Source organism: Lissotriton vulgaris, chromosome 10, assembly GCF_964263255.1.
Source record: "Lissotriton vulgaris chromosome 10, aLisVul1.2, whole genome shotgun sequence".
Lineage (NCBI taxonomy): Eukaryota > Metazoa > Chordata > Amphibia > Caudata > Salamandridae > Lissotriton > Lissotriton vulgaris.
This window is the reverse complement of record NC_141698.1, coordinates 64,350,305-65,461,787: the sequence shown is the minus strand read 5'-3', so window position 1 is coordinate 65,461,787 and position 1,111,483 is coordinate 64,350,305. Positions and strand designations below refer to the sequence as shown.

Genomic DNA, 1,111,483 nt, shown 5'->3' with positions numbered 1-1,111,483 from the left:
TACAGCACGAGGAGGAGCTGAGAGCATTCGTGTACGCGTCTCCCCGTACCAGACCAGGCCTTTCCCGGTGAACCGCCCTGGGGGCAGTGCTCACTCCTTTAAAACATCACCGGGTAAACATGAACCGTATACACGAAGACCGTACTTGCCCAAAACACGACAGATCAGGGAGCTCCGGCAAGACCTTAGTGCTCCAGAAATGCACCGAGAGTATGATGTACAGGGGGCCTCGAATACAGAGACCACCAGGCCTCCAGTGGGAAACCAGAAATGTCCTAGCACACAAGAATTTAATGGAGGACCAATAGACCATGAACAGTATCCTGTGATACAAGTACCCTTAGCCTATGTACAGAATCCATTGGCACAGGTCATACCAAACACAGTTCCGATCAGACCTCTTATGGAGCTCCTGCCAGACCGCAGTGCTCCAGAAATGCACCCAGTGTTGGGACATCATGCACCGCACCAGTGGACACCTGGGTCCTTGAATACGGCAACCGTCAGGCCTATGATGGAAAACAATCAAAGTGCACAGGAAGTAGGAGGTAAAGCACGGTTCTCATTCACACCAGCCTCCTTGAGTTCAGGGATGGTCAGGGTTCTCCTAGCAAGCCAGCAGGATCTTGGTGCACAAGGACTGAATTCAACGGAGGGATGTGACGAGGATTACATATGGGCACGTGTGTCCAAGATTACAGGAATGGCAGCGCTTTTCCTGGAGCTAAAGGAAGACCTCAAGTCTGAAAAAATGAACACCGGTCCAGAAAGAAACGAAGGGTTGAAGGGTTCGTTTGTCACCTTAAAACCTGCTGGGACGCTTGAGCTCCCCCTGGAGGAACTGGAATGCCCTAGTTCTCCTGAACTGAACTCTGCACCAGGAACCAATGCAAGTTGTACATTATCGTCCCCAAATCTCATTCCGGCCGGACCTCACCTGGACGATCGTCAAAACATTCCATATAAGGGATTCACCATACCACAGGGAATCAATGCAGAGTATCCATTGACATTTGGTAAAAACGCAGGTGCCACCTGGGCACAGACTTCCCTGAGTCACCCAGGCATGTTTCAAACTACTTTGACGAACAGACGAGATCCAAATGTTCAAGAATTGAATAGTGCACCAGGACAACATGTTGGGCACGGAGTGAGGTGGCCGTTCTCGTTTTCAGGCATGCCAGGACACTTCTAAACTCATCTCACAGTTTTCACTTGTAATTTGTCTGCTACTGACAGTTATTTTTAGAGCTGGAATTTGGATTCTCAGTTGTGCTGCATAAAGAGTCTACCATATCTTTGTTTCCTATACATGGGCTACCAATGCATTGGGTACTTCAACATTTGTCAAAGAATAGTCTTATGTGATCAGGAAATGCGTGATTTTCACTTGGAGAAGTGGGTTTTGCAAAGTTTTTGCACATTTTATTTCAGCAACTCATCTCTTAGGAACACATAGACAACCATCACAAATATGTAGCAAAATAATTACACATCTTCCCTATTTCCGAAAACAAAATACGCTATATAAAACGTAATAAAATCCATCAATTATTACACTCTAATATAAGGATTAAAAAAACCTACCTAACAGACAATAAACCCAATAGTGACCAATAATTAGCCATACGGTCTATGTCATAATCTCTAGCTACAGTATGGTGTTTTGCCGTCATACCGTAGTAGACCCTTCTTGTTAACAAGAGTTGACAAAGGAAATTTTTTTTACGGTTTGCAGTCTATTAGTAATTTCTTCTTCATCCTAAAAATTGTATAATGAGCCCATCTAGAACAATTCCAAACTATTGCGTTCCACATAATTATAATGCAGTCTCTATACAGAGTGCAACTATTTTGCCGCTGCAAGCTGCTGTACCTCCAGATCCTTTATGCTTCACCATATTGACAGCGCCTACTTTCCGACAGATAAGTATCAGCAGTGCTTTAAGTGGAAAATTAAAAGTGCCGGTACTCACTAATTTAGAGTGACCGAACGTCCCGGATTTGCCAGGACAGTCCCGATTTTTCGGGAAATGTCCCGGTGTCCGACACTGATTGCAAAAATGATCAAATGTTCCGGTTTTGAGAGGGGGTCGGGTGAGCACGAACATTTACACTTTGCTGTGAATGCTCACCTTCACACCGGCCCTCTCAAGATACCAGGGACAGAGAACAGTTTGAAAGATTCTCTTACTGTGCTGCCTGACTTAAGTCAGGCAACACAGCGGGGTTTAATGAAGGGTGAATCAACCCCCTGCAAAGCACATTACCGGAGGCCAGAATCGCAACGCTTCCCTTGCAACACACCCCAGTTTGGCACTCTCATCGCTGCACAACATAATGACAGAGCAGGGTCTGTCTAGAGACCCTGCCCTGTTAATCACTGTGTGACAAGCGCCCACTCAAACCCCTGCAGTTTGGTAACAATTAAATGGGCGCTTCTAATCTTCAGCAGCAACTCTGCGAATGGGCGGCTACTTCACAGCTCATTTACTTGCAAGCTGCTCGGAAGCCCTGCCCTGGAGGAGATGCCTAGCCTGAGCAGTGCTTAATTTGTAAAATTTGAAGTGCAGGTGCTCAAATCTTTGTTGGAGGCCACACCTACTTTTCTCTGGCTCCACCCACTTCCTCCATTAGTTCCTCCCACTTCATCTATTAGCCCTACCCACATCGTCAACTGGCACTGCGAAAAAAACGATGTTTTTCAGCAAGGGAGGAGCCTTCCTCATAGTAAGGTTTTGATAGGAGGTTCCCCTGCCCTGTGACAATTTTGAAAAAGATTCAATCAAAAGTGCATTTAAAGCACAAGTTTGGAATAAATTAGCTGAGATCACGAATGCATTGAAAAGGGACAATCACAGTGCTCTATGTGCTGATTTGAGCTAAAGGACAATACTGGGATAGGCGGGTATGCCCTTTTTCATAGAGAGTCTATGCATTGACTAAGTCTATGAGTTCAAAAAGATACAACTTTTACATAGCTTATGTGACAAAATAAACCAAAATGTTATGAAAACACTAGTTTAAACAGATGAGCTGAATATAATCATGAAATGCTCTTGAATGAGTCACTTTGTCACTTTTCAGTGGCCGAAGAGGTTGCTGCACCCCTCCGAGGCTCCTTTGCTTGCTCGGTCAAATGATAAATATATTAAAATAGTCCATTTATTTGGTAACCCGACCCTCATGTAGTCTCTGCTGAGGCTGTGTCTTCACTTACACACTGTAAGTCTTTACACCATGGGGCAGTGGTGCACGCACAGACATATGCCCATATGTTCCTTTTAGCGCTGGGTGGTCACGGGCAGGAGGCAGCTGTCCTGCCTGCCTTTCAGTGCACTGAAGAGGGCTGCCTGCAGGCCTCCAGGCGCTGATGCATTCGACTGCTTGGGTACCAGAGCCACTACCACTGACACAGAGTCACCCTTAGTCTGCACCTGCGCCCCCTCTATGAGGCTGCGAGGCACCAGTTGTTCATACAAGGATTAAGGTTTCAGTCAGCCTTGCCAGCATTCAGGTGGAGCCAGCAGGTCACACACAGTTCTCAGCAGCAAGTGTCACGTCACTGGACCAGAATTCTGCTGCCTTTATTGCTATATAGAGTGTCCAACATTCCCGATCTCTGTGCTTCGCAGCTGCAATTGAGGTATCTGTGACGGTCCCATACTTAGCTGGTGCAGAATACCAAATGACCTGCTTTATTTGTTTTTCTCGGGATGGTGCAGGATGACTGTCTCGCGGCGAACTCTGAGAAAACAATTTAAGGGGGACTAGCAGAGGCTGGTGGTCTGTGCCCTGCTCGGCATCAGGGAAAACACTTGGCAACAGATGTCTCTTGAGAAGACCAGTATAATTTGTAGCTTATTCCACCTTTGTGACCCAGCCTGCTCTCCCTGCACAATTCTGAAGGTTTTTCAGTGAGTTTGATTTTCAATTGCAGGCTGCAGCATTATTTGCATCGGATTCGGCGGGAGCGGGAAATCCTACTGACCTATTCTAATCAGTATAGATGGAGTGGAGCTGCTGCCTCTACCCCGCCCCCTCCCACGCCTGTGATCTTACAACCAGACCCGGCCTCGGCCTCACTCAAGTCACATCACATCAGTGCTGCAGGTCATGCGGGAGCATGTTATTGATAACTTTTATACCCATTGCCCAGGGCTTTAAGTGGGATGGGTCCACTTCCACTCCACTCCACGCCCAGCACCGGCAGTTCTAAAAGCAGGTGGTGCTGAGAGTGCGTGCATGCATTGCACAAGAACAATGAGCTCAGCCTTTCCCCCCCCCCCCCGCTGAACCTCATCCCGCGGGAATCTATATAAAGTGATACATGATGATTACATGATTTTGCATGATTCATTCATTTCACACACACTGTTTGTTGCGAGCGACAACGCCGCACCAGAGAGAAAAAAAGTGAAACCAGCATTACCATGCTGGGGATCGAAGGGCTACGAGCACCAGGGCACCACCAGCCCTCCAGCCACCTTGTTTCGATAAGTACATGCTAGGGCAGCAGCAGGGTCTAAAACGTTTACTAGTCTTAAATTAACCCGCACTCAGCAGCGCAGCCAGACCACCAGACAGTGAATCTGAATTCCGACAACATGTGCATCAGATTCGACATCAATCTAATAATCCTATTCTTCAGTACTATCTATGGATTGAGCTGCCTCTCCCCCGCCGGTGATCTTGATCTTACAACAACCGGACCGGCCAAGTGAGTCACATCCATGACACTAGCAGTACAGTAAAATACAGCGTTTTTTTCTTGTTGCACGATTCAGTAGTACTGCCTAGTGTTCGAATGGCAAGTTGAAATAGTTAGTAGTACGTACGTACGAAGTGCAGTTGGCTTAGCCTAGGTCACCTCACTCTCACTCAGTAGTAGTTTTCTTCACTGTTTACTGCAATACTGCTCTTACCTATTTACTCGTGGTGGGCGGGGGCGCTCCGAATATTTTAGATCAGGCCGGCCTGGTGCGCTGCTACTGTGTGCTGTTTGTTTGCTTTTCTGCCAACAAACTGTTACCCTCCTGGTTAGCTGGCTGCGGTCACGGTGGGTTATGCTGGGGCATGGCGGCGGTTGTGCGCGTGGTCATGTGATGCCAACAAATCTGAGCGCGCTGCTCGTACAGCAGCCCCTTCCCCCTATCAGAACACTCTCAGAACCTGGCCTGGCGCCCCAATAAATCAGTGTGTGTGCCTACCAGCTTCAAGAAATGCGGCGCGAGGCGCACGCACGCACTCACTTACTTACTTTTGTGCTGTCACTGTGTGCACAGTCACTGCAGTGTAAATTAAGAACTTCACTTAAATGCGTAACTGGACAGTGCCACTCTGTGAATTAACAGACTTATCCAGTGTGATCCCAACCAACCAAATAGAAGGGCGGGCTGTGGCCCGGCCGCGATGACGATCACAAGCGTGCGCGCGTCACCTAATGTATTTGTATTCTGAATCTTCTCTCTTGGTTGCGCGGCAGCCTGCAGGCAGCTAATTAAGAACAGTTGTCATTAAAGTCAAGAAGTGTTTGTGTTTTTTAGTCATGACTCATGATTTCACACGCAGCAACGCTGAGACTGGCTGAGTGTCAGCGCTAAATAAAATAAGAAACATCAATGACTACTGGAGGCAGGGCCACACTGGCGAGATGCGTAGACCCGGCCCTGTTAATTAAGTGCCGGTGCTAAGCACTGGATAGCACCGGCACAAATTAAGCACTGAGCCTGAGCCTGCCGTCGATGAGGGTACCGGTACTCTCCCTGTGCTACAGAGAAGTGCCGGTACTGAGGACCCAAAATTTCGGAAGTGCTGGTACTCAGTACCGGTGAGTACCGGCCAATTTAAAAGCACTGAATATCAGCCAGAGTCATCTTTTGTTAGCCTATGCAGGACAGAAGAACATCCCGTCTTGTACACCATCCTGCACGCTACACCAGGGTGTTTTTTTTGGGTGGGGGGGGGGGCTTTCCGCACACCACTTACTCCAAAAGTAATTGACAGTCAAATTCCATACCTGAATTTCAAAATTGGTGATCTCGATTCAGGTGGCTTGATATTATCAAGGAACTGCTCAAATTCGAAGAACATTTGGCATCTAAGAACTTTGTTGTTACATTTTCTGCCCCAACCTCCCTGAGCCATTTCTTATAGGGATGTTGCCAAACGGTTTATTTCAGGTGTTCCAGCATTCCCATTTCAGTTGATTTTATCTTGCTCAAGCCTTTGCCATGCCTAATTTATAAACCCATGACTTGACCTAGGAACACCAACCTTTTTATACTGATTTAATTTCTTATTAGATCAAAGTTTCGTAAAGAATGTACCACACTTGGTTGAAGATAGGTTCCTTTATTCAGCCCCAGCAATTACACAGCAGTGATGGACATAGGCTCTGTAACTGTTTGTGCCACAAATTTCACCTTGAAGCTTGAGAAAAGTACTCAACAATGCCAATATCCTCTTGTTAGACGTATGCCAAAATAAAATCTTTGACAGTGCCAAGAGTTGCCCGCGGAACTGATTCTCAATGCTTTGCTCCAACATTTTTAGCATGCTGTGCAAGATTGCCTGCGGGTGTATTGTTAAAAACGGGCATACGTCTTAATTTCATGATGTCGCATATAAATACCTTATGAATAGTACTGCTGCCACTTCCGGTACAGAAATGATGGAACTGGTATAACTGCACCACTCGCTTGAAGAGCTGTTCAGTTGAAGCGTTAAACTCCATTAATCATGAAATGCCCGATGCGCTTCTCACCTGAGGTGAAGCTGATGTGCAAGCTTCATATATCCATTAAATTCTTGCATTACTGCAAACACAATACATATATTTTAAGTGTTTACATACTCCCAAGATGGAGGCACGTTTTGTATGTTGCTTGACCAGGTGACGTGTACAGTGCGCTATCCGGTGTCACTGACACGCACTGTAAACTACTGCAATGTCTTTCTTTAGAATGGTAATGCAGTTTGGAAGTACGATTGCTGCATGCTTCTATTGAAGGTGAAAATCGTGCTTAGTCACAATCCCTTATTTTTCCTTGTAGGGGTACCAGGCAAAATTTCTCGTTCCCAGGTAACGCTATTGGACAGTTTAATGTGTTTGTGCGTATCGTCATTGATTAACACTGGGGCTGATCATCTGTACTTTTGAGAATTTCCATCAGTTTTTATTCTGTAAAGAATGTACCACACTTAGTTGAAGGTAGGTTCCTTTATTCAGCCCCAGCAATAACACAGCAGCTGTGGACACATGCACCTTCAACTAGCTGTGGAGAAGTGTGGCTCAGGGGTTAGAGGCGGCAGACCCGGAAGCTGAGATCGGTCCTGGACCAGGGTTCAATTCCCAGCCTCGGCGGGTCTTGGGCTAAAAATTCCATGGACTCGATAATTCTCGCCCCGGTGCCTTCTCGACTCACGGGTTCACACTCTGCGACTCTGGGCAATAGCTTGCTTAATCTCCACAACGGCCCCTCGCGGCGGGATGCCTGACTTTCACCTTGTGGATACCCTGCTATCTCACAGGGGAATACCAGGACGGGTTCCCTAAGCAAGCGCCGGGAAACCCACTGCGGGTAGCTGTGCGCTATATAAGCTCAACTACATTTACATTTACATTAGCTGTGCAGTCCCTTCAAACTCCTGCTCCCCTTACATTCTGTCTACATTTCATTATTCTGCTACTGCGTTTCCTTATTCTAATTTTGTGCTTCTCCATTCTGATTCCATTGCCTACCTCACCACATAAAGCTTATCCAATATAAAAGAGGTTTAAGGTTTGCTACACAAACTACTACTATTTAAAGCCAAATTCATGTGTAATGGTGTCAACGGGGAACTCTGTGGTAGACTAATGTGAGCATCTCTTGAATCTGTTTTTCGCCCAAGACCGCTTCACTGAATTACAGGTTCCTCACATCTTGGAGCCATATAATGCAGCCCCAATGGCTTTGGCATGGTAAATCTCTAAAGCGGATGAGAGGGCAAAAAGTGAGGTTTTATTGGCCCTTATTGTAGCAGAAGCATCATGCTGTAGAAGTGATTAATTTATATGTGCAGTCTAACACATTGAATTACCCAGCCGTACTCCCAGATAGTCAAACTCATTCACTCCCTTCAGGGAAGTTCCACCTTGTCTGCAAGTAGGAGAGCAGGGTTTTTCTGTCCACCCAATTTAGGGCAATCGTTATTACAGCTATCCAAATAATTAATAACCCTGTTCATGTATAGACTGAACAGTGCAGGACTCGGAGAAGTTCTTTATGCTTGGTACCTGGTGAATTTTGATAGTTTTTTTCGGTGAAAATGTCTTTGATCCTTTCTTTTCATAGTAAAAATGTGCTGTTAAAACAATAAACAGGTATTTATTCTGTTGAGGTGCTCAGCCGTGTTCTAATGAAATCAATATTGATTCTCAAGTGGGCTATTAGCTGGTCTCTTGGTAGCTCCCTACACCTTTTGAGGCGGGAGCCTGGAATATCATGTTTTGCATATGTCAATCAAGCCATTTGTAATCCGTTAGGGTCTCAAGGTGCAGGGGGGGGCTGCTACTGCTCGAACGGCCAGGTCTTGAGACTTCTCCTGAAGGTCAGCAGGTCCTGGGTCTGTAGCATCTTCGTCATAGAAACTTAGCTTCTCATTGACTAAAACATTAGGATCCTTGGTTAAACCACTCGCATCTAATCCACTATGCTAGAGTGTTGGTATCAATAGTGCTTATCAAAACAACAAGTGGTCCTGAGCATACAGGAATACGGGAAAACAAAGATATTATATATAGACCACAATGGGCTTCTATATAGTTCAAAATTCCTTGTCCAGCCGGGCAAGGAATATTTATTGGTTTCATAGATTGTTTGATCTAAAAATACAACACATAACCCGAAGCAGTGGGGTTATAGTAGGGCACAATCCTGTGCCGTACGTAGGGAAGAAGTGAAAGTAAGTGAAAGAAAATATCAGGCAAACAGAGTGAGCTTGCAGGTCACTGATATGGATTTACATTGACAGTGTATCCTGGAGTTACTCATACAAACAGTAATGCAGTAGAGTCACATGTATGAATTACTCTGAAGGGAGTCGACGTTTCGACCCCAAGCTCGGTTATAAAGGGATCATCTTCAGGACATGAGAATAATTTTGCCTGAATAAATCTTTTTTAAAAACACCAAGTTGGTGTCATGGGGTAGGGATTTCTTCAGGTGGAGTGGCCAGATTAATAGGACCACCACGCATTGCCCATCTCTGAGGTTTCCTTCTTCTTTGGGGCAAAGATGCTTGTGAGTTCTGTGCAGGTGCCGGGGTTTGTTATTCAGTCACGGCGCCACATATGAATTGCTTTAGAATTGGTGTCTGGTACACCGGAGTCGTAGCTTTACGTGCACTAAGCCGAGGACATGGTTTGCTGCACGCGTTAGTTGCGTTGCATGCCAATGTGTGGTAGGTTTGCGTCCTCAAAAGAAAAGCAACAGTTGGAAGGGATGGCTGGTATTTTACGGTTATGGGCTCCTAGGTTCCAGGATGCTTGCTGGGGCCGCGTGAGGTTATGGTTTCCGTTTGCAGCCGTGGTAGACGCGCCGCATAAATAGCGAGCCCGAAATGCATTGGGGATCATGTTCATTGAGTTGTACCCTTGGATTTACGCTGTTTGATGATATGCTTTGAATATCACAAATGAACTAAATTGAAATACTTTAAACCCAACGTGGATTAAAAATATCCAATTTTGATACATGTGTTGAATCATATTCATTGATCACCAACGGAGTGCCTACACAGGGGATGTATCCGCAGTTCGTTGCATACACTACTTATTCCACATTAAAATGAAGCACTGCCATACCAAAAATAGATGTTTTGTTTCTATAGTGTGGAGGTTACTGCGCTGCAACAAACATTGCTTGGTAGGTCGATCAAACATGCGCTTGTATTTTTAGATGCACAGATTAAAAGGTGAGTTTTTCACATGCCCTTGACAGGCCTTTAATCGAAGCTTAAAACGTGAAACAGTGTTTATAGACAATGCAGCATTAGTACGTTGTTTTGATAAACGTCCAAGAAACCGGTTCTGTGCTTTGCTTTGTTCACGCCGTGAGGGCTAAACCGAGCCTTCCTGATTCGAGGTAAGCTGCTCTTGTTTAACGGCAATTGCATTTTGAAACTTCGGAGGTGTTTGTGTAACTTTTTTTTAAAGTGTTATAGGCTATTTTGTCTTTTGGTTAATATCAAGTCATTGGTAACTATATTAACACACAGGAGCTAATCCGTTCTATCATCTTCAAAAGGACATTGAGGCTTCCTGTGTCTTCCAGTCTCACCTCTCACTCTCTGCACCCTTCCACCCAGCACGCCCAGTTTTAATCTTAGAAAACTCCCTCTGCTTTTCACAGCTCACTGCGGTCTGCTGTCTTCGTTTCTGTTCATCATAACCTTCTTTCCTGTGTTCTAAGCATCGTCCCTTTAAAATGTGTTTGTTTACCTCCTAAATCTCCCCGTAAATTAGAAGTCCAGCTTTTCCCTTGTTTTCAATAATCGTCTGTTTCCTTGTACCATAATGTGTCACTACACTATGTTCTCTGCACCAGAAAGCTAGTTCTTCCCCAGCTCTCTTTGTTGGTGCACCTCTGTTCTGTGGTCTTATGCTGCCCCTTCATCTGTAGCATAGTGCATCCTGGCGGTGGCCTGAAGTCCACAGGTGTGATCTGCCCCCCTCCTTACATTCACCACTTGTGTCTCTCTCCGTTCCACTCAATCGATCGCCCTTACTCTATCTATCTATCTATCTATCTATCTATCTATCTATCTATCTATCTATCTATCTATCTATCTATCTATCTATCGTCCTCACTATATCTATCGTCCTCACTCTATCTATCGTCCTCACACTATCTATCCCCCTCACTCTATCGCCCTCACTCTATCACCCTCACTCTATCTATCGTCCTCACTCTATCTATCGTCCTCACTCTATCTATCGTCCTCACTCTATCTATCTATCTGTCGCCCTCACTCTAGCTGCCTATCTATAATTGCCCTTACGCTATCTATCTATCTATCGCCCTCACGCTATCTATCTATCTATCCATCCTCCTCACTCTATCTATCGTCCTCACTCTATCCTCCTCACTCTATCTATCGTCCTCACTCTTATCTATCTATCGTCCTCACTCTATCTATCGTCCTCTATCCTCCTCACTCTATCTATCGTCCTATGTATCTATTGTCCTCACTCTATCGTCACTCTATCCATCTATCTGTCGCCCTCACTCTATCTGTCTATCTATAATTGACCTTACTCTATCTATCTATCGCCCTCACGCTATCTATCTATCCTCCTCACTCTATCTATCGTCCTCTATCTATCTATCGTCCTCACTCTATCTATCTATCGTCCTCACTCTATCTATCGTCCTCACTCTTATCTATCTATCGTCCTCACTCTATCGTCCTCACTCTATCTATCTATCTATCGTCCTCTATCTATCTATCTTTCGTCCTCACTATCTATCGTCCTCACTCTTACCTATCTATCTATCTATCGTCCTCACTATCTCTCTATCGTCCTCACTTATCTATCTATCTATCGTCCTCACTCTATCTATCTATCGTCCTCACTATCTCTCTATCGCCCTCACTTATCTATCTATCGTCCTTACTCTATCTGTTTATCGTCCTCTCTATCTATCTCTTGTCCTCACTCTATCTATCTATCGTCCTCACTCTATCTATTGTCCTCGCTCTATCTATCTATCGTCCTCACTCTATCTATTGTCCTCGCTCTATCTATCTATCGTCTTCGCTCTATCTATCGTCCTCACTCTATCTATCTATCGTCCTCACTCTATCTATCGTCCTCACTCTATCGATCGTCCTCACTCTATCTATCTATCGTCCTCGCTCTATCTATCGTCCTAACTCTATCTATCTATCGTCCTCACTCTATCGTCCTCACTCTATCTATCTATCGTCCTCACTCTATCTTTCGCACTCACTCTATCTATCTATCGCATCACCACAGCATCACTCAGCACCACCACAGAATCAATCAGGGGCACCACAACATCACTCAGGGGGACCATAACATCACTATGCTCTACCACAGCATCACTGAATACCAAAGCATCACTCGTCGCCACCACAACATCACTCAGCGCCACAACAGCATCAATCTGTGCAACCATTCAACAACAAATGGTTCAAATATGTTCTCTCAATGTTTCAAGCTTTGCTACAAATGTCACAAAAAGATTTTCGTCACAATAAAATACACCAAACAAAATTTCCACAAAAGTTATTTACAAAAGTTAAAGCTATTGCCATTATAAATTACAATAACTTTTATTTAAGTATTATTTATTAAAAAAAATTAAAAGCCATTATTATTTGTAATATCAATACATCTAAGTATAGTAAATTCAACACATATGGCATTACAAATGCTATAGGGGTCACATTTGCGAAAGTTAAAACTATTGGCATTGTAAATGACAAACGGCCAGATTCATCAAGCCGAAAACGGCTCGCAAAGGGCCAGATTCTGAGAATCTGGCCCTTTGCGAGCGCTATTTTTGCATTTGGGATTCATCATCCCTAATGCAAAAATCGCATTTTTAGAAATCGCATATTTGCAAATAATTGCATTTAAGGAATCTCAATTAGAGATTCCTTAAATGCAATTCAATAAGCATTTAAAAATTGCGAAATCGCTATTTTGGGCCGCTATTTACCGCGGGGTCAAACCTCGTGGTAAATAGCGAAAACATAGAAAAATGCATTTAAATGCATTTTTCTAAGTTGCATGTTACACACACACATGTCCTTTGGACATGTGTGTGCTCAACACCAATGTAGATTACATTTCAAGGGTGCTACAGGGTGTCCTTTGGACACCCCTGGCACCCTTGAAATCGCATCCTTATTTGCGATTAGCAATTTGCTAATCACAAATAAGGAATGTGTAGGAATCGCAATTTATTTAGCGAGTCCTACATGAATCCCGTTTTGCAAGTCCTTAATAGCGATTCCTTAATAATCGCTATTGAGGACTCGCAAAACGGCACTATGATGAATCTAGCTGAAAGCCATTAATTTCGCTATTTTCAAAACCAATACATAAATAAAAAATTTGTCATTTACAATGCCAATAGCTCAAACTTTCCTAATGCGAGACCTATTGCATTGCAAATGCTTTTTGTAAGGAGAGATTGGAGGAAGGGAAACCTTTGTCCCCAAGTCCACGCTAAACTAATCCAAACCCAGTGGGAGGGAAGCTATCCTGCAGAATATTGGAGTGAATACAAGGTAGGGGACGGTTTATTTCCATATCCACACATCTGCAGGGACCCAGAAGTTCTACACAAAGGTTCTCCTATTTTGGAATTTAGGAGTGAGGTGCACCGGGGAATGGTTTGCAGTAAGGAATACAAAATGTGCTACAAAAATGGGGAGGATTGCCCCATAGAACTTTTACCCCATTGGATAGACAGTATCCAGGAGTCACCTCCCTCCTTTTGCCAACCATAAATTGGGCACCCTAAGTAACCCTCCTCAGAAGATTTTCTGGACTTGTTGATGATCAGAAGAGTACTGGGCCTGTTTGACATGAGAGGAGCCCTGAAGGATTATACCAGCTTCCTCTTATACACAGGAGAAAGAGGTAGACTCCGGGGTTCATCTACCTGATCTGTGTGTGAATAGGACACTACAAGCCTTTTTAGGTCTCGCGACCTATCGATGTGCGCAAGCGCATCGAGCGGAGCGAGAATTCATGTGGCGAAAACAGCTTCAAACCAAAGGGCTTTCAGCCCCGCGGTTTTCATGCTGTTCACGTGAACCACGTGATAACATGCACGCGCATTCAGGGCCAGCCAGCCCAGCACATCAAAGGGCTTCTCCTCCCCTAAATATTCAGGCCGGCCGCAGGCCGGCCGTACTTTCAGTTTCCCGGAACGGCTAATTAGGGGAGGAGAAGCCCTTTGATGTGCTTCACACCAATGCGCCTCAGTCATTCCTCTTCTTTGTATTTGCTTCCAGACTCCGATCTGCTCATGTGCACAAGAAGCTTTACACATTACACTCATCTGCCTGAAGTGTGAGTTTTAAACAAGCAAAGCTGGTCCTTCTGTACTTGCAGTTTCACTTCTAATGTGTGTTGTTATTTATCATGATTTTTAGCTGAGGTGTATCAGGCTCGTTCATGAGTTTGATCTCTTCATACTGTGAAATGTTTTCTAAGTTGTTTTTGATTGTCTTACCGCTGGAGGTCTCCCTGTGCTACATTTAGCCTCTGACACATGCAACGCCACGCAACCACGCAACGCCACTCAACCACGCAACGCCACTCACACATGCAACGCCATGCAACTACGCAACGCCACTCATCTACGCAACGCCATGCAACTACACGCAACTACGCAACGCCACGCTACTACGCAACGCCACGCAACTACGCAACGCCACGCAACTACGCCACGCCACTCAACTACGCCACGCCACTCAACTACGCCACGCCACTCAACTACGCCACGCCACTCAACTACGCAACGCCACTCAACTACGCAACGCCACTCAACTACGCAACGCCACGCAACTACGCAACGCCACGCAACTACGCAACGCCATGCAACTACGCAACGCCACTCGTCTACGCAACGCCATGCAACTACACGCAACTACGCAACGCCACGCAACTACGCAACGCCACTCAACTACGCAACGCCACTCAACTACGCAACGCCACTCAACTACGCAACACCACTCAACTACGCAACGCCACTCAACTACGCAACGCCACTCAACTACGCAACGCCACTCAACTACGCAACGCCACGCAACTACGCAACGCCACTCAACTACGCAACGCCACTCAACTACGCAACGCCACGCAACTACGCCACGCCACTCAACTACGCAACGCCACTCAACTACGCAACGCCACTCAACTACGCGTAGTTGAAATGTTTTCTAAGTTGTTTTTGATTGTCTTACCACTGGAGGTCTCCCTGTGCTACATTTAGCCTCTGACACATGCAACGCCACTCAACCACGCAACGCCACTCAACCACGCAACGCCACTCACACATGCAACGCCACTCACACATGCAACGCCATGCAACTACGCAACGCCACTCATCTACGCAACGCCATGCAACTACACGCAACTACGCAACGCCACGCAACTACGCCACGCCACTCAACTACGCCACGCCACTCAACTACACCATGCCACTCAACTACGCCACGCCACTCAACTACGCCACACCACTCAACTACGCCACGCCACTCAACTACGCCACGCCACTCAACTACGCAACGCCACTCAACTACGCAACGCCACTCAACTACGCAACGCCACTCAACTACGCAACGCCACGCAACTACGCAACGCCACGCAACTACGCAACGCCACGCAACTACGCAACGCCACGCAACTACGCAACGCCACGCAACTACGCAACGCCATGCAACTACGCAACGCCATGCAACTACACGCAACTACGCAACGCCACGCAACTACGCAACGCCACTTAACTACGCAACGCCACGCAACTAGGCAACGCCACGCAACTACGCAACGCCACTCAACTACGCAACGCCACTCACCTACGCAACGCCACTCACCTACGCAACGCCACTCACCTACGCAACGCCACTCAACTACGCAACGCCACTCAACTACGCAACGCCACGCAACTACGCAACGCCACGCAACTACGCAACTACGCAACGCCACGCAACTACGCAACGCCACGCAACTACGCAACGCCACGCAACTACGCAACGCCATGCAACTATGCAACGCCATGCAACTACGCAACGCCACTCATCTACGCAACGCCATGCAACTACGCAACGCCACGCAACTACGCAACGCCACGCCACTACGCAACGCCACGCCACTACGCAACGCCACTCAACTACGCAACGCCACTCAAATAGGCATAGCCACTCAACTACGCAACGCCACTCAACTACGCAACGCCGCTCATACATGCAACGCCGCTCACACATGCAACGCCGCTCACACATGCAACGCCACTCACACATGCAACGCCACTCACACATGCAACGCCACGCAACGCCACTCAACTACGCAACGCCACTCAACTACGCAACGCCACTCAAGTACGCAACGCCACTCAAGTACGCAACGCCACTCAAGTACGCAACGCCACTCACACATGCAACGCCACTCACACATGCAACGCCACTCACACATGCAACGCCACTCACACATGCAACGCCACTCACACATGCAACGCCACTCACACATGCAACGCCACTCACCCACGCAACGCCACTCACACATGCAACGCCACTCACACATGCAACGCCACTCACACATGCAACGCCACTCACACATGCAACGCCACTCAACCACGCAACGCCACTCATCTACGCAACGCCACTCACACATGCAACGCCACTCACACATGCAACACCACTCACACATGCAACGCCACTCATCTACGCAACGCCACTCATCTACGCAACGCCACTCACACATGCAACGCCACTCACACATGCAACGCCACTCACACATGCAATGCCACTCACACATGCAATGCCACTCACACATGCAACGCCACTCACACATGCAACGCCACTGAACTACGCAACGCCACTCATCTACGCAACGCCACTCATCTACGCAACGCCACTCATCTACGCAACGCCACTCATCTACGCAACGCCACTCATCTACGCAACGCCACTCACACATGCAACGACACTCACACATGCAACGCCACTCACACATGCAACGCCACTCACACATGCAACGCCACTCACACATGCAACGCCACTCACACATGCAACGCCACTCACACATGCAACGCCACTCACACATGCAACGCCACTCAAGTACGCAACGCCACTCAAGTACGCAACGCCACTCAAGTACGCAACGCCACTCAAGTACGCAACGCCACTCAAGTACGCAACGCCACTCAGCCACGCAACGCTACTCAGCCACGCAGTGCCACTTTCACACACACTGTGCAGTGCACAATAGGTCTCGCAGTAGGAAAGTTGGAGATATTGGTTTTTTAAATGACAAAGCCCTTTATGTTTTTAACATGCAAAATAAAAGGCATTGTTATTTGCAATTGGAATAGCTCCAACTTTCCTACTGCGAGACCTATTGGCAACGCCAGTGCTTGTTCCTTGAGTCACCAATTGATCAGTACCAAGTGGACCTAACATGGGCCTTGTAGGTAGCCTCTGCTGGAGGGCTGTCCCTTATGTCCTGGGAACTTTAGATGGGACCTCAAGGAACTGCTCCAAAACCCTGAAAAGTTGGGAATAAAAATTCCCTAGACCTCTGGAGCCGTGAGGGAAACCTCATGGCAAAGGAGTCTGAATTCAATACCCCTTCCTTGGATACCGCTTTTGGCTTGCACCAATGGAGTATTTATAGCTCTATAAAAAAAACTACGTTGGATGGTTAAATCTTTGCTTGAGACAAATTTGTTTGGCGTATCTGACCTGTGTTTCATCATGCATATGTCCTAAGCTACTGCTGAAACCGGGCCGAACCACCACTCATTTCCCATTATTGGTGTTTTCACCCCACGGGGCTTCTCAATCATTCGATGCAACAGTAAGGATCGTATAGGTGGAGGATTAGCTATTGTACACAATGATGATCTGTACCTAAAACCGTTCCACCCAACTGAAAACACAACCTTTGAATATCTTTGTATCTAGCCATCCTCCGAAGACTCTAACCCTATCAAATTCTACGGCATTTATCACCCACTAGGTGAATAACTACAATTCTTCAAAGAGTTTACAGACTTAATGATGGTAAACTCCCTAAAGGACTCCACAGACATACTTGGAGACCTAAACCTGCACTTGAACGATGCTGATGACACCACAGTACAAGCTTTATCCATCTTACTGGAAACAAAAGGTCTCGCACAACACTGCACAAAGCAAACTCATAATAAAGGTTTTAACCTTGATGTAAACATTACCAGCCATAATACCATATCCCTCTATCGACTGTGCAGATCATCACCTTATTCTATTAGAGCTCAATGCCAACCTAAGCTCCTCACCCAATTGCATTGTCCTAACCACTGGACGAGGAACATACACCAAATCCCCCGATTTGAGCTGGGATCCCTAATTCACTCCCAAAATCTCCAGTCACCAGACCATACTATAGCATATTCTCACCTCCTGCTTCTCCCCTCCAGATCCTTGTTCAATAAAGACCATGGTAAAGAGAGACATCAACTAAGGCTGGCTGAACAAACCTGGAGAAATCAACCCTCACTGATCCATCTCTTCCTCCGAGTGGAACACCTAAATTACTAGAAACATCTCTGCAGAGAAACGTCTTTCTTCCGAGCCCAACTTGACCACTTAAAGAACTGACCTAAAGAGTTTGCCAAATTCTTCTCTGAAAAAAATAACCATTGTAGTTCTCTGCACCCCATCACCTCATCTTCCCCCTACCAAAGATGGCCCCCTTACCAAAGACAGCCCCCTTGCTACATCTTCAACCTGTGGTAGACCTTCCCCCGCCCACTCCCTCAACTAACCAGAACTCCACCTATAATCTTTACAACTGAAATGCAATGCAACCTGGACTAATTTTGAAAAACTCTGAAAGAAATCATTGAAATGCTTTCATGCACGAAGCCGCAATACCACTTCTCTGACCCACTTCCTTATATTCTTGTTAAAAATCTCAGACACATCATCTACCCAATATGGACAAAAACCATTAACTGCTCACTATCCAACTAATCCACACCGGTCTCCCTTAAACTCTGTCATGACATCCCTCTCATTCAAAAGCCAGATGCCAACGGAATGACCGGAACAGGGGCATACTCATTACTACCCCCCCCCCCTCCTTGTCAAAACGATAGAAAAATTTGTGCTCTCACAACTTAACCACATTGAAAAAATGGCCTACATGACACGTTCGAATCTGGGTTCAGGAAAGGCTGCAGTATGGAGACTGAATCTTGAACGTCACTGATGGCCTACACAGATCTCTCAACAATTGTTAGGGTTGCCTCTTAATCTTCTTGGACCTCTCAGCAGCCTTAATACTGGTAACCACGACATTCTCCTAAACACCCTCACAGCATGCTGGCATTAATGATACTGTCCTCCAAAGGTTTGCCTCCTACTTGAACCAACTTTTCCACCTAATAAATTTAAACAACTCCACCTCAGCAGCAGTATTAGTCCTACAGTAAGTTCCCTATGGATCTGTCTTTTCCCCTGCCTTGTTTAACCTCTATATGGAACCCTTTGTGGTGATCTTTTAGCAGTCCAAAATTATCTACCATCTCTATGCAGATGATACCTAACTACAGCAAAGTATTGCCATCTTAAGACATCGGCACCTAAACAACATTCTCTCCATGGTACAGTTGTGGCTGCCCAACAACCACTTAAAGCTTAACCCCAACAAAACTGAACTCTTCCTCATCCATCCAAAAGGAAAGTCTTATCCCATAACTGGCTAAACAACCTAACTTCAAGTCACTTGGGATTTCTCTTGACAAAAACATGAACATGAAAGACCATATCAACTCCTCGGCAAAAAGTGTTTTCTACATACAAACACCCCCCCAAAAAAACTACAAAACCTTCATACCCCTGGGTGAGCTAAAGGCCGTAGTCTAATCGCTAGCCCTCTCTACGCTGGACTACGTTAACGCAACAATCACCAGTACTCCAAAAAGCACTTGTACCTATGAAATCCACACTCAACCCAGTGGCTAGACGTCTCACTGGGGCGAGGCGATAACGATCACATCACTCCTACACTTAAGAAACTCAACTTGCTACCAATTGAAGCGAGAAGCATATTCAAAACAGCGTGCATAAACCACAGGAACTTAAATGCAAGCCAAACTACCTTGAAAACACATTTTCTAAAGCTGGCAACAGAGGCCTCCGCGAAGCTCTAACACCCTATTCCTGAGTCCGCTCAAATTCAAGACAAAAAAAATCACTCACCCTTTCCTTCTCTGGAAATGCGCCTAAAATTTAGAACACTCTATCACAGGAACTACGTCACAATCATTTGTATACTTCAGAAAAAACTCAAACTATTTCTGAACGAATACCTGAACCCATCCTCCTAAAAGAATTGTCTGGTTCAGATTCCCCCTCTATCGAGGAGCCCGTACATCTCTACCTCTGAAACACCTACTCAAGTATTCCGCCATCCCCTGTTACAAGCTATCATCAATACCCCAGAACTTTACCAATCTCCTATTCCACCCCTTATTGTATACTATCTCCTGTATGTTTTTTTTTTATTGTATATTCCTTGTAAATGTAATCTATGCAAACTTTGTAAAGTGCTTGTTGCCCTTGAGCATAGTTTGCGCTATATAAAACTCGATACAGGCTTTTTGGCGCTATTTTTATTTAAAACTTTAAAAATTCATATCTTCGGTTTCCCTTATTGCATTGTTGTGCTTTTGGTGTCATTTTGTTCATTAAAATGTATTTTATTTTTATAATTCAGTTTAGGATTTGTACTTTTTGGTGTTTTGACTTCATTACTGTTTTGGTATTGTATAAATACTTTATAGCTTGACCTAAGCTACGCCTGTGCTCTGTGCTATAGCTTTCAGGTGGATGAAGTCAGGTACATTTATTGACTTTAAGGTTCATCTGACAAGTTAGTGTTATTATTCTCACTGGTGGGCAGTTGCCCACCATAAAACCTAATCTACTTTCTTATTTGGTGTTCAGTGGTGGGATCCAGGACTTGTGATTTGCGGTACCACACCATGATTTACTTTGGAATTAAAAAACCCTTTCTAAATTGACAACAAAAATGTACTTTTTGGGGATTTTTAATTGGCTTTTGGTTGATTGGGTCAAATTCAATTTTGCATTAAAATTTTGCATCCTATAACTTTGCAGGTGGTGGATCTGGCTAACATGGGGAGACTTAGCATGGCAAAGCTGATAAGCATGTGAAAACGGAGAGGGCTGTAGATGAGCAATGAATCTAAGAAGGAGGATTTCCGGATTGCCCTGAGAGCCGGGAAAGAGTTTATCCTCAGTCCACCTCTGAGGATAATGGGGATGAAGTTGAGGAGGCCCCAGTGCCAGCAGAAAGAGCAGCCTCGATTGTGTTGTCCAGGGCAGGGAGCTGTTTGGCTGTGTCGGAGCTAGAAGGTAGGCAGGCTTAGAAGTCCTAAAAATTGAAGCTGGCTACCCTTGATCTTGAGTTGAAAAAAAAGTAGACCTTGGCTGCTGAAGGGAAGGCAGCTGGAGCCCTGACTGCTTAGGTGAAGAAGGAAGCTGCAACCCTTTCACTGGAGAAAAAATGTTGATCTTAGAAGACTGGATGACTCTCGAAAGGAGCCAGCATGAAATGGACTTGAGGTCCTGAAGAGCATTCAAGTCCAGTGATTCAGAAGTGTCTAGGTGAGGTAAACACGGAGTCCACATCCCAAAAGACCTGGTGCCTAGTTATGTGTTGGAAGTGACATTGATAAATGGTTTGCAGATTATGAAGTGGTCTTGCATATGCATAGAGTCCTTGAGGAGAACTGGATGGTTAGCATGTGGAAGCACATGCCTATTGTTGGGAGGGATACACTAGTGGCTCTAGATGCAGCTGATGAGGTTAGGTATGTACCCATGAAAGAGGCCCTCTTATGCATATTTGGTTTGACACCCCAAAAATATCACTTACGTTTCAGGGATGACCTAAAATGGTAGCTTGGTGCAGAGTAGGCAGGCAGGCAGATCATCAGAAGCAATATGTAAAGAGTTTGTGCAACAACACATTCATACAGCAACACAAGTAATACACCAAAAAATATACTTCACACAGGATTATATAAAAATGTATTTTTATATTATATATCCATCAAAAATAAAACGTCAAATACATTATATGGTATTCAAAACATGCCTCTTTTCAGGTAGTACTCGTTATTCTGCTCAAACCCAGACAAAACAACAAAGAAGATCAAATCAGTACTGTTTCAGCATGCCAGTTCAAAGTATCACACCAATTGCATAAAAGTAAACATAAGTAAACCGATAACAATTGATTAAGTACTTTAAAAGACATGCAGTTGTGAAGCTTTAGACTAAAAATACCCTACTTATCCAGCTGTTGCCGGCCAAAAATACCTGGAGGACTACTTGGGGCTTTACGGTAACGTTGTGAGCTCATCAACCGTGTGCCACAGGAGCACCTGCATGTCTATTAGATGTTGTACAGTACCCCTGAAGTCAAGTCCACCAAAGAACTCTCTTTGGGAAACCAGGATGGTATTCACGTTCCCTTTGGGGCTCTTGTGGAGGCTCCTACTCAAGCCACCGGACCAGAGATGGTCTAAACACGCTGCTCCCCTTACGGTGAGTTTAAGATGCCTGTGAAGGATCGCGGGACAGCTTTGAAATTTCTGAAAGCGCTTACTCCCCTCCTAGTACCTTGACGTGGTGGAGACCTCTCAGGGAGTCCACTATCCCCAGCAGGGCCTCAGGTTGCACTAGAATGTCGGTGGGCCTACCTTGCAACACATGAGCAGAGGTCTGCGCTGTGAGAGTGGGGCAAAAGCTGGTTTGCACAGGGGTGTCTATCTGAGGCCACACAGCTCTTCAGCAGCAGCCTACAGTACACAGAGAACCCGGGCATACAGGCGGTGAACCCACGATTTGAAATGCATGTCCCGCGGTGCAGGCTGGGAGGGCCACGCCGATTCCTAGGGAAATGCTGGAGATTTTTCCCACATTGCCTGTGTGACTCGAGCAGGGGCAAACCAATCCCTTGGGAAGTATGAAGCGCTCACCACGCACTGGGTTTACAGCAAGGAGCAGTCAATCACGGCTCCTCAATGAGTGCACTGCTGCTGGACTCAGAAGAGACAGCCTCATACCAGAGGTGCTTACATGCAGTCTTATGGCCCTGAGATTGCAGGAACAGGGAAAACCAACAAACCCTTGGAGAACACTTGGGGCACAAAGGAAGTAGCAGGCAGCAGGCTAGCACATTTAGTTCAGTTTGTAAAGTTGCAGTCCTTCCAGCAGGCCAGCAAAGCAGATTGTGCAAATGGCGGTTTCTCCTGGTAGCACAGCTGTCCTCAGGCATTGTGCAGATTGTAGAGCCAGCAGCGTCTGGTTACAAGTGCAGCGCAGTGTTTAAAAACGTGGAGTCAGGGCCCCTGTACTTATACTCAAAAATGTCTTTGATGAAGGGGTGTCTTCAAAGGAACTCTCAGACGTGTGCAACAATCCTTTTCAAAGCAAACCCTGGCGCCAGATGATCAGCTGGGGGTAAATCAGCCCTTTGTCTGAGGGCAGGACGCAACCTGTTCAGATGTAAGTGTGAACCACCTCTCTCAGCCCAGGTACATTATCAGTATGCACATGAATGCAGATCTATTCCCTGTCACACCAAGCCCTGCCTTTGTTGTATCTGTCTAGAAGTGTAGCTGTCACCCAGCCCAGACGCGTATTGAAGGCTGGCTGCAAAACACAAGGAGTCATAAGCACAGAGAAAGGCCCACTTCCGAAAAGAGGCATTTCTAAAATAGTAATGTAAAGTCCAACTACACCAATAAGTACGATTTATCACCACTATTCTAAACATACCAAACATGCCAACGCCATAACTTTCTGATCAGGAATGACCCCTTTAGAGTAAATAAGGGAATTCATAATGCCAGCCTATGAGAGGAGTAGGCCTCACAGCAGTGATTAATGACATTTTATCACTACCAGGACATGCCACACATAAAGGTACATGCCCTACCTTTTACTTATACTGCACTCTGCCCATAGGACTACCTAGGGCCTACCTTAGGGGTAGATTATGTGTAATAAAAGGGGAGTTTAAGTCTTGGCAAGTAGTTTTGAATGCCAAGTCAAAGGGGCAGTAAACTGCACACACAGGCCCTGGGGTTGGAGCCCTGAGATAACATAACACAACATGTATTTGTAAAGTGCACGTTCACCCAAGAGTAATTTGCCGCTGAATAACAGCAGTTTTTTGCTATCCAACTCAATGGAACTCAGTTTTACCAACCTCGGAAGGATTAAAGGCTGAGTGGACTCGCTGCGATTTGAACCTATGACCATGAGGACGAACACATGCCCTTACAGTGGATGCATTAGTCCACTAAGCAACCAGAACCGGCTTGCCCACTAGTAGCATTTAATTTGCAGGCCCTGGGTATATGGGATACCACTTTACAAGGGACTTAGAAATAAATCAAATATGCCAAACCGATGTAAACCAATCATACCTTGTTTAGAGGAGAGAGCACCTGCACTTTAGCACTGATTAGCAGTAGTAAAGTGCCCAGAGTCCTAAAGCCCAAAACAAAGCTCAGAAAAAAAGGGCAGAGGAAGGCAAAAAGTTTGGGGATATCAACTCTTTCAGCACTTAAAAAACATTGGTTAATACATTAAACAATCAAAGTTTATAGTAGGTGGCTGTTGGGGTTGGAAACTCTGATACATCATTGCATAGTTAATATTAGGCAATACACTGTATAAACATGGAGCTGTTGCCTATTTCCCACAAAGGCCAAAAGGTACTTGATCAAAGCAGGCATGGCAACCTAAAATTGCCTTGAAGTATATATTTCAAGGCATGCGTCTTACTATTGGCCTGTCTCATTCAAGATTTTTGGCTTCAAGGAGTGATGCACCCACCAAGCCAGAGGCTGGCTAGTTCCAACTCAAATTTAAGGTGTGTGACCAGACATGATAAGAAATGTGTATTTCCTCAACTGACAGATTTATTGATGTGATTGAATGGGTTCTGGAACAACAGCTAATGTCCGCAAAGAATGGGAAACTATCTCAAGCCCCTGTGAAGACAAAACCCTTGTTCTTTTGAGGTTGAATCAGAATCGATAATGAATCCTATAGGAATACCGGGTAAGCTGGATATTTAGCACTGTCTTAACAAATGCATCAGCATTTCTTTCCTTGGCATGAAGGCAGACGTTTCTTGATGATTGTACCTAGCTAGTTTGTAAGGTTTTTATGTGTGAAAGACCACTAACCCTTATGTCCTCCATGAAGAGCTTCAGGCATCTCTGTTTTGCAGTGCTCAGACTTTCGATGAGCTGTGCTGCTCCTCTCCTACACTACATTCCTGGGTAGTTTCCAGTGGCAAGGTGGCTGTAGGATCCTGGGCTTGTTCCCAAGAGAAAGTCACTGCAAGATTGTGTTAATGGGAAATCTCTCTGTACTGACCCACTCTCTTTTGTCGAAGTGCAATTCCTGCGGGTCAATATTATTCAGTATAAAATGTATAAAAAGTGAAATAAATCAGACCTGCAGTTCTTGTTAACGCCACCAAAAGGTTAACTTCTTTCATATCTTTGTTTCCCCTTTAAATAATTCAGCTCAACCTGAGTGCATGGTTCACCTGATTGGTGAGCATTTTTTTATATTTAATTCTATATATTGCTCTAGTCCCACACAGACTCTCCAGCCACCCTTCCTTATCTTCTTTCAGAGACGTCTGTGAGGAGCTGCTCCACCTGAAGGAAGGTTGCTCATGGCTGCGTTGGCATTTGGTGGTTTGAGGGCAGGGGTGTTTACACATTGCTTCCTTGCAGCCCTGTTCTTCCACCCGCTCTCTATGCGCTGCTCAGCCGCCGCTCCTCCCACCTGGAAGTCAATTCTTACCTTTGTGGTAAACCTCTGAGGAGGAGCAGGATCCGCACAGGAAGGTAAAGTGAATGATTTGGCATGGGAGCCGTACCACGGATCCTCGTGAGCCTAGAGGAATGACAACCCTGCTTACCTTACTGAGCACACCATTGTTCAGGGTTGGGGGCAAGGATCCCAGCTCCTGATCACTGATGACTGGGCCAAGTGACTTTGGAGATTGTAGAGTTTGTGACAACCTAAAAAGTAAGGAAGTTGCTTTAGTGATAATGAGGAGCGTAGATAACACAGTCGACTAGCACTAATCAATTATATGAAATCCCTTAAGGTGCGCCAGTTTGTGGTCAAGCCCTTTCGCATGCCCATGGTATTATGGAATGAGTGTTGGCTTGTCTATTTCATTGGAGGATATTTTTATGATCATGTTTTTGTTTTCTTTGAAACAGGAGTGGCTCATTTCTCCACACATAAATAATTTCAAAAGCAGCCAGGAATGCTCATGCTCTCAGACCCTTCTTTAGCATCGTATCTTCCAATGAGCTCTCGACCTGGGTTTCCGCCACTTCATGTGCTTTGGGAGCTACCTGAAATCAAGGCATTGGATGTGCTTCGCACATTGAGGAGTGAGGAGTCAGCGGGTCTTGGGTGATTGGGCAGATTGTTTTGCTGATAAGTAGGTTGTGCGAAGGCGACTTCAGGTGCTGCTTCTGTGTAGAACTACTCTGCAAACACATTTTTTGCCTTTATGTACTGAAGGTAACTGTAGAAGTATTATCCTTTTTGATTTACAAGACAGGGTCATTACTTTGAATAATGACAGCAAGAAATGTACGACAAGGAAGGCGAATTTCTATAAGATCGTATCAGAAGACAAAATCTAGTCCTCTGTGCAATAAAGCTCATCACCTCAGTGCTTGAAAGGCCTAGCTGCGATTTCAGCTTATTTTCTCAAATCTGATGCTGTTGCATGTCCATCTTGCAGCCCCTAGCACCATGAGGAAATACAGGTTTGCGTTTGCAAGGAATCTAGCAAGAGAATAGTTCATCAAGAGAACTTGGAAGGAGACAATACTCAGATTCCATTTGAGACAATTAAATTATCACTTGCAGACTTCACCCTTCCTAATTTACATATTGCCATGGAACATTACATAATACAGTGCTGGATGAGTTAAAAACAGCTCAGTGTACCTCCCCCAGAAATCTCAGAAAACATCAATGAAACCTTTCAGAAGGACCTCTAGTATAAAATCAGTCATACATTCAGAGCCATCAGTTGGCCCCAGAAATTGACCTTTAGGCATCTTGTAATCGTCCTGGGAACTATGTCCAATATTCAGAATGGCTTTTCTGCATGGAATGTATTGATCTCCTACCCTTGCTTTATTGGAAACAACTCTACCAATAATTTTCAACATATTTTGGAGACATACTCTGTGCCTTCAAGGTGGCCTCTTAAAGGTAGTTGACGTTTTAGATAGTGGCTTTATTAAAAGTCAAGCAAAATCCAGTTAATCTCCAGGTAGTGACGTTTCTGTTGCCCAACAAAGATCAACCTTGCAACACCCTACTCTGTACCTGGTGATATTGGTGCTCAAGTAGGTCGACAAAGAATTTGTAGAACAAAAAATGGACAAAGAAAATTTGCTTCACCCTTATTGTGGAAAATGTTGTGATCTCTCCAGACATAGGAAGAAAATGGACTCTAATATGACATCTTTTCCCTCTGACACTCAAAGTTTGCACAACACTCAACTGGCAGCTCTGGACTTCCGGAACTCGATTGTGTAGCTCTTTAATTCTAATTCGAAAACAGATGCCAGTAGAGTGTATTCGATAAACTCTAAAAGTTCTCTTAAGCTTAATGCCCAGGTGGATTCTCAAATATCCTCTTAGAACTCTGATAATAATCCAAAAACTTAGTTTATATCAAATGTGGGTACTAGCACTAACACACCTTTTGTCTTGTACTTTATTGAACCGTTTTTGATCAATTGATGTATCTGAATCAATCATTTATTCTGAACTGCTTAACTGAAATTGACATGCTGGAAATGGTAAGTAGTATTGATATACATACGGTTATAATCCAGTATTCGCCTTATGGTAGGATATTTAGAGTGGCTTCTAATTCTAAAGTATCAGAAAATTAGATTTTTTGCTAAATGTTGATTATTTGTAGAGGCATCAACCTCATTCGTTCTCTAGAAAATAGAGTCACATCCTAGGCCTTCGATTAGCAAGGGGAATAATACTCTGTGATGGATCAGAAGCTTCATGATATTGGCCGAGCTGACTTCCATAAAGATGAAAAAAATATGTTGGTTTCTTTTGGGGAAGATAGACTCTGTAAAAGAGCATGGTATTTTAACCAGGGCCTTCATTAAGGCTAATGAAATAACTATGTGAACATGATTGGCTGGTACACTTAATCAAAAACGCCTTCCAGTATATGGCAAACAAACAAATTTAACAGCGGGCTAAGAGTTCTCTCCTGGAAAATGTCAGGCTTTGCTGCCAAACTCTTTAAAAAGTAAGATTATTTAAACACTTTTAAAGCAGATACTGTTTGTATCCAGGAAATCTTACTAACTATAGATCGTAAAAATTACACAATTCAATATCTTACCAAAGCTTCCAGTGGGGGGTAATGCAAGTGGGAGGATTGCAGTTTTACTGAGTACTAATCATACATTGTCATACAAGTGTTTTATTCTTCCCTCAAACATGGTAGATTGTCTAAAAGCCTTTTAAGAGCATTGACTCTAAGTTGGAAGGGGAACAATCGATCCTAGTAAATATGAACGCCCCTTGTTTTAGGAATATTCACTTGACTTAAACATTGTGCACATTTCTCACACAAATTATTGCACCGCAAAGATGTCAATATAGTTATAGTTGGTGACCTCAATCAAATGTGTCCAATCATGCAATTCATGTTTAGTCTGACATAGAAAGAGAGGAGGTTTTAAAAATCCCCTCTGTGATATTGCCCCCAAAAATAAACTTGATACACAGGAATCCCTACTCTTGAAATTTTTTCGGGGAAAATGAATGCTTGATTGTAAACAGGAGACTCGAAAATGATATCCCCGCTGATTTCACCCATAGCTCCATTAAAGGTCTTTCATTCATAGAAATTTTAAAAGAAGGATTACAAATAGCTATCGTAGATATGCAGGTACCTAAACAATATGTAATCACAAGCATCAACTCACAAATTAATTCCTTCGTCGGAAAGATACATTTTCCTCAAAAGAATAGCATTAAGGCTTCAGCCACAGAATGTATCCAGAGTAGGGAAATCAATAGATTATTCAGAAGACAATCTTTATTTTATTCCCTGTGAGAGGAAAATAATTAACCTTCTAAAAAGGAAGATAAATGGTCACAGACTTTCACTTTAAAAAACTATGGTCTGACTGTAGGCAGATATTGCTTAAGGAGGCTGCCACCCAAAAAGATACTAGAAAATATTGGAATGTCATTGCAGACTACTGCAGCAACAGGAACAAACCAATGACAAATACAATCAGTGATGGAAACTGGACTAAATACCTATCTGAGCTATATGCTTCTAATCCTGCATACCTGGTGTGCCTTGGATGTCCAGAATATAAACTCTTTGGTATAGACAGTGACTATGACCCCCCCTACAATAAACAGATTAGGGCCTCTATATATATATGGGGCCCGATCGTCTGAAGTAATGGGTCCTGATAACACTCCTATCTCTGTAATAAAAAGAAAAGTGTTGCTTTGGTCCATTTTTTTGATTTCCTCTGCCACTTAAGTGGAGTAATTCCAAAATCTTGGACCAAGAACATTATTGTTCCAATACATTAAAAAAAGGGATCTCGGAATCACCCTAACAACTATAGACAGATAGCCTTATTGGACGTGTTTGGGAAGGTGTTCGCCAATAGTCTCTTGGTTCAAGATTAGATGGTTGAGAATAAGATAATTCCCATTGAGCCAGCGGGCTTCAAGAAACACTGCTCCACTTTAAATAACCTCACAATGCTCCAGCTGATTCTAGAGAAATATGTTGCACTGCGCAGTCCACTTGTTTATGTGACCTTTATATACTTTTCTACTGTGTTAGACTGTATTGACAAACCTATGCTTTGGAGAAAACAATACAGTTAATGTACTCCTCACACACTACTCCTATTAATCATCGCGCTCCATATGTGAACTTGCTCTCACTTTTTTATTTGGGGGACCCAAGGCCTATCGTCTTAAGATTCCCATAAAATTTGTCTAAAGCAGAGCTGTTTGCTTGCCCTTGTATTATTTTTATTGTATCTTTATGAGCTGCCCATTTTTATCTAGCCAAGAAGGAGATGCGAAAATAGGGAATCAAAATGTACTTTGTATGTAGACGATGCTTTAATTCTAGATTTAACGCCAAATGGGCTGCAAAAACGTAGGATATTCTTCAAGAAAATTCAGAAGGCCCTTATTTGAAGATTGATAAGACAAAAGGCAAAATATTGACCATTGAGGGCGAAATGTTTTCTAAGGGATTAAAGTTCTAATGGTGTCCGGGTAATGAAAAGCTGGATGTTGTAAAAACATACTCTTATTTGGGAAACATCTTCTACATTCTGAACGAGAAAGAACATATTCAGCATGTACCTAGTAAAGCAATGTCCTGCGCTCACTGGCTGAGAAAGTTTTATAAGACTCTTTGTCAAAAGACATTTTGCTCATCTACTGTTATTCTATCAATTGAAATTACCTTCAAGACCTGTGTATGCTACTGAGACCATTGATAAGCTGAACATTTTTGAGGGGCGAATATTATGTAAATTGTATAATTTGAATTCTCTTGTTGCTAACCAGGCTATAACACTTGAGGATGGGTTGAATAGCACCTTAATGCTCTGCTAAGCAGCAGTTTCTCATTGGCTTTATCAGCTATTTCCCAGCAAGTAGTATTCCCTATGGAAGCTACTGTTAACAAAGATATCTGAACAAAAGAGTTGATTTACTTATGCCCTGAATTTAGTTAAGATCAATCAAAATTACTTTGATTCTATGTCAATGTCACAATTGAAATGTCTGTTTAAGCATATGGTCCGGGATGCCCGCCACCCCTTCCACCACCAACCCAATGGTAGGAGACAGACACAGTTTGAACTTTTGGAAGGCAGGGGGGCCTCAAGACCCCCCCGGCCGTATTTATTAAAATATGAAACAAAATTTTAAACTTTAAATTAAAAACGTTTCATGAACATGTACAAAATTCAACTTTCATTACACTTGATGAAGACAGGTATCCAGGCTAACCTTAACAAATTTCTAATACAAAGATTTTCCTAACCGAGTCTAACATCATGACATAATGCATTGCATACGAATTTTGTACATCCTATCGTTAGGGGCCAACGGCAAGGTCTTAACCGGTGTCAGATCCCTATCACCAAATTTCCGCCCTCACATGTGAGTGGCGCATGCGCCTAGGGCTTTACCCTCGTAGCCAACTGTAACTTCCCTTGTCATGGGGGCCCCCTTTCACTCGGCGCCATCTTAAGGTCGTCCGAGTTCCCGTGCGGGGTATCCGTAAGAAGGACAGCGTGGACTCCCCCCCGCCCCCTTTCCCCGCACTCTCTTCCGCCGGAGCGGATATCCGGCCCCCGGGAAATTCGTGGGAGGGGCATATAGCCGTCTCCCCCTGGGAGGGGCATATGGCCGTCTCCCCCTGGCTGCTCCCATCCGTAATGGGTGCCGCCCCCCGTGCGAGGGGCCAATGGCCGCCTCCCCCGGGCGCTCCCATCCATAATGGGTGGCGCCCCCACTAGGGACCTTGAAATCACTGCTCACCGATCATGACCTTACCGCCCGACCGAAGACTAAATAATTAGACAGTTAGTTACCTACTAGGGGGAAAAAAATCTATGCTTAATCTTAAATTACAGCTAGGTATATCCAATGAACTATAAACATTGCTACAAAAGGAGAAAAGGGTCCTATACCAGAGAACGTTTTTTATTACATACAATTCATTACATTTCTACAAAGGAAAAAAGACCTATAGGCAAGTATTCAGTTGCATGCACATTCTTGGCATCAATCTAAGATGAGAGCAACGGTTCCAACACGACGTTTATCCATTACAATCAAATTGCGAATTAGAACTTTGTTTACTCCCAAACTTCTGCAACAGGGGCTGGTGGGTGGGTCAAAAACTGCAGCTTGTTCCCTTGAGGGCTCATGAGCGACGAGTGGTGCAGCCTTCAGAGCGCAGGAACAAGAGGACGCTTGCCTGGATTCCCGCGCCTTTTATCTTGCAGCGGGAAGGCGGGGCAGCATCCCCATCCCGCCCAGAGGTGCACGGACTTCCGGGCGGGTGTTAGGACAACCCTTTTAGGCGGCGGGGGCGTGCTCCAACCACGCCACTATGGGCATACCGGCCGGGACACGCCCCCCGCCCGCAAAGCTTTCCCGGGGGATCGGGGCACCCAGCTATACATTCGGGGTGACCGAGAGGTCTCCCCTTTCCATTTGGTCCGGGATGCCCGCCACCCCTTTCACCACCAACCCAATGGTAGGAGACAGACACAGTTTGAACTTTTGGAAGGCAGGGGGGCCTCACGACCCCCCCGGCCGTATTTATTAAAATATGAAACAAAATTTAAAACTTTAAATTAAAAACGTTTCATGTATCATGTACAAAATTCTACTTTCATTACACTTGATGCAGACAGGTATCCAGGCTAACCTTAACAAATCTCTAATACAAAGATTTTCCTAACCGAGTCTAACATCATGACATAATGCATTGCATACGAATTTTGTACATCCTATCGTTAGGGGCCAACGGCAAGGTCTTAACCGGTGTCAGATCCCTATCACCAAATTTCCGCCCTCACATGTGAGTGGCGCATGCGCAGAGGGCTTTACCCTCGTAGCCAACTGTAACTTCCCTTGTCATGGGGGCCCCCTTTCACTCGGCGCCATCTTAAGGTCGTCCGAGTTCCCGTGCGGGGTATCCGTAAGAAGGACAGCATGGACTCCCCCCCCTTTCCCCGCACTCTCTTCCGCCGGAGCGGATATCCGGCCCCCGGGAAATTCGTGGGAGGGGCATATAGCCGTCTCCCCCTGGGAGGGGCCTATGGCCGTCTCCCCCTGGGCGCTCCCATCCGTAATGGGTGCCGCCCCCGTGGGAGGGGCCAATGGACGCCTCCCCCTGGGCGCTCCCATCCATAATGGGTGGCGCCCCCACTAGGGACCTTGAAATCACTGCTCACCGATCATGACCTTACCGCCACAGGCCAGATAGTTGACCGATCTGGCCCCCCCACACCTCCTATAGGTCATGTATCCTCAATCCCACTAGCCAAGCTATCATGTCTCCTATCAATAAGTCATAACCCGCCCTGGACAGATGTACCCCATCATCTGAATATCAGTGTTCCCCCCAGATGCACCCATGAGGTATGCTTTGAAGATGAGCAGAGCGAAACAATTTCTCCATTTTATTGTTGACCCTCTTTACCGAATGGTTCAACGCTGTCGTGGACAATCCACCCCTCCATACCCTCCTCGGAATCATGTGTGACCAAGCTATTGTGCACCCCGGGAGCGTCTTTGCTAACCAACTAACTGCTGAAAGTATGTGCTCGATTAAAGCTCGTCTGCCCAACCTTACCAAGTCATTGCCCCCAATGTGCACTATGACTACTGATGGCGGTGACCTGTGCCGCCCTAACAATTCTTCCACAAAACTTTGCAGTCGGTCAATACATAGGCCGCCCTTCCCATGGCAGGACACCCTGAAACCATATTCCTCAGATGTGTGGATCGCATCACCTGCCTTGAATATGTCCGCGGCAGGCCTCACGTATGAGTGGCCCACGACCCAGACCACCCGTCTTCCATTCCTTGTTCCTGAAATGGTGGTTAGCTGATACTGGGCCGGTCCCAATTTCCGCCCTGCGTCACAGGCTCGTGAAACTGTAATCCAAACAAAAGACAACAAGCGTGAGTGCACTTCTTCAATAACTTACAACATGTGCAGCCGCACGTACCGTTTGAAACAATTCGAAGACCAGCGGCCTAATTGTTTAACATGGTCTGCCCGCAGACCCCCAGCCGTTGCTTCTGTAGCGGCCCCTATCCTGAATGAATGAGTCCCAAAATCACTCGGGTTCAAGCCCGCAGCTGCAATCGTCATTGCCAGCACCCTCTGGAACTGAAACTTTGTTAACGGGGTGCCGTCAGCATGTCGCAGCAAGGCCCCCCCCCCCACGTCGTCAACCTTTGTTTTAGGTAGGCCTCAACATGCCTCACTGGACAACAGGGACTACCCGGAGCGCGTTGCAACACAATGCTATTCCTCTGGGCCTCCTGGTCAGTCTTTGACCTGGCTATGGTGATCAGCAGGGAATCCCCCCTCACTTGCGTGTGGTCCCTGCGCAGACCCCCCTCGGTATCCCTTTTGTTGGCAATCAATCAATCAATCATAACACTTGTATAGCACGCTACTCACCCAGAAGGGTCTCAAGGCGCTTGGGGGAAAGGTGCCGCTACTGCTCGAACAGCCAGGTCTTGAGTTGTCTCCTGAAGGCGAGGTGGTTCTGGGTCAGCCGAAGGTGGATGGGGAGGGAGTTCCATGTCTTGGCCGCCAGGTAGGAGAAGGATCTGCCTCCGGCGGTGGCTCTTCGGATGCGTGGTACGGCGGCGAGGGCTAGGCTGGCGGACCGTAGCTGGCGGGTGGGCGTGTGGAAGGTCAGGCGGTCGTTGAGGTACTTGGGGCCCAGGTTGTGGAGAGACTTGTGTGCGTGGGTGAGGAGCCTGAACGTGATCCTCTTGTTGACGGGGAGCCAGTGCAGGTTCCTCAGGTGGCCGGAGATGTGGCTGCGTCGAGGGATGTCCAGGATGAGTCGGGCGGAGGAGTTCTGGATTCGTTGTAGTCTTTTCTGTAGCTTGGCTGTGGTTCCGGCGTAGAGGGTGTTGCCGTAGTCCAGTCGGCTGGTGACGAGGGCCTGGTTGACCGTCTTCCTGGTTTCGATCGGGATCCATCGGAAGATCTTGCGGAGCATGCGGAGGGTGTGAAAGCATGAAGAGGAGACGGCGTTGACTTGTCTGGTCATCGAGAGGGACGAGTCCAGGATGAAGCCCAGGTTGCGTGCGTGGTCTGTCGGCTTGGGGGCGGTGCCCAGGGCTGGGGGCGGGTGATGGTCCAAGGATGAGGACTTCCGTCTTGTCTGAGTTCAGTTTCAAGCGGCTGTTCTTCATCCACTCGGCGACGTCTTTCATCCCTTCGTGGAGGCTGGTTCTGGCGTTGTCGGGCTCTGGTGAGGGAGAGGATCAGCTGGGTGTCGTCGGCGTAGGAGATGATGTTGAGGTTGTGTTGGCGTGTGATGGCTGCGAGAGGTCTCATGTAGACGTTGAAGAGGGTGGGGCTGAGTGATGATCCTTGCGGGACGCCGCAGGTGACTTCGGTGGCCTCGGAGCGAAACGGGGGGAGGCGGACTCTCTGTGTTCTTCCAGCGAGGAACGAGATGATCCACTTCAGTGCCTTCTCTTGGATGCCGGTGTTGCTGAGGCATTGGACTAGGGTGCGGTGGCAGACAGTGTCGAACGCGGCGGAGAGGTCCAGGAGGATGAGTGCCGCTGTTTCCCCGTTGTCGAGAAGGGCTTGGATGTCGTCGGTGGCAGCCACTAGTTCGCTTACCCGCAGGGCCCATAGAACGCCAACGCAAATGCTGCCCGGAATAGGACGACCTCACTAGGTGAGGAGAATGTCTCCTCTAGTTTAGCCAACAAGGAGGTCAATCTGTCAAAACCTATCGGGTGCCTGGTATCCTTTTTGCGACCCTCTAGGCGCCGCCAGCCGCGCAGCGCCTTTCTGACTACAAAGGAGTCCGTCGGGTCCCTGATTCCTTGGAGCTGAGCCATAAACGATATGGCGGCCTTATACCGACTGGTGGTTGCCACCGACCGGCGGCCCTCCTCATGAAGTGCCACCAAAAATTGGGTAAAGGACCCCTCCTGACCCCATCTATGCTCCCATGTAGGGCCCAAAAAGGCGCAGTACGAGCGGAACGCCCCTTCATAAGCTTTTCTTGTCCTAGGCACTAAACTGGCTGCCACGAGGTTTTGTAGTCCGGGGCGCCGATTTGCCATAGTGCTTCGGGAAATGGCGCTGCCACTAGCTCCGCTGAGGGTAAACAATCCCTGAAAGCCTGCATTTTGAAACGAGAGAGCGCATCAGCTGCATTATTCAGTACTCCCGGCACATGTTTTGAACTGAATTGTACATTTAGTCTCAAGCATTTCAACACAATGTCTTTCAACAATCCCAATATCCACTTGCAGCGTGCTGCCTGCTGGCTAATGCACTCGACTACGGTCATGTTATCAGACCAAAATATCACCGAGCGGTTTCGGAACTCTTCTGGTCAGGCCGACAACGCTACCCAGATGGGGAATAGCTCTGGAAAACCAATGTTGCTTGTCGAACCACTTGTTTCCCACCATGCTGGCCATTTCTGGGCCGACCATCGGTTACCAAGGATCGCGCCAAACCCCACACTGCCCGCAGAGTCGGTCCATAAACCTAATTCTGCTGACGAGGCCGGGGCTTTGCTCCAGACTACTCGGCTGTTGAAATCCGCCAAGGATGCCAGCCATATGAGCATGTCCTGGCGAACCTCTGCCGACAGCCTCGTACGATGGTGCCCTTCCTTTAGGCAAACCAAGGCCTGGGCAATGGATCGGGAGAAAGGGCGAGCCATCGGTATAACTCTCAGTGCAAAATTCAGCTGTCTTACCATTTGCTGTAGTTGGTGCAGTGTCACCTTGTCGTTCCGAAGGCATTGCAACAAGGAAGCCCTGAATTTGGCGATCATCTCCGCCGGCAGACGGAAGCAACCCTCCACGGAGTCTAGTTCAATACCCAGGAACTCCAGGGAGGTAGTTGGACCCACTGTCTTACCTGGCGCCAACGGGACCCCGAAACCCCGCATGAGCACGCAGAAATCCTGCAATGCCCGTGCACAGTCCAGAGAACCCGCTGGGCCGAGAAACAAGAAATCATCGAGATAATGCATCACATGTCGGTGCCCTGAGGCCTTCGAGAATACCCACTCCAGAAATGAGCTAAACATTTCAAAATAGGCACACAAAATTGAACAACCCATCGGCATGCACATATCCATGTAGTACTTCCCCTGAAATGCAAAACCCAACAAGTGCTGATCGTGGGGATGTACCGGAAGCAACCTAAACGCGGAATCAATATCCGATTTCGCTAACAATGCACCGGGGCCTAGGCGATTCAACATTACCACTGCGTCATCGAATGATGCATACCTCACACTGCAAATGTCTGCATCTATCGCCTCATTAACGGAAGCCCCCCTTGGTGCTGATAAATTATGAATGAGCCTGAATTCTCCCGGCTCCTTCTTGGGAACTACCCCTAATGGGAAACACACAAAATTGGCCGTTGGTGGGTCACCGAACAGTCCTGCAATCCGCCCCAAGCGAACCTCTTTTGCGATTTTTGTGGCGGCCACCGCCGGGTTGTGCTTAACGGACAGTTGGTTTTTGCATGAGGGGGCCCCCCGAAAATCACCCGCCGGGATCCTGAAGCCATACGAGAAGCCATCTCGCAGGATCCCAGCGGACACATGATCAGGGTATTTGTTCAGCCAGGGAGTCAAAGCCAGAACTTCCACGGGCGATTGTTTGGACCTACGAGGCACCGTGTCAATCCTGCTTGGTACCCCCTTTCCCTCCAGCACTATTGCCTCTGGATCGGCAGCTAGTTTCAGGGTGGGAGGTGTTACCACAATCTGTGCAGGCATGCCTGAACCTGCATGTTCCCTGCAGCCTGCTACACGTTCCCTTGTTGAAACCCCAACATACTCCTTGCTTATTCCCATTCCCGCCCGATCTAGACTGAGTATCCCCCCCGTAGGTTGGTCGAAAGGGCTGTGGATGTTTCTGCTGAAAGGCCCTGGAGCCGTTTGCACTCGACCCCGATCCACCCGCCGAGCCCGGCAAGAACTGCGCATGCCAAGATATAGTATCCAAACAATCCCAAGTCAGTGTTTCATTAAACTCTTTCGCTTTTCTAAATGCCACGTCATACCCTTTCCATTCTTCTCCTCCATACTTCTCATGGAAGCCCGTGATCCTGCTCTGGTAGCAAACAAGGTCTCCCAACAGTTCTGGTGTTCGCTCAGCCATAATTTCTACAAAAACAGAAAAAGCCCTGAGCCAGTTCATCATAGACTCTTCCACCCTAAACTCTGCCATTTTTGCCCTCCATACACTGGGGTGCCATAAATCCTTCTGAGTCTTGGCATATTCTAACTCACGATTGTCTGTCAACAATGAAAACATATTGATATACTTATTCGCCCACACCATTTCTTTTGTTGCCATAGGAACATGTTGCTCCAAGCATTCCCGCCTTGAGGGTACAGCGCCCTCCCCCATTATTGGGAGCGATCTCTTACCGGCTTCTGTTGTACCTCCGGTCGTGTCCGTCGACGTATTCCGATTTTCGACCGCGCCCAGGTTCGCCACCTGCAGAGAAATAGAAGGCACATCGCTGCCCCAGCGCCCCTTGTCTGCCTGAGCTGCTCGATAATCTGCCTAGCTTCTTCGGCTGGGCCTTCCACAGCCGCAGATCCCCCCGCTCCCTTCTTCAACCTGGGCAATACAGCCGCCAACGGAATCGCTAATTCGGGAGGCATTTGGTCGTTATCCAGCGGTGTGATAACCACAGGGATTGGCAATCCCCCATCCGGTGTGGGTACCGGGCTGGACGCTGGTGCTACAGGGACCAGCGGGACCTCCATCGGGACTGGGGCCTCGCTAGGACCCACTTTCCCCTTCTTCCTTTTCCCCTTATCCCCCCTTGGGGTAATGTTTGGCAAAGCAGGCCCCACGATCCTCTTAGGCCGCCCTGACGGCCCCGCTTGGGCCTCCACTTGTTTCCGGAGGGCCGCTAAGCCGCGACCCAGCTGGTCTACTTTACCGAATTTCCTGTCCATCGCCGACACTTGGTTCACCAGTGTGCACAGCATTCGTTCCATCTCGAAGCTGTTTCCACTCTTCTTACCAGGCCTATCTGCGTTCTGTTTTGTCTCTGCCTGCTTTCCAGTAGCGACTCGGACTCCAGCTGCGCCTTGACGACTGAAACAGAAAAAACAACGATTACACGTTCAAAAACTGCAGCTTGTTCCCTTGAGGGCTCACGAGCGACGAGTGGTGCAGCTTTCAGAGCGCAGCAACAAGAGGACGCTTGCCTGCATTCCCGCGCCTTTTATCTTGCAGCGGGAAGGCGGGGCAGCATCCCCATCCCGCCCAGAGGTGCACGGACTTCTGGGCGGGTGTTAGGACAACCCTTTTAGGCGGCGGGGGCGTGCTCCAACCACGCCACTATGGGCATACCGGCCGGGACACGCCCCACGCCCGCAAAGGTTTCCCGGGGGATCGGGGCACCCAGCCATACGTTCGGGGTGACCGAGAGGTCTCCCCTTTCCAGTCCATTTGTAACATGAGTGTTTCGTTTTTGTTTTTTAAAAAGGAAGACATGAATGAATTATATCTTCCTGCAAACGTGGAATTTGTTTATTCTTTTTTATTAAGAATTAGTATTTTACCGTTGAAGAATGCAACAGGAGTTTGGCAAATGAAGCCTCCTAAGGATAGGATATGCAGATTATGTGATAATGGAGTACAAGACCTAGACCATGTAATTTCCGTATGTCCCTCACTGCTAGTTATGAGTGGCTTATACCTCAAGCCTCTTTTTATAATATTTTATGTATGTTCCTTCAAAAAAGTTTGTCATCTTCTACTATTTCCAGAAAATGAAATGACATGTTTTTTAAGAAGTAACGTTTTTTATGTCTGGTATTAACATGTTATCACTTGTTTGTATATGTTTGTGGACCTCTCTGGAGATCCACATTTTTATAATAAACATTGAAACACTATTGACAGACTCCTACCCAAGCATACTCCATCCACAAGATGTGCAAGGGCAAGGAAAGCTTGCACTGCTGGTCTCTGTGTTGCAGCTATTATTTGAGAAAGAAGCTTGTATGGCTTTGGTTTGTTCAATTACAGTTAGTATACATGAAGGAAACTTGCAAAAGCTTTACAACTCCTGTGTGTTTGAGGCATTGTGCAAAATGACCACTTTGTGTTATGAAAGATTTGCTAATACAACTGCTTTAGTCTTTGCCAGACGTATGCATGTATGTGTTCAGTTGAAATCTCCCTTTAAATGCACCAACATTTTAGCATGTACTGCTGTCAGGATGAAAGTACTCTACCCACTACATATGTGCAGGCTTTCCTATTGTGTTTTTATAGTTTTTCCGATAGTTTTCATCAAATGAACCCAACACTGCATATAAATGCAATAGGTGCTCTAATTTTTCTGATGGACAGTTCTAACCGCAGATTCCTCCCCTTGTAAATAATCCCAGGTGCCAGACTCGATCTGGAGATTATTTTCAAGCAGTTACCTCTTGTGCTGGTAGGTGGCCTCATGTGGCTCAGTGTCAACTCTGTCCCACCACAGTAAGGACGCCGGAACCACATTTAAATGCCACCTTAAGCGCTAACATCTCTTACCTTTTGTACGTGCCCTCGGATGCAAATTCAGATCTAGCTCCCTTGATTTTCTGTCATTTGACAGGAGTATTTTTCCCAATGTGCAAAATATGATATCCCCTCCAAACACTAAAGGATATAAACCTTGCAGGGACAAACTAATGTCCATGACAGAGCCCCATCAGGTATGTTTCTGGTGTTTGTGGTCCGGCGCACAACTTCAGGTCATGCAGGGTCTGTGCCAGGCTGAACCCGGAGGCTACTCAGGACTGCAAGGCCAAGGTTCACACTGACGAACACCATCAGAAGACATGTAAGGGCGGGTTGTGCTTGAAATCGAGAATGCAGATGCATTCTCACTCGCGGGGCTATTCTTGAGAGCGGCCCCCTTCAAATACCTCAGAAAACTCCAAATCTAGAACAAAACATAAGAAGTCAAAATGTGACTCTCCTTCATCCTGCCACTCTCATGGAAGTCATGTGAACATCAGGATGCCTCTCGATCCCAGTCTCCCACCGTGGAGCTGATACCTTACCTCATCCTGATCCAGCTTGATTACCCTCGCGGGTGAGTAATGTGCTTCACAAATCCCTGATTGATTGATTGAATTCCTGGGCCCATCGGAAACATTACAACAGATTGAAGCCTTTAAAGAGGTCATGTTATGCATCTTTGGCACCCTTCTGGCACTCTTGCAGGCCCCAAGGACCTGAGAAGGCCTTCAGTCGGATTACAGCCAGTGGATCAATACCCAACACCCTCTTGACCCCTTAGCGGGGTCCCCTAAGACTCTGGGGCAGACTCCCAACCCGACTTCAAACCAAGTTGTGAGATCCTTATCAGATCCCTGTGTTTTGATGATGATGCCACTAATGTCAAAGGAAAAAATTGTCATTTCAGACTTTGAAGCCCATCAACCACAACCATGACTGAAGCTGTGCCCGCCTCGGCCTCGGGTGCAACCAATTTACCCTTATTCTGACTCAGATGGGGCACTACCTTTGCTCAGTCAAGTTCACTTTATTTATTAATTTATTTATTTTGTCCTCATACGCCATTAGATCTTTCCAATACCATACTGATTTCCTCTGCTGTCCCCATTCGTGTTGGCACCAGCAAGAGACATTTGATCTTAATGGTTTGCTCTTTACATAGAACCTCTCGAAATGGTCTGTTCCGCTCTTCTATCTGTGTGACCCTGGAGCTGACCCGAGTGGTGAAGTAACTCTATGTAGAGGCATAATCATTGGACTAGCATACCCCCAGTTTAATCTAGAGACTGTCTAACCAGCCTATACATGGTTCCCAGAAGGCAACCTTCTTACTGTTCTCTTTTCTTGTACCTATATCCAATTTCATGACATATTTAATAGCATTTACCCAATCTAAAAAAAAGTCGGGGGTACTTTTAATCCAACATTTACAGATTTCTCTCTGGGCCTGTAAAATGAGATAAAAACACAACTTGTTAGAATTCAAAGGTAACAATTTATACCTGGGGAAGAGACCAAAGAAGAGTAGAGAGCTCACCTGTATATCAAACCCACATTTTCCTTCCATACTTTTTAGCACGAGATCCCAAAACTTCTGTATTATAGGGCAACTTACAAACATATGTTCATCATTAGCTTTCTCCTTCCGGCACTTTGGACAGCATGGAATAATACCCTTTGCAAATTTAGATAGTTTTAGAGGCGACCAATAGACTCTGTGAAGAGAGAAGAGATGATTTCTCCTTAAATTGGCAGCTTGAACTGTGACATATAGTAAGTCAAAAGATACTTGCCATAGTTTTTCCGTATCGACGGTCGGCAAATACTCTCCCCACAACCGTACTGGAAGTGTAAAGTCCTTGTCTGCCAAATCATTCAGGAGCCAATAAAGATTTGTCACGTCTTTTTTGTTTTGTTGTCTGTTTCTCAATGCTGACTCTAAATCATTTGTATAGCCAATCGGTATTCCAATCCTTTGGGACCAGCTTTTTATTTGTAGATACTTAAATTTGGATATCTGATTGTCTGTCATCAACTTTAGGTCTTCCCAAGATATCAAACATCCCTCTGGAATAAGTTGGGCCCAACAATTCACCCCCACGGATTTTAAAGGTATTACTTATGAGTCTTTAGTCCACTCAAGTGAACCAGGTGTGTCCCATATAGGCGCCTTAGCACTATAATAGCTGATTTTTGACAGTTTTCTGATGTTTCTCCAGTGCCTACTGAATCTTTTAAAACTTTCTTGAAGAAGCGTGGATCCCCAAATTTATACAAATATGCATATTCGGCTTCCTGTGGGTCCTGCAGCATGTCCCTAAACATTTTCCCTATATCTGATTGGTCTGGTTCATTCATGAGCATTTTCCCTGCCTTCATTAAGAAAATGAATGCATAAATAGATAGATCAGGCACACATAGGCCTCCCTTGTTCTTTCTTCTTCGAAGTTTCTTCCAAGAAATTCTAGTGCCCTTGGACGCCCATATAAATTAATTCATTTTTGACTGGATTTTCCTCAAACTTTCCTCCTTAAAGGCTAAGGGTATGTTTTGGAATAAGAAGATCAATTTTGGTAATAACATAATTTTTACCAAATTAACCCTTCCTATTAATGTTGAGAGTAGATCAGCCCAGCTTTTCAGGGAATCAGAAATTTCCTTACGATTTTACGCAAATTTATGTTGGGTATGTCATTGATATCCTGAGTGATTTTTATTCCCAAATATCTCATTTCTCTTTTTAGTTGAGGGGAGCAAATGGTGGTGTTCCAAGCCATGCACTCAATTTTTGACTGATTGATCTCATATCCTGAGATATTATCAAATTGTTGAGCTAAACTATATACAATTGGGATAGTTTTTTCAAGATCTGACGTATATACCATGATGTCATCAGCATACAGAGAATTTTTTAGGTCTCGGCCTATTTCCATTCCGCAGGAATGGAATAGGACGAGTCTATAGCAGTGAAACCAAGAGTTTCACCATGAGCCCAAAAAAGAGGTTTTTCACGAGTGCATGTGCTCTCGTGCACGAGCTTGCCCGAGCCTTCTGCCTGCCTCCTGCCTTGAAGGCAATCTGCTTCTCCGCCCCCTGCTGTTCCCTCCCACTCGCTCGCACATCAAAGGCTGCTCACTCAAACACCATATGCCTGCTCCCCACCCCCGCCCCCCACCAGACTTCATTGGAATGTGCTAAGTGCATTCTCCCCTCCCTTTCAGCCCTTTTAGCCTCTTTCCCAGCTCCCAGCCGGACCCTCCTTTCGTCTATCTCGTTATCTTCTCCACTCTCGCCTCATTTTTTTTCTTTATTTTCTCTCCCAGCCTTGTTCAAATATGTCTGCTGACGGAACAAAATACATTTTCATTATTAACAATACAGAACCTTAATTATCAATATAATTTCCACAGGAGTGTAGATGTTCAATTTTGCTACTGTAATACACAGAATAATCTGTCTCTAGAGATATCTCTAAATTGGGAGTGCAACCGCAGCAGCCTTTTCTCTCTCTTACACCATCTGGCAGGACATCTAGAGGCGGACAACAGTACTGCACTCTTCAAACAGGATTCATTGTGTATGGCCATATGTGCTGCTCAGAAGTATTAGATATTGAAGTCTTTCGTGCAGATTCATGTAGTATGATGCTGGCAATGTTACGTCAGTCGTACAACTGTTGAAGACACTGATTAATTCCCATTACAACTGTGGCAGCCTTTCCCCTCTATGCATTTTGATGTCATCTATAAGAGCATACAGTGAAGGGAATCATAACTGGACAGCTATTCATAATTAGAACATTTCCATCAGTGCATTGCAGCTTTTTAAAAACAAAATGTTTAAATTAAGCGTTGGTTAGTTACTCATCAAAGGAAACAACTACACCCTGTGAACAAAAAGGTTTTTTTCAGTGAATAGATACAGACACACACATATATATATATATTTCTTTTTCATATGGGCTTACATACGTTGCACTATAAGTAACTGAAATAGGGTCTTAAAATTCAGTCAAAGGACCTTAGTGACATCCTGATAATACACTGCATGGCCAAACATTATTGTCATTCCGTAAAGAGCTCCGTTTCCAAGCCTGTAGTTCACAGGAACGATATTACATGTAAGAATTGCAGGCAACAGCCTTTATTGACATTTATAACCTCCTATCCACAGAGCTCCGTTTCCAAGCCTGTAGTTCACAGGAACGATATTACATGTAAGAATTGCAGGCAACAGCCTTTATTCGCATTTATAACCTCCTTTCCACGAGTTATGCGTGTAAATTTAACAACTTAAAATGTGGATAATATGTTATGGGTCAATAATGCAATCGTGGCGTTCTGGGGACGTTTTAGAGAACATTTCACCTTATCAAATAGACATTGACTGTCAATTACAATGTCAGCAGTTTGTACCAAGTGCTGAACCTCATGGTCACCTGTTCTGCTCTCCCTACCTGGTGAACCCTGTGTGCTGACAGTGTCGCGACAGTCACACGTGAGGTCACCTCCACTGGAACAAGGCTTTTCTGGCTCACCGGAAGCAGCCATATTTGCTCCCAGTGCTGGGCATCTTGTAAAATAAGATTATTGTTTACGAAGGCACGAGTGGGTCTGCAGACAGTGCTGCAGTCTTAATTGATGTGATTAAGTGCAAATTCGGAGCACCCTCCTTCCATGATGGGGTGATTAACATTCCAGAGGGATGTCAGTTAAGTGTGCGTGTGGAGGCTGAGGGGCTGATAACACTTGTTTATTCAGCCCAGGCAAAGTTAGCTTGTGGCAGGCCTGCAGAGCCTCAAAGACCCTAGTAAGCAAGACTGGATCTTGGCTCCAGCAGCAGCCAGCGTTTAGTGTTCAGGACAAATGCTTATAGTCGGAGACGAGGCCAAAACCAATGCATTAAACTGCTGTGAAAAGTCTGATCTGGCTCTTCCGGGAGCCAGGCAGGGATGATTCATGGAACTTTGGTGAACACAAGCCCTCAACTTGTCCGTGTGAGAGCTGAGCCTTTCTTCATCCGACATGAAGAACATGGGACCCAATTCTTCTCCAGCCCCAGTGCCATCATGATGATGTTAGGTACACAAGAAGAGCTTCTGCCCATCAGTCCTCTATACCACTCACTACATATATCAATGCCGCTGCTGAACACACCAGCACTGCCAAAGAGAAGTCAGATAGGATGGAGGACCATACTTTACAGGCAGAACTCACGCCTTAACTTCGACTTACTCAGGGTGGGTTATGGGGTCATGAGATCTGCTCCTCATGCAAAAGAATATTGAGGGAAAACCCTCACCTTCCAAATACACTTACTTAAGTCAAGAATGCAACCATGGACACACTCCATCAGGTAGACCCACAACTGCAGACATTGGTCTGTCGACTGTTATATAAAGCTAGAAGAGGCAGAGTAACCGATGCTCGATCACTATATGAAAACACCACAACAAAACTTAAATTCTATTATTATTTTGACACGCCACTTTCAGACAAAAACTCCCTTTGGCAGAAGATAAAGGGCCCGATGTACGAACATTCCATTTTGCTTGTCGCACATTGTGACGTTTTGCGAATCACAAAATGGAATGTACAACAGTGTCTAAGACACTGTAATTCTCAAATGGGTCGCAAGGGCCTCACCTGACTCATTAATATTCATGAGGCAGCTCACAATTTGCGACCCATTAGAAATGGCCAGCACTCACAGGGATGTGGCCTGCTGGGGTCACCAGACCCCCATGCCTGTGGCTGCTTTTTAGGTCTCGCGACCTATCAATGCGCGCAAGCGCATTGAGCGGAACGAGAATTCAAGTCCTCAAAATCCTCATCAAACCAAGGGCTTTTTGCTGCGGTTTTCTTTAAGTTCACGTGAATCACGTGACCAAATAAGCACGCGCATCAGCCTCCCTCCCTCCCTCCTACTCGTACTTTCAGTTTCTCCCGCCCCCATCCGGCCTCTCTCCAAGCGCATCGCGCTTTCGCACACAGGCATTCCGCCTGCCACACTTCTCCTCCCTCGCATTCCCGCCCCCCCACCAGGCTCTCCCGCCCCCATACGGCTTCCCTCCGGCCTCTCTCCAGATAACTCAGCCTCCAAAACGTACAAATCTTTGAGCCAGTCTGTTCCTTACATTTGCTTTGCTTTCTTGTCAGTCTCATGTGTATGCTTCTTATCCAATGGCTTTCCTTCTTTTTGCATGTGACCCTTCAAAGAAGCATTGGCTCTTTACTAGACTTTTGATTGGATGACATGAATTGTTTCCTTCCACTGCTTACTTTCTGGAATCGATTTTTTTTTGTTTTCATTTCAGCACTCCATCAGAGCGCATGTTTTATCTCTCTTGCCAGCATATGCTCCATTTCTTCCCTGCTCCGCCTCTTACCCTGTGACGTGGACCCAGTGCTCACTCCCTGAAGACTCAAGGTGCACATCGGCAACACGAAAAGCAGCCAAGTACTCCAGAAACATGCGCGACTCGCTGCTCAGAGTCTTGTGGTTTCTTTGCATTCCGGTACTTGTGGTCCTAACTTTATAATGTGATAAACAAGACTGCACGTCCCAGAATGCAAAGAAAAGGCCTAGACTCCACGAGGTACTTACTTAGAAATGGATGCACGCATGGCGTGGGAAACTTGGAAGTTCTGGGATCAGCTGCGTGTGGCTAAACACCACAGGCAGGACTGGCTCTCAGTTGTTGTAATGTCCTCCTCAGTGGCACTCGAGGTTTGATCGTTCTTAGAAGGATGAAAGCCCAAGATGACTCTGCATGAATGCATGTCTCTGTTACAGGGTGCAGATCTTTATCGCGCTTTCGCACACAGGCATTCCACCTGCCACACTTCTCCTCCCTCGCATTCCCGCCCCCCCACCAGGCTCTCCCGCCCCCATCCGGCTTCCCTCCGGCCTCTCTCCAGATAACTCAGCCTCCAAAACGTACAAATCTTTGAGCCAGTCTGTTCCTTACATTTGCTTTGCTTTCTTGTCAGTCTCATGTGTATGCTTCTTATCCAATGGCTTTCCTTCTTTTTGCATGTGACCCTTCAAAGAAGCATTGGCTCTTTACTAGACTTTTGATTGGATGACATGAATTGTTTCCTTCCACTGCTTACTTTCTGGAAACAATTTTTTTTCTTTTTATTTCAGCACTCCATCAGAGCGCATGTTTTATCTCTCTTGCCAGCATATGCTCCATTTCTTCCCTGCTCCGCCTCTTACCCTGTGACGTGGACCCAGTGCTCACTCCCTGAATACTCAAGGTGCACATCGGCAACACGAAAAGCAGCCAAGTACTCCAGAAACATGCGTGACTCGCTGCTCAGAGTCTTGTGGTTTCTTTGCATTCCGGTACTTGTGGTCCTAACTTTATAATGTGATAAACAAGACTGCACGTCCCAGAATGCAAAGAAAAGGCCTAGACTCCACGAGGTACTTACTTAGAAATGGATGCACGCATGGCGTGGGAAACTTCGAAGTTCTGGGATCAGCTGCGTGTGGCTAAACACCACAGGCAGGACTGGCTCTCAGTTGTTGTAATGTCCTCCTCAGTGGCACTCGAGGTTTGATCGTTCTTAGAAGGATGAAAGCCCAAGATGACTCTGCATGGATGCATGCCTCTGTTACAGGGTGCAGATCTTTATCGCGTTTTCGCACACAGGCATTCCGCCTACCACACTTCTCCTCCCTCGCATTCCCGCCCCCCCACCAGGCTCTCCCGCCCCCATCCGGCTTCCCTCCAGCCTCTCTCCCCGTGAGCTCCTCGCTCACATTCCCGCCCCCCCACCAGGGTCTCCCGCCCCCATCCGGCTTCCCTCTGGCCATTTGCCACACTCCTTGCCTCTGCCGCAAAGGACTCCTCCCCCCGTCACTCTCCAAAACAGCTTTGTGCGACGTCTGTATCCATTACTGGGATATGTTGGTGCTCGTAATTGCTTATTGGCCTTTACTAGGACAGTGAATATTTGTATTATATGGGGGGTCTTTTGCTGTCTGCCAGAGAGTCACTACACTCACTGCACCCTACCTCACTCACGGATCGGTCTTCACTCACCAAAAATGCCATGCAGAAGTACAGTGTTACATGGATATGTTGCCTGGGCACATTCTATTCTGTGCAGTGATACATTGCAATAAGAGGACACAGATGTACGGAAACATACGTGATTGCTCGGCTTGTTCAGTTTGTCGGGCGCTATTCTGTTGCCTGGGGGAGACGGGACCAGATCCCGGTCATCTGGTGTGTGATAGCGGCCGATATAGCGCTTGGCGCCTGACGGTGACATAGCACTACTGACAGCTATCAGCATAGGTTCCCTCCCACCCCCAGCCAGTCCAAAGATGATTTTAATTATCTATGATGCAGTAGGACGACCATCGCTCTAAGCCCCAGAAACCTATTATTGGACTTAATCAACCTCGGAGTAGCAAGGCGGGCAATCTGCTGATGGGCCTGTGGTGTGTAGGCCCTTCGATGGTCCGCTTTTGTGCCCGTCTCAGTCTCCACTGCAAATGACACATCATCAAGGCTGTTAAAGCCTCTACATGCATCTAAGCACCTTGACGGCCATGCTAGTTACTGATACTTAAATAAGTATATCGGGTTATATATTTTTTGTGATTACTGTGTAATTTGAGGTCTCACGCCTTCATCCTCACAACACCACACACCATCGGAATACACACACCCTCCCCCTCACACCACCTCACACACACTCACCCTCACACACAATTACACTCAAAGACCCTTACACACCCTCAATAACATTCTCAAAAATCACACACACTAACACACTCACACACCCTATCAGCATCACACATCATATCACAATCAATCACCCTTTTCAAACACACTCACACTCTCTCACATTACACAAATGTCACAAAAAGACGTTAATATTTCACTTCTGTTCTTTTATTTTCCTCACAATAAAATACACTGAACATAATCTTCACAAAAGGTATTTACAACAGTTTAAGCTATTGCCATTATAAATTACAATAACTTTTATTTAAGTGTTAATTATTTAAAAAATTGCATAACCATTGTTATTTGTAATATCAATACATGTAAGTCACGTAAATACAAAACATTTGCATTACAAATACTATGAGTGTCACATTTGCAAAAGTTAAAAGTATTGGCATTGTAAATGGCAAAACTATTATTTTCGCAATTTTCAAAACCAACACATAAATATAAAATGTGTCATTTACAAAACCAATAGCTCCAACTTTCCTACTGCAAGACCTATTGGCATCGCCAGTGCTTGTTTTCTCCAAGCTGCCAAATCTGAAAGGAAGTGTGCCGTCATGTGCCCTAATGCTCTCTGCAAAAGATTCTATGTATACATTAAAAAGCATTGGCAACAGGGGACATCCCTGCTTTGTGCCCCTTTGCACTTGTATAGGAGAAGAGAGGTTACCATTTATTAATATTCTGACTGTTGGTGCTTTATAAATTGGTGAGATAACTCTAGAAAAGTTTTCCCCCAAGTTACATTTTTTCTAATACTTTATTTAAGAAAGTCCAGTTTACACGATCAAACGCTTTTGTTGCGTCCAGCATGATAATAGCTAAAGGTAATTTATACAGAGTTGCAAGATCAACAGCGCCAACCAGATTGTAAATTAAATCTTGCATCCCTCTCCCTCTCACGAAACCCTTTTGGTCCTGATGTAACAGACCACTCATAATACCACTCTGCCAAGACCTTGACAAAGATTTTATAATCAAGGGTAAGCAGAGAGATCGGTCTGTACGAATCACACTGGTTTGCAGGCTTGAATGGTTTTAATATCAAGGCCACCGTTGCCTCACCCCAAGAGGGAGGCATAGACCCGCAGCCAAATCCATTTTAAGAGATAATAACCTTTCAGTAATATTTTCTTCTGTATCATCGTCTTGTGCGATGTAATGTTGTGCTAACTCTTGAATTCTATCCTCTATATCCTTTATCTCTTTTTTATAATTATTTTGTCTTGCAATTTGAATAGAAGTTATACATCCCCTTAGGAAGGCTTTATAAGAATCCCACACTATTTCTATGGTGGTACTATCTAAATTAGTTAAAAAATAGGCCTCAGTTTTTGCAACTAATCTTTCTATAATATCTTCCTCTGTCAAGATGGCACGATCTAATATCCATCTTATATTATTTGGAGTATTAGGAAGCTTCAACGTTAGCGTTACAGCTGCATGGTCCGGTAAATGTCCACCTAGATGTTTCGTTTCTGTTACCCTTGACCTCAACGTCACACTGATTAGAAAAAAGTCTAACCTAGACTTGTGGGCGTGTTTATTGTTGTGAAACGTATAGCTTCTTCTTCCTCCCTCTCTTTCTCTCCACATATCCGCCCACCCCAGTTGCTTCATTGTATTTTTCCATACAGATCTCATTTAACAATTCTATGGAGTTTTACTTTTTAGAGACCTGTCCAACACAGGATCCAAAACTAGATTAAAGTCACCTGTCAGTATTAAGGGGTCACGAAATAGCAATAACTCAACACATAGATTTTTTAATGGAGGCGGATCATCTAAATTGGGACCATAATAGCCTGCGATCGTAAATTTGTGTGAGAAAAACTTCATGTTTGCTATGGCCCATCTGCCCATCTTATCCACTTTAGCCCCCTCTAGTAATATAGCAGGATGTTTCTTTATAATTATTGCTACACCCTTCGTTGCTGTTTGCTGTGTGGTGCAAATAACCTCCTTAATCCATCTTTTACTGTTACATAAACTCCTCATCTCAGTCTCTGCTAGATGCGTTTCTTGAAATATCCTTTCCATCCTCGTTTTACCCTCAACCCATTTAGGTTCCATGTCAACACTTTCAAGAATTTCGCAAAATTAACACCTTAGCTGCGTGTAAACATTTCTCCCCAGTGCTGCGCTGTCCATTAGAACTAGTGCTGAATGGACGTTCAATGGTCGTGCGCAGCACTGGGGAGGTAGCGCTGCTGACGACCATTGGCCGTCAGCAGCACTTAAGGGGTTAACTGAAGTCTGTGCCATATCTCATAAAAATTGAAATGGAAACTTTTTGTAATTTTATATGGCGATTAGACTCTTTTTTAAATCTTTTTTCCCTATGCTCCCCACCCAGTGACCCCCCCGTGTTCCACCCACCTCCCACCTTTGTGCCCCCCGGGAGAACCCCCACTGTTTCTCTCATGGCACTACCCTGGCCTTTGAGGTTTCCCTCTCTTTGGTCGGGCGGTTATTCCTTTATTATTGCTCCAAAAGAAACTGCTGCTAGCTTAAATTTATACCAAAAAAAACAACAAACGAAAACATTACTTAGTTCATTTATTGTTCGTTGTTCTCCCTGAATTTGATACAAAAGAGCTTCAGCCTCCTCTACCCGTATGAATGTGTGCATTGTTTTTTTGAACATTACTTTAAGTGTGGCTGGGAATTTGAGTTGTGCCGTAGCACCCAACTATCTGAATGGATCTAATCATTTTCCCAGCGCCCACTGCTTAGACGCAGTAATAGAGGAGACATCAGACCTGATTTGAAAAGTGAACCCTTCTGCAATTAATGTATTCACTTTTAAGGCTTTATTTAATATCTCATTCTTTAAACTGTACGTTAGGAAGTGGATCAGAATTTTCCTGGGTCTGCTTTTATTTGGGCTCAATCTGAAAGGATCTCTATGCACTCTTTGAATGTCGGCAGCGAGGGCTTGTTCAGAACATTCAATATTAGTTGTTTGCTTAATTAGTCTCACAATAAATTGTTTTATGTTATCCCCCTCAACTCCCTCAGGAACTTTGTGCAATCAAAGATAGTTCCTTCGCTGAGCATTTTCAATAGACTCCATCTTGTCCTGAAGACTAGCTTTTTGAGCTTTTATTTTAATTAAATCCTTTACATTTTTATCAACTTTTGTTGTTAACTCGACCACCGAGGTCTCTAATGCTGTGGCCCTAGTTGCTAATGAGTCCAACTTATCTTCCATTTTTCCACAGAATATCTTAATTTCTGCTTGATTTTTTTCGGAAACCTGGAATCAATTTCTCATCTCTTCAGTAAGAGCCTGTAAGAGTTCTGTAGTCGAGCTCTGAACATTTAAATCAGTTTCATCATCTCTTAATGATTCATTTGGTTATTTTCCTTTCCCAATTCTTGATAATTACTCGAAGCGGGCCCATCTTTTCTGTATTTAACATATCATTAATTTCAACTTGCACCTGGGGCCTCTCTGGGCTCTCTGTCTGGGCTCGCTGTCAGCTAATAATTGGTACTTATTAGGGGTTAATACAGCATCGGGGAATTGAAGTGATTCAGTCCTATCGTCCAAGTTGCTATCAGTGCTTCCTTCAAGCATACTCTCTCCTGGTTTAAGAATCAGAGTGCTAGGGACTATCTGAAAATAGTCTTTTAACGAAGGTGTCAGACTCTTTACTTTATTTTTCTGATCTTGTTTTAATGTCTTGGCCTTTTTTGTAGACTTAGGTTTAGATTTTGATTTTGCCAAGGCTATCTGATCCTGAATCTTACCATTAGGGGGAGAACCAGTCAGGAGCACTTTACAGACTGTTGCGCCGTGATCACCTGGGTCTAACCCCTTTGTTAGCCCAGAAAGTGAATCTCGTCCTGTGCTCCCTAAAGTATATTGTGACAGTAATTTAGTAATTATTCCCTTCTTTTTCTGTGCTGTGCCCCTTTTAGCGTCAGCAAGGCTCCTTATACACGGTGGTAGGGTGAGGGGTGGTGCGTCTGGGAAGCCTGAACATCGAAGCTGTCACACTAGAAGAAGGAGGGGGCACACAAGTCTCCTGGGGAGAACTCAGACACAGATACTGAAAATAATATACAAGTATGTGCCATATCTGTGGAACAGAGAGGAGGAGTTCGGGCTAAAAGGGCACAACCGAGAAAAAGAAGGGAACAATTACTAAATACCATCAAGTTCACTTTATGTCAGATTCTGAATCATGACAAAGAAGATCAAGGGGATGAATCCTCCCAGTATTATGAGGAGAAAAATCTAATTTTAGACCTTCAGGATGCCATTGAGTTGGACATCTCCCTGGGAACTGGAATGAACTCCCCCCAGGCCCTCCACAGAGAAACTAGCTTCATTTGCTGTAGTGATAATGAGGGCTGAGGACGTTTTGGACTTCCAGCTTCCATCTGTTGAAGTAAATGTAAATGTACAGGAAGTTATATAGCGCAAATCCCTGAGCGGTTTCTAAGCACTTGCTTAGGGAACCCGTCCTGGTATTCTCCTGTGAGATAACCCCGGCAGGGTATCCGCAAGGTGAAAGCCAGGCATCCCGCCGCGAGGGGCCGTTGTGGAGATTAAGCAAGCTATTGCCCAGAGTGTGAACCTGTGAATCGAGTAGGCACCGGAGCGAGAATTGTCGAGTCCATGGACATTTTTGGACTCAAGACCCGCCGAGCCGGGAATTGAACCCTGGTGCCGGGTTGACCTCTGCTTCCAGGTCTGCCTCCTCTAACCAGTGAGCCACACTTCTCCAAAGATCAATATTCTGACTGAGGTCCTGCGACCTCAAGAGGCTTCCACTGAACCTCTTCTCCCGTTTAACTAACCCTTTATGGACATTCTAATGAGTACTTGGGCCAAGCCTGGCTCTTTTCCACCCATTAAAATACAAGCGGCTACATGACACAGAGCTGTTCCTCAAAGCCCGTCCATTATCCTCCAACATTCTATGCCTGAAAGCCTAGTTTTCCAGGCATTCACGATCAGACTCAACTCAAACTCATTCCCTGCTTCACCCCTGACAGGGAATCCAAACGTATGGAGGAATCTGGGAAGTGAATGTTCTTGTTAGCCAGCCTGGCCCTCTGTTCAGTCCATGCTAGTTGTTTCTTGAGACTTTTTTCGCACATGTTATGAGATATGGTAGGTGAGAACTTACCCACAGTCATTCAGGAATTCTGTGTAAATATTGCGCAAATCATACAGGATAGACACGATGCCCCAAAACATGTTCTCCAATCTGGGATAGACACTGCTGACTGGGCAGAACAATCAGTACCAGGGTGGTGCTCTGTCGTTATGCGTGGATGGGATCCACAGACTTTGCAAGTGATGTTCACACATGACTGATAAACATGATACTTTAAGGAAACTCATCTGTTCAGAAACAAAGTATACTCAGCCATGGAGCAGTGCAAAGGGAGCAGAGGCACAGCTCGCTCCCTTGGACTTTCCAAATCTATGTGTCAGTATCCCAAACAGTTTTGCTTCTTTCAAGGCTTTGAAAGAGGCTTGTAAAAGAGACAGTGCCAAGGGCTACCTCTGCAACACACCCCTCAGTCTAGGTGCTAGCTGACAACGTCCAGGACCCTCAGTGACGACTTGCTACTCAGTCCCTTGCCCCTCCAGCCAATGCTTCCAAGCCACTTTAGCCTGTCCTTGGTCGCACATGACCATCCTGTTGGAGGCAGGATAAGGTATTACCTACACGGGTGGCACTAGACTGTCATCCAATAGATGGGTGCTCCAAATTGTTGAGCAAGGATTAGCTCTGCCAGTCCGTTATACTCCGTCACACATACTGCCTGCATGGATGTATTACATTACAACGCATGCCTTTACCACACATATACCTTTACTATGCATGCATTTACAACACAGAGTAAGTATCTGTAAGGTAAGCGAAACCTCTACTTTTAAAATATATATATATTTTAATACAAGAATACGCTGCACTCTATATTTCCGATTCTATTATAGTTTTATTCACTGAGTCGATTCACACCAACACGTTTCAGCCCTCCTAGGCTTTAATCACGGTGAGTCTTTCTTCTCCCACAATTTATACATGCCACATTAGCCTCCAATGCGGCATTGTGGGTGATGGAGTGCTTGTTGTCACAATACATTTTATAATCCTTGTATTTATTTACAATATTTACAAATGTTGTAGGTGCATTACTTGAACCAAGAAACAATTTGGGACAGATCAGAGCCAAGAATCAACAATCAGAAAATTAGTGGACACTAAAGAAATACTATATTTGAAAGACAAACTCACCTTGAGCTAGAAACATTTGATTAAAAATATGTTAAAATGTGTAAACATAATCACCAAAACACTGAGTAATGCACCTACAACATTTGTAAATATTGTAAATAAATACAATGAGATTGCGTTGGTGTGAATCGACTCAGTGAAGAAAACTTGAGAAGAATCTGAAACATCGAGTGCAGCATATTCTTGTATTAAATTAACTTTCAGGGCTCGATTCCAGCCCATCACGCTAGCACCCTTTGTTGAGCGCGCCACATGGAAGGATTCTATTGTGTAAATTCTTATTATACACAGAGCAACATAATAGTTTATTATATCAAACAGAATTTTTTTGTGAACAGCGCATATCCTGAACTCAGGTATTTGAAGGTTCTCTGATAAGTGATAAACAAATAGGAGGCATGATGACAAAGTATTTGCCTAGAAGCACACAATTTGGTCAAACAGGGAAGCCGGGATTGATAACACATTTTAAGGTCTCATTATGTGCAATTCAACCACTAGATGGGTGTCTCTTACATCAACGTTTAATGCTTTGTCCGTAATTCTTGTAGGAGATATTATGTGGGTGAGAGGTAGAATCCACATTTTATTTTTGTCATTTTCACATGAATCTTATGGACATACGAGTGCAATAGACAAAAATACCTTACATGTTTTCTTTTTTTTTATAATTGAGGCAGATTTGCAGGATTTACAGGATGCAGAACTGAGGACAGGATTCAGCCTGGTTACCCATTGGTCACGGTCAGCACCTGGAGCCACTAAGCCACATGGCCTCTGCCTAAAAAAGACAGAGGCCTTGGTACTAATTTTGACCTTCTCCTGTGCACTGTTTTAGTTCTTTCTCACAAAGGCACATTAAAAATGCTTACCCAGGCCCAGGTCCTATCAGTCCTGGATCCAGGCTAGTGAATTGTGGTGTTGGATTTGCAGGACACCTATTTTAACAACCCTTTCCTGCAGTCACACAGAAAACTGAAAATGCTTGTGGTGCAACTTGAACAGCAGGTAACATCTGTTTCCTTTTGGCCTCACCAGCCTCGCTCGGGTGTTCAAAAAAGAGATGGCTGTGGTTGCTGTACATCTTTGGAAGTTTAGAATACCGGTCTTCCCATAGCTCAACGACTGGCCGATGAAGGTGGGCTTACAACATTTGGTCATAGATCACCTCCAGACTACATCTTTGGGGTTCTTGATAAATGTGCCGAGGCCACACCTGGCTCCTGTCTGCAGGCTCTTATTAATCTGAGCTGTTCTGGATACAGTACTTTTTAAAGCCTTTCCACTGGTTTAAAAGGTTCTGGACATGCTGACTATGATCCAAATGTTTCAGCCTCTGGCCAGGGACGCTATGAGAGGTTTCTTGGCCTTCTTGCCTCCTGCATCCTGCTGGTGGAACACGACAGGTGGCACATGCAGGCTCTGCAGTGGGATTTCAAGCCTCGCTCAGTTCAGTACCAAGAAATCTGTCTGGTTCCATTCAGGTTGCAAAGGAGACTGCGGAGGACATTCAGTAGTGTCTACTTATCTGCAATTGCACCAGTGGCAGACCTCTCTCCTGTCCCAACCCAGAGTTTATGGTTGTGATGGATGCATTATTGCTAGGTGGTGCCATCTGGGAGAGAATGAGATCAAAGTACTCTGGTCTCTTGCGGGGACCAGCCTCCTCATCAGTTTGGTGAGGTTACGGGTGATATCTTTTGGCACTAAAGGCCTTCGCCCATCCCTCAAGAGGAAGCTCGTTCAGGTCCTCATTGACAACAACACTGCCATGTTGTACTGCAGCAAACAGGACCTAATGGGGTCGGTACCAAAAGACTCTGCGCCTCTGGAACAGGCTGAGCTGCCAGGGCATCCACTTAGTTGCCAACCACCTGTCAGAATCTTTGAACACGACAGCAGATGAACTCAGCCAGCGTTGCTTAGTAGATCAAAAATGGCAATTACACTCCGAAGTGGCACAGGAGACCATCCGGCAATGGAGACAACCCTGGCTTGATCTTTTTGCCACCGCTGAGAATGCTCAGTGTCCAAACATTTGCAACTTGGGGTTCCCAAGGCGACTATCTCTAGGAGATGCTTTTCAAGTACAGTGAGGCTTGTGACTTCTTTATAACTTCCTGCCTCTACCTCTCCTGCCAAGAGTTCTGAAAAAGACGAGGAATGACCAGGCCCAAGTTATCCTAGTGGCCCTGAACTAGGTCAGGAGAGTGTGATACCCAGAACTTGTGGGATGAGCATATGTTCTCTGTTTAGGCAGCTGCTTCAGTAGGATCTTCTGTTGCAAGGGCAGATCTGGGCCTACACAACCTGCATCTTCATGCTTGGAAATTCAGCTGCAACAGTTGAGTGCTTCTGACCTCCCACCCAAGAGAGTGGGTGCGATCTTGGCAGCCATCAACAATATCTTTCCATGCTGGATGTTGGGAAAAGTTTGTGTCCTGGTTTATGGCTACACAAATACAACCCCTGCAAGCTACGTTGTCAGATGTACTGCTTTGGTGCTATTTCTAACCCAGCAAAGACTGGCTGTAGCTTCTGTTAACGGTTATTTGCAGGCCCAGTCTGCAATTCTGCAGTTACCAGATCAACTCTTGTTGTCCAAATAACCTATTGTGGTGTGTTCTTTGAAAGGATTAACCCAAATGTTCCCACCTAAACCATTTGTGATGCCGCAAGGGGACCTTAACTTGGTTCTTACATATGTATTGTGACCCCATTTGAACCAATACACAGCTGTCCTCTGTTTCTTGTCTTAAAAGCCTTCCTCATAGTGATAACATCAGCTCATCATGTAAGGGAATTGCTGGCGCTGTCTGTCCACCAACCCAGAACCCCCTTTTTTCCAGACAAACTGGTGCTTAGAACTGGGGTGCCATTTCTGCCCAAAGATGTGACACCTTTTGACATCGGACAGTCCATCGCCCTTTCGAGGTTCTTTGCTCCACCTCATCCCTCGAAAGAGATGACATTGTTTGAAACCTGAGAGAACTTTGAATTTTTATATCAATCGCACCAACGACCATTGTGTGGAAAAGCAGTGCTTTGTGGGGTTCAAAGAAGCAAAAAAGGGTAGGGTAGGGCAGTGCAGATAAGAACCATTTCAGTGAGGATAGTTTGCTACATTAAAATATGCTACACATGGGCTAAGAACAAAATCCATACAGCTGAATCAGTCAAAACAGATATTTGATTTCTATCAAGGTACAAGAAGGGCAATATAATACGTGCTTCACAAAACAGCGTAGTGAAAACTGCGCTAGTGTTGCTCTAAGAAGAACAATATTCCAAAAGCATTGTTAAAAATGTGGTGTAATTATTTAACCCATAAGACACCCGATTTAAGTACAATGCTTTGAAACCACAAGTAATTATTAGCTAACAGGCTCAATTGTTGACATTTTGACCTATCCAACAATTTATACACAGGTCTTCATCAGCACAAAAGAGGAGGACCTGTGTATAAATATTAATGCCTGCTAGTATGGATGGTACAAAAGGGGGTGGTGATGGACGGAGCATCTGAATCAATCAAACACTCACACCCAGTCAAAAGATCTGGGTATAATCCATCACCGTTCTTTAGCGCACTCTGCCACCCCAGTTCAGACATGGCTATATGCAAATCAGTCTGACCCAGTGCCTCATGGGAATAGTCCATCCCGAACTGTCAAGCCATGTCTTCCCTGGACCGGAAACAAGCTTCCAAGGACCGGTTTCTGGCATTCCAGCGGACTTCAGCCCGGCTTGCTTGAATCCAGTGGCAAAGTGAGCAAGGGACTCACGTCTGAGCATACCCTGCCACACTTATGGTGGCCAAAAGCGGTACAAAAGGGGGTGGTGATGGACAGGGTCAGACTGATTTGCATATAGCCATGTCTGAACTGGGTGGCAGAGTGGGCTAAAGAACGGTGATGGATTAAACCCAGATCTTTTGACTGGGTGTGAGTGTTTGATTGGTTCAGATGCTCCGTCCATTACCACCCCCTTTTGTACTGCTAGTATGGATGACATGACTCCTACACCTAGGAGTCAACATTGTCTTGTGTAACATTTCCAATACCTTGACTTACACACTTATGAGTCATTAGCTTTGTATAATATGTCCAATGTAAAGCGCTTGATACCCTACAATGGGATGAGTAGCACTATAAAATAAATTAAATACATGTGAGAAAGGGTCTGTAGAGAGATGATCGGCACGGGTGGTAGCAAGAGAATCCTTGGAGAAAGAGGACTTTGGGGGTGTGAAATCTACAGCCTGCAAATACTGTTGCAATAAAGCAGGTCCTGTTCCTACTTCTGTGTCAGTGGTAAGTCCTGTTTTCTATGTTTCAAAATCTGGTCATCCTACCAGCAATGATGCTGATATGAGAGGATCTGGCCCAACGACCAGAGCTGCCGACTTAGGAGCTGGAAAACCAGGTTCGATTCTCAGCATCTGCTCAACATCATGTGATTCTGGGCAAATCACTTAAACTCCTTGTGCCTCCCAAAAATTAACGCGTCCTTGTGTAATGTAACTGGTACTCATGTAACACTTTCGGGTCAAGTTTACACTATATAAAACTGCAAAAAATAAAAAGGCGTATGTCCCTTTAATCTGGAAATTAAATCTTCATTACATTATGACCTAGTCAAAGTTCTAAGAATGCTTGTGTGCAAATCCAGAGTTAGAGACAGAAACCATTACATCCTAGCAGTCACAGGCAGTGAAGGCCCAGAGACCCAGCAACGGCTAGATCCTGGATCTGGAAACCAAGGATTGCACCAAATGAACCGTTATTCCATCTTCGGTGTACGTTTATTCACTACAGTACTATTATGAAGCACTATTCTTTGGTACAATTAGCAGTAATTGAAGGAACTGTGTCATCCTTTCTCACCGCTCACCGCCAGCTTCAAGAAAGGATGTGGCTTAACAACCAGAGCTGCCTACTTGGAACTGGAGAACCAGGTTCGAGTCTGGGCATCAGCTCGACATCCTATGACTCTGGGCAAATCCCTTAATCTCCCGGTGCATACAAAAAATAAAAGCGTCCTTGTGTAATGTAACTGATGCTCATGTAAAGCGCTTCGGCTCGAGTCGAGTTCACGCTATATATAACTGCAAAAAGAGTAAAAGACCCTGTCCTATCAAGACTTAAACTACAGCTACACTCGATCACAATGAGAAGACCGGGTAGATCCAACGCGCCTTCAGATTTGAATAGATTCCGTCTAGCTCTGTGATTGGTGACGTTACGTGGCTCTGCCAATTAAACTCTTCAAGAGGAATAGACTGATTCAGCATCCACCAATGAGCCGCAGTCGTGGGCAGTTTTGGGATTTGTAGTCAAAAAGTGTCCCAGACGCCATGATGTTCATCGCTGTTGGCAGAAACAAGAACTACACATCCCAATAGCCTGTTGTGATGGAGTGCTGGCCTGGCGTTTCCGGGAAATTCCTTCCGTGCTGGGGAGAAACTGGGGACATGTCACACTGGTGAGTGCCCTGGGGTGAGGAGATTATTATGTTTGACTGTTCAGAGACTGCTGGAAGTTGGCAGGGTGACATGCTTATTATGCGGCGTGTGTTGGACGATTACGAGGGCATGCATGATGATCGCTTTGGGTAGCTGAGAGGCATGTCTAATAAAAAGGAGCATCTCTGTTGAATTTTAGGCCTGGCAACGGGCTAATTGTTTTTTGAGTGTTAGGAGAACGTGAAGGGGTGATTATGTCAGCGTCCTTACCACATAACGTTGATGATCTCTCGTGGGGGCTGGTTTTGGGTAAGAGAATCATGGGTGCTTAGGCCGGAGAGGAAGAGAAACCCTGTGTTGTGGCCAGGCTTGGGCGAGTGTGTGTCTGTGTAGGAGAATGGCAGCTTTTCTGGTGAATAATGAAATCAATAGCAGGAATTCTATGTAGCATACACTGGGTTACAGAAGAGTTTAGGGACATTGTAATGACCGATTATTCGATCACATTCCGTGACCCATGAAGTGTGACATTAGCTCTGAAGTTAGTAGATTGATTTTGCAGGGCTTAATTTGTAAAAATATGAGTGGCAGGACCCAAGGTAATCCTTTGCATCCGCACCAGCCACAGATGACGAGTGGCAGTTCCAGCATTACCTACTAAACATAACCGTTAAAAAAACAAAGAACAAAAAAGCATTACATTCTTAGCTACTGCAGGGCATCCCAACAATAGGAATGGCATTGAAATTAATGTTTAAAAAAAAAAATATATGGAATTGATAACCTACATTCCAACATTTGAGAAGAGGAAAGTTGAAGATTTAGAAACAATATTCAGGAGAATGTATTTCCCCTACTGACTTCAATTGAATCAGAGGTAATTTTATGCGGGAATCTGAAAATGTGGCAATTTTTGACTTACAAAATCTTTAGTCTTTAACCCGAATCGGATCTATTGGTATCTACAAGAAAAAAACGTGTGCTGATTTCAAAACCTATGCCGAGAGTGCCTCCTTCTGGTGTACTCTCATAAACATGTGGCCGTGTCCAAAAATAAGTGCTGGTACAGAGTCCCTGTGCAAATTAAGCACTGATGAGGCAAGTGTGTGGATGACAGCTGAAGAGAGGATGTAGCTGTGGAGGTTGTACTGCAAGCTTTTGTTCGGTACCTGGAAGATACATTTAATGTAATTATTTTGTACTTGCCTATCAGAGGTATTTTCACAGTTTGCTAATGATCTATGGGCCCATCTTTTCAAGAAACACACGGAATCAACTGCATAGTTGCTGAGGTTGTTTCATGGTATATGAAACGGTGCAGTCGTTGCAAGCTCCAGTGAGAACTGTTTGCTTAAGGATCTTTGGTCCCCAATTGCTTGCACATGTCTGGAAATGGAATTTATTCTTTTGCAACACTCATTTCAAGGAAGGACGCATGTGCGAGGCCACTGTCGGGCATAGTCAGGTGAGGCCTTTGTTTTCAACGCACAGACTCTGTGTCTGCGCTCCGCATCACGTTTCATATTGATGTAAAGTCAGGTGCGGTCTATCCATTAAGCGCGCACTTGTGGCAGAGATAATTCACCATCCTGAGTAGGGGAGTGTAGTCCTACAATTATTGCATTGGTTACTAATTATTTTTATTAACCCATCCTTATCTACAAGGAAGCAGGTCATTTTTCATTACAACAGTTGGGCATGCCTCATTTCATGTGCTATATATTGCTATTCCAGAGATTTGGGATAGTCATGTGGAAGCTTTTGGAAATGAGTTTGAATGCTTGAATGGGATTGGTGCACAAAACTAGAGTTAAAGACTCTGCACCGCCTATATGCCACAAGGTGAGAAGTATACCTCTTTTTGTAGGTTTCACAATTCCAAGAACACTTATGTCGTCAATTAGAGAAGGATGGTGTGTTAGAGAAGGTTGATTTCTCTGAGCTGGTTTTGCCTATAGTTGTGGCCAAGAAAAAAACCCAGGTGAAATCCGTTTGTAAGCTAATGTCTGCTCAATAAATATATTAACTGAGTGTCCCGACTGTCAAACATTGTGAATATCTTTTCCCTATTTGACAGTACACATCACTTTTCAAAATGAAATTCGTGTAGAAGGTAATCTTATCCTTAGAAGTCATAATGTAGTACCACAGGTGGTGTTAAGGAAAAGATTGATCGGGTTAACTCATGAAGGTCATTTGAGTATTACAGCAACTAAAACAAGCATTTGCAAATCAATAGGTCTCACATTCACGCAAGTTTGAGCTATTGGCATTGTAAATGACAACGCCTTTTATGTTTTGGGTTTTACAACATAAATAAAAGGCATTGTCATTTACCATACTTATAGCTTAAACTCTCTCAAATGTGAGACCTATTGCATTGCAATAAAGTCCCTTCTTGACCGCTTGGTGGTGTTGGTATTGGTGGTGGTGATGGTATTGGTGGTGGTTGTGGTGTTAATAAAACAGGCTTTTGAAAAAACCTGTCAGGTGGCTTTAGTACTGATGACCTGTAACACAGATGTGCTGTTGTCAGCTTTGACGCATTAGCACACGATTATGTGCTACCTGGAATTCACATGACTTAATATGCGAATTATTTCTAAATCCATTTTACTTGGGGGGGGGGGGGGGGGTTGAGACACACACAAGATACATTTAAAGTGATTGAAAACAGGCATTTTTACGAATAAGCTCAGTTCCCAAATTATTTCAAGCTTTTCACAGACACAGGTCTATAATAGGTTCCAATAAATCAAGCACATTTAAAATTATACAAAAGCGGGACCATGCAAAACATTGTCCCTGCCTTAGGAAATAAGTGTCTAAAGTCTGTTATTGTCCAGCTGTGTTTGAATGATACATTTAAAGAAAAGACCGTCCAGGAGGTTCTGCAATGCAACACAACCTCCAGCTATGTATAGCTCCCTCTTACCCACAATAAGTGGGATCCTCGAAGGTCCAAAGAATATTCTCAAAATACAACATAGCGGGTCACGCTTCTACACCAAATTGCTATTGTGGTTGTACTTCTGTTCTCAAGGTGAGGCTCTCTCTGTGTGTAAGTTGCCTTCTTTTCGTGATGGGGAGAAACCTGCCTCCAGCTTGAGAAAAGTACCCCGCTGAAGGTGGCAAAAAGGGCAGGTGTTGTACCTGTCACGGTGTTCGAGTTGCCCCTTAATGTCATTCTAAATGCTTCGGTGCAATAGTGATTTACCAACAGAAATGAGACTGCCCAGCTTGGTGCTATTAACCCTTTGCCACCATCGGCAAGATAAACGTCCTCGCCTGCCCCGCCGGGAATCCACTTTCAGAGGACTGCTGCAGGCAGAGGAACAACTAGAACCAAATTTTGGGGTGGGGGAGGGCTACTAAAAATGTGGCATGGGGCTATTTTTCTTTCCAGCAATAGGTAGAGTGGAGATGCAGGGGCTCTATGAATGGATAAAAAAAACAGTAGAGCCTCGTTAACAAGTAAATGGTCATTTTAAAGACCTGTGGATTAATCGGGTGTGGCTGCGATAAGATGGAGGCCAGACCAGCCAGCCCGGGAAGCTGTCTCAGCCCGGGATGACACTGTGGGTGGGCGGGCGGGATTTGGGGACTGAAGACCTATGGGCGTTGCGCTCCTAGCTGCAAGCACGTCATCCCAACAGTGTGGCTGGGAAAGCCTATGGCTACACAAAGTCGAGAAAAACCCCCAGGTGAAATCCGTTTGTGAGCTAATGTCTGCTCAATAAATATATTAGCTGAGTGTCCCGACTGTCAAACATTGGGCAAAACCTCTTTTTTTACCCTAATAAGGATCAACTGTAATAATCATCGCTGAGGGAGATGTAGGGATATCACTGAACGACCGGGATGTGAGGAACCGGCCCGAGTGAGTACTTGCATCCACACCAGGAAAGCCCTCCCATAAAACAATACACATCCAAATAAATAAATAAAAATAAACATCCAAAATTGTTGGTCTCAAAGGCTTGGGAAGGGGAACCCACGCTGCCACTACCCGGCCCTCAAGCCAATTGACCTCTTGGACCAAACAAAATAAGGCAGACACAAAAGAACAAATCGGAAATCACTCTTGACGTTCGACCCTGCATTAATTGAAACAACCAGCTTTGAGTGAACGCCACCTCCGAAGCCTCCTCCAGGCACTCAAACAAGACAGGCCCAGGGCTCACAGGATGTTAAGCGGTCGTCGGACTCGAACCCGGTTCCTTATCTAAGTTGGCAACTCTGGCCCTGGCCGTAATACCAAATTATCTCTCCACAGCTACGTCTTGTCTTCGTTTCTAATTGCATCAAACATGCAAGCTTCCGTATAAAAGGCAGTGGAAATTAAAAGAAGGCCATTTCTTGGTACCAGTGGTTACTTACATATACACTCCATGCACATCGCTCAATCAGTATTGCTATATTTTTCATGGTTGCGCTGTAAAAAATTGGTTTGTAGTGCCGAGCCAGCAGATAATAGCCCACTGTGTAACGCTGTGCCGGCTTCCTTGTTAACAGAGAGCACACTGTGTGCTCGCCTGCAATGGATTAATTACAAGTGGGAGAGGAGGGGAAGTGCTGGGAACAGGCGCACTCAAATGCCTGTGTGCAGCGGCTCCTCTGCTTCACAGCCGTCGTGAAGACTTTTCTTATTCTTTTATTTTTTAAATAAACAAGCAGAAAAGAAGTCTTCACAACAGCTGTAAAGCAGGCGATCCAGTCCAGGTGGGCCGGCCCAAAAAAGCGAAAAGGAGGCACCCTGGAAACCTTATGTCTAATGGCAGCACACCGTTTAACATAAATGCTGATGCTAGTCAATGTGAATAAGGGGCAGGACTTCAAGCCCTTTCCTGAAAGTCCTCATCTGCAATAAATCTCGCTGAGCGTGCTCCGCATGTGCGCAGCCACGCCAGGTGAGACCTAAAAAGTATTGGTACAGCCAATAGGTCTCGCCTTTGAGTCCTTATAATAGTTTAGCTATGCAGTACATTACCTATTACATTATCTATCAAAGTTTGTGGTAAATCAATGGCAGAAGGTATAATATGCAGTTGAAAAAACCCATCAAATAAATAGATATGCAAGCACATCGACCTAAAAAGGGCTTTAATTAAATGAGATTGCGACACAGAGAATGTAAAAATTGCGAGGGATAGCTCTGCTGTCTGAGCCTGTGCAGTCCATGTATACTATGTAATGCGATGGATAGCTCTGCTGCCTGAGCAATCTGTGTAATGCGAGGGATAGTTCTGCTGCCTAAGCCTGTGCAATCCATGTCATTCGAGGGATAGCTCACCTGCCTAAACCTGTGCAATCCATCTAACTCAGGGGGTGGAATATAGCTCTGCTGCCTGAGTTTATACAATCCCTAGAATCGAGCAGATAGGTCTGTTGCCTTAGCCTTTGCAAACCATGTAATGCGAGGGATAGCTCTGCAGTCCTGTTATGTGCAATCCATGTAATGCGAGGGATATATCTGCTGCAGGAGCCTGTGCAATCTGTGTAATGCAAGGGATAGCTCTGCTGCCTGAGCCTGTAAAACACCTCTGCGCGCTCTCCTGTTAGGGGCTATAAACTCTGTTCCGATGGGAAACGGCTCTCCTGCTGCAGCCTGTAACTTCTGCGCTTTCCCCATATCTCTGCAACTTCCAGATCCAAGCCGCTTCTCTCCACGGACCCGGGTTGCCCTAACTTGATGTGCACTAAACTAATCAACTGCACCATGAAAACAAAGCCCCCATAGACGTGCTCACTAAGGCACACACCCCTTCCTAGCGTGGAGGAATCTAAACCCTGTCACTGTTGCTATTTCCATTTTGCAACTGCCTCCCCTGTTTTAAAACAATAGACAGTCATGTTATGTGTCAGGGTGTACATCCTCATTCCGATGTCACAGACAGAAGTTAACCCCCAGACCGGACTGAAGACGACGCTCCGTCACTGGAGCCACGCCCCCACCACCGACGGGCGCCCTTCCGCCATATTGCTGTATCCCCCAAATCCCACCCGCTTCTTGCCACAGACCCGGCTGCCGTAACTTGATGTGCGCTAAAAGAAAGAACTGCATCATAAAAACGAAGCCCCCATGGACGTGCACACCGAGGCACGCACACCTTCATTGCGTGGAGGAATCGAACCCGAATGACCGCTGTTAGACCTGGCACCTTGGCGTGAGTCTCCCTTCCACTTTTTGCTGATGTGCCTCAGATGTTTTTCTGGTGTTAGCTGCTCAGGGCACTGTGCCACTGCCAATCAGTGTCACAGTGCAAGTGCTCCCTATGAAAAGTGTACATGTAATTGACTTCCATGATTGGCTTATTTGGTTTACTGTCAGACCCCAGTAAAGTGCACCAGTAGTGCTAGGGCTTGTAAATACAAATGCTGCTAGTGGGCCTGCAGCACTGGTTGTGCCACCCACAGAAGCAGCCTTTTAAAATGTGTCTAAGGTCTGCCATTGCAGAACCTGCGTGTTGTCTGGTACTGTCATGCTGGCTTGGCAGTGCACACACTTGCCAGCCTCTAAACCTTCCCTTTACTTCATGTGAGTCACCCCTATGGTAGGCCCACGGGCAGGGTGCATTGTAAGCATAAGGTAGGACAAGCCCTGATGTTTGTCCTAATAGTGAATTACAGCCATTTTCGTTTTTCACTATTGCAAGGCTACCTGTTCTCATAGGCCAGAATGGGCTGCTGGAATTATTACACTTTATAAACCCAGCAGGCTTGGGGAACATGGTAGAAAGTCACGTTTAGCATGCCTGAACTCAGAATAATAAAATACTACTTTTAGTAAAGTTTATTTTAATATCCTGTGTTTGCAAATGCTACTTTTAGAAAGATAGCATTCGCTTGCCTGACCATTTCAGCCCGCCTCTGCTAGGATGTGTATCTGCTGTCTGGTTTCTGTGAGTGACAGGGCTGGGGGATTCCAGGGGACAGTCTGGGCTGCCATGTGGTGAATAGAGGAATTACCCCCAGGATAGGTAGGAGGAGTGCCCCATGACTCTGAATAGGGCTGTGCTCTACCACCACAATGCTGGCTCCACCTCCTGCGGAGCGTCTGATGTCCCTGCCCTGCAACCTGAAAGCAACAGCACGAGTCTCAACAACAAAGTGCTCCAAAACTGGGTTGAGCCAGGCCCAGGCCCCCTGGCCTGCAAAGACAAAAGAAACTGTGTATAAAAGTAGGAGCCCTGCTCCTAAACATTAGATCCTGTTTTGACCACAACAAACCTCTCGTCAGAAGCTGCCTTGCTGAGGAAAAGGAGAGGTAAAGACCAGGAGGGACTTTGTAAAACTTGTGCCTAAAACGATCTCCAAGGGCTTGAGAGCGAGCTTGCCCCCTGACCTGAGCCCCAGGACCATTGGGCTCATCCTGCCTTTGCCCGTCTGCTGCTGGACTGCTGTGTCCTTCCCCCGCTGGAGCCGTGACTTTCTGTGCCCCTCGACCCCTCCGTGGGCCGTGATACCTGTGCCTGGCCTTCCTTGCTTTGAGAGAGCCCTGCTCGTGAACGAGCCGCTCTTCCTATGCCTCGCAGTGTCGCCCACACCCCGTTCACCTCGCCGACTCGGAGCGCACTGTGCACACCTCACCCCTCCCACCGGAATCAGCTCAAAGTGTGATCAAAGGCCCGTACGCTTGAGACGTACCCGGCCGCCCCGCTCTGCACTTCTGCACCTGAAGGGCCGCGCCGCACCTCAGAGAGCCTCTGGTACGGACAGTACAGAGAGGCTCGTACCGCACCTGCCCGCATCTCCATACAGCCCCCCAGCAGATCCAAAGGAACGCCGCAAACCTCCAAGCGTACGGATGAAGTACGCTGCGCACACCGGCACTGAAGGTACGCTGCGAACCCCTAAGCGTACGGAAGCCGTACGCCTCGCAAGCCCGAAAGACGCCTCGCCCTGTGAGACGCATCCAGTCCCGGACCGCCCGCACCTCTCCCCACGAGTCCCGCTCTTCCGCCCGCACCTCAAAGCTGACCACGAGCCGGACCAATACGTGGAGAGCCGCCTGTCCCGTCCTGGGCCTTTCCGCATCAGTGGCTGCATCTTAACGCTGCGAACCTCCCAAACAAAAGGTACTGTACCATTCGAACTCGAGCAGGAGTTCGCATCGGACTCTGGGTCCGCAACGTTTGTTTTCCCCGCATTTTTAAAGACACGAACGGGTTGCACTGCAACGTTGCGACTCGTATCCCTGGGTAAAACCGGCCGCGTCGTACGCCCCGTGCCGCGAGGTGCGTGAGCATCGGGAGGGTCTTTCCTTTTTCAACCGCACAAGCGCACAACAGTGAAAAGCATTGCCAAGCAGTACTGTGCCTTGCCTTAAAGAGTGTAGAACTGTTTTAAAAGCGAATTGAACTTGCAAATGAAGCTTTTCTAAAGAACTTTAAAGAAACCTTTTGATACCAAAGTACTGTGGCCCCATTTAACGTTATATTGGTCTTGTTTTAAGCCTGCAATATCTACTGCCATATTTTTTATAAAAAAGACGTATTTTTAAATAACTACGTCTGGTGTCCATTTGTGGTGGGTCTGTATATTGTTGTATGTGGTCATAAATGCTTAACTAACTGACGCCCTGGAATTAGCCTTGTCTGCTTGCGCCACACTACCTGGAGGGTGAGCAGGGGTTATTCTGAAGGGTGATCCCCTTATCCTGACTAGAGGAGAGGGTCCCTGCTTGTCACAAGTTCTTACCTGTGCCAACCAGAGACCCCCAAATCTAACATTGGTGGCAGCGAAAAGGATTACGAATTTGCATTGATGATACATATACAATAATTATTGATCACCACATAGTGAGTGCAGACCGGTAACGCAGGCACAGACTCATTGATTTTTTATTTTTTATTTTTATTTTTTCCCTGTGAAAGCTCCACTTTATTTTTTAAGAAATTATGCCTGGGTCACTCCCTGCGGGTAGGGCAGCCTCTATATTTTCTGGAATTGATGACATAGATTGGGAAGGACGGACTGAATGGCTACACAGCAGATCAGTTGAGAGGCTTCTGCATTAAGTTCAGAGTTTCCCAATCTGGATGTAAAAGGAAGACCCAGCTCATAAAGGCGCTGAGGGCCTGGAAGGAATCAAGGGCACCAGAGAATGTGGTGGAAGTCGAACCACCAGAAGGTCTTGTTGATTTTAGCAGAGTCCTGTCGCCAGAGGAGTTGGCAGACCGGGCAGCAACCAGGGCACATGAAGTGGAGATGGCAAAACTCAATGGACAGATGGAAATGGAAAAATAACGAAAAGCAGTTGAAAGCCAAAGGATGGCCATGGAAGAGTAAAAGATCCAATTGGACCATGAAATTAAGTTGAGGGAGCTGGAACTGAAAGCGAAAAGTTTGGAAACTACTCCCTCTGCTGGCAGCGCATCGCCAGTGCAGGTGTAGTCAAGGGTGTACATGCCAAAGGATGTGGTGAGAGAATATGTTAAAAATGATGACATAGGGCAGTGGTTCAGAGCCTATGACGTAGCCATGTCTTCCCACCGGGTCCCTGAGAGAGATTGGGGAGTGGGCAATGTTAGACGGACCGGGAGGGTCGGCCGAGATTACGGGGAGAGGTCTCCAGGGAGAGCCGTCTCCAACGACTGTACAGATAAGTAACTTCCCCCCCCACAGACGGACACCACACAAGATTGAAGGTTAACGAGTCTTTATAGGCAATTCTTAGGTTACGTTGATATGATACAAGGAGGTCTGGACTCAGGGGTCCCCTCGGTTCTGATCTCTGGTTGAGGAAAAAGGGGTAGCGGGACAGTCTTAGTTGCCAATGAGTTAAATAGCTCTCAATCCTCGAGCTCGGTGTGTTTGCTGATCGGGCCGTGGAGGAGCCAAGCCGGTCCCGAGATGGACGAAGGATGATCGACGGGCCGTGGAGAAGCCAAGCAGGTCCCGGGATGGATGACGGATGGTCGACGGGCCGTGGAGAAGCCAAGCAGGTCCCGATGCAGATGACGGTTACAACGGTCCGCGGCCTCGCCAGCAGATCCGGACGACGATGAAGGATGAAGGTTACGACGGCTGTGGCAGCGCCAACAGGCAGGACGATGGTGCACAGGACAGAGCTACGGCAGCGCCAGTAGTCCGTCCAGGGTGAGTTCCTCTTTACGTCTCTCGACTCCAAGATACAACTGCCTCCCTGCTCTGGAGCTGCCCCAGTTATAGGGCTGGCGGGCTTTGATGTCCGGACCCTCGCACTTGGAGGTCGGGAGGTCCGGGATGAGGGAGTCCAGACACCCAGCGGGGGGGTGGAGCCAGCGCCCGGGGAGGCGATGGGCGAGCGGCACTGGCCGGGGGAGAGCCATCGACACCTCTTTCTCCCATTGACCTGCCAAGTAGCTCGCTCACCTCCTGGGTGGAGGGTGGTGCCGGAATGTCTGAGGCCGGGCTAGGCCCAGGGTTGAGGTCGATCGGGGGCCAGGCGGCCTCGTGATGAAGTGTCCAAGATGGCGGCCCAGGCTGAGCGCATGGGTCGGCAGTGGATCGGGCCCATGAGGTGATCATGTTCGAGGGCAGGTGTCCCTGAGGGGACGTAGGCCGTACAATGGTGGTGTGTGGTGCTTGTATGACTGGGCTCGGGCCTGGTCGAGCCGGGGGAGAGCGGCCCGTCATGTGGGCCGCTCTCCCCCGGCTCGACCAGGCCCGAGCCCAGTCATACAAGCACCACACACCACCATTGTACGGCCTACGTCCCCTCAGGGACACCTGCCCTCGAACATGATCACCTCATGGGCCCGATCCACTGCCGACCCATGCGCTCAGCCTGGGCCGCCATCTTGGACACTTCATCACGAGGCCGCCTGGCCCCCGATCGACCTCAACCCTGGGCCTAGCCCGGCCTCAGACATTCCGGCACCACCCTCCACCCAGGAGGTGAGCGAGCTACTTGGCAGGTCAATGGGAGAAAGAGGTGTCGATGGCTCTCCCCCGGCCAGTGCCGCTCGCCCATCGCCTCCCCGGGCGCTGGCTCCACCCCCCCGCTGGGTGTCTGGACTCCCTCATCCCGGACCTCCCGACCTCCAAGTGCGAGGGTCCGGACATCAAAGCCCGCCAGCCCTATAACTGGGGCAGCTCCAGAGCAGGAAGGCAGTTGTATCTTGGAGTCGAGAGACGTAAAGAGGAACTCACCCTGGACGGACTACTGGCGCTGCCGTAGCTCTGTCCTGTGCACCATCGTCCTGCCTGTTGGCGCTGCCACAGCCGTCGTAACCTTCATCCTTCATCGTCGTCCGGATCTGCTGGCGAGGCCGCGGACCGTTGTAACCGTCATCTGCATCGGGACCTGCTTGGCTTCTCCACGGCCCGTCGACCATCCGTCATCCATCCCGGGACCTGCTTGGCTTCTCCACGGCCCGTCGATCATCCTTCGTCCATCTCGGGACCGGCTTGGCTCCTCCACGGCCCGATCAGCAAACACACCGAGCTCGAGGATTGAGAGCTATTTAACTCATTGGCAACTAAGACTGTCCCGCTACCCCTTTTTCCTCAACCAGAGATCAGAACCGAGGGGACCCCTGAGTCCAGACCTCCTTGTATCATATCAACGTAACCTAAGAATTGCCTATAAAGACTCGTTAACCTTCAATCTTGTGTGGTGTCCGTCTGTGGGGGGGGAAGTTACTTATCTGTACAGTCGTTGGAGACGGCTCTCCCTGGAGACCTCTCCCCGTAATCTCGGCCGACCCTCCCGGTCCGTCTAACATTGGTGGCCAGCGGCGCGATCCGAATCACCGCATAACGTACAGAGAGTAGCTCACCCCACAACGAACAACAATGTCAACTAAAGAGAGCGGATCAACTGAGAAGTTCCAAATGGAAAAACTCGAGGAATACAGCCATCGTGAACTAAAGCAGTTCTGCATCGAACTAGGTATCGCTACCACCGGACTAAGTACCAAGGACGATTTCAAGCATGCCCTAGAATCTTGGGCAGAGACCGGGGATGTCGAAGCCCCTGAGCAAAGCACCGCGAAAAATACCAGCACGGGCCCTGAGGGGCAAAGAACCAGTCTCTCGCAAGACGAGATCCAAGAAAGAGAAAAAGCCCGACTACACGAACTCGAAATGGCCCGACTCAAGATGGACATAGAACTCAAATTGGCCGAGCAAAAAATAAACTTAGAGCACCTTCGCCTCCGAGAAGAAAGAGAGGAGAAACAGAGGCAAAGGGAGCTCGAGGAAAAAAGACTAACGTACGAGCACGAGCGGAACCTAGCCGAGATCAACCTGCGCAAACAGAATAAAGAGTTAGGGGTGCCTGACCGACCGTCCACCCCAGGGACCACGGAGAAAAAAGTGCACATCCCCAAGGATGTGGTCCGAGAATATTTTCGAGAAGACGACATCCAGCAATGGTTTAAGGCCTATGAAATCGCGATGACTGCGCACCGGATCGATAGAGCCGACTGGGGAGCCGGCCTATGGGGCAAATTCCTTAATGAGGGCCGCGATACTCTGTTACAGCTCCCAGACCACCAGATGACCTCCTACGACCATATGAAAGCGGCCCTCCTCACCCGCTATGGCCTCACGCCCGAGATGTACCGTCAGCGGTTCCGAGACTGCACACGCATTCCAGGTACAACTTGGGTGGACTATGTAACGTACTTTAGCAGAGCCTTCGAAGGCTGGATCAGAGGGAACAACGTCACGACCTACGAGCAGCTGTTCAATCTGATGGTATGGGAGCATCTGTCCAACAATTGCTTCATTGAACTACGCCAACACCTCCTCGACAGCAAGTTAACCGATCCCCGGCAGCTCGCAGCCGAAGCTGACCGGTGGGAGATCACCAGAGTGGGCCGGAATGGGTCCTACGAGCAGAACAGGAACAACAATGGTCACCCCCGACCCAGAGGAGGAGGAGGGGGCCAAGGACGAGGAAGAGACAACACTCCGGCCGCCCCCACTACCAGCACCACCCCCCCGGCCAACCGGGGCAGCACCCCGGCGCGACCGGGATACAGAGCCAATGTTACATGTCACCGATGCCAACGAGTCGGCCACTATGCAAACGACCCAAGCTGCCCGCAGTATCAGAGTCCAAGACCCCGCCAGGTGGCCGCCGCGGCACTAGGGGAAGAACAGATCTCCGAGGAACAAGAAACAGACGAGCAAGAGTATCAAGAGTGGGAGCCAGCAGCCATGACTCTCGCGTGCTTAGGGGGAAGAGACATGGTCCCGCGGGTCCCCCTACCCGCTAACACCCAGAAGTACAGCCAATGGGTGAGCATCAATGGACAACGGGCCGAAGCCCTTCGAGACACCGGGGCCAGTGTGACAGCCGTCCGCTGTCATCTGGTGACCCCAGAACAATATCTACCGAACATTCTCTGCCCTGTACGATCCGCCGACAACTCAGAGAGTCTGTGTCGGATGGCCTGCGTCCCCTTTGAGTGGGGAGGGGTCTCCGGCATGCTGAAGGTAACGGTCCGAGACGACGCCCCCGTGGACTGCCTCCTCGGAAATGACCTGGAAAGCTCCCCGTGGGCAGCCGTGGAGCGAAAAGAACACTTGGGGATGTTGGGCGTCCCAGACTGGGCGTGCGTCACCACCCGGTCCATGGCCGCCCGTGCCAACCCTCACCCCGAAGAACCAGAATGGCCGGCGCCACCGCCCCCGGTCGCCCCCGCCGAGACCCCCGACCATGGTATCCCCCTCGAACTTGCCCAACCTTCCGACCTTGCTAATCTTGACCAGTGGGCTCAAGAAGGGGGACCCACACAAGAACAATTTCGTCAGGAGCAGAAGACTTGTCCCTCCCTTGAGGGACTCCGACAACAAGCGCTCGCCCAAAGCGCAGGGGATACCTCCGGAACTCATTGGGTCTACTGGGACAATGACCTATTGTACAGCGAGCAACGAATCGCCGAGCTAGGGGCCAACCGAGTACTAGTGGTGCCCCTCCGCTTTAGAGACTTCCTGCTAAATCTGGCCCACGATGTCCCCCTGGCAGGGCACCTGGGACAAGATAAAACCTACAGCCGCCTAGTGACCCACTTCTTCTGGCCAAAAATGAGAAACGATGTGCACCAGCATTGCCGATCTTGCCCCACGTGCCAAGCCAGTGGGAAGAGCGGCCGCAAATTAAAGGCCCCCCTGCAACCCTTTCCAGTAGTCACGACCCCATTTGAGAGGGTCGGAATAGACATTGTGGGACCCCTAGACCCGCGTACAAGACAAGGCCATCGCTTCATCCTGGTACTAGTGGACCACGCCACCCGCTACCCTGAGGCTATTCCTCTCCGGACCGTGACAGCCCCAGTGGTCGGCCGGGCCCTGATGGGGATCTTCTCCCGTGTGGGGTTCCCCCGAGAAGTCGTCAGTGACAGAGGCACAAACTTTATTTCCAAATATATGAAGTCCCTCTGGCAACAGTGTGGGGTCACCTACCGCTTCACGACCCCCTATCACCCCCAAGGAAACGGACTTGTTGAGCGGTTCAATCGCACGCTAAAAGGGATGATCGGGGGATTGGAAGAGCCCCTCCGTCGCCAGTGGGATGTGCTGCTGCCGTGCCTCCTCTTCGCCTACCGGGAGGTCCCACAGAAGTCCCTAGGCTTCAGCCCATTCGAGCTGCTCTATGGGCACCCAGTACGGGGGCCACTCAGCCTGATCAAAGAAGGCTGGGAGATGCCTCCGGCCAAGAGTCCGCCCGATGTCTTCCGGTACCTCCTCACCCTCCGCAACCAGTCCCGGAGGTTCAGAGACCTAGCAAAAGCCAACCTAGAGACAAGTCAAGAGGACATGAAGAAATGGTATGACCAGAACGCCTCATCTATTGAATTCGAGCCGGGGCAACAGGTCTGGGTAATGTCCCCCACAGAACCGTGCGCTCTCCAAGACAAATGGATGGGACCCTTCAAGGTAATCGAGCGCAAGGGTCCTGCCACCTATCTGATCGATATGGAGTCCGCCCGGAATCCGCTCCGAGTCCTCCACACCAACAGACTGAAACCCCACTTTGCGCGAACAGAACTCAGTCTCTTGATGGCCACAGACAATGGGGTTGAAGACGACTCCGAACCTCTCCCTGACCTCTTGCGGACCCAGGAGCAAGACGGCTCCGTGGATGGGGTCCGACTCTCGGAGTCCCTCACCAGAGAACAACGCCACGAGTGCCAAGCCCTCCTATCACGATTTGCCAGTCTGTTCTCCCTCACCCCAGGTGTCACTTCCTGGTGTGTGCACGATGTGGACACCGGAGACAACCCTCCTATCCGCCACCGGGCCTACCGCGTACCTGATCGGGTACGGGCCTGCATCCAGGCGGAAGTAGCTAAGATGCTCACGCTCGGGGTCATCGAGCCCTCAGACAGTCCATGGGCCAGCCCGGTCGTACTGGTCCCCAAAGCGGCCGCCCCCGGAACCACACCAGAACTCCGGTTCTGTGTCGACTACCGGGGCCTGAATGACGTCACCAGAACGGACGCACACCCCATCCCCCGGGCAGATGAACTGGTCGACCGAATGGGCGCTGCCCGCTACCTCAGCATCTTCGACCTGACGGCAGGTTATTGGCAGATCGGCCTCACATCCCGAGCACAAGAACGTTCTGCCTTCTCCACCCCCGATGGCCACTATCATTTTAAGGTCATGCCCTTCGGCATGAAAAATGCCCCAGCGACTTTCCAACGGCTCGTCAACCAGGTCCTGGCGGGGCTCGAAGAGTTCAGCGCCGCCTACCTGGACGACATCGCTGTGTACAGCCACCATTGGACCGAGCACCTCCACCACCTCCAAGCAGTACTACAAGCCCTTCAGCGAGCTGGCCTCACGATCAAGGCCAGCAAATGTCAAATTGGACAAGGGTCGGTGACCTACCTCGGACACCAGGTGGGAAGCGGCCTAGTGGCCCCTCTACAGCTGAAGATTGCCGCCATCCAGAACTGGCAACCCCCTATCACTCAAACTGAGGTGCGAGCCTTCCTGGGCCTCACGGGCTACTACCGAAGGTTCGTGAAAGACTATGGTACCATCGTGGGGCCTCTCACCGAACTCACATCAAAAAATCAGCCCAAGAAAGTGAATTGGACCCCAGAGTGTCAAGCGGCATTCGAACAGTTAAAGGCCGCCATGTGTTCCGCTCCTGTGCTCCAGGCCCCAGACTACAGCCGGGAGTTCATCGTCCAGACGGACGCCTCCGACCAGGGCATTGGGGCAGTCCTGTCCCAAGTGAACACCGAAGGCCTTGATCAACCGGTGGCCTTCATCAGCCGGAGACTCCTACCCCGGGAACAACGCTGGAGCACCATAGAAAGGGAAGCCTTCGCTGTGGTATGGGCCCTCAAGAAGCTTTTTGGCACCCACTTTCGGGTACAGACTGACCACCGACCCCTGCAGTGGTTGATGCATATGCGGGGGGAAAACCCAAAACTGCTACGCTGGTCCATCTCCTTGCAAGGTATGGACTTCACGGTTGAACACCGGCCTGGGTCCGACCACGCCAACGCGGATGGCCTGTCCCGGTTTTTCCGCCTCGACGAAGAGAGTCCCCAAGAGGATGGGTAACTCTCCCCGCCTTCAGCTGGGGGGGACGCATGTTGGACAGGCCACATGACGGGCCGCTCTCCCCCGGCTCGACCAGGCCCGAGCCCAGTCATACAAGCACCACACACCACCATTGTACGGCCTACGTCCCCTCAGGGACACCTGCCCTCGAACATGATCACCTCATGGGCCCGATCCACTGCCGACCCATGCGCTCAGCCTGGGCCGCCATCTTGGACACTTCATCACGAGGCCGCCTGGCCCCCGATCGACCTCAACCCTGGGCCTAGCCCGGCCTCAGACATTCCGGCACCACCCTCCACCCAGGAGGTGAGCGAGCTACTTGGCAGGTCAATGGGAGAAAGAGGTGTCGATGGCTCTCCCCCGGCCAGTGCCGCTCGCCCATCGCCTCCCCGGGCGCTGGCTCCACCCCCCCGCTGGGTGTCTGGACTCCCTCATCCCGGACCTCCCGACCTCCAAGTGCGAGGGTCCGGACATCAAAGCCCGCCAGCCCTATAACTGGGGCAGCTCCAGAGCAGGAAGGCAGTTGTATCTTGGAGTCGAGAGACGTAAAGAGGAACTCACCCTGGACGGACTACTGGCGCTGCCGTAGCTCTGTCCTGTGCACCATCGTCCTGCCTGTTGGCGCTGCCACAGCCGTCGTAACCTTCATCCTTCATCGTCGTCCGGATCTGCTGGCGAGGCCGCGGACCGTTGTAACCGTCATCTGCATCGGGACCTGCTTGGCTTCTCCACGGCCCGTCGACCATCCGTCATCCATCCCGGGACCTGCTTGGCTTCTCCACGGCCCGTCGATCATCCTTCGTCCATCTCGGGACCGGCTTGGCTCCTCCACGGCCCGATCAGCAAACACACCGAGCTCGAGGATTGAGAGCTATTTAACTCATTGGCAACTAAGACTGTCCCGCTACCCCTTTTTCCTCAACCAGAGATCAGAACCGAGGGGACCCCTGAGTCCAGACCTCCTTGTATCATATCAACGTAACCTAAGAATTGCCTATAAAGACTCGTTAACCTTCAATCTTGTGTGGTGTCCGTCTGTGGGGGGGGAAGTTACTTATCTGTACAGTCGTTGGAGACGGCTCTCCCTGGAGACCTCTCCCCGTAATCTCGGCCGACCCTCCCGGTCCGTCTAACATGGGGCGGTTCCTTAGTGAGGGGCGGGACACACTCCTAGATTTGCCTTCTGAAGTTTATAATTCTGATCCCCACATGAAAGATGCTTAGATGACCGGGTACAGGTTGACCCCTGAATTATATAGGCAGAGGTTCAGGGCGTGCACAAAGATTCCTGGAAGTACCTATGTCCAATATGTAACCTTTTTCTGCAGAGCACTGGATGGTTGAGTGAAGGGTAGCAAAGTTGATGATTATCAAGGTCTCTTGGATTTAATTGCATGGGAGCACTTGTCTAGTAATTGTTTTCCTGAGCTACGCCAGCACCTGATTGATAGCAAGCTGACTAACCCTAGGAAGCTTGCTGAGAAGGCGGACCACTGGGTCAGCACCAGGGTCCACAAGGGTCAAGTAGGAGACTCTGCCAGGGGTGGGCAGGGTCCCCAGCAGAAGAGTGGGGGGGACAGGGGAAAACGGAGGGAGTTCCAAAGAGGGCCCCAAAGTAATACCCAAGGGAACCAAGGGAAAGGTTCTCAGCCTCCCCCCACCCCAGAAGCAGACCGGGGCCCGACAGGTAATCCTGTTCAAAGAGGGCCCCTAAATTGTTATAAGTGCGGCGAACTGGGTCGTGTTGCCAGTGATCCCAGGTGTCGCCTTTTTGTTAAACCAGCACCCACTGGTGCTATACCCCGGCAGATGGCTAGTGTAACCTTGGGGGAGGAGGAAGAAGTCCAAGGTGTGTGGAACCCCGTTCAGATGACCCTAGTCTCTGTAGGAGACAGTGAAATGGTCCCTGAGAACTACCTGCCCTCTAACACTTAGAAATATGGGCAAGTAGTGACCGTTAATGGGAAGAAGGTGGAGGCTCTTAGAGATACAGGAGCCAGTGTGACTGCAGTCCGGCAGCACCTGGTGACTCAAGAGCAGGTTGTACCCCATGCCTACTGCCGTGTTGTCAATGCTGACAACACAGAGTCGTTGTCCAATGGCTCAGGTTCCCTTTGAGTGGGGGGGTGTCTCTGGTACTCTGCAGGTTGCTGTGAGAACTGCCATGCCTGTAGACTGTTTGCTAGGGAATGATTTGGAGAGCTCCCCTTGGGAAAAGGTGGAGAAGACAACTCACCTGAGGATGGTGGGTTTACCAGACTGGGCATGCGTGACCACCCGGTCAATGGCAGCCACTAGGGGTGTTCAAGAGGTCCTGGACCCTGAGGGAGAGGCCCAGAAACCGGCCTTAGAGGGAGGGCACAGGAGGCGTGGGAAACCGGCCCCTGAAGTTCCCACGGCCCAGGAGGAAGCAGACCTTGAGGGGCATGCCCTGGAGCCTACCGGGGAACAGATAGCCGAACTGGGGGACCTGCCTGAGCTGACCCATTGGCAGCAGGAGGGAGGCCCCTCCAGGGAGGAATTCTGCAGGGAGCAGAAAGAATGCCCTTCTCTCGTGGGTGTGCGGAAGCAGGCTGCAGACCAGGCCAATGGTGATCAGTCCGGTACACATTTCATTTACTGGGAGAACAACCTCCTGTATTCAGAGCCTATGGTTGCTGAACCTGGGTCAGCCCGTGCGCTGGTGGTACCCCAGAAGTTCAGAGCCTTCCTACTGGGGCTGGCTCACGATGTACCCGTAACAGGATATTTGGGGCAGGACAAGATCTATGACAGGCTTGTCACCCACTTTTATTGGCCCCAAATGCACAGGAGCTCAGATGCTCACTGTAGGTCATGCTAAACTTGCCAGGCAAGTATGAAGAGTGGGAGGAAGCAGAAGGCTCCTCTCCAGCCCTTCCCTGTGGTCAGTACACCATTCCAGCGAGTGGGGATTGATATTATGGGGCCTCTGGACCCCAGGACAGCCATGGGCAACAGGTTCATCCTGGTCCTGGTGGACCATGCCACCCGGTACCCTGAAGCCATCCCTCTGAGGACAGTGACGGCCCCTGTGGTGGGACGAGCACTGATGGGAATTTTCTCCAGAGTGGGATTCCCTCTAGAGGTGGCGTCTGACAGGGGCAGAAATTTCATATCCAAGTATATGAAATCCCTGTGGCAAGAGTGTGGGGTAACCTACAAGTTCACCACACCTTACCACCCCCAGGGAAATGGGTTGGTTGAGAGATTCAACCGAACTCTGAAGGGCATGATTATGGGTCTGGAAGAACCCATGAGGCGTAAGTGGGACGTCCTCTTGCCATGTCTTCTCTTTGCATACCGTGAGGTTCCACAGAAGTCTCTAGGGTTCAGCCCCTTTGAGCTTCTGTATGGCCACCCAGTGAGAGGACCTCTGAGTCTGGTTAAGGAAGGCTGGGAGCAATCTCCCAGGAAACCTCCCCAGAATGTTACAGTTACATGCTGGCCTTCAGAAACCAGACTAGGCGATTCAGGCAACTTGCTGAGGCAAATCTGGAAGCCAGCCAGGAAGAGATGAAGCGGTGGTACGACCAGAATGCCACTCTGGTAGAGCTTCAACCTGGACAAAAGGTGTGAGTCTTGGCCCCAGTGGAGCCATGTGCACTTCAGGATAAGTGGACAGGTCCATTTGAGGTTGTGGTGTGCAAGAGTCCTGTCACCTACTTGGTGGACATGCAGTCTCCCAGGAACCCCTTGAGGGTCCTACATGTTAACCGCCTTAAGCCCCACTTGGAGAGGTCCGAAGTGGGCCTGCTCTTGGCCACAGATGATGGGATGGAGGAGGAGACCGAGCCTCTTCCTGACTTCCTGGTAGCCTCAGAGCGAGATGGGTCAGTGGATGGAGTTAACCTCTCACCCACCCTGACTCCTGAACAACAGAAGGACTGCCGCCAAGAGCTGGGGCAGTTTCCTGATCTGTTCTCCCTGGTTCCTGGTGTCACAGATTGGTGGGTCCATGATGTGGACACGGGAGACAGCTTGCCTGTAAAGTACAAGGCTTACAGAGTGACTGACAGTGTCAGAGACTGCATCAAAGAGGAGGCGTCAAAGATGCTTGCTCTTGGGGTGGTTTAGTCCTCCAGCAGTCCTTGGGCTAGCCCAGTGGTCTTGGTTCCAAAGGCTTCAGCGCCGGGAGCCACACCTGAACTCTGGTTCTGTGTGGACTACAGAGGACTCAATTCAGTCACCAAGACTGACGTGCACCCCATCCCCAGAGCTGATGAGCTCATCGATCGGTTAGGGCAGTGGTTCCCAAACTTTTTTGACCTGTGGCTTCCTTGACCTAATCGGCAGTTGGCCGTGGCTCCCCACTTTTTTTTTTACCAGTGGGCGGGATGTAAGCCCGACCTCTGGAGTACTATCTGTTGTCTTCCTTAAAGTAATTGGGACGCAATGAAGGTATTATAATCATATTTGTAACAAAATAAGAAGATAACAGTTGTTTAATAAAAACTTGTTAAGTGAGAAACAATACAAGACTTTTTTGGACCACACAACAATAGTTTAAAAACTTCTGTATAATAAAATATCTTTGTCATTGAACAGGAAAAACAACGGAGTCCGAATTTACCTTACAAATCCTAGTGAGATGGATGTGCTTGTTTTTCCTTACATAGCTCCTGAAATCTTGGAGTTATTTTTGAGATCGCAACACGCATTTGCTTTTCAATGTTAATTTTTGCCCTATATTTGGACTTTATTACTGCAACTGCTGAGAAACCAGCTTCACAAAGGTATGAAGTAGCAAACGGGATCAAAACATGCAGGGCTCTCTTGCTTATTATTGGGTATTCATCCCCAGCTTGGCACCAGAACTCAAACAGTGACTGAGACTGGAACCTTACTTTCAGTGCTAAGTCACTTGCAACATCAATAATCTGTTCTGCTGCCTCATTGTTGAAATGCTGAGGTTTCTCAGCATGGAAAGGGTCGCTCACCCATTTTATTGGCTCCACCTCATCCTCTGGAAAATATTTGTCAAGGTAAAAACGCAGTTGAGACAAATACAGAACAAAAACTGTCTGCAGTTCCTCCTTTAACACCATTCCATTCTCCTGCAGAAACTGGTCCAATGAAAGAAAACAAGTATAGTCACCCTTGTTTACACTTCTTTTCCAAAGGATCACTTTGTTCTTAAAGCCTGAAACTTTGGCTGACAGTTGCAAGATGTCAGTGTTATTGCCTTGCAAGGACTTGTTCAGTACATTCAGTTTTTCAAATAGATCAGAAAGAAAACCCATTTGTTTTTGGAAAGTTTGCATCAATAAATTTGTCAGCAAAACAATGTTCATCATCATGTAAATATGAGTATATTTCATTCCTTAGCTCATGCACTCTAAGCCGGGAATTACCAAGAGACAGCCACAAGAGCTGCTGTAGAACAAGAGGCATTAGTGGTCGGCACCCATGTCCTCACACAGTTTAGCAAAAAATCGTGCTTTCATTGGTCTTGTTTTAATATGATTTACCACTTTGATTACTATTTTCAAAATACCATGCAGTTCTTCACTGAGGTTTCCTGCTGCCAGTGCTTCTCAGTGTATTATACAGTGTGTCCAAACAGCATTGGGCGCTTTAGATCGTATGCGAGCTTGAAGTCCTTGGTAGCATCCTGCCATTGAACGACCCCCATCTGTACAAACTCCAACACATCTCTCCCAGTCAATTTGATTCTGTTGCATAAAATCATCCACAACTACATACAAGTCTTGACCTGTAGTTCCACCTTTAATTTCTTTACAGAACAACAAATCCTCAACAATTTGTTTTTCGTGTAGAAACCAGACATAGCAAATAAGATGGGTGTCTTTGTGGTTGTCTGTTGCCTCATCCAACTGGAGTGCAAAGTTTTTTCCTCTTGGATTAAAGATGAGCTGATCATTAATATCTTCAGCCATATAATATATCCTCCGGCTGACAGTATTATTAGAAAGAGGCACTTTCAGCAGCTGTTTACCCGCATCTTCGCCAACCATGTTTGTTACCATTTTAACAGCAGCAGGCAAAATCAGCTCGTCGCAAATGTGTGTTTTTAGGTCTCGTAGCGATACAGCGCGTCAGCGCTGTACTCGCCGAGATCTTTTGTCACGGACTCTGCTTCCCAGGAGACAGGCTCGGCCACGCGCATTGCCTCTTCAAGGAGGCGATTTCCGCTGGCCACGCGCTCGCGAACGCGCTCAGCTGCTGTCTCCTGGGAAGCAGCAACACCACACTCGCATTCGCGGAAACAGCGACAGACACACACACGAGCGCTCATGCACGCACGCACCCACACATACAGAGAACCCACCCCCGCCGTCGCATACACACACACACATGCACCGAGCATCCCTCCCCCACCCCTCCGCCGTCGCACACACAGACACACACACACGCACACATACAGGCATCCCCCCCCTTCCCCGCTCACCGGTCAACGGCCCTCCGGACTTGTGCAGCCTCCGACCGCGGGGCTCTCCCTTGGTGCTCCTCCAGGCACTCAGTGGGCGCGGGCTTCACAAAACAGAAGTCCCGCCCTACGATAGGTTTCGTTTTGTCAGTCCCGCCCCACGATAGGTTTCGTTTTGTCCTTTTGTTTGTATTGGTGTCCTCGCAAGATTACTTTTGGGTGATTCTTAACCGGGTGAGAATTTTCTTTCCTACAGAACACAAAGGTGCTATTTGGCAATGCCTTTTTAGAATACATTAATTGGCAATGTTGTTATAGCTGCCATTGATTGGCACTTAAACATCTGCTGGCAAGTGAATGGGTGAGGCCCGCTACCTTTTTAAGACATTGAACACGCAGAGCTGATACATTTTCTCTTAAAGAGCTCTGCCCCATGATAAACGGCGCCCAATACCTCCACTCTTTGATGATGTAATTTTCTGCCACAACAAATGGCACACAAGCCCTTCTACTCTTTGATGTCACTATCAAACAATCCCCTAGAAGTTCGGGAGTTTGAAACAAACTACTGTATTCCATCACACCCCGATCAAAGGTGGGCGAGAACCTCCTAATCAGTGGTAGTTAAGAGTGCCAGAGTATATGAGTAGCCCATTCCAAAGGGATATGGTTCGCAGCTGGGTACGGAAGACATTTGATTCCCTTGGTTTTTTGTCTGCTCAGTGCTGGCAAGTGCACCCTGTATTCCGTGCTCCCTGTTTCTAAGATAGCTTACCTCTACATGGGCGAGAGATGACCCCGAGGCCTAAAGGAAGAGCTCAACAGCCAACGTGTGAACCAACAGGAAGAGCAGTCAGAAGACACGCTTCTCTTGCTTTTTTTTGTTATTGTGCACATTACAAACAGTTACGAACTAGATTTATATACCAATTGCAAATAAAAAAAAAAAATGTAAAGCATTGTCATTTACAATGCCAATAACTCAAACTTGAATGCTGCAAGACCTATTGCATTGCAAATGCTTGTTTTTTACTCTGTGCAACTAGATAGGCCACTTGATTTGAGGAAAGGATGGCATTACTATTAATTTGGTTTGTTTAGAGAAAGTGGACTTTTGTACTTTGGCTTCTGCAACTTTTCTTACAAAATATTCCCTGGGCTTTCCGACCACATTTGGGTGAAGACTTTCAAGATGCCGCTTAAGTTTACTTGGAAGCATGGATTCCAGAGCCAAAACTTTTAAACAGATTGCACATTGAGGACGGTCCTCATTATTAACCTGAACACAAGTGAAACCATAATCCAGATACCTGTCATCGTACTTTCTGTACTTGGCCTTTCGTTTCCCGTCCTCTATGTCAGAAGAACCTGCAACTTCACTTTGTGCAGATGAACTTGAACTTGGCATTAGAAATCTCTTCATTGTCAATCAGAAAGATGGAAATCAGTTCTACGCGTCTGAATTATTCGGATGGAGGAGTCTTTCTATCTGTAAAGTTCCTGGTCTTCTTTTCTTTTCCTTTGCTCAAGTCTTTCCAGGTTTCTTCCGGGTCTAATCCAGTCTCCACGGTATAATAAGTCTGAAGTACAAAACATCCAGGTAAGACAAGTATAAGAAGAACAAAAGTTATCCTCTTTCTAATGATGGATCTATTATTGATGTTAATTTCCAATAGCAGCCCGTGATGATGGTGACCATTTGGATTAATTATTCTTATTGGTACCCCACAGAGATAGAAAGCGCATTCAGTTTTGTAATAAAATCTAAGATGGCACATTTTTGCAAACAATGAAGAAAGCCAAATTGCAGCTAATGTGTACGTCAGACTGATTTGTAACACCAAATACCACACTTCAACAATTCCTGGGCCCAGCCAAGGACATATCACAGTAGTACAGAGTACGCTACAGAACGGACATATAGTTTTTAATCCAAATCATGGCAGTAGTTTGACTGACATTACAGCAACCCCTACTGACTTTTTTTCTGCTCCTTAATACTTTTTGCTCTCTAATGAGGACGGGCTGAACTGAGAAACACGTGTCTAGAGATAACAGCACTACCTGCATCAACTTTGATGAAAGACTACAGCAACTTTGAAAGTAAGCATACTGCATTTACCAGGATGCAATGGGATGAACTCTGCTGGGATGAGAGGCAAATGCTGCAAAGCACGAATAATTTCTGCAAAAGCTAAACAGGCATCCAAGTAGCTTAGTAGCTAATGCAACAGAGCACATTCAAGTCATTGAAGCAAACACAAGACAGCACACACAGATACACAACTTTCACACACAAATGCATGAAAAATGCTAACAACACAGCGCTGCACACACACACTATCACAGAAAATGTAACTACAACACCCACACCAATTCAGCAAAGGCTGTGGAGCACACACACACCACTGCAAAAGTGCAGTAGAGCACATGTAAGTCACGCATCTAGGTGCAGGACTATGCGTCTCAGTACCTGCTCAAAGGCTTGACGCTGCGCCGCGCAGGCCTATGTGGAGAAAGCTATGTGCCTGACTTCATAACTCATTCACCACTAGCAAGAGAGGAGCTGGAGTGAACCAGGGCAGGCAGCTACATGGAAGTGCAAAAATCTGTGAAACGTGTGCATGCAGACGCCTGTGTGCCTGTGGAGAGGTACTGTGACCTGTGAAGACTTGGGCACAATTTCAGCAACCCCTGATGACTTTTTTGCCCCTTATTACTTTTTGCTCTCTACTGATGACTTGCTAAACCCCCCTCCCTCTCACTCCTGGAGGGGGCTTGAGCCATCTGCAACATCCTGGTGGGCCTTACTACTGGTCGAGAGGGCCCATGCCTCCCCCACTGAAATTGAGTGATGAGATGTGTGGGATAGATAGACTGCAATGGAACGGCATTTGGTAAAACCATGTGCTTACCACACAGCAGTCAGCACCAAAACAGGGCATCAAGGACCAAGTACAGGACGCTTGCATTAGTGCAAAAACTAAATACCATCCTTAATAAAGAGTCTTCAGGCACTGTGTGTGGCACCTGCCATAAAGCAACAATGGGAGCGCAGCAGAACAGCATTGAGCTGCAGATAGACTGGAGTCATGAACAGAGAGCATGTTCATCAAAGTATTGCTGCACGGAGGCGCCCCGGGACATGGTGGCCCCTGGCTCAGCTACACCATTTACCAGTCACTAGTTTCACCAGGGAGTGACAAACTCGCCCTGCTTGGGGCCTTTTTCTCAGAGAAAACCCATTTTGTCTGCATGTGTTCGGGAGCCACCACCTCCTCCCAGGCCTTCAAAACTGACCTCAAAGTTCTCCTCCTTCAAAGACACTTCCAAATTTAACTCGCGTCCTCTCTATTTATCCGAAGGAAGACCTTCTAGTACAGAAAATTCTATTCTCCATGACTATAGAAGTGCCTTCCAGTGTGTTCTTGTGGTTTGAGTGTCTGCCATTTATTGCAGTATTATCCTTCTTCCTGTGTGTGGTACTCGTTTGTAACATGCACACGTCACTTTTCTCTTGCAACACTGTTTGCTACCTCTTACATTTTGTTTGCTTTAGATACTTGCACAAGTGCCACCATTGCCTACATAACGTTTGTTCTTGTGCTTGAGTGTCTGCCATTTATTGCAGTATTATACCTCTACTTGTAGTTTCTACGTTTTTGTAACTTGCACACGTCACTTTTTCCCCCTGTAATGTACCTTTTGCTACTTCTTGTATTTTGTTTGCTCACGTCACTGCCTCATGTAACTTAACGTTTGCTTTTGTAATTTGGTCACTTGTAATTTTCTCCTCATGTATCATTACTGTTCCTCTTGTGAAGCGCTCTGACACCTTCGGGTAAAGTCTGCACTATATAAAAACGCATAAAATCAATCCATCAATAAATAAATATGCTGCAGAAGTGGAGACCCATTCATTGGAGCCTGCAGGACTATTTCTACCAGGTGAGTCCCACCCACCTCTCTCTGTGCCATTCCAGAGAGTTCCACTGCCAATAACCTATTCTTATTCAGAAAGTGTTCCCACAGAGTTTTCCATTTCTGATGCCACAGCTGTGACCCCCATATTATGATTTGGTCCTCTGCTCCTTACTGTAGCATCCAGAGTCATGCATACAATTATGCAGAATAAGCATATAGTTCTGCAAAAAAACTGTCTTGCTCTATTGGACTCCGTTTGTAATTCTGGCTCCTGCACTTCAGCAAATCATTAAATAACGTTTAATTTTAGGCAAATAAAAGTATTTCACAAGGCCTTAAATTGCAAACATTTGCAACATAATCTATGTACTGTGTAATGTTAACCTACTTTCGATTGTCATCCCATCCTGGTGTCCTTAATGCAGTCTCAGCTCCACCGTGCACACGGTACTGATCCAGGTAAAACTCGTGCCCGAAACAAAGCACTAAACGAAATGTCTCCAATAAGAATAAAATGAATCCATATTTCCACACACTGTCCTGCGAGGGCCTTTCATGTGGAGCCCAGTGAAATTGAACATTGGAGGCGCGCCACTACACTTGCTACCATTTCGAATACTTGCAGAAGTGTACATACCTTCCGGACTGATCGTTACTGACGTCCCGCGATCGTGACAAATAACTGTGAACACTTGGCAATTACCGCGATTTGAACAAACCACCAGAATCGGTCTTTCGCAACACTGCTGTATACACAAGTGCGTGATACTCAAAACTGAGTCTGCACATTGCCTGCTTTTTAAAGAAATTAGCCGAGGCCGTCACTTAAGCCTATAAGTGTCGTGATTTGGAACTAAAAAAGGGTCAACCTTGTATATATCAATATTCCGTCCTGATGATGGTCTTGTAAATGATCAAGATAAGACCGAAACGTCGACCTACTTAGTCCAATTCTGCACTGTATGATTTACACCGACTATTGATTTTCTCCTGATTGATAGTAGAAATCAAGTTGTTACCTTTTTAGCAGTCTGGACAGTTTTTCTTGGATATACTATAGGAAAAGTAACCAATACCTTAAATATCCATTATATATCTTTGTATGTACCCTGATTTATGTTACTGTTGATTTTGTGTACAGAACTATTCTTTGTCTTGAATTCAAAAATAATAACTCCTCAGACAAAAAAACTATCCTGGTTTCATGTTTTATTATTCATTAACTCTAGTTATGATGTTAGTGTGGTAACATCCTGTGTTTTCTCATTGTTAGAAACTTTTAAATGTTTTCGAACAGCCGCTGATTGAACTCAATTTTAGGTACTTTGTTTGCTTTTCAACAAGTCCTGAACTAGTGCTGAAAACTCATATGAATGAAATCCCTTGCTGGCCAATTCATATTTTACTGAAGTGTACATACAGCATTAGTCATTCCTGCATTAGTTTACAACTAAGCTTACTTACTGATTTTTGTTCCACAGGGTCCCACGAGACGAGGCAAGGCGAGGCACGGCAGGGCAGGGCAGGGCATGGCACAACACGGGGGTCAACAGCAGCGTTCCTCCTACGTTACACAGGGTCCCACGAGACGAGGCGAAGCGGGGCCTGGCAGGGCACAACATGGGGGTCAACAGCAACGTTCCTCCTACGCTCCAAGCTTGCTAAGGCAGTAATGGTGAGCCTACGCAGCTTAAGTAGGACCCGTGCGTGCGTATGGTACGCACGGATGCGTATGCTGGGCAAAACCATTCCGAGGGTGGCGTTTTAAACCACCACCCCCTCCCCCCCCGCATGTTGGGCGGCAATGTATATCGCCCACATCCTGCCTGGCGCGCTGCGGCGCCCCTGGCTGCTCATCACGGCGCTCCGGGGTGCCGCGGGTACTCTTTGGGAACCGCATGGTTAGGGGCTGCCCAGTTCCTCAGCGTTGATTTGACGTCTGGGTACTGGCAGATCGCCTTGACTGATTGGGCTAAAGAGAGGTCAGCATTTTCCAGCCCAGATGGGCATTTCCTGTTCCGGGTTATGCCCTTTGGGATGAAGAATGCCACTGCCACCTTCTAGAGGTTGGTCAACCAGGTGTTGGCTGGGCTGGCTGAGTTCAGCGCCGCCTACCTGGATGACATTGCAGTGTGTTCAGTGGCACATGGGAAGAACACCTGCGCCACCTCTGGGAAGTGTTGATGGCACGGCGCAAGGCATGCATCGCGATCAAGGCAAGCAAGTGTCAGATCGGGCAGGGTTCATTGTTGTACTTGGGACGACAAGTTGGGAGCGGCAAGGTGGCGTCCCTGCAACCCAAGATTGAAACCATCCTGGCTTGGGAACCCAACACAAAACCCAAATTGCAGTGAGAGCCTTCTTAGGACTCACAGGGTACTACAGGAGGGCTGTCAAGGGGTATGGCAGAATTGTTGCACCCTTGACAGAGCTGACTTCTAAGAAGCAGCCCAGGAATGTGATCTGGACTGACACCTGTCAGAAGGCTATTGACACCCTGAAGACTGCCATGTCCTCGGCGCCCGTGCTCCTGGCCCCTAATTTCTCCAAGGAATTTCTAGTGCAAACAAATGCTTCAGAGCATGGTGTAGGGGCTGTTCTCTCACAGATGACTGAGGAGGGCTGGGACCAACCTGTAGCCTTCATCAGTAGGAGGTTACTTCCACGGGAACAGAGGTGGAGTGCAATTGAGCGAGAAGCTTTTGCTGTGGTCTGGGCACTGAAGAAGCTAAGACCCTACTTGTTTGGGTCTCACTTCCGGGTTCAGACAGACCACAGGCCCCTCAGATGGTTGATGCAGATGAGGGGTGAGAACCCAAAGCTGTTGAGGTGGTCCATTTCCCAACAGGGTATGGACTTCACGGTGGAACATCACCCTGGCACAGATCACGCCAATGCTGACGGTCTGTCCAGATTTTTCCGCCTTAGTAATGAAGAACTCCCTGGGGTAGGGTAGTTCTCCCCACATTTCAGCTGGAGGGGACACGTGTTACACCTGGCACCTTGGCGTGAGTCTCCCTTCCACATTTTGCTGATGTGCCTCGGATGTTTTACTGGTGTTAGCTGCTCAGGGCAATGTGCCACTGCCACAGAAGCAGCCTTTTTAAAATGTGTCTAAGGTCTGCCATTGCAGAACCTGCGTGCAGTCTGGCACTGTCATGCTGGCTGGGCAAGTGCACACACTTGCCAGCCTCTAAACTTTCCCTTTACTTCATGCGAGTCACCCCTATGGTAGGCCCAAGGGCAGGGTGCATTGTAAGCATAAGGTAGGACACGCCCTGATGTGTGTGGCATGTCCTAATAGTGAATTAAAGCCATTTTCTTTTTTCACTATTGTAAGGCTACCTGTTCTCATAGGCCAGAATGGGCTGCTGGAATTATTACACTCTATAATCCCAGCAGGCTCAGTGAACATGGTAGGAAGTCAAGTTTAGTATGCCTGAACTCAGAATAATAAAATACTTCTTTTAGTAGAGTTTATTTTAATATCCTGTGTTTGCAAATGCTACTTTTAGAAAGATGATTCAGAAAAGGGGGTGGTGATGAACAGAGTGTCTGAATTAAGCAGACCACTCTTACCCAGTCCAAAGATCAGGGCTTGATCCATCACCGTTATTTAGCTCACTGCACCATCCCAGCTCAGAACCTGGCTGTATGCAAATCAGTCTGTCCCTGGCCCACTGCATCATGGAAACAGGGCAGACTAAACTACCAAGCCAATTCTTCACCAGAAAGGAGACAAGCTTCCGGGGACCGGTTTCTGGCATTTCAGCCGTCGTCGGCCCGGCTTGCTTGAATCCTGATGGTGCAGTGAGCAAGGGACTCATGTCTGAGTATACCCTGCCACACCTATAGTGGCCAAAAACGATTCAGAAAAGGGGGTGGTGATGAACAGAGTGTCTGAATTAAGCAGACCACTCTTACCCAGTCCAAAGATCAGGGCTTGATCCATCACCGTTATTTAGCTCACTGCACCATCCCAGCTCAGAACCTGGCTGTATGCAAATCAGTCTGTCCCTGGCCCACTGCATCATGGAAACAGGGCAGACTAAACTACCAAGCCAATTCTTCACCAGAAAGGAGACAAGCTTCCGGGGACCGGTTTCTGGCATTCCAGCCGTCGTCGGCCCGGCTTGCTTGAATCCTGATGGTGCAGTGAGCAAGGGACTCATGTCTGAGTATACCCTGCCACACCTATAGTGGCCAAAAACGATTCAGAAAAGGGGGTGGTGATGAACAGAGTGTCTGAATTAAGCAGACCACTCTTACCCAGTCCAAAGATCAGGGCTTGATCCATCACCGTTATTTAGCTCACTGCACCATCCCAGCTCAGAACCTGGCTATATGCAAATCAGTCTGTCCCTGGCCCAGTGCATCATGGGAACAGGGCAGACCAAAAACTTTGGTCTTTCCTTTTTTAACTGCACTAAGCACACAAAAGTGAAAAGCATTGCCAAGCAGAACTGCGCCTTGCCTTAAAGAGTGTAGAACTGTTTTAAAAGCTAATTGAACTTGCAAATGAAGCCTTTCTAAAGAACTTTAAAGAAACCTTTTGATACTTAAAACCCACCTGTTTAGCAGGTAGCTTTCTGTGGGAGGGGGGGGGGGGCAGCCACTTCACTTATCATAGCGCGGGGACACGCCAGTGGCGTAACAAAGGCGCTCTACAAATGCCCAATAATAATAATAATACCAAAGTACTGTGGCCCCATTTAACGTTATATTGGTCTTGTATTAAGCTGCAATTATCTACTCCCATATTTTTATAAAGAAGACGTATTTTTAAATAACTACGCCTGGTGTCCATTTGTGGTGGGTCTGTATATTGTATGTGGTCATAAATGCTTAACTAACTGACGCCCTGGAATTAGCCTTGTCTGCTTGCGCCACACTACCTAGAGGGTGAGCAGGGGTTATTCTGAAGGGTGATCCCCTTATCCTGACTAGAGGAGAGGGTTCCTGCTTGTCACAAGTTCTTACCTGTGCCAACCAGAGACCTCCAAATCTAACAACCGCAGACTCCAAAGCCGGTAGTCTTAACCCTTGTGCTATTGCGCAACTGCCTCGCCTGTCTTAAAACAAGAGACAGTGACTTGTGGCAACATTTGTGCACCTTCAGTTAATATTGCATTCACAATTGCTGAAAAAGAGGATGATGGTGTACACACAAAACATACATTTGTTGGTCACGAAGTTGACATTTACACTTATTTCACTTAAAGAAGAACTATTTTTATCCTGAAGTAGGGGAGGCAGACTCTCTGCGTTCTGCCGGTGAGGAGGGAGGTGATCCAGTCCAGTGCCTTGTCAGTTCAGTTCAATAAACTTTATTCGGTTAAAAGCAAATAACCATAAAAGTAACAGACATAAAACAAAATACAATGATTACAATAATTACAATAATTACATCTCCTGATTATTAGTACAGTGAGGTAGATCGGTAGGAAGTCTAAGCTATTTCAATTTGTATTTGTTTCCTAAATTTAAAAACACTTTTTAAATAATTTAAAATCACAGTAACAGTTAAAATCGTGTCCATTTTCTGTACTTCTAAAAAAGCTGGGCGACATCTGGTTAAATTCATGTTTTTTTAAAAAGGGACTATGATTTTCCTACGTATGGCAGTATAAAATTTGCAGAAGAAAAGGATATGAATATCAGATTGTTGTGACGTACCATCACACAAACAGGTGCCTTGTCTCGGATCCCTGTGTCATGGAGGCGTTTGCACGGGGTGTGGTGGCAGATGGTGCCGAAGGCGGCCGAGCGGTCCAGGAGGATGAGGGCCACAGTTTTGCCGTTTTGCAGTGAAGAGGGCGGTTTCGGTGCTGTGATTGCTGTGGAAGCTGGATTTGGGGGAGTCCAGGACTTTGTTCTCCTCCTGGAAGTGGGTCAGTTGTCAGAGTAAGAAGAGAATGCACAAATTGAAAATTGCTCATTTACAAAACGCCTCACTATGAACTTGATGCGCACAAAAAAAGAGCTAAATTCTCTACTTAAAGGAGGAGTAGCAAGCAGGAGTAAGTATTGCCAATGTTTTGGTATAACCTGCACCCCAAAGCAGGGTTGGCAATCTATGTGGAATGGTTGGCATGGCTGGTTAGTTTAGTGCTTTGCAACATAGCTGTCTTATAAATAACAGTGGGGGTTACTATCCCACTCTCTCTTGCTATTTTATAATTCTGAACAGGAAGTGCTCTCCACCACTCCTATGTGACTCTTAGAGTATATCCAGTCATATCCCTTCCCTATGTATATAGAGATAACTCTAGCGACTAGTCTCCCATGTGATTGTTAGAGTATATCCAGGTGTACCCCCTCCCTATGTTGATAGAGATATTACTAGTATAGGCCTAGAGTATATCCATTTGTATTCCTTTTTGTTACACTTGTAATCCCTGGTCCGTATGCTTTTAACTGGTTCTTTTGTAATGCAAAAATTTGCAATCATTTTACGCATGTAACCGTCAGTCCTTATGTTTTCCACTGGATCCTGTGTGGGGCGCTCTGACACCTTCGGGTAAAGTTCGTTATCTCACGCGCCTGCCCTCTTTGTGACTCTTAGAGTATGTATCATATGCCAACTGCCTGAGATCTACAATGAGCAAATCCCTACTAGCTTTACTCTGAACATTCGTAATAAACAGGGGCAGCTGAAATTCCAGGAGCCTAGTCCCGACAGCTCGACGACTTCGGAGGGCTGGAAGAGGTCCCCCGCTACACGGCGGAGGAGGGCACTGGACATCGAATGCTGTCTCATACTTTGCGACCTATTGTTCCACTACACCTCCCCGCCCGAACTCTCTCACTCAACCTTTCAGTACTGTTATTAATTGCACATCACAGGGACAGCTGAAATTCCAGGAGCCTAGTCCCGACAGCTCGACGACTTCGGAGGGCTGGAAGAGGTCCCCCGCTACACGGCGGAGGAGGGCACTGGACATCGAATGCTGTCTCATACTATGTGACCTATTGTTCCACCTGTCTGTCTATGCTCCCCCAGGTACTTCTCTTGTAAAGCGCTCTGATATCCGCAAGGCTCTTGTCCGCGCTATATAAAACTTTCTAAATAAATAAAATAAATTCTGCTTGGCTCTCGTACTTCATAATAAGTTATGATTTCTCAGCAGATATAAAATGTACTTCAATGCCACGATCAGCCCTCAGAAAGTCACACCTAAAAAATTATTGGAACGTCCTCCCTCCGGATCGCAGACTTGAAGACAAATTTTTGAGCTTTCCAGGAACGCTGTGATATACTTGTTGACATTAGCCTTTTACCCTGCTGGCACCTAGAGTCACGAGGACATTTTTCGAACCGAGGGTACAGCAAACATTTCGGCTTCACTGCACGACGTTTACTATCCTTTCCTTACTGTTTATAAGTAGCTGCAATGCAGTGTGAAAGTACTGTAAACCCGCTAAAATAAATATTACTGTACTCCGAGGCGCGCCCGCTTCATAGCTTGGCAGCCAGCCAATCCGCTCTGCTTCCCGACGCTGCCCCGGTCAAGAAAGCGGCCTCCGGCCTCGCTACCTCCTTGATCAACATTAAAAAGTATGTAATTACATAAAGGCAGATGCGTGCCTTAAAACCAAAGAACCGACAATAGAACAATGCAAATTCCCATAAGGGGAAACAAACCCAAGTAAAAATGTTTTGCAGACTGATGAGAGGGAAAGCAGTGCACATGATAAAGAATGGTTTTAAAAACCAAATAGTGATAGGCAATGTACTGCTGCTATCTAATGGTAAGGAGAAAGTCTGCGGACTGCTTAATATCCGCACAGCGCCAAATCTAGCCTCTGTAATCCCAAGAGACCCTCTCCTGTACAGAAAACAGTGTCTCGACGCGCGACCACAACTTGAACACAAAGCCTTTAAAATAGGAAACCAAACAGATGGCGCCGCTGCTCGCTCCCTCAAGGTAAACGCCGCACATGCACGAGTGGTCATTGGAAAAAGTGCAGTACATGGATGAGTTTCCTAAAAAGTCCTGAGTGATTCCAAGAGATCACTCCATGCAGCGCTTGCGCACTGCGTAGGCGAGACTTAAAAAGCTTACTGGAATATTACTGGTGGCCAGGAATGGTTTCTGCTGGGGAGTTGTTTAATGGTTGTTACAATGTTTGTCAAGGTGCTGATAAAGTTCTTGCCACATGCACTTCAGAACTAGTACCTGTGAAATGTTCTCAGTGTGCATGGGAAAATTGGCAGTTGACTTTGTCGCAATACATGGCTTACCGAAAGAGACCTGTTGTGTTTGCATATTCCGCCCTAAGTGCGCTGGGGATGCCCAGACGTGGGTCCCAGGCACTCCACACCACTGGAGTCAAGCTAGCCGGGCTGATGAGAGGTGTTACCTCGAAACCGGTCCGGTCCTTGGATGCTTGATTCCGTTCTGGGAAGGACATGGCTTTTGTAGTTCGGACTGGACTGTTCCCATGGGGCACAGGGTCAGAGCTGATTTGCATATCGCCATTGTCTAACCCAGGGTGGTGTGGAGTGCAAAAAAACGATGGATTTGGGCCCAGATCTTTGGACTGGGGTGAGTGTGTGACATTGATCCACATTCGGTCCATCACCTGTTGTGTTTGCAAATTCCGCCCTAAGTGCGCTGGGGATGCCCAGACGTGGGTCCAAGGCACTCCACAACACGGGAGTCAAGCTAGCCGGGCTGATGAGAGGTGTTACCTCGAAACCGGTCCGGTCCTTGGATGCTTTATTCCGTTCTGGGAAGGAATTGGCTTTTGTAGTTCGGACTGGACTGTTCCCATGGGGCACAGGGTCAGAGCTGATTTGCATATCGCCATTGTCTAACCCAGGGTGGTGTGGAGTGCAAAAAAACGATGGATTTGGGCCCAGATCTTTGGACTGGGGTGAGTGTGTGACATTGATCCACATTCGGTCCATCACCTGTTGTGTTTACATTACCGAAAGAGACAGCATCGTTTGGGTACATTTTGATCTCCAAAAGGGTATACCAGGCTCTTATTTTGAAAAACCACTGCAACTATGGTTATCAGTTGTTTTAGAAAACATGTTTGCTGTTGATGGGTACTCCTAGTGTGTAGTACTTGACAATGGGATGCAATTTGTTTCAGATCAATTGATGGAATATTTAACTAGATCTATAATCAAACAGTTGACCGTTGCATTGTACAGTCCACAAAGTAATGGATTAGTAGAATCAGTGAATAGAAGATTAGAGGTAATCTACAAATAGTTAGTTGTGTTGGACAGAATATTGAAAAGTCATTAAAAGACACGTTTTGTAATTATTCCATAACACCATATTCAACCACAGGGGTTAGTTAAACCGTAAGTTTATAACAAAATATATTCATGAAGGCTGTGGTAAAGAATGTATTATTGATATGCAAACTGTTACAAACAAAGTATAGGAAGTGCATAGAAAAAGTGTTGAAGCATGTAATATGATGCACCATGTAAATGTTCATGGTTTTATGGTTGGTGATGTGATCAAGATTCGTAAACACTTTGCTGTAAGAAAAACTGTTTGCCAGGTTTTTGGGAAAAAACATAGTTACATTAGTGAGCAAAAGAGAGGTACAGAATGGTATGTGGTGGAACAAGAGGTGTGTTAAGGTTGGTTGCAGTGGGTGTAAGTCTGAAAGTAATATGATTTTGAGTTTTCATTGTAGAAATACTAATATTAACAGTAGTGATAGAAGAGGATGTTGTAATTCTATACAAAAGCAAAGTTCTCAAGTCAGTTTAGATGATATTGCAAATGAAGTAAACAGCTTGACAGATATGGATAATGGAACTACTAACTGTTATAATGTGAGACAAGTTCACAAATTGTAAAGGAACCAAGTGCTCCAAATGCAGACCACATGTATCAGAATCTTTATTCTGATAATACTAACTGTGAAACTAATCCACAGGTGAATTCTATTATGAATAAAGATGTCATCAGAGATGACTGGAACAATGAAGACAGAAATGATCACCTTTTTGCACCTAGTGCTAATCTTCAAGGTCCTTTTACGAGGAGGCGTTACCGTGTGGTGAGAGGACCAAGTATTTAAAGGACTTACTGTTCTTGAAATATGTCTACAGTCAAGGTAAATTGTGAATTTTAACTCTTGTTACATGTTATTGCTGATTTGTAATGGTTTTAAGACGTGTTATTGTTAAGTGAACAGTTGGAACATTATACTACATTCAGCTGTGGACGTTTTACTGTTAGCTGTCATTTCGTACCTGCAAGATAAATTAAACTTCATTTTTTTAACTTTCCTGTCCGAGTATTCTTCAAAAGCATAGTTGCAGGAGAGAGGGGCCATGTCAAGTAAGTTGTAAGTGCAGGAGAGATGTATCATGTTTAGTAGATTCTAATGATACGAAAGGGGACCTATTAAAAAAAATGCTGTAATGCTTGTATTGGCATACCTAAACACACACTTGTTCTTTAATAGTATTTGGTGTGTATACTTGAGACAGCAGTTGTACATTAGGCACTCACAAAAGAAGGGTGTTTTTTTTATCCTGTAGAGCCTATAATAGGGGTGTATAACATATTTCCAGGATGGCCGATCAATGTCAGATGTTCAGGGTTACCACTGACTATGTATAATAATAATAATAATTGCATTTGTAGAGCGCCTGGTTACACTTGGACAGTGTGTCCCCGCGTTAATGTACCAGCTAATTACAACAACAACAAGGGGCCTACAACTAAGACCTATAGTTATACCGCAGGAAACAAATGGGTCTTCAAACCTTTCCGAAAAATAGACTCCGAGCACTCCAGCCGGAGACTCTGAGGAAGTGTGTTCCACAACTAAGCAGCCAGATAGCGATAAGAACGACCACCCATCCTGGCTCTCTTGATGTTGGGAACGCACACCTTTCCTTTCCCACTAGATCTTAGATGTCTAGTCGGTACATAGGGAATAAAAAAGTCATGCAATTACGAGGGCCCTTTCCTTTGTATAATCCGGTGACTAACACACAGGGCCTTAAACTATACTCTCTCCCTAATAGGAAGCCAATGTAGGGGGCCAAAGCCCTTGTTTTTGAGGCTCTCTTAGTAAGCATAAGAACCAATCTTGCTGCTGCATTCTGGATGCACTGCAATCTCTGCATGCATTTGGCAGTAGCACCCAGATACAGGAGGTTGCCATTATCCAGGCAAGAAGTCACCAAAGCGTGCACCATTGTCTTCCTTGATGCAGTGGGAAGAGCATCTAGAGTTTTCCATAAACCCCGTAAGATACCAAAACAGGCGCTTGCCACCCGCCTGGTATGTTAATCAAAAGACAACTTGTTGTCCACCCATACCCCAAGGTTCCTGGCTTGTTCACAAGGTGTAGGAGTGGGACCCAGAGTCTGGGGCCACCATGCCGATGACCAAACGGATGGAGCCTTCCCTATCACCGGCACCTCGTTCTTGCTGCCATTCAATTTCAGGCAGTAATTTACCATCCACATAGCCAGTTCTTGAATGCAGGACACAAAATTGGAGGCAGCACCAGCCCGAGCTTTGGTGAGGGAGACCACCAGCTTGGTGTCATCAGCGTAGGACAGGCCATTGATCCCAAATTTATCTGCGATTTGAGCCAGGGGGGCAACATAAAGATTAAACAATGTCGGGCTCAGGGTAGAGCCCTGAGACACCCCCTGTGTCGGCTTGATGTTCCTGGAGTAGTAAGTACCCTGCATGACTTGAAAGCTGAGCTCAGATAGAAAGTATGCATGCACCATTTAGATATGTTCACTGTAGATAAATTTACTTCATGTGAAAGTCCCAAAACAATCTTGCTTGAATTACAGTGATCCTGAACCTACTTTAGACATCCCAGATCTATTAAATGTGAAAAGGGTTGTTTGGTATGGATACTGCTATGGTTTCTGGTACGTCTGCTGATTTGTGTCATACGTTTCCAGGCATTCAGCAGCTATTTTACATTTGTTAGTTTTTACCTAGTAGTATTTGGAAATCCGTTTTTAAAAAACTTTTATTGATGCAGTTTCTCCAAGCACTCCTCTTTGCTTTAAGTTTCTTAATTTGTATGAAAAGTGAGTTCTCCTACGAGATTACAGTGGCATTGCTTAGTTCCTTTATTCCTCTGATTTCCAGACTTGCCCGTCTACATTGCCATGGTCGCATAATCTGTACCTGGTGATTTTCTCTGTTTTATTTATTTCATTTTCAGTAGGTATTTTGCAAAGTTGTAGCCCTCATTTAGTGATCTACAACAATTTATATTGTGTTGTCATTATTTGAGTTTCCCACTGTGTTTAATATAGTTATTCATCCTCTTCTTTACTCCAGTGTTTTTTTTCTTGATGTTTACTGTTCGAACTTGTATTCATGCTTCATTAATACAAACCCTTTATTATTAGGCTGAGCGCTCTAAGGAAATGTAAGTTCAGACCGCACTACTGACAGCGGTTCCAGTATACAAATGTGTACACACATTTGCAAGGTTGAACAATATGAAGCGACGAAAATAATGCTTCCAGGATGCTCTCTGAGTCGATGCTAATATATGCAAAAGCTTGAAAGCAAGTTGAGGATTCTTTGCTGTAAAAATAAAATGTTCATTAACCCCTTGCGTGCTGATGACAGAACGGTTCAGTCATCAGCATCGGTTGAGCTGTGCTGATGACGGAACCGTTCCATCATGACTCCGCCCGCGCAAGGCGGAGTCAGCACAGGCGGAAAATACGCCCCGCACGCAAGGGGTTAAAAAATGCAACTTTGCTAAACTACTTTGCAATGTTGGCCACCTTTTTTTGAAGCATTATTTAGTAAAATGTGTTGCTAGTATTTTCTGAAAAATACTTCTAATGGATAATCAGTGTTACTAGTTTCAACAGAATTATAGGAAACATGAAAATAAACAAGCATTTGCAAATCCAATAGATATGACATTGGTGGTTAGCCTTTTGGTTTTGTCAATGCTTGTCTTGTTTTGACATGGTTTTTGTACAACTTTATTGTTGTGGGAGCTGCTGGGCCCTTATCAATATAGTAAAAATTGGGAAAAGCAAAAATATTTTTGGTCTTAAAAAAACACACGTTGCCACCGTAGTTCGGGGCACTGAACAAAACTACTTTTGCGTGCCGAAATACTCCTTGTGGAAGAGCAGAATGCCGTCACTTACAATGAAGCCAGCCAGTAGATAGAGAGGGATAGAATTTTAAAATAAAAGGTCTTGGTTAACGCCACACCTGAATAGGGGCCCCGTTCTTAAAGAAAGTCATAAAAGTGAATCCATAGTATATGTCCTTGCAATAGTGCAGATTTACACCTCTCATGAAGTCACGAGAATTTACAGGAGTAGGTCAGGAAATCGTACTCCCAGAAATTATTTTTTAACTGCATTTTAGCATGAGAAAATATGCATGTGTAGATTTGTTAATGCGAAAATCTGTTGAGCCATAACAAGTCCACTTTCTCAAAAACTAATTTTTCCCCCAACCCTGGAAGAAATTTTACTTCTGCCCTTGTCAGGGGTAAATATCCAGCCATTTTCTGTATTGAAAAAGATTTTAGACGAGCTGATAAACCCATAAAAAATACAAATTAGTAGGTTTGCACATACTCAAAGGGCTTTCTTGCCATGGGCAACTATTGCTTATTGCTACCTCCATCCAGAATGTAGCTCTGCAGAAAGGTTGCAAAATAAGGGAATTGCTAGTATTCAAACCTTACTATGGTATGAGTTCTTGCATAATCAAATATTCTATTTTCAGGGCTCTTATATAATGAGATTAATGCCATAAGCTGTTGCAGCACTACATAGAATCAAAAGGACTAGTGGATTTTGTTACAGGACAAGTAGATTAATTGAGCAGACGGTCTGATGGACAAGTAGATATTTTAATAAATTCCACACCCCTAGGTTAGGGTGCAGCCAGATAGTGTTTACTGACTCCTTTTACATAACATGTATTGTATTGGGTGAAATCCCTGCACTTCTTGATCATGAAAGGCTATTATAGCCTGTTTTGTTTTTGCTAAGGCTTTCAAAATTATGCTAACGTAGGTTTAGTTTATCATGTACCCAAGGGGGCTTCTTAATAGAGTACGATTGTTATGCTTGCTGTTGGTTATTGCATTCCCCCTCCCTGCAAAACCGTTATTTTTAGATTGCTTATTGTTAGGTTATTTTTGAAGCTGTCCAGGCTTTGTTGTAAGAGTTCTTTGTAGGGAATCGAAGTACTCCCCATTCGGAAGACCATTTAACAGTTTTACCCCCTAAAATTATTTCTGGTGCTGATGACTTCTTTAAGATAAAAGGTTGGGCACTCGTATGAGTCTGTCTTTATTATAGAGTAGGCCTCAGAAGGGACCCCGACTCATGCCGTTCCATTCTCAGTAAGTTAGGTTTTTGGGCAATGGTATACAATCCGTGCAACACATAGTCTCAGTTGAACACATAGGTGCTTATTATGATGTTGGACGGACTCCTCTCCGCTCGACACCATTGCTGATTGGGAACCACCTGACCTTATGTCGGCGGTTCTGACCGCAGTATTTTGATGCGACCGCTCTTGGGGCGATCGAAAACTTACATTTTTCAATGGAAGCTTGTGCGTCGGGCAGAAAAGGCCACAGCACAAGCTTCCATTAAAAATGAATGTTTCCAAACATCCCTGCACCGTGTGGCAGGCACCTTACGGTGCTAGCCACACAGTGCAGGGATGTTTAGGGGGGCATCACCAGGCATCAGAGCGGAGGGTCGGGAGGGAAGGGGGGTCCTTCCCGAAGCCCCTCGATCACCCAGCCCATATTTAGAACTAGATAAGTTGGGGCTGTGTGTATTATTTGAACTCCCAAATTTTGAACTGCAACCGTTGGTACACAGACAAAATATCGAGTTTTAAATATCGATATACTAAAATATCGAAGTTTAAATATCGATATACAAAAATATCGAAGGTAAGTAATATCGACAGTCTAAATATCGATATTGGTATGTTATCAGTAATATCGAAGTTGTAAATATCGATGTTAACAATATCGAAATTAATAACTTTGATGTTACTAATATCAATGTTTAAATAAATTTAGTGTATATTATATTGTATTTATTATGTTTTATTATTTATTTTTAATGTAATTTAATTAAATATTGTCTTTTACTACTGTAGCGGGTTGTGGGTTTATAGGGGAATAGGGTGGGAAGTAATTTAATTATGTTAAATTAATTATTAATTAGTAGGAATTATTAATTAATTACTTGAGAATTAATTTTTAATTATTTTTAATTAATTGATTAATTGATAAATATGTTCTGTAGCGGGTTATGGGTTTATAGGGGAATAGGGTGGGAAGTAATTTAATAATAATTAATTAATTAATATATGTTTGTCCATATTTTAATTAATTGGTAATTAATTTCTATTAATTAGTTAATTAATTATAATTTTTTACATATTTTTAATTATTAATTAGTTGGTAATTAATTATTATTAATTACGTTATTACATTAATTATAGTAATTTTTTTATATATAATTTATTGTTATTCTTAATTAATTAATTGGGCAAAATAATATTAATTATTAAATTAAATTAATTACAGCAAATGTGCTAATATATTTACTTTATTGTTATTGTTAATTAATAATTAATTGGTAATTTTATAATATTAATTAATTTTGGGTACAGGGGTATTTTTAGTGTTCAGGGTCAGTTTTCAGTTCATGGGTACAGGGGTATTTTTAGGGTTCAGGGTCAGTTTTCAGTTCATGGGTAAAGGGGTATTTTTAGGGTTCAGGGTCAGTTTTCAGTTTTTGGGTAAAGGGGTATTTTTAGGGTTCTGGGTCAGTTTTCAGTTCATGGGTAAAGGGGTATTTTTAGGGTTCAGGGTCAGTTTTCAGTTTTTGGGTAAAGGGGTATTTTTAGGGTTTAGGGTCAGTTTTGGGTTTTTGGGGTACAGGGATATTTTTAGGGTTCAGGGTCAGTTTTGGGTTTTTGGGGTACAGGCGTACAGGGTAAAAACAAAAAAATATTACATTACATCAAATAAATTAGATGAAAAAAAATAAAATTACTTTACATTTTTAAGTGCTTTATTTATTTTAAATGTATATGTATTAGTTTTAATTTTGTTTTAATATTTTTATTTAATACTTGTAAAATTATATGTATTTAAATATTATTTTTACATTATTATTAATACATTTTAAAAAACGATATTTTTGATTCCGATATTTTTGTACTTCGATATTATTTTTTCGATATTTTTGTACTTACCTTAATGAAGATAGGATTCCGATATTTTTGCTGTCGATATTTTTGCTCCGATATTTTTTGTCAGACATTCCAACCGTTATCCAAGGAACCCCCCCCCCCCCCCTCTGTTGCTCCTCTAGCAGGACTCGGATTAACTTCCCTGATGGAAAGTGTAGAATTTCTCTGAATTGATGCGGAGTCCAGATACTTACCAAAATTCATGCATCGCTTGGAGTAGTACATGCACCGAGTCCACCGGATGTCCTGGGTACACCAGGGCGATGTCAAAATAAAGGGAGACAACCTGATTGGTTGCCCCCAGTGTAATCCCCCACGGACTCAAAGTGTGTCCAAGGGCCTCCACCACGGGCTCCATGGCACGGGCAAACAACATGGGGGAGTGGGCACCCTTGCCTAATGCCCCTTCTCATCCAGAAGGACTCTTGACATCACACCCACCAAGCGTATACGGGCACAGGGATCTGAGTAAAGAAGACAGACCCATTAAATACATTTAGGGCTGGAGCCCTTTTTATTCAGTACATGCCAAAGGTAAATCCAATTGAGGTAATCCAATGCCTGCTCTGTGTCTTACATATCTAGGACGTAGGTGTCATCCAGGAGCTGTGGATCGTGATAAACTTGAGCTAGGCGTTGGAGATTATAGAGAGTACCTTGCTTTGGGATGAAACAGGATTGGTCAGTATGGACCAAACCATGCAGCAACGGAAGTAGGCGAGCCGCCAGCACACTACTAAGTAGTTTTACATCGATGTTTAGGAAAGATATTGGCCAGTATGCGGATGCTTTCATGGAATTTTTACTAGGTTTCGGCACCATCACGATTAATGCCTCATGCATAGTGGAAGGTAGGCCACCGATGCGCAATGCTTCTTCATACACCTCCAAGAGCTTGTCAGCCATCATCTCTGCATATTTGTGATAAAATTCTGACCGCTACCCAGAGTTTTCGTGGTCTTAAGGCATCAGATTGCAGCACGTACCTCATCTTTGGAGAGTGAACTATCCAGGGATTCTCTATCCTCCAGGAGGAAACGCGGCAGGGGATTATCTTGGAATTGCTGCAAAGTTATTGTGGAGGGGTTCAGCTGTTCAATATCTGTATTATAGAGATGGGCATTAAAAAATCATTATTAGCCCTTCATGTACAGACCAGAGTCCCTACATTATAGCGAGTTAGGATAGAGGACTGGGGAGCGAAGTTAGTTTTAGGTGTATTGCAATCTGTACAAACCAAGATGTGTTAAAAAGAATATAAATGTGACCAAATGAAGGATAATAGCGGGTCAAAAATGCAGGCTCTGAGAAGTTAGTCGCCGCTGATGTGCAAAACTAACTTATATCAAAATCTTTAAGCGCCTGTAAAATCACTTCTTCTTTATGCTAAAAATGTGCACTAATGTGCAGAATCATTTACATAATCTGCAAAGAAAATGTGCATCCTCCTGCTGCCACATCGCATTCAGTATCTTTATGCCCCACATGAATTTATGCCTAACTCATAGCTGTAGACGATCCCTGAGGTAACCTTGTGGCAGTATGCTGATATAGCGAGAAAGCATATATGGATTTTATGGTCTTCATATCACTTACTTTATGACGTATTCCAAATTAATTCTGCTATAATTCTTATTTTGAATACATAACGTGAGATTTAAGTATTAAAATGCAATTATGATGTGACTGTTAAACCTCAATTCTTTCTAGTGGGTAAATGTGGAATTTACCCAGTATAGCATGTACACAAATTGCAGTTTGAGATTAAAATATACTTTCTAGTATCTTAAATAGATTACTCAATACATTAATTTCAATCATGCTTTTTTTTAACTGCACCTGCTGTAGCTTATTGTACAAATTACATTTTATTTGAGAAGACCCACTTGATTTGAAATAAATGATACCCCAAGCACTCGTTAAGGTTAACTTTATCCGTCAACAGAACAATTTAGGATTAAACATCGCACCTAAATCGTTGTAATGTTTGACATTTTCAAATTTGTGAACATTAACAAACTATGATTTTTGTTGAATACACCTCGTCCAAAGACTACAACGTTAGTCTGTGTGAGCTTTATCTTTCTAAGATTATCTGCATTAAAGCTAGTTAAGGCTTTAAAAGTTGGTGATGAGCAATAACTGTCTAATTAGTTGAGTCAAACTTCCCTACGTACGCCAAAATTGATGATCTTTTCCATGTCTAAACATGCTGGGAATAGTCCATGTGCCTAAGAGTTTGAAACAAATCTGAGACATGCGTGTTAAACAAGGGGAACTCAAACATCAAACATATACCTTTACTTTAGACAGTTGACACTTTTAGTTTTCACAGAAAGCACCTCTTTTCCTTTAACTGTAGAAACACCCGAGTATCACTGTGCATGCTTGTGGAGTAGACCGTCAGTATCTTTCACTGACATTTCGTCGCCCGCTGCAGTTAACTTTTCCTTCGCCCTGCTAGCTAGCATGCATCATGCCTTCTCCTTATGAGATGTTCCAAAACGGAATCTGCACCCACTGGAATATGTGATCAGCTTTGATTCACTTTTACAAATTGGATGAAGGCCTTTTCTTAAATAAATAAGGACCAGAGTACTTCCACTAGTACTCCGACTGCACTCCTCTGGATTTCTTAATTAAACATAAGTAACAAAGCATGCCACCAGAAGAATGGCTTTATCTTTCAATATTACACTTTAAAAATCTTTGGGCCAAAGAGACTTACTTGGATGCCAGGCATCAAAGCTGTATCTTGTTTAGCATCATTTGTATCAACGCTGGGTATCTATTCACTGTCAATGTTTAGAGGTTAGAATGGCCAGGATCCTGTTGATCTTCAGCACACATTTTCCAAACAAATTACATAATGGCGGGATCCGGCCTACCTTGTCATCACTTGCAGCATTTGCCACCAAGCACCAACATTATCTATACTTCCTACATTTTAAGTATGTCATGCAATTAGAAAACACCTTCTCCCAATATTATTTTTTAAATATAACATATACTATAAATCTTAACCTATGTATTGTGCTGCTTACGCGGGTCTAGTTTATTAGGCTTTGAACCAGTATCATTGTTGTTATATGCTCTGATTCTTGTTGCAAGTTACCGCTTTTGCAATCTGCCTTCTTAATGAATAGGGGTTGATTAAAAAAAAAAAGTTATTATTTTTTGTCTTCTTTTAATTTCTTTATCCTCGCCGCGGAGTGAAGCTGCTCCTGCACTCTTGGCAAGCCAGTTATCTTTGCACAAGATTCTAAGGTAGCTTCTTGAGCGTTTGTTCCCAGATCATCCCAAGAACAGAAAGTATCAAATTCAATACCATCACTTACCGTGCATGATTCCACTTTCCACAAAACTCTTGAAAGTAATTGACTTGCACCATTGAAGCAAGTTAATTAAACTTTCTTGGTTCCACCTAACTTTTTTTTTTACCTTCCCTTCAATGTCCTGGAGGTTCCTATCGTGATCTCGAGGGTTGGTTTTGTTATTTTTCACACTGACTGCATTTGGCCTGAGTACATATCATGGATTAGATCATATATTTTCCCTCACCACACATACTTGCCTTAAAGGTGTATAATAATAGCCCTCCATGACTTGTACATTACATTTTTTTTTTAAAGTTCATAAAGTAGATCATTTGCTTATTGTAGTTTATGTTGAGTATTAAGGTTTAGTGTAAAGACGGTGCTAAATGTGATGTGGTGTTCTGTGTTTTGGGGGGAAAGCAGTTTAACCGATAACACTCTTCCAAACATGCAAACACAAAACAGAAGGTTATCTGTACTGGTAGCTTGTGCATGCCACCTAGGTTGGTGGGTGAGTGTTTGTCATAATTTTTAAAAGAGTCCTGACACACCTGCAAACAAATATTTGATTTTACGAATTAGGGAAATCTCCTTAGTGAAACCTACCGGACCATTATCCTTGCATTTTGTGCAACCTTATGAATGGCCAGACTAGCAATTCTAACATAGAGTGATTACATTTTATATTTTGGGTGTTGGAGAGACTGAGGCTTGTTTCTGTAGCTGCCTGTTTCAGAATGCCCGTTTTTCTGATGGCAGGATAGAGAAAGGAAGAGTCATTCTTTTCACCTTCTCTTAACCTCATTCGTGCTCATGACGAGCTCAGCTCGTCATGAGGCACGGTTGCGCTGTACTCATGACGAGCTGAGCTCGTCATGACCCGCGCGGCGCTCCCATGCGAGTATAATTCTCCCGCTGTGCTGAGCGTTCCATTAAAACGGGCGTGGTGGTGACGAGCTCAGCTCAGCGGGGGAATTAGCCCCGCAGGGAAGGGGTTAATGCTTTTGTCAGAACCAGGTTCTAAGAGGGCCTCGGGGCAAGCAGCGGTTAGTGGGCCCAACCGGGGAAGAAGAGGGGGCGCAGGGTGTTGAGGACTTTTACTCCTGATGTCTTGGGCCCAAACTACTATGGATCCTGAGCAACAGGGCGAAGTACCTCTTCATTACTAGGCTCTCAGGAATAGCATGGTCTGAGCAGTGAAGGCCATTGGCGAAATGCAAAGTGATGGGGCCCCTCTGGAGAGCATGAAGAGGGGCCCCCAGAGTCCACCATATCTCACGGATTTTCACTGGACTTGGGCTGAATGAGGAGCCCCTGACCAGTTGGGCCTTTCCTTCTCCGCGGGGACTGGTGTTACCCCCATGGTGAAGGCACCACAGAAACTGTTCTCAGCCAGGGCCTCCTCCGGCGCCCATGGTTGAGTTTGCTTGCAGCGGGTTGTAGGTTGAATGCTGCCTTCTTTACCTGCTGATTATTTCTGGTAATCCGGTGCTGCCCCAGACTAACATTTAGGACAGAAAGGCGAGGGAAGCCTCACTGTATGCCCAACTGCTAGCTTGTTAGCTACTTGTCTACCCTGGAAGCACAGTGCTAGACTGCTGCGCCTTGGGCTGTTTCGGGGACTTTTCGGAGGCTTTTAGAAAGTATAGGAATACATGTCACATGTAATTAAGTAATAAGAGCTCACCCGCAAAGATTGGTCTGAAATGTAACTATTGTGGCTAGAGATCGGGCATCTGGTGGAGCGGGTGGAATCGCTTGTGCTTTTTATGTATTTATTTTGTTGGTAGTATGTGGTACTTTAATATCCCATTTCTGCAAAGGCTGCGCCCCAGCGCCCACTCTTTTCGGGCGGGAGTCTGAGGTGACGCCCGATGGTGCTGGGCACACTGCTGCTGTCTGGGCGCCCTGACCCTGCGACCTCCTTCAAAGGGTGGTGGGGTGCGGTCGGGGGAGTGGAGGACAGACGGCCGAGGGCCCGGAGCGGGGATTCCCCGGCCGGCCGTGTTTACATTTCCCCCGCCGCTCTGCGTGCCTTTCTGTGTGCATCAGTCTCGGAGGGGAGGCGCCCGGGGGAGCAGAGGCCGAGAGAGCGCTTCCCAGCAGAGGCACAGGGAGGGGAGGGTGACTGAGGGGCAGGAAGGGATCGAGGGCAAGAGATACTGACACGGAGGGAGATGAGGCTGTGAAGGGGGACATCGGTACCGGGAGAAGAGAAAAGTACGAGGAGGAGAGGGGCCCAGCCGGCGAGAGAGGCGGGCACCCTGGCTAGCACGAGGGCACCCTGGCTAGCACGAGGGCACCCTGGCTGGCACAAGGACACCCTGGCTAGCACGAGGACACCCTGGCTAGCACGAGAGCACCCTGGCTAGCTCGAGGGCACCCTGGCTAGCACGAGGGCACCCTGGCTAGCACGAGAGCACCCTGGCTAGCTCGAGGGCACCCTGGCTAGCACGCGTCTGAATATGAGAGGAAAGAGGCACTTTACCCTCCAGCAGGTGAGGCACTTAGACAGGGAGGAGTGAGGTGCCCGGCGGAGGCTGTGACACAAGCGGCGGAGGCTGTCGGAGAATGCGGAGTATTGACCGCACGAGGACATGTGGGCGACAGGGTGGACTCGGCAGGTGAGACAGGCTGGGATTGGTGGGGACGAGACAGCCGTGCTGAAGAGAGTGCATCCAGGGAGAGGCGGCTGCCTACCTTAAGAGGTGGGGAAAAGAATAGAATGTGTGTATTTCTCTTTGCAGTTTATTGGTGCAGTTTTACATAAAGCATAGGAGCGTTAGAGCTCTTTACATAAGTAGTGAAACTAGGTAACGAACATACCAACAACAAACATTGGCAAAGCCAAAAGACCCCTGCTTTAAGAGATCTATTTGCTTTGCTACTGGTTTTTAGTGATTCTGTGCTCCATTTTGCCAGGGGTCAAAAAGTATGATCTGAGGTGCGGTCAAGGGCTGAATTGATGCCAGAATGGTGGGGGCCAGGGGAGTAGGTCGATGTAAGGTGGTTGTAAGTGCAGTAAAGGTTATACATGGTGTGGACTGTGGGTCATACAGATATTTTGCAGATTTCATTCCATACTGTCCTATGAATTACATCCCGTGTCTCTATAAGAGATACTTATTTGAAAGTACTGTCCTCTGCCGTTCCTCTTCCACACCCTGGGGTAAGCCCTCTGCTTGCTGTTGCTCCCTTTAGCGAGTCAAGTGTGCAAAGGGAGCAGCTTTGTTATTACATTTGAATCAGATAGAATCTTAGGCCTCCTTACTCATTTGGCCTCTTACCTGTCAATATTAGGAAACTCGAAATGCTTAGAAACAGGCTCTGGTAGGGTAGCAAGTGCTAGAAAACCTTTTTTGACAACCCCTGCATTGTCAAAACGTGCACTATGATTGTTGCTGGTGACCGGAGCATATTTTGTGGTTCTTCCAATAGTCATTTGTCATGAATGTCCTTGTGCATACTATACTGCCTTTATTGCTCTTGATTATATATCGTGCTGTAGTTTTAGATCCTTGTGAAAAGGCCTCTGAATGTGTTCTTGCACTGTTTTTATCTGATCCCATTAAAATCTGCTGCAACTTTTTGCTGAGATGTGAATTATAAATAACACATTAATATGCTTAATTGATGAAGACTAGTCTTGTTTCAGCATTCAGTACCGAAGTAAAAGCCGAGAAGTGCCTGCCAGATATTTGAGCAAATGCTATGTCAATTACAGTGTGCTGCTTCCTTCCAGACCTGCATAGAAATGGGCTCCTGCATGAATTGACAATTCACAGTTGACCTGTTCTATTGGTGCTAGAATCTTTTTCATAATGGGGTGCTGCCATAAATGTTACATTTCCAAAGTCATGGGGATAATAAAAAACACGTGCCACAAAAAAAACAAAAACAGGGTAGCCAGTAGAGTGGCAAGGATGTAGTGGGGGGTGCATTTTGGAGAAGTGGAGAAGTGTGGCTCAATGATTAGAGCGGCAGACCCTGATGCAGAGGTCTAGCCCGGGACCAGGGTTCAATTCCCCGCCTCGGCGGGTCTTGGGCTAAAAAATTCCACGGACCTGATAATTCTCGCGTCGGTGCCTATTCCCATCATGGAGTCCCACTCTGCAACTCTGGGCAATAGCTTGCTTAATCTCCGCAACGGCCCCCACAACGCTAAGGATGCCTGGCCTCATCCGTGGGGGTGCCCAGGAAAGCCAGGATGGGTTCCACAGCGGTATTCGTACAAGCGCCTTGAGACCCTTGCAGGTGAGTAGTGCGCTATACAAGTATCAATTTACAATTTACATTTTGAAGCACACTTCCACAAATATATTACTAAAATATGGTGTGGTAGGGCACTGCCATTTACAGAAAACGCATTTTCCAATGAAATGACCATTACATTTTCACAACATTGCAGTTTAACTGATAAAACTCTGCAGCGCACAAAAGTTAATGTGTGGAAATCGGCATCACCTAATGTACTGATTTGTTTTGATCATATTATAATCTTTCTTTCCACCACACTTCCGAATTACAAAAAATGTGCTTCATTTCTGTTCTTATTTTTGAAATATTTGTACAGTTCTTTTCAATTTTGTTGTGTGCTAGAAAAAAAGAAAATCCTACATCCTTTTCACACTACTGGTACCCAGTAAGATTGTCACGTAAATCCTTTCACTTTGCAGTCGGAGAAAGAAAAATAAACACCAAGCTCCCTTTAAATAGAATAAACAGCAGTTTGTTGGAAGACAGAGCCTGACATTTGACCTCTGTCTTTGAATTCACGGCAAACATGACAAGATGAAAAGTACATTTAAAGGCCTCTTTATTGCCCATTCGGCTGCTGAACTCGGCATGTTTATTTTGGGGGTGCTTCAGCACCCCCCTACTTCCAGCGCCTATGGCATGGGTATGAAAATTAGTATGAGGATGTTTTAAATTATGCTGTTGGTTAAGAGCTCGGACCAAAACAAACAAGCTCATAGACAGAACAATGTTCCTCACAGGCATGCAAGATTAATGAACTGGTACTGGAAGAGATAAGTAGAATCTGTCAAGCAGAAAGATATGAGGCAGGTTTGGCTTAATTCTGAAAGATGAATTGCTACCAATTTATAGAGCATTTCGGAAGTATTGGGTTGTATGTGTTAGCTGCTGGAGCTCCTAAAGACTTGGCCCTACTCTCGCACAGATGGATCATCAGCCAATCAATATGCTTTCGGCAGTAACCTCCACTAATAGCAGAAGAGACTTTTTGATGAAGGCCAGTCTATCGCCGCTATTTTGTGATACATCCCCTCCAGCTCAAATTAAATCAATACACTAAATATTAGGTAGAGCTCCTTTACCAACTAGCTCTGCCTTAGTGTCTAATGTGAACCCCTTGGGTGAGGTGAGATCTCAGAGTGTGGCGCCTTTACCGCAGTGCCGAGTCCTGTCCTGCTAAATCTCCCAGCTTCCCTCATCTATTAATTGTGATGCTTGTACCTCTCCTCAAACATACCCGAGAAGAAACAGAGCAACAATTACCCAACAAAACTATTCATTGGCTTTACACTAAGCAAGGATGTAATACAGGGAACAGTAACCAAATCCTCATGACGAGGAGGGTGGGCTGGGTTGGAGTGTCCACTAAAGATTTTACCAGGAGATTGTGCTGTAATTATGGTTTCCAAATCCCATTTATGTGAGAAATATGTGAGTGCCTGCTCTCTGTGCGAATAATAACCCCGGGGATATCATTACTCTCCCTTTGGGTCATTTCTATAAACACCCCTCTCACAAGCACCCAGTAGCAGAATTTTGTTGTGCACTACTCGTTCAGTCAGATCCAATAGGAGTTCATCATTACCAAGTTATTGAGCTGGCCTTCAGCAATAGGTATGAAGCACTTAGCACTAATGACTGACTTGATATATCCCCCACAGGCAGATTGTCATTAGCGGGAAGAACAAACTTAGTCACGTTGTAAAGTACGCTGGGACGAACGCTTGCAGATTGAATAGCCAGCCATTCATTGGCCTGTTGAGCTGGACTATCATAGAGATTAAAGCTAAACTTAATTCACCTGATTGGCTAACATTGATTGATATGTACAGTATGGATATGTTTAAAAAAACCTGATCTTTCTCCATTATCATGTATGGGTTACATGTTATTGTAATCCTGCTACCGCTTCACGTGCTGGGTGGGCCAGTGGTGTATTGTCAATGTAGATATGCTGAGGATGCTGCTGCTATAGAGGGTGACAATGTGGCTCAGACAATGAACAGACCACTTGCTCGCATGATTGTACCCTGAGGGAAGCCTATGTTTAGGCAAAACGCGTTGGCTGGGCTTATTGAGAAAAGAAGTATTAAAGAAAGAGAAAACTACAAACAGTGGCAGACTCGTCTTGTTTGCATTAGTCCAAATTGTTGTCTACTACATTTTGGTTTCTGTTGCCTCTCAATTTGTTTTAAAGTTTCTAATGTATTGCCAATGTGTGGGCGATTGGTATCTTGTCTTTTTCGGATGGGCAACATGGCTTAATAATGGGTGTTTACTTTGGTGCGGCTACAGGCCCCCTTGTTGCCAATCATGGGTGTAGTCATTTTTGGGGTTTAGAACTTGCAATTTATATGGCTCCTCATGATTTAACGGATATGCTCAAAGTTGCACAGGGTGGGCCAGGAAAGATTATGAATATTATGGGAGGGGCTGCTCCTCATTGATTGACAATGTTTTCTTGTCACATGGTTTATTGCATAACCTTCTGTCAGGCAAATTCTGGATGTTCTCTTTGAGGATCATAATCCCTAGCTACCCAATTTTCTTTCCCTGTGTCCACATACGAATGCCTATCAAATTGATCACATACCCGAACCTCAGCATAATGGACTGAGACTTCATTGCCATCTTTCAAATTCTGAAGAATTACTTGATAATATAGGCAAAACATAATTTTAAACTGTTTTTCTCTGGTCTATCTGAAGTTGGGACTTTGTGGTTTAATCGCTTTTGAGGTTATATGTCCTAACATACATCTAGCCCCTTTGAAACTAATGCATAAAATTAAAGCTGGCCCAAGATTGTTCCACCACGCATGTTTTGGTGCTAATAGACATTGGCCTCACGCTCTGTCAACTACACCTAAGAATACAGAGGTTAGAGTCTCCTGCTTTCTATATAAGCAGATATTGAAAAGAAGGAAAGCCGAGAGGACCAGTGTTAATTGGGATCCTTTGGCTCTTGCCAAGAACACAAGAAGCCTTCGGTCTTTTTGGTCCACAGTTAATCCTAATAAAACGTTTTTCAGCCGGAAATTACGCTGAACAGGGATATTAGAGTCGCTCAATGACTTGCTCATATTAAAGTAATCTACAGCCCACCCTCTCACAAAGACTTACTGGTCCTCTTCATAAAAAAACTGGATTTGAGAGGGAAACCTATTTTTAAACTTGACGAAGTGGCTGATCCTATATCCCATAGTCCCGCAGGGAAAGATCCAGGTCCTTCCTGGATGCCCTTTGATTTAGTGAAATGCAATATAGATTTATGGACTGTGCTATGTTGCAGAATATTGTTTTTAATACTTATGTAAAATTTCAACCACTGAGCTCATGTGCCACTTATGTTAGCAGCTAGGCAAAAAAACCATCCACCGCACATCCCGATCTGTCCCCAATTCAGTGTAGGTGCTACAGCAAATGGTACCAGCCACTCGCGATACCATAGGGCAGGCAGAAAAACATGTAACAAAATCTGTGCCTCCCCACCCTCCCTGTCCACAGGTTCCTCTTGGATCAATTTACAGTCTAAAACCTGTCGACTCCTTTGGCTCTGTATAGTTTTAAATCACAAATAAATAAAGAAGATTGTTGCACTACATCCAAACTGTTTTTAATACATAAGATCGAATGGTGCCAGTAGGTTTTGGACTGTAAAGTGTGTGCTCCCTGATTGTTGTTTTTTTTCTCTTCGGCTGACCTTTTTGGGTTTGGGCTTAGAAGTATCCTTGATTCCTTTTCTGCATGTACTACTTGAGAAGCTTACAGCCAGTCTTGGATTTGACACTAGTGAGATGGTTTTAGACCCTTTTCCTATATTGCGGTGGGTACACCAGGGCTGCATTCCTTTGTTTATTTTATGCGTTGATAATTTTAATTCTTCTCTAAAAAAGGTCTGGGTTGCTGTTCTTATGATAAATAATGTTCCAACCTCCGCATTATTATATGCCGCCAAGGCTGCACTGATTGCCCATACTCCTTAGGTCTTGGTATTGCCTTACAAACCACATTATACAGTTTATGGTGGATTAAGATCTCAACACAACCTTTACTAAATCCCATATAATGGACTACTAAAGTGTTGGCCATCGACTTTTACATCCTGAAGTCCTGTGTTTCGAGATCTTTCTGTGATAATGAAGAAAAAAAAACATTGAAATAAAACAATTGCTTAGGATCACACAATTTGCTAAAGTGAGGAAGCCGGGATTAATCCTATGTTTTCTGGTTTCACATTGGTCAGTTCAGCCTCTATATGTATATGATTTGCGTACCCTACACCCATCATACCGCCAAACCCCCTCGAACCCCAATCACTTGACCGCCACCCCACTGGCATCAATGCGGCCCTCGGTCACATCACAGATCAAACTTTTTGGCCCCAGGGAAATGTTTGCGAGCACCCATGTTCTACAACCTAGACTCAGCACAACAAGCTATCACCAATCCTCATCCTCTTTGATCTTTCACTGCTTTTGAAAGTGTTTATCGCTTGATTTTGCTCTCTTTTCTCTCTTCACTGGGTATACTGCAGTGGTTGTCTTTGTCTCTCACTGATGTCTCCTGGGCTGTATTCTGGGCAGGAGAGAAGTGCATCTTATTTCCAATGTGACCGCCACTTTCCAGATCATCAGACACGGTTTCTAGTCCTCCACGTTCGTGTGATAACCCAGTACATCATGGGGGTTGTAGTCTTACTTTGCCTCCATTGAACTAATTAGACCGACAATGATTTGTAGGTGAAAATTTAAAGACTGCTGGTGATAATTTCTGTAAGGATTAGGAGTGAGGCGGTCTTCCTACGTCTTCCTGTTCGGCTCTGCGGTAATCATTCGCTCAACCTTACGCCCCTTCTATCTACTCCACCCCTCGGCTTCTTGAATCTCTGGACCCTCTTGCCTCTTCAATACCAATGGTTCCCAGAGATTTTGTTCCTTTATTTGTTTATTCTGTTAGTTTAACATTTTATGTGGTGTTCTTGGACCACAAGGAATTATGATGCTTTTACATTGCAACAGCTCTTTATATTCCCTGAAAACCATAGTGAAAAAATACATAGAACCACACTGTAATAGTTAGAGAATTGCAAGGCAAATATAAATAGTAGGAATGTTTAGATGTGCACACTTGTTAAAGAAAGGGGACCACATTCGAGTAGGAACTGTCCGAAGAGACGGGTTTTTGATTATTTTTTAGGTAAATTAAGGGCAGGGGAGAGCTTCTTCATGATGTTCAGCAGTAGGGCCCTCTTGGTAGTAGAATTACCTGTTAATGATTGTTTTTTTCATTCTCCTAATTTTGAGTCCTCTCCTGGTAACATCATATCAAGGTCTTTATCCTCTGTCCAATCCTGGCTGTCGTCTCATGTACGCCACCATAACCGATACAAATCGGAGACCCTCTCTCCTGCACCCTGTCATTTGGCCTGCTCTCCTCCACCATCTACAGTATTCTCCCCCAATTCTCTGCCTTGGGTCGTTTTATTTTTGATTCCTCTTTCCATAAACATGCCTATGTTTTTTTACCAGCCAAAAAGTCTGTGGCAAATACAACCCTTTCTTACTTTATAAGCGACTAGGAGCTGCATTACATCCTCAGTTTTCTGTTTTTGCTCTCCGTTCAGGTTATCAGTCGGACTCATCTCCCATCTTTCTCCTTCCACCGTTTTGTCAACTCCTGTTGTCTCTTAGTCCATCTCCTCTTCTGTTCGTTTTTTGTGTATTAACTGTATTCGTGGGCCTGCTCTGGCAGATCTTTCTTCTACCCTTCCACTCTTTCTTACCTCTTATTCTCTTCCTTCTTTATCTCTATTCCTTGGCATGCCTCCCCACCCTCCCCGTCCACAGGTTCCTCTTGGATCATTGTCAATACACATAGTTAAATATGGGAACCTCCTCTCCACCTGCCAAACAGGATCATAATGGAAACAAAAAATGGCCCTGGCAACATTGTTTAAACCTGCCCATACAGCAAATGGGTGTGAATATATTAGGTCATGGTTAGGTCTGGCAGCCATCCGATAACAGCACCTAACCTGCAGCCCACCTTATAAATACCAGAGTGTCAGAATGACCATCCAAGACCACCCGCCCCACCCCCTACTCCCCCCACCAGTCCCGCTGGTGTTCTGCACCTACTCTACCCTCTTTTTGATCCATACTAAAGGAGCATCTCCTCTGATCTGTTTCGGTCTGACAGTTATGTTATGGCACTTGCATGCAGTTCACTTTGAATCTAATTTATGTATATACCAACGCGGTGACAAAGCATTATATAACTTAAATACCATTAATTACTTGCATAAATAGTCCCTGTGTTTTCTCCAAAAACAGATCTGACAGTGCACTAGGGGACACAAGCTGTTACCAAAAGAGCACCTCAGGGAAATACTCAAAATGCATCTGTTAGTTTAAGTAAATTGGGCTATGGCTGTTCAATGCCAAACGGGCTATGATAGTTCATTGCCAAACATGCCTTAATAGTAACTAGACACTCTATAAAATATTTAACGTAACCTAAAACTTCAGATTACAGATAAGTACAAGGGAAGAAATGACCCCTGAAGAGCAAGTCTATGCATGTAGAAATTCAGAAAACTAGTGCGATGGCAAAGATGGACACAATGAGAAGGGCGCGAGGGATACAAAGCAGGTGTCCGAGAGTAGAACCAATAGGAAGAGTAGTATAGACTATATAAGAACCTAGACCACATGCAGGGGCTAGCCAAGTCCACACAGCACTAACTGGAAGGCCACAGAACCCAAGAGGCATTGTAGGAGAGTAGGGTCTGCTATCCTATGGTCACCCCAATTTTTGCTTTTTGCTTCACTGGTGTTCGACTTACTGAGGCTGTGGGCCTGCTAATCAGACCCCCAGCCTGCTGTTCTCTCTCTCTAAATTCATAATACATGTGCTATAGGTACATACCACAATTGGAAATGGACTCCTTGTCAGCCCCTGTACCATGCACTATAGGTGCTCAGGGCATAGGTGCCACCAAGGCCTACCAGGGGCTGAAGCATAGCTTTTGCCACCCCTGGCTAGTTTTTTAAATTGACACAACTGGCTGATCCCTCAGCTGGGGCAAGTGGGTGTAATCACTCCTTGCTTAGATATAGTATACCTATATCTAAACCTATATCTGGACACATATATAGCCTATAAGCCACTCCTATGGAAGGCCTCATCAATCCTGTAGGCAGAGTGCGTGGTTTTATGTGAGATGGAGCTCTGGCATGAGCTGAGCCTGTCTGCAGCTGTCGGGAACAACTCCCTAAGCTGATCCGGGATAATGCCATACCATATACTCTTAAGCGCCTTATAACCCTTGCGGTTATATAGCAACTTTGGTTTGGCTTTATCAAAACATGTCGTGTAAGGTGTCATACGAATTGGAATACTACCCCCTCACCAGTTCTGGCGACGGGGGTAGCATTCCACCCTTCTAGAGGGATAAGATATGTTACTTTACTGAAACGCGGTTGATTTAAAATGAGCCTCAGATCCACAAAATGGATGCCTCTGCCACAGACACGGGTCTGGCCTCCTGCTGCTGACCGAAACTCAGCATATGGTGGCCTGGACAAAGAGTTTCCTGTCGCAGGGCGGTGTCAAACCACCCCAGACAGGAGATAGTGGATTGTAGTAGGGAGGTTTCAAAGAAACCAGACACTGCCTGGGGAGCACAAGGCTGCCCCTTGCATAATCCGGCCAAACCGGTTCTGGGGCCTCCCAGCCCCAGTCCCAGCGCGGCCTGGATCAAAGGAAAGGGGTGTAACCACCCCCTTCCTGGGTCCCACCCATAGGAGGGGACCTAGCAGGATGTCCAGCCCACCAGATTCGAATAAGAGTGGGAGCAGTGCCAATGCAACTCAGATCATCCTGAAGAAACATAAGAAACGAATTCTGGACCCTTCGACATTCTATTCAACATAGAAGCCTGAAGAATCTCCCTTGTGGTCAAGGAGTGACCACCCTGTGCAAACAGGCACCATCCAGCCCTCGACCCTTGCTTTGTTGCAGTTCCCGCCGGAACTCGAGCGACAGAGATCGACGAGATCAAGCTTGCCTGCCTTCTCCCAGCCCGATCCACAGTCCCTGCAGAGCTGAGACCAGTGGAGGCGACCGGAAGCGTGGGGCACGCCATCTTGAAAAGGCCACGAGACGCTGACCGTGCAGCCCACGAGTGACCCTCGAAGCTGTACACCGGGGTTTGAGAAGCCCCCACCCCGAGCTACACTTGCACCCAAGCTCACCCCTCCACACTCGACGAGTGCTGCGTGGGGCCCTTCTGCTTGTGTTGGCTCGACGCGTTGGCCCGGTCACTTGCCAGCTGGCTTGTGGCCCCTGTGCCGACGAAACCTTAAATACGACTTGCTTTTCTGGTTGCTCCAGATCTGCATCAGCTCCTGTGAAAAGGAGCCCCCACTCTGACCCTCCTGGTTCGAGTGATAAGCAATCTCCCGATTCCGCGTGGATTGCTTTTGCCAAGTGCTGTTTGCTGCAATCTTGAAGCCGACGGTGCTGACGGCGAGAGCCCACGTGGGACAGATCGTGACCTGCTCCTGGACGTCGCAGATGCCCCAGAGCCCACGTGACAGCGGAGAGAAGCCTATCGACAACCACCTGATTGCGCCCGACATTGCCTGGTTCCGTCCTGGTTCCACCCTGGTCACTGCTGAGTGACCCAGACTCTGTCCCCTCTGCTTTCAGGTACTTTTCTACTTCGATCCACCCTTGGATCGCACCGGACACTTCTGCTTCACATCGCCTGCAGCTGCAACAGCTTCAAGCACCAAGAGCCTGCGTGTCAAAACCCGACGCCACTTCGACCCTGTGCACCCACGGCCTGTGGGTGAGGTAACATTGCAACGCCGGTGTTCCCACACTGGTACACACCTCTAGGGTCTGTGTCTAAAGTTTTGTTCCTCTAGGTTCAGCGGAAGTATCTTTTAACTCACTTTGTGTAACTTTTACGCACCATTGACATTGCATTGGTGCAAGCCGCACTTTCCGTGCTGCACCCGAGTCCCGTGGGCTACTCCCGACTTCAGCATTGCTAGTCCTGACTGCTCCCAGCGATTCACTAGGCCCTAGGCCTAACCACTGTTCGATTGGTATCTCTTATACCACTTTTTTAGTATATGGTTTAAGTGGCCACCGGCCCTCATCCAAAATTGTGCAACTTTGTATGTTATACTGTGCTTTTGATTTAACGCTTGTGCCCCTTTCCTCATAAAGAGTACTGGGGAGTAATTTAGAAATAAATACATATATTTTTATAATATATACTTGTGTGGTGTCCTTTCATTTGATTACAGGATTGTATGTGGTAAAACAGCTCGCTTAACACGACCTCTTAAGTTAAGCCTTTAAGGCTGCTTAGTCCATGCTACCACTAGGATAGCTTGTCTAACAAGGTTGACTTACAACCAGACATCTTTGGGGTTTGTTTGGACTGATACCAAGTGGTTCCAGAATTGGAAACATTACATATCAGGCCAACTTCTCACATTGGTGTGCAGCGGTGCGGATTTGAGTTTGCTGTTTGTTTTGCCATTGCAATCTTTACATCAAATTGAAAGATCACATCAAGTACCTTAGGTACATATAAATCAAAAGCTTAGCATATTAAGTTCTACTGAGCTTAGTAGATTTAGATTAAAGGGATTAGCACACCCTGACTACAACTCACTAGCAAGGGACAGTAGGAAAACACTCAGTGTAGGTAAGTGCATCACTTACACCACACTAGCAGTCATGTCTGATACAGGTGGAGCCTCAGGCTCTGCTCCTGTAACAGTTGACCCTACCAGGGCAACTTCCAGATATGACAACCTTAGCCACAAAGACCTGAGTGCCTTGTGCACAGCCAGGGGGCTAAAAAAGGGCAGAGGCTCTACCATCCCTTCCCTAATAGCTATCCTGGAAAAGGATGACTTAGATAAGGTAAGTCAGGCTCCCTTAGGTTCAGGTGAAGGGGTACACTCCCCTGAGAATGAGGATCTTCCAGAAGAAGAAGAAGAGGAGGAGGAAGAGGAATAGGAGGGCTCAGATGTAGATGAGCCTGAAGATCAGGATCAGAGGGGGACCCAGGTACAGGTTGCCAGGCTTAACCAGGCCAACCTAGACCTACATGGGAATGGAGAGGGCCAGCACCACTCCAGATCTCATAACCAAATTCTCCCAGGTAACAGGAGGGTGAGATCTCAATCAGGGGACTCTCATCTTTCTAGTGCCTCAAGAGAATCTCAAAGAGGGATGACTCCCTCCCAGAGGAAAGAGCATAGGGCCAGAATGAGGGCTGTCCAACTCCAAATAGAAAGGGAAGAGGTAGCCTTGGCTCAAGCTAAACTTGCTTTAGCAAGAGAAAGAAAATTGTGTGGCTTAGATGCCACTGGTGGCAGCATAGTTCCTAAAGACAGGGCCTATGACAATAGAAACCTGACAAAAATTGTGCCCCCCTACAAGGAAGGGGATGACATCCACAAATGGATAACTGCTCTTGAGAGGGCCTGCATGGTACAGCAGGTCCCTGAGGATCAGTGGGCAGCAATTTTATGGTACTCCTTTTCTGAGAAAGGGAGGGATAGGCTCCTCACTGTTAGACCTGAGGATGCCAAAAACTACTCTGTCCTGAAAAGTGATCTTATTGAAGGGTTTGGTCTAACCACTGAGCAATACAGGTTGTTGTTCAGAGACACCCAAAAAGCACAGACTCAGGACTGGACTGATTTTGTTGATTGTGCCACTAAGGCTCTGGAGGGTTGGCTGCAGGGAAGTAAAGTTTCAGACTATACAGGATTGTACAATCTTATCATGAGAGAGCAGATCCTTAATAACTGTCAGAACCAGCTGTTGCATCAATACCTTGTTGACTCTGATTTGACCTCTCCCCAAGAATTGGGAAAGAAGGCAGACAAATGGGTCAGAACACGGATTAAGCAGAAAAACCAGAACCAAGGTGACCAGAAGAAAACAGACCAGAAGGGTGGGAATCAGAAAGATAAAGAAAAGGACCAGAAGTCTTCAGGCCCCCAAACTAGTAATAAGGAGGGGGGTTCCCAAAATGGAAACAAGAAAAAGAAGAATGATGGCCCAAAGAAACCTTGGTGTAATACCTGCAAATCAGTTTCACACTGGGGCAGTGAATGTACTAAGAAAAATCCAGTTCCTACCACTGCAGCTCCTAAAGCAACTGCACCCCCTAGTACAGTCAGCAGTGGTAGTGCACAACCTAAGGGGTTAGTAGGGTTAACCTTGGGTACTGAGGTGGAATCTGGCCTAGTCAGAATCCCCACACAGGCAGTTCTCCTATATGATGTGGACTTATCTTTGACCACTGCAGTAAGCCCCAGTAACCTGGGCAAATATAGGCAGACTCCCTTAATCAATGAGAAACTGGCTCAGGCCTACAGGGACACTTTTGCCAGTGTCACTATGGTGACACCTGACTTTGTGGACCCTGGTCAGATTGTACTAGGTGAAAGTTACCTAGTGACCAATGCAAGCAACTCCACTACTTCACATAGTGTGGCTGTTGTGAACTTCTCCTGGGGAGGGGTAGATGGCCTAAAGAAAGTTGTTGTGAGTGCAGACCTCCCAGTAGACTGTCTGTTAGGCAATGATCTTGAAAGCTCAGTTTGGTCAGAAGTGGAGTACAGGACTCATGCAGAAATGCTAGGGATTTCAGCTCATGTCCTTGCAGTGACAAGGTCTCAGGCTAAGACGTGCCTTCCTGAACCAGTGGTGGATCTTGAAACAATAGACCAACCACAACCCAAGAGAAGGAACAAGAGGGTTAAGGCTGTGCCTTCCCACTTGCCCCAGGTTGAGGGTCAAGTTTCACAGGAAACTGATTCTGCATTTCAAGAGGAGACTGTCTCAGAGGAGCTTGAACCTGACCAGGTTGAGTTTCTGGGGACAGGGGGACCCTCAAGGGCAGACCTGGGGCAGGCCCAATTAGATTGCCCTTCACTTGAACCCCTCAGACAGCAAGCTGCTGCTGAGGCTGCAGGGAATGCTCAAGGTACCCATAGAGTGTATTGGAATGAAGGACTCCTTTATTCAGAGGCTAGAGACCCCAAGCCTGGCACAACCAGGAGGTTGGTCATACCTTTGAAGTTTAGGGGTTTCCTTCTTACCTTGGCCCATGATATTCCCCTTGCAGGACACTTAGGCCAGAATAAGACTTGGGACAGGCTTGTTCCACACTTTCACTGGCCTCACATGTCAGAAAATGTCAAGGAGTTTTGTCGCTCCTGTGTCACTTGCCAAGCCAGTGGTAAGTCAGGTGGCACAACAAAGGCCCCCCTGATACCACTACCTGTGGTGGGGGTACCCTTTGAAAGAGTTGGAATAGACATTGTGGGTCCCATGGATCCTCAAACAGCATCTGGGCACAGATTTATACTGGTGGTAGTGGATCATGCCACCAGGTACCCAGAGGCAATTCCCCTGAGGACCACCACAGCACCTGTGGTGGCAAAAGCCCTCATTGCAGTTTTCTCAAGAGTGGGCTTTCCAAAGGAGGTTCTTTCAGACAGAGGTACAAACTTTATGTCTGGATACTTAAAAGCAATGTGGAAAGAGTGTGGAGTAAACTATAAGTTTACCACACCCTACCATCCACAGTGCAATGGGCTTGTTGAAAGTTTCAACAAGACCCTAAAGGGAATGATAAAAGGTTTACCAGAGAAGCTTAGGCGGAAATGGGACATCCTTTTACCCTGCTTGCTCTTTGCTTACAGAGAGGTCCCACAGAAGGGGGTTGGCTACAGCCCTTTTGAACTTTTGTTTGGCCACCCTGTGAGGGGTCCATTGAGTTTGGTGAAGGAAGGATGGGAGTTACCTCTCAAAAAGCCTAAACTAGACATTGTGGACTATGTACTTGGTCTCCGCTCCAGGATGGCTGAATACATGGAGAGAGCATCCAAAAACTTTGAGGCCAGTCAAGAATTACAGAAAGCTTGGCATGACCAAAAGGCTGTTCTGGTTGAGTTCCAGCCAGGGCAGAAGGTGTGGGTGTTGGACCCAGTGGGGCCAGCAGCTCTCCAGGACAAATGGACTGGACCCTACCCTATCATTGAGAAAAAGGGAGAAGTCACCTATGTGGTTGACTTTGGCACCCCTAGGAGCCCCCACAGGGTGCTCCATGTAAACCGTTTGAAAGCATTTGTTGACAGGGAGGACATGAGTCTCCTCATGGCCACAGATGGGGATCAGGAGGAAGAGAGTGACCCTCTCCCAGACCTGCTTTCCCAGAACCCTGATGATGGTTCAGTTGATGGAGTAGCCTTGGCAGGCAGCCTCACTGAGCAGCAACAGGTGGACTGCAGACAGGTGTTGCAGGCCCACAGACATATGTTTTCACTCACACCCAGCCAGACTAATTGGTGCACCCATGAGGTGGACACTGGTGACAGTCTGCCTGTGAAGAATAAGATCTACAGGCAACCTGACCATGTCAGGGATTGTATAAAGGCTGAGGTGCAAAAGATGTTGGAGCTTGGAGTGATTGAGCCATCAGAGAGCCCATGGGCTAGCCCAGTGGTCCTTGTGCCAAAACCTCATACCAAAGATGGGAAGAGAGAAATGAGGTTTTGTGTGGACTACAGAGGTCTCAATGCTGTCACTAGGACAGATGCCCATCCCATTCCAAGAGCAGATGAGCTCATTGATAAATTGGCTTCTGCCAAGTTTCTGAGCACATTTGATTTGACAGCTGGCTACTGGCAAATCAGACTAGCTGAAGAGTCAAAAGCCAAAACAGCATTCTCCACCCCTAGTGGACATTATCAATTTGTGGTAATGCCCTTTGGTTTGAAGAATGCACCTGCCACCTTCCAAAGGTTGGTGAATCAAGTCCTTGCTGGGTTGGATGACTTTTGTGCAGCATATCTAGATGATATTGCTGTCTTTAGCTCCACCCGGGAGGATCACCTGATCCACCTGAAGAAGGTTCTGGAGGCCCTGCAAAAGGCAGGCCTGACTATCAAGGCTACTAAGTGCCAGATAGGGCAGAGCAAGGTTGTGTACTTGGGCCACCTAGTAGGTGGGGGTCAAGTTCAACCACTGGAGAGCAAGATCCAGACCATACAGGACTGGGCTCCTCCAACTACCCAGACACAAGTCAGAGCCTTCTTGGGCCTGACTGGGTATTACAGAAAATTTGTAAAGAACTATGGGTCCATTGTGACACCATTGAATGACTTGACATCCAAGAAGATGCCCAAAAAGGTTCAGTGGACAGTTAGCTGTCAAAAGGCATTTGATGACATGAAGAAGGCCATGTGCTCTGCACCTATCCTGAAGAGTCCTGACTACTCCAAACAGTTCATTGTACAGACAGATGCTTCTGAGTTGGGGGTGGGAGCTGTGCTTTCACAACTTAATCAAGATGGTCAAGACCAGCCCATTGCTTTTATTATCAGAAGGCTGACCCCCAGGGAGAAACGTTGGTCAGCTATTGAGAGGGAGGCCTTTGCTGTGGTTTGGGCCCTGAAGAAGTTGAGGCCATACTTGTTTGGTACTCACTTCCTAATTCAGACAGACCATAAGCCCCTCTTGTGGCTAAATCAGATGAAGGGTGAAAATCCCAAACTGCTCAGGTGGTCCATTTCCCTACAGGGGATGGACTTTACAGTGGAGCACCGCCCAGGGACTGACCATGGTAATGCAGATGGTCTCTCCAGGTACTTCCACTTAGAACATGAAGACTTATCTGGTCAAGGTTAAGTTTAATGTCCCTGTGTTTGGGGGGGGGGGTTGTGTAGGAGAGTAGGGTCTGCTATCCTATGGTCACCCCAATTTTTGCTTTTTGCTTCACTGGTTTTCGACTTACTGAGGCTGTGGGCCTGCTAATCAGACCCCCAGCCTGCTGTTCTCTCTCTAAATTCATAATAAATGTGCTATAGGTACATACCACAATTGGAAATGGACTCCTTGTCAGCCCCTGTACCATGCACTATAGGTGCTCAGGGCATAGGTGCCACCAAGGCCTACCAGGGGCTGAAGCATAGCTTTTGCCACCCCTGGCTGGTTCTTAAATTGACACAACTGGCTGATCCCTCAGCTGGGGCAAGTGGGTGTAATCACCCCTTGCTTAGATATAGTATACCTATATCTAAACCTATATCTGGACACATATATAGCCTATAAGCCACTCCTATGGAAGGCCTCCTCAATCCTGTAGGCAGAGTGCGTGGTTTTATGTGAGATGGAGCTCTGGCATGAGCTGAGCCTGTCTGCAGCTGTCGGGAACAACTCCCTAAGCTGATCCGGGATAATGCCATACCATATACTCTTAAGCGCCTTATAACCCTCGCGGTTATATAGCAACTTTGGTTTGGCTTTATCAAAACATGTCGTGTAAGGTGTCATACGAATTGGAATACTACCCCCTCGCCAGTTCTGGCGACGGGGGTAGCATTCCACCCTTCTAGAGGGATAAGACATGTTACTTTACTGAAACGCGGTTGATTTAAAATGAGCCTCAGATCCACAAAATGGATGCCTCTGCCACAGACACGGGTCTGGCCTCCTGTTGCTGACCGAAACTCAGCATATGGTGGCCTGGACAAAGAGTTTCCTGTCGCAGGGCGGTGTCAAACCACCCCAGACAGGAGATAGTGGATTGTAGGAGGGAGGTTTCAAAGAAACCAGACACTGCCTGGGAAGCACAAGGCTGCCCCTTACATAATCCGGCCAAACCGGTTCTGGGGCCTCCCAGCCCCAGTCCCAGCGCGGCCTGGATCAAAGGAAAGGGGTGTAACCACCCCCCTCCTGGGTCCCACCCATAGGAGGGGACCTAGCAGGATGTCCAGCCCACAAGATTCGAATAAGAGTGGGAGCAGTGCCAATGCAACTCAGATCATCCTGAAGAAACATAAGAAACGAATTCTGGACCCTTCGACATTCTATTCAACATAGAAGCCTGAAGAATCTCCCTTGTGGTCAAGGAGTGACCACCCTGTGCAAACAGGCACCATCCAGCCCTCGACCCTTGCTTTGTTGCAGTTCCCGCCGGAACTCGAGCGACAGAGATCGACGAGATCAAGCTTGCCTGCCTTCTCCCAGCCCGATCCACAGTCCCTGCAGAGCTGAGACCAGTGTAGGCGACCGGAAGCGTGGGGCACGCCATCTTGAAAAGGCCACGAGACGCTGACCGTGCAGCCCACGAGTGACCCTCGAAGCTGTACACCGGGGTTTGAGAAGCCCCCACCCCGAGCTACACTTGCACCCAAGCTCACCCCTCCACACTCGACGAGTGCTGCGTGGGGCCCTTCTGCTTGTGTTGGCTCGACGCGTTGGCCCGGTCACTTGCCAGCTGGCTTGTGGCCCCTGTGCCGACGAAACCTTAAATACGACTTGCTTTTCTGGATTCTCCAGATCTGCACCAGCTCCTGTGAAAAGGAGCCCCCACTCTGACCCTCCTGGTTCGAGTGATAAGCAATCTCCCGATTCCGCGTGGATTGCTTTTGCCAAGTGCTGTTTGCTGCAATCTTGAAGCCGACGGTGCTGACGGCGAGAGCCCACGTGGGACAGATCGTGACCTGCTCCTGGACGTCGCATATACCCCCGCGCCCACGTGACAGTGGAGAGAAGCCTATCGACAACCACCTGATTGCGCCCGACATTGCCTGGTTCCGTCCTGGTTCCACCCTGGTCACTGCTGAGTGACCCAGACTCTGTCCCCTCTGCTTTCAGGTACTTTTCTACTTCGATCCACCCTTGGATCGCACCGGACACTTCTGCTTCACATCGCCTGCAGCTGCAACAGCTTCAAGCACCAAGAGCCTGCGTGTCAAAACCCGACGCCACTTCGACCCTGTGCACCCACGGCCTGTGGGTGAGGTAACATTGCAACGTTGGTGTTCCCACACTGGTACATACCTCTAGGGTCTGTGTCTAAAGTTTTGTTCCTCTAGGTTCAGCTGAAGTATCTTTTAACTCACTTTGTGTAACTTTTACGCACCATTGACATTGCATTGGTGCAAGCCGCACTTTCCGTGCTGCACCCGAGTCCCGTGGGCTACTCCCGACTTCAGCATTGCTAGTCCTGACTGCTCCCAGCGATTCACTAGGCCCTAGGCCTAACCACTGTTCGATTGGTACCTCTTATACCACTTTTTTAGTATATGGTTTAAGTGGCCACCGGCCCTCATCCAAAATTGTGCAACTTTGTATGTTATACTGTGCTTTTGATTTAACGCTTGTGCCCCTTTCCTTATAAAGAGTACTGGGGAGTAATTTAGAAATAAATACATATATTTTTATAATATATACTTGTGTGGTGTCCTTTCATTTGATTACAGGATTGTATGTGGTAAAACAGCTCGCTTAACACGACCTCTTAAGTTAAGCATTTAAGGCTGCTTAGTCCATGCTACCACTAGTATAGCTTGTCTAACAAGGTTGACTTACAACCAGACATCTTTGGGGTTTGTTTGGACTGATACCAAGTGGTTCCAGAATTGGAAACATTACATATCAGGCCAACTTCTCACAGGCATGGAATGGAAGGCAAAGCTAGAGACCTGCACGGGGCAGAAAATGAGCAAGCAGCAGGCCAACACCAACATGCAAGAAACTTTGTAGTTTGCCCTATAATACTGGAGAGTGCAATGAGCAGAAGTCCAGCAAGAAATAGAGCCTTGGTCTAATGGGTGGCCCGCAGGGAGCAGAAGAAGGCGTTAAGAATGGAAGTACAGTGAACCAATGCAGGGCAGCAAAGTGAATCCAAAGCACAGCAAAGGCAAAAGAGATGGAAGCACAGGGTAGGAGTTGGAGGGGGCACCGCAGGAAAAGAGGGCGCAGACATAGCATTCAAACAGAAAGAAGGAAGATAAAAAGCTGTAAGGGTATGTAAGGCAGCGGCCTTTGGTCTCTTAAGTGGCAGAAAATAATAAGAAAAGTCCGAATAATTGCTTTTTAGTGAATAGGTTGCACCCCAGAGGCAAAATGCTATTTTTTTTGTGGTGTGTCAAACACCCTTGCACCGTTCCTGAGTGGGACGGAGAGAAATTTGATGCAAGCTTGTTCAGGAGCATGACGGATTCTAGTAAAGCTGAGGACAATGGGGCTCATAGGAGAGTCAAGCTCAAGGCAAGCTAGTTCATTAAGAGGCAAAAAGGAACCTAACGAGGTCCAGTAGCAAGACTTACTACAGTACTGCATGAGCCAGGAGCTCCAAATGCTGGCAGTACATACTCCTTCCAGGGAGCTTCATGCATTTGATGAGTTTGTATGGGCTGTGAAAGACAGTCCAAGGTTCTCGCAACCACTTATCTCCCCGGTTCTTGGAGGGAGACATGAACCAATCCTCAAGAATTCAAACGGTTGCAGTAGTAAAGTCCTGAATTGTAGGTACTGGCCTACAATTTGTGTGATACCCCGCTGGAGGCAGGTTCACTAAATTGCATTGATAGGTCTACCACTACTGTCGAAGACTTTAGAGTAGGCAGAAGACTTGTGAGGCAGCCGCCACCATCAGAAAAAAGATTGTTTGCTACTAAAAAGTGAACTTTGCTGCAGTCAAACCTTTTATCTGCATTCTGCTAGTAATGAGAAAAACTGCATTTGTCAGTGCTTGTTTTAGTGAATAAAAAAGCAATGAGGCAGCGGAGTTCCATTCCTTAAAGCACATTTTTTTGACCTATGGGAAATCTGTTCTAGCTTAATTCATTAAAGTGTAATTACGATAAAATAAATCTCCCTCACTTAGGCCCTCCTTTTCGCTGCCGGGTGCGATAGCTCCTCTACAGATATGGCAGAATTCTCATTTGCAGAAGGTAATTCTTGTTTCCGCAGAAGCTTTCATTTGATTCATCTGCAGCATTTCTGACTGACTTGGTTAATATACATCTCGATTGTGATGGCCCATCATATTTGGGCCTAGTTTGTTGTCAAACGAGGGAGGAGGTAGTTGGAGCCCAGTGAGTATAAAGAAGCTAGTCCGATACTCTTCAACCCCAACTCCTGTACGGATGAAGATCAGAAGCAAGCCAGAAGAGTTTAATCTTCAGACTTTGCCTGAACAGCCTGTGTTTGGGTTGCTCCCTCCAATTTGGATTCAGTGCATCTCCCAAACCTCTGCCGTCAAGTTCTGTCCGTTTGAATAGTCTTGGGGTTATTAACTGGGCAGTCAGTGACTATGTTTGGCTTGCGGTGAAGTGGTCATTTTTGAAGATATCCCGATCCTTTGCTCCAGTCGACAATGGCTGGGGTATTGCACTTTGAATATGGCCCATTTATCTAGAGCAGGGGTCTCCAAACCGGTCCTGGAGGGCCGGATCCATGCCAGATTTTTTGGATATCCCCATTGAGATACATGTAGTAATTTTAAAAATCTGGCATGGATCAGGCCCTCCAGGACCGGTTTGGAGACCCCTGATCTAGAGGGCAATGGCGAGCTTCCAGAGCTGGTTTTAAGTGGTTTCTCCTTGGCAGGTTTAGGCATGTGCTGCAGTCAATCATTCCACTGCTTCTGGCGACAACAAGCAATACTCAGTTACCCCACCGAGGACACAGTTTTCTGGCCTCTTTCATCCCACTTCTACTGCAAAGTCAGAGAACATCTGCAGAAAGGATGGATGTGATGGCTCCTCTCAAATTTTTTAGTGTGAATGAACCGTGTTTGAAAATAGATGTGTGCGGGTTTGTCCAAGTAGGTGTATGTGATGCAGGCATTTTTATAGGGTTTGATTTGGCATTCAGCTTAAGAGTTGTGTCACCAGAAAGTTAAGGAACTGAGTGAAAGGCTGAAAGACCCTCATGATCATGTTTAGCTTTAAATTCTTCCATTGATTCTTAGCTAGAGAGGAGATGTATGGTACATGTTGGTGATTAAGAACAGTGCTTCATTCGCCTTGCTCATGTCCACATCAAGACTGAAAAAGACCTGTAGCACGATTGTGTATGATTTTATATTGATAGTTAAAAAAATTGAGAACATTATGGATACTACCAAAACTTTCATTCTATCCCAAATAGATTTTGTTATTTCAAGTTAGTTTCTTCTGCATCCTTGAGAAAGAGAAGTCATTTCAGCCCTTAGAGCGCCACATGTTCTGATTCACTGTGTGATAACGGGGAGTACTGTAACTGCGACTCTGTGTTTTTGGTCACCTTACCCCCTTCCTGAGATTTGAAATTTCCATCATCTATATATTTGGTGCTGTACTTTATCGTTTGTCAAATTAAATATCACAAAATGAGTTATGATCTTGGATGTTGAGACTTGGAAGACACTGCATTGAATTCCCCCTTTCTTCACTAGAATCAGAACTGTACGCCAATGCTGACCTAGGATTATGAGCTCGAGCAAGACTACACGCTACAACTGTTTCTCTGGTGGAGCAGCAAGTATCACCCCTGCGGAAACACCCCCTGTGGTAAGATTGCATGGGGTGATTACCTTCTCATCTGAGGGTAGATTTAATAAGTGGTGTGCGTCTGTACATGAATGCGTAGGAGCTAGGTTCCCCTTATTATTGGTGGGGCCCATAACTGGTTATATCAGGAACATTGAGCCAAGAAATCCTGCTCTGTCTGTGGGATGCCCAAACCCATTCGGATGATTTCCAATTGAAACCACTAATTTAATATTTTTGGATAGCACCAACCAACTAATCAGCTTAAGGCACGCACGATTCCCGACTTTTAGCCCTTATTGTTGGGAAGATCCCCTAAAATAGGTGAGGCTAATTATCCTAGGCAGTGTACAGTGACATCTGTTTGTCACGGGATGAGATGTCATACCACTGTCTACCATGTACTTGAATGGGTATAGAGCTATGTTCCAGCAAAAGCAGAGGTACAGACCTGGCTAGATGAATAATGTATCTGTATATGAATGCATGTGTTGTGTACAACATACATGTTTAAATATAAGCTGCATATTGATGTCTATATTTTGTTTTGCACTGCTAAGCATTGGTGGATGTCCAAGGCCGTGTCAGCCTACATTGAGAAAAAAAAAGATGTATGCATTCATAAACATTCAGTCATACATGCCATGCAATAAAACGGAGTTTGAGGAATTCAGAGATTGTTTAACCCTAGCTGACAAACTATCCCTTGCCCTCATCTTAGTTTAAGGACTTACCGTTACCTTATCTTAATCTCTGTACCCAATTCTATCCCTAATTCGTACCCATCCTTTGACTCCATACCTATGCTTAGTCACTATCCTAACCCTTGGTCTGGCCTGCTATTGATCCCCAACCCTAGCCTACAAACGGTCCATTAGCCTAGTACAAGCGTAAAGAGTTTTATCCTAACTCTGCCTCTACCTCATCCTTTCTGTTACCGTAATCCTATGTTAGTTCTTCAAAGCCGTTTTCCAGCTATTTTTACTGACCTTTTCTTCTAACTCACTTCTCTCTTTCTTTCGTTTTCTTTTTTCTTTTGTTTTGCTTTCTTTCATTTACTTTATTTCTTTTTCGTTTGCTGTCTTTCTTTCTATGTTTTATTTTATTGCATGTTTGTTCTCACTTTTGACCAAGAAGGACGGCACAAATACCACTTTAAACTGAGCGGATGAGCAGAGGTAGCCATCAGAATAATGTGGAAGGCTGTAGGTTTTTTCATTAATTTTGGGCTACACACACCCTCACTTACAAAGAGCGGAAGATCCAGATGAATCACTGCCCTTTAACTCGTAGGCCACTCTCTCATGTGTTTAAACGTGGTGTTGTACCTATGGGATGCCCTAACGCCAAAGAGATGAAACCCAGAAGATAAATGTGTAAGCAGAAGTCGCGGTTTCCTTCCTCCTTATCCAAGCTCCTGTTAAAAGAAAAGTATTTTTTCTTCAGATGTATTAATTTATTCAGTTTAGTGCTGCACATTTTTCTGTTAATCTTAAATTCCAAATTTCTGTATTTTGTCACCCCTAAAATAGTTACTTTTTTTATTTTTTAAAACCTTTATTGATAAACATGGAAATACAATAGCAGTCATATAGCCACCTCGGGTCGGCCGGCAACAGTTCCAATATCGTATCAGGATGAAAGAATACACAGCCCTTCAGCCGACAACCGTAGGGCCCGGCGGCAATTAAACAATCATGTTATGTCATACATTACTGTACAGGAGGAATAAGGTTTTTATTTTGTATTTTTTGAAAAAACCACCAACCAAAAAATATAAAGAAAATAACTGCAGAGGCTAAACGAAAGGCAGATACATAAGTAATCCTTCTGGGGAGGGTGTACCACATCCATAACTGTACATAGTCAACAGGAAGAGCAGCCGGGAGGGGGCAAATGGGGAACAAGAGGTAGCCAGCAACACATAGACAAAATCCAAACTAGAAGGAACATCATGCTAAGGGGACTGTAGCGCCTCCGGTGGAGGCTCAAATGGAGGGGTACAAATTTCACCACGATATTGGTTCCACTGATTCCATACCCTCCCCCATTTCTTGGGCCTGCCCCGAGCAATGTAGACAGTTTTTTCACGAAACATGCACCAGTCCATGTTTCTAGACCAGGCCGACAGACTCGGTGCCCTAGACGACCCCCACAATTGCGCAATGTCACGCTTGGCGATCATGTTACCCAAGGTGGCCCACTGCATCTGGGCCACATTATAATCATTGGGCTCCCACACATTTAAGAGACACCTTCGGGCCTCCGGCAAAAGCGAAACACCCGTCACCTCAGAAATAACACCATGCACACGATTCCAAAAGGACGCTACCGCCGGACATTCCCACAAAATATGAAGGAACGTACCCACCATGCCACACCCACGTTTACACAAATCATCTGAGACATACCCCATACGCAACAAGCGAGGACCCGTCATGTACACTCGGTGTAGGATTTTTAACTGCACCAATCTCAGACGGGCCGAGATTGCTACCTCCTTCGGGGAGGATATTGCCGCCTGCCAGTCCTCATCATCAAGTTCCAGTCCATTGCCGATCCAGGCCATGCGGAGCTGTAGAAGAAGGTCTGCTCGGTCGTTTATCAACTTTTTATATATAAGAGAGATCGTACTGTCCGGGACGTGCCCATCGAGTACTCTGTCCTCCAGAGGTGAGGATTCTGGAACGAGCGTGCCAGCCGGAAAAACAGAGGAAAGGGCGTGTCGGACTTGTAGGTACCGAAAGTATTCTCGAGGACCGAGTTTAAATTCTAGTTGCAACTCTTCAAAGGATTTTATCTTGTCCTTCCGCCAACGGTCTCCCACCTTACTAATCCCAATAAGGTCCCACTTATCAAACCCCTTAGTCGTCCACAAATTGCCCAACCTCTCAGCAGCGTAAAGTGGAGTCGCTCGAGTGAGAGTATCCGACCAGCCCATAGCAGCGTTAGCGTTGTACCAGACCCGCACCGCAACTCTGGTAGGCCCAGTCACTGCCATATCTGACCGTTTTGAATAGAGCGCCCTGTTATAGTCTCCGCCCGGCAGCAGCCATTTATCCATAGCAAAAGCCGGGTTAGAAGCCGGACCATACATCGCATGATTAACCGAGCTCAGTTGAGAGGCCCAGTAATATCGTCGTATATCCGGCAACGCAATACCGCCATCATACCAAGGCAGCGTAAGCTTGGCCAAGGCAATCCGGGGACGTCCGGCCCACAACAGTTTCCTTTGTAGGCACTCGATCTCGTGGAAGTAGCTGGAAGGCACTAGATCCAAAGTATTCTGAAGGGCATACAAAAATCTGGGAAGGGACATCATTTTGAATAAGGCTGCCCTACCCACCAGGGATAGAGGCAGTCTGCTCCAGGCCTTCACATCTACTTTTAAGCGAGTAAGCGGGGGGAGTAAGTTGAGCCGATACCTGACAGCCGAATCACTCAAAATATGGATTCCTACATATTTAAATCCTGTGGATGATATTTGTATAGGACAGTTGCGCAGTACGAGTGGTGTATCGTCTGTGAGCGAATACACACAAGACTTGCCCCAATTGATGACCAGTCCTGAGTTCCTTCCAAAGGAATTAAGGACGTCAAACAGTACCCCCAAAGATTTCCGAGGGGAGGTGAGGTAAAGGAGAATATCGTCTGCATAAAGTGAAATGCGGTCTTCAAAACCAGGGGCCCACCTGATACCCTTGAGGGATGGCTCCCATCGCAACCAAGCGGCCAAGGGCTCGAGGGCCAAGGCAAAAAGCAGCGGAAAAAGAGGGCATCCTTGCCGCGTACCCCTTCCCAGAACAAAGGGAGCCGACACTCGACCGTTGACGACCACCTGGGCAAGGGGCTCCTCATATAGTAATTGGACCCAGCCGATGAACACAGGTCCGAAGCCAAACTTCGCCAGAGCCGCCCATAGATATGGCCATTCCACTGTATCAAATGCAATGGTGGCATCTAAAAAAACCAAAATGGCTGGCTGACGTAGCGTCTCGGCCCTTGCCAGCACGCCATGAAGACGGCGTAAATTCAGTGCGGTATTACGGATGGAATAAAGCCAGATTGGTCCGGGTGTACCAAATCTCCGATCACTTTAATCAGACGGTTAGCTAATATTTTCGCCAAGTCTTTAGGTTCCACATTCAGAAGTGAAATAGGTCTATAGGAGGTACAGAATTCTCAGGGTTTACCCTCTTTAGGGATCACCACGATAGACGCTAAGTGCTGATCATGGGGAAGCGAACCCCTCTCCCTAGACTCCAAGAACATCGTGCGAAGATACAACGCCATTTTGTTTGGACACAACTTGTACAGCTCGATGGGTATACCATTTGGGCCCGTAGCTTTTCCAGAGCGGATGGAGCGAATAGCGAGTGCTACTTCATCAGTGGAGAAATCCGCCTCCATTGGCTCTCTATCTGAGTCGGACAGGCAAGGCAAAGCAATATCCCTAAGCAAAAGATGGGAGTCTTCCTCCGGCCGGTCCGAGACCGGTGCATACACCGTTCGAAAGCGACAAGCAAACTCCTCCACAATCTCCAACGGATCCGTCACACGTACACCATCCACTCGTTTAATCACAGGCACCACACGATTCAATCTCTCCCTTTTGTCCAACCAAGCTATCAACTTCCCCGCCTTGTCGCCCACATCATACAAACGGCCCTGTTGTTCTCGACTCATAGCTTTCGCGCCATTCGTAACCAAGGCTTTATAATCAGACTGCTTCAGTTGCAAAACATGCACTTTTTCACGCTGACCCCACTCTCAAGATCCCTCTCCAAAGCCACTATATCAGACTCCAACTGTTCAACCTCCCCATTGTGGCGCTTCTTGGAGCTGGCGACCAGCGACAGTGTCTGGCCCCGTATCACCGTTTGAAAAAAGCTTCCCATAGGGACACAGATGATGACACGGATTCCACATTGTCAGCGAAGTAGTGATCTATAGCTTTAATCACCCCCGCCCTAGTCTCTGGAACATGGAGATGCCAGGGATTAATTGGGGCGACCCGGCCCCCTGCTTCTAAATGGAGATCTATATGGGTCCATAGCGGGGAGTGATCCGAAATGCCTCTAGGCAAATGTCGGGTCTCTCGCACCGTCGTGGCCTGGGCTGCGGGCACAAGGAAATAATCAAGTCTGGCTAAGCTCCCATGGGCCCCGGAGTGGAAAGTATATTGGGCCTGCCCTGGGTGAAGCATCCGCCAACAATCCACCATACCAAACGTTTCCAAGAAACCACTAAGGCAGGACTGCGATGGCGTAAGAGCCCTGGGAGGATGTCGATCTTCCAGGCCATCAACCACCGAGTTGAAGTCCCCTCCAACCACCAGAAGCCCCTCAGGAAGCCTCCATACCAATTTCCCCAGGTCGACAAATGTGGTGGCCTGTAAACCCGGGGGGACATATACCGAGAGGATGGCAACCGTTCTCCCCTCCCACCTACCAACAATAGCTGCATATCTACCCCTGTCATCCAATATCGCTTCATCAATCTCCAAGGGAAGGGAACTACGGATCATAACACCAGCCCCTCTAGAGCCCGAAGTGAATCCCGAGTGTGCCACCAACCGGTAGCCCCTCCGGTTCATTGCATGGAACGTGTTCCCCACCAGATGCGTTTCTTGCAGTAGTACAATTTTGGGGGAATGGCGCTTCACATATTGGAGTACAATTCCCCGTTTTATTTTGTCCCCCAAGCCGTTGACGTTCCAACTCAAGATTCTCAACCCCCTACCCCTCATCCCGAAAGGGAGTAGTCGGTCCCCCAAACCCCACGAAGGAGACACAGAATAAGCAACAATACGTAGCCTCAAGAACAATGCAAACAAGAAAAAGAAAACCCATCCCCCCTCCCCCTGAATACCAAAACAACAACCCCCCACCCTGCACCCCTGCAATAAATCAGAAAACCACCCCATTCAGCAGTGTGCCTGTCGCCCTACCCCAGAAAACTAAACTACAAGTAGAAAAGGAAAAAACCCCCGGAGGAGGAAAAGTCCCCGAACTCCCCGCCGCCCCAGGGCTTGTCTTGAAAAAAAGTCATTGACCCAAAAAAGGGATAACAATCCACCGTAACACAATACAATGGTAGCACACACCGGTGCCCCTACTCCTCCTGGTCCCGTTGGCTGCCTTCAGCGCCTCTGGATTGTTCTGCACTGTCCCGTGGCATAGATAATGTGTCCAACCAGTCACTGACCACCTCTGGCATGTCAAAGAAGAGCACCCGCTCATTATGTTCGATGCGCAATCGGGCGGGGAAAAGCATAGCATACGTCATGCCCAGATCTCTTAGTCTCCACTTCACCCCAGTAAATCCCAGTCTCTGCTTCTGCACCGAAGGGGTAAAATCAGGGTAAAAGTTGATGGATGCATTCTCGAACTTAGTGGGGCCTCTAGTCCTCGAAGCTTGCAAAATGGTACCCTGTCTCTGAAATTAAAGATCCGCGCAATGATAGGTCGCGGGGCCGTCCCCTGCTTGCGTCTGCCGCCCGGAATTCTGTGGGCGCGCTCCACCGCAAAAAGGTTACTCAGGCCCTTAGGGGCGAGGTGGTTGACGATCAGATCTTCAACGAGCAAGTCTGTCGATTGATCGGCTGAGGACTCCGGAACTCCGACTATGCGAACATTATTGCGCCTAGCACGACTTTCGAAATCCTCAAGCCGGCGGGCAAACTGGTCACTCGAGGTCCGAAGAGTTCGGATCTCAGTCTGCAGTTCGGAGACATCCGTGGTAAGACTGGCTGTCTTGACATCCAACGACTTGACTCTCTCGTTGGTTTTAGCCAAGTCCGCCCTGATCAGGCCCACATCCACTGCCACCATGTCGATCTTGGCTGCCAAGGTCTCGTATTGTTGGCCCATCGACGATTGTATGCTGGCGATGGCGCCCATCACATCTCGAAGTGTTGGCTCCTCCGACTCCGGGGGGCAACCACCAAGGTCCTCCGGGGTTTTTCCAGTCCCGCTGGGCGAGCCCTTATTGCGCGCAAATCTGTCCATAATGGTGGTCTGAGTCACGCCACCACGAGTCGCATTCTTGAGGGACCGCTTGTCACTCTCAGACTTGGCCGCCATGGTGGGTTGCGCGCCCCTCAGGGGCTTTTGGGACCTAGTGTAAATGGCTCCCCCCAAGGAAAACCACGAGAGGTTGAAATGCGGGGCGTCGGTGAAGATCAATCAAGTGACTGCGTTCACAGGCCAGCTCGAGCACTAGGCAGCCACCTCCGATCTTCGTAGCCAGAGAAAACGAAAACGAAAGTAGACCCCAGGTAGCCGTCCCCTACCACAGGCCGTTGTTGTTCAACTACTTTCGGGGTGCCCCAGATGCCCAAGTCCCGGGATGAGCCACGGTGTAGGCCTCCAGGCTTCAGGAAGGAGTAAGTTGGGCGCCCGGCATCCGATTCAAAATCTGAAAAAGGCCTTTCAGATCAGGAGAGTCGTGGCTAGTAGAACCCGTCGTCAGAAACAGGATTTGCGCCAGGATAGACGGTGGAGGCGGCGAGGGTTTCGGGAGCTCACAGCTCACGCGACCATCTTGGATGCGCGCTAAGCTCCTCCTCTAAAATAGTTACTTTTGTGATTAAAAGACATGGCTCCCTGAACTTATTCTCGCTGGTGGCATGCTCGTGAGGGCTTTAGGCAGCTTTCTCTCTAACATTTAAATTGCTGAAAGCATGGTGAAATGGGGATCCTATTAGTGAGTGTGGTTTCTCCCTCTGTCCTGGCACGCGCACTGTACACTTTTCATGCACTCCTTGTAGTATCTAAAGAAGCTTGTTTACTTGTAAAGTCTTCTCTGTGAAGGGAGTCTCCCTTCGATGCTTGTAAGCTGTTCACACCATTGAGAGGTACCGGATTGTGGATAAAGACACAGATAAACAAATGCATAGGCCTACCCACAGGATCCTTGGCTGTAAATTGCCACTTAATTGTAGGCAAACCATATATACTCTCAACGCACATTTACTATCCCTTTATCATCCCAATCCAGAAGATGACAGATCATGTGTGAAGGGAGAATGAGGCAGACTCAAGGTTCGCCCTTCTGCAATGCTGACCATTGCCAGAGTAATAATTGGTAAGAAAAAATCAGAATATCATTAACCCATACACAATTGGACTAAAGGCAGAAGACTCGAACTCATCAGATACTAGATTGGGAAGATGTCATTCATTGTAGGAAGTGGACATTTAAAACCTCTCTAGAGCCCCCTTAAACATGGCAGCGTACTGTTGAAGATGAGCGTCTCATTCACTGTCTCAAAACTACGAATACACCCCAAAAATTGAAGCATGAATTTGTACAGCCAGGCGAATTCTAAACAAAGTAAAGAGACTCCTGATCCAGTTTAGTTTCAGAGTATTTTACAACCTCTATCCGAGGTGACTGACATCAGAACATTTCCCTGATGCACCCAGAGGGTGTGTGGCAAAGAATTGCATCACACGTCCAGAGAGCTGAGTTCACGAGCACATCCTGTGCCCCAGCTACTTCGGATTTTATAGGTTTGTTGGTTAGTGCAGGCAGAGAGTTTCGCAACTCCAAAATTCTCAGTATGTCGAAACCTGTTTCTCAGCACAGCCCAGAATTAGCTGTAGGAAGACCAGCACGCGTGAAGAGAGAGATGGAGGTGTAACGTCACAAGCAAAATCTTCTTTCACTCTTATTTCCTTCCCTCTTTTTATTGCAGACAAGAATGGAAACCACGTTTGGACCTGCGTTTTCTGCGGTGACCACTATCACAAAAGGTATGTTCTGCTTGGGGGCTGTGCATGCTTTTTCAGCCTTTGTAGTGGAGGGCAAGATCAGTAGATACTTTTCTGTATAATCATTTCTGAGAGACATACATTCAAAGATATGTTATTGTGTAATCCTTTCTAGTAGACATACATTCTCATTTAAACTTATGGAAGTGCAAATTTGTGAATTAATGACTTTGGGCCAGATGTACGACGCTCAAAATTGCGCCTCGCAAATTGCAAGTCTTGCGACTTCCAATTTGCGAGGCTCAATATGCCATCTATAACAGTGTGGAACACACTGTTTGTGGGTCCCAATGAGGTCGCAAATTACGAGGCTCATTAATATTAAAGAGCCTCACGCAATTTGCGAGCCCCTTGGGAATGACAGGCCCTCCCAGGTATGGTGACCACCATGTCTGGGACTGCTTTCAAATAAAGCAGTTTTTTAATGCAGCCCGTTTTCCTTAAAGGAAAACGGGATGCATTAAAAGAAAAAGAAAAAGTTTTTGTTTCATTTTTTAAGGGCAGGTATTGGTCCATGGGACCACTGCCTGCCCTAAAAAATATTTTCAGAGACAGTCACTAAGTGGAAGGGTCCCCTTCCAAATTGCGACTGCATTACCACCCTCTTGAAGAGGGTGTTAATTTGCGAGTGTTTTGCAACCGCAATTGCGTTCACAAAATATTCATACATTGGATTGCGTTGGCTATTAGAAAGGGAATGCCTCTTCCAAATAGCGAATCGCAATTCCTAAATAGCGAGTCGCAAATAAATTGTGACTCGCTATTTAGGAATTGTACATGGCACAGGGCCATTTTGCATGCGCAAACGGGTCTCAAACCTGTTTGCGCATGCAATTTAGGGTTGTACATTGTCCCCTTAATTCTCAGTAATCCTTTTCCTTCAGATTTAGAGAAAAATTACCAGTTTAAAGCACTTGTAATGGTTTACAAGCAAGTGCAGGAAATCATGGTAATGGTATATAACCCTTTGTTAGACCTCATTTGTTTGTGCACAACATTTAATCTGAAGGATATACAGAGCAGTAATGTAGAGGGACGAGTGAGCCGGCTTTGTCATGGCCCAAACAAGGGGTGGTGAAGCACCGATTCTATGTTGTGGCACTGTTATAAGGCAGAATATAGTGGCCCAGGAGAACCTTTAAGTGGGGGCAAGAAGAGCTTTTTTGAGTGCCATATTGAAGTTATTGTTGAACTGCCAACAAGGGAAGTGTTCCACCCACCACAAAAGTACTCTCCCTCCAGGGATGAGACCACCTGCAGTAGGAGCACTTTATTCCAGCTTAGAGTGTAACATTTCATCAGACTAACTTTTAAAGGGAGGTTGACGAGTGGACTTCTGAAGATGGGTTCAGCATCAATAGAGTTCAGCCATGGAAGTGGACCAGGCTGTCAAACTGAGAGGATGCAGCATTGCTGCTCTTCATCTTTAACGCGGCCATTTTTACTTTCAGTTCTTGTCTCACATTGCTATCCTTGCTTTATTTTATTTATTTTCTGTAGTCCAGCAGCATGTAACATGCTCTCAAGCTGCCTCGTGTTGAAGCACACTTTCCTCTATGTAGCATCTTGTTGGCATAACGAACGGAGTACAGGACTCCGACTGAAGGCTCATCCCCCATCTTTGTGCGTCCATTTGACATCAGAGCTGAGCTCTGGTGTTGGTCAGAACTGTAAAAGAAGAGGAGCAAGTCGAGAGGCAGTGCGCAATTATTGAGTCGAATGAAGTAATATCACAGAGCCGGCTGCCCGAAAATGTGCAAGCGCAGGATCGCACAGCTTTATAAAGTCATGCAGAGGACTTCTATTCCAACAATTCATGATATCTTTCTTTAGATTCCGTTCCCAAGGCTTGGAGGAGCTTCATTGGCCCCTGTTAAAGAAGAGAGTAGCATTTAAAGTGCTGTGTATTGCGCATAGCGCGCTCCATGGTTTTGGACCGGAGTACTTTAAGAAAACATTTTCATGGTATATCCCTAGAAGATGCTTACGCTCTGCTACCTCCAGAAGAATCAGGGTTCAGAGAATCCACACTGCTTCATGGGGTGGTAGAAGCTTTGTACACGTAACATACATTTTGGAACATGCTCCCTTAGTATTTGAGAAATCAGAGGAATCTGTTGATTTTTCGTAAACAAATTAAAACATGGCTTTTCCATTTTTCGATATAGGGTATGCGGGCTTAGCTATGGTTCCTCTCCTTTCTACAGATGATAGTGCTTAGATGCCTTCGGGCTTTTGCTGCGCTCTGTAAAACAAAAAAATAATAGTATCATACAGCCATGAGGCGGGCGTTCCTTATCAACCTGGGAATTTACTAATTTTTTGGTTTTCCTAATCTGCTGCATCAACTCACTGCCCAATGAGTCTTACTTGTATATTTTGAAGCTCTATGAAGTGAAGCCTGACCCTACATCCAAGACTGGTGTGTGAAAAGAGAGCTTCTTAAAGACTTTCCTTCTTCATAGGCATACCCTACAATGATGTCTTGAGACCGTGCATTTGGATTTATTGCAGAAGTCTGTTCAACTGCTGTGTAATGTGCTGACCAGCACTGAGCAGAAGGGAAAACTGGCTTTATGATTCATTCACCTCCTTGTCTTATCTAACTTTTACTCACCTCTCCGTTGATCCATGAATCTGCGTCCTCTCCCCTTAGAGTGTAAAGTCTGTGGGTCTTTGTGCAAGCACAGGTAAGATTCCTGGTGTCTGGAAGTAGTCTGGTGCCCTCTGTATTGAGATGGAGGCTTTACCCCATTAATTGTTGAAGTCTCTGAATCCCAGCCTCATCCTCCGTACAGAGGAGTCCATGAGCTATTACACTGTCGTGTCCCTGGGTTTCAGTCACCCTTTCTTTGTTCCTGTGCTCTACACCCTCTGATCTCAATGCCAATGGAGACTAGGAGCTCTCTCTCTGGCACTAGACTGGGTGCCTCCTGGAAATATGTACCCATGTTGGTGACCTGCTCTCTCCGCTGTCTCTAGAGTCTAGCTCTTACAAGCCCACACTGAGGAAACCCATGCTAGCTAGCTGTGGTGTTGTGGTTTGACTGACAAACATCAATATGTAATCAGAGTTTTGATCGGGGATAATTTTTTAGATGCAATGATGCAGAATTTGTAATGTTTACCTCAACATTGGTATCAACCTTGACCTCAGTGACCAGCACATTCCTTTGTTACAGAATCGAGTGTTATCTTATTAGGATAAAACAGATCAACCAAGACGAGCATCCAGTGTGCGTTAACCTAGAGTGGCAATGTATGGAGGGCAGAGGAATATCAAGGGGACCAGAAATCTGGTTCTTTTACAGCTATATTTTGTTTTCAGTGTTTGACATGATAACTAAATAAACCACTCTACCGTTTTCTTCTGTCTCTCAGCAGCCGATGGGACCAACACCTTCAAACAGCACCGCAGGACTCCTTCCTCTTCCAGCACACTGACCTTCTCCCCCAGAGATGAGGACGATGTCATGGTAGGTATTGGACATCAGGTGGATGTCTCAGTGAGCTGATATTGCGTCTGTATGGGAGCCTAGCTTGGGGGACTTGGAGCCTGGTATTATTGGGCAGGATTCTGTTAAGGACTGAGATGTTAACAGGGCTGTTATGTATGACTTGTAGTCCAAAGCAAACACAAGGAGATGATGGACGGAGTGCTGAAACTTTTCAAACACTCACCAATCTGGATTCAAGCTAGCCTGGCTGATGAGGGCTGTTGGCCCGAAACCGATCCCAGGATGCTTGTTTCCGGTTCGGGGAAGACATGGTTTTTCAGTTCTGGCTGGACTGTTCCCATGAGGCACAGGGTCAAGACTGATTTGCATATAGCTGTGTCTGAACTGGGGTGGCAAAGTGAGCTAAAGAATGATGATGGGCGGCAGGTAATAGTCATTTGTAAAGTAAATAGAGCGCACCACCTTGTGGGCAGACTCTTACAAGCTCCGGTGTTGACATTTAAGTGCAGGTGCCGAGCCACTGAAACCCCCAGCTCAAATGAAGCACTGCTGTGGTGGGCGAAAAAGGCATGGGGTGGAATCAAGACTAGAAAGTGCTGATGGCAAGCTCCTATGGCAACACGTGGGCAACAGCCAAGTACTATTTGCAGACAACCAACCTTATTATATGACCGGAACTATGGCTTCTGAGATGGAGGACTCTGAGTTCTAACCCTTCGCTGAGGTACCAACTGTTAAGATTTTCTACTGCACATCTTTAGGATAACAGGAACTCCTCTGATCGCTGCTCTTGTCTTTACAAGCGGATTCTTTTTTAGATCTTTTACCGCTGCTTCACTGCCAAAGGCAATTGTCCCGATTGCCTGGCGGAGGGTGCAGGGCGCCTAAAATGGTGGCGGTGCCTAGCAGGCACTGTCCACCAAATTAGGATGTGGATAAACAAAGGCCTTTCCATGGCGGCGATGCCGCCATGGAAAGGCTGGCAGGGGTTTGGGTTTAGGGGCCCGTTGCCGGTCCCCCTTGGGTGGGGGTGTGTTGCTGCACTGGGGGGGCACCCATGGTACCCCCTGCATTTCCCTGCACTGCGTGTCAGGCACCGCTTGGGGCCTGCCACGCAGTGCATGCCGTTTTCACATTGCGAACGGTTTTGCAGCATGCAGCGCTGTCCGCAATGTTGAAGGCCCTGGATGAGCCCGCCAGTATGGCGGACACATCCTAATATGTGTGGTGGGACTGATGCACGTCTGGCGGGCGGTCCCACCACCGCAACAATGGCGGGCTGACTGATGTCCGCTCGCTATCATAATGAGCCCCTAAGTGCCTGAGAGAGGGAGCTGCAGTTGTTCAGCTTCTTAAAGAATAGATTTAGGCCAGGTATAGACTTCTGAAAGTTAGTGCACACAAGGGTCTGTAAGTTGCTTATCGAAGGGAGCGTCTGAATGTATTAATTACAGATTATACAGTAAAACGATAAAACATTTGTGTGTACTACAAAGAGCAATTAACCCTGGCGTCTTCTTGGCACTGCATTTCACTGAGGACCAGAATGTTTACACCTTGTCTTCGTTCGCAAGGAGGTGTCCTAGTAATCAGTTCATCAGTCTTGTAGCAGCATTGTAAAGTTGTTGCAGTTGATGAAGGAAAGGTGGCTACTAGAGACAGAGTCCATTTGTGTATTTAGCATGAGAATGTCATGTCTCTGAGATGGACGTAGAGTCTTCTTAAACTTCCTCACAATAGAGTAACCTGTGCTAGTGATAAATTAATTGAAGTCTAAAGATAGAATTTTGTATTGGTAGAGAATGCCGTAACCATCCTCAACCCAGTTTCATCTCCTCTTATACACTGACTTTATGCTTAGTTTTGACCATGTACAGTGCTTCACTACATTTTTGGCTGGATTCTTGCTATAAAAATACTATATACAGACATACATAGGGAAGCTGTGTTTCTTAATCACGGTTTCTTAACTCGGGCACTGTTCCAGTTCCACATGCTAGTGCCTCATAAAACGACTAGCCATCAGGGTGGTAGGGTAGGGTAGGGTAGGGTGGACACAAAAAATAATAATAAAAATAGACTTACCTTTTATCTTGCAGCACAACGTCCTCCTCTCTCGGAAGCTTCCAATGCAGGAGACAGTACTATCCAATCCTGGCTCTGCTCTCACAGCGTGAAAGCAGCACCGGGATTGGATAGAGCAGCCTCTCTCAGCGCTCCTAAGAGCAATGGAGGCCTTCTGTTTATGTAACCCAGATTTCTAAGACACCTAGGTTAGAGAACTTTAAAATGTGCATGTCTGGCTGGTCTCCCCAAGATGGCCGGCCAAATAGACATGCAGATTTTAAAGCGCCCAGCTCTCTGCTGCTGCCACTCAGCAGCGCCGCCCCCACCCCGTCCTGACACTTAGTTCAGGGTGGGTTGCTGAAAAATAAAACTGTATTAAATCAACTTTATTACCTTTTTATTTTTCAGCTCTGGGGCTTGTGGGGCGACGCTCCTCTGCTCAAAAGGAGGAGCTGTCCTTGTAGCCATTTGGGCACTGAAACCCAGTGTGATGTACTTCTTCATACACCATTAACTTAAACTCTCTCCCAACCCGACATAATGACCCACACCAAATTGGCACTGTTGTTGTTGGTGTATTTAATTGTGCATACTGACTGGCCAGGTCAGATATCCTCCCTTAACTGCAGCAACATCAAGTGAAAATTATTGGATACGTTGATTTATTGAAGGATCTTTTTGTGTCCTTTAAATACTCGTCTCAGCCTCTCATTCAGTTATGGCAAATCCTCATCTCAGCATAAATATTTTAAATACAATAAAAGCTGTTCTCCTTTTATTCTGCATGCTTTTCGTTGGAAGGCTCGATAAATTCAGCACTCGCTGCTGGCATCTGAATGTCGTCCCTCATTCCTTCAACTTTCAAGGTCAGTAAACGGAGTATGATAAACTTGAGTAATGGTATCAGCTGTGATTTGCAGCATTTCTAAACGTCAAAACTACGATCGGCAGTGCTGTATTAAAAAAAAGTTTGCTTGTTCTCTATAACCAATCCGCTTTGTACTTTTTGAAGGAATTTTGATGCTCAAAAACAAATAATCTGTGCTCTTTGTTTACATCTGCACTATGTTCTTTAATTGAATCTGTAAAAGCTTGCATTGGCTGGCACATTCTGCACAACGTAATTAGATTTTCAGGGTACCAATTAGGTCTTTTTAAAGTTTTGTGGAATCTTTATATAGAGAAAATACATGAATTCAGTTTTTTCTTTTTAGGTCTCGCCTAGACAGCGTTTCAGAGCATGCGCTGTATCTTTAAGACCTTTTATTTTCTAACGTGGGCTGAGGCCGCCTATTTCTTACCGTTGGTTTGCTTCATTGTCGCTCTCATTTGCTTGCTTCTTACTGGTCAGCTATCATTGGCTTACTTCCTCTGTGTGTGTGCCCCTCCCCCGGAGAATAGATGCATTACTTGTGTTCTTCCACTGCATTTTTTTAAGCACTACTGTTTTCTTTGTGTTTAAGCACTATACTAGAGTGCGCCTTTTCTAGCCAGCTCCCTTGTGTACTTCTTCCACCCCTTCTTCCTCCCTCTTGTCCATGTTACTTGCCGCTACCTACCCACCTCCCTCCATTGTCTGTGTTGCTGTGTGGCCCCAACTGCCATCCTTTCCTTGCTGTTGACTGTGTTGTTGCTTGCTCCATCTGCCATCCCTTCTTCCGTTTTGTTGCTTGCCCCCCCCCTCCTGCCCTGCCTCCTTCTGTTGTATGAATTGTCGTTTGACCTCAGCCCCATCCTCGGACTGTTAGCGTGCCCATGATCCTTCACTGTCCATGTTCTTGTTCCCAGCTCCTCCCTACTGTCCCCCGTTTACCTTGTTCACCATGACTCACCCTCCCACTGTTTTGCCTTTTGCAACTCCCTTGTGTTGCCGGCGCTCCTGCCCCCCACGGCAATGGCGGTGATGGATGGATGGCGGAGGAGCAGAGGAACGGAGGAACGGAGGAGCGGAGGAACAGAGGAGCAGCCTTTCTCGCTTTCCCACTCCGCTTAACTCCGCTCGACTCCACGCTCAACTCTGCTGCAGACTGCAAACCGCAGGGCAGGGGAACGAGCCGCTGACCGAAAACGGAGGAACAGAGGAGCAGAGGAGCTGCTGCTTTCTCGCTCAGCACGACACTGCTGCTGACCGCCGGCTAACTGCAAACCCTGGACTGGATCCCTTTTCGTTATACCTTGTGTTGCCTTTTGCCCCTCCCCTGTGTTGCCTTCCACTTTAGCTCCCTCCACCTCCCAACCACCAATAAGCAGAAAAAAACCTCTGACTCAGCTATTGATGGCTTTGTCATAGCACTTTTTACACACACATTCCGTTGTCCAGGTTATTCCCCCCCCATGTCACCTCCCTACGTGTTTTCTCCCGTCCCAGCCAACAATTAAAACAAAAAATCGCTATGACATGGCTGCCTCATATTGTTTTTTTGTTTTTTTTTTCACTTTCAGCTGCGCTCCTGTACAACAGGACTAAAACACATACAGAGTTCAAAAAGCCAATAACTCTCTTGTAGGTGAGACCTATTGGTTTTGCCAATGCTTATTTGCAAACTAGCTATTCTCTGCAGCAGCTACAATTTCTATGCAACAGTCGGCACACTAAATATTTCTGAGTGTGCTGGGGCTGTAAGCTCTATCAGAGGGTTTTACCTGTATGGGATGGTGCAGCATTTGGGATTGGGGCCGGGATCTAACCCGATACAGCTCAAAGAACTGTGTGTCAGAGACTCGTTTCTTGCACTGTTTCTAGAGCAGCTTTGCAAAGAGTCCTAAATCTGGCTTGGGATCAGGTTCTAACCTGAAACAGCTAAAATAATTGTGTTTCAGAGATGTGTTTCTTGCACTGTTTCTAGAGCAGCCTTGCAAAGACTCCCACATCTGTTTAGGGATCAGGTTCTAACCTGAAACAGCTAAAATAATTGTGTTTCAGAGATGTGTTTCTTGCACTGTTTCTAGAGCAGCCTTGCAAAGACTCCCACATCTGTTTAGGGATCAGGTTCTAACCTGAAACAGCTAAAATAATTGTGTTTCAGAGATGTGTTTCTTGCACTGTTTCTAGAGCAGCCTTGCAAAGACTCCCACATCTGGTTAGGGGTCAGGTTCTAACCTGAAACAGCTAAAAGAATTGTGTGTCAGAGACGTGTTTCTTGCCACTGTTTCTAGAGAAGCCTTGCAAAGACTCCCTCATCTGGTTAGGGATCATGTTCTGACCTGAACTGTGTTTCAGAAACGTGTTTCTTGCACAATTTCTAGAGAACCCTGGCATAGGGTCTCACATCTGGCTATGGATCAGGTTCTAACCTGAAACAGCTAAAAGAATTGTGTGTCAGAGACGTGTTTCTTGCCACTGTTTCTAGAGAAGCCTTGCAAAGACTCCCTCATCTGGTTAGGGATCATGTTCTGACCTGAACTGTGTTTCAGAAACGTGTTTCTTGCACAATTTCTAGAGAACCCTGGCATAGGGTCTCACATCTGGCTATGGATCAGGTTCTAACCTGAAACAGCTAAAAGAATTGTGTGTCAGAGACGTGTTTCTTGCCACTGTTTCTAGAGAAGCCTTGCAAAGACTCCCTCATCTGGTTAGGGATCATGTTCTGACCTGAACTGTGTTTCAGAAACGTGTTTCTTGCACAGTTTCTAGAGAACCCTGGCATAGGGTCTCACATCTGGCTATGGATCAGGTTCTAACCTGAAACAGCTAAAAGAATTGTGTGTCAGAGACATGTTTCTTGCACTGTTTTCAGAGCAGCCTTGCCAAGAGTCCCACATCTGTCTAGGGATCTATTCTAACCTGAAACAGCTAAAAGAATTGTGTGTCAGAGACATGTTTCTTGCACTGTTTTCAGAGCAGCCTTGCCAAGAGTCCCACATCTGTCTAGGGATCTATTCTAACCTGAAACAGCTAAAAGAATTGTGTGTCAGAGACATGTTTCTTGCACTGTTTTCAGAGCAGCCTTGCCAAGAGTCCCACATCTGTCTAGGGATCTATTCTAACCTGAAACAGCTAAAAGAATTGTGTGTCAGAGACATGTTTCTTGCACTGTTTCCAGAGCAGCCTTGCCAAGAGTCCCACATCTGGTTAGAAGAATTGTGTGTCAGAGACATGTTTCTTGCACTGTTTTCAGAGCAGCCTTGCCAAGAGTCCCACATCTGTCTAGGGATCTATTCTAACCTGAAACAGCTAAAAGAATTGTGTGTCAGAGACATGTTTCTTGCACTGTTTCCAGAGCAGCCTTGCCAAGAGTCCCACATCTGGTTAGAAGAATTGTGTGCCAGAGTCGCGTTTCTTGCACTGTTTCAAGAGCAGCCTTGCAAAGATTCCCACATCTGGTTAGAAGAATTGCGTGTCGGAGACGTGTTTCTTGCCACTGTTTCTAGAGCAGCCTTGCCAAGAGTCCCACATCTGTCTAGGGATCAGGTTATTTCTAACCTAAAACAGCTAAAAGAAGTGTGTGTCAGAGACTCGTTTCTTGCTCTGTTTCTAGAGCAGCCTTGCATTGAGTCCCACATCTGTCTAGGGATCAGGTTCTGACCTGAACTGTGTTTCAGAAACTCGTTTCTTGCACTGTTTCTAGAGCAGCTTTGCAGACTCAGTCCTACATCTGGTTGGGTGATCAGAAGATTGGATGTGGAACCAGGGGACCTCTGCTAAAGTTCTCCCGTTACCAATTTAAATAATTCCGAGGAACATCTCCTGATATTTAGGGTCACTTAGAAGACAGTATTGGGATCGCATTATGTTGAAACATCAGAAGCACTCGTCTGAAACCGTATAAAAAATAATTGAACATGTCAACTTTGTTTTTAATTGCTACTCTGGCGCATTGAAAGTTAGTCGCCAGTGAGCAGAACGGCCATCACGGCTTGGAGCACTGAATTCCCCTTTTGCTCTCATATTTTCCCAGGGCACGTCTGTGTCCTATTTCACGCCTTCAGCCTTCTTTCCTTCTCCCCCACCCCCGGTTCCTCTTTGCCCCCCTCCCGCCCCCCACAAAAAGTGAAACAGGACAGGAAGCGGCGCCGCGGAGCTCTCGTGGAATTGAATGGGAGGAAGTGAGCGCGTTTCGGCAGAGAGGAATCTGGCAGAAGTCAGCTGGAGAGGGGACAGGCCGGAGCCCTCAGCCGAGGCTGCGAGGGGCGGCCCGGCCGTGCGTGGGGGCTGGGGTCCGTTCATGGACTGCGCGCCCAGATGCCCCGCGCGCCATGGAGGCGCTTTACCTGGGCACAGCGCGGCGGTGGTGCGCCTGCGGGGGCTCACCCAGTGATGCTTTGAGGTGCCGGTGATGTCCCTGGAGGAGATCTGAGGTTTGGAAACACAGTATTTATTTCCGGCTTTGGCTGGTCTGATGCCTTCTGGTGAGACGGGGATCCTACGCCCAGCTTTGTGGGGACACAACTGAGTGGAAATAGAGGGTGTGTTTCTGTGGACTGCACAGGATGGGGGAGAACGATGCTTGGAGCTGGCAGTGCTTGGTGCCAGTTACCCTGCCTGTGCTCGCGGACTCTTCTTGGGCTCCATAGAGCGGGTTCAAGAAAAACCGATCCGCGGCTTTGCCCCACGGTAATATCGCGTCAGTTCTCTTTAAGCGGTGACACTTCGAGGCGCTGCATCTTTGCGCCTCTAGGCCCTCTGCTGCTGGGAGGCCAGGCGCCAGCTATCGATCCTTTCACACGCAGGCTCCGCTTCAGATCCTGGATCCGCGTGCATTCCGTCCAGTGCTTTCCACGTGCTTCGAGGCGCTGCGTCTACCTGCGAGCTGTAGCATCCGACTGGTCGCCGGTGTCTGGTTTGTTTCCAGGTACACAGTGGGGGGCTGGGGTTCGGATTCCTGTCTCCGGGACAGGCTATGACGCGGTAATAGGCAGGCGGGAGTCTTACGTCCATGCTGCCCTGCAGACCCAGGGCCCTTCTCTGCACATAGAGCCGCGGGTGGCACCGAGGCAGACATTCCAGAGCCCTTGCCAGGGTGGGGGGCTTATAGTACCGCAAGACCAGTGGGGTTTGGCCACGCCTATACCGTCAGACTTTTCCCCTTTTACACATTTAAGGAATAGTTAAGCGTATAGCAGGGGCGGCTGGTGACATTTGAAAGAGGTGGGGCGTAAACTAATTTGCATATTGCACCGCAGCGATCGAGCGCAGCGAGCGAGCCCGAACCACCTTGCATCCATCCATACATCATTCATGCATCCACCCATCCATCCATCCACCCTGCATACATCATTATGCATCCACCCATCCATCCATCATGCATCCGCCCATCATGCATCCATACATCATTCATGCATCCACCCATCCATCCACCCAACCATCCTGCATCCATACATCATTCATGCACCCACCCACCCATCCATCCATCATGCATTAATCCAGCATGCATGCATCCAGACATCATTCATGCATCCACCCATCCATCCACCCACCCATCCTGCATCCATACATCATTCATGCACCCATCCATCCATCATGCATCCACCCATCATGCAAGCATCCATCGATACATCATTCATGCATCCATCCATCATTCATGCATCCATCCATTCACCCACCCATCCATCCATCCATCATTCATGCACCCACCCACCCATCCACCCATCCATCCATCATGCATCCACCCATCATGCATGCATCCATGCATCCATCCATACATCATTCATGCATCCACCCATCTATCCACCCACCCTGCATCCATACATCATTCATTCATGCATCCACCCATCCATCCATCATTCATCCACCCGTCATGCATGCATCCATCCATACATCATTCATGCATCCACCCAACCATCCTGCATCCATACATCATTCATTCATGCACCCATCCATCCACCCATCCATCCATCATGCATCCACCCATCATGCATGCATGCATCCATCCATCCATACATTCATTCATGCACCCATCCATCCATCCACCCATCCATCATGCATCCACCCATCATGCATGCATGCATCCATCCATACATCATTCATGCATCCACCCATCCATCCACCCACCCATCCTGCATCCATCCATCCATCATGCATCCACCCATCCATCCATCATGCATCCACCCATCATGCATGCATCCATCCATCCATACATCATTCATTCATGCACCCATCCATCCACCCATCCATCCATCCATCATGCATCCACCCATCATGCATCCATCCATCCATACATCATTCATGCATCCACCCATCCATCCACCCACCCATCCTGCATCCATACATCATTCATTCATGCATCCACCCATCCATCCACCCATCCATCCATCATCATGCATCCACCCATCATGCATGCATGCATCCATGCATACATCATTCATGCATCCATCCACCCATCCATCATGCATCCACCCATCATGCATGCATCCATCTATACATCATTCGTGCATCCACCCATCATGCATGCATCCATCCATACATCATTCATGCATCCACCCATCCATCCACCCAACCATCCTGCATCCATACATCATTCATTCATGCACCCATCCATCCATCCATCCACCCACCCATCCATCCACCCATCCATCATGCATCCACCCATATATCATTCATGCATCCACCCATCCACCCACCCATCCTGCATCCATACATCATTCATTCATGCACCCACCCATCCATCCACCCACCCATCCATCCATCCACCCACCCATCCACCCACCCATCCATCCACCCATCCATCCACCCATCCATCCATCCATCATGCATCCACCCATCATGCATGCATCCACCCATCATGCATGCATCCACCTATCCATCCACCCATCCTGCATCCATACATCATTCATTCATGCATCCACCCATCCACCCACCCATCCATCCTGCATCCATCATTCATGCATCCATCCACCCATCATGCATGCATCCATCCATGCACCCATCCACCCACCCATCCGCCGAACAATCATTAATGCACCCACCCTGCATCCATCCATCATTCATGTATTTACACATTTCTGCAGCAGATGCTTTAACACACTGAACTATCGCAAGTCATTTGTGCAAGCTAGTTTACTGGAACACCGAAAAACACACTCTTACCTTGCTGCCGGTCCCGCACACATCACAGGCTCACAGCGCCCCTGGCCAATCCTGGCGCCAGGGGCACAGGTACCCTCTCGCCCACAGCACGCCCATTAGGGCTCCTGATGGGCATGCGCAACGCCGCCAAAACACAAGTGCGCATGCGTGGGCACGGGTAAAAATTCACCCTCCGTCCCCACGCATGCGTACTTGTGTTGCCGTCTGTACAATCATGTCAATGAATCAACATGACGCCCGCCCGGCGGTCTAACGTCATGTTGATTCATTGACATGATTGTCATGAGGGAGCTGCGGGCGGCGTTGGGCAGGGGGGGCTACGCCCCCACGCCCCAATGGACGAACCGCGCCTGGCGTATAGCATTAAACGCCTTTATGGTGATTTAATTAAACAAATGCCAAATCTTTTTCGGTTATGATAGACGGGGGTTGTTTCTAGCACTCCGAATGAAATTTGACTCGTTGCACCTGTGCCTTCTTCCTGTAAAGTGCAATTTAATATATTTCAATAATTACTTTAATTGAAAAGTCGTATACCCAAGTTTTACCAATTACAAGTGGGTGAATTGATTTGGGATGATCCTCTTTGTAAGGTTTCATCCTCCCCATAGCTCAAATGAGTATTTATGTAGTGCCATGATTGAAATTGAGCTGAAGGATTATTGTGAAATGTTTAGACCTCACAATCATGCGGTGAGCTATGTCGTTTACAGGCTTCGTAATCATTGCAAACCTCGTTATTGTTGATTTAACCATATCGTTTATTTCACAGTAATTAATTAAGATGCATTGTTTTAAGATCTACATTTTATGTAACCACCCCCGTTCTTTGCGAATTGCGCAGGTGTTTCCAGATCTCGGATTATTCATCAGTCCCATTGTTTGCTAATTTCACCCGTTTTTAGAGGTCTCTGATTATTCATCAGTCCCATTGTTTGCTAATTTCACCGGTGTTTATCGCGCTTTGATTATTAATCAGTCCCACCCATTGTTTGCTAATTTCACCGGTGTTTATCGTCTCTGATTATTCATCAGTCCTATTGTTTGCTAATTTCACCGGTGTTTATCGCGCTTTGATTATTCATCAGTCCCACCCATTGTTTGCTAATTTCACCGGTGTTTATCGTCTCTGATTATTCATTAGTCCCATTGTTTGCTAATTTCACTGGTGTTTATCGTCTCTGATTATTCATTAGTCCCATTGTTTGCTAATTTCACCGATGTTTATCGCGCTTTGATTATTCATCAGTCCCATTGTTTGCTAATTTCACCGGTGTTTATCGGTCTCTGATTATTCATCAATCCCATTGTTTGCTAATTTGACCGGTGTTTATCGCTCTTTCATTATTCATCAGTCCCATTGTTTGCTAATTTCACTGGTGTTTATCGGTCTCTGATTATTCATCAGTCCCATTATTTGCTAATTTCACCGGTGTTTATCGGTCTCTGATTATTCATCAGTCCCATTGTTTTCTAATTTTACTGGTGTTTAGGGAGCTCAGATTATTCATTAGTCCCACCCATTGTTTGCTAATTTCACCGGTGTTTATCGTCTCAGATTATTCATCAGTCCCATTGTTTGCTAATTTCACTGGTGTTTATTGGGCTCTGATTATTCATCAGTCCCATTATTTGCTAATTTCACCAGTGTGACCACTGCGCCTCTCACGAGGCCGGGTCACCCCCTTGCTCCTGCTGCCTCCTGCTCCTGCCTAAGCCAGTGCCTGCCTGCCCAGCTCCTTGCCACCGCCGCCCCCCCTGCCACCCGAGCGGCCCAGCCACAGCTGGGCCGCCCGCCCGCCAGTTTTCCCGCCGCTGCCCCCCTGTGGCCCTGCCCACCTCCGGCCCATTGGCCGCCCAGCTGACCCGCTCTCCCGTCCTCCTTCTTAAGGGGACAGCCAGGTTTGCCCGGGAGTGACCACTGCGCCTCTCACCAGGCTGGGTCACCCCCTTGCTCCTGCTGCCTCCTGCTCCTGCCTACGCCAGTGCCTGCCTGCCCAGCTCCTTGCCACCGCCGCCGACCCCCCCCCCCCCCTGCCACCCGAGCGGCCCAGCCACAGCTGAGCCGCCCGCCCGCCAGTTTTCCTGCCGCTGCCCCCCTGCGGCCCCGCCCACCACTGGCCCATTAGCCGCCCAGCTGACCCGCCCTCCCGTCCCCCTTCTTATGACGCCCCCGACCCCCGCAGACCCCAGCCCACCCGCTGGACGTACGATGCCGCCACCCTCAACGCACTCAACACAGGCCGAATCCCGGGATGCTACTGAGCCACCTCGAGACGCACCCACGGACCCTTCAGCTGTCACTCCTGCAACTTCACCTGCATCCGGACCTGCACTACACCAGCACCCACCAAACCGAACACCAACAGCAACCACCTGAAGTGCATCCTGCTCAACACCCGCTCCGTCCACAGACACGCCATCGAACTCTGGAACCTCCTCGACACCACATCGCCAGACGTTGCCTTCCTCACGGAAACCTGGATGAACGCCTCCTCAGCGCCCGACATCGCCATCCCGGAGGGCTACAAGATCACCCGGAGAGACCGCGCCAACCAGACGGGAGGAGGCATCACCATCATCCACAGGAACTCCATCCGCATCACGACCAACAACGACGACACCCTGACAACCGCCGAACACCTGCACTTCCAGATCCACACCGACCCCAAGACCACCCTCAGAGGCACCCTCATCTACAGACCCCCGGGACCATGCACACAATTCAGTGAAGACATTGCCGACTTCATCAGCCCGCACGCCCTCCCCTCCGCTGAATACATCCTCCTCAGGGACTTCAACTTCCACCTGGAGAATAACCACGACCGCAACACCACCACCCTGCTCGACAACCTCGACAACCTCGGACTCAAGCAGATGGTGACCACCCCCACTCACTACGCCGGACACACACTCTTCTCATCCAGCAAGGACATCGCCTTCAGCCATGCCACCGGACTCCACTGGACGGACCACAGCTGCGTCCACTTCAGCTTCAGAAGGATCACGATCCACCACCACCAGCAACAGGTTGCACGAAGAAGCTGGAACAAGATCACGGCCGACCAGCTCGCCGCATCCCTGAGCCAGCACCCTCCCGCCAGCTCAGCGAACCCCAGCCAGGCCGCCGACAACCTCACAAAGTGGATCAGCATCTGCGCAGACGAACTCGCCCCACTGAGGACTCCGCCCAGCAGACCCGGCAGCAAGAAGGCCCCATGGTTCACCGACGAACTCAAGAGCTCCAAGAAGAACTGCAGAGCCCTCAAGAGAGCCTGGAGAAGAGACCCAACACCGGACAACATGACCACCCTCAAGCTCGCCACCCGAAAGCACCATCAACTGATCCATGCCACCAAGAGAACAGCATTCAAGGAGCGGCTGGACAACAACGCACACAACAGCAAGGAACTCTTCAACATCGTGAAAGAGCTCTCCAACCCCAATGCTGGAAACAACGAAATCACACCATCGAAAGACCTCTGCAACTCCCTCGCCTCCTACTTCCACAACAAGATCGCTGACATACACAACAGCTTCAGCACACAAGCAACGCTCCCCACGACAGCACCAACGCCCCCCACCACTACCCTCAGCGCCTTGACCCCGATCAGCACCGAAGACACCATCCGCACGATGAACTCCATCCACTCCGGATCCCCTACCGACCCCTGCCCTCACCACGTCTTCAACAAGGCCGACGCTGTCATCGCACCCCAACTGCGGGACATCATCAACACATCCTTCGACACCGCCACCTTCCCTGAGAGCTGGAAGCACGCCGAACTCAGCGCTCTACTAAAGAAACCAACAGCGGACCCCACCGAACTCAAAAACTATCGCCCAACTCGCTTCTCCCGTTTCCAGCCAAAGTCATCGAGAAGACCGTCAACAAGCAACTGGCCGCCTTCCTCGAGACGAATGGATCCCTCGACCCCTCACAGTCGGGCTTCAGGGCCAACCACAGCACCGAGACCGCCCTCATCGCTGCCACTGATGACATCCGAGCCCTGCTCGACAACGGAGAAACAGCGGCCCTCATCCTCCTAGACTTCTCCGCAGCATTCAACACTGTCTGCCACCGCACCCTAGTGCAGCGCCTCAGCAACGTCGGAATCCAGGAGAAGGCACTAGAATGGATCATCTCCTTCCTCGCTGGAAGGACACAGAGAGTCCGCCTACCCCCGTTCAGGTCAGAGGCCACCGAAGTCATCTGCGGCGTTCCTCGAGGCTCCTCGCTCAGCCCCACCCTCTTCAATGTTTACATGAGCCCCCTTGCGGCCATCGCACGCCAACACAACCTCAACATCATCTCCTACGCCGACGACACACAGCTGATCCTCTCCCTCACCAACGACCCCACCACTACCAGAACCAACCTTCACGAAGGGATGCAAGACGTAGCCGAGTGGATGATGACCAGCCGCCTGAAACTGAACTCAGACAAGACGGAAGTTCTCATCCTGGGCTCCTCGCCCTCCGCCTGGGATGACTCCTGGTGGCCCCCCGCCCTGGGCACCGCACCCAAACTGACAGACCACGCACGCAACCTGGGCTTCATCCTGGACTCCTCCCTCTCCATGACCAGACAAGTCAACGCCGTCTCCTCGTCCTGCTTCAATATCCTGCGCATGCTACGCAAGATCTTCCGGTGGATCCCCACCGAGACCAGGAAAACGGTCACCCAGGCCCTCGTCACCAGCCGACTGGACTACAGCAACGCCCTCTACGCCGGAACCACCGCCAAGCTCCAGAAGAGACTCCAACTAATCCAGAACGCCTCAGCCAGACTCATCCTCAACATCCCCCGACACAGCCACATCTCCGGACATCTGAGAGATCTGCACTGGCTCCCGGTCAACAAGAGAATCACCTTCCGTCTCCTCACCCACGCACACAAAGCCCTACACAACCAAGGCCCGAGATACCTCAACAACCGCATCAACTTCTACACTCCCACACGCCAGCTCCGATCGACCAGCCACGCCCTCGCCGCCGTCCCCCGCATCCGAAGAGCTACAACAGGAGGAAGGTCCTTCTCCTACCTGGTCGCCAAGACCTGGAACTCCCTCCCGAACCCCTCCGCCTGACCCAAGACCACCTCGCCTTCAGGAAGCTGCTCAAGACCTGGCTGTTCGAGCAGTAGCGGACCCCCCTCCCCAAGCGCCTTGAGACCCTCCGGGTGAATAGTGCGCGATATAAATGTCTTTGATTGATTGAGTGATTGTTGATCGGTCTCTGATTATTCATCAGTCCCATTGTTTGTTAATTATATCGGTGTTACCCAGTCTCGGTTTATTCATCAGTCCCATTGTTTGCTAATTTCACTGGTGTTTATCGGTCTCTGATTATTCATCAGTCCCATTGTTTTCTAATTTTCCTGGTGTTTAGGGAGCTCAGATTATTCATCAGTCCCACCCATTGTTTGCTAATTTCACTGGTGTTTACCGTCTCTGATTATTCAGCAGTCTAATTGTTTGCTAATTTCACTACTGTTTATCGATCTCTGATTATTCAGCAGTCTAATTGTTAGCTAATTTCACTGGGTTTTATCGGTCTCTGATTATTCAGCAGTCTAATTGTTTGCTAATTTCACTGGTGTTTAGTGATCTCAGATTATTCATCAGTCCCATTGTTTGTTAATTATGTCGGTGTTTCCCAGTCTCTGATTATTCATCAGTCCCATTGGTTGCTAATTTCACTAGTCTTTATATGTCTCTGATTATTCAGCAGTCTACTTGTTTGCTAATTTCACTGGTGTTTACTGATCTCTGATTATTCATCAGTTCCATTGTTTGCTAATTTCACTGTTTCTTGCCGATTTCGGATTAGTTATTAGTCCCATTGTTTTCTAATTTCACAGTTGTTTAGTGAGCTCAGATTATTCATCAGTCCCATTGTTTGCTAATTTCACTGGTGTTCTCGTTCTCGGATTATTCATCAATCCCTTTGCTTGCTAATTTCAGAGTGGTTTATAGATCTCAGATTATTCATTAGCCCCATTGTTTGCTAATTTCACAGGTGTTTAGCGAGCTCGGATTATTTATCAGTCCCATTGTTGGCTAATTTCAAGCTTGGATTATTCATCAATCCCAGTGTTTAATTATATCTGTGTTTACTGATCTCAGATTATTTATCAGTCCTATTGCTTGCTAATCTCATAGTGGTTTATAGATCTCAGATTATTCATCAATCCCTTTGTTTGCTAATTTCACAGGTGTTGATCGATCTCAGATTATTCATCAGTCCCATTGCCTGCTAATTTCAGAGTGGTTTATAGGTATCAGATTATTAATCAATCCCTTTGTTTGCTAATTTCACTGGTGTTTAGCGATCTTGGATTATTTATCAGTCCTATTGCTTGCTAATCTCATAGTGGTTTATAGATCTCGAATTATTCATCAATCCCTTTGTTTGCTAATTTCACAGATGCTGATCGATCTCAGATTATTCATCAGTCCCATTGCTTGCTAATTTCACAGTGGTTTATAGGTCTCGGATTATTCATCAATCCCTTTGTTTGCTAATTTCACAGGTATTTATTGATCTCGGATTATTCATCAGGCCCATTGTTGGCTAATTTCACCGGTGTTTATTGAGCTCGGATTATTCATCAGGCCCATTGTTGGCTAATTTCACCGGTGTTTATTGAGCTCGGATTATTCATCAAGCCCATTGTTGGCTAATTTCACCGGTGTTTATTGAGCTCGGATTATTCATCAGGCCCATTGTTGGCTAATTTCACCAGTGTTTATCAATCTCAGTTTATTCATCAGTCCCATTGCTTGCTAATTTCACAGGTATTTATTGATCTCGGATTATTCATCGGGCCCATTGTTGGCTAATTTCACCGGTGTTTATTGAGCTCGGATTATTCATCAGTCCCACCCATTGTTTGCTAATTTCACCGGTGTTTATTGAGCTCGGATTATTCATCAGGCCCATTGTTGGCTAATTTCACCGGTGTTTATTGAGCTCGGATTATTCATCAGGCCCATTGTTGGCTAATTTCACCGGTGTTTATTGAGCTCGGATTATTCATCAGGCCCATTGTTGGCTAATTTCACCAGTGTTTATCAAGCTCAGTTTATTCATCAGTCCCATTGCTTGCTAATTTCACAGGTATTTATTGATCTCGGATTATTCATCGGGCCCATTGTTGGCTAATTTCACCGGTGTTTATTGAGCTCGGATTATTCATCAGTCCCACCCATTGTTTGCTAATTTCACCGGTGTTTATTGAGCTCGGATTATTCATCAGGCCCATTGTTGGCTAATTTCACCAGTGTTTATCAATCTCAGTTTATTCATCAGTCCCATTGCTTGCTAATTTCACAGGTATTTATCGATCTCGGATTATTCATCAGGGCCATTGTTGGCTAATTTCACTGGTGTTTATTGAGCTCGGATTATTCATCAGCCCCATCGTTTGCTAATTTTACCTGTGTTTATGCATTATTTGCTAATGTCACCAGTGTTTGCAGGCTTTATTATTATTCATTCTGCTCTATTGCTTTCAGATTAAATCATCATTCCTTCGTGCCCATTTCTTTGCTGATCAGCTACATGGTATTAGCCACCGACTCTCGTTTTTTCAGATCTCGTTATTAGCCATTCAGCCTCGTCAATCACATCTCTTTCCTTAAACCCCGTTGTTGGGAGATCAGATCTGCACCAGTGTTTGCTACCCTCTTAGTAATTCATCTGCCGCATTGTGTAGAAGTCTTCGTTGAAACCCTTGTTTGCGGATCTCATTAATCACCCAGCTCCTTTGTTTGCCTAACTCATTATTATACATTTGGCCCCATTACTTTCAGATCTCATTATTTTTCACTGCTTCCCATTTCTTGTTCGTATCATCATTATTCTTCTTGAAATGCAGTTGTTAACGTATTTCACGATCATTCATTCTGGTCCACCGTTTTGTCATCTCAGGCTGTAAGCGCATGCACTGAATGACAAACTCCTTTTCTATTCAGCCCTATCTTTTGTGGATTTCCAAATCATTACTTTATCATGTATAGTTTGTCTTCATATTTCATCCTTATCTGTTGAATCTGGTCCTTTGCAATGGCATTATGCGTTCAGCCTGCTTGCTTGTGTATTTTGGCACCTTTTATATGAGCCCCACCACCTGCTGAGTTCAGTAGAATTCATTCAGGCCCGTTGTTTGCAGGCTCATAGTTACAATTTTGGCTGTATTGTTTGCATCTCGCAGTCTTTCATGGAGCCGCATGGTTGTAGATCTCAGGATCACCTTTGAGGTCTGTTGTTTGCTAACCTCACATTGTTTGCACATCTCATGATTATTCATCCCACCTATTGTTTGCTCCTATCGTTATTAGTTAGGCAGCTTTTGTTATATGCAGCTATACGTATCTGTATAAATATTGGTATTTATGTGGTGCAGATTTAGCAGGGGAAGCAATGGGCCTCTGAGCACAGAACTTAAGAGGTCCGCAGATCTCTTCATTAAGACTGATTTTTGTAGATTTCATTATCATATATTGAACCCCATTGTTTGCAAGCTACCCTGTCATTAACCAAGCCCTGTCGGTTTCCAAGCGGATTATTTAGGCTCCCTGATTGTAGCGCTCATTCGTTTTTTTTCAATCCTCTTGTTTTTGGGTCAGGCTTATTATTCATTTCGGAAGCTGCAGAAACAGTGACTGTTTGTTGCGCTCTCACCCTGTCTGTTACATGAGCAATTAGTTCATCCCCTTGTAAATGGAGCAGATGACAAATGAATCGATAAGTGATTTTGCTATCGGCTCTGGGTTATGGATGTTGTTATAGAGGCGGCTTCTTTGGAAGGCGGTAACCAATGACATATGCTGCCAAATTCGAAATGGCCGCCCAACCTTTTCCCTCCGTACAAAGTAAATTTGAGAAGCAACTGCTATTCTATTTTTGTTTGTGGTTATGTTTTTGAAATGTAGTAGAGTCCTCTTTGTGCTTGGAGACTTTGAAAATAGTTTTCATCTGTTGACGTTATCACATGGGTACTTTTTTTCTAGAAGTAACATAGTTTCAGGCACTGTTTCAACCCTGAGCACTCTACTTCCCAGCATCCATCCTCTCCCAAATCCTGTGCTTGTTTTAACTGGAGTTGTGTCTAAAGCGTAAGCAAGAGAGTAACCAAGCAATTGGGTGTATGTGTAAGTAAATGGTATTTGTATAGCATGAACCCTAGTCAAAAGGCAACAGAGCTATGTACATAGTAAAAGACAAACCTAGAGTCAACGAGTGATCAGAGAGGTAGCTGGACTGTGGATGGTTAAAGCTTTGTGGTGTAGTGTTCTATAAAGAGGCGCATCTTCACCTCTTTCCTAAATCGGAGAAGCTTTGGGACGCTGTTCCTGGTGGATACAGGGATGTTGTTCTTTAGAGATTTTATTTAGTTTAGCGCACATACCACCATGCTGATGTTCACTGGAAAATCAAGACTCAAGAAGACAGTCGAACACTTCTCACAAATGTTAATTATTAATTATAACTTAAAAAAATATTTGTATGAGGGAGAGGTGTGGGACATTTTCTTTGAAGTGCCCTTCTCTAACTTTAGTATGCAGGACTTTGACTCTACCTGGCGCTGCTATGCCAATAACCGCCTGAGGTCATTGTGTCTTCTTCTGCCTGGCTTGGACTCCATCATTTGTTTATTCTACCGACCTCTTTGTTTCTCTCCCTGCATACGTCCAGATGTGTTGGTAACTCTGCACCAAGCTTTGGCTCGTGACTAGGTAGCTCTGTGCTAGACCTATGTTTTGATAACTGTGCCTGAGACACTTGTGTAGGTGCCTTGCTACTAAGGTTTTTGTGTCAGCAGCTCCGCTTGGTATCACTGTGTTGACAGCTCTTATGTATTTGTAACTGCAAAAGATCATTTTGTCAGAAGCTCTACCTGAGCTTCTCCGTTTTAGATCCTTTTGTTGGTGGCTATGCATCTGTTGGAATATTTTCATGAGGCACTTTTGTTGGTAACTCTGCTTTTATCCATTGCTTTTATAACTGTATCTGGATCTTGTTTTGATGACTGTACCTATGATACTTTTTGGGTAAATTAATGTTGGTAACTACCAACAGTTCATCTGTTAGTAGTTCCACCTGGATTTCTTGCTTTCATTCCTTACTCTATGACTCATGCATTGGTAACTCTTTCTGCAGTTTTTATTTTAGTAGCTCTAAAGGGTGTTGGTTGTTCAGCCTGACACATTTGTTTTAGTAACTGTGATAGACATCTATTCTTCTAAGTGACTATTCTTCCCTCTTCTTTGTAGCCTCCAATCAGCACTCCCCGGCGGTCAGACTCTGCCATCTCAGTTCGCTCTTTGCACTCGGAGTCTAACATGTCTTTGCGCTCCACATTCTCTCTGCACGAGGAAGAGGAGGAGCTGGTAAGTGTCTAAGTGCTCTATGTTTGATACCTTTGAAGACATTGAGCTATTCAGGTGCTGTCCTCCCTATGCAGTCTCCTTGTTTCTTTTCCAGGAGCCCTTGGTGTTTTCTGAACAGCCATCAGTAAAGCTCTGCTGCCAGCTATGCTGTAATGTCTTCAAGGACCCAGTCATCACCACATGTGGAGTAAGGATCTTTTTTTATATTTGTCTTGGATGTATGTTGTAATGTGACTGATTCCCAATCACGTAAGTATTGTCATCTCACTACTAACGAATATAGCATGGAGGATTTTGAGTTTTATTTATTGTGTTGTGATGTATTAGAGTCTACTAACCTCTAGCACTGATAGAGTAATCCTGCTTGGCTTCCTAATTCCAGAAGCAAATCTGCCTTTTTTGTAGGGTAGCTCCAGATTTGTTGCCTTTTTCTGGACTCTAATTTTGTAGTTTAAAAAAAACTTTGTGCCCTTTAGCCTTGCTTAACAGGAATAACATGCCTGTGCTCCCCATTTAAATGTGGTTACATTTAATTACCCCTAATTGACATATTTACTGTGCCTATAATTCCCTAGCATATGGTATAGGTAATGCACCTGGGGTTTGGAAGTTAAATGCCACCTGTGGAATGCAGTACCTAGGGTTATATCCACAGGGTTAGCCTTAAAACATGGCTTTACGCTTGCCACAAATAGCCTGACCGTGGCAGCCTAAAAACCTGATATCAGATTTGCCTAAATAATTCTTTTTGGCAGGTGGGAACCCCTGCATTTAAATATTAGTGCATCCCTCAGTACACCTTGTTGCCTATAACGTAGTGTTGTCGGATATTGAAAGTGGAACATGTGTTGAATTAAAGTGGGCATGGTGCTCTAGTGATGAGCTATTTTGACTGGCTGGGCAGTAGCCGGGTCATAGAAAATGTCAAATTATTAAATTGTAAACCTGTAACTTTTGACAGAAACTGCTAAAATAGTTATTCAGAGGTTATTTTTCAAATCTATTACAAGTTTTCATGTTAGAATAGATTTTTAATAGCTAATAGGAAAAGTAATTTTTACAAAATTACTTTTTCACTGCCTGAAGCTCCTGAAGGCTTATTTGCATTGGCCTGCCAGCAGCTTCCCAGCAAGCGCTTGACCTTAATGAGGTGTGAAAACTGTTCTCACAGCAGAACAGTAGCTGAGGCTTGGTGACAGGAAAGACTGGATCTGTGGCATTTGAGCCCTCTCAGCCCAGGAAGGGCAGTTTGGGTGGACGCAGGAACTTCATTATGTTGAAAAAGACAGAGGTGAGGCCTTCCCATTCATATTTTAGTGCAAGGAGGTACAGGAAGATGGGAAAGGCTTTGTCCCCAAGGCCAACACAAGCCAGGCTAGCTCTCAACCCAGTGGCAGAGAAGCTACCCCCAGAACTGGTTTGGAGTGGACACATGGAGGGGACTTTTCATTTCCCAGGCGTAACTTCTGAGTGGGCATGTGAAATTTGCAGACGGTAGAAAGGTTTTGGTCATCTTGGATTTTAGGAGTTAGAATCCCTGTGGAATTATGCAGAACATTTAGGCAGGGTTGCATCTTGGGAATTTTTACCCCATTGGTTAGGAAGGAGCCATGAGTTTCCCCCCCACCCTCTAGGTAATGCCAATCATAAACCTGGCATACCAAGGCACCCTCCTCGGAACACTGTCTGTACCTTCGGAAGATCAGAAGAGGTTTGGACCTTCTATCTGACCTGAGAGGAGCCTTGAAAGACAGGACCTACTCCTTGTACCCAAGGCTAATAAATGTCAAGGAACAGTTGGTTGACCTGTGTGGATTGGGGGACACAATAAGGTGCAAGAAGCCCTATCCTGAAGTGAGCAGTTGCTCAGTACCAACTGCACCTGGACTGGACATTGTAGATGGCCTCCGCTGGAGTAAATCCTAGCCCCTAATTGCTGTCCCTGAGTTCCTGTGAGCAAATGACCCAGTGGAGCTGCTCCAAATTTTTCAAGGTGTCTGGAACATTTGTAGACTTCCCAAGATTATTTTTATTTATTTTTGAAGTTTTGTATAGCGCTAGCTGGACCTGAGGGTATCAGATCGCTTCACAGCAAATACAAATAAGCATCAAAAAGACAGTGTGGAAGGTAAATAAGGGCAGGGAGCATAGGCGGGGAAGTACAAGTCTGCACAGTAATAACATGAGCGCAATTTAGTAAGAGTCTGCATAGTGACCACATGCGCCCAACTACAGGGCGGAGATCGAGAGCGAGTCATCCGGGTCTGGGATCGTAGAAATAATGGTCTTTCAAAGTCAAACGAGGGGTTCTCGTTACGATCCAGAGCGCTCCAGCAAGAGGGCTTTGAGTAGAATTTAGAATTTCGGGAAGGAGGCGATCATTCTGATATGGGGGGGGATGGAGTTCCATATCTTGGGAGCATTACCCGCAAAGGACTTACTAGATGTTTTGTGTTTCTGTGATTTCAGAGGAATGAGTAGGAGCATGTTGGAGCTTCTAAGGTTCCTAGACTGACCGTCCCTTTTGAGTTTGGTGTTCAGATATTCTGGTTTGCCTGTATGCAGGGCTTTGTGTGTGAGGCAAGCTGTACGGAAGCTGGCTCGTTGGTCAATAGGGAGCCACTTCAGATCCTTGAGAGCCGAGGCGATGTGCTCGTATTTCTTTGTTACCGTGACCATTCTTGCTGCGGCGTTGAGGGTAGTGGTCAGAGGTTCCAGTCAGAGTTGCAATGCCGTAGTCAATTCTGGAGAGCACCAGTGCCTGAGTGGCCTGTTTCAGGTCTTTCGTGGGGAGGAAGGGTTTCAATTTATAGAGAAGTTTCAGGTTAAGGAAAGCACTTTTGGCTGTTTTTGAGATGTGTTCTTTCATGTCCAGTTTGGGGTCAAGAGTGATCCCTATGGATTTTATGGAGTTTGTAGGTACGAGAGGAACATTAAGGGCGTTTAAGGCTTTGAGCCATTCTACTATTTGGGGGTTTTCATCTTTATTCGAGATGAGGAGCACTTCTGTTTAATCTTCATTGAGTTTGAGGTGGTTGGATAAGAGCCAATGTTGAACCTCTGTGAGTGTGCCGTTCAGTTTGTGGATGTCTGCGATCGAAGTGGTTTCCAGATAGAGTTGTGTGTCGTCCATGTAGAGGTGGAAGGGGATGTTGAGTTCCTTAGAATTGATGTGAGGGGCTCCATGTAGATGTTGAAAAGTTGTGGTGAGAGTACTGACCCCTGTGGGACTCCTCTACTAATGGGGAGGGGCTCAGATTCCAAGCTTTAAATTTTTATTCTTTGTGGTTGTTGAGAAAGGAGGAGAACCATTTTAGAGCCGTCTTTTCCAAACCTGCTCTTTCCTGGAGGACATTGAGTAACAGGGTATGATCAACTGTGTCAAACGCAGGCGAGAGGTCTAAGAGGATGAGAAGGCTACATTGGTTGGAGTCGAGCGACATGTGTAGATCATCCAGGATATTTAGGATTGCGGTTTCAGTGCTGCAGCCCTTTCTGAACCCTGATTGGTGTGGGTCGAGTAGATTCGTGTTCTCTAGGTGTTGGGTTAGCTGTGACAGCACACATCTTTCCAGAATTTTCGATAAGAGTGGAAGGTTCGAGACTGGTCTGAAGTTGTTCATGTCCTTGGGGTCAAGGCCGGGTTTTTTTTAGGAGTGGTGTGACTTGACCTAGTTTAAGGCAGTCTGGAATGGTGCCCTCGCTCAAAGAGCTGTTGATGATCTTGGCCCAAATTGGGGCTAGAGTGAGCTTCAGGTCTTTGGTCCGTCTCGGGGGTAGCTGATCAAAGGAGTGTGACGAGGGTTTAGCAGTGGCTATAAGATTGCTTATCGCTTCCACCTGGATAGGCCGGAAGGACGACCATCGAATAGCTGCGATTGCTGGCCTGATGTGGATAGTTGTAGGGGGGTGGGACTCTGTGTGGGAGGAGGGCATAGCGCTGAATGATCGATCAATGTTGGCGTTTTTTTCGGTGAAAAAGCTAGCAAAGTTGTCACAGTGGGATTTGGACACCGCCATGCTGGTTATCACTGGAATGGAGGTTTGGTTCCTGATGATCTTGAAGAGTTCTTTGGGGCGGTTTTTAGCATTGTCTAGAGCAGAACAGAAGAAGGATGACTTTTTGCTCTTGATATAATTATAGTAGATGTTGCGTGCTGCCTTGAGTTGGTCCCGGTTGAGGGAGGTGGGGTTGTTCCTCCTGGTTCTTTCCATGGATCTTAGGTGTCTTCTTTCTTTGTTAATGTCCGTAGAGAACTAAGATCTGGAGGGACGCTTCTGGTTTTTTTTAGTTTCAGAGGTGCCAGCTGATCCAGGACAAGCTCCAGGTTGGAATGGTAAAGCGAGGTGAGTTCCGAGGTTGAAAGGAGCTCCGTCGAGTTCGGGAGGAGTGAGCTAAGTCCATCTTCTAGCTTGTCAGGGGGGACTCTAGATATGTTTCTGACCCACTTGGGGGAGGTTTGAGTAGGTAAGAGGGATAGAGCCGAATGGTTGATATGAAAGACGATGGCGTGATGGTCTGACCAGTCCACCGGGATGATGTGATCAATCGAAATTGCCTTTTTGTCCGCAATGATTGCATCCAGGATCGCTCCTCTATGGTGAGTTTCCTCTGAACAGTGCTGGATCATATTGTAGTCTTGCAGAAAGGTGGTGAGAGATTGGATGAGCGGGATTTTGGTTTCATTCCATCTTAGGTTGAGGTCGCCCAGAATTATTCTGAAGTCGCTATTGAGAGCGGCTTGAGTGATCAGATCCGTCAGCTGAGCGCCAAATTCGGTAGAGTTTCCTGGAGGATGGTAAAGGAGAAGGCATTGAAGTGGGCTGTGGTAGGGCGAGTTGAGGTTGACTGATTGAGAGGTCGCTTTTGTGGATGATTCCTATTCCGCCACCTTTGTGAACAGGTCTGTCTTTGTGGATAATTGAGAAACCAGGCGGCACCAGCGTGTCCATGATGGGGAGGGATAGAGTGTTTAGCCACGTTTCAGTAATGAAGGCTACATCTAGGTCATGGGAAAGGATGGTTTCGGCTATTTCCGTAGCATGTTTGACGGCGGATCGGCTATTGATAAGCATACAGTTAATGGGAGGGTCTTCATTCGGGTTCGGGTTGTCAGGATTAGCTCTGGGTAAGGAGGAGAGATAGGCTGGGGGTCTAGCGACTTTTTGGTGGGGTGGGCCCCTCCCCACTCCAGTGATGACTTGAATTGAGGAGAAGGGAGAAGGGTATAGGGGTTGTGCCTGGGCTGGCTGGTTAGGAGGGGGTTCGTAAGATGAGACGAGGGTGCTCACTTCCTGGGGGCAAAGGTAGGGAAAAGTTCTTCTAGGACTGTCAACTCGTGACCCAGTCCGGTGTTTAGTGAGTGGAGGCCGGGAACCTGGGGGGGGGGCAGGGACCCGATAGGGGGCAGAGAGTCATTCCTAATGGGAGGCGGATGGAGGTGGGGTGGTGCGACGTGAGGGGAGGGCAGCTGGAGTTTCTCTAGGGAGGATAAGGTTTCCTTCAGGCCATAAATCAGGGTAGTGATTTGCGCTTTAAGACGGCCAAGGCGTTGCGTCAGCTTGAGTGCTGTGGAGAGGGGGGAGGGAGGGAGGGTGTAACTGAACCTTGAGTGAGAGGGGCATTGGGGCAAGTCGCTATTGGGGGGGAGAGAAGGAGGATCAGGCTCCGGTTTAGAGTTAGATTGTGAGAGGACTAGAGAGGGAGCGTGGCTTTGGGGCGAGTTACTGTTAGGGGGATAACAGGAGTGGGAGGATCTGATTTGGGTTTCGAGTTCGGATGTGCGAGGGCTAGAGAGGGAAGAGGGTTTCGGTCCCTTTGGAGGTGATAGTTATCTTCACTAAGGGGGACGGTGTGAGCTAGTGAAGTGGGGGTTGGCGCAGGGGGCTGTGACTCTGAGTTGCTAGGTGGTCTGGGATCTCTACGGGCGGGAGACTGAGAACTGGGAGTGCATTGGAAGACGTGGGGTGGAGGGTTGGTAGTCGGATGGGAAGGAGGGGGGGGCAGAGTTCTGGAAGGTTGGGTGAAAAGGGAAGGAGCTGGGGGTTGGAAGGGAGTGGGGGGCTGGGGCTGGGGGAGACGTATGACTGGTGTGGTGACTAAGCACGGGGATGGGTACGTTGAGGTGATGGAAGCATGCTCCATGGATTTGGAGTTTGTAAGGAGCCACTGGGGGGGAGGTGACTGGCTGGTGAGGGTAGTGAGCAGTCCCCGTCTTTAGATTGGGCAAGAGGGAGTCGAAGAACTCTAGGTTCTCGTCTTTCGCCTGAATTAGAATGGTGCCATTCGCGAAAATGGTGATGGAGATGTCTCCGGACAGGTACTGTTGGTTCAGGGGGAGATAGTTAGTTTCCGGTTGTGTTCAGTGAAGGTGGTTTTGGAGACAGGGAGGAGTGAGTTAAAGATGGTGACCCATAAGTCAGGCCTGATGGTATGGAAAATGAAGTCAATTTTTCTCTGCCCTCTAGATGAGCAGTGGTAGGTGTCCACAATTAGTGTTTCGGGGTGTTGCCTAATTAAATTCTGTTGAAAACGTTTTTTTGCTTTGAAGGAGAGATTGTGTGGGAATGTTATAGCGTAGGTGTTCTCTCCAAGTGGGGACAAGTGGTTGAGTGACGGGCAGGGAAGCGTGTCCAATTGCACGGCCGGAAGCATCCTAGTAAAACTAGGGGGGACGTGGGACCTCAGGTGGGGAGGTCTGTAGGTGGGAGTCTAGGAAGGCAGCCGAATGTCTAGGCGGAGGAGGGGGGAATAGGAGGATCGGTCAGGGGGCCTCTCTGCGGGCGAGCCCGGAGCTCCAGCAGGAAGAAGCCCTCGGCTTAAATGGGAAGCTTAAATGGTCAGCACAGAGATCAGGAAGCCCCTTTGAGAGGGTAGGAGCTACGGCTGAGTGACCTGCTCTTGATCTCCCTGGTCGCGCGGGGTGGGGTCGAGTTGAAGGAGCGGGGGCTGTCGCTCAAGTGGTCGAGGGGGAACGCGACGGGCTTCTAGCTCCTTGGACGGACACTTGGAGTCTAAACAGGTCGACTCTAGCAGTCGGGCGACCCACCTGTCTAGCTAGCTTAAGGACGGCGGGCGTGGCGGAGCGTTCGTTGTAGGGACAGGTGACACCTGGGGAGTGAGGCCGCTAGGTAGCTGGAGTGTCCGGCGTTGTCAGTAGAGGGTGGACTTTGCTACAGAATCAAAATAGAGGAGCTACGCCTGAGGCCACCAATGCACCTTCATTGGGAGAGGAAATTCCGCCTCTGAGATAAAGCTCCTTGATCTGAGGAATCGGGCAGAACCTGTCTGTTTTGGCGGCCACCTCCTTAGCTGTGAGGGGCACCTCGTGGCACAGGTGACGGATTTTGAGGCAACTTCAATTGGATACAGCTTCAGGTTTGCCCCGCTGGAGGACTTTGAGCTCCATACAAAAAACTAAGTCAGAAGGTAAAACCTCTGACTGGGACGAACTCGCTTGGGATACTCAGCCAGCACCCCAATGTGCTGGCCTGGAAATTGCGGCTAGGCCACAGTCTACTACTTTATAGGTTATCATTGATGCTTAGTGCTTTGACATTATTTTCCTAAAACTTTAAAAATTCATATCTCTGGTTTCCCTAATTGTATTTTATTGTTTTGGTGTCATTTTGTTTATTAAAATGTACTTTAATTTGCTAACATACTTTGGGATTTTTATTGTTTTATGTTATGCCTTTATCCCTGTTTTGGTATTTTATAAATTCTTTATACATTGCCCTAAGTAAAGCCAGTCTGTTCCGTGTGCACAGCTTCCAGGGGTTTCAGCTCAGGTTAGTTTGATAGAGCGCGCAGTTCACCCGGGTCACCTTTTTCCCAATTTCCACGCACTGGGCCCTGGCGTGCATACAAATGACAGTGTTTTGCGTGAACCGGGTGATTTTCCACACGCTACTATGAGTAATTCGGGGGGTGACTCTCACACCACTTACTATTCATGTACCTGACTTACCACAGGCACATTACTCCTGATGGATCAGGAGCTAGCAGTGGACAGGCAACAAGATTCCTAACCAGGAGTAGAATTTTTATACACTTGGTACATTTATCCACACTTTATAATGTATAATGACCACAGACACCTGATGGGTTTTCAAAGTTTATATAAAGAATTTTTAGAATGAATATGCCAAGATAATGAGGCAGATACAAATCAGTACATCAATAATCCGAATTAAAGCCACAATGTAACTATGGATTAGGGCAAGTACCATTAGAGTATTTAGGGAACACTACAGGGTAGGAGCATTAAGGAACATGTTATTCAGCACAGGCTTAAACTAAGGTAAGGGACGTGAGAAGGGCCTAACATGTGCACTAATATTCTTATTCTAAACTTTATGCTATTCTTACTAAGTTCACGGCAACCATGCTAAAGGGAAGGGAAAATGGAACACACTAACATAATATGACAATTTTAATAATATCCTACAGGTAGGGAGAGAAGTGGAACATCACTAATAAACAATTGCATATAAATCACTTTAAAGGTGATAGGGCAATATCACAGGCAAGAGTGCTTTATTAAGAAGAGGAAAGGTGAGAGTATAGTCAGACGGACACCCACATAAAATATTTACCTAGGACTGGAATGAAGACTAACCCTGGCCACGGGTCAGTTGGGACAGGCTCGGGGACAAGGACCCTCAAGGATTCAGGAATACCAAAAGGTGAGCAGGTACAGCTCACGGACAGTCAGGACAGGATACCCCTCAGGATTTGGGTCAGGACTGGGCTCACCATAGGGCACGACCAACACCTGCAGCCTCGGATGCAACGCCTGCGTTACCCCCTCTCTGCACGGAATCCGCCAATAACCCCGATTGGGTTTTCGAATCTCCCAGCAAAGTGCTTCGCCAGCACTTAGGACTATTTCCACCCCTTAGAGTTTTGTGGAAAGTGTGGACAGAGTGCTCCGCAGCGCTCTGTATCAATCACCTATAGAGTTCGTAGGGTCAGTGACAGGTCTGCTACTCGGACAAGTCGGACAATTTCTCTAAGCTAAACTAGACTAGTTATACTCTTTTGGGACCCCTAGACCACCCACAAATGTTGCAAGTGACAAGTTCCCAACTTATGATTGGTCAGGAGAGGTGGTTATGTCATGGTTACCACCTATAATTCTGTGTTCCCACAATGAATATTTAATTTTTCATACCCGCCCCTTGCGTTCACGTTCCCAGGCATAGGAATATGGAAAACAATGAGAGTGTACAGCATATAGAAACATTGTATCACAAGTTAGGTAGATATCAGCATCTTCTCCCATGACCTAGGTAGGTTCCCAGGCGCATCTTGCTTCAGGAGCCAGCTGGCTGAGTTTTGCTTCTGCGCAGTTGGGTTTTTCCCTCATCACGTGTGCGGGGAGTTTACAGGCTTCAAAATGGATTCCATCTCCCGACCCCAGCCCATGGATGCGTAATACATGAAAAGTAAGCGAAAACAAATTAGAAACACAGACAAAATGAATACACTGTATACCAGGTAATGCTTCACTGCACCCCTTACTTTATAATATCTATAGCATTAAGGTTAATGCGAAAAAGACAGATATGCAAAAAGCAGCAGGAGTGGGCAGAGAGCATGGTTAAATACAAGCGGCCATTTTCAGTAACAATGCGCATGAGCAACAAAATCCCTCCAAAATGCGAGTGCGTCACATCACGTGGGTATGACCGACGCATGCGCAGACTGGATTTTCTGCGAAGCGGCCATTCAGTAGTGCAAGCTTTGTTATTACGGAAAAACACATAGGCAAGCCTCCTAGGGACACCCGCGTGTTGGGGAAAAAGGCGAAATAAATGACGGACAGGTTGAATTAATATTATTACAAGTTAGGCGAGGTTCTTGAGTAAGAGCAAGTCGCTTTACGTGCGAATCCTTGCTCCATCAAGTTTAGTGACTTAGGGTTTCATCCTGACAAGTTCGTGTCAATATTCCTTGATGTGGGAGATCACACATCTAAAATAATAATCCACTATCTTGTACAGATAATTCAGTAGTCTTGTGACAGTAATGTTGTTTACTACTTGGTGTGCAATGTATTAGTTCTGCTGTGAAAGGACTCACAGAGGCAAATCAATCTTCACTGAAAACAGCCTGGAATTGCTTGTAATCTCAATTAGGGAGTACCTGGTATAACAATTCTGGGTGGATTGCCTCTTGATGCATAGTTAATCCTAATTTGTATAGGGTTGATCTGATAATGGCATAGAGAATTGAAAAAATAATGGACTGGACCCTGACCCAATTGATTACCCATCACAAAAATTATTTTCAGAATCCCATTTGTCACTTTTTGTGCTAAGTGAGTGTCTTAGAAGAAGGGTTGTACCCATACTTTGGTCCTGACATTGTCTTGCCATGGGATTCAAGGTTCACCTCTACGTATTCAAAAACCATTGCGGGGTTGCATGTGTTCCTGTTCTGAGTGGACCTGGCCTAGCACCTAAGCCTGATTTGCATATGTTTATCCCTGTATGTAATGACACAGAACAAATTACAGGAATGCAACCAGAGTGATACCCTGTGACTAATTACAATTTTCTATCTAACCTTGCACATACTGGAAACATCTAATTTGCAATAAATTACAAGGGCCACAACAAAATCAAATTTTGATCTAGAGCAAAAGAAAAAAACTGGAAGCAGCAAAGGACAACAAGAAATTGAACACATCCCTTCTGGGAGTTTGGGTATATATAACATGGCACCATTCTGTAGGCATACTTGAGGACTGTGAGGAACATCCTGGAATACTGGGTGTGAGACGTAGAGTCACCACGAGCAAATATCATGGCATAATGAAAATGGATCCTCAGTGAGCCATGTGACTGGCGATGCAAGTCAAGTGAAACCAATATGGATAATAATCCGAACTCCATTACTTGCGACCTAGAAGTATCCACTGTTGACCCATCAGCTTCTGAGTGAAGGTCACCACAAGTTTCTGGTGCTTTAGTTCAACTCTGTTATTTAACAGCTATTTAATAGTTTACATTCACTAAAGCAAATGCATATGTGGACAAGGAAGTAAGCTACCCCTCACGTCCTTGTTGAATATGTCCATCTGACCACTTCACAGGTTTGACGTCACAAACGCATGGTGCTTGAATAGAGACCATGATCAACCACACTTAATTCACAGAGGATACCAGCATTGTATTCAATTTAACTATTGGAGCATTGTTCATCATTGTGCTGCTTTCAGGTTCTTTGGAGTAGTTTCTTTAATTTTATAGAAGGCTAAGTCACCAGAATTTTCAGAAGTGAATGGCAACTTGATTCCTCCTGTACATTAAGCAGCTTACCTGTTTTTTCCTTGTTTTTATTGTTTACTTTAAATTCAGACAAAGCTGTTGGAGTCCACTGTGAGGTCAGACTACCTTTTTTTTGGTGAAAAATCTTTTTTTGTAAAAACTTGGCTCCATAACAGTGCACATCAGTCAGCATCGGAGGTACATTGGCAGATACAGGTAGATTCAATCAAGAAAAATACCCCCCCCCCCCATCGCCACCCAAAGCAGCCTACCCAGAACAATCACTCCCTCGTGAACACCCCAAATGCAAAAAAACACCTTTATCACCTCAAACTAATCCTCCCCCACGTAGTCAACCACCCCAACCCGCATCTTCTCCAACCCACCCATGTCGTAATACGTCCAGCTTTCTCCAAGGTAGCGGTCCACAGAGCCCCATGGGAACCCACAATTCCAGTATACACATTTCACACAGGAGGCATATTAACATTGGCATGTACCCTATTAATCCATTGTAGGTCCAGTCTGGGTGCCCAACCACTCCCCCCTGTAGCGCATCCACGCCGCCCATATTCTCTCCCATTTCTTGGGGCAACCTCCGCTTTTATAGATGACCTTCTTCGCCCTCTGGCACCAGTCCAGGTCCTGCTCAGACTGCCTTTTTAATCTAATGTTGCAACAACAATATTAGTATTAATAAGCCAGAAAATCGATATAGACTGATTTGGTTGCAGGCACTGGTTGGGCCACTATGAAGATCATATTGTGCTCTAACATTGTCAAATTAATGTGTCTAACATTTGTTTTTCCACTTCTCCACAGCACACGTTTTGCCGGCGATGTGCATTAACCTCTGGTAGGTACCATCTTTGGAACTGACCTCCATGAACTAGAATAGCAGAATGTGCTGAAGGATAGATTCCTATTCAGTGTTTGTGTATGGCGGTGGGGTGGGGTGTGGTGTGGTGTGAGGAGGGAGCGGGGTGTTGTAGGTCTATACAAAGGTTCCTTTGCAGAGTAGGGTAGGTTAAACCAACAGAAGGCGATGGGTCGAATGCCTTCTGTTACAGCAGTGCAATCATCATGAAGTGTGGGATTGGCAGTGATTTTAGTGAGCAGGATGTGGTTCTGTAACTAGAAAAACAAATTGTTTCATATTCATAGTTCTGGAAGACCAAAGGGTTATGCTGACATAGCTTGAGCTCCTTTAGTGGTCCTACTACTGTAATAGTAACAATATCTGTTTGTCTGGATTGTGGTACCTTGGCAGCACAGTACATTTTCTCAGCAGTGAAATGGTAAAGGGTTTCTGCTGGTGACTATTGACGTGTACTAAAATTAGTGCGTGGTCTTGGTGCTAGAATGGTAAAATGTTCTGTTATTCAGGATTGCAGGGCATTGCTGAAGCACTGTGTGTTTACGGTATCAGAATAATTAAGGGTTCTGCAGGTCGCTCTAAAATGTTTTGGCAGAGTAGTACTTTATTCCGGCCCTAGAATACTGAAGGTTTATGAAGAACAGGATTGTGGTGAATTCACAGACCTTTCAGAACTATTGAGTTCTCACGCTTCACTTTTGAGTGCTTTATGAAGTCCTGTTTATTCTTAGCTATCTGGTACTTGCAGCTTTGCTAATATAATGTAGAATCAAAACTGCTTGCACCAAAATAAGAACAGCAACCTAGGACTAGATGAGCATCCTGACCTGTGTCAACTTTTAATAATTCTAAAAAGCAATGCAAGGTGTATTACTTGAATGTCACGCCTATAAGCCTCCTTCGTAAAGACCCTCTCTATGGAGCAGATTGGGGACTCTTACTCTTTGGGGCACACCCTTGACTTGCCGTCCCCCTTATTTTCTGGCATCCACCTATGGTTTTTTCAACTTCCTCCCTGGCAGCACAGCAGACATATACCTCAACTTTTTTTTTCTTCTTGCTAGACAAGTGCCCGGTGGACAATGCCAAGCTGACAGTGGTGGTCAATAACATTGCTGTAGCGGAACAGATAGGGGAGCTTTTTATCCACTGTAAATATGGCTGCCAGCCTGCAGCAAACGAGAAGCCATCAGCGTTTGAAGTCGACCCCAGAGGGTGTCCTTTCACCATCAAGCTAACCGTGCGCAAGTAAGTGGCTTTTGATTCCATTCCATTGTTTTTCACTTTTTGTTAAGCATTACATGCCTTTGATAATCTGCTGTTAATAATTGAATAACCACAAAAAGATACAGCATCTGCATGTAACCTGAAAAGAGAGGAAGCTATGAATAGGAAAGAATTGTGGATGCTATGAGGGTTGGCATTGAGAGTGGAGAGCAAGGTTAAGATGACGCAGAGTAGTCTGTGAGAAGCCAGAAATTGGGAACTACTTGTGCTAAAGTATTAGTAAGACAAGATTAAAGTCTTAAGTGGCTACTGGAACTGTTTGAGGTCTCTTATTATTTTAATGTCCAATGGATCTCAACGTTCTTTTCACTGCTTCTAAGGGTTCTGCCTTCAAATTTGTTTCTAGTGAACTTGGGCATGGACATCAGTGATCTGCTTTCTAGCCTTCATTTTCCTTTTTCGTTGTTGATAGTTTGACCATGATTGATTAAATCCCATTTACTGGTATGCTTTATGGCAGACGTAGAGAGCTGTGAATGTGTTGATCTCTTCAGGAAGGAGACCGCGTAGTCCTTTCTGATCCATACAGCTTCTTTCATATTCCTCTCCTTATGAATTATCCTTCTGGGATTCAGACTGTTCCGGAAAGCTTTTTTCCAGCAATATCACTCCAGCCCTGCCAGATGGCACACTAGGGCATCAGCAGCACTTCTAGGCAAGACCACACTAGCGTATATTAGGTACTAACCGACAGGCAGACGTCGGTTGCTGTTTTCCTGCACCTCAGCCCTTCAGTGGCTACTAGGTCATAAGTCTCGTCAGATAGGTTCAGGGTATAAACCATGTTGGGGATGCTGCAAGCAGGTGTCCTTGTTGGACCAACTAACACCTGCCATTCACACATTCAGTGAAAAGAGTTATAAAAATGAATATAGAATACCATTTTTTTTAAATCATTGGAAAATAAACCCTTTGTTAAGGTAGAGTTATAGCTGTGGTGGAAGCAATCTGCATCAATTGGAGCAACTTAGAGGTTAAGGTGTGAAATTTGTTTTAAACCACTCATTCGCCATCTACTCAACATTTACTGCCCTAGCATCCCACTACTCCTAATCACACATTTCAAATATCTTCCCATGGCCCTTTGTAACCTTCAGCACCTGCTACCCAATAGTGGCCTCCTTTAAACTTTCCATAGAAGATCAATATCTTTTAAGATTGTAGTAAGAGGGAAAATGGCATGAGTAAGTGTGAATGTGTTTAACGGAGTAAAAGATTAACAATATGATGATGCGAGGAATGCCATCAAATAGATAAAGAACGCCATAATGTCTCTTAAAAGGTGTATCTTATGAATGCACAGATATGTTTGAATAGTGTCATGTGTAAAAAGTATCAACATTTGACAAAAAATACATCCTATGCCTAAGAAGTAGCATCATATTTTCGAGAAGTGCTATTATACGGCTCTGTAGTAGCATGAAATACTCAGAGTGGAAGTGTACAGCCTGAAATTGACATCGTTCCCCTCTGTGGTACAATAACCTAAAAATTCCATCTTTTGCTATACTTCTATGTCCTATCCTCAAAGGCGTCGTCCTATCACTGAAGTGTGCCTTCTTATGGTCCATAATGTTTCTGCACAATATTGGGACCTAGAATTGTGTGTGAAAAATCTCCATCTTATACTACGTGAGGGATGTCTTTCCTGATGATGTCCTGTATGATGCAGCCAGCGTGGGCATTGATTGTGATATTAAGTGAGGGTAGAGGAGAGCATGGTGGGGAAGTTCAAATCACATATCTTCTTAACTTCAGAATTTCAAATGAATTTGCCTGTTTTGGGATATAATCTAACCATCACTCCATCTGAAGTTATTAAATTGAACTGCCAAGATTTGACATGTTACTACTATTGTTCGCAGCTTAATATTAACTCTACCATATCGTGGGTTTGTCAGTGATTTTCATATATTTTTTAATGAAATACTAAGTGCTATCCATAGCCCTGCATGAACAGTGCACAAGCCACGAGTATTGGTCATGCCCTGTGTGCAGTGGTCATGCCCATTACAGACTGCCCCCTGGTGAGATTTAGTGGCTGAGCCCAGCGTCTACGTCACATAGAGCATATTGCTTGTGCTCCGTACTGGCCCTAGTCCCTCTCTATACGGGTTATGTCCATCACAGACTTGCAGCTACAGATATAGCCTCATATTTGGAGATATACCTTTGTGTACCAAGTGTTGTTACATTAGCATATCTGTAGGCTCAAACTCTTATGCTTAGTCTCTTGTCAAGTTTAGTCTCGTAATGCGGACGTATATACGTTCCATACACTTGCTAAATGGTCAGGCGTTACCTCACATAGTCATATGTAGCATCATATGAACAGGCATAGCTACTTCGGCACAGATATTGCCCAATCTGCTTTAGAGTGCCCTATATATTAATGTATAGCATCTGTATTTCCACAATGCCCAGGTTTAGCACCATGTGTTCCATGCCTCAACATATGCTCAGTACAGACTGGTAACTCTGAAGGCTGGAGTGTAGCACACCATGTGTGTGCTTTACCTTTGTTTACTGAACCCTGATATAACGCTCCTGTTTTGCTAAATCCTAATGCATTATATTGCCCTGAGCTCTGATATTTCTCTCTTTGTTTTGGCATTGCCCATGTGCACTATTAGTTCCCATACGCCATACTATTGCTCCTTATGATCAGGATTCATCCCAGTATGAACAGATTCAGTACTCCTTTCCAAGTTCTGCCTCATATGCCCAGATTTAGATCCATATTTTTTTTATGAATACAAAAAAGCTCAATAAACATAGAAGCAGCTCCAGATACCTTTCAACCACTTATACATTTCTTGCAATTAAAGAAGACAAAAAGACATTTAGGGTAGGATTGGCATTTCGCGGTCACGTTTAATTTGTGGTTTCACTTTTGGTCAAGAAGATCCTTGGTTTTCTTTAAATAAAAATATGGCTGCCCTTTAGAACTTGGCTACTAATGTTGCCAGGCTGCCTGTTGGACAGATATATTTTTGAACATTTCTTAGAAATCAATTGAGTATAATTCACGAACCGAAAAATGCATTACATCCGGAAAAACTAGCCATATGGGGTTCTGAATAGTTTTTTGGGACCCATCGGCCAACACTGGAAACTAGACATGGTTAGGCCAATACTTTCATTTTTGGACTACCCATGAACAAAGATTTGGTGAAAGTGCGTTATCCCTAATAGAGGCTTTTAAATAGGAGCAATGTCTCAAAGTCATCAACGTAGGCGTAAATGCCAGATTTTCATTTCTCATGATATTAATAACACACTGCAATCTTAAAGTTGTATTAAAAAACCTCAAAAATGTAGATGCTAGGCACAGACACATTATCTTTTTTTGTGTTTATGCTGATAACCTTCATTTCACTTCAAATATGGATTTTTCAATAATTTTCATGGTTTATATTTTATGTATTCTTCATTAAGAATTATTTGTTTTTTTTAAATGAGTACCAAACTCCTTAACTGAGAAACCCATATGAAGCGGCATCACTTAATTAAACCATGTAACATTTTATTAAATACTTTTGACCATCCTCACTTATTCATGAAAGTGCTAATTGTCCACCTCCCCATGGTCCTCCCTCTTAAGACCCTCCTCCGTTTTCTCTGCGCCAGCCAAATGCAGATATTTTCTCTTTATTTATTTTATAAATTACCAGAAGCCTGCGCTCTGCTCAAAAATCCCTACTGGAGGTGTCTCGCTTTAAAAGGAAGCGACAGGGAGGCTGCTGCTTTCGCCATCTAGCAGCCTCACTTTGGAACTCCATCCCCTTACCGATTAGGCAGAGTAAGGATTTACTCACCTTTCGTAAGGGACTAAAAACCTTACTGTTCTCTCAAGCCTACCATTAGCCATTGTTAGCTCACTGTTGTGTTGGACGGATTCTTCACTTTCCCTATAGCGCCATGAAGCCCACGGGCGTACGAGCGCTATCCAAATTGATTTTAACATAACATAACATTTACACTGCAGTTTTTCCAGTCTTCGTGAAGTGTCTTAAGGAACTCATGCTGTTAGCTGTAGGAATTTCTGGTGCCATTCTAACTAGCAGTATTACACACCTTGCAACCATGAATGCTTACACCTTCAACTGTATGGAACTGACATGAGAACCCCCTCTGTTATCTCTGTATTCCTTACATCTTAACATGTGCATCGTCATTCCATATTCATTTTGCTTTTTTATCCGGGCTGTGGTGGACCCTGAATCCAAGAACAGACAGTGGTTGTCTTAAAACATTCTTCTCAGATTTTCAAGTGCCATATATTCCTGAATAATGGAATTTAGATGGATTTTAATGGTCTTCTACTCTTCTTTATGGATTAACGTGGGTAACCTTGGTGACTGGATGGTTTTGGTCGCTTTCCTTTTTTCTTGGCACTGTCCTCAGTGGATAGGCCCATTTAGCTTTCATTGCCCTCTTTTAGCATGTAGGCGGTAGTTTTTCACTTACCTCATCAAGTGGAGGAATGTGGGATACCTTCTTCACCTCTCTCCTGGGATAATACAAATGTACCTCAAATGTGACAATAGAATTTTCCCCTGCATAGGCAAATATCTGGTCCATCTGTGCTATTGGGGGGAGTGCATTAACCCTAATGTTCATTCCCCTAGATTGAAGCTTACTAAAAAAAAGTGACCTCATTCCTCATTACTGAACAAGTGTCACAGGTCTCTCTTTAAAACATGAAGGAGAGCAAATGTGGTGTAATCCATGTGTTAACATATTTCAAGCCGAGATTATCTGGTAATTACATCTAATTTTAAAGCAAAGCATGGCAAAATAGACTATTTTATATAGCATGGAACAATCTCCGCCTACTGGGGACATTTTCTCTTTTGGAGCCCTTCTGACAGTGTCAGAAGATGGAAAATCAGGACTATTATCCATAAAGTGGCATAAAAAACAGACCCACAATCTTGGATGCCCAATAAACCGCCCAGGGATATACCATTATTGTTCAGTTGCCATATTGTTCTTGGCAGCTTTAACCATGATTACAATTGTCAGATCCCAGAACTTGTACATGATGGATTCTACGAAACTGACATGTTCGAGGCATGTGGGCTGCTAAATTCATATCTGTGCATAGATCGCCGCCTAGTGTTGGGTCCGGATGATTGCACATTGTTGTCCTGGAAGAGTCTTCGAAGTATCACGAGATAGGTGGCTCCTCCCCTGCACTACAGTGCGCATGGGCATCGACTCCATCCCCAGATTGTTTTTTTCCGCCATTGGGTTCGGATGTGATTTCGACGTCTCCTGTTCGGAATCGATAAAACAACTTCTTAAAGGCCAAAAGGCTTTCCTTACTTCGTCGGTATTGTTCGCGTTCGGTCTCGTGTATACTCCGGCTCGTCGAGTCGGATATCGGAGGAGTCGGGTGACTCTTCGGTCATCGAGGCCCTGTCGACGCAGCAAGACCCTGACGATTCTACAATAGAACGGAGTCCGTTCAAGTACTGCCCCGTGTGTGGTTCGAAATACCCACACATCGACGTGCACCCTGTGTGCAACAAGTGCTTATCGCCGGACCACGACGAGGCCAGCTGTATGGCCTGTTCCAGGTTTCGATCGAAGAAGACGATCAAGCTTCGGCGCGTGGCGCGCCTCCAGGCCCAGCGATCAGCACCGGTGGACATCTTCGACAGCCCCGACGCAGGCGAACAAGAACTTCACCTGCAGATTTCACCTCCATCGGCGGACGTCGAGGCCGACTACGAAGGAGACCAAGACCTCGAGGAAGACGTCGAGGAGGTAGGGGACGACGAAGAACCTTTTGGGGCCGTGGAAGATAGCTCCTCGGATGAGCTATGCCCCGAACATACAAAGGCTCAGGTCACGGGATCGCCACAAAGCCTTACCCACGACCCTACACCTCGCTCCTCGGCCCCGCCTTCTGGCCCGGCTACGGACGCCTCTACGGAGCCGCCATTGCCTAAATCGAAACCGAAAGTGAAACCATCGGGATCGACCAAATCTAAGATGGCCGACGCAGCACCGAAACCGAAGACGCCATTGGCGGCGGCGTCGTCAGAGGCCTCGAAGCCGAAGAAGGCTGTCGAACAGGCTAAAGCGCCTAAAGTGGTCAAGGAGCTAAGCTCGAAGGCAGTCGCCCAGCACTCCACTAAGGTGGTCGAGTCCAAGTCAAAGTCCACTGTCGAGCCGTCAGCGGTCAAGCCTACCGCGTCTGCAGGCAAACCAGCCGTTGAGGCCAAATCGGCAAAGGGCACCGAGCCGAAGTCTGGAGCCACTACGCCGAAGGGAAAGTCCGCCGATCCGAAGCCATCGTCGTCGACGCATGGAGCCGTGGATGGTGGCGGACGCGCAGTTGTCGAGACTACGTCTGCGCCTCCAGCTAAGAACAAGGATTCATCAACGCTCCAGTCTTCCCCTGGGGGTGGATCGAGGTCCTCAGTCGGGTCGACGAGACCGTCCGCTTCTTTTACGAAGCAAGTGGCAGACTCCCTCAAACGTATTCGGGAGAAAGAACTGACGTCGGCGCCGAAGACGCCCTCGGTACCTACTCCAGTATCGGAACCGAAAAAGAGCTCCAAGCCGCTCCTCTTTACTCTACCACCCAAAGTGGTGCCGAAAGCCTTTGCACCACGGTCGGTGCCTAAGGACTCAGAAGGGGTAGGGCATACTCAGCTGAGTGGCAGTTTGAGTCGACAACCCTTATTGGACGAGCAGTCGGAACAGTATATCGACGCCGACACGGGAAAATTAACGCTCTATAAGAGGAAGATTACTTCACAGCCTTTGGAGTCGTTTGTAATCCCTCTGAAAAAGAAGAGGCCAGCGCCAGAAACGCTGGAACTTGTTGAGCGCATTCCTCTGCATCCTGCAAGGAGCCCATCGCCTTCACCCACTTGCTCAGATGGAGAACTAGGTGATCAGGACGAGGAGTATACTTTTCCAGAAAACACAGACCCTGATGAGCAACAGGACTACTGGTTAGCCTCAGGTGATCAAGGGGACCAACACGCTGTCCATGACCCACAAGCTTTTGGAGCAAAGCCTTCTCCTACAGAAGATTCTGCGGCGTTCAATGACTTAATTGAGAGGGCAGCTGCAAACCATAAGGTGGAAATGCATGCTGACCCTGTGGACGTTGACTTTCTATTTGACACTTTCTCTGCTGCTGAGAAAACCGTAAAAACACTTCCAATGCTTAAGGGTGTTCTTAAGCATGCCACAGACCTTTTCAAGGAAACAACAAGAGCTCGGGTTGTCAACCCTAGAATAGAGAAAAAATACAGACCGGCACCTGGGGACCCAACTTACATACGGGGCCAGTTGCCTCTGGACTCTTTGGTGGTCTCTAATGCTCGCAAAAGGGCGAACTCACAAACAACAGGTGAAGCTCCTCCCCCAGACAAAGAGTCAAAAGTGCTGGAGGCATCGGGTAAAAGGGTGGCAGCGCAGGCAGCAAACATCTGGCGCATATCCAACACACAAGCTCTGCTAGCCAGATACGACAGAGCACACTATGACACCTTGGAGCAGCTTTTACAACACCTTCCAGACGAGTTTAAAGAAGGAGCTGAGATGCTTATCCAAGAAGGCAAGCTCATCTCCAACGCTGCAATTAGATGTGCGCTCGACGTTGCGGATACAGCAGCCAGAGCGGTAAATACTAGTGTGATGTTACGGCGTCAAGCATGGCTGCGCATCTCGGGGTTCAAGCCAGAGATACAGACTGTTATCCTCAACCAGCCCGTTAATCCAGACAGACTGTTTGGCCCTCAGGTGGACTCCACCCTCGAGAAAATTAAAAAAGATACTGAGACGGCGAAATCCATGGGTGCACTTCAGTCTCAGCAATACAGAGGGAGCACTTTTCGTCGCTCAGGCACTCGGGGTGTTACCAGAGGACACTTGGCACAACAGGCGCAATTCAGTAAAAGTGGAGCACAGTCCTCATACACCAAACAGGGTAGAGGAGGTTACAGAGGAAACAACGCCAAGGGCAGGGGCAGAGGCAACAACAGTTCCCGTTCCTCTGCCGCCAACAAACAGTGACTTCCTGTCACTGCCCCCCGACCATCCAGCACCTGTCGGGGGGAGACTCCAGCAGTTCCTGCCAGTCTGGAAGTCCATCACCACAGACAGGTGGGTAAGGAAACTTATCCAGTTCGGCTATTGTTTGGAGTTAACGTCCACTCCACCCAACATACCCCCAAGACAACGTCCTATGTCGGCAGAGCACTTGCACTTATTGCAGCAAGAGGTTCTTGTGATGCTGCAAAAAGGCGCAATAGAGCTCGTGCCACTGGAGGAACAAGGCACAGGGGTTTATTCCCTGTACTTCTTAATCCCAAAAAAGGACGGCTCACTCAGACCCATTCTGGACCTACGCCCCCTCAACATGTATATTCTTTCAGAACACTTCCACATGTTAACTCTGCAGCAAATTCTTCCACTGTTAAACCAGGGAGACTTTCTCGCAACCTTGGACCTCAAGGATGCTTACTTTCATGTACCACTCCATCCATCCCACAAAAAATACCTCCGGTTCACCATTCTAAACCGGCATTACCAGTTCAGGGTCCTACCCTTCTGGGTGACCACTGCTCCCAGAGTGTTCACAAAGTGTCTGGCAACGGAGGCGGCACACCTCAGGAGACAGAACATACATGTCTACCCTTACCTGGACGACTGGCTCGTTCAAGCCAAGTCGGCACAGCAGTGCGCCGCAGACATGTCCCGCACTATTCACCTTCTTCACAGTCTGGGGTTTTCGCTCAACTATCCAAAGCCGCACCTTCAGCCAGCACATGTGCGGCAGTATTTGGGCGCGACTATAAATACTCTGACTGCTACAGCTCAGCCGAACACAGCGAGGATCAACAGCATCCAGTCGCTGATTCAGAGATTCAGACCGCAGCACTCACTCCCTGCGAGAGTGTTTATGCAGTTGATAGGCATGCTGGCCTCCTGCATCTTCATAGTCCCGCACGCGAGGTTGCATATGCGTCCGCTTCAGGAATGCTTGGCACGCCAGTGGACTCAGGCTCAAGGACAGTTGAAAGACCTAGTGTTGGTAACTGGTCGGGCATACAACTCTCTGCATTGGTGGACTCCACACAACCTTTGCAAGGGCCGACCGTTCCAGGAGCCTGTGCCACAAATAATCCTGACAACGGACGCATCCCTCCAGGGTTGGGGAGCGCATGTACTCCACTACACAGTGCAGGGGCTATGGTCGGCACAGCAGAAGAAGATGCACATCAACTACTTAAAACTGATGGCAATCTTCATGGCACTGAAGTCCTTCAAAGTACATCTGTGCAACAAGGTCGTGTTGATCCGGACGGACAACATGACGGCAATGTACTATATCCAAAAGCAGGGAGGCACACACTCTCCACAGTTGTCTCATCTGGCTCAGAGCATGTGGAAGTGGGCCATTCAGAGGAACATCTTCCTCATGGCGGAACACCTCCCGGGCGTGGACAATCAGATGGCGGATCTGCTCAGCAGGTACAACCACCAAATGCACGAGTGGGAGATACATCCATCAGTACTCCACCCGTACTTCCAGCAGTGGGGTCATCCAGAGATAGACCTGTTTGCCACAAGGGAGAACGCAAAATGCCCAAGCTTCGCCGCCAGGTTCCCACACCCACAGTCGCAGGGCAATGCGATATGGATGAACTGGTCAGGCAAATTTGCGTACGCTTTTCCCCCAGCACCTCTCATACCACTGGTGGCACGGAAGCTGCTGCAACACTCGATGACACTCATCCTGGTTGCTCCAACGTGGGCACGCCAGCCTTGGTACGCCACGTTTCTGGAACTCTCCGTGGTACCGCATCAAAGGCTGCGCCTCACTCCCAAGCTCTTGACGCAGAACCATGGCAACATTCGGCACCCAGATCCGCAACAGCTGAACCTAGCGATCTGGCTCCTGAGGTCTTAGAGTTTGGCTACCTTAATTTGCCCCCGGAATGCATGGACATCATCCGGGAGGCAAGAAGGCCAACAACCAGAGCTTGCTATGCGGCAAAATGGAAGCGGTTTGTCATTTACTGTACAAAACATCATATCAACCCGCTAGATGCATCCATTCCTAATATCATCTGCTATTTGTTACATCTTTACAAATGTAATCTGGCGTATGCTTCCATTCGGATACACTTATCCGCCATAGCAGCTTATCTCCAAAACAGGCAGCACCTCTCAGTTTTCAGGGTGCCTGCCATCAAAGCATTCCTGGAAGGGCTGAAACGAGCCATCCCCCCCAGGTCCCCACCAGCTCCTGTGTGGAACCTCAATGTGGTCCTCACCAGGTTGATGGGACCACCCTTTGAGCCTCTACATTCCTGTGAGATTCAGTTCTTGACATGGAAAGTGGCCTTTCTCATTGCCATCACGTCGCTACGGCGTGTTAGTGAGCTACAAGCGCTCACAATACAAGAGCCATTTATTCAAATTCATCCTAACAGGGTAGTGCTGCGCACTAACCCTAGGTTTCTCCCTAAGGTGGTGTCGCAGTTTTATGTCAATCAAACCATTGAACTACCCACATTCTTTCAAAACCCTGAAACAGTAGCAGAAAGAATGCTCCACACGCTTGATGTCAAACGAGCATTACTGTACTACATTGACAGGACCAAAAGCTTTAGAAAGACACAACAGCTATTTGTTGCCTTCTCAGCCCAGCACAAAGGCAACCCCATTTCCAAGGCAGGAATAGCCAGGTGGATCGTTAAGTGTATTCAAATTTGCTACCACAAGGCTAAGCGCACTTTAACGGTCCCCCCCCAGGGCCCACTCCACACGCAAGTTAGGGGCCTCCATGGCTTTCCTAGGTAATATTCCTTTGGAAGATATTTGTAGAGCAGCCACGTGGATTACTCCACACACCTTTTACTAAACACTATTGTGTAGATGTGCATTCCAAACAGCAGGCAGCTGTAGGGCAGGCTGTTCTTAAAACTCTTTTTCAAACTTCTGCAGCCGGCACGGGCGGCCGCCGTTAATGGAGGGACTGCTATGTATTCTATGCACAGATATGAATTTAGCAGCCCACATGCCTCGAACAGAATATGCTACTTACCAGTATGCATCTGTTCTTGGCATGTAGGGCTGCTAACATTCATATCGCCCGCCCTCCTCCCCGGCACCCGTAGCAGCTGCAGGTAATTTCTTGCATTCAAACATTAGCATGGACATCATTTACACTATTTCACTCCATCTCTACACAATGGCTAAAAACAATCTGGGGATGGAGTCGATGCCCATGCGCACTGTAGTCCAAGGGAGGAGCCACCTATCTCGTGATACTTCGAAGACTCTTCCAGGACAACAATGTGCAATCATCCGGACCCAACACTAGGCGGCGATCTATGCACAGATATGAATGTTAGCAGCCCTACATGCCAAGAACAGATGCATACTGGTAAGTAGCATATTCATTTTTCTATCTTTCTTACTTGTTTCTCCCCCACAACACAAATCCTTGATGGTTATAGCTGTAAAGGGTTGTGGGCTGCAGTACCCTGGGTAAGCTCATAGTTGGTGGGACGGGTCAGATTGGGTGTAAGCAACATTTTCACATTAAACCCTTATTTGTGGATTCTTAGTCTAATGTTAAAAGTGGACATATGTGGTTTTATTGGTGCTCCTCACTACAGACGTCTTGTTGGTTTTGCCTGTGCTAATCTATCCTTGTCCGTGCCATGCACTCTGATCACCCAACTGCAAAGCTTTTGCTTGTCGCCAGTGCTGAGCTCAGTACTCGGGTGGTGATGTTGCCCTTGCACCTGGTGCCCCTGATTGGAGGCTGCACCACCTCCCAGAGCCTGCTGCCCAGTCACTCTTGTGTCATTTCCTCATTATTATCTTTCTCTTTTTGGTGCCAGGGATCATGAAAGCAGCTGTGATTACCGACCGGTGAGGTGTCCCAACAACCCCAACTGCCCTCCGCTGCTGAAGATGAACCTTGAACCTCACCTCAAGGAGTGCGAACATATAAAGTGCCCGCACTCCAAATATGGGTAAGGACTAGGAATGTTTGGGGTCTTGGGACAGTTCCTCTTGGCCCTTCTGAGGATAGATGCTACCCTCTGCAGTTTACAGACCTGCAACAAATATATGTATTGAATACAGACTACACACCACAAAGTAAGGAGTCTTGTGGTGCGTAAATCTGTATTATTTTCAACTTCAGTTGCACTGATTTTATCACTTTTTTAAGGCGCAGGATTTGGACTGGTTACTAGTGTGTTTTCCATAGATTTCTGCCACAGGCACTAGGCCTAGTTTTATAGACCAATAAACCAGAAATCCTGCTCGCTGAAGTGGTTGGTGTCTCTCTAGAGAAGCTTAATGATTACGTAGAGGGCAAGAAGTTAGTTAGTCGATGTATATTGCTCTGAGTACGTCCAGTGAGGAAACTTCAGGAAAAAAGGCAAAAATGCCAAGTTAATGTAGACTGAACTTATGCCATGCCTGTCACGGATGCCAGGAGAAAGAGCTCATGAATTTAAAAGCCATGGGGCCTGAGGTTGCTCTCAATCTTCTCCACCAAAACCACATTTGAGAGCCATGCCTTCAATGGGTGCAGAGCCTGAACCCACGATCATCTGTTTAGTTGATTCCTGCAGAGGAATCCTATATGTGTGTGGAGGTTGAGCTCTCTTCATCTAGTAAATGTGGTGCCGGTATACAGAGTCAGTGTATTAAACTAAACTAGCTTTACAGCGGAGGTGCACAGAGGAAGAGGGGATAGGGATGGCAAACTCTCAATTTACCCCTAGAGGTGATCCCCGCAAGGGCCATGTGTTAAAATTCCTTGCACGTGTTGAAGGTGGTCCCTGCAGAGACGTTGTGTATTGAACAGATTTAACTGAGGCTTCTTGGTCAAGTTGGCTACAGTGTTACTATTTGTATGTAACCCAACCTCGTTCCTGCCAGTTGCACCTTCATAGGTAACCAGGACACCTACGAGACGCACCTGGAAATGTGCAAGTTTGAAGGGTTGAAAGAGTTCCTGCAGCAGACAGACGATCGTTTCCATGAGATGCAGGTGGCCCTGGCGCAAAAGGATCAGGAGATCGCATTCCTCCGATCAATGTTGGGCAAGCTCTCCGAGAAGATTGACCAGCTTGAGAAGAACCTAGAACTCAAGTTTGGTGAGTCACAAGCTCTCTCTGCAACTATCAGAAAGTGTGTTAAGCTCTCCCCAGCTCACTACATAGTCTGAAACCCATCAGCACCTTTAACTTCGTATCATAGCCCTTCCTGAGAACCATCAGCATCATGAACCTCATAAGACCGTCTCTCCTTAAATATGTAACGCATGCTGGTGTCCCCAGCTCACGGAGTCTCTGGTATATACCCCAGAGTATAGCGGAGCTCTTCCTGCCCTGTAGGCACTCCCTTTAATTACTTCCAAGCATCACACTGTCATCTCACTCACTTTGTTCACACAGTTACCAATGTCTCAGCATTTTAAAGATTCCAATATTACTGGTGAATGTTCTTGTTATATAAATGTGCAGGGTTGCCATTTCATGTCTGGCATAGTCAGCTCATCGGGATATGAATAACGGCATTGTGAGACTTGAAAGCCCATTGGTATGCCTAAAAATCCAGAACGATTAGTCCCGGAATGCAAATTGATGTTGAATAGAAGCCAGACTGTACAAATCACTGTTGAGGCCTCATGATGTTACTTTGTCCAGCCCAGAGTCCACATCTCCAGCAAGCTAAGCAGACCTTAAAACGCCCCATGCGCCTACAAATCCTTTCTGCAGGGTTGTGGTTATGAAAAGTTGTGGCATGAGGCAGGTTTTTGGTGAAATCTTGGAAGACTCATTAAGATGTTCTTCCTAAAAGGCGGTGTTAATTACATAGATGAACATTCTTTCAAGTGCAGAGTGTGTAAAAATAATAACCCAGTTGAAACACATAAGAGGCAGGAACTGGGAAGTGCGTGTAGATGGATAGCAGAGACAAAGCTGTAGACTAAAGACACCTTATTGTGTTAGAACAGTACATAGTCTGGTGGGTAGCTGTCAGTGATGCTTATGGCTCTCTTTACGTCTAGTAGTTAAAATATGGTCTTGTGCGAGTTCTCAAGGGTTGAAACATTAACACCTAGTAGTAAGTCAGATGGTGGCATGTGCCAAGGGTATAGCGGGACAATTATAGACCATCTCAAGGTGACATTTATAGACCATCTCAAGGTGGCAGTGGTTTGATGCCCTCACTGGACACATGCGACCCTTGTAAAGCAGTGAACGTTGTATGAGGTCTCGGAGATAGCCCCCTGTCGGCCTCCCATTCATCATGGGTGCCCAGGCCTATGTTTCAGCTAGGAGAGAGACACAGGGACAGATCACTGGTTGAGACAGAAATGAAAGGCTTATTAAATGGGTTACTCGTGCAAGAGACTTCAGACTATCTGACCTGAAAGCCTTAGAACCTTGGAGAGATGAAAGGAAGGAAACTCACTTGTGGTTTTACCATCTATGGGCTTAAGGCTAATGCTGGCTTAGACCATCATGTGGTCTGACAGTAGCGGCAGTCGCAACAAGAACAGATAATTGACGGAATGCTGAACAAATCAAACATTCACCCCCAGACACAAATCTGAGTTGAATCCATTGTTTTTTTTTGCATGCTACACCATTCCAGTTTAGACCCAGCCATATTGAAATCAGTCTTGACCCTGCTCTCCATGGGAACAGTCCAGCCTAAACTGCCAAGCCAGGTCCTCCTTGGACCAGAAACAAGCATCCTGGGACCAGTTTCAGGGTATCGCCTTTTATCAGCCAGGTTAGCCTGAATCTGGTGATGTAGCAAGCATGGGACCCACATCTGGGCATACCCTCCCCACTTAGGGCGACACATGCAAAAAGAACAGATAATGGATAGAATGCTGAACAAATCAAACATTCATCCCAAATCACAAATCCGGGTTAAATCCATTGCTTTGTTTACATGCCATGCCATTCCAGTTTAGACCCAGCCATATGCAAATCAGTCTTAACCCTGCTCCCCATGGGAATAGTCCAGCCCGAACTGTCTGGCCAGTTCCTCCCTGGATCAGAAACAAGCATCCGAGGACCTGTTTCGGTGCAAAAAGAACAGATTCTATCTGTCATTTGTTGCCGCAGTGGTTTTCCCCACTAAGTGGGATTGGTATACCCAGACGTGGGTCCCTTGCTTGCTGTGCCACTGGATTTAGGCTAGCCTGGCTGATTAGAGATGATACCCCGAAACCGGTCCCAGGATGCTTGGTTCCGGTCCAGGGATAACCCCGGATGGCAGTTCGGTCTGGACTGGTCCAATGAGGAGCAAGGTCAATACTGATTTGCGTATGGCTGGGTCCAAACTGGGGTGGCGTAGTGAGCAAAAGAACAATGGATTTAACCCAGATCTCTTGACTGAGGCTGAATGCTTGATTTATTCAGCATTCTGTCCATCATTTGTTGCTGTGGCAGTCTGTTACGTGTCAAATGCCAGTGTCACTTGCAGAGAGAAGTTTTGCTTTGTCCTGATTGCTTCCTTCTGATTTTTCCTTTTGATAATAGATGTTTTGGACGAGAACCAGAGCAAACTGAGCGAGGACATGATGGAGTTCCGCAGGGACGCTTCCATGTTAAATGTGAGTATGCTGCTTGCACAGTATCAAAGGGAATACCACCACTCTGAGGCACAAGCAGGCCTCTGGTGTCTGCATAGGCCACCCTGTCATCTGTCTCTGGGTGCACCTCTCCAGAAGGGTGAACAGACATATAGCATCTTTTGCCTAATGTTAGCTAGTCTTTAGGCACTGGGCCAGACAAGTCCAACATACATCTAGGAAAGCCATATCCAAGCCAGATTTTCAGAATCATCAAAGTAATTTTAAGTACGGAAAGAATCATTGCTGATGTGCTGAATATCTGGTATGGGTCTGGCTGTGATGGATCTACATTGAACTCTCTTGCACAAGATTTTAAGCAGCAGTAAAACATATGTTTGGTGTAATTCTTTTAAATCCTAACAGTATTCCTGTAAATGTAGGTAAAACCACTTCGAGTATGTAGGTGTCAGCTGTATCGCACTAAATAACTTGGAAGAAGCACAGGACAGCTGGTTAGGTAATGCAATTGTGTATCACTAATCAAGGGTTCACTGTCTTTGTCATCTGTAAAGTATCACAGACTTTCGCATGTGATGTTAGTCGCCATAACTTAATATACATTAAAGGTTGACCGTGTTTGTTGAAGAGGAAAGTTTGATATTAGATTTTACATTAACTGTAATCCTAAATTGGTACAGAAAGATGCTTGTATAGTTAGAACTTCTGTCATTGAAAGTACCATAAGTCTGAGGGCTGTAAGGCATGAGGACTGTCTACCAACAGCTGTGAAAGTGAGTGCACACTCGCAATTACTTTTTGTATTGTACTGTTCTGTTGTTGTACTGTGTCCAAATGGAGAAAATTGGACTAATTGAATATACATGTTTTTATACAAGAGAATGGCAATTAAAGCAGTAAACTGAAAGGTTGGCTGAACAGAAAAATAATTCTTAATGGTACCCATGTACTGTGGCAATGTGGTTTTACTTTAGAAGTCATGGGGGTTGGTATGACTCATCCTCTTAAAAGAAGAAAAACAACAAATGGAATATTTCTGGACCCAACCACTAAATGGCGGCATAACACACAGCAGGTTAATCTAGATAGAGGCTGAAGCTCAATAACTATTGTTACAGATTAGTACAATGTTTCTTACTTTCTGCTCCCCTTCGGAGTCCTGATCTTAACACTGAAATTCCAGCTCACCCACTGTCTGGTTGTTTAACTAGCAACTTTTGATAATCATCTGAGCCCTGGACCAAGTCCTGCAGCCATGCTCGCAGATATGAGTGCTGCTCCATCAGCCCTTGTAGATCTGTATAGCTGTTTCCGTCAGTCTAAAACCACTCCTAAAGCCATTGTTTTTTGCTCTAGAGCTCCTGTTTTCCCTTAGATTCATGGGCTTTACCCAACAGCACCTGCTTAGTCGTGAGCCTGAACCTAATCCTCCTGTCCTTTCAAATATTCTTGTACTACTTTTCAAACCCACATTACGCTTAAAGCTAATGCTCCCTGTCCATCTTTTAGCTACCTATATGTGCTGCGAACTAGTCACCTGTTAGGGAGTTCAGTTCTGAAAGCCTGCTCTCTCTCTTGCACCAGTTGAGCCCTCGAGTTTGCTTGTAATCTGTAAGTTGTGACCCAACTCTTGGTTGAATCCAGTTGCTGAAAGATGCCGCTCTGATTGTTCATGCGTACTTCAGTGTTGCAGTCTTTGGTTTAGAAGACATGGGTTCACATTAAGATTTAGGTTCATACCTATTCATATCTATGCTTTCAATTAATTTGTGGCGTCCTCCGAATAGTCACAGTTTTCTTCATTTGCAGGATGAACTTTCCCACATCAACGCAAGGCTGAACATGGGGATCCTGGGATGTGAGTATGCTTGTTGCGTTTCCCATCGTTTCTTGCTGGATCCTAATTTCCATTGTGAACTTGAGATGGTGGTGGATGTGGCTTTCTTATACAAGCACCCTTTACTGTCTCTTCTAGACATGTTGGCTTTGAAAATAGATTTATTTTCGAGGGTTTCAAAATAAAGGGCTTCCCCAGGATAGAAGGCAGTCTCCCACTAAACTGGGGTACTTCCACCTCCCCATCCTTCAGAAGTGCTGGTAGTTGTATTTGAGCTTGTTGGGGGCAAACCTTTTCACTGATATTTGAATTGATTCAGATGTGATAGTAAGACTTGGTTGGGTTGGCCTATTGTGCAATAAGGCTGTACCGGAAAGGCTGGTTTGACTGGTCAGTTTGTGGGGCAGATTTTTGGCTGTTTGAGTCTGCTTTATGGTCTCCTGGGCTGGTTTTTACTGTTTATTTCCTGGATGTTAAATCAAACATTGCCTGTAACAAGCTCAAATCCATACCTGGTAAAACATATATACAGCTTGTCTTTAAAAGTTAAAAAATACCCAAGGCTGTGAATATGAACCACTTTTTTAGATTTGTAATCCACTAATAGAGGCCACTTTTATTTTGGTCTCTGGGCCTATTTTTGTCCAGTCTGAAACCGTTGTAAGGTCATTTCATTCTCCCTCCCATTACAAGCAGCCAAGCAATTGGTTTTGCTGGATGTGTTATGTCCCTCCACAAAGCCAAATGTTTGCTTTTTGGTAGCCATGTTGGGAATCGGTCATAATCTCTTTCTCAATACCTTGGTCTTACAAAACCGAGGACCTTGCAACTCGGTGTGTGTAGGAACTGCAGCGCTCAAGTGGGAGATCTGCTCCTTGAAGGTGGTGACAAGTTGGCACTAATCACATTTGCTGAGGGTCTGAAGACAGTGGCGTGTGTGTTTCTAAAGTAGGAGTGGCCTACTGGGCCTTTTCCTGATTCTCTGTATGTATTTTTTGTCTTGCAGCTTATGATCCTCAACAGATATTCAAGTGTAAGGGCACATTTGTAGGACATCAGGGTCCTGTGTGGTGCTTATGCGTGTACTCAATTGGTGATTTGCTCTTCAGCGGCTCTTCGGATAAAACAATAAAGGTAAGAGCATCTTCCCTTTCAATGTGTGATGTAGCCATACTCCGAGTGTAGAACCGCAGAAATTTTACACGCCCATCTAGCTGTTACAGCTCTATGGCCATGCTAGACTATGTTTGCCCCATGGATGATGTTTATTCATCGTCAATCCCTTTTAAGTATAGTTGCCTTCACGGGAAACACTGCATGTGAATTATGGCTCTCCCGTTCGCCGTTCTTGTCACTCTCCATACTCCGAGTGGTGTCCAAGCGTAGCTGTGTCCATGAAAAGCAATAGTTTCCACTATGAAAGGGTTCTACATAGAATGTGTTGTCAGGGCATTGCTTTTTTCTTGGCCGCAACCAATCATGGCACTTCCCCAGCACTTGTTCTTGTATTTCATACGTGACTTTCTCTTTACAGGGAACTTTTCCCACAACGTGCTTCTCATGGAAAAATTTAAAAGGAATCCAGGATTCATTTAGTCAATTCCCGTCCAACCATGTTTGATTAGTTTAGTTATGCAAACCCATAAACCAGTCCAACTTAACTCCCCTATGTATTGGTGGTCCCTGGTGTGATCAATCACATGACACTTTAACAGTAGTTTACATCGTGTTTCCCATCCAAATTTGTTGACACTGGTTTACATTGCTTGACCCAAGTAAGACAGATAGAAATAAATGGAGAAAGCACACGTTCATTATAGGATGGGATGGTCAATAGTCAGACAACCTAATTATCAATTGTATTGTGCATCACCTTCTCTTCTTCCACCTTTCTAAGTAGACTGAAATGCTCTTTTCAATGAATAATTCTGTTGCATGCTTCCATGTTCTCCGATCAGCCTTTGTGTCGCAGCTTGTGCTTCAGTAGCCTGGAATTATTCTGCCTGTGCTTGGAGGTTTCAGAAGCCCAGTTCTGCTTTTACTCATGGTGGTAGAGATTAACGGCAGCTGTCAATGCTTGTACCGACTGTGTCCTGGAATATCGTTCGGCTGTCATTGTTTGTGGTGTGTCCTGGAAACAAGCCCACTACTCACTGCCGGGCCCACAGTCTGGTTTTATTTTGTCCCTGTGTTCATGTCGCCCTACAACCAGGTCTGGCTGCCATTGCTTGTGCTTACGGTGTCCTGACATAAGGTCCTCTGTGTTGATTCTTCTCGTGGTGTTCAGGACACCAGCTCCAGCAGTCCGTGCTTGCTTCTGGTGTCCTTTATTCATGTGTTGCTGTCAAGTCTTACTGTTATGATGCCGAGGTCTAGATCCTGAGTTCTATGCTTGTGTGAATGATCTACAGTCTTGAATTCAGGTCCTCTTATTTTAGCTTGCTGCAGTATTCGAGTGCCTTGGAATTATTCCCTGGGTCACTGCTTGCACTCTTGTTCCGGTGTGCTGGAATATAACCTTGATGTTGATTTTACTGTTGAGCTCATTGCTATGCTCTGGTACTTGAATTAGGATCTGCAGTAACTTTTGTAATACATTGGTACCTTTAATCAGGTTTCACTGTCTCTTAGTGTACTCCTGAAATCTGCTTCTACTGTCATTGTGTGTACTTATTGCCTGATCTAAAATGCGGCCCTGTTGTCACTTTCTGTGCTCATGGTCTGGTCTTAGGGAATGGACCCTACTTGTTTATTTTTAACGTCTTGTACACATGTTCTTGGTTCTAAGTTCAGTTGCAGTCAATGCTTTTTGTGACTCACTGGTATCTTGACATCAGCTTTTCCTGGGTGTGGTCTACGTTGGATCCCTGAAATCAGACTTTGTTTTAATTGCTTGAGCTCTGTTTTTGTGCCATGAGGTCATGTAGTTGTTTGGTGTCGTGCAGTTGGGCACAGTGGTCACTGCTTATTATCGTACCCTGGTCTTTTGGAATTAACCCATCCAGTTGCTTCATTGACTCATCATCTAATCCACTGGAATCGTAACCTCATGTTGCTGCTTATGCTAACGCTTTCGTGTACTGGAATCAGGCCTGCGGTCGCTGCTGTTGTCCTGCTCTAGCATCCTCCTACTGTTACTTTGATGGTGTGATTGTTCCACTGACTCTCCTCCCCTGCTAGGTCTGGGACACCTGCACCACTTACAAGTGCCAGAAGACCTTGGAGGGACATGATGGGATTGTGCTTGCTCTTTGCATACAAGGGTGAGTTGACTAGGACCTCGATTCCCCACATGTGTGTTTGTGAACACAGATGAGATTAAGATACATTACCACATTGAGAGTTGTGCATATACAGGCATACAGTTTTGCTGGGGAGCGAAGAATCTCTCACACACTCTCTCTCTCTCTTGCTCTCTCTCTCTCTCTCTTTTTTCTAGTGCATACCATAATCTCCTCTGTCCTAGGATCTCTTTCTCCTAGGTACTGGAAATATTTTGACAGAAAGCAGTTTTTGTAAAAGTGCCCTTATGCAGAACAGCGGCATCTTTTGCCCTCTATCAGAACCTAGACACCACAGGGCACAGAGGCTGCTATGTTTTTAGAACAAGTTTTATTCAGTTTTTTATTGGTGCAAAAGCAGCCCAGAGGCCTACACATCAATAAAAGTCAATATGAATGCCGCCATGTACCGGTGAGAATAATACAGGAAATGATGAAAAAGAATCGGAAAATAAACAGTTAACCTTTACTAAACTGGGCACAGATTCGGCTCCCCCCTTCTCCCCACACATCCAATCATTGACTCGTCATGTCTATCTGGATAATCATGTCCAATTTTAGGATACCACACAATTGAATTGCTTTCCAGCTGTATGAGGCATTCCGGGGACTCTACTTCAGGTAAGTCAATATCTCCTATAATCTGCCCATCGTTGCCATGTCTTTCGGTGTTTCTGTGGGCAACTCTGTGCCTAGAACACCGCTAATTCCATTCCCATTCACCCGTCTAAGGCTTTTTTCCACTTCCCTAAGGGTGGCGAAGTGTTATTCTTCCAATGTTGACCAATATCCCGTTTGTCAAGTGTGAGCCCTAAGAATAATAAATGTTGTTTATACCCGTTGCCACCTTTTCAGTCGATGCTATGGAGTAAAACGAATTTGGGATTGGGCGGGATATCCCATGATAATAGTTTGCAAGGCAGGTCAGCATCTTATACCAGAAGAGTTGGAGAGCGCTGTAACTTCACACCGTGTGAAGGAAAGGAGGCCGATACTTTGCTTCTCCTCACAACACTTGATGGAGGCATGTATGCAGCAGGCTAGTCCACTCAATACTTCTGAGACAGAGTTGGGCTTCCCATTAAGGCTCTCAATCAGAGGAGAGTGCTTCTGTTAGTGGTACATTGCAGATCAGCACAATTGTTGGACCTTTTGTTTACCATGGTAGAAATCCGACAAATCTGGCTTCTGAACTCATGCAGCATGACCTTGCAACTTCAGAGCCTTGCAGCTATTTAATCAAGCTCTAACAGAGGCATCTCAACACTGGCCCAACAACCTGTCACTTATCTGTGTACACTCTCACACTCATTCACTTACCCACTCACCACCCATGTCCCTTCTCCAACCTGATAGTATGTGTCTCAAACAGACTTAGATACTGCCTAATGAAAGTGAGTGGTCTACGAAGCTGCATCATCTTAAAGCTGACAAAGGTAAAATGTCAAGCAAAAGCCATGTCAGTTGTTAACGTGAGAAACCCAAAATCTTGATGAATTTGTTATCTGCTGAGTCTTCACAGTTTGAATTACTCCAAGAGCCAGACTGACTGGATCTGGAACTTTTTTTGCAATTGCTTCTGAGTGGTTGTAGGTGGCGCCACTGGGCTTCCCTGCAGCTTCACAGCAACTGAGCAAGGTCCAAGCATAACTCGAAGCCCTGCAATAAATGCTCCCTTTTGCACCCCATGACCATCAGGGAACCAGAACTTGTATTCCAAACACCACTCTCTCCTTACATACATACACTTGTCACATTCATACTAATCCCAACCACTTATTGCAATCACTATCCATGGGCAATGGGAAACAGACTTGTTTTTCAGCCATTGTTGTGTTGAGGGTTGGTGTCCTGTTCTCTCCAGTGGACATGTGTATGGATGTAAAGAGAGAGTGGCGTTTGGAATACAAAGGGGTATGTTTTTTGACTGTGAGGCTGGTAAGAGTTATTAACTTTTGATTAGACAATTTGCTTGTTTATAGAGAAATGTTTGTCTAATTTTGCATGTTTTTTGTCACAAAGTTTCCTGAAACTATTGTTTAATGTTAAATGAAAAGAAATAATCAAAGAATTATTTGTTTGTCCTGATGACATTGTTGTATGTCCTATAGATTGTATGCATGTATATTATGTTTTATGTATCATTTATTTGAGATTTGCAATATGTATAAAGAAACAAAACAAACTGAGAAAGAAAAAAGTTTTATGAATATCAAAAAGACTATATGTATTATCTTATTGGGTAATTCACATAGGGACAGCCACAGTTTGTAGCCCCATATGAAGCAATTCGGGTCGAGTGGGACGGTGCAGAGCCACATTTTGTTTTCTTGTCAAAGTCATGATTCTTTGCTTTAATCTAAGTTACCAAATTGTCATCCCTGAGCACCAGTGGACTGAGATACCATATACCGGTGTTATACTTTTCTCATGTACTAGCTAGTGTTTCCCTAATCTTGGCACTGTGGATGAGTTCACAACCAACCATTGATTCTTGAACCACTAGGAGGCACTAGGAGTAATATATCCTTGAAATGTATCTATGCTGGTGTAATCTTTCAGATGGATGCATCAGTTTTCAAATGCTAATAAGAGGTGATTAATAGATAAATCACCATTGCTTTCTTCAACTCCTACCCGTTACTTGGTGATGAAAGCATAAATCACGTCATCAGAATATTTGAACATTTTTCCATTACTCATAATTTCTGAGTAATTGTCTTTGTTGTTTTTGCAGAGTTTAACTTTTGGCGATAAACATTGTCTGGTGCTACTTTCAATTTATCCAGCTTGATCTTCATGAATAATTCTCTGCCTTCTTTGAAGGCCCATTTCTCTCTTGCATACGCTCTAATGGATGTGTGACGTTGGATGCTCACACCTCTTAATTTGAGTGTATAGTATGACCAGTCCGCTTCAAGTCTTCCTAGCCTTCAACTTGTTTCTTTTCCTTTTAAATTGAACTGTTGAGTTCATTACAGTTCCATGGAGTGCATCTGTCACAATTTATATTTGATATCGAAGTAATATACCCTTCCCTTTATGGCGTCACATTGATGTGACACTTTCTATATTGAACTTTAATACCACAAATAAAGGGAATATAACCGGTCTCTGTTTATACATCATGTGTAAAAATATGACCAAAGGATAGTGCTCCAAAATGTGAAATATGTGAATGATGAGCACAATCCAAGTTATGATTATTGTACCTTTTCTGTTTTTTATTTCACGGGAGATAGAGTATGAAGCTGGCCTAAGGAGTTTTGGAATTCAATTCTGGTATGTCAGTTCGAGGTTATTTACAAAGTTTACAGGAGTTCATGTTTACGAAGGTCTTGAGGGTTCGGTGGGATATTGAGGGGTGTACCTCAATGGAGGATGCGGCCAGTAGGAGTCAGCATATAAGTGCAAGGAGTAAGAGGAAGAAGGGAGTTTTTAGTTTAATCATCTCATTGAGGAAATATTTGAGGCTGGTTCAGCTCATTCTAGGGCCATGTGCCATATTCAGAGAGGAGTTGTTTCTTGGTCTGTGCCTATGTGGACATGAGAGAGAGCCAGGCAGTCAAGTCCCAGTTTTGTTTGGCAGCAAGAAGGCTTGTACTTCATTAGAATCAGTTTGGGATCTTTTTCTTCACTTTAAGATCGGATTAGAGTCTGTGATTTCACTCGGATTTCTGTGTGATTTCACTCTGAGTGTGGTGCAGAGAAAATCCTTAAATATTTGTGTCTGACAAACTGGCTTCGACCCAAGCTTGGCAGGAAAAGGTGATGTATATGAGTTTGCAGTAAGGTTTAGTCTGATTTAGTTTAAAAATAAAATAAAAAGTAGACATACGTTTGGATTTTTTCAATACATATATTCTCTTGTGACTGCTGTCCTTTGTTGACCACACCAAAGTGTGACATCGGGGGACATCAGCATATTGATACATAGTTATATTTGTTTTTTGTGCCAGTAGGGCACTCTTTGTAGGAGTTAAACACATGGAACATGTATGGAATCTTAGGTAGGCCTCCTGTGACGGAGGGGTTCTAGATGGGTCTATTTGGAAACACTGTTTTCTGTTTGAAAGAATAGAGGTAACCCGGCGAGGAAAGTGTCATGGAAGTTCTAATTGGCAGAGAGAGGGGCCAATACACCTGATGTCCAAACCTGTCAACTGTCTGAGTGTGTCTGACAACTACCTAGGAGACCGGGATCTCTGAGTGTTTTCTAGAGCATCATTAACTTCACGTATGATTTCAGTCCCCATATTGCAGTGGGAACGAAACCTGAATTAGTAGTCGTCCTTTGATCCTGGAGCTGAATTGAGACTCCGCTAGGACATTTCTTGCGCAGCCAAGATTGCTAATTGCAGATCTTGTTTGGTAGTGGAGTGGAGGTTGTCTGTGTTCTTCTTTTTTTCTTCTTCTGAAAAGTCAGGAGCTGTTTAGTCCTGAGGTAGACCAAGACAACTGCCATCAAGAGAGATGAATTTACAATGCAAAAGAAGTCATAGTTGTTATATTGCTTTAAATATAGTGAAAAGAATGATGCAGCACTACATGCAACAACTTGTGAGGTGGTGGTGATGTGGCGAAGCCTGCGTGGTATTTTGGCATTTAGTATGATTGAATGCATGACTTGACTTTATTTGTTTTTGCACTGACCATGTATGTCTGGGGTTACTTTTCTCCACAAATATTGGTTAATGCTAGTGGAATTCTGTACTGTGGGATACGAGAGAAGGACCATAAGGGGGTTTGCTTGAGAGTAATGAAGAGCAATTTTCCTTTATTGCTGGTTTCGACAATAGTTTGCAGGTGATATTCACACTTGTGTACTGATGGCGTGTTTGCAAGCTCTCTTGGGGACTTAGGGAGGTGAGCTTTGGGGATTTGTTTTAGTTAGCCCTGAATTTGTGTCATGGCTCCTGGGGAAATGCAGTTATTGGGTGAATGTCAAGGGTAGACTGTCTGGTAAGGCGTAGTGCTCCACGAAAAGATGTCTGAAACCTTTCTTGTGAATTGTATGAGATTTGGTGCTGTTTTGATGTCGATATGGATTCTGTTTTAGATTTTGCTAGTGGGAACACAGATCCCTTGCCGTCCTGTTTTTTCGTTTTTGAATCTAGGCTGGTGATATCCAGGGTCCTAGTCTGGTGTTGTCCCTGAGGTGGATACTTTATTTGCCAGGTAAACTGGGTTCTTGTTGAAGACATTCTCATCTTGAAAATTATCCGGGCTGGAAACTCTTACTGTGGGGTGGTGTGGTCCCTTATCTTCCAGTACTTCATTAGGCAGGTCACTGCGTGTAGGATACCTTTTAAGGAGTGGGGCGACCACTGGGCAGGGCATTGCCTCATTCCAGATGTGTAAAGACTAAGGCTGAAGCAGTCTTGCAGAAGAAATCTTCTAGAAGTAATTTTCCAGAAGATGCAGTTTCACTTTTTTCAGGAAGGAGAGTTGGAATCAAACTCGCTTGGTCTTCCTTGCCGTGTGTTGCTTGAAAGCGAAGTCTTTGTCAAGGGTGAATCCCAGAGAGTTTGCATGGTCTCGCAGTAGGGAAGTGAAGCCTGTTAAATTTAGGGAGAGCTATGCTTGGATCTGGAGTTGTTACGTCGCAAGCAGGAAGAATTCAGTCTTTGTGGGATTTAGTTTGAGGAAGGATTTGAGTTGTCTCTGTATGTCTTTAAGTGAATATATATTTAGTAGAGTTGGGAATCATCTGCATATTGGTAGATCCGGAGAGTGCTCGATGCAAGAATGGATCTGCAAAGATCGGTGCTGCGATTAATGAGGATGGGGGAAACAGTGGAGCCCTGGGGATTTCACAGTATTTGGTAGCTTCCTGTGTGGAACTGAATTTTCAGCATGGAGAGATGTATACCTCAGCTCTGAGTCTTTCTGTGGTAGTAAGTGATAGTACCCACTATAGACCCATCCCAGTAACCACCAATTGTACAAATACCCAAGGAAATGGCCTCTCTGTGTAGGTGCAGGGTAGTGGAAGACGTTTGCTGCACAGGATTAGGGCCATAAGGACACTTGGAAAACTAACTGGGGATTTGGTTCTGCGGAGATCAGAGAAGCTGACAGCTAGGATTATGTGCTGGATGGCATCAAAAAAAGCACCTGGATGCCTGCTGTGCAGCTGTGCCAGTTTGGCACAGTGGCCTATAGGAGAAGTAAAGGTATGTGTACAAAAGTAAGACCACATATTTAGCCCACTCATCATATTAACTTCTTAGCTTACCTCATTGGATCCCCTCAATTCATGGTGACCCTCGGTGCCCTGCATCCAACACATTAAAAATGATGTACTGATTATCAGCTACTACAAAATTGGTGGGTGGTACATTCAGCAAATGGCTGTAAGGTGTAACATGGGAGTATTGTTTATTGGACTTTAAACCAGTACCACTAACAAGGTGGCGCTCTTCTGAATACAATGTGACTGTCAGGGGCTTGAAATAAAGTTAACGTAGTCCATGCACCAGCACTGCTAGTAACGTTTCCTACGTACACTTGATCAGCTGAGATAGAGCATGTGCTTCGAGGGGTCTCATGGAGAATGATGGTCGCAAAGTAAGATTGCTACATGACTGGCACTGAGCTTTTCCTACTTTCACTCTTCTAGGAACAAGTTGTACAGCGGCTCTGCAGACTGCACCATTATTGTGAGTATGACTGTCCCTGTCAGGAAAAGTATTTGAAGTATTTAAAAGTGTTTCAAGCTAAGCGGTCTAGCTGTTACAGTGCTGGCTTTCACGTAAAATGACTGAACTCTCTAAATTATGCACATATTCCTACCACTAGAGGAAGTTTGAGGTCACTGGCCTTCTCAAAGTTTACCAGAGTATCCTGTAGTGTCAGTCTCCAAGTATTTATTTTGTTACCAATTATATGATATTCCAACTTTTATACAGTATCACTTTTCTCAGGCTGTTGGGGAATCTAAAACCTCAATATTAAAGCATGTTGATGGTTAGAGCATCTTTGCCATATTTGTCTATCATGTTCTTTTTTGCAGGTTTGGGACATCCCGTCCCTTCTCAAGGTGAACACTATACGAGCCCACGACAACCCTGTCTGCACGCTGGTGTCTTCCCACAACATGCTCTTCAGCGGCTCACTCAAAGCAATCAAGGTGGGCAAATGTGGTGTGAATCTCTGTGTCGCATACTCTGTCTGTGGTTAAGTGCTTGTCGTGCAGTATCGGAAATGCATCAGCAGGACATATTAGGCCTCAAAGATACTCTCCTAATGTAACGTCCTTGCTTATTGAAACATTTATCGGAAGCAGAAATACAACAACTGAGGTTCTAAGTAGGCCATTAATTTATTTATTTAGGCGGTTAATAGAATGCTAGCACATAGTCTCATGACTACTAATTTAGACTTATTTAACAGACTTCCCGCTCACCCCTCTGACAGGCAGGCCCAGGATTTATGTCACCAGTGTTTATCGAATGTTGTGCCTCTTCAGAGCTGGTGATTGACATTGCTGTGTCTTTGATTGTATGTTTTACCTTCTGAACGGAGAGGCGCACATGTTTGAAGTGACCAGTGTCTATGCTGAAGTAGAACATTGTCCCAGAACCATGAGTGTTCAAGGCAGGCCTTTTTGAGAAGGTCTTCTTGAGTGTTTTTTTTAATGAGCAAGGAATAGACAGAGCTTTTACACCTTGCATTCAGTGTGCACCTGGTTACTTGATAGTTATTTTTATTCTGCGTTCTTTTAAATCCACAATGGGGAACTTTATCTATCTGGAGCGACCTGGTGCTGCTTGATTTCAAGTTGCAACTAGGAAAGCTTTGGAGGGTCAATTGCCGCTAAGGTATTGCAGGCCTTGTCAGTTGTGCATTTTTCTTTTACTTCATTCCTGATTTCAAACCGTACTCAATGTAGTTCTTTCAAAGTGGAGTGATGATGATGATGATGATGATGTGTTTGTCCTCAAATACGAATATAGCCTTGCAGCCCAATTCCTGATCCTCTGTAATTTAAGGCCTCTTGTTTTGGTGTAGTACCTCACTTAAAACTAAGGAAGTGGCCATTTTTAGCTTCTTGAGCGAGACAATGGTATACACAGGACTACTGTGAACTGTTAGCAGAAGAACAGATCACTGTGAAATACTGCATGTGACCAGTTGTGACAAGAAGGAGGAATTTAGATTCTACCCTGTTGGACTTGTTCATGAGAAATGACTGAATTCATTGGTGTTCTGAACCTTTTATCCCTTCCAACTTCGAAGATGTAATCCACTGGAAGATACCGCTGACAGGTTATGCAGAATATGATATATAACATAATGGATGTCAATGAATTAATGTAGCTGTCCTCTGTTCTGGCCAGGGAAGCCTCAGTTCTTCTGCTTGTCACTGGGGCATCTTGGGTTTCCACAAAAGTCCGAACTCGATGTATGACCACTTTTTTGCTGAATTTGCTAATGAGAAGGAGGGAGACAATGGGGAGGCAAGAAGGTGCTCAGCCCATCCAAAATGTCCAGCGCAAGACTGGCAACATGGTTCTCAAGTAATGGTGAGAGGCATGACTAGACTCACAAGTTAGATGCCTGGGGTTTTCCACTGGTGTCTTGAAACCCCATGTATGCCAATGGACGTCTGGACCTTGACTGGTATAATAGTCTAGAAGTAATGTTTCTTCTGCAGGTGAGGCAGGCAGACAGCATAAAGGTGAATCTGGGGCATATGGGAAGGTTAAGATTGCAGGTTGCTGATACAGTGAAACTGTTTATTTCTTGTCCTGGCTGCAGAGTTATACTTTTCCCTTGTCGACAAAATTGATTTGAAAATAGCAGCAGTGTATTTTGCAGCAGGTGTGCTATTTTACTCCCCCTTATAGTCTCTGATATTGTTATATATTTCTCTGTTCAGTTTCCACTGGTACAACCACCATTTCCATAACTTACAAACTAAGGGTGTTGAAAATCAACAAATGTACCAATATTGAAAATCTGCCTGGAAATTGGTTGATGTTTGCACCAAATTTCATTTTAGAAAAAGTAGACAAAATGTAGCAGAAGTGGCAAAAAGCATTGAAAATATCACTACCTGCTAAATATATAATGAAGCACAAAACGAATACATTGGAGAATGAAGTGGGCTTGACATACATTGGGATTATCAATAATTGTTTCATCATCAATGCACTGCATTTCAGTACTCCTCACTTTCCAGTGGGATGCTGGTGCTGTTTTTTTTTATTTATTTATTTATTTATTTAACGATTTGTAGAGCGCCTGGTGACCCGGAGGCATCCCCGCGCTATAAGGACTTGTGGTGACCAAGGGAGGAAGAGGAACTATTTAGGGAAAAGGAGAGTTTTCAGTTTTTTGCGGAAGCGAAGGTGGCAGGGTTCCAGCCGCAGGCAGCGGGGGAGCGAGTTCCATCCTGAGGACGCTTTTACTGCGAAGCGTCGACCGCCAGTGCGCACCTTCCTGAATCTAGGGACAATGGCCAAACGCTCATTATCCGAGCGCAAGAGTCTGGGAGCCTTGTATGGGGTGACCATGTCTCTCAAGATAGAAGGGCCTAGACCGTTGAGAAGTTTGTGGGCGGTACACAAAGCCTTAAATTCTATCCTCTGTCGCACTGGAAACCAGTGTAGGGCCTTGAGCGCTGGTCTTGCAGAGGCTCTGGAGGGGAGACTCATAAGGAGCCGGGCAGCCGCATTTTGGGTGCGCTGAAGTTTTGCCAGGGTCGATTTGGGGGCTCCTAGATAGACAGCGTTGCTATAGTCTAGACGAGCAAGGATCAGACCTTGAACCAAGAGTTTCCTTGATAGGGGAGGGAGTAGCGGAAGGATCTTACGGATGGAACGCATGAGTCCGGAGCAGGTTCCTGCTGTTTTGGCTGCCTGGGTCTTCATGGACAGATCAGGTTCAAGCCAGACTCTCAAAGTCTTGATTTCCTTCTTCGGGGTGGGCACCTCGCCGAAAACATCGGGCCAGACCGATGCAGGGATGGTAGTCCATTTCTTGCCCATGAGCATGACTTCGGTTTTAGATCCGTTGAGCTTAAGTGATGACTCGCACATCCAGTGGTGGATTTCCTGGAGGCAGTTCAACAGATTGTCTGGGTGGTTGTCAAGATGTGAGAGTGAGACGACCAATTGCGTGTCGTCCGCGTAGCTTACTATCTTGATTCCGAATGGGGCAACTACATCCTCCAGAGGGGCCATGTACGCGTTAAACAAAGTAGGACTTAGCGAAGACCCTTGGGGGACTCCGCTAGAGAGATGGAGTGGGGCTGAGCGGGAGTTGCCGTCCCATACCTGGAACGAGCGGTTTGATAGAAAAGATTCTATCCAGGCGAGCGCGGTGCCCCCGAGTCCTGCCCCGGCCAGCCGGTGGAGTAAGACACGGTGGTTCACCGTGTCAAAGGCTGCACTAAGGTCCAGGAGGATCACTGCCACTGACCCTCCTGAATCCAAAATGCACCTTGCCTCCTCGATGACAGCGAGGAGGGCGGTGTCCATGCCGTGGCCGGGTTAAGTGTTATGAATTTGACTATGCACAGAACAGTAGCAGTCATTTCGGGCGGCATATGTGTGCATTGCAGAAATGCCCTTAATTTGCTGAGCTAGTTTTTAGTTGTAATCACATTCATTTATCTGTTTATGTACATAGTGTACAGTTGAACTCACTCTAAGAAGCAGCAGAGCACTGTTTGAAGTCTCGTTTTACCGTAGCAGCAACATGAAATGGAAAGCGACAGTTAATAATCTTTAAAACATGCTCCCTTGGAGACCTTTAAACATACCTTCATGGGTTGGGGAATGTGAATGGAGACTAAGTACTTCATATATTTGTGCTGTTTTCACCAATGTGGGACATTCTGCTAGTGGAATTTGCACATTTGGCCGACATTATCCTCCAGGAATCACAACCATTACAACTCAGTGGTGTAATCTCTAGGTTTGGGTGATTTTGCACTGCCAAGCTGGCGACCATACTCTAAATCAGTTGGTACGAGTACTGAAGTTACTACTGCAGCTCCCATATTCAACCCATTCCTGCGGGAATAGACAAAATAATATAACTTCTAAACCTTGTAAAAGTAAAGCCTTTTTAGGTTTCGCCTGGCGTTCACTGCGCAGCAGTGTCGCGCAGGCGAACTTTTTTGATCTCCAGTACTGGGGCTTTAACCCGCCTCTCTCTTCCATTGGCTAGCTCCATAAATGGAGGCTAGCCATTGGAAGAGAGATGTGTCAATCATTGTGGGAGCAGATTCGTGGGCGTTTCTGTGTTTTTTAAGCTCCGCCCCTTTTCTCCGTCATGCAGCGGTGGGCGTTTTTTTTTTCTTCTTTTTTTTCAAAGGTTTGTTTTTGTCATTCCTCCGAAGATGGCGCCCGGGCAGTAGCTTACTTGCGAAGCTCCGCAGTGCCGTCTTGAACCAGCGGACGTGGCCGCTCCGGGATGCCGGTTTGAAACTTTCGAGTTCGTATATTCCTCCTATAATGTACCTTTTGCTACCTCGTGTATGCCTTTGTTCCTCTGTGTCTGGGCGTGGGTTTGAGGACCGGAGCATGTCTACTACTTCAGATGGTTTTAATATTCAGGGCAGGTTCGTCTGCCGCACTCACTGCCTCCGAGCCATCGGCCTCATAAATCAGGCCCTCTCTGTCTCCAGCACTCCGTTTGCACGTCCCCCGGGCACCCGGAGTGGACGTGCCCTGAAAGAGAAGGCTGGGGCATTGGGGCACAAAGCATGAGCTGCATGGACACTAGGGCCTGATAGTGCACCATGACAGGGCTGTGTAGGGGGCACTACCAGAACAGCATGGTTGCAGCAGACCGTGATTTGGTAATTGAACGACTGAAAGCGCTGTTGTCAGGACAGATGAGCTCTTTGAGTGTTTTTTTATGGCCGCAGTGCTAATGCCGTGGCATGAGGTGAGGTAGGGTGCCCTGGCAGAGCTGTGTATTGGTGCAGATCTACAATAACTGGATGGCGAGGGTCCTTGCAGGTCATCGTGGTGTGCATTGACCACAGTTGTACGTCAGGCCCAGTCCTGGGATAGAGATGGAAGATATATGTGTTGGTGTCAGAAGTTGATGGCAGGGAGTGTTAGAGGTCAGGAGTGAGGTGCGCTCATAGATGTGTGTGTGTGTCCCCCAATAACCGGAGGACAGCGTCGGATTGGTAACGCGGGCATTCGGGCAATTCCCGAGAGGCCGGTGTCCGAGTGCTGCTGTGGGCCTCTTTTTTTAGCAGTCTCGGGTGGCCATTTGGGCGCAGTCTCCATTGTTCGAATATAGCCAGCGGCCCAGTAGGTGTCTGAGTGGCCTTTCTAGAGGCAGATGGGCGTTCATTACCTCCGTTTAGCAACAGTCAAGAGGTGTCACTCCCTTTGTCTCGCTGGCCACCCCATTAACCCCTTCCATGCGGCCGCGATTCTGCGCGTGTGCGGCAGAATCGCGAGTGGGCGGGTTTATGACTGCCTCCAGCCTTCATCAGCACATGAGCACCGTAGTGCATGACGGCTGGGGCCGTCATCAGCATGGAAGGGGTTAATGTGTGCACATACTGAGTGGGGGCAGGGGGCCTGAGTAGAAGTGGCCTAACTTGTTTCACCACTGTAAACTAACGCGTGCATTTTTTTTTACCCCCCCTCCTGAAGTTTTTTTGATATGATTACGCCATAGCAGTGATTTGTGTGTGTGTGTGGGGCTCTGTATGTGTGTGTGTGGGGGGGCTGTGTGTGTGTGTGGGGCTCTGTGTGTGTGGGGCTCTGTGTGTGTGGGGGGGGCTCTTTGTGTGTGTGGGGGGGCTCTGTGTGTGTGGGGGGCTCTGTGTGTGTGTTGGGGGGCTATGTGTATGTGTGGGGCTCTGTGTGTGTGTGTGTGGTGGGCTCTGTGTGTGGGGGGGGCTCTATGTGTGTGTGGGGTGTGTGTGTGTGTGTGTGTGTGTGTGTGTGGGGGGGGTTCTGTGTGTGGGGGGGCTCTGTGTGTGGGGGGCGCTGTGTGTGTGGGGGGGCTCTGTGTGTGTCGAGGGGCTGTGTGTGTGTGTGGGGCTGTGTGTGGGGGGGCTCTGTGTGTGGCTCTGTGTGTGTGTGGCTCTGTGTGTGTGGCTCTGTGTGTGTGTGGCTCTGTGTGTGTGGCTGTGTGTGTGTGTGCAAATGCAATAGTACTCACATTTGCGAGAGATTACGCTATTGGCAATGTAAATGACAATGCCATTTATTTATCTGTTTTCAAAACCAACACATAAATAAAAATGTTGGCATTTACAATGCCAATAGCTCTAACTTTTGCAAAGGCGAGATCGTTGCATTGTAAATGCTTGCTTTGATACAGCTAACCTCTTGATGATCACCTCAGATGTTGCAAGCAAGCAGTAACTGGCCTGTCCAATGTAACTACATGCTTTAGTGGATACCTTTTAGCCCAAAGTATTACTAGAGTGGTGGAAACACAGCAACATTACAAAAATAAGTAATAAGATCAATGAGGATGTTTTTAGGTCTCGCCTTTTCCATTCTGAAGGAATGGAAAATGGAGAGAATTCAAGTGCTCAAAATACTAGTCAAACCAAGGGTTTTTTGGTGCGGTTTTCTTCGAGTTCACGTGGCCACAGGCACGAGCTTTTGGGCCATAAACTTTCACGGCCATCTGTTCCCCAGCTCCAGCACCTCCCCTCTCTCTCCCCGTCCCCAACCAGCTTCCCCCAGGCCGTGTTCCCTCCCACCTTTCCTCCTCTCTGTCCCTTCTTTCATTTTTCTGCTTTAAACCATTATGAAAACATCCCCAGAAGATCTAGGAAATGCAGCGGTACAGTACTATTACCTACCATCCCGGGCATTCCACACATATTCCTGTAATGTTGTGAAATATCTACCGCAGCTTTTTGCTGCTGAAGAAACCTGGCCCTTTTACCAGCAGAAACGCTCACTTTTAGACATGTTTACATGCCCAGTGCATAACCGGGCCTTTTTCTCCTTCAAAGTTACTTTTGTGATTCTTACTAAGTTGTTGTGACATCTTTCTTCAGACACAGGCTCATTGGCTATCCTTCCGCTTAAATAATGTTTGTTTCTTCATTGAATGTATCATCTTATCAAGTGGCGTCTTACTTTTTCCGTCCCCCCTCCATACTCAACCCTCTTCCTTTCTTGTACTTTATTTTCTTTTTAATGTGACCTAATTAACGTTCCCTCTTGTATTCACGTGACGCCAACGAGATTAGAACATATTGTGAAAAGCGCAACCTGTTTGCGCGGCAGGGTTATGCTAACAAGATCACCTGTTAACAAGGTCACCCTCGAGTTTCGATAGGCGATCTGAGCGCTGAGAAGGCTGGCTCCTCGCGCTTAGACGACCATTGTCCACAACAGCGGGGGCCCCTGGCAGCTCTCGGTCGGGCTGCGCATGCGCAAGGTCACCAAAGCAGTTCTGTCCGTGCCGCTCAAAGCGTGGCAGTCTGGACGTGTCTCTCTGAGTACATTCATACTTAGTCCAGTCTTTAAGCCCCTGAATCAAGGGTCTTTTCATTAAACTTACCAATCAAGGACTCTGCCTCAGCGAAAGAGCGCATGCGCAGATTTGTGACGCAGCATCACAACCATAAACCTGTTTGGCCTCGAAATAAAGGCAATTACTTATGCTGGAGCCTTTTTAGGTCGAGTAATTTATTACTCGAAACTATTGTGTTGAAACCAACTCTTAAAACCAATGGCTTTGTGAGTGGTTGTATGTGTGAGTGGTTGTATGTGTGAGTGGTTGTATGCGTGTATGGTGGTGGGGTTGTGTGTGGGGTTGTGTGTGTGTGGTTGTGTGTGTGTGGGTGTTTGGGGTTGTGTGTGGGTGTGTGGGGTTGCGTGTGTGGGGTTGCGTTTGTGTAGTTGTGTGTGTTGGGTGTGTGGTTGGGTGTGTGGTTGTGTGTGTGGTTGGGTGTGTGGTTGTGTGGAGGCTAGCCAAAATGACTGAGTGAAAGTTTTAGTGATGGAAAAACGACTTTAATAAATGGCCCAAAAATAAGCTATACAAATGACATAATTAGTTGGCCACAAACCAGCAAACCTTCTGAAGTGAGAAACATCTAAAAAACTGCAAATTGTGTTCTGACTTAGTTCAACTGCTGATTACGGTGTGGGTCGTTTGGCGCTGGACTGACTGCATGTAGTGAACAACGATACATTTATATTGATCAAGTAAAACCAATACGAAATAAATCATTACAGTTAAGCGGCTCAAAGATGCAACATGAAAGCAAGACTACAAATCATAGTATCCAAAATACTATTGGGTAAAATGATCATAACCCTGGTTGAATGTAACATTATGTTTTGGGGCTCGAGCCATGTTGTAATCATTGATGGTCATTAAAAGCTTTAAGTGGAATTACGAAAGAAAAATGCCCCAAAAACAAGTGTATCTTGCAAGAATCTCGATATACAACTGAGCCCAAGGCACTTCAGCCAGGAAAGCAGCACGCTGGACAGGGACGATATAACAAAAGCATGCCAGTTGATAAGAGCTCTATTTACATTCTCCTGGTGTCGAGTGACATTTACATAGAGGTTGCAGAAATCACGGGTGTGGTGCAAAGGTCAGTCCTACTACGAAGGAAAGAGTTGGGGGCATGCTCAGTCAGGATCGTTGACTTAAAACACAGCTGAACGACAAGAATATTAAAGGACGCAGGTGGTGTCACTTCCTCCAGAGGACAAATGGATAGTTATTAGAATCAAATAGTTAATAATAAAAAATACGAAATGACATGTCATGTTTCGTTTGTGACAGACGATAGTTTGGTTGCTTTGCGACTGCAAAAATAAAAACATCCAGAATATGTCTGAAAGTATGCACTCTCCATGAACCCTCCCCTTTCAACTGCATAACGGTATCCAGAAAACAAACAGAACCATGCGGCTGACCCACACATACAACCACTCACACATACAACCACTCACACATACAACCACCAACACAAACAACCACTCACACATACAACCACTCAAACAACTACACACACAACCACACACAACCGCACACACACACACAACCACACACACACACACACACACACACCTGTCGCCCTCACTCTATCTATTCCCCTCACTCTATCTATCGCCCTCACTATCTCTCTATCGCCCTCACTCTCTATCAATCTATCTATCTATCGCCCTCACTCTATCTATCGCCCTCACTGTCTATCTATCTGTCGCCCTCTCTGTCTATCTATCTATCGCCGTCACTCTGTCTATCTATCGCCCTCTATCTATCGCTCCACCACACCATCACTCAGCACCACAACAGCATCACTCAGCACTACCACAGCATCACTGGTTCAAATATGTTCTCTCAATGTTTGAAGCTTTATTGCAAATGTCACAAAAAAATGTTAATATTTCACTTCTGTTCTTGGATTTTAGTCACTGAACATAATCTTCACAACAGTTATTTACAAAAGTTTAAGCTATTGCCATTAAAAATTACAATCACTTTTATTTAAGTATTAATTATTTAAAAAAATTAAAAGCCAATGTTAATTGTAATATCAATACATCTAAGTAAAGGCAATACAAAACATGTGACATTACAAATACTAAAAGTGTCACATATGCTAAAGTTAAAAGTATTGGCATTGTAAATCACAAAACATAAATATAAAATGTCATTTACAAAACCAATAGCGCCAACTTTCCCACTGCGAGACCTATTGGCAACGCCAGTGCTTGTTCTAGTACAAACTGTTGTAGATTTTCACACTGTGCATATTCAGACCATGTAAGTGTTGGGTTTAGAATATGATATGATCTACTGTAATCTCTAAAATCTCGTCTAAAATGATCTCTGCCTGCTAACTAGTAGAAAGACAGACATTCTGGGGAAGTAGGTGGGCCAACTATTGCAGGGCGCATGCAAATTAGTGTTTGTAAGCTATTGAGAACATTTTATAATGCTTGCCTGAAGAGGACACGAAGAAGACTTCCAGCATTTTGCTGAGGGGCACGATAAGTGGCGATAATGTGTGCCAGACCATCTCTCTGTGGGTGATCTGCAAGGTAACAGTTGACCACAAGCTGAGTATTATGACAGCATGCTTAACCCTGATTAGCTGGGTTTACAACTGAGGTTCAAACAGAGGTCTTTATTATGCCATTTTATAGCAGTTTATTTATTCAGTTAAGGGTCAGTGATCCTCTTTAGCAAATCAAGACACAGGCAATCCATTGAAGGGCTACAACAAGGAGCATAATTGCATAGGGGTACAGCACCATTCTGGTCAGTAAAGTTACTGTTAAAACTCAAAAGCTGTCCTTTGAAAGAACTTGAAGAGGTCAAGACATGGTCAATAGGGGTTGAGGTGTTTCTTAAGTGACCAGTTATGTACACTGTAGGGTAATATGAGTTCACTACATCAGGTCATGAAGGTTATAGCCACAGAGAAGTGGGTGCTGCTGACCATTTGTCTTGGACATAGACTTTCTGCATGAGGGTGCAGTAGAAGGGCTTCTAACAGAGATGGCACAAGGATGTAATCCGTATACTTCCTCATAACCAAGAAAGATGGGTGAACTTTAATATCAATAGACAACCTAATTTGCTAAAACGATTTGTACACACATTCACATTTAAGATGACCACATTGCAAGTTGTCTTTTTGCTGCTTTAAGAGAAAGATTTCCTTGCTACCATAGAATTTTCCACCTTCCTGCATAAAGTCAGCAACCAGAGTTTTTAATAAAGGTTTCCTCCTAGCCAAGGAAGGTTCTTTTTAGCAGTGTTAAAGGTGCTTGTAGCAAAAAGCATTACACAAGTAACCAACACAACATAGCATGTATGTGGTCTTCATTCTTGAGTGACTGCATGTCAGGTGGTGTCTGGATAGGGCCCTTATGATGGATAATTCTCCCTGCAATTTTCTCACGTAATGAATATCCTCCTGATGCCATGCTGGAGCCAGAAAACCTTTCCTACAGCAATAGCTCTCTTAAACTGCTGCATGACACCATTTGGGGAGGATGTGAATGATACCTGAAGATTGTTTAAGTAAACTTGTTATACAGATGACTCAATTTAACTTCAGTCCATTGTTCACTTTTTCCTACTTTCTTGTATGTTCCCTGCAGGTTTGGGATATTGTGGGCACAGAGCTGAAACTGAAGAAAGAATTGACTGGGTTAAATCATTGGGTGCGCGCACTTATTGCCTCCCAGAATTACCTGTACAGTGGTTCCTACCAGACAATAAAGGTATGTGCAAAAGCCAAGCTTTAGTAGTCTCAGTGTGAGGTGTCTCATGGGTAGGTCCTTGTTTTCTCTACCGTCCTATCTTTACTGTGTGTGAAATGTCTAAGATTACTCTCATCGCTGTGATCAGATTTGTGAGTCTCTGGAGAATGTTTTTGTCTTTTTATTTTCCGTATTTGTCCGTCTCTTGAGGTTGATTTCCGCTCTCCGTCCATGTCTGTGTCTCTCTGCAGGAGGCCGCTTGTGAAGTCTTGTTGGTCTTATGTGGATTCTCTCACCGTTCTGCCATGGCTGCCTCAGCGTTGGTCCTCATCAGTCTAATAAGGCCTGAAGGCCACAAGATGAGCCCTACTCTTTCCGCCCTGGTTTAAAAATCTATGGTGTTGAGCTCATGGAATAAAATACTTAATCTCTTTTCTTAGACATAGAAGTCTCAGCAAGGGGACCGCCTTATGCTCTGCTTGATTCCTAGTAAACTCATCTGCATTAAAAAATGTAGGTTGTGGGGTAGATGCCTCAGTCTACGTCCAGGCATGAAGCGCTCAGGAAGAGGTACAGGGTTGTCCTTTCTCTTCTCTGGTATGGAAATCTGAAGGAAAGGAAGTTTCTCTCTGCCAGGGGTAAGAGAGTGCTGTGGTTGGCAGGACTTCCCTGGTAATAGATTTGTGTTATTTTCAAACCCTACCTGATTAACACGAATGCACTAGTTTCTTAGAACCTCTGATAAGCATGGGGCATAGAAAGCTAACTAATAGTAATGATAAGAAAGTTTCTGCTCGATCACTATTTTTTATCTGGAACTGCATAAATAAAACAAAGAGAACTGCAACTTTCTGCTAGCTGACGGCTGCAGAGACCCCTTTTAATGATTACAGTCCTGAGGCTATCCTGCTTTTTACGAATATGAAGTAGAAAGAAGCATGAAAGGTTACATTTGCTTACCTTCCGTGCACATCTGCGAAGCATAGTGTCATTGTTCCACAGCAGCAACCAAAGTACTGTGCAGAAGTGGCCTCTACATAGGGAATCATTGGAGACAAAGGTATAGAAGAATGCTATCATTAGGTAGTAGCAGCATTCACTGACATATTACTGAGGAGATATTGTTGAGAGGTCGCTTTCCGACTGGAAACCCCGCAACAGCATATAATCTGTAGAATGTTTATGCAAATGAAGTAGTTTTTAGACTAATAGAGTAGGGATCTGTGGTGAAATGTATTTGGGGAATATTTAAGGTTTACCATGCTCTAATTAGGACTGCTGAGATTTTTATAAATATTATCATTATTCTTATACATGATTATGAGAATACATAAGATTTGTACAAACTGCGTAGAAAAGAACTAATTATTGGAAAAAATTAAGTATTGTATGTTATCACGTTCTGGGGACTAAGTTGAGGATTCTACAATACCCGATGCAAATACGAGATAATTTGTTTGTCTTACTCCTAACACCCCCTATCTAACTTGAGCATAACTCATTAAAGAGAGGTGTGAGGGATACCTGCCTGTTCTCCTTTTCTCTGAAAACGGTATGACAAATATTATTTACTTTTGAGGATAAGAAGCTCTACGAACTGTGCCCCCTTAAACAGTAGGGAACATGATAGAAGTGTACCCTTTCTGCCACATTTTGCATGTGTCAGCGGGAAGGCTGTCACACATTTTGTCTCATACAAGGATGCTGTCCGCTGTTGCCATGTCTGACATCTCATCGGAGGAATTCATTCATCTCTGCTCATGTCTGGGGTCATAGGGTGAACTTGAACCTGAGAGGTGTCTTGGGGGCTCAGATGGCTCTGGAGAGTGACCTGCCAGCCGTAACGCGGCTTGAGGCCCTGCATATCCTTGTTGCTAGAGGGAACTTAATGAGTGCCCTATATGTGGCACATAGCCTTCTCAAAGGTCTTGACATGCAACCATATTGTTAATGGTCTGGGGAACTGTGGGCGCAATGGGACCAATGCAGAATCGGTTCCTCAGTCGGGAATTGAGTGGCACCTTGGCACCCTCCCAACTTCTTTTCAGGAAGGGAGTGGCGTAATGGGGCATAGTTCTGCTTTGCTTTCATATGTTTTCTATTGGGCTTTGAATTTCCAGACGACTTTGACAGCAACAAGGACTGTTTGGTATAGCGGCCTTGGGAGCAGAGGGTGTGTCATCGCCCTCGATTTGGGACTTACATGAGGTCTGTGACTCTTCCTGTGTTTAGGCCGGGTGGAAAGATCTCCGGGAGGAGGCTGCAATATCTGTATCATGAAGAAAGAAGATCCTCATAACAGAGCTCTCGCTGAGAAGGCTCCTATCCCAGGGCAGGAGGTTTCAGAGATTGAAAAACTCTCATCTGCATTAACACTTTGAGAACCTCACTTCCTTGAGCAAAGATGCCTGCAACTATGTGTATGCTGAGAAATAAATGTTGAACAGTATTGTGGAACTTGATTCCCAGCTATTTAGAGAATCCACATATAGCTGAATGCCTGAGAGGTTTCACGTTCAGTAGATTTGCCGGGATGATTTGTGATACCTGTAATAATAGGGGAGTTCCAGATGAGCAATTCTGTCAGTGGAAGGCCTGGTTAGCAAAGTTGTTAGTGGAAGTTGTTCCAAGCAAAATTGTTGATGAGGTTGATTAAAAGCAAAATTATGGTGGAAACAAAAAATCAAAAACCCTTTTTATGGAGCATTAAACAATGTTGCTTAGTTTGATCTGCAGTCATCATGTGGGATAACTCTGTAAAGATGTACTTAAATCCTTTCCTTCCGTGACACAGCAAACCTGTGATCACACCTGAAAATTGTAAAGGGTATTATGATAGAGGTGTCCAAGTGTGTAAAATACAGGTAAAGTTAGGAGAGAAAAAAATTTGAAGATGGATTAGTAAATCAGAGGAAATGTTTCTATTATAGAAAAAAGAGAGGGTGGTGGTTTCCCTCTTGTGTAGATATGTGGACAGGGTTGTTTCAGGTCTGTCCTCGTGGGAGAAATTAGTCTGGGATATCACAAACGCAAATCTCTATAGTTAAAGTAAAAGTAAGAAGGCAGTTTTACCAAATCAGTAGTGATGTGACCACCACCCTTTTTTCCCATAGCGTATGCAAACTCTCATCCCTCTTGTCACAAGGCCTCCTTTTGGTTAAAACTCTTACTGTTCGTTTGCATTCAACATAAATAAACCAGATGAACAAGTACTTTCAATAAAACTTTGCAAATAAATAAACACCAGAGGGGCACTGGTGAGGACGAAAAGGAACAGGACAAACTGAAAGTCCTCTTGGCCAACCTTGAACCGCAGGTACCGTCTGTGGGACTGCAGGATGGTTACATGAAAATATGCATTCTTCTGGTCCAAGGTCTCCATCTGATCATCTGGGTCCCCAGGGAACATAGAACCTTGGTCAGAGTAAGCATTTTGATTTTGCACTGCCACAGGTAACATCTAAGATGGACTGATGCCCTTTATCATTCTTTGGCACGAGGAAATACAAAGAGTAACAACCTATCCCTAATTTTCAGTCCGGACCACTCTGTGACTCCTTTGGAGAGTGAAGCTCGCACCTCTTGCATGAGAAAGATCAGTTGCTCTGATGTGGACAGCGGGTACGGCAGGGCCGAAAGAAATGGAATGGCATAGCCATACTGAACGGTTCAGAGTACCAACCGGTCAGATGTGATAGATCTCCATCCTGGGAGTAAGTACTGGATCTTGCCTCCCATAGGGGTTTATCTGCTACTAAAGGCAGAATGGAAACTTTTGCCCCAAGGAAGGGGGCTAGGAAGACCTGCCAGAACCACTTCCCTGGCCCCAAAAAGAGTATGGTGACTGCTGTGCGGAGCTGGGGAGACTAACAGTGCCTGTATACCAACCCCTTGGAGAAGCCTTGAAGCCCCTAAACTGGCGAGGGAACGGTCTTCAAGAGGTCATAAGGCCCAGGGATCATTCCGTGTCCTTATAACGTTCTAAAGCGGGACCGGCTTTATCGCTGAATAGGTGTGAGCCCTCAAAAGGCATATCCATAAGGGATGCCTGTATGTCACCCGATAAACCTGTGGATCGTATCCACGCATGGCAATGGATCACCAGACTAGTGCTGATTGCTCATGTCTGAAAATCTGAAGTATCTAGGAAAGCACAAAACACGTATTTAGCTGCATCTTGGGCATCATAAAAGGTTTGAGCCAAGGAGACCCTAAATTCCTCCGGGATAACCGGCAAGATCTTGCTGGCCATGGCCCAGAAGATGTGCCTGTAGCAGCCCAGTAGTTAAGCCATATTTACCGACTTCAAGGCGAGGCTAGAGCAAGAAAACCTTACATTTTCAAGCGCCTGAGTTTTCTTTGACTCCCTGTCCGAGGGTGGTTGTAGGGAATAAATTGTGATTCATCCCCATCCACACCGTTATCTATGAGTGGGGGAAAGCTCTGGTCCGAATTGGAACAAACTACACGATGGAGCCTTAGTATGCCTCTGTGATAAAGGAGGCAGGGGATCAGCTGCAGGCGGTAAGATGACTGGGTTCATTATTGCGGATTCAGAGCGTGACCTTGGTCACGGTCAAGACAAAGCCAGCTCCGGGTCAGACATCGGAGTTGGTGACGGATCGTCCTCTGGCATGGCTGAGATCTGTACCGGCTTTGATGGGAAAGGGACTAGCGCAGGTCTTGGATTTAAAGTGAGAAGTCTTTATTGTAGTCAGCACTGAACCTGAGAGGTGTCTTGGGGGCTCAGATGGCTCTGGAGACTGACCTGCCAGCCGTAACGCGGCTTGAGGCCCTGCATATCCTTGTTGCTAGAGAGAACTTAATGAGTGCCCTATATGTGGCACATAGCCTCCTCAAAGGTCTTGACATGCGACCATATTGTTAATGGTCTGGGGAACTGTGGGCGCAATGGGACCAATGCAGAATCGGTTCCTCAGTCGGGAATTGAGTGGCACCTTGGCACCCTCCCAACTTCTTTTCAGGAAGGGAGTGGCGTAATGGGGCATAGTTCTGCTTTGCTTTCATATGTTTTCTATTGGGCTTTGAATTTCCAGACGACTTTGACAGCAACAAGGACTGTTTGGTATAGCGGCCTTGGGAGCAGAGGGTGTGTCATCGCCCTCGATTTGGGACTTACATGAGGTCTGTGACTTCTTCCTGTGTTTAGGTGACATTCAGCTTTGCTTCGTGGTCCAGGATCGCCTTCAGGTACATGAGGGTGCACTTATTGCATGACGTAGAGTTGTACCATGAGCCCAAACACCAAAAGCACACCTAGAGTGGGTCCTTGACCAAAATCTGTTTTCTGTAGTTGAAACATGGTTTGAAGCCAGTACTTTTTTGGCGGGGACATTATTACTTTGCACACTGGATTCATTATTTGGATACTGTCGAAAGACCCCACGAAAGGGGGTACAAAGTTCCAGATCTGCATTTGAAGGTTCGAAAAGAAAGGAACTCACACCAGCGTCAAGGGGTGGCACTTATATGTGGCTCTACTTTATCATATCCAGGGTGGAACAAAGCCAACTTAGTGCCGCACAGCACCACTGAGTGCCACACTGGAGCACTATTATGAAAAGTTTCCAGATCCAGTCTGGCACCTCGGGAATATTCTAAAGGTGAGGAATCTGGGGTTAGAAGTATCCATCAGAAAAGTAATCATAATTTACTATGTGGAGGATCACATGCACCACAGTGACATGCATAATATTCTGCCGCAAACCTTTAACTTAGCCTCTTCTTCCTTCCCATTTTCAGATTTGGGACATCCGCACCCTAGATTGCATCCACGTACTGCAGACATCTGGAGGGAGCGTCTATTCCATCGCTGTGACAAACCACCACATTGTGTGCGGAACATATGAGAACCTCATTCACGTAAGAGCCTCACAAATTCTTGACTTGCTGTAGTGGACAGTGTTTGGCTGCTCATTTTTATTTGGCACTTGGAAGAGAAGAGCAGGACATTGTGTACAGTGTGGGTTATTAAAGTGACTTCTGATTGTTCAAAAAGTATAGGTTTATTAGTGCTTTTAGCTCTGGGCCCGACTAGAAAACCTCAGCTCATAGATTTAGGTAAGTTTATGGTACAGCCCAGGGAGACGTAGATAGATATTCCTTAACCAGTGGTATGTTGAAGCATTTCCACCATTCCCAAAATTGTCAACGGTTTCAAGCTCAGGTGGTATAGAATCACATGCTCTTTAAGCAGTTTCTGTTCTAAATTATGACACAGTACATACGCTATAAATCATTCCTTGACAAAGAAAATAGGACTGGTTTTAATGTGCCACCATGCAGCGTAAGCACTTTAAAGCCAGCATAAGATCCCTTGACTTTCAGTACAGTTCTGTTTTTGTTTCTATGCCAAATACAATTTTGATGTCAGGGCAACCTATATTATATTCCCCCTTTACACTGATTGCAAGAAAAGAAGGGCTAAAATTAAGACTCCCTTGCCACCCGACTTTCATTTGATACAGAAAAAAAGAGGAATGTATTAAAGGCTATGAAGCTTTCTTTATAGACTGCCTTTTGCTTCTAGGAACCAAGGAGAAAAAAAAACTCTATCCCAGCAGCACTAATGAGGAGGGGACAGGAGGATGGGTTATTGAGAGGAGTTGGCAGGCCGATGGAACCCAGGAGGAAGGAATGAAAAATGATGGTGGGAACAAGAAGCACACAAAGGGATACCAGAAGGGAGGAATGAAAGATGTTGGCCTGCAGAGACACAAAGAGCACAGAGGGTAAAAAGTGAGGTGTACGAGGCAGGAAGAAGAGGGACCAAGAAACAAAGAGTAAGACACAGGGGAAGCCAGCAGGAGCCATCAGAGACTCCTATAGTTGTAAAGTAGTCTGTTATGCATGTCCATGCAAGCCCTGAGTTGAAGGCAAAAAGTTGCATCCTCACAGCCAATATCCTTAAGTGAGAGACAAGTACTCCTATTGACTAAGCCAAGATGTTAGACTTTATGTTGACTTTGGCTGTCAAGACAATATTAGAGAAGAAATCAACATCCTAGGTCCCCTTTAATTAATGGTGGAACACTAGAAGTGCACACAATGCATCCAGTGCACGACGGCTGTGGGTTTCTTTTGATTGTTACTTACAAAAGTCCAAACCACCATGAAAAGCGTGCAACCACACAAACTGTGTAGGTAGTTTGGGAATCCTCTCTTGGATTGTGACTCTTCCAGTCCTGCCCAGCTATCGGTCTTGTCTGACTTGCCAACATTACCAGATTGTCTCAAGGAATTGAGTGGTCTTGAAGTGGACCTATTTAGCGACAAGGAATAGATGTAGTGTCTGTCCCTGCTGTGATAGAGTTGAGATAGAAAGGAAAAAGCAAAGGCTTTCAGAAAAATTACCATTGTCAGACCGCAAGCAAGGGAAAGTGGCCTCACAATGCCAAGATTGTGAAGAGCGTGAAAAATGAAGGCACCCTTTCGGAGGAGAAACACGTTTTCAGTGGAGGGAGACCGGAGAGGTATCATAGAGCAGATTAAGATCATGATGGAGTATTGAGGAAGGAGAGCACCCTTATCTGAGACATTGAGCATTGCATAGAATGGGAGAGGCTGCGAGAGACGGTCATCCTAATGGAGTCCCGAGTGGTCTCATTGAGAGGCTGCGGGCAACAACGGGAAGAGAAGCTTTTAATAGATGTCGATTTGCCTCTACATATACAGATGGGGCAAAGGCCTCAGTAGAAACATAGTGAAAACCTTAAAGTGTATGTTCCTCAGTGATAACAAACTACAGAGGACTGTGGGTGCTCCAGCGAAAGGAGGTATTCATCACAGGGGAGTGTACAAGATTGAGTAACTACAGCACCTCGCAGGGGAGTACGTGTATGAAAGAGGAGAGATGGCTGTCTAGAGAAAGGCAGAGTTGATGCTGCAGAAGAAAGTAGAGAAGCCTCACAGTCTTACTTTGAGAACACCTTCAAAAGTACTCCTCATCATGAGATGGAGTGCTCCAGCTGTGAACTTTAAGAATTCTTTAGATTTTATGTTTTTTCTCTGTTAGCATTTTAAAAAATAATTGCATTTTAAATAGGGTCAGAAATAAGGCTGACTTTCCTGGGCCTTTAGGATTGATATACTGGACCTGCAAGCTTTTACATACACCCTCTCAGAATATGATATGGGCATGCATTGTGGCATAAGATAAAAGGGTTTATTGGTGAACGTGTTTCTATGTGATGCGATTGTACCTGATGTGATGACTCTCTCTTTGTTTCCTAGGTGTGGGACATTGAGACAAAGGAGCAGGTGCGCACTTTGACAGGCCATGTGGGCACCGTCTATGCCTTGGCAGTCATTTCCACCCCAGACCAAACCAAAGTTTTCAGCGCCTCATATGACCGGTCACTAAGGGTAAGAGTACTAATTCTTAATATGGTTTGTAGCCTCTGGTTCTGTGTTGCCCCAAACAGTTGTCCATTCCTGGGACGGCATCAGAAAGGATAGCACACTGGGAGAGGAGGGAAGGTTCCTTGTGTATCCCGCCTCATCCAAGGCGATGTCTGAAGCTTGAGCCTGGGGCTGCCGAAGGATTATGCTTGTGTAATGTGAATGAAGGTCTTGATCATCGGAGATCTGTCATCCTCAGCTCCTTGAACCAGAAGAGGGGGTGTGCAACACCTTCACAACTAGACCCAAGCATCCATGTGCATGGATGGAAAACTGCCAAATGGAGCATAAAAAGGATTCCATTCGGTGACGAACATTCTGCTCCACCCCCGCGACCCGCCCCCGGGGTCGAGAACAGGCACGGCGCAAAAAGAGGGTGAAAAGTGAAAAATGTTAATAGAGTAAAAAGTGAAAAGATTGAGCAAACAAGGGGAAAAAGAGATGAGACGCAGGGGGTAGCCTGCGGGGGGAGGAGGGCCTCGAATACCAACTGGCAAGTGTCAGTGCGCAGCTACCAGGCGGAGCTATGCAGGGAGGGAAGCAGTTCACCGAGAAGGTCAATGAATTAGCTCCTTTTCTGGTACAGCAGCCGCCATTTAGTGTGAGGGGGAGGGCTAGACAGCTGGGAGGCGGGAAGGGGGAAACGCTGTGCTGAAAGCGGCCCGCCCCCTTCCAGGGCTGCACTTCCAGCCTTTTAGCTGTCCAGCCCCCTCTCACACTACTTAATGGCGGCCACGCTGTGGGCGCACCAAAGACAGGCCCGTCAGCGCCCGGACCCTCCACTAGTACTACGCCAGCACCCTCCTCGCCCACGACACCGGACACTATGCCGCCTGCCAACTCACATTGCTGAAAGACACCCAAGGACCTTTCTCCTGCCGAAACCGAAGCTGCACCTTCACTCACCTCCGCACTCCAGCTCCTCTTCCTACAGCCCGGCAGATCCACAGCTCAACCGACCTGCTCAGCTGCATCCTTCTCAACACGTTCGCCCTCCACAAACCCGCCACGGAAATCTGGGACCTCCTCGACTCCATCTCCCCTGACATCCCCTGGACAAACCCCAGTACGGGCACAGACATCGCCACCGCCATGCCAGACGGCTAAAAGATCACCTGCAGGGACTTGACTGACCAGGAGGAGGCATCGCTATCGTCCACAAGAACTCCCTCCGCCTGACCACCCACTCGGACAACCCATCAACAACCATGGGACATCTCCACTTCCAGGTCCAGACTAACCCTACCCTCACCGGCACCCTCGTCTACAGATCTCTCGGCTGCCACCCGACCTTCACTGACACCATCATCAACTTCATCGCACCCCAGGCTTTCACATCTACAGACTACATCCTACTCAGCGACCTCAACTTCCACCTGGGTAACTCCAATGGCCAGAACACTGCATCCCTTCTGGAGAACCTCATCAACATTGGAATCAAGCAGCTAGTCACCTCTCCGACCTACGCCGTGGGACATTGCTCGACCCAGTCTTCTCAACCAGTGAAAACATCTCCTGCAGCCACACCTCTGAACTCCTCTGGACCGACCACCACTGCATTCATTTTGGCTTCACAAAACCCACCGTACACCACTACACCCTAGCTGTAACTGGAACAAGGTCACCAAAGAACACCTCAGCCGCCACCCTCCGCACAACCACACTGCCGACATCCAAGCACCCAGCAAGCAACACTCCAAGAAAGCCAGTTGGTTCACTGCCGCCCTCCACGAGTCTAGACATACCTGTAGAAGGCTCAATAAGAGATGGAGGAACAACAAAAGCCCGAAAGCCCATGCAGACTTCAAAGCCGTGGTCCCCACACACCACCTCCTCCTGAAAACTACAAAGAAAACAGCCCTCCAGGACAGAATCAACGCTAACGTACACAAAGGCAAAGAACTCTTCGCCATCGTCAAGGAGTTTGCCAAACCCAACAGCGAGACCACAGAATTCTCACCTTCCCACGACCTTTGCAAATAATTCGGAACCGACTTCCACCACAAGATAAAGCAGATCTACAACTGCTTCAACACGCAAGACCCTCCCATCACCACACGTGACGACGACGACCCGCCAACAGATCCTGCTCAACAGATCCTGTGAACGGGAACCCCTCTCGCTGCGGACGACACTCTAAAGACTATGATGAGTATTCACTCTGGAGCACCCTCGGACCCCTGCCCACACCACATCTTCCACAGAGCCGCCGCCTCACTCGCCCCTGAATTACGCCGTACCATCAACTGCTCCATCCAGACTGCCATCTTCCCCGCCGACCAGAAACACGCAGAGATAAACCCCCCTGCTGAAGAAACCGTCTGCCCACCGAACAGACCTCAAGAACTTCAGACCCATCTCCCTGCTTCCCTTCCCAGCCAAGGTCATTGAGAAGGCCAACAATGCCCAACTCTTAGAGTTCATTGAAGCCAACCATGTCCTGGACTAGTCTCAAACCGTCAGGCACCACAGACTCAACATACTCTCCTACGCTGACGACATCCAGCTGATCCTCTCCCTCACCAACGAGCCCACAATTGCCAGAAACCACTTCCACGAAGGGATGAAGGCTATCGCTACCTGGATGAGAGACCACTGCCTCAAGCACAACTCTGATAAGATCTAAGTCCTCATCCTGGCACCCAACATCTCTGCTTGGAAGACTCCTGGTGGCCCGCCACGTTAGTAAACCACCCACTCCCATTCACGTACTATGTACAGGAAACCTCTACATCAGACTGAACTGCTCACTCACAATGAATCGCCAGATCAACGGCATCTTCCCCTCATGCTTCCACACTCTTTGCCAGCTTTGAAAGACCCTCAGATGGATCCCCTTAGAGGTCAGAAAGACGGTCACCCACGCACTCATCAGCAGCAGACTCTACTACAGTAACGCACTCTATGAAGGCATCATCCAGAAACTCCTCAAGAATCTCTAGAAAGTTCAGAACGCCGCAGCCAGACTGGTCCTCAAGGCTATACTTGTTTGTTTCCTCGTAACAATATACCATTCAGAACAGTTATATTTACTGTCCCCAGCAGGGGAGTTTAAGTTCACCGGTTTATTTAACTATGCACAAGTTTAGGCGTAAATTACATTTAAACAGAAAAACATTTCGGGAGCAAGATGTTAATGCATCTCAGCCCTTCTCTTGGTGAGGTCCCTAACTGACTCCTGGTGGACTACTTCAACACTGAGAATACTCAGCAGCACAATACTTTGCAGCACACTTGTGCATGACTTCACACCACAAGAACTCACCCTTTATTTCTTCTGAATTCCACTTTTTCTCAAATCCAGAGTCCCAAGCAGAGCGCACACGTGCATTACGATATTTCGAGAATATCAAAGGGTTTTTGTAAGGTCAATCTATTTTTTGCCAATTATGGTACCATCTGGACTGGTCTAGTCTTCTCCAAACAGACCCTAGGTAGGTGGATAGTGTCTTGCATTGTTACCTTATATGACCAAACTATTAGAACCCTACCTGGTAAACCTTGTACCCATTCCACAAGGTGAAAAGCCACTAATATGACTCTAATGAGGAATGTTCCCATTCCTGACATCTGTGATGGGGCCACTTGGAGATCAGTCCATACCTTTACTGATCAGTATTGTCTGGACTGTCTCCAGGATAGATACTGTGGCTTGTCAGGCTTTTATTCATAACTTATTTGACAAAAGGTTCTGTTCTGTGGCTCTGATCGCGCTTTCAATATTGGGTTATCTTGATATTCCCCTTCTACCTTTCATAAATGTCAGAGGGAATCTCATGGTGAATAAGGAAATGGTACTTAATTGTAATCCTAGTTTTTTCCTCATGGGTATGCCCTCTGAAAAAAGCTCTTCCTACCTCTATGCATTTCAGGTTGACCGGATTCAAATGGCTTACTTTAGATTCATATCTTCGCAATGCTCTAAAGATGAGCTTCCTAACCTACAGCCTTCTGGGCCTGATACGCCAATGCAGTCATCCAAGGTTCTTAAAGCAGGGTTGAATGTGCATTGTTTTACCTTGGGTCACTATTTCCTGTTTATGGTGTGTAGTTTATTTTATTTTAAGTGGTATTTCTTAGCCATATGTATGGCTGGTTTTTCATTTTGGCGAATAGAACAAAAAGCTGTAGATTTTTCCTTTTTCAGCATGTTTCCTTCTATTTGATTGGCTTGGGAAACATGAAAGTGTCTTAATTTGTGTTCTGGGGTCTCGCACATATGCATAGGTGTTCTGCCTTTTATGAATTCAGATGGACTACCCATGGGGGAGAACAATGCATTATCTGACCAATCAAGGGGCAAAATGATCCAAGCTCCTATATTTTGAAGCACAGGCAGTTTAAAAATTATTTGTTGCGACAGACTTGTAAATTGCAAATGTTCACCTTCCCGGTGTTCAAATTGCAAGAACAGATGCACTCAGCATTATTTGCCGGAGAATTTCAAGTCTGCAATTAACGACCATGTACAGGATCATATCCTCGACACATGGGTGTATCCACAGTTGCAGAAAACAAGAAATTTTTAGGTTTCGCCTCCATGTACTACTCACCAGGACAAAATGGAATACCTTTTCATCGACTGGACAGGGAAGGTTTTGCAAGCATTTCTTCTGATACCCCTGATTACGTCCGTCATCACCATGCTGGCAGACTCCTGAGTAAAGATTATTCTCTTAGTGTTAAAATGGTCACACTAGTGGTGGTTCACTGATCTTCTTCACCTACCAGTGTGACTGCATGTGAGACTTCCATGCAGCTTGGAACACCTCCAAAAGTTTGTCCAGATCCTGCACCCCCAACTTACCATCCTTGAATTTGTTACCTTGTCTTCTGAGCTCATACAAGATGGTTATTTGAAAACTCCACAGGGCTGTATGGGCATCCTGAAGGAAGTCCAGGGCCCATATGCTAAACTTTTGTTGGGATGAAATGCTATTCTATTTGAATACTTTTGACGGTCAATGAAGATCCCCAGTAGGTGAAGCAACTTAGGATCGCAGTTAAGTAACTTTGCTTCTCACAACTTGAACATTACCTTATGGCCTCCTCCACCCACCATTCAATATTGGTGTTCTCTCTCCTCAATAAAGAGGGAATGTTCTTGAAAAAATGTCTTTGATGGGATATTCGGCTCTGGCTTGGATTAGCAGTGCCCCTTTGCAGCAGGCAAATGGATGCACAGTTACTTTCTACAGCCACAAGCTTGCACTTAGCAAAACATTTAAATACACTTTACAAAAAACACTTTGTGCTATTTGTCTAGTAGGCATATAGTAGGTGGTTGGTTTATGAATATACATTTTAAAATAAAAAATTACGTTTTTTGTCTTTTGTCCTTTTATCTCTGTAATCTAAAAGAAAACGTTTTGCAGGGTATAGCCAATTACTTGCTTTGCTGATGTGGTGGGGCCTATGATGGATCTGTGATTGGCCTGTAAGAAAGTTTGGTGTTGGGTCATGGATGATCTAAACAGGCCTCAGGACTGGCTTGATCCTGGCTGGCAAGTCACAATCCTGTTTTCTATCCCTTTAACTAACTTTCTATCCTAATCTCATAGGTTTGGAGCATGGACAACATGATCTGCACCCAGACTCTGCTCCGTCACCAGGGCAGTGTCACTGCCCTTGCTGTCTCCCGGGGGCGTCTATTCTCTGGGGCTGTGGACAGCACTGTCAAGGTAAGGGGATAGGTTATACTGTTTGGATGAGGTCACTGCATAATAGTTGCAATGTAGTTCTGGGAACCTGGAGATGCCAAGAGCTGCTTCAGTTTCCATTGTGTAACATACAAACTAATAACTTGGACAAAATGACCACCTCACAAGTGCCATAGCTTGTTTTTGCTAGTATGTCAGTATTTCGGTAAACGAGATAAACACTGAAATTGTATTGATCTTAATTGCACTTGGGAACTATACTAGCAGCAGTTTGAGTCATTTTCCAACCAAATCGACATAAGGCGTTGTATATAGTGAGACAGCAGCTGAGAGGGTGAAGCTGTGGGGCATCTGTTGCAGTTCGGGACTGCTTACGGTTAAAGGTGTGAAGCTTCTTTTGTTGTTCAGACAACTGGAGAGTAAAGTGGAGGCATCTGTTGTAGTTGAAGCATATCAATGGAAGTGATGGTACAAGCTGTCTGTTGTAGCTGGGATAGCTGAGAGATGCTGTAGTTTGTGATAGCTGAGAATTGATGACGTGTTGTATTTGGAAATGGCTGAGAGGTTAAGGTATGTGTTGTTGATGGGGATAGCTGAGAGGTTAAGGTATGTGTTGATGGGAATAGCTGAGAGGTTAAGGTACATGTTGTTGGGGATAGCTGAGAGGTTAAGGTATGTGTTAATGGAAATAGCTGAGAGGTTAAGGTACGTGTTGTTGATGGGGATAGCTGAGGGGTTAAGGTGTTTGTTGATGGGGATAGCTGAGAGGTTAAGGTTTCTGTTGATGGGGACAGCAGAGAGGTTAAGGTGTGTGTTGGGAACGGCTGAGAGGTTAAGATGTGTGTTGATGGGGACGGCTGAGAGGTTAGGGCGTGTGTTTTTCATGGGGACGGCTGAGAGGTTAAAGTGTGTGTTTTTGATGGGGACAGCTGACAGGTTAAGGTGTGTGTTGGGAACAGCTGAGAGGTTAAGGTGTGTGTTGGGAACAGCTGAGAGGTTAAGGTGTGTGTTGGGAACAGCTGAGAGGTTAAGGTGTGTGTTGGGAACAGCTGAGAGGTTAAGGTGTGTGTTGTTGATGGGGACAGCTGAGAGGTTAAGGTGTGTGGTATTGATGGGGACAGCTGAGAGGTTAAGGTGTGTGTTGTTGATGGGGACAGCTGAGAGGTTAAGGTCTGTGTGTTGATGGGGACAGCTGATAGGTTAAGGTATGTGTGTTGATGGGGGCAGCTGACAGGTTAAGGTGTGTGTTGGGAACAGCTGAGAGGTTAAGGTGTGTGTTGGGAACAGCTGAGAGGTTAAGGTGTGTGTTGGGAACAGCTGAGAGGTTAAGGTGTGTTGTTGATGGGGACAGCTGAGAGGTTAAGGTGTGTGTTGTTGATGGGGACAGCTGAGAGGTTAAGGTGTGTGGTATTGATGGGGACAGCTGAGAGGTTAAGGTGTGTGTTGTTGATGGGGACAGCTGAGAGGTTAAGGTCTGTGTGTTGATGGGGACAGCTGAGAGGTTAGGGTGTGTGTTGTTGATGGGGACAGCAGAGAGGTTAGGGTGTTTGTTGTTGGGGACCACAGAGAAGTTAGGGTGTGTTTTGTTGATGGGGACAGCAGAGAGGTTAGGGTGTGTGTGTTGTTGATGGGGCAGCTGAGAGGTTAAGGTGTTGGGCACCTGTTATAGTTGTGGACATAGATTGGAGTGCTAGTATGAGGTATCTTTTGTAGTTGGGGACAGCTGTGTAGTGAAGGTATAAGTCATTTTTGACTGGGTTCTACAGAGGGAGGTGAAGTTGAGACATCTGCCATTGGGTTATTCGAGAGGTGAAGATATAAGACATCCAGTGTAGTGAGGAAACTGCGATGTGAAAGTGTATGGCATCTGTGGTTGCTAGGGACAGCTGACAGAGGTGACACTATGAGACATTTCTTGTAGTTGGTGATAGTGAGAAGTAAAGATTTAAAACATCTGGTGTAGTTAGGGTAGCTGTAATGTGATGGCATGTGGCATCTGTGGTTGTTGGGGACAGCTGAGAGGTGATGTTAGGAGATGTGTATTTTAGTTGGGGATAGTGAAAGGTGAAGGTATGAAGAATCTGCGGTAGGCCGGGACAGCTAGGAGGTGAAGGTATAAGGAATATGTTGCTGGGGCCGGCTGAGGTAGATGAAGTTACAATATGTTCGAGGCATGTGGGCTGCTGAATTCATATCTGTGCATAGATCGCCACCTAGTGTTGGGTCCGGATGATTGCACATTGTTGTCCTGGAAGAGTCTTCGAAGTATCACGAGATAGGTGGCTCCTCCCCTGGACTACAGTGCGCATGGGCATCGCCTCCATCCCCAGATTGTTTTTTTCCGCCATTGGGTTCGGATGTGTTTCGGTTCCCTCTGTCGGAACCGATAGTTGTTCAACTTCTACTCGAGACCAAAAGGTCTTTAGGCTGGGCGTCGGTATAGTTGCGTGCGGGTTTCTTTCTGACTCTCAGCTCCGATCTCTTGCTGCCCTTCCACGTGCCTTCGGCGCGGACGGGCCTACACTACACTCTTGCTATGGAGCGAACTCCGTTTAAGAAGTGTCCGGTGTGTAACTCTAAATATTCACACCTTGACGTGCACCCTGTGTGCAATACCTGCTTGTCGCCGGATCACCGCGAAGACACCTGTATGGCGTGTTCGAAGTTCCGGAGCAAGAAGACTTTAAAGATTCGCCGGGCTAATAGGCTCCAGGCTCAGTTATCGGCTACGGCGCCCCCACCAGACGACATTTTCCAGGAATCTGTCGAGGGAGAAGACGACGTGCAAGGTTCGGACTCTAATCCCGCATCCGAAGGTGACACCTATGACGAAGGTGCAGAGAACTTTGACGAAGTCGCCGACGAGGTAGGGGACGACGAACAGGCTTTTGCCACTATGGGTGATAGCTCAGAGGAGGAGCATCCCCAACGAGACTCTGGGGTTATTACCCCTCCTACGGCCCAGGTCGAGGGATCGCCTTCGGGCCTTACCCAAGATCTAACTATGAGTCCTACGTCCCCGCCTCCGGGCCCGGTCACGGACACTTATGAACCATCACTTACGTCGAAGAAAACGAAAGTGAAGCCAACTGGTCACGCACCCTCGGATGCGAAACCGAAAGTGAAAGTGGCGCTGGTGAAGAAGGTTCTGGAGGCGTCAACTTCCAAGGAAACCAAAATGGCCGACTCAAAGAGCCACGCCAAGATGGCCGACCCGAAGTCCTCGGGATCGGTACCGAAGGCGAAATCGTCCGACGCGGCTGCGTCGGCTCCGAAAGGGGTCGTGAACCCGAAGTCGGCTCCGAAAGGGGTCGTGGACCCGAAGTCGGCTCCGAAGAAGCGCCTGGGTGACGACGAGCGTGGCCAGGGGGCCTCGGCCCCGAAGAAGGCGCATGTCGAGCCGGTCAAGCCCTCTCCGGCCTTGACGAAGAAGGTGGAGGAATCCTTGCAGCGGATTCGAAAGGACACTGTGGCGCCGAACCTCGCGCCTAAGCCTGCGAAGGAGCAAACGCCTATCCGTTTCACCTTTCCTCCCAAGTCGGCGCCAAAGGCCTTCGCGCCGAAACAGAGTGGACCCTCGAAGGAGGTATTGGCACCGAAAGCGGCCTTGGTGGTGTCAAAGCTTCGACTCCAACCCCTTGCCGAAGAGGAACGTCGTGAGGTAATCATCGACGCCAACACCGGAAAACTGTCGCTCCTCAAAAGGAAGATCACGACGGAGCCGGCGTTAGAACATTTTAAGATCCCTCTCAAGAACAAACGGGACTCCGAGGGCTCTTCGGCTTTGGTGGAACCTGTGTCCCCACAAACACTGGGGTACTCGCCGACGCATTCCGTCGCGGCCGGGGCGGACGAGGAGGATGCCGAGTACGACTATCCGGCGTACTCGGATCCGGAGGAGGAGCACGTTCCGTGGTCCGCCGGAGGCGACCCGGAGGACCCGCAGGGGGGTCCGGACGCTCAACTTTTCGCGGCCAAGACGTCCCCGACCGAGGATTCGGCGGCCTTTAATGCCCTGATAGAGAGAGCTGCTGCTAACCACGACGTCGAGCTGCACTCGGACCCCGTGGATGTGGACTTCTTGTTCGACACCTTCTCGGTAGCCGAAAAGTCAGTCAAAACGCTACCGATGCTGAAGGGGGTGCTTAAACATGCAACAGAGGTTTTCAAGGAGCCCACCCGAGCCCGTGTGGTCAACCCTCGCATTGACAGGAAATATAAAGCAGCGCCCACGGATCCGACATATATCAAGGGACACTTGCCATTGGACTCCCTGGTCGTTTCCAATGCTCGGAAGAGGGCAAACTCTCAAACTACTGGTGACGCTCCTCCCCCAGACAAAGAGTCCAAGATCTTCGAGGCCTCAGGCAAACGGATTGCTGCACAGGCAGCTAATATTTGGAGAATATCTAACACCCAAGCCTTGCTTGCACGTTATGATAGGGCCCATTATGACACATTAGAGGCCATACTGCAACACTTGCCTGACCAATACAAGGAGGCGGGGGAGATGCTGATTCAGGAGGGCAAACTCATTACAAATGCATCCATTAAATGTGCGTTGGATGTGGCAGACACAGCCTCCAGGGCTATCAATACTAGTGTGCTGCTTAGACGCCATGCCTGGCTTAGAATTTCGGGGTTCAAACCCAACATCCAAACCACTATACTGAATCAGACAGTGAATCCTGACCATCTGTTTGGCCCAGAGGTGGATGCCACACTGGAAAAGATGAAAAAAGATACGGAAACTGCAAAGTCCATGGGGGCTTTACAAAGTCAGCAGTTTCGGAGTGGTTCCTTTCGCCGCTCAAACTCCAGAGGCACCTCAAGGGGACAAGCAGCCCAGTCCACACAATATTTCAAGACTAACACCCAAGCCTCGTATAACAACAAAAATAGAGGTGGTTACAGAGGCAATAATGTCAAGGGCAGGGGACGTGGAAACAATAGCTCCAGGTCCACCGCCAACAACAAACAGTGACGTCTTGTCACTGCCCCCCGGCCACGCAACACCGGTCGGGGGGAGGCTCCAGCAGTTCCTGCCGGCGTGGAAGTCCATCACCACGGACAGGTGGGTGAGGTCTATTATCCAGTACGGGTACTGTCTAGAGCTTACGTCCATTCCACCGGACATACCCCCAAGGAGCCGTCCTATGTCAGGCGAGCACTTGACCTTGTTGCAGCAAGAAGTTCTAGTCATGCTGCAAAAAGGGGCGATAGAGCTCGTTCCATTGCAAGAGCGGGGAACAGGGGTTTACTCCCTGTATTTTTTGATTCCCAAGAAGGACGGATCCCTCAGGCCGATCCTGGACCTCAGGCCCTTGAACTGGTACATCCTCTCGGAGCACTTCCATATGCTCACGTTGCAGCAGGTGCTTCCCCTGCTTCAACAGGGGGACTTCCTGGCTACGCTGGATCTGAAAGATGCCTATTTTCATATTCCCCTGCATCCTTCCCACAGGAAGTACCTCAGATTCACGATCTTAGACCAGCATTACCAGTTCAAGGTTCTGCCGTTCGGAGTCACCACGGCACCAAGAGTGTTTACCAAGTGCCTAGCGACTGTGGCGGCGCATCTCCGTCGCCAGCACGTCCACGTCTTTCCCTACCTGGACGACTGGCTCATTCAGGCAAGGACAGAACAGCAGTGCGTCGACCACGTGTCACGCACCATTCATCTCCTGCACGATCTGGGATTCTCTCTGAACTACCCAAAGTCCCATCTCCAGCCCGCCCACGTGCGACAGTACCTGGGTGCGACAATCGACACTCTGGCAGCCACCGCGCAGCCGAATTCAGTGAGAATCGCCAGTATCCAGGCGCTGATCCAACGATTCAGACCCCAGCACTCGCTTCCAGCGAGGGTGTTCATGCAGTTGATAGGCATGATGGCCTCCTGCATCTCCATTGTCCCGCACGCGAGACTACATATGCGTCCGCTTCAGGAGTGCCTTGCACGTCAGTGGACTCAGGCTCATGGGCAACTGACAGACCTAGTGTTGGTGAGCGGTCGGGCATACAACTCTCTGCATTGGTGGAATCCACACAACCTTTGCAAGGGCCGACCATTCCAGGAGCCTGTCCCACATATTATCCTGACGACGGACGCCTCTCTCCAGGGATGGGGAGCGCATGTACTCCATTACACTGTGCAGGGACTATGGACACTACAGCAAAGGAAGATGCACATCAATGTGTTGGAACTGATGGCAATCTTCATGGCCTTGAAGGCGTTCAAAGTACATCTGTGCAACAAAGTCGTGTTGATCCGGACGGACAACATGACGGCCATGTACTACATCCAGAAGCAGGGAGGCACGCACTCTCCACAGCTGTCTCATCTGGCTCAGAGCATGTGGAAGTGGGCCATTCAGAGGAACATCTTCCTCATGGCAGAGCATCTCCCGGGCAAAGACAATCAAATGGCGGATCTGCTCAGCAGGCACAGCCATCAGATGCACGAGTGGGAGATACATCCATCAGTACTCCAACCGTACTTCCAAAGGTGGGGTCATCCAGAGATAGACCTGTTCGCCACAAAGGAGAACGCAAAATGCCAAAGCTTCGCCGCCAGATTCCCACACCCCCAATCACAGGGCAATGCGATGTGGATGAACTGGTCAGGCAGATTTGCGTACGCTTTTCCCCCAGCACCTCTGATACCGCTGGTGGCACGCAAGCTCAGGCAGCACTCGATGACTCTCATCCTGGTTGCTCCAACGTGGGCTCGCCAACCATGGTACACCACGTTTCTCGAACTGTCCGTGGTACCGCATCAAAGGCTTCATCTCACTCCCAGCCTTCTGACGCAGAGCCATGGCGACATTCAGCACCCAGATCCGCAACAGCTCAACCTGGCGATCTGGCTCCTGAAGTCCTAGAGTTTGGCTACCTCAATCTTCCTCCCGATTGCATGAACATCATTCGGGAGGCAAGGAAGCCCGCTACCAGAGCTTGTTATGCGGCTAAATGGAAGAGGTTTGTCATCTACTGTGCTAACCACAATATTGACCCGCTAGATGCTTCCATTCAAAACATCATTTGTTATCTTTTTCACCTGTATCAATGCAATCTGGCATACTCTTCCATCCGCATTCACCTGTCTGCTATGGCAGCTTACCTCCAGAATAGACAACACCTGTCACTCTTCAGGGTCCCTGCTATCAAGGCCTTTCTGGAAGGACTCAAAAGGGTCATTCCACCTAGGACCCCACCAGCTCCAGAATGGAACCTCAATGTGGTTCTTACGAGGCTGATGGGTCCTCCCTTTGAGCCACTGCACTCTTGTGAGCTTCAGTTTCTGACTTGGAAGGTTGCGTTCTTAGTAGCGATTACTTCGCTACGGAGGGTTAGCGAGCTGCAGGCGCTCACCATCCAAGAACCCTTTTTCCAGGTGCATGCTAACAGGGTGGTGCTCCGCACTAACCCTAAATTCTTACCCAAAGTGGTGTCCCAATTCCACTTAAACCAGACAATTGAATTGCCGGTGTTTTTCCAAAACCCAGAAACGCTGGCGGAGCGCATGCTCCACACCCTTGATGTTAAGAGGGCCTTGATGTATTATGTAGACAGGACAAAAGATTTTCGCAAAACCAAGCAGCTTTTTGTTGCTTTTGCCACTCACCACAAGGGAAACGCTATCTCTAAAGCAGGGATTGCTAGGTGGATAGTGAAGTGCATTCAGATCTGTTACGCTAAAGCTAAGCGCACTCTCACTATCCCACCGAGGGCCCACTCCACCAGGAAGTTGGGGGCCTCTATGGCTTTCCTAGGTAACATTCCCTTAGAGGATATCTGTAGAGCAGCCACATGGTCTACCACACATACTTTCACTAAACACTACTGTGTAGACGTACATTCCAAACAACAGGCAGCTGTTGGTCAGGCTGTTCTAAAAACGCTTTTTCAGACTGCTGCAGCTGGCACGGGCGGCCGCCGTTAATGGAGGGACTGCTATGTATTCTATGCACAGATATGAATTCAGCAGCCCACATGCCTCGAACTGCAAATGCTACTTACCAGTATGCATCTGTTCTTGGCATGTAGGGCTGCTGACATTCATATCGCCCACCCTCCTCCCCGGCGCCTGTAGCAGCTGCAGAATTCATTCATTTACATACATATGCTCATAGCATGGTCATCACTCACATTCTTCACTCCATCTCTGCCAATGGCTAAAAACAATCTGGGGATGGAGGCGATGCCCATGCGCACTGTAGTCCAGGGGAGGAGCCACCTATCTCGTGATACTTCGAAGACTCTTCCAGGACAACAATGTGCAATCATCCGGACCCAACACTAGGTGGCGATCTATGCACAGATATGAATGTCAGCAGCCCTACATGCCAAGAACAGATGCATACTGGTAAGTAGCATTTGCAATCTGTTGTAACAGGAGGTTGCTGGGATGTGAAAGCTGAGAGGGATCTGTTGTGAATGGAGACAGCTGAGACGTGATGGTGTCACAGTACTTTTGTTGACATCAGTATAGAGTGACTGAAGTCATGAGACATCTGCTGCAGTTGGGGGACAGCTAATGGGTGATATTGCAAGTGGAGACAGTGAAGAGTTGACAGTATAAGGCATATGTTGCTGTGGCCAACAGACAGGTGAACCTATGAAATTTCTCTTATAGTTGGGGGCTATCTGAGAGAAGGTGAACTGTGCCTTTTGTACATGGGGGCAACTAAAAGGTGAAGGCATAAGGCATCTGCTGTTGCCAGCAGCAGCTAGGGGATTTACATTTATGAAACCTCTCTTGTATGGGGGGGCCAGCTGAGAAGTGAAGGTTTTGGACACCTGTGTACAAGGCATCTGTTTGTGGTGTCAACTGAGGTGAAGTTTGAGACATCTGCTTAGGTAGAGGACTTCTGATAGATGGAAAGATATGAAGCATATTTTCCTGGGAAGGAGCTGAGAGATTAAACATGTTTGTAGTGGAGAGCAGATAGGAGAGGTTAAGTTATGAGCCATCGGTGTACAAAGGTTTTTTTATTGTGTGTGGAGCTTTTTTTCCCTGTGTTGTTGTGATGTGCTGTTTCTCTCAGACGTATTCTCCACTAATGCCCTTTCTTTCACTGTCCCTTTCTTCAGGTTTGGACCTGCTAATAGACATTGACATACCATTCCTCAGACTCCGTTACCAAATAATTTCCTCTGCCTTCATTGGGTGGGCCTGGTTATGATACAGACAGCGGAATTCTACGTATTTGCACACGTCGCGGTCATCTCGAAGGCGTTCCTTTGTAGAGGATCTCTGCTAGGTGCCATAATTTGCCAGTTTGACAATGCCACCCACTTCTGCAAGAGACTGTGGAGCAGGCCAAAGACAGATGCCTCAGAGCACCAAAACTATTTTAATCAAATGAAGAGGAATGTTCTGTTTGACTGTAATTGCTAGAATGAACATGGCATTGTTTTGAAGCCAGCGGCTAGACTTGTGCAATAGGACAGTCGGACATCGATTGTGCACACACTCCAACCTTGGATGGCCATGTCTTGTTGGCCAAAACTACCTTGCTGCTAATAAGTGCCAGCTTGAGGTGCTGCTTTTTACCCAGCTGCAGCCTTCCACGGATTCAGATTGAAATGGTGTCAGATAAACGCCAAAACGAGACCAGAGGAAATCAAGCAATGCAAACAACGCCTTATCACCTCTTTGGAACAGACCCATCCGACTGGACTGTGCTGCTTTGCGCATACACTGCAACCGCATCACGCTTGCGCAAACCTGCTTACAGGGCTCCAGACGTGCAATCGTGGAGACCAGCAATCATATTTTTACACCCTGAGCAAAAACACCATTGCTAAAAGTAATTTGAAAGTATATCTAGTGCAAGCACGCCCTGCTGGTGACACTTTAGTTATTACACGCAACCCTCATCATTATGCTCATTATTGCCAATCCGCATTTTCATGTGCTAAAACTCAAAATTGCAGTCATGTGTTTTCACACTCTTTCTTCAAGCTCACTGGTAATGTGTGTTAAAGCACGCTTACAATTGTCTGCTCAAACTCAAATATTTACACAGTTACGTAGGTATCTGCCATTTATATTCATAAATAATAGTTTTGTTAGGCTACAATCACATGTTTCTACCGACTGAGATAAAATGGGGTGTGTTGACACTGCTCCAAAGGCCTACCACAGCCTCCATTGGTCTGACTGTAACCACAAAACAAAATTGGGATTGAATTATGATTTTTGCCACTCACGGTCTCCTTAGAAAGATACAACTTTGGAAGCAGCTAGTAAGGAATTGTCAGCAGATGAAGTACAATTGGTGAAAAACAAGTTATGAAGCCCCCTGTTTAGATAGGCCCGAGCATGCGCACCAACATAAGTGCCATCTGCCAAATGTTAGCTTACTGAAGCAGGCTCCACACCCTTAGAGAGCATCTGATATGTGTTTGTACACATTAATAGCATATAAGTCTGGCTGACTTAACAGGGCTCCCCAATACAGCATGTGATATATATATGTAGAGACCCCAGCTTTCCATATGAGTGAGGTTCCAAGTCAGTAGTGCTATATCATGGAAGAGACCACTCTCTGTTACTGTCTCAATAGGTCTAGTGATGTCTCTTGAAAATGTCCACTCTAGTGCCATGATGCTCAGATAATGCAACCCTGTGGGATGATGTTCACTAAAATAGTTAAAGTACCTTAGGCCTCTGTGGATAATGGATCAGTTTGCATGCTTCTGCTTCAGCACTCCTTCCCCCTATGGCTGACAAAGAGCTACTTCTTGATTAAAAACTGATGGCATTCTCAGCCACTCTTGCCTGTTTCCATTTTATGGGTCTTTCTTGCACTCTTTTAATTAATTTGATAGCCCGTTAAATACGGGTTGATCAGTGCCATCCCGATACTTAGATGCAAATTCTGTGGTAGGACATAAAACACTTGACTTAGTGAGCCAAGCATGTGAGGTAAACAACTCCAGGATAAGGCAGAACACCATAGAATGGCCAGTGCAGCTGAAGCCGCAGAACAGTTTTAAAGACTTTGTACACATATTAATAAAGTTTATTTGTACCTAGATAAGACATCGCATTGAAAACGTGTGAATGTATAGCATCCTTAGTGATTTGTTAGTCACTGAAAAGATAACAAATATATCTTATTTAGGTTATATTTGGTTGCCATATCTATTGTCCTATACATGCATCGGTCTCTGAAACACCACTTTAGTGAAAAATATGTGTTGTTCAACAGGACACTAGGTTCAGCCTTATGCAAATACCCAACTAATGCAGTTCCTTTACAAAACCTGCACCAACATATTCATGTATTTGCAATCACAAGGTAGGTTTAGGAAGCAAACTTTGACACAAATAAACTTCCAACATATACATGCTTCTATTTGCAGCTGGTGTTTGCAACACATATTGTGCATTACTTTCAGCATCTAGGGGTTGGGGTTCAGAATTACTATGTGGACTTGGAAAGTTCTGAGTGCAGAACCCTCATGATGCTAGACACCAGAGGCCCTTTAGCAGGTTAGATTATGTTTTATCTGCTAATTGTACCCCAACTACTAGAAGCTGGAAGAAATGCACTGCTTGTGAATCTACACCACTAAAAGCTTCAAACTAAGTGTTAAAGGTTAATAACATTGTCCTTCTCTACCATGGGGTGCTTCTTAGATTGTAAACTTCTTTCTCAGTGAATGAGTGAATTTCAGACAAGTTTTTATAGTCCGTTTTAAACATTTTATATTATTTCAATGCAGTTTTATGCGCTCCGCTTTTATATGTGCTGTACACACTGATGGGTGCCCAATGGGCACTGTCCTTTGCAGCAGCAGTCACATTATTCAGTGCACTAAATTATTGGTAACATGTATACATTGGAACAGTTTGTTTTTGGGACTGTGTTATGTACTATTGTGAACAATCTGACATTTGTAACAAGAACATGTAATTAGTTATGGGAGTGGATATGGCTTGCATGCCTTGGCATTAGTGAGCCATCAAGCATTGCTAAGCTCTGCTCAGTACCCCCTTCAGAGCTGGATTTTTTGGTAATTTTCTTATACTTGGTTTGGCAAAAATGTGTAAAGTGACTGAGTGATTACTCAAATAAGTGATTCTTTGGGATCCTGTTTACACTGCAAAACCTTTAACAGGGATCATGGGTCCCTGATTCATGCTCAGGTGGTTCATAGTAGAGGAATTCTGGGATGTGATCAGCCGTTTGGACATCCGACCTTACAGACATTTTCCTTCATGTTTGGTACAAGGTTAATAAATGGTCCAGACCAGTTTTTCTTTCCATTCTCCGACCGCCCAATTCCGACCACTCAATGTAAATCAGACTCAAATTTATCCTGATCAGAGTTTATTACTGTTACCAGTTTTCCTTTCCATTTTCCGACCACCCATTATAAATCCGACTCAAATTTAGCCTGATCAGAGTTCATTACAGTTGTGCAGCTTGCTCAATGATGTTATAGAAACGAGGGATAGGTCTCTATTTCCCAGTGGGCAGGTGTCAAATTCACTAAAACCACCATATTCGCTCTCCGCTCTCTTTTGGCTGAATGGTCCAGAAATGAGTACAGTTATACACACATGAGGGTTCTGGTCATGCCTATCCGTTGGGTGTACAGGGGAAGCCTTCGCTGCTAATAATGGACTTCCGTCTGCAGTGCAATGAAGGCCAGCACCATCAGTGAGCACTCCGAGGATTTTTCGCTCTGTGGTAATAAACAAATATATGTTTAATGTAGCCACATACGTAAACTCACATACCAGTACCATGATAGTTCCATACACACATGGTTGTATACATTCAACCTGCTTATAGCTAAAGTAAACAATTATTAGGTCTCTGATTTAATCTTACATAAATAAATGCATTTATAAATTTATATACATGCACTCCTTAGTTCATACACGTGTACCAAATTGTAGCCTTTGGTCGACTGGTTATATATATTTAATTTTGAGGATTTTCATGAAATGTGTTGACAGGTACGATTTTTAATGCCGCAATTTATCTTGTAAATCAAGTTATTAAGAAAAAAGCCCTCTTTCCACTGTCATGATCTCTGGATTAAAGCGGAAAAATCGTGGTTGTATTTTTACCCAACTTTTTGTACTGTTTTTAAGTGTAATAAAGTTTTAACTATTTCTTCCTTGTTGGTTGAGCCTGAAAAGAGATGTGTGATGCTTATGCAAATTGAGTGTGTTGACAGCATTGGTTGGAGCTGAAATTCTTTAATTTCCATCTGAGACAGTGCCCTCTGTTATGCGGTATGTGTTTATTGCTAATAATCGAATTTCCTGGAATTTAGGACGACCTTGTGCGTTTTGTTTATCAGCATTGCTTTGATCATCTGAACACCCCACCTACTTCCATTGTGTGGTCTTCCCATTGATTTTTTTTTTAATACAAAAAATATATTTGTGATGTACAAAAGTGTAGAGGACGGAGGTTCCATCCTGGACCACGATCTGGTCAATTTTGGCTTTACTTTCGGCCCCCAGCGAGTAACACTGGGTATTTACATTTCCATCAGATATTAAGCGAAGTAACAATATACCTTTCACATGGCAGTCTACAAAAAAAAAAATATTTAAATGCTTTAGAAACAATTGTACAGTGGTATTGTGCAGCACAGGATCATTACCCTGATCTATCATAGTAAAAAACAACACATTTACTCATCGGAAAACTTGTATGTTCTCTAACTTCCACATGAGGATAAAATCAAGGGGGGCAATGTAACAACATAATTGTAATATTCACATTCTCACAACCACTGCCAACCTTCTTTTATCAATCCTAGGAGTCATATTTCATAATCTTGGCGCTGTTGCAAATTTCAGATTAAATCCATTCTGTGGGTTGGGCAATGAGCACTGGAGACTGATAACATAGTTTTTGTATTCAGACAAAACTTTAAAAAATAAAATGATTATTGTAATAAAGTTTGTAACAAAAAAGACATGGTGCATAAATAACTCTAGAACAAAAGGTGTTTCGGCTGCTTGTGTAATAAGAAAAAGAACAAACTGGTTTTGTACCAAATCGTATCCCTCTTCCCACATTCAGAAAGCTGAGAAGTTCCTAGCGTGTGTTTCTGTAGATGCATATGCTCTGCATACTCCTGTCATCTAATGCTAGGCTCGGACATTTGGAAGTTGTTTTTCCCCCGGAGAAAGTCTTTTGAGTCATGGGATGCATTTTGACTCCTCCCTAGTTGGCTATGCACAGGGTTACCCCTCGTCTACTATTACGCACACAATGAAACTGATGCCTTTTCATAATTGTCATGAGTACCACGCAAAGCACCTGAGACCCAATTGGCATGAGTATGTAATCTCTTCCCGACCACGACAATACCTCATGTGATGCCTACCTCACATTTTTTTATATATATATATATATATATATAACCTTTCAATACAACTGAGGGGCGTTGGGAACATCAAAAGATGCAGCGGCAGCCTTTGGAGATAGTATTTAGTATTTGTCCTTGGCATTTGGTGCCACTACTGCAGCAGCACTCTTTACCCGCCTTGTTGTGAATGCTAGTTACTGTCACAATGATAATGTCTGCACAAGAGACATTAAAGCGCATAGCTTTAAGTATGGGCTTGCAATGAGCCATGTTAAATGAAAACATAACCCTAACCAAAATAAAATAGAATGGTTCACTAACCAGCATTTTTAGCAGAAGGATGTGGGGAAATTTGAGGGTTTGAGATCTACAGAGATAGAAGAGGCTAGTGTGTGTTTGCTGTGAGTGTTCTAAAACGGATAACTAATACTGGAACAGCACTCAAGCAGAGAATTAGTAGCTCTGATCGGAAGGCTCTACTGAAAGTGAACACCAGTAGAACAGAGATTTGACACTGACCAGGCTTAGAAGTCTCCCTAATCTCAAGTTACATTCACAAGTCAGAAAGTGTGGCTTTATGAATATAGAGAAGAGGACTTTAAGTGAAGGTTGTGAGAGAATAACCTTAGTCTGTTGGGATTTGTGGGAGTGGTTGGTGGAAGAGAGACCAATATATTCGTTAATAAATGTCAGTGGACTGTGGTGCTTAAAGACATATTATAAGCCTCTTTTTATAAAGTTTCTTTCTGATAGAGACTTCTTACTGCAGATTCTCCACCTTAGAATATTTTCCGGGCATCAGACAGAATGCCGAACGTTGTGAGCAGGAACTCTATGTATGCACCGGTAGGTGGCATCGATCGGCCGTGTCCGAGTCATCCTGTCGGAAGTGACATTGCTGTGACCATATAAGCACCATACCTGCATGCTGGCATCCGTTTTTCTCTTTCTGCAACAACTGCTCGTATCCAGAGACCTTCCTCTGTCTTTTTTTGCCTCTTTTTTTCCAAACATTTTCTCGTCTTTTTTCCAAAAAGTTTTTTAAGCTTTGGTCCCTGTGTGCTAGGGACATGTCTCCCAACAAACTGTGTGAAGAATGTCACCGACAGATGTCTATCTCTGACTCACATTTGGTTTGCCTGTGGCCGAGCCATGACCCCAAGGCTTGCTTCAACTACAAGCCCATGAAGCCGAAAGCGATTCAGGAGCGAGCATTGAAGCACTTGGCGGCGTGGTAGAAGAAGGCTCCTCGCTGCTCCCGTGGGAGATTTGGAGGCCGTTCCTGTAGCAGTTCCTTCAGACGATCATCTTCATGATCCAAGACCTCTTCCTCCAAGTCGGGTAAGTCCAAGAAGTAAAAAAAGAAGTTGAAACATTCTTAGACTTCCCTGTCCAAACGCTGTGCTTCTAGACCACACTCCCGCAAACCACCTGCTGAGCCAGTGTCTGGGCCCCCTTGCCCTACCCCGAGTTCCCTGGAGCCAGTGCAACACCAGCCCTATGTAAGAATTTCACAACAACATGCATGCCACTTTTGGCCTGCTGACTCCTACTGGTGTACCTATAGGCCCCATAGTCCCATGTGATGCCACTACTCCATTACCACCAGCGGATTCACCCCAACTCCAGCCAGGCCCTCTGGATCGACACCCGATCTGGACTGTTTCCATCACTGGTGCCTTCTTCCATCCCTGCTCCTTCCATTCCAGCAATGTCACAGATGCCACAGGCCCCATTCAATTACGAGTCTGTCCTTCATGAATCCAAGCAGGTGCCCCATCATCTTCAGATGATGCTGAAAGCATCTATTCACTCATACGTGTAGCCAGAACATTTAGCACCTCTCTGGTTACATGCCACAACCCTGATAGAGTATCACAAGGTCAAAAGTATACCTAGGGGACTCCGGATTGCCCTAAAAACCCATGCTATTTAAATTCAATAAATCATTCATGGCACACTGGTATGCCATTCTGAATAAATGTTCATCGGACTTGATTTTATTGATAAAAGAAGAATTATCCAGGATTTTGGGGGAACTAACCACGGAAATCCAGAACTTGCAAGAGGAAATCACGAAACAAGTGAACCCGGAAGATTGGTCCAAAACCCTTAATGATATTAACACCAGACTAGACCAACATGCAAAGGAAGTGCACGATCGGAAATTACGTAAATTTAAGCGTGATACTATCGATTATAAACTCGACGAAGTGTACACATGGGCAGAGGCATACGCCCAGAAGAAAGAAATTTTTCAGAAAACCAGGGATAAACTCCTCAGATGAAAGCATAGCAAACAACCAGGATTTATCTATGCAGAGACCTCCAGCACCAGTCTTCCAGACAACCTCTTCAGGAGCTCAGAGTGTGGAGGGACCGTCAGGCAGCGCTAAGCAGTCTTTTTTGGAACAGGGTCGTGTCACGAATCACCCGCCGGACAAAGAGGATCTTTCATGGGTCAACGAACAAGTAGGGGAAAAGGCAAAAAAAAACACAAACATCCAGGCCACAATGCAATCTGAAGAAGACAGTAACCTAGTGATGAACATATTGCATAGTGTTTTAAAGCAAGAAGAAATAGTGGTACTTAACAAAGGCATGTCCTTCATTCCAACATATACCTCTAATGCTCTGGAAACCGAGATAGCGTTGTTCAAATTCTTACCGAAGTTACGTTTAAGGTGGTTTTTTCACACTTGTCCCACAACATCAACATCTATTGAAACTCAAGACATTCCGACCCAAAAGTTATTTATGGCACCAATATCACATAAAAGTCTGGATACTTTTGAACTTCTTGTTAAAGATTTGCAGCACATCAGATATCGACAATCCACACATTGCAATTTGAACTCACACGAACAAAATTTTCTAAGGTCACTAAGCACAGACAACAGCTTGATATTTCAACCAGTGGACAAGGGTGGAGACATAGTCTTAATGGACAAGGCATTCTATGATCGCAAGGTGGAGGAGCATGTACAAGACAATGATACATACATTTTACTTACAGCTGATCCTACCAAGGAAATTTAGAAGATTTTGGAACTAATTCTATACCATGCAGTAGACATTGGGGTGATCATGGACAACATCAAACGATATTTAACATCTTCCAATCCTCAAGTGCCTCATCTATACATGCTACCTAAGATGCACAAAGACACGGCTAATCCCCCATTCCGCCCCATCGTCGCGGGGTGTGGTTCTATCCATGAACACATTTGTCGTTTCATTGATTTTCATTTACCACCCTTGGTTCAAGCATGGAGTATGTACGTAAAGGACACCACAGATTGCTTAATCAAATGACAAAGCATTCAAAAACTATTCAATAAATACGTCCTATTATGTACCTTTGACGTGGTATCATTATACGCTTCAATCCCACATGGAGAAGGGTTAGAAGCAGTGGAGTGGAGAATTCTCAACAGCCATCTTGAACAGGACCATGGTGTCTTCTTGTTGGAACCACTGGCATTCAGTTTATACCACAACTACTTCTCCTGGGAAGGGAAATTTTATCTACAGCGCACTGGAACCTCAATGGGCTTTCCCGGGGCCCCGTCATACGCAAATACTTACATGGCAGCATTTGAGGACAAACAAATCCTACACAATGAACATGGGAAACATCATCTCATCATGTATATGAGATATATTGATGACATTCTGATCTAACACTATTGGAAGACAATATCGCTAAACTCAAATCAATGCAACCCACAAATACAATTCACCTTTAACATCAATGCACATAAATTCAATTATTGGATTTAGAGATCAGGAACACGGGCAAAGGATTGGAAACTTCAGTATACTGCAAACCGACGAATAAGAATAATGCTTTTACATTTTTCTAGTTTCCATCCGTTTTCTTTTAAAAAACACCTTCCGGTTTCTCAATTCACTAGGATTAAAAGAATTGCCTCAAATCCAGAAGAATCCGAGATATTGATTTCAAAATCAAATGGAAAGGTATCAACAACGTGGATACCCGTCTGATATTCTGGATGACGCTAAAACGTTAATACACACCAGGAATAAGGAAGACCTGTTGAACAGGCAACCAAGGATGAAAAACAAACGTGAAGTTTTTGTTCTAAAACATTCAGTGGAAGCAGCAAAAATCAAGAATATTGTAAGGAAAAGGTGGGAAATAGTTGAACAGGAACCTGACTTTGAGAACATATTCATGGGGAAAACACTTTTTGCACATACTCAATCAAATAATTTAAGAGAACTTTTCAAACCCAGAGGAACACAAACACTTCAATCATTCAAAGGCATGAAAAAATGCTTCAACTGCGGCCAAAGCGGTAATGTCATAGTGGGGAATATCTTTCATCATCCACATACAGGCAAGCCTGTAAAACTGAAATACAATGGAGATTGCAACACAGAGAGTGTGATATATGCGATACTTTGTCCATGTGGACTGGTTTATGTAGGGAGAACAGCAAGAAAATAAAAAATGTGCATTATTGAACATAAAAGTCGGATACGTAATCACAACCAGCACTCTTGTCTAGCTACACATTGGGCAGAAGCCAAACGGCATACTCCAACTGAGATTTACAATTATGGAACACATCACACAGCACAGACGGGGATTGTAGGCAACACTACAAAATTGGCCCAAAGGGATACATTTTGGATTAAACATCTCAATACTATTATTCCGAAAGGGCTGAATGATCATTATGAAATGCTTTATTTTCTATAAATCAGAAATGTTTACATATACAATTGTGATACTTCATCTTGTTGTGAGATATTTCATAATTCATGTGCACTGTAACATTATGGACTGATGTAAATTTGTACTTGTGCCCACTTTCGCATGTTTCTCTTGCTTTAATTCCTTGATTGATTTTCACATCCTCCCTTAATTTGATGTTTTTCATGCAGAGTCATAGATCGGATGTTCTTTTTGTCCTCTATGCTTTAGGGAGTGTTCGACACATTAGGATGCTGTGGTTATCTTTGGTTTATTCCTCTGGTAATTTCACTCCGCACGTTACAATCGATATATTTGTTTAGGAATTGGCAGCAGCCGATTACGATTGGTATATTGCTATTTCACGGTCTTTAAGATTGACTCTTAGAAGTTAGAGTACAACATGTGTCAGTAAAGCTTTAACAAATTGTATCACTTTTCCACATCTGCTACGTGATTAAACCGTCATCTTAAAGTGACAGAGAGGTTAGTTTACACGCAAGCAGGTCGGCGGCATTTATCTCCTAATGAGTAAACGCCCGGTGACGGTCGCTGAGGCTTTGTTGAATCGTTGAACTTCTCGTGTATCGTTGAACTTCTTATCTTTGGGTAAATGCGATTCTGATTAGTTAATACTTAGTATCTAGGAAGCTCATTGGCACTTTGATTGCCTCCTCATGAAACATTTAACTTGTATTTACAGAGCACTCTGTTCGAAGATAACACGACAACACTAAGGAAACAAACACTCTCGCGTTTTTAGGTCTCGCCTGTCGATGCGCATGCGCATCGAGCAAGGCGAGAGTATTGGCACTTATCCGCTCTTTATCCACACTGCAAGGAATCGTGGCGATTCCTTGCAGTGCACGATAAATTTAAGCTCAATGCGCATGCGCATTGAGCTTAAATGCGCGTGCACATGCCCCCAGCCGCCTACTCTCTCTCTCAGCCTTCCCACAACTCCGCCCCCTCACTACTTGATTGCACGGCCGCTAGGCCGTGCCTCCCCTACTCTCCTCCCCCCTCCTCCTCTCCTCCCATGCCTGCCTGCCTGCCTCAACTCTCCGCCTCCCGATCTTTTCCTAGCTCCTGATCTTCTCCTGCCGGGGTTCCGATTTCCCTTGCACCCCCGATCGTCCCCTGATTTCCTCTTGTTTTAGAAAGTCACTCTACTCTTTCTGTCCCCTTAATATCCATTTCCTGCCTCTGACCACCCTACCCTTTGATGTCTAAGACCCTGTGACTCGCAGCGAGTGTGGATTTACAGCTCAGCCCCTCCCCCCTCCTCCTCTCCTCCCATGCCTGCCTGCCTGCCTCAACTCTCCGCCTCCCGATCTTTTCCTAGCTCTGTTGAGGTAGGCACAATTAGGCCGTTATTAAAAGCATAACTAAAAGGATCCCAATCACGTCAATTGTTTTTTATCAAGAAAACAACCTAGATACTTCAAATGTCATTCGCCACAAATACAAGAAGCTTTCCATTAAACACCTGCAATCATCCTTTCACAGGGGTTAGTTATAGGGATAAACCGTTCGTTCTAAAAAAACGCACAATTCCTGCCCATCTTCGCTCTCTTTGGCGGGTACAGCAACGCAACATCACACAAGGTGCTACAAGAAGGCAGCGCATAGGAAACCAAATCAACAGTGAGCAAGAAAAATACAAATACACACGAGTAGAGATAGTCATCCACGCTAAAAAGGGGAGGAGGTCTCATTTTTATGTTCATACACCAGCAGGGGGTGGTAGGATGCAAATCATGCACACTGCACGCACAATCCAATGTTTCACCCGTGGCGAATGAAATATGTTTTAAGAGAGTCGACAGCGTAAAGACATAGCAGTTTCAGATAAACACAGACACAGTACTGAACGAGGCGCCGAGGGCACATGAGCGCCTGCAAGGCATTGGTAAATACAATGCTTCTGGATGCTGCCAACATCTCCCCAGGGAATCCCCGATTCTGTTAGGACTAGCAGTGCACATATAGCGCTTTACCGAGACCCCAGTGTTAAGTGTGAGTGCAAAAACTCCCTGGCACAAATCACACTTTACAGCAGGTACCAGGTGGTCAGCGATTTGCTACCTATTAGGTGTCAAGGCTAATAATGGGGAATATGCCCATTAGTGGTACCGGCACTGTTTTAATTTACTTTTTTCTAAAGTTTTACTCTCACTGTTTGATCACCTGATCAAAGTTGGTGGGAGCAGAGCACCGGAAACACGAGCGAGCAACATTTCAGCTTGGTTTCTAGTCAGGAGTAGTGCAAAAAAAACCGGGAACTACTAACTAGCATAACCCGTAGAGTCTAAATGACCGCTGTGAACTCTCTCCCTTGTGGAAATAGCTTGCTGCTGCTAAATGTCTCTGTAGGAAGTTATTTTGATTTCTTGCATCAAATGGTGCCAGTACAGATGCCAGTCTCATGTCTGTCCGTTCCATGGTTTGCCATGCACCACCAGGCTAGAGAGCCCATCCCACACCGTTTTGCACTTTTATTGAAATGTGGCACCACTTAATGGTGCGCAGTAATGATGCTGCCTTAGCCTCACTTTAGTCTATATGTATGCACTGGCCCTCAGCAGTGAACAGAATATTCGTCGGGTGGTAAGAGGGAAAGAAGGCCTCTCTCTCCAAGTTGACCTGAACCTTCACAGTCACAGACGCCTCCTCAGAGGCGGAACTTCTGTGTAGTGGCACTAGAAGAAGTGCTTATTTTTCTCTGTGAAATTAATGGCATGGTAAGTGTGTGAGCACTTTTGAGAAATTGCATTTTACAACTGAGTTTTAAAATGACGTTCGGAAGCCCCCCCACCTTTCACTTCTGAAAGATATTGAGTCATTTGACACACAAAAATACTGACTGGAGCACAGAAGTGTGTTTTCACAACAAAGAACAGACGTTAATTGTTACAGCACTGTAGTTTTGCAGCAAAATTGAGTTTGCGATGCACTCGCTATTTTGGAGAGTTGCACTACAAAAGCAGAAAAGCTATGTTAGTGCAGAAACTGTAGCTGTAAAATTAGCGTGTTGTTCACCCCACTCACCCACACTGTACTAGAAACAATTCCTCATTAAAACATGAACTCCAACAAGCAATGTGGCGGCAGAAGGCAAGGCAAGGTGTGGACTACAAGATTACTGGCATGGCAGGCACAAATGATGCGTAAGTCTTTGCACATACATACCTAGAAGATCACCTCACACTCACTCACCCTCACCCTCTCTCACCCTCTACCCTCACTCACCCTCAATACCTCACCCTCACTCACCCTCCCTCACTCACCCTCACTCACCCTCACTCACCCTCACTCACCCTCACCCTCACCCTCACTCACCCTCACTCACCCTCACTCACCCTCACCCTCACTCTCACCCTCACTCGCCCTCACTCTCACTCACCCTCAACCCCTCACCCTCACTCACCCTCAACCCCTCACTCACCCTCACTCACCCTCACCCACCCTCACCCTCACTCACCCTCACTCACCCTCAACCCCTCACCCTCACACAGTGCAATAGGTCTCGGAGCATTTGAGTTAGAGCTTTTAGAAATGTTTATGGCTTTTTTTTTTAATTCTTTAGCATTGGCTACAGGAAACAAAAATGCTAAAGATTTACAAAAAAACCCATAAACAATTCTAAAAGCACTAACTCTAATGCTGCGAGACCTATTGCATTTCCAATGCTTGTTTTTCTGGTAAGCTGGTTGAACACAGGGGTTAGACAGAGTACTGTTCCCATTGCTTCATCACATTACTGATACATTGTGTTCACTTCAAAGACTTCGTTTTTAACATATGTGAGCCGATACTGAAAGTTAAAAATAAACTTTCATTCAGCAGGTATTTTAACATTTTTTCTAGTTGGCATGTTGGTTCGTACTCACATTGGAGGATGTAGTTAGTAATCAGTATCATTATTTACAGATTGTTTCTGTCCACATTAAGATTCCCTCGGCGACATTTGTTTCCGCGTTCACACCATCTCGAGGTATGCGTTCAATTTCACACGCATTAAAGCACCACATAGTTTTAACATCAAGCACTTTTTGGAACAATGTATAAGTATGATAGCATGTCATGTTATCTTTTTTTAGTTATTTTTTTTGCGTTTTTTCACTTGGTCACGTTTCTTTTAAAACTTGCATTCAAGTCTATTTAATGTGTCATATCTCATTCGAATTTACTCTGTATCTTGAATTTTCACATGTGGTGGTCGGCGACTTTCCTATTCTTTATTTCTTATATCACCCAAACCACATTTTTTTATTTCTCAACTCCGCTATTTTCAAACCACAGAAAGTGGCAGCAAGCACAAATGCTATATTACTTAAAAAAATGTTGTACATAGTAACATGTTATCCCTGTACAGACTTTTCATTCATTGTTAATTTTGCTGTTCCAGCAGAATGGTTGCGAAGAATGTTTGAGTAACAGAACATACTGAACAGACAAACCATAAGCCCCTGAATAAGGGATTCTTCCCGAAATGCATTGGGCGATTTCTGTTATTCGTTTGTAGCTTGATGAAGAAATCATATTGATGAAGCTTATACTGCATATGATGTAATATGCTTTGTTTGCAATGCAATTTGAATTGGTTTATGCAAATGATCACTTCTGAAATTCTAATTTGAAAAGATCATGGAATACATTGTCTGGCAATGACATAAAAAATAGAGAATTATGGTTTACATGGTTATTCTGATTTACAAAAGATTGAAACCGTAGGGACTATTGAACATTACGTTGAGTGAGCGGGTGGATTTCTTCCACACCTATCTTTAACCACCAGACCCCACCTACCTGTAGACTTAATGCCCATAGATCACCCCTTTCTTCCTGAAGGGGTAGATGAGGAGGAATGATTCGGACTCAGATATACAAAGCATTTTTCTGTAGAATTGCGCTTTTTGCGACCAGAGAAATTACTTTTCAAATATACAAAGTGCGATTCTGTTAATTGTTACCATATCACATTTTGCATTTGTGGTTCGGTATTTGGAAGGTGCCATGTTTAGGACATCCTGCCCAAATACTGAATCGGTATGGTATGTATTACTGTTTTGCGATTGCATTCCGAACGCAAAACCAATATTTTACCACCAGTTTTAAACTTGTGGTTACCCATTTGCAAAGGGGAAGGGGTCCACAAGGGACCACTTTCCCTTTGAAAATGTAAAAAAAGTTTTTTAAGAGCAATACTCTTGAAAAAAAAATTTACTTCAAGATTTAAATTGTTTCTTTTTAAACGCATCCTGTTTTCCTTTAAGGAAAACTGGCTGCAATAAAAAAAAAATGCTTTATTAAAAAGCAATCACAGATCTGGGGGCCTACTGACCTTAGCAGTCCACCATCCCTGTGATGGCTGTGATTCCTAATGGGTAGCAAATTTCACCCTACCTCATTAATATTGATGGGGTAGGTCGATTTGCGATCCAAAAGTAATCCCTAAATGAAATGCAATGTTTTATACATTAGGATAAACGATTTCCTAATAGCAATACAGAGAGAATCGCAATTAGAAAATCGGTATTCTTGATGTTTGCACATCTGGCCCTTTGTCCCCTAGAGGAGGACCGTGCAGAAAACGGGAATAAGGAGCTCAGTGATGCCCGTGGCCTGGACACCTCACTGTACTCTGGCATGGTTTTCCCTCCATGCCTTGTTTCTGAGGAAGGCGCATCCTTCGCCACTGTGATGTGCAATACGGCAGAGGTCCTTGTGCTGCCGGCTGTTGTCAAGACTGTCTTGACAGAGGTGCTTTATCCAGGAGCCAGTTTAGCTGTACTGCTGCTTCCCTTTAAAAAAGCCATCACTGACATACTCCTGGGGACCTAAGCCAAACTTTGCACAGGGGCTCCTGTGCATCGCCTGATTGATTTGCCCTAAGAGGCCCAGCTTTTCTCTCCCAGCACCCCTCACTGGACAGTAAATCTAAAAGGCAGGACACCTTTGGGCAGCGTATTTTCTCTTTCACCAGCCTAGCCTTATGGTTGCTGAATATCCCTCGCCTCTTGGGCCGATATTGGCATGTGTTTTGGGATTCGGTTGCATCGCTGCTTCCCATGCTTCAAGAGGAGGACTGAGGCATCCTCAACCAAGCCCTGGTGAATGGCTGAGATGCAGCTAAATTTACCAGTTCAGAAAAGGGGGTGGTGATGGACAGAGTATCTGAATTAAACAGAACACTCATACACAGTCAACAGATCAGGGCTTGATCCATCACCTTTTTTTTAGCTCACTGCACCATCCCAGCTCAGAATCTGGCTACATGCAAATTAGTCTGTCCCTGGCCCAGTGCATCATGGGAACAGTGCAGACCAAACTACCAAGCCAATTCTTATACTGGGAAGGAAACAATCTTCCGGGGACCGGTTTCTGGCATTACAGCCGTCTTCGGCCCGGCTTGCTGGAATCCTGATGGTGCAATGAGCAAGGGACTCACATCTGAGTATACCCTTCCACGCTTATGGTGGACAAAACAATTCAGAAAAGGGGGTGGTGATGGACAGAGTATCTGAATTAAACAGAACACTCATACCCAGTCAACAGATCAGGGCTTGATCCATCACCGTTTTTTAGCTCACTGCACCATCCCAGCTCAGAACCTGGCTACATGCAAATTAGTCTGTCCCTGGCCCAGTGCATCATGGGAACAGGGCAGACAAAACTACCAAGCCAATTCTTATACTGGGAAGGAAATAAGCTTCCGGGGACCGGTTTCTTGCATTACAGCCGTCTTCGGCCCGGCTTGCTTGAATCCTGATTGTGCAATGAGCAAGGGACTCACATCTGAGTATACCCTTCCACGCTTATGGTGGACAAAACGATTCAGAAAAGGGGGTGGTGATGGACAGAGTATCTGAATTAAACAGAACACTCATACCCAGTCAACAGATCAGGGCTTGATCCATCACCGTTTTTTAGCTCACTGCACCATCCCAGCTCAGAACCTGGCTACATGCAAATTAGTCTGTTCCTGGCCCAGTGCATCATGGGAACAGGGCAGACCAAACTACCAAGCCAATTCTTATACTGGGAAGGAAACAAGCTTCCGGGGACCGTTTTCTGGCATTACAGCCGTCTTCGGCCCAGGGGGGGGGGGGGGGGGGGGGGAGGAGGGGTAGTCCAATCATCTGAACTAAAATGTAATAGGTCACGGTATGGGAGGGTGTAAAGAGAACTGTGGGGATGAAAATCGAATGTCTAGCTGGGTCAAGATGTGCCACTAGGTCTTTGTACTTTTCTGGATAGCCCTAGCATGCTCTATTTCCTCCATGAGTGTTATAATCACACAAACCCGTTGTGGATATCCCTAACTAGCTTGAAACCGATATAATCGCGATGTCAGGGGGCACCCAAAGTGTACCCTCTTTTTTTTTTTTCTTTAGGTTACTGCTTCATCCACAAAGACTGCACCAGGCTGGTGGTGGTGGCAGAGTATTTTGAAGTCAGGAGCCTGTACCTTTTTATCTGTACCTCAGTGTGGGACTGCCTACCAGATCCCACCTGTCATGCTTTGTCAGGTGCTTCATCCTTTCCCTCCTGTATCCCTCCTAGACTACTCCTATACTTAATTTTTCTCCCTAATCCACTTTTAGAGACTCTCCTCATCTCCATCTCTCTATTCTCATCCCAAACCTCCTCCTGCTGCTATGATCCCCAGATAAATACTTTGGAGACCCTTCCCTCTTCTATCTTTCTGACATCCTTTTCAATCCAACTAACAGACTGGCATGTCCACCTCTCAAATTAATTCATTTTTCCCTGTACTAATCCCCCACTAATCCTTTTGGGGTTCGGGAGTAGTGCGCTACTCACCCAAAAAAGTGCTTTGCTGCCTTGTCAGGAGTATTAAGTGCTATATAAATGCAATTACAATGAATAAGGAATGTCTGAGTGTGCACGGTACGGATGATGTCCTTTTGGACATACTATCCTGCATGCACTTCTCTAGTCCCTTACCAGAACCCTGTGGGCCTGTGGGATGGAAGAGACAGCTCATTCATATTTAAATTGTCTGGGTTTTTCCCTGTGATGGTGAAACCCACCCCTCCCCCTGTCCTGCCTCTAACATCCCCTCTACAGTTGAGTCAATGACACGTCTACCAGAGCTAACCTAAACCAATTTCAGGAGGGCCAGCAGAACAATAATCCCCTGAATGTTGTCTTGGAGGGCAGGAGGAATGCTCCTCCAGGATTGTAGTAAACCTTTGAACATTCAAAAGGGGCACCATCCAGGCCTATTGTCCATAGGAGTGTAAGTACTGGCCTCCTCGGCTAGTACTTCGGTTGTAGGTCACTATGTCAGTTATTACAACGCATCCTTTACAAAAGGAGTCACTACTCCTGGTGGACTGACATAATGCAAGTATTGGGGTACGTTTGTAATTATGTGCAAATTCCAAAACAAAACCTCTGCTAAAAATAACACACACACACACACACACACACACACACACCCTTCCACTATGGGGAAAGAGTGTGTACGGGCTCAAGAATCCAAACATTGAGCCAGCTCAGGGGACAAAAGGAACCACACCCTATCCGAGCATATATGGCAACTTTAGTTGCTGCGCTTCTTTGTGTCACTTTGTAATTTTGTCCCCAAGAATTTATGGCCATTAAGTGACTGACTAGGGGCACCAAGAAAATGCCTCAAAAAGGCAAAGGTTCTAATTTAAGGATATTTATGACAACGTGTGTCTTTCCAATTCAACTGCAGCAGAAGAAAATTGGGAGAGAGAACCAGTGTGCCAGGGAACAGCACATGCAAAAGGCATTTGTTTAGAATATTGTATAAAAGAAACCATTCTAGGCACTATGAGAGTCATTTGTGAGTGGACGAGTGCGCTTAAACTAAGAAGAAGTGGGGCGGCCGTAACAGATGTACCGCAGCACAGACATGGCTCTGATAGGCCCTTACAGGGATTACTTCACGATTGGGCTGCAAACCTAGCTATGGATTCAGAGTACTGAGTGTGAAGTATAGCTCATTATTTACTGTTTATACTTGTGATACTCCTGAGATCACATACTCCTACAAGGTCCCTGTTTGAAGGTTAATGTGCCAATGTTTGGGGTTTTAGCATCTGGGCTGCTTACAAGACTTATGGAAAGAATTATTTGAAGATAATCATGTAGAAAGTATCCAATGCAAAGATCTTAAAGTACATTTGAGGGGGAGTAAATGCAATGCCCTTGGGAGTCAAGGAAATGATATTATGATGACCAGAAAGATAGGCCAGGGAGTTTTTCATCATTAGCATTACTGCATCCAGGAGAGAAAGAGAAAAGTGATATCCTCTTTTGATTGAGAGGCACAATGAAGCAGTGAGACCTCAATTACAGTGCTCATTTTGTTAAACCTGGAGTCAGTAGAGCATAGGACGGCCTCTTGTGGTCGCTGTACATTTATGTGAAAATATTTTTTTTAAACAAAAAAGTGTATTGTTTCATTTTCTTTTATGGGACATACTTGCCTTTTGCAGAGGAGTATATTATAGGAGTGGTAAGAATGTATTGGTGGAGGAGTTTGAGCCTGTTGGACGAGACACAGGGTAATCGGGGGCTACTGAGCCTCTGCCGTTGAGTCTGTGGTGATTTGCCTCTGATGTTCAGGGGTCCAGACAACTTTGGCTTCACACAAATGGACTAAGTACAAACGCTTGACTCTTTTCAGTAGCAATAGCAAGCAATCACTAGCTTCTCAGCGAGGTAGTATGCTGCTCAAGATTTGCAATCCACAACCACACAGTAGCGTAATAAGTGATGAGAAAATGGGAATAAATATTTCAAAATAGTTGGGGTTTAGGGAAGGACAGGCCACTACAAACACCCACCCACAAAAGAGTAAGCCCATTGCTATTTACAAACTACACTTCTAAAGCTACTAATGCCCTAAAGGAGGCAGTTGTAAATTCATTCCAGCCCAGCCTTGGAGCATTACTTTAAAATGTAATAATATATTTCTTTAAAATTACAATTTAATGACACTTTTGCTTGAAAAATTGAAAATTATTTATAACTTTTAATAAAACAAAAGATATATTAAAAAATAAGGATGCTATGAGAAGAAATCTTTTTAATTATTCTTTAAGCAACATTATGTATAAATGAAATATATTTAAATTATTTCATCATGTAATACAACTTTATTTTAATGAGTTAATGTGCTCTAACATTACATGACATTAGTTCAATATTAATAGCAAATATAATTAAAGTATTCTGCATTTATATTTTATAACATTATTATTGTCTTAAGAATATTAAATGAAAATGTTTTCCCTATACTTTTCCATGCTTGTCCATTCAAATTCATTACTTTTGAGAAGAAAAGTACTATAATTCACATCAGGTGGCCTATTCATAGACTGCACTTTGTAGTACATTTAGTTATCCACAGTGGTATCCAATGTACTACACAATGCTATCCAAAAACCTATGTGTGGAGGTCTTCACTCTTGTCATCCTATCTTTTATGTGCAGATTCCCGCTCTGACTCTGGAGATCTCCACACAAGTGAGTATATTTATTAGTAGTAAATGTGGATGGGACAGAGGTGCATGGCTGGAAAATGTGCAATATTTACGACTAATAGAGATGGGTTTGGAAGGTATAAGGAGGGGTAGGAAGCTGTTTAGGGAAGGACGCGTACCCACACAATTGAGTAAGCCATTTCCTATTCACAAATTGCACTTTTAAAGTTGCTACAACCAAAAGAGACCTGAAACGGATACAAATGTACTCCAGCTCAGAGCGGGATTAAGTCTAGCACCACCCATGGCCACGCGCAGGTAAAGCAAAACCCTCCTGTTGAAAATATTGGCGGTCGGGAAATAATTCCTTATGGAAAATAATGTTAATAAAGTAATTAATTTATCCAATGTACTACACAATGCTATCCAAAAACCTATGTGTGGAGGTCTTCACTCTTGTCATCCTATCTTTTATGTGCAAAGATTCCCGCTCTGACTCTGGAGCTCTCCACATAAGTGAGTATATACTAATGTGTTTTGCATTTTAGATAAACAAACCCCTGAGGAAGGGCCGGACAGAAGGCCTGAAATGCATTGGGTAAACAAGATTTATGTTTGTGGATAAAATTTACGTACACCTTCGGGGTGCAGGATAAGGCTTGGATGAGCATTTCTGCATCTTTTACAATTCGGTGAAGACGTAAGCACCTCTCTTGTGATTTGCGCAAAAAGCATGAAGAAATGATTAACTTTTGATTACAATGATAAAATAAAAGAACTTGGAGAAAAAAAGACGTGTTTATTGGCATTTGTGGAATGCAAAGGAAATTAAAGCTGTGCATCCGGAACGGGGTGGAATGCCGCTCCAATACAGTGTCTTCTAAGTCCTCACATTTTAATTAAGCACTTGTAAATGGTGAATATACAAAAGTGGTAAAGTTACTCAGTGTAAGAGTAACTTTTACACATGTATATTTACTCATGGGTAAAGGCAACCTTGTAAATAGCCCCCAATAGATAAGACACAAATGGGTCTGCTTTACAAACTGTCTTTTGTAGTGTGTAAAGTAATACTGAAGTAGTGTAACTACAAAATGCAATTCACAAACCTGAGTGAAAATCTCCAACTCCCCTATATTTTGTTCATGTAAATCTACTACTTACTATTATAATGAATCGCTTTTAATATAAGCCATAACAATTACATTTATAAAACAGTTAAAGCCTTCAAGAGAAGGTTAACACACAGTATAAAAAGTGTCAATTAAAAGCCATACATATGTGTGGCTTTTTGCGCCGATGAGATGGTTGCAGGTTCTTGAGCTCCACTGCTGAGCCGTTCTTTTATTTATAGCTGCTCAGAGAGACTTTTGGGGCCCTATCCACCTCCTGTTTGATGCTTTGATGATCAAGTTTTTTCTTATCCTTGGTTCTCTCCTCTTTTGCTTTAATTCCTGTTGCTTTGGTGCATGTGGCTGCCATTTTGTATGGCGTGCTTGTTCTGTTTTTTCCTCAGAGGTCATCTGAGGCCTTACTCTGCTTGATCACTTGGGACCTTACTTCTGGGACTGACCTACATTTTTCCACAGGATAAAGGTACTTTTCCTGTTTGCTCTTGTCATGCTACGTTATTAGCACTGCCTCCTGCATCATCACTTAACTTACTTGCCTTTGCAACATTTTATTTTTACTTTCTACAGTTTCACGGTTGTGTCCTATTTTGATGTGTTAAGGCTACTAGGTCTCTCATTTTGCTTCCTCCTTTCCTATCTCAGGATCTACTCATCTACATTTGTTTTTCTGGTTTAGTGGCAGAACAAAATCATTGACACAGCTATCTCAAAGCTAAAATGGCTACTGACACACTCATTGGGATTAAAGCATCCTCTTCTAATGTTAAATCTAAGACTGCCAACAATTACCCTAGATCACCTATTGCTTCATCCAGCAACCCGACTCTGGTCACCATATTAGGCAAACTGATGGCTCTCCAACCCTTCTTAAACTTAAACCAAGGAGAAACTTTAGCAGATAGAAGACTGGTGAATTGCTATGGAAGGCAGGATGATTGAAATGGAGTAATTTATTAGTTCTGGACAGGATGTGGCTATGCAGATCACACATCAGATGTGGAAAATTGAATTTGTTGTAACAATCTACGCTTATATAGTTTACCAGAGAATGTTGAAGGTCCTAATCTTTTTGACTTCCTAAAATATTTCTTCCGGAGCTACTAAATCTTCCTAGTTTTCAACCTCTAAACATTTTACGTGCTCCTAGATTAGGATGGCTAAACCCTCATTCAACAAAGCATCTAGGAAACATTATGCGTTTTCTGGCATTTATAGACCTTCTTCGTTTTCTGAAAGTGGTTAAAGACAAAAAAAGTCTTCTTTGGTCAGGCCTGTTCATTTCTCAAAATGTTTCGAATGCAGCTAATTCCAGACACAAAGAATATTTGGCTTTGAGACCACAGATGAATTCTGCATCCATGCCTCTGCAAAATAACTCATGATGGCATTACTAAGTCTTTTGATAATCCCATTAAATTAAGTTTTACATTTTCTTGTTATACCTTATTGATGACTGGATTTTTTTGTATGATCTGTTCATTATTCCTTTTGCTCTGCTGTCTTTTTTGTCATGTTGTTCACACGTTTCACTCATTTTTGTATTGCTTGTTCTTTCAGATCTAGATTATTTTCCTTGATCTGCCTTTTCTTCCTCTCATCCTACGTCTTTTAGCCTTTTTCTTGAATCTTCTTTCCCCTTTCCCTCAAGTGCTTTGTTTTTCTGTGATTTGTAATGTTTTCCTACAGTTTTTACTTTACATGACATATCGTGTCATTATGTATTTTTATCATTTTTTGCAGATTGACACCCATTTTCCTGAATCCATTCCCTCGTGTGTCCTTTATGTTCAATTTTATCTTGTAGAATGTTGGTGGTCTTGGAAATCTGGTGAAACAACAGAAGGTACTTTTTCATTTATCTAAGCTTAACTCAAAAATTGCACTTTTACAAGAGACACATTATAATGCCTCTGAATCTATTACGTTGAAGAGACAATGGGTGGGTCAAGTTTTTTTTCTCTAGCTCAAGAACGTAAAGGCAGGGTCACAATTCTTTGTTACAAATCTTTAAATCTCCATTTTGTTTCTACAGAATGTGATGACTTCGAAAGATGGGTATTGGTCAAATTCCATCTTAGTTTGTTTAATGTCTTTGGGCCTGTTAAGTTTGATCCTATGTTTTGGAATTGGATTAAAATCAGACTTGTGAGAATCGCCAATTCCAGTTTATTTCCGGTAGGTGAATATAATCAGTTGTTAGACCCCTTTATAGATCGAGAATCAAAATTAAATATTTAATCTGATAAATCCTACAAAGCCTTTATTTATTTTATTTTATTTAGAAAGTTTTATATAGCGCGGACAAGATCCTTGCGGATATCAGAGCGCTTTACAAGAGAAGTACCTGGGGAAGCATAGACAGACAGGTGGAACAATAGGTCACATAGTATGAGACAGCATTCGATGTCCAGTGCCCTCCTCCGCCGTGTAGCGGGGGACCTCTTCCAGCCCTCCGAAATCGTCGAGCTGTCGGGACTAGGCTCCTGGAATTTCAGCTGCCCCTGTGATGTGCAATTAATAACAGTACTGAAAGGTTGAGTGAGAGAGTTTTCTGGTGGCGGCGTTGTGGGGAAGGGGGATTATACCTGTTCATTACGAATGTTCAGAGTAAAGCTAGTAGGGAGACATTGTTTCATATATGAGGTAGTATTCTGTGCATCACACATGTTCAGAATATAGTTAAAAGTAGAATGATACAAAAATAGGCAGGCATTCTATCACAATAAGGTGTAGATACTTAACTGAGCCAAGTGCTCAGCAGTTATGATTATTCTAGAATGTAAAATTCTTAGCGAGTGTTCAGGTAAGGCAGAGAGTGACTAATCCAGGAAGTCCGCCCCTGAGAGAGACTAGTCAAACATGTCCGCCAAGTAGGTAGGATAGAGACATCAGTCCTTTGTTTGTTGCAGTTTCCCTTTTCCTTCATGCCTGTAGGGGAGGTGGAAATATTAGTCCTCTGTCTGTTGTTATTGCTTTCAGCAAATCTCATATTTCTTCTGTGCCACTATTTGATGTATGGAGAACTTGCAATCCTGATAAATTGGAATTTTCCTTCATTTCGAATGTTCATAGTACATGGTCTAGGATAGATTATATTGTTGTTACTAAGTCACTACAACCATGTTAATAATCGGCTCAGGTTAACTCCATTATCATACCTGACCACACCCAGATACTGACTCCCTTAGACATTTCACCATAGATGGTTTAAAAACTATCTGATTTTGGTTACTAATTTTTTTTCTGAACTTCAGGTTTTTTAATGATTTTTTTCAATTTTGTACTCTCTCCGATACTTCTGTGACTAATAATTGGGATACTCTCAATGCCTCTTTTTTCAAGCATTCACAAATAGCTTTTTCAGCTAATAAAACAGCTGTCTACAACCAATATGTCCCTTTTCACTACATGATATTAAAGCATTTGAACATAGCTACTTCACTTCCAAATCCACCCCTATGTTATATAATTTATTTAAAGCTAAATCTGAATTTTAAAAAAACTTGACACTATGGATTCATGTAATGGCTTGCTCAAAATTAAATCCAAATGTAATTGTGGTAAAAATAAAGCAGAAAAGATGCTTGACCATTATTTAAAGATTAAAACTGAATGAACAGCAATTGGTTCTATTCTGAATGAATCAATATTACTGTGTCAGTCTCCAGCACTGCTATTTCTAATTCTTTTCAATCATTCTACAAAGCTGAATATACTGAAGATACTTGTCCCTGTGACCTTAACATTCAAATTTTTTTGGTGGCATTCCTACACTGCCCTCTCAGCCCATAAATGTGTTCACTTGGAGTCTGACATTAATATTCAGGAAATATTGCCATTAGCTCATTGAAGAAAGTAGAGACCCCTGGTTCAGAAGGCTTTTCATTCAGCTTATTTTTAGGGGTGGGCGGAGCTCATGGAGTTTTACTCCGCGGAGTTCCGTGAGCGGCGATATTCCGGTCGGCTGAACATAACCTTATCTGTAATTGTGGTCCTCAAATCACACAGCAGTGCATATTTATTAGCAGAGGCATTAGTACATATATGTGCAGGGACAACACACAGGAATTAAACTTGGGCATCAGACTCCAGCAGTAAACAAGCAGCAACAATTGCATATTACAGACTGTCCAGAGCAGGGGAATCAGCAAGAATTCCCCACTGCAGTGTGTGTGCCCAGGCATCCAAGCTGTGGAAGGAAAAGCAAATTAGTGTTATTTATTTATATAGGTTTTATATAGCGTTAGCTAGACCCATAGGTATCAGAGTGCTTTACATAATAGTGAACAAGACCATAATCAAGCCGCTGAGCATATGATGCGAGACATATTAAATTCAAATCCACACAAATTATATACAGGGAAAAAAAGGCAGTGAGGGTGGTTACCATATGTGGTCAATTAGCACATCATGAGTTAAGGGAGAGAAAGACATGATAGTCAGCAGAGAAAAACACAACAAAATAACTAAAGGTCACAGAATGTTTCTAGTCTTTAGAAAGAGAGAATATTTAAACAAACATAGTTCAGTTTGCTCCTGTGTTAAAATATTTCTGGAGGAGATAGAGTTTCAGGTCTCTTTTGAAGCAGGAAAAGGAGGGATTGCATCGAAGATCTCCGGGAAAGAGTTCCATATGCTTGGTGCTTTTCCAGAAAAAGAGCGAGTCTGGGTTGATTTCCTTTTTAGCTTGGGAGGAACGAGAAGTGTGTTGGAACTTCTCAGAGTTCTGGTTCTTCCTGCTTTTGTGAGTTTTTTGTCTAAATAGTTGGGGGTATGAGAATGAAGGGCTTTGTGGGTGATACATGCAGTCTTGTTAGTACATCTTACTTCAATGGAAGCCAGTTGAGGATCTTGAGGGCAGGTGTGATGTGTTTAAACCATTTAATACCAGTTATGAACTGAGCAGCCATGTTTAGAACTGATCTAAGGGGGGCAATGGGAGTTTTCGGGGTCCCTTTGAGAATGGCATCCCCATAGTCCAGTTTGGAGAGGACCAAAGATTGTACTGCCATCTTGAAATCCTCAGAGGGAATGAAAGGTTGAATTGTTTTGAGGTGTTTCTAGTGTGTAAAGCGCACCTTTGGCAGAGTTTTGGATGTAATCCTTCATTGACATGTTTTTGTCCAGGGTGAAGCCTAAGGATTTTGCTGAGTTGCAAAGACCGAGAGAACAATTTAGTGCATCCAGGTTGTTGAGTCAGTCTTGGATTGGTAGGTGGCAAACTGCACACGGGAGCATTTCGAAAGCAGGGAAAGCTCCAAGGCAGCAGAGACACGAACAGCGTCATAGTGGAGCAGCCTGCCCTAGACTCTATCTACTTAGACACATAACGGGCAACACAAAACTGTGCACCCTGAAAGCACACAAGAGGAGACCTTTTAAGCTTTTGACCAGGTCAGCTCTGTGCATTTCACATTTCAGCGTGGGGGAGGGTAAGCTCAGCCACCTGCAAATGGACGAGGGTCTCTTTTCTGAATACCTCTGCACTTTCCCTTCCCGCACTGCTCTTCCTCTGTGCAGCGGCCAGGTCAGCACTCACCATGCTTGTTCAGGCCTCTTACCTGCCATCCATGCCACTACTGCTGTAACAGGAGGGTGTAACTTCTCTAATTTAATTAGCTTAGGTACTTAAAGAGTCATTACATGGTAATTTACACAGGAGAGAAATAAATACTCCTAAGTACGCACCATAGGAAAAGAAGAACCAACCACTGTATTCTTAGGAGAAAACTTTGTTTCATATGGTCTCTTATTATGAAGGTGGCAAAGACATTTACCATATTACAGTATATTAAAAAAAAGGGCGGTTGTTCTAGGGAAAAGAGTGCAAAGGAAAAGTGCTCATGTGTGGAGTGAATAAGACAGAATTTTTAAAATAAAAAATACAATTTTGGAAAAAGTTTCACAATTTACAATGCACACTGGCCTTAAAGATGTTAGGAAAAATCCACCAGTGCCGGTGGGAGTGTGACATCCTTCAAATTGTAGACAGGCCCACCCGCACTGCTGTATTTTTCCTAACATCAAGCCGTTGGGACCATTTGTTATTCTTATTATACTATACCCGGGCCCATTGGCGTTTATTGGGTTACCCCATTAGTTTGTAATGGGTAACAGGAGGGGTTACTGGGTCCCTGTACAGCTCTCCATATTGGCTGGCTTTCCCAACTCTGAGCCCCCAAGTCTGTTATCTTTATGCACTGTATAATGACATTAAGTAATGGCACTGGTGACGCCGCTCCGTCGCCCCATGACCTCACGCAGAACCTGCACCTCAATGTTGTTGGGGGGGGGGGCATATTAGTAGGAGCCCCGAACTCCGACGGGGCAAGCGGAATTCTAGGGACTCATCATGCATGGGAATCAATTCAAATTGGAGCTCTTCAATATGAAACTCCGGCACCTCCGCATTGGTCGGTTGCAATGTGTTTCATGCCTCACTCGCATGAGTTAGAGCATGCGTTGCAAAAGGAGGCTGGAAAAGCAAGATAGGTGACGCTACGGAAGCCATAGAATTCCACATTTTGTGTTATTGGATCAAGGAGTAGACGGTAAACAGCGCTATGCAGCGAAGTTAACTTTTTTGCTGAAATCCACGCTCCCAGCAGAGCGCAGAGTGGGCAAAACTCCATAAACTCTGCTCACCACCCACCCCTACTTATTTCTTCCTTCTTCTTGGTTTTTTGCACCCAAATTATTAGAAATTTTCCATTACTTTATTTCGAATTACAAAACTAGCAGCCCCTGTTTAGATGCACTACTAATTCTCATATGTAAACAAGATAAAGATCCAACATTTTGTAAAAATTATAGACCTACTTCCCTTATTAATTATGACTGTAAGATTTTTGGCAAAATATTAACTTCTTATTTAGATTCTGTTGTTCCCCTTCTTGTAAAACCTGATCAATCTGGTTGTGTTAAAGGCTGGCTGGCTGCTGATTATGCACAAATATTTCCTAATATCAATCTAGCAAATAGGGTTAAATCCAGAGTAGCCGCGTTATCATTAGATGCTGAAAAGGTTTTTGATTGCATCAATTGGCTGTGTAAGTTTAAAACTCTTAATTGGTTTGACCTTAAGTGTATTTCTTTTGCGCAACTATTACATTTTAATCCTCATGCTAGTGGGTTTCTAAATTATTTCCACTTCAGAGAGGTACCAGACAAGGCTGTCCTTTATTCCTATATTGATTTATGCTTAAAACCCTTTTTAGAAAGAACATAATAGGTTTCAAACGTGGTTCACAGGAAGTTCAGTTGTCTGCATATGCTGATGATATTTTGATATACATGACCAATCTTTCTTCCTTGTTTGATTACCTTTTGTATTCCAGCGCCTTGGGATATGAACTTAATTTCAGTAAGGGGTGTCGCTTAGCCTACGATCAAGATGGCTTCAAGGCTCTGAAGCTCCGCCGACATGGCCCAACGAATGGCAGCAACGAACCCAGAACTCCCTCCTTTAGGATTATGGCTGAAGAATGAGCATCGTCAGGCTTCCGGCTGCGGCTGACGGAACCATAAGCATGTTGTGGCACCCATAAGTGAGGAGAGGCCGTGAGCGGCCCATCTCTACCTCGGAGGCCCCGTGGTGACATGGGCTTTGGGTGAGCCTAAGGTGTAGAGACCATCCAGCCAGCTGGGCCGCCTTGCCTCTCCCACAAGCCGACCGAAAGGCCCACCTCCCCTCTTCGATCCACCACTTCACCTGCCTGCTTGATGCTATGTACTGTGGCTGTTGCTGCACCGTGCTGACGTGCGCCTCCTGTGGGGGCCTCCTTTGTGGCCCGGCCTGCTGCGCCTCTCCTGGTGGCCCCTCAACGAAGGAGACCAACGCCTTCACTCACCCTCCTACCTTCATCTTACAACACTGCACCTACCCACCTGAGTGCCACTGGTGCTCCAAACCCCCTGCCTCTCCACCCAAGGCGCGGAATCTACTGATGGTTCCGGGGAGGGAAGAAACCAAGGCTTTCTCACCTCCTGGCACAGGAGCGGCTGTTGCTGGGGGCTGCCCCTGATCGAGGAACTGAAACACCACTAGGGACTGCTGCACCCTTTTTAATTTAACAGTATCGACCGTCCATGCTGCCTGGAGCATGCAGTCCATCTGCTGTCCCTAGTAGCTAAGTTTCTGCACCTACTGGGGTGCCTACTGCAGGGCGTCCTGTACAAAAACATGCCCCATTTCAGGCCTCAGCAGTGGCATGTTGGTACCCCAAACAGAGAAAGCTTGCATTCGGTTAGCCCAGTCAAGCAAACCTCACAGATCCAGCGCGCATGGTGGATGAGGGATCTGCAGATGGCCTCACATCCTGTCCGTTGACCGGCGTGGACGCCATAACGGCAGAACTAAGACCAGGCTTCAAGGCTATTGATGGCAGGTTTGATGCCCTCGTGGGGTGCCTTGACACCATGGACGAATGCTTAGACAGACACACGACCGGACTAGATGCCATGGAGGAGCAGGTCTCCGGTCTCGAAGATGGGGTGGCACAAACCACGAAATGCCTGGAAAGGCTGGAAAAATATTTATCGTCTGTTGCTATAAAGAATGAAAACCTCAAGGCCAGAGGTAGGCACAACAACTTACACATTATTGGAGTGGCGTAATCCACCAACACGGGCTGCATGGACTTCTTTGTTGAGCAGTTGCTTGCCGATGTGTTTGGCAGGAAGCATTTTACGGCTACATTTGTTGTGGAACGCGCCCATCATTCTCTGCGTTCTGTCCCCAACCTCGAATGCCCCCCAGGCTGATCTTAGCCAGGCTGCTAAACCTTCGAGACCGTGACAAAGCCCTGAGACTGACTAGGGAAACTAGCCTGTTACAATGGCAAGACTTGGAAATCTCCCTAGTTCCAGACTTTACCATAGCAGTCAAAGACGCCCACTGCAAATTCAAGGATGTTAAGCACATCCGCAAAAGATGGGTCTCCGCTATGGTATGTGCGTGTCTCAGAGTGGACGTGGGAGGTAAACCTCAATATTTCAACACCTCGACAGCAGCACTGAACTTTTGCACATAATATTCAAAAGACCACGCCACCTCGTGGCGCTCCACTCCTGACAGATCTCCACTGGATATGCATTCCAATAGCGGCACTGACCTCCTTGCATCAGGATGATTTATTTTACCCACCTGTGACTGCGGTCATACTCCCCAACGGAGTTGACTGCAGGCATTTCCTTCCTCCTAGGCCCGGCCTGCAACGCGACCCCGAACTGATATTCCTCATCAGAACACTGTCTAATTTCACTACACACCAGACTTGATCCCACCTTAGATGGGTCCCTGCCGTAGCGTTGCCAACCCCTCTGTGCTATACACAGTCACGTTCCTTGTCTTCGTTTTTCTGCATTTGTGGGATTAAGCATTTTGGCATTCACTGGGTATTTTGTCTGCTTAGTGTGGGTGGCGTGAGTGTGGGTTGGGTTTCAGATGATGATCATGTTTGTTCTTGTTGTCCTTGCACACGTGATGCTCTGCACCTCTATCCTATATGCACACGGGCACATTGAATTTCACACCTTCCACGATGGTGCCACCACACTCTCCTAAACCTTGCTTGATTGAGACCACGATATTGTCATGCAACATAAGAGGCCTCCAGAACCCATACAAAGGTAAGCAGTTACTGCAGCACCTTGCACACCTCCAACCGGGTAGACTGCACACGCTTGCTTCTAACTGGGGGCCTCACTGCTATTACTCATGCTAAAGCAGCTACTCAAGAGGGGGTCTGCATATTAATCCACAAAAAGATGCCATTTAGCCCCACAACCTCCATACTTGATGATGACGGATGATATGCCCTGTTGACGGGGAATCTGGCAGGAGACCTGGGACTGGTGGCTAAAGTCTATGCCCCCAGTGGAGACCCCTATATTTTTTGAGTCCCTACATTCTCGGATTGAGTGACTCCACTTCGACTACTTTATTAGGGCTCGCCTGCTGTGCGCATGCGCATAGCTGGCGAAGCTCTATAGGGGCTTAAATAAGCTTTACCTAGACTGGCGATTGACTGGCGATTTGATGCTGTGCCCATGGGCTTTTAGGTCAATGCGCAAGCGCATTGACCTAAAATGCGCGTGCACATCATCAAATCGCCAGCAGCACTCCTCCCCTGCTGCTTCACACCCTCATGCCGCTCTCCCCGCTCCGCCCCCTCCCTTTACCGCCGTGTCGCATTTCTCATCCCCCCCTCCCCACAGCAATTCCCTCAGCCGGCCGTACTTTCACTTTGACGGCCGCCTCTTGTGTTTCTCCTTGTTTCGCTCTAAATGATTATTTTGATCTGCGGCTCTTCATTTGGGAACTGAATTAAGTGTACCTGATTTTTAAGCCCCTTGTACATCTAAATGTGAGAATAGCAGCAGACCTCACATTTATGGGAACGTTTTTGTTGCACTTTGCATTTCGAGACAGCTTTAGCTTGTCCGATTTCCTCAGTGAGGGTTTGTACACTGTTTTTTTTAGTTCTGGTCACCCCTGACCTTGGACATTTAATCCACTTTTGCGCACAATGTTCCCAACCAACCTTCTGTTGGCATGCTTCCAAGTAGAAGTGCTGATGCAGTGACCCATAAAAACGTCTCTTAGCCCCTTTCGAATAACCTTAGTTGCCTGCTGGGGTTCTCCATGCCCTTCTTTGAATCCGGCTGGGAGTCTGTCCGATCTTGCTCTGAGGCTTGCTATTAGCTCAGACGGCTGTCAACTTCAAACAAAATATACAATCTAGGAATTCCAGCGTCTGAGCGGGAGAGGGACAGCACTGCATGATATTTTTGCTTATGAGGAAAAAGTAAGCAATTCAGGTGTGGGCCAAACGTCCTCAACAATAATTACAGGAGCCTGCGCGCTGTTTAACTATCGGCATTACACTTACCACAGTGAGAAGAGTCGGTGTCAGACAAGGTAATATTTTCATGTTGGAAATTGGCTTTTGAAATAATCGAAGTTCATATGTCTGTTGTTCTAAACCACAAGTACTAGCTGTGTGACGGGTTGGAACGCCGCATCCACCACCATCACCGCATCCACCATCACCGCATCCACCACCACCGCATCCACCATCACCACCACATCCACCACCACATCCACCACCACCACATCCACCACCACCGCATCCACCACCACCACCCCATCCACCACCACCACCGCATCCACCACATCCACTGCATCCACCACCACCACCACCCCATCCACCACCACCACCGCATCCACCACCACCACCACCACATCCACCATCACCACATCCACCGCATCCACCACCACCACATCCACCATCAACACCACATCCACCACCGCATCCACCAACACATCCACCATCACCTCTACATCCACCATGACATCCACCACCACATCCACCACCACCACATCCACCACCACCGCATCCACCACCACCACCACACCCACCACCACCACACCCACCACCACATCCACTACAACCACCACCCCATCTACCACTACCACCACCACCGCATCCACCACCACCGCCGCATCCACCACCACATCCACCACCACCACATCCACCACCACCACATCCACCACCACATCCACCACCACATCCACCATCACCACATCCACCATCAACATCACATCCACCACCACATCCACCAACACATCCACCATCACCTCTACATCCACCATGACATCCACCACCACATCCACCACCACCACATCCACCACCACCGCATCCACCACCACCACCACACCCACCACCACCACACCCACCACCACATCCACTACAACCACCACCCCATCTACCACTACCACCACCACCGCATCCACCACCAGCGCCACATCCACCACCACCACATCCACCACCACCACATCCACCACCACCACATCCACCACCACATCCACCACCACATCCACCATCACCACATCCACCACAACACCACCACATCCACCATCACCACCACATCCACCATCACATCCACCACATCCACCATCACATCCATCACCACCACATCCACCATCACATCCACCACCACATCCACCATCACATCCACCATGACATCCACCGCCACATCCGCCACCACATCCACCACATCCACCACCACATCCACCACATCCACCACCACTTCACCACCGCATCCACCACCACATCCACCACCACCACCACATCCACCACCACATCCACCACCACATCCACCACCACATCCACCACATCCACCACCACCACATCCACCACTGCATCCACCACCACCACATCCACCACCACATCCACCACCTCATCCACCACCTCATCCACCACCTCATCCACCACCTCATCCACCACCTCATCCACCACCGCATCCACCACCACCGCATCCACCACCACCACCACACCCACCACCACTACATCCACCACCACATCCACTACAACCACCACCCCATCCACCACCACCACCGCATCCACCACCACATCCACTACAACCACCACCCCATCCACCACTACCACCACCACCGCATCCACCACCACATCCACCATCAACACCACATCCACCATCACATCCACCACCACTACCACATCCACCACCACCACCACATCCACCAACACATCCACCATCACCTCCACATCCACCATGACATCCACAGCCACCACCACATCCACCACCACCGCATCCACCACCACCGCATCCACCACCACCGCATCCACCACCACCACCACCACATCCACTACAACCACCACCCCATCCACCACTACCACATCCACCACCACCACCACCCCATCCACCACCACCACCACCGCATCCACCACCCCATCCACCACCACCACCACCGCATCCACCACCACATCCACCATCACCGCATCCACCACCACCGCATCCACCACCACATCCACCATCAACACCACATCCACCACCACATCCACCAACACATCCACCATCACCTCCACATCCACCATGACATCCACCACCACATCCACCACCACCACCACCACATCCACCACCACCGCATCCACCACCACCACCACACCCACCACCACTACATCCACCACCGCATCCACCACCACCACCACACCCACCACCACTACATCCACCACCACATCCACTACAACCACCACCCCATCCACCACTACCACCACCACCGCATCCACCACCACCGCCGCATCCACCACATCCACCACCACCACATCCACCGCATCCACCACCACATCCACCATCACATCCACCATCACATCCACCATCAAATCCACCACCACATCCACCGCCACTTCCACCATCACATCCACCATCACATCCACCATGACATCCACCGCCACATCCACCACCACATCCACCACCACTTCACCACCGCATCCACCACCATATCCCCCAACACCACCACATCCACCGCATCCACCACCACATCCACCACCACTTCCACCACCACCACTTCCACCACCACCACTTCCACCACCACCACATCCACCACCACCACATCCACCACCTCATCCACCACCTCATCCACCACCTCATCCACCACCTCATCCACCACCTCATCCACCACCTCATCCACCACCTCATCCACCACCTCATCCACCACCGCATCCACCACCACCACCACACCCACCACCACCACATCCACTACAACAACCACCCCATCCACCACTACCACCACCACCGCATCCACCACCACATCCACCATCAACACCACATCCACCATCACATCCACCACCACCACCACATCCACCACCACCACCACCACATCCACCAACACATCTACCATCACCTCCACATCCACCATGACATCCACCACCACCGCATCCACCACCACCGCATCCACCACCACCGCATCCACCACCACCACATCCACTACAACCACCACCCCATCCACCACTACCACCACCACCGCATCCACCACATCCACCACCACCACAACCACATCCACCACCACCACCACAATCACATCCACCACCACATCCACCACCACCACCACCACCACATCCATCACCGCATCCACCACCACCTCATCCACCACCGCATCCACCACCACCACATCCACCACCGCATACACCACACCCACCACCATCACTTCCACCACCACATCCACCACCACTTTCACCACATCCACAACCACCACATCCACCACCACCACATACACCACATCGACCACCTCCACCACCACCACCACATTCACCACCACCACCACCTCCACCACCACCACCACCTCCACCACCACCACCACATCCACCACCACCCCCACATCCACCACCATCACCACCACATCCACCACCACATCCACCACCACAACCACCACATCCACCACCACCATATCCCCCAGATCCACCACCACCACATCTACATGTGTGTGGCTCTGTGTGTGTAGGTGCAAATGCAATGTTCTTGGATTGTCGTCACAATAAAATACACTGAACATAATCTTCACAAAAGTTATTTACAAACGTTTAAGCTATTGCCATTATAAATTACAATAACTTTTATTTAAGTATTAATTATTTACAAAATTAAAAGCCATTGTTATTTGTAATATCAATACATCTAAGTCACGTAAATACAACACACATTGCATTACAAATGCTATAGGTGTCACATTTGCAAAAGTTAAAACTATTGACATTGTAACTGACAAAGCTATTAATTTTGCTACTTTCAAAACCAACACATAAATAAAAAAAAGTGTCATTTACAATACCAATAGCTCAAACTTTCCTAATGCGAGACCTATTGCATTGCCAATGCTTGTTCTAGGGGGGACTACTCACGGGCACGACCCAGGACATGATGGCACCCTCCGCCAGCGGCAAACCCGAGCACTCAGCGTCCTGCTTGAAATTATCAATACCTTCCTCCTTTAAGGATGCCTGGTGTGTGAGAGGCTCCTTCCCACTGGCTTATACCCATTACTCCACTCCCTACAACACCTGGGCTGGCATTGACTATTGTCTCATTTCCACAAACCCGGACCCATAGCTGGACACAGTCCAACCCCTACCGTGCACGCTTTCAGACCATGCCTTAGTAAACATCACATTCCACTTACTGTTTGGAGAGAATATGCCGATTCCCCACTCTGCCTCTGCAGGACGTACTCTTCCATGTACAGCGGTTGTGGAGTGTTTCCAACTTATTGTAGGATCTGTGGATACTCAATCCTCACTATGGGAGGCATTCAAAGTGTAACTCGGGTGTATATGTATCGATAAACATTCGGTGTACTACAGGACATTCGCAGAGGTCCTACACCCATTTAAGATGGTTTGACTTCACTAGATTCAATTACCTCCAGCAACATGAACATACACATTAACTTAAGGAGGCTGCACTTCTTGCAGAGTACCGTGACCTTTCTGATCACGAGGTGTTACTTTTGGAAAAATACACCAGAGCCTGCAGATACAGGGAGGGAGAACGCCTGGGTCGTACGTTAGCAAGACTCCTCCTCCCCCTGAGGGGCTCCTCCTTTATTGCCGAACTATACCAAGAAGAGGGTTGCCAAATCTACCTCCAACGCCGATGTTCTGGCAACCCTACATTACTAGACCCTCTGGCAAAACTGAGGTCCAAACCAAATATCTAGAGGAGATCTCCATGGTGTGGCTCACCACAGCTCAGTAGCAATCCCGCAGCAATCCCATCACCAGTGAGGAGATTGTGCAAGCCATAGACTCCCTGGAAGAGCTCAAGGCCCCCCGGCTTGGATTGGCTCACAGGTGAGATTTATAAATATTTCAAACACATTCTAGCACCGCATCTTCTGGTCGTGAAAGTGGTATTCTTCCCCCCTCACTGAGAGAAGCGGTTATATCTCTACCCCTTAAGCCAAGTAAAGCTTTTTGATTCTGTTGTTCCCCTTCTTGTAAAACCTGATCAATCTGGTTGTGTTAAAGGCTGGCTGGCTGCTGATTATGCACAAATATTTCCTAATATCAATCTAGCAAATAGGGTTAAATCCAGAGTAGCCGCGTTATCATTAGATGCTGAAAAGGTTTTTGATTGCATCAATTGGCTGTGTAAGTTTAAAACTCTTAATTGGTTTGACCTTAAGTGTATTTCTTTTGCGCAACTATTACATTTTAATCCTCATGCTAGTGGGTTTCTAAATTATTTCCACTTCAGAGAGGTACCAGACAAGGCTGTCCTTTATTCCTATATTGATTTATGCTTAAAACCCTTTTTAGAAAGAACATAATAGGTTTCAAACGTGGTTCACAAGAAGTTCAGTTGTCTGCATATGCTGATGATATTTTGATATACATGACCAATCTTTGTTCCTCGTTTGACTACCTCTTGTATTCCAGCGCCTTGGGATATGAACTTAATTTCAGTAAGGGGTGTCGCTTAGCCTACGATCAAGATGGCTTCAAGGCTCTGAAGCTCCGGCGACATGGCCCAACGAATGGCAGCAACGAACCCAGAACTCCCTCCTTTAGGATTATGGCTGAAGAATGAGCATCGTCAGGCTTCCGGCTGCGGCTGACGGAACCATAAGCATGTTGTGGCACCCATAAGTGAGGAGAGGCCGTGAGCGGCCCATCTCTACCTCGGAGGCCCCGTGGTGACATGGGCTTTGGGTGAGCCTAAGGTGTAGAGACCATCCAGCCAGCTGGGCCGCCTTGCCTCTCCCACAAGCCGACCGAAAGGCCCACCTCCCCTCTTCGATCCACCACTTCACCTGCCTGCTTGCTGCTATGTACTGTGGCTGTTGCTGCACCGTGCTGACGTGCGCCTCCTGTGGGGGCCTCCTTTGTGGCCCGGCCTGCTGCGCCTCTCCTGGTGGCCCCTCAACGAAGGAGACCAACGCCTTCACTCACCCTCCTACCTTCATCTTACAACACTGCACCTACCCACCTGAGTGCCACTGGTGCTCCAAACCCCCTGCCTCTCCACCCAAGGCGCGGAATCTACTGATGGTTCCGGGGAGGGAAGAAACCAAGGCTTTCTCACCTCCTGGCACAGGAGCGGCTGTTGCTGGGGGCTGCCCCTGATCGAGGAACTGAAACACCACTAGGGACTGCTGCACCCTTTTTAATTTAACAGTATCGACCGTCCATGCTGCCTGGAGCATGCAGTCCATCTGCTGTCCCTAGTAGCTAAGTTTCTGCACCTACTGGGGTGCCTACTGCAGGGCGTCCTGTACAAAAACATGCCCCATTTCAGGCCTCAGCAGTGGCATGTTGGTACCCCAAACAGAGAAAGCTTGCATTCGGTAAGCCCAGTCAAGCAAACCTCACAGATCCAGCGCGCATGGTGGATGAGGGATCTGCAGATGGCCTCACATCCTGTCCGTTGACCGGCGTGGACGCCATAACGGCAGAACTAAGACCAGGCTTCAAGGCTATTGATGGCAGGTTTGATGCCCTCGTGGGGTGCCTTGACACCATGGACGAATGCTTAGACAGACACACGACCGGACTAGATGCCATGGAGGAGCAGGTCTCCGGTCTCGAAGATGGGGTGGCACAAACCACGAAATGCCTGGAAAGGCTGGAAAAATATTTATCGTCTGTTGCTATAAAGAATGAAAACCTCAAGGCCAGAGGTAGGCACAACAACTTACACATTATTGGAGTGGCGTAATCCACCAACACGGGCTGCATGGACTTCTTTGTTGAGCAGTTGCTTGCCGATGTGTTTGGCAGGAAGCATTTTACGGCTACATTTGTTGTGGAACGCGCCCATCATTCTCTGCGTTCTGTCCCCAACCTCGAATGCCCCCCAGGCTGATCTTAGCCAGGCTGCTAAACCTTCGAGACCGTGACAAAGCCCTGAGACTGACTAGGGAAACTAGCCTGTTACAATGGCAAGACTTGGAAATCTCCCTAGTTCCAGACTTTACCATAGCAGTCAAAGACGCCCACTGCAAATTCAAGGATGTTAAGCACATCCGCAAAAGATGGGTCTCCGCTATGGTATGTGCGTGTCTCAGAGTGGACGTGGGAGGTAAACCTCAATATTTCAACACCTCGACAGCAGCACTGAACTTTTGCACATAATATTCAAAAGACCACGCCACCTCGTGGCGCTCCACTCCTGACAGATCTCCACTGGATATGCATTCCAATAGCGGCACTGACCTCCTTGCATCAGGATGATTTATTTTACCCACCTGTGACTGCGGTCATACTCCCCAACGGAGTTGACTGCAGGCATTTCCTTCCTCCTAGGCCCGGCCTGCAACGCGACCCCGAACTGATATTCCTCATCAGAACACTGTCTAATTTCACTACACACCAGACTTGATCCCACCTTAGATGGGTCTCTGCCGTAGCATTGCCAACCCCTCTGTGCTATACACAGTCACGTTCCTTGTCTTCGTTTTTCTGCATTTGTGGGATTAAGCATTTTGGCATTCACTGGGTATTTTGTCTGCTTAGTGTGGGTGGCGTGAGTGTGGGTTGGGTTTCAGATGATGATCATGTTTGTTCTTGTTGTCCTTGCACACGTGATGCTCTGCACCTCTATCCTATATGCACACGGGCACATTGAATTTCACACCTTCCACGATGGTGCCACCACACTCTCCTAAACCTTGCTTGATTGAGACCACGATATTGTCATGCAACATAAGAGGCCTCCAGAACCCATACAAAGGTAAGCAGTTACTGCAGCACCTTGCACACCTCCAACCGGGTAGACTGCACACGCTTGCTTCTAACTGGGGGCCTCACTGCTATTACTCATGCTAAAGCAGCTACTCAAGAGGGGGTCTGCATATTAATCCACAAAAAGATGCCATTTAGCCCCACAACCTCCATACTTGATGATGACGGATGATATGCCCTGTTGACGGGGAATCTGGCAGGAGACCTGGGACTGGTGGCTAAAGTCTATGCCCCCAGTGGAGACCCCTATATTTTTTGAGTCCCTACATTCTCGGATTGAGTGACTCCACTTCGACTACTTTATTAGGGCTCGCCTGCTGTGCGCATGCGCATAGCTGGCGAAGCTCTATAGGGGCTTAAATAAGCTTTACCTAGACTGGCGATTGACTGGCGATTTGATGCTGTGCCCATGGGCTTTTAGGTCAATGCGCAAGCGCATTGACCTAAAATGCGCGTGCACATCATCAAATCGCCAGCAGCACTCCTCCCCTGCTGCTTCACACCCTCATGCCGCTCTCCCCGCTCCGCCCCCTCCCTTTACCGCCGTGTCGCATTTCTCATCCCCCCCTCCCCACAGCAATTCCCTCAGCCGGCCGTACTTTCACTTTGACGGCCGCCTCTTGTGTTTCTCCTTGTTTCGCTCTAAATGATTATTTTGATCTGCGGCTCTTCATTTGGGAACTGAATTAAGTGTACCTGATTTTTAAGCCCCTTGTACATCTAAATGTGAGAATAGCAGCAGACCTCACATTTATGGGAACGTTTTTGTTGCACTTTGCATTTCGAGACAGCTTTAGCTTGTCCGATTTCCTCAGTGAGGGTTTTAACACTGTTTTTTTTAGTTCTGGTCACCCCTGACCTTGGACATTTAATCCACTTTTGCGCACAATGTTCCCAACCAACCTTCTGTTGGCATGCTTCCAAGTAGAAGTGCTGATGCAGTGACCCATAAAAACGTCTCTTAGCCCCTTTCGAATAACCTTAGTTGCCTGCTGGGGTTCTCCATGCCCTTCTTTGAATCCGGCTGGGAGTCTGTCCGATCTTGCTCTGAGGCTTGCTATTAGCTCAGACGGCTGTCAACTTCAAACAAAATATACAATCTAGGAATTCCAGCGTCTGAGCGGGAGAGGGACAGCACTGCATGATATTTTTGCTTATGAGGAAAAAGTAAGCAATTCAGGTGTGGGCCAAACGTGCTCAACAATAATTACAGGAGCCTGCGCGCTGTTTAACTATCGGCATTACACTTACCACAGTGAGAAGAGTCGGTGTCAGACAAGGTAATATTTTCATGTTGGAAATTGGCTTTTGAAATAATCGAAGTTCATATGTCTGTTGTTCTAAACCACAAGTACTAGCTGTGTGACGGGTTGGAACGCCGCATCCACCACCACCACCGCATCCACCATCACCACATCCACCGCATCCACCACCACCGCATCCACCATCACCACCACATCCACCACCACATCCACCACCACCACATCCACCACCACCACATCCACCACCACCGCATCCACCACAACCACCCCATCCACCACCACCACCCCATCCACCACCACCACCGCATCCACCACATCCACCGCCACTGCATCCACCACCACCACCACCCCATCCACCACCACCACCGCATCCACCACCACCACCACCACATCCACCATCACCACATCCACCGCATCCACCACCACCACATCCACCATCAACACCACATCCACCACCACATCCACCAACACATCCACCATCACCTCTACATCCACCATGACATCCACCACCACATCCACCACCACCACATCCACCACCACCGCATCCACCACCACCACCACACCCAACACCACATCCACTACAACCACCACCCCATCTACCACTACCACCACCACCGCATCCACCACCACCGCCGCATCCACCACCACATCCACCACCACCACATCCACCACCACCACATCCACCACCACATCCACCACCACATCCACCATCACCACATCCACCACAACACCACCACATCCACCATCACCACCACAGCCACCATCACATCCTCCACATCCACCATCACATCCATCACCACCACATCCACCACCACATCCACCACCACATCCACCATCACATCCACCATGACATCCACCGCCACATCCACCACCACATCCACCACATCCACCACCACTTCACCACCGCATCCACCACCACATCCACCACCACATCCACCGCATCCACCACCACATCCACCACCACATCCACCACCACATCCACCACCACATCCACCACTTCCACCACCACCACATCTACCACCACCACATCCACCACTGCATCCACCACCACCACATCCACCACCACATCCACCACCACATCCACCACCTCATCCACCACCTCATCCACCACCTCATCCACCACCTCATCCACCACCTCATCCACCACCGCATCCACCACCACCGCATCCACCACCACCACCACACCCACCACCACTACATCCACCACCACATCCACTACAACCACCACCCCATCCACCACTACTACCACCACCACCGCATCCACCACCACATCCACTACAACCACCACCCCTTCCACCACTACCACCACCACCGCATCCACCACCACATCCACCATCAACACCACATCCACCATCACATCCACCACCACCACCCCATCCACCACCACCACCACATCCACCAACACATCCACCATCACCTCCACATCCACCATGACATCCACAGCCACCACCACATCCACCACCACCGCATCCACCACCACCGCATCCACCACCACCGCATCCACCACCACCGCATCCACCACCACCACCACCACATCCACTACAACCACCACCCCATCCACCACTACCACATCCACCACCACCCCATCCACCACCACCACCACCCCATCCACCACCACCACCACCCCATCCACCACCACCACCACCGCATCCACCACCACATCCACCATCACCACATCCACCGCATCCACCACCACCGCATCCACCACCACATCCACCATCAACACCACATCCACCACCACATCCACCAACACATCCACCATCACCTCCACATCCACCATGACATCCACCACCACATCCACCACCACCACCACCACATCCACCACCACCACATCCACCACCACCGCATCCACCACCACCACCACACCCACCACCACCACACCCACCACCACTACATCCACCACCACATCCACTACAACCACCACCCCATCCACCACTACCACCACCACCGCATCCACCACCACCGCCGCATCCACCACATCCACCACCACCACATCCACCGCATCCACCACCACATCCACCATCACATCCACCATCACATCCACCATCAAATCCACCACCACATCCACCACCACATCCACCACCACATCCACCATCACATCCACCATCACATCCACCATGACATCCACCGCCACATCCACCACCACATCCACCACCACTTCACCACCGCATCCACCACCACATCCCCCAACACCACCACATCCACCGCATCCACCACCACATCCACCACCACATCCACCACCACTTCCACCACCACCACTTCCTCCACCACCACCACTTCCTCCACCACCACCACTTCCTCCACCACCACCACATCCACCACCTCATCCACCACCTCATCCACCACCTCATCCACCACCTCATCCACCACCTCATCCACCACCTCATCCACCACCTCATCCACCACCGCATCCACCACCACACCCACCACCACCACATCCACTACAACAACCACCCCATCCACCACTACCACCACCACCGCATCCACCACCACATCCACCATCAACACCACATCCACCATCACATCCACCACCACCACCACATCCACCACCACCACCACCACATCCACCAACACATCTACCATCACCTCCACATCCACCATGACATCCACCACCACCGCATCCACCACCACCGCATCCACCACCACCGCATCCACCACCACCACATCCACTACAACCACCACCCCATCCACCACCACCACCACAACCACATCCACCACCACCACCACAACCACATCCACCACCACATCCATCACCACCACCACATCCATCACCGCATCCACCACCACCTCATCCACCACCGCATCCACCACCACCACATCCACCACCGCATCCACCACCGCATCCACCACACCCACCACCATCACTTCCACCACCACATCCACCACCACTTTCACCACATCCACAACCACCACATCCACCACCACCACATCCACCACATCAACACCACATCGACCACCTCCACCACCACCACCACATTCACCACCACCACCACCTCCACCACCACCACCACCTCCACCACCACATCCACCACCACCCCCACATCCACCACCATCACCACCACATCCACCACCACATCCACCACCACAACCACCACATCCACCACCACCATATCCCCCACCACCATATCCCCCAGATCCACCACCACCACATCTACATGTGTGTGGCTCTGTGTGTGTAGGTGCAAATGCAATGTTCTTGGATTGTCGTCACAATAAAATACACTAAACATAATCTTCACAAAAGTTATTTACAAACGTTTAAGCTATTGCCATTATAAATTACAATAACTTTTATTTAAGTATTAATTATTTACAAAATTAAAAGCCATTGTTATTTGTAATATCAATACATCTAAGTCACGTAAATACAACACACATTGCATTACAAATGCTATAGGTGTCACATTTGCAAAAGTTAAAACTATTGACATTGTAACTGACAAAGCTATTAATTTTGCTACTTTCAAAACCAACACATAAATAAAAAAAAGTGTCATTTACAATACCAATAGCTCAAACTTTCCTAATGCGAGACCTATTGCATTTCCAATGCTTGTTCTAGGGGGGACTACTCACGGGCACGACCCAGGACATGATGGCACCCTCCGCCAGCGGCAAACCCGAGCACTCAGCGTCCTGCTTGAAATTATCAATACCTTCCTCCTTTAAGGATGCCTGGTGTGTGAGAGGCTCCTTCCCACTGGCTTATACCCATTACTCCACTCCCTACAACACCTGGGCTGGCATTGACTATTGTCTCATTTCCACAAACCCGGACCCATAGCTGGACACAGTCCAACCCCTACCGTGCACGCTTTCAGACCATGCCTTAGTAAACATCACATTCCACTTACTGTTTGGAGAGAATATGCCGATTCCCCACTCTGCCTCTGCAGGACGTACTCTTCCATGTACAGCGGTTGTGGAGTGTTTCCAACTTATTGTAGGATCTGTGGATACTCAATCCTCACTATGGGAGGCATTCAAAGTGTAACTCGGGTGTATATGTATCGATAAACATTCGGTGTACTACAGGACATTCGCAGAGGTCCTACACCCATTTAAGATGGTTTGACTTCACTAGATTCAATTACCTCCAGCAACATGAACATACACATTAACTTAAGGAGGCTGCACTTCTTGCAGAGTACCGTGACCTTTCTGATCACGAGGTGTTACTTTTGGAAAAATACACCAGAGCCTGCAGATACAGGGAGGGAGAACGCCTGGGTCGTACGTTAGCAAGACTCCTCCTCCCCCTGAGGGGCTCCTCCTTTATTGCCGAACTATACCAAGAAGAGGGTTGCCAAATCTACCTCCAACGCCGATGTTCTGGCAACCCAACATTACTAGACCCTCTGGCAAAACTGAGGTCCAAACCAAATATCTAGAGGAGATCTCCATGGTGTGGCTCACCACAGCTCAGTAGCAATCCCGCAGCAATCCCATCACCAGTGAGGAGATTGTGCAAGCCATAGACTCCCTGGAAGAGCTCAAGGCCCCCCGGCTTGGATTGGCTCACAGGTGAGATTTATAAATATTTCAAACACATTCTAGCACCGCATCTTCTGGTCGTGAAAGTGGTATTCTTCCCCCCTCACTGAGAGAAGCGGTTATATCTCTACCCCTTAAGCCAAGTAAAGACCCACAATGTTGTGGATCCTATAGACCCCTGTCGCTTTTGAATTTTGCTAACAAAATCCTGTCGAAAGTACTCTCTAACCATCTGATCCTCTTGATGGACCAAATATTATCTCCAGCCCAATCATGATTTGTACCACACTGATCTACATCTTTAAACTTGCAAACCGTATTCTCAGTCCTTAATAGAATATCCCCAATGTCACAGCCTTGATAGCCCTGCTTGATCCAGAGAAGACCTTGGCCTCCCTTGAGTGGTCTCTCCTCCATGCCACTCTGTGCAAATTAGGTGTTCCCCGAGGCTTCTCATACCGGATTAATTTGCTATACACAGAACCCATGGCACACATCCAGGGCCAACCATTCTCCCACCCAACACTTCTCGATCACTCGTGGCTCTCGGCAAGTTTGCCCCCATTGCTATTTATAATAGCCATGGACCCATTGGTCTGACATCTCCTGGAAGATCACATCTATCAGGGATTTCATTTCAAACCAGGGCCCCTCATAGTGTCTCTTTATGCTGATGATGTTCTTCCGTTCATGCGACGACCAGAGGAAAATGTTGCCCCAATCCTTCGTGAGGTGGTCCGCTTCGGTGGCCCTTCTGGTCTCATGATCAATTGGTCTAAATTGGAAATATTCCCTCTCAGTCTACCATCCCTTTTACCTGCAAATTTCCTCTGGCTTGGTGTGATGGTCTGAGAAAATACCTGGGTATCTATTTGCACCGGGATAAAGAACAGGTGAGGCTTTTGAACTACGGCCTGGCATAGACTCACTGACCACATAGGTGGGAAGTGATGGACCCAGTTACCACTCTCAGTGGCAGGCCTCATTGCAATTATTAAAATGGTGGTTCTCCCCCTGTTTTTATACTGCTTTCAAAATATCCCCGTCCGACTTAACGCCTTCTTCTTCACACTACACAGTCTTCTCCTCAAGGCTATTTGGGCCGGTAAGTGCCTGTGAATCAGTTGGGATATATTAGTTCTCCCATATTAGAGGGGCAAGTTTTGGCTACCTCATTTTCATTTGTGTTATCTGGCAGCGCAATGTCCCTTTGCACACCACTGGATCCATCCAGATGCTAGGCTCCCATATGCCAAACCTGCACTTGATCAGGCAGTCAACCCCACTGTCCTCTATCATACCACAGCCACACTCAGGCACTTCTACCATATGTTGGGGCTGGCGCAAACTTCAGCGGATACCAGGCGCCTCGCCCATCCACTCACCCGCACTGATCTAATTGACAACAAATTGGCTTCCACTTACCATTGAGACCATGGTCAAGCTCACTCTGACACACTATGGCCATCACACATTCTCAGACTTCTTCCCAGATGGACACGTGATATCCCACTCCACAGTCTCTCCCTTCACTGCGGCTATGGACCGCTTTGTGATGTATTGTTTGCACAGTACACTCCGAGCAAAACTTCCAGCACCAGAAGGTATTACCCCTTGACACTGGTGATCAACGACAGTGGCACCCGACTAGTGTCAAAATTATATCACACCAGTATGGCCCTACTGCTTGCCAAAGACACATCTGCAAGGCACTTGGGAACACGAGCTAGGACGCCAGTTGACAGACAACATTTGGGGTTCCTGTTGCACACAGACTCGTTTAATATCCCCCAACCACCATCACAAACAAATCCATTTTAAGTTCCTTCGCAGGGCGTACATTCCTCCTAAAGATCAACACAAATATGACTCCTTGAAATCTCTAGAGTGCCCCAAATGCCACACCTCTGGGGCTGATTTCCTGCATATAGCGTGGACATGCAGCCACGTGATGCCCTTTTGAAGAGAGATGTTCTTTCGACGGCCCAAATGACTGCAATGGACCCTGACCCAGATCCAATCACGGTGTTATTGGGTTTTGTGCTGGATTACCGGAAGGGTGTTTGATGCTTTACAGCAATGGCCCTCCTTTTAGCCAAGCCTGAGGTGGCATTGTATTGGAGAAGAGGAAGCCTACCCATTATCAAACACTGGCTCAATAGTATGGTTTACTGTGACACCACCAGCGGGCTATATGCCTCTCTCCAACCCCCTTCCAGACTAGAGGATATCTTGCAACCTTTCCGCTCCTACCTATCGTTGAGCGACAACTCCCAGGGCCCTCAACCCTCCTCTTCCAGGTGGTCTCCATCAGACTCCGGTTCCCCCGCCATCACTGAAATTGCCATAGCACTAAGTACTCTCAGCACACTCCTGCCTTTCACCCCCTCGACTCCCCCCCCCCTCTGCCCCCCCCCCTTCTGTATCCATAGATCCCTACCTCCTCAATGTGTGGGTACCATCATCACATCCCCTTTTGCAAGTAAGACAACATAGTTTTAAAAAAAATAATTCAGTTAGTTTATAGAGCTTCCTGGCTCTGTAGTTATACCACATGTTGTTATTGCCATCGGATTTTCAGCTGCCCGTCTTCATTCTTTTTTTTCTTTCTGTCTTTTTCTTTTCTTCCATCTTTTTTTTATGTTCTGTTGCGTCGAATTGTAAAGCGCAGCTTATCACCCAAAGGGTATCCAGATGCTAGAACAGGCGTGTAGGTTGACTCCTGGGAGTTAGTTGACGAGCCAGGTCTTCAGCTTCCTGAAGCATTCCTGAAGTGAGGAGGAGGCTCTTGTGTGCAGCTGGAGTTTGATCCAAGTTGTGGGTGCGAGGGAGGCGAAGGCAACGCATCTGATTCTGCTTTTGTGGATGCGAGGGCTGTATGCATGAGAGAGTGAGGCAGAGCATAGGTGTCTTGTGGGATGGTGGAAGTGAAGGCAACAGTTGAGGTAACCTGGTCTTAAGTTGTGCAGTGCGTTGTATGCATATGTAGTCAGTCCTGCACGGTTGGCAGGCTCCTTGTCGCTCCGTAAACAGGCAGGCAGGCTTCTGGGCGTTTCACTTCAGGTAAACCGCTGTTTCAAGAAGTGGTAGACTTGGGTAATGTCCACTAAAATCTGGGAAGCTACAGTCTTCTGAGAATTCTGCAGGTGACTCCCAGAGAGCCATATGTTGTTAGAGAGAACTTGGAACTAGAATAAGTGGGTATCACTTTATGCAGTAAAAGAAGACAGTAGATGTGTATCCATTGTCTGCACTTTCACAATCAGTTTGGGGTGGTTCTCCTTTCAAGCATTATATCCTGGCTGCTATCTGGTCACAGCCTTTGCGTATGGTGATGCCAGCATTCGTTGTGTGTAGGAATCAGAGAAAACCATCTACTACTCTGAAATGCATGGCCTCTTCATCATTGAATTAATTGAACTTGCAATGCTTAATGTGCGAATCAAGCCTTTCTACAAAGCCATCCATCTTTCACCAGCTCTCTGCCTTTCCTGACTGAAAATGTACCTTTCATAGTTGACATTCGGCATTGGATTGAACCTGGTGTTTAACGCTTCTTTGATTTCACGGTACGTCACTTCATCACCTAGTGGTATTTTCTTTATCACTTCTTTTACTCCTTCACCCGCTAAGTTCTTTAGATATTTAATGATCTTTTTACTTCTTCCAGTGCATCAATGAAATCATCAAAGGTTTTGATCCAGGCAGTCCATCCGTTGCTTTTCGCAGTATCGAAGGAAAGCTGTGGTTTTAGAAATGCAACAACATAATAACCTGTAGAACTTTCTGCTACCGGGAGCAGAGCTAGCTCCAGCAGCATCTGCTGGCCATTTGCACCAGCATCTTCATCAAGCACTAACCCTGTGCTGACATTGGTATCGTCGCACCCATTCTCTGGTTGTGAGGCACTATCTTCTTTGGCGATGAGTAGAGGTTTTGTTTCTTGTACCGGTTCTTCACCCTTCTAATCTCTTTGCATTGTACCTAGTTTCTACTGCCTTTATCGTTTCTGTGTTTCAGAAATGTTTCCACTTTTAGCGCTTTCTTGCCCTCGGCTATCACTGCCTTTAATGCTCCTCTGTACCTCGTCGATGCCTTTAGCACCGACGTACTGTATGAGTGGCAGATCTGTGTTAGGCTGTGGTGCATTATCTCTTGTCTCAACTTTATTGGCAAATTTCTAGCTGATGACAAAAAACCTCATGTAAGGTCTTCACTTTTTTCACAGTCCTCCCACTGGCTGGAGTGACACTTTTACTCCACATACGCCAACCATCGATTTTCACTTCGACTGAGGCACACGTGCCACGCATGAGCAGTCTGCTGGATCACGGCAAACTCTCCCCGAAAGAGCACTGTCAGTACTTTGGGTCATGGGGTGTATGTAATCCCCTATCTTGTCGCCTGTTGTAGCATCCTCCGTAGCCCGGGTGCATGCAAATGATCACACCACACACAGAGATTGGTATTACATGTCTTTAGTTCTCAGTGTGTAACCGTTAACTGAGCGTCCCACACCCTTACGTCATTGTTCTACAGAGTCCCTCAGGAACCAAAAGGGTCCCATCATCTTTTATTCACAAGACACTAACAATTTACATTTTGCTAAGTACTACATGAAATCAGATAGCCATTGCTATAGACCAGAAAAATCCTGGTCCCTTAAGAGGGCCTATTTAGTAAGCGTTAACTAGCCTCGGCATAGGAGGATATTGTAATCTAGAACTCATTATTTATGTAGTCCAAGGATGGTAGGGTACAAAAATATTTGACATTTTATTCAGTGTTTTAAGTAAGATGACCACAAATGCATAGGTATGCAAGGAAGTCATTTAATTCCTTGAAGCTAGAAACAATGCAGGTATTTTTTTTGCATTATTTTGCGATCGGAAAATGTACCACATTTTACAAATATTACTTTTAACTAGCCACAGAATTTGAATTTACTATTAAATACCCAGGAAATTAGAATTCTGAATCTGAGGTTTGAATGTGATGATATGCTCATAACTCTTGTAAAACAGATGAAAAAGTTAGCAGAGGTCACACTAGGGTTCAAAGTTGGAATAAGTAGGCATGTTGACATTATAATTCACTGTTAGCCCTGTGCCTGCAATCTGTGGTTCAGCCATGACTTATAGGTTTTTATTTATTACTGATTAACCGGCGCTAGCCATCAAAAGAAAAATGCTAAGTAACCGATCCTGTTCAGGTAAATTTTGCATCCTGTAATAGTAGGGTTTACAAATTTTTGCAAGAAGGTGGAAAGTATAAAAAAAGGGGAGAAGAGAGGTGCTCTGTAGAATCGTCTTCACAATCTGCATTATCCACACCTTGCATGACGTAAGCATGACATATCAAAAGCAATAGATCCGCTAATGCTACTCTTGGATCTGTTGGACGTCATTCATTACAGAGGTGAAGATGTGATCTAGCAGCTCAAGCTGCTGCCTTTAGAACCTGGAGCCCCAGGTTAGAATCCTGGATTCATCAACAAGACTCAAAATTGTGTGATTCTGGGCACATCACTTAATCACCCTGTGCCTAAGTGTGTATAAGATACATTTGTGTAATACCCGTTTCATGTAAAAAATCTATTATCACCCAACCTCTCATGTAATGTACGGTGCTCCCTTGCTTCACAGCTAGGTTTGTGCTATATGAATACCAATATATAAATAGAGTGGGTGAACTTTTATAAGGACCCAGAGACTGATTGAAGTAACAGGTTTGAATACACTGAACGTCACCTAGTGAGCAGCTTTTTGATTGAGCAGAGAAAAGTATGTGACGAAGCAGTGGCGTCACTAGGGTTGGTGTCACCTGGTGCTGGTAACTCTTGGTATCACCCCCTCACGACTTACCTCATGGACCTCCTCCGCTCCGAGTCCGCCAGTGGACGGATGTACGTCGTTACAACGCATGCTTTAACAACGCATGCCTTTACGACACAACTTTTACAACGCAAGTCGTTACAACGACTTGCGTTGGGGGCGCTGGATAGTGAATAGTTTAATTTACTATTCCAACTCCAGTCCCCGTGGATAGTAGGGAAGGTGTTGGATAGTAAATTAAAACTATTCCCTATCCTAGAGCGCCCCCCAGCGCAAGTCGTTGTAATGACTTGCGTTGTAATGGTTCCGTCGTAAAGGTACTGCGTTGTTAAAGTTGCGTTGTAAACGCTGTTCCCCCAGTGGACACAGTTGGCAAATAACGGGACCATACAGAATCCTTAGTAAAGGTTGTAAATTTAGGTCCATGATAAACCATTTGCAATGCTCCTCCATTGACACTAATATTGACATTTGTATGCTTTCAAATTTCACTCTGCTTTATAGGTATTTATAACAGCATTTACCAGCCCAGCGTAATTCATCTTTTCCTATTTTAAGATCACAGAACCTAGTTAGCAATGCAAGATGAAAAACAGAGCTGGAACTACTACAAGTCTACAGCAACTCTTCCCAATGGCCTTTTAACTTGATTTTACAAGGCCCAGTCCAAAAGGAGAGTGATTCAATACATTAATCCCAGTTCCTATGGAGTATGGCATCTATAGGTCTGACTTGCGTTGGTTAACTGTGCCATTGCCATAGGATCACCCAAGAAAATTTGTGTGGAAATATCCAAGTGTATATTAATTCTTTATAATTTGATGAAGAGGTAAAATTAAAAAAACCTGAGACCTTAAGAAAAACACTTGTGCGATATATTCAATATAATTCTTGTGCCTCATTGTTAGCTTCACCTTTCACAACTCAATCACTTAACACAATTTTTCTTGGGGCAGGTCTTTTTTGTGTTTACACAATTATTACGGCTCCTCTACAGAACAGTGGACTGAATTTTTAAGAATACATCAGTGCCTGAGTGTGCTTAAAATCTTAGGCCCTCTACCTTATTGGCTAGAAGACAGACACTTTCTGAGAATAGCTTTGTTCGAGAACCCAAAGCCACCCACAAGCATCCATTAGTGAGATAGTAATTGGCAACTGGTCCAAGTCCTTTACAATGTATAGCCTTAGACCCATCTTTTTCCACCCTGTGGGCTGTAGAGAAGGACTCTGTGGAGAATAATACTAGCCGCAGACGCATTTTCCACTCCTAAACACTAACTCTCTAACTGGCAAAAGCCAGATATCCGATCTGTTCTGGTATGCAATAATAATATGCTTTAATCATCATAGCAGTGTGCATACTCTGTTAGAGGGACATTCGTGACCTATTATGGAAATGTGAGTAAGCAAATTGTGAGACGGAAGCTACACCCATCCGTTTTTCCAGTGGCGCACCTTAATTGCTTCATGTGAAGATCACATCTACCAAACAGCCAAAAGGTGCACTCTTTTGCTTTGCACATTGTGAAAAGAAATTGTCAACTCGCATGGGTGCCCTTCAAGCAGAAAAAAATGCTCACCGTAACAGATTCCTCCTGGCACAAAGACTGGGAAAGAGCAAAGGTATATTTTCATCAGATTAGGACATCCTAAGCTCCTAGAGACCTCAGACTTTCAACCCTATCCTCTGTGAGGGAGCCCTAACTCGCTGGGATGAGGCACTTTATCACCTTGCCTAGCTCATGTTTAGATTGTCCGCTTTTAATACATCTATGACCTGTTCATTATATGAAGATAAGACCCTACAACAATAATAAAAACGCTTACTATACCATGTAAGCTTTAAAAGCAGTGTGCAATAATAAACTCTAATAGGAGTTTGTGAAACAAAGCCCTTGAGCTAGAATTACATTGTTGGCATAGACAGGACAGTCTGCCAAACTACCAACTACCAACAGCCCCTACTGCACCTTACGACCATCCATCTTCCTAACCCCCAGAAGGGTCAAAAGACTAGGCCACCAAACCTGTAAATCACTTTAGGCAAAGGGCAACATCAATGATGCCATTTCCTGCTCCTAAAAGGGAGACCATCCTTGCTATGTACACTTTTGAAAAGCAGACTAGGTGGGTTTTGAACGTCTTCGAGAGCAAATAAAATCCCACTTCAATGTAAAACTGCAGTTTCTAATATACATACGATTACTACACATAGAATTATTATGAGGGGGACTGCACTGTTAGTACCTTATTCCCGTACAAGGAATGTGAAGTAGGCATCAATCAAAAATACTTAGCACATACAGCTACGATATGCCGCTTGAGCGCGTTATCAGATGCTGTTAAAATGCATCTAGAATGCTAGAGTGCAAGTGATCATTAGGCAGGATCTGACATCTGAGCAGGAGTAGTAAGCTCTGGTTAAGTGCTACCTGCAAATGACTAAACCACTCGCCTCCATGCCTTCTTCCGTGTGGGAATGTTTAAATCAAAATCACTACAGTTCCCTCCCACCTTCCCTGTAATTCCGCACCCACTGACCTGAGGACATCTGCAAAGACTCGACTCACACAGCTGGGTCAAGAGACTCTGAACGCGGGAACAGGGCCTCGTTGAGCTGAAGAGACAGTTCGCCCCCTTGCTGCTGCAAACACTGGACGTCAATAGACGTGACGTCCAGACGTCAATAGATTTGACGTTCAGACAGAGGGGTGAAACCGGCCCGGCGCTCGTAAGCGTGCAGCACTTTTGTTTTCATATGTAGAGTTATTTCAGGCCTGCTCAGAGAGCTGCCGTAGTAGGAACGAGTTGGTTATCAGATTGGTGTCACCCCATCTGATGGTGTCACCCGGTGCGGACCGCACCCCCCTAGAGACGCCACTGTGACGAAGTATGGAACATGATTAGTAAGCAATTAAAACAAAGTTTAAACATACTTAGCTAATATCCCATTCAATTTATTAGTAGAGAAATGTGAACCTTATTTGTGATAGGAACGCAATTAGGTGCCTGGTCGTCGCTCTTCGCCTCAAGCGTAGACAGTGACGCAAAACTGCGTAAGTGTTCTGAGTCCAGCGTCCGCTGATTATTGTCTGACAACTCCACTCACTATAACTAAAATGTAGTCATCACTCCTCAAAGCAACACGTTCAATTAGAGGTATCATTCTATATACTACTTTTTTTGCCCAAAATCTATTTTTACATTTACAAAAAGTCTGTTTTACATGCTATGTGCAATCAATTTTTTGAGAGTTGATTGCATTTGTTCACGGTTTCCAAAAGTTTGCTTTTGGACTAAAATAAAAGTGCTGTTTATAACCGCATCATGATGAGAAAGCTGAAATTGATTTCCAAAGGATTCCTTTTCACAAGACCAATTTTGCATTAAGTTGTGGTGTCATTGTGTGGTTGTGTCATAAAAGCAAAATCATTCAAAAGCAAAATACAAACAGTCTTCTTCTGGTTGAATGTTGTGCCCCTATTATAAGGAGATTAGGTTTCACTCCATGCAACTCCAACAATTACTAAATAAATTATGTATTGGGATATCTATACCGCTATACATACATAGATTTACATTAACCGCATGCGCGCTGGCGGGTTTTCCCGCTGCGCGCTGAAAATTCAAAAAACCCGCGTTACGTGACAAAGCCAGCTCGTCATGCGCGCAGTGCAGGTAATGCCCATGACAAGCTGGTTTTGTCATCCGCATTGAAGGGGTTAACAATACGTTTTAAATTCAGTTTAGATGTTCGATTTATTTTGCCTGTCACCAAAAACATATGTGACCAGAGGAGTGCAAGACATGCATTTTTGCAGTAAAATCATCTTTGTGTTCAAAATAATTATTGTGTGTATGCTCTAATTAATTGAATTCATTTAATTAAAACTGCACCTTTGATATTTTGAACATTACCACTAACTGTGACTTAAACGTGATCGAACTGTTTTAAAATTGATGCACCAATATTAGGATGCAACCCAGAAATTCAATTCTTGAGTGAGCTTGATACAATCTAGGGGCCGGATTTCAAGTTTGATAGGAAATGAGAATGCTCCAATTTCTGACTGACATTCTTCGTACAGAGTAACATCCTTTGGCTGAATTCCCTCCACGGTTGTACCCTATAATTAAGAAAACCCAATGGATTTTCTGCCATATGAAGCATTGCCTCCAAAAAACAAAGCCCTTCAATTTCCGATGAAATCTAAATCATGGATATTAGTTGCATGTGTTGTTACTAATTAGGACTCACGTAGTGTAAAATCTGTGATGGTTTAATTGCGTTAGGTTTTATTATACGTGGGCATTAATCAAAGTATGGGTTTTAAAGATCGATCTTGGTCCTGAGGATTTGCCAAGCATCCGTAGTTGGAAAATGTGACTCAATAAGCTGAAATAACCCTAAAGAGGAGGCCGAAATCAGAGCTAATGCTTTAAATGCCCACATACCTGGGAACTGCACACTTGACCAAATGCAAATTGAATGACATAACTATTGTAAGATGCTCTAAAGACATGATGCCTCATAGAAACCCAAGCTGAGACAGGATTGCTTAGCTATGGAAGGGCTACCTTATTTGCATACAGCAACAACTACTGACATGGAAGAACTGAAAAGGGTTTCATGTTTAAAACTATTATAGAAAATTCATGCTCTTTTAATAGCAGGTGGTAGAGGTATGTTACTTTTGTATACTAGAAAACAGTGTTTATACAATGACAATAATGCTTTCAAAAATATTTTAAACATTTAAAAAAAAACCTGGGCAGGGGTGGGTTGAGGTGAGCTTACAGGAGTTTTTTGCCTGTGGTACTTATCCATATGCACTGTTAAGTGCATGTTCAATAATTAAGAAAGTAGATTAACATAAAGGGGGTTGCCCTTGTTTCGTTTCTTTATTTTCATTTCTTTCAAGTCCTATCATCTAATTTGTTAGTCCTTTTTAACGTGTTAAAGTGGTAGCTTTCAGAATTTGTGATATTTGTACTTTAAAGCTGCAAAAAAGGTGGATTGGTTTAAATATTTGGGTTAAACGATAACAAACCGGTTATTTGTATATTGGGTGGTACTTGCATATTTAATTTATTTCAAATACAAAATTGTTTTGGTTCTACAATATAGTAGTGCACATGCTCGGCCCAGAAATATTCATTTACAGCTATGCTTTTGTGGCCTTGTGCTGTCACTACTGCTGTTTGTTGAAAGCGTAGTGTAAGGTGACTTGGGATTAGTTGAAACCATACCTGTTATCATCAGGACCTGTAATTGGCTGGTAGACCTCAAAGGCTTAGCTCACTTTGTGATAGTGGCGACGAAGATGGGATCTGATGTTCTTGTGGAGGGTGTCTTTTGCTCCCTAGCCAGTAAGGCCTCTTTGTTCAGATTGGGTTTTGACTTAACCTTACTGGTCAAACTCAGCCTGAAGTTACTAGGAACATTCCAACTTGAACACTCAAACAAAAATGAGAAAAGCCGCATTTCAGATTTTTATCCAGACATTTATTGGGAGCGGAGGCCATGCCAGGCATACAGGCTGCTGCCTCCTGCCCGGCATCAAGGAGAGGATGGTACACCACAATGGCACAGACCGGACATGGCACAGACCGGGCACGTCAGCAACATATGGACCATTCCTTTCTCTGCGTATCCATTTCTCCGACAATAAAAAATAACTTTTTTTCTCAACTTTTTTTTTTTATATTTATATACAATGAATGATACAGATCTTTCGGTGGTACGTTGTCTCTTCTCATTTTGTTCATAGCAATAATTACCATAGTTATTTCTACCATATATGTAAACCTTAACAGAGGTGCAAAGTAATCCTCTGATATATGTAAATATATGTATATATATAAATATATACACACATATATATATAAATATATATATACATACACACACACATATATATAATTTCTTATTTCCCACCAGAGTCGATTTCAGCATTACTTTCACAGCACCACAGACTACCAAGTCATATTAGTAATAATGATCATAACGTGTAAGCCTGACAAAAGCACAGATGACCAGCAGGTTGGCCCCAAGATGCCATAGGTTTTACAGAACAAATATACGATATGAACTTCCATAACTTAATCATTAAAAAATATATATGTTACATATATACCAGTCATGTATGCAGGTCTCGGGTGTAGATTTTAAATATATATTCTCTTTACAACATCTATGCATCAGGCTTTTGAGGAAGGTTTTCTGTGTGTTTAGCTCCTTCTAGAACTTTCTGCCCAACAATTTTTCATCAGCAAACACAATTCTTACAAATAGTTTTTTTAATCAAAAAACAAAAAAATGACACTTGAAAAAAAATGTACACAGGCAAAACACTATTGTCAAAACTCGAGCAACAAACCAGACTGGGAGACCTGTTTTCTGCAACTGCATTTGCACGGAAGGCGGCATGGTGAGACGCACACGCATGTACACCAGCACACGTACACATTAAAAACTAAACAAGGCAACGTGAAGACATCAGCAACAATATTAAAAATAAAAAATAAAACTTTTCAATAGGATTCCTGCATTCTTACAGTTTGCAAGATTGACCCTTCAAGCGAGTAGTCTGATTAATAATTGTATATTAAAAAATAAATAAATTGTCCTGTTTCTTTTCTCTGTTCACCCCTCTCCTAGACTGTCTTTGAAATCTTATTTTTTAATTGTATCGCAATATTTTCTTTTTCAAAAGTTCAACATTCTGAGTCAAAAATGTGTGTATCTTTTATTCCTGACACTGTCCTCCTGGGACCTTAAAGGACCTATAAGGTTAAGGGTCTTGGGTTTGTGTTGCTGTGCATCAGAATAAGCCACAGGGACCGTTCTTCATCATTGGCTGCCTACTTACTGTAGGGTTTCTTTTAAAGATCTTTGGCTGATATTCTGTATCTGTTATAGGACCACTAGCGCTTGTCCATCCCATCGGTGTTCCCTTTACGTTCCCCAAACCACTATCTTTTATGAATCCCCTGCTTTTTAAGTCTAGATCGCAGTCCGCTCCTTTTCTTATCTTGCTTTTTCTCTGTGAAACTCTCTCCTGATAGACCTCAGGAATATCTCCAACTATTTATTTAGGAAAAGTGTAGGATATTTCTCTTCAACATCTAAGTGCTCCTTTTTTTATGCTTTCTTTGCAAGTTCTCCTCGAATAGCGAGACTTGTAAAGTGTGCGTCAACTCCCAGGAGTATCCCGACGCTAGTGGGAAAGCAAAAGCAGAAGAGAAATGATGCAATAAGAGAGTAAATAGCCAGGTCTTCAGCTGTTTTAAAAGAGCATTGACTTGCTACTAGCTGTAGCTCGACCGGCAAGCCATTCCACGCTTGCGAGCCCAGGAGGGACTAAGATCTAACTCCTTATCTTGGCAAAATGTCCAGAAGATGATCAAAGAGTTCTAGGGGGAGAATAAAATTAAACCCCAGTGGACAGGCACTATGGACCAGACTGGTGGAGTGCTCCTGTGCATAAGTGTCAAGGTTTTGAACATAATCCTTTTTCTGACAGCTGCAATAGACATATACAGGTATACAAGCACTTTTATAAAACCTCATTAATATAACACAACTAGAGGTGGTATGAGCTTGTGAGAGGTACCTTAGTCGCACGAGACTTTATTCACGGGCACTGGTGTATGTCAGAGCAAATCTTGAGACAACTGTGGAATCTTTCAGATGTGCAATTGGAATTCAGAACGGTTGACCCAGTGGAAATGTTTGTGATTATGGTGTAAATCTTAAATAATATTGGCATTCATTTATTTGCTCTAAATGAAATATTTGTGAACCAGATTCTAGGTGCTTGTGATACTTACAGAGGAGTTTCCTCAGTTCTTGTACCCAGAGTAAGATTTTAAATAACTAAGTATAATTTTGGTGCTCAAAATATGCTACTCACACTTCAAAATGTGTATAATTTAAAGCACACAGTGGATTCGTGATGGCGGAAAATGAGCCAGCAATGCACATTTTTCAGCTTTCTGTTAAACCCTCTAATTTGTCGCCAAGAAAGACTTGTCTAAAAAGATAAATACAAGCAATACCCTAATTATGAATTTTTAACGTGGTACAAAAAATCAATATAAAAAACACAGGAGGCATTTTGATGCAATGATGTCAAGCAGAAATATAAACAATCATGCTGCAAAAAGTTTAAAAGATTTAGAACTCTAAAAATCATAATTGTGTATGTATATTAAGTTACATTTAAAAATATATATAATTGCTAATATCATTATTAAATAAATAATACTATAGGCAGAGCTGCAAGAAAGAAACATAAAAAAGAATAAACGGAAAAAAATCATTTTCAAGTAAGTTACCAAAAATATATAAAAAATAGAATCTGTTTGGATTGACCAGATTGGATATAGGAGAATACAAATGGTAATCACTGCAGCACAGTGGAAGGACTTGTGTTGTGTCATGTGAGTTAGCAATGACGGAACCCTTGTGGCTCCTGGTGGACTCGTGGTTATACGCAGACGAATAAAGACATGCTATATATACTAAGCTCAATGTGTGTGGGGCAGTCATTGGCGAGTACACAGGTTGGGGAGGATGCTACAGCTGTTAACATAAGAAAAAGGTTTGAGAAGAGAAGCTCAGAAGGGTCTGATGGGGAGGTTGGTTTGGGGGCTCGAAGTGTTACCCCCTGCATGGAAAAACAGAAGAGATTGCAAATAAATGCATGTTGTTCTATTGTGCTCAAGATGTTTTCATTATGCATTACCTATTATTACACGTAGCATTATATGAAACATTTGTGGTTTCTAAATGTTACTGACTTTCTAAATGTTAGCCTTCTTTATTTTCATGCAACTGCAGATTTTCCACCATCACATCTGGGAATTCACAAACATTATAGAGATAATTTTCCAACCTTTATAAATGTCTTAACCTACTCTAGTTAAAGACAGGGTGTGGAAGTGAAGATCTGCTTAGTTAAATGCGACGCAGGGAAAACTATTTTTCACTAGAAAAATATTTTCCTGGTGGAGGGAAAAAAAAATGTTGACGGCAAATTCACATTTTCACAAGATTTTTTTATGCGAATTTCTCTCCCTGCAGGAAACCCACAGATGCGCATTTTGGTTTATAAGAGAATCCTGAAAAGTTACAATTGTTGAAGATTTCCTGGAGAACTCCTGAGATTCTTTGTGAATTCCAGAAAGTTGGATCACTACACCCGCTCCGAGCATGTAAGGTAATCTTTGGGAGAAGATTTTAGAATTGTTCAAGCTGGCCGTTGACAATCAGGCCTTGAAAGAAAAATGTATTTGTGCCTGTTTCCAAAATACCTAAAGTAATAAGCATTTATGGTTCTAGAATGCAATAAAGTTCTAAAAGGGCACCATTTATGTCTATGGTGTAATGCAAACTTTTTAAAATGCTTCTCAGGAAATATTTGGTGGAAACAAAAAAGAATCTCCAGAGCAACAGCCCCATCAAAATATAAAATTAACTATTCTATGGCTATTATTTTATGTAGTGTCATACATTCCAGGGAAAGGTCCCATAATCCATGCAATCCCCTCCTGCATTCATAAGTAATCATATTTCTTTCTATTGTGGTCTAGGGTCCGCAACCCAGGTTCCATTTCCAAACATCGTAAAAGTACTGCCAGCTATCCCGCAGCATGGAGCCTATATCGTACTACTCTGTAGGTCACTCAATACTTAATGCAGTTTGGTAAGACAGCAACCACGTGCACTCCAGCTATCCGCTGCGGCACACCAGGGTTGGTGTTGCTGTACCTATCTCCTCCCCCTCACCATACCATAGTCAGGCTTTTCGATCTGCAGTGGGTCTCTGAATGAGTCAGCTCGCTGCTTTCTGACTCACTGTTAGCCTACTGAAGCGCAGCTTACGCTGACGTTTTCGACAATCATGTTGATTAAAGAGCAAGTTCCAAGCTGCCTGATCCCCTGTGGCCCAATCAGAAACCAGGTAATAAGTCAACAAATGGCCTAAAATCACACTTGCATAGATGTCATTTGGTTTAGAAGGCTCCCACGCCAAAGTTTATTTGACCCACAGAAGACCACTCGGAGTATGCTGTTGGCCCTTGATATGGTGGATGGACATATCCGGCGTTTGTGGACACACTAAATCCACCAGGGGCCTATAGATGGCCATTTGCTTTCAACAGCATCCAATGAGATCAGACTGCGATATGCATTTCAGGCTCCTTTGTAGGCTTTTATACCTGACTGCGTGATCCCTGATCGATCCTCGGTGCCTCTCACATACTTAGTTAAGTTGCTGCTATTGGCATGGTATTGGCGAGCTCAAGAAAGCGGACCATGTGAAGTCTCTGTTTTTTTCCAAACAATTTTCAGCTTGGAATCTTTTTAAACGTTGACACTTATTAATATTTCTTTGTCTAACTTGAGAAAAGAAAAAAGCACACTGACAGGCCTAGACTGTAATGCACAGGGATTGTACTACCACAGAAATACCCAGTTCAGAAAGAAACACTGGATTCTGCCTGTAGACTCAGATTATCAGCTATTATAGTTCCTGAAGGTTCTATGTTCGCAGTAGGACCTGCATTGCGTTTGCAGAGACAGCGATTACTAGAAGCACCCAACCACAGTGGTTGTGACCTGCATCTAATGCACAGGAACTACTGTGGCGCAGCTGCCAGGATACTTTCAACAGGGCCCGCCACACTTACCACATGTCCATAAGCACAGTACTTTCCAGAGGCCACATCACTTACGGTAGAGCACCAACAGCAATTATTGCTGCTGCCGGAGTCCTGCATGGCTCCTAGTGTTAGTGCCTACTGCTTGCTCACCGCAGTGCTTCGCCAGAACAATAGTCGTGACAGCAAATACAGGTACACATCAATTGTGGTTGCTACAGGTTAAATTTACGGCTGAAGACCTAGCAAGGTGGGACAGCCTTACAGAAGATGGGAACAGACTTATGCTGTGGCTCTGGAGGTCTACAACAAAATCAGTTGCTTCTGTGGGTTCAAATTCAGGACACAAGTAAAGTCTGTTTTCAAGGTGTAACAAGTGGTTTCAGCTGAATTGCACATCCATCAAGGAAAATAGTCTAAAGTGTTGCGAGTTGTTTACAAATGTTACATTTTGGCAAAGATCGCCCAAGTGGCATAATGAACCCTACCCCACTCCCTGCACCATGCGCGCACTGACCTGGAGTCATCCGAGGGGTCCACCCCAAAGGTGTGGTTCTCTTTCCAGGCAGTAGGTGGCGTCCCATCGTTTTGAGCTACAGAAGAAGAATTTTTTTAATACAGCCTTGGAAGCAAGGAAACGTGGGCCTGAGTCCTGCCACAGACATACACCGCAAATCGTGTTCCTCTATCTAATATACACATAATCTGGAAATACATCTGTCATATAATATCTGATAATAAAACGATTTCTCTTCGGTAGAAATCTAAGCATAAATAAACTCTATTTGGCGCATCTCCAAGGTCGCGCTACTTCAAGCTATATAACTTCTTTATAAATAAACTCTGACATACGGCATGAGTCCCTGACGGCCATTCGCGTTGTGCTTATTAGCAAAGGATGAAGATGGTTGGGGTCAGGGCTGGTCAATAAATGAACCCATCCTGGTGGGCAGAAGGGGATTCATGTTTAGGCCCAGTCATGGCCCCTCCCCACGTTCAACAGCAGAATTATATTGCAGATTGCACTCTGCAGATCTATCTATCTATCTATCTATCTATCTATCTATCTATCTATCTATCTATCTATCTATCTATCTATCTATCTATCTATCTATCTATCACCCATCTATCTAGCTATGTATGTGTGTGTATACTTTTATTATGATTTTTGGGGGAAAACAGGAGTCTGACGTAACTGTTAAAGCTGTCTCAAGGCCAGACCTAAAAAGATGCTAAAGAGATTCCCATTTTTCACATGAGTTAATGAGGATCCTTCCAGCAGGACGAAGGTGGCAAATTTCAAGGAAGGATACTCTTCTCTGACTTGGAGGAGGTGGGGATAAATACGCCAAAGAACAAGGGTTTTGGAGGCATGGATGAGTATGGGAACCCCATCCTTAATGGAGTTAACACACTATGAGGTCTGAGTACCTCCCGCTGAAGGTCAGACAACCCACGATACACAGTAAGCAAAACCTGTACAAATTTCCAAAACCATTCTCCAAACCTGGAGAAAGATCCTCTTTTGTGCCTCTTGCTTGTGCTTCACAACCAACTACACATATTTCCATTTATTTTATACAAGATGGAAACTGGGTGAAAAATAGTAAGAATGTGCCCAATTCATAGGCATGAGGTCTAGATTACTTTAGTCACAGCTGCCTCAATCAAATTTCCTGTTCCTTTGAGTTTATAACCGTGTGGCCCTTTGCCAAGACTCCAACATCTATCCTCAGTTCTGGAGCAGCATGTGAGAGTGGCTACGCCCCTTCCAGAGAGCGAAGCCAGGGCATGAACGGAGGCTTCCCATCTGTCAAGTGCCCTCTCATTGTGCTTATTTCAATAACCCCGCTAGGTTCTGCAACTCATACAAGATTGCCCCACTCAGATGCATACTGTGCTTTAAAGCTGTTTTAAACAGTTTGGCATGTCGGGTGTGCCCCTCTGTGTCATGCACAAGGTGTGCTGGCACTGTATCCGCATGGATCAGAATGCACTGCTACAGTCGGTACTGGCGTGGCTCTAGTTCGGTCACAACAGTTCAGCGATCCTGGACAGTCTCTGCTGCATAGTGTGTGGCATACAATGCCATGGCACAGTCCTTAATGATACCGCACCATGCATAGTTCTGTCAGCACTGGCACTTTTGGTGCTGGCACTTTAGGAGGTACAGTTCTGTCAGCATTGGCACAGTTGATGTTGGCAATGCAGCATAGTTCTGTTTGCACTGGCAACCTCTGTGCTGACACTACATCATGCATAAGTTTGTCACCATAGGGAATGTTGGTGCTGACACTGCACCAGGCATAGTTCTATCAGCCCTGGAGCACTTTATGTTGGCACTGCAGCAGATAATAGTCCTGTTTGCACTGGGAAGGCATGTGTGGGCACTTGCATCATGCATAGTGCTGTCAGCATTAGGACATTTGGTGTAGGCACTGCAGCAGGCATAGTTGTGTTGGCACTGGGACAGAGTATGCTGGCACTGCACCATAGATAGTTCTATCAGCATAGGGACTGGTGGCGCTGACGCTGCAGCAGGCACAGTTCGTTCTACGTTGGCGTATTCTGTGCTGGCCTTGCAAGTAAGATATGTCTGTCTGCACTGCAACAGCCTTTTGTGGAACTACAGCGTGCATAGTCCTGGATGTTTTGGCTTCGTCCGAGTGTGGGCACAGATCATGCTGCAGAGGCATTACCTGTGCTTGCATGCACCGGACCTATCTGGTCTTATTGGGCATAAAAATCATTGTTTTTTGCTGTAGCAGGCAGTTTTATTTGCAGTGTTTAAGACAGCCTTTGCTGGAGTTACAATGGGCATGGTTTGGTGTATCAGCACTGGCATGGGCCTATGATGGAATTCCCTGCAGTAATGCCTAGAAAGCAGTGGCACACTAATGCTGGTATTGAACCTATATCAGCCTTTAGAGGCACTTTGAAAACATGAGTCTGCACCAGCATTGGGCACCGTAGACAAAATGAGTCTGCATGAGTATTAGCTCCCTGCCGATTGTCACCATTTTGCATTCTGATCAAAGGTTCCTCTGGCCAGTCGCTGCAAGCAGATTGAGCCTTGAAACCGCCAATCTTTGATGCAGCAAACTAGCGGGCCAGTGAAGTTGTATGTAAATCCCCAATGTGGGAAAAGATAAGTCATCAAAAGTAAATGGGAAGCAATTTCTATTGGTGCCATCTGTTATTAGCCATGTTAAAAAAGAATGCCTCCAGGTGCCATGTTTGTTTCTGTACTTACATAGCACTCAATCTCCACATAAGAAACCAGCACATCAGAATAAGGTGCCCTACCTCTATGGCTGAAATCAAATTCCATGTTTAGGGGAGGTTAAGCCCATACAACATCTCATCTGCCTGGTAGCAAAGCCTAGGGATGAGCAAAGGAAACCCAAATAACCTCATGTACTGTCATCATATTGCAAACAGGTCTCACAAAAGCTCCTGTTTGCAGTTAGGAAAAGCGGACTGTTGATTCTATGAGAAATAGTTCCACTTTTACAAACCCTTTGTAGAATATTTGGCAATAATCAACATACAAGACAGGGATTGCCAACAGCCAATGGGTAAAACATGAATCTATACACAGCCTTATTCTATACTACGGCAACTCTTTCCAGGTCAATAATCTTATGGACTGCCATTTCTAATAGAGCTCCTGCATTATATAGAGTTTGATGGATGGGATACTCCATCACAAACGTAATTGGTATCCCGTCTGCCATAAAACATAATACACTTGTAATACGATTAGTTGAATATCCATCATCTTTGTAACAGAATATCCCATCTGGCAAACTCTAAATTAGGACCTATATGTTCATGTAGCGGGCTAAACCTTACTGCTTGACTCTAACTTAATTGGCTGAACTTTGTCTCCACTCTTGGGTCTCAGTTTAGCAGAGGTCTAGGGAGACTCCTGATTACTGCCTACATAGGTTTTAGGACAGCATTCTTCTACTGATCAATGTCAGTAGCTGAGGGCATATAGTAATATTTCACATTACTGTACCAGTAAGGGACATCATTTTATGTTTTTAGTTGATGGGAAAGGGCATAAATGTAAATAAATATATTTTTAAAGTAAAGCTATCTCAGGTCAGATCAATGTTCTCCGTTGGACTCAAACTCAAATTCGCTCATGGTTTGCGCCGTTGCCAAGAGACGTGATGTCATGCAAAGAGACGCATTCGTATTTATGTTTCAGTGTAAAAGGTATGTGGCACTGGAAAGGTGCCCTTTTGCCATTGTGAAAAGTTCTTTGTACTGCTTTGCGTGAAGTGGGCATTACTTAGGCATTGCTTTGATAACCAACGCAAACACTTATAGGTTTTGACACAAATGCCAAACTACTAAGATAGCGGACCAGGCTTTGCATAAGAAATAACGCCTCCTGGAAGTAGGCTTCAAAGAGGGAACGTGTTTTCATTTCTCAAAGAAAAAAAGACACACATTGTATATGTACAAATAACACAACCCGTGTGTAGGATTCTCCTGAAATTTGTTTAAGCATAGCGGTTTGTGCTGGAAGTGTATGCTTTCAGTACAAATCCTATGCAAGACAGCACACACTCACCTCTACATCATAGTGCAAGGTTGTTTGTCGTGCAACACAGCCTAATTCGAGCACCATCGCAGAGAGAAGCAGATGAATCGTAGTAGATTTGGCTCTGTGCGGCATTCCCGCTGCGCACACTGCAGCAAATTTGGCTGCTTTGCTGCATGAAAAATGTTTAAATCTGCTCCTTTCTGTCTTCTACATCATTGGTCCTCCATCTTTTAGCATGTCATGCAGAAGTGGCCTAGCTCTTCGGCCCAATATATGGGGAGTTCATACCGGTTTCACAATGGTTGAATTTACCATAAGATTAATTTTTCAAAAATAAAACCATTTTCCATTGAAATTTTACGTAATTGATGGTGGCATATTTCAACTTTGAGAAAGTGTATGGAATTATATAGGAAATTGCATATTGTTGTCACTAAACGCATATTAAACTTCAGAAAAGCTCAGTTGAGTTGAGATAGAAGATTAAATAAATGGCGCAGAACTCCATTAATATTTCCATAAAGGTTTTACCAAATATGGTCAGTGGGTGCCTTACATAATTGTATGATCTCGCCCTGGGGAAATGCTGAGAGCGTCTGCACACGAGAGACAAATGCCCCACGGAGGCCAAAGACCGCCATTTTGAATCAATGCTCAACCGTCGCCATTAAAGTTGCCAATCTATGCACTAAACAGTGGTTCTATGTTTTCCCACATGATGGCGCCAGAGGATAAGTTACAGACAAGATTAACCCTGTTGACTTTTGAAGCTAAAAGTCAGCCCTCTAGATGTGAGCAAAACCTGGCTGGGAGGCAGAAAGCAGACGATACAGGTCTTTTATTTACCCGAACTCGTTAATGCAAGGCCTCTATTGAAACGGAACTGGCTTTTTTGTTGTTTTTGTTTACATAATTTGCAATAAATGTAAGGGAACGTAGTGTAAGTTCTCACCAGGAGAGCAATACCTTTAAAGAATACCTGCACTTCTATTAAGGGCTGCAGTACATATAATATATTGTACATTCAGTGCTTTAATGGGAAGGTACTGCCATGTACTGAGTACCTGCACTACTTCTTAGTTGGAAAAGGAGAGTATCGGAACTTCTTAGCAGTCATACAATACTTATAATGGGAAAGTACCGGCACTTTGTGGCAAACCGGAACTCTAGCATAGTGAATACCTGCGCTTTTTAGATTCAGTTTTAAGCATTGATATCATCAGCACTTATCATGTAGTCAGCCATCCTCTCAAAGAGGTCTGAAAGTACCACTATTTATCATCAACAATGCTACAGCTTTTATTAGGACACTGCTCGCCCTTTTCAGCAGAGTTTCCCAACCTTTAACAATACACTAGCAGCACTTCAATGAAGGGTGCAGGTACCTTGTTACAGGTATGGACTGCACTTCTCAATTTCTATTTCAAACGCTGACATTGGCTTTATGTAAGCATCTCCATTTGCAACCTTAGGGGGTGCAACAGATGCCATCTCTGGGCAACAGTGGCCACCTGGTACAAACTCGACCAGTCTTATTCAGATAAGGAATGCATCAATGCTGCTTTACTCTTTAATGGTCCGGTTACCTAGCAACCTTTTCCACTTCATAGAGAAGACTTTATTATGCAATAATAATATTCATATTTATTTTCCAGGCCCAGAATACTTTAATAGTAGAAACTGTACTTTGTAGGACAATGTAAACTGTTTGTATGCTATAATATATATATATATATATATATATATATATATATATATATATATATATATATATATATACTTTGCGGCATCCTTTGCCAGGTCTGGCACCTCTTGGTGCCAATTTCTGGCCTAACGGTTTCCTGCATGTCTGCATAAATGTTTATGTAAGTGGCTGTAAATCTGTGCTTTCTAACCCCTCTGGTAGACCTTAAACCTGCATGTTATTTATGCAGTCTGATCGTCGTAGGATTTTCAAACATATAAATACATTTATAACAAAGTGCTAATGAAGTTTGGGTGCGTTGTCTCTTTTTAAAATAAAAATGTCTTTTCAGCCATGTTGTGTAGAATGAAGTGTGGTACAGAGGCCTCACCCTAGTCCCTGAAGACAAATCCTCTTGCATTTTAGAAAGAGACCACTTCCCTGACTTATAAGCACACATAAAATAGACAACTAAAAACGACAATACAGGAAACCCGCTTGTGCCCAAAATCTTGCTGGTCAGCCACAGTAAGAAGTGGTGACACCTCAAGTGTGGCAGTGGGGAGTTGGTCCAGTTGGATAAGCACTGATTTATCCGGCAAGTGTTAAGGATGCAGGAGATAAATGAAAATTGAAAAAAGTACCTTGGATCAATAAATGAACTTGATTTTAATTTTAAGTCAATGTCCTTCGTAGCGTCAAAAGGCTGTGGGTTTCGATCTACAATAGAGGCTGGCCTAAAATTGTTTTTATACAGTGTGCTAGTGAAGAGCCGGGTCAGTCTGGGGTCCCTGGAATCAAGGACCTGGCATTAGGGGCTGTGATTCTGTGTAACCCATGCGTGGCTGCTTACGTGGGGTGGGGGATTTGGTGGAACAGGAGGGAAGGAAAGCATTCAGTAATGACCAAAGGCTGCCCGGAACGCCAAAGGGCTTTCTACCAGCGCCGACCAAGTCATCATGCCACAGTACAAACACACACATAACCGTCATCATAAGGGGTAGGTTCTCCATTTCATGTGTCCCGGGACTAGGCCCGCCTTGTTGCAGATGAAACAGCTCAAACCGTTCTTCTGCGTGAAAGCCGGTGATGTACACCGTCCCGAGTGGAGATCCGCACTGGAAAACCGGGCACAATCCTGAGGTATCTTCATAGCGTCTTTGTGCGAACAGGACCGGGTAATTTCCAGGGGGGAAGGGTTCTGTACAAGAGGAGTCTTTAAGGGAGGAGGAGATGGAGAAGACATTGTGCCCTTGTACCCATTGTAAATCCTGAGGTGATCTGTATCCTCTCTCCCTATCTTCATTCCAGCATGGCATCCAGCTGGTCAGCCAGGTCATCGAACATACTGCCAATGTCGTCCAGGATACTGACTGTGCTCTTTGACTCGACTGCAGAGCTGTAGGAAGGATAAGAAAGAAAAGGGATATAAGATATAAAATCAGCAAATACACTCTTCAATTTAATACTCAAATGTCCAAATCACACTCAGTGGCATGTACATCTTTTTTCTAGGGCTGCCATATCTCTGTGGAACTCCTCGAAAAACTGAGATGCCAGGAAACCAAGGGTCTATTTGAAATAACAAAAAGACAACTCCACCTCAGAAAAACATTTCTGTAGGATAAAAAAAAAACGGACCCAACCCTGTAGGGCGGAATCATACACAACTTATGACTCGAGAAGAGACTTCATGCTGCAAAACCCAACTATTCAATTTTCAGCAGAATGTTTAAAACCCCATTTTCCTCTTTTAAACAGATGGACAATTTCTCCATTTCATAATTGCCACCCCTGTCTTTGACCCTAAGCTTCTCTCTGTTAACTGCTCACTCATGTCACTGTCTACCACCCCACCCTCTTCATGAGGTTTTTCCTCCAACCGCACACTTCATTTCGTAGCTATCTCACTGCCCTTTTTTTCCTGGTCTACAAGTATCATCCCACCTGCTCTTCACTAATTTTGTTGTATGCATTTTAAAGGTAAAACATTTCATTGCTTTACTCGAGCATGTTCCATTTCCACTGTCTCTTGGTTAAAACCAAATGTCTGCAGTCCATGCCAGACCTGTTGGCTTCGCCAAAGCTTGTTTACTTTGCTTGGCCTATTTACCTTCTAGGCACTCAAGACATTTATACACTAAGGCCCAGATTTATCAAAGGGTTTCATTGCCGTTGCGTCACGCAATGACTACTAGAATGGACAGAAGCATATCTCACGAAAAGCTTGTATGAATATACCTGAAAGTTTTTCAGTCCAGACAATGCCGTATTAGCCAGAGTCTTGCACATTGCTGCTCTCCCCTTAATATATAAGTGTAAAACTACTGTTCCTTGTCATCAATCCACAGCTCCCGGCTGGGATCCCTGTGAGTGTTTTCTGTTCACTTTATTTTCACGGTGCCACCACTACTCACGATAGCAGCGCAAACCCTCTTCAGGTATATTCATACAAGCTTTTCGTGAGATATGCTTCTCTCGATTCTAGTAGTCATTACGCAACATTGTCCCCCCACTCAACACTGACCCACCATTATGTTCCATAGGTGTCCCTGCATTGATCAGTCCTAAGGAGACCCGAAATCCAGTAAGGGTTGAAACGCCGTCGACATTTCAAAGAGACAGACCGCATACGACAGTTGCCTATTTTTCCAAATTGTTAAAGACTAATTGTATATACTTCATTTGGTCGCCTCTTTTTGTTAAAATCATACAAAAATAGAAACCTTCCTTTTTAGGTCGAGGACCGAAGGCTGGGTTTGCGCAGTCTCCGGTGGGAATTTAAAGTTTTTAGGTATGGGGGCTTGAACCCGCCTCTCTGCTCCATTGGATGGCTTCCTAAACAGAGGCCAGCCATTGGAGGAGAGGGGCGTCACTCCATTAAAGCCCAGTCTCTTTCGGATTCGGGGGCGTGTTTTTGGCGTTCTTTCGCCCTGTGACGTCATCCGTCACTCAGAACGCCAAAAACACGCCCCCGATTCCGAAAATTTCGGATGTTTGCAGCTGCCATTTTTTTTTATTGGTTTCAGTTTTTCCCTTTACGCTAACATCCCTTTCCCTGCAGGAACAGGCTTCATATATTACAGAGACCTGCTTCCGAGGTTTGTGATTAATGCATCATGTTAATGTAAGCTTATATAAAGCAGGCGAGCTCTATCCCTTTCCTGATTAATGCAAATGCTGCGAATACCTGTAACTCGGTACACGCAGCGAGTTTCTTTATGCTGAGATGTCAGCGCGGTCTGGCAGAAAAACTGTTAGGAAAATAATGTGTAAACTATCCGGTCAGGCGTTATTTGTTTGGAAAGGGATTCCCAGACCTTGTGTTGTTTATTCTCATAAATAAAATTTTGCCTGAGGTCTTTTTGGTACACGTCCTTTTCGCGGAGATGTGCGCGGCAATGCACGGCACTTTCACGATGGCTCCGCGGATGAATGCCGCCTTGTGCTCCATTTATTCCACTGCGTGAAGTTAATCTCGATAGAGCTTTCTGGTAGTTCTAACTGAAACGGCCTAACTCCTCCTTGACTCGTTTTTAGGTCGAGGACCGTAGCCGACCCCGCTCGCATCCGGCCCCGTGGAACGGGGACACCCGAGCAGACGCTGTGGACTCTGAGAAGGAGAGGTAAGTTTGTTTTGGTTTTCCTCGAATATCGTTCGGGAGTTGTGTGGGAGATTAAGGCCGGGCGTCTCTGAACAGGGCCGTGGTTGTCAGCGTGTGGTGTGGCTGGCTCCCGGGGAGAATCACATGGGGACTTATAATTTCTTGCCTTTCGTCCCTTGCAGGAATGTGAGCGTGAACGCACCGCTCTTTGTGAGGGTTTCCTGGTTTGAGGTTGACTGTCCTAGTGTAACCCCTGCCTTCTGTGTGACTCTTGTAAGATTATAGTCTTCAGGGCCTTAACTGCTTGTTTACTTGCTAGCCGCTCCGCTGCTCTTCATTGTGTTGCTCTTACTCTCGGTCTCACAAAAGCAATCTGCTGGCTTGTTTGAAGGGTAACCAGAGCTGCCCAGCATTGAAGGGCCTTCTTCGAGACAATGCTCTGCTTAGGTGGTGATCTTGCTTAATCGTCTTGTGCCTACCATAAATAAATGTGTCCTTGATTGGTGCTCATGAAGAGCGCCCGTGTTGATGATATGTCGTCTCTGCTGGTAGAGCACTGGGCACCTGTCTAGTTTTGCCCTTGCATAGAGATCTGGAGGTAACAAGCACTGAGACAGTGCGTGGTCATGGTGCCTTGCAAGTGTCAGTTACACATATATGTTGTTTACTTTTTCACAGGCACTAGAATTGTTATTAAAAAGGAACTAACATGGATTGCTAGATATTATCAAGGTTTAGTTAAGCCACTGAACTGATTTACGTGACAGCTATTTTACGTAACTGAGCTTGATGACACTTTGACCTTAGCAACGCTTGTCTATGGGCTCACGAGCACAAATTAAACCGTAACACGTAAGAGCCGGCTGAACAGCACATTACTTCTCAGCTGATACTTCTAAGACAGACCAGAATTTCAGGAGGATGACAGACAGCTCTTCTAGTAGCCTGCAGCCTGAAGTGCCCTCCCTGGCGGCGGGAGGCCTCGCTCCTCTGAACTGTAAACAGTGGTTAATTGTGTAAAAAAAAAAAATGCCCGGAGGTGACATGCACTGAGACAGTGCGTGGCCATGGTGCCTTGCAAGTGTCAATTACACATATGTTATGTACTTTTTCACAGGCACTAGGATTTTTTATTAAAAGGGAACTTACATAGATTGCCAGATATTATCAAGGTTTAGTTAAGCCACTGAACTTCCCCTGCAGTCTCATCCATTAGGTGTTGACTAAGACACACATGCACTACAGACACTTTAACAACTGCTTCTTGCTTTCTCAAATATGCTTGAAAATGCACCATTTGCCCGCTATGTTTTCAAACTTTTCTCAGGGGAAGAACCCACCCCCAAAAACCCTTTATGATGGTGTGCTCACAATACTCGCTTGCCACCAGGCGCTCACTCGATCTTTTACGCCCCACCACTTTCAAATGTCACCAGCCACCACTGTGTAGCTCTGTGTGTGTAGCTCTGTGTAGATAGCTTTTTTTGTAGGTGGCTCTATGTGTGGGTGGCTCTGTCTGTGTGGCTCTGTCTTTGTGAGAGTGGCTCTGTGTGTGTAGGTGGCTCTATGTGAATGACTGTGTGGGTGGCTCTGTATGTGTGTGTGTGGGTGGCTTTCTGTGTGTGGCTCTGTGTGGGTGTAAATGCAATAGGTAATGCATTTGCGAGCGATTAAGCTATTGGCATTGTAAATGACAATGCCATTTATTTATGATTAAAAAAAAATGTCATGAGCAATGCCAAGAGCTCTACCTTTAATAATGCCGAGACCATTGCATTGTAAATGCTTGTTCCAATATGTCACTGTAATGTCACAAGATTAGTGTAGGTTCTATGATATTTTCACTGGGACACAATAACACTTGTCACACTGTGTATGTATATATTGTGCATATTTTTGTAAAGTTTTTCCTTATGTCCATATAATCCATGCAATGAACTATTAAACTGGTCAGGTGTGTAGACCGCTTCTTTGTTTGACTTCCAACCAAGCCCCCTACATTGCGCGTCATTTTTTATCTAAACTCTCCGTTTGATACAGCACAGCAAGTAGTCTTGCAGCGTTGCAATGGGTCAATGATGCATTTGGCCCCTAAGGATCTGGTTTTCAACAGAACTATTACTTTCAATTCAAGGGTCTACTTCCCCCAAGTTCCTGAAATTGTTATTTTGGGGCTTTGCTTGAATGCTCTGTTTGCTTCTTTGCATCTTCACAAGTTCCTAATTACTTCTCAGTTACAGCCTCTACTTTGGCATCGTAGTGACTGACCCTAATAGATGTCTTTGGTAGCAAGTTAAGACAGGGCTTAGTGAAGACACCTCTTACCACTTACGAAAGCAGGTTTGTGGCGGTTTACTGTGTGACTAGATTGCTTGTGCATTTTTGGTGTGTGGCATTTTGTTTTGGTGGCGATCTGTCCTGTTGTGTGAAACTGTATTTTTGTGTTACATTATTGCAATCAGATGATGTTGTGATGTACTGTGATTGTTGTTTTGTGTTATCACTGTTTTTGTTGTGGCCTGTTAAGTTGTAAATGAGTTGTTATGTTACGCTGTGTATGTCGTTGTGATATGTTTTGTTGTTTACTTTATTTGGGTCCACAGATGCTGCTACGTTACCAGCCACAAGCAGCACGCGCTTTCTATTTGTTTCCATGACCAGCAACCATGTACCACTGTCTAAGGTGGTAACATAACCGTGCCCCAGTTCTTCAAATGTTTAAGGAAATCCGAAATTGTGGCAAAGACTGTGTAAATTAACACATGCAGTGCTCATGTTATGTTCTACAGGCCTCTGTGTAACCCCCAAGCACTAGTTATCTTAATTATCACCTTCCAGCAGCCTCTTGGTTCTTTGGAGTATTACAGTTTGCAGCAGATGCCTCTCAGCTTCCTGCTTGTGGAATATCTTCTACTACACACATGCAGAATTCTTCTCCCTGTACACCATAAGTAACTACAATCCCTCTGCACAATCTCTATTCCCCAAGCTGCCACTGATCCTCTGTAAGATGAGGCTCAGGAAAGAACATTGCTCTGGCTACTCGATTATTCCCTCTGTGTGCCCGGCTGATATCCGTGAAGTATGCCGCCGCAGTCTCCATAACAGACTGCAACACCTCTTTCAATGCTTATGTTTTACCTACCATGTACCCCAGAGTAATGCACATGCTAACTGGAACTGTAGTATTTTTAAAAGAGAGATTTTAAGCCAAAGTCTTGGTTAATTTCTAGGACCTTATGATCATCATCTGGGAGGTATACCATCTATACAAGAATAAGCATGGGCGAATTTTGCGAATCTGGCGTTCGTGAATTTTGCGAATTTGCGAACTCGCAATCCGCAAAATCCGCGAATTCTCGCGAATTTTTTTTTTTGTGTTCGCAAGGATTTCTGCCAGTTCGCAAGGATTTCTGCCAGTTCGCGAGGGTTTTGTACAAGTTTGCAATTGCGAACTTACATGTCGGCTCGCAACGGTCACGATTTTGTTGTTTCTACGTCTGGTTCATCATCACAGGTTCCCAGCACCCTCTGTTTCACCCCTGCCACCCTCTGTTTCACCCATGCCACCCTCTGGTACATCAATGCCACCCTCTGGTTCATCATCACTGTAATTTGCTTTCTGTTGCAGTGCAAATTTTTTTTCCAGGACCTTTGTGGCCTACTTGTAGCTATTCTATGAGCCTGCTGTGAGGGTCAGAGCAGGGTCATACAATTGTTGCAGCTAGCAACTGAACTCTGGAGAGGCCCTTGTCAGGAAGCACTACAGGGAATGGTTACTAATGATGAGTTTGAACTTTTGAACCTGCTGAATGCTTTCACTTTTGCAAAACTCGTTTTTCTGCAGAACAGCATTACAGCAACTGTAATGCCCCAAACAAGCTTATATGAGAAAGTTGATTTCTAATCCAAAAGTTATCCAAAGAAAATCAAAAGGCCTCAAATCCAAAAAAGTGCAGGCAAATGTCAACCTGAGGAGTTATTCTGATAAAAATCATCATTTTCAGAAGGTCTATGCTGCTTGCTAGTAGATTTCTTGTGCAGAATTGCAATTTTTGTAATTTCGCGAGTGCGAGATTGTTGCTGCCCGCCGCACCTACATGTTCGCAATTGCGAACTTACACCGCACGCCGCAAAAATGTATCACCAAGAAAAAAAAATCTGCTTTTTGCGGATTTTCGGTAAATTCGCGAGCGTTCGCGGATTGCGAATTTACCGAAAATCCGCAAGCGGAACGGATTTTCCGCCCATGCTTATACAAGAACCAGCATTTATTTTTTTATTATAAGTAATCTCTCTGGTGATGCTATGGAACAGCCCATTCTGCTATTTCAGAAAAGATGTAACTGTCCTAATGTTTTGCTACTATTAAAATAGAATTTATGTTTCCAATGTTTTGCTACTATTAAAATAGAATTTATGTTTCCCTTTGAGGTGAAGACAAGTGGGTGCTCTGAACATGTCTTACTTAATCTTAGGGACACACCACACTTTAATAACTCATGGGGACCCTCTTGCCTATTGTGAAGACCTTTTTGCGGACCTTGGCGCTCTGTGGGAAGCCTGTGCAACCCTGCACTTGAGGATTTTCTTAGCGCCTCGCCGGACCCACTTCGCGGGTCCTGCAGCGCCTTGCTGAACGTGGGAGCTGCTGGCTGTTTGTGGAAGCTGTGTGGAGCGCGGGGCAGACGAGTGTGTCAGCGGGGCTGCGAGCATTGAGGCAGGGACTCCAGCGTCCAGGAGTCCCTGCGCGCCCAACCGGTCACACCTGGGCTGCTCTCCCCGCTGGCCACACCCCCCGCCAACGGAGTCCAAAAGCGGATCAAGCACTTGATCCACTGGGACCCTCTTGCCTATTGTGAAGACCTTTTTGCGGACCTTGGCGCTCTGTGGGAAGCCTGTGCAACCCTGCACTTGAGGATTTTCTTAGCGCCTCGCCGGACCCGCTTCGCGGGTCCCGCAGCGCCTTGCTGAACGTGGGAGCTGCTGGCTGTTTGTGGAAGCTGTGTGGAGCGCGGGGCAGGCGAGTGTGTCAGCGGGGCTGCGAGCATTGAGGCAGGGACTCCAGCGTCCAGGAGTCCCTGCGCGCCCAACCGGTCACACCTGGGCTGCTCTCCCCGCTGGCCACGCCCCCGCCAACGGAGTCAAAAGCGGATCAAGCACTTGACCCACTGGGACCCTCTTGCCTATTGTGAAGACCTTTTTGCGGACCTTGGCGCTCTGTGGGAAGCCTGTGCAACCCTGCACTTGAGGATTTTCTTAGCGCCTCGCCGGACCCGCTTCGCGGGTCCCGCAGCGCCTTGCTGAACGTGGGAGCTGCTGGCTGTTTGTGGAAGCTGTGTGGAGTGCGGGGCAGGCGAGTGTGTCAGCGGGGCTGCGAGCATTGAGGCAGGGACTCCAGCGTCCAGGAGTCCCTGCGCGCCCAACCGGTCACACCTGGGCTGATCTCCCCGCTGGCCACGCCCCCGCCAACGGAGTCAAAAGCGGATCAAGCACTTGACCCACTGGGACCCTCTTGCCTATTGTGAAGACCTTTTTGCGGACCTTGGCGCTCTGTGGGAAGCCTGTGCAACCCTGCACTTGAGGATTTTCTTAGCGCCTCGCCGGACCCGCTTCGCGGGTCCCGCAGCGCCTTGCTGAACGTGGGAGCTGCTGGCTGTTTGTGGAAGCTGTGTGGAGTGCGGGGCAGGCGAGTGTGTCAGCGGGGCTGCGAGCATTGAGGCAGGGACTCCAGCGTCCAGGAGTCCCTGCGCGCCCAACCGGTCACACCTGGGCTGCTCTCCCCGCTGGCCACGCCCCCCGCCAACGGAGTCAAAAGCGGATCAAGCACTTGACCCACTGGGACCCTCTTGCCTATTGTGAAGACCTTTTTGCGGACCTTGGCGCTCTGTGGGAAGCCTGTGCAACCCTGCACTTGAGGATTTTCTTAGCGCCTCGCCGGACCCGCTTCGCGGGTCCCGCAGCGCCTTGCTGAACGTGGGAGCTGCTGGCTGTTTGTGGAAGCTGTGTGGAGCGCGGGGCAGGCGAGTGTGTCAGCGGGGCTGCGAGCATTGAGGCAGGGACTCCAGCGTCCAGGAGTCCCTGCGCGCCCAACCGGTCACACCTGGGCTGCTCTCCCCGCTGGCCACGCCCCCGCCAACGGAGTCAAAAGCGGATCAAGCACTTGACCCACTGGGACCCTCTTGCCTATTGTGAAGACCTTTTTGCGGACCTTGGCGCTCTGTGGGAAGCCTGTGCAACCCTGCACTTGAGGATTTTCTTAGCGCCTCGCCGGACCCGCTTCGCGGGTCCCGCAGCGCCTTGCTGAACGTGGGAGCTGCTGGCTGTTTGTGGAAGCTGTGTGGAGTGCGGGGCAGGCGAGTGTGTCAGCGGGGCTGCGAGCATTGAGGCAGGGACTCCAGCGTCCAGGAGTCCCTGCGCGCCCAACCGGTCACACCTGGGCTGCTCTCCCCGCTGGCCACGCCCCCCGCCAACGGAGTCAAAAGCGGATCAAGCACTTGACCCACTGGGACCCTCTTGCCTATTGTGAAGACCTTTTTGCGGACCTTGGCGCTCTGTGGGAAGCCTGTGCAACCCTGCACTTGAGGATTTTCTTAGCGCCTCGCCGGACCCGCTTCGCGGGTCCCACAGCGCCTTGCTGAACGTGGGAGCTGCTGGCTGTTTGTGGAAGCTGTATGGAGCGCGGGGCAGGCGAGTGTGTCAGCGGGGCTGCGAGCATTGAGGCAGGGACTCCAGCGTCCAGGAGTCCCTGCGCGCCCAACCGGTCACACCTGGGCTGCTCTCCCCGCCGGCCACGCCCCCCGCCTATCTGCCCTCCAAGTGGGTGTGGCAGTGTACAAAGGTGAACAGAGCTTCCGCTTCGCGGGAGCGCGCCGGGAGAAGCCCGGGACAAGGGCGGGACCGTCTAAGGCCGTCATAGGCTGGAGTAGGCTGGGCTGGGCCTACCCTCTTGTGTTGGTCATTTGAACTCTGGTCCCTTTTGCTGTTACTGCCCCCCGCTGAATACAATTTGCCATCTATTGTTATGCCGTCCCCGGCTAGGGAGAGTACCCCCCTGAAGCAGGGAGGAGCCAAAAACCGGACCTTAGAGAACTATTTCTCCCGGGCTGTGGGGGAGGGGGACAAGGAGAGTAACTTATCCCGGCTAAGGGCAGAGCGGAGACGCTCAATAGATAACCTAAAAAACAGACCCCTTGGTGAACACCTCACTACGCCTAGGGAGGAGTTGACCCCAATAGATGATGTCCCACTTCTGTTGAGGGGTTGTATGAACAGCCCACCAGTTCCAACTATGAGTATAGCCCCAGCCACCAGTCCAAGCCCTACTAGGGTGACCATTGATCTAGTCTCCCAACCCCCTCCAGCCCCTAAAGCTAGGAAAGCCAAACCTAAGCCAGTTACCACGCAAGGAGTATATGGGCCCCCTCCTAATAAACGTAGGAAGAAATCGAAGGGAGCCCAGGGGAAGAGCAAACCCAAAACCCCTCACTCCGATTTTGGGAGGTCTTCAAAACCCCCCATATTGGTAGCGAAATCACCGGACGATCTACACCCCAAACCTACTGTCCAAGATGCCTCGACTCCCGCGCTGATAAAAGATACAGGAACTAATATTGCTAATGTCCCTCTTTCTGTTGTCCCGCTCGGAAACCTGGAATTCCTGCTAAGGTCTTTATTACTACCAATTAGTGAGAGTATAAAAAAGGGCGAGATTAGACTAACCATTCTAGAGGCTACATTAAGTAGCATGAAAATCCCGGCTGGTCACCAGGGAAGGCATTCAGAGCCCATTCCCACCCCATTGGCCCCTCATCAGCCCTTAAATAGCGTAGCAAATCCAGCCCCTCCACAGGCCGCGAATGCGGCGGTCCCGCAACAACCCTTGAGGACCAAGCATGTACCAACTAAGTCCCTCAACTCTAATACGCCCATTCCTCCTGCAGACCCTGTTCCTCCGGCACAGCCGGTAGATAGCACCACATTGACTCCTCTAATGAAGCTTCCCCCTAGACCACGTAGGCCTAATCTACCCCCTGAGACAAATGATTTCACTGTAGTCATGGCGGGTGTCCCCCCACTTGAAGTAGGTGAAACCGAGGACTTTTGTTCCCTAAAAAGTAGGGTAATCAAGTGGCTAAACATAAATAGACCCCTCCCGGTACACCTTAATAATGAAATCATAATGGTAAGAAGGGTGCCATGGGTGGGGAGAACATACAAATCTACGCAGGAACAGTGTCCTACATATGCCAAGGAAAGAACAGATCTAGGGAATTTACCATCCAAACCCTTCGTGTGTCTTTCTTTTTTCCCCTTATCCCTGCTCCATTTCAACCGCCCCAAAATCATGATAACTGGGAGAGGGTTGGCCGGAGGGGGAGACACCACGAATTTAATCCCAGGCCATTATTTGGCCGACCAGAACCACCCTTTCACACCTTCAACCGGTTTAACTGTCTGAATGGTCTCGAGGGGGTGGATTGACAAACGGATAATGCCCCCTTGGGTGACAGGGAAAAGGGTGCTTTGGCAGAGGAGTTGGAGGAGCAAAGCTTTCAGGCTCAGCAAATTCCACCAAGTGGTGTTGGGAAATTTGTGTATGCTGAATCTAGGGTCACAGACATAGAATGTATAGGAGGGGGACATGGGCTGGACACGCAAGGGCTAGAGCAAGGGCTAGAGCAGGGGACACAAACAAGGCCTCAGGGGGGTTTAAAGCAGAGGGGGGAGGCATTGAGATTGATCTCCTGGAATATAGCAGGCCTGGCAGGCAAATTTAATAACAAAGAATGGGTGGACTTCATTAGAAAATTCCATGTAATCTGTGTGCAGGAGACATGGGCCCCGGTGAATAATTATCACTTACAGGGGTACAAGTGTTTCTTTGTTCCCGCACGAAAAACCAGATCAGGGAGAGCAATGGGTGGATTGTCCATTTACGTAGATTTAGATCTCCCAGGGAGCTGGTCCTCCCCAGATTGGAACTCATATGGGATTCAGGCAGTCCGGTTCCTTGGGAAGGGGTTAAGATTTACTGTTCTCAACATCTACAACACCGAGATAGCGGACAATCATATCTCACTAGTAGCGGAACTGGATTACAGGCTGGGTCAAGAAACAACATTCCAAAACAAGGGGCAGTCTCACGCGCTGCTAATAATGGGAGACTTTAACTGCCATCTTTGTCCGGCACTGGTCAAGGCCAATACAGACTGGTCACAATGCCCTATGGAGAAGGGGCCGCATTTTTCTCATACGCCCACTGGGTCGGCTCTCAGTATGCTTCGGCTCAAGTATGACTTAGAGCATACCATTAATATGATAGGCACACAGATGGATGGCACACTCCCACCAACATTCAAGGGCAGGGGATGCTCATCTATCATAGATTATATTCTGGCCTCGAGATCCTTGTTACATAAAATAATTAGTGTAGGGATAGAATGGAGCAGTTTCAGCGACCACAACCCTCTTGTTTTGGAGCTGATGTATAGGGCGGGCGTTAGAATCAGAGCCCACCGCACATTCACGAAGAGGGTCACAGACCAAGGCAGGAGACTAAAATGGTCCAAAATAGACGGGGAAAAGTTTTATAAAGCCCTAGTGGACATGGGCAAATCGGCCATTAATGATTGTTTAGATTTAGAAGTCCATGGATCAAGGTTACTGGAAGCATTTGACCAGATCGCTAACCTGATCGATGGCCTACTTAAAACTAGTGCGCCCATACGAATCCATGCTAATCCCCGGTGGTTTGACAAAGACTGTTCTAAAGCACTGAGGGAGTTGAAATGCTGCCTTAAATTAAAACCAAGGGATCCCCAAAAAATTAAGGTGTGCAGAGAAAAATACAAAAAAGAGACCAAGAGGAGGAAACTTGCATTGCAGGCAGAAGCATGGGCAGATCTAAGAGAGGTAGGGGAAAGAAAGGATTTAGCGGGTTTCTGGAGAATCATTAATAAACCGACCTTCCAAGAAAATGATTCCCCGGAGATAGGGGCTAACATCCTCCCAGAGCAGTGGGTCAACCATTTTAGAGGTCTATATAACCACGAGCCTGCTACCCCTGTAGAGTTACCGGTAACCCCAAGCCAGGCTCACCGGTAGTGTTCACTCTTAAGGAGATTACTGCTGGGATGGAGGGTCTGACTAAAAACAAAGCCCCGGGCCCAGATGGAATTCCCCCTGACCTATTTCTGAGCAACATAGAACTATGGGCCCCTTTAATGACCAGGGTTATAAATACTGCAACCACCTGCGGCCTGCCACCGTCTTGGTCTAAAGCGATCATTGTGCCGATTTTCAAGAAGGGCAATAGGGACGATCCCAAGTGTTATCGGCCTATTTCCCTGATTGACGTATCGGCCAAACTTTTGGGCAGGGCAATCCTTAACAGATTGTCCGAGTGGACCGAAGAAAATAACACCTTCTCGGACACTCAATACGGTTTCAGGACAGGGAGGTCCACTAGTGACCAATGCCTGAACCTGTATATGCTGACTGCCAAATATACTTTGGCCAGTGATGAACCGATTTACATGGGATTCATGGATTTGGCAGCAGCATTCGACCACGTCAATAGAGAAAAACTGTGGGTTATGATGTCAAGCATGGGGATCGAGAGTGGTTTAATTACCATATTAAGGGAATTGCACAGTGACACCACGGCCAAGGTCCGATTTAATAGGGAGGGGGGATTGTCCGACTCTTTTCCCTGTAGGAGCGGAGTCCGACAAGGTTGCATTCTTGCCCCTTTTTTGTTTTCCCTTTACATCAATAATTTGGAGCAGTTTCTGTTGGGTTTAAAGGCAGATTCCCCAAGGGTGGGGTCGCGTCACATTCCTGTTCTGCTTTACGCAGATGACGCGGTCTTGATTGCACGTACACCCCGGAGCTTACAAATCCTGATTGACGGTTTTGTTAAGTTCATGGGTGCCTTAGATCTTTCTGTTAACCTGGGTAAATCGTATGTGCTCCTGGCTGGTAAAAAAACTTCCTCTAAATGTACTTATACAATAGGCAGCCATATTTTAGAAGAGGTTAAAACGTTTTCTTATCTTGGAGTAACTTTTGACGGCGCCTTGCAGTTTAATTCCCTGGTGGCGGAACGTTGTAGCAAAATGATTGCCTCTAACGGGGCAATAGCTAGCTATGGCAGGAGGCTAGGCAGATGGAGCCCGGAACAGGTGATGAACTTGTACAGCTCCGTATCATGCTCCAAAGTAATCTATGGGGCAGAAGTATGGGGCTTTGTGAACACCACTAGAATCCAACAAGAAGTACTGCTGGAATCATAGCACACAGGGAGTTAGGGAGGCCATACCTGGATGACCTGGTAAAACTTAGGCCAATTGTGGCCTGGTTAAAAATCTGGGTTAACCCAGATGCGTCTCTCAGCAGAGAAATTCTATTGGACTGCTTGGAGAGGGCTAAATGTATGCGCATTCCCTGGCTCAAATACGTAAAGAACACCCTTGAGGAATTAGGTTTTGGAAACCTCTTCACGAACCCTGCAATAATTTTAGCCCAGCACAAGAAACAAGTAGGGGAAATTTTCCTAAAGCGGAAAAGCCATTGCAGAGCTGAGGCTGAAGGAGCTAAAAAGACAGTGAGGGCCCATAACCTGGTGAAGAGTGTGGAGGGTATGGAGCCTTATCTGTACCTTATGCACAACGCACAGGATAGATTCCTAATGTGTCGTTTTAGACTGGACTTACTTCCATTTATGTTGGCTTCACCAGCAGGTTTCACTACATCAATTGAGCAGAAGGGACCCTGCGGCTGCGACAACAGGTCTCCGCAGGACTCCCTTCACTTTGTTTTGCTCTGTCCTTATTTTTCTATGCCCAGGTGCAGATTTCTTGTAAATATTTTAAAAAAAGCCCAACAGGAACATGCCAGGGAGGCATTAGTTTTTTTACAAAAAGCCTCGGACCCTCTAACTTTGTGCTGTATTATGAATTTTATTAAGGTAGCGGTCCGCTTAAGTCTAACAAGGGGAGAGGAATGAAATGTTTTGGATTTTCTATTCAAAATTGTTGGACTTGCCTGTCGGTATTTCCATTTTTATATTACTGTGTATAAGGATCTTGAATAATGTTTAATGACTTTTTATCTATGTATATATATGTGTGCTTTTATGGTGTTTTTTAATCACCGAATAAAGATTCTTTGAATTGAATTGAACTCATGGAGACATCCTGTTTTGACTTTATTTTCTGTCTCTCTTTGGCAGAAAACCTGGCTTATGAAGCTCGGTCCTCAACGTAGCTGGAATAAATAAGATATTCTAGTTCTTGCTCTTTTTTATAACCGTACATTAAATTATTTCCTGCAGCTACCTTAGTAAAGAAGTCCAGGTTCTCTGCTTTTCTTTCTACATCCTTCTATCTCAAATCCTAACCACCAATGTGCTTCCTGCGCCTTGAGCACTGCCCAGGCTGCATTGCATTAGACGATGTATGGACTTAGCGGGCCTGTCAGGGGCTGGGTAACAACCAACATGCAGGGCACGTGTTTCTCAGGAAGCATTTCATCCAAAACAAAAACAATGCAATGGAATACCTTTTAATGAAGCTCCGTATAGGGCGTGACCTAGTGGCAGCTGAAGATACGTGGCCCATCATTCATATATAATTAAATCAGGAAGCCTGCTTTTGTGACATATAAATACATTTATCAGTTGTAGCACAGGGCTCTGAAAAGAGTAGCACCTGGGGCAAACTGTCCCGGAAGCTCCCTATTTATCAATCAATCAATCAAGTGACTTGTAAAGCGCGACTACTCACCCGGAAGTGTCTCAAGGCATTTATGATGGCCTTAGCCCCTAGACCCTGGCTAAGACTGACTAACACAACCCTCTGCGGCATCTCTATATCTGCTTATAGCACTTGCACTGGTAACTTGCATGCGGCTTTGGCCAAAATAATTGAATTCTTACTCATTCTGCTCTTCTTCCTCCAGTTTGATCTTCTCTTCCACGGCTTGCAAGGCGGCGGCGAGGGAGGCACTGGTCTCTTCCAGTTTCTGATGCACAGTGTCCGTGCTCGGTGTCTCCACAGATGTCCCCGCTATCGATGATCTTGGTGGCTTCACAGGAACCTGCTGAGGCTGGCCAGGGGTCAGCGGTTTCGCTGGGCTGGAGCATAGCGAAGGTGGCGTGCTGGAGGACTTGATGGCGCTGGTCTGCTTGGCGGGCGAGGGGACTGGGGTGGAGCTCGCACTCACAGATTGGATGACCGCGTGGGCCTTGCCCGGTTTGGGGGCTGTCGGTGGTGGTGTGGGCTTGGGAGAGACGGGAGGGGGCGTGCCCTGCACCCGCCTCAAATCTGCACATTACAATAGAAAGACATAGAATCAATGCATAGGAATATAACATTCAACAGCAGACGACTATCTATAAATTCTGCCATTTTCCCCAGACTGCTGTTAACTGCCAATTTAAACTTGCTTTGTCTGTAACATCAGTACCAGGATGGGATATTGTTCCGTACACCCACAAACCCCGATTTAAAATTATCTTTTTAGTGTGACCCCAATAATGCAGCCTAGGACTTTAGGAGCACCTGCTTTAAACATGTTCTGTCTCTTCCACAGTGTGTACATGTATTTAAATGCCACTATATAGTTGCGTGGTGAAAAAGCACCCCATTGCATGATCTACTCTTATTTTTAGATATGGTCTACAGATGCATATTTTTAGATATGGTCTACAGACAGGTGTATATGTATTATCACCCTTCTGGAATCATTGCCCTGTTCATCCATTAGTTTTTGCTACTGTCGCTCAGAGTTTGCTTCCTCCCACCACAGCTTATGCCATGGAGCTCTGGCTCAGCCCACTTCAGCCATTGGCTGCCTTGCACTTTGAGTGACAGCATCGTGCCTGCTCATATGCAAATTCACCAAAACAGGGGACATGAGTGCTGTGGCTGGTAAGCCTATACTTTACTTTTGTATATCTTTTTCTTTCCATTCTGTGTCTTTTATTTTTTTTTAGTGAATCTGTCTTTAGGTTGCTATATAATACATTTCCTCTGTGCTAAGACATATCATAGTTTCTGTGATGTACATACAAACTAAAAAACATTTCTGTACCATTCCCAAGCTCACCAGCCTCCTAAAAAGCACTGTTATATTACAATTATATGCAATGGTTATTTTTCTCTTTTAATGTGCAGTTTTCATTGCAAGAATAGGGGCCCACGTTTAGGCGGCCGCTTGCAATTCTTGCTTTTTCTTTTCTTCTTTCTTTTTATTTTTGTGGTATATACTTGCAATTAAAAGGAAAATCCACAACTAGCTTTGTCTCATTAAAACTATTGGCCAATGCCTGATCTACATGTTTGCTAGTCTGTATTCACTCTATTTCACCTTTCACACAGTGCTTTTGTGTAATTCAATCTCCCCTGTTGTGGGTGGCTATGGGGTTTGGATGTCTGCTATTTTGAGTGTGCACTTGAGGTGAACTATTTCATAGTAACATCTTGCAGAGAGTACTTGTGCCACCGTGGACAAGTCGAGGACTTCGGTTTTGAGACATGTGAGCGGTCAGTAGGAGGGAGAAGAGGACGACAAAAGGAAGAAAAAGAGAGCGACAGAACGAGTAAGGAAAAAAGGAACAGAAAGCAATTGAAAGGGGTTTGAAAGACCGGAAGAAAGACAGAGAGAAAAGAAGATACAGAAAAGGAGAGCCAGACAAAAAGTTAGCCAGGGTGACAGAGAAAGTAGAAGAAAGAGATTCAGGTCAAGAGAGAATTACTGGGTAAAGGGAGAGCCAGGGAGGGCGAAAGAAAGAGAGAGAGACAGAACCTGCAAAGCAAACCACAGAGAAAGGGGGTGGAGTTTGGAAATGATACTCATTTGTTTCAGGGGTGATTGTGTCTATCTATGAGAACAAAGTACCTGCACTTCCGGGGCTCTGGGTCATCTTCGGTGCAGCTGTCGGAGACCCTTGAAGCTTCTGTGCTGGATGAGTCAGCACTGGCTTGGGAGAGACTGGAGGTTTCGCCGGCCGCTTCACCTCGCCATCTGCCCCGGGGGATCCATATGCCACACCAGGCTGCTTCCCCACAGAGTGGCCATCGCCAGTGGATTGGGCCTGCGGCATGGGAATGTCCAGCCCGCTCATCTCAGAGACAGGCCTGCGTTTCGAGGTCCCAGTGCCATTCTGGTACACAGTTAGGGAGCCTCCTTCGATGCAGGACACCGACAGCTCCCTGTCCTTGGTCTTTGGCCGCCGCTTCACGGTATCTGATTCTGTGAGGATGAATTTCACATCGTGCTGGTTCTGCCGGGCTCGTATCCTCCGTTTGAGAGTGATATTGGACTCCATCTTTGACATATCGCTGTGCTTCATGGCCACAGACTCCGCCAGCCGCTGTGCTGAGCTGCCTTCCATTGCCTCCGTCCTAGGTCTTGGCCGCTGCTTTATGGTCTGCTTGCGTTCTTCAGCAAATGGGATGTTTTCAGATGAGCTATTCTGTGGTGACCCCTCCTGCTCACCAATGGCTCTGTTCATGACCACATCCTTCCTGCTGTCTGACTTAACACTGTCCGAGCGCTCTCTGCGCACAGCAGCAATGAGACCCGTCACCGGCCCGCTGATCGTCCGACGCCGGTTTACAATCTCCCCATCTAAGCCAATGGCTTCTCTGTGCTTCACGGTGCCCATCACAGCGGCCACCCTGATGTGCTCGGGACTGGAAGGGTGCAGCAGCAAACCTGGGTGGATGGGATAACCTTCCACAAACTTGCCACCATACACCCTCTGCAGAGACATGGCTCTTGCGCCACCTCCAATGGATGACATTTCCAGCATGGCTGCAATGCTTTTCACACTCCCTGCACTTCCAGTGTCCACCACCCCTCCAAAATCACTCGCCCTTCTCTGCTCCCGGTAGCCCTCCCCAACATCATTCTCCATGCCTGGTTCCCCCTCTCGGTTGAAGTCATCAGCCAGGTTAGTGCTGGAGATGGCTGAGCTTGACCGCTTCGGAGGAGGAGGTGGTGGTCCCTTCTTCTTGGGGCGGACCGCAAAAGACTGGCTTCGGTTAACGTTCTTATCAAGGCTGGACTGGGACCTAACCGAGTGGCTTCTCCCCACCCGCCGCTGGACTGTAGCATAGGGAATAGCGTCCGGCACCATCAGCTCCTCCTTGTCCTGTTCAGAGTCGGACATTGCGTAACGATTCAGGCTGTGGGTGCGCTTCTTGGGTCTAGCAGGGTCCTCGTCGGAATCGGAGCCCGCTGGAGGAAGGCACAGCACTGGGACAGACACCGGCAGCACGGGAACAGCTTGTGCTAATGGACCTACCATGTGACTAGGGCTTCCAGACCCTTCCCCTTCGACTGGCTGGGGCATCACATAAGCAAAACCCCTGTGGGTTGGAGACTGAGGGAGTGACCTGGGGGATGAGGACAAGTCCACCTGCTGGAGAATCTGAGGGGTAGGTTTTACCTTGGCTGTGGCATGAGGGACTGTTAGAGTCTGCGGGGATGAAGGCCTCAACTTGGTTGGCGTTTGTGGGGGCGTGTAACTCTGTCCCCCAGTAGGCGGGAAGGATTGCCTTGGTTTCCCTGGCACCGGAGGTACAGTCGCTCTTTTAATGGAGTGTCCATGCCTCATGGGCCTCACTTCCTTGGTTGTGCTGGGAGGTTCCTCCTTGGCATCATCTATCAAGTATTCCTGACTTTTGGAAATGCCGGCAGTTTGTGCCTTAGGTCCATCTCCCAGCAACTCCTGGGAGCTGCTGATGTGCTTGCCCCGCCCGCTAAGGCTGTTCTCACGCACCACCCTAGCACCGGGTGTCCGGAAGCTGGGACCTTCCCGCACATGGGAGACATGGTTGGTCTGTCGCTCTTGGTTCTCCTCACTGGTCCCAGTCAAGGCTGCCTGAAGCTCCCCACTCAGCTCGCTGTCCTGGAAGGTGCTCAACTTAGGCGACTGACATTCAGCACTTTCTGGAGGTGGCGAGTCGATGGCCGCGATTTCGCGGTTCTCAGCTGCTTTTCTCTTCAGAGTGCCTGATTCGTACTTCCCATACTCAGCTCGCTGGATTTCCAACAGTTTCTTTACAGCCAGCATCAGCTTCTTTTGATGGCCTAGGACAGAAAAATAAAAAGGGAGTCAATGATAGAAATAGACATTTAAAGCACTCTTTAGGCCAACAGTTCTTAAACTGAGGTCCGCAACGGCTACTCATGAGGGCAGTGACTGTTTAAAAACACTAATTAATAGTAGCAGATTAGTTATTAATTTAAATTTTAGAGTTTGTTCTGTATCTTAGAGCCTACCAATTAAGTTGGTATTGTTAGCTTGCTTTGCAGGAGCAGCACAAGTGCAGCAAACAATCATATGGACTATCCAGGACCTAAATTGAAGGGCTGTTATGAGTTGCAAAAAACAGAGCATACAATAGGAGCAAAAAGACAATATGATATGCAAGAGTCTTCCACCTCGCTTTGTCGTTTAGAAATATATCCAACTTTTGAAAAGCTCCACCCTTCCTATTAGAATTTAGATTGTTTTATATATTTTAATTTGTGAATTAAAGAAAATATTTCATAATTACTGCAATAGTTGGATGTATACTTATTTCTGCATTTGTATAGATTTTCTTGTGGTTCAGATCCTAGAAATTGCTTTGGCGAGTGTCCCAGGCTTCCAATAGTCATTCATTGGGGTTCACAAATATCAAAAGGTTAAGTACCATGGTATTAGGCAGTCCATTGCAAAAGTCTTTAGTCCTTAATTCCTGACAAGTCAGCAATTCAGATAAACAAGTTTACACATTTTTTCAGAAATTAATATATCTGTTTTAGATTTATAGCTGAAACTTCGTTTTCTAAGAATTAAGTTAGAGATAACAGATTCTCTTCTGTTTACTTATTCTATTTTTAAATCGTAGCTCTACACGGGGGGATGTTCTGCCTAAAATGATTATAGAAAATCCACTTCTCTGAGAGGGAAATACTCAAGCAGATCGTTTTCCACAATGCATTGTAGTTATTCAAATGCTTTTATGTTACAACCCTTCTCGTGATAATCTTGCCTTTTCATCACAATTCACAGAACATCATATTATAGCCTTTAGCTAACTGCTGAGGGCTATATCAGTTGTTAAAGGCCATGAATCTGAGGGAACAGGCTTTTAACAATCGGTATAGACTGAAGCATAAGGGCTGTAAGGGTATTAGAACATTCCACCCAGTAAGGGTAGAACGTTCTAAATTGAAAAGGTTGAAACATAAAGACAAACATTGGAATGTTGGAGCTCCGGGCTTAAACCAGCCATTATAACCTGAAGTTATTGCATTGTCTTCAATAGAGCGCTCAACATTCCAGTGTTCTAATATAGCTTTATAGCCCGCTGTAGTGGGCTGTACCAGCCATTAAAGGCCAGCTATGGCAGGCTATAAAGCTTTTAGAACATCCAGCTGCATCAGGGCAGAATGTCCTGATTAGTAAAAGCCCGAGGGGATTGGATTCACCTCCGGCTCTATAAGGCCTTTGTTCTCAGCTGTTGGCTGTGAATGTTCCACAGCTAACAGCAGAGCGCAGGGCCACGGCTGTCGGCTTTAGAACATTCGCAGGGAGAGCTGTGAAAAGGGGCTGAAGTCAGCCCATGGTTACCCCCGGCTTGATTGAACTGCTTTTTATAGTTCAGCCAAGCCAGGGAGACACAGGAGCTGAGCAGCAGTCTCCTTCTGAAGTTCTAATGACACTCAGCTACAGGAGAAGGGAAGGGTGAAGGCTGCGTGTTCCATCTTGAATTGCCTCTGCCTTTCTTTTTTCTCTGCCTCATTAATATAGTTTCAAGAAGCAGTGGAAAGAGAAAGGCAGAGGCTGTGTATTAGGACATAGAAATGCTGAGAGCAGTGGGACTAATTGTCTTTAATGAAGCTCTCAAAATTCCAGTGTCCTAATAATCTGCAGCATTTCCAAAGCTCCCGCCAGACAATGCATCACCTTTATGACAGCTGTCCTTACTAATGTATATAATGCACAAGATTTTTACATGATTTCCAAAATATTGGACACAGTGGGTTTGGTTGCCCTGACACACAATAATACTAGGGTGTGCAAAATAGCGTACATTTTCACCCGCAACCTCAGTGGAGTCCTATTTGAAAGCATTTATTTTTCTTAAAGCTAATAGGTGTAGAAGAAAAATTCTGCAAAAGTGTTAAATTGCCTTACTGAGAAAAAAAAATCAACCAGAAGAACTGCAACATTTGTCAGCTTTGCAAAATTAACACTATGGCAGAGCACGTCGAGTGTTTTTGGAGAACATTAAAACGCAGCCAAGTGACCTACAAATTACTTTTATAAAATACCTTGAAAAATAATTCCATTAGCTGAGAACTGCTATAAAGAAAAAAATTGGCATACTGAAAATTGTTACTTATGATTAAAATATCATATCTGTAAGGTTAGCTAAATACAAACAGATTCATAACATATGTACATGCTGACATCTAGTGGTAAGTGCAAGTACTGTGCGTTCCAATTACCAAAATTACAGGGTAGCACATGAAGGTGTGTGCAAAATAAGACTACCCTATTATGTTGAAGGGAAGCCACAGTGACCCGCAGCTCTGGAAAATTCTTGCTATATTTTACATTTCAGGTTTCTGAATATTTTTGAATATTCGTAAAATATCTGTTAACACCAAGTCAGCCATATGCCACACACAGGGTGGGACCAGGGAGGACTAAAGGGGGGATTGACTCACATTTTGAGATATGCTTTTCACGATGATCACGCAACAGAGAAGTTATTACAGACTAGTTACTACTTTAATTTCATTTGTTTGTTATATTGTATATCCCCACACTGTGTGTAGTCTGCACACGTAAGGAAGATTATGAGATTAATTCGCAGGTATTAATTGACAAATAAAAAAAAAGGATATCCATCTAAACTTCTTAAACATTCATGCAAACGTGCGTGGTTAACACCACGTGAATTTCTGCTGGAGAAGAAGAACAAGAAACCTATGACACGTCTAGTGTGCGTCTCCACATTTGGTCCTTATACTGTTTCAAAAAAAATTGTCCGCCAGAATTGGCACTTGATAAAAGCTGTGGAAAAAGACCTTTAAATACCACTGTTTGCATTGAAAAAAAACCCACCAGTATTGGTCAACATATCATCCGGGCAGCAGATGAACCACAGAAAAAACCTGAGTCAATAGGCCCCTTCTTGAATCTTCAACCCGTTTCAGGACATCATAAATGTGGGAACTGCCGAGCATGCAGTAGAACTATGGAGGGTTCTGAATTTACTAATGGTTCAGAACGATGAAATCGCACTGAATTTTCTACCTGCAAGACGAAGAACCTTGTCTATGCGATCATTTGCCCCTGCTCGCTGATTTACGTAGGAAAAACAACACAGGAAATATGACAGCGAATATCGCAGCATCGCTCCAGGATCAAGAATAAAGTTCCCAATGCACCACTTGTGGCTCACTTTCAAGAATTGCAGCACACAGAAAAAGATTTCCGCTGGACTGTTTTGAGTGTCATTAAACTCAACCATCGAGGGGGTGACCCGGAAAGAACATTACTTCAAAGGGAAGCCTACTTGATTATGAAATTTAACACTGCCTCTATTGGTCTAAAATGGATGTCAGAAATAAATAGATTCTAAAACTTTCTAAAATACACTCTTTCAGCTTCAGCTTTGTGAAGTTACCACGGCAACCGCTGACTTTTAAAACTATACATACCAGCATGCAATGCGCTTTGACCTCATTAAAATTCACAAGTCATGCTTGCCCTGGGCCATTCCTGTTTCCGCATTCCTCTGATGTTGCAGACGTGAATGCAGCGAGAGACACTGAAAATTACTGAAGCCGTTGAATTCAGGCAAGTTACAACTGAGTGCCTACTCATTATTCAGAGACCGTTGTATGCACACTGCCGCTGATACACCTTTTGTCATTTTCAACAGAATCATCTGACCAAAACGCGAACCGACGGGTTACACTAAGCTTTTCAACAATGTGGGAATCACCCATAATCTTCCCCTTCTGAAGTGCAAACCGAAAATAAGATAGTAAATAGCAGCCAACACACAGTCATATTGCTGAGAATAGAGAACCAACGCCGCCTCCAATTGCCGCACTTCCTCGATGTGATCCCCTAGTGAATAGATTACTTATATGAAGAAAGTCGTGTGCACACTCTGCTCCTGCACCCGCGGTTGTAGGATGCCAACTGCCAAGCAGAAATACAGAACGTTGAGAACAATGGAGCGGTGCACTCCCAGGTTAATATAACGTCAATAAAGAACCTTGATCAGGGTCTTCGTAGCAAAAATATATGAATCTTTGTTTTAAACAATCCATGGGATTTGCGCAAAACATCAGTCAAAGCGTTTCGTTCAAGGGTTGAACTTAGTCAGTTCAAGCGTAGCAGAAGGTGAATATGGTGAGTATTCTGCTTGTAATGGAAGGTTCTATGGGCCCAATATGGTCCGAACCCTGGTCTGGAATAATATCAGGTGTTCTCGATCTTGTGACTGCATATGTGGTGTGGACCTCCTTTATAAGGGCCAATATAGTAGTCTTTCCAAGGCGTCTCGGCTCACGGAACAGTATCCTACGCTTGCCCTGACGAAGTTCAACCCTTGAACGAAACATGTTGGCTGAGGTTTTTCTCAAATCCCATGGATTGTTTCAAATAAAGATTCATATATTTTTGCAACGAAGACACTGATCAAGCTTCTTTATTAACATTATATTAACTTGGGAGTGCACCGCTCCATTGTTCTCAACACAGTCATATTGCATTGGTATCAAAAACTGTCGATATTGATAAGCTGCTAACACACAAAGGTTACAATTTCAAACATTGCTTCACACAGGTAGCCAATAACGATACGGGTCATGATTCTCCACTCCTCCAGAAGCGATTCACACACAAAGATGGAAAGTGAGCAATGACCGCCATATGTTACATACACTCCCTGTTCTATTTGCTACCTCCACTGTAGGGAGGTTGACATTCAAATTTATCATGCAGGTCTCCTATGCCCAAGAATTCATATGCGATGTACAGCGCCTCAATCTACTACACATGAGGTCAGTCTTAATGGTTTGATTCACTCAGTGCATTTGACACACTTACAAGTGGAAGCGCAGTTTTTACAGCGCAGTTTGAGACACGGTTGTGTTTCTGTAGAGTGCACCTAAAAATATAAGCCAAATGGTGAACGGCTTGCTCAAGCTCTTTACCCCTCTCTTTGCTATTTTAGAAATTCTCGTACTACTAATTGGTTGCCATCACCGCACACTCCTTACACTGCCAAATGGGTAAGGAATTTTCCTTCACTGGAAATAAACTAAATAGAGTTGGCATTTGTTTAGGGAATTCATATTTGACAAATTTTTCAGTTTTATCAATGTTTGATCTAGTGTTCGACCAAGTCCTGGTCCTGAGGAGAACCCTAAAGAAAACGCGTCGACCTTATTCAGCTCGTCACAATTTGCATTTGATTCGTTGAGTAATGTGGTGCTCAAACATGGCATTTTGCCTGTTGTAACGGTATTATATCACATATGACTGGCTGTCGCTGGCAGGGTGCAGTATGAAGAATTATAAATAATATGTACCACCATCACTTCTTGTCTAACTGAAGGACTGGTCATTGTTTTGCAACTTCATGTGTTTTTCGAGTATTTGCTTATTGTCAGATGTATTATTGTCATTCATGTTATGTTTAATTTCTTAACTGTTTGCTTTTCTTGGTCCTGACATGTTATAAATGTTATATGTGTATACCAAAAAGTAACTGAATTAAGAAGGTGTAACAAAAACACCAAAACACTCTAGTTGCCAAAGTGGTTTTTGCTGAAATGTTATCAATTTGAGACACACACCCTAACACTTTTTTGTATCTACTCTATGGGCTTCAAGCATGCTCATCGATTTTTATTCATTCTTTTGTGTGTCATTCTGAAATGCTGACTTTTCAGTGGTGCATTGGTTGTAGTTGTCCCTCCTTTTGGTGCTTACTTCCCTCCCATGGTGACTGGCCCTATTACATGTAGTCATTCCCTCCTGTCTATTTCTATTTTTACGGTGGACTATTTTTTATTTATTTATTGCTCTTGGCAGAGCAGTCAACTCGGCTGCACAGAGCTTAAGGTGAGGCCATCCAACCAAATAGCTCCCAGAATTGACTGCAAGGATTGACCTGCTACCAGGCCTTTCACTTAACACACTTTAAGAAGCTATACAGGGCCTAGGAGTTGACTGATTATTGCTGGTGGCTCTCAAAATAATTATTTTTCAATTGGAGTTTGTGTTATTTTAACATCTGTGCTAGTTTTATTATTATTGGTGTGGAAAACAGCCACTTATAAAAAATGTTGGTCTCACTGATGGATTTTTCTTTATAATGTACCCCACCTTTTCTTGCTCCATTTTTGGGGTTTGTTGTCCACACCATATACTCTTCTTGTACTCCATGAAGTACAGTGTAAAGATTTTGAGATCTCAATAATTTTCTCTCTCTCCTTCCTGCAGCTCCTCAGCAGGAACGTTTGGCAAGGGTTTGCCCTTCTCTGCGTCAGCAAACAATCTCTTCTGCTGGCACCTTGAGTTCTCCCACTCATGCTGGAATTTGAGTGTCTCCTCATAGCTGAAGTGCCAAAGATCTTCTCTGGTCCCTCCCACGTGACCAAAAAGTGATCCACTTTTGGCATATAGGTTCTTCTCCCAGTGGATGTTCAAAGAACTCCCACACATCAGAGTTTTTAGAGTGTTTTTTCCACCTCTTCAGTGTCCCCAAGGCAGCAGACATTCTTCTTCCTGAGCATTTGAAGTTCCAAGAACCTTGTTACATAACTATTCTTTGTGGAGAAGTGTGGCTCAATGGTTAGAGCGGCAGACCCTGATGCAGAGGTCTAGCCCGGGACCAGGGTTTAATTCCCCGCCTCGGCGGGTCTTGGTCTCAAAATTCCACGGACCTGATAATTCTCGCCTCGGTGCCTACTCCAATCATGGAGTCCCACTCTACAACTCTGGGCAATAGCTTGCTTAATCTCCACAACGGCCCCCACAACGCTAAGGATGCCTGGCTTCACCTTGGGGGTGCCCAGGAGTGGACGCCTCACAGGGAAAGCCAGGATGGGTTCCACAGCGGTATTTGTACAAGCGCCTTGAGACCCTTGCGGGTGAGTAGTGCGCTATACAAGTATCAATTTAGATTTACATTTACATTTTTCTTTCTGTTGCAGAGTTGCACAGTCGATACGTAATCTTTTTTTGCGTCCAACTCTCATTGCTAAGTGCTTGCAAAGGAGAGAATGGAATTGAATTATTCATGGCAGTCCAGTCAACCCCTTTGTGGTCATTGTTTGGGAGGGAACATTAAGGGCACCCAAATGTCAAATGTGTCAATATTCTTGGGAGATTGATCAATCCTAGCTCATCGATCCTTGTTGGGAGGATTAGAGATTTGAATATCCTCTCCTTTCATCAAGTATCAAGATCCTTTGTGGGTGAAAGTAGAGACATTATGATTTCCTACTATAACCAAGCTGGGTTGAAGTAGAGATAATACATGTTTTTCTATGACATAGTTGGGTGGAGGTAAATATATAATGCTTATCTTCTAAGACTAAGTTAGGGGGAGGTAGATATATTATGCATTCTTTCCATCCTAGTTGGATGGAGCTAGATATAGATTCCCTTCCCTCTATGACCAACGTGGATGAAGGTAGAGTTATTATGCTTTATTTCAATGACTTGATTGGGTGGAGATATTATGCTTTCCTTCTATGACTTGGGTAGGTGCAGGTAGATCCAGCTACTTATGGCCTATTTAGGTGAAGGTAGAGACATTATTCTTTTCTTCAATGGCCAAGTTGGGTGCAGGTAGAGATATGCTTCCCTTCGATGATTTGGTCATGTGAAGGCAGAGGGTTGATGCTTTCCTTCTGTGTCCTAGCTGGGTGGCGGCACATTTGATATGTTTTTCATGTATCAGCTAGTTGGGTGCAGATAGAAATATACTGTTTTCTGTTTATGACGTTGTTAGGTGGTGAGGGACCTAATGTTTACCTTTAATGACCTTGTACACATTATTTCTAGTTTTCACCAAAGGGGGCCCTGCTGGGAACCCCAAAGTCAAGCTCCGACATCCTTTCTGTGTCAGAAAGGGTGGCACAGAAAGGCTGTCTACACCCAACATCATACTCCCAAGGGCGGAAAGAGCCGCCCTTCGGATTACTGAAAGCATTCCTCCGAGCCCATCGGAAGCCAGTCGGAATGACTGGTCGCAACCAGGATCATTGCGATTGACTGCTGACGTATTTTGCGTGCCACCAGCGGAATCAGGGGAGCTGGTGGAAAAGCGTACGCAAATCTGCCTGACCAGTTCATCCATATCGCATTGCCCTGTGACAACGGATGTTGGAACCTGGCGGCAAAGTACTGGCATTTTGAGTTTTCATTTGTGGCAAACAGATCTATCTCTGGGTGTCCCCATTTCTGGAAGAATGGTTGGAGAACTTGAGGGTGAATCTCCCATTCGTGTAGCTGTTGGCTGTGTCTGCTTAGCAGATCTGCTACTTTATTGTCTTTCCCTGGCAGGTATCCTCTGTGCTAAGTGGGACATCTGTGGAGAGTGTGTCCCTCCTTGTTTCTGGATGTAGTACATGGCTGTCAGGTTGTCCGTCCGGATCAACACAGCCTTGTTGTACAAGTATTTCTGGAATGCTTTTAGTCCCAAAAATATCGCTAGCAACTCTAGTTGGTTGATATGCAGTTTCTTTTGTTTGATTGTCCAGAGCCCTTGGACTGTGCATTGAAGTAAGTGGGCTCCCCAACCTGTCAGTGATGCGTCCGCTGTTAGTACTAGTTGTGGAACCGGCCCTTGGAAAGGTTTTGTGGGTTCCACCACTGCAGAGAGTTGTAAGTGCGACTGTCTACCAACATTAGGTCTTTTAGTTGTCCCTGAGCTTGGTTCCATTGCCGTGCTAGGCATTCTTGCAGTGGACGCATTTGAAGTCGGGCTTGAGGGACAATGAATATGCAGGAGGTCATCATGCCTATGAGCTGCATGAACACTCGAGCTGGCAAAGATTGTTGTGGCTGAAATCTTTGAATGAGAGTCTGCATGTTGGCTATCCTGACTGGATTTGGATATGCTTTTGCTACTGAGGTATCTATTGTAGCTCCCAGATATTTCTGTATGTGGGAGGGCTGTAGATGCGATTTTGGGTAGTTTATGAAAAAACCCAGGCTGTGTAGCAACTGGATTGTCTGAGACGTATGGCTTTCACACTGCGCGTACGAGTTTGCTTTTATGAGCCAATCGTCCAGGTATGGAAACACGTGGATGTGTTGCCTTCTGAGGTGTGCAGCTACTACCGCTAAACATTTTGTGAATACTCTTGGGGCTGTGGTTACCCCGAAGGGGAGAACCTTGAACTGATAATGTTGACCTTCTATTGTGAACCTGAGGTATTTCCTGTGAGCTGGATGTATAGGTATGTGAAAATATGCGTCCTTGAGGTCTAATGTTACTAGGAAGTCGTTTTGCTGGAGTAACAGGAGTACTTGTTGTAGAGTGATCATATGGAAGTGCTCCGAGAGTATGTATTGGTTCAGCGGTCTGAGGTCCAATATTGGTCTGAGGGACCCGTCCTTTTTGGGAATAAGGATGTATAGTGAGTATACTCCTGTCCCTTGATGTTGGAAAGGGACTGGCTCTAAGGCCCCCCTTTCTAGCATGGATTTCGCCTCTTGTTGTAACAGGGTGATGCGTTCTTTGGACATAGGACGGAGTTTGGGTGGTATGTTGGGTGGAGTATAAGTGAGTTCCAGTCAATAACCATACTGGATAATTTGTCTCACCCAGCTGTCTGTGTAATTGCGTTCCAGACTGGTTGGAATTGTTTGACTCTGCCTCCGACTGGTGTTAGATGGTCTGGAGGGAGTGTGATGAAGTCACTGTTTGGTGGCAGTGGAGGCTCTGGTGTTATTGCCGCCACGTCCTGTGCCCTTGTTATTATTGCCCCTATAACCTCCCCTGTTGGAGCCTTCATTTAAGGAACTTTGGGTGTTGCTTTTATATGTAGAGGAAGTCTGCCTCGTACAGTGCCTCTGTAGTAGGAGCGATGAAAGGAACCTCTATGTTGTTGAAACTGCAGTGCGCCCATAGATTTAGCAGTTTCAGTATCTTTTTTCATTTTGTCTAAAATGGTGTCTACTGCAGGGCCAAACAGGAAATCTTGATTAACTGGTTGGTTGAGGTGGTGGATTGCACCTCGTTCTTAAAACCAGAGATGCATAGCCACGCGTGTCTTTGTAGTAATACGCTAGTATTAATGGACCTGGCTGCTGTGTCGGCTGCGTCAAGCGCACATTTAATGGAAGCATTAGTAATACATTTGCCTGCCTGTATGAGGTCATTAGCCTGAGCTTTGAAAGGTTCTGGCAGGTGTTGCAGTAAACCTTCAAGCTGGTCGTAGTGTGCTCTATGGTAGCGAGCTAGTAGAGCCTGTGTGTTTGCAATCCTCCATGAATTAGCAGCCTGTGAGGCCACTCTTTTGCCTGAGGCTTCCAATATTTTAGACTCCTTGTCAGGAGGTGGAGCATCTCCTGTTGTTTGTGAGTTAGCTCTTTTGCGAGCGTTTGCTACTACTAGTAAGTCTAAAAGCAACTGTCACTTAATGTAAGCAGGGTCTATTTCTTCTCAATCCTGGGATTGAGTACACATGCTCTGGCTGGGTCTTTGAATATATCTGGCGCGTGTTTTAGTACCCCTTTCAGCATAGGAAGTGTCCTGACATTTTTCTCAGAGGTAGGAAAAGTGTCAAATAGAAAATCCTCTTCTACTGAGTCAGTGTGCATGTCGACCTTGTGGTATTTTGCTGCCCTGTCTAGCAGTTGGTTAAACACAATGGTGTCGTCGGTAGATGACAGCTTTGTAGGGTATGGGGATGTGTCAGGGATGGGTTGTGTGTCATATGGATCGTTCTGATCCTCCCATGTGTCATCCTGTGCATGTGGATCCTCTGATTAGTTAAAATCATCCTGAGGATCTTCCCCCATGTTATCCTCATCATTGTAGTCTGAATGTGTAGGAGAGTAGGGCACAAAGGGCATGTTAGGATAGAAAGGAGGAGGAGTAAAAGGCCTAGAGGGAGACGTCCCGCAGTCCTTTTTTTTCAGAGGAACAGGGGAAGGAGTGTCCGTGTCCAATGGTCTCTTTTTGCGGTAATAAACTGTAACTTTGCCAGTTTCCGGGTTTATGTACAGTTTAGATTGTTCTTCTGATTCTGGATCGGGATGGAAGAGTTCTTCCTCCACTGTCTGTGGCTTTGGCGCCGATGTTTTTGGCTTATTGACTTGTTTGTGACCTTTTGGCTCGAGGGCGTTTGGTTGTGGAGTCTTTTTCAGCTCCACTGTTGCTTTGGGGTCGGTAACCTTTTTTGGTTCAACGTCCTTTGATGGTTTAGCAGTCTTTTTCGGTTCGGCGACTTTGTTTGGGTCGACGACCTGTTTCGGATCGACCAGAGCTTTTGGTTCGATACGTTTTTTTATGCTCGACAGCTTTTTTAGGCTCAATGTTTTTGGTCGAATCGATGACTTTTTTCGATTCGACGAGCTTTGTGGTGTGAACTTGTTTTTGTTGATCAACACTCGTTTTTGTTGATCAACACTCGTTTTAGGATGGACGGCCTTCTTTGGGTCGGGTGTTCTTTTTGGATCGGCGACCCGCTTTGGTTTGAGGCTCTTCTTCGGCTCGATAGCTTTTGAGTCAATAACCTTTTTAGGTTGGGCGACCTTCTTTGGTTCGACCAGCTTCTTCGGCTCGACGACCTTTGGCTCAACGACCTTCTTCGGTTCGACAACCTTTGGCTCTACGGCCTTCTTCGGTTTGACGCCCTTCGGTTCGACAACCCTCTTGGGTTCGACAACCTTCTTGGGGAGAATGTTACTTGGTCCTGGGCTATCAGAAGGCTTTGTTTTGGGCTTCGGAGCCAAGCCGGAAGGCGGGACTTCTGAAGGAGCTTGTCGATCTCGGCTAAGGCCTTTAGGCGATGCTTCGACCGGAGCCTTCGGTTTCGGGATAAGCGGTGTTGGGGGCTGTGTACTCACGTTTTGTCCTGCAGGATCTTTTCATCGGAGTCCGACTGGTCCTTAACTGTGACGATCTCTAGATCTGAGTCCGCCGCTTCTGGAAGGTCGTGTTCATCATCGAAGATGTTCTCCGGTTCCGGTTGCTGCATCTCTTGCCTAGCGGCCCGTCAAATCCGGATGGTCTTCTTCGAACGGAATTGGGCACACAGTGGGCAATTTTTTGCGTTGTGCTCCGGTGAGGGGCACTTGTTGCATACTGTATGTTTGTCAGTATGCGGGAATTTGGAGTGGCATTGTGGGCACTTTTTGAACGGGCTCCTTTCCATCGACAGCAGGCCCACGTGGCGTCGAAAGGCCCAACGGCCCGCGTCGACGACCGGATCAAGATGGAAAGTTTGGTTGAGTCAAGAAGTACCGAGAGAGAACCATACAGTTGAAGTCGAAGGCCTTTTGGCCTTTTAAAGAAGTTTCGGTTCCGAAGTTGGAGTAGAGGAATAAAATCCGAACCCAATGGCGGAAAAAAACAATCTGAGGATGGAGAAGATGCCCATGCGCACTGTAGTCCAGGGGAGGAGTCACCTATCTCGTGATACTTTGAAAACTCTTCCAGGACAACAAGGTGCAATCATCCGGACCCAACACTAGGCGGCGATCTATGCACAAGATATTAATTCAGCAGCCCACATGCCTCGAACAGTAGGTTTCCCGCTTTAATTCACATAGATATTTTAGACACGACTACAGCCCGAATAACCGGATGGTATTACACCACATTTGTCAGAAAGAGCCCTATTTGTTATTTGGGGTAAATCTGTTCAGTAGTTTTTAAGATATTAATAGGAAAATAAAGGTGGATATCTAGAGGCACTAACCCTTCGCAAATCCATCACGAAGCTTCATGAAATCATGAGCCAACAGCAATGCCATGATTGACGGGCCACAACCTGTGTAAAAAGTTTTGGCTGCTGTTTTATATAAAGGGACACAATCCCGGGTGCTGAAAATAAATGCTGGAAGTAATAGAAGGGTGAGGGTAAAGGTACCCTGACCCCATGGGCGTAATATAGGGGTCTCTGAGAGACCCCCTAATGTGTACAAAATGCCTCAATATGATTTCCTTTCCAAGTGCGGCTATTCGCAAATCCATCGTAATGCTCAATGCAGTTTCCCCGCGTACTGTTGTGGCAAATTCGTGAATTTTGCCCACAAAAAATGTACGTTCACATACTCACTCAAATACTAATGGACCCACTCACCCTCATACAGACCCATTCAGACAGTCATGCACCCCTTCACAGACCCACTGTGAGACTCAAGCACCCGCGTACAGACCCACTCTGACACTCATGCACCAATTCACACACCCAGACACATATGTACCCACTCACAGACCCACTCAGAGACTCATGCACATTCTCAAAGGCCCACTCAGGCACACACCTAATCACAGACCCATGAAGGTACTTACACACCCACTCACAGACCCAATGAGAGACTTACACACCCACTCACAGACCAGCTGAGACACTCATGCATCCACTCACAGACCCAATCACTCATGCACCCTCTCACAGACCTACTCAGACACTCACAGACCGACTCAGAGACTTGTGCACCCATTCAAAGACTCCCTCAGACACTCACACACCAATTTAAACACCTACACAGGCCATTCAGAGACTGATGCACATGCTTACAGACCCACTTGTGCACCCACTCACAGACCCATGCAGGCACTTACACACCCACTCACAGATCAAGCCAACAACTCATACTTTCAGTGACAGACCCAAACAGACACTCATGCACCCACTCACAGACACACTCAGACACTCATGCACCAATTTATAATGCACAGTCACATGCCCACCCCCAGACCCACGTACACACTGTGCACCCACTCACAGGTCCACTAACATGCTGATGCACATGCTCACAGACCCAATCAGACACTTATGAACCCACTCACAGACCCTCATGCACCCACTCACAGACCCTCATGCACCCAGTCACAGACCCATGCAGGCACTTACACACCCACTCACAGAACAACTCAGAGACTCATGCATCCACTTACAGACCCACTCGGACTCATGCACCCACTTACAGACCCACTCAGACTCAAGCACCCACTCACAGGTCCACTAACATGCTGATGCACATGCTCACAGACCCAATCAGACACTCATGAACCCACTCACAGACCCTCATGCACCCAGTCACAGACCCATGCAGGCACTTACACACCCACTCACAGAACAACTCAGAGACTCATGCATCCACTTACAGACCCACTCGGACTCATGCACCCACTTACAGACCCACTCAGACTCAAGCACCCACTCACAGACCCACTCAGACACTCATGATCCAATTTACACACCCACTTAGTCACATGCCAACTCACAGACCCACTCAGACACTTTTGCACCCACTCACAGACCCATACACACCCACTCACACCCACTCACAGATCAAGTCAGATACTGATGCTCCCAGTGCCAGACCCATACAGACATCCACTTGCCGACCCACTCAGAGACTAATGCACACACTCACAGATCCACTCACACACCCACTCACAGACCCACACAGCCACTCACACATTCACTTACAGACCCACTCAGACACTCACACATCCACTTACAGACCCACTTAAATAGTTATGCACCCAGTCACACACTTACTCAGACACTAAGATACCCTCTCAGGCTGTTGCACCCACTCACATACCCACTGAGATACTCATGCAGCCACTCACAGGCTTACATACCCACTCAGTGCCACTCAGACACTCATGCAACCACTCGCAAACCCAATCAAACACTCACAGACCCCTCAGACATATCCACTGACAGAGCCATTCAAGCACTAACGCAATGTTTCAAAGAACCTATCAGAGACTCGCACACACTAACACACACTCACTCATGGACCCACTCACTGACCTATATAGCCACTCACATCCCTACTCCCTAAGGCTACAGGTAGAGAATAACAATTTTAAAAGTCTTAGAAATTCACTAAAAAATACCAAATGTTTCAGGAACATTATAGTTAGGAAGTAACATTAAAAAAATAGAACTTTACTGAAAAGAACAAAAGTTAGAGAGATGTTTTAGTTAGAAAATAGAATTTAAAAAAACAGAAATTCATTGAAAAAAGGAAAGGTTACAGGGATGTTATAGTTACGTTCAAAATTAACTCATAAAAAACCATAGAAATTCAGCAGTTATAGTTACAAATAACTATAACTTATGGCACTGCCTATGACCTCAATATTACATCACTCATGGTTAGTGACATCACTGGTGAGATTTCAGATGAAATCACTGAGGACATCTCTGGTGACATCATCCAGTGAGAGTGTTACAAAAACATTTCTAAGAGTTAAAGATGTATACTAATGCACTGCTTAAGTTAAATTACTATTCATTCTGTACTACTACCGAAAGATAGTAGTTCTAACATATGTCATCTGAGTGGCTGCATGAGCATCTGAATCTGTGTGCAAGTGCCTGTATAGGTGGCTGTGTGAGTGCCTGTATTGATGAGTGAGTAAGTGGGTATGTGAGTGCCTATATGAGTGGCTGTCTGGGTGGGTGTGTGAGTGGCTGAATCGGTGACTGAGTGGCTCTAAGGGTGGAGTGAGTAGGTGTGTGGGTGGCTATATAGGTGGGTGAGTAGGTATATGACTGGCTTTATGGGTGAGCATTTCTCTTCCTTCCCCAAAAAAAGATTTACCTACAAGATAGGAGATTATTTTAACTCACTCACCATTGTCGTTATCCAGACAGTCTCTCTCCTGGTGGAGGTTATGCAGCCACTTGGAGAATGGGACATTCAAGTGACAGACCCAATGGTGCTGTTATCTGCCAAACCACACTAAGTGGTGGTTACATACACCACAGACTGTGATTATGTGGTTGAGAGTCTCAAAGAAATTATCCTTGAGACTCTGATTTTGAGACTTGTGATTTTTCCCCCATTCATGAATGTTTTGCCTAATCATGAAAAATGTAGGTTTTCGTAAGTCGTTACACTTATCATATACGTTATATTACATGCATATGAGAAGTGCATTATACATGTAACCAGTATTTTAGTTTTAATTTAACATTTATTTTGAAGTAGCATGTGCACCTGCACTCATATAACTGAAGGGCACTCTGAGGCTTGGTTTAACTTGACCATAGTATGCCTGAAATCCGACATGTATTTGAAAGGAGTAATATTTATTAGAGATAGAATGGCCTGAGAAGAAAATGTTGGCAGTAGGTGTGGAGAAGCTAATGAACTGAAGCTGCAACAAATAAGGTGTTCAATGGCGTGGGAGTGTCTAGATTTTGTGTGATGGGAGAAAACGCCAATGTTGCTAAAGTAACAAAAGATTGACCACCTTTGATCCAAGGAAAGGTAGCATGACAATACTTGCTTCTTTAAGCAGCTGTTAGAACTGGCTATTTCTGGTTGGCTAAGGCTGACGCCAAAGCTAGACAGAAACCACCATTCTAGTCAGGGCAAGGGAGTCACACGCCACAATAACCCCTGCTCACCCCCTTGGTAGCTTGGCACGAGCAGACAGGCCTATCCCGGAGGCAATGTGTAAAGCATTTGCGCCAGCACACAACCGCAACAACATCCTAGGCACACCACAAAAGGAACTCCACACAAGGTTATATAAAAATAACTTCTGTATTGTCAAAACACATCAGATAGAATCACACATGTACATTGTGCCAACTGGCACGGGCAATATTCACAAGGGATTATTTACACAGGACAGGGCAACGTGGGCACCTGTCAGAATCAGCACTTAGTAGAAAATAGAATATAGGATATAAAATCACTGTAGCACAAATTAGCAAATATAAATCTCAACCAGTAACTACTGGTAACAGGTAAGTACCACCTACGCAACCCTAAACACCTTAGGAGCATGTCACACAGGGAACCAGGACCTCACTAGGACCACCTGTACTTGAAAGAACAACCACCTAAGTTAAGTATCACAATACAATTAGGGGTATAAGCAAGAACACATTACACATGATGCATCACAACATTCAGAGGTGTAGGGAAGGAAAACACATGATGCATAAAACATACATTCAGCGGTGTAAGAACAAGGCACATGATGCATAATAACACATTCAGAGGTATCGGAGAAAACACATGATGCCTAAAACATTCAGAGGTGTAAGGAAGAAAAAACTCATGATGCATAAACCAACACATTCAGAGGTGAAAAATCAAGGAAGACACATGATGCATACAAACATTCGGAGGTGCCAGAACATAACTCAATAGCGCACAAACACAGGATGCATAAAAACACATTCAGATGTGAAATAAAACCACACAATTGCGCAAAACTTACATAAGCCACCACTTGTGGCAGTCCCTAGGCCATCTGGCCTCTCTAGGGCTAGGACGCCCTGTGTCCCAATGTCAGGGTCCTTAACGGTGCAGCTGCCCACTAATTGCTGGGCAGCTGGGAAACAATAATGATGAGGCCACGTGGGAGCCACACGGGCTCTGAACAAAAGAACTTGCCCTCGAGCCTCTCAGGGCTCGCAGTTACACAAGATGCGGGTGTGGAGCCTCGTGGGCTCGAAAAGGAATGCCCTGAGCCTCTCGGGCTCTCAATAACATAGAACTGCCCCCTCGAGCCTCTTGGGACTCGTTAACCAATATGGCCGGTGGCGGGAGTCCCTCTCGGGGGACTCGAAATGCTAATGGCGCCTGGAGCCTCTCTGGGCTCCTCGCTACACCTTCCGGGTTTGAGCCTTGCAGGCTCTGCAGGGCAAATGCCCCCGGGCAGCGTAGGAGCCCCGCTCGGGGGCTCGAACACAAGCTATGCCCCTGAAGCACGCTGGGCTTCCCAACAACAACGAGCACGAGATCGCGCTACTGGGGGTGGGGGGCGGACACCGACAATGTGTCCCGGCGCCCCTCCCGTCTGCCACACTCACCAGGTCTGGCGGCGGCTGGGGACGGAGTGCTCCCGCTCCTCGGGATTCTCGTGGGAGCGTCTCCTGTCTGGGTGCGGGGCTCCTCTCGGTCACGGGAGCCCCACAGCGGCCACCGCCATCTCCTTCGCCGGTCTCCTCAGCGCTGGCCCATCGCAGCGCGGCCTTCCAGGGCGAGCCTCCCACGGCCCGCCAACCACAGCGCGGCCTTCCAGGGCAAGCCTCCCGCGGCCCGCCAATCACAGCGCGGCATCTCCAGCGGCCATTATCTCAAACAGCTCGGGCCGCGGCGGTGAAACGAAGGGGGCAGAATGAGGGGTGAGCACCCTCGCCAGATAAAATAAATAAATTAACGGGGTGGCACCCGTAAATTACTTAAATAAACGGGAAATAAAAGCGCTACCAAGCGCTAGAGACAGCAACCAAAGCGCTCCCAGGCGCTAGAAGCAGAGTAGAGCGCTATTAAGCGCTGGGGGCCAAAATAAAGCGCTCCCAGGCGCTAGAGAAGCAAAAGAAGGTCTCTGTCTCAAATAAAGCACTCCCCCAGTGCTACAAGCAAGGTCCAGCAGCAAGGGGAAGCAAAGGGGACCCAGCAAAAGGTCTCCAGAGTCCAAGATATGTCCATCAGGTATACAGGGCAAATCAAAGTCCCCCTATCAGCTCAGGCAAGGCAGAGGGGTCCCCCAGAAGTCCTCCAGGCATCCAGGGGCTGGGCAGGGCCCAGGGAGGCAAGCCTTTCCCCTGAGCCCAAGCAGCAGCACGCCCCTGGCAGGATTCAAGTCAGAAACAAGAACATTTTGTAAGGGGACACAGACCCTTTTTATACAGAGAAATCCTTTGTCTAGCAGGGTGCAGGCAGTGTGAGAACCAGCTAGAACTGGTTATAGGGAATTCCTTTCACTGGCCAGGCTAGGGACATCAGACGCACCCAAGGGGTTGGAGCCAGCATTGTGTGGGGAAAACCCAGCCTCATTCAGGACCCTCAAACCAGACGGTCAATCCACAAGCAGGCCCAGGCTCACTCCTCCCCTCACATCAGCATGCTAAACACTCCATTCACCACCGGGGCAGACCCTCCCAGACTCTTGGAGCCAGGCTCACCAGCCAGCCTCAGCCAATCACACGCCAGACACAAATATGCCAACTTCTAGAAGTGGCACTTCTACACTAGACACAATCATGCCGCATATATCATTACGCAGCATTCAATCTCACGAGTTCGCACATACCAAACTCGACCCTGCACTCCCCACACATCAGGAACTACCATGGGCATACATATTCCCCATTCATTCCTATGGGAGGGCAGGTCACTCTTACTACACACACAGAGAGCTCACGCACTTTACACTGTACCACAGTGAAAAAGTGCACAGAGGCATAACATCACCAATACCAGGTTACAGAAACAGGCTAGGAAAAAGCAAAAAGTCTCGGGGTGAACCTGCCAAAAAGGGCCGGGCCCAACAGCAACATTCTACTAAAATACTTGCAATGCTGATACCTTCCTGCATTCTTAAATACCCCACTTTCCAAACCTTAATGACCCATCTATAGGTAGTTTCTAATTTAGGTTAAACTACTTTTGAATTATTCATGTTTAGGTAGGAGGAATGGAGAGGAGTATCAAATTGTATTCTTTTAATCTTGCATTATTCGGACTGCCATTTTTTCATTGGACTTCTACTTTCAAGCCCGAATCTATGTCAGCACCTTAATAAACTTGTTGTTGTTTCATGTGCATAATACTTTTCTGTTTTGCTTACTTGGTGGTTTGATACTTGTTTTATAAGTTCACCTTAACTTAGATGACTGAATCCTAGTCCTTATTGGGTGACCAAATGGGTTACACTGTTATAACTGTGATTTGTTGAATGCTAAATCCCTTCATCCCTCAGTAAACCACAAAGGTCTATTGAATGCAAATTGTAACCCAGTGCCATCAATGGTTTACATAAACATTATTTGATGGGCGAACTGCTGGCCCTCAGCAATATAAAGATATAACATTGGCTAAAAGCAAAAAGGCCCACATTGCTATAGCTGACCCTAGCACTAAAGGGGCCCAGTTTATGTGTGGATATGCTATTTGTGAAAGTGCAGACGCCATTACTCACATTGGAGTTAGCCATTGGCCGAAGTGAGCTGACCCCTGCCCCTTTATGTATGCTGTAGTAGGTGGAAGTAAAATGTGCATGATACAACAACCAATGGATGAAGAAAACTGTCTGACAACCATTATATTATGTGCATAATTTTAGTTAAATCAGGTCTTGTATAATGCTAGACCTAAATAATGGAAGTCACTTGTTAAGTCAGTTGCCAGGAGGAATCCTTCTCTTTTACCCACTTGCTGATCAATACCTCACCTGATTTTGGAAGCCTGATATCCTGCGCAGTCCTTCAGTATTAACACAGCATGTGCCAACTGTTTAGCATCATTATGTCATACTATACATACGGGCCAGCTGCCATCTTAAGAATGTCTTCTGGGCTTTAGAAGGAAATCATTTTAAACATACAGCAATCTATTCTTTAGGCTTTTTCTGGCCTTAAATCCACCCTCCAAGGGTCTTCAGTGAAGGATAGTGTGGAAGGCTGTATGTGAGGGCTTTGTCTAGGACTACTTGCGGGAGCCTCTGCATAAGCCAAGGCTCACGTTACCCGCCTTTCAGATGCGCTCTAAATCCACTTCTTCCCCTGCTGCAGCGTCTAGATCACAGGCCTCTGCAAGCGTTGAGAGCCCGGGCCATGAACAGCCCTTCTTCTGCAAGCAGTCCTGGTGGTGGCCAAAGGTCTGGCGTTAAGCTCTGCTCATCGTCACTCTTGCGGGGACTGACTGAGGGAGGGTGCAAGGGGGAATACATTTCTATAACTCCTGTTGGGCACAAGCACCAATGTAGGTGGGCAGCTTGTGGCTCTCTTTAATTTCTGTCAGGCAGATGGCTGCTAATTAATGTTCCTGCATGGACAGCTATTAAAACACTGGTCACCTGGGGGAATAACAAGACCGCGGAGAAGAAACAAGAGATTTGAATGTTCACCATTTGCCACTGTCTCACTTTAACCTCTTCAATGCCAGATGACAGGGTGTGCGATGCTGGGAAAAGCATGGTACTTTTAACTGTATGGTGAATCCTTTTTAAAAAAAAAATATATATAAAAACAGTTTGGGGGATGTGTTGCTAGATACTCGTTTGGCATTTTCTATAGGTTCAGTTTATATGTCAAGGTGTGTTTGTTATGCAGTTCTCCTTTAGTATGTGATCATCTGTAAAGCATCGATGATGCAGGGAGAAAAGAATGAGCAACCAGGGCTGTGATGATGCCTTCAGCATTACATATAGCCTCTAGAAAGCGACACCAGCACGCACCGTATGGCTAGTCTAGGTACGGCCGAGACTGGTGTGAATTGGAGTCTGACTTCTGGCCACGGTGGGGGGAGGGGGCGGGGGCAGGAGGGGGTGTCTTTCGTAGGGGATAGAAAAAGAGATAAAGGGCCAGAATAAAAGTGGCAAGAGCTCTGTACTCTAAATCAGGTGTAGTGTTGTAAGAATTGAGGCTGTTCACAACTACCCTCTTTGAAGTCTCTAACATCCAGGAGTCAATGGTTTGCATAAAAAGAAGAAGTTTCATCAGAAAACATAGATGACTTCCCAGCACAGGGCCTCAGAAAATTTCAGCAAGACTGAAGTGTGACATCTTCCCAAACTTCTAATTTTCCTCTAATTCGCTGTTTTAAAAGATATACTTTGGAAGGCTGCACACATGACGTTCTCTCCTTCAGAGTGTGTAGGGTCTGTATTGCTCCACTGCACTCTCACACAACAAACAGAAGGACCCACTTTTACGGTGGATTTCTTATACATGTCCTTCTTAAAAGATCAAAAACACCTCCTGAATGTTAGGTGATTCAATTCCATTTTGAACAATACTGGAAGAATCCTTCCACCTAACTTACCTATCCTAAAACTAGGCGTTAAATGCATCAGTATTGTAGCGCTGTGCCGTGCCAATATGTAACGTGGTAGGTCCTTTTGAACGTTGACTGGCACTAACCCTCAAACCACCTTTTAACAAAAGTGAAGATCTTAAACTGAACTGCCTTGTCACCGACACCTACTTTAGTTCGGTGTATCTCCCCTCCATTTCAGAGGAGATAGGCTGTTGCTTTTTCAATCTGACAATAGTACTGACAGTCAAGTTCTGAATTTGGTGAAACCTTGCGATAGAGTAGGAGGGAAACCAGCCTTTAAAGAATTGGCATAGCCAGACCTTGACTGGGTATTGTGGATGGTCATTTCTGGTGTTCACATGCTCTGATTCTTTTCTCTTTAGAGATAACACTGTGATATAACAATACCTAGAGATTGCTTACGTCAAGGCTCGTGGTTGGTGCTGGCCCCGGAATGTCCGATTAATTGAATGGTAGAAGAGGCAGAATGAAAGTTCTCACTGTCAGTCCATCTATTTTTGATCCCTTTCGGGTCAGCATGTCCTGTAAAAATTGTACAGCCTCAAGGACGAGGCCTCCCATCTCCGGATGAACCCTCAGCCATATGTGCTACATGTATCTGAAAATCCATATGGTGGCATCTGATGCAATAGCCACCAGTTCTAACAAGGAAACATTAAACAGAGGAGGAAATGAAAGCCAAATCCTTGAAGTCACCACAAATTTAAGCTACGACTGGTAAGGGAATGAGGCCAACCCCTGTGGGACACCTTGCTGTAGGACCTGGGAGGGAAGGCAGCCGGCACAAGTGGGACATCGTGAAGCATGACGTGAGTGGCGATTATTATGGGGTGCCCCCAGCTTGAGGTCCCACCTGAGAGTAGATGAGGCTGACTCTTGTGTTACAAGCCTAGCTTAAGGTATGACATGAGAGGGGATGATGCCGACTCTTGCAGGAGGACTTGAGGTACGACCTGAGCAGAGATGAAGTTGACCGCTGTGGGATCCCATGAAGTATGACTGGAGAGGGTATAAGGGATGCCCCAGCTTAATCTATGACTTGACAAAGGCTAAGTTTGATCATTGTAGGACACCCCTAGCTTCAGGTATGACCTACGAGGGGATGAGGCCGACCCTAGGGTGATACCTTAAGGTATGACCTGGAAGGGGACAGTTCTGATCCTTGTGAGACATCCGTAGCTTAAGATATGACCTGGTAGGGGATGAGGCCGACCCTTTCGGGGGATACCGTAAGCCTTACGGTACCCCCCCCCCCCCCCCCCACGTACCTTACGGCGTAAGGTACAACCCTAGAGAGAAGGAAGCCAACTCTTGTGGGATACATTAATGAATGACCTGACAGCGGATATGGCTGATCCTTGTGAGACATCCTTAGCTTAAGGTATGACTTGAGAGGGAATAAGGCTGACCCGTGCAAAATGCCTTAAGGTAAGACCTGAGAAGGGATGATGCTGACACTTTGGGAACCTCGCATAATACTATTACACTATGATACAGCTGTTAAAAAAGGGCCCAGTTTCACCAGACCACAATTTAGGATCACATGCACTTTTTTAAACTTCTTCTGAGGTGCTATCCTAAGAGATGATGATTTGCTGAGTCAGAAGTGACTTATGGGTCCAGAATTAATTATGAAGAATGCTACCTTTCATCTCATACCCATAAACAAAGGTCTTGTAGGGCTGCACATTCCAGTTTACATTGTTGTTTAGAAACTACAAATAATATGTACACATGTGTTCACAATTACAGTTAACCTGGTAGGTTTTACCAGTACCACAGTGATAAAAGGTGGGTTATCTGGTTGCACCAAGTGTCCTATCCTCAGTTCATGCTTACAAGTTTAGTCCCAGAAAAGTAAAGATACTGCAGTTAAACGCGGTTGTGATAATTGTAATGGCTGTAATTGGTGGTTTACTGGCCATGTTCCTAAAAAGGGACAGAGGAAACAAAGTATGGTACCCAGGATGAGATACAGGTGACCTTTGGACGTCTAGACCTACCTTTTCTGAGAAGTATACATAAATTTGACAGCTGTGTAGGCAGCTGATCTCTTAAGGATATCTTAAGTTAGTTTACCTCACTTGGGGCCCGATGTAGGAGCCCTAATACCGGTCGGAAACGGCCGAATTCGGCCGTTTCCGACCGGTATTACAGTTTTCTTATGTAGGGGGGTACATAAGTACAGAATCGGTAATTTTACCGATTCTGTACATTTACCGATTCGGTAAAATACCGAATCGGTAAATGTACAAAATCGGTGAATAGAGATGTAGGTGGCACTCTTCAGAGTGCCACAGGCCTTCAGGAGTCGGTATTTTACCACCCAATCCAATTGGGTGGTAAAATACCGAATCCAGGTGTGCATGCACATCTGTGCATGCACACCTGTGCCATGTGACACACAGACATGCCTGTCTGTGTGCCACATGGCACACAAGACTGTAATTGGGGTGCTAGAGGGTGTCAAAGTGACACCCCCTGCACCCTTGCAAGAATAGGTAATTACCGAATCGGTAAATACCGATTCGGTATTCCACATTGATTCCTATGGGCTTCAAGGCCCATAGGAATCAATGGGGGATACCGATTCGGTATTTACAGAATCGGTAAATACCGAATCTTACAGATTCGGTATTTACCGATTCAGAATTACCTACATTTCCCCCCCCTCTAATTTACCACTTCTTAAATACCGAATCGGTATGATTCGGTATTTTAGAAGTGGTAAATTAGATTTACCTACATCAGGCCCTTAATGTGTTGCTGTTTGCTGTACACACCTCTATAACAAAAGTGTATGACTTTCATAATATCTCTTATTTAGCATCCTTTTTGCCTCTTGTTCCATCAATGAGCCCACTTTTTATGTAATTATGTTTGTATTGCATAGGTGGAGGTTTACCTTCTATTTTCAAATGTTGTGCCTTGTTCCGCCATGAAAAATTGAAAAACTGCAGACATACATGCAGTTTATTTGCGAAGAATTTACCTCTGTGGTCATTAAAGCTGGTAATGTGAAGTAGTTGTTCACAAAGCGCCTTCAACCACTCACGTTGACAGATTGGGAACAGAGCTTCAATCAAGACACAATAAAGATAGGGAACAGCAGGCTAATGGTGAAGAAAGATTCTACTTCCAAGCTCTTACCGAGTTTGGTGATTCCGACTTCCTGTAGATCTTCCCAAGTGATGTCAGTGATGAAGTCGATGCTCTCATACCCGTTTTCCACCAGGACCTTGTAGTACTGCCCGAGGCCGATCATGGAAAGCCAGAGAGACAGATTTGCCTAGAGAGAGAATGGTGCATTGGAGGTGGGTGATTAAGACCACTGAGATTAGGAAACTGAATTATATGTAATAAAAATAAAATGGAAGTTCTTCCACCCCACACATGCTTTCGCTTAGCTGCCCTAGGTGAGCCAGCTTGCAACCCTCTTGAGTCTGCGATGATACAGATGTAGTCACGGTCAAGTAAAACCTTCTCTTGGGTTTAGCAATCCCTTATTCTCATTGGCCAGCTTCCCTCATCAACATATACCTACAGCAATGACAAGGATATTAGGAAATTGATTGATTCGCTTGAAATAACCACTATATGATGATTTGAATGTCCTTCACGTCTTACTGTCTCTTGTGTATTGTAATTTGTAATTTTTGCGATTCATTATCACATCATTGTATTTTTATATGCTTCTAGAAATAATTCTTTTGAATAAAATCGCATTTTTATCAACTCATGGAGTTGTTCATCAATGTGCTTGTAATTGTTCCTTGAGGCCCATACTTTGGGTTTATGTGAGATCCTTGAACCAGTGTATGGCTGTAAAAGATTGGAGTGGGAATGAATGACATGTGGTAAATCCCAAGCAGTTCAGAGTTTCTTTTTATCTTGTACTTTCTGTACTCTGCCTCTTGGTTAGTGTGGTCACTCCTTTTTTTATATATATATATATATATATATATATATATATATATATATATATATATATATATATATATTATTTTGAAAGAGAAAACATATTAATGCAACTTAATGGATTCAATACATATATTTAAATATACTTTGATGTGTCAGGAAGTTTCCAGAAACCCATAGATGTATCAACAATAAATATAAGAAAGGTGCTGAATGCCCATTTTACAGAATCACAAATAGTTTATTTCTATGTATTGCTCTTTAGCTATGTCGACAATATTATATGGATGGAAAAGAATATGTGTATGTTATTGCTAAGGGAAGGCTTGAATGTCTGTGGAAGGTGCTGGGTTGAGGGGCATAGAAAACAAAAAAATTCAGAGAACTGCAAGCTTTGCCCATTATTCCCCATCAATCATATACTCAAAAGGGAAAAATACGACAATTGTTCAATTCTGCTCGGGCTGATAACATGTTTGCTCAGGGAGGCCCTTGGGGTCATGATAAGTGAAACAGATACCTTCCCAATGGAACATGTGATGTAGCCTAGAGGGTAAAAGGCTGTGTAAACCATGATAGGACCTCATTGTTACATGAACACAACCCTTCCAAGTTGTCATGCATCCCCCAGTGGACCACATCTCAGCTGCTAAATATTGCCTCTTTCTGAGCAAGATCAAAGTCTCTTCCACGTGACCGGACGTCATAAGATAGACCAAAATGTCTTCATTAATGAACGCCTTGCCCACAGGCCTCCAACCTTACCCTTTTTTGTGATATATTCCCAAAAAAGGCAGGTAGCCTTAGCTGCCACTATGGGTCACCATAAACCCAGAAAGGGCCCGCCACCGATCAGAACTATGCACATGCGTCTTGCCACAATTAACGCCAAGGCTGAGTGTGATGTGTCTACGAAAGCATTTGTTGAGTGAGCTTTGGAATGTACAATCAGATTTGATCTCACAGCAGTGGTCAAACCCCTTGTGACTACTTTGTGGTCATAAGGAACCCAGATGAGGAGAGAGTTATTTAGCATGTGACATGAACACATGGTTGACATTCCTTCTTAAGTTAAGCCTCGGATGGCATGCCTGGCTTCCACACAGCACTGAGGTCCTTACCGGCTTGTACTCGGGCAGCCACTCGGGGATGTTCAGGCTGTTGATCTCAGCGGTGATCTTTTTTCGGTGGCCTGGCTTTGTCACTCCAATTGCGGTGAGATCCTGGTAGCAAGGGGGTAAAGCACAATGAAAAGCTTACACCTTGTCTTAAATCCTACCTCATTTGTAGATCATACTAACTCATCAATGGAAACCTTTGAACTTTTCTTCTTGAAAATATTAGACTTGTCACTTTTACTTAACATCTCCTGCATTCCAGTAAAGGTAGGAGTAGATGGCAGGGGGTTGCTAATACCTGCTGCCTTGACAGCACTGATCGCCACTTTGTAGACCTACCACAATATACAGCGATGCCCGCACTATGTGACAGTGTGTTCTTTGCTGGAATCTGAAAGCTCATTTTCATTCTTGGGTTCAACCAATACCATGATCCGTAAAGCAAGTAAAGCTGGCATCCAGTGTGGCCGTGATCACCCAGTGCATCACTGTATGTCTTGGACAAGGACTAGAACTACCTGAAGTAAGTGTACATAGAGATAAGGCATTCTGTATCACAAACATGTTCCTCCAAAAGGAAAACCTATGAAATGGACCATACAAAAATGTCTAAATATTTAGTGTAGCAGAGGGCAGGGACAGAGATGCACACTTCGTGATTATTTATCCTAACTGGTGGATTCTACTTTAATATTCAACCTACCACTAGATTAATGCAGGAGAACAGAAGTAGCAGAAGGAGGTGCATCTACTTTACTATTCACCCTAACACCAGAGTAATGTGGGAGAGTGGAAGGAGGGCTTGAGGTGTCAACTACTGTACTATTCACCCTACCACTAGAGTAATGTGGGAGAGCAAAAGGAGTGGATGGGCTTGGGCATCTACTTTATTATTCACCCTAACACCACAGAAATGTGGGAGAGTCGAAGGAGCCAATGGAGGTGGCATCTACTTTACTATTCGCCCTACCACTAGAGTAATTTGGGGGAGCGGATGGAGGTGGCATCTACTTTACTGTTTACCATAAAAGCAGAGTATTGCGGGAGAGGAGAAGATGGAGGTGGCAGCTATTTTACTACTTACCCTACCACTAGAGAAATGTGGGAGAGCGGAAGGAGCCGTTGGAGGTGGCATCTACTTAACTATTGACCCTACCACTAGAGTAACGTGGAAGAGCAGAAGGAGCGGATGGAGGTGTCAACTACTCCTAGCACCAGAGTAATGTGGAAGAGTAGAAGGAAAAGATGAAGGTGGCATCTATTTTTCTACTCACCCTACCACTAGAGAAATGTGGTGAGAGCAGAAGGAGAAGATGGAGGTGGCTCCTATTTTACTACTCACTCAAACACTAGGGCAGGGGTCTCCATCCTTTTTAGGTCTTGACTACGGCATTGCTTTTGCAATGCTTGTTTGTCGAGATTATAGTAAGGCTTTCAAAAGTCTACCCAAACTGCGGATTTGGTACAGTTCATGTGAGCCAGGCACGTGCACATAGTCAGCCGCATCCCACACCATTTGTCTGAGCCTCGGCATCCGACTTCAAAGGAAGCCGCTCCCCCACCCCCCTCCGCGCAATGCCAGAGCTTGTTTTGCTGAGCAGCGCTGCCTCACTAAAGTGTCTTAAGCCGCTGCCACGCAATGCCGAGAGCTTGTTCCTGTTAGTATTTTCAGTGCTGCTTCATTCGCCTCCTCTTCACACTCGAGTCTTGCCGCCGCCTTCACTCTTCGCCTCGCACTCCATGCTTGCTACCTACCCTCTCTTCTCCACCCTCTCCATGCCTCCGCCCCGCAACCCCTGTTCTCAAAAACCTCCTCTGCCACTCTTCCTCAGCCTTCATCTTTCTCCTACCCTCTCTCTCCCTCATAAGTCTATTTACCCGCCTCTCTCACTCCGTCCCCTCCTGTGCTGCCACCACACTGCCGTTGCCCCCCACCCCCTCCCGCATGGACCTTCCTACCTCCCAGGGGGTTCCCCGTCCTCCCTGCGGTGCTCCCCCATCACATGAGCCGTCGGTGAATTGTGTGTAACGCAGTGCCTTCCGCAGGGGGCGCTGGGAGCTGCATTGACTGATGCCTGCTGCAGCCGCAGGGCACACCTCGCTGCACACAGCCAAGCGCTGGGCTGAGTTCCCACTTCCAGGCCAGTGGAGGGCTCACTCTCTGCTCTCTCACACTACCTATCATTCCCTCCAGCACTTTGTGCGCTGCGTGTCTCTCCTCTCTCCCAATTCCATAATTTATGGCTGAGATGCTCCCATTACAATACAAATGCACTGCCCACACCTGTGCCACTAACTCTTCTCCGTAGTGAGTTACCGCATATTCCACGTTTACTACATCAGTGGAAAGTTCAAATTCCAGTTTATTACCACAGCAGCATGAACATCAGATAAGAAAATGATTGTGTTTTGCCTCTTACAACTATTTTACACATGGAATCAGCTCTACCGCTAAATCATAAGGTCCCTTCAGTCTGATTTTATCTCTCGGCATACATTTAACCCCTTACATCCTCGTTTTAGTTACTTTTTTTAACAGATATAAGGGAAATAGGCCTTATGTGCTCATTTGTGGAATGTAAAATGCTATTTAACCGTTTATGAGGATGAGGCTTAATTAGTAAAATAATAACTGCCAGAGCCCTGACCAGGAAATCACTGCAGCTTGTTTTTAAATAGCTCTCCACAGCAATGCTTTCTGCCCACATGCCGTGCTGTCCTGGCTGAAGAACTTCCGGCAGCAGGCTCGCGAGAAGAGCAGGACCGGGTCTGTTTACTCATTATTTTTATCAAAATAGTCCTTCATGGCCCAAGCTGACCCTAGCGCTCTCTTCATTCATTTTTGATGGGGCTTGCAGCTGGTCTCCACCTCAACGTAATATCCTATTATTCAGGATAAAGCTCTTCATTCTCTCATTAAACTGCAACACAAAGAGGGTGATCAAAGAGGCTGAGCTTTAAAGGGGGAATGTGTTGTGTGATGTTACATATTTACACTGCGCTCAACGCAACATACACTCCACATACCACTCAGTGCCACATAATTACCCGCCACATAATTACTCTATCTATCACCCTCACTTTATCTATCGCCCTCACTTTCTCTATCTATCTATTGCCCACACTCTATCCATACCCTTACTCTATCAATCTATCTATTGTCCCTCACTCTATCAATCTATCGCCCTCACTCTATCTATCGCCCTCCCTCTATCTATCGCCCTCACTCTATCTATCACTCTATCTATCTCTATGGAGAAGTGTGGCTCAGGGGTTAGAGGCGGCAGACCCGGAAGCTGAGATCGGCCCTGGACCAGGGTTCAATTCCCCGCCTTGGCGGGTCTTGGGCTAAAAAATTCCATGGACTTGATAATTCTCGCTCCGGTGCCTTCTCGACTCACGGGTTCACACTCTGCGACTCTGGGCAATAGCTTGCTTAATCTCCACAACGGCCCCTCGCGGCGGGATGCCTGGCTTTCACCTTGTGGATACCCTGCCGGGGTTATCTCACAGGGGAATACCAGGACGGGTTCCCTAAGCAAGCACTTAGATACCGACCTCGGTCAGTGATTTGCGCTATATAAATACATGTACATTTACATTTACATCCATCTATCGCCCTCACTCTGTCTATCTATCACACTCACTCTATCACCATCACTCTATCTATCTCCCTCACTCTATCTGTCTATCGCCCTCACTCTATCTATCGCCCTCACTTTCTCTATCTACCGCCCACACTCTATCCATACCCTCACTCTATCAATCTATCGCCCCTTACTCTATCAATCTATCGCCCTCACTCTATTGACCTCACTCTATCTATCACCCTCACTCTATCGCCCTCACTCTATCTATCCATCTATCGCCCTCACTCTGTCGATCTATCGCACTCACTCTATCAACATCACTCTATCGCCCTCACTCACTCTATCTATCTGTCTATCTGTCCCCCTCACTCTGTCTATCGCCCTCACTCTATCTATCGCCCTCACTCTATCTATCGCCCACCCTCACTCTATCTATTGCCCTCACTCCATCTATCTATTGCAATCACTCCATCTATCTATTGCAATCACTCTATATATCTATCTATCTATCTATCGCATCACTCAGCACCACCACAGAATCGCTCAGGGGCACCACAACATCACTATGCGCCACCACAGCATCAATCAGCGCCACCACAGCATCAATCTATGCAACCATTCAACAACAACTGGTTGAAATATGTTTATCAATGTTTCAAGCTTTATTACAAATGTCACAAAAAGATGTTAATATTTCACTTCTGTTCTTGGATTTTCGTCACAATAAAATACACTGAACATAATCTTCACAAAAGTTATTTGCAAAAGTTTAAGCTATTGCCATTATAAATTACAATAACTTTTATTTAAGTTTTAATTATTTAAAAAAATTAAGACATTGTTATTTGTAATATCAATACATCTAAGCCACATAAATACAACACATATTGCAGTACAAATGCTATAGGTTTCACATTTGCGAAAGTTATGACTATTGGCATTGTAAATGACAAAGCTATTAATTTCGCTATTTTCAAAACCAACACATAAATAAAAAAATGTGCCATTTACAATACCAATAGCTCAAACTTTCCTAATGCAAGACCTATTGCATTGCAAATGCTTGTTTTAATAGAGCTACTCATGCTTGGTGAAAGTACCCTGAGCTACTATTATTTTTAATATTGACCACATCAAAGAAGATTACACTAGTGCCCACAATATGTAATATTATCATCAGTGTTCACCTCAGTGTATGAGGCACGGTTTCCAGCACTAATGGAAAAAATGCCTTGTCAATCTGCAATGCCTCTACATGAATAATGCATAACAGCTATAGCTGCAATGCCCCTGCCATCAAGTTATTAGTAATAGGTCTCCCCAAACACCAGCTCATGAGTTCTGAAAATACACACATTTTCATCTCGAATACACACTTCGATTTTGGTAAACATACATTTATTCAACCAAGCAAAACCTTCTACTTTATGAGTTTGAACTACATATGGATGGAGAGGTACCAGTAGCTCAGAATCTACTCATTGGAGAAGTCTGCACTAGAGTAATGTGGGCGGGCATAAGGCGTTACCGGAGGTGTCAGCTATCTTTCTATTGTCCCTACCACTCGAGTAATGCAAAAGATCCAAGAAGTGGTTGAAGGTACCAGCTACTTTACCATGCAACCTACTACTAGTGTACCGTGGGAGAGCAAAAGAAGTGGATAGAGGAGCCAACTACTTTACAATTGCCCTACCACTACGGAAATGTAGGAGAGCTTATGGCTGGGATGAAGGTTCTAGCTACCTCACTTTTTGCCTATTGCTGGAGTAATGCTTAAGAGCAGAGGGGATGAAGGTCCAAGCAATCCTACTAAAACCCTACCCCTAGGGTAATGCAGAAGAGCACAATGCGTGGAAAGGACGAAGGAGCCAGCTCCGCGCTGCATCGAGAAGCAGAGCATGTGGCAAGAAATGATATGTGAGTTGCGTTACCCATGGCGAGGAGTGAAAGAACGAGACCATGTCACAAAACCTGCAGTAGTCCAGCGGGAACTAGTGACAGCCCACTGAGTCTTCTCACAGTTTTATGAGAAAATTATATTATTTGATTGGTTGAACACACATCTCTTCTTAAGATGAAGCACTATTATTCTGACTGGAAGACCCAAGCTTGAAGGCCTATGCCCACAGGGGCAGCCTTGGGTTCTAACAACACTTTCTTCCTGGGAAAACTTTGTCTGAGCACAAGTTCGGAAAGAAAAGAAAACAATTGCCTTTCCACTTGACTGTCTGTTAACTGTTTAGCATCTTGTAAATCTGCAAAATTCAGGGCATTCTAACAGTCCCACTACCTGCCTCGCTTCTCCAGCTGTTACCCCATGGCAGTCTATAAGATCTTTGAACCATTGGTTGTATCTCGATAACCGAGTCAAGTAAGCAACACAACATTGTCTCCTTTTCATGTGGAAGAGAATCCTCTGTGCCAGAACTGGGACAGATCAGTACACACACATTTATACCAGGTTACAAGTTCTCAAGTGTTTAATCCTTGGAGTCCAACTGAAAGACTGATAGCAAGGACTTTCGTGGACTGATACTGCAGTTCTAGAGCGTAGTACAATCGTCAAGGGAGCTTGTGACATCACAAATACTAGTCTTTAAAGCCTGATCTCAGTGCACACAGCTGTCACCTCTTCCTTGGTTTGACAAACTCCTGATTTTGTCTTCTGCTGCATTTACTGCAGCCTCAATAGTAGTCAATGTGTGTGCCAGCTCCACGTGCAGTATTCATGGGCCGCAACAGAATTCTCTCCCTCTTGAACAATTCTGCCTCATCAGGGAGGTCACACACTGATATTTTCCGGTTGCTCTTTGAGCATGATGCTTATGACTTGAATAAGTGGTCCTTTTTTGTTCTCTGTCTTTGTTGGGATCAAGTAACAAAGCGAGAGGGCGAGAGGGCGAGGGTCGATTGCAGCGAGTAAGATGCAGCCTCTATTTGGTGTAAGGCAAGATACTTTCTGGGTGTAAATAACAGTCCTGGCTAATCGTAAATCCACAAAAGCACACAACTATAGGGTGGACATGTTTGAACGTAACCATGCCACTGGAGTCAAGCTATCCTGGCTGATGAGGGCTGAAAGCCCGAAACCGGTCCTAGGATGCCTTTTTCAAGTCCAGGGAGGACCTGGCCTGGCAGTTTGGGCTGGACTGTTCCCATTGGTCACAGGGCCAAGACTGATTTGCATATGGCTGGGTCCAAACTGGAATGGAATTGTGAGCAAAAAAACGATGAATTTAGGCCCAGATCTCTGTACTGGGGTGAATGTATGACATTGTTCTGCATTCTGTCCATCAATTGTACTTTCTTCTATTTGGTGTAAGGCAAGATACTTTCTGGGTGTAAATAACACTCCTGGCCAATTGTAAATCCACAAAAGCACACAACTATAGGGTGGACATGCTTTGAACGTAACCATGCCACTGGAGTCAAGTTATCCTGGCTGATGAGGGCTGAAAGCCCGAAACCGGTCCTAGGATGCCTGTTTCAAGTCCAGGGAGGGCCTGGCAGTTTGGGCTGGACTGTTCCCATTGGTCACAGGGCCAAGACTGATTTGCATACGGCTGGGTCCAAACTGGAATGGCATGGTGAGCAAAAAAACGATGGATTTAGGCCCAGATCTCTGTACTGGGGTGAATGTATGACATTGTTCTGCATTTTGTCCATTTCTGGGTGTAAATAACACTCCTGGCCAATCGTAAATCCACAAAAGCACACAACTATAGGGTGGACATGCTATGGACGTGACCATAATGATGAATGGACACCCACACGACCTTGGGGTCATTGCCTCCTCACTCTAGTTCCTCCATGCTCTCACAGGCAGACCACAGCTACACACAGGTGAATAACTGCAGTGCTGGTCGGCTGCAGCACCTACTTATTGAACTCAGTGTTATTACTGCCACACTCTTACGCCATCTAGGGCCACAGTTGTGGAAGACCACAGCACGAGGATGAGCCTCTGCAGCTACTCTTGTTTTTGTACCCAATTTGTATCAATATGACAAAAACGGATAGAGCAAACTCATCCCGGGTCCCCTTCATGTATTGCAATACTGATAACTTGGCAGGTGTGATTGGTCCACAATATGAACATTTGCAAACTGTAGGTCATAAGAGTAAAAGTCGTTTACAGTGAATAGATACCTTCAGAGTGCTAATGTCACCCCTCTCAGTGTCCTCGCTCGTTACAAGCATTATATACATCATTGATGAAGTAAACACTACAACAATGCCCCCTACCCACCAGCATCTTAGGTGCCCGGCTTAATGGGAAGGAAATAAAGGAGGGGGGTAGATCAGCAGGCTACGGGAGCATGGGGACCCACAATGATCAGGTGTAAATACCAGTTTGCCAGGGAGGCCCTCTTTAAACGTTTGCAAGTCTGGTAATATAGCGTTCCATGCCGCAACTATGGCTGATCCTGACCAGGCCGCGGATCTCCTCTCACTGAGCCCCGTTTAAGTGCCGCAGCACACCACAGTTTCAATCCTGGTAGTGTGTCAGCTTTCCAATGCATTGCTATGGATGTACGGGCTATGAGTAGAGCCAGGTCTATGAAGCGATTGGTTACTCTTACAACTTTCTCTGCAGCTACTCTTGGTACGTGCATCTCCACACACCCTCTGCACTCAGGCGGCTTAACCCCTTGCATGCTTGTCATGGCACACAGTTCTCGTGTGCTGATGACGGCTCCCGGCCGTCATGACCGCACCCGCGATCGAAATGTGCTGCACAGGTGCAGAATCGCGGCAGCATGCAAGGGTTAAAGAACCGTCATTGTACATAATGGAGAAGCCAGCCCCATCAGATCCTGGACATATCCCACATTTCCCCAAGGTTCCAGTAGCACAGCCCACCTCCACACAGCGTCACTGCAGCCCAGTCAATGTGCCTGGATGGAAAAATGGGGTCCAGTGCGGAACATCAGATCTTCGTGGTCATCCTGTGCTGTGGTTAGCCACACTCCTCCCTTGCCAGGGTCATTACCCCAAGATCCACACTATAGGTGCCAGACAGACAGGCACAGTGTGGGACAGGGAAGTCGTCCTAATTGTCTTCTGGGAGTAAGTTGTCTTATTTGTCGAGTGGGCGGTAGTGAGCTTCTTTATTCGTTGTACCATGGGCGCCTGACAGTCTGACATGGTGTAGGGTCATGGAGGAGTTTCCTATTTTAATTTGATGGGTAGAAGGGAGTTGTCTTGCTAGTCTTTCTACACTGGAGGTAAGATGGTGAGTGCATGGTGTGCCTCACTATTCACCATACCTTCGGTGCCTGACAGTCTGGCAAAGCATGAAGGCTTAGAGGTGTGTCCTGATTTTATTTTGAGAGTGAAGGGTAGAAGTGAGTTGTTTTTCTAGTCTTTCTACCTCTGAGGTTAGACGGCCAGTAAAGATTGGGGTAATGCTCTGAATCACTGTTGCCTTACCATGAGCGTCGGACAGGCTGGGATGGTGCAGAGTGGGTGTGTGTTCGTGGGGGGGGGGGTATTCCATTCTCTTGGGGGGATAGGAACATGAGAGCTGATTCACAAGTCTCAGATAGAAAAGCACAGAATAGACAGGATATTCGTTTTCTGTTCACTCTTCTGGAGGGTTGATAAGTAGATACTTATGTCAGGTGGAAGACTAGGGCAGAGTTGGTCAGGATCCTCTCTCTAAATCTTACATCCGACAGAAGAGCAGCTGGATACTGCCTCACTAGTTTTAATTTTGGAGTCAGGCAGAAGACAGATGTCAGACAGAAGAAGAGGGCAATATTGAGCAGGAAGCTATATAGATTTACCTCAAAAGTCAAACAGAAGAGATGGGTAGGATTGGGTAATAATGGGCCTCCCTAAGTTTATCTCAAAAGTTAAACAGAAGAAGAGGGGAGAGTTGGGCATGACTCTACCTCACTAGACTTACCTCTAAAGTTGGAGATGGAGGAAGCCACAGTCAGGCCTCTCACAGTGCCTCATTATTCTTACAACTGGAGTCAGACAGAAGGGTAGGACATAGTTGGGCAGGATGCTACCGGTCTAGTCTTACCTCGGGCGTCATGCGACTGATGGTGGGTAGGTCGTAACCCGAATTGATGAAGTTGGGAGCATAGAGCTGGAGTTGAAACTTGCACAGCCATTGGAACACGGCCTCTGAACTCTAAAAGAGAAGAAAGACTTTCAGTAACTGAAGAGAGGACAATGACGGGTGCTGCATATATAATCTATAACACTTTTGTAATAGAATTGCATTGTTTGTACAGTTTATAATGTAGTGCATGAGAAAATGCCTCTAGCCTATGCAGGACTTCACAGGGTGTGCGTCAAAGCTTAAATATAATGCACAGGAAATCCTGCCCGACTTTACAATACCCAGGAAGCGTTTACCCTCTGCACAGTAACTACACAGTAAGTCAGAATTAAAAATGAGACTTCTATATCAAAAGGCAAAGGACAGTCTTAGCAATTTATGAATTCCTATATATTTTTGAAAGCTACAAAACCTATAGAGCAGTTTGTAAGAATGTAGACTAATAGAAGATGAACTGGATACCGACAAATATACTTGATAATATGCACTGTATATGAACTTATACACACACAAACGTGTGCATAGACCTGGGATCAGTACTTAAGCGTGCACTACGGCTAATACACGGAAGTTATGCCAATAGAGCTGTATATAGAAAAAGCGCACTGCCTATGAATGACTAAATATTAAAGAGTGCCTGCTATATGGAATTCTACACAAATATTGAATAGTGAATAGAAATTTCTATTCTTCCTGTGGACTAGTGCATACTGGTGCACAGCTTGTCGAGTGATGAGTGGCAAAATGTGCAAAGTCTGAGCATGAAACTGTGGATAGCATATATGTTAGTGCACATGTAATTCTGGGCAACCTGTAGGCTAGTTTCAACAAAGTGTACATAGAATTTAGAGTACTGAACACAAACATGATTAGAACCGATGGGCGGGTGTATAGTGCATAGTTTATAGAGAAATTATTAGTTAATGGGGTCCAACCTAAACATCAGTGGGTAGAAAACTATGTAAAGTCTACTGACTGGTGTCTAAGAACACTTTGAGAACCGATGGACAACTGCGTAAAAGATCAACACCCTTCAAATTAGTGCAGATTAAATGGTGCATAAACCATGGACCCTTGCATATGAGTGTACAGAGCCTGAGGACTCATGCACAGGAGTGTGTGCACAGTTACTACTTTACAAATTGCTGCTAGTGCTAAAATAATGAAACAAATTAAAATGCTGCACCCTAGAGGAGTTATTTTCACTTGAACAAAAAGTGCTTCACGCTAAACATTTCAGAGGTTTTTGGGTGCCCTTTGAAGTGAGAGGTGGACAAAATGAATGTTTTACAGTGAACTAAAATTGAAGTCCTCTTCAGGCATCCACCAAGCCTTAAAGTAATAACACAAAATCTCCACTTGGGAGAGACCCCTTTTAGGACGAATACCCTCAGCCACCATAGGTGGTATGGTTCATCATCTGGGCTTCTCCTCCCAATGGGAAAACCTAGTTCCACTGAGGGCTACAACATCCACAGTGTGAGGAAGGAACTTAGGGATGTTTTTAAGGTGTTTGCACACTCACAAGGATGCTAAAATCCCATAGATGGATAAAAGTGTAGTGGGGACGCAGAGCAAAAAAATGTGCATACAAAGTGGTGAGATTAAAACTACTTAGTGGGGGCAAAACAAAACACTTTATTCACTTGCTCGCACTGGTAGAGTTAAAAACAGTGCAGCGAGCAATATGGATTTGAACTGCTCTGTGTCATTAAAAGGTCGACATGTTTCAGCCTAAGTGATCTCAATAAGTATCTAGGCTTTCATCAGGACCAGAAGGTTTAGAGCTGTGTGCTGTGTGGGAGTGAAAAATACAGAAATAAAATAGTGATAACAAACCAGTAGTCCTATGTATCCTTGCTAGATTCTATTGGATGTACCCAGAGTATTGGATAAGGGGCCTCACCTCAACTGGCAACAGCTCATGGAAGGGGGCCCGCTCTCTCCGTCAGTACCCCGTCGTAGTACATGAGCTGCGAGGTCCCTCAGTGGGACTAGGTTTTCCCATTGGGAGGAGAAACCCATATGATGAAGCATGCCACCTATGGTGGGTGAGGGTATTCGTCCTAAAAGGGATATCTCCCAAGTGGAGATTTTGTGAGACACTAGTCAGTTATCTTTTAGCATCTTGCGTGCTTGCAGAGACCCAAGGATTTTTTGTGGTATCACTGTATTTGAATAGGGGATATCTTCCTTGCAGGTCTCTAAACTTTCTCCCTTGGACCCCCTCCTCCCTTTTTGTGTTATTTTTATATCCACCAAGCCCTGTCTGCAGCTCACAAGACTACATGTACTACTAGACTAATTCACACTACCAGACCACATCTACTCCACAGGCCAATGGACTGCATCTTATCTCTAGATCATATCTAGACTTACAAATCACATCGTCTCCCTAGACTTTGGCTTCTTCAGTAGATCACTTTTCCTCCACAAACCATAAGTATATGGAAGATCTCCTTTTCCTAACTTAATAACATCTATTCTGTGATTCCAGATCTGCTCTGCAAGACAAAATTGCCTCCATAAGATCACATTTACTCCAAAAGATCAGCTCCCATCCACTAGATACCATCTCCTCCACTAGACAGCATCTCTATTGGAAGATCACATCATCTCCACTAGAACTGAACTCCTTCAGTAGACCATATCTTCTCCATTAGACCACATCTCCTCCACTAGACCATTGCTGCGTTTGTGTAGAGATGACAGGAGTCCCAGCACGTGGGTTCAGAAGTATTTAATCTTATCAAATCAGGAGAATCAGCACGCAAAGTCTCCCTGCGATCGCTCCAGGCTCCAAGAACAGCTGACTGCTCAGAACACTCACAGAGCAATACCATGGAAAAAGAACATAGAATAAAAACATTCTAACAATTAAAGAGATAACCTCAAATTAATATATGATATATATATATATATATATATATATATATACTAGCAGCCCGCCCCAGCGTTGCCCGGGGCAGAAGGGGGCTGGGGGCAGCGTTTTAGGCTTGCGGCAGCATTGCCCGGGGCAGAAGGGGGCTGGGGTGACTGTTTTCTACTTTCCTGTAAGGAACCATAAACAATAAACAAACTATCTTAAATAAATACTTCGAACTATTTGCGAGGCAGGAGGTGTCTGGAAATAAAAGCCACGCATTAAGCTCCCTTAATAAGCACTGCGGCCGATAGGTCCGGAGCACGAGAGTTGATATGACCCTTTAGACGTCTTTGCCAGTTTTGGGCCTTATCTGGCGCAATTGTGTAAAAATAGAGGGGCAGGTTCTTTCCCAAGGTTGGGTATATTTCTGGAGTCGAGATGTAGGTGCGGCCTGCGCCTTCAGGAAAATGAGGGAAGCGAGGCTTTGATTACGATTTGAGCCCGAGGATAATGGCTGCAACTTTCTGCTTTCTCGGTGCAAGTTCAAATGCGCCACCATGGCGTTATCACGCAAAAGGGGGAGACCGATGATAAAACTTAAAAATAAACACTTAAAAAATGATTTTCTTCGAGGCTTCATTACCGCTTGTCCGCCGCTCGCCGCTCCTCCCCGCCTGTCCGCAGCTCCTCTCCGCGATCATGTCCTCCGCTTTTCCTGTTGCTCCTGAACGCCGCTCCTCCCCGCGCTCTCGATGTCATGACGCAGACGTCGCGGCCGGCGCTTCTTTCAGGGTACTACTTTGTTTTTAAAGTTAATTTTTTTAATTTACGTTTTATTTTTTATTTTATGTAGCCTATGTCCATCTACACACCCTGACAGTTTCAAGGATGTATCAGTGGTGTGGATTGGCGCTGTGGTTCCCGAGTTTACCTGGCTCAAAGGGTTGTGTTCTCTCTGTATAGTAGTATAGATATATATATATATACATACATATATACACATACATATCTATACTACTATTATAAAGGGAGAACTGTGTCCTTTGAGCCAGGTAAAACTCGAAAAGTACACCACCAATCCAAACACCCAAGACATATTTGAAAACCTCAGAGCAAGCAGAAGGACATAGGCTATTAAAAAGAAAAAATATATGTTGTTTAAAAAATTTAGAAATAAAAATAAAGTAGCCCCTTGCAAGTAGAGCCGGCCGCGACGTCTGCGTGATGACATCATTTTGCGCTCCCTGGCAACACTTCCTGAAATGGCGGCGAATCGTGCTGCCCGGGGTGTCCGAGGCTTTGCAGCTCTGCGGATCGTGCCCACGTGATTGCTGACATCATTTGCGCTCCCTGGCAACACTTCCTGAAATGGCGGCGAATCGTGGTGCCCGTGGTGTCCAAGGCTGTGCAGCTCTGCAAATCGTGCCCATTGACGGAAGATCGCGACCTGCTGGGAGGACTGCCGCTGCCCTGCTTGCTGCTGGGCGAAGTGGCGGCCTGTGCGGGCGGGGCGCCTGGAGCGGGACTGGACAATCCCTTAGAGCGCGGACGGGGATGAGTCCTGGAGTGACTGGCGCTGTTTCATGCGTGGGGAGTGGGAGGTAGCAAACGGTGAATTACAGGAGGAAAAGCGCCTGGAGCGGGACCGGCGGCTGAGGTAAGGCTCAGGCTCTCCGGTACACGGGCGGGAGGGGGCCGGGGTGGGAGGGGGAGGGGGGCGGGAGGTTGTCCCTGAACAATGGCGGATGAGGTAAGGCTCAGGCTCCGGGACACGGACAATGTCGTGGCGGGCGGGGGCCGGGTGGGAGTGCACGCAAGCCTGAAATGCTGCCCCCAGCCCCCTTCTGCCCCGGGCAACGCTGGGGCAGGCTGCTAGTATGGAATATGCTACTTACCAGTATGCATCTGTTCTTGGCATAGAGGGCTGCAGAGTGGTACATTATGAATAGATCGCCATCTGGTGTTGGGCTCGGATGATTGCACTTTGTTTTTCTCTTGGAGAGTCTTTTGTAGATTGGTGACTCCTCCTTTGGTTGCTAGTGCGCATGGGCATCGGCTCCATCCTTAGATTGTTTTGCCATAGTAGGGTTAGATGGAGTAGTATGATAGAATACAGATAGAAACGCCCATGTAAGTGTATCTAAATAAGATATTGTTGGAACAGACACAGGTTTCCGGGGAGGCTGGGAGGGCATGTACCACTCTGCAGCCCTCTATGCCAAGAACAGATGCATACTGGTAAGTAGCATATTCCGTTCGAGGCATATGGGCTGCAGATGGTACATTATGAATAGACTATACAGCAGTTCTCTCCCTAGCGGTGGTTGCCCGTGTCTGTTACAACAGTCTGAAATAAAGTTTTTAATACAGCTTGTCCCACTCTAGCTTGTTGTGTTGTGTGCACATCTACACAATAGTGCTTTGTGAAGGTATGCAGTGTAACCCAGGTAGCTGCTTTGCATATGTCATCTAGTGGAATGTTTCCCAAGAATGCCATAGATGCTCCTAGTTTACGTGTAGAGTGAGCTCTAGGAGGAACAGTTAATGTCCTCTTTGCTTTTAAGTAGCATATTTGTATACATTTTACAATCCATCTGGCAATGCCTGCTTTTGAGATGGGATTGCCCTTATGCGTAGGAGAAAACGCTACAAATAGCTGTTTTGTCTTTCTGAAAGTTTGTGTTCTTTCTATATAATACAATAATGCCCTTCTGACATCTAATGTATGTAGGGCCCTTTCCGCTACCGTCTGTGGTTTTGGAAAGAAGACCGGTAGTTCCACTAACTGATTGATGTGGAATGCTGAAATTACTTTAGGTAAGAATTTTGGGTTTGTTCTAAGAACCACCTTGTTTTGGTGTAACTGCATGAATGGTTCTTGTATTGTATTGTTTTGGTAGAGCGCTACAGCTGCCCCGGCAATGAGGCGTCCCGGCGCTAGAACCCAGATCAAATCCTGAGCGGGAAGAATCCATGGACAGAGGAAGGATTACAGGCAAGGGAATAGAAAAGTTTTCACTGCTTTCCGGAAAGCTGATAAGTTGTCTATCGAACGAATATGATGTGGTAAGTCTTGAATTGTAAACGCTTGTAACTCACTTACTCTTCTGAGTGAAGTGATCGCTATGAGGAAGGCCACCTTCCATGTGAGGAATTGTATTTCACACCTGTGCATAGGTTCAAAGGGTGGTCCCGTTAGTCTGGTAAGTACTATGTTGAGATTCCAGACTGGGGAAGGTGGCAGTCTTGGTGGAATGACTCTTTTGAGTCCTTCCATGAAAGCTTTAATTGCTGGTACTTTAAACAGGGAAAGATGTTGCCTGTTTTGTAGGTACGCCGCTATAGCTGCGAGATGAACTCTGTTAGAGGTATATGCTAAGTTACATTGCTGCAAGTGTAGTAAATAGCAAATAATCTGTTTAGTGGATGCGTCCAGAGGGTTGATGTGATTACTGTTACAGTGTACAGCAAACTTTTTCCATTTTGCTGCATAGCATGCTCTGGTGGTAGGACGTCTTGCTTGTTTAATGATTTCCATACATTCTGGAGGTAAATCTAAATATCCAAACTCTATGACCTCAGGAGCCAGATCGCTAGGTTCAATTGTTTGGGATCTGGGTGCATTATTTCTCCATGGTTCTGTGTAAGGTGCATGGGTAATAACCTTAGCTTTTGATGTGGCACCTGTGAGAGTTGTAGTAGCGTGGTGAACCACGGCTGTCTTGCCCACGTGGGTGCTACTAGTATCATTGTCATTGAGTGCTGTTGCAGTTTCCGAACCACTAACGGAATTAGTGGGAGAGGGGGAAAAGCGTAAGCAAATTTGTTGGACCAATTTATCCATAGTGCATTTCCCTGGGACCGGTGGTGTGGGTACCTGGATGCGAAGTTTTGGCATTTTGCGTTCTGATGATTGGCAAACAGATCTATTTCTGGTTGCCCCCATCTTTGGAAGAATGGCTGCAGTATTTGGTCGTGCAGCTCCCATTCGTGTACTTGTTCTGACTCTCTGCTTAGGATGTCTGCTATCTGATTTTGAACTCTTGGTAGGTGTTCTGCTAACAGATAGATGTTTTGAGGAATGGCCCATCTCCAAATGTCCTGTGCTAGTCTGGATAGTTGGAGAGAGTGTCCCCCCCCCTGTTTTTGAATATAATACATTGCAGTCATGTTGTCTGTTCTGATCAGGACTGCCTTGTTGGTTATTTGCATTTGGAAAGCTTTTAGTGCTAGAAATACTGCTAGTAGTTCTAAGTAGTTGATGTGCAGTTTCTTTTGCTGCACACTCCATTTCCCCTGCACTGTGTATTTGTCCATGTGCGCTCCCCATCCGAAGAGCGATGCGTCCGCTGTCAGTATCACTTGTGGAATCGGTTCTAGGAACGACCGTCCTTTGGAAATGTTTGTTGTGTTCCACCACTTCAGAGAGCGATGCGTACGGTCGTCCACCAACACCAGATCTGTAATCTGACCTTGAGCCTGATTCCACTGTGTCGCTAGACACTCCTGTAGTGGACGCATTTGTAGTCTGGCATGTGGTATTAGCAGTATGCAGGAGGACATCATGCCTAACAGTTGCATAAACACTCGTGCTGGTAGTGAGTGTTGTGGTTGAAATCTTTGTATCAACTTGACCATTGTCTGTATCCTGATTAGATTGGGGTATGCTTTGGCTCTTTCTGTGTCTATAGTAGCCCCCAAGTATTGTTGAATCTTGTTTGGTTGTAGGTGTGATTTTTTGTAGTTCACAGTAAACCCTAGTTGGTGCAGCAATTGAATGGTCTTCTGTGTGTTGTGAAGGCATTCTTCTTGTGACTTGGCCTTTATTAGCCAATCGTCCAAGTAAGGGAAGACATGTATTTGTTGTCTTCTTAGGTGTGCTGCCACCACAGCTAGGCATTTTGTGAACACTCTTGGTGCCGTTGTGACCCCGAACGGAAGGACTTTGAATTGATAATGTTGTCCTTCCACTACAAACCGTAGGTATTTCCTGTGGGCTTTGTGAATTGGGATGTGAAAGTAAGCGTCTTTTAGATCCAGTGTAGAAAGAAAGTCCCCTTTCTTCAGTAAAGGGAGTACCTGTTGGAGCGTGACCATGTGGAAATGTTCCGAATTTATGTATGCATTGAGAGGTCTGAGGTCCAAGATTGGTCTTAGAGACCCGTCTTTTTGGGGGATTAGGAAGTATAGAGAGTATACTCCTGTCCCTTGTTGATGTTTTGGAACCTTCTCTATGGCATGCTTTTGTAGCAGTGATAGTACTTCTTCTTTTAACAATGTCAGATGGTCTTGACTCATTGGACGCTGTTTGGGGGGGATGTTTGGTGGGGTAGCTGTGAGTTCTAGGCAATAACCATGTTGGATAATTTGTCTCACCCACTTGTCTGATGTGATGTTTTCCCAGACAGGTAGGAACTGTGCTAGACGTCCCCTGACCGGTGTTATGTGGTCTGGGGGAAGCTGTATTAAGTCACTGTTTTGGGGTTGGGGAGTTGCGGTTGTTATTATTTCCGCGACCTCTACCCTTGTTGTTGTTACCTCTGTAACTGCCTCTTGAATTACCTCTGGGTGACGTTGTCGTAAAAGAGGTGGATTGCTGACTTGTTCCTGTACTTTTTGAGCCCCCTCTATAGGTGGATCTACGAAAGGAACCCCTTTGTGTTGGCTGTTGTAATGCTCCCATTGACTTAGCCGTTTCTGTGTCCTTTTTCATCTTTTCTAAGGTCTCGTCTGTGCTTGAGCCGAAAAGTGTGTTCTGATCAAAGGGTTGGTTCAATAAGGATGTTTGTACTTCTTGTTTGAACCCTGAGACCCTAAGCCATGCATGTCTCCTTAACATGATACTGGTGTTGATGGATCTTGCTGCAGTGTCTGCCGCATCCAGGGCGCACTTAATGGAAGTGTTAGTTATTATCTTTCCTTCCTGTATTAGCTGATCTGCTCTTTTCTGATGTTCTTTAGGAAGATGTGTGATGAGTTTTTCTAACTCATCATAATGTGCCCTGTCATAACGTGCAAGTAGCGCTTGTGTATTGGCTATGCGCCAGCTATTTGCCGCCTGTGATGCTACTCTCTTGCCTGATGCCTCTATTAATTTTGACTCTTTATCAGTTGGAGGGGCTTCTCCTGTAGATAATGAGTTCGCTCTTTTGCGAGCGTTTGAAACTACAAGCGAGTCCAGAGGTACCTGCCCCTTGATAAATATTGGGTCCTTTGGAGCTGCCTTATATTTCTTATCAATTCTTGGGTTTAACACCCTAGCCCTCACTGGGTCTTTGAATATGTCTGCTGTGTGACTGAGAAGACCCTTCAGCATAGGTAGAGTACATGATGTTCTTTGTGCAGTAGGTAATGTCTCTAATAGGAAATCCTCTACCTGAGGTTCTGTATGTAGATCTACCTTGTGATATTTTGCTGCCCTATTAATGAGCTGTACAAAGCCTGTGTTATCATCAGGTGGTGAAGGCTTTGAGGGATATAACTCTGGGTCGTTGTCATCATCTGACCCTGCGTCATAATTATCCCATGGGTCATCCTCATCTGGGATAGTGTCATCGTCCCCATGAGGTTCTCCCTCCCCTGTATCACTGTTTACATCTGACTGAGGTGTAGATGGTCTTGGTGTAGAAGGTGGAGGAATATTTGGCATAGTGTGAGGAATAGGAGAAGAGGGGCCGAGGAGAAGTAGGAGGAGTTGTATTTGTCCCCATTGTTCTCTTCTTAGAAGGAAGAGGTTTGTCTTCAAACTGTTCATTCTTCCTCTTCTTCGTCACTACTTTGCCAGTTTGTGGATCGATAAACAAAATCTTTTGTTTCGGATCTGTTTGCTGCTCCTGTATCGGTACCGAAGCTTTTGGTTCCGAAAGGTGCCTTTGCTTTCGATTGTCAATGTTCGGTGTTTTCGGCACCGAGGATTTGTTCGATTCCGATTTTTTCGGTGTCGAGTGAGTCTTCGACGTTGAAGCATGTTTCGGTTTCGACATGGAATGCTTCGATGCCGAGCTTTCTCTTGCATGAAGCTTCGGTGTCGAAGTGGATGTCGATGTCAACCGTTTCTTGGATCCGACATGGTGGGAGACCGAGAGTTTCGGTTTCAGTTTCGTTGCCGGGCCCGAAGGCGGGGCGTCGGAAACTTTTTTCTGCGGTTTGACCGGGCTCGAAGGCGGGGTCGTTACCGCACGGGGTCGGTTTTTTGGTAAGGGGACGTCGTCACTCACGGTTTGTTGCACGTCGAGTTCCTCGACATCCGACTCGTCCCCTTCCGACCCCGACTGTTCTTCATGATCCTCTTCTTCATCGAGGTGCTGGTCCTCGAACAGCTCCGGGATCGCCTCCAAATGCATTCTGGAAACCTCGTGTCTTCGAGCTCGACGATTTCTAATCGTCGACTTGGAGGAGAATGCAGCGCAGGCCTCGCAGTCCCTGGATTCGTGTTCAGGCGATAGGCAGAGATCGCACACCTCGTGTAGGTCCTTGTGTGGGAACTTAGCACCACACGTTGGACATTTCTTAAATGGAGTCCTTTCCATGGACTCCGGGCTTGACCACGTCGAGAAAGGCCTCCTGTTCGTCGACGTAGATCAACGTTTTTCTTTGATGTTGGAGTCGAAAAGCGTCGGAATGGAAATGAAATCGCGTTCGACAACAATACCGTCAAATTGGAAAGGGAATACGCGCCGAAAAATCACTTCTTTCCGAAGTCGATCTGGAGCGCTTCAATCCTCATCCGAACCCGATGGCGGAAAAAAACAATCTAAGGATGGAGCCGATGCCCATGCGCACTAGCAACCAAAGGAGGAGTCACCAATCTACAAAAGACTCTCCAAGAGAAAAACAAAGTGCAATCATCCGAGCCCAACACCAGATGGCGATCTATTCATAATGTACCATCTGCAGCCCATATGCCTCGAACATATATATATATATACACATATACACACACACAACCCCATTACACACCTCCTTTCCCTTAACAGAACCAAAAAAACAATAAACCCACAGCAAAATATGCCGAAAAATAAAGCCCAAGCAAAAATGCATGACAAAGTAAAATACAATCTGAAAGAATATAATCACTTAGATACTTGGGCATTTACACTTTCCTGCTACTCCTGTGCCCCCCATCAATTACACCACGTCCAGCACCTCTTTGCTGCAATTCAGAGTCAGCCGTGGCGAGTTGATGTGAAACACGATTCTCACCACCTCCTTCTGAACTTTTTTTACTCATAGGCTTGAACCCACAGGATACACAGAGCACACTTAACTGACAATCAAGTAACCACCCCCTTCTGGGCACACGTCACCCCTACCAGTTACTGACCCAATCGCTGGTCTGATGAGACTACCATACATACAAGTGAATCCAATTAGTCAGAACCACCCAACTCTTCTCCACCCTTCACCTTGGACACAATTCTCTTCCTCCACCATTTACCATTTTGTACTTTGACTGAGTGCTTGGAAGCTTGACCCCTGTTGTCTTGGGATACATTTTGGGAGATGATTTTTTGGTGCCCTGAGATCCCCTGACCTGTTCCCCCACATGAAAAATAATCTACAGCTTTCACCCTCCTAAAATCATTATACCTAACCCTACTTCTCTCTTGAGTTTTCTCAACATTAACCCTTATCTCATCACCACTAGGAATGCTCTCGTTGACAGTTTCCTCTAAAACCCATTTCGGGGACAACTCATTTGTGGAATGTCTCCCATGCAACAACGCAAAAGTGGCCACCCCAGTAGTCGAATGGGAAGTGTTGCGATAACACCAAACCCTATCAGACACTGCCTCTTGAATATCCATACCTGCAGTGTCTGTCTATTGAATAGTATCCTTGATCATGCGGCTTACCCTCTCAACCATGCCATTCCCCTGTGGGCTATGCAACATAATGTTGGGTGGCTGACACCCAACTTCTTCAAGAAAGTGTCCGCCTGAGATGGCGCTAGAGGGCGCGCTTACGGAATGGCTGCCTAGACGCGCAGCTCCCGTTCCTTGGCACATAATCCTGCATTAATCCTGCACCACGGGGCACTGAACTATCCTGAAACCACCCGCATTCTGAGACCTGCATTGTTCCCTACGCTCGCTCCAACTTTGGCGGCTCTGGGAGCTCCGGGACCGGAGATACGGGCGGAGGCAGTTTGACCGACACTGCCGCTGGAGCGCGAGAGGACGCCGGGCCGGCTGCTGCAACTACGTGACCCCGGGGATCACCACGAGGCTGCAGGCCGCATCTCGCTGCCGCGATCTGAAGCCCTGCTACGAAGGTAGGAGACGGCTGGTCACACTGCCTGGAGCTGTGCCCCCCCCCCCCCCCCGTCGCTGGCAGATCCTTGTTCTTGGTACTGGGGGGGGGGGCTGCTCATCTTGCCCCTGCATGAGATTGCGACCTGCCTGCGCCGCTTCCCGCCTTGCCGCCATGGTTGGCTGGCACAACGAGCGCTGATGGACCAGTGAGGACTGGGGCCTGACCCACCCATGAGCCGTGCCACTCGCCGATGGTCACTGCACCGTGGCCACACCTGGAGACAATCTCGGATAGAGGGTTAGCTGCAGCTCCCTACGGTGTGGGGACCCTGGGATATCCCGCTGTGTGGCGATCCCCGTGGGGCTGCCCTCTTCGCTGCTGACCGTTGCTGCCTATCCTGTTGACCTGGCCCCTGTCATACTGGTGCTGGTAAGGTCTATAGGGCATGGATCTCCGACACGATTAGCCCTACACCACTGGGGTCCTCTGGATGCACTACACGTCCTTGCTTCTACATCCACCGCTGCCTGGCTGGAGCCTGGGGGGGCACGTACGGCTGGGATTGCTGACGACTCCCCTGTCTCACGCTACAAACCTACACTGCGGCGGGACCTTCCTGCTCCCTCCCGGCTGCTTTCTCCTCTCTGACCTGCCCTGCGCCTTATTGACTGGGATTGTGGATTATCGCTACAAGCAGCCATGGGGCGCCCTGAACAGCGCCAGCCCAAATTGAGCTTCGACAATGCTCGCAAGGGCACTAAAACGACGACGGTGAACTCGGAGCCTGGCACGTCTTCTCCGCAGCACACAGCCCCCCCACCCCCGGCCCAGGCGGCGGATCTCACGGCTCTAATCCAAGAGATGCGGCAGGGCTTCGCCACTGTTGTGGAAAAAGTGGATGGGGTGACGGCTCGATTGGATGCCCTTGTGCATAAGGTGGACCGGCATGAGGAACGCATTACGACTGCGGAGCAGCGGATATCCGACAACACGGATGCCACAGCAACCCATGCGACGCAGTTAACCAGAATGGAAAATTTACTGCGCGTCATAGCAGCGAAGAACGAAGATTTGGAGGCGCGCAGCCGTCGTAACAACATACGCATAACGAATGTGCCGGAGTCCACAGCCACAGGCAGAATGGAGCTATATGTGGAGAAGTTGCTTAGGGGATCCATTGGAGACGACGCTTTCTCTCCTCAGTTCATAGTGGAAAGGGCACACCGTTCACTGGCACCAATGCCCCAGCCTGGCTTACCTCCTAGGCCTATAATAGCACGGCTCTTGAACTACCGAGACCGCGACACGGCCCTTCGGGCGGCCCGCACTCAGAAATCGCTGCAATATAATGGGGTCATTTTTTCAATATATCCTGACTTCACGCAGATGGTCCAGGACGAAAGGCGCAAGTTTTTGCCTGTAAAGAAAAAGCTGCGGGAGGCCCAAATCGACTATGCCCTCCTATATCCGGCTAAACTGCGTATCACTCATCAGGGTAAGCAACGTTTCTTTACTAACCCGCAGAAGGCAGAGGATTATCTTAAAACTGTGCGGACGGCACGCAGGGGCGGGAATGCGCCTGCAGACGAACTAGAGAATGCTGATTTGCCCCCGGAACGACAAGAAGACTAGCTGCATGTGCAAGGTATGCGCACGGTGCTGGTCGCACCTGCCGCCTCTCCAGAGGCTTATGGAACTTTAGACATTGGAGTGCTGAGAGAGTGTTGGACACGCAGGATCATTGCACCCCAGTGGTAATGTACGCCAAGGACCACCCCCTTGGCCTTAGTCTCCACCGAGGGCGGTATACTACTGGAGCTAAGAGCCTGGTGGTGGCAGTACGCACTCTATGCTTTACCCCTTCTGGGTGTTCCCCAATACATGGTTGTGTTTTTTGTTACTACTGTTGAGGTTGGAAGGGAGATTGGGGTGGGATTATGAGGGGGGGATCCATGGCTACTGGCATGTTTGGGATGCTGGGGTGGGTGGGGGGAGGCTGGGGTTCACGAGGCTTTTGTTGCTCAGAATGTACATTTATCTGCTGACAAGGTGTTCCTTTGAGATTGGGCGGTATGGCTGTGGCTATGTCACCAGCGCCCCTTGGGCATCCCCATACTTAGAGTTGCTGTCTATATGGCAGTGTTGAATACCTGCGCAAGATTGACATGCTTATCGTGGAATGTAAGGGGTCTCAACAATGCGAAGAAATGCAGAAATATAATTGCTTATTTGAACAGACATCATGTGCAAGTTGTCATGCTACAGGAGACACATCTGCCTGCTCAGGGCGATGCTACATTTGCGAAAAAATGGGCGAGTACACGGGTTTACTCCTCATACTCGACATATGCGAGAGGGGTTGCGGTGCTCATTGCCCGCGGGGTACCTTTTCATCGTCTCGGAGAGGCGGTGGACAAAGAGGGGCGTTATGCTTTGCTGTGGGGACGAATAGGCCGCGATGTCTATATGTTTGTGTCCATGTATGCACCGAATGTTGACACTCCAGCCTTTTATTCTGTGTTGTGGGGGGAAATTGTGGCTGTTGGGGCAAGACATGTTGTATGGGGTGGAGATTTCAACCTTGCACTAGTGCCTCACATGGATAGGGCGGACGGTGTCAGCTCCTACAAGCCCAGATCTAGGGAGACATTGGAGGGAATCATGGAGGAGGGGGGTCTTTTGGATGCCTGGAGACACCTGCATACCCAGGGGCGGGAGGGGACGCACTTCACCTCGCACACCGGGACGTGGGCACGTCTCGACTATTTCCTAGTTGATAGAGAGGTTATTGCAGAGTTGGTAAACGTAGAACACCTGCCTAGGACCTTTTCTGACCACAGCCCTGTGTCGATGCAATTCAACGTTCCTGGGTGGGAAAGCCCTCGTCCTCAGTGGCGACTGCGACCTGATGTGCTCTTGGACAATGTTTTCCGTACTGAGTTGGGTGAGGAGATAGCTGAGTTTTTCCCAAGGAATAAAGGTTCTGTGGAATCAGTGGAACACATATGGGAGGCCTTTAAGGTCACTGTTAGGGGCTTCTGCATCTCCAAGTGTCACGGGGTACTGCGTAATATCCTACAGGCCATAACTGCACTGGAGCGCGACTTGCGAGCTCTGGAACGCTGCATGGTCGCAAATTCTGACCCACACCTACACGCCACCTTTAGGGAGACACTATCGAAATTTGAAGAGGAGGCAGCTAGGGAGGCGAAATATCGGGGCAAACACTGGGTGGCTCGGAAATATTGCGAGGGTGATAGGCCTGGCAAAGTGCTCGCTGCAATCACTAAACCATCGCGCGTACACAACACTATACTCGAGCTCACTGACGACACCGGCACTGTAATCAGGGACCCGGCAGAAATATTGACCACCTTCACGACATATTACTCTTCGCTATATACCTCAACGGCAGCGGAACATGCATCACACACTGACTACCTTACTGAGGTGGCACTATGTTGGCTCAGCAATGGCGACAGAGAGTTTCTTGCAGCTCCTCTTGAATTAGACGAAGTTCGAGAGGCCATCATGTCACTTCAGAATGGCAAGGCGCCGGGACTTGATGGCCTGCCGGCCGAATTTTATAAAACCTACGTTGACATAATGGCGCCGGTGCTACGCGAAGTCTTCACGGAATCCTTAGCTGATGGCATACTTCCCCGCTCTATGCGTGAAGTGGTCATCACCTCCCTACTAAAGCCGGATAAAAGCCCCACCACCTGTGATTCATACCGACCACTATCCCTCCTAAATTGCGATGTCAAGATCCTAGCCAAAGTCTTAGCCACCCGACTGTCGCTTCTTATGACCAGGCTGGTCCTACCTGACCAGTCGGGCTTTGTGGCAGGACGCTCTACATCCCATAATCTCCGCACCCTCTTTGCCTTGCTTCGCACGGTCCACCCTGACATCCCTGTTGCAGCGGTGTTCCTGGATGCTACCAAGGCGTTCGACTCGGTCGAATGGCCTTACCTGTTTTCGGTTTTGGCCAGCATGGGCTTCCCCAGGTTATTTCTTTCTTGGGTCCGACTCTTGTACACAGACCCCACTGCGAGAGTGCTGATCAATGGCCGCCTATCGCCACCTATTGCACTCACTAGGGGCACCCGGCAGGGATGCCCGCTCTCTCCCCTGCTATTCGCCATTGCGGTCGAACCACTTGCATGTCGTTTACGGCAGCTGCATCGGGAGAGTGCAGTGCAATGCCTACAACGGCAAATAGATGTGTCCCTATATGCTGATGATATCACATTATACGTTAAGCATCCCGAGACACATCTCAATCCCCTGCTCCGAGAATTCATTATGTTCGGAGGGGTGTCGGGTGTCCACATTAACTGGGCAAAGTCGCAATTTTTCCCACTTACTGACGCAGTGCAAGTCTTCCCTCTCGATTACCCACTAGAGTGGTGTAGCGATGATCTTAGATATCTGGGGATTCGAATATCTCGTGATAGAGAGGAGACGATACGAGCCAACTACGGGGTAGCCATGACCAAACTCACTACTGCGGTGGACAGATGGCTTACGCTGCCGCTCTCCATGGCGGGTAGAGCCTCACTCATTAAGATGGTGATTCTACCTCGCTTCCTGTATCTTTTCCTTAACATCCCCTATTACCCTGGCGCTTTTTTCTTCAGAACGATCCGCACGGAGCTGCGCAGACTATTCTGGGGCGGCAAATCCCCCCGCTTAAAGTGGTCGACATTGACTCTCCCCTACGACAGAGGCGGCTTCGACGTCCCTGATCTTGAGACTTACTACCAATGTGCGCAAGCGCACTTTGCCTACCATTGGATTGCTCCGACTCCTTTCATGCCACACATAGCGGTGGAAGACTGGATTGTACACCCTATACCACTCAGTGGGCTGCTACACTGTCCTGAAGCGTCCATCACCACTGCGAACACCTCAGTTTCCTGCACATTAGATGCATGGCGCCGCATTGCCAGACATCTGTCATGCCTGTTTCCCTACTCCCCTAAGCTACCACTTACTTATCATCCACAACTGTCTCTCTTGTCGGAACGTGGTTTCCGTCAATTATGTGACAAACTGCTCATCACCTGCTGGGGCGACCTGTTCCATGAGAGTAGTTTCAAAACCAAGGAGCAGTTCTTTCAAGCACAAGCGCATACCTCCCTCGAACTCTTTTATTACATTCGGCTACGCGCGGGGATGCGGGACATACTACCTGACTATCCCAACGAACCTGATACCCTCACGCCATTGCACTTCCTGCTGGAATCACAGGACGGGTCCCATTTGGTATCCGGTCTTTACCGTCAGATCCGCACTGCTGCCCCAGAACCGGAGTCTAGTGCCAGACTGCGCTGGTCCGCTGCACTTGCCATCGACATCACTGATGAGCAGTGGAAATACTGCTGCACGCTTACTTCTCGTATATCTGCCAGCAGCAGATTGAAGATTATTCATTACAAATTCCTTCAGAGAGTATACTATACTCCGGCTCGGAAACACAGATTCGGCTTGGCTGACCACGACCGCTGCGAGCGCTGCCGTGCTGACAATGCTGATTTTTTACACCTGGCATGGGACTGCCCCCAGGTTGCTCATTACTGGCAGCTGGTTATGGAGGCTATTGCGGAGATGGTGGACGAGGCAATGCCCGCTGACCCATTGGTCGCCGTCCTCGGACACACGAAACAACTGCCTAAAGGAAGCCGCAAATTTGTTGACACTGCCTTACTCTTAGCCAAACGTCGAGTAGCCTGCCGCTGGGGCAGAGGAAGAGCTCCTAAGTTTAAGGACTGGCTTACGGACTTAACATATTGCCAGGACCAACACACTACCTTTGCCGAATTGGTACCCCTCTCTTGCAGACCCAGAGATATTTGGGAACCGTTAACGCACTATCTGCTCACACACTCGGAAGACGATGCACGTTCGAGCGACCCCCCCCCCCCCCCCCCCAGCACGCGGACGCCCCTCCCGGATTGTAGCCCCCTTGATTTTCCTTTGCGACGTCCGACTCTCCTAGTCCCCACACGCTCTCATGCCCCTGCAGCGCCCTGTATGGACTAGATCACCTGCCTTGAATCTGGCCCACGCCCCCCCTTCCCTTCGGATATGACTCCCCTCTTGTCTCTGCATCCCCAGCACGACTCCTGCTCCGATTAGATGGCACCCCGGATTTTCTCATTTTTTCTGCACCTATAGGACACATCTTGGCAGGCCTCTACCACGCTAGGATACAAGTCTCGGACATCAGTTCCGCCATGGACTACGGCCTACTGGCCCATCTCGCTGCACCACACTACGATCATATTTCGACAAAGCAACACATTGCCTCGTAGTTATAATTTGGGTTGGGGAGTTCTGGGTTACTGTTTTGGAGGGGAATACGTATTTGAAACAAAAAAAATAAACAGGAGAGGGTTCTCAACTCTCGACTGCAAAAAACCCTGTTCAACTGCTGCTCATCCTTGCCGGACCTGCTCCCTGGACTGCAGAACCAACATCATGTATGTTTTTCTCCCACACGCCGCCGGGCCCCTGGGATGCCGGCTATTGGCTGTGTACTGTTCATGCATTTTGCTGCCGGCCTCCGGGTTGTGGCGAACCAAGCTGTGTACTACACTCTTTTCAATCCAATAAAGCAGGTTGAACCCCAAAAAAAAAAAAAAAAAAAAAAAAAAAAAGAAAGTGTCCGCCTGATTAGAAACAAACTGGACACCATTGTCAGTGACCAGGAACCATGGAACCCTCTCACTATGAAACAACACAACAAGTTCTTTGTCAGGGCCGGTTTTCGGCTGATTTTGTTACAGGGCCGATTTTGCAGCTATGCTGCAAAAACGGCCCTGTAACAAAAATGGGTCCCAGTGTCTCGGAACCGGCCCCCACCCTTGCGGGGGGATTGCCCGGTGCCCGCTATGGCCAGTCCGGCCCTGGTAATGGGTGATCCCGAATCCACTGTAACCTCCATATCTACTCCACTCTCTTCCCATCTAGCTCACATCTCCTTCACTAGAACTCATCTCCATCACTGGACCACATCTTCTTCCAAATGGCACTGATCCCTGCATGGAATTGAAACCAAGCCCATTGTTGACTTCAGTCTGTTATCATCAACTTAAGGAGTCTGATGGAACATACGTTTTTTTCTAACCATTCAACAATGGCCCCTCTTTCAATTGAACTGCTGCTTTCCTTCCATATGAAGCAAACAATATTCAAAACATAAGTAAATATGCAATTTGAAATATGTAACAAGAAACAAAAATATTCTGATAGGTTGGATTACACAAACAGCAAAACCACATATAAAATGAAATTCCCATTATAATCAAACTTTTTGGTTAAGTTGGATTGTTATTAAAAAGACAAATATTTGTCTGCCTCTAGTTTGCTATTTTTGTAGATGTTCTCGAACAATGGATCTCCAGACCCTTTGTTCTGTGTCAGAGATACAAGTGGCTACTCAGAGATGGAGAACAACCTAACCATTCATTTTTATCATCAATAACATGGTTATGGATCCATACAGTGCTTCCGAAAAACACGCTATGGCACTGGGTCACAGAAAGAGTGTAACTCTATGCCTTGTAGATTAACATCAATGAGGTGAAGAGATGTATACATTTTCATAGATTCACACATGCCTTTTAGTACTTTTGGAAATCTACACAAGCTTTAGATTTCCAAGTGCAATAATGGTCCCATATGTGTACTTCAGCAGATTATCTGCTTTCAAGACACTCAACAGGAGTACACATTTTAATTTGACTTTTTTAGGTCGAAGGCCTAAAAGGCTGCGCTTGCGCAGTCTTAGGCCGGAGATTTAATGAGTATGAGTAGCGCCGAAGGTCCCGCCTCCGTGCCCCATCTCTCCTTCATTGGCTGGCTTCCTAAACGGAGGCCAGCCATTGGAGGAGAGATCAGTCACTCCAATGTAGCCCCGTCCTTTTCGGATTTGGGGGCGTGATTTTTTGCGTTCTTTAGACAGTGACGTTCTCTCCTTCATTGGCTGGCTTCCTAAACGGAGGCCAGCCATTGGAGGAGAGATCAGTCACTCCAATGTAGCCCCGTCCTTTTCGGATTTGGGGGCGTGATTTTTTGCGTTCTTTAGACAGTGACGTTGTCCGTCACTCAGAACCACAAAACCACGCCCCCAAATCCGAAAAAAACTCGGGGCTTTTTTCAGCCATTTTGAAGCTCGCTTCGAGCCCTCCGGAGGTCGGTCTGGGTCGTGTGCTTCTGTTTTCGTCTCCCCCGGTCTGTTTCCCACCCCCTCCCGCTCTCCGTGTATTTTCCCATTTTGAAGCTCGCTTCGAGCCCTCCGGAGGTCGGTTTGGGTCGTGTGCTTCTGTTTTCGTCTCCCCCGGTCTGTTTCCCACCCCCTCCCGCTTTCCGTGTATTTTCCCATTTTGAAGCTCGCTTCGAGCCCTCCGGAGGTCGGTTTGGGTCGTGTGCTTCTGTTTTCGTCTCCCCCGGTCTGTTTCCCACCCCCTCCCGCTCTCCGTGTATTTTCCCATTTTGAAGCTCGCTTCGAGCCCTCCGGAGGTCGGTTTGGGTCGTGTGCTTCTGTTTTCGTCTCCCCCGGTCTGTTTCCCACCCCCTCCCGCTCTCCGTGTATTTTCCCATTTTGAAGCTCGCTTCGAGCCCTCCGGAGGTCGGTTTGGGTCGTGTGCTTCTGTTTTCGTCTCCCCCGGTCTGTTTCCCACCCCCTCCCGCTCTCCGTGTATTTTCCCATTTTGAAGCTCGCTTCGAGCCCTCCGGAGGTCGGTTTGGGTCGTGTGCTTCTGTTTTCGTCTCCCCCGGTCTGTTTCCCACCCCCTCCCGCTCTCCGTGTATTTTCCCATTTTGAAGCTCGCTTCGAGCCCTCCGGAGGTCGGTTTGGGTCGTGTGCTTCTGTTTTCCTGCGTGCCCCGATGTCCGTGTGTGCCTTCTTTCCCCTGTCTGTTTCGGTGGGCGTCTCTGCGTCTTCCCCGGTCTGTTTCCCACCCCCTCCCGCTCTCCGTGTATTTTCCCATTTTGAAGCTCGCTTCGAGCCCTCCGGAGGTCGGTCATGAAAAGAACATGATTCAAAATTATTTTATTTTTACTTTTCTAGTGCGGAAAACAAATTATGTTATACCTCCGTTTGAATTATGATTTTTTTTTTCATTTGCGCTCTCCTACAATCTTAATATCAGCTGTAACATTACCATACCACTATTGTGTAGCATTCCTATAGCGGCGTTTGCTATGCTTCCGTTGAACCCCATGTCTAAACAGTTCTCGCATTTGAAGGTAGCCCCCTCCCCGCCGGTGTATGAAGTGACGTCACGTCACCAGGCTCGACTCAGGCTAGTCCGTCGTCCATGCCTATGGTGTGGCATCTGTGCGGGTGCCGCTGATGGCGGCGGGCGCGCGCCTCTGTGGGTGACAGCTGGATTCGGGGGCTCGTAGGTGCTCCCATGCTTTGTGCCCATGGGCTGCCGGTCCGCGCTGAGGGTGACTCTGCTCACCTTTTGGCTGCTGCGCTGGGCGGCGGCTCTTGTCAATGCGTTCCCAGGGGAAGGTGCCAGCGAGAGCCGGAGCCTCCGCTCCCTCCCCGGCTCAGGTGCTGATGTGACAGTGGAGGACGACGAGACGACAGCCGAGCAGGAATACTACGAGAGTGGGGCCCGTGACGACCGCCCGTCCAGGTGAGCGAGGGGGCTGGTGTTGCAAGCCAAGTGGTGCAGCTATCCCAGATAACTTTACAACTTGTACATTTGCATTTAATCCGAAGTCCGTATGTATCGCAACTGGTTCTTTTGTGAAGCGCCCTGACACCTTCGGTTAATGTTCGCGGTATAGAAAATCGCAATAAATAAAAAAAAGAGGTAACTGCACCCCCTTCCCCTTCTGCAGGGAAGGGGACGACAAGTAGAGCCGAAGGATACAACAACATGCACAAGATGGGATACAGTTAACCTGTATGTACATAGTGCAGTGCAAACGACAGTAGAACGTCACATGAGTTTGGGGCAATTAATGTGTCTGAGAATACAGTGCAGTCCAGTTTAGCTGAGTGTGCAGCCTATATAATGTGTATAATACAGAAGGGGGATCGTGTAAATATCCTTTGCACCAGGCTGATGTCATGGTGCAGGGGTCGTTTGACATGAGGCCAGGGCAGCTTCTGAAGTGATGGGGTGCAACGCAGCTGAGGCTAGGGAGTGCATGCAATCTGGCAGGGCTTCCTTGTTTGAGGGGTGGGCATAGCGTCTGAAGGGCATTGCGGAGGTGGGAAGATGTACAGCTGACTCTATGAGGACGTGTGCCGTCTGAGCCCAGGTGAGGTACGTTGTACGGTTCTATTCGACATCCTAATCTGTGCGCCAGCCTGACTCGTGGAGTTTTATTTTTTTAAGTACCTGTATGCAGTGAGAGAACGCGATGCCATGTTCCGTCAAAACGAGGAATGACGTGGTTTCTGTCTGCGGAGCGGGAGATGTTTCCTTTCCCCCAATTACTTGTATACCTTTCAGCAAAAGAAAGGAAGATTCCCTTGATGTGTCAAGAGATGAAAATGTACTCCTGGCTAGCACTAAGTTTACGACAGTACTTCCAATCTACCGCCAAACAGATAATTCTCTAGGCGCTTTACAAAATGGTTCCTTCCCTTCACCTGGGGGCGCCATTCACACCACTCTGATTGCAGGTGTGTCTGCTCTCCGCTTCCTGCCCACAGGCTTTGTGATTGGTTGCGGGCCTTTGTTCTCCAAGCAAGAAGCAGAGACTGACCTGCAAGCAGGTAACTTGCATTTATTTCGCTGATTTTTATTATTAAATATCAGTTTTTTTTATGTAACGTTTCCAAATGTATCCAAAAAAGCAGAACACCATTCCTGGACCTTTGTTTTTCAGCGTTTACACACTGTTAATGAACTGTTATTTCAGTCTGTTAGTTCGATTGTAGCCACCACATCAGAAAAAAGTGATTTGCACATGAAAAACCGGGGCTAGAGCGCTGCAGGACCCGTGATTTCCCTAAGTGAATATTGGTGCGCGCCGACTTTCGGAATTGCAGTTGAAAGAATGTGTTAACATGCCAACTGATCTCCTTAGCAGAAGCCATAGCTCAGAGGCACTGTCGTCAGCCTTTGATATGGCATGTTCCTAGCAGACAAGGGTTCAATCCCCAGCAGTATTGACCAGGTCCTATTTAAAAACAGAGAATGCCAACGCTGCCAACGCTGATAAACGCTGGTAAACATGGATATGGTGTGAATTTTTGAGTGTGTAAACCTTCGAGTTTAATCATGTTAAGGTGATACACTTATAACTGTTCAAGATCGTATATCATAGTGGTGCACGCTGAGCGCCGACTTTCAGAATCACAGAATGTTTGAGAGTGTGGGAACAGCTGTGACTGTAGAGTTTAACTGGTTACTGTGGTGATTTGGCATGGATGGGTTGTGTGTGTTCTTACTATGAAAGCCGAGCAGTTCACCTTTATTGCAAGGAGCCCATACAGCCTTTTTTTCATGCTGCATTTCGCCCTCATAAAATGCACACGCTTGCTGATAAACAGGGACACCATGCCGTATTGATTGTAGAATGGTACGTTTTAACGTTAGGTAATGTAATGAATGTTATGACTGCTTTCAGGTCGTTTGTAGGGATTTAAACTCATGCGCGTGGCCGCTAGCTCGGATGGGCAGCCATACAACAAATACAGGCGTGGCCCGCTATTAGATTGCAAAGTACCTCAGGGCATCTCGAAGCGCAGTAGAATCATGCATATACACAGTCCATGTCAAGATTAAATCACATGCTTCCGTAAGTACCAGGAAATCCTTGGGATGCGACACGGGGCGGGGGGGGGGGGGCACTTAAATACGGTTCTCTGCCTAACCCAAATATGGACTATGTCTCTGAGTGCATCACCATCCTTTTAACAGTCTGTGTGCGTGGCTCTGTGTGTGTGCGTGGCTCTGTGTGTGTGCGTGGCTCTGTGTGTGTGCGTGGCTCTGTGTGTGTGCGTGGCTCCTGTGTGTGTGCGTGGCTCCTGTGTGTGTGCGTGGCTCCTGAGGTTCCGTGACAATTGTAAGTGGTGTTTTCGACTCGCACGAATATGGTCGAGTCTGGTATCTATGAACCACAAATGACGAGCTTAGTAAGTATGCGCAGTTTCGCTGTGCTAACTTAAACCGTTCGTCTGTTACGTGGGTATTTCTATCTGTACCCACGGGTTCCATCTTAGATACGGCATCCATTTTGTCTCTTGCCCTCAAGTAGCCAGCGAACGGACGTTGTCCGCTTCGCGACCCTGGGACTCCCAAGATATTTGCGGAAGACACATGTCCTTTGTAAGTGTCTTTATGACGAGGGGGATGCTACTGTAAAGCAGATGGCGCCGCTCGAGGCTCATCTTGCCGCACGGACTTATTGTCTCAGCCGTGCATCTCATTAGGCACGTCCCTTTGATGCCTGTATCTCGTGTTTCCCGATACCTCCCCTTTTACACCCTTTCCGATCTCCCCACTGTCTCCGTCTTCCTCTGCACCTGTCCTTGTTCCTATTTCGATCTGTTTTACTGCTGATTGGAATGCACTAATGTTGGGAAGATGGGTTTTTACAGTTGGGAATCACCAAATGTTTCCGCACTTATGTTCCGGACCTCATGTGTATCAAAGTGACCAAAGCGACCCCTCTGGGGGATAATGGTGGGAACCGGGTTGTAAACTTTTGTGTGTCATGTTGTCCTATGGGTAAAAACTGTATAAAAGGAGCGATCCACAGAACCAATTTGAAGCAGTCTCCCCGAACTACACTCGATGTACTTCCTGTGATTTCTGTGTTCCCTGCAGCAAATAAACCTTGAATCTTTGACGCCGAAGGAAGTGTCCCGTGTCTCTGTCATTCGTACGCCGGAGCAGGTTACCCACGAAGGTTTCAGGTGTTGTGCCCTGACACCGCTGGGTCTTAAAGAACCCAGTCCTTCACTCCTGTGTGTGTGCGTGGCTCCTGTGTGTGTGCGTGGCTCCTGTGTGTGTGCGTGGCTCCTGTCTGTGTGTGTGCATGTGTGTGTCTGTCTGTGTCTGCAAATACTCTCCTTTACTCTCTACTACGCTCTAATGCTCACCTATTGCCATTGTTAATGACAATACCATTTATTTATGTTTTTTTTAAAAAATCAGAAAAAAGTCATTAGCCAATAGCTCTACCTTTAATAATGCCGAGACCATTGCATTGTAAATGCTTGTTCTGATCATTGTGGAGAAATACTGTCCATTGCCAATGTTTCCCCACTCTGAAAAGGGTCTTACAGCTGTTGTTCTCAGGAGTATATTTCCACAGTGTCCTGAAAAATAGCCAAGAATATGCCACATAACCTCCCCTAATTTGAGATTTGCTCTAAAGGACAATTTGCAAACCTGGCAGACTGCCTACAAAATGACACACTATTAGCAGATGAACATGTCAGTAGATGCCGGTGCTATACATTGGGATCACAGAATTTCTATCTGTAGATTTGTCTTCTGTGCACCTCAGTTCCTGTAATGTACCCAATAGTGCTTGTGCACCAGGCCCTATGTTATTTCAAATAAATACCTGGACTGTGATCTATCTCACGAAAACCGGAAACCCTGGGTAGTGACAGCTTAACTAGAATGTGTGCTTTTTAAAAATTATAGCATAAGGAACAAATGATGGACGGAATGCTGAACAATGCAAACATTCACCCCCAGTCACAAAGATCTGGGTTTAATCTATTGTTCTGTTGCTCATCAAGCCACCCCAGTTTGGACCCAGCCATATGCAAATCTGTTTTGACCCTGTTCCTCATGGCAACAGTTCAGCCCGAATTGCCAAGTCAGATCCACTCTGGACCAGAAACAAGCATCCTGGGACCGGTTTCGTCGCATCATCCCTCATCAGCCATGCTAGCTAGAATTCAATGGCGCAAGGAGCATGGGACCCACGTCTGGGTATACTCTTCCCACTTAGGGCAGCAAACGCAAAAAGAACAATTGATGGACGGAAGGCTGAACAATGCAAACATTCACTCGCAGTCACAAAGATCTGGATTTAATCCATTGTTCTTTTGCTGACCACGTCACCCCAGTTTGGACACAGCAATATGTAAATCAGTCGTAACCCTGTTCCTCATGGGAACAGGTCAGCCCTCCATCTTGTTGTGTTTCCCATGTTCGACCTTATTGGCCATGGGTATGCCCAGACATGAGTCTCTTGCTCGCTGTGCCAGGGGCGGCTCTAGGCTCATGGCGGCCCTGGGCAGGGAGCGTTGGTAGGGGCCCCCGGAAGAGGGGGTCCAGGTGGGGCAGAGCACGGAGGCCAGTGAAGAGGGGGGGTCAGGGTGTTTGGAAGTGGAACAGAGCCGGAAGCTGCCAAATCCCTGCCAGGGGCCAACACGCAAATATGTATCCATCCTCAGAGGATTATTATATTAAGGATATATATTGGCGTGGTGGCCCCTGGGGTTTTGTGGCCCTGTGCAGGTGCACAGCTAGCACATGCCTAAGGCCGCCCCTGGCTGTGCCACTGGATTAAAGCTAGCCTGAAAGATGAGGCGTGAAGCCCCATAACCGGTCCCAGGATGCTTGTTTCCGGTCCAGGGAGGACCTGGCCTGGCAGTTTGGGCTGGACTGTTCCCATGAGAAACAGGGTCAAGACTGGTTTGCATATGGCTGTGTCCAAACTGGGGTGGCAGAGTGAGCAAAAGAATGATGGTTTAAACCCAGATCATTTGACTATGGGTGAATGGTTGAAATGTTTCAGCACTACGTCCATCCTCTCCTGATCTCTTAATCAACTTTACACATCTGGGTATATTTTGGGCTTGGATTTAGCGTTGGTGAGAGCTTGCGTTTCTTGGATACCAATTGCACTTCGGCAGCTGATGCAGAGCTCGACTAGTCCGTCACATTTCTGAGATGCTCCTCATTTTGGTACCTGTAGATTGGTACTGGAATATGTGGTATGTATGAAAGTTTATGATCTCACAATGCCTCTCTTCTGTGTTCAAAAACACATTTCAGATTGCATTGCAATCCCAATTCGTGGGGCCAAACTGACAAAGATCTGCTGTAGAGTACACCAGTAGATGCTCCAGCATCCAAGGATATCCATTTTTAACGTATAAACTAAAATGTGTGGGGAGATAATCTGGAGGTGCGAGGAGCTTGTTCAGTCTGCACTTGAGTGCATCATGTGTGCATTCTATTTGCACATGAATTTCTCAAGGATAATATAAGCCCAAATGCAAACCTTTATAAATACTGTAGCATAATAATGTGGTGCTATGGACAAAATCCAATTGGCTCCAGAGGCAGTTTTTCTAAATCTTCCCATCCAATCTTAATCTAGGTATTTGATACTTATTGATAAACCTAAACATTGTATGTATAGCCAATGACTATGCAAATATTTCCTGTTCTGATCGATAGTATGGAAATTCTCATAAGTGTTCATTGAGGAAATCCTGAGTGTACAAGTGGACTCCAGCTACCAAGCCTGTCAGGGAGTATCCATTGCCATCTACTGACAGAGACAATGCTAATAATTGTAAGAGATTGGATCCAGCATTTCAGAAATTGGGTGCTTGGTTGTTTTTCTGAGGATTCCTCCCTTTTGAAAACAAGGTGATGCCATCTCTTAAAACAAACGCTTGTTGCTGGTGAGAGGACCTGGACACTGCATTGTTGTGGGACTCCATGTCCCAGGGGGCCAGAGGACACGCCCGCACCTGAACCTCTTGCCCACTGCTTTCTTAGAGGCTTGCCGCTGCCGCTTTGCAGGAGCCGCTGCGCTTGTTGCTGGTGAGAGGACCTGGCGACTGCATTGTTGTGGGACTCCATGTCCCAGGGGGCCAGAGGACACGCCCACACCTGAGCCGCATTGCCCACTGCCTACGTAGTGCATCACCACCCCGCTCCGCGGAACGCGCGCAGGGCAAAGCCCGGGCCAAGGGCAGGCCCGTTTGCGCCCGTTCGAGACCGGTTCAGGCTGGGTGGGGGGTGGGCCCCGTGGACCCCCCCTCTTAGCTGTCCAGCTCTTTAAGGTTAGTTTCCTTTGCGCTTTGCAGCATTTGGGCTGCCGGCAAACTATCCAAGAGCTATTGAGTTCGTCTACAATGAATCCACGAGAGGGGAAGGGGCGGCCTGCCTTCACGGATGGGAGTGTTGTCGGGACTTTGGACCAATTCATTGTGAGAGCTACCTTGGTACTTGCTCATGAAATCGCCATGACCGAACGGCGTTATCTCTTGACCCCCAGCAAAACAAACGGTCATCCTTGGATGGTTTAATGCATGTACGCTCACCAGAAGGTTGCTTGATCATAGGCTCAGATTCACTGAATTCGGTAGGAGGTTGTAGCCAAACTCCCTCTTTACCGCTGGATAATCCAACTACAGCGGAGCAACCGACTAGCTCTACCTCGCATGATTTGGTGCAACCGAGCTTAGCAATCCCCACGGTGCATCGAGTGACCACTAGGTCTGTGCCCCAATCAAAAACTCCAGCGCTGGAAAATTTACCGGAGCAGGCCTCAAAGAGGAAGCGGGGAGGGGGCCCTCAGAGGCAAAAAAATGCAAAAATGCCTAAATTGTCTAAAACTGGTGGGTTGGGCCTTTATCTATACCACCTTTACCGGAGCCACAGCCCACCACTTCTACAGCAGGCATTCAGAATGTGTCTACCATTCGAACTCTGATGGTTGAAAATGAAGAGAGTCTATGGGCTAGACTAGGGGCCATTATTACAGCATCATTCTCACCAGTTCTTGAAAGACTGACTGCAATAGAGGAGAAAGTAATCAACCTCGAACTTTTAGCTGTGTCTAATCATGCGACAGCCATGGTTTTACTGGGGAAGAAAACTGTGTCTATTGAATCGGGGTCTAATGTGATAACCAACCCTATAATCCCAAACTCACTACCTGATACCTCACAATCATCTAACTCAATACCCATTATACAACCTAGTAATAGGGGGTGGTAACTGCTTCTGAAAACGGCACAGGGGTCCAGGAAGGTGGAGGGAGTGAGGCAATAAACACATCTGGGGAGTCTGCCCAGCTCATTCCGAGTACGCCTAGGGTGGAGGGAGAAGGTCCCCTTGGTAGGATCACTAGGCGCATTGTAGGTAACAACTGCATGCCTGGATTAGATAAACAACTAATCCCTGCCCTTGGGGTCAACAGACATGTTTCACCTGTATTCAATCATGGTCAGGGAAATAGTTTATCTAAACACGACCACAGGGTAGTAAACCTCCCTCCTGCTGCTGCACCACTGGTAGTAGTTTGGGGGAATGTACATATTTTGCAGGAAGGTCAGGTGGTGGAATCCACGCAACAGTTAATGGTAAAAACTATGCACTGGTTGAATGTTAAACTGAAAGAAGCGGGGGTCTGGGGCTGGGGCTGGGACATCTGCAAACAACTCATAATGGCTCTTCTTGGGTTGGCTATTCCTTGAAGAATGGAGGGGGAGATTGTGTGGTGGCTAATTTCAATGATGCACGTGTAGTTAGGCTTATACTTGACTGTCTAGGAAATAGGAATGATGGATTTTGTCCTGCTAAAATCTCTGTGCTCCCTTTAGGGTTCTTCTACAGTCCCTATCAAAACTACCAACTAGGAGTGAGGGCTACCAGTGACAATTGTAGTAACCACTTTGGGGCTATGGCGTATCCGCCAGGACTCAATTTAGCAAATAGATTTGCTCCATTGTCTGGTTTAGATGGATGTGATTGACTGCCACTTGCTGACACACATTAGAACGAAGAGACCCCTAACCCTTTTGACACTCTCCATCAGCTGGATTCACATCCTCACCCAATAAATCCCAATGGAGACTAGGGTATTGAGAATGTGTCTATGCTTGGACAATGGATTGGTTTGGCCAAGAGGCCATTTAATATAATATCCTGGAACATTGCGGGGTTGCTCACGAAGACCAGATCCGAGGACTGGCCTAACTTTATTGAGACATGTGACAAGGCTGTGTTCCAAGAAACCTGGGCTATGAACACGATCTTTCGGACAGGCTTTTTGGCATTCGGCAAGCCGGCAACTCCTAGTAGTAAAGGGCGCCCATCTGGTGGGTTACTGATATGGGTGAGACAACAAGCTGGTTTTCAGGTTAAAGAGTTAGTGATTGATAACCCAGATATTCAGGCTATCAGAATAACTTCCATGCATGAGTCTGAGTGTATATTTATTAACATCTATGCCAGAGGGCAGGCAGGTGGAATGTCCTCCCCGATCATTTCTAGTTTGGATTCTTTCCTGAAAACCTTAAAGGGGCCCTGTTATAAAATCATTGCGGGGATTTTAATTGCACGTTCGAGCCTCTTGGTTATGAGGACGGGAATCTAACCAGTGAAGAAGACGCGGTTTGGGGCGTCCCGTCATTATCGCTCGCCCCAGTCAAGAAATGGACTGAAGCTGTGCTTCAGCTTAAAAGTCTTACAATGGAGTGTGGGCTCCGTGCAGTAAATGTTAGATCTAAATCAGACACGAACGGCAACTTTACCTTCAGCAATGGGGCAAGGAAAAGTAGGATTGATTATTTTCTCATTAATCTAGAATTCTGGCATAGGTTGAGGGATATGGAGGTCGTGATTAGACCAGAGAGCGACCATGAACCTCTTTTCCTGACACTAGATGTGATCTGCACCCAGAACCGGAGTGGTATTCCGGGGACGGTAGCATCAGATGTGATTATGTCCAATGACTCGCGCAGGTTAAAATGGGCGCAGGTCGCCGCGGATGAGGCCACCGTAACTCAAATCAAGTTAACGCTAGCAGACTCTCTGGCAGCCCTTTCCCAATTAGATCTTAATGAGGACACCTTATTAGCCCTTGCAGCACATCATGAGGCCCTGTTCACCAAGCTTGAATCCTATTTGGTAAAACTTAGAATGCGAAGCAACATGGACCCAGGGTATAAAACAGCAAAATGGTACGATGGGGCTGACAGGAAGGCTTACAGGGCTCTGTCCAGTGCAATCATGGTAGGCTCTGTCCAGGAGGTAAGGATTAGGAGGTCTGAATATAAGACTAGCCAACAACGGGCAAAAAAGGCCCATGATGAGAATCAATGGAATTGTAAAAACTGGTGTAGTTTCTGGCACTTAATTAATTGGGGAGGTGACCATGCGGTTCCGGTACCTGCTAATAACGTTTCACCAGAAGCTTGGGTTACATACTTTCAGTCCCAATTCTCCTCTCATATACACGACTAAGAACAGTTTAAGTGTATTGCTTCAGAGGAGATATTATCATTTACCCCGCTAGAAATAGAATGTGCACTTGATGGGGTGGCAGCAGGTAGAGCCCCGGGGCGGTATGGTATCCCGGCAGATATATTTAAATCTGACCTGGAGAATTGGCTGAAATACATCTTCATTCTTGCCAAAGCCTTAGCTAGAGGCACCCCATCCCAGAATCATGGCACGGGCGAAGATTATCCCCATATACGAAAAAGGGGATTGAGCCTCCCCATCCAACTACTGGCCCATCAGTCTTATTGATACCATGCAAAAGTTGGTGGCTAGATTAGTGCTAAGCAGGGTAAATAGGTGGATTGTTGATAATGGGATACTATCCACCTATCAAGCAGGATTTCGCTCCCATGTCAGCACTATAGACCAAGTCTTTAGATTTATGATGTTATATTGGAACACCGTGATCTTAGCTGAGGGCACCCTCTATGCATGATTTATAGATCTCAAGTCTGCATTTGACTTAGTGCCCCTTAATAACCTCTGGGACACTCTTAACAAAGTTGGGATGCCCGCAGAGATCCTCTCATTCATCATTAAACTACATGACTCTACCTTTGACCGAGTTAGATGGGGACAACAAGGGGAGACAACAGAACGTTTGATGGTTAACAAGGGAGTGCGACAGGGGTGTGTTTTAGCCCCTACCCTCTTCTCCCTGTTTATCAATAATGTGGTATCATATTACTCTGACTATCCCACGGACGCTCCGACTCTCGCTGGCTCGAGGGTTCCTTTTTAGGTCTCGCCTTTACCATTCCGCAGGAATGGGAAATGGGGAGAATTCAAGTCGGCAAAATCCTCTTCAAACTAAGGGCTTTCAGCCCCACGGTTTTCTTGCAGTTCACGTGAATCACGTGAGCAAACATGCACGCGCATTCATGGCCAGGGCTTCTCCTCCCCTAGCAGCACTCCTCCCACACCAGCAACTCCCCCCTCCCACACCAGCACCTCCCCTCTCTCTCCCCGCAAACACAGCCTTGCCGTAGCAGCACTCCTCCCACACCAGCACCTCCCCCCTCCCACACCAGCACCTCCCCTCTCTCTCCCCGCAAACACAGCCTTGCCCTAGCAGCACTCCTCCCACACCAGCACCTCCCCCCCCCACACCAGCACCTCCCCTCTCTCTCCCCGCAAACACAGCCTTGCCCTAGCAGCACTCCTCCCACACCAGCACCTCCCCCTCCCACACCAGCACCTCCCCTCTCTCTCCCCGCAAACACAGCCTTGTTTTCATTCTGTGCTATTCAAACAATGCCATATGACATTACCTTCGCCCTACATAAAAGCAAAATTCTTACTTGCGATATTTTTTAATAAATGATTGCACACCATTGTACTCCGCCTCCCATTCACATGTAGTCCAACATAACAACGTTCAGAGAGAAACTCTTTAAACCAAACATCTGAGAACCTCCTCAAAAACAAAAGATAAAGGGACACAGTCACAGCTGCACGTTCTGGCAGACTAGCTTTTGCACGGATACAATTCTTCCCAAAACTGAGCGCGATTTAAAAACCTGCCTTTAATATTTATTTATCCTCCACATGTGTTTAGAGTGCGCAAGCCTGTGTCCGCTGCCGGGGCAGTGTTCGGCGTCCTGACAGCCTTCGTGGGGCTGTCGGACACTGTACATGGGAATAATGTTTGGTCGTTCAATTACAGAGATGTATCTGTGAAACGTCACAGCCTTGCCCTAGCAGCACTCCTCCCACACCAGCACCTCCCCCCTCCCACACCAGCACCTCCCCTCTCTCTCCCCGCAGCCTTGTTTTCATTCTGTGCTATTCAAACAATGGCATATGACATTACCTTTGCCCTACACAAAAGCAAAATTCTTACTTGCGATATTTTTTAATAAATGATTGCACACCATTGTACTCCGCCTCCCATTCACATGTAGTCCAACATAACAACGTTCAGAAAGAAACTCTTTAAACCAAACATCTGAGAACCTCCTTAAAAACAAAAGATAAAGGGACACAGTCACAGCTGCACGTTCTGGCAGACTAGCTTTTGCACGTACAATTCTTCCCAAAACTGAGCGCGATTTAAAAACCTGCCTTTAATATTTATTTATCCTCCACATGTGTTTAGAGTGCGCGAGCCTGTGTCCGCTGCCGGGGCAGTGTTCGGCGTCCTGACAGCCTTCGTGGGGCTGTCGGACACTGCACATGGGAATAATGTTTGGTCGTTCAATTACAGAGATGTATCTGTGAAACGTCACTCGTGTCAATAACTCGAACACATTCGATTTCTCAAGATATATAACTGTGATGTACACTTTTAGTGGTGCAAATAAATGCTTTGCTACACCCCACCTTCCCCCTGTCCCCCTTACATCTGCAATATGGTAAACGTACTGCAGCCCTCAGGGTCAGTAACCCACAGGATAGGTTCACCTATGCTAATTTAAGCTTCCTTTTTCTTATCTTTCGCAAAAATCAGGATAAACTTTTTTTCTTAATCTCCTTTTGCTACAAACAGCCATAAATTCGGTGAGATATCATTTATGAGGCAACCTCGATGCATCAGACAATACCCAAGTGACTCTCGGCCAGAAAAAGCAACTCAGTAAAGACGACAATCAAACCAAAAAAAAAAAAGTCTTTCAGCCCCCAAAGCATATTTTAAAGAAATGTGCGGGCCAGCAGCAGGAGCCACTCACACACGCAACGCCACTCACCCACGCAACGCCACTCACCCACGCAACGCCACTACCCACGCAACGCCACTCACACACGCAACGCCACTCACACACGCAACGCCACTCACACACGCAAATCCACTCACACCCACGCAGTGCCACTTTTACCCACACAGCACCACTTTCAGACACACAACGCCACTCACACCCACGCAAGTCCACTCTCACACACGCAACGCCACTCTCACCCATGCAATGCCACTCACCCACGCAACGCAACTCACCCACGCAACGCAACTCACACACGCAACGCCACTCACACATGCAACGCCACTCACCCATGCAATGCAACTCACTCAAAGCCACTCACACACACGCAGTGCCACTTTCACCCACACTGTGCAGTGCACAATAGGTCTCGCAGTAGGAAAGTTGGAGCTATTGGTTTTGTCAATGACAAAGCCCTTTATGTTTTTAAAATGAAAACAAAAATAAAAGGCATTGTTATTTGCAATTGTAATAGCTCCAACTTTCCTACTGCGAGACCTATTGGCAACGCCAGTGCTTGTTTAATGTTTGAGGACAATACTTTAATTTTGTCAAAAACTCAAGTTGGTCTGCAAAGAGCCCTCAACTGATTTATCTTGTTTTGCGATGACCATGAACTCATAGTTAATGTCGCCAAGACCAAATTCATGGTTCTGCATAAAACTAAATCAGTGAAAGCCAGAATAGTAATGAATAATGTGCCCCTGGAACAAACTGATTATTTTACCTACTTAGGGGTCACTATAGGCAGAAGATTGAATTGGAAGCCACAGATGGATCTACTGGTTGTAAAGCACAATCAACTAGCGGGGGCCCTCCTGAAAGAACATTGTCTATCCTAAACCAAACCAGTGGCTCCGGCTATGGCTATTTATCAAGGAAAGGTTAGAGCCTCAATAATCTATGGAGCAGAACTCTGGGGGTTTGAAAAGGTATCTTCTTTAGTCCAAGCGCAGAACAAGTCCCTGAGGGCAGTGACTGGTCTCCCGATGTCTACACCTCTAAGGCCATTATTGATGGACCTTGGGTGTATTTCTTTTGAAGAGGAAGAGTTTTTTATACCTCTTGCCCATTGGCGACGGCTTTGGACCACCCTGGAGTTGGCAGCCTATGCACAGGCATTTAAGAATATTAGAGAGGCTGATAAATCCAATAAGATTACATGGTTACACAAGATTAAGGTGGCTCTTTTAGGTATGGGCCTTACCCACCTATGGCGGGACCCAGAAGGGAACTCATTTTCCATAAAAAGCAGATTTCAAAGCCTTATACAGGGAGATCATCTGGCAGAAATCCTTTTCTCAGGTGAACGGAGATTCCTTAACAGGCCTCTTTCTGTGCTATAAAATTGAGCATAGCATGGAGGCCTACTGGGACATCATTACAAGTTTTGGAGACAGGAAGCTTTACCACCAATTTAGAGTGGGAAGCCTCCCTACAAAATCGCTTTCTAAAAACTGGCGGTCTGATCAAGACTCGCTCTGTCACTCCTGTCTATGTGAGGAAGAGACTCTGTCGCATATCCTCTTCGTTTGCCCTGCATACAAGGCACCTCGTTAAAAAATGGCTTCAGGCAGTTTGCGCCAAAATGGGAACAAGATCCTCCCAAATGGATTTGCATATTATAAAATCTGACGCCAGCGAAGTTGTAGTGGTGGCTATGGCAACATTTTGGAGCTGGACGTGTGCCATAAGAAGGATCAGGATGCAGGGCACTATGTAACTATGTAATTATGTATTTATGTATTCATCTTAAAACTGTATTTTCCATCATGTAACAGGGTTGCTGAGCTCGGTGCGCCAGTACTCTCTAATATAAACAGGTTAATATGTGTTTATTCCTTGCAAATTACCTGTTCTATTTAATTGTGGATCTATCCTTTGGCTACAACCTTATTTATCCTTGATGATACACATTTTTGTATGTATTGAGATAAGATTTGAAAATGGATTTTATTGATTTTATTCTTGATATTTTACACGTTTTATTAGCCAATTTGTTTTTTTAAATGTCTTTTTGTACATCTGTCTTTTATGATTGTTTATAATCGAATAAAGACTAATTGAACCAGAGAATACACTATGTCCAAAAATATTGTTCTTTTTTAGGTCTCGGCTAGCGAGTCTCGCTGGCGAGATCTTATGTTTTCCAGAGTTTTCCTAAACGGAGGCCAGCCATTGGAGAAGAGGCAAGTCTTTCCATTTAAGCCCAGTCTTTTTCAGATTGAGGGGTGTATTTTTTCGGTCCTTTCTCTCCTCTTCCCATTGGCTGGAATTTTACATTCCAGCCAATGGGAAGAGGAGAGAAAGAAAAACACGCCCCCCCAGTCGGAAAATGACGGGGCTTTTCGGAGAGTCATTTCTGCTTGACCGCCGCCGGAAGAAGTCTGGCAGCACCGGGTAGAACTGGAGCCCTCTTCCAGCACCAGCAGTAGGCAGTACCCAGTGCTACCCCCTCTTCAGCAGCCACTGCTGCTGAGTGTGCTCCGCTCCAAGTCTGAGCCCACCCGCCAAACCTGCCACTTCCCATGCCCCCTCCTCCTACATCCTTGAACCCATCCCCACTCCCCAGCAGCACGCACCGTCCCCTGCACTGCTCCCTCAACAGTCCCCCCAGACCCCTCCGTTCCAGTGAGCACGCGCCCTTTAATCCCGCCGTCAGTCCCCTCTCCACACTCTGCAACCAGCCCTCCTCGCGTGGCCCCTTCTCCGCGGCTGGGTCTGCCTGGCCCTCGCCCTCGCCCTACTTCCAGCCCTCTGCCGTGCATGACCAATGCCCCTCCCCAATAGCCATCTTCCTCGCCTCACGCCGTTCGAGCCCACTCCTCTCCGGCGGCTGTCTCCTACCTCACCGCTGACAGTGCCTGAAACACTCGGTAGCATGTACACCGGCGGGCCCGGCTCCTCTGGAGGCCGCGGCGGCCTGGCAGCTCACGCCCACGCCCCCCCTTGAGGACCGGAAGCTTCCCTGTTCCCGGTGAGAACCGAAACTGCCTCACTTTGAGGACAGGACGCCACTGTTTTCCATTATTCCTGAAGACCGAAGCCCACCTTTAAAGGAAGGACCTCGCGCCTTCCACAGGATACCATCAGCAGCAAGAGCCCAACCCGCGGATAACAGCCTGGGGCCCGGACCCACATGAGCAGGCGGGAGAAGCGGGGAGCCCGGCAGGTAATTAGGGGCATTGCTAGAGGGTTTGAGGGGACTGAGGAAAGGAGAAGATGTTTATTCAAACCGTCAAAATCTGGTAGTTCCAGGATATCTTGTAATGCCACCTAATTCTCTTCAATATGCCCCTCCTTGTTTTGTCTCCCTTTTTTCTAAGTGCCCGTTTCCGTTGTCAAACCCCTTTGACCACCTTCTGTGTGCATAACTTCACGCCCCTCCGCCCTCATACCCTTTGTACTCCAGCAGCTGCTTAGAGAGCTATTTATGCCACCCTTGTCATACGGCTACCTGATGCTTAGGTGTACCGGACTATCTCTGGCGGATACTCTGAAATGACTTCTCCCCCTTCACGTGCTGACCCAGCGACCCACTCCTGCGCTTCGTCGTATCCTCTTACAGACTCATCTTATTCTCTATCCAGTTACCACCCTCTCACACCCGTGTAAATTTCCTCTAGTGATTTGACTTCCCCATTCCTATGACAGCCTAACTCACAAGCCCCCCTCCCTATTTGTAAGTTTTCATCTTTATAGCCACATGCATTACCCCCTTCTTTTCGCTTCCTTAGTGGCTTAGTGTCCTCAATATCCTCAGTAGCCCCTCCAGCGCTGATCAATATTTGTTCTTACAAGAGCCTTTTCATGTGGACTCCCAGGGAGCTCGGGTCACACCTCATACGACAATACAATCCCTCTGGGCATTGACCCCCTTCATAGGATCACTTTCAAAGCGACAGGACCCCACCAGCTAAAACGAGAACGCTGTTCACGCACTAACCAATAGGCGTTTAGAATTTCGGTTCCCGCGAAGAGTGTTCCCTCTAACTATGGGGTTATGTTTACGTTAAAGTACAAACTCTTTTCTGCCACTCATACTCTACATCAACTGACCGTTAGCCCATGAGAACTCATTGTACTTACTGCAGGTTGACTCTACTACTCCGCCCTATTTAATCGGCCTCTCTTCCCTGGTGGTGATCGTTTTTTCTTACCTTTCTTCCCTGGTTGTGATAATTTTTTCTTGCCTCTGCCCCCTGATTGTGCTTGCTTTTCTTGCCTCTGTTCCCTGGTTGTGATCGTTTTTTCTTGCCTCTCTTCCCTGGTTTTGATCATTTTTCTTGTCTCTGCCCCCTGGTTGTGATTGCTTTTCTTGCCTCTGTTCCCTGGGGTGTTACTGGGCAGTGGTGGGCGTGTGGTGAGGGGCAGTGGGTAACTGGGGCATGGACGCCAGCGCACCGGCTGACCTGTGTCTCTGTGGCTGTGTGTGTGGCTCTGTTTTTGTGTGTGTGTGGCTCTGTGTGTGTGTGGATCTCTGTGTGTAGCTCTGTGTGTGTGTGTGTGTGTGTGTGTGTGTGTCTCTATGTGTGGCTTTGTGTGAGTGTGGCTCTGTGTGTGTGTGTGGCTCTGTGTGTGTGTGTGGCTGTGTGTGTGTGTGTATGGCTCTGTGTGTGTGTGTTGGGCTCTGTGTCTGCTAATACTCTCTACTACTCTCTAATGCTCACCTATTGCCATTGTAAATGACAATACAATTTATTTTTGTTTTTTAAAAAAAAATGAAAAAAATGCCATTTGCAATGCCAATAGCTCTAACTTTAACAAAGACGAGACCATTGCATTGTAAATGCTTGTTTCTCATACTATTTTCCATTGTTTCGACAGAGCTACATTAATCAATCATTATTAATAAATTCTTTGTAAATATCTTGGCCAGGACTTCAATTTTGAAGTTGTTTATTAACAATATATAGCTCTTTCAGGCAAATCAAACTCCAAAAGCAAGATCCACCCGTATAGCCATATGTTGTTTTTATAGATGGGAAAGATATGCAGCTCCACTTCGCCGATGGCGAGTGTTAGGTTTAAAATTTCCTTTCCCACAGTGCACCCATTATGCCATGTTAGTTTAGCAATATGTGGCTAAAATAGACGCCAGTTGTATTCACGTTATCTAACCTGCTGAATTATCGTTGCTGCATGTAGGCGTTAGTTAGCCCATGTGACTCCATTTTTTATTTCGTAATCACTTAAAGACTGCTTAGGCTATGCTCACATTAGGCCTTACTTCCCTAACACGCTTGCCTCAGCAGAAAACTGTACTTCATTATTATTCTCTTCTGTTCAAGGCTGTAACTCGACTTGCTAATGAACTGTTATTCTGTTTGCACATTCCAATCTCTTCACGTAGTTCTGCTCCCACGTTAGGAGTCGCGGAGACTCGGCACAGTGGCCTTGAAATACAGATAGTGCGCCTCTCTCGCAGGTGCTAGCTCATCCCTGTGTACCGCCATTGTTCATGCCCAGCTCAAGCCGGTAATTTTTCACCAGAGGCATGGCCGAAGTCTCCAGAAAGGTTTATTATGTATTAGCGCAACCTGGGGAGTCAGTCCCCCTCGACAGACATCTTAGGGTGAAGGTCTGACTAGGCTCCTCTGCAGAGTACATCCCTGAATAAATGTAAGTTTTCATTCTCTACTGTGAGACCGACTCTTCATTTTGGGAAGGCATAGCAGGTGGTCGTAAGAACCCGCGTGGCCCCGTCCTTCAGGACAGAAGTGCTGTCTGGGGTATTCTAGACTAATGCATAGCATTCCATGTTGCTGGTTATTTAATGATTTTAACACAGCGAAGGAGTACTGTATTGCTTTAGCTGACTAGTAACAAACTGGCAGCTTTCCTCTCTTACAGGTAACAGCAAGAACATATGGGAACATTGATACGTATACTAAACCCCCAGGTTTCTGGCCTTTGTTGTGATGGGGATGTTGGACATTTTCATAGAAGAATCAGGTAACCCCAGGGCCTGAAGCAAGACCTGCAGTTAGCAGAAAGACCTCACTTCCACAAAGAAATCACCCTGGGACTGAAGTAGTACATATGCTTGTGAATTCTTTATCAGTGCCCTAATGTCTTTACATATCACATACAAAGAAAAGTGAAGAAAGGAATACTATTGCAGTCTGTTAAACAATTGATCTAGTAATTACGCTATTGTTATATTAACCCTATGCATGGGTCATTTTAACATGGCTGGAGTCATGTTTGTGCACTGTGAGTTTACCTCACTGCACAGATTTAACCACTTCGGCCACATTTTTACGTTAAATGACCGCTGACCACTCAGGGGTGGTTCCTCCATTTGAGAGGAGGAGCGTCACCCCACAAGCCTCAGAGTTGAAAATAAAATAGCAATAAAGTTAATTTATTACCCTTTGATTTTTCAGCAACCCACCCTGAATTAAGTGTCAGGGCGTGGCAGGCCAGTGCTGCTGCGTGGCAGCAGCAGGGAGCTCTGCTCTTTAAAATGCGAACGTCTCTTTGGCCGGCCGTCTTGGGACAGCCAGCCAGACATGCACTTTAAGTTCTCTAACCTAGCTGTCTTAGACAGCTGAGTTAGAGAAAGCACAGGCCTCCCGTGCTCTTAAGAGTGCTGAGAGAGACCGCGCTATCCAATCCTGGTGCGGCTTTCATGCTGTGAAAGCAGCACCAGGATTGGGTAGTGTAGTTTCCTTCATCAGGAGCTTCCTGGAAGACACCAGAGGGCGGAGGACATTGCACTACGAAGAAAGGAAAATTATTATGGTTTTTTGGTGCCCCGCCTCACTGCACTCAGTACAGCCAGCCGCCACTGTCAACCCTGCTGCAGATTACATTAATCGTCAGTGAGAATTTTACTATATATGAGTCTGCTTGCTATCCGATATATATAGCATACTTTACTGCACATAACAAGAATAGAGACAACCATTGATAACCAGCACTCGCAAAGCCAATATATCCGGCTTTCATTTTGACTCCTGATAAAAATATTAAAAAGCCTTTTGCAGTGAAAAAAACAAAATAATTGTTTTCTGTGTACGATGCATCAATGAGAAAATGAATTTAACCTGTCATGATTCTATGTACTTTAATGATAGAAAATAGCTCCTCTAGCCATACAGTGCATGCACTCTATATGAAGTGGAATGATACACTACACAGCCAATAGCATGACGTGACAGTGAAAAGCGCAGCGGAAGCGCAGTCTATGTACAGCTTAAACAATTGATAACGATACGTCATTCAGACAGCTGCACTGTCAAGCCAGACCTAACAAGGGTACACATTTATCAACGAAGCCAAAACTTGTGTAAAACATAATAATCCCTTGTATCACCGAAGTAATACATGAGCATTTCCAGCAGACAATAAAAAAAACTGCATTCAGACAAACGCACGATGATTAGCAAGCCACTGCAATTTCAGCCTTCATTATTGTAACAAATACATTGTTATAAGCCCATATTATGTCCTTCAGACAAGCAGGGCTCCTTAATTGAAACCATAAATTACAGTCTGCTTTTTAATATGCTCTCCACAGCATAGATCACTGGGGAAAATCCTATCCCTCCAGGCAGCCTCATATTTCAGAAGGCTTAACTGCACAGGCGCAGGGGCTCCCAGTGGCAGTCCAGATGGAATTGTAAGCTATGGATCATAAACCATGCTTCTGCGTTGGATCATCTGCTTTTATGTATACTCTGTGGTATGGTGTGGATATCATCCACCACAAAATGGGCAGTGATATACACGTTTTGACCTTTCTCCAATGCACTGGGTCCTTCCTCTGAAGCATGTTGGCAGCCATTTTCTCCTGCCTACACAATTGCTGTTGGATTGTGCACTACATGGTAATTGCGGCTTTTAGAGGTAATCTGCAAAAAGCCTATCAATACTTCGAGTCCGTATGCCTCTTGAGGCACTAACACCTCACTATCCGTTATGGTACAAGCCCAAAACACACATCGGATCCAACGGTCTACATAGGGGTTCTGAGGCCATGAGCCGCATCTGCACCAAAGATTGTTCTGGAAAAAACTTGCAACCCACCTCATATAACCCATGCGAATAAGAGCTGGTGGTGATCAATACATAGGGAAATGATATACATATTCCTTATTGATTTATTCCTTCATGGTCAAGCCCCGATTTCAGTCTTTATTACCTCAACTCTCAGGGTCTTATCATCAAGGCTGTGCCTAGAGAGGATACTCCTTTTATAGAGTAACACAGATAATCTGGTTTGACGCGCTCCCTTGTTTTGCAGATAGCGATCCTGAGACGCAGCCTTAGCCCGCTCGCGGACTGCACAATCAACCCTGTCTCCGTACCTGCCAAGCAGTACAGACGTGTTTACCGGAGGACTCGCCACTGATTGCTCTCTTTTAAGCCCTTATGATATCAGGGATAGGCCAATCAGCCAATCACCACAACCAATCAGCTGGAGAGCCCAGATCTTTACAACACCACCTAGCAAACAAGTGCTACAACAAAGCTTGGAGTGCTGAACACAACAATCTAAATGAGCCCATTCCGTCTAAATCCTTCGTTCTTTGGATGCATGTCAGATCTTAGGATGGCATTTGGGTGCTCACTTGTGCCGCATCAATGTTTCTCCTTGCTTGTTCCAAGTAAATTGCCTTGCTGTGGTCGTCTTCCAAATACAAGCAATACGAGTGTCCTGAGAGCCCGCGCAGGCTACACACCACTGAACTGTCAAATTAACAGCTGTTATGCCCACTTGCTTCTTAAAGCGGCCAGCCGCACCGTCAGACCTTTTCCGCAATCCTTGCAGTCAAAGGGACAGTCTTGCAATAATCAAAGTAAGATTCCTCAACCAATCAGGATGCCGGGAATACTTTGTGCAACACAAAGATGGCCCCCGATACAAGCATAAAGGAGGCAGTTAAAGGTACAATGCTACACAATCAGGGCAGTATAAATATATATATATGGGACTAGCCAGCTATTTTTATTATAAATAAAAGAACAATACTTTAATAATACTTCAAAACCTGTTACTGTTTGGGAGCCCTATTTGCTCCTCAAACATGGAAACTCACATAAATTAAATAAGTGAACACACAACACAAAGCAATACAGTAAAATCACTGGGGAGCCAAGTTGAGCAAAATATATATTGTTTGCAATCACTAAATGGTCGTGCTGTTTGTAATTCCAGGAGAATATGTGAGATAATGATCCTCTTCCAAAATGTAGTAATTCTTTACTAACGGTTCAGGGTCACTAACTGTCGGTCAACCCCAGAAATCTTACAAAAACATTCAACGTACATAATGTAATCTGTACCAAAAAACAGGATCCTAGCATAAAGAATCTACAAGAGCTAAGGAACCAGGAAGGTTTGTTTGTCTCCTGGACTAAGTTTAGTGTCCTTCAGAAGCTTGGAAAATGTATATCTCATGATGTGGGGGATCTTAGCAGCCCCGGTTTAACAGCTCCACAATCAGAGGTGAGACACTAATAGGTACTGAAATGTCATTACCCACAAAGATAATTGGTGTGCAAGTTCACGGTTACAAGGGCACACACTAGAAGGACAAAGCCTCTCTTTAAGCTATCTGGGTCCTTATAGGGCGGATGCAAGTTAAGTGCTGAACCCAAAGGGTGGCTCTGGGACATTTCTTAGATCATCCAGGCAAACTTGGCATGTGATGGTACCATGCTCAAACCAAGAATGGAGTCTAGTAAATACCAGGAAATTGCCATTGAAAAGCTCCCAGAAAGTTGTACACAGGCGAGAAGCTAAATGTTGCTATGTGAGAATGAGTTCAACAGGCAGCCACCATGCGGCTCACCTGCGCTTGAAGATAGCTGGTTCTTTCTCATAGATGTAATGTTAGATGTAGAAGTCAAAAATGAAAGGAGGGGTGAAAAAAGCAGAGTCCTAATGGGTGAAGAGATCAAGATCATAGAGAAGTAGGGAATATGCAGAGTTAGGGGTCACGGAGGAGTAAGAATGTTGCAGGGGACAGGTGCATTAAGAGAAGACCAAGGCCATGGGAGAATGATGGATGCAGAGATCAAAGTCTGTGAGGTATGGTGTAAAGTTGAGTGATATCAGCAGGTATGGACGAGTGAATGATCAAGATGATTGGGGAAGGAATGGTGCATTAAATAAATTTCTACAGAGTAAAGAGTAAAGAAGAGTAGAAGATAAAATACCTTATTTTGAAGACTGCTTTTTCTAGATATCTATGTAACATGCAGATCACAAGTTGAAATGCTGGCCAGGCAAGTTTTGCAATTTGTCACTTTTTCAGTAGTTAAGAGTTGGACAATAAAACCACCTATTAATAAATCCAAGAATTAAGCAATTTGTGTTATGCATTGTAAAACTAGCCTGCTATAACTTGGCATCATTGTACCCTTGCAGCTTGGAAGATATCAAGGAGAGACTGACACCTGCCTGAGAGCCATGCATCGCATTGATATACTGTGTGGATGGAGCCAGCACTCTGCCCTGCCTGCCTGTAGGTGAAACTGAAGTACACAAGCTGACAAGTAGCAACTACATGGTATCAATGGAGCCTGCCTTCTCCAGATTCAAGTCTCCCCCTCAACACAATAATGAGTAGAGACTTTTGTCCAGGACCCAAGCCTCAACCTGGAAGGGAGTCGGTATCCGGAGAAGGAAGCAACAGAAACCAGTAATCAATTTTTGAATTCTTTCACCACTGGACGTGAATCCTTGGCACACTGTGCTTGGTGATGCCATGCACCTCTATAATGGACCACTGTTAAACATCACAGAGCTGGTTGGTAAATTTGGTGGTCTCCTTACCTTTCCTTCTGATAGCACCTCCGGTTTCTTTCCCTGTTCTCCGTGGGGCTGTTCAATGTACGGACTGCTGCCAACGCTCTGCGGGCGAGAAGACCCTATATTGGATAAGGAGAGAAACAAAACATCATGGTCAAGTCTGGTGGCATTGTAATGTGGTTATGGATTACCTTAGCCAACAAAGCTGAACATAGCTGATCAGCCACTTTGTATTATATATTGAGCGTTGGCCAAGCAAAGCCTCCTACTAGAACTTCAGTGACCACACTTCCATTACCTCCATTTTGTAGTTGTAGTCTGAATCTAACACTTCCTGTTGTTCTGGAAGTGCTGCAATGCGACACAATTACCTCTGGGCACACGGCAAGCCTCCGGCTGCAGATTAGCCCAGTCGGCATGTTTTAACTACTTACAAAAAGAAGGGTGACCAACGCGCTGCAAACTTCACAACCCAACCTGAGACATATGAAAAAAGATCATAGGGCGGTGCAATCTGGACAAAGTCTGATCCACTGCACAATTGTCACTCCAAGGTCAAAACTCACACCTAACAATTTCTTTAAGAAATGCCCACCTAATAATGGAAAAACAGGAATGCAAATGAACAAATATAGAAAACTGTGTTGCCCTCATGCTGAGCACAGTGGCTCAGGTCTCAGTCATCCCCTTGTATGTAAGGTGGCCTCCCTGTCCATCAATTTCATAGCCCTACTTGACTAAGAAGAAAGGGCTCCTGACATGCACAAACCTACCCACCACATCGGACACAAAACAAGGACCTCCCTACAATAATGAATCTGGTAGATGCTCAAAGTCCTTTAGTTCTCCTGACTTGTCGTGCCAGCAACAAATGTTCTCCTGAGGTAAATACACACATATTATGAAATTAAATTATAAAACGCCACCTAAACAGCAGAACTTGATGGGTGGAAATGCTTGAATTAATCTGAACCAGTGAGTAGTTCTGGATGGGACTGATATGCCAGATATTTTGTTTATGATGTTTTATTTACGGTTCCCTACATCTCCTTGATGGGCCACAACTGGATGAAACATGTCTAGTGTTGCCTGTGTTCTAGTATGTGAGGGACTTGGCTTAGAAGCGGCTCGAAAACAGCCAGGAGTGTAGGCGGATTTGTACATTTTAGAGCTGTGTCGATGGCGGTACAGTCAGCAAACCATGATGGACTGGAATGCGGATCAGAGTAATGAACAGTTGCTGAGAATAATAGAAGCTTGACATCCATCACTTTTTATTCTTCTCAATGATAAACCATCTCTAAAGTGACTTGTTTATTACATTGGGGATTCATCATTATTCGAACATCTGGTAGTACAGTGTACGTCAAAGGCCAATTTATCTTGCTGTCAACAGACCCTTTCCCTGAATCAAACAAAAACTTTAAAGCACATTTTGTAACTATAATTGATTTTGTCCAAATTATCACTATGGGAATCATCAAATTGGGCAGTTTTAACTTATGACTTGAACAGAATACTCCACCTGCTCATAAACGTACTAATGGCCTAAATGTGAAGGCTGTGACTATGAAGGATGCTCAGGCCTTTGTTTTTAACCTCCGTAAATGTTTGTCTGCTTTTAAGATATCGCACATTCATATACGTCATTGTGACACAAGAAGTTGGCCATCAACTATCGTGATGACCCATGAAAAGCAAACACAGCAAAGATGTCCATCACCTCTGGCGGATGTCATTTTGGTGTCTAGTTTGCAAGAGCAGATGGGTTGCAACACCTTTTATTACTGATTTTTTAACCTGTTCCATGCTCGCGTCGGCCAACGCGGTATTAAGAGGTACATTATTTCCCATGCAATATAATGGAACGAGTAATACGGCGGACGGGATATCCGTCACGTTTGTGATGGAGTAACGTGTCCGCCAAACTCGTAATTAGTCCCAGAGTGTGTTCTGGCTCCACACTGAGGATTATTTCCCTCCCCCCTCATGCTAGTGACTGCCTGGTCTATCAAACTGTCTCCTAAGGAGCACTTGACTGCTATGCATGAGTGACTATTTTACATCTCAAAATAATCACATACGGAATTATTAAAATTATACATGGATGGTATACACCAAATAATCTTTTTTTTTTATTTTGCACTGCAGCAGGCTTTTAAAAAAGTGTTTTAGTCCTCACTAGTGCACTCTTTTACTTGGTTGTCTTCTGCATTGTTATTACACCTTTGTGTCTTTCTAACTGAGTGCCCATTGGTCTTTATTCCCTGTTGTTTTCCCCCCTACATGAATGCTCCTGTTGTGTTCTCCATCTGTATGTTTCCTTTTTGTCTTCCCAGTTGACTTACGATTTATGCGTATTTCCTGTTGCTTAGGTGCTAGCATTATAAAGTCTATACGTCTGTCTTTAATGAGCTAAAACATGCAAATAAAGGCATGCACAAGTTCTATTTGTTGGCTTTGCTAATGCTTGTTCATATAATGTACATATTTTCTGGTCAATGATAGATACAATATACTTAATCACCCCGATTCTGGAAAAAAATGGAAAAGTCTGCAGTCAGTGGACAAGTGCTTAATTTGAGCCGGTGGTTTCCGGTGCTCGGCACCGGCACTTAATTCTTAGCACTGGCACTTGTGACAGTCTGCGACATGGTGGCGCTGTCTGACAAATTTGGGTATGAGCAAAACAATAGCGGTTTATTAATTTAATATACATGATCAATCACTAATACATGCCACCCAAGCCACTCTTATAGCTTTGAGGGTCTTGAATAGTATGATTTGTCACACTTGTAGGAGTATGTTGGTACTGTGTGGTACAAGCTGCCGTGACCTCCTGACGAAAGCACTGGCACTTGTTGTTTTCCAAATTAACCACTGTAGTGCAGCATGTAAAAGGATGTAAAAGGCTATGTAAAGAGCATGGCATTCACTAGTCATCGATCAATCTCATGTTCTTTTGCTCTGAACTAAATGCTCATCCATAGGCTGCACGAGTTTCCAGCGTTGGTCCAGGAGTGCCGGCTCCATGATCGATTTCCAGGATAAACCAAGACTATGTAAATTAGTTACATTGAGTTTCACTGTATGCAAATCTAGCTTATGTGGATATTTGGAAAATCAGAAATGGATCCGGTAAACCGTGGTCTACAGTGGACAACAAGCCCATGGAAAAAGATCATTGACCATGCTATTGCTTTTCCTTCATTCCTGGTGTTAGTTGCACTCAATAAAATTCCTTCTAGGCACATAAAATGACACCTTTTTCGAAACCAGCTTGAGTATCTGGCCAGCGTGGGTTTGATTTCAGGGTCTGCTTCATAGGGAACGGTGCAAACAACTGGTCGCGCTAGAACCAGACCCCTGTGGGGAAACACAAGCCCATCTTTCAGAACATATATAAATCACACTGTGCAGACTTAGGTCCTGCTAGCACGGTCAAAGACTGATGTAATACTTTCTTGGAGAAGAATATTTATAATGTGCCATGGCACAACAATACAAAACTGTGTGATGTCACCCATAAATTACTTGCCCGGGGGAGGATAAGGCCTCTTTGGCCCATAAGAACCAAACCATGCTATAAGCCTGCAGCCAAAGAGATATCTGGGTATAACCTAAAACCTTAAACCTCACATGGTTTGTCACCAAAGGAAGCTATGTAATCTTACCTTACCCCACCACACTTCTCACGAAATCACGAATGACATCACAAATGGCATGACTGAAGCCACCACGTATAACATCACTGTTGGTATCATACCACGTTAGTTTAATTCTAATGTAAATAGTGATGTTGCCAATCATGTTGTCTGTGATATCATGTGTGGGGTCATGAGGGACACAGTGAGGTTAAGCTTGGATGCCTGACTTTAGCAGAGGGATTTCATAACCTCTCAGATAACACTAACACCTTTTCAACTATAATTTCTTATAGCAATAAAACTTGAGAGCCTAACAATTTTTACAACTTGGAAAAATTCACTGCAAAAATTTCCTTAAGATATATCCTAGAGAAAATACACATCTGTCCTACAGACTACACCCACCTTGGGTTGCTATCTTAACTAGAAAGTCGCTTGTAGGGAAGTTAAGTAGTTAAGTTCTAAAAAAGATTTTACATGCAAGTAGGAAACAATATAAGCTGGCTGATCCAGAAGGACATCATTTGTGAGAGGGGCTTTTCAAGGGGCCCTGAATCTGGAGTGCTCACTGCCCCATACCACATAAATTCATCAATGAATGGACCGTTCAGGCAGGCCTGTAACAGCTGCATGTATTTACAAGATAACATGGAATAAAGGGTCAATTATCTGAAAATCTATCACACTTTCATTTCTGTACCACTAATTGCATGTTGAAGTGCACTAGATAACGGGGGTGTAGAATTAAATGATTATATACATTTAATAAAACATCAGGTATATAAATATTACTTGCCAATTAGGGGAATTTAGAGATCCTTCAAAAGACAGTTAATGTATTTGCTTAAAACCTTTTTCTTGTGCACCTGACATGTGACTGACTCTTACCCCACCTGGTTTTGACAGAGACTGTCATAGGCCTATCCCCTTGAGCTCTTGAAGAAGGGTCGAGCAGGGAGGATATTGCTAAATTCTGTAAGAGGTTGGAAATGGCAATATTGCACTTCCAAAAAGCAAAAAGCAGAACACAACCAAAAGAAAAACAGAAATGTCTTGTCCAGTATTAACCATCTTTACTACTCCAGATGTTTGTCCATCCGCAATAAGACTTTTTTACCCTTTGAGAAAAAAACTTTGGACCTTAGCGTGAGGCCCACACTCATCACACAACAAAATGTCAAGGCGAGTTTTCGGAATACCTGCTCTGGATTGCATGATAATCATTTTACATTTATCCAAACTTTTGATCCAACGGAGTATTCTATTGTAGGTATGAAGCAGACAAGTGCTAAGCACGGTATTTTAGAATATACAATACAAAAATATTGCGATGTAAAAATAATTTGGCTAAACATTGGCAATCACACTATCGGATAAGTACGTATATAAATGCCAGTATAGATTTACTCCACATTTATGTACCTTAAAGATGTGTATATCGTCAAGGTACATATCCATGGACCTATACTTACCTGTATATACTTACCTTCCTTTTATTTAGTGCTAAATATTCTGGTTGTGTTACTTTTGCATGTTGATATTCAAACCTCAGTATTCTGTACCGTACCATGCGAAGCACAGTCAACTTTGCAAGTAGCATGTCATAAATTACCCATAGGCTTTCCTGCCAGTATCAGATCTCTCAGCTACCCCGACTCAGCCGGGGATGCTACTTACCAAGACGGCCATTTTGTAATTCATAGGTTTTCAAGTATCCTCAGTATTGCCAGGCAGTTCCGTATAAAGTTCGAACCAGTCTATTATGCCACCCTGCTACAAACTATTGACACAAACTACTGTGCTGGCTCTGTTGTAATCTCGACTGTATTCATAGCCCGTTGCAGTCGGAAGAGGAAGGCTCCTAGGTCGATCAATTCCCAGTCGGCCATCTTGGTGGCACTGTCTCGTGCTTAGTGATGGACAGATAAAACTTGTGTCTTCCTTTTGATAGCACAACAATAAAAGGCAGACCAAAATATCCATTCCCACAAAGCCCAGAAGTCACCCAAGAAGAAGAGGGTTTAAGGAGGTTCATATTGATGTATAAGATATCACAGACATTCAAGAAGTTGTGGAAAACCTGCTTTGAGAGCAGATACGCTGGTCAATGGCACAAAATATAAACAGCTACTAGAGATGAACATTGAACCAGAATGGCGCTTAAATTGATTATTTATACTCACCTGGCACATGATAATGAAACAATAAATCAAAAGTTCTGAAAACGTGCAGCAAAAAGTAGTCTAGATCTCTATTCATACGAGTTATTTTTTATCACAATCGGGAAGAAAGAAATTCACAGTCAAGGAAAAGGCAAGTAGCTCGGAAGAATCCTAGTTGAAAGCCGCAAATGGCATTATTAGGGCAGAAAGCAGTTAGTACAACCAGACCTTAGAGCAACAGGAGAAAAACAAGGCCGAAGAAGCAGGCAAACTAAGACCATTCACAGAAGAGGGGTATGCTAGGCATTGGATAGGCAGAACAAGCATAAATTAAAAGGAAGTGGTGAAGCGAACTAGGAAACAGGCAGTAAATCTAGGAAGAAGACCAGCTGAGGATAACTGAGCCAGGAGACAGAAAGGATAACAGGAACAGGACTGTAAGACGCAGGAATCTATGCAAAAAAATAAGTGGGAGAACAGGGAAACAGCCAACTGGGTGGGATTTTGAAAAGCCAGGACAATCAGTAACAGAAAGAGGAACCAATCATAGAGGAGAAACAAGATTGAAACAAAAGCAGCAATCTGAACCCAAGAAAAGGAAAACAAGGCACGAAAAACAGGATCGCCGCAACGCCAAAAGTCGAGAAGCAGGCATGAGAGCCAGGAATCAGACAAGAGCTAAGAAACGGGCAAGATAATCAGAAAGCAGCAACTAAATCAAGAACTGGACGAAAAAAAGCCAACACAGTGAGGGCAGCCAGAAGAAGCAGGAATCAGTCAAAAGACAGTCTTTAAGGAAAATGACCAAAGAATTATATAAACATTGAAAAAGAAGGGGTAAGAATAGGTGTGAGGCTGAATTCTGTGGCTGCTTTGTGCGCGATTCTCCCAACACGCAAGTCTGGCTCTGGGTTAGCTCTTTGAAGTGATTTCAAAGGTATGGGTATATTTAAGAACAAAGGTTCCATGGTCTGGAATGAGCTCTCCTTGGCTGCCTTTCGCTCTCCCACTCTCTCCTCTTTTTCATTCTCCATCACACACACTTCAAGGCTTGTCCCCTCATGACATTTCCCTTCACAGAGCTACAATACATTTCTTTTACTCTCTCCCTGGCTCATTTCTCCTTTCCTTTTTAGTACAGACATCTTTTTTTTTCTTACAATTCTCTATTGTCTTCTACACTTTCATCTCCCCATCATACACACCTTCCTCCTCAGCCTCCCTTTCATTTCCCTGCACAGATTAGGCCTTTAGGATACGGATTTTAAGTCACAAACTGAAAACAAGCATTGGCAATGCCATTAGGTCTGGCTGTAAAGGAATGTTTTAGATAATGTAAAGCATTGTAAGTAAATAGAATGGGAATAAGTTTTGAATTGATTTGAAAGTAAGGAATTGTAGACTAATATTGGTGTAGGTCAAAAGGTCAGGTGACAGGTGCACTGTCAAGCCAGACTGAAAACATCATGTAGGTAAGGCAGTGCCCTCCTCCCATCTGTGCTGCTGCCAGTGAAAAACAACATAAATGATCTAGCTGTGTCACCTTAAGAGCATTCCAATGCCGTGTGTCTGCCACTGAAAGTTCAAGCTTAGGCAGCTGGATAAATAAACAAAATGATCATAGCTGTGTGGAGGGCAGGCACTTATTTGTGGAAGCACACAACATCTGCCCAATCAAAACATCCACAGCTGACTCCCAAGATGTGGGTGGACCAAAAGCCCCTATCTAGTGATTCCCCAATGATTGTCTGGCAAAAGCTATGCTGTCAAGCAAGACCATAACAGCAATCACAGTCTTCAAGGAAACAGAGCTGGGTCCAAAAGGGGTGGAAGGGGGGCGGGGGGGGGGGGGGGGGTAGGCTTGAGGAAGGTGCAATAGCACCCTTTCCCCCAGCTTCTGTGCCTGTTGTATGATGATGCATACAGATAACATACTAGAACCTAGTCCAAAATGTTAAATGCTTCACTGCGGAATGTTCAGCCTGAACCGCGGTGCCATAGGGTAAAAATGCACATAAGAGCATCAGTTGTACTATCACAGTGTAGCACTCATATGCGCTACCACCGCAAAACTTCAGGAATGGCCTGCTGCCACCTCACCTTTAGAGAGTAACAGGTGTGGTGAACAGTACAAGAGTGTGTTCTGTTACTGATAACACCAACTGTTGTGGGTCTTTTTAAGCCCTCCCTCAGATGCATGGTGCTGATAACCCCTAGCACATAACAGCAGCCAAAGCAGTTATTGTATAGCTACCTGGCTATGTGAAACCAATGTATTTAAATACCAGGGGAAAAACAGCGGATCTCATATTTTTGGGTGCAAATCTGCCATTTGATTAAGGTAGGCCAAGCTCTTTTGTCTTCTACATTCAACCCCCCTCCTTTTCCACACACACACATCTCTCTCAACTCTGTCGTCCTCTCCCATCACATGCGACACAAAAATCTAATCTCTTCATTTGTCTCTCATGTTCCCTTCTCTATCTCAATTTAACTGTGTCACCACATAGGGGTAGGAAGGAGTAGCAAATGCTACCTCTGGCTTGTCTTTTGGGACCCTGGCACTGTCTTTGATGGCTTGGTCGAAGGAGGAGTTATGGATAAAGAAACAGGTATTTATTTATTTGCTTGTAAAGCGCCTGAGTCAATTCCCGAAGGGATATCTCTGCGCTGTTGCTAGCAGTTTAGGGCAGATTACTCCAAAGGTGAGAGCTGGAGGGGGGAGTGAGTACTATGGCCTGGTAAAAAGGTAAGTTTTCAGTTTTTTTCTGAACAATACTAAATTGCTAATCTGTTTCAGTTCGGTGGGCAGGGAGTTCCATAGTAAGGGTCCTTTGTAGGACAGGGCTCGGCCTCCCTGTCTAGCTCTTCTTATCTTTGGAACTTGTAGCAACAGATGGTTACTAGAGCGGAGTGTGCGTCTAGGGAAGTATGGTATGAATTTTTCTCGTAAGTATTTGGGACTGGTACCATACAGGCATCTGTGTATGATGTTACAGATTTTGAAATTGATGCGCTGCTTCACAGGAAGCCAATGGAGTTGGTGCAGTAGGGGGCGGGAGGGCGTTCTGGGGGGGCGTTGAGGGCCAATCTTGCTGCTGTATTTTGGACAACCTGAAGTTTGTTTATTTGTTCTTCATTCGCCGATAGGTATAGTCCATTGCAGTAGTCCATTCTGCCTATGATTAAAGTTTGGATAAGGGTCTTTCTGTAGTTGTCTGGCAGAAAAGGAAAGACACGTCTTAGAAGCCCTACCACGTGGATGCAGGCACCTGCCACCTGAGTGGTGTGTTCCTTGAGCAGGAGTGCTTGGTCCAGCTTAACACCAAGGTTTTTTGCTATGGGCTTGGGGTTGGGGACCGGGCCTAGCTCCAGAGGCCACCAATCTGGTGACCAAAGGAGGGTCGCCCCTCCAAACAGCATGACCTCTGTTTTCGTCACGTTGCATTGAAGAAAGTTTTTTGCCATCCAATGTGCTATCGTTCTCATCCCATTAGCAAATGATGAAAGAATTGCCGGTGTGAGAGTTGAGAAGGGAAACAGAAGTTGGGTAGAGACAGTAAAATGCTCTAAGTGCCATGTTAACTTTCTGTAGTTTACACTTCTTTCCATTATCCGAGCCTTTAAGCAGCAAATAGAAAGTCGATCAATCAAACTGGATTTATAGAGCTCAGATAATCACCCGCGAGGATATCGAGGTGCTGAGACCCATGTTGCTTGGATGAAATCAGTTGAACAGCCAGGTCATGAGACTCTTTCTCAAATCCTGAAGAGAGGGTGAGGTCTGGAGGTGGAGGGGGAGGCTGTTCCAGGACTTCGCAGTGAGATAGGAGATCGAGGGTCCTCTGATGGTGCTTCAAGGGAGGCAGAGCGCAGGTATCTGGAGGGTTGGTGAAAGCTCAGGCGGTGGTTGATGTATGCCGGTCCTTGATTGTGCATGGCTTTGCAGGCATGGGCCAACAACTTGAATGGACATCTCTTGTGGACCAGGAGCCTGAGGAGTTTCTTTAGGTGTGGGGTGATGCGGGTCCATTTGGGGAGGTCGAAGATGAGTCTGGTCACTGAGTTCTGCGTGGTCGCCAGTCTCTTCAGGAGATGAGCCATGACTCCAACATATGGGCCAATTACGATGTTGTTAGGAAAGCATTCTGACCGATTCGGTTCCAGAATGCTTTCCAAACAACTCAGATCCGGGGAGTCTGACCAAACGATTTTGATGCATCCGGATACGATTTGGTCAGACTCCTATTGATTTCAATGGGAGCATGTGTTCCGAATGTGAACACAAGCTCCCGTTGAAAAATGGGGTGGTTGGGGAAAACCTTGAACCCTATGGCGGGCACCCCATGGTGCCTTCCACATTGTGCATGGTTGGGAAGAGGGGTCCCTTGGGTAACCCCACAGGACCCATTAGTACTCCTCCGGGTGAAGGGGGCCCACAATGTGCTCCCAAAGATATATTCCGGCAGCCGTTTAGTCTCTGGCAATGGCTGTCCAAATCGGTCATGGTAATCGCTCATCCGGAAACCGGTTCCATAGCGCTGTATGAATCTGCTCTGAAAGACTCCGGATGCCTTTCGGAACCGATTCGGACTGCTCGAATGGTCTCTGGGCAATGTAATCGGTTGTTGGGAAATGAGTACAATTTGTTTGGAAGCAAGGGTTCCGAATCGGATTCTGCAATACCGGAGCCTTTCCTAACGACATCGTAATCGGCCTTAGAGTGTGTTACTGTAGCCCAAGCAGCTAGTGACGAGGGCTTGATGGGGAGCCATTTGAAGATCTTTCGGAGCATGCAAAGATTGAGGAAGCAGGCAGAGGAGACTTTGTTGATCTGGTTTTTCATAGTAAGTTTACTGTCCAGGATGATGCTGAGGTTCCGGGCATGGTGTGTAGGAGTAAGTGAGGGTCTTAGCTCTGCAGGAGACCAGGAGTTGTTCCACAGGGAGGTGTTGTTCCTGAAGATCAGTATTTCTCTTTTGTCTGTGTTGAGTTTGAGGCAGTTATTTTGCATCCAGTCGGTGACGCTCGTCATGCACAGGCGGAATTTGGTTCTCGTGGTGGATGGGTCTTCAGGGAGAAAGAATGAGCTGGGCGTCGTCTGGTTAGGATATGATGTTCATTCCATGAGTTCTGACAATGTCGCTAGGGGGGGTCATGTAGGCATTAGACAGAGTGGGCTAAGGGGTTAGCCTTGCGGGATGCCGCAGATCATGCTCTTGGGTACTGAGGTGAAAGGTGGTAGGTGGATTCTCTGAGTTCTTCCTGTGAGGAAGGAGGTGATCTATATGAGGGCGTCCTCTTGGACACCCTCAAATGGTAGTTGAGGACTGGACCAGGGGGTCATCTTGTGACGTTATCAGGTGTCAAATTCATTCAATGTCACACCTGCAACCACTAGCATTTTGGAGTAATAATATTCGTGCTCAATGTCTCATTTTTAATCACAGACTTTTTTTAATTTTCATTTTGGCCTGTGTTCTCTTTTTCCATTCACACCTTTTGAAAGTTCTAAACCAGAGCCAGACCCTACTGGATTCTGAGAACTGCACCAAGGCAAAAGCCACAAAAAACGACTTCAGCAAGGCCCCAAAGTGCTAATGCTAAAGCTATCCCGAATCAAAACCCTGCAAATTGAGTTGGCACTCTAAACCTCAGCAGAACTAGGGGTTTCCTCCTAAGGGACACAGAACAAAACCTGTGACACCAAGTATAGTTAGAGGCCTGCCACACACAGAGTGAAGGCCCGCTGCCCACTTGCACCACTGTCTTATCCCACTGTGGACCGCATTATAAGTGAGAGGTGCAGAGTCAGTCCGTGCTGTGATTGGTCCGTGCACACACCTGCAGCCGGGCCTTCTGGGGCGTGGCCAGATCCATTTACCGGGGAAGATTCCGGAGCAGGAGCTCTCTGGGCAAGAAGTGTCGCCAGCAGCTGAAATCGAGAGAGTAAAGGGGAAGGAGAAAATGGAAAGAAAATGAACAAACTAAAAGCAAAAAACAAAAAGGTCAATAGGTGCCATAGTTTCGGCCAACAGAGCGACGCAACTTAATGTGGGTCTGACTTAAAGGGGTGGAGAAGGGTGATGGAAGGAGCTAAAGTGGGAGAAGGTGGAGACAACACAGACTCTTACTGTCCAGGGACACCATCAACATTATTCAGCTTATCTTCCTACTTTATGAAGATATTTAGAGGAATGCTTGCCACCTAGTACATTTCTATGATGGTTTTATATTACCTCATACATATTGTATCTATCTAGCTATATATCTATCTATCTTCCTAACTACGTGTCCCATTGACCTAGATCTGGATTTCAGGATGCACCAGCATGTTTCATTAAAAGAAACAAGGCATCATACACCACTATTTTTGTCTAAATTTATCTTGGGCGACATGTCATAAACCTGGCATGAATGCCACAATCGCGTTGTTCACATGTGAGGAAGGACTGTTCTAGCCACTCCAAGTACATCTATTAATAGCAAGATGTATTGATGGTAGATCACCATTTTTTTATTCCGACTGTACAGGGTTCGCTTGGGTCTTACTTACTCAGGACCAATCATGGGATGTGCTACCATATCCCGTTACCTACCATTGTTATGGTTACAATGTTAATAACCTTGCATACAATTTAACTTTGGTTTAATAGATAGAGGTAAGTAAATGTAATACTGTTAAATTGTATCACCCAGTTAGCATAGGGACACCCCTGGCTAGTCTAGATATCATAGTTACCCCAAGTACTAACTTCACTACTACCATGCCACTAGAAACCGATTGCCCGGCTCCTTGCAAGCCCCATTTATGGTAACTAATTTATCTAAATATTTACATTTTGGCATTAATATTCTGAGTGGGTTCAACCACACATAGCACCCAATTAAGAAAGCAGTGTGCACACCTAGTTGAACCCAGCTGTGGAAATTGCAGATTTGTGTACATAAACTTCACATCTTGGGTCTCAGAATCAACTTCACGCATGCATAGTGCATTCGTGAACTGCAAGGTCACATTTCTTCATGCAGGAATTGTGGAAAGTCTGCATGTTTAATTTTCCACCCCTGAGTACACAGGTAGTCCACCTCTTCTGTAAAGTTACTTGATTAGTTCTCGGATCCTTGTAAATCCCACAAAAGTTATAAACTTTCTTCAAAGATACGAAGTATGCCATGGATACACATTTCTAACTTTCTAAGCCTGGGATGTGTGTGTACTGGGTCCACAATTGTTAAACCTAGTGTTAAAACCTAACCAGAAACCCTGGGGTATGGTAGCACTTGTGACTTCATAAATATAGTCCTGCCTCTGGGGACATTAAATGCTGACTGAACTGCCTTGGACATAACTGGGCAGTGGTCTGTGAAAAAACCCATAGGAAGATGTTTCTTGTACTGCACAGCGAGTTGATGGACAGAGTTTCAGACCACCTGGAGTCTAAACACAGAGGCAGCCGTGACTTGGATGGAAAAGTGAGGAGTCAGATAGAGAACAAGTGGAGATTTAAGCTACATCAGAATAGCAGAGCAGAAAGTGGCTACATCAGGGTACAGGATGAGACAGCATATACCATTGAACTGGAGGGCAGGAGGAGAAAGGAACTACATCAGGGCAGAGTAGAGACAGCAGCATCAAGGCACACGAGGAGACACACACTGCAACAACACACCGGGCACAGGAAAAGACAGGTTACACCAGGTCACAAGAGCAAATAGAGGTTACAAAAGGGGGCAGGAGCAGAGAGAGAAAGGCAACACTGGGACATAAATGCACCAGAAGATTACAATAGGTCACACGATGGGAGACGTGCTGCATCAGTGAACAGGGAGGGGTAAAGCATTCATTAGGAGACAGAGTATACAAGGAGAAACCTATCACATGCAAGTAAGATGTTTACATAATATGGATGGATGAAGATAGAGCAAGGAGTTCTGGGCTACTTTTTTTGTAACAATCATATGACACAACACACACAGACACACAAAACACACACACACACACACACGATGTGGTGAACCATTTGTGGATGTAAGTGCTGATTATGTTTGCTGGTGGAGCATTTGTGGGTGGTAGGTTTATAGCACTGCACGTGTACCTGTGGGAATGTGATGGGCATTTCGTTCGGGGTGGGGGTAATGTCAGCGCGGATATATGTGCATTAAGATATGTATGGATGCCTTGTGTCAAGGGGCACTTTGAGGAATGCTTGTGTATCAGATGGTAATACAACCTGCACTGTAAATCTGTACAGCACACCAGACACATGGTGTGTGTATTGAAACCCTTTATTGCCCCTTCGCAAAGAGAATCAGGACATCGAAAAGTAAAGGAATCCTTACGTTAAGGGCAGATGATGTCTGAAAATATAAACTTCTGGAATAGAGAATATATTTCATTAACTAATAAGTCTAAAGAATATTTAAGGTAGCATGTAAGAAACACAGGCACTTTCGACTGTTCTGCGTTATAAGTACTTAACTATTCTCTTTCTATGTATCGGGAGCCCGTAGCAACAGATTATTTAGAGAAGATATTAAAAATGTGTTAGGAGTAAAGAAATATTTAATTATCATATGAAGGAAGAAGGGTGACAGTTTAATTTATATGTGTATGGAGCAGACTGACACCTTATTTAACATGGGTAAGGGGTAAAAGAACCCTTTATTAACTATTTTTTTAAGTTGAGGAAATGTTTAGTTATCATGCTTGAAAGAGCAGTAAAACTTAACCAGATGAGACAAGATTTAATTTGCATGTCTTATTAGTAGAGGCGTGTTGATTAGTATTTCCAAGAATAAAACACGTATCAAGGAAGAAAGATTTAATTAGTAGATATGTTTGGTTGTCAAAAATAAAAGAATCTTCATAACTTAGTACATGTATTAAAGGTCTTTTACACTGTTTTAGAAGCTATGCGTTTGGTGTCTTGCAAGATCCACCTTCCAGAGTGTTTGAAAGGTATCCAGTTCCACCTCTATCTTTAACACCTACTGGTAGCAAGTATCGAATCTCTATTAGCCCACTCGGCCTTTTATCCTTCTGAGGTTGATAAAATGACTATCAATAAACATCTGTAATTCAAGGCCCAGATACCCTTCAGAGTATTGCGTGCTTTACAAGTACGTGTTATGTGTATCTGTGTACAGTGATTACATTCACTTTACCTATACATGAGAACCATTCACTGGATGCCTCCGCCATATCTTGAACTTTTGTTAACCCTCTTTCCTCACCCTACCTCCCTTCTTCCATAATCTAGCGCTCCATAGAAAATCTAATAGCAGTTTATTGTTATTTTTCATTTATAGTCTGTACATACCTTCCTTGCAGCTGTTCTTTTATTTGCCTCACGCCATTGTTTCATTTTTAATAACATTTTATGTCACCGTAAAAGCCAATTCTTATTAAAATTAAGGACTGAATACAGTCAACAAAACCATGAGCAAGGCAAAAAAATGGTACTCCATTATCCTTAATGCACTGACTGCGCTTTGCTGTTTTGATGACACAGTTAAAACACCGAACACTCTTCTCTCTTAAATCCGCAATGAATAGGTCTTATTTTGTTTATCGCAAATTAGTTTGGTAATTGATGTTTGGTGATTTCTATGATTCTATCATAATAAAGAGGTGCATTCCTTACAACCCTAACCACCATCCTCGTTCTTTCAGCCTTTAAGTCAACATTCGCTTCACTGTACTAGTGAATACATTTAGGAACCTATATTTGGTATTGTGGCTCCAACTCCAATTACACTGTCTACAAGTTCTTTAGTTTATTTTTTCTGTACCCATCAGAACTCTTGGCAGATCACCTTTGGGTCGGTTTCGTTGGAATGCTTTTCCTGGACATTGTGGTAAACAACAATGTAAAGAAAATGAAACATTTAGAAGATACTGTGGTATGAAAATAAAATAAACAAGATGGCTTCAAAGTGAACTAAAGAAGAAATTGAACAAATAGATAAAGAAAATAGTCTTGGAAGGCAACAAATACATTGGAAAAGAGAGTGACAATAGCACACTATGTTGATCCAGAGCCAACTGGAGCAAGTACACAACTGAACTGGAATATAAAGATGCGCGTTGGTTATGGTGGCCAAAAGCTAGGACTACTAACCAAATGATTAATTGCTTTCATTGAAAATAATGGAAATAATTTGTGATGTTATCGTTGCTAAAAATCATAGAGTGATGAACTAAAAATGTAAACTTACAGAAAAGATTGGCTATGGCGAAGGGGATTGCGATTAGTCTGCTGTCTGTATGAACATGGAGGAAATTATTACAACGGAGTAATAATCCTTCCATTTGAAGGGAAGTTTCCATTTTCCATTATAATCTTTAGATGCCTTGTGATGATTGTAAAAATCATAGACATAGCTTCAGTAATTGGACAAGTAACTTAGTTCCCTAAAAAATTCTGTTAGGTCCACTTAGCTGTCTTATGATACTGTGGAACCCAAGAAAACCCAAGGAAAAAGTTGTATGTGGCATGGTGGAAGCAACAGTAACCATGTGTTGTAATGCAAAATATTTTACTAACATCAAGAGACTCAGGAAAGAAGTTCAGAATAGTCAGGCAGAGATGCAAAGAAATGCAGACCTGCAGTGCTGGAGAACATTACCTTGTGAGGAAATGTGTTTGGAGGCAAACACAGAGAAAAAAAACTGTAGAAAAATATCCCACTAACAAACAGGTGTGGACAGTAGCACAGAGAAAACCCTAATTACTGAACATAAATCTGCTAAAACATCCTACCCCATAACTTTAATCTAGAGACAATCCCTGCTTGCAGAAAACAAGCCAGAGATAAACCAAACGGACAGACATCAAAATAGGGACAAACCCATAATCCAGAGACAAAGGCCCTGTAGACAATAACTGAACGACAAAACAAACGTTTAGTTGTTCATCTAGAGTCTATAACTATATGGACACTGCTCAAAGAGAAATCTTTATTGAAAATGTTATTGTTAACCAAGAGACACACCCTTCGCACAAGCACTAACCTGAGTAAAGATGTGTCTTCTCATATACAGTAACCCTAAGAAAACACTATCTTGGACACTTTAAATCAGTAAGAAATACAACTAGTGGTTCAAACCCAGGAGGCAACTCAGATTTACAGGCAACTACTCAAAGGCAATCCCAACATGCAGATAAAACACAAGACACAGGAGAATATAATTCAGCAAGAAACAAAACTGCAGAAGTCCTTGCAAATGGCATACAATCTCTTTACATATAAATAGTAATAACAGCTGAGTAGAAATTATCTAAACACAACACCATCTTGAAAACATAAACTTAATTGTAAAATCAAGCATGTAATCATTAGCCAAGGCACAAACCCAGCCTGGAAACATTAAAATAGTTATAGCCCAAAAGTGAAGATATTAACTCCAGAGACAACGCCAGTGACTTAAATTACAAAAATCAACTCAGACACAACCTGGTGTAACAATCATTATCTCCTGGTCCTTTTTCCTTGTCCAAGGCCTTACACATATGGCGTGAGTGCTCACCCAGAGACAGATAACTCTTTACCCCATGGCTGAGAAGAAGACTTTTCCGCATATATGTACCTTGTGGATAAGTCTTTCTTCCCTATTTAGTCTAGGGGCTTTGTCACTTTCACCACGCCCTAGGAGCATGTATTTAATGGTTAAAAGGATGAACACAGTGGGTTGCAAACAAACATGGCTCAGACTGCAAAACTTTAAACAAGGGCCATTTTTTGTTTAGTTGACAAAGGCTTTAACATACTTAAGTAGTCACAATGGGGACAAATTCTATATGGCTAATATCTTAGTTACAGAACTTGCTGAAGTGCATTTAGATACGGTAGGAATTCAGTGTGGGAGTTCGGGTTCTCCTAATTGGTACTATTTTTGGGCCAATGTCGCACAAACACAAAAAAAAAGACTTGAAAAAAAATCAGACATAGACATACCCGGTAGAATCAATAATGCAATCGTTGGAAACCGACGTGTACGGCTTGTTAATGTATTTGGTGACATTAATGTGGAAGAATGAGGGCAAATTATTCACTATTGATTGGTGGAGATGAACGTGCTGTGGTGTGACACAGACAAAGAGAGAGCCAGAGATAGAAAGCGAGGCCGCGAAAGAGAAGGGAGACAGGAACAGGAGGGAAGGCAGAGAGAAGAAAGACAAATGAGAGAAAGGGCTCAGGGAGAGAGAGTAAAGGGAAAGTTAAAAGAAATTAAAGCAAGTGAGAGAGATTAAGAAAATTACAGAAGGCTAATCAGAGAAAATGGGAGGGAGGGGGAATAGAGACAAGAAAGGACGAAGGGAAGTCGGCAGTCAAAAGTACAGCTAATATTACATGTAAATAATTTTTATCCATGATTGACGATTAAAAAAGCAAGTATTAACATACTTTGTCAAGGATCATGCGAATAGGATGGGTGGCAGAGAAAGAGCGAAATGCAGCAAAGGATAGGATGGAAACAGAGAAAGAGTAGTGGAACAGGGGAGATTGAGAGAGGAGACAAACTGAGGAATTAAGTAAAGGGAAGATATAAAGAGGGAGGGAGGTGTGAAGGGGTAGTGAGAGTGGAAAAGAGGAAAGGAAAAAAGGAGGGAAACAGATCAAAAAGAAAAAGGAGAAGGCAAGAACAGAAAGATACTGAGGGAAAGAAATTCAGAGGAAAAAAGACAAAAGACACAATTAGTTTTAGTCTCAGTGTAGAGAAAGGTGGAAACAACAAAGGGAGAGGCGAGCAATTTAACATTTTAATTGAAGGATACTCTAGGTTTGTTGAGCGAGCGCTCACTCAGTGACCTCTTACACCAACAGTTTCTCTTGCGACTAAGGGCAGGTGTATTGATGTGTTCGTAACACTACGCCCTACTCAAATCTACTCTATACTTGATCATTTCTGTTCCCCTTCCTGTTGCAGTAACCATCACTACTCATATCCTTATTGGACAGGTATGCATACAGGTCCCTTTCAAACACACCTTTGCCTGTGTTATGCTTGACAGAGCTAAACAGGGCCGAGTAAAGGTTTAATCATCTCGTTGGCGGCGGCGTAAGATGTTGCACTGCCTTCCCTGGGCACCTTTAACTTTGATGGTTCATCCTCCTCGCAGCATCTTTGAAGCGCTGAAGCCTCAAGGTTCTCAGCTGTGAGGCACATGGCGTTGCTTAGTAACGAGAGGCTGTCCAGGGGAGCTTAGATGGCATTCAATCCGTTGAACAGGAGGAGTCCCAAGCATCACATCAGATCAATTCTGTCACTCAGATCACTTTTTAGATCCTGCTTAATGTCTTTTGTGATAATTAGCTTCAAACAGAAAGTTCTCTCTGCTGGCTCTTATGTTGGCCAACTCCGTCTCGCCAATGGCACTTCAGCTCCATAGTATAGAGGCAAAGTTCAGAAACACAGCATTCTGTGATAGAGAGGAGGTCCATGCCAGAGTGGAGGGAGGGCACTGCCTACAGGTGCAACATGTTTTAGTTGAGCTCCCACAAAACTCTGAATCCAACAAAAAACAGGTGGGCCAAAAACTCTCCTAGATCCACTGGAGATTCTCACTCACTGGGGCTTGCCAATGACTGTGTGATAGGGTCGTGGACCAGGGTCAGCAGACTCGATAATTTCTCGCCTCGGTGCCTACTCTAATCAGGGTTCACACTCGGCAACTCTGGGCATTAGCTTGCCTCATCTCCACAACGGCCCCCCACATACGCCGGGGATGCCTGGTTTCACCTTGGAGATACCCAGTAGGGACCATCTCACAGAGAAAGCCAGGACGGGTCCCCAGCGGTCTACAGCGCGGAGATACCCCATGTGGAGTGATTCATGCGCTTTACAAGACACCATTACATTACATTACATACAACCAAGAGATAAACATCTTACATTGTACCCAAGGGTGGATCTACAATAATTCTAGCGAGACATGATTCTTGCATAGGCTAGAAGAACTACAGAGAAGGTAGTCAGGAATAGAGTCCGGTACCACTAGAAAGTGTTACACAGCGGGGGAAATCATGTTCTGTGTGAAGTTCTTTCTCCAGTAGGTTTTGGGATGTTAAAGATAAATGCATGTCTTATTTTGAGGTGATACACATCCCCTTTTCATATCGTACTGCTTGGGCTCCTTGTAGCTGACGTGAGGTTATGATGCTCACCAATGGCAAAATTGTAAAATTAATACATTTTGTAGTCCAAGGCCAAAAGTTTTTCTTGAGAGCCTGCTGTCGTCATTGTCAAGTGCTGCAGCTTGCGGACTACCAAGGTTGCCTCGTTGCGATGCCACCTCTTGCCTGTACCTTCTACCATCTAACACTTCCTGTCTCTTTAGTTCACTCTTTCTCTTCCTTCTTTATTTTCCCCTTTCTCTCTCTCTTATTCTGAGTGAAAGTCTGATATTGAAAAATAAGACACAGCCCTCAAAAATGGGTGCCGGTCCCCACCACCTGTACAGTTTAAGCACTGGTGCTCACATTCTGTGATACAATTCTCGAGTGGGCACAGACAGCATTGCCTTCAAGCTACCAGCTTCTAGGCGCTTTAAGCAGACTGCACTGCATCATACTTCCATGCTGGATGGGCACAGCTGCTCACTGCACCTCCTGGTGGATCTAGATGGTTGAATCATAGACTAAGGAGCTCGTCCCGCAAGATTTGTATTCCCGGGCAAAAACAGATAGGCCTCCAGACCCTTTCTCTGCTCTACAAGCAAAAAGATCAAACTTTAAGCTCATACTGTGTTTTTAGCAAAATTTTGGGAGGAAATGCCTCTAGAGTTGTAATAGCTTTTCTGGTCTTACAAGAATAGCTCTGTGCAAAATGCATGGCGCCACAAGCTCGCCATTACTCAGATGGCCTGTGCACCTGCTTTTTCAGGGTTTTTAGGCACTTGGTCTTGCAATAGCAGTCCCAAGACATCAACGACTGACAGGGAGCAGAATCTCGGGCGGGCAAGATGGTCCTTCCGCCTGGCAGTGAGAATGGAAAATTCTGAAGAAGTTCCACTTATTGCGAGAATACTGGCTCATGACAGGTTAGGATTTGAAGTCACAAGACCACCGAAAATAGAATTTATCTGGTTGAGAACCATCTTCTTTTTGCAGCGATAAACGTTTTCACAGAAACATTCCTTTTGTATTCTCCAATACCATGTGATATATCCTAAGTTTCCCTAATGACCCAACCAGTCTTCATGTATAGCTGCACTCCAGCTTCTTGCTTCTCTCAGGCTTACTTCAAGGACTTTTGATAGTTGTATGAGAAAGCAGACAGGCCTCTCCCAGAGTGCTGGTGCCACAATCTGATCTGGGTTGATGCCCATTATCTGTAAATATTTAGGTATTAATGTATCTAGTTTTAGTGATGAATCCCAGTTTTATGGCTGATACGGATTACGTTGATGTCCATCTTCTTTGTGAATCTCTCAGTTGTCATAACTGACGTGGTTTGCACTATACAAAACTCTTAAATAAATGCATCCTTTTAACTCACCTCATCTCAGGGCCTTCCGTCCCCTGCGCCCTTATCTCCAAGACCTGCTCCTGGTGCAAGGTGTCTGTCTCCTCACATTCTCTACCCTGTCTCTGCATTTCAGTCTCTGATTAAACTGTCTCGGTACCTCTCCATATCTCCAAGCTCACTGTCACAGGGCCTCTCTGTTTATGTACTCACCCTATTTCTAAGCTGTACTGTCCCAGGGCCTATCTGTTCCTGCACTCTGTTCTATCATCAAGCGTCAAGAATCTAATATTGTGTGTTCTTGCAATCATCTCCTTCCCCAAACACTATAGTCCCAGGGCCTCACTGTTCTTGCATTCGTCTCTACCCGCAAGCCCCACAGTCCCAGGGCCTCACTGTTCTTGCATTCACCTCTACCCGCAAGCCCCACAGTCCTGAGGCCTCACTGTTCTTGCATTCACCTCTATCCCCAAACCCCACAGTCCCAGGGCCTAATTGTTCTTGCATTCGTCTCTACCTCAAGCTCCACACTCCCGAGGCCTCACTGTTCTTGCATTCACCGCTATTCCCAAAGCCCCATAGTCCGAGGACCTCAATGTTCTTGTATTTGTCGCTACCCGCAAGCCCCACAGTCCCGAGGCCTCACTGTTCTTGCATTCACCTCTATCCCCAAGCTCAACAGTCCTGAGGCCTCACTGTTCTTGCATTCACCTCTATCCACAAGCCCATAGTCCCAGGACCTCAATGTTCTTGCATTTATCTGTGTCCGCAAACACCACAGTCTCGAGGCCTCACTGTTCTTGCATTCACCTCTATCCCCAAGCCCCATTGTCCCGGGCCTCAATGTTCTTGTACATGCCTCACAGCATCCACATACCCCCATGTCCATCCAACAACCATCTCTGTGACTCTATACCTTTGTGTTGCTCTCATACACAAGTCCCTGCTGCTTCTGCCTTGTATTTATGCCAGTGCCCTCATATATTTGCCCTGCTTCCCCCTTCTGCTGTTTCCACTTAGTACAGTTTCCTTTTAGTTTTATTCCAAGTGCACAAACACTTTTCTGTAAGGGTAGATAGGTGGAATAGTGCTTTCTTGGCAAAGAGTTCACGGATAGTAATAAAGCAAATAGCTCTAGTCTGAAATGGTAGTGTATGTAAGTGTAAAGCTCCAGCTCTGCAATAAAGGAGTCCTTCTTAAACGGTGTAGGGGAATGTGGAATACATTAAAATACCTATTTATGTGGGTCCTCATTAGTGGTGTCCCCGGTGCATTATTCAATTCTGAGTGATTTTTTGGGGGATGGAGAACGTTTCACATATGAGCCTTCTATTCACTGCATGGCAGAATGCATTAAAAAAGAAAACTATAATCTGGGTGCATAAAAGTAAACACGATTATACAGATCATGGAAGGAATAATGCAGCCCTTAAATTATAGTATTGTCCTCAGAAGAAAGATGAATATATTGCATAGCGACTGCGTATTTACCATATTAAATAATAAGGATTCTGGACTGAATGCTAAAATTTAATTCAATAATTTCTTTTATTTATTGAATATCAGCCGTTTAAGCCTCTAGCAATTTACAAAGAAAGGAATGTTATACCTATGTATGGATATTGAAACATCATATATTGGCGACACACTTTACGGTATGGAAAGATGAGATTTTGATTGAATGCTTGTAATATTTGGGATAAAAAGTAAGGATGTTTTTAGAAGAAGTATAAAGTATATTATGTATTTAATTTGAAATATGTTTGTTTAAAAAACTGTTGATCTAATAAATGTATTATATCTCAATACATTCTGGGTCTTTGGTCATTGGCCAGGATGCCCCAAGAATAACAGAGTAACATGTAACTACTGTTGAAGAGTATAGTTGCCTAAGAATTTCCAGTACAATTGATTGTTTGGTCCTTGAATTAGGAACTCTGTTCTCTTTCAGGGGAACCCTAATATATTTGCAGTTAAAAATAAAAACGAGGCTAGAATTAAATAAACTCAAGAGACCAGAACGAGGGCAGCATGGCAGACCCCTGAAGTGGTTCAAGGAACTGATGGAGAATCACATCCATGAACCAGATAAAGCCAGAAGGGTCAGCCAGCTTGAATGTATTATGGGCTACCTACTAGGAGAAGTGCACAGAATGAGTCTTGGAGAGAGTGTAAGAATGTTTAGGGTTGGGTATGGTGTTGTGAGCGTGGATGCAGGGCGTGCTTTCATCATTCCTATGCTCACACATTCACTCAGTTACTGGTTCTTTCAGTCGTGCTTTCACAGTGTACAATGTCAGTGCATACAGTTGTTTAGGTTCATGATTGTCATTTATTTGAATTTCCCAGTGTGTTGTGGATGAATAAGTGTGATAAAATCTTGTGTGATTTGTGTTACCTAAAGGTGGCTCGATCTGTGTGTGCATGCGTGTGTGTGTTTGTGTCTGTGCCAGATGCATGGTTGTGGTGTGTAAGCTGTTGCACCCTGTGCTTGTATGCCCCATGTTTGGATATTGCAAGAAAAAAATTGAAGAAAAAGAAAGAAGCCTCTCCATTCATCTCCACAACTACTGTGTGGAAGGAAGAAAACTACATGTAAAAATATATTGAAGATATTGTATAAACGCAGAGAAATCAGAGATGAGCACTCTAAGAGGGAGGGTAGTCTCTTCAACATGCAAATCCAAGTTAGTTAGACATAAGAGGAACATGATCAAATACAGGACTATGGATGGAAGTTGAGTATGCAAGCAGATGGAATAATAAAGTGAGGGGAGACAGAAGGGGATATGTGTGGGTCAGTAACAAGATAAATACACATAGATACACAAGGACAGCAAGGTGGACAAAGATGGAGCAATACAGGCAGCGATAGAGGGGGACAGAAGAACACTCATAGGCAGACAGACAGACGCACGCAGAGACAGGGCAGGAGACACATTGAGAAGGTTAGAGAGAAAAGTAAATGGACACTGACCTAAAAGGAGATGGGCATGGGAGAAAACGAGGAGTGTGGAAATATTAGAAAAATCTGTTCCTAAAATCAATGACAGGGAGGAAATTTGGACAGATGGACAATCGCACACTTTCATAAAACTGGGGAGGTGACCGGAAGGAAGGAGCAACAACTACTCTTCAGAGGACACCAGCTCCTACACACACCTGGTTTCCATCTGCACCTTACTTATGATAGTCTGAGGCTGGAGGGGTCAGGAACTGGATTGGTAAACAGGAGGGTGTTACAGCTTTGCCATTGGCTGATAAGTCTCATAGTATCTAGTGCTTAAGGATGGGGCTTCCATGGGACTACACTACTGAAGAACGCGTTCACTGTATACCTTGACCCCTTCAGCACCAGCATGGATGGCATTGGCATTGCTGCCAGCACTCTGACCGCTGCCAGAGCTCCGGGCGCTTCCTGTGCTGCCAACGCTGCTGCGGTCCCCACCTGCCACGGAAGCAAGAAGGAAGCATTGGTTAGGCTCTACGGAGCAGGACATCCTCGCCAATTAGTATTATTTCATGTTATTAACCATGAGCCCTGTGACCCAGAGCAAGCGGCTTGCGCCAGCGCAGAAAACCGGAGTCCGCGGAATCCACCGATTAACAAATTGTCTTGGAAGCAGGTCTCAGGTTCATGTCGGAGAGAGCCTTGAGGGTGTCTACCTAGAAGCAAAGAAATCGAGCAACGAGATAACATTCACCCTCCATCCATCCATCCATTCCCACTCTCCAGCTTACACAAAATATAAGCTATTTATAAGGGACCGGGTTTCAGTTTGGGAGAACGTAAAAATATAACAGCCAGTTACTACAACAGCCATGTGTATTCCACGCTGGATGATGAGTGTGCACGCTGGACAACATCCTTACTAGTGTCTGTGGGGGTCTATATTTCACTGAGCTAAATACTGTGTTGGTGGCTCAGGACAGTAAAACCCACCATGAAGGAGGCTGTCTGTAAGAGCCTCACCCACACCCCCCAACACACTGTGCAATACTCACCTCTAAGTGAAGAACCTACTGCATCATAAAGGATTCTAGAAGCACTCCGATGGACCCCAGATCATTCCATCCTACAATGTGAATTTGATAATTTGCTCATATTCCAGGCCTCTATGTACTACACCATTCCTCTACCCATGGAATCTCAAGAGGCAGGATCCCGCATGGTAAAGTACACCAACTCTTTGTGTCTCAGAACCTCATATGTTACATTAAGAAATGCAATCCATGAGGCACATCAAAAGAACTAGATCCTCGTCATCCTTGGCTGGAGATTCTATAAAGTCAATTAATTGACCTCCAAAACCAAAAAGCCCACATTCACTGTATCTTGTCTCGGAACCAGAGGCCTATGCATCCCACACTGTAGAATGAACACCACTTTTCACAGCAAGACCCGCATCCTACACTGTGGACTAAATACCCCTATGCACTAAAGACCTCAATATACACCATGAAAAGAATCCTTGTCCAGCACACTGAGCTTAGGGACCAATGTATATGTTGGCGGAAAGGGTACCATGTCATGATGGTGTACTCTTTCCGCCAACATGATGGTCCGCCTGCCCAATTTAAATTCAGGTGGACTTTTGGTTTAAAGAAGCTACTTTGCCTCCATCGTGATTACAACCCTCCGACGGCCCAACAGAGTAAAGGCCGCCAGAGGTTGATCTTTATGTCTGCCCACCTAATTTAGATGGTTTACCATACAAGTAATTGCTTACTAGAAGGATACCAGGTTAGTTTGATAGAATTTACCCTCTACCAAGTCGTGTCAATTAACTTAGCTGCTTTGAAGTCGACCTGACTGGATAGACATTTGCCAGGTTCCTTTGTTGACACTTTTTAAACATAGATCCAACATCCACCTTGTCAGGGGAGTGGAAAGGTCAGTTTAACTCTGATAGGAGCCAGCGCTCTGATTGGCTGCCAGCATCATGAGAAACATGTAGCTGGCAACCATTACAGGACTTGGAGACTTAGTCCTCGTCATGAAGTAAAAAAAAGAAAAATAATAAGGAAGTAGGGTAGGGGTACCCTGACCTTAAGCCCCATGAGGTGAACTCAGGGGGACCCTCCCCGGTGCCAAAGACAAAGAAAAATTGGCATAAATTGCTGAGATTTGGCAAGAGTCCTACAGGGTAAAAAAAAAACAGCAAAATGGCAGCTGGGCCACATTCATTAATTATAGGTCCTAGGAAGCCCACCACTGAGGCCGTAGTCAATAAGGGAGGGGGGTGCATGGTTCTCCTCCTTGAGCCATTAAAGGCCCTGGGGATCGCATCCCTGGAGCCGAAGTCCTGAAAAAAGGGGAGGGGGTCTCGCACCCTCCCCCACCCTGTGCAATTAAAGGCCCCGGTGAACCACCCTTGGGGCCTTAATTTGCCTTAGGGGAGTAGGTCGTATGACCCCCTCCCGAAGCCTCCAGTGGCCCCTGGGACTCCCACCCTTGGGGAAGTTTCAATAATAAAGTGAAAGAGGAGAAGGCCGGTCCCCCCTCCCAGATCCATTAAAAGCCTTGGGGAGCCCACCCCTGGGGCTGATTACTTTAATTAAGGGAGGGAGGCCATGCACAGGTTCCCCCATCCCGAGCCATTAATGGTCCCTTGAACCCGATCCCCGTGGCAGGCTCACTAGTTATGTTCCAAGGAGGTCACCCATGAGACATAGTGGTTTCCATGCCCGCCATACCCCAGGGAGGGAAACCTGTGTTTGCTCCCGCTTGGTGGGAGTATTTGTAATGCTCCTTCTGGCTGGGAACAGTTTTTGATCTGTTTGCCTGTACACACTGATGCAGGCACGGAAAATGATCAAAATAATGCTCCTGCCGGAGGCTGCAGCATTATTAGCTGCTCCCTGCAGATTGGAGCAATGCCGGCTCCCGCAGCATGCACAGAGATGGCTGTGGCTACTGGGGCATTGGTGCCCCCCAGAAGCCCCTAACAAGTGTATGGAGGATGAACGGAGCGGGTTTGTACCACAGGGGCATTGGGGCTGCCCCGTGGCCCCCAACAAGTGTATAGTGGGTGCCCTGAGTGGGCACCAGGGCATGCACCTTTAATAGTGCGAGCCCCCTCCTCCCCTTTAATAAAAAAAAGGCCCTGGGGGATGGGTTCCTCAGAGCCTATTAATGATCGGGGAGACTGGCCATGTTGCCCACCGCTAATTTCATTAAAAAATAACGGCCCTTGGGTATGGGGTCACCAGAGCCTAATAGGGCTCAAGGAGGGTAATCTCCCAGTCCCCCTCCCCTTTAAAAAAAAAGGCCTGGGGATGGGGTACCAAAGGCTAAGGGAGGAGGACCATGTGATCCCTCTCCTCTTTAACAAAAAAAAGGATCTTGTAGCCAACCCCCCACCTCACATGACCTTTAGCGAGTGGTTGGCTTTACGTATGGTAATAAAATATTAGTTTATGTTAAAAAAAGTTAGAAATTCACAAAAAAACAAAGGTTAAAGCAAAATTATAGATAGGTGTGATAAAAAGATCTGTTTTTGTTTAAAAGAAAAACCCTTAGAAATGCACTGAAAAAACAAAGCTGAAAGTAATGTTATAGTTACATGAGTATGTCAGTGACACAATTAACGTTTTGAACTAAACAAGCCACAAATATTCAGCAGTTATAGTTAGCAGAGCTAACTACAACCTGCGCCCCACCATTCACTGCTTATGAACTCATATATTACGTAACTTATGACATGTTTTATGACATTTATGACATCACTGATTACATCATCAAAACTTCTTTGGTACACATTGTTCTATAAATGGGTAAAGCATTAGAGCTATGAAAGTAAGTGCAAAACAGAAGTACTGATGCTTCATAATACTCTGAGCTATCATACATACAATGAATGAATGTATGAATATTACATTTTTAAAGCGCTAATTTAGCCCAAGGGCCATAGGTAAAGCAAGCGGATGGTGTGGAGAATATTGACCCTATACCATACACTTCATGGGTATCCTAGTTCATGTTGACTTATGAACCACAGGTCAAATGGTATCCCGAAGCCCTGTTACATAACTAACGTCCTAATATGGACAATCTTTATCTGTATCGAACCCCTGACGGTCAATGAACCTACACTGAGAAATAAAGTGGGGATAAGTAAAAAAAAGTGGTACTGTTAACACAGTTTACTCTATGGAGAGAGTTTATTCTGTACTACACTGTTTGTAGACAGTGAACCTCTCACAGGAAATACACCACATAATATTAAAAAGTATCTACTAAGAACATTGCCCACTCTATTCAAAAGTTGTCCAAAGAGCGACTATTCACTTGAACTAATCAAAGTCTGAAAATCATAAAAGATCATACTACCTGCAGCCTTCACACTGAGGTGAAAACTTTACCGATAGTCCATCTTCTGAAGCAAAACAAGCACATGTACATAGAGTAGTACCTGGTGCATACAGTCATCTATGGTAAGTAGAAATTGTCATGCTGAGATGATTCTGTCTAAAAATGAAAGGCAACTTACAATACTTAGTTTGTAGTACGTAGAATCTTTGCCCTGCTGGACTTTTTTCTGCAGTACCAAAAAACTTGTGTGGAACACAATGAACACAAGCTGTCAACTGTCACCGGCACACAGAGTTACTCTTCAATAAAAAGGTTTATAGCATGTTCAAATACTTCTACACACATATTCTGCATTAGGAGCACATGCGTTTGGTAGATTAGCTGGACACAGGCTGTACAAAATTAGGTAGGAAAGTAATATGGTAGTTACCCACCACTATGTAAACTAAAAAACAAACGAACACCGTCATTAGATGATGTCATCAGTGATGTCAGTTGCGATGTCATCAGTAATGTCTTACATGATGTTACAGAACATGTCATGAGTGATGTAACATGTGAGGTCATAAGCAGTGCATGTTGGGTGCACAGTTATAGTTAGTTCTGATACCTATATCTAGTGAATTTCTGTGTTGTTTTAGTTCAAAACATTAATGTTGTCACTGACATATTCACCTAACTATAATGGTACTTTAACCTTTGGTTTAAAAAAAAATATATATGGATTATGTTACCTACCCAGTGAGCATCTGTTCCTGGCATGTAGAGCTGTAGATTAACATGCTTTACATACTCCTGCCATCTAGAGTTGGGTCCAGATGTTTGTAAGTTGTTTCTTCGATGAAGTCTTTCCTAGTCTCAAGGTAAGGTGGCTCCTCCTTTCAGTGACAGTGCGCATGGGCATCATCTCCATTGTTAGATTTTTTCCCACAAGACGGTGAGAATCGAGTAAGTAAGTGTAGTATAGAGATGTCCATGCATATGTAATGTAAGTAAAGCAAGACTGCAACAACTACAGGTGCCCGGGGAGGTGGAAGGTTGCATGTGAATCTACAGATCTACATGCCAAGAGCAGATGCTTACTGGTTACATAGAATAATCTGCTCAAGGCATGTGTGCTGTAGATACACATGCTTTATATAGACAATAAAGCAGTATTCTCCCAAAGCGGTGGCTAACTAGTAGATGTTGCAGCTGTTTGAAAAAGTGTTTTTAGCACTGCTTGCCTTACGTTGGCTTGTTGACGTGCTAACACATCCACACAGTAATGTTTGGTAAAAGTGTGTGGTGTGGCCCATGTTGCTGCTTTACAAATGTCAGCTATAGGGATGTTACCTAAAAAGGCCATAGACGATCCTATTTTACGAGTTGAATGCGCTCTAGGAGGTATAGACAAAGTTCGTTTAGCTTTAGCATAGCAGATATGAATGTATTTAACAATCCATCTTTCAATACCAGATTTAGAGAAGGGATTGCTTTTGTGAGGTGTTGCAAATGCATAAACAAATGTTTTTTTTTCGCAAAATTGTCTTGGTCTTTCAATGTAGTATAGTAACGCTCTTCTGACATCAAGAGTATGAAGAGCTCTTTCTGCTACAGAATCAGGTTGAGGAAAGAACAGAGGCAACTCAGCTGATTGCTTGATATGAAAAGCAGAAACCACTTTGGGAAGGAATTTTGTGTTGGTGCGAAGAACTACTCTGTCTTTATGAAATTGAAAGAAGGGTCCATCAGAGGTTAAAGTCTGTAGCTCACCAACTCTCAGTGAAGTGATCGCAATGAGGAAGGCCACTTTCTATGAAAGTAACTGTAGGGGGCAGTTGTGTAATGGCTCAAAAGGTGGACCCATGAGCCATGTAAGCACAGTGTTCAGAGACCAAACTGGTGCTGGAGGCTTCATGGGTGGTATAACTCTCTTAAGTCACTCCATAAAGGCTTTAATTACTGGAACATTGAACAAGGATAGATGTTGTCTGTTCTGTAAATATGCAGCTACAGCTGTAAGATCCAGTCAAATGAAAGTGTAGGCTAGACCAGCATGCTGTAGATGCAGAAGGCAGCAGATGATATTTTGAGTGGAGGCATCTAGAGGATCAATATTGTTATTAGTACAATATACAACAAATCTTTTCCATTTAGCTGCATAGCATGCTCTGGTAGTAGGTTTCCTTGCTTCTTTAAGAATGGTCATACAAGTTATGATAACCAAACTCTATGACTTCAGGAGCCAAATCGCTGGATTGAGCTCTTTGGGGTTTGGGTGTCTGACTTCTCGTTGGTTCTGTGTGAGAAGGCGGAAATTGAGGTGCAGCTTTTGTTGTGGAACTACTGACAGTTCTAAGAGTGCCGTGAACCATGGCTGATGGGCCCAAGTGGGAGCCACTAGAATCAGTGTGAAGGATGTTAGCCTGAGCCTCCGAACCAGAAATGGAAGGAGAGGGAGAGGCGGAAAAGCGTCGACAAATATCCCTGACCAATTCTTCCATACGGCATTGCCTTTGGATAGAGGGTGTGGTAAACTGGATGCGAAATATGGGCATTTTGAGTTGTCCACTGTGGCGAACAGATCTATTTGTCGAAATCCCCATTCTTGAAAGTATGGAAGGAGAACCTTGGGATGAAGTTCCCACTTGTGTATTTGTTGCTGCCTTCTGCTTAGGAGGTCGGCAATCTGATTATCCACTCCTGGGAGGTGTACTGCCAGAAGATGAACTTTGTGATAAATTACCCAAACCAAATTGTCTAAGAGAGGCATGTTTTTGTACATAGCTGTGATGTTGTCGGTGCGGACTAGGACAACTTTCCCTATGAGGTGAGACTGAAAAGCTTTCAGTGAAAGATATACAGCTAGAAGCCCTAGATAGTTGATGTGTAGAGCTTTGCACTTGTTGTCCCATAGACCTTGAATTGTGAAGTTGTGAAGATGGGCTACCCAACCTGTGAGGGATACGTCTGCGGTTAGCATGATCTGTGTAACAGGGTTGATGAAGGGCCACACTTTTGATAAGTTTTGTGCACTCCACCACTGCAGAGGGCGATTGGGTGCAGCTGTCTACCAACATTAGATCTGTTAATTGACCCTGCGACTGATTCCACTGAAGTGCCAAGCATTTCTGGAGAACACGCATGTGCAACCTTGCATGAGGCACTATTGTGATGCATGATGCCATCATTCCTAGCAGCTGCATGAACGTTCTGACTGCTAAGGATTGATTGGTTTGAAACTGTAGTAGCAGAGTTTGAATATTTCAAATTCTGGCTGCATTGGGAGACGCTAGAGCTGTGGAAGTGTTTAGAGTTGTTACCAGAGAAGACTGCATTTATGTAGGTTGAAGGCGAGACTTTTGAGCATGAAACCCAATTGGTAGACTAGGTATAATGTAGAATGAGTGTGGTATAGGCACTTTTGGTGTGAGCTGGCTTTGATAAGCGAGTCGCCCAGGTATGGGAAGACATGAATCTGTTGTCTTTTGAGATGTACCGCCAATACTGCCAAACACTTTGTGAATACTCTGAGAGCAGTAGTTACTCCGAACTGGAATACTTTGAATTGATAGTGTTTTCCCACTTTCACAAATCTGAGGTATTTGCGATGAGCTGGGTGAACCAGAATATGAAAGTATGCATCTTTTAAGTCCGGTGTGGACATAAAACCACCTTGATGCAGCAGTGGAAGAACCTGTTGAAGCATGACCATGTGAAAATGTTCTGCAAGCATCTACAGGTTTATTGTCCTTAGATCCAAAATTAGTCTTAAGGAACCATCCTTTTTGGGGATTAGGAAGTACAGAGAAGAGACACCTGAGCCTTGTTGCTGTAATGGAACTGGCTATATAGCTCCTTTTGCAAAAGAGTTTGCACTTCTTTTTTGAGATGCTGTAAGTGTTATGTCGAAAGTTTGTGGGTACGAGAGCGTATGTTGGGAGAATTGCTGATGAGCTCTAGGCAATAAGCATGTTGGATAATGTCTAACACCCATTTGTCTGATGTTATGGATTGCCTTATGAGAAAAAATTGTTAAAGCCTTTGCCCGACAGGTGTTCAATGATCGAGGGGGAGTGTAGGAAAGTCCCACTGCTTATTCTGAGAAGGGGAGTTTCACGTTGGCGTGCCCTTACCTCTACCTTTCAAATCGTTTTCCCTGTACCCTCTTCTAGAGAAGCCTCTCCGGGAGAGGGTTGCTTGTTGGATTTGTAAGAGGAAGTGTTGGGGTCTGAGGAAATACTTTTAGGCCATGCTCTATAGAATGAGCTACGAAAGGAGCCTCTGCTTGAAGGACTTTGAAGCGCTCCCATGGATTTTGCTACATCTGTGTCCTTTTTTATCTTCTGTAGAGCTTCATCAACCTGAGGTCCGAAAACATGTTGTTTGTCAATCTGAGTGTTCAAGACGACTGTTGGACTTCTGGTTTAAAGCCGGACATTCTAAGCCAGGCATGCCTACGTAAGAGAGTGCAGGTGTTAACTTCTCTTGCTGCAGTGTCAGCGGCATCAAGAGCACATCTTCTTGAACTAGCTCTTGTGCCTTTTTCAAGTGTTCGTCTGGGAGGTACTGAAGTAGACCTTCCATTTTATCCCAGTGGGCCCTGTCATATCTGGCTAAGAGGCTTTGTTTGTTGGTAATGCACCAGTGATTAGCGGCTTGAGCAGCTACCCTTTTACCGGATGTATCAATAAGCTTAGATTCTTTATATGGGGGAGTAACATCACCAGATGTCTGTGAGTTTGCTCTTTTACGAGTGTTGGAAACTACCAGGGAATCAAAGGTAAGCTCTCCTTTAATAAAAACCGTATCAGAGGGTGATGGTTTATATTTTTTATCAACCCTGGGTTGTGCACAAATCCTAACACCCAGGGTTGATAAAAAATATAAACCATCACCCTCTGATACGGTTTTTATTAAAGGAGAGCTTACCTTTGATTCCCTGGTAGTCTTTAAAGAGGTCTTCTGCATGTCTCATCATGCTTTTCAACATAGGGAGACTTTGACTTACTCTCTGTGAAGACCCTATTGTCTCAATTAAAAAATCATCATCTAAGGCCTCCTTGTGCAAGGTAACACCATGATATTCTGCTGCCCTGGAAATTGGCTCCAGATAAGGTATGTTATCATCTGGAGCTGAAGGTTTTGTAGGGTATAGATCTGGATCATTATCCATGGGTGGATCAACATTGTAATAATTCCATGGATCTGTAGGCAGAGGAGCATTGTCGTCATCATCATCCCCATCTCCTAAATCAGGCTGTGTGTGTGTGGAGATCCCTGTGATGTTATGTGTAATGGATCTGAGCCTGACAGTATTGGTAAAGGTGAAGTTGGTGGAGGTGGTAGAGGGGAAGGCACATGGATAGGACTGGTAGCGATGTCCTTTTTCTTGTTGAGAGGAATCTTGTCTCCAGTGTACTCTTTTTGGAAGGAGTTTTGGCCAATATGTGCCCAGTGTATGGACTAATACACATTTTTTTCTGCTTTGGATCCAACCTGTCTTTCATAATGTCTAAGATTGGTTCCGGAGACTCTGGAATATGTTCTTTCGATATCGGCACCCAAAGTTTCAGTGCTGAATTGGACTTGTACTTGGAAGTGGAAGGTTTTGGCTCCGAAGCAGCTTTTTGTTTCGAAGTGGAAGGTTTCGGCTCTGAAGCAGACCTTTTTTTGAGCTGGAGGATTTCGGCTCTGAACCAGATTTGTCTTTCGGAGCGGTATGTTTTGGGTCCGAAGACGATTTGTCTCGACTCGATCTTGAGCCGGAAGGCTTATCTACTTGTTTCGGCACAAGGCCCGGGGGTGGGGCATCAGAAACATTGTCTTGGTGCTGGCCAAGGCCCAAAGGCAGAGGTGGTGCTGAAGCCTTATGTTTGGTGAAGGGTAACTTATGGGGTACAGAGGTTTTGGTACTCACAACACCCTGTCCCGTTGGAATATCTTCTCACTACAACTCAATCTTGAGGTAAGAATCGTATTCTTCAACTGAGAAGGCCTCCCCTTCTTCTGTGGCCACCTCTTGTTCTTGTTCGGACTCTTCTCCGAAGATCTCTGAAGTCTGTTGAGTGCTTTGGTGTTGCTTTTCTCGTCGTCGAGACCGACGATCTCGAAGAGACTTTTTCGACCTGAACGAGCACTCTGAATTTTCCGGTGACAAGCAAAAGTTGCAGACCTGGTGTAGATCAATGTGAGGGTACTTCGAGTGGCACCAAGAACAGAATTGAAATGGCGTCCGTTCCATTGGTAGAGGGATGGATAGATGCAGCTAGTCCCAAAGGCTGCCCATGATGTTTTCGACCGAAGATGAGAGATTTTCCGATCGAATGGATACGTGGAGAGAGGGAAACACGTACTATAACAATACCGTCAAGGGTAGAGTGGTTTGCACACCGAGGGGAAAGGAAAGGACGGTTTTGAACCGGAGCGAAGCAATACACATCCAAACCCGATGGCGGAAAGAAAACAATCTAACAATGGAGTTGATGCCCATGAGCACTATCACTGAAAGGAGGAGTCACCTTACCTTGTGACTAGGAAAGACGTCTTATAAGAAACACAACTTGTAAACATCCAGACCCAACACTAGATGGCAGGAGTATGCAAAGCATGTGTATCTACAGCACACATGCCTCGAACATATATATATATATATATAAATACACACATTCGCAAAAACACATATATGCCTGTGCACTAATTTCATAGCTGATACTAGTGGCAGTTACCAACGGTGCAATACAATCAATAGCAGAAGTGACGACATGTCATACAGGAAAGCAGGATTCCTTTCAAATACCTATTAATTCATTACCAGCCTGCGATAATATCTCTGAACTGCGAGGTGGCATCTATTGCAGAGCTTATAAACCATTCACCAGTTATAGAAGGTATTGTCCAGATCATAAGAGGCATCATTTGACTTAGTTTTACTTTTAAAATCAATAATATATGACAACTCCAATTGCTGAAGAAATATCACTTGCGTCGCTTATTAACAAGTAACTAGAGTAAGATGAAGAATCTTATAATATGAGAGGTTTCAGTCGCAGTGCCTATACATCAAAAACCACCTCTTGTATCATAAGGCGTCCCTCGCATGCTTACTCATTTATATTCAGAAGAAAATGTTGGATGTATACATTAAGGCATGACTGTACACATTACTTCAAGCAAATTTAAACCCTTCACTCATAGACATCGCAATATCAGTCATTTAACACGTACATAAGTTGACAGCTCACGCAAGTACAACCGACAGCCAACTTTAAGACGGATCAGCGCTGTGGTTGTTTAGTAGCCACCTGTGGTTAAGATTAGATTAGTCACCCTACTCTGCCCTTGCAAGGCATCCCTAGTCCTCAGCTGTACCTGCCAGTGGCTTCCGCAGCACCCAGATCTCTTCGGCAGGGGCTATGGTGGATGCAGAACCCGGCGATGAGGACAGGTGGGAAGGGCTGGAGTCTGATCCTCTGGAACCTGCAGCAACAAGAAGTAGAGGCCGGCTCAGGACAGGGTTATTTTGCAGCACTATGTGAGTGGAAAAGTGAGTAAATGCATGATGGAGGTGCTCAATATTACACAGGGTGTGAGTGGTGAATAGGGACTGAATGTGTCAGATTCCAGACTGGCAACCCAGTACTTTTTCCATGCAAACACAGCTTCCCATACAGATCACATTCCACCTGCCCAGATCACAACTTCACTAAAAACTACACACAGATCACTCCTCTGCTACAAACCAGTTTTTTCATTTTGCCCAATTTGTAGACCACACCTCACCCAACAGGATGCACAGGCTGGTATAGACCATACCACCTCTCATGAGAGTTCTCATGAGCAAACACCACATCCTGGTCAACCAGCAACACTCAAAGGCCACCGCCAGAGATCACATGGGATCTTACAGATAATCCGCTCTCATTGACCACACCTCCTCAAGAAGATCACGCTTCCTATTACCTTCCTACACCAAACCATATACTTTCCTTCGTCCATGTCTAGTCACAAACACCGCAGTTAAGTAAATAAGTCACACATTCCCAATTGAACCGCACCGTCCATCATAAAGTACATTTCTTCCCAAAAAGAGCATCACCTTCCATACTTCCATACAGAGTTGTTCCTTAAATAACCACACAACATTTATAGATCACTTTTTCTCCCAGAGAATACAATGCCCCAGGACCAAATGTTCCACAATAAGAAGCACCTCTACAAGCACACGTACCTCGTTTCTGTGCAGTATGCTTGTGTGCCTCTTTCCCAATGTGTTAATTAAACATTCTAAACAAAAATACATACTACTCCTCCCATATACTTAAGAAACTCATCACACCTCTTCTTGGTACACCTCGTCCCTAAACCATATGTTTCATTTTAGATTACACTTCACAAGGCAACACCCGACCTCTGGACCACAATAGGTTGCACCCCTGGCCTAAGGTTACATCTTGCCCCACGGATCTTCATCTTTTGATAGTCCATATTTTCTCCTTACACACAAGACCATTACGCTTTACCTACTAGTTTACAGAGCCTGTCCAACAGAAGACCAGATCTTGCCATATAAAGCATATGTCTTCCAATACAGAATTAATCTTTCTCGAAAACACTCCTTGTCTTCTAAAGCACACCTCTTCCCTACAGCAAACCTCCAACTACATTGCAATTTATTTATACTGTAATATGTTATGCTGAAATGCACTACTCTATAATAATATGTAATTGGCATGGATAAAGTACAGTAAATAATGGACTAGTACATTTAGGTCTACCATATAAAACAAACAACCAAACCAAATACACATTCTTTCTCAATGGAAGTTAAGAACTTATGCTGCGGATCGAGGAGGTTAAAGAATATGCCATGGACGCTGTATGCAAGTGGAGGAGTGGGCACAATATTTCCCAGCTACAACATAAAGGGTTTAAGACCACTGTTCAAATTATTGTCTGAAAGGCTTGAGATGTCCACTTGAAGATCACACTCCTCATTTCTGCTCGGGTCTTTGATAAGGTTAATCAGATTTGCTGTGGGAAAGATTATTCTAATTGGTCACAGAAGTAAGATGGATTACTCTGATCAAGATCATACACCAAGAAACTACAAACTCAGGCACAAATTTGCAAACACCCTGCATCGAGTTTGCATTACTTTTTTTTAACAAACATGATGCAAAGTGTAATTCAATAATAAGTACATACTTTTTAAACATATTTGTTAGCATTAATTAGTATTTGTTTATATTTTTAACTACTTAAAACAATTTAATTGAATTTAACATTTTCTTTGAGATTTTATTTTAAGTCCCTACATCCTTTAATTTCCTTGGGAGGGTGTTGCAGTACTAGTGGTGGGCTGTGTGTAGTGATGGACGCACTACGAAGGTGTGAGTTACAACAAAAGAGTAAGGTACTAGAAAAGTGCAGTTGTGAATATAGAAAAGTAATAATCTTACTCCAAAAGTGTAGGTTAATTTTGAGAATCAGGCCTGATGTTTCCAAGACAGTAGGGAATTTTCAGACTCTTTATGCCCGGCCTTCTGTACATTTTTTATTACTCTGAAGAAGGCAGTCCTCAGATGGACCACACTTATTATACAGTATTAAAATCTTAGTCTCCCATTCTTTCTTTGTATCACTCACACTCTCTTATTATCACTTATTCCATGTCACTCATTCTCACTTACTCCCCTTCACCGCCACACACAAACACAGATGTACATGTTCTTCCTCACACATACTCTCATTAACATATGCTCACTTACATGTATTAACTCGCATTCCACACTCCCTCATGCTCATTCACTCTCACTTGCACTCACTTTCACTTACACTCACACACAGCTACATTGTCACTCATTATCAGTTACTCTAAGCAACTCCTTACCACTCACTCTGACTCAAACAGAAACTGACACATACACATGCTATCTCTTGCAGGAACACATTCAATAGATTTTTTTCAATTTTTGTTAAAGTAACTTCACTGGTGGCGGTTTACTCTTATGGGACTCGGGGGCCCACCCTGTTTGTTTTTTTGATTATGCCAATGGTGACAAATAGCCTATAAAAGGATGTAGCTGTAGGCAGTTAGCCTTTTAAATGGGTGGCACTAGTCCATATAGCTGCCTTCACCAGTCATCACAAAGACTGTCCATGGTTGTCAATTTCACAACTCTGGCTTAATGGCCGTGTGACGTGCAGCAAGCGCGCTAACAAATAAGAAGTAGCCAGTGATCTATGGACGGCCATACGTGATCTTAAAGTAGTAGAACAGCCTCCAATGAAAAATAAGCGTTTTTCAGACAATTCATTTCAAAGAGGACACATCCAATTTTGAAGGCATTAATACAACGACGGAATTGTTCACTAGCCCGAGTCCTGATGAGGCCCGTACTGTGAGGGCTGAAACGCGTCGACATTTTGTTTAAAGAAGACCCCAGCCAAAGTACTTTAAGTTGTGGAAAACATTGTTTACAAGGAGTAAAAGGACCGAAGATAGGTCTAAAAAGATATGTGACATTTACACTCTTTGTTTCAGGTCTGGTTGATCTCACTTTAGAGGAATGCTGAGTCTGTAAATATAGCAAGCATCCTTTGGAAAGAAATTGGGCTACTATATTTGAAAAAAAGAAATACCTATGGATCGATGTATGTATATGTGTTTGTATAGATTTATGTAAAAAGTGATGTGTAAATATATATGTTTGTTTGTTCATTTGTTTTAAATGGGCTCAAAAATTATATGAGCCTAAATCTAATTTTCAATTAAAGTGAAAAACAAATAAGAAAAATAGTATATAGTGTTCTTTCTGCGGAGGTGGGAAACTTCACTAAAACAATATAAGAATTGATTTCATTTAAGACAATATATTTGTCGTAGGGGGAGACAATTGAGCTATCTCACCTATTACTACAGAGTTTGCTACTAGTGTCCTAGGCATCATTTGCTTTATATGTGACTTGTGACGTGCAGCAGCGTCACAAGTACAGGTTGCTTCAGAGGCGTATGGCTTAAGCTCTGAACTGCCTCGGGCTACCCATTAATTAGGCTGCCATCTCATCATCTCCTATCTTGCCACAGGGTGGTATGGGTTGGAGTCAGGAGATTTACTTACCTTACCCCACCCCACCCTGTGACACTTTGGGAGAGAGTTGGGTCAAATGGATAGAAATTAAAAGCTGGAGGCTACCATCACAATGCAGGTTCCAGCCTGCAGTTTCCAGCTTCAGTGCCTTAGGCTGGAGGGAGCTGTGCTTCTTGCCGAGGGCCTATTTAGTGCCGCAGCAGGGAGCGCTGCACTCCCATATACAAGTGACAGAATTCTATCCAAGATGCAGCTTGACCCATCTCCATTTTACTTATTTTTCAATTTTGTCATTAATAATTGTGACTAACTAATTTTTGGATATACACAAATACTTGGAAATGCAAGTTATGATTTCTTCTATATGCACAATATATAAATCTTATGTGCTTCATTCGAAGAAAACTCTAGAAACAACTGGAGGCACAAAACAGTCATTTAAATAGAAAACATGTGGGTTTTAATCTGCAAAAACAAAAGACCTGGTATCTCTCCAATGCTTACGGTTGTGGCAGCCTATCAACTTGTGAGTTCTGATATATAACAGCGGACCCTGTGGAATTATTACAAAATAGAATCTTATAAGGGTTAATGGGTTGATATAATGTGAAAATGAAGAAACCATAGCAAAGAAATACAAAAAATGCAAAAGCAAAATGAAGACAAACCGTAATGAAGAAAGGTGCTAAATAAAGAACATAAGGGCTATGAAAATCAAGGGTATAGTAGAGGTTAATTAGGGTAAGGCTAGAATTGGAGTTTAAGGTGGGATTGCAGAAAGAGTAGGCAGTACAATATGCCAGCCCCCACTGCCACATATACTATGGTTTCCATGTCCCCTTTGACAGGATTACAATGCACCTTGTCTCTCCTCTCTGTGTTTCATCTGCCAATGAGCCTAGGTGTCCTGGTTTCACACCTCCTCTGTGGCTACATGCTTTCCCATCCACTTCACTTCACGGTCTGCCTTGTTGAAATGGAATTCCTATGGCCAGGGCAGCTGACTTCGGAGCACAGGGCTCACGGTTCAATCCCCGGCGGCAGATCAGCTTATCACCATGTGACTCTGGGCAATAGCTCACTTAATTTCCACGACGGCCCCCAGCGCCTTGAGACCCGTAAGGGTGAGTAGTTTGCGCTTTACAAATACAGGATTTACAAATACCGGATTTATGCAATTTTCCGGGCCATGTTCATTCTCTTGCTTGCCTGTCAACAGAAGTGGGTCCACAAGTGGCAATCTTTATTTCACGCACCCAGCGATTTTGTTCCTCTGATTCTATCTTTGTCGCCAAAGCTACGGTGCTCTCACCATCTACTCTCTCGCGGTTGACTGTGTGATCTCTTTTCCTAGTGTTTTCACCCTGGTGTACTATCTCCTTTTTAGCTATTCTCCATTCAAACACCTCAGTCTGGTTGGAGGATGTGTCTCAACAAAGCTGTGTTCCTTCACTTCTTTCCTCGCTCCTAACTCTTCACTCTTGGGGCCTCCTCGACTGGATTCCTGATGTTCTCCAATCCTAAAGACATCATCCCCAAGGAGGTTTTTTGCCTTTGGCTTTTTACCTCCGGAGAAGGTTGCAGCTTCTTGAGAGCACTTGCCCACCACATATTACAGTGTGTGGTGAAATTGTGGCTTCTGGAAACAGTTGCTTTTACCTCGGAAAGCAGAAGACCAGGATCTGGTAAGCTTATAGCCCTGAACAGGTTGCCGGGCTGAATCTATTCGATGGTTCACTGATAAATTAAAAGCGGCTAAATAAAACTTCATCTAATGGAATGGTAATGGCGTTGAGATTACTCCATAGTGAACAGTGACCTTCAGAGAAAAGAAATAAAAGAATATAACAGACTGTTACTTCACACTAAGATCACATTCCTCACTAACAAATTATTGCACTCCTCTACTAATCAAAAATATATTTTCAAAATGGTTACTGATCTATCCAACTCAGATAAGATGTCTATTCCAAATGGCCTGTCACAAGGATTTTGTCTTCTCTTGAACACTTACTTTATTGATCGGATAAAAACAATTTAAGGTAGCACCCACTTAGTAATAAGGAGCTGTATGTGGCTTCCTTGAATAGAAGCCAGCTGACTCTTTCTACCTTTCATCTGCTTAACAAAGAACAGCTTCTAGTGAATAGGGTGAAAACAGGTTCACCAAATGATTTATGTCCGTCTACGTTTTTAAGGCTTCTTTTTTCTGAAAAGCAGGAAGCTCTTTTATCCTTGTTGAACAATTCTCTGGTGCAAGATATACCTACAAATTCTTTTAAGGAAGCGATAGGGATTCCACTCCAGAAAAAGCAGAGAGAAGATCCTTTGCTTTCAAAACATTAGTGCCCCATCTTCCTGTTGCCCTTTTCTGCTAAAGTTTTGGAAGCCCATGTGGCCCACAGTTTGTGCTCTCATCTTAAAACTTATTTCTTAGATCCACTCCAAGATGGCGTCCGTCCTGCACAGGACACTGAATCGGTTATGCCTTCGGTGCTTGATGATATGCGAAGTGATGGTGAAAAAGGTTTGGCCTCAACCTTAGTACTGCTAGATTTATCATCAGCTTTTGACTGGCTTGACCATGATTTACCTGTGGACCGTGTGGAGGCTGTCAGCTTAGGGTGGCCTGGCTCTCGAGGGGGATAGGTCCTTTCTGAAGGTCACACTCAATCTGTTCATTTAGGCCGTTACACAGGCCTTACTTCTATGGGTGGAGTGCAGGGTACCACAGGGATCATCCTGTGGCCCCATTTAGTCAACATCTATATTAGACCACTAACTAAGGAACTTACAGAAGTGAATTATAAAATACACAATTATGCAGACGACTCACAACTATTACTCAAACTTATCCGGGACTGGATGGTTAGGAAGCATCTAAAACTTAACACAGAGAACACTGAAATTGTGATCCTGAACAATAAAATTGATCTGGAACCTTCATTATTTGCCTTCTGCAATGGGCATGGCCACTACCCACAAAAGAGTGGCAAAAAGTCTAGGTGTTATCATGGACGGTGATCTGTTAATGAAACCTTAGATAGGGTCAGTGGTTTCAGCTAGTTATGCAAATCTTAGGAAGATTAAAATGCTTCCTAGCTTACTCCAACAAGCTGCTTCAATCACTGTGATAATGACCTGTGGTAACTTCTTGGCTTGATTATGCAAATTCTTTATATGTTGGCATACCTAAGACTCATTTGTATGGACTTCAGATGCTTCGAAACCAGGCAGCTCGGCTGATTATTAAACAGCCTAGAAGACTCCACGTAACTCCGCTGTTAAAGGACCTCCACTGGCTTCCAATTGAACGAAGAAACATGTTTAAAATATGTTGCATTGTTTTTAAAGCGGTTCATGACGAGGGCCCGCAAAATATTACAAACAGGATTAGGCCTTAAATTCCTACTGGTAACCCACGTTCCACCTTCTTGAAGTTATTGCTATTCCAAAGTTCAGTAGGAAGTGCATGGGAGGCCAGGGCTTTTCTTTTTAAGCCCCTTTAATTTGGAATTACCTGCCTCTCTTCTTACACTTCACACTGAATTTCTTATGTTTAACCCCTTGCGTGCTGCGAAAATTCTCCCGCCGTGCGGGAGAACTAATGAGCGGGCGGGGTTTGAATGGCTCCCGGCCGTCCTTAGCACACACGCTCCGTGAAGTATGATGGCCCGGGGTCATCCTAAGCACCGAAGGGGTTAAGAAGATGTAAAGACTTCACTTTTTAAGCAAGCCTACCCGCTGTACTAAGGATTGTTTTTTACAGTACTTACCTGTTTTCACCCCTAGAGCCAAGAATCCTCTGGTGTTTGTGCGCTCTACAAATTCTAATAAACATACAAGAACATACTCGGAGCCTTTGAGCAAGGCCACGAGGGCTCTTGAGGATTCTTCTAGATTACTCTAGAAGGGCGACTCCCCTAGACTTTAACAATTAATAAATAAAATACCAAAGGGCTCTTTGGGGTTTCCACAATCCACAGAGGATTAAAAGTTAAAAAATCTCTCTTTGCGTTCACGAGCACCGGCAGACAGTAGAAATTAAGGAAACAACACCGTTTAGAATTGCGCTCTCCAATTTGTGCAATAGTCATTTATAAGCATTTTTTTTGTTAATCCCTCTTTGCTGAGAGAGATTAAAAAAAGAGAAACACTTTTTTGGGATTTACATTAATTTTAGAAAACTTATGATTCTCTTTGGGGAGCGGAAGTCACACACAGCAATTGTTTCTTTTTTTGTTAAACTCTATTGGGGATATCATGCCACCTACTGGAATTTGCCTAAGGGCCGGGAGGTAGGTGCCATCTTAATTTTTTTATATTTCTGCAAGGGCAGTGAGCTGTGAAAGTGTCCTGTTTGCAATGGCAAACAGAACACAAAGAAGTAGGACACGGAAAAACACCACTGGTCTCCCTTGTACCTAAGATGGAAGCAGCCTGTTCTTCATTTGCAAAAGAATAAGTGCTAGAACCCAAAATTATGTTCAGAAGCCCATGGCTGGCACAATTGAAGGTCGGGGTGCGGAATACCAAAGCTGACGTAGTGTCTTGAGATTATGCACGCTAGGACCCTCGCGGTTCTGGGCGGACTTTAAACTTGAATTACGTAGTCTGCTGGGAGGTGTTAAGGTGTGGTTATAAAAGTCATGATGCAATGCTTGCAGAGTGTGACTGTGTGTTGAAGAATAAAGGGAGGAGGGTGCAGGTCCGTAGTCTTGATTCCACCGGATGCCTCTTTAAACCACCACCAGAGACTCCCTTCCTCTTTATTTCACTCTTGCAGGATCTTTTTTATCCTACACCGGCACTCACCACCAGAAATTAAACACAGAATGCAGGACAAAGCTGAGAGCCAGACATGTGTCCGATTGCCTACAAATAGACACCAGAGAAGCAGTTAGCGGCACGAGTCCTCCGTGTTCCACAAAGGCTTGTGGAGATGTGGAGGACTTGGGCAGAGTGCCCGGTGTCCTCTTGGTAACTGCGATCAGGAGACCGTGGCAGCTGACAGCTGCCTTGGGATAAATGTTTAAAAAATATCAAGCTGGCAACAATCCCCTCCAGCCCTACAGCAACCCTGGAGGAAGCAGTCGGGCTTGGCAGAGTGAGATGTCCCAGCCCTGGGCAGCCATCTTAACCCTGGGGGAGGGCGCAAGGGTCGCTGTAATGCAGTCAAGCGGGGCATGCCATCCCCTGCAGACTCTAAAACAATTCATGACTAAAATGATCATTTGCTCAGAGGGACGAGTGCTCTCCATGTATTCTTACAGTAAAATAAAATAGAGAAACCAAAAAGGGTTTTTTTTGTAATCTCTCTTGGTGTTTGCAACACAGGGAGATCCTAGAAAATAGGAAAGATTGCTAACAGTGTAAGTTTATTGGTTTAGTCGGATAAAAAAACAATAAACTATTACAAACTTACCACTGTCCAAAGCACTAGGAAGACAATTAAAAGGAAATTAAACTCATGTAATTTGTAGAAAGGAAACACATCCTAAAGTCCACTAAATATTTCAACTAATAGACACACATAGCTACAGTTTCTGAGATTCCAATCTAGTCTGCCAAGCAGAATAAAAAAACACAGATGCTGCACACTGGCAGGAGGTGGTGCTGGAACACTCAGTGTAGGGTTGCAGGACAGTAATGCCAGCTCACTGAGGGCATAGGGGCCATGCGGCAAGTGGACTTTGAAAACACAAAAAATGCTGCCTTAAAAAAAACACTGAGTGGCCTCATTATTGTTCATCATCTAAACTCTTCCAAGTGCTGCATGGTCATCAGGGGTCGCAGCTGCAACTCCTGGATTGATCTTTGCTACCCATAGCACTGCCTTTGCGACCCCTGGCCTCAGAGTTGGCACATTCAGTGCCAGGAACACAGGAGCAGTTTGGGATCCATTCTCTTTATTTTCTGTCTTTTTTTGATTACAATAAAAGTGAATAAAATATTGTATTCACTATCAGTGTAATAAAATGGAGTACAATAGGCTGGAATATGCCTTTACATGGCAGCTGGGCTAAGTCAAACAATGTTCTTAAATCTATGTTTTGTGCATGCGTTCAGGTGAGAATGTGTTTATATGTGAGAGAGAGTATATTTGTGTGTTTGTTTATGTGAGTGAAAGTGGAGGTCAAATGACGTGTGATGTCACTTCTGCTACCCCCTGGCATTTCGGTGAATTGATGTCCATGCGGTGCTGCAGCACCTCCTATACCACTAGTTCCGATGCGAAGTAAAATTACATATTGCTTAGGCAATCCTTGCCAATCTTACATAATGGGCCCTGAACAAAGGGAACAGCCATTTCCTCCTGGTGGTATTATTAAGTGGGCAGAATAGCAAAAAAAAACTTAAAATCTAGTTACAATCAGGTTGTCCTGGGAAATAAGAGCTTCAGACTTGCATGTGCATGTGCTCCATGTCTTTGTCACATCACCGATTGGTGATACTCCCATCCCGATTGAGCATAAAGGGAATGTACGCATCAAGGATGCATATTTTCCAAAGTAGGCTCGCGGCCACTATTTGAGAGGCAGGTGTTGCCTCTAAAGGTCTATAAAGGAGACTTCAAGAGCCTTTGTGTAAGTTTACGACTGTTTGCTATTCAAAAAGGTATTTTCCGAACAGTATCTACAACAAAGGTGTCTCCACACATAAAAAGATAGGACCGGATTATCTTTTTTGTGTGGAGACTCAAAAGTCGTAAAGATCTTTGTGAGTAGCAAACAGCCGTAAACTTACACAAAAGTGTACGTTGTCCTTTGTGAATCATGCCCCAAGTTTACAAAATCTGTCCCATCACAAATCCTACCCTTTTAGCTCGTCTACCTTCAGCATGCAAAGTCTCCTGGGACAGCTGAATCACAGAGAGATCTAACTTATTACATAGACATTTTATGTGCATGTACCAATGGGGCAAACCTATGCCCTCCCTAGAAATGGGATCTCATATGGGTTCTCCGAATAAAGACCCATCTGGATGAATCTAGAGTCATACAGTCACGGTGCGGGGGTGTGAAGGGGAGGCTTACGGTGCGATTTGGGTCCGTATTCTGATGAATATATGTTTTTAAATACATTGCTGCTAAATTCTGTAGACATTTTTAAAATTGTAAATTACCGCTAGTTCGTTTGCTTTGTAACTTGTGTTCTCCTATCTGCTTCCTGGTCCCGCCCCGGTCCGCCGCGTCCATTGTGGGCGTTTGTGCGGAGGGTGAGGAACCCACCACTTCCTGCCTCCTCAGCGCTCGGGTTAGCGCTCTAGTTTTCCCAGGCCTACCCCCACTTAATGAGGACAGGTCAGCCGAAGACACACACAAGGCAAGCCCGTCTGCGCCCGTCCGCGACCGACCGCGGCCAGAACCCCTGTTTCTAACCCTAGGGAGACGGTAAAAAGTGTAAGATATTCGTGTGACCAATTAACTCTTCTTTGCCCTACCCCTAGTGCCGCCTGTATTCATAGTATGCTGCCTGAATATATGCCCAAAAAGTGTAGGGTATGCCCTTTCAATCCTGCATTAGCCCTGGTGACCGCTAGGAGGGTCTACCAACTGACCATGTTTTTAGTAAATTGCCGTTCTTTTAAAAAACATAGATTTGACATCTATGATGTCCTTACCGACCACTAGCCGGATCTGTTGTTTTTAACGGAGACATGGCTGGATGCGGCTTCTGCTCCTGAGATTTTGGAGGCCCTCCCACCAGCCTATGGCCTGCTAAGAATTGATAGGGGGACCCAAAGAGGGGGGGGGCATCGCAATGGTGTATAAAATTGAGCTCGAGTGCTCTCTGGAGCAAGTGAAAATTTTAATAGTGAAGCTGGCCTATTTTCTATTAAAGTCTCCCCTGAGTGTACTATCAAGGGCTATCTCATATATCGCCCCCCAGGGGGGTCCACACAATTTGTTGAGAGCCTACTGGAAACGGTGACTCAACCGGCCTTACGCTACAGTAAATTCCTCATAGTAGGTGATCTTAACCTACATTTTGAGGATGCTAACTGTGCAGAGGCACATTCAGTAATTGTCTCTCTGAAATCCCTGATGTTTAGACTTTCTGGTGGGATGCCAACGCATCAAGCGGGACATCTCCTGGATCCCATTTTTTCTAACTGGGATGGTATCAAGGTGCTCCCCCCCATCAGGATCCCGTGGTCTGATCGTCATATCATTCCGTTTATAGTAACAGACATGCCCAGAGGGGAAACACCTAAGAGACCTGTCCTACCTAAATGCAGGAATTGTAAAAAAAATTCAGCCATAAGGCATTCGAATCTGCGCTAATGCAGGAAACTCCTCCGCTCAGTAAGACCCTTAAGAAAGCACGGAAGGATTAAGAGGAATGGTTATCTAAGGCATTAGATAAGGTGGCCCCATGGACCCTAAAGGCCCAGTACGAGGGACTAGGTCAGCCCCATGGTATAACGAGGAATTGCATGCAGCTAAAGCCAGATGCAAAAGCCTGGAACGCCTATGGCATAAAGACTATGATCCTGCCCGGAAAGAGTCATATAGGAATAGCTTGAAGGAGTACCATGGACTGATTAAAAAGGCTAAAAGGAAATTTTTCAAAGAGAGGATTGAATTATCCGAAAATTCCTCTAAAGAGCTCTTCTTAATTTGTAAGGAGCTAACGGCACTCACGAGGACAGTGACCTAAGATCTTCTTTCCACCGAGATATGTGAATCCATCGCCGACCACTTTGTGAGCAAAGTGGAGAAGATATATGTGTCTTTTCAGCAGGGTCCAGCCGAATAAGTCCCGGCCTTGGATACCTGCCAAAGGCTCACTAAGAAAACATGTCTCAAGGAGTTCATGGTGCCTCCGAGGGAGGAATTGATAAAATTAATCATGGGTATCCATTCTGGATCCCCTATGGACGTCGCCCCTCCTAAAATTCTAAGGAGTCATTTACACCTCCTGTGGAACCACATAGGTAATTTGGCCACCCTATCTTTTCAAGAAAGTCAGGTGCCTGAGGAATGGATACTTGCCCAGGTCGTTCCTATTAAAAAGAAAGCTAACCAGAGTATTTCCCAATTGGATAACCTCCGCCCCATTTCCCTCTTGCCTTTCTGTGCCAAAGTGGTGGAGAAATTGGTCAATAACCAGTTGGTTAAATTTGTGGAGGATAATCATCTTCTACACTCTTCCCAATCTGGTTTTAGGGCGAAACATTCTACGAAAACTGCCCTTCTCTTCTCCACAGAACTGCTTCGTCAAAAAGTGGATGAAGGACAGACTGCTGCTTTGATATTGCTGGACTTGAGTGCGGCGTTCGATACTGTATCGCACTCTAGACTTCTTGCCCGTCTGAGCGAGATGGGGGTTACCGGGCCAGCCTATGAATGGATGGGCTCTTTTCTGGCGGATAGGAAATTCCAAATACACTGCCCCCCCCTTCAAGTCCATGCCTCGATCTCTTAGACAAGGGGCCCCAAAGGGCTCCATATTGAGCCCTACGTTGTTTAATCTGTATATAGAACCCCTGGCTAGGATGGTGGAATCCTATGGGGTGGATATTGTGTCATATGCGGATGACACTCAACTGGTGGTCACTCTATCTCACAACCCAGTTGAGACGGCAGGTAATTTTTCTGCTTGTATTGTGGCACTTACGGCCTGGATGAAGAGCAATTGCCTCCGCCTTAACGGGAACAAGACTGAACTTCTAGTGATTGGTTCCTCTCCATCAATTTGGACATCGGGCGGAGGCCTGAGGAGCACCTGTGGTAACCCCTAAAACATCCATGCAGCGTGTGGCAGGCACCGCAAGGTACCTGCCACACAATGCATGGATGTTTAAAACGTGTATTGTTCCTATTGCAGCTTGTGGTGTGGCGTTATAGCAAACATACACTTTCCAACTACTGTGAAGGTAGTGGCATTGTAATATGGCAAGCAGGACTGCCGACTCCTCGTTGGGCTATCCTGTTACTGACACAATGCAGGTTGGACGGGCGTCCGACCTGCATTATGTCGGAAACAGGACCGCCCGGCATCGTAATGAGGCCCTTAGCTGCTATCGAAATCGTACTGTATTCAACAATGTTAACAGTATTTCTTTTTTTTAGTCTTTCTTTGCATTCAGAAACACCAAATAAAATTTGAAAGAAAGTGAAACATCCAAAGATTTAAATTGTAACAAAAAAAAGCATACTGCTCTCTATGGAAGCCTCAGAAAACTAGCTATTGTTTTACACATACCCCTGTAATTCTCAACCATTCATGAGGCGACACATGCTTAAGCTATTGATATTCATCACAGATTGAGGTCATTAAGACTCATTAATGTATAGGGCCAATGATGTGCTTCACTTCTCAGACTCATGGATGTTCATTACATCTTGGGGCTACTGACTCTAATGTATGCTGCTTCCATTGAGACCCATTGATGACTGAGGTCACTGATGTTTATTATTGTCTGGGGCTTAAAGTGATTATTACTGCTTGTAGCTAGCAATGCTTTTAATGGCTGAGGCCAATGCTTCTTTCGCCCTAGGGCCATTGATGCTAACTAATGATGGTGCCATTGAGGTTCATTACTGCTTGAGCGTTTCATTTATATTATTTCTCATGGCCAGAGCAGCCTCCAGCTCCTTGGTTAAGGCAGGGCGGGGGAGGTTATGCAATATATAAGATTTGGTATTAACTGTGCCTCCCTTGGCTGCACCATTTCACACCACCACCCCTTATTACATAGCAATGCAACAATTGGCATCTTATCTTCTGGCAAGTCCTACCACCCTGCTTTGTGTCTTTCCTCACAACATTTCAACAATGTTTTACTATAGAAGATTGACATTTTAATAAACAAAATTGCAAGTCACTGAAAATTCATAGATACAAGTAAGGGAAGGTTGACACAGGAATGATAGTGTGTACAACACACAATCTAAAAGATGGGAAAATCACCATTTAAGATAGTAACGTTACTAACACAAACCAAAGAGGTCAGAGGAAAGTCACCTACAACTAGCTCTAAAAGCTTTTAGGATTACAAAGTTTCTAGATGCTGGAAGGGACACCGGCTGGCAAATTCATTTACTTTGCACTTGGGTGGAGAAAGAAAGACTTTACCTCAATAAGTCTTTCTTACCATTGTGAGCGACAGGTATTTAACTCCACAAAACAATGACCAAAAATAGAAAACAAGTAACTTCCTTCTTTCCATTCTGCAGCCTAGGATGCAATTAAAAACTAATTTCCCTTCAAACAGTGCTCCCTGTGATGTGCATTATCAAAAATCACTGCGTGACCGCTGTTCAGGCTGAGCAGAATATGAGATTTGGGCAGACAGTCTATAAGCAGTTATCGGGGGTAGTTAAATTTCTTTTCTTTTGCCGACTCAAAACCTTTCAAACACTATCACTGCCAGAAACAAAGAAATCCAGCTTCTGTCTCTAATATGCGGAAAAAGATCTTTTGATTGAGGCTTTGCACACAGACATACATACTCCCAAGTGCGTTCTTTCAACGGATGCCAATAAATATGTGGGAATTTTCTTTTAGAGTTATATATGTATAATGCTCAATTCTATGTTTTACAGCTAGTTTTTTTTAGTTGTGCAAATTGTACTACATTGAAGTATGAAATACACTTCCACTAAGGGAAAAAGTATAAATTATACAAATAACACATGAGGAAGAATGGATGTTACTTCTTGCATTAACTTTGGGCGGGTTGTCTCCTTTTTATATTTCCTCTGGCTTGGTGATTGCAGGAAATCACACACGCGTGGCTGGACATTTCTCATTGGTCAGCCACTAGGAGCTTAACTTATGCAAACATTTACTTGGGCCTGCCTTGTCTGAGAATAATTCCTTGCTTAAACTATTCATGGTGATCATGGTTCCTAAGAATCCGGTCTTTGAGTGTAATCAATTATTTTACATAATTCACTCAACAATGAATTGCTCAATCATAGAAGAAGAATTTTCAAATATTAGTTTGGCGAAACTAATCAACTAAACCCAACTTTCAGCCAGTAGCCACACATCTTAAATTAACTGGCCAATATGAAAAGCTAGCCTTTCCAGAGGATAAGAAAGCAACAAGTTAAAGATAAATGTAGGACTGTGTTTTATCTAGGAAGGAAATATGTAAGAAAACATAGTTAATTAATCCATACATGTTTATAACCCACTATATATTTTTTGACTGGGTTTGGCTCGACTGCTGAATGAATAAATTCTCATCTAGAAGTAAAGTTAAATTGGAAGAGTTTGGGAAAACAGAGTCCAGATTTATTTTCTAACTGTTAAGGGTCATTCCCCGGCAACCCTGGTCATGGATATACTCCTTCACAAAAATCCTGTTACAGGCATCCTATTGAACAGACACTCCTCTACACACACTTGACACAGACATAAATACTTTCTTGTGCTAATGCCTAATTCATATATACATCCCTCTCTGATACTCTTATCTCACAAACCTGCTTCCCGCACACTCTCTTACTTTCACAAACAATTTCATTAATATTTGATTTTTTGTCATTTTCGATGGACGGTTACTATGATCATAACAGAGAATGAGATCTATTTGCAATTGTTCAGCTCTATGATAAAAATTTATGATAATGATTGTTTAAATACTTTTCATACCTTTTTACAAAGGACAACAAAAGTTTTAAAGTGAAAAATATCGAAAAAAATAGAAAAAAGCATACTTAAAAGGATAAAAATGTAAATAAATTGATTACTTTTATTAGCTCTCAAAACGTAGTATAACAACAAGAGGAGCACATACTAATACGTTTATTCCTAACCGAGGTGGCAGTAAAAGGGTGGCACAGGCAGGGGTGGCTCCTCTGCAAAGGCGGAGGAGCGTCGCCCCACTGCTTTCTTGCAGTGCGAGAAGCAAAAACATAAAATGGTAATAACTTTTAGTTATTAATATTTTATGTTTGCGTTGTGGGCGGGTGGACGGCGCTGCTCTGCTCTCCGAGCAGGGCATGGGAGGAGTGGTGTTCCCAATCCTGAGTGCGCAAAGACTGTTTAGTCGGCCCGCTCTGGCTGCCTAAACCAGTCATGCACACTTTTCCCTTCTCCATGCAAGCTGCAATGCAGCCTGCATGGAGAACATACCCACCCCTCTAGCCCCTGGTTGAGAGACCAATCACTACGCTGCTTGCAGCATTGTGATTGCCTTAGGGAAGGGAGCCTGGCTGCCTGCTTCCTGTTCCTCTCAGAGGCAAGAGAGAAGGAGCCGAGAAGATGCGGGACCCGGCCTCAAGGCAATTGTAACATTTTGCTTTTTAATTCCCCCCCCTGCGCGACCTTGCCCCCCTCCCCGCGCGACCTTGCCCCTCTCCCCGCGCGACCTCACCCCCTCCCCGCGCGACCTCATGCGTGACCTCCCCCCTCCCCGCGCGACCTCACCCCTCCTTCCCGCGCGACCTCACCCCTCCTTCCCGCGCGACCTCACCCCTCCTTCCCGCGCGACTTCACGCGCGACCACACCCCTCCTTCCCGTGCGACCTCCTTCCTTCCCGTGCGACCTCCCTCCTTCCCGCGCGACCTCCCTCCTTCCCGCGCGACCTCCCTCCTTCCCGCGCGACCTCCCTCCTTCCCGCGCGACCTCCCTCCTTCCCGCCCACCCTCCTTCCCGCCCAAACTCCCCCCTCCCTGCGCGACCTCTCCCCTCCCTGCACGACCTCTCCCCTCCCTGCACGACCTCTCCCCTCCCTGCACGACCTCTCCCCTCCCTGCACGACCTCCCCCCTCCCTGCGCGACCTTCCCTCCTCTCCACGCGACCTCCCCCTCCCCACATGAACCCCACCTACAAGCCATGCTGGCCACAACTGGGCACAGGTTGCAAAAAATCCCCAAAAAGGTGTTTAAAAAAAAGTAGAGGATCCGTTACAATTGCTCACGAAAAAACAAAAGAGAAAAGTATGACATGGGGTAAACACAGGAGGCACGAATGGGAGAATCCTTCAATAAAGAAAAAGAGGAACTCTACCCCTAAAACAAACTTAAACCTATGGGAACTTTTTCATCCTTATCTGGTGCAATGGAAATTTGATCACATAAAGTTGCATTTATCACCCTGAATCCAATATGGAGTCATTTTGATACTAGGACTGTGTGTGGCCATTTTTAAAATGACTAAAGGGAGCTTGGTTTGAGGTAGGTTATTATAAATAGAAATAATATAACGTTTGTTACCAAAAATGGAACAGTCAGTATTGTAGGTGGTTAGGACTTTCACAAAAGCATTGAATTGCATGCGAGTATCACTACGTAGCCTGTCATATAGATATACTTTGCCTCTATGCTGTGTTAAGTTAGTATGAGCTTATTAGGAGTTTAAACGCCATATTACCTTTCTGCTGCTTCTGCACACAACACATATCTGTTGCTTTAGCTTTGAGCCTAGTAGAATGTTTTGATTCACGCGAGAATAATATGTTGTTACTCTGATATCAGCCTTGCTTGGTGAGCTGTGTCTGTACAGTGAGTACTGAAACCTTCAAAGATATCTCAACACAGAGGTTGTTGTGAGGTCTGATCTTCGCATGTCCTAGACATAACATACATGCAGCTGCGGCCAAATTCTGGCTTTAGACGAGTTTTATATGGCTTTGCACAGAGCATAGAAAAACACTTGATGATGCTTTGCATGCAGAGAGCTAGTGGAAGATGATGTGATCCCTTACCACTAGGATTTTGAGGTATGGGGCCACCCTGCTAAAAACCCAAAGAGACCTTCTTAGATATAATATAATATACTAACTAGGGAGGGTGAGAATTAGGAGTTACTGAACTCTATTCGTTTTAGCATTTTACCATGCTTTCACCTTTTATATTCTACGGACTAGTGACTATGCTGATTACTTTGTTTATTATAATATGTTTGCTTGTATTGGCTAAGATACTGCGTTTGAGAACACTGCATTAGTGAATAAACATTTCAAATATGCACGCGTCCTCATTTACTCCTTGTTCTGGATTGAAACGATTGTATAACGAAAGAGTGTTCATGTGTTCCACGTTACCTGAGGTGTACTAAGTCCATGTTCTGGTTTGTCTAAGCATTGGGAGTTTGTGATAACCAATGAGACACTGTAGCTAGTCTGGTAGGGGATTTTGGGTACTAAGGTGAGTTTTGGCACACCCTAATTCACTGAGGTTCCAAGTCTCTATGCACAGTTCTGTATGAGAACGGAATCCCTGCGACAAGGCTAGATAATGGTAAGAAGTTTAGAAACCTGCAGGTCATATGTTAAATCCCAGCTTGGCTGCCTGTGGCATCCATTCTTCCCTCGTCATGAAAATAAGATCATTGCCCATTATCGAAGCATCTATAGGCAATTCCACTTGCAGTGTGAGGTGGAAATGCACAGTGCGGTGCTGAAATCTAGGCAAGAGCTGGATTCCATTTCATACATCAAACGCCGCTCAATGATGGGTTTCAGCCAGCCCGGGGAGCGCAATGATCATCAGAACTTCGCACAGGTAGTGTACCACACAACAGGATTCTATAATAAGCAAAGAGACCCAAGAAAAAAACTGGACCTGTGGTTCTCACTCCCTTCCCCTAAATACAGGCATATTTGGATTATGTGAAGGTGCATGATGAGAGGGGTAATCAGTGCCCAAACTCTGGGGTTTATAGTTTAAGAATTCTCCTGCCTCTTAATACACAATACTCCAAGCGCTAACTAAATTAGCTGGTACATCTGGCCTCCCTGTTTGAGGACAAGGTAATGAGATTTTCCAGTTGGAAGCAGAGTGTTTTTGTCATTGGACAGGGGTACTTGTGGAACCATACTGTTGTGCATCTGGGCCACTAAAAACGTGTAACTGTATCATGCTGGCACACCTCTGAATCACCTTCCAACTCCAAATGAAGGGGCACAGGCTAGTAAACCTCAGACTTGCTGTTGCCAAGCAATTCTGATCTTTCACCATCTCTGGTGCTGTGTGGATACCACTGAACATTAGATTCTGGCATTGGCCTTTCGCGAGTCATGCAGCGAAATGCATTTTTCCAGCTACTGGAAACACAGTGGACCTTGTCCAGATTAGATTCATCAGAGGGATAAAGCTCCTGTGCTCAGTGGCAAACTTTTAATACTTTAATACGACAAATGTGATGTCTCACAGAAATGCAAGCTAATGTAATGATGGGACTTAATGGCTACAAACACATGCACACCCACCAAAACACACCTCAACATTAAAGGAACTCACAGACACAGCAGAGCGTGCCATACAGATGTGCCAAATACCAACAAACAAAACTCTCCATTCAACTAAACACACCATTCAAATAAACACACTAGAAGAACCAACACCTCACTCATTCACCAAAGAAAGTACAAATGGTCAAACAGATAGCAACTTATATATGGTCATGGTCATTTTATAGGGCAAATCTAGTCAAAGGCAGCAGAGTACGGTACAGGGTTGAGGGGAGGGACACAATGAAAGAATTAATCTAGGCAGCAGTGTTAAATTCTGATAGCAGGGGCATTTTACTGTGTCATATGTCATGTCAGATAAAGTTAACTCAAAAATAAATATTACCAATATTTTTATGTTAATAATATAAATTAATTTTAAATTGTTATTTTAAATGTAGAACAAAATAAAAATGCTGCACCACTATAAACATAACTTTTGAACTAAATCTTAAATTAATTTAAATATATTTAATTACAATTATTTTACTGAAGTTTAAGTTAAAACAATAACTTCCCACCTAAATAAAAATACTTTTTATTATGCATTAATGACTATTAAAAGTGATGTATAGACTAAATTACGATACGCATTGTTATATTTTAATAAAATCTTGTTATATCAAGTTATATCAAGTTTCACATTCGAAATAGGGTATTAGAATATTTTATAATTAATTAATACACTATGTCTAGATTCTTTGACAATAAATTAGTTATTTATATTTGAACTATTTTAAATAATTAAATCTATAATTATTTACTGCAATGTTTTATTTGAATTCCATACCTCTATAATTTCCAAGGGAAGGTTTAGCATTACCAGTGGTTGGCTATGTGTGGTGCTGGACTTACTACCATTATATTTGCTAACTTCCACTAGGATGTTGTTAATTAGCAAAAAGTAGTTACTCAAAAGTGTAAATTGCTAATAAATCTAAGTTACCTTTGTGAATAGGGCCCATAGATTTTGAATTGCATTTTGTAGTATATTTTGTAGTGCTTCAAAAACATACTCCAAAGTGCGATTTGTGATTCAGGCCCACACCGTTAATGCAATGCAGGCAGATATGGGGAGTTACCTACATAGCCAGAACTTAGCTACTAGGCAACAGAGCACTGGCAAAGGTGTCGGTGAAAGGGAATAGCACTGAGGCAGTTACATCAATAAAAGGTACACTACTCCACTTGAAGATGGTTTATGAGGCATTCACACGCCTTTGTGTGAGAAATAGGTTATCACCCATTGGTTCTGGTTCATGATTAAATCAACAGTACAGATGATTAGGCACCAGTTATCATTGGTAATGTTCAAAGTAGAATCCATCGCATTGGTGATGAGTGTATTTTTATCATGCCTGATTAAAATCTAGAGAAGGGCGCAAAAGAACAAACAACTCCCGCCCCCATGTTGCCCATGACTACCCGTGCACCTGGACAAATATATGGAAATACCACCAGGAAAAAGAGCGCGATTTGAGACACTCCTTCTGAAACAACCTGTCACGCCATTGTTTTAACACAATAGCAGGGCTTCGCTATCATTATGCTACACTTTACATGATCATACAAATTATTCAGAGCTTGCACTACACAAGAAAGTGACATGTTGCTACATGAATTAATATGCATTACAGACCATTAAAGGGGGCCTAAAAAGCAGCTGCTTAAAATTCATAGCTTCCCATTCAGCTGTTCTCCATAAAACTGAATATAAAAGATATTATTGCACCTGAATTTTAAGTCTTTCAATAAACAAGGACAGAAGGCACAAGCACTAAAATTCAGGATGCTATTTGCCCAGTACACACTTATCTTTGACAATGCTGGATTCTTAGGAAATCCACATACGATGCATTAAAGACAAAGAATATATGCAGTGTTTATTTACATAGCCGGTGGCTACCCTGAAGGTCTGGCATGGATCCAATCATCCTATGCGGCAATGGACAATCCTGAGCCTACCAGGTTTGGGTTCTGCTTTGTTGTTATCCTTAGGATTCTAGAGCATTGCTACACCAATAACTTAAATTTAGAATCACAGACCATAAAATTGTGAAGTCTGAGGCCTCATTAAACGCTATCCTTACATTTGCTCGCTCGGTAAGCTATTTTCACACTACATTCATCAAGTGGTACAAGCAAGGCACAAAGCCACATAACCTATGGAATGGAATTCCGGGGCCTTGACAATAGCACAGAAAAGACAGTACCCCATAAAGGGAAATGTTGGAAATCCCTGCTTATGCTCCTGAGCGGCTTCCCATCCATCACTTTGGAATCTGATAATGGCCTCGGCACTTCCCTGGATAGAGGTCACCTATAAAATACGGGTTGAAACACTGAGATTTGCTTGGAAACCATCTAATTGACAAAGCTTACTTATCAAATTAAAACACAACCTGACCTGGGAGAAGGAAGCTGTATTGGTTGGCTTTCTTCAGGAAGCCTGCAATCACAGTCTGAGCCTCATAGGCCACAACAAATTACCATGGTTGTAAAAAAACAACACAAAGTAAGACCTACAGCTCCTGACAACCTTCAGCCAGTGGGCCATTCTGGTCTTTTTGATGCCTCAGATCATGCCCAGTCATACTTGATGAATCAAACAGCCACAGCGAGAGGAGGCTGGTTGCTATGGTGACAAGGGGTCCCTTCTACTAGGGAACAGAAACCAGCCCCACTCAACCAACTGTAGTTGTGACCTTAAATGGAACGTCCTCCACTTGGTTGTGAAATATTCACTGTATAAAGAACTCAGAGGAAAGATGACCTTGCAAGCTGTATCTAAATAACATCTAGAGATGATGAAGAGACCATGTTTCACTTGCTCATGGACATTTCTAAGGCAAATTAATCAATTGCTGGTAAAAAGCAGGACTGCCAAAGATAAGGCCATGGCCAACAGACACTAGAATTGGGCAGCACGATCCTACAAAAGTAAAGCTTGTCACAAGCGACAGGGCAGGAGCCTTGCTGAACTTCACTCTGCTAAGTTCTCGTTTCATAACCTTTCAAAAGTATTGTTCACTGTTTGATGGCTTTATCTGTTTTTGTTTTTAATTGGGTGGCCATTTTTCCTGTGAAAGGCAAGTGCTAAAAGAACTTAAAAAACAAATGTAAGACATTCATATGATTTCCTTCTGGCTTGCAGGGGTTCACCTACCAAAGCCTGCTCCTACACAGCGTGCCACCGGTAAGACCTGCGGCTGAATGGCCCCATTACTCAAAAGTTAAATCAATTGTGTTCCACATTGCCAGCGAAACAAACATTTTCAACAGAGGTTTCTGGCAGCATATCTCTGTTGTTGAAGGGTGAAGGTGCATCAAGGGATGTGCAGCATCAGTGATTTTAAGAGGTTGTATTCGCATAAAGGAGAACTCCGAGCCCTAAAGGATGGCCAACAGTGAGAAAAAACTTTCAGGCATAAAGGCTGCCTTTCTTCTCTCTTTTATATTTTCCAGTTAACAATCTTCCCAGTCTTAGCACTGCTGAACCTTGCACATCTCTCTTCTTTTCTCAGTGCACTACCACAACTTTGCATCCAAAACACTGCTTGACACTTACCTCGCAACCACTAGGTTAACAACAACTTTGAAGCTCAATAGTCATTCCTTTGCTTTCCCCTTTTTATCTTCTCATTCAACACATATTATATGTAACATGCAATCATGTTGAATTTTCCTGGCTCTCAATCACCCTATCTGTGAGTACTCTGGTCTGGCTTGGCCTCTGGTTCATCCTTTGTTATGGGCCTTTCTGCTCATTTGTTTGTCCCTCAAAAACATGTCTTAAATGTTGCCAATCACTTCTCCTTCAAACTCGATTCCACTGCTTTTCTTTCTCCCATTAATTTCTCCCACTGGCTTTCGTTCACTTCTCTGTTTCCATTTTCTTTACACAGTTCACAAATATGTTCCCCCTGGGCTCTCTCCCCTTTGAAACTTTATCTCAATTTGTGCTAAGCACTACAGCGTGCCTTCTTCACTGCTGCTTGGCAGATTTATCTGACCTCTCCTTCCACTTTGCGCTTCTTCTTGTTTTATATCATTCTCTCTATACGCCCCTAAAATTTGGAACTCTGTCTTAGGTGCTTTAGGTTGCTGTCTGGATGTATCTTCGGGCAAAACATAAATCTTATATTCCACACGAGGCAGTTCCCAATAGCATTAGCCCCTCACCTTCAGAAATGAACTTCTCGTTACGCCCTGATGATCATTTACTTAGTATTGAACCGTTTTATTGATTCCTAGTTCTCTGGAAAGCACATAGGGTAAGAAATCTAGCAGCTTGGATTTAGTCTATCTTCATTCTGCCATTATCTATCTGTACATCAGGGGGTTGGTGAAGTACGTAAAGAAATACTCTTATAGTATTCTTTTATGTACAGTTGCATGAATTGGTGCCAAAACATCTAATATTGGAATTACATGGGAATATTAGAATACATACATTATAATATTCAAATATAATTATCTTGGAAATATTGTGATAGTTGTTATTTTTGTAGGTCCATATTTGTGAACTTCATATTCTGATATAAGGTAGGACTTCCATAGTCTACGACTGCCACTTTAGTAGAGCTGTATAACCTGCTGTCGATGGCTGTACCAGTTGTTAAAGGCCCTGACCCCGAATAATAGGCCCAAGCCATAGGCAAGGGCCTATAACGAGGGTGAGGGCGTTTAATAAACGGGTGTAACTCGAGGCAGAAGGGCTATACGGCTAACAGAACATTCCGCCCACTGAGGGTAGAATGTTCTACAGTAAAAAGGGAGAAACAGAAAGACAAACATTAGAATGTGGGAGCAGAGGGCTTCTACCAGCCATTATAAGCCCGGAGCTACGCCATTGTCTTCAATAGAGTTCTCAACATTCCAATGTTTGAATATTTCTTCTTGCAGGCCTGTTATTCCTAATGGCTAGTAGCTTAAAGTTCAGTTTGGTTCTACCTCCACCGGGCTTGAAAGGTAGGTACAGGAACTCTATTTGCTTTCCCTCTTCGATGACTTCCCTATGCTCTAGAGCAGGTCTGTAAGATTCACTCTCTGGAGGCTCATGTTCAGTCATCAGAGTGTATGGATGCACTGCCAGCCACTGAGGGAAGCCTAGTTCAAGTCATCACGAGTATGAATTGCTTAAATTTGCTCCAAGGGCATTCATAGAGGTGTGTGTTTTGTGTATCCCATGTGGTTATGTTTTCTTTTCCATTAAAGGCCCACCAAGTCAAACAAAAACCTAAGCATGACATGCAGGATGTTCTCAGGGTTCTCCTCCACGTTGCAATTCAGCTGTGGTTCAGTGGCATAGCTATCAATAATGCAGCAGGTGAAGTGGCACCAGGTCCTAGGGGTGTTCGTGGCCCACTGGACAACAATTAGAGCTGTTTTTAATTCCCTCTCGGGCCAGAGGTATTTTCTCCTCGCTCGCTTTAGGGTCCATGCCACGTTTTCTTTAGGGTCCATGGCACCATTGCTATTACACAGAAATGAATCCAGTGTCTTTGTTGTTGTCAGTAGGTACAGGTTAAGATGTCATGACCTGCAGATGTAGCCCTGACCAAAGAGCCAGCTCGAACTGCATGTATCACACTGCTAAAAAATATAAGCAGGTTTATCCTGGGACTCCGGCGTAAAGTATGACATACACTGTGGGTGTTGAGCTGAAGAAATGAAAGGAAGTTGTTTTCTAATACAAGGGCATGCCTAGAATCATCAGTTCATGTGTATTAATGGAGGTTTTTGCCATTCAAGAGAGAAAGGGGCTACTGGATCTGCATTCAGTAATTTGATGCATAAACTCCATTCATGGCATGGTGCATCTTTCTTGCTGCACACAGTAAGAATCAGCAGCATAAAGATGATTGCACCTGGCAGAACAGCTGTGCATGTTTGGGGCAACACGGTCCACAGGAATTAAAAAAAAAAACTTAAGGCAGCCATCACCACAAGACTTGGACTCTGGCCAAGAACTTCTCTGGCAGCATCAAACTCTTCTGGAACAGCCTACCTGCCCAAATGTAGACAGCTCCCATAACTAAGGTCTATGCCATCTCACCGTGACCAACATGTGATTCTCACAAACGGTCACATTTTCTAATGCCCCCATTTTATTTTGGTATCCTTAGCAAGTCCGTGTCTCCTCCACTCATAAGTGCAACCCATAATGTAAGCGTAACACTAATGTCTTCTCATAATAAATATTTCCCTTTCGCATTTCAGGTAAAACCATGTTTGAGGGGTCAACAACCCCATGGCTCTAACCTACAAGAATAAGCTAAAATAGGAACAATCTGGAGTGGTGGTGTGTATAGGTGAGGAGAAATTTCCACTAGGCCTGGGTGGTGAACTCCACTCCGTTAGCGTAGTTTGCAGAGTTTTCCGTAATCTGCGGAGCACACAGAGTTGTGAACTGAAGCAGAGTTTTTTCCTCACTCACCAAAGTTAAGTTGGTGAGCATGAGTGAGGAAAATCTACAGCTGAACCACCACCCAGCGAGATTTCTAAAGTTGGATGGTCCCGGTTGGTTGCGACCACTCGGGTTGAGCAACATTCCATTCATGTTGAAGAAGCTGTCGCTCGAGTAGAAAACCTACTTGAGCGGCAGAAAGAAGCAGCGCCCTCTTGTGCTGCGCATGGTGCCTTTCGTGCTGATTTTCCATTGCGGGACAAAGGCCCAGCGGTTAAAATCAGCACAAATGGTGCAAACTAATGCATTCCTCAGCTTGCGAAAATCCGCCCAGCTCTAGTGTGCACTGGAATCTAAAATGTGCATGTATTTCAATGTGTACACCTGAGATTATCTGTGACACCTCAAATATATCAATGTACAAACACATCCTAGGAGCAAGTCCAAGTTTCACAGATTTATGCATATGTTTCCTCCTCAATCATATCAAAGGGCAAAAGTAATGGTCAATGAAACATTCACTTATTGCAGTACTCAATAGTTGCATCTGGATGAATATCTCTCACCCATCCATAAACCATCCAAGGCAGCGGGGAGGATGACCAAAAGTTGCCACACTGTAGGATGAAAATGATTAATAAACATAAAGACAACGTGAAACAATATACAAAGGCCTAGAAAAGAAAATCACACTACAAATCAGAAGGAACTACCTGGCAGGTAGCGCAGCTCATCACCCGTGCTACGGGGTCTGTGATAGCCAAAGGAACTGAAAAGAGGTTGATGGGAGTGAGGCGGCGGTGCAGGCGGAGGTGGCAGCGTGCAATGGAATGCAGGGTGCGCGTCACCGTTTATCACGGTCGCCCCGTAGGCCGTGAGCTGTATTTTGTGATACTGCTGGTGACAAACAACGGTGTTCCATGAACCTGATGATGAAACATAAATGTCAAGGGAGGGAAACAAACGCAAACAAAAAAACTGAAAATTTGACTAAAAAGCACAAACAAAACAGCAGAAATCAAAGAAGATCATGAATGTCTTTTATGGACTTTGATGCCAACACGATGAGTTGTGCAAATGTGCAAAGGACAGGACCTCGGTGTTCTGAACCGTGGGAGCCTTAAGCAGTTAGGATATTTTTGGATCAGTCTTTGTGTCAGAAGGTGTTTGGAGGATCTATGAACGGTCATCAGCACTCATCTACCTTCAACTCCTCTACATGAGATTTTCTCGACGCACAGATTGGACGACCAATCTCCTCTATATGGCAGGCAGAGCAGCACAAACGTAGATGACAGTGGCAACACACACTGTGCGGTAATTGGTTGGCCACATAGTTGGCTATTTATTTTCTTTTAGAGCAGGGATGGTCAATTTGCTAGCTCACTATTGTTACATAAGTTCACGCGGTTCCACATTAGGGTGTGTCTTTTTCACTATATATCTAGTTTTTGGGATCCACAAAGACCAGGTCGCAAAGCAACTACATTAAACACAGACAAGCTAGGCACTTTAGGGCTCAGTGTAATGTACCTTGCCGAACCAGGGAGTGGGTGAAGCAGGACACCAGCACCACTAAACTACCAATCTGTACATCAAACGAGGAGTTAGAAGAGCTCAGTTAACAGTATTCTGGTCAATTCAAGTGCTATAAAAGAAAGTAGTTTTGTTGGAAACACAAATTATGTAAATAAGCGGGTGAAGCAGACACTTAGTTTTCTATTAGCATGATGGTGGTTAGAATAAAGTATGAAAAAGCTAGGTTCTAAGTGGTGCATTGTAGAAAACAAGCTTTTCTGTGGGCTTTCCTCTGTGAGCTCTAATAAACAGCAAAGTGCACTGCAAAGATAGTCCTACCTCGTGCATCTGATCACTTTAGTTTTCTTGTCCAATTTCTGTAAGGGCTGTGGACTACCTCGCTCCTATAAGACTGCAGTGGCTTCAATAAACAAACCCCGCTACCTAACCAATCACTTCCTTGTCCATCAAAGAGGGTATACTCAATGAGTTTCCTTAAAAATAAAGAGTGGAAATGCTTCAGTAGTGATAACTAACCACTCACCACTAGGAGATAGCACACCACTCATAGCAGGCAAACATACAGGGAAACTCAGAAAGATAACACACCTGACTAAAGTGACAACCACCACAGCACACACCTTTAAGAGGCTTCATGACATCTGAAAGAGCCACCCACTAGAAGGACAACACAACAGAGACAACCAATCAAACTATAATCTGCAGCCCGACCCAGAAAATAGTAAGAGAAAACCAGTCAAACCCTGCCTGATTAGTTAAACTACCATATCCAGAGAAAATAACAGTATAACATGTAGCAAAAAAACAAGGTCCTGCCCCACAACAGACAAAACCACAACATGCAGAAGAACAAACCACTCCAGCTCCCATCCAAAAGAAGAAAACATGTTACCATGTGAAAAATAATAATCTGTAGCAGAACAGTACATTGCTAAGAGACAACTGTCGGAACACCGTATCATACTATCATTCAAACAGTACAACCACTTTGACAGTCATTTGTGAGAAGACACCTTGTCATGGTAGGAGACAACCATGCAGGCCCTCACCTGCAGGAGGACACCCCATCGCTCGGAGTAGACAACTATTCCATCTCTCGCTTCGAGAAGAACACCACATCGCCCGCAGGAGGCAGCCACCCCAGTCTTCACCTGTAGGAGGACACCACATCATACGGAGGGGACACACACTCCAGCTCTTGCTTGCAGGAGAATAGCACATTGCTTGAGGCCTCATCTTTGAGAGGACCGCTTGTTGCGTTCTCACATGGCTGTGCAGGACAGGCCAACGGAGAGTAAAAGCTCACTTGCTCCACCTAACTCATCACGAGGGCCTGGGACCACATAATGCCTCAGGCCCACCCCCAAGTTCCTTGGGTGCTAATGGGTGATGAACGCGAGGAGTGGGGTTCAGCTCAATGAAACCAAAAAATGTATATACATTCTTATGCAACTAATGGCGATCCATTCCTGGATTTAAACTAAGACTGTTGGTTGTGATAACACCCAAGCTGCACTTTTTCTGTAGACGGGTTGGCTCTCTGAATTACATGGTGGTGGGTGGGAGGTTTCAGTCCCCTCCAAGATTTGACCATGCTTCTCAACATGCATCAATGCCTGAGAGAAGCAAATCACCGAGCCCCTTTCTGTAGAAAAATAGGTGCTTGATGTTAGAAAGGAACGCGCCTAATAATAACCTATCTCATGCGTGAAATACAACCTCAGCAGGTTGTTCTAGAAACTTAAGGAAGCAGTACCACCAAAAACCATGAATATACCACAAAATCTCTGTTTGCAATCTATGCCTTTCCATTGCTCGGATCCAATTTGGGTTCTCTCTTAATTTTTAGAAAGTCATGATCCAATTCTAATTATTATTCTTTTAATGAAGGTTTAGCACCATTCATTTAGGATATTCCTTGTCTGTATATAGGTATCCCATCCATGGTCTAAGGCTGCCCCTTCACATATCTTTTAAAAACTTGTTAAAGCATGGTTGCATCACAACATCACTGCATCTGATATAGGCATATCATAGGAGAAAGACGTGTTAGAACGCAATTCAATCCTTTGAGAGAAAGAAAAGAGGGGAGCGTGATGAAGGAGCAGGGACATACCTATATGCTCTAGTACTATTATAGATGATGCTTGTTTTTAGTGCTACTGCTGCTTTAAGAAGGATGCACAGCTATAAAGGAAAGTAGAGATCAGGTACAGAGACTCTTGTGCATCAGCATGCAATGTAAGATTCAGTATCTTGTCTTGCACATGAGCGCTTGGCTGTGAGCACTTCTGGCTTGAGGAGAAAATAACAGCATCAGAAATAATGGCTGAGCGCAAGAAGCTGTGGCCATGCACTCAAGACCCAGGAACTTTGTTACTGACAAAAACAAACACTGGATGAGACAGCACACCAAGGCACTGGAAGAGTCCATCCACCCAGATCAATACCAATAACCTGCAATCCAGGATTCTTGGAGTTGACCAGAGGAACAGAATGTCTAATGCATGTGGAAACAAACATCCATGTAAAATGAGAGCTCAGTATTTGCCTGTGCGCTTGCTGATGGCCTCTACCAAGCTGGAAGGGAAATAGCCGACTCGGTCGTTGCCGGTTCTGTTGTCGTGGATGCAACCTTTCCAGCGTCCATCCGGGTGCTGCTCCAGAACCTGCCAGAAGACGACAGAGAATGTCTCTTGTTAGATCCCTTGCAAAGTATAGCTTGTCTCAGCACTGGGGTTGTGATCGCCAAGCTACGAAACAATAGAGTACATTCAGGTTTTCTGGACATACATAATAATTATCAATAAGAATACTTTACATAAAATGTATTTCATTAGAGAGTATATTCCCTTTTTTGTAGTGATTCTGAAAACCATACTCAATCTTACTGTTCATTTACATAACCTTAACACATGACGTCCATATTGAATTCAGTCCCAGACAAAATTCTGCAGTTGGGGTATTTCACACAAACACATATTTACCACAATATACAATGGATGAACAATTAAAAGTAGTAATAACAAATGCAATGGGCGATGGCTCTTATTAAAGAAATGATCTTGAGCGGCAACGGGGCAGCTGGGAGTGAAGAGGCGTGAGCCTGTTAAGTAGGCTTTCTTCCACCAATCACTGCAGCCCATGTCCTCATGAAGCATCGGTCTGCGAGGAATGTGGGTAGAAGCAGGTGGGGCTGCATACTGGCACCACAGGGGTTTTTCAGCTGGAGAGGACTAGGGATGAGTTGGCCATAAGCTGAGTTTCTGACACATGGCTTACCGGGGTAAGGAGTAGCTCTTTTTATTGTGTAAGGGAAAGCTATACCTATACCTGATCTTGTCATATCAAAGTCAGACACTGAAAGACAACAGGTCCAAACATTTGCAGATCTGATGCTCTTTAAAATTTCAGATAATCCGATTTGTGCTTATTGACATAATTATTCAGTCTTGGCCACTCTGGGGCCTACTTGAATTCCACCTTAAGGGTATCTCCTCAATGAACATGGAATTGATGGTCTAACATCTACAGCACTTCCTTCAGTTCTTTACGCCCGGATTCCTAGAAAGACTCTGACCACAGATCATCATTTCTTATTTTTAGGCCCATCAAGTTGTTTTTAGAGGCTTGAATAGAAATTAGTGTCTGTCGTAGAGCCAAGGTGTGAGTCAACATTTATCATCCTGCCTTCTAGGGACAACACCTGGTTGTACCATATATGCTAGTGGAAAAAGCACTAATGAATGTTCTGATTTCCCAGCCTGACCAAAAGCTATCTTATCTGCCACCCACTGGCAATCACTCTCCATGCTTTAACATTCTAACAGGTCTGGAGTAGGCGTGGTGCCTCGTGGAACGTTTCCTACACATTCCAGTTATGACAATGGAAATGGGCTGCCTCAATCCTTAAGAACAAACCAATGGGCCAAGTCATTGCTGCATAGAAGGCCATCACAGTTTCCAATGGAGAAACCAGCTCAGTCTGCTGTGTGCAAAAAAAAAGGACCTCAATATTTAAAAGCAATTTAAAAAAAAAAACACAAGAGTCGCCTCACAAATAGGGTCTGCACACCCATGGCACACTGGGGCAAGGGAAAACAAATTTGAAAGCAATATAAAATGTTTAAATATGCAATAATTTTGCACCTTAAAGAGGCCTTGACAGTGGTTTGAGCTACAACAGGTCTAGTTATTGAAAGAGAATGTACTTGGATGCTAGATGAAATAATATGGCCCGAGGTTCAGAAGCAGTGATAGTGCCATTTGCTCCTGAATGTACCAGCTAGTTTCTCTTCTCATCCCCCTCTCAAGATGAACACCACTCATTGAAATAAATGATTCTGCAGACAAAAAAGAATACAAGAGAGAGAACCTGGATGGACAGAGAGTGAGAAACAAGAGCGAGAGCGAACAGGAGAGTGAGAAGCAAGAGAGAAGGTCTAAGCGAGGGATGGAACAGGAGAGAAAGAATGAAGGATGAACAGAGAAAGGAAGAGGGAGGGATGGACAAAGAGGGAAAAACGAAAGATAAAATACAAATAGAAAAAGAATGACAAAGTGGAGTGATTGAGTGGAAAAGAGAGATTAGCGAAAGAAAGGTGGGCGGGGGATAAATAAAAAGAGAAGAGGGAGAAAACAGAGAGGGAGAAAACAGAAAGGGAGAGAAAGGTGGGTGAGAAAATAGTGATAGCAAAAAGATTTTGGCAGAGAGAGAGAGTAGAGGGACAGAAAGAAGAAAGAGTGGAGTGATGAAGAGGGAGAGAAGAAAGAAAATATGGGTGTACATACAAAGTGACAAAGAATGACAGTGTAATGGATTTCTTTATCTTGTTTCTTGCAAAAGCATGTATGTTGTTGTCTGTCTGAAGAAAAACCACACGTGACCTACCGCACATAAAGTATATATTTCTGCAGAAGTATCACTTACTGTAATCACATCCCCAGCTTTTACATTCAGACTGGTGAGGTCATAATTGTTGCAGTAATCCTTCACAGCCCTGACCTGCAGGGCAGCCGAGGCATCTGCAGGAAAAAGGAAACAAGCAAAGGCAAAGGAGAGGCAATCAGATCTTTAAGAATGACCACATACCCCACCTTCTTATCTCTATAATCATCCATCTCAACCTTGGACCCGAAATAGGGAGGTGTTTGAAGTTCAAACAACAAAAAGACAAAAAAGCAAGGCTCCACTCTGATTAAATGAGTTTATACTAACAAGATAATTAGACTACTGTGTACAAAACAAACAAACACAACGCACATACTAAAATATACTATTTATTACTAGCCATAAATAAGTATGTGAACATATATATATATATATATATACACACACACGCACAAATATATGGAAAATTAAAAATGAAGCACTGTGCAGCTATACGTTTAGAAACCCCTTTTCATTTCTCATCATTAAACAATTAAATAAGTCACAATTCCTTATTCAAATCACAACATGGGGGAGAGAAGTAAGTTCTCAGTATTTGTCAACGTGTTTCGGTGCTATACCTTGCTGTTAACTACCTTCTTCAGGAGAACATTGTTTGAAAATATTCCACACATAAATTCACATTGGGTTCATCATATTTAAGTACGCTAAGAACATGCCTAAAAACAAACATTACAATTTAAACATATACACAACCATAGTTGCACTGAAAGCACAGCAACTGATTAACTCCCTAATCTCATAAGCAAAGAAAAGTAGTTTAAAATAAACCCTCAACGACAAAGTGTCTGTATTTACATTTCTTATCTCATGAACAGCAAAAGAAATGTGTTAGAAAATTGCAAAACCAGGAAAGCAAATGGCCTAGAAGAGGCCCAGTGACTATCAGAAGGGATAATCTGATATCAGAATAGAAGAAGCCATATAAGGAGATGTGTGCTTTAATATTCTGATTTCACATGACACAGGTTTTCACCACCAATTTCTGTTCATGTGGCATATGTTTTTATGATTACAATAAGATCAATGAATGAACATACCGCCTTGAAGTTCTGTATAGGATAAATATGTTTTAATAATAGGTTGATTTACAATGTACAAGTTGAAAGGTCCATTAAGATGTGCAAGGACTTATGTAAATTAGCGGTCTTTTATGTTTTAATATATATTTTTTTTAATGGGGTTTTGTTATCAAAAACACGTTTAATCAAAATGTATTAAATACTTGTTTTTATATTTGTTTTTAGGCATGTTTTTAACTTGCTTACATGTGATTAACCCGGATGTGAACTTGTGTGTGGAAGATATACAAATAATGATCCGCAAGAAGGTGGTTAGCAATAAAATACAACCGAAACGCCTTGATAAATACTGAGAACTTACTTCTCTCCCCACATTTTGTGTTTGGAATACGTCAATTGTTTAATGATAAAAAGGAGAAGGGGTATAAACTGTGCGATATTGTGTTTTTAAACTTCCATATATTTATGCGTATGCTTATTGTCATACATTATTTATTGATCGTAATTGTATATTTTTGTATATGTGTTATCTTTGTTTTTAGTTTGTTTTGACAGTTGGCATTGTAGTCTGATGTTATTAATATAGTCTCATTTAATCTGAGGGAAGTTTTATTTTTTTGTATTTAAGAGACCCTGTACCGGTTGGTTCTGAGGGGGTGATCTCAAGTTTCTTAGCAAGGAATCTGGAGGTGTCACTGCCTCTATTTTCACACTAATCCTTTATATCTCATGCTTCTGCGCTTCAACTTTGCAGCGCCCAGTTTAGAACCAGTAGCTGTACCTGACGGACCTCACTCAACACATTCCCTACAGATCCAACCAATACCCTTCTCAACCATGCACTGCAAATGGGTATCAAGGAACCCGATGCAAACCCAGTCGCTTCTCGAGCTCATTAGGAGGGTGGACAAAGTGGTGGCACCTCGTATGACAACTATTAAGGAAGTACCTAAGACTTTGCTTGGTCCTTGACAGATTCCAACTATTACCATTAAGCACACAGTTATCTAGATTAAGGGCAGGGTTCAGGATGAACTGTGGCTAAAAGAAGATTTTAAGGGGAGGCATATGACTAATGTTGAGGATTGGCTAAAGGCAGATACCATGGGTCCACAGAGGCAATAGCGGCCAAAAGAAGATCTTAAGGTGGTGCGCACATCGTTTTAACTGGCTGACCAAAGATCTTAAGGTGGTGCATATTGCTATACTTGTTACATTGCTGGTATCAGCTCGGGGTGAGGGAGGTTTATCTGGCCCCAGTACTTGTACACGGACACTGCTTACAGTGTCCCTTGTGACCATCCATGACCATGGCAGTGTTTAAGGTGTTCTCATGCTTGTGGGGACCGGAGAGTACCGAAATCCTAACCTTGTCCAAGATTCCAGTGATTTCCAGACAGCCTCCGTGCTAGGCAGCTCCTGAATTGTACACAAAGATACGATCGAGCAAGACGTCTCTCAATTACATGAAAAGATTAAACCTTGCAAGTGACTACTTACATCCTCTAACTGATGCAAACTGCCCCTCTGAAAGTCTCACACACTTTTCACCTACAAATCACTTATTTCAGGTGTCTGATTATTTAATTAGTAGCATAACAATACTACAACACCAAGAATGCATTAGGCTGTCGCACAAATGTTAGGACTGGAAACAGTGCCCTCGAAGACCAGGATGGGGTGGTGACCCTCCTTGGCTTCAATGTTTAGTCAGATCTCCCTACTTACCTCTGAGCATCTGCTTAATTTCTTTGCTGGCTTGGGTGCCTGTGAACTGGTTAACAATATCCAACGCGGTCTGGCTGTAGGTGTTCCTGATTTGGGCATTAATTCCACTCTGAAAGACAAGAGATGGGCGTGGGTTACACCTAAAAATTGAGAGCCACATACATCAAAACACATGCCTTCCATCATTACCTGTTTGCAGTCCAGCTTTGAAAAGATAGCGGATTACGCTGGTTCAGCATGATGTGCATGTTGTGGACACTAAACATGCATTGCACAAATTTGATTCTAGGTGTGGTTGGGCATGCTGGTGACTAGGTTCACTGGCTTTCAATGATCTATGCACACTACCGCTGTTATGATTTTAACATGTCCCCCACCCATTTTTTATCATTTAGGTTGACATTGAACATACTGGGTATGTAGCTTGCACTTACCTTGGTGTAGATAGTTTACCACTGATCCTGAAGAAGTGTCCTGAGCAATTAGCCACACTGCGACACGAAACATGTTGATCACCCGAGAGCAGGGTTCATACCACTAGACACTTAATACTAGTTCTATGCCCCTCTCCATCTTTTAGTTAGGCAATTTACCTCTGGAATAAAATATTGTGCTAGGACTAACTGACCTATTTTAACCCACTCCCTTCCTTCTTCATCTACACATACTAGGCCCCTCACCCCCACTGCACCCACCAGCAGGAACAAAAGATCCCCGACAAAGAGCCCCAGTTTCGGGTGCCCGCCAGGTATTGCAGCACCGACCTGGTGAGGGGCAGGCTCAAATGATGAAGCATGACACCTAGCTTGCTAGGTGTGTGAGAGCCCTAGTTCCAACAAGGAGAATCCCCTCTCCTTATCACACACCATTACAGCCTGCCTATGACCACACTTCCCCTAAATGCTCGTGATCCTCTATCACACCCACCACGAGGAACTTTGTACTTCTCTTGCTTGCATAGCCTTCGTGGGGCGTGTGCGCTGGACCTCAATAAACAAGCCCCTCGTCCCTCTCTTTTGCCTAACAGGCACCTACATGCATCTGACCGGTTTGCATCTGCGAAGCTGCTGAAGGACTCCGAAGATTTCTGTAACACAGGAGGTGGGTTCCCGTGGTCTCTGGGGTTGACCTGCGCTCTCAGCTATTCTGAGTCCTGTATCCCTCGTGGGGACCGTGCAAACCGAACTCCTGTGCACCGCGTACATTTGCAGCAGCATATCCTTTTTGGCGACCCCTGAGGCTGTGCTTTGGGCTACTTATAGTCCTAACCGCAAGCAGTAATTGCACTGAAGATTTCTGGCCTACACACCACAAATGTTCCGTGGGCTGGTATTTTGTGATTCAGCTAGAGGTCCCTTCGCAATCCCTGGTCAGTCGACCTGGGGGTCCCTGTGAAGGTAACTTTGACTTTCCGTGGGCTTTCCTGGTTGCTCCAGATGTGCCCTGACTCTCCATAGCTTGGAGAGTCCCAAGGATCTTGCTGGTCCTCACCGAAGCATCTTTCCTCTGCCCACGTGGGTTACAGTTGCCAAGGCTTGTTGGTGCTCAATCCAGACACTGACCCCCCCAGCACTCGACATCCTTCGTGGGATAGTTCACCTCCAGACTTTGGTTATCGTCGATGTCTCCTGGTACCCGTGGCTGTAGAGTAAAGCTTCACCTCTTCTCACCTGAAGCACCCGACATCGGTGGGCATTCGTCTACCGAGCCACTGGTCCCCTTGAAGTGACCCAGACTCTATCCCCTCTGCTTTCAGGTTCTTCTCAGCTCCAATCCAGGGTTGGATCACACCAGACACTTTTCCTCTTCACAACAGCAGCACTTTTCCGCATCACGCCATTGAAAACTACGAAGGTTTCCGACATCACTTGACCCCTATGCACCGGCTCCTCTGGGATAGGTAACACGGGTATCTCGGTACTCTCAATGGTGCTGGCCTTAGAACCTTTTATGTTTAACTGGGTTTGCTTAAAGTCCTATCCTAAGTGTCCTTAATCATTAAAATTCCAACTGCGACTTTCTCATACAGTTGTACAGAGCTCGCGTCTGTGTTCTCACACTGCACCTGTCCTCCATGGGTCCCCTGTGTCGCTACCTCGGGTAGTTCCTTGGGGTCCCAGCGATTCTACGTGCTCTAGGCACTGTGTCTAGTCAAGTTGTGGTTGTTATACCACTTTCCTAGTATACAGTTTGGTCTCCCCCTGGAGCCCACTGTGTATTGTGCTATTTACTGTCATTCTAGTGATTTAATATTGTGTGCTTTGTTCTCTAATCTCATAAAGAGGTTAGTAGAGGGTCTTTAGTAATAAATACATATATTGTATATATTCCTTGTGTGGTTCTTCTTTCATTTGGTCATTCAGGAGGTTATACACTGGTGAAGCAAGCTGCTTTACATTCCTTCGAGACTTAGCCTGAAGCCGGCTGCTCTCCACAGCTACCACTAGGATAGCTTTCAATAAAGGTTGTCTTTAACCTAATCATCAATAAGGGTTGTTTGGACTGGTACAAGGTGCCCACTTTAATTAGTGGTCAGCATATACCAGGCCAACTTCTCACATTACCCTTAGTTGTATTCCCATACATAATTTTTAGCTCATCTGTGCCATTACAGACAGGAAGTAACCATATCCAAATCACCCTTTGTTGTGCTCCATTGGAATAGTTCAACCTGAACGGCCAAGCCATGCCCCTCTGAACAAGAGCACAAGCATAGCAGGTAGGAGTCAAAAAGACTTAAGGGAGGTGGATAATTCCTCTAGAACAGTTGCTCCTAACCTTTTGACTTCTGGGGACCCCCACTGAATCATTACTGGAATCTGGAAACCCCCACGGAGTCATTACTTGAACCCAGGGACCCTCGGCCTAAGCAATTTTTAGGATTTGAACTTCAAAACAATTCACAAAATACAAAAACATGCATGCACCAAGAAAATGCTTAAATGTTGCACATTCTGTGCAATTTACAATCAAATATATACAAAACGCCAATTTTGCTCCTGTATTAGTATATACTTTAATAGAAATGTATTCATTTTAATATTATTACATTTTGTATAACAGTTGCAGAAACCCTGAGTAGGCCATGCGGACCTCTAGAGGTCCTCGTACCAGAGATTAAGAACCACTGCTCTAGAATTTAAGCTTGAAGTAAATGAACGTGCAGTTGCCTGCTGGAGTCTGCAAAGGAGCACGGTAATTGCCTCCCTTACTCCATGATAACCCATTATGTGAAGTGCAGGATGGGATCCAAGGTCTTAGGCTAGGGCTCAGGATGGATGTATGTCATTTTTCGTCTCCAGGCTGCCAATGTAGGTGTGCCAGCTCCAACCCCCAGCAGTCCCTTCCCCCATGCATGCACCCAACTGTGAGGACATCCAGCTCAACCTTTGCCCATCACAGAAATGAGTACAAAAGCGAGATCAATAAACCTGTGCGAGTACTTATCCCTTTTAATCTTGGGTCGAAGCCCGTGGATGTATGATTCGGTGAGAGCAGGAGCAAGTGTTCCACCTCTGTGGAATGTATTCTTGTGATCTCCTCCTAGGTCCCCTGCACCACTGGACACTGCCAGAGCATATGGTAAAAACCTGCCTCAGATGTTCTACATCTAAGCCACTCAAGGGATCCCATGGGAAACATGCACTTGATACGCTGCGGCATGAGGAAGTCCTGATGTAAATAGTTAAATTGCGTGATGCGGATGCTGACTTGAAAAAACCTCCTTGACATGTTTGAGCGCCCAGGGCCAGAGACTGTCTGTGTGTCGGGAGATCAGCCATCCATATGGCTTTAGCCTTGCCATTTGCCATGGACAGGAAGGTGTTGACCGATGAGAGAGACGTTGGACATTAGGATTGGTTATACACATTGAGAAATTAATAAAAGGAGGTACCTGAGCAGTTTAGTGCAGATATTCATAGCAGGGAAGGATGGATCAACAGGTCACACTGCTCAACCTGGAACACTCAAAGAATGCAGGACAGAGCAGAGCTTCCCAGCTAGCGTATGAACAGAGGGTTAACAAGAGAGGGTCCTAAGAGGAAGCAGCTGTCCCTCCATGACCAGCTCCACAGCCACTCTCCCAAGGATCATTTCTTACTTTAGGAATCACTTATTAACTTCCTGACAACACTAACATTTAGCAATTCAACGGGGGAGAGGATTAATGGATTTCAAGACAAATAATATTTTTCCATCATTGTATTTAAATTGTATGGTTAAATAGCAAACCCTGGTCCCAGGCAGCCAGGTCAGGTTTTTACTTGTTAGGTTTGCAGCCTATGGTGGGACACTTAGCAAGACAAAGTGTCTTTCAGGCATTTCTTGAGAGGCTGGGAGCTACTGGTCCGCATTAGAGGTTGTCATCTGCACTAATTAGGCCTGATAGGAATTAGTATAATTCTTACTTATACAATAATCCTTATTCCTAAAGTTGCCCTCTTTTTGCCACATTAACGTTTGACACACACACATCTTGCGTTTGTGATGCTTGGGCTGTATCGTAGAAACCCCGACCTTGCTGACACAGAAGACTTTGTAAGAATCCTATTACACTACCTTGGAATTTGGTGCTTGGCCTCGCATGTAGGTAATACAAATGTGTTTTATTATTACATCCATATGGCGGCACAGCTATCGGTATAACACTAACAATGGCAGCACGACCACAATCTCGACCCGAGGCAAGGATGACATTTTCTATATATAGATTTTTGTTTCCTACCATTGTCAGAGGAGACACTTCTGCTGATCTCAAGGTGTCCCTGCATTATGAAGCTTTCAGCTAGCAGCTGACCGACATCTCAGTGAGGGGCGTACAGTACATGACCAAGACGGGCTCGTACACTCTTACCCACCAGGTAAAGGGGTTAGATCATCCAGACGATGAGTTTCTTGGCAAACTACATATTCACACCCAAGACCTCTAGGTTAGGGTTTAGCATCGCTGGGGTACACTCGGTTGTTACAATCTCTTATATGTATGCATATATAACCTGTCTCAACTAAATGATATACTCTGTTTTATTTTCTGTGTTGACACTCATTGCAACTTTTATCTGCCTTTGTCTATTAATCACCGCAGCCCAGTATTTTATACAAGAATCATTTGAAAACTTCCCTATGTGTATTCTTTTTATATTTCTAGGGGCAAAAGAAAGCACGAGTGACTAAGCGTAAGTGTGAAGTCTGCCACCGAGGTTCCTGAGGGAACAGAGTTGTCATGTTTAGTGGTTGCCAGAACTGTTCGCTCCCTGTTTAGGTTCAGGGGGGCTAACATGGCACTGCGAGCTAGGTGGCTCAAGGGACAAAATATCTAGCGGGTGCATGGAATCAGTCTGGCACCATCCTAAGTTTATGTCACCCGCAAACGCGCAGTTCCTACTAATGGATGGAAACTACACATCATGTGGGCTATGGAACGAGAGACGTACCTAAGCCTTAGGTTTGCCGGGATTGGGAAGGCTTGAAATGAGGAGAGCTGGGGTTTGACAGGTTGCAGAGTTGCCACGCTAAGGGCACCCCTGTAGAAAAGGAGCCTGTTCTGGAAGGGGGTGACTTCCAGTTTACAATGGAAGGAGAGTTCATGTGGGAAGGCACAGAGCTCAGTCTGCAGAAAGCTCAAGTCACAGTCAGCACTTTCTAAGAACAGATTATGGTTTGCTTTGTGGGTTGACAGTACTCTAGGTCTAGGATTAGATTGCACCTCATGAACAGGAGAGCACCATGCTAGGCCTTCTCTGTAGTGGATCTGTTTTCTCCTTGTGAACTGCAGGATGCCATGCTACGGGAGCTAGTCCTAGAGTTAGTTTTCTCCTGGAGATTTGTGTGCTGCCATGCTGGGAATGTAGGTGAAGGGTTTACTTTGATATGGTTCCTTGCAGAGAGCCTAATCCAACACAAATGGTTTCATGTGGTGCTTAGAGGACAACAGAGAACATCACAATGTGGTAGGCACAGCCGCGAACATTATAAAAATTAGCAGAAGAAAATTTGAGGACCTTCCAAAAGAAAAGTTATAGATCACTCCTTCTGATTTGCAATATCCAGTGTCTGGGTCTCAATATCTATCTTCGAACAACTCACATTTATGCTTGAGTTCTATAGTAGTAGCTTGGTTTCTAAGTAGAGAGAACTGGTGGGAGTGTAAAGGCATATGTAGTTGGCCATCCCAGAGTGATCATTGTTGAAAGAAGCTGAATGTGAGGTAGAAAGCTATTTAAAATAAATCCACTGGCAAATGGCTAGTCAGTGCAAACAATTTCATACCTAGTAAGCAGAATAATATTTCCTCAAATGAACACCATGATCTTGCAACCTCTACAACTTAGCCAAAGCATATGCTGGGAGGCCCAGATAAAGACCATTGCAATAATCCACCAAGGACAAAATATTTGATGCAGCAATACTGGGGACTGAGTTGTGAGATTAGTTTTCTCATGGTGATTTGGAAGTCCCCTTGCTTGTGACTCTAGACATAGGATTAGTCTCCCCCTGGTGAGCTGAAGGCCACACTGAGGTCACTAAGCATAGCACTGTTTTTGGCCATTGGGAGTTTGAGGCCACCATTCTTTGGTGTCTACGTGTAAGATAAGTTTGCTCCTGGCAAGTTGGGAAATCCACGATGGGATATCAAAGTGTATGATTAGTTTGTTCCTGGCAAGTGGGAGGCTACCACGCTGGCACACTGAGGTGTAAAATTTGTTTCCACATGGCATGTTTTGGGATGCCTGACTATTCCCAGGGAGGGGCTGCAGTTATTATCAAAGTTCATAATTCCAAACATACTCCATTGTTAGTATTTCAAGATATGCAGTTTGTATAGTTAATCTTCTCCATAATCTCAAATAAATTCACCCATAAATTCTCAAAAGGTACAGCCAGCCAACATGTGTTTCGGGGACCACCCCTTTATCATGGCTGTAAAAAAGTGAAAACAATCGCCATGAAGGCAAACTATTTAAAAATAACAATTTACTAAAAAGCCTAATGTAGTTATGTATACTAGTTCCTCCGTGTAAAAGAGTCACCACAAAGAAGCAATTTCACTCCACTTTGAATTAGAATCATTCCCTTCTTGATCTTTAATGTTGGTTAGGAGTACCCACATCTCTCTTATAGCTATTCATTCATCCATTTACAACATGACACATCTCCTTCCCACAAAATGACATGAATCAAATGCTAAATAGCCAATTGCGTACCTACCATTCATTTCTTCAATATGATCCTCCTTCATTCTGACTCAATCATTGTCCAAAAATAAATCAACCTACTTGCAGCTTAAAGGAATCAATTTTTCACTTAAATACATAATTCTGACTCATCCAAAATCAGAGTAACAGTATCACTAGCAACTTAAAAGTTTCCCACTTATGACGCCCTCATTATGTATAATTGCTCACACACATTCTCAACACTTATCTTAACAGTTACTTACATCTAGGTTTGCTTCCAAACATACATAGAGATTTGTTGAATCGAGGCTCATCCTAAATATCAATCCCTCTAGAGTAGGTGAAGGGCTGCCAAATTCTTTTGGATAGGAACTCCCTTCCAAAGTACTTGAATGCAGTTTCCTCCACAAATTTGATACCCAAAGCATTCATAATACACTAATAGGAGCCAATTGTCACATGATTATCCCATCCAATTCCATCAATATCCATCAATATCAAACAGAGAAATGCCTTTGACTCACTCACCAGATATAATGCCTTGTATTACTCAATCCAAATTTCTCTCCTTCCTCTCATATCCACTGAAATGTTAAGTTTCCCTCCCTTTGTGGAAACCTACAAAGTTACATGCATAGTACTGGCATCAGAAACAACCATAATTACAATGATCAATAATGACAGTTACATACAAACTCAGATCACCGGGTGTACGGATCGCAGCGTTTCTTTACCCTTTACCCTTCACACAAACAAAACAAAAAAATCTGCCACCTTTCAAAAGTCACTATTTATGTTCCACTTCACAAGCCCTGCCAAAATTGACCATGTGGTTTCCCCTGGAAGTTGTTAGTCACATAGTGCCTACATCACTACATATTACAAGAACGAAGACTGATCCAGGGCTTCTGTACTGGCAACCTCAACAATAAAAATAGCCATAAAGAAAAAAAAATAGAGGCTGGATAGGTTTGAGAAATGAATTGTCAGTCCTCTCAAACGTTTATATCAACCAAACGATGTATTCTAACCCTGACGATCATCCATCATACAGAGCACTCAAACCTGTTATACTAAATCCAAAAATAAAGAAATCCATCTTTTCTTGAGTATTTCAATGGAACCAAAGACAAAAATGAAGAGAAGGCTCATGAGCCTCCATAAACCTTATAAGAAAGAAAGAACCAATATCCAAGGTCCCAGAGATACAATATAACTCACACACTTTACTCTTTATCAACATTGAGGGTCAAGATATGTACCTACCCCCTCTGTAATTCCCACAAAATAATACATATTACAAGATTTAAACATCCATCCTGAGGCTTGAACTCCAATATATGCATATCAGAGGAGAAAGTCAGCTCCCTTATGCCATAGTCAGTGACACTGGAGGTGCAATTTGCATCTCAAGGCAGCAATAATTCTACACCGGCTATGCAGACACAACCTATACAGGTCTTGACACAGGCAATTATTAAACCAGCAGATGAGGCCCAGACTGGGATCAGCTCGCCTAGCTCATCCTCTGTGAAAAAGAAAGGAAGATCTAAAATAATAAGGTTCCTGAAGAAAACACCCAAACTCTTTTGCACCCAACAACATAAAAGTGCCATCTCATGCAGTAAAGCCATTTCAGAGGGTAGTTCCCTGCGCAAGTGGGTTCAGGTTAAGAGGGAAGTTAAGTCAATGATATCTCGGATTTCAAGGGCAGGTCTTACAGGCAGCTCAGATATAAGGTACAGAGCTGGGACCAGCCCGGAGCCTACAGCGCCAGCGACTCAGGTATCTATTCCTGGGTCACAGAGTTTGCTACTGGCAGTCACTTCTATTAGAGGGGGTGAAGAGGCGGAGGAGAAGCAGAACCCCAAAAATAGACATGATGGCAATGGTACAGCACTCTCCTTATTCTTGCAGACCTTTCATGATCAAAGACTGGAAGCACAGGAGCTCTATGCACAGCCTAGGGCAGACAATCTCAGTATCTAGCAGGCACTCAATGAAGTGGCAACCAAGATTGGGAAAGTAACGAACAATATATCAGAATTGCAACAAAGGGTCGCTGGAACTGAAGAAGCCACTACTCTAACAACCAGCTCTATGCAAACGCATGATGTTCAAATATGGGCCATGCAGGCTAAGATAGAAGACCTGGAGAATCGTCAGCGCCGTAACAATTTAAAATTGTTTGGGGTCCCAGAGGATAAAGCGGGATCAGACCCCGTGCGTATGTAGTTCAGCTATTTCAAAAGGTTTTCCCTGACGTCGCAGATTGGAATTGGGAATGCCAACTACAGCGTGTGCATTGACTACCACTCGGATCGCACAAGCAGGGACCCCGCTACCCACAACCCTTGCTGATCTTCTTCAACAATTTCTTACTCATTGAATTGAATTGAATTGAAAGAGTACTTGTATAGCGCCATACTACCCGAAGGCCTCGTAGCGCTTCAAGACCAGAAGTGACAATTCAATGAAGACATTAGTTGAAAAGATGTGTCTTCAGGTGTTTACGGAAGGCAGTAAGGTTGCGCATCTCTCTCAAAGATTGGGGAAGAGCATTCCAGGATTTGGCCCCAAGATGTGAAAAGGAGCGGCCTCCCCATCTCACCTTCTTTATCCTTTTGATGGAGGCTAAAAAATGGTTACTAGATCGAAGCGACCTGGAAGGAAGGTAGAGTGGTATTAAAGAGTGGAGAATTTTTGGGCCAGTTTTCCAGATGGCTTTGTGAGTTATACACAATGTTTTAAATTGAATTCTGGCATTCATTGGAAGCCAATGTAATTGACGGAGAGCTTGTTTGGCCGATTGTCTCTTAGGAATTTGAAGGAGGAGTCTAGCTGCACTGTTTTGTACCACTTGTAATTTGTTAATGGTGGACAAAGGAGTTCCCAGATATAGGGAATTTCCGTAATCTAGACGGGACAAAATTAAGGCCTGAATCATGATTTTTCGTGCTGCGAAAGGGAGGAGAGGGAGAATTTTCCTCATCATCCTTAACAGAGTGTAACATGATGCTGATACCATTGTGGCTTGATGATTGAAGGTCAGTTTCTCATCGAGCCACATTCCCAGACTCTTTATATGTGATTTGGGTGGTGGAGCTGGTCCCAAACATGTAGGCCATAAGGTCGTGATGGTGGTAGGGGTGATATTTCCCAACAACATTATTTCAGTTTTTTCTCCGTTAAGACGGAGGCAGGAGTCCTCCATCCATTCGGCTACTGCCTCAAGGCAGGGTGTCAGTTTACCAGACGAGTCCAGGTCTTGGCTCAGCGATACCACCAATTGTGTATCGTCTGCGTAACTGACGATCTTGATGCCGAAGGGATGAACCACTGCCGCCAACGGCTTCATGTAAATATTAAATAATGTTGGGCTTAATGCCGAGCCTTGAGGGACTCCGCATTCCAACCGCTGGACTGATGAAACTGTGTCTCCCTCAAAGACTTGGAAATGGCGCTCACTGAGGAAGGAGGAAATCCAATTTAGCGCAGCGCCCGACACCCTGCTCATTCTGAGACGGTTAATTAAGATAGAATGTTTAACAGTGTCGAACGCTGCGCTAAGGTCCAACAAGATGATAGCTGCCCTTCCTCCTTCGTCAACCAATTTCCTTGCCTCTTCCGTTACTAGCAACAGTGCAGTCTCCGTACCATGGTTAGCTCGGAATCCTGTCTGGGTATCATCCAGCAGGTTATTTGATTCAAGATGATTAGTGAGAATGTTGTTTACATGTTTCTCAACTAGTTTACTAAGCCAAGGCAGGAGGGAAATTGGCCGGTAGTTGGATAGAATGGAAGGATCCAAACTAGGCTTTTTAATCAATGCTTTCACCATTGCGCACTTCCATGGTGCCGGGACTGTACCAGTAGAAAGGGAGAGATTTAATATTTGCATTATGGTAGTTTGGACAGAATCAATTATTGTTTTTAATTGATTGGGAGGCGCAGCATCTGTTGGCGATCCTGAGACTACTTTGCCAATAATAATGTTAAGTATCTCTGGTGTTATGGGGTCTAGACAATCTAGGACAGGCATTCCAGTTAAGTTGGTGTAGTCTTGAGTGTCTGCATCAATTTGGGTAGGGGGGAAAGTATTATATATCGTTTCTATTTTTTCTCTAAAAAATGTTGCAAGATTATTACAGCGTTCCAGGGCTCCTTTTTTAATAGGGGGTGTTTTAGTTGGATTAATCAGAGTTTTCGCTATTTGAAAAATCTCTTTTGGAGAGTTTCCTGCGGTGGCTATTTTTTCCTCATAGAATTTGGCCTGTGTTTCTTTTATCTCTTTTTTATAGCTCTTGATAGCTTGCCTGTATTTCTCCTTTGTGTCTTTCGATGGAGAGGCTCTCCAAATTCTTTCTAGTCTGCGACAAATTTGTTTTTGCGATCTTAATTGGGGACTATACCAGGGTGCAATGTTTTTCCTATCATGTTTCTGTATAGTAACTTTCGGAAGAATGGAGTCTAACGTGTTTTGAATCCAGACATTGAAGTTGGTATTTGCTTCTTCAATGTCAGTTCCTATTACGGGTTGGGTAGCTTTTAATGAGGATTGCCATTTATCTAAAGGTAGCTTGCCCCACTTCGGATCGCGTATTACATTGGGGTGGAATGTTTTTTGTATATTTTTTGTGGCCCAAAATAGAGGAATTAGAAAATGGTCAGTCCAGGGCAAGGGGGTAGGATCTCCCACTGTAAGGTTTTGCAGATTGCTGAATACGGGGTCTAGTAGATGTCCTTTCTCGTGGGTGGGTAATGAGCATTTTAGTTCCAAGCCTAAGGCTTCAAGACCAGATAGGAGGTTATTGGTAGTGGACAATGAAACATCATCTAGGTGAATATTAAAGTCTCCTAGAGTTGTAAAATTAGCCATGGTTATCACTTGTTCAGAGGCTAAATCAATTAATTTGGGAATAAAATCCTTGAGTGTGTCTGGGGGGCGGTATATCAGAGTGCCGGACAGACAGTCTGTAGAGGATAGCTCTAAGGAAAAAAGAAGATTTTCTCCTTCTGTGAAGATTGATGGCAGGAGGCGGCAGCTATACTTGTCCTTGAAAATAATCGCCAGCCCTCCACCTCTGCCTGTGCCGCGGTCTAATCGACAGATATTGTACCCTGAAGGCAGGGCACGAACAATATCTGGTTCATTTCCTGTTTGGATCCAGGTTTCGGTTAGAAATATAGCATCCAATTCCCGTTCTTCTATTAGAAGTCCTATTTCGATGCAATGTTTTGGCAAAGATCTGCAATTTAGAAGGGCTAAATTGTAGATAGTAGACGTATAATTACTATCTTGATGATCGTGCATTTTAAAATGCCTATCACAGTGTTGACATAATAGAGGAGATGTGGCGGGGTCCATGCAAGCAATATCCTTAAAAGCCCGCCCTAGCTCACACGTAAATGTCGATTCTTTATCTATCTTTGTGAGATCACATGGATAGGTGCTGGAAATTAAGACATCTTATAGACCCGCTGAAGGTTGAAGGGGCACGATTAAAGGTCATCAAAGGAGGACATTCTCAATGTTTCCTTACTTAACAGGAGGCTAAGCAAGCGGTAAGTAAATGGCAATTGGAGGCAGCAGGGACAAAGACATAAGGATTGTACTTCCAAGTAGTATACATAATCCCCATTCCAGTTTGCTACAAGACTAACAGAAGAGACAGTCATTGTCTTTATCCTATTAACACATATACAGACTTACCAATTTTCAATGTAATGGATGAATTCCAATCGATGTTAAAACCTTTCCTCACTATCCATAATGTCATCCCAAAAAGTTTCTTTCAATCTTAATGTTTGTTCCAGATCACCTCCTCATCTCCCTAACATTGCATATTCAAGTCCCAAATATTTTATTGGTATATTTGTGAGTATCTTATGTTTTTCTTGTACATGTGCGACTAAGGAATATTTCTTATCACCATTCTTAATGGCTCTCAGATGTTCCCTTCATTTCTCTTTGAGTTTTCTCATAGTGAATCCCAGAGACTATAAGCCACACACGGTTCAACGGACCAGCCCCCCATGCTCCCCAGAACCTTGAAAGCCTCACGGGTGAGTAGTTGCACTTTACCAACCCTGACTGATTGATTGAAATAGATGGAGCATTTTGAATTGCCATCAATACATGATTGGATTCCATATGTTTGCACTTTTCCAGAACCAGAAAGCTCTTTTGTCTCATTCAGAACAAATTTGCAGCAGCCACAGCCCCACACTTATAGCAACCATTCGGTAGGATAGGAAGCCACTGTGTTCCCTGCAGTATTGTCTTGTTGATTGTATATCGGTTGGCGTCAGTGGGACTCAATATTGATTTAAGAGTAGGCTATTTGTTAATCTCATTCTTGGTTTCTTTGTAAGAAATGTATTGATATCTTCATTAGTACTCAATAATGACCAATGCTTCGCCGGACATTTGAAAACAAAATAATTATCCATACTGTACATAGTTCTGAATCTCACCATTCTACTTCTTTCCTATTGGATTGTTTACTCATTTTTAACAATTCAGACTTGTACGTCTAAGTGTCTTGCCAATTTCAACTTCAAATACTGTAACAACAATATGACTTTATTAGAGTCCAATTATATTTTGAATGCTGAGTCTCAGAAATGTTTACTCTTCTTCTGAATCCATCTTGTTGGCAACATTGCTTTCTTCTGAAAAGTTACTGGTCAAAACGTTGGGGTCGAAAACAAATTGCTTGTCCGCCGCCTTCACCTCCAACACCAAACCCCACTGGTGCACTCCTATACATCCATAATCCCCATGAGATCTTGCAGTAATTATCAGAGTTCATAAATTCAAGATATGTAGAGCTTATTTTTAATCTTCTCCATAAATTGAAATAAATTAATCCATATATTCTCAACAGGTACAGCCAGCCAACATATACTTCAGAGACCACCCCTTTCTCAAGGCTACAAACAAGTGAGAACATACATCGCAAAGACAATATATTTTAAAAATTGATTTACTCGTAAGCCTAATGAATTACTGTATACTATTTTCTCCCTCTATGAGAGTGACCACAAACAAGCAATTCCACACCACTTTGAATCAAAATAATTCTCTTCTTGATATTTAATGTTGGTTAGTAGTACCCACATCTCCCTCATTTGGTACACCATGCTGGGTAACTGGGTATTGAGTTAATTTGCATATGGCGAGTTGGAGGCCACCATTTTGGTGTATCGATGTGTAAGATTATTTTATTTTGGGGAAATTGGAGGCCGTCATATTGGGGTCTATAGGCTTAGTATTAATTTGATCCTTTAGAGATGTATGCCGCTGGTGCTTAAATTGTGGGGCAGAGGCTCTTGCAAGATGGCCTTGATCACAACAGTTGAGCTCACCAGGAGGATGGCAAGTAGTGAGTTTCAACAGACTGCTGGAGAGAGCTGGGTCTCGCGTGGCTACATTTGTATTAGGCAGGAACAGAGAGGCAAACAAACCATGTCATACTATAACTACTTAATCCTTTCACAGCTTAAGCTGAAGTATCACCTTACAAAGAGCCAATCAGAATGCTGCTTTTTTGCTGCTTTCTCTCGTCCCTTAGGTATGCCGACAGGAATCATACAAACTGTTGATATCCAGCCTGTGCTAGCTTGCCGCTTTATGAGAGATAACTGTAATGAGAAAGCGCTTCTGCTTCTCCCTCAGTATCTCCCAGTTATTGGCCTCCCAGCATTGCAGGGACTTGGTAATTAAAACCATTTATCTTTTTTACTGTTAGCTAATTCACTTAGCATTTGATTGAACTCATGGCTCCTGTGTCGAGGTCTGGCCTGAACGCAAGATTGTCTAGCATCAGGTGACGTCTGGCTCTATCGCCAGACAAACTTTCTAATTTCAGAAAATAATTTATGAAGGAGGAGGGGGAGGGTGTTAGGCATGGTAGATGTGGCCCTGACGACTGCAGTAGTACAGAACTAGAGCTATGCTTCGGAGCTGAAGGACCAAGCTTCCAGACTCTGGTCCACATGCTCCAATTAAGAAGCGTCTCAACATGAGTGGGTTTCTTCCTGGGTTCTCAGACAGAACTTACAGGCAGCGGAGGGCAAGGACGAAGAGAATGCGGGTTGCACTTCTTGATTTGATCTTGGAGATTTGCAGTTTATTGACACAAACAAGGCTAGATGTCCATTTTATAGCAATCGATAGGTGTATGAAAAAGCCTCCGTTGCAAGAGCTAAAAGCTTAAATAATAGCATAAACCATAGTGGCCTGTGAAGGACACAACTAATGGAGGTTTGAAGGGTAAAATGCTTAGTACATGACCTGAGCCCTTTAGACATTCTTACCTTGATGTGCAGTATAAAAAGTTCATGTAATATAAAATGACAGTAGAATTTTATTGCCTATAAAATTCTTTCCCGCTATACAAGCGTTAATAGTTTACAAGAGTGCAAACATTTACACTGGGATAATAAATTTCCAGGCGGTGGACTCTACTGTTCCTTCAGATGTGCAGTACTGTTCCAGTTGACAGCAGAAACCACCTAGCACCAACTAAACATGCATGAAATCGTGAAAAAACTCAAGAGATCTGCTGCATGTCGTGGAGGGCTTTTATTTAGTCCACCTCAGTAGGGCCCAACCAGCTACGTGCTATGAACGCTTTTGACATCTCACAATTCCAATCCGATATGGGATGATAGTAACAGGGACCATCCAAGCAGATCTCAGAATCATGTCTCCCTCCAATTTATGCCTGCTCAGAGCCATACTTCTCTAACCAGATATCTCAGAAAGGACAACCCAGTGCAGTAACTAGCTTAGCTGTATATGAAAATAAGAAATACCAATGGACCCTCAGAGCTGCTCAAAGCTGCCAGCTTACTGAAAACCCTAAACTACGTAACTGTCTCACACTTCTTCATAACATGATGAACGCACCTCAGTGGTCATGTATGAAATGCAAAGACTTCCCACATAGGATCAAAACAAAGACAACACACTTCCAACTACACACCCTACATAGTGTAGCATGCTACCCATGTAAGCAAGTGCTTCAGTGCCCCACGGAGGGGTAGTAAGCACTATGTCAATGTTGCATTACAATACAATACAGTTTGGATGCCCAATGTTGAGCAATATAGGGAAGATCTGTAGGACTGTGTATAGTTTCTAGAATTCATACCGTCGGAGCCGCGTTGAGGGGAGGAAAACCAGCAGACTTGGCTGTTACCGTTGCTACATTGGGCAAAAGAAGACAAAGAACCCCCAATACCACGCCTTGGCTCATGAGGCCATTTAGCCTTTTTCAAAAAGTTCTGTATTAACTACGCCAATTGGGCGCAACAGACTGCATCCATACACGATTAGGTACATTTCACCTATTTTAAATAGTTTTGTAGAGCACACTTTGACATCTACACACATGTGAGTAAGGTGGGGATATTAGTGCATACCCCGTCCTGAAGAAGGAGTCCTTGTCACTCCGAAACATGTCGACGCACTTGAAAGGTTGATGTACCCTAACTAGTACCGACAACCTCACTCTGCACTTTTTTAACGACACCAGCCGAGGGCTTAATAAAAACTTTTTATTATTTTTTCTCCTACGAGCCAGGTGTCTTTTAACAATCACTGTCCTTCACCTCACCACTCACATTTAATTCCTTCACACACATCAACACATAGTCCACTCTCAGTGCTCCTACGTAGCCGTGAGTCGCAGCACGCCGCATCCCGTAGAGGGGTGCGAAGACCCCGATGATGAAGCATGACACCAAGGGGCCTGTTGGTGTGTGAGGGGTATTTAAACAACACTGTGTGCTCCCCACCACTGTAGGGATCACTACCACTATAAAAAATGGATTCCTTTTGTTTAATAAAAATAGTTTCTAGAATTGCAATAGCTAATAATGTATATACAGGCAGGATGGACCTGCTAGGCCTTCCATATACCTAGAGTAATGTACCAACATGGGGGTTTAGACTATTTATAGGAGCTCATACCAGACCTGCTGATGCGGTGTAACCTTGTCCTTGCCATACTGAAGTACATAGACATCATAAAGGGTGTTTATAGGACACCCCTATCACCAGTGTTTAATTTGTCAAAAAATAAGTGCAGTTGCCTGAACTTTTTGTTAGGACGCTGCCTCATACTTCTACCACTGTTGCAGGAAATATCCTCCGCAGGCACTGCCAGTTGCCTGCATGGACATCACCCAAAATTTTTGCCGCTCTTGATAGCCCTTCAACAGTTCTTGGTTTTGGGGCAGGGGAACAAACGATGAGTGTGTAAAGGTGACTTAATTTTTCACTTGTATTTAGGAAAGTTTAACCAAAGTGGTGCAAACAAACACTGACCATGTAAACTCTGCAAAATCTAGCTTACTAGATGAGTCAGCTGTTCATCTTTGAAAGAGGTAGGACCTGATCTGATTTGCAACAAACCAGTGAAGCCTTATTTAAAGTTTGAAAAAAGCAATGCCAAAAAGTCAAACTACAATTCAATTTTCAGATACACCGTCTAAAAGGTCCAGACGTTTTGACTGGTTCCTGGGGATTATACTCTCCAAGAAACCATTGAAATTGGTAGCAAAGCCGTTAACTTTTCAAAACATTGCAGGCAGTTAAAACATCTGAATATGCAATTTCACGTTCCCTATCATATATCAAAAAGCATGCATAGCATATTTCTTCACTCTATTTTCACATCCTTCTCCTTCGAAGAAAAATCAGAGAATCGGTTCCGAAGGATGATGGTGGAAAAATCTAAAGCTATATAAAGCTCACAATAACATGCTGTAAAGAGCAGTTCTAGAAAAACAAATTCTACATGCTCATTCAGCAGGGCTCTTGCTCAATTACACACGCTTTACAGGATCAAAGAGCTGACAGGTTTTATTATTCGCTCATGCAAAGGCACCACACAGCGGCAGTGACTAACATAGAACGTGCAAGTTATATAGATGATAAAATGACTTCACAAGCCATGAAACAACAGAGACAGTAATAACTGACAGTCTGACACCAAGAAGCCAAAACCTCCTGAACTCTGCATGAACAATCTCTCAATGTCATTCTGAAATGGATTCATTTGGCCTTAACCTTTTTGACTCGGCGTGGGTCGGGCTAGGTGGTGGGCGTGGCGCTCCCTTACTCATGACGGCTCCACGCCGTTATGAGTCACGGGCGGCGTGTGCTCATGATGACGTGAAGCCATCATGACCCCGCCCACTCACTAAGGCTGGGAATTAGTGCCGCGTGGGCGAGCGGCAGTTGCATGACGGCTCCACGCCATCATGAGCACCCGCCGCCCGTGGCTCATGACGGCGTGGAGCCGTCATGAGCATGGAAAGGGTTAAACTTTCGTTTGCCAGTATCAAAAGATGCAGACGTTGAGCAAAACTATGCATTTTTTAATACGTTTAATTCCAGCCCACCCCAAAAGGAAAATGGTACTTACCAGTATGCATCTGTTCTTGGCATGTAGAGCTGCAGATTCGTACACTATGCATTAGATCGCCACCTGGTGTTGTGCTCGGATGATTGCAGGTTGTTGTTTTGTTGGAGAAGTCTTTGTAGTCACGATATAGGTGACTCCTCCCTTGGACAATACTGCGCATGGGCATCGGCTCCATCCTTAGATTGTTTTTCGCCATGATGGGAAATGATGGAGTTAGTATAAGTGAAGAGAAAAGAAAAGGATGTCCATGCATGTGCATCTAAGTAAGATGAGAACTGGAATGGATACAAGTCCGGGGTGGCGGGAGGGCGTGTACGAATCTGCAGCTTTACATGCCAAGAACAGATGCATACTGGTAAGTAGCATTTTCCGTTCGAGGCATATGAGCTGCAGATCGTACACTATGCATCGATTGTGCAGCAGTGTCTCCCCTAGCGGTGGTCGCTTGTATCCATTGCAGTAGTCTGAAATAGTGCTCTAAGGACAGCTTGGCCCACTGCAGTTTGCTGCTTGGCTTGCACATCAACACAATAGTGTTTAGTGAAGGTGTGTGGTGTAGACCATGTTGCTGCCTTGCATATGTCCTCTAATGGTATGTTTCCTAAGAAAGCCATAGAGGCTCTCAGTTTGCGAGTGGAGTGTGCTCTAGAAGGAACTGTTAGTGTACGTTTAGCTTTTTGGTAGCATATTTGTATACACTTTACAATCCACCTGGCAATCCCACCTTTAGAGATAGGGTTGCCTTTGTGTGGAGGAGAGAAAGATACAAACAATTGTTTTGTCTTTCTAAAGGATTTTGTTCTATCTATGTAGTATAGAAGAGCTCCTTTAACCCCTCCCATGCTTGTGACAGAACTGTTCCATCGCGAGCCTCGGGTGGGCTGTGCTGGTGACGGAACATTTCCGTCACGGCCCGCTCGCCGCGCCTGTGCGGCGCGGATTCCGCGCCTGCGCTGGACGTTCTGAAGAGCGGGCGGGCCCGTGACGGAACCGTTCCGTCACAAGCACAGCTCACCCGCGGGCTGTGACGGAGCGGTTCCGTCACGAGCACAGCCAGCACGGTCCCGCCTCCCCCTTAGCGCTGCGGCGGAATAGGCGCCGCAGCGAAGGGGTTAACATCTAATGTGTGTAAGGCCCTTTCTGCTACAGAGTCTGGGTTTTGGAAAAACACAGGTAACTCTACAGATTGGTTTAGGTGAAAAGGTGTGATAACCTTTGGAAGAAACTTTGGATTAGACCTAAGAACTACTTTATTAGGATGCATTTGAAAAAATGGTTCTTGTATAGTGAACGCTTGTATTTCACTTACTCTTCTGAGAGAGGTGATGGCAACAAGGAAAGCTGTTTTCCATGTTAGAAATTGCAGTTCATATTTATGTAGAGGCTCAAAAGGGGGTCCCATGAGTCTTGTAAGGACAAGATTCAGGTTCCATACTGGAGAAGGTGGTAACCTGGGAGGGATTATTCTTTTTAATCCTTCCATAAATGCTTTGATTGCAGGCACCCTAAAAAGAGAAAAGGTGTTGCCTGTTTTGTAAATAGGCTGCAATTGCTGCAAGATGTAGGCATATGGAAGAGTATGCCAAATTAGACCTTTGTAGTTGTAAAAGGTAACAAATGATATTTTGGATGGAAGCATCCAGTGGATCAATGTGATTATTTTTGCAATATATTGCAAATCTTTTCCATTTGGCGGCATAACACGCTCTAGTAGTGGGTTTCCTAGCCTCTTTAATGATATTCATGCAGTCTGGTGATAGGTTAAGATAACTAAACTCTAAGAATTCAGGAGCCAGATCGCCAAATTCAGTTGGTTTGGGTCTGGGTGTCGGATTTTTCCATGGTTCTGTGTTAACAGCGAGGGTGTGAGCTGTAACGTTTGATGTGGAACCAGAGAGAGATCTAGTAGTGTGGTGAACCACGGTTGGTGTGCCCATGTGGGAGCTACTAATATGAGCTTCAGAGACTGTTGTTTGAGCTTGCGCACTACTAGTGGAATGAGGGGGAGAGGCGGAAAAGCGTACGCAAATCTGCCTGACCAGTTCATCCATATGCGGTACAAAAGGGGGTGGTGATGGACGGAGCATCTGAATCAATCAAACACTCACACCCAGTCAAAAGATCTGGGTTTAATCCATCACCGTTCTTTAGCCCACTCTGCCACCTCAGTTCAGACATGGCTATATGCAAATCAGTCTGACCCTGTGCCTCATGGGAACAGTCCAGCCCGAACTGCCAAGTCATGTCTTCCCTGGACCGGAAACAAGCATCCGAGGACCGTTTCTGGCATTCCAGTTCATCCATATTGCATTGCCCTCGGACCGTGGGTGTGGGAACCTGGCGGCGAGGGTTGGGCATTTTGCATTTTCGTGGGTGGCAAACAGGTCTATGTGTGGATGCCCCCACCATTGGAAGAATGGTGGACTATGCCAATGCCCTTTACATCGGCATCCCAGCATACAGCCTGCGGAGGCTCCAGATGGTCCAGAACCAGGCGGCCCGGTTGGTCTATGGTCTCTCACGTTATCACCACTCCACACCCCTCCTCAGGGAGCTTCACTGGCTCCCTGTTAAGGAACGTTCCCTCTTTAAGACCGGCTGCATGGTTTTCCAGGCCCGCCAAGGCACTGCCCCCGCCTTCATTTCCTCGCTAATAAAAGAATACGTCCCCACCAGAGAGCTTCGCTCTTCTTCCAAGTCTCTCCTTCAAATCCCACGTTTCAAACGTAAAAAGTGGGGTGGGACCAACTTTTCTACCTTAGCTCCCACTTTCTGGAACTCCCTCCCCGACCACCTTCGTTCTGCCACTCATTATCTTTCTTTCCGCAAAGACCTAAAAACGTTCCTTTTCAAACAGGCCTTCTCCGCGTAACTTCCCCTTCTTCTCTACGACAGGTTTTATTTTGCCTCTGTTGCCGAACCCTCTACTAGCGCCAAGAAACCGTACGGTGCACGCTGCGCTCTATAAATGTTTTAAATTGGAAATTGGAAATTGGAAATTGGAAGAATGGCTGAAGAACTTGTGGATGTAGTTCCCATTTGTGAATCTGTTGTGACTGCCGACTTAACAGATCCACTATCTGATTGTGAACTCCTGGAAGGTGTTCCGCTAACAGATATATGTTTTGAGGAATGGCCCATCTCCAAATGTTCTGTGCGAGCTGGGACAGTTGCAGAGAGTGTGTCCCCCCCTGTTTTTGGATATAGTACATTGCTGTCATATTGTCCGTCCGGATTAAGACCGCTTTGTTCTGTACTTGAAGTTGAAAAGTTTTGAGTGCTAAGAATATCGCTAGCAGCTGATGGTTGATATGGAACAGTTTTTGTTGGTTGTTCCATTGACCTTGAGTAGTATGGTGTAAGAGATGGGCTCCCCATCCTGTGAGGGATGTGTCTGTTGTGAGCACTATCTGTGGAAGAGGCTCGAGGAACGGCCGTCCTCTTGTCAAGTTTTTGGTGCTCCACCATTAAAGAGAGCGATGCGTACGGCTGTCTACCAACACCAGGTCTGTGAGCTGACCTTGAGCCTGATTCCACTGTTGTGCCAGACATTCTTGTAATGGACGCATTTGCAGTCTTGCATGTGGAACTATGAAGATGCAAGATGCCATCATGCCTATTAATCTCATGAACACTCTGGCCTGGAGAGACTGTTGGTGTTGAAAAGTGGAGACTAAGACTTGAATGCTCTGTACTCTGGCTGGACTGGGATACGCTAGAGCTGTAGATGTGTTTATGGTAGCTCCTAGCTACTGATGCACGTGCCAAGGCTCTAGGTGCAACTTTGTGTAGTTGATTGTGAACCCTAAGTTGTGCAACAGTTGAATTCTCTGCTGTGTGTGTTGTACACATTGGTGGAATGAATTGGCTTTTATGAGCCAATCGTCCAGATAAGGGAAGACATTTATCTGTTGTCTTCTGAGATGTACTGCTACTACTGCTAAGCACTTTGTGAACACTCGTGGTGCTGTTGTGACACCAAACGGAAGGACTTTGAACTGACAGTGTTGTCCTTTTATTACAAACCTTAGGTACTTCCTGTGAGCAGGATGTATTGGAATGTGAAAATAGGCGTCCTTCAGGTCTAGCGTTGAAAGGAAATCGCCTTGTTGCAGTAGTGGGAGCACTTGTTGCAGAGTGATCATATGAAAATGATCTGATTGTATGTAATGGTGGAGGGGCCTGAGGTCGAGAATTGGTCTTAGTGTCCCGTCCTTCTTGGGAATTAGAAAATACAGCTAGTAAACCCCTGTTCCTTGTTCCTCTAATGGGACTAGTTGAATAGCTTCTTTTTGTAGAAGTGCTATAACTTCTTGTTGAAGCAGAGTCATATGTTCTGTGGACATTGGACGCTGCCTGGGTGGTATGTTTGGGGGGTTGCTGTAAGTTCTGGGCAGTAGCCATGTTGGATAAATTGTCTCTCCCACCTGTCTGTTGTGATGGAGTTCCAGACAGGCAGGAACTGTGTTAATTTGCCCCCCACAGGAGTGGAATGCTGTTGGGGGAGCAGAGGAAAGTCACTGTTTAGTTGTGGAAGGGGAGCGATTGTTGTTGTTACCGCGACCTCTTCCCTTGTTATTATTGCCTCTGTATCCTCCTCTAAAATACCCTTTGTTAGAGGATGTTTGTGTTTGCGTCATGAAAGATGTTGTATCTGCTCCAGTTTGTTTGGAGCCTCCTCTATAAAAGGAGCGACGAAAAGAACCTCTAGTCTGTGTGGACTGTAGAGCTCCCATAGACTTTGCAGTGTCTGGGTCTTTTTTCATGTTCTCCAGTGTAGTGTCTACTTCGGGGCCAAATAATTGGTTTTGATTAAAAGGCTGGTTTAAAATTGTGGTTTGCACCTCTTGTTTGAACCCTGAAATGCGCAACCACGAATGTCTTCTGAGTATGACACTAGTATTTACGGCTCTAGCTGCTGTATCTGCGGCATCTAGTGCACATTTTATTGAGGCATTTGAAATGAATTTGCCTTCTTTTATGAGCTCTGTTGCCTGATCTTTATATTGATCTGGGAGGTGTTGTAGTAGTGTCTCTAATTGGTCGTAATGAGCTCTGTCATAAAGTGAGAGAAGGGCTTGTGTATTTGCTATGCGCCATATATTTGTAGCTTGTGCAGCTATTCTTTTACCTGATGCATCAATAACTTTGGATTCTTTGTCAGGTATGGGGCGTTTCACCAGAAGTCTGTGAATTCGCCCTTTTTCTTGCATTGGACACTACTAAAGAGTCTAGTGGAGGATGTCCTTTAATATAGGTTGGATCAGAGGGTGCAGGCCTATATTTCTTTTCTATTCTTGGATTTAATACCCTAGTGCGTACAGGATCTTTGAATATCTCTGGAGCATGCTTAATGACTCCTTTAATCATGGGGAGAATTTGAGTAGATCTGTGTGATGGCTCAAATGTATCTAACAGAAAATCCTCCTCAATGTCATCAGAATGCATTGTGACTTTGTGGTAGAGAGCAGCTCTGTTTAAGAGGTGATTAAAACCAATGCTATCTTCTGGAGGAGAAGGTTTTGACGGGTATAACTGTGGATCAGGGACATCAGGGACATTCTGTGGTGGAAAAGTATAGATATCCTCATCTAAAGGATATGTATTTGGGTCTGCATTTTGATCGTCTCCACCACCTAAGTCATACTCCTCATCAGTTGGTGGTGAATGTGATGAGGCAGGAGAAGGGACAGGAGAGATTTGAGGTGATATGTAAGGAGGGACAGGAGAGGAAGAAGATACAAGAGATGGAGGGTGCATAGGAGAAGTTGCACAGTCCTTCTTTTTGGCAGGAACCACAGGTGAAGGTGGTGTTTCTGCTGGTCTCTTTTTATGAGGCATAGCACCTACATGTCCAGTCTTTGGGTTTATGTAGATCTTCATTTGTTTAGGATCTGGTTTAAACAGTTCTTCCTCTGCAACCTTTGTCGGCGTCGATTTTTTCGGTTCCGACAGAGGTTGTTTTGGGCGTTTTGCCTTGGGAGGTGTTACAGCGTCCTGTGGCAAAGTTCTTGGTGCTGAAGGTGTTGTTTTCGGCTTGGCAGGCGTGTCCGAGGACTTAGGAACCTCGGAATCAGGCTTTGTGGGTTTTGGCACTGAAGAGGGAGTCTTCGGAGTGGAAGCTGGCCTCGGCGGCTTTGTGGCGTCGGACGCTGGCTTTCCCTCTTTAGTTTTGGAAGTCGAAGGCTTCGGAGCCGGAGCTTCTTTCGGTGCCTGTACCTCTTTAGGCTTCGGTGTCGAAGGATCTTTCGCTTTTGGAGCCGAAGGATCTTTCGCTTTCGGTGCCGAAGGGTCTTTTGGCCTCGGTGCTGAAGGATCTTTGGGCTTCGGTGCGGATGGAGGTGGTGGAATCGGCACGTGTGGTTTGCTCTGTGCTGAAGCACATGAAGGCGTAGTTGTTTTCCTCGGAGCCGAGCTCGAAGGCTGGGCTTTAGGAGGAAGTACTTGGTCTCGACTGGGCCCCTTGGGCGGAGTGCTGACCTTTGCCTTTGGCTTGGGCAGTGTATGTGGTGCAGGGGCAGGAGTATTCACGGGTTGACGTGATGGAATCGAGTCATCTGAGTCTTCTGCCTCTGATATGATCTGGAGTTCAGGCGAATCCTCTTCAGGAAAGAGCGGAACCTTGTCATCGAAGATATTCTCCGGTGCTGGGGCTGATCTCCTCATCTCGTGTCGGCGGGCCCTCCGATCCCGGATGGTCTTTTTCGATCGGAAGGATGCACAAGCTGTGCAGGTCGACTCGTCGTGATCTGGCTATAGAAAGAGGTTGCAGACCTCGTGATGATCGCTATGTGGAAACTCGACATGCCGGGCATCTTTTGAACGGAGTTCTTTCCATGTGGTGTAGGCCGCACAGCGTAGATAGGCCCAACGGGCCGCGCCGATGAACCGGAATCGAGTTGATGGCGTCGAAAGCTGTATATTCGATGTCGATATTAGTTGTAGGATGTTTTTGCGCTTCGAAGTTGCTGAAAAAGTTTTACTAGCCGGAGCGGAGAAACTTTCATCCGAACCCAGTGGCGGAAAAAAACAATCTAAGGATGGAGCTGATGCCCATGCGCACGCAACCTGGGCTTCCTCCTTGACTCCTCCCTCACGATGACCAGGCAAGTTAACGCCGTTACTTCCTCCTGCTTCAACACCCTCCGCATGCTCCGTAAGATCTTCCGCTGGATCCACACTGCAACCAGGAAGACGGTCACCCAGGCCCTCGTCACCAGCCGTCTGGACTACGGGAATGCCCTCTACGCTGGGACCACTGCCAAACTACAGAAAAGACTCCAGCGCATCCAGAACGCCTCAACACGACGCGTCCTGGACATCCCCCGACACAGCCACATCTCCTCCAACCTTAGGGACCTGCACTGGCTCCCCGTCAGCAAGAGGATCACGTTCAGACTCCTCACCCACGCACAGAAGGCTCTCCACGGCTTGGGCCCCGAATACCTCAACAACCGCCTCACGTTCTACACACCAACCCGCCAGCTCCGCTCCGCCAGCCTCGCCCTCGTCACCGTCCCACGGATCCGCAGAACCACCACCGGAGGAAGATCCTTCACCTACCTGGCGGCCAAGACCTGTAACACCCTCCCCACCCACCTACGACTCACCCAGGACCATCTCTCCTTCAGGAAGCAACTCAAGACCTGGCTTTTTGAGCAGTAGCAGCCCCCCCCCCACCCCAGCACCTTGAGACCCTACCGGGTGAGTAGCGCGCTTTACAAATTTGATTGATTGATTGAGTATTGCCCAAGGGAGGAGTCACCTATATCGTGACTACAAAGACTTCTCCAAGAAAACAACAACCTGCATTCATCCGAGCCCAACACCAGGTGGCGATCTAATGCATAGGGTACAATCTGCAGCTCATATGCCTCGAACATTCTGTATTTTTCTCTTGAAATGACCTGAATTTCTTTGTAGTCAACATAAGTCCCCGAACAACAGTTTGACATTTTCACCAAACACTCACCCACCTCCCTATAGGAAGCCTCTATCGTCTACATCAGATTCTAAATCTGGCATTCGCTGCTATGACTTTGCTGCAGTTTTAACAAAACTCATTACCCACTGGTGCTATGTCATTAAGGCCCGGCAGGCTGACAGAGCTCCCTGAGAGCCTGTTAGCACAGCACTGCTCATCTGCTTTGCCTTAAAGCAAAAAGCACAGCTGCAGGAGGCGGGCGGGGAAGGTGTGAGGTTGGTAAAGGGTGGCAGGTATGATATGTGTTTCACATTTGGCTCAGAAGAAGTGAGAGCCCACATTAAGTATGGGTCCCCCATTACTCCTCTGCTCCAGTCTAGCAGTTGTAAGCAGGGGCGGATGGATGAGTTTGCGACAATACATAACATACAATTATATATATGTAAAACGGGAATTGTGGGAATGTTTTTCACCTTGGGTTTTGAGCGACATTGTAGTATATTTAATGTCACTCAGACATCCTCTGTGCAGTGGCTTAACGAAACTTGAGGGGGCCCCCCTGCAAGGTACATGGAGGGCCCCCGCTTTGAATTTTATCAGGAGCTTTCAGGCCAGAGTACTGTGCTGAGAGGGCCCCATGCAGCTCGGGGGCCCCCGCACCGCTGGTGCTGCGGGGGCCTGTGTTACCCCACTGCCTCTGTAAAAAACACCCCTGTAATTCACTGTTACCCATCTATAATTCTATATGTCACTCAGGGACATATTCTGCGTTCATGCCCATTCACCACTGTTATAAACACCATGAATGTTAATCTAATAGCAGTGATTTACACACTAGAGACCAGGCTCATCCGGAATTATGACGAGAACAGCCACAACTAGTCAAAAGTGAAAACCATTCTAAGACTGCTACTAATATGCACAAAGAGCCACACGTATGACCAGAAGACCCTCCATGTGTCCAGCTTGAGGCCTGTTTTGTCAGGAACAACCGGAATGTTGCCACACACTCCTGCTATGTAACGGAGGGGTGACATTATGTCAGGGAATCCAAGTCACCACAACATGAATAAGCACATTTGTAAGGAGCTTGGCTGCTTCTAGTTAGTATGTGCAGTTCATAAACCTTTTGTAGTTGGGCTCTGTGTTTCTGCTACTGTCACAGGGAAGAGGTGTGGCTGCCCCAGGTAATGAGCTGTCCGCAGGTCCTCAGTCTCCAATCACTTGCGCTTTGGGGTGTTCCTTAGAGCTGACATTGTGTTATACAGATTGCTTTATCAGACAATGGCACAGAGAATGGCCCTACAAAGTTCCGCCAGAGCCCCTAAATCATAACCTTCTGAGCTAATTGTAATGCACTACTCGGTCCAGTACAGGACACAACTTAACTGCGCCCAATAAGGCCCTAAAACGCTAATACTCCACCTCCATAAAGCACTTAGTGTTCACATCAATCCGAGCTTCTCGGTGCACTGCTTGGCCATGGCCAGAATGGGCAGCATGTTCTGTCACACTCAGCAGCTTGTTTTCTCCATCACTGAATTTTTACTTTTACCTGGAAACTTTTCATAGCACCAAAGTTGCAGTCAGTAAACCTTCCTACGCTGCTTGAGCATTACTGAGTTCCTCGCTACTGGACAAGTCAGACAGAAGAACCTGCAGCGTGTGACTGGAGGCAGTACATTTGAGTGACTACAATAAATTTGATGCATCATAGCTGAAGTTGTACATGTGTGTGGATGTGATCATTGCTCAGTGTGCCCTGAACCCGGCGCCATTTATTGAATGCTGTGTCCAGTGCTTAGTTTGCAAAAGAATAAGTGCTGGGACCCAGAGGTGCAATCAAAGTGCGAGGCGCCGATTTCTACGGCTGTGTTGTCTTGATTCAACCTCGAGCTTCTTTAATTCACCACCAAACATTCTCTGCCTCTTTATCTCCGGCTTACAGTTTCTTTTTTGTCTCTACTTTGTCACTGTTTTTCCTTCTTTCTCTTCCTTCCTCTTACTCCCTTTCATGGGTTGTTCTCTGTTGCTCTGGATCAAAGTCTGTTGAGGAAAGATAAGTGCAGGTTCCCAAAAATGAGTGCTGGTAGGTCCACGTTCAAACACCGGCTCAAAGTAGGATCAGAATGTGTGGAAACATTAGATGATAGAACCTTTGGCATTGACGTGATGTTCTGGACTTTTTAGTCACACAATAGGGAAGAAATTTAGATATTGTTCTCTCATTCTTTGACATCTGCTTGGGAGTCTTTGGGAGTCTGGGTAATAACGTGCTGGGATTCATGCAAGCCACATACCCATAGATTTATCATTATCTCGAATTCCCAGAAATGGTTGGTAGGTTCCCCTGGGTGCTGGACGACCCTCGGCCCTAAATACTAAAGACATCTCAATGGGATCTCTTACATCAAAAACACTCCCTAGAGTCTAGTGTGTGGATCCAAGCTCAAACACATGTAAAACACATATGTCTGTAAACCCCACACTCAGCAGACCTAAGGGGCACAGGTTTAGGTCAGGCTTTGAGGTGGGGAGATATGTTCCTTTGTGAGGAAGAGTGAAGAAACAACCATGATTTGGGCAACAAATATTGCAACTCTTACAACTGTCTTGTTTCACCTCTTATCTAGTTTTAGTGGATATTATCAGTGGATGCTGGGATATGGTTCGTTTTGGTGGCGTCCCCTTGATGGATGACGAGTACGGTCTTGAGGACCTTTTTTCGGCAGGCGCTGGACATGACCTTTTGCTGGAGAGCTTGAGAAGGCCCCAAGTGGCACCATCTACCTGTGCACATGGCCATTTCTCTTCGGCTACCCACCGTCAGAGATGCTTGGTCGCTATATTCGCTCAGCAGTAGAAGGGCCTGCCATACAATACAAGAGGAATTTAACACCCCTTGCATTTTTCCAAATAATATCTGATTTTCTCTTTCCAATCATGATGAATTACATTTTAAACTGGCCTACACCCTAGTCACACCTCCTAATCATTCCTAAACAGGGCCAAGCTGCAGTGAGGTATGTTCCATCAGTGTCTTACCCCTCAACGAAGCTGAGGTGTCAACAACGTCCTTCATAGCAATCTGGCTAGCACCCACACAGCGGTTTGAGAATCTTTGAATTAAGGAGGCTCACTGTGGTGAGAAAGAGGGAAAGAGATGATTCCAGAAATTCAGCTATGCTGGTTTTGCTCTGTGACAGCACGATATAGATTAATATGCAATCTCAGATGTCCCACACTAGGCATAAATTTGAACATTTAGGAAGATTGTGAGATTTGGTGCTAACTTGGCTGTGGACAGGGCTTAGCAGTCTCTCCCTCCTACAGTATCACAATGAATTACTAACAGATTCACCAAAGAGCATCTTTAGCCAGTTGTTCTTACTGAGCCAAAGAAAGGAAGAAAGCACGGATTCGACAAGCATACTTGATGCAAGCATTGCTACCACTGCTGAGCACTTAGAAAGCGAATTATGACGGAGGAAAAGGTGGCTGTCTATCAATGAAATTGTCAAATAAATCTCTGCAGTTGTTACATGTTCCAGGTTTTGAAGAAGCAACGCACTATTTAGTAAACTGAACCTATTTTATTTTTAAATGTTTAAATCTGGACCTTGTCTTTAGGCCACAAGACCTAAAAAGTGTGTGATTTTCTCTGCCTAGTGTAAGAAGGTACTATCTTAACATTTTCACAAGGAAAGAGTCCTACAAGAGTTTGGTGACTAGCACATTGTTGCAAGCCCTCCACAGTTCTACTAGTATTGACACAATCTTTCGGGTACCCGGTACCTGCTCACAGTGCACAGTGTTTCAAGTTGAACACTCTACTGACACAATGTTGCAAATCTTCTTAAATCAGCTAACACAATGTTTCAGATCCCCCAGAGTTTACTAATACAATCACAATGTTTCAGGTCCAAACCACTGCAGACACAGACACACCATTTCTCCCAGTCTAGTGATGTTTACTCTCCTTGAAGCCAGGCCTCAGGCTTGATATAGCGACAATGCTACACGCTCTACATACAGCCTGCCTGTCCTGACACAGTATGGGTGGTTCATGTACGGTCTAAGCGGAAGGCCTGGGCGGAGTTCCACTACGCAGAAGTCTGCCCAAAAGCTGCAGTGCTACGCGGAGTTCAGCAAGCGGCTGAGTTTGCTAGGTTGCGCCGTTCGTGCTGATTTTCAGAGCGGGGAGTTTGTCCTGTGCTGGAAAATCAGTGTGAACTGCACCATGCGCAAGAGGGCGCTTCTTTTTTCAGCTGCTCAAGTTGATTTTCTACTTGAGCAGCAGCTTCCTCAAAGTGAACGGAAGGTTTCTCAATGCCAGTGGTCGTGACCATCCGCAACCGCTCGTGTTACGGATCTCGCTGAGAGGTGGTCTAGCATTGCATATTCCCCACTCGCCAACTGTGACGAGGGGGCGGAGTGGCTTACCCCTTCTCCAACACCCCCTCGATGTCTGTTCCCCTCTTTCTTATCCCTACAGCAGCCCGAGGTCTGGAACGGGGCAGCGCCTTGGGACTCTTCTAAGAAACGCAACAAGGAAGGGCGCTGTTTCTTTAACTGGACGGAGTTCGAGCCCGACCACGCCCCCTGGTCAGATGGGACGCCGGAACCAAAGGCCGAGTCTTCCGAGAGGGAGGGGTGTTCATCACCCGGAGGAGTCGAGGAGAGGAGAAGGAGACGTAGGAAGCAGACGCGGTGACGAGAGTGAGACGAAAGACGGAGCGAAGGCGGAGGCGAGTTCAGCTGTTTCAGAGCCAGGAGGCCAACGACAAGGCGCTTCGCCCAGCCACACTTCAAGGGAAGTGTGGCTCAGCCAGGTACGGGACCGTATCGTGGGCTGGGCGGGTAGAAGAGGTTTTAAACCTCCGTAGAGCACCCGCCATCGTCAACCCATCACTGAACCCCTTCCCTACTTCACCACCGACACGTCGTAGATACCTGTGTGCACGAGTGCAGCCCTCACACCCTTACCCTAATTCTCTCAGTGAACCAGAGCCCTTTACTGAGTCCGTTTCTCTTATTTTTCATGTAACCGAGACCGGCAAGCAAAACGGACGCGCCTACAGCCCCCAGAAGTCCACGGGAGGGAGGAAAACCAGGCGGAGATCACAGGAAGGAGAGGAGTTCCCCAGCTCGCCGAGTCTCCAAACCTCCACTACCCTATTACAGAAACATCACGCGGCACAAGCGCGTGTTAAAAACAATAAAGCCAGCCTTACCAACACCCACCGAGTTTGTGTTTCCATCGATCCCGCCACACCAACTTAACGTTGGTGAGCGAAGAAAAAAATTATGCACAGTATTTCAGAACTCTGCGTGCTTCGCTGAGTGCGGAAAACTCCACAAACGGAGCAGGGTTCACTGCCCACAGGCCTACTAATTGGTCAAAACTATTCAAGGGAAAGAGGTACTCATGTCTTATATTGAGATTGCCTTGTTTTTGCTAAAAAAATGGCCAGGCCCGCTGAAAGGTACTTTGGAAATGTGCCTTGCATGTACTAATGAGCACAGTAAAGCAAGCCCTGCAGTTGGAACTTGTCTCAGATCACTCGCATTGTACGCTAATTCAGTAGCATTTAAATGTCATGTTAAGTTCATGGAAGATCCAGTCTGATTGATAAAAACATTCCCCTGGCACACCATGCTCAATATGCGCAAATGTCCTCATAAGCTAGTCTTTGGCTCAGTGTCGCTCCCCTGGGGTTGGTGTTGCTATGAGAAACTAGAGGCTATTGAACATGCGGAAAATCCTCAGATACCGAAAATTAATGTTGCAGTTTCTCGCTTTTGTAGATTTATTAATACCATTAAAGATTTAGAAATTAAATGATGGTGCAGCCTATTGTGCTTATTGCTGCACAGGTGTAACTTCTGTAATATTCACTTTACGCTTTTGTTCCCTCACAATAATTACAGGTTGTACAATCATGAAATATTAGTGACATTTTTCTTTTTTTTTATTTCCCTTGCCAGCCTCTGAGAACCTAAAGTGAAGTCTGCAATCATTTTCCAGGTCTAACGATGGTCATAAAAAGCTCCGTAGTTTTTAGCTACAAAACCAGTCGAGTACGCATTAATACGTCTTAGCGAAGGTTCTCTTATGCGGTCAGCCTGTCATTATGTCTTGAAAGAGAACTAAGGCATGGTAAACACTGGCGATTATGTTAGCAAGGAAATAGTGGGTGGGAAACTGGAAAGTATTACTCGATTGGTTGAGTCTTGCTAGAGAAACATGATCATCTACGGTTAATATCCAATAACCTGGTATTTGTTGCCATATAACATTAAATCAGATTTGTTGTATATACACATGAATGAGGCAGGAGAAGTAAGGAGTGAGGAACATAGGGGGAAAGGTAGGAGGCGGAAGCAGGTGAAAGGAAAGAGTGGATGTCAAGAGAAGCAAGAGAAATAAGAGAAGGCTAGACAAAGCAAGTGACAGAAAATAGTGAGGGAGTAAACACGTTTGCGGTAAAGTTGGAGGCAAAGAGGACTGTCTGGGACAAAGAAACAGACATAATCAATCAATCAAGGTATTTGTGTAGCGCGCTACTCCCCCGGAGGGTCTCAAGGCGCTTGGGGGGGGGGGGGGGGGGGGGGGGTCTGCTACTGCTCGAACAGCCAGGTCTTGAGTTGCTTCCTGAAGGAGAGGTGGTCTTGGGTCAGGCGGAGTTGGATGGGGAGGGAGTTCCAAGTCTTGGCTGCCAGGTAGGAGAAGGATCTTCCTCCCATGGTGGCTCTTCGAATGCGTGGAACGGTGGCGAGGGCGTGGCTGGTCGATCGTAGCTGGCTGGTGGGAGTGTAGAAGGTTAGGCGGTTGTTGAGGTACCTGGGGCCCAGGTCGTGGAGGGCCTTGTGTGCGTGGGTGAGGAGTCGGAACGTGATTCTCTTGCTAACGGGGAGCCAGTGCAGGTCTCTCAGGTGTCCGGAGATGTGGCTGTGTCGGGGGATGTCCAGGATGAGTCGTGCGGAGGAGTTCTGGATGCGTTGGAGTCTTTTCTGCAGTTTGGTTGTGGTTCCGGTGTAGAGGGTGTTTCCGTAGTCCAGTCGGCTGGTGACGAGTGCCTGGGCGACCGTCTTCATTGTTTCCGTGGGGATCCATCGGAAGATCTTTCGGAGCATGCGTAGGATGTTGAAACATGATGATGAGACGGCGTTGGCTTGTCTGGTCATCGAAAGGGAGGAGTCCAGGATGAAGCCCAGGTTGCGTGTGTGGTCCTTTGGTTTGGGTGCGCTGCCCAGGGCAGGGGGCCACCAGGAGTCATCCCAGGCAGAGGGTGCAGATCCAAGGATGAGGACCTCCGTCTTGTCCGAGTTCAGTTTCAGGCGGCTGTTCGTCATCCACTCGGCTACGTCTTTCATCCCTTCGTGTAGGTTGGTTCTGGCGGTGGCTGGGTCTTCGGTGAGGGAGAGGATCAGCTGGGTGTCGTCGGCATAGGAGATGATGTTGAGGTTGTGTTGGCATGCGATGGCTGCAAGGGGGCTTATGTAGATGTTGAAGAGGGTGGGGCTGAGTGATGATCCTTGTGGTACACCGCAGATGACTTCGGTGGCCTCTGATCTGAACGGGGGAGGCGGACTCTCTGGGTTCTCCCGGCGAGGAATGAGATGATCCACTCTAGAGCCTTCTCTTGGATTCCGACGTTGCTGAGGCGCTGCACTAGGGTGCGGTGGCAGACAGTATCGAACGCTGCGGAGAGGTCCAGGAGGATGAGGGCCGCTGTTTCCCCGTTGTCGAGCAGGGCTCAGATGTCGTCAGTGGCTGCGATGAGGGCGGTTTCGGTGCTGTGGTTGGCTCGGAAGCCGGACTGCGAGTGGTCGAGGGATACGTTCGTCTCGAGGAAGGCGGCAAGCCGTCTGTTGACTGTCTTCCGATTACTTTGGCAGGAAACGGGAGGAGCGAGATGGGGCAGTAGTTCTTGAGGTCGGTGGGGTCTGCTGATGGCTTCTTCAGGAGGGCGCTGAGTTCGGCATGCTTCCAGCTCTCCGGGAAGGTGGCGGTGTTGATGGAGCAGTTGATAATGTCCCGGAGTTGGGGTGCGATGACAGAGTCGGCCTTGTTGAAGACGTGGTGGGGGCATGAGTCGGTTGGTGATCCGGAGTGGATGGTGTTCATCGTGTGTATTATGTCTTCGGTGCTCACCGGGGTCCAGGCGCGGAGGGTGGTGGTGGGGGGCGTCGGTTCGGTGGTTGAGTGCGTGGTCTGTGCGCCGAAGCTGTTGTGTATATCTGCGATCTTGCTGTGGAAGAACGAGGCGAGTGAGTCGCAGAGGTCTTGTGAGGGAGTGATGTTGTTGTTTCTGGCGCTGGGGTTGGAGAGCTCTTTCACGATGCTGAAGAGTTCCTTGCTGTTGTGTGCGTTGTTGTCTAGTCGTTCCTGAATGCTGTCTTCTTGGTGGTGTGGATCAGCTGGTGGTGTTTGCGGGTTGCGTGCTTGAGGGCGGTCATGTTGTCTGTAGTCTGGTTTTTTCGCCAGGCGTTCTCAGCGGTGCGGCAGTTCTTCTTGGAGTTCTTGAGGTCGTCGTTGAACCAGGAGGCTTTCTTGCTGCTGGGCCTGCTGGAATGGTTTTTCAGAGGTGCGAGGTCATCCGTGCAGTTGGTGAACCACTGTGTGAGGTTGTTGCCTGCTTGGTTGGGGTCCGTTGAGCTGGCGGGAGGGTTCTGGCTCAGTGATGTGTTGAGCTGGTCGGTGGTGATCCTGTTCCAGCTCCTACGGGGAACCTGTCGTGGGTGGTGGCGAGTCGCGGTCCTTCTAAAGGTGAAGTGGACGCAGCTGTGGTCTGTCCAGTGGATTCCGGTGGAGTGGCTGAAGGAGATGTACTTGCTGGAGGAGAAGATTGAGTCAAGCGTGTGTCCGGTGTAGTGGGTGGGGGTGTTCACTAGTTGCTTGAGTCCGAGGCTGGCGAGGTTGTCCAGTAGGGTGGCGGTGTTGTTGTCGTTGTTGTTCTCCAGGTGGAAGTTGAGGTCCCCTAGGAGGATGTAGTCAGCGGAGGGGAGGGCGTGTGGGCTGATGAAGTCTGCGATGTCTTCGCTGAATTGTGTGCAGGGTCCTGGGGGTCTGTAGATGAGGGTGCCTCTGAGTGTGGTCTTGGGGTCGGTGTGTATCTGGAAGTGAGGATGTTCGGCAGCTGTGAGGGTGTCGTCGGAGTAGGTCGTGACGCGGATGGTGTTCTTGTGGACGATGGCGATGCCTCCTCCTGTCAGGTTGACGCGGTCCCTCCGGGTGATCTTGTATCCATCCGGGATGGCGATGGCGATGTCGGGCGCTGAGGAGGCGTTCATCCAGGTTTCTGTGAGGAAGGCGAAGTCTGGAGATGTGGTGTCGAGCAGGTTCCAGAGTTCAACGGCATGTCTGTGGACGGAGCGGGTGTTGAGCAGGATGCACTTCAGGTGGTTGCTGCTGGTGCTCGGCTTGGCGGGTGTGGTGCAGGTCCGGATGCAGGAGAACTTGCAGGATTGGTAGGTGAAGGGTCCGTGGGTGCGTCTTGGGGTAGCTCGGTGGCAGCCGGGGATCCGGCCGGTGGTGAGTGCATTGAGGGTGGCGGCGTCGTAAGTCCGGCGGGTGGGCTGGCATCTGCGGGGGCCAGGGGGTCTGGCGCTGGGCGCGGACCAGGCGCGGACCAGGCGCGGACGGGCGCAGACGGGCTTGACTCTGGCGCTCCTTTGGCGCGCAATCGGCGCACCCGCTGCGCCTACGCATGCGCTCCGCCATAAATGGAGAGTGGGGGGGGGGGCGGGAGGAGGGAGGAGTAGCTGCGAGGCGGGAGCGGGGCGGCGAATGGGGATCGGGTACGAGGAAGGGGGCGGGCCGCAGGGGAGCAGCGGCGGGGGGCGGGAAAAACAGAAACGGCGGAAAAACAGAAACGGCGGCAAGAAGAGCGGAGGTGGCGGCTAGGGGGAAGGCCTGAGGGCGGAGTCCCTTGAGGCAGCGGCGGCAAGGAACAGGATTAGCAGTGGAGACCTAGGACACACGGGGGCCGTGCGGTAGGTGGAGCGAGTAACAAAGTAACAGCAGTAGGAGAGATACTGATAAGCACAAAGTACATATATCACTGGCAAGTGTAATATCATATTTCAAATCACAGCAGAAGGGTCTACTGCCAACATATTTTAGGGTTCTCATTAAGGTGTTTTGCACGGTGATTTCTTGTTAGAGCAAATTTTACATGCTGCAAATTACTGGATATTTTTGTTTCACTGATATTCATTGCAATGTAAAAAGGCTCTGTGTTTCAATTGGAAGTAAAAATATGTATTTTTTTGCATTGTCAACAGCCGCATGATTACTAATATATTTTTGAATAGTCTGCACATGCACAAACTTCCAGTGGCATTTCATGAGTTTTGCACCGTTCATAGGCCCATTTAAACAAATGCAAACTAAATCATCTGTATGGGTGTTGGAGCCATAACCATGCAAAAGAACATAAAAGCAAAAAAGCTAAAGAAATCGGATGACTGGGAAAAATGATTGGACTTGCACTTGAATATGTAAGAACTATGATGGACTACAAGGATAGACATTATTTCATAGTGTGAAAACAATTGTACCCAACAGATGAACGTCAGCTGTATTCATTGTATGGCCAGGTGTTTCATCTGATTTATATATTTAAGGGTCAGTCTAAAATTTGCATTTCAGCGAACTGCTCAATATAGATGAAAGCAAAAATGAGCTCTGGGAAACATATCACCAAACACCAAATGCATAGGCCATGATTAGGAAAATACATGTAAAAATGATTAGTTATAGTAAAATCGAGAAGGCCATGCAAAGCAGCTGTTGGTAGCTCTGTCATCATGCCTAACAATCTAGAATATTTAAATATAGACCAACCATTCTTCACATTGTTACGCAGGACCTTAAAGGTAAAAACCTCACACAACACCAGAACACACAAGAGAAATTACATTTTCTAGAGAATGGCTTTAAACCTCATCATTATCAATGGACAAGTAAATTACACACACCCGCGCACACTGCTTTCCACATCATCCTGAAAAACTCTGAAAAAAGACCAAAACTATGTTTTTCAAAATAAAGTCAAGGACAATTAAGCTAAATTAAAATTTGGCATTAATGATATCTTGGCATCCCACTAAGGGCCTTATTATGATGTCAGGAGGACTTGCGTCCGCTTGACACCGTATCAGTATGGTTCCCCATACCTTATTACGATGCAACCGCACATGGCGCAGTCGGATTCTCCCATTTCCTTATGGGAGCTTGTGCTACGGCCTTAAACGCCCGTATCACAAGCTCCCATAGGGAAATAGGAGAATCTGTTCAACCCTCAGGGTGCCTGTCACATGGTGCAGGGATCAAAAGGGGGGCACCATAGGTGCCCCCTCAGCCCCCAACCGAAGGCCACTGGGTGAAGGGGTCCTGATAGGGGCCCCTATTGTCACTTTCAAACAGACTTTCCATGTCAAAAAGTCTGACATGGAAATCCTGTTGGAAACTGAGATCGTAATCCCGATGGTGGAAACGCCATCCACTGGGATTACATGTCGGTCGGCGAGTGGCCGACTGGCTCCTTGAGCCCGTCGGAATCCAGCCAGAATGACCGCCCAGTTTCACTTTTGACCACCTGCATCGTAATGCGGCGGTCAAAACTGAAACCGCGATGAGGGTCAGAGGCTGTCCGACTCGCATCGAAATAGGGCCTCAAGTGGTCTAGGATCTGTAAGCAGGATGTTAAATCTCAAAAGGAAGACAGTGCCAGGAAAGCTAAGAGGTATGGTGTTTAATGACCATCCGCAGCGCTATTGGATATGCCAATGTTTTTATACTCGCAGCTGCCATGTACGAATTGGCTTTCCCACTGAAGGAAACATCATAAATAGGCCCCAATTGTTCCTTTCAGCGAGGTCTCAGTGTGTGAAAATGGACGCCTTCAGATCTTCAACCCTTCCATTCCTGAAGCCTCAATCCTTTCCCCATTACCTGTTCACTCCATCGATAAAACACCTACGCATGACGAGTCAAGACAGGAAGATAGCCATACATCATTATGTTGATGACACTGCGCTATGCTGCAGATTTCCCACCCTCAGTGTAAAAACCCTAAAATACTTTGTGAAGAAGTTAACAAAATGGATGAGAACAATAATCTGGAAATTAAACCTATCTAAAGCTAAATTCCTACTCCTTTATTCCAATCACTTTCCAGCATCAGTGCAAAAATCACTTGCCTTGCCCTCTAGGAATATCTCCCTTCTGTTCCCCGTGCCTCATATCTATCTTTTATTATCAATTTTAAGCTAAATATAAATGAAGCGTTTGCTAAACTCATGAAGAATGAATCATTTTAATTCCATCTCCTGAGGATATTTAATGCCACCAATTCTGCCATTCTCAAATGTTATCAGAAGCAAGGCACTACTATCACACATTCCCAAACACACATCACCTCTCAAAGACACCCCTCATGCTTCAGCGCAACTGGTGAAAGATGCAACAAAATCAGACCACATCACTGCTTTTCTGGAAGGGTTCTTTCCTGGATATAAAAAATAACCTTAAACTGACATATTTATTAACACACAAATCTCTCGGCAGACTGTGTTTTGAGGTCTAAACAGATAAGACATTCAATTCTGTGAGAATTCTTTATACCTAAAAAGATTTATTTTCCTTTTCCTGATTAGCAAACTGGCCAATACAGATTTCGTGACATCATGGTCACTTCATCAGGGTCTCTGCAATTACGGCATGATAACCAACCTTTGCTCAGAGTGACCGGTTACAATATGAGCAATAATTCTCACCCAGTTGTCAGACTTTAAGAGCCTCTGTATCCCCTTCTTACACAAACCTCTTCACTCTTTACCAACTTTCTAAAGGACAAAAACTGCACACCCCAGGTTAAAAAAGAAATGCAAGAAACAAACCTGCCTGATAATAGAAATATTAATATACCTGTAAGCCTTTAACAACTGGTATAGTCCGAGGCAGAAGAGCTACATTGGTCTTAAAACATTCTGTCGACTGAGGGGAGAATGATCAAAATTAAAAAGGGAGAAACAGAAAGAGAAACATTGGAATGTTGGAGCAGAAGACCTATACCAGCCATGATGAGCTGAGCCACCGCACTGTCTCCAGTCGAGCTTCCAGCATTGTAATGTTCTAATATAGCCTTATAGCCAGCTGCCGAAGGCTATTCTGGTCGTTAAAAGCCCTTAACCCAAGTTAACAAGGGAGAAGAATTTTAACAACCCGTATAGCCAGAGGCAGAAGGGCTATGAGGTTATTAGAACATTCCAACGACTAAGGGCACAACGTACTAAATTTAAAAGGGAGAAACATGAAGACAAACATTGAATGAGCTCCTGGCTTATATCAGCCATTTTAGATAGTCCAACAACAAGGGCCATTCAAAGAGAATTCATGGCCATTTACTACCGTCCCTCAACTACGAGCAACAGGCATTTCCAGGGAAGTTTGCGCAGGACTTGGAAAAAAATACACTGTACAGTTTACAAAAATATATTTTGTTTACCAGACTGTAATCGAAACACCTTGATTCGTCTGGAATTCGATTTCAACCAATAATAATTAGAAGAGCTGGCTACTCCGGAGAACCCCATGAAGGCTGTCATAAAATTAATTTTCCTACAACCTAACAACCGTTGCTCCGCCTGTCTAGCTTCAGCCAAAGATCTTCTGCAACTTGTCATAGAGAACTTGGACCCTAGCTTAATCGACTACGCCACCATCAAAATAACAATACAAAAGCATTTCTGATGATGCTCTTGACGTTTGGACATGGAATCCATGGCAGACTTTCATGAGACCCAAAGTCTCCCCCACATACTGCTCAGCAACAACCTAATCTCACGCAGCCCGTGGGGAGACACGCCTTACATTGGATCCTAGCAGCCAAACTACACCCGCTCCCCCTAAAAGAATTATATCCAACTGGGAAAGCACAGCTGGGCATTACAGAGTGTCGCCTCTGCAAATACAAAAGAGAGTCCCTGGCCCACATCTTACTTTGCTTCCCTGCTCTGCGGCTAGTTCGCAGAATCCATCTTAGACCTATTCTTTCCCAACTGGAGACCCGTACAGCACAGGAGGCAGTCCAGCAGCTTTACACTCTGGACATTGGGAAGCATATGGCCAACTTTGGGAAATTTGTTCAACATACCCGTATAATATTGAAGGACAAGTCCCCACAGGTTGAGTGGGGTGAACAGTCCGGCGGCCCCTAAATGTCAGGGTCATTGTCTCAGATGTCTGGCCATCACTGAACTACTGACTCGCTTAACTTAAAATACAGTCGCTAAGTTGCCCGTTTTAATACAAGAAGGAAACATTTTAACAATATCCTGCACCTATATTTATTCTTCGACCCCCAAAAGTTTTTAACATTGTATTATGTAATGGTTTTTATTAACCACAGAAATAAAGAATTCATTCATTCATTCATTATATTAGCCATTATAAGCCCGGAACAACTCCACTGACTTCAATAGAACTCTCAACATTCCAATGTTCTAATATTGAATAAAAGTAAGAAACTGAGCCAAGCCTCTTTCAGAACAGCCTGCAAATGGTAAAATCAGACCCAAAAGCCCAGCCCAAAGATGGTGGAATAAGATCCCAGAAGACAAGCCCGCAGATGGAGATATGAGGTCCCAAAAGCTCTAGGCACAGATGGTGGAATGAGATCTAAGAACACAAAAAGGCTCAACTCAGTCAATAGCAGAGAAAATATTTTCAGGTAACATATCCTGCCTTAACTGCTATTTATACCTATTCTTATGTTTAGCCATCAGTAAAGCTCTCTGCTGTTTTTATGGCAAAAAAATGGTGTAAATAAATAAATAAGCTACCCAGGCTCTGAAAGTGCAGACGGCAGCTGGCATCAAAGATGGTGTTTAACAACCGTAATGCACAGGGTGTAGAGTGCTATTTTCTTTCCGCCACGCTGAGGCCATTGTTGGCACAGTAAAGGGGCTCTTTAATCTGGCTCTTGCATTTGCTTTTACAGACAGAGCAGAAGCATTTAGAGGCAGGCGCTGCCTCAGTTCAGCTGGAAGAGAGCCTTTCAATGAAGCGTCTCATGTGGAAAACATGATGCCACAGCGGTAGAGCCCCTGGGGTGGTACCTTTGAGGTTGGCCTAGCAGGGGAGGTTGAGGGAGATGGCTAGGACGGAGGCTTGAGAAGCAAGCGAGTGATGCATCAGATGAGAGGGAGGAGGCAGAACATAAAACACCCACCACCCCCGGGGAACTCTTGCACTGAGGTGAGTGGTTTAGAGAGGGGACAGAGAGAACAGGGACTCGGAGAGGAGGCTGAACAGTGAATCGGCCCCTACCCTGGCGGCCCACCGGGGAAATGCCCGGTGCCCGCTACGGCCAATCCGGCCCAGACAGTGGGAGAAGAGAACAGAGCTCTTCTGAGAGAGCACTAGATGAGTGGGTGTAGTCTATATTGCTGGAACAAGGGATAATCTATGTAGACATGTGCCAACGGGCATGGGCAGGACAGTGTGGAAACAACTTTAGTGCTAACTGTTTTTTGTGGCTACGTCGGGCCAATGATAGTGGTTTATTGTTTGAAGGATTTAATGACTACTAGAGAGGTGGCTTGGGCGACTATAGACAAGGGTTTCTTCTAGGAACTGTAACAGATCAAAGCAGACTGCTGTTTTTGATACCGTTTGGAAAATGTTCCTCTTGGTGCCTCAGAGAGTACTGGTGAGTGAACATGCATCTGGGCTCTGGGAGCTGAGGTAGGGTTTCTATCAGACACGGTAAAACAGCACAGCCTTAAATTGCAACCAAGTGGTGTCCTGAAAGGACAGCAAAAACCTGAATATTTAATTTTCCTATGTATGGGAAGCCATCTGGATTATTTTGCCTAGAGCTCAACCAGTCATCGCACTATTCCTGCTTCGTAGTCGTTCCTTCGAGCATTGTGGGAATTGAATTAGCAGCAATCAGTTCACTTGTTATGCATAGCATGTGTGCAGCTACAGCGCATGGAATGTTTTGAAAAGGTAAGACTCAAAATCTACCAGTCCTCTGTTGGCCGGGAGGCAGGATGGGCTGCTTCCCCCTCTAGCTTTGCTGATGATTAGAAGTAATGCACAAGCGATGTGCTGGATACCCATTGCATAATGACTGTGCTGAGTTTTACCAACTCTCTGTATGGAAAACCCCAGCCCTAAAAGAGGATTTAAGCCAATCACAAGTACAAAGAAACAGACTTACATCCAACAGCAGCCGCACCACCTCCGTCTTCCCGCAAAGGGACGCCTCATGCAGGGCAGTGCCCGACTTGGTCTGCCGGTTGATGTCGATGCCAGCTTGAAGCAGGAGCCTGACAGAAGGATTTCACCCAAAGGGAAACAAAAGAAAAAAAACGATAAGACTACCTTTCAAACACCTTTTTACACTGGTCCAGCCAGCAGCATTCTTGTTGCTTTGCAACCTGACAAAGTCTTTACATTTGGAAAGACTTGGCTAGGATATGAACCTCTTGTCTACAATCAATTCAGAATGTATAGTGTTGATGTTACACTGGGTTGCAAAGTATCATTCCAACATCGACAATTTCGATTTGTAACGTTTTCTGCAGACTGACTGAGACCTGTAATAATTGCAAGGAAAGGCACGGAGGTTTATTGTTCAATAATTTATTTGGCTAAAAAAAACATTTTTAGTGCATTTCTTTTATTTGCTAATACAATATTTCAATTCAATTCAATTCAATTGCTTTATTCGATTTTCACCAAGTAATAAAAAATCATAAAAGCAGTTCATACAAGCAAAAATCACATTGCAAATACATATAATAAATAGTTATAAAAACAGTATTAAATCAAGTTTAGGTGATTAATCGATAATTAATAAATTCATGATAGGTTCCTTAGTTTTACAACACTTTTTAAAAACATTGACATGGAACTAATGCAAAGAGGGTTTCCTAATTGTTGGAGATTTAAATAAGCCGGCCTACATTGCCTCCAAGCCCCATCTCTTAGATAGGGTTTCAACCATCTCACGCGCTCTTTTTTATACAGTTTACAAAAAAGTACAAGATGGAAGGTCGACTGGGTGGATAAATTGTCACATGGGCATAGGGCCAAAGTTCTTTTCCAGTCGTTTTTATCCGGATATGAGACCAGTCGGTGAAAAATATTAAACCTGAATCTAGTCAGGACAAAGCGCTCAAAACCCAAAGTGATGAGAGATAAGTACGGTTGCATTTTGTATGTAGTCAGCAGCGGCTGATGATCGAGCACAGTTCTTTTGCTGACTTCGTTCCCAAGCCTTAAGGTATTAAAATGTTCCATACATAGGTTTTTTAAGGCTTTCTTAGGGATTTTCCCAATTAATTCAGGTTTATGATACCATTCTGGCCTTTCCATGTCCGTCAGGGCTTTCCTCACATACTCAAGCCATTTAATTCTTTTAACATTAGCTAGTGACTTGACATCAATGATTATTTCTCGGTTTAGTCCCAGTTCTTGCGACGCCCAAATTCTCCTCCATAGGAGAATTGGCTGGGTTTTAATCAAATCTGTCAGATAATCCATACCTAGTTCTGCATGGGAATTATAATTTGACGTGCTTTTTGGGAGAGACAGAAGATATCGAAAAAAATTATTTTCAATAATCTGAAGCATCGTCACATCATGGTACCCCCATATCCCTGCCCCATACAGGGCAATACTTCTGCATTTGGCGACATATATATTGAGCATTATGCCAGGTTGTTTTCTGCCCAGTTTGCTAGCAAAATGTTTTATAGCCGCAACTGAACGTTTAAATGCTAGCGCTCTATTTTTTACCTCGGGACCCCAACCCCCTGTTGCCTCAATAGTAACTCCTAAATATGGAAATGTTTTTGTGGCTTGCAGTAGGGTGCCTGCCGCTTTCAGTTGTTTACATCTGGCTCCACCTTTGCCAGATGCCATCACAAAGGACTTTTTTGCGTTCAATTTGAGGCCCCTCTCTTCCATGTATGTTATGTATCTATTCAACACTTTTTGTGCGCCAACCTTTGTTCTTGCCATCAACACAGCGTCATCCGCATACAAAAGGGAGCTGATCTGCGTGTTCCCGGCCTTAGGAGAGTCTATATTGCTGGCACCCAGTTCCTTCTCCAAGCTGTTAGTGTATAAAGAAAAAAGAAATGGGGCCAGCACACATCCCTGCCTCACCCCCTTCTGTATGCGAAAAGACCCTGTGCATTCCCCTCCCAAACCGTATCTAACTCTGGCAGAGGCATTCAAGTATAGTTGTCTTAGAAAGAGGACTATCGAAGAATCCACTTTCATCTCCTCTAATGTGGACCAAAGTTTATCGTGTATAACACAATCAAACGCCGACGAAAGGTCGACGAAGATTGCGTAAAAACACCCCTCTTTTGCGCTGGTATATTTCCCTTGCAAAAGAACAAAATTTAGCACTTGTTCCACAGTACCCATCCCTAGCCGGAATCCATATTGTACTGGGGTCAAGATATTCTGTTCTTCTGCCCAGTCCTGGAGCCTAGTCAAGACTACTCTACCTGCTATTTTTACTAGCGAGTCTAAAAGTGATATCGGTCTATAATTTGATGGGCTTTCCCTATCCCCCTTTTTGTATATTGGGATAATCAGTGATTCTGCCCAGGTTTTAATGAAGCCTATATCACAACAAGCCCCCATTACTCGTAAGCAGATAGGTGCCCAAAGATCTATGTTCATTTTGTAGAGATCACTTGGGATCCCATCTGGGCCCGGGGCTTTGTTATTCTGAGAGGACTTAATAGCTACCTTGACCTCCTCAAGTTCGAACTCTAGTGGGATCCGGTGATGTTTACTCAGTAGTTGTTGCTCTGTCAGAGTATTACAGTACAGTTTAGAGAAAAACTCCACCCAGGCGTTTCCATCAATAGTGATTTCTATTTTCGCTGTCACCTTGTTGTTCGTGAATGGTGAATTGACTACCTGCCAAAATAACTTGGGGTCTCTGCTTTCCGCTGCCACCAGTAAGTCTTGCCAAGCCTTTTCCTTAATTGCTTTCTTTCTTTGGTCTCTTGCTACTTTATATGCTTTTCTTAATGCTCGAATCGTCTCAAGATCCCTTACTGGATCTTTTAGGGCCTTTTTTAGCACATTGTGTGCCTTGGTGCATTGGGTGTCAAACCAGCCCTTGGGGGTGTTGTTCTTTTTTGGACACTTCCTGGTCAGAACACTCTTTATGGTCTCCGTGATGTTATAAAAGGCCTCCAGTATTTCTCCACTTGTGGGATTGTCCTCTAAACAAACAAGTAGTGAAGGGAGAGCATCATGCACGATTCTTTGTAAAGTTTTTTCAGGATCGGCCATGCTCCATTTTAAAGCAATGCCGTTTTGGCGTGCTACCGCTAAATTTTGGGTCCATGATAAAGTCTCAGTTAGTGAGGTTGTTTTAACACCCGGTATATTAAGGACAATCTTTAATGGTAGGTGGTCGCTCAGGCCCATAGCAAGAGTTTCAAAGCTCGTAACCCTACTACCAAACCTATTCGGGAGAATTATAAAGTCAATAATTGATTGTAGTCCTCTTGCCATGAAGGTGGGGGTAAATTCGACCTTGGGGTGGCATAACCTATTTGCAAACCCTAGGTCAAACTTGGCCATGATATCATTTAAGATTTCCCCTTTAGTATGGTGTACAAAGTGATTGCTATCCCCGTGTTCCCCCACCCCATATTCCTCAAATCCACATGTGTCGCTAGAACATATGTTCACGTTAAAATCGCCAACCCAAATCCAGATTAATTCCTTTCCTTTTAAGGGTTTTACCTCCCTCATTTCTTTGGAGACTTTCAATAGTTCTTCCTTAAAATGTGCGTTCTCAATGTTATTATAAAAATTGACAACTATCAGCACATTTCTACTGTTTAAATTAATCGTGACCAATTGAAAGTAGGGTGTCGTAGATCTACCTACACTGGTACTGGTGTTAAAACGATTGGACACATAGACACATAGACCCCCTTTATTCCTGCCATGATTGGAAGTGACTGCGGGCACATGGAAGGTTTTAAAACCATCCATGTGCACCTCCTTTAAAGCCCATGTCTCCTGGACACAGAGTATGTCCACATTAGTAACAAACTCAACCCAAAGAGTTTCTGTCACTTTGTTGGCAATCCCACACACATTCCATGTTACTACGCTTATAAGCTGTTCTGTTGGTCTAATTAACGGTTTCCCTACAGCATTCTTCCTTATTGCCCTCCCTTTTATAATTTCATCGCCCTTATCCTTTATCCTATTTATCTTTTTAATTTTATTCTTTATCCCTATTTCATAGACTGGGGTCGTATTTCTCTTACTTCCTACTCTTTGGTCAGATGAGAGGCTCTTATACATACTTTCCTTTCCCCTCACCTGGTTATATTTTGGCTTATTTTTTGGTATATCGAGTCAATCGTTTAGGTCTAGACCCGAGAGTGGTTCATAGAGATTATGGAGTGGAATATTCCAAAAAGGATTTGGGTTTATATGATGATAGTTGTTATGTAGGCCATGATCAAATCTATTGGGATAATGCGGCACGGAGATAGGTGGCAGATCATTGTAACTGAGCCTACTTAGGCTGTGGTCAAATCTATTAGAATAATGCGGCAAGATGCCCGGTGGCTGCTCATGGTACCTATGCCTAACTAGGCTGGGTTGTTGTCTATAGTTAGCTGATACACGTGAATTGCGGTGACCCCACTTTGAGGGATGTATACGGGGCCTCATCAAACCTTCGGGATAAAAATAACTCAGGTTTCGAGTGGTTACAGTCCCCTCCTGCCTTCCCGAAAACCAGTCCGAGATATGGTTAACCACCCTATAGTCCCTGAAGTTTATGATGATCACATCGCCATCTATATCTTTTGGTCTTACTCCCACCCAGTCGCAACGTCTAACAGATACTATCTCCCCATTTAGGTGTGGTGGAAGAGGTCTGTTAGCCCGAAGCCAATGATTTACTTTATTTTTAAGGCTTGTGTCTGGCTCTATACTGCCCTCTGGTATCTTGGGGACCCCAGTTAATATGATGACATAGTTTAGTGACTCCGGGGGTAGATTTGCATTTCTTTTCTGATTTGTTGTGTACTGGTTTTGTGGCGGGTTATTTATTTTCCTCGCCTCTACTGTTGGTGGCACCTTTTTAGTCATGATTTTAGTTTGTCCCTCCTGGGGTACCTGAATTCCCTTTGGTGTTACCTTATTGTCCTTATAGGTAGGGGTATTTTTTGGCTGATCATTAGTATGAATCAAGGTGTTCTGTGGGGGGTGTGTATCTACTTGGCCATTATCAATCCCTTTACAATATTTCCCTTTCATGGTCTGTGACTGGATTTACATATTATTCTAACTCCGGTACAGGGAGGTTTTGAGGCAGGTTAACACTCACGGCTATATACCTTTGGTCTATTTTCTAAACAGTTTTTGAAAATTCTGGGGCGAAATTGTTATTATAGATGCTATAAAAGGTGAAATAATTGCATAAAAAATTATGACTGCTTGTAAATCTGTACAAAAGGGGGTGGTCATGGACGGAGCATTAGAACCAATCAAACACTCACACCCGGTCAAAAGATCTGGGTTTGATCCATCACCGTTCTTTAGCCCACTCCGCCACCCCAGTTCAGACATGGCTATATGCAAATCAGTCTGACCCTGTGCCTCATGGGAACAGTCCAGCCCGAACTGCCAAGCCATGCCTTCCCTGGACCGGAAACAAGCTTCCGAGGACCGGTTTCTGGCATTCCAGCCTTCTTCAGCCCGGCTTGCTTGAATCCAGTGGCAAAGTGAGAAAGGGACTCACGTCTGAGCATACCCTGCCACACTTATGGGGGCCAAAGCGGTAAAAAAGGGGGTGGGGGTGGTGATGGACGGAGCATTAGAACCAATCAAACACTCACACCCAGTCAAAAGATCTGGGTTTGATCCATCACCGTTCTTTAGCCCACTCTGCCACCCCAGTTCAGACATGGCTATATGCAAATCAGGCTGACCCTGTGCCTCATGGGAACAGTCCAGCCCGAACTGCCAAACCATGCCTTCCCTGGACCGGAAACAATTGCTATTATAGATGCTATAAAAGGTGAAATAATTGCATAAAAAATTATGACTGCTTGTAAATCTGGCACAATTACTATTGAATTTCGCACATTCTTGATCTTGTGGCTCTTTGTTTTGTAAAAGTGTACGTACCATGGGGGGATTCTGTTATATTCCATGTAGGTACCCTATATAGGTGCCGGTAACACTGCAACCTTTCCCCTATATCCTTCCCTACATTTCACACATAACGGTTCATAGGGACTGACCTTTTACCTAGATACGACACTGCATTCAGAACACAGGTTTTTCCCTGGTTCAATACTCATACATTATGCATGAGGCTTCTTGGAAGCACAGCAGGACTCACATCTCCTGTGTAATATCTATGTTAAAGTTCGAGCCCAACGTCATCCTTTAGGCCGACATAGTAACACAGCAAGCTAGGACCCCTGGGGAGACCTGTGGGTATATATACATCATGTCTTGCTTAGATAGAAAGAGGAGTCTGTTACTTCCCGACTGACACACTGACCAAAGAGGCTGAGGTTCCTGCATGCAGAGATGCTCCAGCTAGCAGTGGTCTAACATCCCTAGCGGGGTGTCCAACTCAAGACTAGGATGGGGTCCCATATTCTATCCTTTCTCAGGTAATTGGGTTGACTAGACCATAGGGGGATTCTTGGCATAACACCTACACAGATCCTAAGTACATTTGGGTACATCTTGTTAGGGAGGCATCGTAGAAGTACGCACTTTCTTATCTTGTGTTTTATGTACTTGTATATATATTCATGATTACTGCAAAATGTTAGAACTGTACAATCCCTTTACTTTCGTAGTACTGCTATCATATATCTCTGCTATTGTCTGATGATTGTAACAGCAAATCTATTCTACACTAGAATAGAAACTGTTCCATTAATCCTTATTGAAATGCCCAGACTGTTTATTCTGTGTATCTCTGAGTACAAACTAAGTGAGCACGAGTGACTGAGCGAAAAGTAGTATATTGTTGACACAATTCTGAGTGTTAAGGGTTGTCATGTTCTGAGATTGCCAGAAACTATTCTCTCCCCGATAAGAGGAGATTCTAGTGGCACTGTGAGCTAGCTAATGCAAATAGGCTAACATATCCGGTGGGGGTGCTCGGAATCAGGCGTAAAGAGGAGGAAGGTACCACTATGGATTACACAGGGATGGGGTATGTATGTAAACCAAACAAGACTTAAAACCCTGTAGTGTAGTGTCTAGAGAAAGGGGGAACCCCTTATTAAACACAACTGCTATTCTCGTATTTACTTTTGAGATAATGTAAACTTTCCTAACATTATCTACCATTACACAACATTTGTTTTACCACTATATTTAGTATCACAGTACAGATTCTCAAAAAATAATTCCTTTTACGGTTGCAAGTGTGTAAAATAAATTCATTTATTCAATAAAACCACAAAATATATTCATATCCTTATTAATAGTCCTCCCTATTGGGTTACAATCTAATCATGTGGATATACCAACCATACAAAACAAGTTAAAAACAACAGTCGACGCAGCATTTCGGCGTTAGACCAATATGTTCACCTTCATCAGGATGGAAATTTTTTCTTTAAAATCTTAAAACTTTAGTTGGATTATGGTTAATTAATTACATAATCTTCAGAGGTTCAAGTATTTCACCACTGTATCTGCCTCTTTAATTTGGCCCTTTTGCGATAATCCTGTTATTATGCCCGTTGGAGCCACCGTCTCATTTTATTGGGTGCGTGGGAGGATTAAAAGCTCACTTGTTATGAGCAGTTTCCTTTCATGTGGAGAAACAGCCATGCACTTTTTCTTTTTTTAATGATAATAAAAACCACAGCTTATACAATTCCTTTTGTGGTCCGTGCATAGACATATGCACTGAATATGGGTCTGTATGGTGAACATCGGCCTCCCTGCTCCAACGGGTTACCAGGGAACATTCCGAAAACATTTTTGAGAAACTGTACAGTGATACTAAATATAGGGGTAAAACAAATGTTGTGTATGGGTAGAAAATGTTAGGAAAGTTGACATTATCTCAAGAGTAAATACGAGAATAGCAGTTGTGTTTAATAAGGAGTTCCCCCTTTCTGTAGAGACTACACTACAGGGTTTTAAATCTTGTTTGGTGCTCGGAATCAGTCTGCCACCAAGACCAGCAGCAGCTTTTTTGCCACAACCTGTTGCGATCGCCTGTGCCGAGAAAATCTTACTGGGTGTCCTCCGAGCACCCGAAAATCACTCTAGGGGATGCCAATTTTTGCTTAGCAACTTACTGTTGGCGAGCCCCACACAAGAAATTTGAGGAAACAGAAGATCAAGTGGAAAAATCCAAAACAGTAAGTAACTTATTCACTGGACAGGAAATACAGGAAATCTGTTGTGCAACTGAGGCTGGGAGAAAATTTGCAAAATAACATCAAATGAGTCGTCGACTGTTGAACGGGCATCTGGGTAATTTCTGGGGCTACAGGTCTGTTTTTGGAAAAAACACTAAATGATAAATCAATTTTAGGCGTAATCTGGTCAAAAAAATCTGTCATAGGTTTTTCTCACAACGGCCAGTTAGTCTTGAATCCCCTGAGCGCATTGGCCCATACAATACCTATTTTATTGTAGGTTTGATTTTTTTCCCAGCATTCTCTACACATATTCCTTTTACCCATCAGGATAGATTTTATTTAATTTTTACTAAATTGCAGGATACTTTAAGGTTCTGCGGGATTCAAGGTTTCTTCTAGTTCGTGCAATAGGGTATTTCTGTACTGAAGCCAAGGTATTTTATCAAAACGGTCCATACCTATGCAATTCTTGATGACCTCTCTGGTGAACTTAGTAACCTGCTTTGCCCAGATACCACGCCAATTCCCCAATGTATTATAGTGGTGGGTAATGTCCTCTAGGTAAGCAATGCCAAGTTCTTTATGTGCTATAAAAGCAGGAGTTGAACTTGACATATTTTTGGTACTTATTTTTAATCAGACTTTAACATAGAGCAATAGATTTAACGACAAAAAGGGGGAAAAGGAGCAGGAGAAAGGCAGAAAAATAACAATTAAAGAAATCAGGGTTGAAAAAGAACCTACAAGAGTAAGATAAAGGGGTTTGTAAATATCTAGTGGTGGACCAAAGCGGTGTGAAGTGGAATCAAGACTACGTAGCCTTGATATTTATCACCCTGACGGTCAACAGCACCGACCATGACATTCTGTGAAAAGCTTTGGGCCCGGCAGTTATTCTTTTGCAAATGAAGCATTGATAAAATGTAAATGTAAATGTAAATGTCATGGTACTTATAGAGCGCACTGTCACCAGACGGTCACCTTGCGGTGTCGCCTATTCGGCTTCCTGGCGCTGATACTCATACCGCTGTGGAAACCCCTCCTGGCTTTCCCAGAGTTTGATAAGCAGAGTTGCTTAGTTGGTATTAATCATTTTATAAATATGAAGAGATTAATGGTCTGTTTAAACAATCATGGTTCAATGGTCTTTAGAAATTATTATCCAAATAAGCAGACTTTGATGGTTTGCTCAGACCATGATAATGATGACTGCAGCCTGCTGGTCTGTCTGAATAGACAATTATGCAATTGAACATGGTCCAAAGATCTGTTTAAACCTTTACTTAACTGAGACTGGCTGCATTACTAGCAATGTGGTATAACTCAGTTGGAACAAATTAGGATTTATTGTTGGGCAGCCTTGCTAATCAAACACTCGGCATCTCATCGGTCTGTGTGAAGGCTCAGGGTGCAGCAGTGAGAATCTGCTCTCTGGAACAACGTTATCTTAAGTGCTCTTCTGAAACAATAGTGGCGGTCAATGTTGTTTAGCAATTTGGGTAGGCCATCTTTGAGTTTAACACCACCGCCATTTTCCCACCTGTTCAAATTTTTCTATCCTTGTAGGCAATTGTGTGACGACATATTTCAGCTACAATGGAGCTCAACCCCACATTGCCATAGGGTACATAGTAAATTAAAGTCGATTCCACATTTAACGGACATCTACTGCCTCTTCATCTGGACTGAGATTAAATGATCTCCCTTTGCGTCAGGATGGATCGGGCTGCTACCTGTTCAACACACTAGAATCTTTAAAAGACACAGGTCGCAAATGCTTGGGGAACAGCGTTTACAACGCAACTTTTACCACGCAGTACCTTTACCACGCAACTTTTACAACGCAAGTCGTTACAACGACTTGTGCTGGGGGGCGCTGTAGGATAGGGAATAGTTTAATTTCCTATCCAAAACCTTCCCTACTATCCACCGGGACTGGAGTTGGAATAGTAAATTAAACTATCCACTATCCAGCGCCCACAAACGCAAGTCGTTGTAACGACTTGCGTTGTAAAACCTGCGTGGTAAAGGCATGCGTTGTAAAAGCATGAGTAGTAATGTCATACATCCCAAATGCTTTGGGCTTTGGTAAAGGTAACAACACATACATGCATATGATATGCTCCTTCACCAATATTTACATTCCTCAAACTTGTACACTTCTGTGAGGAGGGGTTACATTTTCAAAGAATAGAATGCTATCATGATGTCACAGGCTCTGTGCCCTGAGCTGGAATCTGGATTCAGCTGGTACTCCAGATTCCAGAAGTACTGCAAGAGAAAACCTGGCATCTTCATACCACTCATCTGATAGGATATTACTTCCTATAGGAACATAACTATTTATGAAACTATAAAATGAGCCCTTTCATATGAACACCTACCCATAGTCCCAGTTGAATACTTGTATGAAAAAGCAACCCCACTGTCCCCCGTGTATGTCTCCATGTAAACACAGAAAAACGTTACCTGTAATACTCATTTTACAGATTGGACGTGCTGTCAATGCACATTCTGTGCATAATCCTGCCATCTAGTGCTGGGCTCAGATGATTACAAACTATTTTTCTTCAAAGAAGAACTTTCAGTGTCGAGGTGACTTGTAGAACATCTCCTGAAACCATAACGCACCAGCACAGACTCCACTCCAGGCTGTAACATGTATCCACAATCTTATCAGTCAGGGAGAAGGTCCTCTATAAAAGAGCATCTCTTGCTCATCAGCCTATCCATTTTTGGGCAATATTTGCTATTAAAGGATGTGTCTCCTCAAATAAACTTCCTTCCAAAGGCCCCATATATTCCATCCCATAGAAGTGCTTTCAGTTTTAAGAACACTCCTTCAAAAGAGCATTTCCTTACTTGCCCACATGTCCTACTTTTAAAGGTGAACTTAATTTAAGGAATTCTTGGTTGTGTTTTAGGCCCACTTAACAGAGTGCATCGCCATCAAAGACCAATCGAGTTAACAAGCAGGTTGTCTTATCACCCAATGTGTTTGGTGACAAGGCAAGAATAGATTTCCTGTCACTGAAAACTGCTCATCCATTTTCCACTTTCCATAAATTGACATTTACAAAGCCGCTGCATGAGCCTAGACCCCTTTATGTCTGATGGGAACATGACATGCAGCCACCCCAGGTGTTGTGCTCAGAATATGCTACTGTCTGGGAGAACTTCAAAGGAAAGATAGACACACATGCAAATGTGGGAACACAAGCTTTCCATTTTGATTAATTATGTCAAAAAAATAAACAATTACAGTTGCATTACAATCGAGAACAAAAATGGCACTTCGACAATGATAGTAAAATGCCCTGTGGAGGAAATCACAAAATGTAAGAAATTATCAAATATATGAAATTTTAAGGCATCTTTCAATCTGGCATCTTAGAGAGACTTTAATTTACCAATTGGGCATTTTATATTTGATCCTAGAAACGTCTGTGTTACTGTGCTGTCCTTTGGCAGTTTAAAAATATATAAAAGAAATGACAAAATAAATGAATAAATATGGGTACACTGCTGTAAGGTTGCCTTGTTCCTTTCTAACCTTCTGAATGTGCAGGATATTTATGACATGGCTTCATTTAATACAGTTAGGGAGGAAATCGCCGCCTAATTGAATTTCTGAACAAATTTGATATCCAGGGCCTTTGTTGTTGCAGTACAAAAGTATGTGAAATATCTGTTTTGATGGCCAACCAGTTATACCTCCCAATGTAGGTGGTAGACTATAGCTTTTCTGGCAAATCTAACGCCTGCGGATTAGTTCTGGTCTGACTTTTTATGAAGGCGGAGGAGAAGCCACCGTACTTCATGCATGTGCATGGGAAAGAATCTATAACCAGTAGTGTAACAAACGCTCCAGAGCTCCAGGGGTCTCCTCCAGAACTGGCAAGCCTCTGGCCAGAGAGCTTCGGACTGTGTCCGGAGCGTAGGGGCCACCTGCAAGTACTTTGCAGAGGGCCATCCTCAAGTTTTGTTATACCATAACCAAGTGCTTTACATAGGCAGAGAGAAGGATGACACACACCAGAGTAGCCACTCAATTTTCAGCTATTGGTGTATCAACCAATAGAACCTGTGCAATGAATGGGGTCTCTAGAACCGAGGATGACCAGCACACATGGCCCATCATACAGCTCAATTTATGGTACGTTGCTGCTTCTGAACCATGACGACTCCTGCTGGCGTGAAGTCACAAGAACAGGTGAGGGCTCACCTGCAAAATCCTTTAAGAAAATGCCTCTCAGCAGCACCCTCTCCGCAGGGTCGAAAGCCGGGATATAAGGGGAAGGGGTGTCTTATTTTTTCCCACTGTCTGAAAATATTAGAGACTATGGACTGGTGGTGCAAATTTGTTTTAAACGGGTTGCCCTAACAGGATATGATATCTCTTAAAAGTCCCAAGGATTGTACTGCAGATCTGTTGTTTTGTATGCACTTGCTGATCTCTAATTCTATCTCACACTCGGCCAAGGCACAATGCACTCTGAGTACGTTACTCACTCATCCGAGTCACCTTACCCACCAACTTTGAGATGCACTGGTAGGCGAACCGTAAATAAACTGCCGAAGTCTATTGAAAGTTTTTGAAACTTCTCCTGAAGAAGGGGATACAAAAAAAGTACGAAACATGTTGGAACCACAAATGATATTTATAGAAAAGTCACTGTGTAATTCTTTGAAGGAATGTTTTCCTACATGACACTGTGTTAATGACTTGAAGGCTGCCCAACCTGATAGGAGCTCACTCATTTTTGTCATGGCAACAAAATGTTGGCAAATGCGGCTAGATAAGTTACCAAACCCTGATAGAAAACCTTAACAACAAAAGTAACAGGCTTCTTTAGAAAGAGTGCTTGATGACAAAGGCAGCCTTTTCCTTCTTTCTGAATATATTCTCCTTGAATCAAAAAATGTCACTGATATCTAATCTCACTGAGACAGCTGTATTACATAATTCTGATGGAATCCCACATTGAAGAATGCCAGTCTGACAGATTCAGGCTGACGAAACTTAGTTTTGTTGAAAAGTGAGAAGGATGAAATACTTTTTCCACATAATACAAAGTTTTTGTGGAAATTATATTTCACATACCCGGGTTTGAATCGTGGGTACTGGGTTTAAACCCTGGGTTCTGGGTTTAAATCCTAGGTCTGGTATAAAAAATACACATAAACTTCTTATAATTACTAGTATATTAAGAATAGCGAGAAAACATGAAAAAAGGTCACTGTATTGTTTTTATGTCCACCATGATACAATAGGAAAAGTAAAAGAAGACTATGCTCAGGGGCAAGAAGAACGGAAAAGAGATGTGAAGGTCAATAGGACAAAAGGGGACGGCCTTTGGGATGGGTGACAGTAGCATTGATTAGGGGAGGAACTTCCAAATAGGGCTAGATAAATACAGAGCATCATGCTGGTGGAAAAAGTATACAAACAATGGAAATAAAGTGGAGGGGTAAGGGGAGCAGAATCGGGGGAAATTAATGGCCAATTAAAAACAGTCAAGGATAGGAATATAGGGTACAAGATGGAGGTGCACAGGGGTTAACCCCTCCCACGCTCATGACGAGTTCAGCTCGTCATGAGCCACGGTTCTCGTGTGCTCATGACGAGCTGAGCTTGTCCTGACCGTTAGAACGCTCGCACGCTGGGCAAAATCCCCTGCTGTGCGAGCATTTTAATGAAAAGGGTGTGGTCATGATGAGCTCAGCTCGTCATGAGCACACGACCACCGTGGCTCATGACGAGCTGAGCTCGTCATGAGCACCCGGGCGCTGTGCGCGCCCCTCATCCCCCCAGCACGGCAGGGGAATAACCCCAGCATCCTAGGGGTTAAGAAAATTAAGGCGAGAACCCAAACCCTTTTCTCATTTAAAGAGAGAAGGAAATCATAAATTGGGAAAGAAAAATAAGTGTTGTGTAGGGATAAATTAAAAAATAATAAAATGCAAAACCAACCTGACAAGGTTTCACCAAGAAAACCATTCTCCAAGTTGGCTTTGTCAGCTTGGCGAAAGCCATTCGTTATGGAAAAATTGTCAAAAGAGGTTGGCTTTTCATCAAAGACAGACAGAACCAATAAAGCTCCCATCAGTGTTAGCAGCAGAGTATGCATCCATCAGGGCAGACATTATCGGGAAACAATGAGCTAGACATCCAGAAGCAATTCATTTTACATTCAGAAGATCAGAGAACATTGTGATGAATAATGGCAAGGTATTTGTCGAGTTCATAGCGTCAGTGGAGACGTCCCCATGGGGGTGATTCGGTCAAGGAAGGGAAGTCTAAAAAAGAATTCAATATTTTACAGACAAACCATAGTGCCCAAAAGATTTCTAGAGAGAAATGAATACAACATGAGTGATTAAAGTCTGCTGCACCCAGAATACAAAAAGAATACAGATATGCAAACGGAGTCAATTATGTAAAAACAAGCTCATGGGTCTTTGCACGCTTCTATATGGTAGCTGGCAATGGTTGGAGGGTTGTTAGGAGGCGGACGCTGTAATTGCAGGAGAAGTAGAAAGGTGTGAACAATGTGCATAAAAGCAGTGATTATTATTTTATTATTAGCCTTGTTTTTTATGATTAGTCTGAATAATGCAGTATTCTTGGTTTAATGTTTAATATTCTTTGTGTGAATGTATTCAAGAAAATAAACCTTTCTCCTGGGATGCACGCCGGCTTAAGTGTAAAAGGAAGGTGTTGAATAATATTTGCTATTAAAGTATCTTTCAGATCACCTTTTCCATAGAGTAACATGCTATGTACCAGTTAAATGGGCTTGGGTCTCGTGATTAGGTTGTGAAGATGGTCCCCATGCCCATGCACACTATGATCCAATGGAGGAGTTACCTATCTTGTGACTTCCAAAGACTTTTCCAATACAACAACAAGAGAAAACATCCGGGCACAACACCAGATGGCGATCTATGCACAGTGTGTGATCTGCAGCTCCTATGCCTCGAACAGGTTATTTTTGTCTTTTTAAAACAACAGCAAATCCTTATCATCATCATCATCATTATCAGTTGTCCCGCAGACCCATATGACTATAAGACGAAGCCGAGTGGGTAAGAGAGCCTGAAAGTATGGTGCAGGGTGACCACTCCGACACATTGGCCAGAAGAACAAGAGCAGGTGAGGACATACAGCACTGTAAGATCTAGTATATGACAAAGTGACAGGTAATGCTTTGGGTAGGGAGTACCATAGAACATAGGGCGGTAAAATGAGAAGTTGTGGATTAGGATTACCAACACGACATATAGGAGCGTAACATAAAGCACACAATATTAGTTATCAGAAAAAATCATAATAATGTAAATGATTCCCATATAGATTAGTTTATTGCATATATTTTTTGTGGGGTATCTTGAAAATCTAGTATGACTCTGTCCTTCAAAGACCAGTGATGCTCAGCCCTTGTATCGGACTTCACCTTTATCCGCCAGGCAACACCGTGACCAACCAGAATAGTCCTCCACCCGCAAGAACCGGTGTCAACACTCTAGGCCATAGGCCTACCTGCTACATCACAAAACCTACAAAACACACCCTCTCCTACACATGATTCATCATTGGCTTTCCGCAAACAGTAAAAATATGAGTAGTAAAGTAAACATATAAATTCATAATAAGATCTCAGAAGGCAAAAAAGACTAGATTTTGATGATTGGGAAGTGGCAGCTGCTTCATGAGTCGCTATCCCAAACTGTTAGAGTTTACTTCAAACTCTAGCACCACTGAATGGGTCAGCACGGCGGGTGATGTACCCACAATTCACATCTTCCCAATTATGAGATGGAAGCGGACTGTAGGGGGTACAGGGAGCCGTCTGTTAACAAATAATATAAGACAGGTCTACTATTTTAAAAAAAAATACTGATGCTCCTTCTACGATGTTGAGAATTTGCTTTTGAAAGTGTTTCCATTAAAATATAAATGACAGTATCATTGGTTCATAGACTAAAGAGAACAGAGCATGTTTATTATTGCGTTTGCGGTTGTATTTTGAAGAAACCTTTAGAATTACTCACCCTCAGTTTGGGGAGTGTCCGAAATAGGGGCCCATTATCTCTACAGGGCCAAGAGAAGTTTATTTCCCTGAAATGACACCCTGTACCACTGACACTCTATGGAAAGCTCCCTCTGGGGCTGCACACCTGACATGCCACAGCTATAGAAGTAAATGTATTGGCATGTAAATGTATTGGCATTTATATAGCGCACTACTTACCCGTAGGGTCCCAAGGCGCTTCGACCGCTGCGAAACCCTTCCTGGCTTCCCTGAGAGATGGTCCCTTAATGGGTATCTCCAGGGTGAGACCAGGCATCCCCGGCGGTCTGGTGGGGCCGTTAGTGAAGATGAGGCAAGCTAATGCCCAGAGTTGCCGAGTGTGATCGCTGATCAGAGTGGGCACCGAGGCGAGAGAATTATCGAGTCTGCTGACCCTGGTCCAGAAACCTGCCGCGCCGGGAATCGAACCCTGGTCCCGGGCCGTCCTCTGCTCTCGGGCCTGCCGCCTCTAACCAGTGAGCCACACTACTTCACTCTATTATTGAGTCCCATGTGTAGGTAACATGGTACCCCAGGGTAATGAACAAGCCCCCTAGGGTAGCTAACAAGATACTCCATTACAATGATAACCCCACTGCTAATGACTATATCCCCCCAGGGTAAGGAACAGGGATGCTGAGAGTGACTAACATATCCCTCCAGTCTAATTGAGATGGACAGTCTGCGGCTCTAACAGAGATGCCCCCGCCCCCATCCATGGCTCTAACGAAGATCCCCCCCATGTGTCTAACGAGGCTGCTGATTAGCCGGCAGAATCTGCACTATTTCCATCCCTCAGCACCGTCCTTGTCAATACAATCAGCTGGTCCTCTCAGAATAGACACATGTACAGAGGTAGATCGCTCATTATTAATGAGGTGGGTTGATTAGGCCGTGAGACTGCGCTAGTGACACAAACTGAAGGCGGGGAGAGTAAAGAATGTTTCAAAACCTGTTTTCAGGATGCCCACTTAAAAAGATGTCTAAAATGCCTTTGAGGTGTTCTAGTGATGTTATATTTTGTAAGACCAAAGGAAAAGTCGGTGGCAAACGTCACAACTACTCTGAGACACCACAAAGCATGATACTTAGCTATTCATTGCAGCTTATTATATCACAGGACATTAATAGTAGTGGGCGCATGGATGCAGAAATTATGACTTGGTCTGGATCTTCACATGGTAAATTTACGAGTATGACATTTTCTAAGTATTTGGAAATGATAAATGTCCCAGTCAGTCACAGAAGAACGCACTTTCTGTAATTGACCTACAATTTTGAAAAGTAGGTCCAATATTGCCATTTAATCCCTTAGCCAGATTAATTTTCATCTGTCAACTGTTCCCCTATGTTGTCGCTGAATGACAGTTCCTTGACTGAATAAAAACACTATACACATCAGCCAATTTTTTGTTTACCTTGCATTTAATATTGGAAGCGCAATAAAACACATTTGATTGGGTCGGCAGTGGAAGAGGGAGCCGGTCACTATGAGACGGCGGCTTGGACATTGTCAATTTCAATGTTGGTAAAGGAAACCTCAGCTTGCATGCCTCCCTTAGAATGGTGCAGCTGGGCAAGGTGTGGCATAACAATAGCCCCCACGGTGTGGGAAGCCCTCCCAGGCACGGTGCACAGGCGGCGGACCCCCTGCCTGGGAGATCCTGACTGGATCCGGGGCATCGATGGCTCTCTCCATGTACTTTGCAGGCGGGACCCCTCAAGTGTCGTTACACCCCTAAACATAGCAAAGAGAGGCTGAGGAACGTGGACAGCTGATAGGCCGTGATGGATTGAGATGTATAGAAGTATCTCTTGATCACTATGTTCCATAACTAATATGCTGTGGCTTTGCGACACAGCAGTTTGGGGTCAGCCAACAGGCAACACTGCTATAAGGAGAATATGTCTGTAAACAGCAAATTAAAAAGCTAAGAAGAATCCAAATTCATGTTCACACCCGCCTCCTGATTTCAAAGACAATAAACTATATTTTGTCCCGTTCATTTATAGCATGCGACAAACCACCGAAGGGTGCACCCATAAATATTCTTGTGTTTGCAAAAAAACGTGTCTGTTTGACCAGTTATAAAGCAAACAAATGCATACGACAAAAAATCAAAATGTTGGGACCTTTGGCCTGGAGGCTTAGGGTGCCATATAATTCTATTCCTGCATTCTAGGCATTGAAGTCACAATAACCAATCGTTATCTTCCGGTATTTGTGTACAAAAATAAATACAGCCCAGCCTGGTACATTCAGATGCAACCAAAACTTTTTTTTTGGATGGGGGAGGGTGCAGCTTATTTTCATTATACATCACATACAGGTACTGGAGGAGGGGGTGTAAAGGTAGTGTGACCTTAGAAGTGTTAATTGAGAATCCTTCCCAAGGTGCGAGGACTATCTACTTAAGGGTTTGGCCTCTGCAATAAGAACGTGGCATGAAATACGTAAATTAAAAGTCCATACTTTCAATTGTGTACAATCCGATCAGTATTTGGTGCCTCTCTTAGCTCTTTCTGTAATGCACCCACACATAGCACACAATAACGGCCACATCTAATGGCTTTGCCTGTGCTTGTTGCATCAGGTACACGAGTAACAGTGATTTTGTTGTGAATAATTAAACATGAAAATGTTTCAATTCTAAGATTATGAAACTGTGAATGACATATTTATAAGATCCGCGGAGGGGATAGAAGTTCACGGAGGGCCGCGATCACTCCCATTCGTCCCTTCCCACCAATTTCATCTGCAACTTACGCTGTTTTTTGCCAACATCATTCTGAAATCCTCCATATGCATCTCTCACACCTCATCTCTTTCATCTTCAGCACCCTTTCTTAACTCTTTCCTGCACTTACTTCTTTGCATTGCCTTCATGTTACCACCTTCCACAGACAATTCACACACTCACCTGTAAGCGCTGCATTTTCATCATCAACTTTATTTCAGTTCATATAAAACCCATTGAAGCACAATCACATATAAACATTTAATGCACACTTGAAATGCAGTGAACAAATCCATTAAAATCAGTTGCTAGATGACTGCAATGACTTTAATAACCAACCAAAAAAACTGTGTAAAATGTTGATCCAGGGGCTGTCAGACAGTCAGTCAGTCAAAATACTTTATTTCGATAATTCAATATCATAAAAAGTCGATGATACATAATATACATTCAAAAACACTTTAAAAACGATTACAATTATTATATTTAAAAAAGTCCCACAAATTTCATAAATGTTAAAAAAATCATGTCACAAAAGATTTAGCTGCCATATTATATTGCCCGATCCAGGGCTGCGTATCACATCACCAGAATCAAAATCTACTTCGTCCATCAACTCAACATAACAGCCATAAAAACATCAATAAATATAAAGTGCAGGTGTTAGCAAATACAGCCCTTCACAGGTCCACAGCGTGCATAACCAGATTGTAATTGCAATTGGCAAAACAGATACTGCCAATTAAAACAATAAGGAACGTCTATGCTGTAGTGCATGATTCAGAAAAGTGGCCACACCAAAACAGACCTCAGGAGTGGGAAGCGCCCGATTCCGCATGGATGGCATAGACTGGTGACCCAGGCAACACACAGAGGATGTGTCTGCAGACTGTTTTCCTCAGCCTGTAATATATAAATGGCTTTTTACCCCACATGCTGGAACCATAAGTGAGAATCGCACACATTTCCTATTATAAATCTCACCAAGGGATGCTATGGGTTGGCTACCCAACTTTGAGGGCAAACTGAAAAAATCACAATGAATAGCAAACCTTAAGGCATCTCTGTTTAGAGCACGTGGCCCAAGACCCTTGTGAGTAAAAAAGGAACCCCCAAATCGGGGCATTAATGAGTTTTTCCTAGAAGCGTTCCCTGCAGAGCAAAACAACACATTTTCAATGTTTTTGTCCCACATGGCATTACAAATGTTAGGGCAAGATTCGTGTTCAGGCCCAAACGATTCATAAAATCAACAGAAGAGTCCAGCAGAACCTGAAGGCCATTCGGTGTTCAAGACATTAGGATAGCATCATCTGCATACAGGAGTACAGGGACACGCAAACCCTTCACGGTCATCGTGTCCGTACCACTTGTCGTCAAAGCTGCCACTAGGCCATTGATGTACAGGAGAAACACTAATTTCAGCAAGTACGAGCCCTGACAGACTCCACATCCCAGCTTGAAAGCTCAAAGAACTTTCACCATTCTGCCAGTATCTAACACCAGCACTCAAATAGTAATGAAAAGCATGTAAAAAAGACACCAAGTGGGGTCAATACCCAGAAACACTCAAACTTCCCAAAGTTTGGGTCTGACTACGCTATCTAAAGTGCACACCAGATCCATAAAAGCAAGATAAAAAGAACCATCTTTGGCCACAGTATATCTATTAATGAGCAAATAGAGATTGAGGCACTGCCCCGGGGTACCCAAACCATGTCTGAAGCCATAATGAACATAAGAGATGATGTGGTTTTCCGAAACCCATGACAAGATTTTATCTAGAATGACCCTTCCAATAATCTTCACTGTGAAATCCAAAAGAGATATGGGCTTGTAACAACAAGGAGAGGTCCTATTCCCTTTTTAGGTTTTGCCTGGCGAGCTGCGCACTGCGCAGCTGCAGGGAAAACCTTATGAGAAGAGTAGAGTGCTTTGGTCACCGCCTCTGTTTCCATTGGCTAGCTCGATAAATGGAGGCTAGCCATTGGAACAGAGATCTGTCCGTCATGGCCGGACCAGATTCGTGGGCGTTCCCGCGATTTCTTCCCTCTCCGATCGTCATCGCGGCCGTGGGCGGGGTTTATTTTTTTTTGTAGTCCGTTTGTTTTCCTCCCATTCCGCGGCCGACCGCCGCCGGAAGAAGTCCAGGTGAGTGCTTTTTTTGGTGCCGTTTGCCGTTCCCCCCTCCCGCTGTCCGTGTGCCCGTTCCTGCCCCCCTCCCGCTGTTCGTGTTCCTTCCCCCCTCCCGCTGTCCATTCCCCGCCCGCAGCTCTCCTCTGTCCCGCTCCCCCCCACCTCCCTCCGCCCGCAGCTCTCCTCTGTCACTGCCTCCTTAGCCAGCACCTCACACTGCCTCCTTGAGTGCTGCGGTGTGGGGCGCTTGTTGATTATTTGATTCCTGCCGCGTGTGAGAATGGACCATGGGTGGAAGGCCGACAGCACAAAAGTTCGCCCATTTAAGGCTTGTTCCCCTCGTCGCTCTGGTCTGTGCCCACCATCCCTAATATGTGTCCGGCATCTCTGTTCTGTGCCCCCCCCATGCTCGCTTGTCGGCCCCGTGCCTGCGCTTCGCATCTTCACCCAGCCTCCTTCATGGTAGCTGTTCACCCTGCTGGCTGCTGCCTCTATCTGGAGTCCCCCATTTTAGTTTGTGCCCTGCCAGTATATGACAACCCCTTTCCGGTACCGGTACCACTCTCCCCACCACCCTCCCCATGGTCCTGCCCTGGCCCAGTATCCTTTCTCTCCTCCGTCACTCCACGCCCCCCACCCCTTCCTTTCCCCGCACGTCTTTGTCTTAGAGGGGAGACCTGCTCAGATTTCTCTGCAGATTGCGCCGTGTCTTCTTTCTGCTTCTATTGTGTTGGTGTTGTTGATTTGCTGGGGGAATTCAGACCACTTGGTTATGTCATTATTAAGGGGAATTAACGGGGGTGGTACGTATTTGGGGAGATCCCTGGAGTAGGCGTGATACGGAGTGGGATTTCGGTGGGTGACACACAGGGGGCAACAGGCGGGGTGGGTGGCGTGTTATCATGGGGGGGGGGGGAAAGCATGAGCGAAGCTCCCGCATGACTTGGTGTGTAGTCGGAGATCCTGGGTGGGGTTGCATATACATTTGGGGGTCTGGTATAGAAGGGGGCGGGGTGGGGGATGCACGTGCATCCTTTCTCCGTTTATGCACCCGTAGTGGCTGCAGCTGGAACAGACAGCAGCCATTAGCCTGGAGATGGTGCATTGACAGAAAGGAGCCAGAGGGAAGGAGGGGCTAGGTTAGAGAGCAAAGAGAGCATTGATGGGGGTAAAGGGCTGGCATTGTAGGGTCGTTTGGGAGGAGACAGGGGGGTTGTTAGGGGAAGAGATTGAGCAGAGACATTACATTTACTCGTAATAGGGAAGGGGCGGTCCAGGGCATGGTGTTTGTGCAGTCGGTATATTTCTAGGGTGTGGGGACAGCTCTTTTGTGTGCCCGTGAAGGGGTGGTGTGTACCATGTCGACCTGTGACAGAGTGATAGCTTACGACACTCAGGCAGCAGCGAGTGCAGTGTGGTGGTGTTTGTGAAAGCGCGGGGTCAAAGTGGGGGTTCAGGGCCTGGTGGAAGGTAAATGTTGTGATGCCTGTGCTCAGTGTAGGGGGGGTTGTCTGGGATGCTGTGTGAGTGCGGTGCGAAGATGCAGGTTCATTCAGGGCCTGTATTTGATAGTAGTGGGTAGCTGTGGTGTTGGGGGTCGTGCCTAGCAGTAGTGTAGGCCTTAATGAAGAAGTTGCAGGGCCTTGGGGTGTTCTGGCAAGTGCAAGAGCGCTTGGCATCTGTGAGGGGGCATCGAGTGAGGGGGCTGACAGTGCAAGTGTTAGGTGTGAGGGCGGTGGTGTCCAGAGCCTTGGAAGGGTTGTCACTTAGCTCGGTGCCGTCAGGTGAGGAAACCATTTCGCTAGCCCCAGGCCTTCACTTTACAACTACGTGTGATCTGGGAGTTGTAGTCATGAGATACTTACACCGCACCAATTTGGCTGGTCCCTCCCGTTAGCAATGATTTCCAATGGATCACTGCAGAGCTGAACGCACGGCGTCCTCCTGACAGCGTGGATTTAGGAGACCATCCTGGGTTTGGGGACTGGCATGTGTAGGAGGTTGGATAGCTAAGGTGCGATATAAGGGGTGCAGAGCTCCAGTGCATTGTGAGTGTACAGGGTCTGACTCTGTTTAGTGTTTGATGCCGGTATGAGGCGGATTATCTCAGTGCAGGTCCTGGGGTGGTGTGAACGTGCAGAGTCTGGGTGCAGTGTGAGGGTGCAGACACCCTGAGGGTTTATGACCTCATTGCACGAAGTATATGGGTATAAGAAGACCTGGGTGATGTGTAAGACTGGGGGGTATGTCTCTATTGCCATCATGTCATAGGTGACACTTGTAGCCAGGTGTGTCTTTTTAACCACAAACACGTTGTATGCAGTGATTTCTGGGCCCACATGTGTAATTTTATAACTTTCACTAAAATCCGAGGACTGACAGAATGCTTCACACTATTACTTGGAAACTTTAATGCTAAGGTTCACGCTTGGGTTTAGGGGCTGTTGCAGCACCTCCTCTCCCAGCTGGCACTCTGTCACCCTTACACACCCTGCCTCATCTCTCCTTCAGCGACGCCACTCTCTTGCACCATCTCTTCTGTCCACACAGCGCCCCTTCTCTTGACCCCGCTCCCACCCCTACAGATCGGATCCAAATGCCTGCCTTCAGCCCGCAGCAGAGAGGAGCCGCCACCTCCCCAAACAGCCGGTAAGTGCCGTTTTTAGGTTTTGCCTGGCAAGCTGCGCACTGCGCAGCTGCAGGGAAAACCTTATGAGAAGAGTAGAGTGCTTTGGTCCCCGCCTCTGTTTCCATTGGCTAGCTCCATAAATGGAGGCTAGCCATTGGAACAGAGATCTGTCCGTCATGGCCGGACCAGATTCGTGGCCGTTCCCGCGATTTCTTCCTCTCCGATCGTCAACGCGGCCGTGGGCGGGGTTTATTTTTTTTTGTAGTCCGTTCGTTTTCTTCCCATTCCGCGGCCGACCGCCGCCGGAAGAAGTTCAGGTGAGTGCTTTTTTTGGTGCGTTTGCCGTTCCCCCCCCTCCCGCTATCTGTGTGCCTGTTCCTGCCCCCCTCCCACTGTTCGTGTTCCCGCCCCCCTCCCGCTGTCCGTTCCGCCCCCTCTCCCGCTGTCCGTAGGTGCTTGTTGTGTTGGTGTGCTTTTGCTTTCACCACGTCCCCCCACCTTGTGCTTTCACCAGGTTCCCCCGCCTTGTGCTCGCTCTGCCGTCTCTTTGAAATGCTCGAGCTGAAAAGAGCCCGCCCCCCTCCCCTGATGACATGACTCTGCGCTGGGACTGGACCCCCCATATGCCATCTCTAAGGACCCTGCTATTCAAGCCTCGCGCGCTGCTTTATCACGCGTGCCCTCTGTTTCGACTCGATTTCGGGCTTGTGCTCGCTCTGCCCTCTCTTCCAAATGCTCGGGATGAAAAGAGCCCCCTCCCCTGGTGACATGACTGCGCTGGTGCCCCATATGCCATCTCTTAAGAACCCTGCTATTCAAGCTTCACGCGCTGCTTTATCCCGCGTGCCCTCTGTTCCGGCTGCCGTCTTCGACCTTTAGATGCTGCTGTGAACAATCAGGCCGGACTTTGGATCACAATCAACACCCAAACTGGGAGGCATTTAAAAAGCGCATGTCGACAGCAAGACACTTGCACTCATAACATTGTGTCTTGTGATTACTGCAGACAGAAAGGAGCAGTCCTGTAAAGAGACCAATCCGTCAATGGGTGTCTGAGGCGTGGGCGTGTGTGGAGCTGGCTTGGTGATGGGCCCCTGGCAGAATAGTCGACAATAACATTTTACAGAACCCGTCCCCCCTCCCCCCTCCCGTTGTCCGTGAGGCCGTCCCCCCCTCCCGCTGTTCGTGTGCCTTCCCCCCTGCCGCTGTCCCTTCCCCTCCCCTCGTTAGTCATTGGGTGTCTGAGGCGGGTGCGTTTCCAGAGTGCAGCCATTGGTGCTTTGCAGGTAACTTTTAAGGATGGCTGAGTATGACGTCTGATGCAGTGTGTGTATACTGACCAGTTAAGATGGATGATGCCTGGATGCAAGCAGCAATGTCTCATAGTGGTTTTACATTGAAACTTGTATCTGTTGTAGGCGAGCTGATGCTTGTGTTAGATTCACATGCAGAATTGTACTTTGGCTTCGCTGTGGGTGCTACAGACCAGGAAACAGATTGTTTTCTTCAATGTATGTATTTTACATTGTGCTTATGTTGAGGTGATGCTGCAATTATGCACAGTTTGAGGTAACAAAACAGATGTTTTGTTTTCATATTCCAATTACCACCATGTGTGGGTGCCGGTTTGCAAGCTCCCGCTCCTGTGGTGGCAAGAGAAAGCTGAGCATTCTTTGGCATCCGTGAAGTATCAATGGAAAGTCGTGATTTTATGTGGAAAAATGGGCACCCACTTCACTGTTGCTTATGGAGGGACTCGACCGCGATTATATTTTTTCAAAGTTGGGTGCTAGTAAAGATGGGTTAACTTAGGACAGTGTTAGTTGTTTGGGAACGATTAAAACATTGCTGTCGTGCGGTGTGGGGTGTGTGTTTCCATTTTAGAGGCCTAAAATTGTGTGCTGTCCCTCCCGCTCCAAGGCATCATCTGGTAATGTGGACGGTTGTTTTATTGTGATGTGAATGTTTTACTGTGATGTATCAGGGTTCAAAAGTAACTGTGAGAACAGCCATGGGGCCAACCAACCCCCTAATGCAAAACGGTGGAGCACGAGTCAAAGGTCGGGTACAGCTGGTTCATTTAATGGTTGACCTTTGACCTGTACAAATCATTTTATTGAACGTTCGCCACAGAACTCACTTTTATTTGTATCTTGTTATGCGTAGTGGCTTTTCACCAAATGTTTTGGCGTCGAGTCAGTATGCCCTCAGCTTCTATATTTGTTTTTTATGAATATTCTTTTTTTTACATTGACTGTTACCACCAATCCACGAATGCACAACATTGGGTGCAGAGATCTTTAGCTTTCAGGGTAGAAATGAAGGAAACAATCTAAGAGAAGTGTTAGTCTTTTGAGGATCAGCTCTGGGTCTGTGTGTGTTTGTTAGTAATTGCTGTCTGCTGAGCTCGTCCGTAGGGTACAATAGGTCTCACATTTGCAAGAGATTAAGCTAATGGCAATGTAAAGGACAATGACATTTATTTATCTGTTTTAAAAACCAACACATAAATACAAAATTTGTAATTTACAATGCCAATAGCTCTAACTTTTCCAAAGGCGAAACCATTGCATTGTAAATGCTTGTTTAAAAATGGGGACTATGATTGCAGAATGCCACGACTTGGGCAGACCAGTCTGGCAGGCTAAATTGACATCATTTGTTAAGATTGGTGCCCAAAGGTCCACCTCCAACTTGTATAAACCATGGGCACTCCGTCAGGCCCCGCCCGGGGCTTTCAGCATGGGACTATAACGGATAGCTTCGTCCACCTCCTCCACAGTAGATTCAATGCTAATTGGCTAAGAGGACATACACATATCAGACTCATCACTCACGCAGTCAGTCGTGTGGAAGACTTGCTTAAAATAGCCCATCCACGAGTCGGCACTAATATTGTCACAAATGTGGTTAGTGTTGGTTTTAATCAGTCGGATGTGATTAACCATATGCCAATCTAGACCGGTGTTACTGGTCCTACGAGAGGTGACCAAGGTACTCAATATCCTCCCTAAGCTCAGCCTTCCTTCTGCTAATGGCTAGCTAGTAGGCTTTACTACAAGAGTCAATCTCAGACGAGACCCGTGGGATTACTCTAAGCGCCCGCTGCAGGCTTTCGTTAGCCTCCCTACAGGCCTTATCAAACCAAGATTGGGCAACAGGCTTAGTAGGGGAAATCTGTTTTATGAAAAACTTCTTAATAGTACACCTTAAGCGATAAAAAACACGAGTACTGCCCGAGGAGTCATAAATTAGCACAAGTAATCATAAAGCATATCCAGATGTTCAGCACAAAGCCTATGCTGAACAACATGCAAGTTGGCAGACTTCCTTTTCAACCTAAGCCCATCACTGGTCGGCATGAGTTGTGTCCCTCCCACAGCAATTGCCCACGTGCAAGGCTTCAGACAAAGCAGTGTAACAGAAGGAGGGTTGTGATCACTGAAAATGCTGGAAATAACCTTGCCATTGCCCAGGCAGCCAAGAAAATTCCTACTGAAAAACATGTAATCTATATTTGACCACTGCAATTTCACCCTGTCAATATTTCGACAGCTGTGTGGCTCCTTCACACACTTTTGCATAGATTCACAATTACAAATGGCGTGCATAACCAATGCTCTGCATGAGCTGCAGAGAAGCCAAGAATTGGATACATTTAAATTCTGAACACCTTTATGACCCTCTGACAGACACTGTGAGAAACTCACACTGCCTTTAGCCTCAGCTCTAGAGCTTTCAATTGTGCCCATCATACCCACTCACCCACATACGTAACTCATACAGACACCTAGAGTCAACTCAGTTCACAGTATGCATTATATAAGAACAATAGGCTGCATGAAAAAAAAGAACTACAGAAACACAACATATTATAAAAAGCAAACAGTCTTATGGAACACAAGACTAAGTAAAAGATGTGAAATACAAAGAGGAACTACACTGCTGACAATGATTACCATAAAGATTTGTACAATTATTGTTAAAAACTCAATTCGTTTTTGCTTGTAAAGTAAAAAATATGAAAATAGGACCCGATATGGACCCTTTGGGGCCGCCAAACCAGTCATGCACACTTTGCTTTTTCTCCATGTAGGTTGCATGCAGCCTACATGGAGAAAATGGCCTCCCCATTAGTACCTGGCTGGTCGGTGTACCGACCAATCACAACGCTGCTTGATCAGCGTTGTGATTGACTTAGGGGAGGGAGGGAGCCTGGTTGCCTGCTTTGTGGAAACATGTCATATTTTACTTAGCATAAGCTACAGCCATTTTGACTGTGGTGTCCATTTCGTTTCCTTCGTAATTCTTTCGTACTCAGCTGTTTGCCTTTTCACTCTGCTTGTGTCATCTATTTTAGTTGACCTCCTGACATGGCTAAGCAATGTACATGCTGGGGGCTTGTAGCTGCCGGTACACCTGGTCTTAGATGTTATCTGTTGACTGTTTACTGCTGCCATAAGTATTCCTGCTCCCCCTCCCTATTTGCTGACCAAGTGGTTATCTATCTGCCCTTGCTTGCTGATAGCTATTTGTAAACTTGTCCCTTCCATTTCTGCCACATGCTTACATTGCAGAAAAAGAGTATATGAAGACAATGCTCTGTGAGTTCAGGGTACTACCTCCTGCAGCACTTGAGAGTGTTGTGTGGACGTAGTCCCACTCATGAGTGATTAATAAACTTTATTTATTTTACTTCAGCTCCAGTGCTGATCTCTATTTTGTTGGTGTTTGGACCCGTGGACGAGAGGGTGACCCTGCACCAGTGCTCACTTTTGAGTACATTTCCACAGCTTCTGCTTCCTGTTCCTGGAAAGCACGAGAACAAAGAAGATGCGGGGCCCGGGACACGGGCAGGTAAGATTATCTTTTTTTTTTTTTTAAATGTACCCCCCCCCCCTCCCTGCGTGACCCCCACACAACCCCCCCCCCGTGCCGGCCGTGACTGCTGAATATGACTGGTTATCAACCGCTCTGCTCACCTGTCTACATGCCGACATCATCAGCAGCCTTCCTAAAACACTGGCAAAAAAGCTGAAGGCAAATCTGAGGACCCTCCAGCACTTTCTACTTTTGCTTCCTTGATCTCAAAGCTCTCACCCATAATTTGGAGGTGTGACGTGTATTCATGTGTGCATCCCAACACATTCATTTTTAGATGTGAGATGTTATGTAGGTGAGTCCAGAGACTCGTTCGCATATGTACAGGAGGTGAACATTCATTCAGCAGCAAACTTCTCAAGTGACCCATCAAAAAGTTTTCATAATTATTTTTAGCCAATTATTGTTGCTCCAGTTTCTAAAATCTTAACAATGCTCATTGATTTTAAAGCAAAAGGTAACAATGGAGTAGCACATTTGCACCTATAGCAGTACTCCTCTAAGTTTAAAACTTTCTAGAGTTCATAAACATTTTCGTTACTTTACCTGAGAAGCTGTGCCAGTCGCACGGTTCCCTGCATACTATTTATTGGTAATGTCATGTGAGATTTTTATGCACTGTTGTTTCCAGAATGCTGAACTGTATTCATAGCACAATTCCGCATTAGGGGAAGCCAGCACCTATGTGCAACGCAGATTTCTTTCTTTTCTTTTTCCCTCAATGGGGAGATATTTTTCCCCAGTGCAGGAACCTCTCACCTTATATTGCCACAAAGTCTGAGAGTGTTCAGCTCCATTCCTATCCTGTATTTTGATTTACTCTAACCTATACAGGAGCAAATCTCAAGCCGTTTCCAGGGTGGAAAAGCATTGGAGAGAAGTTTGTGGTGGTTCACAACTTCACATGGCAAACCAAACTTTGAACCACCTACTCCTTGCCCTTGCATGGGGTTCACTACTGCAGAATTGTATTCCAAAGGGATGCACAATTAGACAGTAGCAAATCAATTTCCGTCTCCTTGGTATGCTTTTGCGACTACCATACAAGCGCAAATCCTGCCATTTTCAACCATAAACAAACGTTTGTGGCAGGATATGGCTTTATGCATTGCACCACTGGCTTATACAAAAATATTCTAGAGGCTACTATATTAAGTATTTTGCAGACTGGCTGTCCACCTGTAAACTCTGGTCCCAAGACCATGATTTGATTTGATTTGATTTGATTTGATTTTAGGTTTTCTACAGCGCGCAGCTACCCTGGGGCATCCCAGCGCTAAAAAAAAAAGACCACGGTACTGAGGTAAGGAAGGGTCAGGAAGACAAGCTCAGGGGAAAAGTAGGGTTTTAAGGCGTTTCCTAAACCTGAGGTGGTTATGTTCTTGCCTCAGGGAGAGAGGAAGGGCATTCCAAAGTCTGGGAGCATTATAGGAGAACAGGCGACCGCCTGTTCTGGCCTTCCTAATTCTAGGGACAGTTGGATCTTAATTGTCGACTTGAATGCTGTTGAGTCACAAGTGTCCTAAGAATGGGAGGGCCTTCGTTGTGCATAATTCTATGAGTAATGCACAAGGTCTTAAAATTGACCCTCTCTTTTACTGGCAACCAGTGCAGGCTTCTGAGAGCTGGTTTGGCCGAATTCCTCGCTGAGGTTCCTGTGAGGATTCTAGCCGCCGCATTCTGTGCGCATTGAAGTCTATGGACAACCGAGGCTGGGGCCCCCAGATACAGGACATTTCCATAGTCCAATCTGGAGTTCACAAGCCCCTGCATCAGGAGTTTCCTGGACTGGAGCGGGAGTAGATGTAAAATCTTTCGAGCCATCTTTATCAGGCCGAAACAGGTTCCCGCCGTTTTCCTCGCCTGAGTTTTGAAACTTAGATCCTGGTCAAGCCATATCCCTAAGCTCTTGACTTCGGATTTGGGAATAGGTGGCGTTCCCATGCATGGTGGCCAAGGGAGGGATGTGGGGATTTTGTTGCGGGTTCCCAAGAGGAGTATTTCAGATTTCTCCCCATTACGTTTTAACCTGGATTCGCACATCCATTGATGCACCTTCTCCAGGCAACTGCTCAGATTAATAAACCATAGACCATGCTAGCTGTCTTCTGTCCTGCTCTGCAACCTTTAACTTCATATCTTATTAAGTTGGCGTCTAACACAACTTTGGGAAGATAGTGTATATCTGAAAGGTTTTCCTGATGTTCCTTTGAATGGAGGGAAGGTCTGGAGGTGAGAAGATAAACCTGAAACACTTCAAAACAAGCCTTTTCATGAGTCTGAGTATTGGACCCTGATTCTAAATGTTTAATGTCACTTCAGTTCATATCCACTGGTGATAACCAATTCCGCCTGCTCCTAATGATCCATTCTGTGTGAAAACTGCCCGCTGCATCTCCAGAGCTAATAAATAAAGAAAGTAGACCGGGGAGGGAAGCCCTTGAAACCCCAGTGTTTGTGCTGAATAATAGATGTTCACCTTCTATTTTTTCAGATGTACCAATTAATAGAATAAATCAGATCTGTAAAAAAAGCTGCAGATATCGTGTAACATCAGAAGAACAAAGGAAAACGATACGTTTGGTGACCTTCCAAAGATGCTTTCCTGTTCCCACTCCATGATATCATTGGTAAACGAGAGCAGCATCCAGAGCAAAGTGAGACACTGCTCTGTGCCAAAGATCAAACTGTGCCAATGAGCCTAATCTTAATCTCACACTGCCGGGACCTTAGCTCACTGCTTTCACTACAACACGTCTGTATGGAGACATGGCCCACTTTGTGGTAGAAGTGTAACATTGGTGAAGGGCCATACTCTGTACCACAGCATTCAGGGACCAAATTAATTAAAGACTTTGAAAATGGCACGCAGCCTTAAGTTAAATAACAGATTCAGAAAGCTTTTTGACATTGATGGAGACAGCAGGAAAAGAAATGAACCTCATCGACCTCAGAATGAGATGTGACTTTACTTGGATACTGATGAAGAAAAGGCTTGCCCTAAATACCAGACTTTGAAGATTGTTGCAAATCAAACAAATGCATTGCACTGCACCCTTTATGGTGGTACAGTCATATCCTGTACTAAATATAAAGAAACAATAGAACAGGCTAATCCAGTATTTGCCAAGAAGGAATGCCTTAGGAGGTGGAACCATTAGCACAGGAATCTGCATGCACTGCACCTTGAATGTGTTAGAAAGGTACTCTTACCACATCCAGTTACCAAAAGAATCACTTTCAAGCTGCTTTGTATCATCCACAAAGCAAAAAAAAACAGAACAAAGAAACCACAGCTCTAGACTGGAACTCCATCTCAAAATTCCAAAATACAAGAAAAAACATGAGAGAAAATCCTTCTCTGTTCAAGAAGCCAAACTATGGAACTTGTTACCCCAAACATAATACCCACTGACAACCATCTCAGCTTCAGAAGATAAGTCAAGTGTAGGATGTTCCCTGCATGACCACGATACTCACAACACAACAATAGTATGTACAAGACTTAAAAACTATAATTTCATTATATTTGTATTTATAGTTTAAACTTTCTTGTATATGTATATATTCTATGCATATATGTTATGTTATGTTATTTAGTATTTATTAAGCGCGCATACGCCCGGAGGCTTCTTGGCGCTGGAAAGAGATAAAAAAAACATAACAAGGGTGAATCAAACGAAAGTCTCTATTTCAGATATGCCTGTGTGAATAAGTACATTTACAACTTTACACATACAGATTTAAATAGAAGTCAGTATGTATATAATATATATATATGTATGCAAAAAAGTGGAATCAGTGATTCCGACTCTTCTCTACTGGTAGAGTGGATAATGATGTTCCTCAAACAACCACTAATTCACAATTGATGTTATCTATGCACTTTGCACTTTTATTTTTTCACCCACCTGACAAATATCACTAAAAAACTACCTAGGATGCATTTCATTCCCCGCGCTCCTAACACATAGTGTGCCAAACATATACTCAATATTGTGGGCGTTTTCTTGAACATACTGGCTTAATAATATGGATTAGCAGTACGTCCATTGCATTATTTTATTGAAAATTGTGCCATTGATTCCATAGGTGTATATTAGCACAGTTCGAGCCTAGCAGGATCTTTGCCCGACATTAAATATAGAAGGATAATCCAAGAAACGCAATGATCGCTGTAGGATGACATAGTGCGTTACACAACAGAAGCACATAAGATTTGAGCATATGCAATGACAGAGATTTTAAAGAAATATAATGCTATAATGATCACATAAGTGTGCATAAGCGCAGCATGAGCCAAAAGGACATTTGCCTGATATTGAACGTAGAATGCGAGGCTAATAATCACAATGATCACTATATGATGACATAGTGGAATATATAATAGAAGCAAATATGATTTGAGTAGATGCAATGACAAAGATTATAATGAAATATAATACCTTTTGTTTTCATGTATTTACAAGGTTGTAAATAGGATTGTCATTTTCGTGGTGATATTACAGTGTATAATAGCAATATTTCTTCTATGTCTGGCAACTTTGAATTCTATTTCTATTGGAAGTTGGGGGACAGGAAGCAACTTGACAAAGGCTAACGGCGAAACGCGTGGTCATTGGTTTTTGAGTGCACAATAAATCATTGTGCTGTCTCCTGGTGTGCCGCCTCTTATTCTAAGCTACATTTTATGGTTTGGAGTGAGAAACCCTATGATAATTGGTGGTTGCTGTTAACACGGGTGGCGCCAACGCTAATAGGAAGGGAACCTCCGAAGCAGTAAACTTGTTGGAATAATATATATATATATATATACATACATACTGACTTCATACTGTCATGTAGATATGTGGAGATATTTAGGTCTGTACTTCACATACGAATGGCACTGTTCTCTATGCTTACTTTCAATTTTAACACAAAGGTTTAAAACTAGTTATACTTAGAAAAACCTAATTTATGATTTCTATATAAAACAAAGTTACACCTTTATATTTATAATTTAGTTATAATTTACGTTCTGTCCAAAACTTACTATAACTCGCTGCAGCTCCATGCATAGTGTTGTCATCTATCTAGCCAGACTACATTAATTATAACTCCACCCTCTACCACTCATGTTCTCTCATAAATGATGTAATTTGAGATGGCATGAATCTGAATACTATAACTTAACAAGCTATAAGTGATGTGATATGATAGGGTATAACCAGTGCAAGGGGAATTCCCATAGCTGGGGGCAAAGCTGGTCCCCATGGCAGTTCCCTGAACCAGTTTATAATACTTGTCATTACCCGTGAAAAAGTTATTGCTCAGGTAGAAAGCAACCTTGTCACGTAACATTTCCGTAAGCATCAAATATGATAGAGATCTAATTTTTAAGACGTGCCGGCATGCAGCTATCCACAAATCATGTTGGATAGAAGTGTAGAGGCTGGTGATATCAAATGTAACAAGAACAAACTCATCTTCCCAATTGATTTCCTCAATGATTTTCAAAAAGTCTCCTGTGTCTTTAATATAAGAGGGAAGGTTGGCCACAACGCATTGACTAATGCACATCCCTTCCGCCTGTGTGCACGAGTCCGCCAATGAACCTCGAGAGGCTGCCCGGGCTGGTTCAGGAGCCCATCTTGGTGCCAGAATCCTCACAGTCACCAACACTTTGCTGGGGAATAAACACTTCTGCTGGGAGCTGCAAAGGAAAGGTCACGCGGTACACAGTGTACAGATTACTGGGCATAGTAAACATAATTCAATGTAAAGGGTACAGGGCATATTATAGTGCGCTAGATGCCCTTCAGTGTACAGGTTACATGGCATAGTACGGTGTAGCGAACACACTTCACTAACTGCAGTTTAAAGAGGTTAGAGCGGCATAGTGAACATAGATCGCAGAGCATAGATTGCGGGATATACAATGCAGTGCATCGAGCGCCATTCAGTCTGAACAGAACAAAAGGCCTGGCACAGTGTACAAAGCATAGGACAGTCTGACGGACACATATGCCACAGGGTACAATGCCCTCACTGTCCAAAGCAGGGTTCACAGTGTTTTGATCCCATAGCGTGCATTGCACATATGAATAGTTCACAGAGTATAATGGAAATAGTGAAATTAACAGAGCAGAGTGCACATTGAATTTACCCCAAGACCAGTGAAGTGTACAGAGCGCAGTGCAAATGCTGCACATATCACTGGGCATAGTGCAGTGAAGCTGAACTTCAGACACAGAAGGCGCACAGCCTGCTGCTCTTACTAATCCATTTTAATTCCATTTTACTAACACCGAGAGTCCAGGCAGTCATTGGCACTATGCATATGTGCACCACACATGGAGGCACGTTTCCCAAGGGGGCAAGGTTACCCTCAGCAGTTTTCCCGTCAGAATCTCTCCTCACAGATGGTGTCCTAGGAGCTACGGGCTACACAGCAGAAATGTGTCCGAAGTTTACCAACACGAGGTGGGTGGCTGTCTCCGAAGCCTGTGCAGTGCACACAGGCAGAAGGGCTGTGCGTTAGTGCACGCATTGGGTGCAGGCGACAGACGGAGAAGACGGGACCCCTCAGTAAAGTAAAATACACTCCTGTGGGGGGACGGCAGCTCCATTTTATGTTGCACTTTGTTAGCCAGAATGACTGCTTCCGAATTCTGCCAGTTGGCTGAGCACAGTCATCCGCATCTACCAGGAACCCAGTGGGAAACAAGCGGCGAGGCTACCTTTGCCCTCCGCCTCGGGAAAACGATTACTAAATGAAGAGCGCAACTTTGGGACGTTTCTTTTGGGATGGGGAAGGGAGGATCGGGTAGGATTACCAATCAGCAGTCAGTAAACAAGCTACCAGCACACCCTCCAACGTCACGCCAAACCAAGATGGCGTCCGCCTGTCCACATGGGACCTCCTAAAAGTGGACAAGACGGTAACCCGAAAGGCCGTTCTCCAATCACACATCAACGTTTTACATAAACGATGATGCGTGGCACCAATTAGAAACTAAGCAGTGGCTTTAAGTTACTTTGGAATGAGAATCGATTCCAAAAGGCAGTCGCAATGGCGAGAGCAGCGCATGCGCGCTGCTAACGCCAGGCGAGACCTAAAAAGGGAGATCTCAAAATAAATTTCCCCCGTTCATCATTCCAAAGGAAATTTATACACAGCTACAGCTCAAACAGATGAATAGATTTCACAGAATTTTGCAGTTAGCTAGATGATGGTCCAGAAAGCATGCTTTTTGTGATTTGGTGTAAATCCGTTCTGAGGTGTCCTTGAAATGAAAGTTCAAAAACAGTGTTTATTTCACAACACAGAGGCTCTACTGGGATGACAGATCTCAAGATGAAATCTGATTGGCTGCCACCACATCAACAAAGATGTAGTGGCAGCCATTTTAGGACTCAGGAACTGAGTCCCTTGTCCTCAATAAAAATGTCCTCAATAAAAAACACATGGGGGAGGCAGGGTGGGGATACCCTGCCTCCGACCTAGAGGCCTAAAATGATTCTTTTTAAAAAAAATTCTACTGCGAAGTCATAGTAGATCTGTAAATTTGTGGGGAAATTCGAAAATGTGTGAGCTTCCCAGTTATTAATAAAGAACCCCCGGCCCAGGTGGGTAAGCGCCACTGGGGTGTGGTGCAAACTATTTGATTGCCCCCACTCCCCGAGCCTGTTTGAGGTGAAGGACCCTATCCACTATGGTCTATACTTTATTTAAAGGGGAGAGGAGCACGCAGCCCCCCTGAGCCTACCCGAGGCCCCAGGGACACCATCTCTCAAGGTCGATCAGTAATTAAAGAAAAGGGGGAGCATGGCCTCCCTACCAGAGTCATTCTATGATCCCACGGGCTGGCGAGCAGGGAAATATAAGATTATTTTTTTAAAGCTGTTACTAAAGGGTGAGAGCAATGAGGGCTGCAACAGACATTTGAGGGGAAAAGATTGTAAACAAGCTGCTTTGTGGTTGAAATGCGTCGTACGTAATTTGGCAATAAATGTACCTACACAGAGTCAGCGTTTCAATAGGAAGAGCATATTTTTTTTTTGCTAATAACTCAACAGTTTGACAAATATTCATTAAAAACTTTCCAAACAAAGGTCACCCACCTCAGCTCCTTCCTCGAAGGGTTTGGGGTGATATGTCAAATAGGAGCGGGAAAAGGGGGATTTCAGAATTGCAATGAATTTGGCAGAAACTAGACCTTTTTGTTTTCAGAGAACTGTTTTAGAGAAATTAAAGTTCAAAATGCAGAAATATAGGTTGCTGCAGGACTCCTGCACAAGTCGAGTGGGAAAAAACATGCATTTTGATTGGTTGGGCCAGTAGTAGTCCCACAGGACCGAATAAACTAAATGACAGCCACAACATGACTCTGTGACATGTTCCCTGAGTCCTGCAAATATGTTCAAAAACACAACAAAGAGGGCAGGGTGGGAATACAAACAAAAAATATTTTGGTCAATTGACAAACAACCCTTTAGGATATGGGCCAAAAGTTGTGTGCAGCAATGTGCTGGGTGCAGGCCAAACCTCTCCTCTTGATGTGCACAGCCAATGGCTAAGTGTGTAGAGGGCTTGGCTGCAAACATGTTGCAATAAGATATTATTTTTATGTAAAAAGAAAAAAAACATCAAAATTCATTGAAAATACCTAACGTTAAAGTGGAGTTTTACGCGAGGAACGTATTAAGAAAAAGTGCTACCATTTAAAAAATAAAATAAAAACTGGGAAATTAGACAATGATACCTAAGTGACATAAGTATAACTTGCACCACTGTGATTCACGGATCAATCATACAAAAAATATTGTTACATAAATATTGTTTATCATAATATCATGTTCCTATAATATAATGGTAAGTACCAGAGAAAAAAGATATCGTTGACACTAATATCATCCAAAATCGATTTTTTAATAAAGAGTTTAAAGTTGTAAATCTTCATATTTTAACATAAATTTTATATAATGTAAATTGAATAGATTCCACTAATATTTAGTAATATATATAAATATGTACTTATATAAACACTCACACGTGTTTGACCCTCTGCTCCGTGGTTTAATGAGGGTCTGAAAACCCTGAAACTTGAATGTAAATGGGCTGAGAGGAGATGGAGGCATGGCTACCAGGATGAGGATAAGCTGTCCTGGAGAATAAAGATAGCGGAATATAGGAAGATGATCAATAGGACTAAAGCAGATTATTTTGCCTCCCTGATACTTAATGCCCCAAATAGCACTAGAAATATTTTTAACATTCTAAATAGCCTGACCAACCCAGATTGCTCTACAAATGTGATCCCCCCTCTCAATCTCTTTGGGATGACCTGGCCAGGTTCTTTCATAACAAAGTTAATGACATCATTGAGGATCTGGGTGGGGTTTTTCACTCTCCTGTTGTGGTAAATGTTTTACCGCTTGATACTGTTGACTCGGAGGGTATTAGCACTGTGGTTGCAGGTGTTGACTTGGAGGGGGGTACTACCGGTTCTCTCTTTGAGTTCTTGCCTCTGGAGTTTGAGGACTTTTGTAAATTAGCTGATGGTTTTGCATCTGGATCTCCCCTAGATCCGATGCCTTGCAAAATCTGGAAAGAGTTTGGAGCAGCTCTGTTTCCCTCGCTTCGTCTGATTTGTAATTAGTCTCCTACTGATGGTGTAGTTCTGTCTCAGTGGAAGCAGGCACTGGTGACACCCTTGCTTAAGAAGCCCTCCCTTGATCCTGAGTGTCCTAACAATTTTAGGCCCATCTCCCTCCTACCTTTTCCTGCTAAAATAGTGAAACGGGTGGTGAGTAGCACTCTGTCCAATTATGTAGAACAAGCTAAGCTCTTGGCGGAGGAGCAGTTTGGGTTTCGGCCGGCCCATGGCACTGAGACAGCCTTGGTGACCGTGATGGACGAACTTCGTGGGCGGGCAAACAGGGGTCAGGCAGCTGTACTTATTCTGCTTGAACGCCTTCGATACGGTCAACCACAAAATCTTGCTGAGACGACTAAAAGAGCTGGGAGTGACAGGCTGTGCCCTCAGGTGGTTCCAGTCTTTTTTGATAGGTAGGCAGCAGGCAGTGTCCCTGCCTCCCTCCCTCCCTACCAATCCGTTTTTACCAATGTCTCGCATGGCGTGCCACAGGGCTCGGCCATCAGCCCTATTCTTTTTAATATTTACATGAAACCCTTGATGGCGGTCATCAAGCAACACAACATTAAGATCGTTAATTATGTGGATGATACGCAATTGATTCTCTCCCTTGAGGGAGCACAGTCAACATCTTTAGATGGGTTTCATAGTTGCCTGCGGGACACAGCGTTATGGCTGAGGGAACATTCGCTGCAATTTAATGCGTCCAAGACGGAGGTGCTTTACTGTGCCACAGAAAGGATTCCTTCCATGTTACCTAGTAACTTTTGGCCCTCTGACTCCCGTAATTTGGTTTGGCCTGCAAAGACAGTTTGTAACCTGGCTGTCGTCTACACTGCTATCGTCGTAGACTGTGTCGTCTACACTGCCATCGTCGTCGACGGTGTCGTCTACACTGCCTTCGTCGTTGACGGTGTCGTCTACACTGCCATCGTCGTCGACGGTGTCGTCTACACTGCCATCGTTGTCGACGGTGTCGTCGTCGACACTGCCATCGTCATCGACGGTGTCGTCTACACTGCCATCATCGTCGACGGTGTCGTCGTCAACACTGCCATCGTCGTCGACGGTGCCATCGTCGTCGACAGTGTCGTCGTCGACACTGCCATCGTCGTTGACGGTGTCGTCGTCGTCGTCGACGCCGGTGCAATCGTCGTCGACGAGCTAGACTTTCTCACACCAGTTTCTCCTGTTACAAGTCCCTTCCTCTCCTTTACACCTCGGTGGGGAGATTCAGGTGGACTGCGCCTGTTAGATCCCCGGGAGGTCTTTTTAGAGGCTTTTTGAGGAATTTTCTTTGTAAGTCCTATCCTCTCCTTTACACCTCAGTGAGGCGATTTAGTTGGACTGCGCCTGTCAGACCCATGGGAGGTCTTTTGAAGGCGTTTTGAGTGCGCTGCTCACAAGAAACCAGGTGAGATCATATTCCTTCTCAGATCTCCACGAAGACGCAGCCGATGAGGACTCATCACTGTCATACTAGAAACTAGATCTGTTCTAGATTTTAGCTTCTGGAACCAGGTAAAAGACGGCCCTCATGGACCCTTATGTTTATCTTACCTAGAACTTGTGGTCCGGATACAGGCAATAAATGCCATCTTATGAGGGTCATTCACCTATCAATACAACAGGTAGCACTAGCTCTAAAAAGGCATTTTTTCTCCATGTCTGATGATGAAAAAAGGGGAAGACAGCATCCCGAAGAGAATACAGTTGAAATCCAAAAGTTGAAGAGAAATCGGAGCAGAGCTCAGTGGAGACTCCCTTAGCACAACGTGCGGTAGAAAATCTTAGGATCTCTCATGTGGGTTCTATGGGGTGAGGCTAATCTTATTGGTTGTTGCAAAATTTTGGTCTCTTTTACAAAAAGAGGTAGATATGCTACAAAATGAGATGAGGCCTAGGCCTTTCTTTCTCTTTTGTACATACTGCTATGGTATTTTCTATTTACCGAGGCTCCCAGGCTGACGACGGGGAATGATACAAAGCATGGGAATCTATGAAAGTTCCAATACTGGGGCAATACACATTTATGCATCAATCTTTTTTTAAGTGAAGCAGTACTTGGTTCATGCTCCAGGGTATGGACCAAAACAGGAAGAGGAAGTAAAGCCAGCACGCGCTGACCAAAGAGAAACAAGGAAATGATAGTGACGAGGAAGCCAATCAATGGTAGGTTGTAAATAAACAAAATGTCTTGCAAGCGAAGATGCATGTTCTGTCTCAGGCAGACCTAAAGTGTAGTGGGTTTGGGTGGGGGGAAGGCCACACCGTGAAAGAGGTGAAGATGCCTCCCAAATATAACCAAGGGCATAAAACAACCAACAGTGGCCCCAAAACATTTAGGGGTGCAAGGGTGAATTAGGAGAATGTTTAATGTGGGGCAGAAATATGTCCTGAGATGAAACAGCCTTTACCACTAAGCCTCACCAAGCAGGACCTTTAATACGCAGCCTTTACAAACACAGGTAACTATGTGTAAGTAAGTCTTTGAACGTTTACTATGCATTACATTACCATGCATGTGGTTTTATGGTTTTGGGATAGGTAGAGGAAAAGAAAGATATGGATGGTTTCAGGAGTGGGTCTGAGGTAAAGGGTAAGGGTGATTTTAGTATTTAGCGTGCCGGGTACAGAGAGGTAAGACTGATTTTAGGGTTTAGGGATGGGTTGAGGTAAAGGGAGGTAAGGGAGAATTTAGGGTTCTGAGTGGGTAGAAATAAATGAGGCAAGAATGAATTTAGACTTATGGGATGGGTATAGGTAAAGCAAGGTATGTGAGATTTTAGGTTACAGGATGGGTAGAGGTGAAAGGGGAACAGGTTAATTTGGGTTTAGAGTAGAGGTAAGGGTGATGTCAGGTTTCAGAGGTGCAAATAGATGGGGGGAGGTAAGGGTGATTTCAATGTTATGAGTTAGGTAGAGATAAAGGGAGGTAAGGATGATTTTAGTGTTTATGGGTGGGTAAAGGTTTAGGAAGGTAAGGGTGACTTTAGGGGTGGGTAGGGGTAAATGGAGGAGAGGATGATTTTAGGATTCAGGCTTAGGTAGAGGTAAAGGGGGGTGAGGTTGATTTTAGGGTTATGGATTGAGTAGACGTAAAGGAAGGTAAAAGTGATTTCAGGATTTGAGTGGGCAGAGGGAGGTAAGGAGGATTTTTAAGGTTCAGGGATGTGTGTAGGTAAAGGGAGGTAAGGGAGCTTTTAAGGGTGAGTACAGCTAAAGGGACTTAAGGGTGAAATATAAACCTTGTGAAAAGACTGCGGGTTTGATGATGAATAAAACACCCTCTATATTATAAAACAACTAACCAACAAATAAGTAAATGTGACACAGTGGCAAACGTTAATTCTTAAAAACATACATACATACTGACAATAGTATAAAAAGAAGGAAGTATGTTTATAGCTCCATAATCAGTCAAAATGACAGGCTGCCAGAATATGTTTGTGGGTTACCTGTTTTATAATTTAGAGGATGTTTTATTCATCATCAAATATGCAGTTATTAGGAAGCAAATCCAGATGAATTGTAGAAAATAGGTAGCTTTGTTCAAGCAGCACATTACCATATGAGTGCAACCATTCAGATCTGCTGATAAAAGAACCTCCAGCGATTCCTCATGCTAAATAAATGCAGTTAGCACGGCACGTGCTTGGAATGTCAATCGGCTATAAACACACACATAGATAATCCTCAAAGGAAGAGAAGCAAACTAATGAATATATAACAGCCATGTTTTCAAAAGGTTTAAATAACTACACTTAAGGCTCAGAGACAATATTCTAGAGCTAAAATTACTATACAATGTACAGGGTTTTATTTCTTGTTTGCACGCTTTCCAAAAATAGCTTTAAGTTATAAAGCAATTTGCACCTACAAAGTTCTTACCAACCTGTAAATTAGTTGTTTGCGAGAAACACAAAACAAGTACAGCAATAACATTGCAAGTATCACAGAACAACACTAATGAAGAAATCAATGAGTACTTGGTCCATGCTCCAGTGAGTGGCAAACACATGAAGACAAACTGAAGCAGACACACTCTCACACTCACTAATCACTGAGAAGCAAGAAAATAAGAGTGGCAATGAACATAATCAATGATAAGTAATGAGTAGGCTCAAATGCCTCTTTAGGTTTGCTTTAAGTTACAAAAGATCTTAGCAAGCAACAGAGCATGCGTTGTCTCAGGTGAGAAATAAAAAGCAGATATCTTTGATCTTTCCTGCATCTATAACAGCCACAAACAATTGGCATTCAAGAATGTTATTCTGTTTGATGATGTCATCTTGAGTTTTTAAATGTATTGTTACATTGTTCATCAGTTGCTCCATTTAAACAGAACAGCACACACTATCTGCATACCCAGCTTTAGGAAGATCAAGATTTTCAAGTCTCTTTCCCATAGTGTCTCCAACAAATACTCAAAATGCAAGTTCAGGAAAAAGGCACATACAAAAAATGAGGAGACTCAGAGGTCTGGTGGAGCTTCAGATCCCAGACTTCTTCAAACTCCTACAGTGCAGTGGAAATCCCCCTGACAATCAAAAGCAAAGTGACCCACACTTACCTGATGATGTCAATGTGTCCGTTCTTGGCTGCCAGGTGTAGGGGGCTGGTGCCGTTGGGGTCCGTCGTGTCTCCGGGTTTCGGCTCCAGGAGCGCCGCACACATGTTACTGTTGAGCAACAGCTGGACCACCTGCAGCGGTGAAGATTAGAGAGCATGTGACTGCTCCAGCAGACAGAACCGCACACAGAGGCTCTAATCAGATGTCCCTATTTTATGTGGGATATTAGTATGGTGCTTTACACTTCCTTCAAGTGCTGTCATACACCGAAAATACAGACTTGCAAGAACAAAGATTCCATAAATGTCTATCATACATAAATACTTCTCTACAAAAATGTATACCCATTTTGAACTTCTAAATCTAGTTAAACTCACTATGGTAAGATTGGGCTAATCTACCTTTCTCATTCCAGTGGTGTCATAAATCCTTGGGAGTTTAAGCCCCTGTCAAACTTCTGAAGGGAGGTATGTATAGTAGGTAGCTCTTTAGGCACTAAAAGCATCTGAGTATATGCTCATGCATTCTCTAGTTTTTCAGCTGGGCTACATGTACTCCTTTACCCTCCCCAAAATTCATCTCAAGGCGATGATCAGGGATTGGAGAAATTGAAAGGGATGGACAATACAGAAGACATGAGGAAGGAGTCTCCTGGGTGGGCAGGTCTTCTACAGAATGTTGATATCTCACCAGATGGAGAGAGAATGCGCAGTGAGAAGCAGGCCTTAGGCACAGGACAAGGGAGTGTGGAGCGAAGAGATAAGGGGTAGGACAGTAGGAAAGAAGGCAGAAGAAAGAGGGGAAGGAAGGATCCAGAATTCAGGGGACGGATTGAATTAGGGCATGGTAGAGATTTAGCATCCATAGGACAATGTTCAAGAGATACTAGGCTAGGCAAGAGAGAGCACCATGGTTGGCGAGAGACTCATCCCCTGTCCTTTTCACAGTATCTTCAGTCTGGCATCTAATGCAGCCTCGCATTAACTGGTACCTCTACCAGTGTGACCAGCATAGATGGAAAGAGTTAGGCAGAGAAAGAGCAGAGTTACTTCTTCCCATGGGGGCCAAGGGTTCTTGGGAAACTTAGGCCTCATGGGCTGTGGAAGAGCCAGCTACATGGTCCTGAAGGCTTACACCTTGCACATGTCTAACCTATTACTGCCTGGGCCAGGCTTTCAGAATTTCACTACATCAATATAGGTGGCACCCCTGCTCTAGAGAGACCCCAGAGCATTTACCTTAACTTGGGGTTGATTTTGCAAGTGCCAGAGCACAGGATTGGCATGCATTTGTGATGTGTGGAGGATTGAGAGCGCAGAATACCCCTCTCCACCCAATGCTGCTACAGGATTCCTGGGGCAATGACAATAACAAAGGATTAAATGACCTAGACTCCATGACTGGTGTGCTGCAGGCACAATGGAAATCCTTGTTCTGCAATAGACCTCAATACAAAGCAAAATTATTTCTTGGCATGGCAGAAGTACGTAAAATGCTGCCAAAGTCGGTAACACATCATACAAATCTGTTACCACTGTAAGGCCTTAGCCCATCACAAATACTGTGACGATTAAAGATGGAAAACATTCCTCATTTTTAATCGAGAATATCAATGTAGAAAGAGGTCGAGGAGTGCCTGGGTACAGACAATAGGCCGGGGAGGATTTAACATTTACAGAGAAAGGGGCACCTTCCCATACTCTTGGTGCTGACTGCTGTGAGACAAGAGAATTATAATTGTACCGACGAAGCGGGTTATAAGTGCACCACTCGCAAATGCATTTCTGGAAGAAAAAAAACTTAGGGAAGCGCAACCATCTTGTACATTGTTAACAATGCTGCTGTCCTAATGGACCTACAATGTGCTTACAAATACATCACCTGCTACGGCTGAATGTCAGCATACAAAGTCACAAACACTGACCGACAAAAGTATTGACAGAAAAATATTAAATACCTCTATATTGTCAACATAAGCTTATATATAGGCATATTTACTATTCGTAACTACACTTCTATGCACATTTAATTATTTAATTGGGCCCAAGCAGAATTTCAATTATGCTGCAGCAATGGGAGCAATGTTGGTACTTCTGCGTTACTCTTTGACTTAGAATTACCAATGATTGTGCGATTACTCTGTGCGATTATGAGTAATGTTGCGTAAAAAATTAGGGGTGGGCGGAACTTACAGAATTTGACAGAAAAACTCAGTGAGATTCCACGGAGTTCCGGCACCTGGGGGAAATAGGCACGTTGCGCTGTAATTCAGCACAACAGCGCGTTCCATGCTGAAAAATCAACGTGAACGCCACCACGAGGCGTACCAGGGGGTGCAGCTACTCAAGCTGATTTTGCTGCCGCTCTAGTAGATTTTCGACTTTAGCGGCAGCCTTCTGAGAGCGAACGATCTAGACCGGTGATGCCAAATTTGGCTCAGGCTCACCAACTTACCATTCTGGAGCTGTCCGCAAGGATATTCTATCACACAGCGATTTGGTGGAATTTGGGCGAAACTGTGTGTTACAAGAATAATGCAGAGTTACAAAAAATTTACCAATTCCGTCCGCGGAACAGAATATTTTGCCCACCCCAAAAGCACGTTTAGCAAGTGCGAGTGGCCGCTCTAATTCGCTTTTCATGTTCTCCTGCATTTAGCACTATTTCTTATCGCAAAATGCATCCTGGTATTCATTTTGAATGCAAGGGTACATTTTGTGCTAAGTAAATAGCACTAAATGCCGGGGGTAAGTTAGGGGAAAATCCTACCCCAAGAAAACATTTACTGTTATTTCTTCACACAAAGTGCATTCTTGCTCCCATTTTGGAATCAAGGAGGCATTTTGCTCTAAGAAAATAGCGCTAAATGCTGGGAATAGGTTGGAGGAAAATCCCTTCGTAAGAGCACATTTAGTGAGCACAAGCAACTGCTAGCACTACTACGTGTGTTCTGTTGCATTTAGTGCTATTAAGCTAGGAGGCATTTTTGCACTAAGAATATAGCACTAAATGTAGAATGACTCTTTCCATGTAATTATGAGTAATCTCGCAGGCTTTTCAGTTAATTCCACATGACTATGCTACACTAAATTACGCTAGTTACACCCAATTCCAATTTAATTAGGAATAGTAAATATACACTTGACTTTATAAACTTAACTTAACAATAAGGTGGTAGTCAATATTCCAGAGTCAATATTTTTGTAGGTCTGCGTGAAAAACTCGAAATTCTTATAGTAGGCATTTGTCCTTAAATTTATTTAACAAATCCTGGGCTGAGAACCCCCCCCATATCTTCTCCACCATGAAATGTTCTTCAGATACTGCAAAGTTCTGACCAATACAGGTGATCTAACACACCCACAAATTCAGCGTCCGTTCCATTCATCACGCCATGCCAACTTCTGCTCACCGTGCCCTGAAGACCACCAGGGCTTTCTACACAGTTCTCTTTCCCCTCCTCTTGTTGGCTGGCTACACTGCTGAAAGGGGCACAACTCAAACATTTTGCTCAGTGGTCGGGGAACTCTCCGGGACACCTGAAAGACTCACCCCAACTCGTCCAAATTCGCAGGCCAGATCCAAGGGCGTCTTTCCAGAAATATCCATGATGCAGGGGTTGGACTGGTGTTGCAGCAACATCTCTGACTGGACAAAGAAGAAAACAGCACTGAGAGGTGGTCTGATTCTATGAAAAGTGATAAGCTGATCAGCGCCAGGATACCCTACTGGGTTTGTTAAGTGCAATACAAATACACATAATATGAACAAGGACATACAATGATGAGTAAGTATTGAGAGCTCAAGGCTGCGAGTCAGGAGACTGATGCGAGCAGCATATCAGGAGTCAATATTACTCCCTGCTAGACAGGAGCTCAAGGCTAGCAGTTCTGGTCAGGTACTCAAGGCTACCACTGCCAGGCAGGAGCTAAAGTACTGCCATTTAGGTATTCCAGGCTACCACTGCTCATTAGGAGGTTGAGGTTAGCACTGCCATCTTGTAGCTTGATCCTGGCACTGCCCGTCAAGTGCTTGTGGCTGGCACTGCCAACCTGGATCTGAAGGCTGGGACTGTCCATCTGGATCTCATAGCTACAAGTATTGGTCAGCAGTTTGGTGCCAGTCAAGAGCTTAAGCGCTGGCAGAAGCATTCAGGAGCTTGTAAGCCAGCACCGTCAGCCATGGCCTCCAGGCTAGCACAGTCAGTCTTGCGCTTGTAAGCCCACGGCGCCAGTCAAGAGCTTGAGGGCAAGCAGTGACATTCATGGAACTCATGAGTCATCAGTGTCAGTAAAGATTCTGAGGCATGCACAGTCAGTCGTGTGTGTTAATAATGGGGTTGAGGTAGCAATGCCAATCCGCAGCATGTGAGCTAGTTGTGTTATTCAGGAGCGTGTGGGCTAATGATGTCAGTTAGGAGTTTGTGGGCTAGCTGTGTTAATAGAGAAATTGTTGGCTAAGAATGGTAGTCGGGCGCATATGAGCTACATGTGTTAATCAGGGGCATGTGGGTTAGCATTGTCAGTCAGGAATCTGTGTGCTAGCCTGGAGATTGTGGGCGCAGAATGCTAGCCAGGAGCATGTGGCCAGATGTGTTAGTCAGGTGCCTGTAGACAAGCGGTGACAGTCAGGAGCATATAGTCGATTTGTGTTATTCAGGAGCAAGTTAGCTAGCCATACCGGTTAGGAGCATGTGGACCAGCTGTGTTAGTGAGGAGATCATGGGCTAGGAAAGCTAGCATGCCTGCTATCTATACTAGCTATACTAGCGGTTCTAGTGAGAAGCATGTGGGTTAGTAGGGAGATTGATGGTAACAGTGCTAGTCAGGAGTATGTGTACTAGGGTTCTCTCATGGAGCCCCTGACATCTACATTCTAGGAGGCGAGCAGCACTATGGCGGTCTTTACGCCCAGTCTCCGACTCCTAAATAGCACCGCAGTAACTATAATGATGTATCTGGATGGAGAAGCATTGATAGTGGTAGGTGTAGAGCTGGTATGGAGCAGACAGGATAGGAAGCAACATTTACCTACTGCCAGGGCAGGTAGTTAGACTGGCTTCAGCAGCATCTGACCCTTTACAGGTTAGATGCTGAGCATCTAGGGTCTGGAGAAAGGCTTCTCACATCATAGAGAGGTAGTTGAAAAAAAGCTAGTCAGGCAACAGTATTTGCCCACTCATAGGGTGCTGCTGTGCAGGCAGGGCCTGGACCTTGGTTTGTCTCTTCACAGATGTGGCACTGAGCTTTGAGTGGCAATCTTTACCCTACAACTTGGCATCACTCCTTGCCCTCGGCCAGAAGCCGTACATGTTTTTACTGTTTCACTGAGCTACAGAAAGCAGTCAGATAAAAAACATAAATAATAAATACAAAAAAATAAAATAAATACATAACTAGATAGCAAGTGGAATCCTAGCACTGCCGAGTTGGACTACGAAGGGGAGGGGGCTCTTACCACATCATAGTGCCCATGCTGGGCCGCCAGGTGCAGGGGGATCTGCCCTTCATCGGATTGGATGTTGACAGCTGAGCCAGACTTCAGCAGCAGTTTCATTGGCTCCTTCTTGCCCTGCCAGGCGGCATAGTGTAGAGCGCGCATCCCTGCAAGAGAGAGAGAGCAGTGTTGTGGTTATTTGAGTAACCAGAAATGAGCAACCCAATATACCCTTTGCACTATCGGTCTTAACAAGGCAGTCAAGTACTGTTTGAAATTTTGTCTGAAATACATAATAACAAAATCCCTTGAAGGTACTTATACCCTATCATATCGTGGTTATTTGAGGGCATCACCGGGTGCAGACTTACTCTAACTGAGTTCAGAGTATTTTGCTCCCTCAAGCACCGCCCCTCTCAAAAGGAGGAGTAAAGCTTGGACTATCAATGAAAGCTGCACTGGGTAGCAAAGACGGAGGTCAGCAGAGGTGAAAGCCAATGGTGAACCCACCAGACAATTGGCATAGCTCTCTCTACAATATGGCCACACTGCCAGGCCTGCCCACAACTTGAGTCTCCCCTGCAACCTTCCTCTCACATTTAGCTCCTAAATAGTCTCTTTTATGGGATCATACAAGCTTCTGCTCTTAAATACAAATATATACGGAAAATCAGATAAAAGCAGTTCAGAGGCTGCAGAATATGGACTGCAATTAAAACAAACACTGACAAACACATCAAGTCAGTGAAACCTATTGCCTTTGCCAATGCCTTTTTTGTTAGCTGAGGTGGTTGCGCACATATGCAGAAGCTATCTTTAAATATGTTTGTTCAAACATTAGAAATGCATTCAGAGATGGTCGCAATGGATTCTCACACATCCGCAGTGGTCATCTTTCCATGCATTTGAAATATTTGAACAAACCTATTAAATATAGCCTTGGTAGCTGAGGGAGCAGTTACTGTGGCCATCTCTGAATGTATTTGTATTTCTGAACAAGCCAATTCAAAGATGACTGCGGTGGATGCATGTGCTACCAACTGCTGGTGAAGCAAAGTTTATAGGCACACCCCGCTCATTCCTGATAGAAGACCTGCTACCTGCAAACCCCAAGGATGGTGGGCTCCAGTGTGTGGTCCTCTGTGCAGCAACCCTTAAAATATTTTCTGCGCAGCAGCTACAATATTTGCCGTCTGCATTGACCCACGCAGAGATTGGGCTGCATGCCTGCTGGTGAACAGCAACCAGCTGCAGAAGCAGGACCCCCAATGTGCACAAAGAAACCAAATGATGAGAGCCGCCCCACTATAGGTTATTAATCAGCAAGAAACCTTTGATGAATTAATGAATTAATGAATGCTACTCCAGCAGGAGTGTTCCGGCGCTAACAGGAAGGTAATGTTTTTTGTAACTCCCAGTGGCCAACATTATTTCCCTACAGGGTCAACCCCTTACCGCTTCACTCCTGGAAGCATTGGCTGCAAAATCTAAGCGTAAGAGTGTTTACTAACGCCCCATCACACTTTGTATCTCATGCATATGTGTGACACCCGTGTTTAAGCGACACCACCCCCAGTTATTTGCGATAATCACAATAATGGTACCATCAGTGCCATTACACTTTTCCCGACTGTAGTCTACCCACTGAGCACTGTAGATTCGGCATTCTATGTATACGACTATGTGCCGAAGATGCCTATTTGACTCTCCTCTTCTTACATGTTTTGTCTATGTCTTCAATGTTGTCAGTACAGGCATATATGAGAAGGGAATCCCCTCTCACACTTTGAGAAACACCTTAGTGAGTGTAACACATAGCCTGGATTACACTCCTTTTTATCCTGCACTACACTCTATTTTAAAAAGGTCCAGAGGAAAGCCAGATTTAGTTTAAGGCACTGGCTGAAACATGTCGACCAACTGTTGGATGTAGGAGGTAGTAACTCGCCTCCCTTAAACATCCCCAAGCCTTATTTTAACCACTGACGGGGGCCAGTTATTAAAATTTAATTTAACCTCGGGTACTGGGACCCTCGCCAAGCCGTTTTAACTCACACTTCACTTTACACCTCACACTGCACTCTCAGTAAAATACCAGCTCCGCTGTAATCAGGCGTCGTAGCACACCCGGGACACATTAGGTGTCACTCGGTGGGCCTGATGATGAAGCATGCCACCAACCAGGTTGGTGGGTGAAGGCTTCATGAACTCACCAACGAGGTGCCCATGACAAATCTAATCAGAGTCCTAACAATATTGGTCATATTTAAGCTAGTCTCTTTTGATAACACATATAAACTACGGGGACTCGGACTAGCTTTCTAGTCCTCTCTCTCTCTCTTGTTACGCGCATACTTTTGTATGCAAACACCATCCCCTTTAAAGAGAGCCTTTAAAAAAGAGCTAACACCATGTTTATTTCGCATCTCGTTTTGCACCGTCTCACCAATGCGGGGAAGATGTTATATAAAAACTTTTTTTTTTGCCAGGCCCTCTTTAGGTATCACTGAATTGTAGCAATATCCCAACAGTTGTTTGAAAAAAGACAAGTGAACAGCAAACACCAAGTGTTCCACTCTTTACTGGAGTGATAAAGCATCCCTTTTCTTTCAATTGGGAGCCTTATTTGGAATTCCCCTTTAGACAGTAGTCCCAGGCTTTACACAGCTTTCCCTCTGCTCCCAGGAATGAAGGTCGCGCTGCACTGTGAGTCCTTGTCATTGCAACAGGAGCAAATAAACACGGATGTCAATGCTGCTTACCTTTTATGTCAAACCAAGCATGTTCAGCCAAAGCACAGGGCACCCACTGTCCCTTGAGGGTGTCCCCCGGTGAGCAGTCACCATGCCATTCTTCCACCCCCATCCTCCGATGCTGTCGCACTGTGCGCACCATTATCTTTGCACAACAAAGCCAAATCACAATTTCAGTGAGCTAGCCCAAAAATAGCAGGAGCACATTAAAAAGCTACCAAGGAGCTGTCTGTCCCACGTGAGGCCTTAAGTTGCTCCTGAGTTTTTAGTCATTAGCATTTGTTCGCTGCTATTTTGTTACAATCTTAAATTGGAAGCTTCAAGTTCCAGAATGTAACTTACTGTTCGTTCATTTGTCAGGATGGTGTACATGGGTTCACTCCTAACATTTGACTTTTATAAAGTGGATTTACTTTGCTGGCTACCTCGCGTTATGAGTTGTTCAGCTCAGAAGGAAGCTGACATTGTTTATGTTGATTTTGTTACCTCATTTCCATCGTACTCAGAGTTTCACGGGTTGGCAGGTGTGGCTAATTTGTGACTAAGGGCTAGATGTAGGTAAATTGGATTTACCGATTCTTAAATACCGAATTTTACCGATTCGGAATTTCAGAATCGGTAAATCCTATGTAGGTAAAAAATCGGCAAAAAATACCTAATCGGTAAGATTCGGTATTTACCGAATCGGTATTTACAGATTTGGTATTTGCCATTGATTCCTATGGGCATGTATGTCTGTCACATGGCACAGGTGTAAATGCACATTTATGCATTTACATAGGAATTACTTATTTACCACCAACTAATAGTTGGTGGTAAATAACGAACTCTTAAAGCCCTGTAGCACTGTTTACAGTGCTTTCTACATTTCATTTACCGATTTGGTAAATTACGAATCGGTAAATGTTGAATCGATAAATGTTGAATTGGTAAATACCGAATCGGTAAATACCGATTCGGTAAATACTGAATCAACATTTACCGAATCGGAATTTACTGAATCGGTAAATAAGCCTCCTACATAGGGAAAGGCTTTTACTGGTCAGTAACGGCCGATTTCGGCCGTTACGACCGGTAAAAGCCGACCTACATCTGGCCCTAAATTGCCAGTAACCGATAGGTAAGTATGTTCGAGTCTCTCATAAAAATGCTGGAATCAAAGTGTTTTCTTTTTAAGTGAGTGCCTGCTATCCCCTTAGAAATTTGACTTCAAGCAGAGATGTGCATAACTGTAATAATCCACGTTTCTTTCAAGTAGCTGGTACTAGTGTAAAGGAGTAAAATGCACTTTCCACACGTCTGATTATCAAGAAACCATACAAAAGAGTGTTCTGAGAACCACCCACCTCCTCGGACAGGGGTATAAAAGGGTGGAACTGCCCTTGTGACGATAATGCCATATAGTTCATGGCTACATAGCCCCCTCGATGTGCTTTATGTAAATGTCTCTTTCAAACCTCGTTGGCTCTCCCCGGGCACTGACACCAGTGTTCTGCCCCATTAATGGACATTAATGGGAGAGAAGGCAGCAACTTCCTTTCTGGGCAATCCAGATCAAAGGCATTAGATTGCTGTTGTTACATCTTCTAGGTTACTCTGTCTGTCATCCAATTACAGCCGGTTTAACAGTGAGTTACTCGCTGCCGTTCCATTGGCTGGTCTGTGCTTGGAGAGATAGGTCAGCTTTCATTGACTGGGCTGTGCTGGGAGTGATATGTCAGCAGGAAGGGCTGCTGTTTTAGTAGAGGCAGCTATGGTGCACCGCCCTCTGATGAGGCAAACAAACAAAAATATCAAGTGATGCTAATGATTTCCTTGAAATAATATCTACGTGGCATCAAACATGATGTAGATACTTGACCCAGCGATGGTGTGCACGTTTTATAGGAGATGCAGAGACTAGCAGTTTTACGAGGTAGGAGAGTGTGTGTGTTTCACTGAATGTTAAGAATGCTGCAGTGTGCTGCATACCATGTACATAGCAATTCAGGAAATGCAGCTTGTCATCACTAATGCAGAAATCCCCTAGCTTTGGGTTTCCTTACCAACGTTTGTTTGTATCTGACCACAGGGGGTTTAACAAACATTGTTTTGGGAAGTGCCATGCACGTTTAACAGTGTTTCTGTGCAGGCTAAAGGCGACCAAGCAATACTCCACCTGCTCACGGGACTCTGCAGAAATTTTTTTAAGTTTGAAAAGCTTTATTGAGTTGAAGAAAACAATGTAAAACATCAGTACAACAGCACAAATAAAGAGCAATAGGAATTAAAATATAGTGGAGAATAATGTGCCAATAAACAAGAAAGGCCCCAAAAGGGGAAAACGCTATACAAAGAAAAAATGCTTTATACAAAGAAAAAATGCTTTATACAAAGAAAAAATGCTTTATACAAAGAAAAAATGCTTTACTCTGCAGAATTTTTGAGGAGTTTTACTGTAACTCCGCTGAATTCTGCAGAGTGAAACTCCGCGAACTCCGTCCAGGCCTAAACAATAGTTGGCTGAATCCAAGTAAGGTCAGAAGTGGAAGGATATAAGACAACCAATCGGAACACTGTGAAACGTAAATGGTCCTGGGGTAGACAAAGACAAGAATAGTGAATAAATATTTTATATTAGGAGGCTACAACTGAGATAGAAAACAAAGCAATCCAATCATGAGCAAGAGACTGACCCAAATGTCACTCTATGTATACTGGAAATATTAGGTCTGGCCAAGAGACACCTAAAGCTGTCTGTAACAGAGACCTACAAAGAGGCACCAACAACAGGGCAGGCCCTACTTGGAGAGAAAACAGCTGGATGTCAACAGAAGTCCTCCAAGAACAAAGAACTAAAGCAAAACCTGTGCCTGGGCAGGGTCTAGAAGTGGAGCAGGGCAGCAATGGACAAGAGTTAGGGAGTGCAGGCAGCTACCACACAGTTCCATGCACCCGCTTCACCTCCCCAGCCTCACCTGCATAGCTACTAGTGATTATATTCAATGTTTTAGTAGGTCTACTGTGTGAAGCCAGGAGCAGAGGGCTGTGGGAGACCAGGCTATCGCAACGACTGGGACGAGCTTCTCTCCATTAGCCAGATCCTGCAGACCTCGCAGTGACTACCCTGGGTCTCTGTCTTTTCACAGCTCCTATCCAGCGAATGCACATGTGCTCTGCACACAGAGTTAGAAGATAGAAAGGCAAAAGCTGCACTAGAAAGAGTAGATTCTTCTATTTCTTATCCTCTCAAAACTGCCCCCCCCCCCGAAAAATAACTACAGTGCCACTACAAAGGTTTGGCAAGCAGGGCAACTTACCTTATGGGGTAGCCTGGAACAATTTTCAGACTAACCCAGCATTTTACAGCTTTCTAATTGGAAATAAAAGACGCATTCTGATAAACAGTGGAGGGCCTCCAACTCTCCCACTTGGGTGACGTTCAGTGGCCTCAGTCCCTGCTGCTTTGCTGCACGGCCATTGCTACGGTGAATAGCCACTAAAGCATCATCAAGGGACAAATGCATGATCCTTGTTCGCAAACCAGGGATGTGCAAATTGTGCTGGACCGATTTGTGAACATGGATGCAAATTTCAATATGGCTGGTGTACTAATGTACTGAAGTACCAAAAGGTCACATCACACATTTCCCATTTGCATTGGGTCGCAATATAACTTGTCTAATGGATATTAATTAGGCAGATCACTATTTCTGAACCCTGTAATTGGCTTTGAATGGCAGGATGGTGGCCCACAAGGAAGGCAGACCACCTCTGGCAATCTCCCACATTGCCCCTGTTCAGGAAGGACCTCAAGACCTGGCTCTTCGGAAGACCCCAGCACTCCACGGAGCCGCCCTCCCCCAGCGCATTTTAGTCCCTCACGGGTGAGTAGTTGCGCTTCACCAACCCTGATTGAGTGACTGACCATTCCTGGGTTCGCACCTTAGCGGAGAAACATTTTTTTATCCTAAAAGCAGTTTTTGTACCTTAGATGGACAGTAGCTTTTCTGTTTGAAAAAAAGACACCAGGGGACCACTGAATGCATTCCCCGAGGCTACTCGACATGATTACCAAAATGATAGCTGTACCTCAAAGGCATCTTTCCCTTAGCAACTCAGCTACCACATACATTGAGGTGATGCAAACTTTTCAACGGTTTGCAACTACAATTGTGGTCACAAGACACTCATTCCCACCACTGTGACGCGCTAGTAAGAGGGGAGTTTGTTTTCCTGCCCCTCATTATTTTTATTTGGAATTGGTCATAAAAACTATTTTGCAAATAGAAAGGCTTTCACGACTTGCAAAGTGGATTTTGTACTTTACATATCACACTTTTATGATTACAAATACTAAGATTTAGCAAATTATAGGGTTTTCAAATGCAAAAGGGTTCGTACATTGGGCCCCAAGTTTCTTATTTTAATTTCTTTTTGTACTTCCTCTTCGCTCACTATCTTAATCCTGAAGGTAAAGGTTCCAAGAAATTAAACCATGCTTGCTAAAAAACAAATATTCTCAACACAATAGGCGTTGACCATCGGTGTTCCATAGCTTCATGGAAATATACCAGACCCTGCAATCCATTAATAAAAGACAGTCTTTCATTTCCTTAATAGAGGCAACCTGTTGATGTGGCTTGTAATAAAGAGAGGATGTAGCTGCTTAATTGTAATAAGTTATTACAGTTTAATTCTGACGTCAAAATGTCCAGAGCCAGCAGACAAGGTGAAAGGCAGGTCACAGAGCATAATTACTGTCACTATTTAAACAAGGAAAATAGGATCTGGCTTTTCTTATTCCTGATATTTTTTTTCTAACCAGAGATAGATCAGCAGAAATGAGATATTTAAGGCAGTATGATTATTTTTTCCACACGAAAGTTTATTATAGGAAAGACAGAATATCTGAATGTTTCCACATAATCAGACACAGCATTTTTAACCTGGCTTAAATTGTAATATCTTTTTTGCAAAAACTGATTTTTGGGGCATTTAATTTCACACTAATCATGTCTGTAATACAAATAAAAGAGCACGACAGTAAGGATTTAAGTGGTTTGGTGGAATTGTGATGGTATGACCAGGTATTATGAGAATTAAAGTGCTTGGTACCACACAGTATAAGGAAATTACAATTAATTTCGATATCCCATGACTTTATAAAGGAACTCGGCATTCAACCTCATTCCATATTTGGTCATGGAGGTCCTCAGTGACTTGCAATCCCCTTATAATTTACAGCACAGAGTAAAATGTAAATGTAAATGTCAAGGTATTTGTAGAGCGCACTGTCACCAAGCGGTTTCCTGGCGCTATTACTCATACCGCTGTGGAACCCCTCCTGGCTTTCCCTGTGAAGTGTCCACTCCTGGGCACCCCCAGGGTGAAGCCAGGCATCCTTAGCGCTGTTGGGGCCAGTGTGGAGGCTAAGCAAGCTATTGACCAGAGGTGCAGCGTGGGGCCCGTGATTAGAATAGGCACCGAGGCGAGAATTAACAGGTCCGAGGAAATTGAGCCCAAGACCCACCGAGGCAGGAATTGAACCCTGGTCCCGGGCCAGAGCTCTGCATCAGGGTCTGCCGCTCTAACCATTGAGCCACACTCCTCAATGGTTTTGTCCAATATATGATATTATTCCAGGATTTTTTCTAAAACATATGCGCATCTTCAGGCCTTTCACCCTTCTCAAGTCAATGATTATAAAGAGGCATCACAGGGATATTTTATATCAATAGTCCATACTTAGCTCAAAACAGTAGATTCCACACTGAAGTCAGTTTACATTTCACAGAAAAATCAAACCTGTTGGAGCAAATCAGCAATCTATGCCGGACACTTCCTCTGATGTCCTTCACCAGACTGCAGTTATATATTTTCAGTTCAGTGATTGTTATCCATGCAATCCCCCAAAGAACAGCCTCCCTCTTCTGGCACTTGGATCTCTATATGTCTCATGTTCAGCAAATTACGTGTCCACCTGAACTTTGTTCACACAATGAACCTTCATACAGGTTTGCTAAATTCATAAGACTCTTCAGTCATAAATAAAGGTTTGTTCCCCAACCTTCATCCGAAAGTGCTTTCCATAAATGAATATTCCTAAATCTTTTGTTCGTTCTTTGGAGACCTGCATACAACACAGAAAGCTCCTTCTCCCCGGGAAATGGTGATGCGCATGCCTTAAAATGCGTGTGAAACGCCTTTCGACCTGAGGAAATTACTTCATCTCATTTTCACAAGTGAGAGAGTAAAGGCGAGTTTTTATTAGTTGTATGGACATCCTGATTTTCTCCTGGCTTGTTTACCCCCTCTCTCTCCCTGATCAGACCGGTTTCTTACATTTTCTTGGGAGTAGGCCCATTCACTCTTTTATTCACATTTACCGTCCATGTTACCTTACCAGATTTGGTTTCATCCTAGCAACTTGTCAATGTCACCGGTTACAGTCATCATTGTGTGTACATAGACCATGGAGTTTTACTCCCATCCATGATGAGTGGCCATTAACTGCTCACCAGAAGTCAGTCAGAGTAAGGAAAGGCATCCTTACTCATGGGTCATAGGTGGCAGTTCCCCATCAGTTAGCGGCCACAGGAAATCTCTCAATGGGAGGCCACCAGGAAGAAAGCCTTCATCTCAGTGACGCCCAAATACAGATTCCCTCAGGGTCTGGGACTATGAGCCTTTGTAGCTGTCCTCCTCGCTTCCTCCTCCAACTGTCCACTGCCCCTGGACATAAATTCAGTCAGCCTCAAGATTCTAAGAAGCCTGGACCGGCCATCCAATCAGATTACGTACGCATAACAATGGCAATAGCTAGGCTCTGCATACAGAATCTAGAACGCTAACTTCTAACGCCACATGGCACAGTGACAGTGCACACACACCTCCATAGATAAATAAGCATCACAAATACACTCAGCATCTGCACAGCTGAATCACGGCAATGTTAGGTAATGGCAAATAAGAAAGCTTAGCGTACACAACGTCTCTCCTGAAATACACTAGTGCAGTATGAAAATGCTGACCGGTTCCATAATATGTAACATAAACTCCTGCACTAGGCCACTGTAAGTCACAATATCAATCAATCAATCAATGTATTTGTAAACGCGCTACTTACCCGTGAGGGCCTCAAGGCGCCGAGGGATGGGGGTGCTGCTACTGCTTGAAGAGCCAGGTCTTGAAGAGTCTTCTGAAGGTGAGCAGGTCTTGGGTCTGTCACAGATGGGTGGGGAGGGTGTTCCAGGTCTTGGCATCAAGGAAGGAGAAGGATCTGCCGCCGGAGTTTGCTCGTTGAATGCGGGGGACTAAGGCGAGGGCGAGGCCAGCGGAGCGGAGCTGGCGGGTGGGGGTGTAGAAGCTGAGAAGTCTGTTCAGGTACGCTGGTCCGGCGTTGTGGAGGGCTTTGTGTGCGTGGGTGAGGAGCTTGAAGGTTATCCTCTTTTTGACGGGTAGCCAGTGTAGGTCTCTCAGGTGGGGAGTGATGTGGCTGCAGCGGGGGACGTTGAGAATCAGTCGTGCTGAGGCGTTCTGGATGCGTTGCAGCCTTCTCAGGAGTTTGGCCGGAACTCCTGCGTAGAGTGCGTTTCCATAGTCCAACCTGCTGCTGACGAGGGCCTGGTTGACCGTTCTTCTTGCTTCGGTGGGGATCCACTTGTAGATCCTGCAGAGAAGGCGGAGGGTGTTGAAGCAGTAGGAGGAGACGGCGTTTACCTTAGTCATGGCGAGGGTGGAGTCGAGGATGAATCCTAGGTTGCGTGCATGGTCGGTGGGTGTTGGTGCTGTTCCCAGTGTGGTCGGCCACCAGGTGTCGTCCCAGGCTGAGGGGGGGGGATCCGAGGATGAAAACCTCCATCTTGTCAGAGTTCAGCGTCAGTCGGCTGATCCTCATCCATTCGGCAACGGCCTTCATTCCTTCGTGGAGGTTGGTTTTGGCAGTCTGGGGGTCTTTGGTGAGGGAGAGGATCAGCTGGGTGTCATCGGCGTAGGAGATGATGTAGAGGTTGTGCTGTCGGGCGATGTGGGCGAGAGGAGCCATGTAGATGTTGAACAGCGTTGGGTTGACGGATGAGCCCTGTGGTACGCCGCAGATGATCTCGGTGGTTTTGGAGCAGAAGGGGGGGGAGGCGGACGCTCTGTGTTCTGCCGGAGAGGAAGGACGTGGTCCAGTCAAGGGCCTTCTCTTGACAAACTCAACCATAGCATGTCACATTTTCTGCTGTATGGCGGCGTTCTAGTTCCATCAATGCTGAAAATGCTGAAAATGGCCACATTACCTCAGATTATGGCTAGGTAGCTCTACTCTATGCATGTGAGAATGACTGCAGCAGTCCACAATCTCTCATGTTTACGGAGTGCTCAGAATGTTTAAGTATTTCACGAGTATGATGCACTCCGCTGTAATGTGCTTAAAGTCAGCATAACATGTCGTTTGATCCAAGTACAGTGTAGATCCTACTGCTGAATATGGCCATATTGGGTTTGGCATTTCAAATACCGTCAGGACTCAGATCTAAGCGTGCTCAAAGTGATCATTGCATGTCACATTTCTGTAGTCCACACAGTTGCCTCGAAAAAAAACCATTGGCCATGCTGCAAGTTTGGGAAATAGGACCCCTATTTTGCGTTACGTAATTTGAAAAAAAGGCAAAACTGCAGTGGAGAAGGCCACTCATGACTATGGACCCCAGAGCAAGACCTGCTGCACCATCAAAAGCTACACCCGATTTCCTGATCTGTGCTGTAAGCATGTTGGTATGTTCTAAGGCAAAACACGCTGACTAATTAAAATGTAAATTATTTTTTGAGTCCGTTATATAAAAAAATTAAAATATTTGGAAAAATTACTTCCCAGTCTAAATGTCAGGGCTGCACGAGATTTAGACGTGGCAAAAAAGAGCGACTGTCCACTGTGTGACCGCAGCCAAACCCCTCCACGTGCCCAGGCCTCTGCATCACACCAGCTTTGCCTCTGATTTGCCTTTGTCTTTTTCTCTCATTGTGTGTAAGCCCTGTGACTGTCCTTCCACTAAAGAGCATCGTATGTGCAAAGTCAGATTCGGATATGATGCACAGTTGGAAAAGAACCTCTCGCGTGCTGTCTGCGATAGACAGTAAAGCGAGGTGTACACTTGAAGCGATAGTCTTGAAATGCATCCATGTAAGGTAAACTACTTGTGGGAAACCCTACACAGGATTCTTGGATGTTGCATTTCCTGGTCGCTCTGTTATCTGTGTATTTTGTATGTGGTTTATCGTTGCTCCTGCAAAACATGCATCAAACACCCTTTCTCTTTGCATTGATAACTTATGGCCGCATTTTGAGTTTGCCACAAATGTGGTGGAATGCCAGGTCCACCATCTGATGGCGCAGTGGCTCTATTTAGGGTCAGGCAGACAGTCATGTTTCCGCTCGGCGCACTCCTGGCCCCGGCAATGGAAACTCTACACCAACAGCCATCAGTGTAAATACATAAGACCTTCTGCCATATTTAGAATGAATGTTTGGTGTATTTTCTTCTGTTTGGGACTTCCAGGGAAAGCCTGGCGGCCCTGAACAGAAAAAAACAAGCATTGGCAAAGCCAATAAGTCTCCCCTATGCAAGAGCTACTGGCTTTGCCAGTGTATTTAAGGCAGTTTGTACATCAGCGTGGCTGCTGTTCAGCATGGCTAAAGGTTTATGGCATTGAAAAGAGCGGCCTCATATGCAGTGGTATAAAGTGTAGTGGTGCAGAATAGAATAGTGGCATAGAGTGCAGTTGAGTACAGTATAGTGGCATAGAAGGCAGTGGGGAGAGTGCAGCGGTGCAGGGTGGAGTGGCAGAGTGCAGTGGCATAGATTGGTGCAGAGTAGAGTGGCATAAAGTGCAGTGCCGTAGAGTGCAGTGGCATAGAGTACAGCAGAGTACTGCAGAGCAGAGCGGAGTAGTGTGCAGTGGTGTAGAGTTGAGTGTTGCAGAGTAGAGTGGTGCAGAATACATTGGCATAGAGTGCAGTAGAGTGGCATAGAGTTGAGGGGTGCAGATTAGAGTGCAGTTATGCAAAGTAGAGTGGTGTAGAGTTCAGTGGCAGAGACTGCAGTGTTGCAGAATAGAGTGTCGTAGAGTGCAGTAGAGTAGAGTGGCATAGAGTGCACTGGTGTAGAGTAGAGTGGCGAAGAGTACCGTGGCATGGTGCACAGTGGATCAGAGTGGTGTAGTGTTCAGTTGTGCAGAGTAGAGTAGCGTAGTGTGCAGAGGTGTAGAGTGGTACAGAGTAGAGTGCAGTGGCATAGCATGTATTGATGTAGAGTGCATAGGCAGAGAGTGCAATGTTGCAGAGTGGAGTAGAATAGAGTTGTGCAGAGTAGAGCGCCATAGAGTGGAGTGGTGCAGAGTAGAGTGGAGTGGCCTAGACTGGAGTGGTGTAGAGTCCAGTTGTGAAGAGTGCAGTGGTGAAGAGTGGCGTATAGTGCATTGGCATAAAGTAGCATGGTGCACAGTAGAGTGAAGTGGCATAGAGTGCAGTGTCGCAGAGTGGAGTAGGTCAGAGTAGAGTGCAGAGACGCAGGGGGGAGTGACATAGAGCAGTGCAGAGTAGAGTTAAGTGGTGTAAAGTGAAGTATGCATGGTGTGGCAGCGCACTGCCATTACAGATAACCTATTTTGAATTGAAATAACCATTACATTTGCACAGTCACACCGTTTTTCTGATAAATAGTATACAGGGCACACACGATAATGTGTGAAATGTCATCACATAATGTATTAATTTGTTTTGATCACATTAAAATATTTGTTTCCACCATACTTCAAAATTTCAAAACAAATTGCTTTATTTGTGCTTTTCTAATTCAGATATTTTCTGACATGTCTGCACAGTTCATTTACAGACATTTAAACTTAATTGTGTGGTAGAAAAAAAGCCTTTCTTTCACAGCAAGTGTGTCATATAAATCCTCTCACTTTGAAGTCGGAGAATGAAAAGTAAACACCAAGCTCCCTTGGAAGACTGAGCCGATATCTGACCTCTGCCTTTGAATGCATAGCAAATGTGACATGATAAGAAAATGATTTAAAGGCCTGCTTACAGAAAGGGAGCACTCAGCAGTATACAGTATGTAGGCAATGCTCCACAAGAGGGAAAAACTCAAGCTGGACAGACCAATGTGAGCTACAAACTACTGAGCCAATGGTAAGCAATGGACGGAATGCATTCCCAGGGAAGATTTCTGAATATCCCCAAGATGTCTTTAGAAAACCAAACAGCTATGCTGCCTGGTTGGCTTTGACCTAAAAATGACCTTGACATGCTGAGACAAAAACTCTCCGGGTGTCAGTGTCATTAGTCCTTTGTTTTTCAGAATAAAACTCCCACTTGGGAAGTTTGATTCTGAAAAACAAAAGTTTGTAAAGTGAGAGAGAAAAGAATGATAAAATAAAAAATATACTGTTTTTGGGATAAAGTTTGAAAATGTGTCTATTGAACAACAAAGGTAAGATGGCTGACTTTGCCGACAGAGATGTGGTGTCTGAGGCAAGCCTTCTGCACATCTCAAAAAGGATGCTTTGGTCAAAATGCATCTGAGTCGTCCCCTCACAAATTGAATTAAATGAAATCAATATAAAAAGAAGAGCAATAAATACATTAAAAGACTGATATTTCAAAATGTCAAATTCAGGATTCACAATGACGATGACCTGGGAGCATCGATTGTGAGGTTGTGGCCAGTTTAGGGGTTTAGTATACCTGGGCCCGTATCACGTATGTGCCCCTGGTGCACAACAGACATTTGCGTCCTTTTTGTGCACCCCTGGGCCACTTTGGTATTACATAAGGGGTCGCAGGCCCCTTCTGTAATACAGATAGTGGTTGCGCAACACGTGCGCCAGTGGCTATCTCAAGAGGGCGTTCTCTCATTTCCATGGGTGCTGGCCCCATGCACACGAGGGAATCTCTTTACCTCAGCGACCGCACCATATTATGGACGCGGTTTCAGAGGTAAAGAAGCAGTCAGGAGGCGCACTGACAGTGTGCCACAACAAGCTGACACTGTAAGTGAGCCTTCTGATGGCAGCCCTCTGGAGGCAGTCAATGGGGTCCAAGGACCCCCCAGACATCCCTTGCAGGTGGGTGCAGTCACTCATTGCTCCCACCTGCACGAGAGTCTCTCTCCTCTTTAACCCCTTGCCTGCTGATGACGGAACCGCTCCGTCATCAGCCGCGGTCGCGCTGTGCTGATGACGGAGCGGTTCCGTCATGGCCCGCTCGGAGCGCCTGCGCGGCGCGAATTCCACGCCTGCGCTGAGCGTTCCATTGAGCGGGGCGGGCCATGACGGAACCGCTCTGTCATAAGCACAGCGCAACTGACGCTGGTGACGGAGCGGTTCCGTCACCAGCATGCGCGCGCCGTATTTCCGCCCCACCCCCTTAGCACTGCGGCGGAATAGCCGCCGCAGTGAAGGGGTTAAAGGGCAGGCGGGTTGGCACCTGAACAGTGAACCAGAGCAGCTTTGAAGGAGCTGCTCCGTATTTCACTTGAAAGTGCTGCCCCCAGGGCAGCACGAGTTCACAGCTGCTCTGGGGGCAGCGCATTCAACCTAATAGAGCGCACATTCCCTGTAAGTGCACCTTATATGTAATGGGGCACCTGGTGCTTTGTTTAGAAGATATAAATAGAAAAAAGATGACCGCAGATATAGCATAAAGTCCCCAAAAAAGCAACATAGAATTTGCATCCTAGGTCTTTGTGAACTTAAATGAGCTTCTCATATTTCTTTAACAAGAATCACAGTGCTGTAATTATATTGTTTTGCATCAAAACATAAAAAATACAGTTAGATCTGAGGTATACACAACAATATCCCTACATCTCAACTGAATATTTAAACAAAATGGTAAAAGAAATTAAAATGAAGTTTACACAAACATAAAATTCCATAATCTATAAGTGTCTCTAAAAAATATTCCAAGATTTGCTAAGGGGTGAACAATATTACATTATATTAGACCAAGGGCAGTGAAAAGAAAAAGATGGGTTGAGTGAAAAACTGAGGATAGTGGAATTAAAAGGGCGAAGAAAGAAAAGTATGAAGCAACACAAACAATGGAAGATAACCATGGGAGAGAGTTGAGGGTAGCAATTCATTAAGAATTACATTTTGCAAACTTTACTACTGTTTCATCATTTCTAGTGTCTTGTATTTGTCTGGGAGCTTCAGTGGGGTCTGAACTGCGAAATAACTAATACTTGTCAACCTACATGCTTTAAAATGTATATTTTAAATTTGACGTGGTCAGCTCAAGGGTAACTTGACTGACGCAAAAGATAATTTTTGGAATATTTTTGGAAATGTCATTGAGATTGGTAAATGCCAATTCACAATCGAAAAGTAATCATTCTGCCAAATCATCGGACTAATGATTTTAACCAGCAGTGCAGCAGAGGGCACAGAAGTGCCATCTTTCATGTGCATTACAGGTATCGAGCGCAGGACCAGGAGGATTGGGTCTATGGCAAATTTTCCAGACCATGACTCATTATGGAAAAAAATGCTCCATCTAGAATAATTACAAGCACATTTATTGCATGTGAAAATACAAAAAAATTGTTATGGATCTGGTCTTCTGGCCCTGCATTAGACAACTCTATGCTCAATCAGGTCTCCATTATCGCACTTCTTCTATCATTAACCAAGACCAGACAGTGCCTAATAAAGCCTCAACCTGCATTGTGCACATTGGGTAAATGTTCTCGTTAGCTCACTCATCTCTAGTGCAAATTCTAGTGGCAAAGGTCACGCTCCGTCTAATCGCATGGCACTTGGAGATAACTTGAGAAACAATGCATTAGGAATGCAGTGATTGGATAACTCTGCATTCATTTCTATTTCTCTGGGGTCATTGAAATTGCTTTCAAATGTTCAGTTTTATATTTAGTTCTCTGAATGGTGATTAACTTCTTACCAGGGCTCTCATTTTTGTTTTTTTAACAAGAGACTCAAGCTAAATAAATTAGGCAATATTCCCAAGATCACTTGATTCAAGTGAATGAGAGAAGAGCAGGAGTTTCTGGCTCCAAACACAACCAATGCACCAGAACTCTATAAAACATCTGGGACACCCCAAGTCAAAGGGAGCAGACCATCAACGAGCAATAAAAACCGCAAAGACCTTGGGAGGCTTCCTACTGGTCCCATGGTCCACTGGAATTCAGGGTCAACGTAGGTACTCACCTTTGTTGTCCTTGATGTCCACGGCGGCCTGCGACTCCAACAGCAGTAGGATGAGCTCGGTGTTCCCGTTAAGTGCAGCATGGTGTAAGGCTGAGAATCTGTGGAGAAAGAGGTAGATGATGAGGAACCAAGGAAGGGCCTAGGACAGGTTCTGCAAACACTTGAAGAAACAGAGCGAGCGCATCATAGGTATGATACAACGAGGTTAGAAGTGGGACCGGGACTAGCACAGGAAAATCACAACACTTTCTAAGAAAGATAGAAGTTCACAAGAGGACAAAGGAGTCGATTTTTTTTCCCAGTGTGCTGCTTGAAGGAAAACATATTTGTATTTTTAGCAATTTTATTTAAGATAGTAAGCACATTTTGCACTATTTAAAAAAAATACATAATTTGTGTTGAAAAGTAATATTTTTATATGATGATCATGCTTTACCTTACAAGTATTTGCATGTTTTATTGATACCTATGTTCTTTTAAGCCTTTCTTAACCTTTTTTTTTATCTACGTTTACCCCCTTTTGTTGTCAAATATTTCAAAATTTGGTAAAAAGAAATTAAAATCATATAGGATAGGGACAGCGAGAAAAACTGATAGTACACCAGAAGTAACTGCAAGTGTGCATCCTCTTAGAAACTGTGCTATCGATTCTCATAGGGCCTCCAAACTCGTGGTTGAAGTACCTCAGACGCGGCGAGGTTCCCACACTCATAGCGGGTTCCCCACAATAGGCAACTGCGGTACGGAGGTTCCAGCAGAACGCAGGGCCTCCGCCACAAGTACGGAGGCCTCTTGTGAATATGGCCCTGTAACTTTAGGTGGGTGCAATACACAGTAAAAGGATAACATGTCTTGTGCTTGTCCGCACACACTATTCTCCGTATGTGAGGGAAGCACATGCTATGCCCGTGTACACCAACAGCAGGGAACGCAAACTCCTAGGTCTAATAACTTTCTTCTGCGAACAGCGATGGTTTTGTTACCAAGTTACCGCTTTCCTGTCCTCTGATCTATGCTGTTTCCTCCGATAAGACTGCTCTGTTAAACTAGGATTTACAGGCATAACTTGAAGAGCAGAGTGGATGAACAATACAATCAATTACTTTATTAGTATAACAAGCAAAGGACCTAGACTGAAAGAAGACATAAAATGTCTTTCTCTCCCTAATGGCTGTGATTAACAAGTGCCTCTGCGCTCAAGTTTGGCATCACGGACCTTCCTTTTTCAATTCTTTAATAGAGGGGATCCAGTGGGACATAATTTAGTAGGACTTGGATTTTTGGTTCCTAGAATGCAGTTTTTTTCTTTTGATAAATTGCTATGCTGTTCATTTAGTTTTTTTAATATCAATATTATAATTTTAATCTGATTAGTCTACCTATCACACAGTCTAGATTTACTGAGCATTCTTGATTTATTACGGTTGCATTGTTGTTGCATTTTTTGCACATTAAAAATTCCCATTACAGACCATTATAAGCTAATATTCTTGTCCAATTGCTTCAATTAAAGGGACCTAATCTCCCAGGATGAAAGCCCAGAGATGGAAACACAATTTCCCCAGTGACTTAGAGTCATCAGACAGCCCGACTTATGAATTAACTAATTAGGTCATATTTGCAAATATACTATGTGATAACATTTTTTATTCAATATTTTATAAACTATTATGGGTTTAAAAGAAAGGAAAGCAATTCCGTTGTATTGAATTTCAAAAGTCAATTTCACAATTTGTGGCTGAATTACCAACCGATAACAAGCATTTGCAATGCAATAGGTCTCACATTAGGAAAGTTTGAGCTATTGATCTTGTAAATGACAAATTTTTTAGTTATGTTTTGTTTTTTGCATATAGCGAAATTAATAGCTTTGTCATTTACAATGCCAATAGTTATAACTTTCGCAAATGTGACACATATAGCACTTGTAATGCAATATGTGTTGTATTTACGTGACTTACATGTATTGATATTACAAATAACAATGGCTTTTAATTGTTTTTAAATAATTAATACTTAAATAAAAGGTATTGTAATTTATAATGGCAATAGCTTAAACTTTTGTAAATAACTTGTGAAGATTATGTTTAGTGTCTTTTATTGTGACAAAAATCCTAGAACAGAAGTGAAATATTAACATCTTTTTGTTACATTTGTAATAAAGCTTGAAACATTGAGAGAACATATTTGAACTAGTTGTTGAATGGTTGCACAGATTGATGTTGTAGTGGCGAACGAGTGATGCGGGGAGAGGGTGGGTGAGGGGGTGTGAGGGTGAGGGTGTGTGTAAGGGTGAGGGGGTGAGGGGGTGAGGGTGGGTGAGGGGGGTGAGGATGACAGGGTGTGTGAGGGTGAGAGGGGGTGAGAGATTGAGTGAGGGTGTGGGTGAGGGGTGTGTGAGGGTGAGGGTGTGTGTGAGGGTGAGTGAGGGGGTGAGAGTGTGAGGGGGTGTGAGGGTGAGTGAGTGTGTGTTGGCGAGGAGGTGTGAGGGTGAGTGAGGGTGTGTGAGGGTGAGTGAGGGTTTGATGGTGTGAGGGTGAGTGTGTGATGGTGTGAGGATGTGTGAGGGTGGGGGGATGTGAGGGAGAGGGTGTGTGATAGTGTGTGAGGGTGAGTGAGGGTGAAAGCGTTGTGAGGGTGAGAGGGTTGTGAGGGTGAGGGGGGTGAGGGAGTTGTGAGGGTGAGTGAGGATGAGGGGGTGAGGGTGGGTGAGGGTGTGAGGGTGAGGGTGGGTGAGGGGTGTGAGGCTGAGTGAGGGTGCGAGGGTGAAGAGGTGTGAGGGTGAGGAGGTGTGAGGGTGTGCGAGGGTGAGTGAGGGTGTGTGAGAGGGTGTGTGAGGGGAGGTGAGGGTGTGATGGTGTGTGATGGTGTGTGAGGCTGAGGGTGTGGGGGTGAGGGTGAGTGAGGGTGAGTATGTATGTATGTCGTATACTTGTAAAGCGCACAGCTGCCCCAGCAAAGGGGCGTCCTGGCGCTGTATACCGCTGGGGAACCCATCCTGGCTTTCCCTGTGAGATGGTCCCTCCTGGGCATCTCCAAGGTGAAGACAAGCATCCCCGGCGCTGATGGGACAGTTAGCAGAGATTAAGCAAGCTATTGCCTAGAGTTGCTGAGTGGGACCCATGGTTAGAGTAGGCACTGAGGCGAGAATTATCGAGTCCGCTGTCCATGGCCCAAGACCCTGCCGCGTCGGGAATCGAACCCTGGTCCCGGGCCGACCTCTGCTTCCGGGTCTGCCGCCTCTAACCAGTGAGCCACACCACTCACTGAGTGAGGGTGTGTGAGGGCGTGTGAGGGGGTGTGAGGGTGAGTGAGGGTGTGAGGGTGAGTGAGGGTGTGTGAGGGTGAGAGGGTGTGATGGTGTGAGGTTGACTAGGAGAAGGTGGCAGTGTAGTTCTCCGGTTCCACACCTAGTGGCACAACATCACTGAATAAAAGAGGAATGGCAGTCCACACAAGTCAATAAATCGCATAATCGGCCATCGGAAAAGGTGAGAATATTCGGACGCCGCTAACGAAGAAGGAAATCTTGCACAAACATCAAGATCCAGTGTGAGGGGCCCTGGAGCCGAAGTGAAACCAAATTGGCACCGCAGCCCTAACTGAGACACTGTGGTGTTCTACGGAGAATAGTAGCCCCTCGCAGTGCACTATGGAACCTACACCCTACTCACAATAAAGAGGGAAGACATTTTAACAAGCAGAGTGCATTTAAACAGCACTTAAAGTGCAGAACGCATGTGCGATGCATTAATCCCCGGCGGAGAGGCTGAGAGCGATCAGAATGACACGTGACGGCCCCTGCGACTCAGACACACCGTGTAGCATCCTGCATCAATCACAATAGCAGGAGCTGCACTCAGAGCGTCACCCACCTTTCAAGCCCCCCCCCTTGTTTTTTCATCCCACTTAATGCTCTGGGTGCAAAGGACGCACAGCTCTCACTGGAATCTTCAGCAAGTAAACACTGCAGTACATACACTATAATACAATCCTCGCACGGACTTTGCTAGGTTGTTCGGCAGGAATCTAGCCGGATGTAGCTCGAGAAAGCTCCTAGACTAGAGGCTTGGGGTGACTGGCACACAGTTCACTGCCGGTGAGTGGACTGGAGAGCTGAGCTTCAGGACAGCAGAGGGCGTGTAGGGACCCCGGCCTTACCTCCGCTCCGGCGGGGTCCGCTCCCCCTGCTGCCGCGGGCTGCCACCTTTCCAACAGGCGGCTGCGGTGTCCCCAGCCCTGAGGGTCCCTTGTCGCAGCGGGGGTCCCTCTGGCCTTACAGTTGTCCCTCACACTCGAGTCTGCGACGGGGAGGTGCGGCCCTGCCTCAAACAGGAACACATAAATCAATCGACAAGTCTGTGACAGCAACAAAGGAGTGAGTGAGTATCTTGGAGACCAGAAGTACGCGAGGAATGCACAAGGCACGCAGCACGCATCAATACACACCGGGCAGGTAGCTGGGTGGGCTAATGCAGCGCACGCATACATCTGTGCTCAGGTGTCGCATCCACGCCTGGTCTGATGTCAGCAAAGGCAAGATCTCAGCAGGTGACTGGATCCAATGGAGCGGGGCTTTATTAGACTTTCATCCTTCTGAAACAGATGAGCTAAGTACTATCCAGCCCTAACGCCTGTTCTCTGCAGGGCTACAAAGCTCTAAGACCGTGGCGGCAAGAGCAAGCCCTATGTGATTGGGTAAAGCCAATGGGAGCGCGGCACACAGGTGATGTCACTGAAGTCCAGGAGAGCTGCAGCCAATCCCGGCGCAGCCCTCTGATGACGCGGCGGGAATCGCTGAAACTTTGACCAAACCACAGTGTGGCACGGAGGTGACGGAGGTGGAGCAGGCAACGGCCTCCCGAGGTTTCCGGGCCGCTGGCGGTGCTTCTAATGGCGATCTTGATGCACTCGCACACGGCGGTGAAGTTGGGGGGTAAGTTCACACACTATAAGAACCTCGGGCCAGCAGCGGTGATCTTATCATGTACAGCGCTTTCCCTGCAGCGCTTCCCAGTTCCACAGACGCACACTCCACCCACCCTCCCTCCGCGTGTGTGTGTGTGTGTGTGTGTGTGTGTGTGTGCCTCCATGTGTGAGCCTGCCTGTGTGTGCATGCGTGCGCGTGTGTGTGTGTGTGTGCCTGCCTGCGTGTGTGTGTGCATGTGTGTATGTGTGTGTTTGCGCACTTCAGGGAATGTGAGGCAGGAGATGTGCACGGCGCCGGCCTGGACGTGCGCGTCCACAGACACCAATCGCCGTGCGTGCCCGACCCCTGTCTCAGATTCCCAGGAGGCGGACAACATTAGATACATTGCTTTCTCCACCTCGACCTAAAAAGGGCTTCCACAATACTAACTACCAACACATATTGAGGGTAAGTTATCCAAAGAAGCACTGGTTTACTGTTCCTAGCTCCTCACCCACGTACCCCAATGACATGATTGTAGTGTATTAGGTAAATGCAATATTTTGCTGGTCGATATTTGACTATGAAATTATGACATACTACTTTTTAAAGTCAGTAAGAATGGCATTGCTTTGCTTATGTCAACTATCATATAGTGGCATAACACCTTTGCAAACCTATTGCTTTTGCCTCTTTCTCTGAATTTCTTTCTTCTATTCCAAATATTCACTGTACACCTCACGACCATCCAAAGACCCTCATGCCCTTGAGCACAGTAACCCTCAATCCACATTTACCGCCATTTGCACACCCTTCTTAACTCACCAAGTTCAAAATGACCCTGAACTAATTTGAATAAAATGGTATTGGTTGAAAAGCGTTTCAATTGATTCGCAGGATACTTTTCAGGTGTCAGTATTTCTCTTTTCTGTTTTAGATTCCACTGTCATTTTTTAACCATCTCTCCTCGGTGATGTAACTTCCTCACCATTACAGACAAAGCAGAATTGACATCAAATAATCTCCAACCATCTGAGTGAGATTAGACAACCCTTAACACAAATGACGGACCATTGAACTTCTTGATAAGATCCTTTACTCAAACCAATATTTGATGTCAAAGCACGGGCCATCAGCCATGACTAATAATAGGCAAAATCCCCCAACACATATATCAAGAGGAATGTAATGCTTACTCTTAAGCAAGGCCATTGGCCCAATAACAGGATTTGCAAAACAGACACCTGGTGTTGCAGTCAGCAACAATGGGATGCGGCTATTTAACCTAGATACCCATCACTGATTGCCCTTGCGCCTCTTCATACCAACAAGTCCATTGCTGATGTGGATTAAGACTGCCCAGGCCCAGCCTAGCTATTTCTGATGTAACACTCCTTAGAGTGGGGCTGTTGCAACATAATGAAGCCAACCGCTGCCAACAAGTGTTTTTAAGTCTGAGGGATGCCAGGTTCAACCAGCAATTCCATCTCTAGAGACCGTGAGATGGAGAGAGGTACAGCAATGAGGTGTCATTTTATCATAGATCGTTCATGGCCCTCGTTGACCACTTCCGCAAGGAAGAGCTCCAATGGCTAAGACAGCAAATTCCAGCTCTTTAGAAAGAGAAAAAGGAGTCATAGAATGTTACCTACTCATATTCTTTAACTCTTTCATACTTCTTGACCCCCTCCAGGAGCATGCTAATGTCATCCAAGGGCTTATGTAGAGCCCCAGCTCTTGAGAAAGGAATAAGAAAGAATGCACGCACCACTGTCAACATGCTACCCACCCTAACTCCCAACACTCTCTGCTCACCTCATCTACTCGTCCCATACTCACAGGGGAGTAGGTTGTAACCGGTAGCAGGGGCTACAGAGCAGGTGCGAGATCACTTATAACATTAGAGGCTGTCCACTCTGTCCATGTGCCAGCTGCTCACTACACTGCTGGATTACAAGGGTACCTCTTGCGGGAAGGCAAAGACATGTCTCCATCACAATCGCCTGCTGGAGTAACCAGCAGATAACTTCATCAATGCACATATGCCTGCATCATTTTACAGATCGCTTGTACTCGGAAAAAGAAGCAATTAATAAGTGTATGTTGTCGTGAGTAAGGAGAACAGGTGGGTTGCCAATAGGGTGGCGGCCGTGACAAAGAAAACAGTGGAAATGGGGTGTATGGAGATTTTAAGAATGCATAACCGCTGCGCATGCAGCTCTAAATGCAGTTCCCTTAGGACGCTGCAGGAGGTGCCATTCTTGAGGCGGGCCCATCGGCCCCCCAATCTTTATGCGTCCTTGGTAACGCGGGTCCCGCTCCAGACGTGGGACTCGGTGGCTGCCAGATGCGAGCTTACCACCTTCCCCTCTCCCTTTACGCCGCTCATTGGCAACCCGGACTTCGCCCCTGGGACGGAACCGGGTGCCTATGAGCGCTGGCGGGTGGCCCGCTGCTGCACTCTGTATCACTTGTACTCCCCTGAGGGGGTTGTCTCCTTCCAGGACTTGAGACGGGATTACGGCCTCCCGGAAACGGAGCGCATGCGATACATGCAGGCGCGCCACTGGGCATTGCAACCCCAAGTGCGCGACGCGGCACACCGGGAAATCACGGCATATGAGCGTTGGTTAATTACTCGCACGTCGGACGCTAAACTGATCTCAGACCTGTATAGAATGCTGCAGCCCCCCTCCTTTCATATTCACAACCCCGGTCGGGAACGTTGGGAGCGAGAGCTCGGGCGCGAGCTGAGCCATAAAGAATGGGAACACATCTCCTTCCGCGCACGCCATTCGGCTTACCACACGGGTCTTACAGAGACCTTCACTAAAATCTCGACCTACTGGTACCGTACTCCGGAGAAACTGCACGAGATGGACAGGGCAATACCAGGGACGTGCTGGCGCAACTGTGGCAACACTGGTACACTAACACACATTCTATGGGAATGCCCCCTGCTGGCTCCTTACTGGGAAGAGGTCTTGGGCGAGGTGGACAAATGCTTAGGGATAGAACTGCCTAGATTCCCGGCCTATGTCCTGCTAGGGCTGCCGAATGGGCTGATGTACCCCCTTAGGTCTAAGAGAGGTAGACAGATAGCGATTGCGCTGGGGTCAGCGGTGCAGAATATTCTCATACACTGGCGCACCACAACACTTCCCTCTGTAGTTGGTTGGCTGCACAGATTATGGCACGTTCTTGGAATGGAGAAGATGTCCTTAGTAGCCCTGGGGGATACTGATACCTTTGAGGAATTGTGGGAGCCCTTTCACTGCTTGTTATGTTCCGAGTTTCGAGAGATCACCTGCCCTAGATACCTTCGGTTGTTGAGGCTGACGCCGCCACCGGACCCGCCTGCTTGATTGGGTGGAGTCGGTATTGTATAGCAGAGATTCATGGAGAGTTCGCAGTAGTGGAGACTGTAGACATTGGCACAGTACGGGGGGTGGGTTGGGATATGGTAGTTGGGGGTTTTGTTTGGTTAGGTAGGTTTTTGGAGCGGGGTTGTTTCTCCTCCCTTCACCCCTTCCCCCCCCCCCCCCCCCCCTTTTTTTTTTTTTTTTTTTTCTTCTCTCTCTTTTTCTCTCTTCCCTTCCCTTCCCCCCCCCTTTTTTTCCTTACCCCCCCCTTTTTCTTTCATTCGTTCTCTCCTTTGTCCCTCCCCTCCTGACTTTCTTTCCTTCCCCCCATCCTGTCCCTCCCTCCCTTTCTCCCCCCCCCCCCCTCGTTGTCTGTACGTGCCCACAGGTACGAAAGCTATGCTCCCGAGTCGGATGGAGCCCCTTGCAAAATTGTGACTGCATTGTTGTACTTGCTGTATAATGCGAACTGATGTGCGGTTCCTGTGGTTCATTTGTTCCCTGCCCCCTTGTGTCCTACCCCACCCTGCTTCAATAAAATACTTTAAACCTAAATGCAGTTCCCTAGACTCGAGCCACCTGGGAAATGGCAGAGTGCCAGGATGGCCCATCCAGTTCTGGGTCTCCACTATAGTTATCTGTGCAGACATGGTTAATCAGAGAAATTAAAGAACATCATATACATTCACAAGTTCATAGCTAAAGAGAGCATTAAATAGAGGAAACCTAAAGGTGCAAGCATTGTGATAATAATACAAATGCTAAATTTGATAATGTTTTGAGAGGAAAGATATGCCAGGAAGAGACTCTACCAAACACAAGTCTAGTGAGAGTGTGGAATTAACTGGTTTAGACCTTATATGCCACGAAGACAAATTTTTCAGTCATGGGCTTCTTGATGAGGACACGGCATAAGTGCTCTGAAGTCTGCCAAGGGCATCATATGTCTTCTGAGAACGTTGACGTTTGCAAAACTTGAAGCACCTTTTCAAGGATTTGGTTCCGGATTATTGAGCCAAACAGAAAACCAGGAAATACTGGGGAAGGGGCACCTGTGGATTGGAAATAATCCGCGATGCGATGGAGCAGTGGAATTTGAAAAGAAGAGCTTTTTAAGAAGAATGGAAATCTATTCAACTATAAGTTTAAGACATCGTCCCCTGCTAAGTAATATCAACCACAGAATTGCCACTTGTTTTTTCCATCGCGCACATCAAAGGACTAGCTCCGTTTTTTGTCCCATCTCACAGCTCATCTTGTCCTTTCAATGTCTATAAGATCTGGAACGCTTTCAGCCAGATTCATCAAAGACCCGTTTTGCGAGTCTTTAATAGCGATTCATAAGGAATCGCTATTACAGACTCGCAAAACGGGATTCATGTAGGAATCGCAAAATAAAATGCGATTCCTACACATTCCTTATTTGCGATTAGAAAATTGCTAATCGCAAATAAGGAATAATTCCCAATTCATTCCTATGGGCCAAAAGGCCCATAGGAATGAATGGGGAGTATTCCTTATTTGCGATTAGCAATTTGCTAATCGCAAATAAGATAGCGACTTAAAGGGTGCCAGAGGTGTCCAAAGGAGACCCTGTAGCACCCCTTAAATGAATATTTAAACAGGTGTTGCGCACACACATGTCCAAAGGACATGTGTGTGTGTAACATGCAAAAGAAAAAAATGCACTAAAGTGCTTTTTACTTTTTTCGCAATTTACCACGAAGTCAGACTTCGTGGTAAATTGTGACCAAATATTGCGAATTCGCAATTTCTAATTGGTTGATGAATTGCATTTAAGGAATCTCTATTAGAGATTCCTTAAATCTAATTCCTAGCAAATATGCGATTTCGCTAATAGCGATTTTTGCATTTGGGATGATGAATCCCAATTGCAAAAATTGCACTCGCAAAGGGCCAGATTCTCAGAATCTGGCCCTTTGCAAGCGCAATTTCGCTTGATGAATCGGGCTGTTTACAACTCCATTCAAACATTTTTACGGTGCACTGTGGGCCTCAAAATGAGGAATATCCTTCAACTTTCAAAACTTTTCAGATCATCTTCAGTCTTGAAGACCTCTGCAGAGCCCATCTCCCTTGGCAGTTCGTTGTTGTTGTTGTATCCGTTTGTGGCTCCTGCTTTACGCAGGTTGTTTCCTGGTATTATGATATAACGCTGGGTTATGCCAGGGCTAACCATATAAATAAATTAAACTACAGTCAACTATGTTTCACCATTCTAAAAAGATTGTTATCCACTTAAGAACATGGACCTTCTGGTCTCTCACCAGGCCCGCCCCTTCCAGTAAAATCCCTTTTATTACAGATTGATATTATTATGGAACCTCCCTCTTATAATGTGTGGCCATATTTATGTTGGCAAAGACTCTACTGAGAAATGTCCTGCGTCTTTCTCGGCTTGAATAACCACAGTGAGGGTTCACCTCTTCCAGACTTCATGAATATCCACATTTTGTATGAGCTGGTGAAGAAGTCCTGGGACAGCAATTACAAGGATAAAAGCCTTTAGTTAATAGGTCCACCATTGGAAGGCCAGCATTTTACTACAAAGTTGAAAACCTTTCGGCCACAATCATATCTGCTTGCTGCTATAACTGTTATAATGTTATTACAATGTCAATCTGTAATCATCTATGTTAAGCGCTCTGATACCCACGGGTCTTGTTCGCGCTATAAAAAACTCTATAAATAAATAAATAAATAAATAAAGAAGAGTAAAATGATTAATTTAGTGCACATATCTGATCACGTAAATATCGGTGTGATCAAAGTACTTGAACATGACACGCAGCAATCTTTTATCTATCAATCAGCAGATTAAACACCAATATCCCTGAAAAGTATCAGCGGACCACAGTGCGGCTGGCCTAAGATTATCGACCTATCTTAAACCCTTGCAGTTGCATTGAGGAGCACATAGAAACCTCATTTGAAGCCCAGGAGTGGTTCCCAAGCCATCATGTCCGCCAGTCATGCAAAACAAACGTAGCTATTCACTTCTACGATTCAAAACTTCCTGCCAATATCCCAACTTTGATAAAAATTCCTTGTTTTTGCCCTAGAATGACTGACATATGATTCTACCATTGCACAAAGAATGGCAGTTAATATGCTTAAAGAGCAGTCTTGAGGAGAGCTATGAAAGGGCCCACACAATAGACAAAAAGAATAACAGGCATAAGTAAACTGACTTCAAAAAGTACCATTGGCTCAGCTTCGGTACCTCGGCTTGAGTGATAACATATAGATATATGCGTGGGATTTGGTGTCAATCAAACAATTACCACAGTTATGGAAACAAAGAACTTTAAGAGTCACAGCAATTTTAAATACAGTTAGAAAAATATAATAAGAAAAACAAACCAAGAACTGAGAAAAAAGATAAGTGGTAACAAAAGAGTAATTATGAAACGAGCACTGGTAAAATATATAAATCCCGCCAATTAGACCTATTGGCTGTGCCAACTGTTTTTTAGAAATGCTGTACACCATTATAAGGACTGTGCAGGATGGCGGTTACAAAAAAGCACCAGGTAGGCACACATAATTTTGTAGGTGCATGAGTGCACCGAAAACATGAAGTGGGCATTTTTTGTTTTTATTTTATTTACCAATTCGAGATGGATCGGTTCATAAGAAACAAGCATGTGCAATGCAATAGGTATCGCATTTGCGAGAGTTTGAGCTTTTGCATTGTAACTGATAATGTCTTTTATTTATGTTTTAAAAACCAACACATAACTAAAAAGCAATGTTATTTACAATGTCAAAAGCTAAAACTTTCGCAATTGCGAGACCAATTGTATTGCAAATGCTTGTTATCCGCAGCATCAGAAGGTGAACACTTATTCAAATATAATTTATATGTAAAACTGACCCCAAACAAGGCCCTTACTGTTTTTCAAAAACCGGCAAGGAGAGGAGCATTGCTTTACCCTGATTGCTGCCAGCCTGTCACAGCCATTTGTAACCCAGAGGGACAGCACCAGCCATCGTGTCACAGCCATTTGTAACCCAGAGGGACAGCACCAGCCATCGCGATCTAGTACACCACCATCTTTCCGGCTCTCAAGGAACACGGTGCCATAACTGCATTGCGACCCCCTTAAGCAGCGCGTCTGGCTGAAACCAGCATGTCAGGCTGACCCCGCAGTGCCCAACATGCTGCAAGCACAAACGGAACATCTCTTCTTTTGCAAACAATCCACAAAATGCCAGAGACTTGCCTATTCAGTCATTGCACACGGATGGTGCCGTATGTACAGGTAAGACAAGATAAAACAGGTGAAGTGGAATGGAGGGGGGAGGGGACGAGGAATTTTCAGTGATGCACCAACTACAGAAGAAATCCTAAAGTGTCCCGCGAGCGGCCAAGTGGCGGCAAAAGTTAAAGCAGTTGGCGGAAAAAGTTAAAGCAGCTGCAGAGTCCCGCAAGTGCACCGTACCAGGGAGTTACTGCATAGTATCCCAAAGATAGAAGGCAATAACCATTCATTTCACACTGAAGTAGTTTTGTCCTGAAGGCCCTTTGGAATTTCCACACCTCCCTGAGTTACAGAATAAGTGTACGGCAGGCACGTGTGGTAAGCAGTACGAGTGACATCACCATCAGCGAGACAGCACTTCCCATTTATCCATGGGACACCTGCTGTGTACTTCCTCTGAGTGTAACCAAGAGTCACTACCAGTTCCATGCCGACCAAATGGATGACGTTGAAAAACAATCCCAACAGGTCGCACGGGCCGGGGACCAAGCACTCGGATACAAACGATGAGGGAAAATACCCAACACAGAAGAGCGGTGCGCCCTGGCAGAGGAGGAGGGCCGGAGAACGGCTTTGAAAAAAATCCCCTTTGAAGTCTATAAAATGTCCCCACCTCAACGCATGAGAGAGCCGTGTCTACCTGCAGCCTTCAGCAGACAGTGCGAAAGTCCAGCGCGAGCCATGCCAGTGTTAAACAGCCATTGTCTGTTTCTAGCTTCACGCGTCGTTCTGGGATTGTTGCACCTCAACTGTGGCATTACAGCTGGTAAGTTGATCTTTTTAAACTGATTGCATAAGGATAAATCAAAGTTTCTCTTTCATCTGTATTGGGTGTGTTCTACTTATTACCACTTTACTGGCAGTTTATCTTCTAGGAAACAGTGCTTATGTGTGTGTTAGACCCCTTTTTAGTAATTATAACAATGCTAATAATACAAATAGTGCTATTTATGGTAATAAAATAGCAAGAGTAATTAAAAAAAAAACAATTTGATTTAATAAAACAATTTAAGCCGTGGCTGTGCTACATTTAATACCAATATATTGCCCGATTCACTGTGCTCGCTTTATCGACTTTGTGGACCCCACCGGTACTAAATGTGACGTCCAACTTGGACACAAACCTTTAATAAGTGTGCACTTTTACCCAACAAGCTTTTCTACTAACACATGCTTGTGTTCGCAAGTGTTTGACCGCAGCGCTTGTTAATAAGCATGTATTTACTGATCACTCGTTGAGTTTTTCGCAAGCAAATCACGTCTCATTATGACCACTTAACAGCGTGCAATACCTGGTATTTCCTGAGGTGACTGGTGGGTCGCTAGGAATCCTGAAGTGTCCCGCGAGTGGTGCGCGCGGCCAAGTGGCGGCAAAAGTCAAAGCAGCTGGGGCAAAAGTCAAAGCAGCTGCAGCGTCTCGCGAGTGGTGCGCACGTGCGCTTAGGAGAGCAGTCTTCACTGCTCGCTCCCGTAAGATGGATGCCGCCACAAGCACGAGTGCAGTGCTTGAAAAGTGAAGACCGATGGCTAAAGGCCCTACTAGTGCAGCGCATGCGCGCTGCCTAGGCAAGACCTAAAAAGGAGTGCAAAAGTGCTTAAAAAAAGAATAAATAGGATGATCGGGTTAAGGGAGCGGTCAGTGATTTAAATGGGCATTTACTGTCCAGTACGGAGTACCTGCATTTCTTTAATATGATAGGGAGGGTACCTGCATTTCTCAGCACTGCTAAAATACATTCAATGGGAGAGTACTAGCACCTCTCAGGAAAAAACAGGTACTCTACATAGTGAATACCTATACTTCCATATTTTCATTTAAAACACTATGAATAGTTTAACACACAGCAGAGTGGGAAAGAAGCAACACAAGAGAAATGTGAAAGAGAGGAAAGTGGGAGGAACGCGGGGTCTTAGCAGCACACACAGTCGAGAAAGTACAACACAAGTGCTGATTGGAGAGAGAAACACATGGGCAACTGAGAGTAACGTGAAAGGAGGAAGTAAAACATATAGGAGAGATAGCTGGAAACATTCCACCATGCAACGATTCACAGAATTTGGTCGGAACTCTGCATCACAAGAGTAATACAGAGTCGCCAAAATACTACCAATTCTGTGGGTGGAACAGAATATTCCACCCACCCCTAGTTGTTGCTCAGTTCTGCTGGAACTGTTAGGGCACCCCAAGAATCTTCGGGCCTGTATGGGATCCCCAGGGTGCTCTCACAGCAGCCACCCTGGTTAGAGGGTGTCAAGGATGCTCTCAACCATGTAGTCTCTGGGTGGTTAGAAATGTTGATGGGTGCTGTCGGGAGTTGTCAATACCCCCTCCACCCCCACCCTACCGGCCTCAGGGTGCTCGGACTGGCCTCAAGGTCTCAGAGCAGCAAAGACTGTCATATGATACCTATGGAGCTTCGAGGGTTGCTGGAACATCATCAAAGCTAAGAAAATACAGAACATTTGGATAGACTGTTTGTTTTTAAACTTCTAAAGTCGGTGGCGGGCCAACCATCTCGCCATCCCGGAGTTCCGAGACTTGTGGACGGTCGCCCGGGTAATCTTAGAAAACAGAGGCTTTTCTGTGCTCTTGGAATCCTATGGCCTATAGGAGGGACCCTGAAGCGCCCAGGGCTATGTGGCCTTTTCAGGGGTACCCGATGGGGTCAGTGCTGTGATGGCTGTTTGGGGCCCCTGGGCCCTCAGCTTTTTAAAGCTTGTTGAATGGTCACCAAGATGAACTTACAAAAAAGAGTTATGTGCTATCAGAATTTTAAGGCCTGTTTGAGTCTATGGGAGAAAGTTTACTGGGTTTCCCCGAGGCTCCCATGGCAGACAGGTCAGTCAGAGGAACCCAGGGCAGCACCCTCAACCACCTAGCCTGTATGGGTTACATTGGAGTGCTAGAAACAATAAAACTGGTTAGTCGGTCAGCGGCATGCAGTTAAGTGTTTTTTGGGTAGGGGCACCTAGGAAGTGCATAGAGTTATTAGGTCTCTTTGAGGTGGGGACCTTACTGTCTGACTGATCAGACCCTTTCGAGGGTCCTGAAGTTGATGGTCTCACATCATTCATTTTTGGAGGATTCTCATGGTGCTCTAGGATTTGTGAGGCTAATCCTGGGTTTCTCTAGAAACCCCAAGCTGGGTGAGAGGACCTGGGATGAGGGGCCATGCAAGTGAACAGTAACCCTTGCTGAGCACCCCTCAACGTTTTGAACAAGTGCAGCATCGAGCCTGGGATTGCACAACACCTGGTGCGTGAGCATTCAAAACCTTTTACGAGAGGTAAGTGCCTGTCTGCCAGTCTAAAGCATAGTTACAATGTGGTGAGGCTGCTCCAAATAACAATGACCTACTATGTCCTGGCTACTTCTCAATACATTTAAACACCGAAGAAGCTATACAAACAGCAGATCTCCAAGTGACAGCAGCAGGATTTTCCAGATGTGGGCTTAAGCATATTACCTAAGAAAGAATGGCATCTGAACTCCCATATTCACTAACTCATCCACCTACACATTAATCTCGGTGCATTAAGCACCCACTCCAGAGATCTTTCTGTAACGTAAATGCCACTCATGCTTTACTTGCTCATGTTCTGTGGGAGATGACAGCTAGTGCTAGTCTGCCCTGCTGAATCTGTTCAGCAGGCAATAGAAGATTTTACGTATTGCCCTCTGTGGGAAAAAACTTGTACTGATGATAACCTAGCAGTACCGGTCTGCTGGGATGGGGGCGCTTTGTCAGGTCCCTGGTGGTGAGTGCTAGTATGTGGCAATGACAGGAAGGTGTGTAGACGTTTTCAGGCATCAGTAAAATATCCACACTGGAAAAGGCAACATGCTTCGAGCAGAAGACTGTTAACCAGCGTATTTAAGTAACTGCAAAAGGCGGGACTGAGAGTGTCAAAAGACCTACTATGACAATCCTGGGTCAGCGCTCTAGTCTTTCCAGCGCGCAAGAGCCAGGAGATTCAAACACGCTTGTTTCGGCGAGAAACAGTGCACTTCAACTGTAGCGTGAGACGCACTGAGTCTTACGTTCGAACAGGCTCCTGAAGAAGAATTGGCGAGGCGCTAGGAGAGTGCCTTCATTCTGGGAATTTGGAGAGCAATATTTTGTTTCTGTCCTTGGGTACCAGAGTCGCGGTGAATCTAATTTATGCACGACAAGGACCGAGTATTTCTTTAGCATTAATGCGCTATTGAGGGAATATTAAGGCCTTCTCTCTGCTATCGCGCATTACTAATATTTTCTGTTTTCCGAAGTATATTTGACAAGAGACTAATTTCTATTTGTGTCAAGGTTCCGTACAAGAAGGAATTTACTTCTGGAGAAGATAACATTATTCTGGGTGAGCCTGCATCAGAGAATTTTCAGCAAGAAGATAAGGTACAATTATTTGAATTCTAAAAGATTTAGTCATGACTTACAAGACTCACAGAGGGAAGCTAGAAAGCTGCTTTATCGTTTTCTTTAAATCTTTTTATTTAAAACATCAATAATAAACAAATATCAGGTGACAATCAAAACTGTTGTAGGCGTCATCATTTCTTTCCATACATCAGAAGATATAATACAGAATAGTGAAAGTGGATCAAGGGGACTCGTGCACCTCATCTTCTTCTTGGCACGTCGGGGGGTCACAGATGTCTCCACGGTAATGGTTCCAAGCCTCCCAAACCTTCTCCCACTTTGCAGGATACCCCCTAGCCACATATACTGCGCGTTCTCAAAACATGCACCAATCCAAGAATTCGTCCCATTTCTCGACTTGGGGCTACTGGCTTGCCCCCCACAGCTGGGCAATATTACGCTTCGCCACCATGTATGCCAATGTCGCCCACTGCTTCCTGTGCGCATTCAAATCTGTAGGCTCCCAGACATTGAGAATGTATCTGCGGGCCTCCGGCCTCATCTCCACCCCCAGGACCTCCTGCATCCTATCGTGGATCGCCTGTACCCCTGTGCAGTGCACAAAATATGCATAAACGTTCCAAGTCCCCCACATGCCCTCCTGCACTCCCCACCCTCCGAACGGCCCATACGGATCAGACTTGGTCCCGTAACATATGACCTGTGTAAAATCTTTAATTGCACCTGCCTAAGCTGCTTCTGTGTTGCCACCGCCCGTGGAGAGGAAACCGCCGTCCTCCTCTTCGAATTCCAGCCCATTCTCATTCCAGCGTGTCTTGATAAGTATCAGTGAATCCTCCATATTATTTATGAGTTTCCTGTAAATTAAAGAGATAGTCTTCTCGGGGAGGTGATAATCCAACACCCGGTCTTCAAGGGGGGAGGCGTCGGGAAGCGATGTAGCTTTGTCGTTTTCTTAAAGAAATTCACAAGACTTTGTGCAAACCAATTTTTCTACAAAGACTGACATAGGGAAATTTGAATACAACTGCATATGAGATATTCCAAGAGACTTTAATAGTGAATATCTCTTCTAAGAGAGAAGCAATTGCCTTGAACAGTGGGGTAGGAATGTGCTTAGTTTAAGTAAGAGACATATAGAAGGTATGTGGTAGTGTGTTGTTGCATGACTGTTTCTTCCCCATGCAGATGCAGTAGCATTAATCCCATACAGTGAAGCTGAGGCGCAGGAGGTGTCCAGTGAATATATCTTCCAAGGCAGTCTCTCTTTCTATCCACTTCCCCTTTCCCCCCTGCTGTTGCCATCACCAGGATTTGTTGTGCTGGTGGGGGTAGTAGTGGGGGGCGTTGGGACCATCATCAACTCCTGTGAAAGTAGTTTGGTCTTCTGACACGCTTACACTGTTTCTGCAGAATGTATACCTGTTCTATGAAGAAGGGTGTGTTTCACCTTTTCTGTATATGTGAGAGAATTATGTTATATTCCTTCTCCCACTGACGCTTGTCCTTAACTTATGGTTTTTAGGGAAAAATTAGCTTTTTTAGGTCTCGCAGACCTGCCTTGCAGCACGCATGCACTGCTCGCTCTGCGAGGCTTCTTGGAATCGATTACATTTTAGAAGTGGAGTGTAGGCTCTGCACCTTATTTTCATTGGCTTGCATCATTGTCCATGCTAAACGCTGGCCTCCGATTGTAAGTGAGGCTTTTTAGTCCCTCCTTGTTATCGCCCTGTCTCCTTTTGGCCCCGCCCACCCGGACTGGATCGTTTACTTGCGGCTATACACAGTCTCCTTCATAAGTCGGTAGCCCACTATGTTTTTTCAATCAGTCGGCTTTCGTTGCCATCCACTCTCGTTGCCTCGTTTTCTCTTTCTTTCTCTGCTGTTCTGTTTCTGTGCACCCGCCTTCTTCTCGTCAAGTGCCTACTTTTCACGGACTGTCTCTCGCGCCTCTTCCCTGTCTCACCGATGGCCGGGCTGACATCTCACTTCCGGGTGAGCACTGCACACCGCCCTGTCAGAGCAGCACTTCACAAATGGAATATTTTACATAATTTCCAAAAAAGCCTGTTTTTATCACCCATTTCTCCTCTATCAGATGACATTCAGATTGATAGCAGATAACTCGACTGACATCGCCATGGTTTTACCGGGTCAGATTTACTATCTCGTTTTAACCGTTTTACTGCTGGCGAGCCGCCGCGACTGCTAATGCTGTGGCCATCAAAGCGCCACTGGAGATGGGGCGGGCCGGGGGCAGTCGTAGACTGTATGCCCTCCTTGCTAGAAAGCGTGAACGGTGGGCGGCCCGTGGGCAGGTGAAGGTCCCTGCCCCTGAGTGGTGGATACGTGTAGTGCACTGGTGTAACCAGATTCCCGTCGCCACAGGGTCGTGGAATGGAGCATGGTGTGCGGCTTTGCTTTAATTTATAGTCTGCAGACTAATCCGACCGGAGGCATGGGGCTCTGGGGCTCGCGATGCTGACTTAAGAACATGTCTTCTCTGCTCCTTCCCCCCATGGTCACAACGCTGCCTTCACCGCGCTGCCACAGTTGGCATATAATGCTGCATACCTCGCACTTGGTGGCCGCCAGATAATTGACCTCGTGACCATGATGCTCCAGGTGCCATTATTCTGTGACCACCCCTCCCCCTGACACTAGCTGGTGCACTCTGCATCCCCTTATTATTTGCTTGAGGGCGGTGGCCGCCACTTCACCAGGCACCTTTATCAGCCCGAGCCATTAATGCGGCAGCTGGCACACAGAGGGGCTCCCGGCATTTAAAGCTGGTATCTGTGCTCAAAGTCGACAACTGGTAAAGGTCAAACATCTGGGGCTCGGGTCCAGGCCTAGACCACCGTGAGTTAGCCTGGGTGGGCTGCACTCAGTGGAGCTCGATGGCAGTCCTTGAGTATTAATCCAGTCAGGCATTCGGGATTGCCATGCTCTCAATTCATGATGCACTCCTTGACCCAGTGTGCTTGCTTCATGGGCAGGCAGAATAAAGAACAGCAGGCCCTGATGTTTGGGACATGGTAAACAGAGGACAGCTGGGACACTGTACCCTAGGCTGTGCGTTTTTTTGGGGGGGATCTGCTCTTCTGTTACATGACTAATGAAAATCTGCATTTATATAGCGCCTACTACCCCTGACGAGGTGTTACATAATAAACAAGCATTTGCAATGTAATAGGTATCGCATTTACAGGAGTTTAAGCTATTGGCTTTGTAAATGACAATGCCTTTTATTTATATTTCAAAAACCAAAACATAAATAAAAAGCATTACCATTTACAATGCCAATAGCAAAAATGTGCTTAAATGCGAGACCTGTTGCATTGCAAATGCTTGTTGTATACTTAACTGTGTCGCCCTAAGTGGGACGGGTATGCTCAGACATGGGTCCCCTGCGCACTAGGACCAAGATGAACCCATAACTAGGGCAAAACCGGTCCTGGGTTGCTTGTGTTAGAGTTTAAGGAAGAGTTGGCTTGGTAGTTTGGGCTGGACTGTTCCGATTGGAGGAGGGTCAAGACTGATTTGCATATATCTGGGTACAAACTGAGGTGACATGGTGAGGGAAATAACAATGATTGGGATGCAGCCAGAGTAATCACCAGTGGCTAAGATTAATGCAGCCAGAGTAATCACCAGTGGCTAAGATTAATTCAATCATTCCATCCATCACTTTTTGTGTACTTTAGGGTGTCCATGCAATAGTTCTATAATATTGCGAAGAACAAACAATTCACATTGCCAATGCATGATATAAGACAGTGAACTCTTACATTTCACGCATACAAGAAGCAGTTATAGAAATAATGAAAATGGTAAACGCAAAACTACATGGCCCACAACGGAACACGCTGCTGTTTAAAAAACAAAAATGTGATGATTGTATCCTTTCTCATGATGCCAAAGCACAGAGTTGTGAAAAACAAAATAAAATGAACAAAGTCAAAATAATGGCCTGGTATCTATCCCCTCTTTCCAAGCACATCCTCGACCTAGAAACTGGTGCACTATATGTACAAAGCTAATAAAACTATTGTAATGGGCTCAGAGTTAAACAAGTGCAGCACGTGCTGCAGTGCCCTCAAGTGAGGGCCTGTAGGAGAGTTTTTGGCGCCAGTGCTTAATTTGAGCCGGTGGTTTCCAGTGCTCAGCACAATCACCTAATTGCCAGCACTGGGGCTTATGACAATCTTCCACATGGGGCGCCGTTAGGGTGATTTAGGTATGAGCACAACAACAGCTGTTTAATTAGTTCACTTTGCATTTACAATGACTAATACCTGCATCCCAAGCCATTCGTATAGCTTTTGGGGCCTGGAATAGTCTGAACTGTCACACTTCTGTAAGAGTGTGATGGTTAGTAGCTGCGTTTGTACTGTCATTGGTAGCAGCAATGTGTGGTGCAAGCAGCAGTGGCCTCCCAACGAGAGTCCCAGCACTTCCTCTTTTACAAATTAAGCACTGCTCGCTCTAAAACACCTGCACCAATGGCGCCATGCTTCCCACGCGCCCGGTCTGCGCCATCACGAACCAGCCCTAAAGTGAAACAGCCTTGTCCAGAAATGCCCACTGTTCCCTGGAGCCCAATCCGTCTCCGAAGCGCAACCCCGTCCTCGACGGGCTGCCACAGTCAGAACAGGCCAATTAGGCCGGGCTCGATGCACAGAGACGCTCAGACGCCCGAGCAGCTCCCGGGGCTATTAATACCGCGGGCGGCGCTCCGCGCGCCCTTGGTCGCCCTTGGCTCCCGGTGATGAACATGAGCCGTCCCGATCTGCCTGCAAGGATCAGGGGCCTGGCAGTGGCACATGGCGCCCGGAGTCAACCACAGAGCACCCCCGAGAGCGCGCGCCTCGCCTCGGTTTCAGCTGCGTCGGAGGACGTGTTTCCGTTGCGTCAGTGGCCATCACAACGCAGCGTGCGGCACGTGCGTGTCCACCCTCCAATCACCTTCCAAAGGAGAAAGCACGTTGTAGGCCTCACTTCCCTCCAGGCCGCACGCGGGAGTCTGCCAGGCAGTGTAGCCACCTCGGGGACAACCGTGGAACCAGGCAATTTAAAAATAAAAATAAAAAGCTTATGGCCTGATCCACGAAGCCATTTGTGCTCGTAAATCACGACTATTTGCCAGGGAGTCACAACACGTGAGATAGAAGCCGTAAGTACTTTTACTGCTGAGTAATTGCATTTGCACTCCAAAAGTGCAGCGTGAGCAATTATGAATGAATTAGTATTCCCACCTAATGGGACGTATCAAAGGTTTGCCTATTAAATGTGTGAACACTCATCTGGTGAATTTTTGGACATCCATAAACTAACCCCTTCCTATAATTGAAATAGTCAGTTTTACTCCAGAAAAGGGCTAGCGTAAAAGTCCTTCCAAGTGCACTTGAGAACTAATCACCTCCAAATTTGAAGGGAAGCAAGGGAATGGGTTTTTTCCACACCGAAAACTGTTTTCCAGATGGAGGTAAAAAAAAGAAAAAATCTACGTTCAACAGCATGGAATTTATAGTCATTAACAATTATACAATGCGGAAATAGCCGTCCTTTAAAAAAATCTCAGAAATCACGGAGTAGTCTACATGGAAGGCTATGCACAGATTACTGTGTGTGGAATACTGTGCATGAAATACTGTGCACAGAATACTGTGCACGGACGGCTGTGCATGGAACACTGCATTGGATACTGTGCATGGAAGCTGTGCTTGGAAAGTTGTGCATGGAATACTGTGCACAGAATACTTTGCATAAAGTAATGTGCCCAGATATTGTGCAGGGAATGCTGTGCATGGAATACTGTGAACGGAATACCGTGCACGGAATACCATGCACAGAATACTGTGCATGGAATTCTGTGCATGGAAGGCTGCGCATGAAATACTGTGAACAGAATACTGTGCATGGAATGCTGTACATGGGATACCATACACAGAATACTGCGCATGGAATACTGCGCATGGAATTCTGCGCATGGAAGGCTGCGCATGGAATACAGTGAACGGAATACTGTGCATGGGATACTGCCTGGAAGGCTGTGCACAGAATGCTGTGCATGGATTACTATGCACAGAATACTGTTCTTGGAATTCTGTGCATGGAAGGCTGTGCAAAGGAAAGCAGTGCATGGAATACTGTGCATGGAACGCATACTAGTGCTGAGTTTTGTGAGTAAGGGAAATCGAAAATCTGCACCCTTCATGATTCCCTCTGCGAGTCCGGTCATTAGCGTTGGGATGTTTATACTCTTCAGTACGGAGTATAGGGTTAAACCTTAGGGGCATGGTCTGTAACTCACATGGTCAACCCAAATTGCTACTGGTTGTAGTGGCACAAAGTGTTCTTTGGAGCCTGCCGCAGGCAGTCCTGCATGCCAATGATTTTAATCTCGATTTACCTCAAGCCTCTTCCTTCCACCACCCTACACTTCCTGTTACATCACTCATCAGGCTCTTTTCATCGCCGCTTTCCTCCTTTGTCTCTGTTTTCCTGGTTTTCTCTTCCTCCTCCTTCCGCTCACATCTGCCTTTCTCACTCTTGCACTGGACCATTTGCTGATGACTATAAACAAGTCTTGGTTCTCAAACGCGAGTGCCGGTGCTCACCATCTGCAACCACCAGCACAAACAACGCTTTGGTGGGGTCTCTTTCTCGGAGGGTGATATGGGCTTCTTCAGTTGGTTTAGCAGTATGAGTCTTTCCTTTCCTTTGATGACTAATGAAAACTTTGGAAGTATTCCGTTGATTCTGCTTTAGGGCTAATTCTATTGGTTCAGGTGAAGGCCCAGTGGCGGCTCCTATGCTAAGGCGGAGGAGCGTTGTTCCACTGCTTTTAAGCAGTTTAATGAAGGAACAATAAAATGATAATAACGTGATGTATGTTATTATAATTTTATTGTTCACATCTGCTTTGCAGGTGGTGGGCGGGGCTGCTCGGGTCTCAGAGCAGGGCAGGGGAGGGGAGGAGTGGTTTGCCCACTCCTAAGTTCGCAATGATGCTTTGCCCGACCCTCTTGGCCCGGCCAAACCGTCAAGGTCACATTGCATGTTCTCCAGGCAGGCTGCACTACAGCCTGTGTGGAGAACATGCCTAGGCCCCCAGTTACAGTGTGAGTGCCAAGCCCCGGTGCTCAGACCAATGGTAAGGGGAGCTTAGTTGCTTACCAATCACAACCCTGCATTGCAGCATTGTGATTGGCCAGGGGAGCCTGGCAGTGCTTCCTGGTTAAGCCGAGTCCCACAGAGGAGAGACACTGGACATAGCAATAAGGTAAGTGGTTTATGTCTTTTTACATCCCGCCGTACCACCCCCGATCCGTTCCGGCCGCCACTGGATGGGCCCCTCACTGGTCAATGGCTGGTGAAGATGTTTTGCTTGGTTCAGCCATATTATCAAGTTCCCTGCCTTTTAAGGTATGTAAAAGTGAATTGGCAGATCAGTAGGATCATCTAACCCTTTCCTTTCTTTGGTGTGCCCTCCCCTCCCCTCTCGTGCCCCCTGATAAGAGGATGCATACATTGACTGGGTCCTTTCCTTGAGAGCATGGTAAGCTGTATTGATAATCCAGTAGGTGTGATGACCTCTCCTTTCAAGTGTCCTTCAAGATGCATTAGTTGGTTCTTCTGCTCTGCCGGGTGTCATGGAAAGACCTTTCAGCTTATACAAACCACATGCTGCTATATGACCCGCACCGCCCCCTAGCCACATTAAGATGAATCTGCAAGACACAGGACTACAGCTGAGTATCTGGAAGTGGATTTATTACTAACCACTCAATTTGAAACCTCTCTAAGCCAGAGGAGAAGGATCAGAGCCCCCCACCCACTAACCTGTGCTGGGCTCTCTACATCCTCTGGCCCTTGCTCAACCATCAGGCTCTCCCTTTCATTGATCCACTCTAACTTGGACTGTTCATCATTAGATTAGCTCTTCCATATCAATATTTTGAATTTAAGCCTATTAGCAGCAGATACACATCTTTAGAATGTGTCACAGAACCTGAGAGTTCACCCTGGTGTCTTCCGCTCCTCACTCTAGTGACCCCTGCCTCTCATTCTTAAAGTCTACACTCCTGCATCCTATGCTACCTTTGAGCTATGCTCACCTCACCACTAAGCCCTGTGCACCCTGACCCTAAATCCTGTGCTCACAGAATCCCGGCTTCTCACTGTTGAGTCCTGCAAATGCCTGAGCTCACACTTTGTCCTCATGCGCTCTCCACTCCAAGGATATATGTACCCCATCTCTGTGTTACACACGGTTACCATTTTATTTTCTTAGCTCTGATCTCTTCACACTTCTGGTTAGTGCTGCTCACTTATTTGTCACATGCACGTCCAAATGGCTTTTTTCGAAGGGTTGCAGGTTAGAGGCTACTTTTAGAACTGGATGGGTTACCATGAAGGAACCATGAAATCCCCCTTGTCTGATTCTAGTTGCAACCTGCTGCAATGAGGGGCTGTTCTGAACATTTTACCAGGGCTAAGTGTGGTTTGCAGACTGGCTCTGGGCATGTGCTCCCCATCCAAGGCCCTAGTTCTGTCAGCTCTGCCAAGTACCACTCATCAGGGATTAGACTAACGCAAGTTGGAGTGGTGGTCCCCATCACTGCACAAACATGAATAGGTCAAACATTTATCGCACCTCCTGAAACTGCTCCCGCTGTGTGGCACAAGCCAAGAAGATAGGAGGGGCCATGCTCCATTAGGTAAAGCAGTGCGAGCCTTTTAAGTATAGTTATTGTTTCTTTATTGACATTTTTTAAACTGTTATTGTCATTTTGTGGGTACGGCTTGTTTTAGCTATTTTTTCCACGATTTGTAGCTTTGCAGGGAAATATTGACAGACACTTGTGCTTGTTCTCAAAAGCAGGTTACGGCAACATGGCTACTCAGTGCGTCCTACAGTCTGCAAAAATGTTCTTTCTGTTAAGGTACTTTGTTACCTTCACATGTGACTTTTAGCAGCAACCGTTAAAGCTTGGCCCGAAAACATCCGCACTTTACAGAACTACTTATTAACACGCTCCACAGCAGAAACAACTCATATGAACTGAGTGGTGGGTGATCTAAAATTTCTTTTTCCTTTTGCAGTGCTGGCCGCAGGCAGAGAGAGAGTGTAGGGCTGGCATATTAAGGTCCAAGTAGCGCCTCAGCAGAAGTGCACTCTGTGTGCTACCCAGCCTTGATAGTGTTTTCAGTGCACATGACTGGCAACAAATAGGATGCTTTTAAATGCATCATTCTGGCCGCCTCGAAAAAGGCATTGTTGCTGCTCAGGCGGCTCCCCTTAAAACAGCATGCAGGGGCTCCTGTAAGAAGCAAAAACTGCTGCAGACACTCCTGAGGGGGAAACATCCTTTACCACGCAATTTTTACCACGCAGTGCTTTTACAATGCAGGTTTTACAACGAAAACCATTACAACGCATTGCACTGGGGGGCGCTCTAGGATAAGTAATAGTTTAATTTACTATCAAACACCTTCCCTACTATCCACAGGGACTGGAGTTGGAATAGTAAATTAAACTATTCACTATCCAGCACCCCCCAAAGCAATGCGTTGTAATGGCATGCGTTGTAAAACTTGTGTTGTAACAGCATGCATGGTAAAAGCATGCGTTGTAACAGCATACATCCCTCCTGAGGACAGCTGCCTGTGACTCTACATGTGCTCTTAGACAGCATTAAACTACCACCCGTAGCTGTAGTTCATCGCCCTCATCCCCGGCGGAAAATCTAAGACACGTCGCAGCTCAAGACTGTGTAAACAAAGCTATCTGGTGAAGTGCTCAGCTTTGAGGAACACTCCCAGGCACTGGTGGAAGGGCAGTAGTCAGGTGAGTCACCTTAGGGTTGACAACTTTCCAAGGGAAAAACACCGGTCATTAGTTGTTGTTTCAAGAGTCTGCAAAGTCCTGGACGTGATACTAAATAGACTATTGATCTACTGGGAGGGTTTAAGGTATTCCAGAAATGGCCAGGCGCGCAACCAAGTAACCGCAAAGTATTGTACTACTATGGGGTATCCGAATCCAGGCAAAAGGGCGGGCGGTAATCCCTCGTAACCGCTCAAAGTTGGATCACAATAATCCACACAAATTGCACAAAAACAACAAAACCCCTGCACTGGATAAACAACAATAATGTCTGGGTGACTTCGAGTTTCAGTAGCATAAGTAAAATGTGCACATCGAAAGTTTTCAAAGTCAATAGATTGCAAAGTGATGAGAAAGGAATTTCAATGAAGTAAAGTTCTTGGTATAAAACACCGGTTTATTGTTCCTCTTGTATTGGCCAACACATGTTTCATCGCAGGGAAACAGACTGCGAATCTTCAGGGCCTCTTGAAAGAAAGAACCGGAAATGGTGGTGTGGCCAACGCCCGAAAGGGCGAAATATGGGTGATGGACTTTACTCGCGTAGTATGATGGTTCCTTAATGTAGTGGTAAGGAGACCATAACCGGGAGGAGAAGATATTGAAGCAGTAGCGCTCAAATTAAGGTAGACAGGCGGATGCACCTGACTGGATGTGTTCCCCCTCCTGTAGTTCCCGGCGCCGGTTAGGGTCTGGCTTGGCTTTTAGAGCTTGTGCACGAGACGAGCCCTAAAACTGTTAACCATGTAAATCATAAAACAAACATCTCATAAAATATGATGAAGTCAAATCACAATTCCAAAAACTGCATTTGTTTCACATGTGGGACTTTTGACAATAATACGTCCATTATAGCACTGCAAGTAGCTATTAAAAGTGATCATTTTGAAACATGAACTTGGAACCAGTCTGCCCGTGTCCCCACCCTGGCGATAGTGCCATTAGTGACCCAAGAAGAAGGACAGTGGTCTCAAACACTGTGTGCGGCCCAGATTCAAGTAGATAGAGCAACATGGTAGTTTATAATTTGTTATTTTATTACTTACTGCTCCAGGATTGGCGTCCGACATATTGAAGCGATAAAGAAAAAGAAATGGTGGCCACCTCATGCCATATGCGTAAACATGCGCATGTTTTTGTCATCAAGCATGGCCGCCTTAGCGTCATGATGCATATGCAGGTATGCTTGATGATGCTTGTGTGCCTACATGCCATTGTGCTTTTTTGCTAATGCTGAACAGCAATAGCATTTTTGTCTCATTTTGCCAATGCTAAATAGCTTTAACAAAGCCAATAGGTCTGCACTGGCAGCCAAAAGACAACAAATATTGGTTTTGCCAATGCGTGTCTTCTTTCTTCCCGTTATGTACTTGCACGCTGGCTCTTCAGCTTCTGACTCTTCACCAAAGTGGATTTATAACCTTCTTGGCAGTGGAGACAATAAATGAACACAAAGCCAATTTATTTTATGTATACAGGAAACAAAGCTTTATATTTAGAAGTCCTATTAGTGCTGTTTTCTCACTGTGGCATTCCTTAGAACATTAAGGCATAAGTCTGACCCATGGGTGCAAGGGAGGTTGGGTGGTAGCCCTGCAGACTTCAAAGCCTCAGTGAGGTCTATTTCTTGCTTTTTTAGATCCATGAAAAGGCCTCAAACCAACCAGAATTTGAACCGGATCCAAAATAGATCACACTGTGTTCAAAACGAGACTTCCAGATTTGAAGCCTGTCAAAGGAATGTCTCCTCTTTGCTTCTTGGGGCCAAATTGAGACTCTTCTAAATCAGGTTGGCCGTGCTGTTTCCTGAATTGCTCTCATGCTAAGTCTAGGTGAAATTTGCAAAATTCGCACATTTTGCGTTATATGGACTTTGCAAAAAATCTTGAAATGTTGCATTATAATATTTGCATATTCTTTGAGCAAGCATGCCCATTGCATAAAAATTAATGCAAGATAGCAGCTGGTGAATTTTTTTTCACAGGAAATATGTCAATGCAAAAAACACCTCCTATATGCAATATTTGTATTTTACATACACATTTCCACAAGCGATCTTCAGCGGGAAGTTCGCGCATGCGCAGGAGCAGCAGCAGGTATAGGACTACAATTCCCGGAAGTCTCAGCGGCGGCGCACTCCTCTGACCACGCGCCAGGAGGCGCTTTAAATCTGCGCTGAGGTCGGCGGAGCAGGGGGTAACACAGAAGGCACCTACCTGACGCCACACCGGGGGGCACGGGCGCTGCCACCGGCCAAGAGTCATTTCCTGCATTCTTCTCATCGCGCCGCCGCCCTGGGACTACAATTCCCGGAAGTCTCAGCGGCGGCCCACTCCTCTGACCACGCGCCAGCGTCAGGAGGCGCTTTAAATCTGCGCTGAGGTCCGCTTCGCGAGACGCGAGCGGGACGCCGGGCGAAGACCGGGCAAAGGGCGGGCCCTCTGTGGCCCTCGGCGGCCGGAAGAGGCAGGGCATGGCCACCCTATTTGATCTTCGCCTCACGTTCGCTGGAAAAAGGAGGTAATACGAACTAACCCATCAAAGTGACTGACTTTACATACACTTCGGAATACCCTAAAGGGCTACTTTTTGACTTTTTGTTTTTGGCTACTAGGTTATGCGTACAATCTGCATGGGTATCTGTTGTTGTCATATACATATACAGAAAGCTAATTGCACCATGACTGATAAAGGGTTTCCTATAAATAATATTCTTCAGGGGGGGCAACGGAAGGGGACATTGGACAACTATCTAACTAGGGCTACATCGGCAATCGAGTCCGAAATAGAGAGAGTAGAACAAAGTATTTTCGTAGAATCCACATCCAGTATCCAATCTCCTCTGGTGCTAGCAGACCAAATCCAAAACTTTACGTTACTGGAGGAATTAAATCTGATTTGCAAAACTGTATATACTAATGTTGAAGATGGAAATGAGCAAATCGATGCTCCTGCATGTGTAATGAGAAACACAAGTCCCCAGCCTAGCACAACATCTCAACTAAACGTAAGCCATCTTGGTACCCCCCCTTTACTATCAGCTAAAGACATTATCCAACTGTCAGCAAACCTCCAGGCCCCCTTTCTTAACAGAAAGCGCAAAGGTGCTAAACAGAGGGGAAGATTAGTAAAAAAACAAAAATTGTATCTAAGTCCCCCCTCGCCCATTAGCAATACCCCAAATACATCCGAGGTACGTTCAATTCTGGAATCTCCTGCATCCACTACACCATCTGATTTACTGGTCCAGATTGAACTTTTGGTCAAATCCTTAATATCCCCATTGGAAAAAAGAATCAAGGTAATAGGGGAAAAGCTCACAAGCATAGAGGAAACCATCAAGGCAAATGTGATACTCACAAAAAGAATGGTAGGACATAAGCAAGTAGAGACTCCAGTCGCTACTGACATTCCCATCACCTCTGTACAAAGTAATACCGCACAAATTTACGCAGTTTCCCCAAAAACATCCAAAACATTACTCACATCAAACCCCCTAATAGTCCAGAGTTCTGGCATTAGAGAAGGGTCGACCAAAGAACCCACGCCCACAGAGGGATGTCTTCCAACTAGGGCAACATGCAAAGAAAGATTAAACAAATAGATCTACCGCCGGAGGCGGCACCTTTTGTGTGCATCCTCTCAGGCGTGCCTGAACTCACTAACGGCAAAATTGAAAGACCAGCGAATCCGGCAAATAAGGTATCTTTTTGGCTGACCAAAATAGACCCCTTCCACCCAACATAGATGGAAAAAAATGTTAAATGTCAGAAGGGTGGGGTGGTTAGGATCCCTCCCGAAGGACATACCGGGAGACCTGGTTTTAGTCAACTTTAGGGACACCCGAGTCATCAAATATTTGCGAAGTGGGCAGCCACAAATGGGTGATGGCCCAATTGGAACTTGGGAACTGTGTGACTTTTACCCTAGAACTACATACCTGCCCCCTGTAAGATCATATGTACAAAATAACCACTGCATGGGTAGCAGAGGCCCTGGATCTAGTAGGTACATAATACCCACCCATAATCGATTTGCTTTATTCTCTGGTATAGAGCTGGTGCACTGATTTGTTAATCCAATTTCTGAACGGTTTTGCTAATAACTGAAAATGATAACCACCCACTCCAAGTCCGGGGATGGTCCTTACTAAAGTAAACATTTATGCACTTTGCTCTTTTGCACATTCTGAAGCCTATCTGTTTTATTGTAAAATTTGTCATCATAAATTGTTCAAGTTAAACAACACTATATGTAATGTTGCTGTGAGGCTATTCTCCATATTTAGGAGAACTGAATTGCCCAATAATCCTGTCTGAACCTGAATTTTTTTAAGTTGCTGATTTAATTGAATTGATATGATCATGCCTTGTACCATAGCTGCTGGGGTTTGTTTATGATGAATTGTAAAAACGATTTTATTAGTATAATGAACTCTCTTTATCTTTTGTACAAATAGTGACCACGTTATGAATATAATCGCTGTTTGTTTTTTAATGTGTTTTTATCTTGTATGCTTTTATGAATTTGTTCATTCAATTCGAATAAAGCTTGTTGACTGACTGACTGACTACACATTTACTGCAATCATATTTATTTATTTATGAGGCTGTTTATTATTTAGTATCTTTTCATTTGAAATATATACCTTTACTGCACAAAGGCACATACGGGAACAATTAAATCTCATTTGTAATTCTATTTTTTAGATAAATGTTTGGGGACTAAAAAACCCTCTAAAATTGCTTTGGTGGCTGACACAGCGGCTGTAATGTGATATTTCATGAAATGATTTCCCTTGGTTCTCATCCCACATCCCAACCTGCGCCCTTAGCCATCTCAAATTCAAAATGCTTTTTAAACTTCATAGAGACAGCATTGATGGAAAGGGTAAAAATGCTTAAAATAATGTGAATCACTTGATAATTAATCAGGGCACGTTCCACTGGGTTTTTCGGTCATCTGCACCCTTTTCATAAATGGCCACGCTATATGCAAATTAGTCTTGGCCCCATTCAACAGGGACAGACCTGTCTGCACTCAGTAGCGGCTGCTTCCGAACGCGGGTGGTGGGGTGGGGGAAGCAGAGCAGGGGCAATAAAAATAGATAAAAGGACTTAGCTGGGTGCTGTCGGCCGCCGCCTCTCCTCAGTCCTCTTCTCCGGCCGTAGGTCAGGAAGCAAACAGCCTCCCAGAATCTCTTAGCCAATCATGACACTGCCTTACAGCAGCGTTGCGCTTGGTCTGAGCTTTGTTGTTCGGCGCTCAGAGAGGGAAAGGGAGCCTTTGCACGTTCTCCACCCGGTCTGTGCAATACAGCCGGTGGAAAACATGCTTAGTGCGCATGACTGTTTGGCCAGCCCAAGACATCTGGCCAACCTGTCATGCGCACTTACAAAGTGCCTACCACTCCTACCCAGCTCTCAACAGCCCTGCCCTGCATCGCCCCAAACTACCTGAGCCAGTACGGTAAAATAAAATTATAATAACGCTGTGTTATCATTTTATTTTGCCCCATTAAACTGCTCAGTGGGGTAACTAACGCTCATCCACCTTAGTGGAGGAGCCGCCGGTGTATGCACGGCAGACTCACGCCCTCTCTGAATGGAAACACAAGCACTCCAGAAAATATTTTGACCTTGCTGAGCCTCATCAGTGAGGCGAAGAACGGATGAAATGAAGTGGCACCTTGAGGAATTCCAAAGTGCTAGGATTAATTTCAGCAACACCACTCATTATTGTTGCACTAATTACATGCATCTTATTAGTGACAGGGACATACCCAGCCAAGAATTCTTGAACGCTGTAAAACAGGGGCCCAACCTACACATTACTGAGGAGTCCCAACAAGGGCGAAAAAACAAACTGGGTTTCTTAGGTCACCGTTCACAGCAGACATGGTCTCACAGTTAGAACCAGACAGACTTAGTGAGGCTGCAGCAAGACGGATTTAAGTTTCAAGGGTCCCTTTCTATAATTTTATAATTGAGCTAAAATTTGAATTAAGACTACTGTCACGAAGTCGAGCTCCCTGACTTGGATGAGCTCCCTGACTCGGACGGACGGGGTGTACCTGCTAACATTTCTTCCTTTCCACCCCGTCCGCAGGATCCTTTGGACGTTTCCTGGGTTTCTCCGGCTCTGCCTTCATTGCATACGTCACTGCATCTACCTTCTGTGACGCTGGGGGTGTGTTCTCCGGCATCTCCAACAGTCGACCAATCAGGTGAACGGACGTCATCTGCAACTATCCAATCGGACGAGCTGGGGGCGTTTAAGGAAGCCCCGTCTTGGACTGTCGGCGCGGAACCTCTTGGACGCCAGCCGACGCACGAGGAGAACGCCAAGGACGAAGAAGGAGGAAGTGCCGCGGAACCACTACTGGGACCCCTGGAACAGAGACTCGACAAGCCAGGAGGCCAACGTTACCACGAGCCGCCCTGCCACACTTCCAGGGGAGAAGTGCGGCTCCACAAGGTACGAGGGCGTTTCCAGGGATTGTTTAAATCACGGGGTGAGACGGGGTAGCCTGAGGGTGGTCACTATCGCCGTGCACTGCCGCCCGCCTACACTTAGAGACTGCTATAGATGGTGGTAGAATCCTGGTGATCCCTCACTACCCTACCCTCCTCTCACTCGTTATGTGTCAGCCCCAGCCCTAACGCGGCTGTCTCTTTTCCTTTTCCCGAGCTTACCTCCGGACCGGCGACCATACCTGGTAAAGTCAAGACGGGAAACGAAGACCCCGGAAGTTTACCAACGGAGAGAGCCCAAGCTTGTGTTATGTGCCTTGCTGGACACTGTGTTGTTTAAACCCTCTGAGACTAAACCAGTACTGTCAAACCGAATAAAACGGTTATACATAGACTCCAATTCAAGGCCACTCTCATTATCCCAACCCCACTTCCCACAAGTGGTGCCGTGACTCGGATACTTCAGGGAACCACGCCATCCGATACAGAAAGGAAACTATATTAACCCAAATGGAAGCAGACCGGACTGCGTTTTCCCAAGCCATCCAGAGCCAGTCAGATAACATACTAAAATTGGCAGAGGGACAAACACAACTAATGACCGTGTTAGGTCAAGGAAGGGCTACAGCCCCACCCCCAGGCACAGTTGTTCCTCTACAGAAATTTAGTCCAGGAGAGGACCCCCTTGCTTTCTTTTTGAACTTTGAGAGAGCTGCAAGAGCCAGTTCTTGGCCTGGGGATAGGTGGCCTTTCTATTTGGCGCCTTTGTTGGTTGGTGAGGCCCAGGCCGCGTATCAGACGGTGAACCGGGATGGAACCACTGCTTATGCGGTCGTGAAACAGTACATCCTCGATAGGTTGGGGGTAGACGAGGAAACACATCGACTACGGTTCCGTCAAGAAAAAGGGTCTCCCAGGGATTTACCCAAGACTTTGTTTTTCAAGTTAAAGGAGTCTGCTGACTTATGGCTAAAGCCCCAGGAAGGTAACATCGATGCCATTATGAACAAAGTGTATCTTGAACAGTTCATCGAGGCCCTTCCCTATAGCACTCAGAGGTGGCTTGAACAACATGCGGGTTTAACGTTGGAGCATGCCATAGAAATGGCGACTTGTTATGCCCGGGCTCAGGGTAAGCCCTACATGAGGGAACCTGAGAAACCTACTCAAGTATTACCACCTATCAAACCTGAACATTTTTTCCAAAAACCAGTACCAGAACCACCAAGGGTGCGGTTCCATCGACCTGAACTGCCAAACTCAGGACCCCAATGTTATGACTGCGGAGAGTGGGGTCATATTGCTCGATTCTGTAGGAAAAAGAAAGAAAAGCAAGACGAACCCATGGACGTGAGCTATGCCCCCAGGTCCATCCTGTATGCTCAAGAAACGGGAACCACTTTCTATGTACGGGTTTCTCTGAACGGTACCAGTATAAGAGCATTGTTGGATTCTGGCTGTAAACACTCAGTTATAAGAGAAGAGCTGGTAGACCAAAGTTCTCTCATTCCCGGGAAACAGGTCAGCATTCGTTGTGTCCATGGGGACGTTAAGGAGTATCCTGTAGCCAAAGTCACGTTGTACACACCCTCAGGGAAAAGCATGGAAGTTGTTGTAGGGGTTATGGCTGGTCTACCAGAACCCATAATCATAGGGACAGATAACCCTTCCTTTAACACTCTGTTGTTAGATACTCTCCACCATTTGTCCCTTCCCCGTGACACCTTGTTAGCAGCAGAACCCTGGGCCAGGGACACCCATTTCAGGACTGCCCAATTGAACGATGCAAGTCTCACCAATGCATGGCAGTTGCACGAAACGGACAAGATCCGTCCACCAGAAGTTATCCCACTTTTATTGAGAAGAATGGACAACTCTATAGACTCGCCAAAGCTGACGCTGAGCCCCAACTGCTGGTCCCGAATGATTTTCGTGATCAGATATTGTTTTTTGGACATGCTCATCTGTTAGCTGGTCACTCCGGGGTGGAAAAAACGGGACAGTCCATATTGCGACATTTCTTTTGGCCAGGAATTTACGCTCAAGTCCAAAAATATTGTCAGGAGTGTAGAATATGCCAGAAACGGAACCCCTACACTCCTCCTCCTGTCCCTTTGGTACCCATGCCTATTATAGGGGTCCCATTTGATCGTATAGGTATGGACTTAATCGGCCCTTTGCCGAAATCCTCACAAGGACACCAGTACGCCCTTGTGTTGGTTGATTATGCCACGAGATATCCTGAGGCTTTTCCTCTTAAGGCAGCTACTTCAGCAGCGATAGCCCAGAGGTTAGTGGAGGTTTTCTCTCGTATGGGTTTTCCAAGGGAGATTGTTACCGATCAGGGCACCCCGTTTGTTTCCCGTTTGATGCAACAAGTGTGCGTACAACTAAACATCAAACACATTAAGACATCTGTGTATCACCCCCAAACAGACGGGTTGGTTGAGCGATACAACGGCTCCCTTAAGCTAACGTTAAAGAAATTGTTGTCTGGTGATGGGAAGAACTGGGACCAGTTACTACCTCTGGCCCTCTTTGTACTCCGTAGTCAGAAACAGTCTAGTCTAGGGACCTCTCCATTTGAATTGTTATTTAGGAGACCCCCTAGAACGCTTCTTGAAATAACTAAAGATAGTTGGGAGACTGAGGGAGCACAGGAAGCTGAGGCCCTATTGGATTATACCCGACAGCTACAGACCAGGTTACACAAACTCAGGACGCTTGCCCACGATCATTTAGCCGTAGCCCAAACCAAACAGAAAACCCTTTATGATCGTGGTACGAAGTGGAGGGTATTGGATGTAGGCGATTGGGTTCTGATTTTATTACCCTCCTCTACACATAAAATGAGAAAGGAGTGGCAGGGACCCTTCAAAATTTTGAGGAAAATAGGACGCACTACATACTTGGTACAGTTAGGAAGAGGCAAAACCCAAATGTATCATGTCAACATACTTAAAAAATGGTTAGGGAAACCCCCCCAGACAGTCAATGTAGTGTCTCCTGTATCCGATACAAACCATACAGTCAGTGCTGCTCCTATCAATCCTGATCTGTCTGCTACACAACAAAAAGAAGTTAAAGACCTACTTTTGTCTCATACAGAAGTCTTCTTGGATCAACCGGGCCGTACACACTTGGCAGAACACAGTATTCCTACTCTCCCCAATACAGTTGTAAAGCAAAAGCCCTACCGAATCCCAGAGGCAAGACGCTTGGCATTCCAGGCCGAGGTAGACAGTATGTTAAAATCCGGGATCATAGTTCCTTCCCACAGTAACTGGTGTTCACCGGTGGTGTTGGTACCGAAGCCTGATGGTAGTATCCGCTTTTGTATAGACTTTAGGGGCGTTAATCGGGTGTCTAAACAAGACGCATACCCCTTACCTAGGGTCGATGAACTACTAGAACGCCTTGGTGAGGCTCGGTACATCACCACCAAGACCTCACCAAAGGATATTGGCAGATACCCCTTGCACCTAAAGACATGGAAAAGACGGCCTTCTCCACCCCTTCTGGTCATTACCACTTTACGGTACTTCCCTTTGGGTTGCATGGGGCGCCAGCAACGTTTCAGAGGGTCATGGATACACTACTGGCACCTCACTTGCACTATGCGTCAGCTTATCTAGAAGACATTGTAGTGTTTAGCAAGACATGGGATGACCATTTGATGCACCTTGGGAATATATTGTCTAGTCTGAAGGATGCCAATCTACACATTAATGCAAAAAAATCCCGATTTGCTTTTCAACAGGTCAAGTATCTGGGGTACCTTCTAGGGGATGGTCAGATTAAACCCCAGACCGAAAAACTAGAAGCCATCAAAGCGTTACCCTACCCCTCTACAAAAAAAGAACTCAGGGCCTTCTTGGGGTTGGTGGGTTATTACCGCTGGTTCATTGCTCAGTTTGCTAGTCTGGCCGGTCCTCTCACTGACCTCCTCGGAAAAAACGTTAAGTCTGCTTTACTTCCCACTCCCTCTGTTGTACACACTTCTGCCTTCCAGGCCTTGAAGGACGCTTTGACTTCTTCCTCTGTTCTCATTTCCCCTGATTTCCTCAAACCGTTCATTCTCCAGACGGACGCATCTGGGGTTGGTATTGGAGCAGTTCTTTCCCAGGAGGATGACAAAGGGGCTGAAAGACCTGTGCTCTTTATCAGCCGTAAGGTGTTTCCTAGGGAGCAGGCGTATTCTACGATTGAAAAGGAATGCCTGGCTGTCCGTTGGGGAGTGGAAAAGTTGAGATACTATCTCGAAGGGAGGCCATTTGTGTTGTATACGGATCATGCTCCCTTGACCTGGCTCCAACGTAACAGAGGGAACAATGATCGCATCCTGCGTTGGTTCTTGGCCCTGCAGCCTTTCCAGATTGAGGTCCGTCACCGAAAGGGTTCTTTGCAAGGGAATGTTGACTTTCTTTCCCGTTATCCGATTTCCCCTGATCGGGTCAATCCTGGGGGTGGGATGTGTCACGAAGTCGAGCTCCCTGACTTGGATGAGCTCCCTGACTCGGACGGACGGGGTGTACCTGCTAACATTTCTTCCTTTCCACCCCGTCCGCAGGATCCTTTGGACGTTTCCTGGGTTTCTCCGGCTCTGCCTTCATTGCATCCATCACTGCATCTACCTTCTGTGATGCTGAGGGTGTGTTCTCCGGCATCTCCAACAGTCGACCAATCAGGTGAACGGACGTCATCTGCAACTATCCAATCGGACGAGCTGGGGGCGTTTAAGGAAGCCCCGTCTTGGACTGTCGGCGCGGAACCTCTTGGACGCCAGCCGACGCACGAGGAGAACGCCAAGGACGAAGAAGGAGGAAGTGCTGCGGAACCACTCCTGGGACCCCTGGAACAGAGACTCGACAAGCCAGGAGGCCAACGTTACCACGAGCCGCCCTGCCACACTTCCAGGGGAGAAGTGTGGCTCCACAAGGTACGAGGGCGTTTCCAGGGATTGTTTAAATCACGGGGTGGGACGGGGTAGCCTGAGGGTGGTCACTATCGCCGTGCACTGCCGCCCGCCTACACTTAGAGACTGCTATAGATGGTGGTAGAATCCTGGTGATCCCTCACTACCCTACCCTCCTCTCACTCGTTATGTGTCAGCCACAGCCATAACGCGGCTGTCTCTTTTCCTTTTCCCGAGCTTACCTCCGGACCAGCGACCATACCTGGTAAAGTCAAGACGGGAAACGAAGACCCCGGAAGTTCACCAACGGAGAGAGCCCAAGCTCGTGTTATGTGCCTTGCTGGACACTGTGTTGTTTAAACCCCCTGAGACTAAACCAGTACTGTCAAACCGAATAAAACGGTTGTACATAGACTCCAATTCGTGGCGACTCTCATTATCCCAACCCCACTTCCCACAACTACCTAGAAGCAAAATTTAAAGTGGGCATCATTCAAATATCTCCATCCATCAATCTTTACGTATTAAATTTGACTTTTAGGAATACAGAACAGTGTTCCACAACACAGTTTCAGACCTTACTGTTCCTTACATTATCCAGCTGCACATAAGTAATAAGGTTCAGTAAAACTGAACAACTGTCTGGGGTCACTTGCATTCCCAACCAGAGTAGACTTGTTCTCATGGTATTGATTACCCTGTCCCTTTTGGGACAGTATCAAGAATAGTTTCTATATGGTTAACCCACTTCTTTAATAGTACCACAAGCAACAAAACAATGGAATGGAGTGCTACCCACAAACATCATCAGTGGCTATGACAATTCAGACATCTCGATCCATTTCCCTTTTACTCTGTACTGCTCACAGGGCTTAAAAAAATGTTATAGCCCCAGCAAGCTCCATTGACTGGGAACCTTTTTAGTTAGAAGGATAATGTTACTTACCCAGTAAACATCTGTTCTTGGCATGTAGAGCTGTAGGTTCACATGCTTTGCATACTCCTGCCATCTACATTTGACTAATCATCTGAAGTGGAGATGGTTTTTTGTGGATCTTATGTTTGTGGGTAAAGAATTTCATAGTTTGGCTGCTTGAACAGAGAAAAGTGTTCCACTCATGTTTGAGCCGTGATACAGACCATTAGCATAGTCCAGTTTTGATAGGAAAAGAGAGATGGTAGCTTGAACCTTGTGTGAGAATCCTAGGTGCGGGAAAATGTGCTGCAGTGTTTTCTTTCTGAGAAAGCCTGCCTTGGCTACCTTATCCACTTGTGGATTCATAGACAGTTTGGCATCCAAGGTAATTCCAAGGTTTTTTACCTCCTTAGATATTTAGGAGGTGGTCCTTGATCATCAGGCCAGGACCGAGACCAGGCCATTCACCACACATTTCCTAAAGTTTGTTACTCTTTTTCTCATATTGCGGGGACCAAAAATGAGGAATGTATTTTAACTATGGGCATATCAATAAATAAAGATAAACGTGAATGATTTCTTCTATCTCTACTCACTGGACCACTGCACAGCATTTGCATTTTCCTAAAGAATCTCATGGGCTACTTAGATTGAGTCACTTGTCCACATTACTCCAAGATTTCATAATTCCCAGAGATACTACACTCTGTCATGGTTACATCCTGAGTGCATGGCTTAACATTTATTCTATGTAACCCTTGAACCAATTGCACTAGCGACAGTATATAGGCGTGCTAGACCTTCTCAAAGTTTCATGATTTTTTATGATGTTTAAGATTTCCCACATTTGGTTCATTAAAAAATGTCATTTATATCATTAATAAACACGTTTGGTAACACTAGTAATATGAGTCCTGTACTCTGCCATTAAGGACTCCACTGTAACCTATCTTAGGTGCTTCATTTACCGTTAGATATGGACTGCCCTCAGATGTAACTAATTTTTTTTCTACATCTCCTTCTTCACATCCCAGCCAAATATTTCTAGTTTCTTGCTAGTTTCTTGCGTGATGAATAATAAATTGTGTCACTGTGGTTCAGGTAGGACAGGTCATACAGGCTCTTTTTATCCAGTATAACTGTATTATTGTCAAGGATGTTAATCGGTTTACTTTGCTAAAATTGTTTTATTCTAAAGCAAAGTGGACTTGATTTTATATGATGTGTGTGAATTAATGGAAAACGAAAACTGAGAAACTATGTTGAAGGAAACCAAATCATTGAAAACCAATTTTAAGGAAAGAGAATTTTAAGAAAATACCAAAAATAGGAAAACTAAAGGAAACATTTTAAAGGAAAGATGATTTTAAGAAAAAATCCAAATTGCATTAAACTTGGTTGGAGTTTAGGAGCACTGTGGTGTTTTGCGTTAAAGTATGGGTAGTGTTTAAATTGATGAGGGTTTATTAGGGGTCAGGAATAATTGGAGTTTGGACATAGAAAGTTTTTTTAGGGTTTAGAGATGGGTGGAGTGTAGGGGTGGTGAGTGGTTTGAGGATTCACGGATGAGTGATGTTTAGGTGTGCAAGGTGTTTTTAGGTTTCAGGGATGGGTGGAGTGTAACAGTGTTGAGGGGTTTTAGGGTTCATCGATGGGCGGAGTTTAGGGCTGGTGAGGGTTTTTAAGGTTACATTATGGGTAGTAGCAGGGGTGGTAAACGTTTTTAGGATTCAGGATTGTGTGGAGTTTAGGGTGGCAAGGGCTTTAAGGGTTCAGGGATGGGTGGAGTTTAGATGCAGAAAGGGTATTTTGGGAGGAGTCGTTTAGGGTGATGAGGAGATCTTATGGGCTATGGATGGCTGGTGTCTAAGGATGGCAAGGGTTTTTAGAGTTCTGGGATATGTGAGAGTTTGAGTGTGGTGAGATGTTTTAAGGGGTATGGGATGGGTAGGGTTTAGGCATTGAAAGGGGCTTTTAGGGTTTAGGAATGGGTGAAGTTAGAGGTAGTGAATGATTTTATGGTTCAGGGATGGTAGATTTTTGAGGTGAAAAGGGCTTTTTGTCTTCAGGGATGAGCGTAGTTTAGGTGTGGTGAGAGGTTTTAAAGTGCACGGATTGATGTTGTTTAGGGGTTGGGAAGAGTCAGCGTGGATGGTGTTTACGGTTGGTGATGGACCAGCGAATTAAAAGCATCCAAAGTAATTATTTGACAATGTAAAGTATATAAATATGAAATAATGTACTGAAATCAATATCTCTGACAAAACTGTTTCTGAAAGTAAGACCTGCAACCATTCCATTTACACTTAAAAAATATGCATTCAAAAGCCAATGCCGATCGAAAAGACATTCTATTAATTGGTTTCAATGAAAAGATAAATGCCATTCATTCTGATAATTTCCATTAAACAGTTTAGATGAAATGGTTTCTCAGTAATGAAATTGTTTTTCTATGAAATCACATGCAACAGTTTTTACAAGGTTCTATTCATGTAGACTCTTTCATACGCTTTTCACCCTTTACTCGGCGACTGCCTTCGGCAAAGTCCGAAGTGCTATGAAACAAATAACATTGCAGGTTTACTCTGTAGTCTCCCCGCTATGCACATTTATGCATGATAACTTTCTCTCTACTTTGTCTGTACCTCTATTTGGCAACCATAAAATTCACTAAGGTATCATACGAAGTGATATTAAGGTCCAAGCAAAGGTTCGGATCTCTACTCCCAAATACAAAATATTAAGCAAGATGAATTTTTGAGTCAAGAAAAAAATACACAATGGTCAAGTTTTTAATTGGCTGAGTGAAAGGTCTATTCTCGAAGCACGATTGGTCCCTCTGCCCGAGAGCAAGTTGTTCTATTTTGTATTATCAGTTAACCTTAAAAAAAATAAACAAATACATAAATGAATATGCACATACATACAAATAATAAATAAATAAATAACATACCCATCAGTGTCTTGGAAGTTGACATTCACTCTCTTGGCTGAACCGAGGAGCTCTGCAAAAGCAATGGAGAAAGAGAAAAATGTGTCAAACCATCTCTAGGTGCCTGGATGCTTTGCCAAAAATAACACTGGGCACAGATACATTGACACAGTTTGTTTTAATCACACACGGAATATGGACAGTGCCATGCACAGACATCCATGAACTGGTAAGACCGGCATTTTGGGTCCAGGGGTAGAATGTATCCTAGTAGTGCAAGGAAACACATTTGGACTTTGTTAAGTTTTATGATGTAGATGAAATAAGTCAACCATACGTAGCTAGATAAGGTAGGAGGCAAGGGCGTAGTTTCCATTGGTGCAGCAGGTGCTGTGGCCCCGGAGCCCAGAGTCCTGGGGCACCCACTGAACTCTGATAATTGCTGTTTTTAAATAATTCAAACAACATCCAGAGGGCCCGTTTCCTTCATTGCATTAGAGACACACAAGCTACACTGCTAGTGCCTAATTTGAGCCGGTGGTTTCCAGTGCTCAGCGCCAGCACTTAATTGTCAACACCAGTGCTTATGACAGTCTGCCACATGGTGGCACTGTCTATTTTCAAGCTGATCACAACAACAGTAGTTTATTAATTCAGCATACATTATAAATTACTTATACCTGCCACACAAGTCATTATTATAGCTTTTGGGGTATGGAATAGTCTGACCTGTCACACTTATAGGAGTGTGATGGTTAGTAGTTGTGCTGGTATTGTCACTGGCAACGTTGGCAGGGGTAATGGGTGGAGCAAGCAGCAGTGGCCTCCTGACAAAGACCCTGGCACTTATTGTTTTGCAAACTAAGCTCTGTACACTACTGGTAGGAGGGAAAGAAATGGGTGGTAAAAGATGAAATGTAGAGCCCGATTGCTACAGCTATTATGTGACTACACAGTTTTAAAAAAAATACTTTATTGAGACATTCAAGTCAATTAAAGAGAAACAATAAAAAAAAACACAAAGAAGTATACAAGCATAAAAGTTTGTTTAAAGGTGACATTTGTGCAAGGAAACAACAACATGTTGTGCAGAGCAATCAATGCGTGTAAATCATAAGATGGAAGGGACTTGTAGCATAATATCTTTAAGATTCAGCAATCTTTTTGCCTTGAGATTGCGACAAAAGCAAGTAACAGGCTATGTCCCTTAATTGCATATGCATTTGCACCAGAGATTGTAACCGACTCATAACATCCGTATGTCCTAAAAATTGATTGATCTTGTTTACAGTATTGATCTAGGTGAAAATTTACAAAGATTCAGAGCTTTTTGAATAAAAGCTAATGGCCCAAGAGATGTGGCTACACCATTGGTAGCTCAACCCTTTACATAAAGCTCAGAATTGCTCAGTGTTGTATTTCACCAGCTGGTTTCAAGCAATATTGGAACACACTGCTCAGCTCATATCTGTGCCCACCCCTAGCTCTGATGTGTCAAATGCCAACATAATGGAGATGGGGCTTCACTATGAAACCCACCAAGGATAAGGTAACTTTATAAATGGTCTTATGCTCTGCAGTTTTTCTGTGGCACTGGTACGCTCCTCAGGTACACCAGGGGCGGGCACTCCCCCTGTGCATTGAACCCATTCCATACATTGCTCCATGGACAGACAGGATGTAGGTGAGTGGCAAAGGTCACCTCTTCACCTCTTTTAGGGCTCACCCTAACACTGTAAAATGTGAATACACAGCCCCCCTCTCACGGAGTTATTTCAATTCAATGAAAAATCTAAAACGGTTGCAAAATAGGCCGACGGACGCTGGTATTCCCTCGCCCTCTGTCACAAAACAAAGCTCTTCTTCATAAAGGAGTAAAACTTTTGCTAGTTACAAATAACAGTAAAGAAGAGATGCCAAGTTGAGACTAACTGCACTGTGAGCTACAGGTGAGGTTCTGTTATGCCTTTTAGGTGAACAATGCTGTGTAGTGCCCTCTTTCTCACATACGTGTCTGCCACTGACTGCTGTACCAAAGACCCTCTGGCCAAGGAAGGAGGTGGTGGCTGTCAACAACCACAGGCCTGCAGGACACAAAAGAGCAATGAACATGTTTGAGAGGAGCTACCAAAAGAATACTTGCAAGGTCTGAGTTAGAAAGTCTCTTTAATGTTGGATCCCAGAAGCTCCAGGCAGAAGACAGTACTAACAACCCCCAGGGCAATGAATGGATCCAAGGTATGTTCAGTCATTGTTCAAAGCCATCCCCAGGCTACCAAATGGTCTGTGATGCCAAATGAATTTTCCTTAAGAGCCAAATAGGAATAACAATGATCTCCTTAGCAGTGCTTAGTTTGTACAAATTGAAGTGCCCGCGCTCAAGGTATTCCACTGCTACCGCACCACCCACAGCTCCTGCCACTGCTACCGAACGGCAGTGCCAGCATTTCCTACTTACTATCACACTTAAACAAGTGTGACATTGTGTAGTACTGCAGGTCATCGCAGGCTGTAGGGATGCCCTGGAAGTGCACGTTTGTATCATATTTTAATATTATGTATGGCAAGATATTGGTGCTGTGCTGAAAAATAAAATAGATGGAGAGCACCACCATGTGGTGTACTCTCACAAACAAGTGCTGGTGTTTAAAATTAAGTGCCGAGCACCAGAAAACAACGACACAAATTAAGCACTGCACCTTAGACAGAGTATTGGGATTCCCTGCCAGATTTTAGAATTCTACTGTCTGGTATTTAATGCCCAAGCAATAAAATGTACAATCAGTTCCTTCCATGTAATGACGACCTACAGCTCATGCCGTCTTCTCCTATAAACTTATTTAGAGAGATCACACCTCCTTCTACAGACCACCTCTTCTATGAAAGACCGTACGCTTCCTACAACTCGTGTTCCATTCGACCAGACATATTTTCGGAAATAAACGTGCCCCCCACTCAATAAATCACAAATCCTATCACCAACAAGCAGGTCAGGCACTTCACCCAAAACCCCATCTCTAGCTTGAACCAGGCCCCATATCCACTGGTAACTTATATAGTGAAGTAGTGTGGCTCACTGGTTAGAGGCGGCAGACCCAAGAGCAGAGGACGGCCCGGGACCAGGGTTCGATTCCCGGCGCGGCAGGTTTCTGGACCAGGGCCAGCGGACTCGATAATTCTCTCGCCTCGGTGCCCACTCTGATCAGCGATCACACTCGGCAACTCTGGGCCCAAAGTGTTGCACCACAAATAAGTCAAAAAAGGGTTGGGACGAGGCCCCAGTGAACGAAGGGGGAAAGGGAGGGGAAATCTCCCTTTCGGGACTAAAACCCTCACACACCCAGCAAGCTAGGTGTCATGCTTCATCATTTGGGTTTTGCTCCTCGTAAAACTGGCCATGCCAGGTCATTTTCAAAACTTTATTTGTTGAAGCTCCAGGCTTCGAGCGAGTCATTTCATGTAATAATTCCACTCATTTTTGCCTCCCAGGAGAAGTAAAACAGACATGTTGCCAATGAAGATGATGAAATTGAGTTTATTAGGTGAGCCAGATGTTTTCACGCATCACAAAGGTAGGTGGAAAAAGGGAAGATGGAAGTTCTAGAATGCAGTCTAACAAAAGATGCTCCTGAGCCCCTGGAGAGCGCGCAAGATGGATACAGAATTTACTAAGTGATGGAAGTTTCACATGTGTAGGGTTGTCATCTGCCGCTACTTTAGAAGTAACCAATATGGGGATGAGTTGCCACCATGATTGAAGGGAGCATTGATTATGCTAGCTGTAACTACCTGAGGGTGGTTACATTCAGGTAGGGAGTCGAGGCTTTTATTAGGCGCGTGTAAAGCTTCATCAAGCAAGTCTGGCCTCGCAGAGTTCCCCATTACTGGCCTATCAATACTTCACGATGTGTCCTGCTCAATGGTTCATTTGTAAAAAATAAGTGCCTGGACTCTCGTCAGGAAGAAGCTTGCACCAGCCCATTTCTCCTGTTAGCCCTGCATAAAACAGAACCAACTACTAACCATGAAAGTGGGGAGCGGATGTGGTGTAATGTCCAGAGCTGCCGACTTTGGAGCTGGGGAACCGTCTCGGCGTCGGCTCAACAGCCTATGATTTTGGGCAAATCACTTAAACTCCCTGTGCCTACCATAAATGAATGTGTTATTATGTCCTTAATTGGTGCCCATGAAAAATGCATGTGTTGATGATTTAAGTGCTGGAGCTGAGCACTGGAAACCACCACCTCAAATGAAGCACTAGTCCTGCTGTCCTTAGGCCGACGTGCTTGCATGGTTTTTCACACAAGTGTTAGATGTTGCAAGTGTTTTGCATGTTTGTGCATAATTTCTTTACACTTTTCTCGGGAGGAGTCTGAAACTGTATCTCACTAGTAACTTGCAAGCATTTTTTATTCAAGAGCAAGCTTTGCTTAGCTTTCCCTTGTACACGACTCGACAATAACGCCGATTCAGTACAAAATACCTGCAAAACCTAAGATTTTCACGAGAGCCCAACTTGAATGAGCTTTGTGACCGTTGCACTTTTCAAGCCATTTTTGTGCAAAAATATCAGAGGTTTGCGAGGATAAAAACAATCCAACTTTGCATGCCCCTGGCTCATACAGCGAGACTTTGCATTTGACAAGTTTTTCCACAGCGAAGAAAATCCTGGGACTCTGCAAAGGTTTTCTCTCATGCAAATATTTTCACAAGAATAATTTGTTCCTCATAGAAGACCATCCTGGGACCTGTAGAGAGAGAGAGAGAGAGAGAGAGAGAGAGAGAGAGAGACGCTCCCTCAGAAGGACTGCTGCTCAGAATAAAGTGTCTATCGTCGCTCGCTTGATGGATGGCCCGCTTGCTTTTTCTGAGCAGTGCAGATGTTCCTGCTTGGCAACTTCTTCTCAAAACTCAATTTTCTGCTTCCTAATTAGGTTTGGGAGTCTGGGGACCTCGGATGGAGCAGGGCTGCCAGCACCTCCACCATATCATTGCAGAAGAGCTTTGCTTAACCTCTGCCAGAGATTGTGTTCAAGCTTCAGCGTTTAACAAGTTTCCAGGATTTATGGCGAGGACAGGAGCCTCTCCTGGGACCTGTTACTCAAGAACAAATGTGCAAATTGTCGCTGAGCGACTTTTGGCCTGTGAGTAGAAACAGAAGAGCTAATCTGGATCTTTAGCCTCTGAAAGTGCCACAAAAGGGGAAATGTTGGGTGGCTCTGTTGAGGAACTGAGGCCCTCATATGACCAAATTTACTTTTACTGGGTCCTACTCATGAAAAAACCCACCATAAAAGTAAAGATGGGTACTTTCATCTTGTGCCGCATTTTTATATACTTTTATGTTTTTTTGCTAATGACAAATATTCCCAGTAGAACACCTGGAAAACTGTGTTAAGTGCAGTTTTCCAGGAGTTATAAATGTCATGTGATATTTTTAGCACAGTCACAGCATTTTAAATAAATCTACCAACAATACACGTATGTGGTGCCTGGGAATTCAGGATACCGATCCCCCTAGTTTCTCCAACAGGCATTCTCCTCTCCGGGGGCCATCTTAGTGTTTGTCTTCTTCCCAGAATGCAGCAGTCTTGTTCGCAGAAAGCCATGGGAAGTTTTCTTTCACCATTCTAAAAATTCGACCATTCCTATCTTTTTCATCATTATTTCCCAAACCAAGATGGTGACTGCTCACTTCCTTTTCACATCACTTCCTGTCTGTGGGTATCTAAGGGACTGAATCTTCCATTTCCTTGTGTTGCAACACTCCTCGCTCCTGCTGGTGTGTCCTCGCTCCTGTTGATGTATCTTCATCCCTGTTGGTCTTTCTTGTTCCTATTCCGGATTTCCATTGGACCCGAGTTCCTGTTAGATTCTTCCCTATTTCCTGTTCTGATCTCCTTGCTGGATATCTGTCTTCATCCTGATCCGGTGCCCTGGTTATCTGTTGTCTTCATTCCTGTCCTGGAGTCTCCCCTTCAGCCAGAGGTTTTTTTCTCTTCTGGAGCTTTTCTCTTGGGGACTCCTTCGGGAAGGCACTATCTGCCCTGGTGTTTCAGTGCCAGCAGCACTGTGGCAACCGGAAAGGGTCGCACCTACCTTGGACAGACCAGAGCCTTCAAAACACAGAACCAAGAAACATCTCTTTACACAGGAACCAGCAAAAGAACTTCCTTCAAGGACAAACCTGACACAAATATGAATAACACCCAATAAAACAATCAAAGTAAAGCATTGTCTGCCACATGCATCATTGCACCCGTTTGCGATTCCTAAATTGCGAAAATTAAGGAATCGCAATTTAGAAATCGCAAACGGCAATGCATGAACAAATCGCATTAATTTTTGCGATTCGGTATTTTTCCTTAATTGAGATTCACAATTTGCGAATCGCAATTAAGGAAAACCCTTCCCATTGATTCCTATGGGCAAAAAGGCCCATAGGAATGAATGGGAAGGCATTCACATTTTGCGAATTTCAAATTGCGATTCGCAAAATGTGAATGCAATTTCAAGGGTGCAGGGGGGGGGTCCAAAGAACCCCTCCCTGCACCCCTGAAATGTGACTTTAAATGCAATTTACACACACACACATGCCCCAAGGGCATGAGTGTGTGTAAATTTAAACTTTCAAAAATGCAATTTGTGCATATTTGAAAGTTTTCGGTAAATTAGCATGAAGTTCAACTTCATGCTAATTTACCACTTCCAAATTGCGAATTCGCAATTACAAAATGATCATGGATTGCATTTAAGAAATCTGAAATTGCGATTTCTTAAATGCAATCGCAATTTTAGAAATCGCAACATGGTTGCGATTCCTAAAATTGCAAAATGCATGATGCATTCCAAATTAGTCAATTGCATTCGCAAACGGCCGAAAATTGCGATTCGCACCGTTTGCGAATGCAATTGACTTTGATGCATGTGAGAATGTCTAGCAAAGAGCAGTGATCTACAAGGCAAAGGTAACCGCTGAGAGCACCATATTTCTGTCTCGCCACTTGAAAGCATAATTACATATCTTTATGTATTTTAACGCTTTTGTTTTTCCATATACATAAATCTGTATATCAGTGTGTGTACCAACATATTTCATAATTAAATATGGATATTGTGTTCTTATTGATCTAAAGCGTCTCTAAGCTACAATTATTGCTTGCCAATGTTTATGACTCCAGCAGGGCCAGATGCCACTTTATTCACATTTGCAGATTTCTGCACAGCGTAAACTCATTCTTAGTGCTGTCAAAGACAAGCAGGATCTTGGAAGAATATTGATCTTAGTATTGTATTTATGAATGACATCTCTGCAAGGACGTCTCACGCCGCCTTCAGGAGAAGGTCCCGCCGCCTGCTTATCAGATACGTTTTTGTTGAAAGTAAGAAGTTGCTGGCACCTGAACATGAAATGATTTGTTTTCTTTTGATAACATTTATACATTTTGCCACTAGTCTTTTATATATATATATTCTTTTCCTTGATTTTATGACTAAATGAAATGTTATGAGTTTCTTCGATTTACACTACGTATTGTGTTGTTACACAATTTTTAATTGAATTGTTTTTATAAATCATTAAAATGAATGTTTTTTTAGAAAATTATTTTTCTTGGTTCCATTAATTTACTCTCCCTTGCATATTTGTGTTGATAATTATCTTAGATTGCCTAGGAATTGTTCTTTACTTCATTCATTGTTTTATTCTTAACACACCTTAGGTGTGTTTCCTTCCTGAAATTCAGTTATGAGCACATGTTCTACATGACTTTAGCGCACCGGTACACCACAGCATGTTTCTAACCGGGGAACATCCTTTACGACGCGGGTTTTACTCTGCAGTGCTTTTACGACACGTCCATTACAACACAAGTCGTAACCACGACTTGCGCTGGAGGGCGCTAGAGGATTAAGAATAGTATATTTACTATTCCAACACCTTCACTAGTGTCCACGGGGACTGGTGTTAGAATAGTAAATTATACTATTCTCAATCCGCGCCCCCAACGCAAGTTGTGGTAACGGCTTGCGTTGTAAGGGATGCGTTGTAAAAGCACGTGTTGTGACGGTACGCGTCGTACCGTCATACATCCTTTCTCACCTTAAGCTATATGGAATTGATATAACACATTGAATCACCCCCCACAGGGGATTCTCAGAACCTCAGCACATGTCTACACATGCATGACTATGGCCCTGATTTAGATCTTGCGGATAGGTTACTGTGTCACAGCGGTGACGGATATCCAGTCTGCCGAAAAATAAATCCCATTATATCCTATGGCATTTATATTTCGGCAGAAGGGATATCCATCACTGTTGTGGCAGAACAACTCGTCGCCAAGATCCAAAATCAGGCCTTATATCTTATGCATGACTGTAGTATATTGGTGAGCCACAGCATGAGCGTAATATCCACAAAAGCAAGTTCTAACACAATGACCCCTTCTCTGGGTTATTGGTTCTCTAGACCATACAGTGTAGCAACACACACTCCGGACAGCCTCGAAAAGGCAGCTATGCCCATCAAACAGTCACTAGTGCTCTGAGGAGGTCACACAAATGTTAGATGCACACTACAAAAAGTCAGTACCGTAAAATAACACATATTTCCAATTATGAGGTTAGTAGGTTTAATTTAAAATACAGCAGAATAAAGAGATGCCTGTATTTAGAAAAACATATCATGTGTCTACTCAGCTTCACCTAACACACATCTCTTTGAAATTGATTTAACCATAAAAAAGTTAAATATTTATGATTAGCAATACTATGCCCCCTGAAAATCTAATCTAAGCATATTTTGTAAATGATATATAATCTACCAGCAATATGTCCATCTTTTCGATAGCCTATCATTCATATCGAACCAGTCCTCTACTGACTGCGGTAGTTCTTTTTGGCAATGCTGATCTGCATATTTAGTCCTTTTTGTTCTCCTAGATTATAGAGATACCATCCCTCCTGATGTCCAAGCCTTTCCAACATTCTACAAATATAAAATGAGTCCAAAGAGTCTTCTCATGAGATTGGAGAGGAAGGATACCTAAAACAAAGTTCAGAATTTCCAACATGTAAACAAGTCTTCCTAGGTAGCCTGTCTAGGTGCTGTATTTTTTGGGTCACTTATGAACAAATGCAAATTGAGTATAAAACTGCAGGTTCTCACTATCCTAACGTATGTGTTTGCTACTAAGATGTGCCATTACTCCTCCAATACAATATTACGCGTCTCATGAGAGTGCGGGTACTTTCGCTTTCAAATTAAAGAACGCAGCTTCAGATAACCCACCCTCTTAAAGTACTGGAATTAGACCTTCTGGTTACTTTTATCTTATATCAAATATCACGAGAAGTTTTTCTTTAATTATACACGAGGTTGTCGTCACTTCTTCCTTCCATTACAACTGATCAATAATGTCTAAAGAGAGATCAGACTTCCTAATGAATTCATTTTCGCCAACGCTCATTCATCTTAGCTGTATTATTTATTTATTTATTTTAAGGTTTTATAGAGCGCGAACTTGACCCGTGAGGGTATCAGATCGCTTTACGTAGTCAAACGGTAGTATAGAGCGTAGTGTATCACAGGATCTGTACATCATAGAGCTTACAGAAGTTGAGGGGTCATAAGGTAGGCAGGAGATTCCAACAATACTATACATTTGGGGAAGGAGAGGCTGTACAACGGGGCATTTTACAGAGAGCGAGAGACGTACAATAGGCCGGAAATTACACGAGTACTGTACAAAGTCGCAGGATGAGGCAATAGTCTCTTAGGTAGCTGAGGAGCAGGTTTAGTCAAGGAATTTAACCATGAGGAAGGATTTGGCCTCTTTTTTGAAGCGTGTATGTATAATACTATTTAAAGGGTCAAATATACATTGAGAATATTCTCTTGTTGAGACTACTGGGGGTGGCCAATGATTTTTCTTTAGGACAGGACAAGTCTCCTCCGTGATAGTTTTTACTCATAGTTCCCAAAAGCCCTGTAAGTTTGAAAGTCTACATGTTACCATTAAAATCCTCACACCCAATCTGAAAGAAGTAACCTTTCAAAGTCAGCCAATGAGAACGGCTAATTGGATTACAACGTCATCATTTCAACATAAGCAAATGCATCTTTTCAGACCATAAGTTTGGCAGGCCCTATGTGTTCTGCACTGGGAGCAAAGATGTGAGGAACTTTTACTGTCCCTCTTGGCTATACTCTGTGCTTCACCTGTGTGTGATTCCCTGCGCGTTGCTCTACACAGCACCATGCCACTGTCGCAGAACAGTCATTGTGCCTACACTACAGCCTGGCACAGGGCCAGGTGTGGACCCCTGCATCCACTGTGGAGCAAGAGTTCTATCCTCAACCAGTCAGATGGGGCCTTACCTTGCCAAAGACATTTGTATACCTTGAAGTGACCCAGTTGAGTGTTCAGGTCAATTTGCAAGGAACTGTATGTCCCTGGGTGATACACCCATCCACAAATTCTGTACTCGAAATTCGAGTCCCACTGAGGACTTAGACCTACATTCCACCTCCAATCTCATGTGATTGTTCTAAAAGAAAACCCTTTCTTCTTGCACCCAGCACCCCAATTAGGAGATGAGGCCTAACAAAAGACAGGCCAACTCTGGGTCGATTTTAACAAAGAAGATACGAAATAAAGGAAATACCTGCTGTGAATAAATCACCAGAGTCATTAGTCTGCTAATGTTTGCATGAAGACTGTGATGTTGGTGTAAAGTGCACAAATGTCCAGTAACTGGTGGCCAGGGCCGGACTGGGAACCAGTACCGGCCCTGGCAAAGTGCTCGGCCGGCCCCCCTCCCCCCCTCCGGGAGGAAAGGGGAGGGGGGAGAGGTGCGACCGCGCTCTGTGACAGGGCTGGTTTTCGGCCGTTTTTGTTACAGGGCCGTTTAACCGGCCCCCAACCATGCGGCCCACCGGGGAATTGCCCGGTGCCCTCAACGGCCAGTCCGGGCCTGATGGTGGCCTTCCTGGGCCTGTGCATGTGTGCCACATTTAAAAGTGGACTTGAAAGACACAGAATGTCTCCTCAGTACCACGCATCTGCACATGCATGTGAGTCTGCAGGCCTCCAGAGATGCACTCTGTGTCTAGACAGTTGTATGTGAAAGCAGCTTTGAACCAAGGCACCTAATTCATAATTTCTAATCGGTGGCAGCCATTCCACAGGAGGTCTGTAATCAGCTTTGAAACCAAACAATCTGAGATTCAATTCCTATTATGACATTTGTAGGTCATATTTTTATCTGGCATTTTAAAGAGTTATCTACAATTAAGTCAGCCTCATCTAATATACACCACAGAGAATCCTGGGAGTGACCCTGGAACACGAATGTCCTTTCCTGCTCAAACCCATATGAATGTATCCCATATGTCAGGCCCAGTTGGAGCCATAGGCTTAAGCAGGCGGTTGGATATCATTTGCACTCTAAAAGCAGCCCAGTGCCATAAACCTACTCAGCAGTGAAATGGTAAAAAAATATAAAACATCTGTGCCTAAATTTGTTCGTCTCTCCAAAGGAACCTAGATCCTGAGGGTTTAGTTAACTGAAGGTCAATTTCACAAGAGCTCGTGGTGCTGTAAAAAGAGAGGGTACGATTGTTTTACCCAAGGTTAATATTAGTTAGTCTAAGTCATGAAATATCTTCGAATCAAACCCCAAGGATAGCTAAGTGGCCCCTTGCTGAACATGTAGGTTCTTTGACTAGTGAAAGGTACGTTGGATTCCTGGACACCTCTGCCCGGCTAGACTTAACTCTGACTACCTGAGTGGGCCAACCAGGTCCTGAGTTTATTCCTGGGACCGAGGGTAGGGCTACTTGGCTTCATACATTGGTCTGTTATTGTGCCATTCACATTTTCTTCCGCAAACTATAGCACACGTCATGGGGCAATGGGTGAGCCCACTTCAGTCATGGTCTAACTTTATTATGCTTCACAGCACTCTGCTCCTTCACAAAGAGCACACTCATGCCACGGACTTTTATGGCATTGTGTAGTTTTTGAGACAAAAAACATCTTTTTGCTTTTAGCCAATGTTTTATTGAGATGGATGGGGCCCCAGCAGCTCCCCTAAAAATAAGGTTTTGCAAAAACAATAACAAAATAAAGCGAGCCTTGCCAAAGCCAAAAGGCTGGCGACCACAGCCATACCAATTGGCTTTGACAATGCTTGTTTGCATTGGTTTTGAAATTATATTTTTACTTTTTAACTTTAGAGCTGTAGCTGCATTTCTCCAACCCCCTCGCCCATTCCATAAAAACTTTCCAATCTTGGTCCATCTTGTCAAAAGGTAACAGAAAGACAGTTTTAAGAAATCTCTGATTTGGTATGTAAGATCCCTTGAGCAGGGTGTTGAAGGAGCTTTACTTTAGCCATAAGTACCTTTAGTTTCCCTCCTCAACCCACTAGGTGGATTTCTAGCACCTCACTTTTTTTCTGGCCTGGCCTTAACCCTCCCCTGCGCCGCGAAATCCGCTGCGGTGCGGGGAGGCTAAGTGGTGGGCGTGGCGCTTCGGCGCTCATGACGGCTCCAGGCCGTCATGCCTCACGGGCGGCGTGTGCTCATGACGGTGTGGTGCTGTTACAACCCCTCCCACTCATTAACCCCTTCCCCGCGGGGCTAATTACCCCACAGTGCAGGGCTAATTCCCCCACGGTGCGAGAGGGGGCCGCGCGCGGTGCGCGTGACCAGCTCAGCTCGTCACGCTACACAGTGGAGCTGTGCTCATGACGAGCTGAGCTCGTCATGACTCCACCCACTCAATGGAACGCCCCGCACAAGAGGGGAATTAGCCCCACGTGGGCGTTCCGCGGCGGTTATGACGAGCTCAGCTCGTCATGAGCACAGCTCCACTGTGCCTCATGACGAGATGAGCTCGTCATGAGCATCCAAGGGGTGAATTCTCCTGCACAGGCGGGGAATTAGTGCCGCGTGGGAGGAGCGGCAGCGGCATGACGGCTCCACGCCGTCATGAGCACACGCCTACCGTGACTCATGACGGTGTGGAGCCGTCATGAGCACTGAAGGGGTTCATATTTACTTCTGCTCCACACTGTACACCTGGGGGTGTGATGCACAGCACCAGGGCACCTCCCAGTCCGCTCTGAGGCACAGAGCACCTCTTTACTACTGACTATAACCTTACAATATGAGCAGGGGGTAGTGGTGGTATAGGAAGTCGCACCTCAGAGCAAAAGAAATGTGTTGTGGTTAACGTAATGTTATTATTGATTCTATGCAACAAACGTTTTAATGCCAAACAAAGGTAACAAGACACCCCACTACCTAGGGTGTTAGTGCATGAAAATCTGACCAGATTCCGGTGCTAGAAGTTAATTTTATCAGTTGTACCTCTGCTTTCCTAATATTTATCACTTCATTTAAACTCGTATTCAGAGCATTGTTTTTGCATACATTTCAGGCACCTCAAATCACAGGAGAAACAAATCGTTGTATTCGAGATTGCTTGAATTTCGTAGTTCACACACAACCTCTTATTTAAGTGCATTCGTTATAAATAATATATACATTTGTTGTGAGCGTTTAAACATGAAGGAACAGCATAGTCTGGAGATGCAGAAAAAACACAACAGCCGACACGTCTTTCGTTACATTTGTAACTTTTTCAAGGCTTGAGCAAGATAAGTATGTAGGTCCTCCAAAGTTTAGGGACCATTGAAACTCAGAAATAGGCCTGGACCCTATGCCGCGTTGGATGGAGAGGTATTCAAAAGTCTTGGAAGTACTAAGATTACAGCGCACGGTCTGCTAAGGATCTTGTAATGTTGCCGACCGGTCCCAGGAAAGGATGTCCAATCAGCCATGTAATAAGAAGTTTCACCGATGAGTAATAATGGGTGTTTTAGTCAAAACGAATAAAAAGTTTGGAAGTGGGCTCATCTTATTTTATCTATAGATGTCCTTCCTATACGTTGTGACCGAGTTTTGAATACTGCGCCATCCAACACGGCATTGGGTCCACGCCTATTTCTGAGTTTCAATGGTCAACTTAACTGACTATAACCTGTTGCACTGCTACTATGGGGTATATCTAGCACTGTGTGCATCTCTTTGCACATCAAGCGGTACGCGCGTAATTTCTTTTGCGTAACTATGCGAAATTTCATGAAAATCATAAGAAATTATGTATAATATTGTGAATTGCAAATCTGTTATTTAGACCTATATTGTAGTGTGAAATACATCTCATGTCCATTTTGGACGTGAGGATGCGGGAAACATCCTTTACAACGCAACTTTTACCACGCAAACCATCGCAACGCATTGCGCTGGGGGGGGCTCTAGGATAGGGAATAGATTTAATTTACTATCCAACACCTTCCCTACTATCCACGGGGACTGGAGTTGGAATAGTAAATTAAACTATTCACTATCCAGCACCCCTCAACACTATGCGTTGTAAAGGCATGAGTTGTAAAAGTTGCGATATAAAAGCATGCGTTGTAAAAGCATGCGTTGTAATGTCATACATCCGAGGATGCGTTTCACACTAAACAAAATAGCACCAAAAACACAAGCAGTGCGAACAACAGACACAAGTATTTTGCTCCAACACTATTAGTTTGGCACGAATGCAGCGTAATTACACGACGCTGCATAATCCTGTAATTTCAGGATTTTATCATATAAAAAGTATCGCCAAATTCCTAAAAGTAAGGGAACTACGTAAGTTAATCGAAATTTCACTAGCACCTAACTATATGCTGCCCTTTCTGCAACTTCTTGACAGAGAAAAGCTATGCTGGTCTTTTCCTCAAAGTTTGTTTCATTACCTTTTAGGACTTTCAAAGCCAGGCCTTCCTTTCAACCAACTCCCCAGCGGCAGTAAATGAGCCACCTTCTGTGTTTGTGCCTCACTGTCAGCCTGATTCATCAAGCTTAATTGCGCTCGCAAAGGGCCAGATTCTGAGAATCTGGCCGTTTGCGAGTGCGATTTTTACATTTGGGATTCATCATCCCAAATGCAAAAATCGCTATTACCGAAATCGCATATTTGCGAGGAATTGGATTTAAGGAATCTCTAATAGAGATTCCTTAAATGCGATTCATCAACCAATTAGAAATTGCGAAATCGCAATATTTGGTCGCAATTTACCACCAAGTCTGACTTGGTGGTAAATTGCGAAAAAAGAGTAAAAAGCACTTTAGTGCATTTTTTTCTTTTGCATGTTACACACACACATGTCCTTTGGACATGTGTGTGCGCAACACCTGTTCAAATGTGTATTTAAGGGGTGCTACAGGGTGTCCTATGGACACCCCTGGCACCCTTCAAATCGCTATCTTATTTGCGATTAGCAAATTGCTAATCGCAAATAAGGAATACTCCCCATTCATTCCTATGGGCCTTTTGGCCCATAGGAATGAATGGGGAGTTTTTCCTTATTTGCGATTAGCAATTTGCTAATCGCAAATAAGGAATGTGTAGGAATCGCATTTTATTTTGCGATTCCTACATGAATACCGTTTTGCGAGTCTCTAATAGCGATTCCTTATGAATCTCTATTAGAGACTCGCAAAACGGTTCCTTGATGAATCAGGCTGTATGCTTTTCTATTCCTCCATACCTTTCAAGACATTTGAAAAGGGAGGTCAAGTTTCAATGCTCATCTGCATCATAGCCCATTTTAACATGCCTGCAGGCAGCTTGCCCTCTCATGTTATCTCACTGCACTTATTTAACCCCTTCTGCTGAGGTTTTTCTATTTGATGACCACTTGCAACCACTTTTTACTTTAGAATTGCAGTGCAGTGGGAAGTTTTCCTTAAATTGGGCCCTTGGGAGTTGTCTAAACGTTGACACAACTTCGAAAATCATATGGTTTCTGCGCTCAAGCGCGATAGGGCCATAATGACCATTAACTGCACCTTTACTGCTCTGCAGTACCCTGCACTGACCCATTGGTGTGTACCCTGCAGTGCGCCTCTGTATCGTACCACGCTCCTCAGAGATGTGCGGTCCTTTTTCCTCACCTTATGCAGGTTCATATGAAGTTGCAAGGTTTAGCCTTTCATTTCACAGTGATTTTCTGGTTGAAAATCAATGATGGGAATTTATTTTATATAGGCGCGGTTCCTCCGTTAAAGCGGAGGAGCATCACGTAGGGGTGGGCGGAAAATCCGTTCCGCTCGCGGATTTTGCGGATTTTCGGGAAATCCGCAATCCGCGAGATTTGCGAATCTCCCGCAAAATCCGCAAATCCGCGAGCAGCGGATTTTGCTCGCACTGCTCGCACTGTTCGCGTGAGTTTGCGTGAGTTCGCGCCCCGCGAATAAGTGCAAAATTGCAGAAATACGATCCTAGCAAAACTGAAAGTAACTACTTACCAGGTTCAAAAGTTCAGGCTCATCATTAGTAGCCATTTCCTGTAGTGCTTCCTGAGGGGCCCCTCCAGAGTTCAGTTGCCAGTTGAAACTATTATGTGACCCTGCTCTGAACCTCAGAATAGTTACACATATGCCACAAAGGTCCTGAATTACAGCTAAGGGAGACAAGCAGGAGCCAGGCTGGAAGTTAAAATCCATTAATCAGCCCCTAATTCATTATTGTCAGTTGGGGCAGGGCAGGTGTTGTAACTAATTTTGCAACAATGAAAGCACTTAGCAAGTGCAAAAGATCACTAATCAGGGCGCACTAAGGAAGCAGGTGCCAGCTAAAAAAATATTCTGTGACACATTAATCAGCCCCAAATTAATTCAGGTCACTTGAGGCAGGGAAGGTGTGCTTTGCTTTGCCGAAAATAATGTACACTGGACAACCAGAGGGTGTGGTGATGAAACAGAGGGTGGCATGGGTGGGCCAGAGGGTGGCATGAGTAGTCAGAGAGTGGCAGTGGTGACAGAGAGTGGCAGTGATGAAGAAGAGTGTCCCAAACAGGCTGGACACGTAGAAACAACAAGTTCGCGAAACTTGCGACCCGACAGGTAAGTTCGCAATTTGCGAAAGTGTACAAAACCCTCGCGAACTGGCAGAAACACGGGCGAACACAAAAAAAAAATCCGCAAATTCGCGGGAATTCGCGGATTTTGCGGATTGCGAATCCGCAAATCCGCAAAATTCGCGAACGCGAGATCCGCAAAATTCGCTCATGCCTAGCATCGCGCCACTAACTAAATTTCCCTCCAGAAATGAAAAATATAATGGAAATAAAGTTAATTTCTTACCCTTTTATTTTTCAATAACCCCTCTCCAGAGCCGAGTGAAAGGAGGGTGGAGGGGGGAGGGGGGCTGCTGCTGACTGGCAGCAGCAGAGAGCAGTGATGGGCAGGGCACTTTAAGTTTAAAGTGCACATGTCTCTTTGGCCGACTGTCTTGCGATGACCAGCCAGAAATGCGTATTTTAAACCTCTCAGACTTAGCTGTCTAAGACAGCTGGGTTAGAGAAAGCATAGGGCTCTAGTTTTCTCAGGAGCGTCGAAGGAGACCGTTCCCTCCAATCCAGGTGCTTCTCTCATCCTGCATGAGAACAGCACCAGGATTGGTTAGTGCAGGTTCCAGGGTCCCACATTGCAGTCTCTCTCTAGAAGACCCGAGCGAGAAGGACATTGCACGGGGAAGGAAATGTCACTATTTTATTACTTATTTATTTCTGTCCCACCCGCCACACCACCCTCCGTACATACCAGCCGCCACTGATTTCATACCCAAAAAAGAACACTTTGCCACTGAGCCCACATCGGTGCCATTTGGAGGTTTGCTTCTAGACTTTGGTCTCTGGCTTGAGACTGGACAGCCTGGACCTGGGCTGAGACAGACTGAAGAAGATGAGAAAATGCACTTTTATGTTGAAGTGGGCCCAGGCAGTGCTGATGCTTTTTTTTAAAGAAAACACAATACTAATTAGAACCATCATCTGTTCATCCTTCCATCATATTATATAGGGAAAAGAAGAAAAAAACACAGGAGAAGTTAATCAAGAAAATATCTTGAGTTAGCTAATCTTACAGAGTTTGCATTTCTTGAACTGTTCTGATGCACACCCCGCATATTCAAGACGAACCAGGAAGTGAGATTTTGGGCCAGATGCATCAAAGGGTTTTGCCCATTCTGTGTCTATGGGAAAATGTTTTCATGCATGTGGCCCTATATATCCTGCTTTGGGAGTTTATAATTGTATCCATCACATGAGTGAAGCCAGACTCTGGAACAAGCAATCGCTTGCAGAAAAAAGGATTGATGACAAAGAAGAAGAAAAGGAGAAGGTGGCATTGGGTGAGTAAAATCCTTCATTTGTTGACTTTCTGGGTGGGTATGAGGTGGTGGGTGATGAACTTGGGATACGTGTGTGCAGTTGTGACTGCGTTTGTGTGCATGATTGTGTGTGGACGCCCGGAGAGCAGACAATAAAAGCGAAATCCATGTGCTAATGCTCTTGTTAGGCGATGATTGCTTGTATGGTTCATGTAACAGTTTATAGTTTCTCTATGTACAGTGCTCTGATACCCATGGGCCATGTTCGTGCTTTAAAAACTCTTAGAATAAAAAATAAAAAAATAAAAAAGGCTTTTGTTGAGATAAATGAGTTTATTTACCGAAAATGTAAATCTGAAATTTAGTAGTTAAATGGGTGTATTTCAGAAAATTGATGTTTGGGGACATAATTATTGTTTTTCCAGAATAATTTTAATGCTGTTTAGCAATAATTCATGCAAGTGACACTTGCTTATATTTTTTCTTTCTTCCAGGGGCACTAACTAGAATCAGTGGGGTATACTGGTGCATTTTCAATGCGGGAGCTCCTTCGTTATTCCTTACGAAACGTTGCAGCTAGGGAATATGATTGAAAATGTGTCACAGAATGTACAATTTGATCCCATTTTTCAAAACGCCCTTGCAGCAGACCAAGTGAACTCTCCAGGCCCATACAAGGAGGGCTGGGCAGCTGCCTGCTTGCTATTTTTGCTCAGTTGGTGCTTTGCCGGAACAGTAAAATCTAGTTTTGTGTCATTTACAACAGGTCCTGCGCCCTCCTCACCAACACTTTAACTATAGGGGTGGGCGGAACTCGCTGAGTTTCACTCTGCGGAATTCTGTGGAGTTACAGAAAACTCCGCAAGATTCTGCTGAATTCCGCCAACAGGTTGAAAATATGCAGCTTGCACTGCAATTAAGCGTCGGTAGCGCGAGCAGCTCTAAATATCAGTGTGAACTGCACATGCGTTACGTAATAGCGCGTGGCCATTCAAGTTGATTTTGCTGCTGCTTGAGGAGAAATTCTAGCAGACATGTTTAGCACATCATACTTTCAGGCCTGATATTCTACTGAGCTTTTCTGGTGCAGCGTAGAGCCGAGTGCCTGTTTTATTAAAAGTGGGCTAGCCAGCAAATAAACAAAGCGGGTTGTGCCAGAGCCAAGGGGTTAGCTTTACCCTTACAACCGGGCATGAGCGGAGTCCTCAAAATGTTTGCTATGTAAATTGTACAACAAACTTAAAACACAAAAGCTGGCTAAATGGTAAAGATGAAGACAAAAGACTTTGTCGAAACGCGTTGACACACAGCCCTATTCTTCATAAAAAGGAAAACGAAAGATCCTTTTTTTATGTATCATGATGTGCTTCTAATATGTATTCAAATAATAGCCACATGAATTTTTTTATGTATTTTATGTGATAAGTGTATTCATCTATTAAATTTCAATTATTTTTGATATCATTTCAGTCCATTGCATTACTTTTTATCTGGTACACATTTATGTTTTTATCTTTACCATTTAGCCAGCTTTTGTGTTTTAAGTCTGCCTGGGTATATGCCATTACATAAAAATTGTTGTCCCTGACCCAGGAGTCGTATCCACATCAGGGGGTCCTTGTTACCTACAAAATTGTACAACAAACGTCACATAGCATATGATAAAGTCTCTTCCAAATTGACAAAAGTGTATTTCCTTAACATGCGAGAGCTCTGGCATTAATATGACACATTTTAAAAGTAACGATTAAAAGTGATCTTGTTGCCAACATGAACCATTAGTGAACTAAGAAGGCAAGACAGTTATCAAGTAAACCCTTTACGAGGCCCAGATTATTTTAGAGCAACCTGATAGTCCATTAAATCAAACACAATAGGGGGCATATCATCAAGAAACGGCGTTAACATTATGGGCGCTTTAGCGGCAGAAAACTTCAGCGAAAGCGGCGATATTGGGCTTGATAATACGCCCTTGTGAATTCCCATAGAGGCCCATGTTCTGGTGTGAACATGGCCTTCTATGGGAATTCTCTACGGCGTATTATGAAGCCCATTATCGCCGCTTTAGCAGCAGTTTTCTGCCGCTAAAGCGGCGATAATGTTAACGCCGTGCTTGATAATATGCCCCCAGGTTTTTACAGAAATGGTATTTGGAACTGGCATATTTGTAAGTGTTTTCATACCTGATAATGAAGAAAAGGGAGATCCATTAAATAAAATATTTGTCTAAGATCACACAATTTAAGCGTGGAAGCCACGATTTATAAAGAGTTTCTGGTTTTACTTTGCCCAAATGAGTCACTAAATGGTAATGTTTGTGTTCCCTTTTTTTATGTTAACGTTTTGCTTTTACCTTTGTGCATTCTTCTACATTTTTAATACAGCGCAACTCGACCCGAAAGGTATACAACCACTCTACATGAGCACCAAATACTTTACACAAGGTCACGTTCATTTTTATGGGCACGAGGAAATTACGTGATTTGCCCAGATTCAGAGGATGCTGAGCCAACGCAAAGACTCAAACCTAGTTCCCCAGGACCCTAGTCGGCTGCTCTGGCCATAATGCCACATCCTGGGTGGAGGGAGGGTGGCAGGCAGATGCCACAAGAAAGCTCTGCTTGTTGTGGGCTCAGGTCTCAACAGGGCCTCCATCTGGGCCAGAGCCTGGCTTCAGATTCGAATCTGGCTTGAGCTTCCAGTAGCTCGCCCACCGATGTGTTTTATGCGCTGGCAGCGCGTAAAGTTTAACTCCATATTTCTTTAAGTACTTAATTTTATGTCAGTTGAACTCGGAAAGGTTTTTGGGTAAGGTCTGCCTCTTTTTGTTTATGAACTCTGCTGTCAGAAATTAAAGCACGAACTTTGAGAAATATTGAATTAAATAAATTCACTTTACGCCTGCAGGCGCATAAAACAGGCGCTCAGCTCCACGCTGTGCCATAAAACAACCAACAGCCCCAGATCTGCCTACAAAAGCTATAGTATTTTAGGTAATATATATGGGGCTATGCACAGTCACTACTGGGGCTGCAGCGCGCGAGCAACTCTGAGAATGCATCTCACAAGCAGGCAGCTCGGGCCCTGTGGGTTTGCGCAGTCAACTCTGGGCCTGCAGCGCGCGAGCAACTCTGTGAATGCATCTCACAAGCAGGCAGCTCGGGCCCTGTGGCTTTGCGCAGTCAACTCTGGGCCTGCAGCGCGTGAGCAACTCTGTGAATGCATCTCACAAGCAGGCAGCTCTGGTCTTGTGGCTATGTGCAGTCACCTCTGGGCCTGCAGGGCGCGAGCAACTCTGTGAATGCATCTCACAAGCAGGCAGCTCGGGCCCTGTGGCTTTGCGCAGTCAACTCTGGGCCTGCAGCGCGTGAGCAACTCTGTGAATGCATCTCACAAGCAGGAGGCAGCTCGGGCCCTGTGGCTATGCACAGTCACCTCTGGGCCTGCAGCGCGCGAGCAACTCCGAGAATGCATCTCATAAGCAGGCAGCTCGAGCCCTGTGGCTATGCACAGTCACCTCTGGGCCTGCAGCGCGCGAGCAACTCCGAGAATGCATCTCACAAGCAGGAGGCAGCTCTGGTCTTGTAGTTATGCTCAGTCACCTCAGGGCCTGCAGCGTTCAAGCAGCTCAGAGAACGCAACACACAAACAGGCAGCCCGGTGCCCAGAGCTTTCGCACAGGCATCTTTGAGACCCTACCACTCGTTTGGAGGCAGCTCTGGGCCTGTGGCTCACACTCAGACATCTCTGGGCCACCTGCCTGTGCATAGGCAGCTCCTGGTCGCAGCCAACACACCGGCTGTTCAGAACCTGCCAAACACATGCGCCCGGCCCTGCTCTTGGCACTAAGTCCCGGCACGGGGAGCTCTGGCGCCTGCGCACAGACACTCGGGGTGGACAACCTGCAGCCCACCAACATGTACATCTATAGCTACACCTCCCATGGATGGAGCTTCTCGGGGCCTGCAGCCGCCCACAGGCAGGTGTGGCCCCTTAAACTGCCTGCTGGTAGACAGCTCTGGGTCAGTAGTGCACACACAGGCAGGTATGGGTCTGCACCCCACAAACAGGCAGCTCTGGGGCAGCAGTTCTCAGAGACAGATCTAGACCTGCAGTGCACACGTCACAGCTCTGGATTTGCCACGCGGGGCCTGCAGTCGCCACCCAGGGCCTGCAATCTGCACCCAAGCATCCGAGGGCCAGCAGCCGCCACCCAGGGCCTCCAATCTCCACCCATGCATCCGAGGGCCTGCAGCCGCCACTCAGGGGCTGCAGCCGCCTCCCATGCATCCGAGGGCCCGCAGCTGGCACACAGACCGCTCCGAGCCCGCCGCTTCCACTCACCCGCCTCAGGCACTGCACGAAAGACTCCGGTAATTACGGCGCGCGGATTTTAGGGGAAGAGGCAGTGAAGTGTTTAACAAGACGCGGCGCGGCCCGGGAGAGAGAACAGGCGCTCGCAGATGGGCGAGGGAGGAAAGGGAAGGTTTTAATTAGCTGTCCGCCCACAAAGAAAACATCCACACGCGCTGCACCGGACCAGCACCTCTCGATGAGCGGATGCGCCGCTGCTCCATCGACCTGTCAGCGCCGCCGAGACGCGCCAACGAGGATCCGTGTGCATGGGTACAGCCGGGATGAGCAGGGCCGAGGGGCTGAAAGAGCACCCTCTGCGCCCCTCCATGCTTCTCTCTCTTGTTCTCTATCTGCCTTTCTCTCTCCCTCTCTTTCCTCTATCTCCCTTTCTTTCTCTCTTTCCGTAGCTCACTCTCTCTTTCTCTGTTGCTTCCATTCACCCTTCTGTTCAGTCTCTTTCTGTCACTCTCTTCCTTTTTCCTCCTATCCCTTTCAATCCCTGTTCTCTGCCCCTTCTGTTTCTCGTTCTCCCCTATCTTCTCTGTTTCTTTCTTTACCTCTTTCACTGTCGCTTTCTCTCTTTCTCTGTCTCTCCTGCTCTTTTTCCCTCACTTCTTCCTCATCTCACGTTCGTTCTGCCCATCTAAGACGTTGTTCCCCTGAAAGCGCAATCATGTCGGATTCTTTCCACTGACTTTGGGGCTTTTGAGATGCCACAAGCATATCGAATGTCCTCCATCTCACAAAAACAAGCATTGGCACAGCTAATGGGTGGCTGCTGATACAACGGTTAATTTTTTATAATATTTTTATTGCAAGCATATGCCATGGAAATAAAAATATATACAGTCCGCCAGCAACAGGTTGCCACCATATGCTTGCAGTAAAAATGTGTGGGGGGGGGGGGGGGGGGGGGGGGGGGGGGAATCACTGATGTGGCTGTTTTTACTCGTGAAATTTGTTTAAAAAAAATATTAAGCCCTTCGGTTGAGCCGTGCATGTTACTATTATTTTTTATGAAGGTGACAAAAATACATCATCACCAAACCAAGCGACCACATTGCAAAAAAGCTACATGCCACTTAAACACTTTATAACAGCAGCTTTAACAAACATTGGCAAAACCAATAGGTCTCGCAGTTGAGCTGCTCTACAGCATCAGCAAGATGCTGTACAGAATGTGCCCAGAAGTTAATCAATTTAAAGAAAAAAAAAGCAGAATTACATGGTTGCAGTGGCTGCATCATTTAGCAGGAGATTGCATACGTATTATCCATGCATGTCTACAAGACAATGTAGGTGCATGTTTTTAATTTACTGATCCGAGATGGATCTGTAAAAAAAAAAAAAAAAAATGAAGTACAGCGAAAATGCTTTTTGTTCCTACGGTACGAAGCTGGTAGAAATTAGTTGATTGGTTCTTCTCCCTTAAAAATAAAAAAATAAAAAAGACTGGGCATAGGGGCAATGCAGGCACCGGGGACACAAAGGGAGAGGCAGCACGCAATGGAGCACCACATGGGGCAAGGGAGCACATGGAGCGCAGTTCAGGCAGGGAGTTTGGTGGGGAAAGTACACAAGACAGAGCATGCAACATCAGGGAGACAGTAACATGGAGCACAGTGGGGAGAAGCACACAAGGAAAAGAGCTGGAAAACATATGCACTCTCATGAAAGGCTTAAGCAAAAGGTAAAAAGTAGTTGCCTAAAAGTGAGCAGCGAAGGACAAAAGCCAGTCAAGCATAGAGACTGTAAAGAGGCTGTGCTCCAGGGGAGGGTCCAACACAAGATGGACAGGCTGAGACAAGGAACGCCATTGAATGAGAAGCATGCAAATTAGAGTGTTGATAAACCAACCAATGGGAATCAAACGGTGGGCTGTAAGCCCCTATAAGTTCTTGGTAATCCTGCAGTTGGTATTTTGCAACCAGACAGTTGCACTCCCTGGAAGGCTTGACGCAAAAAAGCCGGAAATAAATAAATCACCATCTAACTAGGCACCTGAAGTGCAGGCAAATAAATCGTCTTTTTTGTTCAAAGATAATTTATAAAAAATAAAATTGAGAATATGCACTTTTAAGCATTTTTACAAAAAAGAGATAACTATTTTAAGTGGAGGTGAGCAATGTGTACAAGCTTTATTCAGTCACTCAAAGTGAAGAGAGCCAATGAGAAAAGCTGGCTGACCATTGCCCCCCACTGTATGATGTGGTGGGCGGGTGAATTATGTGAATTCTTCAGCAGTTGGAGAGGACTCTAGCTGACCCAAAGCCCCTCTGTGCATGTGTTTTATGCATGAATTGTTTTGAAAAACAGCAGTTTGCTGAGACAGCTAAAGCTGTCTCAAAGGCCAGATCCAACTAGCAGAGAACTAATGTAACAGCAATGAGAGCAAATGGGAATTCAGTCTGTAGCCAGTAGCCGATGAGCCGTCATTCTGTAGCCAGGAACTAATGGGCAGTCGTTCTGTGCGCGGTAACTGATCGGCAGTAATTTCTTTACGCGGCTTCTGATGGGAAGTCATTCTGTACACAGCAACTCATAAGCATTCACTCTGTATGAAGTAACTGATGACCAGTCATTTCTACACTATAACAGGATGGGAAGCCATTATGGGCGCAGTTACTGATGGGCAGCCATTCTGTGTGCAGTGAATGATGGTCAGTTTTGCAGTGGCAGGCAACTATTCGGTGAACAGTAACTGAAGGGCAGACTATTGGCGTGCAGTAATAGAAGGGAGGTTATTCTATGGGCAGTAACTAATGGGCAGTCATTCTGTGCGCAATAGCTGCCGGGCAGTTTCTCAGTAGGCCGTAACAGAGGAGCAGTGGGTCTGTGTGCAGTAATGAAGGGCAGACGTTCTGAAAGCGGGATGTGATTGACAGTCCATCTGTGCACAGTAAATGATGTACAGTCATTCTGTAAGCAGTAACCTTACATAACTTATCAATAAAATACACATATCAGGCCTTCTGCCATTCTCAAAACATTAGTTTGCCAATGGTAAGAAAACATAAAAATAGCTATGGAAAAAAACAAGGTGCGTGACACAAGTGTATATGCATACGTACATATGTATACATATATATATATATATATGTATACATATACATATTATATGTATACATTTACATATATATATACATACATATATATATATATGTGTGTGTGTGTGTGTGTGTGTGTGTGCTAGACAAAAACAAATCATACAGCACACCCAAGTAGCCAGCATGATTATCACATGAGCCCTCTCACTTTGATCTCCGAGAAAGATAAGTAACCACCAAGCTCCCTGAAAGACCGAGTGTGATATTGAATGCACAGCAAATGTGACAAGATAAGAACAAGATGTAAAGGTCTGTTTACAGAAATTCAGTAATGGTGGAAGAATACAATAAATAGGGTTTGGGGAAGGGACGAATTCAAGGTGGACAACTTCAAACAAATAAAGCCAGAAAATAGAAAACAAGCAAATGTGAGTTACAAACCACAAAGCCAATAGTAAGTAATGGGCAGAATGCATTGCCATGGAAGCTTTCCGAATGTGCCCAAGATGTCGTTAGCAAACCAGACAGCTGCGCTGTCTGGTAGGCTTCGACCTAAAAATGACCTCAAAACAAAACCACTGATACTCGTATATCAATTAAACAATCATCAACGGCTAGTAACCCAATTACAAAACTTCACACTCTCCATCAGAGCCACACAGACCACAAGGACAATAAGTAGCCACAGGTAATTCTGCAATGGGTCAACAAAAACCTTGCACTCCTACAATGACAATAAGGTTCTTGAAACCTCACGTCGAAACGTAAATCACAAGGCAACAAGCATTTAGAAAACTCAACTTTCAAACCGGTCCAAGCCACACAAGCCTCATAGCCACTATGGGCATGAGGGGGTGTAGTACCTCCTGTTTGAATATATACAAACATGCCACACATATAGAAACAAAGTACATATAGAAATAACACAGAACAGCACGACTGCCAAGGGCACAGAACGCTGCATCTTCTTCAACATGGGGGTTCCCAGTCTCCCTCATGATAACACGCACAATTACACACCACAACACTTGGGACCGAATTATGAGTTTGGCAGTCTGAGGACGACCAAACTTATGATGGCGTAACGGTGGCAGTCGGGCCACTGCTGCACCGGCGGTCTGATCGCAGGATTACAACTTGGGCGGTCAGAACGCCATAGCACCGCCGCAACCGGCAGGGTTCAGAGATCCCTGGTAGTGGTGCAGCAGTCTCAGGGCCGCAATATGCTTGGTGGTACTTGGTGGTAACCTGCGGGACCGCCAAGCATAGTATGCCTTTCCTCACCACCAGCGGTCTCATGGAGGTTCTTACTCCATGAAACTGCTGGCGGTGTGGAAATAAAGGGGGCTTTGTACGGCCCCCTGTGCACAGGGGAGCGGGTGCCCCACTGTGTGCATGCACCCCATTCCTGCTCAGCATGGACTGCATATGGCTCACATATTGTATTGTATTGTATTGTAATTGCATTTATATAGCGCTTACTACCCCTGATGAGGCGTCAAAGCGCTTTTTCGGCGGGTAGCACGCTACTCCGGGACCCATAGAGGATTAGTGTTGAATTAGTATAGTGAAACATGCGAGTACATTTTAAGTGGTGGATAGGTTAGTCAGTTATTTGGATTTGGAATTATAGCAGAAGGATAGAGGAGGACAAAGGTTTGTATTTATATAGCGCTTGTTGACGCACGCTATTCAGGAAGCCTACAAAGGATTAGTGGTGAATTAATATGGTGAAATATGAAGTAATTTCAGTGGTGGATATTAGTCTGTTACTTGGAGTGAGAAGGATAGCGGAGGGATAGAAGGGGAAGAAAGGTTTGCATTCATATTGCACTTGTTACCCCTGATGGATGTTGAAGCGCTGTTCTGGCGAGTAGCACGCCACTCCGGAACCCATAAAGGATTACTGTTGAAAATGAGTATAGTATAAATATGTAGTAATTTGATTAGTAGATATGTTATTCAGTTATTTGGGCAGAATATTAGTAGTGGGGTGGTGGCGTGCTGCCCACTCCTGCATCAACAAAACTCGTAAGGAGGTCCTTAGATGGGGAGTGTAACACACTTTCACATAAACTCACATGGAACCAAATTTTTAAATGGCAGCTCCCCCAACCCAGGACACACAATTTCAGGCTAAGAACTTATTTCATATTCACACACACAACTCACAGAATTACGGTCAACTTAACAAACATCTCTGTACACTGAAGTAAAAAAATGACACCATTCTAATTTACATCACTCAACAGTACACTAAACATGCCGATACAACACACCACATCAATGTGAAAGAGATCAACAATTCAAACACATCACTGTACCTCAAAGAGTATGAACAAAAGAAGACGGCACCAAGAATGGATCCAGGCTATGTCTCAGAACAGGGGCATGTGTGCAGAAAGCAAACACCCACTCTAGTATCCTAATCTCATCGACTTCCATGCAACATTATTACATTAATCCTGCATTATGAATAGGCAATGCAATAACCCTATAAATGTGCAGATTCCGGTGGCACTACCCATACTGGAGAGTCAAGCACAAATGCAATACTTTTTTTAGTACATTTTCTCCCTACAACTTTGTACATATATTTTTCCAAAACACATATTATTTATACTGAAATAACTTTACAAAAAGACTTTAAAGACCAAAAGAAACTCTGCTACTTCAGAAGGCAGCCAAGTCTCAGGTTCCACAAGCAATATTACCTGAGAACCGCCTATGTTACACTCAGAAATCTCAGGAGACTCGAATCCTTTTTCTCAATCAAGACTGAGGACCTCTCCTTGCGCAATCTCAGTTTAGCGTGCCTGATAAAAAGTTTCTTGATTTCATTTGATCATACTAAATCTTTGTAACCATCACACCTTACAATTTACAAAAAAAGCCCTTCATTGGCGCTTTCGCAACTGCCGATATATTTGGAAATATTTGCACAGTTCATTTACAGGTAGTTAAATCATGCGGCGTAGTCGAAAAAAATACATCCTAAAAAACTGTACTTTTGCACCAGCAAAATTGTCACATAGTTTAGTTTACAAAATCTTCTGACTTTGCAGTTAGAGAAAGAAAACACTAACTTCACTGCTAGAAGACTGAGCAGCAATTTGTTAGAAGACAGAGCCTGACACTTGACTTTTCCGTCTTTGAGCACACAGCAAATGTGACCAGATTAAAAATAAAATTTATAAGCATAATAATTGCTCATTTATCTTCAGAACTCCAGTCAGGGCCGACTGGCCATAGCGGGCACAAGGCAATCCCCCGGTGAGCCGCACGGGGGCCGGGGACGGTTTTGGCCCCCTGGGTCCTGTTTTTGTTACAGGGCCGTTTTTGTAACATAGCTGCAAAATCGGCTCGGTACCACAATCGGCTGAAAACCGCCCCGGCAAAGAGCTCGGCTGCACCTCCAACCCCCCACCCCCACCCATCCCCCCCCCCCCCCCCCCCCCCAGTGGGGAGGGTGAGGGCCGGCAGAGCACTTTGCCAGGGCCGGTTGTGGTTCCCAATCCGGCCCGGACTCCAGTATGGATATGTTTGGGGAGCTGCAATACCCCGGCACCCCTACTACTTCTAGGGCCTATGCTGGCCATGTTGGCTTGCTGAGCTCACAACCAGTTTTTTTTTTATGACGTAAAGTCGGTGACGTGAGGTTACGCAGCACGCAGTGAGAACAGAACCAATTGCTAACCATGAAAGTGGGGAGATGATGTGGCGTAATGGCAAGAGCTGCCGACTGCAGAGCCGGGGAACCAGGTTCGAGTCTCGACATCGGCTCAACATCCTGTGATTCTGGGCAAATTACCTAATCTCTCCGTGTGTCCATAACCGGTGCTCATGAACAGCACCAGCGTTGATGATTAAGTGCCTGTTGCTGAGGCCCGATAACCACCGGCTCATATTGAGCACTGGTTTGGACTCATTATCGTGGGACAAGGGTACAATCTGGCCAGTTATGAGAATAAGACAGCAGGAGGTGAAACAGGACTGGAGGTGGGACAGGTAAGTCTGGGGGTTAGGAAAGGACAGATATAGTCAGGTAATGAGAATGATGGAAGACCTGTAGGTACAAGAAGTGGGTCCAGATGAGGAGAACCTATTAGTCGCAAACCGGTCTCCTTAATGCGACCTTTTCCACAATAATCGTGTTCTGTCCTTGACTGGGCCCAACACTCAGCGTGGCACCCACTGACATTTTTTAGACACTTATTAAAACATATGTTTAACTAGAAAAAATGATAAAGAGGCACTGCACAAAAAAGTACGAAAATTGCATTGCTATTTAATAAATGCACGCTTTGTAAGAGGGGTTTAAGAACAGGACAATCAAAAACATCACAGGAAAAGTACTGAAGGAATGCAAACTAGAGCAGTGGGGCTCAGACCTGAAAAAGCAGTGAGAAATCAGACAAGCAGACCTGTGCCTCATGCCAGAGCACTCTCAAAAGCTCCAGATGAGACAGCTGTTGTAGAATACACGCCCTACAGTCTGTAGCATAGGAGTCACACCCAGATTAAAAAGATCAAGCCTCAGAAACGCACTCATTTACGTTACATAAACCTTACAGACAGTGGGCCTGATTCACAAGCTGCACTTTGTAGTAAATGTTGTAGTACTAAAGCAGACATACAAAACTTACCACAGTGCTATTCACATACTGCACTTTGTAATACGTTTTGTAGTACTACAAAACTGCACTTTGCAGTAACTTTTGTAGTACTACAATACGTACTGCAAAGTGCTATTCACAAACTGCACTTCAAAACCACTTTGTAGTAAGTTTTGTAGTACTACAAAACGTACTACAAAGTGCTATTCACAAACTGCACTTTGCAGTAAATTTTGTAGTACAACAAAACTTATCACCAAGTGCTATTCACAAACTGCACTTTGCAGTACATTTTATAGTATTACAAACATGCGCTTTGTAGTACGTTTGTAGTACTACAAAGCGTACTACAAAGTGCTGTTAACAAAACGCTCTTTCGCAGTAACTTGCACTTTTGAGTACGTTTATTACTTTTTAGTATTCAGAAACGTACACTTTTGTATTAACTTACACTTTTGTAGTAAGTTCCTACCTCCATTATTTTCTATGGGAGGAGTTGCAATACCAGTGGTTGGCCATGTGCAGTGCTGGCCTTACTACAATTGTACAAGTCCCTACAAAAGTGCAAGTTACTACAAAATTGCAGTTTGTGAATACCGAAAAGTAGTAAACTCACTCAGAAGTGTAAGTTACTTTTGTGATTGAGGCCCATTTTCTCTAGGCGGTACAAAAGGGGGTGGTGATGGACGGAGCATGTGAACCAATCAAACACTCACACCCAGTCAACAGATCTGGATTCAAGCAAGCCTGGCTTGTCTGGCCATGTCTGAACTGGGGTGGTGTGGAGCGCAAAAAAACGATGGATTTAGGCCCAGATCTCTGTACTGGGGTGAATGTATGACATTGTTCTGCATTCTGTCCATCAACTGTTGTTTTTGCATTTTCTCTAGGCAGCACAACTATCCATCAGGTGGCAGCCATCTTAGATCCTGAGACCTCAGACAGCAGAGCTGGGATCTGTGGCAGCAAAACTGTGTATTAGGTTACATCAATTGGGCCGTCTCGAGCTCAGACAGCAGAGTGATCTCAGGTTACATGTCTTCTACATTGTAGGATGTCGGGCAGAAGAGCTTTGCCACCAGTTACTTGGATTAGACTGGCTCAAATCTCCAACAGCAGAGCCACCCCTCACTTTCCATCCATTTGCTGGTCTAGGGTCTCAGACAGCAGAACTGCGCCTCCGCGTGGCAGCCTCCAGCACTGACCAGCAGAGCTATGCCTTTGATGACGTGGACTGCGTAGCGTCAAGCAGCAGAGCTATCCAACTATCCCAGGTTTTACCTCTATTGGCTACGGTTGGGTCTCAGACAGGTGAGCTTCCCTCAGGTTGCACTGTGTGGACAATGTAATGTATAGAAACTCTTACACTAGAATAGAATCCCTTGGCAGCCGCGCATCTCGACAGCAGAGCTATCCTTTAGGTACATGAATTGGACTCCCTTGGGTCCCTGCCAGCACAGCTCACTAAAGATTATACGGATTGAACAATATCAGACAACAGGTACCCTCACTTTACGTGGCCTGGACAGGCTTGAGCCCCGGAAAGTAGAGCTATCCCTCAGTTACTCGGACTGGACAGTCTCATGCAACAGAGCAATCCCCGAGTGTAGATGAGTTGGGCAGTCTCCGACAACAAGGATATCTATCAGTCTACGTGTATTTGGTAGCATTGGACAGCAGAGCTAGCACTCAGGTTACAATGATTGGGCCGTCTCGGATCTAGGAGAGCAGCTCTAGCCCTCAAGTTATATTGACTGTGAAGTATCGAGACAGCAGAGCAACCCTTCCATGTACACGGTGTGGACAGTTTTAAACAACACAGCTATCTCTCAGTATTCATGGATTGGCTGCATTAGACAGCAGACCTACCCCTCGCTATTCATGGATTGGCTATATCAGACAGCAGAGCTATCTCTCACTATTCAAGGATTGGCTATATCAGACAGCAGAGCTATCTCTCACTATTCATGGTTTGGCTGTATCAGGCAGCAGAGCTATCTCTCACTATTCATGGTTTGGCTGTATCAGACAGCAGAGCTATCTCTCGCTATTCATGGGTTGGATGTATCAGACAGCAGAGCTACCCCTCGCTATTCATGGATTGGCTGTATCAGACAGCAGAGCTACCCCATGCTATTCATGGATTGGCTGTATCAGACAGCAGAGCTACCCCTCTCTATTCATGGATTGGCGTATCAGACAGCAGAGCTACCCCATGCTATTCATGGATTGGCGTATCAGACAGCAGAGCTACCCCTCTCTATTCATGGATTGAATGTATCAAACAGCAGAGCTATCTCTCACTATTCATGGTTTGGCAGTATCAGACAGCAGAGCTATCTCTCACTATTCATGGACTTGCTGTATCAGACAGCAGAGCTACCCCTCGCTATTCATGGATTGGCTGTATCAGACAGCAGAGCTACCCCTCGCTATTCATGGATTGGCTGTATCAGACAGCAGAGCTACCCCTCACCACTCATGGATTGGATGTATCAGACAACAGAGCTACCACTCGCTATTCAAGGATTGACTGTATCAGACAGCAGAGCTACCCCTCGCTATTCATGGATTGGCTGTATCAGACAGCAGAGCTACCCCTCGCTATTCATGGATTGGCTGTATCAGACAGCAGAGCTACCCCTCGCTATTCATGGATTGGATGTATCGGACAGCAGAGCTACCCCTCGCTATTCATGGATTGGCTGTATCAGACAGCAGAGCTACCCCTCGCTATTCATGGATTGGATGTATCGGACAGCAGAGCTACCCCTCGCTATTCATGGATTGGCTGTATCAGACAGCAGAGCTACCCCTCGCTATTCATGGATTGGCTGTATCAGACAGCAGAGCTACCCCTCGCTATTCATGGATTGGCTGCATCAGACAGCAGAGCTACCTCTCCCTATTCAAGGATTGGCTGTATCAGATAGCAGAGCTATCCCTCGCTATTCATGGATTGGCTGCATCAGACAGCAGAGCTATCTCTCACTATTCAAGGATTGGCTGTATTAGATAGCAGAGCTACCCCTCGCTATTCATGGATTGGCTGTATCAGACAGCAGAGCTACCCCTCGCTATTCATGGATTGACTGTATCAGACAGCAGAGCTATCTCTCACTATTCAAGGATTGGCTGTATTAGATAGCAGAGCTACCCCTCGTCAGGGCCGACTGGCCATAGCGGGCACAAGGCAATCCCCCGGTGAGCCGCACGGGGGCCGGGGACGGTTTTGGCCCCCTGGGTCCTGTTTTTGTTACAGGGCCGTTTTTGTAACATAGCTGCAAAATCGGCTCGGTACCACAATCGGCTGAAAACCGCCCCGGCAAAGAGCTCGGCTGCACCTCCAACCCCCCACCCCCACCCATCCCCCCCCCCCCCCCCCCCCCCCCCAGTGGGGAGGGTGAGGGCCGGCAGAGCACTTTGCCAGGGCCGGTTGTGGTTCCCAATCCGGCCCGGACTCCAGTATGGATATGTTTGGGGAGCTGCAATACCCCGGCACCCCTACTACTTCTAGGGCCTATGCTGGCCATGTTGGCTTGCTGAGCTCACAACCAGTTTTTTTTTTATGACGTAAAGTCGGTGACGTGAGGTTACGCAGCACGCAGTGGGAGCGCACTGCTTGTTACTGGAGGAATGTTGTCTGATCGAGTAGCGATATTTACCTAGCGCCAAGCTGAGGGAAACACGGCCTTATAATATCAACGTGAACATGATCGGCGCAGGCATGATAGTCTCGCAACCAGCAATTTGTTCCAGCCCGAAGAAAGCCATGTTTACAAGCCTCACAGCCCGGGCCACACATCTAGGCTGTCGCCATGGCAACCTTTAGAGCACTGAGCTGCATGGAGGGATGGCATAGGGCCGCTCCTGCTGGAAGGTTCCAGAGCTAGGAGTGTTTTTTCCCACACCACAGCGTGAACTGGATCAGCGGTTCTTAACATTTTGACTTCTGTGAACCCCCACTTAATCATTAATGGAACCCGGGTACCCCAGTGAATCCTTTTTGGAATCTGGGAACTCTCACTGAGTTATTATTGGAAGGCAGGGACCCCAGATAAGCATTTTCAATGATTCGAGCAACAAAAAAATACGCACAAGAAATAAAGAAACAAGAATCCAAAAAACAAATATACAAATTATGAAATATTTTATTTAATTCACAAATGTAAAAAAAAAAAATGTTTTTTACAAAAAAAAAAATGTTAATGGGAAGGCTGGAGCCGTTCTAAATTCAACGGAGGCCAGTTATAGTCCATACTATATTCTCTTTGATGCACTTGCGCGGCTCTAACAAACCAATCTGGGAATACGAACCTAATTTTTAGCCTCCAGGTTCAAATCCCTTCACATTTACAGAACGTTTTTATTTTTTTAATATTACATTTTGCTTCTTTATTTATACCTATAATTTGTTAATATGATTTAATTTCCTAAGAAGTTGCGGACCCGTTAAGAAGGCTTTGCGGACTCCCATAGGGGTTCCCGGACCACAGTTTAAGAACTACTGAATCAGATGTTTGGATACAGGCCAGTGAATATGTGAGGTTAGTTTAAACATGGAGACCCACCAATCTCGCACACGCTTTTGGCCCGCAAGCGTTTTGGCACTGCCAACATATATGGCCATTCCAAAAAAAACAATCCCTCTCCGTCACCCAGGACACATTTAGGAATTACCAGTTGGACGGATTTCTATTTTTTCTTCGATATGTATTATTTCTAATATTTCAATTTCTACACAAGCATTTGCTCACACAGCTCCTATTAATAATGACGCAGGTGCAGCGAAAACTCTGTGTCACATACAATGTTGTCTACAGGTGGGATGGGCAAGCCGGAATAAATTGCTTAGATGAGTGGAAGAAACTGTTCCAATGGTAAGCTAGGGAAGCTTATGCAAAATTTTAGGCGAAGTCAAGGTGAGAGCTTTTGGACCAGTGATTAATTTGTAAAAAAAAATAAGTGCTGGGGTTCTCGTTAGGAGGCAGCTCGCACCAGCTCATTTCGCCCGTTAGCGCCGCCTAGAACAGAACCAATTTCTAACCATGAAAGTGGGGAGATGATGTGGCGTAATGGCAAGAGCTGCCGACTGCAGAGCTGGGGAACCAGGTTCGAGTCTCGACATCGGCTCAACATCCTGTGATTCTGGGCAAATTACCTAATCTCTCCGTGTGTCCATAACCGGTGCTCATGAACAGCACCAGTGTTGATGATTAAGTGCCTGTTGCTGAGGCCCGATAACCACCGGCTCATATTGAGCACTGGTTTGGACTCATTATCGTGGGACAAGGGTACAATCTGGCCAGTTATGAGAATAAGACAGCAGGAGGTGAAACAGGACTGGAGGTGGGACAGGTAAGTCTGGGGGTTAGGAAAGGACAGATATAGTCAGGTAATGAGAATGATGGAAGACCTGTAGGTACAAGAAGAGGGTCCAGATGAGGAGAACCTATTAGTCGCAGACCGGTCTCCTTAATGCGACCTTTTCCACAATAATCGTGTTCTGTCCTTGACTGGGCCCAACACTCAGCGTGGCACCCACTGACATTTTTTAGACACTTATTAAAACATATGTTTAACTAGAAAAAATGATAAAGAGGCACTGCACAAAAAAGTACGAAAATTGCATTGCTATTTAATAAATGCACGCTTTGTAAGAGGGGTTTAAGAACAGGACAATCAAAAACATCACAGGAAAAGTACTGAAGGAATGCAAACTAGAGCAGTGGGGCTCAGACCTGAAAAAGCAGTGAGAAATCAGACAAGCAGACCTGTGCCTCATGCCAGAGCACTCTCAAAAGCTCCAGATGAGACAGCTGTTGTAGAATACACGCCCTACAGTCTGTAGCATAGGAGTCACACCCAGATTAAAAAGATCAAGCCTCAGAAACACGCTCATTTACGTTACATAAACCTTACAGACAGTGGGCCTGATTCACAAGCTGCACTTTGTAGTAAATGTTGTAGTACTAAAGCAGACATACAAAACTTACCACAGTGCTATTCACATACTGCACTTTGTAATACGTTTTGTAGTACTACAAAACTGCACTTTGCAGTAACTTTTGTAGTACTACAATACGTACTGCAAAGTGCTATTCACAAACTGCACTTCAAAACCACTTTGTAGTAAGTTTTGTAGTACTACAAAACGTACTACAAAGTGCTATTCACAAACTGCACTTTGCAGTAAATTTTGTAGTACAACAAAACTTATCACCAAGTGCTATTCACAAACTGCACTTTGCAGTACATTTTATAGTATTACAAACATGCGCTTTGTAGTACGTTTGTAGTACTACAAAGCGTACTACAAAGTGCTGTTAACAAAACGCTCTTTCGCAGTAACTTGCACTTTTGAGTACGTTTATTACTTTTTAGTATTCAGAAACGTACACTTTTGTATTAACTTACACTTTTGTAGTAAGTTCCTACCTCCATTATTTTCTATGGGAGGAGTTGCAATACCAGTGGTTGGCCATGTGCAGTGCTGGCCTTACTACAATTGTACAAGTCCCTACAAAAGTGCAAGTTACTACAAAATTGCAGTTTGTGAATACCGAAAAGTAGTAAACTCACTCAGAAGTGTAAGTTACTTTTGTGATTGAGGCCCATTTTCTCTAGGCGGTACAAAAGGGGGTGGTGATGGACGGAGCATGTGAACCAATCAAACACTCACACCCAGTCAACAGATCTGGATTCAAGCAAGCCTGGCTTGTCTGGCCATGTCTGAACTGGGGTGGTGTGGAGCGCAAAAAAACGATGGATTTAGGCCCAGATCTCTGTACTGGGGTGAATGTATGACATTGTTCTGCATTCTGTCCATCAACTGTTGTTTTTGCATTTTCTCTAGGCAGCACAACTATCCATCAGGTGGCAGCCATCTTAGATCCTGAGACCTCAGACAGCAGAGCTGGGATCTGTGGCAGCAAAACTGTGTATTAGGTTACATCAATTGGGCCGTCTCGAGCTCAGACAGCAGAGTGATCTCAGGTTACATGTCTTCTACATTGTAGGATGTCGGGCAGAAGAGCTTTGCCACCAGTTACTTGGATTAGACTGGCTCAAATCTCCAACAGCAGAGCCACCCCTCACTTTCCATCCATTTGCTGGTCTAGGGTCTCAGACAGCAGAACTGCGCCTCCGCGTGGCAGCCTCCAGCACTGACCAGCAGAGCTATGCCTTTGATGACGTGGACTGCGTAGCGTCAAGCAGCAGAGCTATCCAACTATCCCAGGTTTTACCTCTATTGGCTACGGTTGGGTCTCAGACAGGTGAGCTTCCCTCAGGTTGCACTGTGTGGACAATGTAATGTATAGAAACTCTTACACTAGAATAGAATCCCTTGGCAGCCGCGCATCTCGACAGCAGAGCTATCCTTTAGGTACATGAATTGGACTCCCTTGGGTCCCTGCCAGCACAGCTCACTAAAGATTATACGGATTGAACAATATCAGACAACAGGTACCCTCACTTTACGTGGCCTGGACAGGCTTGAGCCCCGGAAAGTAGAGCTATCCCTCAGTTACTCGGACTGGACAGTCTCATGCAACAGAGCAATCCCCGAGTGTAGATGAGTTGGGCAGTCTCCGACAACAAGGATCTCTATCAGTCTACGTGTATTTGGTAGCATTGGACAGCAGAGCTAGCACTCGGGTTACAATGATTGGGCCGTCTCGGATCTTGGAGAGCAGCTCTAGCCCTCAAGTTATATTGACTGTGAAGTATCGAGACAGCAGAGCAACCCTTCCATGTACATGGTGTGGACAGTTTTAAACAACACAGCTATCTCTCAGTATTCATGGATTGGCTGCATTAGACAGCAGACCTACCACTCGCTATTCAAGGATTGGCTGCATCAGACAGCAGAGCTATCTCTCAGTATTCATGGATTGGCTGCATTAGACAGCAGACCTACCACTCGCTATTCAAGGATTGACTGTATCAGACAGCAGAGCTATCTCTCACTATTCAAGGATTGGCTATATCAGACAGCAGAGCTATCTCTCACTATTCATGGTTTGGCTGTATCAGGCAGCAGAGCTATCTCTCACTATTCATGGTTTGGCTGTATCAGACAGCAGAGCTATCTCTCGCTATTCATGGGTTGGATGTATCAGACGGCAGAGCTACCCCTCGCTATTCATGGATTGGCTGCATCAGAGAGCAGAGCTATCTCTCACTATTCAAGGATTGGCTGTATTAGATAGCAGAGCTATCCCTCGCTATTCATGGATTGACTGCATCGGACAGCAGAGCTACCCCTCGCTATTCATGGATTGGCTGTATCAGACAGCAGAGCTACCCCATGCTATTCATGGATTGGCTGTATCAGACAGCAGAGCTACCCCTCGCTATTCATGGATTGACTGTATCAGACAGCAGAGCTACCCCATGCTATTCATGGATTGGCTGTATCAGAGAGCAGAGCTATCCCTCTCTATTCATGGATTGGCTGTATCAGACAGCAGAGCTACCCCTCGCTATTCTTGGATTGACTGTATCAGACAGCAGAGCTACCCCATGCTATTCATGGATTGGCTGTATCAGACAGCAGAGCTACCCCTCTCTATTCATGGATTGGCGTATCAGACAGCAGAGCTACCCCTCTCTATTCATGGATTGGCGTATCAGACAGCAGAGCTACCCCATGCTATTCATGGATTGGCGTATCAGACAGCAGAGCTACCCCTCTCTATTCATGGATTGACTGTATCAAACAGCAGAGCTATCTCTCACTATTCATGGTTTGGCAGTATCAGACAGCAGAGCTATCTCTCACTATTCATGGACTTGCTGTATCAGACAGCAGAGCTACCCCATGCTATTCATGGATTGGCGTATCAGACAGCAGAGCTACCCCTCTCTATTCATGGATTGACTGTATCAAACAGCAGAGCTATCTCTCACTATTCATGGTTTGGCAGTATCAGACAGCAGAGCTATCTCTCACTATTCATGGATTGACTGTATCAGACAGCAGAGCTACCCCTCGCTATTCATGGATTGGCTGTATCAGACAGCAGAGCTACCCCATGCTATTCATGGATTGGCTGTATCAGACAGCAGAGCTACCCCTCTCTATTCATGGATTGGCGTATCAGACAGCAGAGCTACCCCATGCTATTCATGGATTGGCGTATCAGACAGCAGAGCTACCCCTCTCTATTCATGGATTGAATGTATCAAACAGCAGAGCTATCTCTCACTATTCATGGTTTGGCAGTATCAGACAGCAGAGCTATCTCTCACTATTCATGGACTTGCTGTATCAGACAGCAGAGCTACCCCTCGCTATTCATGGATTGGCTGTATCAGACAGCAGAGCTACCCCTCGCTATTCATGGATTGGCTGTATCAGACAGCAGAGCTACCCCTCACCACTCATGGATTGGATGTATCAGACAACAGAGCTACCACTCGCTATTCAAGGATTGACTGTATCAGACAGCAGAGCTACCCCTCGCTATTCATGGATTGGCTGTATCAGACAGCAGAGCTACCCCTCGCTATTCATGGATTGGCTGTATCAGACAGCAGAGCTACCCCTCGCTATTCATGGATTGGATGTATCGGACAGCAGAGCTACCCCTCGCTATTCATGGATTGGCTGTATCAGACAGCAGAGCTACCCCTCGCTATTCATGGATTGGCTGTATCAGACAGCAGAGCTACCCCTCGCTATTCATGGATTGGATGTATCGGACAGCAGAGCTACCCCTCGCTATTCATGGATTGGCTGTATCAGACAGCAGAGCTACCCCTCGCTATTCATGGATTGGCTGTATCAGACAGCAGAGCTACCCCTCGCTATTCATGGATTGGCTGCATCAGAAAGCAGAGCTATCTCTCCCTATTCAAGGATTGGCTGTATTAGATAGCAGAGCTATCCCTCGCTATTCATGGATTGGCTGCATCAGACAGCAGAGCTATCTCTCACTATTCAAGGATTGGCTGTATTAGATAGCAGAGCTACCCCTCGCTATTCATGGATTGGCTGTATCAGACAGCAGAGCTACCCCTCGCTATTCATGGATTGACTGTATCAGACAGCAGAGCTATCTCTCACTATTCAAGGATTGGCTGTATTAGATAGCAGAGCTACCCCTCGCTATTCATGGATTGGCTGTATCAGACAGCAGAGCTACCCCATGCTATTCATGGATTGGCTGTATCAGACAGCAGAGCTACCCCTCGCTATTCATGGATTGACTGTATCAGACAGCAGAGCTACCCCTCGCTATTCATGGATTGGCTGTATCAGACAGCAGAGCTACCCCATGCTATTCATGGATTGGCTGTATCAGACAGCAGAGCTACCCCTCTCTATTCATGGATTGACTGTATCAGACAGCAGAGCTATCCCTTGCTATTTATGGTTTGGCAGTATCAGACAGCAGAGCTATCTCTCACTATTCATGGACTGACTGTATTAGACAGCAGAGCTACCCCTCACCACTCATGGATTGGATGTATCAGACAACAGAGCTACCACTCGCTATTCAAGGATTGGCTGTATCAGACAGCAGAGCTACCCCTCGCTATTCATGGACTTGCTGTATCAGACAGCAGAGCTACCCCTCGCTATTCATGGATTGGCTGTATCAGACAGCAGAGCTACCTCTCGCTATTCATGGATTGGCTGTATCAGACAGCAGAGCTACCCTTCGCTATTCATGGATTGGATGTATTGGACAGCAGAGCTACCCCTCGCTATTCATGGATTGGCTGTATCAGACAGCAGAGCTATCCCTCGCTATTCATGGATTGACTGTATTAGACAGCAGAGCTACCCCTCGCTATTCAAGGATTGACTGTATCAGACAGCAGAGCTACCCCTCGCTATTCATGGATTGGCTGTATCAGACAGCAGAGCTACCCCTCTCTATTCATGGATTGGCTGTATCAGACAGCAGAGCTACCCCTCGCTATTCATGGATTGGCTGTATCAGACAGCAGAGCTACCCCTCTCTATTCATGGATTGGCTGTATCAGACAGCAGAGCTACCCCTCGCTATTCATGGATTGACTGTATCAAACAGCAGAGCTACCCCTCGCTATTCATGGACTTGCTGTATCAGACAGCAGAGCTACCCCTCACGATTCATGGATTGGCTGTATCAGACAGCAGAGCTATCACTTGCTATTCAAGGATTGACTGTATCAGACAGTAGAGCTACCCCTCGCTATTCATGGATTGGCTGTATCAGACAGCAGAGCTACCCCTTGCTATTCAAGGATTGACTGTATCAGACAGTAGAGCTACCCCTCTCTATTCATGGATTGGCTGTATCAGACAGCAGAGCTACCCCTCTCTATTCATGGATTGGCTGTATCAGAAAGCAGAGCTACCCCTTGCTATTCATGGATTGGATGTATCAAACAGCAGAGATACCCCTCGCTTTTCATGGACTGACTGTATTAGACAGAGATACCCCTCGCTATCCATGGATTGACTGTATTAGACAGCAGAGCTACCCCTCGCTATTCATGGTTTGGCTGTATCAGACAGCAGAGCTACCCCTCGCTATTCATGGTTTGGCTGTATCAGATAGCAGAGCTACCCCTCGCTATTCGTGGATTGGCTGTATCAGACAGCAGAGCTACCCCTCGCTATTCATGGATTGGATGTATTGGACAGCAGAGCTACCCCTCGCCATTCATGGATTGGATGTATCAGACAGCAGAGCTACCCCTCGCTATTCATGGATTGGATGTATTAGACAGCAGAGCTACCCCTCGCTATTCAAGGATTGACTGTATCAGACAGCAGAGCTACCCCTCGCTATTCAAGGATTGACTGTATTAGACAGCAGAGCTACCCCTTGCTATTCAAGGATTGACTGTATCAGACAGCAGAGCTATCCCTCACTATTCATGGACTTGCTGTATCAGACAGCAGAGCTATCCCTCACTATTCATGGACTTGCTGTATCAGACAGCAGAGCTACCCCTCGCTATTCATGGATTGGCTGTATCAGACAGCAGAGCTACCCCTCGCTATTCATGGATTGGCTGTATCAGACAGCAGAGCTACCCCTCTCTATTCATGGATTGGCTGTATCAGACAGCAGAGCTACCCCATGCTATTCATGGACTGGCTGTATCAGACAGCAGAGCTACCCCTCGCTATTCATGGATTGGCTGTATCAGACAGCAGAGCTACCCCTCGCTATTCATGGATTGGCTGTATCAGACAGCAGAGCTACCCCTCGCTATTCATGGATTGGCTGTATCAGGTAGCAGAGCTATCCCCCAGGGGCGGTCCTACGTGCCCTAGACAGCAGAGCTATCCCTCAGGGGCGGTCCTACGTGCCCTAGACTGCAGAGCTATCCCCCAGGGGCGGTCCTACGTGCCCTAGACAGCAGAGCTATCCCTCAGGGGCGGTCCTACGTGCCCTAGACAGCAGAGCTATCCCTCAGGGGCGGTCCTACGTGCCCTAGACAGCAGAGCTATCCCTCAGGGGCGGTCCTACGTGCCCTAGACTGCAGAGCTATCCCTCAGGGGCGGTCCTACGTGCCCTAGACTGCAGAGCTATACATCAGGTAATAGGAGTCCATTGGCTTCTGCCGGTGACTCCAGCGCTTTCTCTCAGATTACAAGCTTTCACGGCTCGAGCATTATTCAGAAAAGCTTCCTGTCATGCTGTGGGATTTCACAAGCTCACACACTAGACAGCAGAGTAATCTCTACCGACAGGGAGCTCAGCCTGAGATGGAATTATCTGTGAAGGTGTCCAATGTGCACAGCGCGCGCTGCACTCTGCAGACGTGTGCACCACGCGCACATCCGGTTGGCAGCTCCTGGGGCGGTGGGCTGCGAACTAAAGGGCAAGTTTCTCACCACATAAATTACTTTGATATTTTCACTATACTAATTCACCACTAATCCTTTATGGGTTCCGAAGTAGAGTGCTACTCCCTGAAAAAGCGCTTTAACACCCCATCAGTGGTAGCAGGCGCTATATAAAGGCAGATCATGTTTCCCTTCTCTATCCCTCCACTATCCTTCTCAATCCAAATACCTGACTAACATATTCACCACTCAAATTACTTTCATATTTTCATTATACTAATTCACCGCTAATACTTTTTGGGTTCCGGAGTAGCGTGCTACTCGCCGTAAAAGCGATTTGAGGCCTCGTCAGGGATAGTAAGCGCTATATAAATGCAATCACAATATAATACAATACAATACACGAGGCTAGGTCTAAGAGAACCAGCAGTCTCTGCTCCACGGGCGAGTCTGTCCCCTAACCTGCTATAAACCCTCTACTGCCCACACTCCTTTCCACTTTCCCCAGCCTCTTCCCTCCCTCCCGTTCTCTAGCCATTACCTCCCAATAATCCCAACCTAAGACCCACCCCCACTTTACTTCTCCCATGCTCTTCACCTCTCTCTCTCTTACCTCTCCTTGTTTCCCCAACCCCCCTGGCTCTCTCCTCACCCCTCCTCATATCTTCACATCTCTTCAGCTGTGATTTCGCCCCCACCCTTTCCTAAGCCTGTCCGACCTACTCTCCATCTGGCCCACCTCTTCCCATCCTGCCTAGTTCTCCTCAAACTCTCCAGTCTACCTTTCCTCACCTGCTTAACTCACCAACTTCTCTGCTTTCCATCCACTGCTGACCTCTCCAGCGGCGGCTCCTTCGTTATGGCGGAGGAGAGTGCCCCCCCCCCCCTGCCAGCAGAGACAAACTTGAAAAATAAAATGATAATAAAACAGTTTTATTTTTCTTCAGGGAGCGGAGTCTTGGGGGCGGGCCGTACTTATCAGAGCACTGGAAGCAGGAAGGAGGAGTGGTGGGCACTGCTGTCAATGCACATGTAGGTTTGGCGACTGTCTGAGGACATGCGCACTGACATTCTCCAACCGAGCTGCATTGCCAGGTGGAAAACTGCAGGCACAGGCTCTCAGTCACCGCTGGAGCAGAAAACACGCCCATTCAGGCCAATCACAGCGCTTCTCTCATGCTGGGTACCTGCATGACTGGGATAGGAATTCATGTATGTGATGGGTCCTCCTATAGGTGCATTTATTTTCCTCCTTTCAATTTTTTGGGCGGCAGGTAATAGTCATTTTTAATGCATATTGAATTAATAATTGACTGTTGTTGTTGTCATCTCTGAATTAGCCAGAGAGCACAACCTTGTGGCAGACTGTCACAAGTTCCGGTGTTGACAATTAAGTGCTAGTGCCGAGCACCGGAAACCACGGCTCAAATTAAGCACTGCTAGTCTATTTTCTCTAGTTTACTTCCTGCAGTTCCCCTAGCCCTTCAAGCAGAAAATAATGAATAAGGGTTGGAAACCTTACAAAGTCAGAGGGGTCAAAGGATGTGTGATGGTACTTTCACCACCCATAGCGTCTTAGTGACTCAAACTTCAGTGGGACCAACAAGTTAATGTTTTATTATTCTGGGGTATTTCATCGCCTTAAGGGCTTGCAAGTTGTCCAGAAAGACTCGCCCTTTATACTGAACCGTACAAACTCAGCCCAACCACCTTGTCGTGGAAGAGGTGTGGTGCAGCGGCCATTGCGACTGATACTGGACGCTGGGGATCACGGTTTGATCCCCGGCGGCAGGGGTCTGCCCAGCACCGAGTGACTCTGGGCAATAGCTCGCCTAATCTTCCCGACGGCCTCCAGAGCCTTCACACCTTCAGGTAATTGTTTGTGCTTTACAAATACTGGACATTTACATCTCAATTTAAAGTGGGAGGTGTTGGAGAGTCTGTGTGTCCATATATCTGTCGGAAGGATGTTGGTAAAAGTGGCTGTGTTTATATTACATATGAAACTGTACCTGGAACTCTCTTCCTCTACATCTCAGGCAATCATCCTCACTGCCTCAATTCAGGAAGGGCCTCAAACCTAGCTCTTTGACTGAAATGCAGAACTGACTCTCAGCGCCTTAAGACTCTAACACGTGATTAGCTGCACTCTCTAAGAACCCAGATTCATTGTTTGATTGCATATAGTAAACTAGCATTTGGCTGAAAATCAAGCAGGAGCAGGCTCAAACAAAGCCATTTTTTTTGTGAAACTGATCATCTCCAGGCTCCATCGGGAGAATTTGACATGTATATATAATCAAAATATTTCTTAGTTGTGGATGATGAGATATGAGCTGGTATAGAGCTTTAGCCAAAGATATTGGCTATTGGATGAACAACAACAAACTTAAACTCAATGCCTGCTTTGGCTGATTGAGAAATTTGCGAAAATGTATACATTTGCTGCCAGAGAACTGCGGTTGGGTCGAAGTCCATGCCACATTGACGTCTCTCCTGGACTATGCAAACGGTCTCTACTTGGGCCTATCGGCCTACCTTGTTAAGAAACTTGAAATGGTTCAAAATGCGGCTGCGAGATTGATAAGACGTGTTCCATTTCGGCATCATATCTCTCTGCATATCAAGGGACTACATTTTTTGCCTGTAGCCAAAAGAATCAAATTTAAGGCCTTAACCCTAGCATTTCGGTCAATCCATGGAACTTGCCCCAGCTATCTGAAACAGCAGGTAGGCGCTTACAAGCAGACTCGCTCACTGAGGTCTAATTCTCAGAACCTGCTTTGCACCCCACGAGTTAGGAAAGCTTCGATGGGTGGCAGATCTTTCATGCTCGGGCGTCCATGTTATGGAACTCCCTGCCTAATGCTTTGCGCCAGATTGCCTCTAAACCACAATTCAGGAAATCAGCAAAAACATGGCTTTTTAGCCTAGATTAATTTCCTGGGAGCCTCGGTTTTTGCGAGACTCTTGCGTGCCACCTGTTGCTATAGCGCCGGGACACCGCTATTGGATGTAGCTGTTCACGCTCTACAAATGGATGTATTATTATTATTCAAGATTTTCCTCAAATGTTTTTGGCTTCTATTCAGACTCCGCCTGTAGGCCAATCAGTTCTCATTCTGCTCTTTCTGGGACCTCCGAGGTGCTTAAATTAGGTACGTGTAGAGTATGTGCGCTCTGGTGTTTGTAGCCACTTACAGCCATTCGTGATTTGGGTCAACCCGCCGCTCCCACGAAACAATACGCGCTCCCCTTGACCAATGTTATCAAAAACATCTGTGCCACAGAGGGCTCAGAGCCTTTCTCTGGTGCTTACCTCAAGAACCTAATGCATTGTGAGAAATGTAGTCTTGGTTAATTTTGGTTGAATTCGTACACCTCACATAAAAACAACGATTTCTAAAAGAAAGGCCCACGAACGGAGTAGGTCATTCTTGTTGACATGGATTCACCTGTAATCTTGTCCATAAATGGTCCCACGTATGGAAAGGGAAGAAAGAACAAGATCCCCAACATCTTCTTCACAGCTGTTTATTTTTTACTAGACAGCCCTGCCAAGTACCACGCATAAGGCGTTAGACTAACCTATTTCAGTGTGGTGGTTCGCATCACTGCACTGAAATGCAAAGTCACGCATAATAGCACCTCCTAAGCTGGCAAGCCAGAGCGCTATTAGCACCACTGACAGAAAGCTGTTTGGCACCGAGCTGCTTGCATGCAGGCTTGGGGACTGGCTCTGCTAGCTCTGGGCTGGCTTAGGCAGTGCACAGACAATGTAACAACATTCTAATCCACGTCATCAGATTCACTGATATCAAGCCTCAGGTCAGATATGAGTTGCCCAATAGGTAGACCACCTGGCTGCAAGCGGCGCAAGTAGCCGGCAGACAGTTATGAGAGCAGCGCACCCCTGCGGCTGTGATGCGATGACCCATCGAGACCTGACCCGACCTGGACCGCGGTCTGAGTTGTGGTGCCTCAGCAGGCAGCTGCACTGCAGTCCAGCAGCCATGTGAGCAACAAAGCACGAGTCATCGAGTCCTGGACCGCGGCCGATACCAGCAGCCCGTGCAGGGGGGAGTCGTCGCAGCAGGCTGGCCCATACCGCTCATGGCGCTGCTTGCTACAGACTACTGGTAAGTGTTACTATTACTTTCTCCAATCCTCCAATTTACTTTTAGCGTGCCATCATGACCCAACCTAAGTAAAGTTACAGCTCATCTAGAGGCCTCCGAGCCTGTAGCTCATCTGTGACAGTCTGAGTCTGACTGGCTGAGTGCTCTCAGGCTGAGGCACATGTCGCGGCGGCTGCACAGCTGGGGCAGCGGCGTGCACCTGCGGCAGCGGCGTGCACCTGCATCAAAAGTCGTTGTGCTAGTGACAACCCACTTCATTTTTATACCAAGACAATTTTGATGCCCTCAAATAACCCCCTTTGCAGGTTTTTTTCTCATTATTTGAGATAATTGTAATCCAAGGCAATGTTGAAAAATGTTCTGGGATGCACTGACCTGGCTGTCAATGGAACTTCTGCACGAGTGAAGACATCAGCCAGCCCTGCCCTTTTAACAGGGAATAATTTCCGCATGCTGAGATATTAAGCCAGTGATAACAATGTAAAGACCAAAACTACACATCCCAGAATGCAGTCTTGCTGCTAGCCAGAAAGGTCAGATTAGTAATTTTGTCACTCATGAGATGGGGGTTCTTTACAGCTGTGCAATGACACCAATGTCTTTGTTGAACTTTACTGCCGGTCAACGGATTGTTTACCATAAGGTTCCTGATAAGTTTGTTTGTTTTAGTCAGATATGTGTACAGAATGTAAGGTGAAGCACCAGCACATGTTTGGAAATTTGATGAGGTCCCTTATTCAGAGTATTTTTTGCCGAAAAAAATGTAAATCCATATTTGTAAAGCAGAAGAAATTAACTGCTACAGTTGTAATACTGGCTGTAAAGTATAATGCGTACAGCAAAAAGAGTATTATAAAATAATACTGTAAAAGCATAGTATGGTTTCTAAGCCATAAAATACATACATTAATACATAAAGACTAAAAATACTCAACTGGTGCTTCTAAAATACGCCTACCCCAATGTTCCTAACCTAAGTCTAGTACGAGAGAAGAAGTAAGTGTGGTGTAGCATAGGTTTAGTATTCGTTGCCAAGAGTCTATCCAAGATTTCTTTTAGGGTCTAATCAGTTCCGTACCTTGGTTTAGAATGAAGGAGGTCTGGTATCTCTCTGTCTTAGGACTCGATTTCCCAACACCCCGCAAGCTGAGTTTGGAAACACTGGAGCTGGATTTCTCGGCAAGAGAAAAGACAGCATCTCTCTCAGTGTCTCAGCTGGAGGGTCGGCTTCCTTCGGCACTTGCTGTAGCGAGCTGTGTGGGGCAAGTAGATAGTCGAACTGCTCCAAACCACCGTGTGTTTGCTAGGGCAAGTGTGGGCATATTTATATATTGAAGGTGCCGAGTTTGACGTAAAGTTGGACATAATAACGTCATCAAAGAATCGCATTTCTTTGAAAACTCCATGAGTTCTTGGACAAATCAATTTTCAAGCAAGGGGAAGTCCCTGACTGCTGAAGCCGAGTTTTCCAAGAAATAGTTGCGGCTTTTCGGAACAGGTGGAAGTTTTCATGCCTGTATTTGGGCTGCATGGGCTATGTCTAAATATGGTTATGATTTCTATGCCTATATAAGGGCATGAATCGGGAAAATTACACTAGGGTCCTAAAATGCTATACAACAGGATTATTTGTGTAGTATTTATCCACTGTGATCACCTTTTTTGTTGGGCAATGATATGTTCTAGTCCATTACAAACAAGTTTCCCCTGAGAGTGACCCGTTCGGCTGTTTTTAACATAACAAGAAGGATATATTCTATCGAGCTGCTTCCTTGTTGTTCTGAGCAGCCCGGCTGTAGTAGTCATTGCTTTACATCCTGGAGACTGGAGTGAAATAAATACTGTAATAATAATGAAAAACTTAAAATGTCAGCTCAGTATAATTGATTTCAATATTTTAGAGAGCTCGCAAGCAGGCATGCTAAAGTGACAAGTCTTTTGAAAAAATTACAGCCTGTGTGCCTCAGACTCTCACTCTCCTAAGCTAGGCTTGCCCGGTTCTGTGGCGGGCTGGGCAGCACTCCAAGTCGGTGGGTCAGCTGACTGTAGTGACAGCAATTATGATAATATATCGGCAGCTTAAATCATCTGCGCTGAGGCCTCTCACATCCTGTTTGACATAGTCGGGACTCACATGTCCTTCCATTTCTGGTGCTTTGCAGCAGTTTTAAAATCTTCTTACAGTTTCCGGTTACTCAAATGGGTGGAATTTCTGATATTTATATGTTTCCCTCGCCTTTATTACTTGATTTTGCTCGTGAGAAAGTGTGACTCATAGTCTTGAATGTCAATCATAATTACACTGAAATTATCAAAATGTCACACATAAGCAATCTGAAACCTTGGCAGCTATGAATGAATGAATGAATGAAAGAATGAATGAATGAATAAGACACTTCTAAAGCGGATGGCTACCAAAAAGGCCTCCCAGTGCTAGAGGTAGAGAACATCAACGTACTACGGTCCGAATCATGGAAATAGAAACTATTTCAGCTGTTTACGAAAGACCAAATACATTTTTTTCAGGCGGATAAGGGCAGGAAGTTGGTTCCAACATTTCACTGCGTTGTATGCAAACATACGTCCTCTACTCCGTGCTCTATGGATCCTGGGAAACACTGCTAAATGTTTCCGTCCAGAGCAAAGGGACCTATTGGGGTGATAAGGGGATATAACCGATTAAAGGATCGGAGGGCCCTTGGCTAAAAGAGTTTTATAGGCAATGCAGAGTGCCTTGACCTTGATTCTTTCCGCCACTGGCAGAAAGAATGACTAGAGTGTTCTTGAAGATGGAACCAGGACCAAAATGTATCGGCCCACATAGGATATGTACTGTGAAATGTTACCCATGAAAGCGCTTTGTATGTGTGGATAACACAAATAACGGACCAACTGTATGGCATGTAAAAGGCAATAAAGTTTGTTTAAAAAAAATAGAGCGTTCTTGAACACTCACTAATCCCGGGCTCCATGAGTGGCATAGGGGAGCCTGGCCCAGAGCTACGGAATGAATCTGGAAAGCCAGGAACTCGTCCTCGAGCAGCATGGGAACAGAGGTGAGCTGAAAGCCATCGACTGAAATAAGTGTCACTGAGCGCTGGACTGCGAGACTGCATTCAATCCTGTGTGCCCGACCTCGTCTTGTGCCTTACAATGTGTCAGGACACCAGATGAAAATGGATGAGCTGTCCATTTGCCCGTACAGACGGGGGAGCTCATCCATCACTCAGACAGCGGCTTTGGCGGCCATCTTGAAGAGAGGATTTAAGACCCAGTTTGATCGTAAGTCTCAGCCACTGCTTAATTAAACAATGTGTGCTGGAGACCAATTTTTTTCTAAGAAGGGTGCTGTCTGCTTTCACCAAAAGTGCCATTTATTTCCACTGTTAGTGTTGGCCGCTGCCTGCATGGACACCAGGTGTAAACCCTGACCTGAATTTCAATGACTGAGACTGCCTTCTACGAAAGGATTCATGGAGTCCCCAAGGCATGTACCCTCGACCCCACCTCTTCAGGCACCTGTGAGATGCTGCAGTACTATTAACCTTGAGATCCGTACTGCCCACCAAGGCGCAAGACTACAAGAAGAATGAGCCAGATTTTACCAAACATTGGACATACTAAAGGCAGTGAGTAAGTAAGTATTACTTTTATTTGATTTCGTTAAAATATCATAAAAGCATGGAAGACACACATATTACATAATAGTTATCAAAGATAAAAATCTATAAACTACAAAAAAGTAAAAACATTATCCAGTCATAAGCTTCGGTCACAAACAACGGCTAAAACAAGAATGTTGTAATCTATACAAGTTTGTAAGAACTTCATCGGAGTTCAATATGAAAAGAGTGATATTTAATGTCAGTGCAGAAAGGGAGTGACCAGGTAGCCATATGTCTTTGCCATGTGGACTATTATGCTTTTTGTCCAATTCTTTGGCTGCCATTTTCCAAAAGGTGATGGCTCGATATGACAATTGAATTGACAGGCCACCAAGGCATTGTATCAATGCGGCTCTGCACGACCTCAATTGTTTTTTCCTAAAAATCTCACGGAGGACTGTTTTTCGAGATTCTGATAGCAAGGGGCAAATGCATAAAAGGTGTAGTAACAACTCTTCTCCTTGTTCGCACAGGCAGCATTCTTTGGTGGGCCATGTAGACTTCCATTTCGGGGTTAGATCCTAAAGGCAGTGGTTGAGGCATAATTTCTAACCGGAGCTGGCCCCAGCTTAGAGAGCTTCTGGAGTCAAGCTATCCTGGCTGAAGACGGCTGACAGCCAGAACCCGGTCCTAGGATGCTTGATTCCGGTCCAGGAAAGACACTGGAGTCAAGCTATCCTGGCTGAAGACGGCTGATAGCCAGAAACCGGTCCTAGGATGCTTGATTCCGGTCCAGGAAAGACATGGCCTGGCAGTTCGGGCTGGACTGTTCCCATGAGGTACAGGGTCAAGGCTGATTTGCATATGGCCATGTCTGAACTGGGGTGGTGTGGAGTGCGAAACAACAATGGATTTAGGCCCAATATCTCTGTACTGGGGTGAATGTATGACATTGTTCTACATTCTATCCATCAATTGTTGTTTTTGCCCAGCCCAGAGAGCACCATGGCCGAAACTAAATGGGGTGCCCCCTCCCATTCACCCTCTTTAATTGTCTATGAATTGAAAATTTGTGAGGAGAAATCTGAGGGAATAAACAAAAATCATACATGGGTGCCAGCATCCTTCAGAATCAAACACACATGTCCTTGGACTCAGGTCAGAGGGAGACTTCTGCAAGGAGCTCCAGCCCCCTCTGGTAGTCTAATAAACAACAGAAGAAAATGCCCCTACTGATACTAGATTTCTAACAACAAATGGTAACCAATGTACAGACCACGGTGCAATGTATGTATATGCTATTTAATAGCCATTTATTCAAAAATATTTCGCTTGTACACAATTTTTTTATGTCTGAAGAGTAATGAGTGATGGTACGTATGAGGTTTTATTCCACTTTTGTGTCCGTATTTTCATTGTTGTAATATAATATTGTATGAATTGCAGCCCCAATTAAAAAAATTGTGTACAAGCGAAATATTTTTGAATAAATGGCTAATAAATAGCATATAAATGTATTGAACCGTGGTCTGTACATTGGTTACCATTTGTTGTTAGAAATCTAGTATCAGTAGGGGCATTTTCTTCTGTTGTTTATTATACCAGGCTCAGCCTTACTGATTAGAGCCAGCCCTTCATTTGTTATTACCCTCTGGTAGTCGGCACCCTCGGCTGGGGGCACCTCTGCACATGTTAAGGGCCCGCCCTGTGTGTAATTTGAAAACCCTGAGTGATAAATCCATTTTGAAGGAGAAGAGGAGGAGATGGTGGATGGTAAAAGTTATTGGCTAACGACACACCTAAAAGGCATTTTGCAAACACAATTTTATTACAATTCAAGAGAGCCTCCCGTTTAGGCAACTGAATACAATCATCGTACAAGGTCCATATTCGCATCGACAGCGCGAGCTTCAGAGCAGGACATTCTTCTGAGCCAATGCAGATTTGTTGACAGTAGGGCCATCCATGCCAGATTTTCAGGCTAACCGTCGACTTTTTAAATGAGTTTCATTCAGATTCAGTACATGCAAATCTAGATTCTGTAGATATCCCAAATCTCTGGCCTGGCTCCAGCCCTCCTGGGCCACCACTGGATGCCTGTGAAGGTTGTATGACACTACAACGCGAGCTATTACCAAACGTGCCATTACATCGCTGTTTTTACAACGCAAGTAGTTACAACGACTTCGCTGTAAGCGCTGGATAGTAAAATAGTTTAATTTTCTATTCCAACTCCAGCCCACGTTACAGTAGGGAAGGTGTTGGAATAGAAAATCAAACTATTCCCTATCCAACAGCGCCCTCTTAGCGCAAGTCGTTGTAACGACTTGCGTTGTAAAAGCAGCGTAGTAATGGCAGCGCGTGGTAATGCCCGCATTGTAATGGCTGCTCACCCCTGTGAATTAGCGCCTCGGAAAGGTGGGTGCTACTGTACTAACATCTGCATGCTTGCCGCCTTTAGGGTCTCTGAGACCTGAAGCATCAAGGGAAGTGCCTGGGATACCACAGGATAGGAGGAGTAGCAGCTGCTACCCTTTTGTAACCCAAATGATGCCCATGAAGCCAGGTTGTAAGCATGTGGTACTGAAGGACCCTGGAGAAAGGTTCATGACTGCTGTCTGCTGCGCCACCCCACTCCTCACTGTAACCGAGGGGTAAAACAGCAAAACTACTCAGGAACAGAAAGCACAGAGCATTTCCTTCACATTACCATCCCAAAATCTCATCCCCTTGGAGGATGCAAAGATACCTTTATCAATGAATCAGTTATGAATTAGTCAAACTGGAAAAAATAGCAAGCAGTAATGATTTTAACCCATCCCTCCACACTTAAGCCCCTATCCTTCTCTCCTGGGATGGGCTTACTTTCTCTCAAAACAACCTCCCATTATTTGATGTGACCTGCTGCTGTGGGAAGAGGTGTGGCGCAGCGGCCAGAGTGGCTGACTCCGGAACCCATGGGCTCACGGTTCAGTCGCCGGCGGCAGGTTAGCCCAGCACCTTGTGACTCTGGGCAATAGCTCGCTTAATCTTCCAGACGGCCCCCAGCGCCGGGACACCTCGCCTGAGGTAGCTAGGCGCTTTACAAATGCTGGTATTATTATTATTTTATTATTACGCTGTAAACTCAGGAGTAAGTCAAGAGTAAGTCATAAGTAAATCATGTGTACTCACAGAAATGTCTTTATGAACTGGGCCCCTGTGTGTCATCATCTGAAGGAGGCCTGGGGAGAGAGCAGAGCTTGCAGGCACTGAGGACCTGGGATCACATGGGCAAAGGAGGGTGCCTCACAGCACATCAGGGCATTGGCCAGGCAGAACTCTGATGGCAAGCACATACAGAGGTGGAGGAGGAGGGCCGCTTTGGACATGAACCCAAATTACAAGTTGAGGGATAAATGGTAATAGATTCTGGAAGGTAAAACCTGCTGAAACTTATTGGAGAAAAGGGAATGGAAAAAAGCCCAAGGAAGAGGATTCCGCATGTTATGCCTCATTTCAAAGTTGAAAACTTCGAATAGGAAGTATTACTTTTGTTCAAATGTTTCACTTTCTGTTGGCTTTAATACTCTCCAGCAAGCAAGGAGGGGAGGAAGGGAGTTTACTTCTCTCCTGAAACAAGTTCAGTTGTCGGAGAGGTATTTATGTTGAGGCAGCAAACATGGTGGAGACGCACATTTAAGGGTAGACTGAAAATACAGAGATAGGTTACCAGCAAACATGGCGTCTTAAAAGTAGATTGATTTACATCGGTCAGTGAATACAAGCGGAGTAAAACAAATGAGATATTCGATTGAGCAGCAACCCTAATGAGTAAAAGTAAGGTATTATATAATCAGTCATCAAACATAGTACCAACATCGAAGGTGTGTTATCATTGGTCAACAAACAGGGTGGGATTATCGAAGGCAGCTGTCATTGGTCAGTAAGCAAGGTGGGACAAAGTGAAAGGGCTCTTATTGGCCAGTAATAAAAGTGGCTGAAAGGAAGGTATTATTTTGAATGGTCTTTAAACATTGTGGGATAAAATGACGATGGCCTATTATTGGTCAGTTATAAGGATAAAAAGAGGGCAGAAAAAGATGTCTGATACGGAAAATCAAGAGCGTAAACCCTCCCACAGGAATGTTTCCTTCCCTTCACCACACCTACTTTAGTCAGATGTCTTCCAATAGACCACACTTCCTGCTTTACACCCCCTTCACAGATCTTTCTGCCACTCACAATTTGTACCATATACTTTTTCAATGTCAGTACCTTGGGAGGCTTTTCGTGCGACCTAGCCGCCATTGTTGGCCAAGAGATAGGGAGGTAAGTGCTTGGAAAAAAAACAAAATTCAGAAACCATACAAAAAGGATGGCAGACAATAATTATGGAAAGCTCATCTGAGCTCTTATCTGCAATCAGATTCCCCATATGTTAAAAGCCTTTAATGCCCCCCCCCCTACTGTCGCGGTGAGTAGTAGCTCCCATCAGCACCTGATAAATGCTTGTTCTTGCTTCCATTAAACAGCACTGCACTTAGATCTTAAACACAGAGGAAGATGCATTTATTCCACTCCAGTATCCTGCTGAAAGGAACACAGACCTTGTGAATAATGTATGTTCTCCTTGGCAGGCATTGCAGACCTGAGCCATTCTGCTAAAACCCCTCTGATGTCGCCCAGGCGCACTGTGGCGCTGCATGAAAGCCACCCCCCGCGGGCCACTACAAAGGGCTGCAGATGAGGATGTCTGATTTGGGTTGTCTGTGTAGGAAACCGAGCCACTGTGATGGCTTTCAAGCTTGGCCACCCTACCCCCTCCCATGTTGCACCTTGCATACATGACTAACATTGGCGTTCGTCAGTGCGGAGCCCGGACAAGAGCCAACTTTCAACCAATGCTTACTAGGCCTGGGCAAAATCTAAATTATGCTAGTGCAATTTGCATCATTTCAGCAATTATGTGTTACGCTTGTTATGCAAAATTCATGAAATTACACCACACCATGTAACTATGCTGCGTCCATTGCAAAATGTATAGCGCGGGAGCTACATGAACGAGCGGAACACGAGAGGCTGTTGTACACAGCACTTGTGTTTTTGGTACTATTTTTAGTGTGATATGTGCCCTCACATCCAAAATAGCGAGGGCACATTTAGCACTAACATATAGTGGGAGCAGTATTTGTATTTTGCATAACTATGCAAAAATGTATCAAAATGTCGCATAATTATGTAAAAGCAAATTACACAAATTTCGCACACCCTAAATGCTTATTAATAAACCTCAAATGACCGGCGATGATAATAGGGTTGCAGCTATTGCATTAGCACCCAGACAAGGGGAAGCTTTCTCAAACTTGGGAATGGTGCACATCCGCACATGCAGAGCAGTGGTCTTCAATGGCGAGCCGGGCCACCTACGGAGCGAGCAAGGCACATCAGCTGACATAGTGATAAGAAAGCCCGAAGAAGCTTCAGCCTTTGTTACATAGCGCCTTCGTTGCTTCCAGCTTTGTCCTCAAACACTGAGCCCACTCTGTCCCCTCCTCTCGTGCTCACCTTCACTGCCAGCCACCCTGCCTCTCACATCAGGCTTTTCCCCATATTCCTCCCTATGTATTAGATCCTCTCACTCATTAATATTAAACTAATTAGTAAACCGATAGTACATCAAAGCCATGAACATCACCGCCCTCTCCTGCGCATCAAAATCTCCATTAACCCCTCATGATGTAAACACCTCCTGCTGTTGTAGAGCCCCCTGGGTCATGATTGTGCTACATAAAACAACTGTAAACTATATAAACCCGCTGCTCCCCATCAGCACTTACAACTATAGTCTAATAACACAACAAAGCACTTCAAAGCCTACTACTAGTCCCTCTACAGACCTTCACCGTCAATGCTTCGGATGTTTGGGCAGATGAAGCTGTCTATTGGACACCTTTCCATCAGACTGTATACCAGGTGTCTCCAACCAGTCGATCACGAGCTACCAGTAGCTCCTAAGCAACTTCAGAGTAGCTCACAGCCTTGAGTTCATTTTTAAATAAGCACATTTTCCTGTTGAAGTTCAGGGAAGGCTGTGTTTATTTTACATTATTATCATCAGGCTGCAGATTGCAGTGCCTGATAATGAGCAGTGCTCAGTCAGCTGTATGACCCAGGCTGGGGCACAGAGATGAAGAACTGAAGCTGTGAGGTATTTAACTCTTAAATACAAGTCCTTGTTAACTCAATATTGGAGCAGGGAACAAAATGATGTTTCTGGATGCTTTTAAATGGGAGAAATGAAAAGTTACCTTATTGATTAAGTTAAATCTTCATTTTATTTTTCTCCCTTTTTAAAGTGTCAAACAGAAGGCCTCTTGCTCCAAGTGAAAAGTAGACACTGTGTTATATATGTAACTCAAAAATATAGTACTTTTTTAATGGGAGAAATTTAAAGTGCAGAAAAATGTTCCATATTATGAACATTTTTCGGTACTTCAAATTTCTCCCATTAAAAAATGTTTTTGTATGTTTGTGTTATACATGTAAAGGTGCCACATACGACAAAAGGTATGTCCTGTTCTTCAAGTACATATGGCACAGGCTCTCAGTCACCCATACACATTTATCCTATTCATACGCAAACATGTTCATACATCCCCACTGACATCCCTCACTGACACACTTGGCCCTGTCCTAGTGCCCCTCATCAAAGTATTTTGCTCAAACAGTAGTATCTGGTTCTATGGACATTAGGCTTTGATTCAATGAAGCTGGGCGTGGGAGGTGTCTGGTATCGAGTTGTTTGGCCTTCAGAAGCTCACGATGATTTTTACTGATCAGAAGTAGCTCTCGCTACAGAAAAGGTTGGAGACCCCTGCTGTATATCGACCCTAGCATTGAGCTAATAAAGTTTGCTGGGAAAGATTCGATCAGGTCTCAGTCACCAGTTAGATGTTTGCCATTACTGGTCAGAGCGGGTCCTCTGTCGGACGATTGCCCTGTTGATGACAGAATCATCTATTTCTAATATGGCAGACACTCATTCCAGTTGAGTCCCTCTGCGGCATTATGGCTTTGTGGATGGTCTAAACGCCTTCGGCATCTGTGTTATGGAAGAAGAAGATCACAGTAAGATGCAATCTTCTTGGACTAGGGCCTGGTGGGGCCCACCAGGGCGCAGTCCAGTGATGAAACAAGGCAACATCACCCCGACCCTGAAGGAACTCCACGGAGTCCTTTTTGCCAGTTTTTAAAACCTTCTGCACCATCTATAAAGCCATCGCGAAGAGCACCCTCTCCTATCTGGCTGACAAGCTTGCCATCTCCCGTGGCTCTCGTCACACCTACAGCCAGGACACCATCATACTGGCTCTGAGGAAAAGCAAAGAAGAAAAACAAGGCAGCGTGCATCTCCATTTATGCACCTAAGATCTGGAACACCGTCCCCGGATCCAATCAGGACCGCCTCAACCTTTCTCCATTAACAGATCACTTCAGCTGTAAGAATCAAGGTACCTTCAATTCAGTCATTGGATGTATGTTTGAACCCTTGTACAGTGCTCCGCTGCCTTTTGGCTAGGTTTGCGCTATACTAATATCACATACATACATACATTCATGCATACATACATACATATGTACGTACATACATTCATACATACATTCATGCATACATGCGTTCATACATACACTCATGCACACATACATGCATACATATGTGCATGCATACATACATTCATGCACACATACATATATACATGCATACATCCTACGCTGATGACACTCAGGTCATCTATTCTCTCTCCACCAACAAACATCTCCCTTTCTCTTCTCTCCAAACTGGACTAAAGCAGATTGCGGCATGGATGTTGGAGCATAAACTAAAACTAAACGGGGAGAAAACAGAACTGCTCCTGTTTGGCTCCGACACCTCGCTCTGGGGCCCACATCATTGGCCACCGGAGATGGGCCCTCCTCCCATTCCAACCTCATCTGCCCGTAACCTCGGGGTCCTCCTGGACAATCAATTGTCTTTCAGGCAGCATGTCGTGAAAGTCTCTGCCGCCTGTACTACCATCATCAGGTGGCTTAGGAAAATCTCATGGATGCTGCCGGCTGACACCTTGAAATCTGTAGTCCAGGCTCTTGTCATCTCACGCCTGGACTACGGCAACATCTTACTTCTAGGTGCCTGTAAGGAGGTCACTAAGAAGTACCAGGTAGTACAAAATATGGCGGTCCGCCTGATTTGCAATCTACCCGCCAGATCCTCAGCCTCTTCCCACCTGCGTAACCTACATTGGCTACGGATTGAGAGCAGGGTTAAATTCAAGGCTTTATGTTTTATGCATAAAATCCTGACAGGAAAAGCCCCTCCCTATCTATCTGTTTTGGTGCAGCAATATCTTCCACCTCGTACACTTAGGTCCTCCACCCAGAATAAGCTCAGGATCCCAAGAGAGCAAAAATGGGTGGTCGCTCTTTTGCTCTGCTGGCGCCTTCTCTTTGGAACTCTCTACCCCCCCCTCTGCACTCCGAAATGTGCCTCCTTACCTTCCGTAAGGGAATCAAAACCTGGCTTTTTAATATGTAAGTTCGTTGATTTCCTTCCCTTCTCATCTTTAATATTGTTTCACACCCATAGCGCCGGGAAACCTACGGGTAGCTGAGCGCTCAAGAAATGCAATAATAAATAAATAAAATAAATACATACATATATTTGTACATACATTCATGCATACATACGTACATACATATATGCATGCATACGTACATATGTACATGCATACATACATACATTTGTACATACATTCATGCATACACACATACATACACACATTCGTACATACATTCATGCATACATACAGACATATGTACACACATTCATGCATACATACATATGTACATGCATACATACATTCATGCATACATACATACTTATATGCATGCATGCATACATACATATGTACATACATTCATGCATACATAGGTACATACATACATTCATGCATACAGACATACATACATTCATGCATTCACAAATGCATAAATACATATGTATATGCATACATACATTCATGCATATACACATGCTTATATACATTCATGCATACAAACATTCGTACATTCATTCATACGTACATAGGTACATACATACTTCTATGCATGCATGCATACATACATTGGTACATACATTCATGCATACATACATATGTACATAGATTCATGCATACATACATGCATGCATATCTCCACTCATAAATGCATACATACTTATATACATGCATACATACATACATTCGTACATACATGAATGCATACATACATACATACATTCATGCATACACACAGACATACATACATACAGTCATGCATACAAACATATGTACATGCATACATACATTCATGCATACATACATACTTATATACATGCATACATACATTCATGCATACCTAGGTACATACATACATTCATGCATACAGACATACATTCATGCATTCACAAATGCATACATACATATGTACATGCATACATTCATGCATACCTACATACATTCGTACATACATTCATTCACATATACATACGTACATACATACATACTTATATACATGCATACATAGATTTGTACATACATTCATGCATACATATGTACATGCATACATACATTCATGCATACATACATACATATATACATGCATGCATACATACATGTGTACTTACATTCATGCATACATAGGTACATACATACATTCATGCATACAGACATGCATACACCCAAGCATACATATATATGTACATGCATACATACATTCATGCATGCCTACATAGATTCATGCTTACATACATACATACATAGGTACATATATACATAAATGCATACATACATTCATTCATGTACATATACCTTCAGGCATACATGCATAGGTTCATGCATACATACATTCATGTATGTATACATAGATTTATGTGTACATACATTCATGCATGTATACATATATTCATGCATATATACATACATTCATGCATATATGCATACATATAATCATGCATACATACGTACATGCATACGTACATGGGTAAAAAATGGAAGCAGGGCTCAGGGGAATAAGGTTCACAGAAAGAGCAGAAAAGCATGGAAGCAACCTCGAGCAGGAGTAACGGAGGCGACAGGATTCAGACACGTCGAGGGCATCATGTAAGGGCCAGGCTGGAGCTGGGCATCAGTTACACTTCAGAGGACAGGGAAATTGACAGATGACATGAGTTTGCATTCGTTCTCCTTTGCTTCACAGATGCACCCACCTCTCCTCCCCTCTCCTTGTCCCGCCGCGCCCATCTCTGCCCTTTGCAGACACACACATGTCTCTTCCTAATAATAATGTTATTTCACATGGCTTCACTGTGCATTGAAGCCCTCAAGGGTATAGCCAGCAATGCACGTTTATCGCTGCAACCGATGCACAGGTTGCCACATTGTGACCATGCCGTTGATGCTGAATTGCGTCATAGGAAATAAGAAGTGTGTTTTCCTTTGGCCCTTGGGAATGGCAGAATGTGGATTTTGGCTGCAACAACAAAAATCATAACACAGTGTTCCCAGTCCACGCTTATCACAAGTGTCCACTTGCCGGTGTACCGCGGGAGGCCCCTTACAAACCTCAAGGGTGTAATCGGCTTCATCTGCACATATGAATGTATGCATGTACATATGTATGTATATATGACTGTATGCATGCATGAATGTATGTACCAATGTATGTATGTATGTATGCATGTACCTATGTATGTATGCATAAATGAGTGTACGAATGAATGTATGTATGCATGAATGTATATAAGTATGTATGTATGCATGAATGTATATATGCATGTACATATGTATGCATGAATGAATGTATGTATGTACGTGTGTATGCATGAATGTATATACGAATGTATGTATGTAAACATGCATGTATATAAGTATGTATGCATGTATGTACATATGTATGTATGTATGCATAAATGTATGTATGTATCCTCGAAGACGTGCCCTGGCACCTGAAGCTGTTTTGCGGAGCAGGGGAAGGAGCTGGTGTGTTTGTTTCTACAGCAAAAACAAATCTCTCGTAGGCATCGGAACAATTGGCAGGTTACTAGAGGGTTAAAAGAAGCCGGTGCCATCCACACTGCCCTTCCCTGCCTGTCAGTTTCACCTGCACAGGCGGCTTTCCACAGCATCGCGCCTTCCTGTCTCAACAACCTGCTCAAGAGAGGCTGCACCCGCGGTGTCTCGATACCGATCAGCAACTGTGTTTTTTTTCAACACCATTCGTTCTTGCTCTGCCTGGTTAGCTGCTCCGGGAGCTCAGCTGTCTGCAGGGTTCCTTCGATTTGCCCTCTACCATCTGGCGTGAAGCATTGCTCAATGCAAATTCCGATGCAAACTTTACAGGGCGGAGAGTATGAATTTCTTGTGATGTTTCAGACCATGCAAGACATCTCTGTACTCCCGAATAACAGTGTAACCCATGCCGCATAATGCACCCGTGAAGCAGTGCTTCTGTGCGACCATACAAGACATCTCTGCACTTCAGGATAATAGAGTGTAACCCATGCCAGATAATGCACCCGTGAAGCAGTGCCTCTGTGCGACCATACAAGACATCGCTGCACTTCAGGATAATAGAGTGTAACCCATGCCGCATAATGCACCCGTGAAGCAGTGCCTTTGTGCGACCATTCAAGACATCTCTGCACTTCAGGATAATAGAGTGTAACCCATGCCAGATAATGCACCCGTGAAGCAGTGCCTCTGTGCGACCATACAAGACATCTCTGCACTTCAGGATAATAGAGTGTAACCCATGCCGCATAATGCACACGGGAAGCAGTGCTTCTGTGCGACCATACAAGACATCTCTGCACTTCAGGATAATAGAGTGTAACCCATGCCAGATAATGCACCCGTGAAGCAGTGCCTCTGTGTGATCATATAAGACATCTCTGCACTTCAGGATAATAGAGTGTAACCCATGCCGCATAATGCACCCATGAAGCAGTGCCTCTGTGTGATCATATAAGACATCTCTGTACTCCAGAATAACAGTGTAACCCATGCCGCATAATGCACACGAGAAGCAGTGCCTTTGTGCGACCATACAAGACATCTCTGCTGCACTTCAGGATAATAGAGTGTAACCCATGCCGCATAATGCACCCGCGAAGCAGTGCCTCTGTACGACCATACAAGACATCTCTGCACTTCGGGATAATAGAGTGTAACCCATGCCGCATAATGCACACGAGAAGCAGTGCCTCTGTGCGACCATACAAGACATCTCTGCAGAACTTCAGGATAACAGAGTGTAACCCATGCCGCATAATGCATCCGCGAAGCAGTGCCTCTGTGCGACCATACAGGACATCTCTGCTGCACTTCAGGATAATAGAGTGTAACCCATGCCACATAATGCACCCGCAAAACAGTGCCTTTGTGCGACCATACAAGACATCTCTGCTGCACTTCAGGATAATAGAGTGTAACCTACGCCACATAATGCACCAGCGAAGCAGTGCCTCTGTGCGACCATACAAGGCATCTCTGCACTTCAGGATAATAGAGTGTAACCCATGCCGCATAATGCACACGAGAAGCAGTGCCTCTGTGCGACCATACAAGACATCTCTGCAGAACTTCAGGATAACAGAGTGTAACCCATGCCGCATAATGCACCCGCGAAGCAGTGCCTCAATGCGACCATACAGGACATCTCTTCTGCACTTCAGGATAATAGAGTGTAACCCATGCCGCATAATGCACCCACGAAGCAGTGCCTTTGTGCGACCATACAAGACATCTCTGCTGCACTTCAGGATAATAGAGTGTAACCCATGCCGCATAATGCACCCGCGAAGCAGTGCCTCTGTGCGACCATACAAGACATCTCTGCACTTCAGGATAATAGAGTGTAACCCATGCCGCATAATGCACCCACGAAGCAGTGCCTCTGTGCGACCATACAAGACATCTCTGCAGAACTTCAGTATAACAGAGTGTAACCCATGCCGCATAATGCACCCGCGAAGCAGCGCCTCTGTGTGACCATACAAGACACCGCTGTACTGAAGGATAATAGAGTGTAACCCATGCCGCATAATGCACCCGCGAAGCAGCGCCTCTGTGCGACCATACAAGACATCTCTGCACTTCAGGATAATAGGGTGTAACCCATGCCGCATAATGCACCCGCGAAGCAGCGCCTCTGTGCGACCATACAAGACACCGCTGTACTCAAGGATAATAGAGTGTAACCCATGCCGCATAATGCACCCGCGAAGCAGTGCCTCTGTGCGACCATACAAGACACAGCTGTACTCTAGGGTAATAGAGTGCAACCCATACCGCATAATGCACCCGCGAAGCAGCGCCTCTGTGCGAGCATACAAGACACCGCTGTACTCAAGGATAAAAGAGTGCAGCCAATGCCGCATAATGCACACGGAGGCACTGCTTCACGTGTGCTACTGAAAACAAATTACCGACATTTGAAAAAAAAAATGATTACATTGGAAAATGCTAGAGTCCCTCCAATGGAATCCCGAATTGCATACATTTGAACAAAAATGACACATTTAATGAACTAATGCCCACCCTCAGCCTAACGCTCACCTGAAATTCTGAACCCAAAACCTACTCTGACATTTTCCATAAAACTAACCCTGAGCCTAACACTAACCCTAGTCCAGACCATAAACCTAATTCAAACCCTAAAACTAATCCTATACCAGACACTCAAATTAACACTAAAACCTGCCCATATGCCAGGCCAGGGCCACTGAAATGATGTGATTTTACGTGCCCCACATGTTGTGCCGCATTTGCCGTGTAATCCATCATCTGTTGCATAAACGGCTGATTTTAATAAAAACATTGTTTGCAGCTCAAACTTTCTCAAAATGCGCTGACATGTTTCTGCGCATTGGGAAGCCCTTTGCAAAGGTTGACTGGTCACCTTTCTGCTGCTTACTGCTGTATACACGTGTCAAACTGGTACTAATGAGGTGAATCCTTTGCTCAGATAATGCTAACATGTAACAAATGAAAAAATAATGATGTAATACTATCACAAAATGTGCTGTATTATACTGCATGATTGACCCTTTCCGGATGCATAACTTAGTCAACCGTGCTGCGTAATTTGGCCTTCTCCTGTTGCTCTACCATAAATTTAGGCTGGGCCGTGAGCCCTACTTGAAGACTAATGCTGAAATCCATTTATTAGTGGGTGCAATACTATTTTAAAAGGTAACTTTCAATCTGCCAAGGTCTTCCATGTCTTGTGTGACATCTTCAGGCAAGGCAGGCTTTTTGCCAGCAGCATACCTGGGACTTGTAGTTTCACTTTCTCCATTAACCCATTTACCGCGCCGGCGATTCCGCCGCGGTGCAGGGCGGTCCATTGAGTGGGCGGGGCCGTGTCGGCCAACGGGCGTGCGCAGCACAACCGAGGTAGAGCTTGTGACAGCCAGTGGCCGACGGGCACACTTAACGGGTTAAAAGCATTGGGCATGCAAGCTGCATCAGGTGTGGATGGATAGAAACCCAGGGTTGGTCAAGGATCTCACCATTGCTGTGGGGCCAATTGGCAGCTGTAGAATGTTCTTTCTGCAGGAATCCGTTCCCTGCGTCAGGGCACGCCTTGTGACCGGAGTATGCGTATACCATTTACCTAAGGACCATTCTAAAACCCACATCGCTCTCAACCAGTAAGACCTTCCCAAAACAGTTATTTATGGAAGATGGGGACTAGCAAATTCAACTGGGACTGGTTACTCCCTATAGCCTGCCACTGGCAAATGGGCAACTTGGCAGCTCCACCCTCCCTTTTCAACATCTACAAGGTGCCTTCAGACCAGATTATTGGAGGGTGTGGCCTGCAGAACCAGATATCCTTCAGGGCCTACTTATAAATGCATCCGAGGTGGAGGACTATCTTACAGTCATTACAACACTGGAATGTTTAGTGCTCCATTGAAGACAATGGAGTGCTCTGGCTTCTAATGGCCGGTGGAAGCCCGGAGCATCAACATTCCAATGTTTATTCACAACTGTTGCTGTGAACAAAGGCCTCACTGCTGAGGGAATGTCATCCCCCTTGGGCTCCATGAGGCCTTTGTTTTACAAATTAAAACATTCTGCCCTCCAGGGGCGGAATGTTCTGATAGCCCAGGAGCCCTCCGTAGCCGACTCTACTGGCCATTAAAGTCCTGCTCCCTTGGCTTAGGCCTTTAATGCTGGAGTAGGCCTTTAACGGCCGTCAAAGCCCGCTATGTCGGGCTCTAAGGCTATATTAGAACCTGGATTAAAGACAACCAGCTTAGTTTAAGCAATGAGCGATAAAATCATGTTTCACTCTCTGGCTCCTACTCTCAAGATCCTCTCCATTTGAGCAGATCAGTCTTCAGTGACACTTGTTGCGCCCTCCACAATTCAATGTTCTGTACGCCCTGCCTTGGTGACGATGCACATCCGTTGACGTAGCTCTAAGGAGAGCACCATAGAGCCCTCGGCATTGTCCTCAGTCTACTCTACATCAAGGTGCCAACATAGGTTCCAGGACAGCCAGATGCTGCCAAATTTGTGGGATGGCCACATTTGTAAATTTCAAAATGAGGACTTTAAGTTGAACTAAATGGCATAGCCAGGGGATATCCTTGAAAGCTGGTGTGGAATTATACATACTTTGGACTGCTGTGGTCTTCGGCAATTTACAACATGTTGATTACAAATTTTAATTTAAATTGTCAATAAAAAAAAGTATGACCTCCCCAATTAATCTGTCCATTTGAGCAACACACAAGCTGAGTAGTAAATTGTGGGCTGTAATGAGGAGCTCAAACTTTCATTTCTGCTGTGGGAACACGAGGGATCGGGCAGTCACAACATGAACTTTGTAGGTGCCAAGTTGTAGAATGCTTTACCATTTCGCATTAAGTCCTTACCGAGTTGGGCAGGGCTGGCCAGGATTTGAACCTGGGTCCAAGGTTCCTAGGGGGGTGGGAGGGAGGCAGATGTGGCCAGGCCACATCTCATGTTCTTCCTTTTCATTTTCATGTGATAACCTAGTGCATTATGGGTGTTGTAGTCTTGGATTGTTTCCCTTGAACTAGTTAAATTGACCCACCAGTGAGCAACAATTTGCAGGTTGAACTGAAAATAATGTCCGCGATGACCTCGTGGAGGGAGGTGGCCACCTTAAGGAAGCAGGATGTGTTGGGCCTGGCCTAGAAACAGCTTCCTTCTTCAGTACTGGTCTTTTCCTTTTTCTGGGCCCCTGTTTAGTAATAGTTTGAAAGGCTTAGGGTTTCGTTGCAGAGGTATTAAGGCCACTGTGTGTGTGATTAATTGATCTGTACGAGGTGTTTTATTATGTACTAGTTCATAAGTGTTGTCCGGGTAGACTACTTTGTAACAGTTGTGGAGTTACTTTTTGCTGTTTTATTTTGTTAAGCGCCTTGAAGCTTGTGAGGCAGGCACTGCTTGCGCTGTGCACACGATAAGACAACAAACATAGAGAAGGGGGCTCTACCGACACCCCTTCGTGGCCTGCAGAGTGACTGGCACTGCCAGGAACAGTCTCACCTTGCAAGCTTGCAGTCTTGAGGCCTGCAGACTGACTGGCATTGCCAGGAACAGTCTCACCTTGCAAGCTTGCAGTCTTGAGGCCTGCAGACTGACTGGCATTGCCAGGAACAGTCTCACCTTGCAAGCTTGCAGTCTTGAGGCCTGCAGACTGACTGGCATTGCCAGGAACAGTCTCACCTTGCAAGCTTGCAGTCTTGAGGCCTGCAGAGTGACTGGCACTGCCAGGAACAGTCTCACCTTGCAAGCTTGCAGTCTTGAGGCCTGCAGACTGACTGGCATTGCCAGGAACAGTCTCACCTTGCAAGCTTGCAGTCTTGAGGCCTGCAGACTGACTGGCATTGCCAGGAACAGTCTCACCTTGCAAGCTTGCAGTCTTGAGGCCTGCAGACTGACTGGCATTGCCAGGAACAGTCTCACCTTGCAAGCTTGCAGTCTTGAGGCCTGCAGAGTGACTGGCACTGCCAGGAACAGTCTCACCTTGCAAGCTTGCAGTCTTGAGGCCTGCAGACTGACTGGCATTGCCAGGGACAGTCTCACCTTGCAAGCTTGCAGTCTTGAGGCCTGCAGAGTGACTGGCACTGCCAGGAACAGTCTCACCTTGCAAGCTTGCAGTCTTGAGGCCTGCAGACTGACTGGCATTGCCAGGGACAGTCTCACCTGGCAAGCTGGCAGTCTCAAGGCCTGCAGAGTGACTGGCACTGCCAACAGTGGTGAATTTGTAAAAAGAAAGTGTTGGAGCTCTCGTCAGGAGGCAGCTTGCACCAGCCCATTTCTCCTGTTAGCGCTGCATAAAACAGAACCAACTACTAACCATGGAAGCAGGGAGAAGATATGGCGTAATGGCCAGAGCCGCTGACTTCTGAGCTGGGGAACCAGGTTTTCGGGTCTTGGCTTCGGCTCAACATCCTGTGGTTCTGGGCAAATCACTATCTCCCTGTGCCTACCATAAATGAATGTGTCCTTAACTGGTGCTTATGAAAAACGCCGGTGTTGATGATTAAGTGCCGGTGCTGAGCACCAGAAACCACCGGCAGTCTCACCTGGCAAGCTGGCGATCTCGCCCGTTTAGCAGGTGTCTCAAGATAGCTGGGCTTCTATCAGCTGTCGGGGGCAGCGAGGTACCTCCTGCTCAGACTATCGGCTTCAGGTGTGAGTGTGATGAAAGGCCCCCCCCCCCCCTGATATCCTAGAGGCCTGGCTCACGCCGGCTGTGAGATAGGTGTTGGCAGGAGAGGCAAGCCGGCAGAGCGCGAACCCATCAGGGAAATATTACAAAGGAAATGGCTTTTTGATGCGCTTAATAGGTTTCATTCCCCACTGACTCGTGGGTTCATCACCTCGCTGCAGGTACTTCTCTGTTTTAAGAGGAGAGCGCAAGGTTCCTCGTGCAAGACAACGTTGTTACTGTAGCAACGGTCCATCGCCTTCACAAAGTCTAGCTGTAAATGGGAATTGTAAATTGTGTTTAAATAGCGCATAGTACCCTTAATGAGGCGTTGAAGCTCTTTGCGGCGAGTAGCACGCTACTCCACACCCCAATATGTGTATTTGCACAGCGCACTTTAACCCATAGGCATCTTGGCACTGAATAACAGATGTTTATTGTTACCAAAATCATTGGTACTCATTTTATCAGCCTCAGATGGATGAAAGTCTGAGTGGACCGGCCGAGATTTGAACCTGTGACAATGAAGTCGAACACAGGCTCCTGCAGTGGATGCATTAGTCCACTGAGCCACCGGACTCAAGTGTTACAGATGTGCATATGTATTTTAAACAAGCATTGGCAAGGCCAATAGGTCTCACCTATGGGTGAACTATTGGCTTTACCAATTAGGTAATGATGGGTTTTAGTCAACCAGAATTTTTTTTTTTAATGTGCTACAAAGAGGTCAGTGCTGGCTGCGTCATAGCGTTTTTTTTAATGGTGTTGGGGGAAATAAGCAAAACAGGAACAACGAGGCAGTGGGAGAGAGTGGGAGTGGAAGAGGCAACACAGATGTGGTGTAAGAGGGTTAAAAGCAACAAGGATGGAGTGGGAGGATTGTTAAGCAAAACGGACAGGGGGTGAGAGGGGAAGACGACACAGGGGTGGGGGTGGGAGGAGAAGAAGCAACACGCACAGTGGGGTAGGAGTGGAAGAAACCAGAAAAAAATAGTATCTCAATGACAGAGTGACCAGTGGAAGGACAGAAATCAAGATGAAGCAATCAGTGCTTGTCTGAGCGCCACCCGAAAAAAGGAAATGAAGCTGGCTCATGCTGCCCAATTAGAAGGCAGCAAACGAGAGTGACAATGAAGCCTACAAATGGTAAGCAATGGACTGGTTACAAGCCCCTTAAAGAACACATTATCTCTTGCAAGCAGGGCCTAAAAGAGGGGGAAATTAAAATTTCGCAGCGCTGATTCTTTTGTTTGGTTACATTTATGTGTGGTCTCATAAGGGGTAGGAAATGCTATAATATGTATATTACAAATACAATTCTTGTTTGGTGACTGCTTTTCAAGACCACTGGTTGCAGCCTTTCATGACCTCACACGTCCCAGTCTCAGTCAGTTGTAGGCTGCTACATCTGTAGTCCCTATCACCCCACACACACTTTCTGCTAATATGGTTCAGTAGCTCAACACATCTGCAGCAGACTCTGTGTGCAACTTGCAGGTCACAGGCTTGTCTTTAGGCTAAGCTGGCTCCGCCTTTCACCCACTAGTTGGTGGATTAACAGCCATATCTGTTCTTTGCAGTGTTAGGATGCCACATGGGTGCTGTTTAGAAAGCTACATGAAAAATCAAGTTATTCAGACCCTAAGCAAAGTCCCATGGTGTTCAGAAAATAAATGCAAATACCCATGGCCAAATATTTTACAGCCACGCCAAGACTGATTTTCATTGGCTGATTTTTAAAATGTTATTTTTAGTTTTATATAGCGCAAACTGGACCCAAAGGTATCAGAGGGCTTAACATGACCATCACTTGCGTTACACAAGGACACATTCATTTTTTTTTTCACGCTGGGGGAGATTAAGCAATTTTCCCAGAATCACAGGATTTTGAACGTCATTGACGAGACTTGAACCCGGTTCCCCAGATTTGAGATCGACCACCCAAGCCATTCGGCCACATCCTCTCCCCCAGTCTGTAGTGGCCAAGGAATGGACATGCGACCACACAGTCTGTTGAGAAGCAGGATGAATCCTCCTGCAAGCTCTTCCATAGATGTAGGGTGCTACAAAGCTCTTTCCCAGATCAAGCTAATTTTACTTTACATTAACTTACACAAATTTTTCCCAAACATTAAACAAAGTACTAGCTCCGCACAACCAAACACAAAAAAACCAACATACACAATCCAACAATGGCAGTCCGAGAAACAAATTTAGAACGCACTACAAGGCCATAATAATGACTGAGAGCTGGATACAAATGCCAATAATGTCAAATATTGACTAATGCTGTCTGGCACTGACAGTGGTATTATTCGATCCCTGGTCTCAGAGTTCGATGCCGATTTTGGCTCAGAGCATTCTGCATTGGCAAGAAGGTGATTTTTTTGGTTGTGTGTAAATCTATCAAAAATATTTAAAATTCTCTGATTGAAAGGCTGGCAGTAGTGGAGCTCAAAGACTGACAACACTAAGGCAAAACATATAAAATCGAGCACTGGCAAAACCAATAGTTCTAGCATTGGCTGCCAGCCCTTTGGCTTTCTCAGTGCTTGTTTTTGCAAAACTTTAATGTTGGGGGAGCTTCTGAGTCCTCGACAATCTTGAAAGAAATGGAGGCTAAAGCCAAAATATTGTTTTGTGCTAAAAAAGCAGGCATTGCAATAGCAGTCCTGAAGGGAACTACTTTGTATGTGGATGAGCCCCTTGTGAAAGAGCAAAATGCTGTCACTCACAGTGTAGTTAGCCAATACCTCAAGTGGGCGGATGCAGAACAATGTGAATGACAAACTAACAGACCAATGGCTGAACACTACTAGCTTGAAGCCTGTAAGTGTATTAGTCATCAAATCACAAGGTATTGGCCAAAGCTAAACTTAAAAGTGAACAGCTCAGAGTGACAATGCGCTGCACCAGCTGGGTACACTTATAGAATCAAATTGTGATGAGTGCCCACCCCTACTCAGCACAGGGGTTCTGGTGAGCACACAGGGCTGCTGTCTGCGTCACCCCCCAAATTGTACCATGCACGAGGGTTGAGTGTTTTTTTGACTGCCAGAAGGGTGTACCCTTGTCTTCCTGCAAGAACGCTCACTGCCTCCAGCTGGCATGCCTTGGCATGTGCTGTGCCCAGGGCAGCTGTTGCTGTGGCGTGTTGACGGAGGCTGGATATGTACCAGCGTGGGGAGCATGTGATTCTAAGGCCCACTTCTCTGATGAACGGCATCTTAGACATGATGGTTTCAGGTACACAGAAGTATTGCACCCGGTCACATGCTAATAGTCACAGGATTCAGCCTATTCCACCCTGGGGTGCATGTAAAATCTGTAATACTACGAGCGGTCATCTCAGTATTCCCTGTGAGATGAGGCAGGTCTTTTAAAGCTCTGGATTATCAGTGCAGCGGTCTTGTTCCTAAGCCTGGGATGTGAACTCCGCTCTGTTCATGGAGTTTGCAGAGTTTTCCGTACTCCGCAGAGCATGTGGAGTGCGCAGAGCAGAGTTTTCTCCTCGCTCACACTTGCCAACATTAAGTTGGTAAGCAGGACCAAGGAAAATCCAACGCTAGACCATCTCCCAGCGAGATTACTCAACTCGGGCGGTCGCGAATGTTCGCTACCGCTCGTATAGAGAAACCATCCGTTTGCATTGAGGAAGTTCCTGCTCGAGTTAAAAATCTACCCAAGTGGTAGAAGGAAGCAGCGTCTTCTTGCGCTTCGGATGGTGACATTCACGCTGATTTTCCAGCTCCGGACAATTATGCGCTAAAAAGTCAGTGCGAATGGCACACCTAATGCACTCTCCTGCTTGCAGAACTCCGTGTAGTGCCGCAGAGTTTTTTGGACGCTTCTCAGCGAACTCTGCCCAGGCCTACTTGTTCCCCAATCTTTAAAAGATGCATAAGATGGTCATTGGTCCCACACAGAGGTGTGTTATTTTCTCCCTCATGCAATTGGCAATTGACAGTTTTTTCCGCTTCCTATGTAGTACTTGCATTGCAATGCACGAGCGACTATTTTAAATCTGAAAAGTACCCTGAATCATCACAAGTTAACTTTGTTATCTCATTGACATTTTATATACAGAAAGTAATCATTTTTGTATTGTGTTTATTAAATTGCAGCAGGTTGCTTTTAATGTTTTGGTTACGCCTCAAATGGAAACAAAATCTATTGGCTTTGCTGCAGGGTTTGGCTTTATCACCCTAGGTTACCGTCAAGGAGCTGTAAGGCTTCATCTTTTCAGCCATGGTGATGCCGCACGATTCAACCTCTTCCACTCTTGTTCAACAATGCAAAACAACAGGACTAGGCTTGTCCACCTCGGGTCCCACGCACAGTGCCACATTACCTCTGTCGATCTTCCTGGATGCAGACTTTACCCTTGAAGACAGTTCTACCCTCTTGCAGAACCAATTCCCCCGCTGAAGCTGAAAAAGTTCCTCCAAGATGGCCCCCATCACCCAGGTACCACCACTAAAGGGAGGAACTTAGACCGTCACATGGTGTAGCATGCCAGGCAAAAGAAACATGGAAAAATCCGGCAATCTGGAAAATAAACAAACCCTCACTCATAGGGCAGTGGGAGGTGGGACTCAGGACTGAATCAAGGAAGGCCAGGACTCCGAGTAATGAAGATTACCAGTAAGTAACCAGGGCGGTCGGTTCCTGATCAGCAGTGCGGCCATGCTTAGCCACGTCCTTTTCAGGGCATCTTCACGGTGCTGAAGCGATCAGTATTAAACGCTGCAGGTCCCATGTGGAGTGTGGTAGGGCCATCCTTGTCCACCCGAGGTCCTCTACAGGATTCAGCAGGGTTTGACCTTCTCCAGTCATGTCACCAGGGGAGTGCCACAGCGTTAAGTGGTGTCTTTTCCTGGCTCCCAGTGCAATGGAGCTGGGCTAAGCCATGTTCACTATCAGTCACCTTCCGTGTGCTGCATGACCCTGGAGTTTCCACCCAGGACCCCCGGTCCAACCCAGATCTCCTAGGAGGTGCTGGAGGGCGTGGCTTTTACATCCATGCAAGGGTTGGCGTGACCATCACTTGTCCCCTGACAGGTGCTGCAGGACTTGGCCATGTCCACCTCATGCCACCTGAGGCTGCTGCAGGGCTCAGTTTTGTCTGCCTTTGTTTACCTAGGGTGCGAAGCAGGGCTCAACCCTGCCCACCTTGTAACACCAGTGCCACAGGGCTGGGTTTTGTCCATCCCATGTCACGTGGAGGCAGGGCCCGACTAGGAACCAAAAGCAGCCATGGCACTTTTCTCTGACGAGTCCCGGGGAAGCACTGCCTGTCCCTGGGAGCAGTGGCGGCTCCTCCTGTAAGGCGGGGGAGCATCGCCCCAATGCTTTCAGCAGTGGAAATAAAGGAAATCATTTCATTTGTTCCTGCTGCAGCGTCTTTGCAGGGCGGGGCTGCTCTGCTCTCGGAGCAGGTGGGAGGAGTGGTGGGCACTCTGGGAGTACCTAATGACTGATTGGCCGGCCCTCTTGGGCTGGCAAAACAGTCATGCGTACTTTGCATGTTCTCCACCCAGGCTGCATTACATTACAACCAGGCTCCCATTCCCCATCTGAGCGCCGAACTACGGCGCTCAGACCAATCACAACGCTGCAGCGTTGTGATTGGCTTAAGGGAGCCTGGAAGCTTCCTGTTCCGGAGCAGAGGGACGACGACAATGGATGACGAGGAGAGACGCGGCAAGGAGATATGTTTTCTTTTTCTTTTACTGCCTTTCCCCGCCCCCCTCGTCCTCTGCCCCGCCAACCCTGATCCATGCCGGCCACCACTGCCCGGGAGGTTGGAAACGCTTGCCTGCTGCTTTTGTTACTGGTGGCCAATATAACAGCACTGCTGCGGAACGGCCACCCTGTAACAAAGTTGCCCTCCGCCGCCACCCTCGCTGCAAAACCGACCCCCACCCTTCCAGCCTCCTGGGAAAGCGCTAGATGCCCTGTTTGGCCCTTTGTAGAGGGCGCCACTGAGCGTTGCTTACCGACGCTGTTCGCTGGCTCCACAGGTCATGCTGCCAGAAGTCACCCTCGTGGCACCTGATCTCACACCTGCCTTGCCTGGCACCAGGGGCGCAACTAGGTCTTAATTTCGAGGGGGGCTAACATGGCAGATGAAGGGGCGTGGCTAATGTAAATCAATGGGGCGGAGCTAAAATGGCAAATAATCAGGATCGGTTAATGCTCAGGTCAAGCTGAGAAAAAAATGTGGTGGATTCTGCATTTGAAACTGGACAACAATTAAAGCAAACATTTTTGTTAGTTTGATGCATTGCCCCCCAAAACCCATACTCACCCTGAATCGTAAAATTACCCCTGGCACACCAAAACACAGACCCACGCTGAACCCTAAAATTAACCCCCTCACACCCTAAAACCCATACCCGCCCTGAAATCTATAATTACCCCTGGCACCCCAAAACCCATACCCATCCTATCCCTAAAATTATCCCTCCCTGGCACCCCAAAACCCATACCCACCCCACACCCTAAAATTACCCCCTGGCACCCCAAAACCCAATACCACCCTGAACCCTAAAATCACCCCCCTGGAGCCCCAAAACCCATACCCGCCCTGAACCTTAAATTACCCCTGGGACCCCAGAAACCATACCCATGCTGAACCATAAATTCCCCCTTGCCCCCCAAAACCCAAACCCACCCTGAACCTTAAAATTACCCCAGGCACCCCAAAACCCATACCCATGCTGAACCATAAATTCCCATCTGGCACCCCATAACCCATACCCACCCTGAACCCTAAAATTGCCCCTGACACCCAAAAACCCACACCTGCCCTGAAACCTAAAATTACCCCTGGCACACCAAAACACATACCCACGCTGAACCCTAAAATTAATCCCATGGCACCCCAAAACCCACACCCACCCTGTACCTTTAAAATTACCCCTGGGACCCCAAACCCCATACCGATGCTGAACCATAAATTCCCCCCCGGCACCTCATAACCCATACCCACCCTGAACCATAAATTCCCCGCTGGCACCCCATAACCCTTACCCACCCTGAACCCTAAAATTGCCCCTGACACCCCAAAACCCACACCTGCCCTGAAACCTAAAATTACCCCTGGCACACCAAAACACATACCCACGCTGAACCCTAAAATGTCCCCTGGCACCCCATAACCACCCTGAACCCTAAAATAGCCCCCTGACATCCGAAAACCCACACCTGCCCTAAACCCTAAAATTACCCCTGGCACCCCAAAACCCATACCCACGCTGAACCATAAATTCCCCCGGCACCCCATAACCCATACCCACCCTGAACCATAAATTCCCCCCTGGCACCCCATAACCCATACCCACCCTGAACTCTAAAATTACCCACTAGCACCCCAAAAAAAAGCCCGGTGAGCCCAATGGGTGTTGCGCGCCTGCCTGGCACCGACGACTCACGCCCACCCACGCTTGGGCCCTGGGTGCCATCAACAACTTTAGTGCTAAAAATCATTATAACCTGGAGCGCCAGTCGAACTGGTTCAACGCAGGCACATCACAACTCCAACTCCCAGAATGCATCAATTGTCAGATGAAAGCACAAGACTTGAACATGCGGTTCAATGAGACGATGGAGGGAGGTGGCAGGTCTACTCTCTCCCCCGCCTCCTCCCTCGCACCGCCCCTTCACACGCACACCCTCCCTACGCCCTTCACGCTCATCTGTAAACACCGGTTGTCTCTGATCCATGCACAGCCGCGGGGGACGCTGGTTAGCGAACTGCGCAGCAACGATCACTGTACTCATCGCCAGACTAAAGACCCTCGAAATCAGGGGGGGTGGAGGGAGTGTGTCCTCCTAACGCCCCTGTCCCCAGAGGCCGGAGTGCGCCCCTTCACGTCCCCCCTTCACCCCACCGACACACTGATGCTCACCACTTCACGGTTTATCAGAAGCGATCCGCGCTGACAGCTCCCTGGGGGAGGAGGACCCGGGAAGGCGGGGGGGGGGGGTGCATGGGAGATGCGTGCGAGAGAGAGAGTGTGTGGAGAGAGGACAAACGGGGGGATGGATGGAGAGCGGGGGCAAAAGGGAGAGAGAGCGAGAATGAAAGGAGGAGAGATAGAGACACAAGGCGAGAGATAGGAGCAAGAAATGGATCGATGAAGATAGAGTGACTATCAGAATGCAGGGAAAGAGGAAATGAAACGGAAGCAGGGACAGGACACGCTCTCTGGCGCGAGCAGGGCGAATGCCTTTAGGTCCACCTAGCGCGGCGGTTCCTGACCTTTGGCTTTTCTGGACCCTGACGGCAGGGAATCACTTTTGGAAGCTGGAGGCCTCTGCCAAGGCACATTCTATGATTTTAATCTCAACGAAAATTACTTTACTTCATAAATAAGCATGCATCACAAATACAAAGATTAATAAATATTTGAATTCACAAAATAAAAAATGTACAACAATCGAACTTTTTTTATTTTGAGGAGCAGCTTGGACCTTTTCAAGATGTATATATATATATATATATATATATACACACATACATATACACACAAACCTTCTCTTTTTGTCAGTGCATACTAGTGAGATATATTATGATATATATATGAGATCATATTATTAAATCCATGATCCACCTTGCAATAGGAGTCAGGAGTGACTTTATGGATCCTCTTGTCGAGGGCCAGACCCTGCAGCTGTGCCAGGTCGAAGGAGCGGGGTTTTGTGTTGAATGGCAGCCTCCTTCAATAAGAGGGAGTTTGCCCATCCCTACCCTTTGTTTTACACTCTGTATACTCACATGCTTGCACTTCTTGTGGCTGAGCCTGGAGTTCACCAGGGTTGCAAAAACGACTCCAGTTGCAACCTGTAACAGGATACCTGAAACTTCGCAAAACATGCTCCAAAACATACGGCTCACCTCCAATGTGTGTTTTTCTTTTGCTTGCTGGAAGATCAAGATTGAAGACCAAGACATAAGAGAACATGCTTCAGGAGGCCATTTTCTGGGAGGAATTGACATCAGCCAGGTCTCTCTTGCTCTCTATTACAGACTTCTATTCACAAGAAAGATTAATGGGAGAGACTGCCCATTAAAACCTTTTTTTTTCTGGAGACCGCCAGGGTTCTGGCCAGTGCTGTCTTAAGGAACTTTGGGGCCCGGGAAAGACATATTTTGGGGCCAATTGTTTGTAACAAATTTGATTTCATTACCCACTTTTTATGCTAATTGTAGTACACTTTGGGAAATGTGTGTCATGTAAAAACAGATGAAATAGGTCTTTCCGAGGACCCTAAAAATCTTCAAGATGACACTGGGTAAAGAGAAACACGGGTACAGATAGGCGTAGAAGAAGAGGGGAGGTCCACATTTAGAAATAAACAGAGGTTTGCAAGAGACAGATATCACTTTGGAAGGTAGTGGCCCTGGATCACTGCTCACTTTGCCCATGCAATAAGTCCCTGGTCCTGGCCGGGCATCTATTTGCCTAAGAGCCTTAACCATCTAAGGATTCCTGCACAGCCTGGTAGTTGTTGCCCTTTAGTTTGTTTTGTGTTCAGTTGTCCCACCATGGGAGGCAAAAAAATGGCCGCCTTGCCATTACAAGGCCTAATGCAAGCCCATCTTTCCAGATGATATACGCTTGAATCGGCATTGCAGCTCCAAATGGCATTTGCATGAGCCCAACAAAAGGCGATGGAGTTGATAGTGCATGTAGAGACATTACCTTATCCCCTTACAAGCTTATCAGAAGGTTTTGTGGGGGCTTCCCTCACAAATGTTGTGGGGCTCTGCCTTGGTTTTATGGTGATACCTAGTAGTGGCTAACATTGCCTTCCCTACTAAGAATGTATCTAGCTCAGCACCGGTGTCTGCGGCAGACGGCTCCTCTTTAGCAGCTCAGCCCTTACATCCTCCAAGTCCCCCAGCCTCTAAATAGAGACACAGATCTTCTGCCCTGGAAAACCTTTTCACATAGAAATAGCATTATGTAGTTTAAATTACATTTACCCATCCTACTTTCAACATTGACCCAGCTACCTGGAAGTCATACATAGAGAAGCATTCTAGATGGAAGCTTCAGTTTTTCCACTGTGTGCCTTAGCTTAACTAAATAGAATGGTTATAGATATAACACCATATTTCTACCACAAGCTAAAACATGTCACTGGACACCTCTTTAAGGCTTCAGTGCTCAACCCTGCTCCCATTGGAGAGCTATGGGCTATGCACTCTTTGCTGTCCAACATCTGCAATTGTAGTACGCAGGATCTAAGGTAGATGTATGCCCATCAAGAGTCGCCTTTAAGATTACTAGGTTTTCTCCACCATGGATCTGGGAGAAGGTTATGGGTTGACAATCCCATTCAAAACTTTCTGATTGGCAGAACCCATTTCATCCTTCCACAAAGAGCTGCCATAATGTTTAGTACAGTAGTTAATCCACATACATAGCACACTCCAAGCTGAATTGTCAATATTTCTGGCAAACAGCTGGCATTGTTACCTATCTCAGTCGGAAGCATCTTATTGATTTATGACAGGCTAAGTGAACCCACTAAGAATTAAAACTTGTAACTGGCAGGTCATGAACAGCTCTCAGTGCAGGTGCATAAACCCACTGAGCTGCCTTATTGGCCATAAACAAGAGTCACATCACCAACTCGCGCAAGCTCAAGTAATGGCTGTAGTCCAGTGGTCAGCAGGTATTCTGGAATGGGCCAATGTCACAAGTCGTCTGGCCCATGTACAGTTTCCGGTGTGTGGGAAAGGGGCAAAGCCACCCTTTCCTGGTTGCTAGGGAGCCTCATCCTTTTTACATCACACCTTGCAGGAGATGAAAAGCATTGTGAGCTGGTTGCTAGGATACCAGCCTCTGTACTCACTTCCTCCAAGGACTCAAGGGACATGGTAAGGCATCATCTTCCAGCCGGCTTGTCCCGCATTAAAAATCAATTATAGGTAATATATGCGGCGAGGATAGGATTCTGCCCAAACGAAAATTTCCAGGCCTTTCTCCTGCTTCTGGGGTTGTGCTCCGTCCCACTGAAGCCGTTAGCATCACAGAGATGCTGTAGAAAGCCACAGTGGCTCGCAGAGCAGTGTCATGAGTCCAGGGTGCACGACAGAGCACAGCATTTACCCGCTCAGCCCTGGTATGTCCTCATCTTCCTTCCAGGAAGAAAGTGTAGGTTATCTCTGCCGTCAGCCCCACACCACAACAAACAAATACTATTAAACTAGGCTTCAAATGTTGCAGAGTTTTCAAAAAATCTTATGGTACCAATTGCAGCCTGGAGGAAATTGTCTTCACTACCTATGTGAATCTAAAACAACATCCAGTTGCAGATCCAGCTGGTGACAAACCTACTCCACTTTGCAAGGAGTTGTATGCTGTTTGGCCTCTTCGCATGGTATATCTTTTAATGCCTGACACCCATATCCACATCACACTGCCTTCACTTCCCTGGACACTTATCTCTACCCCTTCCCACCTGTCTAGCTCTCGCTACCATATAGCTAGGTCTTTTGCTAGATGTATCTTTCATAAACATACATAAATGGATACCACCACACAGAATGAATGTGCTCATGATTGATAGCCATTTTTTTTAAAATGTCTATTTATGTTTTATTGTGTATATCTTCTTGTCAATGTTTATGGTTTTAATTGACCAATAAACAAATTCACCACCGACTGATACCACCATACAGACTGACATACATACATGGAACCGCCTACCCTGGTTGGGGATTGATTTATGACAGTATTACATAGTAATCAAGTGGGAGAAAATGGACACTTGTTACAATTCTAAACCATTGGATAGAATTACTATGGTATCCTCAAAAACTCAATGTGTGTTGGTAATGCGGTATATATCTTTCATCCGCCCCTACATTGTAGTTCTGGCAGTTATCATAGGATACCATAGAGTGTGCTGGGTGCCTGCCTCATCCAGAGGCTCCTCTGGTCTATATTGCAGTGTCCAGAGATGCGGGTAATGGCGGCGGTTAAACTGAGTTAGGTATACTCTTCCATACAACGGTAAGAATACCTTCTAATATTCTTATGCCTCCTTCCCTCTTTTTAGCTCTGTGGTCCCCTGACGAAGTCTTTAACTTGACGTTAATGGGTAAGACTTAGAAAGCTTATTTCAGTGAACCCGCTTGTGCTACGAGTTTTCACTTTTCACAGACGCTCTGAACTATACCGCTTCAACACTCTGCGCTATATTATTTCCTGAGGCACAGGGGTCTACGTACACGCAGACCTCGTAGCTAACTCCAGACGGTAACTTGCACTTGACTTTTAAGAGCGAATTACTGTCACAAAACTCCACGCATTGCTAGTGTTTAGGCTCAGGGGTCTTACAATATGCAGACCTTTAAACACGTTCTTAAGCCCTCTATTTTCCATCACCTTGACAAATAACCACACTCACAATAGAGTGTACACAAATGTTTAATGCAGACGTCGCTTCACAGAATGCCTTTTTCCACTGCCATACCAGGTTCTCTTCCACGTTTTGAATTGTAAATACAGATACCCAGTTGATTAGACTATAGCTAACTCTGGAGCCCCCTAATACACAATGATATTTAGCCTCGTGTAGTATATTCCTGTCTGTTTCTCTTTTTCAGGTTTAAAGAGAATGAGTGGTCATTGAATACCCTATTAAATAATCAACCCATGCAAACTACACGAATTGTGTAAGTAATCATTCTATGTTTGTTTGTCTGTTAGTCCTGACGAAAGCCCCATAGACTCCGTTGAGCCAGAGGGGGCTGAAACATGTCGACACTTTTTGGAAAGTTACACTTCTAGATCTAGTAACCCGATCTAGTACAAGTACCGATTTATTTTTAAATACTAGATCCTCACCACTCATTAAAGTTTTTTGGTGTAGATCTAATTTTATTCTTCTTTTTTCTTTTTGCACACACCCTATCCTAATGGGGGCGTATTTTTCATCTCTGGACACTGCAATCTAGACCAGAGGAGCCTCTGGATGAGGCAGGCACCCAGCACACTCTATGGTATCCTATGATAACTGCCAGAACTACAATGTAGGGGCGGATGAAAGATATATACCGCATTACCAACACACATTGAGTTTTTGAGGATACCATAGTAATTCTATCCAATGGTTTAGAATTGTAACAAGTGTCCATTTCCTCCCACTTGATTACTCCCATACCTACCCGGGGAAATAAATGGACATTCATTCCTCCTCCCTACCCTTTTGATTTTTGAGATAGTATTACATAGTATACAGTTATGGGAGACATATCCAAGGGGCCTAAACTGCATATTTTTCACAAACATTTATATTATGCAGAGCATTACTTTAATTGGGCAGGTACAATCAGGTACCCAGTATCTGCATTTCTTTAATTGAGAAGGGATAGTACCAGCAAGTCTCAGTCAGTGCTTCAATGAAAAAAGAAATACGTTCAGGGCTCTCATCAGGAGGCCTCTGCAGCTTGCACCACACACTGCCCCTTCTATGCTGCCAATGACAGTAACAACACAACTACTAACCATCACCCTCCTAAAGTGTGACATTTAGGACTATTTCAGGCCCGCCAAAGCTATAAGAATGCCTTGGGTGGCAGGTAATAGTCATTTTAAATGTATATTGAATTAATACTTAACTGCTGCTGTGGTCATCTCTAAATTAGCCAGACAGCGCCAACTTGTGGCAGACTGTCACTAGCTCCGGTGTTGACAATTAAGTGCTAGTGCCGAGCACGGGAAACCACTGGCTCAAATTAAACACTAGTACTGCTCTAATGATTTTAATGGAGTGCTGGCAGCAAACACATAATATGGGATAAGAAGTAGCTGTACTTCTATATTTCAATTTCAAGCACTTGTCTCGTTTCTAAACACCCTGGTGTGTCTAAGGCATGGCAGAAGTGCCACCCTGCTGCCTATATGTACAGCAGTATGAAATACCCTTCCAGGGTGGCGCCTGTTCTGCCCAATTTTGGAAGCTCCCCCTGCAACTACATGCGTGCACAGGAGCTTACAAAGCCCTGGGGAAGTGGTGGGAGAGAGAGACCTGATCTATAATAATTCACGAGTATCCCTTACAAAAAAGTCTGAGCACAGTGATGTTCGGTGTCCTAGGCAGCACTACATTAAAAGCGCTACAGGCACCTGTCTTATGGTGCCACCATAAGAGGGCACAATAGGGCACCAGACTGTAACAAACGTATTGCAAACTACCTTGTTGTTACAGGTTTAAATCACGACTTTCCTAGCCCGAGGAGGTGTAGCAAATGGTAAATTGCCATTTGGCTGTGGGCTCAAAAAGTCCTTGCACTAAAAAAGTGGTACCTCAGCTTCCAAAGCCATTGAAGAATGGGACTGGCCTGAACCACCGCATGACATAGCAATGACCAGCTACAGGGTCAATGCCACGGGTGCAGATGGAAACAGACACTATTGTGGATCCTGAGGGCAAAAACTGACTATACACATAGTGAGACCATGAATAGAGACACAGATAGATGTGAAAACGAGTACATGGCCCATGGCTACAGGTTGAAACAGGCACAGGACTGGACTACAAAGTACAGACAAACATATTATAACACTAGCACCATATTACACAGAGAGCCTGGCCAACTTTTCAAGTAGTTTGTGTTGTGTCTCTCACATTAAAATATATATATTTTTTAATTTGACCTAATAATGTATTTAATAGCATAATTTGCAAAAATATATTAGCCAAAACCACAGACAGAGTATTCTACCTCCCTTATTTCACTTTGTGAAAAATGTATGAAAATTGCCCTTCACTCCCTCCAGGCTTCTTTCAAGGATGGTGGCCTTTTTTTCAACTCATCAAGTCCTGGATTTGGCCCATTGTCCCTCCATGTAGCGAGTTATGTGCCCAGTGTGTTGGTGCAGCCCTGAACAAATGCAGACAAACCTGGGACTGCTGAAATTGGTTTCGTGACCACAGGCAAAGATCAAATAGGCACAGGTAACCCTGGGTTCCTATTCACAGGCAGGTAAAGACCATTTACAGGGTCAGTGACCAAAGCATACTTACTGAAATAGGCCTGCGCCAAAAGTCTCTGAAGACAGTTGAAGGTGAGAGCTGTCATGTTTGTGAGGTGCAGCTTGTACAAAATGATGGCCACATCATCAAGCACTGGCCCAAATAGGAGCATACCAGCTCCAGTAATAAAATGATAACTTCCTGTTGAGGAGCTGCCAGTCGGCTAGCAAGAAGGCAATTTGTTAAGTCTGTTTGCTGCAACATAGCACCCTCTTACGGCCAATTATGGTAGAGCAGTAAGGCAGGTGCTTGTAGAAGACTCCTAAGATCTTGTCCTCATTTTATATGAGGCACCGTCAGCATACATGCCAATAGACCTGATTCCGGCGGGAGACTCCCGAAAAAAATGTGGCGCTTTTTTGTGTCTCCCACCTGAAAATGCATTTTTTTCAATATAAGTCAATGGGGAAGTTGCATTCGCCTGATTTCTGTTTCACAATCTCCCACTTCCCTGTCCTAAAATGTTGGCATGTATGCTTCAGGTAGTCAGCCCAGCCTTTTCAGTCAAGCGCCTTGTATTTTGCACTTCCATCGCTCAACATGGTCCTCCTGTTAGCTAAAAACAAAAAAACAAACACCAGGACTTGCTGCGAGTGTCACAACTGACAAAAAAGAAGCTGGAAGTAGCATTGTGTTAACATGCCAAGCTGTTCTACTCCCAGGACTTCTACAGAAGTGTTGCTGCCGTCACAGCGTTGAAAGATTAACAAAAAAATAGGCACAGAACTGTAAAAACAAAACGGTGGAAGAAAGAAAAACAAGAAGTCTGCGTGCCCTTGGCAACGCCGAGACAATAAAAACAATATTGAATTGATTTTGGACGCAGGAGCATGCTTCCCGCAGCACGGGCGCCTGCTCCTCACGTCCACGTTGCGTTCCGCACGCACCAACGTCGGATGACGCACGTCGGCGCGGGCTCCGCGTGGACACGCATGCCCGCGAGGCGTCAGACAGGGCTACTCTTCAAAGCACGCTTTCTTCTCCTTTAGAGGCCCGGGCCCGCTTTATTTCGACATCAGTCAGAAAGGTAATACGATGTTTTCCGAGGAGGAGGAGAGGCCTGGCCAAGAATTGTTAAAGGAGCTTCGCAGTTGTGGCCATTCTGTGTTTTTTTTTTTTTTGCATATTTATATAGCGCGAACTCGACCCAAAGGTATTGGAGCGCTTTACATGAGCACCGTATTTACATTACCCATTCAGGCACGGGGAGATTAAGTGATATGCCCAGAATCACAGGATGTCGACGTGACCCCGAGGCTCGAACCCTGGTCTCCAGGACCAAAGTCGTCAGTCTAGCCGAAGGACCACATCCTCAGCCCGTGTTTTCTCATCTCATCTCATCCTGTGTTTTTTACTCCTGTGCCTCTCTCTGTTCGTGTCTACAGTAGATATGCAAATTCGCCACGGACCGAATTTCCTTCTTTTTAACTGACACCTTCATATGGGTACCTAAGATTTTGCAGAGTTGCACAGTTAGCTGTGAGGATGTATTTGGACATAACTAGTACATTTGTGAATTGCTTAAATACACCAGGCTTCGAAATACATGTTCTTTCCACTCGGTCTAAATTTACAATTTTTGGGTGAACCCTGACCAGTTACAGGTCCATGCTTCCAGCACCCCTGCTTACTTTGCATATGGCATGCATGCCAACATTTTCAACGTGCAAAGAAGGAGTTTTTAACAAAAAGAATTCAAATGTATTTTCCCCATCATTGGAAGCAGTGGCAATTTTAGGTGGAAGGCACTTAAAATAAAGCTGTTTTGGGGTATAAAAAAATCAGGGTCCCTGACTGAATCGGGTCTGTTGGCATGTAGATTATTGAGTCACCAAAAAGATTGGAGAGACATCCATATTTTTGGAGGAGCCAAATATTCAGATGAAATATTCTAGCGCCTGAAGAGGCCCTTCTAACTTGAAATAGTGGATCAGAGGGCACGTTTACAGAATAACCAATCAACAGACTTCGTTTTACAATTATCAGAATGATTGTATGCAGTTTTTTTAAGCGAGTCAGGAGAGCTGATGTTTGATTGCACTCTTTAAAGAGGAATCTTGGCAGGTAAGGGCAAGAGGCCCTGCACACACCTGCCTCCAATAATTATTTCTTACAAGACATGCCCTTATTGAGGGTTGTGTTGATTTGGATGGGGAATTTACCAAACTTGGTAAATACTATTACTCCATGGTGAGCTATTTTGCATTTTATGGCTCATTTCCAGAATTGGAGGTTTTTACATGCAAAATTGATATTTAACACACCAAATTCTGCATGTTTTTCATTGTTTCCGGACCTCTTGTTAGTACAGGGATCAGAATTTAGTCCTGAACTTGTAGTCATGGCCTTCAACTGGCAAATTATCACATCAGGATTAGACCTCACACTCTACATTGGGACAAGCGGGTAGTTGCACTCTCTTTACCTCAATATAATCTCATAATCTTTGGTCATCTTGGTCTCTTTTCTGCAGACCACACAAGCCTTCTAGTATAGTAACAAATGTTCCTAGTCTGTTCTTCCTTTTAGCTCTGTCTTGTGATCTTGTGCACCAGTTGACTCAGTTTAGGAAGCATTTAAAGAAACATTCTGAGCACTGGTAAAGTGTACTAGCGTCTGTTGCGTTATCCCTCACCAACCCCTCTTGCCCACTGTAGAAATGTCAGATTACTACAGTTTAGTATGAGTAGCCCTTGCTGATTGGCTGCTGTTTCTCCTTATTTTTATTTTTATTTATTTTATTTTATTTTTTTATTTTATTTGCTTATAAAGCGCCAGACTAGACCCCCGAAGGGGTATCTCCGCGCTATAACTGCAGATGGAGGTGAGAGTAACAATGTATTCAGGGATAAAGTGACATTAATAGCTAGGAAACAGGTAAGTTTTTAGATTTTTTCTGAACATCATATGATTGGTGGTTGACCTTAGTTCAGGCGGCAGTGAGTTCCATAATGTGGGTCCAGTGTGGGCCAATGCACGGCCACCTTGTCTGGTTTTCTTGATTCTGGGTGTTTTGAGAAGTTGCTGGTTACTGGAACGCAAAGAGCGTCCTGGAATGTAAGGCTGAAAGATGTCAGTGAAATACTTAGGGCCCATCCCCGTTAGGCTCTTGTATATAGTACAAAGAGTCTTGAACTGAACTCGCTTCTTCACTGGAAGCCAGTGAAGCTGAGACAGTAGGGGGCAGGATGGTGTCCTGGGAGGAGCATTCATGACAATCCTTGCGGCAGTGTTTTGAATAACCTGCAATTTCTTGAGTTGCTCCTCGTTGGCTCCTTGGAGCAATCCATTACAGTAGTCAACCCTACTGATAACAAGCGCCTGCACCAGAGTTTTTCTATGGTGATCCGGAAGATAGGGGAAGACACGTCTTAGCATCCCTATAGCCCGGAAACAGGTGCCGGCTACTTGATTAACGTGGTCCTTGAAAGTAAGTTGTTGGTCAAATAATACTCCCAGGTTTCTGACCTTACTCTTGGGAGTGGGGACAGGACCCAGTTCTTGAGGCCACCAATCTGATGACCAGTGTGTCATTGCTTGACCGAACAACATAACTTCGGTTTTCCCGACATTACACTGCAGACAGTTTGATGACATCCAGTCTGCAATGGCTCTCATGCCATCTGCAAATGATCTTTTTACTGCAGGCGTAAGATTTTTAAAGGGAAAAAGGAGTTGGGTGTCGTCAGCGTACGACACGGGGGTGAACCCGAAAGATCTCGCTAGGTTGGCAAGGGGGGCCACATATATGTTGAAAAGTGTGGGGCTCAGACAAGAGCCCTGTGGCACCCCCTTATTGAGCTCCCTGTGGGTGGATGTATGTGCGCCCAGCCTAACCTCTTGAGAACGCCCGGACAGGAAGCTCTCCAACCATGTCAAAGCCTCTCCCCCTATTCCCACCTCCTTTAGGCGATGGAGAAGCACCTTGTGAGACACCGTATCAAAAGCGGCGGAAAGGTCCAACAGCACCAGAATCATAGAGCAACCATCATCCAGTGCCATTTTAATGTTATTGGTCACTGTTTGAAGTGCTGATTCTGTGCTGTGGTTCGGCCTGAACCCAGATTGAGAATGGTCCAGGCCTTCCGTCGCTTCCAGATGTAGGGAAAGATAGGTGTTCACGTGCTTCTCCGTGATCTTGCCCAGGTAGGGTAGGAGAGAGATGGGACGTAGGTTGGATAGGTCTGTCCAGGGAGATGATGCCTTTTTTCTTATCGGGTTCACCACTGCCTTTTTCCAATCTGCCGGGACCTGGCCTGTCCTAAGGGAGATGTTGACCATTTCAAGTATATGGGGACCTAATAGAGGAATCAAAGGGCCTACCATTTTGGCTGGAACAAGGTCATTGGGGGATCCTGTTTTGATATGGTTACAGAGAGTACTTACTGGTTACAGAGAGGTTACTCCTGTACTCCTAAGTGCTTTCACACAGTCTTCAGCATCCTTATTCCTTCAACTGCTCTGTAATTGACAACTACTTCAGTTGTCATGGAGATGGCACATGGCACCAAGATCACACCTCCATATGTCGCTGCTTTCGCTCCACTGCCCCCCTGTTACAAGCACATATGTTTTTCCACCCCCGATTCCAAACAGCATGTGTTTCTTATATTTAATGATTGTAACAGGTGGTTGCACCGTTGGAGAAATGTTCTGATCTCTTTCAGTTAATAACAGAATAGGGTTGGCCATGTAGCCCTTACTATTTAACTCAATACTGGACTGCTTACCCCTTCTATGGATGGACTGCGAAGCTGTCCCCTTCACGATCACCTTTTCAGAACTCATTGAGTAAAAAGAACCTGAGCTACCCCACCCTAAACTCAACCCATCAAACAAAAAGAGATCTGGGCCCTTTTAAAGCAACAGAATGATTAGTGAGTACACTTTTATGTGAACATCTCTCCACATACGTGTCGCATCTTACAAATTTGAGCGATAGTTGCCCTTCCTTTGTAAATATCCCATCCATGAGGAGAACTGTACGGTACAACCACACCGAAGGGCGGAATCAGGGATCTTCAACTACAGCCAGCCTCACACAACACACAGTCATCTCAACAGGACCACAGTGTTTTTTTTGTGGCAAAGATGTATCATCTTACCTGCAAGTTTGGCATTGTGAAAAACACACTTCCAAACTATCAAAATCAGCTCCCTCTCTACTTCCCTACAGCTTTAGTCCCCCTCAGCCAACTTATCTGGAAATGGTTACACTTCGCATATATCTTCAAAAATTCAGAAGCACTATTTAACAGAAGAGCAAAGCCCCATCCCCAAATAAACTTCACACCTACATGCACCCTCATCCAGTAGTCGCCAACAAACAAAAGTAGTCTGACTTCAGTTATTGTGCACAAAACCGTCCTGCATGACCCATATTTTCCCTTTCTTTCCCCCACACACAAGGACCAGGGTTTGGGCTGCCCTAACAAGGCTAAACTGTGGTTGGACATAGCTGCATCTAAAAGCCAGCGGCTCTTAACTTAGGGTCCTCGGAGTCCTGATCAGGGTCAGTGACTGTTTAGAAAAGTAAATATTATTTGCAAATTAATCAAGTACATATACACAAAAAAGCAAAAATGTAAAACTGAAAAATGCTCTTAATGTTAAGGAATTTATAAGTGGAGACTAAAAATTAGGTTGTTAGCCTTACCTTAATTTGCGGTATTAGTGCACGTCAGGGGCGGCTCTAGGCTCATGGCGGCAATGGGCAGGGAGCGTAGGTAGGGGGCCCCAGAAGAGGGGGTCCGGGCTGGGCCCCGGAAGAGGCGGGGGGGGGGGGGTCAGGGTGTTTGGAAGTGGAACAGAGCCGGAGGCCGCCAAATCCCTGCCAGGGGCCGCCACGCAAATATGTATCCATCCTCAGAGGATTATTATATTAAGGATATATATTGGCAAGGCGGCCCGTGGGGTTTGGTGGCCCTGGGCAGGTGCACAGCTTGCACATGTCTAAGGCTGCCCCTGTGCAAGTACAGCAAACATAAACTAGTGTGGCCAATTGGTGCTCTCAAGTGAACCACTGGTATGTGCCGACAAAAAGAGAGCACTCTTTATGAGCAAAAAAAGGGAAAGTGATGTTCTGGGACCAAATATATTTCTCTGTCTTTTAGAAAAAGTTAATTTTGAAAACCTTCAACCTTCTCATAAACATTAAAGTGTGGATGTTTTTGTCTTTTTGTTTGTGATATAAATACAATACTTCATAATTTGTGTATTTGTTTCACGCAAATTTTGGTTTCTATTTTTGTTTATTGTTTTGAAGTTCATATTGAAGAAATTGCTTAGGTCGGGGATACCGGCTTCCAGTAGTGATTTAGAAGGGGTACATAGAAGTCAAAAGTTAATAGTCTCTGGTATAAACCACTGATCACTACAATTTGCCCGTGAGCATATGAATACGGCTACCACCAGCAGCATTTAGAGTGCTCTCTCAGCCATGATTAACTCCCCCCTCAGCCGGTGGTGATTAACTCTAATTATTGGTGTATCTGACTTTTGAACAACATCTTCAAAAGCATCCCTAAATGGACTTATCTTGAGCCGAGGGAAATCCTAATATGCTTAGGCAAATGTGCTAATGCACTTACGTGTGAAGGAGAGATGCGGGGCTCATGGGATCAGCAAGGGGATTACCATGGAACCTTCCACCCCCTACAGATGTGGATTATAGAAGGCACTGGTTGGATGCCAGTTCTCTGCCCGGATCCCACGCCCCAGTAACACCGTTCGCACCAGATGTTAAGCATTGCTGAGTACAAAAACATCCTTGGCCACAGTGTGGCCAGCTGATGCCAATAGACACTGCTCCTGAGCACTTCATAGCATGGGAATTGTTTAATTTTATAACAGATGTCGTGCCATGGCCTGCAGGTCAGGGTATCTCTCAGGCATAAGTGTACAACTCACTGAGACACCCTGCTGGTTTCTCAGTGAGGGGGTATAATGCGTGGTACTGGGTTGTTATGGCATATTAGAACATTGGAATGTGGAGCACTCCATTGCAGACAATAGAGTGCTCTGTGCCCGTAAAGGCCTGCAGACCAACATTCCAATGTTGTTTAAACAAAGCCGAGAGGCCTTTGTTTAATTTGTTTGAACATTCTGTCCTCTAGTGGCAGAATGTTCAAATAGCCTTATAGCCCTTCGTAGCTGGGCTATACCGGCAATTAAAGTCTTGCTACCATGTTAAAGGCCCTCGCCTTCGGCTCAGGCCTTTAACGCTGGAGCGGGCCTTTAATAGCCGGTATAGCCCGCTACGGCGGCCTATAAGGCTATATTAAAGTACTGTCCTTATTTGTTATGTCACTATACTCTCAGATACTGTTTGAGGGCCCCAGGACAAGCCGAGGTTACTGGGGCACAGACAAACTGGTCGGTGCCATTTACTACTGTTGTCTCGTGACCAAACATACTATGGCACTGAAAACTGATCACCAATAACCCTTTCCTCACTTGACTGTCAGGCTTCAGGCTAGCAATGCAAACACTCCACGGCTTCTCAGGGAGTTTGAAGGGGACATAGTCTAAAAACTCAGCAATCTTCCAGGAGACCAAAATAACAGTTGTCCAACCCAGTGACTATCTTTATCAAAAATGAAAGTATTTTATGATCAGGGCTCCCAGTTTTATGGTTTTTATTATTTCTGTACGTATTTATTTATATTTATTTTTTGGACATCTAATTTGTATTTATCCATATTTATTTTGTATTTTGAGAATAAGTGAAGTCATAAAACGATATCTTACCACATTTATTTAAGTGATAAACATGCATTCATACTTTGATGCATGACATGTTTTTGCAAACTAGGCAGCCAAATGTAACAAAACATAGCACTCACAATAACTATTAGTATTATACGGTGAACAACCTTTACAACGAAACTTTTACAACGCACTACCATTACAACGAGGTCATTACAACGCAAACCATTACAACGCATTGCACTGGGGGGCGCTCTAGGATAGGGAATAAGTTTAATTTTCTATCCAACACCTTCCCCTAGTGTCCACGGGGACTGGAGTTGGAATAGAAAATTTAACTTTTCACTATCCAGCACCTCTAAGCGCTATGCATTGTAAAGGTATGCGTTGTAAAAACCGCGTTGTAAAGGCAGGCGTTGTAATAGCCTGCGTTGTAACGTCATACATCCGTATTATACTGCAAGTATATGTTAACATATGCCCTTATTTAATGACATCTCATCCTGGTTTGTAACTCCCCATGCTGCCTGTCTGCTAAGATGTTGGCCTGGTATTCATGAAAGACTGCATGAAGAGTTACTCAGAAGAAGCACTATATTCTGTATTTTTCCATTTTTAAAAATTAATACAGACAGGAAACACATTGTTTTCTGTGTTTAAAAATCAGTAAAAACAGAAACTGGGGGCTTTTTATGTGACCCATTACAAAATACTACACAAAAGGGATTTAAATAGTGGTGCAGAGTTCAACTGAGGTTCGACAGGTACAAGGCATTAACTTGAGGAGGAAGGCGAAACCACAGGTGCAGCTTATGGTGAAAGTGCACACAAATGTTGTGTCTGAGACCCTTAACTCGGTCTCTAGGGGCACTCAATCTTAGTCAACATAGCAATTGCACACCAGTTCCAGGTCCTCACAGGCAGGCTCCATACCTAGGCCGAGCAACAACATTCCTCCAGTGGTTACTGCTGACTTTCAGGTGGTGTCCCCTAACCTATGGGAGACTGGTCATCAGCGACACACGCCCTGGATCACAAGAATTCCCTGAGTGCCACTTCTCAGGTCACTGAGAATTTCTGGAACACATTTGAAAAGTTTGAGTCCTTGTCTTGAACTGAGTTTCCAGAAAGAAAAGGTCAAATTTTCTCTCACTTTTGCCAAACCGGTCCTAGGCACTTGTCTTACTGTATCCATCCGCTCCAGAGCAGAAGCTGTTTTTCCTCCCACGTGATGGATCTACAGCAGGGAGAAATGAGCGGTGTCTCCAATCGGAGCGCCCAAAATAAGAGCACAAGCAGGTGTGAAGATCTTGCACCAAGCAATTCTCTACCTTTTGGGAGACACAAAAACATTCCCTGACAGAATAGTTAACTCTGCACTATACAGAGGAGACTGCTGTGTCCACTCCTCCACCCCCGCCTTTTAATCAATGCTGGGCCCAGGAGGGAATAGTCCAGAAGACCACAGTTGAAAGGTCACCACCCCTTGCTAAAGAAGCCATGTCTCCATCTACCACTACAAAATGTCTAGTTCAACTAGAAAGGCTCAGAAATGTCAGCAATACCAGTGCTTAATTTGAGCTGGTGGTTTCCGGTGCTCAGCACCCACACCTAATTGTCAACACCGGCATGTGTGACAGTCTGCAACAAGTTGGTGGTCTAGCTCATTTAGAGGTGACCACAACAACAGTTCTTTTTTAATTGAGTATACATTACAAATCACTATTACCTGCCGCCCAAGCCATTCTTATAGCTTTGGGGGCCTGGAATAGTCCGAATTGTCACACTTGCAGGAGTGTTATGGAAAGTAGTTGTGTTGTTACAATCTTTGGCAGCATGACAGGGGCAATGTGGGGTGCAAGCTGCAATGGCTTCCTGACGAGAGCCCTGGCACTTATTTTTTTTACAAATTAAGCACTGAATACACTTTGCTAGTTTGGAAGTCGGTGACCCAGCCTCCAACCCGTGTTATGCTTTACCAAGGTCCAATCCAAAATGGATCCCACTGGTCTCATACCATTCCCTCACCTGACGTACAGCTCCATGTTACCAATCACCATATAATCACAAAACATGTACACCACGCACATGGAAAGTCAGTGCAAGGGCCTGGTTATAGACCTTCAGTGGAACTCTACAGGCTCATAACAAGAAGCTGGGAAAAAAACTCCTTGGCACTGTTGATTCGGAAATGGTAATATGTGGGTATCTTCCTAGCCAGTATACAGTGCGATAAACAATAAAAGAATGTGTAGATAATAGAAAACTTCAAACTAACAAAAACATGTATAGGAAAATATTTTTATTATAATTATTGAGATAGATACTTTATAAAAAAAATACATATAAAAACCGATTGTTAATCACAGTAGTGTGCAAATCATACAATACATAAAAATAATCATAAGTTGTGGCTGAGCTAGTGTCTCATTCTTCGATTTGCGTTTCGACGTGTGAGGACGCCTTGGTCATGAGATTTTTATGTAGGCCACAATATTCCTGGGTCTGCATGGACCTATATGCTTAATCAGCAAGGCATGATATGCTGGAGAGTTGGATCGTGATAATCAAAGTCTGAATGGGTTAATATGCTGCTTGGCCAGTGTAGGTGGAAAGGCTTCAATACAGGAGCAGCACTTGATAGATTTATATGGGTCAATGGATAGCCAGGATGTAGAAGATGATGATCTTCAATATAGTTTTGTGGAGCTGCCAGTGGTAAGGTATATCACGTGAACTTGTTAAAAATGTTCAAACGGCGCAGCGATACTTCTAGAAGACAATGATGGTTGTCTGAAGATAGCAGAATGCCGTGCAAGCGATGCTGGTGGCGGCTCCCGTGGGCTCCTATCTGTCCTTGTGAAATGGTATTCTGCCAAGATCACGAAGAGTGTAGATGCCAGTACGTGGCCATAGTCCCAATGGCGTAGCGTAGGGGGGCACAGGGGCAGTTGCCCTGGGCGCAAAATACTTCGGGGCATTTTTAGGGGCATAACATTTTAATAGGGGCGCCAACTTTTAAAAGAAAAGTTGAAGGATACTTGTCTTGCTCGGGCGCTGGCAACCCACACTATGCCAATGAATACTCTCATGTAGCAAGAATGATATGCTTGGTACACCCCTTCATACACAGATACCTGCCGTTGGCCTCAATATCTTTACTGGTGCCAGGCATCAGCGTGCTCAAAGTGCCATGCTCTGTAGGCACAATTTATTTTAGATTTTTCCCAGCCAGGTGGGCAGAAATCTGGAATTTATTAAAGACACAGAGGCTAAGATTTTGCTACCTTAGAGCAAGGGTGCATGCTTGCAAAAACAATGCACGATACATTCCTGTCATACTGGATACATCACGGTTTTACATGCTACATGTTCTCCTACATTGTTCTATATTACATCATCCCTCACTTTATTTCCTTGGGGCGGGTACAAGTTAACTTTGCTATATTCTAACAACGCATCAGTCATGGACATGATTTCTCCCATTCTGCTCAGCATTTCAGCCGCATTCTGCTCCCAACTAGAAGTGCAGCAGATTGGATAATCTGAACTTTCACTTGACTTGGTCCCTGGCATGAGCTGAATGCAGATTCCAGCATGAACAACTAATAACAGCTGCTGGCATTTGTTGTGAGGAAGAGGCTCAGTCCTCCTGCAGCCCTAGACTTGACGTTTCTCAAAATGCCAGACTGCAGAAGGGCAAAGTGCATTTGCTTCCGCCCAAAAAATAAATAAATTGAAGATGACACACATTATTTTGAGACCATCTTTCTCACCCTCTATTTCACAGTCACGGCAGCTGTGTGGATATTAGCGGCTGATCTCAGCATTCTGATGCTATGTGAGACAGACACACTTTACAGCCTGTCTATCGGGCTCTTACTACAGAAACTGTACTTGTGCAGAACAAAAAAAATAAATTTGCACCAATTTTGCTTCCTATGTCACACAGACTCTGACAAGTATTTGCATCTTGCAAACCTGGCACCAACTCATTTCACGCCATTAAGTTTACATAAAGTGGAAACATGCAATGTTGCCATTTTTCTAACGTAAAAAATTGAATTATAATTAAGACAAAATCTCTTTATCCCATTTTTATTTCACGACTGTTCATCCTGTCTATCTGCAACCCTTCAAAACTAGTGTGACACCTGGTGGCTATCTTCGATTCAAACCTGTCAGCGATTAATACTCAGGTGAACATTGCCCTGATAATGTTTTCCACCATCTTTGTATCCTTGAAGGATTCCTGCCTCTGCTGCTTGGCCTCAAAGGACAGCCACTGCCCTAGCAGTGGGTACCACCAAGGCAGACAACTGGAACGGGCGCATGGAGGTCTTCTGACTAACCTACACAGGGTGGACAACCATGCAGTTCAACTCATCTTTGGTCTCGCACACAAGCCCACATCTTGTGCGCCCAACAGTCTCTCCAAAGAATTCAAGATGTGTGCACAGTGCACAAGGTACTCATTAAAATGCATCCTACATACGTTTCCAACTTCATCACTACCTACTGACCGACCATTCCCTTGAGGTGGACCACCTCCTAAAATATACTCCCCACCCACCAGCGGAGATGCAAACATTTTTGGGGTAGTCCATCCACGTGCAAGGTTCTTCCCACTGGAAGGAGACTCTTGAAAGCCTGAATATGTATGTTTGACGGTACGACGCGTACCGTCACACCGCGAGCTTTTACAACGCGTCCCTTACAACGCAAGTCGTTACCACGACTTGCGTTGGGGGCGCGGATTGAGAATAGTATAATTTACTATTCTAACACCAGTCCCCGTGGACACTAGGGAAGGTGTTGGAATAGTAAATATACTATTCTTAATCCTCTAGCGCCCTCCAGCGCAAGTCGTGGTTACGACTTGCGTTGTAACGGACGTGTCGTAAAAGCACTGCGGAGTAAAATCTGCGTCGTAAAGGATGTTCCCCATTTCCACCAGTCTTTTGAATTTCTCCGAAGCTGGCTGTTGTCTAAGGTACTGGAGGGGTGATCACCAGACCCCCGCCGAGTCAAGAGAAAGGGAGGCGCAGGGACGGGTCCACATAGCCTTTAATCTTTTTGAGGTTGATAAATGAGTACCTTTGTGGTGGGTGACAATAAAGTAATTTTATTCAGCACCGCGATGCTCCAAGGGGTGAATATGCACTTTACAAATACACTTTATGTTATGATACAATAGGTCAGGTCAGAAGATGCCTCCCTGGACCTTTAATTTCTTTTTTCTTGCCTTAGTAAGCACTTTGAAGCAGTCTTGGGCTAGAATAATTGCTCTCCAAGTACAAATACATTTTAAAAAAGCATCTCCAAAACAAAGAAAAACTAGTTTGTTCTGTTTCTTTATTTTTTTAAAGAAAATAGGTTACGTATGTCCTGTTATTTCTATGTTAAATTCGGGATAAACCTATAATCAAAACATTTGTTACATATCACTGGAGTTATAGTTATAGAGCTTCATCTTCTACTTTCTTTTGGCAAACGTTTTCCTAAATGTAGTTTTAAATAACCTAAATATCACGGCAACATAAAACAAAAGAAAGGGAGAGTGTGCCTTACAATCCTAAGCCGAAAAAGCGATAAACACATGTCAAAGCAGAAACAAGAACTGATTCGGAACTGCATCAGCAATCATCTCACTATTTATTATTTGGCAACAGTCGTTCAGACCTGGATATCAAGACAGACAGCCCTTTCTCCGACTCACACCAAAAGCAGTCTATAAGCCCTTCTCAGAACTACTGGACATAAATATAAACCGCAGATGCGAAGCACATTTCACTACTAACAGGTGTGTGAAATCTTTAGATGTGTGAATATTTAAAAATATATCTTAGATAAATAAATTTTCATTGTAGAACTATAATGCATGCTAAGCATATCCAGATGTTGAAAACTGTATGATGTTGCGTACATTCTCATGTATCATATAAAGTAAAGGAGGCCCCCTTATCTTCTTAATCTGGGACAGGGGAGTAATGGTAAGAAACAAGAAGAGTCCCAATGACTAACCATAAAGATGGTTATTGTTAATCTGGTAGTGCCCCATCCAACTCAATATATGCCAACACTATAAAGCAACTAATACATATCACATAGAATTGCTCATTATTAATCAAATTTAGGCAAGACAGGCAAAGATGTTTTAAAAAATACATATGTGTGTTTATTCAAAAGAGAAATATTCTTACATAAAAAAAATTCAGTTCATTAAAAAACATATTGAATCAAAACATATACACAAAAATACAATTTTGGTTAAAATGTTCGCAACCCCCTGTTCTTGCGAACATTTTAACCAAAATTGTATTTTTGTGTATATGTTTTGATTCTATATGTTTTTTAATTAACTGAATTTTTTAAAAAAATAATGTAAGAATATTTCTCTTTTGAATAAACGCACATATGTATTTTTTAAAACATCTTTGCCTGTCTTGCCTAAATTTGATTAATAATGAGCAATTCTATGTGATATGTATTAGTTGCTTTATAGTGTTGGCATATATTGAGTTGGATGTCTCTGTAACTTGTGAGGTTTTGATCCATTGTGAGATTGGTATTCTCAAAAACATGTTTGGGGCACTACCAGATTAACAATAACCATCGTTATGGTTAGTCAGTGGGACTCTTCTTGTTCCTTACATTCTCATGTATACACAAACACAACGTGAAGTGTACAACCATTAAGTTTGTCCGTTCTTCACTGCCACTATTCTGAGGAGTGTTTTTTAACAGACTGCAAACGTCATCACTTCTGTCACTCAATGACTAGTGTAGTTCCACAGTCAACAGAGAGAACAAAGCTAAATCAAACCTTACTGAACCAACATATAAAGAGCAAAGTTGGAAAATAAATGAGATAGTGAAGTCAGGGACCATCCTAAATATCCTTCTATCTGTCGGTCTTTCTGTATACATATTTTCTATAGAACTTCATACTGCTCCTTTGTCATTTCTAAATACAATAAACATAAGCTGCTCCTCAATCTAATAGTCCTCAATTTATCAAACTGCAGATCACTACATATTCAGCAGGCAAGTGTTTAACTCACTGAGCCACCCTGCTAGCTCAAAATAAAAATACATGTAAAGAAAGAAGGAGGTAAAGAAATATAGACTCAAAAAGAAAGAATGAGAGAGCTGGGTCTCCTACACCTCTATGCATTTTTAACCATAATGTAACCTTACTTGATACATTCTTCCAAATACTTTCAACTCGAATCCTTGGATCTTTAACACTCTCTCCTTGCTCACCTCTAAAGATTTTCACTTTGTGAAGGAGTTCAAGAGGTCCTTTGTGCACTGCTGCTCGTGGAAGCTAACTTTACCTTAATGCTCTTTCTATTGACTGCATTGATTAAATGCAACACAGGAGGCGGTCAAAATAAATGGCCCAAAGTGGACTGCAAGATGTGCAGAAACGTGTGGAATCAAGTCATCAATCTCTGTTCTGTGTGGACAGCAGCAGGAGCTGTGTCGCCAGGTGAGAGCTCCCGGAGGGTAGGCCAGACACTGAATGATGGGCAACACTGTGCCGCATCCATTGCAATACGTGCTGTCGCAAGACGATGACGTCATTCAAGGCACACTTTTTTGCAAATATATATAGTGTAAACCTTGCCCAAAGGCATCAAAGTGCTAATGCATAATTTTTCCAGCGGATAGAAAATGTGTATGCATAAGTACAGGTTATTTGTATGAGCAGTCCAGGAAATATGACTATATTACATTTCTTGGAGTAGTTCTGAGATCGTTAGTAAATCCCCAAAAATTGAACCGGACGGGGAGCCAAAAGCACCCCATGTAAAAATGTTCAAGCCAAACCCCTGTCTTATTTTCTCTCTCTCTTTTTCTCTCTCGCTCTATGTTTTTCCACATTCTCTGCTCTCTCTCCATCCTCTTTCTCTTTCCTTCAACTCTCCTTCCTTCCTTTCTTTCTCTCTCTGATTATGCAGGGCTATCCCTAATGCAACAAACTCCAGAGAGGGGTACGCTCAAGTTAGTGACAGAAGAGACAGTGGTTCTGTGGACCTTTAAACACTGACCTCCAAAGGCACCAGTGGCATTTTTTGGGGAAATGCCCTGTGAGTTTAATGGCCAGTCCGGCTCAGCGTAAAGAGTTAAAGCGTATGAGTGTACCTACAGGAGCAGATTACTAACTTTATGTAGGAGGCTGGCTTAGTATATGGTGCACACTCACACTTACTTAAGTGATGCAGCTTGCACTAATCCAGGCAACCCTTATGGTGATTTTAGTGGTATTTGATCTCCTACCAGGAAATATCAACACAAATACGCAATAATACAGCAAATGCAAAAAGGTAAGTAGAACAAAATACAGTGGTGGCCAGGGGGAAACCAAACCATATATTAAGAAAGTGGAATGGAACTGCAAAAGAGGATGGGACTTGGACCAGAAGATCCAGAGGAGCCAGGGACACAAGGAACCACCCAAGATAAGTACCCAGCAACCCCACTGAGGCTGTGAGAAGAGTGGCAACACAGCCGCGTGATCAATAGAAGTCAATAGACAAGTCATGGTTGCTGTTTTGCAGAAGAAGGACCCTTCCCAGAGGACCCATATGAATTCCCTTGGAAGATGGAAGGTTGGAGAGCATCCCACCCATGGATAACCCGGAGACCAGATTACCTAAACCAGGGAAGCCAGGTGCATAGGAGTGAAGAGACATCGGAAACCTTCCGTAGACAACAATGGAAAACTTGGAAAAAAGTGCCTCTGGAGAAGAAGGTGAAGAAGTCCGGTGGAATCCAAGGGTGGATTTTGGAAGTGAAGAACCTGCAAGCAGAGGGGACAGAGTCTGTGCCGCTCAGGAGTGACCAGGAGGCACGGAAGATCAATGCCCACCGATGTCCGACAGTTCAGAAGAGTTGGCAATGTCTCTGTCATTGCAGCTGTGAGGACCAGGTGGTGATGTGGAAGACCAGGAGCCATGCATGAGCTGTCCCACATCAGTTTTCGGTGACTAGGTGGTCAGTGTCCGGTGGGAGTACCAACAAGCCTTGGTAGCCACAACTAGTGTGGAGAACGAAGAAGGAGCAACTTTGTGACCAGCAAGGTCCAAGGGACTCACCAGCAGCAGGAGAATTAGAGTAGGGGAGCCCACTGAAGCAGGAGAAGGCCCTCATGAGGGCCCACAGGCCAAAGGCACAGAAGTCGCAAGAGGACCTCGACAGATCACCAAGAAGGAAGGCCCATGGTGCAGAGGATGCGGTGAGGATGCTGTACTTGGCAGGAAGAGATGCTGGAGGCTGAGCTTTTTGTAGCCCGAAGACTGTGGAGAGCAGAGCCAACGAGTTTTGGCAATGGAAAGTCGACACGGTGAACAGGGGTTTGGTTCCAGCAGTTCTGACGCGGGATACTGGCCTCAAAATTGCAGAGAGTACAGCTGAGGCCTCAAGGGAGTTGAAGAACTACCACCTGTGTTACTGGGCCTAGGGAAGTCCGTGGGACCACAGGAGCAGCAGTGCGGTCAGCTTTGTTGCTGTGCCTGCAGTGGATTGGCTCCTTCACTTCAAGGCAGATTACTTTGTGTATCCTTGATGCCCAGAGATCTGGTGAAGATCTTGGAAGAAGCCCATAAACAGATGACGAAGAAGACTTGCAGAACAGCGTGACCAGGAGCAGCAGGAGTCTTCCTTGGTGCAGTCTCGGTTCCAGGAGAGGTCCAGCGAGGTCCAAAGTGTCCGAACGGTAGAAGAGTGACGTGGTTTCAGTCTTGAGTCTTGTCCCACAATGAATTTGAGGACCCACCCACCGGTAAGTCCTTAAATATCCTAAGGGAAGGGTTCAAGCCCCTCAAGGATCCCTCCCAGAGGAGGGGCTGGACAGAGGTGAGGATACTCATATGTCCTTTGTCCAGTTTCACACCAGAGCAGGAGCCAAGGGCTCCCTGAACTGGCTTAAACCTGAGTATGCAAGGAGGGCACCAAACATGCCCTTCTAAGCAGTCAGGTGGTGCTGGCAAGCGCCCCACACCGTCCCAATACACTAAGTCCTGTCTGGGAGGTGATCAAACATCCCTGCAACAGGAAACCTATTATTCTACCTTCCCTTGATTGAGCTTGGCTCAGCAGCAGGAGGGCAGGATCCATCACTTCCTTTCTGTCAGACCCTGAAAGGCTGTTACCAGGAGTACATGGGGGAAGGGAGGGGGGGTCCCAAGGGATCATACTTCCAACACTGGAATCGTTGTTGGAGTATGATTCCAGCATGTTTGATACCAAACATGACTGGGTTCGGTGCTGCTACTATATAGTTAGACATCTCGTAATGTCTGATGTCCACTATACGTATACAAAGCCTGGAGAATCGACTCCGGGGTTTGTAGGGGTGTCCTGCTCATGCAGGGGCACCCTCACACTTATAACCAAGCACCCTGCCTTCAGGACCGAAGAGCCTGCCATATGGGTGACTAAAAGGTTTTAAGTGTATTGACCTCAGTTATAAGGAAACTTATATCTGTTGTGAAAGGTGCTAGCACCAAGTCACACAGGCTGCAATGACAGGCCTGTAGTCACAGTTTGAGTAGCCTCCCATGGGTGGTACAATACATGCTGCAGCCCATGGGAGACCCCTGATGTACCTATGCCCTTGGTACCTTCATACCATGCACTAGGGACTTACATGGGTGCACAGTAGCCAATTGTAGATGAACAAAAGTACTTACTGTGGTCAAATTTAGGGAGAAAGCACAGTGACTGGGGTCCTGATTAGCAGGATCCCAGTCAGACTAAGTCAAAAACACACTAACACCAGGCAAAAAGTGGGGGTAACCATGCTAGAAGGATCCTATCTTCCTACACTTTGTATCCTAGAATTTTGTAAACTGGGCCCACAATTGTTATTTATAGATCAATATAATCAATCAATCAATCAATCAATCAAGATATTTGTAGAGCGCGCTACTCAAGGCGCTGAGAGGGGGAGGGGGGAGGGGGGGTAGTGCTACTTCTCGAAGAGCCAGGTCTTGAGGAGTCTTCTTAAGGCGAGTAAGTCTTCGGTCTGCCGTAGCTGGGTAGGTAGGGTGTTCCAGGTCTTGGCAACGTGGTAGGAGAAGGATCTGCCGCCGGAGGTTGTTCGTTGGATGCGGGGGACGGTGGCGACTGTTCAACCAAAAAACAGTATGTGTACTGAAATTTTCCACAGATACCAAAAAGATTTAAAAAATCATCAATCGACATTGGTCATTAATAAAATCTGAACCAGATTTACAAAATCTCTACAGTGATCGCATAACTTTTGCTCATAGAAGGTCACAAAACCTTAAGGAAATTCTGAACACCAAAAAACTAAACAATATACAACACAAAGGAATGGCTAAATGTCTAAATTGCATACACTGCAATAATGCAATAATCGGTAAAACCTTTATGCATCCAACCCAAGGATACAAAATCAATCTACAATATACAGGTACCTGTGATTCAAAAAACGTCATCTATGACATCAAATGCCCATGTGGCAAAACATATGTCGGGCAGACTGAACGAAAAATTAAAACAAGGATATCAGAACATAAGAGTTATATCCGGACTAAGAATATGAAATCAGCTGTAGCCACACATTGGCTGGACTGTAATCACCAAATAGCTCAAATGAATTTCACTATACTTGAGATACTCCTGCAACGCTGTGATATGGATCCAACTAAACAACGCCTGCAAGCAGAATTCTTCTGGATTAAAAAACTTAATGCCCTCCAACCAACTGGAATTAATGACAGAATTGAAATGTCTTGTTTTCTATAATATTGTGATGTACATAACACTACATTAGACTTCTATAGCTGATTCTACCCCCGATGTAAATATTTGCCCCAATTTATGGAATTGTATTTTTTTCATTTTTTTCATTTTTCACATCTTCACCACTTCCTCAATTTGTTACGATTCATTTTTAACTGCACCCTTTTTCATTAGATGCATGTTTCAGCATTTATATACTTCTTGCATGTAGTCTGTATTTTCCATTCCTATCTAGTGAGCACATCTTCTTTGTCTATCTTTAGCTTTCGAACTTTGGACCTATCACTGTTCACCATCTTTTACACGCGATCGCAACTATTCGCCTACCCATATTTTGTTTTCGCTCATCACGTGATCGGAACTCCCAGTCCCTTCTAGTTCGCTATAGTGCCTTTAATGACTTTTGTGTCAATTCGTTTCCACATGGTTTATTCCTCCGATAGTAACACGTTGCATATCTTTTTCTTGCATTCAACACAACTTTTTCTGTTCGTACGCTTTCACGCTCACGATTCAATCACCTGACCCCGTTACATCACTATAAACAGGCACCCGATAGGTAGACCACTCATTCCTTCGTATCCGCGTTTGGATCGCATGCTGTATACTACACTTCTGTTACTCACAGTAAGTTCTCGCCGTGCACAATATTTTTCTTAGCAATGCTCAGACGCTACTGCTAAATGTCGCGTTTGGTTAATTTTCTAAGTTAATTTTCTGAGTTCTGAAAGTTAACTGTTCACTTTACTTTAGATTCGTAAAGCTCTTGAATACTGTTTGATTTTATGAAGACCCCTTTGTTAACAGTATAGACAAAACCCATGCTACATAATTATTTAGCTAAAATGTGACGATTAGTTATTTTTGAACGCTAAAGTTTTTCTTTTTGGATGCTAAGGTCTTGTATGTCTCCATTTTTCACAGGCCCCTGATGAAGGGTTTTTCTTACAACCCGAAATGCATTGGGCTTCTATGTAACGTTGTGAAAGATTCATGAATATAATGAATTATTTACTGGAATCAAATTAATGCTTCAAAGAAACTGTTGAAGATTAAACACAATTACCATGAACTAAATTGTTTTGCGAAATCCTTTCTTCATGAAAAAAAGTTTGAATCGTTTGACCTATGTAAAAAACATTTTGGTTTAGAGTTGAAAGTGCGTGCCCTTTGTGATCAAGTGATCACACTTTCCACACATATCACTAAGGCACTGACAGACACAGTGTTACAAGGACTGCGCCAACACGAAAAACACAAGATATCCTAGAAATAAGGAGCGCACGGAGATACAATCTATTTACTAAAGGCGAGATTCGCCAATACCTGATTCTTTTTCTTTCAACACTCCATATATTTTCTTGCGCTCTCCCTCGTGCTGTTTCCCCCTCAAATCTCTGCCAATCTGCCCTCTTTATGTTGCCCATGCCTTTTGCATCACCCAACACCCCTGCGCCTCCGTTGCTCCTTTGAACCCCTGCTTGTCATTGCTATATACTCTTTTTTTCACCCCGTGGCCTCATTTGCTTGTCAAGTACCCCTGCCATATCCCATTAAATTCTTTATTACAATGACTTTTTTTTTAGGGCTTGATAGTTGCTCACTGTTGCAAGACTACTCCTTTTTTTTATCAACCACTTCAAGATGAACGTCTTAGTATGTGAAGTCAAAAAAAGCATAGCTGTGTTAAGCTCCATGCTCACGCATGGATGATGACACATGCACACATATGTCATCACGTTGGGCTCTCATTGCATCATGATGCATAAGGGCTCATTTGTGATGATATTGCAAATTTGTGTTTTTTTATGTCTGTACAGCATTAGTAAGAAAGCATTTTTTTCTTTTTGCCAATACTGAGCATAATCCTCAAAAAGCATTGGTAAACTCAACAGGTCTGCATTGCTAAAGTTAAAGGGTGGGCACTGTTGGCTCTGCCAATGCTTATTTTATTTCAGCATCCCCCCCTCTCCTCGGAGCAGTCTGGGATTGTGGTGAGAGCGCTTCCCATTTGGCTCTCATTGAATGGCGGCGGGGTTTCCCGACTCCGAGCATAAGGATGGTTCACAACTTGGATGCAGTCTTGTTGGTTTGGCTAAGAAAGATCTCCATCTGATGCTGAAACTGCGAGCAGCTCATCTGTACATTTCATTTTTCTAAATGAAATCTCATTTGTCATGGATTCTCAATACGTTCTTGTCCTCATGTGCGCTTGTTATGCCCATCACCCAACTCCCAAACTCTCACACTTCTGTGTATGGCTCATGGACTGCCCATTAGAACTCTCATACTCCCTGCGATGGCCCTCCCCCACCCTCCAGCTCTCACACTCCTCTCTCATCCCCACCACCACCACCAACCCTTAGACTCTTGTACTCGCCTGTGATGCCCAACTCTCACTTTTCAAGCTCTCACGCTCCCCAGGGAGGCTCATCTCCCATCCCTCAAGCTCCCTAGTGATGACCATATCCCACCTCTCAAGACTTCACAGTTCCCGGTGATGCCACTCTCCCACCCCTCAAGCACTCCCACTTCCTTTGAGACCCATGAACCAGCTACTTGAACTCTCACACTCCTCAGTGATGCCCATCGTCCACTCCTCAAGGTCTCACACACTTCTCAGCGATGCCCATCTCCCACCTCTAAGCTCTTGTGATGTCCATCCGGCACTCCTCAAGATCTCACACACTCCTCAATGATGCCCATCTGCCACTCATCTTCCACTCATCAAGGTCTCACACACTCCTCAGTGATGCCCATCTGCCACTCATCCTCTACTCCTCAAGGTCTCTCGTAAGCTCTCACACTCCCCTGTGATGCCCATCCTGCACTCCTCAAGATCTCACACACTCCTCAGTGTTGCCCATCTGCCACTCATCACAAACTCCTCAGTGATGCCCATCTGCCACTCAATCTCAACTCGTCAAGGTCTCACACACTCCTCAGCGATGCCCATCTCCCACCTCTTAAGCTCTCACACTCCCTTGTGATGCCATCCTGCACTCCTCAAGGCCTCACACACTTCTCAGTGATGCCCATCTGCCACTCATCCTCCACTCGTCAAGGTCTCACACTCCTCAACGATGCCCATCTGCCACTCATCCTCCTCTCCTCAAGGTCTTACACATTCCTCAGTGATGCCCATCTTCCACTCATCCTCCACTCGTCAAGGTCTCACACTCCTCAGCGATGCCCATCTGCCACTCATCCTCCACTCGTCAAGGGATCCTGCTCTCACACAGAACTGTGCATAGAGACTTAGAACCTCAGTGAATTAGGGTGTGCCAAAACTCACCTTAGTACCCAAAATCCCCTACCAGACTAGCAATCAGTGTCTCATTGGTTCTTACCGACCCCCAATGATTTAGACAACCCAGAACATGGACTTAGAACACCTCAGGTAACGTGGAACACATGAACACTCTTTCGTTATACTAACATATCAATCCAGAACGAGGAGTAAATAAGGACACGTGCAAGTTTGAAAGGTTTATTTCTAATGCAGTGTTCTCAAGCGCAGTATCTTGGCTAATACAAGCAAACATATTATAAAGATCAAGGTTCGTAGCATGGTTACTATTCCATAAAATACAAAGGGAGAAAGCATGTTAAAATGCTAAAGGGAAAAGGTCTAAATAGAACCTCAGTTTACCCTCCCTAGCTAGTATATTATATTATATCTACAGAAGGTCTCTTTGGGTTTTAGAACGGTGGGCCCATACCTTTGGGTTCAGCAGAAATGGATCACATCATCTCCTGCACCAACTCTCTGCACACGGATATTCCTCAAGTGTGTCTCTCATGCTCTGTGTAGTGCATTATCAATCGCGCCTAAACCCAAAGTTGGCCACAGCTGCATCCATGTTATGTCTACTCTGTGCGCTGATCAAAACCGAACAACAAGCGCTGTGTTGAAATAATCTTGAAGGTCTCGGCCCTCACTGTACAGACATAGCTTACCAAGCAAGGCTGATATTATAAGCAAACACGTGTGAAGCAAAATATCCAACTAGGCAAAAAGCTTTAATAACAAAATGTGTCGTGTGCAGAGGTTGCAGAAAAGGAAAATGCTGTTTAAACTTCTAACACGCTCATGCTAACATAACACATTGCAAAGGTGAAACCAAACCACATGACAACACTCCTCAGCGATGCCCATCTCCCATCTCCCATCTCTTAAGCTCTCTCACTCCTTTCTGCCACTCATCCTCCACCCCTCAAGGTCTCACACTCCTCAGCGATGCCCATCTCCCACCTCTTAAGCTCTCACACTCCCTTGCAATACCCATCCTGCACTCCTCAAGGTCTCACACACTCCTCAGTGATACCCATCTGCCACTCTTCAAGCTCACCACCACTCCTCGTTTCAGGCATCGTCTCACATTCCTCGTTTCATGTTCCATCCTTAGTCGCTTTGCCAAAGATCACACGCTCTTCTCATAATCAGAAGCTCCTTTAATGCCACAGACAATCATCAGCTCACAGAACCTATATCTGAGATTTTTTTCCTCCCCACTGTTTTTTGGGACAGCAGATATTACTTTTCACATGTAACCAATCAGAGATTTTTAAACCAGAAATGTAATCAATTACTCACTGCTGATAATTAGATTGGAGCAGAATTGTACAGGATGCAGATGTTCTATACATTGCTTTGAAAACTGAAAATAACCCCTATTGCTTTGTATCCCACAATAATTGAAATTAAACCAACCATTTTAGATTTGTCTTCTGTAAGTGCCCCTCCCTTTGCAACATACTGCAGGGGAAGCCAATGGAATTACAAATCAGGTCAAATTAATTTCCTGATTGTGGCAGCTGGTTTCTGTCTCCGCGACCTCGAGGGAGTCTCTGATCAGATTGCAATTTTCATGAACTTAATATTCAGCCCAAACATCCCTGGATCTAATGAACTGTTTAGGAGTCCGGGCACTACAGGGTTTTTGATCCCTTTTAATGAAATACCGGAGCACATTATCAAAGAGTGTGCAATGCACAGCATCCCTCATCAGATATCAGTGTTTGAAGAAATTGTCTTTCAGAAAGATTAAGAAGTTGTTCATCTATGTAATTTATTTTCAATCAGTCCTACAGAGGGAGGGTGCATTTTGACACGGGACCGACACACTATTAAAACCTTCTTCGGGCTCTTGCTATGTCTGCCCTGGGGCGTAACAAAGATCTATGGGCCAGATGTAGGTAATCCCAATTTACCTATTCTTAAAAAACAAATTTATCCGATTCGGTATTTAAGAATAGGTAAATGGGATGTAGATACATTTTCGGTAAAAATTACTGCATCTGTAAGATTCGGTATTTACCGATTCAGTAATTGCCAGTCATTCCTATGGGCCTGGAGGCCCATAGGAATGAATGGCAATTACCGATTCGGTAAATACCGATTCAGTAAAATGGGGGAAACATTCAAGGTTGCCAGGGTGTCACTTTGACACCCTGTTGCATCGCTGAATCGTGCTTGTGTGCAGATGTGGCTCACATACATGCCCTAAGGGCATGTATGTCTGCCACATGGCACAGTTGAAAATGCACAGATTTGCATTTTCAAAGGTATTCCTTATTTACCACCAACTTCTAGTTGGTGGTAAATAACGAATCCTAAAATGGGAAAAGCACTCATTTGAATGCTCCCTACATTGCAAATTTGGTAATTTAAAGATTCGGTATTTTAAGGAATCGGTAATTTACCGATTCCTTAAAATACCGAATCGGTAAATCACCGAATTTGCAATTTAGGCCACCAACATCCCAAATGCCCAATACCGGTCGGTAACGACCGAAATTCGGTAATTTCGGCCGCTACTGACCGGTATTGGGCCACCTACATCTGGCCCATGGTTCTTTAATTTGGGTTGGGAGAGGGGATCGGATGGGACAGGTGAGGGACCATAGTGAGACTGGTCGGCTGGGAAGGAAGACAAAGACTGTACTCCATAAAACAAAGGCATAGTGGTATTCCACTAAAAGATACAATAACAGCCAACATTCTCGTGTTAGAGAATGTTCAAGTTCTCTGTCCGTATTTATTACACATCATAAATACGACATCAGAATTCCACTGTTATCTTCATTGATAGTCATTTTTACAGTATATACGAAAAAATCATATTGTCTTCATTTTTTGATTAATACAAAAAATCTTCTACCAACATATTCTCACACTCCATTACGAGTCATGGTTGCCCACCCCTCAGGTCCTTGTGGCATCGTATAATTCAATTGACTTGTGCCGGGGTCATTTTTTTGCGAGTCCCTCAACAAATTGTCATTTACAAGGCGATCTCTAAGCCCACTCAGGATAGAGGAAGCGAGGTCCAGCATTGCAGCTGGACCCCGAAAAGAACGATGCCAGAGCAACCCGATCAAGGGATACCCTCTGGCACCCAATCAGAGGATGAGCCTGGGCAACTGGGCCATACCTTGGTCCCCTGGCGCAGCCACCATCCCCCCACATCCCTAGGGATTTATAATGGAGTACCCTATAGGGCTAAGGACAATGGTGGTAGTGGATGTCACCAGCCCCTCACTAGTGACAGTGGCACCCCTGCCCTGGGGTAATCTAAAAAACTTGAAGAATATGGGCCGGCAGGCAGCAGGATGTCTGATAGGGTACGTTTGCCACTTTTTAACCTGTACTGCCACCCCTGTACACTGCCCTGGAGCCCCCGCTGCCCCCCAGGCAACCAATTGTTACCTCCTGCTGGAAACCAGCGAAAGTTAAAATGATGCGGCCACTGTTGGGCTGCCGACTTTGACCAGTCCAATCCGGCCCACACAGGTCTTTGTGTCCCTTTGATGGCGCAAGCCAGCCGCTTGTCCCGGAGCACGAAAGACGGCATTTGAGTGGCAATCGAGGGATGTGGAAAGATGGTGGCACTGCTGAACATGGCAGCACCCTCAGCCCTGCGCAGCCCACTGAGAAGCAGTGATGGCCAAGGCTGTGTGGTGCGAACTCATGGATAACAAGCACTGGACAAGGAAAATCGTAAGGAGTCCCTCACCACAAGGGGGGGGGGGGGGGCTGGCTGTGCTTGGTCACACCCTCAGCGCTCATGCCCTTTGGTTGAGACCCTCTTCAGAGGCTGCATGGGTGGCATGGAGGAGGGCGCTGGGGGCATTAGGGTCCATCAGAGTGACAGTTGCGGATCCTGAATCTGGGCTGGATTGGGTGCCGTGTCCGTGGGGAGATGCCTGTGCAGTGCCTGTTCCTCTCGCCTGTTGGAGCCGCCTGGAAGATCTTGGCTGGTGGAGTGGGGATCTGCAGGGGAGAGCTGCAAGCTGCAGGACCTGCCATGATTTGGGATGCCCACCCCTACCTGGGTTGGCTGATGGCATCTGCCTGTTTCTTTTGCCTCCAGGTGTTGAATGTGCTGTGGTGGAGAGTTTTGGGGGGAGATTAGAGGGGTTAAGAAGTGGATCCTGGGTAGGTCCTGGGAGAGGGCATCCTTCAGGGCTTGGTTTGGGCGGGATGATGTTGCTAGGCAACTAGGAATGAGCCAGCTTCAGTGCATTGCTTCCTCTGGTTCCATCCAGGACACCAGGTTCAGAGTGAAAACCAGAACCTGTGTGAGGCTTCCCTCTGACTGCCCGCACCCCAGCCACACTTCAGTTTGGGGTGACCCCCTTACCCTGGCAGGAGAGGTGGACCCTTCTTGGGTGCTCCAGAAGAAGGTGTAAAAGAGGAAGGTCCGCACCAGGGCTTTAACACCCAAGCAAAGCTTCTCTGTGAATCTTCAGGTCCTCGCTGGTACCCACCTGGTCACGGGAACTGACGCTGTTCAGCCTTCTCGCCTTAGATGGAACTTTAGCCAATGACTGACCTTCCTCCTGGTCCAGGCAAGATGCATTCAGCATCTGCCAAGTACAGCAGTACTTCTGAGGGCCTGCTGCAAAAGACCACGCCATCTGAATGAATGCATGAATGAAAGTAGGATATTTATGTAGCACAAGCCTTGCTACAAAGCAACGGAGACCTCTGCTCCTTCGGCGGGCTCTCGTTACCCAGGAACAGTGCACGGATGTTCACCATTCAGGAGAAATTGATTTTTACCAGCTAGAGCGCCCCGCGTGCAAATAGAAAATATAATTTCCATCCTTTTCCCCCTTATTTGCCTTTGTTATAGATGTCAGAGCACTCTACAGGTTGAATGTGCATAGGGAGAATAACATGGGGGGAGGAGACATTACATTACATTTACAGACTATATATTTACAGTATATATATATATATATATATATATTCCTGTTAAGAGGCATTCTGCAAGCAGAGGGGTGTGGTCAGATGCATCCAGCCAGGGCTGTGCACTGTCTCCGCCCTCTAGTATAAGAAAACGTGTCTTGCAACTCTTGTTACATGTTCAGTAGCCCAGTCAGTGTGTAATGGGCCCTAGTGCCAGGAAGGTAATACCCCACCCCCCAGAGACCTCTGGGCCCCGGTGCCACTGCACCTGTTGTACCAATGGAAGCTACTCTCCTTAATTGTGAGTTGGTTACTACTAGGGTGACCAACCGTCCGTAAATTTCACGGACAGTCCGTAATTTCGGCCGTCGGTCCGTTGTCCGTGAAGGAATCTTTAACGGACGCCATTTGTCCGTCATTTTAACAGGGCACCGGTTGCTCCACCCTAAAGGCGGCATAGCTTGCACCCACCTCTTTTCTTCACTCCGATGCTGCACCAAAGCTCCTCAGATGCCCCGCAGCATTGGAGAGGCGCAGCGGGATGGCTACCCTCACACCTCCAGCCCTTGATGACCTGTTAAGAGGTGCTTCGAAGGTGACTGAGAGGGAGGGGCTGCCGGTTCAGGAGCAGCGACATCTATTCACATGCAAACAGCCCTGAATGTGTCATGTCTCTGCTATTTAGAGGGGGGCTCACACATTCCATTTCTACCCAGGGCCCCAAACATCCAAGACTCGGTAAGATTACGCCCCTGATTACACCGAGGCAGCACGTGGTTCTCTTCACAGAGCTTGATTACTGTCACTAATTTGTAAGGTAACCTCGGTTCTTCAAACATGCAGTCTATAATGTAATACAATAAAGAAATGGCACAATCGCACCCACACTGATTAACAAAGTATGGAGGACAATCAGTTCAATCAGTTCTCTTAGAGTATCTCCTGTAAGTACTGTACATCACAGTGGGGGATGGCATTTTGGACAGAGAGCCTGTCTTCTCGTTGTCTTGTGCAGGAGGGGCGAGAAGCCCAAGATGAAGTTCTTGATGGGCCTCTTCTCAAAAGGGCTCAGCTCAAAATTAATATGGAAAGGTCGGCGAGTAAGTAAGTGAAGGGATGGGTGAATGGCTGGATGAATTAGTGAAAGGGTGAATGGATGAATGAAAGATTGAATAAATGGCTAATGAGAGAGGATGGATGGATTGATGAGTGAGGGGAAGGATGGAGAGAACATGTAAATAGCTGGATGTATGGGTGGAAGGGTAGCTGGATGATGGATGAGGGGAAAGATGGATGAGGGGAAGGATGATGCATGAGGAGATGGATGGATGGATGGAGGGGAAGGATGGATGGATGAGGGGAAGGATGGATGGATGAGGAGAAGGATGGATGGATGGATCAGGAGATGGATGGATGAGGGGAAGGATAAATGGATGGGATGGATGGATGGGTGAGGGGTATGATGGATGGGGGGATGGATGGATGAGGGGAAGGATGGATGGATGGGTGGGTGAAAGGATGGATGGATGGATGATGAGGGGAAGGATGGATGATGAGGGGAAGGATGAATGGATGGTGAGGGGAAGGATGGATGGATGATGAGGGGGTGGGTGAAAGGATGGATGATGAGGGGAAGGGTGGATGGATGGATGATGAGGGGAAAGGTGGATGGATGGATGATGAGGGGGTGCGTGAAAGGATGGATGGATGGATGATTAGGGAATGGATGGATGATGAGGGGGTGGGTAAAAGGATGGATGGATGATGAGGGGAAGGATGGATGGATGATGAGTGGGTGGGTAGAAGGATGGATGGATGGATGATGAGGGAAAAGGATGGATGGATGATGAGGGGAAGGATGGATGATGAGGGGAAGGATGGATGGATGGATGATGGGTGGGTGAAAGGATGGATGGATGGAGAGTCAGTGGGTGAAAGGATGGATGGATGATGAGTGGGTGGGTGATAGGATGGATGGATGATGAGTGGGTGGGTGAAAGGATGGATGGATGGATGAGTGGGTGGGTGGATAGTGGGTGGGTGAAAGGATGGATCAGTGGATTGGATGGTGGGTGGGGGAAAGGATGAATGAGTGGATGGGTGGATGGTGGGTGGGTGGATGGTTGGGTGGATGATGGGTGGGTAGGTGGATGAGTGAAATGATGGATGGATTGATAAGTGCAAGGGTGAATGAATGGACGTATGAGTGAAAGGGTGGATGTAAGGATGGATGAGTGAGTGAAATGGAGGGTAGATGGACAAAAGGATGAATAGATGTGTGAAGGAGTGAAATGATAGATGGATTGATGGATTGATAAGTGCAAGGGTGAATGAATGGACATATGAGTGAAAGGGTGGGTGTAAGGATGGATGAGTGAGTGAAATGGAGGGTAGATGGACAAAAGGATGAATAGATGTGTGAAGGAGTGAAATGATAGATGGATGAGTGATAGGATCAATGGATGGATTCATGAGTGGATGAGTAGATGGATGGATGGGTGGGTGTATGGATGGATGGAAGGAAGGATGGCTAAGTGAAAGGGTTGCTGGAGAGAGAAAGGGAGAATGGATGGATGACTAAATAGTGGATGGGTGGAAGGATTAGTAAGTGAAAGGATGGCTGGATTGGTGAAAGGGTAAATGGCTGAATAGATGAGTGAATGGATGGATGGGATAAAGAGTGGATGGATAAGTGTACAGATGGATAGGGTGAAAGGATGGATGGATGGATGGATAATGGAGATGAGTGAAAGGATGGATGAGGGGATGGATGAAGGGATGGATGAGTGAAATGATAGATGGAAGGATACATGATGGATAGGTTGCAAACGGTTGAATATGTTTGGAAATGGCTGGGCTTACTTATATACTATTGCGCGACCTCTGATGTGTCTGTAAAACGTACCTATTGTCCTGAAGTTTTGTCCTGAATTTGGACCTCCTGTCCTGAATTTGTGTCCTGAATTTTGACCCTTTGTCCTGAATTTTTACACTCACCGTCCTGAATTTGCACCAATGCCAGTTGGTCACCCTAGTTACTACTAGTACTTATGGAGTGCCAGCTCCGTCATTCTGTTTTGAATACGTAGATGGCTTGGTATAATCTTTATGGGGGCGCCTTTCTCATATTTTAAGCTTGCCTTAGTGTTTGTTGAATGTAGTCTTTTCAAGTGTAGGAATCTCGTCGTCTCTAGCTTCTTAGTTTTCAAAGACCTCGAGCATTTGCGTCAGGTTTCCAAGAATGCGTTTGTATTTGTCTTCAATATAGTTAGCATCACCACTAGGTGGCGCCCTAAGGCAGAACGCTTTCATTTTCGGTATGGGAGCTCCCGCCCTGTGCTTACCTGGAAATTAGACGAAGCAAATCAGATTTCTTTTACTCACTCAAAACCCTTCATTTTCTGGCCACTATAAGTTTTCGTACTCCAGTGTACTGTTTTAAGACCCCATGGAGACCATCTGGTCGTCTAGCAACACAGCAGGGTAAAGCAGAAGGGATTTTCCCACCACAAAGGGTATTTTTTGTACAATTTAACACAAGTGAGGCACAAAGCAACACTGACAGCAAGACAATCTTAAAAACTCCGCCCAAGTCGTTGTCCTGGTTTTACTGAGCTCGGGTAAAATGGCTCAGTGAGATAAACACTGACTGTTGAAATCTGCTGTGATACGCAAGTCACGTGTTTGCATATGCTGTGGCCAACTCAGCCTTCTATCCTACCGAGGTTGGTAAATTCAGAACCCTAAATTGGGTAATAGTATATTTATTACACTTAGGTATTCTAGAAGTGTGTTAAAAATGCTGTATAAAACGGGTCGGTAATAATTATTGACAACAATACTAACTAATAACTCTGGTCGCCAGTTTTCCATTTTAAACAGTTTTTATAGATAAATACAGACCAAACACATTGTGTTTCCAGTCTGTGTTTATTTTTAAAAGTGGAAAAATACAGAAAATTGTGCTTCTTGTGGGCGACTCTCCATGCTCTTTTCCGTGGGTTCCAGGATAACAGCAGAGTAGAAGCCAGCATGGGAAGTTGAAAACATTTTGAGATTTCCCTAAATACAGGTATATGTTAACATTTATTTGTATTATAATGCTGGTATTTATCTGTGGTTGGCGTGTTTTGTTATATTTGGGTGCTTAAATTGCTAAAACGCAACAGGCAGCAAAGTATAAGTTCATGTTTATCAGTTAAATAATGTGGAATATACAGTTTTACGACTCCATTTATTCGCAAAACACAAAAAACGTATAAATACCAATAAGATGGCCAAAAAATAAATATGGATAAATACAGACAGAAATGTTAAAAAAAAAACATAAAACCGGGAGCCTTAATAATTTGGAGAGGTTTACAACAGCAGCATCACACAGGTACTCGATAAATCCAGTATCACAATTCATTGGAATGGACACGTTTACACACTGCAAATCACATCATGGCAAGAATTTAGCAGTGGTGGCATAGAGTGATAAACCCATTACCCCTGATATGGTGGTATCTTTTAGTTTTCTTTTTGAAGATGTTTTAGAGGCAAGAAGCTCGATAATTGTACTGTAGGACAGGAAAGATCATTCAAGAAGGTTAGGCCTAGTGCTTTTAATCATCCGAGTACATGTACCTTACATCAATACTTGGCAGCTAGAAAATCGATTCCCTCTATCTGAACTAGGGATGCGCAAAGGATTATATTTTTCTTTTTATTTATGGGGCATTTTTTTATTTAACCCATGACAAAGATTTCAAAGATCCTAGGTTAAAATTCCCTCTCACATAAGCAAAGATTTGTTTCCACTTTGCGAGATAATTTTCACTGTCATCAAACCAAGTCAACTGGGAGTAGGCAGACTCAGCCTCTGTAATTGTACCTTTAGCAACGCTGTCCTATGCAAAGTGATAGAAGATGGCAAATGTTTCTTACAAGTTTAGACTTAGTGGGGCTTTTCTGTGCTCATTCAAGGACACTGTTTGCTGCACAGTATATCTCAAGACGAACTATTTCATTGGCTATGAGAAAGGGCAGCTCTGGTGGGTCATTGGACAGAACCATCAGCTGCTGGGGGGCATGTTTGGCCCCATAGTCACGGGTTTGAGTCCAGCCTCTTCCCTCAGGTTGCCTCATTCCGGGTAGGATCAAGTGAGTATAATTAAGTTGGGTAACAATAAACATCCATTTGTACTAGAGCCATGCGATCACTTGGAGGTGAAATTGCACCCTACCAATACGCCTGTTATGTTACATGTGTGGCATAAATTGTCACAACAGTCATGGTTTTCACCAGTGCCTAATTTGTAAAAAAAAAAAAAAAAGTGCCAGGGCTCTTGTCAGGAGACCACTTCAGCTTGCACCACACATTGCCCCTGCCATGCCGGCAATGATAGTAACAACACAACTGCAGACCATCAAACTCCTACAAGTGTGGCAATTCACACTATTCCAGGCTCCCACAGCTATAAGAATGGTTTGGGCGACAGGTAATAGTAATTTCTAATATATTTTGAATAATTGACTGTTGTTGTGGTCATCTCTAAATTAGACAGTCAGCGCCACCTGGTGTTGACAATTAAGTGCCGGTGCCAAGTACCGGAAAGCACCAGCTCAAATTAAGGTTTTCACTCAAGTGAGTCAAAGCAAAACTCGGCGCAAAGTTGTGAAGCTTTACAAAAGTTGGGAAAAAGATCTTCATAGATACCAAACTTGGGTGCACTCTTCTTCAAAACTTGCATTCTTGGGCCCCAGCTGTGAGGCACCCCAATATTCTTCCGGTTGCTGCCCAGATGATGCCGCCTGTAACCAGCTTTGTTTGGTCTGGTTCCCTGTGCATGGTCCTTTCCTTTTTAATCCAGATATTACTTCTGCAGGAGTTATTGTTTCCACAGAGTTTAGGGGGGCTGTTTAAAAAGGCCTGTGTCTGCTCAGGTTGGTGCACTGCGAGATGCACAGACTGACGCACGTGGTTGTCAGACACCAGTGTCACTGGGCTCACTGGTGGACTGAAGGCCCAGCCTCGTAGCGCTTCGTTAGCAGTTTAAATCAAATGAAGTAAATATTATGCAGGCCAAAGTTGAAATTCCGATTATATAAATCAAATGAAGTAAATATTATGCAGGCCAAAGTTGAAATTCCCAATATATAACATACTAACTCAAAAGGCCAACAATATTAAGCCACCTCAGTAAAAACTTGGTGCAGGCGTAAATGTGACAATTTTCTGTTACGCATAATTTGCAAAAAAAACAAAATTACACTATTATGGCACACTTTGAATGTGGGAGGATGGGAACAACGTGAGCGACACAAACGTAAGTAGTGGCTGTTCGCTGCACTTATGCCCTTTTTTTCTCACAAAATGACTCCTTCTGTAGGGTGACCAGAATTTGAAAGCCAAAAACCGGGACATTTCCCAAAAATAGAAGAAGGACTACAATTTTACTGCAACCCAGCGCACAGAAGGACAGTGCTCCTGTTAGACCCGGCCTCGTGGCGTGGTCCTCCCTGACCCGTAGCAACACCCTTCCGAGCTTTACACCACATCAGACCCCTGAGTCCCCCGGCCTAGCCAACCCTTCCCTCCATGTTAACCATAACCGTCCCCGGACTTCCCAGTCCATGCCTTCATCTTCCCGGCCCGTAGGCCCTGTGTGCCCACTTCCCGGCACCTAAAATGGCCGCCCGAGCCAGCGCTCCACCCTGGCTGGAGGACAGAGCGCTCCCCTTGAGTGAGAGAGGGAAGAGCAGTATCTTTCACACCTCGACCTCTCCTCGAGAAGTGGGTTTCGATCGCCCCTCCGGCCACCCAGAGGGCTGGCTCCACGCCTGCTGTGTGTCTGGGACTCCTCCAGAACCTGACATGAATGGATCAAAGGGCTGCGTGGCAGGAGGCCCCAACCAGCGGCCCCCCAGGTGCTAAGACCCCTGCAGACCAGAACTCCGGAGATCAAAGAGGAGCAGTCCTATAACTAGGGATGCTCTGGGACTATCGAGAGATTCGATTCTGGAACGTCGAGAGCCCTGCTGACGTGGTCGCGGATCGCTTGGCAGAGAAGGACTTCTGCTGGAACCACCTGAGCCCTGCTGAGTGACTCGCGGCTCCCTTGCAACTTTAGAACACTTGAGCCCTGCTGAGTGACTCGCGGCTCCCTTGCAACTTTGGAACACCTGAGCCCTGCTGAGTGACTCGCGGCTCCCCTGAAGATCGTAGACCTCCGACATCGTGCTTGAGCCCTGCTGAGTGACTCGCAGCTCCCCTGAAGATCGTAGACCTCCGACAACGTGCTTGAGCCCTGCTGAGTGACTCGCGGCTCCCCTGAAGATCGTAAGTCCTCCGACATCTTGCTTGAGCCCTGCTGAGTGACTTGCGGCTCCCTGACTCTCCGGGTCCGGCTGGACCCCAAAGATCGCATTGTATCCCCCGGCTCGAGGATTGAGAGCTGTGCGCCGGATACGCACCGATATTGACACTGATCCCGCAAGACTGTCCCGCTACCCCTACCCTGACCGAGACTCTTTGAACCTTGCTATATTTGTAACTACCTGCCTTTGCCGATCATAAAGATCCCTTGAATCACGAGATAAAGAAACGTTCTTAGGAAGCTACGGTGTGGTGTCTCTTTGTCGTGTGGTGCTTGTGTAGTGTGTACGATCCTAGGTTCGAGACTCTCCCCCTGAGAAGTCTCCCGCCAGTGCTCGTCTTGGTAACTAGGGAGGTGAGTCCCAGGGTGGTCAGGTACACTTCCTGCCCTCCCCTGAGGTCACCTTCTAACAGCTCCTTAGTTGAGAGTTACAGAAGAGGCAGTAAGAACATACATAAAATCCCATTTTTTAAGGCAGTAACCTGCCTGTTAATTAAATTGCCTTCTAATAGCAGCTGCTAACTATCCCTGCTTTGCAAAACATAAAAAGATACCTCTCACCGTTTTCAGCCGACCCTCTCTGAAAACCAGGACATGAGCTCAATTTCCTGAAATCAGCCGGGACAGCTGGTGAAAACCCGGGACTGTCTGGGAAAATCTGGGACGCCTAGTCAGCCTGTCCTTCCATCCAAAATGGACACAATGGCACTTTTTGTACTAAAATATAATTATTGAGTTCCAATTTTGATGAATTTTGCACCCTTTTTTCAGTATTTTGCGTAATTATGCAAATTTTGCTTCTATTGCCCTCAGATACTTGAGCGTAAAATGCATCCTTTGTTGATGAGTCAAGGTTGGAGTTGCACGAGTAGTGTGATGAAATGAGGCGTCTTTCTGTCCCCCTGCCCAGACATCAGCATCCGGTCAATGGAACAAAGGTTTTGGAGAGGAATAAAAAGAGGTGAACTGAGAGGTCTAGCCTGGTAGGGGGACCCGTGGGCTTGAGGTGTTGCTCCTTCTCTTGCAGCGGTGCCACTCAATACATGTAAGGCCCGTCTCTTGAAACCCTGGTACACCCCCGCCTTATACACCCATTTTATGCTACTGAGTCCATCTATTGGCCAAGTACTATTTTTCTTCTGGAAGCCGCTAGAAGAGTCAAGATGGCAGCCGCGGCTCTTGCAGGTAAGAGCAGTGAGGCCGAGTTGGGGGGGGGGGGGGTTCAAGGGACGATGCCAAGGGGAAATTAAATAAATCATCAATTTTCCCTCGTCATTGCCTGTCGAAATGCCCCCCCCCCCCCCCGCCCCCCCCAGGCCCCACCGCTCTTACCTGCACGAACCGCGGCTGGAAGTCGGACATAGGATTTGCAATGCCGGACTCGTGCTGGGCATCTGGCGTTTCCCCCGGGAGGTGGAAGAATGAGTTGCCAGTTTTTGTTACTGGGATGGGGGGAGTTTTGCAGCAATGCTGCAATATCGGCCCCCCAGTAACAAAATCATCAGGCCAGCATAATCAACTTAGCACTCACTTTAATTTCCAGCCTCCTTGTGTTTTGAAATATATTATGGTTTTAAAAGCACCGGCTGCAGAGTTCCTTGAATATCCAGCAGTTTCCAGGCAACAATTAAAGTGTCAGGATATTTCTGGTGATTAATCTAGCTCAGTGAGCTATGAACTCCCATCAGAGAGCGGCATGAAGGCTGCATGGTACAGGTTAGAGATGTATGTTTTTTTCCCAGTCTTTTATTATCCTGATATTGCAAAAAGGGGTTTGTTTGGGTAGAAATACATTCTTATTAATAAACTCAACCCTAACCACTGAGTTACTTTTGAATACAGAGTTTGGGTTTATCCAGAACAAGCAGTCTTAAAAGAGGCCGACCAGGATGGATGACATGTGAATCCTACACTTCATATCCCCTTAGTCTTAGGTAACATTTTCTATACACTGATTTACACATGTATTATTCATTGTCTTTATGTGAGTGTGAAGTAAAGTGCACCGATACCCTACACTGGTACGAGAGGCGCAATGAAGCAAATTACATACATGTGAAAGAGGGGCTATAGAGCGATGAGCGGCACTGTTTGAGGGTGATAGTGTGGAAATCATCAAAGGACCCTAACAAAGAGTGTTGCATCCTGGTGCTATGCAACATTGGGGGGCTGGTGTGAAAAAAATGCCCAGGCAGCTTTGGGTTCCCAGTCTGGCTGTGATAGTTAGGTTCAATCCATGAGTGTGAAACCCTAACATTTACTATCTCTTAATTTGTTTGCCAAGTTTGCTTTTTAATTGGTTTTAAGTCTACCATTTTTGGGAGTGAGAGGGTGGTTGTAAAGTTCAAGTAGAACAGATGTCGTTCTTTGGGGGCAAATATTAAATGCTTAAATATCTGAGGGCGTGTGGAGAGTTTTTCTTCTGCATAACCAGGTTTTTTTCTTTTTTGATTGGGCTATATATTCTGAATGTTACCTTTGATCTGCCTATGATATTAAATTGGTTAAATAGTTTTCACAAAGCTGCCATCCCACTAGGATGTGGCCTTCCAGCATAGCTCACGGTGCTAAGGTTTCCATAATTGCGGACAATAATCTACTCGAAAGCTAAACTTTAGACTATTTTAATGTTATACATAGACATCAATATATCTTCGTGGAATACTGACCTGAGATTTGGATACTGTTGTGATTTAAACTGATTATACCGTTTGAAGCTAGATCACAATATTTTTCGCAGCATCAACAGATTTCATGCCAACGATACCACGAGATTTACTGAGGACCCCATTTAACCTTTCCCGCTTGAATATAAATTTGCCTTACTACCAGTACTAGTGGCTTACCTCACCCATACTACCATACTGCAGGTGGTGTCCTATCTTGGGCCATACCAACATACCAGAAGTGAGGGGTGCTCCATTTCGGACCATACCAACATACTACGGGTAATGGCGGTCCATCTTGGGCTGTACAATGATATTAGTCTGGGTGTTGGTCGATCCTGGGTCGTACCAGGGCTTCAAGTGGGCCGAGTCCTGCCGGTGCTCAGCACCACCAGTTCTAAAAAGCTGGTGCTGAGAGGGGTCTCTATCAGGCTCCATGTTTTTTCCCTCAAGGTGGAAAAACAATATTAACTCTGCAGTGGTCCCACCCTTCACTGCCTTTGAGGTAACTTCAAAAAGAGTTCTTTTAGTTCTTTCACAGTCTCATTATTTCAGCAGTGAAGCATTCAATATTCTATACAATGAAGACATAATTATTTCTTATTTATCTTACACAACTAACAACTATTGGCAAAGCCAACAGCCCTGACTTGTTATAGGTGTAATGTTACTTATTGTAGTATAGATCTGGAAGCAATGACAGAAACGACAAAATACCAGTCGGGCGGCACACTATGCTAAGCACAGATTTTTAGCTTGTGGAGAAGTGTGGCTCAATGGTTAGAGCGGCAGACCCTGATGCAGAGGTCTAGCCCAGGACCAGGGTTCAATTCCCCGCCTCGGCGGGTCTTGGGCTCAAAATTCCACGGACCTGATAATTCTCGCCTCGGTGCCTATTCCAAACATGGAGTCCCACTCTGCAACTCTGGGCAATAGCTCGCTTAATCTCCACAACGGCCCCCACAACGCTAAGGATGCCTGGCCTCCACCTTGGGGGTGCCCAGGAGTGGACGCCTCACAGGGAAAGCCAGGATGGGTTCCACAGCGGTATTCGTACAAGCGCCTTGAGACCCTTGCGGGTGAGTAGTGCGCTATACAAGTATCAATTTACATTTTAGCTTGATATTTTTTAGCCACGCCCTTAATTACATCGTCCACGCCCCTTTTAGAGATCTCCCTAGTTTTTTCCCCACTTAAAACCCTGGGTCCTACCATCATACTAGGAGTAGAAGTGGTCCAACCTGAGGCCAACGTGGAGTACTTCCACAGAGAAGACTGCTCTCTACAAAGAAATCTTATTTCTAAAAAGACAGGGCCCCCCACCTTTGTTTCAATTGCTCCACTGTGGCACCGCCAACAAGGTATTACATTCATCAGCAGATATTCCCAGAAGCCCCCGCGCCTTCCGCCAATGGCGGAGATGGAAGGCAATCAGAATCCCCACTATGCCCGAGGGATTTACTGACCTCTGCTCACCTCCACTTTCCCCCTCCCCCACAAACTATCACTGAACATGGAATGAAATGTTATCTTTCCTGCAGAAGAGAGCTCAGCGCGGGTAATCAATAATTAATTGGTGATTCCGGGACTTTCTGCTCTTAACTCTTGCAGAGCCGCCTTCTGACAGCGCCAACAGCCAAGCATGCGTAAGGTCACGGCGCTGTGTGTAAGATCGCATCACCGCCCCCCTCCGCCCCCCGGGGTCTGGATCGCGACACTTTTGAGCCTACATCGTGTCTCTGGGTAATATTTAGTAGAAATATAGGGTTCCTGGCACCAGCGGCGGAAGAAGCGGGGTGCGGTGGGTGTGGGCCGCCCCGGGTGTCATCACTGAGGGGGGTGACAAAATGGCAACAATATGTGTTTTTAAAATAAAAAAAATTACACCTGCAACTGCCAGTTCGGGGACTACTAGCCTCAAAGACAGAACCACAGAAACCAAGTGTTGAGGGGCGTCAGGAAGAGAGGTGAGCGAAAGGACGAAAGCGGATAAGGGAGACAGTGAGGGATGCGCAGGCGTGCAGAGTCGAGAGAGGGAATACAGCAAGTGGGAGAAAAGGCGGGAAAAGTGTGAGGAGGGAACTGACAAGTATTGATAAGGAGGCAATGGTTAACGTGGCAGTCAAAGGTGGGGGCAGATGAAAGGACGAAGGAAAAGAGGCAAGAATAGTTTATCAGGTGAGGAAAAGGAGGATTGATGAAATGTGGAGGGTATTGTTGAGGAAGGAAAAACGAGCGAGACAGTAGAAAGGGTAAGTACTCACGGGGGCTGCTCCTCCGTTACGGCGGGGGAGCGTCGCCCATATACTTTTAAGCAGTGAGAAGCATAAAATGATAATTTAAAGTTATATTCTAATTTCATGCAGTGTGTCCTGCTGCTTTGCGGCGGGTGGGCTGGTGGGAAGGGCTGCTTTGCTTTCAGAGCAGGGGAGGAGTGGTTTGCCCACTCAGAAGTACGCAATGACTCTTTGGTCGGCCCTTTCGGGCCGCCCAAACCAGTCATGCGCACTTTCCCCTTTCTCCATGCAGGCTGCATTACAGACTGCGTGGCGAACATGCCCACCCCTACAGCCTCTGGCTGAGCGCGGTGTCATGGTGCTCAGACCAATCACAATCATGCATTGCAGCCTTGTGATTGGCTTAGAGGAGTGAGCCTGGGTACCTGCTTCCTGTCGGAGGCAGGAGAGTAGAGTAGACGCGGGACCCGGCCTCAAGGTAAGTTTTTAAATTTTTATTTTAATTCCAATCCCCCTACATGACCCTCCCCCTACCGCGCCCACCTCACCACCCGCAAGCCATGCTGGCCGCCACTGGAAAGTAGGCAAGAGAGTAGAGAGGCAGGGAGAGAGGTTGTACTGAGAGGAAGAGCAGAGAAGAGGTGAGGTGAGGGGTGAATAGAGAGGAAGAGAGGAGAAAATAGAGTGAACTGTAAGTGGAAGACAGGAAAGGGGAGCCGACAAGGGGACGAAAGAGAATGATAGAGAAGGAGGAAGGAAATGGAGGGTATGCCAGACACGGGTGGATGCAGCGCTTACTGACACCGGGGGGTGGGGGGTGGAGGGGGATAGACTGCATGCCCCCACTGCTGACCGAAGGAGCACCTCCTATGGACATGGCCTGTGTTTTGTGTCTATTTTGTCTTGTATGGTGCAAACCTCCCTACAATGCAACGTGGAGGTCAGGGATTAACATGCAAGTATTGGGGTGCAAAGGTTTGGTTCCTAGATATATACATGGCACCCACGCTCCCGTCCAGGACATTCCTTTAACAGCGCAGTGCATTCTGGGATGCACAGCCCTGCTTCACTTCAATTAGACTACAGATCAAAATGAAGAAGGAAAACGAAATTTGGCATTTAATGTCCCATAAAGTGTAAGGTTGGGAGGTGACCACGGGGTGGTGCTGTGCACCCAGGATTGGAGGGGGCAGGTGCTAAGCTGCAGGAGGGCTTGTGATCTTCTGCTGGGGAGGGGCGAGATTTAGGGCGGACAACGCAGGGAAGGGGTGAGAAGGAACCCTGTGGGCGACCGTGGGAGGGCAGAGATGGGAAGGAAAGCACTTGTGTGTTGTTTCTAGTCTGGACTTCTTTAGATAATCTTGTGGCAGAAGGTTACACAAGGCTGTGAGCTGTAGTTTCTCTTTCACTACAGAGGTTTGTACTCCCACCTGTCTTCCCTGTCTCACCAGGGTCTCTGTGTCAAACACTCATGGTGCATTACAGGAGGTATAGTTATTTTACAGTGACTAGCAGATAGGTTGCACTGAGTAAATGATGCTCATAATAGTTCCTCCACGTCACATACCATAGATTGAAGATCTATAAGAGACGTCACACAGGCAAAAAAGTGAGTGACGTTTCTAACCTGTATCGCTCAAACCTTTTTGAAGATACACAGGAGGGGCTCACCTTTGATACACAGGAGGGGCTCACCTTTGATATACAGGAGGGGCTCACCCTTGATACACAGGAGGGGCTCACCTTTGATACACAGGAGGGGCTCACCTTTGAAGTTTTGGTGGGAATGGATCAGTCTATTGGGGCAGAGCGGGGGGTCTCCAGAGGAGCTCTTACCTGAGAAACTTGAAGTTGCAATTTTGGGTTTTCCCAGAATGCTTTGGACGAGGGCTTGGACAAGGGTGGAAGGCTGATGTGGCATTGTAGGATTGGCCACTAAAGCTTTCCACACCTACTTAAAAACACTGCACAAGGGAGAGAAAATTTAGAACACCCTGGAGCTGGGAAGCAACAACAGCGGAAAGGATGCTCGGTTGAAAGGAGGGGGCCACCTTATGCCCTGCAAAGATGGACTGAGGACTTTGGCTCTACCTGACGCCCAGGACTTGGATGGGCAGTGGCTAATTCGTCAAAGAAAAAAGTGTTCGGGCTTTTATCAGGAGGCAGCTTGCACCAGCACATTTGGAAACCACTGGCTCAAATTAAGCATTGATGTTGGGTCTCTCCAGGACCAGTGGTGCTGGTCCCCTTATGCCCCCTGAGGACCAGCTGGGGGAAGGACCTGAGCTCCACTTCTCCCTTCTCCCAGGTGCTTTTCAAGATGCCAGGAGGCTTAGGACTAAAGGAGTGCAGGTAGGAGAGTGGTTCTGCTGGCTGGATGCAAAGGGACTGTGCAAGATGCTTCCACCAGCAGGAGACGAGCACAGGGAGAGGAGAAGGAAACCAGAAAACCCATCTCCCCACAAAATGCACATCTTAAGGGACCAGGAGGCCTAATGAAAATGATTATGGATCCAGGTGGGCGGGTTAGGCCACTAGGAGCAAAAACGCGTCTATGTTGCCTCGGATATGCTACTTGAAAGATTTGTTTGCTCTACCAACCAGTGCACTTTGGACTTCCTGCCCCGAGGGGGGGCCGGGAGATCTGATCTGTGGGATTTTGAGGTAGGAGATAGTGTCTGACGAGGGCCCAGTCTCTGTTTTGATTTGCAAGGTTTTCCAGATGCTCACAAGGGGTCCGGGCGGGGATCCTATGAAGGCATGGCCCAGTATGGTGGGAACTTGTTACATCATGACCGTGGCACATGAGAAAAGTGTTATGCACAAGGGTCAGAAGATAGTGATCTTTCCTGAAATCACCAGGAAGATGCAAGTGAAGCGACTCACAACATTGACACAAGGAATGTGCATACATGGGCTTTAAAGTGGCTTTATGGCATGCAGCAAGACTTGAGCTGTGTCATGACCAGCGAGTGCATGTTTGTAATGGTGACCCTGCCGCATGCGCGTGGGTGCGGCCTTCAGGGCGCTCACTGAAGTATGAAGGTATTTGGGATGTAGTCAGGGGAGGTGTGAAGTGTCTGATGTGTGATGGGACAAAGTGGCCTTTCGAGTGGTTTTGTGCACCTCCGAGGAGGGTTTTGACGGTTGTATTGCATGTGTGTCCTTCTCTCTTGCTTGCTTCTTCCACATTGTCCGGTGTTTGTTTATTGCCGCAGCGCAGCCGGTTGTACTTTCACTTCTTCAATTTTTGATAATTCTGATCGGAACTTTCCCCAATGACAGATGGAAATATAACAAATTTAACAATGTGACATTTAAACCACTGTATAAAGTCTGTCCTCGAACGAGAGCAGTGACTCGGTGGCCCCGCTGCTCAGTGGGACACAGGAGTGCTCGGTTCCAGAAACTTAAATATGTTTTTTTGTTTGTTTTTCGTATCCCTGCTCAGTTTCAGCACCGTGGGGGTGGACAGCGCTCGAGTCGGAGGGCCTGCGCTGACCTGCACCTGCCTACGGTGTGATCTGTGGCGGGTCACAGCTCCTCAAGGCCTGAGTGTCACCCGTTTTTTTTGGGCTAGAGTGCCCTGACGAGACCACGGGGCCGGACAGAGGCCGAGGCTTCCGCCTGCACGGAAGTAAACCGAGCAGGCGTTGTCTGGGTGAATCACCGAGGCGGCTGCTGGTAGTTCGGACTCTGGCACCCTCTGGCTGCCAGGGCTGGTATTCGTGATGTAAGGCTGGCTGATCCCATGCAAAGAGCAGAGCCCTGCAGCGGATTTACCAGAGATTTGAAAAATCCATGCAAGGGGCAAAGCCATGACTCAAATGGGCGCATGAATAGCATTGTATCAAGGAACGAACCAGTGCTAGAGTCGGGGTACCACGCGGGGGGAACGGCGTCCCCCCACTTATTTTACCGGGAGCTCGATAACTGGAGCAAATGGAGCCACACATTCACTCTTTGGCCTCTCTGGGGCGAGATCGGAGCTCATTCAGAACGCTGCTCACGTGCTGGCTTCTCTGATGCAATCGCATCTGAGGGGTGAGTGAGGGAGGCAATGAGTCTGATGGTGCAAGCCACCTTTCGTGACCTCATTTCCTGTCTTGACATCATCGTCCCCCCCACTTCTTTTTTTTAGGACTTGTGCCCTTGTACAAACCCTAATGCAAGCAAGGAAAATGGTCCCTCTCTCCATGTTGGGTCAACCACAGACCGCCATGATTGGAGTGCAGTTGGCTCCTCTCAACCGTGGGTCCTCGTGCCACTGCACCTGCTGCACAGAAGGACAGCTACAATCCTCCCTGTGGAAGGCATCCTCTTCGACAGATCGCAGCACAAGAAAGGGGAGGGGAGGTGGTGGAGGGGAGTTGGCCCAGCCATACGATGACAAGACTGATTTGCATATGGCTGGGTCCAAACTGGGGTGGTGTGGTGAGCAAAAGAACAATGGATTTAACCCAGATCTTTTGACTGGGGGAGAATGTTTGCATTGTCAGCATTCCGTCAGTCATTTGTTTGCTGTAACACTTTTCGCCCTAAGTGGGATGGGTATTCCCAGACGCGGGTCTCTTGCTCACTGTGCCACTGGATTCAAGCTAGCCTGGCTGAAGAAGGGTGACGTACCCTGAACCCGGTCCCAGGATGCTTGTTTCCGGTTTGGTCCAGTGGACCTGGCTTGGCAGTTCGGCGGACTGTTCCCATGAGGCACAGGGTTAAGACTGACTTGCATATGGCTGGGTCTAAACTGGGGTAGCATGGTGAGCAAAAGAACAATGGATTTAACCCAGATCTTTTGACTGGGGGAGAATGTTTGCATTGTCGGCATTCCGTCCATCATCTGTTTACTGTAATACGATGACAAGAACCATCGACTTAGACCAGTGGGTCACCAAACTTTTTATGTAATAAGGGCTACTTATGATCTATGAAAATCGTCCCGAGCTACTAATATTATAAGTGTTGCACTAGTGGCCATATCAGACAAGTTTTTAGCAGTTGCACGATCGCTTCAGTGCATCAGGAGGGTTACCCGCAGCAATATAGAGAAAGGATTTGTCAATGTGGAATGACTCTGTATGAGTGATACATGACATATGTAATTCCTCCAGCACCAAGGTAATAATATTCGTAATAAGTTTCTCCAATGCCACATGATTTATCACTCAAATGTCAGCTATAATATTTTTTGAAAATTCAACAATTTTTCTTCAAACATCAGCTTGCGAGTTCTGAAAATACAGACATTTTTGTCTCGATTGCACACTTTTCAATTTTGGTTTATATATACATTAATTTAGCCAAGTGAAAGCTTCTAATTTAGCAGGTTGGGCCGGACACATGAAAGTTACTCGCACACAGCAAGACAGCTGCCAGTAACTCGCGAGATGCTCGTTGGAGACGCCTGACTTAGACATGGCCCACATCAGGCAATGGAGCGCATTAGGCCCTGTACTCCCGGGCCTGGTATTTGAAAGACCAAACAGGGAAGCATGCACGCCAACCGGTAACCCCGCCCACTGCTACTTTCAAGCAACGTTCAAGTGAGTAAGGGGACAGGGAATGAATGGGCAACCAATCTGAACTACTATGGTGCCATCCAGAGGTGATCCCTCCGTAGAGAGGTCTCGGACTGAATAAAAAAGGCCAGCTGACCTCCCTCAGTACTCGCTATGGATGATCGCTATTGAGGAAGACGAAGAGTGAATGCCACAGGACGCCTGAACTCACCACACAGGGATCATCCATCCACGCCAAGGACAAGGAGGGAACGCAACACCCCCCACCCCAGGGGCAATCCTTCCAGAGAGAGATAAAGGGGTGCATAACATAGGACATCTGCGGTCCCTCCAGAGGACAATAAGTGAATACAGCAGCGCCCTCAAACAGCGATGCCCCCAGAGAAACACAAATGAGTACAAAGTACTTTGCAGATTAACTGTGCAAACATTCTGTCAATGATTTTACGTGTTTATATAAGTATGTAGGAGTTCTATTTAAAAATGTCATTTGATGTAATGGTTTTTGTTTTTAAAAGACTGATCACTTAAAATAAATCTTGGAATCTTGATCTTGAATTCAAGAGGACAACTTACTCTATTCTTACTCCCAGGGGTTGATCCCTACAGATCAGAGGTCTTCCAACTGGGGGCTGGCCCCTTTGGGGGGCTAAATTAATATTGGTTGGCGCCAGGCTCTGACCAATAGTTGCTTTCACTATGCTCTTTGGGAGCACAGACAATCATCATGCTAATAAAAAGCACTGGGATTTCATGAAAGAAAAGAGTAGATGTGAGCCACTTTGCAAAGGATAATCAGTAGCTGTGGACAATCATGACCTGGTTGAAGCAGCTAAGTGGGGCTTTCAAACAGCACCCGACATCTCACCTCTCATTTAGGATAAAGGGTCACATTGGGGGGGGGGGGCCTTTAGGGTGACATGTCTGGCAATAGCATGTCGACACTCACGCATTTGACTGCTCTTTTAACCCGTTGAGTGCTCATGACGAACTCAGCTCGTCATGAGGCACGGTTGAGCTGCACTCATGACCAGCTGAGCTCGTCATGAGCCGTGGAACGCTCACACGCGGGGATAATTTCACCGCTGTGCTGAACGTTCCAAAACGGGTGTGGCCGTGACGAGCTCAGCTCGTCATGAGTGCAGCTCCGCTGTGCCTCATGATGAGCTGAGCTCGTCACAAGCACGGTGGCGCCGCACGCGGCTCCCCTCCCCCGCACAGCGGGGTAAACACCCCCCAATAAAGGGGTTAAAGTGGATAGCTGCACCTGACTGCACACAGAGCTGCCAAGTGACTCTATTTCTTCTGAATCCAGACTGATATCTTGGCCAACGCTGAATTACATTTTGGGACTTGTAGTTTTGTATTTCACATTGTAAGTATGGACTAAAAAATTGGCAGTCTGGACTGGAGGTGCCCCACAAAACAACATGACATGGAGTTAGTTGCCAGCTGGGTTTGAAATTGGATCAAAATAAAAGGCACAAATAAGCATAATTTATAAATGTCTTTGGCACTCTCTAAATGCCTTTACATATTTTGGCTCTTTTGCTTACAATATTGTTTTCAATTTCACATGTGGAATTTAGTGCAAGCAAGTAGGAAAACAAACACAAAATGCTTCTGGGAAATTCCTTTAAATAATTCTCTCTACTTCGATCTCACTTGAAATGTTCAGGTTGGTTGCTGTTTGTTTTACCCTGCATCCATGTTAGTGTGAGAAATAGCTAAGTGCTGCTGCAAATCAGTTTTGACTACGTTTGTGATTGTGTGCCCTCAAGCCCCATAAAATTCTTAAGCTTGCTTTCAGTATTTAAGATTATATCGACTAAATGTGACAACTTATATTTGTCATTTGGGGGTCCCAATATAATAATTCTGCACGGGAAATGCAACCGTAAGAGGTTTGAAGGCCATTGCTCTAGATAGAGGCTGAGAAGTGAGCAAAATATGGCTCCTAAACTCTTTTGGTAATCATTTCTTGAGTGAGAGAGAGGCCAAAGATAGAACAGGTGTAGGTCCTGGCCTCTCATTGAACCACTGGGCCTAGGACGTTCAGAGTCTGCAGGCTTCAGTTACAGGGTGATTGCCTGTGGCTAGGACTGGTTAGGGGCACCATTTTGGATCTGGCTACATCCCACCCAGGTTGTGCATCACTGAAGGCCCCCAGTGAACTGTGAGGTAATGATGCCTCTGCAGGATGCAGACTTTGACTAAGAGGGACCCCTAATTCATCCTGCAGCCACGAGGCGCCCCTGGTTGCAGACTGCGCTCGCGACTGAACAACTGAATGCAAACCTACAACCACAGGTGAACACCTGAATTCAGCCCACGCAATCACAGGTATTTCCATGGATGCAACCTCCAAAAACACAAGTAAGTCCACAGATGAAAACCGTACAACCACGGAAACATGCCTGATTGCAAACTGTGCGGCCGAATGAATGCATACTGTGCAACCGCGAGGCAGCGGCTCTATGCATACTGTGCAACGACAGGTTAACCTGGAAAAGAGACTGAAAGAGCCCCAAGAAACAGCAAATGGAGAATGTCTGACAAGGGGGCTCACAAGTACACACTGAGCAACCATGGTGATAACCACTGAATGCGCACTGTGCACCAAATGGCTATCACTGACTGCAGGCTGTGCAAAGACAGGCTAACCACTGAATGCAAACTGTGCGACCACAGGCAACCCCTGAATGCAAACTATGCGACCACAAGCAACCCCTGAATGCAAACTGTGCGACCACAAGCAACCCCTGAATGCAAACTGTGCACACACGGGCAACCCCTGAATGCAAACTGTGCACATACAGGCAACCCCTGAATGCAAACTGTGCGACCATAGGCAACCCCTGAATGCAAACTGTGCGACCACAGGCAACCCCTGAATGCAAACTGTGCGACCACAGGTAACCCCTGAATGCAAACTGTGCGACCACAAGTAACCCCGTGAATGCAAACTGTGCACACACAGGCAACCTCTGAATGAAAACTGTGCGACCACAGGCAACCGCTGAATGCAAACTGTGCACACACAGGCAACCCCTGAATGCAAACTGTGCGACCACAGGCAACCCCTGAATGCAAACTGTGCAACCATAGGCAACCCCTGAATGCAAACTGTGCACACACAGGCAACCCCTGAATGCAAACTGTGCACACACAGGCAACCCCTGAATGCAAACTGTGCGACCACAGGTAACCCCTGAATGCAAACTGTGCAACCATAGGCAACCCCTGAATGCAAACTTTGCGACCACAGGCAACCCCTGAATGCAAACTGTGCGACCACAGGCAACCCCTGAATGCAAACTGTGCGACCACAGGTAACCCCTGAATGCAAACTGTGCAACCATAGGCAACCCCTGAATGCAAACTTTGCGACCACAGGCAACCCCTGAATGCAAACTGTGCGACCACAGGCAACCCCTGAATGCAAACTGTGCGACCACAAGTAACCCCTGAATGCAAACTGTGAGACCACAGGAAACTCCTAAATGCAAACTGTGGGACCATAGACAACCCCTGAATGCAAACTGTGCAACCATAGGCAACCCCTGAATGCAAACTGTGTGAGCACAGGTAACCCCCTGAATGCAAACTGCGCAACCACAGGTAACCCCCTGAATACAAACTGTGCGACCACAGGTAACCGCCCAAAATGCAAACTGTGCGACCACAGGTAACCCCCCTTGAATGCAAACTGTGCAACCACAGGTAACCCCCTGAATACAAACTGCACAACCACAGGTAACCCCCTCAATGCAAACTATGCGACCACAGGTAACCCCCCTGAATGCAAACTGGGCGACCACAGGTAAAACCCTGAATGAAAACTGTGCCACTACAGGTAACCCCCCTGAATGCAAACTGTGCAACCATAAGTAAAACCTTGAATTTATACTGTACAACCACGAGGACAACAATCAATGCATACTACACAGAGTATGCAGATTATGCAACCAGAGGGTAACCACTGAGTACACAATGTGCAACCACAGGTAACCCCCTGAATTCAAACTGTGCAACCACAGGTAACCCCCTGAATGCAAACTGCACAACCACAGGTAACCCCCTGAATGCATACTGGCAACCACAGGTAACCCGCTGAATTCAAAGTGTGCAGCCACAGGTAACCCCCTGGATGCAAACTGTGTGAGCACAGGTAACCCACTGAATGCAAACTGTGCGACCACAGGCAACCCCTGAATGCAAACTGTGTGAGTACAGGTAACCCCCTGAATGCAAACTATGTGAGCACAGGTAACGCCCTGAATGCAAACTGTGTGAGCACAGGTAACCCCCTGAATGCCCTGAATGCAAACTGTGCAACCACAGGTAACCCCCTGAATGCAAACTGTGCAACCACAGGTAACCCCCTGAATGCAAACTGTGTGAGCACAGGTGACCCCCTGAATGCAAACTGTGCAGCCACAGGTAACCCCCTGAATGCAAACTGTGTGAGTATAGGTAACCCCCTGAATGCAAACTGTGTGAGCACAGGTAACCCCCTGAATGCAAACTGTGAGTACAGGTAACCCCCTGAATAGAAACTGTGAGTACAGGTAACCCCCTGAATGCAAACTGTGCAGTTACAGGTAACCCCCTCAATGCAAACTGTGTGAGTACAGGTAACCCCCTGAATGCAAACTGTGTGAGCACAGGTGACCCCCTGAATGCAAACTGTGTGAGCACAGGTGACCCCCTAAATGCAAACTGTGCAGCCGCAGGTAACCCCCCCTGAATGCAAACTGTGAGCACAGGTAACCCCCTGATTGCAAACTGTGTGAGCACAGGTGACCCCCTGAATGCAAACTGTGCAGCCACAGGTAACCCCCTGAATGCAAACTGTGTGAGCACAGGTGACCCCCTGAATGCAAACTGTGCAGCCACAGGTAACCCCCTGAATGCAAACTGTGTGAGCACAGGTAACGCCCCGAATGCGAGCTGTACAGCCACGAGGACAACAATCAATGCATACTTTGCAAACAGAGTATGCACGTGATGCAACCAGAGGGTAACCACTGAATGCACACTGTGCACCACATGGTAACCCCAAGAAAGCAAACAGTGCAAACACAAGTAAACGATGGAATGCAAACTGTGCACCCACAGGTAAGCCCTTGAATGGAAACTGTGCAACTACAAGGCACCCATGAATGCTTAATGCACAACCACAGGGCAACAACTAAATGCAGCCTCGAGAACCAACAAATGGAGGAAGTCTGTTAAGAGGACCCACAAGCAAAGACTGCGCAACCACAGTGATAACCGCTGGATGCGGACTATGCAGCAATTTGATATCACGGGTTGCAGACTGAGTAACTACAGCCTAGGCACTGAATGCAAACTGGGCAAACACAGGTAACCCTCGACCACGACGACAATAATCAATGCATGGTATGCAAACAAAGAATACAGAGTATGTAATCAGAGGATAGCCACTGGATGCATACTGTGCAACCACACAGTAACTCCAAGAATGCAAACTATGCAACCACAAGTACACCCCTGAATGCAAACCGTGCAACCCGCGTCAATGCAAATGTTTCAGCCACAAGGACATCCATGAATACATACTGTACAATCCCATGGCAATGACTAAATGCAGACTGTGAACAATAAACACTGCAAACAGACTGTGTCAGCCTCTAGACCCAACAAAATGGAGAGTTTCTGAGAAGGAGACCACCATTGCAGACTGAGCAACCATGGCGATAACCACTGAATGTGGAGTTTGCAGTAAAGGGGTATCACTGAATGCAGACTGTGTCATTACAGGCTAACTGCTGAAGCAATGTGGGCATCCACTGGCAACAAGAAATGCAAACTGTCCAATCACAAGTGAATTATTCAATGCAAACTGTGCAACTGTGACAACAAGAACCAATGAATCCTGCACAACCCGAATGTAAATTGAGCAACTAAGGGGTAACGGTTTAATGCACACTGTGCAACCACAGGGTGACCAATGCAGAATGTGAGAGCCCAAAGAACCAGTCAATTCTGAGTGCATCAGAAGATGGACCACAATTGCAGACTGGGGGACGACGAGATGAACACCTGGTTGTGGATTATGCAACTACATGGAGATCACTGAGTGCAAACAGTGCGACCAAGGAGCAGCCGCTGAGTGTACAACATACTACCATGACTGCAGATTGTGCGATCACACGGTACCGCAGACTGTGAATACAGAGGAACCAGAGAATGAGGTCTGTGCAACCACAGGGAAAACACTGAATGTAGACTTCATGACCACAGGGGAACCAGAGAATGAGGTCTGTGCAACCACAGGGAAAACACTGAATGTCGACTGTGTAACCACAGGTGAACCATAGAATGAGGTCTATGCAACCACAAGGAAAACACTGAATGTCGACTGTGTGACCACAGGGGAACCACAATGCAGACAGTGTGAATAAAAGGAAACCAGAGAATGGGGTTTTTTCAGCCGCAGGAAAAAACTGAATGTAGACTGTGTAACCACAGGGGAACTATAAAATTCAGACTGTGTGACCACAGGGAAAACCTTGAGTGTAGACTGTGAGACCACTGGGTAACCATAGAATTCAATGGGGGAACCAGAGAATGAAGTCTTTGCAACCACAGGGAAAACACGGAATGTCGACTGTGAGACCACAGGGGAACCATAGAATGAGGTCTGTGCAACCACAAGGAAAACCCTGAATGTGTACTGTGAGATAACAGGGGCACCATATAATGCAGACAGTGTGAATAAAGGGGAACCAGAGAATGAAGTCTGTGCAACCACAGGGAAAACATTGAATGCAGACTGTGTGAATAAAGTGGAACCTGAGAAATGAGTTTGTGCAGTCGCAGGAAAAAAACTGAATGTAGACTGTGAGACCACAGGGGAACCAGAGAAAGCAGTGAGTGCAACTTTAAGGGCAGCAGCGAATGCATTCTGTGCAAAGAGTGATCACTGAATGTAGACTTGCACCCACCGGGTAACCACTGAATGAGGACGATGCAACAACAGGTTAGGCAACCACAGAACGTAGACTATGCAACAACAGGTTAACAAAAGAACGCAGATGGTGCAACCTCCGGCTAACCACTGAATGCGGACGATGCAACAGGTTAGGTAACCATAGAACCTAGACAATGCAACAACAGGTTAACAAAAGAATGCAGACGGTGCAACCACCCGGTAACTACTAAATGCGGATGATGCAATAGGTTAGGTAACCACAGAACTTAGATTATGCAACAATAGGTTAACAAAAGACTTCCGATGGTGCAACCACCAGGTAACAACTGAATGCAGTCGATGCAACAGGTATGGTAAGCACAGAACGTAGACTATGCAACAACAGGTTAAACGTACAATGCAGACTGATCCCCCACCGGGGACCCACTGAATGCAGACGGTGCAACCACCGGGTAACCACTGAATGCGGATGATGCAACAACAAGTTAGGTAACCACACAATGTAGACCATGCAACAACAGGTTAACAAAGGAATACAGATGGTGAAACCACCAGGTAACCACTGAATGTGGAGGATGCAACAGGTTAGGTAACCACAGAATGTAGACCATGCAACAACAGGTTAACAAAGGAATACAGATGGTGCAACCACCAGGTAACCACTGAATGTGGAGGATGCAACAGGTTAGGTAACCACAGAATGTAGACCATGCAACAACAGGTTAACAAAGGAATACAGATGGTGCAACCACCAGGTAACCACTGAATGTGGAGGATGCAACAGGTTAGGTAACCACAGAATGTAGACCATGCAACAACAGGTTAACAAAGGAATACAGATGGTGCAACCACCAGGTAACCACTGAATGTGGAGGATGCAACAGGTTAGGTAACCACAGAATGTAGACCATGCAACAACAGGTTAACAAAGGAATACAGATGGTGCAACCACCAGGTAACCACTGAATGCGGAGGATGCAACAGGTTAGGTAACCACATAACGTAGACCATGCAACAACAGGTTAACAAAGGAATACAGATGGTGCAACCACCAGGTAACCACTGAATGTGGAGGATGCAACAGGTTAGGTAACCATAGAATGTAGACCATGCAACAACAGGTTAACAAAGGAATACAGATGGTGCAACCACCAGGTAACCACTGAATGTGGAGGATGCAACAGGTTAGGTAACCATAGAATGTAGACCATGCAACAACAGGTTAACAAAGGAATACAGATGGTGCAACCACCAGGTAACCACTGAATGTGGAGGATGCAACAGGTTAGGTAACCACAGAATGTAGACCATGCAACAACAGGTTAACAAAGGAATACAGATGGTGCAACCACCAGGTAACCACTGAATGTGGAGGATGCAACAGGTTAGGTAACCACAGAATGTAGACCATGCAACAACAGGTTAACAAAGGAATACAGATGGTGCAACCACCAGGTAACCACTGAATGTGGAGGATGCAACAGGTTAGGTAACCACAGAATGTAGACCATGCAACAACAGGTTAACAAAGGAATACAGATGGTGCAACCACCAGGTAACCACTGAATGTGGAGGATGCAACAGGTTAGGTAACCACAGAATGTAGACCATGCAACAACAGGTTAACAAAGGAATACAGATGGTGCAACCACCAGGTAACCACTGAATGTGGAGGATGCAACAGGTTAGGTAACCACAGAATGTAGACCATGCAACAACAGGTTAACAAAGGAATACAGATGGTGCAACCACCAGGTAACCACTGAATGTGGAGGATGCAACAGGTTAGGTAACCACAGAATGTAGACCATGCAACAACAGGTTAACAAAGGAATACAGATGGTGCAACCACCAGGTAACCACTGAATGTGGAGGATGCAACAGGTTAGGTAACCACAGAATGTAGACCATGCAACAACAGGTTAACAAAGGAATACAGATGGTGCAACCACCAGGTAACCACTGAATGTGGAGGATGCAACAGGTTAGGTAACCACAGAATGTAGACCATGCAACAACAGGTTAACAAAGGAATACAGATGGTGCAACCACCAGGTAACCACTGAATGTGGAGGATGCAACAGGTTAGGTAACCACAGAATGTAGACCATGCAACAACAGGTTAACAAAGGAATACAGATGGTGCAACCACCAGGTAACCACTGAATGTGGAGGATGCAACAGGTTAGGTAACCACAGAATGTAGACCATGCAACAACAGGTTAACAAAGGAATACAGATGGTGCAACCACCAGGTAACCACTGAATGTGGAGGATGCAACAGGTTAGGTAACCACAGAATGTAGACCATGCAACAACAGGTTAACAAAGGAATACAGATGGTGCAACCACCAGGTAACCACTGAATGTGGAGGATGCAACAGGTTAGGTAACCACAGAATGTAGACCATGCAACAACAGGTTAACAAAGGAATACAGATGGTGCAACCACCAGGTAACCACTGAATGTGGAGGATGCAACAGGTTAGGTAACCACAGAATGTAGACCATGCAACAACAGGTTAACAAAGGAATACAGATGGTGCAACCACCAGGTAACCACTGAATGTGGAGGATGCAACAGGTTAGGTAACCACAGAATGTAGACCATGCAACAACAGGTTAACAAAGGAATACAGATGGTGCAACCACCAGGTAACCACTGAATGTGGAGGATGCAACAGGTTAGGTAACCACAGAATGTAGACCATGCAACAACAGGTTAACAAAGGAATACAGATGGTGCAACCACCAGGTAACCACTGAATGTGGAGGATGCAACAGGTTAGGTAACCACAGAATGTAGACCATGCAACAACAGGTTAACAAAGGAATACAGATGGTGCAACCACCAGGTAACCACTGAATGTGGAGGATGCAACAGGTTAGGTAACCACAGAATGTAGACCATGCAACAACAGGTTAACAAAGGAATACAGATGGTGCAACCACCAGGTAACCACTGAATGTGGAGGATGCAACAGGTTAGGTAACCACAGAATGTAGACCATGCAACAACAGGTTAACAAAGGAATACAGATGGTGCAACCACCAGGTAACCACTGAATGTGGAGGATGCAACAGGTTAGGTAACCACAGAATGTAGACCATGCAACAACAGGTTAACAAAGGAATACAGATGGTGCAACCACCAGGTAACCACTGAATGTGGAGGATGCAACAGGTTAGGTAACCACAGAATGTAGACCATGCAACAACAGGTTAACAAAGGAATACAGATGGTGCAACCACCAGGTAACCACTGAATGTGGATGATGCAACAGGTTAGGTAACCACAGAATGTAGACCATGCAACAACAGGTTAACAAAGGAATACAGATGGTGCAACCACCAGGTAACCACTGAATGTGGATGATGCAACAGGTTAGGTAACCACAGAATGTAGACCATGCAACAACAGGTTAACAAAGGAATACAGATGGTGCAACCACCAGGTAACCACTGAGTGTGGAGGATGCAACAGGTTAGGTAACCACAGAATGTAGACCATGCAACAACAGGTTAACAAAGGAATACAGATGGTGCAACGACCAGGTAACCACTGAATGTGGAGGATGCAACAGGTTAGGTAACCATAGAATGTAGACCATGCAACAACAGGTTAACAAAGGAATACAGATGGTGCAACCACCAGGTAACCACTGAATGTGGAGGATGCAACAGGTTAGGTAACCACAGAATGTAGACCATGCAACAACAGGTTAACAAAGGAATACAGATGGTGCAACCACCGGGTAACCACTGAATGTGGATGATGCAACAGGTTAGGTAACCACAGAATGTAGACCATGCAACAACAGGTTAACAAAGGAATACAGATGGTGCAACCACCGGGTAACCACTGAATGTGGATGATGCAACAGGTTAGGTAACCACAGAATGTAGACCATGCAACAACAGGTTAACAAAGGAATACAGACGGTGCAACCACCGGGTAACCACTGAGTGTGGATGATGCAACAGGTTAGGTAACCACAGAATGTAGACCATGCAACAACAGGTTAACAAAGGAATACAGACGGTGCAACGACCAGGTAACCACTGAATGTGGAGGATGCAACAGGTTAGGTAACCACAGAATGTAGACCATGCAACAACAGGTTAACAAAGGAATACAGATGGTGCAACCACCAGGTAACCACTGAATGTGGATGATGCAACAGGTTAGGTAACCACAGAATGTAGACCATGCAACAACAGGTTAACAAAGGAATACAGATGGTGCAACCACCAGGTAACCACTGAATGTGGAGGATGCAACAGGTTAGGTAACCACAGAATGTAGACCATGCAACAACAGGTTAACAAAGGAATACAGATGGTGCAACCACCAGGTAACCACTGAATGTGGAGGATGCAACAGGTTAGGTAACCACAGAATGTAGACCATGCAACAACAGGTTAACAAAGGAATACAGATGGTGCAACCACCAGGTAACCACTGAATGTGGAGGATGCAACAGGTTAGGTAACCACAGAATGTAGACCATGCAACAACAGGTTAACAAAGGAATACAGATGGTGCAACCACCAGGTAACCACTGAATGTGGAGGATGCAACAGGTTAGGTAACCATAGAATGTAGACCATGCAACAACAGGTTAACAAAGGAATACAGATGGTGCAACCACCAGGTAACCACTGAATGTGGAGGATGCAACAGGTTAGGTAACCACAGAATGTAGACCATGCAACAACAGGTTAACAAAGGAATACAGATGGTGCAACCACCAGGTAACCACTGAATGTGGAGGATGCAACAGGTTAGGTAACCACAGAATGTAGACCATGCAACAACAGGTTAACAAAGGAATACAGATGGTGCAACCACCAGGTAACCACTGAATGTGGAGGATGCAACAGGTTAGGTAACCACAGAATGTAGACCATGCAACAACAGGTTAACAAAGGAATACAGATGGTGCAACCACCAGGTAACCACTGAATGTGGATGATGCAACAGGTTAGGTAACCACAGAATGTAGACCATGCAACAACAGGTTAACAAAGGAATACAGATGGTGCAACCACCAGGTAACCACTGAATGTGGATGATGCAACAGGTTAGGTAACCACAGAATGTAGACCATGCAACAACAGGTTAACAAAGGAATACAGATGGTGCAACCACCAGGTAACCACTGAGTGTGGATGATGCAACAGGTTAGGTAACCACAGAATGTAGACCATGCAACAACAGGTTAACAAAGGAATACAGATGGTGCAACCACCAGGTAACCACTGAATGTGGAGGATGCAACAGGTTAGGTAACCATAGAATGTAGACCATGCAACAACAGGTTAACAAAGGAATACAGATGGTGCAACCACCAGGTAACCACTGAATGTGGAGGATGCAACAGGTTAGGTAACCACAGAATGTAAACTATGCACAACAGGTCACTCATAGAATGCAGATGGTGCAACCACCGGGGAACCACTGAATGCAGGTGATGCAACAACAAGTTAGGTAACCACATAATGTAGACATGCAACACCAGGTTAACAGTCCAATGCAGACTGATCCCCCACCGGGGACCCACTGAATGCAGACGGTGCAACCACCGGGTAACCACTGAATGTGGAGGATGCAACAGGTTAGGTAACCACAGAATGTAGACCATGCAACAACAGGTTAACAAAGGAATACAGATGGTGCAACCACCAGGTAACCACTGAATGTGGAGGATGCAACAGGTTAGGTAACCACAGAATGTAGACCATGCAACAACAGGCTAACAAAGGAATACAGATGGTGCAACCACCAGGTAACCACTGAATGTGGAGGATGCAACAGGTTAGGTAACCACAGAATGTAGACCATGCAACAACAGGTTAACAAAGGAATACAGATGGTGCAACCACCAGGTAACCACTGAATGTGGAGGATGCAACAGGTTAGGTAACCACAGAATGTAGACCATGCAACAACAGGTTAACAAAGGAATACAGATGGTGCAACCACCAGGTAACCACTGAATGTGGAGGATGCAACAGGTTAGGTAACCACAGAATGTAGACCATGCAACAACAGGTTAACAAAGGAATACAGATGGTGCAACCACCAGGTAACCACTGAATGTGGAGGATGCAACAGGTTAGGTAACCATAGAATGTAGACCATGCAACAACAGGTTAACAAAGGAATACAGATGGTGCAACCACCAGGTAACCACTGAATGTGGAGGATGCAACAGGTTAGGTAACCACAGAATGTAGACCATGCAACAACAGGTTAACAAAGGAATACAGATGGTGCAACCACCAGGTAACCACTGAATGTGGAGGATGCAACAGGTTAGGTAACCACAGAATGTAGACCATGCAACAACAGGTTAACAAAGGAATACAGATGGTGCAACCACCAGGTAACCACTGAATGTGGAGGATGCAACAGGTTAGGTAACCACAGAATGTAGACCATGCAACAACAGGTTAACAAAGGAATACAGATGGTGCAACCACCAGGTAACCACTGAATGTGGAGGATGCAACAGGTTAGGTAACCATAGAATGTAGACCATGCAACAACAGGTTAACAAAGGAATACAGATGGTGCAACCACCAGGTAACCACTGAATGCGGATGATGCAACAGGTTAGGTAACCACAGAATGTAGACCATGCAACAACAGGTTAACAAAGGAATACAGATGGTGCAACCACCAGGTAACCACTGAATGTGGAGGATGCAACAGGTTAGGTAACCACAGAATGTAGACTATGCAACAACAGGTTAAACGTACAATGCAGACTGATCCCCCACCGGGGACCCACTGAATGCAGACGGTGCAACCACCGGGTAACCACTGAATGCAGACGATGCAACAACAGGTTAGGTAACCACAGAATATAGAGGGCAGGCGGTGCAACCATGCAACCACAAGGAAACCACAAGAAGCAGACTATACGGCCAGAAGGCAGCCAGCGAATGCAGACTAAGCAACAAAAGAGGGAACCACAGAATGCAGATAGAGCGGCCACAGAATGCAAACTGAGTGGCAGTGGGGCACTCAGTGAATGTCCTTATGCTAAATTTCACATAATAGAAATCCTCAGGAAAAAATTGAAAACATCACATATTTAAATGGCGCACAAGAAAGACTTGCAAATTTGCAACATTCATCACCGCCTGCTACAACTTTCAGTCTTCCCTCTCCTTCTTCTCTCAAACCCACCCACGGTGTCCTACCAGTCAGTGTCTCCATGATCTTGTCTGAATCCGAAGCCAGTTATACGATTCTGGTCATCACCTTGGACCACGGGGCGCGGTGATTCAGGGGCCTTCCAGCTTCAGAGCACCGTGTTTGCATTATGTAATAATTATTACATTATATATCTAAAGGAAAATGAGGTGGACGCCAAGAAGGAAGCTGAAACTCTAAAGATGGCTGTTGCCATGACAACTTTCAAGCAGTCATATCTCTTCTGGGTCTGTCTGCCTGGGGCCAAGATTTGGTAGTACAGAAAATCTCCCCCATACGTGAGCTTGAACACTTACTTTAACACAGATAGCCTGCAAGAGCTGTTGAAACTAATCAGATGTCGACAGAACTCCAGGGTGGAGCTTGGATCAGTTCTGTAAGTGGGATCTCAAGCCTTGACGCCAATCCTCAGATCTGTCCGGAGACGCACTGATTTGCCAATGTGACTCCATTTCAACACTGTGTTCCTGTGACTGATATGTATATTTATATTTTAATCTATATATATTTTAATCTATCTATCTATCTATCTATATATATATATATACACACACACGCACACACACATTTACTTTTTTCTAACTGAAAAAGCCAAGGTTACAGGGATATTATAGTTGGGCTCAGATTATAAACGCACAAAACCATAGAAATTCAGCAGTTATTGGTCAAACTATAACTCAAGCCCCTGCAATGCACTGGCTATGACCTCACATATTACATCACTCATGGCATGGTCAATGTCAAATTGACATTATAGTTAAGCCTGTAATAATATAAAAACTTTTGTTTTAAAATAAAACAAAACCGCAATGCACCTGTTATAGTTTACTGAGCTAATTGTAACTCGCGCCCGCCATGCAGCACTAACGGACGGTCTCACATATTATATCACTCACCACATGCTAAATGACATAATTGAGAAAATTACTGATGACCTGTCAAATGGCATCACTGATGACATCACTGATAACACCATAGTCTTATTCTGCATCGAGTTACTGAGCGTACATGTATGGTTCCATAGCATGGAAATAGCATAAGCCCTGGAGGCAGGCGTGATTGTGCATGTTGAAAGTTATGTGCTGCGCCGTTTACAAATCACTAAGGTATGGGGTGTGAGTATTACTCGCTGTTAACCCTTTAAGTGCTGCGAACATTCGGCGGACGTCGCGTGCGCTACCTCGCTAGTGCTGCGCACGTCCGCTGAACGTTCCGATCCCGTTCGCGCAATGGAACGTCCGCACTGGGGCGGAATTTGCGGCGCGCTTAACGGGTTAAACAAGTTAAAGGCTGAGGGAACCTAATATGGTATGTTTTAAATGATTGAATCTTAAAGTCAAAGCCTGTTCTAAAAGAATCAGCGAGAAAGGCCACGCCTTCTGTTTACTGTAGATAACTGACCAGTGGATATGTGGGCATGCGCCCATTTTAAGTAGTTGCAATGCAGTGCTACAGACAAAGTCTACGTGGAGAGGTCATTTTTGAAATGTGGGTGTTTATTTCCAGAATGCCACTGAAGATTGTGAGACATTGCAGATCATGAAATAATGTAGAATGTAGGGATGTCCTACCTAACGGGGGGTTTAGCTCAAACTTGTGATGTAAGCATGGCTGTAAGGTTGTATACCATTATGCCCATCGTAGGATTGTGCATAGTGTATTTTACTAAATAATAGAGCATTGTCTATAGGGACTGGAAGAAAGTGCCTTCATAGTGTCTGCCAACCTCTTGACTTAACATTGAGCAAGGTAATCCCATAATGGTGAATAGAAACTTGTGCACAGCTATTACTTCGAGGCCACAAACCTTATAGAACAGGGTCACAATGATTGTATGATGCCATCAGTGAGGTCATCAATGATGTCACTTAAGATGTCATCAGTTATGTCATAATTGTAATTTAACACGTCATGAGTGATGTAATGTGTGAGGTCTTAAGCATTGTATGGAGGGGGTGTAAGTTCTACTTATCTCAGTAAACTATACCAGGCAAATTCAGTATTTTTTGAGTTAAAACAATAGGCTTCAAAAATTATTTCCAGGCCTAAACTATATCGTCACTTCAACCTTAATTTTTCAGTTAATTTCTGGAGTTTTTTTATTGTTCTCTAAAATTTTAGTACCCTACCTAACTATAATGTCACTTTCACCTGTTTTTTTCCAGTCCATTTCTGAGGTGTGTTTTGGTGTAAAGAAAGATATTATTACCATACCTAAGTATAACATCACCTTAAAAATTCTTTTTTTGCAGTGAATTTATTGTTTTAATGTGAAGATCTTATTATAACACTTAACTGTAACGTCACTTTCATGTTAGTTTTGTTGAGTGAATTTCTGGGGTCTTTGATCATATTCACCCAAACCCTCTCGCTGAAAATAGCTTTTGACCATGCGCAATGGGGATTGGATGCAGAGCCTGCGGCCAGGCCCTGTGTCCACCCCCTGCGAGCGTCCAACTGTCGGCCGTGGAGCATTGGTTGTCATCCCCCGCTGCGCACAGCCAAAGTGGTTTGGCCGAAAGGTCTATCCTGTAGCCAGGCACCACGTCTAACCCTAAACCCCCCACCTCAACGAGCGCCCATAGGTCAGAGTTTCCATAGAAAGAGCATTGTTATTTTGCTAATAACTTTGGCGCGGTTAGGTACATCTTAATAACATTTTCTCAATAGTTTATGTGCCTAGTCTCCTTACAGGAAAGGTTCGGGTGATCCGTAAAATGGGGGTAAAGAAAAAAAGGTGGGGGGATGTGTTTTTCCCCAAGAAATTTCTCATTGGAATTTTGGGAAGTGTTACAGAAAAAAATGGCTGAACAGAATCACCCCAAATTTGGCAGAAAGCTTGAGCTTTACTCAGTAAGCGAACTATTTGTGATTTGGTGTAAATCTGTTCAGTTGTTTTTGGGATATTAAAACCTGGAATCTAAGTAAGCTACATGCAGTGAAGAAATCTAGAGACAGGAAACATTTGTACTTTGCAGAAGAAACACTAGGACCGGGAGCAAAAAATACCTTCACCTAGGACAAGGCATAGGGTAAGGAACCCAATCATAGACTGATGACACGAAACAATGTATAAAACAGACTGCAACCTCAGAACAAGGTACCGGCATGCCTTGGCCTTTAACTCAAGTTCAGGAATGCAACAGCCAGACTAGAGCAGCTGTCTGAACAATCACAGAAAGACATCCCTTTCTCACCTTCAGATAGGGCAAAATCAGGAGTGTGGCGGTCCGTGGACCACCAGACTCTCCGGACGCAGCGGTGGCAGTCCAGCTACCCTTGTAGTGGTGCTCTGACCACTCAATTACAACTAAGGTGGTCAGACCGCTTCGGTTCCCTGGCAGGGGTGCGGTGGTGTAAAGGCAGCAATATGCTCGGCTGGACCACTGAGGTTCATCCAAGAATATTACAAGTTTCCTCGCCACCACGATTTTCATGGCGGGTCCTCCTCCATGAAAACCGTATCCAAGAGGAAATACAGGGGGCCTACAAGGCCCCCTGTTGCCTCAGGGCCATGGGTTGCATGCAGGGGACACAACATGTGCCCTCTTATGGGCATGCAACCCAGAACTTTACAGTCCATGCCGTGCAGGAAACTTTTTGTGTATTCCCATTGCAGTGCAAAATTTCAGAGGCACCGCCAAGAAGAGCCCGCCAGACACGAAAAACACTGGTAATCTGCCAAGCGGCCCGACCATGGGTTTGGCGGTGCAGGAGTAGGCTGCCTGCATGGCGGTCTGCTCCTGCACCGCCAAACTCGTAATCAGGCGCCTAGTCGGTGGTGGAGGCCACCTGTGCCGCTCAAAAGAGGTTTATCATTATCCAACAAGAGGCAGACAAACTATCGCTGACAGCGGTTAATCAGAAGGCCACAAGGCTCAGACCCTTGCATTGGACATTGGACCACCACACAGAGATCACCACCACACAGACACCATTCACATGGGTGCGGTTGAATTTTTGCAAGACTCAACGCCGCCCCCTTGTTGAACATGCCCATGGCAACAATCCACTCCTTCCCAAACCCCTTCAACTACACTGGCCTAGATCAGAGTCTCCAAAGAGATATCCCATGGAAAATATTAGCGGGGAAACCCTTCAGCAACCTATCACTGCACGTTAAAATGCTAAGAAGCCAAGCAAGTGGTCAACGGTGCATTACACAAACATCCTATAACATAATATTTCATGATGTTCCCTGTGGTCTATTTCAAAATGGCGGGTGCCTGTCAGAATCTTGACAAAATGTGTCATGTGATCAGTGGATGGCAGCACTGTCCCTTCTCTGCCCCAATTCCATATTAGGAGGACCACAAGTAGGCATTGGTCACCTCGCTGGCTTCTTTGCTTCTGTTGGTGCATTCCCAAATCTATTATCATACAGCTTCCCAATTTATGACAGAAGGGGTTGAAACATCAACATATTTCAAAGTCCTGCAGATATATTGAAAATTAATCTATTGTTTTTCGTCATCATTACTTTTGAAGTTTTCTGGTGAAGAACGGATCTTATATTAATTTTCAAGATTTCAAAAAATGACTTAATATCATATTTTAATCCTACACTCTTACGTTTTCCGGCACACATTCATATACATCGCTGAGTTCCTCAAAGTATTTTTAAATGAATTCCAGAAAGAGTTTGTGAATGCTTCATATATGGAACACAAACTCACTTACAGTAGATACCCAGCTTCCACGCGGGATACTGTGGTACCCTGTTGTTTTTGAGTTACCGGCAGCCCTGTCAAGAAGTGCTACCTAGTAGAACAGCATGGTATGCATGCCAGGGCAATGCAGGGAGTCTATGGAAAGCTAAAGGTATGGTCTAGACGGATGCAGGTAATATTTAAGTTAGTGCATGGTGAGAAATGCCTGCTCCATTGTAACTATGTTACCTGTGGGGAGGGGTGTTCTCCCTCACCAAACCCAGCTAACTAGGTCACAGTACATGAGGTCTGCATAGAGAGTAAAAACATGTCCTTCAAGAATAGATGTGTCCCCCTGGATGTACCCAGACTGGGGAATATTACAATCAATGTCCATATACTTGGGCTCCAGGCTGCATGGGGTTTAACAGAGTGGGAATCGGTCAGACTGATGTAAGTGAATGTCATGGTGGAGTCTCCTCTCATGAGTTTCTACCCATTTTTAGGTCGAGCCTAGACAGCGCTTGCGCTGTCTGGAAGTTCTGTTGCATGGACTTTGTGGGATCTGGAGATCAGCCCCAGGACTTGTCTGCTTACGCCTTTGCTTAGGGACTTTTTTTTCTGTTAAACTGCCTCTATTTAACTGTCTTGATAGAAAACGACCAGTAGAGGTCAGTAAAATACCAGAATTGCTTTCTGCTTGTTCAACTGCCTCTAATCAACTGTCTTGATAGAAAACGACCAGTAGAGGTCAATAAAAAAACAGAATTGCTTTCTGCTTAGAGACTTTCTTTTTTTCTTTTTCTGGCAACTGCCTCTATTTAACTTTCTTGATAGAAAACGACCAGCAGAGGTCAGTAAAATACCAGAATCACTTTAGCATTCTCTAGATTCCAGGCCATAGAAACTTGTCTACCATGAGCACCCGTAGACAATAATATTTTTTTCAAATCATGTATTTTCAGTGATATAACCACCGAAGGGGCTGATTTTATATTAAAAACAGAGCTTTGGACAATACAATTTCCCGCTGAAAGGCAATATTTCTCTCCATGTGTTCCCATACCTGGTGTGTTCCGCAGTTTGGTGCTTACTTTCCCTCCATGTTAAAAGAACAATAGATGTTTCAGTACCCAGGCTAATGTGCTGCAGAGCTAAATACATATAAGGTCCCAAAGGCGAGACCGATTGCTTTGCAAATGCTTGTTTTTGGAGCATCAACAGACAGGAGTCTGATGGTGGAGGTTTTCAGGGAAGAAATTGTGGGAGATGAAGGGCATATATCAGTTATGAGACCTGGGATTGTGGGGTTCCACGAGAAAACCATAATATGGGATGTGTCTATTGCTGCTCAGAAATGTCCTCTGGAATTATACGGTTCTGTGACCGCTACACATTCTGCAAAAATATAGATTTGTGGCATTTGCCACATAGTCCATCATCTTCTGCATACATTGCAGATTTTACCAAAAAAACACAAGTTTTGTTTCTGGCTCAAATGGATGGAGTGTTACTAAAAATGCTGAAACGTCTTGCCACACATTGGTAATCCCTTAACAAAAGTCGACTGGTCACCTTACAATTACCTATTGCTGTATTTGAGTGTTAAAACTGTTACTAATGAGATGGACCCTGCGCCCAGACAGTGTGAGCATATGTAAAAAAAATGCAGTAATACTGTCACAAATGCTGCATTACGCCGCATAATTTGCCTACCTTTGCCACATACTTTTGTCAACTCTTCCACATAATTTGGTCCTCCCCAGGCACATAATTCCAGTGGCCTTGAGTGCACTCGTCTTTTTCCTTCTGGGCAGGGACACGTGTCAAGTAAGGCGCATTTTATTGTATTGTAATTGCGTTTATATACGGCTTACTGCCCCTGACGAGGCGTCGAAGCGCTTTATGTGCCTTTATTCATCTGTACACATTTAATCAGTTCAAAGAAAGCCTTTAATTCACAGGCAAGCTACTGGGTTTAAAAAATTCATCTTATGTATGTTCTTACTGCCTGTTTTGTAATTCTCTGCTGAGGAGCGCTGTCATTCTGTGCGTTCGCTTGACGTAAAACTATAGTCCTTCTTCTATTTTTGTGAAATGTCCCATTTTTTTGCTTTTAACCCCTTCCATGCTGATGACGAACCCCAGCCGTCATGCACTACTGTGCTCGTGTGCTGATGACGGCTGGGGTTCGTCACGGCCCGCCCCTGTTCGTGTTGTTTACAGCACACCAGGGGAATCACGGCCGCATGGAAGGGGTTAAAATTCTGGTCGCCCTACCCCAGAACCCGTAGTATAAGTTACAGCCCATTCAAGCATTATTGACAAGCCACAGCCACCCAGGGTCAGCTGGGGTTTGCCAGAGTTTGTGAATGGGGAGGGCCGGTCCTGTGCTCCAGTGAAGGGGTGCCGACGTCGCCTTTTTCGTGCTACAGTGAACAGTCACGATATTGTGCGGTGGAAAGAAGGGCATTATTTTGCCTAAACACCCACACACATCTCGTCATCTCAGCTTCACAGAGCAGGAGCAATTAACTCATCCCCTCTAATTATGCTGACACCTCCGGCAGATTGTAATCCAGTAACACACAGTGAACTAAACCAGCCGAGCATACTCCGTCTGTAGGTCTGCACCAGCCGGTGAAAGGCTCTGTGCCTGTGTGATAATCTTATAATCCACTGGAGGTCACTAAGCCCAGCCAGCGGTACTCCGTCTGTATGTCTGCACCAGCCGGTGAAAGGCTCTGTGTGATAATCTTATTATCCACTAGAGGTCTCTAAACCCAGCCAGCCATTCTCCGTCTGTAGGTCTGCACCAGCCGGTGAAAGGCTCTGTGTGATAATCTTATTATCCACTGGAGGTCTCTAAACCCAGCCAGCCATTCTCCGTCTGTAGGTCTGCACCAGCCGGTGAAAGGCTCTGTGTGATAATCTTATTATCCACTGGAGGTCCTTAAACCCAGCCAGCCATTCTCCAACTGTAGGTCTGCACCAGCCGGTGAAAGGCTCTGTGCCTGTGTGATAATCTTATAATCCACTGGAGGTCACTAAACCCAGCCAGCGGTACTCCGTCTGTATGTCTGCACCAGCCGGTGAAAGGCTCTGTGAGATAATCTTATTATCCACTGGGGATCTCTAAACCCAGCCAGCCATTCTCCATCTGTAGGTCTGCACCAGCCGGTGAAATGCTCTGTGCCTGTGTGATAATCGTATCATTCACTGGAGGTCTCTAAACCCAGCCAGTCAATCTCCGTCTGTAGGTCTGCACCAGCAGGTGACAGGCTCTGTGTGATAATCTTATTATCCACTGGAGATCTCTAAACCCAGCCAGCCATTCTCCGTCTGTAGGTCTGCACCAGGCGGTGAAAGGCTCTGTTCCTGTGTGATAATCTTATTATTCACTGGAGGTCCCTAATACCAGCCAACCAGTCTCCATCTCTATGTCTGCACCAGCCGGTGAAAGGCTGTGAGATAATCTTATTATCCACTGGAGGTCCTTAAACCCAGCCAGCCATTCTCCGTCTGTAGGTCTGCACCAGCCGGTAAAAGACTCTGTGCCTGTGTGATAATCTTATAATCCACTGGAGGTCACTAAACCCAGCCAGCCAAACTCCATCTGTAGGTCTGCACCAGGCAGTGATAGGCTCTGTGTGATAATGTTGTGATCCACTGGAAGCCCCTAAACCCAGCCAGCTGTACTCTGTCTGTAGGTCGGAACCAGCCGATGAAAGGCTCTGTGTCCGTGTGATAATCTTATTATCCACTGGAGGTCCCTCACACCAGCCAACCTTTCTCCATCTTTAGGTCTGTACCAGCCGGCGAAAGGCTCTGTGTCTGTGTGATAATGGTATTATCCACTGGAGGTCCCTAATACCAGCCAACCATTCACCGTCTGTAGGTCTGCACCAGCCAGTGAAAGGCTCTGTGCCTGTGTGACAATGTTATTATCCACTTGAGGTCTCTAAACCCAGCCAGCCATACTCCATCTGTAGGTCTACACCAGCCAGTGATAGGCTCTGTGAGATAATCTTACCGTCCCACTGGAGGTCCCTAAACCCAGCCAGCTGTACTCTGTCTGTAGGTCTGCTCTAGCTGGTGAAAGGCTATGTGTGATAATCTTATTATCCAGTGGAGGTCACTAAACCCAGCCAGCTGTACTCTGTCTGTAGGTCTGCTCTAGCTGGTGAAAGGCTATGTGTGATAATCTTATTATCCAGTGGAGGTCCCTAAGCCCAGCCAGCCGTAACCCGTCTGTAGGTCTGCACCAGCCGGTAAAAGACTCTGTGCCTGTGTGATAATCTTATAATCCACTGGAGGTCACTAAACCCAGCCAGCCATACTCCATCTGTAGGTCTGCACCAGGCAGTGATAGGCTCTGTGTGATAATCTTGTGATCCACTGGAGGTCCCTAAACCCAGCCAGCCATTCTCCATCTGTAGGTCTGCACCAGCCGGTGAAAGGCTCTGTGCCTGTGTGATAATCGTATAATTCACTGGAGGTCTCTAAACCCAGCCAGTCAATCTCCGTCTGTAGGTCTGCACCAGCAAGTGACAGGCTCTGTGTGATAATCTTATTATCCACTGGAGATCTCTAAACCCAGCCAGCCATTCTCCGTCTGTAGGTCTGCACCAGGCGGTGAAAGGTTCTGTTCCTGTGTGATAATCGTATTATTCACTGGAGGGCCCTAATACCAGCCAACCAGTCTCCATCTCTATGTCTGCACCAGCCGGTGAAAGGCTGTGAGATAATCTTATTATCCACTGGAGGTCCTTAAACCCAGCCAGCCATTCTCCATCTGTAGGTCTGCACCAGCTGGTAAAAGACTCTGTGCCTGTGTGATAATCTTATAATCCACTGGAGGTCACTAAACCCAGCCAGCCATACTCCATCTGTAGGTCTGCACCAGGCAGTGATAGGCTCTGTGTGATAATCTTGTGATCCATTGGAAGCCCCTAAACCCAGCCAGCTGTACTCTGTCTGTAGGTCGGAACCAGCCGATGAAAGGCTCTGTGTCTGTGTGATAATCTTATTATCCACTGGAGGTCCCTAATACCAGCCAACCATTCTCCGTCTGTAGGTCTGCACCAGCCGGTGAAAGGCTCTGTGCCTGTGTGACAATGTTATTATCCACTTGAGGTCTCTAAACCCAGCCAGCCATACTCCATCTGTAGGTCTGCACCAGCCAGTTATAGGCTCTGTGAGATAATCTTACCGTCCCACTGGAGGTCCCTAAACCCAGCCAGCTGTACTCTGTCTGTAGGTCTGCTCTAGCTGGTGAAAGGCTCTGTGTGATAATCTTACCGTCCCACTGGAGGTCCCTAAACCCAGCCAGCTGTACCCCGTCTGTAGGTCTGCACCAGCCGGGGAAAGGCTCTGTGTCAGCTCTAGCTGGTGAAAGGCTCTGTTTGATAATCTTATTATCCAGTGGAGGTCCCTAAACCCATCCAGCCATACCCCGTCTGTAGGTCTGCACCAGCCGGGGAAAGGCTCTGTGTCTGTGTGATAATGTTATTATCCACTGGAGGTCCCTAAACCCAGCCAGCCAGCCATTCTTCCATCTGTAAGTCTGCACATGTCGGTGAAAGGCTCTGTGTCGGTGTGACAGTCTTCTTCAGCACTGCGCGAGAGGTCCCTAAAACCAGCCAGCCATTCTCCATCTGTAAGTCTGCACCGGTCTATGAACAGCCTCAAGCTTAACGGCTCTATGTCCTGTGACTATCTTCTTAATCTCTGCATGCGACAGGGGAGGGGGTTCTGTGTCCCTGGACCAATCTCCCGAGGCACCAAGTGGTGAGAAGCCCTGTACCCTCATGCATTGGCATGAGACACTACTTGGTGAGGGGCCCTATCCCTTGTGCCAATGCCCTGAGACACCAAGTGGTGAGGGGTTCTGGGTCCCTCTGCCGGTGCCCTTAGACACAAAGTGCTTGTGGAGAAGGGCTCTGTTTTCCTGGCCACTTCAATAGCTGGAGACCTTTGCATTCATAAGTGCTCTGTCTAGGGGACAGTGGGCGAAAAGTAATGGATTGGAATGCTACCCAGAGCGACTGCCAGTGATTTAGATGGTTTGCAAGCATTCTTCCCATCAACTTTTGTATACTCACCTTGCATCCTTGTGTCAATCTCTGGGACAATCCAATCCTAGGGGAGAAGCTCCTTGACCCATGAGCTTATTCAGCCTCAGAGGTGAAAGGGTCCCTGTTCTTGTGGCACCTGGTCTGATGGGGATAGACTTTGTATCCCTATACACGTCATTTTAGCACTCCCTTCCAAATTAGGGGATGAAAGGCTGCACATTACTGTGATCTCACCCATTCCCAGATGTGGCGCGTTCTTTTTCCATGTTCTGATTTAGTAAACCCGTTCAGTTTAAGCTGTGAAAGGCTCTGTTACCCTCTGAGCCAATCTTTTACTAGAGACAAAACAGTCTCACTCTAACCCTGTGCTGTTCCAGTGAGCCATCATCCTTGCATACAGAGCCATAAGGTCCAAAAGTGAAAGGGTCAGTTACATTGTATCTTTTGATCTGGCCAAGTGCTAGAGGTGAAAGGGTCAGTTCCACTGTGCTTATAGTGTGAGCAGATGCGGTGTAGGAAGGGATGGTTCAGTTCCTCTGCACCCATCAAGTGAGCCCACCCAGGTCTAGAGGTGAAATGTCCTATTGTGTGCTGAGGTGAAAGGTTGTCTCAGTCCATATTGTCCAGTCAGAGAGGTGAAAGGCTACGTTTAGCTACAGCAATAATGTGTATCGACCCAGTGCTAAAGGTTGAAGTATCTATTCATTTGCCATCCTGTCCTAGAATTGAACGTCTGTCGAACTCTGAACTGTCCAATCACAGAGATGAAAGTCTCAGTTGCACCATACCGGGCATGTGATTCTATCCAGTGCAAAGGTGAAAGGGTCAGTTCCACTAGTTCTAGAGGTGAAAGGGTCAGTTCCTGCGGTGTTAGAGGTGAAAGGGTCAGTTCCAGCAGTTCTAGAAGTGAGAGGTTCAGTTCCACCAGTGTTAGAGGTGTAAGGGTCAGTTCCACCAGTGTTAGAGGTGAAGGGTCAGTTCTACAAGTTCTAGAGGTGAAAGGGGCAGTTCCACCAGTGTTAGAGGTGAAAGGGGCAGTTCCAGCAGTGTTTTCCAGCAGCGTTAGAGGGGAAAGGGGCAGTTCCACCAGTGTCAGAGGTGAAAGGAGCAGTTCTAGCAGTTTTAGAGGTGAAGGGTCAGTTCTACAAGTTCTAGAGGTGAAAGGGGCAGTTCCACCAGTGTTAGAGGTGAAAGGGGCAGTTCCAGCAGTTTTCGAGGTGAAGGGGTCAGTTCTACAAGTTCTAGAGGTGAAAGGGGCAGTTCCACCAGTGTTAGAGGTGAAAGGGGCAGTTCCAGCAGTTTTAGAGGTGAAGGGGTCAGTTCAACCAGTGTTAGAGGTGAAAGAGGCAGGTCCACTAGTGTTAGAGGTGAAAGGGTCAGTTCCAGAAGTGTTAGAGGTGAAAGGGTCAGTTCCACCAGTGTTAGAGGTGAAATGGGCAGTTCCAGCAATGTTAGAGGTGAAATGGGCAGTTCCAGCAGTGTTAGAGGTGAAATGGGCAGTTCCGGCAGTTTTAGAGGTGAAGGGGTCAGTTCTACAAGTTCTAGAGGTGAAAGAGGGAAAAGGGTCATATCCACCAGTGATAGAGGTGAAAGGGTCAGTTCCACTAAACTGCCCATGTGAACCACTATAGTGATAGAGGTCAAAGGGTGAGTTCCATTGCACCAATCATGCAATTCGATCTACTGGAAGAGGTAAGTGTAATGCCCAGCATAAGTCAGCAGTCTAGTGCTGAGCCTGTAACTACACTGAACACCCACCCACCACTGATGTCACAGGTCATGTGACACAGTACTAATAAAAGAGGCCGAGCGCACGTGCTCTGGGCCAGTTGCACCATGCAAGCAGTGTGTCTGTGTCTCGCTCCTTATTAGCATGAGGGCCTAGGGCCCCGACCCTACAATGGCGACGAGGGCGGACGCTAGCCACGCGTGCCGCAGCTAAAAGAAATCATCATGGAAAAGGGAAGAGGAGAGCTGCCTGCATCGACAGCACACCCCCTTTGAAGCGTGCCAGCCGCCGAGAGGCCCACGGGGCGTGTGTCGAGTCCCGGGTCTGAAAGGAAAAGAGAAGGTGACCGGGAGCTCACCCCGCACCTCTGCAGCCTGCCGTAGCCCGCCCTGCCGAGGCGGTGCCCCGAGAAAGACGAAGGAGCCATCGCGGTGCCCACCCGCGGAAGAACAGGCCTGTCGGCCGAAGGTGAGCCCCAGTCTGTGAAGCACCAAAAGCGGAGCCCACCCGCCATAGACTATGAACATTTAATGTGCCCCCTGAAATGCGAGCGGCACTGAACATTGGCCCCGTAATTGAGCAAGGCTCGCGGAGCCCACCCGCGGCCTGCCTGCAGTGACGCGGCGTCGGCCGCTATTAACCCCGTAATTACGACAAGACCAGCGGAGCCCACCCGCGGCCTGCCTACAGCAACGCGGCATCGGCCGCTAATGCCCCGATACTAAAGCAAGGCTCGCGGAGCCCACCCGCGGCCTGCTTGCAGAGTCCCCCGCCGCGTGTGGAAGTGCGGCGGCGGGGTGAGAAACCTCAGCATAGAGCGCCTGCAGCGTGAGGGGAGCTGCCAGGCGCCAAATAGTTAAAGCGGAGCTCACCCGCAATCAACTGAAGACAAACGGAGCCCACCGCTGACCTCTCCCCGCGCCGCGTGTGCTGTGAAGGCGGCGGGGGTGAAGTAGCGAACAATCCAAGCGCCCGGCTCACAGCCGGTAAAGAAAGCACCAAGCCCCCCCTGCGTAGACCGACCAACGCAGCCCGGACACCGACTGACACCCATCCCCCGCCGCTACGTGTGACAAATGACGCTGCAGCGGCGGGGCGCTAAAGAACAATGGCAAAATCCTTAATAGGACCATCTGAGGCAGACTTCCCAGCGCCAACCCTTCTCTGCCCCCGCAGCGCTTAGAGTGAGAAGCTGCTGCAGGCAAGGATAGCGAGGAAAGAACCACGGGCGGAGCAGCACTGACAAACCCCCCCACCTCACCAAAGCCCCAACGGTAAAGAAATGAAGAGGGAACTTACCCGACATCAACAAGCTTGCAATAGGAGGCAGCACCTCCCACACAGTGTCCGCTGCCCCCAGCACACCAGCAGAGCCAGAGTGGCTGCACCAACACTTGTCCCATGCAGCATGAAACCCTGAACCGGACACAAGACTCGCAACACAGGGAAAGACTGCTGGTGCCTGCCCACGAGATCCCCTGCCATCTAGTGGCCATCTCGCGCAACTGCACCCCTAAAAGTAAAGGAAGCTGCCACAGAACAGAGACACTGGGAACAATAATCTAAGGAGTTCAGGGGCAATCAAGCAGAGACAGTCCCAGGCTGCTGTGCCCTACAGCAAGAAAACCAAGGCACCTCTACACAAGCACTACAGTGCACAAAGAAAAGAGAAGCACGAGGAGGCTGCAAGGATTGCACCCAGGACACTGGAGGAGTGCGCAGGAAAGCGCCGAAGAGCACCACTGGACAAGTGAGGGACACTCAAGAACCCCACACCAAGTAGCTGCGCAACAGCACAAAATAACTGGAGTAGCAGCAAGGCCTGCACATATGACACTGCGCGAAAAGGCGCAGGGAAGCGTCAGGCGTGCAGGAAGGTAAATGCACAGCAACGTGGACTACAGATTCAAAAGACGGCGGCGCAGGAGCGCGCCAGAAGCGCAAGAACGCAACGGAATCCCAGGAACGCGCCAGATGCCCCAGAAGCGCGTCAGGAGAGCAACAACTACACGCAAGACACACGAAAATACACTGGCAGCAAACCCAAAGGCCACAAGGTGAAACAAGCCTACGACAAGTAAGGAAAATACAGCAGCAGTCCAGCATGAGAAGAAAGAACGTACCAAGCTCATCACACAGCCTGAGAAGAAAAGCGCGACGGCGCGAGAGTGCACCACAGAAACAGGAGTGCAAGAACTCCTCTGAAGACACCCACAAGCACGCCACAAGTGCGCCAAGAGAAGTTCCAAAGAATCGCAACCGACCACGCAGAAGCAGCAAGACCAGAAAAAGGCCAATGGGGTGGTGACGCAACCCTCCAGAAGCAACACTTCAGAAGCACCGACGCCGCGCCAGAAGAGAAGACAGCGATACCTGGTGGCCACAGGCCATCGCTGCAGCAGAATGGCGGAAGTAAGAACGCCACCACACGAACTGACAATGATTCTGGAACCCAGCACCAGGAAGTGCGAAAGCGCATGACGCAAATGCGCAGCAGTGCGGCCAGCACTAGCCCAAAGCAGCAAGTCACAAAGAAGATACGAAGAGCGCACCCAGTTGCGCACCAAAGCAATCAAACAGAGATGAAAATGGTTGCGCAGTCAACCCGTAGCATTGAAGAATCCACACAACAGCAACATGACCACTCAGCATGGTCACCAAGCACCACGAAGCCTACCTGCTGGACCTCGGCAGAAGGGACCAGCACAAAGTCCAAGAAGCTCTGCACCATGAATCCTACCTGCCGGACATCGGCAGAAGGGACCAACACGAGGTCCAAGAAGCTCAGCACCGCGAATCCTACCTGCCGGACATCGGCAGAAGGGACCAGCACTAGGTCCAAGAAGCTCAGCACCACGAAGCCTACCTGCCAGACCTCGGCAGAAGGGACCAGCACAAAGGTCCAAGTTCAGCCAAGGCGCGGTCCAGGAACATGGATCAACAAACTTCACCTAAAGTTCAGCCAAGGCGCGGTTCGCGAACATGGACCAAAGAACTTCAACTTCACAAATGATAGATGCGACTGAAAGAAGAGGTGAAGGTCGCGACGCCAACCTTGGGAGTTAAGTGACAAGAAGACAGTGTCCTAGGACTAGGACAGGACCAGGCAGACCTGTGTGGAGTGCGCGCGCTGCATAGGGAAGCATGGCCAGAGAAGATGAAGAAGAGGGGACCAGGGTACGTCGCGAGAAGAAGAGAAGAAGAGAATAAGGAAGAAGTAATCAGAGTGGCACGACTGTCAGGTTAAGAAGAAGGAAGAAAGAACAGAGTGGCCACCGCCACTAAGAAAAGAAGAAAAGAGAAGTCGGAATGGCACGCTGCCACTGCAAGAAGAAGCCGCCCTGCGGAAAGAAGCAAGGTGACAGGCACTGGAACACCTGAGTGCGATGGAAGACAAGCCTGGCAAGCGCACCGGCAGCGCAGAACAGAGAGAACCACCTACGAGCCATCCATCCACATGGCGATCGCAGGAGAGAGCAAGCTAGACTGTTGGCGACATCTACCTCTGGGGTTTGAGCGGAAGATTGGATGGCGAGACTACCACCAGCCCGTGGCAAACCAGTATCAGAGCCTCAAGGGACTCTGGTGGCAGCAAGTCCCGCACGGGAGACAGATCTATAGAAGCTCGTCTGCAGGACCCAAGAAGATGAAAGCCTCGAGAGCAATGAAAAGAGTCGACAACTCAACCTTCAGGTGGAACTAGGACACGACGGTGAGGCTCGTGGAGCGCCCTGCTCACGGCCCGAAGGCTATGGTAGAGCAACGCGACCAAAAACACCAGTCCAGTGGAAACCTGGCAAAGAGGTCCTCCCGGACATCTTGTGGCAGAAGAAAACGGGCGAGAGGGGCATCCTAGTGAGAGGGATGTTCGCACCTACTCTATTCACCTGCCAAGAAACACACTGAAGCCTGCCTGGAAACATCACGCAACCAGCATGGAGAAAAGAAGCCGGAAGACAAACAACAACCATGTCATCCATTTCTCTTTAACTAATCGTCACCAAGAGAGCAAAGCAAAAGGCAGGGCTATGAACAGCCGACAGAGAAAGAATGAACCCGCCGAACAACTGCGAATCGTGCCACCAAGAACTGTTAATCCAAAATTCAAGAACTATACTGCCTGAGGCTTGCAAGCAGCCAAAGAGACTCGTTTTGAAAGCGCAAGTCCAATGTTGTTTTCTGTGTTTTCTTTCCCCCACAGGTTTTTGGACTTTTTCTGTTTGGGTTAATTTTTAACCAATTTGGGGAGGGATGTAATGCCCAGCATAAGTCAGCAGTCTAGTGCTGAGCCTGTAACTACACTGAACACCCACCCACCACTGATGTCACAGGTCATGTGACACAGTACTAATAAAAGAGGCCGAGCGCACGTGCTCTGGGCCAGTTGCACCATGCAAGCAGTGTGTCTGTGTCTCGCTCCTTATTAGCATGAGGGCCTAGGGCCCCGACCCTACAGTAAGTTTTTCTAACCCCCTTCCCGCCCCCTCCTCGAGGGGAAAGGCTGCCCCCCCTTACCCCCCAGTCCTAGAGGTGAAAGACTTTCTGTAAAGTTCAGCCCTGCAGGAAAGGGGTTCTCCGCACCTCTGCAAACCGAGCACAGATGGGAAAGAAAGGCTCTGAGTGATAATCACCTCGTGCCAATGCTGCACCGAGCCGCGCGATGCCTTTAAATTGCTGTAAACGTCGCTCTGCAGCGAGCCCTCCAGAGCTGCCGGCTGGTTAAGTATATGTTGAGAGATGCTGGCAGCTTCGCCCGCCCATTTCCCCAGTCGGCATTTTGCACGGATGCAGAAAATGTGGTGTTTGTGTTTTTTTTATTCAGCAGCGTTTTGGTTTACAAAGCAGTAATCTGCCACAGGCATTTCTGGGAGTAAGTGCTCTCATGTGAGGCGTGAAAGCAGGCCACACATGCCCCCTGCAGCTGCTCAGCTACCCGCCCCTGCCCTCCTCACACCGCCAGACCCCTTTCACCTCCCCTGTCATTACAGTGGAGAACAAGCCTCGCATTACCTTGTTAAGTGCAACCCAAGCGGCTTATCCCAAACAGTGTTCAGAGAAATGATGGAAGTGACATTGCAGAGCGGATGGAGGAATGTAATTTGCATTGAGTGCATGTGTCTGACAAGGTGGCCACTGCAGGGGACCATTCCATTAGACATGGAAGCATAAGTCAGCCCTCACCGACCAGAGAGTACTAATGTAGGCCTCCCGTGGGCTCGCCTTGGCCTTGGCCTGAACTAGTACCTGTGTAATGGTGTCCAATGATTTCTAATTCTGTCAGACACCGATTCCTCCCAATCTCATCCATCTGCCTGAATTCTACCACCTTCCTTCATACTCCTTCCTGTTACTCCCCCTTACCTTCCACCTGCCTCCATGTGAGTCACCATGACACCTAAGCCTGACTACCAATGATGCACAATCGCTCCATCCCGCAAGACTCTAGAATGCTGAAGAAGGCGGTAACACACTGCAAATTCAACCGAAACGTGTCAACATATTTTGTGTGCGGAATCTGCTTTACACTGTGATACCATAGATGATTATTGCTTTGAGACTACATGTATCTTGTTAAATGATCAAAGGGGATCAGCATCCGTTCAATAAACATATATTTGTTGTCTTATTTTCTTCTTCTTTTTATTCCTTTTCATTTCTTTTTTCCTTACCATTTGGGTTTTGATTTTGCGTAGTATTGGGGGATGATATTATGTGTTATTGTTTGAATCTCTGTAATGCTAACTGTTTTAAAACTTTTTTATGTGAAATATTGTTATTAGGCAAGTGTTGATATATACTATATGTTAATTATCTGTGATTTGGAATAGTGTTTGCAAACACGGCATTAAAGCTCATTATACCGCTGTGGAACTGGTTTGATTGTAGATATCGAGTTGTGAAGCATACTTGGAGGGTGATTGGGGTGACTTGGCGGCTGGGGTTGATGTAGTGTGACACTAAGAATTCCCAAAGGGAGATTTTATTTACTACAAATTATACCTATAACATAAGAGATAGCAATGTTTTCTCTCAGGCTTTACAGAAGGAGCAAGGAACCAAAACAGTACCATGTTCAAGGGAAGTTGCAGACACCTTCTCAACAGGTGTCTCATCATAGACCATGCAATGTCTGGACACGACGTGTCCGTCATCAGCCACCCCTTCCAGTGGGTCATTGTCTGAGGCAGGTACCATTATAGAACCGCTATAGGATAGGTAACAGAGCACTCTAGTTCTCCATAGCAGGGTTGATAAGGCATATCCTAAATCACCTATAGGGTCATAGATCTCAAGTGGAAAAGTGGCCACTAAATGTTCACGCAAAACGCAGAAAAAAATACCCTGGAGCAGAATTTCCAGCTACTTCCTTGTCATCCGGACACCATGTTTTCAGTCTTGGACTTTCATTTTGCAACTTGTGTATCCTGGGAATTGTAGTCTTGGTTCATTTTCATTGAGACAATAACTCTGAAAAATTAGGTAAAATAAATTGAAACACAAAAAGGCTAGGGGTCTGATTTTAGGGTTTTGCGAACTGCTTACTCTGTCACAAGCGTGATGGATATCCCATCAGCCTTAATATTAAAAGCGCATTATATACTATGGCGCTTGTTATACGTCAGACGGACTGTCTGCCATGTTTGTGATGGAGTAACCCACCCGCAAAACTCTAGGCCAGTCCCTAATATTGGAAACATGAGGTTCTAAAACTAGGTGGCAGCCCAAGAGAGGTGTAGCCCTCTGAGGGGAATGTTCACAGAGGAAGGACTATGCAGCAGAGAGTGAAAAGAGGAGGAAATCAGGAAGGAGGAGGATTTATAATAATACCAACCATTCAAGTAACAACAACATATATACTCTGGAGGGCAAACAAACTTTTAACCCCTTAATTGCTGCCGTCGGCCATTGGCCGACGGCAACACTACCTCCCCAGTGCTGCCGTCGGCCAATGGCCGACGGCATTCCATCCGCGCACGGAAATGCCCGCACCACGGCAGAATTACCGCCGCGGTTAACGGGTTAACTTATTTGTAGAGAGGAGAGTCAACTACATTATGTTTTTCTCATGATCAATTTTCATCCCTGCCTTTACTATGCAACAACAAAGGAATTTTAAAAATACATGGAAAATGTGGTTGAATCAAGACCTGAACCTTAATTTATCGACTCCTAAGTGTTTCTGTCTTTTATCACCAGCAATCTTCTGTTAATAGCCGAGGCTGAGGGCCTCACATATTGCTGGATTTCTGACTGGAAACACTTCTTATCTGATAATTTAAGTTTTATTTCTTCACATACATTTAATAGTAACAGAGCAATAACTAATGATTCTTGCCCTTATATATTTTACAAGCAAATAATGGCTGTGAAAAAATAACTTCATCAATCTTTGAGAAGTTCCTTGAAGATATCAAACAGCGAAAGACTAAATTATTTGAATAAACAATCAAAACATAAATATAAAGCAACAATTTGGAGCATCAAAATCAAGCAAGAAGATAGGCCTGGGACGGGACTGTTAAAGGCAATTGATCCGAAGCATCCTGATAGATTTTGGGACTTGGAACCAATGTCCTTAAATGGAATGGCCTACATTCAGGGGATATATTCAGTTCAGGACCTGAGAGGTTGGAATCTATAACCATATATTAATACACAACACAATAACTCTAGGACCATGGATTCGTAAGTTACTCATGACAATTGATATTGCTTTTTTCCACAGCGAGTTCAATAAATTAGCTTAAATGGAATGGCGACTTCTATATCTCAAATACCCAATTGGAAACCTATATTGGCATTCTGTTTAGTAAAAGATCAAATTCATCCACTACACTGGGGGCATATTGTAACACAACATTAGACATTTTTCAAGAGAAAGTGAACAAATTACTAAAAAATTGCAGATCCTCTTGGGCGGACGGCCCGAACAATACCTGTAGTAGTCTATAAATCTGACATGGTGACTTGAAGCAGATGTCTATGAAACTTACTTTTTAAAGTTTTGCTTACTGTTATGATTACACCAGCATTTAAAGGTTCAAATAATAATTCCATCCACAAAAAAAGCCTAAAATGACACAAAAAATTATTGGCTTATTGTTCTTCTAGACTTGGAAGGTAAACTGTTAGTCAACTTTCTACTGCAGAAAGTAACTTCTAGAGTGATGGAGAAAGGCCTTTTATCATTTAATCAAATTGGTTTAGGAATAGCTGTTCTGCTGTAGATACCATTGTGTTCTGTTACAATGGAGTATCCTTTCGGCCAACATATAAATCGGGCCCACAGTGAGATAACAATCTACTCTTAGAAGCTTATTGGCTTTACCGAATGCCTTAACAATAAGTAAGCCAGGCCTAGCGCCTTCTCACAACTTCTCATCATTTAAAGACCAGGTTTAAATCTTCTAGCATAACTTTCCCAGGGCACCAATTGCCGCATAGCAGTTACTGTTGGCTTGTCATCATAACCACCTCATGCCTGATGACTTGAGCATACACTTTCCCAGAAGGAAACCATCAAATATACAGTCATAAAATTACAAATGCATAAAAGATTACAGGTGGCCAAGCAGAATACCATCCCTCCCCCATGATGGTCTAACAAGGAATCTTGCAAAACAACAATTGATGGACAGAATGCAGAACAATGTCATACATTCACCCCAGTACCCCTTGACTGGTGCCTCATAGGCACAGTCCAGATCGAACTGCCAAGCCATGTCTTTCCTGGACCGGAATCAAGCATCCTAGGACTGGTTTCTGGCTATCAGCCGTCTTCAGCCCGAGTGGGATGGGTATGCTCAGACGTGATTCCCATGCTCTCCACACCACTGGAGTCAAGCTATCCTGGCTGAAGACGGCTGATAGCCAGAAACCGGTCCTAGGATGCTTGATTCCAGTCCAGGAAAGACATGGCTTGGCAGTTCGGGCTGGACTGTTCCCATGAGGCACAGGGTCAAGGCTGATTTGCATATGGCCATGTCTGAACTGGGGTGGTGTGGAGTGCAAAAAAGCGATGGATTTAGGCCCAGATCTCTGTGCTGGGGTGAATGTATGACATTATTTTGCATTCTGTCCATCAACTGTTGTTTTTGCATTTGTCTCCCCGAGTGGGATGAAAGACGTGAGTCCCATGCTCTCCACACGACTGGAGTCAAGCTATCCTGGCTGAAGACGGCTGATAGCCAGAAACCGGTCCTAGGATGCTTGATTCCGGTCGAGGAAAGACATGGCTTGGCAGTTCGGGCTTGACTGTTCCCATGAGGCACAGGGTCAAGGCTGATTTGCATATGGCCATGTCTGAACTGGGGTGGGGTGGTGTGGAGTGCAAAAAAACGATGGATTTAGGCCCAGATCTCTGTACTGGGGTGAATGTATGACATTGTCCTGCATTCTGTCCATCAACTGTTATTTTTGCATCTAACAAGGATTCTCACAGTGCACATCGTCTACGCCCAGGGGTTGTCAGAGAGGGTCACAAACACCAAAAACGTTGCCTATTCTGGTAATCTGTGGAATTCCATGTAACAAAATGCCTGCCTGCAGACTTTAACACATTGCAATAAAAACAGTTGTATAAACATATTGCCTTTAACACATGCTATTCACAATAAATAAGTAAGGACTACTGGCTTTGGAGTACCGTTCCATATTAAACCAATGAAACCTATAGAATCTGGCATAACTCATCCCAATGAACCAAAATGGCCTATAGCCTTTACCTTAGGGTGACCAGAATTTTAAAGCCAAAAACGGGGACATTTCACAAAAATAGAAGAAGGACTACAATTTTACTTCTAGCGATGAGAGCACTCCTCAGCAGAGAATTACAGAACAGGCAGTAAGAACATACATAAAATGTAATTTTAAAACCCAGTAGCTTGCCTGTTAATTAAATTGCTTTCTTGAAACAACTGCTACGTGTCCCTGCTTTGTAAAACATAATAAACAACTCCCACCGTTTTCAGTCGACCCTCTTTAATAACTGTGACAAGAGCTATATTTCTTGAAATTTGCTGGGACAGCTGGTTAAAAACGGGGACCGTCCTGGCAAAATGGGGACGCCTGGTCACCCTACTTTACCTTTATCTTGAGAACATGACCAACAAAGACTTGCTCAAGTGCCCAGAAATTGGCAACCATTAAGTGTACAGCTATAAAATTACAACTAAAAATCTGTAGAAAATGCTGTTTTCAAATGTACAATATACAACCCCGACCAAACAGTTTATGGGCGAACCAATCCTCCCCGACCCTGCTCAGAGAGAAGAGCTGTCCTGCCCACCCGCAAATCAAACATAGAATGATAATAACTAAAAGTTAACACCATTTTATGTTTTGGATTCTCGTACTGCGAGAAAGCAGTGGGGCGACGCTCCATCATCATAGCGGAGGAGCCGCCCCTGTTGCCAACTACAGTAATCGACGACATTCCATTTACAAAATTCTTCCTGGTAGGCTTTCGTACAGAGTAATAACATTGCACTCTTAAATTGATTAATATTACACATGGTTTTCACAATAAATATGTCAGGCTACTGCCTTTATTGTAACATTCAACAATACATAATTCAGACCTACAGCCATGATCGCTAGCTTGCCACGATAACCTACTCAGCCCTCTTTTTTTGAGTATAAGTTTTCCCTAAAGTGCAATGCAAGCACTCCTTTCAGTTGAAGGCCACAACTTCAGACCAATCAAATTCTGTACTCAAGAGGGAGCCGCATGTGGGTGGAGCCTAAGTCCCTCTCTCAGTAGTACTCTGAAAGCTCTTGTTTGTTGATCATAGAACATCTGGTCAAACCAGGCCTAGCAAAGCCTTGCTGAATTGAGCATAAACATTCACACATGGCAACCCGGGAAGAACAAACAGCATAAGCATCTAGGAGAAGCTGTTTAATAGCATGAAAGTGTCATTAGTGTGACCGAAAGGTCAAACACAATAGCTATGCTTGATAAAGACCCTGGTCTCAGCAGCTGGATAAATAAATGATCACAGCTGGTCACTCGAAGACATTGTCAAAGGGGAAATGGCCTGGGCTGTAACCAAGCAAACAAGAACATGAATATTTCTTGTAGAAAGAGCTCATATGCAGTCAGTAACCCCGAAAGTTGTGAAGGACAAGAAATTATGACCTGTAAACTGGAGCCCATCTGCACTAACTGGACTTTTAACAAGCATTGGCAAAGCCAATAGGTCTCACCTATGCACCCTTTTGGCTTTGTCTATGTGTTCAGCCATGTTCCACAGCAGTCTGGCTGCTGTGGGTCATGGCTGAAAGTAAAAACAAGCACTGGCGTTGCCAATAGGTCTCGCAGTAGGAAAGTTTGAGCTATTGGTTGTGTAAATGACAAAGCCCTTTATGTATTCAAAATGATAACAACAGTGAAAGGCATTGTTATTTGCCATTGTAATAGTTCCACCTGTCGTACTGCGCGATCTATTGGCAACGTGAGTGTTTTTCGTGTGTGAGTGGCGTTGTGTGTGTGAGTGGCGTTGCGTGTGTGAGTGGCGTTGCGTGTGTGAGTGGCGTTGCGTGTGTGAGTGGTGTGCGTGTGTGAGTGGGGTTGCGTGTGTGAGTGGCGTTGCCTGTGTGAGAGGTGTTGCCTGTGTGTGAGGCGTTGGCTGTGTGATTTGTGTTGCCTGTGTGAGTGGCGTTGCCTGTGTGAGTGGCGTTGGCTGTGTCAGTGTGGTTGGCAGTGTGAGTGGCGTTGCATGTGTGAGTGGCGTTGCATGTGTGAGTGGCGTTGCATGTGTGCGTAGTTGAGTGGCGTTGCGTAGTTGAGTGGCGTTGCGTTGTTGAGTGGCGTTGCATGTGTGAGTGGCGCCTGTGTGCAGGTGGATTTAGAGTTGATAAAAGTCTCAGAATGAGTTCTGTGTGCACTGACAGTGAGGTCTGTGTGGGCTGATTGATGGTTGTGTGCACTGTACGTTATGTCTGTGTGCAGATATTGATTGCAGTACGCACTGATAGCGTACTGTATGCAGTGTGTTTGAAGGATGTGTGCATTGTAAGTGAGGCCTGTCTGTAGTGTGAATGACGCTTGTGTGCAGGTTGATTTACAGTTGTGTGCACTGAGTGAGTGCTGGGTGCACTGTAAGTTCTGTCTGTGTGCAGTAAGTATGTGCAGTACGCACTGATAGCGTACTGTATGCAGTGTGTTTGAAGTCTGTGTAAAGTCTTAGTGAGGGCTGTGTGCACTTTGAATGAGGCCTGTGTGCAGTGTGAGTAAGTGCTGTGAGCAGTGACTGAGAGGTGCTTGCACTGAGTAACGCACTTGCTTACATTTTTCTTTTGATGGAAATGCGTTAGTGATATGTTTAGAATTAGTGTTCCCTGTGTGTTTGCGAAAGGAGTGAGCAGCGGAGTCTGAAAGGTAGTGTGTGCAGGCATGGCCTTATTATATGTACAAAGCATTGGACTTTCGTTTCGTATTTGCAGGTGAAATCCTTCAAGAGATGTGGCAAAGTGGTATGAGCTCCCTGTGCCTAATGAGTGAGTAGCCGAATAGGATCACGATTGTGTACATGCATGTCACTAATGTGTGTTGATAAGTAGTGTACATTTAGTGTGATGTGTGGGCAAGTTGTGTTTTGTTTGTCAGACATTGTCAATTCCGATGACACAGACTTTTATATATGTGTCGCAGTGTTGTGATCTGTGCGTGCATTAGGAGGGAGCAGCAGAATTGGCTCAATATACTGTGTGGATCAAAGGTAGTGACGAAGGGTGTGCTATTTAAGAGCACGTACAGCTGTAGTTAGTATATAGTATTGAAGATGCATGTTATAAATAATGTGTTTGTCGTCAAATGCGTCACTTATTTAAAGTGTTGTGAGTTCTATGTAAAAAGAAAGGATGGAAGAGCGTAGTAGGAAGGATGGCCTATGGAGTCATGGGACAAATGTGTTAAAAATGCCGTGTAATATTTTCATAAAATTTCCACTCCAAATAACTTTCAAGATGTGGCGAAGTGGTGTGATCTGCCTGTGCAAACTGAGTGAGCAGCAGGGTTGTTTTTCGAGGGTGTGCATTTATGTGACGAATGTGTGTTGTGAATGAGACTGAGGTTAAGACAAGGTGGGATAAGGTAAGTAAGGGTGGATATGCTTGCAAGATGCACGTGTAAATGTTGTGAACGTGTGCGTGTTTCCGTGGATGAATGGGAAAAGACAGAGTCTGAGGGCTGTGTGTTAGTTACTGTGGTGCGTGTGGACGGCCCTGATCCGCACACGTAAAATATCGTCTCATGATGGTCGATTTGTTGTGGGTGAATGGCCTAAGCAGGCCCTTAGGGATGTTGCTATGCATGTTTTGTGTGTAACTTTGCACTATGAAACGTAAGTATAAAAACAATAAGACCATTGTACGTGCATGTCATCGAATGTGTAAAAGAACGTGCCGCTTGACACATTGTTTCTAAAGTTGCTTCCCTTGCTTTATGGTTTGGCTGAAAAAAAAGGCGCCTTTCGGTCTCTTTAGTTAACATTTGCATTTCCCCGCGGATGGCCGACAACAGATTACAATCTTTACGACTCTGATGAAAGCAATTCAGTCTCCTGGGGTGGTTAGGCCACAGACGTTTGACTCTGGCCCCCTCCCCACCTTACAGAGGGGAAAAGAAAGAAGGAAAAAAAAAGTTGTCGTGCATGAAAGAGAAAGAGTCTAGCCTGTTTGTTGTAGTGCGTATTTGCGCGAGTAAAAGGACGAAAGGTGCAGATGAATGAATAATACTGAAGTTAAGACAGGGAGGGATAAGCTAAGGCAGGGTGGGTATGCTTGCAAGATGCACGTGTAAATGTTGTGAACGTGTGCATGTTTCCGTGGATGAATGGAAAAGAGATAGAGTGTGATGGCTGTGTGTTACAGTCGTGCGTGTGGACGGGCCTGATTGGGATAGAATAAGCAAGAGCCACGACCAGAAAGCTGATTTTGGTGGACTGTTTGTGCATGTTGCCTTGCGTGCTGAATGCAACAGAGAGATGTTTTGATGTTATTGTTTCAGCAATAGAAAGACACGGTGTTATGCTTAAAATGAAAAAAAGTGCACGTCTGAATAGGAAAGGCAGAAATGTGTAGATGGATGAATGAATGAGACAGAAGGAAGGGGGTGTTTGTTTGCAAGAAGCACGTGTAAATGTGGTCAACGTGTACGTGTTTCTGTGCGTGAATGCAAAAGAGAAAGTCTGTTGTCTGTTTGTGCATGTTGTCGGCCGTGATTGGGATAGGATAACAAAGAGACACGAACAGAGATGTATTTTTCGTGTATGTATCCCAGCCATTTAAATAGTGTAAAATAATTTGATAGTATGGATTGCTGAGTCCGGTGTCACTGCACCTGCTGCACGAACGGAAAGCCTGTCTCTGAAAGAGTGTGTGCAAGGGAGAGGGGAGAGGCATGGTGAGTTGTGCTTGGTGTTTACTCAGAAGGAACCTGTAGGGCGTTGTAGGTGACAGGCCAAGTCACCACAAGATATATATTCAAAAGAAATGCGCGTCCAACATTATTTACTGTGAAAATAAAGACAAAGATGTGTCAGAAATGTGCTGGAGGTAGAGGTGTGGTTCGGAAGAGACAGTAGCAGGGGGATTTTGTTTACAAGATGCACGTGTAAATGTCGATGCTACAGTTTTTATATATGTGTCGGAGTGTTGTGATCTGTGCGTGCATTAGGAGGGAGCTGCCGAATTGGATCAATATACTGTGTAGATAAAAGGTAGTGACGAAGGGTATGCTATTTAAGAACGCATGTGGCAGAGATGTAAACAAACTACATGCGCGGCCGCCATTTTTTCGTGGGAGGTGCTGGTGTGGCAGGAGTGCTGATACGGCAAGGCTGTGTTGGCGGGGAGAAAGAGAGGAGGTGCTGATGTGGGAGGGGGAAGTCGCGGAGTATGGATTGCTGAGTCCGGTGTCACTGCACCTGCTGCACGAACGGAAAGCCTGTCTCTGAAAGAGTGTGTGCAAGGGAGAGGGGAGAGGCATGGTGAGTTGTGCTTGGTGTTTACTCAGAAGGAACCTGTAGGGCGTTGTAGGTGACAGGCCAAGTCACCACAAGATATATATTCAAAAGAAAAGCGCGTCCAACATTATTTACTGTGAAAATAAAGACAAAGATGTGTCAGAAATGTGCTGGAGGTAGAGGTGTGGTTCGGAAGAGACAGTAGCAGGGGGATTTTGTTTACAAGATGCACGTGTAAATGTCGATGCTACAGTTTTTATATATGTGTCGGAGTGTTGTGATCTGTGCGTGCATTAGGAGGGAGCTGCCGAATTGGATCAATATACTGTGTAGATAAAAGGTAGTGACGAAGGGTATGCTATTTAAGAACGCATGTGGCAGAGATGTAAACAAACTACATGCGCGGCCGCCATTTTTTCGTGGGAGGTGCTGGTGTGGCAGGAGTGCTGATACGGCAAGGCTGTGTTGGCGGGGAGAAAGAGAGGAGGTGCTGATGTGGGAGGGGGAAGTCGCGGAGAGAGAGGGGAGGTGCTGTTGTGGGAGGGGGGAGTTGCCGGTGTGGGAGGAGTGCTGCTAGGGCAAGGCTGTGTTTGCGGAGAGAGAGAGAGGAGGTGCTGGTGTGGGAGGGGGAAGTTGCTGGTGTGGGAGGAGTGCTGCTAGGGCAAGGCTGTGTTTGCGGGGAGAGAGAGGGGAGGTGCTGTTGTGGGAGGGGGGAGTTGCCGGTGTGGGAGGAGTGCTGCTAGGGCAAGGCTGTGTTTGCGGAGAGAGAGAGGGGAGGTGCTGGTGTGGGAGGGGAGAGTTGCTTGTGTGGGAGGAGTGCTGCTAGGGGAGGAGAAGCCCTGGACGTGAATGCTCGTGCATGTTTGATCACGTGATTCACATGAACTGCAAGAAAACCGCGGCTGAAAGCCCTTTGGTTTGAAGAGAAAATAGCCGACTTGAATTCTCCCCATTTCCCATTCCTGCGGAATGGTAAAGGCGAGACCTAAAAAGAAAAAGTGGTGACACGCTGGTATCATCATATCATTTTTGTTTGCTGGTTGGAGGGCACAGTGGGAGGCAGCTACACCCCCTGTTTCCCTATGAGGTGCCACTTGCTCAGCCCTCCCTTCAGCAATTAAAAAAAATGCCATCATGCGGCCAGCACTGACTAAATCTTGCACTTTTTTAAAAAAACTTTCAGAGATGCTGCACTGCTGAGCAATATGGTTAAAACCATTGAAAATGGCAGAAGCTTGCATAGGCAAGACGTATTGGCTTTGCCAATGCTTGTTAACAGGTTACCGCTGCACACATTTACATTCTGAAGTATCGTTCGTTCATGTGATTTGCCAGGCCAGCACCCTGAGGCTATGGTTGGCTGGGAAGGGGGCGAGTAAGAGATGGGGACAGGTTTTGTCACCTCTGCTCTAGTGTCTTTAAGGCGTTGGTGGAGGAGGGTGGTCATTTGCATAGGCCTTTATGAGAGGCCACCTTGCCCAGAGGAAAAAAAATAGACAGGATGAGGACTTATGCCCAAAGCTGCCGACTTTGGAACTGGAGAACTAAGTTCGAGTCCTGAAGTTGGCTCACCATCCCGTGGTTCTGGACAAATCATTAAATCTGCCAAGGCCTGAAGTAAACATGAATTTCATCTTCTGTAGTGTATCTGGTGCTCATGTATATGGCTACAATGCCCTTGGGCCAGGTGCACTCTCTATAAAACGATCTTAAAACCTGAAAAAAGCAATGAAAATGTGCTTCTAAAGAATTGTAAGCTTTCTTATCTAAAAAAAACACAAAAAACGTTTTTTTGTGTTACAAAGTGATGCAGAAGATTTGACACATTATTCGAATACCAGCGCCTACACGTCCCTCGTCTTAAGTGGGCGCTATTTACCTCTGATAAAGTTAATAACGCTTCTTAAAAGACACACACCTGTGTCAGTGTTTCCACTGTTGTCCAAATGGCCCTCGGCGAATACATTTTTTTCTCCAAGAAACCCATTTACAGCGATGGCCGGCGCGGTGTTAAAGAAAGCGTGTTTTTTGCTTTGAAGGCGTTGCGGTTTTAGACCTTGACTTATAAATACGAGGACCCAGCGCCTAGAAATACCGGTTTCAAATGGTGGAATGTTCTCCTTCTTATCACCAGCACTCCGTCTATTTCACTGCCTCGGCGGTCCTCATGGGGGCTCCTCCTTTCACCATCTCCATCACCGCCGCGTCGCTCCGCCCTTCAGTGGCACAATCTTGAGTGGGATGAAAACGCGGGGACCTCCAGTAGCTATGACCTACGAATCGTAACTTAGCAACCTTTATTAGAGGCGTGGCCTGTAACTAAGGGCGTGAGCTAAACCATCTCCACTAGAATCTGTGCTAATCAAGTGTCTAAAGGAAACATTCTATTAGAGAAATGGGAATTGGGTTTTAGTCTTTTAACTTGAAAAAAAGTTTATTTTTGGATAAAAAAATAAGTTAGACAGGACATAGAGGCAGGGGAGCCTCTGCAAAAAACATTCTCCGAACATCCACAACTCTTTTAGTAAATGCACCTCTAAACTTTCACGCCTGGAGCGCTTTACAAAAACACGATAAAAGTATAAGCGCTATCCTCGCTTTCTTTCTAGTTGTTCACAATGTTTCAGTGTTACATCACCAAGGCCTTCATCTTTTCAGTTAGAGTGCATCATCATCCATACCCGCAATCGGAGCCCAGAACATGCAAGAACACGAGATACATCATATTCTCTGCAAACAAATCACATTCTGCTAAGGTCCCTCTCTGAGGGGCCTAAAACAATTAATGTTAAAAAGCATTGGCAAAGCCAATAGGTCTGGCTAATATGAAATAAAATAAAATATTTAATATAAAATACATAAAAAGCACAATACCAACAGAAACTGTATGTGTAAAAATGTAAACAAAATGCTAATAATACAATACGTGATAATAGGAGTAACGGAACAAGCTCGCTGTAATCACTTCACTGACTACTGTTTGTTGCGTCTGCGAATATAGCTTGGATACATAACGAGGATTGTTGTTATTTTTCTGACTGGAGGTTATTTTGTTACTCGTCCGAAATTACTTCCATTCAGATGTACAACTAAATGACTGCTTTTCACAGGAGTGAAAAAAGAACAATATTCAGAAAAGTAACACAGCGGCTTTCAAATATCTCGAATCAGAGAAGCATAACATTACGTCAAGTCACAGGGTGAACAATGTACTCTCTCTTTTTGGAGCTGTTCACATTTGCACAATTTTATATCCAAGAAAACTGGGGTTAAGAAGATCTTAATTTTATGATGGAATTGGAGACCAGTAATGATATTGGATGAAGAAGAGTCAATCGAAATGTGGAGTAAAACAGAACCACCAAGCAACCCAAACGGGTGTGCACTTTTATGGCACTTTTCTTCAAAGTGACTTTTGATGATTATATCATCATATCATACTATAACATATTATAACACTTCGAATATGGAATAACATTGAAATTGATCATAATTTTATTAACCCCTTCCCTGCGGGGCATATTCCCCCGCTGTGCTGGGTTGAGGGGGGGCGCGCGCAGCGCCCCGGTGCTCATGACGAGCTGAGCTCGTCATGAGCCACGGTGGTCGTTTGCTCATGACGAGCTGAGCTCGTCATGACCACACCAGTTTCTTTAGAACGCTCGCACAGCAGGGGAATTTGCCCAGCGTTCGAGCGTTCCAACGGTCTCGTCATGAGCACACGAGCACAGGGCCGTTTCTAGGTGTTTTGCCGCCCTAGGCGAAAATTGAAAAATGCCGCCCCCTCTTTTTTACTACCATCACTCTCTCCCCCTGTCATCCAGGCTAGAAGAATTAATACATTGGATATTCCCAAACTCATGTTTTTTGCCGCCCTCCCCCTTTTGCCGCCCTAGGCGGCCGCTTAGTCTTGCCTAATGGTAGAAACGGCCCTGCACGAGCACCGTGGCTCATGACGAGCTGAGCTCGTCATGAGCATGGAAGGTGTTAACCATGGCAGACTGACTTCAATGTGAATTGTTTGAAACCTGAATGTCTGTTTCGGAGATAGTACAAGTCCTCTCAGCTGAGCCGCACTAGGGGCAGGGCAGAATGCTATGTGAGGACCACTCGACATTGCTGAGGGTCTAATTGCAGATCGTGTGAATAATACCACAACCTTTGCCTTTTAATTGCGGCTACCATTGGAATTATAAAACTTCTGTAATACAGAGCGTGCAGTATTACTATTTCAGATCTCCTGGACTCAAGAGAAAATAATTGTTCAGTTCGGAGACCAGCGGCAATTGTGCCCAGTTCCTTCAAGGGGCTTTCTTTTTGAAAAACAATAGTCCTGATGATGGTCTCATAGATGACAACAAGGAAGACCGAAACGTCGACCAAAAACATCATCGCCACAGCATTTGTGCACTGGAAGAAACCTTTTTTTACATCTATGAATTGGATTTCCTTCATTAATTAACGGAGTTGATGCTAAATTGTGAACTGACCTGTGAATTGACATGTACAGCTTTTCAGAACTTTTATACTTGGATTAATTTCTATATATCCCCATGATTTTCTTTTCAAATATAAAATTTTCTTCATATATAATTGGTTTGCTGTGTGCCTTTTCAATTTCTCCTCTTTTTGCTCTTCATTGAATGTATTATTTTGAACAACATTGGAATACATGAGTTATCCTATGGATACAGTTGGGTTCAATTGACTTATGAATCCTAGACGTGATATTGTTTGAATCATACATACTCAGTCTAAAAACGAAATCCCTTGTAGACATTTCTTACCTTAATCATGTGAGCATAGAGGCGGTAGTTTTGTGCATTGTATAAAGTTAAGAAGTTCTCAATTGTTTCCAACAGGAAGACTTCAGAGGAAGGTCATGGACAACCACCACCGGCTTAGGTTGTACCTCGACAATATTGCCGAGAAGGGTGGGTAGAGTGTTACTAAGGGCAGTGGTCACATCCTCAAGATGTTCTACTGGTAGTGAAGTATACAAAAAAGTGATGGATGGAATAATTGAATTAATCTCAGTCACTGGTAATCACTCTGGGACGCATTTCAATCCATTGTTATATTGCATAACCCAGTTTGTACCCAGATATGTGCAAATCAGTCTTGACCCTGCTCCAATCAGAACAGTCCAGCCCGAACTGCCAAACCAGGTCCACCCTGCACTGGAACACAAGCAACCCAGGACCAGGGTGAGAAGAGTGTACTACGGGCAGGGACCAAACACTAGAGTTGTTCAAGTTGTAGTAAATGCCTACTCATGCTACAGCCAGAGACATTCCTTTGAAATTCAAGACAGACAGCACTTTGAGAGCCGTGGGACCCACAGTATGTGAATTATACATGAAGGGATAGTTCCCAGCCGCACTGAAGAATGCACAGGCCTTCCTTCCTCCACTTCCAGTGATGTATGAGTAGAATTGCGAGAGGTGGGTGCTACGTGGAGCACACAATGGTGTGTCATTGGTCAACTAACTACATGTGGAATATCCGACAGCTGATAGCACAGATGGTGTGGGCCAGCAAGCGGAGCCAATGGCTCTCCACCAAGGTGGGGCGTGATGTGATCATAAGTCTTCAGGCTCTAAAACAAGCATGCAGCAGCATGTAGGATGCCCTTAAGAGGGGCCAGTGTGGAGTCTGAAATGCAAAAAGGGAAGGTTGTTGCCAGAGCAATTCCACGTCCTCATAGCACGCATTGCAAAAACGCTGTCAGCTGTGCAAAGCGCCACTTACATGCACACTGCCCGCTCTGTAGAATGCCCATTACAGGGGAACTGCCAACTCTGTAGAATGCCCATCACAGGGGAACTGCCCGCTCTGTCAAATGACCATCAAATGAAACTGCCCACTCTGTAGAATGCCCATCACAGGGGAATTTCCCGCTATGTAGAATGCCCATCACAGGGGAACTGCCAGCTGTGTAGAATGCCCATCACTGGGAACTGCCCACTATGTAGAATGCCCATCTCAGAGGAACTGCCTTCTCCGTAGAATGCCCATCACTGAGGAACCACCCGCTCTGTAGAATGCCCATCACTGGGGAACTGCCCAGTCTGAAGAATGCCAATCACAGGGGAACTGCCAGCTCTATAGAATGCCCATCACAGGGGAACTGCCCGGTCTGCAGAATGCCCATCACTGGGCTACTGCCCGCTATGTAGAATACCCATCACAGGGGAACTACTCGCTCTGCAGAATGCCCATCTCAGAGGACTGCCCACTCTGCAGAAAGCCCATCGGAGGGGAACTGCCCACACTGTAGAATGACCATCACAGGGGAACTGCTCGCTCTGCAGAATGCCCATTTCAGGGGAATTTCCCATTCTGTAGAATGCCATCACAAGGGAACTGCCCCTACTGTAGAATGCCCATCACAAGGGAACAGTACACTCCTTAGAATGTCCATCACAGGGGAACTGCCCCTACAGTAGAATGCCCATCACAGGGGAACTGCCCACCCTATGTGTAATGCCCATCGCAGGGGAACTGCCCATTCCGTAGAATGCCAATCACAAGGGAACTGTCCGCTCAGTAGAATGCCCATCACTGGAGAACTGCCTGCACTGTGAGGAATGCCAATCACAGGGGAATTGCCCATTCTGTGGAATGCCCATCACAGGGGAACAGCCCCTAATGTACAATGCCCATCATAGGGGAACTGCCCGCTCTGTAGAATGCCCATCATGGGGAAAATACCCGCTCTGTAGAATACCCACCACAGGGGAATTGCCCATTCTCCCAGTGACCCTGCTCATCCGGCCATTTTAAGACAAGTCTTTGATACAGTGTCCCCAGCTATCTTGGAACTGGTGAATGCCTCATTTCTGACTGGATTGTCCCCACCCATGGAAATCTGCAATGGTAAAAGCACTCTTTCAAAAGCCTAATCTGGACCCGGAGGTGTTGGGGAACTACCGACCTATATCACTATTACCAGCGTTCAGTAAGGTCGCTGAGAAGCATGTCAATTCTGTTCTCTCTGTATTTCTGGGGAGCGACAACTGTTTATATCCCTCACACACCAGATTCAGACCCCAACAAAGCACTGAGACTGCCCTCTTGTTGTGGTAGAGGGGTCCAGAAAAATCTTGGATGGCGGAGGCTGTGCAGCGATCTTTCTTTTAGATCTCAGCGCAGCCTTTAACACTGGTAACCATCAGCTTTTGATCCAGAGACTCTGGGAGATAGGATTGAGAGGGGGATTTTTGAAGTGGTTGCAATCCTTTCTGGAGGACAGGTCTTTCAAGGTTTTTGAAGACGAAGCCTTTTTTGATTATATGCCCCTCAGATGCGGTGTCCCACAGGGGTCCTCTTTAAACCCCACTTTTTTAATGTATATATGAAACCCTTAGCAGACATTGTGAAACCTTTTGGAGTCCAGATTATTACCTATGCTGATGACACACAGTTGATCATCTCCTTTAACCATCTTGATAACACAATTCCAGGCCTGACTTTGTGTTGGAGAAGGTAGCAATGTGGATGGAATGCTCATATCTAAAATTGAATGCGCCCAAGACATAATTGATGTTTCTGAGCATACCCCCCATTCTGAACATAGGATCATTCTGGTCTGCCTGCCTCGGCCCTGGCTCCATCCCTAAGGACCGGACTAAGAGCTTGGGCATCTGGCTTGACCGGAATCTCGACTTTAAGGAACAAGCATGCAAGGTTGCCGCTAGTTGTTTCGGCATCCTTAGGATGCTGCGAAAAGTCCTTCCTCTCTTACCTTTTAGAAGCCAGAAGTCTTTTAGTTCAGGCACTGATTTCATCACTAGAACAGAGGCTACATCATGCATTATTCCTTTAATGCAGTCCAAGCAGCCGCTTACATCACAATATTAAAAGGTTCCAGAATAGCACAATAACAACACATGAAAGGTATGAGCCATCAACAATCTGCATCTTTTAAATGTGGCTCCAAGCAGATAACTTCATTTACCTTCATTACCATTATTCAGTTTTATCTCTATATTGAAGTTCCCATGTGTGTGGCTTAACCCCGCCCCCCCTTCCTACTGCCTCTATACCGATCTCCAATTTACGGAGATCTCCCCCCTTCCCTAGTTCCATCCTTGCGTGATTGACCAGATTAACCTGCCTTTTCTTTCAGCTTATGTACTATTTCTAATGTTTGAATATATTTAAAGAGTTTTAGATGTTTAATCGAACCTTAATATTTAGTTTTTTGTGTAACGATTATTTTTCAATTTCATCCCTGTTCTACTTCCTCATGCCATAATGAGCTTACCTAATGTCTTCGTTTAACTCCCGTTTTTCACCTCTTTCCACCGATGCAGGCCGCGCACTCCAATGCAGCTCTGCAGCGCTACCTTTTATTATTTCGGATTTCATCCGCAAGTAGTTATTGTTTTACAAACATATTCATAAAAAAGGGGGGTTGTAGCAGGAAATCCTCATTTAACTGGCCTTTTCAACATTCTATAACAAAATTAATTATAATAAGAGAGGAATTATTCTCTTGACATTCCTTCATCTATAAACCTTGTCACTATTATTAAGGGAAATCCTCCCTAATTATCTTTCATTAAAGGGCTTTATCACTTTTTACAAGTTAACATTTCCTATATACCATGACTGACTCTGACTCAGACAAGGCTTCTGCCCCTACTCCTAACAGGCAACGAAGCCCTGCAAAAAATCCTTCATAAGGAATTGAGGTCCTGCATGTTTGAGACCTTAAGTCAGATCATGTCCTCTAAAAGGTCACTCACTGATGAGGACGTAATCTCAGACATTCCAAACCCCTGCTCTAACAAGATCACTGAATTAAGGGGTCAAAGACTTTAAAAAAGTAAAAACATTTATATGAGCAATATAGGAGGTCCAAGCACCTCATCAATTCAGGGAGGTCTTAGCACCTCAACTTCAAATGGAGGTCCTCGCACCTCGAACTAAGTTGGGCAACATTCTCAAAGCTGCTGACTGGTCAAATGCGAGCACCTTTGCACGTCATTATTGCAAGCCGATTGAACATATGTCTGATGTTGTTTTACAAAGCTACCAACATGCATAATGAAGCCTCCGTTCTTGTAAGGAAATTTGCGATTCTCATATTAACATGACTAGAGAATCTGGATTTCATTAAAGACACAGAGGCTGACAGTATCCCTCCCATCTCACCCCTTGGTGGTCTTACAATGATTAAATGCTTTTTTTGTTACAGTTTATTATTGTACTTTTTATTAACAGTACTCGTTTCATCTCTTGTTTCTTTGAGCTTGATAAGCTTGACACTATTTTTTACATTCAAGAGATATTTACTTCGGTATCTTTTCAGGTAAGGCTCCTTAACTGTGTGTCGTCTGGCCTTTGGTTTTTCCTTCGTTCTTCGTTCTCCTTCATCCTGCTCATTAGAAGATCATTTTGATGCTTCAAGTTTCATGAACTTATTTTCCTCCACATTTAAAAGAGGCCGATTGTTGATGGCTCATGCATTTCATGAGTTGTTATTGTGCTATTCTGGAACCTTTTAATATTGTGACGTAAGCGGCTGCTTGGACTCCATTAAAGGAATAATGCATAATGTCAGCCTCTGTGTCTTTAATGAAATACAGAATCTCTAGTCATGTTAATATGAGAATCGCAATTCTCTGGTGTCGATTCATTCATTCTGTAGAATGCCTATCACAATGGAACTGCCCACTCTGTAGAATGCCCATCACAAAGGAACTGCGCCTACTGGAGAATGCCCATCACAGGGGAACTACCTGTTCTTAAGAATGACCATCACAAGGGAACTGTCCGCTCTGTAGAATGTCCATCACAGGGGAACTGCCCCTACTGTAGAATGCCCATCACAGGGGAACTGCACACACTGTGTGGAATGCCCATCACAGGGGAACTGTCCATTGCGTAGAATGCCAAGCACAAGGGAACTGTATGCTCAGTAGAATGCCCATCACAGGGGAACTGCTTGCTCTGCAGAATGTCCATTACAGGAGGGGAACTGCCCACTCAGCAGAACGCCCATCACAGGGAAATTACCCACTCTGTAGAATGTCCATCACTGAGGAACTGCCCACTCTGTAGAACGCCCATCACAGGGAACTGCCAGCACTGTAGAATGCCCAAGACATGCGCGCTGCCAGCTGTGCGGAACGCCCAGCAGGGCCAGTTGCCTGGACCTAGCAATGATGCTGTAATGCACAGATGGAGATGTTAACATGCCTTCGAATAGAGTCTGTTTTAAGCACTTTTACGGTCCATCGTTGACGAGGAATTATCAAGGCCTGACCGAAAAGGCGTGTGTAAAAACAACAGGCGAACAAAAGCCTCGAAATGAGCTCCATCTGACTGAATAATGCATATCAAAGCCATTACTGGAGACGCACAGCGGCCCCGGCAGCGCGGCCGCCGCGTAATAGCAGCAAAGTGGATTTGGCTGGATTAAATTCAGGAGGTTATTGAATCCTAATGTCGTCTGCAGTCTCGCGCCCAGGGCAGCCACCAGGAGGCACGAGGGGCTGAGGGAAGTGCGCAGGCGCGGGCGCCACAGGTGGAGACCTTAGAATACCCAACCGGCCCTCATGGCTAGAGCCCCGCCCACAGAGCATGGTCCATCCCACACTGCACCAGGCCCTTGCACACTGCTACCCACAATGCACTGGGCCCTCACATACGACTGACTGTTCTTATTGGCTCAGGGTCAACAAGCGATCCCCTTGGGAGCCAATATTAAGCCACAAACGCTCCTTATCACATACACCACCCAAAAATTGTTTGATTCAACCAAGGTGGACCAAACCCAAAGGTGCAGGTTACCTGAACCAAAGAATCAAATCGGTGCAAAAAAGTATAGTGTAAATTCTTACTTATTCCAACAATGTATTCAAATAAATTTTGTACATGTAATACCAAATCACAAAGTTACAAATCATACATTGCAAATACAAATTTAATGTTCTACTATATCAGTCAAATTTAAAAACAATTAATCATAATATTCAATACAGGTTAAAAACCACATTAACAAGTGGGACAAAAAAGCAGCAAGAAAAATGTTTCAGATCAAGAATTTCTAGAAGTGAGAGAGAATTTAAATCTTCTAACAAGAAAGATGTCTAAGTAATACTTGCAGCTTCCCTGTGATGGGCGATCTGTAAGGCGGGCAGTTCCCCTCTGATGGGCATTCTTCGGATCGGGCAGTCCCCTGTGATGGGCATTCTACAGAGTGGGCAGTTCCTTTGAACCAATAGGAAGTATTTTGAGAACCTCACTGTGCTCTATCTTTTGCATATATTTTGTGCAGCTTTGTACGGTGAGGATTATAGTCTGTGTCACTTTAGTACATCTGAGTCTGGGAGTACTTTCATTTGGAGGTAAATCTGCCCCTTGGTGGCGCCGCCTATCTAAAGTTGTACGGCGGCCGCAGGGGGTTGGGGAGGGGGGAGAAATAATATAAAAGTTAAAAAATCAAAGACGTACCTGCTGCTCCGCTCCCAATGACTGCCGCCTCGCTGCCCCTCTCGCCGGGCCAGATGGGGATGGGCCCTCAGGGTCCTGGCTCCAGACCCAATCCAGACGCTGCTCTCATAGCATGAGAGCAGTGCCAGGATTAGTCTGAGCGGCCTTGTTTGCCGCACAGACAGTGCATTGGAGCCTGGTGCTTTTCTCCAACCTGGCTGTGCAACACAGCTGGGTTGGAGAGACATAAGTGCGTTTTTTGGGCTGGCCTAGGACGGCTGGCTAAACACACATGCACACTTATAAGTGCACACTACACCTCCTCTCTGTAATGCCCGGCCCCACCATGTCCTATACATATTGGGGGGCTCAGACAGCATAAATAAAAGGATAAAAGCATTGTGTTATTATCATTTTATTTATCATCCGCGAGGGAGGGCGGTGGGGCGATGCTCCTTCGCCACTACGGAGGCGCCGCCCCTGCCCTGCTTACCATCTAGGAAGGCGTTCTTTTTTGTAGCTCTCGCCACATCAGGAGGGTTTCTTAACTTGGTAGCTTGGGCGCAGTGCATGTCAATTGCTGTGCAAGTTTTAGGTCTGGCTATGGTCAGTGGGACTGCTTTGCAGCGAGACTTCTTGGCGTTGCGTCAGGTTGCTGGTCAGTGGTTTCCACACAGAATACTGAGCTGGGTGAAAGTGGACATTTTCTCAGTATTCATTGGACACTATAGTTTAGTTCAGACTCTGTTGAGAATCCCAATCCTTTTGTTTTAGTTTATTTATGTTCCAGGCCACTGCAGTGCTATACCAAAGGAAGAGTACAGAACACTGCAGTGCTAAAAAGAAGAGACTGGATACTGCAGTGCTAAACCAAAGGAAGAGTTTAGACCACTGCAGTGCTAAACCAAAGGAAGAGTTTAGACCACTGCAGTGCTATACCCAAGGAAGAATACAGAACACTGCAGTGCTATACCAAAGGAAGAATACTGGACACTGCAGTGCTGAAAAGAAGAGACTGGATACTGCAGTGCTAAACCAAAGGAAGAGTTTAGACCACTGCAGTGCTAAAAAGAAGAGACTGGATACTGCAGTGCTAAACCAAAGGAAGAGTTTAGACCACTGCAGTGCTAAAAAGAAGAGACTGGATACTGCAGTGCTATACCAAAGGAAGAGCACTGGACACTGCAGTGCTAAAAAGAAGAGACTGTATACTGCAGTGCTAAACCAAAGGAAGAGTTTAGACCACTGCAGTGCTAAAAAGAAGAGACTGGATACTGCAGTGCTATACCAAAGGAAGAGTTTAGACCACTGCAGTGCTAAAAAGAAGAGACTGGATACTGCAGTGCTATACCAAAGGAAGAGCACTGGACACTGCAGTGCTAAAAAGAAGAGACTATATACTGCAGTGCTAAACCAAAGGAAGAGTTTAGACCACTGCAGTGCTAAAAAGAAGAGACTGGATACTGCAGTGCTAAACCAAAGGAAGAGTTTAGACCACTGCAGTGCTATACCAAAGGAAGAGCACTGGACACTGCAGTGCTGAAAAGAAGAGACTGGGCACTGCAGTGCTAAACCAAAGGAAGAGTTTAGACCACTGCAGTGCTATACCAAAGGAAGAGTACTGGACACTGCAGTGCTATACCAAAGGAAGAGCACTGGACACTGCAGTGCTATACCAAAGGAAGAGCACTGGACACTGCAGTGCTATACCAACGGAAGAATACTGGACACTGCAGTGCTGAAAAGAAGAAACTGGACACTGCAGTCCCATACCAAAGGAAGAGTACTGGACACTGCAGTGCTCCTGGAACACTGCATGAGATGCCAGGTCTTTGGTGAACAGTGCTAGTAAAGGACCACCACTGGGTCACTGCATGAGACCTTTGGTCTTTCACAGGCACTGCTAGTAAAAGACCACCATTGGATCACTACATGAGACGCCAGGCCTTACGTGAACAGTGCCAGTAAAGGACCACCACTGGATCACAACATGTGACCCAAGGCCACTCTGCTAACTCGTTCATTAACAGGGGCCACTTTTATTTTGGTGCCCAGGCCTATGTTTTTTGTCCCAGTCCGACCATGACCATTAATAGTAAAGACGAGAATCAGAGCACAGTGCTAGTAAAGGAGGCGCACTGCACGAGGCACCTCTCGCGGGCAGTGCTAGTAAAGGAGGCGCACTGTACGAGGCACCTCTCGTGGGCAGTGCTAGTAAAGGAGGCGCACTGCACGAGGCACCTCTCGTGGGCAGTGCTAGTAAAGGAGGCGCACTGCACGAGGCACCTCTCGTGGGCAGTGCTAGTAAAGGGCGTGCTCTGCAGCGCTGCACGAGGCACCTCTCGTGGGCAGTGCTAGTAAAGGGCGTGCTCTGCAGCGCTGCACGAGGCACCTCTCGTGGGCAGTGCTAGTAAAGGGCGTGCTCTGCAGCGCTGCACGAGGCACCTCTCGTGGGCAGTGCTAGTAAAGGGTGAGCTCTGCAACGCCGCACGAGGCCTGCACGTTACACCAGGCATCAGACACTGACTGTGCACAGAGCAGCAGTCAGGTGCCTCGCGCCCTTGAGTATTGCAAGGGCTGCATTCTGAAAGGCAAACGAGCCGAGGGAGAAGTGGCTCAATGTGAGCGCGCGGCGTGGAACGGACACAATACATGCAGATTCCCGCGCGGATCCGCGGCGCTGCCCCCTCCCCGTCCCCGCTGCGCTGCTCCCCGCAGGGCCGGCGCGCGAACCCTCGGCACAGAATGTTCCAGATATCGGCGCATCCTCCTTCATGCCCCAGACACGGCGCGTGACAGCAGAGGCGCGCGAGGACAGCACGCTCTTCCCGGCGAGCAACGCGTCGGTGCGTGGGGTGGGGAAGAGCGAACAAACATCACCCAGCAGTCCATGACCTATTGACCTGCCGCCAGCTGCAGAGCCTTCCTCTTCCGGGGCAGAAGGCTGGCACTGGAGGAGAGAACCTGTCACCTCGAACACTGGGGTGGCAGGGGGCTGACAGTGCTTAATTTGTAAATATATATATTTTTTAAGTGCCAGGGTCCTCGTCAGGAGGCCACTGCAGCTTGCACCACAGTATGCTTCTGCCAGTGACAGCACCAATGCACTACTTATCATCCCACTCTTAAAAGTGTGACGATTCCAAGCCACCGGGGCTATAAAAACGTCCTTGGTTGTAAGGAATTACTAATTTAGTTTATTGTGTATTGAATTAATAAACAGCTTTTGTCCTTACCTCTAAATTCGACTGACAGTGCCACCATGTGCAGTCTATCATAAGTGCCGGGTGCTAACAATTAAGCGCCGGTGTCGAGCACCGGAAACCACTGGCTCAAATTAAGCACTGGACGCTGGCACCGGAATACAAAACTTTCTTACCTAGGAATGAATGACGGGGGCTGCTTTACACTGATCTCATAGAGAACACTTTTAGAAACGTGTCAGTGACGGGGTACGTTGCATGGCTGTCAGAATTGTCTCACACAAGGGATTGGTGGGGGGGAGGGGTTACAGAATTCGATCTCATCATGAGACTCCTGTAGTGGACTTTCCCAGGGATACCAAGCCCCTCACTTCAGGGGCTGAGGTGGATACGGTCCACCGACCTATAAATGCCCTTCCTCTATCGTGGCTGATGTGAAGGGACGTGTCTTCCTCCACCTTCATAAAGGAAGGAAGACATCTTTGAGCCTGAATTGAACGAAGAGGAGATTCCAGAGTGATGAACCCTGTATGTAGAGCGATCCTGCACTGAGCCATTTGTACATACCAAGTATATGGCAGACAGCTATGAGTGGCCAGACTGGGGTGCATGGTCAGCAGGTGATATGTTATGCAGAGGTAGGCAGGACTCTGGTGGTGTCAGTGCTTAATTTATTTGTGCATTGTCCCAAAGTTTTTCTTGGGAGTCCACCCAGCATTCATTCTACATTCTACCTCACGCCTCTTTCTTCCACCGCCTCACACCTGCCTTCTCCGTATTTCACTCTTCCACATTCTTTTTCATCCTTGCTTTCTCCCTTTGACATTATTTGCCAATGTTCTCTTCCTCCTTCTTTCTCTCTTTTCAGCCTTTCTCACTTTTGCTCTGCTCTGGTTCAAAATCTAATAATGAAAAATGAGTCCTGATACTCAGACAGTTCTAGTGCCCACCACCTACAACCACAGGCACAAATGGAGCACTATTTAACTCTGTGTGGTAGGCTACAGCATCACTACACAAAAATGTGTTAGAATGCTTCGCCTTATCATCTGCAGAATGTGTTAAACTGGAGTTGCATGGGCAATTTATGTGGCCTAACTGGAAGTAAGACCTATGAATACAGGCTTAAAATGCCCCTCAAGAGCTTTGCAATGGCATCACATGCAGTGGAATAGCAAGGGTGCCATGGGCCCTGATGCAAGCAAGGAAAAGGCGCTCTGAACCCAGTTTTGTAAGAATACACAGCCATAATTGAGGTTCAGTGGGCGCCTCACAGGCCTAGGCCATGGTGGCCCTGCACCTGCTGCACTATTTATAGATACACCCCAGCTAAAATGTGATAGGGGATAGAAAACAGGGACCCTTTCTTGTACGCTCCGATTGCCCTAACTTAGTAAGTCAGTTTGCACAGTATGTTATGGTGTCCAGGTGCAGGGGAATTTGCACAGCAGATATCAGTTCTAAAATATATTACTCTTTGGTGGGAAGCCAGTGCAAGTATTGACAGTGAAAGCAGGCCTTTAAGTGGTGCAGTGCTTAATTTGTAACAAAATAAGTGCCGCGCCCTTGTCAGGAGGCCACTGTAGTTTGCACCACACATTGCCTCTGTACTTACACAACTACAAACCCTCAAACTGAACTGTGACAATTCAAAATGTCCGAGGCCGCCAATGTCTTAAGAATGGCTTGTCTGACAGGTATTGGTTGCTGTTAATGTATTTACTCCTTAAATTATACAAACAGCACCACCATGTGGCAGCTGTCATAAGTGCAGGTTCAGGCAATTAAGTGCCGGTGCCAGCAATTAAGTGCCAGTGACGAGCACCGGAAACCAGTGGCTCAAATTAAGCACTGATTAGTGCCAACATGGACTTGGAGAGATTTGGGAGTGAAGCAGTGACACAGGTAGACCTTGAGAAGGTCAGAGCTTTGTCACCAGAAATCTTTGCCTAAGTGAAACTGTAACTACTTCAGTTATGTCTTCTTGCTCATGCGAACTGTGCCTAAAAGAAATGCCCATTTTCGACACTTTGAGCCTTTCTTTCAAATCTTGGCTCTCAAGACGAGAAAATGTTAAATAGCTGACTCAACTGAAAAGATCAGATCTTGATACAAGCTAGGGCCGTCTTCTTCTTTCCTCATGATCTCAGTCTCAGGCCTCTGTGTGCTCCCTTTGTTTAACAAAACCATCTGACTCCCACTGGAAGCCGGGTTGTAAAATAATATATTATTGTGCCCTGCCTTTGCTTGGTAGTGCTCAATTATATTACGCTTGCTGGGAAACCTCCTCGTCAAGAGTTCTGTCATTCACAAATATACATTTTTCTTTTGTTAATCAATATTTTAAGACTTTAATTGGCTGAGAGAAGTGGTTTTTCGAAAGCTTGCATGTGGCATCTTTGGAAAAGATTTGTTAATCTCCTATAAGTGGAAATGGTGGGGTTTTCTTTAAAATAAGATTTCAAAGTTGAGGGTATCGTTTTAGATGATGCTTAAGTGACACTTTTTTCAGTTTTGTCGCCTCAGAGCTAGCTGAGGACACGGTGTCTTGACATTCATAAATCTCATAGCGGTGTGTCATGTCGTCAATGAGAAGGAATTCAGTCTTGTGTGAACTTGTATTGACAAATCAACTATAAATCTAATTTGCATGTCGAAGATGCCGAATTAGAGGTCGTTTGAAGTCCAGTGTGGCTGTTTCCCAAATGCTTTTTCCAGTTTATACATCGTGACAACATTTTTGGCTAATATTTGCAAGCGAAATTTGCAATTTTTTTCTTGTTATTTCTATATTAGGTCCTACTTGCAGTCACACATACCATCAGCTAACAGTTTGTGATAGGTGTAAGAACAATCCTTAAAAAACTGAATTTTGCGCTCACCTCTAAATCTTTGCTTTTGATCAAACAGACACAAATACAGTTTTGCCAATTGTAGCACCAGAAACAAGGCCTACCTGACGCTCATATAGTTTGTTGATATAGTTTGTTTGCTTAAAAGGGCTGCCCCCTCTCTCTTGGTGGGCACACTGCCATCTTTCCTTTGCAGGCTTTTTACCTATCAAGGTTTTAAGGTGTGCCTGTCCAATTGAATCAAAGGAAGCAAAGACCACAACTCCCAGAATGCATCAGTTTATCAAATAAAGGCCTGCAACTGGAAACATGGTATTCTGATCATTTGAAGCAATGTGACAAATCTATGATATAATTGGTATGTGGGACTGTGCATCGGTGCCTTATTGGCGCATGCCTAGTACTTAAAACGAGCCAGTGGTTTCAGGTGATCCGCATCAGTGCTTAATTGTCAACACCGGCACTTATGAGGTGTGGCGCAGTGGCCAGGGTGCTTGACTCGGGACCACAGGGTTCACGGTTCGATCCCGGCGGCAGGTCAGCCCAGCACCATGTGACTCTGGGCAATAGCTCACTTAATCTCCCCGAGGGCCCCGAGCGCCAGGAAACCACTTCGGAGGTATCTGTGTGCTTTACAAATTCAAGGTTATTATGACAGCTTGCCACATGGTGGCACTGTTTGTGTCATTTGTGGATGAGCCCAACAACAGAGTATTTATTAGTTCAATAGACATTAAAAAGGGACCAATACATGCCCCCAAGCCAATCTTATAGCTTTGGGGGGCTAGAATAGTCACACAGGTAGGAGTGTGATGGTTAATAGTTGTGTTTTTACTGGCACTGGGTGGTGCAAGCGGCAGTGGCCCCCTGACGAGGGCCCTGGCCCTTATGTTTTTTTAAACAAATTAAGCACTGCCCAGAATGTGATTATACACCATGCACTCCACAGAGCTCACTGTAGAAGTTAAATAAAACAGTAAGAGAAGTGAACTTCTAGGAGTGAAGATCTGGCAGGGAGTGCCAGGAGGTAGAATTCCCAGATTGCACCGGGTGAGGTCTGTCACTAATGAAATGGACCCACTGGAGGCTTGAACCCTGCAGATAAACTACATGGTTCCATCAAACAAACCTTTGACCACCCAACGTTCCATGAGTATCTGCCTTTAAAGTCAGCAGATGCAGAACGTGGTTTAATTTCGCACAGTTTCACTCACACCTAGTGGGTGAGAGGCCTTTCTGAGGACAGCGTGTAGAAAAGTCGTCCATCTCATTTTAACGCGAGTGGTGTTCTCATTTTCCTGACGACTCGTCGTTCCTTAGAATGCCATTAGTTTAACGTGTACGCCTTTGCTGTGTTTAATTAACACCTCTGTCTGTTTTTGTGCTATTTATAGATATTATAAGTTCTACTTTCACAAGTATTTTCAAGACAGGGTTGCAGCATTCCTGCATAAGACACCCGAGCACCTTTGTTGAAATGTGGTATAAAATCGGGAAAAAACTGGTGCGGAATTTGCCAATTTCCTACATTGAAAGTCAGGAATTCCTGCTATGAAAGTTGGTCCCGTGTGAGAGTGGAATTCCAGACTTGCCCACAGCTCGCACTCAAAAAGCTCTTTATGTCCTTTATTAGTGAGTGGTCGGCTTGTGCTTTTAGAAGTCATGTTCCAGGGCGATCAGATGTCTCCAAGCCACGCACCAAGTTTCCATTCACTGGCTTTACTTTTTGACATTTTTTAATTTACTTTATTGATATTGCTTCAATAGATGGAAACCAAAACTACAACTCCCAGAATGCAAGGCACTCCATCTGTGTAACTCATGGCGTGTAATTTGTTGAACAAGCTCTGCCTCTTGCCTCTCTCCCTGATGAGATCATGGCGCAGTCAGATCTGCAGCGAATTTGGCAAACTTTTCAAGTTATAAAAAAAAAAACAATATTAGATCATCTAGGCTTTTGATTTATCTAAATATTTTAATGTGTTTATGTTCAGCAAACAGGAAAGGTTCTCAGCTCATCCTCTTACACATTGTGTTGTCTTGCTCTTCAGCCTCTGGCGGTCTTCCCTCTTCTGGGTGCCAAGTATATGGCGGCTCAGAGCCAGCGGCTCATGCCACCCTTTCAAGAGAAGGGCTCCATTGCACATTAACAATTGGAATATCCTCAGCAGGTGGTGGCCAGAACTGGGCTACATGGGGGATGTTTTGGTAGTCGAGTGTCGGCGAATGTTTGCTGATGTTCAGCACACAACTGGAGGCGGCCACAAGCAGGGCGCATACGGATGTGGAAGCCAAGACTGGGAGGTCGAGGGAGCCCTACAAATCCCACCTACTAGTTGAGTCTTAGGTGTATAACTGATACCTAAGTACCTTTGCATCTACTCTATGAGTCAGCACAAGACTGCTAGAAGCCTCACCGTCAGAAACTACGCTTGAAGGGCCACCTTTACAAGACCCATAGGAGATGAGGCATCTATTGGTACCGGTGACCTCCAGGCCAGGGCTCAGGTGAGTCCTTACTGACTCCATGAAGATGTGTCTTCCAGAACCTGGAAGAACTTTGTTGTGGGGTTTCATAACTTCTCCCAGTGATGCCAAGAGCCAAGCCCCCAGGCAGTAGTGTTTGCAAGCACTCTGGGCTGCGGTGTAGCACCAGACCTGGTTCTCTACTCCTTCCACTACGGTTGTCAGCAAGCACTCGCGTCTAGAATCAGGGTTTGGGAAATAACTGGGCTGCCCCTGCTCCAGAAATCGAGACAATCTCAGCCCTACATAGTATTTTTACCAAAGTGGACACCACCTGTTACTCAAAGTGCCAAGCATCACGCAAAGTGGAATATTTTTTGCACTCAAATTCTTGCCTAATGGACTAAATCAGCCAATAAAATTAGTGTCATGACACCCATTCAGGTTGGCATTTACAGCCACTTGTCTAAATTATGAAACCTTCCAATATTTGCATGCGTAATCTACTCCTGCCATCGGTCAACCATGTTAGAACAGGAAAATCATTCATGCACGCCTTGTGTCCTGCCCTCTGCGCTCGTACACATAGCTAGTACTAGATATCTTCAGGAATATATTAGTTATTCTTTGAAACTTTGGTTTCTCACCATTCGAATATTTTGTTTCTCACAGCTATCACTTTTCTAGTGGGTGGGACCCAGCCAAGCTCTGCGAAAGTGGGAACTTCTGGCCCATTTCCCCCAGCGTCGACATTACTCAAGTGTAACTTAGATGTGCTCATAAGGGAAGAAGATTAGCTTTTTAAAACTTTTTTTTAAACTTTGAGAATCAATGTTGACTTAAACATGAAGTATTCACAGCACCTGAATGAGATATTCGTGGCCACGCCCCTGGTGAAAACTGGGATAAAAGGGTGTGGCTTAACGGCTAGAGTGGTCGACATCAAAGTTAGGAACCAGGTTTGTGTCTCGGCAGGGACGCTCAACTCCCTGTGATTCTGGGCAAATCACTTAATCTCCAAGTAATTAACAAAAAGGAACGTGTCTGTCTGTAACGCAAGAGGTGCTCATGTGAAGCGCTTTGATACCTTCGGATCGAGTTTGCGCTATATAAAACAAAAAAATACAAAAAAAAGTGTGCAGTGTAAGCCGGGTGCTTATACTGCATACACCATGCATAGACAAGGGTCTATGGGCCATATGTATGAACACATTTTCCCATAGACACAGAATGGGTAAAACCCTTTGATACATCTGGCCCTAAGTCTGAAATAGACTAGTTCAAATCATTATGAAAAGCCCTCTGGTGCCAAAAATCAATACAGAGTCTTCAAACTTCTTACAAAATCAACATCCTAGTGCTTAATAAACAGTGTACGTGCAAGGCAATTATAATGCCAAAAAGCTGTTTACATGAGCAGGCAGACACAAGTGTAATTGTCACCATTGTAAGGTCATGGTGAGGCAATTTAACCAAGGTCCGTTGGGCCTCAAGTCCTTCCTCCTGCAAGCATCTAGAAGCAACTGAGCCCTGCAGCGCCTGCTGTACAAAACAACAAGTACACACTTTCCATACAACGAGGAACAAAGAACACTTTACATAGAATCAGTCCAACTCTTTTTAAAAAACAATTGTTGCCCACAGTGCTACAGAGACAGCACTTTTGTTGCAAACTCTATTTCCCAGACCACCATACCAAAATACTGCCATGCTACAACACCCACCAAGAATCGGCGATCTGCCAATGTGAACCTGCGGGTGGCGCCCAAACAAAAATGTGCAGCGAACAGATTCTGATCTCCCCACTTCCTAGGTCTCCAAACCTAGAATCAACCACCTCCTGAAATACAACTATGCCCCTTGCTGTGTGAGTATAAAACTGCCATGAGGTGCTTAATCATGCAGTCAAGATGACAGAACAAATAGATAAACAGTACTTAATTTGAGCCAGTGGTTTACAGTGCTGCACACCAGCACTTCATTTTCAACACCTGCACCTACGACAGTCTGCCACATGGTGGTGCTGTCTGTCTAATTTAGAGATGAGCGCAACAATAGTTGTTTATTAATTCAACAGAGATTACAAATGACAAATACCTGCAGCCCAAGCAATTCCTATGGCTTTGGGGGCATGGAATACTCAGAATTGTCACACTTATAGGAGTGTGATGGTTAGTAGCTGTGTTTGTAGAGTCATCGGCAGCATTGACAGGTGCAATGGGTGGTGCAAGTTGCAGTCAGGGGCATAGCTGCGGGGAGGGGGTAGTCTTGCCCCGGGAGGCACTGTTTTTGGGGGCAGGGGAGTTGAGTAAGTTGTGTCTGTCGACTACCACCATCCCCCCGCCCGAGAACAAGTCGTCCGTCAGCCGCCAACACCCCCCCCAAAGAACAAGTCGTCTGTCGGCCGCCACCCCACACTCTTACCTGCACCGGGCTGCAAACTTAGGGTTCGCCCCGGGTGGTAGTAGGTTTAGCTACACCACTAGTTGCAGTGGCCTCCTGATGAGGGCCCTGGCACTTATTTTGTTGATAGAAATTAAGCACTGAGATTATGTATCAAAACTGTAAATATTATGTTTTGGTGTGTATCAGTGTGAATGTGAATCTCGGAAAAGCACCAAACCTACCTGTGTCCGTACCTACCAATATGTCAAACTGTGTAATATAAAGAATGTGTAATGCTGCATGTGTACACCATCTGGACTTCTCTCCCCGCCCTACAATGATGTACAAGGCTCTGTTGCTAACACGCACTTTACTAGTGCCAATATATGCATGCATATATTACATTCAAATATCGGAGGCAGGTTAAGGTGACCTGTTCACTTCCTCCCCTCCCACCCCCACCTTCAGAGGATACTTTGAGGATTCGAATAAGAAGCGGGAGCTTGCTTTTGCCTAGCACAATCATCTCTTTACGTGTTTTTAACCCCTTCCATGCTGGGCCGTTTCCGCCGCTGTGCGGTAAACAAAAGAACAGGGCGGGGCCGTGATGAACCCCAGCCGTCATCAGCACACGAGCGCCGCAGAGCGTGACGGCTGGGGTTCGTCACCAGCATGGAAGGGGTTAGGGGATTGAAATTGATGAGATCGGAATGGATGACATGACAGAAAATATATATATTTTTTTCCCTGATGAAGTCCAGAAAAAAGGGATGAAACGTGTTGTTTCGGTCTGCCAAAAACGATTGAAAACTGGCTTGTAATAAGGAAAATTTTGGAGAAAAAAAATTCCAGTGCTTGGAGAATAATTCCCGACAGAAGGAAATACTTTGCTTATGAACTTTGGATATAAAGTGATTGCAGCTATATACAACAAATCATGGACATTTGAATGAACTAATGGATAGAATGTTGCCCTCCTACTAAAAAATATTTTGATTTATTGCTGAGTTTTGCTTTGCGGGCAGCCGAAACTTTAGGAGTAGGCGCAACACACTTAGAAATTTAAGGGATATTGACTGGTGCATTTTGAAGGATCACTACTGCCATTTTTTTTAATCCCTGCTTTGAGAAACAAGCTTTCTGAACTGGAGAGGCCATCATGGTTATCAAGTGAGATTAATGTGTGTATGCCCATTTGGGTGAAGGACCCCTATTAAATTTAAAAGGATGCACCATTAAGGATTGGGAAGTAGAGGATTCTGGAGCCCAGTTCTTGAACAGTACTGGTACACAGTGGCACAACTGTCCCAATTCTCTAAAGAAGTCAAAAATCTTTGGAAATGCCAAAGGCATATTCATATATTCACGTGCATTGGCAAGACTTACAACTTACAGGCTTATTTACAACTAGTCTTCAGTCAAGTGTTGTCTAGAAGGGCAGGTGTGTGGAAAGCAATACAAATGTTTGTGAAGTGTCACAAGTTAGGACTCGTTGGGTTTCATTGAATTCCCCTGCAGTTCCCGAAGGAGCACCCACTGCACGTTCTAAAGGTGTAACCCACAAATGTGAAATCCCTGCATACCGGCACAAATTAAGCACTGACTTTGCAGAACCTCTACAGCCCTGACACCTCTATATGCAGAGCTACTGGGATCTCGCGTTTCTGAATCAGACCACAAGGTTTTGCATAGAGAGTTAGACACTTTTTCACTGTGTAAGCCAGGATAACCCTGACTGGAACCCTTTTCAGATCCGAGCCAAAAGAACTTCCCAATATAATACATTTACAGGATAAAACAGAACGTAAAGTGTTACAGAGGGTAGATCGAGCCCTACTCTTTGAATTGCCTCTGCCCTCTGAAAAGAGGTGCCTTACATATCAAGATGGCCTCTGTACAGCAGGATGAGTAACTGCAGCAAGGGTGTCCATCGTTGGCCCAGGAGTTCGGATCCAAGACAGGTTTTCAGGATATCTACATAAGATACATTTGCATAGAATGAATCTCAATGGTGCTCATTTAGGTAGTTAGTGATTATCCTAAATACTGCCATTGATCCATCCCTACATGGACCTAAATTGGACACTTTTGGATTGCAGGAGCCAGATTACCAAAAAGACTGTATTAATATAAAGTGGTGTCTTTGGAATAAATATAATTTTAGCTGAACTGAAACCTCAAATACTTAACGGGTTATTTAAGTCTATGTGCTGGTACCAAAAGACGTGCATGCTCAATGTAGGCCCATTTTGGCTCAAGCGACTATCAGGGGTTGAGTGTATTTTTTTTACTCCCATGTTGGCAAGAGCAGGTACTACCAGGCAACAGGCGGGAACAATGCACAGAAAACGGACAGAAATGACACTTGCTTGCATTATTCTGCATTTTTAGCCCTGATCTGGGAATAAAGCTCAAAAACTCAAAAGCATTTTAAGTCCAACACCATCCCTACTGTTGTGCAGGCTGGAGTTTGAATAGTAAATTATATTATTTTTAAGTCCAGCGGCCCCCTAAGGCAAGTCGGTGTAACGACTTGCGTGCTAAAGGAACACGTCGGAGCGACGTATTCCTTCTATAGTCAGTGTTGTAAAGGCATGCATGCTAAACGTATGCAGGATATCAGTCACACAACCATTCGGTCTAAATGACCCAGTCATTCTTCCAATTGATATCACACTTTATCGCAAACTCTGAGCTCCAAAGGGCCTGGTTGATGTTGGCTTGAGAGCCGTTCTTAGGGTACTTGTGGTGTCAGGCTGACCAGTTAGTGAGGTGTTGTAATGATCAGTACTGCCTTCATCACTGCCCAAGCCCAAAACTAGAAGACAAGGCACAAAATCACTTGGCGTCCTCGCTATTATGAAAAGAAAAAACATGCAAGTGATGGGCAGCCCTGACAGGAGGTTCCCGGCATGCATTTCTCCGTTGTATAATTGTGAACAGAGGAGCTCGATTTGGACGTGTTCATTGGGAGTGGGTGGCAGCGACTGGATCGATGGGATATTAAGTTTCGCTGGAGATTTATTTGAGAAATGTATTATTAATTAGCAAAAACAGTCAATTAGTCATTCCAGGATCAGAAATGCTAACTGTTTTCTTTTTTTTTTAAATGGGGTTTTATTAAAAATAAACTTTATGTAAATAACGGTCTGAATATCGAGTCCAGGATATCGTGAGCCACAAACATCATGGACAAAATATTGAGGTACTCAGTATTAAAAGGTAAGTATGTATAGATTTTCTATGCTTAACAGTGGCGGCTCCTCCGCTTAGGCGGAGGAGCGTCGCCCCATTGCTTTTCAGCAGTGGAAAAAAGGAAAATTAAAATGATAACACTTTGTTCTTTTTTATTTTTCCTTACTGAGGCAGTTTTGCGGGGCTGGCTGTCTCACAGTCAGCAGGGGGAGGAGTGGTTCATGTACCTAAGTGAGCATTACGGTTGGCCAGCCATCTTTGCCTGACCAAACAGTCATGCGCACTTAGAATGTCCTCCACCAGGCTGTAATACACAGCCTGAGTGAAGAACATGCCCAGACTCCCAATCCCCCTCTCAGCGACGAACCACAGCGCTCAGACCAATCACGACGCTGCTGTCATGGTGACAGCAACCTCGTGATTTGCTTAGGGGAGCCTGGGTCCTTTCTGCTTCCGCAGGAGATGACATCGAAGGAGATATTTGGATTTTTATTTGTTTCTTTTGTCTCCCCCAAAACAGACCCCGGCCCTGCCGCACCTCCCCCATTTTATACCAGCCACCGCTGATACTGAACTCTGCACATACATGTACTTTGAGGCTATATATATCTTCAAGGTATGTAGATGTGGAGATAGGAAGAGTAAACCTAAACTTCCCTCTGTGCACTTACCTTTTGATATTTTGTCCTCAATTTTAGTGTGCACGATATTCTTGTACACGACATTCCAGAGTACAATCGTAAATAAGACTGATTCCAAGTTTGATTCAGCTAATGCCCTCTGTGAAGCCATGTGGGCCCAACAGGTCCGCAGTCTCACATAAATCCTCCTATAGCTATCCATGCACACTGCAACAATGTATGTAACATGTTCTTTTTTTTATACCTTGTACCACTACTGCACTGCCGCCACTCATCCATAGGTCACACCACACTGCCAAATACACTCCACACCTGTGCTTAATTTGTACGGTGCAGTGACTGTCACTGCCAAAAGGCGGGGTTGCCGAACATATGAGCCACCTTGTGTATATTTACTGCACGCCTCGTTGTTAGACCCTAGACTTAGTGTCTCTTTAGCCTACTCTTTAAGGGTCTTTTCATCCCATTCTCTTCTGTCTTCATTTTCTCTGCTTTTGTCTCTTTTTTTGAGTCAAAGTCTGATGATGAAGAAAATCCAAGCCCCAAAAAAGAGTGCCTGTGCCCACCCCCTGCAACCACCTGCACAAATTAAGCACTGCATGAGACAAAAGATGGCATTTTGTTTTCACTATAAAAATATATATATGTTAATAAATAAATAAAACGAGCTCTTATCCCTTTAAGTGCTGCCGTCGGCCAACGGTCGTCGCGAGCACTACCTTGCCAGTGCTGCGCACGACCGTTGGCCGACGGGTCAGCACCCGTTATTCGAACGTTCAGCACTGGGCGCTGAACGTTCGACGCTGCTAAGGAGTTATATATGTTTCGCTGAGTGGTACTGTCCTGTTGTCCGGTCTAAAAGCGCTGGGATGCCTCTGGGTAGCCATGCGCTATATAAATGTAAATGTAAATGTGTTTCGATTTATATAGCGCACTTTAACCCAGGGGTCCCAAGGCGCTTGCTTAGGGAACCCGTCCTGGTATTCCCCTGTGAGATATCCCGGCCGGGTATCCACAAGGTGAAAGCCAGGCATCCCGCCGCGAGGGGCCGTAGTGGAGATTAAGCAAGCTATTGCCCAGAGTCGCAGAGTGTGACCCCGTGAGTCGAGTAGGCACCAGAGCGAGAATTGCCGACTCCGTGGAATTTTTGAGCCCGAGACCCGCCGAGGCGGGGAATCGAACCCTGGTCCACGGCCGATCTCAGCTTCCGGGTCTGCCGCCTCTAACCACTGAGCCACGCTTCTAAGCATATAAGCGTATAAGCATGTACTCATTCATATATATTTTATATTTTTAAGTCAACACACACCAATCTTTTTAGAAGAAATGTATTCGTTTTTTATGGGCTTTACTGTAGCTCTGACCACTTCCATTCCTAAGTACATGAGCACTGTACAATATGTGGTTAGTGGCTGGCGCCAATGCACTCTTAAAATGTAAAATTATCAATATCCTGTTGGAGCAGCAAAGAATGTGTTCGTGTTGATAAAATCAGTACTGCGAAATTGAATGTTAATGAACTGCAGCTGCTATTCAAGTCCTTCTTCTATCTCGGCTACCCAAGTTTAAAGGCACGGGTTTGCTGAATGAGGAATATTTAGACCTTGCATAAGACAGCGCATACCCTGTTGCTTGTGATGGTATTTTGTTAACTTAGCTTAATAGGGGGCTAAGAGCCTGCCCATTACCAACCATTAGTTACCTTCATCCTCACTCTCATTTCCTTGCTTCTCATTGGTCAGCACGTCCAGTTTCACGTTCTCTTTATGTCCCTTTGTCCCTTCGATGGAGCATGGACCAAGCACTGATTGATTTCTTTACAGGTGTCCCTCCACTGTTTGTGCTCAAATTGAGAAACTTTTTTTCTCCTTCCTACTCAGTTGCTTGTTGCGGTCTCCCCTCAAAAACCCGTTACTTTTTTGCCCCTGTCACTTGCTACCCCATCTCTCCTGCCCCATTGCTTGTTGACCCATCATTTGTTATACACAGCGCACACTCAGTTCAATGGCAGTGGACAGGGGCGGCTCTAGGCTCATGGTGGCCCTGGGCAGGGAGCGTAGGTAGGGGGCCCCGGAAGAGGGGGTCCGGGCGGGGCGGAGCGCGGAGGCCAGTGAAGATGGTGGGTCAGGTTGTTTCGAAGTGGAACGGAGCAGGAGGCCGCCAAATCCCTGCCAGGGGCCGCCACGCAAATATGTATCCATCCTCAGAGGATTATTATATTAAGGATATATATTGGCGTGGTGGCCCCTGGGATTTGGAGGCCCTGTGCAGGTGCACAGCTTGCACATGCCTAAGGCCGCCCCTGCAGTGGAGCACTTTACCGAATCGCCAGTCACTTTACACAAGGTTACATTCCTTTATTACACATAGGGAGATGATTTGATTTGCCCAGGATCAGAGGATGTTGAGACGATGCCAGGACTCGAACCTGGCTCCCCAGTTCCAAAGTCGGTTGCTCTGGCAATAAAGCCATATCCTCTTTGCTTACTACCCACTGCACCCCCCAATCGCCTTACCTCCTCCGTTAACTCTCCTCTACCTATTACCAACCTTCCTCCGACTTGCCATATCCAACCTTATGCTACTTTATAGCTGCTGGTCCCTTCTAGCTTGGTCTCACACTGCCCCAAACTGTTCTCTCAGAGTTCAATCCCAGAAACTCCTGCTGATGTCGACCTCCCATCCCTGGTATCTGTTCTCAGCTGCCGCGTGCCCTTAAACTGCCCTCCTCGCTTCTTTCTGCTGGATTCTTACTTCATGGGTGTCATTTGGCGACAGATGTCGAAGGTGTACATTAAGTAAGCAGAATGGTTGCTTTTAAATACATACACAGCGGTGCTTGCTTGGCCAAAATACAGAAGTCATCTTTTATTCCTGCCATAAATTGTGGTGCTCTGAAGTGATGTAGGTAATTTACAGCCTTTTAGTTTAAAAATAAGCACTGGCAAAGCCAATAGGTCTCACTTAAGAAACGTAGTGCTTCGTAAATATTTTCTGCCATGTTGCACAGCAGCACATCTGCTGCATCACATGGCTGAAAGTTTTATAAACAAGCACTATGACACGGCCAGTGTTGGCTGTGTCATAGGTCTTTTTTCTTAATTACTGGAGGGATGGCAGGAGGCATCTTGGAGGGAGAGCGTGCAACAGGTAGGGAGTATATGCCTCCTACCAGCAATATAAAGCAATAGCCGCATAAACATAAAAAAAAATAAACCTTCAGCCATTTTTCTGTGCAACATGGCTGACAAGATTGGCAAAGCCAGTAGGTCGCATAGGCGAAACCTATTTGGCATAAGAAAGGACCTGAGGCAGTATGTGTAACTTACCAGCATTAAAGTGTTCACAAATTCTATTTTGGGATGCATAGATGTTCCTTTGAAAAAATGATATGGTCACAACAATTGTGTGTGCATCACAGTGTTAGGTTATACAAAAGTGATGGATGGAATGCTTGAATTGGGGGGAAAACGGTCCTGGGCGGCTTGTGTTCTGGTTCAGGGAGGACCTGGCCTGGCAGTTCGGATTAGACTGTTCCCATTGGAGCAGGGTCAAGACTGATTTGCATATGGCTGGGTCTAAACTGAGGTGGCATGCTGTGCACAAGAAGGATGGACTGGAATGTGGCCCTGAGTAATTACCAGTGGCTGAGGTTAATTCCAGAATTGTATCCATCACTTTTTTTTGTACACTTTATTGTGTCACCCTAAATGGGACAGGTGTGCCCAGACGTGGGTCTCGTGCACCCTGGGTCAGTGGAACCAAGTTATACCTGGCTGATCTCTAACTAGGGTGAAACGGGTCCTGGGTTGATTGTATTCCGGTTTAGGGAGGGTCTGGCCTGGCAGTTCGGATTAGACTGTTCCCATTGGAGCAGGGTCAAGACTGATTTGCATATGGCTGGGTCTAAACTGAGGTGGCATGCTGTGCACAAGAAGGATGGACTGGAATGTGGCCCTGAGTAATTACTAGTGGCTGAGATTAATTCCAGAATTGTATCCATCACTTTTTTTTGTACACTTTATTGTGTCACCCTAAATGGGACAGGTGTGCCCAGACGTGGCTCCCGTGCACATTGTGTCAGTAGAACCAAACACCTGGCTGATCTCTTACTAGGGTGAAATGGGTCCTGGGTTAATTGTAACCCAGTTTAGCGAGGGCCTGGGCTGGCAGTTTGGTCGGATTGTTCCCATTGGACCAGGGTGAAGATGATTTGCATATGGCTGAGATGCGTGGTGTGCAAAATAACGATGGACTGGGATGCGGCTCAGGTAATTACCAGTTGGCTAGATTAATTTAAACTTTCCATCAATCACTTTTTTGTATACACCGCCGTGCTAGGCCCGTGTGAAGTTTTTATGACACCTGCAAAATTCACAAATTTCATTTTATGTGAGAATTGCGAACTTCTGCGAATTCCACAGCTGTAAACTTGTATTCATCAGGAGGCTAGCTGGAGTAGAAAAGGTCTTGCGGGAGACATTTTGTCCTCAAATGAGTCTCGCTCCTTTTATCTCAGTGTGCCCTTGTGTCATTTTTCATAAGCAATGCCATAAATGCTCCACAAATTGTCACACAATTTTGTATCATTTTTGCAAAAATGTAATGAACTCAAATTTGCATAGGCCTGATTTGCATATCAATGTTGGGGGGGGTTAAATATTCACAATAAACCCTACCATTAAATTCTGAATAAATATTCACCTCGGGTTAATGCTAACTAACCAGCAAATGTAACATTTCAACGTTGTGTGTTGCAGGAGTGCGCCAGCATGCTTGCATCTGGGACTCTGTGGCACGTATAGATACTTGGAGGTATACAATACAGGCTCTTAATGCCTGCTCCTATCATTAATATGTGTCTTTTGGGGCATCAAGAAGGCAAGTAGAGGAGAGCCACATTTCAGTATTAGTTGTAGGATCAGTTTCGTGTTTGCCCAGGTGTGACAATCCTGTCGTCAAAGTCTTCGTGTGCGTTAATTACATTTCTGCCACTTTGCATGTGAAATGTAACAGGAACCCCAGGAGCGTGCTGAGATGTGGAGATGGTACCGACAATGAATGCAGAATTGAAAGGATGACTCTTGCAGCAGGAGCCCCTCAGGGAAGGAGGATGCGATGATGGACCAGTGCCGCGTCATCCATGCATGTCGCGATCCTAACACTGCCTCCCTGTCAGTCACCCGTGCTTGATGAAGCATCTACCGCTCAGCTGTGAGTACGCTCTCCAACAAAGGCTTCAGAAACAATAGAAATGTTTTATGTTGTGTGGGTATTTATTGATATATTTGAGCATCGAGTGGCATTTACAACACAGTGCGGCCTTTCTTTAGTCATCATGACCCATGGATGGGAGTCCACTGAAATGAATATTCAGCCTTGGCGGAAGTGACAAATAAAAAAAGAATAGTTGATGGGTAGAATGCTGAACAATGTCAAACACTCACCACCACTTAGAGATCTGGGCCTAAATTCATCTTTGCTTTGCTCACCAAGCTATTCCAGTTTGGGCCCAGCCATGTGCAAATCAGTCTAGACCCTGCTCCTCATGGGAACAGTCCAGCCCGAACTGCCAAGCCAGGTCCTCCCTGGACCAGAAACAAGCATCCTAGGACCGGTTTCGGGGTATCACCCCTCATCATTTACGATAACTCGAATACCGTGGCATGGCAAGCACTGGGCCCACGTCTGGGCATACCCGTCCCACTCGGGGTGACCAATGCAAAACAACAATTGATGGACAAAATGTGGAACAATGACAAACACTCACCCCCAGTTAAAGATCTGGGCCTAAATCCATCGTTTTTTTGCTCACCACCCCATTTTAGTTTAAACCCAGCCATATGCAAATCATCCCTTAGAACAATATAAACATTAAGAGCCTGATTTCAAGTCTAACGGTCTTGCAACTGTCAGACTCGCTGTGGCGGTCCACCATCTGCCGCATTACAACCTTGAAAGTCATTGCGGCGGAGGACCACCAACTGCGCCAGGGAACAGTCGTTTCATGGTGGTGGTGAATCTGCGTCACAATGTAAGATGCTCAGCAGGACTGGTGCAGTCCCGCTGAGCATATTACAAGTGCCGCTGAGTATATTACAAGCCCCTATAGGGACCCCATGGCCCCCCGACATTGGGATACATTCAGGGGGGCACACATGTGCCGCCCCGGTCTGTATTCCCCCAAAGTTCAAGGACCGCATGGACGGCACCGTCCATGCCGTGATGGATCTTTTTTGCCGTTCCCATTACAGTGCCCGTTTTTCAGGCACCGCCAAGGGAAAGGCGAAGGACCGTCTGCCATACACAAGTTCAACTCGTAATATGGCGTGTTTGGTGCAGCTGTGTTGATGAGGAGCCGGTGCAACTGAGCCAAACTCGTAATCGGTCCCTAAGTAATCCAATTCAGATATTATACAGGGACCGTTTTTAGATGGTCTGGGTGGTGTTGGAACAAAAGCAGAGCATTAAAAGCAAGTAGCCGCTCAGTGAGATACCATCCATTAGAATGTTTTGGAGTTGTGATTTCTCTGATGGGTTGAAAAATAAGCAGGTTGCTAGGACTAAAGCTGGGTGGTATTTTTACTAACATTGCTGTGTTTCAAAGAGTTTTTTGCTAACAGATAATGAGACATTGAGATAGTCACTACCGTCACTCTTATTTGACAGGTTATGGCATTGATCGGATGTTATCAAATTATTCCTAAGCACTATGCAGGTTAGTGACCACCACCAAAAATAGATATGCAAGGGGATTACACGTTAGAAACTGTCATTTAGATATAATCGGACTTCAAGTCTCATGTTTGAAGGGTTGTCCTGCTTGATCGAGTTGTATTAAGCATGTGACGGATTAGGGATCCCATTGATCCAATGGTAGGGTGGCCACTTCACTCTCGGTCATCATGGACACTGTCTCCAATCCTGAACGTTTCACTTACAAATCATTGGTATCAGTTGAGTTAGACCGATTAGTTCAATAGAAGGAAACAAGACTACAACATCCAGAATGCATTAGGCTATCACACAAAAGTCCAGGACAGAAAACGGCGTCTTAATGACCTAGAAGAAGATGGTCGCCCTATCCCATGGAGATTTAAGACAATGCTTGAAACAGGGGGCTTTTGGCCACAGAAGTTGAAAACGAACTCTTCTACTGAACAGTGAATCACTGGTACCAAGCCCTGCAGGCACTTAGAGTCTAATATTGCTGATTGTTTTCTGCGCAGCGACCTGTAGGTGGGGACCTCTTAAGAGGGACATAAAGGCCACCTTAAAGAAAGCAGTATCCACCAGCCACACCTCAGTACATGGAGAATCTATGTACCACCTACAGAAAATCTGTACCAGGGTCTTGTATGTGGAAGTAAGAATGTTCCCCTGCATATCACCCAGGCAGGGGGTAGTACTCAACAGTGCACATGGAGCTGCTCCCTACATAAGGAGGGCTGCAGAAGAGAGGGAGGGAGACAAAGAGGGCGAGGGACAGGGAGAAGAACAGGATAGATGGATGGATGGATAGATGGATAGATGGGCACATGGATAGATAGATAGATAGATAGATAGATAGATAGATAGATAGATAGATAGATAGATAGATAGATAGATAGAAAGTAGGTAGGCAGATAGATAGATACATAGATAGACAGATAGACAGACAGAAAGATAGATAGACAGACAGACAGACAGACAGACAGACAGACAGACAGATAGATAGATAGATAGATAGATAGATAGATAGATAGATAGATAGATAGATAGATAGATAGGAAGTAGGTAGATAGAACGATAGATAGATAGATAGATAGATAGATAGATAGATAGATAGAGATAGATAGAGATAGATAGAGATAGATAGATAGATAGATAGATAGATAGATAGATAGATAGATAGATAGATAGATAGATAGATAGATAGATAGAAAGTAGGTAGGCAGATAGATAGATACATAGATAGACAGATAGACAGACAGAAAGATAGATAGACAGACAGACAGACAGACAGACAGACAGACAGACAGACAGACAGACAGACAGACAGACAGATAGATAGATAGATAGATAGATAGATAGATAGATAGATAGATAGATAGATAGATAGATAGATAGATAGGAAGTAGGTAGGCAGATAGATAGATAGATAGATAGATAGATAGATAGATAGATAGATAGATAGAGATAGATAGAGATAGATAGAGATAGATAGATAGATAGATAGATAGATAGATAGATAGATAGATAGATAGATAGATAGATAGAAAGTAGGTAGGCAGATAGATAGATACATAGATAGACAGATAGACAGACAGAAAGATAGACAGACAGACAGACAGACAGACAGACAGACAGACAGACAGACAGACAGACAGACAGACAGACAGATAGATAGATAGATAGATAGATAGATAGATAGATAGATAGATAGATAGATAGATAGATAGATAGATAGATAGATAGGAAGTAGGTAGATAGAACGATAGATAGATAGATAGATAGATAGATAGATAGATAGATAGAGATAGATAGAGATAGATAGAGATAGATAGATAGATAGATAGATAGATAGATAGATAGATAGATAGATAGATAGATAGATAGATAGATAGATAGATAGATAGATAGATAGATAGATAGAAAGTAGGTAGGCAGATAGATAGATACATAGATAGACAGATAGACAGACAGAAAGATAGATAGACAGATAGATAGATAGATAGATAGATAGATAGATAGATAGATATGAAGTAGGTAGATAGATCGATAGATAGACAGATAGATAGATAGATAGATAGATAGATAGATAGATAGATAGATAGATAGATAGATAGATAGAGTGTGCATGTAGACAAAAATACTCTAGTTATGGAAAAGAGTATACCTTTCCTCGTGATAGAACACAGTACAACCCTTCTCACATGGTAAAGGGGCAAAGGACAGTGTAACACTCCTGTCAGTGCTTGTCACAGTTTAACACTTTCCAGACATAAGACACTATGTAACACCCTTTTAGTGGTAGGTTTTGTGAAACATTGCTCTAGTGAGAGAATACAATGTTACCTTCCTAAAATGGAAAGTGTCACTAAAGTTGGGAGTGGTAGGACAGGGCAGTACACCAAGTGACAGGATGCAGTGTAAATAATATGTCTCTGAGGTCAGGGGACACTACAGCTCTCCTGGAGACAGCACACAGTGTACTGTCCTTTCGAAGGCAGAGCACAGTGTGACCTTGACCAAGAGATACAACACAATGTTGCAGTCCTGTAGTGACAAGTCACAGTGTAAAGCTTTTGAAACTCCAAGAAGTAGTATAGTGTTCCCAGTGGCAGAAAGTGTATAAAACTCTTCTAGTGCAGTGACCAGTGCTTAAGTTGAGCCGGTAGTTTCTGGTACTCGGCACCGGCCCTTAATTGGTTTCCGGTGCTTGGCACTAGCACTTAATTGTTATCACTACTCTTATGACACTCTGCCACATGGTCGCGCTGCTCAACTAATTTAGAGATGAGCAGAACAACAGTTGTTTATGAATACAATATACACAAAAAAATGCTAATACCTACCTCCCCAGCCATTCCTTTAGCTTTGGGGACCTGGAAAAATCTGAACGGTCGCACTTGCAGGTGAGAGAGATGGTTAGTAGTTGTTTTGGTACCGTCATTGGCAGCGATGATAGGGCAATGGGTGGTTCGAGCTGCAGTGGATTCCTGGTCAGGGCCCTGGCTCTTATTATTTTACAAATTAGGCACTGGCCGTGACACAGTGAAACACTGATCCACAGATAGGAAACAAAACCATCTAGAAGCAGGGTGCAGCGTAACACCGCTCTAGAGGCGTAGAACAGTAGAACGCTCCTACTGAGAGAGGATGGTACAGAGGAACAGTGCTCTTGAGCTGGGGTACTGTGTACGCCATCTCAGTAGTAGGGTACAGTATACCATACCAATACACTATCAAGGCACAGTGCAACATTTCTATAGCTACAGAGCAGAGTGTAGCCGTGTTAAAACTCTAGGAGTTGTTATAACCTTCCTAGTGGCACAACACTAAGTGACAGGATTCAGTGTAAATAACACTGCTTTTGGGACAGGACTCCTAGTGAGAGGGCTCAGTGTAATACCCCTTTAATAGCGGGGCACGCTGAAGTATTGCTCTGCTGATAGGATCCGAAACAGGCCCTGGCAAACTGTTCGGTCGGCTCCCGGCGGGGTTAGGGGGTGCGGCCGAACTGTTTGCTATGTCCGGTTTTGGTGATTTTGTTACAGGGGCCGATATTGCCGTTCCCAGTAACAAAAATGGCCGCCAGGGGCCAAAAACTGGCCCCCACCATGGCGGCCCACCGGGGAAACGTCTGGTGCCTGCTACGGCCAGTCCGGCCCTGGATAGGACATCCTTTAGAACTTAACCCCTTCCACGCTGATGACGAGCTGGGCTCGTCATGGCGTAGCCTCCTCGCACGCTGATGACGAGCCCAGCTCGTCACGTAAAGTGCGGTTTTGAAAATCTCAGCGTGCGAGCGGAATTCCGCTAGCGCGCATGAGGTTAAGTGAGACCTCTTTTTCCAGCAGGAGTCAGGAATCAAGAGCTTTCTTTCTTCCAGGAGGGCCTTCTTCTTCGGACTGAGTCTTCCCGGGTCCAGGAATGTTCTGAGAAGGTGGTGGTGGACCTGCCAATTTTTATCCTGTGCCGGTGACTGAAGACATTATCCAATCACAACTGTTTTCCTGCAGTCCCATATCTCCTTTTGTAGCACTTCCTCTTTGCCTTACTATAAAATTACCCAGGAGCTTGTTTCAATATAGACATATCCAGGGCTTTAACTGGGCTGGGTCCTGCCGGTGCTCATCACTGACAATTCGAAAAAGCAGGTGCTGAGACGGGTCCCTATCGGGCTCTCGAGTTTTGCCCTCACCCTCAGGCGAAAAAAAAATCTTAACTCTGCAGCAGTCCCACACTTCACTGCATTTGATGTAACTTCAAAGAGACTCGGTATAGTTCTTTCAGTCCATTGTTTCAGAACGAAAGCATTTTCAATATTCTATACAACGAAGCCTTAGTTGTTGCTTATTTATCTTATGCAACTAAAAACCATTGGCAAAGCCAATAGTCCTGGCTTGTTATGGGTGTAATTTTACTTGTTGTATTATATATCTGATTGCAATAACAGAATCAGCAAATTACCAGGCGGGCGACACACTTTGCTAAGCACATATTTTTAGCGTACTTTTAAAGCCACACCCTAATTATATCAGCCACGCCCCTTTAAGAGACCCCCTAGTTTTTTCATCCCACTTAAAGCCCTGGGTGTATCTTCGGTGAGTCAGGGGGTTAGAAGTTTAGAAGCTGTGGATTTTCCTACAGTTCAATCTTGTACTTGAAGTTAGACTTTTACAACCATTGCTAACAGCTATATATGTTTGAACAGTGGATATTATGTTCTGAAGTTAGGAACTAGCATGCACCTAATGATTTGGGTCTTGTAGGTGGGGTGTATATAGGGTGTAGGTGGGAAGGGGGTCAGAGGGTGGCCCTGCCACAGTCTCCCTGAACATCACAATAACAATAGTTGTGTCACCAAGCCCTTGTGATGAGATAGACCTTCGATGCTTGTGACGGAACCATTCCGTCATCAGTCACGGTTGAGCTGTGCTGATGACAGAATGGTTGCGTCACGACCACACCCATTATCATAGGGGCCCAACACAGGAGGAAAATATCATCCGCAGCGATGAGGTTAACACACCAGAAGTCACACGGCACTGTCATTCCTGCACCCTGACATCATTTGCAACCCGTGTGTAGCGAGCACAGCCTGAGTTGCCACTATTACAGGGTGTCCTGTGGGAGTCCCAGCCTCGTCCGTGGGAACCAGCTCTACCCCCTGCACTCCGGGGCATGGGTCCAGGCCAGACTGGCACTGCTCTCTTCTCAGCTGTCCTCAGATATAAAAAATGCAATCTTGGGTTGCATCCAGGGCTTGATGACAAGTGTGCTGGGCTGCCAGGGTGGGGCTACTCAAGGCTTTCTATGGGTGAGTGAGCAAACAAGCACTGGAGGAGCGCTTACAACTAGAGCTCGATCAGTGGATTTCAGGGTTCGGGGGAGTACAAGTACATCAAAGGCTGGATTACATACTGGTAACATTCATGACTCCAGTTCCCTTTTCCTCATCCCAGTGCTTAATGAGAGGGACTGGGGGGAGGAAGTGGGTAATTAATGGCTGGATTATTTAAAGGAATTTTTCATTATTTCTATTCTCTATACTCTCCCTGTCGAGATTAGGCACCTCACTGAACTTCTCCCGTTTAGAAAAAGGATTAAAACCTGGTTATTTCCCGGTTAACCACCTGAAAGCTCACACTCCCCGTATTCACTTCCGTCTCCTCTGATCTTATCAGCGCCAGGATGCCTGCAATGGTGACAGCCTCGCTCTACAAATTCCTAAAATAAATAAATAAATAAATAAATAAATTTTCTTCATCCTAGTACTCACTGAGTAATGGGAATGGTAAGGGAATGCGGAAGTAATGGCTGGATTACTTACTGGTAATCCTCATACTGCTTTTATCCATTCCTCATCCCAGTACTTTCTTATTGAATAGTGGGAAGAAGGGGGTAAGGACGTAATGGCTGGTTTACTCACTGGTAATCTTTATTACTGCGATTATTCTTTACTCGTACCAGTATTCAATGAGCAAAAAATATGATGAGGGAAGGGATGAGAGAGCAATGTTGCAGTGACACCTAGTGCCAATGGCATGAGTTGAACTGCTAGAGCGATTCGGACACTACATCAGTAACACCACTAGAGGGAGTATTACTCCTTAGCAGTAGCATCTGGTACCCCAAGCATTATTGTCTCTCAGTTCTAGGACGAAGCAGACACCTAGGGGTCCATTTACCAAGATTTAATGTTGTGTTTGCGTAACAAAAGTGACACAAAATGAAGCTATATCTTGTGTAACCTATTTTTTTACTTTCCAGCATAAAACCTGTTTTACACTGGAAAATCACTTGCAAGTAATGAAAACCAGTGCATAGCGCTGCTTTGTATTACTAAGCGCCAAGGGGGGGTACCGTGGGTGGTGCTTGGCCGTTCCCATGCAACCACCCAAGGTTTCTGACGCTAAAACCTATTTACTTAAAAAGTAGACAAGGGGGCGTGGCCAAGATGGCGGGGTGAGCGGACGCTTCCTCCCGTAGGTCCTCCGGCCCGGCTCAGCTCAAGCCCTGTTTTCTGCGCTTCTCTCCCCCCGCTGCTCTTCAGCGGGCAAGAGGAGTGTGCCGGAGTTCCTGGTGCACACTTTGATACCACTTTGGCGCTCATCGCCTCGGAGGAAGCACTTCGAAAGTTTATTCGAAGATCGACGCACGGGGGACAGCCTCGGAGGCGGAGCGAGTTGCAGTGCTGTCCAGGCGCCACGGCTGGGCCTGGTGCTGAAAGCTGACGATCCGGAGGGGATCGGACCCACCGCACACCGGTGGATGACAGAGCCTCCGGCCGGGGTCTTGGTGGATGACAGAGCCCTCCGGCCGGGGTCTTGGTGACACGGACGACGTTGGATTTGAGTGGGCGCCCTTGCCCCCCGATTGGCGACGGCGATACACGGTGCGGTGCGGACCCCGGCCCCGGGAGCGACGACCAGAGGCCTCAACACGGGGGCCGGCTCATCTGGACCCTTCGGTGTAACTGTGGGACATTGGCCGCTGACTTTCTTTGATCGCTGTATCCAGGGGGCCACCAGCGGTCTTGCCAGCCCAGGCTGCTCTACCTGGCCCCGCCCTGCCGCCATCTTGTCCCTGAGGAGCTGGCGCTGGTGGCCTCCGTCCGTGCCTCTGGCTGGCGGGCGCTTGCTGTCGCCTATGCTACTGGTCTGACTTCCCGAGGGGCGCACTACGGAGAGACCTTTGCTTTGACTCCCGGTCTCCACCCTGGTCGGGTGTCGCGACTGGCTGTGCCCGGGCCGGACCGCCATTTTGTCGCTTGTGACGCAGCACCCTTGCCTGCAGTGTGGCCTCCACATCTGGCACCCGCGTTCAACGGGGCGCCTCTGAGGCGACCAGACTTGGACCTCGTCCACTGTAGCGGCCACGATGTCTGGAAGAGGCGGCTCGAGGAAGGGGGACCGCACCCTGCCGGATATGCTTGGCAGGGCCCAGCAGCTGCGGGACAGAACACAGCCGTCGCCGGGGTCCTCCCGGGCCTCGGCAGATGCAGCTGGGGGCGAACCACCGGTCACGAGGTCCTTTATGGAGGAATTATTTAGTTCCCTCAAGGAAGACTTTCAGACGCTGAAGAGAGAAGTGGCCAGTGAAGTCCGCGAAGTGCGCAGGGAGGTGGAGGGCCTTGGCGAGCGAGTTGAAACTGCGGAGACAGCGGGCCAGCGCCGAGACGAAGAGATAGTCCATCTCCAACAGGACGTTTTCCGCCTCCGGGAGCAATGTGTCGAGCTCCAGGCCCACTCCGAAGACCTGGAGAACAGGTCCAGACGGAACAACATCCGGGTGCGGGGAGTCCCGTCCGCGGACGAGGGGGCCGATTTGGTGGCCTATCTGCAGGACCTGTTCCGTGAGATCTTGGGGGAAGATGCAGACTTCCCGGTCCGCATCGACAGAGCGCACAGAGTGGGCCGACAACGCCAGTCATCGGCGCCCCCTCCGGACATTTTGGCATTCTTGCCTGACTTTCCACTGAAGGAACGCATCATGGCGGAGGCCCGAAAGAAGCAGCCTTTAACTTTCAGGGAGCGGCCTGTAGCACTCTACCAAGATCTGTCCACCATCACGCTGCAGAAGCGCAGGTCCTTCAGGATTGCCACTGACTTTCTGCGCGAACACGAGATGCCCTACTCCTGGGGACACCCTTTCCGTTTGATCTTTAGATGGAACGGGGCGCTACACCAACTGCGCTCCCTACAAGACGTCTGCGGAGTATTCGGACTCACGGCCACGGAGGAGGACGGAGCTACACCGTCGTGGAGGCGCCCAGAGAGACGGCGCCGACGGAGATCGACGAGGAGACAGTCACCAGCGAGTGCGAGTCGCCCTGATTCCCCTACCATCAGGGCGGACATGGCAGATGCTTTGAGAGCGGCGGCCAGGAACTTGCCCGACTCCGATGGCGTGGCCATGACGGCCTAACTTCACTCCGGGGGGAGAGATTCTTAGCCTCTACGATGCTGGGTTGGGGCCGGGGGGTGGGAGGGGGCGGCCGGAGGTGAGTGGCTGAATGTCCACTTTGCTGGTTTCTACGGACTTGCCCGTCTGGGCTTGACTGAGACAATGGGGTGTTTCCATTTGTTTTTGTTTTTGGCTAGTTGCCACGAGTATGTTTTGGGAGGGTGTAAGGGTTGTTTTGTTGTTGGGGGGGTCCCATCCGATGTTGTCTATGCTTACGCTCGGCCTGTCCTGGCCTTCCCCGCGCGCCTGCCCCGTGCGCCCCACCCGCTGATCCCTTGCTTGCTGCATAGCGCTTCTGCTCCCCGGGTGGAATGCCGTCCTTAAAGGTAGTGACCCTTAATGTTAAGGGTCTGAATAACCCTGTGAAACGTAGAGCAATTCTATCCCTGCTAGAGGGGACGCAGGCGGATATATGCCTCCTGCAAGAGACCCATCTGCTGCCCAAGGATTGCCATAGGCTGCGATCTGCCAAGTTCCCCACTCAGTTCTTCTCCTCGGCAACGACCAAGACTGCGGGCGTAGCCATTCTTTTAGCTAGCTCCTTTAGAGGCGAGGTTCTGTATAAACTTGCCGAACAGCAGGGGAGGCTCCTTGCATACCGCATGCGACTTGGGGGAATAGCTTTTACGGTTGGCTCCGTTTACAGCCCGAATGATCACCAGGATCGCTTCCTGGATTCGGTGCTGGTGGACGTCACTGCCTCGCCCGATCGCCATGTTGTCCTGGGGGGGGACTTTAACATTGTTTTCGACTCCGCTATGGATAGGTCGGCGCAACGCTCCCCGCAGACGGGGGAACTCTCCCGCGCGGTGAAGGACCGGATTGTGGAGATGGATTTGCACGACCTCTGGCACTCTATGCACCCCACTGATAGGGACTATTCCTATTTCTCCCACGCGCACCGCACTTACTCGCGGCTGGATTACCTCCTGGTGAGTGGCCCGCTACGCACTGCCGCCACGGCGGCGGACATTGGGGTCTTGTCCCTGTCCGACCATGCGCCAGTTTCCGGCGTTTTCAAGTGGCCAGCGGCCTCTCCCTCTCGAGGAACGTGGCGTCTTCGGGATACTCTTTTACATAGGAAGTCTGTTGTGAAACGCATAGGAGAGGTCATTCAGGACTATTTGGTTCACAATGGCAACTCCGACACGTCTCAAGCAACGCAGTGGGCAGCTTTGAAAGCGGTCCTCCGTGGGGAATTTATTTCCATCTCCTCAGCCGAGAATAAGGAACGGCAGCGTAAGAGGGACGAACTGACTGCGCAGGTCAGGGAGCTTGAGCAGGTTCATCGCCGCACAGGGGCTCCTCGAGTTTGGAGACAACTGAAGGCGGCGAGGAAGCTCCTGTCGGCGTTGGACCTGGATAGGGCGGAGTATGCCGCTTTGCGCCTGAAGCATGCCTTTTATTCAGGGGGGGACAAGTGTGGTAAGCTCCTGGCCCATCGGCTCAGGGTTGCACAGCAGCGTAACGTTGTGAAGGAACTGGTGGGCTCGGATGGGGTTACTGTTTCTGGTGACGCGGAGGTGGCGGAATCCTTTCGTAGCTTCTACGAAGCACTGTATGCTGGGGAGCCCTCCTCGCTGCGAGACGCCGAGGACTATTTGGAGTCAGTGGCCCTCCCGGTGCTGGAGCCCGCCCAGGCGGACCACCTAGAGAGGGACATCCATGTGGAGGAAGTCATCTCCGCTATAGCGCGGCTGAAGGACGGTAAGGCCCCGGGCCCGGATGGCTACACAGCTTTGTTTTATAAGACCTTCTGCTCCGCGGTGGCGCCACTTCTGGCTCGACTGTTTAACTCCTTCTCCGAGCCTGGCGCTATTCCACCGGACCTTCTTAGCGCTACGGTGTCGGTCATCCCGAAACCCGGGAAGGATCGGACCCTGTGTGGTTCGTACAGGCCCATTTCACTCTTAAATGTTGACCTCAAGCTATATACGGAGATTCTAGCGTCCAGGCTTGGTCTACACCTGCCGGGACTGGTGGAGGCGGACCAAGCTGGCTTTGTACCCGGTAGACAGACGGTGGACAACACCAAGAGAGTGACGCACGTACTGGAAAAGGCCTCACGTATCCCGGGGGAACGGATGTTACTATCAGTTGATGCGGAGAAGGCCTTTGATAGAGTTCATTGGCCGTACCTTGAGTTGGTTCTCAGGAAACTGGGAATCGGCGAGAAGTTCCGCACCATGGTCTTCAACTGTTATAAAAGACCGTCGGCGTCGGTGCGGGTCAATGGGTGCAGCTCCGGTAGTTTTGCCATCGAACGCGGTACGAGACAAGGTTGTCCCCTCTCGCCGCTTTTATTCGCCCTCTACTTGGAGCCGTTTGCTCAGAGGATTCGCAATAACCCTGATGCCATTGGGGTTAAGATGGGCCAATATGTCCACACTGTCAGCCTTTACACGGACGATGTCCTGCTGACCCTGGATGACCCCAGGAGGTCACTCCCAGCTTGCGTCCAGGAACTAGACACCTTTGCACGTGTGGCCGGCTTTAAAATGAATATGACCAAGTCGGCGGCATTGGACGTGTCATTAGCCTCGGACACCAGGAGAGACCTTCAGCGTCTTTTTCCCATGCAGTGGTCCTCGTCTACGGTGCCGTACCTGGGGATCCTGCTGGCGCCCAAGCTGTCTGAGATGGTGACAGCCAACTACACTTCCCTCAGTAGGAAGATCAAGGAGGAACTCGGCCGCTGGAGCAAGGGCCTGCTTTCTTGGCTGGGCCGCATTGCGGTGGTTAAGATGACGGTACTGCCCCAGATTCTGTACCTCTTTCGAGCTCTACCTCTCCAACCCCCTGTGGGTTGGATACAGCAAACGCAGGCTGACATCTCCCGCTTCGTATGGCAAGGCCGCAAGCCTCGGATGAAGAGGGTCCTCTCCACGCTTGCTCCGGAGGCGGGGGGTCTTGGTATCCCGGACCTCCGGAAGTACTTCCAGGCGGCGCAACTGCGATATTTGGTGGAGTGGAGCAGGTGAGAATCCGACAAACACTGGCTTTTTCAAGACCAGGCGGTGGCGGGCCGTACTCTCCAGGAGGTTCCGTTCCTGCGTCGCGCGCATCGCCCGGCTAATCTTTACGCCTCCTTTGTTACGCGGGTCCCCCTGCGGGTGTGTGATACGGTTTGCGAGGCCCGTGAACTGACTACCTTTCCCTCGCCGTTCACGCCCATAGTAGGTAACCCGGACTTTGCCCCAGGCCTAGAGCCGGGAGCCTTTTCCCATTGGGTGAGCGCGGGCTGTAGGGCACTTTTTCAGATCTACGGGCCGGAGGGAGTGATTCCGTTCCAACAACTCCGACAGGAATTCGGCCTGACGGAGATGGACAGGCTGCGCTATATGCAGGTCCGACACTGGGCTCTCCAACCCCAGGTACGCGACACCGCAGCCCGCCAAATCACATCATATGAGCGGTGGCTGGTGACCCGGACCTCGGACGCCAAGCTCATTACCGATTTATATAAATTCCTTCAACCCCCGACGTTCCACTATCATAACCCGGGGAGGGAACGCTGGCACAGAGAATTGGGCAGGACACTAAGCCACAAGGAGTGGGACAAAATCGCATATCGGGCGAGGCACTCGGCATACCACACTGGGCTTACGGAGACCTTTACTAAGGTGTCTACCTATTGGTATTACACCCCGGAGAGGCTATATGAAATGCATAAACACACTGACAAGGGGTGCTGGCGGGGTTGCGGACAGGAGGGTACCCTCTCGCACATTATTTGGGCTTGCCCGGTGCTGGCTGCTTATTGGAAGGAGGTCTTGGATGAGGTGGATAGGCACTTTGAGATTGAGCTACCGCGCTTCCCAGCGTATGTTTTGTTAGGCCTTCCCAACGATCTAATGTACCCGTTGAAGTCCCGCAGGGGTAGACAGATTGCTATTGCACTAGGCTCAGCGGTCCAGAATATTCTTATCCACTGGCGCACCGCCACTGTCCCCTCCATTACTGGTTGGTTGCATAGACTCTGGCAGGTGTTGGGTATGGAGAAGATGTCGCTTGCAGCGGCTGGGAATGTAGATCAATTCGGGAAGCTATGGCAACCCTTTCTAGCACTTCTGTCCACAGAATTCCGGGAGCTCACCTGCCCGAGGTACCTTCGCCTTCTTCGACTAACGCCATCGGCGACCCCGGGGGATCAGGCTGCATAGGGGATAAGATCTTAGGGGTTGGGGTGTGGGTTGTTTGGGGCGGGTTATCCTAATACGGGGCCATTGGACGGGGGAGTTGGGGTGTTGTTTCCTTTCTTTTCTTTTTTTTCTTTCTTGGGGGTGAGGGATTCGGAGGGACTGGGTTGTGCCTTGTTGGATCGCTGTTAGCTACTCACGCTCGGCTTAGGGTGGGGGGTTGGGGTACATGAGAGGGTAATGTAAATTGTTTTATTGCCTTAGATTTGTTGTCTTCCCCTTCTGGACCACCGGCCTACCATTTTTGACTAACGCTCCTGAAACACGCTTTTTTCTACCTCACTGCATTGTATGTAACCTTAACCTCCTATTCCCCTTCCCCATGTTTTTTTGTCTTAATAAAAATGCTTTAAACCTAAAAGTAGACAAGGTATAGCATCAGAAAATAACACCCAGTTCAGATAGGAGCTAGGAAGGAGGCATGTTTTTTTCTCCCTTTATTTTCCGACTTTGCTCGTGTGCAGAACTGTACAGCACACAAACAAAGTGGGAAAATGCTTAAAATTGGTCTAAGCATAGTATTTTGTACTGGAAGGGTATCCTTCCAGTACAAAACCCATGCTAGACTCCAGGAGAAACACTTGAACTATGGTGCAAAGGTGTGTCCGTGGTGCACAGTCGCACAGTTCAGTGGCAGCATTAGGGGGAGGAGAGGAGAGTGCCATATTTCTGTAAATATGGCACCCTCCTTCTCTCCCCCTCTCATTGCCGCATAGAATTTGCGGCTGCTGCTCTGCGCTACATGAGAAACTAGTAAATCTGGCCCCAAGTGGCAGGTCAGACATTGTTCCATTTTAGGTATTTGAAATAGTGTATTCCTGGCTCCCTAGACCACCGCACAGCTTCACAGAGAACTTTTTTTATTGAAACACCTAGAACATGAGTACCACTTCAGGGAATGGTGTTGGTCACATTTGGAAACTAAGATGGGATTGAGGACAAGGTAAAAACATGTAATTAATGCATATGTACAATTTTATGATAAGACCCCAGGTCTTAGGGTTCTAGGATACCTTACACAGTAGGCAACATATTGTCAATTAAGAGTTTCTGGGGTCTTTAATGGATGGGTCACAAAATAAAGATTGTGGCTAAACACAGTCTGGAATATACTACAGTCTTGTGAGAAGTAGGAAAACACTAACACAACTGGGTGGGCCGCCTCGTGGGGCGGGAGGGTATGAAGGAGCATATCTTAACGCAAAGTAACCCCCGTTTAGTGATCACTTACTTTTGGTGTCTCAATGAACTGCTCATTCTGATGTTCTGAGCTGGGATGCTGCATGTGGTGATCAAAAGTTGGCCAAAGGGCCATTGTTGCAGCAGGCGCTGATGTTTGGAGATATCTTCTGAGCTTTGCCTGATGGTCGCAACTCTGCATTCAGACCATCAGTAGTTGTTTGACGGTGGCTGCTTAGCGCGCTAACATAAGGAAGAGCCAGGTTTTGAAGGGCTTCTGAAAATCAGATATTCTCGTATGAAGCGATTGAGTCTGTGGATAAGGTCAGTATCTTAGAGGCTTCTAGAGAAAATGTGGATCCGCCTTGGTATTTTCTTGCCGGTGATCGGGGCAGTGAGGCGGTGTGCGGCCACTGCCTGCATGGCATGGTCTGGGATTGTCTTCCACCTCCCATCAGAGTCATGCCCACCTTGATCCCCTTCAGACAGGAGCTCAAAACGTGGCTCTTTAATAATACAATCTGTCACTTGTGTTCAAGAGAAGTCAGCATCAAGCCATCGTTGGGTATACGTGCGCCGAATAAATTGTTATAACATTTCATATAACATGGTGGTATCAAACCAGCTTGGTTTGCAGGAAATAAGGGCTGTTACCTTGTCCTGCTCTGTGGACGATGCAAAGCGCCTTGAAACTGATGCGTCCTGTGATTGGTACTCCCTAACGGGTGAATAGTACAAGGTGATGTGTTCTACTGTTTATCAGTAATTTGACTGATGTATTTTGGCCTACAGTCTACCAATCATGTACCCCAAACCCCAAGGTTTTACACAATTGGCGAATTTTAGGTGCAAATGAATAAACGTGATTCGAGCATCACGAGCGAGAAAACAATGCAAGTGGATATCGGCCTTGGTGTTTCCAGGTGGAAGAATTACTTCTTGGCAGCGGAGCTGGTGTAGGGTCTGCGGGAGCTGAAGTCCAGGTGTACCCCCGAGGTGCCCTATAATGTGTTTGTTTCCACAGGAACATACACTAATCTCGTCTCGTGCTGGCTTGAGAAAGGACACAGCATGCCTTCAATCTTAAAGTTCCCAGCTCATCTTCTGTTCCATTTGTGACATGCTGAGCAGCATTTCTGAAGCTGAAGAAACCCCAGCATTTAAAAGGTTTCCACCTAAGAAATCCTAGTCCTGAGTCCGCCCTTCAGGGCCCAACAGACGCCTGGGACTTTCAGGACTGGGTCGGTTCTCCACAATGTAGTTCTTCTTTTCACATAACTCTTCTATTCCAGGATTCACCCTTGTATTTGTTTTTACACTACTTTATCCAAAAGTGTCATTGAGTTTTAAAACACTGAACATGGCATGGCTGCTTCTAGACAGGAACATTAATACTACACTTAGTAATATCACGCTTAGAGGTGACATAATACTACGCTTAGTAATATCATGCTTAGAGGTGGCCTAATACTACGCTTAGTAATATCACACTTAGACGTGAACTAATACTACACTTAGTAATATCACACTTAGACGTGAACTAATACTACACTTAGTAATATCACACTTAGAGGTGACCTAATACTAAGATTAGAAATATCACACTTAGCAGTGAACTAATACTACGCTTAGTAATATCACGCTTAGAGGTGAACTAATACTACGCTTAGTAATATCATGCTTAGAGGTGGCCTAATACTACGCTTAGTAATATCACGCTTAGAGGTGAACTAATACTACGCTTAGTAATATCCCGCTTAGCAGTGACCTAATACTGCGCTTAGTAATATCACACTTAGATGTGAACTAATACTATGCTGAGTAATATCAAACTCAGACGTGAACAACTAATACTACGCTTAGTAATATCACACTTAGACGTGAACTAATACTATGCTTAGTAATATCAAACTCAGGTGTGAACTAATACCACACTTAATAATATCACACTTAGCGGTGAACTAATACTACGCTTAGTAATATCACGCTTAGAGGTGAACTAATACTACTTTTAGTAATATCACACTTAGAGGTGGCTTAATACTACGCTTCGTAATATCACGCTTAGCAGTGACCTAATACTGCACTTAGTAATATCACACTTAGTTGTAAACTAATACTATGCTGAGTAATATCAAACTCAGACGTGAACAACTAATACTACGCTTAGTAATATCACGCTTAGAGGTGAACTAATACTACACTTAGTAATATCATGCTTAGAGATGGCCTAATACTACGCTTAGTAATATCACACTTAGACGTGAACTAATACTACACTTAGTAATATCACACTTAGACGTGAACTAATACTACACTTAGTAATATCACACTTAGAGGTGACCTAATACTAAGATTAGAAATATCACACTTAGCAGTGAACTAATACTACGCTTAGTAATATCACGCTTAGAGGTGAACTAATACTACGCTTAGTAATATCACGCTTAGCAGTGACCTAATACTGCGCTTAGTAATATCACACTTAGATGTGAACTAATACTATGCTGAGTAATATCAAACTCAGACGTGAACAACTAATACTACGCTTAGTAATATCACACTTAGACGTGAACTAATAATATGCTTAGTAATATCAAACTCAGGTGTGAACTAATACCACACTTAATAATATCACACTTAGCGGTGAACTAATACTACGCTTAGTAATATCACGCTTAGAGGTGAACTAATACTACTTTTAGTAATATCACACTTAGAGGTGGCTTAATACTACGCTTCGTAATATCACGCTTAGCAGTGACCTAATACTGCGCTTAGTAATATCACACTTAGTTGTAAACTAATACTATGCTGAGTAATATCAAACTCAGACGTGAACAACTAATACTACGCTTAGTAATATCACACTTAGACGTGAACTAATACTATGCTTAGTAATATTAAACTCAGGTGTGAACTAATACCACACTTAGTAATACCACACTTAGATGTGAACTAATACTATGCTGAGTAATATCAAACTCAGACATGAACAACTAATACTACCCTTAGTAATATCACACTTAGAGGTGACCTAATACTACGCTTAGTAATATCACACTTAGAGGTGACCTAATACTACGCTTAGTAATATCACACTTAGACGTGAACTAATACTACGCTTAGTAATATCAAACTCAGGTGTGAACTAATACCACACTTCGTAATAGCACACTTAGCGGTGAACTAATACGACGCTTAGTAATATCACACTTAGACGTGAACTAATACCACACTTAGTAATATCACACTTAGCGGTGAACTAATACCACACTTAGTAATATTACACTTAGCGGTGAACTAATACTCCGCTTAGTAATATCACACTTAGCGGTGAACTAATACCACACTTAGTAATATCACACTTAGCGGTGAACTAATACGACGCTTAGTAATATCACACTTAGACGTGAACTAATACCACACTTGGTAATATCACACTTAGCGGTGAACTAATACCACACTTAGTAATATCACACTTAGCTGTGAACTAATACCACACTTAGTAATATCACACTTAGCTGTGAACTAATACCACACTTAGTAATATCACACTTAGCAGTGAACTAATACGACGCTTAGTAATATCACACTTAGACGTGAACTAATACCACACTTAGTAATATTACACTTAGCGGTGAACTTGCCCACAAGATAATTTGGAGGTGAATTGGCAGGCCATGCCTCTGAAAGAGAAACAGGACAGGTGCGCCCTGTGGCCCAGGCTTCAAGTACTGAAACAGACAAGGGATTTACCGCACTAGTAAGAACATATACCAATACCATTACTTGCTGTGAGGTGTTTACCTGTACTGTTCTGCTCCTTTCCATGCTTTTCCTATCCCCAATACATTTTGGTAGGTTTGATCTGCCGAAGTCTATCTGGGGAAAACAGTGGGCTGTGATCTATATGGGGATTCCGATCCCTGGACAAACTCCTTTTTTGCACAGGAATTGGAATTCAGCTCACACCTTATATTAGAGTGTGAGGAGGTGCATCGTATTACCACATGAATGATATCATCAGTGATGTGATCAGTGATGTCAAATGAGATGTCATCAGTGATGTCATCAGTGATGTCACTGACCATGTCATGAATGATGTAATATGTGACATCATCAGCAGTGGATTGCGGGTGCGCGAAATATAGTTAGTACAACTAACTATATAGGAGCAATTTCAATGGTTTTTTTAATGCTAATTCCTACCTATATAAGGCCTGAAACCTATGGTTTTTTAAGTGAATATATATATATATATGTGTGTGTGTGTGTGTGTGTGATTGTATGAATGTGAATATATAGGAGTGTGTTAATGTATTAATAGGATATGTGTAAATGGGAATGTATGAACGTGAGTCGTGTGAAATGTGAATATATATACACACATTACCTCCCTTTTTGTATAGAAATACCAACAAAACTAAACTTAATACAATCTGTAAATTTCTTTGGAATTATCACTCTACTTCCACTACTTGACACACTTTAATTATTACCATTTTGTGAAATGGTATCATTACTTTCATATCGATCTTCCAGGCAAATATCTAACTCTCTGTTTTGTTGAACAATGTCACTATCATTTCCTAGCTCATTTGTTTCTTGGCCAGCGTGCTCATCACGTATGACTTCTTTTCCTCCCATTCTTTCTAAAGAATTCTCGCCAGATTCATCAAAAATAACTATACCCTTCAATAATTGTATTTTTTTTATCCTTCCACTGCATTTCTTGACCTGGTGTAAGCAAAATGGCTGCACTCTGACTCCACCATCCTTTGTCTCTTAATAATAAGGCACTATTCGTAACTTCCACTATTTGTAATGGTGAGGAATACCCTGATTCCCCTTTGTGTACTCTTACAGGTTTTCTTACAATTGCCCAAACTCCAATCTTAAAATGGTTTGATTTTGCTCTGTTAATAGAATACAAATAAATGTTGTTTTTCATTTGTTTCTTGAGAATATTATTTTTAACTTGCAATTTCTTATCATCATTCTCTTCGACCATATTCTGTAATTTTTACCGTTTCCTAATTTGGGTGTGAGTATTATGTGTTTTCTTCAACCCCTTCAAAAGTAATAGCATTTAATGTGCTGTTATAACTAGATACTTTTTCACGTATCACATCCTCGTCGCCAAATTGGTATGAGTGATCATGCCAGCCAGAATTGACTGGAACAGGGCTTCCTTTTATTATAAGAACATAAGTACATTAGGCCCATTAGCACTGGAACATCACCCAGTGTCTCCAAAGCAGTCAACTTCCAACTCTGCCTTCACATTCAATTACCGCACTATATATACTGACCCTAAGTTCTACATTCTTATGATTACATCACAGCTTGTATTAATGAGAACTAAGCCTCACATAATATACATAACATGAACATACTGTATTGTTAAACAGTTTATAATATATATATATATATATATATATATATATATATATATATATATATATATATATATATATATAATATACATGCATGAGTGTGTGATTGTATGAAAGTGAATATATATATGAGTGTGTGATTGTATGAAGGTGAATATGTGTGTGCGTGTGTGATTGTATGAATGTAAATGTAAATGTAAATGTGTAGGCATTTATATAGCGCACTGCTACCCGTAGGCGTCCTGGCGCTTCGACCGCCGCGAAACCCTTCCTGGCTTCCCTGAGAGATGGTCCCTTAATGGGTATCTCCAGGGTGAGACCAGGCATCCCCGGCGGTCTGGGGGGCCGTTAGTGAAGATGAGGCAAGCTAATGCCCAGAGTTGCCGAGTGTGATCGCTGATCAGAGTGGGCACCGAGGCGAGAGAATTATCGAGTCCGCTGACCCTGGTCCAGAAACCTGCCGCGCCGGGAATCGAACCCTGGTCCCGGGCCGTCCTCTGCTCTCAGGTCTGCCGCCTCTAACCAGTGATACGTGTAAAGTGTATGTAAATGTAGGAATGCAATTCATGTGAAATATGAATATATATACAGCAGCCTTCTAACAAAATACTTCAATGTTTGTCTTACTGATGTCCATGTTTAAATTAGTAGTTTCCACCCACAGTGGGTGGAATGTTCCAATGGCATTATGGCATCGGGCTAGGGCTATGCAAGTCATTAAAGGCCCTTACAACTCGCTATAGAGCCCCCCTGTGTCTGGGGCTTATGTCTCGGAGAGGCGGCCACCTGCTAATATGGCAGCCTTCAGCAGAGGACACTCCTTGTGCTCGTGGACAGGATATGGCCTGCCTGGATCTGAGACCTCAACAGCCCACTTCCACAACAAAGACATCTTATCACTCAAGGTATCAGAAAAAGAAGGGGTAGGAAGGACACACAAGGCTATAAAAGCAAGCTGCCATAAGTGCAGTGCTTAATTTGAGCCTGTGGTTTCCGGTGCTCAACATCGAGACTTGAGACAGTCTGCCACAAGATGGTGTTGTCTGGCTAATTTTGAGTTGACCACAGCAACAGTTAATCGTCAATTCAATATACATTAAAAATGACTATTACCTACCACCTAAGCCATTCTTCCTATAACTTGTGAGCAATAAATAGTCAGAATTGTTACATTTGTAGCTGTGCGATAGCTAATAGTTGTTTTTTATAATCATTGGCAGCATGGCAGGGCCAATGTGCGGTACAAGCTGCAGTGACCTCTTGATGAGAGCCCTGGTACTTATGTTTTTTACAAATTAAGAACTGCATACATGCTCTGAGGCCCCTTTATCAAGGTCTCTTACTTTCCTAACTCAGGTCACTTGGTTTTGTTACTTTACTCCATCTACTCCTGCGGCTCCAGGATCCGGTCTCTGGACTCATGACATTGCCTTTTGGCTGAACTGAACTTTTGTCACCAATGCTCAACCAAGACCATGCACAGGCGGCTCTAAACTGAGTCTTGTCTTTCCACTCACCTCTGTTCCAAACTAAACATATCTTCCTAGCACATAAAAAAAAATTACTCTACCACCCCATACCTCTGCATCATCACCATTTATTAATTCACCACAACTATGAGCGGCACGGCACTAGTCCTCTTCAGCGCTTTAGAATGAGATCCATTTGCCAGCGCTCACTGGTGTCTATCACTCAATTCCTAATCCAGTTTCCTGGCCTGGCTCCCATCCCAAGATGTCTATCTCCTCCATGAGCCTTGTCGGCGAAAGAGGATCAAATGCTTTACTGAAGTCGACATGGATAGGACCAATTTTTTTGTGTTGATTTATTTCCTTTGCTATCCAGTCGTAGAAGGACATCGCATTGTCTAACTTTTTTCATATTTATTTTAATTTTTTATTGTAATAGTGGGAAAGAGGTAAGAAATGAAAAGTCAAAGTCTCCTCCTCTCATAAGACAGCTTTCCAAGTATCACAATTAAATGCAAATTCATCTTGATACATTTACATACATGTTTATTCAGCATCCCCCCCCTGTACTTTTCACACATTAGGAGTACCCAGGTCCCCTGAAGAAAAGCTACATAAACTGGCATGTACTCTGTTACACAAGCGACACCTAGTGACCAGAATGTGTCACAGCATTAGCACCTGAACGAGGGCAGAGAAGGAAATGAGGAAGTAGATGGTACAGATATTATTAGGGAGAGAGAGAGAAAGTGAGTGGAGCCGGAAGTAGCAGGGTGCTTGTGCAGCAATGATGCCCATTGGCCGATCGGAATATGGAGCCAACTGAGTGATTCTGGTTCTGCCAAACATGGCATTGAAAACAGAGAACTGATTGGAGACATACAAGCAATTAACTACATTTTTAATAAAGGGGAATTCCGGCAGAGGATGACAATGATAACTTAGGGTTATAGTGTGCCACCTGGAGCTAGAGTGACCTCTGGGCCACACAAGACGGATCACCTTCCTAGCATCAACCTTCGCAGATGCAATGATTGGGTTGCAGGACTTAGGTTTCACTCTCCCTGCCAAGCTCGAGAGCCCAGCAGAGGTCATCTGGAAATAAACACAATTGCAATTATGTTAAAAGCCAATGGGATCATGCAGCAGGCGCCGTGATAAGCTCACTGCTGCTTCACAACAACCAGCCTATTTTATTTGTGTGAGGCTGATTGGCTGCAATTTAGCTCCATTTTTGGCTCTAAGAGGCTGAGGATTGTCTCTTCTGGTTTAAGACTGTCTTTCCTGGTTGAGGATCGTCTTTCCTGGTCTAAGTTTATCTTTCCTGCTTCAGGATTGCCTCGCCTGGTGTAAGACTATCTTTCCTGGTTTAGGATTGTCTCTCCTGGTCTAAGACTGTCTTTCCTGGTTTAGGATTGCCTCTCCTGGTCTAAAACTATCTTTCCTGGTTTAGGATTGTCTCTTCTGGTTTAAGACGGTCTCTCTTGGTTTAGAATTGTCTCTTTTGGTTTAAGACTGTTTTTCCTGGTTTGGGATTGTCTCTACTGGTCTGAGACTGTCTTTCCTGGTTGAGGATTGTCTTTCCTGGTGTAAGTTTATCTTTCCTGGTTTCGAATTTCCTCTCCTGGTCTAAGATTATCTTTCCTGGTTTAGGATTGTCTGTCCTGGTTTAAGGCTATTCCTGGTTTAGGATTGTCTCTCCTGGTCTAAGGCTATCTTTCCTGCTTGAGGATTGCCTCTCCTGGTATAAGACTATTTTTCCTGGTTTATGATTGTTTCTCCTGGTTTAGGATTGTCTCTCCTGGTCTAAGACTGTCTTTCTTGGTGTAGGATCTTCTCTCCCGGTCTAAGACTATCTTTCCTGGTTTCGAATTGTCTATCCTGGTCTAAGACTATCTTTCCTGATTTAGGATTGTCTCTCCTGGTCTAAGGCAATCTTTCCTGCTTTAGGATTGTCTCTCCTGGTTTAGACTGTCTTTCCTGGTTTAGGATTGTCTCTCCTGATCTAAGACTATCTTTCCTGGTTTAGGATTGTCTCTCCTGGTCTAAGGCAATCGTTCCTACTTTAGGATTGTCTCTCCTGGTTTAAGACTATCTTTCCTGGTTTAGGATTGTCTCTCCTGGTCTAGGGCTATCTTTCCTGCTTTAGGATTGTCCCTCCTGATTTAAGACTGTCTTTCCTGATCTGGAACAATTCTCCGTAAAGAAGGCTCTAGGGTTCTGTCTGTGGATGTAAAAAGCACCATGTACCCGACTGCACATTTAACTTTGTTTAGTATTTTGATTTCCTATTGAAGTGTAACACACTGTATGTGCCAGGTTAGTTGCAGTTGGGTCCATTTTAGTGGAAATGTTTAGTTAGTTTGTTTGACAAAAGTTACAGCTTATTGTAGGTGGTTATTAACATTTTTGTTGTGGTTTCGCTTCATGTGTGGTACAGAATAGGCCTGGGCAGAGTTCTATGAAGTGAAAACTCTGCATTGCTACGCGGAGTTTCGCAAGCGGAGTGCCTTAGGTCGCGCTGTTAATGCTGAATTTTAGCTCCGGGTGTTTGTCCTGTGCTTGAAAATCAGTGCGAAAGGCACCAGGCGCAGCTCAAGAGGGCGTTACTCCTTTCTGCCGCCCGAGTAGATGTTGTACTCGAGCGGCAGCTTCCTCAATGCGAAAAGAAGGCTTCTCAACGCGAGCGGTGGCAGCCATCCGCGGCCACCCGCGTTGAGAAGTCTCTCTGGGAGGTGGTACGGAGTAAGATTTTCCTCGCTTGTGCTAGCCAACTTAACGATGGCGAGCGTGAGCGAGGAAAAACCTGGCGGAGCAAAGTTTTTCAGAACTCCGTGTGCTACGCTGAGCGTGGAGTAGGAAAAACTCTGCAAACTCCGTAAGCGGAACGAAATTTCACGCACAGGCCTAGTAGACGGCAGTGCTGTCTTTGCCTGTGACGCCATCATATAAAACATGTCAGAGTATATCGCAAGATCAACCCTGGCTTTAGCGCGTTGTCTGGACTTGTGGAAGGTTCTAGTTCACAGTGATACAATGTTTGAGCCACTTTCCAACTAGATATCCTTATTCAGTTAGACCACCATTTTTCTCAGCCAGCCACTCACCGAGATACTACATTGTTCCCTCCCTGGTGCAGTTTTAAAAGACAAAACATACTAGATGTGCGATAGGTGAATGCTTGAAATCTTAATGCTGCATTTTCACTGTGTGTGCCTTTAGCTGAGCTGCAATTCACGCGCGTCACCGAACTCTCGCGGGATGTCAGTGTCCTCTGTGTTTCGTTAATCAATGTCACTGACGTCACTGAGGTGCTGACCTCTTTCATTGCTGTTTGTTACGTCAGGGCAAGTCTGCGCCATTAACACAGTCTCCTTACCACCCTTCAGCTTATTGTTACTAATTTATCAAGAAAGGCATTTTGATGTTTAACACATACATTATGTCACATTGAATTTACACGTGAGACTTATTTTTTGGAGTATTAGATTCGGTCATTAAATAATTAAACACAAAGCATTGCCTTTGGCGGCAATAAGAAGAGAAAAGGCAATATTCCTTCCGTGGCTGGATTGTATGTACACTGTGTAACCCGGAAACCGTGAGAAAACGGGGTTCAAATCCCAGCTTCCTCGCTTGACCAAATTGTGTGATCCTATGCCAGTCCATTTAATGTGCCTCATTTTAACCGAGTGTCAATCCTGAGACCATCTTGTAGAGATTAATTTAAGGGCGTGTGCTCTATAACAAAACTCACTTATGGATGGCTTAATCTACAATACTGATTTTCCACATACAAGCACAACATTGGCCGTGTACACTGTGCACGTGACAAACTGCCATTTTTTGGCTTTTTATTCTTAACGGTGTTTCGAAGATATTGAGGTGGAGAAAAGTTCATGTTTAGAAAATATTACTTTTAACAACAATAAACTCTATGATATAATATAGTGTACTAAAATGAAACACAAGCGTTCAAAGAGATGACCTATTTCTAATCTGACCGTGTCTTTCTGATGTTTCACAGGGCATTTGCTGTATCACTTACAAATCTCTCTATGACTTGCTTCGAGCTTTGCCTCTTATAGCAAAGTCAGACCCCTGGCTCGGCTCCAGTTCTTTCTGTTAATTGCCTGGCTTGCCCACCTCTATTTTTGTTCATTTCTTTTGTAGAACATTCTCAGGAGCAAACTTCCTCTGGGAAAATAAAATTAATTAGCTTAATTTTTCGCTGAGAGATTCAGGCGGGAGGCAGAGCGCTCAGCATCGCACTACCCCTCACTTCAGTTGGTGACACCCAATCCCTTATGTGCGGTATGGGCTCCCCCGGGGAGCAGCCTACTGTGACGTCAAGCACTGATGGGTGTAACACACTGCCATGTGACTGACTCTGCCCCAGACCTATCATCATGTTGTAGAACTAACCATTGGCTAATCTCCCAGTTTCCCTATGGGTCGGTCCAGCTTTGTGTAGCTCCTTCTCTGGGTCCCAGGTTGCGGAGCAGTCGCAGCCGGCATGGCTCACGGGTGGGGGGTACAGACGAGTGGTAGCGTGGGGAAGGGGAGGTCATCGCATGGGGATAGGAGGTTAAATAATAATCAAAAAACGTACCTTTCCTGGGTCCCGTGTTTTCCAGGCTCTGGCTCCTGCTTTCCTGCCTCTACAGGAACAGGAAGCAGGCAGCCCCCCTCCCCTCCCCCACACCAATCACAACGCTGCAATAGCAGCGTTGTGATTGGCTGGGTCGCCTTCCGCACAGGCGTCTATGGGGAGGCCATTTTCTCCGGCCTACATGGAGAAAATGGAGAGTGCGCATGACTGGTTTGGCCAACTCCATAGATGGATCTCCTACTGTGCAGATGAGCTCACACCCCTACGTAACCCCGACAGGCAGTGCCCCAGGAAGGCCACCTGGTTTACCACCGACCTCCAAGAATCCAGACGCACCTGCAGACATCTCCAGAAGAAGTGGAGAAATAGCAAATCCTCAAAAGACTGGATCACCTACAAGAACGCCATGGCAGAATACAACCAAAGCATTATATCCATCAAAAGGTCCTTCACACAGAACACAATCCTCGCCAACGCCAGCAACTCCAAGGAACTCTTCAACGTCATACAGGAATTCACCAAACCCCCCCAACGAAACCACGGACATTACCCCCTTCCCAGGACCTCTGCAACACGCTTGGCTCCTACTTCCATCTGAAGATCAAGGACCTCTATGACAACTTCAACGACCAGACACCTGACTCAGAAACCACTCCATCCTCCAGCAACACCAGCCAGCCCACCATCTCCTCCTGGAACCCAGTCACCGCCGAAGACATTGCATCGCCCATGAAAGGCATCCACTCAGGAGCCCCCAGGGAACCCTGCCTCTCTTCCACTGACCTGCCGCTACTATCGCTCCAGAATTACGATGCACCATCAACGCCACCTTCGAAACCGGCATCTTTCCCAAGGACTGGAAACGCGCAGAAGTCAGACCCCTAATCCCACGGACCTCAAGAACTACCGACCTATCTCCCTCCTCTCCTTCATGGCCAAAGTCACAGAGAAGTCTAAATAATGAAATTCATCAAAGAAAACTCCATCCTCAACCCCTCTCAATCCGGATTCCACAGCAACCACAGCACTAAGACCGCTCTACTCGCCGCCACAGGCAACACCCGCACACTCATCGACCAAGGACACACCGCAGCCCTGATCCTACTTGATTTCTCTGCAGCCTTCGACACCGTCTCCCACCGCACTCTCACGGGCAGACTCCATGAAGGTGGCATACAGGGAACCGCTCTCAACTGGCTCCGCTCCTTCCTCGCTGGCAGAACCCAAAGAATCAGACTTTCACCCTTCCTCTCCAAACCCATGAAAATCAGCTGTGGAGTACCCCTAGGATCATCGCTCAGCCACAAGCTCTTCAACATCTACATGGCCCCCTCGCCGCCATCGTCAGACAGCACAGACTCGGCATAGTATCCTTTGCTGACGACACACACAGCTCATCTTCTCCCTCACCAAGGATTTCACCACCACCAGACTCAACTTCCAGGAAGGAATGAAAGACGTCGCATCCTGGATGAGCAGCAGCTGCCTGAAGCTCAACTCGGAGAAGACAGAGGTCCTCGTCCTCAGACTCTCCCCCTCTGCATGGGACAACTTCTGATGGCCCACCGCCCTCTACAGTCCACCCACCCCCATGGACGATGCCTGAAACCTCGGCATCGTACTCTACTCCTCCCTCTCCATGACCCGACAGGCCAACGCCGTAACCTCCACTTGCTTCAACACCCTCTGCATCCTCCAAAAGACCTTCAAATGGATCTCCCTGAATCAATTAGGACCATCACCCACGCACTCATAACAAGCAGACTGGACTGTGGAAACGCCCTCTACATCAGGATCAACAAGTCTCTGCTCCGCAAACTCCGAACTATACAGAACACCGCAGCCAGACTCGTCCTCTGCATCCCTTGACACAAACACATCACCCAGCACCTGTGTAACCTCCACTGGCACCCTGTCGAGAAAAGAGTAACTTTCAAGATACTCACCCACGCCTACAAATGCCTCCTCATAACCGGACCCCAATATCTCAATGACAGAATCTCCTTCCCGTACCCAAAAGGAACCTCCAATCGCTGACCTCGCCCGACCCCCCCACATCTGCAGAGCAAGAACGGGTGGAAGAACCTTCTCCTACATCGCAGCCAAGATCTGGAACGGGCTGCAGATCAACATCAGACGTGCCCCCACCCTACACATCTTCAGGAAGACCCTAAAGACCAGGCTCTTCGACTGACTAGAGCCTGCAATGTTTGTGGGGTTCGATGTCTGAAAGCAGAGGGAACTGTTCAGTAGAGTTGTGTATCATTGGGATATGGGATAATCTTGATAGTGTTATCTGTGAGTATAGCACCAACTGGCCCCATTCAGAGACAAACTGTTGGGGTTATTTCTTTTTAGAAAGAGAATCACCACAGACAGGATCAAAGGTTCACAATGCCTAGGACTTCTGCACAAATCGTAAGACACTAAGAATTCTGATGGAGAAACATGATGTAGAGCTCGGTCATTGCTGCCATATTGGATCATAAATAAGGCTCCCAGTTTTTACTGATTTTTACAGATAAATACAGACAGAAAACATGTTCCCTGTCTGTATTTATTTTTTAAGGTGGAAAAGTACTAAAAATTGTGCTCCTAATGAGTGACTTTCAATGCTTTCTGTTGTGAATTCCAATACAACAGATGAGCAGATAGACAGCATGGGGAGTTAAAAAAAACAGGTTAAGATATCTTTAAATGCAGGAATATGTTAGAATATATTTGGAGTAAAATGCTAATATTTACCTGTGGGTGTAGCGTTTTTCTAGATTTGGCTGTTGAATGTGTTAAAACGCGACAGGAATCAAAGTATGGGTGTATGTTTGAGCATGGGTGTATGTTCAGTAGTTAAATAAATTTAGAAATGTACCATTTTTTTCTCTACTTATTCGCAAACCACAAAATAAATATGTATAAACCCTAATAAGATGGCCAAAAAAGAAATATGGATAAATACAGAAGGAAATGTTGAAAAAATAAATACCATAAAACCGGGAGCCCACATCACAAACCATTCTACTAACCTTGTCAGGCCAATGTTGAAACATTTGAATTTTTTTTAAAGGGTGCTGCACGCCCTTCCAGAGAGCCTGGCAGCTTTAGCCTGGTTCGAACAGTCATCAATAGTTAAGTAATTTCTTGTAAAATACACCTACAGAGCGGCATCTGTGAAGCAGTAGAACTACGATTGCATGTAAGGTTACCAAATAAATCCATACTCACGGGAACATCACATAGCAGTCCAGTTTTACTGTCAACAAACAATTGGACTCAACAGCGGTGTCCATATCATGCAATTAACCCCTTCCATGCTCATGACAGAACGGTTCCGTCATGAGCATTGGTTGGCCTGTGCTTATGACGGAACCGTTCCGTCATGGTTCCATAGACCCAAAGGAACGTTCAGCACAGCGCAAGAATTTGCGCCGTGCTGAACGGGTTAAAGGGAACCAGAATTACAACTCACAGAAGGTATTGGGTTTCTAAAGGAATGCACAGGTTGTTCCTATAGACATGGACTCACTTGGACACTTTGGTATGAATGGTAAAATGCAGTGGGGTAGCAAGGTCAGGTGGTACCCTGTGCGGAAAATTTCTCGTCACCCCCGGCTTGACAAAATGGCAAAAATGTGTGGTTAAAACACATTTTTCTCCATTTTGTCACCCCCCTCAGTGATGACCCACTGTACCCCCCCTTCCTACGCCACTGGTAAAATGTGCTTTTTGGGGGGTGAAAGTGTAGTCCTAAATTTCTTCTCATAGTTCTTCTCTAATTGTGAAGAACAAGTGAAACATAAAGGCAGTGACACTTGGTACAGATTTTAAATAACTCTGACGACGTCTGGTTAATGACTTCCATGGCAGAGCGATAACTTTTTTAATATAACTGTAGAGAGTAGATAGATAACAGAGGATTTATGCTGCCTCCATTTTCTTGCAAGTTGTCTGGTGCGTTGTTAATCCTCCAGTAGACCAGCTATTGGCACCGGGTCATCTAATTATTTTTTTAATGGTGTAATTAGATTTAATGCGCTCAAGATAGCAGAGTTGAATGAAGATAGAATAATTTCAGGGTTGTTTCGCTGTAACAAATGTCGCCTGCTTTCTAGAAAGTATCAGTGAATTAATGCGTGCTTAGATTTATTATGCGAGTACATAGTCCTCTAGCTTTACAGCGTCTACCCTTTAATTTGTAGTTCTGTGGTGTCTAATGTAGCTCCTCGAGGTCAGGAGACATCAAGCCGTATTAATAGAGCATCCACATGGAATGGATTACATACAATGAGGTTATTTTATTTTAATTTTACGAGTTTTATATAGCACAAACTCGACCCGAATCGGGCATCAGATCGCTTTACATAGCACCAGTTGCGTTACATGAGGACACATTCATTAAAAAAAACAATGTGTTAGGCACGGGGAGTTTAGGCGATGTGCCCAGAATCACAGGATGTTCAGCGTCGTTGCCGAGACTCTAACCCAGTTCCCCATATTCGAGGACAACCGCCCTAGCTGTTAGGCCAACTCCTCTCCCAATGGGAATCACTCACAGAGTCAGCGGTTAGCTGTCAATGTTGGCATGGATCCAACCTCAAAGACCTTTGTTAGACACCCGGATTCTCGTCGGTGGTCATTATTAAGGCTCCCTGTTTTCCGTTTTTACAGATTTTTACAGATAAATATAGACAGAAAACCATTTGGTTTCCTTTCTGCATTTATTTTTTAATGTGGATAAAAATGCAAATTAGATTGTTTTGAGTGATTCTAAATGCTGTGAGCCATGACTGCTAGCCCAGTAGATTTGGGGATTGTCAGGTGTGGGGGTTAAAAAAGAAAGACATCGTAATGAGGCTTAAAAAGCAGTAGATATGCACAAGGTTGACACTAAAAAGTGCATGTTTTCATGTAAGTTCCTGTGATTTAACATTTGTCTATGTTTATTGCATTGAAACCTGCTAGGAAGTCAAGTAAGAGTGTGCATTTATCGGTTAGGTAAATGTGGAAATATACTAATTTCAGCTTCATTTTGTCACAAAACCAGAAATAAATGTTGAAAAATACAGATAAAATGTGCAAAATATAAATACAGATAAATACAGACGGAAATGTCAGCAAATAAATACCATAAAACTAGAAGGCCTAGTCATTATCTTATGACAAAATAAATGCCACATGAAAGAACATTTTAAAAATGGCCCAAAAACTAACTGAAAATCTCTTTGGAGACCTGAGAACCTGTACATTTCTGCAAGTAATGAAAATAACTTCTGTTTAATAATATTTTTTTCACCAGCAATTTCTCTAACTATGAGAGAGTCCTCAGTAACACACCTCTCCCGACCTCCGGACTCAGACTATCCCATGCCCTACATCTTGCTATCCCACGCTCTACATCTTGCTATCCCGCGCTCTACATCTTGCTATCCCACGCTCTACATCTTGCTATCCCGCGCTCTACATCTTGCTATCCTGCGCTCTACATCTTGCTATCCCGCGCTCTACATCTTGCTATCCCGCGCTCTACATCTTGCTATCCCGCGCTCTACATCTTGCTATCCCGCGCTCTACATCTTGCTATCCTGCGCTCTACATCTTGCTATCCCGCGCTCTACATCTTGCTATCCTGCGCTCTACATCTTGCTATACCGCACCATACATCTTTCTTTGGAGGGGTAATGGACCATGGTTTTTTACCAAGAACGGGGGGATTGGTCCATTTTGACAATAGTCAAATAAATCATTAAATGTTACGGTAGGTTTCCTTGCAAAAAGCACAGTGACAAATAAACTATCAATAAATTAACAGGTGAAAATTAAATAATCAGAATTCAAAACCTGCGGGCCCTAATACTAGTGTTCTGCGTGCTGCTTGTATGATACTGAACATCAGAGCAAGAATTTCTGCCATCTTAAGAGACATTTAATTTGCCACTTCTAGAATTGCACAAAAGTTGACGTGAGGAAGGCTCGTAATAAGTCTAAACATTGGCAGTCTCTCAGGGTAGCAGTCCAACGCATTGGTCTTTTGCCCGCCGTGCCACCTCAGATTAGACCCAGCTATATGCAAATCAGTTTTGACTCTGCTCCAATAGGAACAGTCCAGCTTGAACTGCCAATCCAGGTCATCTTTGAAACATAGCACAATCAAACCAAGACTGGTTTTGCCCTGATTGGAGCTCTTGAGTCACAAACCAAGCTATAGCTGGCTGATGATCCCTAATAACCCCTTCGATGCTCATGACAAGCTCGTCATGAGGCACAGTGCTCCTGTGCTTATGACAAGCTGAGCTCATCATGACCACACCCGTTTTTATTATGGCCCAGCATAGGAGAGGGATATCATCAGCAGGGATGTGGTTAACCCCTTCGCTGCGGCGGCTATTCCGCCGCAGCGCTAAGGGTGAGGCGGGGCCGTGTGGCGTTCCCGTGCTTGTGACGAAACCACTCCGTCACGGCCCGCGGGTGAGCTGTGCTTGTGACGGAACGGTTCCGTCACGGCCCGCCCGCTCTTTAGAACGTCAGCGCAGGCGCGGAGTGCGGGCTGTGACGGAACCGTTCTGTCACCAGCACAGCCCACCCGAAGCTCGTGACGGAACGGTTCCTTCACGAGCATGGGAGGGGTTAAGGACCAAACTGGTCCCGAGTGGCTTGTGTTCTGGAGGGAGAGCACTGAAATGACAGTAAATCAGCTAAAAAGTAGTCCTAGACGCGGTCTAATTTTTCAACAAGGTGTTGATATCTTTGTAGAGCCCGTCTGTGGAGCCCTGATACAATAAGTGATTTCAGGTTTCAAGGGGTATTATAGAAAGTGCTGTTTCATATCTCTTTTGTGAGCACAATTTCTTTCTTCTCCATGGCATCCCTATATTTCTTATAGTTAGTGCTTCATTTCTAAAAGAATAAGTGCCGGAGCCCAAAGTTTTGCTCAGAAGCCGAAAGCCGGTGGAGCGTGAGGGTGCTGAATACCAAAGGTTGCATAGTCTTGATTCCAGATCATGCTGCTTTAATCCACCACCAGATACTCCCTACATCTTTACCTCACTCTTTCAGGTTCTTTTTCATTCTTTCTTTCTTTGTCACTGTTTTTCTCTTCCTTCTTCTTTTACCCTTTTTTGTTTTCCCCCACTTGTTTTGGGTAAAAATCTGATGATGGAAAATTAGTGCCCAATAAGGTTTGCCGGTGGGTCCCCCCGGCATCCACTGGCTCAAATTAAGCACCGGTTATGCTTTCACGATTGCCCCATGTCCAGAATAATGTGACCGATCGAGCAAGATCACACATAGTCTTTCATGCCTCCTTCAGAAGGAGAGATTTCTTTACTTTATGTGTAGCCAACAGAGTAGAGTGACGTCAGGCTGGCCTGACACAATAAACTTGAACATGATAGTGTTTCAGAGGCCTCTTGGAAGAGCAGAGTGCCTGTCAGCATCGGCTGATACAACAGGCACACACCAGCTCATTATAGGCTTGGATATGACACACCAGACAAGAGCCTGGGATGAGAGGAACCGAGAGGAATATTAACAGAGACAGGGGGAGGAAAAGAGAACAGAAGGGAAAAATGCAAAGTGGGAGTGAGAGGAAGAAGGGGAAGTACAGACAGAAGAAGGGAGAGAAAAGAAAACAAAAAGGGAAAGCAAACAAGGAACCGAGAAACAAAGAATAGAGAGAGAGGAGAATGAGAAGAGAAACACATTTTTGTAAACCATACCTCTCAGAGCAGATTTTCATTCTTCCTAGGACTGTAAATATCAGGTTGTGCTATTAATCAACTCAGAGGCGCTCAATGAATCGACCTCACCTCTGAAGAGCCAATGGGAAGGAAGAGGGCAGAAGGGCATAAAGGTATAAGAGGCAGAGAGGACACATGGGTGGAAGACATACTGAAAAAGAGAGAGAGACAAGAGGAAATGGGCAGCCAGAAAGGAGGGAGGAAATTAAGATAAAGAAAAAGGCACCAAGGAAAAGAGAGTCAGTGGGAAAAGAACAGAGGGAAACACTGTAAGGAGGCAGAGAGGAGGTGGGGAGAAGTTGGGGTTAAGGGCAGGAGAAAAATGGAAACAGGAGGCAGAAAGAAAGCGAGGAAGGGAGAGAAAGAGATGGGGAGAACGAAATAGCAAACATTGAAAGAGAGAGGGAGAGAGAAAGAGTGACAGAGAGAGAGACACGGGCTGAAAACAGAGGAGAGACAAAAGTGAAGAGGTGTTACGTAAAACAAACATGGAGAGATATGAACATGAGACAGGGTGGGGTAGACGTCAAAGAGAGGGGGAAGAGGGATAGTAACAAAAAACAAGAAGGAGGAAAATGAAAGTAAGAACAAAGTAAGAAGAAGATATTGAAGCAGGAGAAGGAGAAACAAACAACAAGGAAAGGTCACAAAAGAGAGAGTGATATGAACAGTAAAGCTGAGACTGTAAATCAGAAAGGGGGAACCTGGGCGAGTGAACACGAGAACAAGTAGAGAGGGTGAGTCAGTGTGTACCTCCAGCATTTTAGGAGCATGCATGGAAGGCAGACACAAAGCCTTCTGCAGACCCCACTAAAATGCAATGGACATATGCCAGGGAAGCTGTGGATGGAAGAAATGTTGAGCCCATAAGAGCCCAATACAGCACCCTTGGGCCATGCCACCCCCCCCGCTTGGATGACAGAAAATGTGTGCCCATAATAGCCCAGAATGCTGCCACATAAGCCTATCCGAGCCGCGCATGGAGGCCCAGATAGTGTGCCCATGAGGGCCCGCTGCAGTGCCATGCACTGGTGCCAGGCAAGGAATGCAGACTGCTGCAATGACATGTACATGCAGCAATGGCGGGGCTAGACTGCACACACTGCATGCCCATACAAGGGTTCTGCCCTGCCATGCATGTGTGCCAGGGTCAGGCATAAAAAGAAGACAATCGGAAGATAAGATATTGTGACAATGCCATAAACACGTGTCAGGCGTGGAACATCACGCAGCTATTACAGACCACAATGCCATGAACGCGTTCCAGGGACGGGCACAAATGGCAGTGACTTCTGTCCTTCGGAGTCCACTACAATGCCATGGACACCTGCCAGAACCAGTCCTAGAATAAAGACCTCACCCGTCCGTCATGTCCAACTACACTGCTATGGACACACATGGCGTAAGAAATGTGAAATATCTATATATCTATATCTATATCTATATATATATATCTATATTGCCTATATGTTTAAGTGGCACATCATGCATCACACTTCAGGGCTGCCTGCCCAATGACCCTCTGTCTCTGTGACAGCAGCGGCCGGCCTCTCTTACAAAAGCACAGGTAGTATTATAGGCTTCAGAATGTAAACCTCTGCACAAAGGCAACATATTCTGCACACAATGCCACAAAAAAGCACAGGGACCTCAGGGTGGGCAATAGACACCAGTTTCACTCCATGAAATAAAATAAGCATTGAAAGTCTGTGAGACGCACCCACAAACTATAGCACAAAAATACCCTGCAGGATCAAGACACTTTGCAAAGCTTCCAAGTTTTCCAGGTCCAAGCGTGAAAGGCCATTTTTTTCTTTGAATTCTGGGACTTGTAGTCCTGGTTTTATAATGGAGTAAATAAACCCTCTTCAGCTCATATACATGTTTGGATCATAGGCTCAACATAACACTCAAAGTAATGTATACGCTCGTGTAATACAGAAAGCCGCAGAGTCAGAAAAACTTTACACAACAACAACAAAAAATGCTGCATTCTGTATTACACGAGCGTATACATTACTTGGAGTGTTATATTGAACCTATGATCCAAACATGTCTATGAGCTGAATAGGGTTTATTTATTTCTCTCTGTGACTCTACCCCATCCCTATTGAGAATATTAGGGTTTCTCCCTTCTTTCTCTATATCTTTATATTGGAGCAAACATGACTATAATACCCAGAAATTAAAAAAGAATCCTGAACTGGAGCTGCCAGTCACGAATGGAGCTGGGAAACTTGGCATATTACTGCATTTTTCAGGTCACTGTGTGTTCTAAGACAAACACTTGTAGCCAAAATTACAAAACAGACACCAATCTGCCTCTCTAGAGAAAAGCTTTTAGCATATGCTTTGCATCAACAATTTAAAGAAGTAGTGTGCAGCCTATGAAAGGACAAAAAAGTGTCTAAACAAATTGTGAAACCCTACCAATAATTCTGTAGCAAAGGCCCAACAACTCAAGAGGTATACACCTGTTACAACGCATTTTTTACTCCGCACTACCATTACAACGCGACTTTTACAACGCATACCATTACAACGCATTGCGCTGGGGGGTGCTCTAGGATAGGGAATAAGTATAATTTACTATCCAACACCTTCCCTAGGGTCCACGGGGACTGGAGTTAGAATAGTAGATTATACTTACCACTATCCAGCACCTCAAAGCGCTATGCGTTGTAATGGTATGCGTTGTAATGGTCGCGTTGTAATGGTAGGTAGTTGTAATGGTATGCGTTGTAACGTCATACATCCACTCAAGAACATAGTTCAAGTTCAAGTTCGGGCATTTGTATAGCGCACTGCTCACCCAGAGGGTCTCAAGGCGCTTGGGGATGTGGTTCATTATTTGTCGAATAGCCAGGTTTTAAGTTCTTTTCTGAAGGAGATGTGGTTTTGAGTGAGGCGGAGGTGAGTGGGGAGTGAGTTCCAGGTCTTGGCGGCAAGGAAGGAGAAGGATCTGCCACCCATGGTGGATTTTCGGATGCGCAGGACAGGGGCGAGGCCTTGATTGGACGATCTTAGTTGGCGGGTGGGTTTGTAGAAGGACAGTCGAGTGTTGAGGCATTCTGGTCCTAGATTGTAGAGGGCCTTGTGTGCGTGGGTGAGAAGGCGGAATGTAATTCTTTTGTTGACGGGAAGCCAGTGGAGGTCTTTTAGGTGTCCGGTGATGTGATCTTGGCGGGGGATGTCTAATATGAGTCTCGCTGATGCGTTTTGGATGCGTTGGAGTGTTTTCTGTAATTTTGCTGTGATTCCGGCGTATAGTGTGTTACCGTAATCCAGTCGACTCGTGACCAGTGCGTGGGTGACAGTCTTTCTTGTCTCGAGGGGGTTACAGCGGAAGATCTTTTTGAGAATGCGAAGTACGTTGAAGCAGGAGGATGAGACTGCGTTGACTTGTCTGGACATCGAGAGAGAGGAGTCTAGGATGAAGCCAAGGTTACGTGCATGGTCTGTGGGTGTGGGTGCTGTGCCCAGAGCGGAAGGCCACCAAGAGTCGTCCCAGGCAGAGGGGGAGAATCCTAGGATGAGCACCTCCGTTTTGTCTGAGTTGAGTTTTAGGCGGCTATGTTTCATCCATTCGGCTACTTCTTTCATGCCTTCGTGAAGATTGGTTTTGGCGGTGTTAGGGTCTTTGGTGAGGGAAAGGATTAACTGGGTGTCGTCGGTGTAAGAGATGATGTTAAGGTTGTGTTGACGCGCGATGGAGGCGAGTGGACTCATGTAAACGTTGAAGAGGGTGGGACTGAGTGAGGATCCTTGTGGTACGCCACAGATGACATCGGTGGCCTCAGAGTTGAATGGGGGAAGTCGGACTCTTTGAGTTCTCCCAGCGAGGAATGAGGTGATCCAGTTCAAGGCTTTTCCTTGTATGCCGATGTTGCTGAGGCGTTGTATAAGGGTGCTGTGGCAGACTGTGTCGAAAGCGGCGGAGAGGTCGAGTAGAATGAGGGCCACTGTTTCTCCGTTGTCCAGTAGTGTTCGGATGTCGTCAGTCGCTGCAATGAGGGCGGTTTCGGTGCTGTGTTTGGCTCGAAACCCGGATTGAGATGGATCGAGGGAGTTGTTGGATTCAAGGAAGGCGGCGAGCTGGTTGTTGACGGCTTTCTCGATGACTTTGGTGGGGAAAGGGAGGAGGAATATGGGTCGGTAGTTTTTAAGTTCTGAGGGGTCTGCTGTGGGTTTCTTCAGAAGGGCGCTGAGTTCGGCGTGTTTCCAGCTTTCTGGAAAGGTGGCAGAGTTGAACGAGCAGTTGATGACATCACGGAGATGGGGTGCGATGATGGAGTCCGCTTTGTTGAAGATGTGGTGGGGGCAGGGGTCGGTTGGCGAGCCAGAGTGGATTGAGTTCATTAGGCGGATGGTGTCTTCAGTGGTGATTGGGTTCCAGGCGCTGATGTTGTTAGTTGGCGGAGTAGGATCTGAGGACAGTGGGGAGGGTTGATCGCTGGGAGTATTCTCGAAGCTGTTGTGGATGTCGGCAATTTTGTTGTAGAAGAAGGAGGATAGCGCATCGCAGAGGTCTTGGGAGGGAGTGATGTCGTTAGATGCTGCGGTGGGATTGGTGAATTCTTTGACGATGTTGAAAAGTTCCTTGCTGTTGTGAGTGTTGTTGTCGAGACGATCCTTGAATGCTGATTTCTTGGTGGATCGAATCAGCTGGTGGTGTTTGCGGGTGGCTGCCTTGAGGGTGGACATGTTGTCTGTGGTTGGGTTTTTTCTCCATGTTTTCTCCAGGGTGCGGCATAACTTCTTGGATATATATATATATATATATATATATATATATATATATATATATATATATATATATATATATATATATATATATATATATATATGCACCAACCTCCGTTCTCCTGCCGCAATCACCTTTGCTCCTGATCGCGCTGGACACAGACACGGACCACAAATTGGATGCTGGTTGTTATCGTTTATTCAGCTGTCGCCATAACGTTTCGGCACAAAGCCTTGATCACATGACCTAAGCAGGAAAGTCGACACTTGAAGGCAATGGAAGGACGACAGTGGACCCAGGAGTTGAAGGTGCAATTTTCTTTATTAGTGCATATATACATATATATATATACACACACACACATGTCCAAACCTAATTACCCATACTTGGTCCATGCTTTTTACAATAAATTTAGCATTTTTAAATATTATGGTGATATTATTTTCAAAGGACATCTGCAAACAATGTAGCACATTTTCTTTCAATCATATTTATTTTTTGATAAGCTTCCCTACTTTTAAGTAATATTGTTGCAATTTTTAGAGCACTTTGTATTCGTAAAAAATTATACAAGCTAAAAACTTTCTATAATCATTTTAAAAAATACATTTACAAATATAATCCACTGATCTAAAAATATTGTCTACCTTTAAAATACAATATTTCAAAACGATGTTATATTTTTAACACTTTAAAAAAACTGGCACATATTTTAAATATATACTTTAAAAAATAATTATGTCTTCTTTTAAAATGCATTTGAAGAATAATTTTGTGAACTCCTTTATATATCTCTCTGCCTGCTTCAAAAGGAGCCTGAGCAGTTTTAAACAATTTAATGTGCTTTATCCAGTTTCATTTGGGAAAGAAAACCTTATCGTATTAATAACAAAATACAGCACAACCTTTGACACTTTAGAGAATTACAACATTTGTTGTTTACTTTATTATAAATTGATGTTAGGCAATTAATATTGACATATTTCTTTAATAAATGTTTGTACTTTTCCCGCCAATCCTAAAGTGTTTTAGAACTTTATAACAATTTGCGATTCTGTGGTTATTTCAGACTTATAACAGGTTGTACAGGTATAGGAATCATTTTGTATACTCCAGATTAATTTGGGTCACTTTTAAAAAACAGATTTGCACAGTTTGTAATATGTACAATTTTTGTAGTTTGCAATATGAATTTATCAATTTGCATCCTTTTCTAGAACTTTAGTGCACTCTAATGACATTTTTGAAAGAATAGCACAACCCCTTTTTAAATGAGGTCTGAGAATTTTAAAGAGTCCTGAAGTTTTCATATAACTTTTGAATATTTTTAAAGGTAGTGTGAACACATTTTAAGTATACTACATTTTAAAAGAATGCTGCCACTTAAAAATAATGTAGGGCATTTTAAAAAAATGCTGGCAGCATTTTTTGAATGACCTCTCAAGTTTTTTATGATTGCTGCCCTTTGAGGGGTAAGCATTTTATAAAAACTTAGGCGACAAAATATCAAATGCAACGTTGCTGCTTTGATAAAAAAGATCCGCCTTCAGCTCAACACAGACATAACCGAAGTCCTAATCTTTGGCAACAACCTCTCCCCCTGGGATGTCTCTTGGTGGTCTTCTGAACTTGGCCCCCCATAAACTCCTGCTGACCATGCCAAGCACCTCTGGATCATCCTGGCCACCAACGTCTCCATGAGCAGACATATCAACGCTATTTCCTCATCTTACTTCCACATCATGCAAATCCTACGCAAGATTTTCAAGGGGATTTCACTGACCACCAGACGAACAGCCACCCAGGCTCTTAACACAAGTAGACTTGATTACAGACATACTCTCTACATCAGAATCCCAGCTAATGTCCTACGCCGACTCCAAACCACCAAGAACGCCACCTCCAGACTCATCATGAACATCCTGTGAAATAACCACATCTCTGCACACCTCAACAATCTCCATTGGCTCCCACTCCAGGAAAGTTGCAAGTTCAAGCTACTCACCCACGCCTACAAATCTCTCCACAACACCAGTCCAGCTTACCTTAACGACTGCCTCAACTTCTACCAACCCACCAGATACCTTCAATCGGCATCCCAGGCAAGAGCACACCTCCCACGCATCAAGAAGACCAGAAGCGGACAACACTCCTTCCCACACCTCGCAGTCAAGACCTGGAACGACCTCCGGAAACACCTCAGATTCTCTCCCTTTCTCATGGACTTCTGAAGGACCTCAAGACATGGCTCCTCCAGACGAAACAAGCATGCTCTCCTCCTCCACTCTCAGGTCGGCCCTACTCAACGCCGGATTAGCTGCGCTTGACAAATTCTCGTAACATAACATTCATCAGCCATTACGTGCCGATTCACAAGAAAACTGAACAGCCTGTAACATTTTTGCAGATAACAGTCTGAATATAACTTTTTTTAATCTATCATTCCGCCTTTTTTGCAGGAAATGTACGTTTTATGGAACAGAAACATTCTGGAGCACAATCTGCTTTAAGACAGTATCAACCTAGAAATGAGCTGAACACTTCTAAGAAAAGTGACAGGACTTTTGAAAATCATTAAAGCAATTACCAGACAAGGCATGTCAGTGGGTGTAGCAATCAAATCTAATGGGAGTAAATTTATTGGAAAAAAAGTATCCTCATGGCAGGCAAGTGCTAAACTCAATTCAGATTTTGATGCGAGTTCATGACAGGCATTTTCCCCCAAAAACGTCAAAGCTGCAGAGTAATCAAAGCTATACAGACATGTAGTTCAGTAACTTTCTAGCGCTCCGAAGTGAGTACGATTGAATACCGCAACCATTTATTTAAAACTGTGTAAGGATTTTTTTTTTAATCCTTATTTGACGATTCTCAAGTGGCAGAGTTCTGTTTGGTGCCAGGTGGGCTATGTAATGCCAGGTGTACCTTTTGCCGCCCGGGTGTTGAATGGTTGGTGCTCAGTGCCAGAGTGATGCATAAAGTTGCCAGGGATGTTGCTTGCGTGCTAGTCGGTGTCCAAGGTGGTGCCAAGAGAGTACTTACAGCTAGTTTGTTGCACAAAGGGGCAGTCTGCTGGCATCTACCCTTTGAGAAGCCCCTCCCCCGCAGCACCTTGAGACCCTCACTGGTGAGTAGTGCGCTGTATAAATCCCTGATTGATTGATTGAGAAGTTGCAGCTCCGGTGCCAGGGGCGCAGACATCTTGCTGCAGGACCAGCATGTTGCTGCAAGGTGTTCTGCCAGAGTGGGGCCTGCTATGTGTTCTGTGGGTGGGATCCATTAGGGTTGCCCTTGGTATCAGTCTGCCACCAGGGGTCTGATGAGCTCCGGGGGTGCAGACAGGGTCAGGATTCTACCAGGGTGCTGACCAGTGCCAGATGTCCTACCAGTGGCGGCTCCTCCACCAAGGTGGGGGAGCATTGCCCCACTCCTTTTAGCAGTGTACAAAAAGGAAAAATAAAATTATAATAACTCGAGGTTATTATCAATTTAGTTTTCCCTGTTGCGGCGTCTTTGTGGGCGGGGTCGCTCTCAGAGCAGGGGGAGGAGGGGTTTGCACTCCCTAGGTGAGTATGAGTGTCGGGCCGCCCCAAAACAGTCATGCGCACATACTGTGTTGTCCATGCAGGCAACATTACAGCCTGCGTGGAAAATATGCCCCCCCTCCAGCCACTGGCTGGGCGCCATGTCACGGTGCTCAAACCAATCACAACGCTGGGAGCCCCGGTGCTTCCTGTCTCCCCCAAGAAGGCAGTAAAGAGAGGCGGCGGCCAGCCCACTGGCCGGCCAGGAAGTAAGTGATTTAATTTTTTTAATCCATCATCCCCTTCCCCCTGCCCAGCCCCACTGCTGCTTCCAGGTAGCAGCTGCCACTGTTCCTGCTGGTATTTCTTATAATGGCACTGCCCATGCTCTCCTCTGGTCCAAGTATGATGCCAGGGCATTTTCAGGGCTGTTGTCACTATGATGGCAGGGGCACTGAAGCTCTTGCTTCCATGACAGAACACTGTGATCACTACAATCTAAGTGGGTGTAGATTACATTCGCGCATACCAATATATGAGGATTTCTTTAATGAATACATCCTTTATTGTTTAAGTTTATTTTAAAAACCACATACAAGAAATATACAAGAAATAGGAATTCATCATAAAAAGGTCTGTTAAAAGAAAAAGGTTAGTATGCAGTAAAAAATACCCTGTGTTCTGCTCTCCCACATTCTAATTGCAGAATCTATAATGTGTCCCGCGTTTTTGGTGTAGAGCCCTTGAAGCAGAATGAAATTTGATCCCAACACATACTTATTATTTTTGCATTTTCTTGATGTCTCAATGTCCAGTAAACATTTTTTGTATTAATTTCCTGTTTTACTAGCAGCTTCGGAGATGCTCTGGTCATCGTTGTTAATTCATTCAGTGACGGTAGGTTATAGTAGGTCAGGAGCATAGTGATAGGCAAAGGCAAGCCTGTCTGCACCCGTCCGCGATAGTATGTTGCCTCTCGCCAGAAACACTGGCCAAAATCTGCCAGGTAGCTGTCTCTACTCCCGAGAGGTTTTATTAAATTTGCGATTTTGCGCCCTCCATCTCACCATTGTAGCATTCCCCCACTTCATCCCCTGAGTGGCCCGTTATGCTGTCCATGTGGCACGTTTGTACTTTCTAAACCTATGCCATTATCCGTACCTCCTGTCATACCCCCTCAATATCGGCTAAAAATACTGCAGTTAAATGTAAGGTCATTAGCTAAACACCATGCGGAAATATACGACCTTATCATTGATGAAGCTCCTGATATTTTCTTTCTGACCGAGACTTGCTTAGTGATGATATGACGGCCACACCGAATTTGGCGCTACCCCCTGAATACTCGATTTCTTTGGTGAACAGAGTGACTAGGGGAGGCGGTATTGCTGTGATTACCAGGTCTAGCTACTCCTGTCTTTTTGATAATGTTAATATGGAGGGAGGTGAATGTGCTCACTTTAGTATCTCTGTGAGCACTCATTTTTCCCTTTCCGGTCTATTAATATATAGGCCTCCCGGACCTGCCTCCGGTTTTAACAATGCTCTCTTAGAGACAGTTGGAGCATTTGCTGTGGAATCGGCTAATTTTAGCATTTTTGGCGACCTTAACCTCCACTTTGATCTGGACCAGGATCAGACTATTCGCACTATGCTTGCCGATTTAGCCGCATTTCAGCTCCATCAAATAGTTAAAAGCCCTACACATACAGGAGGTCATCTGTTAGACCCCATATTTACCAATATTGAGATGGCCACTTAGACTACCCCTATTCCTATGGCCTGGTCCGACCATCTCCTAGTCGAAATGACCATTCCCACACCTACATCTTCACACAACAATACTTAATGTTCGGTATGGCGTAAGTTTCAACTTGAAGACTTCCACGCACTTTTAGGAGCGGACCCTTTAGGCCCTTTTAGTAATGTTGAGACATGATATGAATCATTTTGTGCCTGATTCACCCGGGCACTTGAAGCTCTTATACTGGCAACCTGGATTAAGGGTCGCACACAGGATTCTAACCCCTGGTATAATGATACCTTGACTCCTCTGAAGAAGGCATGTAAAAGGTATGAGCGCGAGTGGAGGAAAGACTATGCTACCGAAAAAAAAGCGTACTATAGAGCTGTATGCAGGGCTCGAGCGGAGTTCTATGCTTCTGAGAATAAATGGAGCTCCAACCCCGCTAAAGTCATCTTCAAAATTCTCAAAGATCTCAATGCCAAAAAATCTCTAGCGCCTATTCCATGTCAGAACCCCAATGTGAAGAATCGGCCTCCTTCTTCGTGGAGAAAATACGGGCTATTTATCAGTCTTTTCCTTCTATGACTATGCCCGGTCCATCTCTTTTCATTAGACCAGCCTTAGCCTCGAATCTGATGGCCATTCCCGAGATTTGCTGGGAAGAATTTAGCAAATTGACTGTGAAAATTAAGTCCGGCTCTCCGGCCGACCCACTCAAACCTGCTCAGTTCAAAGAATCCTCTCCCGCTACACCAGCTGATTAATGCCTCTTTCTCATCCGCCATTGTTCCTGTGAAATGGAAACAGGCGTGGGTCTCTCCCATCGTTAAAAAACCTAGTTTAGACCCTATGAAGGCTGAAAATTTCAGGCCTATCTCTCTTCTTCCCTGGATAGCGAAGGTGGCAGAATCACATGTTAATACTATATTCACCAACGTTCTGAGCTCCAATAACATTCTGGATGAAACGCAACATGGTTTCCGCGCCGGTCACAGTACTGAGACTGCTTTCTTGGCCATGACGGAACACCTGCGGATTATCCTTGACCATGGTCAAACGGCGGCACTGATCCTGTTAGAACTCAGTGCCGCCTTTGACACTGTTTCCCACAAGATTCTGCTCCACCGGCTTGAGGAGGCAGGGATCACTGATCTGGCCCTTGCTTGGTTCAGATCCTTTTTGACCGAGAGGTCCTGTCGTGTTTCCACCCCTCCTTTCCTATCTCAGGCACATCTTATTGAACAGGGCGTCCCCCAAGGCTCGGCATTGAACCCCACATTGTTTAATCTTTATGTTCAGCCGCTAGCTGATGTCGCCAGACAATGGGACCTCACCATCGTCTCATATGCTGACGACACGCAGCTAGTGGTTGCCCTAACTGAGGGATCGGCCCCAAATGTCTCCAGGTTTAAAGGTTTAAAAGCAGCCTTACTGCCGTGGCAGACTGGATGAGATCTAACTGTCTACAACTAAATGCAAACAAGACAGAGGTGCTACTGGTTGAAAAAAACGTAGACCTATGGGGCGATCACTGGTGGCCCAATGCTCTGGGTAAAGCCCCAGAACCCAAAACAGAAGTCAAAAACTTGGGGGTGTGGTTTTGCTTACAGACAAAAAAAGTCGCTGCTACATGCTATTTTAACGTTCTTTGACTCATCTACAAGGCAGCAGATAGTCCAGTCCACGGTTCTTTCCCGATTGGACTACGCATGTCCTTGTTTCTGGGAGCCAATCAAGCTGAGATCTCTCGGATGCAGCGCACCCAAAATGCGGCTGCCAGAGCCTTAGTAGGCCTTCCCAGATTTTGCTCCATCTCTGATACCATCCGGAGGCTTCATTGGCTCCCTATGGCTCAGCGAATTAAGTTTAAGACACTATGCCTTTCTTTTAAAATCTTAAAACTTGCTACGTCTAAAATGCTCTGGAACCTTTTTACCCCGTATGTTCCAACTCGCGTATTACGCTCTGCAGGTCAACATCTGGTCAGGGTACCCCAGATCAAGCGCTGCAGAGCGGGAGGACATTCCTTCCGCTATTTAGCAGCAAAATTGTGGAACTCATTACCAGCCCACATACAAGAGCGGGAAAGCCTGTTGGACTTCAGAAAGGTAATCAAAACTAACCTTTTCCCCCTAAACTAAGCTTTTCTGGAATTATACCCTGCTGAATCTCACCGGAGTCAGTTATCTATCTGCTACAAAGCGCCAGGACGCCCCTTTGCTGGGGCAGCTGAGCGCTATATAAGCTACTTTAACATAACATAACATAAGACGTTCCAATAACAGTACGTCAATATCTTGTTTTGCCAACTCTTCTTTAATACAAGATTTTAGTACGTTTTTCCCCCTTAAGGGAAAATTAACGTAATAATTAATTTGGTAAATTCAGATCAGAGCATATAAGGACGAAAGACCTAACTTGAGTCTTAGATGACATTGCAGTGTTGAGTTCCTTAAATTACATTTCCAGTGATGTTGACAGCTTTGCAGTGCAGATGTTTGCCTGAGAATTCCAGTTTAGGTCACTATCCGTTATAAGGCCTAGGTTTGTATAATTCTGCACATGCTCAATCTTGTTTCTGCCAACTGTCCATGTAAAATTTGGCGTGTGGTGTCCAATTGACATATTCTTTGTCTGAAGTTAATCTGCTAATTATTTTCAATGTTAAAGGCCACCACTCTGGTCAGCTGATGTTGTAAACCATGGGTGGTTGAAAGAATAACCCAGGGCTGTAAGTGGGCCGCATCTCACCGGTACTGAGCACCGGCAGTTTTTTAAAGGGAGCCTCAAAACGGGTCTCTATCGGGCTCTGTTTTGTGCCCTGGCACTGGCGGTCCATTTTTTTCCAGACTGCAGTGACAGCAGGCACATCGATGTGGGCGTGCTCACACTGCTCACTTCTCACTGGTGGAGAAGTTACGTCATGACGTCATGTCAGGTGGGCGGTGTAGGGGAAGGGAAATTCTTTAAAGAGAGTCATTTTCGCTCTGGATTTCTCTTCTCTTTTTGAAACTCAGGAGCAGCAACATTGTTGTGGTGTCACCAGGGCTTTAAGTGGAAGCTTTTTCAATATTATACACAAGCCATAGTTGCTGCTTATTTATGGTATGCAACTAACAACCATTGACAAAGCCAATAGTCCTGACTTGTTGTAGGTGTGATGTTACTTGTATTATATATCTGGATGCAATGACAGAAACAGAAAAATACAAGTCGGGCGGAACACTATGCTAAGCACAGATTTTTAGCTCACATCTTTTAAGCCACGCCTTTAATTACATTGGACACGCTCCTTTGAAAGACCCCCCAGTTTTTTCATCCCACTTAAAGCCCTGGAATAACCTGATCACCCGCGTAAGCCATGTATGAAACTTGGGTGTTAGCTATTTTTTGGAGCATCGCCCAGGCCCTGTTGTAGTACTTCTGAGAGGTCTGTTGATGTAGGATAAATAGTAGGCGAGCCAAGATGGAGCCTTGTTTCAGGCCATTATGCATGTTTATATATGGCCAATAGTAGAGAAGGTATTTGATGATGGTGCAAACACGCCGGGGACCCAGCTACCCAAAGGCGCAATGTTGATTGATCGCATGATCGTCTCAGTCGAATAAGAGTTCTAGGTGAGTTGCACACACATGCACACCTTCTTTCTGTGTGCAACAAAGGAGGCTCATTCACAGCAGACATATTGCAGTGGTATCCAACTTCATTGATTCTTCATGGGATTACACTGGGTCAGGGGTGCTGGCAGGTGGCTGGGAGCTATCATGGCCTACTAAACATGCACATGTGTTGGTACCTAATATAGGGCACAGTTACATACAAGGCAATCTTCTATGTGCATGCAGGCCACATACTCCCATGTAGATGAAAACTGCTGAGTGTCCTGTAAAGGTATGTCACGGACTGCTCTGTACATGTAGGCAATGAACTGTAATCTGCCTGAAGACTGGGGACTGTCCTGCACATGCAGGTCACGGTCTATCCTCTCCTGGAGAGCACTGCACATGCTGTGGTTACATGGAGGTAACGCATGGTCAAGGATTTTTAACATTTATCTCCCCAGACAGTCAAATATATGTAAATCATGCACTATATATCAATATCAGTGTGGGGATATGCTAAAAATCTGGCATGGATCTGGTTTTGGAGAACTCTGAGACTGTCACACACATCTCACACACTGCTATGTAGGCCGCATACGTTCATGTACACCATGTCTTAGTATGATGTCCTTCACGCACTGTCATTTTACGTAGGTCACAGACTGTGATGCCACAGGCTAACAATTATATAGGTCACCAATTTTCTTGTATGTTGCTGCCTGTCTATTTGCCATGCATGTCATGGTCTTGTACCGATGTACATCACACACTGTCATTTTATGCAGGTCCCAGATTACAATGAATGCCACAGACTAACAATTATGTATGTCACCGATTAGTATGCCACCAACTTTCACAAGAATGTGGGTCAAAGACTAGACAGTCAACTAAATCATGATTATCCACGAGAAGGCCTCTAACCAGTGGTGTGGCTCACTGGTTAGAGGCGGCAGACCCGGAAGCAGAGGACGGCCCGGGACCAGGGTTCAATTCCCGACGCGGCAGGGTCGTGGACCAGGGTCAGCGGACTCGATAATTCTCACCTCGGTGCCTACTCAAACCAGGGATCACACTTGGCAACTCTGGGCATTAGCTTGCCTCATCTCCACAACGGCCCACCACATACGCCGGGGATGCCTGGTTTCACCTTGGAGATACCCAGGAGAGAACATCTCACAGGGAAAGCCAGGACGGGTTCCCCAGCGGTCTACAGCGCGGAGATACCCCATGTGGGGTGATTCATGCGCTTTACAAGACATCATTACATTACATTACATTACTTACATGATGCAACTCACTACCTCTGAAGTAGACATAGCGCTAGGGGTTTCTGCCCTCTCGCTTGGAGTCCACTCGGACCTCTTGGTCTCTAGCTGCCCCAAACCATGTGTCTAGCTGCTCTGACCCCCCCACCCCCCGCGCTAAGGCTGCGTGTTTCCTATGTAATAAGTACATATCACGCTCACAGAAACACAGCCTTCCAAATAACAGACTCGCTGCACTGTGTGCATTAGATCACTTCAGGCACGGTGAATGCTAGGGCTCCCAATTTTCACAAAATTGAACGTATACATATGGGAGGAAATGTATTGTGGAAACAATATACAAAAGCGATTTTGGAGCATGTGACGTAGTACTTCTTCACATATTCCAAAAAGCAACTTATAAATCTCCGGCCGGGGATACCCACCTCCTCCTCTCCTGTCTTTTCTGCCGACGATCTTTCCCCCATTGGCAGAGATCTCTGCTCATGTAGATATAGGTTTTAGTAGTAAATGTGGAAGGGACGAAGGACAGCGGTTGTAAAATAGTGATTATTTACAAAAATATGTGAGGTTAAGGGAAATTGAAGTAGGGGTTTAGCGATGGTCATGCTAATGCAAGACACACACGCACATAAGAGTAGGACAGTTGCAACTCACAAAATGCACATTTAAATCCACTACGGCTCTCCTGCTGGCAAAACAGACTAAAGCACCACAGTAGCCAACCACTGTTACTGAAACACATTCCATAGAAATACATGGAAGAAGAAAAACACACAATCATAGGATAGCATTTAGAATAAATTAAATGAAAGAACATCAAAAATTGAACTTTCTTTAAATTATTTTTAATTTAATTTTTACATTTCTAAGAAAAAGAAAATGTTAATATTTTAATTTACTTTTCCAAGACTTCCACAGCTTTTTGGCTCAAACACCTGTTGGTACTGGGTGGGCAGTGCCACAACTGCCAAACATACACAGGATACCTTAAACAGGATATAGTGCATGCATTCCAGGATACTTTTCACCAAAGTTGCTTATTTTAGTAAGAAATATTTCAATTTACATATTAGCATTCAATAAAATATATTGTAAATGCTAACTTTTTTTATTAAATGACAATTACATCACTAGCATCCAAGATACTGTGTACACAAATGATACTGTAGGTAGTGAGGGAGGGAAAATGAACATTTACTATCATTTTATTTAATTTACAATTTAGTAATACGTTACATTTTAGTGTATGTGTGTTGTTCGTTCTTACTGTGATAGTTCTGTCCAAATAGTTTGGGAAATGTTTTAATGTGTTTAATTAAAAAAATAAGTGATTTTTATTTTTTTATTTAAAATTCAATTTCTTAATTTCTCTATTACTTGTTATAAGAAGATCTCTGCCCTGGTAGCAGAGATCTCTACAAAGGCCAAACAGGCAGAAAGTTATTAATATTTACTTGCTGGTTTATTCACTTGTGGGAGTCTCCACCCCCATTATATGATGGGATAGAGATTCGTAAGTCTACATCTGGGTATAAATCAATACAAGCAAATGAGGAATTCCATTCAGGATGAGATTTACATTTAGGTGTAGGGGTAGATCTACACGTGAGGAGACAAATACATGCAAACTGACTTTTGTGACAGGAATATCCGTCACCAGTGTGACGGAGTAACCCATCAGCCAAGATCTAAAACAGGCACTATGACTCTATGTAAGAGTCTCTCCGTGGTGCAAGTCATGACTGCTAAATAATAGCTGTGTATACTGAGAGCATAGGGAGTTAAAAAATAGGGCTGAGATTTTCTAATGAATATTAAGACTGAGATGGTATTTCTGACTTTTTTTTTTAGGCCGTTTCTTTCGACCTGCTCCGAGAATCTTTGTTGTAGGTCAGAAATAAGAGATCAAAGATGAGAGAAAGATTTAAAAAAAATGTATATTTGAACCAACATGGTAGAAATGACTGTGGGTATGAAGGGCCGGATTATGATGGTGACGGGACAGCTATCATCAGGCCATGGGTTGCGGCGCCACCGCCATCGGCCCCTGTAGGACCGCCCACCCCATTAGGATGAGGCGGATGCCGGCATCTGGCGGAAGGACCATCTGCCTTGCATCTGACAGGCTCACAGAGCCTGTTGGACCATCAGAGGGACAGTAATCCCTACAATAGGGGCGGGCCTGCTCAGGCACCGCCCCAGGGATTACAATGTCCCTTTCTGCCTGCCATTTCAAGGCAGTCCGCCCGCCATGAAAATGCAGGCGAAAGGTACCTTTGGGGGCACCTAGCGGGCCACCCTGGCCCGTAGCTATGTGCTCTGTGGGGTACCTATGGTCCCCCCAAACATCCCTGCACCATGTAGCAGACAATGCATGGTGTCTGTCACAAGGTGCAGGGATGTTTACAAACATGCCTCTTAGCAATGAGGCTTGTGCTGCAGCCCTTTTTCAGGCTGCAGCACAAGTCTCAATGCTTAGAGGCATGTTTTCAACCACCTCCATGGAGGTCGGATTGTCATTTGTCTGGTGGGACCGCCGATTTCCTGTCAGCCGTTCCCGACAAGATGGCGGTTGGACTCTCGTCCGACCGGCATCATAATCGGCCCTAAAGTCATTTCTTAGGTAAAAGGTATTGGCATGCGTATATAGAATTTGAGCTTTATACATCAGATTACCAGGGCCGGACTGGCCATAGCGGGCAATGGGCAATCCCCCGGTGCGCCGCACCGGTGGGGGCCGGTTTTGGGCCCCTGGGGGCCATTTTTGTTACAGGGCCGTTTTTGCAGCTTAGCTGCCAAATTGGCCCTGTAACAAAGAGCGTGGCGGCACCTCCAACCCCCCGAGTGGGGAGGGGGGGCCGGCCGAGCACTTTGCGATGGCCGCTTGTGGTTCCCAGTCTGGCCCTGCAGATTACTCTATAATGGCAGCAGTAAAACTGGCATGCAGTCATACCAAGGTGTTAATGTGGGGATTTAGCACTTTCGGTCTGGTTTCGTCTAGTTTTGTAGGATGTTAAAACATGTGGTGAGTGGCCCTGAACGTTCCTTCTGAGACAACTGCATCTATTCTCTGTTGAATAAGCAATATGAACCATTTAAAAGAAACAGACTGTCATCTAATCTTACATTAGAATGTGTTACATATAACTTGTTCTTTACCAACTGGACCTCTGTTCACCTAGACGCCTTTGTGATGCCAAGTGAAAAGTCATCAAGCCATATGGACAAAATGTAGGAAGCAGTGATTCTTTACTCACTAAAGAAGTTATCACTACATCTGTTTTTCTGCTCTGCAAGTACGGAATGTAATTCCAGGGCTTTAGTGAAAAATATGGTCTCAAGAGACTGAACATATTTACCTTATATGCTTTAAAAAAGGATTGTCCAGCGCTGGTTTACAAGATCGGGATTTTTGGGACAACCACTGACTTTGCAAATGATTCTCATTTATATGTGTTGCTTGTACTACCTCTTCCACCGCTACTATCTTTTCTATGTGGAGAGCTTCACACATCTAAGTTTACTACTTATTAGAACATTGGAATGTTGGGAGCTCCATTGAAAACAATGGAGTGCTCCGGGCTTCTAATGGCCAGTACAAGCCCGGACCATCAACATTCCAATGTTTAACAAAGTCCTCACAGAACCCGAGGGGATTCCAACACCCTCAGCTCCGTGAGTTCTTGGTTTTACAAATTAGAACATTCTGTCCTGTAGGGGCAGAATGTTCAAATAACCGTGGAGCCCTCCATAGCGGGCTCTACCGGCCATTAAAGGCCCGCTCCTTTGTTAAAGCCCTGAGCCGAAACGGCGGGCTCTAAGGCTATAGTGGTGAATGTGGGACTTCTACATGAGAGGGGTTTAGGGTGGAGTAAAGAGTGGTTTAGGGTGGGCTAGGAAGGGGTTTAGAGAGGTACATGCACCCACCCACAAAGGCTAGCCTAATACTATAAGCCTAATACTATACACAAAGTACATTTCTAAAGTTACTACAGCCATAAAAGGACAGTAATAGAAGCACCCAAAGGAGGGTCCACAAAGAGGGTGGGAGAAACGCACATAAGAGAGAACAATACAGGAGTGAACAGAGAAGCACATAGGGGCGAGAGAAACATAAGGCATAGGAGGAGGGAAGCACGCCCTGTTCTACAACTACTGCTTATTTTTTGGTAGTAGCAACTTACACTTTATAAATTTGGTTTCCCCCTCCTTTTTCAGGAGAGGAAATGTGTAAGTCTATACTTTTTAGTAACATAACACTGACAGTTTTTGAATAGCCAAATGCAGTAAAGTTACTCTAAAATGTAAGAGTAAATTACACAAGCAAATTACTCACAAGTGTGATTTACCTTTTGTGAATAGCCTCAGTCGGTTTGTGAATAGCAGTTTGTAGTTCATTTGCAGTACTATTTTCGTACTACTAAACTTACTACAAAATCCACTTTGTGAATCGGTTCCACTGTATTGACTATGAAGACAGCACATCCATCCACATATGTGTGTTGTGGTGAATTAAAAAGGTAGCATATTTTACTCCAGAGATGCAAACATGTAGAAAGACTTGGTTAATACAAAAATAGAGGTAAGGTAAGCACAGTACAAAAACAAAATAAACACATAATATTTTAAGTAGTTTAGAAGAATCGACATTTAATAACAGGCTCAGAAAGTTCCTAATATATTTAGTTCCTGTTCAAATAACTTCTTTAAGTGCAAAAGTGGAAATCCTCTACAGCTGGAGAGCCTCCCAAGCTGCTCATACACCTGGCCTTTAAAAAAAATCCATAGCAGCAGTAGAGATAAACATGTAATAATGTAATAGAGATGAAGGGAAATTCTATTTATAAAAAAAAAAAAACAGAAGTAGTCCCTAAGGTGAGTGCTGGCAGGTACGCTTCACAGGGCGTTGCTAGGCAACCTGCTTCAGGCTTTGGAATGCAGGGAAAATGGCAGCCATTTTGTTTTTACCCAGCTGAGGCCAGCATGCTTATCAATGCCCAAGGGGAGGCGGGGCACAGCCATGGCCGCTGCACCATAAATATGGAGCGGATCTGGGAACTTGCCGCAGTAACCTGATGTGCCCTGGCTGTGTATCATGTCAGACTGTATTGGCATGCGCATTCTATAACATTATGCTCCCTTGGCTTGCATTCCAGCACAAAAGCCTGCACCCAGCATCGACATCTACTGAGAGAAAACATGCAGATCTCACTGCACACTTCCTTGTACAGATTTGGTTACCTCCATCTGCAGTGAACCATCAGAGGCGGGCTTGACCGCTCACCAGCTTAAACTGCTTTCATTGTCGGAAATAACCCAATGGTAGATCTTGCAGCATATAAGCACGGTCAGAGAATACACTGTACCCAGCCCTGCCAAGTGTCACGCATCTCGGGTTAGACTAACGCTTTTCATCAATTTCTCCTCATCAGTGCGAAATCGGAGCTGAGCAAACACGTCTGAATGTTGTGTTTTCTTATCACTGTGCCTCGCGACTGTGCCCGAGGCAGCACTTCATTCTCAGCCGTACATGGTTGCTGGGTTTCCAGCCTAAGGTCTAGTAAAGCTCAACCCTTATTGGACAGCAACAGAGCAGTGTTATTCTGGAGAGCCCCATCTCCTGCCACTGATTGGATGATTTGGGGATGGAAGAGGACTTCTATGTTGAGGCTGCGCAGGCAAAGCCACGCGCAAGCAAGTTTATTCAAAGTCAGGCGGCATCGGCCTTTTCTGATACAACAGGCAGACGCTACAGCAAACGGGCTTTTAAATAAACCAGGCCGCACCAGCACCATTTAAAGAAAAAACAGGCAGAATCTACCAAAAAGAGACTATACCAACCAGTGCTTTGAATGGAAATATAGAAGTGCTGGTACTCATTACTTAGAGCACTTGTTTGCTCCTGAGAAGGTACTCTCCCATTAAAAGTATTGAAGCAGTGCTGAAAAGTGCAGCTACTCTTCCTTTCAAATTAAAGAAGTGCAGGAACTCAGTACCTGTCCATTTAAAGCTCTGATTCCAACAAAAGAAATATCACCCCTGCTGAGAGAGCACAGGCAAGGTCAAAAAGATGCATTTAAAGATGGAGGTCTTTTGTTTGCAAAACACCGGCAGTTACCAAAGGAAACGGATAGCGCTGTACTGCCCTTGAAGCGACCAGGAGGCACTATACTTACCTAAGAGAGCCACCACACTATTCCTGCATGAAATATCACACTGTAGGAGGCGCCATCCTCTCCTGGGACAAAATGGGCAGGCTCTACACTAAATCGGCTATGATTTGCACCTTCTAAGGCACAACCGGACTGTCTATTGAGAGTCACCAACAGACATGCCAACACCTTCGAAAGAAGGATAGAGCTGGGGCAGAGCTCATCGCTGTTGTAAGCCCTGATGCCCTTGGCACCAAGTAGTCAGGATCCTCAAATCCTTTCAAAGCTTTTTGGCCAATCAACTCTTTCACTTTAGGGGAAGACATGTGGCCCAACTGCCTGAGCTGCCTACTTTGGAGCCAGGTTTGACTCCGGTGTTGGCTCAACATTCTGTGATTCTGGGCAAATCACTTAGGGCCATATGTATCATCATCACTATTTGCGATTTCTAAATAGCGAATTTTAAGGAATCGCTATTTAGAAATCGCTAAATGGTATGTATGTACAAAATCGGTATTTTTTAGCGATTTCCAATTATTCCTTATTTGAGAATTCGCAATTTGCGAATTCGCAAATAAGGAATAATTTCCCATTCATTTCTATGGGCCAGGAGGCCCATAGCAATGACTGTGAAATAATTCTCAATTTGCGAATTCACAATTTGCTAATCGCAATTTGAGAATTATTTCAAGGGTGCAGAGGTGTCTCAAGGACACCCTGCTGCACCCCTGTAAATTACATGTGTGTGCATATGGCGCACATACATGCCCATTGGGCATGTATGTGCGTCATATGCCACCCTCACAAATGCACAATTGTGCATATTTACAAGAAATCGCAAATTACCACCAACTACAAGTTGGTGGTAATTTGCGATTTCTAAACCTGAAATCGCAATTCTAAAAAGCTTCATACATAGCATTTAAGGAATCGCAAAATTGCGATTCCTTAAATGCTTAAGCAAAATAAGGAATCGCTAATTTTTGCGATTCCTTATTTTGCTAATTCTTCATACATTCCAATATCGGTAAAAAGGCCGTTTGCGATTCGCTAAGGCCGAAATTCTCCTCATTGTCTTAAAAACAAAATATTCTGACCTAGTGTAATATAATATGATCTGACCTAGTAATCTGGTGCTCATATAAAGCCTAAAAAGACTGCAGAACCAGGCAGCCAGAAAGTGCTGAGCCTCAGTGACTGGGACTACATCACACCCACCTGCAAGCTTTCCATTGGCTTCCAGTAGACAGCCATCTGAAGGAATTCTGCCCTGTCGCTATGCTATACTGGGGCAAAGCCCACAATAAATGTGCTCCAACTGGAAACCTTTGATCACCTGATGAATAGGGAAACACAAATGCAGTTCTATTAATGTACCTCTGGAGACCCTGCAGCACTAACTTGAGATCTGAACCCTATCACAAGTAGTTGAGGAAACTATTGAAAAGTGAAATATTTACACTGGCTTTTATCTGAACACACACAGACCAAGGGCGCGACCCACTACAATTGAGCACAGTAGCTCACCCTTCCTGGCCATTTGTCTGTCTGCGCTCTTAAATTAGATGTCATCAAAAGGCAACGCTTAGTTCCTTACACAACTTCTAAATTAATATAGCATAATATATTTATTTTTAGAATATAAGCAGTCAAGATCGCATAAATCTAAGGAATTGAAGGCGGATACAAGGTGATACCAATTGTCATCGACAAACCTACTCCAAGCTAACCCTGACACCCCATCAAAATCCACGAACATGGACCAGCCTACCAGACACAGATAACAACTCCCAATGTATGGTCATGACATAACCAGCTACATGTTTACCCGTCATGTGACTCAATGAGATTTCAGGAGAAGCAAATGCATTGTTTTAAAGCTGCCACTAGTGACTTAGTGGACTATTGCATCCACAATAGGGGCCTGTGTTTGACCTCATGGTCACAGGTTCAAATCCCCGCGGGGCCACTCATCCGTTCATCCTTCTGAGGTGGATAAAATGAGTACCATTGAGTTGGGTAACAATAAACATCTGTAATTCAGTGCCAAGATACCCTTGGGTAAAAAGTGTGCTTTACAAATACACATGTTATGTTAATTTCTCGATAGCTATGTCTACAGATCAGATCACGGTATGAACACTGTGCAAAAACAAAGGAGAAGGGGCAGCCGAAAAAACAAATAAATAAAAGGCGCTAGGGCTACAATATGTACATTTCTCCTGATGCTTCAGATACTAGGGTAAATGATAAGGGGCATGTACCTACTTTTGTCTGCATATGTGCTGTGCATGTTCAAGCCCTAATGGCACAACACCAATCTGTCTCTCCTACCCAAATGCCTCTGTCAATTAGAGTGCCAAGTTCCTTTTCATTGTAAAACATTTACTACCACAAACTGTAAACAGAATGTACACTTTTCTCTAGTGTTAGACCTGGCGGTTCTAACTTTAGCATGTCAGTAGTCATAACTAATAAAGGCCACATTGCTTCTTTCTCTCGCAGATATAGCCGTGGGTGGTCATTAGAAATCGTTGAAATGCGGAGCTGGTTGTAAATGTGTTCCAGCCCAGGGCCCCAATGAGCAGGAATCTCTCCTCCATTCATGGCCCACCGACACGCCCACAACAGCAGCCATCTCTCCAGGCCTGCAGATGGCGGCACGCGGCACCCTCTTCCGCCCACACTGCGTCTCGCTCTACATAAGGCGGCTCGCCTCCCAGACGTTGCATAACTCTCTATGTTATGGCATCCAAACAAGCCACGCGGTGAGGAGTGGGGAGAGGCCGTGCCAGGTAAAATCACGCGTGAACGGCTGAGCTGGCAGCACCGAGCCCCGTGCTCAGCTCAGCTAGGCTTCACGAGCCCTCCGGGGGAACACCAGGCCTGCCTGACCCCATGGATGCCCACTGCCGTCAACACAACTGAACACAACCTTTCACCCTCAATCAGATTCAGAGCAAAAGGGTAAATGATGCAGGGAGACATTTGGAGACCCTCCGAAAGCTGGTCGGGTTGGGACAGAGACAGCCGACTGACCCCTTCGATGCTATTGACAGAACGGTTCCGTCATGAGCGTCGGTTGGCCTGTGCTCATGATGGAACCGTTCCGTCATGAGCCCGTTGGCTCATTAGAACGTTCAGCACAGCGCAGGAATGTGCGCCGCGCTGAAGGTGTTAAGTTATGTTATGTTGATTTGTATAGTTCACTAATCACCCGAGATGGTGTCCAGGTGCTTGGGCAAGTTGTGTAGGTGTGTGGTACCAAGGTGCTTATATCAAGAGCCAGTTTATGAGCTTCTAACTTACTCCTAGTGAGCCCTGGAGGCTACTGAAATGTAACCAAATCTCCTAATTTTGCAATCACATATTCCACTTCTCATCAAAGCAGCCCAGCGAGGCACCCATTAATGAGAAATGGCTACTCGTCAAGTTGTAAGGCACCATGGACTTGACATGGAGTTACAGACAGCGAGAGCCTGGCATTACTTCTGTAAGGCGATGTAAGGCAATGGCGTAAGGACAGCATCATTAGGGTGCCATCCAAAGTCGCCAACGTTAATGCTAAGGAGATGTCAAAACAGTCCCAATGAGTTGATGGGGAGCACAACAGCAAGCATAGTCCTATTTTGGAACTCCAGAAATCCTTGAGCCAATCCAGGGGCACGCCACTCCTGTGTGTTTAATCTCGCTTTCGCTGCCGAATCCCATTCTGTAAACGTGTAACTGGAATCTCCCGTGGAGTGAAAAGTGTGTATCGGGCTTGTTTTGATGGGGGAAAAAAGGGAATTGCCAGCATCAGCATAAAACTAATCAGAAAAAATTTAGAGCACTATGCAGGCCTGAAATCCACCATCCTTCTAGGAGCATGAAGCTAGTTAACTGTTATTGAATCAGAACAGATGCTCTATTGCACAATTATTTTTACGTTATAGTGCCTCTCAATTCACAACAGCACAAAGATGTGAGAGTTACTTAATGATAACGCATCACTCTGATCGACCCACGACCTCTGCGTCCACTTCTCCTTCACCAGACCCACCGTATAACACCATGCCCATCGCGATCCTCGCAGAAGCTGGAACAAGATCACCGAACACCAGCTCTCCACCTCCCTCAGCAAAACCCCATCAACATTCATGGATGCGAACACCTCGGCACGCAACCTCCACCGCTGGATCTCCGGCTGAGCCAACACCCGTGCTCCCCTCAGGAAACCCTCAAGCAAGCAGCCGTCCGAGAAAGCCAGCTGGTTCTCCCCCGCCCTCCAAGAGTCCAGGCGCACCTGCAGACGGCTCGAGAAAAGATGGCAGAGCCGCAAGATCGTGGCAGACCATGCAGACTTCAAGGCCACTATCCCTGCACACTACTCCCTAATCAGAACAACAAAGAAGGCAGCCATCCAGGAACGCTCAATGCCAACACACACAACAGCAAAGAACTGTTCGCAGTGGACAAGGAATTCGCCAAACCCAGCATGGAGACAGCAGACATTCCACCCTCTCAAGTCCTCTGCGGCAGCTTTACTACCTTCTTCGACCGCAAGATCAAGTAGATCTACGACAGCATTGCAACCCAAGACCCAACCTCCCCACCCATGGCTCCAGACCCCAGCTGTCCTTGCCCAACTGGACCACCCTCACCCCTGACGACACCCTCAGGATCACAAACAGCATCTACTCCAGAGCCCCCTCGGATCCCTGCTTTCACCACATCTTCAACAGAGCCGGCACATTCATCGCATCGGAACTCTGCCGCACCATAAACTGCTCCATTGAGTTCGCCACATTCCCGGAAGGCTGGGAGCACGCCGAGATCAATCCCCTGCTGAAGAAACCCGCCGCCGACCCGACAGACCTCAAGAACTAAAGACCCATCTCTCTGCTCCCCTTCCCTGCCAATGTCACCAAGAAAGCCATCAACGTCCAACTCTACGAGTTCATCAAGATGAACCACATCCTGGACCTCTCCCAGTCGGGTTGGTGAAGCAACCTCAGCATTGAGACTGTTCTCCTTGCTGCTAGAGATGACATCCACACCATCCTCGACAAAGACGAAACACCTGGCCTCATCCTCCTGGACCTCTCAGCCACCTTCGAAACTGTCTCCCACTACACCTCTGCACAAGACTCAATGATGCAGGCATCCACAGCAAAGCCCTAGAATGGATCCGCTCTTTCCTTACCGGCCAAACAGAGTCAGACTTCTACTTTTCAACTCAGAACCCACAGAGATCAGGTGCAGAGTGCCCCAGGTATCCCCACTGAGCCCCACCCTCTTCAACATCTACAGGACCCCGCTTGCAGCTATCGTCAGAAATCATCGACTCAACATAGTCTCCTATGCCGATGACACCCAGCTAAATCTGTACCTCACAGACAAACACACAGCCACCAAAAACAACTTCCACAATGGGATGAAGACAATCACAACCTTGACAAAAGACAGCTGCCTCTAGCTTAACTTAGACAAGGCTAAAGTCCACGTCCTGGGCTCCAGCCCCTCTGCCTGGGACGACTCCTGGTGGCAATCCCGCAGTGCTCGGAACTGCCCCCACACCCACAGACCCCACACAAAGCCTCAGCATAATCCTGCACTGGTCTCTATCAATGAACTGCCAAATCAACGCCATTTCGCCCTCAAACTTCCACACACTCTTCCTGCTTTGTAAGATCTTCAAGCGGATCCCCCCTGAATCCAGGAAAACGATTACCCCTTCACTCACTCACTCCCCTCCTCAATCTCATGTTGGACAATGGGGAATTCCCAGCAAAGTGGAAACAAGCCTCCATCTTACCCCTCCTAAAAAAAACTAATTTGGACATAGCTGAGATGAACAACTACCGGCCTATTGCCAGACTTCCCCTTTCAGCCAAAATTATGGAAGGCACTCTAAACGCACAGCTAAGTGCCTTTTTGAAGTCAGGAGAACACCTAGATCCATCCCAACACAGCTTCCGTGCAGAACACAGCACAGAATCTGCCCTGATTAAATCAGTGGAAGATATTAGAAGAGTGATGGACGCAGGAGGCAGAGCCGCCCTGATCCTGTTGGATCTTTCCGCGGTCTTCGACACGGTCCATCACAAGTTGTTGGTGGACCGGTTGAGGGCCTGCGGAATTCAAGGAAAGGCAGTAAAGATCCTACAGGCCTTCCTATCCAACAGAACGCAGACAGTGGCACTTGGCGACTTCGAATCTCGCCCTGTTGTGCTCCCGTGTGGAGTCCCCCAGGGTTCCTCACTGAGCCCGACCCTTTTTAATGTGTACGTTGCCACCCTAGCGCCGGTCATTCGATCCTTTGGTTTTAACCTCACAGCATACGCAGATGACACGCAGTTAGTGGTGTCACTGCTGCCGGGCGAATTAGACAGCACGGCAGATAGGTTCAGAGTTTGCATGCGAGAGGTGGGCAACTGGATGGCACAAAACTGTCTTAAACTAAACTCCACAAAGACAGAAGTGCTACTCTTTGGTTCCAAGGACAACTTCTGGTCCCCTAGATGGTGGCCAGAAGAAATGGGCTCCCCTCCCTCCCCGGTGGCAAAGGTCAAAAACTTAGGCATACTGGTGGACAACTCATTATCGTTTAAACCACAGGTTAATGCACTATCCTCATCTACGCATTACATCCTGAAAACGATCAGGAAAGTGCTGCCATTTTTGGAGAGGGAACACAGGAAAACAGTTGTTACTGGACTGGTCCTCTCGCGTCTGGACTATTGTAACAGCCTTATGTTAAATGCTCAACAAAGTCTACTTAACAAACCTCAGATCCTGCAGAACGCTGCCGCCCGCCTGATCACCGACACCCCTAAGTTGGTCTCGGTAGCCCAGGATCTGGTAAAACTCCACTGGCTACCAGTCCGGAAAAGAATACTCTTCAAAGCGCTCTGTGTGGTCTTCAAAGCTTTACACGACCTCGGCCCTCAATGTATGAAGCTGCTCTTCCACTGGCACAAGCCAGACAGAAACTTAAGATCTAGAGAGCAGGCGCTGGTATCAGTTCCAAGAGTTAGGAAAGCGCAATGGGGTGGCAGGAGCTTTTCCCTAGGCGCGGCAGCTGCTTGGAACAGACTACCGCTTAATCTTAGACAAACGGCGGACCTGCTATCTTTCAGAAAAGCCCTTAAGACCTGGCTTTTTACTCACTAAATGCTTCCTACCCACACACCAGTGCAATCACATCAGCGCCAGGACACCTCCGGGTAACAGAGCGCTCTACAAATGGTAAAAATAAATAAATAAATACATAAATAAAACTCATCAGCAACAGGCTCGACTATGGCAATACACTCTATGCCGGCACCACCCTGAACCTCCAAACAAAACTGAAGAACATCCAGACCGCCTCCACCAGACTCCTCCTGATCATCCCACGCCGAGAGACCTTCACTGGCTACCCATCAACAAAAGAATTACCTTCAAGCTCCTCACGCACGCATACGCAGCCCTCCACAACACTAAGCCTGCATACCTCAACCACCGCTTCTGCTTTTACACTCCAACCAGACATCTCAGCTCCGCCCAACTGGCCACCATCCCACGGATCAACAAGACCACGCTGGAGGGAGATCCTTCTCCTACCTCACTGCGAAGACGTGAAACTCCCTGCCTCTGCACCTCAGGCAATCACCATCCCTGACGCAGTCCAGGAAGGACCTCAAGACGTGGCTGTTCAACTGAACCGCAGATCCTCCCCCTCAGTGCTTTGAGACCCTCACGGGTGAGTTGTCACGCTTTATGAGAGTCCTGGTTTATTGATCGATCGATTGATTGTTTGATTAATTGATTGCTTATTCCTCATCACAGACAGTGCCTATATAAGTTGGCCAGGCACCCTACTTCCACCTATAAATTAAAAAAAAACAGTTGGAGCTCATAACAGCCTATATCTCCCATCATGGTCCCTAAATGTATCTCCCATTGTGCTCTCTGCCTCTATATCCCACCAGGCTTCCTGGTTCACTACCCTCCAAGGCATAAGCTAACTCTAGATGGAAGCGAGGTTGATCGGGAATGAGATGAGAAGACGGAGTCGAGGAGGTTACAGGTAAGTAATCTACACATTTTCGTTACTGCTGCAAATTGAGAGATGTAGTGCCAATACACACACCAACCCTACCACAATTCTATGTGATACACTTCACATAACCCTTAAACACTTCTTCTTTTCCACTACTTCTGCCTAATTGGGCTTTTCTTCTTAATCGCTGTTGTGCCTATGAGATATTTCCCAAGTTTGAAAATATGCTACTGTTTTCCCTCGAAAAAATAACGTAATAAGTTGATTTCGCTTTTCAGGCTAATTTTAACCTCATCACCGCTCTTCCATCGAAACTCCTAGAGTGCCCGATTCACTACCGACTCTTCCCTGGTACATTTTAGATTTCTTGGTCGCTATGTCTACAGATAACAATATTTTAAAAATACAACGCGAACAAGCCTTACACAAGCATCAGAGATGGGGCATCCAAAAATCAAATAAAAGGAGCCAGGACCAAAGTAAGTAGATTACTTCTCAGTATAGAGTATTCTCGCTTTGGTCATTTTTTAAACAAAAGGGTCGTTTAGCCGATAGAAATAATGTATCCTTCATATATTTGGCAGCATCAAACTTAGAAGTCAATAAAACAGGGCTTTCTTTGCTGTTCTTACTCCTTTAATTTGAAGTACAGTTTTAAGTCATTTCTTGTGACACTTCACTAGGGTTAATCCATAGGCAGGGCCAGATATCTGCTTTTATCTGCACCCGTGCTGCGCATGCCCCTGCCCTAATCCCAACACCAGCCCTTCACCCCACCTACATGCATCCATCAAGCAAAGTACCTAGTTCTTTTTTTATTGCAAAATATTTAATATAAAGATTACATATGTATACAGAATATACACTTTTCTCTAGAGTTTGACCTGGTGGTTCTAACCTTAGTTTGTCAATAGTCTTAATTTATAAAGGTCACATTGCTTCTTTCAGTCACTCCAATAGCCGTGGGTGATCATTAGAAATCACACGTTCCCATGGCGTGGACAAATGTTCATGACTGGTTATTATCGGCTTTCCTGGCTGTTATGCTGTGAGGGCTAATTGAGAGCAGATATTGCACGCTTCTGTCAGCAACGATCGTTGAATTTTTCCTTACTGGTTTCTCTTATCCATACCTGCCCAGTTTCCAGGTCCATGCTGGACGTGCTGCTCCAGAACAGGCTTAATTTACATTCTGGAACCTGTAGTCCTGTTTTATAATGGAATAAACAAGTCCTTGAATTCAAAGAAAAAACCTGTACTGAAGCAGCACATTACGCATGGACCTAAAAACTGATTTAAGGGTGAGCGCTCATGTTGTTTTTTGATACATTATGACCCACTAACCTTTCCAAAAGACCTACTACTGTGTGGACTTTAAATGTGAAACACTTCGTTATCAATCAATCAATCAATCTATTTGTAGAGCGCACTATTTACCCGTGAGGGTCTCAAGGCGCTGGGGGGGGATGGGGGGGGGGGGGGGGTGAGCTTTGCTACTGTTCGAAGAGCCAGGTCTTGAGGAGTCTTCTGAAGGCGAGTAGGTCTTCGGTCTGCCGTCGTTAGGAAACTTTTTAACTGGTTGACTCAGAAACTAATTTTTTGTAAAATCCTACAAATATGCATCGGATGCTGGATTATGTGGCAAATATGGCATATCCAGAATTAAACGCCACAGCTGCAGAATAGCACAATCTCACCGGGCTCAGCTAAACATTTTTAGTAGCACGCTAATTTTAGTTGAAAGGCATAATAGCTAAATAATATTTATTGACATAAATTGTTTGATTACTAGTGTTATGTTAATGCGGCGAACGCCACGGGGCACCTAACCTAAGGGATTTGTGCATAAACACAATACTGCAGAAGAACTGTGGAGCGGTGTGACCCACCGGGGCCAACCAATGCATCAGGGGGTTAACGAGTACAGCAAGTACAGTTTTTTTAATCATTATTTCCTAGACGGCTGATTACGGTACAGAGGTGGTGCGTGGGGAAAGGAGACGGAGAACGTGTAATTAGAACAGAGAGCGGCGATGTAAAGAGCTGCAGAAAGCCCATGCTAGTCACGCAGAGCTGTTGAGCAACGGGGCCGCGTCGGGAGACGGCAAAGCACTGAACGCATGCCGAGTGTTGATGGCACGTGCCGAATACACGCCGAGATTACGTCACAAAATGTCGACCTAGACCTATGGCCATTGGCGGGCGCTGGATCACTGTACCAGGGGTCTCCAACCATTTCTGTAATAAGAGCTACTTATGTTCAATGAAAATCATCAAGAGCTATTATAGATAGTGATCGGATATTGACCACCCCATCCAAGATTGTCAGCAGTGATCACATCAGTGCATTCGGCAGGGTTGCCAGCAGTAAAGTAAATAATCACTATTAATTTGTAATGCAGCTACCTGGGTAATACATAACAGCCATAGCGGAAATCCCCGTCGCAACAAGGTAATAATGAGTAATAAACCTCTTCAACTCAAAAAATTGCTTCGAGTTCATTATGAAAATTTAACAATTTTTCTCCAAACATCAGCATGGGAGTATTGAAAATACACACATTTTAGTCTCAAATATATGCTTTTTAATTTGATATTTAAATAGTAATCCAAGCAAGCAAACATTTCTATATGAGTAGGCTGGGCTGCACACAGGAGAGCTACGCACAGGTAGCTGGAGAGCTACTCGTTGGAGACGCCTGCTGCACACCAGTAATACTTCATAAAATGTTGAACTCGACAGTTGAGCGCTGAGTATTGGTTGTATGCCGAAGTTGCGTCACAGATGGTCAAGCGTGAGAGATGAGCGTAAGTGGTTGTGATGGACGGTACACTCGGGTTGCTTCAAAATATAACATAATGTGTATTTGTAAAGCGCATTTTCAACCAGAAGGGTATCTTGGCGCTGAATAACAGATGTTTATTGTTAACCAACCCATAAAACACTGAGGTACATCAATGAGAAAATACACTGTGACTAGAATAAACTGGAGTGTTTTTGAAAAAACCTGGCTCTGCAAATCATCGAATACACACTTGGCCCTGGCGGCAGCTCACGCCTCATGGTCACCCTGGCCGAACCAGGCATTGACAAACTCGTGAAATCGCTTAATCCATACGGAGCCCCAAGGCCAGATCAAGAAATGGTAAATCAGCAAATACCTGCCTGCCCCTGGGGTTCAGGAAACGACAAACTTACAAACCCACAAAAACGCGACACAAATGTGCCATAAAACCCTCTATTTCTAAATAATTTGGCAGTCTTAATATCTGTAGTGAACCGCCCGGCCACTATGTCTTGGACCCTGACCCCGGATGTAGTATACTCAACCCTCAGAGCCGGGCGCGGCCGAGGGTATAAATAAATGGGAAGAAGACGGCTGGGAGTCTTTGCTCATGCCATTACGGTGGTCTCTGGCCAAATTGGGGTGGTTGCTTACACACCATACTATAGGCCTTTCTAAACCAATATTACGGTGAAGATGTGGCATAATGGCCAGAGCTGCTGACTTTGTCACAGGGGAACCGTGTTTGAATCTCGGCCTCGGTTCAACATCCTGTGATCTGGGATAATCACTTAGGGGCATATGTAGGAAGCCGTTAGCGATTCGTAAACGCCGGAATTCGCAGAAATCCGGCGTTTGAGAATCGCAAACGGCATTTTGGTATGTATGGGCCACATTTTTGCGATTCCTTAAATGCTATGTAGGGGTGCCTTGAAAATTGCGATTTTGGCTTAAGGAATCCCAAAATACCACCTACTCCAAGTAGATGGTATTTTGCGATTTCCTGTCAAAATGCATTTTTTTTATTCAAAGTGCCGTGTGGTGCACAGACATGCCCTTAGGACATGTATGTGCGCCACATGTACTTACATGCACACTCTAGGGGTGCAACAGGTGTCCTTTGGACACCCTGGTACCCTTGGAATTGCGATTCTCAAATTGTGATTTTTTCATAGAAAATTGCAAATTGAGAATGTATCCCCATTCATTCCTATGGGCCACTTGGCCCGTAGGAATGAATGGGACACTCATTCCTTCATTGCGATTCACAATTTGCTAATCGCAATTAAGGAATTTTAGAGATTTGCAAAAAAATTGCGATTTATTACATACATCCCATTTTGCAATTCTCAAATAGCGATTCCTTAAAAATCGCTATTTGAGAATCGCAAAATCGAAATTACCTACATATGCCCCTTAGTCTCACCATGCCTATAAACAAAGAATGTGTCCTTGTGTAACGTCATGTAAAGCGCTCCAATACCTTTGGGTCGGGTTCGCGCTATAGAAAACTGCAAAAATATATATTCATAAAACATATACGTGAATGGGGAGCACATTCCATTTTTCCAAGAAGAGAAAGTGAAATTGTTAGCCACTGAAAGGGCCGGGCTAAGGTATTGTCCAGTACAGATTGGGTATGCTCAATTCATGAATCGGGTTGCGAGGATGAAACAGTTGGCAGATGACTCAATGTTCACGCGGAGCAAGTATCTAAAATACCACATCAAACCTGATAAGTCACGAGTGAGCTCCAAGCACAGAGATTCCTTCAGAACTCATCAAGTAAGTGAACCGAGTTGAAGGATTATAGACATTGCTGCATATTGTACGGTCAGGGTCAGAACTGAAAGTGGTGCTAGCAACAGAGACCCCATATACAGAGACGTTTTAAGGCATGGGCAAAGTGGGCCCTTGCTCAGGGCCCCCCCTGATAGAGCCAGCTCTGTTCTGCAGAGAGTCTTCCCCCGATAATTCTTAAACAGATTATTTTAAATACCATTGTCCTTTAATTTATGTTTAACCCTTTGGGCGCAGCTCGAATTCCCCCGCTGTGTGGGCGAAGTCCACGCATGCGCAATCCGGACGGCCATGACATCGGACGGCCGGGGGCCATCCGACGCATGCAACGGGTCAACGTGGGTGATGTGTGACAGTCTATTAGACATTTTGCAGAGAAATATCGTATTTATGTTCATGCAACATCCACAAAAAGAGTTTCTTTAAGATAAAAACAAGACCTCACATATGAGAAATGGGAGAGTATCCCAGTGATTATTTGTAATAATATGTATGAAAGAGCCCCTTGTGAGTTACAATATTGAACACAGACGTCACTATCCCTGAATATTCGATGTAAACACATTTAGAATCTGTATGAGTGGGCCTGTGCACTGTCAGTGACCTGGCCAAACAGGGCTGAAAGAGCTGACAATCCTACATTCAAAGCTGTTCTGAACATGGGCCCCCAAATACATTTTGCCCAGAGCCCCCAAAATCCTTAAGATGCCCCAGGCAATAAATAAGCCAAATAAACAGATCCAAATATTGTGCTTGTCTGCAGGAGTCAATGACGATAGTTCGTAGACCTGAGACACGAGGGATCTTTCACTGGTGAGGCCATGTGGTGGAATTAAATTTTTACCGCTTCGCAGTGGCGCAAATTTCGCCACGGTGCGAATTTCGCCGCAGCGCGGGGTTGGGGGATGAGCGTGGTGCTCATGACGGAACCACGCCGCCATGAGTCACGGGTGGCGTGTGCTCATGATGGCGTGGTTCCGTCATGACCCCGCCCGCTCATTAATTCGCCTACACAGGCGGGGAATTACTGCTGAGTGGGCGGAGCAGCAGCAGTCATGAGCACACGCAGCCCGTGGCTCATGACGACGTGGTTCCGTCACGAGCACGCAAGGGGTTAAAAATCATGCGTGGGATTTAACAGTCACGGGTGGTGTGTGCTCATGATGGCGTGGTTCCGTCATGACCCCGCCCGCTCATTAATTCGCCTACACAGGCGGGGAATCACTGCTGAGTTGGCGGAGCAGCAGCAGTCATGAGCACACGCCGCCCGTGGCTCATGACGGCGTGGTTCCGTCACGAGCACACAAGGGGTTAAAAATCATGCGTGGGATTTAACAGCATTAAACTGCACTCTAGGAGAAACAAACTGGTTTCACCAAACAAATCCCTCAATATACCAAGTGTAGAGTCTGTTCTAAAAAATGCGACAACCGTCAGAGTGCTGAATACACACCAACTGCATCGTCATAAATGTACGTCACAGAACACGGCTAAATGTACTGAGTCTGCGTCAGAAAAACTCCACATTCGGCAGAGGTTAGAAGTGTGACGTCATAAAATATCGAACCTACAAATCACAGAAACAGCCTAACCGCGGATACCACCCAAATAACTGTTCTGTCGTTGGTTCAGCTGCAGGGGCACCCCGCAAATCACTGAAGAGGCAACGTCGGGGACGCTGAGCTTGAAAAAAAAACACACAGAATGAAACAGGAGCACTGAACCGTGTCAGGAAATGTCAAACTTTGCAAATCACTGAATACACACCGCGGCTGTGGCGGCCATGTTGAACATGACAGATCACACTGAGTGCACCCCGAGTGATGGAGCAGAGCAGGAAGAGGCAGTCCTACAATACTGATCAGTATTGGCTCCATCCCTTCTCCTCTTCCACAAGGAGTTAAAAACTCACGAAGCCCCATTTGCTCTAAAGTCTCAAAAAAGAAAGGGGTGTGCCCAAATCACCCTCCTCTACCTGGGCAAAGAACATCAAAGATGTATTATAAGGGAAAGAGCAGGGAGGGACCAATTCACCACTTTATTTCTGTACACGGCACAATCTGTATTATTTGATATGGACGCCTCCTTATTTTCCTCAAAATAAGGAGGACTCCATATAAAATAATACATTTTGTTTTCTTATGGTTAAGGCGCCTTTGGATAGGATAGGAGGTTTGATACCGCGGGCGCTCAGCTGACTTCCTCTGAGTGTAGAACTCCGAATAAGGAGTGTACATGTGTTTGTATAATATTTAAGGGTTTTGTGATTGTTGTTGTATATAATATGTCCGGTGTGATTTTGAAAGATATCTGTTTTTTGTGTTTTTTTGTGTTTTTTTGTGTTGTATATATTTTGTTTCATATACATGTATGTACCATATATATATATATATATATATATATATATATATATATATTGTGTGTGCATCCAGCACCTTCCCATGATTCGTGTACTATATAAAATTATGTTGATCTAGCTACGATTTTTTTTCCATGTCATGGTAATTGATTGTACCGTGTACAGAAATAAAGTGGTGAATTGATCACTCCCTTCTCTTTCCCTCCACTTCCTCTAAAGGGCCGGCTTTAGCGCTGGTGGCGCCCACTGTGACGATCATTTTCGGCACTGCCCACCCATGACTCCTCCTCGGATTCCCTCACTGCCACCATGCAATAGCGCCCTTCATCTCTCCATAGCCCCTCTTTCACATACATTTCATTTGTTTGAAAGCGCTGGTAAAGGCTGGCTTTGCTAATCCACTCCACTATCCGCATAAAATGCAGATCTGTTCTTTGCTGCAGGCACATAAACTCTCAGCGTTATTGTATGGTGAGTCAAAACTGCAGCTAGACATAACTCCAATTTCTCTCTCTAGCAGGAACATTAATCACAAGAGTTATCTTGACATTTTTATTGCTGCCTGAAAGCTGGATGCATAAGGAACTCTGCAGCAGGTGTTTTTAATTCTCAAGTTATTGCTAAACACAGCGCCCTCTCCCCCCCCTCCCCCCAGGTCAGTGCCCCCTTTCAGGTCAGCGCCCAGTGCGGCCGCACCAGTCGCACCACCCTACAGCCCGCCATCGGTAACCAACAGGATGCCGGACCACCCCTGAAGATTTCACATTCATGCTCATTCTACCCAGGGCCTGACTGGTTGGACGGGGCATCGGGAGTTTCCCCAGGAGGCTGGAAGGATGGGGGCCTGTTTTGGGGCAGGGGGAGCCGGTTTTGTTCCTGGGGGCCGGTTTTGCAGCAGTGCTGCAATATCGACCCCCAGTAACAAAGCAGTGCTTCCCCAGGGGCTGGTCCGAGAAAACTGCCAGGGCTGCATGGGGTTCCCAGTACAGCCATGTTCCATCCCATCCCCGTTCCCAACAGAGCACTACCACTCCCCCTTATATCCAGGGCCGGATTGGGAACTGAAGCCGGCCCTGGCACACTGCTCAGCCAGGCCCCCCTGTGGTGAGGGGAGTGCAGCCGAGCAGTTTGAGAGGGACGGTTTTGGACGATTTTGTTACAAGGGGGCCGATATTGCTGACCCCCGGTAACAAAAACGCCCCCCCCCTCCAGGGGCCCCAAACCGGCTCCCACCCTCGAGGCCCACTGGGGAAATGCCCGGTGCCCGCTATGGCCAGTCCGGCCCTGCTTATATCTGTATCATCCTCATCAGCCCCACCCCAGCACTCTTCTCCTCACCACTGTAACAACCCACCCTTGATGCTGTATCACTGCTACCCTCGAGCGTGCACTAACTTCCGTAAACCTGCCATCAAGAACAGCACTTGTCACTTCAAGATGCTTCAATGAATGTACTGTCTGCCAAAGACGCTGTATTATGCACAAGAAACTCAGGGCCGGATTTAGATCTCAGCGGACGTTAGTCCATCACAACGATTATAGATGTCCTATCTGCTAAAATATACATCCCACAGGATATAATAGGATTTGTATTTCAGCGGATGGGATACCCGTCACTGTTGTGACAGAGTAACCCGTCCAGCGAGATCTAAATCAGGCCCTGAGGTCTTCATATAAGCTTGTGGAAAGGCTAGCAATAGGAAGCGAAGCGGCACTGTTGCCCCCAGGGGTTAGAGGCGACAGACCCGGAAGCTGAGATCGGCCCTGGACCAGGGTTCAATTCCCCGCCTCGACGGGGCTTGGGCTCAATAATTCCACGGACTCGATAATTCTCGCTCCGGTGCCTTCTCGACTCACGGGTTCACACTCTGCGACTCTGGGCAATAGCTTGCTTAATCTCCACAACGGCCCCTCGCCGCGGGATGCCTGGCTTTCACCTTGGGGATACCCTGCCGGAGTTATCTCACAGGGGAATACCAGGACGGGTTCCCTAAGCAAGCACTTAGATGCCTGCGATGTGGGTAATTTGCGCTATATAAATACATGTACATTTACATTACATTTACATTTACATGAGTCGAATATAGTGTAGGGGTGTGCAATGTAAGCGTGCCACGTGTTAGGGCTTGGGTTCTCATTGGTTCCTCGGGCTAGCGTTCTTACTGGTTAGGGTTTGGGCTAGGGTTCTCATTGGCAGTCACATGATCACTAGGGCTATTTAAACCAAGGGCTTATGGCATCCATCCGGAGCATCCAGGTAAAGGGTGACAGGTAACGGGGTTGCGGATGCGGTCTGTTTGGGACAGTAGAGCAAGAAAAGGGCCTAGGGCCAGAAATCTGCATCCCCTCCTTTAAAACTCCAGGTAAACACTCATTTACAAAATGTTTATCTGTTACTACTTCCTGAATATTACCTATACTAAATGCACACACCAATATACATTCACTTAGTGACCATAACCAGGGCCGGACTGGCCGTAGCAGGCACCAGGCGTTTCCCCGGTGGGTCGACAGAGTGGGGGCCGGTTTTGGGCCCCTGGGGGGCCGTTTTTGTTACAGGGCCGTTTTTGCAGCTTAGCTGCAATATCATCCCCTGTAACAAAATCAGCCAAAAGCAACCCTGGCAAACAGCTCAGCCGCACCCCAAAGGCCCCGGGGGAGGGGGGCCGAGCACTTTGCCAGGGCCGGTTTTGGTTCCCAGTCCGGCCCGAGGCCAGTCCGCGAGAGCTGTTAGCATTAACCCTGGGCGGGCAACTTCGCCACGCCCACGAAGTGGGCGTAGTGTTGCCTACTTCGCCCTTTGCAAAGTAGGCGAAGCAGGCAACACTACGCCCACTTCGTGGGCGTAGCGAAGTTGCTAACCAATGCGCATGTGCGGCCGCCCGCGCATGCGCATTGGTTAGTAGATGGCGGCGAGAACGAGCAGAGGGAGCACCTGGACGCCGCGGACAAGGTAAGTGCATTTTATTTATTTTTCTTTGCCCTTTTAATTAAATTAGGTATGTAGGGGAGGGGGGGCATGTGGCGCGTAGTGGGGCTACGCAAAGTGCGCAGGTGGGCGTAGTTTCTCACCCACTTTGCGTAGCTTCGCGTAGCCCCACTACGCCCACTACACCCAGGGTTGGTTAGCATACCTGTCTGTACTCCATTGTTATCTGCTAGTGCCACTGCGGCCTAGACCATACCCCCGGCAGCGGACGCCACACCCGCAAGAGTGAGATAAAGGGACAGGAAGTATCTAGTGGTGGATGAAAGAGAGAGGAGGTGGAATCAAGACTATGCAGCCCTGGTACTCGGCACTCGGCACTCCACCCTTCGACACCGCTGGCTTGCAAACAAAACTCCTAAATAAATACCCCCTGCCCTGTGTCTCTCAGCGCACTAGTCCATGAAGTCTGCAGCTTCCAGCTGTTGGCACCGGTGGCATGATGCCTGGGGTGCATTCTGGGAATGCCAGCTCTGTGTGGGCGCAGCAGCGCAGTGTTTAACCTTTAACAATGATTTCCTGGGGCGAGGACAGCAAGCTTCCAGGCGCACGCGCACAGAGGCTCCCGCGCGCAGCGAGGAGTAAATATAGCGCCAGTCGGTGCAGACCCCGGCTCAGGGCGCCCTGCAGCACAAACAGTTGCTGGCAGCATATGGCGCACTGTAATAAGCAGACGATGAAAGGCGGAGATGCATCAGCCGCGTCTCTCCTCGCGTGCCTCTGAGTGGCTATATTTACATTTATTTACCACTCCCGAACCTGAGCTCCTATCGTGCAAGTCAGCGTGCCCCTACAGCCCAGGCGGGTGCTTTCCACAGCCCTAAAGGAGTGCCCCTACAGCCCAGGCGGGTGCTTTCCACAGCCCTAAAGGAGTGCCCCTACAGCCCAGGCGGGTGCTTTCCACAGCCCTAAAGGAGTGCCCCTACAGCCCAGGCGGGTGCTTTCCACAGCCCTAAAGGAGTGCCCCTACAGCCCAGGCGGGTGCTTTCCACAGCCCTAAAGGAGTGCCCCTACAGCCCAGGCGGGTGCTTTCCTCAGCCCTAAAGGAGTGCCCCTACAGCCCAGGCGGGTGCTTTCCACAGCCCTAAAGGAGTGCCCCTACAGCCCAGGCGGGTGCTTTCCACAGCCCTAAAGGAGTGCCCCTACAGCCCAGGCGGGTGCTTTCCTCAGCCCTAAAGGAGTGCCCCTACAGCCCAGGCGGGTGCTTTCCACAGCCCTAAAGGAGTGCCCCTACAGCCCAGGCGGGTGCTTTCCACAGCCCTAAAGGAGTGCCCCTACAGCCCAGGCGGGTGCTTTCCACAGCCCTAAAGGAGTGCCCCTACAGCCCAGGCGGGTGCTTTCCTCAGCCCTAAAGGAGTGCCCCTACAGCCCAGGCGGGTGCTTTCCACAGCCCTAAAGGAGTGCCCCTACAGCCCAGGCGGGTGCTTTCCACAGCCCTAAAGGAGTGCCCCTACAGCCCAGGCGGGTGCTTTCCTCAGCCCTAAAGGAGTGCCCCTACAGCCCAGGCGGGTGCTTTCCACAGCCTCAGTAGTGTGCTCCCCACAGCCCAGGCAGTGTGGTTTCCACAGACCGGGCAGTGTGCTTTTCACTCCATAGGTTAATGTTCTTTCCACAGTCCAGGCGGCGTGTTTTCCACAGCTCTGAAGGAGTGATTTTCACAGCCGAGGCAGTGTGCTTTCCACAGACCAGACCGTGTGCTTTACACACCATAGGCGACGTGATGTGATTTAAGCAGCACCAGCAGCGTGTTTTCCACAGCCCAAAGAAAGGTGCTTTTCACAGTCCAGGCAGTGTGCTTCCACAGCCCAGGAGTGTGCTTTCCCCAGGCACAAGTTGCGTGCTTTCCACAGACCAAGTAGTTAGTGTACCTTGGACAGCCCAGATGGGGTGTTTTCCGCAGCCCTAAAGGAGTGCCCCTATGGCCCAGGCAGTGTGCTTTCAATGGGGCAAGTAGTGTGTTTTACACAGACCAGGCAGAGTGCTTTCAACAGACCAAGCATTGTGTTTTCCACAGCCCCAGCAGAAGCATTTCCACAGCCCAACGGGGTATTAAGTAACCCTGGGAGTAGTTTGCGTAGTAGCGCTACACGTAGCTACGCAAAGTGCACTACGCGAACTTCGTAGTGCACTGTGCAATATGTTGTTAGCACTGATTGCACAGTGCCGGATACTTGTCCGCACTGTGCAATCAGTGCAAACCGCATCTTGCACACTGCATGCGGTCGTTTTCTGCTGCTCGAGTAGATTTCTACTCGAGCAGCGGCTTTCTCAACGCGGACTGGTAGTTTCTCATCGCGAGCGGTCACGAGCATACGCGACCTATCGCAATGAGAAACCTGACCTCCCTGCGTTGAGAATCTCGCCGGGAGGTTTATTTTCCACGCTTGCGATCGACAACTTGATGTTGCTGATCACGAACGAGGAAAAAGTCTTGCCAGGATGTTATTCTGCTCGCTCGCAGTCGCCAACTTGACGTTGAGGAGTGTGAGCAAGCAAAAAATGACCGCTTCGCTACGCTACACGTGTTTGCACTGTGCTATGTGCAGTTCGCGTTGTGCGAAGTAGCGCAAACTTCGCAAACTACGCGAGCGTAGCGTAGTGCTTCGCCCAGGGTTAGTATTAGGTACAACCCAGACAGAAGGCTTTCCGTGCCCAGAAGGGTGCGCTCCACAGACCAAGCGCGGTGCTTTCCACTGCCCTAAAAGAGTGCCCCTACAGCCCAGGCAGTGTGCTTTCCATAGACCAGGCAGTGTGCTTTCCATAGACCAGGCAGTGTGCTTTCACAGACCAGGCAGGGTGCTTTCAACAGCCCAAGCATTGTGCTTTCCACAGCCCAGGCAGCAGGATTTCCACAGCCCAACAGAATACTATGTACAGCCCGGACAGAAGGCTTTCCGTGCCCAGATGGGTGCGCTCCACAGACCATAGCCCTGACGGAGTCAGGCAGTGTGCTTCCTACACCTTAGGAACCGTGCTATCTGCAACCCCGTCAGTATGCTTTCCAGTTCCACCGACCTAGCGCTTTGCTTTCCTCAGACGAGAGGGTGTGTTTTCCACACTTCTACATGAGTGATTTCTACAGCACATACGGGGTACATTCCACACCCTGAGCACTGTGCTTTCCACAGATCCATGGGTGTTCTTTCTACAGCCAAGTCAGTGTGCTTACTTCCACACCTTAGATGGGGCGATTTCTGCAGTGCTTTCCTCTGCCCAGCCAGGGTGCTTTCTACAGCCCAGGAGTGGAGCATTCTACCGCCCAACAGTGCTTTCAGCATCATAGGCAGTGTGCTTTTCTCAGCTCAAGCACTGCCCTTTCCACAGCCCAAATATTGTGCTTATCACAGCCTAAACATTGTGCTTTCTACAGCCGAGGTGGAGGGCTCTCCACAACCCCAAGGGAGTGCCTTCCACAGCCCTGGCCGTGCGCCTTCCACAGCTCCAGGGGGGGTGCTTTCCACATTCCAAGTAGTGCCTTGCACAGCCCTAGCCGTGCGCCTTCCACAGCTCCAGGGAGGTGCTTTCCACGCGCCGAGTAGTGCCTTTCACAGCCCCTCTGGTATGCCTGGTCCAGACACAGCCTCAATCTGCAAGCATCAGCCCTGTGGAGGACTTACCAAGGGAACTCCTTCTGGGTGCCTTTGGAATCCCTGCCCTTTCGACAGCTCTTGTGTGGCTTCCACCAGCCCAGCAGGCTTCACCAAAAGCGATGACTTAGTTACAAGCCCTTTTAGCCTTAGAAATAAAAGGTTGCTCTGTGTTACTTTGCTAAATGAATTACTAAGCCTACCGCAGACCTATACTGTGTCCATACTTCTCCGCTGTGCCCCTCTGTGTTTTTTAGGTCTTACCTACCAAGACCTTTAGCTATCTGTTGTTGAAAGATGGGATTTGGGTCAGCTCATTGCTATTTTTTGGTTGGCTTTCTGTCAATCTTGTCTTGTGTTTGTCACTCCCCTGCAGCATAGCTTCTTTACCATTCTTTTGATTGGATGATTCGTATCCTTCTACTAGTTATATTCCTGGAACTACTTTTTAGGTCTCATCTGATAGACAGTGCAAACTCTGGTTGCAAAAGACCGGTTGTGGGCTTATCAAGAACTTAGAAGTAGAATTACAGTCCACCAACTAATCACCATTGTTGGCTTTACTGTCACTCTGATTTGCTTGCTTCTTATTCTATGGCTTGCCTTCCTCTTTTTGTGTTTGCCCTTCAACCTGGGCATAGCCTGCTCGTCATCCTTTTGATAGGCTGACTTCTATTCTTCCACTTCCCACTTTTAGGGAGCTACATTCTTTTTTTAGCAGAGCACCCCATAAGAGGACATGTGTTTCCAGCTGTCTCCCATGCATTCATCTAAGCACCCCATTTCTCGCAATGATGCCCTCTCCCTTTTGTACTGCTCTTTCTCTCTCGTGAGTGCTTCTCCGTTCACCAACATCCCCTGTCTCTGTGCTCCATGTTGCTCTCTCCCTAGTGAGCTGCTTGTCCCCTCCTTTTCCCAACCAGATATATATTTATTTTATCCCACCCTCTCTTTGTTGCTTACCTCACAACGTAATCCTCTGTTCCATCCTATCCTTGTGGTCCTTTTATACACATTTTAAAATATTTGGCAGGTTCAGGCAGAAAACTACTGCGGGCCACTTCGCCTTCAAAAGAACTTACACACTAGTTATATTTCTTGGTTTTTTTTAATATACAAATCCAGCTCAGATCATTAAATTAAAGTCATTTAGGGGGTAGATACAGGGGTAGTGACATGTGTGTTTATCTCACCACACATGTATGGGCCTATATGGCCATGTCCGCTGCATCATCATGCCTTTTCTGTATTTTTATCAGATGCTGCACAACATCACAAACAACACTGGCAAACCAATAGGTCCAGAAGAAGAGATCTGTTAAGATTGCCAAAGCTTGTTTCTTTTCCTTTCAGCACTCCATGGGAGTGCATGTGTTTCCTTGTTCTCTCCTCGTCTCCTGCTTGCTGCTTCTTCTTCACACACCCTGCACTATCCAGGTTTCTTCCCCATTCCTCAGCGTGTTCATTGCTTTCCCCACCTCTCCCTGTCTGGATCTGCTTTTGGTTTTTGTTGTTGACTCCCCTCACCTCCACTCCTCAATTGCTCCTTTGCCCCTCTCTGCTGACCACTGCTTGTCGGCGACACTCATTCGAATTCCCAATCCCTCCACTGCTTCTCCATTGCTCCACCAACCCTCTCTAGCCCATCTTTCTATCCACAATTTTTTATAATTTAGGAGGGTCTGCCAGCTTCAATTTGTTACTGGGCTTCTCCTTTCACACAAGACACCATTTAAAAAAAAGTAATTTTTAAAAAATTGATCACTTCAAGATGGGCACCTGCCATCTTTGAACCCAAATAAAAAAAATTAAAAATGGCCACATGTCATAAATCATGGGCACGCATGCTTGGCTGACAGACAAAATGGCCGATGTATGTGCGCATTGATGGTGGCACATTTTTTGGGGCAATGCAAATCGACATCAGCAGCAAGTATTGGTGAGGTCGAAAGGCCGGCTAACGCTTTTTAATGACTTATTTATTTTCCTTTGCAAAAAAGCCTATTCTATGGTTCCCCTCACTGCACACAGCTGATCCACCCCTCCAATACATAGATTTGATCACTAATGCGCTGGTAATGATTCTCTGAACATTTATCAAAGGCGCCTTCCCCCCTGCAGCTCACTCGATGCAGAGCAGGTCTCTTGATTAAGAGCTTCCTTAATGACTAAATCAATTTCACCTCCTCAAAAACAGGGAAAATAAGATCAGGCAAAACTAGCAAAGTCAGCAGTGCTTCAACACAGAATAAAAATACGACCTGCAGTGAGTGGGCTAACCCAGGGTGTTTTAAACAGAATATCGGAACCAAAAATATTGCGGGATTAAATATCGTGCCAAGAATATTGAGAACAAAAATATGGTAAAGGTAAGTTTCCAGAGGTAAGCAAAATTTTACTATATATAACTTCATATATATATACCTTAACAATATATATATCTTCAAGGTACACAGATGTAGAGTTAAGAATAGTAAATCTATACTTACCTATTTGCACTTCCCTTCTCGATATGTTGGTCCACGATATTTTCCAAGTGTTATTCGGTCCACACAATATTTTGCGTTCCGATATTCTGTCAATGATCCCACCCCCAGAGCTCTCATGTTGCAGAGTTCCATGTTTGATAATGTTAACCAGATAAGATTTTTTTTCTTTGAATGCCAGGATTTGTATTTCTGGGTATCCCATTCGAAAATTGGGACTAGCTGTCACACAATGCAAAGAAAAAACCTGTACTGGATAAGTTACTCGCACATGGACCTTGGAAACGTGGGAGCTCTGCCAAACTTTAAGGCATGGTACCAGAGGAAAAGCTGGGGTTTCTGGTCAATCAGTCCTGTTCCTACCCAAACTTAACTTCTACCCCTCAACACAGGATAAGAGCAAACTGGAGCCCAAGGGCCAACTGTGAAGGGAGAGGGAATGGTATTAAATAAATATTAAATAAATTATTTATAAATTATAAAATTATATATTATATAAATGAATTTACATTTGTCAAATTTATTAAATGTAAAGAAAAAGGTTTGTGTTTACTATTATGTAATAAAAATCATAAACATTTATGTACACAATAATTTTAATTTCAGCAAAAAAATATTTAAAAATTAAAGTTAGATTTTAAATAAAAAAAGGTTAGTAAAATATTTTACCATTAAAACATATATACGCACACATAAGTATATATATATGTGTGTGTGAATTTTTAATATTCAATTTAATTTATATATATTTTTAAAACGTTGAAATATTGTATTTAATAACTATTTTAATGTTACATTAATTCCTATGGGGTTCTGTTTCAAGTCCCTACCTCCATTTGTTTTCTATTGGAGGGTGTTGCAGTAACAGTGGGTGGCCATGTGTGGCACTGGACTAACTACTCTTCCAGTTTTTTGGCTGTAATAACGTTATACTCATAAGTTAGGCTCTGCCCCTGTTTCAGGGGTTGGAGACATGTAAGTTTGCACTTTAGAGTAACTCACAACTTGGAAATGGTGAATAGCTCAAAGTAGTAAAGTTACTCAAAAGTCTAAGAGTAAATATAAATGTGCAGATGTACTTACATGTAAGTTTACCTTTTAGAATGGGTCCCTTTGATGCCAGCGTCACTCCCATTCTGTGGTGCCCACACAAGTCATCGAGAAATGCGTTTCGGTGAGCAAGAGTATTAGTCCGGTACATTTGACCTGCTCCCAAGACAGAAAGCTCATTTTCTGAGTGTTTCAGCCAACCAGAAGCACTCTCAGACCACTGTAGTGTAGTTAGTAACTCTTTACAAAAACTCTAAAATAAACGAAGAAGAGCAGTTTTAAGAAAAATACATCCCATGTAGTCTACGGTTCCTGGTGGGTGGATTGAGCTGGACTAGTTTAGATGGGAATTGTGACTTTCTAGCAGACCGGTCTGTCTGTGAAGCTGTTAGGGAGAAGTTTGAGCCAGCCAAAAAAACATAGTCGCTCTTAACTTTCACAACAAAGGTCACACTGTTAAATTGATGTAATCACGAGACTCGGGTTCACATAGACTGATGTTCTTATACAGTATCCGTCCCTAGTTGGCTGGTCTGTGAAACACGAGTGAGCACGAGGCATGGGTGGACATCTTATTGGGATCATTGCAAAGGACCAGGGGGTATATTTACAAGGGGATAGCATCACCAGAACGTCACGTTTAACGCAACGCAGGCACCGATGCACTATTGTACAAGAGTGTCTGCTTTGGCTCTAGGCAGTTATTTTTAGCTCCAGCACTAGGGAAAACACAGGATGTGCCGTACTGTTGTAAATACGGCGCATACCTGCATTTTGGAAATACTGGAGCTCACTGCTGTCAAATTTGGCACAGCTCCACGCTCTTACATTTCATTGTAAATATGCCCCATGTATCGCTAACTGAGGAGCACAGAACGCAAAAAGGCACAAAGCACTAATGGTCCATAACTTGGCGTGACCAGGTGTCCTGGATTTCCTGTCCCTGCAGATTTCAGCAAATGTAACTCCTGTCCCAGTTTTCAGAGAAGATAGACTGAAAACAGTGGGAGGCACATGCATACCAAAGCAGGACTAGTTATCAGCTCTTATCAGCAAGCAATTTATTCAACAGATACAATACTGGGTTTTAAAACTGCATTTAATGTATCCCCTTAGGGCCTCATTGCTGTCATTCTGGGCCCCTCGGTTAATGTGAAGTTGTAGTCTTTCTTCTATTTTTGTGGCATGTCCTGGTTTTTAGTTTTCAAAATCTGGTCATACTACCATAACTGTGTTAATGACTGGTCACGGAAAATCCTCAGCATCACGGCTGATTTTATGGTAGATCTGTTTAGCTTGCCAACTTTTTATTTCAAGAGCTAAGAAATCTGGGGCCAGGTGTAGACCCCTTTTAACAGGTCGCAAACCGGAAATTGGCCTGTTTGCAACGGCTAAAAAGGGTTGTGGTATATGCAAAGCCTAGTTTGCGAGTCGGTAACCTAAGACCGACTCGCAAAATAGGGTTTGCGACTCGCATTAGAAAGGGGCGCCCGAGATGAACTGGTAAGTATGATTGTTTTGCGACCGCAAATGCTGTCGCTAAACAATTGCAGTTACCACCTAGTTCAAGCAGGTGGTAAGCCAGTCGCACATCTGGCCCCTGGTGTTTGTGAAAGTCTCTGGAGAGCCCAGCAGCTCTGTGTGCTTCTGGAGACAACAATACCTTTGTCTCCCAGACAATGAGACTTTATACTACTACTTCCAATGCTACTGCTACAGGTTCCACTACTACTAACACTACTACGAATAACAATAATGACAACACTTATTTAGCACCGTCTACCATTTGTCGGGTTTCCAGTAGCTGGTAATTATTACCCAACTGAAAAGTAATCAACTTATTGACTTTGGAAGGTTGAGTGGAAACCTAGCGCCTGAAATCTGTGACCTTCAGTCTACACGCATACAATTGATGCACTACCCCACTGAGCTATCTTATCCGCTTACTCACCGGTGTCACGGAAGAACAGTAGCCACATCTTTTATGCTGTCAGCCCATACATGCACTTTGGAACTGCCATGTTCCCAGCATTACTAGTCATGTGATCATGAGTAAATCAGATCCTCTTTTAGCCCAAGCAGCAACAGCAGCTGCAGGGGATTTTCAGGTGAAAAAGCGACCCCTACCCCAGACATTATTATTAATTTAACTGCGGTTAAATTACAGTTTCAGCCTTCTCTTTAGGAAAAAAGGACCAGCCTTATTCAGGAGAAGTAGCTGGACCAAAAGAGTTCTGTTCAATTTCCAGACATGTCCATGTCATTTCAATCATCTTCAGCAGAAATGTACTTGTGTTGGGTATTTGTAGAACCCGCGTCCACCAAAAGGCTTCTTGGCACTGGAACAGGAGGTAGACTTTGCGCCACCTATGTAACTGGCAAGTTGTAAGGGCTTCACACAATTGGAGTTGGCTCCGGAGACAGGCAAAGAATTCCACAATTTTGGAATAGTGATGACATAGGCGTGATCCCCGTACTGAACAGACATTGGCAGCTTGGAGTGCGAGAAGAGGTCATCCCAGGACTGTGGAAGTTTGAGTTTTTTATGGATAAAAAGCAAGGACTGACCACCTGTCACTCACTCATTGCCAATGTTGGTAGATTCTCAATGATCTGACCTCCTAGACCAGGGGTACTCATAGTACGGCCCGCGGGCCAGTGGTGGCCCGGCAAGCCTTCCTTGGCGGCCCGCCGGACCTTGCAGACATCGTACCAATTAAAAAAAAAAAAATTCAAGAGTTTTAGTAAACACCGGCGGTTGATGCAGCCTGACTCGGAGAGTCTCTGCTCTAGGGGGGCTGGGAAATTCCAGCCATAGAGTGGAGCTGCAGGGGCCTCAGAAGAGGTGAAACAGAACAAAGCCTCATTAACGATTTAATGGTCTTTTAAAGACCTGTGAAGTGCTCCGGCTGTGTGCGCGCCAGGCAAGCTGACTCATCCCGGGCTGCCACAGAGGAGGGGGGGGGGGGGGGGATTGTTGGACAATTATTGTGATCAAGACAAACCCTGTGACTGATTGAACCGAGCCACTTGGAGATCACTCTGTGCAGCCTCGAGTAGCATTTGTATTATCGACACTGAAGGGATGAAAGTCTGAATCAGCCCAGCCTTATTTGGAATCTCTGCCCTCCGGATTACACCTGATCTCTGCTGCAGTGGTCCAGCCAGCTCTCGTGCACCCTCTACATTAGGGAGTCACTAATAATGTGCTGCAGATTTTGGGAAGGCTGGGGAAGGTGGTTCGATGTGTGCAGCAAATAGCTCTTGCTTTTCGTGATATTTCTAATAGAATTAATACACCTTGCCTAGACAGAGATAGGGAGACAGAGATGGAGAGAGAGGGCGAGGGAGGGAGAGACAGGGAGAGACAGGGGAGGGCGAGGGAGGGAGAGACAGAGGGAGGGAGAGTGAGGGGAGGGCGAGGGAGGGAGAGACAGAGGGAGGGAGGGAGAGTGAGGGGAGGGCGAGGGAGGGACAGGGAGAGACAGAGGGAGGGAGTGTGAGGGGAGGGAGGGAGGGAGAGTGAGGGGAGGGAGGTAGAGAGAGGGAGAGTCAGGGGAGGGAGAGAGAGGGAGAGTCAGGGGAGAGGGAGGGAGGGAGGGAGAGCCAGGGCAGGGTGAGGGAGAGGGAGAAAGAGGGAGGGAGTGTGAGGGGAGGGCGAGGGAGGGAGAAACAGAGGGAGGGAGTGTGAGGGGAGGGAGGAAGAGAGTCAGGGGATGGAGAGGGAGAGAGAGAGAGTCAGGTGAGGGCGAGGGAGAGAGGGTGAGTCAGGGGAAGGCGAGGGTGGGAAAGAGAGTCGGGGAGGGAGAGAGAGGGAGAGACAGGGGAGGGGAGGGAGGCAGAGGCATAAGGAGGGAGGGAGACAAAGGGAGGGAGGGAGGGAGAAAGAGGGTGAGAGAGAGAGAGAGGAAGACAGGGAGAGAGAGGGAGGGAGACAGAGAAAGGGAGGGAGACAGAGAAAGGGAGACGGAGAGAGGGAGGGAGACAAAGAAAGGGAGGGAGATGGAGGGAGGGAGGGAGGGAGGAAGTGGGAGGGAGTGAGGGAGGGAGACAGAGAAAGGGAGAGAAAGGGATACGGAGAGAGGGAGGGAGACAAAGAAAGGGAGGGAGATGGAGGGAGGGAGGGAGGGAGGAAGTGGGAGGGAGTGAGGGAGACAGAGAGAGGGTGAGAAAAAGAGAGGGAGGGAGAAAAAGAGAGGGATGGAGAGAAAGAGAGGGATGGAGACAGAGAGGGGAGGTAGAGAAAGAGAGAGGGACGAAGACAGAGAGAGGGAGGGAGGGAGACAGATAGGGAGGGAGGGAGACAGAGAGAGGGAGGGAGACAGAGAGGGAGGGAGGGAGACAGAGAGAGGGAGGAAGACAGAGAGAGGGAAGGAGACAGAGAGAAGGAGGGAGACAGAGAAGGAGGGAGACAGAGAGGGAGGGAGACAGAGAGGGAGGGAGACAGAGAGAGGGAGGGAGACAGAGAGAGGGAGGGAGACAGAGAGAGGGAGGGAGACAGAGAGTGAGGGAGACAGAGAGTGAGGGAGACAGAGTGAGGGAGACAGAGAGAGTGAGGGAGACAGAGTGAGGGAGACAGAGAGAGTGAGGGAGACAGAGTGAGGGAGACAGAGTGAGGGAGACAGAGTGAGGGAGACAGAGGGAGTGAGGGAGACGAGAGCGGGAGGAACGGAGAGAGAGAGTGAGAGGGAGGTAGAGAAATAGAGAGAGGGAGGGAGGAAGAGAAAGAGAGAGAGGGAGGGAGACAGAGAGAGAGATATGTGTGTATGCTCGGTCTGGTGGCTCAGTGGACAAAGACATCCACTGCCAGGGCCTGTGTTCAACCTCATGGTCACAGTTTTTTTTTGTCTCTAGACCCGCCCCCTCTCTAACTGACCACGCCCCCACCGGTGCGGCCCTCGGCCACAAACTACACTGTAAATTTGGCCCCTTAGAGAAAGTTTGTGAGTACCCATGTCCTAGACGCTCTATGGTGGAGAAGACATATTTATTAAAGCAATGCCACAATACCTTTCCTACCCACTCCCACCTACTGTGGTCCCCTGAGGCTACCCCTCAATATGGCGGTCTGTAATGATTATACACCGTGCATATGGACCCCTAAATTTAACAAACATATCTTGTAGTATATGATCGAAGGGACAGTGTTAAGGTGAGTAGGTGATAATAACTGGTAATGTTGGTGGAAATATTTCCCCTTACTCTCCGTCACACTATCTCATACACACTGGCCTCTCTCCTTCAAACTTCACTCACTCATGTACTCGCGCCTGCTTTCTTTCGCTGCTGCATCCTTTGTAGGACTCTCTCCGTAATGTCTGTTTCTGGATGACCCTCCACATCTGGAAGAAGCGGATAATCCTCAACATCTGGAAGTAGCTGACGACCCTTCATGTCTGGAAGAAGCTGATGATTCTCCACATCTGGAAGAAGCTGATGATTCTCCACATCTGGAAGAAGCTGATGATTCTCCACATCTGGAAGAAGCTGATGACCCTCCATGTCTGAAAGAAGTTGGAGGCCTTCCATGTCAGGAAGAAGCAAGAACCTCCACTTCAGGAAGAAGCTTTGCCCACGTCACGTTAGGAAGAAGCCCCTCTACTTGATGAAGACGCTGAAGACTCACCACTTCAGTCTTACAATTCTGACTTCAGGAAGAACCCGAAATGAAATTTGATTTATAGAGCGCATGGCTGCCCGAAAGCGTCCCAGCACTTGCTTAGGGAACCAGTCCTGGTATTCCCCTGCGAGATAACCCATTACTGGGCATCCCCTCACTTCAAGAAGAAGCTGGAGTCCCTCCACTCCGAAAACACTCAGAAGAAACCACTCCCTTTGCTTACCCCGCATGGACGCCAAAGAAGAAACCCCTTCCACTCCTGAGCAAGTCCTGCCTGCCCTCGCCTCGGTAGGTAGGTTTGCTCTACATAAAGAGTCGGATTGGTAACGCGGGCACTCAGGCAATGCCTGAGGAGTCGGTGTCCAGTTCCAGCTGTGGGCTGCTTTTTATTAGCAGTCTGGGGGGTCGCTTTGGGTGGTTTCTGCAGTTGGGACGCCGCCTGCGGCCCAGTGGGTGCCTGAGTGGCCATCCTGGAGGCAGATGGGTGTCCATTACACCTCCCTTTTGGGCAGAGGTGTCTCTCCTTCTCTTGCTTGGCTGGCCAATTTATGTATGTAGATTGAGCGGGGGCAGGGGGCCTGAGCAAAAGTGGCCTCACTTGTTTTCAGGAGTGATTTTACCAGAGTGAACTAATCCGTGCATCCCCAACCCCCGTTTTAAAAAAAAAATTCGCGAAGTAGTGTTTTGTGAAAGGCAATATGCAATTGTGGGGCACTTTTTTTTTTTTCTTTAGAGTGCCCGAGGTCCATTTTTAACCCCAATCCAACCCGGTCTACTACATCCTCAAATAAAACAGCCTCACTGTTCCCTGCTTCTGTTCTTTCTACTACACCCCTCTTTCACCCCCCAAACCCCCCCAGCTCTCTCTCTGCGCCTCATTCTCCCATCAGCCCTCCCTCCCTGTGCCTCCCCCCCCCCCCCCCCCGCTCCCGGTGTGTTTGGAGTCCCTCCTGCGCTCCTCTCGTTTGCTGCTCGCAGGGGCCCGGACTATATTTCAGCGGTGAAGGCCCCGCGCTATGGGCGGCTTAAGTATCCCTCCGAGCGGCTCTCGTTTCCAGCAGAGGCCGGAGTGACGGCCGCGGTGTCTGGATGGCTCTCGGCTCAGGCGGGGGATCTGTGCGAAGAAGCGGCTTTTATCCTGAGATCTGCGATGTTTGTTGCTGATAATGAGGCAGATTTACCGGGTTTAAAAGCAGCGCGTGCCCTTGAAGAGGAGCGCGGAGAGACGCGGAATGGTACACGGGGTGACGTGCTGCGTCTGGGGCCCGGGGGAGGGGGACGGGACACGTCTGGGATCTTACTACCCCACTCCGGGCCCCTGATAAGCAGATCCGCCCTCACTGCTGCCCCAAACTGACCCAGCAGTGCACATCTACCCCAAACCAACCCCACTGCTGATCCCACACTTTACTGCTGCCCACCTCTACCTCCGGCCAAACACAATTACCCACCCCACACTCTACTACTGCCCCCAACTGCCCACCTCTACCTCCAACCAAACTCCACTGCAGACCCCACACTAATAATAACCCTCTCCTGTCACCCCCACCGCTGCTCCCATCTCCACCACTGTCTCCAGCAGTCCATCGCTTCCTCCAAACTCTACAGAAGCCTTCCAAGGCCCTCATTATGGCCCACAATAGCTGGTTACTGCCCCCAACAGCTACAACGTGCGCTTAAACTCCATTACTACCCCCACAGCCCAAGGCTGCCACCAAGTCCCACTGCTGCCCAAGCCCCCACCTCCATCATTGCCCCCAAACAGCCAACTGGTGACGCCAATCCACACCGCTGCCTAGTCTCACATTTGTTAGTCCTCCATACCTTCTTGCTTGCCAAAATCCTACTCCCAGTTTCAAACTATGCTGTCCCAAAATGCCTACCACCCCCATGAGTCCATTGCTTACACTCCTGTGTCCCCACAATCTACTACTGTGCTCTTCACCCACCAACTTCACTGCAGACCCTCACTCCTTTGAAGCAGCCTCAGCCCCCACAAGCTATTGACCTGCTGCCACACTCAGTCCACTGCTGACACCGACCTCCACTGCAGTAACCGACATACCACTGCTACCCTAAACCCGCCTACGACCCTAAAACCCCTCTTCTATTCCCAAGTACGTGACTGGTCCAAACCCCACTTCAGACCTCATCGCACTCCTGCACTTCAGCACCATTAATGCTGTTTTCCCAGAGTCCACTGCATCCTCCACCACATCTCCTCGCACTTAATGTGGTACCCACGACAGTTGTCCCCAGTTATCACTTCTGTTGCCAACTCCCTCAATGCCACTACAGCAATGGTTTCCCAATGCACCAGTAGTACCCTCAACCCACCACTGTTTCCTCCAACATTCCACTGAAACCCCATCACTCCACTGCGGCTCCAAGCAACCCACGCCTCTTAACCTCAAGCGCCATTGTTCCTTCAACTAACATGCCTCCACAATCACCACTGCCGCCAGCACCCTCCATTCATGCTGCAAACCAGCAATGCTATTGACAACCAGCAGGATGCAATCACCCACTCAACTGATACGGACCACCTCGGTGGGTCCACATACACCCTCCACTGCTAACCGGAAGCACTTTTTTCACACCCACTTGTACTACCACAGACCTGCTGCTGATCCAACCCTACCCTGACCTAAGCACCCCACAGCTATCCTCAACCCAAAAATGGCCTTCTCAGACTGCCAGTCCTGCTCCCAACACACAACTTCTGCAGTACTTCATTTGTAAAAAATTAAGTGCCAGGGCCCTCGTCAGGAGGCCACTGCAGCTTGCACCACCCATTGCCCTTACCAGAGCTGCCAATGACCGTACCAACACAACTGCTAACCATCACACTCCTGCAAGCCTGAGACTGACAATGTAGACTATTACAGGTCCCAAAAGCTTTCAAGAATGGCATAGGAGGCAGGTATTAGTCAATTTAATTGTTGGATGAATTAATAAACATCTGTTGTGCTAATCACTAAATTTGACAAAGAGCGCCACCATGTGGCAGACTGGCATAAGTACCAGTGCTGACAATTAAGTGCCAGAGCCGAGCATCGGAAACCACCGGCTCAAATTAAGTAATGGACTGCTGTCACCAACATAGCATTTCTGCCAACACCTCAATGCTCTCCCACCCCGCACTACTGTCGCCAACATCCTACACTGCCACAAATCATCACTGACACCCAGCTAGCACTGTGTTCCCAGCTATGCTACTGCTCCCACTTACTCAGCTGTCCAAACACCCTGGCATCCCCCCCCCCCCACCTCAGGCCCAATGCACTATTAGTGCCCCCAGCTCACCACTGCAGTCCCCATCAATCAAAGCTGAGTCTACCTGCATTCATGTCGTCAACACTCCGCTGCTGCCCCCAATCCCCCACAGGGCCACAACCCACCAGTGATGCCCCAGAGCCCCACAACTGCCTCAACACGGTACTGCTGACCCAACAAACCACTCATGCTGCAACGTATCCTTCTGGCACCTACAGCTGATTGTCGCCACTACTATAACTCAGTAGTCCCTAAACCTGCCCTGCTGCCACTTCAGCATCCAATCCTATTCCCCATCTTCCCAAAACTGGATCTTTCAAGCACCAGGGCTCAGTGGTTTATAGAAAATGGTGGGGCCTCCCTGCTAAATGGGGTGGGGTGGGGGCTGACAATCCCATAACTAGCATACAGTCATAGGCCTTGTGCTGAATAGGCCCCTACTGAAGCGTGGGGGGCCCCCTGTTCCGCAAGGGCCGCAAGCTCCTGCCTTAACCCCTGACAGGGGTTTTCTAGTAAGACTGTAGATTAAGGTTCCCTTTACCCCTCGCCCTTCAATACCCCGCTTCCTAGGCCGGCTTTGCCTTTCCGGTGTCAGAGGAAGTGACGTCCTCTGGAGGAGCCCCTCTTGGCACTTGCCTCGGGGCTCGCGCACAGCTGCGCCCGACATCTCCGACCCCAGCACATTCCTTCACGGCACTTTTGTTTTCACTGCTCGAATGGCGCTGCAGTTGGCACATTCGTGGCATGACAGCGGACAAAAACAGCTTCATCTCTTCCAAAAAACTGCTGAGCGCGGGGATGCTGTCAGAGAGCTCGCGCCGGGCCCGCAGCAAAGCCCAGAAAGTTCTCCAACAGGGCGGGCCTTTCGAACAGTGTCAGGCACGGTCAGGGGCACTAGCAGGTGCTGAGTCACGGTCGACTCTTCCCCAATCCTCCCACCCTTTCCTAGTCCCCAATCTGTGGGGAAAGTCCCCAAGAGCGCCTAGTTGCCCAGCTGGGATTTAGCGCTTTCTATCTGTATTATACATGCACCGAGAAGGGCCCATATGAGGCAGCGATAAAATACCCGGCAAAAAGTGGCACATGGGGATACAGAAAGCCACATACTAGAGCAGTAAAGCATTTTAAATATTGTTGCGCCTTTTTGCTGTTTCTTGTACCCTTTCGCGTGTTCACTTGCAGTTGCACCGTTAATTTCTACAAGAGCACTTTTGTGCACACCAGTTCTTGGATTACACCTGCATACATTGTAATAGTGCTGATATAACTAATACAATTTGTATCTGCAGTTCCTAATACAGACTACTTTTTGTTTTTTTAACTGTTGATGTCTCCTTGCTTCTGTTCTGTCGCAATTGATTTTGCACCCTATCGAATTGCATTGAAGTATTGCCCGTTTAGACATTGTTGTTTATTACATACAATTCACCCAGGATTCAACTGGGTTTATGTTTTTTTTCCTTTCTGCTGCAGTGCACAAGTGTACAACTAATGTTGCACCCCTACTGCAACTATAGTTAGATAAACCCAATGTATACATGCACGTGTACTCTAAAGAAGAGATTGTCCATACACCCATGGATGCAGGTATGAGCTCTGCCCACAGGCTGTTCACCCAGCCTCTGTGTGCCAGGCACCCCTACACTTGGAGAGTCTTAGCCACTGTGCTCCTCTGGAGCTACTCTAGAGGTTCCAGCTGCAACGGTTCACATCTGGTAATGGCGTACAGCTGAGTACCATGTGGCGGGGGCTCTTGGCCACCACTAAGGTGAATAGGAGAGATCTGGAACCCACGCTGGAGTCTCGCTCATGGGTATGTAGTTGGCACAACTACACAAGCACCTGGCACCAGCCAAGAGTGGGATGGAAAGTGTGGAAAACAATGCCTCAGTATTGGACGTAAACTGAAGGAGTGTGAGCACATGAAAATCAGGGCACAGGGAAAGGTGGGAGAGGAGGGTGGGGGGAGGGGTGAACATCATGGGAGGAGGAGGCCTGGATGGAGCACCTTGGACAGTAGGGTGATGAAAGGGAGCATGTTAGGGGGAGTCAGCAGGTGCCAAGCACCAAAATGGGGGAAATGGACTAAGCAGAGAAGTGGATACAGCCTTTGGTGGCTCTGAGAACTTTTTTTCAACACATCTGCTTCAATTCTTACAGAGATGACTGAATCTACATATAAGATGGGGAGTCACCTGCATAAGAGTAAAGGTAATAAGGAGCAAGCACTCTCTGGGCAATGCAAAGGTATGTGATGGACCTATGTGCTTCCTTCCACGTACTCTCAAGAGAGCGCCAGTGCGTCAACGACTAAAGAAGAACATGACCTCTTACACACAAGACTGCAAGAACATGAAGACCACAACCTAGGAGACTGTGAGACCATGAACCTCAAAGTAGAGGAGAGAGAGAGCATGAACTCTTACACGCAAGACTGCAAGAACATGAAGACCACAACCTAGGAGACTGTGAGACCATGAACCTCAAAGTAGAGGAGAGAGAGAGCATGAACTCTTACACGCAAGACTGCAAGAACATGACGACCACAATCAAGGAGACGTTGAGACCTTGAACTTCAACGTGGAGGACAGAGAGAACATGACCTCTTACACACAAGACTGCAAGAACATGACCACAATCGAGGAGACTGTGAGACCATGAACCTCAAAGTAGAGGAGAGAGAGAGAACATGACCTCTTACACACAAGACTGCAAGAACATGACGACCACAATCCAGGAGACTTTGAGACCTTGAACTTCAACGTGGAGGAGAGAGAGAACATGACCTCTTACACACAAGACTGCAAGAACATGACAACCACAATCGAGGAGACTGTGAGACCTTGAACTTCAACGTGGAGGAGAGAGAGAACATGACCTCTTACACACAAGACTGCAAGAACATGACGACCACAATCCAGGAGACTTTGAGACCTTGAACTTCAACGTGGAGGAGAGAGAGAACATGACCTCTTACACACAAGACTGCAAGAACATGACGACCACAATCGAGGAGACTGTGAGACCTTGAACTTCAACGTAGAGGAGAGAGAAAGCATGAACGCAGATGCAGTGGACTGCACCAGCGTGAGTCCTAATGTACAGACAGCAAGAACTAAAATGTGGGTACGAACCCAAATGTAGGGAGCAGCAAGTTCCTACACCCCAAAATAGATGAGTACGTGACCATACAGCTGCCAGTGCAAGTAATGTCGAGGAGCATGAACCCCCATGTAGAGGATTGTGACACGATCATGATTTTCAATGTAGAGGATTGTGACACGATCATGATTTTCAATGTAGAGGATTGTGAGAGGAGCGGGGAATCTCAAAGTAGAGGATTGTGAAAGGAGAGTGAATCTCAAAGTAGAGGATTGTGAGAGGAGCATGAATCTCAAAGGAGAGGATTGTGAGAGGAGCATAAATCTCAAAGTAGAGGATTGTGAAAGGAGAGTGAATCTCAAAGTAGAGGATTGTGAGAGGAGCATGAATCTCAAAGGAGAGGATTGTGAGAGGAGCATAAATCTCAAAGTAGAGGATTGTGAGAGGAGCATAAATCTCAAAGTAGAGGATTGTGAGAGGAGCGTGAATCTCAAAGTAGAGGAATGTTAAAGGAGCGTGAATCTCAAATTAGTGGATTGTGAGAGGAGCATGAATCTCAAAGTAGAGGATTGTGAGAGGAGCATAAATATCAAAGTAGAGGATTGTGAGAGGAGCGTGAATCTCAAAGTAGAGGATTGTGAGAGGAGCATGAATCTCAAAGTAGAGGATTGTGAGAGGAGCGTGAATCTCAAAGTAGAGGATTGTGAGAGGAGCGTGAATCTCAAAGTAGAGGATTGTGAGAGGAGCGTGAATCTCAAATTAGAGGATTGTGAAAGGAGCGTGAATCTCAAAGTAGTGGATTGTGAGAGGAGCATGAATCTCAAAGTAGAGGATTGTGAGAGGAGCGTGAATCTCAAAGTAGAGGATTGTGAGAGGAGCGTGAATCTCAAAGTAGACGCTTGTGAGAGGAGCGTGAATCTCAAAGTAGAGGATTGTGGGATGATTGTGAATCTCAATATAGAGGATTGTGAGAGGAGCGTGAATTTCAATATAGAGGATTGTGAGAGGAGCGTGAATCTCAAAGTAGAGGATTGTGAGAGGAGCGTGAATCTCAAAGTAGAGGATTGTGAGAGGAGCGTGAATCTCAATATAGAGGATTGTGAGAGGAGCGTGAATCTCAATATAGAGGATTGTGAGAGGAGCGTGAATCTCAATATAGAGGATTGTGAGAGGAGCGTGAATCTCAAAGTAGAGGATTGTGAGAGGAGCGTGAATCTCAATATAGAGGATTGTGAGAGGAGCGTGAATCTCAATATAGAGGATTGTGAGAGGAGCGTGAATCTCAATATAGAGGATTGTGAGAGGAGCGTGAATCTCAAAGTAGAGGATTGTCAGAGGAGCGTGCATCTCAACATAGAGGATTGTGAGAGGAGCGTGCATCTCAACATAGAGGATTGTGAGAGGAGCGTGAATCTCAATATAGAGGATTGAGAGAGGAGCGTGAATCTCAATATAGAGGATTGTGAGAGGAGCGTGAATCTCAAAGTAGAGGATTGTGAGAGGAGCGTGAATCTCAAAGTAGAGGTTTGTGAGAGGAGCATGAATCTCAAAGTAGAGGATTGTGAGAGGAGCGTGCATCTCAATATAGAGGATTGTGAGAGGAGCGTGAATCTCAATATAGAGGATTGTGAGAGGAGCGTGAATCTCAAAGTAGAGGATTGTGAGAGGAGCTTGCATCTCAATATAGAGGATTGTGAGAGGAGCGTGAATCTCAATATAGAGGATTGTGAGACGAGCGTGAATCTCAATATTGAGGATTGTGAGAGGAGCGTGAATCTCAAAGTAGAGGATTGTGAGAGGAGCGTGAATCTCAAAGTAGAGGATTGTGAGAGGAGCGTGAATCTCAAAGTAGAGGATTGTGAGAGGAGCATGAATCTCAATATAGAGGATTGGGAGAGGAGCGTGAATCTCAAAGTAGAGGATTGTGAGAGGAGTGTGAATCTCAAAGTAGAGGATTGTGAGAGGAGCGTGCATCTCAATATAGAGGATTGTGAGAGGAGCATGAATCTTAATATAGAGGATTGTGAGAGGAGCGTGAATCTCAAAGTAGAGGATTGTGAGAGGAGCGTGAATCTCAAAGTAGAGGATTGTGAGAGGAGCGTGAATCTCAATATAGAGGATTGTGAGAGGAGCATGAATCTCAATATAGAGGATTAGAGGAGCGTGAATCTCAAAGTAGAGGATTGTGAGAGGAGCGTGAATCTCAAAGTAGAGGATTGTGAGAGGAGCGTGAATCTCAAAGTAGAGGCAAAAGGAGACAAGACTGACCATACGTGACATCCGTCACAACACCATCACAATATACCTAGTGTGATGTCATGCATTGCACCATGAGAATCTGCCGTCGCAGGGCCCATCGCCGCGGATGCACTGCACTCTTTAAACACAATCGCCCCCAGTTCTGTACCAAGGCCGGTCCTTGGTGCCCCCCATCACACCCCCAGGGCAGAGTGGGATAAAGCCCCCGCACACTGCCTCCAACCGTGGGGGTTTGCAGAGATTACCATCCATCCTCGGCAGTAATTCCCAGCCTGAGCCGCAGCAAAAGAACAGCCAGGCAATATAATTAATTACACGGGGTGTTATGTTAAATCCCTTTCAGAGCTTTCTTTGGACCCATACTTTTCGTGAACGAACATATTTTTACTCCATCAGCAAAAGCTGCGTCCATGTTGCCATGACAGCAATATTCATTCACGAAAGAGCTTAGAACCGCGGTTTTATTAACCGCCAAATATGCAATTGACTTCAATTGCGTATTTATTTCCAGGAAGGGGTCCGCTCTCACAACCCGACAGTAAAATCAGAAATGTATATTGGAAAATGACATTCACCCCCACCCCCCTAAGAAAATAGAGATTTACGAAGTACTCTCTCACAAGCAACAACTGACGGCATCACAGAACACAGGGTCTCAAACAGGGTCGGATTGGGATCACAATTCGGCCCGGGCACTGACGAAAAAAGTGGCCCACATTCAAGAGGCGTGGCCCATATTTAAGGGGTGTGGCCCACATTCAAGGGGCGTGCCCTTTCATGAAACACCATTTGCAGAGACAATGAATGAAAGTGGGAGGATACTATTCTTGCACACGACACAGGGCAAAGGTGCCAATGGCCTACATGCTGAGCAACTAAAAAAAATAGCAAGGCCCCTTTCTGTCACAAAATTATTCCAGCCCTCCAGCACAGGAGCACCTGAAAATCAGCAAAGCCCCTGCTATTACTAACCTACTCAGCCCTCCCCAGGCCTTCAGCTCAGGAGCACATGAACAGAGGTAAGGCCCCTGCAATTAGTAAATTAATCAACCATCCAGGCCTTGGGAAAATGTCCTGGCAGGGGAGCACAAAACACAGCTTTCTGGGTCATCCAAGGTAGCCAGGTAGCCAGGGCGAGGCTGAGGTGGAGCTAGTGCATGGGAAGTGCCTTCCCAGTGTGTTCTGGCAGTTTGAGTGTTTACCATTTACTGTAGTATTACCCTTGTACCTGTGTATGGTACCCTTTTGTAACTTGCACAAGTCACTTTTCTCTTGTAACACATTGTTTGCTACCTCTCACTTTTGTTTGCTTTAGGTACTTGCACAAGTGCCACCATTGCCTACGTAACGTTTGTTCTTGTGCTGGAGTGTCTGTCATTAATTGCAGTATTATACCTCTACTTGTATTTTGTACGCTTTTGTAACCTGCACACATATCTCTTTTTCCTCCTGTAATGTATCGTTTGCTCCTCTTGTATTTTGGTTGCTCACTATTGTCACTTTTGATTCATGTAACTTAACGTTTGCTTTTGTAATTTGTCCACTTATAATTTTCTCCTCATGTATTATTGCTGTTCCTAGTGTGAAGCGCTCTGACACCTTCGGGTAAAGTCCGCTCTATATAAAATCGCATAAATAAATAAAACAAAAAAATTCCAAACATCACCAGGCCCCCACAGCAAGACCCATTCTTCCTCGCCCACTATGCCCTGAATGTGAAGGGCTGTGGGCGAGGTGCTAAGACTAACACCGTTTCTGGGCTGCATGGGCCCCAGGGGGGCCGAAGTGCAAAAGGCCTGAGAAACACCTGACCCCCAGGGAGGCCGATTATTGCAAACAATCACCCCTCCCCAGCCCAGCCTCAGCTTGATTGCTTGGCAGGGTAGGGGTGAAGGAGAGCCCACAGCTGACAATCGCCGTCTGGCCGCACAGCGAGGCTGCTTTCATTTTCTCAGTCTCTGTCTCGTGCCTTCCGTGGGCCGTTTTTTTTCCCTCCCCTTTCCTAGTCCACTCTCTGTGGACTGGGACAGGGGAGAAAAAAAAACGGCCCACAGAGGGCACTGATGCACCGGCCCTTCGGCCCATTCCCGAATGCCCGCCTTGCCAATCCGCCCCTGGTCTCAAATATGACACAGCCTCTCTGCTGACATCATCGAAGACAGACAAAGCTTTCTTACGATGGCGATGTGGTCTCACTGCTGATGATGACATCACGGTACAAAAGGGGGTGGTGATGGACGGAGCATCTGAACCAATCAAACACTCACACCCAGTCAACAGATCTGGGTTTAATCCATCACCGTTCTTTAGCCCACTCTGCCACTCCAGTTCAGACATGGCCATATGCAAATCAGTCTGACCCTGTGCCTCATGGAAACAGTCCAGCCCGAACTGCTAAGCCATGCCTTCCCTGGACCGGAAACAAGCTTCCTAGGACCGGTTTCTGGCATTACAGCCGTCTTCAGCCCGGCTTGCTTGAATCAAGTCAAGTCAAGTCAGAGAATTTGTATAGCGCACTACATACCCAGAGGGTCTCAAGGCGCTACGGAGGGGGGGGCGGATTACTTGTCAAATATCCACGTTTTAAGTTGCTTTCTGAAAGCTAGGTGGTTCTGGGTAAGGCGAAGGTGAGTGGGGAGTGAGTTCCATGTTTTAGCAGCCAGGTAGGAGAAGGATCTGCCTCCCATAGTGGACTTGTTGATGCGGGGTATAGTGGCGAGGGCTTGGCTGGAGGAGCGTAGTTGGCGGGAGGGGGTGTAGAAGGTCAGTCTTGAATTGAGGCATTCTGGTCCGATGTCGTAGAGTGATTTGTGTGCGTGGGTTAACAGTCGGAAAGTGATCATCTTATTGACGGGTAGCCAGTGGAGGTCTTTCAGGTGACCAGAGATGTGTTCGTTGCGTGGGATGTCTAATATGATTCTGGCTGAGGCGTTTTGGATTCGTTGGAGTTTCTTTTGAAGTTTAGCGGTGGTGCCTGCGTAGAGGGTGTTTCCGTAGTCCAGTCGGCTCGTGACCAGAGCATGGGTGACTGTTTTCCTGGTTTCGGTGGGGATCCAGCGAAATGTTTTTTTGAGCATGCGAAGAATGTTGAAGCAGGATGAGGATACGGCAAAGTGGGCAAGGGACTCACGTCTGAGCATACCCTGCCAACTTATGACATCATTGCACACAGGGTCCTGTTGAAATGTTAAAACTTTTCGTCGCACTGCTGATGACATCACAGAGAGCACCGACTTGCTGTCGATAACATCCCTGAAGACACATGTATGATGACGTCACAGAGCATAAAGTCTCGCTGCTGATGAAATCAAGGAGCACACAGTACAAAGCGGAGCACAGCACGTAGCACAAACCTCACTGCTGACGGCATCCAGGAATAAACACTGATGAACACATGGTCGCACAGCTGATGACATCACCGAACACACTGCCTTCCTATCAGCAACATCATTGGGTATGCAGTCTCTCTCATGATGACATCACAGAACGCATTGACTCCATAGAAACAACATCTGATGGTATGCAGACTTACTCTTGATGACATCATAGAACACACTAAATACATATGACGACATGCAGACTTACAATGATGTCATAGAGCACACAGACACCTTATCAGCAAAGCCCCTAAGCACACAGTTTCACTTATGATGACATCACAGAGCAAGCGGCCTTATTGGTGACAGACATCAAGGTGCCGCATTGTCATTGCTGAGATCGTCGAACGCTTGATCTTACTGCTGACGTCATCACAGAATTTAGTAAAACAAATGGAGGAGTATCACCCGAAGTAAAGCTGAAGGTTTCCTAAAGGGGGTTTTCAATGATGAAAAGGAAAGATTCATCCTTTTGTAAGAAACCCCTCACTCACCAACCTAGTGGTGACATGCTTCATCATCGGGGTCCACCCTGTTGGCCTAGCGTCACCAGGGTGTGCTTCGACACCTGTAGTACAGTGAAGCAGGTTGTGAATGTAGGTGCAAAAATAAATGTTAAAAATTGTCCTGGTTTAACTTGAAAAAATGAATTTTATTTTAAAGCAACTGGACAATGTTAAAAACAGGGAGCGAGATACTGGAAGGGGAGTTACGACCAAAGTATCTCTATATGTGTAATGGTGAGTTGGTCAGCATGTTTCTACCATATGGGTTAGTACCCGGTATTCGTCAGTACCATGAACAAGGAGATGGACGGTGTGGGCCCCCTAAAAGGCACACCCTATCCTAAATCCTTTTGTACCTCTTAGCAAAATTGCCAGTGGTAATATGCTCAAAAAATTGATGAGCATATGTGTTAAGAAAAGCAAAAACTTATTTTAGTGCTTTTGAATGCTTCGGCGGGCAGGGGGTAGGCTCATCTTGCGGTACGACATATTCGTTTGCCGGTGAAGAGTAAGGCCAATAACCAGCGGAAGGTAGAAGTAGGTTATTGGCCTTACTCTTCACCGGCAAACGAATATGTCGTACCGCGAGATGAGCCTACCCCCTGCCCGCCGAAGCATTCAAAAGCACTAAAATAAGTTTTTGCTTTTCTTAACACATATGCTCATCAATTTTTTGAGCATATTACCACTGGCAATTTTGCTAAGAGGTACAAAAGGATTTAGGATAGGGTGTGCCTTTTAGGGGGCCCACACCGTCCATCTCCTTGTTCATGGTCCTGACGGATACCGGGTACTAACCCATATGGTAGAAACATGTTGACCAACTCACCATTACACATATAGAGATACTTTGGTCGTAACTCCCCTTCCAGTATCTCGCTCCCTGTTTTTAACATTGTCCAGTTGCTTTAAAATAAAATTCATTTTTTCAAGTTAAACCAGGACAATTTTTAACATTTATTTTTGCACCTACATTCACAACCTGCTTCACTGTACTACAGGTGTCGAAGCACACCCTGGTGACGCTAGGCCAACAGGGTGGACCCCGATGATGAAGCATGTCACCACTAGGTTGGTGAGTGAGGGGTTTCTTACAAAAGGATGAATCTTTCCTTTTCATCATTGAAAACCCCCTTTAGGAAACCTTCAGCTTTACTTCGGGTGATACTCCTCCATTTGTTTTACTAAGTCCTTGACCAGCGGAATAGGAGTATTCTCAGTTCACCACGGGTGAACACCATCCCTTGCTCTCCCCCTTGTTTTCCAGTCATCACAGAATTCTCAGACTCACAACATCACTGAGCACATATGAGAACTTCACAGCGCAGCCAGTCTCCCTGAGAACATACGATCTTATCCACATGGCATCGCATAGTACACACGTCATTGCTGATGACATCACAGACCAAGTAGTTTCACGGATGGTGTCGTCACAGAGAACACAGTCTCCCGGAGACATAAGACAACATTTTATCTCAAGGCGGAGGGCACTAAAGGGCTCATATCTCACTGCTCACGGTGCACCTGGGGTCAGAGCTCAAAACATCACAATGTGGGTTTGTCTGTCTGCTGATAACACCACACAGACACACAATATTTGTACAGGTGACGCCCCAGAGCATAAAGTCTCCGTGCTGACATCAGACTGTGAAACTGCACCATGTTTTGCAAAATTTCGCAAATTCCTTTACAATTTTGCGAAATTACACTTTGAGATCGAATGTGCTGGTATCTATCTAGCTTGACTTTTCGCGCGAGTGCGCACTGGGCGTCAGAAAAGTCTTGCAAGATACCGCCATGAAGCGGTTAGACCTGAACATGTCTCTCAGCTTCAACTTTTCTGTCGAACAGTCTCTTGCCTAGAAAAATGACAAATAATTGCATAATGTAAAATGTTGAAAAAAATGCGCAAATTTCCCGTACTGCAACCTTTTGAGAATTATACACATTTGAACAGCTTAATTCAAATTTTACTCTGTTCTCATAACAGCTAAGAACACATTTCACTGATGATGAGCTGGCAGTGCATAGAGTACCAGGGCTGATGGCTACAGATCGCTTGTCTCCATCAATGGCACGCCAGCGCACGTAATGCCACTACTGACCGACATCACAGAACACGTGGTCCCCCTAGTGAGATTCTTATCCAAATGATAGCAAGCAACCAATTTCAAGGGGCATCCTTGGCAGTCCATAGTAATGTGCCCAGCATGCCAAGACTGTATCTTTGGACATCAGCAGAACCACATCATATCGAGGCATCATCACATCTGGCAGGATAACATCACATTGTATCAGGAGTACATCATATCACCGTATCATCCCCTCATATAAGGGTATTATCAGCTAGTATCCAAGCATCATCACAGGGTTGCAGAGTTTTAACACTTTACATCAGAGTAGCATCCTATAATATCAGAGCATGTCCACAGCATATGAAAACATCATTTTGTAGAGACTTAGCACATCATATCAGAGTTTCACCACATCCTATCAGAGTATCTGCTCATTGCATCTACCTCATCAGATCGGAGAATTATCAGATTGTATCGGATTCTTATCATATCAGAGAATCGCCAAACGGAACTGGTACTATGACATCAAACGAGCGTTATGAGAGTGATTATACATCTAAGTGTCACCACACCGTGTTAGAGTATAATGACATCATATCTGAGTATTTTTGCATCACGTCAGAGTATCATCAAATCAGGGTATTACCAGAGCATATAAATATTTCATCACATTGTATTAGAGTATCACAGCATGCCAGAGCATTATTACAGTGGATTGCGATTATCACATCACATCAGAGCATTATCTCATCTCCCAGAGTATTATCACTACATATCAGAATATCATGGCAATGCATCTATTATAGCATCATGTCATTGTATTGTCGCATCAGGTGTATAATCACTTCAGAGTATTATTACATCATTTAGGAGTACTATCACACCTCAAAACATCACGTTGCAGCACATAACAATCAGAAGGGTTGAGAACATGGCCACGCAGTGTCAGTGGACCATCAGGCTGCAGGATACTTTCTCACTCAACTTCAAATATATGAGGCAGTGTCATTTTAGATGTTTGGGGACCAATTCACAAAAGACTGTATGAGTATGTGAAATAGTACTACTTCACATGCCCTTAATAAATGCCTTTGTAAATCGGCCCCCACTACTTCCCCGCACAGTAGCGTGATACTCGCCAGAAAAGCGCTTCAACACCCATCAGGGGTAACAGATGCAAACCTTTCTTCCCCTTCTATCCCTCCGCTATCCTTCTCACGCCAAATAGCTGACTAATATCCACCACTCAAATTACTTTCATATTTCACCATACTAATTCACCACTAATCCTTTATGGGTTTACGGAGTAGCGTGCTACAAACACCCCATCAGGGGTAACAAGGGCTATATAAATACAAACAATTTTTCCTCTTCTATCCTTCTGAATCCAAATAACTGACTAATCTATCCACCACTTAAAATATACTTGCATGTTTCACTATACTAATTCAACACTAATTCTCTATGGGTCCCGGAATAGCGCGCTACTAGCCGAAAAAGTGCCTTGACGCCTCGTCAGGAGTAGTAAGCGCTATACAAATGCAATTACAATACAATACAATACAAGATTACGCAACTGCGACATGCAACATACTCTCCCCAATTCAGCTAGTTTTTCAGAGGCGTTGGCCTGCTGGAAGTCTCTCAGTGTGTGCGTCATCTATCAGGGCAGGGCAGCCATCTTTGTTCACTAACGCTGGTAGAGGCTGTTAAATGGCCAATGCCTTGTGCGCCATTTGTAAGTGGTGTCTGATTGCCTAAATTATGTCAATACAGAAAGTTAAGATGGTGATCCAATTGTGCCCCCACCACAAGGATGCCCCCTCCTCTCCCTGTGGATGATGAGATGTGTGTGGGTCAGAAATGGGTCCAAGAAATCTTTCCAGTACCCCAGAAAAAGGGGGTGCTGCGGGAGTGTAAATATGATTAAAGAAAAACAGAAGAGATTGAGAAGATTCAAAATAGGAAAAAAAGACTCGTGTTGAGGGGTACAGCCTTTGTGTGCAAAGGGGCGCAGGGAACGTGTGTTGCTGAAGAATTGTGTGGGAGCAGGACACAGTGTGTGACTATTGCATATGCAGCTGTGTGGATACACTGAATAATGTGCTTGGAGGCTGTGAAACAGAATTGTCAAGGGAGGTGGAAGAGTTTAAAGCAGTGTGAGGGAAGAAATTATACGTTTTAATCAGAGGCGTTTTAAGGCATGAGCAAAGTGGGTCTCAGAGTTTCGGGGGGGGAGGGGGGTGATAGAGCCAGCTCTGTTCTACAGTCTTGCCCTGATGACCTGCAATGATTTGCAGTAGTCTAGTTTGGGGTACTGTTGAGTTTGTGTGAAGTGAATGTGGGTTAGGGCTGAGTTCTTTATGTTTGTATGATATTGGTTTATGGTAGATTGAGCTTTGGAGAGCAGTGCTGCAGTCTTGATCAAATGAGAGTCGAAAGACTGTGTTTTCCACAATTGCGTTATAGCCAGGCCGCTGGCATTATGCGATTGTGCAGCTGCGATCAGTTTCGCATAATTATAGATTTGCCTCATAATCCATAATTTGCCACATAATCTGCAGATTGCAACAAAACAAAATGTAGACTCAAGCTCAAATGTTTCAAAGGTGACTGAAAATTCAGCTACACGTGTCACGCGCATTGGAAGGCCCTTTAAAAAGGTTCACAAGTTGCATTTTTGTTGCTTATTGCTATATTTGGGTGCTAAATTGGTACTAATGAGGTGCAACCAATGCCCAGACAATGTTAATAAATTTGAAAATGACCTAATAATGAATACTATTACAAAATGTGCCGCATTATGGTGCAGAATTTGTCTTTTCTTGCTGCATAATTGACTCAATTCTGCCGCACAATTAGGCCCTCCCATGCCACATAATTCCAGGTGCCCTGGTTATAACACAGCATTTGCATATTACTTATGTGAGACAGGAGTGTATCTTCAATAAGAAATGTACGAGATATGATTTCTAATTGATAAGCTGTTGTGAGAGGAATTTGAGCAAAAGGGATGTGAACTTTTCCACAAAAAAAAAATAGAAAGTGCGAGTCTTGCAGAATGAAGTATTGTGTGCAATGTGTCATGAAGCCTCAACTGTTTCATGATGCAATAGCTGCTGCCTGGGAGTATGGTTCTCAAGATGGAAAGTTCTTCAAGAGTTCTGGTAGTCCTTCGTCCAGTGACGGCCGCCACTAGCTGCCGGCTGCCTCCCAAGTCACATCGCTCCTGTTGGCCTCTTCATGGTCCCAGCAGCCCCTGGGACAGACTCCCATCCAATCCCCGTGCTGCAGAGCAGCGCAGGCAGAGGCCTGAGCGGGCAGGACAGATGCTCCGCTCAGGTCATGGAGTCTGTGGGGTTTCTCCAATACAGTCAGGCTGGAGAAATCTAAGTGCGCATGTGTGTTTTGTGGGCCTGAGACGATCGGCCAAACACATATGCATACTTAAGGAGTGCACAAGCATTCCTCCTCCCCCCGCCCATGCCCTGTCTACCATGCACAAGCTGGCTCAGAGCCTATAAAATGATGCTAGAGCATAATTTTATTGTTTGTTTGCTGGCTCTGTGCCAGGCAGTGAGGCGACGCTCCTCCGCCATTGCTGAGTCGCCGCCACTGCCTTCATCTATCTCCATTCCAGTACTGGCCACAACCCGGTGCCTCAAAGCGTTGGTATGCACTTTTAGAATAGAGAGGGTGGAAGAGTTGGGTATATCATGAAAGCCTTGTGTTGTAGTTCTGAGGGTTTGTAAAAAGGTCTGTGCAGTATTTATTTAGTTTTTTAAAAAAAAGCTTTGCACACTGCTAAAAAGCTACATTTAAGGCTCTTTAAAGTCTGAGGGCAAGCTAGTGCTACAAGGGAAATTTTAAAAAAAGGTTGGTGAAGAGTTGTGAGTGCACGTCTGCGTTGAGTACAGCCTCCTTGGCATCGCTGGCATGGTGACAAAGCCTTGGAAGTGGAGTCCACTTGAGCTCTTAAGGGGTCTGATTAGGAGCCGGAGCCTGGATTGAGCGGAGGCATTTTGCTAGTAGGCCGAGTCCAGAGGCTGACCAATGGTGAGCCAGGATAGGGAGCTGTGCGGGGAACAGGGTTGAGCCACTTTCTAGAGCTACCTAGTTGGAAACAGAAGTCTTGAGGCTTTTAAGAAAGTTTAGTGTTTCTGTCTAAAGTCTCAGATGTGGTACAAGCATTGATTAATTTGTAAACAAAAAAAAAAGTAAGTACCAGGGCCCGTGGTTTTTCACAGGTGTGTGCTGCAGCTGCCACCACCCACAGCTCCTGCTGCCAAATATCAGGGCCAGCATTACCTATTGACCATTACATTCAAACAAGAGTACCATTTTAGATCCTTCCAGGTCCTTTCAGACTGTAGGGATGGCCTAGAAAAGCTAGTTTCATAATTTATTTTCAAATAGTTAAAAGCTACACTGATATACTCTGCAAAAAAATAGGTACACAGCGCCACCTTGTGGAGGAGAAGTGCTGATGTTTAGAAATAAGGGTCATGGCTGGTGCGAGAACCAGCAAACACCGACACAAATTAATCACTGGGGTATATAGGTGATTAAAAGTGTGGAGCCCTGAAAGTGTGGGAATCCCACCAAAATATTATCTATTTATCTGGGCCTATAACAAACAGGCCATTGGAAGACAATTCGAGCATCTGGCTGATCGGTAAAGTTGGAACCCCTAGGGTAGGTAGGCAGGAATATGGCCTAGGACGTCCCTGTGTATCTGGCATAAGAGCTTGCGACACAATTAGTGAATACACTGAAATTTACGAGCTGATCATTAGAGACAAAATTAAGTTCCCTTCTGGAAATGGTATCAAGATGTTTCGAGATTTAACAAAAGTGAAAAGCTAGCACTTTAGGAGAAATGTACAGAATATATTAAAAATAATGTATGCATGAAAGCATTCACTAAAACTGAAGAGCTGGTATTTGGGGGCAAAATTGGCGTGTTCACTGGAAACAGAAAGCCGATATGTTGTGTTAAAATGCACACATCTCCAAAATATATTTAATGATAATTTGTGAATGATATTTCAAGTAGGAGATGTTCATATCTGATGTTATGGCCTCCTTTCCTTTAGGCCAGAGGACTCTCGCTTGTTGTGGCTTTTATTCCGTGACTCATTGGGCGGCATGTTGTGATCTATTTTGATATGGTTTTATGGAGTGGTTATGATTATATATAACTCTGTTGTTTGAGGCCTGATACTCTGGGATCAGTGTGGCCTAAGGGGTATGCCTGCTGTCTGAAGCTGTACAGTCTTTGTAACTTGAGCGGCAGCTGTGCTGTCTGAGCCAGTAAAGTCCCCCCAGCCTCTGGGAGAATTGAGCTGGGCACAGCCTCAGGCCATGAGCTCTGTGGAACTTCATTTCTTCATTTCTTCCAGTTCTTAGCAAATTACTAGTTATACATTATGAAGGCAGGCACTTTGTAGTTTTAAACAAGAACAGTCCACAATAAATTGATGGCATAATTTATATGAAGGGCTTTTGAAACCTATAATTTTTTAGCCAATTTCACAGATATGTTGAGCTGTAAAATCACTGTAAAAGGAGCATTACTTCTGTTTTTTGGTAGCTTGGAGAAGAGTCGCCCTCCTCCCCTTGGAGAACAGACCAGGAAGCATTGGATGAGTGTTCCTTCAGAAATTCTTATAAAACGTGCACATTCCTTGCCAATTTCTTTGAGACATGTGCTTTCAAATGCACAGTATGGTCCCATTTTGTCAGAATACTTTTTGGTCAAGACCCTCCCACTCACAGAGCACTCCTGGCAGTGGCGAAACAAAAAATGATGCCCCCCCCCCCCCTTGCAGACGATGAAGATGGGCCCTTGAGACTTCCATATCTCATCACTATCTTATGGATTCAGGCTGCCCAGAAGTCTAAAAGCAGTGGCTGCCGCAGCAAAATGAAAGTAGGATGGGTGGGGGGATAGGGAATTTATAATAATAATTAAAAAAAAACTTTACTTGCGGTCCTGCTGACGACCACCTCGTTGCTTTACTCCCGGCAGTCACTGGGAGAGCACAGGCTTCCCAGCCAATCCAGATGCTGCTCTCATGCTATGATAGCCGCGCCAGGATTGGTCTGAGCGGCCTGGTCTGCTGCTCCGACAGTGGAAGGGAGTCTGCAGTTTTTTCCAACCCGGCTGTGCAACACAGCTGGGCTGGAGAAATAGAAGTGCGCATGTCTGTTTGGCCAGATTAGGACGGCCGACCAAACTGACATGCGCACTTATAAGTGACCACCACTCCTCTCTGTCATTGCCCGGCCCCACCCGCCCTACACATGCATGCCTCAGCCAGTCACAGAAAAATACAATATTATTGTTTTATTATTTTATTTATTTGTGACTGACTCTGCCCAGTGGGGCGACGCTCCTCCGCCATTACGGAGGAACCGCCTCTGGTACAAAGCTGAACCAATGGGTTGCAGGAATATTGAGGGGAAGGGTTCCTTAAGTGAAAGAGAGGAATTAACTCCAGCAGGAGAACTTGACAGTGATCACACACATTGTCTGAGTGATGGCGTGGAGAAGAAGCAACAGCAAACAATTGTTCTGCACAGCCTCTGTTGCAACAGCTACCCAACCCCTAACCCAATAATCGGAACATAAATAGTCGAACTCCAGCAGTGATTACTTTGCAAAAAGATTAAGTGCCAAGGCCCTCTTCAGGAGGCCAGTGCAGCATGCACCACTCATTGCCCCTGCCAGCGCTGCCAAAGCCAGTTTCAACACACCTACTGCCCATCACACTCCTCCAAGGTGAGTTCGGACTCTTACTGGACACACATAGCTTTAAGAATGGGCTGGATGGCTTTTATATATTTTTATGTATACTGAATTATTAAATACACCATTATCTCACCTCAAAAAGAGACAAACGGCTCCACCATGTGGTGGGCTATCATAAGTTCCGGTGTTGAGAATTAAGTGCTGGTGCAGAGCAGCAGCAAACACCGGTTCAAATTAAAGACCGAAGGCCACACACCAATATCCCCTGTACCCGATTACTTAAAGACGGATTTTGTTTACTCGTCAAGCCGGAAAATGGCCTGTACGATAACCTGACACTTGGTGTTTCTTGTACTTTGGCCTGTAAGAAAAACAGACTTTTGGCCCCTTGCTTTTCATTCGGTACCAACAGTCCAGTCTAGTTGGCAACTGCTGTTGCTTTGTCATTGATGCTCCAGCAGTGCCCACTCATCTAGCTGTAATTTGGAAATGACTGACAGTAGTTGGTATGACCTGCATTATGATTGCCTTGTGACTCCAGCCAATGAGTGACATTGAACTTCTAAAGAATAAACACCTTTTACAACGATTTCAAGAGGGCTGGTTTGGGCTCTGTCACATTATATAGAAACATTTCAAATTGCTGTAAATAACTTCTGTTAGACTTTGAAATGATGGAAGGCTGAGTTGGCTTCGCCAGAATTCCAGCTCATTACTTGTAAGTCACATCAGATGTTAGGGTGAACCAGGTTTCCTCTCCACACCACAGCCCTCAATGTATCCCATGAGGCAACCGGACTAGTTGCATTACTTTGTCGACACGAGTATATTCGATTATCATCGGCTAATACTGAATCCAGCACAATTACGCAAACTGGAAAGAATGCGCATTCTTGGCCTGACCAGTCCAATAAATGATACATGCCGCCACAGCTAACCCGATGAACACAATTGGCAGTAAACTGAAGTCTACCAGGGCGCAGAGAAATTACATTACAAAGAAGCCAACACAATTATTTTATAAAACCCAGCTATTACTGGAAAACATGCTGGATATTGTCATAAACGAAGAAGCGTCTGTAGCACTGCGCGGTGGCGCTCGCCATGGTGGGGAGAGGAAGGAGACGTGCTTAGGTACATTAGTATACGTTTGACCGCTGCCTGCCCTGTGCTCCTCTACTGCTAATAACGCGTGCCAAGATGGCGCTGATCTTGGTTCTGCCCGCCTCTTATTGGTGAAACCCGGCAGAGGGAGACAGTAAACTGCCCAATGTGCAGGAGGTGCTGCAGCTTCCCTATAAAACTTGAAAGAATTAAGATGGAGAATGAGCAATTAAAGGACTCTATTTTTTTTCTTTCTTCTAGCCCAATTAATTGTCTTTTAAAAGGAACACTGTCAAATATCCCTTTACGCCTTTATTGCGATGATGTTATTGAACAGCACCCCTAGTCTAACAAGCATTTGCAATGCCATAAGCCTCGCATGAGTTAAATTTAGAGCTACTGGCGTTGCAAATGAGAACGTTTGTTAGAATATTTTTTTTATCAAGAAATATCCTAGCAGTAGCATAACTAATAAAAGAAAATCCAGGAAGCAATGGTGCAGTACTTTCGCCGGTTACTAGGTGTCCCTGTGGACCTCTATTAGCCGTATAAGGTACTGCACACTGCAATAATGAAGAATACTACTCATCCCCAGTGGAGGGTCCATGCCCGCCTTAAATTAGCAGCTTAGCAGCCTACTGCGCCTGTTGTCTTGCTCAAACTGGCTGAAATCCATGATGCACATACGGAAATTCCGGCACGCAGGACGGAGTAAGATGTAACACTGTGCAGGCACAAGAAAAGACTGAAGAAAGCCATTCACCTGAGGCTGCGCTTTAGTTTCAGATGTTTAAAGCTAAAGCGTGGGGTGCCACGATTGGTACAAAAGTTCATAAATGGAAAAGAAATGCAGTGGCCATCAGTCTTTTAAAAAATGTCTTTACTTTTGTAGCAATGTTGGCATGCTGCGCTTTAGCTTCAGATGTTTAAAGCTAAAGCGTGGCGGGCCACAATTGGTACAAAAGTAAATAAATGGAAAAGAAATGTAGCAGCTGTCCGCCTTTTTTTTCTATTTATTTACTTTTGTAGCCATTGCAGCACAGCTTCAGACGTTTAAAGCTAAAGCGCAGCATGCCACGATTGCTACAAAAGTAAATAAATAGAAAAAAAGGCGGACGGCCGCTACAGGTCTTTTCCATTTATTTACTTTTGTACCAATTGTGGCCCGCCATGCTTTAGTTTTAAACATCTGAAGCTAAAGCGCAGCATGCCAACATTGTTACAAAAGTCCATAAATAGAAAAAAATATGGCAGCGCAATTGTTTTCTATTTATTGATTTTGTAGCAATCGCGGCATGCCGCGCTTTAGCTTGAGATGTTTAAAATTGAAGCGCAGCGTGCCGCATTTTCTACAAAAGTAAATAAATGGAAAACAAATGCGGAGTCCGCCCACCTTTCTTTCCCTATGTTTTTTACTCTTTTAGCATTGGCAGCACGCTGCGCTTTAGCTTCAGATGTTTAAAGCTTAAGAGAGGTGTGCCGCAATTACTACAAAAGCAAATAAATGGAAAAGGAATGCGGTGGCCACCCGTGTGGTATATCGTGCCTGCTTCAGCAAGACATTAACTAAATAGTGCTAACTAACTGTTAATGAAACCTAGAGAGTAAGGGCACATGTAAGAGGGCTGTCCTCATAGGGGTAACAACAGAAGAGAAGGAGGTACTAAGGAGAGACTACAAAGCTTATTCATGAATCAAAGACCATTATTTACAAAGGACAGTAAGAGGAGCCAATTGAAAAGCTACGCGGAAAATGGGTGGAGCTTAAAATCCATACCTGAATACAGCATGTCTCGAAAAGTAGCGCAAGCGCTGCCTAGGCGAGACCTAAAAATAGTTCCAGCACTCCTGGAGCAGGCATTCTCTGCATGGAGAGCAAGAAATCTTTCCCTGTAGCATCTTCTGTAGGTGTGGCAGGAGCGTAGCCACTGATAGTGCAGCAGGTGCAGAGGCACCGGAGCGGAGTGCTCTGCGTGGCCCTCTTCACCCAATTACTGGTTGCTTTCCTACTATAAAACCTGTGAATGGGGGCCCAATTTCCTTCCGTACATCAGGTCCATAGCACCCCCGCTACGTCACTGAGGCCAGGAACCGATTGAAAAGTAGATTTCAGAATTTACTCCCAAGAAAAGCACCAATGAAGTGCAAGGCCTTTTCAAGAGGCCAACCATACCAGGCGCTCCACCTGCCAAGTTATTTTTTTTATTTTTCATGTTTCACAGCGCCGACCAATCCATTGTTGGTGTCAAAGCACTGAGCTGAGATGCAGTAATATATTCATTGAATGAGTAACAAACATTACCGTGAGTGGGTAAAATGTATAATGATGCAGAAGTTTAAGTAGATGCAAACGCATATCCATGGGATGAGATTCAGTCAACATGGCCTGCAGGCAACAACTAAATGAGAAAGGGGGAGCAGAAAATATAGAGGCATCTCAAATAACATTTTGTTGCGTTTGTGTCTTCTTTAAATAGCATGAGCTCAGGTCAAGAAAGTTCTTCTCTTATAAATTGTCTCTGAACAAGTCGCGGCCTGCATTGCTCGTGGGTCGGGTGGGGTGGCGTGGGGTATCTGGGGTGGGCAGAGGTGTGTGGGCGGGTAATTGAATTTTTAAAAAAATATTTAAACTTACATCTTTCTGCCGGCTGGGTCCCGCGTCTTCTCTGCTCTGCTCATAGGAACAGGAAGCAGAAGCAGGAAGCCAGGCTCCCTCCCCTAAGCCAATCACAACGCTGCAAGCAGCGTTATGATTGGTCGGGACGCCGCCCTGCTAGCGGCTTATGGGGAGGCCATCTTCTCCATGCAGGCTGTAACATAGCCTACACGGAGAAGGGCAGAGTGCTCATGACTGGTTTGGGCTGCCCCAGGGGGCTGACCAAACAGTCTTTGCGTAGTCAGGAGTGGGCAGGCACACTACTCCTCCCCTGCCTGCAGAGCAGCCCCTTCCACCCTGCCGCGCAGAGCAGCCCCTTACACCCGTCTGCCCGGAACCAACCATTAAATGGTAATAACTGAAAGTTATTACCATTTTATGTTTCTGCTTCTCGCACTGCGAGAAAGCAGTGGGGCGACGCTCCTCAGCCCTAGTGGAGGAGCCGCCCCTGCTGTGAACCCACCCAGTCATAGATTTGACCTTTCATAATGTAGAACCGAATGTGCAGAATGAAAAGCAAAATTGCAAGTGCCAGAAGCAAAGATACAAAAATATATATAATAATAAAGCCAATTTAGAGCGAAAACATGTTCAGAGGCACGGGTACACCACAAGTAATACCGCATGCGTACTTACAGTTTTTCACACAAAAAAATTAAGCAAGTGTATCATGGTGAAATTTGTGTAAGAAATAAAAGCTGTGTACAGCAATTTTGCCCACTGCAAGATCAGTTGAGGTGCAAACTCATCTTTGCGACTGTTTTGGGATTACTGGCCATAGGAGATAAAATAACTAATTGTTTTTATCTACTTTGCAATATTTGAAGGTCTCAACAAAGAGTTCATCACCTAATGAGAAGCCCTGGGGATTCTAGGATTTTTCAGCAGCAAAAGGCGCAGGAGTGGAACAATGGGGGGATTTAAAGGGTGTTAAAGGCATCTCCATGAGAAGCCAAGGTGTCTTTGCACCTTGAGAACCTAAACCAGCAACCAGGAAGAATCTCTGCAATGCATGGAGCCCGACTCTCGGTGGAAGCCCTCCAAGACAGAGATCCCACAGTCAATCTGGGAGATTACAAGAGCTTGTGCTGCCTCACAGAGATCAGACACAAGAATCAATTTCCCAATTGATTCAAGGGAGAACTAACGAAAAGGGGTCAACCACACTCAGTTATTGACATTTAGGTCGGTTGCAATGAGAGGTCGATAGCAAAGTCCATGGATTTCACAGACATGGTCCAGGAAGTGACAATGTTTATATATTGATTGCTTGATTGTTTCTAAGGTGGTGTAATCCATATGTTGGTCGCTTCCTGGCTCCCACAGTTGGATTGGCAGCCTGCAATCCTTCCCGGAAATATAAAAAAGAACTGAGTTCCATTGTGTTTCAGAAACTGGAAAACCATCCTTCAGTGCATGTACTAGGCAATAGCTAGAAATAGACATTGTAGTAGGGATTATCTAAAGCTCTTCTTCTGATGCTTGAAAAATGGAAATAATGGTAACCTCCATGATCGAACACGCCTCGACAAAAGTGGTAATTATTGACCTGATTCCGATGCGGTTAGGAGGGCCTCCTAATGGCATTTGCTGCTTCCAAATCAGATCGGGAACGTGTCTTCCTGACCCTGGTCCCAATTATGATGCGCTTGGGAACATATGCTCCCATTGAAGTCACAATGGGAGTCCAACCAAATCGTATCTGGAAGCATCCGGATGCATCGTACTCCGTCGGTCGGACTCTCCGGATCCGAGTGGGTTGGAAACCACTTCCAAACTGATTCGGTCGGGAAGCTTTCCAACCCGCATCAGAATCAGGCCCTAAGTGTTTCAATCTTCCCCCGGGCCATGACTATCAAGTGCCCCGAACCTGACAAATGGAAGGAGGATGAACTTGCAGGACCAAGGATGCGCTTTCATCTGGACCACAGTATGAATCAAGGCCCTGCTCATGTTTTTTTGCATTTGTGATGTTTTCTAAAGGGCAGCATACTTTTGTGGCCTTCTTAGACCTATGCTGGACAAAGACAATGGTTCATCGGATAGGCTGGTGTTACACAAGCCAGGATTTTAGTACTCGTTCATACTTCGGGGGTGATATACTGAGCGCTACTGAGATGAGTGCTATTGGGAACTTTTAGGTCACCTAGATATTGAGGCATGGTTCTCCGAATATAACAATAAATTATGTTTATTACTACTGCCCCCATCAAATAGCTTGTGTTCTGATTTCTGGCAGTAGCCTGCTGCCAAATGAAGTTGGCAACGCCCTTTGAGAGTAGAGGAGTTGCCAGACTCTGTTCAATGCAGGAGAAAGCAACAGTATGTATGTATGTATATATATATATATATATATATATATATATATATATATATATATATATATATATATATATATATATATATATATATATATATATATATATATATATATATAAATACATATGTGTAATTTTGACTTTGAAAAAATATTTAAAAAGCCATTGACACACTGGTGGTCTTGGCTCCCTTCGTGATGGTGTTTTAGGATTAGCTGGGGATGTGTGTTTGAACGTGGACTGAGTGCCGCCTGAGGAATTCAGTGACACAATGAGGATGCCTGAGGCCAGCTCAATGTCTCTGTGAGCAGGGAGGGGCTCTCTGGGAGCGGGTCCAGAGTGCATGGATGGGAGTAGAGTTGAATATGGGCATCTGAAGGCAGACTAAGGATCTCTAGAGCATGGCTGGGGATCTCCAAAGACCTGCTGTGAGCAGGCCGAGGGTCTCTAGAGCATGGCTGAGGAGCTTCAAAGACCTGCTGGGAGCAGGCCAAGGATCAGTGGAGAATGGCTGAGGATCTCCAAAGACCGGCTGTGAGCAGGCCAAGGATCAGTGGAGCATGGCTGAGGATCTCCAAAGACCTGCTGTGAGCATGCCATGGATCTCTAGAGCATAGCCGAGGATCTCCAAAGACCTGCTGTGAGCTGGCCAAGGATCTCTGGAGCATGGCTGAGGATCTCCAAAGACCGGCTGTGAGCATGCCATGGATCAGTGGAGCATGGCTGGGGATCTCCAAAGACCTGCTGTGAGCTGGCCAAGGATCTCTAGAGCATGGCTGAGGATCTCCAAAGACCGGCTGTGAGCAGGCCAAGGATCAGTGGAGCATGGCTGGGGATCTCCAAAGACCTGCTGTGAGCAGGCCGAGGGTCTCTAGAGCATGGCTGAGGAGCTTCAAAGACCTGCTGGGAGCAGGCCAAGGATCAGTGGAGAATGGCTGAGGATCTCCAAAGACCGGCTGTGAGCAGGCCAAGGATCAGTGGAGCATGGCTGAGGATCTCCAAAGACCTGCTGTGAGCATGCCATGGATCTCTAGAGCATAGCCGAGGATCTCCAAAGACCTGCTGTGAGCTGGCCAAGGATCTCTGGAGCATGGCTGAGGATCTCCAAAGACCGGCTGTGAGCAGGCCAAGGATCAGTGGAGAATGGCTGAGGATCTCCAAAGACCGGCTGTGAGCATGCCATGGATCTCTAGAGCATAGCCGAGGATCTCCAAAGACCTGCTGTGAGCTGGCCAAGGATCTCTGGAGCATGGCTGAGGATCTCCAATGCCTGCTGTGAGCAGGCCAAGGATCAGTGGAGCATGGCTGAGGATCTCCAAAGACCGGCTGTGAGCATGCCATGGATCTCTAGAGCATAGCCGAGGATCTCCAAAGACCTGCTGTGAGATGGCCAAGGATCTCTAGAGCATGGCTGAGGATCTCCAAAGACCGGCTGTGAGCAGGCCAAGGATCAGTGGAGCATGGCTGAGGATCTCCAAAGACCTGCTGTGAGCTGGCCAAGGATCTCTGGAGCATGGCTGAGGATCTCCAATGCCTGCTGTGAGCAGGCCAAGGATCAGTGGAGCATGGCTGAGGATCTACAAAGACCGGCTGTGAGCAGGCCAAGGATCAGTGGAGCATGGCTGAGGATCTCCAAAGACCTGCTGTGAGCTGGCCAAGGATCTCTGGAGCATGGCTGAGGATCTCCAATGCCTGCTGTGAGCAGGCCAAGGATCAGTGGAGCATGGCTGAGGATCTCCAAAGACCTGCTGTGAGCAGTCCAAGGATCTCTAGAGCATGGCTGAGGATCTCCAAGGATCCTTAAAGCATAACTGAGGTTCTCCAAAGACCTGCCGTGAGCATGTCAAGTCTCTCTAAGCGTGCGGGAACGAGGGTGTTGCAGGATCAACTGGGCATGTTTGTTTGAAAGATAGCGAAGGCCTCCCACGTTTGAAGGCAAGATGATGGTCTTTGAGAGGTGACTTGGAGACAGGAAGGGGACGCTGATCCTATCTTTATGGAGTTCAGGGGTGTTTAAGGTCCCGCTGAGGCAGTGTCTGGAGCAGGGTCCTTCCACAAATATTTTTCACAAGCCCTACACCCCTGAACACCTCATAATGTGACTGATTTCCAAACTCAGGAGGGCAGTAACATGTTAAAAACATAAAACCTCTCCCTCTCCCTCTCCCCACCTGAGCTTGTGCTACAAAAAATAAATGTTGCATAAAGTATATCTCTGAACTGGACTATGCCGAAGCCCGGGTGCATTCAGTTTTACTTTCTGCCCACAGTAGGGAGAGAGAAAGTGTGTGTGTGTGAGAGAGAGTGAGATTGAGTGAGAGTGTAAGAGAGTGTTAGTGTGTGCATATACCCTGCTGCCTGGACAGCTTCACAGCTACCGTGAGGTATGCTTCTGATTAACCCTGGGCGGAACACTACGCTACACTCGCAGAGTGTGCGTAGATTGCGCAACTACGCACTGCGCGAAATGCACGTAGCACAGTGCAAAAACGCATAGCGTAGTGGGCATTTTTTGGTCGCTCGCAGTCCTCACTATGCAAACTACGCCCAGGGTTACTTCTGATTTCCCATTTTGTATACAATCCCCCAAGTTTATTTGGAAATAATGCCTTATGTCTTCTTATTGGTAATAGAGGACTACTTCACAGAGGCACCGTGAGTGCATCCTTATCAGCAGTGAGGTATAGTTTTCCATCTGGAAGCACTGGCTTTACTTTCAAATGTCTCTAGTCCACCCCATTCATTTCTGATTCTCATAATCTGATGACAACTATTCTCTGATTGTATTGCCTTTTCTGGTGCCCCGTTTCATATGCCTTATATATGCAAACACTCCAAAGAAAGTTCCAGGAGAAATATTATTCCGACATTTTTTCACAAAATCTCCCTAGATGTTCCAAAATACTGTGCATTAGACTTTTACTTGTGTAATGAAGATGTTACTTATTTTGCTTTGTGGCCACAATCTAACTATCTAGTTCAAAAAGTGCCCACACACACAACATTAAGTGTACATGGGCAAGATTCTATATTAGTAGTGAGCGTAACGCGTGTAATTCCATGTAGTGTAATCATGCAGAAATACCCAATAATACAGCAAGATTACCCAGAATTACGAAAGAAGAATACATGAATCGAGCAATCAAATTTTCATAATCGATTTGCAATAGCAATCATAAAAGCACAGTACAAACATCTAAAACAGTTAAAAATCTTTAGTAAATACATGAGCTATCCAGAGACTACACATTCATATATGAGCATAAAACACCCCTTGTAAAAATCTAGATGAATAGCAACATACAATACAGTTATCTAAAAATTATAAAATGACAGACATATAATAATAAGAGAGAAATGGTTGTGTGTGAACAGTGTGGATGCTCATCTGATAATACCTAACAAACAAAAAACGCAATTTTAGGCTCCACAGTTAGTAACAAATATTGGGGGCCACCTAAAACCATGAATCTAATCATCATCATCATAAATATATTTATACAATTAGCATATACAGTCTTGAAAAGCACATTAATAAGAAAACATTATTAAAATGACACTATAAAACACAATGAATAATATTATCACGAGTTATCAAAATACACCCTGCCAAAAACTGGGATAAAAAGCAGCAGACTTTAGGTGTCTAATAATTGAAGGTACAATAAGGCTGGTCTCACTTGATTGAAATTAAAAAGGCACAAAGAGAAGGGGACAAACTTGTGTCTGAAGGCTGGCCAGTTAAGACAAATAAAAACAGCGTGTAAAGTGCCTAGTGCAGTAGTCAAGTTCAAGTTCAGAAATTTGTATAGCGCACTACTCACCCAGAGGGTCTCAAGGCGCTTGGGTGAGGGTGGGTGCATTACTTATCGAATAGCCAGGTTTTTAGCTGCTTTCTGAAGGAGAGGTGGTTCTGTGTAAGGCGGAGGTGAGTGGGGCAGTATCATATGTGCAAAAATGGGCGATCTGATGTGGCTATGTCCTAGGTGCTTGGCAATGGAGAGTATGCCATGAGCTACCCTGTGAAAAGATTGTATATGTACTCTTGCCAGAGGTTCACAATTTAGCTGATTATCCAGCAGAATACCTAAATAACAAAACCTATCCGCTTTCCCTAAAGAATGGTCCTTTATATAGCGGGATCTCGATTTCACGTTTTTTGGGCCGACTGTCATAGTATAAGACTTAAAATACTTCATCATTTTGTTCTGTTTTCTGCAAAAATGCCCCCTTTCAACCAAATGGGTTCAAGGATGCACTGAGCGCTAAGAAATAGTGCTAAATGCAAGAGAAGGTGAATAACGAGCACAAGCAGCTGCCCGTGCTCCCCGAATTTGCACTTGAAGTACGATTTTCCCACAATTTACTCCCAGTTTTTAGCATTAGTTTCTTGGCACGAATTGCAACCTTGCGTCCAAAATTCCGTTTGCGTTTGCCATATGTATCAAGGCAAAATGGGTTTGCAAACGACGAAATTCGCAGAATTCCGGCGTTTGCGGACCCATTTTCGCTAAATGGTATGTATGAAACATTTTTGCTGCAAAATAAGGAATCGCTAAATTTGCCATTCCTTATTTTGCGATTGCATTTAAGGAACTGCAAATTTTGCGATTCCTGAAATGCAATGTATCAAGGAAAAAAACATTCCAAAATGCCATTAAGGAATTGCAAATTACCACCAACTTCTAGTTGGTGGTAAGTTGCGAATTCTTTCAAAAAAACATTATTTTAAAAATCAAAAGGTGCCATGGGACGCTTATACATGCCCTTAGGGTATGTATGTGCGTCATATGCGCACACATGTCATTTTCAGGGGTGCAGCAGGGTGTTCTTGAGACACCCCTGCACCTTTGAAAATATTCACAATTTGCGATTAGCAAATTGCGATTCGCAATTTCCCCTTCATTCCTATGGGCCGCCTGGCCCATAGAAATCAATGGGAAATTATTCCTTAATTGCGATTAGCAATTTGCTAATCGCAATTATGGAATTTTAAGGAATCGCTAAAAAGAAGCGATTTTCTACATACATACCATTTTGCGATTTCTAAATAGCGATTCCTTAAAAATCGCTATTTAGGAATCGGAAAATGGAATGTTGATACATACGGCCCTAAATGCAACAGAAAATAAACTGCAGGTCGAGCAGCCGCTTATGCTCGCTAAATGTGCTCTCGCAGTAGGATTTTTTCACCAATAATACTCAATAATGCGAGCAGGCGTAATCGCATTATTATCAGCAATCCGACATCAGTGAAAATTGCTAAATTACTGAAATTATTCCTATTGCTCCAGAGTAATTTAAATTCTTCCGAGGTTTATTGTATATGCAATTGGTCAAATGCTGAGGTTGACACCTCTGAGCAGGGCGGACTGTTTCAGTCAACAGCACTTGGCATGCTGGGATTTTTGACGGCTCACTGTGACCTAATGGCTAGAGCAGTCGACCTCGAAGCAGGGGAACCTGGTTCGAGTCTCGGCAGGGACGCTCAACATTCTGTGATTATGGGCAAATCACTTAATCTCACCGTGCCTAACAAAATAAATATATATGTATGTGACGCAACTGGTGCTCAAAGCGCCCTGATACCCTTCGGTTGAGTTGTGCTATATAAAAGTACAAAAAAATGCATGTGGGGTTAACTGGAAAGCATGTGTGGTCGACTAGAAAGCAGGGGCTGGCTGAAGCACACAAGACCAGGAGCAGCTTGGCAGAGATTCAAAATGTTAAGTGTTTGTGTAGTACGCCATGTGCTGTTTATTTGGTGCAGGGAGGCATCTTGCTTTAATCTGTTTTAAACACGTGTTTCTGTATAACATGTAGAGATTTAGTAAAAAAAACAAGATTCACAGCAGGACAGGGCAGAAATTCAGGTTACAAAGAAAAACGAAAAGAGGCAAATGCAATGAGTCAAATTGGGTCCAATTGTGGTTGCAGGGGTCGTATAAATGACAGGTTTCAGACGAGTATTGTTTGCCCCCGCAGTCTTTGCAGTCTGCACCACATGCATCAGACTGTTAGTATTTTAACACAATGAAATCTCTGGGCTTCTCCACAAAAAACAATCACACCATTGATGGTTCTGTACTGTTTGTGAGAGCGCAGCAGTCACCTCGCCCCACGACATGTGTTTGACAGCCAAATAGACACAGGGCTGATGAGGAGAGAGTGCACAGGGCTGAGGAGGAGAGAGTGCACAGAGTGGAGGAGAGAGTGTGCACAGGGCTGAGGAGGAGAGTGAGCACAGGGCCGAGGAGGAGAGTGAGCACAGGGCCGAGGAGGAGAGAGTGCACAGGGCTGAGGAGGAGAGTGAGCACAGGGAAGAGGAGGAGAGATGGCACAGGGCAGAGGAGGAGAGATGGCACAGGGCAGAGGAGGAGAGAGTGCACAGGGCAGAGGAGGAGAGTGCGCACAGGGCCGAGGAGGAGAGAGAGCACAGGGATGAGGAGGAGAGTGAGCACAGGGATGAGGAGGAGAGTGAGCACAGGGCCGAGGAGGAGAGAGTGCACAGGGCTGAGGAGGAGAGAGTGCACAGGGCCGAGGAGGAGAGTGAGCACAGGGCCGAGGAGGAGAGAGTGCACAGGGCTGAGGAGGAGAGAGTGCACAGGGCCGAGGAGGAGAGAGTGCACAGGGCCGAGGAGGAGAGAGAGCACAGGGCCGAGGAGGAGAGAGTGCACAGGGCAGAGGAGGAGAGAGAGCACAGGGATGAGGAGGAGAGAGAGCACAGGGCCGAGGAGGAGAGAGAGCACAGGGATGAGGAGGAGAGTGAGCACAGGGCCGAGGAGGAGAGAGTGCACAGGGCCGAGGAGGAGAGAGAGCACAGGGATGAGGAGGAGAGTGAGCACAGGGCCGAGGAGGAGAGAGTGCACAGGGAAGAGGAGGAGAGATGGCACAGGGAAGAGGAGGAGAGATGGCACAGGGCAGAGGAGGAGAGAGTGCACAGGGCTGAGGAGAAGAGTACGCACAGGGCTGAGGAGGAGAGTGAGCACAGGGCTGAGGAGGAGAGAGTGCACAGGGCCGAGGAGGAGAGAGAGCACAGGGCTGAGGTGGAGAGAGTGCACTGGGCCGAGGAGGAGAGTGAGCACAGGGCCGAGGAGGAGAGAGTGCACAGGGCCGAGGAGGAGAGAGAGCACAGGGATGAGGAGGAGAGAGTGCACAGGGATGAGGAGGAGAGTGAGCACAGGGCAAAGGAGGAGAGATGGCACAGGGAAGAGGAGGAGAGATGGCACAGGGCAGAGGAGGAGAGAGTGCACAGGGCAGAGGAGGAGAGAGTGCACAGGGCAGAGGAGGAGAGTACGCACAGGGCTGAGGAGGAGAGTGTGCACAGGGCTGAGGAGGAGAGTGAGCACAGGGCTGAGGAGGAGAGTATGAACAGGGCTGAAGAGGAGAGTGTGCACAGGGCTGAGGGGAAGAGTGCACAGGGCTGAGGAGGAGAGAGTGCACAGGGCAGAGGAGGAGAGAGTGCACAGGGATGAGGAGGAGAGTGAGCACAGGGCTGAGGAGGAGATGCACAGGGCTGAGGAGGAGAGAGTGCACAGGGCTGAGGAGGAGGGCTAGCACAGGGCTGAGGAGGAGAGTGTGCACAGGGCTGAGGAGGAGAGTGTGCACAGGGCTGAGGAGGAGAGAGTGCACAGGGCTGAGGAGGAGAGAGTGCACAGGGCTGAGGAGGAGAGTGAGCACAGGGCTGAGGAGGAGAGTGTGCACAGGGCTGAGGAGGAGGGCGTGCACAGGGCTGAGGGGGAGAGTGTGCACAGGGCTGAGGGGAAGCGTGCACAGGGCTGAGGAGGAGAGTACGCACAGGGCTGAGGAGGAGAGTACGCACAGGGCTGAGGAGGAGAGTGTGCACAGGGCCGAGGAGGAGATGCAGAGGGCTGAGGAGGAGAGTGAGGACAGGGCTGAGGGGGAGATGCACAGGGCTGAGGAGGAGAGTGTGCACAGGGCTGAGGAGGAGAGTGCGCACAGGGCTGAGGAGGAGAGTCTGCACAGCGCTGAGGGGGAGAGTATGCACAGGGCTGAGGAGGAGAGTGAGCACAGGGCTGAGGAGGAGAGTATGCACAGGGCTGAGGAGGAGAGCGTGCACAGGGCTGAGGAGGAGAGCGTGCACAGGGCTGAGAAGGAGATGCACAGGGCTGAGGAGGAGAGAGTGCACAGGGCTGAGGAGGAGAGTGAGCACAGGGCTGAGGAGGAGAGTGAGCACAGGGCTGAGGAGGAGAGTATGCACAGGGCTGAGGAGGAGAGCGTGCACAGGGCTGAGGAGGAGAGCGTGCACAGGGCTGAGGAGGAGAGCGTGCACAGGGCTGAGGCGGAGAGTGAGCACAGGGCGGAGGATGAGAGTGAGCACAGGGTTGAGGAGGAGAGTATGCACAGGGCTGAGGAGGAGACTATGCACAGGGGTGAGGAGAGAGTGCACAGGGCAGAGGAGGAGAGAGTGCACAGGGCTGAGGAGAGTGAGCACAGGGCTGAGGAGGAGAGTGAGCACAGGGCTGAGGAGGAGAGTGAGCACAGGGCTGAGGAGGAGAGTGAGCACAGGGCTGAGGAGGAGAGTATGCACAGGGCTGAGGAGGAGATGCACAGGGCTGAGGAGGAGAGAGTGCACAGGGCTGAGGAGGAGGGCTAGCACAGGGCTGAGGAGGAGAGTGTGCACAGGGCTGAGGAGGAGAGTGTGCACAGGGCTGAGGAGGAGAGTGTGCACAGGGCTGAGGAGGAGGGCGTGCACAGGGCTGAGGAGGAGGGCGTGCACAGGGCTGAGGGGGAGAGTGTGCACAGGGCTGAGGGGAAGAGTGTGCACAGGGCTGAGGAGGAGAGTACGCACAAGGCTGAGGAGGAGAGTGTGCACAGGGCCGAGGAGGAGATGCACAGGGCTGAGGAGGAGATGCACAGGGCTGAGGAGGAGAGTGAGGACAGGGCTGAGGGGGAGATGCACAGGGCTGAGGAGGAGAGTGTGCATAGGGCTGAGGCGGAGTGTGCGCACAGGGCTGAGGAGGAGAGTCTGCACAGCGCTGAGGGGGAGAGTATGCACAGGGCTGAGGAGGAGAGTGAGCACAGGGCTGAGGAGGAGAGTACGCACAGGGCTGAGGAGGAGAGCGTGCACAGGGCTGAGGAGGAGAGCGTGCACAGGGCTGAGGAGGAGAGCGTGCACAGGGCTGAGGAGGAGAGCGTGCACAGGGCCGAGGAGACGAGTATGCACAGGGCTGAGGAGACGAGTATGCACAGGGCTGAGGAGACGAGTATGCACAGGGCTGAGGAGACGAGTATGCACAGGGCTGAGGAGACGAGTATGCACAGGGCTGAGGAGACGAGTATGCACAGGGCTGAGGAGACGAGTATGCACAGGGCTGAGGAGGAGATTGTGCACATGACTGAGGAGGAGAGTATGCACAGGGCTGAGGAGGAGATGCACAGGGCAGAGGAGGGGAGTATGCACAGGGCTGAGGAGGAGCGCGAGCACAGGGCTGAGGAGGAGAGTGTGCACAGGGCTGAGGAGGAGAGTGTGCACAGGGCTGAGGAGGAGAGTGTGCACAGGGCTGAGGAGGAGAGTGTGCACAGGGCTGAGGAGGAGAGTATGCACAGGGCTGAGGAGGAGAGTGTGCACGGGTCTGAGGAGGAGAGTATGCACAGGGCTGAGGAGGAGATGCACAGGGCAGAGGAGGAGAGTATGCACAGGGCTGAGGAGGAGATGCACACGGCAGAGGAGGAGAGTATGCACAGGGCTGAGGAGGAGAGTGAGCACAGGGCTGAGGAAGAGAGCGAGCACAGGGTTGAGGAGAAGAATGTGCACAGGGCTGAGGAGGAGAGTGCAGAGGGCTGAGGAGGAGATGCACAGGGCTGAGGTGGAGAGTATGCACAGGGCTTAGGAGGAGAGTGGGCACAGGGCTGAGGAGGAGAGTGAGCACAGGGCTGAGGAGAAGAGTACGCACATGGCTGAGGAGGAGAGTACGCACATGGCTGAGGAGGAGAGTGTGCACAGGGCTGTGGAGGAGAGTATGCACAGGGCTGAGGAGGAGAGTGAGGACAGGGCTGAGGGGGAGATGCACAGGGCTGAGGAGGAGAGTGTGCACAGGGCTGAGGAGGAGAGTGCGCACAGGGCTGAGGAGGAGAGTGCGCACAGGGCTGAGGAGGAGAGTCTGCACAGCGCTGTGGAGGAGAGTATGCACAGGGCTGAGGAGGAGAGTATGCACAGGGCTGAGGAGGAGAGTGCACAGAGCTGAGGAGGAGAGTGCACAGGGCTGAGGAGGAGAGTGTGCACAGGGCTGAGGAGGAGAGTATGCACAGGGCTGAGGAGGAGAGTATGCACAGGGCTGAGGAGGAGAGTGAGCACAGGGCTGAGGAGGAGATGCACAGGGCTGAGGAGGAGAGAGTGCACAGGGCTGAGGAGGAGGGCTAGCACAGGGCTGAGGAGGAGAGTGTGCACAGGGCTGAGGAGGAGAGTGTGCACAGGCTGAGGAGGAGGGTGTGCACAGGGCTGAGGAGGAGAGTGTGCACAGGGCAGAGGAGGAGAGAGTGCACAGGGCAGAGGAGGAGAGAGAGCACAGGGCTGAGGAGGAGAGCGTGCACAGGGCTGAGGAGGAGAGTACACACAGGGCTGAGGAGGAGAGTGAGCAAGGGTCTGCGGAGGAGAGTGAGCAAGGGACTGAGGAGGAGAGTCTGCATAGGGCTGAGGAGGAGAGTGAGCACAGGACTGGAGAGGAAATCTATACAGGACTGGCAAGGCGAGGCTGAACAGGGCTGAGAAGGAGAATGAACACACGACTGGAGAGGGGAATCTGGAGAGGACTAAGGCGGAGAGTCTGCCTAGGGCTGAGGAGGAGAGTGAGCACATGTCGGAGAGGGAAACCTGGAGAGGACTCAGGAGGAGAGGGAGCACAGAACTGGAGAGGTGGGTCTGCACCGGACTCAGGAGGGGAGCCGGCGCCGGTCTCAGGAGAGGGAGCCTGCGCCGGACTCAGGAGGGGAGCCTGGCCGGACTCGGGAAAGGGAGCCGGCGCCGGACTCGGGAAAGGGAGCCGGCGCCGGACTCGGGAAAGGGAGCCGGCGCCGGACTCGGGAAAGGGAGCCGGCGCCGGACTCAGGAGGGGGAGCCGGCGACGGACTCAGGAGGGAAGCCTGCGCCGGACTCAGGAGGGGAGCCGGCGCCGGACTCAGGAGGGGGAGCCGGGGCCGGACTCAGGAGGGGGAGCCGGCGCCGGACTCAGGAGGGGGAGCCGGCGCCGGACTCAGGAGGGGGAGCCGGCGCCGGACTCAGGAGGGGGAGCCTCCGCCGGACTCAGGAGGGGGAGCCTCCGCCGGACTCAGGAGGGGGAGCCTCCGCCGGACTCAGGAGGGGGAGCCTCCGCCGGACTCAGGAGGGGGAGCCTCCGCCGGACTCAGGTGGGGGCCTGCATTGTACTGATGTTGGGAATCTTCACAGGATTTAGGGCTGGAGCCTTCACAGGATTGAGGAGGCTCCCTGCACTATACTTATAAAGGAAGCCTGCCCTGGATCGAAGACGGGTCTGCACTGTCCTGAGGGGGGCTGCACAAGGACTGGGGTGTGATGCTCTCGCCAGCACCAGTTGGAGCCAGCAGCTCCTGTTAATGCTGCCGTGTCTGGCTTTCAGCTCCTGGCAGCTCTGGCCCAACAACTGTTTGAGTCAGCAGAAGTGGGAGAGTGCGCCCCAGCTGCAGGATCAAACGCTGACCTGTCTGGAAACCCTGCGAACTTTCCAAAACAGGCTTTGCGGTGGGAGCAGAGCCGGGGGTCACTGTAAAGAATCCTGCTCTTCAGCTGCAGCAAGAGATTGTTAGAAAGGTGACTTAGGTGCAAAAGAAGGGTAAGGTCTGGTCTAGTCTACGATATTGTCTCCCATAATCCTCTGCGCTGTAGATATGTAAACAGTGTGCCAGCGCTGCACAAAAACACAATATATGACCAGTCCAGGCCGAATACCCTGCGGTTCGGTCCTCCAAGGTAAATCCTGGTCCGAAACTCTAGGATTCTCAGTTATCGGGAGAGACCAGGTCTGAAATCGCATACTTCTCTGCTCCATAGTCGCTCCAGGGTGGTCTACTTTCCCATCATCCCCCACTACATGGTCAGTCCTGGTCTGATGAACTCTCCCATGATCCTCTGCTCCATGATCAGTCCTGTGATGACGAAATCCTCTTTCATGAAGCTCTGCTCCATGGTCAGTCCAGGACTGATGCCCTTGGATATCCTCTCCCATGAACTACAGTCCTGACATCACAGCATCCTCTCCCATGATCCTCTATTCCATGGAGAGTCCGGGACTGAGACCAACTCCCGTTATCCTCTACTCCAGGGGTCTCCAAACCGGTCCTGGAGGGCCGGATCCATGCCAGATTTTTAAAATTACTACATGTATCTCAATGGGGATATCCAAAAAATCTGGCATGGATTCGGCCCTCCAGGACCGGTTTGGAGACCCCTGCTCTACTCCATGGTGAGTCCTGGACTGAGACCAACTCCCATGATCCTCTACTCCATGGTGAGTCCTGGACTTAGACCAACTCCCATGATCCTCTACTCAATGGTGAGTCCTGGACTGAGACCATCTCCCATGATCCTCTACTCCATGGTGAGTCCTGGACTTAGACCAACTCCCATGATCCTCTATTCCATGGAGAGTCCGGGACTGAGACCAACTCCCGTTATCCTCTACTCCAGGGGTCTCCAAACCGGTCCTGGAGGGCCGGATCCATGCCAGATTTTTAAAATTACTACATGTATCTCAATGGGGATATCCAAAAAATCTGGCATGGATTCGGCCCTCCAGGACCGGTTTGGAGACCCCTGCGAGTCTACTCCATGGTGAGTCCTGGACTGAGACCAACTCCCATGATCCTCTACTCCATGGTGAGTCCTGGACTTAGACCAACTCCCATGATCCTCTACTCCATGGTGAGTACGGGACTGAGACCATCTCCCATGATCCTCTACTCCATGGGGAGTCCTGGACTGAGACCAACTCCCATGATCCTCTACTCCATGGTGAGTACGGGACTGAGACCATCTCCCATGATCCTCTACTCCATGGTGAGTCCTGGACTGAGGCCAACTCCCATGATCCTCTACTCCATGGTGAGTCCTGGACTGAGACCAACTCCCATGATCCTCTACTCCATGGTGAGTCCTGGACTGATACCAACTCCCATGATCCTCTCCTCCATGGTGAGTCCTAGACTGAAACAATCTCCCATGATCCTCTGCTTCATGGTCAGTCCTCTTCATCTGATACCGAAGCCTGTGACCATTCATTCAGTTCAGGTCGGATACCCCGAAATTCCCTTAGGATTGGTCTTTCTTTGCCTGCCATCATCTCCCATGATCCTCCACTGTCTGCCCTGGTCCGATTTCCCATGATCCTCGATTCTTTGGTCAGTTACTGTCTGCCCTGGTCCGATTTCCCATGATCCTCGATTCTTTGGTCAGTTATGCCACAGAACGAGAACACGGTAAGAAAGGGGGTGGTGATGGACGGAGCATCTGAATCAATCAAACACTCACACCCAGTCAAAAGATCTGAGTTTAATCCATCACCGTTCTTTAGCCCACTCTGCCACCCCAGTTCAGACATGGCTATATGCAAATCAGTCTGACCCTGTGCCTCATGGGAACAGTCCAGCCTGAACTGCCAAGCCATGCCTTCCCTGGACCAGAAACAAGCTTCCAAGGACCAGTTTCTGGCATTCCAGCTGTCTTCAGCACGGCTTGCTTGAATCCAGAGGCAAAGTGAGCAAGGGACTCACGTCTGAGCATACCCTGCCACACTTATGGCGGCCAAAAGCGGTACAGAAGGGGATGGTGATGGACGGAGCATCTGAATCAATCAAACACTCACACCCAGTCAAAAGATCTGGGTTTAATCCATCACTGTTCTTTAGCCCACTCTGCCACCCCAGTTCAGACATGGCTATATGCAAATCAGTCTGACCCTGTGCCTCATGGGAACAGTCCAGCCCGAACTGCCAAGCCAGGTCTTCCCTGGACCAGAAACAAGCTTCCGAGGACCGGTTTCTGGCATTGATGGATTAAACCCAGATCTTTTGACTGGGTGTGAGTGTTTGATTGGTTCATATGCTCCGTCCATCACCACCCCCTTTTGCACCACAGAACGAGAACACCGGCGTTGTATCAGGGTGATCGACCCCCATGTGCATCAGGGGGCTGAGGCCACTGCCGATTCTCCCACCCAGCACTGTGCACCACTAACGTCATTCCAGTACTGGCGTCCACCGCCGAGCACGGACACTCACACTTCAGTACTGGGCTTCCCCTGGCTGCAGGGTACTTGCATCCACAGCCCAGGCCTCTGCTCTCACCGGCACGCATTGCCATGTTAGGACACAAACCGTGCTGAACTATCTGTGTTTATTTTGGGGAAAAATGATTCTCCGCGTCCTTAAAGCTCTGGCGAAGTGTCACTAAATAGACACATTGCTGGGCTTTCATCCCTGCAGACTCGCGCTCCTCGCTCAGCACAGACCCCGGTGACGTCGCCTCAGAAAGGAGGGGGAGTGAGACAGAGTGAAAGCAGCGCAGTTAATTACCAGTGAAAGGTTCTGGGCAGATCTGTCCTGAGCCAGGCCAGTGGGCATTTGCAATAACGAGCATGTTTGCTGCTGCGGCTGCTCAGACGTATTCTGCATAACTGCTAACTCATATGGCTGCTTGTGTGACCTTAGGCATTCTGGAAGGGGTTATAGCTGCGTTGGTGACAAATCCGGGGCAAAATCTGTGACGTGTATTTGTGTGGCTTGTTTACATAGGGTTGTCACTTCGGTCTCGGTTGTCATGGCACCATATTTCCTGTCCATATTTACATTTGCTGGCCTGATGCATTCTGGGTTTTGTAGTGTCCGTTAGCTTCCGCTGGGTCTTTTCAAGTGGCACACCTTCTGAATCCAAATAACTGACTAACATATCCACCACTCATATTACTTGCATTTTTTCACTATACTAATTCACCACTAATCCTTATGGGTTCCGGAGTAGCGTGCTACTCACAAAAAAAGCGCTTCAACACCCCATCAGGGGTAACAAGCGGTATATGAATGCCAACCTTTTTCCCTCTTCTATCCCTCCGCTATCCTTCTGAATCCAAATAACTGACTAATATCCACCACTCAAATTACTTTCATATTTCACTATACTAATTCAACACTAATCCTTTATGGGTTCCGGTGTAGCGCGCTGCTCGCCGAAAAAGTGCTTTGACGCCTCATCAGGGGTAATAAGCGCTATATAAATGCAATTACAATGCAATTAAAATATCTGATAACAGTGATGTGGGGCGAAAAAGCAGAGACCTGGATACACAAAGCCCCGATACACAGGCGAGGTGGTGACCCTATATATGGTTCATAAAGTTTAGCACATTGTTTCTTTCTTTTTGTTGGCGTCTAAGGATATCCACTCTGTCTTCTGTCCCATCCGGGAAGAAAAAATGTGATGAATGCCCTTACCTTCCCAGAGGAATTCATGGGTCTGACCAAATGCCATTGTCATCCAAGAAACGCCACATCTGGGAGGAGACTAGAGGTAAGACAGGAGAAGGCCCTGATATGTTGGAGTGCAGGGGACCCTGGAAAAGTAGTCCTGCCTGGTCTGGAAGAGGAAGAAGGGACCAATTGTCTATGACCGCCTCCTTCAAAATCCAGCCAACAGGAGGACCAGCATTTTCAGGTCACAGGCTGGGGCCTACAGACACCCCCATTGAGGCGTATCTCAGAGCTCTCTGGGTTCATTGTCCCGCCTTCCTCTATACATTAGGCTTTACATTCACATTTACATGTCTAGGTCTGGGTTCAAGGTTTGGCAGTCAGTCCACCCTGGTAGTCATGCACCAGAATTCCCACAAGGGCCAGGAAACAAGCCAGCCTATTCCTCTGACCATCACACTCTCGTCCAGGAATATAATTGTCCTGGTGCAAAACAGGAACACCGTAGGAACTGGTTCCTGGTGCGGAGCGATGACGTTCAGCTCTGCAGAAGTTGTAGGATTAACAAACATGGTCGGTGCTGGAATAATGTATCCAAGTAAGATTAGGATTTACTGCAGGAATGTGTTGTGTCAAATCAGTTGTTACAGGATAATGTAGGTGTTCGGCATTTGTAGCTATCCATTTTGAATTTCGCCATGTCAGAAGTTTTGAGGGTGGTATTAATGGAAGAAGGTTCTCCAATTTCACTAAAATGTGAGCAATCACGTATCATGTACCAGACGTAACAATGCATGCAGCAAACTAGTAACCACACACTTGTTTGCAGATTATAAGGGATCATAGAAGGCAGCGATCCATTGCAGAACCGAGTATGTTTGTGGCAACAACAAAACAGCCTCACACACCACATCACATGATGTAAACATGGCACCATAACAGTCCAGCTCTTCGGAAAATCTACTCAGTGCCCAAAAACTCTAGCTTATGTTTAATGCCAGGGCCAGTACTTTCCTAGATTGAAGTCTATCTACGCATAGGTCTTTCTATACCAGGTCGAGTGGTTCCAACCTGAACGTTATTACTTTATTTTATGGTGGTTCTCAGAGTGGTTGTTTATCCCTGAAGGCCAGGGAGCACTTTACCTAGCAACCAGAATAGATGGCCCACATTTGAGGGACATACTAATACGTTTACATAAGAAGGTGTATCATTTAAGAAACATGAAGAGGATAAACACAATTATTCCAGTGAGAAGAAGCGGCTAGGAGTCTACTGTGTAGACAGTAGACAGGTAAGACAATGCTAAAGAGATAGGCTTGGAGTTGTTTCCAATGAGGGGAGAGTCTAAGGTGGAAAAGATGGTCATCACATAGTCGTGGTCCTTATGCCAAACTAACCTACTGGTGTGCGCATTCCTTGTACGTCTTTTGAGTTTACAGCCTGGCAAGGGATGTGTCGGATTAGTTTTTATTCCAGTGGAGGCCCTGAGTTTGGATGCAAGGTAGTCATGCTTCCTCATCTGAAGTGCTTTGTAGACCTTGTGCGACAAACTTTAAAGTGGCGGCAAGCAGGAGGAACCACTGTAGATTTTTCAAAGTAGCGGAAACGTGTTCAGACTTTCTTTGGTTGAGCTGCCGAATGAAAAGCTGCTTAAATTTGTGTCAGTGAGGAGCCAGGGAGACTAGTAAATGAACTGTTTCCTCCGTCTAGCTGAGACAGGTCATGGGCATGGATCTGGAAGTTCATAGCTGGAAAGTAGGATTTAGTTTTACATCATAATGTAAGCTTGAACAAGCGGTCTGTGCTTTTTGTTTATAATTTACATGGTCATTGAAGGAAAGCGTAGTCTATGAGAAAGAACGTAGAATTAACAGCGAGTGAAAGGCGAGGAAGAAACCATCTAAATCCATATTGGAGGAATAGTTTGATTACTCTGCCCTTCATGAGAATACATTTAGTCCGTATTAGGTTGAGTTTAATGTATAAAGAAGATATATATCTTTAAATGAGATCTTGGTAGGCTATAAGCTGAAGAATGCGTCTAGTCGATGACATTTTAAGGTATAATCCAGTCTCCGCAGTATATTGGCGGATGGCAGAGTCTTGTGTTCTTAGGGGTACTCACAGTGCCTCCATGTCAAGTTTACCCTCATGGGAGTGACAATGGAGTCCTACGGTTCTTCTCCGGACGAGCACAGGGGGAGACCTGCAGAATCCTATCCATGCAGCTTGGTGTCTGCCACAGAGATATGTGGCGATATATGGCGAGGCAATTTAAAGTGTATCCGTGATGCTTGTGCGTAAGCAGAGAGTATTGAGGGGGAACTGAGTGTTTGATGTTAGCCAACGCCACAACAGTTCAAGCAGTAACAGCAGGCAGGAACCACCATTTTGAGTTATTCATGGAATGTCATCTACAACTCGGATCTACAATTCTGAGTGATTGACGGCCTCTATTCCACAGCCGGGGTGAAAGCCAGAGAGATGGTTGTGAAGACTGAGGACTGTGGTAGAGAATATGAAATCCAAAATATCGATGGGTCACAATATCGGGACCACAATATCAAGGAACAACATATTGTTCAGGAAAGTGCTCAGAGGGAGGAAAGGATTGATTATCAACTCTACATCTACATTCCTTGATGATGTTATTGCTATATCTATATATATGTATGATAGATAGATAGATAGATAGATAGATAGATAGATAGATAGATAGATAGATAGATAGATAGATAGATAGATAGATAGAAAGATATACATGATAATTAATTCTGCATCTACATTCCTTGATGATATAAATATATATATATATATCTATCTACAAGGTGCAAATATGTGGAGTCAGGTATAGGAAAGGTTTAGAAACCTACCTTTCGAAATGTTACACTTCGATATTGTGGCCAGGATACTATGACCCGTTGATATTTGGGTTTCGATATCCCCAGACTGATGTGTTTCATGAAGGTGGTCAGCTATAGACCCTTTCAAAAAATGTTCCATGGACGAGAAGGCCTGTCATGGGTCGGCCAACCCGCATCTCATCTGGGTTAAGGACACAGTGCAGACATTTTCAAGAATGATTGGAATATACATGTAGGAAGAGAGGTGATAATTATGTTCAAAGTAGATGTAAGGGCTTCAGTAGGGAATGAATTTATGAAAGATGGTGAGATACGGTCATCACCATAGGATGATACTTTGAGAGAATGTAACATGGGAGACGAGAGCCGCATTGCCAGTGGATTGTACGAGCGCCATAGGATGTGACAGAGGAAGTGTGAGGTTTTGTAGTGTGGGCAGTAGAATTACTAATGTTGTGAGATTGTGTTGATTGCCTTACAGGTGTCCCCAACCAGTCGATTGTGAGCTCCCAGTAGCTCCCAGACACCTTCAGAGCAGCCCTAGTCACCCATACACATATGTCCCAATCACACGAATACACAGTCATACATCCTCAAGGACCACGCTCTCGCTGACACACTTGGCAGCCCTGTCCTAGTGCCCCTCGTCAAAATATTTTTTATTCAAACCATAGCATCTGGCTCTGTGGACATTAGCCTTTAAGTCAGTGAAGCTGGGCGTGGGGGTGTCTGTTAACAGCGCCTAAGTTGTTTGGCCTCCAGTAGCTCGCGATCATTTTCACTGATCAGAAGTAGCTCTCACTACAGAAATGATTGGTGACCCCTGCACAATATTGACTGTGGTTTGATTCCGGTATTGAATGTAGAATAGGTAGTGGTGGAAGAGGATTCAGATCCAGACTGCACCAAGGTGCAGAGGGGCGGGGTCTGGCCTTCTTCAGGTAAAAATGAGCACAGATGTCTGCTGGTGTCTGAAGGGTGTGTTCAGTGTGGAGGGCAGTTTTTGTCAATACTTGTTGTGGAAGGAAGTGAAATCAAGTGTTTCTGCGTGCACACGTATGCATCCGAGGCCTGGAGTGTGAGAGAGATGCTCTCAGAGACACTCGCGATGTCTCTTATACACTCCTGCACCCCACGCCCTATGGATGAGGGAGATGCTCTCAGAGACAGCCATGCTGTCTCTTATGCACTCCTGCACCCCACGCCCTATGGATGAGGGAGATGCTCTCAGAGACAGCCATGCTGTCTCTTATGCACTCCTGCACCCCACGCCCTATGGATGAGGGAGATGCTCTCAGAGACAGCCATGCTGTCTCTTATGCACTCCTGCACCCCACGCCCTATGGATGAGGGGGATGCTCTCAGAGACAGTCATGCTGTCTCTTATGCACTCCTGCACCCCACGCCTTATGGATGAGGGCGATGCTCTCAGAGACAGTCATGCTGTCTCTTATGCACCCCTGCACCCCACGCCCTATGGATGAGGGAGATGGTCCTTGCAAGGTTTTCCTGCATCTTATGTAAGCCAGGGAGTGAGTGAAATGTCCCCAAACACTGCCACGCGGTCACTTATGCATCCGGGACCTTGAGCGGGGGAATGATGGGAGTCACGTGTCCCCTTTACCCGTCCTGCCTCTGGAGAGATGTTGTCCTAAAGATCCTGTCACCGTGAGAGGACATTCCGTGCATAGTCAGGCCCAGGGTGCGTGGGAGATGCCCTATGCACCATCTTTCTTCATCCACCTTTCCCCTCCTCTCATTTATTACAAGGGGGTGATTTTTATGTATAAAAAAGTGTCTATTGCAGCAGCAAAGCTTTCACTCTGGACAGACATCCCTCCCCCCTCCCCCAGCCCCTGATCAGCATGCCCCCTCCCCGAGCCACCTCTATGCAGCAGCCTGGGCAGGTGAACACCCCACATCAGTGGGACCTGCTGGCCTTCACGTAGGGCTCCAGCAGACACGTCTGTGCAGTGTGCAGACCAGACAAGCCTTCGCTAATGCCACAGGCAGACCCAGCAACAGAAGGGCGAGCATTAACATTATAATATCAGATGTGCAGCTGGCGGAAACCCAAGCTAATGAAATACAAACTGACCGGAAAAAAGTGGTCGAAATCAGCATTTAACACGGGATCTGATTGGAAACATAGTGCAGTGAAACTGCACCACGAGCAAAATCATTTTCAAGAACTTCATTTTAACAATTAAAGGGATTTTAAATGTGATGTTGCGTAGTGCTAGTAAAACAAATTGTATTCCAATCTTCGTACCTCCTGAAGAAGGACAAGCTGGTCATGGGCATATAATTGGCGACGAGGTCGGTGTTCCAAACATTCTAAACTCTTCCCACAGTATTGACTGAATGTTTAATTCATTTTCCAATTCTTTCTTTCCAAACAAAAATTGTCATCCAAAAGTACAGTAAATTCTACATTTTAATTTGTATCAAATGTTTTCAAGCAGAGCGATTTTGAGCATTTCCTGTCACCACGCCGTCAGATTGGCCACCACAAGAACCCAACGGGCAATGCCCCATGCCACCTTGAAAATTCCACCCCACATGCCACCTTGACCTGCGGTGGAATACACACTGCCAATATAACCAGTGCTGGAAAACTCTATTCTTATCTCCATGGCAACCTCACAAGCACTGGCAATTTCTCTGGCACGCTTCACGCCCTCCTGGCCAGTAGACAGTATATTCATATGCCCCTTGGCAGACTGGCACGCATAGCATCTCTAGAGCAATGCACAGTTCACACTTAACCGGTACCCGAAGGTGATATCTTGTGCACAATAACAGTTTGGCCAATACAGACAACACCTGTGCCATGGCAAATGCCCACATGATAAGTACCAGAGCGCCATATCACATACTGTGACCATTACTGACAAACATATGTTCAATGCCTAGCGCCTATCTAACCAGCACCAGAAACTGTCCCTATCCTATGGCAGCTTGAGCATTATTCATAATACTTCTGCCAGGCGTAGTACCCACTTGACTGTTTCCAGAAGACTCGATTCAGTACTACGTGACTCTTTAACTAGCAGTGACAACATAACCAGTACCATGAGGCGATATGCCATACCCACTGACAGGCTAACAAGTAGCCTTTGCCCATTGGTCGCTCCCAGGAGACTAGTAACCATTCTTAACCGGTGCAAACAATATCCAGGAAATGTGCAGAAGAGGTTTCTTTTCAACAGTGTGCACCAACCTCCCCGGTACTGGCAACCCCTGCGTGCTGTGTGTGCCATGCCAGTCTCGCCCTGTACAGCAGCGGGTCAAGCTGGAAGTGATGAGTCTGGGCTGCCCACTTCTGATTTCTTCTGTCAGGGGAGGGCAGGGACATGCTGCCCCTGACCCTTAGAAGAGGTGCCAGGTGGGCCCCCATCCGCCTCACAGAGAGGTATGCACCGGTGGGGGGCGCTGGTTGAAAGCTGCATGGCACTGGTGGTCAGCTGTTAACAGGACAGCGCTGAGTGTCCAGCAGAGGACGGCTGGACAGCACTGGTGATCAGCGGTGCTACTGGGCAGTGGTCCGTCTACTGTGAATGCGCCTAGGGAGGCCCCCGCGGTACCGAGCCCTTGGTGGGCATCGGTGGGCTCCGGTACACTCCGCCCCCCTCCCCCACACAGGTCAGCGCTAGTGACGGGGGGGGGGGTACTGACCTCCACCATGCCATTGGTCAGCGTTAGTGGACAGCTCCGCTCTCCACGTCAATGGCCAGCAGTAAGTTACTGGTGACCCCAGGCCATTGGTCAGCGCTAATGGAAGCAAGGGGTTCCTGCTCACGCCCCTCTGCCATTGGCTAGCGGTGGATACTGGTACCCCTCTCCCTCATGCCATTGGTCAGCCCTGGTGCACAGCAATGGGTTTTTGCACCCCTTGACCATGCCGCTGTCCAGCACTAGTGATCAGAGGAGGTTACAGTGCGCCCCCCCCCCCTCCCTCCAGCCATTGGTGCACAGCCGCCCCTCCCCCTCCCGGTACTCACTGGCTTTGCCCGGCCTCGGCCTCTGCAGCAGCTTCTGCACCGTGATCAGGTCCTCGGTCTTCACTGCCTGCAGCAGCTCCTGGTCCTTTCCCATCGCAGAGTCTCCAGGGGGGGCGTCCTCAGGTCCGGTTCGGGGGGGCGGGCGGGCGGTCTCCCGGTGCCCTCAGAGCATCCTTCCCGTGCGCCGGGAGCGGGTGCGTGCACATCCAGGGATGCAGGGGGCGGGCGGGGGTGAATCACGAGGACGCCGGGGATGCGAGCGGGGCACACGCCTGGGCCCGGGTTGCCTTTTTGTAGGGCGCCATAGCACCGGGGACCGCGGAGAATTCACCAAGAGGGGCCTGTCCCCCCGCGCGCAGGCGCTAACGAGCAGACAGGGCTTCGAGGCGCCTCTAAAGGGGTTGGGGCAGGGACCCCCTCTCCACCATCACCCCCAGCATCCAAGAACGCCCCCTTTCAGAGGGGCCGGAGTCAGCTCCGCGCATCGATGCCCAGAAATGGTCAATCCGTAGGGTGGCAGGTTTGGGGGGTAGATCCGCAGGGATGGGGGGCTTTCCACACAGGCAGCTAGCCAGGCTGCAATCCCAAATGCACGCTCCTGGGGAGCCCCCCCACAACCCCGAGGGCACAGGGGGCCTTGAAGCAGCTGCAGCAAGACGAAGGCGCGGGGGAAGCCCAGCCTCGGTGTCCGCTGGGCGCTGCAGGAGCGGGTGGACCCGGGCAGCGCAGGATCTGCAAGGCTCTCCTCCCTCACTATCCCCCCCTCCCTCCACCCGCCTCGCTCTCTGACTCCGCCCCTTCACTCGCTGACCCCGCCCCTTCCTTCTCTGCTCTCCCCTTCACTCCATTTCCATCCCCCTTCATTTATTTTATTTAATTTAATAAGATTTTATCTAGCGCGAACTTTACCCGAAGGTGTCAGAGCGCTTTACATAAGAACCAGTTTCAATACATAAGGATTTAGGATTACGTGCGTTTGCGTTACATAAAAGATACAAGCAGAAACCATTGCAAATGTACAAGTTGTAAAGTCACTCTGCTCCTCACTCGGTTTTCTTTTTTCCCTTCCTCCCGTTTCTCCCTCTAGTCCTCCTCCTTTCCCTGTTTTATATCCCTTAGCGCTCCCTCCTTCTGGTACTCGCTTTCTCCTCACAGCGCTACCACAATACAGCGCGCCACTACTGGGCTGAACTAGAAGTCCTTTTCAAATATTCATGAGAGGTCATTTGAATACTCCTCCCACCACACCCTGACCCCGCCCTCCCTCCGCCCTCTACTCTGTCCATCCTTTCCCATCTCTTCCCCTCCCCGCCCCCTTGGGACTGATTTTGTAACGCAATATAACGCACGGGGCTTTATTTACCGTGAGTAAACAGAGACGTGCTGCCTCTTGCGTATTTCTTTAACATAATGGTCTGGACCCTACGCTCTTTCCTTGCTACCTGGACACCCCCTCTCTTCATTCACCCCTTGCAGCCTTCCGAACCCTCCTGCCCAATAAACTCCTCCCCGTCGCGCCTGGTCCTCCCCCGACGGTCCTCTGTCTATCCAGTTATCCCGACTCAACCTCGGCCATTCCGCGAAATATTTCACTGTCTCCCCCGGCTCCCCTCTCTGTGCCTCTTTCTACCCTCTCTCAGCCTGCTGCCACTCCGCCTGATTATTCCCTCTCCCTGCCTGCTTCTCCCTTACCTGCTTCCCTTCCCTCTGCCTGCTTCTCCCTTTCTCTGCTTGCTTCCTCCTCTACATGCTTCTCCCCTATCCCTGTCTGCTTCTCCCCTTTCATGGCTTGCTTCCCCCTGCCTGCTTCTTCCCCTTTCTCTGCTTGCTTCTCCCCTACCTGCGTCCCCTCCCTCTGCCTGCTTCTCCCTCTCTCTGCTTGCTTCCTTCTCTGCATGCTTCTCCCCTATCCCTGTCTGCTTCTCCCCTCTCATTGCTTGCTTCCCCTTCCTGCTTCTCCCCTATCCCTGTCTGCTTCTCCCCTTTCATTGCTTGCTTCCCCCTTCCTGCTTCCCCCTCTCTCTGCTTGCTTCTCCCCTCCTCTCTGATTGCTTCTCCCCTCCCTCTGCCTGCTTCTCCCCAATCTCTGTCTGCTTCTCCCCTCTCTTTGCATGCTCCCCCTACCTGCTTCTCCCCCTCTGCCTGCTTCTCCCCTCTCATTGCTTGCTTCCCCCCTTCCTGCTTCTCCCCCTTTCTCTACTTGCTTCTCCCCTCCCTCTGCCTGCTTCTCCCCTCTCATTGCTTGCTTCCCCCCTTCCTGCTTCTCCCCCTCTCTCTACTTGCTTCTCCCCTCCCTCTGCCTGCTTCTCCCCTCCCTCTGCCTGCTTCTCCCCAATCTCTGCCTGCTTCTCCCCTCTCTTTGCATGCTCCCCCTACCTGCTTCTCCCCCTCTGCCAGCTTCTCCCCTCTCTCTGCTTGCTTCCTCCTCCTGCATGTTTCCCCCCTCTCTCTGCTTGCTTCCCCCCTGCCTGCGTCTCCCCTCACCCTGCCTGCTTTTCCCCTCTCGCTGTTTGCTTCCCTGCTCTGCCTGTTTCGCCCCTCTCTCTGCCTGCTACCCCTCCTCCTGCTTCTCCCTTCTGCCTCCCCCTGCCTTTTTCTCCCCTATCTTTGCTTGTGACGCCCTCTGCCTGATTCTATCCTCTCTTTGCTTGTGACCCCCTCTCCCTGCCTGCTACCCAGGGCACAAGTCCTAAAACAAGCATTAACAATGCAATAGGTCTCGCCTTTCATTAAGTTAAAGCCATTTGCTTTGCTATACAATACGATTAGCAAAGCAAATGGCTTTAACTTAGTAAAAGGCGAGACCTATTGCATTTTCAATGCTTGTTTGGCAGTGTTGTCTTTCTGTGGTCAGATCGCTTTGAAGTGTCCAATATTAACAATTATTTTAAACACGAAGGGTTCATACCAAATGGAAAGTATAAATACAGATAATATATTTATTTACACGTGTAGGTATTTTAGGACGCGCTGTGTGTTATCTTCCAACAACTGAGTCTGAAGAACAAAAAAAATGCCCCTTCCTCCTTATTAAAACACTAAATATGATTGTTCCGGTTTCACAAATATATTTTCGTGATTCTAAACGTGCACGGAATATTATTTTTCGTGCAATTATCGAAAATGAACGTGGTAAACAAAAAAAGCAAGCTAAAATATTGTACCCGTTCCCCAACAAGAAGCAGTGACAGTGTCCGACCCGTAGGCGCTCCTTTGTAAAGTCAGATGAAAAATGTTTGCATTTGCCTTTTAAACTTCCTCTCACCTCTTTCGAGCCCCTTCAGTCTCCTAAAATATACTGGTGTAAAAGAGCGAATGTAGCCCCTCCCTGCTTGCCCGGGTTTAACCCCTTGCATGCTGCCGCGATTCTGCGCCGGTGCGGCACATTCCGATCGCGGGTGCGGTCATGACGGTCCCCAGCCGTCATCAGCACATGAGCACTGTAGTGCATGACGGCTGGGGGACGTCATCAGCATGTAAGGGGTTAAATTGATGATTTATTCTTAACGACGAGTCTCTCCCTTAAATTGAAGTTTTTGTAATTCCAGGTCATCGAGTCACGGATCGACCCCCGCATGGATAGCTAAAAATTAGTCTAATCACAGAGAGGGTTTCATTTTGATGCCCCCAAAATATCCCACGCTGAACTGGCGGACCCCCTTAACTGGTTAACCGATAGGGAGGTTGAGAGAGTTCTGTTTTAGGGTTCTTTGAGTGAATCCCTCTTTGTCTAGCAGTAAACACAGATCCATGTATCTGACTGTAAATTTTAGCATCTGTTTTATATTTACAAGTAGCATTTTTCCACAAATTAAATTAAATTTCTTTAAACTTAGCTCCTGGGGCGCTGTCACCATCGGAGCTGGTGTGCGGGCGTCTCTTTTGGGGTCAATGGAGCAGGGCGTGCATCAGCGTGTGGTTTAGGGGTGTAGGAGTGAATGACTGCACGCTCAGATGCTTAAGAGAGCAATGGATGACGTCATCAGAGCTAAGATTTGCAGAAAAAGCACCAAAAGAGTTAGGGGATGTGTGTGCTGCGTGGGGGTGGGGGGTGAGAGCCTAGAGACCAAGGGATAGGGTTTGGGTGGGGCAGACACGGAGGGATGGGGTTTTTGGTGGTAAATAAGGGTGAAAAACTTGGAAGGTTGGGACAAATATGAAACAGAAAGTAAAGAAGCGCAGCCCGCCATGGGACGGACAGAAGATGTGCACGCGGGAACTGCCTTTAATGGCGGCGGGAAAAAAAAGCCCCCAGTGTATCTCGCCAGTAAAGCATCCAATCCCTGCGTGCACATCTTTTGTCTAGTTTGTCTCCCCACGTGCACACTGGAATCGTATCGATACCAAAAGGTCTCTGAATGGCAGTGCAGCGCATGCGCTGCTATCGCCAGGCCGAGACCTAAAAAAGTGAACTGGGGGGACTAACATAATTCGGCATTATGCAAGTGACATCATGGCGTGTGACATCACCCGTGGCATCACAGGAATGGACACCACAGGAAGTGGAATCACAAGAAGTGACATCAGATGTTAACCCCTTCCATGCTCATGACGGAACGGTTCCGTCATGAGCGTCGGTTGAGCTGTGCTCATGACGGAACCGTTCCATCATGAGCCGATAGTCTCATTAGAACCTTCAGCACAGCGCAAAAATTTGCGCCGCGCTGAAGGGGTTAAGCCCTCACTCATATGTTTAGTAGGTCTATCATGAGTACATTTGAGCGCAATTTGAGTATACATGCAAACCCTCCTGATTTAGGCAGAAGATTAACACTTTTGTAAGCTAAACATCAAACAATGTTGCCTTTTGTCAGCATAAAGCTTCCGCTACCCAAGGATTGAACAAACTAACTCTGCTGCCAGCCTACTCAACCAGGCATAACATTCCATATGCAACAGATTTCCATGTAGATGTGATTGCTTTAGCTGCCTGCGCTCTCCAGAGGCGAGACCGCTCTCCTATGCAAAGTATTCTTACTCAGCCTTACCCACCTGCACTCATTTTAGGAGACTGGGGCTCATTTTTCACCTAAAGATCATGACCCAAGGAAAGAGAGAAAGACAGAGAGGGAAGAAATGAGAGAGAGAAGAAAACATCGATGCATGCAAAAAGGGGATACAAAAATAACCTGCAAGAATAAGCAATTTTAGCGTAGTGAAAGAAAAAGGTTATTGCAACTTTGGCATTCAGCAATTGGACCCTAAGAAAAAGTTTGGGGTTCTGAATTTATGTCCTTATAAATTACAAACTGCCACCCAAAATGTCACCCCCATATTTAGCAGCAGACATCTCTCATGTTCTTATTGTTGGCCTAACTATATCTTATCCACCCTCACATTTTCTGACACAACCTGACAGCTCAGAAAGTGGAAACAAGGAGAAAACTGAAAGTAAATCTGTTCGGCTTAGTTGGTTGCAAGGACTGTTTTTTAATATCTCTTATGGGATATAGAGACCTGCTGCAGAAATCTCTGTGTCCTCAGTAATCTGAGTGAATAATGATGGTAAGATAACTCTGGAGGTTAATGCACTTGCTGGAAAGATCTGTGTTTTGTCTAGCTTCAGTTTTGACTGAAAGTAGCATAGAGGGTTAAATGTGTCTCCTGCAAAGCACATCATGTAGCATGTTATTAACAGATGTTATTTTATGTAGATAGGTAAGTGGATTAATCCTTTGAACACAGAGACCCTTATACTATTTTGTAGTTGCATACCCCCCAGGATAATGCGGCTTAGATTTGCACATTTAGCGGCACAATATTTGAAATTTAGTGGCACTAAAGTGGAAATTTAGCAGCATTATTGCGGCACCTTATTTTTTTCGTAATCATTTCTTTTCAGCCTTAAATCAATGTAAACTGATTTAACAGGGTATTCCACTGTGAAACTGGCATGTTTAAAGTGACTGCGGCTCTACGGAAGCACAGCTCCAATCTGCACCTCGGGAGAGGGGGCCCCATTTCTCCTTGGGTTGTTCTAGCACTCGTGTATGCACCCCTGCCGGGGCAACACTGCTTCCTGGACCCGCCCATTTTAAACAACAGTAATTTCTATCACCCTTTTTTACATTGAAAATATATTGTGAATACAAATATGATCCATAGCGGAAGTCTTGCTTTGCTGCTAGAGCGCTTTACTAAAAAGTAATGCAGCAAATTAAGGGTGGACAAAGGCAAGGCAATGCATTTAAAAAACTATCCTCTTTTCTGAAACCCAATCATCTAAAAGGGGCCTTAAAATATCCCCAGCAGTTCGGAAGCGCTGCTGCAGGGTACATAACTGCCAAGGTTTCAGATTGCTTATGAGTGACATTTTCATAAATTCAGTGTAAATATGAGTGACATTCATTGACTATGAGTGACACTTTCTCCTGAACAAAATCAAGCAATGAAGTCTAGGGAAACAGATAAATATCAGAAATTACCCAAATTTGAGCAATTCGAAACTCTAAGAATATCTTGAAACTGCAGCAAAGTACCAGAAATGGAAGGACACTAGCCTAGTGCCTTCGTAACCTGATTCACATACTTTGTAGCAGGCATAATAATCCTCTGCCCTATTTTATTATATATCACTGAGCTTGAAGTCTGTTGTACAGTCTGGCGAAGTTAGTTACAACAAAGCATGGCTGCGTTGTTAGCATATATGACGTGTGCTTGCTAGTATCAAAATGAAAATGTCCTTTGTTAAAAAGATTCTGACACTTAACATGCAATGGGTCTGTACCATTGGTAACCCCAACAGCAACCAAAAAAAGAATTGCCTCCTGATGTGGTATGATGTGATTGGCTCAATGAGTGTGGCGCCAGTGGAACATAGACAGAGGATTTGTAATCCTTCAAATATAGCACAGTGTGCTATGAAAGATGATATGTGACTTCTACACCTCGTAACACCCCACTGTTTTATGTAACATGTCCTGTACATTGATTTACACACTTATATGATTTATTGTATATGTAATATGTAAATGTGATGTAAAGCACTTTGACACCCTGCACTCTGAAGAGTAGTGCTATATATGAAGAAATAGTGCTATTTAAATTATTTCAACGCCTCCTCATGGGAAGTTTTCGCTACATAAATGAAATTTATTTTGTGTAAATACTGGGACCGACCAACACATTTGACATTCTTACAGTGCATGCATATCTTCGTAACAGGGACTGAACAAAGTGAAAAGCTGTCTCTCTTAAGTATGCGTGAAGAGCTAACAAGGTGTGAGCCTTTGTTTCCCCTCCACTGCTTTTGCGTCCAGAAGTGAGGCTCTGAGTCATCCCAGCCAGGAGACTCGAACAAAAGGAGGCCTGACGACCCCTTAAATGTGGCCTTTGTTATCACCCTGCGGGAGTCTGAAATACCAAACCCCCTCCTGCCTGCAAGTTGCTGTCTGAAACGAAGGCAGGCAGCATGCAGGCACTGCTGAATGTGTCCCGGTATTTGACAATTACACCTTGGCGAGTTCTGCACATTCTTCAGAAGGCTCAACTTATTCACAGGGTGGACTGCGTCCACCTTGTGAAAATAGTGGGTGGAAGCCGTCCACCCGCGTGTACCCCGACTTGTGCCCTGCTGCTGCCCCTCTGCCTGCTTATCCCATCAAACAGCACCCATCTGGCAGTCTGTCATAAGTGCCAGTGCTGAGCACCGGAAACCACTGGTTCAAATTAAGCACTGCCTCATTGCTTCTACTTGCCTCAGACAGCCTTAGAAGACACCCATCCATCCGTTTAGCAATAGCTCCTATTACGTTTATATGGCCTGTTACTAGGCACTTTCCAGAAATGGTGCTGTGCGGTACGCATGTGAAGTGGTCTAGCCCTTGGACAGAAGTGAGGGTAAGCAAGCCAACATCTTTCCCATGACATCTGATCACCAAGAGTGGACCCTCCATTAGCAGCTAGCATCTGTCTGTACATGTGACATTTCGTTCAATAATTTTCACTCACCAGGGCCTCTACCCTGTGCATTCTATATTGAAGGAGTTACTCAAGGTTAGCCCATTCTGATTCAGAGAAAGTGGGAGAACTCTGAAAATGAGATGCACAGCATAGCAAATAGGTGTCCAAGGGCCTAAAATAGACCCTGGAGGATGAAGTACCATCTGCCATAATGGCAGCGGACATTAAATCCTCTTCCATCCTGACATTTGACATTGGTCTATCCTATGTAGAGGTGACCACCGGACCAGTGGTCATCTTTATACATTGAAAGCAGCGGTTCCCTTCAAGGTTCTAAAAGTTTGCTGGATGGCTGTCAAATTGGATGGCTGCAGTCTGTTTTGACGGCAACCCACCAAACTTTTCACATCCTTTGGTTTCTAAAAACAACCTCTTAAAGTGAGAAAAACAAACAACTAATGCCCCCATACACTTGTTTTTTTCTCCCAAGGGATAGGGGCATATTTGTTTTTACCCTATCCACCAGGATTTCCCTGGATGTGACGGGTAGTAAAAATACATCAGACCGTCCACTCTAAATAGAGTAGGCAGTGGGATGCCTTTATTCCAATGGCCTCTACTCAATTGGGTCACTGCAGGTAGCTTTCCATTGATGGAGCCAATAGGGACTTCCAGTGGTGTAGTTTGGCACCTTGCCCCCGTGGCAGTCTCTGCATTTCCCGCTCGTGGCCGTGCTGACGAGCAGGGGGGTGATAACAAATCAGCAAGTGTTCCTGAAGGAATAATTTAACAATACTTTATCATTTATAACTTGTCACAACAGTGAACATGTATTCATAATGCTCAAGAGACATTTGTATCAAAAATATATTTTCTTTTTATATATCAATTTTTCTTTTCAAACATATACTTTTCTATATATTGTACAGATATTGATCCACATATCCATTCATGTAAGGCAACAGAAATTGTACTGCATTTTTCTCAACATGTGCAGTACGTTTTTTGACACTTTTTAGACGTTATATGGACAGTATTTACAGATCAGCCATATATACATTTATTTACAACACTTTTCATTGCTTGTCATTTATTCAAATAGAAGCAATATATACAAAAAAGCGTCAATAGCGTCGACATTTCGGTCTCATAAAGTCATTCCAAAAGACCATCGTCAGGACTTGCGTTGCACCATGAATCTTCCGCTTTAATTGAAGTTAGCTTAAACAGTACCGAGAAGCCACAAAGTTGCCCTCGCAGTTCTTGTGTGAAACAGAGAAACACACCACGTCCGCCCTCTTTCGTTTAAGGAACAGGGGGGTGATGGCAATAATTTCTGCATTTGCCGCCCCTGCGGCAAACTCATGTGAGACCGGGGGGTGCTGCTGCTCCAACACTCGTGCCACCCGGGGCAGACCGCACCCACGCCCCCCTTGCTACACCACTGGCGACTTCACGGATGGAAAGCTGACACCCATCTCTGAATAGCGGAAAGATCATCAGCTTGAGGGGCAGGGTACTCTGGCAAGTTTGCAACAGAGAACCATGTCCGCCAAACTATAAATAAAGCCCCTAGATTCTATTTTTTTTAATCACATTACAAATATAAAACTACAATTCTAAAGTCACTAGACAGTCGAAGACTCAATAGATATATTACTATTTCTGAAGAAATTTAAGTAGCAATATCTTCTTTAATAGAATAATAAAGCTTAAAGCCCTGCTGGCATTCAGATCAGTATCTATCATGTCCATGACTATCATTCCTGCTAGTCTTGCAAACTATAATAAACAGTGATGGGCACAACACAAGATGTCAGTAAACGGGTCCATTATTATCCACCCTCCCTCAAACTTCCATTGCTGAGGTATTGATACTGGGTCATCCGTAACTCCAGGCGGGAAGAACTACCTCAAAGCAGAAAGTTTATCCCAATAAATTCTCTGACCGTTGGAGAATTACTGGGAGAATCAGGAACACAATGCACCTAGACCTTGTGTGCTTTCCATTGGTTCTTACAGAGGGGATCCTAGGCTGTCATATGATAAAGAACAGCATTAAACGTTCTCTCCTGTTTTACTTTTAGGTGCTGAACACGGTACCCATGCCTCCTTGGGTACATGCTCACCTAATCTTTGAGACCTGGTTAGACATCCTACTGCCTCTGTTTTTAGGCATTATTCACTATGGGGGGACTGTTCCTATAGAGAAGAAAGGAGGATAGGACAACCTATTCTGGTTGTGAGAATGTGACTCTCTCAGTATGGTTGGATATTGTACAGGGTGGAGAAATTCTCCTTTGGTATATAGTGCCCTCACACACATTTGCGAGTGTCATGCTTCAACATTGGGCGTTGCTCCTCGTGTGGGTGGCGCTGCAGTCCCTCACGGGCCCCGCGAGAGGGCTCTTTAGCAGAGATCTTTTAGGAGACACAGCAGTTGTGCTTGCGGGCATGGGGCCTAAAAGAGGTGGGTGAGTGAGTTAAAATAGTCTTCCACGGTACCCAGAACTGTGTTTTATTCAAGAGTCCCGAAGACCAGGTTAAAAAATGCCAATGGGATGTGGAGATCCTCCTTCAAACAAATGTGGCAAAGTGGTGAATATTTTTCACTGCTCTTGCAGCCGTGAAGAAAAGTGTGTGTAAAAAGATATAGTTCAGGTCAACATGTTTCGCGCTGCGAGGGGTCCCTAGTGGATCCAAGAGATCTTCGTCAGGACCAAGTGCAAGAGTGAAAAATCAAGGGAAAATAAAAAGAAGGAGTCAGGGAAAAGACGCCCTATAATCCTCCGATACCTATAATGCAGCTGCAGTGTGTATTAACACTGACTATAATTCTGAATAGAATCCCGTGTTCAAACCCCTATTAAGGATCAGTCAATCTTGCCAGCGGTCAGAGATAGATGCGGATGGAAATATTCAGTCATCCGACATAGTGCCGTGAGCGTACCCCTCTGTTCTTGCACTTGGTCCTGAGGAAGCACTCTTGGATCAACTAGGGACCGCTCGCATGGCAAAACATGTTGACCTGAACTATATCGTTTCATACACATTTTTCTTCATATGGGCGCTGTTAACGAAACAAAGGTTTTCGTGAAAAAATAACAAGCAAATATGTCGCCAATTTATACCATCACAATTACTGTGAAAATTATAAAGGAACACTCAGATAGAGAGATTGAAAAAGGGCTACAAGTTTCTACTGCATTGTCTTGTTCATAAACATAGCACGTAATATAAATGACGGTCCCCACCTCCTGACTCCCGATGGGCCCTCTTGTAGTCAGAATTGCCTAGGCTTTTAGGAAAACTAGAAATTAATGTTTTGGATTAGTCTGTGGGAGGTAACAGAGAAAGCAAGTTTACGTAAATAATCCTGATAAACATACCATCCCAGGGCCGGCTTTAGCGCTGGTGGCGCCCAGTGCGACAATATTTGTTGACGCCCCTTAATAGCCACCTCCGCCACAGATTCCCTCATTACCACCCTTTAACAGTGCCCCTCAAGTCTCCATAACCACTCTCGCCCAGATGCATTTAATTAGTTTTATAGTGCCAATCATTCCAGTGTAGGGTGTCAGAGCACTTTACATCACACACACTACACAGAGATAGTTAATCCTAGGTGTGTAAATCAGCTTATAGGAAATGTTATGTAAAAAGAGGGCTACAAGGTGTAGGAATCACATCATCCATACTGGTAGGCAGTAAACTTTATTAATGTTTGGTCTGGGGAAGCACAAACTCTGAATTTAAAAGGTAACTCCATGGTTGAGGATTCTCTTTACATCAGAATAGGTTTCAACCAAATTAACAATTTTTCCAAAATTAGGATACTCAAAGACTGCGAAAAAATCATAACGCTCTAGTCTATACCTTGCAGTTTGCAAGCAGCTCTTTGATGATAGTTAATAGCTCACGATTCTATGTTAGGATTTTAACTTGTAAACTGCAAGTAATAAAAGGATCTCTCTGACAAAAGTAGTAACCCACCAACCTATTTACATTATATGCACATTGTGATCTGCACGGTAGCCTAGAGCATGTTCTTTGTAGCAGTCATATTAACTTATTGTGCCATCTTACCATGAGTCAAAACGTCCATTAGACAAACCTCCGATCTCTCTCTAGGAAGAAAATTAATCACCAGAGTTATCTTGACATTTTTATTGTTGCCTAAAAATTGCTGGGGGCTTGGAACGTAACAACAGGCGCTTGTCAAACCACAATATATTTGCAAACAGGACGCCCCCAACCCGAAGTCTTAGTCAGCGCCCTTTGCAGCTGCACCAGTTGCACTGCCCTACCGCCGGCCCTGTACCCTCCCACTCATCACTGGACATTACAAAAGGTATGGGAATCAAAGATAACATCAACTCTCCAGATCAACTTTGGCATGGATCAGAGGAGGCTTGATCACGATGCTTGTTCGGATAACCTGATGCCAATAACAGCACACACCCAAGTCAAGATGGATGTTCCAACTGGCCAAAGTTGTAGGGGGCACTAAGTAGCTGTAGCCTACACTACATTATATTTAGCTTTTTAGAAACCAACCACCATAGAATGGGTTAATTTCTGAAAAGCAAAACAATAGGTGCCCGAAATACAGGTAGTTTAATCCTGAACGTCAGGGAAATTTACTCTTTCTGCCAGGAAGGCCGGGCCTTGCATGGTAGTCCTTTGAAAGAAAAAGCAGTGGCGACCTCTCTGTTCCAAACAGGGTAGGATGCCTGCCATTATGGCCCCACATACCTATAGCAGATGAGGTACCAGGTAAAAGGTTAAAGCCGCTGACCCTCTAGAGCAGTGTTTCCAAAACTGGGGTCTGTGGACGCCCAGGGGTCCCTGACACATTCCCAGGGGGTCCGCAGGCAGCAGTTTTAAAAGCACTACAAAGTTCCTTGTAGAATTAGCAGTTTTCGAGCAACAATAAAAGTGTCAAGATAACACCAGTGATTAATTTACCTGTTGGAGATAGGCAGGTTTGACTGATCTATTGTAGCACAGAGGGTTAATATGCCAGCTGCAAAGAACGCGTACCATGCATTTAAAAAAACTGTATGTTATGTGCATAGGTCAGTGGGTTAATGCTTTTGTCACAGATATTCTGGTGTTACTCTGGAGCTCATAAGAGACAATCATAGTCTAGCAGAGTGACCTATAAACTGTCAAAGAGCTGCGTACACACTACATGGTACAAGTTAGTAATTCCCTCCGCCCCATTCTTTCTTTTTTCTGATGCTGCTAAGAGGTTTATTTGGGTAGAAATAGATTTGTATTGTTCAAGTCAATGCTAACCATGGTGTTATGTTCTGTATCCTGAGTTTGTGCTTTTCCAGGTGAAGCACTCTTTAAAAATGCCTACCAGTATGAATGACATGTGAATCCTACACTTTGTTGTCCCCTTTGCCTTATGTAACATTTTCTCTGCACTGACTTACACGTATGATTCATTGTTTCTATATGAGTGTGATGTAAAGTGCTCTGACATCCTACAATGGTTTGAGAGATGCTATTAAACAAATCAAATACATGTGACAGAGGGGCTCAGGAGAAATGAGAGGCAGTGGTGAAGAGGTATAATAAGGGCATCATTGAAGAACCCCAACCAAGATTGTTGTATGCTGGTGCATCGTAAGGTCATCATTTATTATTCTTAAACCTCATAGGAGCGTCGAACGTTCAGCACCCAGTGCTGAACGTTAGAAGAACGGGTGCTGGCCCGTCGGCCAATGGTCGTGCGCAGCACTGGCAAGGTAGTGCTCGCGACGACCGTTGGCCGACAGCAGCACTTAAGGGGTTAAAAGCTAATACAATACAATATATAATGATATATGTGTTGGAGAATGCACAATTGTATCCTACATTTTCTTGGGGGGGGAGCCTCCCAAACCCCCTTTGTAGGGATCAGGCTCACTCACTGCACTTGGTGTGCACTGTATGAGGACTGGTCTGAAAACATTTGCCAGGGCTGCTTTAGGTTTCCACTCTGGCACTGGCGGGAGCAGGAGTCTTGTACTGCGGAATAAAACTAACCATTTAAAAGTTAATCACGGAGATGCAGCACCAACCTTCCCATAAAATGTTCTGTTTTTTGCAAACTTTGAATATAAAATACTAAAATCCTTAGTAATTCGAGTGTTTGTTTTGTGTGCACATGTGTGTTTATATTTTTAGAATTACTCTTTTAAATCATACAAATTGCTGGGGGTCCCCGGCTTCCAGTGGTGAGTCAATGGGGGTCCTCGGGAGTCAAAAGTTTGGGAACCACTGCTCTAGAGGCCTGGCATTTGTCAATGAGGCGAGGGAAATGTGAGTTTGGCATGGCGGGAGTCCTGCTCATTACGTTTTTTGTTGTTGCAGTTTTATATAGGGTGAACTCGACCAGAAGCTATTGGAGCGCTTTACATGAGCACCAGTTATATTAAAGACGGACACATTCATTTTTTGGCAGGCACGGGGAGATTAAGTGATTTGCCCAGTATCACAGGATGTTGCGCAGACGCCGAGGCTCGAACCTGGTTCCCCAGTGCCAAAGTCGGCAGCTAACCTCGTATTCTGGTGCTTCACCAAACTGTTGGTCAGAATCTTACTTTTGCACAATCTTTGATCCCTCCACACCTTTGCCAGCAGCTCAGTGAAACACTTATATATCTCCCACATGCTGGTGGAGAGGAGGGGTCTTTGTAGCAGCAAGATTAGGAAGCACAAATAAATGTTCCTGGAAGTGTCTTCCAGGGATATTTGTTATTAGATGCCCTCAACAACTGCAAGGGTGGCCACTTACTTTGGACACTGCCTGTCAGGGTCAGCCGGTAAGTCTTCTAGTCTATCGCACTGTAATAAACATGATTATATAATTGTGTATGTGAGAAAATGACTATATTATTTTCACTGGAAGCATGGATGAAATAAGCTAGTGTACAGTGCTTAATTTGTGCAGGTGGTGGGCTCCAGCACTAATTTTTGGTGACAGGGTCTTATTTAAGTCACATTATGCACGGCGGTACGCACTCCAAGGTAGGTATTAATCGGGTTGGAGTTTCGAGGACTCAATACATAAGAGACAAAACCTCCTTAACTTTATAAACGTAATATTTTGATAGACAGAGACGGTAAGGATTTTTATTCTTTCATTTAAATTTAAAGCAGCAGATTTTTGGAGTGCAGAAGGCTATCTGGCTACACATTCACTGATAGATTATCTGTAACAAAAACATTTTGTGAGCAGAACAGTGTGTCAAAAATATCGAGGACCAAAATATTGAGAAGGTAATTGTAAATAGGTAAGTATGCATTTACTACTCTTTACTCCCCATCTGCGTACCTTGAAGATATGTTTATTTTGTCAAGGTACATATTTGTGGCGTTATATATAGTAAAACTTTGCTTACCCATAGAAACTTAACCTCATTATATTTTTGCTCTTGATATTCATGACATAATATTTTGTCTGCACAGTATTTTTTGCCCGATATTTTGTTGGAACACTTACATATTTAAAATGGATCGATTTGTGTTCCCGTGAGTAGCCAGGCCTTTCAAATGAGTTGCAGTTTGGACACTTTAATTCTTCCCCCTCTTGCTTTTGTGCTTAGTTGAATCTCCATGCATCAGTCTGCACTGGCTTCAGAGTCATTTTTATTGTGAGCTAGATATAAGGGAATAATAAAACCAGTCTAAAAATATTTTATGTTATCCATAAAAATGTTGCACTGTATACCTTATAAACGACTAAATTCAAATGTAGTTAAGTAAAAACTATTTTTAAAATAAATAACATTGTATATCAGACAGAACTATAAGTTAACTGTTTTAACACATGTAGTTGAAATTATCATGGGCTGTACAAGATTTGGAACACTTTAACTATATAATAAGAACAAATGAAGAGGAAGGTTTCTGGGGAGCAATTTATTCGAGGAACTTGAGGTATCAGAGAGGAGCAATTTTCATGTACATGTCTGGCCTTCTGCACAGTAAAGTGTTGTCTACAGCCGCATGACATTCTTTCATGTAGGTGAACACTCTAGCATTGAATGTCGAGGTACTAATGCTGTAAGGAAAGTGTCCTTACCTTTTCCACAAGCGCATGGCTCATGGCGGTTCCCTCTGGGATACGTTCACTGTCAGTGAGAACATGAAGACGTCCTTACCTGCCAACATGTTGTTTTGCAAGGCTTGCAGGGAATTCTGGGGCAGTTCCTGCATGCTGGCTCCTGGCATACACCACATGCATGAACAATATAAAAATATTACGAATGTAAGAACAGCTATTATGCTTATAAAAGTATTATATTATGTGCTGAGATTTATTTTCCTTTTAAGAAGTTCCAGTTACCTTATTTTTTTGTCCCAATCTAAGATGGCTGCCCTTTTTTTGCTTTAGGTCACTTCCTGTTCCCCACTATATAAGAAAGACCATAAAGAAGGAATGTATGACGTTACAACACATACATTTACAATGCATGCCTTTACAACACAGTTTTTACATCGCAACATCCTTTACAACGCATACATTTACATCGCATACCACTACAACGATTTTTTTAAACTACACTTACAACACATTCCATTACATCGCATTATACCTTTACAACGCATACCATTATATTGCATTTCCGGTAATTGTTGGATAGTGTAGGGGTAAAAATTACTATTCTAACTCAGGGAGTGCAACAGTAGGGTAAGTGTTGGATAGTGTAAGGGCATACATTACTATTCTAACTCCAGGGCGTGCAACAGTAGGGTAAGTTTTGGCTAGTGTAGGGGTACTATGCGTTGTAATGGTATGCGTTGTAATGACATGCGATGTAATGCCTGCGTTGTAGTGACATACGATGTAGTGTCATGCGTTGGTGTGACATGCAATGTAATGGATGCGTTGTAGTGACATGCGTTGTAAAGGTTGTTGCGATCTAATGCCTGCGTTGTAAATGTAGTGCGATGTAATGGTTGCGTTGTAAAGGTTGTTTCCCATATAGAGAAGTCAAGTTCCATCACAATTGTTTCTTTCCATTGCTCAGTTCTAGTTTCTGTGGCTCACCATTGTCTCCAAGCCTGCTTCTGGTTTGGACCAGCCTGAAGGTTTTTTCTCTGGGTTCTAGTTTTTCCTTCTTGCTGGGTTGCTTCCTGGAGCAGCATTGGACTCTTGTTACATTCTTGCATCCAGTTCTGCCTCTGCAAATAAACATTCAGATCTTCACAAGAAAAAGCCTTCGTCAGCATCGCCTAGAAGACCAGCCCTTCACAAATACAGATATGTAACCCGATTAAGAGAATGTGAGGGAAGATATTTGGCTTTAGTCATTTGAGGCATAATATATGTTTAACGAGGCTATAAATAGTTAAAGAGCGAGAGATCCTTACCCAAGTCCAGCATCCCTTTTCCAAATATGTTAACTTATGACCCCATCAACTATGTCACTTATTACCTCGCTAAGTTAAAAATAGTAATATTGTGGTAGAAATCTAAGGTTTTTTAAAAATCTTCAATTTAACTGTATGTAAGTAGATGTTTTTTAGAGACTCAGGAAGCTATTTACAGAAAGAATGCACAAGTAAAGTTAATGGATTAGGCCTCCAACATGTTGTGAGACCTTCCGATTGTTTAGAAATTAATTTTTTCAGTTTACTTTTCACTTTTTCCTATTTCAAATTGTCAATAATTGCTCCTCCCTTCTAGAATATGTACTGGCTTCAAAATAGTTTATTTCATGAGTTAAATATAAAGAAATTGTACAATGTATATAAACTATATATTTATTTTCTATAGAAATGTCTTTCTATGTACCTTATAAACTGCGACATTCAAAGATAATTAATTAAAACATATAAAAAAATAACATTGTAAATCAGACACAACAATGAGGGAACTATTTTAAAACACAATGAACACTGTTAAAGACTACACAATTACCTCTAATTGGGAATACTTTAAATATTTAATACTAGCACTTGGATAGCAATGTTTTCAGGGGCAAAAAAGAGTGAGGTGGAAAAAAATAGTCTGCATTTGTATTTGGTAGCCCAGCATTCAGCAGTGGTGGGTTCATAAGGAATACTTTGGACCCCTGAATTTATGCTTTTATACATTAAGCACTGATGCTATTCGTGGGACAGAGTCACCCCACTTGAATATTGTTTTGAAAATGAGAGCTCTTGAGACCAAGAACTGTGTCAGAATTGATTTGAGACACTGAACTGTATCCTAGAAAGTTAAGTGTAATGCGCATGTATAAGTTGCAGTATAGCTCTGCCCAGTCAATTCCCTGCTTGCTTTAGCCGTCAGCAAGCATGTCACTGGCAGGTCTCGAGAAGAGAGCGCCAGGGATTGCACCTGGGACGGCAACCACAGCCAACTTTGTGGAAAGGGGTTGGAACCCAGAGAAAGACGACAGTGGGGACCACAAAAAAGGTAAGTGTAGTTTAAACAGAAAAGGTGCATGGAATTCTGTGCTGTGAGAAGGCTCGGGAGAAAGTTTAAGTGAGCAGATGAAATTTGTGAATCATTTGGCTATAATCTTTATCGACGGGAGACTGGTTTGAGCAGAAAATTCTTGTATGATCATTACAACCACGGCAGAGAGACATTTTCTACATTTTCTACCCAAAGAGGTATGCTGTATATGGGGAATAGCCTCACAATCAGGGCCTTATTGCGGCTGGGTGGGGCCGTGGACTGCTGTACCAGCAGTAGCGGTCCGAGCGTGGAGAGCTCAGCGAATCAACCGCTGTATTACGAGTTGGGCAGATCGGCTTTGCGAAGACCGTGGCTGGACTGCCGAGACTGCCAGCAGACCGCCGACTGCCGGGTTCGCGGTTGCGGAAAGACAGATGCCTAGGGCAATACGGAGGAGCTGCACTGCCATCCATATTACGAGTTGCCTGTTCCACAAGTGGACCACAGTGGTTGGACCGCCTGCTTCAAGGTAGCAGTGATGAAGAATATGGGGTGCGTACTCACCCCTTTCTTGTCCCTCCCGAGTCCAATGTGGATCCCTTTCTTTAGGTCCCCCTAGACAGCAGGATCTTTACCATGAAGTATACAACCCCGATTACAATGATCTACAGGTGAGTCCCTTTCGTATCATATAACCATTGCCAGGACTGCCTACATATGGGACGAACCCTGGCAATGGTTAGGTGTTATTTTTGCACATGTATCATGCATATGTGTGCCTCCAACACATATGCTGTCAAAACGCACACACAGGGAACAACATATTTGGAAAATAATTACCACTGACGCAAGATGTCTACAACCACTCCGCCAGCACTGTGGTCAACTCGTAATACGGCAGTCTTTGGACAGCCAGCGCTGTCGGGGGCAGATGCAGTTCTACGACGGTCAGCCCACCAAACTCGTAATAAGGTCATTCACTTTCTTGAAACATATCGGCAAGAACATTTCGCGCAATATTTTTAATTTTGATTAAATTATCGCATGGATTCCCACCCATAGCAGTGGATCACCTTCATTTTGATTGCCAGTGCGAAGCTCCTGCATAAAATCCCTTTCTATTTGTCCTGGAACAAGATACTGGGTTGATCATTGGTGGAAACACGTTGAGGTAGTTGAGGACGTGCAGGTTATGGACATTAGTTAGTCCCTAGTCTATCTGCCACAAGGAATCTTCTGCAGTACTTTTCCCTCTGTCTGGAAGGCTTGTAATTGAGGGGTAAGGGCATTTTATTCCATTTCTTTTCTTGAAAATGTTCAAGAGACACCTTCAGTAGTGCATGTATTTTGCTATTTTTAAATTCCAGGTGAGAGCACGCAGGGCATGCGCGGAAAATAACGTGTATTTGTAAAGCACACGTTCACCAGTAGGGTATCTTAGCGCTGAATAACAGATGTTTATTCTTACCCAACTCAATGCTATCTATGTCAGAAGGATGAAACGCTGAGAGGACCCGCGGGGACTTGAACCTTTGACCATGAGGTAAAACACAAGCCCCTAGAGTGGACGCATTAGTCCAATAAGCCACCAGACCCGTCTGGGATCACTGGCTTGTCCTAAAGGCAGGAGAACTGCAACAAAATCAGGGGGTGAGCAAAGGAGCATCGCCCCCACTAAGAAAAGCCCCAGGCCACAGCTGAAAAATAAAATGGTTTTAAAGATTAATTATTAGAAATTTATTTTTTAGCAACCAACCCATTCCAATCTGAGTGTCAGCATGGGACGGGGCCAGTGCTGCTGAGTGGCAACAGGGAGCTGTGCGATAAAGTTTCAAATGTGCATGACTCTTTGGCCGGCAGCCTTGCGACAGCCAGCCAGGCATGCGCATTTCCAACTTCTCTAACCTAGCTGTCTTAAACAGCTGGGTTAGTTAAAGAGCAGGCCTCCAGTGCTGAGAGCACTGAGTGATGCTGCTCCCTCCAATCTTGGCACTGCTCTCATGCTGGTGAGAGGAGCACCAGGATTGGTTAGGGGAGTTGACTGGGTCCCGTATTGGATCCTGCCTTCAGAGAAGACCTATGGAGGACGTCACTTCACGCAGGAAGGTACGTGTATTTTATTATTAGTATATTTATCTCCCTCCCCACCACCCTCGGTACATGCCAGCCGCCACTGGACGAAATGATACTTGAATGTGTCAAGTCTGGATGCTGGAAGAGTCGTGTTTGCTGTTGTTATATTAGTGAAAGCAGAATGAGAAGAATATATAATAAGCAATAGCAAAGCCAGCGGGAAAGGACTTGGAAAGCATGTTCAGTAAATATCCTCCTGTCTAAAGCTGATGTGAATATGTTTGCAAACAATAAACTCAATAATAATCCATCCCAAAATTAAATAAATAAAAAGAATATGGAATGAAATCAGAAATAAAAACAAGGACAGGCCTTCCAGAACTATCACTGAGGCGGACCTTTGTAGGTGGCTGCACACATGTACACAAGCAAGATGTGTCACTCAGCGTGAAGAGGGTAAATGACTGAAGTGGGCTCACCCAATGCTCCATGCTGTGGTGAATGGAACTAAAGGGGGTGGTAATGGACGGAGCATCTGAACCAATCAAACACTCACACCCCCCTTTTGTACCGCTTTTGGCCGCCATAAGTGTGGCAGGGTATGCTCAGACGTGAGTCCCTTGCTCACTTTGCCACTGGATTCAAGCAAGCCGGGCTGAAGACGGCTGGAATGCCAGAAACCGGTCCTCGGAAACTTGTTTCCGGTCCAGGGAAGACATGGCTTGGCAGTTCGGGCTGGACTGTTCCCATGAGGCACAGGGTCAGACTGATTTGCATATAGTCATGCCTGAACTGGGGTGGCAGAGTGGGCTAAAGAACGGTGATGGATTAAACCCAGATCTTTTGACTGGGTGTGAGTGTTTGATTGATTCAGATGCTCCGTCCATCACCACCCCCTTTTGTACCGTGGTGAATGGAAGAAAAATGTCAATGACAATTGAACAGACCAATGGAGGTAGAGGGCTGATCCAAAGCCCCTCATTACAAGTATGGATGTATAAATGTACCTTTTTTTAATTTATGATTTTTATTACATGAGGAAAGCTATACATCGAAACGTACCAGACCTAGAAAGTAGACCAAATGCAGAGAATTCACAATCTGGAAACTGATCTGTTAAGCAGTTGTTAAAAAGATTGAGAGAGATACTTACTGGGAAGAAGCATAAAACGCGGGATGTCGGTACATATGCTATGAAGATGGCTTGGCGTTATCTTGTGCTGATTTGTTATTTTAATTAATTTCATTAAATATTATGTTGTGGGTTTGTTCTATTCTCTCTCTCTCCCCGGCACGCCAGCTCAATGTTTTTATCTACCTCTGGGAAACTGCATGTATCACAGAATCAATGTCTATAGGGTGGGTGGGTGGTGGGGAGAGGAGAACCCCTGTAGACAGAATACAAGCCAACTTTTTGCAGAATTTAGCCATCGAGGGCAGAAGGGTGTATGCTTTAACAGATATTAGGATTAGAGGTTGTGAAGCTGCAGCTGGTGATAGTTTCAAACACAAATAAGCATGCTGGAAAAGCAAATCAACCCCTGGGGTAGCTTGAGTTTAAAAAGATAGAAGCTGATTTGGAGACACCAAGAAAGAGAAGAAAAGGAAAAAGAATGTAACAATATTTACGGATCAATTTATGGGACATCGCCTGACTAAAGACTTGCTTAGTAATCTTCCAATGCTGCACCTCCAACTCATACTTTAAATGAATCCCAACCAAGATAGGTCTTGGTCGCCAAAGCTGACAATAAACATCACTTGTTTCCGGTCCAGGGAAGACATGGCTTGGCAGTTCGGGCTGGACTGTTCCCATGAGGCACAGGGTCAGACTGATTTGCATATAGCCATGTCTGAACTGGGGTGGCAGAGTGGGCTAAAGAACGGTGATGAATTAAACCCAGATCTTTTGACTGGGTGTGAGTGTTTGATTGATTCAGATGCTCTGTCCATCACCACCCCCTTTTGAACGACAATCAACATCACAACATCAGATTAAATCATGGTTGGAAGAAATTAACACGAATGCCAAAACTCCTCAGCGGTGGCAAATCCATTGGCTTTCTTTTCCAACTTGACAACAAACATCACACACTCACCCAGCCCCAGTTGGAACCAATTTACGTCGTATTGTTAAAAATATTTGTTTTTGGGAAGCAGAATTCAGAATAGAAGTTCAAGCCCTGGTCCTGTACTTCCTCCTGGTTCTGTACCATTCTACCTGCCTGCGTTCCAGGATCCAACCTGCCCTTCAGAGCAGCATCACTCACGCCGCAGGCCGCCACAGAGGACTTTGAAAATGTCCCAGATATGTTATACCTTGGATAACACAGAGTGACAGAAGAAACATATCTGGGACACAGTTAACAATTGATCTACACATTTCTGTGAAAGAATAGCTCCAACAGCCAAACAAGGAGCATATATGATTGGTTTGTTTTCGCGGATTTTGACGTATCAGCCAGAAAGAAATTCTTCCTTTAGCTGATCAATGGACTGTTGGACTTTGCAAGACCAATCACAATGAAGCACTTTTACATGCTGGATATGTTAGAAGAACTGCACACTATAACACAAACACAATAAAACTTTGCAAGTGTTTCGGAGTGATGGATTCTGACCGGTCCATGAAGGCTTTAAAGTTATGTGTATTATTTATATTTGACGGTTAGCCAGTTTCGCCCTTCCAAGTATAGAAGATAACCCAGAAACTGTAACGAAGCGACACTGAATAAAAAATTGTTCCACTTTGGCTTACAAATGATGCTCACATAAGGACTGGAGGGTCTTTCTGAAGTGGACCTTTTACTGGTGTGATTGGTTGGAAAGATGAGTATGTTGTTCTGATGAATATCAACAAATTCATCAATTTCATTCTCAAAATATACAAAATCCCCAGTGCCACTTCAGCACAGCACTCCATGTCCTGCTGTTCCCTGAGCTGCAGAGAGGAAGCTTGGTCGAAAGGTGTGATTCGGACTGCTATGAAGCTCGGCCAACAAAGGCATTTGGCCGCCATGTTGAGGAGTGCAGAGATATGAGGAGCTGCTGGAGAAAGACAACCAATAAAGAATATTCTGCTAATATCCAGGAGATAAGAAAACTATGTAGATACCAATCGAGTGTAATGTTGTCTTGGGCAATAGAACTACGAGTAGGGGTGGAGCGACTTTCTTCACTTTTTCTTTGTCTTCTTGCTACAGTTGTATTACTTTTTTTTTTAATTCAGATGAAAATTTAAAGAGGGACTCCGAGAGAAATATCAGTAAATTTGGGAACTCACTCCCCCTAGGTTTGCGCTCCGAGGAATGCCTTCTGCGTTTTCGTAAACAACTGAAAACTTTTCTCTTTTGTTAAACCGCTGTGCCCCCTTTTTCTCTTTATCCGTTACTCTGTTTGGTGAAGCGCTGGGATTCTCCAGGGTAACCACGCGCTATACAAAACTGGCTTAATAATAATAATAATAATAAAAACAGCATTCCTCAAAACCAGTTGTATGGACACATTTGAGAAGTCGCCAGCTTCTCCTCCAGTTATTCTCCTCGGGATAATCAAATTAAAAGAGCAAATCACCAATACAAGTGGAATAAAAACACATAACTCTTATCATGTGTCTAACTCCCCAACACCTGTTTAACAGCAAACATAAGTGTAGACCAAATGCTGAAATACTAGGGCCCACTGTCTGTTGTGTGGAACCGCAGTGTTTATTGCCAATGTAAAGAATAAATTGTGCATTTCTGAGTAATATGCACTTAAAAAAGACTCCAGAAGAGAATACCCATTTATTAACCTCTGTCGAATAGCCTTTAAAAAAATTCATACGTGATCACATAAAGGCATTATCTATTAGGTGACTCTACTGTGTGATTGCCGACTAGTTTCAGCATCCTAATAACCAACCATTTTAAGCATCTTCCCCGGGATATAAAATGTGCTTTGCACTAATTTTCATCAAGTTCCTTTTTCAGAATAGACAACCTGATCATGAAAAAGACATGAGTCACTATTCAATCTCCCATTTTCCACTTCTCTAATCATTTCTCTTCTTCAGACATCTGTTCGGTGTAGTGACAATAAGCATTATTATTGTGGTAGTGGTTTCTGGGGACATGATTTGCAACAAACTTCATATAAGTGTGAATTATCTGAAACCCAGTGCGAAGTATATTTTGTCCAATATACCACTCTCTTCTTGATAATCTTCAAGAAGTGTGCAAAATCACCCAGATTGTGCTGTTGGTGTCAGCACGCCATGAGGCCAGATGTGAATACCTAAGTTAACTCAAGGGCCATTACTTGCAGGTATATCTCTCGATTTACCGCTTACAAGCTTGTTTGGACTTGGCGAGTTGAGGCTATTTTAGTTCAACCAACTTTGCGTTAAATACAAGTGGTGTTTGAGATGGTCCGCTCTAGTCCCCGCACCCCAACCCAAGATGGACGCCCCGAAAAGATCAACATTCAAAAACAAAAACCTTTAGCACAGGAACGTTGATTTACTCTGCTGTCTGTGCCACAAAGCGCTGCTTAACATCACCAGAGCAGCCACGCAAACCTTTACTTAATAGGGACCAGGGTTTTAAATGCTTTTTTTTATGTGCACAACTGTAACAAGAAGAAAACCCTTTAAAGTAAAAAATGTAACTGGAAGCTCCTCAAGCCTAGCATATTTCACTAATGGAACAGCTGATATAATTGCTGCTACAGCAGAAAGTGAAATTACATTTGAACCAACTCCATTTCTGATTTTTATTTCAAGAAATAAATTCTGATAAAGTGACAGGCAGTAAAGACCTGCAAGGAAATAACACAATTATGGCTAACTGTATCCAAAGATTACAAGTTGAACTGAATGTTAATTTAACATTAAATGAATGTACATATATGTTCATTTACATACACATAGAACTATAGACTTAAGAAGCTGCACCATATTTCAGTGAATGTTCATTTATCATAGGTTATTTGCGGTTACCAAGTGTTTTTATCCAGTGTTGGACTGGACTCTCAGGCAGGTTGGTACTGCCAGATGGGCCAGCTTAAAAGGGCAAGTATGTGGGCCACCTCTTCTTGGTCCCGTGGGACATGACGGGACCAAAATACACAATCCACCCACTGGGGCTATCAAGCTGGGGCCCATCTGGCAGTGTCAGAAGGCCACAGTGCCAGAAAGGCAAGCCCAGCACTGTTTATAGCTCATGTTTGGGTTACATGTATTATTTATTACTGATCACTTCACACAGTTTGCATTTATGTCAATGTGTTTCATTGATTGCAAGCTGTTCTGCCCGACTCACACAGTGTCTAGAAGTTATTGAGCGCTAGATGGAGGCGCTGTATTAACTATATAAGAGCAGTAAATATTATTTACATGCAGCTGTTACTCTGCTATAGGTTGTCACTCAGTGGTGGGCAGGCCCACTCAGCTTTGGGAAGACAAGCATTGGCAAAGGTTGGTGTTGGTGCTAGCCATTTGGCTTTCCTTTGCTTGGCTATTGTGTTTGTGAACCATTGTTACTGGGGTCAATTTAGGGCCTTTGCAATATAAAAAAAATTTCTTCAAAGCAAACATATGGTTTAATATCAGAAAGCGCCAATGGCCTGTAACACATTGTCTGTAATAAAGGCAGCTACTTGTGTGCGGACACGCTCTTTTGGATGGAGCAGACTCCCGTCAATCACAGAGAACTAGCCAATGGCTGAAATGAGCTGACCAATTGTCCCTTGCTGTGGTACTGTTAAAGGCGGAAGAAAAATTTGAATTACACAAGTACAGATCAATGGATGAAGAGGGTTGGCTGAAACCCCCTAGAATTGTATTCATACATAATTTTAGTTTATTCAAAAGGCCTTGCCTAACGCCTAAAAACCTAAACAAGCATTGGCAAAGCCTATAGCTCTGGCCGGTGATGGCTGCAATGGTTAATTTTTTGGCAAGCATATGCTAACAAAATAAAGAGAAAAACAACTCGCTGCCACGCAAATGTGGGTATCATATGCTTGCAATAAAAACAATTTAATTTCAAAACCATTCACTAATGAGGCTGTTTTACTAGCAATGCTTTTTAAATAAGAAAACTTTCAGTTGTGCCATGCATTTTATTATTGCTGTTTTTGTGAAGACAGCAAGGCAAAATCAAACGGCAGGCTACAGCGTTACAAAGCCCTTTGAACTCTATAACAAAAACTTTAAAATGGATATGGGAAATAAACCGCCATCTAACTGTGCACACGAAGTACAGGCAAGATAAATAGCCATTATTAAAGGTTAAATAAAAAACATTTTTTTTAAAAAGAGCAATTTGAAACAGACTTGATTCAGCAGAGAAAATAACTATTTTAAGCGGATGTGAACTATGCGGCCCTACTTTGTGCAGTCACTCAAAGTGATGGGAACCAATGGGTAAAGTGGGGTGACCCGTTGTCCTGTGCTGTATGCTATGGTGGTCGGAAGTACAATTTATCAGCCCTTATATGTATTTATATTATGTATGCATTTTTGGGAAAAACAGTAGTCTGGTGAGACAACTAAGACTGTCTAAAAGGCCGGACTTAATAACAAGCATTTGCAATGCAATAGGTCTCGCATTAGGAAAGTTTGAGCTATTGGTATTGTAAATGGCAAAGTTTTTATTTATGTTTCTTTTTTTTAAATAGCTAAATTAATAGCTTCGTCATTTACAATGCCAATAGTTATAACTTTCGCAAATGTGATACCTATAGCATTTGTAATGCAATACGTTTTGTATTTACAAACCGCGAGAGGACAAAAAAAAGCTCTGGACCACTGCCTCTTCCCAGGCCTTCAAAAGGGACCTCAAAGTTCTCCTCCTCCAGAGAACACCTCCAAAAGTAATTCACGTCCTCGCGCTATTTGTGAGTAAGAGGATTATGGTTCGATCCCCGGGCTAGGCGGCAGGGGTCTGCCCAGCACCATGTGATTCTGGGCAATAGCTTGCTTAATCTTCCCAATGGCCCCCAGCGCCGGGATGCCTCCGGGTAGCTGTGCGCTTTACAAATACTGGATTCACATTTACATATTATTTGGAAATAAGACATTTGAATAAAGTCAAAAGAGAAAGAGGCACAGCATTGGGTGGGATAGAGAAGCTTCAGGACAATGGTATGTGTGCTGTAACAAACTCAAGTTGGCTAAAATAATTGAGATGTTGACAGTGTGATGAATAGACATGGAGGTGGGACAATCATGAACTGTCCTGTGATCACGTTGCCTTGCACAAAGGTAAAGGGTCAGCTGCGGATATTAAAGCTGACAAAGACGGAAGGAAGGGAGAAACCCAGTTCATTTTCAAAAACAGTATGTACAGAAAAGTGCCTTTCCAGAAACTCTCATTGATTTTTAAAGAAGAAAACAATTTTCCTCCCACACATTGATTTTTAAATAACGTGAGTACCTTTTCAAAATTCTCACCTGTATATTGTTAACAGTTGTCTTACCAGTAAGATGTAGCTTAGACCTCAAAAATGCCAATGGGAGTTGGCCCAGACCAGGCTGGGAGGAGCGGGCGGGAGCTGGCAGGGCTGTCTCATGATCTCCTCTGCCCCTGACACACACTGAGCAGAGGAGGCTGGAAAGGGCGAGAAGAGCAGAAAAACAGCACTCTGCACCCCCGAATTTTCAAAAGCAGCCCCAGTGGGGGCGGGATCTGAAGGAGGGGACCACCAGGCGTTTAAGGTGGAGTGAGGAGCCGGCCGGCGGGGGTGTTGGACTGGAGGCACCGGGCCGCTCTCTCCTGCAGCAGCCAGCCATGCAGCTTTGGTGGAGAGGGGGCGAGCAGGACTGCAGCTGAGCAGGGGCGGCAGCCCCCGGAGCTGCGGCGTGACCGGGCTGGCCTGAAGCCCCCCCCCCCCACCCCTTCAAACCCTGAACCCCGTGTGCACTGGACCCGGCCACCGACAGCCCCTCTGGGACAGAGCAGGTAAGGACACGGCCCGTGAACCCGCATGACTTGGCGAGCAGGAGGCGGGGCAATGAAGGGTTAATGTTTATGTTGCGGGGATGGCAGGGGCGTGGCACGTGCGCCTAGGAGCTGTCCCTTAGTAGCTCAGAGGGGGCGGACGTGTGTGTGTGTGTGTGTCTGGGGGGCGGCGGTGGTTTCACAGCTTTGGGGTGTCTGACAGCAAGGGGAGACGCGTCTGGCCACTCGTGAGTGTTTCTGACAGTCCTGGGGAGGGTGTGTGTGTCATCTTTTGGGGGCCTGAGCTGCATTTGGGGTGTTAAAGTTCTAAGAGTCATTTCCGATAACTCTGAGCGGGGCCAGGCTGATGTGGGAGGTTTGACACTTTTAGAAAGGAGGCCGCTCCAGAGGGTGCCTTGCTAGTGTGTTTTTTTTTTTTTAAATAGTTTTTATCTGACATCTCGAAGCGGGGGTCTTGTGTCTGTAGGATGGGGTCTCAGCTACGGACTGAGGCCGTGCGCGGTCCTGGACTCTAGCACAGGGGAGCTGACATAAATGACGGGGCAGGGGGAATGGGAATTGAGTGACAGGGAGTCTGACATTCATGAGAAGGGTCTGGCATGCTGGTTGGGGAGGGGGCTTACGGCGAAGGGGTTGAGGGTTCTGGAGGCACTGGCGGGGAAATCAGGGCCCTTGAGATCCCTGGAAAAAGACAGCTCCGGGTAGGGGTGGTCTGGCAGATCTGTGGCGCGTCTCCCAGCTCTGCCCACGGTGCAGTGTGCGGCAGCTCCTAGAAGCGGCTGACAGCTCCTGGAAAGAGCGAGGGGAGGGGGTGGCGGCGGCAGGCGCGATAGAAGTCTGACAGCTGTAGAAGAATTAAAGTGCGACCGCTCTGTGGGGGTCGGACAGATCAGGACGAGGTCTCTTTAAACCGTTTCGGATCAGGCGTAGGCATGGCCAGGCGGCTCCAAGAGGGTGGAAGGGGAAGCCATTCTCGTGTGTACTGTACTCTGCACTGTTTACAGGGCAGCCCTCCTCGGTTTCCCCACCCCGCCCCAGACTGCCAATGCTTGGTAAAAGTCCGAGCTCTGGTGTAGGTAGTTTAGCCATACCCCCGAGTCAGCATCGCGATTTCATTGCGGTGATTTAAATGACCACCCCAGTGCAGTATGGGTGTTGTAGTTCTTTACTTTGGCTTTAGAATGTTTTCTAAAAAGCCGAGGACTTGTAAGCGGTATTCCGTGGGTAGCAGCGAGTTGGCGCCCTTGGTGTAAGGGCGAGCACATGGCGTGCTTGGTGTAAGCCCCGTATATAGCATGTGTACATTGATGCCTCGTGTCACGCATATACCCGGGGCATGGAGTGTGTGTGGGTTCGGTGAACGGTGGTGGCAGGGGGCTACAATCCCCAAGTGGCCGATTTAAATGAACTGGACACACACATGATGTTTCAGATGGATCGGACACCCACATGACTCCAGGGGGGAGACCGGGATACGTGGAGCGCGAGAAAGGGCTCGGACACATATAGATTAGACATACTAGACAGGACCACCGTTCGGGGCGAACACACGAGGCACAGTAGAGGAACTGAACACAAAATAGGTGTAAAGGGATTAAACACGTTCACAGAAACACAACTCGAACCCACGGAGGCTGTGCAGCAGGATACCACGCACAAAGCGGGAGTTGGGGCAGGTTTCCCTCTCTGGACTGTGCTGCACAAAAGTTCACGCTCGCCTGTTTGTGCCCCTGTATATCTCTGTCAGAGCATGGCCCGCTGTCTCTTTTAAGTTTGATTTATTAAGAAATAGAAACAAGTCCCGCGGCGACCCGGAAGCTCTTTGCCGGCCGGCCAATCCGGTCGCGGCCGACCGGAAGTCCCGCCTCCCGAGCTGCCGGCGCATGGAGCGCCCTGCCTGTCCGAATCAGCCCGGGTCCCCAGGAGGGGGCCGGGGAGAAGGAGGAGTGTGGCGCCTGTTGCGGGGCCGGCGCGACAACAGGAAACAGCGCCCCGGTGCCGAAGGAGGGAAGAAGAGTCCTGCTGCCGGGCCCTGCAGCTGAGGAGAGCCGCCGCATGAAGGAAGCCGGTGAGTGGGTTGCTGAGGGGGGGGAAGCATGTGCGCGAGTGCGGGGGGGGGGGGAGCATGTGCGCGAGTGCGGGGGGGGGAAGCATGTGCGCGAGTGGGGGGGGCGGGCTTTGTATGTGTGTGTGCGTGCGTGTGTGTGACTGTGGGGGAGGGGGGGGGTGTGAGCGAGTGTCTGTGTGCCTGTATGTGTGTGCCTGCGCTCGCCTGTGTGTGCGTGCGTGCATGCAGAGGGGTGGCTCCACTCTGAAGCTCCACTCTGCAGCTCCACTCTGCAGCTCCACTCTGCAGCTCCACTCTGCAGCTCCACTCTGCAGCTCCACGCTGCAGCTCCACGCTGCAGCTCCACTCTGAAGCTCCACTCTGAAGCTCCACTCTGAAGCTCCACTCTGCACTCTGAAGCTCCACTCTGAAGCTCCACTCTGCACTCTGAAGCTCCACTCTGCACTCTGAAGCTCCACTCTGAAGCTCCACTCTGCAGCTCCACTCTGCAGCTCCACTCTGCAGCTCCACTCTGAAGCTCCACTCTGAAGCTCCACTCTGAAGCTCCACTCTGAAGCTCCACTCTGAAGCTCCACTCTGAAGCTCCACTCTGCACTCTGAAGCTCCACTCTGAAGCTCCACTCTGCACTCTGAAGCTCCACTCTGAAGCTCCACTCTGCACTCTGAAGCTCCACTCTGAAGCTCCACTCTGCACTCTGAAGCTCCACTCTGAAGCTCCACTCTGCACTCTGAAGCTCCACTCTGCACTCTGAAGCTCCACTCTGCACTCTGAAGCTCCACTCTGCACTCTAAAGCTCCACTCTGAAGCTCCACTCTGCACTCTAAAGCTCCACTCTGAAGCTCCACTCTGCACTCTGAAGCTCCACTCTGAAGCTCCACTCTGCACTCTGAAGCTCCACTCTGAAGCTCCACTCTGAAGCTCCACTCTGAAGCTCCACTCTGAAGCTCCACTCTGAAGCTCCACTCTGAAGCTCCACTCTGCACTCTGAAGCTCCACTCTGAAGCTCCACTCTGCACTCTGAAGCTCCACTCTGAAGCTCCACTCTGAAGCTCCACTCTGAAGCTCCACTCTGAAGCTCCACTCTGAAGCTCCACTCTGCACTCTGAAGCTCCACTCTGAAGCTCCACTCTGCACTCTGAAGCTCCACTCTGCACTCTGAAGCTCCACTCTGCACTCTGAAGCTCCACTCTGCACTCTAAAGCTCCACTCTGAAGCTCCACTCTGCACTCTAAAGCTCCACTCTGAAGCTCCACTCTGCACTCTAAAGCTCCACTCTGAAGCTCCACTCTGAAGCTCCACTCTGCAGCTCCACTCTGCAGCTCCACTCTGCAGCTCCACTCTGCAGCTCCACTCTGCAGCTCCACTCTGAAGCTCCACTCTGAAGCTCCACTCTGAAGCTCCACTCTGAAGCTCCACTCTGAAGCTCCACTCTGCACTCTGAAGCTCCACTCTGAAGCTCCACTCTGCACTCTGAAGCTCCACTCTGCACTCTGAAGCTCCACTCTGCACTCTAAAGCTCCACTCTGAAGCTCCACTCTGCACTCTAAAGCTCCACTCTGAAGCTCCACTCTGCACTCTAAAGCTCCACTCTGAAGCTCCACTCTGCACTCTAAAGCTCCACTCTGAAGCTCCACTCTGCACTCTGAAGCTCCACTCTGCACTCTGAAGCTCCACTCTGCACTCTGAAGCTCCACTCTGAAGCTCCACTCTGCACTCTGAAGCTCCACTCTGCACTCTGAAGCTCCACTCTGCACTCTGAAGCTCCACTCTGCACTCTGAAGCTCCACTCTGCACTCTGAAGCTCCACTCTGCACTCTAAAGCTCCACTCTGCACTCTAAAGCTCCACTCTGAAGCTCCACTCTGCACTCTAAAGCTCCACTCTGAAGCTCCACTCTGCACTCTAAAGCTCCACTATGAAGCTCCACTCTGCACTCTAAAGCTCCACTCTGAAGCTCCACTCTGCACTGTAAAGCTCCACTCTGAAGCTCCACTCTGCAGCTCCACTCTGCAGCTCCACTCTGCAGCTCCACTCTGCAGCTCCACTCTGAAGCTCCACTCTGAAGCTCCACTCTGAAGCTCCACTCTGAAGCTCCACTCTGCACTCTGAAGCTCCACTCTGAAGCTCCACTCTGCACTCTGAAGCTCCACTCTGAAGCTCCACTCTGCACTCTGCAGCTCCACTCTGCAGCTCCACTCTGCAGCTCCACTCTGCAGCTCCACTCTGAAGCTCCACTCTGAAGCTCCACTCTGAAGCTCCACTCTGAAGCTCCACTCTGAAGCTCCACTCTGCACTCTAAAGCTCCACTCTGAAGCTCCACTCTGCACTCTAAAGCTCCACTCTGAAGCTCCATTTTGCACTCTAAAGCTCCACTCTGAAGCTCCACTCTAAAGCTCCACTCTGAAGCTCCACTCTGAAGCTCCACTCTGAAGCTCCACTCTGCACTCTGAAGCTCCACTCTGAAGCTCCACTCTGCACTCTGAAGCTCCACTCTGAAGCTCCACTCTGAAGATCCACTCTGAAGCTCCACTCTGAAGCTCCACTCTGAAGCTCCACTCTGAAGCTCCACTCTGCACTCTGAAGCTCCACTCTGAAGCTCCACTCTGCACTCTGAAGCTCCACTCTGAAGCTCCACTCTGAAGCTCCACTCTGAAGCTCCACTCTGAAGCTCCACTCTGAAGCTCCACTCTGAAGCTCCACTCTGAAGCTCCACTCTGCACTCTGAAGCTCCACTCTGAAGCTCCACTCTGCACTCTGAAGCTCCACTCTGAAGCTCCACTCTGCACTCTGAAGCTCCACTCTGCACTCTAAAGCTCCACTCTGAAGCTCCACTCTGCACTCTAAAGCTCCACTCTGAAGCTCCACTCTGCACTCTAAAGCTCCACTCTGAAGCTCCACTCTGCACTCTAAAGCTCCACTCTGAAGCTCCACTCTGAAGCTCCACTCTGAAGCTCCACTCTGAAGCTCCACTCTGAAGCTCCACTCTGAAGCTCCACTCTGCACTCTGAAGCTCCACTCTGAAGCTCCACTCTGAAGCTCCACTCTGAAGCTCCACTCTGAAGCTCCACTCTGCACTCTAAAGCTCCACTCTGAAGCTCCACTCTGCACTCTAAAGCTCCACTCTGAAGCTCCACTCTGAAGCTCCACTCTGAAGCTCCACTCTGAAGCTCCACTCTGAAGCTCCACTCTGCACTCTGAAGCTCCACTCTGAAGCTCCACTCTGCACTCTGAAGCTCCACTCTGAAGCTCCACTCTGCACTCTGAAGCTCCACTCTGAAGCTCCACTCTGCACTCTGAAGCTCCACTCTGAAGCTCCACTCTGCACTCTGAAGCTCCACTCTGAAGCTCCACTCTGCACTCTGAAGCTCCACTCTGCACTCTAAAGCTCCACTCTGAAGCTCCACTCTGCACTCTAAAGCTCCACTCTGAAGCTCCACTCTGCACTCTAAAGCTCCACTCTGAAGCTCCACTCTGCACTCTAAAGCTCCACTCTGAAGCTCCACTCTGAAGCTCCACTCTGAAGCTCCACTCTGAAGCTCCACTCTGCACTCTGAAGCTCCACTCTGAAGCTCCACTCTGAAGCTCCACTCTGAAGCTCCACTCTGAAGCTCCACTCTGAAGCTCCACTCTGCACTCTGAAGCTCCACTCTGAAGCTCCACTCTGCACTCTGAAGCTCCACTCTGCACTCTAAAGCTCCACTCTGAAGCTCCACTGCACTCTAAAGCTCCACTCTGAAGCTCCACTCTGCACTCTAAAGCTCCACTCTGAAGCTCCACTCTGCACTCTAAAGCTCCACTCTAAAGCTCCACTCTGAAGCTCCACTCTGAAGCTCCACTCTGAAGCTCCACTCTGAAGCTCCACTCTGAAGCTCCACTCTGCACTCTAAAGTTCCACTCTGAAGCTCCACTCTGAAGCTCCACTCTGCACTCTGAAGCTTCACTCTGAAGCTCCACTCTGAAGCTCCACTCTGAAGCTCCACTCTGAAGCTCCACTCTGAAGCTCCACTCTGAAGCTCCACTCTGAAGCTCCACTCTGAAGCTCCACTCTGCACTCTAAAGCTCCACTCTGAAGCTCCACTCTGCACTCTAAAGCTCCACTCTGAAGCTCCACTCTGCACTCTAAAGCTCCACTCTGAAGCTCCATTCTGAAGGTCCACTCTGAAGCTCCACTCTGAAGCTCCACTCTGAAGCTCCACTCTGAAGCTCCACTCTGAAGCTCCACTCTGCACTCTGAAGCTCTACTCTGAAGCTCCACTCTGCACTCTGAAGCTCCACTCTGAAGCTCCACTCTGCACTCTGAAGCTCCACTCTGAAGCTCCACTCTGAAGCTCCACTCTGAAGCTCCACTCTGAAGCTCCACTCTGCACTCTGAAGCTCCACTCTGAAGCTCCACTCTGCACTCTGAAGCTCCACTCTGAAGCTCCACTCTGCACTCTGAAGCTCCACTCTGAAGCTCCACTCTGAAGCTCCACTCTGAAGCTCCACTCTGAAGCTCCACTCTGCACTCTAAAGCTCCACTCTGAAGCTCCACTCTGCACTCTAAAGCTCCACTCTGCACTCTAAAGCTCCACTCTGCAGCTCCACTCTGCACTCTGAAGCTCCATTCTGAAGCTCCACTCTGAAGCTCCACTCTGAAGCTCCACTCTGCACTCTGAAGCTCCACTCTGAAGCTCCACTCTGCACTCTGAATCTGCACTCTGAAGCTCCACTCTGCACTCTGAAGCTCCACTCTGCACTCTGAAGCTCCACTCTGAAGCTCCACTCTGAAGCTCCACTCTGAAGCTCCACTCTGAAGCTCCACTCTGCACTCTGAAGCTCCACTCTGCACTCTAAAGCTCCACTCTGAAGCTCCACTGCACTCTGAAGCTCCACTCTGAAGCTCCACTCTGAAGCTCCACTCTGAAGCTCCACTCTGAAGCTCCACTCTGAAGCTCCACTCTGCACTCTAAAGCTCCACTCTGAAGCTCCACTCTGCACTCTAAAGCTCCACTCTGAAGCTCCACTCTGCACTCTAAAGCTCCACTCTGAAGCTCCATTCTGAAGCTCCACTCTGAAGCTCCACTCTGAAGCTCCACTCTGAAGCTCCACTCTGAAGCTCCACTCTGAAGCTCCACTCTGCACTCTGAAGCTCCACTCTGAAGCTCCACTCTGCACTCTGAAGCTCCACTCTGAAGCTACACTCTGCACTCTGAAGCTCCACTCTGAAGCTCCACTCCGAAGCTCCACTCTGAAGCTCCACTCTGAAGCTCCACTCTGAAGCTCCACTCTGAAGCTCCACTCTGCACTCTGAATCTCCACTCTGAAGCTCCACTCTGCACTCTGAAGCTCCACTCTGAAGCTCCACTCTGAAGCTCCACTCTGAAGCTCCACTCTGAAGCTCCACTCTGAAGCTCCACTCTGCACTCTAAAGCTCCACTCTGCACTCTAAAGCTCCACTCTGCACTCTAAAGCTCCACTCTGCACTCTAAAGCTCCACTCTGAAGCTCCACTGCACTCTGAAGCTCCACTCTGAAGCTCCACTCTGAAGCTCCACTCTGAAGCTCCACTCTGAAGCTCCACTCTGAAGCTCCACTCTGCACTCTGAAGCTCCACTCTGAAGCTCCACTCTGCACTCTGAAGCTCCACTCTGAAGCTCCACTCTGAAGCTCCACTCTGAAGCTCCACTCTGAAGCTCCACTCTGAAGCTCCACTCTGCACTCTGAAGCTCCACTCTGAAGCTCCACTCTCCACTCTGAAGCTCCACTCTGAAGCTCCACTCTGAAGCTCCACTCTGAAGCTCCACTCTGAAGCTCCACTCTGAAGCTCCACTCTGCACTCTAAAGCTCCACTCTGAAGCTCCACTCTGCACTCTAAAGCTCCACTCTGAAGCTCCACTCTGCACTCTAAAGCTCCATTCTGAAGCTCCACTCTGAAGCTCCACTCTGAAGCTCCACTCTGAAGCTCCACTCTGCACTCTAAAGCTCCATTCTGAAGCTCCACTCTGAAGCTCCACTCTGAAGCTCCACTCTGAAGCTCCACTCTGAAGCTCCACTCTGAAGCTCCACTCTGAAGCTCCACTCTGCACTCTGAGGCTCCACTCTGAAGCTCCACTCTGCACTCTGAAGCTCCACTCTGAAGCTCCACTCTGCACTCTGAAGCTCCACTCTGAAGCTCCACTCTGCACTCTGAAGCTCCACTCTGAAGCTCCACTCTGAAGCTCCACTCTGAAGCTCCACTCTGAAGCTCCACTCTGAAGCTCCACTCTGCACTCTGAAGCTCCACTCTGAAGCTCCACTCTGAAGCTCCACTCTGAAGCTCCACTCTGAAGCTCCACTCTGCACTCTGAAGCTCCACTCTGAAGCTCCACTCTGAAGCTCCACTCTGAAGCTCCACTCTGAAGCTCCACTCTGAAGCTTCACTCTGCACTCTGAAGCTCCACTCTGAAGCTCCACTCTGCAGCTCCACTCTGAATCTGCACTCTGAAGCTCCACTCTGCACTCTGAAGCTCCACTCTGAATCTGCACTCTGAAGCTCCACTCTGCACTCTGAAGCTCCACTCTGAATCTGCACTCTGAAGCTCCACTCTGCACTCTGAAGCTCCACTCTGAATCTGCACTCTGAAGCTCCACTCTGCACTCTGAAGCTCCACTCTGAATCTGCACTCTGATGCTCCACTCTGAATCTGCACTCTGATGCTCCACTCTGAATCTGCACTCTGAAGCTCCACTCTGCACTCTGAAGCTCCACTCTGAAGCTCCACTCTGCACTCTGAAGCTCCACTCTGAAGCTCCACTCTGAAGCTCCACTCTGAAGCTCCACTCTGAAGCTCCACTCTGAAGCTCCACTCTGCACTCTGAAGCTCCACTCTGAATCTGCACTCTGAAGCTCCACTCTGCACTCTGAAGCTCCACTCTGAATCTGCACTCTGATGCTCCACTCTGAATCTGCACTCTGATGCTCCACTCTGAATCTGCACTCTGAAGCTCCACTCTGCACTCTAAAGCTCCACTCTAAAGCTCCACTCTAAAGCTCCACTCTGAAGCTCCACTCTGAAGCTCCACTCTGAAGCTCCACTCTGAAGCTCCACTCTGAAGCTCCACTCTGCACTCTGAAGCTCCACTCTGAATCTGCACTCTGAAGCTCCACTCTGCACTCTGAAGCTCCACTCTGAATCTGCACTCTGAAGCTCCACTCTGCACTCTGAAGCTCCACTCTGAAGCTCCACTCTGCACTCTGAAGCTCCACTCTGAAGCTCCACTCTGAAGCTCCACTCTGAAGCTCCACTCTGAAGCTCCACTCTGAAGCTCCACTCTGCACTCTGAAGCTCCACTCTGAAGCTCCACTCTGCACTCTGAAGCTCCACTCTGAAGCTCCACTCTGCACTCTAAAGCTCCACTCTGCACTCTAAAGCTCCACTCTGAAGCTCCACTCTGCACTCTAAAGCTCCACTCTGAAGCTCCACTCTGCACTCTAAAGCTCCACTCTGAAGCTCCACTCTGCACTCTGAAGCTCCACTCTGCACTCTGAAGCTCCGCTCTGAAGCTCCACTCTGAAGCTCCACTCTGAAGCTCCACTCTGCACTCTGAATCTCCACTCTGCACTCTGAATCTCCACTCTGCACTCTGAATCTCCACTCTGCACTCTGCACACGCAATTTTGGGTGGGAGACAGGTAAAACAAAGGCATTTTGGCTTAACAAATGAGTCTCCCACCCAAATCGGGTATGGTGGTATGTATGCTATTACCAAGGCTGTCTAACCTTGATTCCACCTCATATCTCTTTCATGAACCACCATACATGTCCTGCCCATTTATTTCACTCATGCATGGGTTTTTTAAATCCCTGCTTTCTCCCTTTGTCAGCTTTTTACCGTCATTTACTTTATCAGTCTTCACCCCGTTTCGCATGTTAAAATAGAAAAAAACAACATTTAATTCCAGCAAGCGTTCTTCATTGAAAGCCAGTCTAGGCAAAAACGAAAGTAATAAAAAGTGAAACTGACACGCCACTCCACACACAGCAAGCAGCGCGCTCCCGAGGTGAAATCTGACAGCCTCAAAGCGCGCGTCTGCTATGTGTCCACATTCCTAGGTACAGGCCAATACGGGCCACAATAGGTCTGAAGCAGACACCTTCAATGCTCACGCATTGAGGGTAGGTCTGCTCGACCTAAAAAGTGTACCCGAGGAGTTTGCACGTGTGTCTCCTGTGTACTTGACTCTCCCATCTCCCTGTCTATTCTCTCGTTCTCTCTTAATCTCTGCTCTCTTCTGTTCCCTCCCATCTGTCTCTGTCACTCTCTCCAGCGTTGGACTGGACTACAGGGCAATCTGGCAGTGCCTTAAGAGTTGGTCTGACAGGTCAGTGTAAGGGCTGCTTGTTGGCTGCTTGTAGGCCAGTTTTATTGTCCAGTGGGCTGTTTCCTACTGGTGGTTCCTCTGATATTGCCACAAATATTGCCTGCAGCAAGCACAAAATGCATGAAGTTTCCCACACCTTGCAAAGCACTGATGCAGCATGTCTTTATAAATTCAAAATTATCCTAATAAGCACATGTGGGTCATTTTTAGGTCAAAACCTACCAGACAGTATAGCTATCTGGTTGCTAACAACATTTTGGGTACAATCTGAAAGCTTCCCTGGGAATACATTTCACCATTGCTTACTATTGGCTTTGTGTTATGTAACTCACATTTGCCTGCTTTCTATTTGCTGGCTTTATTTGTTTTAGATTGTCCAGCTTTATACAGCCCTCCCGTGGTGCATTATAGCATAGCCTATTTATTGCATTCATCTCTGTCTTCAAAGTGAAAGGATTTATGTGACAATCTTGCTGTGAAAGAAAATGCTTTTTCTAGTACACAATACAATTTAAAAGTCTATAAATAACTGTGCAGATATTTCAGAATATATCAGAATTAGGAAAGCACAAATATAGCACATTTTTATTTGTAATTCTGAAGTGTGGTGAAAACAAATATTTTAATTCAATCAAAACAAATCAATACACTAGGTGATGACGTTTCCAAACATTATCGTTTGTGCACTGTATGTTTTTATTGGTAAAACTATATGTCTTTGCAAAAGTAATTGTCATTTCAGTTGAAAATCCGTTGTCTGTAAAGGTAGAGCACTACCATATCATGCATGCTCTACACTACGCCACTCCACTCTACAGCATCCCCTCTACAACACTCTAATTCACTATATGACCCTACACTCTACAACACCTCACTCCATTCTATGACACTTCACTCCACAACACCCCACCCCACTCTACTGCACACCACTCTGCTCTAGGACACAGCATTCCAATCTACAGTACTCAACTCCACTCTACGAGACACCACAGTATAACATGTCACTCCACTCTACGACATGCCACACCGCTCTACAACAAACCAGTTCACACTACTCTAGGACATGCCACTCCACTCTACTCCACTCCACTCTACGCCCCTGCACTATGACACCTTATACATGCCACTCTACGATATGTCCTTCCACTCTGTTCTACAAAACGCCACCCCACTCTAAGCCACTTTATTTAACTCAACAACACTCCCCTTCATTCTATATCACACCACTGTATAACACGCTACACCATTCCATTCTATGCCACAACACTCCACTCATTTTCCTTCAACCCAATGGCACTCCACTCTACTCCATTCTAAGACACTCTATTTCCCTTCCCTCTATGAGACTACTCCATTATATGTCACTCCACTCTGTGACAATCTACTCCACTCTATGTCACTCTGTGAGACTCTACTCCACTACAGGACACTCTACACAGCTCCCTCTATGCCACAGCATGCCTGTTTACTCCACTCTATCCCATGGCAACTACTCCACTCTACTCCACTATGCCACTCCACACGACCTTACGACACTCACTCCAGTCTACAACACTCTACTCCACTGTATGCAACTCTACTCTACTCCAGCCTACGACACTCAACTCAACGACATTCCACTCTATGACACTCTACTCCACTCTACAACACTCCACTTTATGTCCCTCCACTCCTTTCTGTGCCACTCTACTATATGAAAATGTACTCCATTCTATGCCACTCCTTTTATTGACAATCTACTCCACTCTACACAACTCCCTCTATGCCACTCCATGCATCTTTACTCCACTCTACTCTATGACACACTACTCCACTATGCCACTCTACGCGACTCCCCTCTACTCCACTCTATTCCACTCCACTCTATGCTACTCCACTCTACAGCACTCTTTTCCACTCCACTATACAACATTCTACTCCACTCTATGCCACTCTACTCTATGCCACTCCACTCTATGACACACTACTTCACTCCATTCTGTGACACACCCCACAACACTCTATGCTATGTCACTCCACAACACTCCATCCCACTCTATGGCACACCACTCTGCTCTACAACACACCATTTCAATCTACAATACTCAACTCCACTCTACGACACACCACTGTATGACATGCCACTCCATTCTACGACATGCCACTCCACTCTACGACACACCCGTTTACTCTACTCTATTACATGCCACTCCCCTCTACTCCACTCCACTCCCCTGCACTCTAAGACACCATATGACATGCCACTCTACGATACGTCGTTCCACTCTATTCTACAAATCGGCACTCCACTCTATGCCACTCGACTCAACTCTACGACAAGCCCCTCCACTCTATGTCACACCACTGTATGACATTCTACACGATTCCATTCTATGACACAACACTCTATGCCCCTCAACAACACTCTACTCCACTCTATGACACTCCTCTCTACGACCCTTCAATCTACGACACTCTACGTCAATCTACACCACTCCACTTTATGACACTTCACTCTACGCTACACCACTCCACTCTATACCACTCCACTCATTTTCCTTCACTCAATGCCACTCCACTCTAAGACACTCTACGACCCTTCCCTCTGCGACACTACTCCACTCATTCACCATGTGTTGCGATGCGCGAGTCTTTGTCTCCTTCACACACATCTCCACTCATTCACCATGTGTTGCGATGCGGGAGTGTATGTCTCCTTTACACACATCTCCTGTCATTCACCATGTGTTGCAATGCACGAGTCTTTGTCTCCTTCACACACATCTCCACTCATTCACCATGAATTGCGATGCGGGAGTGTATGTCTCCTTTACACACATCTCCTGTCATTCACCATGTGTTGCGATGCGCGAGTCTCTGTTTCCTTCACACACATCTCCACTCATTCACCATGTGTTGTTATGAGAGAGTCTTTGTCTCCTTCACATACATCTCCACTCATTCACAATGTGTTGGCATGCAAGTCTCTATCTCCTTCACATACGTCTCCTCTCATTCATAATGTGTTGGGATGTGCAAGTCTCTGTCTCCTTCACATACATCTCCACTCATTCACCATATGTTGTGATGCGAGGGTCTCAATAAATAAATCAAACCAGAATTGTAGATCCCTGCTAATTGCCTGTGAGGGTATCCAAACATTGGGGAGATGCTGCTGCTACGTGTAGTCAGAGAAACAGCCACGTCTTTAAGCAGTTTCTGAAATCCTGCAGGGTGGGGGCAGTCCTGAGGTGGAGGGGGGGGCCGTTCCGAGTTTTGGTGGCCAGGTAGGAGAAGGCACGGCTGCCGCACCTGCTTCAGTTGAAGCAGGGATTGTGGGCGAGGGAGGCAAAATGCAGTTGTCAGAGGAGTTGGTGGAAATTCACCCTGTGGTTGAGGTAGGCCAGTCATTTTTTGTGCAGGGCCTTGTAGCCATGGGTTAGCATTTTGAACTGGCACCTTTTGTGGACGGGGAGCCAGTGAAGTGTTCTGAGGTGAGGGGTGATGTGGGCCCTCCTCGGGAGGTCAAGGACGAGCCTTGCTGCTGTGTGCTGAATAGTCTGAAGTTTGTTTAGCAGCTGTGAGGTGATGCCCACGAATAGGGTGTTGCCATAGTCCAAGCGGCTGGTGATAAGGGCCTGGGTGATGGTGCGTCTGGTGCTGATGGGGAGCCACTTGAAGATTTTCTGGAGCATGCAGCGAGTCAGGAAGCAGCTGCGTTTATCTGTTTTTTCATGGTGAGCTTGCAGTCAAGTATGATGCTGAGGTTCCTTGCCTGTTCTGTGGGTGCAGGGTCTAGTCCTGCTGGCCAACAGGACTCGCCCCATGGGGATGTGTTGCTCCCGAAGATCTGTACCTCTGTTTTGTCTGTGTTGAGTTTGAGGCAGCTGTTTTGTATCCAGCTGGCTATGCTGTTCATGCACATGTGGACGTTGGCTTTGGTGTTTGTGGGGTCTGAGGATAGGGAGAGGGTGAGCTGAGTGTCATCAGTGTATGATATGATGTTCATACCATAGGATCTGACTAGGGTTGCCAGAGGGTCCATATATGTGTTGCACGGGGTGAGTACCCTTGGGGAACGCTGCAGATCCTCTTTTTTGGGCCCGAGGATTAGGGTAGAAGGCAGACATTCTGGGTTCCTCCGGTGAGGAAGGATGCGATCCATTTGAGGGTATTCCCTTGGATTTCCATCTGGTGGAATCCTTGTAGGAGGGTGTAGTGCGACACAGTGTCAAAGGCCGCTGAGAGGTCCAGGAGAATCAGGGCTGTGGTTTCTACCTGGTCTAGGAAAGACCTGATGTCATTGGTGGCTGCGATTAGGGCAGTCACTGCGCTGTGAATTGAGGAGAACGCAAATTGGGATGGGTCTAGGATATCGTTGTTCTCTATGTGGCTGGTGAGTTGGCGGTCTCTGCCTCCTTCACACACATCTCCATTCATTCCCCATGTGTTATCATGCCAGGGTCTATGTCCCTCCACACATCTCCACACCCTGGCCATGGTCTGTTGCCTGGGTCTCTCTCTCTCTCCTACACACATCTACACTCACCGCCATGTGTTCTGATGTCAGTGTTCTCTGTCTAGATGGAGCCATATTGCTTGGACCTCTTTGCCTGCCCCCTACTCTACTCCTCCCTATGGACCATGCACAGTTCCCAACACCCGTCCCAACAACCCCCGTCAACCGGAACCTATGGGGCTCTTCTCTCTGTCCTGCACTACTCCATCCCTTCAAAGCGGCACTACTCCTCCAGCTGGGACTTGTGCAGATCCGGCTCTTGAACCTGGCACTGTTCTCTTACAGACTTCGCAGGGCGACACCTCTTGTACCCTATTTTCAATATACCAAATGACTTATAATGGCAGTGATTTTTTCAGTAGTAATGTTGTGTTGGTCAATTTACACTCCAGGTTGTGTGTTTAGGCGGAGGTGTAACTTACTGGTCCCTAGTGCGTCCTGGGGATTTACCCTTGAAGGACCCTCCAATTTAGTCCAAAGGCTATCAGCATCCCTAGGATAGAGGTCCTCATTACGCGTTTAGCGGTACTGGATCGATGTGGTTCACCACCGCCCTGCTCCCGCACCACCACACCCGAACGCTGCCTGCCCACCAGATTATGTTACAAATCGTTGTCTGGCGGTAGGGCGGGTGGGCAGCAAGGCTCAATAAGCCTTTAATAATACCCACCGTGGGACCGCCACAGCGTGTTCCAACATGGCACGGAATGTAAAATCCATCCTATGCTGGAACTGGAGGGGGGTGCTTGCACACAGGGGGCACACCACATTCACCTACCTGCATGAGGCAAGGGGAGCCCTGTAGGGTCCGCTTTGTTTCCCCTCAGCCCGCTTTTACATGACAGTGCTGATCACCATATAAGGCTGGCGGTCTGTAAACTCAAAATATGCATGGTGTTGCTGCAGCAGCACAGACAGCATATTCTTAGCCCCTGACTGCCGTGCCACTGGCAGTGGTCAACTGGTGGTCCGACCACCAAACTTATAATACGGTGGTCGGACCGCTAGTGCAGCGGTGGCTGGACCACCACCACCGCACCCCCATGAGTCTGGCGGTCCATGGACCATCTGTAGGGCCCATCGCTGCATTCTGCAGGGTAGGGGAGCGTGGGGAAACAATAATTTTGTGTTACGTCTCTGTGCTGAAGTATTTGGTGGCACTAACAAGCCCCCTTAGAGCCACTTGAACGCGCTGAGACAATGCAAACATACAAAAGTACAAACGACAAAGATAATTGCCGCAGTGCACCGAGTAAGCATGTGCCTGGAGGCGATCTCAAGGCGCGCTGGAGCGCACACTCACCCCCATTACCTGCCTAAGTGAGCCCTTTGTAAAGACTCCCTCCCTAAAGGTGAGGCAACACCTTATTTAATCACTGCTTGTGATGGCATTGCCTGAAAATACCACATCATAACATTGTACGGTTTAGAGCTGGCTTGAGTTCTGATTTCTTTTGGCTACCTGTCGTCAATAAAACAAAGGCTGTGTCTGTTTTCCCTTTTTCTTTTTGTTCCACCAGACTCAAGGTTATAAACATCATCCAATTGTCATTGAAGAGAGGCAGTAAGCTCTTAGAGAGGAGTTTTCACATGCGCGTCACTTCTACAGGGGTCTATTGATTTTCACTGCCTTCAGTTGGGCATGGAAAAGGGGCAGCCCTGGGGCTACCGGGCAACGACGATTCCGGTATCGATTACTAATCACCAGAGGTGACCTGAAACCAAAGATGGAAAGAAAGAAAAAGGGGGGACGTTTAAGGCGGGGTGGCGGAGGAGTCATTTCAAAGGTAAAGTCATATGTGAGTACATTCACACATGTGAATGTACTCTTACACTTGGAGTAAATGAAATGTACTACTTTTGGCTATTCACCATTTCCAAGTTTAAATTTACTGCAAAGTGTAAACTTGCGTGTCCTCACCTCCTGAAACGTAGGGTGGAGCTAAATGTAACAGTGTAAAGTTACTACAAAACCAAAACAGTAGTAAATGTATTCCAGCTCTGATGTGGAGTAAGTCCAGCACCCCATATGGCCAACCACTTCCCCATAGCAAATAATGGAGGCATTGACTAAAAATAAAAACCCATGGCAAATAACGTTGAAATTAATTAATTTATTATGACTTTTTAAAAATATATGTGCATTAAATTTTATATTAATTGTGTTGATTTACTATTACAAAATATACATAAATAAAAAATTAATGTTATTTTATGACACAATATTTAATAACATTATAAGATTTATAGAAAATGTAAGTTTTTTAAATAATTAATTTCATTTAACTTAATCCTATAAATAACCTTTTGCAATTTTTAATAAATAATAAGTAAATACAAACATTTTACTTTAGGTGGAGTAGGTTAAAAAAATCTTTAAACGTTAATTTTCATTTGATTTCATAGATTTATATTAATTACATATTTAATTCAAAATTAGGTTAATAGTGTAAAGTTACTGGTAGTAACTTTTCACATGTAGTTGGAGTTCTCCACCTCTGGGGCATGGATCTCCCTATAGTAAAATGTAAGAAAAATGTCAAAAGTTTATTAAAATTAAAAATATATATATATATATTTTATGTTAAATTGTATTTATGTAAATTAATTAGATTTTTAAAATTTTAAATGTAGAACAAAATAAACAAAACCCCACAGCACTATTACATTAATTTTGAATTCAATATTTATATTCTATATGTCTCTTACACTCCCCGTCTCCCATTCACAGCACTTTGTTCTACAGTCTCTCAATGTTAGACACATACACCCTTTTTGGTACCCACATCTTTCTGAAACATATCTGTAAATCTACCACTATCCAGCATTTATAACTGGCAAATAGGGAACAATGACACTTTGAGCTCTGCAGAGAGGCCAAGGAATCGGATTTGCATGTAGTCTGCACACCTTTATGACTAACTGATAGGTCACTGTGAGAAACTCACTCTGTCTTCAGGTTTAGCTTCAGAGCTCTCAGTCGTGGACTGTCATAAACACCCACCCATAAAATGAACTCACTGACGACAAATTGGAGGGCTCAGTTCAAACTGTGCATCACCCAAGACTCATGCGTTGCATGAAACAAAAAAAATATTTTAAAAAATCTTGAAAAAGCAAAAATTCGGGATTGCATTGCTGACATGGGTTATCTTACATGTTTTTTACTGTCATAGTTGAGAAATCTATCTTTGCTTTTACCAGCCCATCTAAGCATCGGTTTTGAATTACTGCTGGTCCTGAGGCCCAGAAAGACCCACCCCACTTAAAGCCCTGTTGGCCATTACTTACCATTATTTGGCTTTATTGTGACTGATTGGTTGGTTGTGTGTACATTGAAGTGTATTAGTGTGAGGAACATTCTGGTAGTTGTGGGCATTAAGAACTAATTTCTGAAGAGATAGGACCAAGAGCTTGGAGGTACATGGCACACAGGAGAGACATATAATGCCACCCATCTCCCATGACAAGCACAGGTGGCAGGGAGAAAACACCATCTCTTCAGGGAGGGAGCCCTTTTAGTACAGGGCTACCTCTAAGACGAAGTGCCAGATTCAAGTGTTGGACTGCCAAGCACTATAGGCCAGATTTATCAAGGGATTGTGTTTCCCTTACATCACGCAGGTTGTCGCAAGGTCAACTCCAGGGCTTTAAGTGGGCCGGGTCTCACCGGTGCTGAGAACCGGCACTTCTTTTGCGGGGCCCTCGAAGGGGGTCTCTATCGGGCTCTGTTTTGTGCCCTGGCACAGGCGGTCCTTTTGTGTCCGGACTGCAGTGACAACAGGCACATCGATGTACGCGCGCTCACACTGATCACTTCTCTAGTGGCGAAGTTACGGCATGGCGTCATGCCAGGTGAGCCCTGTAGGGGAAGGGAAATCCTTTAAAGAGTCATTTATCTCTCTGGCTTTCCCTTCTCTTTTTGAAACTCAGGAGCAGCAACATTGCTGTGGTGTCACCAGGGCTTCAAGTGGAAGCTTTTCCAAAAATATATACAAGCCATAGTTGCTGCTTATTTATCTTATGCAACTAACAACCATTGACAAAGCCAATAGTCCTGACTTCTTGTAGGTATGATGTTACTTGTATCATATATCCGGATGCAATGACAGAAACCGCAAATACAAGTCGAGTGGCACACTATCTTGAGCACAGAATTTTAGCTTACCTGTTTTTAAGCCACACCCTTAATTACATCGACCACACCCCTTTGAGACCCCCCCAGTTTTTTCATCCCACTTAAAGCCCTGGTCGATGCAATCCCTAAGTCAGATTTCCCTAGCAACACAAGGAAACCTCGCACGACCCTGTATTGCTTGGTAAATATGGAGCACGAATCACTGCCTTGCTTTGCTCTGCCCTGGGACAGCATTGCATGGGTAGAGCACGGGTGTTCCCACGCATCCACCCATGTAATCTGACACTTTCCCTGATTTAGCAACACTTGTAAACCTGGGAATATGCAAAATGCTAGGCCTTCCCAGGGGAATAGCAACAAGGATACATGTCTTTATTTCTCCTTGTTGTTTCCTCTTTCTAAGTGTGTTGCATTCTGCAGCACACACAGAAAGAGTACGAATCCTCAGTGGAAGGAATCAATCTTGTCTGCAACACAGGCAGTCTTGCACCATGGCCCCAGGGTGCCTGCATTGGCTGTAAGCGGTACAAAAGGGGGTGGTGATGGACGGAGCATCTGAATCAATCAAACACTCACACCCAGTCAAAAGATCTGGGTTTAATCCATCACCGTTCTTTAGCCCACTCTGCCACCCCAGTTCAGACATGGCTATATGCAAATCAGTCTGACCCTGTGCCTCATGGGAACAGTCCAGCCCGAACTGCCAAGCCATGTCTTCCCTGGACCAGAAACAAGCTTCCGAGGACCGGTTTCTGGCATTCCAGCCGTCTTCAGCCCGGCTTGCTTGAATCCAGTGGCAAAGTGAGCAAGGGACTCACGTCTGAGCATACCCTGCCAACTTATGGCAAACAAAGCGGTACAAAAGGGGGTGGTGATGGACGGAGCATCTGAACCAATCAAACACTCACACCCAGTCAAAAGATCTGGGTTTAATCCATCACCGTTCTTTAGCCCACTCTGCCACCCCAGTTCAGACATGGCCATATGCAAATCAGTCTGACCCTGTGCCTCATGGGAACAGTCCAAGCCAAGGGAAGGCATGGCTTGGCAGTTCGGGCTGGACTGTTCCTATGAGGCACAGGGTCAGACTTTTGTACCACTCTGCATTGGCTCTAGGCAGCAGATTGTGCACCAACAAAGGCGGAGAGCAAGAATGCCCCATATAGATGTAAAATAGAGCATTCCTGGCCACTTCCTTTCACGCAGCGCAGCAAGTTCTCTTGCTGCGTTGAGTGAAAGAATTATAAATATGACCTTAGTGTCATTGAGCCAATGGCGGCAGATTCCTAAAGGCTCCGTGTGGCAGGCAGCCCTCCCAAGTGAGGTCCACCCAGATGCTGAAGACAGGCAGGAATTGCCGGACCGACCAGTTCCGTTCAGATTCCCTCAGTAGGTATTAATAGAGCGAGATGCATCGTGACACTACTATTATCTGCGTAGGTGCTTTATCAGATCTGGGGGAAGAGGCTCTTCTTTCCCACATCCTTTGGCCTGCACCCATTGCCACATGCTGCACACTTTCTTGAGAGGGCTGCCAGGCACAGCCCGAAACGTAGGTGGGCTAAAAGGGCAAATTACAGTCACACCTTCTCACACTGTGTAGTTGCTGCCTTACCTTATATGGAACTACCACAATTACTAGATATAGTAGACTGGTGAAGGAAATGTTCCTTTCAGGAGGGTCACCCACAAATCCTTTGCCTTCCTTATCCACTTTTCAGACCTTGTTTTTGCTGGTATTTGGACCCTGCGCACTTTACCACTGCTTACCAGTGCTAAAGTGCTTGTGCTCTCGCCCCTAAATATGGTAATACTGGTTCATCCCCAAATGGCATATTTAATTTGCTTATAAGTCCATAGTAAAGTGATAATGCATGTACCCAGGGCCTGTCAATTAAATGCTACTAGTGGGCCTGCAGACCTGATTGTGCCACCCACTTAAGTAGCCCTTTAGGAATGTCTCAGGTTTACTATTGCACAGCATGTGTGGGTAGTTTACACTGCGATGTCGGCTTTGTAAAATAAAGCTTTTGCCAGGCCACATCTTCCCTTTGTATACATATAAGTCACCCCTAAGGTGTGACCTGGATGACCCGAAGGGCAGGGTGCAATATATTTAAAAAGCAGGACATGAGCTTTTAAGTTTTACATGTATTAGTACTGAAAAACTCAAATCCATTTTTCACTACCGCAAGACCTATGTCTCTCATAGGATATCATTGGGATTACCTCATTCGATTTTAGAAGTGTAATTTACAATTGGGAAGCGATATACCCTTCAAGTCGGGTGTCACTAGAATCAAATTTAAAATCCAAATTTATTGGGATGTCAGATTTGAAATTGCAATTGTGAAAATGTCACTTTTAGAAAGTTGGTGCTTGTACCCTGTCTCTGATCACATGACTGTCTCTATTTGGCAGTTGGGCTTTATGTATTCCTTTTAGACAATCACACACAGTGGGAGCTTAGGTATGTCTCAATGGGCCATCTCTGGCAGCTGGGCACAGCCTCACCTGCACCTGAATAGGCTGTGTCCTGCCCACATGCAAAGGGCTGCACACCCCCCTGTAGTGAGTCTGGAGCCTGGGCAGAAAGGGAGGATAAACAAGTCTTTGAAGTCTCCCCCACTTCAAAGGCACCACTGGGTATAAGTGCTGGACCTCTGACCCCACCACTTCAGTACACGTCTGGACCTGTGGACCCTGCCAGGAAGAAGGACTACTGTGCTGCTGAAGCTGCCACACTGCTGGACTGCACTCTGCTGGACTCCTGCTTAGCTGTGCTGATATGCTGCTTTCCTGCCTGGGTGAGAAGGACTGGACCTGTATCTCTTGAACCCAGAACCCATCCAAGGTTGAGGTGGCTGGCCACCTAATCTGAAGCCTCAGGGACATAACAGACTTCCAACCAACTTGTATCTGCACCTTGCTCTGCCATCTGTGAGTCTACTCGGACAAGTGGTGCTAACCCAGTCCTGGACCCTTGGAAGTGAGCCAAATGTGCTTACCAGGGGAGCTGATGTATCCTCTCCGCTGAGCGATGCATCCCTGAGCAGTACTGATGTATCTCCTCAGCTGAGTGGTGCATCCCGGAACAGAACCGACGCATCGCCATTTCTGTGTGGATTAGACCCATCGCAAAAGACTCACATCGCCACTGCAACCCAATTCTTGGGACCGATGCATCGCTTTCGGAACCATCACTGCATGACGTTTTCCCCGGCACAGCTCTTTGCATCGCTTGTAGATGGCAGCCTTGTCGATGACGCAGAAACTCGCATCCCAGCTTCAACTCTCCTCGGAACCGATGCATCACCTCAAATGAGCCCAGCACCGCACTTCGAAAGCAAGCCCCATCAACGCGATCCTTGATGTTGATGCAGCAGGACCTCGCACCGCAGCCTCGTCACATCTCGGAACCAACACATTGCCTCAGCTGTGCGACACATCTTCATAGCGGATCCACACAAAGCTCCGCAACCAGGATTTAAGGTACTCTGTTCAGCTGGCCTAACTGGGTCCCTGTAGCCTGCTTGTACTCCATCGCGGTCGGCTTGAACTTGTCACTTTGTCCCTGTCCAGCGGACCAGATATGACTAATAGTGCTTTGTGCTTTTTGGTGTGAAAAAACAATATTTGTGTTATGCTACTTGGTTTTTTGTTGTTTTAGTCTTGTGTTAATTATTAAAATAAGAGCTATTTTTCTAAACTGATTTGGAATCATTTTGTTTGGTGTTTGCACTGTTTTACTGTTTTAAGTGTTGCTCAAATACTTTACACACTGCTGACCGCTCTGTGTCAGGATACCAGAGGGTAGGCACAGGTTAATTTGGGTTTTGCTTGTACCTTACCCAGACTAGGATTGTGTTTATGCTTGACCAGGCTTTTTACCCCAGTCAACCAGTAACCCAATTTCTAACAACTAGTAGATATATTATACCACCTAAGAGGGAGTAGAGGCCCTTGCCTACGACAGGATTGAGAGAGTGGGGCATGTGTAAGGCACGTGAGATTGATTAGCGAAGTTCAATGTGAATGCTTGTGTCTTCCTGAGCGAGCGGCATGCCATGCTGCAAAAGGGGCTGGTAAATACATGTCTTGGAGCATGTGTCCAGCGTCTGATTATTTTTGCACAAGATACACAAAGAAGAGGCTCCTGGACCCTCATGCAGGATGGAGACACTGTGATCATTTTAAGTAGTGCACCCTACAGACAGACCAGGGAGTACTAATACTCCTATGCAAGTGAGTGCCAGCTAGTCTCACTGAGTGGGATTGTTATTCGAGGGGTGTCTAGTGCACAAGTGGGGAAGAAAGGACTACAGACCACAATACCACAAAACAAGCTCTTGTTGGTCACGTATCAGGCAGAGTCAGAGACCAGCACATGAGACCCGGCACGCTGCCGTCCAGCAGAACACATGACACGGAACCTACACAATGCTTTCAGCACAACCTTGATATAGTTGGGTGTCTTGCTACACTACCGCACTTGCCACCAAGACAATGCCACATACATCTCCTTTTCGGTTCAATGAGCACACCAGCTCCAAGAAGCCAAGGGCTAGATGTATCAAGCCGTTTGCGATTCGCAAAGGCCGGAATTCGCAGAATTTCAGTGTTTACGAATCGCAAACAGTCTTTTTGCATGTTTTGGCATGTAACAAAAATTCGCAAAATAAGGAATCGCAAAAATTAGCGATTCCTTATTTTGCTTAAGCATTTAAGGAATCGCAATTTAGCGATTCCTTAAATGCTATGTATGTAGCATTTTGGGATTGCGAATTTAGGTTAAGAAATCGCAAATTACCACCAACTTGTAGTTGGTGGTAATTTGCAAATTCTTTTAAAAATGCACAATTTGGCATTTGTGAAGGTGGCATGTGACGCACATACATGCCCATAGGGCATGTATGTGCGCCATATGCACAAACATGTACATTTCAGGGGTGCAGCAGGGTGTCGTTGAGACACCCCTGCACCCGTGAAATTATTCTCAATTTGCGATTAGCAAATTGCGAATCGCAAATTGAGAATTATTTCACAATCATTCCTGTGGGCCTCCTGGCCCATAGGAATGAATGGTAAATTATTCCTTAATTGCGAATTCGCAAATTGCGAATTCGTAAATAAGGAAGATTAAGAAATCACTAAAAAATTGCGATTTTCTACATACATCCCATTTTGCGATTTCTAAATAGCGATTCCTTAAAAATCGCTATTTAGAAATCGCAAAAGGGTATGTTGATACATCTACCCCCAAGTCTCTCCCAGGATCCATCAGAAATGGGAAATTCAAATTCATTTTACCATTTTTTTTTTCATTTTCTTGCCACTTGTCATTTTCTTGCTGTGAGAAGCTGGAATACGTTCAGGGCCCTTTGTACGGCCTTCAAGGCACTTCATGGCTCCGGATCAGACTTTCTCATAACATCCTTTCAATGGTTCGTTCCCAGCCCTTTACTCAGCTCTTCCTGGGCTTTGCTCCTGAAGGTGCCCAGATTAGGAAGATCAATTGGGGTGGCGGGGGTGGGGGGTGTCAAGAGCTTCATTGTTTCCCCCACTAAGCTCTGGAATGATCCCCCTACATTTGTGAGCCCCACTAACTCTGTTGTCTTTCAGAAAGAAGCTGAAAACATGGCTCTTTAACACCTAGCCTTGTTCTTACTAGGCAGTTATTTGTCCTCAGCAGCAGCTTCAGTGCCACACCCCCTTCGGGTACATACACTCTCCATTAATTGCTTTAACATAACATAACATAACATCTTACTTGCCACAACATTGATTCAAATGTCTTTTGCACGGTACAGGTTTAGTTAATTGAACCAGGAGCTGTTTAATTAAACAATTGTTGAATTTAATCAAAGCCAGTAAAGGTGGAATGTCCTGCCAAAGACTCTAGTTCGATATTTCCTTTTTTAGGAAGATTAAAAAGAGATTGCAGCTTTCAAAAGGGCGAGAGGGAGTTATTTTGAAGTAAATGCCAAACAGGTAAATGCCATGGCCTGGCCCAGCAGGCCAGCACAGACTGCTCCTTTGTATTTCGAAAACTGAATGTTTCCACTAAGAAGAGATAAGAGTGGATTTGGGATTAACACCTTTTAATTAGGCTTGAATCACCACAAAGTAGCATCCTTACTGTGTCTAGAAGATTTGCCTTAGATTTCTGCCTGTCAGATTAAAATAGCGTCTTTAACCCCTCCCAGGCTTGTTACGGACCCGTTCCGTCACAAGCCTCGGGTGGGCTGTGCTGGTGACGGAACAGTTTCGTCACGGCCCCCTCGCCGCACCTGCGCGGTGCAAATTCCGTGCCTGCGCTGACGTTTTAAAGAGCGGGCGGGCCGTGACGGAACCGTTCCGTCACAAGCACAGATCACCCGCGGGACGTGACGGAGCGGTTCCTTCACGAGTACGGGAGCGCCACGCGGCCCCGCTTCCCCCTTAGCGCTGCGGCGGAATAGCCGCCGCAGCGAAGGGGTTAATGAGGAACAGGAGAAATATTCAGACAAACGCTAGCCCACTTTGGAGAACTTAGACACAAGAACGTATTTCCTACCTCACACTTAATTACTGCTTAAATTTTAAATTTTAAAGAAAATAAGGGCAGGGCTCTCGTCAGGAGGCCACTGCAGCTTGCACCACACATTGCTCCTGCCAGCCCAGCCAATGATAGTAAGAACACAACTACTAACCATCACACTCCTACAAGTGTGACGATTCAGACAACTCCAGGCCCCCAAAAGCTATAAGATTGGCTTGAACTGCAAATAATAGACTTTTTAAATCTATATTGAATAAATAATTAACTGATGTGATCATCTCTAAATTAGCCAGACAGTACCACCTTGTGGCAGTCTGTCACAAGCGCTGGTGTTGACAATTAAGTGCCAGTGCCCAGCACAGGAAACCACAGGCACAAATTAAGCACTGCATTTAATAGTATGAAAGATCTGAGGTAAGGTTTTATATCTGGAAACTGCAGTCCCGCTACAGCAATGGCAATTGTCATTCTGGAGAGCGAAATTGGTAAATTGTTTTGAGACCTCTTGCCACACTCAAAACAAATACCTCTCAATCATTATTTGTGGAGTCGTTACAATATCAACTGAGAATTCTCAGTATATGAAGAATTCTAGGAAGAAGGTACAAGGTTAATTTTTGTGATACATACCTAAATTCTAAAGATGATTTGAAGCTTATTCCATTTGTTGAAGTGTACTCCCATACGTATTTTGTTTTCTCCAATTTAAAGGAACAGTGGTGATAATCATGTTCATTAACTATTTTTAAATTTGCACAAGGCTGGATTTTATCACACATTCACCGAAATTGATGTGAACTTCTGTACTAACCTTAGCAGGGCGCTGAGTAAATTTGATGGGCCTGTTAATGTTAAAAGAACAATTGATGGACAGAATGCAGAGCAATGTCACACATTCACCCCAGTACAGAGATCCTTTGTTGTTTTGCTCACCATGCCATTCCAGTTTGGACCCAGCAATATGCAAATCAGTCTTGACCCTGCGCCCAATGCGAACTGCCAGGCCCGGTCCTCTCTGGACTGGAAACAAGCACCCTGTGACGGGTTTCAGGCTTTCAGCCCTCATCAGCCAGGATAGCTTGACTCCAGTGGCACGGAGAGCACGGGACCCACGTCTGGGCATACCCGTCCCACTCGGGATGACAAATGCAAAAAGAACAATTGATGGACAGAATGCAGAACAATGTCATAAATTCACCCCAGTACAGAGATCTAGGATTATAACCATCTTTTTTTTTGCTCACCATGTCATTCCAGTTTGGACCCAGCCATATGCAAATCAGTCTTGACCCAGCGCCCAATGGGAACAGTCCAGCCCGAACTGCCTGGCCAGGTCCTCCCTGGACTGGAAACAAGCATCCTAGGACCGGCTTCTGGTTAATGTTAGCAGCATATGATCTGGAAACATTAGTTATTTATACTCTCTCGAAAATACCTCAATTCCTTTGATATTTTTGTTTAAACTAGTAGCTATGGACATTGCTTCCAAGCAACAATGAACTACAATGGCAATCCTGTTTAGTGCCTTTACGCAAACAGTCCAGAAAGCAGCTCATTGGATTTGACGCTGTCTACAGAATTTGAGTGTAGCGCCCTTGTGCTGGAGCCAAAGTCAGTTCCTAGATACATTCTGATAAGTACCAAAATCGGAAAGTTTCAAATAACATTTTTCGAGTGTCTCTTCCATATCCCAACTAACTAGCATATCAGAATCTAATTTATTTCTTGCCACTACAGGCCTTTTATTCTATGATTCTTTTTAAGAGAACCAAATCGGTCAGATGGAAAAAGTTTATCAATTACTAAGCGAGATTTTTGTGAGACATTTAGCATCATGGTTCAGAAGTGAAATAGGTCTATAGTTTTCACATTCCAGAGGATTTTTTCCTGACTTGTGCAATGAAATATTACAGGGAGTTCATTGACTTGGAGAAAGATTGGCAGCCAGTTAAGGCATTGAAGGCGTTAGTAAAAATAGATATCAAACGCAATACTAAGTTCAGACTGTCTTAGCCCAGTGAGTTCCAAATTTTCGAGGTCTTTATTACCCACAGTCTAAGACTGGGAAACACTTCATCGTCTGGTGGCAATGTGTTAATCGCATGGCAATTTCCCACTAACTGGGAAAATAGGAAACTGGCATGGACTTTGTGTAAACGTATAGTATAGTACATTGAGCATAGCTTTAGCATGAGTAAGAACAACTCCGGTTGATTGAAATAGTACTTTTAGCATCAGGGACTAAGGGCCAGATGTAGGAAGCGTAATTCCGGTCGGTAATGGCCGAAATTACCGAATTTCGGCCGTTACCGACCGGAATTAGGCTACTGAGATGTAGGTGCCCAAATGGCTAATTCGGTAATTTACCGATTCGGTATTTTAAGGAATCGGTAAATTACCGATTCCTTAAAATACTGAATCGGTAAATTACTGAATTAGCAATGTAGGGAGCACTCAAATGAGTGCTTTCCCCTTTTTGGGATTCGTTATTTACCACCAACTACAAGTTGGTGGCAAATAAAGAAAAAAAGACAAAAAGCTATTTTATGCAAATTGCTTCAGTGCCATGTGGCAGACATACATGACCTTAGGGCATGTATGTCTGCAACATGTGCACCCATACACAATTGAGGGGTGCAACAGGGTGTCAAAGTGACACCCTGCCACCCTTCAATGTTTCCCTCATTGCCATTCATTCCTATGGGCCTCCGGATCGAAATCCGGATTGTGAGTCGTGGGGGAGTTCTGTGGATTCCAAGTAATCGGCCAGTTGTTCCTGCGCAACGTTTTCCAGTATCTTGGCTAGTTTAGGAAGGAGTGATATAGGCCAGTTGTTGCTGAATACAGCTGGGTCGGCCTCAGCCTTTTTTAAGATGGTAATCAGCATGGCCTGCTTCCATACTCTGGGAAACTGGCCTAAGGATAAGGAAGAGTTCCATATTGAGATTAGAGGGGCAGTGATAGCTGGGACAAGGGTGGAGAGGATCTGGGCGGGAACTGGATCTAATGGTGAACCAGATTTACACTGTCGTACTTTCAGCAGGGCTGTTTCCAGTGAGACTGGTTTAAAAACACACAGCATTTTATTCTGGGGGATAGTAGTATCTTGGGCAGGACTCTCAGACCGCCTTACATCCGACTGTTTAAAGGCAGAAAAGATGTCAATGATTTTATTATGAAAAAAATCCGACAGGCTGTCGCAGTGCTCTTGGCTGGATTTAATCGTCCTGGCAAGAGCCGTCGGTTTAGTGAATTCCTTCACGATTTGAAACAGTGATTTAGCAGAATTATCCGCCACGTTAATTTAATTTGTGATGAATTCTTTCATAGTGGCACGTTTGAGTCTATGAATTTTTTTTAACACAGCTCTATAGGTGACTTTGGCGAGAGGGTCATAGGAGAGTCGCCACCGGCACTCGAGCTTCTTGCAGCCACTTCTTTCTTCACGTAAAGCCTGTGAGAACCATGAAGCTGAAGGTTTAGCTCGAGCCGATGAGAGGGGTTGCAAAGGGGCAATGGTATCTATTGCCAAGGAGAGTTGGTCATTACAATTAGCAATATCGGCGTTCAGATAGCCTGAGGGCTGCCAATTCGCCTTTGCAAGTATAGGCTCGAGGGCATCACAGGTAACTTTGTACCATCTCCTACTGAGGTCTCTGGCTTTAGTGGGAATGGCCGGAGTCCGGAAAATGGTCAAGTTAAAAGGGATTAAATAATGATCTGACCAGGTAAGGGGAAGAGGGGACGAAGTGGACAAGCGTGATAGATTAGAAAATATGAGGTCCAGGGTATGGGCCACCCGATGGGTGAGACCCTGTACCTTCTGATCGAAATTCAAGCCTGCCAGGGTATCCATGAGAGAACTAGCCTTTAAGCATGTGGTGTCATCTACATGAAGATTAAAGTCACCCAATATAGTAAAATGCAGATGTCTCAGTGCAAGGTGTGTAATGGTCGCTAGGAGCTCTGTGAGATGGGATGGTGGTGTGCCGGGGGATTGTATAACAACACCCCAGCTACAATCAGGTGTGTTGTATCCGAAATAATTAAATACATGGCCTCAATAGGGCCAGTATTTTCCAATTTCCTAGATGTTATATTCCAGTGTGAGCGGAGGATAGCGACGATTCCTCCTCCCACTTTAGCACCTGGGCGATTAATCCCAACTAATCGATAATCCGGGGGGATCGCCAGGCTTATATCAGGATTGGATGCGTCTTTGACCCAGGTCTCGGTCAAGAACATGAGCTCCCAGGAGTGAGAGGTCAGGAAGAGCCAAATATCGCCTGCGTGTCGTGGGGGAGTTTGACAATTCAGCAGACAAGCTTTGACCACTCTCTGGGTTTTAGTAAGTTAGTCTTCTCTGCCCCCTACGCGAGGTCGTTCAGAGAGAGGGGGGCGGGAGAATGAGCACTCCTTGCAATTAAAATGGCTAGTTAGCAGCGGGGAAGGAACGCCTTGAGTGCTGCTACAGCATGTCGCTGTCCTAAAAGTGAATAATTGAGACCTCGACCAACATACTCGTAGCAGTGGGGGGCCACCGGCAGCATGGCTGTCGCTGGTCGCTGAGCAGGCGCGGACTGGCGCAGACGGGCTTGCCTTTGGCGGGCCTATGGCGCGCCAGCGGCGCATCCGCTGCGCGTAAGAAACGGCATCCCCATTAAGTTCCTAGCCCCCTGACTCCACCCTCCCTAAGCTGGGAGGGTTGATTGGTTGCCCTGCCTACCTTCCACACCAATCGGACAAGCCCGTGGTGGATCGGGGAGCAGGCGCCGAGAGAACAGGTAGGGAAGGGTGCAGATTAAAACAAACAGTGCAACAACAGGGGTTTTATTAAAAAAGAAATTTCACCACAGCTAGCGTTTTCTGCAACTCACAGTCTCGCATCCGCTGTGCGGAGTGAGATGCATAGGGTGAAACCAACAGACACCTTGTGCTGTCGGCGAGGCAAGACATAAAAAGGATGGTTTCACTGCATTTTGATGCTGATGCCTGTGTTGGATTTTCATTTTATAATAACAAATGCTTGATGCATGTTAAAACTGACTTGCAGGCTGGCACATTGCAAGTCACATTAGCACCTCCCTGTAACATTTGATGTACATTGAGATATATATTGGAAGTAGGTTTGCATTTGGTCCCAGGCAGAATCAGGCCTTTTAAAGTGGTGCAAATATTTGTTTGCTGTGCATTCAGCGTGATTTACGGTGCACCGATTTCTGACTGGCAGATACATGGTTTCCTGCTGCCGATAAAGTATGCTCTTGTGTTCCATGAAGCACTGGAATATTTTGATAGTTGCTACCCATAACTACCTATAACCAGGGGCGACTCCTCCGCTAAGGCAGAGGAGCGTCGCCTCACCGCAATAATAAAACTGATATTAACAGTATGTTATTATCATTTTATTTTCCAGCAATCCTCTGTAGGGGCGGGGCAGGCTGGACTGCCCACAGAGCAAGGGAAGGAGTGGTGGACACTCTCTAAATGTGCCTGATGGTTTGGCCGGCCGTCTTGGGCTGGCCAAACAGCCATGCGCACTTGGCATGTTCTCCACTGGGCTGTGTTGCGCAGCCTGGGTGGAGAACATACCCAGGTTCCCAGTCCCCATCTCAGCGCTGAACCACCGCGCTCAGACCAATCACAACGCTGCTATCAACAGTGTCGTGATTAGCTAGAGGGGGCTAGAAGTCTGAGTGCTTCGTGTACCTGCTTCCTGTGTTGACGGAAGAAGTAGAGGACGGAGGAGAAGTGGCGGCCGGCAGGTAAGTTAAATTTTTTTTTTCTTTTCTGTTTTTTTCTTTATTTTTTAACCCCACTCTCCGGCCACACCACTACTGCCCCGTAGCAGCCGCTACTGTCTATAATACCCACTTCTGATTTCCTAGATCTTTGGAAAACCATAATATAAAATGCACCCTTTGGGCCCACTCTTTAAAAAAATTCTTGAGTGAATCCAGCTTGACCCCCAGTGGTGTGTCGGGCTCACTTACTACGCTTGTTCGCTTGGTGACGCGAGTCTTATACACTGCTCTTTCACAGTTTACCTTCCACAGTCTGCTCAAAAGACACCCATTTGTGAAGCCTGGAGGGCTCCAGACCCAGCAATAATTCAGGGTTAGGGGCTTGAGGAACAGGCCAGTGCACCAAAGTGGTGGGTGCCCTAGGATTTTATTAATCCTGAACTGCCCAAAGAGTTCTTAGGAGGAGACAGTGTCCTCCTGTCATGTGAACTGAAGAGGGGAAAACAGGACAGCTCAACAAGAATCAAAAACACACTTTTATTCAGTGGAAATTGTCCATTTTAGATGTAGCAACTTTTTATAACCCTTTTATAAAATATTGCCACTTTCAATCGTTTATAAACTTGATCACTAGTATCTTTAAGTAATGCATGCGATTCATCATATGTAAAATTACTTTTCAAATTCCTTTCACATGTTTCTGTTCGGTAATAAGTTTATGAGCCCTAAAGATGAATAATGACATATTAATGGTGCATAGCTTTCCCCCTGTGGATGATTCGTTGCGCTCTACAAATGAGTAAAATAAATACATTAAATAAATAAATAAATAAATAAAGCCAATCTTTGCATTTCACAGTGCTTGTTTTAATTGTCTGGCACATACAAAAGAAAGGTTGTAAATGCATGTCCTATTTCTTTACATTTAAGTTAGTGCATCAGCTCAAATGCTGCCTGCTTTGCAGTGCCAGGCAAATAGCTAAATATCGCCATGTATGGTTTGAATATGAATGCATACATTGTCCATGAAGACAGAGGGAACATTGGGGCATATTATCAAGGACCGGTGTTAAAATTATCGCCGTTCTATCAGCAGGAAATTGCCGATAAAACGGCGATAATGGGCTTGATAATACGCCCTTGTTAATTCCCAAAGAAGCCCATGTTTTGGTGTTAACAGGGGCTTCTATGGGAATTAACAAGGATGTATTATCAAGCCCATTATCGCCGTTTTAGCGGCAATTTCCTGCCGATAAAACAGCGATAATTTTAACACCGGTCCTTGATAATATGCCCCATTGTTTGGGAACATGCCACGATCCGGTCCCAGCAAACATTCTTGGCTCGAAACCGTGTCATGGACATCGATTTACCAAAACGCCACAGGTACTGGAAGTACCACCGCACTCCTTTTACCCCTCCGAGGACATAAAAGGAAGTAACAAAGCGACATTTGTCTCCACTGATATCACACGATGTGACAACGTGTGACATATGAACCCAATTCCATTACACGAAATATCATCACATGATCTCTTACAAAGAGTCGTCAATGGAGGACATTTCATGCATAGTACTAAGGAATCGCAGTCAGTGGCGGTTCCTCCGCTAAGGTGGAGGAGTGTTGTCCCACTACTCTCAGAGCAGAAATAAAGGAAAACAAAATGATAATAACCTTGTTATTTTCAATTTTTTATCTTTGCTGCGGGGCTGGTTTGGGGCGGGGCTGGGATCATAGGGGGAGGAGTGAAATGCACACTCTAAGTGCACATAACCGTTTGGCCGGTCATCTTTGGCCGGCCAAACAGTCATGCGCACTTTGCATGCTCTCCACCAGGCTGCATCAAAAAGCCTGGTGGGAAATATAATAATAATAATAATAATAATAATAAACTTTATTCGGATTATTACAATCCATAAAAGCAGTACAATTTAAAAAATCTTCAAAGAGATCTGATTATCAGTTACTTAAAAACAGCAAAAAAGGAATTTCAATGATATATACAGTACAGATATTTTTTAAAGGTTTTTCCTATGTCTGCATATACATTTCAGAAAATTAAGGACATGGTAACATGTGGCTTCGGTATCCAAAAGCTGCAAGCTCAACATGGCTGCTCTGCATTGTCTGAGACCCCACGATTTTAAAAGGGTCAGTAGCCAGAGTTTGTGGTGTTCCTGATAAAATTTACAGAACAGAACTGTATGAAGAGTGGATTGACCTGATATCCCATCACATGGGCATGGAGGTGAATTTAGGTCCCAAACGTTTGGTGTTGGGAAGACCACCAGTTTGTGAAATATGTTCAGTCTGAATCTTATCAGGTAGGTGGGAAATATGCCCAGGCACCCTGTCTCCATCTGAGCACCGAACCACGGCGCTCAGACCTATCACAACTTTGCATTGCAGCATTGTGATTGGCTTAGGGGTGCCGGGTGCTTCCTGGTTCCGGGACTGCCAGGAAGAGAAGCAACGGCCGTGAAAAGGTAAGTTGTTTTTGGGGGGGGTTGTTTCTCACCCCTCCCCCCGTCTTGCCACCCCATTCCCTGCCAGCCACTACTGATTGCAGTGAGTGATTTGAATGGATTTTAGTAAAACTGCAGATTTCAGATATGACCACCCACTTCATATAACTTCATATAACTACCCACTGTATATGACTCTGGGTAAAGTTGTGTTTAAATATGGTATACGGGATACCATACACTAGCAGGATATTATTGGAAGTCACAGAGGAGTTTCATGACCATGCTTAGGTACGAGGTCCAAGGTTGACTTCCTACAGAGGTCTTGCATCTTCAAAGTGACTTACAAAATCCTTTTAATGTACAGCAGAGGGTATTTTATTCTGTATAATAGATGGTTGTGCATTCATCCTCAAATCATCAGGGGTTTGCTTTTTCAAATTCGTTGCAGACAATAATATCAAGAGCAGATGAGTACGGCCAAATTAAATATACAGAAAGTTTACATTTAGTAACTCTCGCTAAATACATTAAAATCAATGTACTGTAAGTCAGGGTAAAAATTCTGTGGCTCAAATTAAGTACAAAGATGCAGAGATTCTATCTTTTCTGCAGTTACCTATAGTGCGAAAAAAATTACATTTTGCCCAAGGAATCTTCATTCTACTGATCTCGTTTTCTTTTTAGAATAAGATATCGAAAGAGGGAAACACCAGTTCCTGTTTTCCTTGTTCAAACTGCAGCTGCGTAGCCTGCCTTTCACCTTCGCTGCTGGCTCTGCCAGAAGGCATTATCATATCACAACTCAACTGTAATAACTTATTACAGTTGAGCAGCTATGTCATTTCTTTATTACAGGTGACTAGAGAAATCCCAACTCGACTGTAAGAAGGAAATTAGAGATGGGCTTTTACACAGGGATTGCAGGCTTCTATGAGTTATAAGTAAAATATGATGTGAAAGAACACATTATTTGAGGATAAGAGGTCTGTCTGGTGCTGTATCAGAATCCAGTGCACATGTGCAGCAGGACAGCCATTTGTTAAGAAAGCAAGACCCCTAACCATGATAGTATCAACATTTGGTGTGCATCTCAATTGGAGAGCCTTTCATAGTACTAATAAAGCCACAAGCTCCTATTGCCTTTACTGACCTGCAGCTGACTGTAGGCTGACAAGCCACTGTTTCACTGCACACACATGAAAGAAAATGCTTACAAAAGTGCACACCTTTCTGGCCAAGAAGCAAGAAAAGGTTGCACAGGATTGGTGCTCTAGTTTTCAACCTTTGATGTACCCACCTGGAATGCCAGCTAGACAGCAGTGTTTCACCACCAAAATAAAACTGCCAGAAGAACACAAGACAGTTTGTACCCAAAATATGTAAATCTGCCAAGTTTTAACAAAAGATCTTATTTCCACATTTGCTCTGGCATACTAAAATAGAACACAGCTTTGTACAATATGTTGAATTGTTATTCTCTTCAAAGTAAGAAGAAAAAGGCATGTCCCAGTGGTTGTCTGCATATTTGGGATTTCTCAAAACATTCTGCCTTGTTTAAAATGCACTTGAGAATGCACTGACATATATGCTTGTCAAGAGGTTTTATCAGTGGAGTAACGTCAAAATGATGGGGACCCCCTGCAATATGTGGTGGGGGACACTGCCACCCCCACCCCTATATCTCACAGCTGGCTATAGGTTTCGACTGACTTGGGGGCCCTTCTAAGTGAATCAGGGGCTGCTGGGGCCTGTGTCACGGGAAACAACCTTTACAATGAGGTTTTTACCGCATTGTGACTTTATCACGCATTTTTAAGCATGCATATTTTTACAACATGTATGTTTTTACTACGGATGCCTTTACCATGCATTTAAGGTACGTGGGGGGGGGGGGTCTCCCCCGACAAATACATTGGGGCCTATTAGGATGGCGGGCGGACTTTCGTCCGCTCACCACCCTAGCGGTGCTGGGACCAGCCGCCAGTGGTGCGGCGGTCCCGCACCGGTGATTAGGATGACACCGCCACCGTGGCAGTGGCATCCTCTATTCCCAGCATTGTGGTGGGCGGTGCTCACAGCACCGCCCGCCACGATGCTTGGAATGCACTGTGTGCATTGTCATGCACAAGGTGATAGGCACCGTGCGGTGTCTGCCACCTTGTCTATGACAATGTAGGGGGTTACCATAGGTACCCCACATGTGCACCTCCCACCCCCCCGAATTTCCTGGGGGCCCGCAACGGGCCCCCGAAAGCAGACTCCGCATGGCTTTCCGCCATGGAAAGCCATGCACCGCTGCCCATGCTAATATGGATGGCGGTGTCTAGCAGACATGATGACGCAGGCAGAGCTAGCCACGTCACAGCGTTTTTTTCTCAATTTTAGCCATGCTACACTGCAGCTGCACAGCTCCATAACATGGCTAAAAGAATTTGGCAAAGACAACAGCTCTCGCATGGGTAAAGCCTATTGGCTTCATCAATGCTTTTTCTTTAAACCTTCATACTCTACTGGTATCAGAGAAAGTGAATTCACGTGACATTTGAACCCAATCCCTTTACAAGAAGTGACAGCACATGGCCTCTTAAAAACCCTCATCAATGCTGGCACATCCTTGCATATTACTAAACAAGCATTGGCAAGGCCAATAGGTCTCTCCTTTGGGACCTTATAAGTGTTCAGCCATGCAGCACATTATCAGAAGACCTAATGCGTCACAAACCCTAAAATATTTAAATGAAAACGGTTGGATAATCATCAACTACCTTCCGGAGAAAGCCTTTGTTGATGTGCTAGGCATATTATGCCTGATGTGCAAAGAAGGCAAGGAGGACAGGTTATACCATACTCAATTCATTGACTTACTGACCCATCAATTAATTTGAGCCCCTAGGCAAAAGAACCATAAATCAGAATGATTTATTGGATTGCTAAGTCTGTCAATGCCTATGCATAAAAAATGCGTACAACAATAATATATGACTGAAATACTGGATATGTCTTTCAGGGCATATAAGTGGGGAGGAACTGGCTGTGATAAGCCACAACGAGGAACTAAAGGCATGTGAAAAGCTGGGCATGGACCAGTGGCATAGCTAGGGGGGATGCAGGGGGGTGTGGCACCTCCACGACCCCCACTGCTTTTGGCGGCAGTGGAGGTGAGCAAGTCATATGTCGACAGCCATCATCCCTCCATCCCTGAGAACAAGTTGTCAGTCAGCTGCCAGACTACCCACACCCCCGGAACAAGTGGGCAACTTAGGGTCTGGCCTGGGTCACAATAGGTCTAGCTATGCCACTGGCCTGTGCTGAATATTTGACCAGCAGTGGGTACAGAGAATATGGGTATCCCTGTTCAAAAGCAGTGCTGGATCTCTGAAATAATACAGTGAAAAGGAAGAAATGTTGCAGCTGGAGAGGAGGAAGGGGGACAGCCGGGAAACGACCTTTACATCGCGGTCATCACACCGCAGTGCCATTACAACACGGTTGTTACAACGACCGTGTTGTTACCACGCAATGCCATTACTACTCAAGTCATTACATCGCCTTGCAGTAGATGATGCTCTAACATTAGGACTAGTATAGTTTACTATTCCAACACCTTCCCTACTGTTGCGTAGGCTGGAGTGGGAATAGTAAATGATTCATTTCTAATGTCAGCGCGCCATCTACTGCAAGTCGATGTAATAGCATGCGTAGTAATGGCATTGTGTGGTAACAACGCGGTCGTTGTAACAACCACGTTGTAATGCCACGCGATGTAATGACTCGCATTGTAACGAGTCAAGTTCCTTTAATAGGTGTCTGAGCGGGAGTGCTTTACGTTTTGAAAGATCGCAATTTGGTTGCACTTGAGTGAAGGTAACGGCAAATATGACTCGTTTGTTCAAGACCCACCATTTGCAGGTATGCTAGAATGCATAAGGTTCTTATGATACAAATGGCAAGGGTTAGGGGAATAAGTAGTATCAAACATAGCAGAGAAGGCCTGCGTATAAGAGGAAAGGGGTAGGTCAGGAAGTAAAGTTGCGGTGACTTAGGATCTGATAGGTTCCGTTGAGATGTATTCTTGATAGAGTCACGGTAAAGGCACTGTAGATGTGACAGATGGCCAAAAGGTGGACAAAGGATTAACTGTTGTGGGGCGCGGTGCTCAAGAAAATGAAGATTCAAGTGAGATGTGTCTACGGCCAAGACGGGAAGTAGTAAGGAAAACATGGATCCCGCGTCATACTGCGTCAGGGCACGCGTCAGACTCAAGTAGTGCGGTTTATTTCCAGCAGACAGTTGGACTGTTGTGAAACAGCGGGTTTTTGCTATGACTACCAACTTCCTCTGTATAATACTGAGGCAATATATCCTTGCGCCTAGACTAAATAGTGCTCACATATTATGAGTGAAATACTGTGTAGAAGAACACCTACATTAAGATGATCTGCAGGGGATTGATTGTTGCATAAGAGTAAATATTGTTTCATCCTAGACACAAGGAACACGATGATTCCTAGAATTATGCACACATTTCTGGTCAGAAATCAAGAATTCGGTTGCCCATGTTTGTAACCTTTGATTTACCTACCTAGACAGCTGTGCTGCACCACCAAAATAAAACTGCAAGAAGAAAAATGCAAGACAATGTGTACCCACGCTGTGTAAGATCTTTAAAATCTTAACAACAGAATTAGCATACTAAAATAGGACACAGCTTTGCACAATATGTTGAACTGACTTTCTCTAAAAAATTAGAAAGAAAATGCATGTTCCAGTGGTTTTCTGCATAATTTGGATTTGTCAAAACATGCTGTCTTGTTTAAAAAACACACTTTGGAGCACACTGCATTTGTTTGCCAAGGGGTCGCAAATGCAGTGCCATGTTCACTAAAGAAAAATCAAGGGTCCCAGGGACTACCCCAGGCGACCTCTAATTGACCCCTAAATAGTGCCCAAGAACCCTATACCGGATCACAGTTAGCTGAGTTCAGAGCTTAATTTGTAAAAAAACAAAAATGCGAGAGCCCTCGTCAAAAGGTATCTTCAGCTCGCACCACTCATTGCCTCCAAAGCTGTAAGAATGGCTTGGATGGCAAATATTAGTCATTGCTATTGTATATTGAATTAATAAACAACTGTTGTACGCACTTTAAGACACATAGCACCACCATGTGGCAGCTTGTCGTAGGTGGCGGTGTTGACAATTAAGTGCTGGTGCCCAGTACTAGAAAACAGCGGCTCAAATTAAGCACTGGCTGTGTTTCAAATCAACCGTACTGGGTCGCCAGGACACACAGCACCCTGGCATTGCACACAAGCAGTCTCATGTGCCGCAAAGCAGCAGCCAGCACGAGGAGGACAGGCACCTAGCCCTGCACAGAGGGGTGTGACAGAGTCTGTGACATCATTACACATCACCGGCCCTCTCTCTGCGTGGGTGCCAGTGGTGACACTCCATGTCAACAGCACCTGTATATTATCTGAGAATATTATCTTAGAATCTGATCTTAGAAGCACTAGAGCGCGTGGCTGCCCATAGGCGTCCCAGTGCTAAGTATGTATCTAGCTGACCAACACATTAGTGGTCATTTGGTAAAAACAGTCAAACCACCATGTTTTCAGGAGTTTGTGATAATGGAGTTCCAGGTTGATTGTCCGAAGGGTGCAGGGTAAAGTATTCCATAACTTGGCAACATTATATCAAAATGACCGACTTCCACTTCCGGCTTTTTTAATGGAGGGGACCACGGCAAGTCGGGAGTTAGTAGACCGCAGAGTTCTAGTAGGGGTATGGGGAGAAATCAGAGTTGGAAGGGGGGAATACTTGAGTGTGGGTGTTTGAGGTGGTACTTTCTTCAGATATGCCCTTTAGATGGGTGGTTGGTCTGAAGACCCACTTTCAGGTGTGGCAGTGCCCGGCTCAGATTTAACCTGGAAGCTGCAGCCTGGAGCCCCCAGCTCATGGCCCCCTGACCCTTGAAGGGGTTTTGACCACTTTCCTCCTAGAAACAAAAAGCGAGAGGAAAACAATGGTAGAGGTTACAAGGCATAAGACCTTGCTAACGACTCACTAAAATGATGCCTTTTCCCCATTCTGCCTTGAGAGGAGAAGACTTCACAATTTTTTTGATATAGCTAATTCTTGGTTCACAGAGAATACAGGGGCAGAGTTACCAAGATTCCTCAGTGCAATGCTGCACGAAAATTATATTGTGCAGTACAAATACCCAAATTTGTACTGTGTCAAATTTACTATGCATCATGCATTAACGCTTGGTTTGCAAGTTGCTAAACTCACGGTGCAAAGGCACTGAGTAGAGTTTTACATCTGCGAGTAAAACATTTTTTCACACAGACAACACATGTAATGCATGTGAACTTCAAGAAAATAACACATATCACAACTGAAATTATCACGTGATTTCATTTTGCCCATGGCTTGCACCTGTGTTCATTTACAGATGCTATTCCACACAAAGCCATGTTGCAATACTTTGCGTCACTTTATTTGATATCGTTTATCTTGCGGGATTCCTGCCCCGTTACGCCCACATTTCACGAATTATTGGAGGAAGTTTGCGACAAAATTAGGTTTAACAGTAATCTTACATCAAAACTCATTCTGCCCTTGAAAGTTGATCGGCACTACTGTTTGCGTCACCTAGTGCTGCATTACGCGGGAGCGCACAAAGAAAACGATAGCAAATCTGAGCCCCAAAGACAAAATATCTTTGCCTAATTGGGGAATGGGTGGGCAGGAGAAATGTCAGTGGATTTCAGCTCTATTGTTGTTTGAGGGGGGAGAATGAGAGAACAATTAAAAAAAATACTTAATACACCCATTCTATTTATATAATTTTATAGAGAGGAAAAGAAAAACTACTTAGAGGACTGGTGAAAATCTATTCAAACGCCCCAGCTGCCCCTTTCTCACATTTTAGCAATTGTGAATGGATTTTACTTCTTTTTTCTTCTTAAAAAAATCCACCTTGCCAAATGCCTGAAGAAATATGACACTTTACCCCACATGCTTTTACAACATGTGTCATTACCCCACATCTTTTACTCTGCAAAATCTTTTACAACCAGTGCTTTAAATGGGCCGGTACTGTCCGGTACGGAGTATCAGCACTTTATTATTTTGATAGGGAGAGTACCGGCACTTCTCAAGCGTGACATAATACATTTAATTGAAGAATACTTGCACTTCTCAGAAACAAGCAGGTACTCTGGTATAGAGTACATGCACTTCTATTTTTCCATTTCAAGCACTGTTTACAACGCAGGGCTTTACAACGCAATCCATTACAACACATTGTACATTACAACGCAATTTACTATTCTAACTTCACCGGAGCGTTGTAATTGGGAATGGGTTGCAATGGTTTGCGGTGTAAAGCCCTGTGTTGTAAAAGACTTTGCGGAGTAAAAAATTTGGGGTAACGACATGCGTTGTAACACAGTCATTGTAAAGGATGTTTATCGTCTGAAGTCGCCTTCTCATGTGGTTTGACAGTAGAGTGAGGGACGTCGCACGCACCCTTCCTTCCACTTGAAGAAACATTGGGGCATATTATCGAGGGGGTTTATCTCCGCTTTTTCGGCTTTAAAAGCCAAGAAAGCGGAGATAAAATTATCTCCCTATTACCTAGCTGTCGCTAACACCAGTTAGCGACAGCTAGTAGGAGATAGCGACCATCTTGGGCCCCACTTTGCATGTCAGAGAAATTTATCACTAATGACATGCAAAGTGGGCGTTCCAAGATGTTAGCGACTGGAAACAGTCGCTAACATCGCTATCTCCTATTACCAACTTTTGGAGATATTCGCGCTAAGCGCGAATATCTCCAAAAGCTAACACCTGCCCTGAGCAGTTCTTAGCCATGTTATCCAATGGGAGGTGGATAACATGGCTATGAGCATTAGCTCAGTAATGCATAAATATCGCTGACTTTTCAGCGATATTCATGCATTGCGGACGGTTTTTATCGCATTTACAATAAACCTTGGTAATACCAAGGTTTATCTGCGATAAAAATCGCCGCAGGTCGGCGATACATTTTTGTCTCTAACCAAGCAATAGCGATAATTATCGCTAGCATTTGTTATTGCCATTTTCATGTGTACTTTTCTATCCTGAATCCTATACTCGGGTTATTATAAGCATGGCTTCGGCACTAAGTTGACCACAATTCCTCAAACGGGGGAGACTGATCTAAAAAACAGGATTTTCAGTGTTCTGTAAAATGGATTAAGCTTTCATGCCGGAAATGTGACTGCTTTCACCATCATTTGATAACTGTAGTAAATGCAGTAGTCTGGAAAATCGGCCTGTTTGTGTCAAGTAAAGCCAGCACAAACTGCTTCTTTTCAGCAGTTCTCCTTGTTGGTTTTCTCTGGTGGCAGAGTGTGCAAAAATAATACAAATTTCCTGGAATACCGTAGTCAGTAGATAAATCAGCAAAAGCCATAATGTTTCTTCCTTTAAAACCTAATCTCAAAACAAGATATGAAAGAGGAAAAAATGCAAATTGTATTTCAGAGCTGTTTAAACTATTACTAACTCTTTATCAAAGCAAACAGAGTCAGAATGTCTATGCCAAAAATGAATAAATGGAATTTTACACAAAATCTTCATAAAGTAACCAGCTTTCGCACCTTCTAGAATCTCAAAACACGGGCAAATGGCCAATATATTTCTTTGAGAAAGGCGGCAATACATAGCAGAGAGCCCAAGTCTCACTCATTGAGAGTGAGACTCACGCGTTAGGAAGCAGGGCTGAGTTCTCTCTCACAGCAAGTCACACCCGGGGAAATGGCTAGAACCTGTAATCTAAATGTGCCTCAGTTCAGAGCTCTGCTGTGTGCATAGCAGGATCTGGGAGCTAGAGGAGCTTCAGGCATCCAACCCACCACAAGAGGGACCTCCCACAGACCCCCTCAGTTGGTGGGAGATGCTGCTCTGCACACAGAAAAGTGATGCAATTCCTTATGCGTCTTTGATTACTCCTACTGAAAGGCCGAATAACAGCCAGATGCAAGATCTCACACTTCATTGTGCTTATGTTGTGCGCGCTCCGATTTGGAGACAGCCCCAGTGCTACCTGTCCCGGGGAGCATTCATTTACAAAAAATCAATAAAACAGGCTTTCAGACCTCCTAATTCACATGGTGCATTGTATGGCACACAATATCGACTCCCTACACACAGTCACCTAGCGAAGAGCCGTAATCACACAGTGGTACAAAAGGGGGTGGTGATGGACGGAGCATCTGAATCAATCAAACACTCACACCCAGTCAAAAGATCTGGGTTTAATCCATCACCGTTCTTTAGCCCACTCTGCCACCCCAGTTCAGACATGGCTATATGCAAATCAGTCTGACCCTGTGCCTCATGGGAACAGTCCAGCCCGAACTGCCAAGCCAAGTCTTCCCTTGACCGGTAACAAGCTTCCGAGGACCGGTTTCTGGCATTCCTGCCGTCTTCAGCCCGGCTTGCTTGAATCCAGTTGCAAAGTGAGCAAGGGACTCACGTCTGAGCATACCCTGCCACACTTACTCAAACACTCACACCCAGATCTTTTGACTGGGTGTGAGTGTTTGATTGATTCAGATGCTCCGTCCATCACCACCCCCTTTTGTACCGTAATCACACAGTGGCAGAGAAAACCAGCTGAAAACCTCTGTATCAGGACATCGGACCAGCCTCTGCAAGCTTTTTTTCCTGTTTTTTGAGTAGGGAGTTTAGGGATGGAGTGGGGGCAAAAATGCCTTTTACAGTTGATGGACAGAATGCAGAGCAATGTCATACATTTACCCCAGTACAGAGATCTGGGCCTAAATCCATCGTTTTTTTGCTCACCATGTCATTCCAGTTTGAACCCAGCCATATGCAAATCAGTCTTGACCCTGTGCTCCGTCCATCATCCCCTTTGGTATAGCTTTGAGATATTTTTCGGCACAAGGCACTGCCCCCTTCATCACAATGAAAATGTTGTTTTAGTTGACAGGTATGGACTCTGTTCTCCTTCATCCCGCCCTCACCGGTAGAGGGGGAAAGGAAGAGCATCTCTAACAGCACTATTTAAAATGCACCACTAATTTAATCTCTGGCACATTACTTAAAAGTCCTTTTTTTGCAGGAAGAAAAGAAGGGCTATCGACTAGATTCCCCCTGTCCTACAGTACCCTATTCTTATATTGAAGATTCTTTAAGTGGTTATTAATGCATCTCACTAGGTTAAACCCCTATACCTAGAAGTATATGGAGTGTATATAGAAAGGATTCATATACCACGTAGTATATGTCACACAAAGACCCCTCAAATATATTCCTGAAAGTTACAAAATATCAGTAATAATATGAAAATGAATTTGATAGAGTTTTTTTTACAGTATTTATATTTTTACTGTGCTTTATTATACATATTATACCATGTGTGTGTGTGTGTGTGTGTGAGTGTTTGTGTGTGTGTGAGAGTGTGTATGTGTATGTTTTTTTTAAATAAACTTTCAAGAGTATATGTATGTGATCTTTGTCTGACATTAAGTGGTATACGTATCATTCCAATATAATTTCATGTTTTTGCATTTTCCTTCCATCAGAATTCATTGGGAAAATAAAACCATGTTTATTTAATTCTATTTACCCTGTGGGTGATGGTGGTGTTTGTGTAAGCTGGGGTTCTAATACCCTACAGTGATTCTGCAACAGATGCATCTTGTTTCCTTCTACAATTTTGCATGTTATCTTAGAAAGTCTACATAATGTTCGTAAAAACCTGTATGAAAACTGACCTTGACTTAAAACGTGCGATTATCGACTCTCCTTTATCTTTCTAATGATTCTCTCCTTCCTTTCCATCCTCTGTATGCCTCTTCTCTCTGAGCACAGCCTACTCTAAATAGCATGCATGTTTGCCTTAATCCCTATTATTATATTTCTGGAAATTGCCTGCACCTCATTTTAAAAATTGCAACCTCTCCTTTAAAAATCAAACCCCCTGCAACCTGACAATAACTAACCTCCTGTAGCTCATCTGCTAATACCGCCTTCCGATGCATGAATTTGCATACTCCCTCGCCCACTAAAGATCACACTTAACTCCTATTAATTTAATCTACCACATAGAAACTGGGTTCGATGTATGGAGTTTCCTTTAAAACGTAAGACTTATTCTAATAACCAACAATAACCACAAAAAAACATTAACCCTGCGCTCAAGAGCAGCATGGTGCTTAGCATAAAGGGCTAAAATGCCTTGTCGGAGGTATTAAGCGCCATATAAATGAAATTACTATATAATACAACCTACACTAGTACTAATACCATTGCACTCAGAGGTCGGGCAGTCAATTGTAGGTCATAGAGACAGCATATAATTCCCTTTTACTGCTTGAAACCTTTACACTCACACAAGGCAAAACTGCTAAGAGTCATGTCCATTACCCAGTACTGTGCCAGTGAGTTCTACAACATTACTATGCATGCTTTTACCACGCATATATTTTTTACAATGCATACATTTACCATGCATCCACCTTTACCACATATCCACGCAGGTAAGTACATATAAGGTAAGTGACACATATACGCTTCCGAGCCCGAAACGAGTCATGCCCTGAAAAAAGAATGGTCAAAGAATAAACATCTCGCCTAAGATTCCTGTGGTCCGTCTCTCCTTCTTCGCCATTCGGAGGTTGCGGTAGAATACGCTTGTTGAATATATATATATATATATATATATATATATATATATATATATATATATATATATCCACAGCTCGTTTTTCGTGAATAACGCCCAAGCCTCTTTCGTCGGTGGGCTGTGGCGGGGTCACGAACCCCTAATCTCCAGCCTCAGTCGCATTCCAACTCCTCGTAGGAAAAACACGATGCCACAGCCACGGAATTTTCAAATAGCGTGTTTAATTTTTGACCCGTGACAAAGGAGCCCAGCTCCGAAACGCGTCGAGTGATTTTGGTCAAAAATTAAACACGCTATTTGAAAATTCCATGGCTGTGGCATCGTGTTTTTCTAAATGTATCTTTTTGGGGGGCAATACCCCTCAAACTCACCCCCCCCCCCCCGATTTTTTCCCAAAATTATTTTTATTTTTATTTGGAGGATCCCCCAAATGCCACCTTTATTAAATACCCTTACCCCCCTATACCCCCTCCCACTACTGAACCCTAAAAATACCTTTACCATCCTATACCCCTACCCATTCCTAAACCATAAAAATACATTTACAGCCAATACCCTTACCCACCTCCAAACCCTAAAAACACACTTACAACCCAATACCGTTATTCAACCCTAAACCCTAAAAATACCCTTTCTACCTAATATCCTTACCCATCCCTAAACCACAAAAATTCCCTCACAACCCAATGTCCTTAACCATCCCTAAACCCCCAAAACACCCTTGTAGCCCAAAACCCTTATCCTTCCCTAAACCCTAAGAATACCCCTTACCACCCAAAACCCTTAAAATACCCTTACCAACCAAAATCCTCACCCTGCCATAAACCTTAAACATACCCTTATCACTCCACCCCTACAAACCCCAAAACCTTTAAATATATGTGTGTGTGTGTGTGTATATACGTAAATATATTTCGCCACTGGGTGGTTATAGCTAGGTCAGCATTCCCATAGGAAATACGTTTTTTGTGTTGCTAATAACTTTGCACCGTTTGACGCATCTTCAAGAAAAATTGTCAAAAAGTCCTCTTTTATGCCTAGTTTGTGCATGGAAAGTTTCGGGGTGATCCATCAAGCAGGGGTCGAGAAAAAAAGGGGGGGTCCCAAAATGCAAAATCCCCGTACATTTTCCATAGACTTCTTTAGACCGGGCTACAGCAAAAACAGCTGAACGGAATTATACCAAATTTGGCAGGAAGCCAGAGCTTGGTACAAAGATTATGATTTTTGTGATTTGATGTCAATCTGTTCAGTAGTTTTAGAAATTATTATTTTTTTAAATATAGATATCTTGAGTATAAGGTCCATGGGAGGTTCAAGAGACACCCAAGGAGCGTCAGTTTAAAAATGGAGCGTTCTGATTAGCCCAGGGAGCTTTTTTCCCTTGGGCCAATTCATTCTTGCGGGAGTCAGACAATTGCAAGAGCGAGCACTCTGCATGTCAGCAACATGATAAAAATGTTGCTGGCAGCTTTATAAGGGCACAGGGTAGGGCTAACCTGCCCACCAGGCCAAAATAGAAAAAATAAAAAACAGCAAAATTTGCAGCAGCCCCGCAGGGCCTTCAAAAAAATGACAGTTGAGGCCACATTCATTAATAATAGGCCCTGGGGAGCCCACTCCCGGGGCTTTATTTAATAAGGCGGGTGCGCTCAAGCCTTCTCCCGTGCGTGAGTGTTGATGTTCTTTTGAGAGTGAAGCAATTTATAGATAGATAGATAGATAGATAGATAGATAGATAGATAGATAGATAGATAGATAGATAGACAGACAGACAGACAGACAGACAGACAGACAGACAGACAGACAGACAGGCAGACAGACAGACAGACAGACAGACAGATAATTACCTACTGGTGGCTGCCAGTAGGTAGTTATAGTTAGGATGTAGTTTCCATAGACAAAGCATTTTTTTGATTTGCTAATAACTTTGACGCCATTTGACACATGTTGACAACAATTTCAGCTCAAGTTAAATGTTCATGAATTATCGATCATTTTCATCAAGAGCAATATTTGAATTAACATAGGAGACAACTTTATTGATGAGACATTCCCCAAATCTCAAAATCGAGGCTGTTCTAGAAATGTGAGTGTCATTCCTGCGTACCTGTTTGCAGACGCACAGAAGCTAGAAATTAGTGTCTATACAGACACATGCTACAAATTTTAGCATCAATACTTTGTGCTCGTTTGGACATGCGCACAAGCTAGAAATATGAGTGTTGGTCCCTCGTACACGTTTGTACTCACACATAAGCTAGAAATATGAGCGTCGATCTCTCACACACGTTTGCATACGCACAGAAGCCGAGCTTGATGTCTGAAGCAACGTCCTGCACGTTATCGGTGAGTCTGTAGAAAGGGCTGTCAATTAAGCAGTGTGGGTCCTTCCATATAAATGAGCATCTAACTGTAGTGCGTTGAATGTGTGGTCAGCAAACCACAAAGGATGCGCTCCTTTAACATGAAACAAGAGTGTTTCTTCACTCGTTCATTTTGATGATGTTTATTAAAACTTGTTGAACTATATAATCATACAACCATGAGTCATAAGTTTGTTGATTACATCTTCTCATTTATCGAGCACGCCCTCTGTTTTCAAACCTTACTCACACTGGCGGGTCGTTATCCTTTTGTTAGCCAACACATAATATGTGTTTGAAACAATCGAATTGGTCGCATATATGTGTTAGTCATTTATCTCTATTATGCAGTAATTTAATTGTTTTATTGTTTCTTGATAAATGGAGTCAATATGTAAGTATTTGGGTTTTTGCTGAATGTTAAGGTCCTGTATGTTTTCTTTTATCTCTTGACAGGCCCCTGATGAAGGGTTCTTTAACCCGAAATGCATTGGGCATAATATAAACTAACAAATATTCATTATTAAAATGAATTTTCCACAACGTAAATGAATTCAAATGAAAAAACTAATCCAATAAAAGAACAAATGTAATCAACAAGCCTATGACTCATGGTTGTATGATTATATAGTTCAACAAGTTTTAATAAACATTATCAAAATGAACGAGTGAAGAAACACTCTTGTTTCATGTTAAAGGAGCGCATCCTTTGTGGTTTGCTGACCACACATTCAACGCATTTAATGTGAGGCACTGCTGGACACAGTGTAACAAGGAGAGCGCCAAATAGAACTCTGTTACAAATCAAATCTAAAACTAAGGCGCGCACGAAGATAACATTGATCCGATCCATCTAACTGTAGTGCCACGCCTACTAACTAGGCATTTGCAAAGCAAGAAAAGTGTGTGTACGCATCTGCCACAGATCACGTTTCTAAGTAGCCATCACTTTCAGAATGCGTCGGTTTTTTTGTATGCTTGAATGGTTATTGTTATAGAAAAAGTTAACACCAATAAATTAAATACACTTATAGTACATTAAATTCAGGTGACAGTAACACTTGCTGTTTACAGCACCTGAAGTGCTACTGAAAAAAAGGTATTCTTTTTATATTTTCTTCTGTATTTAAATGCATGCGCGTGTCAATATGCCACTGACACACCTAACCACATATCAATACAGGCATTCACACACCCACTCACTGACCTATACATCCACTCACACACCCACTCAAAGTCCCATACAGCCACTCACGCACCCACTAAGACACCTATACAGCCACAGACACTCCCATTTAAACACCCTAAAAACTACTTACACACCCACTCCCAGACCCATATAGCCACTCACACACCCATACAATCACTCACACACCCATTCATAGATCCACAAACCTCACTCATACACCCCCTCACAGACCCATACAGCCACTCACACATCCCCCAACTGACTTATACAGCCACTCACACACCCACTCAAACACCCACACAACCAGTCACACACCACTCACATACCTACTTACACACCCATACAACAACTCACACACCCACACAACAACCTATACAGCCACTCACACACTCACTCACACACCCACATAACCACTCACACACCTAGTCACATTCCCATGCAACCACTGACACACCCACTCACTGACCCATACAGCCACTTACACATCCACTCACAGGTCAATACGACCACTAACACACCCACTCACAGGCACACACAACCACTCACACACCCACTCACACAGCTACCCACATATTTGCTCACACACCCACTCACTGATCCACATAGCCACTGACACACTGACTCACAGATCCACTCAATCCCTCACACACCCACTTAAATACCCACACAAGCACTTACACACTCACTCGCAGACCCACACAGTAACTCACACACCCAGTCACACACCCAGAAACTCATACAAATTGACACAAAAAGTACATGGGCGTTATAGTTAGAAATACTACAATTAAACCACAAAAATTCACAGAAAAAATCAAAGGTTACAGGTAAATTATAGTTAAGAAATAAAATTTTAAAAAACGTACAAATTCACAAAAAAACAAAGGTTACAGGGACGTTGTAGTTAGGAAATACAATTTAAAAACCTTAGAAATTCACTAGAAAAACAAAAGCTAAGTAGACGTTATAGTTAGGAGGTAAAAACATTTTCAAACTTTGAAATTCACTAAAAAAACAAAGGTCACAGAGACGTCGTAGTTAGACGGAGATTTAATTCAAACAAAACCATAGAATTTCAACACTTATAGTTACTTAAGCTACCTATGACTTACGCCGCCCCAGCAATGCATTGCTTATGACTTCACATATTACATCACTCATGACATGGTCAGTGACATCACTCATGACAACACTGATGACATCTCAAATGACATCACTGATGACATCTCAAATGACATCACTGATGACATCATCCAGCTAATTAAACTTCAATCTACTTCATACCATATAACAATTTAAAAAATGTATGAATCCACAGGTGCTACATGTACAGCAGACACCTTACTGTAAGCTTATCAACTACTGCACTCACTTATCACATAAGAGAAAGTTGTCAATGGATAATCCTGTCTCTTCTGAACCATTACTCACTCAACACTAGTGACCAAAGACAAATGTCTAACTGCATAGACTAGTCTATTTCAAACCACAAAAGCACTATTCCTGAATGTGGAAACAAGTTTTAGTGCAAATGACTACAACATACAACCAGTAACCGCGGGCGGAGAGCTCCGCACCACCAGCGGAGTGCGCAGAGATTTTCCTATTCCGCGTTCTGCGGAGAACACGGAGTAGGCAAAACACCGCACACTCTGCGGCGGAGCGGAGATGACCAGCCTCCGCCTCCCACCCGCCCTATTAACAGCTACTTACAACTTTTGAAAAACAACTTAAAGTAAATAAAAAAGAACCTTACCTTAGCTGCGGCGGCCCTCGGCTGCCCTCCTCCTCTTCATCGCGTTTCCTGTAAAAACTGTGCATGCACGCGCGCCCGAGCATGCACAGTTTTCACAGAGAACGTGATGAAGAGGAGGAGGGCAGCCCGAGGATGCCACAGCTAAGGTAAGTTTTTTTTTAATTTACGTTAATTCGGTTTTTTTAAAGTTGTAAGTAATTGTTACTAGGGCGGGTGGCATAGCGGTGCTTCACGGAATTTGTTATCAACTCCGTGGCCCTCCGCGTAGCCCCGCTACGCCCACTACGCCCGGGGTTAACAACCAGTAGACACGTCTTAGCGGACAGGCCGTTGTGTACGAACCCACTAGTGAAATTATTATTCATCCAAGACAAAGGTGTGAGCTTTGAGGTAAGTCTGTTGTAAATGTGTACTATACTCAGCCATCCCTCTACAGAAGGGTCTTAGTGAACAAATGAATTTATTACAATCTACTAATACACTCATTCATCACAATACAAAAAGATCTAAGGAAACTGGTCAGTATTACATAACATTAAACTATATTCAGCCATCACTGTTGATTAAAGTCGCACTGAAACCATAGACTGTCGCAAAGCACTACCATACATACACCTGAGCTGGAGACATGTGACAGTGTAGAGGCTAGTTTACGGATAAATAGCAATCCTGCTTTAAAACCGGGATTATACATCACATGACATATCTTAAAAATAGTATTACTCAGTAGTAGTACAGAAAGAATAGTAATTCAACTTATTCAGTAGCTTTGTATATAGCTTTAAGTCTCACAAACGTTTACGACACACTCACTGCATGATGTCATCAGTAATGTCATTTGAGATGTCATGAGAGATGTCACTGACCACGTAATGAGTAATGTAATATGTGAGGTCATAAGTATTGCATTGCAGGGGTGTAAGTTATAGTTAGCCTAGGTAAGCATAACTGCTGAGTTTCTATGGTTTTGTGTGTGTAAAATCTCAGTCTTACTATAACAACCTGTTAACCTTTGGTGTTTTTTTACACACACACATATACACACATATACTTACCTTAAATAGACTTATCATGCATAGTAATGATATGCATGGTAAAAGACCCCAAAAATGCATGTGTAGTAAATGCATGAGTGGTAAAAGCTGTGTGGTGAAGGCACTGCGTGGTAGTTGCTGCATTGTAAAGTCTGTTTCCCGGACCCGCCCACAGCAATAAACTACTCATCAACAACTGAACAGGCATGGAAAAACTAAAGAGATTTCCACATGCCGGTGGTCGATGGAAGATTTTAATTTAGTCGACCACTACTGGACCCAACGAGATAGATGCTACGACCGCTTCTTGACATCTCACAATGGCAATCAGGTAAGGGATGATATTAACAAAGTCCATCCCAGCAGATCTCCCCACCACCTCTCCCACCAACCAATGCCAGTCAAGACCATAAACGGTAAACAAAATATCTCAGCATGGACAACCCAGTGCAGGAACTGGGTAAGTGGACTAAAATCATGAGAAGTACCATAAAGTGACCTGCAGAGCTGCTCAAAGCCGCCAGCCTACTGAAACCATAAACAAATTAATCAATCAGGGATTTGTAAAGCGCACTACTCGCATTCCTATGCACTCCCGACAGAAGGAGCGGCCGGGAGTGCATAGGAGGCACGGAAGCAAGCGCGCAGCATTGGCAAGGCTCCAGAGGCCGATCCAGGCTCTGGTAATGCGAATACCTCGCAGGCAGCCCTCACTGAAGCCCAGAAGTGCCTACAACTCGAAGACATCGGGCTGTGAAGGTAGCTGCACCCACCACGAGTTGCCTGCCTTTGTCCGTTCCTCTGCCCCCAACGACATTTGCCTGGACAGGACTATAGGCAGCACTACGGAACCAGGCTGGTTCCAGAAAGAAAGGAAAAGAAACGGCCATGAACTGACACAGCAAGCCCTGCAGCCCCACCTATGCGGTACCGAACCTGTACATCACGGAATCATCACAGACAGACCTGCAGCATACAGTAGGAGGCTTGTGACCCACAGACAAGAGTTAACTGATGGAAAGCCACCCTGCTGGCAGGTGGCTGCCTCCGTCCCCATTGTTAACACAACGTAAAGACTGCCAGGACACGTAGGCATTGCAAAAGGAGAAGCAACACTGCCATTCACAAAAGAAACAAGCATTAGCATAGCCGATATGTCTCACCTTTGGGACCTTATAACTGTTTAGCCATGCAACAGTTAATGTTGTTTCACCAAGGATATTGTGCTTCATGGCTGGATACTTGTAGGGTCCCAAAGCAAGACCCATTGGCTATGCCAATGATTGTTTTCCCTTTCAACAGCCCTGGCAGTCGAGCCCAATGGGGGCATGCAGAATTTAGAAATGGGCATAACTCTTGTAATTTGCTGTAGCATAATTATGCAAAATGACAGCAAAATTACACAGATCACACAGAACTATGTGAGACATGTAACCCTGCATATCAAGCACAATGCACCCTTGTATCCAGAATTGCAATTTTCAAATACGCTTAATGCAACAGAACAGGAACAGTAGTAGCCACTTCCTGTGCTCTTGTGGTAGGCATTTTTGTCCGAAATTACTCTGAATTACACAAGTGTAAGAAATTATGTAATTTTTAGTTGCTCTGCGTCACAAAAGTAAAGAAAATTTACTGAAATTACTCAGATTATTCTTGTGTAATAAAAATGTTGCCCATGCTTAGAAGAAAGGAGCTAGGGCAGTGGCCCCATCTCATCCCGTCTCATCCCAAAGGAGTGCGGGCTTTCCTTTATGGCCTTGTGTGAAATGGCCTGCCTGAACTGACTACCCTCTGAGGATTTTGTATGAAAAGGCCTGCCTAAACTGCCTTCCCGCCGAGGATTTATAGACACTGATTGCCTCCTTGGAGTTTGTTCTCCGCACCTAGCCCACAAGTGACTGTTTATTTTGCCCTATCACTGCATAGTTGGAGATGCTTCAAAGTGCTGGTCAAGTGATGTGGCTGGGAACTGACGGCGCAAAATGGCGGAGCGCAAATGGAGCCATTATTTTGTTGTTTCCTGTCCTCTCCCTCGGTCTGTCGGACTTCATCCTGCCGACCCTCAGGCTGTACGGCCTTATCTCTTTCTCCCCCCCTAGGTCCCTGTCTCTCCTATAACCCATCTCATCTCCCTCCCCTCCCTCTATCCACCCCCTTGGATGTCTTATTTCTCTGTTCACTCTGTTGATAAGTAACATAAAATTGTTTTTATCCTAATCGTTGTGATAATAGAACCCTGAGTGAATTTAATATTTTGCATAGTTACAACTCTAAACACTAGTATATGTAGTTGCTCTTTGTACTTGATATCACCATTCTGTGATTCTGAGCTTTTTGCGTTTGCATTTATCTCTTGAGTGACTCTACAACTTACTCATTTCCTTTTTCTGCTATCCGTATCTCTTCTTTGTGGGACTCTTCAACTCGCTGACTCCCTCCTTTTGTCCTCCCAGACTCTTGCCTTTCGTGGATCCTGTCTTTTTCTGGATCGTTAATTTATCCGGGTATTGTATGTGTTATCTTTCCGTAATTAATACGATTTTCTTTTGCCGTTTGTTCCCCCTCTGTTGACCTGCCAGTTCCGACCCTCTTCCTAGCCCCCTGTCCCTTGTTGCCCTTTGACTAAGCACTCCTCCCCTTGTTGGAGAAAGATCTAATATTCTTACTCTGGAGTCTCAGTGAACCCTCTGAGAGAGTCCACAGCGCCAAGGGAGCCACTCACAGCTGAGGTATGGTATGGCGCCCTTTACCAAAGCACTCCCTCTCCCCTTGTTGGGGAAGGATCCAGTAGGTAGACCTTGGAGTCTTAGAGACCCCTCTGAGAGAGTCAACCGTGTAAATCACCCTCCCCCACTCTTTTCATACTCTCTCTCACCCTCCCCAACCGCTTTCCCCTCTTTCATTCTTTGTCTACTTCCCCTGCATTTTCCCCTCCCCCTTTACCTCTCTATTTGCCTGCTACGCCCCCTAGCCCCCTGTCCCATGTGCCCTTTAACTAAGCACTCCTTCTCCCCCTGTTGGGGAAAGATCCAACTACTTTTACTCTGGAGTCCACAGCGCTAAGGGAGCCACTCACAGCTGAGGTATGGTATGGCACCCCTTGCCAAAGCACTCCTTCTCCCCTTTTTGGGGAAGGATCCAGTAGGTAGGCCTTGGAGTATCAGAGACCCCTCTGAGAGAGTCCACTGCGTAAAGGGAGCCTCTCGCATCTGAGTTGGGGGAATGATATCACTCCCCCTGGGATCACGGCTTACTGGACTTTGGACACAGCTTTGACTCGTCTACCGGTTTGTGCCCCCGTCACCCTCCCCCTCTTCTTTCATGTTGTGTCTCTCACCCTCCCCCTCCTCTTTCCCTCCTTCATTTTCTGTCTACTTCCCCTGTTCCTACCCCCTCCACCCTGAATCGCTCCTCTTGCCTACTTTTCCCTTACGCATATGCCCTGATTGTTTGTCTCGACCGAACATGTAACTATGTAGCTATGCTCTGATAACTGTATAACCTTTGTAACGATGTAACCTGCAACTATGGTCTGATACTCATGTAAAGCGCTCTGAGACCTCCGGGTCTAGCCAGCGCTATATAAAACCTTTCAAATAAAAAAAAAAATAAAAACCCATGAGGGTCTCAAGGCGCTGGGGGGAGGGGGTAACCATAAACTACGCATCTATCTCCCACTCCTCTTCATCCATCACACTGGTAAGCGCTGTGTTCTATAACACGCTATCCACGCTTCATTGGTCCTCACGCACAACATGGACACACTTTCCACATTGGGCCAAAACAGAGAGTAAACATGAGACTACTTTAAGGAAGATTTATTTTATTTTTATATTTTACCATCGTCTCATACCTGTAGCTATTGGTGTTAAAATGATATAGCTACTTCCTGCGATGACATCAAATAGACGAATTGGTTCGTAAGGATATAAACGCGTGAATGATATTCTCGAGCAGTGTCATAAGGTTGTCAGTGGCGGGACATGGACAGACATGCATTTCCGGGTGTCCGCGTGCTGACGGCACAGCAGGGCCTTGTTTAAGGTTCCAGGCAGAGAGCGCGAGCGCTGCCCAGGCCTCCAGCCCCTATGGGGCCCCATCAGATGTCCAGAGGGGGGGGGATCACGCGCTCCTCGTGGCTTCGGTTACTAGCCCATCCTCTGCCGGGCCTTGCCTAGGGGGTGGGCAGCCACGTGCTCCCCAGACCCGGTGGGTGACTGTGACTGTTCCCCAGGCCTGGGGCGGGAGCCTGCCGAGGCCTGTTTGTTCCAGGCGAGCGGCGCACGTGCTCCCCGGGCCTCGGGGCCAGCCGCCACTTCTCGCAGTCAATATCCGCAGCGGGCTCTGTTGTTCCAGCCGGGTCGGGGGCGTGGAAGGGATTGGGGACGCGGCGAGGCCTCCTTTGAACTGCCCCGGCCCCATTAGGGTAGTGTGTGTAGAGCTAACAAGAGCAGCGTGCCGGACACCAGCCATCGACTCGAGGGGGGCGAACGCAGGCCTGGCCAGTCTGACGCCCCAGTGTTGAGTTAAACATCTGCACCGAGGTGGCACTCTCGTGGCAGAATAAGACACTTTAGCCCCCAGTGTGAAGTTAAAACTCTGGAAAAGGGCCAGTGGCACAGCAGAGGTGCGGGGGTGGGGGGGGCTTCCATTTCTTGGCAATGGAAGCAAAGAAAATGGACCTCACTGCGCCCCATGCATGCCAACGTTTAGGAACAGCCAACAGGAGCTATTAGAGAAGAAAATTACAAAATTAACTTGCATTGTAGAGAGGACAATTTCAACAGGACAAGAGGAAAATAACATTTCTGACTAGTCCATTCTAGAGTTTTTCGCCTACATCGATAGTGTTGGCAATTATGCCCCCCCCCCCCCAAAAAAAAAGCTGGATAGTAACACGACAGCAGTAATCGGACTGCAATATCACACCCTCTCTCCGGTGCCGCTGCACCTGCTGCACTAGTGACTGTGTAGCTCACAAATGAATACCCCTTCCACTTCCTTGCGTGTCTCTGCTCTGTGAGAATGACACCCTAAGGCACCTCACCGCTCTCTGGGATGGTTAGAGGCACAGGGCGCCTTTAAGCAGAAAGACACCGGGCATTGGAGACCAGACGTTTCTATCTGACCCTGGTCGTGGACCAGGGTCAGCGGACTCGATAATTCTCACCTCGGTGCCTACTCTAACCTGGGATCACACTCGGCAACTCTGGGCATTAGCTTGCCTCATCTCCACAACGGCCCCCCACATACGCCGGGGATGCCTGGTTTCACCTTGGAGATACCCAGTAGGGACCATCTCACAGGGATAGCCAGGATGGGTTCCCCAGCGGTCTATTGCGCAGAGATACTCCTTCGGGAGTCGATTCTAGCGCGTTAGAAACCCACAATTAAATTAAATTAAGCTCACACCCAAAATGTAATTCTTGGCTTTTCCCTGAAATGGATCGAAATCAAGTTACCGAGCGGGTCACTTTCTTTGAATCGGTTTCTGGTGCAAGTGATTGGGAAGCTAGGGTATCTCATCGATAATCTGTCCGCCTTCATGAGCAGATGGGTTCGGTGCTAGTAAGACATTGGTAACAGAAGCTAAATATATATAGCACTGTTGGCACGGTCCTACGTAAAAGATAGCACCAATGATGAGTCGTTGAGGCACTGTCCATACAGAGTGTGGCAGCCTTGCTGAGTAGGGTTATAAAGGAACCATTTAAAATTCAGCAGCCCTCTTGAGAGTCTGTGGTAGCATCTGACAGCTGCCACCAGTGTGCACTCTGCCCGCTAAGTTTCCCTCTCAGTTGAAGTTCCAGACCTAGAGTTCATGCCCCTCTCCTCAGTCGAAGTTCCTGACCTAGAGTTCATTCCCTATCCTCAGTTGAAGTTCCAGACCTAGAGTTCATTCCCTGTCCTCAGTTAAAGTTCCAGACCTAGAGTTCATGCCCCTCTCCTCAGTCGAAGTTCCTGACCTAGAGTTCATTCCCTATCCTCAGTTGAAGTTCCAGACCTAGAGTTCATTCCCTGTCCTCAGTTAAAGTTCCAGACCTAGAGTTCATTCCCCTCTCCTCAGTTGAAGTTCCAGACCTAGAGTTCATTCCCCTGCCCTCAGTTAAAGTTCCAGACCTAGAGTTCATAACCCTGTCCTCAGTTGAAGATCCAGACCTAGAGTTCATACCTCTGTCCTCATTTGAAGATCCAGACCTAGAGTTCCTTCCCCTGTCCTCAGTTGAAGATCCAGACCTAGAGTTCATACCTCTGTCCTCATTTGAAGATCAAGACCTAGAGTTCATACCTCTGTCCTCATTTGAAGATCCAGACCTAGAGTTCATTCCCCTCTCCTCAGTTGAAGTTCCAGACCTAGAGTTCATTCCCCTGCCCTCAGTTAAAGTTCCAGACCTAGAGTTCATAACCCTGTCCTCAGTTGAAGATCAAGACCTAGAGTTCATAACCCTGTCCTCAGTTGAAGTTCCAGACCTAGAGTTCATACCTCTGTCCTCATTTGAAGATCCAGACCTAGAGTTCATAACCCTGTCCTCAGTTGAAGTTCCAGACCTAGAGTTCATTACCCTGCCCTCAGTTAAAGTTCCAGACCTAGAGTTCATTCCCCTGCCCTCAGTTGAAGATCCAGACCTAGAGTTCATGTCCCTGCCCTCAGTTAAAGTTCCAGACCTAGAGTTCATAACCCTGTCCTCAGTTGAAGATCCAGACCTAGAGTTCATACCTCTGTCCTCATTTGAAGATCCAGACCTAGAGTTCATTCCCCTGTCCTCAGTTGAAGATCCAGACCTAGAGTTCATACCTCTGTCCTCATTTGAAGATCAAGACCTAGAGTTCATACCTCTGTCCTCATTTGAAGATCCAGACCTAGAGTTCATTCCCCTCTCCTCAGTTGAAGTTCCAGACCTAGAGTTCATTCCCCTGCCCTCAGTTAAAGTTCCAGACCTAGAGTTCATAACCCTGTCCTCAGTTGAAGATCAAGACCTAGAGTTCATAACCCTGTCCTCAGTTGAAGTTCCAGACCTAGAGTTCATACCTCTGTCCTCATTTGAAGATCCAGACCTAGAGTTCATAACCCTGTCCTCAGTTGAAGATCCAGACCTAGAGTTCATACCTCTGTCCTCATTTGAAGATCCAGACCTAGAGTTCATACCTCTGTCCTCATTTGAAGATCCAGACCTAGAGTTCATTCCCCTCTCCTCAGTTGAAGTTCCAGACCTAGAGTTCATTCCCCTGCCCTCAGTTAAAGTTCCAGACCTAGAGTTCATAACCCTGTCCTCAGTTGAAGATCAAGACCTAGAGTTCATAACCCTGTCCTCAGTTGAAGTTCCAGACCTAGAGTTCATTCCCCTCTCCTCAGTTGAAGATCCAGACCTAGAGTTCATAACCCTGTCCTCAGTTGAAGATCCAGACCTAGAGTTCATTCTCCTGTTCTCAGTTGAAGATCCAGACCTAGAGTTCATACCTCTGTCCTCATTTGAAGATCCAGACCTAGAGTTCATTCCCCTGTCCTCAGTTGAAGATCCAGACCTAGAGTTCATTCCCCTGTCCTCAGTTGAAGATCCAGACCTAGAGTTCATACCTCTGTCCTCATTTGAAGATCCAGACCTAGAGTTCATTCCCCTGCCTCAGTTGAAGATCCAGACCTAGAGTTCATACCTCTATCCTCATTTGAAGATCCAGACCTAGAGTTCATACCTCTATCCTCAGTTGAAGATCCAGACCTAGAGTTCATGTCCCTGTCCTCAGTTGAAGATCCAGACCTAGAGTTCATTCCCCTGTCCTCAGTTGAAGATCCAGACCTAGAGTTCATACCTCTGTCCTCATTTGAAGATCCAGACCTAGAGTTCATTCCCCTGTCCTCAGTTGAAGATCCAGACCTAGAGTTCATACCTCTGTCCTCATTTGAAGATCCAGACCTAGAGTTCATGTGCCTGTCCTCAGTTGAAGATCCAGACCTAGAGTTCATGTCCCTGTCCTCAGTTGAAGATCCAGACCTAGAGTTCATTCCCCTGTCCTCAGTTGAAGATCAAGACCTGGAGTTCATGTCCCTGTCCTCAGTTGAAGATCCAGATCTAGAGTTCATACCTCTATCCTCAGTTGAAGAACCAGACCTAGAGTTCATGTCCCTGTCCTCAGTTGAAGATCCAGACCTAGAGTTCATTCCCCTGTCCTCAGTTGAAGATCAAGACCTAGAGTTCATTCCCCTGTCCTCAGTTGAAGTTCAAGACCTGGAGTTCATGTCCCTGTCCTCAGTTGAAGAACTAGACCTAGAGTTCATGTCCCTGTCCTCAGTTGAAGATCCAGACCTAGAGTTCATTCCCCTGTCCTCAGTTGAAGATCAAGACCTAGAGTTCATTCCCCTGTCCTCAGTTGAAGTTCCAGACCTAGAGTTCATTCCCCTGTCCTCAGTTGAAGATCAAGACCTAGAGTTCATTCCCCTGTCCTCAGTTGAAGTTCAAGACCTAGAGTTCATTCCCCTGTCCTCAGTTGAAGGTTCAGACCTAGGGTTCATGCCCCTATCCTCACTGCTGCAACTCCCAAGCAGTTAAAGTGTCCTCGTCGGATGTACAACCTTCCAAAACTTGGCATACTCAGCCCACGGTAACCTTTCACTGTGGAATGGACAGCTCTGCTGGCTTAGTTAGTGTTGTTAATGAATGGTCCTTCACAACCACAGCATTTAAATAATGTAGTGTGTGTGATTAATCGAGTGAACTTTTCTATAAACATGAAACATCTCTCACTGGCAATGCATGTGGACGATGACGATGAAGAAAGATACACTTTAAGTGATTTGTGAAGCTTATATTAACTGTCAGCTGATTCTTCAGCTGGCTTTGGATGTAAAAAAAGACCGTCTGTGGGATTGGAGTCCAAGCGATGACCGTCTGTGGGATTGGAGTCCAATCGATGACCGTCTGTGGGATTGGAGTCCTACCAATGACCGTCTGTGGGATTTGAGTCCAAGCGTTGACCGTCTGTGGGATTGGAGTCCTACCAATGATAGTCTGTGGGATTGGAGTCCAAGAGATGACAGTCTGTAGGATTGGAGTCCAAGCAAGGACCTTCTGTGAGATTTGAGTCCAAGCGTTGACCGTCTGTGGGATTGTAGTACTACCAATGACAGTCTGTGGGATTGGAGTCCAAGAGATGATCGTCTGTGGGTTTGGAGTCCTACCAATGACAGTCTGTGGCATTGGAGTCCAAGCAATGGCCGTCTGTGGGATTGGAGTCCAAGCGATGACCGTCTGTGGGATTGGAGTCCTACCAATGACAGTCTGTGGGATTGGAGTCCAAGAGATGACCGTCTGTGGGATTGGAGTCCAAGAGATGACCGTCTGTGGGATTGGAGTCCTACCAATGACAGTCTGTGGGATTGGAGTCCAAGCAATGACCGTCTGTGAGATTTGAGTCCAAGCGTTGACCGTCTGTGGGATTGTAGTACTACCAATGACAGTCTGTGGGATTGGAGTCCAAGAGATGACCGTCTGTGGGATTGGAGTCCTACCAATGACAGTCTGTGGCATTGGAGTCCAAGCAATGACCGTCTGTGGGATTGGAGTCCAAGCGATGACCGTCTGTGGGATTGGAGTCCTACCAATGACAGTCTGTGGGATTGGAGTCCAAGAGATGACTGTCTGTGGGATTGGAGTCCAAGAGATGACCGTCTGTGGGATTGGAGTCCTACCAATGACAGTCTGTGGGATTGGAGTCCAAGAGATGACAGTCTGTGGGATAGGAGTCCTACCAATGGCAGTCTGGGAGATTGGAGTCCAAGAGATGACCGTCTGTGGGTTTGGAGTCCTACCAATGATAGTCTGTGGGATTGGAGTCCAAGAGATGACAGTCTGTGGGATTGGAGTCCAAGCAATGACCGTCTGTGAGATTTGAGTCCAAGCGTTGATTGTCTGTGGGATTGTAGTACTACCAATGACAGTCTGTGGGATTTGAGTCCAAGCGTTGACCGTCTGTGGGATTGGAGTCCAAGCAATGACCGTCTGTGAGATTTGAGTCCAAGCGTTGACCGTCTGTGGGATTGGAGTCCAAGCAATGACCGTCTGTGAGATTTGAGTCCAAGCGTTGATTGTCTGTGGGATTGGAGTCCTACCAATGATAGTCTGTGGGATTGGAGTCCAAGAGATGACAGTCTGTGGGATTGGAGTCCAAGAGATGACAGTCTGTGGGATTGGAGTCCAAGAAATGACTCCTCATAAAGTAGAACAGAGGGTTAAAATGCCTGCTGCAAAGCACATGTACCATGCAGATCGCAAAGTGCATATTAGTGTATATAATGCGAACAGTTCAGTAGATCACTGATTTTGTCTGAGAGCGATCCTTTAGTTACATGCATTTGATAAGTTACAATCCTAACGTAGAAGAACAAGCTACTGACTGTCATCAAAGAGCTGCATGCAAAATGCAAGGTATAGGTTAGAGCATTATAAGTTTTCCTTCAGTCTTTCATTTTACTAATGTTGCAACAAGGGTTTATTTGGGTAGAAATCAATTCTTATTAGTAAAGACGACCCCTCAACCATATTGTTACATTTTAAAATCTGAGTTTGAACTTCTCCAGACCAGGCACTCTCCATTTTGGGAAATGGTCTACTCTGTTTTGTGAGACTTAGCTCCATGCATTGCAGCATTGTGCTAGGCAAGGGGATTCTGGGAGGCAGAGAAGACGCCGAAGGAGATGCGGCGGCCAGCGGCATCCAGGTAAGTCATTTTATTATATTTTTTATTCCCCCACTCTGTTCCTCACCATCCCCGTTCAGTAGTAGCCACTACTGGTTTTATATCCAATCAAATAGTTCAGGATGTGCACTGTACACAAAACTCTCTTGTTTAATGACCTATATTGTTCATCCATATAACAGGAATCTAGGCCACACGTAGTGTACGTTTGTCCTCCCACTTGCCTCTTAGTTCCCTCTTAGCATTGTCATTAGGGCGAGGGCAGGAATGTTTCTCAGTTTATGTTAAAATTCTCACTTCAAAGAAATCCTTCTCAATGCAGAGATATAAACTGATGTACTAAGGTAAAACACTTCTGTGAGTTAAAGCAATACTTTTTCTAAGTTTTGAAGACATTTTATCATATTCTACCAGGATAGTTGCAGGATTCAATGCCAAATGTTTTAAGGGCTCGGCTCATGCACGGGTGTTAGAGCCAGAGCCCACCCTTGGCTCGGCTCTCCCTGTTCATTTGTTGACTCGGCCAACCCTAGAGCCATTTGGTCATTCTAGAACAGAAAACAAACGCGCAATCCAAAAGTGACGTTGCGCGCGTCCTATCTAAGGAGCAGTGCGCACGCGCAGATCTAACGCGACCTACATCTCGCGGCGTGGAAATGCTGCAGGACAAAATTGCTGAAACCGCAGACTGACGTTCATTTAATACTGTATAAACACGCTGGGAGTTGTCAGATATTTTGGGAATCTGATAACCTGTAGCCTGACGCAGTAAGATTTGTCTTATGCCCTCGTTTATGTTTTGAATCTAATTAACTTCTAAATTTAAACGTGTGACATTCTGTGCGATCGCGAGGAGCCTTGTGGCCTCGAAAGCTCAGGTAAAAGGCAGGCAGTTTCCAAGGGCAAAAGAGAGGCAACAGCACCACCTGGTGGCAGAAAGTCCGTAGTCCAGTTGTAGGTTCCTTTACAGAACTCCAAGATGGTGTTTCTGATGGTTTGTGGTGTCCAAACATGAAACAACCGACCTAAATGCCCCGAATTTTGATTCAAAGTAGGGCACCGTGACCCTTTAGGAGTGAATGTCAAGATATGTGTATACAGCACGTACCTGAAGAAGTTGCTTCTGAGCTCGAAATGTCTTTTACGCACTGCCTAATCTGAATTTAGAGTATGAAAACCGCATATATAGTCTTTACCCCCTCATATTGTCCTCCTCGCCCCAACCCTGACCGTATAAAATGCTGAATTAGCAAAATAATAAGTGCTGGTGTCCTAAGATTTCTCAGAAACCTGAACACCTAGGCTGCGCAGTCTTTATTCCTTCTCATGCCTCTTTGATCCATCACCAGACACTCCTACTCCTTTTTAGGTCTCGGGGACGAAGCTGCGAAGCAGCTTCCGGTCAGGAGATTTAATGACTCTTAGTAGGGCACTTTAGACCCGCCTCTCAGCTCAGTTCGCTTCCATTGGCTGGCTTCCTAAACAGAGGCCAGCCATTGGAAGAGAAGTGAGTCACTCCAAACAAGCCCCGTCTTTTTCGGATTCGGGGGCGTAAATTTTGCTGTTCTTTAGCTCGTGACGTCGTCCGTCACTCAGGACAGCAAAACACGCCCCCGAATCCGAAAAATGCCGGATGCTTGAGGGCGCCATTTTCCTGCTGGTAATGTTGAGGTAGGCTGCTCTCGCTTCCTCCTCCTCTCCTGCCTCAGCTCCCCCTCGTCTCCGGGCTTCCATGCAGCGCCCTCGGCCCTCAGTGTCTCATGGATGTTGTTTTTTTTTTTAATCACTGTGATTCGCCACAATCCGCCTCTGACGCACCCTCAGCTCCTCCGCGTTTACCGGAAAGATACACAACCCGACAAACACTTCCGTCGGAAAAGCCCCGCCCTACCTCTGTGTGCGAGACGCCATCGTTTGCGCACCACAGCTTCCCTCAATGAGAGTGTATCTGCGACTGTCCTCCCTCCAAACTAATGATCCGGGTAGGTTTTACTCAGTAAATTTACTGACAAACGCGAGATTGGGTAGTCGTTTTGTGCCAGGAGCTGCAGAATTTCGTCTGCGTGGTGGCTGTGCGTGTGTTTGTGTGTGCCGGGGCCGTGGTCTCCTGGGAATGGGGGCCGTGTGACCAGGAGAAAAGAAAAGCCGTTGCCGAACTTGGAACGTTTTAACTGCGGGTCGATCTTTCTCTTCTGCAGCCCTCGCCGTCAGGTATGTTTTCGCCGCTCGTTTCTACACAACCCGACAAACACTTCCGTCGGAAAAGCACCGCCCTACCTCTGTGTGCGAGACGCCATCGTTTAATAACCCGCGCTGGGGAGAAGGCGAGATAATGCATTGAAATTGTTCAGAGGCAGTTAGACGCCTAATAGACTGGCATGTGAGGCAGGCAGGGCCTTGGGTCGGCTCCATAAATCAAGCTCAGCCGCCCCTGGAATCCCAAGCACAGAGTGAAAGCGCTTGGCAGCCATGAGCAGTTTTCAAGGCCAGTGATGTGACGTCACTCCTCCAGAGCTCTGCACGGACCTTGGCGGGAGAGAGATGCCTCGCTGCTCTTCTGCACAGGGCGGGCGCAGCCGAATCACGACCCGTAGCGCTGCGGGGCTCAGCTTCCCTGCTTGAGGCGCTGTACATAACGGGTGCCCCAACTACATTGATGGCACTGGATCTGGGAAAGTTCAAATGTTGAGCACATGCAAGTATATGGTTAGGTGGGCTCCAAGCTAAGCAGGGCGCCATATTTGAGTAAATAACGCATACAAATGGAATCAAGATATTTGTAGCGTCAATTGCATGGATTGCCTCCGTCAGCTAGTCTCCGACCATCCGTTCTCACAGATGTGTCTACAGAAGACTCATTAACTCACTGAGCTATTGCTAAGTCAAAGGATGTGACGTCGCATGGGCATCTTTTGAAAGCGTTATGATACTAAGTGCCAGATGTGCAGATAATTGCCCCGGTGGCCGCTGCCCGGTCCCGCCGCCGGGGCTGGGAGGGGGTCCGTGCTCCTGCCATGTAATAACCCGCGCTGCTTCATGCAGACACAATATACGGCGAGCGAAGTTTGTGCCCTGGGGAGAAGGCGAGATAATGCATTGAAATTGTTCAGAGGCAGTTAGACGCCTAATAGACTGGCATGTGAGGCAGGCAGGGCCTTGGGTCGGCTCCATAAATCAAGCTCAGCCGCCCCGTCAATCCCAAGCACAGAGTGAAAGCGCTTGGCAGCCATGAGCAGTATTCAAGGCCCGTGATGTGACGTCACTCCTCCAGAGCTCTGCACGGACCTTGGCGGGAGAGAGATGCCTCGCTGCTCTTCTGCACAGGGCGGGCGCAGCCGAATCACGACCCGTAGCGCTGCGGGGCTCAGCTTCCCTGCTTGAGGCGCTGTACATAACGGGTGCCCCAACTACATTGATGGCACTGGATCTGGGAAAGGTCAAATGTTGAGCACATGCAAGTATATGGTTAGGTGGGCTCCAAGCTAAGCAGGGCGCCATATTTGAGTAAATAACGCATACAAATGGAATCAAGATATTTGTAGCGTCAATTGCATGGATTGCCTCCGTCAGCTAGTCTCCGACCATCCGTTCTCACAGATGTGTCTACAGAAGACTCATTAACTCACTGAGCTATCGCTAAGTCAAAGGATGTGACGTCGCATGGGCATCTTTTGAAAGCGTTATGATACTAAGTGCTTGTAGCCCACTCCAGCCAGCCTGTGATGTAACACATCTGGCCCCTGAGCTTGTCAAAAGAAGCATTTTTTGTCCGTTTTATGCTAACTTTAATAGATGGTCGTCCGCACCTGTTTCCACTCTCTGTTTATGAACATGCTGCCCTTTAAATTCAGATGCAGTAAAAACTGCCCAATTACCCTTATTTGGGGTCCAGCCATGTGTGATGTCATTTCCTGTGAGATAATCGTGAGTTCAAGGGCTTTTCTGATGTTGCATCCGCTGTCTTGAATGATTACGTGAAATAATGCCACAGATGACCACTGGTCATAATTCTTCTAGGTCAAAAACAGGCTTGCAGTTCCTTAAAACGTGACACCCCAGTACATATTTCTAGTTAACGCAGCACACCCACCCTGTTTGAGCAAGTGCAGTTTTGGCACTTTATACATGTAAATCTCGAAGTAGCCATTCAATCCAAATAGTACATGGGGTAATGTAGTAAGGGGGTAAAGGGTTTATTCTATCAACAGAAACTGTCGTGGAGGGACAGAACATAGGAGTATGGAATACACAAATATACCATTACACACCCAGCTGTCACTTGTGTCACCCCCTTATGGGGTCCACATCCTAGTGCATACATAAGATGCTTCAAAGGTGACACCTTTCATTTTATTCTTGCACCGTGGGATACGAGAGGTGGCTACAGTAGTACAGTCTGCGGAGTACCCTCGCTGAGGCGTAGAGATGATGTGTTCAGACATCATTGTCAATCACCCACAGCTCCTGCTCTCCCTGGGAAGGGGCCGTTTACACATCAAGCTGTTACCCCTGAATCTCAGGTGTAACGCAACTTGAGTATTAAGTATAACATAGAGCGGGCGTGATCAATTAAACTCTTATTGGTGGCTGTCAGAGTTCATGTGGTTTTCCAGTCCCCCCCCCCCCCCCCCCGACCCTCCCGCCCGGCCAAAGGGAGCCTCGCCTGGCACAGTCACATCAGTTCAATATACCCACGTCATTTCCGGCCCTTTATTCCCAGACCGGTGTTGTTCCTCATTTTACTCACATCAGGAGGCGGCTGTGATATCCTCAGCTCTGCTGAAGTTGTGGCTCTAGCAGCAGATCTCTCTTCTCCCCATCATTCCCTCCACACTGCAGCGCCTCGAGGTTCATCACATCAGCATCTCCCTCTTTGAGGCTGAAGGTCAGAGCCAGCCCCGCTGTCAGACCCATCGACCTCTCCCTCCTTGAGACTGAAGGTCAGAGCCAGCCCCGCTGTCAGACCCATCAACCTCTCCCTCCTTGAGGCTGAAGGTCAGAGCCAGCCCCGATGTCAGACCCACGTCACCGCAGCGGATCCTCCACCCACCCTCCGAGGGAAGGGTATCTGCTTCGTTAGCTTTGTGTTAAAGTTGTAATCGTGTGCTTGCGCATTTCTTCCCCTGGCGTGCAATGCGTGGGCGGTGGATGTCTTGCCCGGTTTCATTCTGCACTGTTTGTTTTGGTTTTTTAATGGCTCGAACCAAGCAGACAGCTCGTAAGTCCACCGGAGGAAAGGCTCCAAGGAAACGGTTGGCTACTAAAGCTGCCAGGAAGACCGCGCCATCTACGGGCGGTGTCAAGAAGCCTCACAGATACAGGTATGTTTTTATTATGATGAATGGTCCTTAAAGGTAGATTTAGTCTTCCTAGATGAATCGTGACTGCAAACTAAAATAGTTCTTAAGGAAAACTCGAGATCTTTTTCTGGTAATAAATGAACATTGTATGTGTATATAATCAATCCCAAGCTACATAAAATGCTCTCCGTGCAAAGTAGAGTGGAATTGTTTGTTTAAAAAAACCTGCCACACTGTAGGTATTTTTTAACCATGATGGTGGGTCTTTGTGCTGGGCAATCCTTAAGGACCACTAAGCCAAACGCTTATCGTTCTACTGCTACTGGTGTCGCTTACATGTGCAGGTTAGCCTAGGCTGTGCAGATGCCGTAGACTGGAACTGGAAACCCATTGCTGAGCGGTTCCATCTCTTTTGGACTACAAAATAACTGCTCATCATCAGGTGAATGGGTGGGCAGGTCTGAAAACAAACAGTTCCACTTAAGAAAGCTGCACTACCTCATGATGCTATTAAGCCTGTAGATGCCAGCAGGGGTTGCTTAATATCACCTTTAAAACTGCAGTGTCTTTAGGGTTGAAACCACCATTTCTGGGTGAGGTTAGTTTGTCATAAGTCTACTAACGCTAATACACTTTTTAGGCACGCTGGGAAATGTAGTTCCACATATTGCAGTAATCGTGTGGGCCTGCAAGTGCAAGTCAAATTAGTTCTGTTGGCTTTAAAAGCTATTGACGGTCAATGCATCGTTCCAGTTAAAGGTTCTGCTTTTCTCTAGTGGCCCTGCCTGAGGGAAGACGTGCCGGGATTACCGCTACCAGAGTGGATACTTTCAAGGTACAAGTTAAGAATTGCAAGGGTACCAATGACGTAGTAAAGGTACACTAGTTTGTACAGTGCTACTGGTGTCAAATATCAAAGGTACGAAGTGTGAGGGTACGTACCAGTGGCGTAAGGAACGTAATGGCTGTGCTTGCTCTCCTGCCCCCTCTGGTTGTGCTTGCTCTCCTGCCCCCTGGCTGTGCTTGCTTCCCGGCCCCTGGCTGTGCTTGCTCCCCTGCCCCCTGGCTGTGCTTGCTCCCCTGCCCCCTGGCTGTGCTTGCTCCCCTGCCCCCTGGCTGTGCTTGCTTCCCTGCCCCCTGGCTGTGCTTGCTCCCCTGCCCCCTGGCTGTGCTTGCTCCCCTGCCCCCTGGCTGTGTCATCAGCCGGGAGTATTTAAACTGGCCCGGCGAAGCTATTCATCCCCCATCCTTCCTGACGTGACGTCTTGGCTCTTGCAGACCTGCTGACAGTCTTATACCGGTAAGCCTACTTAGGGAACATGTTGCTTTGTTTTGCTTGATGCCTGGATTTTCTAGTCTTTGATGAATTGTGTCGGGTATAATGTCTCTTGCCTGAGCGGCTACCATGTGTGTGTATTTCCAAGGGGGAGATGGGCTATACTTTTACTCAGGAACACTGCCTTGATTTCATACTTGATGGGTGAGACTCGAGGCTTAATGAGGAGGGCCTAGCCATATGGTCATTACATATATCTCTCAGTGATGGCATTATGCCTATAGTTAGCAGAAGCTTGGATCATAAGTGGCCCTGTCTTTGTGTGGCCCTGTCTTTGTGTGGCCCTGTCTTTGTGTGGCCCTGTCTTTGTGTGGCTCTGTCTGTGTGTGTGGCTCTGTCTGTGTGTGTGGCTCTGTCTGTGTGTGGCTCTGTCTGTGTGTGTGTGTGGCTCTGTGTGGCTGTGTGTGTGTGTGTGTGTGTGGCTCTGTGGATAGCTTTTTTTGTAGGTGGCTCTATGTGTGGGTGGCTCTGTGTAGGTGGCTCTATGTGAATGGCTCTGTGTGGGTGGCTCTTTACGTGTGTGTGTGGGTGGCTTTGTGCGTGTGGCTCTCTGTGGGTGTAAATGCAATAGGTTATGCATTTGCGAGCGATTAAGCTATTGGCATTGTAAATGACAATGCCATTTATTTAACGATTAAACTATTGGCATTGTAAATGACAATGCCATTTATTTATGATAAAAAAAAATCATGAGCAATGCCAATAGCTCTACCTTTAATAATGCCGAGACCATTGCATTGTAAATGCTTGTTCTCACTCTTGCAGGTTTTTTTTGTATTCCTGCTTTCTCCCTTCGTTTTTGTTTATCCATCCTTTTCTTCCTCCTTCTTTCCTCTTTTCGTGTTTTTTCCTTCACCTTTCTCAGCATCTAAGTCTGTTGAGGAAAAATAAGTGCCGGTCCACATAAATGAGTGCCAGGGGTCCACCGGCAACCACTGGCTCAAATTAAGCACTGCAACCAGCAATCAAAGTGCATAAAAAAGTAAGGAAACTGCGATGCTGTGTGCAATGGCGGTGTGTTTAGTGAGTGTGGGGGAAAGGTCAAATGCTTGGCTAAAAAAAAAAATATATATATATATATATATATATATATATATATATATATATATATATTCTGTCACTTTTTTCGATCTTTCACCTTCAGGTAACTACATATAACATAGCACACAGCTTAAATGAAAAAATCCATGGTAAGTTAATCAGTGTGAAATGCAGTATCGTACATTATGAGTAGGGGAACTGTTTTTTCAACGAAAAATATGGGCCCTTCGTGCCTTGCAGATCTCGACCACTTCAACCACTGATTGCGGCCTCATCCTGACAGGAAGTTTACCATGCATAACACACATCAAGCAATGCACACAGTGTATTTCTTCTTTATTTCCAGTCCCCAGTGGTCAAAGTGGGTGAGATCAAAGGGGCACAACGTGCCCATACTTTTTTAGTTTAAGGAAACCAGTTCCCCTACTTTCTGTGAAAAGATAACCGGCCGGATGGTTAATTCCGAGAGCTGAAATGTTTCAGCTACAGTGTAAGGCAGGGATTCGGGAAACAGCCTAAACTATGCAGTCTAAACAATGCGTGGCTTAACAACGCAGGCGTAACAAGGGACGTCTAAACCACGCATATGTCTTTACCATGCATATGCGTGGTTTGCACGTCCGTGGTAGTTAGCGCTCTAGTCTTGGGCGGAGGAGATCTGGGCGGAGGGTAAGCAGTGAGTTCCTGCCTGGAGGAGGAACTTGTTGAGTCTGATTTTCTTTTAATGACTTTTTTTGGGGCAAGGAGACCGTTTTTAGGGCTCAGGATGGAGAGCTGGATAGTTGGGATGAGGGATAGGGTACCTTTTATGGCTGGGGGAGGTTTTAAGGCTTAGGGCGGGGGGCTGGGGTATTTTTTAGTTATGGGGCAAAGAGTTTAGGGCTGAGGGCAGAGAGGGGGGTCAGTGTCGAGTTCTGGGGTGAAGGACTCGGGGTTGGGGGACTTGACTGGGGGGTGGTTTTAGGGCTTAGGGTGGGGGGCTGGGGTATTTTTTAGTTATAGGATGAGGGTTTTAGGGCTCAGGGTAGAGAAGGGGGTCAGGGTCGATTCTGGGGTGAAGGGCTTAGGGATGGGGCATTGGGTGAATTCAAATACGGGGGCTGGGTTTTAGGGCTCAGGGCGCGAAGGAGCTGGAGTGTTTTGAGGGCTGGGGTGGGCTTCATATTTAGGGCTAGGGTCTGCTTTGAGGATTTAGGGTGAGGAGCTGGGGTGTTTTTAAGGCTGGGGTTATAAGTCAGGACATGTGGCTGGGTTTTAGGGCATAGATCGGGGCTAGGGCAGAACGTTACCCGCGCATATGCCTTTACCAAAAATGTCATTACATCTAAATTTGTTGTAAAGGCATGCGTGGTTAAGATGCGGTCGTTGTTACGAATGCGTTGTTCAGCCCCGTGTGATTGGGGATTGCATAATTGGAATGTACAACCTAGGTAGTCCCTGTGCTGTGAAACCAAAGGCGGGCAGACAGCTAAACAAGCCTTCTTGCCGGGGTGCCTGCTTACCTGAAAGAAATGTAAATTTGCACAACGCTTGGATCTGCAAATGTGACGGGACCTCAGATGCCAGTATTGGCTTTAATTAATGGAATCACTTGACACTTCCTGATGACAAAGATTTATTATTTTTGAGTGGTTTTGGAAAGGAGATACCAGCTGAGCTGTGAAGTGTGTGCTTTTTAAAGGGGCGTAACTGTGTTACGCCCCTAACTCTTCTCCACTGCTCAAACCAGGATTCAATTCTGTGGCTCTCTGGTTGCAGATGCAGACCTCTAATAGAGGTCTCATAAAGTACGATACTGCATTGCCCATTGATTAATTTAACTTGCACTTATTTTACATTTGTGCTGTGTGTTATTTTATATATACATACCTGAAGGTAAAAGACTGAAAAAAAGTTACAGAATGTTTTGTTTCTTTTAGCCAACGCCTTTGACCCCGCCCCCACGCTTACTTGCCCCACCCCCATTGTGCACAGCTTCACAAGTCCCTTACTTTTTTTTAATGTACTTCGACCACTGCTAGCCCCACATGACCGTATAGAGTATCTCTGAATGCTCCTCCTCCTTTGTTTTCCATTCTTGGTGAGGTAAGACACCATGCATTAATATTATTTTTTTATTATTATTTTATCTGGTATGCTCATATTTATTTACTTGGCTGTTGTAGTTCTGGCCAAGCGGCATTTAGTTTCTACTGGCCGCGGGCATGCTTCCCGATCATATGCTTGGCTGGCACGGCCATTCAGGAACCGCGTCAGTAGTATCCGGAGCCCTCATCAGTGCACTGTTGAGGCGCGAGTTCAAGGGGGAAGACAGTAAGTTTATCTAGTGACCAAATCTCATTGGATGGTATTTGGTTACTAGGAAACCCCATATGAACAGGACAGGAGTCCTGCACTAGTGCTTTCTAGGTTCCTGCAACCATGGAGGCCAGGAAGGCAGTCACCAAGCAGCATAAAATAGAGGCCAAACCACAAGACAAAGAAGAGGAGGAAGTCCTTCAGATATGAAGGGTAGATTTACAAGCCCTAATTAAAGAATCAGTGGCCGGTGCCCTTTCGGACCCCCAAAGAAAGAGACAGAGGGTGAATAATGCTGATGACCAAGACTCTGACTTTAGGGATAAATATGTCCCAAGACCCCCACTGCTTGACCTATTGAAATACATCAGAGGTTTTGCGAAAATGCCCAGGAGAAAGACGGGTTTTACACACAGTGGTACTGATAAGGATGATTTACCACTACATGAAGTTATTAAGTCTACAAAAATTGAAGAGTGGAAGAACTTAGACAAAGCAGCAATAGCATGTTTTCTGATTCAAAGATATTGGATTCAGAACTTTGATGACAACTTCTCTCAAGCACCGAAAGCCAGTATTATTCCACCATCCTGGCTTCATCGTCATCATTGGCGACAGAGGAGTCGACATATTTGAAGCAACACTAAAGAGGTCATGCGCGGCGTCGAATTTTGCTATTAGAGTGACTGTTTATGAGGCGTGCACCACTCAATCCCTCCTTGAGGATGTCCACATCCTGTATGATTGTCTACGGACAAATGAGGATCAAATAACTTTATTGGCCAATTTTCAGCTATTGCCATAGTTTCTGTTGGTGTAACATTTGACAGTCTTTTGACTGCTACTTCTGCAGCAGGGGAAATGGTTGCAGGCCGTCTTGTACTCTGGAAGCAGTCCTCAAGTTAAAGATCTCCGATGCAGATGTAGCCTTTCACAGGGGTGAATTGGTTTGGTTCAGAACTGGATAAGATGGTCCAGAAAGCAGCAGAAGAGAAAAAAATCCTGGGACCATTCCACATTTTTAGGGCAATAAGTTGTTGACCCCACAGCTTTCAAGGGAGCCCAAAAACAAACGTCCCTTTCGGAGCCAGTTTTGCAGTTGAGTGCTGTGTTTGCCAACAAAACCCAAACAAGCACTCCTCACAATGAAGAGCAGTCACAAGGATGGCTTCCTGGAGGTGGGAGGAAGACCAAAATATTTCTGGCAGCAGTGGAGTCATTGTATAAAAGACTTGTGTGTCCTAGCCGTAGTCCATCTTCATGTAGTCTTTAAGGTCCCTCCCCCGAGGTGGTCCATTTAGACGTGCTCCATTGCCAAAAGACTATGCAAGAAAACAGCTCTCTGGAGATTCAGACCCAGCAGAAGAAGAAAACAACAAAGCCAGTCCCACATGCTCAAAAGGGGCAGGGATTGCACTCCATCCGTTTTCTTGTGCCGAAGCCAGACAGATGGTACCAGCTGGTACTGGACCTGAAAGCCCTCAATAAATTTGTTCTGGCAGAGTTCTTCAGGATGATATCACTACAATCCATCATATCCCTGATACCCAAGGTGACCACCTTCGAACACTGGATTGACAAGATGCATACTTTCATGTTCCAATCCACCCAGGAAGTCAACCTTTCCTGAAGTTTGCAGTAGAAGAGAACCAGTTCCAGCCTCTACACTTTAACCTAGCAACATCAACTTAGATATTTCTGAAAATATTGGTACCTGTGGTTGCAAATTCACAGTTAAGAGGTATTACAGTGTCCCTGTGCCTTGACGATTGGTTGTTGTCTGCTTGCACTTTGTCTAAGGGACAAGAGGATGTGAAGATGGTCACCAGCATATTTCAGAATTTGGGGTTCATGTTTAATGCCCAGTAGATTCAGTTTTTAATGATGTAAGGTGTTATTTATTGGGGCTTGATTCAACATCCAGCAAGGTTTGGACTTTCTACCGGCAAAGAAAATGGTATCTTTTCAGTCCAATCTGTTCAGCATTTTAAGTCAAACCGAAGTAACTTCCAGGACTTGTTCACGGTACAAGTACTTATGGCAGCTTCACCAGTGGTATTCGCATGGGCACAGTACCAACTCAAACCTGTAGTGAATCACATCCTGGAGCACTGACCCAAGAGCTTGCTACTAGGAACAATTGATGCCAGTGGTTGTACAGATAACACAGGATCTGAGTTGATGGGTCCCTTTCAGTATTCATCCACAGGCCCATTAAGAACAGTCCCTGGCGTAGGGTGCAATACTACAAGACCAGGAACTGAAGGGCCTTTCGTCAGCAGCAGAGAGTTCCCACTCATCCAACTGGAGGGAGCTATCTGCAATATGGAAAGCATTGCAGGCATTCCACCTACAACTACAGGGCAAGAAAGTGATTGTCAGAATGGGGAATTAAAATGGGCAATCAAGTACGAGGGTGTTATCTAAATCAGCAGGGAGGAACTAGGAGCAACGATTAGAACCTTATAGCAATCCAGATATTTGCCTGAGAGGAGACACACCTGGTAGCATTGAAACTGGTCTATATAAGAGCAGTTTAAACTTCAGGCGGACAGCCGTAGTTCAATCTGCATCCTTGGTCGTGCCCATTTGTCAGTCCAGCAGTTCAGCCAGATGTGTTGCTTTTTCTTAACTCCTTGGATATACCTCTTTGCAACCCCCAGAAGAATGTGACTCTTCCCATCGTTTGTATCAAGGTGTGAACTCCCTAGTCTTGGGTTGTAGCTGTGCTGTTAGTCCCATGGCCTCAAGGGATGTCCCATGGCCTCAAGGGATGTTGTATGCCTTCCTACCAATCTCTCTCCTCCGAAGGTGCTTCAGAAGATTCGCAAGTGGGGTGGAGGTGAGGGTGATGGTAATCCTGATGGCTTTTTTTCCGGCCCTGTCGCCTCGGATTCTCTCTCCTATTGAGACTCTTCACAGAAGAATTCTTTCACCTGCCATTGCATCCACCTCCATCACAATATACAAACTTACTGGTACTACAATATAAGCATCTCAAGTAAACGGCGTGGATGTTGAGATGTTAAGTTTAGAAAAGATGGTTGTTCGAAGCAAGTTGCTCTTGATATTTAATTATCAACAAAGCCTTCAACCCTCACCTCCTACAAGAACCATTAGGGTTCTTTTCAAAAGTAGTGCTTAGAAGGGGTTATGATTCTGTTGATCCTTTACAAATAGAGGTATTCTTGTGGGGGGTCGTTAATTGTAAGGCCTAGCTACCACCAAATTAAGGAAACCAGCACATCCCAATCCAATTCCTACATGAGATCTGTCAATAGTTGTAAAAAGTTTGCAGCAGAAACCATCTGAGCCATTCACAAAGGCGCGCCTCTCATAATTAGCTTCAATAACAGAATTTTTAGTTTCCATAACTTCTGCAAGAAAGTTATGGGAATTGGGCACTTTGGTGATCTCATATCCTTACTTGTAAATTTTCCCGGATCGAGTGGTCTTAACATTAGATCCAAAAGTGGTCCCTTACATACATTCCTCTTTTCATGGGACCCACATCTGGGCATACCCTGCCCCACTGGATTCAAGCGAGCCTGGCTGATGAGGGATGATACCCCGAAACCAGTCCCAGGATGTTTGTTTCCCGTCCAGGGAGGACCTGGCTTGGCAGTTTGGGAGGACTGTTCCCATGAGGAACAGGGTGAAGACTGATTTGCATGTGGCTTGGTCCAAACTGGGGTGGTGTGTTGAGCAAATAAACAATGGATTAAACCCGAATCTTTATGACGCGGGTTGAATGTTTGCATTGTTCCCCATTCCATCCATCATTTGTTCTTTTTACTTTTGGAGGGATGACAAGGGTCACGTTTCTCGATGATTTGCTGCATTTGACAAAGCGGACTACAACCTCCCCATCAAATGCCAGCAAACACTGCACCTCCAATTTCACTCTTTCTTACATTTGTCTTGTTCTTTGTTGCAGGAAAAAAAAATTCTCTCAGGAAATACCAGAATAGACATTTATTTAGGGACAGCACAGTATTGTGTTGACCAATGGAGAACACCAATCACCCGACTCCTCCAGAGACTAAAAGATAGCCTATGTTTGAACAAATCTCCATGGTCAGAGTTCAACTTGTTTTTTCCATATGAGAAAGCCTGTATGACCATAGTTTTTATGGCTTAACAAGTGAAAGGCATAATTTAAGCAAGGCTTCCTGCAATTAGAAACAGTTACATTTTCCCAAAAGATTATATTAAGCAAAATGCTTAATAGTTCAGCCTAGCACAGTGATATATGATAAGCAACGTGTGGGGACAGCAAATGTCTCAAAGAAGAAATGGCCAATTTGCACTAACTCATGGTCAACACAGGATGAAAAGTGACCTGCACCAATATTCTTGGTGTTGAGGAGAGGAGGACTGGCCAGGAAGTTGTAGGCCACAAGTTAATATCTGAGCTCACACATGTTTTTCCTCTCATCATGGGCACTGTTGTGTTTTTCATTTTTCTTCTTTTTCTATCTTTCAGCAGCTCCCAGACGCATTGCTTGGCCCAACATTTGCTGATTTTACCCCATAGCCAGTCTGAGCCTTGACCGCTTTAAAATTTTGAAATAAACTCATTTCATACACAATGTTTAGTACATAAGAAATACATATGAATATTTCAATAAGGTGGGTTTAGTTTTCATAAAACATCTTTAAATAATATATTGAATTCAATTTAATATTCTTACATTTATTAGAAATGTAATTTCAAATTTAGCTAATAGTGCAGTAACATTTTCAAAAATCTACATTTAAAATGCATATAAAAAATTATTTAACATTAAGATTTGCCACACAAATGTTTAATTTCAAAGGATTTTATTAGTTATTTTCAAAAAGCAACAGTGTACAAAGAAAAATAGAAGGAGTAACGGATGCTTATACAGGTTGGTGGGATACATCAGCTGGGTAAACAATGTAACAACTTTAGCAGTGTAATAAGTAGGTGGTATAGTTACAAACTATATAAAAGAGTACAAAATAATACAAAGCAATATACAACCAATGAATAACCAACGAGTAATGCTAGAATTAAAAAAGAATTATAAAGAATTAAAAAGAATTAAAGGACTGGCCTGCGAGTAACTGTATTGGATAAAAATCAATTTTATATTCGGGAGTGAAGTCCTATAGAGGTTGCTCAAGTATGCCTATAGTTCCTGATTGAGTTAAAGTATGCCTTATATTCACGAGTGTCGTAAATGGAATTTGGGGAAGAATCCATCCACGGGTATCAGATTATATGACTGAGGAGTTGTAAAGGGGAAGTACAATATGGAATTAATCTATGAAATAGTCATGGTGGTTTGAATGTGGCGAAATATACATGTAACTTGTCCTAAATATGTCTGACTGGTGGTTTCCAAGGTGAGTTTTGAAGAGAGATGTTATCAGCGCCCCTAATGTGTATAATTCAATTTATCCAGCATTTGAATGAAGCCTTATGTGCGACTTTCCAGTTATACAGGACAGTTTTTATTGCAGATGTGAGTAAAAGGTCCAATAGTGCTTTGTCCGCTTGGTTTACTAAAGCAGCATTAAGAAAGCCAGCAATTAGAGAGGAGAATTCTCTTTTTAGTTGGCAATTGAATAGTTTCGATAAAAATGTGAATATGTTGTCTCAAAATGTTGATAAAGCTTTGCAATGAAGAATAAGGTGAGCTAAATCGCCTACTTCTTCCTTACAGTTCCAGCAGGTCGGGGATGTTGTGAGTGTAAACAAACAGGTGTCCAGTAGGTTTTATGGATGAGCCATAGTTTTGCTTGAGATAAGACCAGGGATATTTTATTATGGGTAATCGAATTCCATATTTGGGAACACTTTGTCTCGGTAAGAGGGCTAGAGGAATGTTGCTCCCAGAAGGTGATAAGATTTTTATTTAGAGTTGAAGTTTTAGGGCAAAGTAGTTTGTATATGAGTGAGACTTGGTGGCCCAGCTTATTGATCTTTGCGACTAAACTTGGTAGGGATTGGGATGAGTTATGAAGCTTGTATTTTGATAATGCTGCTTTGATCTTAAGAAAATTGCAAAATTCTACATTATCTAAACTGTATGTAGTCTGGAGTTCCTTAAAAGTTAATGGATATGAGGAATGTTCTAGTTGCTGAGTGAAGAAGAGGATACCTTTGTTTATCCAAGCCTCAAATTTTATAGTTTTGCCCTTGTATAAAATGTTACGATTATACCATAGGAATTCCATCTCGGAGAGCTTTATGCTTGAGGTAAGTTTCTTATCTAGTTTTAGGAGTGAGGTTTTGTATTTTTGAATATTGACTTTGATCTAAATAATTTTGTGTGACTGGAAGTGAGCAAGGTAAGGAGGTTTAGATTGTCAAGGATGGCCTTTTTGACCTCTAACCACAATGGAGTGTAGTTGCTGGGAGTCGAGAGCCAGTAGGAGCCCTGCTTTGCAAGGTAGGCAGTTTGGTATGTTTTAAAATCGGTTAAATTGACTCCCCCTAGAGATATGTCCAGCCTGAGTTTTTTTTAGGGATAATTATAGCTTTCTTACCTTGGCAGATGAATTTTGATAAAAGGATATCAAGTTTATGGTGGAAGTCTTCTGTAAGATGAGAGGAAACATGTTAATGAGATAATTAATTAGAGGGGTGATCATCATCTTTATAGTTTCAATTCTGCCCCACCAAGTGATGAATTTTGGGGACCATTTCTCTTGAAATGTTTAAATTTTTTCTAGAGTGGAGTTTTCATTGTGATGTAGTGTGTCTATTATTTTGCTTCCAAATTCTATACCCAAGCATTTTATATGTCCAGGTTGCCAAGCTAGACCTGAGTCTCCCAAAATGTATTTTGTACCGTGAACATTTAAAGGTTTTACTTCAGATTTATCTCCGTTTAGCTTGTACCCAGAATGTATGGAGTAGTGTCCTATTGTGAGCATCAGAGCTTTGATCGAGGTGCCCGGGTTTTCTGTTACTATCAGGATGTCATCCGCATAGGCGGCTAATTTAACTTGAATGTTCCTAAAGCCTATCCCAGTGATGTCATTATTTTGTTTAATATCTTGTAGGAGGGGTTCTAGCGCTAATGGGAAGCGGTGTGGTGGTGAAAGTGGACATCCTTGCCTTGTGCCTTGTTGGAGAATAAGAGACTCAGAGAGGAAACCATTATTGCAATACATGTAGTGGGCTTTGCATAAAGTGCCATGACCATTGTAATGTAGGGGTCACCTAAATCAAATTAATACATGCAATGTTTTAAAAAGGACCACAACACTCTGTCAACCACTTTTTCTGCATCCAGAGTTATAGCTATGGATGGGGTGGGTTTAAAGGCCGCATTTTCTAGTACATGGCATAGTAGACGGTGTTATCGTTCGACATATGATTTTTAAGAAAGCCTACTTGGGAGTTACTTATTAATTGTGGGAGGACTGCATTAAGTCTCGTGGATAAAAATTTCCCGTAGACTTTGCAATCTACATTGATGTGGGATATTGGTCTATAATATTTTGGTACTAGAGGACCTTTCCCTTCCTTGGAGATAACTATGATATTGGCTTCTGTCACGGGGTCTGTTGTTCTTCTGCTATTCGCTATATATACACAAAAACAGGTGTGCCTGTATGTCTGAGTGAACAGCTACCCAGCCCGGTCTTACTTTGCAGGAGCCACGCATGTAGATTGAAGAGGCAGTCCTGCTCGAGACACGGTTATCACACAGCAGGTTCAGCCCCACTCTGGCCAAGCAGGGAGTTGTAGACCTGGTTGGGCTGATCTTGTCACGTGACAGTGCCAGACTCGAAGGAGCCAATTAGGCAAAGGAGCCCCATTTGGGTTGATGTCATCATACAACAGTTGTGGCCCCCATCAAGACAAACAGATGATTTCAGAGAGATGTCAGTAGTCCACTTCTTCTAGGTGTCTCACATCCCCAGGAAGCACCCTAGGCTTTTTCCCCTATACAGTTTCCAGGCCAACTCCTTCCCTCACTTGGCAGGCAGTTAGGTTTCTAGCCACTCAGGCTGCCCATCTGGTCCTCTAGCAGAAAGTGTACGCTTCAGATGATGATTTGTAGATGTCACTCAGTCAAGTGCCTGACTCGTTAGCATACATCAGTGAGATTATTCACCACTGTTGTGCATCAGACACACCCTCCCCAATTGCATAGGTGAGCATTCTGGCACACACAGCACCAAACAGTAGGCCGTTATAGTTAGGAAATAGGAAAAGCGTTTTTTGGTTTGCAAATAACTTTGGCGCCATTCGATGATTCTCCATGAAATTTTCAAAACTAGCACTCAGCTGAGTTCTTATGCTGGGTGGAACGTGTCAAGGCAATTCATCAAGCGGGAGTTAAGAAAAAGGGAGTGTCCCAAAACATGTTTTCCCATGAAATTTCTAATTGGGATTTTAGACACAATTACAGCCTAAACCTTTGGAGTGAATTGCACCAAATCACGCAGAGAGCTAGCCCTTGGTCTAGAAAGAGCCCTTTTTTCTTATGTGGTGTAAATCTGTTCAGTACTTGCGGAGGTATTAAACAAAAAAGAAAATTGTATATCTAGGGACGCGGATCTTCCACAGATCCACGCACCAACAGCAATGCTGTGATTGGTTGGCAGCAACCTGACTGGGAGGTTACGGCTGCCATTTTAAGTATCGGTAAACCGCCCTGGGACCTCAAAATGTATCTGCAAAGTGATTATAGGGGTCTGGGTAGAGGTACCCTGAGCCCATGGATGTGTTAAAGGGGTATCAGAGGGACCTATGTTGAGCAGGAAATTGCCCTAAAATGTTTTTTTCCATGTGCAGGGATCCGCAGCTTGGCTGTGCTCAGCGTACCCCTCATGTGAATCCTCTACAGTTTCGCAGATCCTGACGAACTTAAAAAAAAAAACTTGTAGACCCACTCAGACACCCACACAGGTGCTCTCATACCCAGTCACAGTCCCACTCAGGCTCTCTCATATCCATTCACAGAGCCACACAAGCACTCACATACCCGCTCAGATCCATGCATGCACTCACACACCCAAACAGGCACCATATACCCATTCACAGACCCACACAAGCACTCGCACAACTACTCACAGACCTATGCAGGCACTCACATACCCCTTTCACACACACACCCATTCACAGACTCACACAGGCACTCACACACCCACTCAGAGACCTACGCAGGCATCATACACCCACTCGCAGACTCACAAGGCACTTACACTATAAGTGTTGTTGTTCTCTATTGTGCACATGCTTTTGGTTTCTGGATCCGCAACAGATCCGCGGATTTTAATGCAAATAAATAAAAAAGAATAAAAAAAATAAAAAAACAGAGTATGGGAGAGGGTTGGCTCTGAAAAAATCCTTTGTGTTTATAGAACCATAAATTATTATTTTTTTAAAACTTGTTCTATTATTTTCACAAAAACATTACATATTTTACATTAAGTACACTTGTGATTTTTGACATTTTTTGAATGTATATAACGTATATATATATATATATATATATATATATATATATATATATATATATATATATATATATATATTTGTATATATATATATATATATATATATTTCAAAGTCTAGAGTTAAAAAAGTATTACTAAATTGTATACAAAAATGTAATTGTAGTGCATTTTGTGCTAAAAAAACACACCTAGAAATTCACTGAAGAATACTTAACAGTACAGGGAAATTTTAGTTTGGAAATAGAATTTAAAAAACCTTTGAAATCCACTGAAAATACCAGAGGTTACAGGGACGTTATAGTCAGAAAACAGAATTTAAAAACCATAACAATTCTCTGAAAAAAAACAAAGATTACAGGGACTTTATTCTTACGATTTTTTTTAAAACATAGAAATTTACTGAAAAAGCAAAGGTTACAGGGACATTATAGTTAGGATTACATTTTACCCATACTAAAACATAGAAATACAACAGTTATAGTTACCTAAACTCATTATAACTTACGCCCCGCAATGCACTACTTATGACCTCACACATTACATCACCTATGACCTGGTCAGTGACATCACTCATGACATCAAAAATTACATCACTCATGACATCATCCACAGAATCACTCACATACCCGTACAACCTCTCATACACACACACCCACACAACCACTCACATACCGTTTCACAGAACTATACAACCACTCACCGATACAGCTATTCACACAACCACACACTCACCCATACAGCCACTAACACAAACACTCACTGATACACTACTCACACACCCACTTATTCACCGTACAGCCAGTCATACACCCACTCACTCACCTATACAGCCACTCACACAGCTACTCTCTCGCCTATACAACCACTCATGCACCCACAACTACTTACATACCCATTCATGCATCCACACAATCACTCACACACCCACTTACTCACATACTCACCCACTCACTTACCATTACACCCATTCAAAAAGCCACTAACATATAGAGCCAGTCACACACCCATACAGTACTCACACAGCAACTTACTCACACATATAGCCACTCATACATCCACATATTCACCAATACAGACACTCACACAGCAGCTCCCTCACCCATACAGCTACTAACACACCCACTTATTGACCTATACAGCCACGCAGACACCCCCTCTCACACACACACACAGTCACTCACATTATATATGTTAGAAATTGTATCACTCAGTAGTACACAAAGTAAATTAATTTAACTTATGTAGTAGCTTCGTATATATATTTAACACTCACAGTTTTACAAGCAGTGCATTGCGGGGCATAAGCTATAGTTAGCTCATGTAACTAAAACTTCTGAATTTCTATGGTTTTGTATGAGTAAAATGTAAGCTTAATAACAATATCCATCTAATGTGTTTTTGTGATTTTTAAAAATTCTATTTCCTAACTATAACGTCCCTGTAACCTTTGCTTTTTTCAGAGGATTTCTATGTTATTTTAAATTCTATTCCCTAAGAATAATGTCTCTGTAATCTATGGTTTTTTCAGTGAATTTCAGTTAAAAAAAAAAATTATATCTCCTACCTAGAACGTCCCTCAGTGTATGTTACATATATATATATATCTATATCTTCACAAGAATGCCCCTTCTGTCCTCCCCGGCCCGTAGTCAGGTGGCGCGCTATGCCGGCGGAGCCTGCCGGACAACTCCATTCCACACATACATATATATGCAGGTTTGCTGTACTTAACTCCATATCTATCTATCTCTCTCTCTCTCTCTCTCTCTCTCTCTCTCTCTCTCTCTCTCTCTCTCTCTCTCTCTCTCTCTCTCTCTCTCTCTCTCTATATATATGTGTGTGTGTATATATTTATATGTATCTTTGATATATCATCATGAGACTTAAATGTGTAGTTAAGAATAGTAAATCTATAATTAGCTGTATGTACACGCCATCTCAATATTTTCATACTCAATATTTAAGCATCGATATTTTGTAAGTACAATATTTTTGTGCTCAATATTCTCTCATAGATAACTAGGTAAAATATAGAAAAGCAACACAGTGATTGAAGAAAGATTTCAATAATAAAACAGAAAATGTAATTACGTGCAGAACACTGCACATAGCGAGCATTTTAGTGCGGGATCGTTAAAGTACTTCCTGCCTCATTGTACTTAATGACAGAGCTGCTGTTTACAGAAGTTCAAAAGTTCAGCGTACAGTAAAACCACAGTGCTCATCAAACAATTCGTGGAGCTTTAGACATGCTTCTCAGATGTGTGTCATTCATGATGTAGTGTCCATGTAGTACTTTCAGTACACTTTGTGTACACTTAGTGGAGAAGTGTGGCTCACTGGTTAGAGGAGGCAGACCTGGAAGCAAAGGTCAGCCCGGGACCAGGGTTCAATTCCTGGCTCGGCGGGGTCTTGAGTCCTAAAAATGTCCATGGACTCGACAATTCTCGCTCCGGTGCCTACTCAATTCACGGGTTCACACTCTGCGACTCTGGGCAATAGCTTGCTTAATCTCCACAACGGCCCCTTGTGGCAGGATGCCTGGCTTTCACCTTGCGGATACCCTGCCGGGGTTATCTCACAGGGGAATACCAGGACGGGTTCCCTAAGCAAGCGCTTAGAAAACGCTCGGTGATTTGCGCTATATAAATTCCTGTACATTTACATTTGTGATACGCCGTTCCATCATCTTAGTAATAGCAATGCATGTCCAATTGGGTACATCGGTGGTAGTTCAGAGGATAAAACTAAGTGCAGTCCAGCTTGAAAATGATAGCACTTTTTATCCTTCTTGTGTTTGATAAATAGGAAGATTCCTTTTGCCGTCCCTGTAAAAATATGGCTCCCAAGAGTTCTACTCAGGTCATTGAGCTGTATTCCTTATTATCAAATGTACCAGAGTTGTAATGTCACTCCAGTGACGTAACCGGAGCGCTACACTTGCGAGCAAGAATTTGTGAGCAGGAGTTTTATTTTGCCACCCCCTTACTGTGCACTTTAATGGTAAGGCCACGTAGGTAATCAATAATACACATTTTGAGAGTCGCAGGCCGTGGTCAGGAGAACCTGCCTGCGTGGACTACCAAGCAACTACTTCTCTGCCTCCAAGTGTTCCGATATAGGCCTTGCTGCACTATTAGAACCACATCGCAGACAACCTTGTCAATAAGGCCCCACACTATACCATCACAGAGCCCCCAACAAAACTGGCGACGTGGGCATTGCGTTTCTCGTCCCCAATGTGCCATGGGGTCTAAATGCCCCATCTGGGTAAGCAGTGCTTATGCCACTCCCCCAGTACGCTTCCCGCCGGCCCCCTCTCGCCTCACCGGTCTTTATATCTATTGGCTGCCACTGCACTTGGTTGAGCGGGCACCGTCTGGTTGGCTACCAAGCAGATCACTAGTTGGGGTTACAGAAGTTTCACATGCAAAGGTCATGAACTCTGCTATGTATTTTGTGCAAGATACAATTATTAAATATGAAGCATTTTAATTTTCATAGATTGAAGTCATACATTTGGGAACCGTATCGGATGGGGTTGAAAGGTTGTTGGGTTATTTACAATTAATAACATAAAGGTATCTTTGTTCATTTTTCTTAATGAAGGAAGATACATTTTTGCTGTACGATAAAACGTGTAGTGCTGTAAGTAGATAAGCATTGGCATCACTGGCACTCGTGTCCTGTCCCTAGTAGAGAAAGCGCCATTCCAAAAAATATCCAAATTGCATTTTGGCCTTCACTTAACATTTGGGAAAAGCAACCCTTAGAAAAAGATAGTAGCACAAAAAGAAGTAACAAAGAAAAATAAACCCCATACCCAAAAATACCCCAACACTGAAGAGCATAAAAATATATTGAAACCCGGAAGAAAGAGATGTAACACACTACTGGCAGGCTTTTGGCAGAAGTGAAGTTTGATTGGTTACAATAAGAAAACACGTAAACACAACAAGAACAACACATGTAACACACAAGAATCAGAAAAGACGTAACACAACTAGAAGAAAAAACAACTCGCAACAAGAAAACACGTGACATGCAGACAAATCTGAGCCTCTGTTTAAAAGAACTCCCTGAAAAACCTCCACAACTCTCTCTCATCCAGGTGTACTCGCAAGTATTTTCCCCGGGGCCACAAAGCTTGGTCTGTAATGGGATGGAGGGCTGCATTGATGCCAGCAGGGTGGTGGTCGGGAGTTGGAGGGATTGGTAATAAGGTGGGTCTAGGATAAGTGAAGCATATACATCTAGTGCCTGAATTGCACAATGTGAAACCAAAAATTTGGGATTATTTTCAGCTTCTCTACTTAACTACATTGTGTGATCCTAGGCAATTGTTTTATTTCACTTTCATCCTTTTTCATGATCACATATGAGAATCTTGAAATACACACCTTCAGGATGTGTACTTTACAGAACCTTATCTTGTGTTTGATTTAATAAACCATAATGTTGTTCTTGTATATTATAACCCAGGCTACCCAAACAATGCACACAAGAACTGACATGCTGCTTAGTTCATTATTGGCATTGATGTGGGGGGAAGGGGTTCTCTTAGGGAGAGAATGAAAGTTTCTAAATGCATGTTAAAAACTACCACTATAAAAAAATACTTCTGAATGCACTGATATGATCTGATGTACTAAGACAAAACATTTCTGCATGTTAATGAAATATACTTTATACATTTTGGAAATACTTTATCATATGTTTACACTTTTGCTGCTTCTAAATTTAAGCGGTGCAGGACACCCTAGTTACTTCCTTTCTTTAACTTAAATTAACCATTACATAAATGCTTGCCTTTTTATTTAACATCTTTAATGGTCGTCAAGTCAAGTGCTGCTATTAATCAGGGGGCCGCTTGCAAAGTTCAGGAGGGCCGTATGCGGCCCCCGGGCCGTATTTTGAGTATCACTGCTTCTAACACAGTCTAAAACAACTAACCAGCTGAGACACCAGGGAAAGTGGCCCATTGCTATTTGTAGTAGCCTTTGTGTTGGGAACATGTGGTGTTGTTGCGTCTACTGTAGCTTACTGAATTGAAGGTTTTGTGTTGGAATACTGTGGTACCAGTTGTGAACCGCTGTTTTAATGGTAGAGAAAAACAGTAATTTGCTGAGGACACATATTTGGGACAGAAAAAAGAAACTGGTATTTGAGAGCCAAATTACTGTATCTTCAGAAAATCATATTGTGATGAACAGTGATAGGAAACAGTAAAACTGCTGTCCTTAAGACCATATAAAACAGTTGATTTGGGGAATAGTATGCTCTGGTATTTGTGTACACGATTGCTGCAGTCACTAAAAATATAAAGATGGAAGTTGAGAGTAAAATTATTGTATTCTCAGAAAATGACAAGCTGGTGTTTAGGAAAGAAACTCGTTTATTTAGAAAAAACTAAAAAACTGGTACTTGGGTTAAAAAAAGAGTTTGCATCCAGAAAATGACTTACTGCTGGTAGGATGCCTCGTGAGCTGAACGCTCAGTGTTGAAAAAAGTGTCGCTCGAGGTCGCAGAGATTGGAATCCCAACCTTCAATCACCCAAAAGGTCAGTAAATTAAGCACCAGTAAATTGAATAACAGGAATCAAATCAGTGTTTGTTAAGCGCGGCTACTCACTCGTAGGGGTCTCAAGGCGCTTGGAGGGAAAGGGGGGGGGGGGGCTGCAGTTCCTGATGGGTGCTGAGGTTCAGTCGAAGAGCCAGGTCTTGCGATCCTTCCTGAATTGGGTCAGCAACGGGGATAGCCTGCAGTGGAGAGGCAGGGTGGGTGTTCCAGGTTTTGGTGGCGAGGTAGGAGAAGGGTTATCCTCCGTCTTGGTCTTGCGGATCCGAGGGACGGTGGCAAGGGCCAGTTTGGTGGAGTGGAGGTGTCTGGTGGATACGTGGAATGAGAGGCTGTGGTTCAGGTATTCTGGTCTTGCGTCGTGGAGGGCTTTGTAGGTGTGAGTAGGGAGATTGAACGGGACTCTTTTGTTGAGTGGGAGCCAGTGGAGTTCTCGCTGGTGTTCGGCAATGTGGCTGTGGCATGGAATGTTGAGGACCAGTCTGGCTGCCGCGTTCTGAACGTTCTAGAGTGTCCTGAGGAGTTTCTGGGTGAAGCCTGCGTTGAGTCCGTTGCCGTAGTTGGGTTTCCTGCTGATGAGTGCGTGGGTAAATAGCTATAGTTTACAGAACTACGAAGCAGCAGAAGTGTGGTTGAAGTGCTGTATATAAAACAAGTTATAAATGGTGTTTTAGTAAAAATATGTGGGCTTTTGTAAAGGGAAAATGAGGTTACATGCAAAAAATAAATGAGAATCTTATCTTTCAAGAACAAAAGGACTTCATTTACAAAAGACAACAAGCTTTTGTTTATGGAGAATATGTTTACTTGCGAAAATAAAAAAAAAACAGGTGTTGATGGCAAAACAAGTCTATTTTTAGAAACATCCGGTTGATGCTGTAAGCAAAGGGGCTCATTTACAAAAGAAAGAAAAGCTGGTCAGCAGGGTAGCAAGGTGAATTTTTAGAAAACGAACAAGCTTGTGTTTGGGGCTATGACGGAAAAGGCAATGAAGTGTTGAGAAACAGAGTAGATAATTTTTTTTAATGATGTTATTTGGTGACTTTTTCAGAAGATGAAAATATTTCGTTAAGAGAGCATGACATCTTTAAATAAATGTGCACACCAGAAAATTATTGTTGTGTTTTCTGAACATGACGAGTCAATTTGTGAACTAATTTTAGAGCAGATAGTTGAGTGATGTTTTATGCTAGGTTGGTGGCAAAGCCCTATTTGCTGATGTCTTAGTACCATTCCCTTGGTGTCAGAGGGCACCCACTTGCTTCTGTGGCATTATTTAGTGATTTGTTGAGACATGGATTGTTCTGCATTGGTCGGTTTATGCGATTTAATATCTATAACTGCAGCCTGAGGCTGCAAGATTGTGGCAACCTAACGGTCGTGTGTGGAATCTAAACCTCTAAAACTACAATCATCTTAGCAGCAGTTCTGTTGCTGGGCCTATAAAATATCAGTTACCTGAGGGATAGCTTTGCTATCTAATGAATGATGTTTATTTGATCTGTGTAACTGATTTTTGTTCTCTCCACTTCTTTCCAAGTAATGTGATATGATTGACTGGCAATTCCATATACAGAATTTTTTAATGGCCTGCAAGATCTTTGTCTCCGTTGTCAATTTTGTCGTTAATTATCTTGGAAAATGGATTGACAGTCCACGTTTTTTCAAAATATTATAGTTGGAGAATCAACCCAGGAGAATGGAGGGGTCAGTCTTGCACACTATGCACACTTTCTTGCTTAGTGCAGTTTGAGGCTGGGATTTACTCCATACAAGTTTAAAAATCCAATAGGAAGAGGAGAACTTGGCGTCGAAGTTTTGGTCTGAATCGATGGAGCTTATCCTATAAATTCATCCCATTAGTGACCAGCGGGTGGTTCTTCTGGGTATCTTTGATTAATTCATACATTAGTCTATGTAAGGTCGTCTTTGTATTTTCAATTAATTGTCTCCGTCCGGAGGATGGTCTCGCGTACCATGGACAATAGAGAACGAAACATCGCCGCCAAGTCCACTTCTTCCCATTGAATCACTGGATCTTCACTGGTAAATAATTCAGTCATCATGGTGGATAGACACTGGTTTAAGTGAGTGGATTCTACATACATTGACCTATGGGTTCCCAAAATTGATTTTCGATTGGATTCAGATATACACAGTCAATGTGCGTTTGGATTGTTTCAGTTGTGCACATCTTGATTATATGTATCAAATACAAAAGTTCTTTCTTAAATTGAATATTGTGTACACCTGTTTTCTTTCAGTTAAATCATTGGTTTATTTATGTCACCTTTTGGACAAGTAATTGATTTGAGATTTTAGGAAATATACATGCAAATTATTCCCTTGTTGGCCATTTACCTTTATTCTTCTACAAGGGGAAGGTGTAACTAGGGTCACTAATATGTATGTTATGTTACATTAAATTGACTTGCGTAGTATTTAGCATCACTCTGTGACTAAAGGCAGCTTTTTTTTCTTACAAAGCCTGGTCTGGTGGCTTAGTGGACTGCGTCCACCTCAGGCACCTGTATCTTGACCTCACCTCATCACAGGTTAAAATCCCAACGGGTCCACTCAGCCTTTCATCCTTCTGAGGTCAATAATATGAGTACAGTTGGATAACAATATACATTTGTTATTCAGCGCCAAGATACCGTTCTGGGTGAACGTGCGTTTTACAAATACACGTTATGTTACATTAAACTGAATTGTGTAGTATGTAGTAGCAATCTGTGACTAAAGGCAGGTTTTTTTCCTTGTAAGCATGTGGCTGGACATTGAAGTTATTGTGTCTATTGGTGATTGTTCAGGTCTGAGTATCCCCACACTAACTCCTTCAGAAGCCTGTGACTGCTTGCCATCGCTACCCTAAGAGTCAAGCATAGCAGGGGCTGCACTTGGACAAGCTTACAGAGCCATAGGAAGATGGACGACCAGGATACCAGCTGCAAGCATCTTCAACCACCAGAGTTGGGACCCAGTATCCCCTGTCCGCCATATGGATCCCCCAAGACTGCCTCAGAAAGTTGATGGCAAGCAGTGAGAGGTCTGCAAGGGCCAGTTCCACCTTTACTGAATAGAACAGTAAGTTCACCTTGGACACAATTTCAAAATACAGTATGATGGCAGATACAAGCTTAAAGGGAGTGAAGCGTGACACCCTGCTGAGGTTCCGTGAATTCTGAACCCGTTTTATAAATGTCATGGTTTCGTTACGAATTTGATAGTAGCGAACCATAAAGTACGAGTGATTTCGTCATGTTAGACCGATGGATTCACTATGTATTTGGAGATTTCGTTCTGAACCGTGGGTTCCATTTTGTGTATGGCAGCCATTTTGTGGTTGCCCTCACATAGGCCGATGACTGCTGCCGAAGGAGTCTTTAGTACACGTACACGTTAGCTGACTTCTGGATGACCTGAGTGAACTGAGCCCGTTGCCTGAAGCTGACCTTGTTAGGCCAGTTCCTTGCCCGGTAGCTGATCAAGATTGAGGATCAAATCACAGGACATTGTAGAGTTTATTGTACACACACACACACCTTATCCTGCTTCTTATCAGTTTCTGTTCCTTCTTTTATGGTCTGTTTATGATATGGGTTGTGGTCTTTTATTATGGGTCTGTCCGGCTTGTGCAAGAAGGAATGTTGGGCTTTCCCGTATAATTAATGGTGGGCCGGACAACTGAAAAGTGGGTTTGTCGTCATGCGATACCTTTTGCAATGTTGCCTATGATTGGACAAATTGTAAGTAGTGGGTGTTTGTCCAGAATGTGATTTTTGGCATAAAAGAGGATGACTGGACTTACGAATTTGAGCAGTCTCCTACGAATATACTTGTGTTGTACTTCGTGGACTTCTGTTTCTGGCTGCAGCCAATAAACTCGATCTTTGACGCCACCAAGAAGTATCCCGTGTCTCTGTATTCTAAGGCAGGTGAACCCGAGGACTTTGGGCGTGCCCCTGGCGCCGCTGGGTTCTAAAACCCGGTTCTTCACTGCCCTCAGCTCAGTTAAGGGATCTGTGTTTGGAAAAAGGGCAGAGGATTCCCAGGAACAAGGATAAGGAGAACCCTGTTAGTTTTGGTACAATCAGTTACAAAATCTGAGCGAAAGGGAAGGGACTTTGATGGAGTCTTTCGGGGGGGGGGGGGGGGGGAGGGGGGGTGTACCATTCTGGAAAGCCAGGGAGGGAATGCTGTGATGTCAGGCTGTCACAGCCCCTTAGCACTGTTTTTCCACATCACACTGCAAGGGTGCCACCAAATATTTGCTTTCCACTACTTTCAGAAGACATTTCACTCCCATTTCAAGGGTACCACTTTCACTAACTCCAGAAGTTTTTCCATTGCAAGTGTACAGTCTAGCTGAGCGAGAGGACCAGGGAGCTTGAGACGAAGTTGAAATTTGCTCATAGGGAACAAAACAAAAGGAGGCGGGAGAGACGGGAGAAAGAGGTCGATGAGGAGAGAAAAAGGAAGAGAGAGGATAGGAAAAATAAAAGCAAAATGCAGCAAAAATCATTTGCACAAAATAGCTTGTGCATATTATGTGGAGGACCAGGAAACTTTTGGAGTGGTTTGTAAGTTCTGATATCACTGGTAGAGCTCAGGCTTTGAATGATGTGCCCAAGGGAACTACTTTAATGAGTCACTTGCCCACAGAGGGAACAGCAATCATCCGAATTCTAGGAGCTGATCAAATGACGTAGAAACGAAGGGAGAGGAATCTGATCAGATGATCTGGGCTAAAGACAGCCCAGTACCTCCAGCGGTTCAAGTCGAGCAAGAGAGCGGACGGTGCTGTCTTTGAGACATGGATTTGTTGGGTATTGCATGACTGAAATGAGTGGGTGAGAGATGGAAGCCAGGAATGACCACACTCTTAACCAGTTGATGGTGTCGGAGCGACTCAAAGAGGACTCCACCCCACTCGCCTGATCTGACAGAGAAGGATCCAGAGGCAGTGTTGGCTGACAAGTGGTTAGCTGACAGGGTTAACAAAGGGCTGGGGCGTCTCGGCTCTAAGCCAAAACAAGAAAGGAATTCTCATCATAGTGGTTCCAAACCATTGGGTAAGGGCCAGAGCAATTCCCAATGGTCCAAAGGAGGACACAGGCAGAAGGGGGGTTATGTTCCATGTCAGGAACACAGAGAGAATGGAGAACAGGTATGGAGGAAGAAGTGACTTTACCAAGAGGACTGTCAGGAGATGCAAGACCATGTACCAGCTTCAGCCATCATAGTAAATGAGCTAACTGTGGTTGACAGGACTCTGAGAAGACAGGGGCCATGGCATCCGTTGCCCCTGCTCCAGAGGGACAGGAGGATGACACACCCATGAAGAGTTTTTGGAGGATTTCTCCCTAAATTACATGCCAACCATTTATCCTGCAATTAATCAATTCCGCAGTGTACAGTCTAGATGGTGCAGGCTTTACCTGCCTTGCCATCTAGAGTGCAATCACTCATTTCTTACATTTTCTTCCTGCTGCCCACCACAACCACCTACCGTCCAATGTTATCCAAGTGGAACTCTCTGCCATCTTGAACAGTGTCAGGGTTGTGACCCTCTTAGAGAATGTTTTCGTTGGTGATACTCTTCACAGCCTTCCATTGAGTCACCTTATATCTCTCGAATCCCCTTCTTCTCCTTGTACTGGTGCATATCAAACTCCTTTGCCATTCTTTTCTGATGGAAGCCCCTACAAGGCTTTGCCCTGATTCCCTTGGCATTGAAAACCACCTTCCTAGATGGCATTAATAAACTGCGACTGCCCTACTTTATCCCCTGTTATGAAGAATTAGTTGTGTCACCAACCCCTCTTAAGCCTCCAGCACACTTCCTCCACTTACTTCCATTACCAGAACTTCATGCTCTGAATACAAAACAGAACCCTGTGTACACTTCTCAACCTGGCCTTTTAATCATTTCAAAGTATGGCATCCCCAACTCTGCGCGGGCCATCTCGTCTGCTTCTTACCACCCCTACACTCAATCCTAGCACCGCCTTACCAAACCCTCTAGGCCACCCACCTTTACACACTTTTGTCTTCACACGTCCTTGCACCCCTGCACAGACACACGTGTGCAGGGCTGGACTGGGAGCTATGCACATAGAACAATCCTTGCCATTTGTGACGGTCTGAAGTTAAAGGGGGTGCACCCAAGAGTTTTGTTTTTGTTTTTATCAGACCAAACTATTAATTTTGCAGTACACTTTTTCACATCCTGTGATTCTGGGCAAATCACTTTATCTCCCCTTGCCTGAATGTGTAATGTAAATACGGTGCTCATGTAAAGCGCTCCAATACCTTTGGGTCGAGTTTACGCTATATAAAAAAAAATATATATATATATATATATATCCAAAATGAGTTTTCAGATCCACGATTACACCAAAAGCATCCAGGCACTCACGAACAGGTTTTGTTAAAAAGCTTATTTATTAAGCATCCTCATCAACGCGTTTCGGGAGTCACGCTCCCTTGCTCACGATATATATTGCACACAGAACCATATGTTTAAACTCAGTTCTAGAGAGAAGCTTGTAAAACATTCCAATATTTCCAGATCCAAGACAGTCTAGGAGCATTACTGCTCTGCAGCAGCAAATCATGTGTAGGCCGTGAGAATTTTGTGTGTCGCTCATTCGGATTATTTTTGAGGGATGGACGTGTGGAGGGTCCTTCAGTCTATTCAGTCCCAAAGCCAGCCCCTTGTCCTCCAGCCTACCAGGGTTTTGCTTCCGTCCCACATGGTAAGACCATCCCGCTGGTGTTACCTTCTAACCGGAAGTCAAAAGAACCCTTAATATCCCCCTCCTCTGCAAAGACTCACTCAGGTTCACAAGCCCCACTTACTCTACTATAGTGGCAATGGAGATCTGTATATGCCCCCCTCCCCGCCTGCATCGTCTTGTGGAAAGAAATACACCTCTCCTTTCTCACTGGTTTCACTTATGGGTCAAGTTGGTTGGAGGGTGTTGGATATTTGACAAACGCCCCTAGTTCCGCGCGGGACCTACTTGCTCCAGCATCTCTCAAAGGGTGGCTCCGTCATCACCTTTGCCTCTGCAGTCTTACATGTAGGGTACCATGTGCCTGTGGTTGGAGCTGACGTCAAGTTTCTGTGAGGTCTCTATCTGTCTATATTTAAGGTGTTCAGGATGAGAACTGGGTCAGCATCACAAAAGAGCTGGTCCAACAGAGTAAAATTTCCAGAGGTAAAGTTGGTCGGTTTGTTCACGGTCGTACCATGATCTGGCAAAACAGTAATCAAATGCTTTTTTCGCATCTAAAGGTGTGACGTTATGAGCAACAACTTACTGCTAGCAGGTGGGTATTTCACATTCAGTGTGGTTGTGTTACTGCATTAATTGACACAGTAGTACCACTTTAAATAGAACATCTATTTTGCTCACATACATTTCACCAAAATTTACACTGAAATATTAATATTGCTTTTTTGCCTTGTCGCTAAGGCCAAGTGTGGTAGTCTCTTTGCCCTTGACTAAAAATAAACACTCCTAATTTAATTGTGAATAATCACCAGAAAAAAATATATAGTTTTAAAAAAAAATAGCTACATTATTTGGCATTGGTGATATGGTCTGGGGTGTGAAAACTGTAGCAAAGGTGGCCCCACCACAACTTCAATTGTTAACACACCCCGCTATAGGAGGGTGTATGTCTTCGGGCTCTGCAGCAGCACGTCTAAAAGTTTATACCTTTCTCATTATATGGAAAAATGGTTGATTGGTGCCCTAAATAGGTGGCGTTCAATCGTGCTGTGGTTTGTAACCCCTGCTAGGTGCTATTTTTAGTTGTGAGTTCTGTAGTAAAAAACACACATGTGGCACCTGAGGCTTTACAGTTACGTTAGACACAAAATTAAAGATTTTTTTGACAGAAGATTCAGCATTGACGGCAATTGGTAGAAAGACGAGATGATGGGAAGCGAAGAAACGTAACTCTTTGCGTGTCTATCCCTTCATGGTAGTCAAGTGTCTTTGATGACAATGAAAAAACCAATAAAACTCTCAAAAAAGTTTTTGGGAACTTTGAAGAACCTCAGAATGTTTTTGTAATTCAAGGAGAAACAGACTTTTTAGGAATTATTTTCAAAAGTAATAAATAAATAGATAAAATTACTTACCACTGGTTTCAACCTTTCGAGAATCTGTTAACTCTTTTGCTTGCACGCCCGCTTCACCATGTTTTAAATCTCAATCCTATCCACTAACCGTCTCTATATTCACAAGGGCATTGGTCGCTTACCTTACAAGTGCTCCGGGGATACTGTGCTGTGGCCACTATACAAATCAAATCAATCAAATAGATAAATACAAATATTTATTAAAAATTTCACACACTTTCTAGTCTATGACTCAGTACTTTTTCTAAAGGTATGTCCATCAAGTGCTTGATGTGCTACTGTCGCACTTCTGGCACTTTGAGTCAGTTGCAGCAGTTCTCCAAGAACAAGCTGGATCTGTTCATTCGGTCTCCGAGAGATCAGGCTAACCTCTTCAACGCTGATGACGGCTCCCGGCCGTCATGAGTCACGGTGGGCGTGTGCTGATGACGGCCGGAAGCCGCCATGACCACGCCCGCGATAAGAATATTCAGCACTGCGGCGGAATTCGCGCCGCAGTGATGAGGCTAAAGACCTTCCGGATGAACATATAGGAGAGACCCTTTTGGTCATTGGAACATGTTACATCACAAAGGCAACCAACAAAGGATAGTGAAACATACAACAGTTAAGCGTGGTTTCACAAAGTTGCCCGCTTTATGTAAGAGCGTCTAGGTCTGGACCAAAGCATCAAGCCATCACCTTCTTGAATTTAGGACAGCCCCTTCCAACAGGCACAATGTCTTAAAAATGACAGAAGGCAGTCTATATGAAAGAGGTGCTTTCACACATTAAAAAAGCACATACACCCTACTTGATGCAAATCCTTAAGGCAGACCCACGGCCAAGTAGGCGACAGTCCTAAGGAGGTGCAGGGTAAAGTTTTCGTCACACTGTGGACTGAGATGCACTGAAGCACCACTTCACATTGGACACAACAGTGCCGAAGATCTGTCACACTGGAACTTCTAAACGTCGATACTGGAAATAGGAATGTTGGAACCAAAACTTTAAAAACATCTTGTAATGAATACTCTTGTTTTATCAGGTACCACTATACAGTGTTCTACTTGCAGGTCCTCTTTCGTCCTCCCTCCCAGCACTACAGATAATAATGTCATTGCAAACAAGAATTCAAGGAAGGAAATAAGTTGGGTTTATATATAGGCTTATGGTGAAGGACAATGTTAGGTTAAGGGTTACAGTTAAGGTCAGGTTCAGATTTAGTTTGTGTGATGGGAGGTCCATTTTTATTTGAGGTAGATTGTGATTGCAGATTTTTAGTGACAAAGTAATATTAACAATATAAATATTGCTGGGGATTCCAGTTCAAATTCCATAGATTTCTGTAATACATGACACCACCGACTAAAAGACATGTGTGCAAGAACAAAATGTAGCTCTTTGGTGTGCTTGTTTGTGTCTGGCATCCAGTCAAAGACCCAGGTTTCAGGGAATGCGCTGGACACCCATCATTTACACAGACTGGTCCTTTGACTGAAGCCTTTTGCATCTGGCGGCTTATGGCCAAAGAAAATGGGCGTAGTATTGTGCTCAGTATTCTCCATTGCATTGTGTCTGAAACTCAAAACTTGAACCCGCTATGCACAGGCCTGAGAGGACCTGGGTCACAAGGGCCTTAAACAAAGTAAGCAACCCGGCGCTCTCTGGCAATCTATAGAGCACTGGAAGTCCAGGCCAGAATGCCCAGGGCTGGGAGAGTGCCAGCACTGTTCTTTAGCTCCTTTAAGAGAGTTTCCCCCTTGAACCTGGAGATCCACGTCCTACAAAGATCTCTTAGGAAATTGCTAGTTTGTTTAACTGACAAAGCACAGCCTTTGATTGCACCAACTCTCTTTTCAACTTTGGGTCTTATGGGAAAATATATAAATAAGGGACAGCGCACAGAAGGAATCTCTCAGCACACATTGCCTGGGAAACCAGGTGGAGGCAGTGCAAACTCAAGGGGACCACAGTTCTATTATTTTCAGCATCAGGTGGATAGACCATATAATCTGGTATTCATCTAGAATTTGTAGCTTTGGTAGAGACATGAAACACTTCATAAATGGTGCATAGTTCAATACTTAACAACAATAACGGTTCCCGAGGATTAACTAAAAAAAGATGTAATCCTTTCGGTGTGGGAGCCAAACCATCAAGGAACATGTGAAAATAATTTTTTAACAAATAAAACTTGCATTGATTGCAGTTCTATTAAATATACAAAGACAGCAGAGTACATGCTCCATGTGGCTGTGCAGTACAAGTGACCAGTGGGAAGATGTGGATATGGAAAGCACAACAGTAATGGAAAAAGACAATATTAGATGTGCAGAAATAATTCTCATTGGAGTGCAGACCCCAATGTTAGTAAAGGCTTCAACGTTCTGTAGATTAAATGGTCATCCAATAGAGTAAATATGTCAATGTTTCAATCCCAGATAGTGATTAATGATAGAGTCTTAATCAGGACAAGATGGTGGTAGCATCCTACAAGGTAACAAAAACACACAATTAACCTCCTGTGCTAATGACAATAAATTACATGGAAATGTTGACATGTTTACTCTATTGGCTGAGCAATTAATGAACGTAAATTTGGAGCCCATAACATTGAGGTCTACGCTCCTTTGTGCAGAACCAATATGGACTATTGTCTTTACCGTTCTGCTCTGCACATTCATATCTTTCCACTGGTCCCTTGCACAGCGGCGCTATCACATAGAGCGGATGTGATGTAAGACCAGCCCTTCCCTTACTCTCACTCATTTTCTCTTGAGTTCCAGCATCTAGACAAGCCCTGGCAGGCATAGGCTACTGCGGTAAGTACAGTGCTTTAAGTGTACCAGAGTTTGCTAGAGTTGAATCTGGCAAAGGGGAAGAACACAGACATTGAAACAGGGTGCCCACTTCTATCTTTCACGGGCTACAGAGCAAAATATGTTCATGTCTTGCAGTCAAAGGGTAGAGAAGCCATGCAACAATAGCTGAAGTTCACTTTGTGACATGGGAGTAAGAGGACACAGTGGCGGTGCTGGTTTGGTCTTCCGATTCAGAAAAGGGGGTGGTGATGAACAGAGTGTCTGAATTAAGCAGACCATTCTTACCCAGTCCAAAGATCAGGGCTTGATTCATCACCGTTATTTAGCTCACTGCACCATCCCAGCTCAGAACCTGGCTATATGCAAATTAGTCTGTCCCTGGCCCAGTGCATCATGGGAACAGGGCAGGTCAAACTACCAAGCCAATTCTTCACCAGAAAGGAGACAAGCTACAGGGGACCGGTTTCTGGCATTTCAGCCGTCGTCGGCCCGGCTTGCTTGAATTCTGATGGTGCAGTGAGCAAGGGACTCATGTCTGAGTATACCCTACCACACCTATAGTGGCCAAAAACGATTCAGAAAAGGGGGTGGTGATGATGAACAGAGTGTCTGAATTAAGCAGACCACTCTTACCCAGTCCAAAGATCAGGGCTTGATCCATCACCGTTATTTAGCTCACTGCACCATCCCAGCTCAGAACCTGGCTATATGCAAATTAGTCTGTCCCTGGCCCAGTGCATCATGGGAACAGGGCAGACCAAACTACCAAGCCAATTCTTCACCAGAAAGGAGACAAGCTACCGGGGACCGGTTTCTGGCATTTCAGCCGTCGTCGGCCCGGCTTGCTTGAATCCTGATGGTGCAGTGAGCAAGGGACTAATGTCTGAGTATACCCTGCCACACCTATAGTGGCCAAAAACGATTCAGAAAAGGGGGTGGTGATGAACAGAGTGTCTGAATTAAGCAGACCACTCTTACCCAGTCCAAAGATCAGGGCTTGATCCATCACCGTTATTTAGCTCATTGCACCATCCCAGCTCAGAACCTGGCTATATGCAAATTAGTCTGTCCCTGGCCCAGTGCATCATGGGAACAGGGCAGACCAAACTACCAAGCCAATTCTTCACCAGAAAGGAGACAAGCTACCGGGGACCGGTTTCTGGCATTTCAGCCGTCGTCGGCCCGGCTTGCTTGAATCCTGATGGTGCAGTGAGCAAGGGACTCATGTCTGAGTATACCCTGCAACACCTATAGTGGCCAAAAACGATTCAGAAAAGGGGGTGGTGATGAACAGAGTGTCTGAATTAAGCAGACCACTCTTACCCAGACCAAAGATCAGGGCTTGATCCATCACCGTTATTTAGCTCACTGCACCATCCCAGCTCAGAACCTGGCTATATGCAAATTAGTCTGTCCCTGGCCCAGTGCATCATGGGAACAGGGCAGACCAAACTACCAAGCCAATTCTTCACCAGAAAGGAGACAAGCTACCGGGGACCGGTTTCTGGCATTTCAGCCGTCGTCGGCCCGCTTGCTTCAATCGTGATGGTGCAGTGAGCAAGGGACTCATGTCTGAGTATACCCTGCCACACCTATAGTGGCCAAAAACGATTCAGAAAAGGGGGTGGTGATGAAAAGAGTGTCTGAATTAAGCAGACCACTCTTACCCAGTCTAAAGATCAGGGCTTGATCCATCACCGTTATTTAGCTCACTGCACCATCCCAGCTCAGAACCGGCGTTCCTTGATGTTGACTAACAAGCGGATTTCCATTAGCTGGTCCGAGGAGGCTGCACTGCATCATCACTGGCTGGAACAACATCTTCCTGTTCACCGCCCCTGCCCCAGAATATTACATCAAGATCGTTGTGGCCTTGATTTAGTCCCACCTTTACTATGGGAGGTTCCTCTATTTAGATCTCCCTGCGAAAATCAATAGATAATTGAAGCTAGTCCAACACCCTTCAGCCTGCAAGTAAAGGGATCATATCACCCCCTTCCTTAGAAACATTCACTGACCCCATGTCAAGAAGCATGTACCATTTAAATCATTGTTGCTTATGTACAAGGTGAAACATTGCTCCTCACCTTGTTTTTAATGTTGAAGTCCCAGCTCCATTTCCCACAGCATCCTCTGTGCTCCTCGAACCAGTAGTTGCTCCAGAGTCCCTTTTCTGTGGCAGCTGCCAATGGAACCAGTTCCCTCTCAAGCTTTGCCCTCCTTCAGTCTGCTGCATAAAGCTGAACAACTTTGTTTTAAATTTTTAACTCCATGGGTTCGGCTGTATTTTCATCTTTCTTCTTTGAGTTTGGTCCTCCTCTCTGCTCTGTTTATGTTGTAGTTCTCTAAAGAATCAGGAAAGTCTAGTATACAAGTGCACCTCCTCGTCCTTCTTTGCCCACTGTGACAAACTGTAACACACACTGTTCCTGCCCTCCAGTGCCCCTGTCCATTTTCAGACAGACCACTACCCACTCATTGCCCACCACGCTCAGTCTCCTGCTTGCCTTGACCCAATTTGCTAAGACCTGCTGCTGGCAGGTTCCTGGGTGAGGCGTTTGCAGCCTGTAATTCTTCAACAACTGAGGTGAGGGCGACAAGACCAGTGTTGGTCGTCCGGTCACCAGGCAGTGAGAGCAGCTGGGCTGGGCTGGTTGTGGTGTGCACAGAGCAACGTAGGGGAGACAAGTCTTAGTGCAGAATAGGTTCACAGAAATCAGCAATCTAGCGTTGAAATGTCTTCAGTGCCTGCATCCTTAGATGCTGTTAGAAAACTTGAGGCAGAGAGTCGTAAAGAGATTTTTTTGAAGGCAGATCTTACACATTTGATGCATGAGGTGTACTGTACGGATGTGTAAATAATGTGCCTGGACCCTCTGAGTGCAGGGCGCGTCTCTGAATCCTGTGAGAGTGGCCCAGGTACTGGGTGAGCGTACAGAGGGTACCTGGGCCCTGGGTGCATGTCGCGGCACAGGAAGAGCAGTGTGAGTCTAGGGCCAGGCAAGCAGAGTGTTTGTGCTGGGCTCAGGGAGTGTGCCTAGATCATGTAAGCACCAAGTCGCAGTGAGCCCTATAAGAGGACAGTGTAAAGCTTGATCAGTGCTGTACCCGGCGAACAATATATATGAAATTTGAAAACGTATAAAGCGCATTATACACAAAAGTGCCAAAGCGCTAGCTAACCAAAGAAGCGCCAACAGGAGAGACAAGGCCTTTTCACCACCACAAGAAAAAACAAGCAGTTGCGATGCAATGAGTCTCACATTTGCGAAAGTTTAAGCTATTGGAATAGTAAATGACAATGCCTTTTATTTATCTGTTTTGATAACTAACACCTAAATTAAAGGCATTGTCATTTACAATGCCAATAACTGAAACACCTGTAAATGCGAGACCTATTTCATTTTAAAGAAGCGGCCACCATTGTCCCGGGCTGCTTGGAAAGTGAAAGCGTGCATGGCGTGCTGAATGCTGCAGGAACGATTCAAAAATGGTGATGAACAGAGTGTCTGAATTAAGCAGACCACTCCTACCCAGTCCAAAGATCAGGGTTTGATCCATCACCGTTATTTAGCTCACTGCACCATGCCAGCTCAGAACCTGGCTATATGCAAATCAGTCTGTCCCTGGCCCAGTGCATCATGGGAACAGGGCAGACTAAACTACCAAGCCAATTCTTCACCAGAAAGGAGACAAGCTTCCGGGGACCGGTTTCTGGCATTTCAGCCGTCGTCGGCCCGGCTTGCTTGAATCCTGATGGTGCAGTGAGCAAGGGACTCATGTCTGAGTATACCCTTCCACGCTTATGGTGGACAAAACGATTCAGAAAAGGGGGTGGTGATGCTGCAGGAAAGCAGGCAGTGCGACAGTAAGAGAAACTCAAAGAAAATAGTGCTGAAAGACTACTAAAGACGTACCGTGAAACAACCGAAGTAAAAGGGCCAGTCGTCATGGGAGGTTATAAATGAAGACAAGGAGGTACTAAGGAGGGACTAACAAGCCTATTAACGAATCAGAAGCCAGCATTTATGAAGGACAGTGACACAAGCCAATGACAAATATGGGCGAAGAGTGGGCGGAGTTTCAAGTCCATACTCGAATACAGCAGGCTTCGCAGCGCATGCGCTGCCCAGGCTCGACCTAAACAGGTTTTCAGGTTCTTACGAAAGGCAACATGAGAAGAAAGGTGAGCAATATAGGTGGGCAGGGAGTTCCAGAGCTGGCAGTAACACGCAGAAAGAACGTCCACCCCACATCGCTTTTGGAAATCTCAGAACCTCTACCTTCTTAAGAGAAGCAGACCTCAACTGTCCAATGGGAATGTACCATTTAAAGGCCTTTCTCAAATGCATCGGTCCTTGGCAGTGGAGAGCAGTGTGGACCAGCACAACTTTATGACTCAAGGAATTTTGAGGTTCATTTTACACCAAACTACACTCACGAGACAAAGTAGTCTGTTTATGTGCTGCATCAACAGAGGGACAGGACATGAGTGGTCATCTTGTCAACGTTACCCATTCAGCCATGAAAGTAGGATAGCACATATGAATTAAAACTTTGCTGGGGGCTGTTTTGGGAATATATGCCCTCAGAGCTTGTTTCCTGGATTGAGCCGGTTTTGAATTTCGCACTTAATGCCAGACAATGGGTCAGACGCTAAGGAAGAGCATGATTTGCCAAAGATCAAACAAATGGCCAGGTAGGAGAAACAAGATTGCAATGCTAGACTGCTACTGCAAGGGCCCAGGGAAAAGGCACCGCATCGGGGGCCAACCCATGTTTTATCACCAGTATCAGCAGGACCAGATGCAAAATGCACTGATGAATCTGAAAACCTCGTGAATTGCCCAAAAGGGCCCTCTTTCCACTGCAAGAGGGGCATCTGCCAACAAGAACTGAGACGGTGGACAAAGTAAATCGGGAAAGGAAGAAACAATTTTGATAAAAATGAGCAAAAAAGGACACTTGATTAGACGCCTCAAGACATCAAATAAAGGCAAAATTGAGTGTTTTTGACAAACTAGAGCTTTGGAAATTCAGGTAATCTTGTGGGTACTTGCTTGAGAGGTTTTATTTAATAATGAGTTACTGGATCCCAAATATCAGAGCGACATTCTACTGTTTATAAATATCAGAGACAAAACCATGATCCAGAAAGCAGCATCCAACACACTGCTTGGTGAAAAGCTTGCACTGCTTTGCCTCCTGCCAAACATGCCAGTGCATTATGTTCATGAACTAAACTCAATTCTATATGTATGCATGGCTTGGAATAATAAAACATTTCAGAAAAAATAAATATATATATATTGTTTGTACGAACTAATCACACCTGGGACACAGCACGTCTCGATGCTTTAACCTCTGATGAAAGCTATTTGCTGACACGCGTCAGGTGCATCGTGCCTGAGGCTGCCTGCGCCAATTGAAATGAAGCTGACATATCCGGGCTCTGGCACATTTCTTTCTTAAAGGCGGGAAGCGCTGTCTCCAGTCTCAGTCAGAGCCGCCCTCCAATGGGTTGGGGGTCCCCGACGACAGCACCTTCTTGGAACAATATATATATATATATATATATATATATATATATATATATATATATATATATATATATATATATATATATATATATATATATATATATATATATATATATATATATATAAAAAACAAAACCCTTTCAGGCATAGAGTGACGCATAAATTATGCAAAAAATAAGGAGAGAACTCTGGAAAGTTCTCAAGTTTAGGTGGAAAGCAGCCCCTGTTAGAGCACTCTCAACACCAGCGACACTCTAGATCTGCTCGCCTCAAATGTCTGTTTTTCTATCAGAGTTTTTAAGCATAGGATTAGCACAGTACTATCCTCACCGAGATAGAAAATGACAAAGTCTTTTGCAATTTATACAGCAAAGTCTTTAAGCATAGGACTAGTGCAGTGCTGTCCTTGCCGAGCTGTAAAATTACAAAAGCCATTTATCACTCCAGGCACAATATTACAGCTTTGAATTAGTGAAATACCAACTCAAATTGCAAAAGACTTTGTCATTTTCTATCTCGGCGTGGATAGCACTGTGCTAATCCTATGCTTAAAAACTTTGATAGAAAAACAGATATTTGAGGCGAGCAGATCTAGAGTGTCGCTGGTGTTGAGAGTGCTCTAACAGGGGCTGCTTTCCACCTAAACTTGAGAACTACCCAGAGTTCTCTCCTTTTTTGTATATATATATATATATATATATATATATATATATATATATATATACACACACATATATACCTATACACAGGGACACTGGCCAAGACTGACTGGATGCCATTTTATGATTCAATAAAGCACTGAGAAACTTCGATTGAGTCCCTCGAGTGGTCCGTACCTGTTCTTGTCGCGCTCAGGAATGTTGGTGTGTTGCAGGTTTTGTTCTATATATATATATATATATATATTTTTTTTTTCAAACAAGTATGCGCTGCACTCAGGGTGAACTGAACCCTGAGTGCAGCGCATACTTGTTTGAAAATTGACTCAGGCTACGGACCCGGCCTTGCGCTTGCACCCACTGTTGTGCGCTCCTACTGCGGGTCTAATTGGTGTAAAAAATATATATATATTCACAACAAAAACCTCTTCTTGGGAAAAAGGAGACAGCCACACTCTACAGCGATTCAAATCCCTTTAATGAATGCTGGCAAAGTCCTTACATGTTTCGATCAGCATTGATCTTCGGAGGAAAGAAGAGACATCAAATGAGAGGCAAAGAACCAACAAATCAATCACCCGTTCTTATACTGCTCGCCCCCTAGTGGAAACCCAGATAGGTTAACCAGATGTATCATGGTACTTGCGGTTTTCAGTCCCTCCGCATTTTGTATCCTCCAGTGGATCATGTCTGTTAAGAATGTTATTGCATTCCGAGTTCACTGCGTTTCAAATCGCCCACTTTCAAGGCGATATATATATATATATATATATATATATATATATATATATATATATATATATATGTGGAGTGGAGTGGCACAGTTGAATGGGGTAGAGTGGAATGTGTGTCATAGAAGAGAGTGGCATGGAGTGGTTTAGAGGGAGTTGCGTAGAGTGTCATAAAGTGGAGTCGTTTTGTAGAGCGTTGTGGAGTGGAGCGGATTAGAGTGCAGTAGAGCGTCATAGAGTGGAGTATCATAGAGTGCACTGTTACAGAATGAAGTGGGGGGCCCGAGTGAAGTGGCGCAAGGTACAGTGGTGTAGAGTAAATTGGTGTAGAGTGCAGTGGTATAGAGTGCATCGGTTTTGAGTAAAGTGGCGTAGAGTACATTGGCTAAGAGTGGCATAGAGTGCAGTGGCATAGAGTAGATTGAAGTAGCATACAGTGCAGTTGCGCAGAGTGGAGTGGCATTGAGTAGATTGTTTCAGAGTAGAGTGAAGTGGCTTAGACCGAAGTGATTCAGGGTAGAGTGGAGTACTGCAGGGTAGAGTGCATAGGCGTTAGAGTACAGTGGCATTGAGTCCAACGGCATAGAACAGAGTGGTGGATAGTGCAGTGGCATTGAGTGCAGTGGTGTAGAATATATTACAGTGGCATAGAGTGATGCAGAGTGTAATGACAGAGCAGAGTGGCGTAGAGTGCAGTGGCGTGGAGTAAAGTAGCTTAGAGTGAAGCAGAGTAGAATGGTGCAGAGTAGAATAGAGTAGCGTAGAGCGAAGGGATGTAAAGCGCAATGGCGCAGAGTGGCGTAGTGTGAAATGGCACGGGGTATAGTAGTGTCGCCAACTGCTCATGCTGCCCCCTCCCTAACCGGCGGGTGCTGGCCTAAGTCTTCCTTCCTGAAGGGTCAATCAACTTGCCCATCTGAGAAACTCAGCAAGTTTAGCACCCTGTTTCTACGGACCAGGAGACAAACAGAAGGGCTTACGCAATGGCCAGTGAGCAGAGGAAGAGATGGTTAAGGATAGGAGACCCCGCCTCAGGCCCAAACAAGGATTGATAAATTGATTACCCTCCATTCAACGGGTATGAAGTAGAGTGAAGTTGGATTACTGATGGGACAGTTGTCGGTACATAAAGACACAGAAGCCACCCTACAAGCTATCTGATGGCGATGGAAAGGTGAAGAATGAGTGGAAATGACCATACTTAGACAGAACCTCTAATGTAGCTAGCATGGTCACGGAAGCCGAAGACAGAGTGTCCACTCTTGAGGACAATGTGACTTTCTTTAAATCCTCGGTCAATAAGCTGCACCTTACCACCAGACAACTTGATGTGAAGGTAGAAAACAGATCTGGATGCAATAATCTGAGGTTCATAGGGTACCTGGAAGGGGCCGAAATCACAGCTCCAGAGCAATTTTTAGAATCCTGACTGAAATCATGGATCACAACTGACCAACTATCCCCATGGTTCATACTGGCCATCAGATGTTTAGCTCGCAAACCCCTTACAGATGAACTAAAAGCCCGATAATTACTTGTAGTTTGATTTTCAGAGGTTATAATACAGTTGTTCAGGAGGTCCAGAAAGCTAGAGATCTCTCCTGTCACTCCACAAGCATCAGGATCCTAGTATTCCAAATGATTCAGCAGAAACATAGATCCTTTCAGAAGGTTTAGCAAAAAATTAAGGGCAATACATTTACAATACATGTTGATGTTCCTGGCCACCCTAAAGGTCATACACAACTCACGCATCCAGTTCTTTAAAACTCTTGAGGAGAAATTGGGCTGTGCTGAAAAAAAATAGACTGAGTCTGAACTCGGAACCTACCCATTAGGGTGGCGGGACATCAAGATAGCCCAAGTCCCAACAGTTCGCGCCAAAAACCAAGATCCCACAAACAACGGGACTCCACCGGAGATGCCTCAGAATCATCTGACACCGAGTGGAACCAGCCGACTCCTGATGTGCAGGCTCAGCCCCCAAACTCGCCAAAGCCCACCAAGACTGACAGGCACCAACCGGAGATCTCTGGTGAAGGGGCCTCCTGGGGGTCCTGAGGACTCCTGACCCGAGAGACCTTCCAGGGAGCAACCAACCCTTCACTGAAATCTTTGCCTCAACCGACCTAAATCACCATTGTCTCTTGATGTACTGCACTACCTTGGCGCTGGTCAATCCTGTTCATTGGATGTCCACCTTTAAAGCCCTACCAAATCAACCTTGGTTTTTCTTTTCTTTGTTGATCATGGTTGAAATGTGTTTGGGCAACAGATGGTTCTGGGAAGGAAGCATGGTGAGGGGTTTGGGGGAATGGACTGATGCTTCATTGAGTTCTCTTTCAAGGGTTTTTGTGTTACTTTACATTCAGGTCACATTTACTGCACACCAAGTCTTGGCTTCCAATCCTTTTGCCACCAGGTTCCTAGGTGCTACCCGCTGCATAACCTGAGCTGATACTCCACACTTTATATCCACACCAAAGAATTTCCCCATGATGGCCCTGCCTAAGTTCAGTCTCCTCACTTGGAATGTGAACGGTCTCTTAGGCCGAATAAAGAGGACATCAATACCAATATGCCAAACAGAGGCTCCCTGTGGTTCTCATGCTTCATAAAACTCACCCCAAGGGTTGGAGATGCCCCTTCCTCCTCTGGTATGAGAATGACAGGGTGTTTAATGCCGGCTTCACCAAAGGTGCATGAGGAGTTGCAATACGCTTCCATAAATGATTCCGCTTCGCAGTTACAGCCATGACCCTGGACCCCTCGAGCAGATACGTGGGATTGGAGAGAACATTAGAAGTAACTCAGTGCAACTTCCTTAATGTCTAAGTTCCACCCCGAGCTTCTAAATTGGCCATGAAGGTTCTGGATTTTCCCCCAGGAGTTACGATAATGGGAGGTGATTTTAATGTAGCCTCTGACTCTGACAGACTCCACAGGTACCTCAATGGCAAACCGAAGAAACCACCTGAAGATCCTTATCTGTATGGATGTCATCTCTGGGGCTAAGAGATATCTGGACAGTGTGGACCTACATGCACCCAGCACCCAACCTCACGCCGAATATGACAACCCCATACTGCCTGATATACCCCTTCCAGCCCTATCTCCCACAGAACAGGAGGACTTAGACTCATCCCTCTACTTAGGCATTCAAATATCAGCTGACTTTGTCGCTTAATTTACACCCACTTTTTGACCAGCTTGAAAGAAGATTTTCACAACTGGGTGCACCTCCCATTACACATTAAAGGCAGAGTAGCACTATTTAAGATGATGATTCTACCTCACTTTCTATATACCCTACAGAATTTTCCTCTGAAAATCCCAGCCCTTTGGTTCCAGTCCCTAGCCAATTTGATTCGCACCAACCCCTCCTGCATAGTTCTTGCTAAATGCTGCCAACCGACTTAAAATGGCGGCATGGCAGACATTTGCCTCTAATACTGGACCTATCAACCCCTAATAATTAAAAAGTGGCTTAATGAGAGTTGGGGAAATCCTGCATACAGACTAGAACTCTCTCAGCTAGGATTAGGCAACGTTCTACATGTCACTAGGGTGGTGACCCAGGTGTCTCGCACAGATTGATGATGACATGATGGGGCAATAGACCCAACAACAAACTCTGCTTTGGAAAGATGGCTGGTTAGGTCAAGTCTGCTGTTTATAAGCGTTTCCCAAATGGGACAAAATTGGGCTTTCCCTTTTGGGAGACGTATGGTACGGCACCTTGATTAAATCATTCCAAGATCTCCAATCCCAATTTGCCCTCTCCTCTACTCAGTTTCCAAATATTTGCAACTGAGGCATGCACTCTCCTGCTGAGGTCAATAGAGTCCTTACTCAGGCAATGTCAAGGGCTTTTACCCCATTACAAGAGCAAATAGACAAGCGAGTGGAGAAAATACCCGGGGTCTTTGAAGGGACTAACAGAACTTTAACAGAGGACACAGCCCAGGGAGCAGTCTCCTTCAATAACTAAAAAGACTGCCAAGAGTGATGCGGGCACCTGAATGGCTTCAACAAACTTTAGGAGGCCATCTGTAAGAGTGCGTGCACGCTCAAGAATGCACCCTACCGGGAGGAAAGTTTCCCCTGGAAAACAGCGACACATTGCACAAAGTTTGGACCCTGATTCGGGTTTTCCGTAAGGTGGATGGGTGACACTGAGGACAATGGGTCCTCCGAAGAAGAACCAGGCTGCAGCAGGCTTTGGCGCCCAAATTCAAATGCTTCAGACTCATAAGATGGGAAACAAGGGCAGTCGGATATGTCTGAGCCCAAGGGCCTTAACCATCCCATTCTCGGAGTGGACCCATGACCAGAAGGTAGTGGATTATGTCGCCAGTAAAATACGACAAACACTTGGAGAAAGATATAAGAACCTGATTGTGGGCGGAGTACCCTGAACCCTCACTCGGGTTTTTTTTTGGGGGGGGGGGGGGAGGGGGGGGGGGGGGGGTAGTACCGGTCACTCCAGAGATTGTCCCTGAGATGTGCACTTTCTTTGGGACGTATATGAAGGACCCTAACAACGGGATTGATTGCTCATGGAGGCCCTGCCAGGACCAATTCCTGTACATGGTGGGCTCTCCAACTAAGACTATTGAGCTAACTGGACAGGCTACGTCTACAAGACCCTCAGACTCATGGCTTGGAGGGTTTCAGGGGCTGCTTGGACAGCAGCCAACTTCCCACAGTTGCTGCAAACTTCATTCAGGCCAGGGCTTCTGGTACCATAAAGAGGTACTGCTCAGTATTAAGACAATGGGTGCGTTGGTGTGTGGAACAACATCTGGATCCCTTGGGGACGGAGGTTACATAAATTCTAAATTTTCTGATGACACTGGCCCACTCAGGGCTGGCCTATTGCACAGTGAACTCCTTCAGATCAGCCATGTCTGCGGGACATGCTCCCATGAACGAAGTGCCGGTGGGTGAACACCACTGGATTTGTAGGTTGATGAAAGGGATTCGACAGGTAAAGCCCCCTGAACCCTGATATTCCGATTTATGGGATGGCTATATTGTTTTGGGATGGAAAGACAACCAATGCCTTAGCAAAAAAGAGCTTTAAGCTAACTGGCAATGCTTTTGTGTTTGATCTCTTGTAAAAGAGTTTCAGACGTGAGAGCATTTAATATGTCTGCTCGGGTGTTCACACCTGAGGGTGTGACATTTTAGGCTTCTCGGAGGATGAAGACAAATACCAGGTTGGCATCGTACCCGGTTTTTAGTAACACCCCTAAATTATGTATTGTTTTACGCATCAAGGCAAATGAAGAAATTAATGCAGAGGTAAGGCCGGCAGGAGAAAGGCAACTTCTCATTTCTGTGAAGAAGCTGTTTAAGGCTGTTTCCTCCCCTTCTAATCAAGGTGGGCAAAATGGATCATGGCAGAGCCTGGTATAGACGTCAAAACGTTTGGCACATACTCCACAAGAGGAGCTATGACCTCAAAAGCAATTCGGATGGTTGGCAGACTGGAGGACATTATGAATGCTGCATATAAGTCATCTGAATCCACCTTTAAGAGGTTTTATTTCAAACCTATTTATGAGGCAGCAGCTTTGGTGGTAAGTAAGCTTTGAACATGCGTAATCCTTGCCACTGGTCCTGACATAGAATGTAACATTTCCTAGCTATCAAGAAGGAAAGTTTTAATTCTACAAAGGACACGGAGGCAAGGTTTATCCCACCCAAGGATCTTAAAAACTGAAGATCCTATTCACGACCAGGGAACACTTGGATTGACAGTAAAGAAACATGTTTTTATTGAAGCTATTGTTATGGTTCAATGCAGCATGAATGTCTTTATTGATGAGATCGTTTCCAGTTAATGTTTTGGACCATAAAGTATCAGGTACTTAAGCAGGGTAGCTCCAACAAATGTAAAAGTTGGTAACTGAAGAAATGGATAAGGTTTGACGTTCTTCTTTTAGGAAGTGACCAGAAAAAAGCATAGGGACAAAAATAAAGGATGATTTCCTCACGTGAAAAAGAGGAACAGGAAGGGACATCACTGCATTGTATACTTGGACCTTTACTATGATTGGAGGAGTGTTACTATGGTTAAGGGCTCCCAGAGGTGGCTGGGATGTGTAGTTTCATGTTTTCTTTCATCGAAATATATGATGTTCTTTTAAATGACTGCTGTTCAATAAAGTGAAGAAAGGAACACATAATCCTCACCTCCGTGACCTTAATAGAATTTAAACTTTCCTTCTCAATAGTTAGGAAATATTTAATATTCCTCTACCCTGTTTGATTGCATTAAGCAAAAGTGGGAAACCTGGATGGGACCGTTGGAGGAGGCTGATTTGTGAGATGCACGGATGATGCTCGCACCCTTGCCATTCCAGTCCACCTCAGACTTATTCCCTCAATACCTTCACACAACATATTGCATGCCCTTGAGGCTCTGGAAAGCAGTAAAGTGAGACACACCAAACTGTTCCAGCTGTTCCTTTCCTGTGGAAGACTTTTATCACAGTGAGAGTGACATACTAGACAGCCGTAGCGGCAATACTCACTGAAGTCATGGAGAGACGGGTGCAGCTCTCCCTAGGATCACACTACTGGGGATCTTGGAAGACTTGAGAGGTCACAGGGGTGCTTGTGAGTTGGTGAGCATGGCCACACTCTTGGCCAAAAGGGACATAGCACACATTTCGCTGTCCAAACCGGATCCCAATATCTTGTCATGGACGGCAGCTATGGAGTAGTGTACCAAACTGGAAGAACCATATATTTAAAATGAGGGGATGCCCCAGCAAGCACAAACAAATATGGGGACAATGATGGAAATATTCTGGGTTAATCAATTAAGGGGATGAGAGATAGGGGAGGGCGTGGTTGGGAAGACCTGGGGAAAACATCTTGGTGGCATAAAGCATGTATTTGACAGCTGTGGTATTATGATGTGTTAGCAACTTTTAACAACATTTGATAATCAAAAAGAAGTATTTCCCATTTCCGGCTACGCTTCCCTGTCCTCCCCCATTTACTACTACCACGTATATTTCCGTGTTCAACGACTCCACAATCTGGGCAAAGATCTCCACAGAGAAAAAGATAGGTGAG

The 1,111,483-nt window shown here is 45.7% G+C and overlaps 4 protein-coding genes across 7 annotated transcripts in view; 2 read left to right on the top strand and 2 right to left on the bottom strand.

Moving 5' to 3' along the window:
• LOC147684639 (uncharacterized) overlaps window positions 1-3,016 on the top strand; it is a 3,654-nt gene extending 638 nt beyond the window's left edge. The window contains exon 1 of the mRNA XM_086940484.1: window positions 1-3,016. This exon is cut by the window's left edge and continues 638 nt beyond it. Coding sequence (XP_086796610.1) covers window positions 1-1,195 — 1,195 coding nt within the window. The 3' untranslated portion in view covers window positions 1,196-3,016.
• A 57,633-nt stretch (window positions 3,017-60,649) lies between these two features.
• TRAF7 (TNF receptor associated factor 7) lies at window positions 60,650-244,069 on the top strand. 3 transcript variants are annotated; one of them, XM_086940486.1, is made up of 22 exons: window positions 60,650-60,735; window positions 97,482-97,661; window positions 131,662-131,776; window positions 140,457-140,514; window positions 143,917-144,008; window positions 164,364-164,480; window positions 164,575-164,667; window positions 176,580-176,613; window positions 177,699-177,882; window positions 189,810-189,944; window positions 190,864-191,081; window positions 193,488-193,561; window positions 195,350-195,398; window positions 196,384-196,511; window positions 198,558-198,640; window positions 205,281-205,320; window positions 205,674-205,790; window positions 216,745-216,867; window positions 222,610-222,729; window positions 225,100-225,231; window positions 230,829-230,948; window positions 240,024-244,069. In XM_086940486.1, the coding sequence occupies exons 3-22, from the start codon at window positions 131,696-131,698 to the stop codon at window positions 240,036-240,038; spliced, it is 2,013 nt and encodes a 670-aa protein (XP_086796612.1). In that variant the 5' UTR covers window positions 60,650-60,735; window positions 97,482-97,661; window positions 131,662-131,695; the 3' UTR covers window positions 240,039-244,069. The 3 variants fall into 3 exon arrangements, with proteins under 3 accessions (XP_086796612.1, XP_086796611.1, XP_086796613.1); XM_086940485.1 differs by having other exon boundaries at window positions 143,914-144,008; XM_086940487.1 differs by lacking the exons at window positions 60,650-60,735; window positions 97,482-97,661; window positions 131,662-131,776; window positions 140,457-140,514; window positions 143,917-144,008 and adding an exon at window positions 151,266-151,355.
• LOC147684638 (zinc finger BED domain-containing protein 5-like) lies at window positions 81,838-82,551 on the bottom strand. The gene has a single exon (XM_086939721.1). The coding sequence runs from the start codon at window positions 82,549-82,551 to the stop codon at window positions 81,838-81,840; it is 714 nt and encodes a 237-aa protein (XP_086795847.1).
• Window positions 244,070-308,761: 64,692 nt separating the features above from the next.
• Window positions 308,762-971,344, bottom strand: CASKIN1 (CASK interacting protein 1). Of its 2 annotated transcripts, none has more exons than XM_086940483.1 (21): window positions 970,634-971,344; window positions 632,518-632,569; window positions 590,430-590,527; window positions 573,496-573,641; window positions 571,591-571,686; window positions 568,039-568,169; window positions 525,169-525,277; window positions 482,388-482,496; window positions 479,617-479,711; window positions 477,238-477,355; window positions 475,736-475,837; window positions 446,820-446,927; window positions 435,490-435,599; window positions 422,524-422,614; window positions 410,895-410,989; window positions 365,994-366,104; window positions 356,373-356,474; window positions 354,484-354,622; window positions 327,183-329,381; window positions 325,219-325,606; window positions 308,762-310,072 (listed from the first exon to the last, which is right to left on the bottom strand). In XM_086940483.1, the coding sequence occupies exons 1-21, from the start codon at window positions 970,725-970,727 to the stop codon at window positions 309,976-309,978; spliced, it is 4,590 nt and encodes a 1,529-aa protein (XP_086796609.1). In that variant the 5' UTR covers window positions 970,728-971,344; the 3' UTR covers window positions 308,762-309,975. The 2 variants fall into 2 exon arrangements, with proteins under 2 accessions (XP_086796609.1, XP_086796608.1); XM_086940482.1 differs by lacking the exon at window positions 475,736-475,837 and adding an exon at window positions 473,861-474,073.
• Between the last annotated feature and the right edge of the window lie 140,139 nt (window positions 971,345-1,111,483).

Coding starts and splice junctions, on each gene's coding strand:
- LOC147684638 (XM_086939721.1), bottom strand. CDS start 82,551: ATGATGAACATTGTTTTGCTGACAAATTTATTGATGCAAACTTTCCAA.
- TRAF7 (XM_086940485.1), top strand. CDS start 131,696: ATGAGCTCGAGCAAGACTACACGCTACAACTGTTTCTCTGGTGGAGCA. Junction 140,515..143,913: donor GGTGACCACTATCACAAAAG/GTATGTTCTGCT, acceptor TCTGTCTCTCAG/CAGCCGATGGGACCAACACC. Junction 164,668..176,579: donor CAGTCATCACCACATGTGGA/GTAAGGATCTTT, acceptor ACTTCTCCACAG/CACACGTTTTGCCGGCGATG.
- CASKIN1 (XM_086940482.1), bottom strand. CDS start 970,727: ATGGGAAAGGACCAGGAGCTGCTGCAGGCAGTGAAGACCGAGGACCTG. Junction 479,712..482,387: donor AATTAAGCAGATGCTCAGAG/GTAAGTAGGGAG, acceptor TTTTTCCTGCAG/ATGCCTCGGCTGCCCTGCAG. Junction 422,615..435,489: donor CTGGTGCTGAAGGGGTCAAG/GTATACAGTGAA, acceptor TCTCGATTTCAG/CTGCTGGCGACACTTCTTGC.